The following is a 1,098,748-nucleotide window of genomic DNA, read 5'->3' as shown; positions in this document are numbered from 1 at the left end:
TGTGTTTAATTGTTTGGTTTTTGTTTTAATAAAACATCATGTTTTCAGGTGGAGCTTAACAAACTAATGTGTCTACTTATCAGTGCAGTTTCTGATGGTAAATATCCTATTGCTATGTATGTTAGATGGACTCTAAAATGATTGACAGATTTTGTACATTGCTTGTCATGTGATCTTAGAGTTAATTTTGTCTCAGATAAAAAAGCTGTTAAAGCATTATCCTGTATTTAGCTCTTTAAGTGAAACTAGTTAAACCAAATAGAAAACTGTTGCTAGATCTTGGTTTAGTGTTATGTGCATTCACCCAAGGACTAAAATGGCATTTGAAATGAAGTGGCAGTGCTAAGCACTTAATGAGTTTTCCCCCACCCTTTTATCCTTTGAATAGGATTAGGAAGTTAAAACAGTTCTTCTGTGGAAACTACTATTTGGTCATCTAAAGCTATGAGGGTAAACTTCAGGGCACTTGATCATTACTTGTGTGAATGTAGTAATAAAAGTTCCTTTGCTTTGTATTGTGTTGAACTTGGAACTGACAAGGAAGTTTTCTCATATCCAAGATGTGAGGAAAATACACATTCTGTTATTTTATTTTATTTTTTTTTTTATTTTTTAATGTTTGTTTATTTTTGAGAGAGAGACAGAGTGCAAGTGGGGAGGGACAGAGAGAGAAGGAGACACTGAATCCAAAGTAGGCTCCAGGCTCTGAGCTGTCAGCACAGATCCCAATGTGGGGCTCGGAACTCCTGAACCGTGAGATCATAACCTAAGCTGAAGTCAGATGCTCAACCGATTGAGCCACCCAGGCACCCCACACACATTCTGTTTTAAAAATGGTCTAGTTTCTTTTTTATCTGTCCTCTGATGTAATTGACAGTATTTTTGGTGGCTTGTGGAATTGATGGTCCAAAGCAAAAAGCCCTGTTTTTCTATGTCTGCATTCCATTTTATTCTTTTCATGCTTTCACAAGAAATACATGTATCTTTTTTTTTTTTTTTTTTTGCTTTGTCGCTTTATGCCCTTTCTCTTTGAACAAATAATTTATTGTGTGCCATAGTTTTAACCCAGTGTCCAAGTAATTTAGATACCAGGCATCTGGTTTTCAGGTACTGTGGTAACAATTGGCTTTGAAGGAATGCATATCTTCTAATTGACCTGTGGTACTATCATTCAGGTGTACAAATTCTCTAATTCTTGTGGCTAGCAGAAAAGGGCTCATGGCCAGAATGGCTTGGGTTTAGAATGATTACCAGAATTTCAACTAATTTTCTAGTTGTACAGAAAGACTGGAGTTTAACCATCTTAACTGGGAAGTGTTAGTAACCTACCTATGAAATGAGTTTAAAAAATGCATTGGTAAGTATAGTAATTTCCTTTAATAATAATAATAAGTAATTGCTGTTGCTGATTTGTCAATTAGTAACAGATTAAAAGAATTTTTATAATAAACTTTTTAAAAAACTTTTTTTTTTCCTTAAAGACTTGTCAACTAAAAATATGTATTTTGAGTATTCTAAACAGAACTTACAGGGGTTTGCTTTGGAACTTTTAAGGGTAAAATGAGTGATAAAATGGTATGCTCATTTCTTAGGTTGAATATTCTAAGCAAACACACATGACTTTTTTTCCTTTTCTTGGTTGCAGTAGATATGTTTTAAATGGAAGAATAGTTAAATTATTTTTCGGAAAGACTTAGCTTTAGATGAGTAGGATAAGGATGGTTATTTCTGTGGTTCTCAGCCTTGGTGCCCACAGAAAATCTGATTTAAATTGTTTGGAGGCATATGTAGGCATATTTTTTTAAGTTTCTCAAGTGATTTTAATTTACATTTAGATTTAAGAATCACTGCTCAGTTTTCCAGCTGCAAATTTCAGAAAATTGGTTTTTGTGGTGATTGGTGGTGGTTGTGGGTTTTGGTAAAATTAAAATATACTGTAGGACTCTGTTTCAATAGTGACTTTCGCCTGTCCTGTATAATAAGCATTCCCCTTACTTTTCAGCCTAATGTGTTCCTAGAAATGGACCTTGAAGTTTAACGATGGGCTTGTTTATTTTGGGGTGGATTCTATTCAAATGAGGTGCACCTATTTTTTTTTTTAAGTTTTTTCCCTTCGCAGTCGTACAGTTTACGAAGGTTGTTGATGTATTATCTCAGGCTTTCCTGATGACCTCCATATTTGTTTCAATCTTAGTTTAAGCCTATGTCTTAGGACTATAAGTGTATTTTATTTCTGCTTTTTATTCTGTATATTTAATTATACAGGTACTGCCATGTAGACAAAAATGGGATGTTTGCTGAAATGGCACTGTTGCCGTCCTAGTGCTATCCTGTACATATGTTATGATGTTTTTAGCAGCTGGTATATAAATTTGAGGAAAAGAAAATAATTATGGATATTTATAATGTACAGATTTGTTTTAAAAGTTGAACACACAGAGGTCAGTGATGACCAAGTAAGTGGAATGAGCAAAAAATCCCAGATTTGTGATTCCTGTTACACCTGGACCAGAATTCCTCTCCCAGAGGTAAAAGAGATAGATAGTGATTAAATGCTGGAAAAAAGGCCATGTCTTTCTCTTTTTTATTTTTTTAATTTTTAAAAAATGTTTATTTATTTTTGAGAGAGAGAGCGTGCGCAAGCAGGAGAGGGGCAGAGAGGGAGACACAGCATCCAAAGCAGGCTCTAGCCTGCTGTCACTGTCAGCACAGAGCCCTGCGCAGGGCTCAAACCCACAAACTGTGAGATCATGACCTGAGCTGATGTTAGATGCTTAACTGACTGAACCATCCAGGCACTCTTCTCTTTTTTTTTCTTTTTCTTTTTTTCTTTTTTAAAGCAAATCACAGATTCTCATGGCTGAAGGTTTTGTTTTGTTTTAATTCCAGTGTAGTTAACATACAGTGTCGTATTAGTTTCAGGAGTACAGTACAGTGATTCAGCAGTTCTATACATTACTCAGGCTCATCAAGATAGGTGTGCTTTCAGTCCCCCTCACTTATTTCACACATCCCCCACCCGTCTCCCCTCTGGTAACCATCAATTCTCTGTATCTCGTAGCTGAAGTTTGTAAGTAGTTTGTATCCTCAACAGGTTTGGGATAATTACATGGACTGTTGACTTTTCTTTCCCTAAAATGCTACTAATAATGCAACATGTGGTTCCTATTGCTGTTTAGACCCCCTGGGAATCTCTCTGGAGATAGCCTTGAGCCATCCACAGTATTGTCATTTGTGAGGTCCATTTAGGCTTCCATGGACAGTACCAGTGGTGGTCTTTCAAGAGATGATTAGCAGATGTTTCCTAATTCAATGGTAAGCTATAGCTGTCAGGAAGTTCAGTGCCCATTTGTGGAAGTCAAAGACTAGAATTGTGATGGAAAAGGGAGTTAAGAGTGCTTGCTTTGAAGACCCGACCAGAGAGAAAGGTTCTGTGGAAGTTACTGGAAATGTCAAACATTTAACAATGCACTGATCAGGCTAGTAATGAGGCTGGTGGTCTCTGAGGAAATGACACTGAGCTCAGACCCAAAGGATGAAAAGGAGCTATTTCTCACCAGGCTGTATTAGACACTATTTATCACAACATCACCCTTATTTTCTTTTTTTAAAGTTATTTATTTTGAAAGAGAAAGAGAGCCGGGAGATGCAGGGAGAGAATCTCAAGCACGCTGCTCCTGGGCAGTGCAGACCCCCATGCCAGGCTCAAACTCACAAACCTGAGATCACGATGAGATCATGACCTGAGCCAAAACCAAGAATCAGATGCGTAAATGACTGAGCCACCAAGGAGCCTCATACCATGCTTCTTAAGTAGAGGGGTGCCTGGGTGGCTCAGTCAGTTAAACATCATACTTCAGCTCAGGTCATGATCTCGCGGTCTGAGTTTGAGCCCTATGCTGGGCTCTGTGCTGACAGCTCAGAGCCTGGAGTCTGCTTTGAATTCTGTGTCTCTCTTTCTCTGTTCCTCCCCACCCCCCTTCTCAAAGTAAATAAACATTTAAAAAAATAAAAGAAAACGAGTATAGTTTGTAGATCAAAACTCGTCGTCACCTGACATCTCCAGAGATTTCTGCTTTCACCTGCAGGGGGCAGGAGATCAAGGGCATCAAGAGGGAAGCTGCGAGATGGGAACCTGTTGTAGCCCAGGCTAGGATTTTATGTCCAGAGTCTGACACCTGTCCCTGAGCAACAGGACATGGCTAGAGAAATGGATGCAACTGTACTGGTAGGGACTCATTTATACAAATGTCAAAGTGATCGTAGTTAGTGCCAGACAATCCCCTCTGCTTCCTGAGATTCCTTCTCAGACTTCAAGAGGACTGATTCACATGGTCTCTTCTCAGATTGCCAGCATCTCCTCTCCTAAACTCCAGAACTCTGATGACCTTGCCAATTTATACTTTCTTCTTCCTGTCACCACCTCCACCAACCTTTCTGCAGCTGTATATGTAATGTTGACCTCAACTGGAATATTCCCAACAGCATACAAGCATGGCTCCAGTATCTTCAATCCTGAAAACAAATTCTTTTGACCTCACAGTCTCCCTTAAGTGTCTGCCCCTTTTCTGTGTTCCTCTTCTTAGTCAAACTTTAAAGAACTGTTAAGTATTCTCTATCTCCTCTTACATTGTCTTCCTGAAACATCACTCCACTTAAATAACAGGCTTTATCAAGGTTATTTTTACATTGCCAAGTATAGTAGACATTTTTCTTTTTTATTTTAATGTTTCTTTTTCAGAGAGAGAGAAAGAGAGAGAGGGAGACACAGAATCCGAAGCAGGCTCCAGGCTCTGAACTGTGAGCACAGAGCCCGACGTGGGGCTCAAACCCACGAACTGCAGATCGTGACCTGAGCCGAAGTTGGACACTTAACCGACTGAGCCACCCAGGCACCCTGATGTTTTTCTGACTATAATAAATTCCAGTTTTCAGGGGCATCTGGGTGGCTCAGTTGGTACAGTATGCAGCTCTTGATCTTGGGGTCGGGAGTTCAAGCCCCATGCTGGGCATAAAGCCTACTTTAAAAAGAAATCCAGTTTTTAGCATTGGAAGCAATTGACCAAAACAACTTCCTGGAAATAATTTCTTTTTTTTTGTCTACCATGACACTAGATGTGCTTGTTGCCCTATGTTTTTGACTGCTACTTCCCAAGTTTTTTGATAAATAGGAGAGTGACCCAATGTTTAGGTCTCTATCTCTCTTCTACCTAAGTGATCTCATCTAGTTCCACCTGTATGCTGAAGAATCCCAAGTTTATACCTTTAACCCATTTTCTCCCCTGAACTTCAGAGTTCTATATCCAGCTGCCACCTCGACATGACTCAGATATCTAACATGCATCTCAAACTGAATTCCTGACCTCCTCTCACCCAAACTCCTGGGGCTCCCTGTCTTAGTAAATGAATGAATGCAGTTATTTTCCACAGGTAAGCCATTAGCTATACCTCCAAATATATCTTTCTGCTCACCTTCACTGCCACTGCCCTGGTTCAAGCCTCCTGAAGGATCTTACTACTTCCCTTTTTCCCAGCAACTACGTTCTCCACACGGTCACAGAATACTTTTTTTTTTTTTAATGTTTATTTTTTAGAGAAAGAGAGAGAGAGAGGGAGACACAGAATCTGAAGCAGGTTCCAGGCTCTGAGCTGTCAGCACAGAGCCCAACATGGGGCTTGAACTCCTAGACTGCGAGATCATGACCTGAGCCGAAGTTGGATGTTTAACTGACTGAGTCACCCAGGTGCCCCATGGAGTGATCTTTCTAAACTGTGGATCAGATCAGGCCACTTGATGTTTACCCTCTATCCCCTGAGGTTGCTAAATGCAAATAAAATAAAATCCAACTTGCTTATGATGTCTTCCCTGCAAAGCTCTTCATGCTTTGGTCCTTGCCTGTTCCTCTACCTTCACTGCCTTTCACTCTCCACCCATTAAGCACTGACGATGCTGGCCTTGCTGTTCCTGGAACATATGAAGGTCATTCTTATCTTAGAGCCTTTGTACTTAGGCTACTTGAATAGCTGTCCCACTTCTCCATGGCTGGTGCCTTCTTCAGCAGGTTTCTGCTTACATGTATTGCTGCCCCTGCCTTCCCTCACTTCACTTTCTAGGTCAATTTTTATCTTCTTCACAATACTTACCTACGTACCATTTTCTGTATGTGCTTCTCATCTCTTACCCCCTGATACTCAAGTCCTTTTTCTGTCTTGTTTATCGCTGCCTATGACATGGTGGGTGGAGAGGCTAATACTAGGTAAATATTCAATAATGGATTGACTGGCAGCTTTCTGGGCCAGTTAGTGGGTCATGGGTTGGGCCTGTACTCAAGAGATTCTCCTGGGGATGTCCTTGCCAACCAGTGGCCCCTTGGAAGACATCCCTTCCTAACTAGGCATTCAGCAGTCAGAAATTAGCACTTGATTTGTAAGAGATATTAAAGTCACACTTGCCTTCACCTCATTGGTGTTGCCCAGAGTCTGGCTCTTGGAATGTTCAGCGTCTCAGGTCCTGGCCTGGAGATCCCTGGGCAGTCAGCTGGCAGGGTGGGCTATGGACCTTTCAGACAGATTGCCGTCTCGTGGTCTTTGCTCCAGTGTGCTGGCTCCAGATGCCATACTGGCGCTGGTGTCCTTGGGTTCCCATAGGAGGATATAGTGGGAGATAGTAGGTCATGCCTGTCATGATTATGTCATCTATAAAAGAGCCCTCGATGGCCTGCGCTGCCCTACTTTTGAGTGAGCCTACCCGGTCCCTGTTGCCAGGACTTGTGCATGAATTTGATTTCACGGAGGGGTGCTGTGGCCCACAGGGCTGAAGGCTACTTCCAAGGTCACACTGTGTGCATGTGGTCAAGCTGTACTGGCATTCAGTCTCTGATGGTCATACCAGGGATATGGACAGGACTCTTGGTCCTGGTGAAGAGAAGGCAGCTTCTGAAGGCATCTCTGTGAGGGAGCAGGTTTAGTGAAATGCTCTTTGGATGGCTGTCTGGCCCTCTGGCACCATCTGCTGGCCAGAGCCAATCAGTGCTTGGGGATTGGCCAGAACTACACTGTAGAGCAACCCATCCCTGTCCCTGCCTTCTTTGGGCCCTGTGTAGCCACTCTGAGCCCCACAGAGGGTACCCACATATCACCATAGACTTTCTCTCTTGGAGAGGCTGGAATAGAGGGTAATCCATGGACTCACCTTGTGGTGAGTCAGACAGACCTAGGTTCAGTGCCCATCTCCCTGCCATGTGGCCTGGGGTGATAACCTTTCAATCCCCCCCCTGTGTGATAACCGTTCAATCCAGCGTAGGCCCATGAGGTCTGATGGTGTCGGGCACAGATAGGAGTCAGGAAGTTCTCTCCTCTTCCATTTAGGTGTGGATGCCACTTCTGCCTGGAGCTTCCACAGCAGCTTCCTCCTGAGGATGGGTCCATAGCCTTCCAGTGGAGGCACTGCACTGGCTGCCTGAGGGAGAAGCAAGGAAGCTGATGAGTGGCCTTTTCTTCAGCTTTGTCCAAGGACTCAGTTGGACTCTTGGGTCCTGGGCAGATAAGTCCTCCCTGGGCACAGGGGCCTTACAACAATCTCCCACCACCTTCCCAGCATCTTCCTTTACTCCTCCAACCTTGACTGTGAAGGGCAACCATGTGCAAGGAGAGGCTACAGTGGCTCAAAGATCTTTGGGGAATTGACAGTGGCACCATGCTAAGCATGCAACACACACTGTCACATTTTATACCCCTCCCCCCATTTTTTTAAAACTTGAGATATTACTTGTACGTAGTACACAAATATGATTATAGCTCAGTGAATTAAAAAAATTTTTTTAACGTTTGTTTATTCTTGAGAGAGAGAGAGAGCACGTGACAGAGCATGAGCAGAGGAGGGGCAAAGAGAGAGGGAGACAGAGAATATGAAGCAGGTTCCAGGCTCTGAGATGTCAACACAGAGCCCGATGTGGGGCTCGAACCCATGAACTGTGAGATCATGACCTGAGCTGAAGCCAGACGCTTAACCGATTGAGCCACCCAGGTGCCCCAGCTCAGTGAATTTTTATATATGCACACACTCATGAAACTACCACCTGGATCAAGATAGAGAGTTTCTAGCATCCCAGAAGCTTCCCTTATCTGGTAAAGGTAACTATTATGTTGTCTTCTCTAAATTAGGGTGTTTTGGGCCTGTTTTGGTCTTCATTTCAGTGGACTCATACAGTACATACTCCCCGTGTCTTGCTTCTTTTGCTCGTTATGTCTGTGAGATTCATCCGTGCTGTTGTTGACATCGATAGTTTCTTTTTCATTGCTGTTTACGATCATTCCATTTTGTGAATATACGAGGTTGTTTTTTCATTTACATTTGGTGGGTTTGTTATTTTTTTGCTTTGTTCAAAGTTGTTGTGAACGTTCTTTTTTAAAAATTTTTAATGTTTATTTATTTTTGAGAGAAAGAGAGAGACAGAGAGAGTGTGAGCAGGGGAGGGGCAGAGAGAAAGGGAGACACAGAATCCAAAGCAGGTTCTAGGCTCTGAGCTGTCAGCACAGAGCCTGACACAGGCTCGAACTCACGAGGTGAGATCAGACCTGAGCCGAAGTTGGACGCTTAACCGACTGAGCCACCCAAGTGCCCCCGCCGTGAACATTCTTAAACATACTTTTGGGTGGACAGAATTTATTCCTGTTGGGTATTTGTCCATAATTGGAATTGCTGAGCCACTTGGTATATGTATGTTTAGCTTTAGTAGATCCTGCCAACTTCCTGGTGTACCAATTTGGACACTCACCAGCAACATGTGAGAGTTCCAGTCGTTCCAAGTCCTGCTAACACTTGGTATTGTCACTGTATTCAGTTTGACCCCTCTGGTGACTCAAATAATTCATGACCGCAAAAATCCTATGAGGTAGGTACCACTATAAACCCCATTCTATAGACAAGAAGACTGAGGCTAGAAAGGGGACACCACCTATCCTGTTCAGATAATACAGGATGTGAGCAGCAGGTGGGCAGCAGCAGGTGGGCAGCAGCAGATCTGCACGATCCCTGTGCACTGGTGGCCAGATGGGATTTAAAAGTCAGAAAACATGGGTGTGCCTAAATGATAGGTCTTTCATTTTCTTATTTTCTGTCTATCTATTCCATTTTGTAGCAGAAATGTAATCTGGTCACTTCCTGGCATGGTAAGTCAGGTGAGTATATGGTCATTCAGTCATTTCAGGGATACACACTCAGTCAAATGGAGGGGTCTGACCCTCTTCTGCGATCTAGGGTCAGAGCTTCATTCTGCAGAGTTGATGTGGTCATAGCACGGAGTGAGAGGTGAGGGGGCTGGAGGTTGTCTGGTCATTGGTCTTCATGTGTCTTCCTCTACTGCTCAAGGAGGCAGGCACATCCTACCCCCGCCGGTGGTGAGGTGTCATCCTTGATTTCTGCTGTGCCCACAGATGGCTGAATTTGTGCCATAGCTTCTGACTTGGTCGGTGTAGGTTCACCTAGGTTCATGTAGGTTCTCTTGATTACATCCCACAAGCCTCCTCCTGATCATCTATCCCTCTTCAAGCAACTTCCATGCTGCTTTAGGGCTTCAGGACATATTTAGATGCTCTCTGGGATCCACACACATGAACCTCAGGCGTGGGCACTTCCAGGCCCACGTGCCTAGGCACACCCACCTGCCATTTCTACTTGACTGATCCCATATTTTTTCTTCATGGAAGACTTGAGACCTTTCTCACAGATCGAGGCATAGATTCTCTCTACTTTCAGAGCCTGCAAACCTTTTTGCGGGTCCTAATCTCTCCCTATCCCTGTGCAGAGAGGATCAGGGGAAAGAGTGGGAGAGAGTCCTTTCTCAGACACCCACCCCAGTAGCTGACTGCAATGCTTCCTTTGCTTCAATTTTTTCCCCACCCTTATCATTTTGGAAAATTGGTTCTGGCATCATCACATCTTATGTTTCCTAACTGTGCTGTTGCTAGTATAAAATTTAAGATTTCAGTCCTTCAGCCTCTTGGGCTTTCAGTGCTCAAAAAAATCTTGCACTAAAAAGTCCATTTATTCTAAGGGTTCACTTTGCAAATCAAGATCCAAGAATTTGAGTTTTTTCTTTGCATTCAGCATTCTCTCTTCTGGAATAATAAGGTAGTCTGATTTTTAGACAGAAGACTTGGAGTTTGGAAAAAGATAGAAGGAAGGCCAGAGATCTCCTGGGGACTGGATTATTTCTTAGCTTACATGCTGTCCTATAGGCTGGAACACACATCCAGAGTTCAGAGTCTATCCCATGGGTTGGTGCCTGACAAAGGGAGTGTGAACTGAATTCTGGGCAGCAGCGTCCCATTTTAGATGCACTGAGGGAGCTGGTCCTCATAGGAATTCTCCTATGAACACTTTATAGCCATGAAACTTGATTTACAAAGGGAGATCATCTCTGGAAATGAATTCACTATAAAAAGCAGCTTTTCCAGGGGTGCCTGAGTGGCTCAGTCGGTTAAGTGTCTGACTCTTGATTTGGGCTGGGGTCATGATCTCATGGTTCTCAAGAGTTCAAGCCCCACCTCGCTGCCGTCAGCACTGGGCTGTCTTGGATTGTCTGTCCCCCTCTCTTTGCCCTTCCTCCACTTGCATGTGTGCATGCTTGCTCTCTCAAAAATAAATAAATAAATAAATAAATAAATAAATAAATAAATAAATAAATATTAAAAAAAAAAGCAGCAGGGCCGCCTGGGTGGCTCAGTTGGTTAAGTGTCCGACTTTGGCTCAGGTCATGATCTTGGGGTTTGTGAGTTCCAGCCCCATGACCGGCTTTACATTGACAACTGCTTCAGATTCTGTTTCCCTCTCTCTCTGCCCCCTCCCCCGTCCTCTCAAAAATAAACATAAAAGAATTTTCTTTTAAAGGCACATTTTCCTATCTGGACTTGAATGCGGGCCATTTAGCTTCCCTGTAACCGTAAATTAGAAAATATTCCTGGCATTTGAGGGATGTAGCTAAAATTCAATACCTGCGCTCTGGTGGCAGAAGCATAGCTGGGGCTGAAGCATCAACCTTGCTCTGCAGTGCCTGTATGACAGCAGAAAAGTCTCTTCTCTTTCATTTCCTTCATCTGTAGAACAAGGAGCTTTGATTACGTGGTATGTGGAGTAACCGAACTTAGGACAAGACCACAGCTGTCTCAGGGCCAGCTTTGAAGCCAGAGGAATCTCCTTCTCCTTGCATTCTTACTTGCCAAAGGGAATATGTGGGGGCCAGTCCTTTCTGACCCAGGCCCGTGATTATGTGTAAATGAGAGGGGATGAAGGATCACCAGCCTGGACCCCAAGGTCCTGCAGCTGCCCTGTCGATCCTGAGAGGACAGTTTGAAGGAGGGTAGGGTTGATTCAGAAAGTGTGGAGCTGAATGAGTCACCATTGACAGACACTGCTGGCCCCTTCTTAGCAGTCCTTCATCACTGAGACCCTAATACAGAGATTTCTCAACTTAGCCTGGGCTTAAGAATCACTTTGAAAACTTGTTTAAAAGGCAGAAAAACCTGCCGTCAGGGAATCGGAGTCATTAGATCAAGAGTGGACCCAGGAATCTTTGTTTTTCTTGACTTGATGCCAACTTATTTTTTGAAGTAAAACATTTTTGAATATGTAATATATTCGTATGAATTGAAATTCAAAAGATAGAGAAGGTTATAAAGTGAACAAATCACCCCAACCCCTGTCCCCCAGTCACCTAGTTCCCCTCCCAACAAGGCAATTTCTTGTGTATGTGCATGTTTCCTGACATAATCTATGAATATAATAGAGTATATATGAATACATGAAATCTAGGTTTTATTTTGTTTTTATTAATTTTTTAACGTTTATTTATTTTTGAGAGAGAGAGAGGCAGAGCATGAGCAGGGGAGGGGCAGAGAGAGGGAGACACACAATATGAAGCAGGCCCCCGGCTCTGAGCTGTCAGCACAGAGCCAGACGCCGGGCTCGAACCCACGAACCAGGAGATCATGATCCAAGTGGAAGTCGGAAGCTTAACAGACTGAGCCACCCAGGCACCACTGAAATCTGCGTTTTAAAAACAAGTATATCTTGATGATTCTAATATTGGGGGTCCCTAGACATATTTGGAAAAACATACACGTACTTCATGCTGGGTCCTCAGGCTAGATGTGCGACCCGGCATTGCTCAGTCCCGCTTAGGATGCTTAACAAGAGTTTACAAGGTTCCACCTTGTGTGCCATGGGCAAGGGGGCAAAGGAGCTCCAGTGGGACTCGCCTAGGGAACCTGAGGCTGGAGGTGCGGAGGGCAGGGCTGTGTTTCGGGGGAAAAAAGTATGAGGGCTGTAGGTCCTTTCATCTGCCTGCCATCAGCTGTGGCACCTGGCAGACACTGGATACCACAGCTTGTAGACAAAAGCCTGGTAACCCAAGAAGTTGCTTGGCCTCCCTGCCCAGTCCCATCCCAGAAGAGCTGTAGGCCTCTGATTTCTTTAGGGGGCCCTGTTTGGAAGTTTCTTTTGTCTCCCTGGCGTCAGGAATCCCATCACATGCCTGGTGGTTAGGTGAGCCAGGCGCCTTAGTTTCCTAGGGAGGGGTGGCAAGGTTCACGAAGCAGCAAAAGGGTGGAGCCCAGAAAAGGCCCTGACTGGGTGGCATGGGGTTGGGGCGCAGTGCTTTGCCAAGCTCTAACCCCTTTCCTGTAGCGTTGGTTCCATCCTATGGACCCAGACGAGAGTTCTGCGCAGGCTGCGCCCTGACTGCCTGGTTCACCCCAGAATCCCCCAGCACCGCTTCATGCACATTTTGCTCAATACACGTCTGCGGGAGGGGCCTGGACTTGCGGCTTCCCTGCAACGATGGTTATTTCTGGCCTGGAGGCCTTTTCAGAAAACAAGTAGGAAACAACGCTTAGGAACACTAAACTGTGTCGTTCTGAATTTGTTCTCAGGTATACAGCAGGGGAAAAGGTAACAGAACTTCACTTCATGGGTTGTTATGGCGAGAGAACTAACGCATGCTGGGCACAGGGGATGACGCCGAGGCACCCAGCGGTATCTCAGGGCGGTGACTGCAACGCCCATCTGCCATTCTTCGCCTGAGCCTTCTTTCCCCTTCAGGAAAGGGGAGTCAGAAAGCCTCCCGAACACTAACCCTCCCCTCCCCCTCCCCCTCCACACACCCACTAGCAGTTTCTCGGTTTTTCAGGACTGGGGTCTTTAATTCGGCTTAGGCCAGCCCCTGCCTGAAGGACCCTGGCTGTCTGCGGAGTACCCCAGCCAGGTCCGCTCTCCTGCTTTCAGGACAGCGAGCCGCGCTCTCGGGGGTGGGGTGGGGTGGGGTGGAGTGAGAGGGTAAGGACGAAACCCCGCCCCCGCGCCTCGCGCCCGCCGCCTCTCCGCCCCACCGTCCTTGGCCTGCGTCAGGCGATCTCGGCGGCCAGCCCCGCCGGCTCTGTGACGCCTCGGGCTCCGGGGTCCTCGGCGCCTGCGCCCGCTTCTATAAAGGCCGACGCCGCGCCGCGCCGCCGTAGTGGCCTTGTTCTCTGCCTTTCTCTTCTCGTAGCGGAGGCTGCCCTGCCCTTTTTTTGTCACCCTCCGGCCCGCAGTCTCCTTGAGACCTAGCACCGTGAGTAGACGCAGGCCGAGCGGAATGGGGCGGTAGCGCCGTGGATTGCGAGCTGGGTGTCCGCACCGCTGTGCTTTGGCCTGCCGGAGGCGGGAGGCACCTGGGCCTTGCGTCCCTCAGGCCCAGTGGAACCTGTCGCTGGGTCCCGTTCTCCCGCCCCACCTCCCCCTCCCTCCCATCCCCCCCGACGGCGAGGCCTCTCCTGGCCGCGCGTCCTCACGACGCCTCGTGGGCGCCCAGGCCGGCGGGCGGGAGAAGGTGCGAGCCGGGCCCGGGATTGGTCCTTCCTCGCACGGGGCGAGCGTCAGTCTGCGCAGAGCTCGGCTGCGAGGCCCAGGCTGCGGCCCTGGGCTTTTCTTGGGCGGGGGTGGCGGCGGGGCTTTCAGTGCAGGTCTTTGGGCGGGCGTGGGCGTGGTGTGCGTGTTTGTTGTTTTGGTGTCCGGAGGGAGCGTGGCCGGTGGGAGTTTGGGAGCGCTGGATTTTTTGGCTCGCGTTCCTTCTCTCCCTCGTATCTGCCCTCACTAGTCCCGGGTCCTGGCTGTGTTTGGGCCGCATGCTTGCAGATAGCCGCTTGCTCCTTCAGAATATTTCTCGCCATTTTTTTTGCCACAGCTTGGAGTTGCTGAAACAACTGTTGAAATAGCAGATGCCCTCGTCATGGTGGTGTGACTTGTAGGGAGGCCTAACTCATTAAAAGCTAGACGCTTTGGGTCATGTTTTACAGGGTTAGAATGTTCACCTGGATAGGACCTCACGTTTGGGTTTTGGGATAGTGAATGTATCAGAGCGTCACAATAGAATGTATCTGTCACAGAGCAACGCAGACTTCGCTCTCCTCTCTAAAAGGAGGTGCTAGAATTCGGGTCCCTTAAAACAGCTTTTTCTTTATGTTGTTGACAGAACCTGTTTCATTCCAGTCATGGAGGGGGATTTAATTTTCAAGATGAGGAGCTTAAAGAATTGCTTGAAAACCTGTCAAATCAAAATCTCATCCATTATTATTGCAGTTTTGCACTGAATTCTAGCTCTAAGACATTAAAAAAAAGTTCTCTTTAAGTATTAAGTTTGGCATCACAAAGTGCATCCGATTACAGATTAACAGATTGCCTCCCTGCTTATTTAATAAGATCTCAACTCCCTTAAGAGTAACCTAATACAGGAATTTGACTATGACTAAGCAGATCTGATTATTTGCCAAGAGTTATTTGAGAGAAATACGAAATGGTCACCTTCCTTAAAACTAATTTTATCAACTGAAGTCCCAGACTTGTCGTTCTTTAGTGTTCATTCCAGTACTATCGAATGTAAAAAGAATGTAGAATGTTTTGTAAAAAAAAAAAAAAAAAAAAAAAAAAATTGAGTTCACGTTGAAGTATTTCCTTTGGGATTACCTTTTGTTACTGCCCTGTCACAGGGAAGGTTCTCTGCACTGGGCCCTTCTCTGTTGAACAGAACAACTGCATTATTGGCAAGCATTAAGCATCATGGAGGAACAGACATCTTTGTGAACTGAAAAGTGAAATGAGATTGTCTCTAACCATTGATGAGTGAGAGCAGGATATTTCAGTGGCTGGTTTTAAAACATAGCTTTACATTTTTGCTTCCTTTCTTTTGTTTATTTGGAGGAATGGAGATAATTGGGAAAAGGCGAATGAATATTTTAACTGATTTCATGGGTTTGAAGTCTTTGATCCTAAAATAGGTGCAGTGAATGGTTGAAATTTTTTTAGTGTTTGAGAGAGAGAGAGAATCCCAAGTAGGTTCTCCATGTCAGCACAGAGCCCTATGTAGGGCTTGAACTCACAAACCATGAATGAAATCATGACCTGAGCTGAAATCAGGAGTTGGGCGTTTAACCAGCTGAGCCACTCAGGCGCCCCGAAGTGAATGTTTTAAATGCCAAACTCTGTAATTTCAACTTAATAGTGACATTGCAGGATTATGAATACTCAGAAGCAAGGGCCTTTGAATTCTGTATTTGAAACTTGAAGAGATCGTGGATTAATCTTGAGAGTCCTCCCCTAAGTGCCTCTGCCAACAATCTGAAAATAAGAAATTGATGGCTTAGAACTTTTAATTTTAAAGAAGTGTTTGGTTGTTTTTTTGTCAGAACTCAAGTCCTTTGTAGTTAATTGCTTAATTAATTTTTATCTAAGAAGCGTCTTTTCCCCAATGACTCATAATTTATCTGAGGTAATAAATACATTTTTGGAGCAAGTAATGGATTATTTCTTTGAGGATTTTAGCAGAACTCAAACTTGGAAACCTGGACAGTCTAATGAAAGCTAAGAAGTACTGTTAAATTTAGGTACCTTATTTGGTTTTGTAAATTAGATTATTTGTTTATCCTTAAATATTTCATTATCTTGCATATTTTACATTGATGCAAACATATGTAAGTATATTCTCATATACTCCTTGGATTTGAACTCATTTTTCACTTAAGTTTCACTATTGGAAAATGAGTACGTTATTAGCTTTATTTGTTTAGGACTGACCACCCTCAGGTTTGCAGTTTTTTGTGGCAGTTAACTATTCAGATGAGAGTGATCAGTACTTAGTAAGAGCAGAAAAGCAGGCAAAGACAAAATAAACAAGTTTATTTGAAATATATTTTGCATTAGAAGTGTAGAATGTAACTCTTAAATTTATTCCAGTAATAATTTCATTAGGGCAGGCCTTAAAAGCTTGTGTTCCTATGAGTTATAAAAAATTTGAAACTTTGAAAAAATTTTCTGTCAACACTTCTATACTAGCCTGTGAATAACCACTTGAAGTGTTTAACGGGGGTTTTACATAGCACGGGTGCTTAGGATTTTGTAGTTAGTAAGATAGAGGTCTTCTAACAGACTATAGTTGACCAAATGTATAGAACTAATATCTCTTAAATTTCAAGTTCAATATAATACCTTTTTTTTTAGATGCCTTCAATTAAGTTGCAGAGTTCTGATGGAGAGATATTTGAAGTTGATGTTGAAATTGCCAAACAGTCTGTGACTATCAAGACCATGTTGGAAGGTAAGTTTATTAGAAAACCTGGGTAAAGGAAAAGTAGAAGTAATATTTAGGTGGAGATAACCTGTGAACACTGAATTTATACAAGGCATGATTTGTCATTAAGCGCGCAAGAGTATGAGGGGTAAATAAAGTTTACATTTTTTGAATTAAAAACTACAGTTTTCTGATACAGGACATCCTTGCTGTATTGTCTGAATTAATGAGGTTGTTTTTTGTTTTTTTGTTTTTTTGGTTTTTTTTTTCCCCATTGCTAAATAGGTAAGGCCATAAACTAATACTGAAGTGATTTCCCAGCATCAGACAATAATGGCCCAATTCTCATTGAAGTAAATTTGGGTTTGCTGTTTGTAATGAGAAAAATAAAAGCCTCCGGAAAAAGAGATACCTCCCTATATGGTAGCTAAATAGAGTACTTTGTTTCAGCAGGGGAGTAAGCTGAGTAGATGGTAAATTGAGATGTCGGTCTTTTTTTTTTTTTTTAAACCACGTTTTCCTTTTTGTCTTTTTTGTCGTTCCTTTGAAACTACTGCAAAGCATAGACCTTGCACATTAAAGAAGTAAGGTTACAAAACAGGTCCTGAAACATTTTGAAACTTTTACTAGTTCACTTGAATCTTTTCTTACTATTCCAGTGGGTTGGTAGACATGAATTAATAGTATATGGAGACAATGCAAATCAATTTCTTGCATTGGTGAAAAAAAATTAATAGTAAGAAGAATGTTGTTCAGTATTCAAATATCAAAGGTTTTTATGTAGCTTATGCTTCAGCTAAGAGAAAAGTTACATGCCAAGCACTAGCTGTATGCTGGGGAAAGGAAGCTAAGTGAGAAACCGTCTTTGCCCTTGAAGGATTTATAAACTGGGAAGAAAGACACCAAACAATACACACTGTCACGTGATATAATTAGTGCATTGATAAAATGTGCCAAGAGGTGCTGGGGAAATATCCTGGCTGATGTTATTTTTCAGGCTTGGGTAGAGACTATAGTGGGTGGTACTAGTGAGGTGATGTTTCAAATTTAGTAAAATTAGGATGTTTTGGGAGATTATTCTGAGGTAAAGTGGACAAGGTGTGTTAGAGAAAAGTAAAATTGAAATTTTTAGTTGGGTTTATTGGTGTGGGGTGAGCTTGTGATACTCTAGTTGGTAGAGCTGAAGAATGGGCTTGAGAGAAATGGAAAGAATGTGACTTTGGAGCTTGAACATGTTATGTATGTTTGGTCCCCTCCCCACCCCACGCCCAGAAGAGTTTTGTAACAGTCTACTAGACAGTTGAGTGTGTGGATTGATCCCTGAGCTGTAGACTACTAGGGATACATAGACTTTGTGTGGTGGGTTGTAGGAGTATTTATCTGTGGGAGTAAATTGAGGTTGGCAGTCAGCCATATTGGAATGGGAGACAGGTGGAGTTAAGAGAGTAGAAGTCAGAAGTGGGGAATGAGTGGAATAAGATTTGTGGAAGTCAAGGGAGGCATTTTGAGGTGACCAGAGTGATTATCACATTCATCTACAGACTGGTTATTTGGAATTTCATAGAGGATTTCTTCCTGTACATATTAAGTTCGGTAGAGGCAAAAGCTAAATTACAGAGGGTGTGTCTTCTGTTTTCTAAGCTGGTAATTTCTCTTTGCTGATAAAAGCTGAACATGTAATTCTTTTTGGTAATTGGTACCAATCATGTGGCGCTTACGGTCCTGTATCCTGGTACATACATACATAGATCACTTCTATTAAGTTGTAAACCCCTTGGTACATCCCACAGTCACTGTTCATCAAGTACCTGTTGAATGAAGAACTATGGTATGGTCACTAATAAAGAGTGTGAAAGCATTCCAAGTTCCCTAAAGGCAGGTGAGTAAGGCTTTATCTAGAAGATGTAGAACTGATACCAAAACTGCTGCCTGAATACTTGCTTTGGCGATGAAAGTGTTCTTTATTTCATCTTAGTAGTGTCTTGCACACTAATCTGTGCTGCTTCAAAAAGCATTTGCCCATATAAGAACATAGGGCTCCGTGAAGGTTATCCATGCCTCTTTTGATCACTGAAGCAAGTGGAGTGATAGCAACAGTTAAATGATTCTTTGCCTTCATAGCCTTTGGGCATCATAGGTGAATGGTTTTTATCTTAAGTACCAGTCGTTTATATAAAATTCTAGCCTCATCAGGATGGAGTCCATTGGATTTGGCAGCTTACTGCTTTCTTTGTTTTGCATCTGCAGTATCTCTGATTATGGGTTTTTTGTGACTTAGAAGACAAAAATAAAACCTAATCACAGTATAATCAGAACTGAAAATCTTGGCATGAGTGCACGTGGACGTACTGATTTGTTCAGGTTCAGGATGTGGTATCAGGATACAGGTGTCTTTCAGAAGTCCTTGAAACTAAATAGCTTAAAGGAATGACTGTTGCTACTTGTGAAGTCAGTCTAAAAGTGGAAAAGACATTGTACATCCTTAGTTTAAATGCTAGGGAGGTGATCCTTGATAACTGTTTTATTTATTTTGAGAGAGAGAGCGAGCAAGCACCTGCGCATGCACAAGATGGGGAGGAGCAGAGGGAGTGGGAGAGAGAATCCCAGGCGTGCTCCACACCTTCAACGCAGAGCCTGATGTGGGACTCAATGCCACAAACCGATCTGTGAGATCATGACCTGAACTGAAATCAAAAGCCAGAGGCCACTCACGTGCCCCAATAAGGCCCTTGTTTTTAACAGGGCTTAAACCTTCTTCCAAATAACATTTGGATCTAAACAAGTTGGTGTTCTGTATTATGGTTCCTCAAGTATTTTATATATTGTAACTTCCTTTTCTCCCTTCTGATTAAAAATACTTCACACTAGGGGCACCTGGCTAGCTCATTCAGTAGAGTATGTGACTTTTGATCTCAGGGTCATGATTTCAAGCCTCACATTGGGCATGGAGCCTACTTTAAATAAATAAGTAAGTAACTAAGTAAGTAAATAAATAAATTTTTAAAAAGGCATTAAGTTTCTTTCCCTTTTTTTCCAATGTTTATTTTTGAGAGAGCCTGTGCCGGAGCACCTGGGGAGAGGCAGAGAGAGAGAGACACAGGATCCAGAGCAGGTTCTTCCCTGATAGTAGAGAGCCTGATGCTGGACTTTAACTGTTGAACTATGAGATCATGATCTGAGCTGAAGTCTGACACTTAACAGACTGAGCCATCCAGGCGCCCCTAAATAAATTAATTAATTTAAAAAATACTTCATACTAGAACAGGAAAAGCAAAAGTGGCTTAATGCAAATTGAGATAGTCATTTTTGTACTTTTACTCTAGGTTGAGATGGGATCAGGGAATGACATTGGTAGAAAGGAGGAGAGGGGACAGCTTTGATCCATCTGTACAGGAAACCAAGATAATTTTTCAGTCTACTCTCATCTTTACCACTCCACTGGAACTGCTTGTTAAGCTCAGTGACTTCCATGTTGTCAAGTGCATGATCTGTTTTATTTCTCATCTAGACGTGTTGACAGCATTTGATCATCCCCTTCTACATTTGACTTGCAGGATACTTTACTTAGTACTTACCTCACGGCTTTCTATCCTCTCATTTTTAAATATTGATTGATTGATTGGTTGGTTGAGACAGCATAAGTGGGGGAGAGGGAGAGAGAATCCTAAGCAGGCTCCGCCTGGTGACTGCACAGAGCCTGATGTGTGGGGCTCGACCTTAAGAAACTGAGATCATGACCTGAGCTGAAACCAAGAGTTGGATGCTGAACTAACTGAGCCACCTAGGCACCCTTCTGTCTTCCCATTTTTAAATTTTTTTTTTTTTCAACGTTTATTTATTTTGGGACAGAGAGAGACAGAGCATGAACGGGGGAGGGGCACAGAGAGAGGGAGACACAGAATCCGAAACAGGCTCCAGGCTCTGAGCCATCAGCCCAGAGCCTGACGCGGGGCTCAAACTCCCGGACCGCGAGATCGTGACCTGGCTGAAGTCGGACGCTTAACCGACTGCGCCCCCCAGGCGCCCCCCCATTTTTAAAGTCTGTAGTTCCTCAAGCCTGGCTTAATCATTGGATCTTTTCATAATATATGTACTCCTTGATTCCCTTGGTCATCTCATCTAGTCTCATGTTATGTGCCGTCTGTACACCAGTTCCCCAATCTACCTATGATTCTGATCTCTTTTAATTTTTATACTTGACATATTTAACTGGTTTGTCTACCCTTGGAGATCTAATTGGTACCTCAGAGTTAGGGAACTAGACTAACTTTGTCTAGTTAGTTAGACAACTAACTAGATTGTTCTTATTCTTAATTCCCTGCCCTTCAGAATAACACTTCTCTGACATATCAGAGAACACTTCTCTGCTCATATCAGTTAATGGTAACTCCAGTGGCACTTTCATCCATCCAGTTCCTCATGTCATAAACCTTTGTCTTCCTTGACTCTTAACTCTACTTCCCATCTGTTGGCAAACCTTTTTGCCTCTACCATCAAAATACATACAGAATTGGATCATTCTTCCATAGCTGTAAACCTGTACAAGCCACCAGCCTCATAGTTGTTTTCCTTCTTTCTCCTGCTCTCTGCCACCTATTCCCAGTACAGTAGCCAAAATGCACAGTACCCAGTTACTATCAGGTCCTCTGTTGTTGGTCTCATCTGCTTTCACCCTTGCTAACCCTGCTCTAGTAATATTGGATCCCTTCTGTGTTATTAGAACATGCCAGACCTTCCTATCAGAAGACCTTTGCCTTTGCCATTTTCTCTGCTTAGGTGTTCTGTCTCCTTTAGGGTTTTACTCAGATGTCATCTTTTAAATAAGACATGTTTGAGCAGTTCTATCTAAAATTGCAGCAATTCTTTGCATCCTCCTGTGTTCATTGCTGATTCTCCATTGCCTAGGACGCCTGTTAACTTATCAGGAACTGAAATGATTTGATTTAGCACTGGCCATGTCAGCATAACTGATTCTTTGCTACAACCAGTATAGTGCTGAAGTAACTTTGGGACACTAATCTTGGTACTTGCTAACTAGTAAATAACTTTGGCCGTTCTTTTAGTCATGTAGAAACTGAAGGGTGGACCCATTTGGCATGAAAAATACTCTTATTTAGAATCTTTAACGTAGGGATTTTATTTTTAAGGTTTTTCCGTGGAGTTCACCATCACTTTGAGGATCTGAAAGTTAGGTGTTTTTACCAGGACAACCTGTAGATTCAAAATTGTAGGTAATATGTACGTGATGAATAACTCTTAACAGGTATACACTGAAACTGAGTCCCTCAACCCACATTCTTGTTAATTTCCCTACACAGAATATTGTTAATACTTCTGTATTCCTGTGAAGTTATTTTAAATCTAAATATCTAAGTATATGCCCATTTTTATTCAGATAACACTTATTTTCTTATACCTGGCTTTTAAAAACTTTAATCCTGAGATCATACCAGTACATAAGGAGCTGCCTGCCTTATTTTTGTCAGTGGTTGCATGATTTGTGTGTGTATATATACATCTTTGGGCTTCAGATTTTAATAGATTGAGATTCTGTTACTTGAATACTTTTTCCTCTATCTTTCTAAATGCAGCCCATCTAGAGAGTTTGGTATTAAGAGTAAGGCTAAGGGTCTGGCTTTAATTTTTTACTAAATGGCTGACCAGTCATCTCAGTCCCACTTATTAAGTGACTTTTCTTTCTTATTAAGGATCCTTTTTGTGTAATAATCCTAAAATTGTCTACTCCCACAACTTTTTATAGTTTTTGGTGGTTTATGGACCTGTTGGGAACCACTAACTTTAAATGCTCATAAGAGAACTATTTTTAGTAGAGTACTTTTCATAGTCGTAGACAGTGTCTTGCAAATTACTCACTTGAGACATAGCCTCCTTGGTATAAATAATGGGAATAATGGCAACTCTCTTCTGGTTTTCTTAGATTTGGGAATGGATGACGAAGGAGATGATGACCCAGTTCCTCTACCAAATGTTAATGCAGCAATATTAAAAAAGGTAAGGTAACAAACTATATATTTGTATATATGCTTTTGTTTTTTCATTGAACATCCTTGTGATCTTATTGTACTGCTACATAGATCGCTTCCTTACATCGACTGATTATGACTCTGAATATTTGTTATGTTTATTTAACTAGGTCCTGTGATTATTTGATAGATATGCTGCAAGGGGAGCTTGAGAATAAATACACCCACACCATTGACCACCTTACTTTGTGTCTAAGCATAAAAGGCTCTTCACGTTGAATAGAATTTTAGCATTTCAGGGTACATGGCTCCTTAACAGAGCCAGCCATTTAATTGGATGCTCATCTGAAGAAATAGCACCGAGTTTTTATAAAGTGGAGGAAACTAGTTAGGCTTAGAGATGAGAATGGTTGGTTCCAGTTGGCCTTTTGCTCAGAGATTTTCAAAGGTCATTGGCTATATGCAGTTTCATCTTAATGCTTTCTCTTGATCCTGGTGTGAGATACAGCTGTGCTGCGTATTTTTCCATATCCTACCACAATTAGCTATTAGCATTTCTTTTAATTGCCCTAGACTGGGTAAAAAGTGATTCTCTAAGCCTGAACATATTTTGGCATGTATTATTGGCCATTTGTATTTTCTGCTTGGTCTGTTTTCCTTTGTGTGTCTTTCTGGTGGGCTTTTTAAAAATAGTTGTAGGAGCACCTCAGTGGCTCAGTTGGTTAAGTGTCTGACTTGATTTTGGCCCAGGTCATGATCTCATGGTTCATGGGATGTAGCCCTGTGTTGGGCTTTGCACTACCAGCACGGAGCCTGGTTGGGATTCTCTCTTCTCTGTCTCTCTCTCCCTCCCCCTCCCCCCTTCCCCCCCTCCCTCCCTCCCCTGCTAGCATATGTGCATGCGCTCTCCCTCTCTCAAAATAAACTTGTTATGAAATACACATAACATAAAAATTACCATTTTTGGATGCCTGGGTGGCTCAGTTGGTTAAGTGTCTGATTTTGGGTCAGGTCATAATCTCGCATTTGGTGAGTTTGAGCCCTGTGTTGGATTCTTTGCTGACAGCTTAGAGCCTGGAGCCTGCTTCAGATTCTGTTTCTCCCTCCCCCCCTGCCCCTCTCCCACTTGTTCTCTCTCAAGAATAAATAAACAGGGGCACCTGCGTGACTTAGTCGGTTAAGCGTCCAACTTCGGCTCAGGTCATAATCTCACGGTTCATGCATGAGTTTGAGCCCCGTGTCAGACTCTGTGCTGACAGCTCAGAGCCTGGAGCCTGCTTCGAATTTCGTGTCTTCCTCTCTCTTTGCCCCTCCCCCACTCATGCTTGCTTGCTTGCTCTCTCTTTCAAAAATAAACATTAAAATTTCTTTTTAAAAATTGCCATTTTAACTTTTTTAACTGTACATCTCAGTGGCATTAAGTACATTTGCACTGTTGTACAGCCACCACGACTCACCATCTCTAGGAATTTTTCCTCATTCCAAACTGAAACTCAGTACTCCTTAAACAGTAACTCCTCAATAACCCCTTCCAGCCCCTGTTAACCACTGTTTTCTGTGTCTGTGAATTGGACTGTTGTGGGCACCTCATATAAATGGGATTATACAATATTTGTCTTTTTGTGTCTGGCTTTGCATAATGTTTTCAAGATTCATCCATTTTGTAATCTAGTGGACTTTTTATAGGAGTTGTTTATATGGTGTTTCTATCACTTTGCATTGACTTAAGTCAGTTAATAGTATTTTATGGTTTAGAAGCTTTATATTTTATCTAGTTAGATTTTTTTCTTCTGGGTATTGTCTTGCAATAAACATTGTTTTATCCTAATGTAAAATGCATCTAAAAGGACTTTATTCAAATGCCATTTTTTAGGTGTTGGAGTTATAGCAGTAACCAGAGACCAAATGTCTGCCCTTAGGGAATTAACATCCTAAAGGTGTGGGGGAAACATACAAGATAAATAAGTCAGATGAGAAAGCTGTGGAGCATAACTGGGTTGATCGATGGAGAGTTAGCTATTTTTAAAATAAAGGTGGTTAGGAAATGCCTTACTGAGAAGTCGATCGTTGAACAAAGACATGATTATGTGGGGGAATAGAGTTCTGGGCATGGGGAGCAAGTGCAGTGACCCTAAGACAAGAGCATGTTCTACTCTGAGGAAAGGTGGGAAGGCAGCAAGTGTGGTGACTAGAGCATAATGAACAAGCAAGAAGTTAGTACAGAAGATCAGAGTTAATGGTCTGGGTGATACGGGGCCACTTCAGAGAATAAGTTTTTTAAGCCTATTCTTAGGAATATTTGAACTTACATACTGAATAACTGCATGATCCAAAACTGCAAAAAAGTATATGGTAAAACCTCTCATCCTTGGCTCTGTCTAACCTGCAACCCTCTCAAGTAATACTAGTCAACATTAGTTTCTTAGATATATTTACCAGTTTTTTTAATGGTTACGTAAGCAAATACTGTTGTTTTCTTATACAACTGGAATACTTAAAAAACTATTGTTTATTTCATTAAAACTCCATAGCTTGACTTTCCCTTCTAGAAATAGTTCTTTCCTTTTCTTACATCCTGGCAGTATAGTTTGTCAGTTCTGCCATTTTTTCTCAGCATTGCTTATTCCTCCAGTATTATACTGAATAAATTTTAATCATACAGAAAAGTGAAACTATACAGCAAACACCCACTTACCACCTAGATTCTATAGCCTATAACTCTTTCAGTGTTGATTTTGGTCTTTATGATGGTACATAGAGTCTAACCAACTCTCTGAAACTTTATGTGTATTTATTCCCCTTCTAAGGGAACATGTGGGCTTTTCTTGCTTTGTTCTTATACGCATGTCACGGATGTTTAGAATTTCTTGGTGATAATATATGCACATCCTCACCCTCACTAGTATTTGATAGATTACTTTCCAAAGGGGTTATTTTTTTTAACTTTTTTTTTTTACGTTTATTTAATTTTGAGAGACTGAGAACACACGTGGGGGCGGGGCAGAGAGAAAGGGAAACAGAATCCGAAGCGCAGGCTCCAGGCTCTGAGCTGTCAGCATAGAGACAAGTGATGAGATCATGACCTGAGCCGAAGTCAGATGCTTAACTGACTGAGCCACCCAGGCACCCCTCAAAGGGGTTATTACCTCACTCTCCAGTAAAAAGGTTCATGTTATCCTCACACTATTGCCAGAGATTAGTATCAAAATCCTGAGGTTTTTTTTTTTTTTTTGTCAGCCTCAAGTAGTAACTGTAATATTGGTTTTTGCATCTAATAAAACTGAGCATTTTCTCCTTAGATTTCTTTTGTGAATAGCCTGTTCATATCTGTAGCTCATTTCTTTAGTGTTTTTTTTTTTTTTCAAGTAAGCTCTGTCCCCCGTGTGGGGCTCAAACTCACTATTCTGAGATCAAGAGAGAGACACATACTCTACTGACTGAGCTAGCCAGGCGCCCCACTTTGTAGTGATTTTTAAGATTTATATTCTAGAGGGTAATCCATTGCTGGTTGCTCATGTTGCATGTAGTTTTTAGTCATTGTCCTGTCTGACTTTATGTATTTTTTGCACAGGAGCTTTTTAGTGTGGTCAAGTATAATTATCTATCTGCATGTTTGCTTTTAAGACGGTCTAACCCCTAGGGTTATGAAGATTCCTCAAGCTTCAGTTTTGCTTTTCAAGTTTGACTACTAACTTGGTTATTCAGGTCAACTTCTAGCTAGTTCTTAGCCCAGTGTAAAAACAACTTTGCCCCATTAGTGGAATGAGTACCTTGTGATGTAATGCCACAGAGGAATAAACTTTCATTTTTACAGGTCATTCAATGGTGCACCCACCACAAGGATGACCCCCCTCCTCCTGAGGATGATGAGAACAAAGAAAAGCGAACAGATGATATCCCTGTTTGGGACCAAGAATTCCTGAAAGTTGACCAAGGAACACTTTTTGAACTTATTCTGGTATGTTCTTAATACATTCTTTAAGATATTTCTAGCACTTCTAATAGTTAAATTTGTTACATTCATTGACACTGAATTTTAATTCTGTATAAACTCCAGTGCTGTATTTGAATTTATATATTAAGAACCATATTAAATAAGTGATCAAATGTAAATGCAACAGAGGGTGGAGATGGTCACATTGAATTTTTAAAAAGCAAAATTCAGCTATGCTGTGTCCAAAACACCCACTTTAAAGAGACAGATTTAAAGGGTGGAAAAAGATTAAATTATGATAACAGTAATCAAAAGAAAACTGCAGTGACTATATTAAAGTAGATTTCAGAGCAAAGAATATCACCAGGATTAAAGAGGGTTGCTGCATAATGATGAAGGGATCAGTTCATTATTAGGGCATTACAGTCCTAAGTGTTTATTGCCTAAAAGAATTTCCAAAAAGTGAAACAAAAACCAGTAGAACTCAAAGGATGGATAGACAAATCCACAATCCTAGTGATTTTAACACGTGTCTCTACTTCATTGATAAAACAAGTAGAATCAGTGAGGATGTAGAAGCCATGAATGACACTATTGACTGACTTATCCTGATGGACATTTATATAGAATGTTAAATATAACGACAGCAGAATACATACTCTTCTCAAAAGTATACTACTAAGATAGACCTGTTAATGGTCGGAAAAAAGTCCCAATATTTGAAAGGAGTCAAGGCACATATACTGTGTGATCTGATCACAGTGAAATTAAATGAGAAGTCTGTAACAAAGCTATCTGGAAAATCTAAATATTTGAAAACTTAACACTTCTTAGTAACCCATGAGTCAAAGAAGAAATCAAAAGAAAAATTAGAAAAGAATTAAAAATTGTATGCCAGAAAGTATTTTGATCTGAATGGAAATAAAACCCAACACACAAAAATCGCAGATGCCGCTAAAGTAGTATTCAGAGAAAAGTTGATAGCACTAAACCACCTGTATTGGAAAAGAAGATCACTGATCTAAGCTTTTACCTTAAACTAATGAAAGATGAAATTAAAGCCAAAGGGAATATTGAAGGTAAGAGTAGAAAATAGAGAAAACCAAAGAAATTGTTTGAGATCAGTAAAATGTAATGCCATTACTGCTTTTGCCTCTTTATATATTTTTGTCAAGATTTGACATATGCTTGTGCACCCATGAGCACAAACATGCACGCCCATAAGTAGCGGCTCTTCTCTAGCATTAGAGGTAGTGTAGTTCGCTTAAGGCAGCAGCAGGACTCCATATTATAGAAGGTATAACAGAAGGACATACAAAAATATTTCACAAAAGAATCTGATTTATTTTCCCTTTAATTTCATAAAATTAACTAGCATTTTAGTTTAGTTAATTAGATATGGATTGGCAATCACTACCTTTAGATTTAGGTTACAACCTCAAATAATTCTTTAATGAAAACAATCACTTTACAGGCTGCGAACTACTTAGACATTAAAGGTTTGCTTGATGTTACATGCAAGACTGTTGCCAATATGATCAAGGGGAAAACTCCTGAGGAGATTCGCAAGACCTTCAATATCAAAAATGATTTTACTGAAGAAGAGGAAGCCCAGGTAGGTTGCTCACAGCTTGTTCTTGATCACACACTTTTTAAAAAAGAATGAAATGCAAACATGCTCAGAAAAGATGTGTTGTCTCTATCAGGGTATCTTGACTTTTACTTGAGGGTTAGTAGGCACCTTCTGTGTTATAAAAATACTCGTTTTGAGAGTGGTCTGTTGAATCTAAACACTTGCACAATACCACTCTTGCCTAAGCATAAGAATGATTAGTTTTCAATCATAGGTGCTCTTTGATATTTACTCCTTTGCAGTTACTAGTTTTGGCACCTGGGACCTTAAATGTAAGCAAGCCGTAAATATTTGACTTCAGAAAAGCAACCCCTGTGGATGGTGTTATGCCAGGACACTTATGAGCATCTTAGTGAGTGGGGGAAGAAATGAATGAAAAGATCAGAATGTTGACACAGCTACAAACTGAAATAATGTGCATGAACTGTTTGAATTTGTTGCCATGTCTGGTGACTGAAGCTTTAATGCCCATTGCCTTTGCTTTTTTGATAATTTCAGCAGGGTAGAATAAAAACCTGGGGAGGCAAAGAAGGATAACCAGGAAGTGTACTTGTAACCTGGTATTTTTCCAGTTTTTTGTCTGTCCCTGTCTGACCCTCTTCATAGTCTGTTGATGAATCATTAGGTAGTAGTCTGAGGAAAGACTTCTTAAGGTGCTTCCTTATATCTGTCTCTTCTAGGTACGCAAAGAGAACCAGTGGTGTGAAGAGAAGTGAAATGTTATGCCTGACACTGTAACACTGTAAGGATTGTTCCAAATACTAGTTGCACTGCTCTGTTTATAATTGTTAATATTAGACAAACCGTAGACAAACGCAGCAGCAAATCAGTTTTAGCAGAATATTGTCCTCCTTGCATGTGTAGTTTGAGTACAGATTCCAAACTTATGGCTGAGTTTCTTCCAGTATGATCAAAAGTTTTTGTTTCTTCACTCTGAATAAAACTCAACTGTGGGTTCGCTATAGAAGGTGGCATTTTGGGATTTCCCTCTCTGTAAAATGTTTTCCACCTAGTTTATTGTCAGTTAACGTTAGTTTAATAACCTTTTAAAAGTTGGCATTGTAAATAAAACAAGTTGCAGAAAGTTTTCTGAACTAGAATTAACAACGTATTATCTTTATTCATGAGTTGGAAACTGGAAAAAGGCTACTTGAGGTAAATGTTTTGAGTGGGATTATTAGGATGTCTTCCAGCTTCCTGGAATCAAAGAGTGCCACTGGTATTGATGAACCTGTATGTAGCAGGGCTCCTTTAATTGGATCTAAGGACTTGTTTTTGCATTTTTAATCCTCAGCTTTGACTATGTTGGCTAGAGAGTCAGTTACTCCTCAGTTTGTGGTTTTGGGGGAAATATAACTAGATGGTCTGTTAGCTTTTCAATTAAAAAGGACAAATAACCTGTGTGATATGTCATCTTTTTATAATCAGTGATCCCATGTGGGGGAAACGTCACACTACTTGCATGTAAAAATAATTTAACCTTTAACATTAAAATGTCTGGCAAAACCTAGAAGGTATCCATCATGAATGCAAGATACTTTCAATAAAAAGTAAGTTACATAGGTGGTAAATGGTTTGCTTTTGTGTACTTAACTGTGTCTCTTCACTTGTTATTAAATGAGTTAAATATACGAATGGTTTTGTAGCTGGAGACAGCTTATAGTCAGTTTGTGTCTTGACTCACTGGAGGCTGCTGACAAAACAATTGGGTTCTGGTAGGCTTGTGTCTTTTCTGACTGCCAGTGACAGGGTTTGCTAGAGCCAATGCTTTATTTTTTATTTATTTTATTTTTTGCCAGTGCTTTAGTTCTTAATCTGTGTACATGGCCACACAGGACTGCATGTCCTGATCTTGTTGCCAGCCTCTGCCCTACAGTAGAATGTTTTCTTGATGGCTTGAGATGGCTCACAAATTGTTTTATCATCTTTTTTCTTTCCTCCCATGTGCTCCCTTTTTTCTTCCTTTCCCATTTAGCATCACCTGTATTCACATGTAATCTTCCTGCCTTCTCTTCATGTTTACTGTGAGCTTTTGTGGCTCAGATTATTTGTTGACAGTAATTTGCCCTTATACTTCACCTCTCATTGCCCCAAGTCTGTCTTATTTAATAAAGTCCCGTATGCTGTGTTACATGAATTCCTGTTCGTTGCTTGTACCAGAGATTGCAAGCTACAGCCCATGTGTGGGTGAAATCCATCCCACAGCCTGTTTTTGCAGTCTTTGAGTTGAAAATGGTTTTATGTTTTTAGAGTATTGTTAAAAAATCAATATAGGAGACTGTATTTGACCAAAAAGCCTAAAAAGTTTATTCTCTGGCCCTTGAGAGAAAAAGTTTGCCAACTTTTGTGACTACTTCTGGCTCCCTGGCTCCCTTCATTCCAGGGATCAAACTTGTTTTCCATTTGTCCTAGTTTTAATTGGGAAGGTGGCAGAATTCAACCCTAGCTGCAGTGTCTCCTCTGCTAATTCCTGCCTGTCAGTTCTTGTAAAAAGCTTAATCCCACCCCCCATTCTATCCCTAGCAAGATTATGAAAAACAAAACTCTTGAAAGTTCAGGATTGTTAGCACATGTGCCATGTTTAGTTTGGGAAGGAAACATACCCGCTTCTGGGAAACAAAACCTGTTCTCAGTCTGTATAACCCCCAAGAATTGTTGGAATTACAGGACTAAATAATACCACTACCCATATTTAAAGGACACTAGGATCTTTCTGAATAGGTAAGACTTGAGTAGACAATATAGTAAAGATTTTTGCCCCCTTCATGATTTTGTGTAGATTATGGCCCTAGGCTTTAAACAAAATATCCTGATAATGTTAAACTCTCAGGTTTAATAGAAGTCTGACAGCTCATCCAATAGAAAATAGGCCATTTGTGGACATCGCGTGCCCACAGAAGTCATAGGTATGGTGTTCAGAGGCACTTCAGGCTGGCTGCAGCACTCGGCCTACCTTATTCCTTCTAACCTGCTGTCCACTCAATATTTCTTTAATATGCCTACTAAGAGTTTCTATGCCCTTACCTTACGCAGGGAAGGTAAGTGGCCCTTTCTCCTTATCCACAGTAACCAAACCTATCTTCAGAGATACACTCTTTCCCACTCTCCCGGCTTTTCTAAACTAAAACTGTGGAATGAAGTCATACTGTGAGGCCGGACCCCGTTTCTGCCTCTTAGTGCCTACCTGTCCTTAGGTAAGTTCGAAATGGTAATTTCTTTGGCTTCTCAGCTTTTCTTTGACTGTGTTACTTAGGATTGAGAGTAAACCAAACTACTTCTGAATGTTCGCTTACTCCTTTTTCCCTGACATAGCCATGGATTAAGGATATGCCCCCTCAAACAGTTTCTAATAATTGTTGTATTGTAGAAGCAAGTTATGTCATTTGAAGTGCTGCTATATTTTATTAGCTTGCCTTCATAAATCTATCTTTAATACAAAAGGTAGGTACTGCTTTGCAGTTTTTATGTTTTTCCAAAGATGCACAGAGACATCCTAACATTGTTACAGATTCTTGAGTGGCATTATAGCTGTGATTTGTTTATTCTGCAACTGTTTGAACACATCAGCTCCTGGAATTAAGATTTATACTGTAATTTGGTGCACTGTTAGGACTGCAGCCCTGTAATATGAAGTTAATGGTAATGCTGAGCTTCGACTGGAACTAGCTGTAGGAGAAGAAGAGTAACAATGAATTCCTATGAACATGTGACTCAGAGCGGGCAGATATTCCAAACCACATGGTCTCTTAGCTTACTTAAAAACTGGCCAATCCTATAGCTGGCTGATCCAAGGTAAATTAAGAAATTAGGGGGTGCCTGGGTGGCTCAGTCGGTTAAGCATCCAACTCTTGGTTTTGATTCAGGTCATGGTCTCCTGGTTGTGGGATTGAGCCCCTCCACACCCAGTGTGGAGCCTGTTTGGGATATGTTCGTTCGTGCTCTCCCTCCCTCCCTCCCTCCCCCCCCCCCCCCTCTCCTTCCCTCCTTCTCTCTCTCTCCCTCCCTCTCTCAAACTTAAAATAAGAATATATACCGTATCTGGAAAAAAATGAAATGAGGTATAGGTTGCCTAGACTCTTACTAGGGCAGTTTATACAGGGATAGGAAGTGGCTTGCATGAGGAAAGAACTGAGAGAACAGCAGTACCCTTTATCATATCCATGGCCTAAGAAGCTTTCATCTTTCCAAGCTTAACTTGTGCCACCACTTCCATTTGAAGATCTTTCTGGTCTTTCTTGTTCTAAAGCTCATTATACATTTAAATGGAATGGAATCAAACAAATGTTCTCCCTAGAAGTTACTTGAGCTTTATAAAGATGGTAATCTTCAGTTATCTGGTTTGTATGAAAACTGATTTTACGCTAGGACAGAAGAGAGTAAGGGAGAAGACTGCAAGTAAAGGGAAAACATATGAAATGATTGAATCCCTAAAGTGTAGCCCCTGGCTTCTCTTTTGTAGGAAGTGTAAGAGATGGTTGCCCTTTTGGGAGCTTTTGGCGTAGCTCATGAGGCAAGGCATAAATACTGCTAGGAGGGGATGAGTAACTATTAAAAATGTTCCTGTACAGAACAAGATTAATGAGTAAATGGGGGCCCCAGGGCTGGAAGAGTCTACGAAAGTGCTGTGAGAGAAACTAATTTGGTTTCAGAAGTTGTTTTGGTTGGGAGTGGAGTGATGCCAAGGTGAGGGGAAGGCAGTGTTCAGTGTGGAACTACCAGCAAAAGGTTGGGTGTCAGTAGGTCTGCTGGAGAACATAGGCTGAAAAGAGACATGAGGGCTGACAGAATTTTGTGATACTCTGGGAAGAGTAGTAATTAGTTAGACCCATGTCGGGCAGTGCAGTTGAGTATTTGAACGAAAACATTTTTTTAGTATTGTACTAAAGGATTGTGAATTTGGGAGTTTGACAGTCCTATTTGATGTTTTGTTTACTGTTAAAAACGACTCTTTGCAAGGCAGAGTGAGAACGAGATGTGCATATCAAGACTGATGGTGTGGGAAGTTTAGAACATAATCCTTGGCCCAACATAGAGCCTTTTGGACATCTAAGCAGTATAGACTGAATGCTGTCCTTACTGTTGAGCTGTCAGTGGATAGGAGCCTTATTGGTGGCATATAAGAGTTGGTCAGGATGCTCTCATTGGATGGAATTCCAGTGTGGGACTTGATTTGAGCGATAGTTTATGTAACTCCTGGATGGTATACTTGTTGCCTTGTAGTATTTCACACCTTGGCTACATCTGATCTGTGTCCCAAAACCGAGAGGCATTTTGTGGGAAGAATATAGAATATAGTTGCTTACAACAGTATCTATTTCTACGTTCTGTGGTTCCCATGACTTTTTGACACTGCTTAACTTAAAAATTTCAGAAGTACTTACTGAGCACTTTTCTGTGCTGAGTGTGCTTTTCTACAACTTCTTTTACTTATTTCAATTGCTTTGCAGATAATTGTGTCCCAGGAGGCTGTTAGGATGGGTGGGAATACAGAGAGCTACACTGTCACAAAACTGTATTCAAGAGGAGTTTCCAGAGTGGCCTGCCTTTCCTTCTCTTCCTTCATTTCCTACTCTTTACTCCCCCTCCACATTTCTCCCTTTCCCTCACCCATACCCCAGAGATTGACTGTACATGCTCAAAAGAACAAGTCTTCAGATAAAGAAATGAAAGAACATCTGAATCGAGAAGAAAGACCTGGTCCCGAGCCCCAGGTGAACTTGAAAAATGTGTCAACTTGAACTAGTAACTATTTGCTATAGAATTCATAGCTGATGAGATATCTCTTAACTTGTATTGCCAGTGACTGAATTCTTGACAACCGCTAGAGATAGGATAGTTCCTACCCCTAGCACAGAATTTGCTTTTTCCAGTTACTTCTGTGCCTACACTAGCGTTAATTTCATAATCTGTCCTGCCTTGAGCTAGGCTTTTATTCTAGCAAACTGACTATGGGAATATCCCCTTCTAACGTCTCTCCACTGTCTTAATTACATCAGTTAGGGCTCCTCTCAGACTCCTCCTGCCCATTGTGTACAGGTAGACCAGTGAAGGTCCATTAGCTGCCCTGGGCCAGTAGAGAGCCCAAGAGCCTGAGTTAGAGATCTGGGGGAGTTCCTGGGAACCAGAGTCTCCTTGGGTGGTGAGCTCTGAGTAGACCTGAGAAAGTCCTGATAAAGCAGCCTTTCTAACTTGAAACAAAAGCCTGTCAGCTTTTTTATTAAGGAATTAGTTTTTGGTCTCAAATCTTCCTTGATATATAGACCTGGCAGGTCTTTGTTACCTTTGCCCTTTCTATGCTGTTTTTTGTTTTTTGTGTTTTTTTTTTCCTAGAAATGCATGCAGGAACCAATTTTATTTCTTCTTTGGAATAATGCACAGAATCAGTCTACTGCCCGGGACTTGTGGCTTTTCTAGCCAGACTTCCTGTACACTGCATAGAGCAGGGCAGTAGTGCTTTGGGGACATTCAAAACACACAGAAGAGTATAGCCACAGGGCTTTCTCTATAAAAAGGGGAAACGTGTTCAAACTGAGAGACTTGGGCAGGTCTTGCCAGGTTGCTGAGCTGAGCCTTCACCGTATTGTGAGCACAGGAGGGGCAGCTGAAACATGGGAAGGGTCAAGATCTGTATGCCAAGCCCGTTTGCTTGTTTTCTGGGAAATGTGTAAGGGAGGTTGAGGTATCTTGTCTGAGGTCTTAAAAATGGCTAGTTCTTGGCTGGCAGTGAGATGGAACTGGTGTGCTATTTGAAGTTGAATTTAGGGCTTCACTCTCAAGTCACCTGTGGCCTCAGGAATTTGCTGGTGTGATCTGGGAGGATTTGTTTCCTCTTTGAAATCACTTCTTTTAAAAGGCTGGTTTGATTGTAACAAAGTTGCCAATGCCTTCCCTCTTCACCCTCACATACACAAAGGGTGCATTGTTCCTGTACCCAGTGTGCTCTAAATAAGACACCAAATCAGATGCAGCAACCCAGTCTTGCATAAGCCTTAAAATGTAGTTTTTCAAACAACTAGGCCATTAGCCAGAGTGGAATTCTTTAAATGGGACAGATGTCGAGAGAATGGTCTCTTCTAACTCTTTGGAGAAAAAAAGCCCATCTGGGATTACAGCTTCCAGTGGCCTACTTTAAATAGACACTACTCTGGAAGATGACTTTATTTATAAATATTTTCAAACATAAAATCCCAAAAATAGAACTCAGTGAAAAGTACAATGCATGATCGGTGGCCCAGTGGCTGGCTGTTGTGATATTCTTGTCCAGCATTTGTATCTAACAGTTGACTGACCTATTGAGGTGGCTTTATGACACCTTTTACATTCATGTTGGGTTTTAGGAGTTAGCTGTATTCTTAAACATGATGGACACTGCTGTATAAAAGTAGTCTGTAGATTTATCAAACTGGAGAGGCTTTCTATAAAAATACGAAGATATCTCAAGCACCTTAATAGTTTTGGGGGAAGAAAGGGTGCTGTTAAAATGCCCTTTTGAAATTTCTGATCCCAAATTATAGAAGACTCCTGGTCTGGTTTTCCTTGAAGTAGGATGTATACTTGTGTTCAGTCTTTGTGTGGAAGGAAAATGGAGGGGAAGATGGAGCCTGGTGGTCATGTGGGTCCGTGGTGGCAGTTTCCAGCGCAATGTCGTGTGCAGGCTAGCCTGCAGCTGCATCACTTGTGAGGTCCGAGGATTGGGGAGTTAGGACCAAGGCTTGGAATAGTAGTTTACACCTAGAATGAGCTTAGCTCTCGGGGTTGCAGCAGGGAGGTGAGGTGGACTGAAAGTCTTTAGAATGTGTGTACCATTATAGAGAGTAAACCCCAAGTTTTATGGCTGTGGGGAAGAAAAGTAGTCTGTATGCTCTGTTACTGAAACAGCATATTCCTCAGGGTCAACTTTGAAAAAGAAACCCAGTAAAAAGTATCTTTATTCTCATGTTAAAAAAAGTTTTTGTATGATGATGCATTAACAATACAAAAATATTTTGAACACTACAATAGTCCTTTTCTTTTTCTCAAGACTTCTTGCAACACTATACTAGAATATATGATCTTTGGATTCTGAGAAGCCAGTGGCTAAAGTAGGAACTATGAAGGCTTTTGTTGAGGGATGTGTGGGTACAGCAACAGCCCTTTTTCTTTGGGTTCAGGCTATATACAGTTGAGGAGGCGGCAAAAAAAGTTAAATTAAAAGTTTGTTTTTTAAGGCTCAGGCTTGAAGCTTGGCTCAGAAATGGGTTAAACTAGGCGGTGGTGAAAACCCACTGACCACCACTAGAGGTTCTCTGGGCTCCTTGCTTGGATGCTGATGGTCCTCCTTCCTGCAGCCCCTTCGGGAAACTGAAGCTGAAGCGATTTCAGTGCTGTAAGGTGAGCATTGGGGGTCATGAGGTTTGGTTTGCCCTCTTAAAACTGCCCAAGAGCTGGCTAGACTGACCTGGACAAGCAGGAGCTAGAACTGTGACAGAGGCTCTTGGTGTAGGGAGGGATGCATGCTGGGTTTGGGGCCATAATTTCTTTTGAGTTCAGTCACTAGTAACAGGCATGGGACCTTGGTATCAGAGCTTCTTGGGAGGTTGAGTTTCTCTTGGAAACATACCCAAGTAATACGAACTAGAGCCAGATACCTCTCACTGCCCATACTTGCCTGATAAGGTAGTGTCAGGTTATTCCTACTGCCTGTGGTAATAGGCCTAAACTTAACCTGTTCCATTTCCTCCTAGTCTTGTAAGCTCTTGAGGACACGGCAAAAGGCTTACTCTGGTCCAGTTTATGAATAACTCCTTTTCTGTCAACAGGGCTTCTCCAGGTTAAGAGAAGCATTATTGTCTTGAGCATGTGGTTGTGACCATGCTCACATGTGGTTTTGTAAACCAGCTCATTCTTGGTCCTTGAAGTGTGTGGTATGGGGAGGGCGTGGCAGTGATGGGGCCAAGGAGGTGTAGGGTGGGGAAAGCAGCTGGGCTTAGTCCAGCCTATCTGTGACCTATAGTAGAAAAGCAAGGGAGGCAGGGGCATCTGGCCAGCAAGATAGAGAGTAAAAGGAACAGATGCAGGCTGCTGTAGGCACAAGGGATGCCCTTAATTAGATGACACAATGCAGATCTGATTCCCACCATTTGGCGTAGTTTGAACTGATGGCCCCGGGTTCAGGCAGAACTTGTGCAGCCTCGGAAGTCTCCTGGGCCCGGTCCCTGAGAGGGAGGTAACAGGGCCCCTGGCCAGTTCCCACGTGCTTTGGGGCTCTGTCGCTTCCTCTCAGAGGATGAGCCCCTGGAGGCGGCCAGGTGTCCTGTACATGCTAGGCTGCCTGTCTCTGAGATTCCTGTCGTTGCAGCTGTGTACTCTGCAGGACGCTGTGGGGGGCCTGTTGGGGTCCAGGGGGCTGGGAGGCTGAGAGCGGCCGAGAGACCTGGTGATGTAGGCGCCGGCTCCGCAGGGCTAGCAAGCAGTTCTGTGGGAAAGTGGGGTAGCAGGAGGTATGAGGGCGAGTCCTGGGGGGCTGGGGACCCGGGGCAGCCTAGAGCACTGTCATCGGAAGGAACTGGGCTGGGGCAGCGGCCTTCTCCGGGTAAGTACCGAATGCATTTCTTTTTCCTCCTAGGAATAGTGAAGAGAGTTATCTGTAAACAGAGGGTGAATTCATAGTCATACACCACAACCAGAAAATGCTGTCTTTGCACAGGCCTAACTGACCTCTTGTCCCCTCTCCCCAGGACTTGGGTGATGTGCCTGTGCCTTCACACCTAGCGCTGTGATTCTGCTGGGCCTGGCCCAAACCTGGAACAGGTGCAGTTCCCAGCACAGCCACAAGGTGGCCCAGGAACCTTCTGTAGGCTAGCCCTGTGGGCTGCCTCATGTTTTCCAGGGGAGCCATCTCCTAGTTTGGGCCTTTGAGCCCCTGCTTCACGGGTTTGTGGGGCTCATATCTGCATTAAGGCAAAGGAATGCAGTGCTCATAATGGTGCTCAGGCAGAGCAACACAAATAGCCTCCCGACATGTGTACACATACACACACATTCCCCAAATTCCTTTTTGCCCTTGGAGAGGAGCATGTAGGCACTTTGAGGGACTGACAATATTTCGTAGAGTCCATGAGGAACTACCAGGCCTGGCCTCAACCAGGCAAACTTTTGCCATGTGGTAAGCATACCTTCTTCTCACACAGGCATTTCTCTGTTGTATGGCAAAACACACATTTAGTGCCCCAGAGCCTGGTATGGCCCTTTTGATAGGACAGCCCACGTGTACCCCTGTTCCTCTCTCCCTGCCTCTCCCATCCTTTGGTCTCAGGTACAAGCCAGGTGGTTCTCTACTATAGTCACCTTGATTTTCTTAGATGTAAGGGTTCTGGATAATACAAGCAGGAATCCCAATTTGAAGAAGTGAGGGAACTGGTGGACCATGGTGAGTTCTAGGCCTGGTAGCAGGGGCTTAGGTCACCTGAATGAGGTGGATGATGAGGCCTACTGTGGATATGCTAAGCTTAGCGTCAGACCATCATTAACAGAGGACTCCAGGCACTAGGCACCAGAACTACCTTCTTGAATCTGTCTCTCCACCTCATTCTTCGGAGGGCAGGTGCTCCCCAGTGTGTGGTATGCGATGGGATGGGGTACCAAATGAGGGCTACAGGCCTAGCAGAACATGTGCAGAATCAGGGAAGCAGCTTGAAGCAAAGGGAGGATGGTGGTGGGGACAAACCCACCTGCACGGACCACACCAATCCGTCTGCTGGTTGAGGCCAAAGCGAGCACGGCATTTCTTAGGCGAGCCAGGGTCTGCTCACAGCCATGCCAGAGGGGCAGAGCAGGGCAGAGGGCGAGCAGGCAGGCAGCAGGGCAGAGCAGGGCCCAGAAAGAAGAGGTAACATCAGTGTCAGCCAGTCACAGATACCCCATAGGTCCCATGGGCACAGGGCCTCGCCATGGCACAGCCAGCCCCGGTGGGAGCCCCGGGACCCAGAGCCAAGGTATCAGGAAAGGTGGACACCTAGCTAGGCGGTAGAGGCAGTGGGAAGAATGGTGGAGGTGGGGGAAGGAGGGGATCCTATCATGTTGGCTCCTCTCAGGTTGCAGCACAGGAGCAGTGGGAGAGGAGCCCAGGGAGGCCCATGGTGATCCAGCCTCTTCTGCCTCACTGCCCCCCTCCCCCAACTCCCTGCGCAATCTGCTTGACCCACATCCCCCTCCTGCTGTAGCTTAAACCTAGTCTACACACATTTTCAGATGGAAACTAAAGCTGTGTGACTTCTGGACCTAGACATGGCTGCACCTCCACCCATACAGACTGCTGCCCATTGTGGCAGAATCGTAGAATCCATTTCTCCTAGCAGCGCTAGCAAAGGTAGGAGACGTGTGGCGAGGCAGTACACCAGTGTTAACTCTGGTCAAAGAACTCGGTACAGCTATTCTTCACAAGGGTATTTGACTTACGAGAAGTGGGCCTTGTTTCCAAAGGGCCCAGGCCTTTGAAGGTATGTGGCTCAGTACTCTGTCCCTCCCTCTGGGCCAGAGCAGGGTGCTCATGAAATGTGGGCCTGGAGGGGAGTGTGCACTGCTGAGGGAAAGCCTCACCTGTGTTGGACTCCTGGTGCTTTTCTCGTGACCGCCTCTTTTTCTTCCCCTGCAGGGAATAAAGGGAGGGATGCTTGGATCTGGCAGGTGGTCCCTTTATAACTCCATCGAGTGAGTGGTTGGAAGAGCTGCAGCCTTGCTTGCCTGTTGCTGAGATTCTGGGTACATGATCCCTTCTACATGGAAGGCCTAGTATTTGACTGCAATTTTTACCAGGGTACCATGGGAGTTAGAGACGACTCCTCCCTCTCCCATGCTGGTCTCCATTTTGAATGGAGAAGACTTACAGGGCCCCATACGCCCCTCCTGCCTTTGTGGCCAAATGCTGCGCAACAGCCCTGAGGGGGAGTATGTCCTAGGTGAAAAGAGGGCATGGGCCTGCCTTTTAGGGCAGCTTCCCTTGTTTAGCTGGCTTCGGAGCTGGCCAGGTGAGGCCTTGAGCCCTATACTGCACCTGCCCTCTGTATCTGTGCCTTCAGGACGGTGGTCTGCCTTTCCCCGTTGAAACTGTGGCCCGGGGCATGGCATCTTGAAGGTTCCCCTACCCATCCCTGTCACCGGACACTCACATAGTTGTCCCGCGCCGACCAGCCTGGGTAGAGCTGCATGTGCAGCTGCCTCTCTTTTCGGGCCAGCTCATAATACTTGGCCTGCTCTTCCCGAGACAGCGCGTGCCACTGCAGCGGGAAAGGAGGGGTAGAGATGGTGGTGCATCAAGGAGTCAACAGGCGGCACCAGGGGACAACCCTGCCAGCCCACCTGCCCGTGGCCTCACCCTGCGGCCCAGGATCTGGTTGATGGCAGCACTCTCCTTGAGTGTACACTCTGCAATGACCTTGGCTCTCATCTCCTTCATGTACAGCATGAAGGCGTTGAGTGGCTTCTTGATGGTTGGCTTCTTGGCCTCTTTCTCTGCCTTGGACTCTGCCTGTGTCTTCCTGAGAGGCACAAGTCCAGATCACACAGGAGCCCCCAGTATCCAGCTAAAGCTACTACCTTCTTCTAGCATGTGTCCAGTGTGTGTGCCAGTGCATAGAAACTAGGGTTTTGTAAATGGTATCTTTGTTAGTTACTCCAAAATGGGTGATCAGAACTAAGTAACTTCCTTACAGAAATACTGCACCTAAGTAAGAAAAACCTGTTTAAGGACTTCACAACCCCTCCTCTGTTGGCTCAAACTAAATCTTTGTTCCACACCCCATCCATTCCCTCCTGCTTCTAAGGATCAAAAAACACTGGTCAGGGGCACCCGGTTGGCTCAGTCGGAGGAGTGTGTGACTCTCGATCTCAGGGTTGTGAGTTCAAGCCCCACAATGGGTGTAGAGATGCTTAAATAAATAAACTGAAACAAAATAAAATTCTGGTCAGTGGCAAGAACAAGATGGCTTAACCAGAGGCCCCCTGTGGCAGTCCCTGGAGTTTCTAGGCAGCAGGCATGGAGCCTGGCGAGAGGAATGTTTTCCCTGGCAGATCAACAGATGGGAGCCTAAGATCTGCTCGCGTGTTCCCCTCCCTCTTCCACACTGTGGGCCTTTTCACTCACAGGCTACGGTCATATGGCTGCAGCTCCTGCTTGCCTGAGGGAGGTACGATAGCCGGGTGGGGGATGGCTGCAGGGTGACCAGGCACACCAGAGCCTAGCATCAGGGATGGGTGGGTGAACCTAAAGGCAGAAGGAGAGTTAAAATTGAGCCAGGAATGTAGAGTCCAGAGCTTTGGACACACGGAGCCGCCTGCACAGTACACAACGACAGATGAACAGACACCCCACCTCCAGTGGCTGGCACACGAGTACACAGATACACACCAACACAAACACCTGCTTCCAGAATGTTACAGACACCGCAGAAATCTGTATACATGTCATTCAGGTGGTTACTAAGTCCTAAATAGCTTTGAATCTGTTCCCTTACCTTGTGCTTTCACCAGCTCAGCCTCCTGAACCTGTAGCTACCCCGTGAGCTTCCTTACTCTCCTGCTTGAGCCCTGCAGGCCTCTCCACACAACTCCCAGAGTGACCTTTTAAACACTTGAGTGCTCTTGGCCCCTCCTGCTGAAACTCCCCCCATTGCTCACAGAATAAAACCCAGGCTCCTCCGCAGGACCCGCCCTGCCTTGAATGAACGTCTCTGCTGACACTTCTTAGCTCCATCTTTTCCTCTGTTTTCCATCACTTTCCATTCCTAGCCATCCCCAACTAGTGCTGTTCCCTTTGTCCCCTGTGCTCAGATGTCATGAAGTTCTTCCAATTTGTGTCCCTGCCCTGGCTGGGGTCTGGTTAGGGTTTTCCCGTCTCCCAGATAGCCCATTCAGCTGTCAGTGCTAGGTCCATACCTCCCACCCTGGGCTGTAAATTCCAATAGGGCTGAAACTGTCTGCTGAGTTCCTTATTCCACACCAGGTCTGAGTCTTACTGAGGGAGTGTGCAAAGTGAAGGGACACAAACGTATACACACATACCTTTTACTTCACTCTTCTGTTGTTCTGTGGAAACCACCCTGCCCTTGCTCCTTTCTCTGAGCAGGCAGTCCCCAAGGGCCTACTGTCGCAGACCCACGTAAAAGGTGATGCCTCAGCTTGGGCAGGGCTCACGGAATGCCCAGGAGAGTTGGCTTGTCCCGCCCTTCAGCAGGGATGCACAACACAGGTGAGTGCACACACACCTGCACATGGGCCGATTCACGCGTGCAGAGGCAGCAACACAAGCACGGGTGTGCACTCACTGGCCCTGGCTGCTCTAGGGTGCTCGGCTGCATGGTCTGACCTGGGCTGAGGCCTCCGGCTCTCCCACCGGCTTCATTCTCAGGCACAGGGCAGCAGGGGGCTGCAGAATGACAGACGGACGGATGGACAGACAACTAGCACAGGGCAAGCACGGGCCTGGGCACGGCCTCATGTGGGCTCTGAAGCCTGGGCAACAGGAAGCAGGAGCCTGGCTGCAGGGTATGGGACTCACCTGGGGTAGGGGGCGCCAGGGGCTGCAGTGGGGGCAGGGAAGTGCTGTCTATATCCGCAGGAAGGGGACAGGGGGTAGAGAGGAGGGCTGGGCCTGTGGTTGGGAGAGACAGCTGTTAGCAGTCTGGCTACTGGCCAGATGTAGGGAAAGACTTCCCCACCTTGCTTGACCCATAGGGTACGGCAATTTGGCCTCCACTAGGACTCCTCCAGCATGTATATGAAGCATCTGCCACCAGAGGGCAACCTGTGCTGCACCTACTTCCCTCTACAGACTTGTACTGGTGCTTAAAGGGCAGAAATGGCAGTATTCTCCTGGGACCCAGCTCAGTCGACCACTCCCCCCCCCCCCCCCCCCCCAGCTCACCTCCAGCCTTACTTCCTAAAATTTCCTCATCAGCACAGCATTGATACCTGTCCTAGGGCTTCTGCAGTCACTGTTGACACTGACTGTTCTGCCCGCTTTGTCCCCTTTCAACTCCTGGTCTTTGTTCAGCTCTTGCTTGGCTAAATGACTTTTTTTCCTAAAAGCCCTGGAAATCCCAGGCTGGATGAGGCACTCCTCTGGGCTCTTACAGTCCCCAATAAAAGCACTGCTAATACTGCCCTGTAATTGTTGGGTCCCTGACCTGGGTAGCACACCCAAGGATTGGCAAACCCCAATCCTGGGAGTATCTGTGGGTATACTCCTGACTGGTACTGAGGATGGAGCACTGTCCAAGGAGAATCTGGGAATAGAAGAGTGAGCTGAATATGGATAAACAGCAAGTGGAAAAGGGCAGGTGGGCCTCAGGTTGGACCTCTGGGCTTCCCTACCTTCCCGGGAAACCAAGATTTCCTGCTGTGGGGTGCTGCCCCAGCCTGGAGAGGCTAGAGACGCATCCAGAACACACTGTGGTTGATGAGCAAAGGACCAACCAGCCCACCAAGACCTGGCTCCAGCTCCAGACCAGCCCTCTGGCCCACAACTAGGTCTACTGACTCGAGGTTCAGGCTGGCTTTTGCTGGCCCAGCCTCCACAGACCCTCCAAGCAAGCTTTTCAAGGAGCCGGCCAGAGGCTTGGAATCAGGCAGGCACCAGAGGGGGCAAAGAACACTGTTCCTCAGGAAGCTCAGCCAAGGGACCAGTCCCCAGTAGGCACTGGGATGAGTGTAGTATCCCCCCTGCCCACCAGGTGGCTGAGAGGCAACAGCCTCTTGGAGCCATTCATATTGCCCCTCCCTGCTCAGGTGGGCCTGACTTTTCTTCCTTACCTACTCTCCTAACCCTGAGTGGCTTGATGCTCCCCACCCCTACCAAGTCTTTCAGACATTGAGGCAGATGTCGAATGCAGGAGGTCTCGACCAGGAGCCAAGGGCAGCGTGCTGGGCTACATGGGCAATGAACAGAGCTGCCGGGCAGCTCCTGGTACAGACACAAGACCTGGCAGCGGGGTGCTGTGAGAAGGACAGAGAAGGAAAAGGAAACGGCAGGTACAGGTTTCTCCAGCGCAAGGTGCCCTCCTCCCACTGGGTTCACACTCACCAGCTCACAGTGTGGGGAAGCTGTCCCATGCTGCCTGAGGTCAGAGAGTAGAAGCCAGAGAGGTCAGGGGTCTGCAGAGGCCTGTGAACTCCTACAGTGGAGAGGGGCCAAGTAAGTGATCTATCCTGACCTGGAAGCCACTTCTGCTAGTTACTGCCTCCTAGGCCTTCCTGTGGGGCCTCTCCCACCTCCCATTAGCTAGAGGACCAGACATACTGGTTTGTTGAGGACTGTTCCAGTATGATAATGGTACCCCGTTTATAGGCTAGGGAAGCAAGGGCAGAGTGGCAGGGTGACTAGCCTAAGGATACAGGCTGCCAGTGGGAGAGCTGGAGTCACTCAGGAGTGGGATGGCTGGGCCTCATCATGCCCCGGCCCGCTGCTGGTCTTCAGCTGGGGCCTCTAAGCTGGGGGCTCTGGCCTGGCTTTCTGGGCAGGAGGCAGGCCCCCTGGCCTGGACAGCCAGGGTTCCACCCGCCCCCTTTGGCTCCCCAGGGTTGAGTCAGCAGGTTTCCCACAGCCGACAATGGCTGATTTCAGAATGACTTTCCCTGAGGCTGAGGTGAATCAGCCATCACAACCACCACTTTCCATTTTCTCATTGAGGGGGGGTGGGCAGGGAGGGAAGGATACAGGTTTTACAGTCTTCTGTTTTACACAGATTCCTGCTCCCATATACTGGCACTGGGAGGTCATTCAGGATGTGGGTTCCTACCTCAACCTGAAACCTTCCAAGTTTGACCTAGTACCACCTGCTCTCAGGCTCCCAGGCCATCTTTCTGGCATTTTTCTTGGGGTTTTGAGTTTGCCCAGCGCCAGGCTTTCCAGTTGTTAAAAAGGGGCTAACCCCCCTGGACCCAGAAGCCTAGGACTTGGCCCCTAGGCTCTGGGACCGGCAGGCCCCTCCCCTTCCCAGATCCATACCTTGCTTCTGGCTGATGTCGGCTGGTGCAGGTGTAGGGTGTGGGCTGCTGAAATGTTCATAGAGAGGAGAGAGCTGTGGGACGCTGTGGGCTGGCTGACTGGCCTTGTTGTGCTGAAAAATGAGGAGGGAGGGTGTGAATGTGGGGAGACCCGAAGGAGGAAGGCACAGGGCTGGGGGCATACATATAAACAGAGCCCCTTTTAGCTGTGTGGGTAGCCCAAATGTCAAAGGAAAGTGGGGGTGGTTAAAACCACAGGCCTCAGGAGAAGGGGCACCACTCAAGACATCCTATGTCTAGTGGCCCTGCCCACAGCCCCCCAGACTTTGCTCAAGCAGTCCCATCACCTACAGAGTCTCTTGGTTTCTGTATACTCAGTTCCAGGAGGTGCACCTCTCCTGTCCAGGAAATTTCCTGCCTCTAGGTCTGAGACCACCGCCCACCCCCGCCACCATTTCTCTGAGGCCCTGTGGCTTGTATGGGGGGCTTCTCATACCCTCCAGCCCCAGACACCAGGTAATGGTCTGAAGACCTGGCTTACCCCAAGACAGCCTGGAGTTCTTTTTCCTACTTCTCCACCCCCAGACTTGGGGGTCCTAAGTCTGACCCTCTGTTTCACCTCAAGCTTAACAGGATTTGTGGGCACAAGGAAGGTTCCCATCAGCACTCTAACTCAGAGCAGGTGGGTCAGGTGGGGACAGGCTTCCTCCAGGGCCGACCCACCCAGCCCCCACACTTCCTGTCTCCTCAGCAATACAGGACTCTTACTTTTCTCACTAGTCACATGGATCTGTCAGGAGATGACTCATGCTGGGAAGGGGGCTCCCCGTACGACCCAGCCACGGGGAGGTGCTGCTTGGGGCCAAGGCACAGCTCTGCACATCCCCAGTGCACATCTGCACAGTCCAGGACCCTGGAAACATCATCTACAATTGAGGCTCAGCTTCCACTTGGAAAAAGTTCACCTGGGGGGATTCTGCTGGCTAGGAGCACAGATAAGTGTCTTTTGACTCCTGGCACAGAAGAAACGGGACAGCTTTGGAGCACGACAGCCATGAGAGGTTGTGGCCTGGGCTCCTGCCCATCCTGTGGGTGAATTTAGCCAGACTCCTTAACATCTCTGGGCTTCAGTTTCCTCTCTTGTGTAATGGATGGGGTTCATGCTCCCTGCATCACTAGGTTTGGGGAAGCTTAGGGTAGCTTATGGTGAGGCACAGGTCCCTTGGGTTTGGCAGTCTGTGGTCCAGGGTGAGGTGAGAAAAGGCCAGGTATGAATTGTGACTCAGCCAAGGTGTGAGGCTTCAGGGGGACACAGTCTCCCACACTTCCCGGCAACTGCCCTGGCTGCCCTCTTCCCCACATTCCTGCCTCCAGGGGAGCTTTAGGCTGGGTTCCAAGCTGCAGCACCCCTCCCGTCAGGGCTTGGGGAAGTTACCGACACCACCCACCTGTTCAATCCCAAGCTTTTTCATCTGCCCACTGAGAACCTTACATACCAGGACCTTCTGTCCTCAGGCAGACAGGGGTTGGTGTCCCCAAAGCAGTGGCTTCTTTGTGGTGGGCATGGATGTGTGGCACCACAACCCCTTCCTGAGCACCTCTCTCTGGAGCCTTCTCTTCGCTTCCTGGAGCAGCCTAGATAGGACTCCCTACTGTGGGCCTGAGGAGGAGTCAGCTGACCACGTTTAGATCCTGGTTCTAACGTGTGTGGCCTTTAAGAACTTACTATAATACCTGAGCATCTGTTTTCTTGTCAAATGGAGATGATCATAGGGTTGTTGTAAGAGTAAAGCCACAAGATACCCAAGAGCTCTATTACCCAGCTGTAGAGTCATGAGGAAGGGACGTTCAGGAAGCCCCTTACCTGCACAAAGAAATGCTACTCACAGTCCTTCCCTGGCCCTGTGGAGCTAGCCTCACATGGGCCAGACGGTTTTGGTCTGAATTCACCGGAGGGGATTTGCCTGGGGACAGAAGACCCACCTGGTGGCCTACTTGGCAACATCACCCGGGGAGGCCATGGTGTCTCCAGGCCCTGGGTGCTGGGACTTTACTGCTCATGTTCTAAGGTTTCCTGAGCAAGCTGAGAGGCTCATGCCACACTCCGGCCTTCTTTATCCCCAGAAGTGACTGCAGAGTCAGAGTCGGAGTATGTGTAGGAATGGAAGGTAGAAAGTAGGATCCTCGGGCTGGCAAGAGTGGGTTCGAAAGGCTGTGGGGTATGTGGATACCTGTGGAATCCTTCATGTGTTGACTGCCTGCAACCTGTGAGGTACTGTGCCAAGCACTTTGCAAGCCCAGGCTCATTCCCACTACGGTACCAACAGGCTGCCATTTCTCCCATCTGTAAATCTTCATCTTCCTCAGCCACCACCTCATGTCTTGCTCCCTTTTGTCGCAAACCTCAGGAGAGCCATCGCCATCCTCGGCTTCCTGTTCTTAGTCTTGTGCTCCTGTCAGCCTAGCCAATCCCCTGCCCCATCACTTCACCAAATGGCGCTTGTCAAGGTCCCCAGTGACTGCCACGCTGCCTGAACTCAATGGTCAGTTCTCAGTCTTCCTCCTACCTGACGTCTCAGCAGCACTGGACACAACCGATGTTCTCCCTCCTCCTTGAAAGATTTTCTTTGCTTGGCTTCCAGAATGCCACACTGACCTATTTTCTTCCAAGCTCAGAGGCCATTCTTTCTTGGGCTAATTTCTGGCTCCTCATCTTCTTCCTGATCCCACCCAAGATGTGCCCTTGGCTTTCCATCTACCATCCTTTCCAGAGTGTTCTCATCCAGGGTGATAGCTTCAAATGTCCTCATCTGATTACTGACATTTCTATCTCAGCCTCTGCTTCCCCTAGGGAACACCACTCCCCGAATGCATACTCACCAAGTCTACCCAAAAGTCAGAAATGCTGCCCAGACCCAGTATGGCCAAAGCAGAGCCTCTGGTGTGCTGCACCAAATGCTCCTCTCCGTCTTCCCCAGTTACTGGCAATGCTCTCCTTCCAGATGCTCAGACACCTTGGAGTAATCCTGGACTCTCTTCTCTCACACACGTCTCCAATTTGTCAGGCAATCCTAATGACTCTACTTTCAAGATAATTGAGAGCCCACCACTTCTTCCTCCCTATCCCCAACTCAGTCCAAGCCCCAGTCGCTTCCCACTCAGACAACTCCAGTAGCCTCTTGCCCTCTGCCATTCTTCCATCCAGCAAACCCGTGCCTCAGATCACACCATTCCCCTGCCCAGAGCAAGAAACAGCCTTAGATGACCTACAAAGCTGTGTGTGGTGAGGCCCACTCTCTCCCTAACCCCACTGCCTCCCTCTCTTCCCTGCTCACTATGCCCAGCATTTCCCATGTGTGCTTCAGCCTCCAGCCTCCTTCTCCAGTTAGTGTAAGGATACATATTTTTAATTTTTTTTTATTAGAGAACACATGCACATGCAAGTGGGGGGAGAGGGGCGGGGTGGGAGAGAAGGGAGGGAGGGTGAGAGAGAGGGGGAGGGTGAAAGGGGGAGGGTGAGAGGGGGAGGGAGGCAGGGAGGGAGAGACAGACGAGAATGAATTAATTTTTTTTTTTTTTAACATTTATTTATTTTTGAGACAGAGACAGAGCATGAACGGGGGAGGGGCAGAGAGAGAAGGAGACACAGAATCCGAAGCAGGCTCCAGGCTCTGAGCCATCAGCCCAGAGCCTGACGCGGGGCTCGAACTCACAGACCGTGAGATCGTGACCTGGCTGAAGTCGGACGCTTAACCGACTGCGCCACCCAGGCGCCCCGAGAATGAATTAATCTTCAGCAAGCTCCAGGCTCAGCATGGAGCCTGATGTGGGGCTCAATCCAACGACCCTGGGATCATGACCTGAGCCTAAACCAAGAGTCGGATGCTCAACGGAGCCACCCAGGCACCCCAGTCTAGTGATAATTTTTAAGTGAGCCACAATGAAGTGGGCTGGGAAGCCTAGCTCTAAGGCTCCCTGACCTTTACATCAACTTCTTCACTACAGAATCCTGGGTCATTATGCCCCTTGAAAAGCGATGAGAAAATCAGCCCTGATTACCTCACTGATCACAGATGCAAAAACTATGTTAGAATTTTGGGGAGCAGCAGCCGAAGGCCTAGGAAGCTTCCTGGAAGCCTCTGGGACCAATTTATCCTGATAGGCAACCAGGACAGTAGTAGCCAGACAGCATCAGCCCTGACCAGGCCTTGAGACAGGGAGACAGGTCAGAGACCGTTCCCTCAAGAACCTGGGACTCTGGTAGAAGGCATTCCACCATTTGCCACGACTGGAGCCCTGGCCCATTAGTTGGAATGAACTTCCTCCAAAGATCCCTCCGGCCTGGGGGCTTTTGAGTGTAAGCTCCTGCTTCAGAGAAGGCCTTGCCATCTAAGTCCCGGTTCTGGCTCTTTGGCCCCCAGGAATGTAAGCCTGGCTGGGGAGTGGGACCCTGGGAAGGAAGTATTAGAACCAGAGGCTGGGGTCCAAGGTGCCAGCTACAGGAAGACAGTCCCACTCTGCCCAGGAAAAAGGCGGCGGGGGTTGGGGGGGGGGGGAAGCCTGCTTCCAGGCAGGAGAGGGTAGCTCCACAGTACGTTTCTCAGCAAACCACCCTTCTTGGGGAGGGCTAGCTTTGGCCAAGAAACCATGGAGAGCCCCCTCACCTGAGGGAGGACCAGAGCTGACTCTCCTTGGCCAGGCTGGTAAAGCCCCAGGTTGCAGCACAGCCAGGCTTGGAAATCTCAGAATCGAGCTCAGCCTACGGTCTCTGGCCTGGGATGCAGGTGGACAACAGGTATGGAGGGGGTGGGAGGTAGGAGGCGTTGCCTGATGGTCAGAGGGCTTATCCTGTCCACCAGCCTTCCCTGGGAACTGGGGAAAAGCCTCTAATTAAACAAGAGTCTGCAGCCAAACCCCAGGAGAGATGCCAGGTAGGCAGGGGTGGGGCAGAGAACATGCCAGCAGCTAGAGGCCCTGAGGTGGCCAGGGATCCAGGGGAGGGCACTGAGGGCCCGGCCAGTCCTTCCCACGTTTATGCATGCTGCCCCCCAGCCTCACACTCCCCGGCCCCCTGTGTCTGTGGTGGTAGCCAGGGGGAATGTCGGGCGTAGGGCCCGGTGCCCCACACCCCCCTCAGCCAGTGGAACGTCCCGCTCCACGGCCTCAGCACAAGGCTGTCCCGGGGCCAGGCTGCCCAGACAAGGTGGGGTTGCCTGGGGACTAGCATGTGCATGAGGAACCTGATGACTGGAGCTCCTCTCCTGTCCTCCCTCTGATGATACCTGCCTGGCAGGCCTGGGTTGACTGTCCCCATGAAGCCCTGAGCATCTCGACTACACAACCTCACCTCTCTTATGTGAGGGCAGAGGGCCAAGGATAGACCTGGACACTCAGGAAGTATTCGCAGCATGGTGGAATGCATCAGCAAATCAAAGACTCGACAGCAGCCCATACTCCTTGGTGAGGACACTCCAGGATCCCCTTCTTTGCCTGTGTCTGCACCCTGCCCCCCCGAAACACATAGCCAGACTGCAGCACTACAGAGTGGGGCCAGGACCCGGAGACCCTAGGGCTGGGAGACTGTGTCTGCTATTCCTCCTGCTATTGCATTGCTTTGACTGCTCCTAGCCACTCCAACTCCCAATCTGTTGTCCCAAAGGTGGCTCGCAGCCTTCCGGGACATTCTCATTAGTCCATGGCTAGAAATTCCTCTCGTTGAGTAGGCAGGAACCAGGAAAGGGGGAGTCCAAAGGTAGGGTGGGACAGGAGGAGGGAGAAATAAGGGACTCCGGGATAGGTCTCTTCTGCCCTGAGGTTGAGCTTGGGCCCAGCTGGGCTGCCCTGCCTCACCCCCTCGCCCCCCTACTTCCTGCAGGCTCAGGTGAAAAATAAACACAGTCGGCATTTTCCCTGCAGACCGCAGCGGTCTGCTCACAGGCTGTGTGCACCCTGAGAGCCCTTGCCACCACCAGCAGAGAAACTCCCTCGCCTCTGACGGTTGACTCTGAAAACCCCCAAACGCTTGAGCCCCACAACACTTTCCCAGTGAAGAAAGTTGCTGCTTCCTCGGGCCTCACGCCTGGGGGTGGGGGAGTGTGTGAGGCCTGAGTACCCCCCCCCCACCCCCGCGAACCTCCAGCAAGCCTCCCTGTGGCAGAGACGGTGCCAGAAGTTCCCGCCCTCCTGTTCCCCCACCCACCGACACACACACACACACACACACACACACACCCAGATTCTCTGTTGATTACGACTGGCAGACACATTCAGTCCGCTTTCATCACTGAGTGCCTGTGTGCCGGCCAAAAAAATGTTTCAGGCTGAGAGAAAAGCATTTTCCAATGATAAGTGAGTGGTTACCATGTCTCAGGCACAGTACTGGACACCTTACAGAGTTTAACTCCTATGCTTTTAAACAAACCTAGGATATAGGTGTATTACACCCATTTGGTAGATGAGGAAACTGAGGCACTGAGAGGTCACACAGCTTGCCCAAGATCACACAATAAGTGGCAGAGCTGGGATTCTACCTACTGTGCTACAAAGGCCTTATGGTTGGTCATGGACAAAACCTGGGGGTAGAGGGGACGGCGTGCCAGTCCTCACCCCAGTTTCCTTTCTCCAGCCTGGTTGGTCAGAGTTCCCTGAACCAGTGCCTCCCTCCCTGACCCTAAAAATGCTTCAGTGGGTTCCGGGACCCCTGGGATTGGAGTTCTGGCCACACCACCTGCCTACTTCCTGCCAGGGCTGCTGGCAACCAAGAGCCCGCCTGGTGGCAATAGCTGGACATGGCTCCCCGGCCTTAGTGCACGTGCGCCCCACTCATCCTCGACCAGCCACCATCCAGCCATGCTGGCTTGCCCTTCTCCCGCCCTGGTGCCTAGATCCTCTCTGCCTCAGCGCCTTTACCCACCCCTCCTCCTCCCCTCATGACTTTCCATGCTTCTTCCGGCTCCTTGCGAGCCTCACTGCTCATTCTGACCTCAGTCTAAGGGTCACTTCCTTGCAAACGACTCACCGGGGATCCACAGCCCAGCAGGCAGAGGTGCCCACATGGTGCAGAGGTGGGCCTAGGGGTGCCGGAGGGCAGCACTGGCTTGTTAGTCATCTCCACCTGTCCAGGTTCCGTACTCGGCAGAGGGGAGGCTTCTGGAGTCCCTGGTGCTCCAGAACCTCTGCGTGCCCCACCCACTCATCCGCCACGGAGCCAGTTCCTGGCTCCTTGTTCCCTATGCCTGTGTTGGAGCTGGAGAGAGGCCAGTGGGGACAAGCCCACAGGAGTGGCAGATCCACACCTCAAGCCTCATGCTCGTTCCTGGGCAGAAGCTGACTGGACAGAAAGGTGGGCTACTGATACAGTATAGCCTGGGCTTCAGTTCCGTGGCCCAGCGGCCCTGCACAATTCCACACACTGGCCGTGCTCAGAGCCCCCTTTAGCTCTCCCTTCTCTCCCTCACACTGTCAAGAGCCAGGCTCCAGCTAGGGCCTGGCCCTGAGCATACACTCTGATCTGACCTCGATCAGTTCCTCCTGGTTCCTCTCCCAGCTCTAGGGCCCACCAGGTAGCCCCACAGCTCCCTCAGACCTGTGTGTGGAGCTGGGACCCACTGTCCAGCACCAGTGGTTGCTTAAGTCCCAAGGAGTCTGGCCAGTTGCTGGTGGGAAGCTCCCTCAAGGCCTGGGACCTGGAAGATGAGTGTCCCAGAAGAAAGCAAGCCCCCCAAGACTTTCCAGAGGAGACTTGTCTACGTATCAACTGAGCCCGGATTTGTGGATTCCTGCAGACCCTCCCTCTACAGATACACCCCAGCAGGGCTCATGCCGTTTTATCCCCAGCCCCCGCTCTGGGCCCTACTGCCCAGGACATGGTGCTCTCCAGAGGACGGCCCGCGAGCTCCCCGCCCACAGCGTGCCGGACGCCTTGTGCCAGACACCCGCCGCAGAGCACGGAGCTGTGGCCGTTTGGTCAGCTGAGCTGGAGGCCTGGGGGGTGGCTGGGCCACACCCTTGTGGACCAGGAGGCTTGGGTCCCACCTGCCAGCACGGTGTGTTGCCATGGTTGCACAGAGCCCTGCCAGGTGCGTGTGGCCAGTCTACCAGTCGCCCGGCCTCAACATCAGATAACAGGGCTTTGCCACAGCAGAGGTGAGGACCGGAGTCCCTGCATGAGGCCTTGGCAAACCACAGGCCTGCTCTAGACCTAGCCTGGCCCCAAGGCACCCTCAGAGCTAGCTGAACCTCACCGAGCTGAGTGGCCTGGCCCACAGCCTCCAGTGGTTTCTATGCATTCGTTTACTTGCGCTTTCCTTCTTCCTCTTTGAGGTGAACGCCCCTCAGGACAGGATGTTTTTAGAGGAAAATATAAGCTTCCGGGAGCTGCTGCAGCTGAGCTGCTAGTTGATGCTACCGACACACCGTATGTGGGGACTCTACAGCAGCCCCGGGGCTGGGCATCCCTGCCCCCTCGGCCCTCCCAGCCCGGGGAGGTCTCTTAGCCAGCTCCTCTTCAGCGCCCAGCTGTTCAGGAGCCCACCGTGGGCCAAGGCAGGCCAGGACAATCTCAGAGCTCAGGCAGTAGGGAAAGCAAGGCTCTGCAGAAGGGGCACTAGAGGAGTTCAAGGATGTTTTTCCCCATAGGAGCAAAACCAACAGGCTGTGTAGGAAAGGCAGGAAGAGCAGAGATGCGGATTTAGAGATGGCAGCCCTCACTAGGAACAGCCTGCTGTATGCCCAGCACACCGAGTTCTACTCCCTGACCAGAGTCTGACCAGTCTTCCCTTGTCACTTTAGGACACGTGCAGATCTTGCAGATGGGGAAAGGGAAGCCCAGAGAGGTTAAACGACTTGCCCAAGGCCTCATGGCAAGTAGCGACAGATCTGGATTGGAATCCAGCCCTTTGGGGTTCCTGGCCAGAGATCTTCACCACTCTGCGAGAGGCCTCACAGTCCAGGGGTAGTGTGCCAGCATGGAGACCGCACATGTGAACCCAGTGGTCCCCAGATTCCCTTTCCCCCACTCGGTCTCCCCACGCAGGCCTCCAGCCCATAGGGACCTGGGATCTCTGACTTTGCCAGTTAACACCTGCCAAGAAACTTTCTTGGCACAAACCGACTAGCGGTATGGCTGTGACCTCCACCTAGCCTGTATGAAGGATGTCTTCACCCTGTCCTCACAGGAGGTGACTCAGTTTCTCAGTCATCCATGACTAAAGGAAATGTGAGAGGTCATCTCTCCACAGGGTCTGGCCTGTGCTCATCCCTCCACATGCGAAAGCAGGGGGTAAGGATAGCTGCTGGCAACTGAGGTGGCTCTCACGAGGGCCTGGCACTGCCCAGGAGGGAGAGGCGGGAGAGCCTAGGCAGAGCCCAGAAAGGCGGAGGGCGATGGTACCTCCTAGGCAGGCGGGGGTGGAGACTTGGAAATCTTGTCCCCAGCCTCAGCCCTGCATTTCTGACTCTGATGAATTCAAACCAGCTTGAGGAGCAAAGACAAGATGAGGTCTCTGGTCTGTACTAGCTCTCTGTACCAGCCCCTGGAGGACAGTCCTGCCCTGGGGCCATGGTCAGGAAGCTCATTTGGGTCTAACTTTTACAGCTACTGTCAATTAAGACCCTTGGGGCTCTGCCTGGACCGAATCCAGCGGTTTACCCAAAGGGAAACAAGGCACAGAGCGGAAAGGAGCTGCTGCAGGCTTCGCTGCTCACACCCAAGCCCTGAAGGCCCAGGGTCCGCACAGGGAGGGGGGCAGGGCTGCTCCACCTGCCACAGCGGCCCTCTGAAGGCGGAGCCCCCTAATGAGATTAGTTAGGGGGTTCCAAAAACCACACCAAACAGTTCTTACAGATACTCACCTGGGTGTAACAGAATAAAAATACATGGGAGACAGGGAAATACCAAATTCCGAGGGGGTGAGGAGTGGGGAGGGAGGGGATAGGGGCAGCCAAGGGGACCCAGCTGGAGCTATAAAACCCATTTTTTTCAAAAAGGAGTGCACAGATATGTTGTCTAAGAGGCAAGGGAGCATGGAGGTAAGGGCAGGAAACACATGCCTGGGTTCAAATCACTCCACCAGCGCTCCTAAGGTGCACGTCTTCCCATGCCTTGGCTCCCCATCTGCAGGCCGTCCACATCTCACGGGGTTGACATTGGGATTAAATTAATAAGGAACAAAATAAAAGAAAAAAAGACCAAGGCTTTTCAGGAAAGCCAAACTTTGTGCCAGGCTGGGGCCGCGGTCCTTGACTTCCTTTGGACTCCTGCCTGATTGCTATCAGGCCAGACTGCTGAGCTCCTGACCGGCCTTCAGTGACCAGAGCCAGGGGACTGGAGGCAAAGAAGGGCGGCGATCCAAGAAAAAAACTGCTCTCAAAATGCCCCGGGAGGGCTTGCCCATGGTGCGGTGTGAGACGACACAATGACAACAGACACAACACACCCCCAGGGACACCTCAGCTTCCTCAGTCAGCCCATTCCCAGTGACTCAGGGCCTAGGACACCCTCCAGCCCAACCCCACGTCACAGAGAGGAGGGCACCTGATACAGACACACCCAACAGTGAGCTCCAACCTAAGCTAGGACCAGCAATGGAACAGGGGGTCCACCAATGGACAGTTAAGCGTCATCCTGCATCCTTTTGCCAGGCATCAAACCTGATCAATCTTAACTGTTATGCGGAAACATTTTCCAGGGCAATGTTTATTCTGGAAACCCTGGGCTCCTGCTTCCAACCAAGAAACACAACCCTTTTGGTCCTAAAAGCCCTGCCTTGTCAAACATCCAAGGAGGAAAGTATCCATCCCTGACCAGGCCCAGAGCTGTGACGTCATGCCCAGGAGGGGCGCTGAGGGCCAAGTCTGTCCTTGGGGTCAGAGAATCCAGCTGGATTCAGCTCCTGAACACAACAGGAGTGGGAGTACCACTCAGCTTGGAGGCCTGCAGTGCCCCCATCACCACACACTTGAGAGCAAAGGAGCACAGCAACGGGCAACATGGGCTTTGAGGTAAAACAGACTAAGTCCAAGCCCTGATGCCAGGCACTAGCATGTTCTTAACCTCGCTGAGCCTCAAATCCCCCATCTGTAAAATGAGAGCAGTAATAGCATCTACTTTCTCAGCTTCATGCAAGGACCTTGATACTGGGATTGAAAGCCCCAGGCACAGACCTGGCACTCGGGAAGTTCTCAACACATACACAATTGTCGCCGTTGTTATTCTCCCAACAACTATTTACTGAGCACCTACTCTGTGTCACACCCTGTGTGGGGCACCGAGATCCCCGCAGCGAGGAGGCCAGATATGGGCTGGCCCAGTACATCTTCCCCAGCCCTTTCTGATCCAAACCACCATCCCTGAAACCCCACCTCAACATGGCCATCACCCCTTGTGGGCTCGGCAATCCCAGCGTCGTCTGTCCCTACACCCTGTGGACTACGGTCCCCCCCAAGCCCCACCCATGGGGCTGCCCACCACAGCTGGGCGGCTCCCACCCGCACAATGCTTAAAGCCGGCCAGCACGCTGTGGGGAGGCTGCCGCAGCCTGGCACACACGAAGCAGCCGCCCTGCCTGGACCCCGGCTGTACCCAACAGAGACCTCATTGCTGCTGGCACAAATCTCTCCACAGGCTGCCTCTCTGCATCCCTGAGGGCCCACCCACCCTCTGCCTGCCTGGCCACTGGGCCAGCCACAGAGCCATCTGATTTGAATGAAACTTCAAACTTAATGACTTTCATGCTGGTTATTTAAAACGCAATGTAATTTTCTTAAACACCCTATTATTTCCTTTGATAGCTACAAAGCTTCCCCCAATCCCATAAGCATGTTTATTTTTAGGGAAAAGAGTGGTTTGCAGTTGGTCATAGAGACCATAAGGAGAGGGAACCCACAGAAAGCAGGGCAAAGAGTCAACCATAGCAGCCTGGAGATCCACAGCCATCCTGCCTTCCTGCTGGGGTTGGCTCTCCACAGACACTACAGGGCCCTGGGTAGGCCCCTGACCTCCAAAATGCCAGCACATCAGCCAGCAGCCCTCCTGTCCACCACCTAACAGTGGCCAAGTCCGCCTTCCCGTGCTCCCCCTGCATGGGGCCCAGTGTTCTCATCTGTAAGACGGTTCTGCTGGCTTCCCAATGAGCCTCCCGCAGCCATTCCAGGCATGTGACAGGGCTGGGAAAGGGGTCCCGGGGCCACCAACACAACCTCAGCTGCCTCCCTCCTGGCTCCTCCAGACATTCTGCCCCGGGTAAAGCCTCGAGGCCTGAAGCTTTGACCAGCTGGATCAGATCTGTGCCCAGATAAAGTGGCCCCAGGCAGTAGCTGCCCACACTGGGAGGGTGGGTGGGTGTGGCCCTGCCAGTCGGGGCTCCCTGGCAAGGAAGACGGCCTGGTGGTGGGTGTGCGTGCAGAGGTCAGCTGAGCCCCACCAATGCGGGGCGTCCTCTGGGAGTGGCTATTTTTAGATCCTAGGCTTTCATGTGGCCAAATGATGTAGAGTTTACAAAGCATCGGTAATGCGTTTCAGATGGCGGCCCAGCAGATCGGGAGGCTGGGCCTCTGCCACCAGAGCCAGGTCAGAGTTAGTCAGAATGCCTTCAGCCTGAACTCCCATCACCTGTCCCTCTGTCCCTCCCAACCTTCTTGCCTGATGGGGAAGCTGGCCCTGGAGCAGTCCTGGCAATGCCCAGCAAGCCCCACCTGATGCCCACCTGAGCAGCAATTGTCTCCAGCCAACACTTATCTGAATGTCAGCAATCCTTCATGGCCAGGGATCCCCACTCCTGACTGAGAGAAGGAAACTGAGACCTAGAGAGATTAACAGATTTGTTGGAGATCACACAGCAAGGAGAAAAGTTGGGCCTGTCTTCTGGCTTCCCTGCCCATCACAGTTCCCTGCCCTCACGGGCTAATTGGGCTTTCTGGGAGGGGGGAATCCGTCAGCCTCACGTGGGCCAGCCCGGATATGGTGGGCTGGGGCAGCTTAACTACGCAAACCCCCAAAGCTCACTGTTCTTGGGGCAGGCCACGTCCTGCCTGTCCACGCCTCAGCCACACACTGGTCATTGAGAAGAAGATAGTGTAGGGCCCAGACAACTTTCCTGTCTCTGGACAGAGAAACAACTGGTTGTTTTAATGGGAGGGGTGAGGGGTAAGGCAAGCTTACTTGGCAGAACGTCTGCTTCCTCTGCCCTGCAGGGAACTCTGGCTGTGGATCGGCCGTGGTGCCCATCTTCCTCAGGGCGGTAAAGCCGTGTGTACTGGCAAAGCCCAGGCAGTCGACCTCCGTGGGACAAACTCCCATGGGCAGCTTCCCCACAGGAGAGGGCCAGACTCACACCCATCTTGGCTCTGCACCTGGCCATGACCCCTACCCAGCAGGGACCATCCCTCACATATGAGGGGACTGTGCCAAGGGGAGCCCAAGGTTCTAGCAGCACCAGGAAACAACGCTATGACCACGACAAACCCACCCAGGCTGCAGCTCAGAGACTTTGTGTATGCTAAGGCTGGTGTGGGCCACATCTTTTTAAGGGAGGGAGGTGATGACAGGTCCAAACTCCAGGCTTCGTGGACCTGTAAACAGGCATCAAACTGCCTGAAGGAAGAAGCTAACAATGTCCTGGATTCTCCGAGACCCTCCCTAGACTGCTGGGGCCTCACAGTCTTGCTAAAGACGATGCTGGTCGGGGTGCCTAGGTGGCTTGGTCGGTTAAGCGTCCAACTTCGGCTCAGGTCATGATCTCACAGTCTGTGAGTTCAAGCCCCGCGTCGGGCTCTGTGCTGACAGCTCAGAGTCTGGAGCCTGTTTCAGATTCTGTGTCTCCCTCTCTCTCTGACCCTCCCCTGTTCATGCTCTGTCTCTCTCTGTCTCAAAAATAAATAAACGTTAAAAAAAAGTTTTTTTAAGAGGATGCTGGGTAAGAGGCGCTCTCTACATCGTGGCTACATCACCAATGTGCTGAGGGACCTGACCTCTAGGGTTCAGTTCCTCTCAGTAAACAGGGGGCCAAGACCCTGGACCCACGACTCTAGGGAGAGACTGAAAGACAAATGAAATAACATGAAAATGGAAACTTCCACCCCTGAGTCTCTGTTGCCTTGCATGTGCCAGCATGCTGGGTCTTCCTTGCCCAAAGCCCACCCCCTGCCTTGGCCTTGCTCGCACTCCGCCTATCAGCTCTGGGCCTCCCAGCATCCACACTGCCCCAACTGCTGGCTCTGCCTGCCTCCCCCTCCATGCCCAACTCAAACCATGCGCCAATGGTCACCACCTGGCTCTTCATTCTGCCAACACACGCATGTGCCTACCAGCCACTCCTAGGCTCTGGGACCAGAGCTGCCTGCATATCAAGGTCACCTGCTGGGTCCTCCCTGCTGGCTCTTCTCCAGCCTCACCTTGTAGTCTTCACAGACCCTGGGCTTTGGGCCACCCTTCCAGTGACCAAGAACATAGTGATTCCTGATCTGCTCTGCTCTGACCCTGCCCCGCAGAGCGTTCTCTCACTTCACCTATGCAGGTCCCGGCCAGCTGCAACCGTAACCTCTCAAAAAGCCTTCCGGGTTGCCCACCACTGGCCTCTCCCTCCTCACTGCCATTCATCCAATTTGGGCAGAACCTCAAAGCCAGCTGTGAATGCCTCGGAGGGCATCTCTACCTCACTGGGACTGAGATCCTCTGGGAGGGTAGAGACTGCCACCCCTCTTGCTAAGTCAAGGCCAAGCATGCAGGGGCCCAGAAACTCCAGTAGGGGTCTGGAACCAGGGTTCTAGATACTGCAGGCACTCTGTCACCGGCCAGCTGAGGCCATGAGGCCAGACAGGCTGGACAGCTGTGCTCCACACTGCTGCAGGGGGGCTGGCTGCTGAGCTGAGGAAGAGCAAACGTGGGGGCTTCAGAAATGCTCCACCCACCAGGCACGGCACCCTCTGCAAGAGCTGTTCACTCCAGTGCTTGCACTGATAACATCTGCCACATAGCAGGAACCCACATACAGTGAGTGCCTCCTTCCATGCCCCAGGAACCCAAGGAGGTCAGAACCCTCATTCTCCTCATTTCTAGATGGGGAAACTCAGCCTCCCGGCGATTAAGTAACTTACTCAGGGCCTCTTGGCCAAAGAGTGGCAGATACGGTGTTCGAGGGTGGAACTTCCAGACAATGCCCTCCCTCTCCATGTCTCTAAGGGGCCTGGGATAGATCTCTTCCCTGACCTGGCCTTCCTGTCCCCACCAGTAGAAGGAGGGTAGTAACCCAAAGATCTGTGCACTATACTGTTGGGGAAGGGGGAGCCCTGTGACCTGATAAAACACCTGTTTCCTCCACCAGAGTCTTGTTTGTACACAGCGGCAGGAAGCAGCCAGTCACAAGGCATGAGAGAGTGTGACTATGGCTTCAGGATCACAGCTGCCTGAGGAGGCTCACAGGGAGGCAGTGGCATCCCCCTATCCCTTCATGCAGCTGTACCCACCCTAATCCAGCCTGACCTCAGCAGGCATTTGACTTGCAACCAGGGCCCCTGCAGCCCCTTCTCAGAGCTCAGCTAAACCGCTTTTCCTGCACGGGCAAGGGGTGGGGTATGGTCTCGTGAAACCAAGAGGCCACGAGCTGCTAGTCTCGGGGAAGGTACCACCAAGCCCTCCCCTCTTCAACCCCACTCACACCTGTCTTGGGGCACGTGGGGAGGTAGGCAGAGCTGGTAGGAACATCCCCATTTGTTGGCTATGGAAACTGGCGTGGTGAGACCCAGGAACAGTGGGATGAAGAATTCCTGGGCCTAGGTTGGTCACCTAGGGTTGGGTCAGTCCCTACGCCCCGCTGAGCTAGAGGAGTGGGCAGGCAGTCTTCTAACTCCAGCCCCTGGGGATAGAGTGGGGCGAGAGTCTCTGGGATGAGCCTCCTTGGTGCTGCTGTCTTGGACCTGAAAGGCAGCAAAAAGGCGCCCAGAAGGTAGTCGCACCTTGGGTGCGACTGCACATTTTCCAAACACCACAGCCAATACCACACAGCCTTCCAAGTCAGGAAGGAATGCAAGTCAAAAGAACTCTGAAGTCCCACTGTCCACCATGAACCTATTAAATGAACAACAACAAAGAAGAAACTCCATGTTGGGGTTTGCACACTTAGGCACTGCAAGGAACAAGCTGCAAACTGGGGTCACAGAGGAGCAAAATGCTATGGTTCTTCCTACATTTTTTTTTAAACGTTTTATTTATTTTTGAGACAGAGAGAGACAGAGCATGAACGGGGGAGGGGCAGAGAGAGAGGGAGACACAGAATCGGAAGCAGGCTCCAGGCTCTGAGCCATCAGCCCAGAGCCCGACATGGGGCTCAAACTCACGGACCTCGAGACCGTGACCTGAGCTGAAGTCGGACGCTTAACCGACTGAGCCACCCAGGCGCCCCAGCTACATTTTTTTTTTTTTTAAGATTTTATTTTTTTATGTAATCTCTACCCCCAGGGTGGGACTCGAACTAACAACCCCGAGATCAAGAGTTGCATGCTTTACCAACTGAGCCAGCCAGGTGCCCCTGATTCCTCCTCCTTTTTGACCCCGTAACTCTCTTAAAATGTACTGCTCCAGGAAAAAAATCAAAAAATAACTAAGAAATGATTTGTACACATCATCGTTCCTGCTGTAACGAAGACAAGCTCTGAGCAAACTAGAAGCTACAGGAGGGATGACACAGATGCTATATGTGGGCACCGTCTGAGGGCCTGCAAAAATGCACCCCCACACCAGGGGAAAGGGAAACACTGGGTCAAGACATGAGGGGGTGCATGCAGGGCTGACCATGTGAGAAAAGGTCTGAGCGAGGCATGGAGGCTAAGAAACAAATGGGTCTTTTCCCTATTTTTCTGACAAAACAGCTTAAGCCCCAGACATCTTACATAAAGGGCTTTCACATGGCTGTGGGAGGGGGGACCTCTTTCAGATAAATCTCTAGAGGTGGCAGGAGAGGATCTCAGGACAGAGTGAGTAGTGAGAGCTCCCATCCCGGCTCCAAGAATGGTACTTCCCCTCCTAAGAATCCCTAGATGAGGTAGGGCAGCAAGCAATGGGCCTGTATACCTAAGTCCCCGCCCCAGAGCCGGCCCCCAGGGTTCAGACTCCTGGAGCTTTGTGGCCCAAAGTAGAGATACGGCCTTCCAGACATGAGTCTATGTCCGGCCTACCAGTGTGCCACCACTAACCCAGAGGAGCCAGGAGAGCAAGAAGGGACCGCTCACAACCAAACCGCTACCTCTCAAGCCCAGGACACACTGGCACCTTCATGGGCACTTCCCTGGCACTGCTGCCTCCAGTCTACACTCCAACTCTGGGGAGAGGACTCGCCACCCCCATTGTGCAAATGAGGAAACTAAGGCTGAGAGATACTTTTGGCAGATGGGCTGCCTTTGGTCTAAGCATAACTAGCGAGTACATCATAAAGCAATGCCAACCACCACGGCCTGAAGAACTGCCAAGGTGGGCAAGGCAGCTGATGCCTGGGAGGATGACAGAGGTCCCACTTGGATATTCACAGGGGGTGTCTCTGGTAAAGTGATATTTGAATTAGGCCCCAAATGAGGAATGAGAAGGTGGCAGCTACATGAGAGCTAGGGAAGAGAGTTCCAAGCTGAGGAAACAAGTGCAAAGGTCCTGAGGTGGGAAAGAACCTAACGGGTATAAAACAGGCCAGGACACTAAACCTATCTATGGAGATAGAGTATGGCGATGAGAAGGAGGGGCTGTCAGCAGAGGCCGACCACCCAGGCACTCAGGCTGTGGTGTGAGGTTTGGATTTTACTCCAAGAGCAATGGGAAGCCACTACAGGGTCTCATCAGGCAAGAAATGAGATCTGATTGATGCCTGGCTGCTATGTGGAACCTGGACTGGGGGTGAGGGCATGGGTTCAGGTGGGGGCCAAGGTCGAGGCAGAGAGAGGCTGGAAGCAGCCATTACCGCCTTCTGGGTGAGTGACGGCGACAGTGTGGGCTTTAGGGTGGCAACTGAGGTAGAGAAGTGGGAGATCTGGCATGTTTGGAAGGGAGCCCAAGTACCCTGTCCTTATCTGGTGGCCAACTCTGCACCTTCAGAAAGCTGCCCAGCAGATCCTTCTCCACAGCCCACGGCCCACGTCAGGGCCGGCTCCACCCAAGATGCCCCAGCAGGGCCTTCTGAGACAGCACTCCTCTGACCAGGGCCTGGTTCCAGTCTGTTCATCTGTCTCTTCTACTCAGCGAGGCATTCCCAGAGACAGAAAGGCTGGCTGTGACCTATGTGGTGCCCAGCCTGGTGCCAGACTCCTCCTAACAGGCTTCACTCCAATCAGGGCTGGTGATCAACCATCACTAACCCTCCCCAGCAAGGCCCACTGGCTCCCTCTCTCTGAGGCTACAGAGGGCTGGCTGAGTGTATCTCTGCAGAGCTTCACTGGACATAGTGGCCATGGGTCAGCAGCACTTCCTTCCCCTGCTCAAGTCTTGCTCAAACCTGCACCTCCTAATCCCCCCAGGGCTCATTAGCACAGCTTTCATCTAACCCCAGACCCTGGAGTCCAGAAATGTGAGCTCCATGGTGAGGAGTCCAAGCAAGAGTCCACTGCCTCCACTGGGCTCCCCAACATTGGAACGGATGCCTGACCCCTGGCTTGGGGCATGCACAGACACCAGGATGGCCGTGGAAGTCAGGCACAGGGGAACAGCCCCCAGTCCCTGCAAGAGCCAAAAAGCTCAGCTGTTTTTTTGTTTTTTCAATTGACATCCAATTTGTATATCATAAAATTCAGCGTTTTAAAGTACACAGTTCAGTGGCTTTTAGCATATTCACAAGGTTGTATAACTTGCACCACTATCTAATTCCAGAACACATTCATTACCTCAAAGAGAAACGCTATAGCCATTAGCGGCCACTCCCCATTCCCCCCTTTCCTCAGTCCCTAGCCACCACTCATCTACGTTCCATCTCTATAGATTTGCCTATTCTGGACACTTCATCTAAATGGCAAAAGGCTCAGCAATCTTCCAGGCCCAAGACTCCAAGTGGAGCCATGGAAGGGGCCACAAGAACAACGGGGCTTCCTATCCTTTTTGAGAAGAGGATTTGCACCAGACTGGCAGTCACGCACATCCAAGAATCTGAGTTTCCCTAGGGAGTGAAGCCTTACTCATCCCAGAATTCCCTTAAAGCCAGGCCCAGAGTTGGCCCTCCCACTTCCCCCTCCCAATCTCAGAGCAGAACAAAGCCAACAAAACAAAAACAAGCCGTGGCTACTGGTCTAGGCCAGGAACTGTCTACAAGCCTACATTAGATGCCTGCCAAACATCAGCCATGAAATAAACTTTGACCAATTCTCCTTTCCCAAAAGGAGAATTCACAAGAATTCACAAGAAGCCATGTATTAAAAAGAAGCACCCTTTTAGGTAAAAGATCCCCCTCTCCCCACTGGCAGTTGGCTGTGAAGTGGTCATTTGGTCCATCGCTCCTGGCAAGGTTTGGGTCTGCATGCTTTGAGGCATCCCACATGGTAGCTACTCACTCACGCGCAGAGGACGACCCCAGCATGGGCTCTCCCCACTGTCTGGGGAGGTTAAGCAACTGGCCTTAAAAGCTCTTCGGCACAACTGGTGACCACTTGGATTCCCTCAGAGGGGGCAAAGCGGGGAGGGGGCCTAGTTCTAAGGCTCAAGGGCAGGGGCTGGGCAGCGTGTCATCTGTCCCATGGGCTCAGGAAAGCAGAGCTTGGGAAGAAACCTCCCAAGGCAGTTCTTCCTCAGGGCCCCTACAATGGACTCCTGCCCCACTGTAAGGGTATCTTTTCTGATAAATGTGTTCCCAAAACACGGAGTCAATCAATTTTGCTTTTAAAACCAGCCCTAATTTAAATGTCCAACAACTTTTTGGGTAACACCAACAATTACTTCTATTTGCTATTCATTTTTAACTATCAGGTTTGCTTAAAAGAGGCTCCTCCCTTGTATTCATGTACATCTTCCTCACCCAGTGTGACCCCAACTTAGGCCCATGCCTCTGTCCTTGTTCTCAGCCCCATGGAACAGCTGATACCAGCACACAGAAAGTCAACTCCAGACCTTGTCTTCCTCCTCCCGTGTTCCCAGAAGCCAGGCAGTGGGAGGCTGAGCTGGGTAGGGAGGAGGACAAGGGGACTTACCTCTACAGGAGAGGGTATAACACACAGAAAAGCATCTGCTATAGCTTGAGAAAGATGCCGAGGTTGAAAAAACAAATGACCCAGGCTAGGGGAAGAGTGATGTGCCTGCTTCAGCACCCCCCTCTCCCCGCTCCCCCCACCAAGAATCCTGACTGCTGGAGTTGGCCATCCGTCCGCCTACACTCTGACCAGTGTGAGCTAAAGGAGACCAAATGGTCCCATCACCACACCCTTACAGAGAAGGGGGCCCTCCAACTCTGGGCTCTCTCGCACTCACGCAGGCCATGAAAGGATCACAGAAATCCAACCGCCTTCCTGAAGCACTGTGAAATCACAAGAGGCTGGAGGGCAGCCTGCCCTCCTAGGACTGTTCTTGGTCTTAGGTCTTTTGTCTAGTCATGGTTGTCACAGTGACCACAGCGCCCTGTCCAAGCAATTCACCTGCCGGTGGTTTAGCAGTGCTGTGTTATGTCAAGTTGGCCCCAAAACCTAAGAGTTTACCCGTTGTAGGAGACCCAAAAAGAATCTATGTTAAGCATCTGCTGGTGCAGGGTGGAGGTCTCTAGGAAGAGGTGTTGCCTGAGATGGTGAGGTCAAAGGGCAACCGCCTCCCTCACAGACGTGAAGGAAGCAAACACCTCAGAGACCGGAGCCACCCTAGAGCAGAGAGACCATTCAACCATCACGCTCCTTCTGCATTTGAGAAAATGGGGAGTCCAAGGGCCAAGGAGCTCATTTCTAGAGTCAACAGTTTACCAGGTTTTCCATTCTGGGTTTCTGGGGAGAAGAATCTGTCTTCTCACCTCCCACCGGCTTCGGCATCAAAACAGCTTTCAGAACCAACTCTCCTCACTTCTGATCTGAAATGGCCCAGCAGTCACCCTCCTCCCTCAGGGTGACCCCCACTAGCCATGTGAGCCTCCTACCTGCCGGCCCCTCCTGCACGAGGCCTCCACTTGCAGCCCCAAGCCCCCAAACATTTAGTGTACTGTAGGACCTCTAATCTCACCCCTGATTTAGGCCAGCTGAGGACAGTCTGAAACACTAATCTCAATTTTTTTTTTTTTTTTTTTTTTTAAGTGCAGCTGTACTGCTTCAATGCACTCAAAATAGGCTCTTCTACCTTTCAGGTCATCTGTACCAATGAGGCAGAAAAGCATGGTTTGTAACGATCATGGAATCTTTCAAAGCGCTTAAATATATTTAATTAGCAAAATCATTCAACAGGTCCCTTACCCACACCACTGATTTGAAACACCTCTGCAGGCCCTTCCTGGTGCATAGGAAAGCAAACCAGCCTCATAAAAACCTACTTTCTACACACTGCATTTGTGGTCTTTCTCTGGCAAGGGTGCATTCATGGCAAGAAGGACAGAGCGAGTCGAGTCTGTTTTTCCTGCACAGCCGGGAGCTCTAAAGCACACCAGCATTTCTGCCCATTCCTCCAAACACCCAGGCTTGGGGCTCAGGCTCCGCGAAAAGGCCAACTGCAAAGTTCACAGTTCAGACCACACCAGAACACCAGCACCTCAGGAGGGTAGGGAATGGTGTCAGCTCAAAAATTCTCGGAAAAGACTCTACCCTGGCATTACCTAGCATCAGGACAGGGCCTGCACCTGCTTGTGAGCAAGCTGGGAGGACAAAGGCCAACAGCTGGAGGGAAGGGGGTGCCTAGGGCGGTCTCTCCTTCCTTCAGCAAAGTTCTCCTGCTTCCCATCCCACTGGGTGTATGTGGGAAAAGACACCAGAAAAGAGTTCTCACTTATCTATTTTGTTCTAGGCACAAGACACTTGCCCATGCCTCACCTACCTGGTCAAGGAGGTAGCAGGCACACGGCCTGCGGGATGCTGGGGCCACTTACCAGTGGGGGCTGCGGCTGGGGGTGCTGCCCTGCTCCCGAAGGGGGTGGGTAGTGCATAAGCAGATTGAAGGCCGAGTAGACGGTGTCTTTGTACATGCCGCTGGCGCACTCCGGGGCCTTCAGGCCTGGAAAAACCACAGCTGGGTCAGACGCGCCCGCCCGGGCTGTCAGGGCCGGAGGGGTCTGCTCTCCAGAGTAAGAATTGCCGAGGGGTCCCGTTCAAGTGGGACTTGAGAAAAAAAGCGCCGGGAGTGCCTCGGTACCGAGTTCCGACGAAGGACCCCGCGTCCAGGCCTCCCCTGGGCGGCCCCTACTTGACCCCCAGCCCGCCCGCCGGCCAAGGAACCTGGGCCAACGCTTTCTCCTCAAGACTGGGGATTAGTCAGTCACCTGGGCAGGAGGGGAGGCGGAGATGGCGGGGGTCTGTTTACTCCTATAAAGGTCAGGGCACCGGAAGTGACTCGAGCCCGGCGGCGCCCGGGAAACCCGCCCCCACCCCACCCCCCGGTTTTGCCGCCTCCTTTAGTTGCCCTGCGGGGTGCACCCCCCCGCCACCCCCGTCCTCCGTGCCACCCCCTTTCCCACCAGGGCCTTAGAGGCTGGAGGGGAACAGGGCGGTAACTCACCGTCTTCCAGAGACTCTGGAAGTTTGTCGGGGAAAAGTCTCTGCGACGCGTGTTCCCGCCCGAGAGCCTGCGGGGAGATCCAGAGGGGGTGTGAGGGGCGCGGGGCTCGCGGCCCGGGGCAGGAGGGGTCTGAGGGATGGGTACCCCAGGGGACCGGGAGGGCGGGGCGGGGCCAGCCGGGCACAGGGGGCGGCGGGCGAGCGAGAGGTGCAGGGCGAGGGCCGGCGCTCACCTCGGCCCCGACCTCCGCCTCGCCGCGGGCCCCGGCACCGGCCCCAGGGACCCCCGCGCCGCCCGCCGCGCCCTCGGACTCATTGACCAGCGACGACTTGAGCTCGGCCAGGTCGCGCTCGGGGCCCGCGGCGCTGTCGCGGCTCTTGTCGTCCTGCTCCTCGCCCTCGTCCTGGAAGGCCAGCAGCTCGTCAGGCGCGCCGAGGTCGTCGCCCCCGCCCGCGCCGCCCCCGCCCGAGTCCAGCTGCGGCATGGTGCGCTCCGCCCGCGGGGGCGCGGCGCGCGGGAGTGCGGGGCGCGGAGCCGGCCCGGCAGGCGGCGAGCCCGGAGTCCGGACCTCCGAGCCCGAAGCGCGGCGGGCGGAGCGCGGGCTGACTCCGCCTGGGCGGGCTGCGGGCGCGGGGCGCGGGCGCCAGGCTGAGCGGCTCCGGGAGCTGGCGGGTCCGAACATCAAAGGCGCCGCCGGCTCAGTGCGGGGGGCGGGGCGGGGACGCCGGGGGCGGGCCGGACCGGGGGCGTGGCCAACCGCCCCGCCCCTCCTCTCCTCGGAGAGGCCGGGACGCGACCCGCGCGCGCAATCTTAAAGGGCTAGCTCTCGCGGGCGTAGCTGTGAAGCGTCCGACAGGCTCACCCTTCTGAAACGCGGGGACCCTGAACGAGACTCTTGACCCTGTTTTCTCACCTACAATATGGGATTCCCCGCTCTGCGCCCAGGTTTCTCCACCTAGGCCGTGGGGGTGACCTGGAACGCAAGCCAAGGTGTGAATTGCGTCGGCCAGTACGTCAAAGGCTTGAAAATGGGGGCTTCTAGAGGTTGAAGGCTGTTCGAAGCTGCTCTCCAACACCGGCTGGCAGGGTTAAGGTTCCTCAAAGTCCCATTCTCTGCCCTATTCTGCAACCCTAAACCAATCTGGGACTTCCTTCCAGGCTGCCCACATACAGTGCGAACACAAGCATTATGCCCCTCACACATTTACTGAGCGCCTGTTGCATGCGGTGCTAATGCATTACACCCTGTGACGTGCTTCTCAGCCCTGTGGCATCTCTGAGGCGTGGAACAGCCAAGAGGACGAGGAGGAAGGATCCCCCAAACCCGGTGCCGATCTTTCAGCCCCCCACTCCTCCCTCCCTCCAAACTAAGTTCCACGCCTAGAATCTGCAGCGCAGGGATGCGAGGCATTGGGCAGCCACGTGGGCCGCGGGATTCCGACGAGGGGTGGGTCGTCCGAAGCAACTCAACACGGGAAGTCGCATTCCCATGGGGCCAATTGACCCTGAGCCTGACGCAGGCGGACTCTCGCAAGATCCAAGCAGCAGGCTCTATTAGAGCCAGAAGAGCGCGGGAACGTGTGCCGGCTTCCATCGCATCTACAAGGCACCCGGGGTCATGTCCACTCGGGCCTCCACAGGACGCTTGGCCTTGGCTCGGCCACTGTATCTGGTTAAAACATAGATCCTTTAGGATCGTTGTGCAGTGAACCGCAGCCCCCAGCAGGTTTCTGAGTTGGATTCAGTGTAGACTTTCCCACCTCTCCCGAGGGCACAGGGGCAGAGAGTATTAGGGAGGGAGGGTGTCTTGGACGCCTCTCCCGCTCAGAGCCCCACAGGACCCCTGGCAGCAGCGCAAAGCGGGGCCGGAAGAGGGCCGCCCCGCCCCTCCCGGTCCAGGCCCAGCCTGGCTGGCTGCGGATCAAAGAGCCAGGGCCGTCCTTCTCGGCGTTCAGATTCTATCTGCGCCCGCTCAGCAGGGCGGCTCGGCCTCCTACCTCACGACTGGAGTGCCCACTTTTCCTCCCTTCCGGGAGTTGGGGGCTGGGGGTTACTAGTGCTCAGTTTGGCGACGGAGATGTGGAGAAGGTCCTGCCCATTATGTTCCCCCAGTCTCCGTTTCTGGATGTGAGCTTGCTACTATCTCACGTTATCCCCATTGGGCGGTGGGGGTTGGGGGGAGGCTCCAGCAAGTCTTAGCCCAGTAGGGAGGGGAAAGGGTACAGGAGGAGGGGCCCATGCCCCCCCCCCCACTTCAGCTTCTGAGGTTATAGGATCTGGCTTGGATGAGCCTCCTTTGGGAAAGCTGTATGGGAAGATGAATCTGCCCAACTCAAAGGCTTTGGGGGTCCTCTTGCGTTTGAGAGTGATCCCAGCTTAGCAGGAGCCTCCTCCAGGACAAAAAGGTCCCCAGACCCATGAGTGAACATAGAACAGTGGGGGTTGTTATCTCCAGTCCATGGAGAAAGGAGAGAAGTCAGGGCAACAGTGAGGTGGTTTGTTTTTCTCAATAAGGCTGAATTTTTTCAGCTTAAAGTATTAACTTTTAATCAGAGATTATGGATTTTCTGCTTTCTTGGTGTAAAAAACAGCTTTTCTTTGCTAAAATAATGGTGAAAATTGATTTTTTTAAATGTTCTTATTTGGCGAAAGAAATACTTGACCGTTCTATTCGCTCCCTCACCCCAGATCTCTTTGGACATTTTATAGAGCTGTGAAATCCCAAAGTCTGGGAACCACTGCTGTACAAGATCATGGCTTTAACCTCTTGCCCTGCGGTGTGGAACCAGGGGAGGAGGCAGGTGAGCGGGGAGAACAGGGAAGTGAGGAGAAGTAAGGCAGGGACAAACCAGCTGAGTATCAGACATCTACAGCTACACTGAAATTAGCTTGAATGCCTTCTAGGGAGAATCGACTGTGTGTGTACCGAATCTGGACTCAAGCTGTGGAGAGGGGAGAGACAGTGGAGGGGGTCCTGTTCTCCAGGGGTCACTGCTTGAGAAACTGAGAAGTTATGAGAGCCGAGCTTGTTGGTGATTCATCTACACAGACCATGGGCAGAAGGAGCTCAGATATGGTGAAATCAATGTGGCTGGGGTGGTGAGGTGGGCTTCCTGGAGGAGGCAGACTTCATCTGGACCTGGAAAGCTCTCTAGGGCTCAGAGCGGTAGAGAGTTAAAGCAGTTCATGCTTGTCCACAAAGGGCAGAAGGCAGGTGTGGCCCTCAGCAGCCCCTTGTCTGGTTGGCACTGATTGCATCATCATCGTCATTATATCATCTTCTCAATGACTTCATCTTACTGAGTGCTGTGTGTCAGGCATCATGTCAAGAGCTTCACACACATTATCTCATTTAATCATCATACAAATCCTATGACATAGGAGCTATTATCCTCATTCATGAACAAGGAAAGCAAAGCTCAGACAGGTTGAATAAGCCACCTAGGATCTCAGAGCTTGGAAGGGAGAGTATCAGAATTCCAAACCTTGACAGTGGCGGGATCCTGAGCCCACACTCTAACTACCACACTCTAGTGTTCCGTCATGACCTCTAAAGTCCCGGGGGGGGGGGGGGTGGTGCGGTTCTTATCTGCTCTGTGGTTTCTGCAAATGCTGATGAATGAGCTGCTACTAATAGAGTCCTGGCTTTCTGGGTGGCTTATGGTGCGTGAGGATTGGGGAATCTCCCTGCTTGGTCCATATAAGATGGCTCAAGCCCTTTGCTAGGCAGGAGAGCCCAGAGCATCTCCCTTGAATCACACTTCAGTCTGTACCATCTCTCCTCTGGGCCCACACACAGTGACTATGGGCTTCTTCCACAGAATGGTGGGTGAGCTCTGCTGCGGCTGCCCCTCTGGGGGTGACCAGGGAGTTTCTGGATGAGGGCCAGAGTCTTCTGCAGGGAGGACCCGACTCTTCTGGACTCATGATGTTCAGGTCAGAGCTGAAGATAGCATGAGTCTTCATCTTCATGCAAACAAACCAGGTGGACGTGTGCTCTCCTCAGAGGCTGGAGATAGGACAAAGTCAGAGCTCACAAGGGTTGAGGATCTGAGTACAAGAGCACCAGCTTGGATTTAGGCAGGCCTATCTGAGTTTCCCTGCCCTACTCTTTACCAGCTGGGGGATTCCAGACAAATCACTGACCTTCTCTGGGCCTCAGCTTCCTCCTGGGTAAAATGAGTATCACATCCAAGGCTGCCGCGCACTGAGTGAGATTGAGATGATTTCCGCACCCTGGAAAAGAGCTGAGTACAAGGCCGGGCACATTCCATGCGCTCTAATAAATGGGTGCTCTTGAGCTAGACAGTTTTCGGAAGTTGTTAGGCTAATTGGCTCTTCGTGTAACGTCATGTAAGTCATCTAAGTGTTCTCATGGCCCGGGCCCACCTCATCACAGCTAAGGCTAAAAATGTACTTTTCCTTTCCTTTTCTTTTAAGTTCCTTAACATGAAAGGCCTGTGTGAACTCTATGACCTTTTCTAACGGGGAGACCCTTGAAATGTGGTGTTTCCAGAAAACAACTCAAAGGAGCCCCAGATGGGTTTGGTCAATTACAACGGGGAGAGGTTCGGAGCAGAGCAGCGTGTCTTCCTGCCTGCCAGCCCTCCTGGCATCCTGCTGGGGCTTACTGAGTGCAGCCTGGAGGCCTGGCTGCTGGCTCTGGGCAGGAACACTTTCCGTGCAAGCCTCCTCTCTCAGGGCAAAGCCTGGCCACACGTCCTAGAGGCAGACTGTGGTTTGTTACTAGAAACACAGTTTGCTCTCTGGAAACTGTGTAGTTTCACTGTATGTTTGTGTTTGTGTGTGTGTGTGTGTGTGTGTGTGTGTGTTCTCAGGTAGGTGGCTGTGGCCTGCAGAATGGCAAAAACACACAATTCTGTGGTGCGACTGCTCTGGATCAGGTACTAGGCAGCTGCCTTTAAAATGAAGCAAGGGGGTATCTTGCTGGCTCAGTTGGTAGAGCCTGCAACTTTGGATCTCAGGGTGGTACGTGGGAGCCCCACGTTGGGTGCAGAGGTTATGTAAAAATAAAATCTTAAAAAAAGAGAGAGAGAAAGAAAAAGAAAAGGAAATTAAGCAAGGGGGCACCTGGCTGCCTTAGTTGGTAGAGCATGCGACTCTTAATCTTGGGATCTTGAGTTCAAGCCCCACGTTGGGTAGAGAGATTACTTAAATAAATAAATTTTTAAAAATAAAATAAAAATCATTTTTAAAAATAAAATAAAATGAAGCAAGAAGGGTTTGGGGTCATTTCTTCCTTCTTTATAACCTTCCCTGGGTTCTCCCCCCACCCCAATCCCTAGACTTTATGCAATAACTGAGAATTGCTCTTAAAATAAAAATTTAATGAAAAAAATTTAATGATAAACCTGGATATTAGCTAATCCTGATGACACCCCAGGGAAGTTTGGTGAAATTGGCTTGAGGGGTGGTGGTGCGATTACAGAGAGCTGCCCCTCAGCTTTAGAGGGCTTGTTACGGCAGTTTCCTGCAGGCTAATGTCCCACAGTGTGCCAGCCACTGTTCCCAGTGAGTGGCGATGGTATTCGCTCACCAGGAGGAATAAATCATCCTGGGTTTCCACAGGAAAGGGTCTGGACTCAGAGGCGCCAATGTGTCAGCAGCAAAGGCAAGCCAGGAGTGGCTGTCATATGCCAGGCTCTGTGCCATCAGAGTGAATGGGTCTTCAAAGAGCTTGGTAGTGGGAGGTCTGTGTCCTGGTCACTGTACCACCCCTGACCTGCTGGGTGAACTCTGGTAAGTCCTCTGCCTTCTCTGGGCTCAGTGCCCCTTACCTAGTTTCAGGGATGCAGTGAGGAGCCCACAACAATGAGACCAGAGGCGAGAAAAGCAGTCTCACAAAGGCAGCAGGAAGTGGGGGACACTGAGGCCCAGTGTCCATGTGGGAGTTGCCTGCAGTTTCACAGAGGAATGTATCCATATTAACTTGTGTTTGGATTGTAGGAACAGCCCTAGCCGCACTGACATAGGAATGTCTTACTAGGAAAATACCATTAGATATCTAGTTTTTTTTTTTTTAAATTTTTTTTTCAATGTTTTTATTTATTTTTGGGACAGAGACAGACAGAGCATGAACGGGGGAGGGGCAGAGAGAGAGGGAGACACAGAATCGGAAACAGGCTCCAGGCTCCGAGCCATCAGCCCAGAGCCTGACGCGGGGCTTGAACTCACGGACCGCGAGATCGTGACCTGGCTGAAGTCGGACGCTTAACCGACTGCGCCACCCAGGCGCCCCTAGATATCTAGTTTTGAGACAGGGTTGTAAGGGCTTTGTTGCTTATTCCCAGGGCCTGTTACAGAGCTGACAAGTTGCAGTGCTTAGAAACTTTTGGACTGGATGGATGGATGGATGGATGGTTAGATGGTTGAATCATTCACAGCAATGATCACTTAAAATCCAGAGAGGAGGTACTAGGCTGAGTACCTGCTTTCAAGGAATTCTTGTGGGAGACATCAAGCCAGATAGAGTTTCTAGGAGCCAGGGGCTCAGAATTATGGCTATTGTGTATATGTCTTGCCACATACCTGACAGTCAGGGAGGGCTTCCTGGAGGAGGAAGGTCAAGCTAGGAGGCAAGTAGAATTAAAGAGAACAGGGCTAGGGTACCTGGCTGGTTCAGTTGGTGGAGTCTGTGACTCTTGATCTGGGGGTTGTAAATTTAGGCCCCATATTGGGTGTAGAGCCTACTTAAAAAAAAAAAAGAGGACATAGCCTTGATAAAGCAAGGCAGTAGCATATGCTGGGTTATGATGGACTTTGACTCCATAGGGTCTCTGGAGCTTAGGTGAGCCAGGATTCTGGGGGAGAGTTTGGCCATCTATTGGCGCCTTACCCAGAATGTCACATCTTCATGTCCCAGGTCTCATAGTCTCCCCACCCCCGCCACCTTGGACAATTCCTCCCAAGTAGCCCCTCACCAGACACTAGCTCTCCTTGGTTGTCCTCTCTTGTAGAACACACTCCTGGGAGCATAATCTGCCATCTTCCACTTGGAGACTACCCCCTTTTATTCCTAGCAGCTGGGGTGTTGCTAGAAAGACCGACGGGACACGGTGGGCATGGAGGACTTGAGGAGAGCCTACGCCAGATCCTCAGTCACTGCCAGTCCCAATGTGCACAGCCAATAAAGACTCTGAGAGGCCATGCACCAGCAATGTCCTGTCTAGCCTCCTTTAGCCAAGTGTCTCCCAAACTGATTTAACCATAAAACTATTTTTTGATGTATAATTTTCCCAAGAACTTAATTCCTCTGGAAGTCTTTTTAAAAATGTATGTATTTTAAGTTTTTAAATTTATTTTGAGAGTGGGGGGAGGGGCAGAGAGAGAGAGAGAGAGAATAGAGAGAATCCCAAGTAGGCTCCATGCTGTCAGCACAGAGCCCAACGTGGGGCTCAATTCCATGAACAGTGAGACCATGACCTGAGCCGAGATCAAGAGTGGGATGCTTAACCAACTGAGCCACCCATGTGCCCCCCTCCTCTGGAAGTCTTTTGGGGAATGCTGGTATCCCTGGTTTTAGAAGGCAGGGAAGAGCACTCCCTATCCAAAACAGACTCCAACTTATGTCCCTGATATGGAAGAAATTAGCTGTAGTGGAGTCCCACACTGGTCATCACACTCTAACCGGGCTTCACTCCTGCCCTACTGGGTTCATTCTCAGCTTCTTGGGATCATGAACCCTTCATCTGTGTCCTTGCTGACGGCTCACATGGACCAAGCATACAGTGGTGCTTAATAAATGCTTGCTGCCCATGAGGTGGAGCTGTTGTGGAAAGGTCCAACCCAACTTGGTTCCTCAAGCTGGGGGGGCGGGGGGTGGGGGAGGGGAGGCGGCTGGCAGGGGGAGGTGGCTATTCCTATTGGTTTGTTCTTTGGGAATTCCAAAGGGGCTGGATGCTTCATTTTTTCAGGGCTCGTTTCTGGTCTCTCCCTCATTTGGGAAACTTTCCCACCTGCTCCTGTCCACAGGGATCTCTATCCCTTCCAGAGTCCCATCGTCTTTAGAATTGGAGTCTTTCAACTTCTCTTGAGTTTTTCTGTCTCTGTTTCCTGGGAGTGAGTCTCCTGTTTTTCCACTGCTATCTGTCTTTGTCGTCTGGTAGTCAAGAGCTGGACTTGAGGCTCACAGCCTGTGTGTAAGCTTGGGATCCTCCACCTTCTCATTGTGGTTGGGAACTTGAGCCAGTCACCTCCCTCTCAGAGCCCTTGTTTGCTCATCTGTTCAGTGGGGGCAATAATAATACTTGAGTCAAAGTGCCGGGAAGATGGGATGAGTTCTTGCTTGCAGAGTACTCAGCACAGGATCTAGTGAAGAGTAGGTACTTGCTAAGTGGTGTCCAATGTCATTTATTATTATCGCTCCCACCCAGAAGTGTTGTGCTCAGGACCAGACCCTTAGAAGGGGCTGTCCCTCAACCCTACAGTCTTGCTATGTGTGAGAAAGTGGGGACCAGGGTGGGGGAAGGCACCAGGAACCCTGCCTTCTGAGGCCAGCCTGAAGCTGCCTAGTGTTCAGCTCCAGAGGAGGCTCCTCCTGCCAAAAGATGGCCATCTCCAGATGTCTACAGGCTGGAGGGAGCCGGCTGGCCTGCGCGGCCTGAGGGCAGAGACAAGACTAATGGGAGGAAATTACATGGAGAGATTTCATCTCAGCTTGAGGAAACACGTCTACCAGTCACAGCTGGCCAACCGTGGCCTGCCCAGGCTGCCAACAGAGGCAGTGAGCTCCCCGTCACCAGAGGTGTGTGAGCAGAGGCTGGGAGTTCCCAAGGGAGAGAAGCTGCTGAGGAGGGTTTCTACCCTTGAGGCTCCTCCGAGGCTGTGGTCAGTCCCTTATACTTCCATGCAGCTTTGCTCCTCACTTGGCTCGGTGGAGCCCACAGCTGGCATCCAAGCTATGGCAGCCTCTGAGGTGAATGTGAGAGCAGAGCTTGGACATCTCCGGCTCCAAATTGGGGCTGGAGGCTGGAGGCTGGAGGCTGGAGGCTGGAGGCTGGAGGCTGCAGGGGAGTGTTGCTGTAGGGGGCTGATCTCAAGGGAGGGTAATAACAACATCACCTTTTGCGGGAGGCAACTTAATGCTAGTGGCTGACAGCACGGAGCCTGAGCCCAATCTGTGCCCAGGCTCCCCCTAGGCCTACTGAGGTCTAGGAGGACAGAGATTGGTGATGAGGAGGGGGCTTGTTCTTAACTAAGTTTTCCCTCACTTGCTTCAACTTCTAAAACCATGGGCTGGAAGGAGAAAGATGGGAAGAAGCAGAGGAGAGGAGAGCCTGGGTTTCAGTTTTCGCTCTGCCACTAGCTAGCTCTGTGATTTTGGGCGAGTCACTTAACCTCTCTGTGCTTCAGTTTTCGTGTGTGTGCGCCTGTGAGCACACTTCAGTTTTCTTATCTGTAAGATGGAATGATAATAATACCTATCTCACTAGGTTCTTGTAAAGATTAAGAGAGTTATTGTTTGTAAAGTACTTGAAATAGTTTGTGGTCCATATTAAGTACCATATAAATATTTGTTAAATAGGTAAAAATTAATTGAGCAACTCATGTATGCCTAGCCTAGTTATATGCACGGAGATTTACAGCAATCGTCTTGTTTAGCCTTTACAAAATGCTAATGAAGTCGAAAATACTATTATTAGGGAAAGTAAATCTGAGTAGGTCAAGTTCTTCGCCCAAGGTCACATAGCTAGTGAGAAGCAAAGCTAAGATTTAAAGTCAGGATGGTCTGACTCCCGGACCTGGGCTCTCAACCACTCACTCAGCTCAATTGCACCAAGGGTTTGTAGCCATTCTAACGTAGGTTTAATGACCTCCGGAGCAGGTCAACATATCAGCTGGCAGGAGGGGGTCAGAGAAGCCCCCTGCCCCTTCTTAGGTGGGAAGTCCCCTCTCCTTGCTGCTGCCCAGGAGAGATTTCTCAGACTAATTTGTGGCAACATTGCTGGGTGACTCTAATTACAAATTGCAGCCCTGCTTCCTCCAGCTGAGTAATCTGCATCTTGGGGTTCTGGAAGCCGCTGGAGCTCCAGACTGGTGGTGTTTGCTTTGGCGATGACCTTGCTGAGGGGAGATGGACCACCCCAGACAGCCTTCAGACACAGGGACAGGAGCTGGGAGGCCTGGGTTCCCTATACAATCTCTCTGGGTGTGGGTGAGGCTATGGTTCTAGGGTATCCTGCTCGCTCCCATTCTCTCTGCTGTATTAGTAGGACCCCTCTGTCTTACTCAAGACCACATCCCGTGGGCTGAGCCAGGATCTGGCAGAAAGCAGATGTCCGATAAATATGCTTTAGACCCAAGAATGTCTCCATACATTTGCATGGCACTCTACTGTTTACAGAACTCTTTCCTATCTGTTATCTCATCTGATCCTCACAACAGCCCTGAGAGGTAGGTCTTTTAACCCCATTTTACAGATGAGGAAACTGCGGCTCCCAGAGAGGAAGTGACTCGCCCAAGGTCACATAGCTCAAACCCTTGTCTCGGTCTCGGGGCTCCAAATTAACTTTAGCTCTGCAACGCACAGAGATGTCTTTCCCTTCCTTGTGTGAAGACAGTGACGGGACAGAAGGAACCCCAAGTTGGTGTTGGCTCCTTCAGAAGACTCTTCAGAAATGGGAAATGGCTACCAAGGGGACAGAGTCACAGCCTCCAGGGCTTCAGGAGGGGGAGGGCGCTGCTCAGGTAGCCCGGGGTCATTTTCTCATGTACCACTGTCTTCCCTAGCCTCTCCTGGGTGCCAGGACAGACAGGTCCATGCCCTCAGGCTTTCTATCAGGGAGGTGGGTCCAAGTCACTGTCCCAAAGGTGGAGCACCTGTCTCTCTGGAGACAGAGCACCAGAGAACCTTTCCGGATCCCCCTTCTCGTGCTTCTGGCCGCTGGAGCTGTGCTAGGACCTGGGGGTGGCTCCTGAAGTCTGTCTCCATTCTGCAGGGGTGAAAGTGCCTCTCTTCACCTTTGGGTCACTGGTGGGCCTCTGCTGACTACTGCGGTTTTCCTTGTCAGCTTTGCTGTTTTTACTTTTTGTTTGACGCTCTATTATTACTGACATCTTTTAAAGGGTTTCCCCTTCTGGTCAAGCTTGGTCTTTGTTCTTACCATTTGAGAACTCTCTTCTCCCTCTTTTCTTTCTCTTCTTAGCCCATGGTTTTGGAAGATGCTGAAGCAGGAGGTAGGTGGGGGGGGGCTGGGTTATTTTATTTATTTATTTTTAAAGATTTATTTTATTTTTTGAGAGACAGAGTGCAATGGTGTGTGTGTGGGAGAGAGAGAGAGAGAGAGAGAGAGAGAATTTTAAGCAGGCTCTAAGCTCAGCACAGAGCCCAGCACAGGGCTAGATCCCACAGCCCTAAGATCATGACCCGAGCCAAAATTGAGTTGGATGCTCAACCGACTGAGCCCCCCCGGTATCCCAGGGGGTGCTGGTTCCAAAGCAACTTACTCTTACAGCCCTCATCTCCTTGCCCCTGCTACCAGCAGACCTAACGGGCCCCCAGGATGGACCCTCCTCTTTGAACTGGGGACTCTTTTTCCTTTTCTGAGTGGGAGTTCTGGTGCCTCTAGCCCGCATTGTGCCCTGACCCATTCATTCTCTTTCCAACATTCTTCCCTCTCAGGGCTGCCCTCCCTGCTTGGAGAAGTTTCTGGCACAGCTGAGCCCGCTGACCAAACAAGTCACCTTGCTTCTTGGGGTCTACAGTGCCCTGGGAAAAAGGGCACATGACAAACTGGGGGATAAGAAAAGGCTTTCACGGGGCTCTTCTCATCCTGATTCAGAGTAGGACTAGGTCTGTGGCCAAAAACTCCCCTTCTGGAATTCACAGCCCCTCTGGTTTGAGTGGGGGTTTCTTCAGTTGCAGCAGGTTGGGCCACAGCAACAGACCTGATGCAATAGATTTCTAGGTATAGGCCAGGGGCTGAGACAGCTTTTCCCTCCTGACTGTGGGGCTAGTGCTTGGCAGTTGGTTTCTGGGAGTCCAGGCCTGCAGACCTGAGAACTACCAGTCTACGTTAGCCTTGGAGTCAAAGAAATGCTCCCTGCCTCCTGCTAAGCCCTGTACCCAGGACCCCAAAGTGTGGTCCCAAAGCTTTTTGATCCTGCTCCTACACAATGGTAGGGGTGGGGCCTGGCTTGTCCCTGAACTACTCCGGCTTCCGGCTAGGTTTGCTGGGGGAAAGCTCTTAAAACCCCTTTGGTTGCTGGGACTTGTACACGAGACAAAGCCACGGCATGCCTGCACCCCGGCATGGAAAATGCTGTCTTGGCCTTTCCTTTGCACCCGTAGAAAGTACCAAAAGTACCCTGGGCGCCAGCTTGCAATGCTAGTCAGGGAGCTGGGCTCTGATGCCTGCGCAGGCGAGGCTAGACCTGTCTTGTTCACTTCTGGGGCCAGAACTCCCAGAGAATGAACAGGCATCTGTGGGAAGTTAGAGATTATACCGTATGGACAAGGTGCCCTGGATGCAGGTCGTGCAGCCCCTCAGAGGGGAGAAGAACAGCACAGCCCAGAGTGGTCAGGAGGGTCCCCTAAGGAAGGGCCAGAACTGCACAATGAAGAGGAAGTGAGTTGGGAGGCAGATAGTTGGGGGCCTTGTAGAGAAAGGTTGAGGGGTGAGCCTCCCCTGTCCCACCTTTCCCAGACCAACCCTGAACACTGAGGAAGGCCGGCCTGCTAGAGCTCAGAGAAATGTGAGCCAGCACCCCCAAACGTGCAGACAGGGGAAACTGAGGCCTAGAGGGGCCAGGGATCTGCCTGGGTCTCACAGGCCGCTGGAGCTCCCCTTCCTCTGCTTCATAGCCCAAGAATTTAGGAGCCATCTGCCCTAAGCTCAGGAAATCTTCAAACATGCAGCAACACAAGACAAAAATTCGAAACCCGTTTAGCATGTTAAGCATTAGTTACTTTTATTGGAAACAAAAACACAAACAAACAAAAAACGCCCAAAATACATAATGTTATTTAAAAATGCTGGTGGAAATTAAAACGTTAGGGGTAGGGTGGGGGCTTGGGACTCGCTCCATCACAAGCAGTTCACTTGCTCACTGCCTCGGCCCAGTGTTACCAGGTGACTCCTTCCACAGCCTCTAGGGCTCTGGAACCCCGGGAGATCGTGATTCCGCCGGAGAGCACCCCCTGGTGGCTAGCTCTGAAGAGGCTGTGTCTGAACTGCAGGGCAGGAAAGTAAGGAGGCTGACAGTTGAACACCGGGCCCCTGCCTCCCCCACAGCTGTCACCACTGCACAGAGGATGGCACTGGATTGACTGGCAGAATTCATCTTCCTCATGAAGGAGCTGTGACAGGGTTCTCATCTGGGCTCTGGAGGAGGCCTGGTGACCAGATGTTCTGGTTCAAGTGAGTCGCCAAAGGGGGTCTTTATTTATTTTATTTACAAAATGTTTTTAAGTTTATTTATTTATTTTGAGAGAGAGAGAGAAAGAGAACATCCCACGCAGGCTCCATGCCGTTGTCAGTGCAGAGCCCTATTCGGGGCTCGAACTCACGAACTGGGAGACCATGACCTGAGCTAAAATTAAGTCAGACGCTGAAGCAACTGAGTCACCCAGGCTCTGTCTTTTAGAACAGAGTTGCTCACAGGGGGCATAGGGGGGTAACACCTCATGATTGAGCCCCGCCTTCAGTGTTGGTGACGGAGCCCTGGCACACAGCTGGTGAGGCTCCATAGTGACAGGCAGGGCGAGGTGTCATTGGGAGTGACGGGGTTCAGGAGCACTGACTGTACTCTGGCTCACCTTCTCAGGCTGGCAGGACAGTGACAAGGATAACGGTAGCCACAAAGGTAGCTCACGTTTGCTAGGTGCTTCCTGGGGCCGGCACCGGGGAGGCCTCACCACAGCTCCGTGAGGCAGGCCGTCTTTTTTTGTTGTTAACGAAGAATCTCACAGGCAGAGAGAACAGATCCACATACATCACATCATCCCAACTGCACAACTGTCAAGATTTTGCCACACGTGTTTGGCTCATTTCTTTCTTTCTTTTAAATTAAGTATATTAAAGGGGCACCTGGGTGGCTGGGTCGGTTAAGCATCCAAGTTCAGCTCAGGTCATGATCTCGCAGTACCTGAGTTCAAGCTCCGCGTCGGGCTCTGTGCTGAAAGCTCAGAGCCTGGAGCCTGCTGTGGATTCTGTGTCTCCCTCTTTCTGCCTCTCCCCTGCTCACTCACACTGTCTCTCAAAAATGAATGAACATTAAAAAAAATTTTTTTTAGTTAAATACATCAAAGCAAATCCCAGACATCATGTCATTTCACCCTTGTGTTCTTCAGTATATATTTCTAAAAATATGAACACTTTCTTACATAACCACAAAGCCATTATCACTTCCTCAAAAAGTGAATGATAATTCCTTGGTGTTATTCTAATACGTGGCCCGTGATGTGGGCAGTCTTATTGCCCCCCTTTCACGGAGGAGGAAACAGAGACTCTGGGGGGACAAGTACCTTGGTCCAAGGTTACACAGCTTCATGGTGATGGGGATGAGATTTGAACCCAGGGAGCCTGACTTGGGAGCCCACCACTAACCCACTCTCTCTGGATCTTAGTTTCCCTCCCTGTGAAGTGGGGAATAACAAGGGCTGCTTTGCTACTTCACGGGATAATGCATGAGGAAACCATGTTGTTCTTGCTTCTAACGATAACAATGAAAATAATAATGAGAGGACACTATCAGAAAAATCACTAGTGGGGCACCTGGGTGGCTTATTTGGTTGAGCGCCCAACTTTGGCTCAGGTCATGCTCTCACGGTTCGTGAGTTTGGGCCATGTGTCGGGCTCTGTGCTGACAGCTCAGAGCCTGGAAGCTGCTTCGGATTCTGTGTCTCCCTCTGTCTCTCTGCCCCTCCCCTGCTCCTACTCTGCCTCTCTCTCTCTCTCTCTCTCTCTCTCTCTCAAAAAGAAACATTACACATTTTTTTAATAAAAAAAGAGATATGACATTTAAATCAAATGCTGCGTTCCCACTGATATGTCAGCTGTCTATCATCTCATTTAATCTTTACCGTTTCTTCATGACCAGCTTCCTTACAGGTGAGGGAACCAGGGACTCAGAGGGAGGAAGGGCCTCCCCAAGGTCAGGCCACTGTCCGCTGACAGGAGCAGGGTTTGGGCCAGGCTGGTCTACTGGGGGAGGCAGAAAAGCCTCAGGTATGTCAGGAGCTGAAGGTGGCCTTTGCTAACGGCTTTGGAGCATCCTGCATTCATGAGCCATGAGATGACTGTGCGCAAGCAACAGAAATCCCCTGCAGAAGTGCAGTTTACTGCAAGGATAAGGGGTGGCTCACAGAATGGATTATAAGGAGGAAGCCAGGCTGGGAACATGATGGAGCAGCCCTGCCTGGGACTTCCAAGGCAGAACTGCTCAGGAGGGCCCATCTGGGCTCCCCCCTGGGGACCCATCCACTTCCCACTATTTCTCTGTTTCCAAGTATTTCCCAAGACCTTAGAACCCTGGGGGAGAACGTCGAGGAAGCCAGCCTGGATGGCATGGCCCCTGCCCAGTATAGCTGGGAGAATGTGGCACTTTCCTGGAGGGTTTGAGTGCTGGGCCATGCCAGGGTTTTTTAAAGGAGTGAAATGGGGAGGAAACTTGAGGGGATTCCCCTGAGAAGACTCAGGCGGCTCTGGTTTTCACACGTCATTTTGCTTCTGGTCCTAGGGAGTGTGAGTCACATGTGAAAGTCTCTTGTTTTGCGAGGCCTGTGTCTGCTGCTGCCACCACCTTCACAGCAGCTGCCACCTCAAGGCAGGAGGCCCAGAGAATGGGCAGGACTCCCCGTCTGCCAGCCAGTGCTGCAGCTATGGGAGGAAGGCATTAGGGACGATAATTTTTGGGCCCAGTGCTGAGGGGGATTTTCCATCCTATGCATTACATGAAAGCAGAATGCAAATGACATAGCAATGAGCCTATGCCCTAGAAGCCCTTCTGCTGGGTCAGATGTGAAGGGGGCCTGTGCCTTCCAGAAAATGCTCCGTCCACTTGCCTGCAGGGAGAGCCACAGCCTCTGGCCTATCCACTGCCACCTACTCCTCCTCTTGCAGGAAATCCGCCTGGGTCTGTACCCCTGGGCACTCAGTACTCTCCAGGGGCCTCAAATCTTTATGAGAAGTAGGTAGGGCTTAAAGTCTAAATGACCAAATAAAAAGGATCCTGATGCTTCTGTTTTCTCCACTTGTGGCCTATGCACAACGCTGGGCACACAGGGCCTACTGGATGGACAGGGCCAGCCAAAGGGCCAGGATGTCCCAGCAAGGCTTGGGAGATGTGGGATGGCCCTCTTCCCATGCAGCCTCAAACCCTGGACCGGACCCACAGATTCTGGTGAGACAAGGAAGGAGGCTGGGAAAAGCTGACTCCAGGGAGGGGCTTTGGGGGCTGTCTAGCAGCTGGCAGAGACCCAGCAAACTCCCTGCACATGATATCCTGCTCTACCAAGGCTGTCCCAGGCTGTTCAGACGGGGGTGGTGGGGTGGGCAGTGCAGGGAAGATAAGCCAATAGGGAATGTGGAGAAGAAGGGGGTGAAAAAGACCCCTGGGCCCTGGCCTCCTCACCATATATCTGAAGGGGACCTTCGGGGCCCAGAGAACCAGACAAGTTTTAACTTCTGGGAAGTTAAGGAGCAGGTCTCATCAAAGGGTAATTCTGTGGCAACCAAAGGGCAGGTCAAAATATAGTCCGTCCCCCAAACCAGGCCCAGCCAGATATTGGCTTTTTCTAGTGACCCAAATTTTATTCCTCCAAACAGCTTTCCTTCTCAGAGTCTGGGCTCTACTTGAAGCACACTCAGCCCTGAGCTGGTGAGTTTCAAGGAGTTCTGTCTTTCCTACCTGTCTGCTTCTCCCCTCCTCCTTTCTCTTCCTTCCCGCCATCTTCTCTCCACGAGGGTCTGTTTCTCCTGCCTCAGAGTTCCCCACCCTACCCCCACCCCCACCGCCACCCTGCCTTCCTGCTCCAACTCAGGCAGCCCCAGAGCGCCTGACCTTGTTTATTTATCAGGCTGCAGGATCAGAGCCTAGGGTCCGGCCTGGCCTGCTCACTCCTGCTGCATAGACACCAACATCACAACTTTAAATCCAGGGCAGTTTTTACTTCCAACCTGGCTGGATTATTCTCCTGCCCCTTATGGACTAAAACGTGCCCCGTTTGGACTTTGCCTCCTCCCCAGTGCCCCAGTCTATTTGAACTTCCAGGGGTTAGGGTGGGCACCTTAACCCGCTACTCGTGCTGGCTGCAGACAGCTCGGATGACACAGTCAGGCCAAGCTCATGCAGAAAGCTTCAGGAGCCTGGAGCCAAGGATCATTTTGTGACGAGGATGGGGCTCGTGGTCAGGCCCACACAGGGCATCACCATCTGTCCAGGCACAGAGGGCTGGAGGGTGAAAGGGGAGTGCTGGCAGAAGCTGGCAAAGGATTGGTCTAAGAGAAAGGAAGGCTGGGGTTGGCCAGACCTGTCCTGTTCGGGTCCCCATGGGAAAGTCCCTAGGACCCTGGACCACAGTTGCAGGGAAAATGCAGCCATCATCTCCAGAGGCTGTTGGCCTCATTCTGGACAAACACACTGTTGCTCCTGTCCTCTCCCTCAGCCCTGAGGAGCACCTTGAGGCCCAATCGCTGTCAACCTCTCCACCATAGATGTGGGTGTAAAGAACAGCCACTGGACTGACCTCTCCAGGGTGCACCTAGAGGGCTTCCAGGAAGAGGCGGCTTCCCTATGCCTGTGCCCGGCTGCAACTGGAAACTCACCCTCACCATTTCATCATTTGAAGATTTATTTAAAAGAGTTTTGTGTTGTGGCTGCTCTGGGTGAAGTTCTTGGTGATCTGATTTTAAAAGCCTTCCTCTCTCCCCCCTGCCCCCCCCGCCCCCCCCACTCTCTGTGAGTTACCATAGAGATACTTTAGAGGCAAAGCAAAGTTAATGAGCTCGATTGGGCCTTTTTGTGTTCCTGAATGTTTTCCATTTCTGAGCCCTTAACATATAATTAGAGAGATTATTTAGCATGGACGTTTTCTTTTATTGTAAATTAATTTCAAAACCAAGTTCTGAGGTTAAATAATGATTGTATTTGTTAATCAATCCAACCTGGGTTTCCTTCCCAAAGAAAACAGGATGTCATTGTCAAAATGTTGGGAACAGGATGTTTGAGAACTTGGGGGTTTCATTGATTGCGATGATGTTAAGGGTCCTGGCAGTCAGTACTAATGTGTGCTGACATCTTTTTATTAGACAGGGATGAGCTCTGGGAGGAGGTGAAACTCGAGATGCTTTGGGGAAGGGGTGCTGGGGGGCCGTAACCTTCCAGCCATGGGCGAGGCCCCAGGAGATTTACAGCTTCCTGACAGGGGGCTGCCAGCCCCTTTGCCAGGCCTCGGTTTGCCTGCTGGAGAGCCCATGAAACGTCTAACCAAACAAGGTGAGGTGGATGAGAAGCTGGCTGCTTAGGCAGTCGGATGGGCTAAATCACTTGAAGGCTTCTTGCTTCTCCAGCTCTGTTTGTCCGTCAGGGTAAGTTCTGCTGTTTTTCCCAGGGTTTCTCAATCTTGGCACTATTGACATTTTTGGCCAGATAATCCTTTGTTGTGGGGACAGGCCTGTGTGTTGTAGGATGTTTAGCAACATTACTGACCTCTACCCACTAGATGCCAGTAGCACACATGTACCCCTTCCCTCACTGTTGTGATACCCAAACCATCTCCACATGTTGTCAAATGTCCCTTTGGGGACAGATGTACCCCCAGTTAAGAACCACTGAGTTAAAAAATGATACATATTTAGGGGCACCTGGGTGGATCAGTCGGTGAAGCATCCGACTTCAGCTCAGGTCATGATCTCAGGTCCGGTCCGTAGGTTTGAGCGCCGTGTTGGGCTCTGTGCCGACAGCTCACAGCCTAGAGCCTGCTCCCTCCCTGTCTCTGCTCCTCCCCTGCTCACACTCTGCTTCTCTCTCTCTCAAAAATAAATAAGCTTAAAAAATAATAATAATATGTATTTATTGTCGAAACTAAGATAGACGTAATCTGTAATTCCAGTATCCAGAGTTGACCCCTCTTAAGATTTTGACGTACTTCTTTCCAGACTTTCTCTTCCACACATGTATGTGTTTTTGCCTTTTTGTGAAACTGAGGCCACAGAGTGTGCTGTTTTCTAACTTGCCAAGGCACAGGCTACGCGGTGGAGAGCTCTCCTCATTGCCAGAGCTTCCTCGCTGCACCTTCTTTTCAAGCTCTGTTGAAAGCTCCCCTCTTCAGTAACGGCTGGCTGGGGGGCCTGGAAGGGTGGTACGGAGGTCAGCGGGATCTCATCGTCAGCTTTAAGGGTCCAAGGACCGGTGTGATCACCCAGAGCTGATCTCCGGGGAGTGACACGTACACACACTAGTGCGCTGCTTACAATCACATCGCCCCAGCTCCGTTTCCACCTGGCCCAGAGCCCTGGCTGTGCTCCGCATGGCCTTGGGTTTTGCTGGTCAGGCCTGGCAGAGAGCCCACGTCACAAGGAGGGGGTGCAGGGTGGGCCAAGGCAGCCAAGAGCTCTCAGGTGCCAGGTAGCAGGGGAAGGAGGGCTCTGACCATGCGATGGGTTGCGGGCCCTCCGAGTGTCTCATGGAGGCAGGAGCCTTTCTCAGGGAAAACACCCACATCTGCCCAGCTGTGCGTGCAATTCCACAGACCCCAAGTGAGGAACTTCAGAGGGCAGGGATTTTCCTGGGGACTTGTGGTGACCTAGAGTCTTACCCTCTCTCTTCCAGGAATATCTGTCAAGACTCTGGGAAGGCTCTGACCTCACATAGGACAGTGCCTCCCTCACAATACAGCAACGTCAGTAGAGGATGGGTGCCAGATGCCTGCATCCTGAGAAGTGGGACTGAGAGCTGAGCTTCTAGCATGAGAATGCTGCACAAAGCCCGCCCTGGCTGGTCCTGTACTATGGGCTGGGCTACTCACCTACCGTGCTCTGCATCACCCAACCCGATGGAGAGAAAGCTACCATTATCTGAGCGAGTTGCCATTTTACTGGGCTGGAAACAGGCTGAGACTTGCCCAAGGACATACAGCCTTGTGAGTGGAAAGCCGGAATGTGCACACTCTCAACCCTGAAGCTATGCTGTCTCTAAAGGAGGGCAGGGTGGGTTTGCCTGTGTGTGAAGGACGGGTGCATACTCTGCGAGGAACCCTGGGACCTTTGGTCCTGGGCCCATCTTCCCAGCCGGGATTGAGAGTGCTTCTGGCACAGAAGCCCAATGGAAGAAGGTGGATGCCAAGGGCTAGAGGAATGAGGAGGGGAATCAGTGTTTTGTGGGCATAGAGTTTCAGTGTGGAAAGATGAAAAAGCCCTAGAGATCTGTTGCACAATGATGTGAATATACCAAACACTTCTGACCTGTACAATTAAAATGCTTAATATAGTCAATTTTGTGTTATATGGGGTTTTTTAAAGTTGTTTTTTTTTTGGTTTTTGTGTGTTTTTTTTTTGAGAGAGAGTGCACAAGTGAGGGAGGGGCAGAGAGAGGGGGTCAGAAGATCTGAAGCAGGCTCCATGCTGACAGCAGTGAGCCTGATGTGGGGTTCGAACTCATCGAACTCACGGACTGTGAGATCATGACCTGAACCAAAGTCAGACGCTCAACCGACTGAGCCACCTAAGCACCCCAGTATGCTATGCATTTTTTTTTTAACCACAATAAAAAATAAATGTGAAGAGAAAACAGTCAATTATGGAGGTCTGAAAGCTGCAAGAGAAGAAAAAAGGATGCTTTTGGCTCTGGCCTGGCCTCTTTTTCCTGAAGTTGGGTAACACCACACACACTCCTCCACCTGACCCCCCACCCGGTGCCTTGCGGGGTGTCCAGGTGCTGTGGAAAGACCGATGTTCCAAGTCACTGGCAAGGGTCTTCCAGGGACCAGACAGAAACAGACAGCCTGGGGGGCACCTGGGTGGCTCAGTTGGTTAAGCGTCTGACTTTGGCTCAGGTCATGATCTCATGGTTCCTGAGTTCAGGTCCCACGTTGGGCTCTGTGCTGACAACTCGGAGCCTGGAGCCTACATCAGTCAGATTCTATGTCTCCCTCTCTCTCTGACCCTCCCTGCTCTCTCTCTCTCTCTCTCTCAAAAATAAATAAACATAAAAAAAAAAACAAACAAACAAAATGAAAAGAAACAGTCTGGGGGAAATCTATGAGAAGGTGGAGCTTGGACCAGCCTGGGGGCTGGAAAATGGGAAATGTGTGCCTCAAAGGAGTTTTTCTTGCATTTTATTTCATTTATCTTACAAGAAGGCGACATAGGTAAGGGACAAACTTCAAAAGGTACAAAAAAGAAGGTACAAACAATTATGCAGTGAAAATTATTTCCTTTCTACCCCTCACCCCCGCCCCACCTCTTCCCTGAGGCCGCCGCTCTTTCTGCTTTCCTGTATATCTTTTCAGAGATAGTTCATCCACCTACAAGCATATGCGTTTGCATTGTGTGCAATCTTCTTTTCCTGCCACAAATAGCGTATTAAACATACTGTCCTGCACTTTGGTTTTTTTTCACTTAACGACACATCGTGGAGATCATGCCCTTATCAGTCTGCAGAGGCGACAGTCGATCTGCTCCAGGAGTGGCGGAGCATTCCGTTGTGTCCGTGAACTTTCCGTTAATGACTCAGGACTCTTTGGATCATCATGTAGGTTGTTTCCATATTTGTGGTGACAAGCAGTGCTGGCCGTGGATCGTGTTGTCCACTCAGCACTTCCCACACATGCAAGTATATCTGGAGATGAATTCCCAGCTGTGGAAATGCCGGGTCACAGAGACTGTGTGCTTCGCCTCCTCCTCCTCCTTCTTCTTCCTTTAAAAAAAAAAAATTTTTTTTAATGTTTATTTATTTTTTTTTGAGAGGGAGACAGAGCACAAGCACAGGAGGGGCGGAGAGACGGAGACAATCTGAAGGAGGCTCCAGGCTCCATGCTGTCAGCCCAGAGCCCGACATGGGGCTCAAACCCACAAACCCTGAGATCATGACCTGAGCCGAAGTCGGACGCTTAACTGACTGAGCCACGCAGGCACCCCAGCAGTTGAGTGCTTCTGACTGTAATGGCAGTGGTCAAGTTGCCTCCAGATGGGCAGTTCCCCCTTAGGATGGTCCCGGCTCCCCACTGCCTCACCAACGCTTACTTTTATAACATGTTTTGGTCTTTTCGGTTCTGACAGGAGAAAGATAGCGTTGTGCTATATTTACATTTCTCTCATGTACCAAAGGTAAGAATCTTCTCGTATGTTTAAGAACCATTTTTTAATTCCTTATCTGTGAATCACCCCGCCCCCTGTATCCTTTGCCCATTTTGGGGGCGGTTGGCAGGCTTCTTACGAGTTCGTAAGAGTGCTTATTGAAATACAGGAATATGCCTATGATTGAAATGCTTTTTTAGAGAAAGAGCCACAGGGCATGAGTTTCCAGCCTGTGCCCTTCCCCTCATCCTCTACTGAAGACCTCTGCTAAGGGCCCAGTGAGGAACTGGGTGAGGCCCTGAGAGGAGGCCCTGGGACTGCCTGCTCTAGGGCTGGACTCTGGGTTGAAACAGCCACTCCTAGGGAGAAAAGTCAAACTAGCCATCGTGCAATACAGACAGCAAGCCTGGTTCCAAGCTGTTGTAGGAGGCACAATTCCAGGAGTGTCATTTCCATAGACTGTAATGTGAATGGTGCCCCCTGGAGTTATGTGACACAGTGGCCCTATTGGGCCCAAGTGGAGCAAGCTATGGGCAGCTAGAACTGGTCTCTGCTTTCTTGTGACTGGGCAGGACATGTCACTTCCTGAGGACCTACTTCCAGCCAGGGTAAGTTCATATTCATGGGTGCCTTGACCTACATCTTGGCAGAACAAGACAGCTACATGGGGTGTCTATGTTGTTGTGGGCTTGGCTTCCTGCAGAGATTAGCTTCCCAGCCTTGCCAGTTCACCTGGAAGGGAGTGCCCCCGATCCTTTTTCCTGAGGCAGGACAGACGCCTTAGGGAAGCCTTGAGATCTGAGAACTGGCAGAAAGGGCGGGGGTAGGGGAGACCTCAGTAGATCTGATGGCTGCTCCGGGCCTTGTGTGTGGCTCAAGTCCATAGAGAGCTGACAAGTAGGGGCAGCTTTTCCAGTCCTGGGGTCCAGAGTATCCCTCAGCAGAAGCCCAGTGGTGCCTGGACCTGTTGCCAGATGCGCAGAGAGAACAATGGGCAGGGGGTCTTTCGCTGCCTTGCTAGAGGCTAACCTCCAGACCGGCACCCCATCCACCTAGCCTGCCAGTCTCAGAGCAGCACTGCCCTGGGCAGCAAAGGGTGTGGAACTCCCTAGGGAAGCCAAAACCCCTTTTCTATGTTCCCGAAAAAGCCAGCATGGGAGGGTGGGGTGGAAAGCCTGTGGCAACGAAAACAGAGTATCCTTGATTGCATGAATGGGAGACAAATGGCCCACAAACCCCTCCCACACTCCTTCCACACCCCTGCCCAGCCCCCAGACTGGGGATTTCATAATGCTGAGAGCCTTGGCAGAGGTGGCTTCTGGAACCTGCCTCAAATCCCAAAGCTAACGCTGCTCAGTCAAGCTGTAGACCTGGGGCCTGGGCTGGAGGCAGAGGCAACATTTTAGGTGCCTTGTCACCTGGCATGAAGAGTGAGGGCACCCTGGGCCTGGCAGGGAAGGCCCTGAGAAGGAACCAGAGTCAGTGTGGGAGTCAGGCCGTCTCCAGAGGAAGCGTGCCCCTCACTGAAGCTCCAGTGACAAGCCTTTGTTCCATCTGGGTAGAGTCTGACTCGGTAACTAGTGTCCGATGGCTGCTTAGGGCTCAAGGGAGGGTGGTGGTCAGATTCCCTGGCCAGGGCAGAAGGCCAGAGCTGCTCTGGCTCTTTCTTGGAATTACTGTGTGGCTCTGGCCTTATATCTTGGGCTCTCTGAGACTCTCATCAGCACTGTCCGATAGAAATTTCTGCAGCGATGGAAATGTTCTCTGTGCCATCCAGTATGGTAGCCACCAGCCACATGTGCCTTCTGATCAGTTAGAATGGGGCTGGTGTGACTGAGGGAGTGCGTTTTAAATTAGGTTTAATTTTAATGAATTGAAATGAAAAGAGCTGCACATGGCTAGTGGCAACTACTCAGAGGAGCACAGCTCTGGTCCCTGTGCCTCATCAGCCTCTCCCAGCACACTGGGGCCCTGGGAGAATGGGAGGGGATGGCTGCATTAGGTATAGAAGCAGGTCCCCTGGTGATTTCAATAAACCCCAGTCTTGTGAAAAACTCCATGAGAAAAAGGTCAGAAGCAATCCAGGAAACAGCCTACTCCAACCTCTTAGATTTTTGAGATGCATATTAGCACATTAAATAAAAGCTCTGAGATATTCTGTTCAGAAGAAGCTCATTTGGTTTTATTTAAGCTCCAATTTTCCAAATGTATTTGACTATAGTATATATATTTTTTTATTTTTTTATTTTATTTTTTTACTGCAGTACATTGTTATAAGGCACATCTGTTGAATGCTTTTGAAATGCTGGGGAAGGGGCTAGACTCCAAGAGAAACTAGTGTTCCCAAATGGGGTACCCCTGGTTCCTGCACCTGTGTGTAGGAAATGCCAGAGGTCTTGGTTAAAATTGAAAACATTTCTCTGGGTTGTCACAGCCCTTCCCGGTCTGGCCAGGAACCCAGCAGTGGCCTTGAGAGGCCCCATCACTGTGCGCTCTGCCCTGGACATGGCAGCTATGGGGCCAGGGGCAGCTCCTTCCCACTCTGTTCACCTGCCTTAGAGTGTGGGGACATGGGCCTCTCTTGTGGGAAGCACAGAGGCAACCACCCCATCTCATGTCTTTTCAATCCTACGGCTTTGACCAAGGAGGTTGGACTAGGAGAAGCTCTATCGTTGTCCCAGTGTCTGCGCTGTTTGGACCACGATGAGAAAAGAGGAGAAGCAGGCAAGGCGTATGTCAAGTGCTCACACCTTTTGCCCAGGTAGGCAGTTTGGAGGTCGAGGCCCAGAACAGACTGGGACTTAAATCCGTGTGTCCCTGCAAGGAGGGTCCATGAGCTCCTGCTGGAGATGATTCGTTCTTGTTGGGACGAGGTGGTGCCCAGCCCTGTTGATTGTGCTTTAAACCAAGCAGCAAGGTGGCTGTAGCCCACCCACGTCTCTGCTGGCCCCCGTGGTCTGGGATCACACAGCCCTCATCTATGGGACACCTCAGTGGACCTGGAGCTTGGGACTACGGGAAAGTAACAGTTACTCTCAAATGAGGCAGGGGATTCCCGCTGGGGCACGATCAAAGGTTTCCCACAGTGTTTCCCAGAATAGGGGATGGCCAACAGGAAAGGGGCTGCTGTGGCCACTTTCTGTCCCTCTATGGAGGTTTCTATCCCCCTCTTGGCAGAGGCGAGAGTGGCCTCACCCCTACTCCACCTAGAACTGTGTGCGTGTAGGTCTCTGCCTTGCACGGAGACCTGTTCTCTCCTGCCCACCCTACTACTCTGAGCCTGATATGAAGGACATTAGTGGGAACTCTGGAACGCTTCCTGTGGCTGACTTTGGAAAGTCTAAAGTCACATCCAGGAGACCTGGTCAGGCCCTCTGGGCAATTACAGGTCTGTAGGGCTTGGGACTAGATGGGATTCTCAGCTCTGACTTGTGTAGCACCAACCTGGCCCAGCCTGGAGTCCCTCTGCCTGGCCTGTTTTCCTGTGGACACACTGCATACACGCAGGGCGATCGTGGCAGTTCTGTGGGTACTGCTCACAGGGGACACATGTGGCCGTGCAGGGGACACACACCCGTGCACATGTGTCGGTCTCGTCACGGTGCACACCTTCCTCACTCTACGTCAGTACTCCCGATATGTGGTAGTCCAGCCTGATGAAGACTAGGCAGTGATCTTACCCACAGGAGAAGTAAATGGCTTCCCCCAGGGCAGTTGCAGCAGGTTCCATTTACATCCAACTTTGCAGCTCGATCCAGTGAGGTGCACCTGTGCTCCGATGACTCACGTGCCTTCAGGTTTGCCAGGGGCCAGGGCAACTGCCATTCCCAAATACAGCAGTTCGCTAGCAGATTTATGACTCAGGACGGGGAATCCATAAATCACCTTTATCCCCTGGAAGGATGATTGCGCGGGAGCTAGAAAGAGGCCTTTGCTGCAGGTGTCTCTGGCAAACCCTGGTCAAATCTGTGAACCGTCCGACAGGGAAATTCCAGCAGTTCTGCTGGTCCCTGAGAAGAGGCAAAGCCTGCAACCAGGAAAGAAGGTTCGAATGAAAATCCCTGATAACCTGAGGCCCGGGAGTGAATGTACTGAAGCGTACATCCGTGCTATAGGTACAGCACTTCTGTTCTGTGGCAGGGGAGCAGTGGAGATGAGTGAGGGGAACAGGCATGAGCTGTGAGGTCTAGAGTCAGTGCCGGAGATCACCCCGAGAGACCTGTGCATCTTCTAGATGAGGACACAGAGCCGGAAAACTCAAGACATTACCCCAGGACTGAACGGCATTTGAGGGGCAAATCCCAATGTTGGTTTTCTGAGCCTGGCCCCCCTGCTGGAGCTTCTACATACAGCTCCCTCTCCAAAACAGAGAGAAGCCCGAGACAGTGACTCAGAGGCCTCCGTGGCAGTTTTGCTGATAAATTCTTTGTTTTGAAGTGAGATGTTCGGCCTCCATTAAAGTCTTTAGGAAATTATAGTGATTTTGACTTTTTCAGACATGTTTGAATTACTCACAGTCTGGAATTCCCAGGCATGGGGTGAAACCCAGAGAGGCTGCAGAGAAGTTGGGGGACACAGATTTTGGAGTCAGATGTATCTGAGTTCAAGTCTCCACTCTGTCACTTGCTAACTGTGTGAGTAAACTTGTCTGAACCTCAGTTTCCTCACCTGGTTTTAGTAACTAACAGCTGCACTTAGTTCAAAGGTTGGTGGGGACAAAATAAAGTCAGAAGCAGAAAGCCAGTGGCCTCTAGGAGGCGTGAGTAAATGGGCACTGGGGTCATTCGCTGGCCACTTGATTGAGCAGGAAGGCTAGGGTCTTGCTCAGTAAGCAGAGAACCAGCCAGAATCACTGAGGCCTCAGGCAGAGTCTGCTTGCCCTTATCAGTCAGGAGCTGGGCTGCCTGGCTTCAAATCCACCTTTGTTGCTGACCTGGGGCCAAAGGACTTTTCCTCCCTGGGGCTGTTTCCCTGAAGGAAAACTAAATGGGGATAATGACAGTACAGGTCTATTTCAGAGACCTCCGTGTTCAGGGCTCAGAACGGTGCCTGGCTTACAGTTGGTGCTCATAGATGACCCTTTTTGCCACTGTTCTTTGCTTCTATTCTCTTCTTTCTGCCTGTACCTATGTTTTCTGCAGGGTGGCAACTGCTCATGTGACTACAGAGCTAGTGGAAGAGTTTGCATGACTCTGTTTCAGCCAAATATGGTGTGAATTTGCACTTTGCTTGTTCAACAGGTGGCCGAGCCTTCGCCCAGGCTGTTCCTCGCCAGGAAATCCTTACTTCTCCGTCTCCACCTATCAGCATCCTTCCAAGCCGCGGGGTGTAAGATTGGGAGAAGCGCTTTCCTGATCTCACCAGTCAGAAACATTCACTGAAAGGTCTGACAAATATTTATTGAGTGCCTACTTCTTTCCGAGCACGGTGCTAGCGTCAACCCCTCCATTCTTTTTTTCTATCCCATGTCTGTACTTGAGCCCTTATTTATTCCACCCTGTCCTAGCATTAATTTTCTCTCCAGATTTTAGACAGTAAAGGGCCTTGTAAACTTGCATAAGGTTCCATGGCCAGTTTGTGCCCCGGCAACCTCTCTGACCTGGACTTTTCTCCCTGAGCACAGACCCACCTAGGGAACAGAAGTGTTAGTCTCCCATCCCCCAGCCAAGGGCAGATGCATCTGAGCATGCTCAGAAGGGCCATGGGGTACCACCATGCAGTTGGGGGTTCAAAGCCCTTGAGAGGTAGCCCCCGAAGGAAGATGAAAGCTGGAAACTGTTATTGTAAGTGTGTCTTCTCCTCTGTGGGTTGCATGGGGATCAAAGTCTGAAGGAAGTGGAAGGTTGCTCTCTGACAAAAACACCGTATTTTTAGAAGTACTCAGTGGTTTAGGATGTTTGCCCCAGCACTGCCTTTCAGTGGCAGGGGGTGTGGCTGGGAGTGGAGGCCCAGGGCTCCCACCTTGTGCTCCCACCTTTAGCTGAGGCTCGGTGGGAATGGGTCTCCTGGCGGAGGACCCAGAGGTGGAGGCTAAGGGTGGCAGGCCTAGCTGTCCTGAAGACCAGAGCCCCCAGGCCATATAGTTGCGGGGGGGAGGGGGGGACGGGGAGGGGGGTGTGCAGGCTGGGGGCTGTGAGACCTCTGGTTCCATCTCCTCCTTTCAGAGTCGGGAACGCTGAGGCCCAGAGAGGAGCAGGGGCTTGGCCAATGTCCACCCCACCCCCACTCCCATCTGGGGGTTTAGGATGTGCACACACGGAACCGTTAGAGAACAATGCATGTATTCTGCAATCAGAGCTAATTGGTGCCGTTCAGGGAAGGGGGAGGAGTGATGCCAGGCATTTGGGAGCAGGACATCAGTGGCTCTCTGCACCAAGTGTCCAGGAATAGTCTGTGGAGAATGAGAATAGCTCCCGGGGCATGGGAAGGGTTAAACTTGGGTAGGTGGGAGGACTGCTTGGGCAAAGGCCGAGAGGTAGAAACCAGCTGGGCCTGAATGAGGGGTATTTGGGGAGGCAGGGCAGGAGACAGGAGGCGACCTGCCCGTGCTCCCAGCACTTCGGAGCCGGCCTCATCAACTCCTACTGAACCTCATTTTCAAAGGCGCCTGGGAGAGGTGAACTGGCTAAGCCCTGCACTGAGAGGGGAACAGAGAAACACACACTGGGGGGCTGCCCGGCCCTCCCCACCCTCCCCAGTGCCTCTACCTTATAATCAGGGTGGCCCTTTCCTTAATGTTTATGCCAAACTCCCAAACAGCCAGGCTGGGATGGTGAGCTATAATTTATATCATTTTTCATATGGGTTCTGGGCTCCAAAGGCTCAGACTCCTTCAAATGGGAACCACATTGGAGAAGGGGTAAACCAAGAGGACGGAATGTTAAGCAATCTGGTCCCAGGAAGCCACCTGCTTCTCATTTGGGATGTGCTTTGGTTTATTGTTGGTTTCCCGTGCCCAGCTGGGTTTCAGAGGTGGCAGGCCAGCCGTGGATCACTGCCCTTGCCAGGCGTCTGTGCCGAGGCCGGGGCAGACCTCTGTTGTGAGTCTTCACAGCCTCCGGTGTGCCTCCATGCGAAGCTCTGCGGAGGAAGTGGGGAGCACACTGCTCTTTGTCCTTGCCTGTCCCCACAGAGCGAAGCCAGCTGGAGACGACTGAATCTGGGCAAACTCCCAATAGGCTGGCGCCACAGGCTAGTTCAAGGGAGCGATGACTCTGGGCTCCCCCATGCATTGCTTCTTGCAAATCGGGAGGCAGTGCACCAGAGCAGACCAGGAGGTAGGCTGCAGCGATGATGATGAGCCCAAGCTGCGTGCAACAACATGGATGGGTCTCAAACACGTGGTGTCGATCGAGACAAACTGAAAGAATACGTATGATTGATTCCATTCACATAAAGTTCAAAACCAGGCAAAATGAACTCTTCTCCAATGTTACAGGAGGTATGCTTGGGGGATAAAAGTAAAGTTGGAAGGGTTTGTCCTAAAATCTGGGATAGAGTGGTGAGCTTTGCTGAGGAGAGAAGGGACGGGGTCGGGCGGGGCAAGGGGCGTGATTCCCAGGGCAGGCCACCTGCTAGTTCTTGATCCTAGAGGGGCTACTGGAGTGTTCACTCAAACTCCTTATGCTGTACATTTATGCTTTGTGTCCTTTTCTGAATGTGTTATCACAATAAAAAAGGTCAAGACAACAAAAGCAGAGCGAATGAAATGACGGAACATAGCCCTCACTGCCTTCCCCAGGTTGCCTCTTCTCTCCAACACACTTTTCTCCAAGGGTCCCCGTGCCTGTGGTCAGCCCCCTCCTCAGTGTCCCACCCAGACTGGCTCAGGCGCAGACCTTCCTTGGCACCCCTGGGGTCTCAGGCCAGGGCGGCTGCCTGACCCTCAGAGAGCCTGGAAGCTCAGGAGTTGTGGGGCCCCTTCTGTGGGGTCCCCGGGCCACTCTGGAAGTGCCCGCAGGCCAAGTAAATGGACCAGAGGACCTCTGGGGATGGCCATCCAGTAGCTTCTGGCAGCAATCCGCCCTGACAGTATCAGCTGTCTCTGAGGGACACCCTGGCGTACCTTCACTGTTAATGAAGGGCAGATCTATAGAGCATGCATGCTTTTTGAAAAACAAATCTCTGATCTTCAAAGTTCTGTTCACTCTGTTTATTTTCTTCAAGGAGAACTATTGATAGATGAAGGCAGGTATTGCCTTTCAAAGGTAAAAGGAATCCCTCAATGTTGGTGTTGAAGAAACCATGTAAGAAAATAAATTCTGTGTGTGGGGGGTGGTTCCTGGGAGGGAGGGGGCTGGGCTCTGGGAGCTGGCTTCCTCCTCTTCCTTGTTTCTGGGGGCAGATGACTCTCCCCAAAGCACCCAGGCCTCCGGGCTCTTCCTCGGACCTTTCAGGTGAGAAACTTTCCATTGTTGCCTTATCTAGCGGCAGTCCGCCTCGCCTCCTTGCAGCGACCACAGGTGCGCATAGATCTGAGGCCCTGATCTGTTCCACTCTCTTTGTGCCAAGCAGAGCTGGGGACGCGAACCCCAGCATGAAACGGCGCCCACAACCGCAAGGCCGGGTGTGCGCCCTCTGAAACTGTAGGTAAAGACAATTACCGGCAATTTCCATAGCATGGTTTGTTTTTTGTTCAAAGCCCATGGAGGTATTCTCAGCAGCAGGCCCAAAATATATAGTATTCCCACCGCATGCCGCCCTCGTAAATGTGCGATAAAAGCTGTGGTCGCTTTGTCCCGGCTCTTCCTTTTAACAGTCAAACCTTCAAGTTTGATGGTGAAACTGCTTTTTTTCTTAAAGTGTACTTTGATGGCTCAGATAACGCTCCATGATAAGGAGCTGCCTTCAAAACCACTCACTGTACCTCGTGCTCACCATTAGGATGCGCGTCACAAGGGAAAATCAGGTGCCTGAACTTATGAGAAGTGGGATAGGAATGTGCTGAGTATGAGTTCTTCTCTCTGCTGCATGTATTGGAGATTATGCAGAAAGAAAGAAAGAAGGAAAGATGGAAGGAGGGAAGAGAGGAAAGAAAAAAGAATCAGGCACTGATCAGAAGGGGGTTTTATGAGAGGAGAAATGGCGGGGGGCAAGTCCTAGAAAGAGCTATTTCCCTCTACAAAAGTTGCCAAGAATCTGCACATACATGCCCATCAATTTTCCTTAATTGCAAAGATTCCGTGAGGCTGTGTTAAGTGGCCCAGAGGGTTTGGGAATGTCTGCATGCTCCTGGGGAGGTCCTGAGGTTCTGGATTCATCAGCCACGGTGTCTCCTGCCATTCAATTTGACTTCTTCTGTTAGTTTATCAATATTTGGCATCTACCAAGGACTGCCCACACCTGGAGTCATTACATCACGATAGAAACAGACCCTTGTGTAAGCCTTGGTTGGTTTTTCAAAGCAACTTCCTATCCCTTATCTCCTCTCCTGGTGAAGAAGGTTGATATCAACATGGCGGCCAGCACAAACCACAGTAAGTGTCATACTGTGCCCATTTTACAGATGAAGTAAGAGTGACTAGGGAGGCAAATGCAGAAAATACCCCAAGGCCAAAGGAGGGGCTTTTCAGTGGAGGTCTCGTGATGGTGTCTGCAAAGAACAGGCATTTTCAAGACCTCTAAACTTTGTGAGGAATCAGTGGCTTCCCAAGTCTCTTAGAAGAGACCATCTTGGCTCTCAACTTCATTTTTGTTTTTATTTTTTTATGTTTATTTTTATTTGAGAAACAGAGAGAGCAGGGAAGGTGCAGAGAGAGGGTGACGGAGGATCCGAAGTGGGCCCAGTGCTAACAGCAGAGAGCCTGTTGCCGGGCTTGAACTCACAAACTATAAGACCACGACCTGAGCTACAGTTGGACACTTAACCGACTGAGCCACCCAGGTGCCCCGTCTCAATTTCATTTTTAGCTTTGCCTTGTGCCCAGGGATCCCAGAGATCACAGAAACACCTGGCTTGGGAGCCAGAGGGATTCGGCCTGGCTTGGATCGAACTGAGGCTCGAATCTGGCTTACCAGCTGTGTGACTTTAGGTGAGTTACTTTACCTCTCTGGGCCTCACTTTCCTGGTCAGGAAAGCACGGGTGTCCTAGGAAAAGCTCTCTAGGGTCCCTGCCCCACCGCATGGCAGTTGGCGTTGTGATTCTGTGACTTGCCCTGGATTTGCATAAGCACAGCATCTTCCCGGCTTCGAGGCACTTTCACATGTCTTTCAGCAACTCATTTGATCTCAGCCACAGCCCTGTGTGGTGGGCAGGTGGGCATGCCATATTTTTATATCATTATTTGAGAGATGGAGAAATTGAGGTGCAGCACTTTGGTAAGGGATCCCCGGAGGAATGAAGAGGCAGGCCAGTGTGCTTCTTGGATCTGCCTTTGAGTTCCTGGCCCTCTGTGCGTCCTTGCAATGTGCGTCTCTACTGCCAGACCCTCAGCCACCCACTGAACACCTGACAGCATTTCAGGCGATGCTCTCTGAGGCAGCTGGTAGGGTCTTTCCAAGGCAGAGGCAGAGGAATCCCTGCTCCAGCTGACTCTTCCCACCTCAGTCCTTTTCTTATGTGTCCACGTGCCCTGCCTTGGATCAAACAGGTTTCCCATCCAGGGATTGATTCCCTCGTTTCTCTTTGTTCTTGAATTCCTAGCTATCCTTAAAGCCTAGACCAAAGAGCCCTCCTTTGAGCCAAACACTCTACATACACTTACTTATTTAATCCTGTTTATTGATTTGTAAAAGGAATAGAAAGACCCATGGTCATATCATTTATCCCTTATTTTGCAGGGGAGGAAACTGAGGCACAGAAGGTTAAGCCACATGCCTGAGGTCACACAGCTAGTAAGGGCTGGAGCCAGGAATTGAACCTTATGACTTAAAAGACCCATTCCGGACCCTAAGGTACCATACAACACTGATTTTATCCCATTCACAAGGCAGCTGGGGACCACCCCTCCATCTTAGCACTTTGAGCGTCTGCACAGTGTGTGTTCCGTGAATCTCTCTTGACTCCCTCTCTGGGCCCTGAGGCCTGCAGGTGCCATCTACTCTACACACCTGCCTGGCACATGGTGAGTCTTGGTAACCCCTTGTCAGGTGAAGGCTCAGATGGTGAGGAATTGTGGGGCTGAGAGGCGCCAAGGCCAGCCGGGGCCTACACCTGGGGGCTGCTTCTCTTTCCAGTGGGTCCCACGAGGCCAGGACACTGACTGTCCCAGGGCTCTGGGGCCTAGCACTTACAGCATAGTAGTGCAGGGCATAACCCATTTTGCTTTTCTCACGTTGACCACTCACTTGGTCCTGATTCTTCTAACTGGGTAGAATAATGTGCTGTTTTAAAGCACAGGGTCAGGGTTAGATATTCTGTCCCACATCCACTGTGTGACCCAGGGCAAGTGACTTCATGTATTTTATCAATCTAAGGCTCCATCTATCATAAGGTGCACCGTATTTTATGTCCTAACAACTAAGAAAAAATGTTCACCGCCAGTTAAAGGATAGTAAGCCATCAACTGTAAGATGCATCTCAGTTTCAAAGATGTTAAGATTTATAAAGGCCCTTCACAAAAGAAAATATACAAACGGCTGGTAAGCACGTGAAAAAATGCTCAGCATCATTAGTCACTAGGGAAATGCAAATTATAACCACAGTGAGATACCACTACCATATCCATCAGAATGGCTGAAAAAAAACACACACCCCAACACTAACCATGTCGGGTGTTGCTGGGGATGTGAATCAACTGTACTGTTGATGGGACTGTAAAACCACTTTTACAAGAGAAATGAAAGAGAAGTGAAAACGTATGCACACAATAACGTATACTCAAATGCTTATAGTGATTTATTTTGTAACAACTAGAAACTGGAAACAAGCCGAATGTCCACCAATAAGGGAGTGGATAAACAAATTGTGGTACATCCATACAATGGAATCCTACTCAGCAAGTCAAAGGTGTTAAGTAGGGGCACCTGGGTGGCTCAGTCGGTTAAGCGTCCGACTGCAGCTCAAGTCATGATCTCACAGTTCTGTCCATGAGCCTACCATCGGGCTCTGTGCGGACAGCTCAGAGCCTGGAGCTTGCTTTAAATTCTATGTCTCTCTTTCTCTGTTCCTCCCCGACTCATGTTCTGTCTCTGTCTCTCTCAAAAATAAACAAACATTAAAAAAAAGGAGTTAAATGTTGATACAGGTAACAATGTGGCTAAATCTCACAACCTTTCTGTTGAATGAGAAAATGCAGACAAGAGAGTACATGCTCTATGACTGGATTTATAGAAAACTGTAGGAAATGTAAAGGAATCTATATTGTCAGCAAGCAGGACAGGTTGCCTGGGACTGGGTTGGAAGGAAGGAGGAATAGATTACAGACAGGCATGGGAAACTTGGAGGGAGATGGGACCGTTTGTTATGATGATTGTGGTAACGATTGCATGGGTGTAAACATGTCAGAACTTAATTGTATACTTTAAATATCTACAGTTTCGTATACTTCAGCTATACCTCATCGACACTGAAAAATATGTACATTTTAGAATAGAAAGATTTGCTTGTCTGTGACCCAGGAATGCTGTTGTGAGGCTCACATGACATAAGGCATTAGCCCAGCGTCTGGTATTTTACCTCTGTAGATGGCTTGCACATTTTACTTCCATATGAGGTCCCTGTACAGACAGGGGCCGGGGGTGGAAGAGGCCAAGGACTCTGCCCTAGGTCCCGCGGTGAGTTTGTGCAGTGCAGGCCAGCTTTCCTGGTCCAGAGTGAACCCCAGGCCCCATGGCATCTTGCAGTGGTCTAACCTCAGGTGGGGCAAAGGGGCCCATCCCAGCCTCTAAGGACCTGGGAATGGTGTGTGGCCGGCAGGAACCAAGGCCACTGGGGACCGAGATGTGAGAAGCCCTCAGCATTTGGTGTTGGGTCCTTATGCAGGACAACTGACCGTAGCAAGCAGTGCAAGTTGATGTTGCCTCCCTTGCGGCCTGCCCGTGTGGATGCAGCAGTCCTGACACACCGCCTGCCTCGGCCGGGCCCCAGGTCTCCTGCAAGTGGGTGATTCAAAGCCACTCTACAGCAAGTGTGAGAAGCCCCCACCGCAGACCGCCTTCGGAGCAGGCCAAGATTCGACATTACTCACAGCTTCCAGTACCTGCCTGAGTTCAAACAGGAAGCCTGGTTTTTCCTCTCATGTCAACAACAGCCTTTATTTCTCTCTTTCTTTTCTGGCCTTTGGGCTCTCTTGTGGAGGTTTCTTGGGGTGAAAATCTGGGGTGTCAGTGGCTCTTGGGGCCCCAGCAGCAGATTCCTTGGCCAGGAGCTACTCACCTGGGAAAGTCTGGGATAAAATGACCTAGTTCATGTATGGCTTTGTAAACAAAGGGAACGTCTGGTCAGGCACACAGTGGGCCTTCAGCTGATCTAGGTCCCCAAACAAATGCAGCTCCTTCTAGGTCCCTGACCCAGCAAATACCACGTCTCCTTGCTCACCTGCAGACACACTGCAGGCAGCTTTCTGGCTTTCTGCCCCCTCGTTCCCCACCTCAGGTGGACACTAAGTCCGTCCTCTTTGGTGTTTCCAAACTCCGTCCCCTCCTCCCCATCCTTTCCGTGATGGTTTGAATCCAGATTCCTGGCCCCCTTTGCCTGTTGCTGTCACTCTCTTCTCTGTCTTACCTGGCCCCATTCCACCCACAGACCACACAGTGGCCAGAGCCATCCTTCCTAGATGCTTGACGGACCACATCACAAATGGACTTTCTTTGCTTACTATCTTGCACACCCTGTGTGGTAAATCGCAAGTCCCTACTGTGGCCTGCAAGGCCCAAGGTGGCCTCCCATCTCTCAGGACTCATTTTTGCCCCCAGAGTGATCTCCGTGTGCTGAGGCTACCCTGCCACTTCATGTGGGGTTCCCTAAGCAAGCCTCAGTCTGCCTGGCCCCCCAGGCTTCGCATCATGCTCTGAGTAGGTCCCTGCCTGTCCTGGATGTTCCACTGCAAAAGCTGTCACCCCAGAGCCCTGCTCCACTCCCCTAGTCCTTTGCCTTTCCCGAGGGAGAGCGAGAGTCGATTTCCCTGCTGCACATGTGCATATGGCTCGGTTTTGCATGTGCTACCCGTGTATATCTCCAGCTTCTGAGGGCAGGGCTCTGATTTAGCCCTGTGTCTGCAGGCCAGCCCAGCCTTGTCTCATCAAGGAGGGTGTAGCACAGACTGAGGGCTTGGACTGCCACTTCTGTGCCTTTCATAACCTCAGGGGATCTGACAGGTCTGGAAACAGCTGACATGTGACAGCGGCTCCCTACCTCTCCCTTGTTTCCCAGACTCCCTGATGCAGCTCGCTTTATAAGGAACACATCCTGTGGCATTGATAATTAGGGGCCAGGGCTAAAGAGGAAGGGTCTCTTTCCAGGGGACTTTCTGCGGACACTGAATGCCTTTTATGTCCTTCTCCAGCTTTAGCTGCACATCTGACCTGTGGCCAATGCTGGAACACTCAGACAACCCAAATTCCATTTTTGCCAAACTCCAAAGAAAGTATTTCTAGAGAAACCTGGAGAAACAGGTGCCCCCGTCCTCAGCTGTACGGGACCTGGGAAGGCAAAGGGGAGGCTTCTCTCTCCTCAGTTTTCTCATCTGTGCAATGGGGAGTATCTGCCTCACAAATGAGGGAATACGTGTAAGCTCTTAAGCAGAGGGGCACACACAGTAAATGCTTTTTGTTAGTGCTAGTTAGCATTAGTTAGTGCTCGTTAGCGCTAGTTAGTTGGTTACTGCTGTATGTTAGTCTTGATGATGATGATGACGACGATGAAGGCAAAGGCCTATGGGCATTCCAGCACGGTAGGAGATGTACAGTCATGAGGCGGGGAGGGCCGGACAGGGGGCTGAGCCATAGATCCCTGCCTCATGAGGAATCAACTCTGTGAGGGGGGTAAAGGCTGCGTCTGGCACATGGTAGATACTCAGTAAGAGTGTATTGAAAGGATTTAGAGTTTTTGATTTTTTCGGACCAAGCTGAGGTTTTCCTCCTATGCCAGAGAAGGGAGGCTTTCCCGGGCAAATGGGAGACTAAGGAGGTTTAATCTCTTGAAAGAAGAAAGACTTCAAGTGCTTACTTATAAGGGGAGTGCTAATCAGTAATAATTATTATCTGGCCATCAAGTCAGACCTCCCCCCAGAACAGTTAGGTAACCCCATAGGCCCTGATTGGGCTAAGAGTGGGCAGATTGACATTTCTTTAAGACAACCTGATTCTCTTGTCTTTCCTGCTTCTTCTTTAGCCTCCGGTACCTAATGGCCTTGTGTCCTTAGATGAGATGACGCCCCTAGAGGCTATTTGGTTCAGCTCTCTGCCACACAACTAGAGGCACACCGCCAACATGGAAGGAAGGGCACGTCGTGAGTCCTGTGAAGGCTGCCATAGTGTAAGAATTCTCAGCCTGGGCATGGAGACCCTCCCATACACCATGGATCTTCCTTGGAGTGGAATCCACCAGGTAGCAGTCTGTTCTGGGTGCTGGGGAGAGAGCGATGAGCAAAGCTGATTCAGCCTTGCCTGCCCAAGGCTCAGGACCAAGTAGGGAAAATGGGGAAATGCACATAGAACAAATATGAGGCACACATAAACGTATCATTGCAACATGTGCTACGAACAAAAGAGATTTCCAAGACTAAAATGAAGGCTGGGTGCCTGGCTGGCTTAGTCAGTAGAACATGAGGCTCTTGAGCTCAGATCATGAGTTTGAGCCCCACATTGGGCTTAGAGGTCACACACACACACACACAAAAAGACTAAAGTAAGTGCTGACTTCAGCAGGAAATGAAATGACCTCGTCTTGGGGACTCAGGAAGGACTTTGCAAGAAGTGACCGTTCAGCAGAGATCTAAAGCCTACAAAGGAGTTATCTTGGTGAATGGGAGTTTCGGGAGAAAGCATTGCAGGCCAAGGACACAGTGTGTGTAAAGGTTCTGAGATCTGTTGAAAGGAAGGAAAGCTGGAGGAGTTGCACTGTCAATAGTGCAAGGTGACAGGTGATCTGGAGAAGAGGGCAAGGGCTTGGTCTGGCCTCTGGGGACAGTCACCACAACATCCATGACTGTTCTGTTTGCTCCATCTAGCTTTGCATGGAAAACAAGGCTTCCTGGTGGATGTTTTCACAGCTTATGTGAGAATGATCAAATACCAGATCTCCGCTTACCTGCTTGGAGTTCCCTCCATTATCACATGATTCTTTGCAGGGTGGGGTAAGCATCCTTCTTCCCTAATTTCTTTTTTAAACTCCAAGTGCTCTTCGGAAAAGGGAACTAACAGTCTTCCCACCACGGAGTGATGGAGGTGGGTTTGGGGGAACCAGGAGCTGAAGGGGTAAGGCTGCTACAATCACCTTCTAGGTGAAACTGATTTGGCCTGACCAGCAGCCCCTCAGGCAACAAAACGTCCTGCCTTCCACTCACACTACTCAGCACTTCTCTCTTCTCAGAATGACCTGGCGTTCCTGAGCTGGCGTCAGAACTCTGGCACCTGACTCCCACCCAAGTTCTTTGCCTGACATCGGGTTGCAGGACACCCCCACCCCTGCATGCTTGCTTCTCGGTTTGACTTCCTTTTTCAAATCAGATTTAATTTCAAAGTTAAAAAAAAATTGTTTAAAGTAGCTCTATGCCCCAACATGGGGCTTGAACTCACAACCCCGAGATCAAGAGTCACATGCTATACCGATGGAGCCAGCCAGGTGCCCCTCAAAGTTTTTATTGATTCTTTAAAATTGACTTTTACTGATGTAAGTAATACAGACATTGAGGGCTGGGGGAAACATGGTTAAAGTGAAGGTTCTCCCATCCCAGTACCCAGCCTGGCAGTTACCCGCTGGGTGGGTCTTCTTCCAGTCTTTTCAATGCATTTTTCATTTATGTGTATACAGATAACGAGGATAGGTAGTTTGTTTGGTGTACTGTTTTTTTTAAACATGAATCTGAGTTCTGTGTATTATTAAGCAACTTCTTTTTCCACTTAACAGTACATTTTGAAGATCTTTGTAACAGCATCATTGCACATCATTGTATGTAAACCCACCTCATTCTTTTTTTTTAAATAATTTTTTTGATGTTTATTTTATTTTTGAGAGAGAGAGAGAAAGAGAGAGAGACAGAGAGAGAGACAGAGAGAGAGGGAGACACAGAATTGGAAGCAGGCTCCAAGCTCTGAGCTGTCAGCACAGAGCCTGACACAGAGCTGGAACTCACAAACCGCGAGATCATGACCTGAGCCGAAGTCAGACCCTCAACCGACTGAGCCAGCCAGGTGCCCCCCACCTCATTCTTTTATAATGACAGCACAGTCTTCCCAAGTGTGTACTCCCATAGGTTAATTAACTATTCTCTCACTGATGAATATTCATTTATACTGTTTCTGGATTGTCACCATCACAAGCAACACTGTGACAAACATACTTGTATATGACTCTCAGCCTAGCTCAACTTGAGGATAGCTGTCTTGTTTGGTGATGAGATGTCTGTTAGGGGAGGTATTCAAGTAAAAGGTGAAATGATATGCCTTCCCCACCACTGAACAATGATGCTCAAAATTTATTGTACATGAGAATTACCTGGAAAGCTTTCTGAGGTACCAATTGCTGAGCCAGACCTCTGGAGTTTCTGGGTTAGGAGGTCTGGGCTGGCCTGCTAATATGCATTTCTAACTAGTTCCCAGGTGAGGCTGCTGGGTCAGGGAACTTATTTTGAGAATCACTGCCTTCAAGGTGCTGGCTGCTTGGCTTCCACTTGCTTAAAGAGTCATATTACCCTAGGGAGACAATGTTCACGGAGAATTCACTCTGGGCTTCTCACTCTACTGAGAAGTGAGTGTTCCAACTGGCTTCCCCCTCTGGGTGGCAGAGCCCTTCAGGGTACTGGTAGTAGGTCCAGAGATCTGTCTAGCAAGGCTGTCCCTGCAGATGTTCTGGCTGGTTCTGGAAGCCTAGAGCCTCTTATCTCTAGATACAGCCTTCGAGGCCAGCCCTTTCTGGGCACCACCCCCCACCCCTGCACCTCACCCCATTCTCCCCTCTGGAGCCTAAGGAAAGGCTGAGGCTGGTGAGGAAGTGCTCTGAAAAGGACAGGAGACCACATCTCCAGAGAGGGTCTTCTAAAGGCATTGAGGTTTCAGGACATCCAGGCACTCTTTGTTCCCTGCTGCACTGCATGAGGTCACCCTGGGGTTTAGGAGGAAGCATCACTGGGTGGGGGTGTGGGAACCTGGAGCCCTGACCCTTGGAACTAACAACATGCCTTTTTCCTGGGCCTTCATGGTGACTTTGAGAGGGACACGACTGCACCTGAGGATGGTCAAGTTGTAGGCTGAGGGTCAGACCTCAGTGGGCATTTGGCCAGTGCCTCTGGCTAGAGCTGAGTTTGGACACGCCGCAGCCCACCAGTCTCCTTGCCCTTTGACCCCTGGGATATTGTTCATGAACATCAGCAACCTTGATCGTCAGAAAGAAGCTTCCTCTAGACTCCTGGCTTCTTTGTCTGTTGCAGTTACCAGAAGGCAGAAGAGAAGAAGCCCTAGCCACTGTGCCACACATCTGGTGGGAGGGATGGGAGCTCCTTTGGAGCTCAGGAGAGCTGCTCCGGGCCCCTCTCTGGTGGGGGCAAAGTTTGGATCCAACTCTAATCCAGTGCAGAAATGTTGTTTGAGGCAGGCTGGTGTGCCTTTGTGCCTCTCTCTTGGGGGGAAAGAGAGACAGACAAAATGCGAGAGGGAGAGAGACAGAGAGAGAGAGAGAGAGAGGGAGAGAGAGAGAGAATGAGTGGGCGAGGAGTAGAGAGAGAGGGGGAGAGAATCCCAAGCAGGCTCCACACAGTCAACACACAGCCTGACATGGCACTTGATCTCACGACCCTGAGATCATGACCCTGAGATCATGACCCGAGCTGAAATCAAGAGTCAGATGCTTAACCCTCTGAGCTACCCAGGTGCCCCCGGGGGGTGATGTCTAAAATCTCGAATACCTTCTCTGATGGGTTCATGGTTGTCTTCCCAGCACTTGGCACATAGTAAGTGCCTAACACAGCCTGTTGAATGGGTGAATAATGAACGTAAAATAATACTTAGAAGGTGTCTGCAGGATGGGCTCAGGCTGTTCAATCCCTGGATATGGGGGCTAGACGGTAGGGCCAGCTACGAAGCTGTTTGAGGCCCTCTCTGCACCCCTGCAGCTGTTGGAGGTCTGAGTCCCACAGCAGGAACAACCACTGCACAACCTCAGATGTGACAGGAGCCCTGGGCAAGCTCTGTGGCCTGTGCAGGGGTTACCCTGGAACAGGCCTAACCACGGGGGAGTGGGAGAGGGGACACCACGGAGGGGGTAGAGTGGCTCTCAGTGGGAGCCCTATTCTGGCGGCCTGAGCTCCAGTCATGGCCATGCTCTGTCCAGTATCCCATCAGCCACCGGCCTTAACTTGCTAACTCTGCAGTAATACTGGAACTGGGGGGTTGGGAGGGAGAGAATTTTAATCCTTTCAGACTCAAATCTTAACTTCTCATTTCTTTCAAGACACCCGCTCCTAACCCAAAAAACGAAAGCCGAGGCTGGGGGAATTCTGCACAGTGGAAAAGCTCAGAGTGTTACTTTTGTTCTGGGTCTGGCTGGTCCTGTGCAGCTCGCATCTCAGATCCGAGGCGCCCCGGGCGAACGGCGTTGAGAGTCTGCAGGTCGGGGTCCCGAGTGGGACTGGGTCGAGGACTTGGAGGGTGTCCCCCGAGGCTGGGAGAGCAGGATGTCCCCAACTGCGCGGAGCCTGCACGCCTGCTCGGCCACGCGCGCCCCTCGCCTGCTCTGTGGGGAAGGGGCAGCCCTAGGAGGCTTCCCTTTGTGGGCCTCCGAGTCCGGCCCCTTCCTCCGCCCGCCCCAAACGGAGCGCTTTGAAGTGGCCGCGCTCTCAGCCCCCTTCCCCCTCGCGGCGCCGCCCCCGCTGTGCCCGCACCTTGGCAGTGGCCGAGTGCTTTGCATGGAAATGCGCCCTTGGCACCCGCTGGGCACTCTTTGTAAATTCATCCCCGGGGAGGCCCAGCCCTGGGGCCGCTCGGGGGGGGGGGGGGGGGGGGGGGGAGGGGGGGGAGGGGAGGGATCGCCTGCGGGGTCCCGAGGTCGAGGTGTGTACAGTTAGCCCCCTCATGCTTCTTTCATGATTCGATACCTCCTCCCGACTTAGGGCGGGACTTTCAGAGTTCCTCAGTGGCTCCTCTGGAGGAAATGGGGCGGGCTATGGGGTATGCGGGAACTAGTTTTCAACGGAAAATCCAACAGGCCCCTTTGGCAACATATTTGTACCAGTGCAGACCTTTGATCTAGCAAGTCCATTGCTATGAAAACAACCATAGATGTGTGCAAATATGTTAGAACTGGGAAACCGTGGAAATATCTAGCAGTAGAGATTGGTTATATTCTCTGATTAGTTTACCACTGGTCATACACCATTGGAAAAATCCACTTCAAATCATTAGCAGTGATGATATATTTACTACCCAAAAAATGCTCTTGATATTAAATTAAAGCAATAACACTATATCCCAGTATGGAAAAAAGACTGGAGAATATAGGATACCAGCTTATTAGTTTTCTCTGGATGCTGAGATACAGAAGACTATTACTGTTGTAGGCTTTCCTGAGATTCTTTATGCTTCATGCCATAATCATGTATTTTAAGATAATTTTTATTTAAATAAAACTCCTGTTTTAAGATTATAAAACAAAAATTTACCAGACTTCTCAGTAATTTCTTTTCTTTAAAAAAATTTTTTTTAATGTTTATTTATTTCTGAGACAGAGACTGAGCATGAGTGGGGGAGGGGCAGAGAGACAGGAAGACACAGAATTAGAAGCAGGCTCCAGGCTCAGGGTTGTCAGCACAGAGCCTGACACCGGGCTGGAACTCACCAACCGTGAGATCATGACCTGAGCTGAGCCACCCAGGCGCCCCATCTTTTCTTCTTCTTCTTCTTTTTTAATGTTTATTTACTTTTGAGGGAGAGAACATGAACAGGAGAAGGGCAGACAGAGAGGGAACAGAGGATCCAAAGCATGCTCTTTGTAGACAGCAGGTAGAGAGCCTGACGTGGGGCTCAAACCTATAAACCGTGAGATCATGGCCTGAGCTGAAGTCAGATGCTTAACCAACTGAGCCACCCAGGCACCCCTATTTTTCTCTTTTCAAAACAGGCATTCAGTCTGCAGGATGGGTGGACGATTATTATTCCCATTTCACAGAAGGAAAGACTGGTGCCTTGGGAGGTAATGGGTAGCTTATAGGTATAGGGCAGCGCAGGGCCAGACCTGGTGTTCTTCCACAGCACAAAACTCCTTCCAGCTGGCAGAGCACACGTGGAGTCATGGAGTGGAAATGGGGAGGGGTGAGGTGCAGACCAGAGCCGCAGGCCAGATGCCCCATCAGGGTGTGGCCAGGACCCAAGCATTCTTGGCTTCCCTACCACCTTCAGCATGCAAACCACCCCACTGCAACCGAATCTGCAACAATGGTGAAATGAAGAGAATTATTAGATAGTGTTAAAGCACAGGAACTTGAGTCCCAGACCACGGCCCAGTCTCTCAGATGTCCTGGGTCTGGTCCGACGCTACTCAGGGGACCTTAGGGTGATGGAGGGAGCTTCCACCAGACTGGGACTTGTCAAACATTCAGCTTTCTTCCTTTCCCCCCTCCCCTCTTTTGTTTTTTTTTTTTTTTTTGTTTTTTTTTTTAGTCAGCTTTCTTCCTAAAAAATTAGCTAGCTATTGGGGTGCCTGGCTGGCTCAGTCTGTAGAGCATATGACTCTTGATCTCTGGTCATGAGTTCAAGCTCCACGTTGGATGTGGAGCTTGCTTAAAAAAAAATTAGTTAGCTGTGGGAGAGTCCCTCCACCTCAGTGAGGGCATCATCCCCTCCCCCTCCCCCCATCCATTATGGCTGGTCTCTCTCATCCACTTTAAGAACAGGGGACGGTTGGTGGGGGGACAAGTGTGGAGGAGAGGTCTGTTGTCTTGGGATGTATTCAGAGGGTTTGAGCCCCAGTGAAATGGCTACAGGCATTGAAATGGGCCCCTCAGTCTTCATCATAAGGTTTAGAGAACACTAAAAAAAATTTCCCTTTTCTCTAGTTAGCTTTGGTGATCTTTTGATGTTCTTGTTTCTAACTTGGCAGTTTATAAGTCATTCTATGCCTCTGAGTTCTTTAACATTCATCTTTGCGTTCCTCTGAAAGCACAGTAAAATCTGGGGGGTGTCTGTGTGGGCGGGAGTTTTGCTGGGGCCCCCAGAGGGTACTGCTACTAAGTAAAATTCGCTTTTACTCAAACACACAAAATCACCTCCCGGAGAACTTTTCTCTGTTCTAAGTTCGCTTATACCTCAATCCTTAGATGGAAGAGGCACAAGGATTTCTGAGCAGAAAAAATGGAATCTCTCTATACTCAGCCACATTGTAGTGAAAGGTCATGACACCAGAGACCATGAGAAGATCCATAAAGAAGACCACAGAAAGAAGAAACATTCCCTACAAAGAAATGATCATGAAACAGACTTCGTATCAGCAATGAGAGACAAGAATGCCATTTTCAAAGTGCTGAGGGAAATAAGTGCCCTTTTATGCTAAAATTTTATGCTAAACTACCTGTTATTCAAGAATGAGGGCAGGGGCCCACCTTGGGTGGCTCAGCCGGCTAAGCATCTGACTCTCAATTTCAGCTCAGGTTATGATTTCACAGGTTTGTGAGTTCGAGCCCTGCATCTGGGTCTGAGATGATGGTGCGGAGCCTGCTTGAGATTTAATCTCTCCCCACCTCTCTCTCTGCCTCTTCCCCACTCAAACTCTCTCTCAAAACTTAATAAATAAACATTTATAGAAAAAAAACAGAATGAGGGCAGTGGAGGAGGGTAGGAGGTGGGCTAGATGGGTATTAAGGAAGGCACTTGTTGGGATGAACAACAGGTGTTGTACATAAGTGATGAATCACTAAATTCTACTCTTGAAACCAACACTACGCTATATGTTAAACTAACTTGAATTTGAATAAAATCTTGGATGGAAAAAAAAAGAATGAGGGCAAAATAAAGATATTTCAGACCAAAAAAACCCGCCAAAAACCAGTGATCTCTTACACGCCCTCATGGAAAGATCTGCTAAAGTATATTCCTCTGAAAGAAAGGAATTAATCCTTGAAGGAAGGAATTGAAGGGAAAAAGCAACACGGAGAAAAAGCATGCATGTGGATAAATCGAAGTAAGCCTGTATCTAAAAAGCAGCAATAATAAAACTGGCAACTAACTGTGGAGCATTTAAAAACAAGAAAGGATCAAGTACTAGGCAACAATAATGATGAAGATGCAACAGGGCAGGTGCCTGTCCGGCTCCATCGGTGGAACCCGTGACTCTTATTTTTGAGTTCGAGCCTCATGTTGGGTATAGAGATTACTTGAAAATAAAATCTTCAAAAAAACCAAAAAGAATGGGACAGGGTCATTTGTGTAAAGCATTCTAAGATTCTTTGGTTGTTTTGGAAGAGGGTAGAACAGAAAGTGAATTTATCATGATGCTAAGAGAGCATAAGCTGCAGGCCGATTCTTTGTACTCTTTTCTCTCTCTCTTTTTTAACGTTTATATATTTATTTTGAGAGGGCAGAGAGGCAGAGAGAGAGAGAGAGGGAGAGAAAGGGAATTCTAAGCAAGCTCCGTAAGGAGCCCAACATGGGGCTAGGACCCATGCCCACAAGATCATGACCTGAGCCCAAATCAGAAGTCAGATGCCTAACCCAGGTGCCTGTGTACTCTTTTTTCCTAAAGAAGTCTCCCAAGTTGAATAAGTCTCAGGTTCCATAAGACCTAGACCTGCCTCTGGGGTAGGGTTAATGTTCTCTTTTTCTTCTTTTTTTTTAATGTTTATTTTTTATTTTTATTTTTAAGAGAGAGAGTGAGGGAGACCAAGGATCTGAAGCAGGCTCCAGGCTCTGTGCTGACAGCAGAAAAACCAATGTGGGGCTTGAACCCCACGAACTGTGAGATCATGACCTGAGCAGAAGTTGGACGCTTAACCGACTGAGGTACCCAGGCACCCCAGGGTTAATGTTTTCTATTTATGATTTTATTAGAAGAGTTGTGTAAGTTTTTAAAAACATAAAGATGACCTCCTGAAAGTATAAGGAACAAAATGCATAACTTCTACCTGGTAGGGAAAAAAAAAAGATTCCCCAACTGTCACGTGATAATAAGGTTTTTTTTATTGAGATGTAATTGGCATACAACCTTCTATTAGTTGCAGGTGTACAACATAATGATTCAGCATATGTATATATTGCAAAATGCTGATCACAGTCTAGCTAACATCCATCACCACATAAAGTTAAAAATAGTTTTTTTGCTAACAGAATTTTTAACCAAGCGAATTTAAAACCTACATCTCTCATCCTTCTTTAATTAAATTTTTTTTTCAACGTTTATTTATTTTTTTGGGACAGAGAGAGACAGAGCATGAATGGGGGAGGGGCAGAGAGAGAGGGAGACACAGAATCAGAAACAGGCTCCAGGCTCCAAGCCATCAGCCCAGAGCCCGACGCGGGGCTCGAACTCACAGACCGCGAGATCGTGACCTGGCTGAAGTCGGACGCTTAGCCGACTGCGCCACCCAGGCGCCCCACATCCTTCTTTAGTTATAGACATGGCTGATGGCAAGTGACCAGAAGTGATGTTGCAACGTGTAGGTTGCCATTTGAAAGGAAGGGAGATTATGGGGCACCTGGGTGGCTCAGCTGGTTGAACATCCGACTTTGGCTCAGGTCATGATCTCAAAGTTTGTGAGTTCGAGCCCTGTGTCGGGCTCTGTGCTGACAGCTCAGAGCCTGGAACCTGCTTCAGATTCTGTGTCTCCCTCTCTATGTTCCTCCTCTGCTCATGCTCTGTCTCTCTCTCTCTCTCTCTCTCTCAAAAATAAAATAAACATTAAAAAAAGGTAAAAAAATTTCCATGTTGTTTAAGCCATTTTAAATGTGACACCTTAGCAAAAGCAGCTGAATCAATTTACTAATTTACTAAGTGTAAATGCAGATATGTGAGAAAGTACAGTAAAAGTGAATGAATTAGACTCACCAGTTAAAAGACAATGATTTTCAGGTCAGAATAAAACAAAACTGAAATAAACACAGCCACATTTGCTTGTTATGTATATTCACAGTGTATTACCAGGATTGAATAGTTGCAACAGAGACTGTATGGCCTGCAAAGTGAAAAATAATTACTACATTGTCCTTTACGGAAAAAGTTTGATGACCCTTGAACTAGGTCATGTAGAGGCTGCCCTTTAGGCAACAGGCTTGAGCAATGCCTGAGGAAGGAAAAAGGGCCCACGGTGACCCCCCGGCTGAATGCAAACAGGCTCATGAAGAGACCCGTAGCCGTAGGCTCTACCTACTCAATGGGCTACTTACAACCAGGCATAGTGACCAGAAAAAGGGAAAATTCGATACGTTCCCATACCTCCCCATTCTGCCCTATAACTGTGCCTGCCCCCACCTTCCTCCCCCATTCCCGCCCTGCCTCCTTGCAGGACAGTTTCTCCTTTGCTGTCCTGCCCGCTAAACCCTTGGGGTGTATTCAATAAATTTCTATCTCTTTTGGGGGGCCTGGGTGGCTCAGTCGGTTAAGCGGCCGACTTCGGCTCAGGTCATGATCTCGCGGTCCGTGAGTTCAAGCCCCGCATCGGGCTCTGTGCTTACAGCTCAGATCCTGGAGCCTGTTTCAGATTCTGTGTCTCCCTCTCTCTGACCCTCCCCCGTCCATTCTCTGTCTCTCTGTGTCTCAAAAATAAATAAACGTTAAAAAAAAAATTTCTATCTCTTTTGTTCTGCCTTGGGTGAATCCTTTCACCAGCACCACCCCCACCCCACTGGCCATCACCTGATTGGAGCACCCCACATCTGGTGCTTTCCCCCATTCCAGATGAGCCCCACATGTCATAAGGCATATCAAAAAATAATGATCATACCACATTCTCTGATCTTAACAAAATAAGATTAGAAATTAAAATAAAAGAAATAGTCCAAATAACCCCATTACATTTGGAAACACATCCAAATAATTCACACGGAAAAGAAGAAATCATAAAGGAAATTACAAATTATTTGGAAGTGGAGGATATGGAAACATCACATAAGAAAATTTGTGTTGTGGAATGTCAGCTAGAACAATGATTAGAGAGAAATTTGTATCCCTTAAAAATATATTTGAGAAAGACTAAAAAATTAATAAGCTCAGTACAATAAGTTCAACACAGGAACTAGAAAAAGAACAACAGAAAAATGTGAAGAAAGTAGAGAAAGGGAAATAAGAATGGAAGCAAAATAAAAACAAAGAAGCAGCAGACAGATAAAAGTTAGTTCTTTGAAAAGATGAAGACAAACCTCCAGCAAGATGGACCAACCAAAAAAGAGAAAAGGAATAAGTAATACTAGATTGATTAATTTACTACATTAATTTACAAATTGAATTAATTTAAAATAATTAAAAAGTGAATGTAATACAAGATCCTATAGAGATTAAAAATGTTTATTTATTTTTGAGAGAGAGAGAGAGCATGCATGAGCATGTGCACATGGGGGAGGGGCAGAGAGGGAGGCACCCAGGCACCCCAATCCTGTAGAGATGTTTTAAAAATGTTTATTTATTTTGAGGGAGAGAAAGAGTGAGAGCCCGCGCACAAATGCAGGAGGGGCAGAGACACAGGGAGAGAGAGAATCCCAAGCAGGCTCTGCACTGTCAGCACAGAGCCATACATGGGGCTCAGATCTCACAACCTTGAGATCATGACCTGAGCTTAAATCAAGAGTAGAGCGCTTAACCAACTGAGCCACCCAGGTGCCCCTCCTATGTACTATTAATATTAAGGGAAGCTAGGTGATAGATACCCTGTTAACAATCTTTGCACAACTTTACTGTAAATCAAAGTTATTTCAAAATTAAAAGTGTATTTTAAACAACTAGCAGTCCTGCAACATACTGGAAAAACAGGTGGGCAAATCGTTTTACAGGTGACTTTTGTCAAATAATTCAAGGAATAGATATTCCTCTTTTACTTAAATTGTTCTGGAGGCATCTGGGTGGCTTAGTTGGTTGAGCATCCAAATTTGGGTCAGGTTATCATCTCTTAGTGCCTGGGTTTGAGCCCCACATCGGGCTCTGGGCTGACAGTTCAGAGCCTGGAGCCTGTTTCAGATTCTGTGTCTCTCTCTCTCTCTCTGCCCCTCCCCCACTCACATTCTGTCTCTCTCAAAAATAAGTTAACAATAAAAAAATTATGAAATTATTTTTAAAAAGAATTATGTTAAAAATTAAATAAATTGTTCTAGAGGTTCCTGGGTAGCTCAGTCAGTTAAGCAACCAACTCTTGGTTTTTGGCTCAGATCATGATCTCACGGTTTATGAGTTTGAGCCCCAAATCAGGCTCTGCGCTGACAGTGCAGAGCCTGCTTGGGATTCTCTCTCTCTCTGCCCCTCCTACACTCACTCTCTCTCTTTCTCTCAAAAATAGATAAATAAACTTAACAAAATAATAAATTGTTCTAGAAAATTGAAAAAGAAGTAATGCTTCCTAATTAACTTTATGAGGTTAATATAATCTTAATATGCAAGGTGGTCAAGGACAATATGAAAAAAGAATTATACACCAATCTCACTTACTTCATCCTAAATATTACCAAATTGAATATATATATAATTGATACAGCAGGGATACAAAAATAGTTTAAAATTAGAAAATCCCAAGTAACTTATCATATTAACATAGTAAAAAAGAAAACCCATATAATCATCTTAATAGATACAAACAGAAATAGCATTTGTTAAAAATTTAACATCACTCATTGTAAAAACTCTTGACCAACTCAGAATTGAAGGAAACTTCCTGAACCTGAGACAAAATAGCCATCAAATACCTACAGCAATGGATATCCTTAATGGTACAATATCAGAAGTATTTCCTTTAACATACGGTATCAGCACTAGCACAGTAACACAAGAAATGAAAAGAATACAAATTACAATGGAAGAAAAAAATTGCAATTTTATGTGCAGATGACATGATTACCTACATAAAATATTCAAGGAAATCTACAGGTGAACTGAACTAAGAAACACTCAGTAATGGCTGCATATAAGGCTTATATAAAAAAAAAATGTGATATAAAACATTTAATTGTTTCCCAGAGGGAAGATAGGGAATGGGGTGAAGGATGGTCTTTAGCCAGATGTATAAAGTTTGTTTGTTTGTTTTAACGTTTATTTATTTTTTTTTTAATTTTTTTTTCAACGTTTATTTTTTTGGGGACAGAGAGAGACAGAGCATGAATGGGGGAGGGGCAGAGAGAGAGGGAGACACAGAATCAGAAGCAGGCTCCAGGCTCTGAGCCATCAGCCCAGAGCCTGACGCGGGGCTCGAACTCACGGACCGCGAGATCGTGACCTGGCTGAAGTCGGATGCTTAACCGACTGTGCCACCCAGGCGCCCCTAACGTTTATTTATTATATATAGAGAGAGATACAGAGCATGAGCAGGGGAGGGGCAGAGAGAGGGGGAGACACAGAAGCAGGCTCCAGGCTCTGAGCTGTCAGACACAGAGCCTGACGTGGGGCTTGAACTCACAAACTGTGAGATCATGACCTGAGCCGAAGTCAGATGCTCAACTGACTGAGCCACCTAGGAGCCCTGAGATGTATAAAGTTTGTTTCTTAAAAGAAAGAAAGATGGAGGAGATCCAAAACAAATAGTCTCGTTTGTTAAATCTGGATGATGGCTACAAGTACGTTACATTGTTTTCTTTTAAAAACCATTCTATGTAATATACATAACACACATTCAATGACTTATGCAACATATATGCTATTTATGAAGTATAACTTAAAAATGAGCCCTACCACACCTCCATCTAACTGAAAAACTAGAATTTTACCAACACCATTTTACTTCCTTATTCCTTGTCTCTTAGTGCAAAAGTAAGCCCTATTCTGAATGTTGCATTTATAAATTCTTTACTTTAAAATTTTTTAAGTTTATTTATTTATTTTGAGAGAGAGAGAGAGCAGAGGAAGGGCAGAAAAGAGAGAGGGGGAGAGAGAATCCTAAGCAGGCTCCATGCTGTCTGTGCAGAGCCTGATGCGGGGCTTGAACTCATAAACTGTGAGATCATGACCTGAGCCTAAATCAAGAGTCATATGTTTAACTGACTGAGCCATCCAGGTGCCCCATAAATTCTTTACTTTTTTAAAATGGAGTTTGATCTATCATATTAGTTTTTATACTTTTCCATGTGTTTGAAATGCTTCAAAATTAAAAGGCAATTAATGTTGCCAAAGGTGTCTTGTGAAAATCTTCCAAAGAAAAGTGATTTTCAAAAATAATTCTTCAGAAGCATTTTTGGAAGGGCACCTGGCTGGCTCTGTTGGAAGACCATGTGACTCTTGATCTTGGGGTTGTGAGTTTGAGCCCCATGTTGGGTTTAGAGATTACCAAAAAACATGATGATGATGATGATGATGATAAAACTTAAATTTTTTTTTAACGTTTATTTTTGAGAGAGAGAGACAGAGACAGAGCTCGAGAGGGGAAGGGCCAGAGAAAGAGGGAGACACAGAACCTGAAGCAGGCTCCAGGCTACCAGCTCTGAGCTGTCAGCACAGAGCCAGATGCAGGGCTCGAACTCACCAACCACGAGATCATGACCTGAGCCGAAGTTGGACGCTTAACCGTCTGAGCCACCCAGGTGCCCCATAATAAAACTTTAAAAAAAGGGGTTCTTTGGAAAGAGTACTGGGAAGAGCTTTCATTTCCTTATCTGTACCACTTAACTATTCATTGGACAATACTTCCTGAGCGAGCACCTCCCTGGTGCTAGGCTTTGTGCCGGATTTGGAGGATCAGATTCCTAGTGTCAGAGTGGGTAGGGGGGCGTTGGCTGGGATAATGTGTGTGAAGCATGGTGGCTGCAGCACGGGTGACCATCATTATTCCTGGCTCTGAGAAATGGCGCAAGGTTTTCAGCTTCCAAGATAAAGAGTCAGTCTCTCATTAGCTGCCCTTGGCTTATTGTTCCCAGCACGTGTTCATTAGAGTGTGTGTTGAGCCTGTTCCACACGGCCCGGCGTGTAAATGAGTCATCACCAGCAGAGGCCCTTAGTGGAGCAGCCGTGGCACCGGAGAGTATGTAGGGTACAGGGAGACCCATAGATTTCGTGGATCCAGGGATGAAGGATGGAGCCCTGGCGGGGGTGTGATTGCTCCTGAAGTAGACACAGAGTCCCCAGGGCCTCTGCCCAGGCCTGGCTTTGGCTCTCATTTCTTGCCATTTGTGCTTCTCTGTGTCACCTTTAGCCACATAATCAAATATGGGTAACACAAGAAAATGAGCAAGACGTCAAACCTGGGTGGCATTTAGGTTTGCTGTTGCTGAGAAACTGTTTTGGAACTAAAAGAATTTTGTGTGGGACAGGATCGGAGGGGGGCGGCGGTGCGGGTGTGTCTGGCTTCATTGAGCACAAAAGAATCATCCGGTTCTCTGAAAGTTCTGGAAGCCCTTCCATGCTAAAATGGCCGGAGGATGTGCCAACGCTCAGAAGGCTTGAGGTTGCAGCTCTCATTAGTGGGGAGCTTTTGAAGCTAGCCTCCTGGCACTGTGTGCAAGGCTGCTTTAGGCCCTGGGTGTGGGGCCTGTCTTGGAGGGCAAGGCAGTGCCTGCCTCCTGGGACCCAATACCCACTGCACGGGGCAGGCGCCCTGGCATTAAACTCTCCCTTTCGGTTGGAAGATGCCATCTTTGAAACTCCACCAGGCCTTGGTGCCAGCTGGTTTCCTGCTGGTCTAGAGCCAAGGAAGACCTGAGTCCAAGCATGCCCAAGCCTTCCACCCAGGCGTGCATCCCTGAAACAGCCTTGGCTCTGTGGCCCGAGAGCCCAAGAGCCTCATGTTGGCTGGCAGGTATGGAAGCCGTAAGACTGCTGGCCTCTATTTCCCTGCTGCCCCAAGCCTAGAGCTCTGTCGCTCCCTGCCAGCATTGCCGCCTCACTGGCTGGCAAAGCCTGCTTGGGCAGAAGGCTGGTAATTTGTGACTCATGGCCTGTCTCTGACCACGGGCAGTGCTGAGTCACTGGGGCTTGCCTGTTCTGTCGAGGAGTGCCAGGGGTGGGGCAGCCCCCTCCAAAGGCACTGGCAGGGGCACAGGAAGCCCACTCTTCACTGCTGGGTGGAGCTGGCCTCAGCTCATGGGGGGCAGAGCCCGCCTGCTGCGGCCACAGCCCTTTGAAGAAGTGTGAAGCCAGGCCAGTGCTGCTGTGTCATCTTGGGTCCACTCTGTCCCTAGGACTGTGCTCCCCATCAGCCCTGACTGGAACATACCCCCCCATCATCAAGGCTGGTGCGCTGGGCCAGTCTGCCCAGGGTCCTAAGAGTCTGGATGCTGGGTCAGCCGGGGACAGCAAGGCTGCTGACCTGGGTTCCCCAGCTACTCCCTTGACCTTCCTTCATTATTCACTTAGAAAATAAGGACAGAAGTGAAAACGGTGAGGAGCACCTTTTAATTTTTTCTGCTCATCAGATTGGCAAAACATTTAAAAGGACTAATGATGCCCAGTGTTGAAAAGAATGTAGGGAAACAGGTGGTGTTGGTATATGAAAATGGCAGGGAGTGAGGAGCCTATTTCCGAAGGGCCACTTGGTAGTACCTGCTAATGTTTAAAAGACACATACACTTGGGGTGCCTGTGTGGCTCAGTCAGTTAAGCATCTGACTACGGCTCAGGTCATGATCTCATGGTTCGTGAGTTCGAGCCCCACGTTGCGCTCTGTGCTGACAGCTCAGAGCCTGGAGCCTGCTTGTGATTCTGTGTCTCTCTTCCCCTCCCCCGCTCACTCTGTGTCTCCTTCGAAAATAAAAACAAACTTTAAAAAAAAAACTTAGAAAATGAGACAAAAACATTTTGCAATTCCAAGTAGCTCTGTAGGCGTGTATAACACAAGAGCTTATGTTCAAGAATGCTCACTGTATTCTTGCTTGCAATTGTAAAAAAAAAAAAGCAACAGTTAATGACCATTAATTGAGTGATGTATGAATAGACTCTACTTTTGCATACTCACAGCTGTTAAAAAGAACAAGGTAGGTCTGTATGTACTGACTGTTAAGAAACGATGTTTATGGGGCGCCTGAGTAGCGCAGTTGGTTAAGTGTCCGACTTCAGCCAGGTCACGATCTCGCGGTCCGTGAGTTCGAGCCCCGCGTCAGGCTCTGGGCTGATGGCTCAGAGCCTGGAGCCTGTTTCCGATTCTGTGTCTCCCTCTCTCTCTGCCCCTCCCCCGTTCATGCTCTGTCTCTCTCTGTCCCAAAAATAAATAAACGTTGAAAAAAAAAAAACTTAAAAAAGAAACGATGTTTATGATATAAAGTGAAAAACAACTCCCAAAACCATGTGTGGAATATGTTCCCGTAAAACAAGCAAAACCCATGTATGCACACGTGTGTGTGCGTGTGCATGCGTTACAAATCCACATAGGAAAAGGTCTGGAAGGCTGCTAATGGTGGTTTTCCCTGGGAACAGTTTGATGATTGAGATAATGGGAGACTTTCACTTTGTAATCTTTATATTCCCCTCTTGTTACATTTTTGCAACACAAAATAAAAAGAAAAATAAAAAGAAAAAAATTGAACACAAAATGAACAGTTGTCCTTACACGCATGACGAAGACCCAAATGTGAGTGTGGGTAGGTACATGTACATACATGCGAGATAGGGGAAGGATTCCAGATTCCTCCTGCCTCCCCCAGGGCTGAAAACTCTTCCCAGAGCCCATCCTCCCTCAGGTCAGATCACCCAGTGGGTGCCACAACCAAGTGTAACTCCCGTTCCTAAACAGCTTCCCGTCTCCACCTTCCAACGCTCCCTGTAGCTTCCTTGGTGGGGAGTGGGGGGGGCGTACCCCCACCCTGTGTTCCCAGAACACCCTGCCTATCTCCTTTGTGGCCATTTCACACTGGTTACCCCCTACTGCACTCCCACACAGCACCAGCTAAGGTGGGATTCTGCCCCTCTTTGCTCTTCATTCATATGCACAGAGAGGGGCCTCAGTAAGTGCGTGGTGAGTGATATAAGAATGAATAATAAAGCAGCCAGCAGAGGGATGCTGGGGGAAGGGACCTCTGCCATCACTCAGCCCACTTTCCCCTCTAATGCCCAGATGCCTCTGCCGACACCCACAGGGACGAGGCAGCCACTGCTGTCCAAGGCAGCTCACTGGCCCTTCCTATGCAGAGTAAGCGGCTGCCTGCGTTCATCATGGGGAGGGGCCGTGGCTCCAGCGTTTCCCAGGTAAATGTAAAGTCTGTGGTCAGTTCAGCAGGCAGTTGTGAAGCTTCACAGCCCGAAATGCAATACCACCCTCTCTCCAGCCGGGAGAGCCCCTCCCCCCCACCCCTGCCTGCTGCATATTCTACCTGCCTGCGGGACCTCATCAGTCCGAGCGGGACAGCCCCGCCCTAACCACCACGTCTTCGGCTGGGTAAACGAAGCATTAAAAACAAACTAATTAGTACTTCAGGGTAGCTTCATTCACAAAATTACCTCACCGAGGCCATGTCTCATTTATAACCGACTTAATTAAAAGAAACTTGGTAAATTCCTGTAATAGATGAGGACAGCACTTTCTAGAAACGCCGTCATTGAAATGTTTTACTGCATGTATCAAATGGTTATTAAGTCTTTAATATCATAATTCCTGAAGAATGCCATTGTTAGTGACAAACAGGAATCCTGGCAACAAAGGAGCTAATTGTTCCCTTCTCTTGGCTCCGTAATGCACAGGAAGTCATAACTTCTCTGTTGTACTTCTTTTCTTTGCAGTTTTAATACTTATGAGTACATGCCAGCTCTGGGAGGAATCCACCATAAAGATTAAGAATGGGAAGAAGTCCTGTTTCTGACTGGTTAACAAGGGGTTTAGAAAAAACGCATCGTTCCCAGGTGAGGCTGTGACAGGCATTGGTTGAGTATCTGCCGCTGTGGGTGGGCTGGGGCCTCAGGGTAGCACAGAGATGTTGAATGACTCCCCCAAGTTGCCCAGCTAAGTGGATTTTGGAGAGAACCACCGTGCAGTGTTGGGTGGCCTGGGCAAGGCTCTCTGGGAATGTGCCCTGTGGCTGGCAGGATAAAGTATGCACGACCTGATCTCTTTCCCACCCACCCCGCCCCACAGGGCTTCCTCCCTACCCAGCTCCTGCGGACTGACTCCGTGCAGGAACCCTGAGCGGTCTTTGTACAGGATGGTTGCCAGGTCTTCTCCCCTGAGCACCTGGCCCTGGAATGGCTGGTGGGAGGAGCCTAGAGATTGGTGCAGGGCTGGGCAGCAGGTCTGTTGATCCAGAGGAAACTAACAAAACATGAGAACCTCCCAGGCTTCAGAGGGGGCATTGAAGGGTCTTAGGGAGGGAAATGAAGGTATCTTTTTGCTGGCCTGCTGCCTGAACTACTTGCTTCTGTTTCCTTGCCACTCCTTGCTTCTGTTTCCTTTAACTAGGAAAGCAGTTCAAGTGTTATGAGGGCCTGTGTTTGGAGGCAGAGTGATTGAGTTTGAATCCTGCTTGGTTATATATTGTCGGATTTGGGGGCTTCTCTTCCTTAACCTTGCAGAATGGGGAGTGGGCCTCACGGCGCAGAGGTCAGGGCTTCCAGGAGCCGGCTCATAAAACAGCCAGCGCAATGACTGACACATGGGCAGTGCTCAGTAACCTGATTGGTATTGGTTGTCAATGATATTTCAACTGGGTTTAGAGGAAGGGGAAATAGAAATTGGAACAGATGGTGCCACATCCAGACGGTGAGCAAAGGGCACCCGCTGACTTTATCAATGAGTTCTCACAAATCATCAAACCCTGAAAAGGAGACCGACAGGAAAGGCAACGTGGGAAGCTCTGACCCCAGACCCAAAATGCAAGTTACTTTGCAACAGTCTGTGCTGGAAAGTGTGGGTTGTCCTGGTCACCCTATCCTGTGGTAGCACACTGTGGGTCTTCCTTCTAGAGGCAGCTGAGCACACTCAAGAGCTGCTTATGGTCTCTTAGCATCAGAACTGTTGGGACCAGTGGAACTGGCTAGACAGTTGGGGAACCCGAGGCACAGAGTGGGTGATTCGGGCTCCCATCTGGAGAGCTATGGCCGAGTTGGAGTCAGGGCCCAGCCTCCTGGCTCCTGGTCCAGTGCTCCTTGTACAGTTCACTGCTACAGCCCAGACAGCCACTAGCCCCCTAGGCACCTTTGAGAGAACTGGAAGAAGGTGCCCTATCCTCCTAGCTGGAGGCTCTTGGCTGGATTTCAGCCTCACGACTCCCTTGACCATGTGCCCTCATGCAGGGCATCACCCAGAGACCATACATGTGGGTCACCACTATTCCTGACCCAGGACTGTACATCCCATCACAGGCCTCGTTCATGGAGGGATGTGGGTGGGTGTAGGTTGGCTTCCCTGATCCTTCAGATGTTCCCATGGAGTTTTTGCTTGGGGTGGGAGGAAGTCTTTATCCATCTGGGTCACAGCCTCCTTCCTTATCCTGACTGCACCACCCACATGCCCAAAGCCCATTCACCAAAATCAATATACCCAGCAACATCCCCACTCCCAATTTGACTTATTTCTAATATTCTATTGGAAGAAATTTTGCATCCTTTGAGTTTTTCCAGAGGATTCTCAAGTCGGTTCTCATCAGGACAGTTCTGCCTAAGCTCCAGGTCAACCAAAAAAGCTTTTTAGAAGCTTCTAAGAAGAAATGGAAGACCTTGGGAGAAAGTCATTCATGTGTAGAAGAAGGGCAATCATTCCCCTGTAATTAGGAAAAACAGCAGCCTCTGTATTTCACACTCTCCTTATTTCACATTCTTTTTTATCTTTGCCCCTGCCCAGAGGAATGGGGGGGGGGGCTTGGAAGTGTAAATGGGGGTTTCTCTGCAGCATCCCCCAAAGGATGCCGGAAGAACTGAAGGGTTGAATAATTTAAAAGCAAACCGTATGATCACTAGAAAATAGAATTATTAACTTGTCTCGAAAGGGAAGGTGTATCAAAGCTGGAAACGGTGGATGACATTATAAAAGAGAAGGTAGCAGATTTAATTCATCTAAATTTCCATGTGTAAAAACAAAACAAAACAAAACAAGACAAAACAAAACAAAACAAAACAAAACATAATTGAGGGAGAAACATGCCTCAAAAGCTTTAAAAATGTTTGCACTGTTTGAACCAGTAGTTCAACTTACAGTGAGTCTCTGCTAATGAATAGCGCTTAAATATGGAGTTGAGTTAGACATAAAGTTGTTTATTGTAGAATTATTTATGACAGCAGGGGGAAGAAAAACAGAAAATAGCCTACATATGCAGTGATTGAGGAATGGCTAGGTCCATTTAAAAGAATGTTATGAAGTCATTTTATTTTTGAATGTTTGCATTTTTTTTTTAATTTTTAATGTTTATTTTTGAGAGAGAGAGAGCGCGAGCGGGGGAGGAGCAGAGAAAGAGGGAGACACAGAATCTGAAGCAGGCTGTAGGCTCAGAGCTCTCAGCGCAGAGCCCGACGCGGGGCTCATACTCACGAGCTGCGAGATTATGACCTGAGCCGAGGTCTGGTGCTTAACCAACTGAGCCACCTCGGTGCCCCTGAATTTTTGAGTTTTTTAAAGATTTTATTTTTAGCAATCTCCACACCCAACGTGGGGCTTGAACCCACGGCCCCGCGTTCAACAGTCACATGTTCTACCAACTGAGCCAGCCAGGTGCCCCTGAAATCATTTCAAATGATGTTTCTAAACTGTTTGGGGCACCTGGCTAGTTTAGCCTGAAGCATGTGTAACTCTTAATCTTGGGGTTGTGCGTTCAAGCCCCACGTTGCGTGTAGAGATTATTAAAAATAAATAAACTTAAAAAATAATAAAAATGTTCACTGAGAGGTAGTGACGTATAGCAACAGAAATATAGGTTTGATCTAAGCCAGACCTGGCATAGAAATCAGGGGCTACCTGTATAAACTTGGGACTTAATCTCTGTCTACATTTCAGTGTATACATCTACAAAATGGGGACAATAAGAGTACCTACTTCATAGGGATATTGTATGATAGGAGATAATATATATAAAGTAGTCAGCACTAAGGAAGCCCTCAGTTGTCACATGTTATGATTATTATTCTTTTGTATAAGGTAGACAATTATCCATGCTCATTCATTCACTCATTCATTCAGCAAATATTTATTGAGGTCATATTTGTGCCAAGTACGGAGCTACAATAGTAAATGAGTTAATGCTAAGTGAAAGAAACAGAAAGTGTGCATGCATCTTGAGCACAGCTGTGTTAAAAATAAAAAGATGCCTGGGGAAAAAAAGACTAGAAGGAAATATACCAAGATATTAGTTCTAATTGTCTTTGGGTAGTGAGGCCATTGGGTGATTGGTCCTTACTACCCAATTTTCATTAATGAGTATGAATTTCTTTTATGAGTAGTAATGAAGTTCCTATGTATTGAAAAAAGAGGAAGATGCTGGTGTATGTTGATTAGCCTTTTATGGCCCAGTATCATGCTGTGATGTGGATGTTGTGAAAGGCAGGGCACCATGCTGAGATGTGCCTCTGAGACCTGCCCCTCTCCCCCCGCACACGTCCCCCAGCACTGTCAAGCCAGCCTTATTGCCCCATGAGGGAACGACACCACTTGTGTTGATTTGCTTTGAATATATTTACATTGCACAAAAAGTGTGCAGAATCAAAACAGAAAACAGCAAGGCAAAAAGTAAACACTCCAAAGAATTGTAGCTGATGGCGGGCTCTGCCATGAGCTGATAAAATACTTCTTGGCCATATGACAGCCAGAAGGCAGCATCATGGGGCCATCAGGAGGCCCCGTAGCCCCTGCTGGCCCTGAGTTTCCCCCTGTGGGGGTGGAATGGAGACTCTGTGGAGACAGATGGGGAGCGCATCTTTTCTCTCTCCTACAGGTATGGTCCTCAGAGGCCCTGCTCATGCCCCAGTCCTGGAAGCCTTGTCGGTTGGTCCCCCGGGGGAACCTCTCCTCACCCCATCCTGACCTCCTGTTTGGAGAGACCTTGGCAGCACCCCTGTCTGACCTTGCCTCTCCCTTCAAGCTGTGGGGACACCTACAAACCTCTGTTGCCTCTCACTGGGTCCTGTCCCTGGGGCACCGCACGGACCTCCCGCCTGTGTGTCTGCAGTCACGCAACACTCCGCTCCTTTATTAACCAAGGTTTCTACCCTGCCCCAGCAGGTGGCTCTGCAGGCAAAAAGCATCCCTTTGTTCCCTTTCTATGACCTACTTAGGTAGCAAAAGCTTCATTCCCTGGGGAGTTTTCAGGTAAGCAGCAGCCCCACTGCTCTGGGGAGGGGCAGGAGAAGGGCTTTAAGGGTCAAGGTCTTGGTTCCCAGCCCAGCTGGGTACACATGCGTGTGTCCCTTCCTTCTCAGGGCACTTACTTCCCTCATTTCCAAATGGGTGTGTTGGGGGAAGGGGTGGCTGAGGTCACTGACCCAGCCCTAACAGCGCAGCCACAACACAGGCTCAGTGCACCCTCAAATCAGGCAATGTGGCTCCTTATCATCATCCCCACTTCACAGATCAGAAAACCAAGGTCCAGGAGACATTATGCTCCATCCCCAAGATCGTCCAGTAGGAAGGTGGTGGAGTCGGGATGAAAAGAACAACTGGTGCTTCTGACCACTCTGCATAGCGTATTTTCGGAGACCAGCTTGGATTTGGGGAGAGGCCTCTTTTCCTCTAGTTCAAGGGGCTGCCCCAAAGGACACAGAACTGGGGAGCCTGCGGCTTGAGTTCTGGCCTTGCCTCACCCCCCTCAGACCTTGTGTAGGTCCTTCCATTTCTGGCTGTGGAAGGCAGAATAATGTTCCCCACCATCCTAAAATGTCTGTGTCCTAATCCCTAAAATCTGTGAATATGTTCCCTTACATGGAAGAGACCTCACAGATGTGATGAGTTAAGGACCTTGAGCTGGTGAGAGCATCTTGGACTATCCAGGTGAGGCCAGGCTAATCTCAAAGCTCCTTCAAGGGGGAGGTAGGAGGGTCAGTCAGAAGAGATGGGACAAGAAAAGGAGAGGTTTAAGAGAGATGAGAACGTGCTGGCATTGCTGCAGGTGTTAGAGATGGTGGATGAGGTCACCAGCCAAGGAATGCAGTCAGCTTCTAGAAGCCAGAAAAGGCAAGGACATTATTCTCTCCTGGAGCCTCCAGAAGAAATGCAGGCCTGCTGACACCTGGGTTTTAGGACTTCTGACCTCCAGATCTGTAAGATGATAAATTTGTGTTGTTTTGAATCACTAAGTTTGTGGTAATTAGTTACAGCAGTAACAGGAAATGAATATACTGGGCTTCAGCTGTCCCCTCTATAAACAAGTGGAGTGGCTGGCCAGATGGCCACGTACACACTGTGCTTTTTTCCATAGGCCTTGCAAGTCCCAGCCACAGGGCCTGGGGTTGTTTTGACGATTTTGTGGACTTTGTTTAGGAGTCTCGATCCCTGACTGTTCTTTATCCTCTGTGGAAGGAACTGTTGTTTTGTGTCTTGTGGCCTGTGATTCAGGAGGCCAAACCCCACAGGGGAGGAAAACAGTATGGCTTTGCCGAGCAGGCTTGGTTGGGGGTTGCTGGGTCCTTGTGTTGGGCCTTGTCTTGAGACTCCCCCCTCAAAAGGCCCCAACTGCCCTCTGGCTTCCGAGCAGAATTACAGCCTTCCTTCCCCAGAATGCCTGGGGTTGAGGGTGCCTCCATGAGGGCTCTGAGCTCCATGTGGTCCTCTTCTCTTCTGTGTTCCCAGCACCGGCACAGCACCTTCCACAGAGCAGGTGCTCAAGAAATGTCTGTTGAATGAATGAATGATTCAGAGACACACACGGCCCGGGCACATCAGAGTCATTTCTATACCCACACACATACCTAGACCTGCACCTGCATACAAGCGCACACACAAATGCACGCTCAGACAGGAACGTGCACACAGCACAGAGGTGTGCACACACGTGGTGATCTGAAGGAAGACAGGGCCCTGTCCCATGGAGGGAGTTGAAATGCCAGGTCGCTTAGCAGGGCCTTGGCAGTTTTAATACATCCATGGTCACTGGAGGCTTCCTGGTGGGGCCCAGCAGCTGAGGAGGACCCAGGCAGGAAGGATGGGGCAGATCCCCCACTGATAGAAGGTGGGTAGCCAGATGCTGGCTGCCGTTGGCGGGTACACACACCTGCATACAGTGGGAGCTAGGGATGGAGAGGGGACTGGGGGCCCTGCACAGATGTCTGAGTTTGCCTCCCTGCACGGGGAGACGAGCCTCTGAAGTTCAGATCCTGAATCACGACTCATGCGGATCCTGGAGGAGGCCCAACTTTGGGGGCAATTATCCTAGAAAGGAGGAGGCGCAAGCTAAAATCCCACTTGTAAAGGGGTAGATAGGGAAGGGAGGCAGGTAGTGAACAGAAAAGACAGCTTCATCATCTCCGAAGTGGACTAATGAAAGTACCCACTTGTCAGGGCTGAGGGAGGATTAGGTGAAGGAATGAGAGTCAAGCAGCTAAAAATGGTAGCTCAGGAAAATAGAGGCACTTGACCCAAGGGCACTCACCCCATCCTAGATCAGAATAACCAGGGCGTAGGTCAGGAGTCCTCTCCAGTCCTCTCCTGATTCCCCCCAGTCAGTCTCACAGTCTAGAATCCTGCTCTGAGAGGGTCGGTTCTGGGAGGGGTATAACCCATGTTGACCTGGTGAGGCTTGCTGGGTGACCTTGAGTAAATAGCTTTGCCTCTCTGAACCCCAGTTGCCTCATCATCTCCAGCCTGGGGAGTTGTGAAGCTTGAATGAGACTGTGTGTCTGAAACTCTCAGGAGAAGCAAGGAATTCTCACTCAGCTGGGCACATCTCTGGCCATTCTTGGACATGAGATAATGATGATCCCACTCTGCTAGGTCAGCTGACCCACCGTTTGCCCCCTGAGTCTCTCGGTGACCATTGTCCTCCTGTCATCTCACACTGGCTCATCGGTGCTCATCGGGGCTCTTGACAGGATCTGACAGCACCAGCTGGGCCTCTGTGGGTCGGCCTTCTGAGACTCCCATTCCCTCATCCAAACTCAGAAAGAGGCCCAAGCAGAGTGCCTCCCTCCCTGCCCTAGGCCTGTCTCTCAGGGCCTGCACACGTCGGGTACCGAGACAGGAGAGCCTCAGCTGCCTGGAGCAGCCTGGTTTCTGCCCTGTGGCGTACTCCCTCCCGGAGATGGAGGCCGGGGGGGAGTCCAGCTTCATCAGGAAACACAAGTTCAAGGCGGTGAGGCAGTGTCTGGCCATCCCCCTTTGAGAGCTGAGTGCTGGGTGGGCCTGTGCTGTCTCACCTGCTGGCCAGGAATTCCCACCCAGCAGGGCCTAGGTTCACTTCAACTGGTCCCCGGGCACTCAGCACCAGCTTGTGGGCTGACGGGATGCTAAGATGGGGGTAGGTGGGGGCTGTGAGGCTCAGACTCATTGGGCTTGGTTTTCCTTGACATGCCCCATCTCCTCCCCTCTCGGTGCTAACAGGGCCTGGTCCTCTGCCAAGTCCACAGCGCTCAGGGTGAGCACAGGGTCGCTGTGGCCTTGGGCCCACTTTGGCAGCCATCTGACCTCGAGTCATTAGCGCTGGGTCATTGGGCGGCCCTGTTTCCGAGCCTGCCACACCCTCTTTGACTCATTCTGAGACAGCATTGCCATGAGGGTTTCTGGCCTCTGAATTCACCTTTGGTTTGGTTTCTGCTTGGGCAGCTCAGAGCAGTTTTGTTTTTAAGTACAAACCCACAGAGCTGCTTTCCCCTTTCTCTGATCCCCCAAAACAAACAAAGGATGTTGGTCTGCATCTTGGTTTGTTTTGAAGCTGAGAGGAAAGTGAGGGAAATGGGTCACACCAGGAGCTTCGAGGGTGGCCAGGTCGGTCAGGGAATGTGGGGGTGTATAGGGAGGGGTGGGTGGTGGCTGGGGTGGTGTCCCCGTCCCTTGAAGGGCAGGCTGGCCAGCCCACCCCAGGTGGACTCTGCCCCATGGAGTTCCCCCATCAACAGGGATACTGGGAGCTGGAGATTCCCCCTGGGGCCAGCAGAAGGACCCCACATTGAAGGGAGGGGGCCTAGGTCAGAGTCACGGCTCTGAGTTCCCTCACTGTGTGACATTAGGCAAGGCCTGCCCCTCTCTGAACTTGAGCTTCCTCCCTAGTAAAATGAGCCGTGAGGCTCTGTTCCACCCTGTGTCTGTCCTAGTGGGGGGCAGGGGAGGCACCACTGATTCGGACACACTCATGACGCCGACTTCCAGGGTCCACCCGGAGTAGCTAGTCCTAGGCCCACTGGAAAGCACTTTACATCTGCTGGGACCTTGGCCATCAGATCTGCTCTCTTCCAGCCCAGGCTCCCTTTCACCATCTTCCCTCTGGTCTGGTAGAGGCCCCCACCCTGTCTGGGGTCTATGATCCATGGATGTGCCCCACTAGGCCCGTGACCCCTCCAGTAGGGTGTGCAGGTTCCTGAAACAAAAGATTAGTCCGAGTTTCAGCCCACAGGCAGAGAAGTCTCTTTTCTGACATCTCCCAAGGAAAGAAGTCACCTGTGCAAGATGAGCTCCATCGTGTCTAGAGCCTGCAGGTGACCGGAGATGTTCAGAAGGGGGTCCCAGGCTGGCCAAGTCCTTGAACCACTAAAGGAAGGGGGTGTAGAGTTTCCCCTCCCATGGGGCCTGTGGCAATGAGACGAACAAAGTGAGCACATTTATTCCAGAATAAATTAACTGGATCCTAAGTGTTTTAAATTTCTGTGTTAAAATCCATCTGTTTGTAAAGTTCTTAATCTTTTGTGTTTTTCATCTTTCTTGTGAAACCTATAGGCTCTCTTTTTGGAGAAAAAAAACACGCACATTGGGGCACCTGGGTGGCTCAGTTGGTTAAGCGTCCGACTTCAGCCCAGGTCATAATCTCACAGTTGGTGAGTTCGAGCCCAGCATTTGACTCTGCACTGACAGTGTGGAACCTTCTTGGGATTCTTTCTCTCTCTGTCTCTTTCTCTCTGCCTCTCCCCCTGCTCTCTCTCGATCTCAAAATAAAGAAATCAACTTAAAAAAAAAGAAAGAAAAGGGGAAAAAAAACCATGCACATAGAATTTTGCACCAGATTTAAAGCGGTTCACACACCTTCAAGCTGAGCTTTTAGGAAGCTGAGGTAATTCAGGGAGAAATGACTTCCTCAGGTGCCCCTTTTCTCATTTGGGGTAATTGGGTTTTTTTTCAAAGGGCATTTTAGAGAGATGTAGAACCAGTTGTTTCTTTTAAGATGTGTGCTGCCTGCTTAGAAGTCTCTCTCTTGGTTTCCAAAAGGGGAGGTAACTTTCCTGTGGACCCAAGGAAAGGAGGCCCTGACCCCTAGGCCCCGAGAGGGGTCTATTTTGGTGTTCCTTCACCAAACTTTTTGTTTTTAAGTAACAAAGTTACTTGCTTTAAGTTTGCTTTTAAGTAATCTCTATACCCAACATGGGGCTCCAACTCATAACCTTGAAATCAAGAGTGGCATGCTCTATCCACGAAGCCAGCCAGGGACCCCGCCCCTTTTGTTTTCTTAGTTGACCAGATCCTGGATGGTTGGGAATTTGCTATGCATGCACTGAGGGTACTGCTTCTGGGACCCCTTGCAGCCCCCACTGAGCCTCCACCAGGAACAGCTTAGAAATCTAGGGGAAACGCCTCTGGGCTGACATCCCACACTGTTAGGGTGAATAAAACCTCAATGGCCAGAGGCTAGTGCGGACTTCTCTAGTTCTGAAGATTCAGCCTCCTCCCAGAGACTCAGATTTGGGTGCGGACTTCTCTAGTTCTGAAGATTCAGCCTCCTCCCAGAGACTCAGATTTGGGCGGGGGGGGGGGGGGGGGTGTGTGCAGGTGCTAACTCAATCAAACTTCTTTGGTCGGCTTCTAGCGCCACCTGGTGGCTTATTCTCTCATAGCAACCAGGTCTGCCCCTGGCTGCAGAAGGTTCTCAACCCTGCTACGTGGAATCACCCAGAGGGAGCTTTTCACAATGCTCCTGTTGGGAGCATCCTAGGACAATTAAATCGTCATCTCTGGGGGTGGGCCGGCATAAGTGTTTTTTAGAGCTCTCCAGATAATACCAAAGTGAAGCCCCGGTTAGGAATAATCGGTAGCACGAGTTGGTTGTTTCCCCGGTCCTGTGCTAACCTGTGAGGAAGGATGGGTAGGGTGGGCGAAATTCCAGAGATTTTCTGAAGAACGTGCTTCACTCCCTTTGTGCGGACCCGCTTCAGTGCTCTGAAAACTCCGAGACAGGAAGACCAGTGAGTCATGATCACCACAATGGCGAATGTTGTGAATAAAGAACTCTGTCTGGGATTGAGCCTTAGTGTCTGTGGACATTTCATTGAGGTCCACAGGGTTTCTATGATCATTTGCTCATTTTGTGTCTTATCTCGGTGAAAATTTTCAAAAGTCAACATAGACACACCTTGCATTACCTGGATGACGATTAACTAACTCTCCCTCCCAAGGTTTTGGTATCCAAGGTCGATTTGGAACTTACTATCATGTTTATGCCAAACAGAACTACTTTAGTTGTTGTGGGGTAATTAGCAAAGAGTGAAAGAACTTAATTGGTGCAGAGTGTGTTTGAATCAGGTGAAAGCTCAGAGAACATTCCAGAACATTCTGCAAATGAAAGTTTTATAGCAGTTTGAACCAAGAAAGGGCTTGGGAGAATTGAGATAGCTTTTCAAAAATCCTTTCACGTTTTCAGAACTAAAGTGTAGTTATTTTGAATTCATAATCACCTGCCCCATGCTGTCCTATATGTGTTCACATGGTGAATGTTGTGTGGGATGGGGAGGAGAAGTCACAGGCATTTGGACAAGAAATAAAGTGACTACTCCTGACCATGGCAGGCAAACCCCTGTAGGCTCTCACTTTGCCTTCCTTCAAATCTCCTTTCTTACCACTTCACCCTTCCTGGCTTCACTCTACATATACTCAACTTTTTGCTGCTTCTCAAACATGTCTGACTTGTTCCCACCTCAGGGTCTTTGCACCTGCTGTTTGTTTTGCTTGGACCACTCTTGTCCCAGATATTTACATGGTGTGTTCTCTGAGTCCTTTCAGACCTCATCTCTGGCCTTTTCTGACCATCCTAAGTAAATTAGGACCCTCCCCTAATTCTCCTCATTTTGTGTTCTCCATTGCACTCTTCACTATTTGAAATGTATCATTTATTGGGATTGTGAACCCCATGCATTGTAACTCCTTGAGGGTAGAGGCCATGTCTAGCATTTCCTACAATGCCTCCAATCTCTGGCACAGTCCCTGACCCATAGATATGATTTAATATTACTCTTTTTTTTGTTTAAAGGAAGTTCTATGCCCAACCTGGGGCTCAAACTCACAACCCCAAGATCAAGAGTCATATGCTCTACCGACTGGGCCTGCCAGGTGCCCTTGGAAGTGGTGATTTTCTGTTTCCATGATTAACTTATTTTTAGAGATTCTAATGTAAGGAAGAGCTGTCCCTTCTCCCCCATGTATTTTTTTAAAATATTTATTTATATCAGTATGGATTCATGGATATTTTTTTTATTCTGTGGGTTATAATCTATTAATATCATTAAGTATTTTGTTGCTCTAATTGTTCCACGTTTGGCAATTGGGTGCTGTTTCAGGCTGGTTCCGTGCACACCTATCCCCCACTCCTTTTTTTTCCTTTGCAAAATTGTAATTTCTGGAACTATAAAATATACCTGGTTCATCTTATAATTTCTCTGCCTCAGCCCTGGGGCCAGCCATTTTTTCAAGGAGCCCTGATTCATCTATTGGAGCATGGTGTGTAGAAACCAAGATCTGGTTCCTAAGCGGACTCACTGTTACTGAAGCATCATTCCTTCTAGGTCTTCTCCATGGACAGAGCTGGGAAATACACGTCCATGTAGACTGCCCAATCCCTCCTTCCCTCTCTCTTTCCCTTCCTTCCTTCCTTCCTTCCTTCCTTCCTTCCTTCCTTCCTTCCTTCCTTCCACTCTCTTTCTTTTTCTCTCTCTTTCTTAAAAAATCATGAATTTATACTCATACCTCTGATCCCAGTTCAGTATCCATGGGTTTATGTTAACGTTTCCCCTTTCCTTATTTGTAACTCTTTTCTTCAAAAGTGAGAAACCTGGCCCTCCTTATCCACATATATTAGCCCATGTGCTCAATCTCAGTGTATATACATTGTGTTTGTTTCCTAAGGTTACTGTAACAAATTGCCACAAGCTGGGTGGCTTAACACAGAATTGTTTTCTGGAGTTGTATAGTTCTGGAGGCCAGCAGTCCAAAGTCAAGGTGTCAGCAGACTTGGTGATTGCTTCTAGAGGCTCTGAGGGAGAAACCATCCTATGCCTCTCCTGGCTGCTGGTGACCGAAGCAACCCTTGGTATTCCTTGGCATGGACATGCACAACTCCAATCTCTGCCCTGTTTTCAGATGGTCTTCTCCCCGTGTGTCAAATATCCCTCTCCTTTGTCTTATTAGAATGCCAATCATTGGATTCAGGGCCCAATTTCATCTCAATATCTTTAACTTAATCACACCTGCAAAGACCCCCCTTTCCAAATAAAGCCACATTCATAGGCGCTGGGGACTAGGACTCAGATATATCCTTTTGGGGGACACAACTCAATCTCCTACACACATAAAGTAGTTTTGTTTTAATTAAAAAATACTTTTTATTTGTTTGTTTGTTTGTTTATTTTTAAGTACACTCTGCCCCCAACGTGGAGCTCAGACTCACTGCCTCAGAGATCAAGAGTCGCATGCTCTGCTTTTTCTTTTTTTTCTATTTATTTATTTTTAAAAATTTTACATCCAAGTTAGTTAACATATAGTGCAACAATGATTTCAGGAGTAGATTCCTTAGTTCCCTTTACCCATTTAGCCTATCCCCCCTCCCACACCCCCTCCAGCAGCCCTCTATTTGTTCTCCATATTTATGAGTCTTTTATGTTTTTGTCCCCCTCCCTGTTTTTATATTATTTTTGCTTCCCTTCTCTTATGTTCATCTGTTTTGTATCTTAAATTCTTCATATGACTGAAGTCATATGATATTTGTCTTTCTCTGACTAATTTCACTTAGCATAATACCCTCTAGTTCCATCTACGTAGTTGCAAATGGCAAGATGTCATTCTTTTTGATTGCCGAGTAATACTCCATTGTATAGATATACCACATCTTCTTTATCCATTCATCCATCCATGGACATTTGGGCTCTTTCCATACTTTGGCTATTGTTGATAGTGCTGCTATAAACATGGGGGTGCATGTGCCCCTTCGAAACAGCACACCTGTATCCCTTGGATTGCACCTAGTAGTGCAATTGCTGGGTGGTAGGGTAGTTCTATTTTTAATTTTTTGAGGAACCTCCATACCGTTTTCCAGAGTGGCTGCACCAGTTTGCATTCCCACCAGCAGTGCAAAAGAGGTCCTCTTTCTCTGCATCCTCGCCAACATCTGCTGTAAGAGTTGCATGCTCTTCTGACTGAGCCAACTAGGCACCCCACATATTAAATGGTTTTAGAATGGCACATAATATTCTGAAGAACAAATTCACTTGCTAAAATATGGGTGCCTATTCTTTTTTGTCTTTGGTCTTACCATGTGTTATCACAATCATGCTTTCCAAAGTTACTTGGACCAGCTTTTTTCTTCCCCACTCCTCTGGTGTGGTTGGCTTTGTTATTTATTTCTAATAGAATTAAATTCATTTCTTACTATCTTTATTCCATTTGGGGTTCCCCTGCATCCTGGTTGATGTGAATGATTATCACTATTATTTTTTGGTATGTGAAGTATTACCGTGGTTTTAAGACTTAGATCTAGACAGGGCCTCCTGGGTGGCTCAGTTGGTTGACTTTGGCTCTGGTCAAGATCTTGCAGTTCCTGAGGTTGAGCCCTACATTGGGGCTCACTGCTGTCAGCACAGAACCCACTTCAGATCTTTTGTTCTGCTTTCTCTGTCCCTCCCCTGCTCCTTTTCTCTCTCTCTCTCAAAAATAATAAATAAACACTAAAAAAAAAAAAAAAAGGACTAGGCAAAAAGATTGGCTCAAAGAAGTAGCACTCCGCCATCTTTACTCCTGCCTGCTGTCATTCCCTCCCTGTCACCACTGTTTCCACTCTCTCCTATAGGTTACCAGTCTCATGAATTGGCAGTTTCTCCTTCCTCAATTTCTCTTTGCACCATGAGCAGATGTTTTTACATATTTTCTTATACTCACTTCCCTTCTTTCTCACATGAAAAGTAGCATGCCATAGGTACTCTTGCATTTTTCTTGTTTTCACTTAATATCTCTTGGGAATCTATTTGGATTACGTTCCTTATTTTTCTTTCTGGCTGCAAGCTACTGCACTATGTGGTCCCACCATAGTTTATGCAGCCACTCTCCCGCTCATGGACGTTTAGGTGGTTTCCAGTGTTGTGCCACTACAAATAATTCTGCAATGAATAGCCTCGTGCATGCATATTTGTGTTGTTGAAGCTTGGTCTTCAGAGTAAATTCCTAGAAGTTGGTTGTTGGGTCAAAAGGTGAGCGCAGATGTAAGTTTGTGAGGTAACCCATTGGTTTGTTAAGGCTGCTATGTAACAAATCATCACAAATCTAGCGGCTTAAATTGGCACAAGTTGATTATCTTCTGGTTCTGGGGACCTGAACTCTGAAATGGTGTCACTGAGCCCAAACGAAGGTTGTCAAGGCCATGCTCCCTCCAAGACTCTAGGACAGAATCTGTTTCCTGGTCTTGTCCAGGGTCTGGAGCTGTGTTCTTTGGCTTCAGGCTTCTTCCTTCATCAACAAAGCCAGCAGGCAGCGTGTTACTGTCACTGTCACATGGCCTCCTCCTGTAAAGAACCCTGCTCTGACTCTCTTTTTTAAGAACACCTGCAATGGCCTTCAGGATCCATCTGGATAATCCAGGATAATCTTTTTATCTCAAGGTCCTTAATTGAAGCACATCTGCAAAGTCCCTTTTGCTATATAAAAGGAATCTGTAAAATTCACAGATGGCAGGGATTGGATCCTCGATATCTTTGGGGACATTATTCAGTTCACCATAGGTAATGAATGCTTTTTGGAACTAGGTTGAATGTAATCCCTATAGATTTACTGCAAGTTTTCATTATTTTAAAGTTTGTTTGGGGCACCTGGGTGGCTCAGTTGGTTAAACATTCGACTTTGGCTCAGGTCATGATCTGGTGGTCCATGAGTTTGAACCCTGGTTGGGCTCTGTGCTGGCAGCTTAGAGCCTGGAGCCTCCTTCAGATTCTGTGTCTCCCTCTTTGTCTGTTCCTCCCCTGCTCTCTCTCTCTCTCTCTCTCTCTCTCTCTGTCACTCTCTCTCTCTCTCTCTCTCTCTTTTTCAAAGAGAGGGCTCCGGGTGCCCCTGGAGCATCTTCTTTTGGGTCCTTGGGCTCCCTAGGGAAGAGGTCCTGCTCCAGCAAATTTGGGCCTAATTCATGGTTCCAGTACAAACAAAGAACTGAGGGGAAAATTTTTCTACCCTGAGACCTGCTAGTCTGAACGTTCTTATTATTAGAGCTGCCAAATAGAACCTTGTGAGGCAGTGAGTTTCCTGTCACAAGAAGTTCTGAACAGACGCTAAAGGACCAGGAGATACTTCTAGGGGAACCTGTACATTATTTAGGCCCTCACTGTCCAACATGGTGGGTACTAGCCACATGTGCTAGTTGATGCTTTATGCTTATGTCATTTTTACATTTTTAAAAACTTTTTATTGTGAAGTAGTTGTAGATTATTGCAAAAATCGTACAGAGGAGTCTCATGTACCCTTCCCCCAGTTGCCCTCAATGGTTACATTTTATATTCCTATAGTACAATATCAAAACCAGGAACGTTACATTACTACAGTGTATGCATTATCCTATGTGATTTTCCTACATGTATAGACTTGGGTAACCACCACCATAATGGAGATATAGAACTACTCCATCACCACAGAGCTCTCCCATGTGCCACCCCTTAAAGTCACCTACCACCCTTTCTCCCACCACCCACCCTTAGTCCCTGGTAACCACTACTGTTTCCCATCTCCATTATGTTATCATTTTGAGAATGTTACATTAGTGGAATCACACACATGTGCTATTTATGTATTAGTTTATATTTTTATTTTTATTAAAAAATTTTCGGGGCGCCTGGGTGGCGCAGTCAGTTAAGCGTCCGACTTCAGCCAGGTCACGATCTCGCGGTCCGTGAGTTCGAGCCCCGCGTCAGGCTCTGGGCTGATGGCTCAGAGCCTGGAGCCTGCTTCTGATTCTGTGTCTCCCTCTCTCTCTGCCCCTCCCCCGTTCATGCTCTGTCTCTCTCTGTCCCAAAAATAAACATTGAAAAAAAATTTTTTTCAACGATTATTTATTTCTGAGAGAGAGAGAGAGAGAGAGGGAGACAGAGTGTGAGCAGGGGAGGGGCAGAGAGAGAGGGAGGCTCAGAATCTCAATCAGTCTCAGGCTCTGAGCTGTTAGCCCAGAGCCTGACGTGAGACTCGAACTTAGGAACTGCAAGACCATGACCTGAGCTGAAGTCGGATGCTTAACTGACTGAGGCACCCAGGCACCCCTATTTTTTATTTTTATTTTAAAAATGTTTATTTATTTTGAGAGAGAGAGAGAGTAGTGGGGGAGGGACACGGAGAGAGAGAATCCCAAGCAGGCTCCACAGAGTCACCGCAGAGCCCGATGTGGGGCTCTATCCCATGAACTGTGAGATCATGACTCGAGCCGATCCAGAGTCAGACACTCAACCAGCTGAGCTACCCAGGAGCCCCCACATGTGCTATTTAAAGTTTAATTCATTAAAATTAAATCAAAATTTAAATTCAGTTCCTTAGTCATACTAGCCACATTTCTAATGCTTAGTAGCCACAGGTGGCCAGTGACAGTCAGTGGACAGCACGGATATATGACTGTCCCAATATTGTAGAAAGTTCTATTGGAAAGGGCTACTTTAGGGAATAAGACCAGATCCGTGATTCATAAATGCTGATTCATAGACAAATCACCCAGGAATGTGATGAAATAGAGTCCTGAGTATATTACTTACCTATTAGTACATAATAATAAACTATCCCTAAAGGTTGTGGCTTAAAACAACCTTTATGATGTTGCATATTTTCTATTGGTCAGGGTTCAGGAGTGATTCAGCTGTGTTATTGAGTTCAGAGTCTCTCATGAAGTAGCAGTAAAGTGTTGGCTAGGGCAGGGGGGCCTGGGTGGCTCAGTTGGTTGTGTTGGACTCTTGATTTCATCTCAGGTCTTGATCCCAGGGTCATGGGATCAAGCCCCACGTCGGGCTCTGCGCTGAGCATGAAGCCTGCTACAGATTTTCTCTCCCTCTGCCCCTCTGCTTCTCTCTCCCATTTGCATGCATGCTCTCTCTCTAAAATAAAATAAAATAAAATAAAATAAAATAAAATAAAATAAAATATTGGCTAGGGCTGTAGTCATCTGAAGGCATGGCTGGGCTGGAGGAGCGCCCCCTCCAAGGTGGTTCCTCACGTGGCTGGCAAATGAGTGCTGGCTGTTAGGGTTACCAGTTGTCTCCATTTACGCAGGACTAGACTAAGAGGTTGCCTGAATTGTGGGACTTGGCTGTGAAAAGTGGGGCTGTCTGAGACAAATGGGAACAGTTGTTGATGGGAGGACTCCCAACGTGGGCCTCTTACAGGGCTGTTCTAGTGGCCTGTCCTGTGACATGGCCGTCAGCTTCTCTCAGAGCCAGTAATCTTAGAGAGAACAAGGTAGAAGCTCCAGTGTCTTTTCAGACCTGCCTTGGAGGCCACACAGCATCACTTCTGCTGCGTTTTGTCATTAGAAGCAAGTCCCTGAAAACTCTGGTCCACATTGGAGGAGAGGGGGATTAGGATCCACCTTTTTAAAGGCAGGATTGTGAAGGGATAGGTGGACATATTGGAAACCCTCCACAATGGCCTACACCTGAGATCCTGGTGGGGCAAAGGGAGCAGGGCCTGGGAATCCGTACTTTATCAAGATTTCCTGATGACCCCTGGTGTGCCTATCACTGGCTTGCCTGGCCTCAAAGTCCCTTCCCACCCTGAGATGGTGGTCATCTCATCTATTTCCGTAGACACTCACAGGAGGCAAGACGAGGGAGGGTGACTCCAGGCCAGCAGAACGGTGAACTGAGCATGATTCCTGAAGCTTTATTAGATTGTATGGATGTCCCCTACTGTGGTGTAAATGAACAACAACCGGGAACCATTTAGTAAATCCTCACTGCACTGCATCATTGAACCCTGTTACAAACGATCATCCCCAAACCATATAGCAAAATGGGGGAAGATATGCTACCACACACACACACACACACACACACACACACACACACACTTGAGGAATGGCTGAAATGCTGTAGCAATACATGGACAAGGTCTGGAGATGCATTTATTATACAAAAAAGAACACAACTACAGTTATGGCAGGTGGGTCAGGACTGGACAGTGAATAATTTAAAGAAATGCATATTACTGTCTATTCTGTTGTCTTTTCAATAAAAGAAGGTCATTCCTCCCTCAGACCTTAGCTCACCTGTCACCTTTTTTGAGACCTTTCCAAATTTCTTGGCTAAAGCTGGTCTTCTCTGTACTATTTTTTAAATTTATTTATTTTGAGAGAGAGAGAGAGAGAGAGAGAGAGAGCTTGAAAGTGGGGGAGGGGCAAAGAGAGAGGAGAGAGAGAATCCCAAGCAGTTTCCTCTGTCAGTACAGAGCCAACTTGGGGCTCGATCTGATGAACCGTGAGCTGAGCTGAAATCAAGAGTGGAACACAACCGACTGAGCCACGACTGAGCCACTCAGGCACTCCTGGTCTCCTCTGAATTATTTGGTATTTTAGTGCTTTCTTTGTGCCCATATAGCCCTTGTCACATTTGCAAATCTGTTTCTCCCTGCAGCTTGAGAGCTCCTTGAAGAGAGGAAGGGACTGTCTGCTTTTGTCCCCCATGGTCTCTCTAGGGCCAGCACAGTGCCTTGGACATGCTTGCTGCCCAGGAATTGTTAATTGAGGCCTGAGTGAGGTGAGATATGAAGGAAGGAGGAGGGAGATGCTGCAGGTGAAGGAGGCAAGGGGACATCTTGCAGCTGGTTGGGGGTGGGGAGGCTGGGATCAGCCTAGTTCAGTGGGCTCTGATCCAGGGATGTCTAAGTCTTCATGGGCCAGCCCTTGAACATCTGATTACATCAGTGTTTCTCAGCCTTGGCACTGTTGATGTTTTGGGCTAGATAATTCTTTGTTGTGGGGGGTTGTCTTGTGTAAGATGTGTAGCACCATCCCAGGCCTCTGTCCAGTAGAGGCCAATACCACATCCTCCCCTGTTGTGACAATTAAAAATATCTCCGAAGGCTGCCAAATGCACCCTGGGGATTGCCCATGGAGTTGTGTCAGAAAACCTGTCCAGCATCCTAGTGGGCCTGAAATCTTTGCATGAAGATGAGCTGGGGATGCCTGTCTTACGTGGGAACTGCTCTCTGGAGAATTTGATGCAGAACCGGCTGGGTGACAGGCACAGCCTGTGCTGCCACCTATTGGTGGGTTGTTGGGAGTGCACCCACGACAACACAAACTTGCCTGGCAGGTGGGGGCAGTGGGGCTGGCCATTAAGGGCCTCTCCTTAAGAATGGGCCAGGGAAGCCCCCAAGAAGGCCAGCCAGGGTGTGCAGCAACCAGAATAGCCAGTGGGAACAGGACATTTTCCTGTCATTTTGGTCAAATGTTTCATGATGTACTTGTCAAAAAAAAAAAAAAATCAAGCCAACGTATTCTTTCTTTCTTCCTTTTTCCTTGAAGACACTATGATCCCTCTTCCTTTGAAATTCTCTGATTTGGGCCTGGCCCTCAAGGGTTTCAGTCAGGGCAGGGACACTTTGAGATGGAGTCATGCCCAGCTTCTTGCTCCTCAGTCACGTCCCTTGGCCAGATTGCTGGTCATCCCAGAGATAGCCCATTCCCACAGGCTGCCCTTGTGGGGGTAGGAGGGACTGGGGGAGGGTTAGGGGAGAGGGGTTGGTTGGGGGGAAGGCAGGAGTTTGGCATCTCCAATGGCCAAACCCAAACTTACCATCTTCTGCTACACCTGCCCCTTTCCTGTGCTCCCAGCTCAATAGGGACAGTACTAGCCCTAGTTACACAGCGAGAAACACCCCCTCCATCACTGACTCCTACAGGTTCTACTTCCACTATCAGTCTACTTCACCCACTCTCCTGCCTCCCCACTGTTGTTCTCGTCACTGTCTGAGCCCCGCTCATCCCAGTGCAGTGGCTCAGCTGGACTGTTGTAATGCAGCTAGTGTTGTCTGAGGTCACACTTGTGGCTGCATTTAGCTGGAAGCTTGGCCACGGCTGGGATGTTCTAAATGGCTACACTCACATATCTGGTACCTGGGCCTGAGGGTGGGTGTGGGAAAGCAGGCCAGTCTCCCTCTCCTGCAGGGTAGTTGAACTTCTTATTTGGGGGACTGGGGCTACAAAAGACAGAGAAGGGAAGCTGCTTGACCTCTGAAGTCTGGGCCTGGAGCTCGCGTAGTGTTCTTTCCACCACATCTTGTTGGTCGGAGCAGAGCCCGAAGGCCAGACAAGTTTTAATTTTTTTTAAGTTTATTTATTTATTTTGAGAGAGACAGAGACAGAGTGAGCTGGGGAGGGGCAGAGAGAGAGAAGGAGAATGCTAAGCAGGCTCCACACTGTCAGTGCAGAGCCCCATGCTGGGCTTGAACCCACGAAATTGTGATATTACGACCTAAGCTGAAACCAAGAGTTGGGTGTTTAACCGACTGAGCCACTTAGGTGCCCCCAAGTTTTAATTTTTAAATTATTATTATTTTTTTATGAGGGGGGGGAAGGGTACAAGCAGGGAGAGGGGCAGAGGGAGAGAGAGAGAGAATCTCAAGCAGGTTCCATGCTCAGCATAGAGCCAGATGTGGGGCTTGATCCCATGATCCTGGGATTGTGATCTGAGCCAAAATCAAGAGTTGGATGCTCAATGAACTGAGTCACCCAGGTGCCCCCAGCCAAGTTTAAAAAGGAGGAGAAGACTCTAGCTCTTGATGAGAGACGTGGTTGGGAGGAATTGGCCACCATCTTTGCAGACAACCTACCAAGCCCATCTCCCTCAGGTCAGGTCAGCCTCTCCATTGAAGATTCACTTTCTCACTGCATTCATTTCTGTTTAAAAGTCACCTCCTTGGAGACGCCTTCCCGGACTGTCCTGTGTGGACCCTCTCCCCATTGGTTTCTGTCCCTATACTGCCTTAATTTTCTACAGGACACTTTCCAGCACTTGACATTATAGTTCATCTTTACTGACTAACTTTTAGTCTTGCCCACTCGACAATGAACCCCAAGAGGGGAGGGATTGTGTCTGTTGAGTTCAGTGCTGAGCCCTCAACATCTAGAAGAATATCTGGCTCATTGTAGGAACTCAATACATGTTTGTCAGATGAATGAATGTTTCTTTTTTTTAATTTTTAAAAAAGTTTTTTAATATTTATTTTTGAGAGAGAGACAGAGAGACAGAGTACGAGTGGGGGAGGAGCAGAGAGAGGGGGAGACACAGAATCTGAAACAGGCTCTAGGCTCTGAGCTGTCAGCACAGAGCCTGATATGAGGCTGAAACTCACCTACAGCAAGATCATGACCTGAGCTGAAGTCAGACCCTTAATTGACTAAGCTGCCCACATGCCCCTGAATGAATGTTTCTAAGAAACTTTCTTCCATAGGAGTTACCAAAGTTCATCGTTGTGTGTTCATTTGTACAGAGATTTGAGCAAAGTCTGTCTTTTCCACAAAGAAAGGAACAGTGTGTGTTTATATCCACCATTAGGTTAAATTGCCAGTTCTGGGGGCAGTGTCTGGAAACTAGCAACCTGCCATGAGGCTTGGCTGAATGAATGAATCCTGAGTGGAGGGGTAGGATTCAGGGAAAAAAGTGAAGTATCTTCCCATGGAGTCATTCCTCTTACAGCACACGGACCCTGGATCTTGAAGAAGAGGGCTGTAAATAAAAATGTTCTGACTTGGGGTGCCTGGGCGGCTTGGTGGTTAAGCATCCGACTTCAGCTCAGGTCATGATCTCGCGGCTCATGGGTTCAAGCCCTGCGACGAGCTCTGTACAGACAGATTCTGTGTCTCCCTCTCTCTCTGCCCCCCACCCCCCATTCTCTGTCTCTCTCTATCTCTCAAAAACAAACATTAAAAGATGTTCCGACGTGAGGGGCTCCTGGGTGGCTCAGTCCGTTAAGGGTCTGACTTCAGCTTGGGTCATGATCTGACGGCTTGTGGGTTTGAGCCCTGTGTCAAGCTCGGTGCTAACAGCTCAGAGCCTGGAGCCTGCTTCAGATTCTGTGTCTCCCTCTTTCTCTGCACCTCCTCTGCTCATGCTCTGTCTCACTCTCTCAAAAATAAATAAACATTAAAAAAAAAATTAAAAAAAAATGTTCTGACTTGATATTCTTTAACCCCCTCAGGGTGTTGGTGTTCAGAGCAGCCACACCTTGAATTTCTTTCTGTGAGGTTATGGAAGGTCACAGCATCTCTCTGATCCTGCTGTTCCAGGACCACTAGCGGTGCTTGGGAAAAATGCAGATGCTGGCCGCACCACAAAAATATTAATGGAGAACCCTGAGTGGGGGAGGCCCCACCACCTGCATGTACCAGCAGCCCTCCAGGTGATTCTCATGTGTACCGTGTTTTCAGAAATACTGCTTTCCATTTCTGTTTTCGATGTTTGGGCTTTTTGGGGAGCTGGGTTTTCTTGTAGACCACTTGTGTTTCTTGAGTCCTTGGTAGCTTTATTTATTTATTTCCCTCAGAAGGCTTTGTGAACAAGCAGTCTGTTCCCTAATCCCTGGAAAATGAGGCATGTTTGCTTACTTTTTGAGGAGGCTGATGCTTAGGGTCATGGAGAGGTCATATGGTCCAATCCCCTGTGGTTGGGCAGGATCATGCTTAAACCACAAGAAGCAGAAAGGAAGCTGAAAACTGGGTCCTTCCTTCTGTAGATTTACTCTGTGTGAAATTATGAGGTTTGTGCCTGGTGCTTAGAGAGAGAAGGGGTGGGGTTCTTGATGTGGGGAGGTCCTTGGCACAGTTAATGGGAAGCCAGCATTTCCCCAGGGGTGAGGAGGAACTGGGGAGAGAAAGGGAGGGATAAAGGGCCTAATCTTCTTATGTAAGAGTCATGAAGAACTTGTTTTGTAATCCCAGGGCAGCAGGGCTGCTAAGTTTAGATTTGAACCTGAAACTTCTAAACTTCGAGAGGCATCTGGGCTGCTGCTCCCTTGGACTGTGTTGGCCCTGGCCAGAAGGGCTGTCTCTGGCCCCATGGTCTCCACCTGGGCAGCTGGGGGAGATGGTGGGCATTAGAGGAAGGAGACACCTGACTAGTTTTAGGAAAGCTGTGGCATTTCCAGAGAATACCCTGATGGTCAGCCCAACCCCCACAACGTCTCCTCCAGCAAAGACTTTAGTAGGCGGTGGGGTGGGGGTGGGGCATGAGAGGCTGGGGTGGGGACAATGGCAGGGGCACTTGGGGTCAGTAGCCCACCTGGTTTATTGCCTGCCTACCTACCAGTCACTGCCCACATCATCAGGGAAGTCCCCCCCCCAGCAGCCCGGACACAGGGGGAAGCGCTGCTGGTGGGGCCAGGGAGGAAACAACTATTGTCCTGGAGCACCTGGAGGACGCCTTTGGGAATAAGAGCAGTAGGCAGTGTGGTCTCAGTTGTGGCAGATGCCTGGTCTGAGAGCAGACCTAAGTCAGCCAGGAGAAACCAGGAGAAGCCAGTCCTCCTCCTTTAGAGTATATCTGTTTGTACATGTGTTTGTGAGTGGGGTGGGGGGTGGCTTAAGGGACAAGCAACATGAGAGGGAGCACAGTCCCCCAAACCATCCCCACTGACACCAGTTGGCAAGTTTCAGGGTTTCCAAGGTCACCTTTACATGTAACGATTTACTAGAAAGACTCATAGAACTCACCGAGGACCATTGTACTCACAACTACGGTTATGGAATATTGCCAAGCAGGAAACTTCACTCGAGCTTTGGTGACCAGAAATTTATTGGGGGCTCCGTGGTCAACTGTCCACGGAGCTGACATCAGTTTCCAGTCCCTCTGGAGGTCCAGCTGATACTGTGTGACTCAAAGCCCCCACCCTAAATCACATTGTTACTTTATCTAGTAGCTGGTCCACACCCTAAATCACATTGTTACTTTATCCTGTGTGGCCAGCCCTCACCCTATCTGGCATGACGTTGCAAGGGCTCAGAGATTATTTTCCAGAAGCTAAGGACAAGTTCCAGATCTCTCTTTGGATGAGGTGTGGTTCAATTATTTTTTCTTTTTTCTTTTTTTTTTTTTTTTTACGTTTATTTATTTATTTTGAGAAAGAGAGATAAAGCACAAGTAGGGGAGGGGCAGGGAGAAAGGGAGATAGAGAATCCCAAGCAGGGATCCAGGGCTCTAACCCATGAACTGTGAGATCATAACCTGCTTAACTGCCTGAGCCACCCAGGCACCCCTGGTTAAATTCTTTATTACAAAGGCAGAGTAAACAGCCCCCAGCCCACAACAAGGCTGTCATCCCATTCTTCCTGGATGATTGACATCTCACAGGCACGATTCCTAGCTGTCTGGACAGCAGGACTGAGAATAGCTGTCCCCGAAGTGTGCCCCCTGCATAGAGGTGAGAGTAAGCCACTTCAAGTCAGTTACCTCCTTTACTCTGTGTGCCACTCACCATCTATTTAGAAATTTGTTTACTCCCCACTTACTGAACACCTGCTACGCGAACAGCATTCTAAGGAGGGAGACACAGAATAAAGAGCAAACCCATGGTTAAATAATTTTAAAGTGTGCTCATGCTATAAAATAAACAAAGGACTGATCTCAGAATACAGACAGGAGAAAAGAATCTGCTTTTTAACTGCAAAGCAGGAAAAGGCAGCTTTGAGAAGGTCCCATGTTAGCTGAGAATGAGAAAGGAACCAGCTGTGGGAAAAGCCAGGAGAAGGAGCATGTCTGGTGCAGGGCAGTGGACCTCAGCTGCCAGCTGATGCCCCCACACAGATTGTGAAAGGCACCTGGAAGCAGAAACATAGTTGCTTCCTTGTGGCTGACAACAGTGTTGTCAGGACCCAGGGCTTCATGAGCTGTGTGGAGACAGGACCTCAGTCCCACACATCCCCTTGGCCTGTGCTGGTGCAGTGTGTAGACCACATGAGTCAACATGGCAGCCTTGGACAGACAACATCTGGAAGCAACACCCCTGGGCAGTCCTACCAGGTTGGTACCAGGTACAGGCCATTTTAATTCCATCTGACTTCGTCCACATTTCAAATAATATTTTGCCTGTTAGCAGAGGCCATGGTGCAGAAATTGGGAAATTCTTCATCAAGTCCCAGATCCTTGAGCAGCGTGTGCGAGTTAAGGGCAAGAGGCATTTCTATTTCTGTCTTCAGGGCAAACTGCATGCATCCATTTACTGCTGGGGTCCAGAAAAGGGGTTCCCTGTTCCTTGCAATAAAAGGGGATCCTACGTGATTTTCCTCCTGGCTTTCTTCGTCTTTTGCGGGACCCAGTATACGCTGAGCACTGGGGAAACTCTTGCCTTCTTTTAGCTTAGCAGTCTCTGGTAGGATTCCAGCCCAAGTCAATTGTACTTAGCACCGTGAAACCCACCTACCCACACCCACACCCATGTGCACATGAGCACACATTGATGTCCCTTTCAGGGGTCTTTATAAGTACCAGAGTTGGACCTGGATTGAGGCCCAGGTTTGCCATACAATAATAGTAGATTCGGATTCCAAATCACAGGTAGTTTTGTACGGCAGGCAGGGTTCCCTGCCTGTTTTCATGATTGAGTTCAATTTGTTTACCACAGTGCTTAAAAGTCGGAACATAGTGGGTGCCTGGGTGGCTCAGTCAGTTGAGCATCTGACTTCAGCTCAGGTCATGGTCTCGCAGTTGCTGAATTCGAGCCCCACATGGGACTCGCTGCTGTCAGCCTGTCAGCCTGTCAGCACGGAGCCCGCTGCAACTCTTCTGTCCCCATCTCTCTGCCCCTTCCCCTATATGTGTGCTCTTTCAAAAATATAAACATTTAAAAAGAAAGCTATTTAAAAAAGATGGAACTCAGAGAAAATTAAAAAAAAAAAAACAACAACAAAAAACAAACACCCACCACTTAGAAACTTGCCATTTATTGTGGACTGCATGCTTGTGTCTTCCCCCAAATTCAAATGTTGAAATCGTACCCCGCCCCCCTCCAACAGGATGGTGTTAGGGGGCAGGGCCTTTGGGAGGTCATTAGGGTTAGATGGGGCCTCCATGTTGTGAATAATGCCCTTATAAAAGGAGGTGGGGTCTCCCTGCCTCTCCCTCTCTCTCTTTCCTCCTTCAAAGGAAGGCCAAGTGAGGACATAGCCCGGAGGCGGGGCTCTCAGCAAGAGCCTGACCATGCTGGCACCCTGGTCTCAGACTTGTGGCCTCCAGACGGTGAGAAACTAATGCCTGTTGTTTAAGCCCCCCAGTCTGTGGTTTTCTGTTACAGCATTCTGAGCTAAGACACCGTTCTAACAAATCATTTATAGTATCGTCTCCTGCAGGTTTGTGCACTAGTTTCCTCAGGTATTATAAAAACCATAGACTTAGTGGCTTAAAACAATTTAGATTTATTATTTTACAGTTCGGGAGGTCAGAAGTCCAAAATTAGTCTCAATGGGCAAAAGTTCAGGTGTCAGCAAGGGCTGGTTCCTTCTAGAAGCTTTTGAGGGGGGAGTCTGTTTCCTTGTCTTTTTCAGCTTCTGGAGGCTTCTTGTATCACGTAGCTCATGGCCCATTCTGCCGCCTTCAAAGTCAGGAGTGAAGCATCTTCCCATCTTTCTCTCCAGTCTGTGCTTCTGTTGTTATATCACCTTCTCTTGCTCTGAGTCTCTTGCCTTCCTTCATAACACCCTTGTGATTACATTGGGCCACCTGGACAGTCTAGGTTAATGTCTCCATTTCAAGACCCTTGACATAATCACATCTGTTAAGTTCCTTCTGACAAGCAAGGTAACATATTTATAGGTTCAGGTGATTAGGATGTGGATATCTTTGGGGGGGGGGGTCATTATTCTGATAATGAAATTCTGATAATGAAAAACAGTCTACCACTGTTTATCTCTACGGTTTTTTTTTTCTTAATGTTTACTAATTTTTGAGAGAGAGAGAGGAAGAACGAGCTGGGGAGGGGTAGAGAGAGAGGGAGACACAGAATCTGAAGCAGGCTCTGGGCTCTGAGCTGTCAGCGCAGAGCCCAATGTAGGGCTCAAACCCACAAACCGTGAGATCATGACCTGAACTGAAGTTGTATGCTTAACTGACTGAGCCACCCAGGTGCCCCTCTACATTTTTTAAAAAATGTTTATTTATTTCTGAGAGAGTGCATTTGGGGGAGAGGCAGAGGGATCTGAAATGGGCTCTGTGATGACAGCAGCAAGCAGTCCGACGTGGGGCTCAAACCCATGAACCTCAAGATCACGACCTGAATTACCCAGGCTCCCCTGTCTCTACAGTTTTTAATGTTGTGGTTGCAGTAATAGTAATACATGATTGCCTTCAATTAGCATTGTAACAGAAATATTTCCCCACAGGAAGTCTTTGTAACCTTCTTTCCTCAAGGCTGTGAATGATCCGTAGAGGGTATAAACTTCAATTTGCTCAAGCTAGAAACCAGGCTCTATTCCATTCTGGGCTGCAACACATCTTCCTGAAGCTAGTATTCCCAATACTTGGGATTGCTTTAACATAGGTTCCCAGGAACAGATCAAACGAGTGGGTTTATGATTCTTATTCCATATTGTCTAATTGCTTTCCAGGATTGTATCAGTTTATACTACCTCTCCTAATCAACCTCATTTGGCCTATTTTTAAAAAAAATTTTAATTTTATTTATTTTGAGAGAGAGAGAGAGAGCGAGCCAGGGAGGGGCAGAGAGAGACAGGGAGAAAGAGAGAATCCCAAGCAGGCTCTGCACTGTCAGCACTGAGTCTGATGCAGGGCTTGAACGCACGAACTGGGAGATCATGACCTGAGCTGAAATCAAGAGTTGGATGCTTAACCAACTGAGCCACAAGGCACCCTGTTTTTTTTGTTTGTTTGTTTGTTTATTTATTTATTTTGAGAGAAAGTGTGCAAGTGGGGGAGAGGCAGAGAGAGAAGGAGAGAATCCCAAGCAGGCCCCTCGCTGACAGTGCGGAGTCTCATGAGGGTCTTGAACCCACAAGCCATGAGATCATGACCTGAGCCAAAACCAAGAGTTGGACGTTCAACCAATTAAGTCACCCAGGTGTCCTCTCATTTGGCTTTCTTATTTATTTATGAATTTACTTATTTATTTTTTTAATGCTTATTTTTGAGAAAAAGAGCAAGCGTGAGCAAGCAGAGGAGGGTCAGAGAAAGAAGGAGACACGGAATTCGAAGCAGGTTCCAGGCTCTGAGCTGTCAACACAGAGCCTGATGTGGGGCTCAAACCCACAAACTGTGAGATCATGACTTGAACCGAAGTCCACTTAACTGACTGAGCCACCCAGGCGTCCTCCCCTCATTTGACTTTCTTAAGAAAAAGTTATTTTATAGTAAAGGTGTTATATCTCATTATAGAATATGTGGGAAATACAGAAAGGGGCAAAGGAAAAAAAAACACTCATAGTTCCATAAAATGATTTTTTTTAAGTTTATTTATTTATTGTTAGTAATCTGTATACCCAACACAGGGCTTGAACTCACAACCCTGAGATCAAGAGTCACATAGTCCCATAAATTGAAACATAACTTTCACTAATGCTTAATAATTTTCTTTCCAATATTTCTCTCTCTGTGTACGTATATATAATTTTTAAAAACCATGGATATTATGTTGGAACATCTTGGAACTGTTTTAGATCTAGGTCACCTTATGTTTCTGGATATGCAGGAGAAAAAAATTTTTATTGGGATGTTCTCAGAATCTTGTCTATGTCTGTCTTTTGTGGGCTGGCTTCATTCTTAGGGCAGGTCTGCCTTTCAAAAGGCCCAGGAAGTCTGACCCGGGTCTTTGGTCCATCCCTATGAGTGCAGTGCTTTGATTGATCCAAGAAAGTCCCTGGAGTGGAGTCAGCTCCATCAAAGCTTATGGACTGACAGGAGGAGGGGAAAGTGGTTATTACTCCCAAAGAAAAACTGTTAGACCTGACCTGGGTGTACATGTTCATAATTGCAAGAGAGGACCTGATTAGCCAATCAGTCTTGGGTCAGGTGCCCACCCCCAGCCCAAAGCCCTGGAAGACAGAGTGGAGGTGGGGCTGGGGGTGGGGGTGCTAAGCCTGGCATAACAGGCTGCTGTGTACAGCTCTTCTGTTGGGGCTATGGTGGGGAGGGTCAACAGTAGGGCCTGATTCCATGTCCCACCAGATTCCTTCACTGTTTCCTGAGTGCTTATTCCTTTTGCCTCCCATTTTAGACTTGCCACAACTCTCTGAAGTTGCAGCTGAGCGGTTAGGTCTGTTGCCCAGAGTCACACAGCCAGTGACTCAAATGGCACTGGGTGATTAATCTGAAAGCAGCCCGGAGGGGAGCCCCAGAAGGGACCCAGAGCAGGTGGGGGATGGGGGTTGAGGGTCCTGAAAGGGGGTTTGGCAAGGAGGTGCTGGAGGGGAGGGAGCACCTTGGACATTTGGGCCAAGCATCACATCTGGACTTCACTGATCCAGGGCAAGACTCCTAGCTCATGTGCGGTTTCTGGAGCCCCATCTTCCCGCAGAGCCATCTGGCTCTGCCCTGCCTCCCTGAGGATCTGCCCTCCCAAACTCTGCTTTACCCCACTCATGGATGACTCACTGGCTTTCCTTGCCCCACCCTCTCCCGGAGTGTGCTGAGGCCTTTGTGTGCAAGAGTGGGAATGACCAGGTTGGAAAGCTCCGAGTTCCCAGTTGGCCATGGAGCAGCTCAGGGTGCCGGGGGAGAGTTCTAGCATCCGTCCTCCACGCTAAATGAGCTCAAGGGGTTTAGCTGTGCCTGCTCACCTTGCCAGTTAGACTAGGGACCTCTACAGAGCCCAGTGCGCCTTGTCTGCAACCCCCCCTCCCCCGCCCAAGCTCCCCTCTTCCTCAACATCCCGCCCCCACTGGAACAGGTGCCCTTTCCTATTTGAGCTGCCATCTCTTTCCAGCAGCCTGTCCTGACTGCCTCTGCCCACGCCCCAGTTGCCTACTCCTTGAATTTGTGCTACGTCTGATTGGGAGCGAGTGTCCCGATTTTGTAGCCCTGCGCCTCCTCCACGGGGCCCCTAGACGCCTCACGTCTGTTGGCTGCGGCGAAAGAGGTGCAGAAGCTTCATCCAGCCACGGATTGTTTAATACCTGGGGACACTCAGTGTTAATTCTTGGTGAAGGAAACCACCCACTTAAGGCCTAACGCGGAGACGACACACGCTTTCACCGAGCTTTGCGGGGAGGCAGGCCCCGGGTTCCCCCAGGGGCCCTCCACTGGCCGGAACCTGCGTCACGTCTGCGCGCTGTCAGACCCAGCAGGGGACATTCTGGCAAAACGCAGTTTACTTTTCTCACTTCTCAAATGCTCCGAAAATGGCTACTAGCTGCTTCGCTGCAGGGGAAAACTGCTAATGTGGAGCGCAAACTCCGCGCACAGGGGAGTTTTCCCAGCGCTTCGCCCACGGCGGCCGCAGGGTTCCGGCGAGCCTGGAGAGGCGCGAGGAAGTGTCGGGGGCGCGGGAAACACTGGGTTGGGAGCCCAGGGCCGGGAGCGGGGGGGGGGGGGGGTGGTGACAGTTGTGGCTGCTCCGCCGTGTCCGCGGCGCCTCCAGCGCCCAGTCCCTCCCACCTTCCGCTCCAGGGACCGCCCCCGGGGGCTCGGAGCTCGATTTAACAACCCGCGCGGGCTTTGCCGAGGTGGGGGTTCCGGGGATCAACTAGTCGAACCGGGCTAGGTCCTGGTCCGGCACCGCACGCCACATCATCTCTTGGGGGTGGGCCGTTGTCTCCCAGCCCCGAGAACCGGTTGGGGGCCCAGGATCCCGTGCGTCTTCCATTAGCGCAGGAGGCCCCGGGCCACGGCTAAGAGAACCGGAAGCCCCCCCCCCCCCCCCCAACGCGGGCTTCATCCTGGCGCGTTTCCAGCCAAAACTGGCTCCCGTGGGCGGCTGGCACGCGTGTCCCCGCGCACGCACACATCTTGTACACGTCAGCCCCACGCCTCCCCGGCCCGGTGTCCGGGCGCACGCAGCACCCACGCGTGCCCGCACACGCCCGCGGGCACACGCGTCCGCGGTGGGCACTGAGGTCGCAGGAAGGTAATGGTTCTGGCCGGGAGCTGGTTGGGGACCCGGGCCCAGGCCTGGGCGGTGTCCGGGGCGGGCCCAGGGGCGGAGCTCGCCAGGCCGGGCGCGCAGGGTCGGGGCGGGTCCGCGCCGCCGCCGTCCGCGCTGTCCCGCCCTCGGCCCCGCCGCTGCTCTCCGTTCCTCGCGCTGCAGCCCCCGCGGTAGCAGCCGCCGAGCCCGCCGCCACCGCCCCCGAGGTAGGCGATGCGGACATGGGCCCGCGATCTGCCGGCGCCTGGGGTCGCGGGCCCTGCCCTGGGGAGCTGAGCAAGAGGTGGGGGGAGGAGCGGGCGTGGGCGAGGGGATGAGGACCGGGCCCCAGGGGCCGAGCGGGAGCTCCCCGCGCAGAGCAGGCCGCACAGGCGGGCGGCAAGCGGGCCGGGGCGCGGGAGCGGGAGGCCGGACATCCGGGGGCGCCTGCGGCTGGAACTCGATCCTTCGGGGACCTGCGGGCGGAAGGGCACGGGCCGCCGCGTGAAGGCCAGGCCGGCTGCAGGTCTAGGTGACCTTTCCCGGCGGCGCCCTCTGGCCCTCGATCCCGCCAGCGCGGCTCGGGCGGGGAACCGCCTGCCCCCACACTCACCGGGCTGGGCGCACGGATCTGTGCGGGCCACGCTGTCGCCGCCGGCATGAGTTCCTGTGACGACCGCGGTCCCTCGCTCCCAGCCCCACACGCCCTGTCCGGCCTGTCTGGTCCACGCCCGGAGAAGCTGGCGCCCGGCGCTGTTCCGCGCGTGCCAGCTCCCTACCGGGCGGAACGAGAGGCTGAGAGTCGACTTAGGCCGCAGGAGCCTGTGCAGTAGGCTCGGCCTTGGGAAAGGACGCCCTGCGGGGAGCGGATGTGGCCTCCTTGGCCTTAGGAGAGATCCTGGTTCGGTTGCTCATTCATTCACCGAGTGCGTCTGTGCCTTCACGAAACTGGTTGGAGCCCTTGGATTTCAGGGCTGCAATCCTAGTGACTTGCCCAAGGTCACACAGCCGGGGCGATACGAAGCCTAAGTTTTCTCATCTGTACAATAGGAGCAATTGTAGCTCTTCTTGTAGCGGCCATTCATCTTTGGGAAGAATGATATGAGTTGATTAACGCCAAACCTTCAGTAGAAACCTTGACACTTGAGGCTTTTGGGGAGGATTTAGCCCATCCTCTGTAGACCATTCTACTCCACTTGGTGTTCTGGAAAACGTTTAATAAATACAGCCCCTGTTATTTTAAACGTTATTACTAAACACTTGTGTGCCAGGCATTGAGTAACTTCCATGATCATTAATGAAAAATTCTTTAAGTTTATGGACAAGGTCAGGTTGAAGTAGGAAGTGCGTGCAGACCTGAGGGAAGGTTTCACCTGAGGTCTCCATCACCCTGACCAGCCTTACCTCCGCAGAGGAGGTAGAGAATGGGCCCCTACTTTGCCTAATGTGCTGTTGGCAAGGCCAGGGCAGGCTGCCCAGGGCTTGCCTTGTTTCTCCACCCCAGCTCTGGAATGAGTTCTACAGGGTTAGGCTTAAGCCCTTTGCAGCTTTGTTTTCATTGCCTGGGGTGGTGCCATTTGGCACACAGTAGGTACTTGAGAAGGGTCTGTGGGGGTAAATGTGCTCTTCCTTTTTATCCAAGAGTCAACTTACCCTTACTGATAGGAGGATAGTTGTGGTTTTTGTTTTTTTGTTTTTTGTTTTTTGCCATTGCAGCATATGTCTTGTAGTAGTTGCTCATTAAGTATTTGTGAAGTTATTGAATGGGCATATTTAGTGGCTGCAGCCCCAGACCATATTCTCTTGATCTTGGACATCCTTTCTGAGGGACACACACATCTATCTCACTCACTTCCAGAAAATAGTCTTGCTTAGCAGAGGGTCACGTCTGTTTAAAGAGCTCCTGCAGAAAGTACAGCCCTAGAGCACTGAGACGCAAAACTGTTTCCCAATTTGACATAACTGCTTTAAACGTGCTATCTTCATTCTGTGACTTTCCAGGTCCTGTGGGAAAGTTGTAGAACTGGTGTTTCTGGGCCTGCAGGGGAGGGAGACCAGGGTGAATGGGATTCTCCTAAGTGCTTTTCCCTTCTCTGATGGTGGGTGGTGGGTGGGTCGATAACTTCTGCTGGAGTTGTTCTGAATAAAATGCTTGACCTTGGGGAGGGGGGTACTGCTCTCAGTTGATTGCTTAGTTTTATTTCTGTATTTTTATTCTATTGGGTAGAGGCAAGGGCTGTCTGTAGACACAAACACAGGGGCTCCAGGAGACCATATAGTGAGGAGTTGCCCGTGGGCTGCCAGTCCTGCTGGACCCTGGGCAGATGTGGACAGTAACCTTCAAGCTGGTGGTAATGAGGGACATTGACTCCGCCCCCCCATCTTTACTGATGAGATGCTCCCAAGGCACTGAAGTTCACTTTGCCCTTGATGGAATTTTAATGGCCTGACATCGTTGTTGGTGGTGACTGGGGGAGATGTGTGTGTGTGTGTGTGTGTGTGTGTGTGTGTGTGAGAGAGAGAGAGAGAGAGAGAGAGAGAGAGAGAGCGAGCGAGCCAGCCCAAACCTGCAGGCAGCCCCTCAGGGAACTCAGAGAGTCTGTGGCCTTGGGCTCCCCACAGACTCCACTGAGGGAAAGTGAGCAATGGGGTCCTCTGCTGGGCCTGGGCACAATCCTCCCTTTTACTGCTTGCTCTCAGGGAGGTGAGGGTGAGTGGGCTTCTAAGCCCTTTCTCCAGAACTGTCCTGGAAAGAGTCCTGGGGAGCAGATTGAGCTCACAACACAGCTCTGACAAGAGCCACAGGATTGAGTACAGGTCAACTCACTGTCTTGTTCCTCAGTGTCTCCTTTATAAAAGTGTGACCATCATCATCATCATCGTCACAGTCAGTCTTCATTGAGGGCCTGCTCAGCACCCTTCTGCGGGGGCTTAACGTATGTGTGACGTTGAATCTACCATCCTGCAAACCCCGGGAGAGAGGCACTCTTGTTCATGGGTCTGGAGGCTGGAGCCCAGAGTTGGGATTCGGGACCTGGTCTGGCTAGTTCTAGTGCTGGTGATTCCACACTGAAGTTGCCACGGCAAGGGGCCTTGCCACCAGCTAATAGATGTGGATGCATTTGAAAGGCCAAATTTACTGTTCAGAGGGGAACTGTTCTCCTTTCACGCTGAGCAGAGTGAACGTGTGTATGGCTGTGTGTAGGCTGCCTGGCAGTGGATTGTAATCAGTGGAGTCACTCCTCTTTGTTGCAAGGACAGTGACACTGGGTGTCTATCAGGAGAAAGGTCAGTTTTTACTGGGATGAGGTAGGAGACATTCTTCCAGGACTTACCTGGACAATAGTCAGCTCAGGAGTACCTCATGTGGTCAGGGAGGACTCTGGACCTTGTGGTTGAGGGTGGCCTTTTGATAACCTGCACAGCAGCGGTAATTATACTAAGAAATCTATAAAATGTAAACCTGTAATAAAATCCTCTCTCTGGTCATTGTGTACTTACCACGTACCAGTCACTGTATTAAGTATTTCATATTAGCAGTCCTCACGGTGATGCTGAGACAGATACTCTTTCCCCATATTCGAGCTGAAGAAACGTGAGATGCATATACATTGTGACTTGCCCTGGGTCCCATATCTGGAGAGTCGTGGAGTGGTATTGGAACTCAGGGCTGCTTGACTCTCAAATCTACTTGCCCAAGCACTGTCTATTTAAACCCCACTGGGTCAAGCCAGGCAGCGAGGTTCCAGGAAATGTGAGGTGTCTGAGGTCAGACAGGAGCCCTGGGTGCACCTGGGACCCAGACCTTGCCATGCTGCCTGCCAGCCCAGGCTTTTCTTCCCTTGATGGGTGGGTGGGCCTGCAGGCTGCCCCCAAGTCAGTTACATTCCCTTGCGGCTTCTTATGGAAGGCTGTGCTGGTGGTGGCCTAGCTCCCAGAGTGTTTTAAAATAGAAGCAATGCCTAGGAAGCCGGGCTCCCCGGTGTGAGCCTCTCGTGGAGTAGGAGGGGAGGGCAGCTGTACTGGGAGCACAGACTTGCTTCAGAGCACACAGGTCACCGGCTTTGCCAGCATCCGGTGGGACATAACCAGGGGCTGCCTTTTCCATGAGATAGGGATAGGGGTGTGAGGAGGCTTCTGATGGTGTTGGCTTGATATATTGGTTTTCAGAGCTGGGCTAACCTCCTGCTGGGGAAGTTGCTTTTCCTGGTCCCCAGAGTTAGGGGGAGGTGCTTTTGTTCTAATCCCTGGCTGGTCTGGTGCTCCTCCTATGTGCTGGCCCAGTTCTGCTCAGACAAACCACCTCAAATGGATGTTAGAGAAACAGCAGAACCAAAGGCTTTCCTACAATTTTCCCTTTCTAAGGGAAATCCAGGATGGTCATGGTGATGGTGATGGTGGTGAAGGTGACTGCCCTCTTGGTCAGGGCCCTTGCACGAATCAGTGGCACACTTACATGGGGTGATAAAAGAAAGCATAATGAAGGGGCCATTTGCAAAGGTGTGAGCAGAGTGTGGAGCTCCTTGGCAGGAGCTGTGGCCTTGGAAAGCAGTCACTGCCCACCTGAGGCCCAGCAGGGAGGGAGCTTGGGAAATGAGTACTCCAGCCTCTCTCTCCCATCTTCTGCTGGTGCCTCCTGTTGGCCAAAACCAACGATACATAGCCTTCGATAGCAGTCCATAGTGATCAGCTCTTGGGTCACAGAGCAGGATGGGGGAGAAAAATGGATCTGAAGGGACAGAGAATATCCAGATTAATGGACTGTGATTAGCACTGCCATTTATGGAGCCCTCACCGTGTGCCAGATACTCCTACGTGCTCTGCCTACCTAACTTACTTAATCTTTGCAGTAGCTCTGGTAGAAAGGCACTAGTGTTAGCCCCATTTTATAGGTGAGCAAAATGAGACCCTGGGAGTGTAAGTTATCAGTGGCTTGTCCAAAGTTACACAGCTAGTAAAGGCTGGTGCTGGCAAATCCTCTGCCAGGCTCATAGCTCCTTCTCATAGTCACTGTGCCTTGCTGCCTGGGCACCCAGTTGGGCTGTGACATGCCATGGCAGGGTGGCTCCTGGTGTTTGGGTCCTAGTGCTGTTGTACCCTTGCCCTTGAAGATGGTGTCTCTTAATCCATTAGGTGTCACCTTGCTCACAAGACTGAGTCTTGGGAACTTAAGGCCCCCCTGCTCCCTGTGTCCCCCACCGCAGTGGTTGTTAGCTCTTTGAGGGTACCACGGCTCCTGTGCCGGGATTCTACCTCTGCCGACAGAAGTGCTGTCCTGCCTGTTTCTTAGGCTACGAAAGGCTAAGGGGGGGGGAAGGAGGCTTTTGAACAAGTGCTTCAGGCCCTTCTCATGCACATTAAAGTTAGGGAGCCCTGCCCTACTCCTGCCTCCTGGGCAGGGTGGCCAGAGCCACAGGTGGTCATCTGGGGGTAGAATGCTCCCCCTGCAGGCCCTGCCTGTTAACCCTGCCATCTCAGCGTAGTTGGACTCTGCTCTTGGAACCCGGATAGATACTTCCCACGAGGCCTTTCCCTTCTGGCACCTCTGTTGCAGCAGTCTTTTAGAATGTGGCTTACTGTGGCATCGGGAAGGCGGCGTAGCTCCGTTTCAGACACGTTGGTTGGGTTTTTTAAATTTTATGTCCTTAAAAAAGTTATCAGTATGCACAAACAACTTTAATAAAGTGGAATAAGAAATGAAAATCCTATTTTAACTCTCCTCCTTTCCTCAACCCCCCTCGTTTCCAGAAGCAGCTCCCAGTCAGCCACAATGTACAGATGGGCTTGTAGCCTTCCTACATGCTTTCCCGTCATTCACAAATGTGTGAGCGCCTAAACGTGTATGTGAAAGGGTTTTCCTCTAATAATGCAGAATTCTACATTTTCTGTGACTTGCTTTGTGCATTGAACTACAGTTGGCCCTTGAGCACTGTGGGGGTTAGGGGTGCTTACTCCTCATGCAGTTGAAAATCCTTCTCTAATTTTTGACTCCCTCCCAATTTAACTACTACTGTTCACCTCAAGTTTTATTGATATTATACAGTCAATTAACACATATTTTGTATGTTATATATACATATATATTATATATTGTATTCTTACAATAGAGTAAGCTAGATAAAAATATTACTACTTTTGAAAAGAACTCTTAAAAAAATTTTTTTTAATGTTTATTTATTTTTGAGAGACAGAGAGAGAGAGAGAGCATGAGCAGGGGAGGGGCAGAAAGGAGAGAGACACAGAATCCGAAGCAGGCTCCAGGCTGCGAGCTGTCAGCACAGAGCTTGATGCGGGACTTGAACTCACAAACTGCGAGATCATGACCTGAGCTGAACTTGGACGCTTAACTGACTGAGTCACCCAGGCGCCCCTAGAGAAAAAATACTATTAACGAAATCATAAGGAAGAGAAAATACATTTACAGTATTGTATTTATTGAAAAAGATCCAACATATAAGTAGACTTGCGAAGTTCAAATCTGTGTTTTTCAAGGGTCAGCCATATGTCAAAGATAGCTTTCTATGGCACCTTGCATAAATCCACCTCATTCTTTTTGATTACCACATGGTGCTCTTTAGTTTTTTAAGTACCTTAATTTTCATTCATTTCCCCATTGGTGGACATTTAGATTTCTTCTGGCTTGTGTTACAGAACTAATGCTGCGGTGAGCATCCTCGTGTGCTCCTCTCTGGAAACCTTGGCTGGGTTCCTAGCAGTCGAATTGTCTCTAGGTTAATGCATGCCCACTTACGCATTGGCCAGTAGTTGTCTCCAAAGGGGCTGTCCTATACTGGCGTGAACAGGGGTGACCATTTTCCACACCAACAGTGGATGTTTTCATTTGCATTTTTGCTGATTTGTTTGTTGAGTGAGCCTTTCAAACACAGGTGTGTCACTCACTCTACAGTGGCTCCCTGAGGCCCTTAAAGTCCACACCTTGTTCTGAGGTAGTAAGTGGGCCTGCTCCCTTCTGAAGCCCGCTGGTCTCCTCAGCCTGAGTTGACTTCTCCTTAGGCCAAGGCGGGTGGAGAGGGTACTAGTTGTGGCTGTCTCCACCCCCCCATTCCTGGCGGTGCTGCCAGCCTCCCTGTAGAGGGCGCTCCTGCTGCTTGGTTACATCGCCGTTTGCTTAGACTCTTGTCAGATACTAAGTTTCTATTTTTTTCCTTCTACTATAAAAATACTTTCATGCTCCTTGCACACTTTCTCATTAAACAGACCTTTATATTGAATACCTGCTACTTGCCAGGGCTTGTCATCTTTGACACATAGCTTTTTACATATTTTGGATAAATTTATGCATGACAGGCTCCGGGCTGCTTTGAGTTCAAGGGTGTGAGTTGGGGGTAGGTGTGCACTTGTGGGTGTGGTGGGGGCGCTGGAAGCAGAGCAGCTGTCACTGACAGGCAACTGATGAGTCAAGGAAGATATGTCCCCCCAAGGTGGAGGTTATGTAAGTGTTATGCAGACTGTTCTGGGCGATATACTATCTCTCCCCTCTGAGTTTCCAGTATGGGCTGGATTTTCATTCCTCGGCTGGAGTGGAGCTTGCATAATCTGTTCAAGGTCAGCCAGTGAATGGTTGGGTAGGTAGGCGAACAGGCAGTGGAGGGAAACAAGGGACTCCTGTCTCCCACTGTGACTTACTGGTCCTTCTCAAAGTCATCAGTGACTGTGGGAAGGTCTGCTCAGTCCAGTCCTGTCCGTCCCTCATGTTCCACTTATCCTTGGGAACCATGCTCGCAGGCTCTGCATTGAAGCCTTCACCCAGACCGGCTTCTGATTCCCATCTGTCCAGGGCCGGCTGCTTTCCTGTGTCAAAGTGCCCCGCCTCACGCTCGGACTCTAGAGGCTGGGCTTCTGAAGGCACATGGGGTGGATGCCACCAAGACAGATGGTGAGCGATTTGGAGCGATTTGGAGCTGATCTAGGCGGAGGTAGGGGCCAGGGGGTCAGGGTTCAGCCTTAGAATCAGCACAGGCAGCGTGTTAAATGAGAAAGCAGGTTGCTGAGGTCTCTTTCACACCCCCTGGTCCCGGCCTGAGAAAACATGAATGGAAATCATTTGTACAAGAAGATGATTTTTGCAGCGGGTGCTGAGAACTGTGTAAAAATGGGCATTTTCTAGGCGCTGTTGGCAGTTGTAAGAAAGCGGAGCTTTTCAGAGGCACACTGCCTCAGGCCTTGCCTCAGTCCTGTCAGATAAATGCAGGAGGCGACTGGGTGGGGAAAGAGAAGACTGCAGCAAAAGCCTAGGGGAAGCTACAGTTGCACAGCAGGTGTGGGCCTGTGGCTTCTGGGTGGGTGTTTCTTCAGGTCCAGGAGTGGGTTTGGCTCCGCTCAGCTGGGGGTTCCTGTGCATCTTCCCTGCCAGGTGCCGAGCTGGAGCTGCAAGGAGAACTTGGCCTCATCCAAGCTCCCTCTGCCCTCCCAGCTCCCTTGTGTTTGGATGGTAATCTCCTTAGTGGCCATGTACTTTAGGGTGATGTTTGTCGGTGGTGGAGTGTTTTTTGACAGGTGGTTTTGCTGGTTCTTTTTTTTGGGGATTAGTGATGAGTGAGAGCATTTGGGGAACATTAAATGATGAGTGATCTGCTTTTCCCTGATGCGAAAGCTGTTCGTGTCTGGTGAGGTGGGTCCTAGAGCCACAGCAGAGGGTACTTTTTGGAACTCCCTGGCCCCTGAGGTACAGGGAGGTCTTGGCTGACCCAGAGAGGTTGCCACTGTACTGCTCTTTCCTCACCCTGAGGCTGAGTTTGCAGTCCAGCTGGGGAAGGGCAGCGCTGAAGAGGGGTGCTCAGTCCACTGATACCTGTTGGCACTGGTGGCTGTAGAGAATGTTCTGGATCTTTTGCTGAGATGTTCTGCAAGTTTCCTCGGGGCTCCATCACCTCAGCCTTTGACGCAGGTTTGTTTCCTTGCTTCTGGGAGGGGCCAGGGCCATCTGTGGCTGAGACATATCCACGCCTTAGGCTGGGGGTATTCTGCATGACCTGGTGGATGGTTTCTTTGGCTGTCCCTGGGGTGGATGTGCCTGTGAGGTTCGCTTGGGGTGGAAGGGGGACAAGTCGAGGGGGGGGGGTCCCCAGACTTGAAACAGCCAATGGGGACAGCCTGAAATGGATCTTCCCCCATGCTCTTTGTGCCCTGATCCTAATGTGGACTGAGCTGTCCATGGTTCCAGCCTGATCACGTGCAAGAGATAACAAGAGCAACAAAGAGGATCGTAAACAGCTCGCTGGGCTGCTCCACTCTGCTCTGACAAAAAAGTGAATGGAGGCGGAATTAGCAGAACCTCTGAAAAAAGTACCATAGGACCTGGACCACAATTTTATTACTTCAAGTGGTGGAAGTTTGTTGTTGTTTGTTTTATAGCGTACTCATTGCTTCTGTGGGCTCCTTGCAGCATCTAGGATGTTAAAGCTTATGTCAGGAATGCAGCTTCCTGTGGTGATGCTGTTCCCCCTGGGACCCATTGAACTATTTTTCTTAACTGACGGAGCCATCCAGGCGCCCCGATTGAGACATTTTTCATTGGGTTCCCACTTACCAGGAACATGCTGTGCAGGTGTTTGCTTGTGTGAGTGCATACGTCGGTGACTTCAGGTGGGATATATGCAGGCTCAGTTTGGCAATTTAGGTATACTATATTTTAAAAATTAATGGAACCATCCTTGGGTTAATTGGATTCCTACTAATTAGGGCTGATGATTTGGGAAATGGAGAAGATGCAGATCATGGTGCTTTCTCATGACTCCTTTCCTCCTGGATGGAGCACACTGTGTGTGTGTGTGTGTGTGTGTGTGTGTGTGTGTGTGTGCATGTGCGTGTGTGCTTGCACTGTCCTGGATTAGGATTTTAATTCTGTGTATGTAATGCGTCAGAATACAGCCTCTCAGGGACACAGTGTGGCCTTAGGGAAAGGACTCTGAATTACTTGCCTTCCTTGAACCCTGAGGTGTTTAATAAATGCTTGTTGACTTAGTGATATGTAACAATTTCAAGTAGTACTTTAAAAAATAAAGTCACATTGTAGCTCAATAAATGTTTGTTTGAATTAATTTTTTTTGGTAGGGAGAGGGGATGTGGTTATATCTCCTTCCATGTGAAGAGTTGCCTAATTGTTAGGTTTTACTGTATTCTCTGTGAGGAGTCTGATACTCAAAAAAATGGGGTCCCCTGAAATACAAAGTTTTTTGAAAAGTTGCATTTATTCTGGCACATAGTAGGTACTCTGTAAGTATTTTGTTGGAATGGATGAAATCAGAACCATATGGAAAATAGGATGGCCTGAAAAGCTCTGAAAAGCTCTATTCAGTACACTGGATGCCATAGCAGCCGACATTTTGTAAGAAGATATGTTTTATTGGCAAGAGTCCTGCGATTCAGTAAAGTAGCTGGCTCGTGGGAATTTGTCTTTGACAGTTAATTCATTCAGCAAATGTTTACCGACTGCTGCTATATTCTGCACTTGTGCTCAGTCCTGGGGGTGCTAAGGAAGAAGAGGTCTAAAGGCAGGCTGGTCTGCTGTCGACAGAACTTACCTGGGTGTCTCCACCTCTCGACATGAGGAGGCACGAGAGAGCAAGGCTTCTCTGTGCACACCTGGGAGAATAAAGTGCCTGGGACTCTGTGCTGATGATTTTTATTGGTGGTTAATTATAGCTAATAATTTTTATTGATGGAAAACTAATTTCCCTAATTACTGATGCGTGTCTTCTGGTGATTCTTTTATTGTAGCCGAAGATGGCTGTGCCTCCCACGTATGCTGATCTTGGCAAATGTGCCAGGGATGTCTTCACCAAGGGTTATGGTGAGTGTTTCGGAGCTAATGGGCTGGGTTGGCATGTTTGGGATTTTACCCATCACAGTTCGGGAGACCTGGGTGGGTCAACTCTCAGAACTTTGATGTCGGGGGGGAAAAAAGACAAGCCTACTCTGCCTAATAAAGCAGTGTTGGTTTGTACACCTGGTAAGGGCAGGCTTACGAATCGCTGCAGACAAGTGGACGCCCTGGTTTCCTCTCCCACAGGTGGGAGCAGCTCTGTGTGTGCCGTGGTCATGGAGTGCAGTTTCTAAGTGTTGCCCATCCTTAGGCCTGTGCTCACACTGTCCCGTACCTTTCCCTGTCATTCTGCTGGGAGCGCACAGCCACTGTTCGGTAGCCAAAGTTCCACAGGTAGGCAGGCAGCAGTGGAGACAGGCACCCTGCACACTCACGGCATCTTGAAACAGGAGAAGGGAGGCAGAGTTGCTGCTCTCGAGCTAGTTATTTAGCCTATTAACAGTTCCCATGTTCTTTCTTTAGGATTTGGCTTAATCAAACTCGATTTGAAGACAAAATCTGAGAATGGACTGGTAAGTTGTCTGATCGACACGGAGCATGGGGGTTTATCGTAAATCAGTGGAGAGGATGACTACCGTGTCCTGGGTGGCAGAGTCCAATGAAAGGACCTTTTCTTTTTATAAATTAAAATGTTTTATTTTTTTGAGAGAGAGAGAGAGTGCGCACATAAGTCGGGAAGGGGCAGAGGGAGAGAGAAGGAGAGAATGTTAAACAGGCTCTGTGCTCAGCAAGGAGCCTGACATGGGGCTCAATGTCATGGCCGTGAGATCATGACCTGAGCTCAAATCAAGAGTTGGACGCTTAACTGACTGAGCCCCCCAGGTGCCCTGAAAGGACCTTTTTGATTGTGGCAGTTTGTGGTTGTCACATTCATCGCATCCTGTATGGGATGGGTGGTCCAGGGGCATGCTGCTGATAGGTCCCTAGTTTAGCAGCTGTTAATACTCACTGAGTTAATAAACTCTGTTTTATTTTTCCTTGTTTCTTTTTAAATTTTTTTTTTAACGTTTATTCATTTTGAGACAGAGAGAGACAGAGCATGAACGGGAGAGGGGCAGAGAGAGAGAGGGAGACACAGAATCAGAAGCAGGCTCCAGGCTCTGAGCCATCAACCCCAGAGTCCAACATGGGGCTCAAACCCACGGACCGTGAGATCGTGACCTGAGCCGAAGTCAGACGCTCAACCGACTGAGCCACCCAGGCGCCCCTCCTTGTTTCTTTTTATTTTTTTTTATTTTTTTATTAAAAAAATTTTTTTTTTCAACGTTTATTTATTTTTGGGACAGAGAGAGACAGAGCATGAACGGGGGAGGGGCAGAGGGAGAGGGAGACACAGAATCGGAAACAGGCTCCAGGCTCCGAGCCATCAGCCCAGAGCCTGACGCGGGGCTCGAACTCACGGACCGCGAGATCGTGACCTGGCTGAAGTTGGACGCTTAACCGACTGCGCCACCCAGGCGCCCCTCCTTGTTTCTTTTTAAAATTGAGCTGTTTTCAATGCCACCTGATTATCAAAAAAAAAAAAAAAAAATTAGTAATCCCTTTTAGACTGTGTGTGTGAGGATTATTGGAAGGAGGACGTTTTGGGGTTGATGTACTCCAGTGTCATCTTGAGCTCAGCGGTTTTGGTCTGTATTTGGCTGGAAGTATTGTGGAAGCGGGATTGTCTTCCTGTCCAGACTGATGTATTACCAGGGCGGAAGGAAGCTGTCTCCTGACAGAGAATTCCCCATAAGAGTCTTTTAACTAACAGGGCTCTTTAATCCCATCTGTATTTAAATATTGAATTGAATTGTAGAAGTAGCCTTTGCCTCCACACATTCAGGTCTCACCTCTTGCATAGAGGAAAGTCCGTTCCATTTAGGATGCTTCAGTGGAGCCCTGGGGAACAGGCCGTGACTCTCTCTCTGCTTTACAGGAATTTACGAGCTCAGGTTCTGCCAACACTGAGACCACCAAAGTGACGGGCAGTCTGGAAACCAAGTACAGATGGACTGAATACGGTCTGACGTTTACGGAGAAATGGAACACTGACAACACATTAGGCACAGAGATTACTGTGGAGGATCAGGTAATGGTGGTCACTGCGAAGAGACACGGTTTTATTCTGCTGCCCTGCCTTTGACTAAACCTGGCACGTTTCTTTTCTGTTCAGCTTGCACGTGGACTGAAGCTGACCTTTGATTCATCCTTCTCACCAAACACAGGGTAAGAATCTCACGTGTTTTCTTAGCAAGGACGTTTAACAGTGTTTTTTCTGTTTGTTTTTAAAAATTTTTTTTAATGTTTTATTTATTTTTGAGACAGGGAGAGACAGAGCATGAACGGGGGAGGGTCAGAGAGAGAGGGAGACACAGAATCTGAAACAGGCTCCAGGCTCTGAGTGGTCAGCACAGAGCCCGGCGTGGGGCTCGAACCCACGGACTGAGAGATCATGACCTGAGCCGAAGTCGGATGCTCAACCGACTGAGCCACCCAGGCGCCCCTTAAATTTTTTTTTAATGTTTATTTTTGAGAGAGAGAGAGAGAGAGAGAGAGAGAGCGCACATGAGCATGGGAGGGGCAGAGAGAGAGGGAGACACAGAATCCAAATAAGGCTCCAGGCTCTGAGCAGCACAGAGCCTGACGTGGGGCTCAAACTCATGAACTGTGAGATAATGACCTGAGCCAAAGTTGGACGCTTAACCGACTGAGCCACCCAGGCACCCCTAACAGTGTTTTATAGTGAGATTCTGTGCTGCGTGTTGTGGCCATCCTGGCTTCATCTGTGGAGGGCTACAGGATTTGTGTGGTCCAGTAATGCTGTGTTTCATGTGAGTGAGGCTGCTGGGAATGTAAGCGGCCAAGGCTGTAGGCAGCCGGCGATGTTGGGAAGCCGTGTCTGAGCGATCATTGTTGCCAGCCCCAGTTTTCAGGCTGGGAGGGCCCTTTCCCCAGTTTTCTACATAGGATCACTGAGAGAGGATGGGTTTTAAGTGCAGCGTGGCTCCTGAGGCTGCACTTTTTGCCCCATGTCCCCCAGCCACAAACCAGTTATGCTTCACTGTTATTGGGCTCATCAGGAGGCAAGACCGTGTGTTGGTTGCCTCAGCTCCTGGTGCTTTTCAAAGTGACTGGATGGGACACATGTTGCACAAATAGCATGTCGGGTTCCCTTACATCCTACACGCAGCTTCTCCTAATGTTAACATCTTACATAACTATGATGTAATTATCAGAACCAGGAAATTTATATGGCTGTCATACAGTTAACTAATCTGTTGTCCTACTGATGTCTTAGTTCTGGTGCATGACCCATTTCAGGATACTAGATTGCATTTAGTCCTCAAATCTCTTTGGTCTCTTCTAATCTAGAACGTAGTCTTTCTTTGTCTTTCATGACCTGGACACTGTTAAATAGGATTGATGAATTATTTTGTAGAATCCTTCAGTTTGGATTTGTCTGATGTTTCCTCATGGTCAAACTCAGGTTATGCATTTTTATTATATTATGTTATATTATTGTTATATTATTTATTTTATTATCTTATAACACTTCTGTTATACAGCCACAGAAGTGATGTTGGGTCTGTCTTGTGCGTGATATCAGGATGTATATGTCAGTATTCTTTACTGGTGATACTAACTTTGATCACTTGATTAAAGTGGTCTTTGCCAGGTTTCTCTATGAAGTTACTTTTCTCTTTGTAAATGGGTATGTCGGGAGATACTGTGAGACTATGTAAATATTCTGTTTCTTACTTTTTGAAAAACAGAATTAGTATCCATAGTGATTCTTGCCTGCAACCAGTATGTTTGGTAAAGATTTTCTCTTCTCATCATGCCTTCTGCATTTATTAATTGGGATTCTACTCTAAGGAGGAGCTCTTCCTTCTCCATTTATTTATTGAATCATTTATTTATATTGATATGGATCCACAGACATTTTATTCTGTGGGTTATAACCTATTACCACAATATATTTGATTACTCATTTGTTTCAGATATGGCCATTGGGCGTGTCTCCAAGTGTGCTTTTGATAATCCCCTGTCACTTCTTTTGAGCTCTACTTCGGAAGATATAGCAGGCTCATCTTCTGCTGTAGTCCTGCCATCAGGCATTTCTGCAAGGAGCTTCAGTTCCTTTTATTGAAGAATGGCATATAGAAACCAAGATTGTGGGCACAGTGTGTCCGTATTGCTCCTGGGTATTTGAGGCAGGTTTTGATGGTTTATGGAGATTGAAAGTGACAGCTGGCTTTCCAGACCTACCGAGGCGGATAGCCTGGGAAAGCATCGTGGCTTCTGAAGGAGCTGAGCGTAGACCACATAAGGATGAGGCTGCAAACTCCTCTAGGGACCAGCCCCCACATTGAGTACCTACCACAGAAAAACCAGATCATTAACTGGATATCAGAGTCATGCCTCTCTCAGGTGCTTGTCAAGTTAGTGCTATTGTTTAAGTAGCTTAAAAAAAAAATCCCAGTAATACTTGAAAGAGGGAAAACTCCAAAGACGTGGAGTGTTGCATTAGAGCAGAAGCCTGGAGAGAAACCTGAGTCACTGCCCGAGCACTGCCTATTCTCTGGGGACTTTGTGCTCCTGGCCAGAATTCATTGAGACAGGGTAAGGAGGCACCATGTAAGTGGTCTGGGATGGCTGGTCCACACCACTGGTCAGAGGCCCTGCCACAAGCGGCACGCTTTGGTCAGCAGCAGCTTTTTACCCAGTGGTTATAAGATGCCTGATTTTTACAGTGCTGGTCTCCCTCCCTTCCTAAATGTCAGCCTCCGAGCAGCTGCCTTTCATCAATCACCCCACTAGCATGGTGCCAGTTGGATAAGCCAAAACCCAGGTTGCTTCCTCCAAAGGGTAGGCAGACCAGAAGAGGTTTATTTTATTTTGAGAGAAAGAGAGAGAGAGAGCACGCATGAGCAGAGGAGGGGCAGGGAGAGACAGGGAGAGAGAGAATCCCAAGCAGGCTCTGTACTGTCAGCTTAGAGCTCTACACAGGGCTTGATCTGATGAACCATGAGATCATGACACCAGGTGCCCCTATTTTGAGTTTTTCTTATTGACAGATAATTTGGTTGTTACTCCTTTCCTTCAAAGCTTGTGAAAATGTACCAAAGCAACTTGAACAAAAGTTGTAAGCATCATTGTCACTTGTGAAGGGTGTTGGCTTTATTTTCAACCATGATCTCGGAAAGTCTCATCTCCTTGATGACTTGGAATGTTTAACCTTAAATTTTTTGTTATAGAAAATTTCAAACATACTAAAGACTAGTATATTAAACACTCACCAGGGGGACGCCTGGGTAGCTCAGTTAAGCCTCCGACTTCAGTTCAGGTCATGATCTCGTGGTCCTTGGGTTCAAGTGCTGCCTTGAGCTCTGTGCTGACAGCTCAGAGCGCGGAGCCTGGTTTGAATTCTGTGTCTCCCTCTCTCTCTGCCTCTCCCCTGTTTGCTCTCTGTCTCTCTCTCTGTCTCTCTCTCAAAAATAAACATTAAAAAAAAATACCTTCATCATGTTACCATCACCCAGCTTTAATAATTATCAACCCATAGCTAATTATGTTTTATTTATGCACTCACAGTCTCTTCCACCCTCAGATTATTTTGAATAACAGTTATTGCATAATTTTATCTGTAAATGTTTTAATATATATATCTTTAAAATTTTTTTTTAATGTTTATTTATTATTGAGAGACAGAGAGAGAGACAGAGCATGAGCATGGGAGGGGCAGAGACAGGAGAAGACACAGAATCCAAAGCAGGCTCCAGGCTCTGAGCTGTCAGCACAGAGCCCAACATGGGGCTCGAACTCACAAACTGTGAGATCATGTTCTGAGCTGAAGTCGGACACTTAACTGACTGAGCCACCCAGGCGCCCCAATATGTATCTTTAAATGATGATTTTTTTTTTTTTTTTTTTTTTTTTTTTAGTTTATTCTGAGAGTACAAGTGGGGTAGGGGCAGAGAGAGAGGGAGAGAGAATTCTAAGCAGGCTCTGAGCCATCAGTGCAGAGCTTGACATGGGGCTTGAACCCGAGAACTGTGAGATCATGCCCTGAGCCGAGATCAAGAGTCAGATGAACTGACTGAGCCACCCAGCTGCCACTTGTTTTTATTTTAATTCTGGTAGTTAACAGTCTTGTGTATTAGTTTCAGGTGTACAATATAGTGATTCAACAATTCCATACATTACCTGGTGCTGATCATGACAAGTGCACTCCTTAAGCCCATCACCTATTTCACCCAACCCCTGGCCCCCTCCCATCTGGTAGCTGTCAGCTTGTTCTCTGTAGTTAAAGATTTGCAACGTTTCACGAATTTGTATGTCGCCCTTCTGCAGGGGCCATGTTAATCTTCCCTGTATCGTTTCAGTTTTAATACATGTGCTGCTGAGGCACACATTTTTTAAAAAAAGTTTAGTCACAATATGATTACATTGTAAAAAATTAATCATCTTTCTTTAATATTGTTAAATCTCTAGTCTGATCAAATTTACATAATTTCATAAAAAAAACTTTTTTTAATGTTTGTTTATTTCTGAGAGAGAGAGAGAGAGAGAGAGAGAGAGAGAGCGCACAAGTGGAGGAGGGACAGGGAGAGAGGGAGACACAGAATCTGAAATAGGTTCCAGGCTCTGAGCTATCAGCACAGAGCCTGATGTGGGACTCAAACTCCTGAGCTGTGAGATCATGACCTGAGCTGAAGTCAGACCCTTAACCGACAGAGTCACCCAGGTGCTCCTACATGATTTCATTTTTAATTTACAGAATCAAAAATTGTCCGTGCAAAATTGTGAAAATTGGGTCATTTGCCTCCTTAAATCTCTTTAATTTTTAGATTCTCCTCTGCCTTTTTTACCCCCCTTCTAACTTATTTGTTGAAAGTAGGTCATTTGTCCCATAAGATTACACATAGACTAAACTATGCTGTGTGTATCTCTATGGTCATTAAAAACAATTTTTTTTTAATGTTTTTATATATTTTTGAGACAGAGAGAGACAGAGCATCAGCAGGGGAGGGGCAGAAAGAGAGGGAGACACAGAATCCGAAGCAGGCTCCAGGCTCTGAGCTCTCAGCACAGAGCCCAATGCGGGGCTCAAACTCACAGACTGTGAGATCATGACTTGAGCTGAAGTCAGACACTTAACCGACTGAGCCACCCAGGCGCCCCTCTCTATGGTCATTTAACTTGTTACCCTGTCCCTCATATTTGCTGTGAATTGGTAAGTCTACAGGCTTCATTGCATTTAGATTCCATTGGGGAGGGGAGAGGGTAGAATAAAAGTGGTGACATATGCTTCCATTGGATGTGCATAGAAGGCTGGGTTTTTTCTTTATACGTTAGTGCTATTCACGGTTCACTCAGGGGTTACAGACTGGTGAGAATTCCACTTTAATCATTCATTCTTCATTTGTTAGGTAGAATATTTCGATAAAAAGAAACTTCTTTTTTTTTTCAATATATGAAATTTATTGTCAAATTGGTTTCCATACAACACCCAGTGCTCATCCCAAAAGGTGCCCTCCTCAATACCCATCACCCACCCTCCCCTCCCCTCCCTCCCCCCCCCATCAACCCTCAGTTTGTTCTCAGTTTTTAAGAGTCTCTTATGATAAAAAGAAACTTCTAAACTATTGGTTACTCTGAGATAGTGTAGGAAAGGTGGCATAAACATTTGCTTCCTTTTTATTTACTGTTTCAAAGTAACACATTGGTTCTCTAGTCTCTAAAGATGCCCAATGTCTGTGTTTTAAGTGTCAGTATGAATGAATTCATAGATTTAAACATATTTGATATGTTTCAGTCCATTGCCAGTATTTTTTTTTTCCAAATTTTTTAATGTTTATTCATTTTTGAGAGACAGAGACAGAATTCGAGCTGGGGCGGGGGCAGAGAGAGAGAGAGGGAGACACAGAATCGGAAGTAAGCTCCAGGCTCTGAGGTTTCCCAGCCCCCATGACTGCAGGGTCCCGGGTTCTACATCTGTACCCAGGTCTCTGAAATACATGCTCATTGAGATCTCATGAATACCGAGTTAAAAGCTATCTGTCATATTTACTTAGGAGGGATGTACCTAGTATTTGTTTATTTACTAAGTGAACCACAAAGTGAGAAAGCAACCATCTCCTTAAAAGCTGCTGTTTAGGAGCCCTTGGGTGGCTCACTTGGTTAAGCGTCCGACTCTTGGTTTCGGCTCAGGTCCTGATCTCAGGGTGTTGTGAGTTCAATCCCCACATCGGGCTCCATGCTGACAGTGTGGAGCCTGCTTGGGATTTTCAGTCTCCCTCTCTCTCTGCCCCTCCCCCACTTATGCTCTCTCTGTATCTTTTGAAATAAAAGCTTGAAAAAAAAAGCTTCTGTTTAGATAGATGCCTTCATGACAGATACACTGTGTCTTTTTCATAGACTTGAAGAATAGCAAAGATAACATCTGTTTCATAATTACATGAGCGCTCTACCTAATAAATGCCTGTGTAGGCCATTACATTAGGCATAGGGAGAGGTTAGTAAAGGAAAATTACTTAGTGCCCCCCTTGCCTGTGTTCTCACTTGATTATTGTGGCATTTCTGCAGATGGGTTTGTGGTTGAAGAGAGGTTGTGGTCTTCCATGGGGGCACAGCAGCTGCTTAAGGGAGATCTGGGGTGTGCTGACTTTGCCCTCCATCCCTGTATATAACCTGAGCTTTAAAACTTTTTTTTTTTTTTTTTTTTTTTTTTTGCCTTCTTTTGGTATGGTTGTCACAAGGTGAGTAAGCTTATGACTTTAATATAATTTCTTTTCCTTCAGGAAAAAAAATGCTAAAATCAAGACAGGGTATAAGCGGGAGCACATCAACCTGGGCTGTGACGTGGATTTCGACATCGCCGGCCCTTCAATCCGGGGTGCTCTGGTGCTGGGCTATGAGGGCTGGCTGGCTGGCTACCAGATGAATTTTGAGACTGCAAAGTCTCGAGTGACCCAGAGCAACTTTGCAGTTGGCTACAAGACTGACGAATTCCAGCTCCACACTAATGTGTAAGTGTACGTGAGTGTCGTGTGTGAGTGTGTGCAGGAGGGGGATTGCTTTTCAAGCTCACATTTTAATCACTTGAAAGTGAGTGTTTTGACATCACATGAGCCACATGGCCTACTGGTCTTTTTCTGTTTCCCACCTGTCCAATTCTGGAAGTGGTTTAGGCTCTTTGTGTTCTAGAGACGGTCGGAGCTGTCACTGGTACACACAGAATGACTTATCAGTTACAGCAAGGGCATGACGTCAGTCCAGTGGAGTGTCCCTTCCCTTTATGGACATTGGAACTCCTTTCATTGTTAGTAACAAAATAGTGGGGAAAGGTGTGGCTGTCCCTCTTTCTCTGTAGGAAGCCTGAGGTCAGCTTGCCATGCTTAATGAAACATAGATCTGAGACACCAGGTTAGGGGATGATGATCTCAGTTCCATACAGTGTCTTCTCATGGCACAGCATGCAAAAGTTGACTAACTACCAGATAGTACAGTGAAGGGAAGAGAAAAGCGCAGACTGGCTTAGAGAGCCCCTTGTAGTTAAGCTTGGGAATTGGAGTGCAGTGGAGTGCTGATGTAGGTGAAGGGAAACGGATGTTTCATCTCTAAAATCCCGATGCCACAATTGGGGGACAACTTTTTCGGATTTCTTTCTTTCCACTAGAGGTCACTAAAGGAGTGACTTCTTAAAGTTAAGTTAAGTGGTACATGTATAGTATTTAATAACATTTCCACTTACAAAGTTTTTTGAAAAATTTTTATACAGTAGTTCCCCCGTAACTGCCATTTCACTTTTTGCGATGTCACTTACCCAGTCAACCACGGTCCAGAAGTGGATGATCCCCCTTCTGATGTATTTTTGGAAGGTCAGCAGTAGTCCGATGTACGTCACAGGCCTGTGTCACTCACCTCACTTCATCTCATCATGTAGGCATTTTATCATCTCACATCATCATGACAAGGCCATACATAGTACAATAAGGTATTTTGAGACAGGGAGCACATTCATATAACTTATATTACAGTATGTTGTTATAGTTGTTCTATTAAAATCATAAAAGTTATTGTTGCTGATCTTTTACTGCGTCTACTCTATAAATTTTGTCATAGGTAAGGATGTGTAGGAGAAAATGTAGCATATATGTAGGGTTCGGTACTGTCTGTGGTTTCAGGCATCCCCTGGGGGTCTTGGAACGGATCCCCTACAGATAAGGAAGGGCTACTGTAATTAGTATAATTAACATAACAGAATTAATATAACAGATCTATTATTTTGAGTTTTGAGTTTATTTATATTTATTTATTTTAACATAACAGAATTAATATAACAGATCTATTTTAAGTTTTGAGTTTATTTATTTATGTTAACATAACAGAATTAATATAACAGATCTATTTTAAGTTTTGAGTTTATTTATTTATGTTAACATAACAGAATTAATATGATATAACAGATCTATTATTATAATAAGTTTTGAGTTTATTTTTTCTTTCTTTCTTTTTTTTTTTTTCAACGTTTATTTATTTTTGGGACAGAGAGAGACAGAGCATGAACAGGGGAGGGGCAGAGAGAGAGGGAGACACAGAATCGGAAACAGGCTCCAGGCTCTGAGCCATCAGCCCAGAGCCTGACGCGGGGCTCGAACTCACGGACCGCGAGATCGTGACCTGGCTGAAGTCGGACACTTAACCGACTGCGCCACCCAGGCGCCCCATTGAGTTTATTTTTTCAATGTTTATTTATTTTTGAGAGGGAGAGAAACAGCGTGAGTGAGGGAGGGGCAGAGAGAGAGGGAGACACAGAATCTGAAGCAGGCTCCAGGCTCTGAGCTGAGCTGTCAGCACAGAGCCCAATGCGGGGCTTGAACCCATGAACCGCAAGATCATGACCTGAGCCAAAGTCAGAAGCTTAACTGACTCAGCCGCCCAGGCACCCCTATTTATTTATTTATTTTTAAAGTTTATTTTTGAGGGGGGGGAGGGGCAGAAAGAGAGGGGGGGTGGGGACAGAGGATCCAAAGCAGGCTTAGCTGACAGCATCGAGATCATGACCTGAGCTGAAGTCGAAAGCTGGACGCCCAACCAACTAAGCCACCCAGGCACCCCAGTTTTGAGTTTTTTGAAGCTAAAAAGTCACAGGAAAACCAGAGTGATGGACAGTCCAGTGGTTTCTGGAGTGGGAGTGGGGGAGAGTGTGACTGCCCAGGGGTGGTGTGAGGAGATTTGGGGGTGGTGGAGCTGTTCTGTATCCTGATTGTGGTGGTGGTCACACAAATCTTGTACACGTGTTAAAATTCATAGAAATGTACACCCCCCCCAAAAAGTCAAAAAAGGTATATAAATTCAAAAAAAGCAATATACAAAAATGTCACAGGAAAAAGGGCACAAGCAATAGAAGTGTTTTTTTAAGTTAGAGTTATGACTGAAATGGAAAGTCCTTCCTTGGTGTCGAATTGGAAATTGGCACCAATTCTAGGAATAGCAATGGCCGTTACTGTTTTCCCCACATACCTGAGCCTCACATACCTGATTTTATTAAGTGGACACGGTTTATTTTTAGCTGGCGTGGAAACTGCCGACACAGCCATCTGGGTTGTCCTAGGGCTTGCAGAGGCCCAAGTGTCATAGTTGTGCTCTGTGCTTCATGTAGATGAATTTGAACAATGACTTCCCTCTGTTTATGGTTTTGAGAGTTCCCAACAGGAAGGCAGTGTTGCTGGTTTTAGAATATAATGAAAAATCTGACATTTTTTAGATACACATGTGAGCCCAAGAAAATTTCCTGATTTCAGTTATACTAAAGTTAATCAAAAACTTTAGTTTTGTCTGTGGCAAGCTGCTGTTCTGTGGACTTTCTGGTTCCCTGCAAATCAGGGGGTGCCTGTCCTGGCCTTGTACTTTCTGGAAGTACAAGGTCTGTATCCCTGAATTTCAGGGGAAAACTTGAGCATTTAGAATGTATTTAATGAGCATCTACTTTAGGGAGAGTATATTAGTGAGGAGGGGAGTTTGCAGTGAATCAGCAGTTTGTCCCTGGATTAGTGAGTTCTAAGCTCTTTGCTGAATTCCGGAGTACGTGGGCTCTGCCTTACTAGTTTCTGATGACATTTCTACTTGAAGCACCCAAAATGACGAGGCAGAACTTTGACATTGTTTTGTGTTAAAAATGGAAAGGAGGGGAAAGGGATATTTCCAAAGGCTGGAGTCACTGTGGTGTGTTTGGAAGAGATGAAGGAGTTTGTCCAGTTCGGTTTCATTCCATTTTTGAAAGACGGGAACATTTTGTAATGCACCAAGTGTCTCCTTTTCATCCCATCAGAACTGTAGAGATTTTGCAGTTTGGGCCAAGAGTATTGCACAGGTGGAAAAGTCTGAATTGCAGGTCAAGTTCTTCTGTAATTGCTGCCCCTCCAGGGGGCTAGGTGGGTTTTGGCTGTGCCCGCCCAGCAGTGGCTGCAGCTGGTGGTGCTAAGGGCTGTAACCTGCCTTCTGAAGAACACGGGTGGCCCAGCCTTTCTTACCATTTCTGGTTGTGTTCTCTTCTCATTTGCTTCTACTCCCTTACCACTGTTATGATAGATGCATTGACAAAAGAGGTAGTATTAGCAGCAGCAGCAAAAAAAAAAAAAAAAAAAAAAAAAAAAAAAAAAATATCACCCAGAATTCCATTTTCTTAGTTGTTGCTTCTATTTTAAAGAATATTTTGGAAGCAGATTTCAAATTCCATGCAGCCTCAGCTTCCTGCCTTTGGGTGTTCCCAATGGTGGTTGAAAACTAGCCTCTCCCTTTGAACCTTCCCAAAGCTGGTGTCTGTTCCATTCCTATCAGGCTTTTCCCTACTTTGGTACTCGTTTTGTGATCATTTTGGTCCATTTATAGCAGCCCTGCCCTCTGTCAGACTTGGACCACTGTGCCCAGCTCCAGCCTGCCTTCAGGGGTGGATGGGCACCTGTGCTCTGATTGTTTGCAGAAACGATGGGACAGAGTTTGGTGGCTCCATTTATCAGAAGGTGAACAAGAAGTTAGAGACCGCTGTTAATCTGGCCTGGACAGCAGGAAATAGTAACACTCGCTTTGGAATAGCGGCCAAGTATCAGATCGATCCTGACGCCTGCTTCTCGGTGAGTACCTGTGGAATCACGCATCACCCAGGCTCCACCTGAAGCTTAGGATGGAATCCTTCTGGATTGCAGGAGTTCCATGCTGGAGCTAGAGATTTTTTTTCTCTATGCAAAAAGTTTGAAATGAGGAAAGTGATAATAGTAATAGCTCTTACTGTAGATGCCAGCCACTGTGCGGAGCCCATTATGTGTGGGTTACTGTCTTTAATTCTTACACAACCTATTTGAGGCAGGTGCCTTTAAAAAAAAAGAAATATCATTCTAACCCTGTTTGCACAAATGAGGAACTGGAAATTCAGAGAGGCTGAGGGCAGATGGCACAGACATCTGGTAAGTGCTGGGGTGCTGGGCCTGGACTTGACCCATACTGGTTTGCTCTGGAGCCTGCTCTTATCAGCCTATGTTCCATGCTGCAGACTCTAAAGGGGGTCACCTTGAACCCTAAGGTTTTATTTTTTTATTTTTATTGTTTTAATGTTTATTTTCGAGAGATAGGGCAGTCAGGGGAGGGGCAGAGAGCGAGGGAGACAGAGAATCCGAAGCAGGCTCCGCGCTGACAGGGGAGAGCCTGGTGTGGGCTCGAACTCATGAACTGTGAGGTCATAACCTGTGCTAAAGTTGGCTGTTTAACTGACTGGCCACCAAGGCATCTCCCCTCTGGCTTAAAAAAATTATTACTATTATTATTTTTTTTGAGAGAGAGAGGACCCTCAGGATTCATGTTCATTTAATGCTTCTCATTTTTCATCCTCTTGCCAGCTCTTGTATTGGATATTAAGAAACCAGACCCTGGCACTTAGTAGTTGGCATCTAATCTTGCAGACTCGGTGGCATTGCTCGCGGTTGAGTTGCTGCACGATTTTTGCCTTAAATCCTGTTGAACTCCTCTCTGTTGTCACAGGGCACTGCTGGCTGCTTCCCTTTGGGGTAGAATGCGGAAGTCTCATGTTGCAGGATGGTTATTGTGTAATTTACAAACAGCCCATTTGAAACGGGAACTGAATTTGGCTCCCTTAAAGTTACGCAGTTAAAAACAAAGGAAGAGGGGCCTTATTAATTAGATGGTATAAGCAAAAAGGAACAGCCAGATGGGGCCCTTACTGCCAGGAAATCTTTCCCCCTGCTTTGTTCTTTCTTATGGAAGTTGTCAGGTCTGAAAACAGCATTCAAGCAGGAAAACGTACCTTGGCAGCCTTAGCTTTTGCCAGGACTTGGTGTTCTCATGACGTGAGCCTTCTCTGCTCCTGACCTCTCCTTGTTTCACTAGAAAGGGGGTCGGGGGAGGCCCAGGTTTTCCTACAACTCAGGCAGAGGAATGAGGGTAACATTGACTCAACTTCTTTATTGAACTTAATTATTAATTATCATTCACAAAATGCTGAAATTTAAGTGACTGGCTAGGTCATTCTTTTGCTCCAGTATGATTTTATTTTACTTTAATGTTTTATTTATTTTTGAGAGACAGAGTATGAGCGGGGAAGGGGCAGAGAGAGAGAGACACACAGAATCTGAAGCAGGCTCTGGGCTCTGAGCTGTCAGCACAGAGCCCGATGGGGAGCTTGAACCCATGAACTGTGAGATCATGACCTGAGCCGAAGTGAGACTCTTAACTGACTGAGCCACCTGGGCACCCCATAACTTTCCTTTAACTGACAGTTGTGTTGACTCTTTGAGTTTCTTTTCTGAGACTTTGCTCTCAAATTTGATATATTTCATGTTGAATTTAATGAATCTCATAATCAAAGTGGTCATGAAAAAAGAGAATTTGATTCTGAAGGCCTGAGTTGGTTGGTTCCCAAGCTCTTACTCATTTTGGAGATGAAAACATAAAGTACTTAACAATTTTACTCTGTCTTATCTTTTCCTTGACTAGGCTAAAGTGAACAACTCCAGCCTGATAGGTTTAGGATACACTCAGACCCTAAAGCCAGGTAAGTGTTGCTTTGAAAGTTAGTGAAATTGTTTCTTTGCCTTAAAGAAAAATTGTGCTGGTTTGCTGCTTTATGTTACTGCTTATATAATGCCTGAATAGTACATTATAAACGAGTGGAGAGAAAGTTTTATAATTAAATGTTTATAAAAGTGTGCAGAATTGTTATAAAACATTTGGAGCATAGAAGTAGTAAGTAGGAGAGAAAAAGGTCAAGGCTAGAGTGTTACACTTTTGGTTATTTTCTTCCATCTGTTTTTCCATTGTGTACGTAGTGTCTGATACTTATTTCTAGCAGATTCTTGAAACTAGCCCGTAAGTCATCCTCATTGTAAAACCGTTGTGCCGATTTCCTCTGCACAGGTGGCTAGTCCGGTCCATGGTATGTTAGAACTACGGGAGATAATACCACTTTGGGATTGGTTTGGTCAAGTTGGGTCTTTGAACTCTACAAATCTGAGATTACATGATGAAAGAATCAAACTTTTATAGGGAAAATACCAGTTAGTCGCGTGCACGTGTGTGTGTTTGTGTCCATACCGAGAGTGAGATCTCAGAGTCTGATTTATGGTTGGACTTCCTTTCAAGGCACTTTTGCTGAAGAAGCTTACTGCATGGTGCCACTAGAAGAGAGATGATTGTAGCAGGGGGCAATGACAGGACAAAGGGAAGTGGACTCCCTAAAGTGGATTTGGAAAAGCCTGTGGAATTAATCAGATGGGTGTTCAGTAACAGGGACTGATGGGCCGTGTGGTTTTTTGGCCTGCTGATCACACACAGCTGAAGCAGGTTTTGAATCTGGTGTTGTCTTGCCATTGTGCTTAGGTACTCCTCCTTGTGTTAACCTTTCTGCTCTGTGTTGACCTTTCTTTTTGTTTCTCTCCTCCATCCCTCCCCTTTCCTTGTCCCTGGTTATTCCCCTTGCAGGTATCAAACTGACGCTCTCAGCTTTGCTGGATGGCAAGAATGTCAATGCTGGTGGCCACAAGCTTGGTCTAGGACTGGAATTTCAGGCATAAACAAATACTGTACAATCGTTTAATTTTAAACTATTTTGAGCATAGCTACCTTCAGAATTTAGTGTACCTTTTAATGTCGTATGTCTGGGATGCGAGTATTGCTAAATATCATGTTAGACCTCCAGGTTAAAGATGATTCAGCTTTAAGGTGTTACCCTTTCAGAGGTACAGAGGAAACCCAATTCCAAGAAAAGTCCTTTAAGCTGTAGACTTTGGGGGACCTTGGTGGCCCTCTAGAATTGTCAGGTTTCTTTTTTATCTAGAAATGGCTGCAAGTGGAAGCTGAGACTTCGTAGGCACTTTGTAAACTGGTATTGAGTAAATGGATGAAATTATGACTTCCTGAGAATTAACTTTGGTTTCCTACCCTAATGAAGGAGAGACTCACTGATAGTGTGTACAAAATCATCTGAAAGAGACTTTTTTAGACAGATTTTCATGACCTGTTTCCACCCCAGTCCATCACCTCTTTTACACCAAAAGTAGTCTGCAGGGCGTGGTAGCTGTTTCTTTTGTGCCATTTGGGGTGGAGAAGGTGGATGTGATGAAGCCAATAATTCAGGACTTAATTCCCTCTCATGTTGTGTTTTTTTTGCCCTTGCACCAGAGTATGAAATAGCTTCTAAGAGTCCCAGCTGCAAGCTGGGAAGAGTCTCTGTGACTGTAATCACATGGTGACAACATTCGGAATCTAAATTGGACTTCTGTTATATTCTCGCCACTCAGTTTATTTTTTAGCAGTTTAATGGGTACATTTTAGAGTCTTCCATTTTGTGTGGAATTAGATCCTCCCCTTCAAATGCTGTAATTAACATCACTTAAAGTAAAACTTGAATAAAATATTGAAACCTCATCCTTCTGTTGTTTTTATTATATTAATAAAAGTGTGAATAAACAGGGCATTTGGCATTTGTGTTTGCACTGTATGTGTGTATGTTGTGTGTGTATGAGAGGGGGATTTTTAGTTTTCTGTTGTTGCATAACAAATGACCCAAATACAGTTGCTTAGAACAACACTCAGTATTTATTTCACAGGTCTCTAGGTCAGAATTCCAGCATGGTATGGCTGGATTTTCTGTTAAAATTCTCATATGGCTGAAAGTAGGATGTCTGCCAGACTGTGTTCCCGTCTGGAGCTTGAGGTCCCCTTCCTAGGTCACATGGTTGTGGCAGAATTCATCTCCTTTCAGTTGTAGGATAGTGGCCCCTATTTCCTTGCTGGCCATCAGCTAGGGGCTCCTCTCAGCAAATAGAGACCACCTGCCTTCCTTGCTGCATGGCTCCCTCCCATATTCACAGCTGGAATGGAGTAATTCCATTACTGTCAGATCCCTCTCACAGTTGAAATCTCCTCCAGGAAGAGCCCCAGCTATACTTTTCCCCTTTTAAAAGTTTTAATTTTATTTACTGAGTTATAATTGACATTTTAAAAGTACTGAGTTATAATTGACATAAAAAATTGTATTAGATGCCCAACATGGTTCAATATTTGTATATATTATGAAATGATCACTACAATAAGGCTAGTTAGCATCCGTCACCACGCAGTTACAATGTCTTTTTCCTTGTGATAAGAACTTTTTTTTATTTTTATTTTTTTATTTTTTATTTATTTTTTCTTTATTTTTTTCAATATATGAAATTTGTTGTCAAATTGGTTTCCATGTGATAAGAACTTTTAAGATCTACTCTCTTAGCAGCTTTCAAATATACAGTACACAGTATTATTAACTCTAGTTACCATGCTGTACATGACATCCCCAGCACTTACTCATTTTATAAGTGTCCCAATCCTTTTAAGGACTCAACTGATGAGGTCAGGCCCTCTGAGGAAAATCTCCCATTCTTTTTTTTTTTTTTTTAATTTATTTTTTAATGTTTATTTATTTATTTGACAGAGAGAGCGAGCGAGCAGGGGAGGGGCAGAGGGAGGGAGACACAGACTCAGAAGTAGGCTCTAGGCTCTGAGCTGTCGGCTCAGAGCCTGACACAGGGCTCAAACTCACAAATCTCAAGATTATGACCTGAGCCGAAGTTGGACGCTCAACCGACTGAGCTACCCAGGTGCCCTGAAAAAAATCTGTTCTTAAAGTCAACTGTGCCATTTAATAACGTAACCACAGCAGTGGCAGCCCATCATTTTTACAGGTTCCTCCCACACTCAAGGGCAGGGGATCATACAATGGCACCGATCATTGGGGTTCGTTCTAGAATTCTGCAATATGTTTAGTTTTTTAAAATGACAATGTGTCAATTTCAAACATTTACAAAGTAGAAGAGTAAACTGTTACATTATCAAGCTTCAATAAATGAACATTTTTCTATTCAATAATACACATTTTTTTAAATGTTTATTTTTGAGAGAGTGACTGGGGTGGGGGGCAGAGAGAGAGAGAAGGGGAAACACAGAATCTGAAACAGGCTCCAGGTTCTGAACTGTCAGCACAGAGCCCAATGTGGGGCTTGAACTCGGGAACAGCGAGACCATAACCTGAGCTGAAGTTGGATCCCAAATGACTGAGCCACCCAAGTGTCCCAATAATATGTATGTTTTTAGGCAGAGTTTCTTTTTTTTTTACTTTTTTTTTTTTAGGTAGGCTCCATGCCCAATGTGGGGCATGAATTTATGACTCCAAGATTAAGAGTCACATGCTCTTCCGACTGAACCAGCCAGATGTCCCAAGGTAGAATTCCTTTTTATGTATGTTTGGAAGCGACCATGCCAAACAAGTATCACATTTACTTGAACATTTTGTGTAACTGATTACCCAAAACTTGCTTGCCTCAGCATTTGTCATACTGTCTTCATCAGGTTTATGAGGATCTGTATGTTTAAAAGTGAACTTGTGAATTTGTCCAGAGACTTTGGCACATAATGGTTGTTAGGTACATCCAGTCAGATGCCAGATACATACTGCTATTTTGAAATGTACACAGGGCCTTCTGAATATTGAGGGTATATTTCCCTCCTCACATATTATCTGCCTATGCAGCATGTCAGGATATTGTGCAACTGCCTTGGGTTCATGATATCTCACCAGTAAGAGGACTGAAACACTCTGGTGTGAGGACAAAGGAAGAAAGGGAACAAAGAAGAGAGGATTGAAGGTGTGTTTATTACAGAAAAAAGGCCTATGTCTGGATCTGCCAACAAGCAGAAGCTAGAATCGAGAGGCTTATTCATTAAACTGAGTGATGGTTTCTGTACTCACAGAAGGGAAAGCTCCAAGGGAATTTGGGAAGACTTTGTATCCTGGATACCCTGGGAGGTTTGCAATAAGGGCACCATTCAGTCTCTCTGGGCTTGTGGTGGGCTTAGGGAAATGGACATGAATGACCTCTTAGTTTTCTTAACAACACAGAGTTTGTGTGTTTCTGAGCTGTCACTGGGGCCAGATGAATGTTAAGGGAAATAAGATTCAGGAGAACAGGGGCCCTTCTCTCTTTAGGGGGGCAGCTCAGCTTTGTCTCTGGAAGATAGCAGCAATCTTCTGTGGGAATCATGGAGATCAGAGTGGTGAAACTGTGGGTACAACAAATATCTTGCTTCATGCCACAATGATTTTCCTGGAAATCAATCAAGTGGAAGGAACTTCCATGGTTTTAAGCCTACTGACATTTATTTAAGAAACATTTGCAGAACATACAGACCAAAGCATGTGCCAAGGCCATAAGGGAACTTCCTAAATCTGCATTTTCATATGCTGGGGGTTTTAAAGATTAAATTTAAAAAGTAACAGAAGCTTATTGTAGGAAATCTGGAAGCTGTTTGCACCCTACTTCCTACTCCGCTTTCCTGCTTTTTCTCCATAACACCTTTCCCATTGTATAGTGTATATCTTACACTATCCTCTTCTTCACAAGAAAATAAACTCCACAAAGGTATGTGGTTTGTATTGTTAACAGCTGTACAATGAGATATGAAAGGGTGCCAAGTATTTATTGAAGGAATAAATGGTTAGGAAAAAGATAAAAAGTAAAACATTACCTATAATTCCACCACCCAGATAGGCAAATGTGAACATCTGTGTTTCCGTTGCCTTTGGGAGAGGGAAGGCGGTTACTTCCTCTTCCAGACCAGTCTATTACCCAGTTGGATCTTCCTTTTAACAATATTTTAGGGGCCTCTGGTTGGCTCAGTGTGTAGACCACGCAACTCTTAATCTCAGGGTTGTGAGTTCGAGCCCCACTTTGGGTGTAGAGATTACTTAAAAAATAAAAATAAAAATAAAGTTTATTTTTGTGAGAGACGGGGTGGGGGTAGGGGTAGGGAGTGGCAGAGAGAAAAGTAGACAGAGGATCCAAAGTGGGCTCTGTGCTGACAGCAGACAGCCAGATGGAGGGCTGGAACTCACGACCTCTGAGATCATGGTTCCCTTGGAAGTCGGAGGCTTAACCGACTGAGCCCCCCAGGAGCCCCCCAAATAAAATCTCTAAACGAACAAACAAAACAAAAACCCCTCAATGTTTTAAAATACTTTCATGAGCTGTAATAGTATCCCATCACGTGGCAGGCAGAGAGAGGCTCACTCTGAACCTCTCTACATCTTTCACTTTACAACCTCGACCCGAAAGGGGCTGGGGCGAGACCTACCCTTCGCTGAAACTCCCACTACCCTTCCTCTTTAACCCGGTTTCCGGAGCGCTCCTCTGGGCTGCGACGTCATCACGTTGGGACGTACGTGCTGTGGGGCCTTACGCAGTGTCTGATGTCATGACGTAGAGCCTAGCAACAACGCAGGCTCCCGGCGGAGTCCGTTATGGCCGCTGCTGTCTTGAGGAGGATGAGGGGAACCGTGCAAGCGAAACTGCGGTACTCGCCCGGCCTCCAGGTCCCGGGAGGGTTGGCGCAGCCGCTCGTCCTGGCGCTCCTGCTTGCGTCCTCCACCTTGTCCAGTGGTAAAGTGGGCGCGGCGGCAGGGCGGTCGCGGGAGGGCCGCGCGGGCGGAGAGACAGGCCCGGCCAGGGAAAGGGCGCTTCCGAGTGTCCTGAGCAGATGGCGATGTCCAGATGGGGCAGGGTCTCTAGGCGCCGAGGAGGGAGGGTAGGCTGTCTGATGGCGTCTGAGGAGGTGGGGTTTCTGAGAGGCCCGAGATGCGGGGTTGAGAGATGTGGGAATCCGGGCAGCAGAGTATGGAGATGGGCGTGAGGGAGGAGTGGTGGTGTTATCTACAGTGTCTTGAAGAATGCGTTGCACAGGGAGTGGCGGTGGTGGGGGGTCTCCAAAATTGCTTGGAGGGAGGAGTTATGAGGGGGCAGAGGGAACAGATGCTGAGGAGATGGCCGTGGTTAGGAGGTGTGGTGTCTAGAGACGTTCCCTAGGTGGGGGGAGGTACCCAGCGGTCTGGCAGGGCCAGGGGAGTGTGGGGCTTTTCCAGAACGGGCGGGTAAGTGGTAAAGATCGAGGTGGGCAGGGGCAGGGACCAGACTGAGCTGATGGAATATTTCGGAGAGCAAAAGTGAAGGGGAAGGCGCTGTCTTAAGGTACTGCTTCATCTCTCAGATCTGGGAGGTTCTGGTGCTTGGTAAAGAGCCAGAATACTGGGGCTTTGGGTTCCTGAGGGGTTTACGAGGAGGAGAGGGAGAATGCAACAAGGGAGATTCTTTGTAAACATGGTTCTCTGTGTCCTGGGTTAGCTGGGCAAGACTGCTTCTTATTTATTTATTTATTTATTTTTCAACGTTTATTTATTTTTTGGGGACAGAGAGAGACAGAGCATGAACGGGGGAGGGGCAGAGAGAGAGGGAGACACAGAATCGGAAACAGGCTCCAGGCTCCAAGCCATCAGCCCAGAGCCCGACGCGGGGCTCGAACTCCCGGGCCGCGAGATCGTGACCTGGCTGAAGTCGGACGCTTAACCGACTGCGCCACCCAGGCGCCCCATCTGCTTCATTTTTAATAGAGTCGTAGGATTTGATTATTTCGTTTAAAACATTTAAAAACTTCTATTTAAAATTAAAAAATGATTTAAAATTAAAAATTTTTTATTTGAAAGTTTTTATTTATTGAGGTATGATTGGCATATTACGTTATGTTAGTCCTAGGTGTACAGCATCATGGTTCAGTATTTGTACACACTGGGAACTGATCACCACCGCAGCTCTACCATTCACCATACAGAGTTACAGATTTTTTTTTCTTGTAATGGGAGCTGTTAAGATTTACTCTTAGCCACTTCCAAATATGCATTACTGTAGTACTGACTGTAGTCACCAAGCTTTATATTACATCGTCATGACTTACTTATTTTGTAACTGGAAGTTTGTACCTTTTGATGCTCCTCATCCATTTCGCCAACCTCCTATCTACTCCCCTCTGGCAACCACCCGTCTCTTCTTTATATCTATGAGTATGGCTTTTTTGTTTGCTTGTTTGTTTTGTTTTGATTTTTTCTGGACTCCACATGTAAGTGAAATCATATGATATTTGTCTTTCTCTGACTTATTTCACTTAGCATAATGCCTTCAAGGTCCATCCATGTTGTCACAAAATTTCATTTTGGGTGTGTGTGGCTGAGTAATATTCTCTTGTATATATATATATATATATATATATATATATACACACCACATATTCTTTATGTGTTCATCTATCCATGGGCATTTAGGTTGTTTCCATATCTTGGCTATGATTGTTTTTAGAGAGAGAGAGAGAGAGAGCATGAGTGGGGCAGAGGGGAAGAGGGAGAGAGAGAATCTTAAGCTGGCTTCATGCTCAGTGTAGAGCTCGATGTGGGACTGTAGCCCATGACCCTGGGATCATGACCTGACTTGAAATCAAGGGTTGGATGCTCATCCGACTGACCCATCCAGGAGTCCCCATATCTTGGCTTTTGTAAATAATGCTGCATGATTAAATATTTCTTTTCTTAGAAATGTTACATTGTGAATGAAGATATTGAAGCCTTTATCAGGAAATAAATCTGTAAACTAGGGCTTGAGACTTCGGGGGAACAAATCTATTAATAAGAATTTGTAATGATTAAGCAATATTTTATTTAGTAATCTCTTTTTTCTTTCAGGCCAAGACACGGTCCTGCTTTTTTCCTTAAATCTTTTTGAGTTTTCAGATGAAAAACATGGTGAATGGGATGGCAATTTTCTTATTTGCCAACAGGGGCTGTCTAGCTACACGTTTCTCTGCTATAGTGCTCTGGTTACTTCCTTAGGTTTCCTCAGCAGCACTGAGGGTGGGGCATCCACTGTCCCAGAAGCATTTGTAAGTCTGTGGGGAAGAACTGAGGTCCGTTTTCCCAAAGCTCTTTAATAATGACTAAAATATAACTAGGATTTCTCTGATCGGTGCAGATATTCCTGTTCCTAAAGTACTTATGTAGCATAATTGTTTTGGTTATTTAATCATTTAAGAAAACAACTAACATTTAAACATTTATATTTCTTACTGAAATGCTAAAGACATACAGCCTGAGGGATATGTAGCTGGTAACTGTAGTTGCAGGAAGAACTTTTCCCTTTAAGAGATGGTTGGAAATCTTGTGGAGAGGGGCAAGTGAGGGGGTAGTTTGCAGTATTAAGGTGTCTTCTTGTCTTTGTTTTTACTTATTAGACCCTCATAAATATTGCTCCAACCATACTGGGACATTTTAGGTAATCTTTTTCTTTTTTATTAAGTCTTTATGTCAATTTAAAATTCATATTATTCCCTGCTGAAAATAATTTAAATGTAAACTAACATATATGCTTCTAAGGGGGAAGCAGCTACATTTTAGTACAGCATAGCATTTGTAAAGGTTTGGGTAGTGTAAGTGTTTTTTGTAAGCATGCCTTGGAGTAGTGTGATTTCAAAGTAATTACTCTTGTAATATGAAACTTATAGTCTAGATAGGAGATGTTGAGTCCCAAACTTCAAATAAGCATAGAAAGTTAGGAAGTTCCTCCATTAGATGTATTTAAACTTGTTCCATATTAGGTTTCTTAAAATTTCAGTTCTCAGGTGTATTCCTGGCAATCTGAAAGGATTTTAAGGTTCTACATTTTTATTTTGACAAAATCTAAAAAAATTAATATAAGCATTATTTTGGATCACTGGATGATCACCTTCTGATTAAGTCTTGCCAGGCCATTAAGACCGTTTTTTAAAGGGACCCATAGAAGAGAATTAAATGTGGAAAGTTATTTTTAAAATGTTTTAATGAGGGAGGTAATATCAAATAGGAAAGGACAGAAATGGAACATTTAGAAGTCTAAAGTACTATATATGATTGTAGAAGCTCAACAATTAAATCCATAAAGTCAGAGTTCTCACTTTGTTCTGCATACCCTTCATTTCTGACTAGATCATATTCTCTGATTTGAAGGAGTGGAGGTCTAGGAGGTTGATCTAATTTGCATCAAATGTTTCAGATGGATTTTTCATTTGTTTTCTGTGTATTACTTCCAAGTTTTTACTCTTTGAACAATACTTACTAATTCTGCTCCTACTTGGTGCTAGGTTTTGGAGTTACAACAACAAATGGGTTAACATTGACGATACCCTTAGAAGAATGAGTGGGTTTTTCCTGGCTGAAACTATGGGAAAGGCTTTTCAGAGGGTGTGATAGGTGCAAAGATCCTACTTGAGAAGTGGTGTAGGGTTTGTGGTGAGAATTGGGTCAAAAGCATATTCTATAAACATTGATTGCTATCTGTTAAGTAGGCAACAGGGATAGAGGAGTTTGGGAGATAAGTAAGAGATAAGATTGAGGCTCCAGATCCTGTAGGATCTTGTAGGCTATTACAAAGACTTGGAATTTCACTTTTGAGAGATGGAGAGCTCTCAGAGGGTTTTAAGCAGAGGAGCAACATCAAAGTTAATCACATTGAACTTATATCACATTCTCAAATGTGATGATGACTCGAGCTGTTGTGTTGAGAGTGGACAGTAGGAGTTAGGGTAGAAGCAGGCAGATTAGTTAGAAGGCTACTGTAACATGCCAGGTAAGATGATAGTGGCTTGGACTAGGCAGTACCAGTTACAAGGTGAAAAGTCTTTAAATTTTAATACACTTTGAAGGTACGGTAACAGATTTGTTGTGGGATATTAAGAACATAATGATTACAGGATTTTTTCTTCAGTAACTAGAAAAAGAATTGCCACTAACTGAAATATGGACTGGAGGTAGAGCAAGTTTTTTTTTTTTTTTTCTTTTTGTGTGGGAAGTAAAATTCATTTCTTAAAACTCTTTATTTTGAAATAATTGTAGATTTACTTGCAATTGTAAGAAATAATACAGATCCTGTATACCCTTTACTCATTTTCCCTAGTGGTTACATCTTAAGAAACTGTAGTACAGTATCATAGTCAGGACACTGACATTGCTAGTCAAGATAAAGAGCATTTCCATCAACCTCTCATGTTGCCCTTTTATAGTCACTCCCATGTCCTTCCTTTCCCTAATCCCTCCTGAAATCCTGGCAACCACTAATCTGTTATTTATTTCTTTAATTTTGTCATTTTGAGAATGTGATATAAATGAAATCATATGGTATATAACTTTTTGGACTTGGCTTTTTTTACCTAGCATAATTCTCTGGAGATTCATCAAGTTGTTTCATGTGTCAATAGTTTTTTTTTTTTTTAATTGCTGAGTAATATTCCATTATCATGTAGCCACACTACACTTTGTTTAACCATTCATCCTTTGAAGGATGTCTAGGTTGTTTCCAGTTTTTGAGTGTTATGATTAATACGAAGTAAACATTGATGTACGGATTTTTTGTATGATCCTAAGATTTCATTTCTTTGGGATAAATGTTCAGGCGTGCAATTGCTGGGTCACGTGGTAGTTAGATACTCAGTTTTTTAAGAAAATGTCAAACTGGGACACCTGGGTGGCTCAGTCGGTTGAGTGTCCGACTTCGGCTCAGGTCATGATCTCACAGCTCGTGAGTTCGAGCCCCATGTTGGGCTCTGTGCTGACAGCTCAGAGCCTGGAGCCTGCTTTGGATTTTGTGTTTCCCTCTCTTTCTGCCCCTCCCTTGCTCATGCTCTGTCTCTGTCTCAAAAATAAATAAAAACATTAAAAAAAAAAAGAAACTGCCAACGTGTTTTCTGGCATAGTTGTCCTATTTTGTGTTACCACCAGCAACATAGAAATGATCTAGCTTCCCTGCATCTTTGCCAATATTTGGTGTTGTCAATACTTTTTATTTTACTGTCATTCTGATAGTTGTGTAGTGATATCTTTATTGTGGTTTTAATTTGTGTTTCCTTAGTGGCTAAACCATTTGAGCCTGGAGATTAATTTTTTGGGAATTTTAAAATTAAGGATTCAGTTTCCTTAATGATAATAGGGGTATTCAAATGATGTATTTCATACTGAGTGAGTTGTAGTAGTTTGTATTTTCAAGACTCTGGTCTTATTTAAACTTTCTCTTTTGGTTAGCTTTTTATGACATAACTGTGGCAGGGGAGGAGGGAATTACTGCACATTATTGTCAGGTAGAGGTGGGAATCTGGAGTCTCCATTTGATCGCTGTTGTCACCCAAAGAGTGGTAGTCTTCTTGTTACTTCTAGACAAGAATGGGAGTTCTGTCTCCACTGATGGCCTGTACTTACATAGTGGTGGGAGTGGCCTCATTACTATTGGGTGATGGTTAAAGTCTTGACTCTCCATTAGGCCTCTTCTGACAACATTATTGTGGAGGGGAAGAGGCACCTTATTACAGCCTGCTGAGGGCGGAAATCTAGGCTTTCTACTTGGCCTTTGTTGGTGTGGATGTGAGCAGAGCCACAGTTTTTTTGTTTTTTGTTTTTTGTTTTTTTGTGGGTGTTTGCCTCGAGTAGAGCAGTCATTGTCTAGAAGTTTTCTTTCTTACGAGGCTGCGTCTCTCCTGATCTTTTAGAGAGAGAGCTTTTTTGGGGGGAGGAGATGGCATGTTTTTATCCATACTCCTTGCCGTTTCCAGGTTGCTGTCTTCTTCAGGTACAAGTCTAGAATATATGAGGTAAAAAGAAAATCCAGGAAAGTCACTACTAGGTTGTTTCTCACATCTTGAGGTCTCTAACCATTCTGCTGTATTCTCTCCACCTTTCAGTCTTCTTAAGCTATTTTACATATAATATCCAGAGTTAGTTTTTTCACTGGAGAAATAGGGAAAAGTTTTCTACTCCATCTTCCTAGAAGCCAAAGTAAGAATTCATTTTGAATATGTTAATTTGAATGTCAGACATCAAGAGGAGATGTCAAGTAGCAGTGGATTTATGAGCCTAGAGTTCTGGTAATTCATGGAAGTTCTCTTCTCATGGCTTCCTTTTTCTCTGAGAAGTTAGGAAGTGATGCCAGTGAAAACGAGGACAACAGAGAAGGTGTTGGGAGAACAGAGGAACTTGTGAATGGTCTCCTAAGGGAGCAAGAGGGTGAATGGACTAGAAAAATATAGTATAATTGCCAGTAGCATTACACATACACTTGAATTTTTGGCATTGAATTTAAAATGAAATAAAAATGGTGACATGGTTTTGTATTTATTTCCAGCCAAGTTCAGCCAGTTGGTGCAACAGGGAGTGGTCACAGAGTTTGATTTTACTTGGGATGTAGCCTTGCCAAGTGAGTGGAACAAAGTGAGCAAGGGGATGGGGATTGGAGGTGTATGTAAGGGATGCATAATGCTGACTATAAAATTGAATCTGGGTAAAGAGGGAGGGCAAAGATATTGGGCACGGGTGGGATGGTGGCCATGAGGGACTGAAAAGATGGTAGAATCAGAGCTGTAGGTCCTGATAGATTCAGGATACCAGGGGATGAATTAGAAGGATAGGTGGTTATGTCAGCAAGTAGGAGGATGCATGAAATTGAGATTATGGAAGAGTTGTGATGATAGTGACCATGGTGTGACAGGTTAAGGTAAGGGGGAGGGCTGGTCATCAGAAGAGGGGGCAAGGATTTGAAATCAAGACAAGAGCACCTGGGTAGCATGAACTCTAGAGCCAGAAGAATAGGAACTGTGACCGGGAGTTGGTGGACAAAGGTTAGTGGGTGAGAGCTGATGATAGGAGAATCAAGGCTGGTGCATTTAGGGAGGGGAAAGGGAGAATAGTCTGGAAGGTTCCCCCGCCCCCACACACCCCATGCCCCACCCCAGAACAGTTTCCCCCCTTTTCCAAACTCAGTGGTACAAGGATGTGGGTGAAAAAAACAGCTATTAATTAAAAGGGCTTCAGGGAAAGTGTATCTTTAAGGGAGAGCCAGGTTTCAGTTATCACAACAAAGTGAAGGATAAAGGAAGGGATTTGCTGATACTTGACTGAATTCTAGAGTGCACAGTGGATGGGTTTCTAGACGTGGAGATGGGTAGGAGGTGGGGAGAATTATAATCACTGCCACCCTTATCAGCTTGTGTCCTTTAGATATACATGATAATTCTATATTAGTATATGTGCTGCCGAAGTGAGCACTATACATGATTATTCTAAAAAGGGGCGCCTGGGTGGCTCAGTCGGTTAAGCGGCCGACTTCGGCTCGGGTCATGATCTTGCGGTCCGTGAGTTCGAGTTCGAGCCCCGCGTCGGGCTCTGTGCTGACAGCTCAGGGCCTGGAGCCCGTTTCGGATTCTGTGTCTCCCTCTCTCTGACCCTCCCCCATTCATGCTCTGTCTCTCTCTGTCTCAAAAATAAATAAACATTAAAAAAAATTTTTTTTAAAAGTGATGTATAGAAAAACGATTTTTTTAAAAAAGTCAAGGTTAGTTCTCTCCCAACTTAAAAAAATTATATTTTAAATCATATTTTCACCAACTTTGGCAGGAAAGTTAAATATACCAGAGAAATAATAATTTGTAAATGTCTGAATCATAACTTATTTGAAGTGACAAATGTAAAAATTATTTTAACAAATTCCTGTTAATAATTTTCTGAATAATGTACTCACTTATAGGCCCTGTTTCTTTCTTCTAATGGAAAGTTTCAAGGAATCAATTGTTGAAAATATTTAAGAGAGTGTTACTAATTTACTAATTTTTTTTACCAATTTATTAAATTATTTTTTCTAAGAGATTCCATTCCGTCCAGTTGACACTAGCTATTTATTTTTTCTATACAAAATAGGTGTCATCTATGATACACAAACCAGAGTGTATTCATGTATTCAGGTATTACATGTTTGAACAGAGTGGTCTGTTAGATTCTTAATTTATGTGCATGCACATGTTTGTGAAAGCCCAGGAATTATTTGGTTTAATTTTACCCCTATAAAATATTTTACTATAATTTGATAGATGTTAAAATAGTATCTGTGTATTTTTAGATCTCACGTGACCATTCTTTTTTTTTTTTAATTTTTTTAACATTTATTTTATTACTGAGAGATAGAGACAGAGTATGAGCATGGGAGGGGCAGAGACAGGAGGAGACACACAATCTGAAATAGGCTCCAGGCTCTGAGCTGTCAGCACAGAGCCTGACGCAGGGCTCTAATTCACAAACCACCAGACGGTGACCTGAGCTGAAGTTGTACACTTAACTGACTGAGCCACCCAGGTGCCACCCCCCTCCCCCATTTTTTTCTTTTTTACAAGTATAATGGATATTCTTGAAGTTCTTCAACAGATATTACATTAGCTTATAAATTAGAGACACTGTTAAATTTCAGCAGGGATTCTTCTAAACTTTTGCTATGTAGAGTTACTTCTCTAAATAATTTAAACTACTTAAGTAAACCACACTGACTGGGTAGGAGTTCAAGGAAATAAGAGCTTGTATGTATTTGGTGTTATTCCCATACCTGGATTGCCTTCCCCAATCGTGAAAAGTCTAGTTCACACTTAGTTTTCAAGTTTCCAATTTCCATTTCTTCCCTTTTAGGAGTTTTCCCTTAGTCCTTCCTAAGAATACTTAAAAAAAAAAAAAAAATTGGGAGAGGAAGTGTTCTGGTTCTAGTATCATTTAGAAATGCTACCTACAGCTTGCGTATAGCTTCTCTTAAATTGGTTGTATTGGAAATATTTAGGCTCACATTCCATATCTGGTTTGTGACCTACTTGAGCTAGGATCAGCCACCGATCTTTCTGTTCTGGGGATGAGGTGCAGTCTAGGCAAGGATTACTGAAGTCCAACCTCTTTGTGAAATGAAAACAGGGGATGCGTAACAACTTTGTGGATTTCACCATTGTGACCTAAAGTCATCCCTCTCTATTCTTTTTCTTTCTGTGACAGGCTGTGTAATGTAGTTGTTACTTTCTGGCTAAAGAGTTATTATCTGATGAATGATTGACTAAGAAGAAATGTGACTGATGGCTGGCTGTTGAGACTTATTAACAAATTCTCAAGAGAAAGAGGGATTTGGCAAAAAAATGCTTAGCAAAAAATTTAGGCAAATATGCTTCTAGCTTGATGGAGATAAAGTTGGAGATTTCAGTTTAATGTTTTTTATTCACCATTTTAGCTGTACCACAGACTGATTTGCTGAGCCAAACTGTACTCCAGCCAGATGTCTCTGCTCCAAATATGAGTGCTTTAACACATGAAAACCAAACCAAACTTTCTGTCTCCCAAATCAGCGCCACTCTCCGTCCCACAACTAGTACAGAGAAAGGTGGAGGGGCATCTGTGGCCCCTCATCCCTCACCTACTACTTCCCTGTCTCAAGAGGAGACAGATAACAATGAAGATCCCAGCATAGAGGAGGAGGATCTTCTTACGCTCAATAGTTCTCCATCTACCGCCAAAGACACTCTGGACAATGGAGACTATGGAGAACCAGACTATGACTGGACCACCAGCCCCAGGGACGATGAGTCCAGTGAAGCTCTGGAAGAAAACAGGAACTACATGGAAATTGAACAGTCAGTGAGATCTTTTAAGACCCCATCCTCAAATATTGAAGAGGAAGATAGCCATTTCTTTTTTCATCTTATTATTTTTGCTTTTTGTATTGCTGTTGTTTACATTACATATCACAACAAAAGGAAGGTAAGTTTGGGGTTTTCATCCCCTCTATTTGCCCTTTATTATCTCCATTGTATTTCTTATGAATATTTTTGATGATTCAGAATTTTTTTCTTTTTTAGTCAAGTTTAAATTGATGGTAAAATATCAAGATGTCTAATCAATATAAATCTCTGGTGTATTTTTATAAATTAGAATGCTTTACCTTGTATGCTTCTGAAAAAGAAGTCAAATTGTTTTTTAATGAACAAATCCAAAGCCCAGTGGTTTTTAAAAAAAAAAAAAATCACTTAGGCCTTAAGTTAGCATTGCTACTTCAGTGGGAATACATGTGGAGAAAGATTGTTAATTTAATACTTTTAATTAAGCATTGAACTTAATGGTATTTTTAATAACTTTTTCCTTGTTATAAAGGTATTACATGTTTATTTTATCATTTTTTAAATATTTGTTTATTGTTGAGAGAGAGAGAGAGAGAGAGAGAGAGAGCAAGTGGGAGATGGGAAGAGAGTGAGGGAGACAGAATCCGAAGCAGGCTCCAGGCTCTGAGCTGTCAGCACAGAGCCCGATGTGGGGCTTGAACCCGTGAACTGTGAGATCATGACTTGAGCCAAAGTCAGAGGCTTAACTGACTGAGCCACCCAGGCACCCCTACATGTTTATTTTGAGTGCCAGTGATACTCTAACCCAGTGTTGAATGTTGGGCCAACAAGTGGGCTCCTGGGCTCCACTGTGATCTACTAACTCATCTCTGCAGATAGAACCCAGGAATCAGTCTTCAGCAAGCACTCTGTACATAAAATTTGAGAAGCACTGTTTAACTTTGTTTACAAGATGAAAAATACAGTCCTTTTGTTGTTATTTTATTTTCCATATTTAGGAAACTAGGAGAGAGGGAGAGTGCACTTGTTATACATATTTTTAGCATATCCTCCACTTTGTTTTTTCCACATCTAATTTATTTTGTTCTTTTCCAGATTTTCCTTCTGGTTCAGAGTAGGAAATGGCGTGATGGTCTTTGTTCCAAAACAGTGGAATATCATCGTCTAGACCAGAATGTTAATGAGGCAATGCCTTCGCTGAAGATTACCAATGATTATATTTTTTAAAGCACTGTGATTTGAGTTTGCTTATTATGTAATTTTATTTGCTTGACTTTTTTATATAATATTGTGCAGATGTTTGCCATAGGCAGTTGGTACTTAAATGAGAGGTGGGTCTCTCTTTATTTTGCCTTGGTGCTTTCGAAATGAAATGTCACAAACAAGGAGTATATAATTTTTTATCTATCTACACATTTAGAGGTAAATTCAATCAGGTGTCCAGAATGTGGAGCTAAGCATTATATTAGTTTTGTTTTAGATTTCTTTATTGTTCTTCTTCTGGAAGTGTTAGTAATACTAGTTTTACAAGATCCCAACCTTGTAACTAAATCCTAACATATCTGGTACTGCTGGCTCCGAGTCTCTTTCTGCCATCCAAATACTGTTTTATAAGCACACATTTTGTGATCCCAAACTGTTAATGTACAAGGATGCGTATAATAGCGCTTGGCATATGAGTAACATTTTTTCTTCCAGGAAAATCGCTTTGGATATTTTTGGATGATTTAAACATAACTTAAGATAATGATAATGCTCAATCTGACCACAGTTTTAGGTAACATATTAGTAAATGTCTCTAGAGATTCTGGCAATAGAGAGACTCTGCAGTTAGATAAAATGTTATAGAGATACCATATTTTGGCTTAAATTACTGAATTAAATTTACAGGTAGAAATTGTGGCAAAATATTAAATACACATACAGTTGCTTTCAGTCAGCAATTGATTGTAGCACGGGTTCCTCCAAGCTTCCAAGCAAGGAGCAGAGTTTAAAATTCTATCAGATTTTTTCATGTTGTCTATTACTTTATAGTAAGTTTGAATAAATTTTAGGGGTCATTATCACTTAAGTAATTCTGTATCTAGGCCTTTCAAATTAAAATTATACCTGAATGAAATTGTTTGTATACATAGAGGGTATATGTGTGCACTGACTTTTTCTCCCCCTGTACTTGTTTTATTTTCTTCTGTTTTGTTTGTCACAGCAACTGGAAATTATTTACTGTAATTTGTTTTACCCTGTCTTTCTATAATAAAGAATTGATCAATATGTACATATGTGATTTGAACCATGGTTGACTTACAAGTGTCACTGCAACTTTGTAGAAAACATAACCCCTAATATATGTTAAACACCCACTCAGAAAGTCCGGGTGAGCCAGTGGGCATGAGCTTTGTGTAAAGATGGAAGAAGCGGGGCAGTCCACCATTTCTTTCAGGTGGACAGTTTACTGTCCTGATAAGGAAGGGCAGCACAATGGAAATATACCTGAACTGTTTTATGGCAGTAATTTTTCATATCTGAAATTGTATTATTTAATATTTTGAATAAGATTTTAAAAATAAATGGCAAAAATATAAATCTATGATTTTATAAGTGTGTTTCATTTTAGTGATGGCATGATGGAGCCCTTCATATGGGTGGTGACAGAGGGGTAGTGCTTTGTTTGGGAGGAAGCTAGCTTGGTTTTGTTCCTTTTAGTAGTAGTACTCTATGAATTCCCCTTAGATTTCTAAATCCTACTTTAGGCCCAATATTCTGCTGAGTAGTGAAGATTATTGAAAATGTGGTAAAGTAGGATTGCAAAGAAAAGTAAAGCAGCTAAATCAGTGTGTACTTTCTGGCATCCTGGCCTTCCTGTTTCCCTGTCGAGGGCTCCCCTATCAGGAGGCTCATCCTCCCTTAGTGGATCTAGCGTTCTTGTGCTCTTCCTCTTAGCACAGTCTCTGCGTTCTAAGCCCCAGTGTGCTGCAGTCAAGTAGTCTTTGATGTTTGGAGCGTCGCATCATACATCGATCAAAAATGCTGCCAGTAGGATGCCTGGCGGGTTCAGCTGGTAGAGCACCCGACTCTTGACCTTAGGGTTGTGAATTTGAGTCCCACGTGAAGATTACTTTAAAAACATAAAAAATCTTAAGAAAAGAAAATGCTGTCCAAGTCTTAGGCACCTGAGCTGCCGGGCTATAAATATGTATATAATTCAGACATACAGGTGTATGTTGCAACTTTTAAGTGAATTTGATCTCCTCTAGGGTTTTGTGTCTTGCTCATTACCTAACAAATGAACATTTTCCATATCATTAATATTCTTTAAAAACCTCTAGTAGCTATATAATTTAGTTAGCTCTTTTCCTGTTTCGATGGTTTCCAATTTTTGATTCAGAAATAATGTGATGAACTTGACTGTATTGGAATCAATTTGTTGGATTGTATGAGGCAAAAGAGGCACAAATAGAACTGGATGGTGCTAACAAGACCCACATTTGAGTCTGAAAGCACCAGAATAGCCTACTTACGTGTGCTGTCTGCTCTCTTCCTTCCACATCACAGTCTGGGCAGACTAGGTGCTCTGCGCCGAATGTTGGAAATAATAGCATAATAGGTTACCCTTTAGCTTCTGTCTCTGTACCTGAAAAGGAATGTTTTGAAATTTGTGAGACAGATGGAAACAAACCAGACATTTTGAATTTGTGCAGGCAGGCATGTTGTAACTGGGATTTTGATTTTTAAAAATTTTATCATTTTTTATTTTATTTTATTTTATTTAAAAAAAATTTTTTAATGTTTATTTATTATTGAGAGAGAGACAGAGCATGAGTGGGGGAGGAACAGAGAGAGAAAGGGAGACACAGAATCCGAAGCAGGCTCCAGGCTCTGAGCTGTCAGCACAGAGCCCGATGCGGGGCTCGAACCCATGAACCGTGAGATCATGACCTGAGCTGAAGTCAGACGCTCAACTGACTGAGCCACCCAGGCGCCCCTTTATCATTTTTTAAATATTTATTTTGAGAGAGAGAGCATGAGTTGGGGAATGTCACAGGGAGGGAGGGAGAGAGATTATCCCAAGCAGGCTCCACACTGTCGGTGCAGAGCCTGACATGGGGCCTGGTTTCACAAACCATGAGCTTGTGGCCTGAACTGAAGTCAAGAGCTGGATGGATGCTTAACCGACTGAGCCACCCGAGGCACCCCAGGGATTTGATTTTAGATGTGATGTCACGTGGGTGAGTGCAGTCTCTTGTAGAAAGTGTGCACAGGTGGCTCTCTCTATAGTTTACCCCAGAATGGAAGCTTGAAAACAGAGGACTGGCTGTTACTCATCTCTGGCTGCATATTCAGCACTGCCTGTCTCCTACTAGGCCCCTGGAAATTGTACAGTGACATCTTTGTGAAATTAGATCAAGAGAAAATCCAGTCGAATCAGGCTCAGCTCTGGTGCATGTAGTTGGCATACAGGCTAATATTGACATCTGGTACCCAGAACTCCGTGCAGTGGGGGAGAACCAAGATGTAGTGTGTCCACTTTGTTGGAACGGCCACATTTCTACTTGGAGCTAAAGTCCACATTAATTGTGTGAGATCTCAGCCCTCCCTGCAAATCCCAGGTTCTGATCAGAGTAGCTGCTGCCCATGGAAGCAAAGGGGATGGAGAAGGTTACTGGGATAGTGCAGTTGCCCACAGTGTCCAGGTCTTTCTCTCTCTCTGGCTGACTTTGCCCTTTGCCCTCTCAACCTGGTCTGCTGGTGCAACAGTTTGCCTCCCTTCTGGGTCCAGTGGTGAGCAGTTCCATCCTTCCCAGCAGAAGTACAAGAGGTTGGAAGGATTCTGAGGGCTAGGTGTCTTCCAAGGGAATGGAAAAGGAGGCTGTCCCGAGGTGTGAAGTCCAGTCTGTGAACAGGATTCTGTTCACCTGTGGGTTTATAGTTACTTTTTTAAAATTTAAATTCAAGTTAGTTAACCAAGAGTGTAGTATTGGTTTCAGGAGTGGAACCCAGGGATTCATCACTTCCATGTAACACCCAGTGCTCATGGTCTCCTGGGTTTTTAATTTCGACGTGAGGAAGTTGCCGGGATAGATTCTGGAAATGGACCTGGGGTCATTTCTGACCTCCACCCCCCATCTCAATAGCCCTGAGGTAGTGACCTGCTGTCTGGATGATGTGTCTCAGGGAGCCTGATTCTGGAGTAGTAGGCAGCACTTCTACCCTGTAAGCTCCAAGTCCACCTTTCTTCCAGCTTCCTCCTAAAGAACCCCAGACCCCTCTGCCACTATTGATGAAGCTCCAGGTTTAAAATTCCTGCTCCTTAGGTAGCGTTTCTCCACCTGACACCCTAATATCTTTGCTTTAAAACCCTATGCTTCTTTTTCTCACAGCCCCCAAGCTGCTTCATTTCTCTGCTGGGTGATGACGGCATGTTCTGGGAATCCTTTACTTCCTGCATATTCTTCTCATAGGGTCCTTTGTGCTTTTGTGCCAGGCTGCCCTTTGGCATATGGGTTGGACAGCACTCCCATGTGGGACCCTTCTAAAGGGTCTATCCCTGGTGGGCCCTGGAATCAGACTGGTCTGGGTTGAATTAACAGTCTGGGCCTGACCTCTCTGCTGTGTCCTCCCTATTTTGTAGCCTCGAGGGAGACGCCAAACACATTTCTTGATACATTTGGATGTGAGAAACGGTGTGGGGTCTTGAGGGCTAAGTGGAATGCCCTAGGCTTTGCTGGGGCTAAGATGTCCTGGCCCATGTTGCACCTACCTGCCTTTCTAGGAGGACCTGGGGAGAAATGGAAGAAGGGAAAGAGGAGTGTAGGATGAGGTCAAGTCTAGATGACCTTGGTCTGAGCTCTTTGTGTTTATATCAACCTCCTACCTTGTAAAATAGACAGTTGAGTAGCTCACAGGTTTGTCAGGAAGAGAAAATGGATTTATGTTTGAGAAAGGACTTTGTGTAGAGGGAGGAGTTTCCAACATGTCAACCCCAAAAGAGCCAGTTCAAGGCTTGGGCCCATCAAGGAACAAGAGCTTGATGGAGCTGCTCAGGAGTTGCCCACAGTCCTGGGACTGCCTTCCCAGCTCCCTTGAGGAATGCAGCTTATCAGAGCTGGGTATACCCCAAATCATCCAGGCATGTTCAGTTTGCTAGGTGACATTTGGTGCTTCCTTGGAGTCTCCCAACCCCATTCCCTGTTCCCTATCCTCATCCTTTTCCTGAATCAAGGCCAAAGGGTCCTTCTCACCATGCTCTGGCTGTTCCCAAGAACTTTTGCTTAGAGGCAGTGGGACCCAGGACCCCGGAGAGAACTACTCTTAGGCCACTTAGTATGCCTGCTAAGGGGGCGTGATCCTCCCCCGGGGGAGCAAGGACAGAGGCAGGGCTTGGGTGCCAAGGTTTGCTGTCAGGCGTCCACATAATGCCATTACCAGAGCATTGTGTTAAAAGCAAAATACCTGGGCTCTTCTCATGGGGTCCCTGTGCTGCCCCCTGGGGATGGCAGTAGGTCTAGACAGACACCGTCTCTATACCCATGGTGCTCACTGTCAGAGAAGAGAAGAATTAAGAAATTGCAGTAAAGTATTACACACCCAAAACTGGATTTCACTTGTGTTTCTTCACTTTAGACTTAGCACTGTAATAGCAGCCTGGTGGGCCAGGCACTCTTCGTTCTGTGTGTGCACACCAGCCCAATAAGGTACTTACTGTTATTACCCCCATTTCACAGATAAGGAAACAGAAGCCTACAGAGTTAAGTGACTTGCCTGAGGTCCTGTAGCTGATAAGGGAGAGCTGGGATTTGAATTTAGATAAAGTCACACTCCAGACTCCTTGTTCTTTATCACTAATTTGCCTGTTGTTAGAGAAAAACAGACAGCTACAGAGAAGTAAGAAGAAAAAGTATCCAGAGTTTCTGTCCCCTTAGGCCCTAAACATTTAGGTGTATTCTCTTTTTCTTTCATTTAAAATTGCTTTTATTATGAATATAACAGAATATACCACAGGAAAATGCATCAGGCAGATGTGCAGCTTAACCAATTATTACAAAGCAAATGCTTGTGTAGCTAATCGCCCAGACAGAGAAATAAACCTTTGCCAGCTCCCACGCTCCCTTCCTCATAACTATCCTTTTCCTGTCCCCATAGGGAACTATTATTTTGACCTTTGTGGCAATCACTACCTTGCTTTTCTTTTTGGATTCATCACCTAAGTACATATGCCTTAACACCATAATTTAGGCAGTTTTGGATTTTTATATAATTGGAATCCCATAGCATACATTGTATATATTCTTTTGGACTGATTTCTTTCATCCTGTGTTCTGATGGTGAGATTGATCATGTTAGTTCATTCATTTTCATTGCTGCATGGTATTCTATTGTGAAGTATACTGCAATATATTTTTCTAGTCTACTGTCGATGGATGGTTGAGTTATTTCCACTTTCAGACTGTTACAGATGACACCGTTAGCCATGTTCTTGTACATATATGTGTCTTTTGTTGCTTGCAGCAGTGTGTGCATTTCTGATGGGGATATACCTAGGAGTTGACTTGCTGAATGCACATTTTCAACATGAACAGCTAATGCCAAACAATTTTCTCGAGTGATTGAACCAATTTATACTCCTCCTAGCAGTGCGTGAGGCTTCCTGTTGCTCTACATCCTTGCTAGCACTTGGCGTTGTTAGTGTCCTTAATTTAAACTATTCTGTGGATATGTGTAGTGGTATCGCATTGTGGTTTGACTTTGGATTTTTCTAATGATTAGTCTTATTAATATTTTTTTCATGTGTTTATTGGAATGTTCTTTTTTTTTTTTTTAATGTTCATTTTTGAGAGCAGGCTCCAGGCTCCAAGCTGTCAGCACAGAGCCCGACGCGGGGCTCGAACTCACGGACCGTGAGATCATGACCTGAGCCGAAGTCGGATGCTTAACCGACTGAGCCACCCAGGTGCCCCAACTTTGGATTTTTCTAACGATTAGTCTTATTAATAATTTTTTCATGTGTTTATTGGAATGTTCTTTTTTTTTTTTTTTTTTTAATGTTCATTTTTGAGAGCAGGCTCCAGGCTCCAAGCTGTCAGCACAGAGCCCGACGCGGGGCTCGAACTCACAAACGGTGAGATCATGACCTGAGCCGAAGTTGGACACTTAACCAACTGAGTCACTCAGGTGCCCCTGGAACGTTCTGTTTTATGAAGTGCTTATTCAAGTCTCTTCTTCTTCATTAAAAAAAAAATGTTTATTTATTTTGAGGGAGGGAGAGAGGGAGGGAGAGCTCGAGAGTGGGCAGTGGGACAGAGAGAAAGAGAGAGAGAGAGAGAGAGAGAGAAAGAGAAGCACAAGCAGGCTCTGTACTGTCAGCGTAGAGCCTGACACGGGGCTTCATCTCAAGAACCATGAGATCAAGACCTGAGCCAAAATCAAGAGTCGGGCGCCTAAGCGACTGAGCTACCCAGGCACCCCTCTTGCTTATTTTTCTATTGGAGTATCCATCTTTTTTCCTGTTTTGTGGGAGTTCTCTATTCTGGACATGAGCCCTTAGTTGGTTATTCAAATCCATTTTCTTACTCTATGTCTGGCTTGCCTTGGCAGTCTCTTAAGGGTGTCTTTTGATGAACAGAAGTTCTTGAAGTTTTTTGAGGAAATTATAGCTGTTTTATTTGTATACTTTACATACATAAATTCACAGATTTTAAATGTTCAGTTTAATCGTTTGGCGATTGTGTATATATGAGTAACTGCCACCCCAAGTAACATATACGGTATTTCCATCACCCCAGAAAGTGCTCTAGTGCCTCTTTCCATACCCTTCTTTATTACCCATTTAATAGAGCTAACCACATTCTGATTTTGATCACCACAGAATGGTTCTGCTTGTTCTAGAATTTCATATAGGTGGAAAAGAAGTATGCATTGTCTTGTGTCTGACTTCTTTTGGGCAACATGATGCTTTTTTTGTATCTTGAGATCCACCCCTATTGTGGCATTATCAGCAGTCCATTGCTTTTTATTGCTGAGTAGTATTTGTGGAATGACTAGGTCACAATTTGTTCATTCACTCTCTTACTGATGGACATTTGTATTGTTTCTAGATATATACTCATATATCTGTATCTGGATTTAATATATATTCTACAGATATTAAATATATGAATGATGTATTTTAATAACTTACTGATACTTAATAATTAATATATTAAATATACAATGTAAATATATATAATGCTAAACTTTAAATGTTGAGATAATTGTAGATTAATATGCATGTAAGAAGTAATATAGAGATCCTGTGTTTCCTTTACCTAATTTCCCTTGATAACATTGTTTTTTTGAGAGAGAGAGAGAGAGAGAGAGAGAGTGAGCATGAATGTGAGCCAAGCTCATATTCTGTGTATCCTTTACTCAATTTCCCTCGATAACATTTATTTATTTATTTATTTATTTATTTATTTATTTATTTATTTATTTATTGTTTTGAGAGAAAGCACAAGTGTGAGCCAAGCACAGCATGGAGCCCAACACAGGGCTCAATTTCACGACCGTGGAATCATGACCTGAGCCTAAATCAAGAGTCAGATGGTCAACTGACCGAGCCTCCCAGGCACCCCTGTAGTAATATCTTATTATGGTTTTAATTAGTATTTACTTAATAGATAATAATGTTGAACACCTTTTCATGTACTTGTCATCTGTATATCCTTTTAGGTGAAATGCCTACATTCTATACAGTCTTTTGCCTATATTATAATTGGATTATTTACTTTTTGCTCTCATTTTTTTGACAAACTTTTTAACTATGGCAAAATAGAAAATTTATCATTTTAGCCATTAAGGATACAATTCAGTGGCATTAATTACATTCACCCTGTTGTGCAACCATCACCACTAATTGTTTCCCAAACTTTTTCATCATCCCAACAGAAACTCTGCCATCATTAAGCGATAACTGCTCCCCACTACCCCTGATTATCTCTAATCTACTTTATGTCTCAATGAGTTTGCCTACTTAGATATTTCACAAACGGAACCATACAATATTTATTCTTTCGTGTCTAGCTTATTTCACTTAGCATAATGTTTTCATGTTGTAGCATGTGTCAGAACTTCATTCTTATTTATAGATGAGTAATATTCCACTGTATGTATATACCACGTTTTGTGTACCCATTCATTTGTTGGCGGACACTTAGCTTGATATCACCTTACAGCTCTTTTGAATATTGCTGCAATTAACATTGGCGTACAAATATCTATTTGGGTCCTTGTTTTCAGTTCTTTTCGGTATATACCTAGGAGTGAAATTGCTGTGTCATATGGTAATGTTATATTTAGCATTTTGAAGAACTGCCAAACTACCATAACAGCTGCCCCATTTTTCCACAGCCAGTGTATGAGGGTTCCAACTCCACATCTTTGTGAACATTTGTTTTGTTGGTTTGTTTATTTATTTATTTTGGTGTTACATAGTTTTATTTTAAAATGATTTGTCCAGAGTTAAATTTGAAACTTTTAAAAACATTGAATAAAAAATGTTAGTTCCCACCCCCCTCCTGGATTTAGGGGTAGAATGTGTATCAGAGGAATGAATTTTTGAATTTAGTCATTTATTTTATTTTTCTGATAAGGATGATCTTAACAGAATAAAAGAGATTTAGCAGACATATTGACAATCATATCTATCTATCTATTTGTATTTATATTGTATACATATTGTGCGTGTCTTAATATATTTAGTTCAGCTAGTTTATTCCTAATAAATACAAAGCCATGGGTTTGACTCAGGTAAACGTGTTACTTTTTGTTTGTGGTTATTTAGAAAGAGTATTTAAATTTTTTTTTATTTTTCAACGTTTATTTTTTATTTTTGGGACAGAGAGAGACAGAGCATGAACGGGGGAGGGGCAGAGAGAGAGAGGGAGACACAGAATCGGAAACAGGCTCCAGGCTCTGAGCCATCAGCCCAGAGCCCAACGCGGGGCTCGAACTCACGGACCGCGAGATCGTGACCTGGCTGAAGTTGGACGCTTAACCGACTGTGCCACCCAGGCGCCCCTAGAAAGAGTATTTAAAAAAAAAAAGACTCTGCTGTCACAATTAGGGAAAAAGAAAAAAATATACAAAAACCTCAAATGAGTCAAATAGCGCGTTTTATAAATAGAGATGCTTGTTTTATTTATAGTAAAGCTATGGAGTGATAGAATATCCATTCAATTGATACCTATTAATGTATGATAGAAGCAACTTTTATGAATAAAAGAATAAAAAGTAATTTTGTCATGGCAAAGTAATAAGAGGAATTTTCAGATCTTTACAGTTTAGTAAACAGAATAGGTATCAACCATCTGGGTATGGGGCATTCCACATACACGCATACTGTGTCCAGTGGTTACAAGGTCATCTCTGTGCCCACAATAAATGAGCCAATTTTGCCATTTAAACTTGGCATATGGTCTCAGAGGTGTTGATTATTCAAAATACCTGTTTGCCCCAAGTCTATTGAGCTTAAAAACTACATTTTAATAGTCGTAAGTAAGTAACTAAGTAAATAAAGTTGCTTTAAATTTTTATTTAAATTCTAGTTAGTTAACATGTAGTGTAATCTTGGCTTCAGGAGTAGAATTTTGTGATTCATCACTTACATATAATACCCACTGCTCGTCATAATAAGTGTCCTCCTTAATACTCATCACCCTTTTAGCCCACCCCCAACCACCCTCCATCACCCCTCAGTTTGTTCTCTATAGTGAAGAGTCTCTTATGGTTTACTTCCCTGTCTCTTTTTTCCTTCTGCTATGTTCATCTGTTTTGTTTCTTAAATTCCACATATGAGTGAAATCATATGGTATTTGTCTTTCTCTGACTTATTTCACTTAGCATAATGTACTCTAGCTCCATCTATGTCTTTGCAAATGGCAAGATTTCATTCTTTTTAATGGAAGAGTAATATTCCAGTGTGGATATATACCATATCTTCTTTATCCATTCATCAGTTGATGGACATTTAGGCTCTTTCCATAGTTTGGCTATTATTGATAGTGCTGCTATAAACATCGGGGTGCATGTATCCCTTTGAGTCTGTGTTTTTGTATGTAAATACCAAGTAGTACAATTACTAGGTAGTAGGGTAGTTCTATTTTTAACTGTTTTTTTTTTTTTTTTGAGAGAGAGAGGGCACAAATGAGCCAGGGGCAAAAAGAGAGAGGGAATCCCATGAGGGGCAGAGGGGTGGGAGGAGGGGAGTGGTGGGGGGAGAGAGAGAGAGAGAAAGAGAGAGAGAAGTGGGGCTCATCTAAAGTGGGGCTTGTGCTCACCTGAAGTGGGGCTTATGCTCATCCAAGGCAGGGCTCAAGCTCACCCAATGCAGGACTCGAACTCACCAGCTGTGAGATCATGACCTGAGCTGAAGTCAGATGCTTAACCGACTGAGCCATCCAGGTGCTCTCTATTTTTAACTTTTTGAGAAACCTCCATACTGTTTTGCAGAGTGGCTGCACCAGTTTGTATTACCACCAAAAGTGCAAGAGAATTCCCCTTTCTCTGCATCTTCACCATCTGTTTTTTCCTGTATTGTTAATTTTAGCCATTATGACAGGTATGAGGTGATATCCCATTGTGGTTTTGATTTGTATTTCCTTGATGATGAGTGATGTTGGGCATATTTTCATATGTCTGTTAGCCATCTGGATGTCTTCTTTGGAAAGATGTCTATTCATGTCTTCTGCCCATTTCTTTACTGGATGATTTTTTTTTTTTTTTTTTTGGTGTTTGAAGAATTCTTTGTAAATTTTGGGTACTAACCCTTTATCAGATATGTCATCTGCAAATATCTTCTCCCAAACCATAAGCTGTGTTTTAATTTTTTTGTTTATTTCCTTCACTGTGCAGAAGGTTTTTATCTTGATGAAGTCCCAGTAGTTGATTTTTGCTTTTGTTTCTCTTGCCTCCAGCAATGTGTGTAGTAAGAAGTTGCTCCTGCAGAGGCCAAAGAGGTTGATGCCTGTGTTCTCCTCTAGGATTTTGATGGTTTCCTGTCTCAAATTAAGTCTTTCATCCATTTGGAATTTATTTTTGTATATGGTATAAGAAAGTGGTCCAGTTTCATTCTTCATGTTGCCATCCAGTTTTCCCAGCGCCATTTGTTGAAGAGACGGTCTTTTTCCATTGGATATTCTTTCCTGCTTTGTCCAAGATGAGTTGGCCATACAGTTGTGGGTCCATTTCTGGGTTTTCTATTCTGTTCCATTGATCTATGTGTCTTTTTTTTGTGCCAGTACCATACTATCTTGATGACTATAGCTTTGCAATATAGCTTGAAGTCTGGAATCATGGTGCCTCCAGCTTTGCTTTTCTTTTTCAAGATTGCTTTGGCTATTTAGGGTCTTTTATTTGTTCAAGCTCTGTGAAGAATGTTGGTGGTGTTTTGAGAAGGATTGCATTAAATGTGTAGATTGCTTTGGGTAGTATAGACATTTTGACAATGTTTGTTCTTACAATCTATGAGCATGGAATGCTTTTCCATTTCTTTGTGTCCTCGTCAATTTCTTTCATAAGTGTTCTATAGTTTTCAGAGTTCAGATCTTTTTTTTAAAAGTCTATTTATTTATTTTGAGAGAAACAGAGACAGCACAAGTAGGGGAGAGATTGAGAATCCCAAACAGAATCCAAGCTGCCAGCACAGAGGCGGATGCGGGGCTCAAAACCATGGGATCATGACCTGAGCCTAAACCAAGAGTCGGACACTTAACCGGCTGAGCCATCTAGGCACCCCCAGAGTACAGATCTTTTATCTCATTGGTTAGGTTTATTCCTAGGTATCTTACTGGTTTTGGTGCAGTTGTACATGGGACTGATTCCTTGATTTCCTTTTCTGCTGCTTTGTCACTGGTATATAGAAATGCAACAGATTTCTGTACATTGATTTTATATCCTGAAACTGCTGAATTCATGTATTAGTTCTGGGAATTTTTTGGTGGAGTCTTTCAGGGCTTCTACATAGAGTATTATGTCATCTGTAAATAGTGAAAGTTTGACTTCTTCCTTGCCAATTTGAATGCCTTTGATTTCTTTTTGTTGTCTGATTGCTGAGGCTAAGGCTTCCAGGACTATGTTAAATAACAATGGTTAGACTGGACATCCTGTCTTGTTCCTGACCGTAGATGAAAATCTCTCAGTTTTTCCCCATTGAGGATGATATTAGCTGTGGGTCTTTCGTTTACGGCCTTTATGATGTTGAGGTCTGTTTCATTTATCCCGCTTTGTTGAAGGTTTTTTTTTTTTTTTTTTTTTTTTTTTTTTTTTTTAAATCTAGAATGGCTGCTGTATTTTTCTGCCTCTGTTGAGAGGATCATCTGGTTCTTATCCTTTCTTCTATTAATATGATATATCACATTGATTGATTTGTGAATATTGAACCACCCCTGCAGCCCAGCAATAAATCCCACTTGATTGTGGTGAATGATTCTTTTAATATACTGTTGGATTCAATGTATTAGTATCTTGTTGAGGATATTTGCATCCATGTTCATTAGGAATATTGGCCAGTAATTCTCCTTTATAGTGGGTTCTTTGTTTGGTTTTCGAATCAAGGTAATGTGGGCCTTGTAGAATGAGCTTGGGAGTTTTCCTTTGATTTTTATTTTTTGGAACAGTTTGAAAAGAATAGGTATTAACTCTTCTTTAAATGTCTGGTAGAATTCTCCTGGGAAGCCACCTGCCCTGGACTTTGGTTTGTTGGGAGATTTTTGATTACCAATTCAATTTCTTTCCTGCTTATGGGTCTGTTCAAATTTTCTATTTCTGCCGGCTTTAGTTATGGTAGTTTGTATGTTTCTAGAAATTTGTCCATTTCTTCCAGATTGCTCAATTTGTTGGCATATGATTTTTCATAATATTCTCTTATAATTGTGTTTCTGTGGTGTTGGTTGTGATCTCTCCTCTTTCATTCATGATTTTATCTATTTGGGTCCTTTATCTTTTCTTTTTGATAAGTCTGGCTAAGGGTTTATCAATTTTGTTTATTCTTTCAAAGAACCAGCACTTAGTTTTGTTGATCTGTTCTATTGTTTTTTGTTTTGTTTTGTTTTCTTTGTTTCTATACTGCTTATTTCTGCTCCAGTCTTTATTATTTCCCTTCTTCTGCTGGCTTCGGCTTTATTTGCTATTCCTTTTCTAGCGCCTTTAGATGTAAGGTTAGGTTGTGTATTTGAGACTTTTTTTGCTTCTTGAAGTAGCCCTGTGTTGCAATATACTTCCCTCTTAGGACTGCCTTTGCTGCATCCCATAAGTTTTGGACTTTCGTGTTTTCATTTTCATTTGTTTCCATGTATTTTTCAATTTCTTCTTTAATTTCCTGGCTAACCCATTCATTCTTTAATTGGTCGTTCTTTTTGTGGTCTTTCCAGATTTTTTCTTGTGGTTGACCTCAAGTTTCATAGCATTGTGGTCTGAAAATATGTATGGCATGATCTCAATCTTTTTGTACTTGTTGAGGGCTGATTTGTGACCCAGTATGTGATCTCTTCTGGAGAGTGTTCCATGTGCACTCAAAAAGCATGTGTATTCTGCTGTTTTAGGATAAAATGTTCTGAATATATCTGTTAAGTCCCTCCAGTCCAGTGTGTCATTCAAAGCCTTTGTTTCCTTATTGATTTTCTGCTTAGATGATCTTTCCATTTTGTTGTAAGTGGAGTTTTAAAGTCCCCTCCTATTATTGTATTATTGTCAATGAGTTTCTTTATGTTTGTTATCAATTGATTTATATATTTGGGTTATTTCAAGTTGGGGGCATAAACATTTACAGTTGTTAGATTTTTAAAAAATGTTTGTTTGAGAGAGAAAGAGAGGCAGAGCGGGTAGGGAGAACAGGAGATACAGAATCCAAAGCAAGCTCCAGGCTCCGAGCTGTCAGCACAGAACCCAGTGTGGGGCTTGAATCCATGAATCATGAGATCATGACCTGAAGTTAGACTCTTCACTGACTGAGCCACCCAGTACCCCCCTTCTTTGTTAGAACTTCTTGATAGATAGACCCATTAATTATGATATGGTGCCCTTCTTCATCTCTTATTACAGTCTTTGTTTTAAAATATAGGGGTGCCGGGGTGGCTCAATTGGTTGAGTGTCTGACTTTTGATTTTGGCTCAGGTCACGATCATTTGTGAGACCAAGCCTTGTGTTGGGCTCTGCGCTCACAGTGCAGAGCCTGCTTGGGATTATCTCTTTCCTTCTCTCTCTGCCACTTCCTTGCTTGAGTGCACTTTCTCCCTCAAAATAAATAAAGTTAAAAAAAAATCTAGTTTGTCTGATATAATTATGGCTACTCTGGCTTTCTTTTGATGTCCATTAACATGATAGATTGTTCTCTATCCCCTCAATTTGCAGGTGTCTCTAGGTCTAAAATCAGTCTCTTTTTTTTAAAATTTTTTAACATTTATTTATTTTTGAGGCAGAGAGAGACAGAGCATGAATGGGGGAGGGTCAGAGAGAGGGAGACACAGAATCTGAAACAGGCTCCAGGCTCTGAGCTGTCAGCACAGAGCCCGATGCGGGGCTTGAACTCACGGACCGTGAGATCATGACCTGAGCTGAAGTCAGCCACTCAACTGACTGAGCCACCCAGGCGCCCCTAAAATCAGTCTCTTGTAGGCAGCATACAGATGGGTCTTTTTAAAAAATCCATTCTGATATTCTGTGCCTTTTGATTGGACCATTTAGCCCATTTACATTCAGAGTTATTTGTTAGATGTGAATTTAGCGCCATTGTTTTACTTGTAAAGTTGGTGTTTCTGGTGATGTTCTCTGTTCCTTTCTACTCTTTGTTGCTTTTGGTCTTTTTTCCTCACTCAAAGAGTCCCCTTTAATATTTCTTGCAGGGATGGTTTAGTGGTCATGAATGCATTTGATTTGTCTGAGAAGCTCTTCATCTCTCCTTCTATTCTAAATGACAGCCTTGCTGGATAAAGTATTCTTGGCTGCATATTTTTCCCATTCAACCTGTTGAATATATCATGGCGCTCCCTTCTGTCCTGCCAAGTTTCTGTGGACAGATCTGCTGTGAACCTGTCTTCTCTTGTAGGTGTAGGACATTTTTCCCTTACTGCTTTCAGGATTCTTTCCTTGTCTGTGTATTTCATGAATTTGACTATGATATGTCTTGGTGATGGCTGGCTTTTGTTGAATTTAATGGGAATTCTCTGTGCTTCGTGGATTTCAGTGTCTGTTTCCTTGCCAGATTAGAGGAGTTTTCAGCTATCATTTGCTCAATTAGACCTTCTGCCCCATTTTCTCTCTCTTTTTCTTTTGGGACTACTGATATGAATGTTACATGCTTTAAGGTATCACTGAGTTCCCTAAGTCTGTATTTGTGATCCATTACCTTTGTTTCCCTCTTCTTTTCAGCTTCATTATTTTCCATAATTTTATCTTCTGTATCACTGATTTTTTCCTCTGCTTTGTTCATCCTCATTGTCATGGCATCCAGTTGGGTTGCATCTTAGTTATAGCACTTTTAATTTCAGCCTGGCTAATTTTTAGTTCTTTTTAACTCTGCAGTAAGGGATAAGGGATTCTCTAGTGCCTTTTGTGCTTTTCTCAAGCCCGGCTTGTATCCTTATAATTGTTGTTTTACATTCTGGTTCAGACATCTTACTAATATCTGTTTTTATTAAACCTCTGGCTGTGACTTCTTCCTGTTCTTTCTTTTGGGATGAATTCCTTGGTCTTGTCATTTTGTCTAAGTCACTATTTTTTTAATGTTAATTTATTTTTGAGAGAGTGAGCAAGCAAGCAAATGGCAGAGAGAGAGGGGGGCACAGAAGATCTGAAGCAGGCTCTGTACTGACAGTAGACAGCCTGATATGGGGCTCTAACTCATTAACCAGGAGATCATGACCATAGCCAAAGTGGACACTCAACTGACTGAGTCACCCAAGAGCCCCTAAGTCACTGTGTGTGTGTGTGTGTGTGTGTGTGTGTGTGTGTGTGTGTGTGTGGTTTTTAGGGAAAGCCTGTTATATTCCTTCTCCTGAGAGTAATGGCTATATTGACAAGAGGTCAATAGGAAAAAAAAAGGAAATAGGAAAAAAAAAGAAGCTAGATCCTATTTCCTCTAGAGCTAAAGCTTTGTAGCACTCTATGATCAGTAGACTAGGTGTGTGTGAGAGGAGTTTGTGCTGGTCTTCTGCGGGAGGGGCCTGGTGCTCTGGTTCTTGGGTGGGCTTGCCCTGTGGAGATGCATCTGCAGGGTGCAGGGGGATGGGGCTTGGTGTAAGCACCTCAGGCATACACTGGGTGGTGCTATGATGCACACTGAAGTTGGTCAGTGCTGATAGGGGATCGCGGGGTGGGGGGAATGGTGTTGCCTGTTCTCTCCTCCTTGGAGTGGGGAATTTGCATCCTGCCACTCTTCAGGAAGCCTTCATAGAAGAGCAAACATTCATCCCTCTTTTGTCCTGGCTTCAGTCAGATCCCTGACTTCACCCTGTCTGTGTCTGAGCTGTCTGCCAGGAAGCAGAGTGCTGTGTTTTATCTTGGGTGTCCAGCTGGGTTTCAAAACTCCAGACTCCAAGTTTTAAGGAACTGGCACATGCAGACCCATGCTGATCCTGTGGGAGAGGGTCTTACCATGTTGTGGCTGGTGCCAGTTTGCATGACTGTGCAGCAGTGGGAGTTTATGGTAAAGTGGAGCAAAAACCTGGCACCAAGGTTTACTGCCCCCAGCAGATGTCGTTTTTTTTTTAATTAAAAAAATTTTATTTGTTTATTTATTTTTGAGAGAGAGACAGAGAGAGAGAGACAGAGACAGAGACAGAGACTAAGGAGGGGAGGGGCAGAGAGAAGAGGGAGACACAGAATCCAAAGCAGGCTCCAGGCTCCGAGCTGTCAGCACAGAGCCCGACGCGGGGCTCAAACCCACAAGCTGTGAGATTATGACTTGAGCCGAAGTCGGATGCTTAACTGACTGAGCCACCCAGGTGCCCCTGATGTCTCTGTTCTTAAGCTAATAAGTGGGGCCACAAGTTGGCACCTGTCAACTCTTTTGTCTCCTGAGAGGTCTTGCCACTTCTACCAAATGCACTCCACAAAGGGGAACTGTTTCTCCCTCTGAGACCCAGGGGATCCTCGAAGTATGCTGTCTGCTTCTGGGCCTCTGTCCTCCCTCCCCATAGGAGCACCACTTTGCCTGCTAGGCTCCACCCAGCAGTGGTGCAGACTTCAAAAACTTCAGACTGTGGGCTCCAATGCTTGTAAACATTTGTAATCCTCAGCTGCCCTAGTCTTCCCAGTCAATGGTTTTAGGTAAGTGTTTCTCTGATGCAGTTCCCTGCATGCTGCCTTCTCTCTATCTCTCTCTGTCTCTGTCTCTCTCCTCTCTCCAAGATCAAGGCTCCCTCCCCTCTGCAGCACCCTCGATTCTTTTCTCCCTGGAATCACGACTCCCTACCTCCTACCTTTCCATGATGTAGCTTCTTTTCTCTCTCTAGTTCTGCAGTTTGTTCTCTCACCATTCAGATTGATCTCTTGGATGTTTGGAATGTTTTGATAGTTATCTGTGTTCTAGGGGCGAGGCAAGACTAGGGTCCCCCTACTACTCCACCATCTTAACTCCCCCTCCCTAATTTCTGATTTTAGTTATTTGTATCTTATCTCTTTTCTCTTTGTCAGTGTAGCTAAAGTTTTGTCAATTCTGTTATCTTTTCAAAGAATGGAATTTTAATTTCATTGATTCTATTATTTTTCTGTTCTTTACCTCTTTTAAAATCTTTATTTTCTTCCTTATGCTAGCTTTTTTTTTTTCTTAAGGAATCTCTGCCCTCAGCATGGGGCTTGAACTCATGACCCTGGGATCAAGAGTCAGATGCTGTACTGACTAAGCCAGCCAGACACCCCCTTTGCTGCCTTTGGGTTTAATTTGCTTTCTTCCTCCTCCTCCTCCTCCTCCTCCTTCTTTTTCTTCTCTTTCTTCTCTCCTCCTCTCCCTCCTCTTCCCCTTTCTCTTTCCCCTCCCCTTCTCCTTCTTCCTCTTCCTCCTTCTTTTCCTTCTTCTTCTTTTCCCTCTTCCCCTCCTCTTCCCCTTTCCCTTCTCCTTCCTCCTCCCCTCCTCCTCCTCCTCCCCTTCTCCTCCTTCTCCACCTCCTCTACCTTCTCTACCTCCTCTTCCCTTCTTCTTCTTCTTCTTCTTCTTCTTCTTCTTCTTCTTCTTCCTCTTCTTCTTTTGTTCTTCAAGGTATAAAGTTGAAATTTTTCTTCTTTTTTAATGCAAGCATTTACATCTATACTTTTCTCTCTGAACATGGCCTCCTCTGCATCCCATATGTTGTAGTATGTTGTTTGTCATTTTCATTCATTTTTATGTCTTTTCTAATTTATCTTGTACTTTCTTGTTTGACCCATTGGTGTTGTATATTTTAAAATCTCTCCATATTTGTGATTTTTTTCAGTTTCTTTTTTGAATTATTTATTTCTAGCTTTATTCCATTGTGGTTGGGAAAATAGTTTGTTTAAATTCAATTAAAAAGTTGATTGAGACTTGTTTTGTGACCTAATATTTGGTCTTTCCTGGATAATACTCCATGTATACTTGGGAAGAATGTGTGTGCTGCTGATGGATAGAGTGTTCTATATATGTCTGTTAAATTTTATTGGTTTACAGTGTTGTTCAAGTCCTTATTGATCTTCTGTCTGACTATCCATTATTTTTATGTACGTATGTGTTTTTCGGTAATCTCTATGGTTGAGTGTGGGGCTTGAATTCATGACCTCAAGATCAGGAGTTGCATGCTCTACTGACTGAGCCAGGCAGGTGCCCCTCTATACATTACTGAAAGTGGTTGTTATTGAAGAGCTGTCAATTTCTCCTTTCAATTCTGTTGTTTGCTATATATGTTTTGAGGTTCTGTTGTTTGGTTTATGTATGTTTATAATTGTTATATCTTCTTGCTGAACTGGCCCTTTTCTCAATATATAATACCTTTCTTTGTTTCTTTCAACAAATTTTAACTGGTTGTATTTTGGATATCACTATAAGTATCCCAGCTCTCTTTTGGTTACTGTGTGCAAGGAATATCTTTTTCTGTCTTTTCACATTCAACATATTGACGTCTTTGGATCTAAAGTGAACCTCTTGTTTATACAGCATGTATTTGGATAAAGCTTTAAAATAAAACATCCATCCTACCAATCTCTGCCTTTTCACTTGGAAAGTTTGATCCATTAACATTTAAAATAATTGCTGATAATGGGGCGCCTGGGTGGCTCATTCGGTTGAGGATCCGACTGTAGGTTTTTGGCTTGGATCATGGTCTTGTGATTTGTGAGATTGAGCCCCACATCAATCTGATAGTGCAGAGACTGCTTGGGATTTTCTCGCTCCCTTTCTCTCTGCCCCTCTTCTGTGTGTGTGCACACACACTCTCTCAATATAATTAAGCTTAAAAAAAATTGCTGATTAGGAAAGACTTCTGTCATTTTGTATTTGTTTTCTGTATGTCATATACTTTTTTTGTTCTTCATTCTTCCATTTACTGCCTTCTTTTGTGTTTAGTTGATTTTTTTTGTAGTGAACTGCTTTGAATCTATTCTCATTGTATGTATGTATCCTATATTCTCTTTATGATTACAATGTGATTATATTTATGATCCTGAATTTGTAACAATCTATTTTAAAGCTCTGCCCTTATATAGCTCTGTCCTCCCTCCTTTATTTTGTTGTGTCACAAATACCATCTATATAAATTGTGTGCCCAGTTACATAGATTTATAATTATTTTTTATGTATTTGTCTTTTAAATCCTGTAGGAAATAACAAGTGGAGTTATACATGAAAAATATAATAGTAGCTTTTTATTTGTCTATATATTTATCTTACTAGGCATCTTTATTTCTTTATATAGATTCTTGTTACTGTCTAGTGTCCTGTCATTTCAATCTGAAAGAATCCTCTTGACATTCTTGTAGAGCAGGTCTAATAGTACTGAGGTCTCTCAGCTTTTGTTTATATGGGAATGTTTTGGTTTCTCTCTTATTTTTGAAGGACAGTTTTGTTGGATGTAGAATTATTGGTTGAAAAATTTAAATTTCAACAGTTTAAATATGTCATCCCATTGTCTCTGGCTCCATTGGTCTCTGATAAGAAATTAACTGTTAGTCTTATTGAAGGTCTCTTGTATGTGATGTGTTGCTTGTCTTTTGCTATTTACAAGATTCTGTCTTTGTCTTTGTTTTTCAGCAATTCGATTCTAATGTGTTTTCAGTGTGGATCTCTTTGAGTTTCTCCTACTTGGAGTTCCCTGAGCGTCTTGGATTTTTGGATTTGTAGATTCATGTTTTTCATCAAATTGGGGAAGCTTTTAGCTGTTTTTTCTTCAAATAGTCTTTCTGCTTCATTCTCTCTCTTCTCCTTCTAGGATCCTCACAATGTTGCTGTGCTTGATGGTGTCTCACACGTCTCTTAGATGCTATTTATTTGTTTGTTTGTTTTTTTCTTGCTCTCTAGACTTGATAATTTCAGTGGTCCTATTTTTGAGTGAGAGAGACAGAGCACAAGTGGGGGAGGGGCAGAGTGAGAGGGAGACACAGAATCAGAAGCAGGCTCCAGGCTCTGAGCTGTCTGCACAGAACCTGACGTGGGGCTCAAACCCATGAATTGTGAAATCATAACCTGAGCCAAAGTCGGCTTAGCCGACTGAGCCACCCAGGTGCCTCTCAGTGGTCCTGTCTTTAAGTTTGCTGATTTTTTTTCTGCCTACCCAAATCTGCTGTTGAACTCCCATAGTGAATTTCAGTTATTTTAGTTCATGAATTTCTGGATGTCTCAGCAGACTTCCAGGAGTGTTAATATGGTATTAACATGTGTTAATGAGATTTTTTTTCACTTTGGCAGTGCCATAGCACCAATTTCCCTTAACACTTTTGCTCTCAACCCAGTAGCAGCTGCTATCTGGCAAGCCTTGGGCAGTCCACTTCTACACATGTATAGCCTAGCTGTCAACCCCAGATTACCAAGGAACCCCTCCATTGACCAACTGGGCTCCATATGTATACAGCTCTATTCTCTCCAAAGACCTAACTTTCAGATGATAGCTCCATTAGCTGCTCTAAACTATGATCTTTGCCTCCTCATCTTAGTGGTACTACCATGCTCTACTTAGACTTTAGCTCTTTGAAACATGATTGGGCAATTGGCCTCAGTCAGACAGCTGGATGGTTGAGTGATTGTGCAGCTGACCTTATGAGTTTTCCCTCTCTCAAGGATCAGTGTTTATTATTATTATTTTAATGTATATATATATTTTGAGAGAGAGAGCAAGAGACAGAGCATGAGTGGGGGAGGGGCAGAGAGAGAGGGAGACACAGAATCTGAATCAGGCTTTAGGCTCCGAGCTGTCAGCACAGAGCCTGATGTGGGGCTCAAAATCACGAACCATGAGATCATGACCTGAGCCAAAGTAGCACACTTAACTGACTGAGCCACTCAGGTGTGCCTCTCAGGGATCAGTCTTAAACTTCCTGCTGTCCCTGCCTGAATCATATGTATTTATATATGTCCCTGCCTAGAATCATATATATATTCTAGGTTTATAGTTGTTTATGGTGGGAGGGATAGAGTGCTGTTAGCTACTCCATCATAGTTACAGGCAGAAGTTTTCCTCTTTTTTTCTTGATGAAGTGGATCATGTGTTGGCAAAGATATTGAGACAGATGTCAGGCAGAGCCAGTCACTTTCTCTGACCGTTTGCCTTTTTCAGGTTCCTATGGACAATAGGGTGATCACTTGTTAGGCTCTTCAAGTACACAGATATATGTCTTACACCTCCAATATCCTTAGCATACTCCAAATGAAGAGACGTATACTACATAAGCACTGATGGCAAAATTCTCTTGGAACCTGGAAGCCATTCCCCTTATTGTTGTTGGCAAATAATATGTTCATTTCTCATTAAAAACTTAGTTCTGTCTGTATTGCCCTTTTGCAGCAAGGAAGTTAAGGTTGCCCTGTTGCTTGGTTGAGGGTGGATGGTAGTGTAACATTTTCATAACGGTCTCTTTGGCTTCTTTGCTGCTGTGACTAGCACATGGGCCAGACCCTTGGCCTTGGGCCTGCAGGCAAAAAGCCACATAATAAACCATGTTCCAGCAGAGAAGGACACACAAGGGATGTCTTTCAGCCCATTAGAAAGGAGGCACAGCCAAGTCAAACACCAAAACAGAGAAGTTACTCTGAGACATGCTGTATCTACAGAGGAACATGAAGCTTGGCATCTCGCCAAGCTCCAAGAGCCCACAGGCACCTCATTCATTGAAGAGACACTTAATGATTGCCTATACTGAGCCAGGCCCTGTATTGGGTTCTGTATGTACAGGATGAGGGGAAGATTCATCAAAGACATGATGCTGGAGTTGGCTTCTGGGGTCAAATCTTGGTTCCAAGGAAAACTGAGGAAAAACATTGCAACAAGCTCATCTTTCCCACGTTTCTATTTGAATAAAAGAACATACAAACTGAATGTATTTTCTAGAAAAGTACCCAAAGATTTCATTTTGGAGTGAAGCACTGTTTTGAGGTGGAACCTCTAACCTTGTTTAACCTACCCATATACTCTTAGAACAGGCCCTCTCAAGAGCTCATGCCTGGTTATGTTTCCATGGCTAAAGACATGAACATGATCTGGCCTTTCCGGAGTGCTGAGGACTCTTTCTTTCTCCAAGAGGTAGATGTTTAAGGTTGAGATGCTCATCCCATGTTGTAAGGTCAGGTGTGGACCTTTGAACTCCTTCCCTGAGTTACTCGTCGGATGGGGCCGTCTCTTCTTGCCCTCCTTTCACCTTTGGTTTGTGGTTGGGTTTCTCATAGGCAGAAAAGGGAAATTTCTATTATAGATGCCATGAACCTCCCTCTAGAGTGGGGACACTGCTGGCCAGCATGAACATTGCAGATATAGAGGTCCTTTGGATAAGTGAACCCACCACCCTCAAGTAAAGTCTTGGTGTTTTCTCTGAAAATGCAGTTTCTTTTGAAGCAAAGTCTTTGCAGGACCTAATGGTCCTAATGGTCCCAAGACTCCAGAGAGTTCCTAGGTTTCCAAAGATGATTTCTGCACATAAAATTTTTTTTTAAAAAATGTTTATTTTTGAGAAAGATAGAGAGTATGAGCACAAGCAGGGGAAGGGCAGAGAGAGAGAGAGAGAGAGAGAGAGAGAGGGAATCTAAAGCAGGCTCCAGGCTCTGAGCTGTCAGCACAGAGCCCATGGGACTCGAACCCACAAACCATGAGATCATGAGCTGAAGTTGGAGGCTTAACCCACTGAGTCAGCCAGGTGCCCATGGATATTTTAAAAAGTAGGTTTACAAATATATCTCTGACTTCTTTTCTCAGTCCTGTTCCTGTGAGCCCTCTGGCTTGGGGGCCTGGAGTCATAGAATAAGGGAAGTCAGGCAGGGCTGTCTTGCCTGCTGGGTGTCATTTTTGGGTTCTCTTGGCCACATTGGTAGATGAAGCCTCCAGTTCTGGACCACATGCTTGTACAATGCCCTTGACCATTCCTTGTCCTGGTTTTCCCATCCTCTCTCTCTGGCCCTTCCCCTAGGTTCCATAGCTCTTTTTTACTTGTATCCACTGTCCCTGGCATGATGATGCTCACATATACAGTGCTCTTCCATGGGCAGGCACAGAGTTTTGAGGAAACACAGATTGTTTTTTTGGGGGCTGAGGAAAATCCATTGTCATAGGTTTTGTCTGATTGTCAGAATTAACTATGATGGAAATTTGTTGATTTAGAGATGAAATAGGGGTGCCTGGGAGGCTCAGTCGGTTGAGCGTCCCATTTTGGCTCAGGTCATGATCTCACGGTTCGTGAGTTTGAGCCCCATGTTGGGCTCTGTGCTGACAGATCAGAGCCTGGAGCCTGCTTCAGATTCTGTGTCTCCCTCTTACTGCCTCTCCCCAGCTTGCACTCTGTCTCTCCCTCTCTCTCTCAAAAATAAAACATTAAAAAAATAATAAAACATTAAAAAAATTTTAAAGATGAAATAATTCAGTCTGGAAAAGATATCTCACAAGAAGTTCTCTAAGTGGAAATATGTGGTCTGCATGCTATGCTGTGTCTTGTAGTTGGAATGGGATTGTTGAATCAGGAGGCCAGAACCTGCCCTGAGAAGCAGAGGGAACTGAGTCACCATCATTAAAGGTTGGCAGAAACATGAGCTGTGACATTCCCAAGTGCTGGTTACAAACCTCCTCTTGGGAGAGTGGGTGTGAATCCTTGTCACAAAAGGATACTTCTATCAACCTGCTCTGTTGTACCAAACAAGTAAACCACTTGGTAATGCTAACCAAGGCTCATCAGGGAGTAATGAGCCCAGGCTTCGAAAAAGTGCTTGGCAGGAGGCGGGGCGCCTGGGCGGCTCATTTAGTTAAGCATCAAGTCTTGATTTTAGCTCAGGTCATGATCTCACGGTTGGTAAGTTTGAGCCCCATGTTGGGCTCTGTGCTGACTGTGTAGAACCTGCTTGGGATTTTCTCTCTCTCTCTCAAAATAAATAAACTGAAAAGGAAACAAAAGGAATGAAAAGCAAAGAAAAGGAATGAAAAGAAAAGAAAAGGTGCTTTGGACTCTCCAGGAATGCCCCAGAAGGGGAGAGGGAGGGAGAGAAAGGGGGAATTTACAATTGCTTCTGACTCAAGTAAAAAACAACGTACCTCCCCCCAAAGAGTTGCACCCACCCCAATAAATAAGTAAGTAAGTAAGTAAATAAATAAATAAATAAAATATTGAGATGTGAGCCAGTATTGGCCAAATGTATTCAAAGCATTCTGAAAGGCCAGACTTTGAGGAAAGGGTTTTCATGATGCATGAAGCACTCGAAGCCCTAATGAGTCTGATCCCTCCCTTCTGGCTCTCCTGGCACAGTGAGAGGAGGATTTTGTATAATTGGCCCTTGAAACATTATTACAATCACTTTGTGGCCTCCTTCAGCTTATTTTTAATTACAAGGTCTATTGCATTGTTAAATTATTAACTCTGACAATTACTTATCTTGGCATTTTCTTATCTTGATGAAAATGAAAACAGCGAGGTCATGTTGGCTCACTTGAGGGTTTGGCCCGCTACAAGCTTAAATTAAGCTGGGACGACTCAGCAAATGTTTGCAGAGCAGGGACGAAGCGGGCTTGCGCAGGGTCTGTTAGTGGAGTCTGGGCTGAGAGGTCTCGGCACCCAAAGGTGCTTGTTTTGGGGTGGTTGGGGCCAGACCTGAGGAAGGGGGAGGGGCTCTTGCACATGATGGGGGTTACCTGTGGCTTTTGCCCCTCCAACCTTGAGGAAGGGGCCTGTGCACAGGACCATTTTGAGCAGCTGTGAGAGACAGCTGGGGCAGTCAGGAAGTGCAAGGCTTATTTGTGCCTCTCCTGATGTGTCCCAGCTCTGCTCTGGCCATCATCCCCCTTCTGTTTCTCTAAGTCCCCCTCACGTGGGGTGTGCTAACACCCTCTTCTTCCCTGACTCACACTGACCCCTGGTGCCTTGCCCACAGCAGGCTCTTGGCACACGTCCACAAGTGCTGGCCATGGCACTTGTTGTCATGCTGCCTTCTGTCCAGCAGGGGGTAGTGTGATTACACTATAAAGGGGCTACCCTCTACCGATGTTGTCCGAAAAAGTGAAACTTCCGAGCTTCTTCAGGTCCTGAAAGAAGGCTTCCGACTCTAACAGGGGGGTCCGAGGCTCCCGCAGGCAACAGGGTGAAATGATTCACAGCTACATTCCCGCCTGTCCCCCAGGCTGGGGCACTTGGGGTCTGTCAGTAACAAAGTCACGTCATTCTGTGTTCAGTTCCCAGTTTCTTCTGTTCCCATAGAGGCCAAAGGGCATGAGCTTGGAGAAAGACCTTTGGCCTCTGTTGGCAATACAGATTCTATGGCAAGCACTTGGTACCTTGCTTCCTTAGAGATACACAGGTTCCCAAACCAGAGAGCCACTTAGTAGGAATTAGAGATTGGGGGTGCACCGATGCCCAGATGTGTTATATACGTCAGTGGAAGGCATACAGTTGGAAGATTGGTTGGCCATTTGGGATGATAGGTAAGTCCCTAGGCTGTCTAGAGCTTCTTAGTCAGAGGCCTGTGAAAAAGTCCTGTTGTCCCCACAGCCTGGGAGCCAATTGCAACCATGGTATCATTCCCAAAGGGGAAGGGATGAGACGACTATGCAACATGGTTGGGTCAGCTCTGACCTCTCTTGCCTGTGGAGGGCCAAGGTGAGAAGGTGAGGTGAGAGCTGGCTCTCACTCTGGGCAGTTTCTGTTGACCCAGCTGTCTCTGTGGTCTCGTGCTTTTGGGGAACAGGCAGGAGCGTCGCAGGAATGACTCCACAGACATTTCTTATAATACCAGGGCCGGCTCAGGACTCTGAAGGCTGACTTTCTACTTTGAGGAGGAATTTTCCGTGTCTGTGCCCAGCAAGGGTGGGGCTAGGAGACCTCCTGGATTAACTTCCATGAGGGTTCAGGTCCTGGGTGCCTCCATTCAGCCCACATTTGAGGCTCTAACTCCGATGGACTTGGAGATTGATGGGGCTGCCCAACCTCTGGGTTGTAGAAGTGCTTTGGATTCAGATGTTCAAAGTGGCCCCAAATTATCTTTATAGCTTCTCCGAATTCCACTCCTATTTTCTAGGCCCCTGTGAAAAGAAAGTGCTAATCTATCGCAGAGTGCTAACTCCTCTCCCCTCTCCAGCTATCGGCCTACTGGTAGCCAGTAGGAAAAGAGCAATCAGAAAGTGTTCCAACTGTCAAACGTCTGCATGGTCAAGGTGATGCCCACATTCTGGGCCTTTTGGTTCCCACCACCAGGCCTCACCTCGGACTGGCCTTCGCTGCACAAAGTTCTCGAATTTCAGGAGGCTATGTGTCTGTACACATGCTCAACCCAAGTCCTTTTTGAGAGATTTGCCATTCAGTGCCTGAGTAGCAGTTTAGGAGGACATATTCCCTGATTCCTGACCTGGTAGATGGGTTGGGACCTGGTTTAAAGTAATAAGAATAATGGCAATAATAATGATGATATTGATGTCTGGCAGTTTTGAGCACTTTAACACTACTTGCATCACATGGATTACCCACTTTAATTTTCACAGGAGCCCTAGGATGCACCTGCTATATATACTATAGATAATATTATGTATAGATACATTAAATATATATATTAAAATATATCTTATCTACTTTCTTCAAGGTCTCCATTATATAAGGTGGAAACTGAAGTGTGGAGAGTTTAACTGGAAGGTCTTTCAGGGAGACAGTTTCTGAGGCACCAGCTGGGGAAAAGGCCCAGAGAAGGCAGGCATAGGAGTCAGAAACAAGCTTCAGATCTGTCTCCCCCCCAGCTGGTTACACCCATCTGATGTGGAGCCACATGGGGCTTGGTAATTACAGCACAGCCTAGATCCAGTGGCCAGAAGCTAAGCTTCAGTCCCCACGGTAGAGAGCCGTGGTCTCTCATGAGGTTGCCCAGACTTAAGCCAGTTCACATCAGCACAAACCACATGGTTGAAGGGGGTTCTTGGACCCATTGAGGAAGAAATCTACAACAATGCCACAGCATGTTTAAGTGTGTCCTGTAAACATACTCCTTCCCCAGTGGGGTCCATTGCCATTTACCATTTACCAGGGGGAGTGTAGACTAAGGAAATATATGGTCCTTTTTGGGGCCACTCGACATGGAATCTTAATTTTTACTAAATCCTGGGGACTCAAAATGGCACTGTAGCCTACCAGTCAAAGAAAAGATTTATGGTGGTCAGGTGATGAATGAAGTTTTGAACAAACTGCATCTCACGTTGAGTCCATGGCCTTACTCTGTGATATTACCTTAGTCTCCAAATGTATAGTGGGCAGAGACACATTCTGAAACTGGTGGAATCATCATGTAGCATCCTGACCTGTGAGTAAGAACTATTATGAGCTCTCCCCTTCCTACAAGGATAGTAAGCCAAAACAATACTGCATTTTTGACAGGAGTTGGGGATAGGGGGAGGATTTCAGAGATTAACATGAAAGGTCCTGAAGGGTGTAGGGGTAGTGGTTACTGTCATATATCTACTTAACTCATCTATTTGACCAGTGCAGAAAGATGGTGGGTCTTAGAAAATTACTATACATTATTGTAAACCTAAATTAGTTGGTGATTCCAGTTGTGGCCACTTTTCTGGTTGTGGTAACTTTATGGGCACAGATCAACACAAACCCTGGCACCTGGTATGTAGGTTTTCAATCTGACACATACTTTACTCGTCAGAAACCCTGTTGACAGGGCACCTTGGTGGTGTCATCTCAGACTGTAATGTGGACTGTAAGGGTCATGGTCATCTTCACATGCCACAGAACATCACACGGATCCACTGCCCTGATGAGAGCTTGCTGGTTGGGCCTGATAAGCAGCACATAGCATCTTAGAAAGCTTCAAGACACATACAAGCCAGAGGGTGAGAGAGTAGCCACGTGAAAATTCTCTTAAGTTTTTTGGAGTCCAGTAGTTTGGAGAATATGGGGATATTCCCTCCAAAGTGGAAGAGAAGTTGCTCCATTTTCATCCCTGACCTTTAAAGAGGCACAGTGCCTTGGGGCCTTTTTGGATTTTGGAAGCAATATGTACTACATGCTAGGATGCTGCTCTGACCTATTTATTAATTTATAAGGCTTAAAGTTTTGTGTAGAGCCCAGAGCAAGAGAAGACTCTGCAGGAGGTCCAGGCAGCAGTACAGGGTTCTGACATGAAGCTTTAGGACCCAGCAGATCAAATGAACTTGAGGTTGTCTATGGTAAATAAGGATGCTGTGGGGAGACTCTAGTAAGCCCGACTTGGGGAATCAGGGCATCAACTGTTAGGGTTTTGAAGAAAAGCTGTTCTTTCTTATGTGAATAACTATTCTCTAGGACTTGAGAAATAGCCCCTGGCTTCCTACCCCTGATAGACTAGATGCTTGAATAGTCAGTGTGACTTGCCCGTCATGCACTGGGTATTATTTGACCATCACTCCTAAGTCGGGCTTGCACAGTAACAGTCCCTCAAGTAGGGACTCTCCCTGAAAAGAAGTGGAGAGTACACATAATTGCATGAATAAGTAAGGCAAGAGTAAGTGAGTAGATACTCTTACTGCATTCCCTCCTTTTCCTCAATCCGCACCTATGGCCAAATGGGGACTTTCTTATAACGTACAGTTGACTGAGGGAAAAGAAAATTGGGCGTAGTTTACAGAAGACTCCGGAAGGTATGCTGGCACATTCTGGAAGAGGATTGCTGCAGCAGAAACTGTAATAAGGAATATTTCTGAAAGAAAGTGGTGAAAAGAAATTCTCTAAGTGGACAGAACTTCAGAACAAGGACTCAGAGGTTGTTTTGGACTCAAAGGTGGCCTGAAGTGTGAATCTACTCTAATTCATGGGTAATGGCTAATAGGTAGGCTGGATGATCCAGGACTTGGAAAGAATAGGGTCAGAAATTGGTGGCAATCTGGATAAGAGGTACATGCATAGATCTCTCAGGAAGGGCACTGAGCATGAAGACTTTTGTGTCTCATGTGGGTGCTTACCAAGTTGCATCCACTACAAGGAGGCTTTCAGTAGTCAGGTGGACACGATGACATGTTCTGTATAGAAGCTGTCAACCTCTTTCCCCAGTGAGAACCTGTGATGGAAGGAACGGAGACAGCGCAGAGACTCCAAACCTGAACTTGTCTTCTTCAAGGCTGATCTGGTTATCACCACCGCTGCTAAGTGCTTAACCTACCAGCAACAGAGACCAGTGCTAAGTCCCTGATATAGCATCATTCCTTGGGATATTTGACTCCTTCCACCATGGTGGGGATCACAATTTGGGATATGGAATGCCTTCTAAGTACCACTAGTACCACTAAGTACCACTTCTTCTAAGTACCACTAGTACCACTAAGTACCACTTCTTCTAAGTACCACTAAGGTACTCCTGCCACATTGCCTCCCACTAAGGAACTCACTTCAACCCTGTAAAAGAAGCACTGCAATGGGTGCATGCCCAAGGAATTCACTGGTCTCATCATGTGCCCCCTTACCCAGAAGTAGTTGGCCTGATAAGAGGTTGAACCATGTGAAATTGCTAATGTTCAATTGTTTTTGACTTATAAAATCAGTGACTTCGATGATTCAACTCAGTGTAATAGTGGAATAGCCTTTTGAATATTCATGATTAGCGCCAATTGGGAGACAACATCCTGAATGAATGGGAATCTATCTTATTAGATGCAGTGTTTGCTTTGAATCAAGGACCAACCATGCTGGATTCTCAGAATCCAGGGATCTGAAAATCAAGAGGTGAATGCGGGAACAGCTCCCTTCGCTACTCTACCCAGCACTCTTCCGGAATGGTTTTTGCTTCATGGCCCTGCAACTTTGGGCTTAGCTTGTTTTGTAGTCTTGATTTCTGAGGGAGGAATGCTTCCACCAGCAAACAAAACAATGATAACGTGTAACTGGAACTTGAGACTGCCACCTGGCCATTTTGGGCTCCTCAAGAAGCTGAGCCAACAGATGAAGAAGGAGTTTACTATCCTGGTTGGGAGGATGGATCCCAGTTACCAATAAATTCTTTGTTCTGCTTAAGTCACTTGGAGTTGGTTTTCTGTCCTTTGCAATAAAGGTATACTGCAGGAGTTCTCATTAAGTACTGAGTCATAAATTAGTTTCTCTTCAATCTCTTTGGGTTGCTCCATAGTTGGGCCACAGGATACCTTAGGTAAATCTTTTTTTTTTTTTTTTCTCTCTTGGTGGGAGCCTCCTTTCTTTTTTTTTTTTTAATTTTTTTTTTTAACGTTTATTTATTTTTGAGACAGAGAGAGACAGAGCATGAACGGGGGAGGGTCACAGAGAGAGGGAGACACAGAATCTGAAACAGGCTCCAGGCTCTGAGCTGTCAGCACAGAGCCCGACGCGGGGCGCGAACCCACCGACCGCTAGATCGTGACCTGAGCCGAAGTCGGACGCTCAACCGACCAAGTCACCCAGGCGCCCCAGTGGGAGCCTCCTTTCTTGACCACACCTGGAAAGGCAGGTGGGATGACCGTGCCACCTGGAGAAAGCAGCAGAGAAGGAAGCCAAACTTTCGGTTCTCATTTAAAACATGAGAAATGAGAAAAATGTAGCAATTTCACAAATAGCAATTTATGTTTTATTCCTCTCCCAGAGCACTCAGCAAGGCCTCTAGAAGCTTCTGCAGTACAAAATTTGGAATTGCTTCTTTATTTCACACCTTTGCAAGCAATCGCTTAAGGTCTGAATCAGAGCTCTAAAAGAAGTTGACATTTTCCCCCTCTTTGCCTTGTTACAATGTCCAGTGATGCCATTAATGGGCCAGAAATGAGGTCCCACATGTCCATGTCAGGGCTTTGAGAATCTTATCTGGTGGCACAACTTTTACTCAAAATTAACGCATTGCGTGGTTTAGGGGATGAATAAACTCATTAGGGGAGCTAGCTGATGTCCTCGTTGTCACCAAACAGCATTCATTGTGTGCGTGCTTAGAATAATGTCTTTCCTAGAAGCCAAATGGGAAAATGCTCTAATGTATTTCCCTGAATTTGGCCTGCCACTATTGTAAATTACCTTGCTTAATGGACTTTGGGATTCTGTTATCTATTTGGAAACTTCTGAGCTCCTGGAGAACCAAATCAAGTGCTTTAGTCCCCAGGAAGGGAAGGCAGGCTTAGAAGATTTACAACTCCGTGAACATCATTATTGATGTCTGTTGTGTTTTGCAAACAACTTTCCTGTGGAATAAGTGCTTATGATGAGGCCGTAGGCACTTTTTTTGGATAAGTCACCCTGAAATAATGACTACCAGGGCCCATAAATCTCCTCTGGAAATCAACATGCCAGGAAGGTATCTGGCAATGATCCCACCCCCACCTTCACTCCAGCTGTGTGTGGGAATCTTGCCAAGGCCCTCGGCAACCTTCCGGTCATTTACTAAGAGCAGCTAAAGTAATCATAACCACCACCACAACCACCACCACCAAAGCCCATAGCTGTAGAGCACTTTACAGCTGATGAGTGATTCGTAGGCCTTATCTCACCTGATGAGATGGGAAACTGAGGTCAGGAGAGGTCAGTCAGTAGTGAGGGCAGGAAGCAGGTTGGAGGCTGGGCCTCCTGACTTGCTCCTATATAGCGTCTTTGCTCTTTACACTGGGGTGGTTAAGGTTTTTTTTTTTTTTTTTAAGTTTATTTATTTATTTTGAGAGAGAGAGCACGAGTGAGCACAAGCTGGGGAGGGCCAGAAAGAGGGAGACGGAATCCCAAGCAGGCTTTGTGCCATCAGTACAGAGCCCGATGTGGGGCTCGAACCCACAAACTGTGAGATCATGACCTGAGCCAAGATCAAGTGTCAGACGCTTCACCGACTGAGCCTCCCAGATGCCCCTGGGGTGGTTAAGTTTATGTTGCAACTTAACTGGGCCACGGGTGCCCAGATATTGGGTCCAACATTACTTTGGGTTTCTGTGAAGGTACATTTAGGTGAGATTAACATTTGAATCAGCAGACTGAGTAAAGCAGATCGCAGTCCCTAACGTGGATGGACCTCATCCAATCCTTTGCAGGACTGATTGGAACAAAGCCTGGCTTCCCCTGAGTGAAAGAATTCTCCTGCCTGATGACCTTTGAACTGGGAAATCGACTCTACAGATTTTGGACTTGCCAGACTCTATACTCATGTGAGCCAATTCCTTATGATAAACTTCTCTCTCTCTATTTATATCTCCTATTGGTTCTGTTTCTCTGGAGAACTCTAATATAACCATTTCCTCCTGGAATGTAGTTACAGGACACGCCCCGCCTGCTGGTCCTTGAGCTGGGGCACAGGCCTGAGCTTGGGGTTATGAGAAGGCCAAAATTGGTTGTGAGAGTAAAGGTTTTAAAAAATTGTTTTTAATTGTGGTGAAATACATATAACATGAACTTTACCATCTTGACTATTTTTAAGTGTAAGTGCGGTAGTGTTAAGTATATTCACACTGTTGTCTAAAGTTCTGATTAAGATTGGACTCGATAGGACTTTTTACTACCTGAAGATGAGATCATCCTCACAGTGAGAAATCATCCCAAAAGTTAAGGGATTTGCCCCAGAGGGCTCTAAGCGACGGGAAAGGAGAGCCAACGGAGTGTGAATGCAGGTGGGAGTGAGAGAAAAATTAAAACTAAAACTGCTGTCCATTTGTCTCTGTGGAGCAGAGGCCTTTCTTTAAGCCAGGAGCAAAGCCAGCTGCAGGGCCATGATAGCATCAGGGGGAGGAAGGGGCAGGCACAAAAAGGAAGCTTGGGAGAAGTGGGGCGGGCATCTGAGTCAAACATGGAAGGATACTGGGGTTTGAATAGTTGGAGATGGGAGGGGATGAAGGGGACTTGAGGCCGAGTGAAGTGTGAGTGATGGCCAGCCTCCTCCCCTCCAGTTGCCGGTTGTGTGTCCTTGGGCCATGTGCCCCTTGGCGACCATCCACATTTCCTCCAGCCTCTGCGCCCTGAGCCCAGGCCTCTAGAGGCTCTCAACTTTTGGAGGAGCACCCCCCAACTCCCCTTGCCCTTCCAGTCCATGCCTGAGAGGCAGCATTTTATAAATAGCTGTGTTGAAAAAACTTAAATATAGCACCCCCGGAGCTTACTGACCCAGTGGCAGAGCTGTAAGTAAGTACCATCTGGGGTGTGACTAGTGGTGCTGGCGGTGCAGGGAGGGGCAGAGGATCTGAAGTGTGGCCAGTCAGCTCTGCCTTCAGGTTCCCTGCCCCCCCCCCCCCCATCCTGAGCATTTCCAGCAGGACTGGCCTGAAGGAGTGAGCTGGGGACCCACCAGGAGCAGGCCTACCTAGTACCCCATCACTCTTCTGATCAGAGAGACACCCTGGGGTTCTTTGTCTTGAATGGCTTCTTCTCAGAGACCATGAGATAGCAGAGGCCACAGATGGGGCTGTTTGGGGAGCAGCCAGCTTCCAGGGTCAGGCCTGGGACCTGCCCAGAGGATTCCAGCTGAGCATTTCAGTCCTGGGAAGTGGGTTGCATCTCAGGTCTGGGGGGTCTGGCTCCACCCTGTTCTCAAGTACCCCCCCCCCCCACTACTGTCCTTTCCACACTGTGGCCACAGGCGCTTCTTTGGGGACCTCACAAGCAACAAACCCAGGATCCACATGGTGTGCCTCTCCCTGCCCAGAGCCCTCTCCTCTTCTTGCTTCCTCCACATCCCAACGTAAATTCTTTCCCTGACCACTGCACCCCTGCCCTGGCTGAGGGCAGGACCCCTGGCGCATGCTTGAGAGGCACTGGTGCCTCAGATTGCAGTAGTTATGAAGTACTCCTTGGTGTGCTGCTGGCTGAATGTTTGCTACCTTTGCAAGACCAGGAGCTCTGTGAGGGCAGGCTGTATGTGGCTTGCCCCTCCCTGGATCCGTCCTAGGGACCCCTCCCTCCTAGCACAGGGCTTGGCATGTGGTGGGTGTGCAGTCAGTGTGCAATGAATGGAAGAAAGAATAACTAGTGAAACTCACACTTCTCTAGAACCAGAAGCACCCATACCCCACAGCTGAGACCTCTTTCCACCTCCCTGGAAACATCTGGCAACCTCACCCAATGAGTCCAGCTGAAGGGAATGGAAAGGGCCCACTGGACCCCATTGAGGCCAGCAAGTTCTGAAGACACAGAGCTGGGTGCTCCAGGGTGAAGTCTTGGCCAGTGAGGGCAGTGTATGCACCACCGGCTCATGGTTGGTGCCATTGTGTCTGCCATCCATGTGGTCCCAAAGGGGACAGGGAGACCGCCCTCTACCTGCAAGGCAGGCTGTGTGTGTCTGGGGGCGAGCTCCTGGGAAGGGGCACCTGTGCAGTGTAGGCCATCCAGGCTTCAGAGGGGGGATGTGCGAAGCTCTGGGGCGTGTCAGGAGATGCAAAGATGGGCCTCAGTTCTCACATACGGAGCCTTGCCTGATGAGTCCAGGCTTTGCTGATTATGTTGGCAGCGTGATGACATGGTGATGTAGATCCTCTGCTAGAGAGCTGGAAGTCTGGCACCCCTGGGCAAGCCACAACCCAGCAAGTCCCAGGGGCAAGGAAGTTTAGCCAGCAGGGAACAGCTGGTCCACCCAGGGCCGCAGGTCTCCACAGCTTACGGGGCTCCAATGTTGGAGAGGAGGAGGGTGGTGGGGAGAAGGAGGAGGGGGAGGGGCACCCTGACCTTGGGGTCACTGGGACAGGCCCTGTCAGGCACATGTGGCCCCAACCCTGCTCCTGGAGAGGCAGGGCCCTGCCTGGAGCCAGGGCAGGGAGCCCTCTGGCCTAAGCCTCACATTCACAATCACCTCTTCACATTTAGACTTCAGGAATTATTCCAAGTGAGGTTTTAATGTTAAAAGCAGTAATTTGTTAAGTGTAAGCATTTGAAACATGCCAGAGGTTTTATAGCTCCATCTTGGCATGTCTTTGGTCTTCCATCTACCAGAGGCCCAGAAACAGTGGAAGTGATCCAGACAGACCCACTGGCTGTGGGCAGCCTGGCTCAGAGGGCCTTGCTTAGGGACAGAGCCTTGGCCATGGGAGCCCTGGACCCAGTCCTGCCTTGCACACAGTTGCCTGGTGTCTCACCTCTTGGGTTTAGCTCTATCCAGGCCCCCAGCCTCCCTCTTGAGTTTTCACTGCCTCTTACTCACCCTGTTGGTGACAGAGGGATTCCCACCCTAGGATGCTGGCCAAACCCACAGCACCTGACACTGGACAGGTGTCAGTCATACAGACACAAAGCCTGGGGAGGGAAGACACAGCACACCATACAGGGCCACTTGGGGGTTGCATGTGGGAACAGAGTACACAACCAGGGTTTGTGAGAGGCAGGCTTTATAGCATCAAGATGATGAGGTAGGTGGCTTCCTGCTTCCATGGGAAGATGTGATTGTCTTGTTTGAATAATTCAGTGGACTGGCAAGGAACTGACACCTGCTACTCACATGTCAGGCAGCATGTAAGATTAGGCCTGCCTTGAGGGCGGGACGAAGGACGCAGGCCAAGACTGAGCAGACAGCCATGTGTTCTGGGAGCTCAGTGGGAGCTTGGGAGGGGCTTCTGGAAGCTGCCAGGGCCCAGGAGGTCACCTAGGAAGACAAATGAAAGTTCTCCTCTTGCTGGTTATGTTCTTATGGGTACTTCTTGAGGCTGTTCCTGCTGTATTTGAACCAAGTCAAACTTATTCCCAGTAGAGGACTGCCCCATTTTTCTGGCCTAATGGAGAGCACATATGTTGGGGTATCCTTGGGCCAGGGTCTGAAGGCTAGAAGCCCAGCCATCACGATGGTGACTGACCCTAGTAAGTGCAAGTTCAGGCTGCTGGGAGGCAGGAAGCCCCACACAGTGTTCTTTCTCCCCCCTGCTCCTTCTTTCCTGCAACTCTGGATCCAGGCTCACAGGATGGCCTTGGGGGCCAGGGGCAGGGTGGAGAGATGTGGCCTCAGGGTCACACACTGAATGTGTCCATGGTTCTGCCCTGTGATCAGGATTGTTGTCTTGGCTGCCGTTGACGCTGATAAGTCAGCTCCTCCCAGTGCACCTGTCACCCTAGCAGCCTCCACACCGCCCACCCCATGCCTCCCTGCTTGTCTCCTCCCTGTGCAGGATGCACAGACTCCCCTGTGTCTTCCCGGAACTCATGCTAAGACTCTTCTGCCCTCCACTGGCCTTTCCCAACTCCTCCGACACTGGAGCATCTTCCCTGCAAAGTCTCATGTCCTCGTTAATACCTTCCTGAAGTGTGTGTAAAAACACACGGTGCAGGGACGGTTTCTTAGGACATGAGTCTGTTTTGCTTTCACCGAAAAGCTTAGGGAACTTTTCCTAAACCTGGGAAGGGGCTGGCGGTTTGGCCTGAAGGTTTTACAAGCAGCAGAAACCAGGGCCCCAGGCCTAGGTGCCGCCTAAGAACAGGAACCCAGGGAGAATGGCTGCATGCTTGGTTTGGCTGACGTCCACTCTAAATGCCAAATTGGAGTAATCAGGGAAGACAGAAGATGTTAGGATCCTTCCTGAACCTTCTGCTCTGTGCAGGACCCCCCAAGAATAGGGCATGACTCTAGGGAAGTAAAGAGACCTCCCTAAACTGAACAGATGCTGCATTTCTCATCAATGTTGGTGAGTGGCATGCTTGTGAAAAAAAAAGTAATTTGTTTTAGAAACTTTGGAAAATGTAGAAAAGTACAAAGACAACCATCCTCCCCAGAACTCCACTGCCCAGAGGGAAGCATTGTTGCTGCTGTTCTTGTACCTCTCCCTCCAGTCATACTTGATGCGCATTTATATATATATATATATATATATATATATATATATGTATGTATATATGTATATATATATTCATTCATACACATATATATATTTAAAAAAATGTTTAAACATGCTTATTAATTTGAGAGAGAGAGACAGTGTGAACAGGGGAAAGACAAAGACAGAAAGACACAGAATTTGAAGCAGGGCTCCAAGCTCTGAGTCACTCAGAGTCTGACATGGGGCTCAAGCCCACGAGCTGTGAGATCATGACCTGAGCCGAAGTCAGAAGAGCCCATACCTCATGAGCATTTAGATGTGGACATGTCCAGGTCACAGGATGGGGAATCCATGGGGAGGGTTTTGCTTGCTTACTTTGAGTTAACAGCTGCACCATATTCTACTCTGTGGATCTGTAATCACATAACCACTTCCCCTATTTTAGGTCATTTGGGTTGTTTCCGGATTTTTTTTTTGCTATTATTACTAATGCTGCAGTAAATATCCCAGCACGTCAGTTTTTAGGTATGTCGCCAATCAAGTGATTTGTCAAATGACACCCTGCAAAGACCACCACTTGGGAGTAAAGGGGATCTCCTGACCTAGAGGTCCAAAGGCAGAGGCATGTGCCTATTTCCAGAAATCTTGCCCACAACGTTGTGGTTTTTTTTTTTTTTTTTTTTTTTAGTGGTCAAAAGTTTCCCTTTCTTGGGGCTGGTGTAGCAAGTAGGAATCCCTCTTGTCTGGCAGCCCTAACCTCACCTCATTCCACTTCACCCCACCTCCTTTTCGTTCTCCATCACTAAACTGGAAGCTAGCTATGCCTAACCTGAACAGAGCTTTGGAGACTTTGAAGGGAGAAGGGACAGGAGACAGACATTGGGGGTGAATGGAAAACCATTCTGGTAGCATTCCCTAGCCTTCCCCAAAAGCTTTTAAGGTAGATGCTTTTCTTGCCCCCAGTTGACAGATGAGAAAACTGAGGCACTAGACAGAGGCTGATTAGTTGCCCAAGGCCACAAAGTGAGTAAATGGCATTGCTGGAACATAAAAACAAGACAAACAAATCACCCCTTCCCCTGCCCCCCACATAGTGCAGAGAGGGGCTCTGATCTGAATGCAGATCATATGGTCTCCGGCAGGCTGGCTCCCATACCCATCCGGCCCCTCCTGCTGCATTTTCTCTGCCGTGTTTCACACACCCCATCTTTCCGGTGGGTGTTCAGAACGCTCCCAATTCAGGACTGTTGAGCCTGACACTTCCTCTGCATTCATGTAGCTCAAAACTGCTGTCCACCTCCACCTACCACATCTGAAGCTGTGAGAAGGAAACTTGAAAATGCTACTGGAGCAGGAACGTCACGCTTTCCAGTGCGGGACCCATGTGACTCACTGTTGGGCTCGAAGCCTCTGGCAATGTTCCTCTGGGTGAGGGGGTCGCTGTGGCCAGAGGAGCTTTGTGAGGCTAAGATCTTTCCTGACCCACTCCCAGAAGAGAGGACACCCCAGACCTCCACAGCTTCCTCCATAGATGCTCAGAGGAGAGGGATCCAGACTGCGGGCATCCTCAGTGGCCACCACACACCCTGCACTCTCCCCAAGCCCAGGATCCTGCAAAGCTCCTGGGCCATCTTTCCAGAATTTTCGTCCCATCAAAGCCTAAGAAGCTGATGAAGAAAAAGCAGAGTGCATGGGAAGTGCTGTGGGTTGAATTGTGATCCCCAATAGATATGTTAAATCCTAACCCCTGGTACTCCAGAATGTGATGTTATTTGGAAATAATCTGCAGATATAGTTAGTTAAGATGAAGTAATACTGGATTAGGGTGGGCCCTAAAGCCAAAGACCACGTGAGGATAAGGAGGCCACGTGAAGACACATGGAGAAGATGTCTGTGTGGTGAGGGAGAGGCTGGAGTGATGTAGCTGTGAACCAATGACTGCCACAGATTGCTGGCAATGGCCAGAAGCTAGGGCAAGGCAAGGAAGGATCGTGCCCTAGACACTCTGGAGGGAGCGTGGCCCTGCCAATGCCTCGACTTTGGATGTCCAGCCTCTGGAAGAGTGAGAGAACAAATACCTGTTTTTGTGTGTGTGTTTTTTTTTTTTAAGTTTATTTCTGAAAGAGAGAGAGAGACAGAGACAGAGACAGAGAGGGAGTTGGGGAAGGGCAGAGAAAGAGGGAGACACAGAATCTGAAGCAGGCTCCAAGCTCTGAGGTGTCAGAACAGAACCTGAGTCAGGGCTTGAACTTAGAAACCCTGAGATCATGACCTGAGCCAAAGCCAGATGCTTAACTGACTGAGCCACCCAGGCGCCCCTAAATTCCTATTATTTTGAGCCACCTTGTTTGCAGTCATTTGTCATGGCAGCTCTGGGACACTAATACAGAGGGTGAATTGGGGTGCTGACACCTCTGAGGCATTCCTGCTCCTGGAGGCTGTAAAGGTGTCCATAAGAGAGGAGAGAAGTGTTTTTAGAGCATGGCACCTGAACTCAGCCTCTTGGCAATCTTACTGTTCCCTCCTGGGAGTCTCCCCATCTCTTCAGAGTCTCCAAGGTGCACTGGGCCTGCTGGTGCACACCTGATGACCAAGGATTAGTCTGGATTGGACTTTGTATGTTCAAACCTGAGGGTATAAAGGAATTTTCTTTAAATCACCTTAAAAAGTTTCTGATTAGAATTTTAAATTTGTTGGGGCGCTTGGGTGAATCATTTGATTAAGTGGCTGACTCCCGATTTCAGCTTGGGTAATGCTCTCAGGGTTTGTGAGTTCGAGCTCCGCATTGGGCTCTGTGCTGACTGCTTGGAGCCTGCTTGGGATTCTCTCCCTCTCCCTCTCTGTCTCCCCCCTACCCCCTGCTCTCTCTATCTCTCTCAAAATGAATAAAAATAAACCTAAAAAAAATTTTTTTTTACCTTTATTCATTTTTGAGAGACAGAGAGAGACAGAGCACAAGTGGGCGAGGGGCAGAAGGAGAGGGTGGCACAGAACCCGAAGCAGGCTCCAGGCTCTGAGCTGTCAGCACAGAGCCTGACGTGGGGCTCGAACTCATAGACTGTGAGATCCTGCCCTGAGCTGAAGTCAGACACTCAACTGACTGAGCCACCCAGGTGCCCCTAAATAAAAATAAACTTTAAAAAAATCATAGAAAAAGAATTTTAAGTTTGTTTATCAGTACAAAGGATTCTATATCACTTTCTACTGCCCCCCTTCCCCATCTTTGTCTCTTTTCACCAGAAAGTTAAAATAGTTAATTCATCATCATAGTTGAATGGGGGAACTACCTGATTCTCCTACTCTTTTCTTTCTCTGGGAACTGCTGGCCAGGGAGGGAATCCCTGGATATTTGTACCAATGGGGAAGAACCCTGGGTCAAGCCCAGCTTAGGCCAGAGTGCGCGTTAAAGCATAACACAGTGGGGGCAGAACTTTCCCCTTTCTGAAGCCAGCCCACAACTCAGATGATGTGGATCAGGGTAAAGTTCTCATCTTCCTCTTCCTTCTTTTGTGATTTGTCAGCGTTTGAATATCCTTCATCCCCTTTAGATTTTGGACCTTATTGGCACTGACCCACCATTTGCTTATATGCAGGGTTTTTATTGTGTCCGGCTACTATGAACTGTAGGTCCCAGGAAGGCAGGCTGTGTCTCCAGTGCCTAGCACATGCCTGGCACATATAGGTGATCAGGAAATATTTATCGAGCCAATAACTTAGAAAAAGATTGTTGCTTTACAGAGACGCATACTAACTGTGAGCTCAAATCCATGCGGAAGGCAACAGGGAGGACACAAACCCTTTTCTCTGAATAAGAACAATCATCAATGCCATATACTTAGAGTGCCTTTAACTTCTTCAATGCACCTTCATAGGTGCAGTGTGGGTAAAGAGGGTGTTATGATCACCATGTCACTGATGGGGAAACTGAGGCTGTGTGGAGTGAAACGACAGAACGATGAGGACACAGGCCTGGGCAGGACTGGGACAGGAAGCTGGATCTCTCCGCTGGAGGCTGGGTCTGGTAGCCTGGATCAGTGAGGAGTGTTAAAACAGTGCTATTGACTTTGACATTGAAAAAGAAAACAGTTGGCTCATTCAGCATTTTCTGAAATCTGTTCTAAGAACTTTGAGTCCTCCGAAAGCTTTGTGGGTCAGCAAACTCTGGTCTGTCTCATAGAGAATATAAGAGAATGTGTCACATTTATCTGTGAGAATCTCTGACAAGTCCTGCCCTAAGGGGCCCATTTAACCTCTTTGAGCACTGTGTTGCCCTATGATTTTGGGCCTTAGAAACTTCCCTGGCTCCCTCCTCTTTCCTTTCATTTCTAGTAATAAATAAACATTCTGCAGCAGATACCTTGCACGCTGTCAATTCTTTGGTTTCTTCCTCACAAGAAATGCTATTATTTGGCATTTTCAGACGATCTCGTGAAGGGGAGGAGGGCACAGGGCAGAAACCTCATGGTTAGAGCCTCAGATGAGGCCAGTCCTCCCAGGCTCTTGGACTTGGTGATCTTCCTGCTCCCCAGGAAGGCGGGTGTCTCAGGCATAGCTGGGATCCTGGGCAGTGAGAGAAAGAGCCCACTCCTTTCGTGGCAGCTGCCTTCCTGGAGTCCAGTGGAGCAGTCTGTAGTTAATTATTTGCTTCTCCTGGATAGCACTGCCTACGCCAACCTGCGGCTCCCTGGGCCGGATCGCACTACCCTCTCCATGCAGATTCATCTCGAACTTGTTTGATGCTTCTCCAAAGAGCTCCATCTGGTTCCCACACCATTTCTGACAGGTGGCTAACACGGCTCTCTGAAGCCCCCAGAACACCAGGAGGCATCTTCCGCAGGATTGACTTGGCTTTCATGTCATATTTCTGTCTCCCTGTCGTGTATTTGCCACGACCACAGACATTTGTATGAAAATGGAGTCTGTGTTTGTAAGGGCTCATCTGCTCAGGCTGCAGGGTGAGGAGGCGCTGGGGGGCAATCTGCGCAGCCCAGCACCCACCCACGCAGCTCTGCAGTTCCCCGCGTGAGACTTCTCTGGCCTCTGAGAGAGGGGGATGCCATCCGGCCGGGATTTATGGCCTGAGTGGGGCTCCCTGGGCCACAGTAGCATCTGCTTCAACATTGAAACAACGTCACTCTGTCTCCAAGCATATGTCCAGACCTGGGCCTTGTGGGCTGTGGGCTGCATTGTGGAGTGCTTGGCTGGACAGCAGGGCCAGCCTGAGGGGCCAGGGAAGGCCAGTGGGGAGTCCTAGGGCCAAATGATTATAAACAGGCTGCTAAGGTTAGAGATGAGCCACTGAAAACACACCAAGAGAGTGTCAGGGACTGGGTGGGAGCCAGCACAGGCCCCAGCCTGAGGCAAGTCAATAGTGAGTGCATCATTGCTGCCATCCTTGTGAGCATGGAACATTAGCGTTTTCAAAGCATCTTTACCTCTGTTTGGTGTTTTCGGGATGGGGTGTTATGGACTGGAAGTCTGTGTTTCCCCAAACTCGCATATTGAAGCCCTCACCCTGCAATGTGATAGTATTTGGAGGTGGGGCCTTTGGGAGGTAATTAGGTTTAGATGAGGCCCAGAGAGTGGGGCCCCCACAATAAGATCAGTGCCCTTGTAAGAAGAGAAAGAGACAACACAGCTTCCTCTGTCTACCAGGTGAGGACACAGTGAGAAGGATTCATCTGTAAACCAGGAAGACAGCCCCATGAGACCCTGACCATGCTGGCAGACTGATCTCAGACTTTTAGCCTCCAGAGCTGTGAGAAGTGTCTGCTGATTAAGTCTCTGAGTCTGTGGTATTCTGGGACAGTAGTCTGAGTTATCTGAGGTGACAGGAAAGTGCAGCTGGCAGATGGAAGAGGTCTATGTCTTCCAGGTCACACAGGCCACGTTTTCTAGCCCCAAACTCCAAACTCCTTGCCTTGCACCCGTGGGTCTTGGTCAGGGAATTGCAAGCCACAGAGAATTCCAAGGAGCACCAGGATGGGGAGGGGCACCTTGAGGGTGGGAATGGGGGATTGTCCACTCTGATGATGGGGGCCCACTCTGTGTCTGGTTCAGAGCAGGCCTGCCTCGGGGAACCTCCTCCCCTCCATTCTCAGTCTGCATGGTTCCCCCCCCCCCCCCCACCTCCAATTTCACCTCCCAGAGTGCATTAGCCCTGGCCTGGCCACCTCAGCAAATGCCTGCTGAGCACCTACTATGTGGCACTTGCTCTTTAGGGGCTGGGGATACAGCAGTGAAGAAAATAGGCAAACGTCCTTGCCTCTTTGGGGTAAGCATTCTTGTGGAGGAAGAAAGACAATAAACAAAATCAGTAAGTGAAACATCGACTGTGTTAGAAGAGTAGGGATGGTTGGGAGAAAAATAAAGGTGAGCAGGGGGAATGGGGTGTAATGAAGAGGGAACTGAATTGTGATGACAGTCAGAGAAGGGGACATTTGAGTGAAGACTTGCAGGAAGCGAGAGAAGAGCCCTGCAGAAGTCTGGTGGAGAGCAACTGACAGAGGGCACAGGAGGTGCAATGTCCCTGGGGCAGGAGCACGTGGGTGCTTTTGAAGAATGGCCTGGCATCTGCAGTGAGTGGAGGCGAGGGAGAAAGGATTTGGAGGTGGGGATGGGGGAGGATTTTGGTTTTACTCAGGGGGAGATGGGAAGGTGCTGGGGGGCTCTGAGCAGACAAGAGATGATACCTCACTGTGTTTGACAGGAGCACTCTGCTGAGAGTGGGCAGTAGGGGACAAAGGTGGAAGCAGGGAGGCATATTGGAAGGCTGCTGTAGTGCAGTCCAGGTGAGAGATGGCAGCGGGAGGCCTGGACCAGCGAGAGGTAGTTGAAGGAGTCAGAATTTGAAATATTTGCCGACCATTTGGATGTGGAATGAGAGAGAGGAAGTGAGGATGCTTTTGGCATAAGCAAATGGAAGGATGGATTTCCACTACCTGAGAGGTAGATGGATGTAGGAAGAACAGGCTTGCGGCAAAAAGACAGGATTTCCATCTGGGCAATTAAGGTTTTCAGCATCCATTTGAAATCCAAGTGAGGCTGGCAAGTGATCCCAGAGCTCAGGGGTGAGCCTGGGCTGGAGACATACAGTGGAGAAGGTCAGCACAGGGAGGGCATTGAAGGTCATGAGACTAGAAGATACCACAAGTGGGTGATTGTCGCCAAAGAGAAGATGCCCAGAACTTGTGAGTATCCTGAGCTGGTCAGTATTAAACAGCGGGGGAGGGGGCGCCTGGGTGGCTCAGTCAGTTGAGCGTATGACTTCATCTCAGGTCGTGATCCTGTGGTCTGTGGGTTCGAGCCTCGCGTCAGGCTCTGTGCTGACATCTCAGGGCCTGGAGCCTGCTTCGGATTCTGTGTTTCCCTCTCTCTCTTCCCCTCCACCCGCTCATGCTCTGTCTCTCTCTCTGTCAAAAATAAATAAACATTAAAAAAAACAGTGGGGGAGAAGGGGGAGAAAACCAGGAGGATGTGCTTGCTGGAAGCTAAGAGTTGTGTTTTTCATTCCTCGGGCAACAGTGCTCGGTTCAGGCACATGACCCACGTGAGTCTAAATAGAGTATATTCATGGCTTTTATTGGAATCCTAAGGAATACGAAGCTTTCTTCCACTTCATGGTGCTTAGTTGGGGGATCTGACTGGAGTTGTTGGTAGCCGTTTTAGCCACTGGAGTGAATAGCCAGCGCAGCATCAAAATCACAGACAAAGAAGGAAACAGTTCTGATAGACATCATCTGATAGAAAATCCTGGAGTTATAGTTTCCCAGTTTTGCTGAAGTCAGTTTGAACTGGATTTCTGTCATTTGCAACCAAAGACTTCTGACCAAAGCAGTGAGGTGTGCCCCTATTCTGATATCATTCATGTGGAAAACCACCTCACCCTCCCCCCCTATTTTGAGGCTCCCCCCTCCCCCAAGTTGAACCCCTGTCCCATGTGGCATTGCTCCTCTTTCCACAGGGACATATTACAGTAGTCAACCTTTATTTGGGACTGAGCAAAGGGAGAATGAAGAGAAAGTCATGGAGAATGATTGAGGAGGATTTTTTGTTTGTTTGGTGGTTCATTATTGGCTTTTAAAAATTATTTTTAAAATGCATTATTCTTTATTTTTTTATTCACTTTATAATGTTTATTATTTTTATTATTATTTGCTTTATTTACTTATTTATTTTTAGAGAAGCAGATGACAGGACCATACCAGTAGTTTCCGCCCCAAGGGCTGTGACAGAGGTGAACTTGAGAAGCTGAGGCTCCCAGGCCGGTGAGCTCCTAAACTCAGGAATAGGCAGAGTGATGGGTTCAAGAGAAGTAGAAATCTTGGAGTCGTGACATATTGACCTGAAGGGTTGGGGGGGAGATGGAGTCAAGGAGAACTCCTGTTTTTGTTTTTTGTTTTTTTGCTTTTGTTTTGTTTCTGTTTTGTCTGCAGCACGTGGGTGGACCATGGAAAGCCACTGAGTCAGAGCAAGGGTTGAAAGGGACCAGCCCCTGGGAAGGCCCAGAGGGCCCAGTCCAGGCCTGGGCCCTTGCAGCCCCCTCCCCATACTGGCAATCTCTTGCTGTGTCCACATGTTTGCTTTTGAGGGACATTTTCCCTCCATGCTTTGAAGCTACTTAATTCATTAGTTCTTCATCATTTATGTCCTATTTCATTATGTTATAATCTTTACAGTTGTTAATTTGCATTTCATTTCCTGCAGTGACAAAAACCCCCTAAAACTCTACCCATGAAAAATGTTATTGTTGTAAATATTAATACAAGTCACAAATGATCACCATCCAGAGCCCATTTCACGTAGCAACAGCTCCCTTCGTCTGAGGCTGGGAAGATTGCAGTAATTACCAAACTCAAGAGCTCTGCATGCCCTGAGGGCTGAACGAGGCAGAACCAGTCTTAAGCCCTGAGATAGTATTAAAAGAGGCAGAAAAAACTGCACCTGAGGACAGCCACATCCCACTCTTGTACCTAGTGTCACTCCTGACCCAGACCTCACACAGTCTGCACCTGGGCCTCTCAGAGGCTCAAGAGGGACAGATGGCTGTCTCTATGCCCCACAGGTAGAGGAGAGCCTGTGCCCAAGAGGGCAGAGGAGGAGAAAAGCCCAAGATGAGGTGAGGCGGCCCTGGGAGGAGAGGACAGGGTGGGCAGTGGGGGAGCTGCTGTAAGTGCTCCAGTTCCAACCACCCTCCCCCCCCATACCTTCTCTCCTGGTCCAGAATAGGACTTGTGCTTTGTGCCTTTTTAAGGAAAACCGTGCTGCAAAGAATAACTTCTTTGCATTGAAGACCAGAGATAACCAATACTTCTAGCCCCTGAATGAGTTGCCTAAGCATCTAGACCTGGTAAGGAAAACCTGTCAGTCCTGAAGCAGTTTTGTGGCCCTGTAGGAAGTGCTGGAGCGAGCCAGGGGCTGCTGAGTCACAGCTCTGCCCGCTGGGACCCAGTGCTGTGCAGGGAGGTTAAAGCTGCAAGTGCATCCCTGCTGTGGGCCTGTGACTTAGTACTGTTCCAGACCATACCTGGGTCCCAGGTCTAACCACTGACTGGCTCCTGCCTGCACCCGACCCCAGGATGAGCCCCAGCTCTGGTTACAGACCTGTTTGGACCCCACCTCTGATGAAGCCCTTACCCTGGGCCTTACTCTTGCTCCAGTTACTGGTTCCAGATAGATTCCACCCCCCCGTTCATTCACTTTTTCCCAGTATAGCCTTGGCTTTAGAGGAATACATGGATCTCCCTTGTCACTCACACCAAGTTCACAGGTTGGTCAGACAGGGGCAGCGGCTGCTGGAAATCCCTCCCCTGGGATCCCTCTCCTCAGTGCTGGTAGTGCCCATCCCTATTCCTCCAGAGCACCTTCTCCAGTCAGTCCAGCCCTCGTGGACTTGTCCTGCCATGGGCAACCGGAGGGCTGGTCCCCCCTGACTTTCTGGTTCTGTGTGGTTGTCTTGCTAATATTAACAGCCCTATGAATTCTTCATAGTCCTTAGCCTCTAATCTTCTCGAAGAGGTCAGGAGATTGAAACCAGGTCATTCCATCGTGCAGAGGGCAAAGGATGCAAAGGAAGTTGCTCAAAGTCATACAACATGTAAACCACATATCTAATGGGTTTGAACCAGGTGATCCCGTGCTTTCTTTTCTTTTAAAACATTTCTTCCTTTTTTTTTTTTGGAAGATGTTAACCCCATAGAAAAGTTGGAAGAACTGTGTTCTCCTGTTAATGGGTTGCCTTACCCACTCCACTTTTCTCCCTTTATATACAGACACCATTTACTTTTACCAAATCGTCCAGAAATGGGCTGGGACACTTGTGACACTTGACTCCTAGATGCATGGGATTCTCAAGAGCACAGATCTAATTCAGAGTCTCACTGGGCATTGAGGCTGCAAAATTTTTGGGACAGAGAGAGACAGAGGATGAACGGGGGAGGGGCAGAGAGAGAGGGAGACACAGAATCGGAAACAGGCTCCAGGCTCTGAGCCATCAGCCCAGAGCCTGACGTGGGGCTCGAACTCACAGACCGCGAGATCGTGACCTGGCTGAAGTCGGATGCTTAACCGACTGCGCCACCCAGGCGCCCCAGTTTTCATGATTCTTAACTGACCTAACATTTCTAGTTCTGTCGTCTCTTCTACATTTATTAGTTGGGATTCTCTTATGAGAGATTTTTCTTTTTTTCTCTCCTTTCTTCCTTCCCTGGCCCTCTTTTTTGGAGTATCACTGTGGACTCATAGATTCCCCCCACCGCCTCCCCCATTAAATGTACTAGAATCTCCACAATTATCATTCTTCTTCTCCTTCCTCTTTCCTCCTTCTCCCCCCTCCTCCTCTTCTTCTTCCTTCTCCTCTTCTTCTTCTTCTTCTTCTTCTTCTTCTTCTTCTTCTTCTCCTTCTCCTTCTCCTTCTCCTTCTTCTTCTTCTTCTTCATCAGTAACCTCTCTGCCCAGCATGGGGCTCAAACTTCTGACCAGGAGATCAATAGTTGCATGCTCTACTGACTGAGCCAGACAGGCACCCCATCATTATTCTTTTTGATGCTAACTTTGTCCCAAATTCTGTGTCTTTTTTAAAATGTTTATATATATTATTTTGAGAGAGAGAGAGAGCGAGAGAGAGAGAGAGAGAGAGCAAGCACATGCATGGGAGAGGGGCAGAGACAGGGAGAGAGAGAATCTTAAGTAGGCTCCAGGCTGAGTGTAGAGCCTGACAAGTGCTTCATTCCCATGACTGTGAGATCATGACCGAGCCAAAATCAAGAGTCAGCCACCTAACTGACTGAGCCACCAACCCAGTAACCCCGGTTCTTGTGTCTTTGAAACATGACCCCATTAAGCCTTTGATAAGTCCCTTGCTTTCTGGTCCAAGAGCTTCCAGGTTCACTTTGTACTCTCTTTGCTCAGAACTAGCTAGCTGCTTTTCCAAGAAGCCCTAGTTTTTTTCCCCTTTGGTCTCCTCACAAGCTGGATATAGAGAATATACCTATTTCTTATAGAATGGGCCTCTCAGAGAGATCTGTAATATAGATCTTAAATCACTATTTGAAGGTGATATCTGTGGTGATGATAGTTGTGACAAATGGAGATGACCTTTGGGCAGTAACAAATGACCAACTAGAATGCTAAGCATGAGCTCGGTTACCCATAAACCAAGGTACTGAGTGGGTTGAGCAGTGCCCCCCAGAAGATATTTCCATATTCATATTATCAGACCTGTGAATACGACCTTTTTGGAAAAAAGGATCTTTGTAGATATAATTAAGTTGAAGATCTTATGAGGAGAGCATCTATCCAGGTCTACCCAGGACGACCCAGGTCCTAAATCCAATGATTTGGATTGTTATGAGAGAGAAGGCAGGTACAGACACTGAGGAGAAGGCCATGTAAAGATGTTACCAGAATCTACGGTTATCCAGAAATTAGTGCCTGCAGCTGCAATCCAAGGAGTGCCTAGAGTCACCAGAAGATGGAAGGGACAAGGAATTCTCTCCTAGAGCTTTCAGAGGAAGTCTGGCCCTGTGAACAACTTGATTTTGGACGTCTGGATTCCAGGACTGTGAGAGAAGAAATTTCTGTCGTTTTAAGCTACCCAGTTTGGGTGTTTTGTGAAGGCAGGCCCAGGAAGGTCACACTGGCACCAAGGAAACAAAATTTGCCTGAAAAAGCATCAAGGTAGTTAACATAGAGGAAATCGCAACGGTGTCAGACCTCCGTATGTTTCCACTATAGTATTGTTTTTACCTGAAATCACTGCTCAGATCCTCTAAGGTCTTGACTCAGCTCTGCCCCCATGATCCTGGTGGCTGGTGCTGTGGCTGTGGCTCTGTGGTGTTTGCCATGGCCAGCAGAATGGCTGACAGAGTACCCCCAGATAGAGGGACGGCCTGCTCTGGGCCCTGCGTCCAGGCATCTGAGGGGCCACCTCTATCAGGTAGCTGACGGCCCAGCCCGACAGCCCCCCCCAGTGCAGAAGGCCGAGTGGCTGACTGCATCTCTGATTCCCTGGTCTATGCGCGCAGGGCCACATAAATGGAGAGGCAACACAGAAGGGTTGTGGCCTAGGGGACAAAACTAAGGTGATGCCAATGTGCTGATCTGGAGCCACTGGTAGCAGCTCCCATGGCACAGGTTTGGGGTCCCACAGCAAAGCTAGGTGGGGGCCGGAGGGCTAGAAGGCGTCTGATGGAAAGCTGGTGTGGTGGGGCTCGGTGGCTCGGTGCACCTGATCTAATGTGGTGAGGGGGTCTGCCGGAGGGTGTGGTGCCAAGCCCCAAAGGGTTGAGAAGGCGGGCTTGTAGCCAACCCATCCCGGTGATTGTCTGGTCTGACTCAGGGGAGGGATGGCTCTTGTGAGCGCCATGTTTCTCTCAGAAGAGTCAGGGTTAATTTCAGGTAGAGTCGTGTGTGACCTCAGGCTCTGCTGAGTGTTTTCGTCCCCTGAGTGTTTTGGGGCTTTTGAGAAGGTGGGTCTTCCAAACTGAACCAGGTCGGGGCACCTGTGTCCAGCCTTGTGGTCCGGGCCATGGGCATGAGGGAACTGCAGAGGAGTGTTTTCTGCAGAAGCCTCCCCCCCCACCCCACCCCTAGGGTATGCAGAACGTGGGCCTTTAGACTAGAGGAGGTCAGGGGGAAATGACCTTGTGCCCAGCTCTGAAATAGTGACACTGCTATGACCCGCCTGATCTCCACTAACGGCCAAACAGAACCATAAATTCCGATTAGGAAAAGATGCTGGTTGGCAATGACATACAAAAAAGTTTGTGATTAGTGAACTGTAAAAGCTAACATGACATGCTCATAATTGGGATGTATTTACTGCGTGAAAAACACCACACTGCCATTGGGACAAAGTGACTTTGAGGGAACTTTCTAAAGGAGGCTGACACAACTTCCCTCTTTTGCTTACCAAACAGCAGTGACCATTATTGATGGTGCTTTTCAAACAGCAGCTACAGAGAGAGAGGGGCTGTGATTTCTTGTCAGAACTACTTTACGGTGTCGTATTTTCCGGGTGTTTAAGAAGCCCTGTTCATTTGCAGCATTACCCTGGGTGATTTATGGACCCTCAAAAAGCTTACTTCATTTCAATGTTTTAGACATTTCGCTTTTTTTTTACAACAAACCTTCTTCCAATATAATCAATGGAGGTTTCTCCATCTGGCCTGGGAGGGGAGTGCCGTGTGGGTTTATAGCAAAATCAATATGAGGATAAATGGACAGCAAAGAAAGTCCATTGTCAGGGTGGAAAGAGGCTTTTAAGTCCCTGGCCCAGTGGCAAAGCCATCGGCAGGGGATGGTCTGGAGGCTGGCCCTGCTCAATGTGGTTGCGGTGTGGTTTCCTCACTGACCAGCCCAGAGGGGTTGGGGACAACAGCCAGGTGGTGCAGAGAGGGCTCAGCCACTCTTTAATTAAATAAGTTTCTTTGTAAACAGCCCCACTGCAAGTCTCGTTAATGTTTGATGTTGTTTGAATCTGAGTTTTCTAATTAAAGTAAAAAATGATTCCCAAACATATCAATGTTCCAACATTTGCTTTCTAGGGGATGAGAAAGCAGATGAGCAGCTCATGGTCGGGTCTAATGTCTCCTGGAGGAGACCTGGCAGCAGCAGGGGCCCCTGGAGGAGCTCCAGACATGCTTGCTCACCCTCGCCCCTTAGTCAATGCCAGGGAAATCCCCTGTATTTTCTCTGAAGACATGGAGGGGTACAACATCAGGCCACTGCTTCCGGGGGGGCATAGAAGTGGAGGAATGTGTGGGGCACCCGGATGGGACCACTGTGAAGCAAATGAGGTCATTTAAGACAAGTTAAGAGTTTGCTTTGTTGGAGAAGGAAAATTACAGGCCTCTTGAGGTCCCTTGGTGGAACACAGTAAATATTGAATTAAAGAGCAAACATAGGACGTTCAGGTTGGAAATAAAATTTAGTTCCAGGCAGAGTGGACACACATGTAGGGGATACTTCTCCCCTTGGGCAGCCTCATGGTGCAGACAGTTGCTCATTGTCCCATCGGCAGTGTTCATTCACTCATGCGTTCACTCTCTGAACACGTGGGACAGGCCAAGTTCTGCCCAGGGCCTTGTGGACACAGTGTTGCCTAGGACAGATAGGGCTTTGCCAGCATGGAGGTCATAGTCTTGGGCAAGAGTAGATTCTGAAGAAGTGAGCACAGAGACAAACATATAACTACCAACAAGAAGTATAACGAACAGCCCACTTAGCTCCCCAGTCCCCGTAAGCACCCCCAAAACCCTCCGGCCAGAGAGACCACCTCTATTCCTAATGCTTGATGGATTTTGTTCGGGCCCCTGCCAGGCTCGGCTTTCTTAGAGACTTGCTCATTTTCCTCAGTCTTTTGCTTATGAGGGAGAATTGTGCCCTTGCCGAGCCGGTTGCAGAAATCGCCATGGATTGCTTATTTATTTTGAAACTTTACGTTATAGAAATACACATACAGAAAAGTAGAGGGAATAGTATAATGAACATATATAGTATAGCGTATGTTATACTAGTATAACAGACACCCTTAGGCCTACCACCTATCTTTAACTACTGTTTACATTCTGACATAGTTGCATCTTCTCTTTATTTCTGAAGTGTTTAAAAATAAATTACAGATATCCCTACATTTCACCCATAACGATTTCAATTTGCACCTCCAAAAACTGAGGAGATACTCATATATAACCATAATGCCATTGTGTTAGTTAAGGTTCTACAGAGAAACAGAACCAACAGAAGGTATGTAGATGCACAGAAGGAGATTTATCGTAAGGAAGTGGATCATGCAGTTATGGAGATTGAGAATCTCAAGAGTTGCAGTTGGCAAGCTGGAGACTCAGGAGAGCTGATGGTATAGTTTCGGTCTGAAAGCCAGAAGGCTCAAGACCAAGAAGGAGCCAATGTTTCAGTCCAATGTTCCAGTCAGACAGGAAGCATTACCCCTTATTAGCGGGGGTGGGGGTGGGGGTGGGGGTGGGGGTGTGTGTGTCAGCCTTTTTAGTCTATTCATTCCTTCAACTGATCAGACAAGGCCCACCCATGTGAGAGAGGGTAATCTGCTTTACTCTATTCAGGTGTTAGTCTCATCCAAAAAACTCTCAAAGACACACTCAGAATAAGATTTGAGCAAATGTCTGAGCACCCCATGGCCCAGTCAACTGGACACATAAGATTAACCATCTTGGCCATTATTTTGCCTAACAAAATTAACAGTCCCCTGATCTAATACCTTGTCTATATTCATATTCCCCAAACATTCTTCAGACTAGTGTCCAATCAAAGATCAAGCACTGCATTTGGTTGTTGCCCATGACCTTATGAAAAGCCCAGAAGCCAGGGTCAATGACTCCTCCAGCCTTGTGGGGGAAGATGTTTGGATGTGGAATTTGGCTGTGGGTCTGAGAAGATAATTGTTTATTACTGAGAACAAGCACAAGTGAAGCCTCATAACACCCAGGGCTGCATCCCTGGTAATTTATGGGTTTCAGTCACAGAGCAGTTATGTCTCTAAGTGCTTTACATCGTTAATTAGCCACACCCGGGAATCCTAGCAAGGGCGAGTCAGCGTGACCAGGGTTACCTCCAGCAAAGCATAAGAAGCTGAGCTTCCCAGTAAAGGTCACCAAGCAGGTCTGAGGCTGAGTGTGGGGCAGAGGTCCCCCCAAAAGAGTCCAGGACTCTTCTTCGAGGGTTGAAGCCAAAGCCCAGCCAGAGAGGGACTGGGTACCAGCCAGCCTTGATCCAGTGTTCCCAGACTTAGGACGGATTTAGCCTCCTTCCCTACAGGGAAGCTTGGCAGGCCAGCAGCAGCAGGTGCCTGGCCCAGGGCTACATGTAGCTTCCGATTCCAGATCAGGAGAGGAGACTCCTTCTTGGAGTGTGCTCCTGCTGAGGCAAATGGCCTCTGGCTCTAGAAGGCCCTCACTCCTCTCTCTGAAGAGCAGTTCTGAGTGCCCCTGCTTGGAATTCACAGCCAGTTGCCTTTACTCCCCCTGCCACATTATTTTTCAAAGCGATGACCCAATGAAGCAATTACTGTTCCAATCGGGATGAAGATCTCTGCAGCCTGCAGCCAAGCATGGCCTCTGCAGCATCTGTTACCCTCCTTATCTCTTCCTCAGCCTCGCCAAAGACCTTCTCCATTTTCATGCCCACTCAGATCTACGAAGGCTCCAAGAGCAAGGCCAGGGCCCCCTCGGAGTGGACACTTCCTAAGGAAGGGAGCTCCATGTTATCCAAGAGACTTTGTGAAGAAGCATTGGGTTCCATCCATGCTGTTTGACTCTGGGTGCTTTTCTCCCCTTGGAGAGCAAACTTAATTAAAATTCACATTTTATTTATAGACAAATTGTGACTACAGTCTAGAAAGAACAGTTGATGCTTGGCTTGATCGTTAGTCTATGAAATGGCTGCTTGCTCCCAGATACCCTCAAGCACAGAAAATTCTGGAGCAGAAGGAGATAAGATGGGGGAGCCCACAAGTTGCTTCTGCACTGACTCTATGGCTGCACAGTGTGTGGACACTGCCACTGAAGAGGAGAGGACCGTCTTTTGTGGTGGAGGTGGAGTCCCAGCCCACTTCAGAGAATGGAGATGTCAGGCATCCTAGCGGCAGGGGGAACGTGAAATGAAGTTATGCGACCTTGCACTTGGAAACAAGCAGGGTGGGCAGGGACATTGATGCTCGGCCTTTCTCACGAGGCCTGCCGATTCCCCCACCTTTCCCCAGAAGTGGCCCCTTCAAGGTGCTCGGCTGGCTCTAGGTCAGACAGTCCCTCCTGGGCTCTCCATGTCTGCTTAGAGGAACTGGGAACAGCTGTGAGCAGCTATGCTGTTCTGGACAGCTGCTCACAGGAAGTTCCAGTTCCAGAAGGCTGTATGCTCTGTGACCCCATGGGCCTTAGCCATATCTGAATGAATATGGACCAACTAGGACATGGACAACAGAGTCCTTGCTCCCCCTCCGCTGGGGTGTAAGTGCAGATGTTCTTGAGCCTCCAAAGAAGTTATAAATCCATGTGGTCACAGGTTGCTTTGCTGGGTAAGGGGGTCTGTGAGGGACCATTTTCTGACATACTGCAGAATTCCATCTAGCTGCCCTGCCTGAGGCCGCCCCAATTGCCTGCCAAATGGGACGCAATGGGCACCTAAGCTTACAGACAAATCCCAGACCCACCCCCCCCCCCCCCTGCCCCGGCACTTGGGATACCTAACTTCTCCCAAAGGGGGCCTGGCTTCAGAGCTGTCAAGACAATGAAGTGTTTTTGAATACTGTTGCCCCGGTGTCCCTGCAGGAAGTCTCAGAACTGTGCTCTCCCAAATCAGAAGCCAGAGCTATGCGACTGTCATCACATTTTGTTATTCTCTGCTTGCATTTACATAACATTTCTGCAAAGTGCTTTATAATCATTTCATTAGTCATTCATTTGCTTAATTGCATAGCCTTCAATTCAGTTAGAAAATCTGATTTTAAAGTTTATTTATTTTATTTTAGAGAAAGATAGCACAAGTGGTGAAGGGGCAGAGAGAGAGGGAGAGAGAGAATCCCAAACGGGTTCCACACCCAGCATGGAGCCCGACTCAGCTCTCAGTCCCATGACCATGAAACCGTGACCCAAGCAGACATCAAGAGTCAGATGCCCAACAGACTGAGCCATACAGGTGCCCCCAGTTAGAAAATCTGCTTTTACATTCAAGTTTTCATGACTGCAAGTTTAATTCAGAAAAACTTTTTTTTTTTTTAAATGAAGTGGAAACATTTCCAAATTTTGAGCCCCTTCCCACCAGCAGGGACTGGTTTTGGAGTACAGAGTGAGACATCAAAATTTTAATTTTTAATTTTTTTAAATGTTTTGTTTATTTTTGAGAGATAGACAGCGTGAGCAGGGGAGGGACAGAGAGAGAGGGAGACACAGAATCTGAAGACAGATTCCAGGCTCTGAGCTAGCTGTCAGCACAGAGCCCGACAAGGGTCTTGAACCCACGAACTGTGAGATCATGACCCAAGCCAAAGTCGGACACTCAACTGATGAGCCACCCGGGGGCCCCTTAAATTTTTTTTAACGTTTATTTGTTTTTTTGAGAGAGAGAGAGAGAGAGGCAGAGAGAGAGGGAGACAGAGGATTCAAAATGGGTTCTGTGCTGACAGCAGAGAGCCCAATGTGGGGCTTGAACCCACAAACCATGAGATCATGACCTGAGCCAAAGGCAGATGCTTAATCGACTGAACCACCCAGGTGCCCCAGAGTGAGACATTTGAAAGCGGTGGCAGTGGTGACCTGCTTCTAAGATCTAATTTAGAACGGCCAAGAAACCCTGCGCACCACCTTGAAACAGCAGGAGCACCAGGGGGAGCACTCATGTGGCAGTCAGAACGAGTTCCATTGCTAAAGACTCAAAGGACCCACAGGGATCTATGGTTTATTGAGGGGCAAGGGTGCAACACAGCAATGGCATTATCAAAAGGAAATGTATCACTGCCAAAGGCTGCCTCATGGCACCAGGCACTACCATCTGGAGAGTCCAGGCCTGAGCTCCAATTATCCTCTTTGTGAAAGGTCATTCTGGATGCACTTTATCTCTTGGGCCAAGAATCTTCAACGTGTGCACAGAACACTTCAGAACTGGGAAGTCTGGAATGGAGCCTTGGCCATGGCTTCTTAGGCCCTGCTGGTCACGCAGGCATATTTCTTGCTGTGGTACGGGCCTAATGGTAGAGGCTTTGATGGAGGTGGGGGGGGGGAGGGGAGCTCATTGAGACCAACTGCAAATCATTAATCTTGTTGTTATCAATAAATGATGCCGTCAAGCTGGTACATAGTGCCCTGAAACTCTTCTGACCCATGGTTGCAAAGCAACGCCATTAATCAGTGTTTTCTGCACTGATCATGGGGTCAGCACTGTGTAGGTACACCTCTTATTTCAGTAACGTGGCTCAGGCCAATTCTAGGCCCTGCTGGAATTAACCCTTCCAGCTCAGCTCAGGGTGTGTGTGTGACCAAGAGAGAAGAGGGCATAGGTCTACTCCACCCTGCCAGAGTGAGCCTGACCGTGACTCCAGGCTGCAGTCTCTCTCCCTTCCCCTCCAGTCTCCATGTGTCACCCCCATCCCATTCCGAGCACACAAATTTGGTTATGTCCTTATTCAGATGCCAGGCTTTTAGCAAACCCTTCCATGCATGCCCTAGTTTAAATTGTACCCCTCCCACACACTCCCTGTTCCATTTCCCTGCTTTGCCTTTTTTTTCATGTATAACTAACATATCTTGCTTATTGTCATCTGTCCCACTAGAGTGTAGGCGCCACGAAGCAGGGGTTTTATCTGTGTGTTCACTGTGTCCCTGTACTTAACTCAGTGAGTACTTGGCATGCCTCTGGAATGCCATGGAATGTCTCTGCTTGTTGCCTCAAACCCATCTTAGTCCCCCTGGTTTTCAGAACCCTAGACTGCACCCTCTCAAGCTGAGCCCAAACTGCCGTTTGGTCTTTTTTTCCATTGGTTATTCCATCCCACCCAACACATACCTGCCATTTGCCAAGTGCTTCCTGGTCCTTTTACACCATTCCAGCTGCCCGTCCCCCAACCCCCCTCACCTCACACATGCTGTTCACCAGCCTGGAATTCCCTCCCATTCCCCCTCTCCCTGTCACCTCCGGCACCACTGCCCCAACCCCGCTCCTCCGGCTCCTGTCCATCCTTCAAGGCCCAGTTGGAATGCAACTTCCTCCCAAATGCTTCCTCCTACCCTGCTTCCCCAGAGCATACCCACTGTCAGAGCCCTCTCTGCTGGCCCTGCAGCCCAGCCCCACTCCTGTGGCTTGCTGTTCTGTGGAACACCTGCCTGGTGGGGATCGTGAGGCTTTGAGGGAAAGGCTAGGATAGGTTTTGCAGGCACTGTGATGGCCACCACCATCAGGTGCCGGGCATTGGGCTGAGTGCTTGATCTGGATGGTCTCATTTGTTGTGCGCATCTCCCCCCGAGGTAGGTATGTCACTATTCCCATTTTATGGAGAAGCAAATGGAGGCTCAGAGAGGCCAAGAACTTTACTGAGTGTCACACAGCTAGTAAGTTGTGGGGAGAAAAGTCAGAGCCAGGTCTGACTCCAAAAACCTGTGCTCCTAACCACTCCTCTCCTGCACCTTGTTCCCCTAGCTAATGTTTTCTGTCGCCATGCTGTTGGGGGGAAAACACCACTTCTTCATACCAGTGGTTGCCCGCCCCTCCTCCCCCCTCCCTAGCCTCTGACCCCTTGTCCCAGCCCCTGCTCCTGGCTGACAGATTCAGGAGAGGAAGGGGGTGTGCATGCCCTGCTCCTCTCCATTCTCTTGGTCCTGGGAGGCATTGTGCCCCCAGACAGCATGTGCTCCTGTCTTCTCTCAGTCCTGTGGTTGTGTCCCCGCCTGACAGGCTGGGATAGCCTACCCATTTTGAGGTGGAGTTTCAGAGAGCCACTTGCCATCAGATACAAGTCATGGTCCCCAATTCAGCCTGTTTAGAAATAAAGGTGACCTTTTGGTCTCTCCCTCGCTTTAGTATCTCCTGTATCAATTGGTTCAGGGTTCACTCAGATGAGGGGGCTGTTATCTACTGGCCCTTGAACGGGGGCTCCATCAAATATTTCCTGAATGAACTAAGGTGGGGGAAGAGAGTATGAGGAGCAGAAGGCTCAAGGCAGGGAGGAGGGTGCCTTCTTAGGTCCACAGACCTAAGGAGAGCCCTGGGACAAAGGAGAAGCTGCAGTGAGGTTCTGGGCTGGGCTCCTGAGCCCCAGAGGAGCCCATGCTGGGGCTTACTGAGAGGGCGGCCAGGGATCAGGTGGTCCCTGCAGGGCATCTCCACACGGCATTCTGAAGATAATCTTATGCATCTCTTGTGGGCCTGACCTCCCTCCAGTTAGTGTATTGCTGGAGGCCATGGCCAGCCGGCAGGGGCAGGCGGAAGTGCTCTGGGTCCTGCCTGTATGTGCTGTGCCTGCCCCAAGCTCAGGCCTGGGCTTTGCAACCTTCCAGCTGGCTTATGCCTGGTATTCCTGGCTGCTCCGGCCTGTGAGGCTGTTTGGAGCTCTCACGACAGTGTGTCACCTTGCGGTCCCCTGGCCTACCCTGAGAGCAGGCTTCCTAATCCATCTGCCTGGCTACACATGGCTGGACTGTCCTTGGAGGCTTGGAGCCTCGCGGAGCCCAGAGCTGGTGGCCTAAGGTGAGGAGGCTTCCCTGCGCGGGCACGACTGCTCAAAGCTGGGAACTCAGAGGCTGGGTGGCCATCCTCTCTGCCAGGTTTAGTCTGGGTGCTCGGCCCTGGGGCTTGGCAGGTGGAAGAATGCAGAGGCTCAGGGGCTTCCACAGCTCAGCCAGAGCCCCCAGAACTCCCCCTCTTCCCTCAAAGAATATCCTCCAACTTTTAGTAAGGCTTATGGTGTGCAAAGCACTTTACACACGGCACCTGATTTCATTCCCGCCCCACCCCCAAGCCCTTGTTCTCCCTTTGTGGCTGGACCTGGGATCCACAGCCAGCACTGCCGTCTGGAGCTCCTGCTTCTCTCTTCCAGCCCAGAAGCGTCCCAGGCTGCTGTGGTTTCTGTGAGGACTGCTTGGACTCATTTTATTTTCACAATGGCCATCACTTGCAGTGAGTCTACTCCGGCCAAGGGTGGGGGGCACAGTGCGGTCCAGTTCTCCAGGCGGAAGTTGGCCTTGTAGAAAAAGCCAAAGTACCTCACTTACTTTTCAAAGCAGTCTCACCTTTGGCCTATTAGTGAGCTCACCTGGCAGCATCTTTAGCAGGTGTTAGTGCTTCTCTTTTTGTAGGTGAGGGATCTGCGACCAGGGAGCATGCAGAGCCCACGGTGGGAGTCGGGGTCCTGAGGGCAGTGTTTCTCCCACCACACCCTCCTGCCTTCCACTGTGGTGAGATGTGTGTGAGGCCTGGCAGGCTCCACCTGGAGCCCAGGTGTGTCTGCCCATGGAAAATTCTGGCCAGGACTGAGTCTACCAGGTCTCCATTTCCTTTTTTGAGGGGCTGCTGTTTGCTCCTCATTAGATCCCTGATCTTGTAACTGTCACTCTGCACCTGCCTCTGGAGCCTGCGGAGCTGGAAGAGGGGGCCAGAAAGTATTGGTCATAGCCCTTGGGGGTACCTGGGATTGCTCAGGGCAAACACTTCCTACCGAGACAGAACATCCTTGACATGTCAGTGTGTTAAATGAGTAATGCCTTAAAGTTGATTTCTTACTCATGCCCAGTCCATTAGGGGTAACCCTGGTCAGGTAGGTGACTCAGTGATTCAGGGACCCAGGCTCCCTCCATGTCGTGACTCAGTTGACTTTACTGATCCACAGTCACGAAGTGGCCATCACCACTGTAGGCAGAAGGGAAAGCAACAGGGTGATTCTCCCAGGCTTGTAAGGGGACATGTCACCTGTGCCCACTCTCTTTTGGTCAGGACTCAAATGCATGGCCACATCTAACCACAGGGGCAGTTGAGAAATGCCATTCAGCAGAAGGCTCAGTTGGGGTGGAACACAAGTTTTGGTGAGCATACGGTTCTCTACCATAAGGCCTGGCTTGGTTACGTGGGGGCCAGCTGCAGTCTCAGCTCGTGTGTCTTCCTGATGCTTCCTGGGGTGTCTCTCAGGCTGGGTGAGCCCCTGGCTGTGGGCCTGGTGCCTTGGCAGGATCAGGGGTCCTGAGTGGTAAAGGCTGGGGTTCGGCTGGGCTCCTGCCCTGAATATATGCAGGTGGACGCAGATAAGGCCTTGTACCCCTCATGGCTCCAGTACCTGATGAACCCAGCCTGCCTGTCAGAGTTGTCAGGGGAGCAAGTAAAGGTGCCCAGACAAACAGAAGGGAGGGGGAAGCAGGAAGAGGAAGTGAAGGTAGGTCACAGCTGGGCATGCCCCACTGAAAGGCTGTGGACACCCTGCCCCTAGGATGCCCAGGTAGCCAATTAATATGGCTCATTAGGCACTGCCCTGTCTTCCATGGCCAGGCCATCCACCTTGAGCCTTTATCTGTTTATCGTGTGCTGTATACTGATCCTCCCGGGGAATCTTAACATATCAGTGGCATTTGATCCAGCACCGTTCTCCTCCAGTTAAAAATAAGGCTCATAAATTGAGGCCATGCCCTAGGGGACAACAATGTTATAAGCTCATCACCTGATGGTGTTCAAACCTAGTTACAAAAATATACAGCACCTCGGCACCAGGGAGTGAGTGACCTACTTATACCACGTGGACTGACACTAAATTGATGGGGGCAACATCTAGGCCCTCATTGTGTTTTGAAATTCCTGATAACCCCATGGTCTCTGGCTCATGGCTCTTCCTAATGCTAGAAGCCCCTAACCGGTGTGGTGTTTTTTGGCTTAATGCCACAGCAGGCCCAGTTTTGGGTCCACACAGCAAGGTGGACCCAAAGAGCACAGGTCCTTTGGGCATCTGACCAGGAGGGTTCTTGGGTGTCCTTCCTGTCTCTGCCACCAGGGTGGTGGTCCCCTGGAGTGAGGAATGAGGACTTCCAGGCATTTGATCTCTTCCCTTCACTGTGCCTGGTGCCGAGGTCCCTGTAGGTTGGGGCTCTGTTGTCCTTGTTCCCATTACTCTAGTATCTATGGTCTACTGTGAGAGACCTCCTGCCTCAGAGCCTCCCCTGGGTCCAGAGCCCGAGGACACACAGAACCATCTGCTCTTTACACATTCTTTCAACAAGTGTTAAATATCTTTATCAACCTATATAGACAGAGAGATGGATAGGTACACACACACACACACACACACACACAGACATGACAGGGGTCCATGGGAGGAAAGGGAGGCACACACATGGCATGGTGTGGGGAGGTTTGCCCTAGTCACTGAAGACAGGGATGGCTCCTGGGAGGAAGTGATGAAGATACCAAGCTTGAAGATGAGGAGGAGTGAGCCAGGTTGGGGATAAGAACCAGGAAATGGGCTATGGATCAGAGCATGGTAGGTCAGCTGAGGTCCTGCATGGGGCCACCTAACCATAGCTGCGTGTGGCTCCCACCCTCTGTGTAAGGACCTGTGCCCAGGGCCGTGTCTTCTGACCCTGCTCCTTCAGTACCCCTGCGTCCAGCAGCCTGAGACACGTAGTGGGTGTGCAACACTCTTGCTGGGCTGAATTCAAGAATAGTTCTTTTTTGGGGGCATCTGGGTGACTCAGTCATTTGAGCTTCTGACTTCAGCTCAGATCATGATCTCGTGGTTTGTGGCTTCGAGCCCCGCATTGGGCTCTGTGCTGACAGCTCGGAGCCTGGAGCCTGCTTTGGATTCTGTGTCTTCCTCTCTCTTTCTGCCCCTCCCCCTCTCACATTCTGTCTCTAAAAAATAAACATTAAAAAAGAACAGTTCATTTTTTTAGTAACCTTCTTGAATTCTCAAGGGTTATGTAGCTTCTCTGAGGCCACCATGTAGCTCGGAATCGCCTGTTTGGTTGAGGTTGGCAAAAGTGGGAGCAAATGCCCAGGATTGTCTCTGTTCCTCCTGTGAATTTCTAATATACTCTTGATATTCATTAAAAAAAGGAAGATCTTTGTTTTCCTGGCCAAACCACAAAACCGTGAGGAGATTGCTCACTTTGGGAGTAGGGATGCCCTCCTATGTGGCATGCTTAGAAGTTGGACCTGAGAATTTGAATTTCTTTCTGCCTGCTGCCTCCTGGTTGATCTAGCTGCCTGCACATCAGCATGTGGTCACATAGCTCTGTTGTCCAGGCCGTGGCCAGCGTGCTGTCTGTGCCAGGGCTGGCCTGACATGGCTCCAGGAGGAAGGTGCTTGGCTCCTAGGGGTTGCCATGTGGCAGAACCCTCCGGAGGTGGTCCTGTACATTGTGGGTGGGGGACTGCGATAAGGTGAAGTCGCCCAAGGCCACACAAAGAACCCACGTGTCCGTCTGCAAGGCCAGCTGTCAGTCCAGCATAGATGCCTCCTCTCATTCCACGCCGTAACCGCAGCACACAGTGCTTAGTTGGGGAGGGGCCTCACTGTGGTGCTCGTTCTGAGGCATCCTACAGCCTGTCCGCGCTGGGACTGGCCTCACCACCCCTCTTGTCATTTCCAAGGCTGCACCCAGCCTGTTTGTGGAAACACCCAGCCTTCCATACCACCCTTAGCCAGGCAGCCTCCCTGGAGGGAGAAGCCCTCCCGAATTCTGCCCTTGCAGGACCCCTGGAAAACCTAGGATGGGAACCAGAAGGGGTTTGTAGATCTAGAAGGGCCAAACCCTGGCATTAGGGGGCATTAAAGAGATCATTACTGATACTAGTGTTCCCTTTCAGGAACAGTTAGATTATAATTAGGTAAATAAATGAATTGCATAACATTGGTTTTATCATGTTGAATTTATACTTTGCAAAGAGCTTCCCCAATTGGGCTGTCATTTACTTCCCTCTAACAGGATCCTATATGCCATAGGACACTATGGTTTTATAGGGTACTATGATATATAGGTACTATAATCCTATTTGGCAAAAGAGAAACAGGCCAGAGAGGCTGCTTGACTAGCTCATTTTCTCGTCCCTTCCTGGCCGAGCTGTGAAACCTTAATGCACAGCGTGCCTGTACCCATGTCCTCGGCTGTTCATCCGGAGAAGCTGATCTAACACAGGCAGGGAGGTACTTTCTCTCTGTGTCTCCCGTTATCAAAGTTGCAGAATGAGACAGGTGGTGGAGTGGTTCTTCTCTAGCAGAACCACTTCAAGATCTCACCTGAGAGGTGGAGTGACTTTTGGAGTCATATGTAGTCTCTGGCCCCACACACACTTCCCTGGACAAGAGGAGGACCGTATTGCCTAACAGTGAATGTGATGGCCCCACAACCAGACCCTCTCCAGCTCTGAGGAGCAGAAGCCAGTGTCTGGGCTTCCTCGTTCTGTTGGTTCATGACCCAGATGGGACTGAAGGGTCAGAGGGGCAGATAGAATGGTCCTGGCCCAATGTGGAAGGCAAGACTTGGGGACACCTGAAGAGAAGCAGGGACCCTGGAGGCTGGAGCATACCCTTCCCCAGAAAGGAAACACAGGCATGTCTTGGTGCAGACTTCTGGCAGTCCTCGCCAGTGCACTGCCCATCCCACAAGGGCCCCAGGGAACGGGGTTCTCCCATCTGGATGCTCAGACCTCTGTGCTTCTGCCCTCCAGTCTGCTCTGCCCAATGCATTATTAATGAGGCAGACTTCATTTCCAGTTTTTGGGTAGCTAATTTGTTCCTACAATCATGATTTCAAATATCACATGAATAATTCAGAAAATTATTTTACTGTAGTTAGATAAGCCTGTTAGCTGTCACACATCTGAATAAATTAGTTTCTCCATCCCATGGGGCATGGAGAGGAGGTGCTGGCCATGCAGCAGGGGGTCTAGCCCAGACCAGTGTAACACTCAGAACTGGGCTTCAAGAGGCCAGGTCTGCCCCGGGGGCGAGGGGATAATAGGCATCGTAATTTGTCACAGAGGAGCTTGGTTGCTGCTCAGTGAGAATGGGTCAGTCACAGATGGCCATCTGTCCCCTCCACCCCCGTTTGGATTGGAGATGTGTGTGGTTGCTTAACAAGCCCTGGGAGGTACAGCCCTGTCCTTTTCCAGCTCAGAAATGCACAACAGTGTCCATCTTGCATGTGTGAAGCAGCAGGTAATCAGACAGAAAAATTCCCCCAGCCTCATCGTTCAGGAAGGTGGGCCCAGATAGAAATCTACTTGATTTTTTTTTTTTTTATTCAGCTAAGAGGAGTGACCTGGTTCCATCCCCTTCTTAAATGTGTTATATTTGGGAATTTGCTTCCCTTCTCTGAGCCTCAGTTTCTTTATCTGTAAAGTGAGCACACTCTTCCTAGGATGCCTTAGCCCACTGAATTTTTGTCAGAGACTGAAACGAAGTAATGGGTGTGCAAAAACTTTGCAGACTACACAGGGCTGCAGGGATATAAAGGTTACTGTGTACCTGCCTCCTTCAGGACAAGGACATCTCCGTGTCCCTCCTCAAATACCCAAGAAAAGGCAATTCTAGCCTTCTCCCCAAAACCCATTCTGGGGTTTGAGAACCTACCCAGTTCCCTGTTTATGGAGCGATCACTGGCCACGGGCCAGGACCTGTCTCTGACTCTGTCCTTGCATCCTTGGGATGCCATTCTCAGGAACACCTCTGGGTGGGACAATTGGTCATCTGTGCCAGAGGCAGCAAAGCTTCTGGCCCTGGGGACCGAGCTGGCTCTGGTGTAACCTTCTGTCTGAGATTCTCAGAAGAGTAAGATGCCATAGCCCCTATCAGGGAGTGGCCTGAGCATTAGAGGCAAAAAATAATAATAATAATAAAAATAAATAAAAAATAAATAAAAAATAAAAAAAGGGAAGAGAGAGAGAGAGAGAGAGAAGGTGTGGCCTGGTGGCACTTCTGCTTGTGTCTGGCATGAGTCTGGCATGATGTTGGCAAGTGCAGGGGCTCATTGGATGCCTGATGAAAGAATGACAAGTCCCTCAATGCTGTTGGGGGAACCTGGGCCACTTGAGAGTTCCTGCTGAAGTGCAGCTGGAGTGAGAGGGTGGGGAACAGCTTGGCCTGGGCCTGGGTGCGGACAGGGGAGGGGTGAGGTCAGTTGTGGTCAGGGCAGCTGGCTGAGGGTAGGTGGAGGTCTGGGGTTCCTTTGGGGGAGGTGAGGAAGGAGGCTTCAGGGGCAGCAGCCAGGAGGGACAGGAGACAGGACCGGGGCCGGGGCTGTGGGGACCACGCTGAGTGCCAAGGACAGTGAGGGGAGGGGAAATGGTCAAGGGCAGCATGGCCCAGAGGTTTATGACACAGGCTCTTGGGTCAGTCTTAGTGTCACCAGTGGACAAGAGCTGTGGCTTTTCTAGGCTTCCTTTTCTGTAAAGTGGATGGCACTCATCTCTGCACACTGGGCATTTGTTCTAAGAGATAACGCCCTGATGACAGTCAGCACAGTGCCTGCCATATATGGGTGCTCAGTAAGCATCAGCTACCACTACTCCCCTCATCCTTGTACCTTTTCTTATGATCATCATTAGTTTCGAGGTGCTTCTCTGCTGCCCAAACGGCAGAGTTTCACCTGGCGGCCAGCCATGGGAATGGGATGTGCACGAGGCTGCCCCTCTCAAGACTCCTCCCGTGGCTGCAGGTCAACGTCGTGTGTCACACAACCTAGAGCCTGGGAGTCCAGAACCTTCTTGTTGACTCCAATCTTTGCCTCAGCTTGTTCTCAGCTCAGATGCCCCCAGGGGTGTGGAGTCTCTGTATCCTTAGAGGTCCTAGGCGAATTTAGCTAATTTAGATCGTCTACTGAGGTGCCCGGTGCTGGACAAACTGGGGCCGATGGAAGATGTCCTGGGGTGTCCTCTCTTTTAGGAGGATCCAGGACAGAGCCAGGAGAGCAGACCAGCCCAGGAAGGAGGGGTCTGCGTGGCTTTGCAGAAAAGGGGGATAGCTCGGCTGAGATTCTGGATGCTTGCAGGGCTGCTGAGCAAGCCATTTATCAAGATCTTGGTGACAGGTGTTTAAAAGGAAAAATATTTGCCTGTGTATATTTTTTCAAAATGATTAATATTCAAATTAGTGTTGGAGATCCAAATTGGTAAAGTGTAACTAGGCAGAAAACTTCTCTCACAGCTTGTAATTTTCAGTCCATTCCACCATCCTCCTTGCCCCCCACCCTCTACCTAGTTCCCACAAATATCTCTGGGCTTCTACAGACTTGGCCGGGAGTGGAGCAGCTCCCTGGGAATTCAGTTCTTGACTCTTAGCATGCTGTGGGCACCTGACCCTCCAGGTGGAAAGAGTGGCTTCCTTGTGACCTAGAGCCCTTGATATGCCCACGTCCTGAGAGGCTCCCCCCACCCCACTCAGGCATCTCGTGCACCCATCACCATCCAGAGGTGCCAATTCTAAGACACAGCTTTAAACATCCCACCCCCTGTTCTAGCAACATCAGTGTTACCCTGTTGCTTATGGAACAAAGCCTGAATTCCTTTTTCTGGAAATCATCATCAGGACCCAAAATAGCTTTACAGCCCTCCAACCTCCCTAGCCTCAGCTTGTCTGCCCCCACCAGCCACGGCACCCTGGGCAAGAATGTATTTCCCGACTCCATGCTGCTGCTGTGGCATGGGTGTTAGTGCTTTCACTGGCCCACTTGCCCTCAGCCAAATGTAATCCCACTTGACAGTGTATGAAATGAACCAGGCGGAAGGTAGTGACTCTAGCTACTTCTGTTTCTCAGGTTTAGAGCACGTGCTAAATGTGCATCCCAGTTTAGAGACTGTTCTGAATCTTATAAGATACAAATGGAGGAAGGAAGTTCCCTGCACACTTGGCTTGATAAACTTTGACAGATCTTCATTTCTACCTTTGACTGCTTTTGTCTGAGGGGAGTTCACTGAGCATGGGCCCCATGAGCCAGCCACTGGCAGACTGGTGCTACCAGTTGTCACATGCTCTAGTCACTGGCAGTCAGTGAATCCCTCCTCCATGCTGAGCATTTCCCAAGGACAAGTGTGCTTGTCAATCTCCACGTCCCAGCACTTAGCATCCATACACCCATCCATCCATCCATCCATCCATGAATCTAACTAATATTTATTAAGATCTTAATGGGTTTTAAGCCCTTTGCTAGGTGTTGGGAATAGAGCAGCTAACATCCCAAATCCATTTCTTGCCCTCAAAAAGCTCCTTGTTGAGTGGCAAGGGCAGAGAGGCAAACAAGCAATTACCATACAGTATGTCAGAGGACTGTGGGAGACAGAGAAGGTGCAGACCCAGGTAGGGTGGTTGGTGAAGGAGCAGAGGGGAGGGGACAGAGAAAACTTCTAGAACCAGTGATGTCTAGGCCAGAAGAATGGGTGTTTGAGAGAGGGGGCTTTGAGCTTAGGTGGCTCTGGATTTAAGCCCCAGTTCTTCAAGGTGAGGGACTATGGACCAGTGGATTAAACTTTCTGAGCCTTGGTGTCATCTTCTATGAAATGGAGATAATAATATCTATCTCCTCTGGTTTCTGGAGTGATTTAATGAAAAAATATGTGTCAGGCGTTTAGCACAGTGCCTGGCACTTGGTATGTGCTCAAATCTCTACCTACTGAGCTGCAGTTTGAAGGGTGTGTGCCAGAACTGGCCAAAGGCAGAGTGCTCCAAGCAGTAGGACCTCCCCTAGTAGCTGGTGAGGGCAGAGTGGGGAAGATCTCAGGAGGCTTAGGCCTGGATCAGACAGCAGGGGGCGTCACTTTTGGAGTTGGGTTGGGTGTTCTGAAGCAGGTGGCTTAGTCTCCTGGAAGTCACTGGAGATGGGTAGGGAGCCAAGCCGTTCCACATCCTCGTCTGTGTGGCACTCAGAGGGAGGTCTCCAGGCCTCCATTGTTAACTGACAGATTTGCACCCAGCCACTAGCTTCAGATGGGGAGAGCAGGTGTCCTTTTCACAGGTGTGACAGGGATGAAAGCATACAAATCCTCTTAATCTCACCCTGCTCCCTGGTGAGTCCTCCCTGGCTGGAGGACTCAGCCTTTGTATGGTACGGCCAATTGGGAGCTTTTCCCTGCCAGAGAACTGCAAGTTGAAAGCAGAAAGACTGGTGTCAGGAGGAGAGGCAGAGGAGATCAGGGGCCTGCAGGACCTGGATGGGAGAATATTTAGGGGTGGACCCGGCTGCAGGTAGGCAGCGTGCAGACAGAGTGAAAGGTAGAAAAAAAAGATTTTAAGAATTTTTGCTTTGCTTTAGGAAGGGTTCTCCCTTTGGACCTAAGGGTTTAGCTTGCTTGGCAATCATATTTAATTTTTTGGGCTGGTACTTTTTGGAAAGCAAAGTTATCCCCAGACTGGCTCAGGAGTCAGGCCAAGTCTACATGGTTTACATGTGAGGGCACCTGGCCCGAGAGGTAAGGCAGGTCCATGGTCACACACATGTTCAGCCAACACTCGTACCCATGCACCCCAAACTGTGCCATTTTCCCTAGAGCATGCTGGGCTGTGGGTGAAATTCCATCTACCACATTCCCAACCATAGTACAAGGGGGTTAGAAATACATGAAAAGTAATCTCGGGGTATTCCACCAAATGACATTTAAAAAAGTTGTCTTAAGGGATGCCTAAATCAAGAAGAAAACCCAGAAAAAATTGGAATAATTAAAAAAAAAGCACAAACTATCAAAACTTATGGGATGTTGCCAAAATAAGACATTTAGAAAAGCTGCCCAATTCTAAATCCCTGTGTCACCAGGAAAGATTAAAAAGAAAAACAAAAACCACAGACACAGCGAGCTGCATCTCCAGATTAAAGATTTTCAGGATGTAAGAAAGAGGCTGAGAAAATTCGGAAAGCAAGCAATAATAACTCTGGATAAACAAGGCAGGAGAAATGAGTATTGATGGACAGAACCAATAATTAGGCCTTTGAGAAAATCTGCAAAGCCATTAGTCATAAACTGATCAAAGAAAGAAGAAATATGTAAACAAATAAAACCAGAAATAGAGCATGAGATGCAACCAGTAATATGAAAGACATTTGTAGGATCTTGGGAGAATACCAGTTTTATTTATATGAATAAATAGATGGTATGGATGTATATCTCCAAAAAGCCCAGAGTACAGCACCTAATGCCACTGGCATACTTGCAAAGAAAAGGCATCTTCTTTGTCACTGAGTTCTCTCAGGGCTTGAATTGTGTCCTCTACCCTGACCCTCCCCTCCCCTGCTGACCCGTCGCTCCAAATATGTTGAAGTCCTAACCCTGGTGTGTGGGAATTATGACAGTACTTGGAAATAAAGCCTTTGTTGATATAATCAAGCAAAGATGAAGTCATTAGTGTGGGCCCCGTTTAGGATGACTGATAGCCTTATGAGAAGAGGGGAGATGTGAGCACAGACACACAGGAGAGTGCCTACGATGATGGGGGCAGAGATGGGAGAGATCCAGCTGTGAGCCAAGAACACGGAGGACTGACAGCCCCATCAGAGGCTAGGAAGAGAAAAGGATGGGTTCTACCCAGAGTGTCCGAGGGAGCATGGCCCTGCTGACACCTTGCTTGTGGCCTGTGGCTTTCAGAACCATGAGGGAATAAATTTCTGCTGTAGCCACTCAATTTGTTATAGCAGCCTCAGGAACCTAATACAGATGCATTCCTTCAACGTGTCAGCTACTGGACCACGCAGGTCATGTTTCTATGGTCTTTAGTTTATTAGCCTTCTTCATCTGTCACTTGGGGGGGGGGGCAGAATGTACAGTCAGGGGGTATTTCTGTGCATCTTTCTTGCATCTATTTTGTGGCCTTTGTGAGCCCCATGTCTGTGTTGGGTCACCATTGTTGATTCATTGAAAAAAAATACTATTGTAACCTTGTGTATTTCATAAAATTCTTTGCTACCAAATCTACTTTATCTGCTATAGTGTAACTTGTTTTTTTTTTTTTTTTCATAGACAGTAAATATTAGGGCAATATTTTAGCATTTAGTATTTAGGGTTAGGGTTTGGTAAGGGTTTTGTTAGTCTTTCTTTTGGTAGAACTGCATGTTTATTTTGCTTTAGAATTATTCATGAACTTTCTAAAGGATGGCTTACCCAGAAGGTATTATGTGCACACACCGGATTGGCAGTAGGGACTTGGAGATGACCCTGAGTTCCTAGCTTTGCCCTCCCAGACCTCAAAATCCAAGGAAATTCTGCCAGTGGTGGCTCTTCTTTAAGTAGAGAGAGGTCAGCTCATCTGCATTTCGTGTTAGAACTCAAACAGGGATGGAATACTCTGCCACTGCCAGTAAAGAGAGCATGAGCAGTGGAGAAAAGCAGGATGAAAAAACAGGAGGGCAGGAGAAAGGAAGAGGGGCAAGAAAAGGGAAGAGAAAAGGAAGGGCTTGGGATCTTTGAGGATATTTAGAGAAGCATTGTTTGTAGCCAGAGGCTTAACAGGTGACATCCTTGCTCCTGTCCAGTGGATCAGAACTAACTTGGCTGAGGTGGGATTAGTGCAGTGGGGAGCTTGCATTCTTCTTTCTAGCATCTTTACGTCTAAAGTCCACTCCTGTCTGATCCATGGTCTCTGCCCTCAGGGCTCAGGGTTCATATCATCCTCTGTTCTCACCTCTACAGTAAATGGGATCTCCCAAGTCTCCCCTGTCATCATGGCTTGGAATCCCCTGAAAAATCCGGCTCCTCTGGAGCAAGGAAGGCCCCTGAGGAGACAAGGCGTCTTTGGAGAACATTGCCTCATGATCTCATGTCTCTCACACCCCTGCCTTGAAGAAGCTGTGGCTCTGACACGAGAGAGAGGGCCCCACATGTCACTGCCCTTCAGGACTGTTCAGCTGGCATTGCCTGAGCAGCTCGTGGCTGCCAGTGACAGGGGCCTGGACAGAAAGGTACTCTTCTACGAACCCAGTACTGCACACTCAGCCCTCACTTTGATTTCCAGCTCCTGTCCAGCCATAAGAGTGAGTGCATCCATCACCCCTACAGCTTCTACCCTGGAGCCTTCACAATTTAAGAGGCCTTTTCTGAAATATGCTCTATTAATAGAAGCCGTGGGTGCAAGTCCTTGCCTGGCCTTCTCTGGACTGGAATTTTGAATTTAGCCAAAAATATTTATCCTGATCTTCATGGGCCATGAGGGGATGCCCCTAAGAGCCCATAAACTGAGCAGCATGGGAGAAGGGTGAGCAGCTCAGAAATAAGTCACCAAATTGATGGCTCTGTGCTCTGACCCTGAGCTTGTATTCTTTGAGTCCCTTCTCCACACCAGCCAGACCTACTCAGAGGGAAGAGGATGTCCATCAAGTTCATCTGGCTCTCAAGGTCAGTGGCCTGGCGAGTGAAAGGCCAGTAGGCCAGACGTGGGGCCTGGCTCAGTGACGCTACCCCTTCAGGCTTGTCCCTTTGTGAGCACCCCATACTCCATCAGCACTTGAACCCCAGTTCCTTCCATCCTCAGAGACCAAAGAGGAGTCCAAAGGCCGGAAAGGGGTTCAATCTGCCTGTAGTCTGGCCTCCAGAGTATCTGTCTACACACAGTTCCAGAGGGCAGGTGTGGGTGTATGTCTTCCCTGGCCCCTCTTCAAGCCGTCTCCCCTAGCTCAGCCCCCTGGACCATGGCCTAAGACTCTTGCCACAGATTATCCAGAACAGTCACTGATGCTACCACTGCAGACACAGAGGGTGGCTTTGGGATACACCCAGGATATCCATTGCCATTTTTTATAGCTGGTGAACACCCATGTAAGTTTCCCTTCTCTGAATCGCCAGACACTGATAAGGGCCAGAGAGACACAGAAACCAGAATGCAAGTTAAAAGTTATTTCAGATAATCCACACTCGGGAGAGACGGTGTCCCTGACAGCTCTGAAACTTTGGGAAAGCTCTGGAAAGCTTAGAAACTCATGGGGAATGAAAAGGAATTCCTGTGATTTAATGCTGGGCTGTTCGTGTCAGTTTCTCAATCCTCGTTATTCTCTTTTGACCTCTCTGAATCTCCCAGGGGACCAAAACATGATCAACTTGAACTTTGGCATTTTGATCTCCCCTCATCAAACTCTTCATCCTGAGTGAGACACCCAGGGCTTTGGAACTCTCAGATGCATTCAGTGTCTGCCTTACTGTGTGTCTAAGAGACCTCTAGCCTCTGTGAATGCGGGGAGGTGAGAGGTGGATTTGGAGGAGGCTGATGGCTGGTCATTGAGCTCCCTAGGGAAGATCACCTAAGAGGTCTAAGCTGGGCAGCCCTGTCTTGCTACCCACCCCTCCACTGCAGCACGTGCAGCCCCTGAGCCTGCCTGCACCAGGAGGTCCCACCTCTGCTGCTTCCTCCACAGACTCACACATCTGCAGTCTACACCCCAGCACGTCCTGGAATGTTTGCAGTCTTGGAAGTAGTCAGAATGCGCTAAAAATGCAGTGACAACAGCCGTCTTTGTGGGATATTTTTAAGGGTGATAGGATCGGAGAGTCATTAGTGCCAGAAATGTGGGTCTCATCTTATTTTTAAAAACCAAGTGCCACATCTCCAGATGCTCCAGCCTACACCTCAGGCCACGTCCTCAAACAGCCACACCCCTGGTGTGTGCCGAGGGCTGGGGACACGGTCAGAAATCATCCTTGTGGGATGCCCGTGTTGGGTGGGTTCCACGTCTTCACTCTTCCACCTGGGACAGAGATCCCTGTGTGAAGAGGCAAGGCTTCTCGTCGAAGCCACTTCTCCTTCCAGCTTGGGTGCATTTCACTTGAGGCTCACTCAAGGGCATGATGATGTTTGGGGCCCTTTGAGCATGAAGACCACACCTGGCGGAGGGGGTCCCACATGAAGCATGCATGGAGGACCCCTGTGGTCAGTGTCCAAGGCCCAGGCCCCCAGGGACTGAGCTCCATCAGCACAGACTGGAGTCCACACTTCCTGGCTCCGGAGGAGGACACAGCCCTCTTGCTTGCTCAGATGCACAGGAATAAGCAAGGAGTTTGGAGCTGGGGAGTAAAGGTTTCCCTGCTTCTGGTCAGAACTGCTTCTCAGATGATTTTTTCCTCCAGATCAGCACTGCCCTACACAGATCTAATAGTGAGCCATGTAGGTAATTTAAACATTTCTCGTAGTCACATTAAAAAATGTAGAAAGGAACAGGTAACAGTAATTTGAATAATACATTTTATTTAACCCAATCTATCCAAAATGCTATCATTTCAATCTGTAACTAATATACAAAACTGTTAATGTGATAGTCTGCTTCCTTTGTACAAAGCCTTTGAAATCTCCCAAGTATTTTTTTTATTTCTTAAAATTTTTTTTAATGTTTTTATTTATTTTTAAGAGAGAGAGAGAGAGAGAGACAGAGACAGAGAAAGCACTAGCAAGGGAGGGGCAGAGAGAGAGGGAGACACAAAATCCGAAGAAGGCTCCAGGCTCTGAGCTGTTAGCACAGAGCCGGATGCAGAGCTCGAACTGATGAACCATGAGATCATGACCTGAGCGGAAGTCGGACGCTTAACCGACTGAGCCACCCAGGCACCCCTTCCATGTATTTTATGTCTACACATCAATATGGTCTAGTTACCAATATTGGCTCAGTAGCCAAACATGTGGCTGGTGGTTCCCTATTGGACAGTGTAAGTCTAAGGCCTGTGCTGGGTGGGCATGTGGGAGGGGCAGCAGATGAGATGGGAATGGTCTCAGCATCTGGAGGGGCAGATAACCCATATTCCCTGGTTGCCTTTCCCAGGGGACCGAGACAGCTGGTGGTGGGGTGAATGTTGGGGCTAGTCCTTTGCACACGCTGTTTCCTCTCCAGACGACCATGCTCAGGGCAGGGCGGGTGTGGCCACGGAGCCGGTCCGGGGCCTCCAGTGGTTCCTCACACAGGCTGGAAAGGGTTCAGAGACAGCCTTGCTGGGGGTGTGGCCCTGTGAACAGAGAGCTGCTCTCACACGGCTCTCTTCTCTCCCACAATTCTGTTTCTTTGTGAGACCAGGAGCAAGGTCATTCACTCTTCAGCAAATACTTCAAAGCACTGGCTGCATGTGAGGCCCTGCTCTAAAATCTGGGAATAAATAGAGCAGTAAAAAAAAAAACAACAACAAAAAATAGACAAAATCCCTGCTTTTATGGATTTTACTTTTTAGTTAGGGAGAAGGTGCCTAGAAAGAGACCATAAACGTTTATTGGTAGTGATGAATATTGTCTTAGGCTGGTGTAACAAAATACCATAGACTGGGTGCTTTTAAACATAGGAATTTCTCTCTCACCATTCTGGAGGCTGGCAAGTCCAAGGTTAAGGCACCAACTGATTCAGTGTCTTTTGATGACTGGCCAGCTTCTCACTATAACCTCATGGGATGGAAGGGTCGAGGTAGCACCCTGGGCCTCTTTTATTTATATTTTTACGTATTGTTTTTTTAAAGTGTATTTATTTATTTAGAGAGAGAGAGATAAAGTGCACACGAGTGGGAGAGGCGTAGAGAGAGAGGGTGACAGAGGATTCCAAGCAGGCTCTGCACTGTCAGCATGGGGCCCGATGCAGGGCTCGAACTCACCAACTGTGAGATCATGACCGGAGCCGAGATCAAGAGTCCAGCACTCCACTGACTGAGCCACCCAGGAGCCCTTGGGACCTTTTCTAAAAGAACACTAATCCCATTCATGAAAGGTCCACCCTCAAGACCTAATTACATCCTAAAGGCCCCACCTCCTAATGCCATCACATTGAGGGTTAGGTTTCAACAGATGAATTTGTGGAGAGACACAAACATTCAATCCTTAGCAACCATTGAGAAGCAAAATGAAATAGGGAGAGAGAAGGGGAGTGCTCAGAGGAAATGCTTACATCTGTATGTGGAGAAGCATGAGGACTCTTTGTAATGATTAACACCGCTCAGAGACCTGAAGGGATGGTGGGAGAGAAGCAACCTCACAGAAGTCTGGGGATAGCCTGAGAGGCAGAGGGAACTGCACATTCAAAGGTCCTGGGGCAGAAGTGCACCTGGTGTGTGTGAAGAGCAGCAGGAGGCCAGGGAGCATGGAGGAGAGCAGGGGGAGGTGATGTCAGAGAGCAGAGAAGGGCCCACATCATGGCCTTTGTAAGGATGTTGTTTTTACTCTGGGTCAGATTAAAGGCTTCTGAATGTGTGTGTGTTTTTTTTTAATTAGGGCACCTACTTTATTTTGAATAAGCAAATGGGGTAAACAACCCTGAGTACTACCCTGCTGATATGAGAGCTCACACCCAACAGGACTCCCCACTTAGTTTTGGAAGGGAAGTATCTTCTGTGTGGCCAGTCCTGTCATCTACTATGACACCTTCTTATAAGGCAGGCATGGCACCAACTGACATCTGCTTCCAGTCAAAGAACCAGGTCTGGATGGGGCATTTTAGCCCTTAAATTTGGGGAGATGCTCTCACTCAAGTTAAAGTTGAATGTGTGTGGAGACACAGGGCCACCGACTGCTGATCTTGAAGTAGGTAAAATGAATGTGGTTTGTTCACATTCCCACCGTTGCTTTCCTATAAAATCCTTTTTTGTTTTAATTTTAGAGAGAGAACATGTGAGAGTTGAGGAGAGGGACAGATGAAGAGAGAGAGAGAGAGAGAGAGAGAGAGTGAGAGAGAGAGAGAGAAAGAGAGAATATCTTAAGCAGGTTCCATGCTCAGCGCAGAGCCAGATGCAGGGGCTCTGTCCCACGACCCTAGGATCATGACCTGAGCCAAAACCAAGACTTTGACACTCAGCCGCTTAGCCACCCAAGTGCCCCTAAAAATCATTTTTATAATAAAGTTCACTTCATTAAAACATACTCTGATCAAATAATCTGGGAAAGGAAAGCTCACGTGGCCCCAAGTCTACAATATAGAAGCAAGGAGAGAGGACAGGTTCTCTGCTGGGATCATGTTCCAGACATTCACAAGGGCGAAGGGTGAGCTAGGCCCTGGGACCGCTGCTACACTGTCTGCACCCAGAATTCCACATACTGCCCCCCACCACTGCCCCCGAGCCTCAACACGCTGTCCACACCCATTCTCCCACAGAAAGCCACATGGCCTTCCTGTGGTTCTTTCCTCCAGTGTGAAGCAGTGATAAATCCCTGCAAGAAGAGTTACTATGTTTCCTTTTTTATGAAAATGTGGACCCACTTGTCCTCTTTATCTCTCACATCATAGTACCCACTGCCATCTGGTCCGACAGGTAGTGGATCTCATCATCCAGGTGCAAATGCTGCTCAAAGAATGTCTTAATCTTTTCTTCATAATTTGGGAGTTTATCTTTGCATACGGTTATTAGGTCCATCCAGGAGCCCTTTTCGCTTTTCAGATCTTTTCTAATTCTGGATCCTTCTCACATTTTGCAGCACCCAGCTTCCAGTAAAGAACTGTGAGCTGGCACAGCCGTCCCCTGTGCCCCAGACCCCACCCCAGCACCTCCTGCTCCACCATGCCACCCTCCCCCTCCCTCAACTCCAGCCACCTTCACCTTCCTCTTCATCAGGCTCCTCCCCCTCCGGTTGCTCCTCCCCCTTGTCCTGGCTGAAGGACACAGTGGAGTTGATTTGGGGGCAGCCCATTGCCGGAGTCTGTGTGGGGGTAGCATGAGGTGACTGCAAGCTGCCTGGGCCGGGTTGTGGGGACAAGGAGGAGAGGCGTGATGCTGCTCCTGTCCTTGTTTTTGGCTCCCAGCGATAGGGCAGGGGGACCCGGCTGCCTATGTTGGGGAACCCTTGGGACAGAGACTACCTTGAGGGCCTTATGTGAGCTGAGGGGACCATCTCGGAGGAAGGCCTGTGTCTGTGACCTTCACAGTGCTCCTTTTGTGGGGCTGTGTGGTAAGTAATGTCATTAAGATGAATGTGTGTTTTGGTAAAGGGTGTAAATATATGAATAGTGTCCTCTCCAGCTCCATACATCACCCTGTGTTTATTCAGTGCCTTATAAGCTAGGAGGCATGCATTGCTATTTGGGGCTGTGAGTTTTAAAGTACATTAAAGGAGTTTACTGAAAACTCTTGGCAAACAGATAAAATACAATTACTCTAATTCCCAAGGCATTGCAGACAGAATGTCCTGGAAACCTGCAGTGTAATAATTCACAGGGAGCCGTGGCAGGCAGCCTTTGAGGCATCAGAAACGCTGCTTTTGTAAACTTCAGAGGCGGCCAAGAGCTGTCCCTCGGGGGACCCTCGTGGTGTGTTTTATTAACCTCCCTGTTTCTGGCTGAGCGGCTGTGGAGGGAATCTAGCTGGCCGGGCCGGCTGCCGAGCTCAGGAGTTCTACAAGGGTCACCAGGGAGAGGGGAAAGGATGGGACCTCCTGCTTCCTCTGGCTGCACCCTGCCTGTCCATGTGACCGTCAGTCTTAGGCTCTGTTAGCTAGCTGTCAGCTTGCATGATGGCAAATTCTCACTCCCTATGAAGTGGCTAAGACTCGTAGCCCCTTCCTGGGAAATGGAGGCTTTTGGTGGGACACCTGGAAGGAGGATCTTAGTGAGTAGATGTGTCAGCTTCCTGGAGAACTTGAGGTTGACTTCTAAGCTATATACAAAGGACCCAGGACAATTCCTGATGGCAGGGATGAAGAGGCCACCTCATGGAACTTGGGCAAGTTTCCATAGGTGCTATGGCCTGTCTTGCTTTTTTTTTTTTTTTTTTTTTAAAACGTTTATTTATTTTTGAGACAGAGAGAGACAGAGCATGAACGGGGGAGGGTCAGAGAGAGGAAGAGACAGAATCCCAAGCAGGTTCCAGGCTCTGAGCTGCCAGCACAGAGTGCGACGTGGGGCTCGAACTCACAGACCGCAAGATCATGACCTGAGCCAAAGTCGGATGCTTAACCAACTGAGCCACTCAGGTGCCCCTGTCTTGCTTTTTCCAACTTGCCAGGGAGATGGGGAATGCCCCCAGAGCTTGCAGACTATAGGTGCCCCTGAACACTCAGTCATCCTGGGCACCATTGCTGTTTTCCAGAGCCCAGGAAGGGCCTGGAGCCTACTGGGCAGGAGAACTTAGCTTAGAGGGTCATCAGGGGACAGCCCAGCTCCTCGGGTGAAGGCGCCTGTGCATTACTCCATGATCAAGTTCTTAGAGAAGAGCAGACCCTTGCCGGAGAAGGGCCTTTTATGAACGTTGGACACTGCATTGAAGAGACATCACAATAGCTGAAGGCTAGACAATAGCTTGAGCAGACATGTTGGGGCACCTCGAGAAGAGTGAGGTGGGATGAAAACTGTGGGAAGGGAATTTCTGGAACATACACTTCACCTGCATCAATAGTTCCCTGGGAAACTGTGATCTCGCCTGTGTTGCAAAAATGTGATAATCATAGCCACTTCCCCAAAGGCAAACGGCTGGGATTTACACAGCACGTGCTTCCCGGGGGCTCTGAGAGCTAGTGAAGGCCCAGAGAGAGAGCCTGGAACCTGTGGCTGCTGTCAGGGCATGCCTCATGCGCTGTCTCTCGGGAGGTGGCCCCATGGCCTCCAGCCAGAGTCTGATGTTGATGTCTCTAAACTTGGCTGCTTGTTTTCTTTTTCATCAAGGCTGTACAGGAGGCTTCCAGTGGGAAATGCGTATTAACTTAGTGTTGTCTAGTCGGGTGTCCTGCTGAGAGCCCGGGCAGGGCCCTGTTAGGTGTGGGGATGGGGAACACTCCACGTGGCCCACAAGGATCTAACCGGCTTCTGGTTCCAGTCCCGGGCTTACAGGGGCCTGGGAAACGGATGACTTCGGCTGAGATTGAATTGCTCCTGTAGAATGATATGTAGAGTCTCTCGTGGGAGATACAGAAATTAGGCCTACTTAACTCGACTGACCCCTTCTTAGCCATAGCCTCTGTTTGAAAGCGCTCTTTTCCACCGCCAGCGAGACTGTGTAAGCGGTGTTGCTTAAAGTAGTTGTTCGATGGGGCTACTTATTAATCTAGCATTAGTTACGGTAGTTAAGCTTTTAGAGATAATGAAATGTAAATGTGCCTCCAGAACATGCAGCGTTCTCGGAGACCAAACATTCGTGAAGAAAAATGGCTGCAGTAAGATTATGAGAATATTAATTGTGTGGATTTACATACTCTACAGATGGCAATGCAGATGCAGGGTCCAGTCAGGAGCCAGCTCAGGCCAGCAGGAAAGGGGAGCGGGGCTTGCTTTGCTCGTCCCTTTGGGGATACCACCTTCACTTGTTGCGGAAGGTTTCCCACTGGCGTTTGACAAAGAGAGTTTAAGAAGCCCTGTCCAAGGCCACACGGGGGTCCGAGGCGGAGCTGAGCCTTGGGGCTGGGAAGCCTGACTGTGAGCTCTGGCTCTTCACCAGCTGTTCCCCAGGTAGGCCCCCTGGCTTTCTGGGGGGTCCACCTCGGTCCCGGTCCTGGTGGCAGCCTCCGTGAGTCATGCCACATCTATCCTGACCACCTCCCTCCTCTGAGAGCCCCTCCCACCTCAAGGCAGAAAGAGCCAGCAATGATTATTCTTTAATCAAGTGTTAATTACCGAGTGCCTATGCATGCCAGGCACCGTGCCAGGCTTTGAGGTTGCTCTTACGGAGCGGACTCTAAGCAGCCAGCAAATCACCACCAAGCAGACATGCAGCTACCAACTGCAGGAAGGGCTAGGGAGGCAAAGCAAAGGCCATGGGAGGTATAGGATGATGGCAATAGTAGTAACAGCTGACACTGATTATTTACTACGTGATCCACATGGTTCCAAGCACTTTAGGTGGATGACATCCTCTTATTAGCCCCCAAATTCTGTGAATTAGCTCCATTTTACAGATGAGGAAGTGGAGGCACAGAAAGGTTAAGTAACTTGCCCACAGTCACAAAGCTAGTCAGCGGCAGACCTGGGATTTGAACCAGGAATTCGGACTCCAAATTCCCTGCTGCTAAGCACTGTATTTATTGCTTCTTAAAAGAGAGAGAGTACATTTGGATTACACAGGAGGTAGGGAAGACTTCTCAGAGGAAACCCGTTTTAAACTGGCCCTGAAAAGTGAGCTGGCCAGGTAGAAAGCCAGAGTGTTGGAAAGCCCTGGGAAAGGGAAGAGCTTGGAACCTTCCGGGAGCTACTGGCATCCCTGGATGAGGCTGAGAGAGCTGGCCAGATGGGGGAAGGTCAGTGACAAGGCCTCTGAGACTGGTGAGCTGGTAGTTCTTATCCACACGAAGTCAGGGGTTTAAGCAGGGGAGTTCAAGAATCAGTCTTTCCCTAAATAAATAATTCCACAGGAAGGAGGTGAGGTTCTTCCTTCCCTGGATGGCAATCATTTTGGTGAGTTGGCATTTGGTTCATGGGTAGAGCATCTAAGTCAAGAGCAGACTGGGTGCAGAACAGGCATCTGTCAGCTTGGACAGAGTCTATTTCTAGACTTTGAAAAGGGAGGGGAGGGCCGGGATACATCACGCTCAAGGTGGCACAGCACTAGTGTGGCAGGAGGGTGAGAGGCCAGTCAGCCCTGGGAGGGGCGTGTGTGTGATGCCTTCTGAGACAGGCCAGTCTGTGAACACGTTAGGCATCGGCGTGCACATTTATCTGCGAGGGAACTGTGGCCGGCTATGGCTTATTTGAAAGAAACACATTGGTTACCATCGACCTCTGGTTTTTGAGTCCGAGGACTCCTGCCTCTTAGAGGGAAATGATTCTATTTGTATCATAGAAGGAAGGGTCTTTCATGTTAAAAATGAAAAGCTGGGGCACCTAGGTGACTCAGTCAGTTAAGCATCTGACGTGGGCTCAGGTCATGATCTCATGGTCCGTGAGTTCGAGCCCCGCCTCGCGCCCTGTGCTGACAGCTCAGAGCCTGGAGCCTGTTTCAGATTCTGTGTCTTCCTGTCTCTCTGCCTCTCCCCCACTAGTACTGTGTCTCTGTTTCTGTCTCTCTCTGAAAAATAATTTAAAAAGAAGTTAAACAATGTAATTAAAACAATTAAAAAGACTACAATGCTGGCTGCCATGCACTGAAACTCAGGTGGAGATGGGGATTGTGGAAGCATCTCATTCTGCCCTAAGGTGGGCTCTTTGGTGGGGAGATTTCTGTTAGTGCATACTTTTGTCAAGCTCAGTGACCAGGCCAGGGTGTGAGGCAGTGACCAGTGTGGGTGGAAAGCTGAGAATGTACAACATACTTAGAAAAAAGAGAGGTATATCTGTACCTTTATATGTGTATAGAGATGTATATACTCTTATACAGTATAAGAGGTGAGAGGAAGTGAACTCTCCAGGTGTAAGAAGGTAGAAGTCTGGGAGTGCTTCCTGGAGGAGGCAGTTTTTTGAGCTGGGCTCTGTGACTCTCAGGACAGTGATCCTGAAAGCCCCAGCAGAGCAGAGGCCTAGCTCTGGGGAAACATCCTACTTGTGTTAGATTCTCATGGGGTTCCATGAGTCAAGTTCAGATGGCAGCCCTCGGGACCAAGTCCAGACCCCTCATTCTGCCCACTAAGGTGTGGGGCCGCTGTCCCCACCTGTAGGCTCTGGAGTTCCTGTGCAGATGGAGAGGCTTAGGGGCAGGGGTCTGTGGAGGAGCAGGACAGAGACTAGCTGTATTTGTGTGGCGCTTCACATCAAGGGAAACATGGTCAAGTGGCTCATCAAAAGTAGGGGCAATGATGGAGCTTACTTAGGGGTTCCTAAAGACCCCCCACACCCACCCTTTGGCTCCACTACTGTTCTAAGGGGCTGCTGCTCTGAGGCTGTTGCTGGGCTGAGGGATGTTCCCAACGCCAGCCCTCTCTTCTGTTCCACGACCAAGGACACAGACAGGCACAATTTTCAAGCCACCACGGGCTGTTCTTGACATAGAGCAACCTATATTCTTTGTCCAAATCCTAGCTACTGGCAGGACTTTTTCCTTCCACTCACTATGAGGCCCGTGAGTGCAGGGATTCCTGGTTTCATTCCCTGACAAGCTCCTAGCACGTAGAACAGGGTCTGGCATGTGGTAGGCACTCAGGGAATATTTGTGGAATGAGTCAATGAAGCTTTCTTATTCCTCCAGCCTTGGGACTCCCAGCAGATTTTCACGAACCTCAGTTGGCATTTATTGAGTTCATTCCTGTGCTGGGTTGAATGGATTTTTAGAGCTACAATAATGGGGACAGTCTTGGACAAACTGGAATGACTGGTCACCTAGGGCTAACATGGTGCGTGGTGCAGGGTCGGTGCCTGATAGATGGTGGCAGTTGTGTCTTGTGTGTGGGAAAAGTACATGGGCAGGTAAAGGTGGCATTTGCAGGGATTTTGTGCAGGATGAGCCTGGAGTTGTATAGGAGAGGACTGATGAATTGGAGCCTTACTCTCTGGGCAATAGGGAGCCACCGTAAGTCTCTAGAGCTGCAGAGTTTCTTCTGGGGAGGCTTGGGGATTCCTATGCCAGAATCCCTGTGGGCTCCCTCTGGGCCTGCCCTTGGGAAGTCTGACAACCTGCCAAGGAGTGGGTCTCCTGCCCCTAGGTCGCAGCAAGCACCTGCTGGCCCCAGGGAATTTCTTTCTGAAACCAAGTGCCAGGAAATCCTGGTTTGGCCAGTCACCATTCCCCCATTTGAATATTCTGAATGGAGCTGATTGCCTAAATTGAAGGTATTATGTTATAATGATTGTTATAATTAAAACTATTATCATCTGAAAGAGACTAGAACATGGGAAACCACTGCAAAGACTTTTAAAGCTTTTAAAGCATGTTTTTGAACCAGATAAAAAGCGCCTTTGTGTGGAGTGTTTTAAAGAAAGGGAGTCTGTGAGTGGGCACCTGTGGGCTCTGCAATGCAGCTCCAGCCGTGGCCAGGACCGGAAGCCTGGTTCTCAGAGAGTGGGTGGGGAGAAGCGGGGATATCTGGTCAGAGTGTGGCAGTTGCCCCATTGGCCCAGGCTCCAGGTGTGGCCCTTGAGCAATGTGGGCAGAGGGGGAGCTCCCGTGAGGGCTCAGGCCTGGCTGGGACTCCGCAGAGGAGCACTGTTGTGAATATGTGGGCCTGTTGAAACAGATGCCTTGCATCTCTCCACGTTTGGGAAGGAAAGCCCAGCCCTGGTGGGAGACAGGGGGCCCTGTCTGGGCTGGGGGATGACGGGGCCTCAGGGCCTCCTGATGGCAATAGGAGGGGACGTAGTCACAGAGGGGTAGGCTCAGGGAGGGCCTGGGATGGCAGGACCCGGGTCCCCAGCCGTCTCCGGACTGGGCATCCTGGACCCCCCATGTTCAGGCGACAGGACTCTTGGACCTGAACCAGTGGGGATACAGCCTGAGAGGAGCTGGGGCTGCCCCCTCTTCTAAGTCTGGTTCCTTTCCCTCTGCTTCCCTACCCCCATACAGTACAGGTGTGGAAACTGAGGCTCGGAGGGGGAGGCGCAGGTGAGCTGGTAGGTGGGAGGGCCGGGCTCTGGGCCCCAGCTCCAGGGTGCTGTGCCTTTCACCTTGGACCTCTCTGGCCTCTGGTGATGGTGGCCATGCCAGGCGAGGTCTTCCTGGGGTTGCTCCTGTGTGCCCTGGCTCTCGTTTTGCATAAGCGCTTTGTTACCTTTTGCCCCACCTTGGCTTTACTCTCCCGCCACCCCATTTCCTTCTTAAAGAAGAAGTTAAACAATGAATACATGAAATATACGTTGATTTCTTGTTAAGCAAGCAAACATTACGGATGACAACAGTGAACACAGCACTGAATTCAGATGTGTGTGGGTGTGTTTGTATACATGTGTATGTGACACGTAATCTTTATGCGACCCTATGAGGTAAGTATTATTATCCCCAGTTTACAGAAGAGAAAATGGAGGGCTACATAGCTGGGCTTAGCACCTGGTTGCCTGGTCCAGAGCCTTCGTATTTGTCTGCTGTGCTTATGGAGAAAGAAGTCCTGAGGATACTTTCCCACCACCTTCCCAAGTAAAGACCACAGTCACTCTTGGGTATGTTTTCTTTCAAACCATTCTCATGAATTTACACATACACAGAATTTTTTTTCTTTTTTCTTTGAGAGAGAGAGAGAGAGAGAGAGAGACAGCGAGCATGTGCACATACAGGGAAGGGGCAGAGGGAGAAAGAGAATCTTAAGCAGGCTCCACACTCACCATCAAACATGAGGTTTGATCCCACAGCCCTGGGATCATGACCTGAGCCAAAATCGAGAGTCGGATGCTCAACCTACTGAGCCACCCAGGCACACCCACATACACAGAATTTTTGTGCGTGTATTTATGAACATAAATAGTATCATGTGGGGGCACCTGGGTGGCTCAGTCGGTTGAGCGTCTGACTTTGGCTCAAGTCATGATCTCCCAGCTGGTGAGTTCGAGCCTGTGTCAGGCTCCGTGCTGACAGTTCAGAGCCTGCTTTGGATCCTGTGTCTCCCTCTCTCTCTCTGCCTCTCCCCTGCTTGTGCGCTCTCTCTCTTTCTCTCTCCAAAATAAATAAATAAACAGTTAAAAAATTAAAAAAAATAGTATCATTTGGTATTTATTGTTTGCAAATTGCTTCCACCACTGAACAATACATCTTGGAGATATTTTCATGCCAACACATGCCAACACCTTACTTTTTAAATGTTGCAGTGTATTCCTAAGTTTATTTATTTTTGAATATATTCCAGTGCCATAGACTGAATGTTTGTCTCCCCAAAATTTAAATGTTGAAACCTAGTCTCTAAGGTGATAGCATTAGGAGGTGGGGCCTTTGGGCCCACAAGGGTGGGGACCTCGCGTGAATGAGATTAGTGCCCTTATACGTGAGACTCAGAGAGCTCCCTTGGCCTTTCACCATGTGAGGACCTAGGTCAGCTGTCTATCAACCAGGAAGCGGGCCCTCACCAGACACCAAATCTGTGAGCACCTCGATCTTGGACTTCCAGCCTCTAAATCTGAGAGATAAATAAATGTCTGTTGTTGGTAAGCCACACAGTCTGGGGTAATTCTGTTATAGCAACCTGAACAGAATAAGACAACTAGTAATTATGAAGATGTAAGTTTGGAAAAGGAGATATAGCTTTGTCACCTGGCAGTTTGGCAAACAGGAGAAGGATTGCTACTATTAAGTGTCAGCAGAGTGAGGGAGACTTTCCCACTGCTGTTGACAGCATACCCTGGGCAGCCCTCTCAGAGGAGAATTTGGCAGTGTCTGTGAAAATTTAAACTGCTGCCCTTTGGTCTTGGCCACCTAGCTTCTATGTCTCTAATCTAGAGACACATGGGCATACGTCAGCAAGGAGGCATGTCTAGTGATGTCCCCACAGCGCTGCTGGTAACAGTGTAACACTGAAAACAACCTGCTGTCTTTTCTGCTCTTTTGTCTTGGCTGGATCGTAAGCTCCCCAGGTCAGATGCTGGGTCCTCGGGTGGTGCACAGCCTCCCCTGGAAGTGGGTACAGACCAGCTTCGATGCCAGGAGATCAGCAGACAATTTCTGTTTTTTGGCTTTTTAAACTTTTGAAGTCCTGGTTTGGCGTGCAAGTTTCAGAACCCAAATAGAGGCACTGGGCTTACAGAGAATGATGGTAGTGCCCTGCCCCCCTGTTCTCTGCACCCAGCTCCTGGGGAACCAACAGCTTTCAGTGTTTAACTGAGTTTTTCTTCTATTTCATGTATTTTCTCCATATTTCTATACTAGTTGACTTAACTGCAATTTCTTGGTTTTGTAAAAAATTTTAGATATGATCCTTTGATTTTCTTTTGTGGAAGGGGGGGATTTGTAATTTTATAATGTACACAGCACCCTCTCCTGCTACCCTCTGCCCCCACCCCTGCCCCCCAGCTTCCCTTCTCCTGCCCCTCTGAGGATGTTAAGTCTTAATTTTGGGTTAAGTCAGTATTCAATGTTTACATTATTATCACTATGTAGCTGTTATTCACAGAGAACCATATGTAGTATGACGATTATTGTTTCTTGTACCGTTTCAAATTTTCTCAGAATGATTGCCTCCATTTTTCTTCGTTTTGCTTATATGAACCAATTACAAATGATTTCCCAAACTCCGTGACAGAAATGAACATCTCTGAATATTTCCAACCTATCCAGTGATGGACTTGTTTTATTTATTTGTGTATTTTTCTTTTTTTTTTTTTTAGGTTATTTATTTATTTTCTTATTTTTGAGAGAGACAGAGAGAAAGAGAGCAAGTGAATGTGAGCAGGGGAGGGGCAGAGAAAGACAGAAACACAGAATCTGAAGCAGGCTCCAGGCTCTGAGCTGTCAGCACAGAGCCCAACCCGGGGCTCGAACTCGGGAACCATGAGATCATGAACTGAGCCGAAGCTGGGGGCTTAACAGATTGCACCACCCAGGCGCCCCAATCTGTGTATTTTTCACACAGCCTTTGTGAACCTCCGGCCTGCAGGTCTTGTCCAGACAGTTCTCTGTATGTAGCACCCAGATTCTTACCTGTCTCCTGTTTCTAGAGCGTCCCCTGCACCCTGGATCCCACTTCTTCCTCTTTGTTGGAATTTTCTCTTCTTGTCTTCAGTAACTGCCTGAGAAAGGGTGACTAGGAGGTAAGTTTTTGAAGACGTTGCTTATCTGAAAATGTCTTTATTGTAGCCTCACATTTGACTGATACTGTGGCTGACTCTGGATTGGAAATCATTTCGCTTCAGAGTTTGAAAGCATTGTTCTATTGTCTCCTGGCTTCCATTGTTGTTGAGACATCAGACATGTTTCAGATCCTGGGGTTTGTATGTGACCTGTTTATTTACTTTGGAAGATTTTAGGATTTCTCTCCAGTTCTTTGTTCTACATTTCATGGTGATATTCCTTGGAATGGTTTAAAAAATTAAAAAGTTTTAAATTGACTTTCAAAGGTTAATTCATGGTGCCATACACTCGGAGGATCTGTTAAGTCTTGGAACACATTTCTTTCAGTTCTGGAGCAATATCTTGTGTTAGTGTTTGATAACTGCATCTTCTCTGTTACCTTTATTTTCTTTTTTAGTAACTTCTATTAGATGAAGGATAAGCTTGTTAGAGTAATTCTTGAATTTTCTTATCTTTCTTATTTTCTACTTTTTTTCTATTTGTTGAAGGTTTAAAAATATTATATATATATAATATATGTATTATATATACAAATATATGTTATATATTTATATATATAAATGTTATATATATAAATATTATATATAATATATATTTTATATAATATAAAAATATTATATATAATTATATATATTATATATTATATATGTTTATATATAATATTTTATATATGTAAAAAAAAATATATATATATAGTATGTGTGTGTGTGTGTATGTGCGTGAGCAGGAGAGAGGGGCAGAGGGAGAGAGAATCTTAAGCAGTCTCCATGTTCAGTGTGGAACCCGATGCAGGGCTCGATCCCATGATCCTGGGATCATGACCTGAGCCAAAATCAAGAGTTGGACGCTCAATGGACTAAGCCACTCACATGTTTAAAAATTTTAAGTAATCTTAAAACCCATTGTAGGGCTCGAACCCACAACCTCAAGGGTCAAGTGTTGCATGCCTCACTGATGAGCCAGCCAGGAGCCCCTTTTTTTTCTATTTTTAAAAAAAATTTTTCTTATTTATTCTTGAGAAAGAGACAGGGTGTAAGCAGGGGAGAAGCATAGCGAGAGGGAGACACAGAATCTAAAGCAGGCTTCAGGTTCTGAGCTGTCAACACAGAGCCCGACGTGGGGCTCAAACTCACAAACGGCGAGATTATGACCTGAGCCGAAGTCGGACACTCAACCGACTGAGCCACCTAGGCGCCCCTCTATTTTAAATGGAGATTTTTTCCTACTTTTTCAAATATTCCATTGGTGAAAAAAATTTCTGTTATCATTTTTAATTTCGAAGACTTTTTTCCCAAATGCTCACTTTATAGTCCCCTTGTTCTTATTTTATGAAATGCAGTAACTTCTAATTTTTCTGTGGGTATTAAAATACATACATTATATATTTTTTCTTCTCTTTCCTGCCATCTCTGTATTTTCTTTGGAATTCTTTTATTTCCTGTTTGCTCTCGTGTGACTTTCAGTTAGAGACTTTTCTCCAATGTCTGGTGCTCTCTGGCTCTCCACACGTATCTAAGAGAGAGGCACCAGGTGCCTGCTGGAAGAAACTTGTGCTTGGTTGAGGCTTGATGACGAGTGAGACTCCGTACAGGGTGACAGGGTGGGTAGACTTGGCTATTTTCATATGGGATTCCCTGGTATCAGTATCTTTAGTTCTTTTCTCTTGGGGTGGTCATTTTCTCAAGAGAGAAATCCTTCTCTTCCCTGCCTGGAGGAAGAGCATAGGTTTGGCTGAGAACTTTCCAGAAGTTTAGGGAGAGAAGGTGGCACAAGTCGTTACCATTCAGTGTACAGACTTAGCCTTATTCCCTCTGTTTTTAATACGGTCCTTCACTCCTGTGCTCAGCTCTGTCTGCCATCCTTTGGCCCAGAACCTCTTTGAGCTCAAATCTCCAGAGAGTTGACCTGCCATCTTTGGGGAGGGTGGTCATCTTGTTAGGAGGTGTGAGTAGGATTCCTAGTTCTCATCTAGACTTTCCATGAGTCCTCCTGTGTTTAGCCCTATCTATGCCTCAGAGGTATTTGCTGCTGCTTCAAGTCCTGGGCTTTTTCCGGGTTCTGAATGGGCTTGTTCACCCAAACTCAGGCTTATGTTTCAGTTTTCTCTCATCTGCAAAGCCAGTTGGCATCTGCTTTCCAGCTTCCAAACTGTTGTTATTATATTTGTCATTCGTCATCTTCTCTTTTCTTTGTCCTGGTGGGTTTCTGTCACTTTAGACCTTCACTGCTACTTTAGAGGAGTTTTTTGAGGGGTAGGAGGCAGAGATAAAGGTCTATGTTTAGTCCTCTCTATTTACCCTGAAGATCTCATTTCTTCTCTATAATGGAAGCATGAGTAGAGGCACAGCTCATCTGTTATGTGTCCTCACAAGAATGGCTGTTACTATTTCCTTGCGGCATGCTGTTGTATGTTAGTAACAGAAAACCCAGCTCGAATGGCTTACACAGTAAAGGGATTCATCTCATCTAATGAGACTGTCTGAGGTGGGGCAGCTCCAGGTTTGGTAACAGTGTTACTGAGGGCACATACTGTTTCTATTCCGCCCCTCCCCCCCCCCCCCCCCCCCCCCACTGGCTCTCCTGGTCACAAAATGGCTGCTGTGTATCCACCCGTCCTTCATGTCCTTGTATAACAATGTGTGCAGGCAGAAAGCATCCTTTCATTGTTTTATTCTCTTTTTAGAAAATGTGTAATCGGGGTGCCTGGGTGGCTCAGTCGGTTGAGCGGCCGACTTCGGCTCAGGTCATGATCTCGCGTTCTGTGAGTTCAAGCCCCGCGTCGGGCTCTGTGCTGACAGCTCAGAGCCCGGAGCCCGTTTCAGATTCTGTGTCTCCCTCTCTCTCTGCCCCTCCCCCATTCATGCTCTGTCTCTGTCTCAAAAATAAACATTAAAAAAAAATAAAAAAAATAAATAAAAAATAAAAAATGCGTAATCATTTTCTAGTCTGTGCAAGCTGCTGTAACAAAATACCATACCCTGGGAGGAGGGCAGCTTAGAAACAGCAAGCAGGTATTCCTCACAGTTCTGGAGGCTGGTGTGTCTGGAATCATGGCACCAGAAGATTCTGTATTTGGTGAGGGTTTTCTGGTTCATAGGTGGCTGTCTTTTCACTGTTTCCTCGCTTGGCTGAAGTGAGTCTCACTTGGCTAGGCAGGGACTCTTTTATAAGGGCACTAATCCTGGGCTCTGTCCTTATGTTTTAATTATCTCCCCAAAGTCCCACTGCCCAAATAGCATCACCTTATGGGTTAGGATTCCATCACAGGAATTTTGGGGAAACACAAGCATTCAGATTATAGCAGATTGTTTGAATATATGTTACACAACCTGGCAAATCTAAAACACTTAAGAGGTATACAATAAAAAGTCTCTCTATTACTCCTATCTACTTACTAATAGGACTTTCTTGTTTATTCTTCCAGAATCTTTTTTAAAAAAGATTTTATTTATTTATCCTTTTTTTTTTTTTTTTTTTTTAGAGACAGAGCATGCATGAGTAGGGGAGGGGAGCAGAGAGAGAGAGAGAGAGAGAGAGAGAGAGAGAGAGAATCCTAAGCAGGCTCCACGCTCAACACAGAGCCCAACACGGATCTTGATCTTACGGATCACAATGCAAGCCAAAATCAAGAGTTGGACACTTAATAGACTGAGCCACTCAGGCGCCCCAAAAAGATTCTTTTAAAGTAATCTTTACATCCAGTGTGGGACTCAAGCTAACAACCCCCAAATCCAGAGTCTCGTGCTCTACTGACTGAGCTCTACCAGCTAGGCTCCCTCTTCCAGAATCTTTTTATATGATGAGGCATATTAAAGCGAATATGAATGTGTGGTTTTATCTACCTCACGTCCATTTTTTTTCCCAAATGGTAGCATACCCTAAAAATTTTTGGATACTGCTTTTTTTTTTCCACCTAGTGAAATATTTTGGTATACAAGGTACATCCTTAATATTTTATAGCTGTGTCATATTGTGTTATATGCATGTAATCTAATTTGTTGAACCAGTCATCTCTTGATAGACATTTCAGTGGTTTCCATATTTGCTATTATAATACCTTCTACAAATTTGTTAGTTTTCCTCCAGGATAAATTCCCAGAATTAGAGCTGCTGGGGCAAAAGGCATATGTATTTGGGACCCTGACAGATGTTGCCAATTGCCCTTCCTGGGGTTTATACCAGTTTATCCCACCAGCCGTGTACAAAGGGCCTGTTTCTCATACAGCAACCGAGTATGTTCTCAGCTTTTTGGATTCTTGCCCATCAAATAGGTGAAAAATGGTCCTGTGTCTCTATTTAAGAGCTAAGAAATCATTCCCGGGAGCTTCTCTGGCACATTTGTTCTCCTGAGCAATGTCTCCTTGATCAGAATTTTGTAATGTGCCTCTTCCTAAACTGGTTGTCAGCAAAAGGAATGAAATGACTAATTGGTTTAAGGTTAATCCAGATTAACATCCTGTGGTGGGGCTGGGACAGGGGCCAGCCTTCCTACTGTACGGGTGTCTGGATGATACTGGGTTCTGTTAGCAAGGGAGATGCGGCCAATGCTATTGGTAGCATCCAGCAGTGTGTGGGGCCATTTTTCTGGTGCACCCTCCTTCTAGAGAGCTTGGCCTCATACCTGTGCCTCCAAGGTCAGGCAAGGCTGCTTCTAGGAATCCTCATTCTCATGTGCTCAAAGCTGCTTGGCTGCCTGGGGTAGGGAGATGCTCTGTGGTTGTGGAAATAGCCTGATCTCTGATCAGATCCAATATATTGATTGCATAAGCCAGGTCAGAGAAGCATCTAGGCTTTAGAATTGGCAGCCCTGGGTTCAAAGAGCCTCTCTGAGCCTCAGTTTTCTCAGTTGTAAACCTGGGCTGGGAACTTCTACTATAGTGGCTATAGGGAGGTTGAGAAGTATGTATATCATGTGCCTAGCCCAGAGCCTAGGCTATTCAGCAGAGGACAGGTCTCCTGTCTCCCAGAAGGCAGGAAAGAATATTCCAGCAGCTGTGGCCTTGGGTCTTGAGCTCAATTGTCCATGTCCCCAGGCTCAGCCAGAACCTCAAAAAAGGTGCTCGATCTATGCTTGTTGAATGAATCAGAGAACAGCGATAAATTAGTGCAAAAGCTGCTGCTACATATCCTGACAGTATTTGGCTTTTCGGCCACATTGAGGCAAAATTTCCCTTGATACCAATCTGCACTGAATCACTTACACATGCCGTGCCTTCCGATGACGTGCACTGTTTATCTACACCATCAGCTCCATATTGATTTATCAATGCCCATTTTGCACGAGGATCAATGGCTTAATTGTGTCTCTGCAGACACGAGTATACAACCTGCGTGTCATGTAGAGCACAGCCCTGAGTTGAAAATTTGCTGAAGCTTCTGTGTGCTTCTTGTGAGTTTCCCTCATGGTGCTGCTTCAATGGACAGTTCCCAAGACCTGAGTGACCGGCCATCAGCACTGTCCTGGCAGAGGTCAGGACCCTGAGAGACCTGGTGACTGTACTGGGTGTGTGTGAAGGTGTCCAAGTGGATGAGGGAGAGTCACCTTATCGGAAGGGCTTTTGGTGGGGGGTGGCTGCAGGGCTCCTGTGACCCTTCCTGGGGTGCTGTTACCCCATTTAGTGGTGCCTCTCTGGTCATTTTTCCTGTAGACTGAACACCTCAGAGCAAGGATATGTTCTAGCTTGTCTGTCTCTCCAGGATCTTCCACACACATAGTAGGGACATGATGAAGTCTGGCTGAGTGCTTGAGGATGAAACGCACCTTTTCTGGGTTTCCTTGAGGTGCTTCTAGGTGGTATGGAAACTGGTGAGCCGAGGTGGTGGGGCTCGGGCAGTAGGTGGCGCTCTGTCAAAGTCTGCGATCGATGTCTGGGAGGAAAGGCATTCGCGAGAGCTTCAGCATTCACCCAACTTTAAAATTAAACAGAAAATGATGATTAAGCATTTTTAACTTTTTAACTCTTGGAGTTAATATTGAAAAGTCTTATATCATAAATGTTAGGGAATTGCAATCAATCAATTCAGAAAATGTCCATTTATGAAGCCCCTACTAAGTGCCAGGTATGGTATTAGCATGTTAATTCTGAAGGGAGCATTCCTCTTTGTGTAACACATCCCCCTGACTAATCTATCTGTATTACTTACCTTTTAGAGGAATACATTGATGAATTGCTCTATTAAAAGAGAATAAAGGTATTTAAAGTCTTTAACGGGAGAGGAATCGCAAAGGAATTTTTAAGGCTAACTTGGAATTGTGTAGAACTTTCAGCCCATTATGTTAATTTTTTTTTGCCCCAGAAGCTGAACAGCTTAGAGGGGGAAAAAAAATCAACCTGTTCTCATCTTGTTGCAGAAGCCGGGTAATCTTTGTCTCATCAATGCTAACAAATATACCCCTAATAGCAGTTTGTGTTTGTAACAGTGAGAAATGCTTCTCTGGAAAATATTATTAGCACTTATATTACCTTACAGATTATACTCTGGCTCAACAGAGGGTCCTAGTAAAAATATAATAGCAGATTGCAGCCGAAGGGCTCTGTATTTTTTATGTTAGAGATGTCATTATTTTGCAAAGTTGAAAGAAATTCTTGAAAACAGAGGCCCTGCACACGCACAGTTGCCAGAGCCCAGGTTTGCTGCGAGGGGGCCTGCGGCTGGGGGTGGGACTGTGGCCTGCTGTGTCCTGGGGCATCTTCTCTTGCACGTAGGGGAAGCTGGGGGAGCTGGCGGAGTCTGTGGGGGTAGAAGTGGCGTCTCCTTCCGCAGGACAGACAGAGTGAGGATGGCTCTAAGCAAGCCATCTGGCCTGGTCCTGCTCAATGGCCATATTCCTCCCTGGACTGGCCACTGCATTGCCAGTTCCTGCTGTTGCCTCAGTACCAGTGTGGTGCTTGGTACACCTCAGAGCCTTTGCATTTCTGGATGACCCAAGTGTTGAAACTACAGGAGACATGGGCAGAGTGGTGTGGCTAGACTAGATACCACTCAGGGGCCCAGAAAGCCCTTTTCTGTGTGCCTGGGGCCACCTCTTAAAGCCAGGGACAGGAAGGAACCCAGATTCAGGCTCATCTGAGGGCAGGACAGAGGAGGAGGAGATGTCCTTGGCCCGAGGATGCTGGTGGTGAGGCAGGGAAAGGTTTCTGGGGAGGGCAAGGGCATAAGCAAGAATTGAAGCAGGCATGAGGCAAGGGGTGTATGTAGGCCAAGGGGCAGGGCAGGGCAGGGCAGGCTTGACACGTTCCCAGGCTTCCAAACCCCAGGTGTACCTAGCCTAAGACCCATTTTCCATTCTTTTTGTCCTTGGATGAGCACTTAGGGCTTTTCTCTGTGCACAGACCCCTTTCCAATTCTGAAAGGGCCGTTCTCCACCTGCAGAGTGGGGGATGAAATGAGGAATGTCTCCACAGACTGCAGTGCCAGCTGATAGTGGTTCTGTGAACACGTTTTACCTGCAGAGCGTGCCTCCTCTGCAGGTGTGCTGGTCGGGTGGAGGCCTGCCCCCAGGAGCTCACAGTCCAGTGAGGAAACAGAATCACCACGTGGGGTGTTGCGGTTCACATAGGAGGCTTAGCTGTCCATTTCTGAGTCCCCTGGTGAAGTGCAGAGCCTGGGCCACAGTGAGTCCTGATCTTGGCGAGCTGAAGGGTCCTGAGGCCTTCATGAACCACGGGTGGGGGCTGGAGCTGAGCCACTTCATGCTTCAGGTAGGCAGAGGGTTGATAAATAGGAGGGGAAAGGTGTGCTAGGGGAGTGCAGCAGCAAGTGCTAAAGACTTGGCGGTGGAAAATGCAGCCATGTCAGGGGTACCCAGGCTGTTGGATGCCTGGGCTGCAGAAGCGGGGGCATTGCCTTTGGGGCCCGATCACGAGGGCCTGGATGCCAGAGTGATGTGTCTGTACGCGCTTCTCCTCTGCTTTTCTGCTTGGGGACCTAAGTAAGATGTGCTTAGATGGGGTGGCATCCTGAGGCTGGAGCAACAGAGACCCCCGAGGATGCAGCTACCCGCCTCTTGGCTTCCTGGGCGGGCCTAAGAACTGCTTGGGGGACAAAGGGCTCCAGCCTGAGGCTGCCTGGCCTTGCAGGCTTGCAGACCATGACCGGGACCCCAAACCTTATTCTGGAAGGAGGAACAATACGTGGTGGTCTAATGTCAGTCTCCTGCAGGGCCAGGGGCTGCTTGTGGGGCATCACGCCCCTTGGTTGGTTGGGGAAGGAGCTCTGGCTCTCTGGGAGGAGCGTAGGATCTGGCCGCCTCTTGGCCCAGGTAACCCTACGCTGCGCCGCTGTATCTGCATGAGTGTTCTCCCTCAGGCTCTGCAAACACTCTGGAGTCTGTTGCAGAAGATGTTCTGGATGCCCAGAACTACAGGGCTGGTCAGGGGTAGGCCCTGAGAAAGGGCCCTTCAGGCCGCAAGCAGGCTCCAGACCCTGCCAGCCCACCCTGTGTGCAGTGTGAAGTGTTCTGAGGGCAGGGGTGGGAAATCAATGATCCAGCTCTGTTCTTTGCTTACAAATACGAGGCTGAACGCCCTGCCTCTCTTCAGTGCCACCACAGGTAACTTACCTCCTGGTGCTGAAGTCAGGGAAGCATCCAGGATGGGATGATTGCTCAGGGAAAGAACAAAGAAAAATAACCACCTTTTACCAAGCAAGGGAATGGGGAAGGAGCTCCAGTGGAGCAAGGGAGTTGGTAAAGCGGGAGAGAGTAATGGTCACTAATCAGCTTTGGAGCATGAGAACAAAACTGGGAACAGCCAGTTTTTGTCTGAGTGACAGCATCGCAAACTCCCCACTCAAGGCCCTTCTGGTTCTGGTTCTGGTCACTCCTCTCTCCTCCCCTCACCCCAAGTGGCTGCTCTGACTTTCCCAGACCCCCACTGGCTTGGTCAGGCTGGCTCTCCAGAGCAGAGGAGTTCTGATGGTTCCTTCTGGACCCAGAGCTCACCCTGTCCCCTGTGGGGACACTGCATGATGGTTGGGTCTCTGGGGTTTGGGACTATCATTTTTTTTTAAATTTTTCGACGTTTATTTTTGAGAGAGAGAGAGAGAGAGAGAGAGAGAGAATGAGCAGGGGAGGAGCAGAGAGAGAGGGATACACAGAATCCAAAGCAGGCTCTAGGCTCTGAGCTGTCAGCATAGAGCCCTAAACCGGGCTGAACTCATGGGCTGTGAGATCATGACCTGAGCTGATGTCTGATGCTTAACAGACTGAGCCACCAAGGCGGCCCTAACATGTTTTTGTCTCTTTAGCTCCAGGTCTTGCCTGGGGTCTGCGATGATGCTTGGGGTATGAATGAATGAGGTAGGAGGGGATAAATTATGACAATTTGGGGGTGACATAGCCAGCAGCGGTGCTGTGCAGGTAGTGGGGGCAGGGCAGGGGTCCTGGCACAAAGTGTGAGTGCACAGTGCAGAAACACAAGTTCTCTGGAGGTTCTGTGTGGCTTGCAGCTGCTTGACATTCTCCTCTCCTGTGGTAACACTGGGGCTGTTTGAGGGCATATATGTTTCTCCCCAGCCCTATATCATCACAGTCTAGTTTAGGACTTGACAAACAGGAGTAAGTAGGAGATCAATAAATGCTTGGTGGCTAAATGAATGACTGATTGAACTTGGTGTGTTGTAAATGTATGCAAGCCCTGTTGTCTGTCTTGGCCTCCGTTTCTCCATCCATACACAGACACTGAGTTGGAGGGAATCACCTAGCTCTGTGAGGTCCCTACACTGTGACTTTGACCCTGGGCTCTGGGTGCTGTGGATTTCTCCAAGTCTCTGCCACCCTTCCTCTTCCCCCAGGGCCCAGAGAGGGTGTGGAGGGGAGGGAGGGCATCGTGGTTAACTTACGGGGTAGGGATAGACACTGCAGGCCCCCAAAAGTCCCCTTGGATCCCAAGGGCTGAGCTTTGGGGCATAGCTTCCACATCCTTCTACGGCACCTGCCAGGATCTAGGTGCTCAGACTTGTTGGAGGGCTGTGCCCTGGAACACATGATGGGGAGGGATGGCGCTTAATGGGGGGGCTGCCATGATTAGCTGGGCTCCGAGGGCTCATGGCTATAGGGGAGGGAAGGGGGCAGGAAAGTGGGCATAAGTTGTTTCTGAGGTCTTCCTTTCTCATGTTCCTGGGGTGAAGCAGGGAAGAGCAGAGTCCAGGAGATGGCTTAGCAAGGGGGAGAAGGTGTCTGAGCTGCTGGGACTCTGTGCCCTGCTCTTTCGGGAAAAGGGTCAGACTATCCTGATGTTCTAGGAGGAGGTGAATGGAAATCAAAGCCCCGTGCCTAGAAGACCCACAGAGCTGTACACGTGTTGAAGAGTGAGGTGCTAAATAGCACACTGGAAGTGTGTGGTGTGTGTTGTCTAGCAGTGGGCTTCACTGAGGATACTTGGAATTGAGTGGTGTATTAGTTTCCTAGGGATGCAGTAACACATGACCACAAACATTTCTGGAGGCCACCATCTGAAATCAAGGGGTCAGTAGGACCACGTTCCCTGAACAGCCTCTAGGGGACGATCCTTCCTTGCCTCTTCCAGCTTCTAGGAGGCTCCTGGTAGTCCCTGGCTCACGGCAGCACAGTCTCTGTCTTCACATGGCCATTGCCCTTGTGTCTCTGTATCCTTTTCTGTCTCTTTAAGGACACTCTCATGGGGCGTAGGGCCCGCTTTAGTGAGCAGGGTGGTCTTATCTAAGACCCGATTTCCAAATAAGATCACATTCTGAGGTTCTCGGTAGTTGTGAATTTTGGGAGAACTCATTCTCCCCGTTGCAAAGAAGGACCCTTATTTGTCTGTATCTGTAAGCCTCTTTTCCTGGGTGGCGGTTCTCCTATGAGCCGAGTTAACGATGTTTTCAGAACTAGGCAGGGGAAGGGGGCCGGGATTCTTACCACTTGGTAGGTAGACTTCGACTTCATTTATTTTCCTGTGGGCTCTACACTCAGCTGGGCCTGGGGCCCCAGAGAACACCCTTCAATCTCCCAGGCTTCTGCATATGTGTGTGGTGCGACTCTCAGCTGTGGAAAGCAGGGGAGGGTGGTGGGGATCTTGATGCTTTTTTTAAAATTTATTTTATTTATTTTTTTAATGTTTATTTATTTTTGAGACAGAGAGAGACAGAGCATGAATGGGGGAGGGCCAGAGAGAGGGAGACACAGAATCTGAAACAGGCTCCAGGCTCTGAGCCATCAGCACAGAGCCTGATGCGGGGCTTGAACTCACGAACCGCAAGATCATGACCTGAACCGAAGTCGGCCGCTTAACAGACTGAGCCACCCAGGCGCCCCAATGCTTTTTTTTTTAGTATTTATTTTTGAGAGAGAGACAGAGTGTGAGTGCGGGAGGGGCAGAGAGAGAGAGAGAGAGAAAGAGGGACACAGAATCTGAAGCAGGCTCCAGGCTCCGAGCTGTCAGCCTAGAGCCCAATGCAGGGCTCTAACTCATGCTTTGTGAGATCATGACCTAAGCTAAAGTAGGACCCTTAGCTGACTGAGCCACTCAGGTACCCTCTGATGCTTTTTATATAGATTTTCAAGTAGTATTTCTATTTTGAATGCCCCCTGCACCCCTAGTGTCAGAGGGGCCTGAGGCCTCTGACTCCAGGGCCCATGTGGGATTGAGGAGGTGCAAATGCGTTGCTCTAAGCCTTTTCCTGTCGCTGGCTTAGACCTGGTTTTCTCTGGTCAGTCACTATCTGGTTTCTAACTTCTCAAATTTTGATGCTGTTTATCTTCCATTCAGTTTATACCTTTGTGGGTATTATCCCTTTATGGTCACTCTACTAAAATCCACCAGCGGACTCTGATCACACTTAGAAGGATGCACAAATTCTGGCCATGGCCAGCCTCCCAGCCTGGGCTTCCTCACATATCACACACAAGCCCTCTGATGTCCTAAGCTCAGCCTTTGTCCTCCTCTCTCCCTAAAAATAGCAATCTTCAGAATGACCTTCCTAGCCCATTCACCCATCCATCTTTTTATTGTACTCATAGACGGAACACGCTTCTGTGCCTGGGAGCTGGGGGGCTCCCAGTTCAGCTGAGGAAAGCAGCCATGTGGCCATGAGCTCCTCTTGGTGTTCCCTCTCCTCCTCTTCTCTCACTTTCCTTCTGCCAATTTCTCTTCTCCTTCCCCTTGTCTGTCCGGGTCTGGCCAAGAGAGATTGGAACTTTCTGGAAGGGTTCTTGGGGAGGCTGGGGAATGGGACACTTCCCCTTGAGGCTTTCAAAGGAGCCCATACAACCTCTTTGGGTTCGGGTTTCTGTGACACGTGTAGAATGTAGAAGCTGATGATCATCTATGAAAATTCAATAAACCCGGAAAACAGCATCAGGGTTGATATCTGTAATTTAAAATAATGGATACTCAGAAATTGTTTCTCATTTATCTTTACTGCTAAGACGGTGGCATGAAAGAGACTTCATTAGGCGTAGATTTTTTGTGTGTGTGAAGAAAAAATAGTGTCATTTATCTCAATCAATGATGGATGCAGGAGGTAGCTGATGATTGTGGTTAATAAAACCCAACCAACAAAAGCCTCTGTTCATTCAGTTTGGGACAGCTGAAGGGAGCCACGAAAACCACAGTGGGAGAGGTGCGGAAACTTTAAGTCTCATTCTGGTGTGAAAGTACTGCTCCTGGTTTTTTTAAGCAGCACACCTGGTCTGCAGTATTCAGAAATTAGGGGAGGGGGAGGGGCTGCCATATGATTGGGCCTCAAGCTGCGTCTGGTCAGAGCCCCACCCTTCCCAGTATTCCTCTCTCCCCACCCAGGAGCCTTGAAGGGAAGCTGCAGGTGCAGGCCAGGTAGCAGCCCTCAGCTCCCCCCATGGGCTGTGCTTGGCTGGAGAGATGCCTCAAGTGTGTGTAGGTGTTTGTGCATGTGTATATACATATGCGTGTTTCTGTGTGTATAGGTATGTGTCTGTGTTGTGTCCAGGATTCTCCCTCATGGGTCAGGGGCCAGCATTCCTTCGTTTGCAGTATTTCCACTCCAAAATTAAAAAATCTCAGAGTTCAGTTTCTGCAAGTGATAAATTGGCAAAGTGGAAGAACGTGCATGTGAGGGTGATTAATTAACTCCCCTTTGAGGACAAAGAGCACTTACTCACCGTCTTAAACTCTTCCACACTCCCTGCTTGGCTGGAGGTGGAGGGCAAGGTCCAGATCCTGCAGGGGATCTGGAAGGGGAGGTTCCACTGAAGCCCCCAAGTTTGGATCCTGTGTTGCTTTGAACATATGTTGCTTCTGTGCTGTGTGCTAGGCGTGGGCTGCCCAGAGTCACTTGGGGGTGACTGTGATAGAAGATGATCAGGGGCACCTGTAGTCCTGTGGGCGCCTAGCCGGCAGGGGGTTCACAGGGCGATGTCCGTTTGGCTAACTTGCGACCTCCTGTACGTCTCACCCCTGCTTCCCCCTCTTCCTGCTGCACAGGCTGCTTGTATTTCTGATGTGTTTTAGATGTGGGTCATGTGTGTGAGCCTCTTTGCCCCCCGTGTGTGTGTGCGCACGCACACACAGACACACAGACACACACACACAGACACACACACACCTCGAAAGAGCAAGCTACAGAGCCAGGGACATCCTACTGTTAGGACACGGATCAAAGAATACTAATTGATCAAATATTAAATGCCACTTAAACGCCGCACTGAATAATTCACCTTTTCTCATGTGAGCAACTTTGCAGCAACTGGAATGGAAGGCAGGAGTTTTCATGCTGATAACGGTGTTAGCAGGGGAGGGGAGGAAATGTTGTTTGTTTTCCTGAAGTGTTGTGAAATGTGTGAGGACCAAAGTTTTCACTTATTAAATTCAGTCCTGCAGGAATACGGTGTCACGATTTTCCATCTCAACCTGATTTTCAAAGAGTCAGGTGATGGCGACATGGAAGGCATTGAGAGGAGGGGGTGGTGGAGCCCTTAGTGGGAGCAACAGCTGCCGGGTTGCGAGATGCTTTGCCTGGAGACAGGGAGACTCCAAGAACAAGTGGGAACAACCATGTAGTAGGCTGAAGCATGCCCCTCCCCAAGATGTCCTTATTCTAATCCCCGGAGCCTGTGACCACGTTCTGTTACCTGGCAAGGGACTTTGCAGGAGTAGTGAAGCTGGCCCTGAGTTGGGGAGGTCAGCATGGATTATCTGGGTGAGCCCAAGGAAATCACGAAGGTCCTTTAAGAGAGAGCAGGACTTTCAGAGTCTGAGAAGGAGGTGTGATAACAGAAGCAGAGTTTGGGGTGATGCTACTGTGAGCCAAGGAATGTGGACAGCCTCCAGAAGCTGGAATAAGCAAGAAATCGTTCTCTAGGGTCTCTGGAAGGAACACAGTTGTGCTGACACTTTGCTTTTAGTCTTGTATGATTCATTTTGGACTTCTGACTTTCTGAACTGTAAGGTAATTTGTGCTGTTTTAAGCCACTAAATTTATGGTAATTTGTTACAGCAGCAATTGGAAACTGATACACGCACCTTTGAATCTCCGGGCAACTTGCTATGTGTCTAAAATAACACCAAAGGACCCATTCTTGTGGGAGCACCTGTTGGAAGCAGGTATTCGTTATTATAATGGTAGTTAGTAATATGGGTAAGCGCTTATTATGTGCCATGCTCTGTATTATATTAAGAGCTCTACTTGGGTGCACCTGGATGGCTCAGTTGGTTAAATGTTCAACTTTGGCTAAGGTCACGATCTCACCATTCATGAGTTCGAACCCACATTGGGCTTTCTACTGTCAATGAGGAGCCCACTTTGGATCCTCTGTACCCCTCTCTCTGCTCCCTCCACCGCTTGCATTCTCTCTCTCTCAAAAATAAATAAACATCAAAAAATAAAAGCTCTTCTTACATTAGCCTATTTAGTGCTCGTGTCAAGCCCATGGTGTCAAGCCCACTGCTATCCACACCGTGTTAGTTATCCATTGCTGCCTAACAAAGTACAATTAAAAAGCCCAAACATTCATTGTCTCATATTTTTTGTGAGTCAGGATTCTGGGAAGAGCTTAGCTTGGTTGTTCTGGCTCAGGATCTCTCATGAAACTGCTGTCACCTGCCGTCAAGGTGTCTGCTGGGGTCGTCTCAAGGCTTGGCTGGCAGTGGGGCCACTTCCCAGCTCATTCACATGGTGGCTGGCAGCCTCCAGGCTCTCTGTTGTGGGCTGGAGGCTTCAGTTCCTTCTCCACAGGGCTGCTTACAGCATGGCAGCTTGAGAGAATGGGAGGGTGGGAGAGGGAAGGAAGTGGGGCAGGGGGAGAGAGAGAGAAGAGAAAGACCTCAAGAAGGAAGCCAGAGTCCTTCTATCACTTAGTCTTAGAAGTGACATTCTATCATTTCCACCATATCCTATTCTTGAGAAGCTAGATTCAGCCACCCTCAAGGAGAGGGGATCACACAGGGGCATGAAAACAGGAGGTGGAGAGCATTGAAAACCATCTTAGAAACTGCCTACCACACCCACTTTACAGATGGGATAACGAACTCCAGAGATGTTCAGCTAGTAAGAACTAGAGCTAGAATTGGAATCCATCTCTGGGTGAGCTCAGAGCCCATGTTCTTAACCATCAAGCTGTCGTGCTTTTATGAAGTCCGTGTATTTAAATACTCCTTCCTGTGTCTTTAAGCACTCCTGCCACCTTTAGACCTTGAAGGAGAGACTAGAGGTCTCTCCTTGGGGTGGTGCCCGTGGCCCTCAAGTACACCTCAGACCTAGCATGGACCACTGGGCACTGCTGTGTTTGGTTTATTGTCTGTCTGTCCTGCTGGAAGGAGTGGGGAGCCGAGTGCAAGGTGGATGCCTTTTTGCATGAATGAATGAATGAATGAATGAAGAATGAAAAGACAGACTCAAAGAGAGAAGGGTGTCCCAGCAACATGGGGCTGCAGGATGAAGGGTTTTTCTGTGATTGGGGGGGGGCCATATGTTTCTGTTTGGTGGTCTCTCTGTGTGAGGTTTTCCTGCAGCCTCAGAAGCTTGCTCCTTGGTAGCTTGGTCCACCAGACCTTTGTCTCTCTGACACTATCTCTGTGGGCACCTCAGCACAGTGGGAGGAGGGGGCAATGTCTAGGGGTTAATGGGCCTTGGAGGGGTCATTCTCTCAAGGGAGAGGATACAAGTCTGCGAAGTGGTATTTATTATACATCTCACATGCCTCCTTCCCCTTTCCTTTTGCGGGGACGGGTGAGAGAGGGACGAAGCTCAGGGATCCCTGGAAGGTCACACCTAGAAGGATCTAGAAGAGAGGGAGGGGACTTCACTAGGGAGGAGACTTCTTCCTCATTGACTTAGCACACTGAAGCCTTGGTGCCTTCTTCCTTCATGCCAGCTGTTGGGAACTTCTAGGCCAGTAGTTCTCAAGGTATGGTCCCTGGACCAGTAACAGCATTACTTTTCAGCCTTTCCACACTATACCTTCTGAATCAGAAACTCTGGGGTTTCTCGAGTCTGGGACCCAGGAGTCTGTCTTAACAAGCCCTCCAGGTGATACTGACACATGATAGAATCCAAGAGGCATCTCCAGGCCCTTATAAATCCTTTCAAAGCTTTTACAGTTCTTAAAATAGGACTTACCCAAAGTGAAAAATCTTCAATATGTGAATGTGTTGGAAAACCCAGGAAAGCAATAGGACGTCTACAATTACCGAGAGTTTAGTATTAACTTACTGGTGTGGGTCACCTCATTGTTATGGGATTATGTGTGTATTCATAAACATAACATTTAGTAAAGTTACAGTTTTACTATAAATATTGTTTCGTATTCTGCTCCTTAAGCATTTCTGCACATCCTAAACACTTATCCATGGCATGACTCCCTCAAAGCCCCATAGCACTCCGTTGTTGGGATGTACCTTAACTGACCGGTTCCTGGACTGACTCATCCACTGATGTTGGCTGTGAACTCTGCTTACATAAAGTTACAATGTAGACAGTGAATTTCTTCAAGTCCCTGTCCCTCTGGGCTTGGAGGGTAGGACTGGTGAGGAGGCTCGTGAAAGTACAGGCATGGAGGCCTGGACACAGCCATGACAGTGAAGAGAAAGGGACGGCTGCCACGATTTCAGTGAGTCTCCAGAGTCAGTTTTGGGGTGAGGGGAGGCAGAGATTCAGAGTCTGTGTGAGCAACAACACACTGTAGTAGGAAGACATCTGATTCTAGTTTTGCTTGGGGAATACACCCTAAAAGACAATACCGTTCTTTCTATGCACAGAAAAATGTGTGGAAGGCTATACACCAAAATGTTAATGTAATTTCTGAGTGTTGATGTGATGAGATATTTTCATTTTCTTCTTATTGCTTATCTATATTTTCTGAATTTTCCATAATGAGCATCCATTACTTTTGTAATAAAAACACTGAAAAGAAGACAAGGGAAGTCAGGAGGAGTAGTCAACTTGGGTAGAAGATGCTGGAAGGTTCTTTTTTAGTTTTGCTGATGTGATGGCTCCTTGGGTTCTTAGACTGAGATGCAGGTCAGGATTGAAGGAGTGAATTTATGAATTTTTCTTCTTGAAATTCCCGGGAGGTCAGGGGCCAGCCAGGGCATTCTAAGGCTGAGAGAGGGCCATGGACCTCCTGTCAGTGGATCGAAGGACCCTGACTGGCTCAGAGAAAGTGCTGGTAGGGAGGGGCTCTGCAGCCAGTGCAACAAACTCTTAGGCCTGCTGTGAGTGCGTATACGTGTGTGCGTGTGTGTGTGTATATGTGTGTGTATGCACATGTGTGTGTGTGCTGATGGGGGGAGCATGGAGGCCAGCCCTCATTAGGGCTGCAGAGATCCTGGGGAACACTGTGGCGGGCCAGCAGGTGTCTGAGCCCAGACTCCTCTTCCAGATGAGGCTGATCAGGAGGGAATCAGGGCTATTAACCTCTCCTTCGCTTGGGCTCTCACTCATCGCAATGCCCTGTGGAAGGAACCTTGAAAGACAGCACTCAGATGAGTTTCTGTGACATCTCATCTGCTGCTGTAGGGGCAGTGCTATTTATTTTATTAAAGTTCATTACTTTCAATTATGAAAGAGACAGTTTGGCAGGCTTTTGTCTTCAAAGGAATTAAACCATTTGCCGGAGACCTCTCCTCAGTGCTCAGCATTCCCGCCCTTTGGTGCAGGAAACAGTAGAGAAAACTTTTCTTCATTTGAAGGAAACACTTTTCCTCGAGGGGTGTGAGAATTGGGGTTTCCCTTAGCAGAAGCCTGCAGGGGTTTCAGCTAAAGCGTTGGCCAGGGGCCGGGGCATATAGGGCAGTGTGCTGAGATTGCACTTGTGGTCACAGGTTTGCTTTGTAGTGTTCCTCCCACAGCATTTCTGCAGAAGTCCTATTTCAGAAGCTGCGCAATCCAGGGAGTGGGGAGGGGTGGGTTTGGGCAGTAGGGTGAGGGGTTCTTGAGGCCAGCACTGCGTGTGGGAGGGGAACTGGGAGGTTGCTCTTCCCTCCCTGAGTGGAGACTCCTCCGCTCCCTCCTTTTGCTGCAAAGAGCTGGTGGTACTCATGTGACATCTCCCCAGACCACAGCCCAATTGAATGTGGCAAAGTTAGAAGTAAAGCCTGGATTATCTCTACCAAGTGGGTTTGGGGTCTTCAATTACTTTGTTGCCTTTTATTTGGACGTGAAGGAAGATGGGGAGGAGGGGCTCAGGAGGAAGGGTCTGCTATTCTGTTGTGGCTGGTGGAGACAAGGGTCCTGTCGCTGTCATCTGACTTCAGGCCCTGCTCATGAAAGCTGACCTTTGCTCCCTGGGACCTGTCTCCCCACCCCTGTCACTTGTTCCTGGTGCATTGTACCACCTGGGCATCCGTGTTACACAGATGAGGAGACTGTCCCTAATGGCTAGGAGTGGCTCTTAGCAAAGATGTCCAGGACTAAGCAGGCTCCCAGCAGAAGGTGAGGAGGGTCTCAGGAGGGGGCTTCTGTGACATACAGGAACTTGGAGTCAGGGAAGGTTTGAAGGTTGAGGAAGCCCTTCTCCTGGATTCTGTAGGATCTGACAGGGTCATCTTCAGAAGGTGTTCCACGTTGCGGGGCTAGCAAGGGAGAACCCTTGGATGTGGTAGGGGGTGCAGGAGCAGGGAGAGATTCAGTGCTGGAGCAGGGGAGCGAAGGGCAGAGATAAAGTTGGGTCATCTGATGGGTACCCTGGAAGGATGATAGGGAGCCTTGAGTACCATTGTAAGGAGATTTGTCATCAGACCAAGGAAGAGGGGACCCTTGGGAGGCTTGTGAGTTTGTGAGTGCCTTGATTAGAGATAGCTCCAAGATATAGCTCATTTGATAGACTGGCAGCTGGGTCTGGGGCTGGCAGTGAAGTGAGAGGGTGTGGGCTGAGAGAAGTACTTTGGAAGCTTCTTGGAGAATGAGTGCCCTGAGCATCACCATGGATGGCATGGCCAGTGGTAAATCAGCCACATATGTCCCTAGTGCCCTGACTCTATTGTCTGGAGTCTTAGCTTGGGGCCTAGGGGCCTCAGTCCTTAACTCCACTGTTAACTCTGGACCCTGAGCGACTGGAGCCTCACTGCGGGCTCCTCTCTTGTCTTGGAGGACAAGAAACCTCTTGATTGGTTGCCTGCATATCTCCCTGGGTCCAGGCCTGGAACTGCTAAAGCCATCCACCCCTTCTCTGGCCCTTGTCTTCTGCTTCCCCTGTTCAGGGCCCTGAGTGTCAGATGTCAACATCCCAAGAAAACGTTTGGTGCTCTAAAGACCCTGCCAGAGAGAGGGTTCTTGGTGAACCTGAGGATGGTGGGGTGGTGGGGGTGGGGGAGCCCAGGGCTGGCACTTGAAATGTGTCATTGTTTTATTAAAGTTTAAAATTTAATAAAACAAAATTTATGGGGAGATGTTCCAGCTCCACATACATCATTTGGCTTCTTGCTGATGCAGCATGTTGGGTGCACAGCTGTGCCTCCCTGTCTCTGGACATCAAAAATGGTAGGTTTGGTGGTTACAGAGGCCTTGTGGGGTGGAGGGCAGGCTGGTGGTATGGCCCACACTCGCTAGGGCTGGCAGTGGGACTGAGCTGGGCCCAGGTCAGGCCGGGCCAGTGTCATGCCTTTGGTGCTGTTGTTGAAGATCTCAGACCTCCACTCAGATCACCTGATGTTTCCATCTTCACTGTAGCAGCTGGTACTTGGGGTGTTGGGGCACACTGGAAGTCCTGGGACACTCACATGGTGGGGCTAGAGCTGAGGAATAAAGGGACAGACTGCAGAGTCAAGCAGCAGGATCCCAACTCTGCCAGTTACTTGGTGGTGTAGTTTCTGAGCCCTTCTTCACCTGCAAAATGGCAGTCGCAAGAGATACTCCCTTATTGGGTTATGGCCAGAGAACCCCGTGGGGTGCTAGGTGTGGAGCTGGCACTCAGTAAGCACTAAATAAGTGTTTTTTTTCCTTCTTTTTATTATGGACTAGATGCCACTGGGCATCAGGTCACAGTCCCACAGAGCCTTCAGTGAAAATGAGGAGGCATGTTCATGGACACTTGGAATACTTGGAGGCATGCTAATTACTGAGAGGAACTCAGTGTGTGCATGTAATCTGGGGAGGCTTCTAGGAGGAGGTGACTTTTGACATGGTCTTTTAGGGAAAAGGAGGATTTCATTGGAGAGATCTAGAGACACCTGAAAAGCACTATATCAGCCAGGTGACCATGGTGACATCACTGGTTATAAATCAGGTTGATGGTGTGTACCCTGGATATGTGAAGGGCACTTTCCCTCCCTAAGCCCCATCACCTCAGTCTAAACATGAGAAAAACATCAGATATATTCTAGTAGTATGGCATCCATCCTGCAAAATACCTGACCACTACCCCTCAAAACAGTCAAGGCTCAAGGCTGCTAATAACCAGGAAAGTCAGAGAAGCTCACAGCCAAGAGACTAAGGAAAGGACTAGCTGTAATGTGATATCTAGATGTGATTCCAGAGTAGGAGAAGGACATTGGATGAAAACCAATAAAATCTGAGTCAAGTATGGACTTCACTTAAGGAAAAAAAAGGCTCTAAGGGGATGCCTGGGTGGCTCAGTTAAGTGCCGACTCTTAATTTCAGTACCGGTCATGATCTCATGGTTGGTGAGTTGGAGCCCCACATGAGGCTCTGTGCTGGCAGCGTGGAGCCTCCTTGAGATTTTCTCTCTCCTCTCTCTCTGCCCTGCTTGCTCTCTTTCTCTCAAAATAAATAAATAAACATAAGAAAAAACAAAGGAAAAAAGGCCCTAAGCCCATTTTTCTGAAAAAGAGCACCTGGGAAAAGACGAATATAGGACTTTCGCTGGGGATGGGGGACTGGACTGGGGGTGGGGGTATTCACAGAGGTTGAAGTCTTCAGCTGAGAGCTGGGATTCCAGCCACCACTGACGTTAATGCTCACAATGAGAACTACCATAACAATAATAATAGCAACAATGACTAACAAGCTTGCTAACTCAGATATCTGTTGCCTTGGGCTCTATGTTTCTCAGGGTGAAGGCCCATCAGGAAAGTTTACTGACAGCTTACTCAGCATGGGGCAGGGCTTCCTGACCCCCTGACTGACCTCCAGAAGTCACAACCTGGTGAGGAGACAGGCCTCCACAGGGGGTGTGATGAGTGTTGTAGAAGGGAGCACTGCCCTAGCCCTAGCGGGAGGATGGCTGGCAGAGGGGGAACCCCCTGCCTGGTCCTGAGCCTGGCAGCCGTGAGCATGTGCATGGGCTTCTGGGAGAGTGTGCTGGGGCCCGGCACCTGCTCAGAGGCCTCTCCTCCTCAGATACACCCATATCACCTGGAACCTCGCATAGACTCTCAAAGCAGCCGGGTGGCAACGGTTTTTAAAAATCAGAGAAGTGAGTACAGTTTGGCCCAGATTCCCAATGCTGAGAGAGCAGCGAGACATTTGCATGAAGGCCTTGGAGGGTCTGGAGCTCTCTGCCGTCGTTCGTGGCTTTCCTTTTAATCGCTATTTATTTTTAAATATCTGTCTAATGTATAATACAAGCTTAGGCTCTTGAGGCCATCGTCTCCCCTTTCAGCTCTGTTTCTGAAATCCCATTTATGGAGGACAAATAGCTTTTGGGTACAAGAGTCTTTGCCTCTTCAAAGAAGCAGTTAGCGGGCTGCTCTCTTCTGACTGTCTATCTGTGGTTAGGGCAACAAAGTGAGATTATTTTAATTCCATTTAAACTCTCTGGGGGTCTGGCTGTCTAGGGAGGCAGCTGCTGTCTTTGTTGGCTTGTTTTCCTCATAAAAGGTAGGTTTCTTGGGCATGTAGGGAGGGTAAGGCAATGGCACCAGCAGGGGGTCTGTCTCTGCCTCTTGGCCCCCATCAAGGCCTGGAGAACTGGGCCTAGCATTTCTCTGAACTTCAAAGAAGCTCTCAGCAGGATCTTTGTGGTAATGACTCAGGAGGGTATGTTTACGGAGTCTGTGATGGTTGTGCATGTGAGTGCCCCAGGCCATCTGGTTGGCTGGATTTGTTAAGAACCTCGCTCATTTCAGGAGCCACACTTTGTGGAGCACCCACTGTGCCAGTTACAGGCCACATGGAGATGCCAAGTCACTCCCCAGCTTGGTGGGGTGGTAAGTCCTAGGATATGGGAAACATGGGATGTTGGGGGAGTTCAGAGGAGAGGCACCTGGCCAAACTGGGGAGGGCTTCCTGGAGGAGGTGGTATGTAAATTGAGCTCTAAAGGATGAATAGAGGTTGTCCTGCTGATGCTTGTCTCCTCCAGCAGTGAAGCATGGGGCACAAAGTCTGCCATGGGCCTACTTTGTAAGGCGGGAATGTGCCCAAACCCATGCAGCTCAAAGGACTGTGGAGGTGATGGCGAGGGGCTGCTGGCATCAGAGTCTGCCTGGAGTGATGGGGTTGTCTCAGGCTGCGGAGAGGAGACTGAGGGTGGTCCTTATCCTTAGACCCTTGCAACTAATTACTGGACAGAATAGTTTGGAAACAAATGGTAGTTATCCCCCAGCAAGGAGGACTCAACCAAGAGGTGAGGTAGGGGGGCCACCAGGGACCTCAAATGGTCTTTCCTGTGGGGATCCTCATTGGGGGATCATTTGGGCTGTGATGACAGGTCTGAGGTCTGTAGCCAGGATTTGGGGGGAGATGGCATGGTCATCAGAACTAGCTTCCCTTTCCCCTCGTGCGAAAGGCTCTTCTTGCTTTTGTTTGACCTCACAGTGGCCCCTTCCAGTGTCTGGGGGTGCTTGATTCCTGGCTGGGGTTTGGAAGATGTCTTTTCTGGGGACCTTCTCAGGAATGTGGAGACTGTGAGGACCCCTCGCCTGGGCTCTGTGGAGTATGACTGAGACAAGACAGATGGCCTTGGCCTGGTGTCTGGAAGCCACTGGGGCACTGGTAGTGGGTTCACTGTCCCCTGGGAAAGCCAGGCCCTTGAGATCTGTGTGTGCCTGGGCCAGGCACTGCCCTTTAGTGCCCAGAGGGGAAGCCAGGGGTGAGTGGTCGGCTCATGGTGTCTCTTATTGTGGCAGCATCATAGGACCAGGTATTGGAAAGCCCAGGACCTGGCTTAGGGATTCACTGGGTTATACCGTCAGGTCACGTAGCTTGGCTTTGCCTGTTTCTTCTTCTCCTCCCTCAGTTTTGTCATCTTCAAATGTGGGTAACTGATAGTATATGTGCCATTTAGTGCTTTGCCAGCATCGGATGGTATTTCAGATCTTGTGCCCCTGTTGTGCCCCTGCATTCTGCAAAGTCCCCCTCCCCCAAATCCCTACCGAACCTCAGAGATTCAGTATCCAGAATACCCACTAAGGTCTGCCTCTCTGGTGACTCTGCTCTTGAAGCACTGGAAAAAGTCAGAGCAAAGGACTTGAAGATGAACCCTACAGCAAGCACCTCAGAATAGCTCCTCTGAGAGATTGGGATGGGTGGGTAGCACTAATTTTATCTACTGACATTTGCTCGATTCACAATGACAACAAAAAGCCCTTTCCTGATAGGGCCGGATCCTTCTTGGTGGTTTTGGAGTGGGGGTAGAGCCTCTGCTCTCCTGCCGGGCCCCCGGACACTCCGTGTGAGTATAGAGATGCCCCTGTTGGAGCCCTGTGGAAGGCTCTGGCCCCACACCAGGGAGCTGGGCATTCTTGCTTGAAGATTCTCTCCAGTTTTCTGTTTTGCAGGGAAGTGAAATAGCTTGTTTCAGGTTATGTTGTTGGCAAATAGAAGAGCTGAGGTTTCCAGTTGGGACTCCCACTGCATACAGCAAGTTTGTTTAATGTTTTGTGGCTGCAGTTGGATTGAATTTTGAAGGGGGCTGGTCTTGCCTCCAGGCCCTGTGGTGTAGTGGATGGAGGGAAGGAAAGGGTCTTGAGAGAAGGCCAGTCCTGCTGGACAGGAGTGTGGTAATGACACAGGTAATGACCCTAATATTGGGGTGTGAAGTAGGTTGCACAGAGGCTGGCACTGGGTGTGGTGACCGCTGGGGTGAGGATCCCAGTCTGAATTTGGGTTCCCTAGCCAGTGTGGGATACCCAGGCAGACTCCTATCTGGTGGACGTGGCCACTGACAGCTGCCATGACTAGTAGATGAGAATTCATTGGCCAACAAGTCTGGAGGAAATATACATTTTCTTCTCACTGCTCAGGTCTTGTTCCCACTGATGATTTCTATAAGATGAGCATATAATGGAAAGAGAAATATGGTGAGACTCAAGCCTATTTCCTCAGCCCAGGCATAAATAATTAATCTTCCTTTTTATGTGTCTACACGGAGCTTGACCATATGCCGGTGACTATTATTTCAAGGTGGCTTGGTCTGTCATTTAGGGCCTGGTGTCAAAGACCCCATTCTGTCTCCCTTCTGTGGGGAGGGACAGCCTTCCCCTGAATGCCATGACCTGGCATCCTCCAGCTGGAAGGGCCTTGTTAGCCTCCCTCCTGCCTTTGCCAGGGACATGGCCTTACCTTGTAACTGTTGGGTCCACGGGGTCAGCAGCCACTGGCCTCATGGGCATGCAGGACAAGGCTGTTTAGTTATCCTTTATGTTTTATAGATGAGAAAACTGAGGTTCAGAGAATAAAAGAAACTTGCCCAAGGTCACACAGCCAGTAGGTGATGGAGCAGGATGTTGATCTCAAGCGTGTGATTCCTGAGGCTGTACTCTTAACTACTGTGCTATGCAGAACACTCTAGGAGCACAGAGGAAGGTGGGCAACCCAGCCAAGGGGTGAGCGTGAAGGAGAGAAAGAGGTGTTACTGGAAGTCTACTTGAGCTCTGTTCTGGTTACCAATAACCAACCACCTACACCCCATGCTGTCAAACCACAGTCATTTACTATTATCATTTCTCCTGGTTCAGGGGGCTGGGGGTTAGACCGGGCTCATTTGTGGGCTCTTGTTCAGGGACTCTTGTGTGGTTGCAGTTGGTTGGTGGCTGGGACAGAGTTCATCCCTGCAGGCTTCCTCACTCACCTGTCTGGTGACAGAGGCTGGCTGCTGGCAAGGACCTCAGCAGGGGCTGTGGTAGCCTCTCCATGTAACCAGGGCTTCCCCATGCATGTCAGCTGAGTGGGGAGAAGGGTGGCCCCAGGGAGTCAGGCCAAGCTGCATTGTCTTTTCTGACTTAGCCTTGGGAGCAATTCAGTGTCACTTCTGCTGGACTGTTTCACTAGGAGTGAGTCACTGAGACCAGCTCATGTTCAGAGGGAGGGGAATGTGACCCCACTTCTCTATGGGGGGTGTCAAGGAATTTGCAGATGCTTCCCACAAACCCAGGATGAGAGGATAAGTGGAAGGATAAGTAAGAAGATAAGCAGAGATAAGATAAGAAGAGAAAGAGGAGGGGTGTTCCTGGCTGAGGGTACCCTGAGAGCAAAGGCTTGGGAGGGAGCTTGGTGGAGTGGAGAATACTGGTGGGGTGGGGGTGGGGTCTGAGAGGCACCACGTGGGCCCTGGAAGGCAGCTGGCAGGAGAGTGGGTGTTGTCTGGTAGGGGAGGCAACTCATTCACAGCTGTCTGGCTTAATTCTGATGGGTCTATTTCCATGTAGATGGTTCCCTTAACACCAAAAGCCAGTTTGTTGAATTCCCCTCTGGGCCTTGAAAGCAGCTGGGGGCCCTGGTGACTTATACCCCAGGCCCCCTGGGCAGTGGCTCTGGGCTGGGAGCTTCACCGAGGCAGATCCCATGCTGAGTCCACTGAGTTCTAGAGGGGAGCCCTGGGCATCTGCATGTTTCCATCACCTACTGGCCCACTTCCGATGTGGTGTTCCCTCCCTCCTAGCTGCTCCTGAGTGTCCAGAACCAGGGTCAGGTAGTAACTCACTGGATAGTGGGTTTGCTTTTTCCTGGTAATTGGGGGAGGTTAGAATAAAGGGACGGGAGCTTTTGAGGAGAAGCTGAAAAAAAAGGTTTGAGGAAAGGCATCCTTTTGCTTCGGTATGAATCACTGCCCCTCAGCTTTTGAAAATACTTCTTCCATGCTGTGCTAACCCCTGAGGGGCTGCTCTCCTGTTCTTCCCTCCCTGGCACATACCTCGGTGCCCAAGCCAGCTGCTTCCTGACCCACTTCTCTGCTTGGCCAGGACTGGAGGCTTGGTCTAGGGAAGAGCCAGCAGACCCTCCAGGGCGTGTGAGAGAAGGGGTGTGGGGTTGGATCCTCTGTCTATACACAAAGTAGATAGTTTTCACACGGAGGTGTGATGAGGGCATTCCAAGGTGGCCCTGAGACTGCACCCCCTGTGTACACATGCTGTATAACTCTCTCCCCTTGAGTGTTAGTAGGACTTGTAAATATGATGGATGGCACTCCAGTGATTGTGTTACATTGTGTGACTCCCCGGAGGAGCATGCTGGAGAGAGGGTCTTCTACTGGCTTTGAAGGAGTAAGCTGCCCTAAGGTGGGGAGGGCCAGGTGGCTAGGACCTGAGGCCAACTCCTGCGTGTGACCCCTGGTTGATAGCCAGGAAGAAAATGGGGACCTCAGTCCTAAAGTTCAAGTGCCATCTTGATCTCAGCCTTGTGAGGCCCTGAGCAGAGAATTTGTCATATCCATGCCTGGACTTCTGACCTACAGAACTGTGAGGTAGTTAATGGGTGTTGTTTCAGCTGCTAAGTTTGTGGTCATTCATTTTTTATACAGCAGTAGGAAACAAATACAGCAGGAATGCTGTGTCTGGGTTGAGGGTGGCATCTGGGCCCTTGGCAGTTAGAGTCTACAGGGGCTGTGGCTTGGGTATGGTTTGCATTGTGGCCATGGTGGCTTGGTTTGGTGGCCAGTTCTAGACCCTTGGGCCTCATGGATCACTTCCCATAGAGGCCCCGGTCACATGGCGACCCACTTTTTATGGCCTGGTACAGCCACATTTTATTGTCGAATTAGTAGGAATAACAGCAGCATTTTAGTGGCTGATTGGGAGTCATATATTAGCCATCGTATTAATAAGTGCACAGTGACAGGAGACCAGTGAGAGTGAGGAAATGAGACACGGTATTTATCCCCAGTGCAAAATCTTTTTTATTATTAAAGACACTGGGTTAACTGAGAATAGATTTAATGCCTGCCAGTAATTTTATTGGATAATCAGCAGCCCAGGGTCCCCACTCCACCATAGCCTGAGCTCTGGAACCCTTATCTAGGTCCACTGGATTCTTTGGAGGAGCCACGGGGCTGGGAGGTTGCAAATTGTGGGCACTTTCTTGGGACTTCCTCCTGGGCCTGCAGGTGTGCAGGCAGGACCCAGCCTGTAGCTACCTGTGGGCAGATCCTGAGCAGCCCACACAAGACAGGGAGAGTGCCTCACCCATTTGGAGATGAGCAACATGAGGTCAGGGCAAGTTCTGAGGCATCTGAAGAGAAGGATTGCAGGGAGGGCATCAGAACAGGTGCACCTAGCAGAGGGCTGTGCCGCTGGACACAGCCAGACTTTGTGCCTCACCCTGTGCTCTGTCCCTCTGTGCTTAGCTGAGTCTGCTGCCAATGGCTCAGCCTTGGAAAGGATAGGTGTGCCTGGTACTGGCTGGTGGAGCCCCAGTCCCTGGGATGGAGGAGTTTGGGCTGTGGCCACTCCAGCGGGGGAGCATGCATTCTGGGAAGGTGACCGCACTGAAGCCCCCAGTGAGCTCTTAGGCTTTGGAATGCTGGAGAGGAGGGCTAGAGGACACAACACTAGACAGGAGACAAAAGTATAGAGCTTCCAGGAGCTGTAGTCCAGCCAGGTCTGTTTCCTATGAACACATAAGCCCTGCAAACCTGCTTTTCTTGAGCTCTGGTCCTGCTCCTTTCCCTGCTTCTCTGTGGCTCTCGTCTGAAGGGTCAGCCCTTCTTTCCTCCAAGCCTTCTCAGGGACCCTCATCTGACCCTCTCTTTGTGCCTTCTACCACCCCTTCTTGCCCCCACTACAGCAGACCCTGGGAAGTAGAAGACACGTGGGGATAGGTGAGAGACTCCCTGTTGCACCGGTGACAGGGAGCATGGCATGAGAGAAAGAACATGGGTTTTGGAGCGTAAGTGCCATGGGTTTATACCCGACCCTGCACTGTGCTTCCTGGGTGACATTGACCCCAGAGGCATTGATTTCTTCGAGTCTTACTGCCCTCAGCTCCCAGAGACGACTACCACCTCTACCTCCCAGGAGTTGGTTATAAGGACCAAAAGAGAAAATGAACATCTGTAAAGGACTTTGTATACTGTCTGGCACATAGTAGGTGCTTATTCTGCAGAATATTGTTACTTCGAGAAGGATTCAGACTCTTGTATTCTCAGGGGAACCTCCTGGCTGATATTGAGGTTAATTTGCTAACTTGTTTGTTCTTTCTGCAAGTGTGTGGTTCTGGGGTTGGTGATACCATGTGTGACAGGTAGCAGGGGCTCAGTGAGTATTTATTGAGGGGATGGAGACAGAGGTTATAGACAAAGTTCCTCCTCTTTGGGGACTCAGCCTGGGAGGAGGGGTTGTGCTTGTGCTTGTGCTTGTGAGTACAGATATTTTCTGGTTTTCCTCTGGCCATTTGATCTTATTTGGTGCCCATTACCAAGGAAGCCTCGATGATGTCTCCATCACTATGAGCCTGAGAAACTGCCTTCCTTATTCCTCTGTATCCTGACATGCTTTTGACCAGAGATTTTGGGGAGAGGTGACTGTGATTGTATCCTGCTTGGAAAAGGCAGTGCAGACCTCAGCCCAGTGGCAGGAGGTCAGTGGAACCTTGTGGACATAGACAGCATTAGCTTAGCCTCCTGTGGGTACTAGGAGGTCTCCGTTCCCCCATGGCCCCCCAACCATGCAGTTCCCCTGCCTCTGTCTAACCCAGAGCAGACACAAAACTGCACAGCCAGTGCTCAGTTGAGAACGGAGAGATAAGCAGTCATTTTGGGGAAATCCTCATGTGCTCCTCTGGGGAACGTGAGCAGGGTTTCTGGAGAGAGGGGCCCTTTCAGGATGGTTGATAGGAAATGATTCATTTACCTTTACACTTCAGTTATTTTTGGAGTTCACATCCTTGCCTCCAGGTTGTGTGTCCTGATCTCAACTCCTGTGTAGACTGCCAGCCTGGCAGTGTTTGGGCTTAAATAGCCAGCCTTGGAAGTAGTCCATAAAACAAAGGTTGGCCTGCCGCCTGCTGCCCTGAAGTTGAAGAGAGCAGATCGAAAAGTGAGTGACTGTGGCTTGCCGGGCCTGTGAGCATGTGGAGGGCATCTCAAGGGTCCGGGAGCTGGCAGCCTCTGGGGCCCCATCGACCTTCACTTTCAGAGGCAGAGACTAGCAAGTGTCCAGAACCCCGTGATGGTTTAGCCATTCTAGAGCTGAGGACTGGAAAATCTGTGTGATTGTTTATTGCCTCCATTTTTTATTATCAGCAAAACTTTAATTACAGCTCTCACTAAACCTCCCACCTTCTGCCAGCATTTACAAGGCAATAAATTTCCCCTTCTCTCCTTACACAATCTGAACCTCCAATAGGGCAGTGCATATGCGCTGGAAGATATTGATTCCCTGAAGAAATTATAACAGCGTTTGTTCTCAAGTAAACACACAGAGAGGCTATTATAACACTGAGGAAGAGTCGATTGTCTTTGCTTTATTAAACAACTCAGCTCTCAATGGGAAGCACATCTAAATTATCAAGAGATTGGGAGAACAGATAGGCAGCGCTGCCTGGAATGAGGCTTCGAGTGGGAGAACTCTTCCCAGCAGAGGTTAGAAGGAAGGCTTTGTCCCTTTCTCCTTGCTTCTCACTCCCTCATCAAACCCATTTGCTCCTCCACCCCTCACCCCTGCAGTCCTTGAGCACTGAAGGGGCATTGATCGTGGCTCTCAGCTAGGGAGTGGGCAGCTCCCTACAAGCTGGCAGAAAAGAAGCTTGCACAAAGCCTGCCAACTGGCTAATGGCCCCATGTGTATTGGCAAACACTAAACACAAGCCTTTTAAAAACTTCTTGTTGTGTTACTGGCAGGTGGAAAAGGTTGATGCATTCATCAGCCTAATTTGGAAAATGGTACACGGCCCATCTTTTTGCTTCCAAACACCCAGAAATGCATCCCACCGAGCAAAAGAGTGATCAGCCATGACCTCGCTCCCACTAGGCAATTTGAGACGAATATTTTATTATAAACAGCTTGGTTCCACAGTCCCACGAGAGCAGAGATGGAATCAGAAGTCTGTGGATGTTCTATAAGATGTTGATATGTTCTATATAATGTTTATGGGGTGTTAATTGGCATCCTGCTAATAAAAGAATAACCTCCCCCAAATCCATTTTCCATGATTAAATAAATTCACGAGACAAGGATGAAAAAAAATTAAACAAATACCTTTGCTGCAGCACTTTTCAGAGGCTGTATGTTAATATGCATTAAGAATCTGGAAGAGGGGAGAAATAATATGTACAGTTCTCTGTATATATATATTTTTTAACAGAATTCACATCATGTGGGATCAGAGTTTTTACAGGACAGTCTGTGGGAAGTACTGAGCTGAGGGAATAAAGCAAGGATAGACAAGATCATGGAGAAGCAGTTTGGATTTTCTTTACTATGTTGGGTTGGAGAAACCAGTCATAGGAGTGAGTCTGAGTCGGTAGCAGGAGAGTCAGGTTGTGTCAGTTAGAGTGGCCAAAGCCTTGCGAAAGTGGTGCCTGACCTCTCACTGGGTCTCTGAGAAGATTTGCCCAATACTGATCTGATAAGCGGTGCCTACTGGAAGGTGGGTTTAGCTGAACTAAAGGAAGAACTCCAAAACCAGAGATGTCCTTCACCAAAACATAGTCATGGCAGTCCTACCTTAATTAAAGACAACTCCAAGTTAATAGAGAAGGAATTACTATGTTTGGAAATGACATTCTAGTCTCTTTTGGACCAACCTGCTATCAACAACAAGTAGAGAAGCTGTGGTAGATTATATTTTCCAGATGGCCATATCAACATCTATTCCACACTGCATGCCCACGCATGTTATATCTTCTTACCACATGGCGTTGACACTCCTGCACTGAGAGGTGGGTTTTATGTTTCTTTCCCTTGAACATGGATGGACCTTTGTAATAGTCTGGATGAAGAGAATGTGGTATAAGTGAAGCTGTGTGACTTCTGACACTACATCATAAAAGTTTCCGCTGCCTCCCCTTTTCTCTCTTGCCATGGGAGCCCTGGTGTGACTTAGAAGTCTAACTAACCTGAAGCCTCCATGTTGTAGCAGTCACACGGAGAGGCTACATGGAGTGAGAGATGCCTGAGGAGCCAAATGCCTGGCTATTTCAGTCTTTCCAGACTAGGTACCAGGCATGTGAGTGAAGGAGCCTAGCCAAAGACACCATATCACTGCAGCCTTATATGGGCAGGCCAGAATCGCCCAGCTGAACTGTTTCTGAATTCCTGACCATAGTCACTGTGAGAGATAATAAGTGCTTGTTCTTTATTTGAAGCCACTGAATTTTGGGGGAATTTGTTACGCAGTCATAATTACTAGAATACAGCTCCACAAAATTAATGCAACCTGTTGAAGGCTTTGGAAAGCTAGCACAACAACAAAGTCTTGGCTCAAGGGAGCCAGTATTCTTGAAAGAAGGGAAACCCCAAAAGGAGAGCCAGACCTTTGGTGCTACTTTTACCCTCAGGTTAGTTGTGGACTCAGATGCTGAGGGGTGGAGCAGAAAGTGGCTGCTGAATAGCTGAGAAGTTGAGCATAGCTTTTAGAATTTTCATGGGTCTCTGAGGGAAGATTTGCAGTTCAGGTCCCACCAAGTAGGAAGAGCCCTGGTAAAATCCCCAAACTTTGAGCTGTAGTTCCTGAATAATAGTAAAGGTGAACCTAAAAAATGTCAGCCCTCAGACCAGCTGAAGCCTGCCTTTAAATCAGCTCAGCCACTGACTGGGGTAAGGTTATCTGTCCCTACTGTGTCTGTTATCAGAAACAAAAATGAATTTTCTTTTCAGCAAGGCAACATGATCTGGAAACTCATGTTATCTCTACACTATCTGGAATTTACTAAAAAATAACTAGGTGTAGGGGAACCTGGGTGGCTCAGTCGGTTAAGCGTCCAACTCGATCTCGGCCCCAGGGCATGATCTCATGGTACATGGATTTGAGCCTTGAGTTGGGCTCTGCACTGACAGTGTGGAGCCTGCTTGGGATTCTGTCTCTCCCTCTCTCTCTGCCCCTGCTCCACTGGCACATGCACACATGCTTTGTCTCTCCCTCTCTCAAAATAGATAAACTTAAAAAAAATAACTAGGTGTATACAAGACAAGAGCTGACTAAAAGCCAAGAAAAAATATATGATAAAATAGACTTGAAGGGAGTCTGGCAACTGAAATGATCGGGCATGGACTTTAACCAACTGTAATTAATATGTTCAAGAATTTAATGGCAACAGAGAGAATTCCTCCCAAGAATTGGAAACTGTAAAATAGTCACATGGCAATTTGGGAATTGTGAAACCAATAACTGAGACTTTAAGAGAGAGATTTAACTGCATATTAGATATAGTGGAAGAGCAGATTGGCACACTGGAAGAATGATGGGTAGAAAATATCTCATTTGAAGGGTAGGAAAAAATGATAGAAAATACAGAAAAGAGCATAACAGACATGGGATATAATGAAACGGTCTGACATTTGTCATGGAGTCCCAGAAAGAGGAGGGCAGGGAGTAGAAGCAGTATTTGGAAAGATAATGGACAAGAATTTCTCCAAACTGACAGAAACATCCAGCCACAGACTCAAGAAGCATTATGAACCCTAGGTACAATAAATTGAAAGGCATACACTTAGGTGTATTGCAGTGAAACTGTTGGAAGTGAAAAGGGAATCTTTTGGAAACTGTTGGACATGAAAAGTGAAGCGTTCAGAGGGAAAAAGGACCTTTGCAGAGCAACACTGAGCATGATACTGGTTTCCAAGGAGAGGATGGAAACTTGAAGGCAGTGAAATGATGTTATTCATGGTGAAAGAAAATTACCTCTGTGTTAGTCAACCTGGGGTGCTAGAACAAAATACCATAAACTGTGAGGCTTAAACAACAGACATATTTTTTTCATAGTTCTGGTGGCTGGGAAGTCAAAGATCAAGGTGCTGGTAGATTTGGTTTCTGGTTAGGACTCTCTTCCTATCTTGCAGATGGCTACCTTCTTGCTGTGTTCAAACGCTGTGGAAAGAGAGGGAGTCCTGGTGTTTTGTTTCCTGTTTGTATAAAGACACTAATTATATCACGGGGGCTCCACTCCCCATGACCTCATCTAAACCTAATTACCTCTGTAAGATCCCACCTCCAGATACCATCACATTGGATATTTATATCACATTGTAGTATGAATATCATATGTGTTAAAGGTGTGTCCCTGGTCATCATGGAGTCCTGGGATCCAGGCAGTGTGTTCTTGCAGGCAGCAATGCTATGTAATGTTGAGGTGTTTATTTCTTTTCAGAAGGTCAGGAGCTAGTCTAGGTGACTTTTATTTGGTAGTAAGAGCAAACCTGCCTGAACCACCTGGATCCTTCTCAATTCACTTTTTTGTTTTTTACAAGTTGTTTTGTATTTTTACATAAATAATTTATGTTCAGTATAGAAAAATCAGAAAAAAATGACAAGTCAAAAGAAAAAGAATCACTCATAATCCTTCCCCCAGAGGTAATTTTTATGGTATTTCATTCCAGTCTTTCCCTATTTTCCAAAACAGGCTCTAACTACATATTATTTGGTGGCTTACTTTAAAAATTTTTTTAAATATATCAAAAATACCTTTTAAAGTCAACAAATATAGATTATACTTTTTAATTTTTAGTACCGTTTAATGTTTTTTCCTTATTCTATAATAATATGGAAAATACAGAAAAAAAGATAATTTTTTATTTAAATGAGGTCAATGCTAAATGCTTAGCACAGCGCTTGACACAGTAACTTTCAATGTTCTGCACCTATTGTTACTATTATTATTCTTCACATCAGTACAGAACTTTTTACAGCACAGGAAACATTGGTCTTATTTTTTTATTTTTATTTTTTTTTAAAGTAGGCTCCATGCACAATAAGGGGCTTGAAATCATGACCTTGAGATCAAGAGTCGCATGCTCTACTGACTGAACCAGCCAGGTGACCACAAATAAAGGATAATTAAGAAAATTGACATCTCTAGAGATTACTACTTCTATTTTTTTGTGAAAATTTCCAGTGTTTTTTTTCATGTATATATATAATTTTTCCCTTTTTTTCCCTGTCCCAAACAAAACTAGGCTCATTATGCATGGCAGCCTTACTTTTAAATTTTTTTTTTCAACGTTTATTTATTTTTGGGACAGAGAGAGACAGAGCATGAATGGGGGAGGGGCAGAGAGAGAGGGAGACACAGAATCGGAAACAGGCTCCAGGCTCCGAGCCATCAGCCCAGAGCCTGACGCGGGGCTCGAACTCACGGACCGCGAGATCGTGACCTGGCTGAAGTCGGACGCTTAACCGACTGCGCCACCCAGGCGCCCCGGCAGCCTTACTTTTAATAGCAGAATAGTATTCCATTGTATCAATGTGCTATGTTATATTTACATTTCCTCACTTTTGGTCATTTACTTGTTTCTAATATTTCTTTTTTTCTTTTTCTTTCTTTTTTTTTTTTTTTTGCTGTTGGAAACAATGCTGCATTAATCAGTTGGGTCATCTATATCTTGTGCTTATCTAGTTTTTTTCTAGAAAAAAATTCTTGCAGTTTAATTATTTGGTCAAAGGGCATGCCCACATTTGTGTTTTTCAATTTATATTGCCACATTGCCTTTTAGAACAGTCATGATAACTTACATCCCTATTAGCACGGGGCCTCTTTACTCCTTATTCTTCCCAATATGGGTCATGGTTTTCCTTACGAGTCTTTACAAAGTTAGTAGATGGAATATGGAATCTTGATCTTTACATAGGTATATTTTGATCTCTAGTGATGTTGAACATTTTCTTATATGTGCATTGTTTGTTTGTATTCTTTTTTTGTTAATTTCCTGGACATTCTAGGCCAATTCTGTGAGCTCAGTATAGGGTCATGACTGACCTCTTTAGGTGAAGGCTTTTATCAAAAGTCTAGATTGAATTGTGTTCAAAGTTCTTTTCTTTTTTGTTTGTTAGATCCAAAAGGGTTTGTTCTAAATTGTCTGGGTTTCAAATTATATCTGGTTTTAGAATATCTGAATTGAAAGAGCTCATGGAGGACCTTTTTTTTTTTATCTCCTGGCTTTATAGATGGGAAGATTAAGACCCAGAGAGGAAAAGGAGCATTGCCCAAAGTCACAGGGCATACTTCTCTACTTCTATGTGCCTCTTTCTTTCTCAATCATGTGTTATTAAAATGTGATGCTTGGAATGATTCATTCTGTCTGGAAACATCTGCTATTTGCCACCTGTCACTTGGGCTATAGATGGAAATACTGGGTATGAGGCTAAGATTCCCTAACTGTCAATCTCATTGAATAGGACACAATAGGAGAAAGTCTAGTTTGAATGTCAATCTCCTTGAAAAGGAAGTGACCCTAAAAATTCATTGTGATTCTAATTAGACTTAGGAGATGTTGTCAAGTTTCAGAGTATTTGGGGTTTGCTTTAATGAACAGATTAAAATAATTTATGTATAATTTGTGATTTTAATGAAAATAGGTAGTATAAAGTATGTTTAAAGTATTTTTGAAAAATCATTTTTCTTAATAATACTTTAATACTGCACTTTTGTCTGTTTCTCTAATTCAATTAGAAACATCCTTTGTACACAGTTTCAGAAAGGATAGGCTAGGTTTGCTGCAGTAACAAATAGCCAACAATATCAACGGCTTAAACAACAAGAGTATATTTCTTGTTCGCTCTACGTGTCCAGTGGACACTGATCATAGGCACTCATGGGCCTGGGCTGATGGAGGCTCTATCTCCACACATGTTTCTGTGTTCATCTTGGCAAGGGCAGGAGGTGCAGCAAACCACTGATTAAAAAAAAAAGTTTGTTTATTTTGAGGTGAGGAGGGGCAGAGAAAGAGAGGGGAGAGAGAATCCCAAGCAGACTCTGCACTGACAGAACCGTGAGATCATGACCTGAGCTGAAATTAAGAGTCTGATGCTTAACCTACTGAGTCACCCAGGTCCCCAGATCACTGGGGGTTGCCAGGGGTTGGCCAACTAGGACCTTTGGGTCACATCTGACCTGTTGCCTGTTTTTGTACATTCTGCAATGTGGGAATATTTTTTATATTTTTATATTTTCAAATGGTTAAAAAAATCAAAAGAAGAATCATATTTCATGACACCCCAAAATGATGTGAAATTCAAATTTCGTTGTCCATGAATAAAACTTTATTGGAACATAGCCATACCCATTTGGTTACATATTATCTATGCCTGCTTTCCTGTTACGACAGCAGAGTTGAGTAGTTGTGATATTTATCATACGATCCACAAAGCGTGAGATATATACTATTGGGCTTTTTGTGGGAGAAGTTTGCTAACCCTTGTTTAAAAGCACCTACCAGAAACTAATACATGACACTCACCTTCACATTTCATTAGCCAAAAGAAATCCCTTGGTCTTGCCTAACTTTGAAAGAGAGGAAAAAATGCACGTAAGGGGGTGCTCTGGAAATATTTGGTCAATAGTACTAACAACTACCCCACAGACAGAGGGAACGTAACCTCCTCCCTGGCATCGTGCTGAGAACTCGCCAATTCTTAATTAATTGAATCTGAACTAAAGATAATTTACTATAAATGTCTGTCAAAAGCCCAAATTGCCTATGTTCGTGCAGACCCTGCCCTCCCTCAGAACCACTGCAATCGATCTGTGATTATTCTCATAACTGCAATTTACAGCTTGATAACAACAGCTAGAGAAATTTATAAGCAACCCAATGAGCACTTTTAAGAAAAAAATCAATTCCAGTTCTCCGGAGTACAAGGGGACATTTAATACTGTAAATTGTCTGAGCTCAGCTAGAAAGGGAAAAAGAAAAGCATCTATTTTCTTATTCACAGACTCCTTTAGAGTAAGCGGTTTGGACCCTTATCCGGGAATGCTGTTTCCCAAACAACGCAGGAGGGGAACTATCCAGGCAGGCCCTACTTCCTGAGACAGAATAAGCCCCTCCACCTGCTTCAGATAAGTCCATCAATGCTAAGTAAACTATTAAGTAAACGAGAAATGTAATTTAAAAAAGTGATCTCAGAGCTGCTGGATTTAGACACCTTCTTACTTGCCATGAGATGCAGACACATTTTCTCCCTGGAACTCTGTGTTCACTGACACTTATGTATTTACACCACAAACAAGTGGCTTAGGCATGCCCTACCCAGGCCACTTTCTGTCCCTCAGACACAACAGAGAGCAAGACTGAGCTCCCTGCCTGGGCGGTTCCAGAACAACTGAGGCCACTGAGTCGGCCTCACTCATTAATGGCTTGCTGAAGATGTTTCCTCCCTGTCCTCTCTCCTACAAATTACAGTTCCTTTCTTTTTAAAAATCTGAAAGCTCTTGTGCTTTTGCAAACCACAATTATTCGTAATGAATCATCCCCAGAGGGCACGTCTTCATGAAGTCTTGCCTACTTCCTTATGGTTCTGGCAACTGAGTAATCAGAGGATATAAGAGCCCTTATTCCCTGCCATAAAATAAGTTTATAGAGATATAATTAGCAATAGTATTATCTTCATTTGGACTTAGCCATGCTAAATGTCCTATAAGAGTTGTTTACGAGGTGATATGAATGGTAATGGTATTAATAACACTATTAGCCAGAAGTATCAATATTTCCCACCACTTACTGCCTCCTAATGAGGTTGCGTGTGGAGTTCTGGGACAGGAATGAGCTGGTAGATTTATAGAAAGTTGTAGGGAAGCACTTAAGAGTCATTAAAAGGAATTTGGTAACTTCAAAGTGTGGGGGCCCTGTTCTTCCTTGAGTTAGTGGCACAGGGCAGGTCTCCACGTGCACAGATTCCAGTGGCCCTGGACCCATGCTGCTCTTTGCTCTCTCCAGGTCTTTGCTGATGTCCTTCTCCTGTCTGTGATTCCTGCCCACTGGTCCATCCAGACACACCTCTTTCCTTCCATGGGGCCTGGTTCTCTTGCTACCACTTCCAGGAAGCACTCGGAGAATTATCCCACCCTCTGTCGTGGACAATCTTGGCTCATGGGCTATCTCATCTTCCCAGCAAGAGTGTGGGATCTTTGAAGTGGGAGCCATGTTTCCCATTTGGTATCTCTTATAGCTCAGAGGAAGAAATAAGTACCCTCCTTTGAGATACCAGCTCCGTGCCTTTCAGCACTCTGCCTGGTCCTTATACCTCCCAGATGCCCCTGGAGATGCGCTCAGATGACATTTAGTCTAGCAGGTCACTTTATAGATGGGGAAACTAAGGCTCAGAGCAGTGATCTGTTTTGCCAGGGCCCCACACGGTGAGGGGCAGGGTGTGGAACAGTTACCAGGCCCAGCTTCTGAATGAGTGGATGGGAGTAGAGAGGAGAGTCCTTGAGCAAGTTCCAGGGCCAGACCAACGGTGATTCCGCCATGCCTCAGGATCCCAGATGTTCACCTAACTGAGGAGGACTCTCACAGAGGTGGCAGAGCAACACAGAGGCGGGAGCCCTGGGACTGGAGGCAGGAGGTCAGCGTTAGGTGCTTGCTCTGACCCTTTCGAGTCTGGCCCTGGCTGAGCCTCAGTTTCCTCCTCAGCGAAGTGTGGATGACATTCCGTCTGATGGTCTCCCTTGCGCTTGTGGGAATCCCATCCTAGGCTTGGTGGGAAAGTGCTTTGGGCTTCTGTGCTCCCCTCCCTCCCTGTCAAGTCTGAGTGGGGACAGAGGGGGAGTGTGAGATCAGATGGCAGGGTCCCTTTCCTAAGGCCCTGTCCATTCGGTGGCTAGTGGTGGCCCTCCACTTCCTCTATGTGGCAGCGTTCCCAGCCCAGGCCCCTGGCAGCTGCTTCTGTTCCTGCCGAGTGGGCACCCTGGGGAGCAGAGTGGCATTTGGCCAGCTCATCTGAGACTGACTCTGACCCATCCTCCTGATTCATGGTCAAGAAGTCTGCTGAGTTGAGGATTAGTTCATCACCATGCTGCTCCAGCTCCCCACCCCCTACCCCTGAGCCTTGACCTCAACTTGGGCATGCAGGACTGAGCACAAGGGAATGCTATCGGTTGCTGTGATAGTCTCATCAGCCCATCTGTCCCACAGAAGTGGACACACGCTTGTTGATCTTACCACTGGAACCCCCTTTTGGGGGTCATGTCAGGAAATTCTTTGGAGGGTGTCTGAGGGCAGATCTGGGTCAATCCCTTGTCTCCATCCAGGCCGCCTGGGTTATGACATTGGGAACTCTGCCCCTCATAATGGGTAGGGGTCTTGTCCAAGGCCTCTCTGGGAGCTTTGCTGGACCCACAGGCCCAGTGGCAGAGGGACCATGGCTGTGAAGGGGGAGGAAAGATGACGGCTCCCCACCCCTGCCCTGCAGCAGACTCCAGGGCAGAGTCTCTGGAAAAGCCGCCTTTCTTTGGCCTAGCAGCAGAGCTCTGGAAATGGCCTCTTAGGGAAGACCAGACTTTGTACAAAGAGTAGTCATCAGGTTCTTCTGTCATTCTCCAGGCTGGGCCTTTGGGAAGCAGCAGTTTGGGCTCCTTCCTATTACTCCAGGGTCAGCAGGGAGAGTGGAGCCCACAGACCCCAGACCCAACTCCTTTGACAGCACCAGGAAAGTATCCCTCAGCTTGTGAACTCCTGAGTATTGGCCACTGTGTCAGAGTCCTCCCCCTTGGAGGACTCACCTTGGCTACACAGTAGGTGCTCAGTACACAGTAGGTACTGATTAAATGAATGAGTTAGGGCAGCACTCAGAGGAAGGATTTTTGGTCTTTGGTATCAGAAACAACCAAAGAATGTTCGAGTCTTTTCCTGGAGCAAAGTGAAAAACTCCCTCTGAGTCTCACCTAAGGAGATAGCACCTTTCTGAGGTCTCAGGTGGGTGGTTTGGGAGGGGAGTGGGCTTGAGAAGCCTCACTGCCCTCCGCTCTCCCTTTGGTGTCAGGCCTGCCTGCCCCTTGTATATGGCTCCTCTTAGCCCGCTCAGATCTTATTACGCTAACATAAATTGAGTTACTACATCAAAAGCTCTTTGTTTAGTGAACCAAGCACTTTGTATTAGTTACTACATCTGTCTTGTTATTTTGCGTCATCTTTGCTGGAAGTCTGCACAAGTATCCTCGAGGAGAAAACTATAAAGACTTAAGTGATTTGTGAAATCTATTTGGTTCTTTTGGTTATTCTTAAATGGGATAAACAGCATCACTAGGGCTCCAGTGTTTGCAGGGGGGAGAACTGCGAGTCCAGTGCCCCCACCCTGGTCTGGGAGGATTGTGGTACCCATGCATGGTGGCTGAGTTTTCCCTATAATCTAATTAGGCACAGGCTGTTACCAACACTTCGTTCTTACAGAGTAGATGCAGGGAGATGAGAATTATTAAAATTGCAATTCTTTGCATTTGTACAGTTTAAAAAATAGCACTTTTCCATGTTATAAAAATAATATGATGTACATTATAGAAAATATTATGTACCGTATATAAATAGAGAGACAAAGCCCAGTGAAGAACAAATCCCACATCCCAGCCCTGAGGATGAAATACTAAGGCTTCCGTGGGCAGCCTTCTAGAGGTGCTTCCAAGCATGTGTGCCTGCGTGTGTGAGTGTGAATCTATACTTCTACGTATGTACTTAAAATTGTTACAAGAATGGGATCAAAAGTATGTTTGCCTTTTATCCTCACAGCCATGGTGTCTTTGGTTCCCCAGGAAGCTGCCTGACCTGTCAGTTCACACAAAGCCTGCCTTCTTCTTGGCCATTACCCTCTCCTTGGGCGTCTGTTCCAGTTAACATACAGCAGGGTGACTAAAAGCTGACTATGTGTCACCAATACCTAATACTCTCTGCCTATGGGGGGATCCAAATGAGACAGGGTTTGAGACTGAGTACCCTCTGGCTTCCCTTGATGGCTTCTGAAGCTGTTCTGAGCCTCTTGGTAGCTCTTCCTTGCCAAGGGTGCTGGGGTGGACATTGGATGTGTCCCTGTGTGGCTGATCTCTAAGGCTTTGTGTTGAATCCTGATCCTTGAGCCCCGCAGGGCCCCCAGTTGTGTCTGTACATCCTGCTCCGCCCTTTATCACCCCTGGATCATTGAAGATGACCTTCTCCTGCTTGAGGATGACCCCAGGGAGGTGTGTGACCAGCCTTGCATGCAGGGTTCAGAATCTGGGGTGGTGTGGTGTGGAAGAAACCCATGGTTCTGTGGGCCTTTCCATCTCAGGGTAGAAAACGATGCTAGAGGAGTCTATAGACTCATATATCTTCCTCCTGGCTTTAGGAAAAACTTGCCTTTTCTTTTACTATCCACTCACAAGTGATGTTAAAGAATCTCTGTCTTTCTGCTGATATATAAGAGAGTATTTGCTCAGTGTCCACCTTCCATTTTCCTAGAGAAATCAATCCTCCTTGTCAGAAACACATAGTTCCGAGACTATACATATGTCAATATCAGCTGAGCTCAGGGACAGCGTGAGGGAGACAGGCGCTTGCCGGGTGGGGCACCACACTCCCTGTTCAATATTCTTTGACCTCCAAGCTCACCCTGACTTTGTTCAGTCGATTGTCCCCCTGCCGTCAGGAAGGCCTGCCCTTGAACGTGGCTGAGCGGTTCATTACCTGTCAGAGGCAGCCAGGTGTGTGTGCACATGGCTGCACTGGGGGCTTGTTTAGTTGGCTTAGTAATTAAAAGCAAACAAAGCTGGGATGGAGACCTATTGGTGTTGCTGGGGGCACTGAGGCAGAAACATGTGGGCAGGCCGCCAGTTTCTGAAGCCCAGGAAGACGAGGTGTCATGAGAGGTGACAGATAGAATGCTGGTACCTCAGAATGGGGGAAGCAAATGGGTCCAGTGCAGGCCATCTTGCAAGGCGCATGAAGCTCTCATCCCCATCTGGGCCTGGGGTGGGACTGTCACTGAGCCTGTAGTTGGACCTTCTGTGGTGAGAGAGAAGGAGGATCAGGTCTGTTCTCAGATCACAGCCCTGCTGGGCCCTTTATTGGAATCAAACTGGGTGTTGGTGATATCCTAAGAGAGGATTGAATTTTAGTTATTCAGTTAGTAGCAGAGGTGGGATTCAAACCCAGAGCATTGTGATCCCAATGGCATTCTCTTGTTGGTGTGTAATGTATTGTGTGGGTGGTCCTCCAAAAGTTATGTCCACATACCTGGAGCCTATCATTGTGATCTTATTTGGAAAAAGTGTCTTTGCAGATGTAGTTAAGTTAAAAAATTTTTTTAAATGTTTTATTTATTTTTGAGACAGAGACAGAGCATGAGCAGGGGAGGGGCAGAGAGAGAGGGAGACACAGAATCTGAAGAGGCTCCAGGCTCTGAGCCGTCAGCACAGAGCCTGACATGGGGCTTGAACTCACAAACCGCGAGATCATGACCTGAGCCAAGGTTGGACGCTCAACCGACCGAGCCACCCAGGCACCCCACAGATGTAGTTAAGTTAAAAATCCTGAGATGGGGTGAGTATCCTGTGTTATCCTGGTGAGCCCTAATGCCAATGACAAGTGTCCTTCTAAGAGAAAGGCAGAGGGAGAGTTGGGACAAAGAAGAGAAGACACAGACAGGACAGGATGAGGCAGTGTGACCACTGAGGCAGAGACAGGAGTGATGTGGCCCCAAGTCAAGGAACATGGAACCACCAGAAGCTGGAAGGGGCAAGGAACAGATTGTCCCTTAGAGCCCCCTGGAGGAGTATGGCCCTGCCAGATTGCAGACTGCTGGGGCCCAGCACTGAGAGAGGCTACATTTCTGTGGTTGGAACCCACTCAGTTTGTGCTGATTTCTTATGGCAGTCCCAGGACACTGGTGCAGAATGGCTCGGTTCATCTTAGAAGCTAGGGATTTTCAACTCCTCCTTTGCAATCCAAGAGGCATCTTTTTTGGATTTCGGGGCAGTCCTGTCCACGGTGTGGCCTGGGTGTGGAGACATGCCTCCAGGCCTCTGAGGACATCCATGATGTCACAAACTTCCATAGTTTCAGTGTCCTTCTCCTGTCCCCTGGAGTCCCCAGCCCCAGAACACAGCGAAAGCTGACCTGATGTTGCATCTATGTTTTATGAGTGGATTTTGCTCAGCTCCGAGGTTGCTTATTTCTTGCCTGGAGGCAGCAGCAGGAAGTTGGTGCTGTTTTGGGCCTTTTGCCCCAGAGTGGCCCACTCCCCCTCAAGCTTCACTGGCAGGTGACCTCACAGGGAGGTTATAAATAGCAGCTAGGGATGGCTTCTGAGTGCCTCGAAGTGGAAGCACAATCACTTGATGACAGTTCAGTGCAGGGGGAGACAGCGGGATGCTGGGGGCTGTCGCCTCTCCTCTTCTCTGACGGTAATCAGAGCAGGCAGATGTCTCCGACAGCTGGGGCTAATGGGCTGTCAGACAGGGCCGGACCGGCCTGGGACATCCTCCGTGCTCCTTGGCCCTGGTCCAGTCCAGACCAAGGGAAATCAAGCATGGGGCCTCTGAGTGAGACTGCGGACATGCTTGCAGAGAATCTGCCCCTTCTGCTGCCTGGTGAAGCCTCTCTGGGAGTGGGGTGGGGGGGGGTCTGCCCCATCCATCCTGGACAGTTTTCTTTTTCATTTGTGAGAAATGGTCATTTGAATTATTGATGAGAGATTAAAACTAAGCTAATTCAGTTCAATTTCTCCAATAGACAAAACTATTTATAATTAACCTAGAAGCAAAGGTCAATGCAGTCGTAAATGGCTGTGGTGGCAGGAGGAATTAAAATGAGAATCCACTTTGTGCTAAGGTGAAATTTATGCAAGGACCATCTTGAGAAGGGCTTTGAGATGAATTCGTGATTCTAGACCAAAGGGTGGTACCACCTGTGAGACCTTCATCTCAGCCTTGGGATGTTTTAAGCAAAGGATGATCTGGGCTTGTTTCTTCACTATGTAGCCTTGAACAGCGAGCGAGCTGGTGGCTTCTGGAGCATGTGTCCTCCAAAGCAGCAGAAGAGCCGGGGAGGCGGGAGGGCTGAGGTCTGGTTTGAGAGCCCCTGAGTCCTTGTGTGCCCTCATCCTCTCTGTCCGTGAAACGAGGAGATGGGATCAGTGTGCCAGGCTGCTCCGTGTCTGCCACCCCACACTCCGACCCTGTAGTTGTGATGAGTGATTCTGGAGATGACGGGGGGGCTGATCCTCTGTTGTCAGATACTCAGTGCCCCCTTGAAGTTGGGGTTTTGTCTTTGGTGGTACTCCTGGACTCACCTACTGCCGTAACCGTGACAGGTGAAAGCACTCTGTAGTCTGGCAGGAAGTGTCCTGGTTTATCCCTTGCAGGTGCCCAGGTCTGCCTCTCCCTGGCCTCCAGTGTCTGCATGCTTTGGACACGAGAAGCTGGGCTTGGCTAGTTTGGCAGTGAGCATCTTGGTGAGGGGCTGGTGTGCAAGCCGTTACCTCCTGCTTGTCATAGAAAGGCACAGGGTCTTCTATGCCTTGATTCTTTGACTTCCCTGATGGAGCTGAGCCATGGATCACTTCTTGTTTAATGCTGGGAAAATGTATTTAAATATTCACCACCAAACTCTAGAAGTGGCTTTCAAACATCTGTCTAGCAGCACAACCATTAAAAAATGAAGCCTTGCGAGGAAATTCAGTAAATAAGACAAAAAATAAAAGGGTGGGGGGTGCTGCTTGGCAGTGGGGAAGAAGTAGGCCTACAGTTTCCCCTCCCCAGGGGCAGACTGCCCTCTGAGGGAACAGGAGGATTTCAGTCCCCACCCCAGTCCCAGAGGGGAATGCTCACCTTTCAGAAAACCACCCAGTGATAAGATCAGCCTCCTGATCAGATCCTGATCTGATCCTGATCTGATGTTAAAGCAGACAGACTCGAGACTCAGAGAGGGGAGTGGACTGGCCTGAGTGTCCCATGGGCTCCTTACCAAGCAGGACCCTCTTGGCTTCCAGCTTGGCAGAGGGGAGTGCAGGGGTGGGTATTCTGTTTGTGACACCACACTGCCTCTCTGCATGCCGTTCTCAGCCCTGCTGGGATGCAGGTCTGATGCCTAAGGACCTGGTCTCCAGTAATTCTCCCAATGGCGCAGAACATTTGGCCTTTCTCTGTGAGGTTAATTATTTGCTTTTTTCTTTTCTTTTTTGGCTTCCTTTTAGATGGAGTTAAAGTTTGTAGGTCCCAAGAAAGGGTATTAATATAAGCTGAAGGAATAGAAAACTGTTTCTTAAAGATGGGATCCATATTCTTTTTTTTTTTTTTTTTTTCAACGTTTATTTATTTTTGGGACAGAGAGAGACAGAGCATGAACGGGCGAGGGGCAGAGAGAGAGGGAGACACAGAATCGGAAACAGGCTCCAGGCTCCGAGCCATCAGCCCAGAGCCCGACGCGGGGCTCGAACTCCCGGACCGCGAGATCGTGACCTGGCTGAAGTCGGACGCTTAACCGACTGCGCCAGCCAGGCACCCCTCCATATTCTTTTTGAAACAATGCCTTCCCCAGACAGATCTGTGTTTTCGTGGCGGTCCTTGGAGCAGCTCCCCTGCTTCATGGTGGACCTGTGTTATTTCATGCATCTTCTCTCTCACCTCCTTAGGCTTCTGCAGTTTTGAAGTCCGCTCTCACCTCTCAGTAATGAGGAAATAAACACCGCTGCTGTTTGTGACCTCCGATTTTAATTGGATTTTAGAGCGGTTTTGAACGAATGAATGAAATTCCTGGGCTCTAAGAATAAGCTCTTCTAGTAATGAGCTGAAACTATTACATTAATTTCCTAAGGACCTCTTCCTTCCTTTGCTCAGATTGTTTGCAGACACTGGTCAATGCTGCATATAAATTGAGGTCTCAAAAGGCTAAATTAACAATTAATCGGAAGCATCTCTCAGCCCCGCAAAATGGAAATAGTCCCTCAATTGTGAGAGGAAATCTACCTTCAGAGACCTCTTGTTATTGAAGAGGTGCACCTTGGACACATCCGGGGAGTGTGGAGTGAACTCTTGTTTATAAGGGTCTGAAGGGGCAAGGAGTGTTCATACATCAAAGACATAATTCTTCGTGTTTTGTCACATCAGCTTTTCTCTTTCTTTGTGTTAGCGCAAAGTCTGGGAGGAAAGTCATCCCCATCACTCAAGCAGGGCGGCAGGTTTGATTCAGAAATCTGCATGGGTGGCCCTCACGGTCACTGGCCTTCACTCATCCCTTCTCAACGTACCCTTCAGACTCCTGTAAGGTCCTTGGCAGCTGACACCCTGCCTTTTGTACTCCTCCCCCTGCACACATGCTCCTGTACCTGGATTTCTGGCTGGTCTCCTTGCTGCCATTGTCTCACTCCCCATCCTGTGTGACTGCGTGGCCTGTAGTTGTCTCACTCCAGAATCATCAGTGGCTCCTCACTGCCCCCGGGGAAGAAGCAGGATCTCCTCCATGGCTTCCAGGCCCCCTTTGATGCAGTCCTGCACTTCCTTCACAACTCTCTCTCCTCTTTCCCCGGATGCGCTCAGCTGCCTGCTGGGCTGGCTCTTCATAGTGCTCCCACCATGCCCTCACCCTTCTGCTAGTTCCTGCCCCTGAAATTTTGCTCCCACTATTTCATGGTGGCCCATAGTATTTATTGTTCAAACCAGGGCTGTTTTGATAATGAAAGGGGACATTGTTAATAATTATGCTGGGACAATGGGTATAAGTTGGGTGGTCCCAGGAAACTAGGACAAGCGTCACCTGAGCTATGTCCTCTCCTTATTCTCTTCACTTTTCATCTCCTTTCCAACCCCCCCCCCCCCCACCCCTTCCCCGGCCTCCATGCCCCAACTAAGTTCACCTCAGATCTTCCCTGGCCTTGATGGCTCACTTCTAGGAAGCTTCTCTCGGTCGTTGGTGTTTCTAAGTTGTAAATATAAGCCTCCATGGCAGAGACGCTTTGTTCGCCTTAGCACTGTGCTTACTGTCTGAGCGCCTCCTGGGATGTGAGTGGTGGTACGCAGAATAGGAGCATGGATTTTGCAGCAGGGAGAGTCCCTTCCTGTTAGTACCAAGAATGGAGCCACAGGTACGGGCACAGAAGGTCACTCAGGTGTTTTCATTCACATCTGTATTATGGTCATTTGTTATTCTTTTTGGCTTTCCAGTTTGTGCGCCTCCTTATTCTTAGGGGCATTTCCACATTTTAAGGCAGAGCCTCTCTTACTCTATACAGTTGAAGATGCCCGGTACTTACTTTCTGGCTTCCCCGGCGACCAGGGTGCAGGAAGAGACCATCTGGACTCTATCCTGGTGACAGCACCAGCCATGACCATGGGCAGTGGTCCTAATTGTGGCAATGCCTTGTATTGGGCTCCAGCCAGGTGTTTGAACCTGGTCCTGGGGCACCAGTGATGAATTTTGGGGCCTAGTTCTGGAGCAGATGTGAAGATCTGTTCCTGATAGTGTGCCTCCCAGGCTGGTTCTCTGGCCTTCTCGGGGACTGTGGGAGCGATTTAGCATTCTTTATTATAAAAAATGTTAACTGGGGGCGCCTGGGTGGCTCAGTCCATTACGAGCCCGACTCTTGGTTTTGGCTTAGGTCATGATCTCACAGTTTGTGAGTTTGAGCCCTGCGTTGGGCTCTTCACTGACATTGGGGAGGCTGCTTGGGATTCTCTCTCTCTCCCTTTCTCTCTGCCCCTTCCACACTTGCTCTCTTTGTTTCTCTCTTAAAATAAATAAATAAACTGAAAAAAAATTTTTTTTTAAATGTTAACCATAACAAATGTTAGAGAAAAGAAAATCACATAATAAACCTGAGCCCCTACATACTCACTGGGCAGATTCAACAATTATTTTTTTTTTTAAGCAATACTAATTTTTAAATGTTTATTTATTTTTGAGAGAGAAAGAGAGGCAGAGAGAGAGGGAGACACAGAATCAAGAGCAGGCTCCAGGCTCTGAGCTGTTAGCACAGAGCCTGATGCGGAGCTCAAACCCTCGAACCACGAGATCATGACCTAAGCCGAAGTCAGATGCTTAACCGACTGAGCCACCCCGGCACTGCAGATTCAACAATTATTTAAACTTTGTCCACCACTCCCCCTTTTTTTCTATCACCCCCCCGCTTTTTTATCTCTTTCTGCCTAAAGAATTTTAAGAATATCTCATTCCCAATACTTCAGCATGAATTTATAAAAAGTAAAGACTTTTTTTTTTTTTTACATAACCTCACAGTTTTCATCTTACTTAGCATGATTAACAGTAATTCTTCAATCTCACTTAGTATCTAGTCTATATTCCCCTGATTGTCTCAAGATGCCTTTTTATAGTTGAGTTTAAGTCTGGATCCACCCAGGGTCCACACTGTGCTTATAGTTTTCTGTCTCAGAGGTCTCTTTCACAGTAGAATCATGTCATGTCACCGACTTGTTTTCCTGAAGAAACCAGCTCAGTTGTCCTGTAGAAGGTCTCACGTTCTAGATTCATCTGATTATTTCCTGGTGGTGGTGTCTCTGCTTGTTCCACTGTCCCTGGCCCCTCCTGTAAAGGAAAAAAAATTGATGAAGAGACTAGGTTAGATTCAGGTTTAACTGTTTTGGTAAGAATATTTGGTAGTGATGCTGTGTCACGGTGTTTGTGTCCCTACTTTTATGGCTACTGGTATGATTGGTGGATTCAGTTGTGGCAGCCTGAATCCTTCATCACAAAATTGGACTTTTCTCCTTACAACAGCAGGTAATCTTTGGACACTAATTTTGCACCGTCTGACTATCCAGTTCTCTAATTTTTTGAATATTTTAGCATCCATTGATCATCATTGTCTAGTCAGTGTTCTTTAGAGACATTTCTTTTCTGCTTAAATCTACTAGAATGATTTGCTTACAAATAATAAGTAAACAGTGCGGTGCCTGGGTGGCTCAGTCGGTTAAGCCTCTGACTTCAGCTCAGGCCATGATCTCACGGTTTGTGAATTTCAGTCCTGTGTCGGGCTCTGTGCTAACAGCTCAGAGCCTGGAGCCTGCTTCAGATTCTGTCTCTGTCTCTCTGCCCCTCCCCCACTCACACTCTGTTTCTCCCCTCTCTCAAAAATAAATTACATTAAGAAAATAATAGTAATTAAATTTTTGTTGTTGTTGAAAAAATTATAACAAGTGCTGGCTGTTTTACATAAAAGTATGCTATACAATCTGGGCAAAATTTTGTAGAAATAGAAACGCTTCAGTACCTCCTTGCACATCTTCAGCTATTATAAATCTCTGCTTGGTTATATTGGACTTGGTAGAACAACTCACTGTAGTCTTGTATTTGTTGTGGCAACACTAGCTGCTGTGAAAAATCAACTTCCAGATCTCAGTGGTTTTACTTCAATAGAAGCTTTGTTGTTGTTGATGTTCTTCGTTAGCAGGTAGCTTTTCCCCATGGTGTTCAAGGCCCCAGATTCTGCTCATCTGGACTCCTCTGTTCCTGAGGGCCATGTTGTTTTTGGTGTCTAGCTGGCAAGAAGAGAGAGTGGAGAATGCACACCTCCTTCTTACCTACAAGGGAAGGATGCTCATGTTTTCTTAGTCTGTTTTTGAGAATTAGTCACATGGCCAGTTCTGGATGCAGACAGGGCTGGGAATGGATGCCCTTGCTGGGTGGCCACTTCCCAGGGACCCTTCTGCCTCGTGGCAGAGGGAGCTCACGTTTGCATGGACAGTTGGTTTGCTTTTCCTTCTTTAGAGCCTGGCTTTCATATATGCAATCACATATGGAAACTCACGGTGCTAATATCCCTGTCCACTGTCCTTTGTCACAGCCTTGGAGAGTGAAGCTCTCATTCTGTCCCTTGGTGTCCCTGTGTCCTAGGCAGGGTCTCTTTCCAGCTGAGGCTTGGCAAGGACCAGATGAAAAAGAGATTATAACCTTTTTGTGAAAAGTCAGAATGTCATCAGGCATCCCTCAGGAAATTCTGTGCCTACTCAGAAGAAAGTTCCTTAAAAAGATTTTGTTTTAATTTATTTTTGGGAGAGACAGAGACAGAGTGCAAGCGGGGGGAGGGTAGAGAGAGAGAAGGGCAGACACAGAATCCGAAACAGGCTCCAGGCTCTGAGCTGTCAGCCCAGAGCCTGATGCAGGGCTCGGACTCATGAACCGCAAGATCATGACCTGAGCGGAAGTTGGACGCTTAACTGACTGAGCTACCCAGGCGCCCCACAGAAGAAAGTTCTTTTAAGAGAGGCTTTTTCCCTTTAATTAGTATTTTCACACCTTTTTTTCTTTCTTTGCCCCCTTCCTCATGGATTCTCCAAAGTTTGACAACAGCCTGTAACATAGTTGGTATTCAAGTTTTAGAGGAAAGCCTTAAAACAAGTTTTCGGAACAGATAGCTTTCAAATAGAAGAGTGGCTTCTCTTCCAACTTCCTTGCAGATCTGAAACTTCACCAATTAATGCCTTCTCGGAACATAGAACTTTTTTGTTAGGATATGCTATTTATTTGTAATACACCTTGCCTTGTTCTGTAATAGTTTATATGTGTTTTTCTCTCTAACAAGTTGAGAAGTCCCTGGTGAGCAAGGAGATATTATGTGACTCGGTTTCTCCTTCATCCCCAGCTCAGGGATGACCCCAAGATTGGTGAAATTCTTGCTTTTCAGTTGCCTGGAAAAGTCAGCTGTGAAGCCTGAATACTCAACTCATAAAAGCTCGAGCTGTGTGTGCTTTTTGGTTTGGTGGAGTGTTGTGGAGTTGGGGACCTCTGGCATATGGTTGTCCCTGCAAAGTCACTCTCTGTCTTCTCTGTTACACGGAGGCTGACAGACTCTGTAATGTAAACATCCGACCCTGGGAATGGTTGACGCTGAAAGACCAGTCGGTTGTGTTTCACAGGAAACAAATAGCCATTAAGTAGGGTAGGAGGTGAGGAGGTAACACCAGCAGCAGACAACCAAGATAGTGTCCTGAGGGTGCTTCCTGCCTGAGGGGGAAGAAAACCAGCTTCCAGCATAACCAGGAGGAATGTTCAGCAGCATCTGATGGCACTATAATAGCATAAACAATGACAAGTTCCATAAACGTCACAAAAGAAAGAATTTGCCTTGAAGTTCCTTCTGGGATCTAATTTGAGGGAACATCCTGGTGAGGCTGAGGTCACAAGGGAAGTGGAAATGAAAGCAGAGCAATGCGGTGTGACAGCTGGGTTCTCCCTGGGGCGGCTCTGTGGGGGAGGGGATGCTCAGTGGGAAGCCACCCTGGAGTAGATATGACTTAGCAACTGCCAGCATGCTGACCTCAGGCTCCTGCAGAATAGGAGCTCCTGCGGGCTGGGCAGAGGTTTTGGAGCAAGAAGAATGGAGTTTGAGTCTTACTTCTGCCATTTCCGACAGTTGTGTGACCATGTGTGAGTCACCATGCACACCAGTCGACTTCACCTCATCTGAAAGTGGAGCTGAATGCCTGCTCAGGCTGCTCTGGGGATTAAATGCAGTCCCCGCTCCAAGTGCAGGAAGTGTGGCTGTCACACTGTCAGTTGATGATCAAGAAGGTGCTGGCCAGGGGAAGTTAATATTGGGTCCCCCAGCCTGAATATACTTCCTGCTCAAGGCTTTATTTAGGCTTTTAGTTTTTGAAAAACAGACCCTTTTTTCCCCCCTCAATCTGAGGTGGCAACTTGATGTTGGAAACAGGGCGTCTCATCTAGAATAATGTGTGTGGGCAGCCTAGTTTCATCTTGATCTTTGGATGTGCCATGAATTTCTCGGATCACCTAAACCTGTCTGCAATTCGAGCACTGCCATAAGTTTCGCAAGGAACCCAAAGACACAGACGTATCCATTAAAGCCTGCGGATCCAGGGGCCTCTCAAGGCTGCTCTTCAGCCTGCTGAGAGGGGAAGAGGGCATTCCAGAAGGCCAAACAGAGGGTCCTGCCAGCTCAGCAGTGATACCTTGTGCTTCTCAGCCCCTGCCGAGCAGAGTGAAGAAGGAGGGTTCCAGCAGAGAGCTCTGGGCATCACTAGAACCTGTTGCCTATAAACGGTCCAGGGCGAAGGTGTCTCCCCAGCGGCCTTGCACCCACAAGCCATTTTTGTGCCTTCCCAGCTGGTGGGAGACAGTGTGCGTGCGTGTTTCTTTTCAAAGAGAAGTTGACTTCAGTCTCTTGTTCCAGGCAGTTCTTATTTTAGCTGAACTATGGTGTCTCTCCTCAAAGTTAAGGGAGGTGTTCACTGAGTACGTGAGACAGGGAAGCTGCAGGTAGGGAATGAAACATTGGGACAGGATCTAGGAAGCTGTGTGTGAGGGGTGGGCATGTGGGTGGAGGGCTGGACACACCTACTTACTTCAAGAAGTCCTGTTGATCTTCCTGGAAATTGTGTGTGTGTGTGTGTGTGTGTGTGTGTGTGTGTGTGTGTGTGTTGTTTTCAGAAACATCTTTTTCTTGGAATTTTTTGTAAGGGGAGGGCTGGGTCGGGGGCTCTAAGCCGACCTCGCTTCCGAGATGAGTGGGGAACTCTTTGTACCCACAAATGAGGTCTAATTCCTCCTTCCAGAAAAGGAGTGTGGAGAGAGGGAGTTTGGTGTGGGGCACCAAGAAGGGGCAGGGTGCACTGACCTGTTTTGTAAGGCAGATGACGCTCAAGCCTGCCCTGGAATTGATAGAACACATTTGCGGGCCTCTGTGGCCTGGACGATGATGATGTAGCTCGCACAGTACGCTTCACGAGTGGGCCATGGGAGCGGAATTTAATTTTATGTTCGCTGGGAGATTCCAGCAGTGTGTTTTGGAGGTGCGGAATCATTATTTACAATGAAGCACTTACAGAGAAGTAGTAAAGTTAATGGAGGTTTCAGAGGAATTAGCCATGTTGCATTCCCCAGGGACATAGCTGGCTCCCCTCTTCTGGAGCCGGATCTGCTGTATGCAGAGCTACTGGGTTACTGGCCCCACGCTGGGGTTATCTGAGAATTGCAGGGCCTGGGAGCCAATCAATGAAATTGGGACGGACCCAGAGTGGAAGAGCCCTGGGCCTTCAGACACTGGCCTGGGGCTGGGCTCTGCTGCAAAGCTGCTTCCCTGGCCAGCAGCCCCATACGGACTTGCTGCGGGTTCTGGCAGGGTGAGTGCTACTAATGCCATTGCCCCTGGTTGGCTCTGGCTGCTGCTGTGGATGGTGAGGTGTGAGTCAGCCCTGCACTCACTGTCCCTGAAGGAGTGAGTGGGTGGCACCGTGGGGATGGTGGCCCGCTCTAGTAGGCCACACGTCGTGAGGTCCTTGGGTCGCAGCTCCTAGGGCAAGGTTGCCATGTTTACGCCTGGTTCCGGGTGTACCCGGGGTTAGGAGCATGGCAGATGTGGGTTGGAATATGAATTCTCCTGGATGACCTTGAGCATGTTATGTGGCCCCTCAAGTTTCATTTTCCATATCTCTCAAATAGGACAGTAATGATGCCACCAGCACAGGGTTGCTGGAACGAATATGATGGCCGGTATAGAAAACACTCGGTACGATGCTGGGTGCCATAGAACTCTGCTGCTTCTCCACTTTTGTCTCTCAGCTCGGCCCTCCATCTGTATGTATTTCTGGACCCTGAGTCCATGGACTGTGTTTCCCAGGCTTCTGTGCCGGTGACTTCTTGTTGGGTTCTGTGTATAGGAGGCCCAGGAGGCAGGAAGGCTAGGGAAGCCCAGGTTTTCCTCACTCCCTTCTTCTTCCAGTGGTGTCTCTGGGGTTGGGCAGCTCCTGTGCTGGTGGTCTTCCTCCCTGCTCCCAGCTTTCAGGGCTGAAGCCCCTCCTCTCTGCTCCGGGTAACATCATCTCCTCTCTTTGTGACCCCAGCCCCTGGGGAGGTATTGGCTCCTTGCATTTCCTGATCTCCGGGTCACCTTACCTTCTCCTTCTTGCTGTCCCAGCACCTGTGTGAGTGATTTGCTGTGTTAAATCTCTGTGTGAAGGACCTGCCATGGTTTCTCCATCCCTAACTGGACTCTGATGGATACAGTGGAACCCCCATTAATTATGACAAGAGCATGGTCTTGGAATCAGACAGGGCAAGGTTCAAATATCGAGGCTCCACCCCTTCCTCACGGTGTGACTTGAGCCTCCACATGTGCCTGTGTAGAATGGAGATGATAACAGACCCCACTGGGAACATTTAATGAGAGAACAATAGAAGTAAAAGCACCACATGTTGTGGGAGTGGACAGTCACACAAGAGGGTATGTTTCTAGAAGTGTTTGTTACTTCCCCAGGTTGGCCCAGGGAGTGTGCTGCTGGAACAGGCATGTGAGGGGTAGGCTTGGGCCCGGGTATTCGTGGGCAGCAGGGAGCTGTGTGGGGCCTGGAGGGCCTTGTGGAAAGAGACTGGAGCAATCTTTTTATTTTTATTTTTTTAAAGTTTACTTTTTTTGAGAGAGAGAGAGAGTGAGCACACGGGTGGGGTAGGGGCAGAGAGAGATTCCCACGCTAGCTCTGCACTGTCAGTGCAGAGCCCAGTGTGGAATTCTATCTCACGAACCATGAGATAATGACCTGAACTGAAATCAAGAGTCTGATGTGCAACCGACTGAACCACCCAGGCGCCCCTGCTGGAGCAGTCTTAATGTCCTCTCCAAGTTTAGCTTAGAACTACAGCTAAGCACCAAGGGCCAGGCCCTCCCTGGGGCCACTCTAGGAGAAGGTCACCATAAGTGCTATGGCCTCTTCTCTAAATCTCCAGGGCTCCGATAAGTGAGGATGGGTCAGTGCCTCAGCCTAGGGCATCGCTGGTAGCTGGCTTTTAAAGTCTACTTAGTCATTCATTTTACCTAATTATCCAATGACCTAACATCAGCCTATAATGTTATTTTCTGCTCAGAATGACACCCATGGGGTTTGGAGGGCTGGAATATTTTATCTGCTGCTCAATGGCCAGATTTCCTAGCACTTGCTTGCTCAGGAACCCCCCTTCCCCCGCACCCCCCCCCCCGACCCTGGGGGGGCACTGGCCCCACCCTGGGGTTATCTGAGAATTGCAGGGCCAGGGAGCCAATCAATGGGCCATCCCTCAGCCTCCCTGGAGTGCTGGGTCAGCATCCCCTTTGTAAATGGCTTTTCCTGGGCTTTTTATCTCAGGGAGGGGGGTCATGATGAACAGTCAGAGACTTGGCAAACCTTGCAAGAATCTGAATCAGCAGAGTTGAGACGATTTGCATCCTAAGCAGTAACGTGGCCCCACCTGACTACACCCTGTTGGGCTCTGTCTTTCTCCAGGGTGGTCCTGGAGAGCTGGAGCAGGGACCATGTGTTCAGAAGAGCTCTGGAGGCCCAGAGTGCAAGGTCCTCCCCTACTACCTGCTGTCCCCATGGGGACGCACCTGCCTGGAAAACACCTCTCCCTTGGACAGGCCAGTTCTTGGGGTACATCTGTGCCCCCAGCCTTCGCCACACCATCCACCTTGCTGGCTATGCACTCTCCTTCCCATGAATGCATATCCTAATATTCTTTAAGGCTCTTGGGAACTTTTCCTGGGTGTTCAGACACCTATTGACTTCCCTCCTTGCTGCTTCTTCTGTATTGTGTAACAAGTACTTCATTAGGTTTTGCCTGACACGATTTTCCAGGTCTTTGCAAATGTCAGGCTGGAGTCTCTGTTGGCTTCTGTGATGCTTGGGATTGCATGACTGGCTCTATAGGGGTGTGGGTTTCCCCTTGGTGCCTAGGATACAATTCTGGGTACTCTTTCCAGAAAGAAGGGGTTTTCAGGATATTGCTCTGTGAGATAATCGCTAGTCTTTCTCTGCTTGTGGGTAGGAAGCAGCACAGACCAACGATTTCCTAATCTGGCTTTGTGCCAGAAATGCCTGGGAAAACGTTTAAAAATACAATTCCTAGAATTCACCCCTAAACATTCTGTTTTAGTAAACCTGGAGGCAGGGCCTGTGAGTGTATGTTTTCAAGTCAGATTGCCAGCTAATTCTGATGTCCACATGAGTTGGCCAATCAGCCTTACAACTATGTTGCAATCTGCATTTTGGGGAATAGTCTTTTTTCAAGTATTCTGTTCCATTTCTCCCATAAGCCACTGAAATAGTCCAGAACCCTCCAGGTTTTGTTAGCCAAAGTGAATGTCTTGGGCCGCTTCTCAAACATGAATAAGGTAGCAGATGTCCTCCAGGCTTCAAGTCCTGAGTTAGGAAATGGGAAATGGGCACCTTCCCATTGAAACGATTTAATCATGAAGCTTTTGATTGCTAATTCTCTTGGAATGTAGGATTTAGCAAAGAGTAGTTCAAGAATCTCCTCTACATGATTCAGTCAGGAGGAGCCCACGGTTATACTGTGCCTGACTTGCTAGACCCTTTTCTGTCCGTCCCCTTCAGCCACCAATCTTATGTTAGTCTCTGTGAGCAGTGGTTTTCAACCCTGGCTGCACGTTGGAGCTACATATGGATATCCAGGCCTTTTGCCTTGAGATTCTGATTCAGGCGGTCTGGGTGAGGCCCTGGTCTTGGTTCTGATAGGAACCTGGAATTGAGAGCACCTGGAACTAGCCATGTTCTCACATGCATCTGTGAAGTACAATGGGAGATAAATAGGAGTGAAATTTAAGAAAACGTGAGCCCTTAGGTACGGTTCAGAACTTGCTTTACTAAACTCTCATTATTCCTCATCACTGAGGTACTGTATACAGTTTTCCAGATAATTTGAAACTTTCTCTTAGCATTTTACGTTTCAAAATGACACTGATGGTGAACGTGCCCCCCTCCCTCCTGCTTGCTGACCTCCTTGACCTCTGCTGTTGACCTTCTTACTTTGGCTACTGCTTTCCCCTACCTCTACTTTTCCCTGTCTGAGCTCCTTCTGGCCCTAATTTTTTTATGATGGAAAGTTTAATTTTCTGGTCCTCCAAGTTATCTGAGTGTCCTCTCGCCAGAACATCACAAAGAAAAGTAAGAGAGAGGCAAGTCTGTGGCCATACTTTGTTTAGCTTCACTATCCCCTTTCCAAACTGATATATCCCTGAGCTGGCTGGTATCATCCTCAGTGTGAGAGGGTCCCTGGCATGGAATAAAGATCTGTTAATCCATTATTTCCTCCACTCCCAACTCCTGTGCAATTTGGCTTCCAAAAGAGGGACATGCTCTTTATGCCAAACTTTGGAAGATTTTGCTTTCTTAATCAAGTGTGGCTTGGAGGGAGGAGTCAACATGGTGGAGAAGTAGAAGGGCCTGAAGTTCCCTTTTCCCTCAAACACAGCAGTATTGAGGCCAGAAGACTGAAATTCTAGGAATCCGGGCTACAGAGTGACAGAGACATCTCCAGGGGCCCACGGGAACAGCTTGGCAGGCCATAGGTGCATGATTGTGAATTGAGAGAGAGAAAATGGGTGGCATAGGCATTGAGGGGAGGGATCCCCTTCTGTGGAGAGACAAAAGGAAGAGAAAGAGAGGCTATGGAAATGTAGGACTGTATTTGGACAAGAGAAAACCCTCTCCAGACCACGGACCAGGGAACTGAAAAAACGGAGAAAGAACCAATCTCTAACAAGATCCAAGGTTGTGGGGCTTTTTCTGGACTGGGGCCTGCCATCCTGTACACATGCCTGGGGGTGAGGGGAGGAGGAGCTGGCCCTGGGCTTGGTAGTGAGCTCAGAGTTGTAGTAAGAGAGAGCAGTCTCCTACCTTGAGTGTTGTGGGAAGAAGGTATATAGTCCCTCCAAGGACAAAAGTCCCTGCAGATGCCTGCCAGCCAGAGGCCCTTTGTCAGCTGGGCAGAGTGGCACTACCGTGGTGGGGCATGTGGAGAGGATCCTTTAAGACATCAGGGTTTGAATCCCAGCCAAGCACCTGGAAGGCACGGGAGACTGTGGAGTGGGACAAAATGGCCTGCTCACGCCCCCACGGCATTGTGAGGATGGCCTGAACAGAGTGGTCTGGGACATTCAGTCTGGGGAGAAGAGACTGGGATGTCGCCATTTTTCACCCCATCACCAACAAGTTGGGGCTTCAGGGAATGGAAAACAGGCCGTAGTGGAGGCGGGTCCCCCCTACACCAAACCACGCCTCTCCATGCCTGGTAACTGCTACCTCCTGGAGCAAGATTGACATTGAACAGACCAGACAACCCCACCTCCAGACTAGCATAGCCACCAGTTCCAAGGCACTGTCAGATATCGGTCCATATATATATGTATATATGTACATATATATATGTATATTTGTGTATATATGTGTATATATGTGTGTATATATATATATATATATATATATATATATAATTTTTTTCTTTCTTTTCTTCCTCTTATTTCTTCCCTTCTCTATTCTGTTTGTTGGTTTGTTTAGCAGACATTTAAGTCTGTTCTTTTTGTACCTCTTCTGTATGTCCTTCTCTTTATTTTACTCTCTGTCTCTGGATTAAGCCATATAGTTTCTTTGATTCTCTGCCTGGTCAATTTCTTTTTTTTTCTTTTCTTTTCCCCTGCCCCTGTAATTTCTCTTTTTGTATGGGATGAGTCTCCTTCCACCACCACCACCACCCCCTTTTTAAATTTTTTCTACGGTTATTTCAATGAACAAATCAAAGCATACCTGGTGGAAGGTCCAAACCACCACTACAAATGGGGAGATAAAACAACCAGAGTTGCAACAACAGAGAGCATGCAACACACTCCAAAAACACCTCCCGAAGGACTAGGCCCTGGACAAGGTATGACCCTTTTTAATATAGTAGTGCTCACAGGTGCAGGACACATATTAATTACATATTACAAGCTATTAAAACATGTAAAGGACAGGAAACTAGCCAAAATGATGAAACAGAAGATTTTCCTCAAAAGAAATTCCAGGAAGAAATGACAGATAGAGAACTGCTCAAAATAGATATAAACAATATATCTGATCAAGAATTTAGAATAATAGTCATAAGATTAATAGCTGGGCTTGAAAAAAGCATAGAAGACAGCAGAGAATCTATTGCTAGAGATCAAAGAACTAAGAAATAGTCACGACAAATTAAGAAATGTTGTAAATGGGGTACAAAGTAAACTAGATGCAGTGACAGGAAGGAAGGAGGAAGCAGAGGGGAGACTAAGTGAAATAGAAGATAAAATTATGGAAAATGATGAAGACAAGAAAAAGAGAGATAAGAAAATACTAGACTACGAGGGGGAGAATTAGAGAACTAAGTGATTCAATGAAACATAATAATGCCCATATTATAGGAGTTCCAGAAGAAGAAGAAGAAGAAGAAGAGAGAGAAAGGGACAAAAGGTTTACTAGAACAAATTATAGCTGGGAACTTCCCTAATCTGGGGAAGGAAGCAGAAATAAAAATCCAGGAGGCACAGAGAAGTCCCTTCAGATTCAGTCAGAATAGGTCTTCATTACGGCATATTGTAGTGAAACTGGCAAAATACTAAGATAAAGAGAGAATTCTGAAAGCAGCTAGGGACACACGGGCCTTAACCTACAAGGGTAGACACATAAGGGTAGTAGAAGACTTGTCCACTGAAATTTGGCAGCCCAGAAGGGAGTTGCAGGAAATATTCAATGTGCTGAATAGGAAAAATATGCATCCAAAAATCCTTTGTTCAGCAAGGCTGTCATTCAGAATAGAAGGAGAGATAAGGACTTTCCCAGACAAAAACTGAAGAAGTTCATGACCATTAAACCAGCCCTGCAAGAGATCCTAAGGGGGACTCTGTGAGTGGAATGCTGCAAAGACTACAAAGAACCAGAGACATTAACACAAGCATGAAACCTACAAATAACACAATGACACTAAATCTATATCTTTCAGTAATCACTCTGAATGTAAATGGACTAAATGCTCCAATCAAAAGACATAGAGTATCAGAATGGATAAAAAAGATCCATCTATATGCTATCTACAGGAGACTCATTTTAGACTTGAGGACACCTTCAGATTGAAAGTGAGGGGTTGGAGAACCATCTGTCATTCTATTGGAAGTCAAATGAAAGCTGAAGTAGCCATACATATCAGACAAACTGGATTTTAAACTAAAGGCTGTATCAAGAGATGAAGAAGGGCATTATATCATAATCAATGGGGTCTATCCATCAAGAAAAAGTTAACAATTGTAAATGTTTATGCCCCCAACTTGAAACACCTAAATATATAAATCACTTAATCACAAATATGAGCAATCATATTGATAAGAATATGGTAATTGCAGGGGACTTTAATACTCCACTTACAGAAATGGGCAGATTATCTAGACAGAAAATCAGTAAAGAAACAATGACCTTGAATGGCCATTGATACACTGGACCAGATGGATTTGACAGATATATTCAGAACTTTTCATTCAAAAGCAGTAGAATACACATTCTTCTCGAGTGCACATGGAGCATTCTCCAAGATAGATCACATACTGGATCACAAAACAGCCCTCAATAAATATAAAAGAATTGAGATCATACCATGCATATTTTCAGATCACAATGCTATGAAACTTGAAATCAACCACAAGAAAAAATTTAGAAAGCCTCTAAATGCAGGGATGTTAAAGAACATCCTACTAAAGAATGAATGGGTCAACCAGGCACTTAAAGAAGAAATTAAAAAATATATGGAAGCAAATGAAAATGAAAACACGACAGTCCAAACCCTTTTGGATGTGGCAAAGGCAGTTCTAACAGGAAAATGCATTGCAATCCAGGCCTATCTCAAGAAATAAGAAAAATCTAAAATACAAAACCTAACCTCATACCTAAAGGAACTAGAAGCAGAACAGCAAAGAAAGCCCAAAGAAGAAAAAGAGAAATAATAAAGATTAGAGCAGAAATAAACAACATAGAATTAAAAAAAACCCCAGATCAATGAATCTAGGAGCTGGGATTTTGAAAGAATGAACAAAATTCATAGCCAGACTTAAAAAGAAAGTAGAGAGAATGCAAATAGATAAAATCATGAATGAAAGAGGAGAGATCACAACCAACACCACAGAAATATAAGCAATTATTAGAGAATACTGTGAAAAATTATATGCCAACAAACTGGACAACCTGAAAGAAATGGACAAATTGCTAGACATCCACACACTACAAAAACTCAAATGGGAAGAAATAGAAAATTTGAACAGACCTGTAACCAGTGAAGAAGTTGAATCAGTTATCAAAAGTCTCCCAACATATAAGAGTCCTGGGCCAGATGGCTTCCCAGGGGAATTCTACCAGACATCTAAAGCAGAGTTAATACCTATTCCTCTCAAACTGTTCCAAAACATAGAAACGGAAGGAAACCTTCTGGACTCATTCTATGAAGTGAGCATTACCTTGAGTCCCAAACCAAAGACCCCACTAAAAAGGAGAATTACAGACCAATATCCCTTATGAACATGGATACACAAATTCTCAACAAGTATATTAAAAGAATTATTCACCATGATCAAATGAGATTCATTCCCGGGCTGCAGGGATGATTCAATATTGACAAATCAATCAATGTGATACATCACGTTAATAGAAGAAAGGATAAGAACCGTATGATCCTGTCACTCAATGCAGAAAAAGCATTTGACAAAATACAGCATCCTTTCTTAATACAAACTTTTAAGAAAGTTGTGATAGAAGGAACATACCCACAGCTAATATCATCCTCAGTAGGGGAAAACTGAGAGCTTTCCCCCGAGATCAGGAACGTGACAGGGATGTCCATTCTTACCACTGTTGTTTAACATAGTGTTGGAAGTCTTGGCCTCAGCAGTCAGACAACAGAATGAAATAAAACGCATCCAAATTGGCAAAGAAGAAGTGAAACTTTCACTTTTTGCAGATGGCATGATACTTTACATGGAAAACCCAAAAGCTTCCAACAAAAAGCTTCTAGAACTGATACATGAATTCAGCAAAGATGCAGGATATAAAATCAATGTACAAAAATCAGTTGGATTTCTATACACCAATAATGAAGCAACAGAAAGAGAAATTGAGAAATTGATCCCATATACAATTGCACCAAGAACCATAAGAATATATACCTAGGAATAAATCTAATCAAAGATGTAAAAGATTTGTATGCTGAAAACTATAGAAAACTTAGGAATGATATTGAAGAAGACACAAAGACATGGAAAAACATTCCATGCTCATGGATTGGAAGAACAAATGCTGTTAAAATGTCAATACTACACACAGCAATCTATACATTCAATGCAATCCCAATCAAAATTGCACTGGCATTCTTCTCAGAGCTAGAACAAACAATCCTAAAATTTGTATGGAACCACAAAAGACCTTGAATAGCCAATATAATATTGAAAAAGAAAACCTAAGTGGGAGACATCACAGTTATGGACTTTAGCCTCTATTACAAAGCTGTAATCATCAAGACAGTATGGTATTGGCACAAAAACAGACACATGGACCAATGGAATAGAATAGAGAACTCAGAATTGTACCCACAAAATGTATGGCCAACTAATCCTTGACAAAGCAGGTAAGAATATCCAATGGAAGAAAGAGAGTCTCTTTAGCAAATGGTGCTGGGAGAACTGGACAGCAACATGCAGAAGAATGAAACTGGACCACTTTCTTACATCATACACAAAAATAAATTCAAAATGGATGAAAGACCTAAATGTGAGACAGGAAACCATGAAAACCCTAGATGAGAAAAGAGGCAACAACCTCTTTGACCTCAGCTGCAGCAACTTTTTACTCAACATGTCTCCGGAGGCAAGGGAAACAAAAGGAAAAATAAACTATTGGGACCTCATCAAGATAAAATCTTCTGCACAGCAAAAGAAACAATCAACAAAACTTAAAGGCAACCGACGGACTAGTAGAAGATATTTGCAAATGACGTATTGGATAAAGGGTTAGTATCCAAAATTTATAAAAACTTACCAAACTCCACACCCAAAAAACAAATAATCCAGTGAAGAAATGGGCAGAAGACATGAATATACAGTTCCCTAAAGAAAACATCACATGGCCAATAGACACGTGAAAAGATGCTCAACATCGCTCATCATCAGGGAAATACAAATCAAAACTACATTGAAATATCACCTTGCACTGTTCAGAGTGGCTAAAATGAATAACTCAGGCAAAAACAGATATAGGTGAGGATGTGGAGAAAGGGGAGCCCTCCTGCACTGTTGGTGGGAATGCAAACTGGCATAGCTGCTCTAGAAAACAGTGTAGAAGTCCTCAAAAATCAATAATAGAATTACCCTATGACTCAGCAGTAGCACTACTAGGAATTTATCTGAAGGATATAAGAATGCTGATTCATAGGGACACATGTACCCCAATGTTTATAGCAGTGCTCTCAACAATAGTCAAATTATGGAAAGAGCTTAAATGTCCATCATCTGATGAATGGATAAAGAATATGTGGTTTATATATACAATGGAATACTACTTGGCAATGAGAAAGAATGAAGTCTTTCCATTTGCAACAACATGGATGGAACTGGAGAGTATTATGCTAAGTGAAATAAGTCAGTCAGAGAAAGACAGATACAATATGTTTTCACTCATATGTGGAATTTGAGAAACTTAACAGAAGACCATGGGGGAAGGGAAGGGGAAAAATATTTTCAAACAGAGAGGGAGGCAAACCATAAGAGACTTTTAAATACAGAGAACAAACTGAGGGTTGATGTTGGGGGGGGGGTGGAGAGGGGAAAATGGGTGATGGGCATTGGAGAGGGCACTTGTTGGGATGAGCCCTGGGTGTTGTATATAAGCAATGAATCTACTCCTAAATCTACTCCTGAAGCCACAAGCACATCATATATACTGTATGTTAGCTAACCTGACAGTAAATTGTATTTAAAAAAATGTTAAAATCAAGTGTGGCTTCCTTACGATCTCCAAGGGGAGGATGCACATCTTGTCTGTGCTCCCGCTTGCTCCTTTCTGTCCCTGAGCCTTGTCCTAAGACCCGGCCGGCCTCACGAAACACTCACTGTATTAAATCCAGTTGAATTTCTTTCTCTTCTCCCACTGGGCTCACTCTAAGAGACAAACATGAGGAATATTAGTGTCCAGGTTGTATGTCCTCACTTCAGCAGGCTGTCTCTGTCCTTGCTGGTGACACCCCCTAGTTTCACACTCTCTGTTGTTGGGTGTTTACCCCAGGACAAAAAGCTTGTTGTAGGAGATTTTGATGATCCAGGGATAGGAACTGTTAATGTGAAGGTGTGCGATTCTGGCATACCCTCAGATTTCCAAATAAGCCTCTTCTCTCTTTGGAATTGTTCTCTCCCTTTGCAACTGGTTTATAAGACTCATTAATTCTGCTATTAGAAACAGATCCCTATTAAAGTCAGTTAATAAACTGTGATAGTCTCTTGGTGGGCCTGGAGCCGGGAATACAGGAGCCTGATAACAACGTCATAGGGGAAATGCTGCTTCTGTTTTTTGGCAGACATGGGGTGACTCCTATACATGCAGAAAAGTCAAGGCGCTGCAAAGGGTCTGTCACAGAAATTGAGGGAAAAGAAATAAAAATCAATGCAGACTCTATGTTTTAATCTAATGCAGGAAAACCATCATGTTAAAAGATTCGACACTTGAGAACAAAATGCATTCCAGATTTGACATAATGCTTTTCTCAGTCTACTGCAGGTGAAGCTAGGTTATTCTAGACCTACACTGTCCAATACAATGGCACTTGAGATTTGGCTAGTCCAAATTGAGATGTTCTGTAAGTGTAAAATATATCCTTGAGTTTGAAGACTTGATAGAAAGAAAATATGTGAAATAGCCGATTAATTTTTCATATTGATTCAAATGATAATTTGATAGATTAGGTTACATAAGCTACATTATTAAAATTTCACATTTTTCTTTTTTCCTTTTTAAAATATGGCCACCGGACAATTCACTTACCTCTTTGGCTCCATTTGGGCTTGTATTATGTTCCTCTTGGATAGTGTGGAAGTGAGCTGTCTCCCTGTCGGACAGGAGGCTGATGACTTCTCCCAGAGGTGGGGATGGCTCTGTGGTTGAGATTCTCCCTAGCTGATTTGGCCTCTCCTTTGCTCATGAAGAGTCTACTCTTCCTGGAAGGCCAGTGCCCAAAAGGTTGATGAGATGGCCCATGGGGAAGCATCGTCCATCAATTTTTTTCTGGAAGCCCCAGCCCAGCTTGTGCTTTCCCTTTGTTCAGATCAGAGGTATTACCTTGCAAGACCCAGCCTTGTGATCATGCCACAGAGTCCAGAAAATATCCAAAAGACCTCTATTAAGCTTTTGCTAAGTGCAAGTTACTGTCTTGGGCGCTGGGATGCAGCGGTGAACATAGTGGATAAGCTTCAGCCCTCTTGGATCTTACACTCCAGTGGTGAGACCAGATAATAAGCCAAGTACCTAAGTAAATGAATAAGATGCCTTTAGGGAGTTATAGCTGCCTGGAGGTAGGATAAAACATGGACATTGAGTAAAAAATTATGGAGGGGGATGTGGAGAGCTATTTTAAGTTGGGTGATCTGAGGGTGTGTCTTCCAAGTTGAGATCTCAGTGACAAGGAGGAGCCCATCACATGGAGATGTGAAGGCTGAATGCTCTTGGCAGAAGAATCAGCTAGTGAAAAGGCCCCAAGACTTGACCTAGCTTGGTGTGTTTGAGGACTGGGAGACTAACCAGGAGCGGTGTGATAGAAACTGAGGCTGAAGAAGTATCAGGGACAGATCGCATAGGGCCTGTGGCCACATGAAGTCATTTGGGGTTTAGTGTAAGAGACTCTGGGAGCCTCTGGAGGATTTCAGGTAGGGTGTTGAGACCATCACTCTGGCTCCTTTTTTGAGGATGGACGATAGACATGCTTGGAAGAACGAAGAACAGTGGAGGAGGTGTTTCCAGGCAAGACATGCTAGTGAGTGAACCAAATGATGCAGTGGAGGTGGAAGGAGGTGGGTTGGATTCAAGAGTTATTTTGGACGTAGAGCTGCCTGGAGCAGCCAATTGTTTGACTATGGAAGGTGAGGGAAAGAGAGACATCATGGCTGATGCTTAGATTTTTTTCCTGAGCCACTGTTTAGATGGATGGTGGCATCCTTCTCTATCTCTACTGAAGTAAAGGAGCCTCAGAAGGGATGAGTTTTGCAAAAGGTGGGAATTAAGAGAGGATCAGGAATGCACTTTCAGACATGTCAAGATAAAGATTGCTTTAGATGTTCTTTGTGGACATGCTGAGGAGGATCTTTGGTCTGTGACCCTGGGTAGAGCTCAGGGGAAGTTCTGGGCCTGTGATACGGAACATGGTGCCATGGGTACCTGCATTTAAAGGCACAGATCTGGTCAGGATCCCCAGGGTCTGGTGGAGCACATAGAGGTGGAGCAGGGGAAGAGGTACAAACACACAAAGGAAGGCAAATTTGATTAAAGGTGCAGAAGCCAAAGCCTCTGTCATGTTGTCTCCAGGTATGAGCTCTCAGGTTCTGGCCCTTTGATATGTGTGTTTGAGGAGTTCCTAGGGAAGCCTATTCTTGGGCGGAGAAGAGGCCATTGCTGTGGGGATGCCACAGGCAGCTCTTTTACGGTCTCTGCATCCCAGGGTGCTCTTCAGATGCTGTGGAAACAGCTTTTGTTCAGGATAGGATTTCAGCCAGGTCTCCCTTTTTGAGACCAGTATAGGAAAGCTTCATGGAAGAGGCAAGCCCTGAATAAGCCTTGAAGGGCAGGGAGGTTTAAGATTGGAAAGGGCCTCAGGGCACCTGGGTGGCTTAGTCCGTTAAGCATCCAACTTCAGCTCATGTCATGATCACGCGGTTTGTGAGTTCAAGCCCTATGTCAGGCTCTGTGCTGACAGCTCAGAGTCTGGAGCCTGATCTGCATTCTGTGTCTCCCTCTCTCTCTCTGCCTCTCCCTTGCCCATGTTCTCTCTCTCTCTCTCAAAAATAAATAAACATTCAAAAAATTTAAAAAAAAATTGGAGAGGGCCTCGTAGGTAGGAAACCAAAATTAGAGGCAGGAGTCAACATGGCGTGTGTGTGTGGGTGTGTGTGTGTGGGTGTGTGTGGGTGGGTGTGTGGGTAGGAGGGATGGGGAGAAAAGGGACTTATGAAGAGGTCTAATTTAGGTAAATGAGACAAGTTGGTAAGTGCCTATATCAGAGCTCATTAACATCTTTTTTTCCAAAAGTAGTGGTTTTATGTGGGTGTGTAAGGGAAATATGGCTGGATAGGTTGGTACCTGTGTAGAAATGCTGTAGCACTTTTGAGGAGTGGAATGATGACATAAAGGTGGTATTTGAGGCTGATTAATCTGGCATGGGGCAATGGGAAAGGTAAGAGAATTTTTGAAATGCAAGTATTGTAGCCATCATGTCTAGGAGAGATCTGTAGGGCTGGAGACAAGGTATCAAACAGGTTGTTCCAGGTTGGCCACAGGATCTGATTAGCCTTGAAGTTCTGGACCAACCGCCAGGTGTCCTCTGTGGGAGAGGATGATGGCCTCAGGTGTCAGGTGGTTCCAGGATTCAGATCCTTGGGAACCAGAAGCCCTGCACGGTCAGCTCTGTATAGACGAAGGCCTGAGGTGTGATTCCCATGCTCTCTTTGCTCTCAAGAATTGGCTCTGTGGAGGGAAAGTGACCACACATGGCACCCTTTATAGCACCTGTCACAACTGTGAGTGTATTGAGATTTTTTGTGTAATTATTTATAGAATGTCTCTATCACCATTCCAGCCAGACTGCCATGAGGGCACCCCAGCCTGTGTGCATCATGGTATGCCCAGACCCTACCACTGTGTTTGGCAAATAACAGGTGCTCCATTAATGTCTATGAGTGGAAACCAGTGGTGCCCTCTAGGTCTGGACTGTCAGGCCTGGGAAGACCCTTATACATAGCAGTGAGCCCTACCTTCCATGTTGCAGGCAGCTCTATATGGGAAGGAAGGGAGAGAAGAGGCTAATGCTTCCCGTGCTTAGCTCTTAACTGTCACAGAATGTCCACGGGGAGTAGAGTTCTCAGGCTCCTTCTCCCATCTTTTCCTGGGCTACGATTGGGTCTCATCTGGCTATACGGTAGTTTGGGATTTATTTTTTATAGTATTTTTAAAAATAAAAGTGTTTTGGGGTCACCCTGACTTAGGGGTGGGCATTGTTACTTTGAGCTTGTAAAACCCCAGATCTTGTTCAGACAAATTCTACTGAAAGCAGAATGCAGACCCAGGAGGGGTTGTTGGAACCCACCAAACAGCACCTGTGGTTAGCAAGAAACACTCCTGCCCTCCCTCCCCTCATCCCCCAACACTGACAGCAGTACCCACATTACCCTTCCAGGCTGCTTTACATTCTGCTAAGAAATGGTCTTTCTTGCCTCCGATCTTTGTACTTGCACTGATGCCACCCATTCTAAACGAATGCTCTTGACCAGCAGACTGAGAGCCAAGTTACTATGCCTCCTGCAGACCAAATAGTTCTGGTGGTTTCACTGAATTCACTTTTTCCATTCCATTTTCCAGGTTCTGTTAGGTTTCATGTGCATGGGATGGGGGGAGGCTAAGGAGTGAAGGGCAGACTTGCCTTTGATGAAGTTTGAGTTGTCCTGAGGCTCCGGGCTCTCTGTCTTTTCCCCCCAGTGCACAAGCACAGAGAGGACAGCTGAGTCCGATCCAGCTTTTTCCTTGACATCTTCTTTCAATGACTTTGGAGGAGGCATGAGGGAAAAAAATTCCAGAAGGCTCTGTTTCACCATCAGGCTTTCAAAGTCACTCTGAAGGATACCAGCCAACATAGCATGCTTAACTTTTCTCTTTAGTTTTTTATTTTATTTTTTTTAATACTGCAAAGTTTACACTGAGGTCTCTTAACATCTGGTCTTCCAGCTGCAGGTGTTCTCCTTGGTTCCCAGCCCCACACTGGCCCTCAAGTCTGGATGGCTTTGAGGCCAAGATGATGAGAGTCATGTCTGGTAGCAGTTAACTGGCTTGGATTATCAGGACTGGAGACTGTACTTCACCACGTGTATCCCAGATCAAGTGATGTGACTTCAGTCCACTTGAGCCTGTTCTGTCCTGGAGGTGCTCCTTCCTTCTGTCCATCTTCCCTGAATTTCGTCCTGTGGGTCCCATGTGCCCTCAGCACCCTGGCTATTTAGGAAAACTGCATGGTGTGTTACAGGAAATGTGCTAAGCCTTAAAGATGGCAGAATCTTGTGTTCCAGTTTGGAGTGGAAAGATTTATAGAAGTTTAAAATCTGACACAAGAGTTAAATATTTGACTGTGTTAAAAAATAAAATCTCAGTTGAGGATTTCATATTTTATGTCTTAAAAATGAAGTTCAATGTGTAACTGGCAAGGATATATTTGAGGCTGTGTGGTGGGGAAACCCCTACTTTCAAGGAGTTCATAGTGTCTGGTGGGTGGAGAAGCGGGGGTGGGGAAATCAGAGGTGAGAATGCAGTATTTGAAGAAGCTGAGTGCAGGAAGTCTGGGGGTGGAGCTGGGGGTGAGCAGGATTCAGGGTGGAGACTGCAACATTTCTCCCAGAAGGTGCCATCTGGAGCATGACAAAAAGACACCATCTTACCATCAAGGGACAAGATGGGCTCATACGTGAGCAGATGCTGTCTCACTGTATGACTATGCCTCCTTAGTTTTGTCTGGATTTTGCCATGAGAGGACATGACACTGTGTCCCTGGAAGCATCAAGAGGCAGCCCTGTGGTCCTCTTTCCCTCTTCACCTATTTACTGAAGGCCTCTGGTTTCCACTGTGTTGCTTCAACTGACCAGGGGTCTATAGCTCTTTCCTGGCTACAGAGCATTCTCACTGGCTTTCAGAGGTGACAGTTAGCCAGTGGAAAGAGAGGGAACACACTTCCAAGGGAGAGAAGCAGCATGACCAGCTTCTGTAAATTTTGAACATTGCCTTGTTCGGTTAAGCTTCTGTTTGCAGAACATCCTCTTTGATTATTGCGATTGTCCTCCATTTAAAGTGTGAGGAGCCCTCTTGACCCCATACAAGCCAGTCATAAAAGAATGTTTTAAGAACAACTCTCTGAAGTAGAATTCTATTTACAGAAGTGCAATTTGAACACAGTCTCCATCTATACAGGAGGGGGAGGCGAGTGGGGAGGTGAGTGGCACTCGTGGGTCATGCTTGCATTTGGAACACAGCAGCCTCCCCCAGAAGGCATGGTGCATTTTAGCTGTAATAATAAATATTAGCCCCCATCTTCCTGTTGGGAGACCAAGGAACAGAGAGAGGAGTTGTGCACATTCTTGCCAGCCTCCTCTCCTGACCCACCACGCTGCTTGATGTTAAGAGGCTGTTTAACAACAAAAGGAATCCTGTTTTTGTTGCTAGGTTGATGGGATGCTCATGAATATCCATGAAACTTATACATATTCATGAAGCGAGAGTGTGATTGACAGCCTACACCTGAAATGTTTCCTGGAGAACCTTCAAAAGGCCTCTCAGCCTTGAGCGTGGGTGTCTGCCCCCACCTAGATGGCTTCTATAAGGACTGGGCTCCTTCAGGTTACAGCTGCCTGGAGGAGCACCTGGGGTACTTGTCTTTCCATTTATGCCCAGTAGATGCCTTCCTTCATCCAGGTTGTTCCGAGTCCTGCCTAGGGAAAATAAACATTTCCCCCTGTGCCTCCCCAGCTGTGGGTGGCATAACTGGTGATGGTGGCATAACTGGTGATGGCATAACTGGTGTGGCCAGCCTAGCAGCACCCAGGGGCCAGTTTCTCTCTGGGTCACAAGAGAGGAGGAGGTGAGAAGGCTGGTGCTCTGCAGGTGGGCACCTGTGCTTTCCTCACTAGGTATTTCTTCTAATTTGGGGTTGAAGGCAAGCTATATGCCTTCCAGGTACCCAAGCTTTGGGCTCAAGATAATTCCATTTCCTTTTTCTCCAAGCAGCTCTGAGGCCTGAGAATGAAGCTACTCAGTGGTCCAGATCCTGCCTGTAGCCCCTAGTTGGAGGTGACAGGAGGATGTAGCTGTTGTGGAGGCCTCTGAAACCATGGAGCACCTGTTCTTCTTGAGTGTTGGTTTCACGGGCAGCTTCCACTCTCTGTTCCCTCATGTTTGAAACCTCAGCACTTTCTTTAAGTTTTATTTGAGAGAGAGAGAGAGAGAGAGAGAGAGAGAGAGAGAGAGAGAGAGAGAGACTGCAAGCAGGGGAGAAGGGCAGAGGGGGAGAGAGAGAGAATCTCAAGCAGACTCCATTCCCAGCACAGAGCCTGAAGCACACAACTGTGAGATAATGACCTGAGCTGAAATCAAGAGTTGGACACTGAACTGACTGAGACACCTAGGTGACCCAAAACCTCAGCACTTTCTGAGTGAGCTCTGAATCTCCTGCATGTCCTAAAGTGGGTAGGGTAGGCGGTTCCACACATGCCACAGAATGTGTGGAGTTCTGCCACTTGATATATTGGTCAGGGTTCTCCAGAGAAACAGGAATATATATATATATATATATATATATATATATATATATATACATATATATATATGTGTATATATATATACACATATATATACACACACATATATATGTGCATATATGCATATATATGTATATATATGCATATATATGCATATATATGCATATATATACATGTATATGTACACAGGCACACAGAATAACACAGAATATGTTCTTCCTGAGAAAGTTACTGGAAAATACAAGAGGAACTTAGGCTATCTGGAATATCAGCCTGGCTATCAGAAGGAATTAGATAAGTTGGCCCAGCAGGAAGGCTTGTTCAAAAAGCCTGCTACAGCATCAGGTAAAGAGGCTTAACATCTCTAAGCAACACAGCAGTCTTCGATTGTAGTAGGTCCCAAAGCCAGTGACTTAAGAATCTTGATCTTCTCCGTTTGCCGGAAGGCTGCCTTCCTTTTCATCTGGTACTCTAATCCTCCTTGTTGTACATGGAAATAAACCAGTTTTGCAATGAAAAATAAAAATTATAATATATTATATATAAAAAGTATATATATTTATTCTTATGTATTTATGGATGATAAGACAGATTTTATTTATTCAAGGAGCTCTTTCAATGAAATTTTGTATTCAAGGAGAGAGCTCAACTCTCTAGATGTTTATTTTAAGGAATTGGTTCACATGATGGTGGGGGATAGCAAGTCCAAAATCTGCAGGGTGGGCTGGCAGGCTGGAGACCCAGGGAAGAGTAGACAGTACAGTCGAGTCCACCAGCTACTGCTGACAGAACTGCCTCTTCTCAGGGGAGCTCAGTCTTTTTCTGTCAGGTCTTCAGCTGATTGGATGAGGCCCACCACATCATGGAGAGTAATCTGTTTTACTCAAAGTCCCCTGAGTGATTGATTTTTTTAAAAAGATTTTAATTATTTAATTTTTATTTATTTTTATTTTTGAGAGAGAGAGTGCAAGTGGGGGAGGTGCAGAGAGAGAGAGAGGGGGACAGAGGATCCCTCTGTTGACAGCAGAGAATCCCTTGTGGGGCTTGAAATCATGAACTGTAAGATCATAATCTGAGCCAAAGTTGGATGCTCAATCAACTGAGCCACTCAGGTGCTCCTAAAGATTTTACTTTTAAGTAATCTCTGCACCCAGTGTGGAGCTTGACCCCCAGATGAAGAGTCACATGCTCTACCTTTTGAGCCAGCCAGGTGCCCCCTATGCCCCCCTGATTTAAATGTTAGTGTCATCTAAAAGGTACAGTCACAGAAACATCTAGAATAGTGTTTGACCAAATATCTGGGTACTGTGGCCTAGTCAAGTCACATCAATTTAACCATCACACTTGTCTTCCCTGACACTTGATGTCCGAGACTTGTTCTCTCCCTGGGGTGTTACTATGTGCTGCTGGTAACTGAGCTTGACAGGTGTTTCCAGAACCAGCTTCTTGGCATAGATCTTTTCAGTTGTGTTTCATCCTGGAAGAAATACCTTCCGTGGTTGGAGCTCCCAGTTTTACCCTGAGTTCGTAGCAGAGGTGATGTTCCCTCACCTTGTTTTCTTCCTGTATGACACCTTCTTGGAGGCTAGGGTCTTGGCTGATGCATGCTTGCACCTTCAGTACCTAGTACCAGAGTTTGTACCAAGGAAGAGCTTAGTAAATACTCTGGGCTGACTCTGGCAGGAGCAGCTCTGTGAGAAGTTCTCTTTATGGTTGTGGGACTTTGAGGTGCCCATGCCTCTAGGCAGTGAGCCATGTCTGCCTGCTGCCATCAGGCCACCAGTCCCTGTCCTGCATGGCCACCCTTGGAAGACCATCTGTGGGTTTTGCGCTCCTGTTGCTTGGGCCGCCTGCCTCTGATCTGATTATTTTCCTAAGGGTGAGGGGCACATTCTATCCCTTCTGGCTAGCCTCAGCCCTGGGACCGGACCCCTGAACGTGCAGCTCATGAAAGGTTTACTGCTGTGGCTCATCAGAGAGCCAGCCCAGGCTGCATTAATAGGAAAAAAGTTAGCAAGAAGGGACCAAGAGGGTGAATTAGTCACAGAGCTTTCTGAGGGGTAGGAGACTAAACAATCAGGGTAAAATATACTGTGATAAGGAAGGCTGTCCTTTTGTTGACTGACATGCATCTCTGCTTCAAGCTATTTTAAAAATGACTATTTCATTGATAAAATGAATGTGTGGAGGTGATAAAAGAATGAATGGAAATTTACCTGTGAATGTCTCTATAATTGAGTGCCTATCTGCCAGATGAATAGTGGAAGGAAATTATCCATGATGGGACAACTCTCTGCTTTTCTAGGACTGTGCATTCTATTTTTCCTGCTCAATAGAGGACATTGTCTGCTTCACCAAATTAGCCAAACATAGATAATGTTGTCAAAGAATGGCTCCATTAGATTTCACAGACGCCTGACACCAATACAAAAGCCTCTACCCTCACAGCATTTCAACTTCAGTTTTTTCTTACATGACTCAAAAAATAAATTATTTTTGTGGGGCAGACATGATGAGTTTGACAGCTTTTTAGAACAAGATAAAAGAGGAGTTATCAATATTGGTTGGGGGATCCCAGCAAATTCCATTAGGCTGTATAACTTGTGGAGGATGGAATGGGTGGGAGCACCTCTCAGAGGGGTATTTATTTTTCTTAAATGTTTATTTATTTATTTATTTTGAGAATAAGAGCAAGTGGGGGCGGAGAGACAGAGAACCCCAAACAGGCTCCGCTCTGTCAGTGCAGAGCTCAATGTGGAGCTTGATCCCACAAACCGTGAGCTCATGACCTGAGCTGAAAACAAGAGTCAAATGCTTGACCCACTGAGCTACCCAGGTGCTCCTGAGAGGGACATTTCTATTCTACCCAGGGAAAACATGTTTCTGCCCATCTCTGAGAAGGAGTGAGTAGTGTACTTCCAATGAATTTATCCCCATTTAGAAGGAGAGGGCAGCTGGAACTCCAGAAAGTGCTCCCGAACCTGGGAGATGGACACTGTAGCTCTTGTGTTCAGACCTTCCTGAGTCCTGAGCGTACAAACACAAGGCCTATGGGGGAAGTGTATCTCTGGAGATTGTGTTGAGGTGTAGGCACTGGACACAACTGAGATTTTTCTTCTTCTGTATTACTGTGGCATGGCCAGGTCTCACACTCAGACTGTAATCTTAGACACTTGGCATAGAGTTGGAAGAAGTAGTTTACGCACAGACACAGGGGTCATTCTTGGGAGCTCCTGACCATAAGGGGTATATTTATCTGGGCTCCCAATTATAAACAACAGGCAAACCCACTGGAGCCAAAAAGGATGTATACTAATTCATGTAGCTGAGAAATTCAGGAGTGGCTGCTTCCAGGCAAAGCTGGATCTAGCAATGTAAATAATGCCCTTTCTCTCAGTTTCTCCTTCTCTTGCCCCTGCTCGCTCTGATGTTCATCCAAGTCTGGATCTCATTTTCTCTTAGTGCAGGTGGGCTTCTTTGACACAGTTGGGGAAGATGGCTGCTAGCAGCTCCAGGCTCACACAATCCTAGCTTGGCCAATCAGTGGAAAGCAAGCCTCCTCTCCATATATGAGTATCTAAGCATGGAAATGATTGCCCTTGCTGGGTCAAGTGTCCACATGGACCAATTACTATGTTTGAGGAGATGCGGTACTGTAATTTTTTCAGCCTGGCACACCGCTGTGGCCAGAGGCTGAGACTGGGGCACTACGATGGATAGCCCCACAGAGCTGTATGGAGAGCAGGATAGATGGTTCCCCAAAGGAATCGAAGTTGCAGCAAGAGCAGCCTATTTCCGGAGCCCCAAAGAACAGGAAGAGGCATGGGCTAGGATCATGGTGACCCGAGGCTGAGAAGAAATGACATGTGAGAGCCCTCATCTTGGTCAGCTTCATCTCATATGTACCCAGGCATCCAGCCATGTCCTCCCTCAGCTCTGTGAAGGCTGACCAGTGTCCAGCAGGTGTAACTGAGATGGGAGCAGCTAGACATTTCCCTGGAGCATTACAAAGCTTCTTGCTGCCCCCAGTTATGTTGCATTTGCCATAAACTTATTTTTAAATGCCATATTTGGCCTCTCCCAGGATCTTGTGTTTGAGGAGAACTAGACTTCTCAGCTGCATGGGTTTTATGGTGAAATGTACCCTGTTCAGGAAGGATCCAAATTTTCTCTCTCCTTTTTCCTTTCTTCTCGATTCCTTGGCTCCTGGCAACTTCCTACTTAAGATTTGCAAAATTATGCATTTACTTTATCAATATTTACTGAGAACCTATTGTAAGAAAGGCCCTTGGATCAGCCTCAAAGCAAACAAACCAGTCCTGGCCTCAAAGACCAGCAGAGAGGTCAGATAGTCAATGAAAACAACACCATCACCCCATTGGTGAGTGCATTACTCAGTGGCTCTTGGATATGTGCTCCAAAGGGGCAGCATGGGGTGTTCAGACCATTCAGGACTGACTTGCTCATGGGGCAGGGAGGCTTCTTTGAGAAGGAGACGTTGAGCTGAGAGCTGAAGGGTGGCTGAGTTTTGGATTTTGATGAGGGGAAAGGGGTGGGGATGGGGAGAGTGTGTTTGATGCCAGGGGTCTGTGTAGGGAAATAGGAGCTGCTGCCTGGAAGGGGCTGGGTGAGTAGGCAGGATGTGGTTTGGAGGTAAAGCTGCCGGCCTCATGGATGGAGTTGGAGGGGTGTGGTGGTAAGGAGAAAGAGAACAAGGGTGATTACAAGGCTGCAGCCCGGTAATGGCGGTGCCATTCGCTGAGGTGCATAAGGCTGGGAGGAAGCTTCTCTGGAGGAAATACCCACAGGTGCACGTGTTGTATCTTGGACATTTCGTGTTTGAAGAGATGCCAGGGGAGCAGCTGCGTATATGGATCTGGGCCTAGAGACACAAGCGTGGGAGCTCTTGGCCCAGAGATGGTGAGGGAAGCCATCGGCACCTGTGTGTGGAGTTGGGGGAGACCAGGACCGCGTCCCCAGGAGGTGAAGCGTTTGGAGGTCAGCGAGAGGAGAAGCAGTCAGCAAACGGGTAAACCCGACTGGGCGAAGGCGACAACCTGCCTGTGATAAATCATGCCAGCGCTGCCCAGGCTGCAGATGTGCACTCTGAGGACCCCCCCCCCCCCAGGCACCAGGGGCCTGTCGCTGGGTGATGGATGAAGGCTGCTCCCACCCACCCACCTCCCTCCGGCGCCTACTTCCTGCCACCACCAGGTAGTCCCTCGGGAAGAGAGAAAATAGCTGAGTAGGCTCATCGTGACAGCCTTTTAAAAGTGACTTTTAAAACTTGTTATAATTGTGGATTAAAAGGCCCATTGCTCTGTTTGTGGTGGAAGAAGTCATTTTCGAAGAAATTTCTGGGGAGGTGGAGTGTTCTGGCAAATTGGCGAGGTGGCGTTTGCAGCTCCAGGCTTATATTTCAAAAGCCACTAAAAGCCCCTCAAGAAAGTGCTGCAAAGTAGTCATTTTGAGAAAGGGAAATATTTTGTGTGTGTGGTGGGGGGAGGGAGGAGGAAATGCCCGCTGTGGAGCGTGCAGGTGCAATGGGCAGTGGGAGGAGGAAGCGGGAGGCCCCAAGTCGCTCACACCAGGGTGCCATGCCCACAGGGTGGCTCCTCCAGCTTTCTGCACTCCCTGTGCATACTCCTGCCCCACCCTTGCTGCCACTGTTCCCCCGTTTGGAATGACCACTTCTCAACACCATCCTTTCCAAAGTTAACCCATTTTGCGGACTCCTTTTCCCCAATCTTCCTGGCTCCTAATAGCCTTCGCTGACATCTGGGGGCCCATGACCTCTGTATGCCTGCCACATGTCAGTCACCCTACTGCTGCTCTCCAGTGCGTACCTCTGGTTTTCCACTAGCAGGCTGTGGTATGTGCTGAGAGAGAAGGCCATATAGGTGTGGGTGAACTCCACAGAACCTCACTGGATGCTTTTCTCCTTGCCAAGGGGTCAAGATGCTGTGAGGTTGCTGGTACTTGGCATGCATCCTGTCTCTGTCCGGGGCCTTGTTACTCCCACATGGGGCTGCACCAGCAAACACAGGCAGGATGTGTTTGTGTGTGTGTGTGTGTGTGTGTGTGTGTATGTGCGTTCGTGCACGTGCTTGGCTTTTCTATGGTTGTCAACATCAGGAAAGCTAGACAAGCTGGCCAGGAGAGGACTGCCCAGCAGAACCCCATGGGATTGAGAGATCATTCAGAGTTTGCCTATAAGCACACAACTACCTCCAGCTGGGGACCAGGCAGGAAGGGAGAATTAGGGCCTCCCCAGCCATGGCACCAGGTGTCTCCGGGTCCCAGTGGGATCCCAGGACCTGCCTCAGAGCCTTGTGCTCAGGGTGGCATTGTAGCCACCTGGGCAGGCTTCTGGGAAGACAGAGCTGCTCCCCTGCTAGGAGCTCGAGAGAGGTACAGAGAAGCGGTGCCTATGGACACTGGCTTTCAGGCCTGGAATCTCCTTGAGCCCCCGCCATGGAGCACAGTGGAGTGTTTTAGAGACCTCATGAGTTCTTCTCTGCTGAAGATAGCTTGAGTGGCATTGGATACTGCAGCCAATTTCTAGAGTTTCGGACTAGAGAGATCCTCAGAGACAGCTCAAACCCAGACTTTGTGAAGACGCCAAAGGACCCAGTGTTGGCTCCTAGGTATTGGAATTGTGAGGCTGGTACCCACAGGGGTCTGTGTAAGTCACAGTGTCACAAGACTTGTGGTCATTTAGTCCTAGCTCCGTTCTGAGGGGAAGGGGGACCAGTGGGTCAGGTGAGGCCACAGCCGCCTACATCCTCTTCCTCCCTTTCTCCCTTTCTTCCTTTCTCCCTCTCCTTTCTGCCTGTCCATCTGTCCAACCACCCACTCTAGGCCTCTAGGCTGAGGATACAATGGCTAAGGTCCATGCCCTTGAGTGGGGAGACAGACAGGAACCAGACAGTTACGTGGTCTGTGTGGAGGGTGCCACTTTTGCAGAGCATGGGGCTGTAGGAGCCCATTGATTTGGAGGGACAAGAGGCTTCCTGGGATCTCAGTCATCTCGGGACCTTCCCTGGTAGGACTGGGTACAGCCATCACAGGCTTTAGTGAGGGTGGTTGACCAGGAATGGAGGGGAGACCTGATATGTGCCCCTGTGTTTATAGTTTTTGTTTGTGGTCCTCTTGTAAATGCAGGTTTGTAAGTTTTCTCTCTCTCAAGGTCTCATTGTTGAGCTGACCTAAAGCCATGTCTAGGAACCACATACACGAGAAGGGTTCATGTGTTCACAATAATGAAATCTGGTATTTTTAGACACTTTCCTGGGCAGACACGTCCTCTCAGAACTGGCTTCCCTCAGCTCTCTCTCCCAGCTCCCCTGGGAAATGAGGCAGCTGGGTTAGCTGAATTTCAAAGATGATGACATTCTGAACCTCTAGAAAACACTTTTTTGGATTCTCAAAGCGCATGAATCAAAATGTTATTTTTACTCCTTTTCAGCCTGTTGAGGGGAAGCCTGTGAAGGGGCACAGCAGCCCACAGGGAGAAACCAGGCCGAGCAGCTGTGTGGGAGCAAGCCTGCATCTGAGGGTGAGTGGGGCCTGGTTAGGTTAGATGGGGGGCTGTGTTGATTTGGCTATAGGTGTTGTGGGGTCTCCACATGAAGGAAGTGCTTTTGGGCCTTGTGGTCCTTAGGTGAGGAGCGAGGGATAGGGAAAAGTGTGGAGTGTCTGGGCTTCTGTATGCTGGGTTCCAGAGCTTTGCTGGGTGTTTGTGGACTGTTTGACCTGAGGATATATCTGGGGGAGGAAATGCCGCCCTGAGGTGGACCTCTGGATCAGAGAGAAGGAGCTCAGATATAGCCAGGGGAGATGGACATGAGCTGCTGCCACCCTGGGGACAGACATGGTTGAGAGTGACCCCTAAGAAGGACTAAGAGGAAGAGGGGTCATGAGGAGGATGAGAAGTCCTGGACTCAACACGGTCTGGTCTTCAGTAGAGTTAGGGATGGGCACTGTTCATTTTGAAGCTTCTTGGTTTTGTTTGTTAATCTGATAGCACGGATTTGTTTCTCTGTGGTTAAAAAACACACTTTTGTGCTTATCTGAGATACAGCTGTGTCAGGGACAATTTGGAAAGTGGTTGGGGTGGAGAATCACTGGTAAGCAGGGGTGGAGGAGAGCAGGGAGAAAAGGGGATGCGTGGGGCAGGGTCTGGAGGGTCTCAGGGGGTGTCAGCGTCTTAAGTGCTTGGGAGCTGCTGTGATTCCCAGAGTACTCCAGGAGACTCCCCTCCCGCCATGACATACCTACATTCCCAAACCACCTGTCCATGTGAATACTAGCTTGGGTACTGCATTTTCCTTACTCACTGGTGGTCATTCTGGGTAGGGAATTTAAGCCTCATAGAAAAGGGGGCCTATTTCCCAAGACCTCACAGAGACTTGGCTCCTGTGAATGTTTGTATCTCTCTCCTGAACTTCCTCTAGATACCATTTCACTCCATTCAGAGTGTCCTGTTGGGTATAAGTCTTGGGAGATGCTCTTTCAAAGCTACCTGTGGCCCTCTGAATGATACTGGGAAATGACATATTCTCTGCTCCCGTCTTGGACATTCTTAGTGACCATCAGTGTATCACGGGATCTGGGAAGTCCTTCTGTAAAAGAAGTCTGTTAACCTTTCTTTCTTTTTAAAAATTTAATGTTTATTTATTTTTGACAGACAGAGAGAGAGAGAGCATGAGCAGGGGAGGGGCAGAGAGAGAGGGAGACACAGAATCCAAAGCAGACTCCAGGCTCTGAGCTGTCAACACAGAGCCCAACACGGGGCTTGAGTTCACAGACTGCAAGATCATGACCTGAGCCGAAGTCGGACACTCAACCGACTGAGCCACCGGGTGCGCCCCCACTTTTTAAAAAAATGTTTATTTATTGATTTTGAGAGAGAGAAAGAGAGCATGCACAAGTGGGGGAGGGGCAGAGAGAGAGGGAGAGAGAATCTCAAGCAGGCTCTGCACTGTCAGCACAGAGCCTGATGCAGGGCTTGAAGTCACAATCCCATGAGATTGTGGCCTGAACCAAAATCAAGAGTCAGGTGCTTATGCAACTGAGCCACCCATGTGCCCCTGTTAAACTTTCTTCAACCTAGTGTTTCCCAAACATATTTGACCACAGATCCCTTTTGTTACAGAAAGCCTATGAAAACCCTATGCCAGTCTCCTCCCCCAACATATGCATCTTGGAGGGCTTGATTACTCCCTCCTCTCCTGCTAACTACACTTTGAACTCCCAAGCTCTGAATTTCCTCTCCCATGGTGGAAGTTAGGTAGGGCATTTATCATCGGGCCTGCAGTGGCTTCCCCTGAGCTTGTGACGGTCCTGCGAGAGCCAGGGCACAGACGCATCTGTTCAGGCAGCACAACTCAGCTGCAGCTTGCAGGCCAGTTGCTTCCTGGTTCAGCCAGAGCAGCTGGCCCAATGGCCAGTGTGTATGTTCACCTTCATGGCCAGATGAAGCTCACCTCAGCCCAGAAAGCTCCGCAGAGAACAGGACGTGAGCAGAAACACTCCATCTGTCCAATCTCTTCTCCCTACTGCAGCAGCCCAGGTCCCAGGCTGTTCTGACTGCCTTGTTTTGCATATAGCAATGAAATATTTAAGGAAATTCTTCTCATTTTGAAAACCTTTTAGTCAAGGCAGCAGGGGCAGCCTGAACATGTGACAGAAATCCCTGAAGCTTGGAGAGAGGAGCAGAGGGACATAGAGGAAGAAGGAACCACTTCAGAGGTTGGGGCTTCCACCAGAGGGGTCAGGAATGGTTCAGGGGTGGCCGTCTTCTCCCATCTTCCCCCTGATGGCCATGCAACATGGGTGCCACTGACCTGGAGCCTGAGTGGACATGGTTCTCCTGAGTGCTGGGATGGAGTCCTGGCCTGGGAGGCTTATAGTGTGTCCCTGAGAAGTAGTTGTCTCTCTCAGAGATTGGGTTTCTCCACTGATAAGACCACATGTTAGTCCAGATGCTCTCTGGGGCTCCAGCATTCCATTTGGAAGCTGGTTTGTCTGTTTACATTGGTTTGTTACCAATGCTGCCTCTATTCCCAATGAGATGAATTGAATCCAAGGGCTATCCTGGAAGGGAGGGCTGTACCTAGAAGGCTCACCCAGTTGTCACCTGCAGTGGCTCACACAGACCTGGCTTTCCTGCCCACAGGGATGGGGCAGCTACATGTAAGGGTCATTGTGGTGCCACATTTGTGTGCTGACCTTCTGGGGATAGCTCTATGACTTGACTTATTTTGGGTGTCCTCACAGTGTTATGTCTGCAACCCTGACTGTGTCAGGGATGGGGTCTGCTCCTGGCAGGACATAGCATTTGTAGTACAAAGTGCCAGCCTCTTCAAGACTTTGCTTGGCCCTCTGTCCTGCTTCTCCACTGCCCTGGCTCCTGGCCTGGGCAGACCTGACCTGACCCAAGTCAGAGGTGACCCTGGAATGGCCAGAGCGTCTGCAGAGCCTGAATCTGTGCCTCTCTGGTGATGCAGCCTCTCCATGTTCAAGGGCACGTGCATGCCCATCTCCCAGGGAAGGGGTGAGCAGCTCCCCCTCGGATGATTGATTAACATCCTACATTTCCCTTTGCCAAGGAGTCTCAGAAGCACACAGGCAGATGGCTTCTCTAGGAATTCCTCTGGGGAACCAGGCTTCTACAAATCCACATGTGGAAATCCAATATTCAAATGAGAGAAGAAATTGGGAAAGAAAATATGCTCTTCCCCTCTCTCAGTTAAAATCTGAATGCAGAGCTGGAGTGATCAGAAATAGCTTCCACTCTCCCATGGCTGCCCTCCCTGTCAGAGGAAGAAGAACAGACCTGGGGCTGCTTCTAACTCACTCTAGCAAAGAGGCCTCCAAAGGGCTACTGCAGGGAGATGTGAGTCTGAGGAAGGTAGTCCCAATTCAATTGAACAGGCTTTGCTTAAGCAACTGCTGTGCACTGGGCCTAAGCTTGACCTAGCATGGGATCAGGTCCCATCATGTATGGCTTAAAAAGCACAGACTCTTGGCACAGATCTAGGTTCTAGTTCTGGCTCTGCCTGTTCCAGCTGCGAGACCTTGATCCAGGAGCTTAGGCTGTCTGAGTTCCAGGTTCTCAGTCTGTAAAATGGGCTCGTAATATCTGTCTCACAGGGCTATTGAAAGGATCAAATGAGTGCATGCATATGACATGTTTAGCACAGGGCCTGGCTTGGATTATAGCACACGCTCATCAATCACATGACCACCAGGTAGTCAGAGGAGATGTGCTCTGTGTTAGCAATGACAGAACGGAGCCCGAGGTTGGATGAGTTTTCCTAAAATCATGTGGGCTGTTACTGATAAAACAGTGCTGGGATTAGGGTCTTTCAGTTTTGCAGTAGGACAGATGTCTAGGTGGGGGTCCCTGCCCAGGTGTCAGGTGGTCTCGGATGAAGAAGACACTGGTCAAGGTGGGGGGTGTGCTCTGTTGTCCCTGCTTTTTGGCAGAGATTGGGCCACTAAGAACACATTTCTTACTTTAAGTGTTTTCTTCCTCCTCAAGAAAAGTGTTGATAGAATTCTCAGGCATTAGAATAGCTACCTGGATCCATTCCCCTAGGTGGGCAAAGGCAGTCTCTCTGTGGCAGGAGAATTTGGGGTCCCTTTCCCCCGAGCCCTGACCTTCCCCATCCTGCCCTGCGCCCATGTTTTATGGTGTGCTGCTTGCTCTCTGGCATTTGCCTTCTCTTGTTCCTTTCCCTGAGATTTGGTCCCATTAATGTTTATGAGCAAATAAAACTTGGATTGCTGCTTTGGGCCATGGGATCACTGCTGACTTGGGGAGGGACATCTAATTTAACATAATCCTGCTCCTTCGACTTTCCATGACTTCCACTGTATTCTCCTCTGGGAAGATGAGCAAAAGGAGTGGAAATGTGGTTAAAGCATAGGCCTCGCCTTCCTTTCCTCTCCTTGGTGCTGTCAGTCTGTTGCTGGGTGGGGGTGAGGTGGGACAAGAGTCAGACGGAGTGTTGGAAACACAGATTTTGTTGTATGTGGATTCCCACATGGACACAGACATGCAGGGATGAGGAGCTTTGGAGACTCATGAGCTCTGGGGTGTCATGAGTGGTGTGTCAGTTGGTTTCCCACAGAATGAGCAGGGCTGGTGGATATGTTTGATCACAGGCATGAGGTTGCCCCATTCCTTCCTGGAGCAAAAAACTGAACAACCTAAGTCATTACTTCAAGGATAAAATCTAGTCAGACTGGTGTGTGGGACCATGTATACCCTCATGTTTGTGCCGTGTGTATCATTTTTATTTTCCTAAGCGCACAGAGTCCTGTTTGGGCTTCTTTCCAGGACTTTGGAGGAGCAGTCTTTGGGGGGGGCAGGGTGGGGACTGAGGGAGGGGAGGGCCGCACAACAGCTGCCTCAGGTGAGAGGCTGCACTTGGCTGCATCATAGAGTTGCATCTCGAGGACGGGCAGCATATTCCTTCTGGGGCCGTTGACGGGGCTGTGAGCCAGGCAGGAGGAAGGTAATTATATCATTTCATGTCACTCTTGTCTCAAGGGGCCAAATTAGCTGACTCTCCAAAACTAGGGTTTACTTTTGACTTTTTAATTTACAGTCTGATGCAGATGGATACTAGTTCACTCTTAAATTTTTTCTGGAACAGCTGAGGTGTGCCTGGCACAGTGGGCAAGACTGAGGGGAACAAACATGGCTCTGAACCCTGAAGATCTCACAGATTAGCAGGAATATGGGACAGACCACACCTGTGACGGTACTCAGGAGGATGGGAAAATGGGTGGAAGAAAGGTATGGGGAAAGTCAAGGGTAGGCACTCCTATGTAGGACGCATAGTCTCCACGGGAGCCCGGCAGGTGGGCTGGCCTTTAGAGGACACACTTCATTTCCACAGGAGGAGAGGGGATGGTCAAGTCTTCAGGGAATGGTCTGCCCAAAACAGGTGTGTACATAGAGAGACAAGGGCTATTTGTTAAGAGGTTTTGTGGAGAGGGGTCCTGGGAAAGTGGCTGGAAGAAGTGACATCCTGAGCATTTGCAGATGCTCAAGAGGGTATTTGTTGAAGAGGTATGTGAATCAATGGATGAGCCTTCACTTATCTGACACATATTTACTGAATGACTACTATGTGCTGAACACTTTGCTAGGGGCTGGGTATGCAGCTATAAACAGGTAAATATCACTCTCTTGTGAGTTTATATTCTAGCAGGAGAATATAGCACACAAGTAAACATAACACATAAATAATATACGCAGCATGTTAGGAAGAACTAAGTAAGTATAAGGGGAAAAGAATGAGTAGCACCAGGTAGGGGGATGGGAGCATCAGGGGTATACATGTATGTTTGGGCAGAGACTGCAGTTTTGACCAGGATAGCAGGGTAGGCCTCTTTGACAGGGTGACATTTTAGCAGTTGAAGAAGGATGCAAGGAATGATCTAGATGCATATTTGGGGGAAGAGCCTTTCAGGCAGAGGGAATAGCAATTTTGTGAGAGTCTGATACAGGAGTGTGCCTGGTGTACTCAAGGAGCAGCAGAGGCCAGTGTGGCTGTAGCAGGGTGAACAAGGAGGCAGTGGTAGCAGGGAAGGCCAGAGAGCCCCTGGGGGCCTTGAAGGTCAGCATAGGGTTTGGACTTCACCCTCAGTGATGTGGGGAGCCTCTGGGGGATTTTGACTGGAAGAGAGAGATGATGTACCTTCTGTTTTTTTTTTTAATGTTTATTTTTGAGAGAGAGAGAGAGAGAGAGAGAGAGAGAGATCCAGGGAAGAGCAGAGAGAGAGAGAGGGAGACACAGAATCCGAAGCAGGCTCCAGGCTCTGAGCTCTCAGCACACAGCCTGATGTGGGGCTTGAACTCACACCCTGAAATCATGACCTGAGCCAAAGTTGGACACTCAACCAGCTGAGCCACCGGGCACCACTGTAGCTTCTGTTTTAAAGGCATTATTTTGTGTGATGTGTGAAAACCTGACCTTTTGGGAGGCAAGGCTGGAGGCAGAGAGGCTAGCTGGGAGGCTGCTGTGGCCTCTAGGTGAGAGGTGATGGCGGCCTGGGCTACAGTGGTGCCGTGGAAGTGGTGAGAAGTGGTTCCATTTGGGACATAGATTTCTTAACAGACTGAATGTGAGTGTGTGAGATGGGGGAGTCTAAGATCTGCCCGGGCTTCAGCCTCAGCAGCTGGGCCTGGCCAGGCTTTGGGTGGAGCACACTGGAGTTGGATCAGAGCTGATTTGATGGGCTGGAGATGCCTGTCTTGTATCTGCATGGAGATATGTGTGTGTGGGGTAGCTGGCTTTCTGGAAAGAGGGTGGGGCTAGAAACATGAACTTAGAGGCTGTTGGCTTTTAGATGGTGTTAAAGCCATGAGATGGGATGAGACCATGGAATGAGATGGGATTGTAGAGAGAGGCTACCATGTTATTTAGTTTTAAGAGCCACACATTCTGTTAAGCACTTCCCAGCATCCCTGTCTTTGTCTCCACCACAACCTGATGAAATAGCAGCTATTATTTTTCCCATTTAGTGAAGAGGAACCTGAGGATCAGAAGGGTTAAGTAAATGACTCAAGATCACACAGCTCCTAAAGGTCAGAGCTACGGGTACCTGGGTGGCTCAGTCAGTTGAGTGTCTGACTTTGGCTCAGGTCATGATCTCACGGTCTGTGAGTTTGAGCCCTACATCGGGCTCTGTGCTGACAGCTCAGAGCCTGGATCCCACTTCAGATTCTGTGTCTCCCTCTCTCTCTCTCCCTTTCTCCCACCCACACTCTGTCTTTCTCTCAAAAATAAACATTAAATTTTTTTTTAAAAAAGTCAGAGCTAGAATTTACATGTAGATCTGTCTGATTCCAAGTTATTTTTTTAATCATTGTACTTATTGGCCCTCTAAATTATAGACCTAATTCTGTGCTTGGTGGGCAATCTACTGAGGTATTTTTTTTCCCCCGCTGTGGTTTTTGAACAGAGAAGGGACTCAAAGCTGTGGGCTAGCTAGGAAGATGCATCTGGAACCTGGGGGGCTCCTGAACAATGTACTGGGGAGAGGAGGTGGAGAGGTGGAGACCAGGAAATGAGTATAGAGAAGGTTTAGACCACATGGTGGGAGTTTAAAAAGGGGCCTGGAGGATGGATTTCCTGGAGGGGAGAGCCAAGTTGTGGCAAACCCAGTATTATGAACTGAATGTTTGTGTCCCCCTGAAATTCATATGTTGAAGCCCTAACGTCCACTATGGCAAACCAAGAAAATAACTAAGGTTAGATGAGGTAATTAGGATGGGTCCCTGTCTGATATGGTTAGTGTCCTTACACAAAGCGACGGCAGAAAGCTCAGGTACGTGCTCTTTCTCTGTGTTCACACACTGAGAAAAGGACCTCATGAGGAGGAGGCCATCTGTAAGCCTGGAGGAGACCTCTCACCAGAGACTCAGTTGGCTAGAAGCTTGATCTTGGGCTTCCCAGCCTCCAGAACCGTGAGAAGTGTCTGCTGCCTCCCAGTCCGTGGTGCTGTGTTATGACCTGAACAGGCAAATACACACAGACCCTTTGGTAGTCTGGCTTTTTCCAGAGCTGTGTGCTTCTTGCCAGGCTGCAGGGCCTAGCAGTGTGGTAACTGGTTTCTTAAAGGACTTCTTCCTCCCACCCCCACTAAACAATTCAGTGGATTTGAATGGGCCGGAAGACTTATTGAACAATTATCTGCTGATTAGCTTCCTTGTGGAGTCTAGAGAGAATTGTTGGAAGAAAATTGGTAAATTCTTTTCATTCTTAATAAAACCTAACATTATCTTGCTAATGCCTGATATTAAGAGTTCAAAGTCATCTCTACACCACTGATCTTCAAAGGAAGAGATTGCCTAATTTATTTGACAAGGCCTGAAAAAATATGGGTGAAGCTCCTTTCAGATGGGGATTTTATTTAATTTTTTAAAAATCTTTTAAGCATTTTTTTTGTATAAAAATTGGTGTAGTTTTTTTTTTTCCATTTGAAAACACCAGCATGTGGGGGAGAGATGCAAACAAAAAACAAAAAAGATACTTTTATAACATTTTCACTGTTGAGAAAAGAAAAAAGTCGTTCCACTAGAATTGAAAAGTCCAAAGATGAAATAATTTCATTTTCTTCTCTTAAAGGCTATAAAAGACCCTGCTTATGGATTCCATCTCTGTGTCCAGAGAAGCCATGTTACTCTTCAGTGGCCCAGGAGTTCAGGATTAAAGAAAGATCAGCCCAAGTTTCCGGGCACATAGTCTAAGCAGAAGGGTGGAAACATCAGGGGATCCAAAACCTCGCCCTGCAGCAATATTGTGTGTGTGTAGGGGGGAAGGTGTGTCCCTGAGCCAGAACCCTAGAGGTACCACATCTGCTTCCTTTTACCTTCCAGAATATTGGGTTAAAAAAAAAGTCAAAGTGACATACTGTTTGGGGAAACTATTTTAGGAGTAAGAAAAGCTTTAACAGATTTTACTATAGATGGGAGAAGAAAGCTATCAAGAAGTTCCCACCACAAGGCAAACATACTTTACTTTTCTGGAACTCCTGTAGTATAGGAGGTCAGTTTTGATTTCTTTTCCCAATAGACTAGATTGGTTGAGTAGGCATTTTGGCTAATAACCACAGGGTAACCACAATCCAGGGCCCAATTCCCTATAAAGTCACCCCAGTGCCAACAAATGGTGTGTTGGTTCCTTATATCCTGCAACTGGGAAATTTCCTAATGCTTTAGGATGGGAATTTAGAACATTGAATAAATTTGCAAGATGGCTGACTCCCCACTACGCTTGCCACATTCTCGCTCTTGGCTTCCACTGAATCTGCGTGTTCAGTTATGGCTTGTGCGTCCCTGAGCATTCCAAGGTCACTGAGGGGCAGGAACCCCTTCTGGGAAGGCTGGGGTGGTTGCTTCCATCCCTGGTCTGAAGGGTACTCTGGTCTCATGCTGTTTGATTGAGCTACTTTTAAAGAAGGTGCAGAGAGGTAGGTGCACTCAGTGTGGTCAGCATCTTGGGAAGTGGATATTTCTGGGATCTTAATGTTTTCTCTCCTTTTCCTGAGAAAACCCTTTCTTAAAAAAAATGAGTTGTCAACTGCTCTTGAGGCCCTATAAATTGATTTTGGCTCTGTCCATTACAGGTAGCTTCTGTGTGAAGAACTGTATAAATCTTACTCAGTCAGGGAGTGTTTAAAATGGCAAATTTCAGAGTAAAGGTTTAACAAAAACCATAAATAAAACTTCAGAAGTAATGGAAGTGTTTATAAGCATCTGTGGAATTCTGTGCTAGAACAGTGGATGCGGTTCATGTGCCAAGAGATTGACAGAGGGCTGTGTTTACGGTGGGAGAGAGAATATCCATCTTTATTTGGCCTCTGCTCAGAGGCTGGACTTGGAGAAGCTTTGGCTGTGAGCAGGGCTCGTGGCTAGGCTCATGAGGGGAGTTTATCACTGTCAGGGGCCATGGCAAGCCTGGACTCGAGAGTCGGCCAGTGGGAGAGAAACTTGCCAAGGACCAGCGCCTTGAACCCACCAAGCTTCCAGACCTCCTGCGTGCCTTGCATAATGGGAGATGCTAAAGTCACAGTGATCTCGGGCGCATGAGTGGTTCAGTTCGTTGAGCGTCCGACTTTTGCTCAGATCGTGATCTCACTGTTCACAGGTTTGAGCCCTGCGTCAGGCTTTGTGCTGACAGCTCAGAGCCTGAAGCCTGCTTCGGATTCTTTATCTCCCTCTCTCTGCTCCTCCCTACTCACACTCTGTCTCTTTCTCTCTCAAAAATAAATAAACAGTAAAAAAATTTTTAAAAAATCATGGTGATCTCATAATTCTGGCACTAAGCCATGGGGCATTTGAAGCAATGTGTCTGCTCCCTGTTTTCTAGCTAAGGAAACTGAAGCAAAGGGGCGTTTGTGACTTGCCCAAGTCCTCCAGCAAGCCGTTATTGGAGGCTGGAGTACAGCCAGTGGTTCTCAGTACCTAGCCTGAGTGGTACCTCCTACGTTTCCTTCCTTCCCATTTAATTCCACCTCTCTGAACAGTTACTGAATCTGCTCCATGCCTGGAGCTGGGCTGGGTACCAGATTGTGGGAAGATGCATCAGCATGCAAGGGTTTTTATTTTGCCTCCTCTGGTGTGCTCTCTTCCCTCTGCTGGGACTTGCGCACATAGAAGGCAGTGTAGAACTAAGCCAAGGTAATTGTCACTCACCCATTCACTCATCCATTCATTCAACAAGCATTTGATGAGCACCTGCTATGTGCCAGGTTCTATGCTTGGTGCTCAGTAAGTAATAATGGGCAAGTATTTGGTGCAAGGGAAAAGTTTGAAGGTTGGCCCAGAACAGGGGAAATTGGTGGGTGGGTGGGGGTAGGTGGAAGCTTCCTGGAGAGGTAGGGCTGAGCTGGACCCTCAAGGAAGGCAGGGTTTGAACAGATGGGCAGCTTCCAGGTGGGAGAGGCAGAGCAAGCCAAGGCCCCGGGTATGAGTGTGTGTCAGATAACCAGACAGCAGGTGGGCCACTCTGGTCAGTGTCACCTGTGGGATGGGGCGATCTCAGTCCTCTGGAGCTTGTTGCTCCGGCCATTGGACTCCAGCCTGGAGTCCTTTTTTGGCTGCACCCAGGAGCTGAAATATGGGCCTCTAGTGCTGGGGGTGGTGCATGGGTGTGCTGGTGGGGATAGCTCCCTTTTTCTTTTTAATGTGTATTTATTTTTGAGACAGCCACTCTGAGACAGAGTGTGAGTGGGGGAGGAGCAGAGAGAGGGGGACACAGAATCTGAAGCGGGCTCCAGGCTCTGAGCTGTAAGCAGAGAGCCCAACTTGGGACTCGAACTTACAAGCTGTGAGATCATGACCTGAGCCAAAGTCAGACACTTACCCGACTGAGCCACCAGGCCCTCCTTGGTATGTAGCTCCATTTTCTTCTTACTCTTGCTCTTCTGGGAACAGTGCAATGTCCCGGTTCTGCCAGAAAACTATTGCATTGTGAGGCTCTCACACCAGCAACCTTTTGCTCTCTACCAGGCAGATTGGGGTCAGACTGTGGCCTTTGTCCACCCTTGTCTCTTGTCCTGGTGTCCATCTTATTTCCCCCAGGCAGCCTGGGTTCTCTGAGGGTGGTCTCCACTAATCCCAAAGAGCCCAGCGTAGGCCTGGACACATGCTGAGTGTTGCCAGGTAAAACAGAAGATACTCAGTTAAATTTGAATTTCAAATAAACAGAAAATCATATTTTAGTATAAGTAGGTCCCAAATATTATATAGGTTATTGCATGCAATGTTTGGGACATAATTATACTAAGTAATTATTTGTTATTTATTTGAAATTCACATTTAGCTGGGTATCCATTTAAAAAAATTTTTTTTAAATGTTTATTGTTGAGATGGACACACACACACACACACACACACACACACACAGAGTACAAGTGGGGGAAAGGCAGAGAGAGAGGGAGACACAGAATCTGAAGCAGGCTCCAGGCTCCAAGCCGTCAGCACAGAGCCCGATGTGGGGCTCGAACTCACGGGCTGTGAGATCATGACCTGAACCGAAGTCAGACGCTCAACTGACTGAGCCACCCAGTCTCCCCTGGGTATCCATTTTTTTAAACTAAATCTGACAACTCAACCCTAAAAGGCTTGCTGATTAGTTATTGAAGCTCAAGGATTTCTAGGTTCATGGAACACACACAGTTTTAGGAATTAGATGCACCAAGAAGTATAGAATGGAGCAGAGATTAGGAGCCTACATTTTGAGTAAGACTGTCAGGGTCTCATTTACTAACCACGGGGCCTTGAGCAAGTTATTTACCTGTCCAAGCCTCTGTTTTCTTATCTGTGAAATGGGAACAGTGATAGTCCCTATGTCATGAGTCAGAAATAAATGAGATAATGCCTTGCTAGCATAGTACCTGGCGCTTGAAAGTCTTGACAGAGTGAAAGGCACCATTACTATTGTTACTATCATTTTTGTTTTTGCTTTTGTTACCCTACGGGGCAAAAAGCAGGTGCTCTCTAGCTGCCCCCCCAAAAATCCTCTGTTCCCTCGACTCCTGCTTTTCTTTTCCTGTCCCCTGAGTGTATTTTCTAAGTGAGGCAGCCTTGGTTTCCTGAGACCTGTCAGATCTCTGTCCCTGCTGCCATGCCTGCACCTGGTACGGCTAAGTTTCTGCCCACACGTGTGGCTTGGGTAGCAAATCCTTCAGTACACTTTATAATGGGACATAGATCATTACAGATGGGACTCAGGTTTTACAAAATATTTTAGGAGGTAGATAAATTAGATCATGAAAAGTGCATAAGGGACATCAATTATGCAGGAGCCAGAAGAATGATTATAAAGTGATCTGGCCTTAGTTTTGGCCCATGAAACATTTAATGGCTGCCATTAAAGTAGAAAATATTCCTTGCTTCCTACTTGAGAGAAGTGGGCTGGTGGGGTCGCCGTTTTGCCCAAGGAGGGATTGTAGACCACATGATGACCTCCTTTGCCTGTGGGCATCTGAGGAGTAAAAGGTCACTTGGGAGGAAGAGAAAACTGGTGCTGGACTTTTTGAGGTGGAAGAATCCTGGGGCTCCAGGACCACGCGGGGCCAGCTGAGGGCCTGGCTGAAAGGCTCTCCTGGCTCTCTTAATCCAGGGCAGAAAGTGCACACCAGAGTATCATGGTGGAGTTGTTAGACACCTTGAGTCCTGGTCCTCAAAAGTCCCCCAAAGCTGTCATGTTTGTCCTATCTCCTGCCCAATAGCAGTGCAGACCTGACCCTCAGTGGGCTGCCATCTGCCAAATTCTCTGGGCCTGGAGTCTGCTGGAGAATATGGGCATCCAGGGAGAAGGGGCAGGTGATCATGATCCCGTGAACACGCTGTCCACATCTTCTTTCTCCCCGAAGCTTTGGCAAAACCATGGCTGGCCCCACACATGGTTTCCATGATGGTGTGCTGTGCTTCTTCCTTTTCTCACTCCTGTGGGTGTTGGGCTGGACACGTGGCGTCCCAGTTGAGCCTGTTGTGGTGTGAGGGTTTGTTACCAGGTGAAGGTATCATGGCAAACATTCCCAGGCCTGCCTTCCTATGGTGGGTCACTCTCGGCCATTCGGTGTCTTTTGGAATCAGGGTATATTTCTATGCTGGTCCCTTGGAGCCTAGCTAGTGACAGCCATTAGAAGAACAAGGCAAAGTGGAAATGGTGGTGGTTGCAATACTTGCAGCCTCCAGCAGTATGCCCTTCGTGGGAGAGCTGAGCATGGTTTGCTGAGTGAGTATGCAGCAGAGTGGAGGAGCGCTTTGTGAGGGGAGACAGAGTGGGAGGCAGGTGTGCCCTGTGCTGTCCACCTGTGCTACCCAGTGATGGTCTGTTCCTGCTGGAGGTCACAGGTGCGGGAATATGTTCTCATCTCCCCTGTGATCCTGTTCCCTGGGGCCTCTAGTCCTTCCTCCACAAAATCACCATTTCACTGAGTCCTGCTTATTTCTGCCTTGATGCTGGGCAAGAACACAAACTTTTTCTTGGAGCACAGGAGGCAGTGATGGGCAGTGCTCACTACTACCCCAGGCTCCTAAGATGGCAGCCCTGTGCTACCACTTGCAGGTTGGGTGGCCTTGGATAAGTTAGTCTCAGTATTCTCAACTGCAGAATGGGGATACAATGGTGCCTGTTGCTTATAGTGCTTGCGAATTGAATTCTCAGTTGGGTGCTCTTAGAGGAGTAGTGTGTTCTCTGCAGGTAGAAAGGTGGGTGTGGGACCTTTGGCCTTGCTTGGCCTTTTAGAGATAGGGGTTTGGTGGTGGGCGCTTGGTCTTCCTGGCCTAAGTCTACCCATCCTTACGCTAGACTTAGTAAGTTGTCAGATTTCCTTAAATATCAGCCAGTCAACTTGCACCACTGGGTCATGAACTACTATTATTACCTACAATAGCTAGCATTTGTCTAGAGCTTCTTTGCACCAGGCTAAATGTTCTGCCTGCCTTCTTTTATTTAACCTTGGAACTCGGTAGACAGGCAGCTGAAGGCTAGAGGTGTTAAGTAATGTGCCCAAGGTCACAGAACTAGTCAGTGCTGGAGGTGGGATTTGAACCTGGGAGTCCCTCTCTAGGGCAGAGAAATAACAGACAGGCCTTCCCAGGAGGAGATTTCCCAAGTCCTGCCTGTAGCACACCATTCTAGAATAGGGTAGCCTGTGGTAGGGGGTGGGGGGCGGGCAGGAAGGAATTTCTACTGTTTTCTCCAGACATGGCTGAAGGAGCCCCGTGAAGGTGAATTCATTTTCTCTTGGAGTCCATCATCAGTCAACTTTCTGTAACTTGCTTTGAACTAACAACCAGTCTAGAGAGAGAAATGCTTCCCCAAACCACTAAAGGATGCCGACATGCTGGAAAGGACAAGGTGGCCCAGCACACACATGAGAGGAAGGGCACAGGGCTGCCTCAGCCATTCTGTGAGCTGATGGCTGAAAAAGAGTTTTAGATTTTGCTCCTTAGGCATTTTGCACAGTGAAGGGAAATTTAAGAGATTTTGCATGGAGTCCCACCAAGGCAGGAGAACTGCCATGTTGAAAGAAGCAAGGAGATGCATGAAGGTCTGTGTTTGTGGGGCTGGCATGGGTGGTTTACAGATTTCTATATAGATGATGCTCATTTACTGCCTTTGAGAGGGAAAGGTGTTATTGATAACTGTGTTGAGATAGTAGGCATTAAACTAAGACTGTCCTTGGGCACAGTTGCAGATTATTGCTATTTATTTATTAAAGCAGCCCTCTGGTCTTTGATGAGCAGGACCCCTTTTGTCTGGTTTGAGTTGTGTTCCTGTTTAGAAGTCATGTGGCACATCACTTAGCTACTCTGAGGTGGGCCATTAAAAGGCAGAGAAAGTATCTAGGCAGAAGAAAGCCGAAGTTTCTTCCAAGAGTTTTTGTGCTTGGGTTTTCCACCTACAGGGGGTTTGCTAGAGGTTTGGAGATCACTGATCACCATAAACTTTGTACTCGTGTGTGTGTGTGTGTGTGTGTGTGTGTGTGTGTGTGTGTGTCTGTGTGTGTGTGGTGGTGGTGGTGGTGCCAGTGCCGGGCACCAATGGTGCAAAGCAGTAATGGAATTCTCACGGAGGGGAGTTGCCCGGCAGCTCTGAGGTCTTTCCCAGCTCCCTAAGGACACAGGGTTCTCCCACCACCCTGCATGCTACCCAAAAAGCAATGTGAGGGCCTGATTCCAAGCTCGCTTCGGGCTCAGGAGTGGTCCTTCTGACTCAGCCTGAGATGAGAACTCAGGCAAGTTCCCATTGTTTCTAAGAGCAAAAGGCAGGGCTGGTTACTGTGGCTCAGGCACCTGTTTGCTCTTGTGACAACAACCCTAACCAGCTGTATCTTGAGCTAGGTCTTTGGTTGTGCGAACCCACGTGTAAGCGTCACCGAGAGTTTGACGCAGTACGGTCACTGCTGGTTTTCTGGCTTGCCTCCTCCATCTTTGCCACTAGAGAGGGACTGAAGCGGTCCTTTCTGTCCCAGATTGGAGTCCCACAGGGAAGTGTCTTATTGGCCTGTCTCTGACCAAGCACTGAGGGCAGCATGGGGAACTGCGAGGGGCCCAGCTCAGGACAAAGCTGTAGTTCTCACCATGTGCAGTAGCTGGGAATGGCGGAAAGACAGAACACGGCAGCTCCACTTCCCGTGGCTGCAGAGCGGAGAAGTGGCTCCTTGCAGGAGGGTGCACTTTCCAGAAGAGGGAGGGATGTATCCCAGGAGGCTGTGGTGGGCCAGCACACACTTTTATCAACAGCACATGGTGATAGTTGTACATTTTGCTGATTGATCGAAGGGACAGTGTTTGATTTAAATGTGTATTTCCTGATTACTAGTGAGGCTCAACATTTTCCCACAGATTTTTTTTGGACATTTGCATATCTTTTGTGCATCACCCATCTGTGGCCCTTTTCTATAGCTGAGTATTTCAGAGTAGGGGTGGGTGAATCCGAGTTTGCTATTTTCTGCCGTCTTTGGTGGGTAATTGCGTCAGCTGTATTTACTCCTGCTTAGCACAAACCCATCTAAGCCTTCGGGAGACCAATGTGGAAATGCAAGAAAAATACTCTCCTCTTAATCAAATTTCTTGTATTATGAATGCTTATTAAATATTTTATGTGAGGATTGTAATTACTGATTAAGGCCAATATCAATAGCCTCGGATAATCAGTGTTTAACACTAATTAGAAGGTACTGGGTAACCCCCCAGTGAGTTGTCTATAACAGTTTGGGGATTGCCATAATTATGGGCATGCTGGCTGGGGTGTGTGTCCGTATCAAAGCCTAGTTGATGAGCAGGGTAAGTGCAGTGTGGCAGGAATCACTGCTGAATTGGGGTGCTCCCCTCAGCTGTGCTGTCTTGCCTGGGGGAGGCACGGCCGTCAGTACTGTGCCCTCCTGTCTCCAGTCATGTGGTATTTGGGTTAATGAGGTTTTACTCTGAATGACGGGAGGTTTCCAGCCTGAGAAGTGGGACATAGATCACTGCCTCATCTATCTGCCTATGTGCATGTGTCTCCCTTCCCTCCCACACACACACACACACACACACACACACACACACACACACACACACCTGTTTAACCATTACTGGCTTTGTTCAGAATGGTTTCTTTTTGAGAGTTTTGCTCTGCTTCTAGAGAGGGTGCTTGGACTTGTTGCAGCAAGGGACCCTGGCTGTAAAATGTCTGAGTCACACTAGCATCCCAGCTCTGGCCACTCAATGGCTTACAGAACTTGTGGGTGGAGAAAGAGGGGCTTGGCCCTGGGGCTCAATGACTCAGTGACAGTCCCTCCTGAGAGGCTTCCTCAGCCATGGGACAGCATTTCCCTCCTTCTTGGGAAGTGGGCTAGAAACAGCCACCCAGGACCAGTAGGGGAGTTAAGAACGTGCAGTGGGGAGCCACAGGAGGAGGGACCACTCACGCTACCCGTGGGTATAGTGCGTGTAGTGTCGCCTCAGTGGGGAACTGGCTTTGGGGTCAGAATCCCAGCCTCACTTCCCTCCAGTTCTGGGGCTTTGGAAAAGCCTTGACACTTCTTTGGTAGGCACCTTGAGGTGGGATATCATGGTGAGGTGAGGTCATCTGGAGCCACTCAGCCGGCCTGACTCCCTGACCACACCTCTGCCCTGCTGTGCAACTGTGACAAGTTGATTCACATCTGAGCCTCAGCTTCCTAACATGTAACATGAGAACACTACCAGTATGTACCTCATTGGGTTATTTGGAGGATTAAGTGAGCGGTAAGGAATTTTGAGTAGTGAATAGCACACAAGTGCTCATCAAATGGAAATCCAGTAATCCCCCCCTTTATCTACCATGTCAGTTATTTGTGGTTGACTGCGGGCTGAAAAACAGATGATCCTCTTTCTGAGAAATCATCAGAAGGTCAGGGGTAGCCTAATGCCACATCACAATACCTACATTGTTCTCCCCTTTTTGCCTCACCATGCAGGCATTTTATCTGCTCATATCATCACAAGAAGGAGGGGGAGTACAGTGCAGTAAGATATTTTCAGAGAGAGAGACCACACATAGCTTTTATTACAGTATATTGTTATAATTATTCTATTTTATTATTAGTTACTGTTGTTAATCTCTTACTGTGCCTAATTTATAAATCAGGCCTTATCACAGTTATGTATGTGTGGGAAAAAATGATATATATGGGATTCAGTACTAATGACAGTTTCAGGCATCCCCTGGGGGTCTTGGAACAACACATCCCCTGTGGATAAGGGGGGATTACTGTGAATAAAAAGTTATATAAGTTGGCTGAGATGTGCTAGGCAGTACTCACCAAGTGCTCAAAATACCCACTGTGCTGGTGCTGGGGCCACAAGGTGTGAATGAGCCACACCATCCAGTGGGAGGCACAAGACCAGCAAATGAACCAGATGGTTACAGACGGTGGTTTGTGTCACAGAGAAAACTATCACTAAATCAGGGTGAGGTGGTAAAGAGTGATGGGGTAGGAGGGAAGGTTGTTTTTGGTAGTTGGACCCAGCGACATTTGAATGGACACCCAAATGAAAGGCAGGAGGGAGTCCTGGCAGGAAGCAGAAGAAAAGCAGGGGCAGAGACCCTTCGCTGATGCTGGGGCTTCTCTGCCCATGTGCCTGCATGTCCCTTCCTGTGCTCTGCTCCCTTCTCTTGCGTGTTCCCTCCCAATCGCTTGTGCCTGTGGCTCTGTGTTGGCAAACTGACCTTAAGCTCCTGGAACTGCTTTCCCTCCACATGGAGATCAAGGAGGTACCTGGGGACTTCCAGGGGGGCAGCCCTAACTGATAGCAGAAGGCTCCAGGGGTGTGCTCACCAGTTCCTTTGTTCTGGTGCGGGGTGGCCCGTACTTTCCAGGGCTCCCCAGAAGTATCGTGTCCCAGTCACCCTTGGTGGGATTTTGCTAGATGGTGCTCACTCCCCTGGCCTTGTCCCCTTCTGCTCCTTCTTGCTCACTTTTTCCACTGGTGTTTTGTGGGAATGCTTCCCTAATAAGTCCATTTCACATGAACCTCCCATTGGCTTCTGCTTCTGGGAACCTAAGATAGACCCTGAGTTAGAAGTGAGTGTGACATGTTGAAGGGCAACGGGAAAAAAGGGCTGAAGGTAGGGAGAAGTTGAATGCAGGGGAAGCTGGAGAGGTGGGCAGGGCTGGGTCCCTGGGGCCCTGTTGGCTGTGATAGATTTGAGTTTTTCCAAGAGCAATGGGACTTACTGGAAATTTCTGGGTGGGGGAGTATGTTATGTAATTTGTTTTATAAGAAAGGACCTCTCTGGCTACTGTGTAGAGTAGATCATTAGGGACAGGAGCGGAAGTGGGGAGACCTAGCAGGCTGCAGTGGTCACCTGGGAGAGACGGTGGGTGCCAACTAGCAGAGTGGCCAAGGGGACGGATTTGGGATTTGTTCTGAGGATCGGTAGGTGATCAATGACTGTCATGTTTAGACGCATGTGTTTTCCCAAAGTCATAGCAGGTTAAAGATTTTGAAATGAGGGCTGTGGGCCTGTTGTGGTCTTGTGGTGGTCCTGCTCCATGGGTCCTTCCCCAACCACACCACAGACACAAGCAGAGGCCTCTCCCTCCCCCTGAGCCCTGGAGACCCTGTTGGAGCCTTTCTAGGGCATTACTTTCTATCCTGTCCCAGCCGCTGGGCCCTGCCTGTGGGACTTTGAGGAGGGGTCATGTGGAAAGGCCTTGGGGCAGGATGTGAGGACTTGGGCAGATCTGTCCTCTCCCTGGGCCTGTCTCCTTGCCTTGGGCTGAAGGGAGTCAGAGGTGGGAGTGCTGAGGCCCCACGGAGGCCAGTTCAGGGGCTTTTCAGAGGTATGTTTTGGAGACACCTTGCCTAGGGTGTGAAAGGCAGAGGGCTTCTTCTCTCACAGAGGGGCCCGCTGAGACCCAGCCTCAGTAAGATGGATAGAGTGGATCTAGCGTGTAGCTCAGCCTCCCACAGATGTGGAGACCCTGTGGCCTTCCTAGGGGACACTCCTCTGAGAGCAAAGGCCAGACAGAGCCCATGTCAGCTGAGATTGGGTTGCATTGGAATCCATTTTGCTTCTTTAGGTAGAGACACCATTTCCACAGAAAGCAAAACAGTTGTTCTCAGTTCTCTTTCTTTCAGAAATTAAGTCTCTGGAATGTTAAAATACTTCGCTCTGACTTTCAGGTCCCAGGGGACAGTTCCTTAGGAAAAAAAAGCAAACAAACTCTTTACTGCATGAGACATAGAGGTCTTTGGTGAGTTTCAGTGGGAGGTGGGCTGTCTTTGAGAAACCTTTTTCCCCAGGCTACACATCTTTTCATGATCTGAATATAAATAGGATGCTGCCAGGTCTATGGCTTGGTTCTCAGGACACATCTGGTGGGCAGACATGGAGAGGCTGTGTTCCTGGGTGCTAGGATCTCTCCACTCGGAGATCCCCAAGACCCCAGGGAGGCCAGGAAACTCAACCTCAAGAACCTCTAGAACCCTCTGGCCGGCAAAGATCCCCAGTTTCCCCAGAAGTCATCAGTGGTGTCTGGGGAGATCTAATCTGTCTATGGGAACTTCTAAAATTAGAATATCCAAACCTCCAACCAGAAATTCCACTTCTTTTGTGTCTAGTCTAGAAACATAGTCCTAATGTGTGCACAGTCATTTATGCAACTGTTAAGTGCATTTTGGTTCTAACAGGGACAAAATAGAAACGACCCTAAATGTCCTGAATATTAAATAAACTGTGAAATAGCCATATTAGGACCTGCTATTTAAAGTTGAAGATCCTTAAGCTAGATGTGTTTACAATGTTGTAGAAAGACCCCCACGCTTTATTACTCAGTGGAGAAAGTAATTCACAGAATAATTTGTGTAATGTACCCTTTATGTTAAAAACCTCCCTTATATGATAACTTCATTTCTCTACATACACAAGAAGCCAGCCAAAGACAGTGATTCTCTTGGGAGGGATCTGGGATTGGGGGCGGCATCCTCAAGGGGGACTTGCGTTTTATACCTACAGTTTGAGTATTTTCAAAATGAGAATACTTTTCAAAACTACTTGTATAATTGAATAGGTTATAACAGGACATAAGGTAATTGATGCTGATTATAAGAAAATTTTAAATACAGAGAAATACCCTGTGTCCCACTATTAGCATTTTGGTACACTATCGTCCAATCTGTTTTTCCCTTATGCATTTTTACATGGTGTTAAGCATATTGGGTGTATATTTATATAAATGCATATGATTTTGTACCCTGCTTTTCCCTCGTAGTATTTTGTCATAAACACTTTCTGTCCTGTTTCAAACTTTCTATAAATACCTTTAATAGCTGCATAAGTTTCCATTGTGTATATTTAGCCATTTCCCACTTTTCCTTACCTAGGAAATCTTCCACCAGTCTTGTGAGACACCTAAAATAGTTTCTCTTCCCATGGCTGGTACAAGGCTGGTACATGAAATGCAATCAGTGCATGCATATGTGTGTGGGGAGGCTGTCCTAGAGGTGCACTAGTCATGGCTCTCCTGGGGTAATTGAGGCACAAGAGTCTGAACCTCACATTCAAGCCAAAGTCTGGTGATTCAGATTAGTGGCACCTTTTGGATGCACAAGTGTCTTTTGTGAAATAATTGACAGTCGATGGCATAGAAGTATTATGTAGTGGGACCCTAGAGTCCTGGATTGGAGACCTATCTCAGTACCACTTCTGTCCTCCTCTTTGGAAAACCTTTGTACCAGCCTGCAAACCATTTTATGATCTGAATACAGAAAAGGAGGTTTCTGGAGGTGTGTTCTTTAGATGATCAGTTCCATGCAGAACTCTGTGGTTTGCTCCCCAGGGGGGCCCCCGTGGGCAGGCAAGGAGCAGAGCCATGCCCTTCCTGCCTCTAGACCTTAGTTTTTCCACTCTGAGAAATGAAGTTGCCTATGTCAGTTAGGATCTCAGCAGGAAAGGTGCAGAAAACCCAAAAGGGCAATGCAAGAGAGGTTCAAGAAATGATTGTTTACAATGACATGAGTAGTAAGGTATGGTGATGCACCCACAACTCAGAAACCATTAGTATCCTGGGCTTGAAAGAGATGGGGAAGAGGCTGTTAGGAACCCAAGGAGAAGCTGCTGGATAGAATCTGGCCATAAACTGTGATTGTAAACTGAGATTTGTCATAGAAGGAGCTGGGGGAGATAAACCTGACAGTCTCTCTTTCCTCCCATTTCCCAGTCTCCTGCTGTTATGCCCCTTGGCAAACCCAATTAAGAGCCAGAGGCAACACTGCACCCTGGCAGTGACCTGAGGCCCAGAGCAACGTGGAGAAGGGTGGAGAGCAGATCTGGAGGAAAAATGGAAAATATCTAGCACATTCAGCCCCTGTTCTACTCCCTTGTCAGGGAAAACCCATGGGCCTAACACCACGGAAACACAAAGTTTCATTGGCTACTGGATCTTAGTGTGATGAGGTCAATTCCATTATACTCCTGCCAGGAATCTAATGAAAATGTCACCATCTACTGGTGCCCTTTATCTAAGGTAGTGGGAAAAAAAATAAACAACCCAAAACATAGGTGTTACAGTCTACTCTGTAGCTGGTTATGAGGAATAAGATGATAATCAAAGCTTTGGTTGTTCATCATCCATTCCATGTGTCATTGATTTCTGCTGACACCTTGGCTGGTTGGCTTACATGGTTTTAACTTGGTCATGTGACCTACAACCTTTGTTCATATAGGATCAAGATAATGTTGAGTACATGAATGAGAAGCCTTTGTTCCTGCCACCATGGCTACTTTTTACATGGGCCTATTGATCAAGTGTGGGGTGTTTGGAAAAATGGGTGATTGGTATACATAAAGACAGGTCATTTCATCCATCTGATTACTGAAAGCCTTTTGTGCCATGAATGCCCTTTGGTAAGGATATCTGTGGGACATGGATGTCTTCACATATACTCTAAACTCACTCTGAGTGACTCATTCTTTGTCAACAATATTTCAATCTTAGTCTTCCTTTGTTTCTGACTAGCTATCTACCTACTAGTGACTGACTAATCAGTATAGATGTAATAGGCTTTTTCTCCTTCCATGTGATATGGACACTTACATGCATTTCTTGAGTTTCTGAACAGGGAAGATTTCCTCTCACCATTATCTTTCAGGATCACCCTTGAGTGGAATTGCAGTATGTTCTCCATTTACTTCCGACTTGTTTCAGCATACTGTGTAAGTCACCAACAAACCAGGCCATACTCGCCCCCACCCCCCTCTTTATTGGTTATAGAGCACTCCCTCTGAGGCGTAGGTGTGGGTTGAGGCAGGCATAGTGAAGCAGTAGGAGTAAGTTCCCTGGGAATCTGAGCTATCTGCTGTATAATCTACTCTTACCTTCTGGACCTGCTCAGCTTGATCTTATATATTGATCTATACACCATTTCCATTTGACAATGGAATTCTGCTGTGTACTTCTAATTTTATGGTTCAGCATATCATACAGCACTCAGTTCATGAAGGGTGTTTGTGACACAGAGTTACGTGGTATCTGTGGTCTGGTGTTGAGTCTTTTCCATGGCTTCCATAGGAAGCCAGAAGCTGCTTTACACATGGAGTACTATTATTAGCAGAATTGTTATTCTAAAACCCTGAGGCCTGTGCTGTAGTTTTCCTATTAGGGCTTGGTAAAGACTCTATATGACATCTTTGTGTGCCACAGAATTGAATGTGCTGGGCCACCAAATAACAGAACACCAGGGAAGCTTATAGGCAGGAACTTCTCTAGAAACTTCTCTTGATCCAGACCTCTCTCAAAACTGTAAGAGTTACCAGTTATCAAGCAAGAGGTCAGAGCAAGATGCCCAAATGTGTTATGTGTTTCCTCTACAATCCAGAGTGTCCCACTCAAGTGTTTTGCTCTTCTTTATGGTGAATGGTGGAAGGAAAAAGCAGCATTTTTGTCATTTTAGAGGGGATGTACCTAGATGTTCTAAACTGCTATACCCTTAGAAATTTCACTTATGTGTCAGGTTCTTAAATTTTTGCAGAGTTTATCACTTGTTTTCTGGCATGCATATGCCTTGCTAAAATATGCATGGTGCTTACTCATTCCTTCTCAACAGGTCCAATTAACATAATTATACAGATATAATAGACTATTGTGATTTTCTATGGTATAACAAGACATAAATTGAGACTAAATTGTGACAGAGAACAGACTATTGTAACAGAACGGGAGAGCTGGCAGGACTTTAGGATAAGATTGTGAGAACATACTGCTAACCCTGCCATGTAAAAGCAAATGGCTTCTGATTTTCTTTTTTTTAATGGACTAGGGTTAGCTACATAGTAACTGCACACCAGACTTCTATGCAAGGGAACTCTGGTCCCCTTTTATGAAGATTAGGATCTGCTTCAACCAGTGTGGACATTTTAAGAGGATACAGGGGTTCAAAGTTCTCATCTCCCCATCCCATGTACCAGGGTCTTATATGGTCTCTGCCAGTTGCCTTTACCCTAGCACAGTGTTTTACAACCTCAACACTATTGAGATTTTGGGCTAAATAATTGTGTTTGTGTGTGGGGGGGGGAGTGGTGGTGGGAGTGGGAGAGTGGCTATTTTGTGCATTGTGGGATATTTATGGCATCTGTAGTCTCTTTCCACTAGATATCATCAGTACTGGCCACAGTTGTGACAATGCAAAATGTCTCCAGATACTATCAAATGTATCCTGGGAGGCAGATTGCTCCCAGGTGAGAACCACTGCCTTAGCATAAGTGACCTGGCAGTGATACCTCTTAATTGGTACTGAACTCTGTAATGCTTATACTTAGGCTTTATGCCTGACCCTCAGCCATATCTGCTTTGCAACATAGATAATGAGATGCTCTGTCAAAACCTGCTGTGAAGTCTTCCTGATTTTCTACCTGTTCTTTTACTCAGGGATTCAAGGTTTTCATTTTGTCCTTCTCTGCATGAATTCTCCCTACAGCAGTCAGAAGCATTTGGGGGCACCTGGGTGGCTCAGTTGTTTAAGCGTCCGGCTTCGGCTCAGGTCATGATCTCACAGTCCAGGAGTTTGAGCCTCACATCTGGCTCTTGACTGACAGCTCAGAGTCTGGAGCCGGCTTCAGATTCTGTGTCTCACTCTCTCTCTCTCTCTGCCCCTCCCCCACTTGTGCATGTGTGCGCACTGTCTCCCTCTCTCTTTCTAAAAAAAAAAAAAGCATTTGGCTCATCTCAGGGTTTTTGCGATCACCACTGTTACTTGATGACAGAGTACCAGAGTCACCTCGGCTCCCGGCACTCTCTTCCACCTGCGGTCCATCATGTGTCATCCTGGTGATTTGAATAATTGTAATGGCATTGCTTACCACAGATTATTTCTCTCCCATCTACCCTTACAAAGAAGCTTACCCATGCTTTCATCGAATTGGTGAGTAGTGCAATCCCCATATCCCATTTTTAGGGTCTATTTCCTGGGGCCACTTCCAGAACCAAGTAAGTGAAAAATGGCAGACTCAAAAAAGTGAGTAAAGAGTGGTTAAGGAAAGGTGAACCCATGAACGCGAGATCATGACCTGAGCTGAAGTCGGAAGCCTAACCGACTGAGCCACCCAGGACCCCCTAAAAATTTTTTTTATTTGAGTAGAATTGGCACATGATGTTACCTTGATTTCAGCTGTACAGCATAGTGATTTGACAAATTTAGATGTGATGCTATGTTCACCACAATTGTAGCTACCATCTGTTACCGTACAACACTGTTACAATATCTCTGACAGTATTCCCTATGCTGTACCTTTTATTCCCATGACTTATTTGTTCCATAACTGGAAAGACTATATCTCCCTCTTTCCTTCAGCCATTTTGCCCAATCATCAATCTCTTCTCTCTATAATATGAACATTTTTTGCACTAATTTAATCTTGCAGCCCCCAAAAGAATTTTAAAAGTTACTTAATCATTTTTGACTGGTATGTAATAAGGACATAATTTTAACTTCAAAAATGCGACCAGTATTATTAAAGTTTATATCAATTTTATTCCACAACTAGAATTTACCGATATTAATTACCTATTAGAGATTTAAGCTTTTTTCCCCATTTAACAACTGATAATAATTTAATAATAATAAAAATAATAGCTAACATTTATTTTGTGCTTTCTATGTATTAGGTGTCATAGTAAGTACTTCGCTGGCTTTAATTAATTTAATTAAAAATTTTTTTAATGTTTATTTTTTGAGAGAGACAGACAGACAGACAAAGTGAGAGTAGGGGATGGGCAGAAAGAAAGAGGGAGACACAGAATCGGAAGCAGACTTCAGGCTCTGAGCCATCAGCACAGAGCCCAAGGTGGGCTCGAACCCATAAACTGTGAGATCATGACCTGAGCCAAAGTTGGCTGCTTAACTGACTGAGCCACCCAGGCGCCTCTTAATTTTTAAATTAGCTAAGAAAAAGTATGCTTTGCCAACAAATAAATTATGACATCGGTCATGTTTGTTTGGGACTGAATATACATTAAAGTGCAGACTGCAATTTAACTATGTGGTTCGAAATCCAACAGACAAAAGCCGCTTTCATGACCTGGTGTTTTGGATTCCCATATTTTGCGCTAAACAAACAACCCAGTGATTTATTTTGGCAATGTTTGTATTATGTGTTAAATGAAAAGATAGGAGAGACGGCATCATGCTGTTATATGCAAGCACTTGGCCACTAATAACATACTGTGTGTATGGGTAGTTATTCTCAACAAGTGAAAAGCCAAACTGGATATAATTGTCACTACATTTTCTTTTCAAACATTCAAATTTTGAAGGACTAAAGATAGCTAGATGTACTATATGTGATTTCTGATCAGATGGCTGCAACTTACTTACCTGGCAAAAAACCATCCTATGGTGATTTTGCAGAATTATTATAGTTTTTTACAGTCTTCATTAATTTGTTGTATTTTAACATCAGTGTTTCCTATGCTTCCTGACTTTAACCAATGGCCCATTATGAGCATAATGAAATAATGTATGGCTCAGAATAGGACATTTAAAAAGAGTATAATGATCGAACCCACTGTGGCAATTAGCACTTTTTCAGCTAAGTTACAAATCGATGGAGAAACTGATTTGTTAGCAGATTCATCTGACCTCCGCTATGGGCCATTCTTGTTCCTCAGTGCACATTAAGGAGTTCTTTAAATTTTAAGAAATTATTTTTTTAATTAATTAATTTATTTTGAGAGAGAGAGAGAGAGAGCATAAGCAGGGGAGGAGCAGAGAGAGAGGGAGAGAGACAGAATCTCAAGTAGACTCCATACTGCTAGTCCAGAGCCTGATGCGGGGATTGAATGCATAAACTGTGAGATCATGGCCTGAGCCGAAATCAAGAGTTGGACACTAGGGGCACCTGCGTTGTTTAGTTGGTTAGGTGTCTGATTTTGGCCCAGGTCATGATCTTGCAGTTTGTGGGTTTGAGCCCTGTGTCAGACTCTGTGGTGACAGCTCGGAGCCTGCAGCCTGCTTCATATTCTGTGTCTCCCTCTCTCTCTTCCTCTCCTGCTCGCATTCTCTCTCTCTCTCTCTCTCTCTCTCTCTCTCTCTCTCTCTCTCTCTCTCTCTCTCAAAAATAAAGATAAAAAAAAAAAAGAGTTGGACACTTACCTGACTAAGCCACCCTGGTGCCCTGAGGAATTATTTTATGTATTATTTTAAATTGAAGTGGAATCCTTGTTTATGAACACGAGCCCTTGCTACCATCTGTAACCCCCAAAAGGTTTGTAGGTGGCTATTTGTGTAAGGCCGCACAGGGGTGCCTTTGGGCCTGCTCTGGTTTTGCTGCAGAAGATGCTGTGGACCACATACTAGCTTTGCAGGAGGCAGGGCAGGGATGCTGCAGTGCCGCAGAGTAGGGAGGCAGCTCCCCAGAGGCCAGTGCCCAGCCTGCCAGAGCTGGAAGAGGCGCTGGAGTCATAGGGTCTCTAGGCCTTAGATATTCTATTCTGAGGAGGAAGCAATCCCAGAGATTTAGGTGTCAGAGCTGTGATGAGAGCAAGCACTGTCTCTTCTCTCCTTATAAATGATTCCACAAATGTTTGCTGTTTCGTACATTTTCCACCTCCCCTGGGGATCTCACATGCTCATTTCCTGTGTCAGGCATGATGGCCGTCTGGGTCAGTTGTGCCATGAGGTCGGCCGAGGCTGGGTGGATGGCAAAGGTGGGCATTTATCTCCGGAGTCCAAGAGTGATTTCAAATCCTCACCTCTGATGTGCACCTGGGGCCTGTTGAGCAGATTTAGGTACATGGGGTTCTCCTGTGGATTTAGACGGCGACACTCAAGGAACCTTCTTTGAAGCCGGGAGCTGCTGGTAAGGCCAGCAAGAAAAAACTGACATGAACAAACTCTGTCCTATTTGGAGAAGCAGTGTGGCTCTCCACACAACAATCTTTGTCATCCACAGAGGACAGACCCAGAGAACCTTGAATGCAGGCCACAATGGCTGTCTTTCTCCAGCGTCAAGGTGCCCCAGCAGTGGTGGAGCTAACTTCCTTGCATTGAAACACTTTTCAAAGCCTTTTAAATTGGATCTTTATTCTCTTTTCCCTTTTTTCCATAACAGAAGGCTCTCTGTTCTCGGAGGAAAGATTCAGGGTAATCTTTCTGCTGGCGGGTGGCTCTGTCTGCAACCCTGCATAGCAGATAAGCCAGGCCTGCGGTGGTGGGGCAGGCGTAAAGAAAACTTTGCGCAAGGATGAAACTCTCTCTGCACTTGTGCCCCTAGCAGTGGCGGGTCAAATGTTTTGGTTCTGACGGTTTTCTTCTGCAAAGTTTAGGGAAAATTCCACTTCTACTCATTCAGGGAGGTCTCTGGTCTCTCTCTTGCTCTCCCAGCTCAGGCTCAGGCTGAATGTGAGCTCAGGGTGGCTGCTGTTTCACTGGTGGTTCCTGCCCTTTGTGGGTTCACAGAGCCCTTTGGGAGTCATGGAAAGTCATGGAATATCTCCTCCACAAAATGCTCACTGCACGGGCGCACGGGGTTCTGTGAACACTTCGGCCGTGGGGCTCGGTGGACCTGACCCTAGCAAAAATACAAGACAAATGGAAATCTATACACTTAGGTTGATGACATCCACAGTAGCACAGGGTCGGACCCACCCCCAGAAGTAGGCCGCTACCAGCTGCCTTCGGATGGACGGAGGGTGGCGCGGCCGGATGTGGGCCCCCTGTGGAGGATTGCCTTATGTTGAGAAGATCTGGCTGTTAAAAATCCTCTACTTGGCATTTCTTTTTTTGGGCTCCCAACTTTTCTTCTGTTTCACTGACTCATATTCTTCCTCCTCTTTCATCAACACAAGTATTTTTCACAGTTCTAGTGGTGGACTTTGTCCCCCCTCTCTATATCTTCTCCTTTTTGCTATTGACTTCCCAGTGTGTTTTCAGTCCCACGTTCTCTCTTGAGCTTCACACTATTTCCACTTGCTGTGAAGATGCCTCTTAAACCCATCTTACCTCCCAAGCCCCCACCCGTTTTGTAGCCCACCTGCCCTGTCCTTTCTCTGCATTGCTTCTCCCTCCTCATGGCCCTCAGGAGCCACGGGAGTCACCCCAATGGCCTCTTGGGCCGCCCTGCCTGTGTATGTGTGTGTGTGTGTGTGTGTGTGTGTGTGTGTGTGTTCCCTTCTCTCTGTCCCAGTATCATGGCCTGGTTCCCACCCCACTGTCACCCTCTGGAAAGTTACAGAATTCCTCCATGCTCCTCTTAGCTGACTTATCCTTGGAATCTTATTCTGAATTGTGGCCCTGCTACCTCCTCCAGGCTTCTAAACCTTCTTTGTGCCCCAGTCCCTGTAGACCAGGAGGACCCTAGCAAAGGTACACTCAGGGCTCCCCAGGATCAGGACCCGCCTTAGCAGATGCAGTGGACCCGTGCTCATATACCTTATGTCTCAGTATATCATCACATGCCCTGCCCTCTGCCTGCCAGTATGTGCATCTCTGTGTCTCAGAACCCACTGCATGGATGTGTAAATAGTGTCTCTGGCAGCAGAACCCACTCTGCCAGGGCAGAGGGTAGGCCAGAGGTGCCAGGGAGCTAATGCCTCCCTCACCCCCCAGAGCAATCCTCAACACTGGAATGACCGAAGAGATTGGGGCACCTGGATGGCTCAGTCGGTTGAGCATCCGACTTCGGCTCAGGTCACGATCTTGTGGTTCATGGGTTTGAGCCCTTCATTGGGCTCTGTGCTGATAGCTTGGAGCCTGCTTGGGATTCTCTCTCCCTCTCTCTCTGCCCCTCCCCCACGCATGCTCTGTCTCTCTCTCTCTCTCAAAAAAAAAAAAAACATTTAAAAAAATGACCAAAGGGAGTTGACATGTAAATACCCCACCTTCCATGTCCCTTGGGTGGGATAACTCTGAGAGGCATGTTCTGCACTGGGTCCCAGAGTTGGCAACAGAGCTGAGTTCCAGCAGCCTGCAGGGCTCTGGTGTTCCCTGGAATGTTCCAAATATCCTTCTTACACTCAGGTGCTTATTTCAAGGTCTGCTTCAGTGGTGGGGTGGGGGCGGGACCCAAATTAAGTCACCAACTGACCTTTTACTAACTACCGCCTCACAAAGGCTCTGCCATTCCCTGTCCATGGTTTAGTTCGGTTTGTCTTGTAGTTTTGCTCGGGTCAGGTCCTCCACCTGGGCTGTGTTCCCGCCTCTGCCTTCTGGAATCTTACCATTTTTTAGCTTCACTTAAAAGGTGGTGTCTTCTGGGAAGCCTTCCCAAGGACTCCAGCTAGCACTCCCACCACACTTACTGCTGACTTCCTTCTCTTCATTACACTGTTGTTTATTGGATTTGGGGTCTGTCTTCTCTGGAGGCATAAGCCCTTTTAAAAACATGTTTTTATTCACCCAGAGCCTGGCATTTGGACCTTCAAAAAGTGCTTGTTGAATTAAGCTCCCTCAGGTGCCCCAAATCGTTGTGACCTCCTTACTTTACATTCTGAGACTTAGATTCTGAGACTCCTAGACGGGTGCCCTGCATTTTTTCTTAACTTGGAGGCAAGTTAAGTCTTCCCTTCTGAATTAACCTCCAAACTAGAGGCAACCAGTATATTCAGACAGCGAACTATGCGTTAGGTGTAGGGGCTGAGGGGATGATAGGAAAGCACAAGGGTGAGTCTTAAATTCAAAATGGTTACTTAAACTCCTTAGTCCAGGAGTTGGCAGACATTTTCTGTAAAGGGTCAGAAAGTAAATAGCCTGACCTTTGTGGGACACATAGGGTCTCTGTCTCTTCTTCTTCTACTCCCCTACCTCCTCCTCCTCCCCTCTTCCTCCTTCTTCCTTACGACTCCTTAAACATTTAAGAACCATTCTTAGTTCTCAGGCAGTGCACAAACAGGCTGTGGGTTGAGCCCTGCATAGTTCAGTGACTCATGCAGGCAGCATTTATTGAGCGCCTACTCTGTGCCTGGGCCCTTTTTGGCAAAGTTATGCCTTCTGACGCGTCCCCTCTGAGCCTGGGTACATTCCTGGCAGGGTTGGAAAGATCCCCACGAAGCTGAAATGAGTTGGTGCCGACCATGGCCGCAGGCTGGGGACAACTCAGGGAGGACCTCCTTTCCTGCACCATCCCTGTTCTTTTTCTGCATGGCCAATTTCTAGCTGCATGGCCTGCTCAACTCGAGTGAGATTTTAATTTCAGCTGGAGGTCAGCGGTCCCTTCGTTCATAAAGGGCTGTGCCATCTGACTGTATTTTCTGTGTAATCGTGTAATCTTATCTCTGCTTCTACTTTAGAGATTGATTCTGTATTAACTCCCTAACAGGCCCCAGTCCTTCACCTCTTCCTGGCCACATTCGCTACATGTGTTCCTCCTGTTGTTACTTCCTTTCTCATCCAGTGTTCTCCACCTCTGCCCCTCCTTTCCTGCCTGTCAGGACACCCAGGGCTCTGCAGTGTCACAGGCCCAGATGTCAGCCTGGGCTTACAGCTGCTCAGTGACTGATGACGTGTCCATTCATTGATTGCAACCCAGCGCTATTTTGGACTCAAAGTTCCCTGAATATTGGAGCCCTGCCCTGTACTATCCACCATGGCGGGTGCCTTTGTGATATACTAGATCCCTGGGTGTCCTTGCCCTCTTCACCTCCAAGGATTGAGTCACGCACGGGTTCATTTGGTCTTCGAAATAGGTAATGGAAGATAACATTTTCTTCAAAAAAACCTTCTTAGAGGCACAGATGCATGACTAAGTAGAAACCTTCTGACTTAAATCTACCCCACCTCTTGGCTTTCTTCACTTAGTTACCCATTCTACAGAAATCCACTCTCACAAAGAGGAGAAATTAATTTGCACATCCCAAAGTTTCCCTTGGTTTGCCAGAGAATTAATTCATTGCCAGCTTTTATAAAGTAGTGAGCTCCCTTAGTGCATTTTAAGTGGTTTTTATTTGCAAGATTTTGATTCAGGTATAACTTTTCAGAAGCACAGGGAGTGCATAAAATGCGGCATATTCATGCTCACCTGGAGAAAATTGTTACCCCACATATGTAAGGAAAAAATCATTTGCAAGTCTGATGTGGATATTCTACCCCCAAATCCCACAGGGCAGTTCGTTCACATTCCAGAATGCAGATTTCTCCTATTCTTTTATCTTAAGAAGCTCACCTGTAGGAATCTGTCTTTGGAATGCAGGAAAGTCAAGATCTGAGGCTTTGGGTTGAATGCGATTTATGATCCATTGAAGGAATTCAGCAGATCATGATGGTTTTTGAACAGATCTTTTCGAGTGCTCTACCCACTGAAGAAGGCCTTGCATCAGATTTCCCTTTGCTCAGAGGTTCCTAACCTGGTGTTCTCAGACCCCAAGAGGTCCACCTCTGTGCTTCAGGGACCCACCAGCCATCTAAGAAGGCATGCTGTTTCAAGTGCCTGTGTTTATGTGCATTCTTTCAGGGAGAGTCTAAGACTTTCTTTGGATTTGTAAAGGATTTGAGACCCTAAGAAAAGCTGTGGCACAGTCTCAGGAGAGGACATGCTTCACGATGTGGCCATGTTCTTTTGGCTTGTTCTCTGCGGGGTCCCAGTTCCTAGAACAGTGCTTGGTGCCTAGTTGATGCTCTGTGCACATGTGTGTGTTGAGAGCTTCAATATGTGAATGAATTAATTAGCAGCACCAGAACGTGAACCTCGGCTGCTCTGTGATTTTAGAGCACTCTGGCAGGTATTCCTTCCAAAGGAAAGAGGCTACTTTGGATTTCCAGGAAGGCTGGGCTGGGGGCTGTGCACAGAGGAGAGAGGAAAGGCTATATCCACCAAAGACTCAAAGTGTGAATCAAAGACCCAAACTGCCTCACAAGAAATCTCAAAGCAATAACGAAAGCAAAGACTGCAAGAGGAAAGACAAATTGGATTTTCTGAAGCTCTCTCTCTCTGAGCAGTTCCCTCTGAGCCTGGGAAAAGTTGAGCTTTGGCCAGCCCTGATGCCGGCGGCAGGGAACCTAAGAAGGTTACTTACTTCTGAGGCAACTGTGCTGAAAAGCAGCTGCCTCAGGCTGGTTTGGGCTCTGACTCTGGTGAGGAGAGCCTGGGCCAGGCTGATGCCATGTGCTTCTGTTCCAGAAGTGAGCACTGCCAAGGGCTACCTTGGGCACTGAAGGAGGCAGTCTGTTGAGGTAGAAGAGGCCCAGAACCAAGGGTCACAGGGCCTGGCTTCCAGGTTTGACTCTGGCTCATGGAACACCTTGGATCACCTGCTTCCCCCTCTGGATTTCAGTCTTTTCTTCTATAGAAGAGTTAGCAGTGTCTGTTTTTATTCTTCCCAGGGTTAGTTGGGGGAGGTGTGCAGGAGTTGTGACTGGGTTTTATAAACCATAAACTGCAGAAGCCAGAAGGTGCCTGGGGAAACAGGAAACCAGCTACATGTGCTGGGCAGGGGTCCTCCTGTCTGGGGCCTGGGTCAGTGTAGTCAGACATTGTAGTCAGCTGGTCAAGCAGATGTTCCTGGTGAGCATGGGCTGTGTGAGAAGAGCATGCAGGTCAAAGTTGGCAGGAGTCTGGGAATGCATGAAGGGGGCTCAGAGGGGACGTGGTGCTGTCATGAGAGACTCATTGGTTACTCAGGTGAATGGACCTAGGGCTCCATCTGTGCCCACAGCTGATGATCTGGCCCTTTTTATAAAAATTTTTTAATGTTTATTTATTTTTGAGACAGAGAGAGACAGAGCATGAACAGGGGAGGGGCAGAGAGAGAGGGAGACACAGAATCGGAAGCAGGCCCCAGGCTCTGAGCCATCAGCCCAGAGCCTGACACGGGGCTCGAACTCACAGACCACGAGATCATGACCTGAGCTGAAGTCGGATGCTTAACCGACTGAGCCACCCAGGCGCCCCAAGATCTGCCCCTTTTTAGAGAATAAGAGTTAGTTACTAGAGCCACTTAATTAATTCCAAAATGCTGAGCTGAGCAAGACTGGCTTAGCCCACTCATGATGACAGAGCAGGTGCTAACTCTTCTCAAGGGTGAATGTGGCCAGTGGCCTGTTCCGGAGTTGTGGACATATTCCAGTTCATAGAAGAATTTGTGCCCAAAGTAGCTGGGAATTGCCTGATTCAGAATCCTGGGAGGGAAATGAGTAATTCTCAGCATCTTGAGGTTTGGTTTAGACTGAATGACACTGTAAATAGTGCTCCTGAACCCTGAGGCTGTTTCCAAGGGGGAGGGCAGCACCATTAGGAATGGGATGAGGCCCCACTGACTTGGATGTTTAGAACCATCCTGCTAAGAAGCAGGAGGAGATAGACATTGTGATTACTCACCAGTACCCATCCCACCTTCCCCCAGGCATAGCAGCCTCATGGTTTGGGGGACTCTGACTGGTCCAAGTCAGTCAGGGAAAACCCACTCCCTACCTTGCTCAAGAAATAGATGGAGAAATGGTTCCATCAGAGTGAAGTTTAGGGCTTTAGTTCAGTGGTCTGAGAAATGGCACTCTCTTTCTCTTTGGATGTGAAAACTGAAGTGTGAGGTCCTTGTTGTTATTGGCAGCCATTTTGTGATTATGAGGAAAGCTGATCTGAAGACAAAATTAATACATGGAGGGCAGCAGAGCACATAGGATCACAAAGAAATGGAGCTGGACTTTCCAGAGACATGAATCAATAAAGCTCCTTTATCATTCAAGTCAATTAGAGTTGGCTTTCAGACTCTTGCATTGAGTGCTTTCTAACTGACATACATGGACATGTTGGTTCCTCAGTATATTCTCAATCCTAGAAGTCAGTGATTTGACTTTATAGTTTAATTTCCTGGGTTAGAGCCAAAAGCAGGTAGAAATGAGCATGTGCGACTAATGTTCTTCTTGGACACTGGGGCTTTGTGTTGGGAGTTAGAATGCTGGAAGCTGAGTTGTGCTGGCACTTCTTTGATCCAGTCATCAAAGATATCTCTAAAAGCTTGGAGAGATGCTCTTTACATTGTTTGGACACTGGGGTCTAGAGGCTGGTCTAGCCTGTGGTTTGTTGGGGGCTGGAGATGGTCTAGCTCTAGAAGAATCCAACCTGAAAATTTACATTTGTTCTTTAAATGGTCTGTGGATTGGAAACTACTAGTGAATTGAGAAAATGATCTCTTCTAAGTTGTGTTCTTACCTCCCGGAGTCAATTATCCGTAAGTCTTAGAGCTCACTCTGGTACTTAAAATTGCACAGTTCCTAAGCCCGTATGTCAGAGGAAGTGAAACAAACAGGCTTCTGTTTTACAAATCCTCAGACGTTTCCACAAAGGCTTCCTTAACTGTCTCTGACAGTAAGAAAATTAATAGATGCAGCTGACAGTGTGTAAAATGATCATGTGTGCCGAGGTCTCAGAGGATAACATAATGTCTTCACTAGAAACGACTGGTGTGTTGTGGGCTAGTAATGCAGGAGATGGATGGATAGGAAGCCTGCCATGGGTTAAATGCCATCATTACAGGCTCTTTCAATCAGGAAATGCTGGCAAGCATCCTCAGCCTTCCTAACACTGGGCTGGGGATACAGAATCCAGGCATGCTGGATGATGGTGAAGGAGGAAAGCGTCCCTTGACCTTGAGGAGCTGCCTGGCCAAGCGAGAAAGAGAAGGCACACATACCCAACAGCCAGACACACTTTGTGGCTGTATGTGTTCTCAGAAGTCTGGAAGAAGGAAACAATTGTTGAGATCTGGGCTTTCTCAGGGGAAATGGGGCTTGAATTAGACTTCAAAGGAATTGAGCAAATTACTATTTGGACTGGAATTATGTATTATCGAATGAACCTTGAAGCAGCCATTCATTGGCTAGAGCTTGGAGATTTTATTTACCGAGAATGTTGGAATAAAATTTATTATAACAAGAATTGGCCTGCCCTGTATTTGTCCTATATTTAAAACATGTAATTTTTCACAGTAACAGCAGAGAACATGAAATTTAAATGTAGGCTTCTTTATGGAGTCCTGAAAATGACTTTTCTTCCTGGATGGAATTGGACTATTGACTGTGTTAGGTTTGGAAGTGATTGAGCAAATAGTATTTTCTATTTGATCTTATTATATTTTAATCACATTGCAAGAAATGTCAGAATAGTACAAAATGAGAAACTTCACAAGCTCATATTTCATTATGAAGTCAGTTTGTACAGAGCTTTGGAAAGAACCTCACTCACATTGATTTGCTGCGGTGATCAATTATAGCTCAGCTCTAACGGGCTGAAGCCAGTGTGCAAGGAGCTTCTACCATGCTGAGCCCGAAGGTCACTTCTCCACACCCCTCTGCCTGGAGCCAGCCATGCTCTTCCCTGTTTTATGGGGTGACTTGAATCTGGAGGCCAGTGGATGAAATACCTCTCACTGTGGCTCTGGTTTGCTAACACATTAAGTCATCACGGCTGTACAAATACTGCCTGTGGGTTGAAATATATTTTGAGACACTCAGTTTTCTTGCCCATTTTCCTCTCTTCCATATCTTCTTCCCATTCAAGAGGTAGCAAGCTTGGGGCTCTGTTGTCTCTGTGGAACTGCATGGCCAGGCTGTGAGCAGACATTGCTTTCATGACTTGTTGGCCTTTCTTTTCTAAAACCCAGAGCACATGGTGCAAGATGGGGTTTTAGCAAAAAAGGCAGAGTGCACGGGGGAGGCAAGAGGAATTCTACCCATCACCTTTAAGTGGAGATTTCCCTGTCTGGGTGCCTGAGGGCAGGTGAAAAGTCACAGATATGATGTGTCTATAGAGGTGGTGCTGCAGCCTCAGGGTCCCACATCCCTCCGTGATGGCATTGAGTAGGCAGAGAGCAGCAACTGTGCCAGACAGAGGAGGTGATGAAGTCCATGGCTAGTCAGTGATTCTGGTGGGCCTGGGAGAGCAGGAGATCCAGAATGACCCTCTGGACACTTGATGGCCAGTGACTCTGTGACTTACATTTACCACTGAAGGCGCTGTGGCCAAGACTGGCCATTCTGGTATCCTTGGTCCAACTGCTCCTTCCTTGGGAGAGCCCACCTCTGCCAGCCCCTGTAGTCTCCAGGAGCAGCCTCTGTCATTCACTGATTTTCAGCAAGCTCCAGGGAAGCAGGGATGAGGATGAAGGGGGAGGGTGGAAAGAGTGCTCAGCCTGTCTGGTTCTTGCAAATACAACATTCAGTGGTGTTTTTCCTGCTGTGCTTATTAACCAGAGAAGCATAATGGGAAACGCAAAAATCATCCCCTCATGTCCTCTACAGAAGAACATAGAGTGATCTAGTGCTCAAACAGTGAACTAGTAGTTCACAGGATATCTAACAATGTTGAGGATCATTGTGTTTCTCTCAAAAATTTAAAACATCCTGGGGCACCTGGGTAGCCTCAGTTGGTTAAGCATCCGACTCTTGATTTTGGCTCAGGTTGCGATCTCATGGTTCATGAGTTTGAGCCCTGCATTGGGCTCCATGCGGACAGTGTGGAGCCTGCTTGGGATTCTCTCTCTCTCTCTCTCTCTCTCTCTCTCTCTCTCTCTCTCTCTCTCCTTGCCTCCAAAGAAATAAATAAACTTGAAAAAATTTTGAAACATCCTGTGGCATTGTATCAGTGTGCTGCAGCACCTTGGGCGTGACTTAGTGCACAGTTTGAGAATCTTAATAATAGGATTCTATTACATGAAAGTTCTGTACATTTTTTGAAACTTTTTGAATAATTTCATGGTGCTATATTTGTGTGTACCACATATGGCTTGACCCTATTGTTGGACTTTGAGGCCATTAACAACTTTTCTCTATTACAAATATTGCTACAATATGTACTTTGTAGGTTAATCTTTCAGCACATTTCTGATTTTTTTGCAGCATTAATTCCTGGATTGGGGTGGCTAGGTCAACAATAATCACACATTTAGGGCTGTTTATGTGAATCACTACATTTCTTTTTTTTTAAATTTATTTTCTATTTTTTCAAATTTATATCCAAGTTAGTTAGCTTATAGTACAACAATGATTTCAGGAGTAGATTCTTTAATGCCCCTTACCTATTTAGCCCATCCCCCCTCCCACAACCTCTCCAGTAATCCTCTGTTTGTTCTCTACATTTAAGAGTCTCTTATGTTTTGTCCCCCTTCCTGTTTTTATATTATTTTTGCTTCCCTGCCCTTGGGTTCATCTGTTCTGTGTCTTAAAGTCCTTATATGAGTGAAGTAATATGATATTTGTCTTTCTCTGACTAATTTCACTTAGCATAATACCCTCTAGTTACATCCACGTAGTTGCAAATGGCAAGATGTCATTCTTTTTGATTGCCGAGTAATACTCCTTTGCACATATATACACCACATTTTTTTATCCATTCATCCATCGATGGACATTTGGGCTCTTTCCATACTTTTGTTGACAGTGTTGCTATAAACATTGGGGTGCATGTGTTCCTTTGAAACAACACACCTGTACCCCTTGGATAGATATCTAGTAGTACAATTGCTGGGTCATAGGGTAGTTCAATTTTTATTTTTTTGAGGAACCTCCATACTGTTTTCCAGAGGGCTGCGTCAGTTTGCATTTCTATCAGCAGTGCAAAAGAGATCCTCTTTCTCCTCATCCTAGCCAACATCTGTTGTGGCCTGAGTTGTTAATGTTAGCCATTCTGACAGGTGTGAGGTGGTATCTCATTGTGGTTTTGATTTGCATTTCCCTGATGATGAGTGATGTTGCACATTTTTTCATGTGTTGGTTGGCCATCTGGATGTCTTTGGAGGTCTATTCATGTCTTTTGCCCATTTCTTGACTGGATTATTTGTTTTTTTAGGTGTTGAGTTTGATAAGTTCTTTATAGTGAATCACCACATTTCTCTGATAAGTTTGTGTCAATTTATATTCACACTATGTATGTACAGGAGGGCCTATTTTCCATATTCTCACTAACGCTTATGTGTCATTCTTTTTCATCTTTGCCAGTCTGGGTCTGAAGGCAACAGCTTGTTAATTTGTGTTTCTTGGGTTATGAGGAGGCTTGAGCTTTTTTGTATGGGTGTTAGTCTTTTCTGAATTTTCTGTTTCTTTCACTCATTTTCCTATTAGAGTATGCCATGGTTTTAAAATATACCTGCACAGCACTGTCGACAATAGCCAAATTATGGAAAGAGCCCAAATACACATCCAATGAAATATTACTCAGCCATCAAAAGAATGAAATCTTACCATTTGCAACAATGTGGATGAAGCTAGAATGTTTTATGTTCAGTGAATTAAGTTAGAGAAGGACAAATTCCATATGATTTCACTCATATGTGGAATTTAAGAAACAAAGCAAAGGAAGATAGGGGAAGGGAAGGAAAAATAAAATAAGATGAAAACAGAGGGAGACAAACCATAAGAGACTCGTAATTATAGAGAACAAACTGAGGGTTTCTAGAGGGGAGGAGGGTGGGGCAATGGGCTAAATGGGTGATGGGCATCAAGGAGGGCCTTGTGATGAGCACTGGGTGTTGTATACAAGTCACGAATCACTGAATTCTACTCCTGAAACCAGTACTACACTACATGGTAACTAACTTGAATTTAAATAAAATCTTGGAAGTGAAAAATAAATAACTAAAAATAAAAATAAAATAAAATAAACTATACCTGCACATTCTTTGTCACTTCTTTTTCCCCAAAAGGTGGAGGCTGAGTCCCAACCTCTAAAATGTAGGCTGAACTTAGTGATCCACTGGTAAAGAACAGAATGGCAGAAGTAACAGGTGATGACATGTGCCTTCCAACTCTTGACCAGAAAAGACATTGAAATTTTTACTCTCTGAAATGGTTTCCTCCTGGGAAAGTTAGCTGCCATGTTGTGAGGACATACCAGCAGCCTTCTGAATAAGTAGTGAAAACCACATGGAGAGGAACTGAGGCCTCCTATCTAAAGGCACCATCAAGGGGCGCCTGGGTGGCACAGTCGGTTAAGCGTCCGACTTCAGCCAGGTCACGATCTTGCAGTCCTTGAGTTCGAGCCCCGCGTCGGGCTCTGGGCTGATGGCTCAGAGCCTGGAGCCTGTTTCCGATCCTGTGTCTCCCTCTCTCTCTGCCCCTCCCCCATTCATGCTCTGTCTCTCTCTGTCCCAAAAATAAATAAACGTTGAAAAAAGAAAATTTAAAGGCACCATCAACTTGCCAGACACATGAGGTAGCCATCTTCGAAATGGGTCCTCCAGCTGCAGCCAAGTCTTTAGGTGACCACAGTCCTGGTTGACACTTAACTGCACTGTCATGGGAGAGGAGTTTAGGTAAGGCCCCAGAGGTGGAGAATAAGACCTTAGCTGCCAAGTACCTCATATTCTAAATCCAGGGGTTAGACCTGTGTTGTCTAGTACAATAGCCACCAGCCACACATGGCTCCTGAGCAGTGAATGTGACTAGTCCAGTCTGAGAGACACTGTAAGTATCAAGTATAAGTTTAAAATGCACACTGGATTCCAGAGATGTAGTATGAGGAAACCAGTTGTAAAATATCTCATTGGCAAATTTTTATATTGCTCACACATTGAGATGGTAATATCTTAGTTTTATTGGGTTAATTAAAAAAAGTCCAACAATAGGGTCCAGTAATATGTGATATTTACAAATGTAGCACATGCTCATTCCTTTCTACCTGATTGTTGATGATAAGACTACTTTAACAGTAACTAAAAATGGGTGAAGTCAGTGATACACTGATTCTTAGCCTGCCTGGGTTAAATTCTCTGAATCTCAGCAGCCTTGTCTGCAAAATGGGGATAATAATAGTACATGCCTCAGTGGGTGGGTTATGAGGATGGAATCAGAGAATCCATGTAGAGTTCAGTGCAGTGCCTGATATATGGTAAGCACGTCATAATATTTATAGCTTTTGTTTTTACTAATAATCAAAGGAGAAAATAAAGTCAAGCATCATCTTTATTGACTTCTTTGACTTGGAGTAACCAAACTGTGTTTTAAGAGGATATGCCCACAGTCCACCTAATGAGATGCTTTATCAGCTCTGACAGAGCTCCCGGATGCCCTCATTCCATAACAGTGAGATTCATCTGCCTTTCTGATGTGTCAAGCCCTTGGATTTGAAATCCCTTGTATGCTGTACAAATTAGTTAGCTTTATTTTAAGTTGTACACACGTGGAGTTACCACCTCTTGACTTCAACATTCAGATGTATGTGAAAATCATGCAAATGATGCTTCCCTGAATCAACTAGAGCCCTGGGCATCTCTGTCTGAGGTCTCTACTGCCTTGCACACCACGTTCTGTGTTTACCAATTCCTTCAACTCAGGGAAGGCTCAGGGCACCCTCAACCATCCTCCCCACTGTTCTGGGTGCTTCCCAAGGGTGGGGCCACCAGGCTCAGTTAGCTCAGCAAAGATGTGTCGCACAAGGTGTGTTTTCCTCTTTTCTCTGCGTTTAGCTAAGGCTGCCAGAGGTGGAGAATAAAAACCTTAGTGCCAACCTCATGTTCTGAAGCCAGGGTTAGACCTGCACCATCCAGTATGGTAGCCATCCAGCGAATGTGGCTGCTGAACACTGAATACAGTTAGTCCAAACTGACAGGCACTGTGAGTGTAAAATACACTGGATTCTGGAACCTTAGTATGAGAAAAATGGCTATAAATGATCCTACTAGAAATTTTTATATTGATTACACATTGAAATGGTATCTTAGCTCTGTGGAGCTAGGTACATAAAATAAATTATTAAAATTAGTTTCACCTGTTTCTTTTTACATTTTGAAGGTGGCTGTTAGAAAATTTTAAATTGTATGCAAGGCCCACATTATATTTCTTGTGAACAGCACTGTGTTAGACCATCTGTTCAGGACTTGTCAAGGAGGGGGTTGCCTGGAGGAAGGGCTGGAGCTTCTGGAGATTGTTGGGGCAGAGGTCGCCCATAATAGGAAGGGAGTCAGATGGGGGCAGTGTGAGAGGGCCCCATGGAAGAGCACTCTCTGAGAGAAGTGAGCTGAACCCCAGCCCTATGGCTAGACTCCCAGAAACTCCTTGCTTGGGGAGGGGCTGGAAGTGGACAGCAGGAGGAAGCACTGGTTATACCAGAGGACTGCAGGTAACAGATCCTTTCTCTGTCCAGTGATAGGCAAAGGTAGTTTTGAAAAAGAAAAGTAACTCTGCCCCCCACAGAAGAACTTAGCATTTAGGACCTGCTTCATCCAGACAGCACCAGAGATAAGTCACAGTGTGCCTTTTCTGCCTCTAACTTATATTCCCCTGTTCCCCCTCAAACCTGGAGGGCCTTTGTGTCTGCTGGGCATGTGAGGGGAGCAAGTTGGAGTATGGAGAAGGCCCTGTTAACACCTTTCCCACGGCAGACCAGGGCTAGGTAAAGGGGAGCCCTTGAATTGGATGAGTTTAGGTTTTTATTATCACACTGGTTTTTTGTTGTGTTTTGTTTTTTTCTTTTTGTAAACCTGGCAAAAAACGCTATTCACTTATTATCCTGTCCATGTCTTAACTCAGTGGCTGGAGTGAACCTACTAATATGTGGGTTGAATCAAGTCCCTCCTCTGCTCAGACTGCTCCAGAAGCTTCCCTCTCACTATGAGTAAAAGCCATAGTTCTCTGACAGTCTCCGGAGCTCCACATGAGCCAGCCCCCACAACCCTTCTTTACCACGCTCTCTACTGCCATCCCTCCCACCCTAAGGCTAGCGCACAGGCTCCCTGGTGTCCAGGCTCATGCTCAGCCCAGCACCATGCACCTGCCCTGGCTCTGCCTGGAATGCTCTTACCTGATGTAGCTGCACAACCTGCTTCTTTTCTGTCTTGACTCAAACATGGCTCTCCCAACCTGACTGAAGATAACCCCACTTTCCCAGCTGCCTTTCCCACCCCCAGATTGCATGTTGTTGTTTCACTGTGTATTGCCTTTCTAAGCCCTGGCATGTAAACTGTGAGAGGGCAGCAAGGTTGTTTTGTTGTGTTTTGCTGCCTGTTTTGTTCATTGCTGCATTGATGCAATGTGGGACTTAGTAGGTGTTCAGTAATATTTGTGAGCAGATGAATGGTGGCCAACAAACAGCTACAAGATTTGCCAGAGGTTTCCTCCTGGGGCAGGAAAGGTGGACTGAACACAGAAATGATTAAAGGAAGCCTCATGAGCAAGAAGATTGTTCTATGCTTGCACCCTGTTACATGATCCTTGTGGGGTCCAAAGCATCTCGGAAAGGCAGTCTGAGCCCTGAAGGTGCTCAGGACCCTGTCAACATGTAAAGCAGTAAGAACTATGACCCAGGATGGGAAGGGAGCTTTGGGAAGTGATGTAGGGGCTGGAGTTTGAAGAAGCAAGTAGAGACCCATCAGGCAGGAGAAAGGGAGTCCACATTTTAGTCAGGGATGTGTGCCCAGATTTAAGGTATGCTGAGATATGGGGTGGGGTCTAGAGTGTGTGAGAGGCAGGCAGGGAGGGGAGGAGAGGACATGGGGTCTGATGGAAGAAGACTTGTATTTTGCTGAGTTGGGTTCAGGGCCATTTCTGAGTCCAAAGAGCTGGTGAAGCAGATAACGAGAGCATCCAGGGTTTAGCAGGTGGAGGGGTAGGCTCATTGCTGCTTCTGTTGTCACAGGACCAGCTCTTGGTCATTAGAATGTTTAGAGGGAATAAAAATGATATTTATAGCCAACTGGGACAGAGGCAGGGCGCTAATCTGGTGACGACACTCCATTCCCAGGAACAAAGACCTGTAATCACAGTTCAGCACTGAATGGAGGTCCCACTAGGGGATGTGGTAAGATGTTTTCATGGCTGTGTTGTGGCTTGATGATGCACCTGTGAGAGTCGTGGCGGCCATGACCTCTCACTGGCCGACGCCGTAGGTGATTGGCTCTTCCTTGTATTCAGGTTCTCATTGGTGGCAGGCACCTAACACCCTTATTAATATATTAATTCTATTTGGAGAGGGTGGTATTCTTGTGGCACCTTTCTTAATATGGATGAAGGAAAATGAGGAGATTGGGCTGAGTGTTAGTTAGCTGTTGCCATAATAAAGCTTTATAACGAAACTTCAGCAACCTCAGTGCTTGGCCACAACAAGCCCTCTCAGGCTCAAAAATATTCAGGTTGAATGTGGTTCACTTCATGTAGACTGCACACGGCTAGGTGGGGCTGAGGGCACTCCATTAGATTCATCTCTATTCCGTGTGTGTTTCTCCTGGGGCCCAAGCTCAGAGAACAGGAGTCACCCAGAGTGGGCTCTTCTAGTGGCTTATGAACAACATGAATCAAGCTAAGCTTCACTCATCTATTTAAAATCTCTGCTCAGGTCACTTCTGCTAATCTTCTCTTGGGAGAAGCAAGTCACATGACCAAGCCCAGCACCCCAGAGGCCGGGAAGTATACTGTGCCCAAATTGGAGGGGAGGAAACTAATGGCCAAATTACCACAGGCTGCAGCACGGAGAAAGGATCACCAAGTTTAAAGATTAGGGGTCTTGTCTCAGACATTAGCAAATGCCTTAGTCTCTTTCTCGGAGACTGAACTAGGCTGAACAAGCGATTCCCAAACTTGTCCTTGTCCTAATCCCTGGAACTTGTGAATATGCTGTGTCACCTGGCAAAGGGGACTTTGCAGGTGGGATTAAGGTGAGGATCTTGAAATGTGGAGACAGGATCCTGGATTACCTTGGTGAGCCTGATATAATCACAGGGACCTTTATAAGAGGAGGCAGGAGTCAGAGAGGAGGCTGCATGACCATGTGGTGACAGAGCAGAGCTGGAGAGAGAAGAAGTCTTTTGCTGGTTTTAAAGATGGAGGAAGTAGCCACCAGCCAAGGAGTGCAGTCAACCTCTAGAGGCTGGCACGGAAGTGTATTTTCCCCTGGAGCTTCTGGAAGGAACCAATCCTGCTGATTCAACCAGCCCTTAGAGAGTTTAGCTCTCTAAGATGTATTTCTTCTGACCTTCAGAACTATTAAGAGAATAAAGTTGTATTGTTTAAACCAGTGAGTTTGTGGTAATTTTTAAAACGTGTATTTTAGTAAATTTTAGCAGACTCCCAACCTTTAAGATCCACTCCCCCACCCCCAAAATCCTGAAGGTTGAGGTACTATGAGTTTGGTGGTGTATTTTGGGATACCTGTACAGTTGAAGGGCTTGGCATTTTCTCCCCTGTCACACCACACAGGGATGCCCTCCTGCTCTTGTGTGCAGCTTCCCTCCTCCTACTGCAAATGTGGAGTCATGTAGGAATAGTGGTTCATCAGTTCCCCTCTGTCCATGATGGGTGATTGGCCTTATTTTCCCTTCTCATTGGTGGAATGAGCTTAAAGCCTTATTATCTTTTGCATTCTACTAGCATTACTGGTAAAATTTGCCAATTATATACACACCTGGAGGTAACTTGAATGTGCCATCTTATCCATGGTGGAGTATGGATAAAGCAAGGAGGACTATTTGGGAGTATGGCTCAAGAGCTGGCCACCTGAAGAAGGCTGTTCTACCTGACCACAAGCACCACATATGTTAGGGAGTTAGAACCATTAAAACCTGATCTAAGATATTATGGGGTCTTGTAACTTCTTTCCTTCTTCCTTCCCTCCTCCCCTCCTTCCTTCCAGCCTGGAATAATATAATCTGATATGTTTTTTTTTTAAAAGCTAGCTAACTGATGACTCTGTGAGGCTGAGTGGAATGGGCCAAGCTGACCAGGAAAGGGGCTGGCACACTAATCTGGTGAGGGGGCAATGATAACTCAAACCAGGACAGTGACAATTAAGACAGATTTTCAAAGTAGAATCATCGGGACCAAATGAGCTTGGTATGGGGCCTGTTTTATCTGAGGCATGTCGTGGACAGTGCCCAGCTCCCTTCCTCAGGACGGAGGCCCTCATTTCCTCAGCTGACCTGGGTGTAGGTTGATAATTGTCCACAACTGCATCCTTTTCTTCCCTTGGCTCAAAGGAGCTTCATTGCCCAAGGAGTCATGGAAACTTGGAAGAAATGGTTTCCAGAAGGATGGGAGTGAGAGTTTCTGCTGGATTTGGCAACATTGAAGTCACCAGTGACTTCAGCAAGAAGCGTATGAGGAGGGGCAGGTATGAGTTGTAGGGGCATGAAAAACGCATGGGAAGAGGAGCTGGACTAAGTCTTGAAGGAAAGGTAGGAATCAGGGCATGGGAATCCCTGCCAGGAAGGGGGGGATAATGTAAGCGAAGCTGAAGAAGCCACCTGGTTTGACTGGAGAGTGGGGAAGTTAGGAAGGATGGCTGGAAAAGTGGATGGTGTCCAGGTATGGCTATCTTAAATGGTAAGCTCTGGAATTAGAGCAGGATCAGACAAACTATCTCCATGCATGTGCAAATTCTTTTGGGTTCAAGATACTATTCTCTAGTAGGCACTGGGCATTTGGTCCCCAGAATGTGAAGCTGGCTGTTCACATAGATGTTTTGACTATGGTTCCAGAATTCCATGTTTATGAATGCAGGTGTCATGAATTTTCTGAAGCGCATTCCATTAAGCCCATTGAATGCCTTGATCACCTTCTTGTCCTGTCCAGTAAAACTGTTTCTAATAATTTTTACTTTTATTTTAATTTTAATAAAATTATTTTCAGAGTTTAATTCTGTTTTGTGTAAATTACACAGGAAGGATTTAATACACCTATCAAATTGTATCCATGATAACTTCTGACATTCTGAATTTTTGTGTCTGTGACCACTGTTTCTATCAAAACCAATTTTCCTGGACAAATATTTGCAGATCTAAATTTTAACAAGACATTTTGGTCTTTATATATATACATAATCTCTAACAAATTTTTCAGTGTGAAATTTTAACCATTATCAGTTCTATTTGGAGGAGATTATTTCTTTTAATACAATTCATTATGACCAGAATACAAGGTTGATAGTTTATATTTATCTCTTCATTAATTTATTACAAAATTATGAGTAGGCCTGTGAGACGGTGCCACTTTGCTGTCTTGTCTAGGATTTGGTGATTGAATGGTAAGTGCATCTGATTACTCTGTGTGCTGTGTAAATGGCCTCCCATGTTGAGAGCAGGAAGTAAGGACACCCTGAAGGTCCTCACAGGGGGCGGGACTTCCTGCCTCAGCTCCACAGCACTCTCTAGCATTGAGCGCTCACTCTGCAGTCATTGTGCTAACACTTCACAGACATCTCACCCATTTCTCCATCCTTATCCTATTTTATAGAGGGACAAACTGCGGCATAGAGAAGTTAAGAGGCATAACTGGAATTGGAACTAAGGTTTGCCTGAATACAAAAAGTCCACTCCTGAAACCATTGGATTATGTGGTATCTCACTGCTTAGTGGGCACTCACTTACTTTCTGGTGCTATTTGTGCAGGGAGTTGGGAGTGGGTCATGGCCAGAGAATATCTGATCCAGATCCTCGATATTGTTTTACACCCACACACACCCACACACACCCACACCCACACACATGCACTCACTTACTCCAAACGTAGACACAAAGGCCCAGGGGAGAGAAGGGAGGAGCCCAGGGTCAAACAGCTATTGGGTGGCACAACTGGCTATAGCCTAGGTTTCCAACACCCCCAGTGCTAGCCTCTGGTGGTGGTTGCCACTCCGCTTAGCTCAGCTTTCTGCACAAGTGTCTTTGAATCTTCTCCAGTTCACTGCATAGCCAATGTGATGAGGGAGGCAGGCAGTGTGAGTAGCCTGAGGCTGGGGATTCTTGGATCCCAATTTCCTTTTTGTCAGGGAAGTTGGGAGAAAATGCCCCAATGATGGGGACAGTTAAATCATTGGCTAGAAGTGACTATGTCTGTCAGTTGCCACATGGCCTTCCTAGGGTCTGACTTGTTCATTAGAAGGAGCTGAGTGGGGCCTCCAGACCTCTATCCCCATTTATGGGATGTCAAGCAGGGAACAGGGGAGAAGGCTGCCGCTTTAGTTTGGGGGCCCAGGGACATACATCAGTTGCATTTCCCACCTCCACTGAGGTCCACTGAGTGAATAATGCACTCCGGGACTTCTGGTATTGAAGCAATCACAGAGAAGCCTTTTTCTTGGTGCCATTATAACATATTTACTTGTTCTGATTATATAAGGAATGCTGGCTCATTGTAGGACAGTTTTCCTATTTCATAAGGACCATCCTAAGTAGAATCATAACAGTATGTGGATGAGAGAGAGGTCTTATTTTTTCCTTTCTTTCTTGAAAGCCCACATTTGCACAAAGAAAGGAAGCGTGGGGCTCAGAGCATGAGAAAATTACTGCACACTTGACCTAATTAGATGCAGAGGAAATTGACTGGCTGGTAACAGGCTGGGGTGGCTTTTCTCCATGTGGAATTCTGGGGTATCTGTGCTGACAAATCTGACCCCCAATCCCACTGTCCCCCACAATCCCTGAGCTGTGACAAATGGTCACAATTGTATATGCAAGGGAACAGCGTTTTCAAAACTCTGCATCTCAGATATTCTCCACTAGTGCTAGGAGGGCAAGCTGGTTGTGAGAGGGGGATGTAGCTGGAAGGTCACTAAGAGAACTTGTGCGGTCAGCCTGGGCGTCCTTGCCTTTCCTGCCCTTCCTCTGCCCCCTGGGAGTCTGGCTAGGAGCCTGCAATGCTGCTAAGTTAATCATAAGGTGATGACTTGGCTCTCTGAAGCTGGACATGCTCCTTCTGGCTCTAATAGTTCACCCAAAATGAGGTCCCACATCCAAGCACCGTGTTCCGACAGACTGTTTTTAGCCTGTCAGGCAAAGGTAACCCCGAGCCCTTTTTTGCTGGTCTGCCTTCTTTGTCATCCTTTCTGGGGACCACGTGGACTTTTCCCTGGCTTGGCATCTCAGGTAACCGGCTGTCTCAGGAGTGTGCACACCATCCGCCAGCCTCCCAGCAGCCTGTGCCACCCTGGAGACCCCAGGCTCCGTTAGCAGCAGAGCCGAGGAGGAAGTCTCATATCACTGACCTGCTGGTGAGTCTTCCTTTGTTTAACTCCATTAGCAGCCAACCTATTAGACTTGGGGAGATAAAGATTCCAAAACCCACCTGCGCTCCGAACAGCTTTCAGCAGAAACAGTTGGTCTGCGTTCCTCTTGCAGATAGCTCTGGGTGGAGAAAGAAGAAATTGCTGTTGTATCTCCCAAAAGCATTTTGTAAAAGGACTATTTATTGTAGGTACAGTCTATTTTTCCCGACACCTCTCAGACAGTCAATAATTCCAGTTTGTTTATGATTATCCCCGCGTCCTCCCCTCCATCTGCCTCCTGAGCTTGTGCCTCTTGCTGCAGCCGCCCCACAGAACGTGGGAGCATCTGTCTCTCTAATGACCGGCCATGGCAATCTCGGCTATTCAATATGGCTAGATGAAGAAAACATTTAATTTCTACTATATGGGGCACTCCAAAGCCAGATTTGACAACTGTTCCATTGAACACTGGTATTTCACAATTTCCTTTGATAACAAAAAGAAACAGTTCTTACTCCTGGAGGAATATATTTACAAGACGGGAAGTTGATAACCAGGCCACTAGAATGACAAATGGTTCTAAAATACACTGTGTATTGACATTGATGCACTGCCTTCTGTGAGATGGAATTCTTCCATAGTGTCTTGTTCACAGCCTGAAGGGCCTGCAGACGTCTTAGTGAGAAGCAAGGGCCTGAGTCCTGTCGCTGGGCCCTTCTTGGATTGGAGCAGAGAGCTCTTGGGTGAGGTCCCCTGGGTCAGGCATGAGTGGTAGGTATGAGCACTGAGGGAGGGAGATCCCTGGGGGCTGGGGGGGGGGGTCTTGGGTCAGAATAATCTTCATATAGAGATGAGGTACCCTTAGGGCAGTGAAGGATGGGAAGGCCCTTGGTAAGTAGGGAGTTGCAGGGACAGGGACATGAAGGTATCCTATTTCCTACAGCTGAAAGTGAAAGGTGGTCAGTTGGGGGCCTGCACGGAGGGAGCAGCTCTGTGGGTAGGGAGAGGACTGCGGATGACTCCCAGGGCTGTGGTCTTCTGCCCATGGCTGGGATAGATAGGTCATGGTCATGTGTGCAAGCAGAGGGAAGATATGCCTCCCGTCTCAGCTCTGTGGCTGCGGAGGGAAGGATCCCAGAGACAGGGACTAACAAGACCACCATTATTCAGGCACACTTTTGTCCTGGGCCCTGGCTCAACATGTTTGTGAGGCCAATTGACATGATGGGAGCCTGGGATAGTGAGGTGGCCATGCTTCTTGGAGCCCTCTGGGGTGGGGTTCTTGCTCCCATTCTAGACACTTGTTTTCCTTCATGCTTCTCTCTTCCCATGAGCCATGACCGGCCCTGTGACCCAGAGAGGCACAGCCACCCTCGCCTGCCCATGCTGTTCCTGTTCATGCCGTCCTCTGCCTGTGCTTCTGGGACTACACATCAGATGCCTGGGCTGTGATGGGAGGAAGTGAAATCTGGAGTCAGAACATCTTTTTTCCTCATGAAATCGCAGATATCCTCTGAGATTGAAGCGGTGAGAAATGGGCACAGAGAGTGTGCAGAGATTTTCCAAAAAAGCACTTTCTGCCAACATTTTGCTTCAATTCCCCACTGCTTTGGGCTTTTTTGAATAATTAATTGGTGAAGCAAACACCTGCCCTGGATTTTTTAGGTAATTAGTAGGTCAGGCACCTACCAGAAAGGAGGATTTTTTAGGATCCCTCTGGGTACCATGTTTTCCTGGCAACACTTTGTGAAGAACCCACCTGGCTTCAACTTGCTTCTTGGGTCAAAGTAAGATTCTATTCCGATTCCCCACACCTCCCAGTAATCTTGGTCAGCTCATCCTGTGGTGGAGCGAATCCCTACAGACCTGGATTGGGAACTCCCAGAGAGAATAGGATTTTGTGACCTATTTCCTTTCGCAGCACACATTTAACTTAAGGCGAAGGTGGATTAAATAACCCTTGTTAAGGGATTTTTAACATGTTTCTTGAGCTGTTATAATGCCAGCCTTAAATATTTCTACCCTAATCTCTATTCAAGTCATTTCTAAGGCTCAGGGTGATTAGTGATTTAGTGATACTTTTATTTTTGATACTTCCACCTTAAGACAGAGCTGAGAAGGGTGGCAGGGCTTGTGGGAGGGAGCCATGCAAGCCTGGCTCCCAGTTCTGGCCCCTCATCAGTTAAATAGGCTGGTGATCCCTGCTTTATCCCCTCCACACAAGATAGGGGGTGGCAGCTTTGGGAAAGGCAAGACGTGAACATGTTATTAGGTATCAGTATCATGTGGATGGGCCTCTGCCCTTCAATTTCAGCTGTTATTTCACTTAACAGCTGGACACTGGAGCAAGCTGTGCACTGCTCAAAGGTGCTCAGCTGAGGGAGCAAATGGGGTCTAAAATCTGGTCTACACTGTGATACCAACCTGTGTGGTGGGTTATGTCTGCCAAGGGTGGTGGCACATTTTCTGATTCATACAAAAGAATAGGCTGGTGGTGGCACTGGCTAAGAACCCTCAGGCTGGTCTCAGAGCAGGGACTGGTCACTCAGAAGTCCTTACCTTGTGAATCCTGACAGGGCACCTATGCCTGAGTCCATGCACTCTGGTTCTCATTTGCCCACCTGCCCCCAGCGTTCTGCCTGTCCCCTGGTTGCCCATGCAAATTGTCTGAAGTCCATTGTCACTGCATCCCTGAAGGGCCGGGAGCTCAGCTGATGGCCTCTGCTGGGAGGTGCTGAGTGTTCGGGATGAGCTCCTGTGACTCATCATCTACCCATAAGCAACCCACTGCCCCCAGAGGTTCCTTCACCTCTGACCCCCACCTCCTCCTGCCCCAAGACCTGGTGCTAGCACCTTGAGATGCCTGTGGGTTCCTACAGTCTCATGTCTGCCCTCCACCGCGGCCTCCAAGTTTGCTCCTCCAGCTCTATCACAAGAGAGCAGCTCTTGAAAAATTTCTTACCTGTGGTCCCAGCTCTCTCTCCCTGCCTCCTTCTGCCTGTTCCCCACATGGCTGAGCAGGCAGGGCCTGGTGCTGCTACCCTCACAGTTGGAAGGCCACAGTTGATTGGGCCATGATGTTGGGTTTGTCTGTATTTAAGGAGGGGCACTTGGCTAACTCTGCTGCCTTTGGCCCAGAGCAAAGGGCCTTTCCATCTGGCCCATCTGCCCAACAACCTGAGCATCTCTCTGGGAAAGCATGCAAATCCCCAGTTAGCAATTTAGAAACTTCCTTTTGTCTTGTATGCATAATTTTCCCCCAGCGACTCCATAGGGATGGGGCGGGGGGGGGGGGGTGTCATTGGTTGAAGGCAGGGTTTAGGGGCTCAAAACTGAGTAGCTCAGCCTTTTAATTGCCCCTTGGGACTCCCTATCCATTCCCCACCAATGTGACCTAAGTCATCCTCTAGCCTCACTCCCAATTTACCCCAGGACCCAGACAAGGTCTGAGGCCAGGAAGAAGTTGGCCAAGGAACAGGGGACAGGAACACAATCAAGGGTATACAGAAGTTTGCCAGAAGCTCTTTAGGTGCTAATAAAAACAAAAAGAAAATTAACCTACATTCATTCTCTAATCAGTAGATCTTATTAGAGCCTGGTTACATAATCTATCTTGGTTTATATTCTCTCTTAACCTTTTTTTTTTTTTTAATTGGTAACAATAGAGCTTAAGAGCCTCATGTTGGACTCATACATCTGGCTGGGGTGGGCTGATTGAGGCACTTTGTTGTAAGCATAATTCTGGGAGAACCAGAGGTCTCTGCACAAACGAGAGGTTGTTACTAACAGTGGTTGCTTTGTGTTGTGGGAATTGCAATCAGGATTGATCAGTGTTGCAGTAAAGGGCCACTAAATTACCAGGTGCCAACTGCTCTGATAGAATCATTGGGGTTGGGTTCTGTGTCCCTTAGCTATGGGCCTGCCAGAGCTAGCTAAAGAAAGTTGGAGAGGGGAAATCTTATGTTTTTATAGAATAACAGGGGTGGCACGTTTAGTACACTGGACTAGCCCTGTGCCCCAGCCTCCTAGGTCATGCTTTCTCTGCTGTCACTGCAGTAGATGGCAGGAGGCCTCAGTCCCCAGAGGACACCTGTGGGAGAGGGCCCACATCAGGCACAATGAACAATGGGGAAAACCTGGCAGGGCTAAGGTATGGCCTCTCAGCCATGTGCTTTCATGGTCAAAGAGAAGCTTCTCATCTCTCTTCACAGCACCCCTGGTGGCCAGGAGGACTTACTGGAGCATTTCCTCCAGCCCTCAGCCTGGGGCAGAGGCTGTTTCTTCCGCTTTTTATTCTCACAGCTGGGCTAGACAGTATAGCGGTTGCCGATGGTCTGCCATTGTTATTTTCAGTGGCTAATTTGGTCATTTTATTACCTAAATGTCTATTCCACTTCTCTCTCTCTCTTTTTTTTCTTGGAACACAGCTCTTTGCAAACTGTCGATGTCTCTTTGCAATACCCTTCTTCCTTCTGCTCTGGTTCTTATTCATTTAGGGTGGAATTGGTGTTTCATTTGATCACTGCTAGCAGTTTGTTTGGCTTTTTGGGCCAGAAATTATTTTTTTTTCTGCCTGGGGGAAAAAGTCACTATATTTAGAAAGCAATTTTCCCAGATTCAGGAGCCAAACTGATTTTGTGATTCAGAAATTAAATGGAAAAAAAATTTTTTTTTTTGCTTTGTAAATTTCTAATTTTCCTTCAGAAGAAATATATGAATAACTATGTGCATGTATCTGTCTGAAAGGACAGAGCCATGTTCATGAACTTTCATTTATAATCATCTCCAGTGGCCTATAAATGAGAAAGAATGACAATCACATACACGTTTAAGGCCTGTTTGCTAACCAATGTGCTCCTCAGAATGATGTATGTCTACACTTTAGAATCCCTGATTTTTAGATCTAAAATCCTTTGAAACAAGGAGTGATAAGACAGGCCTGTAGTACAGAGCCTTACTATGAGTGTTTCAAGGATAATGGGGTTGTTTCAACTGAGTGGAGTTCTTCCTATTAATTTTCTTTGCTTTATTTTTTGAGGCGTCAAAAAACTTGTTTTGCCTAATATATTAGCATTCATTTCTAGGCTTTAAAAACCAATCCTACTTTGAAAGGAGAGTTTTAAATTTGAAATATGAGGCCTGTATAGCGGTGCCTTGAAATCATTAACTGTCCCTTCGATATTAATTGCGGGTATATCCATCATGGGGAACTTGTTTGTCATTAATGTGAGGAGGATGCAGAAGCAGAGGCTTCTGGAACCCCTCCAGGGGTAATGTTGTCACTCAAAACTTTGTTGTGGAATCGATTTGACCTCAGAAATGGGCTGTCCCTATTGACAAAATGACAGTTGGTAGTTTTAACAAAGCTGACTAGTGGCAGTTTCAGCGAACGGGATGGGAGTAGGTTTGTGGATGAATCTGCCAGGCAGCTTCGGCCCCAAGCAAAGTTTTTGTGGGCAAGTCTCATGAGCCTGAGGGGTCAAAGGGCAGGGCACCTTGAAATTGATGTTTAATTCTACACTTCTGCCAAGGAGATGACTTATTAGCGACACAGCCCAGCTGTCACAGGCTTGGGGAAGGTGGTGTTTATATTTGTTTGGACTGCTGGCGAAAGGAACGTCAATCTGTGTATATTCTCTATGTGAATTTAAAAATTGCAACCTGGGGTGCCTGGCGGGCTCAGTCAGAAGAGCATGCGACTCTTGATCTCAGGATTATGAGTTCGAGCTCCATGTTGGGTGTAGAGATTACTAAAAAATAAGTAAAAACTTAAAAATTGTAACCATCCCCCCCCTTTCCCACCAAGAGCCTCCATGGCTTGTTATTCTTATGTGTTTATCGACTTGCATACTATTGATTCCCTGTTGGGGCTGGTGACTTTTTACTTTTTGTTCTTATTCAGCAATTTTGCCTGTTAAATTCTAATCCGGGTCTAAAACGTTTTCCAATAAAGACAAAGCTTGGGGATCATGCAGTTGGAAGGGGAGATAGATCCATAGAGGGCCTGTGGGGTATATCCTTGGGAAGGGCTAAGCCTGCCCTGATGAGCAGATATCTTCACTCTGCAGACCTTTCTGGTCATGCAGAATGGGCCAGAAGTGAGTGTCTCTTTTGAAAACTGAGTGTTTCTTTTGTACCTAAACAACCCTGGTTTCTTAAAGAATTCCATCTTCCTGGTACACATGGAGGAAGCAGGCCAGAGCTGAGTCCTCATCCATGAGAATCAACAGCCTTGATCCCAAGGATGGTAGAATTTCCCTGCCACTAACTCTCAGATTGTCCCTTTTTCAGGCCAGAAAATTTTCTGTGGCAATGCAGTCCAAGTATAGGAATATCCAATGCACTTTACTCTTCAATAAATTCAATTTAACAAACACTTATTGAGTGCCGGCTCTGTACAATTACCATGGAAACCCAAGTGGAATGTTTAAAATCCTCTGGGGGAACCATTCAGTTCCCACATGCATCCGTTCTTTAGTGGACAGGAAGGTGCATCTTGGTCCAGCCCAGGCCTGGCTGAATGCTTGCATTTAGCCCAGACAGCAGAAAGGGGAGACAGATGGAGGAAAATGTGTCAGCTGATAATATGGCTTTTTGTCCCTGGTGGTATAATGCTGGACTCCCAGGGAAGAGGGGTGAGGAGCCGGGGCTTTGATTTCTGTTGGAGCAAAGAGCTGAGTTCAGTTACAGCTGCCTCTGCTTGATAGTGTCATCGCCCACACGCTCTGCATCAGGGCAGGACCTATAGAGGGATGTCTTGGTACCTGGTGATGGCCTCATCTGTGGGCCTTGCAGCACAGCAGAGGCCATAGGCTTTCAAAGATCAAAGCCTCAATTATGTGAGGCACTTGTCACATAGGGAGAGCAGGGCTTGTGTCTGACACAGGGCTAGAAACTACAGAGTCAAGGTCCTGACAGGGGTCTTAGAAAAACCAGAGAATATCATGCCATTTATTCTTTTTTTTTTAAAGTTTATTTATTTATTTATTTATTTATTTATTTATTTATTTAGAGAAAGAGAGAGAGGCAGAGAGAGAATCCCAAGCACGCTCTGCGCTGTCATCCCAGAGCCCAATGTGGGGCTCAAACTCACAAACTGTGAGATCATGACCTGAGCCAAAGTTAAGAGTCAAAGTTGCTCTCTGGTAAAGCCAAAGTTGCTTTACCAACTGAGCCCCCCAAGTCCCCCATGCCATTTTTTCTTCTTTTTTTTTAAATTTTTATTTATTTTTGAGAGAGTGAGAGACAGAGTATGAGCAGGGGAGGGGCAGAGAGAGAGAGGGAGACACAGAATCTGAAGCAGGCTCCAGGCTCTGAGCTGTCAGCAGAGCCTCACGTGGGGCCTGAACTCACTAACTGCAAGATCGTGATCTGAGCTGAAGTCAGATGCTTAATGGACTGAGCCACCCAGGCGCCCCCACCCCCCCCCCCCTTACCACTTATTCTGAAGAAGAGGATAGTTCCAACTGTGCTTAGGTAAGTTCCAACTTAGAAAAGTGGAAGGTGGGATTTGACATTTAAGATCATTTTAATGATTATGAATATTTGCATTGCAAGTGACAAAAAAAAAAAGAAAAGAAAGAAAGGAAAGAAAAAAAAAGAAACAATCAAACTGGCTCAAACCATGAAGAAAATCTCCTGGTTCAGTTAATAGAAAAGTCCAGATATAACTTCAGGTAAGGATTGATCCAGGAACTCAATAATGTCACCAGGGACGCAACTTCTTTCCATTTTTCTGCACTTGCTTTTGGGTGCCTCCCTAAATGGACCCAAGATGGCTGCCAGCAGGTACCGGGGCTACAGCTTCCTCATCCACATCAAGCAGGAAGTAGAAACATCTTAGTATCCACTTTTCTGGAAATCCCTGAGATTCACCCTCATCGGACTAGCTTGGCTTACGTGACTGCTCCTGAACCAATCGCTGGTGGACAGAAGGAGCTCACAAGACCTACCCTTGGGGTACACAGCCAGCCTTAAGAGGACCGAATGGAAATGAGGAGCTTTTTGAGGGGGGTAAATTCCAGAAGGCAAACAATAAATGTTTACCACAGTTTCACAAAGGACGTGACTTGAATTTACTCCTACCCTTGCCTCCTAGTATCTGTTTACAGATAATGATAAATAACTTTGATTCCTAAACGTCAGCAGCTACCATTTATTTGGGAATATACTATTAGATCTAAAAGAATTTAATTTGCTGAGCACTTCATCTGAATTGCTTCATTTAATCCTTATACAAATCCCTGAGATTGTGATCATGCATGATAATCAGTCCTTTTGTACAGGTGGGGAAACCATGGTACAGAGAAGTGAAGTAATTTTTCCAAGGTCACAAAGGCAGTAAGTTGTAGAGATAGGCTTTGAACTGAGGTCTGTGACTCTGAAGTCCATGCATTTGAAGGCAGGATGCCAGAAGCACGAAGCACTGTGTCATGAATATCACAGGGTAGGGATTTACTACTCAACAGAAGGTTTGAGCCTTTTTCTAGATCCTCTGCCCTTTCCAGAGAAGTGTTCTCCAGATTGCTGTGGTCTGGGGCTGTTCTTACCACTAACCTGCCCTAAGACCTTGTGTCTCTGCCTTCGCTTGAGCCTGAACCACCTCACTTGTGAAAATGAGAGCTTGTATTCTATGGTTTTGCCATCATTTCTTTCTCTCTCTTTTTTTAGTTTATTTATTTTTGAGAGAGAGAGACACACACACACACAGAATCCAAAGCAGGCTCCAAGCTCCAGGCTGTCAGCACAGAGCCTGACACAGGGCTCAAACTCACAATCCACAAGATCATGACCTGAGCAAAAGTCAGACACTTAACCAACTAAGCCACCCAGGCGCCCCACTTTTGCAATCATTTCTAACTCAGACAGCCAGGGTTCTCTGCATCTGAGTTGTACTTGGGTGATTTTTGCTCTCGGGCATTAGGAGGGATTCTCCCTACATCTGGTATACTTATTCTTGGGAGAGATGATTCCCATATCAGGCTTTTGTTTTTTTCAGATGAAAAGAATACTCAAATATTTTCTTTGCTAATCCCATTGAATCTAAAAGTAGCAAATAAATCATACCCACAGATGAATTTCCAGGGGGCTGATGATAAATCTGTGTGAGACACATCACATTTCAGCCTATGGACTTTGATCTCCACTGTGCATGCTCCTGGGGTCAGTTAGCCAGCTATCTGCCTGGACACCCTGATCTCCCACCTGGTTTGCACATCGTTGCCCCAGGGAGACTGCAGAGCCCACACGGACGTCTAATTCACAGGGTCCAAATGGAAGAGCCATGAGTCCCCAGAGGAGGAAACAATTTAATTTCCAGTAGCTCATTGAGACTTTCATTTGGTTTTCCCTTCATAATGTCCTTTCCACATCTCTGTCCTTAGGGCCACCCCTCTGAGGACTGAGAGACTCTCATTATCCAGGCATACTATGCGCTCCCATGAGTGGGTCTGCTGTGCCCCCATAAGTGGGTCTGCTGCTCCTCTGTGTGTACCAACTTTGTATAAAGGTCTGCCTGACAGCAGTTCTAGCTGAGATTTCCCTACCCATCACTGTGTAGGTATCTTTGTCACCTTGAAGACAGCTTTTATTTCTTCGTATATCATGACCCTTTTTTTTTGCACCTTGACTTTTCTTCTTTTGGGGTGGTGCTCTTGTGCTCAGCCAGTGTTTATGAGCCAACAGACTTTGGGGAGCTGAGGTTTGTGAGCACGGAGGGCGTTTGTGATGATGGCTGGATGTATCCTGCCCCAATGCCTGTGTGCTCATTCCATCCCACAGGATAGCCTTGCTTATCCCTTGGCATCATGTGGGCCAAGCTCCAAGATGAATGACTGTATTTGTGTTCAGATTAATGAGCTGCTTTCTCACCATGTAGACTGACCTGAGGTTAGAGGGTGCAGGTGTCCACAGCACTGATGTCATGACCCCCATGAGAGACGGCTATGTGGGCAAAATGCCATGTTCACACTCTCTTCTTCAGTGTCCAGAAGCAGCAGTTAATGGGATGTGGTCTACCATGATATGGGACTTTTGGTCCTGGAGAGGTGATGGTTCTTGGGATAGATAGTGCTGGAGTCTTCCAAAGATTTTAGAAGCCAATGACGAGTTGCAAAGTCCTGAATGTTTATGTAAAGACAGAAACATCTCCTAAGCCACATCTTATACCCACCCTCACTCACAAGGGCTCAGAGAGAGGTCACACTGACCCACTGTGCCATTTTGGATTAGCTTTAAAAATTTTTCTGTGACATTTTTTATTTTATTTTTTGAGAGACAAAGAGGGGTAGAGCGTAAGCAGGGGAGGGGCAGAGAGAGAGGGGACACAAAAACCAAAGTAGGCATCAGGCTCTGAGCTGCCAGCACAGGGCCTGAAGCGGGCCTCAAACCCACGAACATATCACGACCTGAGCCGAAGTTGGACACTCAACTGACTGAGCCACTGGGTTGGCTTTTTAAAGAATGACGTGTGGAAAAAGGAATGCTTGAGATCACTCAATAGAGCAGGGGGGTATTGATACCACCTGTCATGTGTTGCGACAGCCTGAGCATCTTACCTGGGGTGGGGGGGGGGCGGGCGTAGGGCTCTGTGACTCTTTGGGCTCTCTGGCTCTTGCAGTGTATGAAATGATGTGGTGGTTGCTCTTGGTGCCCGTCCTGACTACCTTTCCTACCAGAGTTCCCATTCCCTGGCTGCTGTGTGTTGTGAGTTTTCTAGGAATTGTGCTCTGGCAACTGGGAGCTACCTTCTCCCAAGATGTTTTACCCGCTCTGCTTCCTCCCGGGCCAGTGGCTGACAGACAAAGGGGTACAAAAGATCAGCCCACTTGACTCAAGGTGAGACCAACTTTGTGGGGGCAGTTGGTAGCACAGTGCCCAGCTGAGGTCAGACCGCAGCTGCACCCACATCCTCGCTTGCTCCTTCCTCTGCCTTGTCCTGCTCCCTTACTCTTCCCAATGCTATTTGTTGAGTCTAATAAATATTCCTGAGAATAGTTGCTCCGTAGATCACATAGACCCAAATGCTGTCTTAGTTCTTGTTTCTAGGGAATCTGACCTAAGTTACTTGGTCGCCATTGACCAGGATTGTGTCATCAGCACAGGATTAATAGGGCAGCGTCCTCCATTTATGTTAGTCATGCCAGCTTCTCCTTCTTTATCTCCCCAACTCTTTCTCTCTTTATCCTTCCTTTGCTGTTTCATATGCCTGCCTGTATATTTGCCTACCCACCCATCCACTCATCCATCTACCCTTCTGTCCATCTGTCTGCTCATCCAGCCATCCTGACCTTCAAACTGTCCAGTAGGGTAAAAAGATCAGGATTCACGTTCTTCCCAGATGGAGACTGCTTGGGCCACCTATGTCACCTAGACTGGGCTTCCTTTCTATGCCTCTAGAGAATGAGTAGGGCTGGGAAACACAAGGACAGGTACCGTTGCTTCCAGCCAAGAACAGCACCCATCCATAAGGTGGAACTGGCCGTGTGAACCCAACACGACTACCTTTAGTACATTCTATACCATTTCACAAGCCTTTTATCTTAGAGGCTCACCACCTGGCCCTGGGTCACTGGCAGAAGCAGGATAAGGGGTGTTTTTCACTTATAAATGGTGTAGGAAAAATCGAGGTGAATTATCCGGCTGCTGCGTGAGTGCTTTATTGATTAGAGAGCGCCAATCAAATTAGCTGTCAGAGGAGAATGCAGATGGCACCATGTGGAATGGATTTTCTATATCCCCTAATTGCATTATTTCAATCAGTGGGTGAACATTGCATGGCCTGCGGTGGGATTTGGTGAGGGGTGGAGGTGGGAAATGGGGGTGGGTTGACACACACTATCTGGACCAGGCTGAGGATATAGGTTTGAATGTCACAAGTATTTTAATATCAAGATTGAGGTATTAACAAAATGGATCTGGGTTGCTTTATGGATTAATGCAGGGCAGGGGCCGGACTTGAAGCATGTGCTTACAAGAGAGTATGCCTCTCCTACTTTGAAGTTTGGACATGTGTCAATTTCTTGTATAAGCAGATTGAAACAACTCTCTTCTACCTTTGAAAGGTGGTATTGCTCAACATTTAGGAGCTTACATTTTGATGCAAATCTCTGTTCTCCTCCTTAATAGTTGAGTGCCCTTTAGCAGACTGCTTATCCTCTCTGATTCTCAGTTTTCTCATTTGCAAAATGGGGCTGATAATTGTACCTTCCTCACGGAGCTGTTGTGGGGATCAAAGGCGATCATGTATGCTAAGTGTTTAGCACAGCACCTAGCCCACCCTTGATGCTCAGTAAATGTGAGCTGTCTCTCCTGAAGGGCATTTGTCTTTCCTTTGGACTCTTGGAAATTTTCAGGAGTTCCCAGATCAGATTGTGGGATGGCTGGTTTAATGATGGGTAAAGACCTAGAAGCGATTTCTGCTCTTCTCAGAAATTCTTTTTGTCTATTTATTTAATTTATATCCTTGTATTTGTTCATTTGTCTTTGGATTTGGCTCCTGCCATGAGTGGGCAAGATAAACATGTGAGCTCTTCCGAGAGACCCAGTCTGGTGGAACCTCACATCTCCTAATGGTGGGTGTATAAAAGTAACGGGAGGTGTTTTGTCGGCAATGGTGTGGCCCTCCTCCTGCCTGGCAGTGGAGTCTGAGAGGCACAGCTGCCTCCATAATGGGATGGTGCTGGGGAAGGCAATTGATCAGTGAGCTCCAACACAGTGAGTTCCATGACAGCAACTTTTCTTTGCATAGAGGCTGCTGCAAATCCCCAGCTGAGGACCCCTGCAAACTTCTGGGCAGTGAGAAGGAAGAGGGGTAAGATCTGTGGGGCCCTAGTCTAGGCTCTGTCACCTCATTGATGTAAAAGCTCCATTTGTATCAGTAGCCTTAGGCCTGGGGTGGCAACCATGACTCCTATATGCCAGGCTCGCACCTCTGGGATATCTTCAACTGCCCACATTGTGGACACTTACTCCCTGTAATCAAAAATCGCTTCATCTCCCACTGGAGAAACTTATCTGTTCTTGGACAAGTGTGTCAGCTCTTCCAGAAGAAAGGAAATGGTGGGTAAGGAATAGCTATAATGTGGTATCAGGAGAAGGAAGGTAAGTTCTTGGATAGTGACAGCTACTCTCATCTCCATCACCACGGCCAAGCACATCTGGGTGGTGCAGGGAGAAGAGGGAACTGGCAGTCTTGCCAGGCTCACAAATCCTCATCCATGTGATACATCCTCAGGCACTCGGGTCACAATGGTGGCCCTGCCCAGGTCACAGAAGGAGTCAGACCACATCCACATCCCATACCCTTCACAGGTGGAGTCCACAGCCTGCAATTTGAAATGTTCTTTGTCTTACAAGAAAACCCACAAACAAGCAAACTCTAGTAAGTTCACAGTTCAGAGACTAAACTCTTCAGAGAGAAACCTCCAAGGAAATCTAATTAGGAAGCCTGTAATCCAATAAGTCTCTGTGCTCTGGGACTGTGTATCAGAGAGAAAGGGAGAGAGAGAGAGAGAGAGAGAGAGAGAGAGAGAGAGAGAGAGGCAGGTTGGGAGGCAGAAGCCCAGTGACTCTTTCCGTTTGGCTTGGTGAGGCAGCCTGGTCAGGACATTGATGGAATGCTCCCAGCCAGTGAACCATAGAAGAGGTGAGCACATTCTAGAGCTGTCTGGTTACCCTGAGCCATGAGAAATGTAGACACTGCCTAGGAAGGCCTCAAGCACATCCTCAACCCCTCCTTTCCAATCACAGTAAAACCCTACCCCTCTCCACGTCATTGTAGGCATATTACCAGTGGAGGGATGCCGACTTCTCCCAGAATCATGTCTCACTTTGTGGGATCCCTGTTTCCCACTGGCAAGGCTGGACTCCATCTGAAATCTGTGTGCCACCCCGCAGCTTGGACAGCAGCAAGTTGCACATGCAGTCAAGAGACTGCTCAGCAAAAGCAGGAGGACCAAGGGCTTTGGTTCTACTTCCCTTGTGGCCTGTCTGTTCCCTACTTTCCCTCTCCACCAGCACTTTCCTGGCTCACACACTCCTGGCATCTCTTGTCTGGCCTGTGATGCTGTTGCCCATTCACTGTGCATCCAGGTGAATGATGAGAGGGGTTACAGGTGATACAATGGATAAATAGCTAAAGACCAAAGTTCCAAAATAATTTACTTTTTTCTCACCTGGCAGATTCAAGGTTGTTGCTTTAAATCTCACTTTCCTTCTGCTGTTGTTTTCTCCCTCCCTCCCTCTCTTTCTCTTTCTTTCTTTCTTTCCTTCTTTCTTTTTCTTTCCCTTCCTTCCTTCCTTCCTTCCTTCCTTCCTTCCTTCCTTCCTTCCTTCCTTCCCTCTCTCTCTCTCTCTCTCAAGAAAGAGAGAGCATGCAAGCAGGGGAGGGGCAGAAGGGGAGAGAGAGAGAGAGAGAGAGAGAGAGAGAAACAGAGAGAGAATCCCAAGCAGGCTCCCTTTCAGCACAGAGCCTGAGGTGGGGCTCAATCCCACAACTCTGAGATCATGACCTGTGGTCAGATCCTGACAGGTCAGAACCTGTGGTCCAGAAATGCCCACAGAAGTGGATCAGCCTGGGGCGCATGGGCAGCTCAGTCGGTTGAGCCTCTGACTCGATTTTGGCTCAGGTCATGATCCCAGGCTTGTGAGTTCAAGCCCCATATTGGGCTCTGCACTGAGCATGAAGCCTGCTTGGGATTCATTCTCTCTCTCTCTCTCTCTCTCTCTCTCTCTCTCTCTCTCTCTCCTTCAACCCCTCTCTCCTGCTTGTGCATACTCCGTCTCTCTCTAAAATAAAATTAAAAAAATTAAATAAAAAAAGAAGTGGGTCGGGTATACAAACACTGCTGGAATTAAATTAATAACTGGTGTTCCGGTCTTCAAAACAACAAGGCCTAAGAGGCCTTCTTGCCTTTGTTCTTACCTCTTCCAATTCATCCTCCACATTGTGGACAGAAAGAATTTTTCTAGAATGCAACTGAGCATGTCCTCCATGATTTTCTTTCCCAAAGGGTAAAGCCCACCCTCCCCAGAAGCCTCCCTGACATGGCCTGCTAGACCCTGTGTGAGGGATTCCAGTCCTGCAACCCCCAGGCACAGTCCAGGGCTGTCTTCATGGCCCCTGTTAGCGTTAAGGTGAAGGATGGTGGGGTCTGGATAAACAGGCATTTCTACCCACCATTTCTTTCTCTGCATTTCCAGCCCCAGAGACTGATGTCCTACCTTAAAGAGTCCAAAAATTGGTGGTGAAGTGAATGCTAGCTTTGGTGGTCCTGTCATGACTTAGCTTTATTTTCTCTCTCCCTCTATCACGTGAGCTGGGGCACTCACACAGGTCTTCACAAAACACATCCCCGATGCTTAGGACCTTATAAAATGAGGGGTAGTAAAAATTCAGTGTTCTCCATTATGAAGACGTGCAGTGCTTCCTCAGTTTGCAGAGGCCCTGGTTCGCTCATGACGAAACAGACCTACACTGGCAGGTTGGCAAATATGCTTTTCTACTGCTGCAGTTGCAAAGAAAATTTCAGACCCTTGTTAACAGACTGCGACTCACAGGCAGGAAGGGAGAAGCAGAGATTTAAAATGGCAAAGGTTGTTTGGGGATGGAAAGGACAAAAAAAGAAATAAAATGAAAATAATAGAATAAAATAAAATAAGCCAGTGTAGAATGTGCTGTGGCCTTTCCTTTCTGAACTCCTTTTGATTGTGGGGGGGAGTCAGGTGCAAGGTGCCTCTGGGGCTCTGCCAGGGGACTCACTTCTGATGGATGCTGGTGACAAGGGACTCCTTGGACACTGTGAGGGCTGTCAGGAGGAGAGGGAGTTCCTGAGGGGCACTTCTTGATAAGAAGCTGCTTCTGGGGCGCCTGGGTGGCTCAGTCGGTTAAGCGGCCGACTTCGGCTCAGGTCATGATCTCACGGTCCGTGAGTTCGAGCCCCGCGTCGGGCTCTGTGCTGACAGCTCAGAGCCTGGAGCCTGCTTGGGATTCTGTGTCTCCCTCTCTCTCTGCCCCTCCTCTGTTCATGCTCTGTCTCTCTCTGTCTCAAAATAAATAAACGTTAAAAAAAATTTAAAAAAAAGAAGCTGCTTCTGACAGCCCCACAGGGAGCCCATGCTTTTCAAGGTCCTGCACCCACTTAGTGTCACACTCTCTGCCTGGTTTACCTAGGCTGCTGCTGATTACACACACAAGATGCAAAGGAATCCAAACAGGGAAAAGATGAGAGACCTGGAAGGCAGAGAGTGAAGTTCCGGGGCTTTTGGAGAAGTGAGCAGAGCAGATGAAATGGAAGGAATAAAGATATTATAGAAGAAAACACTGAGCAGGAGAAGACACATATGTGCACATTGAAAGAACTCACCGTTCTCCAGACAGCATAAGTGAAGTGAGATCTACCGCTAAATATAGCCTGGTAGCAGTTGAAAGCAAATTTTTATTATGGAAATTTCAAACATACACAGTTAACAGTAAATTCCCTTAGGAAACTGCCACCCAGATTATGACAGTCATGAAAATTTGTCCCATTTGCCTCGTTTTAAAATCTTGTTCTTTTTCCCTCTTTCATTTTGTTTCCTTTCTTCTAATTTCTCACTGAAGTATTTTATTTTTTTTTTTTACTGAGGTATAGTTGGCACATAACGTTATTATTAGTTTCAGGTGTACAACATAGTGATTCAATATTTGTGTGAACTGCAAAGCAGTCACTACAATAAATATATTTGACATCTGTCACCATACATAGTTGTGAATTTCTTTTCTTGTGATGAGAACTTTTAAGATTTACTCTCTTTTTAAAAAAATGTTTATTTATTTATTTATTTATTTATTTATTTATTTATTTATTTATTTAGAAGGAGGAAGAGAGAGGAGGGGCAGAGAGAGAGGGAGTCACAGAATCTGAAGCAGGCTCCAGGCTCTGAGCTGTCAGCACAGAGCTGGACATAGGGCTCAAACTCATGAACCTTGAGATCATGATCTGAGCTGAAGTTGGACACTTAACTGACTGAGCCACCCAGGCACCCCACAGAAAATATCCATGTTTTTAGAGATGTATCCTAAATATGCAGAGAGGGGGTGCCTGGATGGCTCAGTTGGTTAAGCGTCCGACTTGGGCTCCAGTCGTGATCTCGGGGTTTGTGGGTTTGAGCCCTAAGGCGGGCTCTGTGCTGACAGCATGGAGCCTGCTTTGGATCTTCTGTCTTCCTCTCTCTCTTCCCCTCCCCTGCTCATGCTCTGTCTCTATCTGTCTGTCTCTCTCTCAAAAATAAATAAACGTTAAAAAATTAAAAAAAAAGTAAAAACATGGATATTTTCTCTCATAGCTACAATGAGATGATCATACCTACTAAAATTAACAATAACCCTTGGTATCGTCTAACACCCATCCATAATAAAATTTCCCTGAGTGTTTATAAAGTGTCTTTACTGTTGGTTTGTCTTTATCACATTCCAAAACCCAAGTCTGTACGCCATCTTTGCTCTGGTGTTTTTAAGCTATGTCCTCAAATTTTTTCACACACCATTTTTTGAAAAGGTGGACACTCATTCCCCTTGCCTTGCATGTGGGCTGGATTCAGTGCTTTGCTTTTAATAAGGAATGTGGCACAAGTAACAATGTATGACTTCTGAGGCTGGGCCATACATGACTGTGGATCTTTCACCTTGTGCTCTCTTGGATGGGGTTCACCACGAGGAAGCCACGTGTCATGTCTTGAGGACGCTCAACAGCCTGTGGAAAGGGCCATGTGGGGAGGCACTGAGGCCTCCTACCGACATGGACTATATGCTTCCCAGCCATGTGAGTGAGCAGACTCAGAGGTGCCTCCTTGCTTCCAGCCAGACCTTCAGGTGAGTCCACGTCCTCAGCTCCCATCCTGCCTGAATCCTCATGAGACAGTCTGAGCTCCCACCACCTACCTAGTATACTTCCCAGTCCCTGATCCACAAACATTTTGAGATAGTAAATGTTTATCATTGTCTGAAGCCACACAATTGTGGGGTCATTTGTCATACAATGACAGAGAAGGAAGAGTTGCAATGTTTAAAAGTCTGTTTTAAGGTAGAGCAGGCCCCCTTTTTAAAAAAATATCTTTTTTTTTTTCATGATATAGAAACTGAATCAGTTGTTTTACAGAATGTCCCATCATCTGGGTTGGTCTGTTAACTTCATCATTTGACTTGTTCTTCTGTCCTCTGCATTTCCTGCAAATTGAAGTTACTTCCAGCACCTTAATTTTGGGTCACTATTTTTGACAAGAATATTTCACACGTGGTGGTTTGTGCACGAAATGATGAGTGTCAGCAAGTCCCCAGGTCTGGGTACATCACACTTAGTGGTATGAAGACTGACCCGAAGTTCAGAAGGTCTGGCAACATTTTTCAACTTCAAGGACAGAAGGGAGAGGTCCTGTATGGAAGCAGGTAGTTGGAAAAACTCGGTTTCCACCCATGGGACATGGTTGGAATTTAAGAATGTTTTTTTTAATTAAAAAAAAATTTTTTTTAACATTTATTCCTTTTTTGAGGGACAGAGGGAGACAGAGCATGAACAGGGGAGGGGCAGAGAGAGAGAGGGAGACAGAGAATCTGAAATAAGCTCCAGGCTCTGAGCTGTCAGCACAGAGCTGATGCGGGGCTTGAACTCACAAGCCATGAGATCATGACCTGAGCCAAAGTCGGACCCTTAACCCACTGAGCCCTAGGTGCCCCTTAAGAATTTTATAACCAACCAAACTGGGTGTTTTTATTACCTTTTTAAAAAAGTAGGCTTCATGCCCAGCATGGAGCCCAAATGTGGGGCTTGAACTCACGACCCTGGGATCAAGAACTGAGCTAAGATCAGTAGTCGGATGTTTAACTGACTGAGCCACTCAGGAGTCCCCAAGCTCATGCAGAATGACGATTCTGATAGGGAAAAGTTCAAAAATACATACCAACCACAGAGGCTTGTTGGGGGAAGAATACCTTGAGGATGTATGTCATCTATTCCTGCATGTGTTAATTCAACAAATTTTTCAGAATGTCCCACGTGCTTACATAAGGGCTAGAACTTGAACTGTCCACGAAGGAATGAAGTTAAGGACTTGAGCATAGAGAAGCTGTGTATGAGATGAGGGTCACATGGTGAGCCTGAACCAGTGACCCCCAGTGAGACCTTCGAGCGATCACCATCCATGTGCCTGGAAACTGTCCTGTTCTGGCTGCTGTGCACAGCCAGTTCAGGGGATCTCCACCTTCAAGGGTATGTGATGGTGAGTGAGGCTGGAGAGCTGGGGGAAGCCTGGGCTGTGAACAGTACTGTTTGAGGGCCTGGACGGGTAGAAAAAGAAAGAGCATCACTGTGGGAGAGCACAGTGTTCAGAGTTGGACAGGCAGCAAGAAGTGAGGGGCCGATCCCAAGTGGGCAGGAAGGGGAGCCCTGGAGGAAGGTGTGCAAAGGGAAGTGTGTGTGCTGTGCTGGTGGAGGACAGAGCCTACTGATTGGCAGATGGCTGGGCTTTCTAGAAATTTCCAGCCCTGGTCCTGGGGCTGGGCTAGGGATGGGAAAGGACAATAAAAAGGCTGTGGAGCAGACAGGCCATATAGATGTATAGGTAGCAGTAGCAATGGCCCCCCCAGTGCCCTCTTTATCTGCCTGATATCTTTTCTGTCAGGAGCTGTAGGGCCCTCTGACAGTGAAGTTAAATGCCCTGCAGGGCTGTCTTCCTAAGGGCCCCCAGTACTGCCCCCACAATGCATCAGGCCCTGGTTGCAGGCTCTCCCACAAGTGCTGTTGCCTTCTTAGATTAGTGAACAGGCCCAGGAGAGCCCTGGGGGGTCACGAGCTGCCTGACAGATTTCCTGCTCCTCCAGCAACTGGCTCTGCATTGACCGTAGGGGATTACACCACTGGGTCTGAGCCACCAGCCCCAGATGGCCCCTTGGGGAGCACATGGTTGGTTGCTCATGAATCCTTGGGTACCCCCCTCAGCAGCAGGGGAAGGGAGCTCATCAGATAATGCCTGAACTGGGAACCATCCTGTCCTCTGGGAACGGGGCTAGGGGGAGCTTTAGAGAAGCCAGGATCACAGATTGAGGGAGAAGACAGGGCACCCCTAGAGATAATTAGAGAGTAACCTGCTTTCTCTGAGAGTGAATCTCTGATGGGACATAAAGAAAGGGGTCAGAACGCTCACAGGTGGTGCGTTTGCTTTCTCTCTGGGTGAGCTTCTTCGTGCACCTTCGGGGGATGCTCTCCCCCACTGCCTGCCAGTGTTCCTTTTGTCTTGCTTTATCTCAGTCCCTTTTTTTTCTTATTGCTCCTTTCAGGAGGTAGTGTAAAAACGACTGTGACTCTGTAACTCCCTTGGCCTGCCACTCTAGTCAAACTCCAAATCCCAGGTCTGTTGGTTGTTTTTTCCCCCCTGCCTATGTGTAAACTCCCAGCCTATCAGCTCTCTGAGAAACTTCCCTTCCACTTTCTAGATGCCGTGTGAAACGAGATTGGACCAGGTCTTAGAGTGTTTCTGTTTGCTGTGTGGCCTTGGGGCATCTCTTGACCTCTTTGGTTTCCTGGGATGTTCTCATCTTCAGCCTGCTCTTTCTCCTGTGCTGTGTGCAGCAGTGCTGATTGACAGTGTTTTGAATCTTCTCCAAAGCGTGGATGGCTTGCTTTGTGTCCATTAATGTTTTCAGGCCAGGGCTCATCCAGTCCAGCCTGGACCAGACCAAAGTGTGAACGGGCTGTTGTTGGAAGACCTTGGATACAGATGACTTGGTCTCAACCTCCCTGAGAGTTTCCCGGGTGCGCCCCTGTGTCAGGCAAGGAATGTGACATTGTGCTATTGTGTGTGTTTTTTTTTTTTTAGCCCTTCTCTCTGCTGCTTACATGGAGGGAAACTGGGTCATCCCTTTGCCCTGCTCCCTCACATACACTACCTGGGGGTCCCAAGGCAGATAGGGGCAGAGCAGCCCCTGGTTTGAAAATGTTCCACTCAAGCCCAGCATCCGCACATCTAATCCTATGATCTAGTTTCCACCTCTCTTCTTCTCTGGGACACATCCAAGGCCTTAAGCGTCTCTTTCTTGGTTGTATTTCCCATATTTTGTTGTTTGTTTGTTTCATTTTCTGCTTTTTAAATTCTACCCTGTTCTCTAATTGTTCCAGAAGCCAGACAGATGGGCTGATTTCTTTAGCCAAAATGAAATTTAAAAATCATCCAAAGTAAATGGGAGGCTCAGATGTTTCAGTTAACTTGCACGCCTCTTCTCAATGGCTAGTTTGCTGTCACAAGAACTTCCTGTTTTAATAAGCCATCTGGGCCTGGCCATACCTTGCTCCAGAAGGTGTCTAGCAGCTTTGCTGGACTTGGCAAAGTACACTGTTGGCCAGAGATGACCAGCTGGAATGTGAGTCCCTCCAACTTGTGTAGAATTGGGGGTGATTCAGGCTGAGTAAGACATGCCAGATCATTCTGTCCCACATCATGCATCCATTGTGTGACTGTGGGACCTGCAGACCTGGAGGGCAACACGCTGCCCTGGATCACACAGCTGGGAATAAAAGCTAGGTCTCCTGGCTTCTGGTTTAGCTCCCGTTCTTTTACATCATGGGGCCTGACACAGAGAAGTGGCTTAATAAGATCCTTTTGGAAGAAGGAACGAATGATCTTCATTAAGGGAGTTGGTGAGGAGAGCATATTTTTTTTTAATGTTTATTTTTGAGAGAGAGAGAGAGGGAGAGGAAGAGAGAGAGAGAGAGAGAGAGAGAGAGAGAGAGAGAGAAGGGAGGGAAGAGCGAGAGGGGGACAGAGGATCCAAAGTGGGCTTTGCACTGATAGCAGAGAGCCTAATGCAGGGCTAGAACTCATGAACCATAAGATCATGATCTGAGCCAAAGTCAGATACCTAACTGAGTCACATACGTGCCCTGAGAGGAGCACGGTTGACAGATGTGATCTCTTACTCTCTCTACTTTGGAACTTTCCAGCCACTTCCTTAGAAATAAGACAGGGATAAAAGTGTATCTTCCCATACCACTTTAATAAATAGCTGTTCTTTAGTTGCATGCCCCAGGGCCTCAGCTGGTTCATATAAAGGAGAATCAAGTCCTAAAAGAGGTTGCATCAGTCAGGTTAACTTCACATGAACTTTAGATTTGTGCTATAAAATTTAATTTCCTAATTGTAAGTGGACAAGAGGTCTACCAGATGCCCAGGTGGTCATGTTGCTCTGGTGGAGGCTCTGAGAGGCTATGGGACTGTTCTAATCATCAGAAGGCTGTCCAGCAAGCCCAGAATAAGAGCTAGGAGTGTTCAGTGTTGAGGGACCGTACCACCAATTTCATTTCTCTGCTCCTGAGATCCCTCCTAATAGCCAGGGACAGGTCTTTGTTGGAATCTGATATCCATCCCTCTGGCTTGGGGAAAGGGGTCATATAAAGAATAGGAGTCTTTCTCTATCTCCTTGCTTTGTGGTCATATCATCTTGAAATGTTCTTTTTCTTCTTCTTCCCTACTCTATGATGTAAGATGTGTCAGTTATGGTGGGCACATTGACATAACTGTAGTTATGTAGTTATGTATGCAGTTAGTTTAGTCTGTAGGCAGTAGAATATGGAGATGGGAGAAATGAATGTTACCCAGAAGTCTAGGGCTTGAAGTTGGATGTGGTAACGAGATGGACTCCAGGCTGTTTCCTGTTGCAAAAGGATGAGGTGGTAGTACCATGTTAGATGGGGGCATTTTTTGGTGTATACATGAGGAAACTCCATAATTAATACTTACTGGTCATTTACTGGGTGCCAGGCACTATGTGAAAAGTTCACGTGCGTTATTTATTTAATCCTCCCAGAGAGAGCATTGATAGGGATATTATCCCTCTTTTATGAATGAGGAAATACTCACAGGAAGTTTATTTAAATTTTTTTTAGTGTTTATTTATTTTCAAGAGAGGGAGAGAGAGAGGGATGGAGTACAAGGAGGGAAGGGCAGAGAGAGAGGGAGACACAGAATCCGAAGCAGGCTCCAGGCTGCGAGCTGTCAGCACAGAGCCTGACATGGGGCTTGAACTTACAAACTGTGAGATCATGACCTGAGCTAAAGTCAGATGCTTAACTGACTGAGCCCCCCAAGCACCCCTAGTCACAGAAAGTTTAAATATCTCTGCCACAGTCATACATTGGTCAAGCCAGGATTCAAACTGATGGCTTGGCTTCAAAGCCCAATGTTGTATGACTGTCTGGACAGTGTGTGTATGTGTGTGTGTGTGTGTGTGTGTGTGTGTGTGTGTGTGTGTGTACCAGTGTTCCTGAATCTACAAGTGCATGTGCTAGGCAGCTGAGTGATTGTAGGCAATGGCCTCTTTTATTTCAGGCACTTGGCATCTCCTTTGCTCATTTGGTAAGCACCCCTCTTGTATTTGGGGGAGCTTCCTCTACCTGATTTCAGGGTTTGTTGCTCATAGCACTAGGCACAGCGGGCACATGTGTGGACGCTCTCCCATGGACGTTGAATCCCGAGTGGAGTTGTTGGCATCGTGCCCTAAGGAGGTAGCCCAGGAGCTCATGCTACCCAGGACACCACCGAGGCCGACTGGATTCCTGTCCTTCCCAGGATCTTGGATTCTCTGAGCTTCCCTTTATCCTTCTGATAAATGCCTCTTTCTTTTTTATCTTTTCTATTTCCTCAAAGCCTTTCCTCGTCTTTTCTCTTCTTTCTTTTCTCTTCCTCTCTCTTATTCCCTTCCTTCCTTGCTTGCTGCCTCCTGATAGGAATTGCTTATAGCTAAAAAACCCTATGTGATACTTAAACCACTTTTTTTGTTTCTTCCTTTCTCACTGGTTCAGTCTGGTTGCAGACCATCCCGTCTCTCAGTCACTATTTACCATGTTGCACCTCCTAAGAGGAAGATGACCTCATCAAGGACAGTGGTATGTCTTGTAGGCTGTTTCCAGTTCTCTTTCACAAAGGAGTTTTCCTTCAAGGAAAAGGACCTCTTTTTTGTTGCATCTTCTCAATCCTGTCCCCCACTGTCTAGAGGTGTCTTTCTTCTAGGGGAGCACGAGGGGCTGCTTCCAGTGATACAGTTGGGGGTAGCTTACTTACCTCAGCCCCAAATCACATGGCATTCTGCGTCTCTTCTGGGAAGGTGTCCTGATTGAAGGTGTCTGGATCCCCAGGCATCCTAGCCTTTCCGGCTCTGGCTAGGACACCCGGGGGCTCTGAACCTGCATCTGGGAGAATTTTGCTTCCATTGGCTCTCATCCTGAGATCCTTGAGCAACGAGGGCCATTTGGCTCTGCAGCAGTTGTTTGCTGAACACTTATGATCTGCTAAGTGCTGGAGAGGAGTCCTTCTTATCCATTCTTCTATCTCACGTGGCTCTGCCAGGCTTGGAACAATACCAGTCTGTTGAGCGAATGGTGAGGCTCCCTTTGCCAGTCCGGAAAGCCCTCTCCTCTGCAGGCCCCCTCTGCACCCACATCCAGGCTGTGGACAGAACCCCCAAGAGCTGTGGAACCTGCCATCCTCACCTCGGGCCTCTTCCCCTTCCCGCTCTTCCTTTGTGTGCACGAAGGGCCAGCAAAACCTGCCTGTGGGTTACCGACGCTCCTCTTTTCTCATGCTTTTCCGGCCAGACCCTTAGTTCCCGATTTCCAGGGGTTTCCGGGGGTGGCACTGGGTTCCCTCAGGCCTGTACCTGTCCCGTCCTTTTGGTTCCCCTAATGCTGTCTTGGAATCCTCTAACCACCACTTCAGCCTCTTCCTGTCTGCAGGCTCCTCACTGTCTCGTAGGTGCTGTGTTCCAAGGGTTTATTTCAGCAGGATGCACCTGCCCTTTTAAAACTAGTGTGGAATGGTTCCAGGGCCTGATTTGGGGAAGAAGTTTATGTCCTGCCATGCAGTTTTCTTCCTGGCCTCAGAAGCTAAGGTGTTGGCTGGTCTTCACCTCTCTGGCCCCAGCGAGGCCTCCTCCTCCTGCCTCCACCTCGTAGGACAGCCTCTCCTGGTCCCTGGGCTCTTCAAGAGAGCATCCACCAGACTGTCCCTTTACAGCTACCCTTATCCCACAGCCCTGGGTGACTGCTGCCCAGGTCTGTCCGGTAGGGAGCTGGGTAAAATGGGAACGACTTTCTCCTCTGGACGATGGGGATACACTTACCCCAGCAAGACCACTGCTCCAGGCACAGAAGAGGAGGTCACGGTGGCTTTTATTCACTTTAAACTAACGTTCCAATCTGTCTGCCACAATTTCTTAACCCCTGAGGGAGTAGCCATCTCTATTTCAGCTTCCACGAGGGTCAAGCTTAAACTCTTTATAGTCATTAAAATGCTTTTTGTGGTTGCCAAGTTTGCTGCCCATTGGAACTCTTCCCTTTCATTCTCTGTCATTCTGAAAGTTGATGGCTCTGTGGGTCCCTGTATCTTCTCTTTGTCTGGGGCATAGTTAGTGCTGGATGTGGGATGTGGTTTATATAATGTGAAAACATGATTGAGGATAAAGCTATGGTCCCCCACCTGCCACCCGGCTTTGGAGTGTATAGTTAACACACCGACAGGCCGCTGGCTCCCATTTGCAGCTCGGTAATAATTCAAACATTAACACTGGCAGCTCCAGGCTTTGAAAAAAAATGGAACCGCTTTTATATGAAACAGTGCTTTATCTTGCATGTGAAGTGGTGATATGCCTTTCTTAATTTCATTCAGCAAAGGCTGGGAGTAAGAGAAAGAATTGTTCAAACTGGCTTTATTTTCAATATTTGAAGTCTGATTGGTTTTACAAATTGAATCCCTTCAAACTTTTTTTGAAGCCGAAAGTGCATTATTCATCTGGGACACTCTTCCTGCACAAGGAGCTCTATTTGGAGCTGACTTCCCTGGCCCTCTTGAATCTATCCCTTCATTATTTCCAGAGCACACAATGCTAAAATATGTTAAACCCCACAACTGAAAGAAATGCTCCTAGAATCTCTCTTTCTCTCTGTCTCTGTCTCTCTCTCTGTCTGTCTCTGTCTCTCTGTCTCTCTGTCTCTCTGTCTCTCTGTCTCTCTCTCTCTCTCTCACACACACACACACACACACACACACACACACACACACACACCCTTTTGGCTTATCTATGGGGATAAGGGAAATTGGGATAGTTTCCATAGCAGGAACATTTCCTGGGGAAGAGTGAGAATCGCCATGCCTTGGAGAGGTAGAGTTCCCCATAAGGGCCATGGATGAGAAGCTGACTTTCCCTATGAATGGGGACCCCCTAGCTTCAGGACCACCTTTGCTGAAAGATTGTTTTCAGGCATTATCAGCTATGCTGTGCTCAGGAGTGGATGCCGTCTCTGGACACCAAGTATACCAGTGTCCAGGAGGGCCGGCACTTTGGGGGTTCTCAGTTAGGTGTTGGTGACTGAATGCTTAGCCTCGGTGGCTCATGCAATCACCCTTTAGTCTGGCTTCCTCCTTGTATGTGTGGGTGAGGTGGGCTCAGGCCCGGGGATCTAGCACAGGATACTGACTCACTCCTAGGGGTATGAATTCCACATGGGGGAGGTAGCATTAGCTACTCCCTAATATTTTCCCAGCTAACAGTGAGTAGAGTCACTCAGTCTATTAGAGAAGGTAAAAGTATAAGGATTGCCTGCTGATAACATGTATTTATCTGGTTTGATCTGGGTTCTGGGTTTCAGAGCAAAGACCAAGGGAGAGAGATGATGGGGTGAGGAGTGACTGTCTTTTAAAGTTTTATCTCCTTAATGATGTAGGTACTGACCAAATTCCCAATCTAGACCCCGCCCTCTTGTTTTTCTCAAACTGGTCTCCCCAGTGTCAACAAATGGAGGTCTCTCTGACACCCAACCAAAGTGAGACTGCCCTTTTTCAGGTGATTGACTGCAGTTTCGGAGTCCTGAAGACAGCTTCAGTCCTACACATCCGGTCACCCTCTCTCAAATCTGATGAAGGGTGCCATTAATAACAACCCCTTACAGTGGTGCACAGCTTCAATCTTTTCCAACTCTCCACATATATCACGGTGTTTTATGATCACCATTCACACTCCTGTGAGCACCGGTGTGTGGTCCAGGCCAACTCAACCCGAATTCAGAAGACTCCAACCAGTAAACCCAAGCTGTTAGCCAGGATTTGGTAAAAGGAGGGAGTGAGGCAGGATTTTGAAGGTTGATTGTCTCTAGGATTAACAGTTTAAACCCATGGCATGTGTACCTTAAAGATATCCCTCTCCAAAACAAAACAAATCACAGATCTGAGGAGTGGGTGGCTCATGGAGAACACATCTCTGGGTAGAACAGTCATTTACTGACAGCCTAGTGCTGCACCCCAGTAATAGGCCATTTTCCCCATCGCTGCACAGAACTAACCAACCTCCAACCTGCATCTCACTTTCATCTCTGGATCTGGTTTGAGCTTTTTTTCTGGCAAAGTCAACACAAGTGAAACTTACTATACTTCGAAGTACCCTTCAAAGATGGCGTTCTAAATTTTATATGAATGTGGAAATGACCTAGAATAGCTAAAACAATTTAGAAAGAGAAGAACAACATTGGAGGATGTACACTGCCTGACTCTAAGACTTACCATGTAGTTACAGTAATCAAGACGGTGTGGAATTGGCAATAATTATAGACATAGAGATCAAGGAAATAGAATAGGGGCCGGAAGTAGTCCCTCACATAGGTGGTGAATTGATTTGCAATAAATTTGCCATGGTAATTTGCTGGAGAAATGATAGTCTTTTCATCAAATGGTGCTGAAACACCTGGATACGCATATGCAAAAAAAAAAAAAATGATCCTCAACCTTGTTGTACATAAAAATTAACTCAACGTGGGTCACAAACCTAAATGTAAATGCTTGAAGTATAAAACCTCTGGAAAAAAATGAAAGAAAAATCTTCATGAGCTCAGGATAGGCAAAGATTTGTAGGATATAAAAAGCACAGACTTGAGAAGGTAGAATTGATAAATTTGATTCCATCAAAAGTGAAATATTCTGCTCTTTTGAAGACACTTAATGAAATGAAAAGTCCAGGTTCACACGGAGAGAGAATATTTCGATATATGTTTCTGATGAAGATATAGTATCCAGAATGTATAAAGAATACCAGCAAGTCAACAGTACAAAGACAACCTAATTTTTAAAAGGACAACAGATTTGCACAGATACTTCACACACTCACAAATATGCATGGCCAATAAACACATGAAAAGATGTTTCACATTATTTGTCACTAGGGAAGTAGAAATGAAAACCGCAAGGAGGGAGATACTCCTACATGCACTTTGGAATGGCTACAATTAAGAGTTGTGGAGGGTATGGATCAATTGGACCCTTACACTTCCTCGAATGTACAAGGGTACAACTACTTTGTAAAATACTTTGGCAGTTTCTTATAAAGTTAGAGATACACTGATCATGAGACCCATTGCTTCTATTTCTGAGTATTTACTGATGTGAAATGAAGGCTCATTCATTCTAAAACTTGTGCCTGAAAGGTGATGGCGGCTTTATTCATAATAGCTCAGGGCTGGAAACAATCCAAATGTCCAATTGGTGAATGGATAAACAAATTGTGGTATATCCACATAATGGAATACTACTCAGCAATAAAAAGGAATGTATTACTGATACGTGTAACAACATGAATGGTGCTCAGAAACATTATGTTGGGTGAAATTGGCCAAGATGCAAAGAATACATATTGTATGATATTGTTTAATTGAAACTCTAGAAAAAAACAAATGTAATCTCTGGTCACAGAAAGCTTATCAGTGTCTGCCTGGGCTTGGTGGCATTGACTGGGACAGGGCACTTGGGAAATTTTCACTGTAATGGAAACTTTCTATATTTTTATTGTAGTTGGTTACACAAATGTACACAAGTTATGTGTAAAATGGTTACATTTTATTATATGTAAGTTATGCCCCAGTAAAGTTAATTTTGAAAAAATTGTATAGTACAAAGCACATTAAAAAAATCAGTGTGTTTTTGTCATTCTATCAAAACAATAGTATTATCCTGAAGATGAGAAGCTGTTTCTCTTATAGACTTCTTTGGAACTTCTGAAGTCAGAGCCCTATCAGAAGTGTGGTCTGTGATAATGAGTCCCCAGGGCTTGCTCTCCAGATGGGAGTCAGAGAAAACCATTTATAGACACAGGGCAGATGCTGTAGGGTGACTCTGACTGAGGACAGAGGGCAGATGCTGTAGGGTGACTCTGACTGAGGACAGACTCTGATTTTCAGGGATCAGGTCGGGGGATTTGCCAAAGAGCCAACTGGCCAAGTGATAGACACAGACTGAATGAAATACTGGATTAAAGGATCTTATTTCAATTTAGTTTCCCTTTAAAAAAAAGGAATTAGATTTTGCAATTCCTAATTGTTAATATTTGGGATTTATTTCTTTTTGATGATAAGCCTCATGAGAAGAGACTTTGTTGTTCTTGCTTACTACTGTACTCTTTGTGCTGAATGGAGTGCCTAGTACCTCATGGGCCTTTAATAAATATTCCATAAATGATTGCATGAGTATACGAAGTCAGGATTCAGTAATGAATCAATTTATCCAATGCATTAGTGAAGATAAAATAGGTTGGGCTGCAGTAGTAAACAACCCCTGAAGCTCAGTGTGACTGAGACAAAAGTTTATCTTTTGCATGGAACTAGTTACATGGTCCAGCCTGACTACAAGGGGCTGGGAAACACAGTTTTCCAGGTTCCCGGAAAAGGAGGGATATGAAATGAGATCTGGTGAACACATAGCATTATGTCTGCTGTATTAAGTCTAGACTGGGTTACATTTACGTCTTAAGGCAAGCCTCTGTTGATGGCCTGAGGCTTTTTGGAAAAGTGAGACTTGCATGAAAAGAATGCAAGTCTTTCTGCCGGTCTTTATCAGATGCCATGCTCACTAGTGCTTTTATACTTTAGCTGGTGCAGGGTGCCTGGGTGGCTCAGTTGGTTTGAGCATCAGACTCTTGATTTCAGCTCAGGTCACATCTCAGGGTCATGGGATTGAGCTCTGCTTAAGATTCTCTCTCTCTCTCTCTCTCTCTCTCTCTCTCCCTCTATCCCTCTCCCCATCTTGTGCTCTCTCTCTCAAAAAATTAAAAAAAAAATATATATATACTTTAGCTGGTGCAGTTCTTTCCATGTGGAATGCTGTCCATTTTCTTGTTGGATATGCTAAAATTCTGGTCCATTCTTAGACACTTAAGAGTCACTCCTTCCAGCGATCCATTCCTGGTCCAAGGCCATGATTAACTACAGTGGATCCAGCGCTTGGTTTTAATTAATCCCTTGGTTTCTAAGGACGGTCTTCTCAATTAGTCCGTAAGCTCCTAGAGAGCTGGCATGATCCTTTCTTTCTTCACCTCACTCCCTTATCCCGCAGAGGACTAAGCACAAGGTGGATACTCAGTAAATTCATGTTTTCAGCAGACCTTGGTGTAATAAAGATGGGCAGCCTCTGCTCTGAGTTGCTGAGCCAGGGGAGCAGCCCACATTTAGCAGGGGTGGGCTGTACACAGGGCTCCTTGCCATTCTTCCAAAACTCTTGGGGCAGATGTCACAAGGCCTTCCACGATGCAACGTGGAGGGGGTATTTATTTATCTGTCATACACCCTCCAGTTCTCACTGAACCAAAGCAAACCTGGTGAGGTCAGAAGAATAAAGAGTCCTGTGGGCTATGGCTGTTTGTCCTCTGAGACATTTAAGAGCTCTGGCCTTGGGTCCCTTCATTACCATTCTAAGTGACATTAATCTGCCCCCTGTCCCCTAAGTCTAGGCTGGAGCAGAATGAACAAAAGGCTTAATCACTCTGGTATCAAGATATTCCTTCCTGTCTGTGCAAATGTTCTTGGGTGTGTAATGTGAACATGCTGCACTCATTTGGAGCCATTGTTCTCTCTAAATGAGAAAATGCAAATGAGGCACTCAGGGTACCGCACCATAACTGGCTGCATAAAATTCTTGACATCAACATGAAGCTACTTAGCATAATTTTCCTGTTAATAAACTGCCAATTTAGTCGTTTAGGATTCAGCTTCTAAAGAATGCAACAGCATCAGGCAGGATTTTTTCCCCCCTCCTATAAGCCTGAGTTCATTATTTTGATGTTTATGTTAAAACAGGAAATTGGAGTTTATGCGATTATTTGGACATCTTCTACTCTAATTTGTTTACTTTCAAAATTCAGGGAATATCTGCTCATTTGAAAAGTAAAACATAGTTTTTCTGAGCATTTTCTTCTATTCAGGACAAAATTTCCGTATTTAAAATGACTGAGAAACACTTTGAGGTTGTGACTGAGTACAGCCTATGCTGAAGGCGTTGAACCGGGGGCTATGGCTACACTGAACCCTGTGGAGATCCTAGAGGGGACAGGAAACTTCAGAGTCAGAGGGAAGCCTTGGATGTGCTGGGGGTTCCCTGTTGCTGTGGAGGCCTCATTTCTGGAGTGCCCTTCCCAGCCCACCTTATGCTCTCTTACTGGCCATGGGTTAGCTGTGCCAACCTCTTTGCTGGCCATCTGGCTCTTCCTTCCAGGAATATCCACTGTGTACCTGCTGTTTGCTAGTCATGGAGATGATACTGGGGAGCACATACCCTACTCAATGAATCATATGACCGTAAGTTGAAATGCAAAGGAGGAGAGCAATGGTTCTCTGGGAGAGTGAGGCAAGGATCTAAGTTCCTGCCTTCAGAAGCTTGTAGTCAAGATTTACTCATGTAATCATGGCTTGGCAGCAGCTTCATGAAGCTCAAATTATCTGCTTGGTTTTTCTGCTTCTCCAGATTATCACGAATAACTTGCATAGATGCAGCCTGACTAGAAATATTAGATTTTTTAATCCTTATTTATTTTTGAGAGAGACAGAGAGAGACAGAGCATGAGTGGGGAAGGAGCAGAGAGAGAGGGAGACACAGAATCTGAAACAGGCTCTGAGCTGTCAGCACAGAGCCCCATTAAGGGCTCGAACTCACAAACTGTGAGATCATGACCTGAGCTGAAGCCAGACGCTCAACCAACTGAGCCACCCAGGTGCCCCAATATTAGATATTTTTTGAGCAGCAACCCATGCCCCACACTGTTCCAGCCACCAGATATGCAGAGCTCTTGGCTTCCCAGTGAGATTGTTGGAGAGCTGCCCAGTCTGGCCCTTCGGATCATGGCCTTCCAGGTTAGGAGAGCCTGAGTTAGAACCCAGTCTACACCACTTCTCAGGCATGCATCTTGGCTCTCCTGTGTGTAAATTGAGTAACCAAGTCATGGAGTTGTCTGGGGATTAAATGGGATGGTGGAGCTCAGTGCCCAACAGGTGTACAGGACTTGATTAAGTAATGGTTACTCCATGTTCCCAGGGAGGAGGGAGCATGTCCGTTGGAAAAGAGCCATGCCTGTTGTTTTGGGTGTCTCCCATGTCAGGGCTGAGCAGGTGGGTGGTCCTTGTGGAGCTGCCTCGGATCATACTATTATTGTGTGGTTCAAACCTGGAGCTCACCTGGGGTGAGCGGGCCCCTCCTGACGAGTGCCTGGTTACTGTGGGGCACTGTGGCAGCCACTCTCTGTGGGTCTCCAGGGTCCTCTCTGTCAAGGTGAGTCAGGAGCCAGGCCTCCTCTGTGGGCTGGCCTGTGGGGTAGCATGCTGTGGGTGGGCACTGTCCACCACAATCGAGTAGCGAGGGCTCACGTGGCTTCATCCTGGCCACTTCTCTGATTTCAGTCCTGGAAGAAAACAAACATCCCCTTGCTCTTAATTTGGTGGTTTCTTTTGTCTGGGGTCTTCAGATCTTACTCAAGGAGGGAGAACAAGGCCTTGACTCCCTCCCTCCTCCCACCCCTTCCTTCAATCTAGGACCCAGCAGGCAGGGGGTTGGACTGGTCCAAACAGGAGGCATCCTGGGAAGATGGAGGGATTCCAGAAGCTGTCTAGTAGTTCGCTTGAGCTCATGGTTCCTGGATTCAGTGTACCTATCCTGCTTTCCTGGGAATTCTGTGGGCTCTTTGTTGCCTATTTATTTATTTACTCTTTTAATCCCAGGTTCACTTTGTCACCTTTTGTGTACTTGCTTTTGACAGTGCAAAGGGAGCGTCTCTGGACCTGCAGGGTGGTGTAGCCTGGAAGGCTTAGGGCAGCTGAAGTCAGGCGAGGGAGGAGGGTCCCGAGCCATTACCTTCCCATCAGATAATGCACTTTGCTTTGTTTTTTTCTGGGTTTGTCCAAAGCGAATGCTGGAATGATTATGCCAACACACAATTTATTATCTGTTCATTCTCATAATTAACAGATTTGAAATTATCACATAAATTTACATAGATAAGCTAAAGATCAATATATCTTTATAGGTTTTAGTTTTAATTTTCAAGATAAAGTCTCAATAAAAGCTTTCTTCGAGCCCCAATCTATTTTGTCCCTGTTTTCAGCAGTGTATTCAAAGTGGTCTTTTGTGGCCGGTACCTGTTATCCTTGGAGAGCAGGTACCTCCTGGTGGATTGAAATATTGATGTTTTGAGTAGGACATAATTCCAGCCTTCCAGCGAGTCTCAGACACCAGTTCTATGCTCATCTGTTCTGAGCCAGGGAGAGAGAAAGAGGTGAAGCAGCTTCTAGAACCATGCATAAGCCATGGGGCCTCCTGCAGGGGTGTGTCCTGTGCCTAGGTTGACTCGAGGGCAGCCGTGCTCTGCCTGGCTTGGAGCTTGGCCGCCCACTGCTGCCGGGGTCCAGCCTTCCCCCCAGCTTCCCGGGCACCTGCATCGCCTCTTGGGCATTGGCCTTCCAAGTGGCCTTGTTGGAATTGCAGCCCTCATGCTGGCTGGGCCTTGGTGTCGCAATCTGCATGGAAGGTCCCCCGGACAAATCTAAGACAAACCTAATGACTTGTAGGTTCAGCTTGTCTTTGTTGCAAAGGAGGTGGTTCCCTCCTAAATGGTCTTCACAGGCCTTTGTGCTTCTCAGTAAAGCGCAGCTTTACCTCCCGGCAGCTTTACCTCCTGGTCAGAGGTTTTTGCATGGTAACTTGACCCCCGTTTTACAGACATTGAAAGTGAGCCTCAGGGTACTTCTCCTGAGGTGCTTCCCAGGTCACACAGCTGGTGAGGTGGGGGGCTGGGCTCTGGATCCAGTATCTGGCTCTGGAGTCTGGACTTTGGCTCACTCTCGGGGCACCGTGCCCACCGCGGCAGCATCGAGGACAGGCTACGCCATTCAGACTCTGCTCCTCTTTCCAACCCCACCAGGCCTGGGTATGAAGTGCTACAATTGCCATATCAATACTGGGACGATGTCATTGATTTTAGTGGCATTTAGATCACAAGAGCCTGTCTGGAGCTGTGCCCCGAGATTTATGCTCCCCACATCCATTAGAGCTAATGGGGAACGTCTGCATAAATCATGAATGGCAATGGGGAGTTAGGGCTCTGAGCTGCCCTCGATGCATTTTAACTGCCAGCTCTGAATCGGAACGCTCACCCTCTCTGGCTATCATGTATTCCCTTGTATCTCACTTGGTAGTTTCCTGGAGAAGCTCCAGGTTTGGGGAGAAGAATGTCAAAGCACCAGGTTGGATGTTTTGTAGCTGTGTGACTTTTGGGTAAGTTACATCACCTCTCTGAGCTGTCCTCAGTTTTCCCCCCCTGTCTCATGAAGTGAAGACCTTGGTGTGCTGCTTCCAGAAGAGTCAAAGCCCCGAGCCCAGCAAACGTGACCACTCCCTTTACTTCTGTACATTTTCCTTTCAGTGCCGGGACCCAAGAAAGGTTATGCTGCCCTTTGGTACCTAGCTCCTCTGGCTGGGAGAATGGCCAGCTGTACGTGCTGTCCAGATCTGGAGAGCCTGTCCAGGTCAGAGGAGAAATGGGCTCTGTGTGCACCCAGTGCAGCGAGAGGCAAGGATTTCTTCTGTTCACTTGCTCATTTGTACCTGTGTTTATTTATTCATTCATTCATTTTGCAAGTTTTATTGTTCCTAACAGTATTTATTTGAAGTTTGGGGAAAGAAGTGAGGTGTGAAAACTTGGACGTTAGTCTGCTCTCACTGTATACCAGATTGCCCTGAGCCACTCAGCCGTCTGGAAGCTGGTCCTTAAAGCCTGGTTCTTTGTCTGTTTGCTTGCACACTTACCATGTTTTGGACAAGCCAGGTGTCCAGGTCCGAGTCATGCTTTTTAACCAGCTCTCTGGGCATCCCCTGCATGGTCAGGCTGGGGTGGAAGGCTGGGGTACAGACTAGTAGTTGAGAAAGGAGAAGGTGTGGGCACCACCTCGGGAAGGTGGATTTGCACCCCCTGAGCAGTAAGGAAGTTTGTATGTGATGGGTGCCCATGAAGGTCAGGGTTAAGAAGAATGAGAGAAGTGGTATCTATATATTTTATCCAGATCGGGACACTTGAGTGGCAGGGGCACTATTAATAAATACTGTGGATGGGAGATGTAAACCAGGATGGGCTCCAGCAAACTGGGACATCTGGCCTCACCATCATGTCAAGCTGAGAGGTGAAGGACGGCTTTGTGAAGAGAGGAGACTGGGCTGAGCCCGGCGGAGGGCAGCATTTGGTGTTCAGATCGCAGTTTCCCAGGAAGGCCTGGTTTGGGCAGATGCAGCCAACTGTCCTAAAGGTGAGCTTTTGGGGGATCTGCTCTTCTCTTTTTGCAAGGAACAGGCATCTGAGAGGGCTGGTGGCTGACATTTGACATGAGCACTGCCTTTCTGAGTGTGGGGCTGGAGCGCTAACTAACCCCTGCTTCTGGGTACTCCTCCCGGGGCCCTCCGTGTCCACCTCACTTCTGACCCAGGGCCCGGGATGCAGATCTTCCCGGGCTACAGAGCATTTTAAGAAAAGTCCCCAGACTCGGCAGGGTTGTTTCTTAAACTCAGCGTCTTTCTGGTCCTCCTGCCAAGAGTCCCCCAGGGAGAGCATATCGCTTCCACAAATTTACCGAGATGTGTCACAGCCCCTTCATCTCCAAGCCAATAAAAATAAAATTGATGGCCCACATAAAAGTGACTAGACGGCCATTCTCTCAGATGGGTCCTTTCAAGCTGGCTGGGGGCATGAGCATTATGGATGAGGCTGTTGTGTCCAGAACCTTTTCACAGTGGGGTCTCTGGCCTTCCAGGTGGCTTGGGATGGGGCCTCTGGGCAGTGAGGAAGGAGCAGAATGAAGGGACAGCATGATCAGGGCAAGTCACTGTCCCAGGAAGGCGGACACAGTGTGGCGCAAGCCATCACTTGGCGACACCAGCTGTGGCTGACGGCTGCCTCGCGATGCTGCACTGGGGAGAAGAAACATGTCTGAAAGTGCCCTTCCTGCTGCCAAGGCAGGAAAAATATACTGAGGAAAATATACTAAAGGAGCCAGTGTTTTTAGGATAAGTGAAGCCGGTCCCTGTAGAGGTTCTATCTCAAGTAGAAGTCAAATGTGGAGCTTGTACACAAGCAAGAGACTGTTTTTTCTGACAAAACTGCCAGCTGGCATCTCGAGATTGGAGCAGATCCTAGTGAATAAATGGGCCATTCTTTGGGGGGGGAGCGTTTGGTTCAATCACTGAAAAAACCCTCATTTCCTCCCCTGTCGTCTCAGCTCCTCCTAAAGTGGTCAGAATGAGTTTGACATGGGTGGTCTGTAATCTGGAAAGATTTCCTTCCTGCCCATTTGTAACAGCTCTATTTCACTTTGATATTGGCCATGCATCTAAAATTTTGTGTGTAGAGTGATTTGTAAGTCGTATCCCTTTTTAATTTTTATTTATTCTTAAATGTTTATTTTGAGAGACAGAGAGAGACCACGTGAGCGGGAGAGAGGCAGAGAGGGAAGAAGAGCCAGAGAGTCCTAAGTAGGCTCCATGCTGTCAGCACAGAGCCCAGTGCGGGGCTCTGTCCCATGAACTGTGGGATCATGACCTGGACCGAAACCGAGAGCTGTATGCTCAACTGACTGAGCCACCCAGGTGCCCCTGTTGTGTCCCTTTTTAATGCTCTGGGAAGTTTGTTATGGATTGATACTATCATCAATAATGATGGGTAATATATATTGAGTGCCTATAGCGTGCCAGGGGCTGCTGGGGGCAAATGTCATGGTGAACACCACCCCTCAGGCCATGTTCTCATGGCACTGGTTTTCCTTTGAAGCAGAGAACATTTGCCAGCTTTTCTTCTTCTGGAAATTAAGGCTGACTCCAGTTTTCCACAAACCCCATCTCAGAGAAACCCAGATGAAGGCGAACACTTCCCCACCACCCCCCACCCCCCGCCCCAAGTTTGGGCCAGATGGGTGAGTTCCCAAGTTGTAAAAGGTAAGAATAACCAAAGGCGATGATGCAGGACACAGAGCTCTGTGCTTGGGGAGCATGAAAGCGGGGTCATGCCCAGTCCCTGTTCTGCGGTCTCGTGGCCTGTCCTATGGGCCAGGTACAGCTAGCGGGCTGTGGCGCAAGGCCTGTACAGGGGAGCAGGACAGTGGCCGGGGCCAGGAGGGGTAGTGGTCGGGCCCGTAGGTCTGCTTCAGTGTCAGTCCAGCAATGATGTGGCTCTTGGGTAATCAGGGCAAATATCCAAAGACGGGCTGCAGGGGATGTGGCCCCTACTGTAGCCCCTCACCCTTGGAAATAGAGCAGAGACCTACCCACAGGTGGAGGGGTGCCAGAGCAGGGCACTGAGGAGGTGAGAAGGGCATTGCCAGAAAACCTCCCTGGAAGGGTCTGTGACCAAGGTCCAAATAAATGCAAACCACCTATTTTAGAGAGGAGTGAAATCACCTGGACATCACCTCCACGTCTTTAAAGAACTGAATTTCTTGCTCTCCTTCCCCCTTCCTTCCCTCTTTTCTTTCTACCCCATAGCTATTTATGGACATATTGCACACCAGGCTCTGTTCTGTGCATTGAGGATACACATTTCTAGCTGTCAAGGAACCCACAGACAGGTTTCTAACCCGACAATCAAACAAGCCTATGGGAGCACAGACGGGGCAAGCTGGGAATGAGGAGCTCTAAGCAGGGACGCCTCCTCTGAGGGCTGGCGGGGGGTGGGGGGTAGGGGCTGAAGCCTGGACCAGGGGAGGGTTCTGCAGTCAAAGCTCTCAGGAGGAAGCGAGTGGGGCCTATTTTGTAACCTTACCGCTGGCTGAGCCCACGCTGGGAGCTGCTGGGCTGGCTATGCCCCCCCTGTGGAGTTTTACAACGGATGGATGCCTGGCTCCACCTGGAGAGGTTGCTGTAATTGGTCTGGGATGTGGCCTGTGCACTGAGTTTTAAAAGCTCCTCTGGTGAGTCTAATGAGCTGCCCAGGTGACAGCCATTGGTCAGAGTAGGGGGCAGGTTTATGTGAGTTTCAGGGAGAGAACAGAGTTCCAGTGGGGGGTGGGGAAGCCAACAGTCAGTGCAAGAGGAGGAAGAGGAAAGCCGCCAGGTGAGGGCGCTGTACGGGCAGGAGGGGGTATAATGAAGAGAGTCCCACAGGCCCCGCGTAGGGTTAGGAAGGAGGTAGAGGGGGAGGTGAGGAAGGGGAGGGGCAGTTGTGGCCAGGAGACGGCAGGATCTCTGGTGAGCCAAGGCAGGGTCCTGAAGAACGGCCAGGCACACTCAGCTTGGTGTCAGGCACGGGGTAGGGCAGGCCCTTGCTGGAGACCCCCCACCCGGCTTGTTGCGGATTCCCAGGAGGGAGGCCGCTGTGCAGAGTTTCAGAGGTACGGTCCAAGGCGTAGTTTCTGTCTCCATAAAAGCCCAGAAAGAAGGAGGAATGGGCAGGGGCTGTGGGGGGCGGGTCGTATTTTCTGAAGCAAATGATTGCCTTTCATCTGCCTGGGAGGCCACGTCCCTTGGCTCTCACAGCCTCATGGAAAGCAAGGCTTAATGGTTCCTCACTTGGTCTGAGGCTGTTCCCCGCCCCACAGTGAGCTGCAATCCCGAGAGCTGTCCTCGGACCCACATTTCCACGGTGTGGACAGCTCGGACCCACCTTTCCGGGGTGTGCTGTGACTTCTGTGGCATTCCTTCTGACCTCTCATGCTTCCTCTTCTAGAGAAACTTCTGGTGAGTCCTTATAGTATGTATCCCAAATCCAGGTCACTTCTTCAGGTGCAGAGGGAGGAAAGGCGTCCTCTCTGCTGACAGCAGAGGCAGGGTTCAAGTCCCGAGCTCTTGGCTCCAGGGCCCTTCAGCCTGGACCAGGCTGGGGACGTTTTACAAGCCAACTATATGTAGACTTCCTCCTGCGTGAGCATCATTCATTTTCCCCGAGTGTTTGGCATTATTTGGTTTTATTGTTGCATTTAGGTCCTGGGAGATGATTACGTTCCATGAAGTAGCGTGATTGATTGACCTTTTGAAATGTCAGCGGCAGCTCCCCAGCTCTAGGGGATTTTGTGGGCTTCATTAGCCCTCGCCTCTTGGGCCATATGAGCAAACCTCTCCTGTCTGTGATGGGCAGGGCGTCAGCGAGAAGGGAGCTTCCAGCAGGCCGGGGAGCGAGGCAACTGCTCACGGGCAGGATGCTGGAGGAACAGGGGCACCAAATCATCCCTGTCATTGAAACAAATCAGGATCGGGTTAGGGAACAGGAGGGCGGCGGCAGGAAAGAGAGTGAGTCAGCAGATTGCCCAGATCTGCTACTGAATGGGCGCTCATGTAGTCCTGACACCCTTCTCTGTGAAAAGGGAAATACACCTAAACTTTGGGACAGTCACGGAGGCTTAGCTCCTGCTGGAGAGAATGACAGTGTGTTTATGAGCTGAAAATGATGCATTGTGAGACTGTGCCTTTCCCTGTTTGCTGCTCCCAGGCCACCCTGCACCTTCTCACCTGGATGGGGGAAATTGGCTCTCCAAGGTGGGCTGTGGCTTCCCAGGGGCTTGAGGGAGACCTGGTAGGTGCCAGAGGACCAGGGCATTTGCTTTTTGGCTGGAGGCTTCTCTGCATTGCTTCGTGTCCTCCTTCCCCTGAGCAGCATGCCATGGTTTCCAAACTTGAGGGTTGTGGGACCCCAGGAGGGAGGGGTTAAGCCACCCCATTGCTGCTGTGCAGGTAGAAAAACCACGCAGAAGGGGGCTGGCTGGAAGTACGTGTTCGTGAGTATTTATGTATGTACAAGTCTGTAATTCACACAGCGAAGGTTGGGTGAAATCTTCCAGCAGTCAGAAAGCTCTATTGGGTGACATTTGTGAAACTTCCCAGCATAAGAGGTGACCAGAAGCCTTAGGAGAGTCCTAAATGCCTTCAGATTCATCAACGTGTGTGTTGTAGATGTTACTCTAGTCCTTGAAAAATTAGTAATTCTAGTGTGGCCACTCTGATAACTTTCTTTTAACCAAGATGATAACCAGAACACTCTTTTCCTGACTGTGCCCCATATTATCAACTTTCCATTATTGATGGTAATGATGATACACAAGTAATTATAAGCACAGTGATAGATACCATTTCTTGAATGCTACATGTAAAGCAGGCCCTATGTGCTAAATACTTTGGATGTATTTCATTAACCATCGCAACAATCCTACTATATAGGTACGATTATTCCTGTTTAGCAGATGGGGTTCGGGGAGATTAACATATCCACGATCACACAGGAAGGGCGTCTCCAAATTCTGTGCTTTTAACTGTTATACATGCAGCCTTCCCGGTGCAGTGTTATTGGACACCTACTCTGTTGGTAGATGTCATGAGCACGATTGAAGGGGGCCCAGGCCCTGCCTTGAGGTCACATGCAAGACAGGAGCACACAGAGGAGAAAGGAAACAGAAACACTGCACTTGAGGTTCCTCACCATGTGGACGATGCAAATAGCTAGAAGTGCCAGAGCTACCTGGTGTGTGGGTGTGTGCATGTGTCTGAGTCAAGTTTCTGAAAGAGGGGAAACTTGATTGGGACCCTGAAAAGTGCAAGGGAGATGGTGACGACATGGGTGAAGGCTCTGGTGGGGCTCAGGGGACTGATAGCAGGTATAGAGAAAAGACAGAGGCTGTTGGTCAGGCAGGGATTGGTTTCTGTGGCTGCAACCCCACATACCTGGCTTGCTCCTGATGAACCTTCCAGCAGGAGCCCTGCAGGATCAGCCCGGATCCTATGAGGGGTACTTGTGACCCAACCAAGGCAGCTCCAGGGCCAGGAGGAGAATGGGACCCACACAGAAGCCTGGTGGTGGCCAGGGCGTGTGGGAGGCAAGGCCCCTGTTGGAGAAGGAGGTGTGTGGAGCCTGTAGGCAGCCTCTTTGTCATTTCTGCAAACATGGCTAGAGTTCATGTGTGAAACACACATTCCACTAACCTTCACATCCCACCTCGGGCCTCTGGTGCATTAGCAAGTATCTGGGTGCCTGTGCAATTTAGTCCCACAGAAAGAATGCATTGTCACCTGAAGTTATAACTCCCAGGGAGTGAGCAGATACCTTTTTGTGTTCATGGCTCACAGATAAACCCTGATGGGTATGTCACTCAGATCCAGCATGCCACCAGCCTGACATCATGCCTGGCAGGTGGTCATTGTGGCATTGGTGACAGTGTGTGACCATGCCAAGCTGGCGTGCTTCCTGGAGGAAGGGCGCCCCAAGCTGCTGTAAATTTGGATCATGAGATGCCCCTGGCTGCATGTGGGCGTTGCCTGGATGCTTCTTGCTATGGGTCAGGAACAGCCTTATTCCTGTTGCCCTTTTGGTGGGAATCCAGGATTCAGGACCGGCATGCTGCACCCCTTGCCTGGCCTTGACTTGTAGAGAGATACAGGAGTCTCATGAGCTTGGTCTCCTGGTTCTCCACTGACCCTGCTCTGCATCAGAGGGCTGTGCCTACAGGATCTCAGAATTGCCAGTTGACACTGTTGGTTAAATCAATTTCTTGGCATGGTAAGCCAAAAAAATCGAATGAATGCATGAATGAACGGACGAATACCTTCAAATAAGTTAGTTATGGGATTGAATGCCCCTGTTTTCCCCTTCATCATGCAGATGCAGCTTTTTCCTGAGCTCTCCTCATATTTCCATTCATGGGGCTCATCTGTGTGTTTTGCCTGTCTTTGCCACACTCAGGCAGTGCTGCCCGCCTCAGCCCAGGGTCTGTTCTCTTCTCTCAGGGTCATTTTCCCATCCTGCTGAACGGGCCTGGATGGGCTCTGCAGCTCCCACCTGTCGCCTGCCCCCCCTCCAGCGTGGTGTGCCTGCAGGTGGTCTGGAGAGGCAGAGAGGCCCCTTCCTCTGCTCATCAAGGGCTTTGCTCTGGTGGTGGTAAAGAACCTCTGTGCCCTGCCCTCCCCCTGGGACAGCCCAGCCACCATCTCTGTTGTAGGCAGCGGCTGCCTACAAGTGTGTTTCAAACAAAGTGATTTGCCTTGGAACTTTGTTCCTCTGTCGTCTTTCAGCGGAAGAACAAGGAGCCTGAATGGAGGAGAGAGAAGATCTTGCCCTTGTGCTAGTTGTGTGACCTGAGGAAGCAGTGGCTCTGCTGGGCCCCAGGCAGCTTCCCTTGCCCTCCCTGTATCCATTCCTCTGCGGGGCCTCCCTCTCAGGAAGTCCACCAGGCTTGCAAGCCAAGGGCCCTCACCGACTTCCTGACCTTCTTTTCGTGCCCTGATTCTGCAGAGCCTCATGTCTCATTTTCTGTACTTTGAGGCTGTGTGTGAGGGTCCCACAGGGGCCCTGAGATCTTCTTTCACGTCCGGTTCCATCTCCTGTCTGCAGGTTTCCCCAGGTACCAACCCCTCCTCCATCCTGCTGGCCCCCGGGTCTGGCTGGGGCCAACTGTGGTCTTTTGCACTCCTTGTCATGCAGAAGTGTCTGGGGAAGAACACAGCCAGCAGAGCCTGCTGGATGATCGTAAATGGAAGGGGGTGTGATTGGCAGAGGTGGGCCTGGGTGTGGAATCTTGGCTCTTGTCTAAATGATAGTGCAGAGACAGAAGGACAGAACCCTGGGAGGCTGTGGCTGGGCCTGACCGTGGCCTGGTAAATGTCTTTTCTTCCTTGGCACCTCAAAGTTGATGTCTATGCGGGAGCCCCTTTATAATGATCTAATTGGAATGGTAACGGATGTAGCATTCTGCCGCGGCTAACAGCAAGATTGGAATTGGAGGAGACGCAGAGACAAATTACCTCTGAATTTTCTTGCAGCCATAAAAGCTTTTACTGTATAGTAATTTTCCATTTCTGCTGCAGGCATATTTGCATATTGCTTAACAATTTATCTCCTGTCATTTGTCAGATATTATCCATCTCCTGTTAATAAGCTAAGACAGGTCATATTAAGACTGCAGGCCTCCTGTGCTCACTGCCGGCCTGGCTCTCCTGCCCACGGGGCCTCTCTGCTGTGGGAACAGGCGTGACACGGCTCCATCTTGGTTCTTCCTTGGCTGCTCTGTCCGCAGCCCCTACTGTCCCTGTCCCCATGTAGACAGAGCACGGAGCCTTGGCATGTCATTTCCCTGTTTGTGTGCTTCGAAGGAAGCTCTGGTAACCCAGCTCTCCTGGAGTGGGAGCCAGGCTCTAGATTCCCCTTGTGGCTCTGGCTCTCAGTCTTTCTGAGATTCTTACCTAACTGCTTTCCCTCCTTGGACCTCTATTTTCCCACTTCTAGAACAAGGATTGTAGCATAGAGTAAACTACCTGCTTAAATAAATAAAGGCACCAAGCACCCTTTCTTCCACGCTAAGATTTCCATGGGACCCCAGTATATAGAACAGGCAACTGGTGAGCTGTGTTGGGGGATAAATGGAGAATGAGGTCCCATACTTGTGCCCATTTCTAGTGACCCCCTCTTGCTTCCCCACACAGAGAGGCCCTGGGGGCCCTTCTGGCCTCTTGGGGCCACATGGAACAGAAGTGAAGGGGCCTGGGAGAGCGTTGTCGCTGTCATCTGCCCTGACGTTCTGGGCCGCCAGGCCATCAGCATGCGTGTTCAGTACCTGCTGCCAGCCTGGCTCTGGGCTTAGGCTGGAGAGTGATTTCATCTTCCAGTTCTCACACTTAAGATGCTAGGGTGCTGCTCCCTCTGAGCACAGAATTGGTAGTTGCAGGTTCAGTTGGCCATCGGTGGGTAGGTTTTGAGAGGAAAGAGGAATAGTTTAATGCTGAACGTGTGATTGGATTTGCATAATTGAATTGAAATAGAATTAAAGGGTCATATGTTTACACAGCGATGCCTAAAATCAGATTGCAGTGATGTGTGCTCAGTACTAAAATGCTCCTCAGGGACATGTGGGTATCTGTTTCCTAGAACCTCCACAAGAGTTAGCGAAGAGTCCCTGGGAGGGATGGTGTGGGGATGCCTGTCAAGGGGTGGAGGGGTACTAAGGACAAAGGCCGAGTTTCCTGAGCCTTTCTTGCATGCCGGGTCATGTGGTAAGCGCTTGACATAGACATCCCTGTCGAATCCTCACAGTGTCTGTGATGTAGGTTCTGTGATTGCTCCCCTTTTATAGATAAGGACACTGAGGCTCAGAGTGGTTAAACTAGTAAGAGAGGGAGGCTGCCCTTGAACCCAGACACTGATGCCATAGAACCTGTGCTCCTAGCCATTGTCTGTGGAATGGAGTGGGGGTGAGCTCAGGCGTTCTGCCGGGAAAAACATGCAAACATGTTCTGCCGTGTGTGCTTGGTGACCGATTCTGTGCTTTTTGCAATTCTGCTTTCGTTCCCACTTATGTGTTTGATCCCTGCTATTATTTTGATCGGGCAGCAGAATGTCAAAATGTACTAATCAGAGGATGTGCGCGGGAGAACTGAAGAGAAACTGAAGAAGTGTGTGCTTCTCTGACCAGGCGCTCACCTGGCTTTCACAATCAGTCCTGAGTGTCCTCCGTAAAGCCGAGCCCTGACAGTAGTCGTAATCATGACACAGACATGGGCATTTCTCATTGACACGAAATGTGCCTAAGGACCACTCTGTGTCTAAACTGTCAAGAGAAGCCCATCCTTCTCAAGGTTGTGAGGCAGCTCTGCCATTTTGTCATTCTGACACCGTCTATGTCTGGAGGAGAGTCACGATCCCATGAAATTTCCAAACGAGGGCTCGGAGTTCTTCCTACTGTACCACTGGATGCCTTCAAGGAATCTTCACACACCACTTCGTTTGGATCCTTATAAAGCCCAGCAGCGTAGGTCATGCTGTACCCAGCGTGTGGATGAGAAAACTGAGGCCCTGAGAGGTGAAGTGACTTCATGGAGGTCACATGGTCACTGCAATAGCAGATCAGTGAGGAGAATGGGCTTCCTGGGTTCGCCTCTTGTCTCTGCCCCTTGGGAGCTGTGACCGCCATAGACTGAGGTATTGTCTGGGGTCTGCCCTCCAGCCTGGGATAGAATTATATATCCATGTCCTTGGCAAGGCAGAGTACCCACTTCCCTGACCACCGTTAGGGATACTTGGCTTGGCCGTTGCCCTGTTAGTGAACATAATGTGAGCAGAAGCTTTCAGTGCGCTGCTTTCAGTCGGCTTGCTCTCCTGTGCTACGTGATCTGACATTTGGAAAGCTCCCTCGGAGGATGCTGGTCCTTAAGCATAGACCACAGAATGAAAACCCACACGGGCAGATGCAAATCTGACCGGGAGTCTGGAGTCCAGTCTGGTGTGGCCGAGTCTGGACTAGATGAGCCAAATTGTAGCCAACCTGCAGACTGAAAAAATAAATCTTTATTCTTATAAGGCCCTGAGATTTTTTGAAGTTATCTGTTATTCAGTAGGAACAGACTAGCACAGCGTCCTTGGGCAAATAACTCTTTGGCGCCTCCATTTTTTTGTGAAACAAATAGAAGCACGAATAGCAACCTTGCGGAGTAGTAGGGAGGATCAGATGAAAGAAGCATAGTTCAGTTCCTGGCATATAATAATCACTCAGAGTTTTGTTTTCTGTGTGGGTAAAGTTTTCCTCAGGGTAGATTTTGATGCTAACGCTGTTGGTAGCAGAGGGGGATCCCTGACTTATGGGTAGAGGCTGATTCCAATCGATTTGGCTCCCTCTCAGCCTCCCAGGCCCCAGTGGGCCTGGGGCACTTATTAAGCACCCACTTGTACTCAATACACTTGCTGGAGCAAGTGGAATCCAACATGGATTCTTCGGGCCTTGCCTGGGACTCTGGTGAGCCTGAGTGACATCATGGTGAGTCCTTTTCCTTTTCTCTTAGTTGTTCTATATGTCCTGCCCTTCCCCCTCAGAGAGGAAAAGGCTGATCCAGAGGCTGAGCTCTGGGATCCTGGGTCCCACTAGGTCTCAGGTCTCTGGGACACCACTAGCTGCCTTTCTTCTGAGTTAAGATTCTGTCCCTCGAGGCACTGATCTCGTCACCAGTACCCAGGAAAGGAGAAGTCAGAGCCATTAATGCCATGGCCCCAGGAATAAATCTTTCCCTCTGAAGAGAAGCCTCCCTCTGTGCGTGCAGGCTGTGGATTTGTCTCCTTTGAGGGAGACACACCGGATCTCATGAAAACACAGCCTGGCCTCCCTGAGCCTCAGTCTACCTTGTTGGCATTGGTCACCCCTCCAGCCGAGGAAGGAACTTTGGACATCCTCTTGAGTAGATCTAGAGCTGAGGGTTCTCCAGGAGCTTTTGAGGACAGACCTGGGACCTTCTCTCCTTCCTAATATCTTCTAATGAAGCTACTTTCCACATACTGACTCTGTGAGTGTTAGGCCACACAGGCTATAGGCATGATCGCTTGTGACAGTCACAGCCCCTCCATCATGTAGTAATGTTTTTATGACCGTTTTACAGAAGAGAGAAAGGAGGCTAAGAGAGGCTAAGTGCCTTGGCCACGGTCACCCAGCTGGTAAGTGGCAGAGCTGAGATTTGGAGGAAGGTTTGTGAATTTACACCTTATTCTTCATTGATTGTCTGCATCTGTCCCTCTTTCTTTCCCCGACATCTATTAGGTAGGGTCCAGCCCTTCAGTAAGGATGCTCTCTGCTCTCTCTGGAAGTTTCTCACTTCTGGAACAGTGTGCCTTTCATTCCCTTGATGTTCTCCTTAATACTGCCTGAACACTTCCTGGAAGCAAGGAGGGTGTGAGTTATAGTAAAGGTATGAAGTTATTGCTTCCTCTCTGTGGCTTTGACTTTGACAGTCTGGGGTTACATACTGTTCCCCCCTGTTTGGTTTCTTCTGTGGAACCATGTACAAGTGGGTGCTTAATAAGTGCCCATTGAGATAAGCGGACAGGAAAGGAAAGAGATTGTTTTCAAGAAAGTAATAGAACTCCAGCTTTACACTGAAGGGAAAGGCTTGGAGTTGTCCTTTTTGGAAAACTTTTCTTCCCTCGGTGACAGGGACAGATGCTGGGAGGGTGTGATGAGCCACTTGTTCTCAAGCAGGGAAGGAGCTGTGGCGTATCTCGGCTCTTTCTGGCGTCTTGGTGACTTCACGAGGCCGTGCTGGTGCATGGCCTCCACGTGGTCTGGAGCATGGTGACCCTCCCTGGGGCCACAGGCAGCTGGCTTTCACTTTCTCAAGCCTCTGAGGGCCAGGCACAACAGCGCTGGCTGAGGAACTCTGTGTCATCCCGGAGGGGGTCTGTTTCCAATTGAGTTTATAAATTCAGCCTGTTGAAAAGAAAGAGATTCTGACAAGTGGGGCTTCAGTTTTCACTCCTCATTAGCTGTTGATGTGTCTTGGGTTTTCTTGATAAATTCATGTGATCAGGGAAGGGGAGGGGAGCGGTAACCATCTTTCCCATAGCTTCTGAGCACAGGGGTTGAATGTGCCTGTTCTGGGGGAGAGACACCAGCATGGTCTGGGGCAGGGGCGAGGCACTAGACTGTCCACTGTAGATGGCCGAGAGGTTGCTGAGGGGGTGCCTAACTGGGCAGGCTGGCTTTTCCCCAGGCTTGCCAGAGTGGATCTTGCCTCGGGCTCCCTGAGGCCCTCCGCATGGTGGTGGATGGGGAGAATAGGATTCTTGGGCGGTCCCTCCTGGCCCTTGGCCCGCCAGTGATGCGGGATCAGTATGCCAGGGAGCACATTTGCTGCTTATGTAATGCCTTTGCTATTCACTGGCAGGGACAAAGAAGAGTGCCACACAAAAGATGTGCCCACAGTTGCCATGGCAGTTGCTAAGCCCCCCTCACTGCCCTCTACTAAGTCCTCCTAATTGTCCTGTGTTTTGAGCATTGCAGCTGAGGTGTGTGTTGTCGAGCCCCGGAGCCTCACGCTAGGATGTCAGAAGTCCTTTCCCACAGAGGGCCCTCTGAGGCAGGTTTGGGGTCAATTTAGGCTTCGGGGCTCCAGGCTATGACTCAGAAAGGGCTGCCTCACAGCCTTGTATGTACATGTGCAAGCACACCCACACACACGCCCCTAGTGCACCAACAGTTGGGAAGGTACTCGTCCCTCAGGGGGCTGCCCAGCTGGGGTCTCCTTCTCCTCCCTCCCTGTGGCCCTTCTTGCCTAATCCAGATGAATTGGAGCCGTGTGGGGAAGCCATCCATCTGCCCATCTGTTTGCACTCGCACGCACATGCAGATATGCAACAGATCTTTCACTCAACACATACTCTTTTGAGGCTGGTCACATGTCAGGGATATGTACAACACAGCGGTCACAGTGGACTTTCTGACAGAGGAACTGGACATGAGTAATTAAAATGAGTGCAGCTAAAAGGTGAGTGCAGACCAGGGGCTGTGGGGCCTAGAGGAGAGGGGAGCACCTGCAGGGGCCGAGGTGAGGCCAGAGAATTCTAGGAAAGGGGCAGCAACTGGGCCTGTTCACAGTCCTGTGAGCAGAGCCCCAGAAGGACAGCCACCAGGGCATCAGCAGAACCTAAGTCATAGCTCAGAGCCAGGACAGAGTCAGGATGGCCAAAGACCAAAAATGTCCCCTCCCTTACAGCCCCTACAACCAGGAGTGAGCGAAGCATGTGGGGAGGGGAGGAAGGACAGTGTGAAAGTCAAGAGCTTTTGGAGGCAGACAGACCTGAGTCGTCCTCCCCACGTGCTAGCTGTGTCTCTGTGTCCTCATAGTGAGGGTAAGAGCCACTTCACAGCAGCTGTGAGCACAAAGATTAAATTAGATACTAAATGTAAAACTCAGGGCACAGACTGCCATGGTATTTCAGTAGAGATGGAGCTCTGGTTGAGGTCTTATCTCCGAGGGGAACGGATGGGAGCAGGAACCCTGGGTCAGATCACGGATGTTGCCACCCAAAACAAGCCCTGGACCGCAGGCTTTACTCTGTAGGAGGGACAACCCCTCCCAAGCTGACCTCCGTGGAGGCCGCTCACAGCCTTGCCTTCCACGTTGCCTTTCCCACACTCTTTGCTCACTCCTGGTGTGCAGAGATGGATGTCTGTGGTCTTGGCTGTCCTGGCGGTGTCCTGGAACAGAGCTGTGCTTGAGGCTCTTGCCCATGACAGGTGCAGAGGAGGGTGTGGCCGAGGTGGGTGTCTGACCTGAGTGTCAGGTGTGGTGGCCCTCAGCCCCATCCCTACTGTGGCCACTGCCCTGTAAATTCTGGGTTGTTGGCATGGGGCCTCTGAGCTCCTTGATCTTAGCAGGGAGGGCCACCTAGGTGGGAGCTACAAGTCCCTCGAAGAAAGTGATGGCTTCAGGCAAATACAAGTTCTACCTGCTTTGATATCTGGGCAGCCCACCTTTCCCTCTGACATGTGACAGCAGGGGCTATGCCTCCCTGTGCTTTGAACTTGCAGCACGGTGAGGGTGCTGGCTGTGGTGCGAGGCGCCAGAGCCTGCTAGGCACTGTGGTAAGAGGTTGGAAGTCAGAGGGCAAGATGAGAATGTGCTCGCCAGGCTACGTTGCTAGTGGGTGCTCAGGAGCGGGTAGCTATGACGACGTTCATGGTGATCCTCACAGGAATCCTCAGCAGGCTGACTGAAGAGGCCCGCGGTCGGCCAACTGCAACGTCACAGCCAGGCTGCTGTGTTTACTTCCCTCTACTGATGGGAGGGACCTGGGGATCCCAGCAGTCACCTGACACCACAACACAGGTGGCTCAAAACAAGACGAATGGTAACAGATGCTAGAGGAGAAGTGGGGACATGGAGCAAGAGGGGGGCCCTGGGTGCCTCCCCTGCATAGGGCTCCTGAGTCCGTAGCCATGGGAGAGAACACGGATTGTCACCTGCTGCCCCTGCTGGGCCCCAAGAGGGCGGGAGCCAGGCGTTTCCTTCTCCACAGTGCACCCAGCACTAGGGTGGTGCTTGGTCCATAGCACATGCTGAGTGAGTGTCTTGTGAATGAGTGTTGAGTGAGGAGAGGAGACCAGCGAGTTCCCACAAGGTAGGGATGGTGGTGCAAAGGGATCTGCAGGTCACTGAGGCCACAGACAGCCTTAGGTTCTGAGGTGCATCCAGACCTTTGTAGTGCTCACAGATGAGAATCGCCGAGGGCCCAGGGGACAGTGAGTCATGGATGTGACACCCCTTGGAAGGCAGGTCCTGTGTCTCCTTTCCTACACACTCCCCTGCACTAGACCCACAGAGCACCCTAGCACATAGGACTTGATGCTTTTCATGGCTTTGCACAGGATCAGAGGGGGCTCAAATCTGGGATTTGGAGTCTTCAAGCCTCCACACAGAACTCTGCTGGGGCTCATGATGCTTGGCCCAGGAGGCATTTATTTACAGCATGGTGGCCGTCACAGCACTTGGGAGGACAGAACAAGAGCAACCAAGTCAATCCATTTATCAGTAAAACGTGGCTACTGACATTAACCCCTCCTGATCCCCTTCAAACTATCAAATCAGAATCCCCTCCTCCCTCTGGGTAGAAACAGATGCATTTTCCCTCAGGAGATGCGTAGGGTATTGTAATTTGGGAGGACTTAACATTTTTTTTTATAATTGTATAATTTGTATATAATTCCTTGTAATAAAGTGTGATGATTATACTTGTGTTCTCATAAAAAGGCTCCCTAATCTTCTAATTATGAAAGGATGTTTTCTGGGCTCCAGAATGGTCCCTCATTAAAAGTTTTTTTTTTTTATTTTTACATTAAGAAAAAATTTTTTAACTTCATTTTGGAGAGACAGAGACAGAGCATGAGTGGGGCAGGGGCAGAGAGAGAGGGAGACACAGAATCTGAAGCAGGCTCCGGGCTCTGAGCTCTCAGCACAGAGCCTGACGTGGGGCTTGAATCCACGAACAGTGAGATCATGACCTGAGCCGAAGTCGGACGCTTAAATGACTGAGCCACTCAGGCGTCCTTATATTTTAAAAAAATTTTTTTTATGAGAGTCCGTGTCAAGTTTGGATTCTGCTAGCTGGCATATGCTTTTCAGTGGGTCCACATCTTCCTGACAAAGAGGAAATGGCCCTGTCTAGCCTCCAGCCCCATCACCCGGGAGGATGGGCCAAGAACGAGAGAACGTTCTCATAATTGGAAATGTTTCCATATCTGCCAGAAATGTTATCGCCTGAAACAGAGTCCAAAGTGGCTGACTTGGTTCCGTATGCATGAAGCAAACATTGACTGAGCCCTTGCTGTGTGCCAGGCACGGTTGTAGGTGTCCCAACGTGGCATTCCCCATGTGAGCGTGGACAAGACGTGAATCAATATAACCATGCTAAGGAACGTGACCTTGTAGCTGTGATATGAGGCACACAGTGAAACAAAAGCAGGTGATGGTGGACACGATCTGTTCAGGAAGCTCAGAGGGGGCCCCCTGAGGAAGTGATACTTGAGTTGAGCTGTGAAGAATGAGTAGGAGTTAACTGAAAAAAGGATCATGGAAGCCCTCTAAGCTCAGGGAGCAGCATGAGGTGGGAGGGAGCTTGACCTCTTCTCTTCTGAGACTTGTGGAAGACACCAGTTTTTACTCCTCTCCCAAGCTGTGGCCAGAGCAGCAAAGATCTCCTCTTCCATCAGTGTCTTCCAAAAGGAAATTTCTGAGTTTGTTCAGTTTTTCTGCTTTGCATGGAGCCATGGCTCTGGGGGCCAAATCAAGCTCTTGCTGTATCAGTCTGGGCCACCATCTCTTATCAGAGCCAACTTGGATTTGACAACTGCCTCTTCACTACGTTGCACAGCCAAAGAGATGTTCTTGTAGGACAAACGTGATCATATCATGGCCCTGCTCAAACTGCACAATAGCCTCCCACCACCACCAGATGCAGTCCTGCTAGCCTTAGAGCTCCTCAGTCTCAGGGCCTTTGTTCTGCCCACTCCACACACCCAACTTGTCTCAGACTGGCAGATGTGTCAGCTCTCCCGTCCTCAGGGCCTTTGCACATGACATTTACTCTCCCTGGAACAGTGTCTCCCTGGTACCCCCCATTCATGGCAAATTCCTTCCCATCCTCCACTTCCTAGCTTAAAGTCACCTCCTCCGGGAGACCTCCCATGACAACTGCCATAGCTCCTTTCCAGCTCCTTGATCTAGGTCTCCGCTGCCCTTTGCCATAGATGGTTGTGTAGTATTGGTTTTCCCATTCTGGCCTCTCATTTCTGTGAGATCAAGCACATGTCTGTCTGATTCGCAACATAGAATGTCTTCAATGTCCACACAATACCTGTCACATGGTACGTGCTTGGCAAATGAGTGAGTGATGAAGTTACAGCTCAGGGTGGTTGTGTCCTGCCTCCTACCCCTCCCTGGGAAGTTTAGCAGAGCCCCTCATCCCTCCACAGATTCTTTCTGTTGACATCATCTGTGGAGCATTTCTTTGCTTGAGGGGTGAGTCAGTCTGGGGCACAGACAGCTCTCCCTGCAATGACCGTGGCCCCAAGAGTTCATCCACGCAGGGATGGATGGATATGAGCAAGTTTCGGTGGGAGACTTGAACCTGCAGGGAGGTCATTGGTGGCTCAGCCTTGAATCCTCTCTGGGACAGAAGTGAGGAATTCAAAAATAAGTAGGAAAATGACATGAGAGGTCCATGCCCCCAGGCTGTCTGCTCTGGCCATCTCAGAACTTAGATGTGAGGCAGAGCCACCTGCATGGTCACCGCTGACTTGCTGGCGGGACAAGGCCAGCTGGACGGGCCATCCATCTGGCAGAGTCTGGCCCGAGTGTTGCCAGCAATGCAGCCCCCTGGGAGAGACATTAGAGACACATTGTTTCTGGAGGCTGCAACAGAGTGTATGGCTGGCAATTATGTATTTCTGATCCATTAAAGAATGCTTTGGCATAGGAAATACAGATTAGGAAAGAAATAGTAATATAATCAAATTGCATTTTTATGGAAAGGACTACATTTTTCTCTAAATAAAATTCAGTAACAAAATTTTATTTGCTTTTCCCCAGAAATGCCTTTCCAAATTGATTTTCCACAAAAACTGTGGAAAAGCAATGTGGTTAAGGGTAAGGATGATCTAGACCGGAGGTATCCGATCCAAGCATGGCATGGTTAGGACTGGCAAGCTCAAGAGACCTGGGGGCTCATTGCTTCCCTGATTCCCACAACACTTCTGGCTAGTTAGCTTATCTTTCACAGAGCTCTCTTTCACAGGCATACATTCTGAGTGGCCCTGTTGGGGTGGAGGAAACGTGACAGCAAAGAATGGCTTGTTCTTTCTGAGTCATCCCACTGTACTGGAATAGCACACAGGTGTTAAGAGGAGGATTATTAGAAGAAGCAGATAGGAGGGTTAGAGCTAGAAATTGCTGGAGAGGTTGATGTGCAAATGGCCATCCCTTTGGGCAAAGGTTTGCAAAAAGGATTGTCAGTTGTCCATGCGTAGCCCCAAAACATGAATATGGAAAGTCGAAAATTCAGTTTGTCCCGCCATGGTTTGCCCTGCATCTTTATGTTTGGAAACATCTGGATCGTCATTAGAATTTATCATTCCCCCAGATGCTTCATATTCACTACATGGGGCCAGCTGTAGGCACACAAGCAGGAATTGAAAATGATTTATTCTTTTTCTAATAACTCTAATAACCTGCCAGGTTTTCAGGAGCTGTCATCACCCATCAGGTAGTTATTGATCTCTTATGCTTGGCGTATGCACGGTAAGAGAGACATATGTCATGATCCCTTTCTTAAGTGTCATCTTTTTGGAAAGACAGAATCAGTAAGCATGGCATAATTCACATTTGGTTCTCTCTGTGGTCCTAACCATGGAGGTCCTTTTTGGTTGTATGAGAAAACCAGGGGAGGCTGGTCTTTTGGACTTGGAGAACTGGATCCATACCTGATCTTATGAATGGAATATAAGATAATGAATGGGAGGAGGGGACCCTTTATGTTAGGGAAGAAGATGGGCACATTCACAGCAGGGCACAGATAGGAAGTGAAATGTCCAGGGGGAGGTAAGAGCGCTAACCCCACTAGCCTCACGGTGGCTGTGGTTGAACTTGGGGGAATAAGGAATGGTAAGCTGGACTATATGGGGTGGGGCCAGATGGACAGGGACTCAAACCCCTCAAAAAAGCTTCCCCTATATTCAGGGGGCTGTGGCCCTAGAGCTGGCTCAGTTTGTGCGGGGGATCCCTCCCCACCATAATCATAGGACTGTCTGCAGATGGAATAAATAATAGTGTTTACACATGTTCCCACACATGTACTTGAGTCCACGGAGGCTGTTGTGAAAAGAATGGAATTTTACTGAAAAGATTCACTAGGTTTGGACTAGCTGTTTGCTACTATGAATTGTCTTCAGCACGGTTTTCCAAACCTATGTAATTACTCTCAGTGGAGGAGTTTGTCTGGCCTCAACATGGGGCAGCGCTGCCTCAGGTGTTTGGACAAGGTGGGCTGTCGGGGTGTCGGGGTTCTACAGCCAGGTCCAGGGCAGGTTGGAGGAGTGGGAGAGAGGAGACTGGCCAAGAGGGCCACTTGCGAGAGAGTGGGGTGTAAGGGGCTGGAGGGGTGGGGCAGAGAGCAGGGAAGATGTCAAGGACCAGGGGGAGGGGCAGATGGCAGGGGCATTGGCTGTAGTGCTCTGCTCAGGGGGACCAGCATATCAGCACCCCTTCTATTTCTGGGTGGCATCTTCCTCCAGCTGGGGCTCCTGCCATCCACACCAGGAGCTAAAGGACCGAGCAGTGTGATAGACCCGCAGGATTTTGTTTTCCAGGCTTTGTGTACTTTGGTTGCCCTTCACCCACCCCACGCATCTCAGCGCCATGTTGTGGACCTGGCTTGGGGCTACTGAGGCCCCTCGGGGGACAGCACGGAAAGTCAAGGGAAATGAGCGGCCAAGTACAGGTTTCCACCCTGAGGACCATCACAACTGTGACCCTATAATATTTCCCATCAAAGTCACATGTTTACTGAGAAAGTCAGAGTAATTTAATTTTGTAAAAACGAGTCTCAAGTCAGACCTATTTATTCCCCTTGAAGGTTAAATCCAGTTGTCTGGCTTTTGTGTGAGCTCTGTCGACAGAATCTTTGTTCTGTCCTCAGAATGGCAGGGATGAGAAAAATGAACAACCACTGTTTTCAGGTGAAGTCATAAAGCATTTTCAAGTCAATGACAAAGCCCAGGAATCTTTTTTATTTTTTATTTTTTCCCAGAGAGAACAAGTTGTCTCCCAACATACATTCTCCTCCTTTCTGGAACCATCAGTTTTCAGCTTGGGCCCACAGCCCCTTTTCCCAGCTTTCGTGCCAGCTACCCCTGGCCATTTACTAAGTGCTGGCCTGTGGGATGTGAGCCCAGTTGATGTGAGTGTCTCCCTGGATGTGGCCTTAAAGCAGGTGCCTTCTATTTCCTCCTTTTCTCCTTCCCTTTTTGTCTGGAGTGCAGGCATGGTGGGGTGAGCTGTCCAAGACCTGAGCAGTGGGGGTGAGGGGGCAGTCACATAGAGGGAGTGTGGGTCCCCAACACTGTGAAGCCACTGTGCCATCCTGGGCTGATAAGGACCAAATAGTGGTTCAAAGGAAAACAGATGTCTCCCTATTGATGCTCCTGTGACGTTTGGATCTCTATTCACAGCAAGATCCCTTTGTGAGTGAGCATGTAAGAGCCTGGCACCATTAGCCTAGATTCTCCTTTATAATTCTTTTATTTGAAAATTGAATGTATACAGCTGGACAATAATAACGGTATATAAACAAACCACCTCAAGGTTTTGGCAACTCAAAACTGTTTGGATTTGCTTCTTCTTTTCTTTTCTTTTCTTTTCTTTTCTTTTCTTTTCTTTTCTTTTCTTTTCTTTCCTTTTCTTTTCTTTTCTTTTTGTTTTTACAACTTGTTCATTTATTTTTGAGAGAGAGAGAGAGAAAGAGAGTAGGGGAGAGGCAGAGAGAGGGAGAGGATCCCAAGCAGGCTCTGCACCGTCAGCACAGGGCTCAACACAGGGCTCAAGCTCACAAACCATGAGATCACAACCTGAGCCAAAGTCAGCCGCTTAACTGACTGAGCCACCCAGGTGCCCTAAGGTGAAAGGTTTTCTTTTTTTTTTTTTTTAATTTTTTTTTTCAACGTTTATTTATTTTTGGGACAGAGAGAGACAGAGCATGAACGGGGGAGGGGCAGAGAGAGAGGGAGACACAGAATCGGAAACAGGCTCCAGGCTCCGAGCCATCAGCCCAGAGCCCGACGCAGGGCACGAACTCACGGACCGCGAGATCGTGACCTGGCTGAAGTCGGACGCTTAACCGACTGCGCCACCCAGGCGCCCCAAGGTGAAAGGTTTTCTAAAGCCCTGGTTTGCGGTGAGTTTTGGAAGCTCAACATCCCGGGAAGCACCTTGATTATGGGCTGATCTTAGTCCACTGTCTACCTCTGGCTATCACTGCCCTGGCCTGTCATCTCTTGCTGGATTGAAATGTAAACTCCAGGAGGACAGGGCCCTTTGTTCATGGCTTATCTCCACCCCACAGAGAGCACCTTGCAGATAATAGATGCTCAAGAAATGCTGACTGAATTAGTATACACAGAGCTCAAATTTTGTCTCCCAGCCTCTGGGCTAAAATGGCTCTCTTCCCCTCTGTCTGCTCTACCCAGAGCCATTTTCCTTAATCTTACTATCCTGCAGATCTTACCACCCACTGCTGTTCTTGCCCTAATCTGTCATTGGCTCCCTGCATGGTAGAGTCTACACTCCTTTTTTTTTTTTTTTTAATATATATTGTTTCATTTACATCCAAGTTAGCATATAGTGCAACAATGATTTCAAGAGTAAATTCCTTAATGCCCCTTACCCATTTAGACCATCCCCCCCTCCCACAACCCCTCCAGGAACCCTCTGTTTGTTTTCTATATTTAAGAGTCTCTTATGTTTTGTCCCCCTCCCTGTTTTTATATTATTTCTGCTTCCCTTCCCTTATGTTCATCTGTTTGGTATCTTAAATTCTTCATATGAGTGAAGTCATACGATTTTTGTCTTTCTCTGAGTAATTTCGCTTAGCATAATACCCTCTAGTTTCATCCATGTAGTTGGAAATGGCAAGATGTTATTCTTTTTGATCACTGAGTAATACTCCATTGTATAGATATACCACATCTTCTTTTTCCATTCACCCATCGATGGACATTTGGGCTCTTTCCATACTTTGGCTCTTCTTGATAGTGCTGCTATAAACATGGGGGTGCCTGTGTCCCTTCAAAACAGCACACCTGTATCCCTTGGATAAATACCTAGTAGTGCAATGTCTGGGTCATAGGGTGGTTCTATTTTTAGTTTTTTGAGGAACATCCATACTGTTTTCCAGAGTGGCTGCACCAGCTTGCATTCCCACCAACAATGCAAAAGAGATCTTTGTCTGCATCCTTGCCAACATCTGTTGTTGCCTGAGTTGTTAATGTTAGCCATTCTGACAGGTGTGAGGTGGTATCTCATTGTGGTTTTGACTTGTTATTTCCCTGATGATGCGTGATGTAGAGCATTTTTTCATGTGTCGGTAGGCCTTCTGGATGTCTTTGGAGAAGTGTCTATTCATGTCTTTTGCACATTTCTTCACTGGATTATTTGTTTTTTTGGGGTGTTGAGTTTGATAAGTTCTTTATAGATTTTGGATACTAACCCTTTGTCTGATATGTCGTTTGCAAATATCTTCTCCCATTCTGTCTGTTGCCTTCTAGTTTTGCTGATTGTTTCCTTTGCTGTGCAGAAGCTTTTTATCTTGATGAGGTCCCAATAGTTCATTTTTGCTTTGGTTTCCCTTGCCTCTGGAGACGTGTTGAGTAAGAAGTTGTAGCCGATGTCAAAGACGTTTTTGCCTGGTTTCTCTGGTAGATTCTACACTCCTTGAGTTTTGACTCATGGATCCCAGTTCCTGCTGTGTGTGCCCTGGGGCTACTGGCTTGGTCGCTGGTAAGAATTGCAGCTCACAGGGTGGGGTGCCCTTTCTTGCACCCCTACCTGTGTGGGTGCCCCCTGTTCTTGCAGTGCCAGCTCTTTTCCTCCAGGCAACTTCTCATCCTCCACTGCTGGGCCCTTGGTGGCTTTTCATCACCCACCACTATCCTGAGAGCTGGCCTTCCCTCTCCCTTGCTGCCCATAACACAGGTGTATTTCCATCAGAAAACTGTCTTCCTTTGAAGTCATTTCTCTGGACTCTGCCCATCTGTCACCATGGCTGCCTGAGAGCCAGACCCAGGTTACCTTATCCTCAGTTCCTGGCCCCTGAATCACAGTAAACATCAGTGAACATAATCGATGAGTAAAGGGACTCTGGTTTTATTCTCTTCTTGTAATCTCGACTAAATCACCTCCCTTATCCTCCTGGCTTCAGTTTCTTTGTGTGTGAAATGGGGTTACTAATAGTCCTTTTGACCATCTCATGTGGCCTGTGTAAGTAGTGAGGAACATGCGTGGCTAAGTGTCCTCTTCTGTGTGGACATACACAGTTCTCCAAGCTGTGATGGCTTCTGAGCCACATCCAACATCAGCTCTGACACTGAATCACCCAGAGGGTGGGCTGCATTTATTTGTAGAAACACTTAGAAGCACTTACTGTGTGTCACACACAGCTGAAACATTTTACACTATTATCTCATGTGATCCTATCTGCCACTCTCTGAGGTGGGATCTTCTCTTATCCCCATTTTACAGATGGGGGAAACTGAGGGCAGGTTGCACCCATTGCTTGGGGCAGAGGTAGTGAGGAAAGGAACTGAGTCTAAATACAGGCAGTCAGTCATGCTGTGCAGTCCAGGCTGTTAACCGTTTTACCAACTACCTTTCCACAGCTCGCAAGGGCCACGGGGCTGGCAGCGGTGTCATGGCACATGTGAAGGATGGTCACAATTGTGACATCACAGGAGAGAACGGAAACTCCTAGACCGAGTCCCACATGCTGTCCAGGGGGCTCCCTACAGATGTGGCTCCGGGTGATTTCACGGTAATAAATGCAGACCTCTTAATCAGGTGGTCTGACAACTATGCCATTTGCCAGGGAAATTATGCCCCTCTAGAAGTGGTTGCGGGGAGAATAAGAAAAATAAATGAGTTGGGAGTATGTCAGAGCTGATAAGCCTCAGGGGCCTGGCTGGAACACAGTGAGGACGGGCTTTTTAAAAGCAGTTGCTTGGCACAGCCATGGGAACTGGTTTCACACGCATCCATCACCAGGGAATTGCAGCCGGCTGCCTCTTGCAGCACTGGTCGTGAGCCTACCTCCTCTGTCTCATACCTGGCTGGTTGGTCCAAACTTCCATTACTGTTATGAGTGCCTTGAATGCCCCATAGGGCTTGGGTGATCCCACTGAGTGGTCTGTGCATGAGAGAAAGCACCAGCAAACAGCACGAATGTCCTGGCTTTGCCATGTCGTGGCAACAGCAAAGCGTACTGGTGCCTCTTCCGAGTGCACAGCGTTTCATGGTTTCCAAGTACGCGCACGTCCCTGGTGTCCTCTCCCACACTGAACACCTTGGATTTGTTTGCTTTGTGTGGACACAGCCTGTGCTGGGCCCTTGATGGCCAATGCTGTTGGTCAGAAGTTTTATTCTTTGGGCCATTTTAGCTTCCGCTAAAAGTTGGCTTCCAAACTCAGCCAGCCAAGTACTTTGCCCCAGGGTAAGGTGCCGTGTTCCTTTTGAGGTACCATATTGAAAGCCCATGAACTTCTAACTGAGTGGGGAAGGGTTAGGGTTTATCATCACCATCCCATTTTTCTAGCAGAAGAAACCGTACTGCCATCCAGAAGCCTGGTGGCGAGGTGCCGAGTCCCTGGGGCAGGTTGTTGTCCTTTGGCAATCAGACCCGTGTTTTTCTGTGGGCGCTGGTTGACTGACCTTCCCAGGGCTGGACTGGCACTGCACGCTTGGTCAGGGGTTCACTGCTGCCCACTGTCTGTTAGAGAACAATTTATAGGCTCTTCAAACAAGTCCTCCGGGTGTAGAGTAACGTGACGTGGCTGCCATTTAAATCTTGTCACAAATACATCTCAGTCCCTGGAGCTTCTCTTTGGGAAGAAACAGGATGCCTAATAAAACAATGAATAATAATTCGGGGATGTTCATTATTTACAGCTGCCCCAGGTCATTCGTGAATTATGCAGCCCTCAATTAGGCTTGATTTCTTCCTTCCATGGAGTCATCTCTCCAGACTGCCATCACTGTGGGTGACATCCACACACCAGCTAATTGTTCCATGAGGGCAGTTTCCCATTTCTTAAATGCTTCAAGTCCCTTGGCTGAATGCTTATGTTCCACAAACTCTACATCTCAATGATGAGTCCCTGGATGCTGAGAGGCAGAAAGAAAGACCAGAGATTAGTCTTGACAGAGAGAGTACATGCCTCTCTCTGCCAGGCATCGATGAAAGTCTTCACTGGGTACATGGGGGAGAGAATTTTAAAGGCTCTGTTGGAGCAGCCACCTGGGTGAAGGAGAAGGTCAGTGCCAGTTGTCTCTCTGAGCTTGGGGAGCTCAGGGTGGCTGAGAAGCAACAAGCCAGGAAAGGGTGTGGGGTTGAATCACTTCCCAGAGGCATGCCACCAGTAAGTGGCATTGGGGTGCAAGCCCTGGCTCCCCGCTGATGCTCCCCTCTCTGCAACACTCTGGGTGGATGGGGAGTGTCGGGGAGGACTGGAGGTAGGGGTGCCGGGCAGCAGCTAGCCAGGCAAGGTGAGCACCCCCCCACCCCGCTGTCTTTTGCTTACCCGTCACTTTCAGCCCCACGTTTGGCATGTAACTGAAAACAAGACCTTTCCCTAATGCGCAGCTTAATGATCCCTTTAATGCCGGAGCTGTAGCATCACTTCTCACTCGCGCCTGTTCCCTGTCAGCCATGGGGCATTAAACCGGTGATAAAAATGCCTTTTTGGCATGGTCCACAAACTCACCAAGAGGCTCCTGGTAGCAGTATAGCCATCTAGCATGAAATCAAGAGGCAATCACCGCAGACGATGCGAGATGAGCTATGCGCAGGAGCAATTAGGGGAGCCCACGTCCTGGGTGCTGTCCTTCAAGGTCTCCTTGCATGTACCCACTGCCCTGCCCGACGGGGAGGACTCCCACCCTGGAATCCGGCAGCCCGAGTTAGGTCCTCAGGTGAGCACTTCTCCGTTCCTGTCTGCGTTTGGGGCAGTGGAAGATGCTTCCTCACGTCTTTAATCCGATCAAACACAGCATTCCTGACCCGGGGTGGGGGGGGGGGTGGGGGGCCCTGGGAACGCACATCCTCGGTTATGTTTTCACTCCAGAAAATGTAAAACACAATCGAGAAAAAAAAAAAGGAGAGAAATGCCCAGTTATGAATATGCATTAACATGATGCTGCATTTGGCGCTGGAGGCGGGAGCCATTTATTTTAAGCAGATCGGATCTTGATGCATGGCCCGTGAACGTGCGGACTTCTCTGTCATGCAAACGCGCTGGGCGAGTTTGATTTATATGGTGTGGCTGTGAGGTTTTGTTCCCAATTAAAAATGAACCGAGAAAAATCATTAATTTAACTACTGTATATTAAATTTGCATTAAAACATCCGTTTGTCTATATTTATATGTGAGTTATCGAAAATGTGAGCTCGTGAATTCTAATTTTTGAGATCACATGCCAAATATTGAAGATAAATTTTATTTATCTCTGCAATTAATTCTATGAGAACAAATAGCTCTAATTTAGGGGATGGCAGATGTAACTGTCCACCGGTGCCCTCCCTGCATAGCAAATATAACATTCATCTTTTCTCATTAGGGTCCTCCCGTGCCTGGTCCCAAGATCTGCAAACCTTGGCCATGTTTCTGTACCTGGTGCTTCTAACCAACCTCAGCAGACACGCCTAGAAAATACTTGGGAAATATGGACCCTGTCAAATCTCGTTTTTCTACTTCTCTGTGATGTGCAAAGACTTCAATCAGATTCCAAAGGCTAAATAAACCTTTCGTCAAAGGTTATCTTGATACTGGCTACTCAGGTGGAAGGGTTGGTGGCTTCAACATCAGTACATGGATGGTAGGGAAGGGAGGCTGTCTCCCGACCTCTCTACCAGGGCACCAGCATTTCTGGTTAAACCTAAGACTTTGCATTTCCCCATTCTTTCTGCAGGAGGCCACCCCACCAGCCTACTTTTCCTGGGCTGGGCGCAGGTTTTGCAGGCGATAGGGCAGTCATGGGCAGTCAGGACGCGGTGCTTCTTGAGGCACATGAAACTCAGGGCTCCAGTCACATGGCTGCAGTGACCAGTGGTGCTCCAGTTGTGTTGTTCTCAGAAGTTCTGTCCATGGGACAGCCAGCCACTGTTTGTCATCACCCAGACATGTAGAACGGGACAGCGTAGTTACTCGAAAGGCTTTCTTTAGGTGGACGGTTGCACACGTTGCCAGCACTGGTGTCTGGCTGTAAGGACTTAGGTTCTTCGTGGGCTTATGCTATATTTAGCCGTTAATTTGAGGCAGTCCCTGCCCCCAAAAAGCAAAATAGTCCATGACAAATGCAGTGTGTCGGGTGCTGTGATTAGGGCCAGACTAGGGGAGTTGGGAGCTAGAGGGGGGGCACACTTGTTCGTACTTGGGAGGCTGACCACTGATTGGGTAGCTGAACTCACACTTCTTCCCCTGAAGGGTTTTCACTGCATTGAGAGTTTCTTAGAGCCATTATGATGATTGTCATGTTGGTATAAGGGCTGAATTGCCATATCCCTTCATTCCCAGACAGAAAACTATGGGTGGGCCTTCTTTGTGCAGAGTATGGTAGTTAGGGTAGGAGCAGTGTGTGTGTGTGTGTGTGTGTGTGTGTGTGTGTGTGTGTCAGGGGTGGGGGTCCTTTCATTATACCATAAAATACAGTCTCACATGCCCACTGTCTCCTCTGCAAGCAGGGCTAAGCCCTCTCTTCCATGGACCCATTAGCAAAAGGCTCCTTTTCCATGCTGAGAATTGATTTCCTGTGCATGGTATGCTAATCTCACCCCCTGAGTCTGATTCAGGGGCAGCTCTAGAGGTAGTCCTGGCCTTGGCCTCCACCGGGGCCAAGGAGCAGCTCCCTGTAGTCTCTCTTACATGAGAGGGACCCAAGTCTGAGTTTAGAATGCTGGATTCTTCAGAGACTCAGGCCACCCTGCGGCAGGTCACGGGTCATTGGTGAAACTGATCATTTTCTAACACAGTAGCTACCGGCTCCGGGAACTTTACCCCGCCTTGCTCCTCTCTCAGGGAGGCCACTTCCTCCTTCTGATTAGTAGCATTTCCAAAATCACACTTTGTAATAATCAACCCCAGGGACACTGAGTCAAGTACCACATGTTATCAATGACAATTGTCATGTCAAGACTTTTCTTCATTTCCCTCAGTAACAGGATGATCAGACAGCTTCCCCTATGATTTTCAAAGAGTAGATCACTCTTACATTTGGCTTTAGTACACATTAACGTGTCCGGGAACCATCACAGACTCCAGGTGGGGCCGTAGCCGAATCCTCCCCCTTGGCTCCATATGGGAAACATCTGACTCGGGGCTGTTGGAGTCAGGAAGGGGTGCAATAGTCACCTTTTATTCCACTGAGGTTGGCCAACATTTGTCTCTGTGGCCGGAGCCTGGCTCTGCTTTTGTTACCCCTCCTGGCCCAAGCGTCACGTCATTCAGGGGCTACTCCGAAAAGCAGGGGATAGGCGACCACTTGTCACGGCCTGGTTGGGGTCTGCCGTCCGTGGACAGATTGACAGCTGGAGCCAAAGCTAGAAGGAGGCTGAGGTTGCGGCTGGTGCACACGCCTGCTGCCTGGCCATCCCGCGTTTGCCCTGCTCCGGATGACTGGTGCTGTACCCCAGAGGCATAGGAAAATTACCTTAGACTCACACTCACTTGGGGTATGCCTGTGCTGAGCTCACCTCAGCTGCCCTGGCTGCCCCTGCCTCCTCCAGACATCTGGGCCTCTCTAGAGAGGCCACAACCCAAAAGGAAGGACTCTAGCTCGAGTCCCACAGCTCGGGTTCACTTCACTTCTTCTAGCTCGGGTTCACTTCTGACTCTGCCCACGACCAGCTGTGTCACCTTGAGCAAATCACTGCCTTCACTGAGCTTCAGTTTCCTCGGCTTAAAATAGGGGTGACAAACGGTATCTTTTATGAGGCTAACGGGAACTAATGCACATGCCATTATCAGCAGAGGGACTAGAACTCTGTGAGTCCTTGCAAAGGTGGGCGTTGTGATGGCAGTATTTATTCTGCTGTAAGCAGATCATGGCGTCACTTGGTGTCCACCGTTCCTCTCAGAATGTGGGACAAGGGGCCTGTAAGGTGGGGATTTCTCCTGTGGGGCTGGTAAGAGGATTTCCTTTGTTGTGAATTGAGGACTCACTGGGAATCAAGCTTGCCTATAATCATCAGTTGTTTCTTGTCCTTAGTGAGACCTTGGATGAAAAAAGATCCGAGAATGAGATCCGGTAATCCTCTAAGAAGTGGGACCATGTGTCAGGGGAACTCTGGGTAGGATGTGCTCCCTTACGTTGAGAGACATCCACAGAAGTCTGCCTGGAGGAAGTGGGGCTGGAAGGATGAGGGCCACATCCTTGGAGAGGATCCTGTGTTTGGAGCTGTACTTACTGCCCTTATGCTCAGGTGTTACGTACCTGCTAGATATCCTTGTTTCCCAGGTGGGGGTGGGGAGAGGTGTTGAATAAATGAATGAAAATGTGAATGGACGGATGGATGGATGGATGGATGGGTGGATGGGCGAGAAGGCCTGAAAATCTGTGCCATTTTTGTGGAATGCATTCTGGGATTCTTTATGTTGATTGTGGTGAGCCAGCAAAGAAAAGTTTTTCAAAGTGATCAGACTTACGATTAATGGAATCAAAATAAAACGGGACTCCTACCTGTTACCCTGACATTCCAGCTCAGGTCACCATCATGACTTTTTTTCTGAGCTCTCTTGAGTCTTATCCATGACCATGCATGTATCTTACCTGGTTGGGAGGGAGAGCTCAAGGATTCTCCTGCACAAGGATTCCTCCCCTGCCCCACACGGCAGACCCTTGGGAAGGTAGAGGCAGGAAACTATGTGGTTTGAGGGTGAGGGAGACAGGGTACCCAGGGTACAGATGAAGGGCTATCACCGTTGTCCAGGAAAGTGGGGCCTAGAATCTGGATGGGCCTGGGGCTTGAGGGGGTCACTGGGGCTAAGAGGCAGGCAGGGGCCTACATGCAGAGAGCTCCTGTGGGGAAGGGCAGCTCCCACCCACTGAGGACCTGAGTGGATACCTGTTCTGCAAATAGGTGACTGACTGGGATCCTCCTACAGGCACTCTCAGAGTTGACTTCCAGGGATTCTCATGTGAGGCCTGGAGTTAATCGAGTCCCTTTTATATCTCTGGGCCTGTGCCCTGGAGACCCCTCCCAGCTGCACAAGGGACAAGCCTTTCTTTCAGGGCTTTTCAAGAACTTGGGTGCCCAGGTTGCTGAGAACCACTTCAAGAACATGGTCTAGTCCTCATGTTCAAGGCATCACACTTCCCACTGCAGAAAGGAGTTAACACGGCAGGCCCAACCCTGCTATCCTTAGAAAGCCCAGCTTGTATTTTTGTACTTGGGTGGTACCTGGGAACTTGGCTGGTCAGCACTTCCTTACACTGATCTGGAACTTTCCTTAAATGATGAAGGAGGCTTACTGTGCCTGGGGTGTTTGTGCCAGTGTGGTTTGTGATGAACACTTGGGTTCCTCCCAGGAATGTGGAATTTTGGTACAGGCTAGACAGAAGGAGTCTGTGTGACCAGTCCCCGCTAAAAACCTTGCTCTCAATAAGATTCCTAGGGCAGAGACATCACACAGGATACTCATCTTCCTCAGTGGGGAACGATTAAGCTCTTGGTGAGCCTGGTGGGAGGGAGAACTCATAGAAAGTCTGCCCAAGGATTCCTCCAGACTCTGCCTGTGTCTTTTCCCCGTGGGATCCAGCAGTATATCGTTACCATACCGTCGTCATGAATCTTAGCTCTGAGCACAGCTCTGCGCTGAGTATTCTAGTGAATCTCTGAACAGGGTCCTGTGGCCCTGCCACCACCAGCTTCTCCTTCTGCTGGGCTACGTGTGTCTGAGGATAAGAGGCCTGCCTGCAGTCCTGTCTGTACCCTCTTCTCTTCACCTGGGCCACACATGCCATGACGGCCCATCCTGTTTGATGGGGGCTGATCACTAAAGGCCAGCCTGATGGCACTGTGAGGTGAGACCAGGCAAAGCTTATCTCAAGGATGAAAGTAATAATAACAACAATGATAATAGCACTAGTGGCAGCTACCATTTATTGGCACTTTTCTAGGGAAAGGCTTTTTGGCCCCAGAATTCCAGATCCAGTAGTGGAGGCTCTGCCCTCTAGCAACATTTGATAAACTTGACCGTGGCTTCCTCTCATCAGAGTCCAGTTAGGATCCCGTCAAGGAGACTGAGACCATAGTAGGGTGTTGTGCTTGCTGTGTTTCTACTGATTGTAATGGCAGAAGGCACTGGGATCCCCATGGCTGGGGACCATAGGAGACAAAATGAGGCTGTGAGAACCTGGTGGCTTGGAGTAGGCTTTGTGGGGCTGGGGCTCAGGTATCTGAGGAGGGACACTGCTCAAATGGTATTGGAATCAATGGCCACTGCCAAGGTGAAGGCTATTACCGGGTCAGGCTGCCCTGAACAAGAAATTTCCTCCTCCAGCCTTCTCATTTCTCCTTAGCGCCTCCCCTGGTAAAACCTAGCAGGAATCCATGAGGCACAGGGGCACTGTAGTCTCCCATCCAAGCGCTGGCACCCCTTTGGTGCAGTCCACCCCTTTGGTAATGCAGCATACACACACACTTACGCATGCACGCGCACACACACACACAAATTCACGTACACATTTGTGAACTTCTGCATGACTTGTGTGCTCCCCTAACAAGTTGCAATTGTCCTCGGTACAAATGACTGTGCTCTCTCCCCAGAAGGGGGAGACTCAGAAGCTTAACAGTTGCTGTATCCATACCTGGCAAAACTGATTAGTCTTTTAATTCGGTTATGATTTCACCTATCCATGCTGTAAAGGCTAAATTTTGAAGTTAATGACCACTAGTAATTCTGCTTTTAAAATATGGGAAGGAAGAGCAAAGAAAGATGAAAGTAGTTATTATGTATACATATAAAGAGGCAGGAAGGAAAATAAGCACAGCTGCTCTAGTTTGTGTTTCAGTAACTGGTCACAACTCCACAATTGATAAATACAATTCTTCCTTTTTTTTTTTTTTTTTTTTTGAGAGCATAAGTGAGCAAGAGGCAGAGAGAGCAAACATAAATGAGTGAGAGGCAGAGAGAGAGAGAGAAAGAATCCCAGGAGGGGCAGAGAGAGAAGCAGGGCTCACTTGAAGCAGGGCTCAAGCTTACCCTACATGGGACTCAAACTCACAAACTGTAAGATCATGACCTGAGCCAAAGTCAGATGCTTAACAATGGAGCCACCCAGCCACCCGATAAATGCAGTGCTTTTCTTTTGCTGTCTTTCCCATATTCCCTTGCCTTCAACTAGTTGGGCTTTTTTACGGATGGGTGTTCCAAATCCTAATTCCTGAAGGTGTTAATCCGCAAGGGTCCTGTCTTTTTCGGTTATAGTAGTTTTCCATTACCTTGGGGCAGACGTGGAAGTACCAAGAAGTGCTGCAGAGAATCCCCTGATTCCAGATAGAATTTCCTACCCTTCTGTGGAGTTAGGACACACTTTCCCCTCAGCCAACAGGATCGATAATCCCAGCCCACCAGTGTTCTATTAGTTCTAGGAGAGCCTCGTTGGCCAAGGAGCTGCCTCACCTTCCGGTTCAGCGGCATCATCGTTGCGACTGTGGTGGACATTCTTCCCTTGAGTTCTATGACTTCTGAACAGCAGAGATCAAATCCACAAGGGTAGAAAGAGAAATTTTGTGAATGAATTATTCAGTGTAATGAGAAGAGCCACTTCATTTCTACCCTTTGATTCCAGACCCATATAGTCTGGCTGTGGGGGAAATAATATCATGTATTGGTATTGGTTACTGATCCACACTACATACCGCTCCCTGTAAGTCAGAATCCCAGCCTTTCTGGGCATTGTCTTAACAAATGCCCTAACTCTTAGTTTTCCACTCGCTCCCCCTACCCTGATCCTACCCTGCTATTTCTTCACGGCCTCTTTTGCTGGCTCCTTCTCTTCTCAACAGCCTCTGAATGTTGACTCATGTAGGCCTTATTCCCTGGTTCCCTTTTCTTCCATAGCTTCGCTCTATCTCCAGGTGATCTCCTTAGTCTCAGGGCTTTAAATACCTTATACACAGGGAGGATTCCCAAATTTTTATCTCCATCCCTGCCTTCTCACCCTGAAATCCACACTGATAGACATAACCAACCCTCTACTCAAGAGCTCCACTTGGATTTCAGATAGGCTTCTCAAAATGAACACGTCCAAAACTGAGCTCTGGATCTCCCCTCCCCCTCCCCCTCCATGTGCTGATGCACAGCTCTGCCCCTCCCCCGGGCTTTTCCATGTGAGTTACTGGTATAGATGGTCATATGCGCTTGTGCTCAGATCTATAATCTTGGGATTATCCTTGCTTTTCTTATACTCCACCTCCAAGCCCTCAGCAAGTGCTATCATCATCATCTTCAAAATAAATCCAGAGTCTGACTAGCTCTTAGTCCTCTGCTGTTACCCTCCACCCCTGCAAGGCATCATTTCTTTTGTTTGAATCATTTATTACAACAGCCCCTGAACTGGTCTCCCACCCCTGCCTGTCAAGCGTTTGTTCTCGACACAACAGCCAGAGTGATCCTTTAAAAATGCTTCTTCCTTGTACTTGTCCCCACCCAACATAATCTACGTTCATTTGTTTGTCACATTAAATTGCCTCCTTGCATTAGAACGTAAGCTCCAGGAGAGTATTGCTCTGTTCACTGTTGTCTTGGCAGCATCTAGAATACTCCCTGCCCTGTTGTAGGTTTTCAGTAGTTATTTGTCTAAGAAATAAGTGAATAAACTCAACATCTTCTTCAGTCCTCACAATGACCCTCTGAGTGATTAAGTAACTTGACCAAATTCACTGAACTATTAAGTAGCAGATTCAGGATTCAAATTGTCTTTGGAGTCCAAAGTTATAGGTCTTAATGCTCTGGTAGACCATTCCTCATCTGTGTTTATTCCCAGCCTGCTTGGGCCCAAAGAGGATACTTCCCTAGGATCAGAAATGAAGGATGTGAATCTCTATTTATGAAGCTTTATTTTGTTTACTGGCAGGATACATTTCACAAGCCTGTGGTTGGTGTCTCCACTGGGTGGGATCCACCTCGCTCTTTAGCTACTGGCATTTCCACAGTAGACTCCTCTGGTTTCTAAATGGGCCGTTCCCTCTGAGGGCCCTGTGTGGCAGAGACCTTGGATGTTATGAGTATGCAGTCCTGTGGGCTGCCAGGGCAGAGGGCATTCCTGATTCCATATCCATGTCCCTGGTGCACAGCTCAAGTTGTAGATAAAGCTGCTCAGGTCCTAAGGAATTCAGCTCAATGACCTCCAGGCCTCAGGTCGTGGGTGTCTAGATTGCCTCCCTGGAAAAGAATCTCAGCAGAAGAATTTTTATTTGAGGGCAAAGTAAATGTTTTATAAATTCAGGCTGACGTGTGTGAGAATGATTCTCCATTGGAGGGTTTCAGCTTTTCAACAGAGGCACAATTTGTCAATTTTGGTTTTACTTTTACAAGCACTATCTTTTCCGAAGTCTAAATTTGTGTGAGCACGAATGTACTAATGAAACATGACATTTTCCTCTATGAAATGCACCTTCTCCGGGGAAGGGTTTTAAAAGAGTTCATAAAACTTCTCATGGCATTTGGGAAAGCACATCATTATGTCTGTAGATGTTTGGAGGCAGGACTGAAGCCCTCGTGGTGGAAAAGTACTCTGAGTAATTTAAACTATTAACATCAGAAGTCTAAACAGAATACAGAATTAGACAGGAGAAGGAAAGGGATACAAACTCCCAACCCCCTTTCCAGATTCTGATAATGGACTGGCTTGCGAGTATAAGAAATTCCCATTATGGCAATAATCACAATTTAATTTTCAGGTTGACACAAACTTGACTCAGTTTTATCGGAAGCAGCCCAAAAGAACAATCTGTCTTTTAAACATCTGAGCCTGTAGATTGAGTCAAAATCCAAACCTCATGGTGTTCTTGAATCTTCATGTAATAGAAAATTGGCAATATTAATACTAATGTTTTTTGCTGTTAGGCTCCAAATTGCTTATTATCCAACTCTTTCTAAGGCTGAGGAGAAGGCTTTCCTAAGAAAAAAAGAAAAATGTGGGGAGAACAGTTACATTTCAAAGCATTTTTGAAGAGCTGGAATCTTGAAAGGAGAAACTAATTAATAAAAAAGTCCTGTTAAAAGCGGGATTACTTTTGGAGAGCTAAGAATACATGCAGTTTAAAGTGTTTTTAACAAAAGGCATTGTTATAAGGTTTCTCTATCTGTCTGAAAGTGATTGAAGAGTATCCAGAAAAATCCCAAAGGCGGTGTTAGTCCATGGGGTTATAAGATAGCAAAAAAAAAATGTAAACCTCGTTTTATTCATACGACTTTCAGTGTTAGAATATCTTTCAGACATCCTTAGGAGAAGATACTTCTTGGAAAACAAAGAAGATGAAAGGATATTGATGCCCTCCCCTATTATTGTATTTTGCTGTGGTCTCCACCTGCCTCATATACTGTGGACAAGTAGACATTAAACATGATGATTAATCCATTCATACATTTGAGGGGCCCCCCCATTCCCCTGGGGCCCGGTCATGGAATCTGGGCCTGGAAGGGGCTGTGTCTGGATGGGGAAGTCACCACGGGTGGCTGGGGCTTCAGCCATCCCAGCTGGTCCCAGAGCCTGTCAGACTTCCTGGGGCTTACTCTGGGGTTTTGCCAGGCCTTGAGGCCAGACAGCAGGGCTCCCCACTGTGGAGGCTGTTGGCAAATGTGGGTGGCTCCTTCCGCCCCTCTGCTGCCAGTTGAGATGCTCACTGAGATTCACTTAGATCAGGAGTGTCTTTTCACTGACACCCCCACTCAATTTTTGTGTATTTCTTGTTTTTATGCATTCCCAGTCCCGGCCAATTTAGGGTGAGGGTGATGGGCTTCTTTTGCAAACCAGCCTCTAAGGGTCACGTCTCAGGTCCTGGGGATGAACGTGACAAAGGGCTCTCTATTGGCCCAGCAAAGGAGGTAGCTGAGACCCTCTTCTTCCTGTCACCAGGCTCTGCACAGGGCTGGACACTGACAGCAAACAGCTCTAATGTTGACACAACAAATCATCTCATGTGATCTTTAGCAACACCCCTGTGGGGCAATGGCATTAGCCTTCTTCAGATGGAAACATGGGATGGAGAGGTGAGCAACTTGCCTGAGGTCCAGCATGAGCAGGAGGCCCAGTCTTTTCTGACCCACATGCTGTCACCGCCATCTGGGTTTCAGGGAATGAGAGGCTTTAGAATGGTGACTTCTGTTCACTCCTTCACGTAGTGATTGGGAGACGCTGACACAAATAACACCTTTGAGTGTGTGTCAATTTAAAATCATCCTTTTTCCATTTTAAATTATTCCATGTTGCTCTTTTCATTCTAAGCCCTTTGTCACATTAGAGCTTTTGTGCAAGCGGTTCCTTCTGCCCTAATGCTTTTCCTTTAGAACTCATGGAAAGAACCTGCTAATCATTCAGGTCTCTACTTCAGTGTCATTGCTTGGAGAGGCTTTCCTGGACCCCCTAGTCGGACCTACTCCCCCAGGTACCGTCACATCCCTGTTTGATTTTTTTCATAGGACTCACAGCCTGATTTTTTAAAAAACATGTTTTAATGTGTATTTATTTTTGAGAGAGAGAGAGTGAGCGCATGAGTGGGAGATGGGCAGAGAAAGAGGGAGACACAGAATCTGAAGCAGGTTCCAGGCTCCCAGCTGTCAACACAGAGCCTGATGCGGGGCTCAAACTCCCAAACCATGAAACCGTGACCTGAGCTGAAGTTGGACACTTAACCGACCAAGCCACCCAGGCGCCCCTCGCAGCCTGAGTTTTAGGTTTGCGGCCTCATTGTCTGTGTCAGACCAGAACGCAGCCTCCAGAAGGGCTTGCTCACTGCAGTAAGCCAGCTACCTAGACTAGTGCCTGAAACATGCCACGGGCTCAATAAATGTGTATTGACTAGATTTCTTGGCTAAATTAATGAATATGTGATTCTAATGAGAAATCCACCAGCTCATGTCCAGAAGAATATTCCCTTTTCTCCCCTGATGCCTATGAGCACGTTCCCTGTTCTTTACCCACACGACTCATGTAATTGCTCTAAGTGTGTTCAGTTTGCACTTGTTGAGCACCGTGTGCCAGACTTGGCACTCTGGTGTATACCATCTGTGACCTCCAGGCAGCTGAAGGAGAAAGGTCTCTGCTATTTCACACCCACGAAGCTCCTTGGTCTTTACTGCTTCCTTCTCCATGTGTTTTGTCAAGATTTCTCTTGTCTTAATGGGATCTGTATTAATAGAGGTTTGCTCTCCTTATTTATTACAGTATATGCAGGACTTTTTCCTTACTTTATGTGTGAGGTGGGTCCTTACGGTTGCCAGTGGTAGTAGAAATGATAACACTATGGCGCCCTTTTATCTGAAGGCCAGAACTACAGTGACCTCCACCGTTAAAAAGATAGCTGAAAGCTTTGAAGTGCGCGAGGGAAAATATCTCATGGAGGACAAATTATCGTTATGCAGCTGATGCATTTACTTAGTGGCAAGGCAGAACATTCCTGAGTATCAGGACAGTGTGTGTGCTGGAAGGTAGTAGGATAGAAGCAGGAGTCCATGGACATCAATGTGCAAGCCTTTCACTCACAGAGACAGCTGGAAGGCCCTCACGGTAGAGCCACCGGGAGCTCTGGGGCCATCACCACCCATCCCCCAACAACACCCATCTGTTGTTGCTGTATCACTGTCTTGCACTGTTATTACTGCTATAGTGATTATAAAAGTTTTATTAGGTTCCTAACGCTGTTATTGAGACAAAAGCAAGAACTGCATGGTAGAAAAATTATAGTGAAAGCACAAATAGACCAGAAAGTTCTGGCACGGAGAGGAACTTGGGAGTTTGAATCTCACCCACCCTGTTTTGTTACTGCCTTTGTCCCTCTCTTCCAGCCCTTATCAAACTTGGCCTTGAATTACGGCCCCTTTTACTTATATCTTCCTCTCTTACTAGATTGCAAGTCCTGGAGGCAGAGAGGATGTTTTATTTATTTCCTGGCCATAGCTCTGTGCACATAATAGGCCTTAGATAAGCATTTGTTGATTTGCATGGAATTAAAGTTTGGTATCTGGAAATTCACTTAAATTGGAGAATTCAGCGTGGAGGTTGATGAGTTGAATTTGAATTCCCAGTGGCTGATGGACCTCTTGAGATGTCAAATTAAGGGCCTCCGTTGGTTGATCAGGTGATCTTGGTGACTTGAGTTGAAGAGGCTCAAGTGGCAGGAATGCTGAGAAGCTGTGCTAATTTTAGAGGAGGAAGACCCAGCTGTGTGCAGACACTAGGGTGGCTGAGGTGGGAGGAGACACCCCAACCATGGGAGGGACGGCCGGTTGCACGAACAGTCCAGGACTGCTTAGCTGCCCAGTGCCTTGTTGAGCCTCCTGAAGCACAGACAGAAGATGCTGGAGGGACCCCTCCACTGCCTCTCCCCTACCCCCCCCCCCCCCCGCCCACTGCCCCACGCTTATGGCCAGGCTGGTAGGGTCTGCTCTGAGCCCGTTCTGCCAGACACCTTCAGACGGGAGGCAGAAGCCCGGCTCTCCTCCACTCTGCCTAGATGCTTTGCCTAGCAGCATTCTCTGCTGGGTGCATAGCTGAGTTCTGTGGCAAGAGGGAGGGAATGTGGCACATCGTACCTTTCTCTTATGTTCTCTCTCCTGGAACTGACACACATTGCTTCCACCTGAGCATTTATTTATGTATTATTATTTTTATTTATTTATTTTTGAAGGAGAGAGAGCATGAGCAGGGGAGGGGCAGAGAGAGAGGGAGACAGAATCTGAAGCCAGCTCCAAGTTCTGAGCTGTCAGCCCAGAGACCGATGTCAAGCTCGAACTCACAAACCATGAGATCATGACCTGAGCCAAGGTCAGATGCTTGACTGAGCCACCCAGGCACCCCTCCACCTGAGTTTTGTTGTCCAAATCAGGTCCCAAGATTTCAGTCCCACGAAGTGCTTAGAAAGAGGATGGGAACAGGAAAACAGATGGCTAAAAAGCCATTTGCAATACCTGTATGAGCTTAGATAGCTATGAAACTTGCTCTAAAACTTAGTTTTATCTGTGTTGGTATTTTAGTCTTCCCTAAAATAGGGATAATAACAGCACCCATCTCCTAGGTTGTTGTGAGGACTTCAAAAGATGATGCATGTGTATATGTTACCTAGTGCTGTGTAACAAACAGTGGTGGCTTAAACAAGCACTTATTTAGCTCACAGTTTAACAGTCCAGACAGGGTTCATCTAGACAGTTTTTCAGGTCTTAGTTTGACTGTCTCCAGTTTGTGTGATTAACTGTAGGTCATCCTGGTGACTGTTTCTGGAGGTTGTCTGACTGTCAGCTGGGGGTCCCCAGCCATCTTTCATGAGGTATTTCATTCTTCAGCAGGCTAGCCCAGGTTTATTTTCCTGGTGCATTCAGGCAACCAAGAAAGAGAGCAAAAGAAAAGAAGGAGTCTTGAAGCCAAGGCTTGGAACTAGCACACCAATCATGTCTTCTACATCTTATCAGCCAGCAATGCACGTTCACAAAATTGACCCAGAATGAAAGGGTGTGAATATGGGTGACACATCTTGGACAGAGCTGTAAACCCACACTAAAAAGCTTGTGGAGACAGAGTTGGGGCCATTCCTGCAATCAGTCTACCAAAGTCTGCCCTCTGGTCAAAATTACTCACATCCTTTTTACATGCAAAATAGACTCATTCCCTTTGTTATCTAGTTAGGTCATAATGCTCAAAATCCAGGATCTTATAATCTACATAAACCCCAGATATTACACTTTAAATATGGAGACCTAATGAACAAAAAAGACAAGTGATCTTTCTCTCACACCCCCAACGTACAGTGATAGAGCAGGGACAGTATAACAGGATGGCATAATGGCCACTAATGTTCCCATTCAAAACAGAGTAGCTACTAATCCACAATAATTCTGAAAGTAAAGTTGGGCAGTAAAGTTGCCTGGGTTCTCCAATCTGGGGCAGGGAGTGTTCCTTGATTTGACCATGATTCTTTGCTCTGTGAAAATGTTGCCCCAGTTCATTGTTTTCCATAGCTCTTGGCTTTAGCATTTGGACCCATGGCTATGCTCTCTGAGGCATGCTTTCTTTTCTGTCACACTCCAAAAAGGTCTGTGTTGGTAGCTCAGAAGTTTCCTTAGCCTGTGTCCTGGGCAGTGAAGGTCAGGGATACAGAAGACTTTTTGCATTTGGAATAGCCTTACTTCCTATTGGCCCAGGCTCACAGCACTTTAGTGGTACAGCTCATGTTAACAACATTATGGAGTATCTATATATTTTATGATAGCAATCTTCACACTGAAGAGCCACACTCATAATTATCTCAGTGTATACCTCTCTTTCTAGAGTTACTGCTGTGTTGAGATTAGGCTTCTGTAGGATCTTGCCGTTAAGCTTCCTAGAGCCCGTTTGTTCATCTGGAAAACTCTACTGGGATGTGTGCTTATTCTTTCACATGTTGTAACAAAAGATCTTATAGCCGCACACTGATTTGACCTATGGCCCCAAGCATCATTATTTTTAACGGCTTTATTGAGGAACACTTGACATACAGTAAAGTGCACGTATTTAAAAACGTAAGTTTTGACATATGTGTATGCCTGTGACATCATTACACCAATGATGATAATGAATGTATGCATGACCCAAAAACTTTTTTGGGGACCATTTGTATTACCTTCCTGTCAACCCCCTGCCCCATCCTACGCAAATACTTTCTGCTCTCTGCCCCTGAGGTTTGTGTTGAGCAAATAGCATACAGTTGCATTTCCTAGGCTTTCCATTTCAAACAGAATCATATAGTTCATAGAACTTTTTGTTTTGTTTAGATTCTTTTGCTTTAGCATATTTATTTTGGGATCATCCATATTGCTGCATTTATCAATTCTTTATTCCTTTTTATTGCTGAATGGTATTCCATTGCATGGATATAGCAAAATTTGTTCATTCGATTAACTATTGACAAATATTTTGGTTGGGTCCAGGTTGGGACCATTACCTATAGAGCTGCAGTGAATATTGAAGTACAAGTCTTTTATTTCTCCTGGCTAAATGCCTAGGAGTGGTGTGGCTGGGACACGTGATAGGTATATTTTTTAATTTCTTTGTTTTTGATTTTTAGAGAGATAGTGCACCAGCATATGTACAAGTGGAGGAGGGACAGAGGGAGGGAGAAAGAGAATCTTAAGCAGGCTCCATGTTGTCAATGTGGAGCCTGATGCAGGGATTGATTCCATGACCCTGGAGTCATGACCTGAGCTGAAATCAAGAGTCAGATGTTTAACTGACTGAGCCACTCAGACACCCCTGAATTTTTAAAAAACTTCCAAACTTCCAGCTCTTTTTCCAAAAGAGCTGTATAAGTTAACATTTTTCACTGTAGCTAAGAGTTCCAGTGGCTCTCCATCCTCCCTGGCCCTCAGTATGGCAGTCTTGTAAATTATAGTCATGGTACACGTATGTAATGTATCTCACTGTGGTTTTCATTTGCATTTCCCTAATGGCTAAAGATGTTGAATATTTTTTTCAAATGCTTAATTGCCATGCCTGTATCATCTTCCAGATGATGTCGGGTCAGATTTGTGCCCATTTTAAAGTTAAATTGTTTGAGAGTTTGTACTGAGCATTCTTTATATATTGTGGATACAAGTTCTTTATAAGATACATGATTTCCATGTTCCCTCCCAGTCTGTGACTTGTCTTTTAATAGTGTTTTAGAAGAACAGAAACTCTTAATTTTGAAGGAATCCAATTTTTGTCAATTTGTTCTTTTAAGAGTCATATGTTTACCATTGTATCTATGATCTTTACCCAAGGTCATGGAGATTTTGTGCTGTGATTTCTACTAGAAATTTTGTAGCTTTAGGTTTTATATTTATAGGTCTGCTATGCACCTGGCTTAAATTTTTCTGTACGGTGCAAGGTATGGACCAAAGTTCTTTTTATTTTTATTGGTTGAATAATGTCACGTGATATCCAATTGCTCGATTTCATTTGCACACAGACTACCCCTCCCCCGATGAATTGCTTTTGCACTATTGTCAAAAATCAATTCACTGGCAAGAGCACTTCTTGACAAGGACTTCTGGAGATCTACTCCTCCACAAAAGCCATGAGAATGCTGGTAAAAATTGTCAAAATTAACTCTTTCTGAACTCTGAAAAGCAGCCAAAGGCTTGGAGCGATATGAGGCGTATTTATTAAAGAAGAACAGCCAAATCTCAGTAAATAATAGCCTTTGCTGCATTTTAACTTACTCTATCCCCATCTCCTTCTTCTTCTGTTTCCATCCCAACCCTCAGAAGCAGGACTGAAGCCCTAGCTTCAGTTACTAGGGACCTTAGATGGAGACTGGGTGCCTGGCCGAAGAGAACACCCAGGTCCTTTCTCCATACTTGGGCACCTTGGGGCTGTATGTTTAGCTGGAACACAGGGACCTTGTGGACTGCGGCAGGGAGGGGGCCTGAAAGTGGGCTGGACTTAGGTCTTGTGCAACTAGATATATCAGGCCCGCAAGTGAGCCTTTATCAGGGAGGTGAATGGGAAGCTTTTTTTGACTGTTAACTGAGAGCAGAGAAGCTCAGCCCAGTACTTCAGAGTCCCTCTGTGTGTAATGGGGAGATCAGCCTGGGGCATGGAGTGGATGGGGTTCTAGTCCCAGGAATACCTAGGCTTTCTCTGACACAGGCTGGTGAAATCAGATCCTCAGAATTATTGCTTGATCTGGAGATGATCTCTTTCAGACTTGTCTTGGTATTGTCAAAGTGTGAGGGTGGGTACTTGAGATAACACAATAACAGGAACCTTTACATCTTCCCGAGGCCCTGTAGGAACCCAGCTGAAGAGAGGCAGGGGGACCAAGTGGGTCCTCCTCTGTGCCCCAGGCTGGAGCTGCTCAGAGGGCAAGACATGCTGCAGCCCTTCCTGATGCCATACCACTGCAGACTGTCACATCCCTCCTGTGAAATCACAAAAGCACAGTCCTCCTGAGTACTTTGGTTTTCAGTAGAAACAGGCCAGGGCTGTGAAGAAGACCTCAGAGAGGATGAGAATCTTGGGTGCAGGTTGGCTGCCTGGAGCCTCACTTCCCATACTCAGCCTCTGATTTGGGGCCCCCTCTTGTCTCCCCCAACACTTGCCAGAAAGAACCAAGTGGCCAACACTCCTCCCCAGGAATGGGTATTTAGAAGAGGAGCCAGAGAAGGGTCAGCAGTGTCTAGCCCTAGTGGGTGACCTTAGGCTATTGAAGAAGCCCTTTTAGAAAAGAGATATTTTTTGGTGCTCTTTAAATCCTATCAGGAAAGCATCCAGTTATGCCACCTATATGACTCTCTAATTATTAAAATATCCTGAATTGTGATGCTAATAGCAAATTTGTTAAATGGAAATGAATTCTTAATGTCATAATTTGTCTTTTGCTTTTCATCTGATTCATTTTCTTTCTAGATGTCATTTCCTAAGAGCGAATGAAACTTGGAAATATTTCTTGCCCTTTCTGTTGGAAACATATTTAGTAAGACTTCATTCCATCTTGGAATTTAGGGGTCTTGTCTGAGGGCAGCCTGCCTGATGGGCTCGTGGTCATTTGTTTTGGCGTCAGCTGACGCCACCCCCAACAGTCACAGCCTCATCTCCAGCGTGATGATGCCATAGGCAGAGCTGGATGTCAGCCAAGAGGGGACCCAAGCGTCCCCAGGCCCATCCGGTCTTCAGTTGCTCATGAGGCCATGTTAGCCAGACCTGTATGTTAGAAGGGCTTGCACAGCCCTAGCCACTCAGGCCTTTCCTGCATGTTTCGGCAGGTTCCTGGGCGTACCTCATGGACTTCCAGACCGGTTCACGCCTGCAGCTTGCTGAGCCTGAAGGAGACGGAGTTGCGTGGCATTTACAGCAGAGGAGAGAAGCTGCTTCTGTCTTCTTCATGCACCCGTCTGCAGGAACAGGTGTGCCAGCACTTAGTGAAACAAATCTACATCTTTAGTTACAGCCCTCTCCTGGTCAGACAAAGGAGTTGGAAAAGGGTCTGATTTCCATGGTATCCACACGTCTCTATACAGAATCACTCCTACCCTCTGACATTTGCAGCTCTTTGTTCCCACAGGATAAGTGGTCTTGCAGGGAGTCCCTCAGTCCCTGATGTGACAGGCTTGTGCTGATCCCTCCCCCAGTGAATGAAGGTGCCTGCAGTGACTGACCCTGTGCAGTGAGCCCGGCTCAGGAGCAAATTCCACAATGTAGCATACAGCCCATAAATACATTCACATGTTGAAAATATTCCTTAAAGTTAGATCAAGTTAGGACAGCTTTGCCTAGTGCTGACACACGGAGTCTCTTGGCCACTCACTGGTTCACTCAACACAAATATGAAAGTGAGATGAGCTGTCAGGCATGAAAGGTGAAATGAGGCCCTGATTAATCCGGACATATTGATTCACAACTGAATAGAATTTTGTTCATTCATTCAACAAATATTTATTAAGTATCTACTGTGTTACAGGCACTCTTCTAAGTGAGTGCACATAGAAGTGAGCAAAAAAGATAAAAATCTCTGCCCTCCCCTGTGTGTGGGGAGGTTATATTCTAGAAGGAAAAATAAGAAACATGTGCAATATAAAGCATGTCAGATGATGATGAGTAATATGAAGAAAGATGCAGCAGGGAAGGGAGGAGGGCTGGGAACGAGGATGTTGGACCTAGAAGTAGTCAGGATGACATTGGAACAGAAACGTTGTGAGGAAAGAGAACCTTGAAGATACCTGGGCAAGAGCACTCCAAGGAGAGGAACAGCCAGTGCAAACGTCCTGAGGTAGAAATAGGCCTGGTGAGCTGGAGGAGAAAACTTGCTCATCTGAGCTGAGTTGAGGAGACCTATAGGGGATGAGGTTGTAGAGAATTTTATGGGCCATTTTAAGGACTTTGCTTTGATGCTGGGTGACGTCAGAAGCCATAGGAGCTTTAGAGCACTGAGGAGACATGATCCTCTCTATGTTTTAATAGGACCATTCTGGCTGTGGTGTTAAAACGAGACTGTAGGAGGACAAGGTCAGACTCAGGGAGAAAGAAGTCCATCGCAAAAATTTAGGCAGGTGATGATGGTGGCTTGGACTAGGGTAATAATGATGGAAGTGGTAACAAAAGGTTACATTCTGGACATATTTTTGAAGGTAGGGCCCACAGAGCTTACCTGATGGGTTGAAAGTGGAATGTGAGAGTAAGAGCAGAATCAAGAGTGACTGCAAGGCTTTTGCCCTGAGAAACCAGAATCACAGTGCTGCCCTTCACTGAGATGGAGGAGTGGGGGTAGGAGCAGGGTTGCAGCCCCTCAGGAACTAGGTTTTGGACATGCTCAGTTTGCAACGCCTAGGAGATAACCTAGCACAGATACTAAATAGGCAATTGGCTATGTCAGTGGAGAACTCAGGGGTGGAGATGGGCATTTGGGAGTCTTTAGCACTTTGATGGTCTTCATGGCCAGGGACCACAATAGATTAGAATTCAGATCCCAGGGAAATAATGATTTTTTAAAAATACAATTCTACCCATGTTTTCAGCAAGGAAAGGGAAGCACTAAAGAAATGCTTTTCAGGAGTGCCTGGGTGGCTCGGTCAGTTAAGCGTCTGACTTGTGGTTTTGGCTCAGGTCATGATGTCATGGTATGTGGGATCCAGCCTTGAGTTAGGCTCTGTGCTGACAGCACTAAGCCTGCTTGGGATTCTCTCTCTCCCTCTCTCCCTGCCCCTCCCCAACTCGTGCTGTCGCTCTCAAAATAAATAAGTAAAACTTAAAAAAAAAAAAAAAGAAATGGTTTTCAGGATGGGAACAACTCTCTTAAATTGTGTTCTGTTTCTTTGTTCAGCTGTGTGTTTTTATTCTGAATACAAGGGAAAAAAGTTTTCACTGTTAGGGAAGGGAGATTAGCATGGAATTGCTTCAAAATCCAATTCAAACTGTGATCCCCACCTGAGGTGTTTCAGAGAGGAGAACAGCCCAGGAAAACAGGGCATTGCAGGAGAAGGCTCTTCTGTGCAGGTACGAAAGGGGGAAATGGTGCTTAGAGCTACCAGGGTTCTGGAAATAACTTTTTTTTTCTCAAACTGAACAGTTGAGAAGAAGCTTTTAACATTTTAAATATCCCTTAACCATGGATATTTATTTCTGTGAAGTGATTTACATATAATTATAATACCTACAGGTTTTAAGGGGAAAATACATCTTATTCTGAGCTATAGAAATAGAGTGTTGGAGGCTTTTCAGGGAATAGAGAACAATAAAATAGAAGGGAAAATGTCAGAGTTCACTTTCTTTTATAATTCATTATTTTGAAGGCTCCAAAATACATTTTTTAAAAGTAGTTATGGGGACACAAGTCTATATTTTCCATCAATTTCCTAATTAAACAGGATTTGGAAAGAAAAGTGTTTTGCTCGCTGATAGGATTCTTTACATTGAAGATACTATAACGTGAGTTTTATAATAGTGTAATATAATATCTGAGCAGCTTGACTGGTTCGCTTGCAGATAAGATTCTGCTGCATCTTACAAGCTATTCCTTTAGTGATTTATCTTTTTTTTAATTGGTGAGAAATACAACATGTAGAATGGTTTCTTATAAAACCAAACATAGTCTTGCCATATAATCCAGCAACCACACTCCTTAGTAGTTGCCCAAAGGAGTTGAAAACTTATGTCCACACAAAAATCTGCACACAAATGTTTGCAGAAGCTTTATCCAGAATTAGTAAAATGTGAATGAAAGAAACCAAGATGTCCTTCAGCAGGTGAATGAATATATTAACCATGGTACGTCCAGGCAACAGAAGATTACTCAGCACTAAAAAGAAATGAACTATCAGGCCATAAAAAGACACGGAGGAATCTGAAATACATATTACTGAAATATGAAAAGATTACACCTGCATGATCCCAACTACATGACATTCTAAAAAAGGCAAAACTATAGATCATTGGCTGCCAGGAGCAGGGGGGAAACCAGTAAGTGGAACACAGAGGATTTTTAAGGGCAATGAGAATACTTTGTGTGATACCATAATGATGGATATAGTCACGATACATTTGTCCAAACCCATAGGATGTACAACATCAAGAGTGAGCCCTAATGTGAGCTTTGCACTTGGGGTGATCATGATGTATCAATGTGGGTTCATCAATTGTAACAAAGGTACTTCTTTGATGGGGGGTGTTGATAATGGGGGAGATGATGCATGTGCGGGGGCAGGGGGTATATGGGAAATCTCTATCTTCCCTTCACTTTGGCTCTGAACCTAAAACTCTGAACCTAAAACTATCATGAAAAAATAAAGTCTTAAAAAAAAAAAAGGACGGAAGGGAGAAGAAAGGAAGGAGTGAAGAGAAGAAGAGAAGGAAGGAGGAATTGTTTATTCCTTCTCCTCTTCCTGCTATGACAAGATAAAAGGGGATAGGGTTGATTTCTGAGTCACCATGAAATGTGGCCTGACCCACCTCATTGGAACCCTGATGTGAATGAGAAATAAATTTTGTTGGGTTCAGCCACTGAGATTTAAGGGTTTAGGTATTACTGCAGCATAGCAGAGCCTATCCTAACTAATACAATTCTTTTCTCAAAGCTATTCTCACACTTTGTGGAGTCTTAGGCAGTGGTGTGGTCTGGTTCCAAGAGAGCACATGCTTTAGAGAGGGGCCTCCTATGACTCCGTTTGGGCCATCGCAACACTGTTGATGGCAAGATTTCCTGAGTGGTAGTTACCAGATGGGTGTTAGAGTCAGCCTCTTCGCTCTGGCCAGGTGGGTGCATGGATATGCTGATGAGATTCAGTTTTCATCCTTTGCGTGGAATTGAAGTGGTCTCAATCCCTAATCAAGGAGACATGATCTTCCGTAGAAAGAACAACATCTCATACAAAATTGTGTGTTTTGGGCCATCTTTCATCTACCTTTGAAGTGATTCATGACTCTCTAAGCTAATAAAACACCTTGCTGAAATAAAATGATCTGTCCAAGCAAATAAAAACTCTGACAGAGTTACTGGATGGCATTTCCTAGGGAGCTATAACTATGATAGCTAGTTCATTGAGAACTAAGTAGAAAACCCAAACACTGACAAAGCTGCAAAGGAGAAATGGATCCCCACTGGGGGGAGTCTGTGCCAGGAAGCACTCTGAGGTCATAAAATATATGGACTCTCAGTGTGAGAGGACTTCAAGCAGGCACCCGGGCTGGCTTCTTGCCTTGGGCATGCCACAGCCATTATTCACCAGGCTTCACATGTTTACAGAGCATTCCTTTTGCAGCCACCTCGTGCCAGGCTCTGTGGGGCCGAGGGAACAGAGGAGGCTGTATCTCTCTTAACAGGATGCCTGTAGATCTGCTGGGGAGGTGACATTTATTTGGAGACACAATGAACCACAGAAGGGTTAATGGGCTCAGCAAAGCAGAGACATACTAATGAAGTTAAAAAATTAAAAGGGAGGTGCACTTCAATGAAAAGATCAGGGTCACCCACCTCCAGTGTCCTCATTGTCGGTATCATCTTCTCGGAGTGGGATGGGGGACTCTTGATTGGGACCCCTTACAGATTCTCAACAGATGGTCATTTGATCTATGCTCACATATTTCCAGTGTCTGGGAACTTATTGCCTGTCAAAGCAGGTGTGTTGGACAATTCTTTATATTGAGTTGAAAACTGCTTTCATCTAACTTCTACCTACAGATATAAGACCTGCCCTCAGGATTAATATAGTGCGAGTCTAATCTATTTCCCACACAACAGTCCTGCAGATATTTGCTCCCAGCAACCAGGCCATGTCTCCCCACGCATACACATGACTCCACACACCTTCTCTCCGGGCTGAGCTCCCAGCTTTATTCAGAAATGCAACCTGGCTTCCAGACCCCTCAGCTCTGATGGCCTCTCTGGCTTGTGTGGGCTGTTAGAGGCCCTGGTGGGAGTACTGCTGCTTACATTTACCTTGGTTGCCCTGCTGACTCTCGCCCACAGCAGGTGCTAGAGTACTTGAGGCTTGAACAGTTTTACTGCTTAAACTTCTCTGTTGCAGAGTGAAGCTCCTGGCAAACTCCCCTTTCTGAACTAACTCCTCCATTGTTCAAGCACGACAGAAAGGCAGGCCATGCTATTAACACCACCTGTGTGACAGCTAAGCCCACTTTCCTCCTGCCAGTAATACAGCTAAGGCCTGTGTTAACATTTCTGTTCTCAAGTGAGGAAAGCTGTTCTCTTGGCCCAATGGAAGGGTATTGGTGAAGGATATTGATATCTTTTTTTTTTTTTTTCATTTACTTACTTATTTTGAGAGAGGTGGGGAGAGAGAACAAAAGAAAGAGAGAGAATCCCAAGCAAGCTCCACTGTCATGGAGCCTGAACCCATGAACTGTGAGATCATGACCGGAGCAGAAACCAAGTCAGACGCTTAACCAACTGGGCCACGCAGGCGCCCCAAGGATATCAATATCTTTAAAAATATTTTTTTAATAGTTTAAGTCTCACAAGAATTTGTAAAACTAATGCATAGATCTCACATGCATCCTTCATGCAGCTTCCTCCAGTGATAATTATGCTACCATTATGCAATGTCAAAACCAGAAAAATGGTATTGGCATTTGTAACTCAGTTACAGACCTTCCCGGGATTTTACTGGCAATCCTGTATGTGTGTGTGTGTGCGTGTGTGTGTGTGCGTGTGCGTGTGTGTGTGTGTGTGTAGTTCTGTGATGTTTTATCACATGTGTAGATTGAATAACTTAGCACAACCAGGTACAACACTGTTCCGCACACCAAAGAAGCTCTCACATTACCCCCTAGAAGTCACATCCTTCCCCCAGCCCTAACCCCTGGGAACCTCTGATCTGGTCTCTATCACCATAATTCTGTCACTTTGAGAGTGCTATGTCAGTGAAATCATAGGGTATGTAAGCCTTTGAGATTGCCTTTTTTTCCCTACTCGGCATAATGCCCATGGGTATCTTTTGCTTACATGTACTCATGATCATAAAGAATTGTCTGGTTTCATATTCTTGTTTTGCACAATGTGACAAGGCCGCCTCAGTGTGTACAGTTAAATATATAAGCCATTGAGTTGAGAGTGGGAGAGTGCCTCGTGCCCCCACAGCCGGTACCTTCAGCATTGGTAGCATGAGCTGGGTGATCCCATGAGGCTCTCCTGGCTGGGCCTTGCAGGGCTCCCCTGGGCTCTGGGACAGTGAATGACATAACCCAAACTTCTGCCTCTCTCTACTGTCTCTGTCCTTTAAAACGGTAACGGTGTTCATGGCCCGAACATTTCAGTATTTTAAAAAGGCAGGCATAAAAATCAAGAGTAATTAAACTTGTCAACCTATACGTTTTTTCAGGGAAGCATTTTAGCAGGGACAATGGGCTGTCATATTTCTAACTCCATGGTACATGCCTTCAAAGGGGGTCTGTATTCTAAAATTGTCTGATCTAGAGAAAAGTTGTACAAATTCAGTTTCTAACCTGACTTTGTTAAACTCAGAAGTGATTAGCCTTGGAGTAAAAATACACAAAACGATTTGGCAAATAATAATATCACTGCTGAGTGTTCCCAGTGTAGATGAAAAAGTAAGGTGTGTAAAAATTGAGGATTAGATAGAAAAGAGAAATGCTCATGTTTTAGGAATGTAAATAATTGTTTAGTGAGCTTATCTGTTTACAGCATTGCACTCTACGAAGAATTTGTTTTTCCCCACCTTTTGAGAAATCTGGCAAGTTTAATGGAATGCAAATTTTCTAAAGCAATCCTCTAAAAGTACATATTTCTTGGCTATAGATCAGCTAATGTGTTTCATAGGTGAATCAAAGTAAAAATCAAGGCATTTTATAGATATGATCAAACATATGTATATGATCAAACAAACAACATCGATTCTGGAGATACAATTATTTTTTAAATTCAACAAACATTTACTGAATGCCTACTTTGTGAAATGCCTGTCTGCTAGGCATCCAATAAATATTTGTTGAACAAATGAATGAATACACAAGGACAAGTTAATAAGAATGAGACTAGATATCTTGGATTTTTAAATGAGGCAAGCGATGGCAACTTCAGGATAACGCAGGAGTCCTTAAAGAATGTGTTGTGATCCACATACTTAATCACAAAGTTATCTTTATGAACTAGAGCTTTTTGTATTTTGTTCAAACCGATTTTAAGAAAATGATTAGTAAGTAGTATGGGTTAGGTGTTCGGAATCCACTGGAAGCCACTTGGCATGTTTTCTCACCAGAGAAAACTGTGATGCTACCTCTTTTGTTGGTATGTCCAAGTTGGGCTTGAATAATAGTGCTAACTTCAGGGGTGTTCCCCAGGTCACAGTGACAGTAAAGGATGAAATCAGGGTTTGCATACAGGTGCTCGTCTCCAAAGCGGCATCTCATACCCTCCTCTACCATTCCTATTCTTTTCTGCTCCTGTTTGTTCAGTGACGCCAGTGTGGATTGCATTTGAGGTGGGCCTCACTGGATTTGCTGTAGCTCCTCAGAAACAATAATAGCTCCTTCTTTTCCGTCAAAGATTTACCCCCTCAGACTCCTCCTTTGATCAGTCTAAATTAGTGAGTGCGATTGGGGATAAAGAAAATTAAGATCGCAAGCAGGTATGGAGGCAGGTGAAGCGGAGAAGTAGGAGGGCCTCGGGACCCAAGTGGTCACATTGACATCAGTTTACCCTTACCCACTGACACAGCCTGGGGAGATGGGACAGGGTGGGGACCTTGTGAATTTTGGGTTTGTGTACTGAGAAAATGGGCTGTTGCAAGTGGCTCTATGCCAATGCAAGCCCTGTGCCCTTGACCACACCTTGACGCACAGGATGCAGAAGACCAGTGGCCAGCAGCATGGCAGCAGTGAAGGCCAGCCTCTGCTCTTGGCACCCACTGGCAAAGGAGTTCAATCCTTCCAACCTCAGCTTAGACATCACTTCATATGGAAGGATTTGCCTTGCTGGATATTCCTGAGGTGCTCTGTCTTCCCCTGCTCTCTTGTCATTACTTTTTAAACCATCTATGTTGACTGTGAGTTCTAGGAGGGCAAGGAGACCATCTGCTTGTTCACAGCTTTGTATTCAAGCATAAAAGAGGGCCTAGGGGCACCTCGGTGTCTCAGTGTGTTAAACCTCTGACTCTTGGTTCCAGCTCAGGTCATGATCTCACAGTTTGTGAGTTTGAGCCCCATATCAGTCTCTGCGCTGACAGTGTGGAGCCTGCTTGGGATTCTCTCCCTTTCCCTCTCTCTGCCCCTCCTGCATTCTGTCTCTCTCAAAATAAATAAGTAAACTTAAAACAAAAAAGAGGGCCTAGAACAGTGTAACTTCTTAGTTAATAATCATGAAATAATCTGTAATGTTTTCCCAAGCAAGGGAAGAAATAAATGTTCTGGAGACATTTCATTTACAAGGAACAAATGAAACCTGGAGCTTGTCTTGCTCTCTCAATTTGAACATATTGGGTATGTAGGACTCCTGGCTTTATTCCCTCAGACCCTCGTTCTTTTTATGGATTTTATCTGTTTTTCTCTCTCTCTCTTTTTTTTTTCCCCTGTTCCTTGCTAACCTCTTGCTCCTTCATTTATTCCCTTCCTTTTACCCTTCCATCTCTCCGTGTCTTTGGTTTGATTTTGTCTATTTCTCTGAAATTCTTTTTCTGGAGTATAAACATACATACTGATAGCTTAAGAAATTGATAAGGGATGGAGCTATTGTTCTTAACAACTTAGGAACAACTACTAGGACAATAAAAACAAAATGTATAATTTTCACACCAGCTGAAGAAAATTACATCCACCCAGCAGAATATACACAAAGTAAGGGAGAAAAAAAGCAGGTATGTAAAATTGGAAGCATAAAAAAGGCAGAAATAAATATTATAATATTTGTAATAAATATAATATAGTTAAAATTATAATAAATGTAAATAGTTAAAACTTATTAACCAAAGTACAGACTCTCTAATTGAATTAAAAAGATAAAATCAAGCAATATATTGCTATAAGATAGATAAAACCAAAAATATACAGAAAGGGTAGAAAAAATTTACCCAAAATAAGTCCAGATAAAGGTTATAATATCAAAGTAATAATTTAAGACATTAGATACTACAAGGGGAAAAATAAAGGTGTTATATATTGATAAAACAAATAATATATCAAAAAATACAGTGAACATGAACATATATGTCCTATACAGTATAAGGTCAAAAAAACATAAAGCAACAACTGATAGATCTAGGATGAGAATAAATCCAAAGCATAGTTGAAGATTTTAAATACATCCTCTCCAATGATAGTAGTTGAAGCATATAGAAATAGGCAAAGATAGATGATCATAGTAATGTAGTTAATCCAGTCTGTCCCCAAGAAAAAAAGTACTTTCATATATACATGGAACAGACACAGATTACATCGTAGTCTACTTTAGTAAATGTAAAGGAATCAACATCATATACACAACACAATGTTCCTGACAATGATGCAACTAAATTGAAAAAGTCCTATATCTCTAGACATAGGAAGAATACAGCCAAATATCGTTGGGCTATAAAAGTAATCAAAGAGAAACTATTAAATACTTAGAGGTGAATGGCAATGAAAACACCACACATCATAATTTGTGGGTCATATTAAAATTTACTTGGAAGTAAATTTATAGCTTTAAATACTGCAGAAATTAGGAAAGAATACAAAAACAGAATAGGGCTTTCAACTTAGCACATTCAAGAGAGAAACAAGGTAAAACCAAATAAACAAGAAGGAAGAACCTAAATAAGAATGCAGGCAGAAATAAATAAATCTAGAGAACAAAAACAAATGGGAAATGAGCAAAACTCAAAGTGTTCTTTAGGAAGACTAATGAAATAGATAAGCCTCCGGCAAGACTGGTAGGAGAGGGAGAGGAGGAAGAAAATGTGAATAAACAAAATATAAGTGAAAGTGTGTACAGCTATGTGCTAATAAATTGGATGCTCTGATGAGCTACATAATAGTGCAGAAAAATGTAAAAATGCTAAAAGTGGCCTGAGATCTTAGAACTGTAACCCTTGAAGAAACCGAAGTGGAATCTTCATCACCCTTTCCAAAAAAAGCCCCAGCTCCCAATAGTTTTACAGCTATGTTCAGTCTTTCAAGGAAGAGATAATCCCATTCTTACAAAGTTGCTATAAAAAAATAGGAATAGAGAGAAAACTGTTCACATAATTTTATCCGATTATTGTGACCTTGATTCCAAAACTGGATAAAAGCAATTCAGGAAAAAGAAATTATGGGCCAATTGCACTATAAACATAGGTGTGAAAATCCTAAATATGTGAGCTAATTAGAGGTAATGGTTTAAATTGAATTTATCCAAGGAATTCTAGAAAGTTAAAGCTTTAGAAAATCTATTAATGTGATTTAATGTATTAATGGAATAAAGGAGAAAAATCGTGTCACTTTAGTAGACGCATGGGAAGCATTTGAGATAGTTCAACATCTCTTCCTGAAAAAAAAATAACATCATCTGAGAAAATCTGAATAAAAGGAAAATTTCCAATCTTAAAGGCTATCTACTAAAAACTTATTATTTTTTTAATGTATTTCTTACAGCATAGTTTGTGAAGGAGGAGTTTGAGGCAGCCCAAGAGTGTTGCTTTAGGAGAATGGATAAGAAAATGTAGTCTATACATTTATTTCTTAAAAAAACCCACGACACAATAATTGGTAAAAATAAACCAGGTTTATATGTGGTCGTGCAAATAGAGCTTAGCACAGTGTTGAGGAAAGGAGAAGGAAGTAACATTTTGAATTATCACAACAAACATATATAAAACAACATTATATAGTTTTGTTGGGTATCCCCATGTCTAGTGGCATTAATGAATATGTTAGAGATCGTACCTACGCACAGGGCAGAAGAGATATGGAAACACGAGGCGAGGGGAGAGGATCAAAAAATAAAACCAGAAACGAGTCTGCACAGTGAAGCGTGTGAACTGTATGATTGAACTGAACTGTGTGACTCATTCAACTTTGTGCACTCAGGACCAGAAGAAAATATTTAAAACTCCTGTCTATTCATTGAAGGTGGTAACCTGGGTACACCCCAGTATCTCCTTGGGGCTAACTTTTCTCCTGACCACCTGGGCTCAGAGTTTCCTATCTTGCTACGTTCCAGCTGCCCACAGTGTTTCTGCATCCACCGTCCTCTTCCAGGCCGGGCCAGCCCTTCAGGCCACATACATGCGGGACCCTGCCCAAGGTGTCCGGGAAGGGCTCTCCCGGAGGCCTGGAGCAGTGGAGAGGCAAAGGAAGGTGGTTGGTCACAACATTGAAACAACCAAACTCCCCATTGAGCTCCAGACTCGTGTGGCCAGCAGTCCAGTGACAGACACCTCAAAAAATTTTATTATTTTTTTAACGTTTTTATTTTTGAGACTGAGGGAGGGAGGGAAAGAGAGAGAGAGAGAGAGAGAGGGCCAGCCAGCCCGGGAGGGGCAGAAAAAGAGGGAGGCACAGAATCCGAAGCAGGCTCCAGGCTCTGAGTTGTCAGCACAGAGCCCGACACGGGCCTTGAACTCACAGACCGCGAGATCATGACCTAAGGGAAGTTGGACGCTTAACCGACTGAGCCACCCAGGTGCCCCAGATGCTTCAAATATTAAATGTCCAAAAGTGACTTCTGGATTCTCCACCTGCTGCTCTGCACTTGTGACTCCCCTAACGCTTCCATCTCAATAAATGACTCTTCTCTTTCACTCAGACCCCACGATCATGCCATCGTTAATTCTTATCAAGTGTAAATTCACTCTATAGCCCAAATCCAACCACAATTAAAATGCCACCCTGTGACAGTATATTGCTAAGTGAAATAAGTCAGAGAGAGACAAATACCATATGATTTCACTCATATGTGGAATTTAAGAAACAAAACAAATGAGCAAAGGGAAAAAAGAGAGACAAACTAGAGAACAAACTGATGGTTACCAGAGGGGAGGTGGTGGGGATGGTTGAAACAGGGGATAGAGATGAAGGAGGGCACGTGCTGAGATGAGCGCTGGGTGTGGTATGTAAGTTTTTAATCACTATATTGCACACCTGAAACTAATACAACACTGTATGTTAACCATACTAGAATTAAAAAAAAAAAAAACAACAACAGTATGGCACACACACACACACACACACACACAAATATGCCACCCTAGTCCAAGCCAACTTGTCTGTCATCTGAACTACTGTCATGGCCTCCTAATTGGTCTCCCTTCTTTTGTTCTTGTGCCCTCCATCTATTTTCCACCCAGTGACCAGAATGATCTTTTAAAGACATAAACTTACTCTCTTGCATGAAAACTTCCATGGCATCCCCATCATATTTGGATTAAAATGCCAGCTCCTTTTCACGACCTATGCGGCCCTATGTGGTCTAGCCAATGGCATCCCCTCTGGCTGCTATTCCCACCACACAGTCCGGATGAGTCCTCTCCATGGCTTTGCTGCTTGCACACACCAAGTCTGCTCTTGCCCGGCGGCCTTCACACAGGTGTCCCCTCTCCCTGGAATGCTCTCGCAGCTGCCATTGGTGCCTTCGCCACATCCCCTTGGGCCTCCACACTTCTGTGCACACAGCCTGACTTCAACCTGCCAGCAGCTGCCTTTCATTACCTGGGCAGTTTCTCTCAGAACAGGTTTCTCCTCTGCTTGTGCAAATGGCGAGTCAGACGTGCCAGAGAATGAATTCCCCCACGAAAGCAGTCCTCCAACAATGACAGGGGAGTTGGTGTATGAATACTGTAGCTCTGGCAGCCCTTTGGGTGGAAGGAGATTTGGAGGCATGTGTTTTACACTGGATCCCAGAGGCCCCAGCAGGATGAGGTTCCATCTACCCACAGGGCTAACTGACTTGATGACACACCCATACGAAGCTCTGTTTCACTTTCCTACCCGCCCCCCCCCCCCCAGGGCTTCCCGTAACCGCCTCTTTTTAAAAAAAATTTTTTTTAATGTTTATTTTTGAGACAGAGACACAGCATGAATGGGGAGGTTCAGAGAGAGGGAGACACAGAATCCGAAGCAGGCTACAGGCTCCGAGCTGTCAGCACAGAGCCCGACGTGGGGCTTGAACTCATAGACTATGAGATCATGACCTGAGCTGAAGTCGGATGCTTGACCGACTGAGCCATCCTGGTGCCCCTGGAACTACCTCTTAAACTGTCTGCCCATGAATCTTTGTTTCAGTTCTGCTTCTGGGAGAACCCAGACCAACACAGCACCAACTGCACCAACTCCAACAGGTCTCCTAGAGAAGCGACATCACACAGTAGTTAGAAGAGTGGATCCTGGGATCAGATTCCCGGGGCTTAAAAGCCTGGCCCTTCTGCTTACTCACTTGGTGAACTTGGGCTCTTGTGCTGTATTTTCTCATCTGTCAAATGAAAAGTGATCAGAGCTATTTCAGTTGGGGTGTTCAGGGGTTACAAGATACCATTTATTGAGTGTTTACTACATGCCAGGCTATGTTCTACGTGAAACATGCTGATTAATGCTTTTGATCCTCATAGCAACACATTGCTGTCTAATACTGTATTCCATTCACTTTGTTCACTCTTTGGTGACTATCTCCCTCAATAGGGCCCTCAGTCCACAAGCATAGGGACTCACTGTGTAGCTGACCACTTTATGCCTAGCTCCTAGTACACTGCTCACAGCAGACACTCAAGGCATATTTGTGCAGTAAGTGACTCTTAATCAACACCATTCTTAAAAGGACCTTAAAGGGTCCCCCACTGTGTACCTCTCACTGGACAACAAGATGGAATGGTTTGAAAATTGCTTTTAAAAGCATCATGTGCTGTGAGTAGGGGTGGGCATTGTGGGCTTGACTTCGGCTGTATGTGTGGAGACAGGAGTCCTGTTGGAGGCTCAGCCTTAGTCTAAGTCAGATTAGAGGTGAAGATATAGGAAATGCTGATTCCTGAACACAGGTAGCAGTTGTTGGGAGGAAGGGGTGGGCCTGATAGGTGAGGGAGGAAAGAAGGGAGATTCTGGGGTCTGAAGCCTGCTTCCAGATTACGTGTAGATCCATAACAAACATAGGAGGAAACGGGTGTGGGGAAGAGATGCTGAATCTAGTTGGAACTGTGTTGGCTTTGAAGTCTGTGGGTCACCTGGTGAGGGCAGAAATACGGTCTGCAGCTTAAGACTGAGGTGACATGTGGAGATGTAAATTTGTGGGTCTGTTATGGCATGGAAGAGGTTGAAGCAGTGGAAGGGAGTGGGATCACCATGTGTCCAGAGAGAAGCCTTCTGGACTTCTCTCTCTAGAGAGAACACCAGACGGTTCTTTCTGAAGATCTAGATGGGGCCAGGGCAGCCCTGAGGCCTGTGTACCCCCTGGGAAGGGCCTGAACCCTGCCTTCTCTGTGCCTTCCTTTGCACTAGTCCTAGGAACTCTGCCTCAAGGTGTTTTCCATTTTTCTCTTCTTTTCTGTCCTTTTCCTGGAATCCCCATGGCTCTGCACTCAGCTCTGGGAGGCCTACAGGGCAGGTTAGGGGAAATCCCTTTCATAGGACCAGCCCCATCTGCAGAGGTCCAGGAGGAAAGAGAGCAAGAAGACTTCACTCAGAAGCACCAACCTTGGAAAACCTCTGGGGATATAGGCTGTGACCATTGGTGACCCAGAGCAGTCCAGAGACAGGGCGCCAGTGCATGAGGACTGTCCCCAGGGGTTGGGGGGTGGTGGTGGTGGTTCAGGATATGAGCGCTGAAGTCTGGCCACCTTGACTTCAAATCTCTATTTTGTAGCCTGGTGTCTTCTGGTAGGTAACTTCTTTGAGCCTCCCAATTCTAGTATGTAAAAAAAGCAAAAGAATTGTACTCCAGAGGGCTGTTGTGAGGATTAAATAAGGTAAGTGCCCTAAAGGATTCACTATGTTGTAAGCCTCAGTCACTGGTGGCTGCTATGATTATCAAGCATACCGTTTACTCAAAGGGAAAGAGAGCCTAGAGTTAGGAACAGGCTGGGGAAGGCCACTTGGCCTGGGAGAGGCAGAGCAGTGGGGGCTGTTAGGAATTGACTGTTTGCCTAGAAACGAGTCAGTTGAGCTCCCCAGCCCCCCACCCCAACCTTCTTGCTGCCCAGGCAAGACTCTTTTTCGCAAGTGCAGAAGCAGAAGAGGAGAGGTTGAATGAGCACGTGAATGAAGGCATGAAGGAGTAAACAAGAAATAATGAGCCTTCGGTTATGGCCTATCAGCACTGACCTTTCTCCGATTTCACGCCGCTGCTGAGTGTTGGGGTCGCATCTGAAATGAGGTCTGGGGAGGTCTCTCATCAGTTGCATGCGTGTGCGTGGGTGTGCATGCGCGTGCTGGCGCCTGTTGAGATTAACATGGGAATAAATCACAAATGTTTAATCTTCTTGGTCCCTTGACAGGCCAGTTAAGCAGAAGTTATCAAAGACATAATTTAACTTGCGCTTCTTTTTCAGTTTCCATCCATCTTAGCGCAGACAGTGGGGGACTGTAAAGTGTCTCATGAATTAGTAAAGAGACATCAACGTATTCAGCCTTTACTGCTGTATCGACTTCATTTTAGGATTTGACCACAATAAACAGTGAAGAACTCATTTCCTGCCCAAGATGCAGAACAGTTAATCCTCAGCAGGAGAGAGAAGATTCTAGGCAGGGGCCTGAGTTGGAGCAGGGAGGGATCCTTTCCTGAGAAAGAGAGTTTCCCAGGCTGGTGTTCAAACAGGGGTGTGGGCTTATAACCCAAAGAGTTTGGGTTTCTGTGGAGACTTCCGACTTGGCCGGGCTGCCTTGCTGCATCAGCTTCCCCTCAGAAAGTCTGTCTACTGAACAGACAGGGTCACAGGGACGAAACACTGTGTGATCTATAGAAGTCTGTGAGTCAGGATGATGAGATGTTTGAACTGGAGGGGATTTTAGAATTCCTGTCACTCCCTTCACCTTAGTTTCCCACCCACAGAAGGAGGAGGCTGAGCTCCATCACCGCTAAAGGCCCTTTTGCACTAACAACCCACGCCTTGACTCAGCCCTCATGTGCTTGGGGGTATGACCGTGCATGTGTGTGGGGGTGTCTTGTTTTGGGTAAAGCCTAAGGCAGCGTACTTGACACTCACAGGGAGTGAGCATGTATGTACAGGGTAATTTCTGGATATATGAACCCACTCCAGGCGTGGACTGTGGATAATTTTATAATCAAAATGAAACACCTAAAAGATGAGATGTAGGCAAGGTGCCCGTTCTTGCCATGATAGCTGTGGGCACGTCTTCTTTTTTTTTTTTTTTATTTTTTTTAACGTTTTTATTTATTTTTGAGACAGGGAGAGACAGAGCATGAACAGGGGAGGGTCAGAAAGAGGGAGACACAGAATCTGAAACAGGCTCCAGGCTCTGAGCTGTCAGCACAGAGCCCGATGCGGGGCTCGAACTCACGGACCACGAGATCATGACCTGAGCCGAAGTCGGCCGCTTAACCGACTGAGCCACCCAGGCACCCCTGGGGGCACGTCTTCTAATTGGTCGTGTCTTTGTCACATTTGAGTTTATCTAATATACTGATTGGAATACAGTCTGAATATCAGTGTTAAATAGCAGGAGTGGGGATTTTTGTTTCTAATTTTTAAAAGTGAGTGCTGAGTTCCTTTCTGTGGCCTACAATGTTAGTGCCTAGCAAACCCTTTGAGGGCAGAGGACATGAGGCTAATGAGAATCCTGTGACTCAGGAGGCAACCGTGCTTAGCTTCTTCCTTAGAATTGTACTGGGAGGGGGACACCTGGGTGACTCAGTCGATTAAGCATCCGACTTTGGCTCAGGTCATGATCTCATGGTTCGTGGGTTCAAGCCCTGCGTCAGGGTCTGTGCTGACAGCTCAGAGCCTGGAGCCTGCTTTGCATACTCTGTCTCCCTCTCTCTCTGCCCTTCCCCCAGTCATATTCTGTCTCTCTCTGTCTCTCTCTCAAAAATAAACATTAAAAAAAAAGGAAAAAAGAACTACTTTTTTTTTTTTTAAAAAAGAATTGTACTGGATATACCATATGTGGTAGATCAGTGCCTACTTTATTGAGTCGATATGTGATCCTTCTTTTGGAGGGATGGGGGGAGGGTGTTAGCCCAGAAAGGAATTGATCACCTTGGAAAAGTTGGGTCCTGACAATGTTTTGCCCAGAAGTGGGGACCACCAATTATTAAACCACACAGCAACTCCCTAGGGCTACTGAATTACATGGGAATGTTTGCCCTGGCACTCCTTGGCCCCCAAGTTTTTCAATTCTTATTTCTTCTTTTTTAATTTCTACTTACCACCTCCTTTACTCTCTTGCTTTTAGCTGCCACTCATTGGCATGTACCCGGTTCTAGAATTACCCCTCATTCCTTCATGGCTACTGCTGCCTATTTCTTATGAATTGGAAAATCAGATTATCAAGAATGTTAGAATTGGGTATGGCCTTAAAATAAGAGATTAAATAAACACTAAAGAGGGCAGAATGAGGCTAGAGTAAATGGATTTCGGGATTTCTGAAGAGAAATGTGCATAAAAGTTTGGCCTTTGGCACAAGGCTATGCATGTATGTTTGCCTCTTCTTGGTTCTTAGCTTTGTGCTATAACCTAGAAAGGAATAAAGAAATGACCTATGGATGTAGGAGGTGATTTTTCAGAAAGCTTCTCCAGAAAGACCACCATCTAGGATTTCAACATAAGCCTTCACTTGTCTTATAGGTCCTGTGTGTGCTCGGTTATCACAGGTTTCTTTATCTCTGCTCCCTGGAAGGTAAATAAGTAGTTGAGGAATGTTTAGACCAGTGGACATTCTACCCTTTACTGGGGTCACTTTCTCAGAATACTTATGGGGTGAGGGATGTTGGGAGTGGTAGTCAACCTACAGAACTCAACATACTGAGGTGGCATGGTCATAAAACATAGACTGTTCGGTAAGTAGCGGATTGTTCAGGTATTCAGGATCTGTTTCTCAAACACTGTATTCCCCATACCTTCTCATGGTGCCTTCACCAAAGTTAAGCCCATGGTGAGCAGATGGTAGAGCCACCTGGGTGGGGTATAGATGTGAACAAATTAGATCCCACTCAGTGGAAGCCTCCAATTACAGGAGACTCTTGATGCCACATGAGCTACAGGACAAGCATCTCCTCTAGAAGACCCCCTTCCCTGCTTCTGCGGGTTTTCTCTGCGCATTGTTGTGTAATGGTGTGTGTGGTGTTGGGGGTTAGATCTAGGTGGCCAGTGGTTCCAGTACCCCATTTGTAGGAGGCGAAGTACTTTTCCTTGGGTCCCTAAAACAACTGAAATTGGGTTAGGTTTCCATATCTGGAAAGACTTTATTGACATGGTAAAGGATGTAGGAGGACATTTCCAGATTCCTCTCTGTGCTATTGTCTTCCTCACCATGTCCATCTTCTCATCTCAATAAATGGTACTGCATCCACCTGGTTACTCAATATCTTGGCATCGTCATTCACTAATGTCTTTCTCTCATATACCACATCCGTCGATTCTCCACAGTTCTATCTCCCAAATGTGTTCAGTCCATCTTTTTCTCTCCATCTCTGAAGGGTCACCGTAGCCCATCTTCATTGCTTATCTAGAAGACCGCAGTGGTCTATTAACTGGCTACCCTGGTCTTCCTAGATCCCCCTCCAAGCTATTTTTCACCGATAACAGATGGGATTGACATAGAACCTTAAATTGTCTCACAGCTTTCCAGCCTCAACTACCAGATGCCTTTTCACCACAGAATAAAATGCCAAGACCTTACTATGGCCCCAAAGTCTGTGTGTCCTGGCCCTCCTTACCCCTCTGACCTCATTCCAGTGACACTTGACTTCTTTGTTTTTCTAGAACATGCGAGTCTGTTCCTCACCTCTGGGCTGTTCGTTTGTCTCCTCTGCCTGGACACTCTTCCCTGAGAGCTTACTTTGTCTGGCTACCTCTCATCCTTCAAGTCTAAGCTCAAAGGTCACCTCTCAAAGATGCTTGCCCTGACCACCAATCTAAATAAGGTACTGTACATGTTCCTCTAAGTACATGACTGAATACATTACAGTTTGTAATGATTTCTCCTTGTTTAGTTTTTCATTACCTGTTTGTTCCCCTAGACTATATAGTCGAAGTATAGGGACTATGTATGTGTTGATTACTGCTGCATCCTCAGAACCTAGTGTATGAGTTTCCTAGATCTGCCATGACAAAGTACTGTAAACTGGGTGGCTTAAAACAGCAGGAATTTGTCTTCACACAGCTCTGAAGATCTTACGTCCAAAATCAAGATGTCAGCAGGGCCATGCTCCCTTCCAGGGCTCTAGTGAGGATCCTTCCTTGCCTCATCCAGCTTCTGGTGACTCCAGGCACTCGTTGGCTTGTACCTGTATCCAGGCTCTGCCCCCACGGTCACATTACTTTCCCCTCTTCTTTCTGTCAAATCTCCCCTGTCCTTCACTCTTTTACAGACACTTATTATTGTATTTAAAACCCACCTGGATCATTCAGGATAAACTCCTCCTCTCAAAATTGTTAGTCACCTCTTTTGCCTTTTAAGGTCATATTGACAAGTTTTGGGGATTTGGACGTGGAGTTATCTTTTCATGGGCCGCAAGTCAGCTCACTGTACCTGGTGAAGTGCCTGGTACCTGGTAGGTGCTCCAAAAAATGTTGAATGAATGAATAAATCATAACAGCTAGGGCTTCTGTGATCAGAGAAGCGAGCCAGTTTGCCTCATCGACCCTCACCTGTGATTCGACATATTTGCCTAAAGGCAAAAGGTGTCCTTTCCAGGTGGGTGCTCAGCCTGCTGCATTAGCATTTGCCCACACCTCAGGTGTGTGTTTCACCCATCATCCCAGCACCAGTGGTATCTCTCGGGCCTCCTCTTTGTTCAGAGACCCTCTGCATCTCCCATGGAGGAGGAAAAAACAGACTCCCTAATGCAAAAGGAAAGCCGATGTATCAGTTAGGATCTTGAAAGGAAACAGGTTTCACCCAGATGGATCAAAAGAAGAGGTTTTAATGAGAAGACTACTGATATTGGTATGGAAAAGGTGAAGGGGAGAAACAGGGGTGGTGAGGTCACCAGTGGGAAGCTATTACCACCTTTAGGACCAAAGGGAAAGGGGGAGGATGTAATGTTGACAGAGCCCCATGAGAGCTAAGCTATGGAGGAGGAGCTATGGTCATGGAGAGATGATGTAAAAGCAGGGAGGGAGTAGAGAAAGACCCAACCTCTCTCTACTGGTGCTTTGCATGGGCAGAACCCAACCAGAGCCAGAGGACAAGGGAACTGGTAGGTGCTGCCCATGGCTCATAGAGGTCAGCTTCCTGAGGCACAGAGCTGGGAAGAAGACAGGGCCTGGGCCTGGGTGAGAAGCAAGTGGAAAATAACAAACAAAGCAGGTCACCAGTAACAAGTCTGGGATCAGAGAAGCAGGGGGAAGAAGGGGCTGTCACCTGCTCTAATACAAGTGAGCAGTAAATAAGAAATGTGGGGTTGATCTCTCCTTTCCTCCTTCCCCTCCTATTGCCATTTCCATGTAGGCAAGGAGTCTACCTCAGTGGTTCTAACAGTGGCACTACTGTTGTCTTCCCTCTGAATGTTGGGGGTAGGAAAAGCCCAGCCACTGAGCCAGCTTTGCAAAGGCTCTGGAGGATGCAGACGCTGAACAGTGGCAGAGGGAGAGGCTTGTGGAGAGCAGGGGCTGAAGCCCACCGAGGCGATACTAGTAGGCAGGGAGGGGGCTTCAGCAGGAATTTTCATTCCACTGTGGGTTTCATGGGGTCAATCCCTGTCCCTGCTACAGGATTATAAAGAAAGAGAAAACCGTAACTTTTTACTTGCATCTTGGAGCAAAGGAGAGGATGAGAACTAGAATGATCTTTCTCAGCGAGCCAGAACTTGAGTGACCAAAGAGCCACTCCAGCTGAAAGCATAGATGAGGTGTCTCCCCGGAACAGCCTGGCACCGAGCCGAATGCACGCTCCATCTCCTAGCAAAGAACATCCCTGTGGCCCTGGGAGTGACACAATTGACAAAGTACGACACCCTTGCCCTTTCTCCCACTGTCCTTTCAGGTTGATAAGTTGCATTTAAGGAATTTCTTTTTTTTATTTACTGGCAGAATAAAATGAGCATTGGAAATGTGAGAAAGATGAGTTGTCTCCCCCATAAAGTGCTAGAGTTAGAAAAGCTTTGTTGTGTCCTTGGGTCTTCTCTGCATGCTGTTTTGTGTCTTCCTGAATTGCCTGCCAGGCTCTCGCCTCCCTCCTGCTAAGCATGAGGTAAGGCCAGCTTCACTCTGTTTTCTCTCTGATCCTTGTGAGCTCTGTGGCCTGTGCTGCCTCTTGGGCAGGATCTCACTTTATTAAACAGGACAATCAATTAGTCTTGTTCATGCTGTACTACATCATCGAGCAGTTTCTCTTAAGACAGGGCGTAGTTCTTGTGTCTATTGACAGCTCTGGGAGGGACGCCTTCCACTGGGCAAGCTGCTCTGCCCCAGACTGTGGGTTGAGCCCTCTGTCCGTTGTAAAGAACTTCAGAGGGCCACCGTGATAGTGTGTGCCAAGCCCCCAGTTTGGGGAGTCAAGACAGAAGCCCCACAAGGGTGGTCTGGTGGACACAAGGCCTGAAGGAACGTCCAGGACAGAACAGAGGTCTCCTGATTAAGACACAATGGCCCCAGGTCCAGAAAAGCTCTGAAGAACCATCATACTTTTTCTTGATCGTAGAAATACCTTTAAAGTTTGGTGGTTATAATAGTAAGTAAAACTTCTCATTGAAACAAGAATTGTTTGAATTTCAAACAATTCAAGGCTATGTGGAATAGTCAATGAGATTCCTTTACCATCTCAACCCACAGAGCTGGCTTTTCAGCACTGGCAGAGTATATGTCCAATTTTTTAAAAATTTATTTGTGTGTTTTTGAGAGAGAGAGAGAGAGAGAGAGAGAGAGAATCCCAAGCAGGCTCTGTACTGTCAGCGCAGAGCCTGACCTGGGGCTCAAGGTCACGAACCATGAAATCATGACCTGAGCCAAAACCAAAAGTCAGATGCTTAACTGAGTGAGCTACCCAGGCACCCCCCACGTCCAAAGTTTTTAATATCTGCATCACATACACACATATATGTATGCTTGAAAGCTGGGGTCAAACCTACAGCTACCTTCCTGTATCCTACTTATTCTACCTTAGAATGTATGAACCGTCTCTTGCTTTTACATATTTCTTCAGAATACATTTCTGAAATGATGCTCACAAGTTAAATATGCAAAAGTGAATAATTGACATACATTTTCTAAGGTGATTGGTATCTCACAGCTCTCAATTATTCTGCCATCTTGTTCATATTTTCACCATTTGTTCTTCCACTTCGCAGGTGAGCGCAAAGTCCACAAGCATAAGTCCAATGAGTAACAAATCAAGGCTAAAGACTTTCTCCTTGTGGTGCCCCAGTGATTTGTTTCAATTTTATTAAGCCTCTAAAACCTTGTCTTCTTGTTGTAAATATCAACATTTTAATTTCTCTTCCTATTCACTTTTATAAGGCAACAAGGGCATGATGTGATAAAACATTCAAGGATAATTGTACAAACCTGCCTGGCCATGCCCTTTAACCTGGATTGAGGGCTGGCAGTCAGTGCCACCCTGCAGCCCTCAAGTGTACCTCCTTCTGTTGAGTTCTGAAAGTCCAAATCCAGCACCAGAGTGGCGACTTACGGGGTCCCCATGTGTGGTATTCAGAAGTGTGGTCTGTTCGTGAGTTGAAATTGTGAAGTCAAGGATACCTATATCCTAGATGGCTTTCCAGGCAGTGCGGGCTAATTCTGCTCCTTAAGAAGAAAGGAGCTTAATAGAAGCAGATCAGGCATCTTGCAGACATGTTGGGGTCAAAGAACTGTGTTCGGAGCTCTGCTTTGAGGAACTACGGCCAGACCCACGCTGCACAACTGCCCTGATAAGAAAATGCCTCCAGGAAGCCCTAGGTGCTGCAGTTGGCCCTCCTGGGACTGCATCCTAGCTGGAATCATCCTTGCCACTAGCCCTGATACTACTTATGTGTCAGAAACTCAGCCTTACAGGTTCTAAGGCAGGCCAGCTCCACCATGCTCCTCACCAGTAAAATGCTGCCCATCTCTGAGCCTGCTTCCGCATTTCCTTCTTGAACTGTTGTGTGTTGCAGCTCATTGGCGAAACAGGTTACATACCTGAGTCCTGGCTGCAAAGGAGGCTGGGAGGTGGGACTTCTGGCTACTATCCTGGGGAGAGGGTCAGTTACTGTAATTGTACTGTCAGTACAGTTAATTCCCCAAACATTAGAAGGATGGGAAGCAGCTGGGAATGCAGAGAGAGAGAGAGAGAGAGAGACTTCTACAAGTACTCGTAGCTGTCGTGCATGATTTTAAATGCTTCATGGTATTTCATTTTATGCATATACTATAATTCATTCAGTAAACCCCTTAACATACATTCAAATAATTTCCTTTATCTTGCTGTTGAAAATTAAAAGCCAGGGACTCCTGGGTGGCTCAGTCAGTTGAGCGTCCGACTTCAGCTCAAGTCACGATCTCACAGTCTGTGGGTTTGACCCCTGCGTCGGACTGTGTGCTGACAGGTCAGAGCCTGGAGCCGGCTTCGGATTCTAGGTCTCCCTTTCTCTCGCCCCTCCCCCACTTATGCTCTGTCTCTCTCAAAAATAAATAAAATTCTAAAAATTTAAAAATTAAAAGCCATACTACAATAAACATCTTTGTATATATGTGTGTACCTACACACACACACACACACACGCAAATGTATTTTTATACTTTGACTTATTTTTATAGGGTTAATTCTCAGGTTTAGAAGCCCCAGTCACAGGATATTTAAAATCTTATTTTTTGATATACTGTATAACACTGTCTTCCTAAAAGCTTATTGAAGTGGCTCTTAACACAGATAGGTCATATTTAGAGGAGTTGTCAAGTTTGGGGGGTTTCAATGATAATCAAATAATAAAATGCTTAAAACATGCATATTTTTATATAGTAGAAATTAGATATTATTATAATTGTTAGTTATTATAACCAGAATATTTTGAATAAATGGAGTGGCCCCTTGCCCTCCTAAGGCTGGTAACGAAAAGTTAACTGTACTAGCAATTCATAGGTCTATGCATGGATTTTCCAGTCTGTCAAAAAGAGCACTGTGTGTGGGGTCTTTGTGATCCATCTCTGTGATGCTCCCATAAGCTCTTAGGAATATTGACTCCAAGTTGCTCAAAGACCACAGGGTTGCTGCTTATGGTTGTACAGTAATGATCCCATGGCTCCAGGAGGTGCTTTTTCACACTGTTCTCTAGGGAAATTGTGCCCATGGAGTTGTGCAGTGCACAACGGGTACCACACAGTACAGAGCACCTCTGCCATGCAAAGCACAAGGAGTCACTTGGAAGAGTCCTTCCAGCACTCTTTGTGGACTTTTAATTCATTTGTCTACGGTAACTGATTATGAAACATTAAGCCCGTTTCCCTTCCAGAGCAGCAAGGCAGCTAAGGTGATGGCTCCTAAGTACATAAGAAATGCATCTTGAATTCTGTGACATTTTACATTCCCAACTTTGCCCAGCGGCCAATGGCTCCTTCTTGCAAGTGACATATTGATTGTACATACGTGCAGGGTGACTATATTGTGCTCCGTATTTTGAGCTCGTCATCTGTTATCCCATTCTTATTGTCATCCTCGGTCCAGACAGTATCAAATTGGAAGCAGTAGTGTAGAAAATTACGAACAAATCAGAAAAGACTACAGCTGTGAAATGAGTCAGGCCATTGCTCTCCACGTTTAGCATTTCCTCTGTTGTAAACACCCCACTCCTTCCTGTGCCCTGTTAGGAAGTCCCAGAGCCAGGAGGGTGCTGGGATAATCATAGCTAAACTCTGACCTTGCTTTGAAGTTAGGTATAAGGTGTCCCTGAGAGCAGCAGATTCTGCTGTCCTAGAAACCGTGTCACATCTTGGAGACCATGGGGTGGCTCACCAAGGTGTGACAGTGAGGAAGCAGGGATTGACACATGGTGATTTATGCGGCTATGAATGGCAATTTCACTCTTATAGGGCACCAGGGATGGCCTGCTCCCCCAGGTTTTATGAGATTCGCATTAATCACACCCCTCCAGGTGGGTTTGTGACCAAGGGGATAATGAAAGGATGCCATGTTGCTAGTTGGCATGAAAGTAGGCGCCGCTCCGTCAGGGTGGATAATTTCACGCATCATCAGAGTGAAAAGCCTTAACGATGGCATGTGGGCAAGGCGCACCTTGTCACCGTGAAAACCATAGGCTCCTCTGTCATTGTGCTGTGCCTGTTGTCACTTTTGTGTTTGCTTAACGTACCTGTGGTGGATGTGAATGGGGCTTGCATTTTAATGTTAATCAGAACCAGTGCAGAGTCCTTCTTCTTCGAAAAAGTCAGTTCTACTCTTTACACTGGTTCACAGAGTCTAGGCAAGGAGAATGGGGCTGGGGAATGTCCCTGTCCCTGGTGCTGATCCTTCCGTGTTTCTGGGAAATAACTGTGGCTGGGGATGGCCATTTGTCTCCCACCCAGGCTTGGTCCTGGACTGGTAGCACAGGGATAGTAGGTGAAAGCTTGTGTGTTCCCCTTGTTGTGGGCCCACCTGAGGCTGAGCTGTGAGAGGTAGTGTAGAGGGAGAAGGAACTCCCCCTAAGAAAGGCCTGGCTGCAAGCTCCATTCCATGTGGGCTCCTCCTGTGCATTGCCCTTCCCTGCCCTTAAGAGGCCCTCCCCTTCTTCTCCAAGAGATCCTGCCCTGCCTGGAACTCTCCAACTTGCCTTAGAGCTCTGAGTTTGCTTTGGAAGCAAGGCAGGCTCTGAGGACAGGGTGAGGGCCCCTCTCACGGAAGGGGCTAGGGTTGTTGCGACCTTCCAGTGTCCTCCAGGGTTACCCTATGAGCTTCATGCATCTTTTCTGTTCACTTGGGGTTGGGGAGAACCTGATGGGCTATCCACAGACCCTCCCCTCTCTGAATCTGAATGTCCTCATTCATGTATTAAATTATCCAATCAATATATACTTATGGATCTATTGCCACACTCATGTCAGGATTGAGGACACAGTAATCAACTAAATATATAAAAGTCCAGCTTTAATGGAGCTTATATTCCAGTGGGAAGAGATCAACAAAAGCAAACTATAGAGATGGTTGGAAGAAAATAAGTATCGTGGGAAAAGAATAAAGTAGGGAAAGGAGACAGGCCGTAGTAGGATGGGGAGGAGTGGAGGTTTTAAGTAGGCTTGTCAGGAAAGGCCTTGTGGAGTGGCAGAGCTTTGCAGAGAAGGGAGTTAACTCAGTGGGTGTCTGAGGGAAGAGCATTCTCAGGCAGGAGGGGTCTGGAGCCTGCAGGAATCACCATGAGGCCAGTGTGGCTATAACAGAGTATGGAAGGGGGAGAGAGGAGGGCACAAGTCAGAGCAATGTAAAGCTTCATTGTGGAGGGTCTTATAGACCCTTGTGAGGACTTGGGATTTTCCTTGGGGTGAAATTAGAAGTCTCCAGGAGAGGGGTGAGGAAGGGGAATGACATAGTCCAACTGATGTTGGAGAGGACATCTCTGAATTCTGTTATGAGAATAGTTCTGGGTGGGTGGATGGAGCAGGAGCTCAGTGATGCAGCTGCGTTGATGGTGGCTGGCAACAATGGGGGCATGGCTGCAAAGGCAGTGACAAGCTGTCTGGTTTGGGGTAAGAGGAGCTGAGAAGATTGGCTGGTAGATTGGATTGAGATGTGAGGGAAGGGAAGAGCGAGGATGGCATTAGGGCTTGGACTGAGCCACTGGAAGGATGGAGCTTCTCTTCACCAGCTGATCTGAAAAATATTATGTGGTGCAGCTTTGGGGGTATCCAGGCCAGGAATTCAGGCTTGAACCCCCTAAGTCTGAGATGCCTGTTAGCTCTTCAGGAGGAGATGCTCAGGGAGGTTGGATGCTGCAGCTCAGGAGAGAAGTCTCGGCTGGAGACACAAGTCTGAGCTTTCATCTCATACCAGGGGATGAAGGCCATGGAGTGAAAGCACTCTACGACAACATAGTGAGTGAAGACAGAGAAGAGATCCCAGATCTAGGAGCCAGAGTTTGTCAACATTTAGAGGAAGGAGGTATAACAGGAACCAGCATAGCAGACTGAGCAGGAATGACCAGGGTACCAGGAAGAAAGAAGCCCAGGGAGAGTGATATCTCAGAAGGTGGGTGGAGGAAACATTGCTAACACAGGAAGCGATAGGCTGATCACTGGACTGCAAGTTCATGTGCACAGGGACCTTATTATGTTCTATTCTATGCTTGATCTCCAGCCCCTGAAGTAGGACCTGGCCCCTAGCAGCTGCTCGCAAAAGAACATTGTTGAGTGAATAAGCAAGTCAGGTAAGATGAGGATGGAGAATTTTCCCCTAGATGTGGCCACTTGGAGGTTGTGCGTGACCGTACAAGAGCAGTTTCAGAGGAGTAATGAGGATCAAAAGACTGTTTGGGGCCAGTGCAGGCATGGGACAGAGAATTGAGAAACGAGCTTGTAGCTGGAGGAGGTAAGACGTCAAGTCCATTCTGACCTGTCACATCATTAATGGGGCCATCTTCCAAGGGCTGGCTTTCATCTTGTCACTGCTGCTCTTCTATAGCATAAAACCCAAACTCCCCTGCCACACTCCAGCTGCTATCCATCTTCTAGCCTTTGCTTTTTGCTGCCTTTCTACTCACGCTTCCATTCCAGCTGAACAGTAGATCCAGCTGTACTCATTACCAGCTGTGCAACTGTGAGCAAGTCGCTTAGCCTCTCTCTAAGCCTCAGTTTCTGGATAATTACAGTATTTTCCTCATGCAGCTGTTAAGGGAATTAAGTGCTGGTATTCAGTTGGTATTCAATAAATAACAGAAATTTTTATTCCTGTTTTTGCACATTTGCTTTTGCTGGTTCCAGTCCCCCCATAGTCCATCTATCACCATCCTCTCCAAGATCCTATTCAAGACTGTCCATTCATTTCTGCATAGTAATAATAATAGTGGTAGCAGCCAATACTTACATAGTGCTTGCTTTGCACTAAATGAATACATATATGAATTCATTTAATTCTCAGAGCAATCCTAAATGGTAGGTTCTCTTATTGTTCTTGTTCTGTAGAAAAGGAAACTGAGGCACAGCGTAGTTAGATGCCTTGTCTCAGGTTGCATAGCTTGCCAGTAGAAGAGCCAGGTGGTTTCATTCTTTTGCCATTCAGTAAGCCTTTACTGAGTGATTGCTTTGAACCAGACCCTGTACTGGACATTGGGAGTTTAGAAATGTAAAGACTTTGTCTGTGTCCTTGAGGAGCCCACAGCCTCACCTTCCTGACCACTTAGGGCCAAGGCATATCTTTTGAACTCCCACAACCCTTATGGCCTGTCCCATTCATGGAGTGCTCAGGCTGCTGAGCGTTCCCCTGATGTTTTACCGGGTAAGCAATTTGAGCAATTTGAGCTTGGATTTCTGGGGCTTCTGAGTCTTAGGGTCTGAATCTTATCTTGCATATCACCAGGACTCAGTAAATATCTTCTATAAAGTGGTTGTTTTTACCAACAGTCTAAGTTGTTTATTCATTCATTCATTCATTCATTCATTCATTCAACACTTATTTATTGAGGAACTGTGATGAGCCAAGTGCTAATGTGGGTCCTGGGGACTCAGTGGTGGACAAGAGAGAGGCCCTGCCCACATGGTGCCATGCACTCAGAGCTGGCACTGGACTGCAGGAGTTTACTGCCTCCTACCCTCACACACGGTCATTCATGCCCACAGTAGGGCTTTTTCTTCTCTCACCATGTAACTTCAATTGTACTCCCTTGGATTTTGTTGGAGGAAGAAGGAATGGTGATACTTTCACTGGTTTTGCAAATTTAGGAGGGAGGAGTCAAGGAAATTTTAAGGAGCTGGTAGAATTCCAAATCCACACGTTTCCACATATGAACAACAGGGAGGTGTCTTTTCCAGATTTGTTGTGGAAACAGTTGGATTATTTCACTTAAAAATCACCATTATCAAGCATACAAACACAGTACTGTCTAGAGATCATCTTGTCCTCTCTGACCATAGGAGTCCTGTTGAGTTTTAGTTCTTTCATCCCCTTGTGGAATTCTGATCCTCAGAGTACATCATGCCTATGACTTATCATTGAGGCCTCCTAAAACCAATGTATTCTTACTTCTTAACTACCTTCATATGTGAAATAGCAGGGGGCTGCTTTCCACTCCAATTTTGACCTAAAGAACACATGGGATGGCAGTAAGATGTCCATGATCTCCTTCCTATGTTTTTTTTTAAAGAATAAAATAGATCAATAAAATACCAAGTAGAGGCAATATATGTAATATATATTACATATTGATTATATATAAAACATGTATATTCATGTGTATATGTATATATAATGCTAAGTTCTTGGGGTGCCTGGGTGGCTCAGTTAGTTAAGAGTCTGACTTTGGCCTAGGTCATGATCTTGCTGTTCCTGAGTTCAAGCCCCACAGTGGGCTCTGTGCTGACAGCTCAGAGCCTGGAGCCTGTTTCAGATTCTGTGTCTTCTTCTCTGTCTCTGTCCCTCCCCTGATCATGCTCTGTCTCTCTCCCTCATAAATAAATAAAAATTTAAAAAAATTATAAAAAGCTAAGTTCTTGGTGAAGAAGACAATGCTCTATAATCCATTTGGCCTGCGGGAAATCTATTTTCAGGCTGCTTGCTATAGAATATGAAGGCCCTCTCTACAGAAAGACAGACAAAAAAATGTAGAGGGACAGGACATGAGGACACCACTGTACAGTTATCTTCTTAATAACATGTCTGACATATCACTAATCTCAGCCAATATCATCTGTGTCAGTACCTCTTGACTGATGGTATTCCAGAGGATCCATAACAATTCAAAATTATTAATTCAAAACAATCAATGAGTGGATTTCCACTTCTGGGAAGATAGAGAAGACAGATTTTTTTCTCTACTCATTCCTCTAAGCACAACTTAGTAACCTTGGATGATATATATGAAACAAACATAAGCAGACTCTGGAAGGTGAAGAGAAGGCAGACACATAGTACTCCAGGACTGAAGGAACATCACAGTGGTGAGTTCTCTGGGTTTTCTTTTTGCCTCATGTGTCCCAGACTTGGAACTGAAGAAGCTAACAACCTGGAAATGCCAGCAGGTATGACTAAAAAACCCCAACAAAAGCCAGCTCTCTATAGCATAGAACCAGGAAAGGAGACAGCCTAACAAAACAGAAAACTTTTAGACACTAAACATTCTACTCCAGGCAAGTACCATAGAAAAAAGCCTATTAGCCCCACCCCATCCCTGTTCACACCAATAAAGTTTAAGTAGGGGAACCCAGATTTTGATAAGGTGCCACAGTTCCCCTACCAGAATGGTGTCAGAGAAGGCTAAGTAGGGAGTCTGGGCTTCCACTCTACCTGGCAGGAACAAGGAACTCCTTTCCTGCTGAGATGGTGTCAGAGGAGGTCTAGTGGAGTCAGGACTTACCACCTCTGTCTCTCCCTTGGTGACAAGGTCACTCTCTTTCCACCTCTCCTCACCCCATGATGTCAGTAGTAAGCATGGGTGGGCAGTAATGTGGCACTCCATTCCCTCTCTGCCAGGGAAGCCTAAGTGGGAAGTGGAATTGCCACCCCTCCTCATCAGTAATAAGGAGTTCTCCTCCGCTAAGGTGTTGGTGGAAGCTGAATAGGGAGCCTGGACTTCTACACCCACTTGACATCTATAACACCCCTCCCCCTTCTTTTACTGGACCAGTGTCAGAAGAAGCCAGCTAAAATAAATTTCAGTAAGATTGAGGAGTGTTGATTAATCTGACTATGGTAGTCACTTCACGAAGTTTACCTATGTCAAATAATCACATTGTACTTTAAGAAATAGAATATTCTGTTTGTCAGTTATACTTCAATAAGGGTGAAAACAAATAAGATGCACAGTCTCAAAACATAACATCCAAAATGTACAGGTTTCATTCCAAAATCATTAATCATACAAAGAACCAGGAAGACCTCAAACAGTGAAAAAAATCACAGATGCTGATACTGTCATAATGGAAATATTAGAATTATGTAAAAAGATTTTAAAACAATCATCATAACATTTCAGTGAGCAATTATGAACATACTTGAAACAAGGAGAAACAAAAAACCTCAACAAATGAGTAGAAGATACAAAGAAGAACCAAATGAAAATGTTAAAACTGAAAAATATAATAACTGAAATAAAAATTTTAATGGATGGGCTCAGCACATAATGGAGTGGACAGAAGAAATGACGAAGACAGAACAATGGAATCCTCCATCTAAACAATATACAGAAAATAGACTGAAGTTAACAGAGTCTCAGGAAACTGTGGGACTATGAAAAAGAACTCTAACATTTGTATTATCAGAGTCCTGGAAGGAGAGCAGAAAGTGGTCAAGGCTTAAAAAAAAATGCCCAAAGAAATAATGATGGAAAACATCCCAAATGGAGAAAAAGAGTTAATTTATAGATTCAAAAAGGTTAGCAACGACAAAGATGATAAATCCAAAAAAATGCACACCAAGACACATCATCATAGTCAAACTTCTGAAAACTAAAAACAAAAAATCTTAAAAACAGCAAGAAAAATTATACTTTATATGTCAAAACGATATGAATGACAGAGAATTTCCTATCAGAGGTTAAAGAGGCCAGAAGGAAGTGGCACAACATTTTGGACCAGTAAAAGAAACCTGTTGACCCAGAATCCTATAACCAGAGAAAATATCCTTTCAGGAATGAAGAGATAATGAAGACATTCTCAGGAAAAGGAAAAAATATCTCAGGAAAAGGCAAAGAAACTTTGCTTCCAGTGGAACTGCTCTTAAAAAATCTAAAGAAAGTTTTCTAAAAGGTAAACAATTAATAAAAAAGTAATCTTGAAATATCAAGAAGGAGGAAAGAACATGTGAGCAAAAATGTGGGTAAATACAACAGATTTTCCTTCTCAAATTTTCTAAATTATTTTTCATGTTTGAAGCAAAGATTGTTATAATGTCTGATGTAGTTCTAAGTGTATGTAGAGAAAATATTTAAAACAATTATGAATGAGAATGTAAAGAGATGTAAAGGAAAGTAAAGTTCCTGTACTTGAACTGATAAAATTGCTAAACCAATAAACTATATAGATTATGTATAGATGATGTAATATAGCAACCACTAAAAATCTGTATAAAGAGATATACTCCGAAACACAGATAAATCAAAATGGAACTTTAAAAAAATGTGTTCCCATTCAATGCAATCCCAATCAAAATTGCACCAGCATTCTTCTCGAAACTAGAACAAGCAATCCTAAAATTCATGTGGAACCATAAAAGGCCCCGAATAGCCAAAGGAATTTTGAAGAAGAAGACCAAAGCAGGAGGCATCACAATCCCAGACTTTAGCCTCTACTACAAAGCTGTCATCATCAAGACAGCATGGTATTGGCACAAAAACAGACACATAGACCAATGGAACAGAATAGAAACCCCAGAACCAGACCCACAAACGTATGGCCAACTCATCTTTGACAAAGCAGGAAAGAACATCCAATGGAAAAAAGACAGCCTCTTTAACAAATGGTGCTGGGAGAACTGGACAGCAACATGCAGAAGGTTGAAACTAGACCACTTTCTCACACCATTCACAAAAATAAACTCAAAATGGATAAAGGACCTAAATGTGAGACAGGAAACCATCAAAACCTTAGAGGAGAAAGCAGGAAAAGACCTCTCTGACCTCAGCCGTAGCAATCTCTTACTCGACACATCCCCAAAGGCAAGGGAATTAAAAGCAAAAGTGAATTACTGGGACCTTATGAAGATAAAAAGCTTCTGCACAGCAAAGGAAACAACCAACAAAACTCAAAGGCAACCAACGGAATGGGAAAAGATATTCGCAAATGATATATCGCACAAAGGGCTAGTATCCAAAATCTATAAAGAGCTCACCAAACTCCACACCCGAAAAACAAATAACCCAGTGAAGAAATGGGCAGAAAACATGAATAGACACTTCTCTAAAGAAGACATCCGGATGGCCAACAGGCACATGAAAAGATGTTCAGCGTCGCTCCTTATCAGGGAAATACAAATCAAAACCACACTCAGGTATCACCTCACGCCAGTCAGAGTGGCCAAAATGAACAAATCAGGAGACTATAGATGCTGGAGAGGATGTGGAGAAATGGGAACCCTCTTGCACTGTTGGTGGGAATGCAAATTGGTGCAGCCACTCTGGAAAGCAGTGTGGAGGTTCCTCAGAAAATTAAAAATAGACCTACCCTATGACCCAGCAATAGCACTGCTAGGAATTTATCCAAGGGATACAGGAGTACTGATGCATAGGGCCACTTGTACCCCAATGTTCATAGCAGCACTCTCAACAATAGCCAAATTATGGAAAGAGCCTAAATGTCCATGAACTGATGAATGGATAAAGAAATTGTGCTTTATATACACAATGGAATATTACGTGACAATGAGAAAAAATGAAATATGGCCTTTTGTAGCAACGTGGATGGAACTGGAGAGTGTGATGCTAAGTGAAATAAGCCATACAGAGAAAGACAGATACCATATGGTTTCACTCTTATGTGGATCCTGAGAAACTTAACAGGAACCCATGGGGGAGGGGAAGGAAAAAAAAAAAACAGGTTAGAGTGGGAGAGAGCCAAAGCATAAGAGACTGTTAAAAACTGAGAACAAACTGAGGGTTGATGGGGGGTGGGAGGGAGGAGAGGGTGGGTGATGGGTATTGAGGAAGGCACCTTTTGGGATGAAAACTGGGTGTTGTATGGAAACCAATTTGTCAATAAATTTCATATTAAAATAAATAAATAAATAAATAAATAAATAAATAAATAAATAAAAAATAAAAAAAAATAAAAAATAAAAAAATGTGTTCCTCACAAGAAGGCAGGAAAAAAAAAGGGAAATGGAAAATGGAATACACCACAAAAAATAAAATGATAGGCTTAAACATTAACATATCAATTAAATTTCAATAGTCTAAATATACCAATTATAAAACAGATATTCTCAGAGTAGATTAAAAAATGATCTACTATATGCCATCTTTAAGAAACTCGCTTCAAATATAATGATATAGGGAGGTTGAATGTAAAAGGATGCAAACATTATTGAAAGAAAGTCAGACTGGTTATATTAATAGCAGATAATATAGATTTCAGAGCAAAGAAAATCTGAGAGAGTCATCATATAATGATAACAGGTTCAGTTCACCAAGAACACATAGCAATCCTGAATGTGTATGCACCAAACAACAGAGGTGCAAAATATGTGAAACAGAAACTGAGAGAACAGAAAGGAAAACAGACAACTTCACAATTATAGTTGGAGATTTCAATGCCCCTCTCTCAACAAATGATAGAATAATTAGATAGAAAATCAGCAAGGGTATAGAAAACTCAGCAGCACCATCAACCAAGAGAATCTAATCAACATTTATAGGACACCCTTCCCAACAATAACAGAATACACATTCTTTTCAAGAACATGAACTAAGGTAGACCATATCCTGGGTCAAAAACAGACCTCAGCACATTTAAAAGAATTTAAATCACGCATTGTGTGTTCTGCAACCACAGTGGAATCATACTAGAAATCCATTACAGAAAGTTAACAGGAAAATTTTCAACACTTGGAAACAAAATAACATATTCCTAAAAAACCATGGTCAAAGGGGAACTCTCAGGGAAGTAAAAATATATATTAAACTGAATGAAAAAAACAGCATATCAAAATTTGTGGGACACAAAGCAGTGGTGAGAAAGAAATTTATAGTACTAAATCCATACATTAGAAAAGAGAAAGAGTCTGAAGTAATCTAAGTTTAGGAACACCTGGGTGACTCAGTTAAGTGTCCAACTCTTGATATTAGGTTGGGTCATGATATCATGGTTTGTGGGATCGAACCCTGCTTTGGGCTCCATGCTGAGAGTGTGAAGCCTGCTTGGAATTCTCTCTCTCCCTTTCTCTCTGCCTCTCCCTCTTCCTCTCTCTCTCTCTCTCTCTCTCTCTCTCTCTCCCTCTCCCTCTCCCTCTCCCTCTCCCTCTCCCTCTCCCTCTCCCTGTCTCTCTCCCCCAAAATAAGCAAATAAACATTAAAAAATAATCTAAGTTTATCCCTTGAGAACTCAGAAAAAGAAGAGTAAAATAAACACAAAGGAAGAAAAAGGAAGTAAATAATAAAAGTAACAATAGAAACTGAAAAGAGAAACCAATAGAGAATAATCAATGAAACAAAGAGATGGCTTTTTGAAAAGATCAATTAATAAAATTGACAAGTCTTTATCAAAGCTGAGAAGGAAACAAAGGGAGAAAACACAAATTACCAATGTTTGGAATAAAATAAGGGATATCACTGCATACCCTAAACAATGCTACATGACTAAATTTTACAGCTTGGAGGAAATGGACCATTTTGTCAAAAACACAAACTATTACAACTCACCCCAAATTACCACCAAATCTATGCAATCTCTTCCATAAAATAGAAGAGAAGGGAACATATATTAACTCATTTTATAATGTTACCGTGATACCAAAACCAGACAGAAACACTACAAGAAAAAAGAAAAAAAACTAAAGATCAAATTTCCTCATAAGTATAGACACAAAAATCATTAACAAAGTATTAACAGAAAGCTCAGCAAAGTATGAAAAGGGTTATATACCATGACCAAGCAGGGTTTATTACAGAGATGTGAAACTAGTTCAGTATTTTTTAAAATATTGATGTAATCTACCATAGTAACAGGCTAAAGAAGAAAAATCACATGATCAAACCATGAATTCAGAAAAAGCGTTTGACAAAATTCAATCAATCTATTCATAATAAAAACCGTTAAAAAATTGGAATACAGAGGAACTTCTTGAACTTGATAAAGATCACCTACAAAATATCTACTGTTAACCTTACACACAATAACAAAAAAATGAACACTTTCCCTCTAAGATCAGGAATAAGACAAGGATGTCTGCTGTCACTACTCCTATTCAACAACAGTGCCAGCAGTTTTATCCCATGCAATAAGGCAGGAAAAGGAAATAAGAGACAAATATATCATAAATAAGATGGCCCTATTTGAAGGTGACATGATTACCTACATAAAGAATTCCAAGTAGTGTACAAAAAAATTCACAGAAATAATAAGTGAGTTCAGAAAAATTATAGGATACAAGATAACATACTAAACTCAATAGTATTTCCATATACCTAAAATTACCACATGAACACCAAAATTAAAATACAGTACCATTTATAATTTCAAAAAGGTGGGGGCACCTGGGTGGCTCAGCCAGTTAAGTGTCCAACTCTTGATTTCAACTCAGGTCATGATCTCACAGTCATGAGATCAAGCCTCCACGGGCTCCATGAAGGCATGGAGCATACTTAAGATTCTCTTTCTCCCTCTGCCTCTCCCTCACTTGCTTGTTCTCTCTCTCTCTCAAAAACAAAACAAAACAAAACAAAACAAAACAAAACAAAACAAGAAATAGAAGACTACAAAGCGCTCATAAAAGAAATCAGAGCTGAAAGAAATAAAAGCAGATCTAAATAAATGGAGAGGCATGCTCAGCATAGTAAAGATGTCAATTCTCTCCACATTGAAAGGCAGATTTGACACAGTTCCTATAAAAATCCAAGCAGGTATTTTTGTAGGTGTATACAAGTTCATTATCCAATTATCCAATACAAATACTTAATTTTAAGACTTTCATAGCTATTGTGACCAAGACTATAAAATATTGGTAGAGGATTTGACACATAAATCAATAGAATAGAATGGAGAACCTAGAAATAGACTCAGAAAATATGCTTGATTATTTTATTGTATTTTATTGAGGTGAAATTCATATAACATAAAATTAACCATTTAAAAATGAACAAATAAGTGGCATTTAGTATATTCACAGTGTTATGCAAATACCACCTTTATCTAATTCCAAATATTTTCATCATTCCCAAATAAAACCCCATAACCATTAATAGTTTTTCTTTTTGTGAGTTGCCTATTCTTAGTATTTTACATAAATGGAATCACACAATGTGTGATCTTTTGTGTTTGGCTGCTTTCACTTAACATATTATTTGTAAGGTTTATCCATGTTTTAACGTGTATCAATACGTCACTCCTCTTTATGGCTGAATAATATTCAGTTGTATGTATTTGCCACAAATTTTTTATCCCCCCATCCATTGATGGACATATGTGTTGTTTCTAACTTCTGACTCTTGTCAATAGTGCTGCTATGAACATTTATATACAAGTCTTTCTTTGAGAGCCTGTTTTCACTTTTTTGGAGTATATAACTAGGAGTGGAAATTTGGAGTCATATGGTCATTCAATGTTTAACTTTTTGAAGAATGACTACACTGGTCTTCACAGCATCTAAACCTTTTTGCATTTCTACCAGAGTGTACAAGGTTTTCAATTAGCCATGTCCTTGCCAAAACTGGTTATTCTCCTTTTATTTTTTTTAAACACTTGTTTATTTTTGAGAGAGACAGAGACAGACAGAGACAGAGAGAGAGAGAACAAGAGGAGGAGGGACAGAGAGAGAGGGAGACAGAGGATCTGAAATAAGCTTTGTGCTGACAGCAGCGAGACCCAATGTGGGGCTTGAACTCACAAACTGTGAGATCATGACCTGAGTGGAAGTCAGATACTCAACCAACTGAGCCGCCCAGGCACCCCTCTCCTTTAAAAAAAAACAACAAACTTTTATAGCCATCCTAGTGGGTATAAAGTGGTATTTCATTATGGTTGTGATTTGCATTTCCCTAATGACTAAGAATATTGAGCTATTGAGCATCTTTTCATGTGCTTTTGGGACATTTGTAGTATCTTGTCTGGAGAAGCATCTATTCAAGTACTTCGTCTCTTTTAATTGTCTACTTTTTAATTGGGTTGTTTGTGTTTTTGTTGTTGAGTTGTAAGAGTTATTTATATATTCAGTATATTAATCACTTATCAGATACATGATTTGCAAGTATTGTCTCCCATTCTGTAAGTTGCCTTTTCATTTTCTTGATAATGTTCTTGCATTGAATGCATAAAAATGTCAATTTTTGATAAAATCCTATTTATTTATTTTTTGTTGTTGCTCATGCTTTTGGTGTCATATCTAAAAATCCATCGCCAAAGCCAAGGTCAACACAAGTTTACCCATGTGTTTTCTTCTAAGAGTTTATAGTTTTATTTCTTATATTTAGGTTTTTGATCAGTTTTGAGTTAATTTTTATAAATGGTGTGAGATAGGGGTCCAAATTAATTATTTTACATGTGGGTATGCAGTTGATCCGGTGTTACTTGTTCAAGAGACAATTCTTTTTGTGTTGAATAGTTATGGCTCCATTTTGAAAATCAATTGGTGATAGAGGCATGTTTCTGGAATCTCAGTTCTATTCCATTGGTCTATATGTCTATCCTTATGCCGGTACCACACTGTTTTGATTATTGTAGTTTTGTGGTGAGTTTTGAAATCAGGAGGTGTGAGTCCTTCATTTTTCTCTTCTTTTTAAAGACTGTTTTGGTTTTTAGGACCTTTGCAGTTCCTGCCAAACTGAGTTTTGACAAAGGAACAAAGCAATTCAATGGAGAAAAGATAGCCTTTTCAGAAAGGATGCGGGGCAATTGAACATTCTAAGGAAAAAACAAAAGTGAACCTTAAGTCTCAGACCTCATACAAGAATTCGCTCAAAAGAGGTGACAGACTTAAAGGTAAAATATAAAACTCTTAAGCTTTTATTTCAAAAAATACCTGGGATCATGGATTTAGATTTGATACCAAAGTAAGATCTATAAAAGGAAAAATAGATAAATTTGACTATATCAAAATTAAAAACTTTTGTTCTAGAAGATATCCTATTAAGAGGATGACAAGTAGTAGACTGAAAGAAAATAGTTGCAAACCACATATCCACAAAAAACTAGTATCTAGAAGGTATAAAGAACTCTCAAAACTCAACAGAAGAAAAACAAACATACAAAAAAGAAACCCCAAGCAATCGAATTAGGTAATGGCCAAGAGACACAAAGAGACATTTCACCAGAGACTATACACATAACAAATAAGCATGTAAAAAGATGTTCAACGTCATTAGCCATTAGGGAAATGCAAATTAAAATCACAATGAGATATTACTACACACCTATCGGAATTACTAAAAATAAAATATAGTGACACCAGCAAATGCAGGCAAGAATGCAGAAAAACACAATTGCTTATGCATTGTTGGTGGGAATGTAAAATGGTGCAGCTACCCTGAAAAGTAGTTTGACTATTTCTGTAAAAACTAAACATGTGACCATCATACAAACCAGCAGTTGCCCTCGCAGTTGCCCTCGTGGGTATTTATCCTAGAGAAATGAAAAATTATATTCATAAAAAACCTGTATAGAAATGTTTACAGGAACTTTATTTGTATATAGCCTCAAATGGACATAACCCAGGTGGTTAAACAGATGTACTTCCATACTGTGAAATACTACTCTGTAACAGAAAGGGATAAACTACTGATAGGGGAAACAACTTGAACAAGCCTTGAGGTCATTATGCTGAGTGAAAAAAGCCAATCTCCAAAGACTGCATGTTGTATCATTCCCCCAATATAGTATTCTTGAGACGACAACATTATAGAAATGAGGACAGTTTCGCGATCACCAGGGGTTCGGGATGAGGAGGGAGGGGCAGAGGGAAGGAAGACACATGGTGGCTGTAAAAGGGCCATAGGAGGGATCCTTGTGGTGAATGAAAGATTCTGTACTTGGACTATATCAATGTCAATATTCTGGTTGTGCTTACACTGTAGTTTTACAAGATGTAAAAAACAAAAGAATAGGAGGACACTGGGTAAACAGTATTTACTCTGTTTTTGATGACTGCTCTTTCTTACAACTGTATGGGAATCTGTAATTATTTCAAAATGAAAGATTTAATTAAAAATCAGTAAGTGATACATTATTTAATTTTCTTTTACATTTGTAAGAAAAGACAGGGAGCTTGTCAGTGTATAACAAGTGAGTACACACAGTGGTTAGGTAGAGTTTAAATGAGGACAGTCATGGCTCCATCACTCGGTCTATTTCTTGGCTGAACAGCACTGACTGCAAGAATGGTTGAGACTGTTATATTTCAAATTGTTTTTCTTCTTAGACATATGTTTGATTTATGCTCATAATAGATTGTGTTTAAAGACTAGAAACATAAGGAACCTGATGATGAAATACAAGATAATTAAGAGCAAAAAATGGGAAGACTACAATCTTACTTCAGAATCACCTTTGCCAATCTGTAAATCACATTCATCTGATAAAAACTCTTCTATGGAACATCAAGATGTCTTTGGTACTTCAAAAACAGTGTTAAGGAGAGAAAATAGAGTGACAATTATGTCCAATTTAGCTTTTCATTTATTGAGAACAAAGGCTCTATCCACACCCACAATGTGCTATTTGCAGAGTGGTTGCAAATAGCGGCCTGAAATCTTTCCCCTCCTGTCATTTATAAACAAAACATGGAAATTGTAAAAATAAAACCATAGTTTTTTTAAGCATGAAATTCCAGAATTTCATACATCCAATTCTTGGAAACCAGTTTCTGCCTATACTTGATGCTGTATTATGGAGTAAAACCCCAAAGTACTTTTTAGTATACATTCAGTCCCCAAACCAGATATGACATATCATTTTTTAGCATATTTATCAGAAAATTATGTTTTCTTTTATGATTTAATAAAAATTAAACATTGTCCATTCGTCATTAAATGATATAAAATGAAGGGTTTTTTTGTAATGATTGTGTATTATGAATATTAATGATTGCATTAAAACAAACTTGAATACAGTATTTAATACAATACTCTTAATTTGTTTAAGATTTCAAATCACTCATTTGTCACATATCACACAAAAATGGCAAAGCCAGTTTAAGTTTTTTCAAGGATGGTTGTAGTGAAAAGTGTTTGCAAGTCACATATGGCTATGCAGTGATAACTGACATGTGTGCATGCATTTGTCAACTTTAAAGCATCCTGTACACATGTCACTTGTTATGTGTCCACTGCCTTTCATCTAGGGCAATTAGGAAATGGAGGTTCCTGCTTAATTAAATGTTCTCCACAACTGAAAATTACTCTCTAAATATGAGCACTGGATTGGAATCCAGAGTCTTTAGTCTTTGACTAGCCTGGGCTTCTTAGATAAATAAAGTGGGATGATGACAATGTTAATCTTTCATGTTGTGTGTGTAAAGGCAGTCAAATAACGGATCAGGTTTTTGTTTACATTTTGGCTTCTTTCTCATTTGCTATGTTTTCTGCTTCAAGTAACAAAAACTCCAAACTCAACTGATTTAAGTCATGAGGAAAATAGAAACCCGAGCTAAGGCAGCTTCAGAATTGGTTATTTTAGAGGCTCAGTGACATCATTAAGGTCTTTGGCTCTTTCCCTATTCTGCCATCTTTCATGGGTCACCTTGGCTGCTCTTCGGGAAGATGGTGACCATGGGTGTAGGGGTTCCTTGTAGTTAATGATAGTATCAAGAGGGAAAAGAGGCACCATCTCTTCCCCGTGCCTCTCTTTACGCTTTCTGTCGCCCGTCCCTGGCCAGAACTAGGTCCCCTGGTCTCGCCTTAGCCAGTTCCCAGCAAAGAGAATGGGAGCCCCATTATTGGCTTAGACCATGCTGGACAGAATGGACATCCTGTAGGAAGGGAAGAGAGAAAGACCACATGTTGGGTTTTGATATGACAAGGGATCAGGTGAGGACTATTAAGTAAATATGCCAACAGGTTCAGAAAAGAAGCTTCTCTAGGCACCTAGTCATAGGACATGTATTTTGAGATATGTGTTGGGTGCCACATATGTATACACTCTGTGTAACTGATGCCGAATGGCGTACGATTATGAGGGCAGGCTCTGAGTCAAATCCTGGCTCTGCCGTTTGCCAGACAAATTGCCTTAGATAAATTGTGTAACTTCTCTGAGCTTAACTTATCAAATGGGGACCTTATGGAGCTGTGAGAATTAGGTGATACAACACATACAAAGGGTTAGGCCCAGTGCCCAATTCATAGTTAGCAATCAATAAACGTAAGGTGCTGGTGTGGTGCCAGCGATGATAATGAGCTAAACACAGCTTTACCTCTCAACAGCTGAACAGCTGCTTTCACTCCCCCAGTCTCTCTGCCCTCCACCCAGTCAATTCTCCATACAGCAGCTAGAGGGATGTTCACGACATACAGTAGATTACGACTGTCTCCTGCCCTAAACTCCCCCAATGACTCCCATCACACGTCAAATCAGATGTGAAGTCCTTGTTTATCAGAGCCTGCAGGACCTTTGTGATCTGGCCCTTGTCCGTGCCGTCTTCTTCCACAACTGTCCACCTGGTCCCTGTGTTTAGCAACGTCAGCCTGGGTCACATCCAGCCAGATCTTCATGCCTGTTGAGCCGTCTGCCTGCATATTCTGCCCACCAGATCTTGTCATATCTTGTCCCCTCATTTCTTCACGTCTCTGCTCTAAGTGCCTCCTCATCCTCAGAATTTCTTCATCTGCTGTCTTTAAAACAGTCACCACTCATTTTTTAAAAAGTTTTTATTTATTTATTTTGAGAGAGACAGAGACAGCATGAATGGGGAAGGAACAGAGAGAGAGAGAATCCCAAGCAGGCTACATACTGTCAGTGCAGAATCCGAAGCAGGGCTCAAACTCATGAAACCATGCGATCATGACCTGAGTTGAAACTAAGAGTCACGTACTTAATGGACTGAGCCACCCAGACACCGCTAAGACAGTCAACTTTCTTAGTCTGCATTCTCTGGAAAACAGAGCACGAGGCAAAAGCGTTACACCTTAGAAGTCCAATCTCAGGAAGCAGGAACAATGAAGAAGAGAGAGCAGATATGGAAGGTCCAGCTCTGTCGGCAGTACTCAGTACTTGGTCTCTTGGTCCTCAGACAGGACCCAGGGCACAGTGCATGTCAGTACAGACCACCCAGGGAAGGAAGGGAGAATGTACCTGCTGGCTTCCTCCTGTACCCTGTCTCCCACTGGTCGAGTCCTCCCCTCTGTCATGAGCTCCCCCACCCCTTTGGCTTGTGTGGAGCAGCTCCCACCCCCACAGCAGCCTCTGGGGAAGCCAGAACCCCCAGGGGTCCAGCCTGACCAGTGCACAGGCCAATGTCTCCTTGTCAGTTGGTGCCCTGTGCAGGGGGGCTATTTGGTTTGAGGTAGTGGCAGTAACAGCAGAGGAATCTATCTCTGTGGCTGTGGGAACACCTCAGACCAGTTAATAGGGCCCCTGTGACCAGGAAGCAGGGCAAGTGGGGGTGGGGGTAGGGGCGGAGAGAAGGTGTGGGGGTGGGGGCAGAGAGGTCAGTGTGGCTACTCAGATTTGGGGTGGTATGTAAGCTAAGTCCAGCACCATCTTACAGATCCTTGTCTGGCTTAGTGCTCTTCACAAAAATTATGGTGACCCACCACAATACTGCATACGTGTTTGAATGGAGCATATAATCACAGGAATGGAGTGTCCATAAGGTAGGCATTCATCTTCCTGAATGATCTTTTTTTTTTTGTAGATTGGCATGTTATCTACCATTCTTTGATGAGTTGGAAAACAGGGTCATGGCAAATATTTGTGAGTCTGAATAAGTAAGGTTGAGTAAAGGAGGTTGGCCCCTCTCTTTGCTCTCCTCCTATCTTCCTTCCCGCTTCACCTCTCTCCCCTGTCACCAGTAGGATGTGGTACTTAGTGGCTTGGAGGCCTGGCCTCCTCAACCCAAATTCTCCCTGTGCACATGGAGTTCCATGAGGGGCTGAGTTTCATTTCCTCCTATTTTGGGATCTTTCTCAGGCCCTGTGACCATCAGCCTGGGTCCTGGGAGTGGGGATGCGGTGTTTGTCTTGGGACTAACACCACCGTGAAGGGGCTTATTTTCCAACCCCTCCACTTTTACCATTCATAGTTGCCTTCCCCTCACTGTAGCTTTTCATTCATCCCAGCTTCTTAATTAAAATTTCCACTCATCCCTCCTTCTTCATTGCCTTGAGAAATTTCCCAAATCACACTTAACCTCTTGAAGGAACACCTTACTTATTTCCACGCAGTCTACTCTTCTCCCTAAACCAAAGTTAACAATTATTTCTTTACCTTTTATTTTTAAGGTTTATTCATTTTTAAGAGACAGAGAGAGACAAAGCATGAGCAGGGGAGGGGCAGAGAGAGAGAGGGAGATACAGAATATGAAAGCAGGCTCCAAGCTCTGAGCTGTCCGCACAGAGCCCAACGCAAGATCGTGACCTGAGCCGAAGTCAGACACTTAACTGATTCAGCCACCCAGGCACCCCTAAAGTTAACAATTATTTCTGAGTGTGATTTTAGGTCTAGAATTTTTAATTTATTGCCTCCATTCCCTTTATTTCTAGATGACTAAAAGGACCATCATTTAAGAAATGTTTAAGAAATCCTTAACATCACAGCTCTTTTTAGATCAGAGTGGCCCTAACTTCCATACATCCTAGCGAAATAAGGCATAGACTTGCAGAGTTGGAAACGGCCTCAGAGTATGACCGCCTCCCACCCCGTCCACCTCCAGCTCCCACTTGAGACATGAAGAAATGAGGGCTGGAAAGGCTCACCCAGTGAGAGGCAGTTTTTGGACAGGCAGCAAGTGTTAAATCACGGAAAGAGCAGGAAGACCATTTCCCCTGCCTCTCCCCACCTTCTCACATGACCTCCCTTCCCACAGTGTTTCTGGGCACTGTCTGACCAGCCCAGGGGGACCTGACCCATAGCTAGTGACAGGGAAACACTGTGGTACGGTCTGTGGTACAGTCTGGAGGAGGTCCTCTGCTTCTTCCTGATCCCATGCTTCTGTGTCACCTCTGGGTAGTCTGATGTGCAGCTGCAAGCCAAAATGACCTCCAGGAGGCCCATTGTTTGTTGCGTTTTTGGTAAGAGTAGAGCTAGAGAAAATGTTTTAAAACTGGTAAAGTAAATATCTATAGCAGATTGTTAAACTTCTTGGTCTTGCAAAAATACATCGGTAACTTTCTGTTGCGTGTGTGTGAGTCTGCCTTGCGACATCAGTCACCAATCACCCAGACTAGGGGCTGGGGCAGTAATCTAGACTCATGTTTCCTTTTAACTTCTCTTTTCCAAACTTACTGAATTGTATGAATTCAAAATGTAACCTTTTGTTGTTGTTGTTACTTTGTTTTTGGTTTTTGGTTTTTGGTTTTTTTTTTTTTTTTTTTGGCCAACCATCCCTGTTGGCTACTGAGAATCATCACTATGCTTGCAAGTTCTGAAACAGGGTTTCAGGCCAATTCCAAATGCTTTGTGTGGGAGTTAGCCTCCCTTGCATGTCCGGGGAGTATTTTTAAAGCGAGAATTTCCCTGAGAGGTCAAAGCATAGAGCAATGCAGAGAGGTGTCAAGGTCTACTGGCATCTGATGCCGCTTCCCTGAAGGCTTGTTTTATTTCGTCATTCACACTTCACCTTTTTTATTCCAAGGTGACTTTAATTCCACGCTTATTTTATGCACAGTAGCCACAACAGCTCACTTCAGATGTTAGCATTATCTCCAAGGGGCATTCTGTTCATCTGGTTTGTAGCGGCTACATTCCCCCCTTACTCGGGAAGCAAAGGAAGTCTGTTGGAAGTCCAGTCCATGTTCACTGCACTAAACAGAGCTATTTTGGATCTTGGTCAATCTACAGACCTTGTCTTACATATGACCCAGAGTTATTAAAAAGACACACCCCAAGGCCTGCCTTGGTTATGTAATAGGGCCACTAGGCTGACTCAGGGACTTTGTGCTGAGAGCTGAGAACAGAAATCTGCTTTTTCAAACACCTCAAAGTGTGGGAGGGGAGCTAAACCCAGTCTCTGAGCTGTGGGGCTCCATCTTGTCCCCGGACTTAGAATTAAATTTCAGAGGGAGGCATAGCACGTTTCCAAATTTCCTTGCTTCCTTTCATGTCCAGTCCTTCTTCTCTTTCTCCCAGGATGGAAAGTGCCATCCCTTCCCCAGTCCAGCTGCAGAGAATCTGGCCTCAAGCCAGCTTTGGGGGTTCAGTCATGGTGGCCTTGGCAAAGACTCATGGTCAAATCTGAGAGAGCATCATTCCTGCCAAGGCCCTGGGGCACTGAGGATGGAATGGCTTTTGTCCTTTTGAGCCCGAATCACAGTTTCCACGTGGGAAGTCACAGCAACTGAGACCTGGAAGTCACCCAGGTCTCAAGCACTCCTCATTTTGCAAATGGGGAAACTGACACCTATGGCAGAGATATGACTGGCCTGGGTTACAGCCTGGCCGTGTAGGAGGGAGAGCCGGATCTCAGACCAACGCGTGTGTGAGGGCAGGGACCAGGCTGGCTCATTCACTGATGTCTCCCCAGAACATAGCACGGGGCCTGGCACATAGCAGGGGCCCAGTAAATATGTGTTGAAGGAAAGAGCAAATGTAATACCTTTTCCTCCCTGTCAGTGTTTTCTTTTTCTTCTTCTCTTGACGTTTAACTAAACTTAAGAAAATCTCCTCTGTCCCCTCCTCCAGGCCAGAAGAGGTCACAGGGGCACAGACAAGGCACTGTTCCACTATACCACCAAGTTATCTGGTGCCCACCCAGCCTGAGCAGGAGGCAGTCCCTCTGAAAGACTCCTGCTCATCACCAGTCTGGCCTGGCTAGGGTCTCACTCACAAATCGATGCCAGACTTGGGCTACAGACAGACCATTGGTGGGGGAGAGGGGTGCTAGTTGCTACAAAGACGTTTATAGTTTATTTGGGCACCAAGACTGATCTCTAGGTCAATTAATGAAAGCACATGACAGCTGGGTTGGGGTCTCCAAAAGCTCTGGAAGTTGAATAGGGATTCAGAAAGGTTTAGGCGTGGGGATGAGGTCAGGGCAGCAAAAACGTCTCCTTCTAAGGGAGAATAGGGGACCCTCTCATGGCAGCTTGGACGGGCTAAGTCAACATCACCTGGGACTGCCCTTGTATGCCCAGGATTTTCTAAGATGATCCTGCTGGGAGAGAGCAGATACAGAAGAGAGAAATAAAAACTTTGCTGTTTCTCAGGTTGTTGGCTGGGGGATGAGGGAGGGGAGGGTAGTGTCACTTGACTTTGCTTCTAGGGACACGTAAACAGGTAAGGTGTACTGGCCCTCCTGGGCTCCACAGCTATGGCGGCTGATTAAGACCAGTTGTGCATCTTGAGAGCACAGGCTGGGGAACTCGGCCCGGGAAGGAGCCGGAGGAGAGGAAGAAGGGGGTGTGTTAGGGAGTGGGAGGGGGTTGTAGCCTGCAGGCTTTACGAGAGCCTGGTGCGCTTGAGCCTGGGGCGGAAGCGCACCCCCTCCCCCCGCGGGTGCAGAGATCGCCCTGGAGCGCTGGGAGTCCTCGCGCCCCGCGTGCGCGCCCGGCTGCTCCGCGCACCTGCCGCTGGCCCCGCTCGGGTCTGAGCAGCGGGCGGGCGAGTCGCGCGCACAGGTGGCGGCGATTGGGCAGGCGGGGCCCGGAGGGTGACGTCACGGGCTCCGGTCCCGGCGGCAGAAATAGGGCAGCCGCGGCGGCGGTGGTACGACAGCGGCGGCTCACAGAGCTGGAGCCGAGACAGCCTCCAGCGCGCCCGGGACCCGCCGACAGCCGGAGACACCGACCGAAGGACGCGGGGCCCGGTCGCCGCCACCGCCGCCGCGGATCGCGCCCGTCCGCCTTCGGACACCTGGTCTTCCTTCGGCCCCGGCCACCTCAGGTACGCGGGCGCGGGGAGGGTGCCAAGCCGCCGCCGCCACCATCCGGTCCCGCTGCGCCCCTCTGGGGTCCCGGCGCCCGCGGCTCCGCGTCTCCCTGCAGGGCCCGGCGCGGGCGCTTGCTTGTCCTCACCATCCGCGCCGAGAGAGCCAAGTTTGCCCGGCCGGCGGGCGGCGGGCACGGGACCACGGGACTCTGGCTCGGTAGGGCTACCCGGCCCCGGCCAGGACTCGGGGGGAAAGAAAGGCTCGAGCGCCGAGGCTGCTGGCCCGGGTCTGCAGTAGGCACCGGAGTGACCCGGCCGGCGCGCGGAGCAGAATAGCTCGCGCCGAGCCCGCAGCCCGCGCGGGCTCCGAGACCCCGCAGGCGCCGCTCTCGGGCTTCGGCCCCCGAGCCGCCTCGGCGAGCGAGGCGAACGCAGCCCCTCCGCTCGGCTCTGTGCCCTTGGCCCGGGCTGGGGTGCGGAGCGGGCGTCCTCGCTGCCTCCTCCCTCCAGCTTTGCGGGGAAACTTGCGCGTCCGCGCTGCAGCCCGGAGAGCCCGCTACGCCCCGCCTGGCGGTCGCTCCCCCGAGGTCCGCCGCGTCTGCACGTTGGGGCTCCGCGGAGGCTGAGGAGCAGGGACCCGGGCACAGCCCCTTCCGCGAAGCCCGCTGCCCGGGATTTGCCCGGCTGGTCTCTGTTTAGAGAGAGCGGCTGCCGTTCCCTTCTGGGGAGTCACTAGGGAGCAGTTTGTTTGGGGGGACATTCGGGCAGAGAGCTTGATTCTGAGAGAGCTTGTGCGGTGGATGATCTCCGCCCCTCTATGCGCCAGCAAAGGAGACCCATTTCAAGTTTGGGGGGCACCTAGGCGACGCAGACAGAGCGCTGCGCTTTGGGCGCCTGTCGCCCTGAGTTGGCGGCCGAGCGCAGCGCGAGCCTTCCGGGCCCCCTGAGCTGACCAACCGGCTTCGCCGGCTCACTCGCCCGCGGCCTGCCACCTGAGGACTTCGGCGCCCGCCACTCCGGCAAGGGCAGAACCCCGCTGGAAGCAGCAGGATTTCTCACAGCGCCCGGGACGTAGCGAGCAGCCCGTGCAGCGCGCCCGTGTGCTGAAGTTCCCGGGGCCCCGCGGAGTCGGACCCTGCTAGGTCTGTATCTCGCCCGGCTAGTCGGTCCCCCTGCGCGGTCCGGACGACCCCGCTCCACATAACTGTCGCCGACGATGATGAATCGCGCTCCCGCGGCTCTCCTCCGCTCTCCTCTAGGTGTCGCTTCCTCCGAGGTTTCCCGCGAGTGAAAAACAGCGCCAGTAGCTTTGGTCGGTTCCCTTCCTAAATTTGTTGCAAGCCTGTGCACCGGGAATTGTACTCGATGGGTCCCCGAGATACAAACATTCGTCGACGTTCTCTCGGCCAAACATAAACAGAATTTCATTCGGAGGTGGCACGGTAACTCTTAACCAAACGTGCACCGGGAATGGGCCTATATCGCAGTCTCTGAGGCATCGGGAAGAAATTCAGATGTTTCTCGAAACTCAAGTCCCAAGTTATTTTCCCACCACCAGGCTGAGAGGAAAGTCAGACATGACTTTTAACAGTGTCCTGTCAATCTTGGAGTGGGTGGGTTTCTGTGCTTGCCCCTTCTGGCTCTCAGGACAGGCTCAGGACTGGGTAGTGGTCAGGTAAAGGTCTCAACTGGCGAGTAAATGGTCGGGGGTGGGTGGTGGTGGTGGTGAATGATGGTGCTTCTAGGACACCAGAGCCCTAGTAACCCTAAGGCAGTAGCTCAAAGGGAAGCCGTGAGCCGATGCCCCACAGGGCTCATCTCTGATTTCCTTCCTGGTTTTGTGGGAAGGTACTGCAGCATTACTACACCATTTCTGTTTAGACACTTAAGCTGAATGTTAGCTTTCTTCCCATCCTAGGAAAACAGACACCCCCTCTCCCCAGACTTTAGGCTGGGCCAAAGGTTGTTCGGGATGATAGCCTACTTTATGTGTACTATAATGTATTGTTCCAGTGGTTTTTTGTGTCGTAGAAATCTTTGATCATTTTCAATTTTTTGTTAGTTTCAGGAAAGCTATTTTTATTCCAGCCTATTCTCCTGGGCCTTTGGAGAACTTTTTTTTCCCTTCAGCTGTGTCCTGGAGGTAGGTGAGGGAGGGGTAGGTAGGATTTTGTAACCTTGACCCATTAGTTGCTCAGGATTCTTCTCTTGTCTTTCTCAGAGCTGCAGGATTTTTTTTTTTTTAAGTCATCTTCATGTTGTGATCTTTTGTTTGACAATACCATATTCCAGAAACTGGCATTGAAGAGTCAGGATTTCATAAAATCTACTTGAATTCCTACTTTACCTGTCTTGGTATTTCCCAGCCCGTTCAACTTGCTTGTGTTGCTTATGTGTGGTCAATTCTGTGCTTACTAACTTCGCGAAATTTGAAAGTTCTTTCAAGAGCACATCTTTTCTTACGTTTTCTTTCTCTTAATGTGTAACACAAGGCCTGGGACTTCAAGTGAAATAGAACTACAGTTGCACAAACATGGTATAATTTAAATGTTGAGACTGTGAGGGTTCCTGGAGTTCATAGGTGCGTGGGTTAAACTTCATGGTAAATAGGGGTGTCAAAGATTTATACACTGCACACAGACTAACTTAGACATTCAATTTATCGAATGTTGGAACAATTTATGAAAGATAAGAGCAGATAATTAATGGGAAATGCAGTGTAACTTCATTATGGCTTGCTGCAGGGTTAGCCTGGTCTATTTCTGTGCCTAATTTCCTTTGGGTTGCTGTTTGAGGAACTATCTTTGGAAGTTTGAACCCCTTGTTTTTTTCTTAAAATACTCGCATATCAAAACTAGGGTTCTAAGCCTTTGAGAAGAAAGGAATATGTAGGTTTGGGGTTTTTAGGTTAGAGTCGGCGTGGCTTTTTTTTTTTTTTTTTTTTTTCCTTTTTAACTTTGGACAGACCTACAGGGGGCTGCAGGATTTTGGTGCTCTCCAGGTGGTTTCCATCTGTTGATAGCCAATACCCCACGTGGAAAGTGCAGTGAACCTAAGGTAATTGGCTAGGGCATACACTTGGTGAGTTGGAAGCTTTGGAAATTCAGGTGCCTCAGGGCCACAAACCTTACTGTTGTCTTCAAGGCTAGGGTGGTATTGGTTAGTTCTGCCAAGCCACGTTTGTAATTTGTGGTCTTCTTGGTTACAAAGAGAAGCCATTTCCATGTGGCTAATCCATAATGTCTAGTTGGGTAATGTTGCCATGTTCTGGGAGAGTTGCTGGAAGAGAGTATTCAAGAATTATCTCTGCAAAAGCTCTGGGGGTCTGACTCCCTGCTTTTCCCCAACAAGGCAGGTTCCCAGAGGAGAAGGGAAGTTTGTATTAGAACCACTGCCAGGTTAGTGTCCATGCTTCTCTCTGGCCTCTGACCCTGGCCTCTGACCCTGACGGCTTGCATGCTGGTGTGTCTTCTCTGGTGGGGCAGATTTGCAATCACCATATTCCTACCTGTTTCCCCCTAACCATTTATATTCTCAGGTCACATTTTTTCAACTTTCTTGAAAAAGCAAGTCAGTTTTCAGCATATCACATCATACAAAATCTGTAGCACCTCTATAGTTTTAAATACAAGTAATGGCACAGGTATTGGCTTCTATTATGAAACCAGAAAATCCTGTGCTTTACACCAGAGCAGCAGGCAGATGACCTGGTAGGCCCCATCCAGCACCAAGAAAAGCCCAGTTTGTCTTCTCTAAGCAGAATGCACATGTATTCCATAAGTGTCTGTGATCATATGGGGAACAAAGCTGTTGTCTAGGTCTCAGGATGCCTGGATTTCAGTCTACGTTTGGCCACTGACCTGGCTGACACAGTGCATCACTTCTTTGACCTTCCAGGCCTGTGGTGTCCTGTCTGTGAAGCAGCAGCCAAGTTAGCAACTCATTTGTCTTGAGCTTGGGGAAAGTGAGGCCTGAGTGGAAAACCTCAGAGGAAGCGGGTCTTAAATATCAAGTGATTGTGCTTTATGAGTTGTTTGAAAGAAAAGGCAGTCCCAGCTCTTTTATGAGAACGATCTCCGATAGATTTATAGCCAGTCTTTGGACTCTAACATGGATTGAATGAAGCTTATAAACCTAAATTGATCTCAAAAGGAACTGTAGGTTGAAAAAGAGGGTTTGTGATCTTATAGATGGTAGCTTCTTATTCCTGTAATGAGGAGATTCTTCTATTTTCTTCTGTCTGAAGGCCAACAGGGCTATTTGAAGGTGAGGAGTAATGAGTCAACGGCTCTACTTCCCTCCAAGTGCCTGTCTTCACCATGCTGGCATTGCCCGTCAGTTGAGAGGCTTCCTTGCTGCCTGGCATTCTGTACATCTCCTCATCGTTCCTTTTCGCAACTGTATTTCTTCTTGGCCAATAAAGACAGCAACTATGAGCACTGAGGACAGTGTGCCAAGTGGCCCCATTCTGCGGAGGGGTGCAGAGAGGAGCAGCTCGGTTCTTTCTTCACGTTCTCCTCCAGAAGGGTGCAGCTCTTGGCAGCTGTCAGAGCAAAGGAGACACTCGGGGTTTCCTGTCTTGCTCTTTCTAGGCTTTCCCTGTCTTAGTAAAGCAGCTGTTTATTGAAAGAAAGTATTGCCAAGTATGGAGAGGCAGCAGAGGGTGGATGTTAAGAGCACACACCCAGAGTTCACCTGCCCAGCTTGGAGTCTCAGCTCTGCCATTTATTTGCCACGCGGCTCTGGCAGGGTACTTAGCCTCTCTGCGGCCTGTCTGCTGTGTCATCTGACCGGGGCGGGGCGGGGTGGGGGGGGGTAATTACTGCCCTCCGCATGAAGTAGAAGTGAGGATTATGGGTTAATACCTGTAAAGCATTTAGGACAGTGCCTGTCACGTAATAATGGCTGTTAAGTGCTAGCCTCTAGCTGGTTATTAGACAGATCATCAAAATTGATTGAGACCCAATATTCTTTTTTTTTTAATGAACCAAAAACCATCATAAAACTTGAGTTGTAAATTTTTAGGCTGTCTCTGCTATAGATAAAATAAGTTGTCAATCATGGTGGGTATAAAATGACAGTGAACATGCATCCACGTGCAAATGAAGTCCAATCTGGTGGCGGCCGAGCTGAGCAAAATGTTACAAAGAAGCTGCCTAGGAATATTTGAGTAGTTGGTCTGACTCTTGGGTTTGCTGGTCTTTAAACAAAATCTTAGGGGAACCTCAACACAAACCCGAAAAGACCAGAGGCCACCCACGTGCTGCGTGGCTGGAGCCCACACTTCCTAAAACACAATTCAAACAGCTGGTTTAATGCCAGAAGTCTGGGTGCACCCTCTAGAATAGTTTTGGAACTTGCCAAAATAACAACTGAAATGAGTGGATTTTATTTTTATGCTGTTGCATTAATAATAGAACACCAAATATAATTGGTCTTGGATTACTAGGCAAATTGAAAACTAAGTACTAGATTGCGTGGCTTGAATATTTCATAATTCCGGATGTTGACATTTATATGTTAAGTAGAGTAAGTTTTGATTATTTTGCTGTTTTTAGTTTATTTGGGCTGAAAAGCATGAACAGGGAGAAAAGAAGACCTTTTGTGTGTGTGCTTACCTCACGAGCACTGTTTGAAAGTGGAGAAGTAGGGAAGAATTACCAAAAACAAAGCAGAAAGTAATGTCTTTCTAGTTCTAGCCTGAGTGACTATTGGTACTTTTTTCTTTAATTCCAAAAAGCCTGCTAACTGCTTTCTGCAGTTCTTGGGATGTGGTTCTGTGTTCAGAAGAGAATAATTTATGGAGAGTAGGGAGTTAGCCCATTTATTTTCAGAAAAACCGGTTGCATGTAGGGAAAGACCTTTTTTATTTTCTTTTAGTCCTGAATGTGATTTTCTACCCGCTCCCCAGTCACTATAAAGAACTCACACACTGGAGCCAGAGCCCCAGGTCGGGCGTGTGGGGTTGCGGGGCTGCTAGGAGTGCTCCCCTCCCCTCTCCAGTAGTAGAGGAAGTGGCACCCTTCCACACAGCTGTGCCTTCTTCAGAGGAGCAGATGCTGATGGTGATGAGACCGTGACCTTCACACTGTATTTTCTGGCCACGCAGACTCTTTGCCCAGTAGTTCCAGCTTTGCCAACAGATGTCAAGGAAGAAGAAACAGATACAGGAGTGGGAGCCCATGGACTGTTTGTAAGACAAGAGACGCATTCTCTTCGAAGACAGTCCTAATGTAGAAACTTGCTTTTCACAGGCCACCGTTATGCCATAAGTTTTAGTCTGATTTCTCCTCCCTGTGGGCATTTCTGTCTCTAGCGAGGGACATAAAGCATATCTGCACAGGCAGCCAGAAGAAACTTGGGAGTCACTTTGTTGGGTGACCCTGGCATCAGCGCTAGTGATTTGTGGGATACCTCTGACCCTTCCTCTTTGAAGTAGGCATCCTTCAAAGCTGTTGCTGTGGGGGCGAACAGGGGTGGACTCCTCCATCAGCCTCTAATTTCCCTCAAGCCGCTCCTCCTTTCCGACTGGGTACCTGCTCTGGACCAGCTTGAAGCCAGATCACATGGGGAATTGGCTTCCACAGAGCTCTGTGTCTTCATCTCCCAGCCATAATCAGGATGCCGGCTGCACCACATGCAATTAAGCACTAAATTGTGTAGCGCTCACAGAAATCAATAACCCCTCCAGTTTTCTTGAGTACGAGTTGTAAATAGTCTGTGATGAGTTCTATCTACCTGGCTATGTTTCTTAGAGATACCGAAATTAAGGTTGGAATGGTTACGGTGGAAACCTTAAAGACAGAAAGACAAAGACAGAAAGAAAGACAGAAAGAAAGACAGAAAGAAAGACAGAAAGAAAGACAGAAAGAAAGACAGAAAGAAAGACAGAAAGAAAGAAAGAAAGAAAGAAAGAAAGAAAGAAAGAAAGAAAGAAAGAAAGGAGTATAGCTAATTGGACAAGTCTACTAGCCTGTGTCCTTGTCCCATTTGCACCATAGCTGGCACATGGTGGGAGTTGAGTATCTGTTGTAGCTGATCCTTAGGCCATGGGCCTCAGGAAACTTAAAGGTTACTGAAATTCCATTATCCATTGGGTGCTTGGACTCCTCTCCAAGAAGGAACAGTCTTGAAATGAAAATACTGAGCCTTACAGTGCCATTTTGAAACTCACTATCTTGTAAACTGAGATAGCAGCTACAAACAGGGTGCAGTACACTTAATATCATTCATCCTCAGCATTTACTAAGCACTAATTGTATGCCTAGTCCCAAAGGCTTCCTGAAAAGACTGAAGCCTGGATATGTGGTAACTGAACAGAGGTGACACATCTTCTTCACTCTAGTTCGTTCTTGGAGATGGAGTGGTAGCTGGCATGTTGGATGGGTTTGCAAGTAACAACTAGCATTTATAGTGTCACCACTGTGTGTCAACGCTGACCTCTTTGACCCTCATAGCAACCCTATAAAGTACACATCTCACTGAGCCCATTTTGGAAGTGAATAAACTAAGCCTCACAAGTATTAGAACTTCTCTTACAGTAGAACAGAAGGGTTGGTGGTAGGGTTTAAACTTAGGTCAATATGATTATATTTTGCAATACTTAATTCTGATCATTTGTCATTTTCTCAACAGACTGAACGAAATGAAACCAGGACACTTATGGCTGCATCTCATGCTGCTTGGGGTTTCCTTGCCAGCTGCACTGGGGTGGATGGACCCAGGAACCAGCAAAGGCCTGAACATGGGTGTGGGTGACTCACAGGCAGAGGTATAGTTACGTAACAGATGATATGACATTCAAAACTGGCTGCTTTTCAGTGTTACCATATCTGATTTCTTCCCTACCTTGAGTTTATACCAGTTAAATTGCAGTGTGAATTAAAATTGTTCCCCGTTTTTGGTAGGGGACAGAAGGAAACAACATGTGTTGATATAGACAGGAGGTTTATATCACACTGTAATAGTCTAAAATCTCTCCAATGCTAAGACTGCGCTCCGCAACCAAGCTTCTGTTGTATGGCTTGTCTTCCACAAAGACCCTCAAGAGAAGGGCCTTTTTGTATATTTAATAAAACTCTGAAAATGCAGACTCAGTGGTGGAGCACACCCATGTGAATTAATGAAGTCTTTTAATTATAAAATGTGTTTTAAAAGAGAGAGACTCCTTTTCACGTATACAGATAAAAAGAACCAGGCTGAGAAAGAACTGGCAAGTAGGGGTCCTAAGGGAGACTGTCTTAATGAACAGATAAGAATGATTAATGGCATGTTAGGTATATATAAATGCTTCTAAAGTGCTTGAAAAACTTATTCTCCAATGCTTCCCTGGAGAGTCTCCATACACTGCTAATTGCTTAGTGAACTTGGTCTTAAGTACTGAAGAGGATTCATCATCAATTGCAACCTAGCCCTGCTCAGGTAGTAGGCCTGATGAATTTGGGGCTCTGGGCGGGGGGGAGTTTTTCTGCAGAAAATGCTTTGTGTGACTAACTGTAAGAAAGAACCACAGCCTTTCATTAAAACTACCTGGGATTTTTTGGGGGGCGCCTGGCTGGCTCAGTTGGTTAAGCGTCCAACTTCAGCTTGGATCATGATCTCACGGTTCATGAGTTTGAGCCCCCCATTGGGCTCTGTGCTGACAGCTCAGAGCCTGGAACCTGCTTCACATTCTATGTCTCCCTCGCTCTCTGCCCCTCCCCTGCTTGCTCGTGTACCTGTGCTTGTGCTGTCTCTCGCGCTCTCTCAAAAATAAATAAACATTAAAAAAGAAAGTTAAAAAATAGCACCTGGGATTTCTTTGATGATGTGGTAAATATGAAATTCTAACTTGAGCTTCTCAGGGCATTTCAGCTTCCATTGTCCTCTTTGACGCACGCCCTTTCTCTTTTCTCTGTGCTTATTTCCTATCTTATGGAAGGAGCAAGAAGAATATTACCTCCAAAAGTCAATATTACCAGAGAGTGCATAACGACACACGGTATATGGACAGTAGGATTAATGCATTATTTGATCAAGAGATACGATTTCTTTCTCATTATCACTTAATTGTAATGCAATCCCAAGCCTACAAACCTTAGTTTTAGGGGAGCTTTGGAAGTAGCTGAATGCTCATCTTTGCTGTTGAAGTTTGTGTGGCTTCCTTCTGTGGTGCACAGATGATTTGAAGAGCAGCAGTATCTCTCTTGTCACAGTCTACGAAGGACTTGACTTAATGCTCTTCGGAAAGAGCCTGGAGGCTGACTAGCTGGCTAGGGCGGCATTTCTTATATGGGAGTGGCTTAGTCATTGGACTCCTATCTACACCAAAGGAAAATGATCACTTCAGCCCTACAAACACATTGTTGAATATTTAATAACAAAGCAAACAGGCAAACACACAGATAAGCTTATTTAGTCTCCTTACTATTGGGGCTCCGTGGCCCACTGTTGTAAATCACTTATTTCAATTAAACAAGTCAAGCCAATTAAGGTGGGATTTAGCTCGAGGCAAAGTGAAGGTAAGTTAATATCAGCCTAGGACATCTTTATCTCTGCTCTTAACACTGTAATACTTTGTGCACCATCAAGAAAGCATAGATACTGCTCAGGCTGAGGAAGTAAGGCTTTTTGTTGGTTAGATCGGGGTGTTGATTTTCTCCTCCCGTCGGGACAGAGGCCAGGGGATGCACTTGTCTCCTGGGTCCAGGCATGTGGTTGCTTCTGAAACAGGAAGCGATGCCTCAGCAGACTCCCAAATGCAGGAACAGCTGTTTTATCGATCCAGTTCTTGTGGCTATAGATGGAATTTTCGCAAACTATAATAACTTCTACTCACTGAGTCTGCTTTCATCAATGATTAAATGAGATGATGACAGTGCGCATGGGCCTAGGATCCAGGACAGTAAATGTTCAGATAGAGCAGAACATTTATATGGAACTCTTTTGTTTGCTGATCTCTAGCATGCTTTATGCATAGCCTCTTCATGCCGTTAACTCATTAGGGTCCTCATGTCTGGGATGCCGTCCCTTCTTTACACATATCTGAAATCTTCCTCCTCCTGCGAGACCCTGCTCTGGTTCTTGCCTTTCTCTAGATCCTTCTTTGGGCACTCTTGGTCATTTGATGTCTCATTCTGAACTAGTCTTTGTTCCTCTTGGTTTGGTTTTTTTTTTTTAACTCTTTATTTTTAGCATGCAAATGAAGCCTAACTTACTTATGTTTCTCTTCCTTACAACGTCTAATAGTTTTCAGATCCAAGTAGAGACTCATTGTGTTTTTGAGCCAATTGGTATTCAACGTTTGTTACTAGTCATGAGGTCACCCTCGTGGTTTTAAAGTCCAGATGGGACACCCAGTCATTGAAGTGTGTGCCAGTGGGGAGCTGAGTGGTCTCCCCAACAAACCTGTAAGCAGCTTGCAGGCCAGGCCAGGCTGGGATCTCATCAACATCCAGGGTTTTCTTTTTGTGTTGGAGATTCTGGGCAGTTTCTTTTTGGAGTTAGAGCTATTAATATATCCATAACTGACCAAACGATACCTAACTCCTCTGGCAGGTTCTTTGGAGTCTTACTTTGTGGAAGAATCCTAACCAGTAGACTTTTTTGGGACTCAGTAAATAAATGAGAAAACCTTTTCAGGAGCTAAATGGTAAAATGTTTCTGTGTATGTTTCCTTTCTGATATTAGTACTTAACAAAACATTCATTGACTTCAGAGTTTTAAGTACTGGGAAAGAATTAATAAGATTTGACTTGCCTTTAAAGGTATTTCAACAATTACTGGAGTGTCCTAAGGGTAAATAAGGATTAAATGACCAGTGTGTATGTGTGTTCGCACATTTTTAAAGCAATGATAGCAAATGTAAATTTTGTTAAATTATTGTCTTATGTACAGAGGTGCAGTTGAAATAGCTTCAAGGAGTTTATCATTTTACAAATGTAGATGAAAAGAAATGTAGCTGGGTGGAGTGCCTCTTTAATAAGAGCTGAGTGGCAGAATGTGGCCTAGAATACTAATGGAATTCTGAATTCAAGGGAAACAATTCTGAGAGATAGAACTTTGTGAAATTCTAAAAGAATTAAAACTTCCCCCCTTTCCCTACACTCTGGCTGAGATAAATACAGTACTAAAATCAGTATTGGTAGAATTTTGTATCTGGGGAGACCAGGAAATTGAGAAGTGGCAGCCCCAGGGATGTGCCCCCTCCCGAGGGGCAGTCATTTGTGGGAGCATCCCCCCTTAACTCTTTGGGCCCTGGATGTTGTGTTCCCACCATTGGCTGGGCTCTGGGATTGGCTGGTGGCCATCACATAGCTCTTAAAATCCTTCTTGTGTCCTACTGTCCTTTCTCTAAATTGCTCTGACCTGCAGTTTCTAGTCCTGCCCTAAATAACTATAAACATGGGTTCCTTTTAAAATGGGCAGCTTCATATGCCCCTGTGCTTACAGAGTAGAGAAATGCTTTGAAGTCAAACACCAGGTGTTCTCAATGTATAGAAGATCTCACAGGGAAGTCTTCGAGGAATAAATATGTCGGTGGTATCAGTAATCAGAGTGCTCACCCACCTTCCTAACCCCAGGGGTCAGCCTAAGAAAGCACAGAATGGCTCTTTGCCCTTCTTGCAAGTATTGGTCCTCGGTGTTGCCAACTGCTCTCAGGGGCGCTCCTGTCCCTGGGTAGATGTGGCTTCTAACACAGACACCTGGAGTGCCCTGACTCCCTTTTGCATTGGCCGGACATTCAAGAAGATGTGGGCTGTGAGACTGGGCAATAAGTTTTAAAAAATACTTCTTTTCTCTAATCCTTGTCCTTGTTCTTACACAGTTGATTGAATTTAAGACAACGCTCCCTGGCCCTTCTAGTCATGTTCTCCTCCCCATCCACAAACCATGCTCCACTCTTCTAACTAGTGACTGGGGAAGAGTAGCTGATGTTCTGCGGGCTGCGAGGTGTCTGTTAGTCACCTCTCCTTACTCTTAGCCCTCAGACTGTGGGTGTGGGGAAACCACCTCTCTCTTCCCTTTGAACATCCAAGTCCAGCTGGCATTTTCTGAACCTCATCTGCTGGCCTGCACGCATCTCTTATGGATGCTTTCTATGGAGTCCCTATTCCCAAACACTCATGGTGCTAGTTCCAGCATTTAACTGGCTTGCTAAGATGAGATTCTTGGTCAACTGTCTCAGAAAGAGGCCCAAGTGGGCTTTTCCTCAGGGTGTGGAGCATTGGGACTATGCATCCTCTTAGAGGATCCAAAACCTCTGTTGCAGCTGTGGAGTGGGCATGGGGGTTCAGGGGCAGTCTCTTCTCTGGTTCTTGAATATTCAGCCATGACTGTCTTCTTTTTTTAATTTTTTAGTGTTTATTTTCGAGAGAGAGAGAGACACACACACACACACACACACCGAGTGCAAATGGGGAGGGGCAGAGAGGGAGGGAACACAGAATCCAAAGCAGGCTCCAGGCTCTGAGCTGACAGCACAGAGCCCAACACAGGGTTCGAACTCATGAACCATGAGATCATGACCTGAGCCGAAGTTGGGTGCTTAACCATCTGAGCAACCTCGGAACTCCTGCCATGGCTGTCTTATGATTATTCTCTGTCAGCAGGTGTGGATTTTAGTTTCTCAGGTCACACTGGGGAGAGAGCACAGCCTCCCATCTGCAGACGTGTGAGTAAACCCATTCTAGGTGAAGAAGGGTGGCAAGTACCTCAAGTTCCCACGGAAGATGGATGAGCCAGTTGCCACCTCCGGAGTTGGTGTGGGCTATGGCCTACAGCAGCATCTCTCGAACTTGAGTGTGCTTGCAAAGGGCCAGGGGGTCCTGATCAAATGCTGATGTAGTACATCTAGGATAGGGCCCCAGAGTCTGTATTCATCATCAGCTCCAGGTCATGCTGATACTTCTGCTCCCAGGGGTCGCTGGGTGGAAAAGCTCTAGAGGAGTCCCCCTATCCACTCTGTACACATCCAAGAAAGAGATTCTATTTAGTGATTAACACTAGCTTTTTTTTTTTTTTTCCTTAGCATTTGTCACTATGATGAAGCTGACTGTAGTCAGCAAAAGGAGAGAAACTTACAAGTTGCAGTCATGCTGGGAAATAGCTTGACACTAGATGGGCCTGGGGGTAGGGAGGTGAGTGGAACAGTGAATTGAAATAGCCTGGGTTTGAGAGTCTTTTTCACCTATTTAGAAATGATCAGGTGGACAGGTAAACTTGGATCTCTGCACCCAAGGTTCCTCACTGGCTTGTGTGCAGGTGACTTAAATCCCGAGGGTCAGCCCACGCTCCCGTAATCCCACCTGTCACTGTCTCCATGTCACTCATGCTGGTGTCCTGCTGGGTACCTGTCCCCAGGGCCTCTGGTTTGGGGACGCACTCACCAGGTTGGTGCTGTGTTTGAGGGTCTTGTTTTTATTTTTACCCTTGGACAGGGAAAGTCACTGTGTTTGTCTTTGTGTTGCATATTCCTCCTCTCTGACTGCTCCCGGCAAGCCTCCTAGCCTGTACCAGTCAGTGTGCTGTGTGCCCCTTGTGTATTTTGAGATCGTAGTTAATAGAGTTTTAATTGGCTCTGAAAAGTTCTGTGACCCAGGAAAATGAACATTTATGAGTTCACAGAAAACCATTATTCTTCTTCCTCTTAATTTAGCATTTACTCATCTACTTCTTTTTATGCCTCTGCTGCTAAATAATCTATGCTTCTCTAGGAAACTTTCCACCCTTGTAATCAGGACATCAGGCCATGCGTTATAAATGGGGTTCTGATTTCCATTTTTCGGGGAGTTGGCAGCATCAAATCCGCCAGGCCCCAATCATCTGCGTGATTTATTCTCTATGACTTGCGGGTTATCTCTCTTGTTTACCATTTAGACCGAAGTAAATGCCATGATGGTGTCAGACAGGCTCTAACAGGCACCCTGTGAGTGGGCTCTACTCTTCTCTCCTGCCAAACCAGGGTCATTGTCCTTCTGCTTTGACCACTGTGGTTTCTGCTACGAGTCTTCTGGGCCTTGTCTTGTCTGCAGCCACCGGGTAGGTGGAGGTCACTGGTCCCAGAGATGAAGAGGATCGGATGAGATAGGCCCTATACTCTGAGCAAGTGACACCTGAGCAAACTGCAGTGAGACCCAGATACACTGGTGTTTGGAGGAGGAGGCATGCCCCTGTGGCCAAGAAGCCATTCGTCCATTCAGCTTTGCCTCTCTCCTAATGGGTGGCCACACGTATTTGCTTTTTGGCCTTAGGCTTTCCCTTGAGTTGGGAAGGCATGGACCAAGAGAAACCCAGTCTCCTTCTTACTGGGATCTTCATCCTAGTACTAAGAGGTATTTTAAAAAGTAAAACCTGGATATTCTCATTTAATACTTGGTCTTGAAGGAGCCACTAGCTGACCCTGGAGACGAGTAGATCCTAGCCCCGTGCTGTGCTTGGATGTTTCAAGGAGTGTCATGAAATTCAGAAAATAAAATTAACTTTGCTTTAGTTTAATTTTAGTCTGTTTGTCTGACAGCACTTCTGGGCTTAGTACAGAGTGGTATCACAGACTCCAGCTGTGAATAGACCCCTGCAGGGTAGAGAGGGGAACAGAATTCTGGTGGGGGTGTGGGGGGAGGGGCAGCTAGTGGTTTACCTGGGGTTTCCTCCTCTTCTCCAGGGGATGGTGTCATACTCTCATGCTTTGGAGGAAGCAGTCCCCAGGGTAAGTATCTGTGTTGTAGTGAGATCTGACAGATATGGAGGGGGGTGGTGGGGATGGGAGGGGAGGTGGAGGCAGAGAGCTCTGAAGTATGTTTTTTGGGTCAGTAAGTGAGTAGAAGTTCCCAGCTTTGGCACTGGAGCTGAGGACAACATCAGGCACGTCCCAAATGCTAGTGATCCACCTGTGTTATCTGGGCTGGACTTCTCTCTGCAGTCCAGAGTAAAGCCGATTAGCCCTTTCACTCACTTCCAAAACTTGAAAGATGACCCACTGGGGAGAACCAAGCAGAGCCCCTTAAACACAGTAGAAATCTTCTAACTCAGAAGTGCAGTCTGCCTAAGGCTGCTGATGTCTGGGTAAGAACACAGGATCTCATTTATTCCAGGTCTAGCCTGGCACAAACTAGGTCCATGGACTTGAGTCACTCCCTTCTCTTCTCCACCCTCAGTTTCTTCATGTGGAAAGTGAGAGGGTGGCCAGGATGCCAACTCAGATCCCTTTTGGTTTGTCTATAAGTCTTAATTCTATGGCTGCTGACTGGGCCCCTTTAAACTGTGTGATGAATGTTTTAAGTGTCCTGTCAGATGCAATTCTACCTCTTGTATTCTTGTATGGCCGTACAACACCCGGAAAATGTAAAGGTGTGGCCCATCCTTGTTTGTCTCAAGTCCTGTTGTGTGTCCCCCTTTGGGAAGGGTATAGCAGTGAGGAGTTCCCTGTCACGTGATGGGGGGAGGGGCATGGTGACCATTTGGGGTCTCTCTGACCAGTATTGCTTTCCTGTCGCTGCACACAGACCTGAGTCTTGACTGCAGTGTGCGTGGATGGTAGCAGCGCCCTGTGGGTGTCCCTGAGAGAAGGAGGAAGTTCTCAGAATACTGATCTGGAGAGAGGAACTTGAATGGCCTCTCTCATTCCTTGTGTAACAGGGCTAAATATTGGCCGTGAGCTGGGGACTGTGCCCTACAGAAGTGGTCCTAGACTTGGTGATTTTGCAGAGCAGAAAAATGAAAACCTTATTTTTAAAGATGAAGCTACTATGTACAATTCCTATCATCTCCTCATTTATACTTCTATTTATACTTTTTTATCTATAAAGGAAGTAAAAGGCCAGACTTACACACAAAGGGGGGTGTGCCCCACAGTAGCCTTCTCCTGCCGCATGGAGGTACTAGGTCTCCAGATGTAGATCCAGTGTTGTTCTCTGCGGTATCTGTCTGAATTTCATGGCTAGAAAGATGTAGCTCCAAGATAGGGAAGATGGGTGCTTATCCCAGAAAGAGGTCCTTGTGCCCATGCATGGGGGGGGGAGTCAACTTGCAGGTGTATGTGTCACACACAAGCACTCCTCTATGTTGGAGTGACAGGTGCGGCTGGATTTTAAAGGAACAGTGGGGGGGGCGCCTGGGTGGCTCAGTCGGTTGAGCCTCCGACTTCGGCTCAGGTCATGATCTCATGGTCCGTGAGTTCGAGCCCCGCGTCGGGCTCTGTGCTGACAGCTCAGAGCCTGGAGCCTGTTTCAGATTCTGTGTCTCCCTCTCTCTCTGGTCCTCCCCCATTCATGCTGTCTCTCCCTGTCTCAAAAATAAAATAAACGTTAAAAAAAAATAAAAAAAATTAAAGGAAGAGTGGGGTGCAGGGTTTCTTGATCATGGTCTTTAAAGTTTCTTCACTATCTCTTTAATCAGCTCGTGAAAAATGGCACAACACTGCTAGTTGGTTGATGATCTCTTCTGGTAAAAGGCAGTTTTATTTTTTTTTCCTACCAGAGATGAAATGGAGAATGGAAGATATGTGGCCTGTGGGGTTCAGATATTCCCTCAATCAAAGGGAGCCTCTGAGCTCAACTGTGCCTGGGGCAAGGATGAGGAGAAGCTGGTGCTGGTGGGGGACTGGTGTTGACCAACAGGGAATCACCTTAGAGATCACTGGCTTCCCCCATCTGTAAGAAATGCCAAGAAGGTATTTGTGCAAGTGCTTGCTGGTTCATCTGGAAACCAAGTCCTTTGTTTTCCCCTCTCCTCAATGTTCCAACATAGCATTGAGTCCAAGTTGAAATCTCTCTGGATGTCTTAGCTGGAAAGAAAAGCTGCCAGTGTTAAAATACTATAAAGTTTGAGTTTTCAGTTATACTCAGAAAGTGTGTGTGTGTGTGTGTGTGTGTGTGTGTGTGTGTGTGTGTGTATTTTTAAGAGTTGTGAAGGAGAGGCACCTGGGTGGCTCAGTCGGTTAGGTGTCCCATTTCGGCCCAGGTCATGATCTTGTGGTTCATGAGTTTGGGCTCTGTGCTGACAGCTCAGAGCCTGCAACCTGCTTTGGATTCTGTGTCTCCCTCTCTCCCTCCCCTGCTCATGCTCTGTCTCTCTTTCTCTCAAAAATAAATAAACATTAAAAAATTTTTTAAATATATAAAAAATAAAATAATAATAATAATAACAAGTGTTGAGAAAGGAAGTGATCCCCCTATTTCTCACAGAAATCCTGGCCAGAGAACACCCCTGATCACCAGTGAGCCTCTCGTGGACTACTCAGTGGCTTAAGAAACCACTTCTGCTGGCCACCTACTCATCCGCGAGGGTATTGGCAGCCTGGCCCAGCAACAGAGGTGAGAGGTGCCAACCTGACAACCCCTATTTCCGCCTCGGCCAGCGGCCTGGGCTTCTGAAGCATGGCCTCCTTTTCTGACAACACATGTCTTCCTGCTCAGGTTGAGTCCTTCTCTGTGCTCTTGGTAGCTTGGCTGGCAGTGGGGCCGGCTCCTGCTGCGGGCAGCTCCCTGGGCCCTGGAGAGAAACAGCTGTTGCCCCCCACCCCTTCCCAAACCCCAACTGCCCTACTTTGCTGACCCAACTCTGTATGTTTTCCTTTCCCCCTTTCTCCTCCAGGATGGTTATTTTAAAACCCCACAGTTGGTTTTTCCTGCTGAGGCTGGATCACTTGCGTGATGTGTACCTCTAGTGTCTCCAGTGCTAATTTTGCCTCCGGGGCTCCTCAAGTCAGAGGGCTCAGTGGCTCAAATATAGTTAAGAAAGTCACTTAGTCTTTCTGACCTCGAGGTTAGCAGTGAGTAAAATGGACATGATAACAGGGCTGATGTGGGAGTTGTGTGGTAGGACGGTGCGTGTAATACCTGGTGCAGAACGCGGCAGTCAGAGCTGCGGTTTTGTGTCCCACTAAGTCCATCAGGAGGACTGTGCACCTCTTCCTCACCACGGTCTGGCATGACTGTCTCAGCTGTAGTGCTTGCTGCTCAGTGTTGAGACCCCCGGGGGTCCTCTTTCTGGTGGAAGGTAAGTACCCTTGGGTCTGGAGCCCCAGAGGCGTCAGCGGCCAGCACAGCCTGGTACACAGTAACATGTTCAGATTTTCTTTTTCTTTTTAATTTAGAGAGTGTGCACAAACGGGGTGGGGCAGAGGGAGGGAGGTGGTGGAGAGAGAGAGAGAGAGAGAGAGAGAGAGAGAGAGAGAGAGAGAGAGAGAGAGATTGATTGAGAATCTTCAGCAGGCTCCATGCTCCGCACAGAGCCTGACATGGGGCTTGATCCCATGACCCTGGGGTCATGACCTCAACAGAGATCAAGAATTGGATGCTCAACTGACTGAGCCACCCAGGCACCCGGCATATTCAGACATTTTTAAGGGAGTGAGTGAGTCTGTGATCTCTTACTCATTCTGGCGGCATGTCGGAATTTGGACAAGGTGACTCGAGTTTCTAGGACTCCTTACAGAAGAAGCCCCAGGAGAGACTGGACTCTGTTTGGTTTTGTTTTAGCGTAGAATCCTGTCACAATTTCCAACATCCTTAGAGTCCTGTGGGCTGTGAGTGTGGGAGGGGGTGAACCCCCCCGACTCACTTGCTGTCCCCTTCCTGCAACGTTTTCTGGGGCCTGCCTGGCCCTGGCTGTCCCTTCTGTCAGGAAGCCAGCATCAGTGTGGCAGGCACATCACAACCTCATCCCCAAGTGGGAGCCCAGAGAATGAAATGTAACCTCAAGCAAACACAAGATGTTCTCTTTGTGCTCAGAATTTTCAGGGTCAGCAGAAATAGCCTGTGCCTCGGGGGAGGGGAGCTGCTAAATGTCCCTACAAAGAGAGGAAGGGATTGAGGGCAGTGGGAACAAAGTTGTCTTTGGAGGTGTCATTTCATAGGTGCAAGACTCTCGATGGCTTTTCTTGATGCTTGTCTTAGGACTATTGGAATAAAAACTTTTTAAAGCTATTCTATCATTCACATTTTGCTCTCTAAAGAAAGAAAATCACTCTTTCCCCATTCCTTTCTTTTTCGAGCCTTGCATTTAAAACCTGCTCAGTTTCTTCCTCTTTGGTAAAGACTTCAGGTTCTGCTGATGGCACACTTTGTGCGTCCATTCCGGTGAAACAGGCTTTGATGTGGGCACACTGGGAGATGGCAAATGGGAGAGGCCTGCCAGGTAGATGTTCTAATTGGAGTGCTTCTAGAATCTGCCCCACTGTTCCTCCTCCTCCTCCTCCACTGTCTTCTGTTTGGTTTTTACATACGCTGTTGTTTTCCCTTGAGCATTTGGCTGTGAAGAATGGGATTCTCTGCCTCATGCTTGGGTGTTCATCCCCTGGCAGTAGGGCTTAGGAGTATATCCTTGCGTCCCAAAGCACAGCTTCCTGCTTGACCTTCTCAGGATGCTATGTAGCTCCTACCTAGTATGGGTCCCTGGGCCCTGGGCTGTCTGGGTCACCTGGGGCATCTGGTGATCTTAAATCTTAGTAATCAGTATCCACTGAGCACCCAGCTGTGTGCTTGGCTCTGTCCGAGAGCCAGGTGGTTGAAGAGAGATGACATCTATGAGTCTATTCTTGGGGCTTGAGGACCCGTGGGCCCAGGATGGGCTCGGGGACTGGGAGGGGGATGGAGCAGTCTGCTGTTGCTGAACGGAATCTGCATCAGCAGATGGAATTAAACACCTCTGTCAGTTGTTCATCTTTTATTACCTGTGTGTAGTGATTAAGTTAATTTCTCAACTGTAGCCTAAAGGAAATTAGGTACGTTTGTTGAGTAATAAAGGAGAAAGTAGCTGCTGCCTTCTCTGGTCCCACTGCTACATCCCTGGTCTCAGAGCAGGATGCTTGTTCTGTTAGTCCACACATTCCTCACCTCGGGGTGTGACCGATGGCAGATCTAGTGTCACAGGTTGGTCCTGACCCATGATTTGGTGCTCTTGAGCCCTCAGAGGGTGGGTTGGAGGCTGGAAGAGGCTGGAGTGCCAGAGTGTCCCCCACATAGACTGGACATTATGTTGACTGCAGTAGCCGCGTGGTGTCCAGGGCTCAGAATTTCAACCCGAGCACCCCCAGCCCTGCAAGCTTCCAAAACTTGTTCCCTAAAACAGAGCCTCTATACCCTCTCCTAAGGTGGTCTTACCTGACATGGCCATGTACTTTCTGGCTCCGTGCCTCCTAGATCCCACCTGGACGACGAGCCTGGATGCGTGGTGGGGATGGCTGCTCACTGTTGCTGTGTGTCCTCTACCTTGGGGCACCACAGCATGTGGCATTTCCACCCCAGAGCCAGAACTGTTAGTCCAGAAGACTTAGCTGTCGCACTAGGGCCCCACCTTGAGCCACATGTCCATTCTCCGTCCAAGTGGTTGTACCAACTGGCTTGGTAACTTTTAGTAATGAAGACCCTTCTGGGGCCATGCTCACTAGAACCAGATTATCAGCGATTCATGAGGCATTCTAGATGAAGATGTATAACAAAATGTAAACCTAATCTCATTCAAAGTGACTGCTCTTGTGCTACCAGAAAAGATGGTCCTGAGCTGCATTCTATAGGAAATTCCTGTACGTAGGCTGGTGTCTTACGGTGGGATTATGAGAAGGGAGAAAGAATAAGCACAAAGAGCACTTGTAAGAAATCACCTGTATACTTGCAGTATGCTGAGCAATTAAGAGTACAAGTCACGTTCCGTGAGCAGTAGGGGCCAAACCGTGGGTGACAGGAGGGTTTCGAGCGCAGAGGTGCTGGGAGGAGGGGAGGTTGGGAAGAAACTCATGGAGGTGGGAGGGTGTTGAAGGGGATGGTGGTGATATGTGTGGGTGGAGGACTCAAGTATGTTAGGAGGAGGAGCCCTCAAGTAGAGATGGGGGTAGAATAAGACCCTATCTGGTGGGAAGGGACAGAGAAGAAATGCAGGGGTGGACATCCAGGCCCGCTATTGGAGTGATAGATCAAGGACTCTGAGAGCCTGGAGCAGAATCTCCTTCCAGAGCTCACATCTAGAAAAGGTCATTCCGAGGCCCCAGAGATGTCCTGGGCCCTACTGCAGGCCACCTGTCACCTCGCTTCTTCCAGCCGCACCATCTCCTGCTTATGCTTCCTTTTCCCCTCCCTGATGTCTGTGGGGGCTGGCCTTCCCATGGAGCTGCAAACCCCTTCCTGCGCCTTCACCTTCTGCCGCCAGCCCCATGGCCCTGCCGCCCCGTGAACCTACGGCTCCAGGGCCCTGGGCCACGCAGCCCAGGTCTAGTCGCTGAGAACCTGGTGCCTCCCCTCAGAGAAGCCGGGGGACAAGTCCCCACATGTGAGTGGACATTTGGGAGCTCTGAGCAGGGGTGTGGGGGCAGGCCTGGGAGGCTCTAGTGAAGGAGTAGGAAAGCGGGTTAAAGTGGGGGACGAGGTGGCGAGGCTGAGGAGCCCACCTGCACCCTCTCGGTGCTCTGAGGAGCATAGATGCAGATTGTTAGAAGTGTAGGCAGTTTATGGAGTTGAGCTTTGTGGTCTCGAGAGCCATGCCCATGTGGTCTTAACTCTTTGCTCTTGTGCTTTGCCGGCCTCACTGTCACTGATGTCTGACTCATCGGTGCCCTCCCCCCAACCTTGCCACACCAACCTGGCCTGTGTGTGTGAAACAGTTCAGAAGCTCAGCCTACCCATCCCTAGATTAGCCCCACAGACAGGTTGTAGAAAGAATGGCTGACCCCCACGGGCTGCCTCATCTCTCACCAGTCACCACCCCAACCCTCTTCTCCCTCCTGGGGCCTGTGCTCCTGACACCTGGGGCCTGGGTTCATGGCCTGCCCACCGAGCAGGCTCTGGGTCTTGGACATGGCCCCGTGACTCCACGGTCACGTCGCCTATGGCTGCAGGGAGCTCCTTAGTACACTTCCTCTGAGGCTTAGCTGGAATTGTTTTGGGAAGAAAGAAGAGCTCCATGGGGGGAAGAGTCCTACCTTTTCCAGATGTCTCTTCTAAGAAAGTCTGCCGCCCTGTAGAATCCAGTGAGCAACATCACATTTGAGCTGTTGTGGGATAATTAGGCCAGTCATCATGGAAGGCAAGATACAGTCAATGATCTCCCAGTTGTGGGGCTGAGCTTTGCTCCCAGCCAGGTGCAAAGTCTTGTTGAATTAGCAACGTTTTTATAAAAATGATGTTTGTTTCTGTGTAACCAGAAATTATGGAGTATTAGGGAACTGGAGACACCTCACGGAAGGCGATGACAGGGAAGGTGGCCTCCGGGGGTCTGAATGACTCTTGTTATCCTTTCCTTACAAGAATGAGGAAGTTCTCGATAGGAATTCTGGCTCCTGATACAGAATCCCTTGAATTCCGTAGTTATTCATGACAAAGTTAATAAGCAACTACCATTTTGTCAAAGCTTTAAGTGCATTACTTCACTGACTTCTTAAAAAGATTTTGTGAAGTTCTGTTAACTTGCTTATTAAAAAATTTTTTTTAATGTCTATTTTTGAGGGAGAGAAAGAGAGAGAGAGAGAAACAGAGCATGAACAGGGGAGTGATAGAGAGGGAGACACAGAATCTGAAGCAGGATCCAGGCCCTGAGCTGTCAGCACAGAGCCTGACATGGGGCTTGAACCCAGTAGCTGTCAGATCATGACCTGAGCTGAAGTTGGATGCTTAACCGACTGAGCTACCCAGGTGCCCCATTAACTTGCTTATTTTAAACATCTGGAGACTGAGGCTTCAGATGTAGGTGAGCTGTTTGCAGTCTCTCAAATATGACATGGTGGAGCTGGGGTTTGCACCTAGCATTCTTTTTTTTTAAATTTTTTTTATTTATTTTTTTTAACGTTTTTATTTATTTTTGGGACAGAGAGAGACAGAGCATGAACAGGGGAGGGGCAGAGAGAGAGGGAGACACAGAATCGGAAACAGGCTCCAGGCTCTGAGCCATCAGCCCAGAGCCTGACGCGGGGCTCGAACTCACGGACCGCGAGATCGTGACCTGCTGAAGTCGGACGTTCAACCGACTGCACCACCCAGGCGCCCCTTCACCTAGCATTCTAATGGTCACACTTATGCTCCTAACCACCACAGCTTGGTGTTTGAGGCTTTTCTTAGCCTGAAAAATACTACATGTTTTTTTGAGGGTAAGAAAAGGACATTTGATGACACTGAGCTTGAAAGGCCAAAACAGAACCTATCAATCAGGTAAGGTGTCCCTGCCTCCCAGAGGACAATGGAGCTTGAGGCAGCCTCCTGAACTCGGCAGTGGGCAGTTTCTTGACGTTCCCTGTGGAGAGTGGCAGAGCAGGTCCTGCCCTTACTCAGCCCCTGGCTCCCCAACATATGCACCTTTTGCTTAGTTCTCCTACTGCGGGAAAGGGTTTCTAGGGCAGCCATGGATCCCAGCAGAATGAGCATGACCATTTCCTTCCAGTTCTACAAGGGGGTCTGGTGGGACTTTGCAGCCATTGTCCGGTGTGTCCCTGAGCATCTGCCCTCTTGCAGGGCAGGGCCTGGCTAGGCTCACTGCTGTGCTCATGCATATGACACCGTGGGTGTCTAGGCTCTGGATGGAGACCTAAGCATGATGATGGGTGGTAGTGTCTGTTTCTGCTTCTAAGAGTTGGCCTTGGGAAGTTCCTAAGGGATGATGAAAGCTTTCTCCCTTTCTGAAGCTGGGCTCTGGGGCCTGAGGGAGGCAAAGTTCCCCACTCGGGTGAACAAAGAGATTACTGTCAGATAAAAGTTTTGGAGGGTCACAACACCCAGTGAGCAAGGGGGTCAGCCCTGGGTTATAGCCAGAGGCAAGCTCTGTGCCTGCTCTGGAGGGGTCATCATGGAAGAAGGCGTTTGCCCCCACCAGAGGTGGGAGTGGGAGGGCAGCCCCAGGGACATGGGGCATGAAGCCTGGTCAAGCTGTGGTAGTGGGAGGTGCTTCTTTAGAGCTATGCCTACCTCATCTAGGTGGGTGTGTATACCCCAGGAGGTTGCAGCCCCCACCCCGTGGCAGGCAAGTGGTCACAGCCACCTGTGAACAGGGAGAGAAGGTCAGCTCTGTAGGCCAGGCAGGACACATGAAGGATACAGGAAAAGGAGTCCTGGCATTGAATTGTCCTGGAGCCACTAGGCAGCCTGGAGGGTGAGAGAAACTCAGGTGTGATAGCCTAGGGTTGGTGTAAGAAGAGGTGTGAAGGGGCCGGTACAGCCACATGCTGATGGGTTATGGTTGACACTGTACCAACCACTGGAGCCTACGTACCACCCTGCCCTTCCGTGTCATTGCCCACCTGCCTCGGTGAACTCCTGCCCCCTCCTCTACTCCAGAGGCCCTGAGACATTGCCGAGCATCCTGGGTGCTGTACTCCGTGCTGGGGTGCGGTGACGCCTGACGTACCCAGGGTGCTGTCTGGGGGTGGGCACTGGTGAGCTACAGCAGCTGCCTGACATGGGGTGCTATTGGCTTCCCTCCTTTCTCACTTCTCATGACCATCTCTTAGCCACCACCCAGAGTCTGCTCTGACGGCCAAGGAAACTGAAACTCCCAGAGGCCAGCACCTTGTAGCCACTTACCCCATGTGCTGGGAGCCTTGTGGCTGCACAAAATCAGCTCGTGTGCTCCAGGCCAGTTACCCCACTCTCCCTGTCTTTGGAGAGACTTTGAGTTCTGGATGCTGGGCCTGCCCTCCCCAGTGACCCCCAGTGGCTGTTGAGATCTGCTGAGCCTTGGATGGCGAGGTGGCATTTCTCCCTGTGGAAAGAGCACGGCCTGCCCACACCTTCTCTCTGGCTTTGCTTAAATCTTGCTGGAAAGAGAAATCTGTGCCATGGTGTGTAGGTCCTGTGCCAGTGACACCATCTTCTCTTGGTACAGCCCTGCCAGCCCCCGCAGAAGCCCTGGTGGTCCCTCAGAGGCTGTCCAGCACCACCATAAACCATAGTGATGTAGGGAGTGTGAGCCTAATTTGGGGGAGAGTTTGTAAGATATTTAGTTTGCCCAATGGTTCTCAAACACGTCTTCACATTGGCGTCACCTGTGTATATTTAAAAATATACTGATACCGGCCTGGGTCCCAACCTCAGAGATTGTCATTTAATTGGTGTGGGACACAGCTTGGGCTCTGGATTGTGTAAAGATCGCCATTTGGAAACCCCTGGGCTTGCCCGTGGAAGAAATGCAGGCAAAACAACTACTTCTCTCCTCCCTGTCCTTCTAAGCATCTGTCCTTCAGGGAGAGAGAGGACTCAGGCTCTTGGGGACACATCTTGTATGTGCCCTTGCCCTAAGCCAGGGCCCCTTCTGGGAGGTGTGGGTGACTCAGGCTGACCTGGCTTCTGAACTGGCAGATGTAGGGCAGGCATTTCTCCAGCCGAGGAGTGGTGTTCATTGTTGTTGGAACAGCCCTGTTCTGTTCTCACAACCATCTCACAGGCACTGCCTCGAGTCTTGAAGCTGAGCTCCTGGAGCTGCCCACCTAAGAAGCAGGTGAAAACACTGTTGGTTTTACCTGGAACTCTCAGACGGGCTAGTTACTAGGTGAATAGCAATCCAGCTATGCTGACCACGGGTGCCTTTCTTCCTTTTTGACTCTGTTATAAGCGAAAATTGAAAAAGAGCCTTATTGTGCCTTAAAGGCTTTTTAATTATATATAACTCATTTAATTTAAACTACTCTAAGTTCCATTTTTAATATAAGTTTTATAGTGGTACAATGAAAGTGCCTTCTAATCAAAGTGTGTTTGGAGATTTATCTCCCTGTACAAAAGCGGATACCCCCGGGAGGCCCAGCCAATTATTTATACAGACAGCAATCAAAAATCAGCAAGTACTGAGTGGAGGGCACGGTGGTGGAGGCTCGCAGGAGTGAGAAGACATCAGTGAGGTTCCTTGCTGGGGGCGGGGCGGGGGGCACTGAAGGTTGAAGGAGGCAAGTCAGCACACGCAAGCTGCCATTGTGATGGTCCCTGCCGTTTCTGGGACAAATGCTTCCCCTCTCGTTTCTCAATGCTCGTGCCTCAGCCATGGAGGGGGAAGAGCATGCAGAGTGGGGCTGGCTTCTTGGACATAAGGGATGACTGAACAGGGGAAGGTCAGGCTTAGGGACTGGTCTCAACTATAGTCACAGTCCCCTGGAGGCGTCCTCCCTGACCACCCAGTTAAAGTAGCAAGCCTTGGGGCACCCGGGTGGCTCAGTCAGTTGAGCGTCCAACTTTGGCTCAGGTCATGATCTCACAGTTCCTGGGATCAAGTCCCGTGTAGGCTTCTCTGCTCTTAGCACAGAGCCAGCTTCGGGTCCTCCCTCTCTCTCTGTTGCCCCCGCTCTTGTACGCGCTCTTTCTGTCTCTCAAAAATAGAATACACATTAAAAAAATCTTTAAAATAGCAGGTCCTTTCCCCTTCATGATTCTGCCCCCGTCCCCTGTTTTATTTGTGACCCTGCTGCTTCTTACCCTGACACGTTCTGTAAATTTCATTTGCTTGTTGTCTGTCTCTTCACGTCACATCATAAGCTTCATGGACACAGAGACTGTGGCTGTCTTGGCACTGCTGTCTTCCCAGGGCAGCAAATATTTATTGAATGAATACATGAAGGAATGAAGGGGTGAATAAATGTCATGAGACCAGTCAGGAGCACTGCCAAGAGCCTTGGGTGCAGAGCTGCGTGTCTTGTGGGGAATCACTGTGGTGGGCAGAGCAGGTGGTGCTCCCTAGGAGTCTGGGAGTGAGGAAAGAGAGGTGAAGAGAAAGTTCAGGAGATGGCCAGGAGGCTGGAAGGGCCACAGGCCAGGCCGGAGGGTGGGAGGGGAGGCGCCTGTTTCTGGGCAGGAGGAGAGAATCTGGTGAGGATGCAGAAATGGAGGAGGCTTGCCTGTCTCTCTTTGGGGGCGTTAAGTTTGCCTGTCCTTAGACATCTGCCGCTTGTGGGGTATTCATCCGTATTCCCATCAGGTGCCCTTCAGGCTTGTCACCAGGCCCCCTTTTCCCACTTGACCCCCACCCCACCCTGTGTCACCTACCTCCAGCCCTACCGTGTGCGGATCTGGAACTTTTAGCATCGTTATGTCAGATCATATCTGTGACACCCCTCCCCCCACGCTCCATGTCAAAAAAAGAATGAACTAGAAATTCAGACCTGAGGACTATGCTTGGGCGAGGGGGCAGCCTTTTTTCCTGCTTTATCTTTTTATTTTCTAGACCTAGGTTATTTACTTTTTTAATAGTTTTCAGAGTGCAGGTCTGCCCCTTCCTTGGTTAAGTTTATTTCTAGGTATCCTGTTTGGTTTGATAGTACTCGGGATTGTTTTCTTTATTTCTCTTTCTTCTGCTTCATTCCTGGTGTAGAGAAATTCAACCGATTTCTGTACATGGATTTTGTATACTGTGACTTTCCTGAATTCGTGTATCAGTTCCAGCAGTTTTTGGGTGGAGTCTTCAGGATTTCCTACATAGAGTTATCCTATTGTGTGCAAAGAGTGAAATTTTTACTTCTCCTTTTCCAATTTGGATGCCTTTTATTTCTTCTTCTTTTCTGATTTCTGTGGCTGAGATTCCAGGACTCTGTTGAACAACAGTGGTGAGAGTGGACATCCCTGTCTCGTTCTTGCCCTTCAGAGGAAACTTCTCAGTTTTCCCCCATTGAATATGATGTTAGTTGTGGGCTTTTCATGTAAGGCCTTTATTTGGTTGAGGTATGTTTCCTCTAAACCTACTTTGTTGAGGGTTTTTTATCATGAATGGATGTTGTATTTTGTCAAATGCTTTTTCTGTATCTGTTGAAGTGCTCCTATGGTTCTTACCCTTTCTCTTATTGATGTGATATATCACATGCATTGATTTGTGATTAATGAACCATCCTTGCAACCCAGAAGTAAATCCCACTTGATTTTGACGAACAATTTTTTAAATATGTTGTTGGATTCTTGGGGCGCCTGGGTGGCGCAGTCGGTTAAGTGTCTGACTTCAGCCAGGTCACGATCTCGCGGTCCGTGAGTTCGAGCCCCGCGTCGGGCTCTGGGCTGATGGCTCGGAGCCTGGAGCCTGTTTCCGATTCTGTGTCTCCCTCTCTCTCTGCCCCTCCCCCGTTCATGCTCTGTCTCTCTCTGTCCCAAAAATAAATAAACGTTGAAAAAAAAATAAATATGTTGTTGGATTCTGTTTGCTAATGTTTTGTTGAGGATTTACATATCTATGTTCATCAGGGATATTGGCCTGTAGTTCTCTCTCTCTCTCTCTCTCTCCCTCTCTCTCTCGCTCTCTTTTGTTTGTGATGTCTTGATTTGGTTTTGATATCAAGGTATTGCTGGCCTCATAGAATTAATTTGGAAATTTTCCTTCCTGTCCTATTTTTTTGGAATAGTTTGAGAAGAATAGGTATTAACTCTTCTTTAAATGTTTTGTAGAATTCACCTGTGAAGCCATCTGGTCCTGAACTTCTGTTTGTTGGGAGTTTTCAATTACTGATTCAATTTCATTGCTAGTAATTGCTCTGTTCAAATTGCCTATTTCTTCCTGATTCACCTTTGAAAGGTTATATGTTTCTTGGAATTTATCACTTTCTTCTAGGTTGTACAATTTGTTGACATATAATTTTTCATAATATTTCCTTATAATCTTTTCTATTTCTGTCGTGTTGGTTGTTATTTCTCCTCTTTGATTTCTGATTTTGTTTGAGTTCTTTCTCTCTTTTGCGGAGTCTGGCTAAGGGTTTATGAATTTTGTTGATATTTTCAAAGAACTAACTCCTGGTTTCATTGATCTGTTCTATTGTTTTTTAAATTAGTGTCTCATTTATTTCTGCTCTAATCTTTATTTTTTCTTCTGCTGGTTTAGGGTTTTGTTTGTTTTTCTTTTTCTAGCTCCTTGAGGTGTAAGTTGGCTTAGGTATTGGTTATTCTAAACCTCATCTTGGTCTTGCAGTTGGAACAGAGAAAAAAATGTGGCAGATTTGAAGATCATCTTAAACAGGTTGATGCTGAGTTATATCATCTATTGGATGGTACCTGGAGGGTATAATGAATAATTAAAATGTGAACTTCTACCCCCTTTCCTCCTAGAGGCCATCTGTCTTCTCCTGAACACCCACAAAGTGCTCTTGATTTTCTAATGGTACATGGTCTGCTGGAACAGAGCCAGCACGGGAGAGATGCTTATTTGGTAGGACAACTAATGGACATGAAGCCTCCCAGAATGAGGAAGAGAAGGAAGAAGTTTCTGTGGAAACTTACCTAAAAAAGAGAACGTATAGGAAGTCAGGCTTCCATGACAACCAGTGTGCTCCATGACTCTCACGGAGAACCTCATTTGTACCCCCTATTCTCGCCAGGAGATCTTGAAATAATCTGATTTGATTCTTGCAATAAATTTGTTTAGGGTCTGCAATAGGCCAGGCTCTGTGCTGGGGTAAGAGATGAATGAGTGTGCACTGCGGGGGAGACAGATGCCACTCTAGTAATGGCAATCCAGTGTGCCTGTCGCTTGCTGTGGTCACCTAGCTCTGCACATAATGGGAAGCTGACTGGTATCCCTGGAGATTGAGGACATTTGTTAAAACCGTGCCCTAGAGTGCCGAGTTAGAGCCCCATGCTGCTAACGGTTAGGATGGCCCTGCACACCGTGATGGCTTGCTCTGAGGCAGAGATGTGCATTACCTTCTAAATCAAAAAGTTAATTAGTTTTTAATTTGTTGGGTTGTCAGAGAAAGCTGGAAAGTGTCCCTCTTTCCTCCTTTGTCTCTCAATCTGACTGTGTGCAGGCGGTGGTGTTAAACTGATCAATGAGTCATTGACATTTAATTCCTCAGATGTGATTTTGTGTTTACTTGTACTGTCACTTAGGTAGGTTTGCCACAGAAGATGGCCTTAAATTCAGAGCCACCTTCTTGTTTTTAATGTCGTGAATAACCTTTAACACATAGCTTTAAATAATACCTAAAATCTAAAATCCCTAAATCCTCATAAAATATTCTATTCATTCTTTACTTATAAAATCAAGAAAATTATCATCCAGATTATCTCAATTTCTGAAGGCCTGGGAAATATCCCCATACTTTATTTCCTATCTGGTGTCTTATAATCACTATTAATACCTTTTCTCTTCAGAATATCATAGCTTTCTCCGATAACTGGTCACTCTGTGCTCCCCATCAGAAAGCACTGGGAAGAGTTGCCTGGGAGACACAGCCCATGTTTCTGAGCCGTCACCTAATTCATCCTGACTGGCTTGTCTGGTCTCCCATTTTACAGATGGGTAAACTAAAGTGGGAGTATCTGGGTGGTTCCCTCAAGGCTGTAGCTGGTGGAGCAGTCACTCATGAAGTCAGATTGTTCAGACCTTCTGGAGGCTGTGAGGGTCTTGTTTCGCATTGTCCCTTATGGACATGATAAAACTAATGTCCCTCACAAGTATGCTACAGGGACAGTATTTGCAGGTTCATAATGATGATTTTTTTTTTTTAAATAAATGCCTTATACCTTAATGGTACAGAGATTTCTTTGGTATTTTTTCAAAATCGTTCATACATGGTCTCTTCCTTCTACCTTTTAAACTCTCTGTTCCTGTGTAAGCAGCACTTCCCTTACACAGATCGATTTATTGTTAGCTAGGACATAGAAGGGACACAGAGTTGGCTAAGTGTACCTTTGTGGTTCAGCCCCAAAGTGTTGGAGAAGGTCACTTCCTTTGCCTGTGTGTGGCCCATGCCCAGCCCCACCCTTCTCTTTCTTGGTCTCTTGAGAAGCACAAGTGTGCTTCCCCTGATGAGGCAGCATGTGGGCTCTGCTGGCTGAAGGTGGAAGGACCCGGCCCTGTGTCCACCTTCCAAGGCACATTGAGGTGAAGTGCTGTGACTCTGCCTCCTTTCACACACCTCAGAGGCGTTAAGGCAGTGTACCAGAGAGGACACACATCCTTTTACCCTATATGGCTCCTCTGTTCTATGTGAGCTTCAAGGATGACCGCTGACCCTTGGACTAAGTGGTATTTCTCAAGAGCCCACATCTCCTTTTTTGGAGATGCCCTTGAGCACTTGCCACAGGCTCCACATGACGGCAGGAGGCAGAGCGGATGTTCAGATTCTACCCTCCCTGCGCCCCCACCCCCCAAATCCTGTTGTTTGCTGGATAATTCAGCTTGGCTTTTAAGCTAGCACTTGAGTTTAGGGTTAATCCCCTAATCCTCTTGTCATCTGGCTTTGAAGACCCAGACAGGATGTGCTGGGAAATCTAACAATGAGGCGGTTTTCCTCCTGTCTTGAACTGAACCATATAAATGAGATAAAGTGTACAGAATGGCTGGTTTGTGCTCAGTATATGGGAGTCAGTAAAGGAATACATGCTACAGAAGGCATCCCTTTATTTAGCTGTATTTTGTCAGTCCGAGTGAAGACTTTAATTGCAGAGTGGTGTCTTGCTAGCAAAAATGAGAGTGGTTAAAGTTTTTAAAATTCAAATGAATAAATGAAAAACTGTAAGAAAGGTTGTTAAAGAAGCATTAGTTTTAGGAGCATCTCAGCTCTGAAAAACTTAGAATTTAGTTGTCAGAATTTCAATAATGATTAGTTCTGTTAGCAAAGCTTTGATCTCAACAGGACCAAATGGTCTATAAATAGAGCTTGTGGACTTTGTTGTATAGCTTCTTCAGGCATTGGGGGCCGGGGATCTCTGAAGCAGGGGCTTCTTCTGCTCTTCTGGTGCTGGGCTGAGACACTGTGTGTCCTGGGCTCACTGTCATGACACTGGTGTGGGCAGAGGGCTGGAAGCTGGTGACCTCAGTAGCCTGTGCCATATCTGCACCAGATTCACATCTACTTTGTGAGTGGAGACCTGGCCATGTTCAGCTCCCCTCAGCTTGGTGCTTTCCTATCATTCTCTTCTTGGTATTGGGTGCTTTTGATCCCTGTCTTCCTAACCCACAGAGCCAGCATTTTCCCAGAAGCCACCAAATCCCGTTAATATTCTGAGTGACAGACTGAGACTTTCCCTCTAACCGAGGATGGCTGGACGTGTGGATGAGGAGCTGTGCCTTCGGTCTGTGGCCATGCTCCACCTCCCTTTACCCAAGCCTGACACACGACTGAAAGCCTGAGCATCGCCTAAGGTGGACGTGACAAGGATCCAAGGATGGAATCTGAGGATCCTCATTTATACTCTTTGGTAGCTGAGACTCTGTAATAGATTTTCGGATTATGAAAAATATTACTCAGCACTCACATTATATTGATTCAAAAATAAAGATTATGCAGTTCAACTGCACAGTAAAATACAGCTTTATGGAATGGTAATTTTTTACTTAAGTTCTCCTACATTATAGTGGAAGATAATGGATTCAGGAAGGGTACAATGAGGAATAAAGCTGTTGTATTGTATTGGTTAAATGACATTTAAAATGATTTGGCTGTCAAATTCATGGAAAGGTTATGAACAGTGAATGAAAAATCTAAAATTAATTCCCTACTTCAAGAAAGTGTGATTTATACCATAATAAAATTAGATTTTTAGTTAAAGAAATTTAGTCATTAAGTAATGCCCATGCGCTAACTCTCATTTATAACCATCTGGTTTGAAGCTTCTGTAGCAAATAATTTCTTCCTTAGGCAATGCATCCAGGGCCGTGGTGTCATTTATGCCAATGAATTTTATTCTATATCGTTCTGCTACAGCTTTCGGGGGGTTGCTTTTTCAAGTACTGGAAAGGCACGTTCTTATTTAGCTTCAATAATTGATGGAGCTGTTGAAGTCATTTGCCTCCCCAAATGAGCCCATCACCTCTCTGCCTTAGTTGTCTTCATTAATGGTGATAACAATGACGATGGCCACCATTTGAGGACACCTATATGCCACCCACCATGCTAAGCATGGTGTCGGCTTATTATGACTTCTCTTAATCACCACAGCTATTCTGACAGGAAGTTACCATGCCTGCCTTATTCTACAGATGAACATGCTGAGGTTTAGGAAGATGAAGGAGTTCACCAAAGATGGCAGGCGCACAGCTGGCAGGAATAAGTCAGGATCCAGCCCAGATCCTCCAACTCAGAGTCTCAACGTTTAATCCCTGTCATATGTCTCCTGAATACTGGCTGAGATTTGCTTTGAGATGGCAGAGTGTGGGGGTGGGATTTCTGAGACTGAAGTGTAGCCCTGACTGGGCCACTTACTTACTACTCATGTGATGGTGAGCACACCACACCTTTTCCCTCAATAGAACCTTCCTCATATGTAAATTATTTATTCCCTCTATTCAACAGACTCCTGATTTGTGCTGTTGGGTACTTTGTTCTATTTCATCTTTTATTATTATTATTTTTAATGTTTATTTTTGAGAGAGAGTGTGTGTGTGCATGCAGGGGAGGAGCAGAGAGGGTGAGAGGGAAATAAGGCAGAGAGAGAGGAAGACAAGGTCCTGGGCTATCAGCACAGAGCCCGACTTGGGGATCGAACTCATGAACCGTGAGATCATGACCTGAGCCAAAATCAAGAGTCAGACGTTTAACCTACAGAGCCACCCAGGTGCCCCTCATTTTTTAATTTTAATGGAAGCATATCCTATATAGAGCAAATTGTATATATCCTAAATGTAAGAGCTCAATGAATTTTTACAAAGTGGACACACCCATGTGACCGCCATCAAGATCACAATTTAGAACATTCTCAGCACGCCAGAAACCACCTATGTGTCCCCTCAGTTATAATCTTCTCAAAGGTGACCACTAATCTGTCACCAGGAATTGCTTTTCTTTGCTTCTGAACATTAGAGAAATAAAATCCTACAAATTGTGCTCTTCTGTGTCTGCTTTCTTTTGCTTGACATCAAAGTTGAAATCCTGTCTGTGAGGTTGATTTCAGTTATTGCGTATTGTATCTGTTCTCTGGCATAGCCATGAAGTTTTCCATTGTATGGATATGCCAACATTTATCTACACCTTTTTCTTTTGGTGGGCATCTGGATGGTTCTTGGCTATTATGTGTTGTACTGTAATGGGCAGTTACATGCACTGTTTGATGCTCTTGCAGACCAGCTTATGTTGGGAACTTACCCAGGGGAGGAACCGTTGAGTTGGGAAAACAGAACTCACACTGTTTTTCTTTTAATAGAATTTAATATAGGGAATTGGTTGAACAGGTATTAAAGGATTAAAAAGGCCCCAAAAAAGGAAACCCTGAGATAACTAACAGCACTGGCGGCAGGGAGCAGCTTTGGTCTGCAGGGAGGAGCCCTGTCGAACTGACACTCAGACCAGTGAGGAGACTCCTGCCAGTGCTGATTCCTCAGGAGTAGAATTAGGGTTGCTCCGTATCCTTGTGAGCATTTGATGTTACTGTTTTTTGTTTTTTGTTTTTTTTTTTCTGTTTGTGTATAGCAGTGTCCTCCTGTGGTTTTAACTTGGGAATTTCCTTTCCAAGGCATTTGTTCATTTTTTAGTTATGTGATTTGTATTTGTTTATTTGCAAAACTATTTTCTATATTCTGCACGAGTACTTTGTGTGCAGGTATGTGTATTGCAAATATATTACCCTTAATGGCTTGACTTTTCACTGTCTTAATTCTGTCTTATAATCAACACAAATCTTCATTTAATAAAGTCCAGTGTATCATTCTTTTCCTTTATGGTGCTACCTTTCACATCCCATTTAAGAAATTTTCACTTGCTTAAAGGTGGTGAAGATCCTCTATTAAGGTATCTTGTGGGAACATAATTGTTTTTTCTTTCACGTTGAGATCTACAGTTCACCTTGAAATACTTTTTATGTTTGTTATAAGAGGTTCTTTTTTTTTTCCACATGGGTATCCAGTTGATCTCCCACCATCTGTTGAAAAAAGCCATCCTATGAGCACTGGGTGTTGTATGGAAACCAATTTGACAATAAATTTCATCTATTTAAAAAAATAAATAAAATAAAATATTTAAAACAAGAAAAAAGAAAGAAGAAAAAAGCCATCCTTTTCCCATCCTATTGCATTGACACTTTTGTCATCAACCCAGAAGCTGCATATGTATGGTTTTCTGCTCAATTTCAAATTCTGTGTCCTTCCTCCCTCCCTCCCTCCCTTCTCCTTCTTAGGGAGGGATCCATCAAGTTTATTAATCTTTTCACAGAACCAACTTTTGGCTTTAAATTTTTATGGTATATATTTCCCCTCATTTTATTGATTTCTGCTCCTATCATATTTGTTTCTTACTACTTTTTGTGGACTTAAATTGTCCTTTTCCCAGCTTTCAGAGATAGATGCTTAGGTCATCGATTTCTATCCTTTACTGTTTTCTAACATATGCGTTTAAGGTTATATTTCCCTCAAAGCTCTGCTTTATCCACATCCCACACTTTCTTAAATGCCACAATTCAATTGTCATTCAGTTCAAAATGCCTTACTTCTTTTGTGATTTTCTTTTTGAAATTATGCGACATACTTATAAATCCATGGGTCAGTATTTTGAGATTTTTCTCCATACCCAACTGTTATTGACCTGTAATTTAATTTCACTATAGTCACAAAACTGTATTTGTTTTCTATATGATTTTAGTAATTTGAAACTTGCTGAAACTTCTTGATGGCTCAGCATATGGTCAGTTTTTATAAATGTTGAATGGACAATTGAGGTGAATAAGTAGTATGCAGTTGTTGGTTACAGTGTTTCATGTACATCTTTGTTATCAACCCCAAAATTGGATGTGTGTGGTTTCCTGCTCAATTTCAAATTCTTTCCTTCCATGCTTCCTTCTTCCCTCCCTCTTTCCCTCTCCCTTCCTTCCACTCTTTCTTTCTTTCTTTCTTTCTTTCTTTCTTTCTTTCTTTCTTTCTTTCTTTCTTTCTTTCTTTCTTTCTTTTTCTTTCTTTCTTTTGCGATAGACGTAGGTCAAATTTGTTAATTACATGCTTGTTGAACCTTTTCCCATGTCCTTAATGTCTCTTAAACTCTTTTTAAAATTTTTCCTTCTTTATTTTCTCCCTTAAGATCTTCAATCTGATTATTTTATGCTGCTCTAGCTTCTAGCTTACTCTTAGTTGTGTTTAATCTTGTGTTAAATCCATCTGTTGAATTCTTTGGTGTTTAACTTTTAGTTCTAGAATTTTCACTTGATTCCTTTTCAATGGATTGCGATTTTATGATGAAATTCAGCATCTTTTCTTCTATTTTCCTGAGAAGATTAGTTATAATCATTCTTGAGCTTGTGTGTGATAATTCTGGAATCTGGATAAAGTATGAGTCTATCTTTGCTGTATATTTTTATTGGATTTTAGTCATTTGATCTCATTTCCTGCCATACCGTAATTTTGGATTGAGTGTTGGAAATTATGTATGAAAAATTGTAAAGCCTGTGGATAATTTTGTCTTCCAGAGAGGATTTACTTTTCTTTTTATTTCTTCTTTTTTAAAGTTTATTTACTTACTTTGTGAGGGGAGAAAGGGCAGTGATAGAAGGAGAGAGAGAGAATCCCAAGCAGGCTCCACGCTGTCAGCACAGAGCCCAATGCAGGTCCTTATTCATGAACTGCAAGATTATGACCTGAGCTGAAATCAAGAGTAGGATGCTTAACCAACTGAGCCACCCCAGTGCCCCTGACTTTTGTTTTTTAGACCTAGAATACTGGCAGACCATCTTGATCTACTAGGAATAGAAATTCTTTGATAGTTTATGATCTCAACTAAAAGTCAGCTGCATTTATCAGGGTCACTTTTTCTTGGAAAAAGTCTTAGTTTTTTAGCTTGTTTGAGACTAATTTTTGCTTGTTTGTCATCCTCTTGCCTTTATATGTGCAGCTCAGACATAATCTTATAACTCAACAGGAAGCTGGGTGCAGATTATTGGGCTCACTTCCTTCTGGTTCTTTCCAGGATTTCAGACCCTCAAGTTCTAGCTACTTTGATAGCCACAACTCTGGTATCTCTCAACTCAGACTTCTTTAAGCCCTAAACCATCACTTGTTTTCCCCCCAGCCTTTATGCAAAACAGTACCCTAAGAGGAAAATGTAGCACCTCAAAGGACTTTTATTCTCTCTGAATATTGACTATTTAAGTTCTGGCTGCCTTTTTCTCCCATGCCTTACAAACTTTTTTTTTAAATCCAACTTTGCAAGCTCTTCTTTCATAGCCTGAATTGAAAATATCTGTCATCTGATTTCACACTACCTCTATAAATTAAGTGGAGATGTGCATAAGCTCTGTTAAGTGCATAAGGTTTGAAATTTAAATCCCAGCAGGCCACTGACCAAAATGTGAGATGTTGGACAAGTTTAACCTCTCTGACCCTTTACTTCCTCCCCTTTTAATTAATACCTGAGAAATGAAGTTGAAGAAACTTTTAAAGATCTGATAATCCCATTTACTTAAACTATTTCAGAGCAGAGTTTAAGGAAAAATTCTGAATTCATTATATGAAGCTGGTATCATTTTAATTTCTAAATCTGAGAAAAATGGCACCTAAAAATAATATACCAATTTCATTTATGAATATTAATGCAAGTACATTTACCATAATAACAGAATCCAGTAATATATTTTAAAAAGTGCATCATGTTTAAGAAATGCTTACTCCAGAAACAGACAGGTGAATACCATGAAGTCTATTAGGTAAGTCATCATATTAATAGTACAAGGGAGAAAAAGAATCCCATGATAACCTCCATAAATTCAGAAAAAATATTTGCTAAAACTCAACACACATTTTTAATTTTTTGTTCAACAAGTAGTGAGCATCTGCTCCATTATAGCCCTGAGGATACAAGAATGAAAAAGATACTGGCGCCATCCCAACTGTCATTCCAGGGGAGGGAAACAGTCAATAAATAAACAAGTAAAAGGACAAGCCAGAACATACATTTATTTCAAAGACTCAATAAAATGTGCATGTATTTCATTAATAGGATAAGCATGCCTTGGGCCAAAAGCCACCATTTTGTTTCCCTTAATAGGGAAACAGTAAAGATTTTCTTCTTAAAGTCAGAAACCAAACCAGTAGGCCCATGATGTTCACAGCATGTAACATTAGATTGAGGAATTAGCTAAAGCAATAAGACAAGAAAGACACAAGAGACCTAAGAATCGCAAAGAAAGAGATAAAATCTTAGGTATTGGAAGATTATATAAATATATAAATGGAAACCCCAAAAGAAGCCATGGAATAACTATTTCAAGCAATAAGAAATTTAGTCAAGTGGCTGGTTAAAAATCCATGTATAAAAATTAATTACAATCTTGCAAACAAAAAGCAGTTAGAAAATATAATCAAAGAGAAATTCTATTTGTGGTAACAAATGATATGCAAAAAAGGAATATTTAGAATACATACAGGAAAATTATAACATACTCTTGAAAGAAATGATAGTAGACTTGAACAAATTATTAAAGATACCATGTTGTTACATAAAAAGGTACAACATTGGGGCATCTGGGTGGCTCAGTCAGTTACATGACCGAATCTTGATTTCAGCTCAGGTCATGACCTCACATTGCCTGAGTTTAAGCCCCATGTCAAGCTCCTCAGCTGGCAGTGCAGAGCCTGCTTGGGATTCTCTCTCTCTATCCCTTTCTCTCTGCTTGTTCCCTGCTTGCACTTTCTCTCTCAAAATAAATAAACTAAAAAAAAAAAAAAAAGGAAATACTAAAACTACTTCTTTTTATTTAAAAAAAAGAAGATACAGCATTATGCAGATGTCAGCTTTCCTTAATTTATCACTTTTGTGCAATTGCAATAAAACATCCCTAAATTCTTCTTGAGGTGTACACATTGTTTATGCATTTCTCCTCTTCCAAAAATACTAGTTATTTCCAGGGATGTGGTGCCAGCCCCTGGAACAGATTGCTGAGGAGCAGTATCAGAGGGGCTGGGTTAGCTCTGTGTATGACGTGCCTTGCAGCTTACATATCTGTCATAACACTTACCATTCTCTGTGTTCCCTCTTCTGAACCCTGAGCTGGTGAGTGCCCCTCCAGGAACTAGCATCCCGGAAGCTCATTTGTTTAACTGTGCTGTGCTGATGGGCTGCTGGCCTATAGCATATATTTTCCATTGGTCTCCACTTAGTCTTTTGGCTCATTACAGAGGTGGCAGTCTAAGAATGTAATTTGGGGATGGGGAACAAACTTTGCCTCCTCAGTTTCATCTCTCTTACTGCCTCTGCCTTCTGACCCCAAAAGTTTGCTAGACAAGAATGCTAAGTTGTGAAAAACATGTCGTTTGCTTAAAAAGTGCTGGTACTGAATGGTGTTCTTGGTTATGATGGTGAGAAGTTGGAGTAAGTTTGATACTTTATTTTCTCTTCTTTGGTTGCTAGCATAGCTTTTCAACTTACTCTCAACATTAAACTTTTTATCCTAAACCTGTTATTTGTGCTGAATTGTGGATACTTTTTGTTAGTTGTGAAACCACAGTATATGTTCCCAGCCTTTCTCCCCATTACTTCTCACTGGGCCTCTTCCTGCTTCCTGAGCATACCCTGCCTTTTCTTAAGCCTTTCTCACTTCCCAGTGTACCCTCCTCCCTTACTCTTGTCTGAAAGCCTGCCCCTTCTGCAGTGCTATTTTCAAAGGCTCTTTTAAAAAGGCTTTTCTTTATGTTTCCACCTGAATATGAATACACTGGTGTTTTTTTTTCAAGGTAAAACCACCCCTTTACTTCTCCATAATTTGTATTTGTTCTGTAGCCTTCTGTTCAACTGTGAATGTTTTCAATGCAGAATTCTGTCTGCTTCACTTATGTAACTTCTCAAGCACTTTGCTTATTCACCTACACATAGCAGGAAGATGGGATTGAATTAAAAAATAAAACAAAACAAATCAAGGGCTTAATTTAGTTCAGTGGCACAGACTGGCTGTCCAAATTGTCTTTAGGATTTCATCCTTTGGAAACTACTGAGTTGAGCATAGTCCATTGCTACATCATGCCATTGACCCACACAGGAGCACTGGGGGGTCTTCATTATGGCACCACAAATCACAACCTACTGCAGGTCAGATAATTCTGGCCCTGGTCTACTTATGTTTTCCCCAAGCCCTACAGAACCTACAGTCAAGGTGGAAGATGTGGTATCAGTCTGTGACAAGGTCTTCCTTAACACTTGGTACCAGCCCAGGTTCCACATAAGGAAGACCATGAGAACTGGCTCTGTTCCTTAAAAACTGATTGATTAACAATATATTTGTTGCCTAAGCCCCCAAAGCAACAAGTTGTTTACATTTACAGGTGTGTGTGTGTGTGTGTGTGTGTGTGTGTGTGTGTGTTGAGAGTTTAGTAGACCCAGCATTGCTGAATGTCATGTTCTTATGAGATTGTTCACCTTTTTGTGAATAAGTGAATGAGTAACAAAGGTGAGATCTTTGCAAGTATCTGTACCTATGAATTATTCTTCAGAAATACAAAATCTTTCTTTTCTTGCAGGAGTCCAGAAGCTTTGAAGTCACAAGAAGAGAAGGTAGGGAAAATGCATGCATACCCATTTCCTTCGCAGTGCTGACATTTTCGAAGTAGTCTGTTGAAGCTAAGATGAACTTCCGCCTATGGGAAGCTTGTTCTTTGAAATTTCATGTGGCCTTTTCTGGGTGCTGACTGGTACTTGTCTCTGAGAACTGTAAGAACTGAAAGCCATGTTTGCTTGTGAAAATGAAGTCCTCTACCTTCAAGCATCATAGGTGAGGTCTAGGGAACTGGCTTATTCATGATCATGTTTGCAGTCTTGAAAGAAGCCTCATATTTGAGTGAAGTTCGAAGTAATTATTTGATTTCATGAAGCGAAAACAACATCAACAATAAAAAAATCGTTTATGATTTGAAATATTTCAATATCTGGGAGAAGATGGCATTGTGAAAAATATTTCTGATTAGATTTTTACAGCTTTAGCTAAGCTGAAATAGAAATAGCCAATTATTTTCCCTTTTGAAACAATTCCATGATGTTCATTTTCCCTACCAGTTTCTCTAGCACATTTGTTTTCTGGTCTCTGAGGTAAGTGTATATGGGTGGTGATTTCTGAAAAGTCTTAGTGGAAATTGAAGTTTTCCTTACTCATTTGCAGCAATACCTTCTGTCTATAAGAAGATGTCTTTTGTATGACTTGTGGAATCTTTGCCAATCATCTCTTTATTGCAGGGATAGAAAGATGAAGTCAGAAATCAAAGTGGCTTCTTGATCTAGGGTCTGACCATGGGTTTTCGTTTTAACCACAAACTTCTCCGTAGCCCTGTCTCTAAAAAGAGTGGCAATCGAAAAAAATGTGAGCAAGTTTCTTATTGACTTCTAAATTAAATATATCCTTGGCTCATGATTAGTTCTTATTTTAAGCACCAGTATGAAAGACATAGAATGTCATGTTATCAAATTATGTTTCTAGAGCTTGGAAACCTAAGCCTTCCCTGCTATCTGTATTGGTAAACGAATCCAACCTGTTGATTCCTGTTATTCATGGTGCTGGAACCCTGGATTCAAAGGATCTGGGTAATGTGGCCATAGGATGAACTTTGTGGCTTCCATTCCCATTTGGCATCATCTCTTGTTTTGGGCTCAAAACCCTCTGAACTGCATCTGTAGGGTAAACTGCATTGTGTGGATATCAAAACTAAATGAAATTGGATGGATATGGGTGGGGCTGTGAGGACATGTTTCTTATTGATGACCATGTAAATTGGAAAGAAAATAGCCTTAAGCAGAGAGGTCGGCATGAAATTTGGTTTTGAATACTATTTAATTCATGTCAATAGCCCTGAGTATGAATTTTTGGAATTAATTTGCATTATGGAATCGCATATAAACCTGACTGTTCTGGAATCTCACTGTCCTTGTGTTCGCAGTGTGAAATGTCTTTAATGGTAAGGCTGGGATATGAGGAAATCATGTGTATTTTTGCTTAGAGGCATTAAAAGGCTTGATGAGACCTCAGGCTCCAAATCCACTGAACACTGACATTGTTAGAGTATGAGCAAAGGTGTGGTTGGGCTGTGCTGTATTCATTCATAACTTCTCTTTGAAAGCAGCAGCTCTTACAACTGGCTGACTGGGAACATATACTTTGGGTTTGTACTGGCAAATTTGTCCTGACATCACGTAAACTTATTTTCTCCCGTTGTGAACTGATGTCTTTCTTGCTTGTTTTTGTCAAAGTTGAGTGTTTGAGAGTCCCTGAAATAGCATACTGCCTGAATGCCAACGCATATAACCTGACAGGAAGGAAGGAAGGAAGGAAGGAAGGAAGGAAGGAAGGAAGGAAGAGTGGGGCCTTACAGGTTGATTCCAAGTATTTTAAGTCCTGAGAATTCACTTGCTTGAATGGTGGGGCTGTTAATCTTCAGAAGAGTAGTACAAGTATAAAAATAATAAAAGTACTACAAATATTTCAATAAATGATTATTTCTACAGACAAAACGAAGACATTATTGGAGTGCCTGGGTGGCTCAGTTGTTTAAGTGCCCGACTTTTGATTTAGGCTCAGGTCATGACATCACAGTTCATGAGATCAAAGCCCACATTGGGCTCTTCACTGACAGTGTGGAGCCTGCTTGGGATTCTCTCTCTACCTTTCTCTCTGTCCCTTCCCCTCACTCTCTCTCTCTCAAAATAAATAAATAAAACATTTAAAAAAAAGACATTATTGTCTCGTAACAACCACTTAGGGTTATTTCACAGCTAAAATTGAAAGAGCAACAATTAAGTAACGCTGAATTTTTCTACCTAGTTTACCAGGCCCAGGAGATTTTGGAGAGCTCTGGAGGAGATAGCTTCTGGGTCACACAATCCAAGATATTATCCCATTTAAAAAAATTTTTTTAATTTTTTTATTTTATTTTAGAGCAAAAGAGAGAGAGCATGTGCAAGCAGAGGAGAGGGGCAGAGAGGGGGAGGGAGGGAAGGAGGGAGGGAGGGAGGGAGAGAGAGAGAGAGAGAGAGAGAGAGAGAGAGAGAGAATCTCAAGCAGGCCCCATGTTCAATGCAAAGCTTGAAATGGGGCTCAGTCCCACAACACTGGGATCATGACCTGAACTGACATCAGGAGTTGGATGCTCAACAGACTGAGCCACCCTGGTGCCCCTCCCGCTCATCCCCATCATGGATGATGAGCCACAACTTCATACTACCTGACTTTTCGAAACTGCTGGTGACAGACCAAGGCTGTGAAGTGAGAACTGAGAGAGAATTAGCAGTGGGAATGGAGTCTAGGCTAAATCGCAGTGGGGTTGGATATCATTAAGGTGACTCAAATGTACTGTGTGCCTTAGACATGCTGTCTGCCTTATTTCCTTCTGCACTCCTCTCAGCCTGAGATCCCGTGCTGTTAGGGTTCTCAGATTGTAGCCCACTTACTTGCTTCTAGCTTTGATCACACTGTTCCTGCACCCTGAACGCTCTTGGTCCCTAATCTTTGTGAAATGCCACCTCTCCCTCATATCTCCAACTGTCTTTTTTAAAGTGTTTAACTTACTCTACCTTATCTTGGAGTTAAGGGATCCTATCATGTCATTTTCTAAGAATAGAGACCCTCACCTCATTCATCGCAGATTCTTCATGGCCCCAGTCCAGGGATCTAGTTGCTCAACAATTGTTTTCTGAATTAAGTGCAAACCACCCATTGCTAAATGTGTATTGTCTTTTCACTCTGATTCTGTTCCAGTGACACACAAGTGAGGCACTGAGTGCTTTGGTTTGAGAACGGAACTTTTTAAGAAGTGTTCTGTAGATATACATTGGATATTCTTAATTGATCAAAGTGTTCCACGTTCAGATAAGCTTTGTGTTATGGGTTGAATTGTGTCCTCAGAATAGATAGTTAATATCTTAACTCAGAACCTGTGGATGTGACCTTATTTGGAAATAGTTTTCTTGGCAAGTATGTAATCAAGTTAAGATTAGATTGTACTGGTTTAGGAGGGGGCCCTAATCCTATCAGTAATACCCTTATTAGAAGAGGGAAATGCTGGGAGAGCACCCTGTGATAATGGAGTAGAGATAGGAGGGAGGACTAGAAACCAGGAAATTTCAGAGATTGCTGGCAAGTACCACAAGCTATGAAGAAGCAAGGAAGAATCATCTAAAGCTTCCAGAAGGCATGTGGCTCTGACAAAACCTTGTTTTCTGACTTCTGGCCTCCAGAAATGTGAGAAAACAAATGTCTCTTGTTTAAAAACAGCCAGATTGTGGAGCTTTGTTGTAGCAGCCCTAGGAAAATAATGCATTTGGCCAATGCTGGACTCAACATTGCGCTCGTTGTTCCTACTTTGACTGCAGAACCTATTAGACCTTTAAGATGTTAAATATGACTCACAAGTGGGTATAATATGCAGCATTTCTCAAACTTAGTTTCCCATGGTGCCTTAATTTTGTTGGTTTTGACCATCTCAGGGCTGTCATTCCATGCAATGTCCTTTGAAGGTCTACTCTAGGAAGTTCAGGCAGAAAGAGTGCTTCCTCATTGCCCAGGATGAGCACATGACTTGGCTCATGTGCTTTCCATGTGCATTGCATGAACAGAATAGTGGCATAGTAATAATAATAACTTATCAGTTCTCAAGTTTTCAGAGAGCTTTTACATTAGTCTTTCTGTCTTGTGACCCTCAGCAACCCATGACAGAGGAGAGAGGAGAGCATCTTACACATGAGACTCCTTCCTTGTTTTCCATGCTTGTTTGTGGGAACTAGGGCTCCCTCTGGACCAATGTCCCTTTAATGCACTGATCCTCTCTTCTGTTCATTTGTGCCTACTGCCAAGCCTGGAGAGCTAAGAGGGACTCTTGGAAGAAAACTGTCTAGGGGTCACTTTTTTCCAAGTTGGATTTGTGGTAAGGGCTCTCAGGGGAACCTGAAGGGAAATATATAGTATCAGGAGGTGTGGCAGGACTGCAAGACTTGTAGGATGTCTTTTGGGAAGGGCATATGCTCACCCCAGCTGACTGAGCCCTTCCTCCTTCAGGGCAGTCCTGTATCACCCTAGTTTCCCAGGACCCACCTGTGCTCACCGCGAGAAGACATGCCTGCATCTTCATCTGCTTTCCACTGCAGGTGTTCTTACCCCCCTCTAGGCATCCACAATTTAATTTCAACTTCGTCTAAGGCTTCAACCAAAGGTGCCGACTTCACCACTCCAAGACACTCCTGTGTCCGTTGTGAGGGCCAGTGCTGATTGTGTCTGCCCGAATTCATCTACTCAAACCAGTACTTTTCTCTAACTGACTCCATCATGTTGAATTACACCATGAGAGAACACTTGAGTGAGCTGAGCAAGTGGCCAGGATAATTCAGCCCTTGTCAGCCATCTCTTAGGAACATGGGTGATCTATAAACTATCCCAGATGTCTGTGATTGTGTTGTGATTAGAGGCTATGAGTTTTGGGGTGGGCACCAGTGTCATACTGCATTATCCACCCTCCCAGTGATGGATCACTTACATGTTCTAGTCCAGACCAGCCTGGCCTCGCTTCCAGCAGGGCTGTGAGGGAGACCTGAGAGCAGGGATGCTGCTGCTGTCTTCCCAGAAAAGAAAAAGAGAGGAGTGACAGTCACACAGCCCAGTGCCTCTGACTCCTTAGCAATGCAAATCGCCTAAATAAACATAACCTGCCAGTTCCCACTGTGTGACTAGAGCCTCCCTTTCTGAAAATTCTTGGAATTAGTCCCTAATTGGCAGCTGCTTCTAATAGCCCCCTTATAGTTCTCTGCATCTGGGTGAACTTCAGCTATCAAGAGTTGCATTCTGTTTACCATTAATTTTGATTTTGTTTAGCAGATGTTTTCTGGATCTCTCAGTTGCCTGCATAATCTGTCTTGGTATAATGTGAACTGGCTAACTCTCTTCTATAAAACAGATTAATAAACTCCTAGCTTCTTTTGAGGTAACTTCTTTAATGGCTGCAGATGTAGGGATTCGAGAAGGGAGCTATCCAAATTTGACTGGAGTAGTAGGTCCTTTTCAAATTAAGATTGCCATCTGGGCGAAGAGATGAAGTTTCCTTTACCATTCTACCCTCGCTCACATACAGGGGAGCTTGCTAGCTCTCTCCTACAGTCAGGGGACCTCAGAAAGTTGAGTGACATCTATCTCTTTTAGCTTCTAAACCCACAGAAATTGGCTCTTTCTGGGCAGGGCTGCCCTTTTTCAGCTGCTGGGAAACTGTATTGTACCCGTTTGCCCCAGCTCGAGTGGGAAGTAGATGGCACATGTGGCACAACTTAGCCCATGTCCATTCTATCCTCTGTCAGAGTCTTTAACATTTTGTTCAAATTTCTTGATTCCACAATTAGAAGAACCAAACAACTCTCTTCTCCTGTTGCCTTTAAGAACTTAAGGACAACCCACCTAAAATTCCTCTCCCCAGATTAAGGTTCTCTGGCCACCGGGGTTAGAAATTGTCCTTGAGCATCACAGTCACCAACCCTTTCTATTTCCTTTCAATTAATGCTTCAGAGGAAAGCTCAGGGATTGAAGTTAGGGGCCTTTCCCAAGGGTCATGCACAGCTTTAGCTAGAGGAATGTCAGGCTGTGGGTCACCCCAAGCTTCTGTTCCCTGAGCTTCCCCGAGATAATTCTAAGTGCCTGGGCCTGGAAAGATTAGCAGTGGACTAAGACAGCCTGAGTGAGCCTGAGTTCTCACTCCTGTCCCTATATAGGATATTCCTTGATCAGAGGTCTGCAAGGCTCTGGGTTTGTGGCTATTTCATCCTAGCCCTGGGCCATTTCAGCTCTCTGCAGTGATTAAAAAAAAAACTTTTTTAACGTTTATTTACTTTTCAAAGACAGAGACAGAGCAGCAGTGGGGGAGGGGCAGAGAGAGAGAGGAAGACACAGAATCCAAACCAGGCTCCAGGCTCTGAGCTGTCAGCACAGAGCCCGACGCAGGGCTTGAACTCATAAACTATGAGACCATGACCTGAGCGGAAGTCAGATGCTTAACCAACGGAGCCACCTAGTCGCCCCTCTCTGCAGTGATTTAGAAGAAGCAGGACCTCGCTGGGTACAGCTCGGGACTGATGATGGCAGCTATTCGTGCTGCTGTTTGAATTGCACTTGTGTGACTCCTTGCCCAGGGCTTCAGCACCATAGGACACAGCATGGGTGGATATGGTCTGTGCTCAGAGCAGGGGGTGGTGGAGGGTGGGCAGCTCTCGTGCTGCTGTGCAGGATGAGCCCTGGGAGAGCATGGATCGTGACTCTTCTTTCTGGCCTCTCCTGCCTCTCACACAGCAAGCGCTGAAAAAGTGTTAGATGTCCAGCACATTCCAGGGCTGACTGGGCTCTATGTCATATCTGCACTTATAAGGCAAAATCACAGGTATAGGGGCTTCCTGGTTGTTTGGCTGTGGATCCCACAGCTTCAGGACACCTTTGCCCTACCTGCTGCACTTCCTCTTCTCACCAGCGCCCTTGAAAGCCTTGCTCTCCTTAAATAGCATCCTCAGAGAGCTACTGTGCTCTTTCTGAGGACTTGTGGGTCCCTCTGTTAACAGGTACTTACAAGCTGCTGGTGCAAGTGACGCAGATCTCTGTGGTTGTGATGGCAAGCTGTAGGGCCTTGGTAGGTCTGGACAGGGCAGTGAACTCCTGTGCAGTGAGCTGTGCTTCTCAAAGGAGTCTCCTCAGGGGTTGTGACTACACGCTTTGAACATAGGTCCCTATCTGGAATGTAAGGAGGAAGAGTTGTGTTCTCTATGAAGTCATAACCCCCAAAGGATATGAACCACAGCTGATGTATCAGGACAATGGGGTGAGGCCTTCACGAGATCGCACAGCCGGAAACATGCTGAACTTGCCTACCGAGGCCTGAAGAGAGGGGATAATGGCACTCCTCTTAGGCCTGCTGAGGCCCATCCCTGCCCTGGAGGCTCGCCTCTCTTTGAGATCCCACAGGGAAGGTTGACATTTGCTGTGTTCACCCCTTGCCTGGCCCACAACACAGAAGGAGATTTTCTGCTTTTCAGGAACCCTTGAAATTGTCTTCTCCATATAAACACTGAAGCTCTCTTCAAACTTGTTAAGCCATTTGCCCTGGCAATATTAATGTGCCACTGGCAAGCCTCTGGGGTTAATTATCTGTGACTTCAAAATCATTTGTTTCTGTCTCTTTTGTCTCATTGCTGCTCAGTACTCTTTCTTTAATAGGAAATGAACTACAGAGTCCAACTGACCATTATATTCTAATTCTTTTCTTGTCATCATAATTAATTCATCTTTTTAAAAGTCTTAAAAAAACAACAACCCTTCCTTCCTATTTTCAGATTGTGTTGTCTCTTAACAAATGTTTAATCTCCCCACTTCAGTGGGAGCAGAGCCAAGACTAAAAATAAACTGCAAGGTGAGACATGTCATCGAAATGAGTGTGGCCTACTAGTGCTCTGTCTCCTGGCCCCACTCACTTTTAGGAGCTCCCTGCCGCCCACATGTTGGCCTGTTTGTCTTGGGTGGCCGTGGTGAGGGCTTCCTGGTGTGTCCTTTTGTGCACATGCTGTGCTTGGTGAATGAGCCACAATGCCCAGGGAGGGCTCTTGCAGATCAGCTTAAGCAAGATAGAGAGATCCTGTGCACGGCAACCCACCCAGTGGTTCTCTGCACGCGGTTTCCCTCATACTTCTCCTTGGCCAGGGCTGTCATTGGATTCCGAGAAATACAGTCTGCATGTAGAAAACTTCGTGCAAAATGTTGAATATTTCATGAAAGAAGATTAGCTTGCCTTGTGCTCTCTAAAAAGTCAGAGAACACATGCCACAGAAATGAGCAGGTTCTGCCTGGCTTCTGGCTCTGCAGGGTGTTGACAGTGACCTGAAGCCTTTGGGGACAGGTGCAGTCAGCAGAGGGAGGTCTGAGTGTAGTCCAGTGGTGCCTGGTGCTGTTCAACAGGGCATCTAGGCCAGCCATTGCCCACCTGTCTTATTCTCTGGAAACTGCTGGGGAGTTCTTAGCCTCTCAGCTCCTGTCTCATCACGGCAGTGTTTCTAAAGCAGTGTCCGGGAGCCTAGCATGACAATACTACTTCTAAAGGAGAAACAGCTCCTGTGGAAAGTCCCACTCTTAGGATTTCTTGAGGGTTTACTGGGTGCTAATGGAACTTTCCTTGGGTGGGTTGGAGTTTGCGTGGCATGCAGTGAAGACAGGGTGTGTTCCCTGACCTTACAGAGCTTTCCCATGAATGAATGTATCAGTTGACGAGATGTATGAGTGTCCTGTAGACAGAAAGGCCACCTGGGTGTGCCTGCCACGTGGCCAGGCATCTCACAGATGGGCCAACAACCAAGTGTGAAATTATTTGCTCAGCGTAGACCAACGTGGGGGTCCTAGAGAACAACTCGCTGAATATTTTGGTAGAGGTGAAGTCTCAGGGTCTTTTCTCTAAAAGATGGTTATATTGACAGATAGTCTCCTTTTGACTCTTAATCATACACCCTATCAGTGGGGACATGTTGCAAATCACAAAACTCAGCCATCTTGACCAAATAGAGAACCTTATTGGCTTATGTAAGTGGACAGTCGGGAAAGGAGTGGAGGGGTGAGGGTGCTGGCTTCAGGTATGCTTGGTATAGGATGCAAAGTATAGGATTCAGGTATGCTGGTTTCTCTTTTCACCCCCTTAATAGTTGACTCCTCTTCATGGTAAGTGTCAACGTCCCCGCTTACGACTCAGTGTCCTCTGGAGGAGAGAGAAAGCCTCTGGTTGGACAGTTCTCAAAGAAATGTTAAGAACCCCTCAGGTGGGACAGGCTGGGGTCATGTGCCGCCACCTGAATCTGGAATGACCCAGTGTGCTGCTATGTGTTACTAGGCTCCACACAGGTCCCGGCATGAGCCCCTGTAGTCAAGATGGCATGAGAGAGGAGTGGGGGGAAGGTGGATCCCCAAAGGACAACTGAACCTTTGCCCAGATAAGACCTATGGATGCAGGAAGGTAAAAAAGTCCACTATGCATATTAGCGTCTACTGAGTTATGCCACATCTGGGTGTCTACCATGTTCTCCACTCCCAGGGGATTTGGAGTGCCTCGAGGTAAGGTGAGCTTAGCCAGCATTCATCCAGCATTTGTGCGGGAAGGCATGTCTCTCAACTTCTGGAGAAGGAAACCAAGACTAAGGCCCTGCTGAACAGAGGTCACAGGAGCTTGGGGGAGGGAGTGTGAATTGGAACTCAGCTTCCTGATGACAGGGCATGTTTGCATTTTGTGAAACACAGCTGCCTCCAACGATGGGGTAGCCTGCTCTTTCACTCCCTTCCATAGTGACAGATGCAGTGACATAGTAGGGATGCATCAAGAATCCACTGGCCCACATTGGGGGAGCCTTAGCGTTCCTTCAGACCCCCAACATATCCTCCTTTCTTTAGCCTTCCAACCAAAGGGCGTAAGGATCAAAAGCTAAAGTTCATATTCTCCCCTGATGGTGACTTCAGTGCTTGCAGCCAGGAGGCTTCTCAGAAGCTTTCTTTTCCATTTTCCATTAGAGATACTGTTCTTTTGGGGGGGGGGGAGATAGGTTGGGGGGGCTTACTGTACTGGATGCTTCTAGATGGCAGCGGGCCAGGTGGGGGCACAGATGGAGATGGGGGACTTGGGCTTCACAGACAACCAGAGCTCTTGTTCAGGAGCCATCTTTTACTAGGCACCTTCTCGATTATCCATGCCTCGACTTAGGGTCAAAGCGTCGCTTCACTGCTTTCCTATAAATTCCTTAGAATTGAAGAGTTCTTGATGGAAACGTTTTAACTTCAGTCCTTTACTTAATTCTCATGAACACCCTCTGATACAGGCATTGCAATTTTATTTTGTCAATAGAAAAATGTGGGAGACCCTTTGAACTCTACAGGAAACCGATCAAAGAATTTAAGTGGGCTTAACTGAAGTCTGGCAAGAAGGCACATTCTCGATGGAAATTCAGCACTGTTGGTACAGTTCTGATGGAAATTGTTCATATTCACAAACAGGAACTCGTCATTCCGCAGTTGAAGTGCAAGCAGGGTTGGGGTCGCGGGACCCCATGTGTGCTGCTGCCAGGAAGAAACAGGGACCTCCACGTTCTGAAGAAATGTGCTTTAAAGACAGAAAATCACAGGTCTGGGAAAATGAGTTGTCAGAGTAAAAATACATTTCAGTCTGTTTGTTTTACTAATTTTAGCAGTTATTTGCGTTCTCTCTCTCTCTCTCTCTCTCTTTTCTGGAAGCAGCACTCCCATCCAGCTGTTCGGCTACAGCATTTGAATTTTTATCATTTGTGTAAGTCCCTGCCTATTTGGACACAAAATGGGAGTCCTGTGGCTAAGAGAGGATGTTCATCTGATAGGGTCAGATCTAATCTCACACTTAGAAACTTCAGGTGAAAATAAAATGAGTTGAATTTTTTTTTTCTTTTGAGGCCACAGTTCGGTAAAGCTGTGCTAGCAAATCGCTTCCCCCCTGTATACAGAATTTGGAATAATAGCACCTTATACTTGGATGGTGTCACCAGGCTGCTTTTTGCTCTCAAAGAGCTTTCTCATTTGTCATCTCATCTCATCATTGATGAGAACCTTTGTGTTAGGTAGAGGGAGGATGTTAGCATTGGTGTCTGACAGATGAGGAAACTGATGTCCAGAGGTGGCCAGGGTCTGGTCCCAGGGCACACAGTCATTTGGGGCCTGGTGGGAGATGAGGGCAGTCAGTTGGGAGCTCCTCCCACCTGGCTTCCTCTTTCAGTGGGAGTTTATTGCAGGGCTTTTCAAATCCAAACCCAATGGAAAAGTACAGGATTTTAGCCCTGTTTGGGCTCTTTTAAAAACAAATTATTTTAAAGACAACTTTCCTCATCTGTCAATGTAATGATTCTGTACCGTGGGGATTCAGAGTATTCAAAATGTGTGGGGAAAACGGTAAAAGTTAATCATTTTCACGGTACCTGTCTGTGGCGAGGTTTAATTATCACTTGACATATTTCACAGTTTAAGATGATGACAGTTTAAAATAGAGCCAGAGAAAGCCAGAAAATACCTTCATTACCGGGTGTCGGGTGCTGTGTCAGAGTCACCCCCAAATGCAGATGTCCCCTCCCCCAGACAGATGATTCTGTGGCATTTTCTGTTAGCTACAGATGTCCCAGGAACTGAAATCCAAACCAAGAACTCCATTCTGACCCTGTTGTCATCGCCCAGGGGGAGCATGGGCAAACTCTCGCAGTGCGGTTTGCTTTTTGCACCATCTTCCAGATGCTCACCTCCTCAATGCCCTCCCCGATCCAAATCTCTCATGGTCTTCTGCAGCACTGCTAATGAACAAGACAATTCGCTGTGAAGTGGGCTCCGAATGAATGAATGAAAGCTATTTAGACTACAAGGGGTATGTGTCTCTGAGGGCGTTGCATGCCTTCCTGAGAGGAGAAGGCTGAGAAGCAGCTTCTGGTTGTGGTTTGTGCTAGTTGTTTAATAGGCGCAGAAAATAATTAAATAATTGTTTCTTTCCTGTGAGATTTCTGGAAGAGGAGCTGTCCAAGAGCAGACCCGTCTGTCCACATTTCAGATTTCAGTTTGGAGAGTCCCAGGAGAGGCAGCAGATGAAGCCATCTCAGAAATGCAAATGCTGTTTGACATCTATTAGTTCAATGCTTATCCATTGCTGACAGCCAGATCCATTAGGATGCCAGTGTCACGGATCAGAGACACTTGGAATGTAGTGAGAGCCGGGCTGCCGCTGGCCGAGCCCCATTGAGATGATCTAAGAACTCTCTGGATGTGCCCAGCACTCTGGTCCGGGCCCCGCCCCATCTCTGCACCTTGTGCTCTGGTTCCCAGGGCCAGTCCCCCAGCCAGCCTTCCTGGCTGTGCCCCTCCCACCGAGCAGCCTGCCTGAATGCTCTGCCTGCTGATGCTCATGCCCTCCTTGAGAAGTCCGACTGGCATCTTGGCCCTGCCATTCATGGAATCTGCCTCGTGATCCCCCTGCAGGTCTGGAAGGGCCCTGCAGGATCACTCCTTATATTCCCAGGTGAGGACACAGGCTTGAACAGGTGAAGTGACCAGTGTCAAGCCCCATGGCTAGGGGGTAGCAGAGGTAGGATGTGAGGACTGAGCTGGGGTTCATAAACCTCAGGTCTCTCCATGGCTGGGTTTCAGTACCTTCCCTTTTGCCCTACCCTTGGGGGCATGTTTTCCTTTCTCTAGAGAGGGGCACAGTGGCTAGGATGCCCCAGATGCTCATCCGTCATTTCTTAATGATGGACCTTCTGGCTGAGTTTTGTAGTTAAATTCTTGGCTTTGACTTGTATTGAAAATATTTCTCCATATATTGTTTTCCTGTTGTGGGGAAAGGACAAAACAGGACGGGGCACGTGGTGACAAATGTCATCATTAAAGCTCTCATAAGCTTCTCTGAGTTAACTTCCTTCAACCCTCTCTGTCGTCCAGCGTGGCCAGCGAGTGTGATCTTCTGTTTATAGAGGAGGAAACCTGCGCTTTGGAAGGATCAGTGGCCTGGCTGGTTGGGTGCTTCACTTAGTGGGCAGCCCTTCCAGTAGCCACTGTAATGAAATAGAGTCTTCTGTGTCTCACCACTGTGGTTTCCCGAGGACCCTTGTCCCCAGGACTCTCAGCAATAAGGCAAATCTCTAAGGCCTTTTCTGAACTGTCTGCTCTTGAGAAGCTAAGCAAGAGCAGGTGCCTCCGTGGCTGTTTGTTATGGGAGTGGGGGCAGCGGGAAGGATTGGAGGACTTGGAAAGTATACATCAGAAGCCACATACTGTGAAGCTAGGGCCACGCCTTGGAACAGAGGTGAGGGTGCTGGTCCCGACTCCTGATACAGACAGTGAGCTATAGGCAGTGCCAGCTTCGTCCGGCCCCGCATTCCCGTGGCGTTCAGAGAGAGAGTCCGTCTTGTGGGCCAGGAAACCTGATGGCAGAGACTAAATGGCCACTGTGGCTGCTGTCTAGGGAATGAGGGGAGCCGGAAACTGTGCCCATAGGCTGCCTCACCCTGCACCCTGTGAATGCTGGGAACTCTGTGTTCTGCTCCTGTGTTTACGGCTCTGGGAAGGACTTTGGCCCACACCTGCCTCTCCTGCCTGCTGGCTTGTGTCTAAACCCACCATTACTGATTCAAACCCCTTTTCCACATAAGCACCCCCCAGAGTCATTTTGGATCCTAAAGGAGTCCCAGAACTCCCACCAAGCCACTTCCTACCCTACCTGGGCAACTCACCAAGCCTATCTGCTTCTTTCTAAGGCTTTTCCTGAGACCCTGGAGCCCAGGGTCTGTTCTGTATTTGTTTTGTATGATAAGTTTCAAACTGGTGGTCCATGGGCCACATTCATCCTGTGGTCATACTGGACTTATACAATGTTGGTCTTCATAAGGTTTTTTTGTTTTTACATTTTCAGTTGAATAATCTATATATACACACATGTACATACAGTGGAATATTACTCAGCAATCAAAAAGAATGAAATCTTGCCGTTTGTAACAATGTGGATGGAACTAGAGTGTATTATGCTAAGCAAAATGAGTCAGAAAGACAGATATCACATGATTTCGTTCCTATATGGAATTTAAGAAACAGATGAACATAGGGTAAGAGAAGGAAAAATAAGATAACAGAGCAGGAGGCAAACAAACCATAAGAGACTCTGAGATACAGAGAACAAACTGAGGGTTGCTAGAGGGGGAGGTTACTGGGGGGATGGGTTAAATGGGTGAGGGACATTAAGGAGGGCACTTGTTATGATGAGCACTGGGTGTTATATGTAAGTCATGAATCACCAAATTCTACTCCTGAAACCATTACTACACTATGTCAACTAATTTGAGTTTAAATTAAAAAAAAAATACAAATTAAAAAATAAAATAAAGGACAGAGTGAAATGCTTTGGTAACCCTGGGCCCACATGGCTTCATGTCAACAGCAGGCTGGAGTGAGCAATCGTGTCCTTAGAATGTGCACATGCTCTTCTGTTTGCCACAGTCCACACTACTCCCTCGTGCCTCCTTGATCCTGAGACCAAGTGTCAGATGGAGTTGGAAAAATGAATAAGATCAAGGTGAAATCCCAGAAGAACCATGCTTACTAAATTACCTTAGTGGCCTTCATAGGCATTTGAGTTTCCAGCTCATTTTGCACTCAGATTTATTGTTAATCACAGCACAGTAGAGCTAGATGTCACAGGTGGGGACAGTGACAAAGGGAGGAATTTAGTATGAAGGCTGAAGTAATCCTTCCAGACTCAGCCCTCCTTGAGAATCTCTGGTGTTAGCAGTGGGTCCTTTGGTTCAGGCGGTTAAGTGTTCCATTAAAATATCTACTTTTCTGATATTTATGCCTTGATCTGTACATGTTCACTTTAGGCTATAAGTGTGCAAGTAAGTTTCCAGCTTGCTAATTAACATTTGTGCCTCTTTCTGTAAGTTAGGTCTTTAAAATGGATCAGTTGCTTTAAGTATTTAAAAGACATTCCACATATATTATAAAGTAATTACTTTCCACAGATATTTCCCACTGATATTTGTTACATCTAAATATACATTTACAGTACTCACTAGACCAGAATAGTTATGATTTATATATTTTGGTCCACTGAGCTTAAAAAAAAGAGAGATTTAAAAAAAATTTTTTTTCATGTTTATTATTAAGAGACAGACACAGAGTGTGAGCAGGGGAGAGGACAGAGAGAGGGGGAGACACAGAATCTGAACCAGGCTCCAGGCTCTGAGTTGTCAGCACAGAGCCCAACGTGGGGCTCGAACTCACAAACTGTGAGATTGTGATCTAAGCCGAACTCGGTCGCGTAACCAACTGAGCCAGCCAGGCGCTCCAAAAAGAGAGATTTTTAAAGTATCTTTTTAATCAGTGTATTTATTCCAAAGATTCCAAGATTCTCTTGGCTCCTCCAGAACCAGCCACATAGTATTAAAAAGATAATAAACATGGTGTGTTCTCAGAGCTGGTTTTGAATTTAATGAGAGATGACATTTCAGCCCAAGAGTAAGCATGGCTAACTTTTAATCTGGGCTCTGAAGTGTCCTGGATCCCGGAGGAGCTTCTTAACTCTCTCTGTGTCATGTTCTTAATGTGCAAAACTCAGATGATACACAGTTACTGCCCTGGTGCGGGGAGAATGAATGCTTGCTGAATAGCAAGTATTGTTTTAATAAAATAGTCTTAATTGTTTGCTTTGTACATTTTCTGCTTTATTATTTTTATTATTTCTCTTGCTTCTGTAATTGGTAGTTATTGGGTTCTCATTATTTCTTTATGAGTCATTTTATAAAGACCGTCTTGTGATCTATCGTCCCTCCCACACTTGCTTTCGCCCACGTGTCATCCACAGAGGCAAGAGGTGGGCACGCAGCTTGTTCCTAATGGAGCTGGAGCCAGAAGCAACACCTTGTGGCTTGCCCCTTGCCTTTAGGAGCAGTGATTCCCAACTTGTTGGCTGCTCTGCTGTGAAGGACTGTGTGAAATCTGGGAGACTTATTTGAAAAACATCATTAGTAACAGAGAGCAAGCAGGGCCAACAGGATCTGCATGAGGACGGTGAGCTCCCTGTTTGTAGAGAGGAGAAGATGTGCCCACCCAGTGCAGGACAGGCATCATAAATGTGCAATGACCACATAATGTGGGGCACTGGAGAAAAGGGCAAGGAAATCATCACTGTATCATGCAAAGAAACCCACAGACCGTTCTACGTTTAAGTCGGGTGCTCTGTAACGTTTCCAGCTGCCATATTACCTGAGGACTTGATCCTACTTGCCTTCCTCGTAGACTCGCACATCACCTACGATTGTGTTCTCTAATCTCTAATCTCTATGTGGTGTTGCAAGTTGACGGAGACAGGCCTCGTGAGTGTGATCTAACTTACCAGCTGTTTTACTCTGGGCACGTTACTTCTGTGCTTTGGTTTTCTTACCTCTAAAATGGTAGTAATAATTGTATCTTATATGGCTGTTGTCTTGATTAAATACACATAAAAAAGCTTAGCAGAGTACTGGCCAACCTTCTGAGCAGACCCCCTGTTAGCCATCATTGTTAGTGGTTATTCACCCACGTTGGGGTTGGGATTGGCTGGGATTGTGTCTTCTCAGTGAGTGGGTCTGTAGTACTGAGAACTAGGAGATCTTCAGTGAAATGAATTGGATTAGAAATCCATGGATTTAGTGGGCCAAGTTACTTTCTTTCATCACACCTAAGTAATTAGATTGACCTGCTACCTTGTGAAGAGTGGGCAATAATACAATGGAAGTTTGAGAACTATTTGAGCAGGCTTTTGTTTCTGGTTGTTTGGGAGACTAGTTACCTTGGCTGACTCTCTCACTTAAAAGCAATTTGAAATGATGGATAAAACATTGAAATAATCTTTTAGTGACTTCATTGAGAAGACAGGAAAGTGAAGATTTCCTAAGAGCCTGAAAACTCCATGAAAGCTGAAAGTCAAGACTGTGAAGCTGCCTTTTGCTTTGAATGTGTTTGCCCAATGTGAGTGACCTTGATCTTTGATTCTTATGACCTCAAGAGAGATAGTAGAAAGGAGCCAATCCTAGGATGCGTTGTTTTGTTGGGAAACCCCTTTCACCTACACTGAGACCGCAAGAGGCTACATTTTTAGTATAAGGGTGGACTAGAAATAAATGTTCCCTGTCTCCCCTCAGGGATGAGTGAAGAAAATTTCCTCCCTCAAACTTTGGTCAAAATCTCTCCTTTCAGAACTATAGTCACTAGCTGGGTTTTCAGCTGCATTGATAAACAGGCTGGTCTGAGAAAACCTCAAGCCCAGAATTTAGTTAAAAGAAGTCCTGGTTGGTAGCCCTTCGAGACACATAGTAAAGCCAATACAAGTCCTGTCCAGAAGAACCCTTCTTCAATAGAGGTCTTAAATAATTTTGACAGATTGACATCCATAGAACATGAGCTCATAGTCAAAAATGAATATATAACAAAACTAAAAAGACACAAAAGTGAAAAACAGCAGAAGCAGAACTTCAGATATTAACAGATAAAGAAAAAAATGACAATGTGTAATATAAGATATAAAAAATGAAGGGGTACCTGGGTGGCTCAGTTGGTTAAGCGATCAGCTTTGGCTCAGATCATGATCCCTTTGTTTGTGGGTTCGAGCCTCTCATCGGACTCTGTGCTAACAGCTCAGAGCCTGGAGCCTGCTTGGGATTCTGTGCCTCCCTCTCTCTGCCCCTCCCCGACTCACACTCTCTCTCAAAAATAAACCTTAAAAAAAAGATATAAAAAATGGAGCTGAGAGTAGAAACAAAGAGTAAGACTATTACAAATCACCTTGATTATTTGGAAAATAACCAAGTGTAATTTCTTTTTATTATTTTTTTTAATGACTATTTATTTTTGAGAACAAGACAGAGTGTGAGCATGGGAGGGGCAGAGAGAGAGGGAGGCACAGAATCCAAAGCAGGTTCTAGGCTCTGAGCTGTGAGCACAGGTTTGATCAGGGCTCAAACTCACGAGCTGTGAGATCATGACCTGAGCCAAAGTCTGACGTGTACTGAGCACCCAGGCACCCCAACCAAGTGTAATTTCTTATTCAATTGTATATACAATTGTATATACAATTGTATCTTATTCAATTGTATATACAATTGTATATACAATTGTATCTTATTCAATTGTATATACAATTGTATATACAATTGTATCTTATTCAATTGTATATACAATTGTATATACAATTGTATATACAAATGTAATTGTATATTCAAATTGTAATCAAAAATTGAAAAATCAGTGAATAGATTTAAGAGCAAATGAGATATAAATGAGAAGAACTTGGAGGAGTGGAAAAACAACCCTGAATGCATACAACACAGGGTGAATACACACGTTCCTCAGGTGCACAACGAAAGTTGAAGAAGATTGCTGCAAGCTAACCCATAAAGCAATTGTTACAAAGTTACTGCCCTTGATGCAGTCAAGTAAAAAAATTTTTTAAAGAGGACCAGAAATACTCTCCTATGTTTGAAGATTAAATACTTGTCTACATAATACATGAGCGGAAGGGAAGAAAATGAGAAAAATCTAACTTAACAACAACAAATGCTACATATTACAATTTGTGGAATGCAGCTAGAGTGGAAATTAGAGCGAAATCCATCATCTTAAGTATTTCCATTAACATGGAAGAAAGGCCCAAAGTTAATGAATTAAACATACAACTCGCAAAGGTAGGTAAAGACTAGTGGAGTAAACCAAGATAAAGCAGCAGAAAGTAAATACTGAAGAACAACATTAAAAAGAAATGGGTGAAATTAAAACAACAAGCACGCAGAAAGGATAAACAACGCTCGTTCTTTGAAAGGAATAATAAAACTGACAAAACTCTGCGAGAGGGTAACGATGGAGGGAGGGAGAGAGACGGGGTAGGATAGAGAATAAATGCATACTATGAGGAATAAAACGATATAATCATTGAAGCTACAGACATTAAAATAATAACAGAATCTTTGACAATAAATTTGAAAGTTCCAACAGTCCAATTCCTAAAAAAAAAGTAAGATAAAATTTGCCGAAACTTGAGTAGAAATTAAAAACCCAAGTAACCTTGTAATCATTAAAGAAATAGATTAAGTAGAAATATTCCCATAAAGATGATACCAGATCCAGATACCCCTGGGTATTAACACACATTCAAGGACTAACAATTTCAAGTCCCCATCAACAATTCCAGGGTATAGAAAAGGGGGTGTATGTATGAGACTAGAATATCCCTGATACCCAAATGCGGCAAGAATGGTATGAAAGTCAGGCAGGTTTTAAACATAGTTGTGAAAGCCCTAAGGAAAAAAACCAGCAAACTGGATTTAGTAGTGTATTAATAAAAGATAATGAACTACAGTAATTTGGGTTTTTCCTGAAAACAGAAGTTTGATCGCCACTAGAATTGTCCTGATGTATTTTACCACAGGAACCGTCTTAAGTGGAGAAGTCAGATGATCCTAGCACTAGATGTAGGGAAAGAATTTGAAAAATCTAATATTCATTCTTTCAGAAAATTATTAGAAAAGGAACACCAGCATAGAGGGGAATTAATTTAACTGAGTAAAACATAACTTAAAAAACCCAGTAGCAGACACATGAGTCAATGTACTGAATATAATAATAACTCCCTTAGGGAAGGGCATTATAAATACAGAATGAGGGAGGTCTGGGATGTACCCTTTGTTGTTGGACTGGAAATAGAAGTATTAGTAAGAACTCAAAGTGTGTGTGTGTGTGTGTGTGTGTGTGTGTGTGTGTGTGTGCGCGCGTGCGCGCGTGCGTGCATGTATAACCTTTTCTAGCTTTGTCTGCTGAGACGGGTCAGAAGCATGATACTCCAACAGCAGTGAAAACTTGTAGCCCCTGGATTCTCCACTAAAAGGAACCAAGGCTTCTTGGTGAAATGGTTAATTCCACTGCTGGAGCAGAAAAAGTACAGGGTGAATCTGAAACATTATTTTGTTCCAGAAAGTAAGGCAGTGCTCAAACGATCATGGTGGCTTGTCAAAAGGATGTAATAGCCAGCTTGAAAGGGCTCCAAGGAGCCACATCTGGACAATTTGAGTCTAAAGAAAGAAAAAAGAAATAGTAGTGGATTTGTGGCGGACTGTATTTTCCAAAGACAGTTATGGTGGTGTTTCCCGTTGTACATATTCTTCCTATGTGCTTTGGACACCCTTCACGCTGACAGGAATGGTTTATGTTCCATCTCCCTGAACCTGGGTGGGCTTACGGGTATGCAAGCAATGCTACGGGACTTCTGAGGCCAGATCATAAAGTCAGAGTAGCGTCTACCTTATGCTGGCGCCCTGAGCTAACATATAAACTGTCTAACTGTCCTGAGGCAACTCTGTTATCAGGAAGCCCAACTAGTCCATGTGGAGGGACCCTGTGAACATGTGACCAAAGAATAATGTTGCTTCAGCTGCCCTCTGACTACCATTACCTTAGAGCCCCTCAGTTAAAACCACCCAGCTGCTCCTTTGCCAAATTTCTGGCCTACAGAAATACGGAGAAATAGTAAAATGCTTGTTGGTAGAAGCCACTGTGTTTTGTTATGATTTGTTGCATAGCAATAGATAATCACAGATTTTAGGACCTGGGTATGGGTTGTCACCGTAACAAAAAATCAAAGCATGTAACGGTGGCTTTGGAAGGTAGGAGGAAGCAGAAAGGGCTTTGAAAAGATTACGGGTAAGAGCTTGAAGGGTCTATGTGAGAGTGTAAGCAGAAACCCAAAAAGCCCTGAGGAGGCTGTCAGTGAGAGCTTGCAAGACAGTAAAGGAAAATGTTACTAAGAGTCAGGTAGAAGAGGACCCTTGACTGGGATAGTGAATAGTTGGGCAGTATTGTGACCTGTCGTAATAAAATACCGAGAGGGGTGCCTGGGTGGCTCTGTCGGTTGAGCGTCTGACTTCAGCTCAGGTCATGGTCTCACAGTTCGTGAGTTCGAGCCCCACTTCGGGCTCTCTGCTGTCAGCCCCGAGCCTGGAGCCTGCTTCAGATTCTTTCTGCGTCTCCCTCTTTGGATCCTCTGTCCCCCCCCCCCCCCGCCCCTCTCTGCTCCTCACTCACTCATGCACACATTCTTTATCTCTCTGAAAAATAAATATTTAAAAATAAATACATAAAATAAAATAGCAGGAAATACACCAAATAAACTCAGTGATCCAACTCAGCAGATGATCAGACAGAATACTGAAAGTCCCCGCCCCCCCACCCCTGCACCAGGTTGCTTCTTACCTATGATGAAACATGAGAGGGGAGCAAAGGTGCAAAGCTGTTAAATACAGAGGAGTCAGGGCTCACCACCTTTGAAAATAAAACTGCTTCTCACTCGTAACTTCTCAAAATGGCAAAAAGTGGTCACATTAAGAAAAGATTTCAGGGCAAAGATCAAATCCATGAAGGATTTGTAAGATTCTTTTTTAAAACTTGAGAAAATTTTAAGGTAACAAGACCTTTCCTACCAGGGGAGAAAAAAGGTCTTTTAAAGGTCTCAGGGGTGTGCCTTTCTGTTGAGCAAGAGGGCTTCAAGTATCTTAAGAGGATGGCCCTCTAGCAACTTCACAGGGGGCCCAAGATCCAGCAGAGTTTATCCTGAAGAGGTTTTTGGGGTTGGCTTTTGTCTGCAAGAGTACGTATTACTCAGGCCTCTCTACATAAGCAGAGCCAACAGACTGTGTTTATGTTGAAGGAGATTTAAGGAATTGAATCGCATGATTATGGAGTCTGGCAAGTCCAAAATCTGATTAAGTAGTCTAGCTGGCTGGAGATACAGGAAGGAATTTCAGTTTGAGTCTGCTCACAGGATTCCTTCTTGCTCGGGGGAGATGAGTTTTTGTGCTAGTCAGACCTTCAGCTGATTGGATGAGGCCCACCCACACTTACAGGATAGTCTGCTTTTCTTGAAGTTCAGCAATTTAAATGTTAATCCCATTCAAAAAACACCTTCACAGAAACATCTAGAAAAATGTTTGACCCACTATCTGGTCACTGTAGTGACTCAGCCAGGTAGATACACATAAGCTGATACATTAAAAACTCACAAGTGAATTTTTTTTAAAAGAATTATATAAGTTTGGAATGAAAGGGACAGGGGCAGTATAAAATGAAGAGATCCCTGAATGCCCTAATGTCCATGGGTAGGAAGCAGGCTGAGAGAACTTTTAACTATAGATTTAGGCTAGTTTTTATGAAAAAGAAGGATGGTTCAGAGGGTGGGGCCGAGAGCCATGGAGAGTTATTCCTGTGTAGTAGGCTTGAGTCCTAATCAGGGAACTGGGAACCAAGTACCTGTTGGATTTCAGAACTGCTGTGGATCATCAGTTGAAATGTGCCTCACGTTTTGTACCTTTTTAAAATGGAAATCCCTGTAGATATAATTCTCCACCTATCCCACCATTATAAATTGGTGTACGTGGGGAGCAGAGTATGTATTTCCTTTGTTTGCACATCTTCCAGTAAAGAGGAAGGATATGTGGACTCAAGGGACTGAACCCAAGGAGTCTTATCTGAACCTGGACCTAATTCAGGGAACACGATCCTGGGTTTAGTGCTGGTGCCCTAATGTCCTGGGGAATGCTAGGAAGAAGATTGCATGTGTGTCTATGGAAAGGATGTGAGTTCATATGCTCAGAGGAACGTAGCAGATTGTATTTTTTAAACATGACCACAAGAGTATCTCTCATTACACATCTTCTCACAATGGGACTTTGAGTTTCCTTCCATCAATGGGATCTATTTCCCTCACCTTGAATCCAAGTAGCTTTGTGACTATGACAGAAGTGATGCTATATAGCTTCTAAGGCTTTGTCATGAAAAGTGACAAATCTTTAACCTTGCTGGCTGGATCACTCACACTGAAGCCCTGAACTGATGTGTAAACAGTCTGACTGCCCGGAAGTCACCATCTTGTGAGGGAACCCAAATGAGCCAGTATGGGAAGACCACATGGAGAGTCTCTGAGACTACATGATGAGAGAGAGAGAGAAAGACTCAGCAAGCCCTCAGATGGGTGGTTCCTCACTCCTACAACTCTAGCTGTTAACCTGACTTCAGCCACACGTGGGTCCTTGAGTCACAGTTAGTCCTTCCCAGACTCTTAGCCCACAGAAACTGCGGGCGATAATAAAGTAAGTGTTGTTGCCTCAGCCAACTAGATTTTTGAACGATTGGTGGAGCCAAAAAGGTAACTGGAACAGGATTAGAGCGCATTGAATAAAATAGGGATCCATGAGTCCTTCCTTACATAAATGGGTAAGTGGCGATAAAGGAAACCTGTTTACAATGCCAGATAAGAAATACAGAAGAGATGATGGTGTTAAAATAGTCATCAGTGGCTATTGACAAGCAATAGTCAGAATTTGATGAAGAACAGAATATTGACATATTCTGAAGGTACCTCTTCACCAATGAGTTTTTAATTACAAAGGGAAAATCTACCTCTACATTGGAATCACTTGCTGGATACCAGCTTAAACACAAGATTAAAGCTAACATTGCAGCGTGCCTGGGTGGCTCAGTCAGTTAAGCGTCCAGCTTCAGCTCAGGTCATGATCTCTCAGTTCAGGAGTTCAAGCCTCACGTCAGGATCTGTGCTGACAGCTCAGAGCCAGAGCCTGCTCCAGATTCTGTGTCCCCCTCTTTCTCTGCCCTTCCCCTCCTCATGTGCTGTCTCTCCCCCCACCCAAATAAACAAACATTAAAAAAAATAAAAGCTAACTGCCAATACTGGGACAATCCAGCATCATGTGCCTCTTGATATGATGTACCGAGAGGGACAAAATATCAACTCTGTGGTATTTTGTGAAAAATGTGTAACATTCTTGAGTCTTACCATGAGGAAACAGCAGTCGAATCCGGGTTGAGGGATATTGTACAAAATAACTTGGCCATACTCTTGAAAAATATGAAGATCAAGAAACACACAGAAAGGATGAGGAACTGTTTCAGATAGAAGGAGACTAAGGAAACATAACAACCAAGTGCCATCTGTGATCATGGGTTGATTCTTGTACTAGGAGAGAACAGTAGCTCTAAAGAACACTATTGGGACAATTGACAAGATTTTAATATAGACTGTGGAATAGGTGATAGTATTGTAGCAATACTGATTTTTATAGTTGTACTATAGAAGGAGGTTTTGATCTTAGGAAATAAATGCTTTGGGATTAAAGGCATGTGGTGCTTTTCATTTGTTCTCAGATGGTTCCCGTAAAAGCATGGATATGTATTGAAACCATTCCCTTTGAGATGATGAGTAAGATAAGGGTACCTGCCTCTTCTGCTGAACAGTACACTGGAGGTCCTAGAAAAGGCAAGTAAGCTAAGGAAAAGAAATAAACAGTATCAAGACCGGAAAGGAAGAAACGAAACTCTGATTATTCACAAATTATGGGGTTTTATAGAAAAGCCAAAAGCTTTGTGAGCAAATTACTAGGATTAGCTCATATATTTAAATAGCTCAAAATTAAAATACAAAATCCAATTGGGTTTATATGTAACAGCAACAAAGAGAAATTGTAAAGATATTAAACTCACTGGAATCGAAAAGAAAACTTCCAAGAATCAATATAATTAAAATATGTAAGACGTCCATAGAAAATAGTGACAATTTATTAAAGATCAAATTAATGGATAAGAAAGCTTAATATTACAGTTTATCATCACCCCAAATGATAAGTATATTAACTTTTTATCAGGTGTGTGTGCACATGTGTATGTAATTTAACAAGCTCCTTCTTAAATGTAGGTAGAAAACAAAGAACCAGAAAGAGCAATGGCCATCTTAAAGAAAAATGAGGGTTCTAATATACTACCAGTGAGAACACATGTGGTGTGATTCCTTTGAAAAATAGTTGGGTATTATTTAATGTGGCTGATAGAGCTCATATGCCAGGACCCAGACATTCCACTCCCAGGTATATATTTTTAAAGAGTATATATATCCTTGTACATTTCTACTGGGAGACATGAACAGGAAAGTTCTAGAAGCTTTGTTTGTAATAGCTTAAAACCAGAATTTAAAGGTCTAGTAACAGAAGAATGTGTAAGTAAATTGCAGTATAGTCTATAGTGATTGCTATGGAGTCTATTATGATACCATAGTGATCTATTTTCTAGTGATATATAGAAGGTACCTAGATGTGTGGTTAGACAGACAGATAGTAGATAGGTAGGTAGGGAGTAGGTATAGATATAGTGGATCTAGAATACTGTATCACATGGGAAATGAATGAATTACATTTACATGTGATAACATTGCTGTTATATTCTCAGGAAGGTAAGCAAAAAGAAGCAAGTTACAAAAAATGTCTTTGTATGTAAGTAAAAACTGATTTACATGGATGATCATTGTATTGTTACATGCTACTTAAATTTTATAAATATTTTGTTTCTATTCAAAAGTTAACTTTCTTTTCTTAAAATTTATTTATTTTGAGAGTGAGAAAGAGCGAGAGAGAGAGCACTCAGACAAGTGGGAGAGTAATAGGGAGAGAGAAAGAATCCTAAGCAGGCTCCACACTGTCAGTGCAGAGCCTGATGCGGGGCTTGAACTCAGAACCATGAGATCATGACCTGAGCCAAAATCCAGAGTTGGTTGCTTAACCGACTGAGCCACCCAGGCGCCCCTAATTTTATTTTCTTAGAATGAACAGGTGCAGGATCTGAGGAGGGACAGGAAGAGGGAGAATCTCAAGCAGGCTCCACACCCAGCGCAGAACCCGACCTGGGGCTTGATCTCATGACCCTGAGATCATGACCTGAGCTGAAATCAAGAGTTGGATGCTTAACTAACGGAGCCACCCAGGCACCCCAGAAGTTAATTTTGAATTGTTTTAAATAAATGTAAAATATTTATCACAGCAAATAATCTTGACCAAAATATTCATGGTACATCCATGCCATAATGTACCAAGCACCTATTGTCTGTGTGAAGCCCTCCGCCTGGTCCTAGGAAAGAAAGATGAGCAAGGCATGTCCCAGCCCTGGAGGAGCACAGTCTGTGTATAAATTATAATGTCGTGTCAGATGAACTGTTAAAACACTCTCATGAATACAAGAGGGTTCACTGCTTCTTCGCTTCTTTCAGTCAACCAAAGTCCTGTAATTTCCAACCCAACTTCTTTTTTTTTCAATATATGAAATTTATTGTCAAATTGGTTTCCATACAACACCCAGTGCTCATCCCAAAAGGTGCCCTACTCAATACCCATCACCCACCCTCCCCTCCCCTCCCTCCCACCCCTCATCAACCCTCAGTTTGTTCTGAGTTTTTAAGAGTCTTATGCTTTGGCTCTCTCCCACTCTAATCTCTCTTTTTTTTTTCCTTCCCCTCCCCCATGGTCTTCTGTTAAGTTTCTCAGGATCCACGTAAGAGTGAAAACATATGGTATCTGTCTTTCTCTGTATGGCTTATTTCACTTAGCATAATACTCTCCAGTTCCATCCACGTTGCTACAAAGGGCCAGATTTCATTCTTTCTCATTGCCACGTAGTATTCCATTGTGTATATAAACCACAATTTCTTTATCCATTTGTCAGCTGATGGATATTTAGGCTCTTTCCATAATTTGGCTATTGTTGAAAGTGCTACTACCAACATTGGGGTACAAGTGCCCCTATGCATCAGCACTCCTGTATCCCTTTACAACCCAATTTCTATCCTCTCGGCTCTCCTTCCTTGCTCATTAAGAAGTGGGCTGATCCACGAACTTGAGGGCTGAAGAGCAGGTGGCATGGAAGAAAAGCCAGGGCAGCTGGGAGTGCAGAGCTTAAGACTACAGTAGGGAGTGGCACCTGGGACGGCTGGAGGTGAGAGGGAAGGGAGGCGGGAGCAAAAACGGATGTGAGCAAATGTTACCGTAAGTTGCAAATTTGTGTCTCCGTAACTGTTTTAGAAAAAAGGCAGTAAAGCAGTTGTGTTATTTGTTAAAATTATTTTTGACCTCGGGGCCGTTTTTCTTCAACCGCATTATTCTTCCAAAGCTGGACCTTATGCGTTTGGGTTTAATAGCTACACAAGAATAGTAGTTAGCAATACATAGAGGGTGAGAGCTCTCCAGAACTCTGTCACTAGGAAAAAGAGCAATATGCCAAGGAGAAGAAATTGACCAGCATATGAAGAACTTGTTACTGTAGTTAAGTGTGTTAGACAAGATCAACAATAAATTTTCCTTGCAATTTATCCTGGGGTTTGGTCCTTCCCGCTGCCTGGACCTGTTTCAGTTAGGACTAAATTGCAGACAGTAGAGCAGGACTTGGCTGAAGGAAATGGCAAAGGGCTTACCGACTGACCTTTTGTAAAACTCAGGTGATATAAAAATAATTTGCATCCAGGAGTTCAGGATGATTTCTTTAACGCATAGACTCCTATTTTATAGGAGGTTTTCATTTTTAATTTTTTTTGTTCTGTTTTTCACAAACAGTTCATCTTTCAAGGTGGTTTGTTCTGGCCTGTGGTCTCATTAAAGAAGTGTGGGTGAGGCGACACAGCTCTGTTACCACAGGCTGCTCTGTCTGCAGCAGGAGGAGAGGACTGGTGGGCGGGGGGGGGGGGGGGGGAGCAGCCAGTAGACAGAGAAGCCAGGGAGCAGGAGAGAGGGGTGATGCAGACAGGGGCTGAATCTGCCACCCCCTCTTCCTAACCGAGGATCTCAGTCCATCTCCTCTGGGGTGGATGCTCTGGGAGACGCATCTCTGGTGTGACATGAAGGTGAGGGTGTAGGTCAGTGGCTCCTCAGGGGGCTTTGCTGCAGGGGGCTGTCCTGCCCACAGGAGGCTGGAGGAAATTGTGTGTGTGTGTTCATTTCCTATTGCTGCTGTAACAAATTGCCATCAACTGGGTGGCTTAGAATAACATACATTTATTGTTAAAGTTCTGGAAGTTAGAAGTCTAAAATCAGTTTCGCAGAGTAACATGAAAGTGTCAAGCCTCATTGTGACCACTTTAACTTTTTTTTTTTTTCAACGTTTATTTATTTTTGGGACAGAGAGAGACAGAGCATGAATGGGGGAGGGGCAGAGAGAGAGGGAGACACAGAATCAGAAACAGGCTCCAGGCTCTGAGCCATCAGCCCAGAGCCTGACGCGGGGCTCGAACTCACGGACCGCGAGATCGTGACCTGGCTGAAGTCGGACGCTTAACCGACTGAGCCACCCAGGCGCCCCAAACTTTTTTTTTTTTTAACGTTTATTTATTTTTGGGACAGAGAGAGACAGAGCATGAATGGGGGAGGGGCAGAGAGAGAGGGAGACACAGAATCGGAAACAGGCTCCAGGCTCTGAGCCATCAGCCCAGAGCCTGACGCGGGGCTCGAACTCACGGACCGTGAGATCGTGACCTGGCTGAAGTCGGACGCTTAACTGACTGCGCCACCCAGGCACCCCTCATTGTGACCACTTTAATTCCATGATGAGGCTTTCTAGGCTCTTTTGTTTTCTGCATTAACTCCTTGGTCCACAGGTGCCTGCTGAGCAAGAAGTTCCCGGAACCACATCCTGCAAGTTTCACAACAGAGATGGGGTCTGCAGGCTTTGTCCCCAGTAGGGGTGGGGGCCGACCGTGCTGGGTACGTTTTAGCCTCAAATGGCCTGTTTGCTCCAGGAACTCCAGGGCCTCTGACCAAAAGGCACAGTCAAGTTTGGTGCTCTAGGAGGCTGGCTGACCAGCCTCTCTGGAGCCAGCGTGTCTGCGGATCATATTGCCACTTTCAGCGTTGTTAATGAAAGCTCTGACCTTGGTCATCAGAGCAAGACCAGCTGTGTTTGCCATGCAATGTATATTTTTGCCCTCTTGTGTTGAGACAATCAGAAGTTCCTAGGAGACAGATAAGGCTGAGTCTCAGAGCCCTCCCTCTGAAGCCTGGAGTCCTGTTTATGAGTGGTTCATACAGTGGTGATAGGGTTCCCAGTTCTTTCTAGTAAGGTCTTCCTTGGGAGCTCTTTACTAAGCAGAACATTGGGTTAACTAGAACACCCACCTCCCTGGCCACGTTATAGTGGATGCTTTGCCACATGACTCCATGTTGCTGCTCAAGATCAGGCCTGGAGATTATATTGCATAGGATTCTCTATGCTATGAATTCCTAAAACAAGAAGCATGGAGGTGGTACTGTGTGGAGCGGTTTGTAGTGACTGCAGATTCCTGGAAGTTAAAATGGTTGGTCTGTGTGGCCTCAGACAAGAGCAAGACAGGGATTCCTTCTGGAAGCTCTAGGGGAGAATATGTTTCCTTGCATTTGCTAGTTTTTGAGGCTACTTGCTTTCTTGGCTTGTGGCCCTACATCACTCTGACCTCTGTTTCCCTTGTAATATCTCCTGACTCTGACCCTCCTGCCTCCTCCTTATGAGGACCATGGTGATGACATTGGCCCCATCTGGGTAATTGTTCCCAAGCCCCTTAACTTAATCACATCTGCAAAGTCCCCTTTGCCACATAAGGGAATGTGTACACCGGTCCTGGGAATTAGGTGTGGACATCTTTGAGGGCAGTTGTCTGTCTGCCACAGAGCCGGATCGTGGGCCACTTTCCATTGAAAGTGTATTCTGTACCCTGGTGCATTCTTGGTTTTTCTTGCCATGATAAAAAGATACAGATTAGTGAAGTGTTACGTATTGTAGTGATGGCTGCCAGCAATGAGCTCACTAGAATGGTTTTTAATATCATTTGTTTGGGAATATGACTGTGAGCAAGGAGCCTCCTGATTGCCATTCCTATCACTAACCTGTGATTTTATAAACTAAATCTTGACTGGCAAGTTGAAAAGGATCTCCTTTCTATTTTCTTATTTCACACAGATTTATTTCAGGTCATAGCTCAGAATCTTAGCAAATACAATAGTCTCTCCCCCTCATCTGTGGGGGATGTGTTCCAAGACACCCAGTGGATGCCTGGAACCATAGACAGTACCGAACCCCTATGTATACTATGTGTAACCTGTACATACATACCTGTGATAAAGTTTAATGTATAGATTAGTCACAGTAAGAGATTAACATAGTAACTAAGAGTAAAACAGAATAGTTGTAACAATATACAGTCGTCAGATATGTGAATATAGTTTCTCTCTCCCAGAATACCTTATTGTGCTGCACTCGCCCTTCTTGTGATCATGTGAGGTGTTAAAATGCCTCCGGTGATGAGATGGAGTGGGATGAATGATGCCAGTGTGTGATGTGGCCTCAACCCGCTGTTGCCTTCTGATCATAAGTCATAAGGAAGATCGTGTGCTTCCAGACACAGTTGACTGTGGGAGACTGAAATCAGGGAAAGTGAGACCACGGATAATGGGGGGCTGCTGTAAAATCATTTGATGCTCATTCCGTCAGCACACATTCCCCAGATTTGAGAGACCTGCTTGGAACCACGTCCCTCTAGGTAACTAGTTCAGCCTGGAGGGGCTGGGTTTCTGTACAGGGAGGTCCACACCACACCCGCTAAGCCCGGGTTCTTCCCAGCCGATCTTCAGCAGCACAAGCAGGAAGCTCAAAGCCTCCTAAGTGAGTGACTGGCAGCAATAAATCTCAGGCTTGTGACAGGGCTCCCTCTCCTGCCGTGTAATCACCGAGGTCCACGCCCCAGCCACCCCAGCCACCCCACCCACCTCTCCTTTCATGCTTCTCTTGTGGTACCGGGGGGCAGGGGACTGCACTTTCTCCAAAAGTGGTACCTTGTAATACCTGGTGTATGGAAATGTGTCAGTCAGAAGGTTGTTAAGATTTTGATGGATAGATGTTGAAAGCAGCAATGTGAAGACAGAGTCACATCAGTGGTCCCCAGAAAGACCCTAGGAGGGGGGTCAGTTGGGTTGGAGGCGGCCCATCCTTTTTTGGGATTAGCACTCCGGTGAAGAAGCTGTCAGCACCCCTCAGGGTACAGTGCTGTCTCTAGGTTTGTGTCCCAGGTCTGGATGCTGCCTGCTGCAGCCTGGCGACACTGGGGACCGGGGCAAGCCCTGCTTTTGTGTCCTTGCTGTTTGCAGCCCGAGTAAGTGTGGCAAGATTCCGGATCAGAGTTTGTGGGTGTTTGTGTCTGCAACTCACAGACCCCACTTAGACCAGCTCATCTTGCCAGATCTCCACGCTAGGGTGCGGGCCTGGGTTCAGCTGTTACTTGGCCTTTCTCTGCCAAGATGTCTTGTGTATCTGGGGGCTTAAGGGGTCCCTGTGGTCGAGGAAGGGTCCCTAACTGTTGGTCCACCTAATAGCAGCCTAGACACACAGCAAGTTCTAAGAGGCGAAGACGGGATTCTATTTCTATAATACACTTGGATCTTCTCTGTGACACATGAGAGCATACAATGTGTGCGTCTTATCTTCTTGCCTAGACCGCCATCTCCTTGAAGCCAGGGATGATATTTTTGCTTAACTTGTGCTTGTTTACCTACCTTTCTCTTGAAGGTGCTGTTGCTAGTACAAAAATACACGTTGTGTGACTCCGGATTACAGGTGGCCCTGAGAACTGCTGTGGGAGCTGTCTTAGAACAGCCAGCGAGGAGAAGGGAGCAGAGGAGGGAGCTGGGAGTCCTGCAAGGTGTTTTTAACCTGCTCTAACCTTGAAACCAAGTGTGAGCAGCGACAATACTTGGGTGGCAGTGCTCTGTGGATCATGCTGCAGTTTGGGGCTATGCTAAATTTGGAGATACGCTAAAACTATGCTGATACACTAGTTTTCCCTGAACCTTTTTTCTTCGTTAGATCAGTGATTCCCACCCTTGGTTTTACAGCACCCCAGGGTGCCTCCAGTTGTCTCAAAGGCTGGCACAGAATTCTCAAACCATCTGCTTCAAACGAAAAACAAAAATGCAGAACACAGCAGTTTTAGCTGAGTTTGGAGGAGGGGAGGAAGAAAGTGCCACAAAATCCAAACCAGCAAATTGGGTGTCACGCTCCAAAGGTTGGAGTTGCTACCTTAGAAAAGAGAAACGGTTACAGAAAGCCGGTGTCTCCTCGTCACGGGTTGGATCCATGTTTGGGGCACTGCTGCACAAAAAACCCACTTTACTGCTTTCTGTGCCTTTTCTATAGAAAATGAATGTTATTATAGATGAATAGTGTTGTACAAAAAAAGCATTCAGCAGAGATCTGAACCAGCAACTCTGAAGTGAATCTCTAGTGAAGCAAAGCTTTGCCCTTTGCTGGGTTTCCGGGGGCTCGGCTGTGGGTTCAGCACTGGAGATGCTCTGATTGGGTTTCAGGGTTTCCCAAATGCTTGGATGGGCACTTAGGGAGGCAGTGGTGCCTCGGTTTTCTCATCTGTACAATGGAGATGATGGTAATATGAATCGCATGAAGTTAAGAGAATTAAACCTTAGATGGGGCGCCTCAGATGGGTGGCTCAGTTGGGTAAGCATCAAACTTCAGCTCAGATCATGATCTAGCAGTTGATAAGTTCGAGCCCCATGTCGGTCTCTGTGTGGATGGCTCAGAGTCTGGAACCTGTTTTGGAGTCTCTCTCTCTCTCTCTCTCTCTCTCTCTCTCTGCTCCTCCCCTACTAGTGCTCTGTCTCTGAAAAATAAAAAATAAATATAAACCTTTGATGTGACCCTGGCACATAGTAAGCATTATAGAAGTGTGTGATAAATAAAATATTGACAGCCTACTGTGTACCAGGTTTGACGCTAGGCAGGTTCCTGGTAGCCAATGGCTAGTGGAAAAGGCAAAAAGACCACTGAGTGAAATACCCTGGGATGAATGCTAGTTCAGCACAGTCTTGTGTGAAGATTCGTAATTAAAACATAGATTCTGGTTCTGGCTTTGTTTGTTAGTATTTTGGACAAGTTGTTTATCTTTTCCAAGCCTCAGCGTATTTATTAGGGTATGCTGGGTTACAGTCACAAATGGGCTCCAACATTTCAGTGCCTCAACACCATAGAAATTTACTTCTTGCTCCATGAACGGTTCTGGGCAAGTGTTCAGATTGTCAAAGCAGCTGTCCTCCATGTGGTCATTCAGGGGCCCGGGCTGACAGCCGCTTCCAAGATCGCCTTGGGTGTCGGTGGCCCAGCCCGCCCCAGCAGCAACAATGGAGGCATGGCTCGGGGGGGTTCTTGCCAGCCAGACCTGGGGGTAGCACGCTTACTGCCATGCACATTGTGACTGAGAGGACTTACCACATCTAATGGCAAGGATGGGTGGGATAGATCATCCTGTTCTATGTTCAAAGGAAGAGAACAGGTGTTCTCTAGACATATCCATTTGCTGATTTTTAAGGTGGAAGGTGATGTTCCCCGCTGGGCTGACTTGCCCGGTTGTTGGGTGTCACATCACCTGAGTTGAAACGAGCCAAGTGGTCAAAAGGAGCTGTTGTCTGGGACGTGGTGACCTTGGCTTGCCAGAGAGCAAGGTGGGAGTAGTTTAGCCCGCATCTCAGCACCACCCCTGCATCGTCCCCTGATGAGATCATACCAACAAATGTTGACAGAAAAATGTGCACCAGGCCCGGGCCTGGGTGCTGGGAACAGAGTGGCCATATGACAAAGAGCATATATGATACAGAATTTCAGTACAGTGTGACACACACCGTAAGAATACACATGGGGCATCCAGTTCAGACAAGACAGTCAAGATACCTTTCCCAAGGATGGGACGTCTACTGGAGGACAACAGAAGGGGTTGAGCTGGCAGGGTCAGGGAAGGCAGGGCCAGGTGGGGGAAGGGTGTCTGGAGCAGAGAGAATCCCAGGAGCAAAGCCCCGAGAGGATAAGAGTGCAGCTCGAGTAAGGAACTGAGACTCAGTGTGGCCAGATCTCAGGTCGGGAAGGAGAAGCCAAGAGACCAGACCGGGTGGTGGGCAGTGCAAAGTTTTGCAGACCACAGTAAAGCCTCACAGGCAGCTCATCTTCCTAAGGGAAGTGCCCCTTTGTTCACTGTGGCTTATTTCTTGGAGCCACCATGGTATGTCCTAAGAATCATTGCTGAAACTGCATGTAAGCAGATGGTGTTTCACTTGCAGCCATTATTCTAGAATCACCTTCTGCCTGTCCAAGGTGGACACGGTTAACCACCTCCCTGAGGTGAATTGGCAAACATTTACCAAGGTTGCATTGTGGTGCTTGGATGGAACCTGATGACCAGGGGTCACCCTCACTCTCAGCATAGACTAACTTAATGAGATCTGTGTTTTCACAGACTTGCAGGTAGGTGCCCAGTGCTCCTGGGTGTTGGGAGCTGAGGCCGAGCAAGGCTGAGGCTGAATTACCGTGTGGCTGCACCCTGGCCATCGGGCATCACCAGGACCCCCTTGCCTGGGCCCAGAGCTGCACCTGCCTCTCAGGGTGACGAGCCCTGCTGGTCCTTACTCCACCGTCCACTCACTCTGTTCGTGCTTCTGTTTATGTTGCACCTGAAAGTTTCCAAACAAGGAGAAAAAAGAAGGGGGAAATCAAAATGTGAATGACTCTTGCTACTCCCAGGTCCCTCAGCTATTCAGTTTACAGCTCTTACAGGATCAGTTCTGGCCTGCATTTCCAGAAATGATTCCTGGTTGTTTAACTGCAGTGTGTGTCTGGAATGCTTATAACATTGGTCAGTATTGCAGTGAACACTCACACGCACACACACAAACACACACATGGTGAGGGAGGTGGGGATTACAACTGACGGGGGGAGGGGAGAATGGGCACTGGTTGGCCCACCTGGGTTTGGGGTGAACCCTGGTTTTCAAGAGGAATGAAACAGTTTGGATGAGAGTGATGTGTCTCGATGAGGCATCAAGCTGCATCAGTCTTCCTGGAACCTTGACTAATTTTTGATTCTCTGGTTCTGTTAGCCAAGCATTAGATGGAGTACAAAAATACACCCTTCAATTTACAGAGAAGTGGAAGGTATTCAAACACAGAAACAAAATAAAGGATAATTTTTCATCTTCCACCGAAACCTCTCATTTTCCAGCAGTGGAGAAACCAAACAAGAGCCAGTGGGAGCCTGCAGTGACTGAGAAGCAGCATGTTAGCAGTCTTTTGGAGAGGGCTGCATGGGCTTGGTGAGGTGCTCTGGACAGAGCTTGGGATTCCTCTCGGCCCACATGGGTTGTGGCTTCACAGACTTAGAGCGGCTTGCTGCCCACCCCCCTCACCCCCCGCCCCGTCCTTCTTTTGGGTGGAAGGCAAGGGACTGGGAAACACCTCCTCAGAGACCTTGGAAGATGATGGGAGTCAACTGGCAACAGCACCCCCCCTGAGCTCAAAATCCCAGCATGCCCACAAGCTCCCCCTTGGCCCTGCATCTCCTATCTCCAGGTTGGCCGCCATGTTTTGCTCTTTCTACTCCTCTTTGGATCCATCCCTCCCCTGCTTGCTGTCATCCCTGGTTCCCTGCAACAGCTCCTCTGCCCCCAGACTGCCACCTGGCACCACTCCACTACTTATCCACATTGTTTTTGCACACTTGACCAGCCTGGTGTAAGGTCAGAGCCTGTGGGATTAGCTAATTCACGTGGAGACCTAAGTGGCTGTCGCATGGAGCTTGCAGGGAATCCTGCCTGCTCTTCTGCCCACATTTTGAGGCCATCCTTGGTGTGTCTTCATCTACCTCTCCATTGACAAGCCCCACCCTGCTCTAGCATAGTTCCTTTCTTCTGGCTCTGCATTCTGGCTTCCTCTCTTGGTGGAAAATTTCTGTTTCCTCCCAAGATCAGGCTAGAGTCTCCTCTCAGCTGCTCTCTGTTCATCTCTGTTTATCTCTCTTTTCCTCTCCACCCCACACCCACCCCTCATTGGTCAGTGCTTGGTGATGAGACTAACCCCTTGGTTTCATGAAGTGCCTCATCTCCCCAGCTATTTAATGAGAATAAAAATAGTTAGGGTGTGTTGATTGCTTACTATGGGCCAAAGATTGGGTCCAGCCTTCCTCAAATAAATACACTCAGTAACTGTGTGGTGAATATCAGTGTCTCATTTCAGTTAGTAAAATCATACTGCCAGGAATCAAAGCTGTTTACCTGTGCTTTTAACCTGTGCCCTCACTGTGTATGCTACCTAATAGGTGCTCAATGGATAGTTATTGAAAGAAGGAACAAGCCAGTATGTCTTCCCCAGGACCCTAGTGCCTGGCATGGTACAGAGCACATAATACATGCTCAACTAATAAATCTTTGTCTGACAATTTCTTTAAGTTTTTATTATAATTCTATTTAGGTAACCTACAATGTTTTATTTGCTTCAGGTGTACACCAAGTGATTTATCACTTCCATACATCACCTAGCTTTCATCACTCAACATATCTGAAGAGATTATGTGAGAATATCAACAACTCTCACTGGCTGGTGGAGTGACCCAGTGCTCTAGTTGTTTGGCTAGGGATCCAGATTCTAGTCCTGGCACCCTATAATTGGCTGTGGGACCCTGGGCCCTAATCATCCTCTGACACAATTTCCTTATCTGTATGACAAGGGGTTGTGCACAAGTCCTGTGAACTCTGAAATTCTTGATGCTCTTATTTTCATTCCCTGAAGAGGTTAATTTGGACGAGGTGCTCTTTTGCTGGCAATTACGCAGCTGAGACATCGCTTATTAGTGAGGATAGCATCATTGCCAAGGCCAGTACTGTTACTGATGACCGTTTACCAGTCTCAGGAGATCAGAGACTGTGAGGAGCTTGCTTAAGATGAATAAAATTTCCCCCCATCCACCATCAAATGAGACAGCTATAGATGCAGAGCTGGGGACATTCATGGGTAGGATGTTTTGAATCCACCTAATTTAGCCAGCTCTAATTCTTCCCTAAGCATCTGTGCGTTCACACTGTGAAATAAAGGAGCTGCCTTCAAGTGGGGCCTCTGCATTTCCATGAAGGGGAAGCCAGGATAGGCTGACCAGATATGGACACAGACAGTGGTGGGGAGAAGGAATCCAGCTCCTGGGAGCCTAGGCCTCATCAGACATCCCACTTGGACAGCTTGGTTTAGGGTTGGGATGTGTGTGATAAGCTAATTCACATGGAGATCCAAATGGCTGCCAAGGATAATTTGCATTTTTAACCGAAGAGATACATAATTAATAGAAATCCTCTAGACATCAAGTGTAATTGGACTTATCGACCCTGGGCCTGTTTTTCCAGAAGAGCAGAAAGGCTGCAATGGCACTCTTTTGGGAAGACCCCACATAGCAGGGCTTAAAAGGTGAAGTCTCACAGGTCTGTTTGATCTGTGAGGTTATTGTGACATAGAGTGGTCAAGGATTCTTTAAAGCTTTTGCAGACAAGTTAGCAACATTAGGTGGCTCTGAAGGGCTTTACTGAGTAGAGTAAGGTCAAATTCAGTTCTGAAGTCTTACGTTCAGCAGATCTGAGGGGATGGCATCCTCCATGAAGTAGGCAGCACAGGTGAGAGACCCTGGAGGGCGTATGTTGGATGTGACCTTCTCGAGTTCAACTCTGCCTTTGGATCACTGCGGTATCACATAACCCACTTGGTGAGCTTTTCTGGAGGGTCTTCTTTGTGCCAGATATTGTGGTAGTGCTGGTCCAAAGTGGTGTGGTTTGGAGAAAGCTCAAGTTCTATGGAGCTCTGTCTGCAGCAGGCTTATCTAGGCCAGTCGGCTCTCCACCTCTATTTCCCGAACTCTGGCCATCTATGACAAGACAAGGTGACAAGTGGTATGTGTTCCTCATCAACTCCTTGGGGTTGACAGTGCTCTGACCCTTCTGTCTTACACTGCCAGAGGCTGTGACTCTGGTTTTTTACCCTTCAGTCATCATAAAGTCTTTTCCCTTTGTCTTGTCAGACTTTGGAAAACCCAGAGTAATGATAATAATTTATCTCCATAAGCCTTCCAATGGCCTTCCATTATGCTGAGGATAAAATCCAATTTCTTCCCAGAGCCTGCAAGACCCTGTATGATCTCACTCTGTCTGCCTCTCCCCAGTCATCTCCTCCTGACCTCCCTCCCACTCCCTGTGCTCCAGATGCAATGACATACCTTCCTTCTGCCCCTCAAGTAGAACAAACTCGATTCCACGCTTGGCATTTGCACGTGCTACTTCCTCTGCCTAGAATGTCTCCCCTCAGGTATTTCATGGCTGCTGCCCTCCTACCCTTGCGATCCCCTCAGGTGTGAACTCCCGGGAAGGGCCACTACTGACTTTCTCATCACAAGGAGGCCCCCATTGCCTTCCACCACCATTACAGTCTTTAGCTCCTTCACAGCAGCTGTTACCCAGGGTTATCTTATTTATAGCTTACGTCTGTCCAGTGAACTAGAATGTAAGCTCCAAGAGAAAAATGTCCTGTCAGAGTTGGTTACCACTATATTTCAGGTGCCTAAAATACTATCGGATGAATGGATAATTGAATGACAACAATTGCTGTTTACTGGGTAGCTATTACCTGTCAGGCTAATACATTTAATCATCATAGCAATACCACGTGATGGTGCTATTACCCTCGCTTGACACATGAGAAAAACAAGATTCATGTTGGTTAAGTTCACTGTCGCTTTTGTAGTAAACATAATAGCTGGGATTCAAACCCAGGTCTCTCTGGTCTGGAGACCCATGTACTATCTTTAAAGAACAAGTGGATAACTTTCTGTGTTGTCCACTTTGCAGTCGAACACTCCTGGCTCACCTGGCCTTACCTTCTTAAAGGTCCTTCCTCCAAATACAGTCACATGGAGGCTTAGGACTCAACATGTGAATTTGGGAGGGAGGGAACACAAATCAGTCCATATACCAGCATTTTCCAATTCCTTAGCTGTACCCAGCTGATTACTTCCCAGTGTCTCAGAACAAAACATTGAGATATGTGGTCCCTGCCCTCAAGGAACGTAGAGTTGCAGGTGCTCAAATAACTGAATGGTGCGTTCTGTTAATGATTATGGGCTTTAAGAATGAATTGTGGAAGCCACTGTTGAAGCCCCTGGACTGTGAGGGGCCACTAGGGCACACACATGCAGAGAATGTGTCACTTGGGTAATCGATTAACTTAATGTTAACTGTGGCGGCCAATGAAATACTAAATGTGAAACATACTGCTGAAAATTGTTCAGGCTGCAAGTCACATCGGAGGGATGTCTGCATCGGCATTATGTCATGCTTTGGCCTCCAAAATTTAGGCAGAATGTGAAAAAGCTGGAGAGGGTCCAGAAATGCACAATAAGGGTGAATCAAGGGACAGAAAATGATGCTATGAAGGAAAGAGATAAGAGCTGTGTTTTTTATTTTTTAAATCCCAATGCCCAAGAGATTATGACAAATAGGTAATTTATTGTCTTCCAGGGTGGTTCAGGGAAGAATGCTGACCAGCTGTTTAACATTTTCTTGGAGAATTTAATAGGAGTCATGGGCTCAAGTTCAGCAGAAGAAAGGTGGAGGAGGCAGAGAAGTAATCATTTAGATTTTTAGTGTGATTAAATGCTGACTTGGATGAGCAGGAGAATTGCACTAGCGGTGGCCCTGCCCTGACAGCTATGTGTTTCTGGTGGTTACTGTGCAAGTAGACCTGGGCCTCTGTCGTTGCTCATGAATAATTTCCTCTACCAGTGTATGTCCCTGTGGGGACCTCTAGGGACCTGGACTTGTATGCCTATCTCGCTTTCTGCAGTGTCTCCTGAAATTTTCACATCTTTGTCCCAAACGGAGCTTTATTTACATCATCTAACTGGGCCTCCTGGCATCTGTCCTCACTTGCATCACTGTGCTCTTGGGACAACCCTGCAGTTTATAAATCCATCGACGTGGAGGCAAGAGATTAAACCAGATGACCTGTGAAGCCTCTTTGTGGCCAAAACAGCTAGTGATTTTCTTGCTTAAAACTTAACAGTGGGTGCAGTGGGTGGTTGTCCACTCTGCCTCTCCATGAACGGGAATTTAATAAAAATTCTCACTAAGAATTAATGGCCATAAAGAGTTAATAGGGTCTCTCTCAGGGAGTTAATTTAGAGAGAGTTTATGGGATAATGGGCAACAAAATGGAAAAGGAAATGATGTTTATTGAGAATCATTTTTCTCTTAAAAAGAGCAGATTTACAAAGGAGCTACTGTTGTCTCCACTTGCATCATCCATCCAGGGATTCCACAGGCTTTTGAGAGCCAGCTAGATGCCAGACATTCTTATGGGTGCTGAGGAGAGGATGGCAAGTGGTACAGAGTTCCTACCTCGCAGAGCTTGCAATTCCACATCGATTAGGATTTACAGTTGCAAGCAACAGAAATACAGGCGAAATTGTCTTAAGCAAGGCGAAAGGGATGTGTAAGTGGAAAGGCCAGTGACAACTGGATACAGATGTGACTGCATTCAGAGCTTAGTGGGGAAGCAAGAGATGGCCCCTTCCCTGCTGGGAGGACCTCTCCCTGGGCCACCTTGGGTCTTGGGCCCATCCTTGAACACCTCTTATGGGAGAAAAGGAAAGATCACACCTCAGTTCAAGTGGAGACCATGTTTTCCCACTGGTGCTGAGGATGAGGTCAACACAGCCCAAGGACTAGAGCTGGATGGTTACTCTAAAGCAGGTTCAGGATGATTGATGGGGGGAAAGGGGGGAAGAGGGCACTTAGTTCCTACTATATCATTCTCAGAGGAAGAAACAAGCTCCACAAACCTTAAATGATCCACTTGGTCACAGTAAGGAGCAGAATTCGACGTTGAACCCCTCTTGTCTTTCCCTGCCCTGTGCTCAGTGTTTACCTAGTACTCTGGTAGAACAGTCTTCTTTGGTCCCTGTCCGTTCTTCTAGATGCTGCAGAAACACCTTCACCCCTTCATCCCGTTGGAACTTGTCTTGCCCGTGTCTCATCCTCCAGTGCCTAGCTCTTTGTTTTCCAAAATGGTGTGTAATTGTGTGTTATATATAATAAAGATATACATATATAATATACACACGTAAGACTTGACATGAGAACAACCCTGCTTTTCATTCATTGTTAAGTATAATTTGCATAGTGTTATGTTAGTTTCAGGTATACAACCTATTGATTCGACAATTTTATGCATTATTCTTTGCTCACCGTGATAAGTGTAGTTGCCACCTGAAACCATACCACATTATTGTTACACCATTACTGACTACATTCCCTATGCTATACTTCTCAACACCATGACTTTTTTTATTTCATCAGTGGAAGTTTGTACCTCTTAATCTCCTTCATCTATCTCACCCCTGCTTTGACCCTTCTCCCCTCGGGCAAACACCAGCTTATTCTCTATATTTAAGAGTCTGTTTGGGTTTTTTTGTTTTGTTTTCTTTTTTTATATTCCACATATAAGTAAAATCATATGGCATTTATCTTTCTCTGTTTTCATGTAGCATAATACCCTCTATATCCATCCATGTTGTTGCACACGGCAAAACCATTCTTTTTAATGGCTGAGTAATATTCTATCATATATATATATATATATATATATATAAAATGTTATGTACAAATCTAAATATATACGTGTATAAGTATATAAATATACAAATATTAATATATAAATATATAGATACATATATCATCGATGGATGGATGGATGCTGGGTTGCTTCCATATCTTGGCTATTGTAAATAATGTTGCTGTAAACACAGGGATGGGTGTATGTATCTTTCCGAATTAGCGTTTTTGTATTCTTTGGGTAAATACCCAATGTAGAATTACTGGATCATGTGATATTTCTATTTTTAATTTTGGGGGGAAACTCCATACTGTTTTCCACAGTGATTATACCAATTTACATTCCCACCAACAGTATACAAGGGCTCCATTTTCCCCACATCCTCGTCAACACTTGTTGTGTCTTGTCTTTTGGATGCCATCCGAACTGGTATGAGATGGTATCTCTTATGGTTTTGATTTGCACTTCCCTGATGATAAGTGATGTTGAGCATCTTTTGGTGTGTATGTTGGCTATCTGGATGTCCTCTGGAAAAATGTCTATTCAAGTCCTCTCCCTATTTTTTAATCGGATTGTTTTTAGTGTGTGTTGAGTTGTATGAGTTCTTTGTATATTTTGGATGGTGACCCCTTTTCAGATATATCATTTGCTAGTATCTTCTCCCATTCACTAGGTCGCCTTTTCATTTGTTGATGGTTTCCTTTGCTCTACAGAAGCTTTTTGTTTTGGTGTAGCCCCAATGGTTTAATTTTGAAAAACAACACTGTTTATAAAACTCCCTTCATTGAATACTTTCCACCCTCCACTCCTTCCTACCAGTGCCTGAGCTCAGCCCTACACTTTCTAACAGCAGGAACCAAGCAGCTCCCCAGTTTAAGCACTTGGCACCATGTGGGACGCACAGTAGGTATGCAGGGCTGTTTGCTGAATATGGAATATGCTGTTTTCTCCTCTGGGAGTACTGTGTTCCTCCTGAGAGTGGCTTGTGCCCTGTGGAAGCTCTGCCTGTCACTTGGTGCCTTGGCATATGCCCATCCCCACCTCTGCCCCCAACATGGAACATCTCAAGGGGCAGCCCTGAGGTTGCTCTGGAGTGCTCTCCAACACCCTGCAGTGTGTAGTCCGCACTCAGTGTGTCATAGATGACTGGAATTGCTTCCCTGAGGCCACACAAAGTTGTGCAGGATTGCAGGGACAGAAGCAGGCACAGGTCCCTCACCACTGCTCAGGATTCTTTGTTTTGGTGTCTGGTTACATTCTCTGAGATATTCTCAGCCCATCTCCCTTTCTGCTCTCTTCCCCCTTCAACCCCTGGTTTTGTTTTGTTTTGTTTTGTTTTGTTTTGTTTTGTTTTGTTTTGTTTTGTTTTGTTTTTATGTACCTAAGTAATTCAACCACATTGTAAAGGGAAAAAAAGAAGAAGGAAGGAGAGAGTGAGGAAGAGGGAAGAGGAAAAGGAAAAGAGTAAGAGAAAGAGGAGAAGAAAAATTGAGAAAAGAAATCTGGAAACCTATTCCCTGTTGCCACTTTGGTTTATTTCCTTTCAGGTTCTTTTCATGTGCATCTGTTTTATATTGCTACTTTTTTAACACAGTGGTGCCCACAGTCTAATTTAGCTGCTTGTTTATCACAAGTAATTTCATGTAATTTTTTCCTATACAAAATTTACTCTCAATCATCTGTAGCTCTCCTTGCTGGGGCTAACACCTACATCTCCTGCTTGAGTATTGTAATTAGACCCAGAATGGTTGCATGTGACTTATGGGGTCGAAGGCCTGGTGCCCTCTCCTTCTGATTAGAAGATCTTAAAGATGACTTATTTTGAATTCTTGTTCCCGACTGCGCCTGTTAGAACAGAAATGATTCTTGCTAAACAACAAAATTCTCTATGAAAGGCAACTTGCTGCGGAAGGAGGGGTAATATCTGGTTGGAAAAGTACAGCCAGTTAATGCAGGAAAAACGCCGGAGGGGCACAGGCAACATTGTTACCGCTATTGCCCTTCTCTGAAAGGCATGCATCCGCCGTCTCAGAATGGCTGGTGGCTGTCGGAGCTCTCCTTGGCATTGCCGCTTTGGGGAGAGCAGACTGCAAGAAACATGCCCCTTGGTGGTGGTGGCACTGCCCAGCACACACTTTTTGAGGCCAGGGAAGCACCTTGCGTGTGCCAAGTGCTGGGTGCTGGAGTAGGAACAGACGGGGCATGGGCCCCTCACTCAGGGCTTGCACATCCATGTGGCACCCAGCTCTGTGGGCAGCTGTCCCTGGCCCCTTAGTCATCGTGTGTGCAGGGAGCAGTGGGCATGTCCTGGCTCATAGAAGGGAAACACTTTTTAGAAAGTGCTGTAAAGAACATTGACAGGACAAGCGATAGAACACCACGAGGAGTTAGAGGTGACAGGGACACCCCATCTTTGCTTGGAGGACCCTGGTACCCATGGGACAAGTAAGCCCTGGAACCCAGAACTTGGTTTCTCAAAAGTTTTTTCTTCTTTCTGGGTCTCGGCACTTTGATCTGTAACGTGGTGCCGACTATAGTCTTTATTCTCTGGCCGGCGTGATGAAAGACTACGAGGACTAACCACATACAAAGATTATTGTTAATTTTGTTCCGTGCTGTAGTGGCCAGGGAGTAATAGCCTTGGTATTGAGGTTTTGAGAGAGCTTTTTCATTTGTTTTCAGTTTCCAGACTGACATATGTGTATTTTAGTCAATTTTGAAAACACAACAAAATGCACAAAAAATATCTTTCAACTACCATGCAGGCATTAAACAGCATTACTATTTGCACGTATGTCCCATCTAGGTTTTTTTCCTTACACACACATAAAAGTAACAAGCTTTTCGTACGTTTGTACTCATGGCCTCAAATACATACTCCTAATCCCTTTCTTAACATCAAGTTTGAGTAGGGAAATTGTTGGGATTTGGAGAACGTATCCAGAGTTTTAGATCTTTAGAGACGTAGTGTCAAGCTGCCATTTTGAAAGGTTATTTTGATTCACATCTCTACTAGAAATTCAAGATGATGCCATTTTCTCCTCACTAGTCCTTTGCTGGATGTTAATAGTCCTTAAAATCTTTGCTAATGTTGGGGCACCTGGGTGGCTCAGTCGGTTAAGCGGCCGACTTCGGCTCAGGTCATGAGCTCGTGGTCCGTGAGTTCGAGCCCCGCGTCGGGCTCTGTGCTGACAGCTCAGAACCTGGAGCCTGTTTCAGATTCTGTGTCTCCCTCTCTCTGGCCCTCCCCCGTTCATGCTGTGTCTCTCTCTGTCTCAAAAATGAATAATGTTAAAAAAAAATTAAAAAAAAATCTTTGCTAATGTTATATTCTGAAATGGTATTTCCCTGTATTAATGTGCCTTACTTTGATCATCAGTGATGATAAACAAGTTTTTGTCTGTTTGTTGGGCCCTCGTATTGATTTCTGCATGGCATGACTGTTCCTTTTACTTTTTTTCTGTTGGTGTATCTCATCTTTTTCTCACTGATGTGTAAAGTAACAATTTAGTATATTAAAGACATTCACTTTTCAGCATAGATTTTGCAGATGTTTCCCCAATTTGTCATTGGCCTATTAATTTTGTGATAAGCTTAACATACAGAAGGTTTTTTCCATGCTTATGTAGGCAAATTCTTCCATTTTTTTTTCTTTTTAGTATCTTGTGGGCTTAGAAAGTTCTTTCCAAACCAAGAATGATATAAATATTTATCTATACTTTCTTCTCATACTCTTACGGTATCAGTTGTTACATTTTTTAGTTTGTTGAGAATGTAATGTGTGCTGTAAGGCAGAGATCTAATTTAATTATCTCCCATGTGGTTAACTTGTTGTCCCAACACCATAAATTGAATGACATATCCTTTCTTCTTTGCTTTGAAACAGCACCTTTATCATTTGCACGCATTTCTTCATGGCTTTCTCCTCTTGTTTTGATCTGTCTGTTCCCCCTTGTGCGCCGCACTGCCCCCCTCGCTCTACCACAGATTTTCATGTAGGATAAGTCAATACCCCATACTGCCTTTCCCAAATATTTTCTGGAAAATTGTTTTTTTGCATGAGTTTGAATAGTATTTGTTATATTCCGAAAAGAACCCCTGTTAGACATTTACTGGAATTGTGTTGTTAGAGGTTATGGAGAGAGAAGATTGACATTTTTACAATCTTGAATGTTTCCATTCAGAGACATAGGGTCCCTCCATTCAGTCAAGTATCCTATTTTTCTCAATAGACTTGTAATGTTCTTCGTATGTGTTTTGTATGTTTCATAGACATGTTATATTTTGGGTTTGCTGTCGTAAACCGGATTTTTATTTTTTTTTTTGCCATTTGATCTGCTCTTCTGTTACTTTATGTTTTAGTCAGTTGCCTTACTGAGTCCTTAATAAATTCTAAGAGTAATTTTGTAAGTTGTGGATTTTGTCCAGAAGAGAGGATTCTTTTTCTCTCCCTCTGATGTATTTTGACTGCCATTTTGTTTTCTTGTCTAATTGCAATGACTGGACTTTACAGAAAACAAAGTCATGGTATACAATATGTGAGCATCTTTGTCTTTTTTTTTTTTAATTTTTTTTAACATTTATTTATTTTTGAGACAGAGAGAGACAGAGCATGAACGGGGGAGGGTCAGAGAGAGGGAGACACAGAATCTGAAGCAGGCTCCAGGCTCTGAGCTGTCAGCACAGAGCCTGATGCGGGGCTCGAACTCACGGACCGTGAGATCGTGACCTGAGCGAAGTTGGATGCTCAACCGACTGAGCCACCTAGGCGCCCCTGTGAGCATCTTTGTCTTAATGCTAAAAGTAAAAGTAGCGCCCCTTACTTGGTGAGTCATGGTTAAAAATAATACTGTTTTTTATTTTGAGGTAGATAGTATTTATCACATAAAGCAAGCACCATATTCCTACTTTACACTTTAAATGTGTTGATTCGATACATTTACATATTATGAAATGATTATCAGTGTAGTATTAGCGAACACCTCTATCTCATTATATACAGTTGCCTTTTCTTTTGTGTGACGAGAACATTTAAGATCTCTCTTAGCAACTTTCAGTTATATGATACAATATTAACTGTCATCACTGTGTTGTACATTAATGATCACTCGAACTTGTTAATCTTCTAACTAGAAGTTTGTACCCTTTGATCATCATCTCCCTATTCCCCCCGCCCCCCCACCCTCATTTCCTGTCCCTGATAACTATCACTCTACTCTGTTTCTCTGAGTTGGGCTAAGATCCCATATATAAGTTATATCATACCGCATTTGCCTTTCTTTGTCTGACTTAGATCACTTAGCATAATGTCCTCAAGATTTCTCCAAGTTGTTGCAAATGGCAGAATTTCCTTTTCTCATGACTGAAAAGTATTCCATCGGGTACATATGCCACGTCTTCTTTATCCCTTGATGGATACTTAGGTTATTTCCATATCTTGGCTGTTGTGAATAACACTGTAATGAACGTAGTTAAGTACAGATATCTCTATGAGATCCTGATTTCAATTCCTTTGGAGATATACCCAGAAATGGAATTGTGGGATCACAAGGTAGCTCTATTTTTAATTTTCTAAGGAAGCTCCATACCGTTTTCCACAGTGACTATACCCATTTACGTTCCTACCAACGGTGCACAGGGGTTCCCTTTTCTCCACAACAGTTAAGTTCCCTGTTGTTAAATCTCCTACAGGCAACCTTAAAATTTTTTAAGGCACTTTAAATCGATCTTCCTCTCATTCTGAAGTCCATTGAAACAATGTCTTTTGAATTTGAGTATTAATTCATTTTAATGAATTTTTAACCTCCTTTCCATTTCTACTTTTTCTCTCCAGTCCTCTACTGCTTTTTAATCCTTACTATTATTAGGGATTTGGAGCCAAATCAGTTTTTACAAATTTTTGAGTCTTTCCTTAAAACAAAAAAAGTTGACAGTTTTTCAGCCTATCAACCAACATAATAGCATTTATTTAGATTTATCTATTATTTATTTAGTGGTCTGGCTTATTGAGGATTCTTTTATAGTTTCAAGAAATCTTCTCTGGGGTTGATTGTATTAATATTACATTTTCAAACACTGCTTTTGAATGAAGGGTATGTGAGTGTCATATTGTCTGATATGTTACATATCCAAGAGTATAATCATTTTGTACATGAAACACAACTTTCCCAGATGTATTTCTTTTTTTTTTTTAATTTTTTTTAACGTTTATTTATTTTTGGGACAGAGAGAGACAGAGCATGAATGGGGGAGGGTCAGAGAGAGGGAGACAAAGAATCTGAAACAGGCTCCAGGCTCTGAGCTGTCAGCACAGAGCCCGATGCGGGGCTCGAACTCACAGACCGTGAGATCATGACCTGAGGTGAAGTCGGCCGCTTACCCGATTGAGCCACCCAGGCGCCCCCCCCAGCTGTATTTCTTAACTTATTTTCTCTTACAACTATATAGACATTGCTGTATCCCATCTTCCAGTATTTTGTGTTCTAGAATAAAAGCCTGAAGGAGGCCTGATTTTATTTCCTTGCAGAAAATCTGTGTTCCTCTTCTTTTGTTTTCTTGCTGCAACACTAGAACCACTTGTACTCCTGTTTGTTACTCAAATGTTTTCTTTGCGTAGGCATATATTGCTTATTTTTGTCTTCTGGAACCTGATGAACACTTCTAATCTATGCTTGGGTCTTAAGGAAAATTTTCCTCAACTGTGTTGTTTTGCCTTCTGAAATTATCTGTGTGGATGAGCTATTCCTCGCCTGCCCTCCACCTCTGTTTTCTTTCTTCTCTGTGCTTTGGGAAAGCATCTAAAGTTTGTTTTCCGTTTCCCTGATTGAGTTCCGTACCATTTCAGTTCTGCTCTTCACTGGCTCCTATGTGGGTGTTAATTGTGCAGATTCATTCTCTGCTTCTTAAAATCCCCCCTTTTCTAAGCCACCCCGCTTATGATATCCTCACATAGTCCCTTCATCCTCTTCTATTGTGTTTTTAATTTGTTCTCTTGTCTTTTTATCTATTCTTCTGCTCTGTGGATTTCTGCTTTCTTTCAGAAACCATGACTTCTTGAGTGTTATTGAGAAGCATACATTTTGTTAAATTTTCTTCTAAATCCTAAAATAGATCATTTTCAGATGTGACTCTTAAGGATGATACTCCCTTGAGGTGCCGATTACATCCCTCTACCCACCTCCACTCCTGTGCCCCAGGCCTCCTGTTGGGTTTCAGTCTTTCACTCATCCCTGAAAGAGGAGCAGTGCATTCTCATTCATTGTTTGCTAATAGAGCACTTAGATGTCCTTATCCTTGTTGGCTGTCTAGGTGTGTGGCTGGAGACAGGTGCATTAGAACCCAATCTCACCAGCAGGTTATAGGAAGAACTCAGCACCAAGTGTATCTTCTAGCCCTGCTGGGCGCTTCTCTGCCATGTAGAGCATGGCATCCATCTGGATGGGTGGCACCCATGTGGATGGGGGAGGGACAAACTGTAGTCACAGAGGGTACTGCTGCTGGGGTCTCTGCCCCCACCCCCTGTGTCTAGGTGAATTCGTGGTGTCACTGCTTACATTCACAGTAAGCAGCGTTCTCTCTGACCAAAGGATGCAGTAACCTCTGTGCCGTAGAATAATGAATAAATGATGTTTCTTTGTGGAGAGTAACAGTTTTGCCCTGTTTAGAATATATATGATGTGAGTGTGTACATATATATGTGTGTGTGCGCGTGTGCTTAAAGTGTAGGATTAGGCGTCATCAAAGTAAAATGCCCAGTACAAAATAGGATTAGCAGAAGGTACAGCTCTGTGAAGCGGATCTGTGAGGTTGTGGAAAATATGATCCAGTTCCTAGGTATCGCTTCTTCAATCCAGTCCTACCTCTCTGTTGGTAACTAAGGTTGTTGCGGCATTCTATGCAAAACACATTGGTTTTATTTCTGAGTATAAAGGTACCTAAGTATATACATATATGTAAATGTACATATTTATCTTTTTACAGCACATAATACATTATTTATGATACAGAGTAAAAAGGGATTAAAAAGCACATGCGTGTTGCCTAAAGTGTTGTTCTGGATATGTAAAAATATAGTGGGATGATATGTACTATAAAAGTCTAATGTGTAAAACTCTTGGAAGAAGCACCCCTGTTATTTTGTGTCCGATCTCTCTGTTAAAAAAATCAATAGAAAAAAAATTCTGGATAGTCGCTCATTTCAAATTCCACATCTCCAATCTATTTGAGATCCAAATCTTCTTAGGAAGACCACAGGTCTTTCTTCATAGGTGATTGTTCACTACCAATGTCATTTGCCAATCTGCAGTGTTTAGGGGATGCCTGGAATGGAGACCTATGAGCTGGGGGAAGTCTGTGTGGTCAGAGGTGAGTGTTGGCTATGTGTTGACTGTGTATGACAGAGACAGAGCTGAGGGGGACACACAGGTAAGAAGCCTGTGGCATCCAGACAAGGGTGAGCCCTTGATGGGGCAAAGCAAGCATCTTGGGCTTGGGACTTCAGAGGAGCTATTAGCACCCCTGCCAGGTGTAGGACTTCATAGCTGGTCTTGTGGGCATCCTGGCTCTAAGATCAGGGTCTTTCTTAGTTAAGCTTGAAGAATGATTTTGCTGTGAGGTTATATGAGGGGAGAAGGAGGCAAGGATCTTGCAGAATGCTAAAAACTCTGAGCTTAGTGGAGACCCAGAAACTGGAGCTGCACCAGGAATGCTTGGCTCCTGGGACCTGTGCAGCAGGACTCCACCTCCACTTCTCCTGCTGTATCCTCTTGCTATGTATGTCCCCTACTGCCCTGTATCTTTTCTGTGTCTCACGGCTCCTTTGTCCTCACAACTGAGGTCTACTCTACCCTTCTGCTTCCCCAGGCTCCCTCAAGACCTGTCCTGATGCTTCCTTTAAGTCTCAGATCTGGGTCAAACTGCATCATGCACTTGGTATTTTTCTCAGTTATGCATTCCTAAAATAGAAAATCCAATTGATCCCGTTCACTTCTTGAGTATATCACTGAAGAGTCTTTGGATTTGCTGCCTTTGGGTCATATGTGCTCCTGGATCCAATTAGCTGTGGTCAAGGGAAGTCATGGCATACAAAGCATGGGTGCCTAGAGGTACCCTTTTAGCTGGGTCTTTGGTTGAGACAGTTTTCCTTAGAAGAGGCTGTGAGTGTACTGAGAATAGTGAGTGACAGGATTGGTGTAATTGAGGCAGCCTCTAGGAGGGCGGGGGCTGTGGCATAGTATGCAATCATCTACATTCTTGTTCTTAAGGATTTGGTTGGAAAGAAAAAAATCACATGTGGCTTCATCAGTGACTGATGCTGGATATCTCAGGCTTCTGATCATGTCCTCTGTCAGGCTTGCAGGCCCATTGTAGACCACCTGTGCTGCCGAGGGATGCCACCCTAGGTCGTCGGCTGTCCAGAGGCCCTCAGTGGGCTTGGCTGTGGTTGTGATGTCCTTGACATCACTCTCTCTGACCTTGATGGAACTCAGGGATTACATCCCAGGCCTACTTAACTGAGTTTACAAAACCTCCTAGAGATGAACCTGAGGGTTTACCAAGCAATAGAAGTACCAGTTGCTACAGAGGCATTGTAAGAATGACTCCTACAAAGGGCACCACCCAAGAGCTATATAGAAACCTTCTTGCACGGATAGCTGGTGTTCCTGTTCCCATTTCACAGATGGATCCCAAGGCCAGAAGAGATGTGTGTCAGAAGCCTGATATAATGGGATGCAGGTTTGGTTTACTGCTCTTCGATCAGTTCTGTGAGTCACCAGCAGAAACAGGAAGACAGAGCACAGAGCTTCCCACATTCCAGAAAGGTTTCCCTAGGACTGAACAAAAACAGCACCCTCAGTAACACACACACTAAATTCTGTTCCTGTTTGCCTTTAAAATGTTTTGTTTTTTTTTTTCCCCTACTTCTCTCAGAACAAGAGATAAAATCTGGGTAGGGAGCTGAGTCTGTGGTTTTTCCTTCTGCTGGGAAAATTGATCTTGCTGAAAGCCTGTATGGCCTGTTCTAGGGAATGGCTGGGGACATTTGCTGGGTAGATACAATAATAAACCCTGGAATCATAAATTAATCATGGGCAGCTGGCAGGAAGCTACCACCTGGGCAACCAGAGCTTGTAACCCAACCTAGGAATATTATGCACAATCGTTGGGGCTTGAATGTTAATTTTTTATACACAGGTGGGCATAATCTCATTTGACTTACCACCTGATCTTTTGGGGTCAGTGGCTTTTGTCAATATATGATGCCTACAGGTTGTTTTGTAGAGAACCATTGTATATGGGATGTTGTTATAGGCTCTAGCTTATTGGTTAGGAGCCCAGCACTGGGTGTCAGACAAACTAGGCTCCATAGCCTGGCCAGGACACTTAATACCTCTGTGACCTTAGACACTGAACCTCAATTCCTCCAGCTGTGAAATGGGGCTAGTATTGGTGCCTGCCTCATAGGGTTATTGTCAAAACTAAAGGACATAAGATATATAAATATTTTGGTGCAGGGCCTGGCATTCAGTGGGCATTCAGATATTAGCTACCATTATTAAATATGGGTGAGTGGATCAGATGTTTTGCCTGCCCTCCATGTATGAATCGTGACATCCGGGACTTGTGCCAGACATCTGTCCCCAGAGCCATGTAGGCTTTCAACATGTGCATAGTCTCTGAGGTCCACGCCAGGGGTCAGAGCACGCCCGGGGTGCTGCAAGGTCAAGGCGCTCAGCCAGTGGGCACTGCCCAGGGCAGCAGGAGAAGAAGGGCTGGCACATGGTGCTGTTTCACAGCTGTCTTTGTGTCTTTTCTTTTTTCTGGTTGCTTACATATGTTATTGTATTAGGCCCATTATCCGTAATGAAACACTCAGTGTGTTTAGCAACCCAGATGCTATTGCAGTCCTTCGCTGAAGGACTCTGTTGTTATAAAATGAATCATTTCCAGAAGAACACAAGTGAAAGCTCCAATAGCCATGTTCCTAGGCTGAGAGCAATAACCATTTGAATAGCAAGAGGGAGCCCTTGGTGGTCCCAGCCCCTTAAAAGGTTTTCTTGGGATAAATTGGTACCTGCTGAGTGATTCACTTCTCTGTACGGGTATTTAGGGTGCTGGCTCTAATGAGTGAAGAGGAGGCAGGCACTGGGATGGCAAAGCCTCCTCTCTGATAAAGAAATTAGGAAAAGTAAAAATCTGAACAGAACATGGAAATGAGGCAATGAGAAGGTTGGCCAAGTCTTTGCTGTGTGTGGTAAGGAAGAGAGGGCTTTGTCCCAGAAGAATCCAGAAGCTCAGGGAGATGATGTTTGCGAGGTGGGCAGCCCTGTGGCCATGGGCATAACTGCGGGAGGAGGGCTCCCCCACCACTGCAGGGAGCAGCTTGGCCATGGTTTGAAGGAGGCTCATGCACGCATTTTGGAAATCATTGCCAGATCTTTTGTTCTCATGTGTTGTAGTTACTTACTTACTTTTTTTTTTTAATGTTTATTTATTTTTGAGAGAGAGAGAACGCAAGCAGAGGAGATGAAGAGAGAGAGGGTGACAGGGGATCTGAAGTGGTGTCTGTGTGGGCAGCAGGGAGCTTGCTCAGTCTCATGAACCACAAGACCATGATCTGAGCTGAAATCAGACACTTAACCGACTGAGCCACCCAGATGCCCCACATGTGTTGTAGTTACTGTCAAAAGAGGGCCTTGGATCATTGAACTGGTGAAGGCAGCTTCTGAGCTAATTCCAAAGCAGCCTTCTGGTTGACCTGCAGGGATGACCTCATGGGCCCCAGCTCTTTGCAGCCTGGTTGGGAAAACTGTAAAGAGCTGGTGCCACATGCTGCCTCGCTCATTCTTATCCAAACAAAACAAAACGAATTTTCATATCACCCGCTTTTTGAAGGCCCAGCCTAATTTATATCAGATGAGCCTTGCAGAAATGCTTGCTGTTTATTTATTCAGACTGCTATTCCTCCAGCAAACATGTATCTAACAAATGTTTATTGAATGACCACTTGTGTGCCAGGTACTGTTTTGAGTCCCGGGAACAGAGGTGATTTCAATTTTCACCTCTGTGCCCATCCCCACTCTCAAGTCCATGGATATTTCTGTCATGTCTACTCTCACAGCAAGGTGGGGCAAGTGAGGAAGCAGCCTGAGTGAGGAGTAGTTACATAACTATCACAGTAAGTGGCAAATCAGAAACTAGAATTTTCATTCTTGTCCTCCATCCCTCTTGCCCACCCAGTTGAGCTTTCAGCCTTACTTCTTTCCCTCCTCTGCTCATCACCTCTTATCTGTCCCTTCTTTTGTTCTTCCAGAGCTGAGCCATCGACTTCTCAGGGTGACACGTTGATGGGATCACCTCCTCTGCGCCTCTGCGTAGGCAGCTAATACTGGTTCTCTGTTACCCTTCTGTGTCTTTGCTTTTACCCTGGCTCAGGGTCAGCAGCTTGTCAAGTACATCTCTCATCTTTGGCCTCAAAAGACTCTTATGTTAGCTAGAGTCGTAGTTACATCTGGGACAAACTTTGTGACTAGGTATAAGCCTATTTCTGCCATGTCACAAATCCCCAGGAAGTCAAATGCATTGACACAGCTTTTATTTTTGGTAAAATAATTGTCAGTATTTTCTCTAAGAGGTGGGCTTCGGTGACAGCTTTGATGATCTTTCATTCCATGGGGACTTCCTGAAGTGAAAGACCCTCCCTCAGCTCCAGGGAGACCCCCATCTTGTTGGAATTGGCAGGCAGCCCTTTGCTCACCATTTGGGATCCTGTAGTTGTCTTGTCTTAAATGAACCTACTTGAAGAATGTATTTCCAAGCAAGTGGGATGGGTATTTTTGATGGGGATCGAGGAGAGATGTAGTTTATTGGATTTTATCTTGCACCTGATTTGTTTCTGCCAGACGTTGATATGCAGCCCTGATGCTGTGATTTCAGGCCTCGGGAGTATTAACGTTATAAACAACCCTCCATTGCTTCATCTGCTGGTAGGAACCTTAATTTATCACATAGATGTTAGAGTTGCAGTTTTTCATTCACTCGTAAAAAAAATCGGCAGCTATAGGGAGTGCATCCCCTCTTTTCAAAATTCACTTTAAAATACCTTCATCCCAATAGAAATAAAAATCCTGCTTAATGGCCAGGAATCTCCCCCTGGGCTTTGATTAAAAAGGAACTGCAGAGATGGGCATGTCTTCTCTTACCGTTAGTCCTTTGTGCTCATCTGACCTCAGGAAGGATATCTTGTCTTCGATCCTTACTGGGGCAGGTGCCTTCTGGGACACAGAGATTGGCCTTTGAGAACCTGCTTGCCAAAGGTGGGCTCTGAGGGCATTCACTGATTCGCCGGCCTGCTGACCCCCGGCCAGGAGGAAAAAGGCAGGACCCTCCTCTGTTCTTTAACTTCAGACAAGATGCCCCTTCTGCTGTGTCATTATATTTAAAAACAGTAACATTCATGGGTTTTTTTTTCTGATTATAAAAACAAAACATGTCCTTTGTTTTAAAAAATGGAATATATAAATATATGTAGAGAGGAAGGCAAAAATTACTTGTAATCCCACCACCCAGAGACAGCCTTTGTTATCATTCTGATTTATACCTAGTCTTTTCTCTTAAAACATTTATGTTGTTTCCACAAAACCAGGATTTTCCTGTACATTCTATTCCATAGGCTGATTTCTTAAATTTGACACTGCATTTTTCATTTATTCTTATTTTAAAAAACATATTCTAGGGGCCCCTGGGTGCCTCATTCGGTTAATCATTTAGCCCTTAGTTTCTGCTCAGGTCATGAGCATGTGGTTCATCAGTTGGAGCCCTGCGTTGGGCTCTGTGCTGACAGTGTGGAGCTTGCTTGGGATTCTCTCTCTCCCTCTCTCTCTGCCCGTCCCTCAAAATAAATCATACACACACACACATATCATATATGTATATACTGTATCTCTGCATGAAGAGACCAATGTGGTATCATGAGGATAAAGCCATGACTACATCCACAAAGACCTTGTCCTCATTGTGTGCTCATTCAAGGGCAAAGAGTCAGCGTTAAACAAATAATTACACCAATAATCATTTGATTACAACTATAGTAAGAGCTATGATGGAGCAGAACACTAGCCTGTGGGCACCTGACCTAGTCTAGATATCAGGAAGCTTCCCTGAGGAAGCAACGTGATGGCTAATTGCTGATAGTGGAATAAGGGTTGTTGTCTAAGTGAAGGCCTGGGGAAGAGAAGAAGGATGAGGACAGGAGCTCTGGGGGGAGCTGAGAGCAGCCAGTGTGGCTTAGACAGTGCTGAGTGGGTGGCACAGGATGACACAGGATATGTAGGCAGGGACACTACCACTCAGAGCCTCTATTAAGTGTGCTAGGTTTATCCCAAGGGTGGTGGTAAGCCATCAGTGGTTTCACTCAGGGATGTAACTTGTTAGGAAGGATTGTTCTGCTATAAAGAATGGAGCTGTGGGAAGTGAAGTTACTACAATAACCTAGAAGGGCCCAGCCAGTGATCTGGAATGGCATGGTGGTAGGAATAGGTTAAATGGGTGGCCGCTACTATTTCTTTACTGTGTTTAAGGAGTACTTTGATCACCAATGATAACTTGTAGTATATGGCAAGTGAGAAAGAAAGAGGCATCAAGGATGCTTCCTGGATCACTGCCTTTTGTGGCTGGGTAGAGGCCCTGGACGCTGAGGTGCGGAACCCTGGGGGAGGACCAGGACTTTGGGGGCGGGAGCTACAGGGCCCTGGTCCACATGTGCCACATTGGGTGTGCTATGGGAGAGGAGGCAGTCTGCGGGCTATTTGCCAGGTGGGATGGGAATATAGCAGAGGGTCCTGGGCTGAAGATACACATCTGGGAGTCATCAGCACGTGGGCAGCAAAAGAAGCCCCGAGTGGCTGAGGTTGTCTGGGGCTTGAGGATGGGGTGAGAAGAAGAAGGCCTAGGACAGGGCCATCAGGCCCGAGCCTTCGAACTTCTCCGTGGGAGGGTGGATGCATTAGGGCTGGCCCCCCAGCTCTTTCAGGCCAAGTGCATCTGTGTTCCTTCAAGATAACTTCTCTTAGCTCTGCTTTGTGGCTTCCGGTGGAATGCTGAAGTCCGCTTGTACTGCCTCAAGGAAACTTTTCTCACATTTTCAGGAATTTTCTGAGCCAGTTGTTTAAAATTGGCCACTGTAGGAGCACTCACACCATAGACATTAGCAAATGCTACACATTAGGGCCTCTCTCTCTTTCCAGAGAGCTGGTTTTTAACCATTTACCAGCACACCACTGCTTATAACCAACCTCCATCTTTGTTTCTAGGGCTATTTTGTGGGTTTTTTCCATTGGAATCTGAGGAGAGTTATCTGTGATCTCTTACATATCTCTCTTGAAAGTCTCTGATTTTTTTCTAAATTACCAGCCCTCTCTGCTAAAAAAAAAAAAAAAAAAAAAAAGTGGCTTGTTGAGATCGTGAACTTTCTCAGTCCGTATCAATTTTCTATTGCTGCTGTAATAATTTACCACACACTTAGCAACTTGAAACAACACAAATTTGTTATCTCAAGGTTCTTAGGTTAGTAATCCATGCGGGCTTAGCTGGGTTGTCTGCTTAGGGTCTCAGAAGGCCAAAGTCTAGGGTGTCGGTTGGTCTGAGCTCTTGTCTTTGGAAGCTCTGGAAAAAAATCCACTTCTAAGCTCCTTCAGGCTGTTGGCAGGATTCAGTTCCTTGGGAAAGTAGGAGTGAGATCCCTGATTTCTTCACATGCCTTTATTTCTTCTCACATGGTCCCCCATCTTCAGGCCAGCAACAGAATATCGAGTATTTCTCACGCTTCCGAACCTCTGACTTCTCTGCCACCAGCCATAGGAAATCTCCGCCTTGAAGGTCTCCTGTCATTAGATCAGTCCCACTCAGATAATCTCCCTATCTCAAGGTTAATTGTCCCTGTCTTAATTTCCTAGGGTTGTCATAATAAAGTACCAGAAACTGGGTAGCTTAAAACATTGGATATTGATTCTCACAATTCTAGATGTTAGAAGTCCAAAATCAAGGTGTCAGCAGGGATGTTCTCCCACTGAAGCCTCTAGGGGAGGACTCTTCCTGGCCTTATCCTGCTTCTGTCAGCCCTAGACAGTCCTTATAGCAGCATCACGAGGGGTATCTCTGCATCCATGTCCATGTGACGGTCTTCCCTCTCTGTGTTTTCCTCTGTGTGTGTCTCTGTCTAAATTCTCCATGTCTTACAAGGGTACCAGTCACGTTGGATTAGGGCCTACCCTCATGACCTCATCTTAGCTTGATTACATCTACAAACACCCTGTTCCCCAATAAAGTTACATTCGCAGGCACCAGGGGTTAGGACTTCACCATTCTCTATTTGAGGGACCCAACTCAACCCATAGCAGTGCTATGTAATGTAACACAGTCATGGAAATGGCATCTCATCATATTGACAGGTTCCAGGGGTTAGGGCATAGACCATTTGGGAGGTGGGACATGAGTTAGCAATCTGCCTTCCACAGTCTCCTAAGATGCCCTTTAAGGAACTGGCTCATCTGCTGACTTGCCTAAAAATAGATCCCTTGCTGTGCAGGGTCCTTCCCTGGATGGCATCATTTCAGACCTGTTCCTCCCTCTTCCAACCTTGAATGCATTGTCTGCCTATCCCACAGGACTGTCTCTTAGCCTATACTTTTCTCTCTCCTGGCCGGGTGGGGGAGGGGCAGGATCAGTAGAAACTTCCTGCCCGAGCTGATTAAGCTGCTTGATACAAGATCTAGTAATAAGAAGTAATTCTCCCATCCTTCATATATGACCAATTTTGTGCTCCAGTCATCAGCAAAGGGAGTTTACTCCTGTTTTTTTAATTAAAAAAAAAATTTTTTTTAACGTTTATTTATTTTTGAGACAGAGAGAGACAGAGCATGAATGGGGGAGGGTCAGAGAGAGAGGGAGACACAGAATCTGAAACAGGCTCCAGGCTCTGAGCTGTCAGCACAGAGCCCGACACGGGGCTCGAACCCACGGACCGCGAGATCATGACCTGAGCCAAAGTCAGACGCTCAACTGACTGAGCCACCCAGGTGCCCCTTAAAATTTTTTTAAAACTGTGAAGTGTGTAACACATTGCTCCCCATTTTCCCTCATATGACTTTGGCAATAGGACATTTTCTTTTCCTGGCTGCCCATAGCACCCCACTCTGCAGCTCGTGTGGAGGTGCATTTGTGCAGGCTGGAGTCGTCCCTGCTCTCCCTACCCATCCCCAACCATTTGCGGTCTCCACACTCTTTTTATCTTCCCTAGGAACACATCTCCCACTGTGAGGGATGGCCAAAATTACACGGTACCTCGAGGCTCCCTTTTATCTCCCCCTCCTCTAGATGTCAAGCAAATTCAGAAGTTAGAGCACACGTTTTTCTGAAGCAAACCCGAGTCTTACGGGGATCTGTGTTTTACAGGGATGTCGAAAGCTGAGCGGCTTCCCACGGCGTGTCCAGTTTGTTCTCTTCTGGGCAATTTCCTCTGGAGAATTTAATTACGCCAGCTTATCATATGATCATGGGCTCTATCCAGAAAGGTTAGAGAGGAGAATTCGTCATTAGGAAATCCTTTTTGGAAATGGGTTTGGTTATTTTATCAGCTTTTATATCTTCAAAGGTTAACATGTTAATCAGTTACATTTTTTTTAAGATGGCTATTTTGTGAAATAGCCTCGGAGCGTGAGCCTGAAAAATTAATGCCATCGTGATTTTGTGTTTCTGCGTGCTGATCTTGGCACCCCCAGAGTCAGGAGGCTGGGACTTCTTGCTGCTGAGGCAAAGTTGCAGGTGTGTGTGCTCCGACCGGGATCCCTTAGGATGATCCTTTGTGGGTCATTCTGTGAAGACAGGATGAGGGATGGCTGCTTCTAAGAAGGGAATTGAACCCACACCCTGGTCTCCTGAACCCTTTGTTCAATGGCAGAGTCATGTAGTATGATGACCAGGGCTTGGTAAGTGTGAGCAAAGTGTCAACTCTGAGGCTCGTTGGTGTACGAAACGGGGACATCAGCCAACTGCCACGGCCATTGTGTCTTTCTCTGCAAAGTGAGGGCTCAGGTTCTCGTGCGTGGACTTTGGGAGAGTCACGGGAGTTTGTCAAAGTGAAAGCGTAAGGAAGGCGGGGAGGAGGAGGCTGGAGAGCCAGAGCCGTGGGATGCCAGATCCTTCCGTTTAAAATGGAGTCCATGAAAGGCTTCTTGGAACTCCTTTCCTGTTCCTGTAGCAGAACAAAGATTATTCAATGCTCTAAGTGTTTATGATGCCCTCTTCATCTATAGCCTTTTGCCGGCCCATGAGAGGCGATAAAAGGAAACAGGCAGCGTGGTCTGCAGCCCCTCTGGTCTAGTTGTAAAGATCAGGCTTGTACAGAGTAGGCACTAAATACATATTGGTTGATTGAATCAGCGAATGTCAAACAAAATGGGAGAAGGCAGAATTTAGGTCCTGTCTTTCCAGAATCCCATAATCAAGCTAAAATGTGTGCTGTGGGAGGCAGGGATGGGCAGAGATCATTACCTCCTCGAGGACTTCAAAGGGATGAGAGAGAGGCATGGGGTGGCATGGCCTTCACAGCATGTCAGAGACCCCAGCTCCCCACCACGGGATTAATCTGTTGAGCCAGTGCTCAGTCATAGAAGGAATTTAAAATCATGTAAGAGTGTGCTTCACTGAAGCAAATATAAATTGTCACTGTTACGAAAAGCAAATTTTAAGCCGAAATGAAACCCTTGGAGGTTGTTTTATTCCTCAGTCTGAATTTGGGGGAAACAGTTGGCAATTGTGGTTCGTACTGGAAGCTCCGCTCTCATATCCCTAATTGAGGAAATCTGGCTTTTGCCGGGATCCACAACAAAATGAGCCTTCTACCTGTGTTACCACAGGGCCCTACCACACATCCCAGGCCCTTTCGGGACCCAGAAGCGTGTGTAATGCTGAGAAGCCCCTGTCAAGTGGTAGGATGCCTCCAGAGAGTTTGGCAAAAGCTTGGCCTCCGATCAATCTTGGAGCTCTTTTCTTAGCTTTAAACCAGCCATTGTAGGACCAGGTTAGACAGCGATGTAAAGAGAGCTGCTTGGCAGATGTGCCGTGTGCAGTTTTTTAAACACGGCCTGGCCATGAGAAAGGCTGCTCTTGAACCAGTCTGCAGTCATTTAGCTGAACTAGGCACTGATGGCTGGGATCCATTCTGACTGGTCACTGCTCATGTCACACTAGCTCAGTGTTTGGAAAATTACCTGTGGGTACAGGTAGTGTGTGTGTGTGTGTGTGTGTGTGTGTGTGTGTGTGTGTGTGTGGTGTGGTGTGGTTTGTTAATGCTGCAAACCTGCTGGGCTTTGGGGATTCGAGGAATTCCTCTATTCCCTGTTAGACATCCATGTACAATGATCATGTAGGCATTTCCGCTAAACAAGGAAGACACATATTGGCAGAAGAGCTGGCAGTTTTTCCCCTGAACTCAGCCCTCACAGGCACCGCCCCTGAGCCCAGCTCTCTGAGGGAATCTGCCCATCACCGAACTCTCCAAGACCTCATTGGCCCACGAAGGAGGAGCTTTCCCTAGAAAACTCTGGACTCCGATGGAACTGAGTTCCAATCCTCATTCTGCCACTTAAGTAGCTGTGAGACCTTGAAGGGCTCACCTTCCTTGACTTTGCTCCCTGTCAGATGGACATAATAAAGCTAATCTCATAATAATGGGAATCATAATAATAAATGGAAGGCCCTTGGATCACTGCCTAAATGATAGTACACACTCAATAAATGGTAGCTATGGCTGCTGCTATTATTATTATTGTCGTTTGCCTGATGGGCTGGGGGAGAAACCTCAGCCTGAGCCTAGGGAGTCCTGAGTTATTTCCTTGTCCCCATTTATGAGGCTTCTTCCCCCTTATATCCTGTCCTGGGGCACATAGTCCCCTCAATCCAAGGAAAAGGCAGGCTCCATCTCTGTCAGGCCCCAAATCTGTGGTGTCATGTGCCCAAGAAGGTAGGCAGCCAGGGTGTTGGAGCCCACAGCCTCTGGCCTGTCATCAGGGAGCTCGGGTCTACAGGGCATTGACTTCTGGCATTTCTGATAAACCCAGAACATGATTCAGAATGAGACATATGCACGTGTTCCCAGGGGCATCCATGGTCTGCCCATCCTGCCCCTGACTTTTTTTTTTCCACGTTCTTTAAATGGAAGACAGAATAGAACATGGTTATACAACTTATTTTTTCAAGTAGGAGATGGTCCCAAGAAAGCCAGGATTTAGAGCAAGTTTAGAGGAAGGAGGTTTGCATGAAAGAATTTACCCAGAAGGTACTTCTGCTGAGCCCGTGCTAAGTGGTCTGTGCACCAGGCTTTTCTGTGACTTGTTGGGTCTGTTTCTAGGCACGGCACCCAACCTACACACTCACGGCACCTAGAGGTGGCTGGGGAGGGAGGCTGCTTGCAGCTCTCCTGTGAGAGCCTTTAGCACCTCCCTCAAAAATGTACAATCAGAGCAGCAAGTGTGCTGTGCATCAGGGCTTCAAGAGGAATCCTCAGGTGCCTCCCCTACCTCCGGGGCCACTGCCACCCAATTCCCCATCCTTAGAGCCTTTAGACTACCACTGGGGTTTATCCCACATTCCCTCACCTCTTTCTTCAGTGAAGTAAGGTATGAGAAAGTTTTCTGTCCCCAAGACACCCTATTTGTGGTCTTGCTTAGTAAGAATTGCCACAGAGATTGATAAGAGCTGAAATTATTACATGGTGAACCTGGGTGGCTCAGTTGGTTAAGCGTCTGACTTCAGCTCAGGTCATGATCTCCTGGTTCGTGGGTTCAAGCCCCACATCAGGCTCTGTGCTGACAGCTCAGAGCCTGGAGCCTGCTTCAGATTCTCTGTCTCCCTCTCTCTCTGCCCCTCCCCAGTTTGTGCTCTGTCTCTCTCCCACAAAAATAAATAAACATTAAAAAAAATTTTTTAATTAAGAGAACTGAAATTATTACAGAGTCTGTGCATCAAAGTTGTCCTTTTAAAAGTAATATACCATGTCTTTTAAGGCCCTTTCCAACTTTCCAGGGTCTTTTTCAAATTCCATAAATGGCCATTATTCATCCCTCCCTGCTTCCTCGATCCATGCCAATTCACCTACCTTTTAGTGAGCACCTGCTAGGTCTGTCTTGTGTGAGATGCTGCCCTGGCAGAACTAGAGACAGGAGTAGAAGCAAATCTAGCCACTGATTTGAGGGATGCTCTTGGGAACCAGTACAGAACTTGGAGGGTAGTCCAGAAGGAGATGGGCGGCAGGAGACGCCGCGGCTGAGGTGATCAGGGAAGGCCCTCTGGAGGAGGAGGTGGGAGCCAGTCCCTGAGAGACAGGTGCGAGGAGAGGGTTAGGTTAGAGCTCCCCAGTACCAGAAGGTGGGCAGCTGGAGTGTATGTGAGAAGTGGCAAGGAGGGGTCAGGGTGGCTGGCACCAATGGTGGGGCTGGGGGTCGATTCTGGCCGGTCCCATATGCAGTGGATAGGAACGGGTGGAACGGTGCCATGTGCTCACTGGGAGTGGAAGAAGCTGGCAGTGTGGAACCCAGCTGAAGGTGGTTTTAGTTTCCTTGGAACCCTCGCCTCCTCTAGAACACTGCCAGTCTGAAGTCATGCAGAGGCCAGCAGAGATGGTATAGGACTCTCCTTGCTGCCCAGCCTTGTGTATGCATTTCCTATGGAGGCGTTCACATCACTTCCATCATGGGCATCTATGTGGATATGGTGGCCAGAGAAACCATGTGAGAGAAGGTAAGGAGGCTTATTCCTTATCCTGGATTAATACATCATCTCTCTCAGCAAATGTGGATCTTTGCCTGTGACACAGGTCTCAGGTCTCACTAAGATTCCCTTGATTGGAAGGCCATTGGCCAGGTTTGGAAGAGAAGCCAAAACATCTGAAGCCTTAGACCTTAGACTTCTATAGACCCGGGCTCTGGAGAGGTTTAGCCTGAGAGCTTGCACCAAGTGTCAGACCACGGGAATGAACAGTGCTTTCTGTCTTTCTAGGTTAGTATCCTAGAAAGCAATGTGCATTTTACCCGCAAGATTGCCTGTTTATTTAAATGTAGAAAGTGCACTACACCCACCCACCTTATTTCACACAATTGTATGCCTTCTATTTAATTAAGTATAGATGGTTTTGGATTTGGGGGCATATGTTGCAGAACTTGTATGACGGTGCAGATTGGCATGGGTGCCCAGGAGGGTAGCATCCCAAGTTGGATACTCTGGGCAGCATCAGTCCTTCTGTCCCCAGCAGCAGAGCAGCCACACAGCACATCTGCCCCTCTACTGCCCCTGAACATCATGGAACCCAGAGCAACCCAGAAGACCCCCGAGCTTCCCTTCCTGAGGCCAGTCTGTGCAAATGCTCATGATTACTTGGGAAGAGAAACCTCACTCAAGGCCCAGTAACTCCTGCTTTCAACATAATTCTAACCTCCTTGATGATCTGGTTTCACAGCCTACAAGCAGTTAGCTGGAGGAATGGAGCTGCCAGAGGCAAATTCTGGCCACAGTGCAGGAGACAGATGGCAGCCCAAAAGCAAACTGCAGAAGTGGACAGAAGGTCACTTGTTTATGCAGAGTTGGCTCAGACCTCCCAACAATACTTTATTCGCCCCTGGGGTGGTCCTGGCAGCAGACCTTGGGCTGATCGTTGCTGTTCACCATCATGATCTCACTTCTCCATCTACCCTGAGAGAGGACTCAATCTCTCTCTGTAAAGGTGCTAGAATGTGTAATGCCCTAGAGAAGGGGTCCTGTCCAAAATGATTACATTTAGAATGAAACAAGTTTAGGGGCGCCTGGGTTGTTCAGTCAGATAAGCATCCAACTTCAGCTCAGGTCATGACTTCATGGTTTGTGAGTTTGAGCCCTGCATTAGGATCCATGCCGACAGCTCAGAGCCTGGAGCCTGCTTCAGATTCTGTGTCTCCCTTGCTCTCTGCCCCTCCCCCACTCACCCTCTGTCTTTCTCCAAAACAAATAAGCATTAAAAAAAAATTTTTAATACAAAAAAAAAAAAATGAAGCAAGCTTTGCTTGCAAAGGTCTTAAGCTCCATCGTCTGGATTATTTGCTGTCTCCTTAGAGATTTTCACATGTGCCAGTTGTAGGATGCGATTTGTAGCACTGACTTCCCAGCATCACTATTGCTGTTCGTATCATTCCCCTCAGTGCTGGGAGCACAGCTTCTAGGTGTGACCCCTCAGGCAGATCCTTGCTCTTGCCCCCATAGCCACGGGAGAAGTAGCAGCAGAGTTTCCTAGAGCTCAGGATGACCCCCCCCCCACCACACCCCAGCTTTGCCCTCCCAACATTGCCCTCCCCACAGGGCCCGGGTCAGGTCCCCGCCTTGCTTGGTAGTGTGTCTGCCATGTCTCGTCTCGGCTGTGATCCCTCCATCCCAGCCAGTGTGTAAGCAAGCCAGCACTTATATGGGCCTTTCTCATCAATGATTCTGGCTGCTTGTTGCCCAGACTGATTCCCGTCAGGACGCTCTGGGCCGAGGCAGGAATCATCCCATCCGCATTGTTTGCTCAACACGGATATGTTTGGTGTTCTGCCTCAGTATGGAGACAGTTGCTTCTAGCCTCACCAGTCAAAATATTTACTAAGAGTAACCTGCAGCTCCAGGCCCGAGAGGATGAAAAAAACACGGTTCACTTTGCAGGTTGATCAAAGCATTTGCATGCGAGTCCCGTGCCTGTCTGTGCTTGGGACCGTGTGCTCCCCTGGAGGGCACGCGCCAGCCCCTTTTTCTCCAGGCACGGGCGGCCCGCCTCCTTCTTCTACATGTTGTTACGGAAATAAATGTGTGCATAAACCAGACGATGCTCTTCAAAGGACATCAGGATTTCACACTTTTCAGATACGGTTTAGCCCCACGGAATTCAGACTAAGTTGATCTAAATCTACGCTAGGAATCCCATCAGGTCTGAGGACGCAGTTGTTGAACATTTTATCTTCAAAAACCACTACCTCTCTGTGTATTCTGTGTTGTCAGAGTATCGAGAAAAGTCTGTAAATATATTCTGAGTGTGACATTCTACGTGTGCGGATGTCTGCTGGGGCATTGGTAACGGCACCAGTGATTCAGTGAACATACTGCCCCTGTGATGCTGGCCTTGGAAAGCTTTCAAGGAAGTTAAATGATGCATTTGTGTGACACAAGGTTGCAAAAAAGGCATCACTACCAGTTATCACCTGAGGCAGGACAACCCTGGCATGAAGGCCTGGGTGGCAGGTAAAAGTTACCCTCCTGTCATGTATGAAATCCTGCACCATCTGAACTCTAGGGAAGTGGAAATGTCTTCCTTTTCTCTTTTCTGCTGTTGCTACCAGTTGTTAAACACATAGCAGCTGCCTGCGTTTTACCTCTCTGTTCCTCAGATTCCTTGACCGTCAAGTAGCCAACGGGACTTACCTCATAAGGCTGTTGGGGAGATAAAATGTCATAGTGTGGCTAATGTGCTTAGAACAGTGCCCAGAGCATAGTAGGTCCGCTGCTGTTATTGCAGATGCTAGAGCCATGTCCTTCACTGCTGGAATGGTCTTTCTTTTAACTTTGCACGGTTCGAAGCAACACCTAGCTGAGGGCTACTTTTTACCTCAGAAGAAAAGAAATACTAGGAAGAAGGGGCTGGATGATTCCATTCTTGATGGGAGGGTGATGTGAGTTGACACCAGACTGCTCCACTCTTCCTACTCCAAACATATGTAAATGCTGGGTAAAATATTAATATGAAAAAATTGTTTGTTTTCTAAATAGACGGATTAACTCGAAGGTGAGGGAAATTCCTAGGTGCCAAATGAACAGAGAACTCTCAGAGGCAGTGATGAGTGAGTGAAAACCAGTGTCACGATACCCTGCAGTTTCAGGCTGCAGCGTCAGGTCTGGATATAAGCCATCAGGGTTGGTACCAGGGGCTTTAACATCCATGGCAAGATGGCAAGTGTGGTATTGCTGCCAAAAGCCCCTATCTAAGACCAAAATCTCAGGGACTGCAAGCAACTAAGAAAATTTTACCTACTGAACCAATAAAGCGGCATGTAATCTGAGAGCTGCTAGAATTTGCTCCCCACGTCATTGTAGGGGTCTGGATTTACACTGCTTACCGAGGGCTGAAATTCCAAACCTAGAATTAACTTGAAGGCAGGTCCCAGATCAGTAGAACCATTAGGGATCCTGGAAGAAACACATGCAAATCCATTTTATATTTTTTATGGATTAAAATTTTGGGGTTTTTTTTAATTTATTTTTGAGAGAGCTAGTGGGGGAGGGGCAGAGAGAGAAGGGGAACAGAGGATCAGAAGCAGGCTCTGCAAGGACAGCAGAGAGCCCAGTGAGGGGCTCGAACTCAAGAACCGTGCGATCATGACCTGAACCAAAATTGGACACTCAACCAAGTGAGCCACCCAGGTGCCCCTGAAAATCTAGTTTAAAGGAATACTTCCACACCAGAATTTATGGGCTGCCCATGGAAAAAAGAAAACCTGAAGTTAAAGTATAAGATTTCATAAAATAAGCAGGCACCTGAGTGGCTCAGTTGGTTAAGCCTCTGACTCCTGGTTTCAGTTCAGGTCATGATCTTGCAGTTTGGTGAGCCCCACACCAGGCTCTGTGCTGACAGCATGGAGCCTGCTTGGGATTCTCTCTCTCCCTCTTTCTCTCTCTCTGCCCCTACCCAGCACATGCTGTCTTGGTCTCTCTCAAAAATGAATGAATAAATTTAAAAAAATGTTTTTCAGATCATAAGGAGGTAATTTCCCATGAGGGAGAGTTACTAGGCTCAACACACTGGAGGGTTAGCTTCCCCAGAATCTTTAGATAATAAAACATTATAAAAGTTGCTATTTAATAATTCATGTTTGGAATGAATACAATAGTAAAAACACAGAGGGGAATTTTTTTTAATTTTTTAATGTTTTTATTTATTTTTGAGACAGAGAGAGACAGAGCATGAGCAGGGGTGGGGCAGAAAGAGAGGGAGACACAGAATCTGAAGCGGGCTCCCAGTTCTGAGCTGTCAGCAGAGAGCCTGATATGGGACTCAAACTCACGGACTGTGAGATCATGACCTGAGCTGAAGTCAGATGCCCAACCAACTGAGCCACCCAGGCACCCCCAGAGGGGAATTTTAAATAAAGAAATTGTAGAGGGAAAAAAACAGGTAAATTTAGAAAAGTAGAGTTTCTAGAAATTAAAGTTATTAAAATTGATAATGAATGAGTTAATAAAAAGCATGTTAGACATAACTAAAAAGAGAATTTTTTAGCTGGAAGGTAGCTCTGGTGGAAATTGTAAGAAAAGAACTCAGAGAGACCCAAAGATGGAAAATATAAAACAGATATTGAGAAAGAATTTTAAGACAAAGAGAGGAAACATTAGATGAGATAAAGACTAAGAATTTTTTAGAATTAAAAGAAGAAATAAATTCCTAAACTAAGGGAGCACACCAAATTCTGAACAGGATAAATACTTACTATATCAAAGTAAAATACAGAATACCAAAGATTAAAACCAAACAAAGAGGAAAAAAAGATTAACTACAAAGGAGCAATTATGGATTCCAAACTTTTCATTGGCAACAGTGGTGGCCAGAAGGGAACTGAACAATATCTTCTAATTATGAAGGAAAATAATCAGAATTCTGTTTAATAATTAGGGCAAAAGTATCTCCGGTCAGAGATGTGAGAGATTACCATTCATAAACCCTCTCTGAAAGAACTGCTAAAACGTATACTTTTAGTAGTTCTGCGTTCCATAATAATGGAATACAAATATCACTAGAAAGAAAGACCAGGAGGCAAACATAGGGGTAAATATAAATAAGCATTGACTTCTAGAAAAATAAGGAGTATTTGGAAATAGAAAAATATTTTTGTAGAAAAGTATCAATAAGGTGAATAATTTGGGAGTGTTTAACTATGATATGGGAGGTGGTAAGGAAAGCATTTGAGAAGATAACAGACTTTAATAAACTTCAGATTTTAAGTAAAAATGCATAATAAAAATTTACAGGTGACTTGTAAAAGAAAAGAAACAGAATACCACTTCTGACACACAAGAGTGGGAAAGGGCAATTGGGCAAATCACAATCAATTCATTGGAAGGCAGGAAAGTTGACAAAGTGAAGCAAAGGAAAAGGGAAGATGTAGTAATATAGAGTAATAAAATAATACATAAATAAAACAAGATGGCAAAAATAAGTCTGAATACATCAGTAATAGTTATTAATGGATTGGACTTACCTGTTAGTCAACCACAATTCTCAGATTGAATTTTTTAAATGTTTTATGCTTTTTATTTTTTTTAAATATAATTTATTGTCATACTGGTTTCCATACAACACCCAATGCTCATCCTAACAAGTGCCCTCCTCCATGCCCATCGCCCACTTTCCCCTCTCTCCAATCAACCCTCAGTTTGTTCTCAGTCCTTAAGAGTCTCTTCAGATTGAATTTTTGAAATATAGAGATGTCCTATTTACCCATCATATCTAAATATGATGACACAAAATTTGAAATGAAATGAATGGGGAAAGGTATAGTAACACACAAATACGAGAAAATGCTTTGTGGTAGCATTAATATCAAAGTACAGCTGACCTTTGAATGACTCAGAAGTTAGGGGCACCAACCCTGCACACAGTCACAAATTCATGTGTAACTTTTGACTCCCCACAAAACTTAACTACTAGTAACCTGTTGCCCAGAAGCCTTACCAATAACATAGTAAATTAACAACTATCTTTTATGTTATATGTATTATATACCATATTCTTAAAGTAAGCTAGATGGAAAAAATGTTAACAAAAATCATAAGGAAGAGAAAATAGTAGCTGTGTATACAGCTTATACACATACTGTAAAAAATATGTGTATAAGTAGACCCACGCAGTACAAAAGCCAACTATATACTTTAAGCGATCCTATATTGGGTTTTTTACACACTGATAAGAGAAACAACTCACTCAGAAGACATTACCATTATGAACCTGCCTGCACTTAACATAGGTGCTAAATAGACATAAAGCAAAGCCTAGAGACTTACAGGAGAAAATTGACAAATGCACCATCATGATGGGACATTTTAACTTGTATTTCATAAAATAACCCAAGCAGACAAAAATTCATAAAAATATATATTTGGAAATTATTAATATAAATAATAAGCTTACTCCAATCACTATATATGTAAGACTATGCACCTCGTATACATCCTTCACATATACAATTTAAAAAACTTACCACATTCTAGTCCAGAAAAAAAACTTCCGCCCATACTAAGTAATTGATAAACCATAGTCTTTGACGAATATGCAGTAAAATTATAAATCAGTAGCAAGAAGCCCACCACAAATCCATACATTTAGAAACTGAAAATATACTTCTGAATAATGTGAGGGTCAGAGAAGATGTAATAATGAAAATTACTGAATGTTTAGAATTGAACAATAATGTGTTTATTGTGTATCCAAGATTATAGGGTGATGCTAAAATGATACTTGGAGGGAAAGCTATGGCTTCCGATGTCATGTTATAAAGTTAGAAAAGTTGAAAATTAAAGAACCAAGAGTTTAACGTAAGAACTTTGAAAATAATAAAGAGCAGAAATTGATTAAAAAAAAAACAGTAGTGATGATCCATAACAAAAATCTGGCCTCCTGAAAAAAAAAAAAAACGAATAAATTATGTTAAGCTCTGGTAAGACTAATAATAGTAATGCTCCTGTGCCAAAGACTTCTTTGTGCCTTATTATTTTTTTTTTTTTTGCTTTAAGACTTTCTGAGTAATCTCTACACCCAACGTGGGGCTCGAACTTTCAACCCCGAGATCAAGAGTGGCATGCTCTACTGACTGAGCCAGCCAGGCACCCCTCTGTGTGCCTTATTTTTAATTCCCTTAAAAGTCAGAACAACCTAAGAGGAAGATCCATTTAATATTTCACCAACTACTGGGACGAGTGCACAACACTTCCATCGTAGGACAGTCCTTCATTTTTTTTTAAGGCACCATATAAAAATTTTAAGCCAAAAATAAAAACCAACAACAGACATGAATGAGGCAAAAAGGGTGAGAGGTGACTTAGGAAATATACATAAACCAAGGCAGGTCACATGCAGCTTAAAAAGAGAAAAGACAAATTTGACAAGGAGGGAGATGTCTTGTGGAATGAGATGATGGCTCCCGGCACTCAAGTTTAGCCTGGAAAAGGCCATTTCCTGGCAGGAGGGATGAGCTGTAGGAGATGATGTCATTGGCTGCAGCAACAGGCTGGAGTCTCACTCTCAGAGCAGAGGGAAGCTGCTGACCTGGCTTATGTGCATGAGCACCCATTCAGGTGTCAGCGATGAATGGCTACTTGTCCTTCATCACCCACCATTGAGGGCCTCTGGGCCATGCAGGCAGAGTCAGGGAGTCCCCCTTGGACAACATGGAGCTGAGGAGCTAGAGGTTGTTTTGAGAGTGATGCATCGTATATCCATTGGCAAGACACAGTTTGTGCACTAAAAGGAAAGCTTTCTCCCCAGAATCTCGCCTCGCTTCAATTATCAACTTGTGGCCAATCTCCTCTATTTTACACATATAAACCATAGTGTTTGAAATACTTTCATCTACGTTATCTCCTTTGATTCTTGTAACAACTGTGAAAGGTAGGTTGTATAGTTTTACAGTAAAATTCTTTTGCTAACAAATTTTCATTTTAATATAAATGCCAGTTTTTAACATAGTGAGGGAAAAGATATAAAGGATGCTAGTATGCCTTTATGTGTGTTTTATTGGGTTTTGTGTATCCTAACTCATTAATAAAGGGGAAAGGAGGGGGGCAGAGAAAGCTCGTGTTGGTCTCTTGAGAATGTCTCAGGAGTGTCAGCCCAACGAGGGGCACAGAGATGACAGAGCCTCTGGATGGGACCTCAGGGACACTCAACAGTTCCTTACTTGGAGACTGGAGGCCTCCCTCCATGCCACCTGAGTTCGTCGCAGTGAAAGCCCCTTGCATACACATAAACAGCCATGTGCATATATATGATTATTACATGATCAGGTACACTTCTCCCTCACTGCACACAGTACTTGGACTTCCAACACTCACTGCAATGAGAATTTCCACTTCAGAACTAGGTTTCCACAGTGGACTAGGCCGGGTAGATGTTCCCCAGAGGTAAGCTTAAAAGGGTACTCCCCTGAGGACCCACTCCTTCATTTCTGAGGTCTAGAATTTAATGTTTGTCTTAAGAGTACTGGACAGTGCTGGGCTAGATCCCTAGCCCCCAGTGTCAGGACAGGATTCAAAGGAAGGAGGGCTCAAGCTTCTAGTGACACCAGTTGCGTTCATTAAATGCCTACTGTAGGCCCCTGCCTGTGATCTGACACTCTGCCCAGTGAGGGCTTGGTGAGCTGGCCTTATGGACAGGTCCTACAGCAGGAGCTCCCAGGTTCCTGGGCTCTGGGCATCTCAGATGGGCCATCTCCAGAAGGCATACCAGACACCAGAGGTGCAAGGTTGGGGTCCAGAATCAGCGGGTGGAGTGAGGTGGTTGGCTTGGAAGTGGGGGACATCCTGGAGCGTGTGAGATCAGGGTGAAGCGGACCCCGGAAGCACACCAAGTTTGTTCAAAGCCTAGCTCCCACTCCCATACCCCAAGGAGGTTTTTGCTTCAGTGTTTTCCTTTTCCTTAAGAATGAAATTGGTGGGGCACCTGGGAGGCTTAGTCAGTTAAGCATCTCACTCTTGGTTTCAGCTCAGGTCATGTTCTCAAGGTTCATGGGTTCACGCCCCTCATCAGGCTGAGCACAGAGCCTACTTGGGATTCTCTGTCCCTCTCTCTCTGCCCCTCCCCTGCTCACGTGCACACATGCTATCTTTCTCTCTCTCTCAAAATAAATTAATAAACTTTAAAAAGAATGAAATTGGCAATGGTTTGGGAGTTTTTCTTCCAAATTTACATTTTTACTAACCTTTCTCACCCAGAGGTAAACACATCATCTCTACCCTACACATGAAGGGAAATGCTCCATCACCAAAACTTATGGCTTTCTTACCTAAAAGACAGGCCTCCCACAGTGACCATCTCATTTCTCTGGCCTTTTTAAAAATCCTAAATAACATGAGATAATTATATCAACAAAATCAAAATTATAAAACACCAGTTAAAAAAATTATATATAACACAATGGAATACTACGTGGCAATAAGAAAGAATGAAATATGGCTCTTTGTAGCAATGTGGATGGAACTGGAGAGTGTTATGCTAAGTGAAATAAGTCATACAGAGAAAGACAGATACCATATGGTTTCACTCTTATGTGGATCCTGAGAAACTTAACAGAAACCCATGGGGGAGGGGAAGGAAAAAAAAGAGGTTAGAGTGGAAGAGAGCCAAAGCATAAGAGACTCCTAAAAACTGAGAACAAAATGAGGGTTGATGGGGGATGGGAGGGAGGGGAGCATGGGAGATGGGTGTTGAGGAGGGCACCTTTTGGGATCAGCACTGGGTGTTGTATGGAAATCAATTTAACAATAAATTTGATATTAAAAAATTTATATATATACATAGATACTCTAGCTACCAGTTCTTTAAAACACAGTTGTGTGCACAGAGATCTGAATTTGAGTTCCTTAACTGTCCCTGTGGGAGGCACGACCCTTGTCTCTTGGAACACCAGACTTCCCATCTGTAAAATGATAGTGCTAGACTGGTCCATTGCTTTTGGACCTCACGTTCTGTAACTGGATCATAACAACAGACAGTCCGAGCCCCACAGCAGTGGAGTTGGAGGCAGACCCATGGGTCCTGGCATTTTCTTGGGGTCAGAAACGGTCTGAGGCGCTAGCCCCATGCATGACTCCACGGAGGGCTCAGCCAACCTAAGCACTGGGGCTGGCCAGTGGCGCGCGAGGGTCTGACTGCATGTTGGGGTACCTGCAGAGGAGGAAATAGCCTCCTCGTGGCTGACTCCCCTTTACCAAAGTGAGGATTTGTCATCTACCGGGCACCGCGCTAAAATATTTCCATCACCAGCTCAGGACACACTTGCAACCACCTGATAAGGTAGGGCTTTGACGTTTAATAGTGAAAACCCCAGGTCCAGAGGCATTTGCACACCCGAAGTTCCAGAGATAGGCTGACAGCAGAATAGTTCCCGCAGACAGGGACCCTGCCATGATGTTCCCGGGGCCCCTGTGTGTGATGCCTCACCTCAGAGTGGCTCGTGTTCCATCATCTGCAAGGACAAACGGTGACAGCTCGGATTGCGCAGGGAAGAGAATAGCAAACAGGCAGCAGCCACCAACCGTGGGCACCTGCCCACGGTGCGTGTTTGCCCCGAGTGTGGCAGCCCTGGCGGTGGTGCCCGCTGGGTGCCAAGCGCAGGGAGACACGAGTTTGTGAGGCCTCCCTTTGCTCACATGATGAACTGCCCGAAGCGCAGCACCCTCGTGAGCCCACAGAGCGCTTTTGAAAGGCGTGGAGGATGTGTACGGTGTGTGTCAGCCCCACTCCCCTTGCACACCGCCGCACACACGTAGGTGCTGTAAATGTATTGAAGTCCCTGCCCGGTCACAGTTCTGTCCCTTCCCAGCAAGTCACCCTGCCTGGGCCTCCACTTCTGCATCATTTTCCATGGAGAACCTATTAGTTTGTGGGCTTTTGTGGAGCTCCAGTGTGAAGGCAGTGCCCACCAGTGTGGTCCGGGGCTCCTCCCTCCCCCACCCTCCCCTGCATGTGCCCACGGCCAGCCCAGCTCCCAGCCCCCGAGGCCCTTCCAATGCCTTCCCTGGCTGTGGGCTTCAGCCCTCTCTGCAGGCCAGGAGCTGAGGCCGGGGGCTCTCTAGACCCTTCTGGTAACGCACCAGTCAGCTTTGAAGGGTCACCTGGGTGTTGTTCTTGCTTTCTTGGTGCAAGCCAGTGAAAGTAATGTGCATTGGGCGATGGCTTCTTCGTAGGGAAACACATTTTTCTTCAACTTCTCTCCTGCCAAGCATTTTCAGACATTGTTGACCACTGAGCTAGTTTTAAAGAAACTGAAGGACAGAACAGGGGAGGGAATGCTTGCTAGAATTATGTTCCCTTCTCCTGTTCCCTGGAGAACTCCACCTCTTTCTCCCATCTGCCCACTCCCATCTCTCCTTCCTTCTCTCACTCGCCCTCTCTGTCTCTCTCTCCAGGTTTCCTCCAGGTCTTTCATGTTGCCTGTTCTCTCCCCATGCCCCTCTCTGCTCCTTGATGTGTCTTTCTCATAACTTCACGGTCTGCTTCTCTTGTTCCTAGTCTCTCTCTCAGGGTCCCTTTCTCCTACCTTTCTGTCCCTCCCTCCCTTCCTCTCTGTGTCTCGCTGTATCTCTCAGCCCCCCTCACACACACAGACACACACGTGCATGCACACATCCCTTGCTCAGTCTGTCTCTTGTCTGTGAGTCCACGTTTTACTAATGGTAAGGTGGAGATTATGTGGTCACGGGCGCGCGCTAAAGCTGCTGTGACTGCTACTTTCCCTGGTGCCAAGCATTTCCTGTTCTCCGTGGGAATATGTCCGTTTACCAGTAGGAAGACAGTCAATGTAGCCCAGAACTGGAGAATGTAGTCCATTGCCGCTTGAAGGACAGTTTTTCTTCTGCGAGAAGCCCATTGTGACAACTAATTGGTTGGGGTAAGAAGGATGCACTCCCTCAGTTAACTGTCGCTCAGCCAAGTTGTGCCCATGCACAGTGGACTTCGACAGTTCAGCTTGCATCATCCACAGGCCCTGACAGCCGGAAACTGGCTGAGTTGTGCAGGGACGGGGCATTTGCCGAGAACCCGAGCTGGGTCAGCAGGCACACAGATGAAGCAGAGCCTGTGTGGGGCCTGGCTGGCCAAGCCACTCGGGCCCACGGCTTGTTTGTAGCCTCCCTGGTTCCTTCTGTTTCCATATCTGCTTCGAATGTGCTGATTGTAAATCATTTATCTCTTCTAAAGCAGGGTCAGAGGACTGCTGCAGAGCAGCGAGTCCTGGCTATACTTTCTAGTTTGAATTGCTGAGAAACTAAAGTTAAATTAGATTTCACTTTGAATGTTCCCAAATTCAGCCACCGGTAACACAGGCCAGCCATCCTCCCAATTAGCTTCAATGGGCAAGGCTTGCCTGTGTGGGAAGCAGCACCATTACCTGCCCATCAGGGCTCCCTCCTGCTTTCTCTATGAGTCTCCAGGCAGATATTTCCTTAGCATCTGTTCCCAAGAGCCAACCGTGAACGTGAACTCTGCCTCCTTACCTGTTCCAGAGCACATGCTGCTAGAACCAGTGTTTCTACAGCGGGGGCTGCTGCAGGGTCCTCTCTGTGGTCGCCAGGAGAAACTCTTGGGGCTCTGCAGTATTTCATAAATTCTTTTTTTTCTGGGTAAAGGAATGGCACCACCCAGGGCAGTCACATTTCATTTTTAAACCAAAATTCACAGTTACTGTCAAGGGTAATATAAATGTATTGAAATCTTTGACAAAGAGATGAAAACAATAGAAGAGCTAGGAAAGCTCTCTGGGGGGGGGGGGGTGACCCTCCAGATCAGGCCCAAATTGAGGTATAGCCTGAATTGCATAGCATCATTCCTGCAGCTGTAGTAAGAATGGTTACTTAGGAAATAAACAAAAGGTGCCTACATTTAGATAGCTCTAACTGCCACATTCGTGATCTCGGTTTATCCTTATGACGACCACACAACATAAGAAGGAAGCCATCCCCATTTTACAGAAAGGGACACTGAGGCCTTCATGCTGACATCATTTGCAGATGTGGGGCTAGCTCTGAAGTGCCCTGAATGCTGACCACAGGCTCTTATCACCGCATGATGTTGTCAGTTAAGAGACAGTAGATGAGGGGCGCCTGGGCGGCTCAGTCGGTTAAGCGTCCAACTTCAACTTAGGTCATGATCTCACAGTTCAGGAGTTCAAGCCCCGCATCGGGCTCTGTGCTGACAGCTCAGAGAGTGGAGCCTGCTTCGGATTCTGTGTCTCCCTGTCTCTCTGCCCCTCCCCCATTCATGCTCTGTGTGTGTCTCTCTCTCAGAAATAAACATTAAAAAAAAAAAGTGTTGCTGAGCAGCATGTAGGAAGTGCCATGGCCAAGTGCAGGTAAACTAATGGAGACCCTAGAAAGTAGAGGCGGTTGTCTTTCTGGTCAGGCACAAGCAGGTTGAGAACTTATAGGCAAGCTGTTTTCAACTTTACACGAGAGCATGTTTTCTTTGACACATGATGACTCTTATGAACATGGGAGAATATAGTTCTTCTTACATACAAGCTAGTGAGTGTCTTCTACTCTTCCTTCTTGGCTCATGAAGAAAACAGGGATTTTAAGTCTTGCTATTTCTTTAAAAAAATAAGTTATCTCCGATTTGTGTAAGTGGCCTTTCTTCTAGTGTCCTCTTCGAAGTTTTATGCAAGAGGACTTTGAGTGGAAACATCCTACTCAAAAAGCTTTCTTCTTTCTACATTTCAATTTTCTGCAAAGTGGGGGCTCGGAGATGGTGATAGTACCACTTCTGGTGCCGCCTTCCATTTGCTTCTAGGGCCTGTGCCTGGGAGATGAAGAAATTGCCCAGTTTGCAGCGCAGTGGAGAAGGTACCACACTCAGGGGACAGGGGAGCTGCGTGGGCCTGCTACTGAGCAGAGGGGCATCTGGGAGAGGGTGGACGGGGGCAGGGGATGGCAGAGCCCAGTTTGGGGGCACTGAAAGGCAGCCCTGGGGCTGGAGCCAGGGCATGGAGAGTGATAACTGGTGGAGGGTGGGGTGTTGGAAGGAAGGGTGCAGAGAAAGGAGATGGAAGTGGGCGCTCCTCCTTGGTGCCCTGGCAGGCTGCGGGGAGGAACTGGGGGCAGTGGAAGCTGTAGCCAGCACCTCTGGTACAGGGCGCTGGGGGGACTTGTCTGGGGGAAGGGCTAAGGGGGCTTCTTGTGTGCTGTGTGGCAGGACGGACAGCATGGATGGATTTAGTCTTCTGCCGAGCCCCTGTCTGCCCTGCCCACAGGCTCTCCCACCTGCCCCAGACCCACTGGTGCCTCCCACTGCTGGGCCCCACATGCACCTTGCAAAACCACAAAAACAGGCTCTGTAAAACAGCGGCACCAAAAGCACACGGGCCTTCGCCTCCAGGATAAATAATGAGGCCAGTCTGAGGCCAGGGTCAAGGACTGGTCGGTGGTGAAAGAACAGATGGTGGCTAGCTCGTTCATAGGGGACTTGAATGGCCTTGGAAGGTGTAGCGTTTAGAGTCCATTTCCAGCCCCAGGCAGCATATCTCAGCCCTTGTTCTGGGGTGGACACTGGGCCTGGATGGGCTCGTCGTAATGTGCACGTGGGGAGGGGCATGTGTACAAGAGCGCACGCCATTTTCTGGGTGCTTGTGCTCTTTGTCTCTCTCAAGATGGCTTTGTTCCCAGAGTGCCTGCAGGATTCTGTCCAGCGCCCCCGTATGGCCCCTGTGGATTACCCCCATGGGGCAGAGGGTTGTCATTTCCGGGGGGGACACAGAGCCCTCTGTGGGCTTGCTCTGAGCCTCCCCCGTCTTGTCAAATTGCAACTGATCCTTGTACTGGCTGAAGGATCCCCCATACCCTTGCCCTTCAAGGGAGGCCTTGGGACCCCCACCCTCATGTACCCCAACATCTTGCTCTCTTCTCCCTGCCCTGCAAGCCACGTGCTGCGATGGGAAAGCCCCCTTGCACCTGCTCACTCTCGTGATAGCTGGGGCCTGTAGGACCTGTGTTCATGCTTGGACGGAGGACGAGCCGTGCACTACTGTGGGTAACCCCCTTGTTCTCTGGCAGGAAGTGATGGGTGTCGATGGGCAAGGCTTGGGGCCAGCCTCTGTCCGTCCTGCAGCATTCTCTGGAAGCAGGCATTTCTGTGGCTTCATGAGTGTCTGTGAAAAGCAGGAGCAACCCAGACTGACCTCTGGGCAGCCCCCACCCTTGCTAGTAATGCTTCCCAGGAGCCTGGCCATTTTCAACAAATTCTGACATTGTTCTCACTTGCACGGGGTCAGTGCTGCTCTGCAACATTATGCCAGCCAGGAGCCTGTATTGGACTTGGTGTCTCTTGGCATTGCAGTCTGGCTTCCTTGTTCTTTTTCAAACAAACACGTGCATGGCATTTTCTTCCCTTTTGCATCAATTAGCGTTAGCTTTTAGAGAAACTGGGGCTGAGTCTGCAGGCAGACAGTGCCTGACTGTAGTCCTGCTCATCTTTTTCAGATGTTTTTCTTTTCCACCTGGAGTCGGCTGCCTTCCCTTCCCCCCATCCCCTTCTTCTCAGGACAAATCATCCCTGCGAGCCAGGACCCAGTTCTCTTTGCCTGTTCTCATGGGTTTTTACTGCAGGGGCGCCCTCTTAGATGATTTACAGCCTCTGCATTATCCCTGTGCTAGACTGCCTTCTCCAGGAGCAGAACTTTGCCTCTTGAGGGTCGGTCGATTCTATCACTCCCTCCTGGTGGGGACTGCGTCTCACTTGTCATGGTTGTGAACCCAGGTGGTGGCATGGAACCTGGCCCATAGTGAGCACTCAGTAAACACTTGTTCATTGAATGGAAAGATAAAATGTTCTTTGGAGCTGTGTGGCTAACCACCTGTGATTAATTTTTCCACAGTAAGATTGGTAGCTCGTGAATGATTAGGTTGAGAAAGAAAGCTTAGAGCCCAAACCCCAAGCGAGGGCTAAACATGTCAAAGCCAGAGAGACTTGGACCACAGCCGCACAGCTTGTGGGGGCACCAGATACATGCTTGCCCTCAGAAGTCCTCAGCAAACAGCGAGGTCCCCAGCCACTGGTGGGCTAGCTTATGAGGCATGTTTGGCCAACAGCACTGTCCCCTCTAGCCTTGACTCTGGAGACACTGGAATTGTGAGACTATGTCCATGTCAGAGGCTGGCCCATCACCCCTCCTCCAACACAGATGCATACACGGGCCTCCCATGCAGTGTGCATGGCCTACTTCTTGGTCAGGGGCCCTTCTCTTCTTTAGAAGTATTGCTAAGACATGGGCAAAGATTCAGGGGGGAGAAATCTCATTTAAAAGTCGAGTTTCTCTTCCCAGGAAACCAGAGCCCCATCATGTGCTGAAGCATTTCCTCAGGGTCATATGGAAGATCATTTGTTAGCAGAGGTTTAAGCATTAGGTAAGGGATTCTCAGGGCACTGCAGAGAAGCATCACTGGGGAACGCACAGGGACAGAGGAGCTCTATCTGGCTCTGTCAGGGCTCTATCACCTACCTTCCAAGAGCTGCAGCCACAGGCAGACATGGGCTTAACCTTGACTGAAGCCAGGCAAGGCTCAGGTCAAATCAGAGAGTGCTTCCCAAAGCACTTTGTGATTTTGAAAGTTCCATGCTGTTCCAGCAATGCCTTTCACCCTTGATGCAGGAGGATGACCATGTGAGCACTTTGGTGGCATTTTAGCTCTTGAGATTCGGTGAAAAACTCGAATAGTAGTAATGGCAAAATTTTATATTGGGCCTACTCTGCTCCAGGTTCAGATCTGAGGACAGTGATGTTGATACTAAAATCTCCATTTTATATAGTCAAGGAAACTGAGGCTTACAGAGCTAACATCATTTGCCCAAGGTCATGAACCAGTAGGTGGCAGAGCTTAGAGCTTAGATGCAAATCCAGGCCTGTGGCTCTAGCGTCTGTGCCCCTCCCAGTGTGTTTGCTGTCGGTGTGTGGGGGTGGGTATGGCCAAAGAGTCTACATTCCCTGAGATCCGTGGAAGCTTTTCCCTCTTGCTTTATGTGTTCAGTGCTTTCACAAACACCATCTCCTTTGATCCTCATGGAGAGGGATGGGATACTGTTACCATCTTTAAACAAATTTTTTTGAGTTTTGTATGCAATTCATTTTGTTTAAGCAGATGGAAGACATATTAGTTACATCACTGCATTTCCCAAAGACCCCAGAAAAAACTCATGGGATTAACATAATAGTTCATTTTTGGGTGCCTGGGTAGCTCCTTCAGTTAAGTGTCCGACTTCAGGTCAGGTCATGATCTCGCAGTTTGTGACTTCGAGCCCCATGTCAGGCTCTGCACTGTTAGTGCAGAGCCTGCTTTGGACTCTCTTCCTCTCTCTCTCTCTCTCTCTCTCTCTCTCTCTCTCTCTCTTTCTCTTTCTCTCTCTCTCTCTCAAAAATAAATAAACATTTAAAAAAACACAATACTTCATTTTTAAACAACTTCATTGAGATAGAATTTACATACTTTATAATGCATTCATTTTTTTAGTTTATTAATAAATATTCCATGACTTTTAGTATATTTACAGAACTGTGCACCTATCACTACACTCTAATTTCAGAAGGTTTCCATTACCCCCAAAAGAGCCCTTGTGCTCATTTACAGGCATGTCCCACCCCAGCCCAAAGTAACCATGATTCACTTTCTGTCTATATAGATTACCTCTTGGGATGTGTCGTGTAAATGGGCTCACGCTTCCACTTTTTACCGATAATATCATCTTCTCCGGATGGAACGAGAAACTAGGTCTCAAGAATCTTGTGCCCTCGTCACAGTTATGTCATCAGTGGAGTCGGGCTAGGCTCAGGAGTGACTCCTGGTTCATTCACTGATCTAAGCCCTTGTATAGCTCCTTCTGTGTGCCTGGTGCTAGGCTAAGTCGCGGGAGCCCTGCCATGCGCAAGACACCGTGGCCCCTACTTTCCTGGGACCCCCATTCAAGTGGGGGAGACAGCAAGTAAACAAACTTATCAGACCATTAGCTAGTGGTGAGTGCCATGAAGAGACTAACATGAGAGCACGTGACAAGGCATTCCGCACTTTTTCAGCATTTTTATTTTAAACTCCTCTAGATTTTCTTTCTGGCGCTTGAAATGTCTATTTTACGTAAAGAATTATGCAAATAATTTCACTTTACATGGAAAATGTTTAAAAGTTTGAGAAAGAAGAAATTATTTTTATCTGGATCCTTTGGGGACACACCCATGGGCTGCCTTGTGGGTGGGGTGTGGCTCGTCTCCACACGTGGTGGGGTCCATGCGCAACACCCCCCACACCAGGTTTTCCCACACTCCACCCCCACAGCCACCTGACGAGGTGGCCTCCTTTCCATTCTACAGTCTGGGGCAGCTCAGGAGCCTCCAGCTGAAACTGCATTAGTGTGTGTGAACAAATTACCCCAGTTATCTGGCCATGTAGAAAGCTACGGTTTTGCTCTTCATGAAAATTTAAAATCTTGTCCTGATCTTATGGAAGGGAACAGATGAGGCAACTTGGGTGAACTCAGCCACTGTTGATCAAGCGGATGATCAACGACGCATTTCCTTGACTCAGGGGATCAATGGAGAATCATAAAGACAAAATCACAGAAGAAATTAAGATTACATTTGCAAGCTTGGAATATTGGGAATGCATTCTCAAACTGCAGCACAATAAGTCTCTCTCTCCTGAAAATGCATTATTTATCCCCTGCCCGTTACCACAGTTACAGATGCTCCTTCCTGTGGTTTGAACCCGAGTCAGTTTTAGAGGCGGACCAGAGACAGACGACTTGTAGCTCACCAGTAAAGTTAGAATTTCAGATGAGCAGTCAAGATATTTTTAGAGTGCTTGTGTGTACAGTCACATCATAAATCGTGAGGATGAAGGTAGCTGCGTGAGCCTAAATCCAATTGGGGCCACGATGTGGGCTTTCCACAGCATACATTTTATTAAGGGAAAGAGATCGTGGGATGGGTTAGGCAGTTCATCCCCACATATCTTTCATTAGGAAAATCTTGGAGGAACATCAAGAGTGGTTTTTGGTTCAAGGGGGACCTTCGATGGAAGAACATAATTTGCTTCCTAATGAAATTCGCTCCTACAGTAATATGTACCAAATTGAGATTCAGAAAGGGAAAATTGTGCCACTGGTATTAACGGGTTGGCGTCTGCCTCAGACACCATCACTGTTGAGGCCACACAAGCCAGACGGTGGGGACTTTTCAGTATTTGAAGCATAGAGTAATATGAAATGTCCCCCAATGAGAGGTATGTACTTCAGTACCTGCAAACAGATTTATCAATTATCTGGGCAAACTTCTGTCTGAATTCTCTGGAAAACTGGTGATTCTCAGGAATAAAAGGGGGAAAAAAGGGGGGGGGGATTTTGCCGATTTTGAAAGGTAAAGTTTGAAGAAGATTTCAGAAAAGCTGTCACTCAAGCCAATTAAAATTTCAGCAAGTTCTCTCAGAGAAGAGAAGCAGACAAAACTGTAAAGGGTCATGTCTGTCGCCCTGTATCTTCCTGAAAAGGGAAATACCAGGAATTGGCTAAGAGCAAATGTTTGGGAGCCACACAAGCAGTTTGATTCCCAGCTCTGGCACTAACCAGTTCTGTGACCTTGGACAAGCCACCTCTGCTCTCCAGCCTCAGTTTCCTCATCTCCAAGAGGGGTGGCATCATAAGCCCTTAACTCCATGGGTTTGCTGGGAGGATTCAATGAGAGTATGAGAATCACAGAGCAGAGTAACCAGCATAAAGTAACTGCTCGGCATAATGGCAATCTATTGGAAAGACATGGAAGGGAATTGTTAAAATAGCGGAGAGAATAAGAGAAAATGGTAGAACTGTTTATTGATGGTTATGGCAAATTTGACTCTTTCCCCTGACAAATCAGAGCAATATTCTTATAGACCAACTAACCTACTAGCAGATTTGAGGAGTGTGTTTAGCACTGTCCCTCCCTTCCTTCCTTTCTTCCTTCTTAGATTTATTTTTTCCCCTCAGTGACAATTAGTGTGTCAGTCGGACAGGCACTTTAAACCGAATGTTATACCTAGTGGGTAAACACCTGCGTATCAATGGTATTAGTCTGTTGGCTTCTTGAGCAGAATGGTGATAACAGAACATGCAGAAGTCTTCAATAATAAAGTGACTTACTAAGTACATGCTAGGTGCCAGGCACAGCCCCAGGTATTAAAACATTTTGCCAATGAGGTCAAGGTCATGGATGTAACCTTCAGGAGGGTCAGTTGGGTTTATGCTGATCTACCTGGAGGATCCCATGATGCCAGCCAGGGACTGAGTATCCTTGACCCAGGCTTATCTTGTTCCCTGACCTCATCCAGCCATTTCCTGAGATTCACACTGTGGCCCAAGAAGACACTTACCAATCAGTCTCCCAATGATAATTATAATATATGTATGTAAATCTAAAGGTCACTCAGTGAGTGTCCCACTGACGTTGGATCAGTGAGGTCCACTCTCCATAGAAAGGGAAGCCCCTGGGTCCTGAACAGAAGAATTTGATGAGGTGGGGAAAGAGGGCTCAGGAGAATCTGGTGGAAACATCCATGGGACATCCATTGGTGAGGATGGCAAATCTGATATGTGATGTACCTTTTTCCGAGTTAGACTTTACCACAGAGGCTGGGCTATAAAATTTTCACAGAATCATTTTCTCCACCACAACTCTGTAGCTAGCTTTCCGATCACTCATGAATATTTATGCCTCGTCTGCTTAAAATGCTTGGAGGGGGGAAAAAGAAAACTTTGTTCTCAGTCTCAAATTTTTCTGAGAGGTATAAAGGCATTGGTATAAGATGGTCACAACGTATTGCTAAACCAAGTGCTTAGACCAACACTCATTTAAAACTCACGCCTGCTTGGTATTAACACTGAATTATAATAAGGTCTACACCAGATAAGGAAATTTAGGGGGCATAAGCACAGTGCCCAAGATGTATCAGTCACTGGCTATCTGCTTCCTTCATCGTTTTGTATGGAGCTGAACATGATGTACTTAAAGCTACGTGGCAGAACTTCAGAGGGTTTTGGAGACCAATTCCATTTGGTTCAGGCCCTCACAAAGACCCTCGTCTGGGTGCTGTGCTCTTTGCTTTCCCCCTGGAAGCGAAAGCTTCTCCTCCTTTCGTCTTCTTGCAAGCTCCTTCCCCCTCCCTGAACTGGGTTCCTGCCTCCCCATGCAGCACCCTCCTGCCGCCTGCACCCTGCGGGGCAGATCCCCCCTGCTTGCCCAGACCCTTCTTGAGGGTGGATATTGAAAGGCATTTCTACTGCTCAGAGTTCCTAGAAAGCAGGAACTATCACACGCAGGCAGGAACGGGGTAGCAGAAACGGCTCGCAAATGCAGATTGATTCTCAGGCAAATTTTTGCAGTGAGGGGGGAGAGCTGATTATGCAGACCACTCCAAATTCAATCTCCTGCTTTATGTTATCGCTGGAGCCCGTGATGGAAGCACCGCCTGATAATTCAGACTTGCCTATTACTTATTCTTTATCTAGAGGAAATAAAGAGAAACAATTACCTTGGTGTGATATTCTGCCATCTCGACAAAGCCACCTGCACCTGAGACTTTGCCAGCAGTAGAAATAACGAGTTAAATGCTAAATATTTCATAGAGAAGAGAAGAGCAGGGCTATTGAAAATAAATTTAAAAGACCTTCGTGTATTCCGGTCATATATCCCTGGCATAAAACTTCACCAGAGATAAAGTAGTTTTCTGACAGGAGGGTTGTGGCCAGGGGAGAGGTGAGGCCCGGTGAAGGGGGGCAAGGAAAGCAGCCCTGGAAAACCCACACAAGTTCCCGTTCCCAGATGCGGGCGCCTCCTCTGCGAAGGCATCTTTGAAATGACTGAAGTCTGACTATTACTGTTGAGCCTTTTTCAATAATGAATTTTAAATTATAAATGACATTTTGTTGTGTGCTCTTCTCTTCCACCTGTTGGTAGTTAGCTGGGAAAATCGATGCAGTTGGTGTCTAGACTGAGCACACTTCTCAGGATGTTAAGCTCAGTCTCGTTTCCTTCGTTCTTAGTTAAGAGCACTCCCAACGGTCTCTGACATGAATGTCTGCGAAGACCAGGTCCTGGGAGCACAGCCTCACAGCCCCCTTGACACGTACAAGCATTCCTTCCCAGTCTCTCCCTATTGGGAACAGGTTCTGGGAACTGAATATGAGAACAATTTAGGACCATAGGATGATTCCTCCCATAGGTGGTAGGAGTGAGTACCAGCAATTAAAATTACAGGACTAGTCAGTGTTCAGTGAGACAGTTACCAGTCAAAACTACAAGGAAATTGCTGTTTGTTTATTGCGCTTATAGGAAGCTGCTAAGACGGAGGAAAGATAATTTAAGAGTAATCACTGCTGTGCCAGCCCTTCCCACTGACCCTGGCTCTCCATTTTCTCTCATTGCATCAACCATTCTTGGCAATTAGGTGTGCTTTCCTTATTAATGCCAGGGTAAGGAAGCAGAAAATGAAGGCCCTTCTTCACAAATAGCTGCTTAATGTTGCAATGCCTGCCTATAAGTCATAAAAGCCATGGAGGTTTTCTCATCCCTGAGCACAGAATGCCCTTGATGACAGCTGCAGAATAGACTTATTAACTCAGATAAGCAAATCCTGGCATTTCCTGCTGGCCTGTGCACTTCCCGGACACGGGAAGTCTGAACCTATCTACTGAGCTGCCCTGTTGTCGACCCGAAAACGGGGGCACAGAGACGCTGTGTGGGTGTCTGCCCCATTTCCTTGTTATTATAACCACTGATGCACAAAGAGTCAGGAAAGGACAAAGTGGCTCCTAGCTGGGTGCAGGGTGTCCCTCTTAGGGCCTCTGTGAGTCAGAGATCAGGACTGACCAATCATGTTTGGGGAGAAAGCCATCTTTGGCAGCCTGAGGTGATGGCTGCCCAAGCGGCTAAGGGGTCAAGAGTCACCTCTTGATGCCACACTCCCCATGTCTCAGTTTCCTGGTGCAGCAGGTAGCACTGAAGAGGGGGACTAGCTCCCCTTCAGCCTCCCTGAGCCTAGAACAAAGTAGAAGAAGAAGAAAGAAGCCTAGAAGAAAGTAGAGCGGGAAGAATCGAGGTCAAGCCAGAGGCCTATTTCCTTTATTGTAGAGTAGATCATGTCACCTCTGTGACGAGAGTTCTCCAGAAATTCTCACTCGGTTGTCACTCCTCCCTAAGTTCCCAAATGTGGAAGACACCTCTACGGACGCATCTCTAGGCAGTGGCATTGGCCTGGAGGCAGAGGGCTGGCTTCACTGACTCTTGACCCCTTAACCACTTGGGCAACCATCACCTCAGGCTGCCAAAGATGGCTTTCCCCCCAAGCAGGACAGGTCAGTCCTGATCTCTGACTCACAGAGGCCCTAAGAGGGACACCTTGCACCCGGCTAGGAGCCACTTTGTCCTGTCCTGACTGACAGGCCACGCGGTGCCCTCCGTTGCAAGCTCTCCGTAGACCATGAGTTGCGGGGATGCTTACCTGGCAGATCGCCACAAGCTCACATGCTTTGATGTGTCACTTCTACGTAGCATACCATTGATTTTTTTTTTTCTTTTCAAATCAGAGCCTGCCCAGTAGCATCCAGAAAGTACAGGCACAGAGCCCTAGATTGGAACATAGTGGACAGGCAAGGTTTTCTTCTCCGGGGAGGGAAATCGACAGCTGCCCCTCCTGGGAGGAAAAGTGTGTAAGAAACAGGGCAACGGGAGGCTTGTCAGAACCGGAGCTGGGTGATATAAACTCTGCAAAGTCACACCAGCCTTCACTGAGAAAGCAGGGTCAGGGGAAGAAGGTCCACCTGCCACAGCTTGTTAGTGGTGAATGCGGGCAAGGTGAGCGATGTGAGAGAGAGGGCGCAAAGGGCCGGAATACAGGAGCCGTGGTCGTTTTCCTCCAGTCCTTGCTACAGCCTGAGTGACCAGGGGAATATCGCCTTCCTGTGCGAGATCTGATGAGCTCATCTTTTTTTTTTTTTAATTTTTTAACGTTTATTTATTTCTGAGACAGAGAGACAGAGCATGAGCAGAGAGAGAGGGAGACACAGAATCTGAAATAGGCTCCAGGCTCTGAGCTGTCTGCACAGAGCCCGACACGGGGCTCGAACTCACTGACCGCAAGACCATGACCTGAGCCGAAGTCGGATGCTTAACTGACTGAGCCACCCAGGTGCCCCTCTGATGAGCTCATCTTAAAGGCTGGGGTTGCACTCCCTGGCCAAGATCTGTTCCCACCGGGGATAGCCTCTGGATGGCCTCTCCTCATCGGTCTGTAAGCCGATTCTCAAAGCTGAAAACAAATAAATTGCATCTAATATTAGTATGAGCCTGGAGAGTCGCATCATGTGCTAGTATTTCATACTGTTCTTTGTACATCCAGCACATGGACCCCTTGTGTCACTCAGTGGCCTCAGGTCCAGACAGAGTCCGGCTTTGTACCCTCCGACTGCTGCCTCTCATATATCCTCACATTCGTTCATATCATCTCTGTCGTCATCAGTTTGGTTTGGCTTAGTTTTTTTGCCCAGAGTTCTCCTTCTGGAGCCCCTCTTTCGTGCGCCAACCTAGAATGTTCTTTTGGGTTGTACCACTGTTCCCAGGGTGGCTTGACTTTTCCATTCCTGGCTTCCATTTTCTTTTGCTGGAGTGCACCCTATGTGATTTCCTGAGAAAGTGTGCACAGGAGGTCGCCTTTCTGTTCCTCAAATGTCCGAAAGTGGTTTTGCTCTTTGTACTTGACAGCTTAGCTGGATGTAGAATTCCAAGATGGAAATTTTTCTTTTAATTGTCAGGGTGGGGTAACTCACATATCAGTGGCATAACAGACTTTGTTGTGCGCTCACATGGCGGCTGTGAAATCCTCTGCAATAGTGGGATGTGGAAGTTTTCTGCTCTAGACAATAATTCAAGGGCCTCTACAGACACTTTGTGTGTTGTGGTGTTCAAGTCACCGTGGGTAAGATGAGAGAGAGGCCCACCGGCGCTCGCCTGACCCAGCTCAGAAGCCATGGATGGTCCTACTCACGTTCCTTCTGTGAGAGCTGGTCAGATGACCCTGGCTAGACAAGGCATTAGGAGGTATCCTTTGTGTATTCAGGAAGGGACAACCACATCATCATATTGGGCAAAGCCTCATCTTCAAGGAAGCAGCATCTCTGATAAAAGGCCCATGCGAGAGTGATTTCTCTTCCTGTGGGTGACCTGTTTTAATCCATCTGGAAGCTGTTAGGATCATCTCCTTATGTCCTTGAAGGTCCACAAGAGCAGGGACTTGGTTTAACTAGTGGAGCACCTGTGTCTGTAACACGGCTGGCTGGGATTAGGCGGGGGCATTGAGGCCTTTGTCTGCCAGCCAAAACCCTCTGGTAATCAAGAGAAATGATATTATAATGCAATATTTTACAAAATAAAAGTTATAAAAAAATCCACGAAGAACAAAATAATAATAACCTTGGTGTAAGGAAATTTTGCAGGGATATGTCTGGCTTTGTGGCCCCTTCTGTGGGCTCCTCAATCTAAGGATATGTCTCCTCAAATAAAAGCAATTATAATCATTGCAGGTTTTTTTTTTTTTTTTAAACAATTCCCTTTTTCTGATTTATCTCTCCTGTCTTTCTAGAGGTCTTAATTGGATATGTAACTTCCCGGATCAATATCATCTGCCTCGCCTTTTCTCTCAAAGTTTCTGTTTCCATGTACTTAATTCGGGAAAATTCTCATGGCTTTGCCATCCCACCTGAGTATCAGACTTTTTATTCCAATAATCCTGCCTCTAACTTCCAAGCATATTTTCTCACTCTCCAATTTCTAAAAGTAACATCTTGTTGAAACTGTTTGAGGATACTAGTTAGTAATTTTTTGTTTTACTTATTTATTTAAATTCGAGTTAGTTAACATACAGTGTAGTCTTGGCTTCAGGAGTAAAAACCAGTAATCCATCTCTTACATACAACACCCAGTGCTCATCCCAACAAGTGCCCTCCTTAATGCCCATTACCCATTTTCCCTTCTCCCCCCATCCACCTCCCCTCCAGCAGCCCTGTTTGTTCTCTGTATTTATGAGTCTCTTACAGTTTGCCTCCGTCTCTGTTTTTATCTTATTTTATTTTTCCTTCCCTTCCCCTAAGTTAATCTGTTGCGTTTTTCAAATTCCACATATAAGTGAAATCATATGATATCTGTCTTATCTGACTGACTTATTTCACTTAGCATAATACACTCTAGTTCCAGCCATGTTGTTGCAAATGGCAAGATTTCATTCTTTTTGATTGCCGAGTAATATTCCAGTGTGTATGTGTGTGGGGGGGGGGGTGTGTGGTGTGTGTATATACACACGCACATACCGCATCTTCTTTATCCATTCACCCATCCATGGATATTTGGGCTCATTCCATACTTTGGCTATTGTTAATAGTGCTGCTATAAACATGGGGGTGCATGTGCTTCTTCGAAACAGCACACCTGTATCCCTTGGATAAATTCCTAGTAATGCAATTGCTGGATGGTAGGGTAGTTTTATTTTTAATTTTTTTAGGAACCTCCATACTGTTTTCCAGAATGGCTGCACCAGTTTGCATTCCCACCAGCAGTGCAAGAGGGTTCCCCTTTCTCCACATCCTCACCAACGTCTGTTGTTGCCTGAGTTGTTCATGTTAGCCATTCTGACAGGTGTGAGAGTTTTCTATTTGCTTTTTGCTTTTCCTTTTCCTTTGTCATGTGGATTATATTTGTGCATGGTTTTCTTCCATTGCAAGTTTTTGTTTATCCATTTGTAGTTTGCAGTCTTGCTCTATTTTATGTTGTGGGTCTGGAGATTCTCGGTTGACCATTTGAATGGGAGAATAAAGACAGTACGAATGTTCTCTGGAGGCACTTGTTTCGGGACATGGCTTGCCAGTGGGTGGCTTCCACTCTAGGATGAGCAGCCTGTGAGCTGGTAGCCAGGGTAAGGAAGGCACTAACACCCACATTAACCACCATGGTTTTCCTTGGACGACTTACTCCATTTCTGTTTTTTTTTAATGTTTATTTATTTTTGAGGGAGGGAGGGTGAGAGAGAGAGAGAGAGAGAGAGAGCGCACAAGCAAGCAAGGGAGGGGCAGAGAGAGGGAGCCACAGAATCCAAAGCAGGCTCCAGGCTCTGAGCTGTCAGCACAGAGCCGGATGTGGAGCTCAAACTCACTAACTGTGAGATCATGACCTGAGCTGTAGTCGGATGCTGAACTGACTGAGCCACCCAGGCACTCCAGTTTGTTCCATTTCTTGAGAGAAGAACCCTCCATGCGTTTTTCTGCCTAAAGGGAGTTTGGATTTCATTGTCCCCATCTGTGCCTCTGGGGAAGGTGTCTGTAGCTGCCGCCTCTTGTGCACACATTCTAGGCTGTGGTGTCCTTTGCCCTGTCCACCAGTAAGATCCTTCCAGAAATGTCTTAAATCCCTTGCTCATTGAGTATCCCTCTCCTTTTCTCTTTATTTCTGTGAGTCAGTCTTTTAAGGTCATGTTACTTGAATCTCAATAGAAGGAAATCAGTGCACGCGCTTACACCGTTGTTGTGAACCATCATCCTCTTTTGTTTCTAACCTGTTTGGAAGATGTGGTCTTCCAGTATCAGCACTTGGCGTTTCAAGTGTAACATGCCCAAAGCAAAGCTGTTCTGTCCCCTCTGCCAGCTCCCAGAAGTATCTGTGTCTCCCTCAGTCATCCCCACTTCTAGGGAATGGCACTAAAATCCACCCACCTGCTTAAATTGGAAAACTGAGTCATCTGTCTGTCATCCCTTCCTTGCCCGCCTCCAGCATCAAGTCCACTTGGCACCACCTGCTATATTTGTATCTCAGATCTGTCCACCTCTCCACCCTCACTGCTACCAGCCTAGACACACTGCCCCCATCCCACATGAAAGACCAGCCCCCTTCCACTGGTCCCCCATAACCCATTCTTGCGTAGCAGAGTGGTGGACCTGACAGCTGATTCCCTCTCATCTCCCCCAACGGCCTTTTCAGCAAAATCCAAATCCCTGCTGGGCCCTTGTGCACGATCTAGCCCTCCTCCATCCTACCAAGCTACCAACCTCCTGAGTATCTGCATGTCCTCTCTGGGTGCCTGCCACCCTGGCCGCCTCTTGTAGCACCACACAGCACCCTCTTTCTCACCCTCATGCCCTGTTTTAAGTCAACTACCTCTCAGTTGGTTACCTCTGAGCCACTGTTTTCTTATCATCACGCCGACTCGTTTTCTTCACGGCCCTTCTCCCAATTTGTGTTCACATGCACACCGTTTGTATCGTGATGGGTTTTCTCACCCATTTATTGTTGGGTGGTGCCCTGTGCTCGTAGTACCCAGAGGGCAGGAATCGTATTGGAGTTCTTCTCAGGTATGTCCTCAGCCCCTGCATGGTGCCCAGGGCAGCTGTGCTCAGGAAAGGCTTCATGGGTGGATGAGGTGGGGGACAGGCAGCAGATACTCAGCGTGGGTGGGTCTCAACCCAGCATTTGGGTCCTGGGCTCCCGGGCTGTTGTCTTCCCCTCGGGTGGACCTTTCTGGCAGGTCTTCTGCCTCTCCTGCATGCCCAGCAGGTGCAGCTGACGGTCTTCAGAACTGAAGGTGTTGCCTATCCCGGTGCACAGAGGAGAATCTAGCTGCCTGTGTTGCCCTTCAGCCTCCTCGCATTCTGAGCCCATGCTGTTTTACCAGCTCACACCCTCTGCTGCCCTTGCCCCTGCCCTCTGACTTAGGGATGCCACCAGTCTCCCTCACATCTTCTGTGCCACCAGCTCTCTGCATTTATTCACCTGGAGATGCTCTTTCTGCCGTACCTGCCTTGCCAAGCCTGCCCCTCTTTTAGGACTGGACAAACTGCTACCTCCTCCAGAGGTCCTCCCATATCCCTGCTCTGTAGGGGTACCCTTGCTTCCCACGTACCCTCAGCCCTTTCTTTGTGCATCTTGTTGGAGCTCATAGGTCACCTTGCCCTGTACTCGGGCCTTGGCTGGGTGACTGTGTTTCCCCTACTAAGCTGTAAGACCCGAGAGGTAAAGGGGATTGTAGCTGATTGCCCACCGAGAGCCCTTTGGTGGACGGGGCAGCTCGGGAGCAGATGTGGGGAGTTTGCCCCCTGTTGGCATACACAGAATCTCGGGGCCGGGGCTAGTGTGGCTAGGGAGGTAGTGAGCAGCGATTCCATGACTCAGTGCCCCCTCAGGCTCAGCAGGCAGCCTGAGCAAGCCTATCTGAGAAGCTGCAGGTGTGCCTCCACGAGAAAGGAGGTGATGGAGCCACGTTCACCCTCGTCCATCCCTGACTCCTAGCTCTCCCTTGTACTGCTTATCGACTGACTGCGGAGTGAACCAAAACCCTCACAGTCTTGAGCCAAGTCCAGACGGTCATTCCCAGCTGTCCTGGCCTGCTGGGCCCTGGGGCTCTGTCTAGCTCAACAAGTTGGAGCCTTCTCCAATATGTGAGTGACCCCCTAGGCAGTAACACCCACGTGGCACTGAGGCAAGGCCTGCCAGCGGTAGCTGTCGCTCCTGGCTCACCCATGGTGGGAAGTAACTGTCTCTTACTTCTACCTTCCCAGCCAGAGGAGCCGCTAAGGGGCTGCGAAGTGAGGTGCTTGGCACCCAGCACACCTTTCTCTTGCCGAGACACCTGCCTGTGACAGGACAGGCAGATTGCTGCATAAATGATGAACCTGGAAGGAGTCTGCCAGACGCCTCCTGTGCGGTACTGAGGCTGTTCCCTGTGAGTGCCCCATTCCGAAGGCAATTAGTCTAATTACTTTTGTTATTTCAGAAAACAAATTAAACCACCCGAGTGTTTCAGGGCAGAAAAACGCCTGCAATGTGTAAGGAACATTTCAGGAGCGTTTAGCTCACAGCCAGCAGGGTCTGAACACATGTCCAGAAAGCAGGCAAAAGGGATGTGTAAGGGACAGGGTTCCCAGGAGGTGGGACCTTGATGAGGTGAGCAGTCTGCCCATGGGGATCGGGGTCAGGGAAGGACCCTGCTTTTGGTCCTGCTGAAGCCGGGGAGCCACCCTGGACTCCTGCCCTCCCTCCCCCTGCCTGCTAGGTCTTTGGATTCTGTGTCCCTTTGCTCCTCCCCCTCAACACCATTTGTGGCTGGGATTGGTAGACCAGCCACCAACTCAGCTCCCCTTCTCCCTCCCAGCTGCCCTCCTCACAGCCAACACTGGGGGCTACCCGAAACACAAGCAGATTCATTCCTAATCTGCTACTTTAAACAGCTCTGTGGCTTCTTGTAAACTACCAGACGATCCTTAGCACCAGGGAGCTCAGGAGCCAGCCTCCACCTGCAGGCCCAGCCTGCCTGCACGCACGCCCTGGAAAACCTTCTAGTTTCCTTGTGCTTTTGCTCTGTGCTCCTTGCTGCTGGGCTTTGTCCCAGTGGCGTGTGATGGGCACACGTACGCACACCCATGCTCTCTGACCCTAGACCGCTGCCCTCTCCTCAGCCTTCAGACCACACCCCTTGCCTTGTGAAACCTTCCCTATCATAGTGGAAAGAGTTGGGTATTTCCACCTTGGTGTTCCCTAGACCTAGGCTTCTCTCACATGTATGTTGTGCGGTGTTCATTGTCTCTCTCTTGCCCTCACCTGATTGTGAGCAACTGAGAGGGGAAGGGCCTCGCCTTGTTCATTTTATGCTCCTGGCAGGTGGCGAAAGATCTCTCCCTCCAAGAGAATTTAGCACCTGTTGCATAGAGGAGTGGATGGATGGCCGGTGAATGAATGAGTAGCCCTGAAGACTGGTAAATCCTCTTGTCCCAAGCAATCCATCCACGTGAACTCTGCCCCAAATCAGGAACTACCCCCCCACCCCAGCCCCGGATAAGAGACACAGATTGAGTGACTCACTTGGGGGTTCTCTTCTCCACCCTGCACCAGCCTTTCCTATGTGGGAAGTGGAACGTGGTGAGCAACTTGTTCAGAGTGGGTGAGCCGTTGGATGACAGAGGCTGTGTCCTGTTTCCTTCCTCTCAGAACCGAGTGAGGTCCACTAATGAGACTTTGTCCTGCTCCTCTGCCAGAACAGCTGTAAACCCCAGCTCAGCCTCGCCCTTAGGTGCCAGAGCCTGGTGGCTGTAGGGGTGGAAGTCTGGTCTCTTGAAAAGCCAGCCACCCCCTTTGGTGTCCCCATAGGAAGATGCTGAAACACAGAGACATCCTGCTATTTCAAGTTTTCCTTGATGATGCATTAAAAAAAATAGAGGAGGGTGTAGCCAGGAGTTCTGTTCTCAGGGCTCACATGGCTGTCAGATCTGGAACACAGACCACCTTCACCAGAAGTACCGGGAGCATTCCTTGAAAATCAGCTTCTGGGGCCCCAGCCCAGTCCTGCTGAATCAGAATCTCTGGGATGGGATCCAGGATGGGTATTTTAAACTAGCATCCCTGGAGATTCTTCTGCAAGGGAAGGTTTAGACTCATTGCCTGAGAGATTCCAGTGGTAGTTGGAGAAGAATCTCAAATGACACAAGCTTGAATCCCGTACATCCTCTGTCCTCTCCGGGCCCCAGCCCAGGCCTGTTGGAGACCCATCCAGTGAGGTCAGCAGCCTTCTCCCCTTCTCTCTGAGACACTTCTCCTGCCTCTACAGAGACACATCCTGCCCCCCACATCCTCAAAACTACCTTCTGTTTTCACCATCGATATTAATTACTTGGAAGTACAGTATCCCAGTTAGAATCTATTTAAGTCCTGCTTGTCTGCCTGCAGCTCTGTCAGACTCATCATCAATGCTCTTTTGTTCCCACCTTCAGCGGACGGCGTTGTCCGTTAGTTCACCCTGTTCGGCTTGTTTCTCAGAACCCGTGCTGAGGCCCGACTGGAAATAGCATGCCCCTTGAGTGGCAGAGGGCACTGTCTGCAAAACAGCTGGGCCACCCCGTGTTCCCCTGAGAGGGCTGGGCCAGTGGATATGATTTCCCCACTCCTTCCCAGAGGAGGGAGGACTGGTTCTATGTCACATGCACCTGGGCAGTAAGGCTCTCTGTCCTTGCTAGTCTGCCTTTCCTCTAAGTCCCCCACTGTGGGCTCAGCACCCTGCTGGGGGCTTCACCAGACAAGGGGCATGGGGCCTACCCTCAGAAAGCTCACTCTCTGTTTGGGGGGGAGAAACAGGAAGTAACAGTGAGTAATACAGAACAGCACAGGGTGCCTTCCACGTTTGTGTGGAACAGTTGTATGGCCTCAGGAAGCTCAGAGGAGACAGTTGTGGGCTGAGCCAGGTAGGTAGGGCTTTAAGAGGCAGTCAGAACTTGAGCAAGACTTTGAAGGGAAGAAGTGGTGTGGACGCTTCTGCTGGAGGTAGTGACAGGCCAATGAGCTAACCAGCGTGGCATGGGCAGAAGCCAGGAGAGCTCAGCACCTGAGCTGGTGGCTCCTTTCAGGGACTAGCAGTGAGAAGTCATAGTGCCCTCTGGGCAAATTATCATTTCTCCTGAGGGAGGGGAAAGGCCTAGAAGTATGTTTTAGTTCCCAGACTATCCAAATTAAGGCAGGTCATAGAAAGGTTCAATTTAAATTACTAGTTCACTCAGCTACATTTTGTAGAAAAATCATAAAATGTAAGAAAATGGCCTCCTCCTTCACATAACCTTTGAGAATTCTCCCATCGCATTTGGCAGTCAGATTCACCTTTTCCCTGGCTCCTGGCCACAAAGTCACCATCCCCTGCCTTCCTACACAGAAACTTCTCTTCCTTTTTCACAGCTGATGCATGCATGGCTGATACTCCACTGTGGAAGTGTGGGGGCTGCTGGCTAGAGCAGGGCAGGGAGCGTCCCTGGAGCTGCAGACAGCAGTCAGATGCACTTGCCCCTACAGGCTAGTCCCTCTGGTAAAGCTTTGTTGTGAAACTGGTCAATGTCTTTCTTCTGTGAAAAAGCAAACTCCTTTGAACAACTTGAAAATTTAAATTTTTTTTAATGTTTATTATTTTTGAGAGACAGACAGACAGAACATGAGTGGGGGAGGTGCAGAGACAGAAGGAGACACAGAATCCGAATCAGACTCCAGACTCTGAGCTGTCAGCACAGAGCCCAATGTGGGGCTCGAACTCACAAACCACAAGATCATGAACTGAGCTGAAGTCGGACGCTTAACCGGCTGAACCACCCAGGCATCCCGAAAAACTTGAACTTTTGAATTCTGGATTATAGTTTTGTTTAGGGTATTTGGTGGTGGAGTTGGGACTGTCTCATTATTTAACCAGAAAAACCTGCAAACAGAGTCAGCCAAGAAGAATGGCTTTGCCGTTGGAGAAATGTAGCTGCCTTGAAGTCAGTCACCTGGGCTCTTTGGGGGCCTTGTCCCTAGTGTGATCGATGCGTGCTCACAGCAGAGGCAGGTTCTGTGCTGTGGGTATTTTGCATGGAGGCAGGAGGGGTGGCGCTTCAGCAGCCCCGATTCAACTGTGCCACATGTGTCCAGAGCACAGTTTCCAGGGAGGACATGCGGGAGGCCTTGGAGACAAGGGGCAGCTGTGATGTGTCAGTGAACACATACTGCAGGGATGGTGACTGTCTTGTTGGGAAGAGAGGGGATCTGAATTCAGAACAATGAACCGATGCAAACCTGGTGGAATCTGGGGCACACGAAGGCTCAGGGCTGCCCTGCTGAAGCAAGTGGGTGAGGCAGGTGAAGTCAGTCCTCACTTGCCTGCCTGCCCCTGCCTGTCTTTTCTGGTCCCTTCTATCCTTTTACCTGCCTTCAGGTGCTCAACACCTTGATTTATAAATTTAGTCATGTGCACATTCATTTGTATTTGTCCTCTCTGCCATCATCTACTGTCAGGAGAGGGCATCCACCATTTACACCTCACTGTATATTAGAGTCAAACTCCTTGAGATGGGATATTTTCACTTTAAACCTTAATTCTCCCAGGGGTGTCTGGGTGGCTCAGTCACTTAAGTGTCCCACTCTTGGTTTTGGCTCAGGTTACAGTCTCGCAGTTCATGAGGTTGAGCCCCGTATCAGGATCCACGCTCACAGCACAGAGCATTCTTGAGATTCTCTCTCTCTCCTTTTCTCTTGGCCCTGCCCCTGCCCCTGATCTTTCTCTCTTAAAACAAATAATGAACTTAAAAAAAAATAAAAATAAACCTTAATCCTCCTTGTGGTGGAAAGCTCTATCCCGTATTGATATAATGATTCTGTACCAAGAGGTTGAGGAGCCAAGATGAGGTGAGAAAAGAGGGGACGCTTTGGGTAACAGACCTTTTCCCGAGCATTGCTACCTGGGCCTAGGCCATCAGAAAGAAAAACAGAGCATGGATGCTGAGGGGCAATGAATGGCCAGCATTAAGGAGAAATTATTCTAACACTTCTTAAATAATGGAAGGAAGATTTTATTTAAGACTATTGCAATAGGAGAGAGAGATTGAGCTCAACTATAAACCAGGAGGGATGAGTAGGGACTGATTTATAGCCAGCAGGCAGAGTGATGGAGGGGGTGGAAGATTACTGAGGGGAATCTGGTTGCATGTCAAGGGTATGGAAAAAGAGGAGTTTGATTAAATGTTGGGGGTGGGAAGAGAAGCTTGAGAGAATAATGGGAGTGGGGAGATTCTGGCCAAGTCTGCTTAGTAGGATTCTTTGCTTAGCACAAGGACAGAGCCTAGTGGAGAAGAGGGCTCAAAGGAGACTGACCAAAATTGGGTCATGTCTTTGTCACCAGATGTTCACATGGTGGAGAGTCAACCAGAAGGCCTAGCACGTTGTGGCTAAGGATGCTGGAATGGCCGCTGGCTGTTGTGATTCCTTACAGGTGCCCCATGCATAGGAAAGATGGTTTAATTCCTGAGGCCTAAAACAGACCTCACACGGTGGTCCTCAGCCAGGCTTTCGACGCAAGTCAAGGCCATACCCTGTTTGCTTGTGAGCTCCAGGTGAGCAAAGGGTCACTGGAACATGTCTCCCATCTCTGAGACCCCAGGGCTTTGCCCAGGGACAGTTCATCCATTGTCTCAGGTTACAGAAGTCTCTACTCAGACTAGCTCCAACAGTACGGCAAGTTATTTTCCTACTCCCTGTGAAGTCCTAGGGCTCCAAACCCCAGGCTACAAACCATCAATGATGTCATCAAGGCCCAGGCTCCTCACCTTGCCATCCCCTGCAGGCTGGCTGTGCCCTGCATCTGGCCCTCTGCAGGAGTCCCCTGTGAACAAAACAACATCCAGGGAAAGAAAAGACTCCCTCTTCTTCCTCTTTCTTCAGTGCCCGGAAGACTGCCCCTCACATTCATTGGCCAGGGTGGGATGTGTGCCCTTTTCCAAACTAATCACTGGCATGGGAATGGATTTGGGGAGTGTCTTTTGTCTTTTGTGGGGGAAATGGAAGTTGCACAGTCAACTGTCACATCCTCATCTGTGCCACACTGAGCCCACGGAGGTGAATGGAATTCTGAGCCACAGCGTGGAGTGTTAATAGGCTGGAAGATAAGGAAGGTGTTTTCTACCTGTTGGAATGAGTGAGAGAGAGCAAGAGAGTCCTGGCATCAACGAGATACAGAGCTAGGCACTGCTCCCTAGGGAGCCTCCAGGGTGATGGAGAGAAGAGAGTGCCGAGGTCCCAGGCTTGTGAGCACGCCGCGAGCCCCTCACCTGGCCAGCTTTCTCTCTGAGGTTCCGTCTGCCATCAGAGCCCCAGGGATGGGAGAGCATGTCGTGGAAGCACATGTCACTGGCTCTCAGCCCCCGCTGAGGATGCGGCGGGCTGTGAGGAGCTACGTCTGTGTTTCCCCGTGCCCACGACCCCTACGTGGATGACGTCTCTGAATGACTCAGAATGAGGCCAGATGGTTTGTGAAAGTAGATGGCCCACTTGTTGCCTGACATCGCCGTCACTGTGAAGTACATCGTACTTCTCACACTGTGGCTGCCAGAGGGGCTTATGTGCTTGGCGGGCTCTGCCTCCGAGCCCGCGTGGGCCTGGAGCAACTTGTCTCATGGCGGCTGAGCGCTGGAGGCGTCTGAAGTATGGTTATGGGAATGTGTGCTTCTTTTCTTATTTGAGCATCCTGGGTCTTTTGATCTTTTTTTTTTTTTAACTTTGTTTATTTTGAGACGGAAGGAGAGAACATGCATGCAAGAGAGGAGGAGAAGAGAGAGAGAAAGAGAGAGAGAATCCCAACCAGGCTCTGTGCTGTCAGTGCAGAACCCAATGTGGGACTCGATCTCACGAACCATGAGATCATGACCTCAGCTGAAATTAAGAGTCAGATGCTTAACCGACTGAGCCACCCAGGTATCCCTGACCTTTTTAAATGTGTTGGGGGTGGTGGAGATCTCAAATGAAGGAAATTCATGAGATTTATTACCCAGGCTGATCAGATGGCATAGTAAGTTATCTAAATCATATAAAATGCTTAGATAAGAATAGCTTAATAACAAATAGCACTGAGCACCAAACCCTTCTCCAAGGGCACTGGTGTGAAATATGCAAACCCCCAGACTTGTCTGCTCAGGCTCCAGCAGGCTCCATGGTCTGTAACTGCAATAGAATTTTCCTAGAAATTTGGAATACTTTTGGTATGGGGGAAAAACATCAAATCTGCATTTATCCCAAGATGTTTCAAGTACAGATTTGCAGCCACAGACTTTGCTGAGCTAAAACCGGGTGATTACACTGTGGAGTTGGGATAGGGAACAAGGAAATGTGTAAATGCCCCAATAAACTACTTAGGAATTGAATTAAGTCCCTTGCAAGAGCCCAAACTGCTGAGAATGTGAGAATCACCTCGTTGTTCCTGAAGAACCACTTCTGGAGGCAATCAGTCTGTTATGACAGAGGAGGATGGATGGCAGGTCCCAATATTGAGACACGGGATTGAAACCCACACTAGTTATGGCATTTTCCCTTTAGATTGGAAATTTTAATAGCAGAGCAGTGTCGACAGATGGAATTTGAGTAAGTGATTTGTGCAAGCAGTCCGCAATTCACAAGAGGGTTTTGTTCCCGACAGTCTGTCGTCTGCCTTCACGCCGTTGTTTGGACTTTGGAAAAGAAAATGCATTTTTCCCCCCCACAGGCATATACCCTGGAATGTGGGTTGATTTCTAAATGAGTCTCCAAAGCTTTATTTAACCCTTAATGCAGTTAAAATTACTCTGCATATGTGGTTAATATCTGGAAACTCAGGATTATAAATAAAACAGTAACATTAAAGAGGAAATTAGGGTTTTTCCCCCCTCTTGGTCAGTGTAATCTGAAGGAAGGTGAGAAGCTAACCTCATAGCATGCAAGATTGCAAAGAATTTGAGCTCTAGTTGGCTTCAAGCCCATATTTGTCAAATGAAGAAGCTTAGGTTCAGAGAGGTGCAGTGTTTGGCCTCAGGTCACACAGCCAGCCATTTGACTAGAGCCGAGGGCCTGCCCTGACCCAGTGCATAACACCTTTGAGAAGTTCCCAGAGAAACTACCAGATATGTTCAGGGTCCTTCAGGTTGTGTTGGGCCCCAGTGGGTATCTGTTTTTCCCAGCTTCACTATCAGTATGTCCTGTTCCTTCATTTTGAAATGAGATGGGCCTACAACTACTATTAGCCTCCTGTAGGAACGCACCCTGGAGCTCACAGACAGAATGGAAAGAGATGAAATGTGTGTTCGTGTGAGGAACAACAGTGAGGTGAAACTGAGTGGCAACAGAAGAGTCCAGGAATTGAGACCGAGGAGGAGTCCGGTCTCCCAAGGAGCAGGGGGCATTGCCTCCAGGGAGGACAGAGGGCAGACCCATCTCCCCAGCAGGTGGCACTGTCAGCCCCACACAGCTTTGTTGCTGCCCTTGTAGGAAAGAACAGTGTGGCACAGAGGCTCACGTATCCGTGCCGGGGAACGGGAGAGTGTCACATGGGTCCCAGACAAAGGAAAGAGGACATGGTCACCCAGAAACATACTTCATTGTCAAATGAAGAGCACATAGGGGCTACAACAAGAAATAAAAACCAAAGTATTTCATGTCAACAAGCCTAAGCCGGCCTTCACCTGAGCATGGCCCACTCATGGCCTCACTGTGGCCTCCTCTGTCGGATAGGCAGCCTCGGGCACCAGGAACCCACCCATCTCTTTCCTGTCCTATGTGACCCATCGCATCAGACTACACGCTGCTTGAGGCCAAGGGCCGTTTGGTCTTTAATTCTCTACGGTCCCCTCAAGCAGATATTAGACAATATCTATTGATTGGATTTACTCAAGTTTACAGCAGATTTCTGAGAGCAAACCAGTGTTTTTAAAATAACAATTTAGGGGCGCCTGGGTGGCGCAGTCGGTTGAGCGTCCGACTTCAGCCAGGTCACGATCTCGCGGTCCGTGAGTTCGAGCCCCGCGTCAGGCTCTGGGCTGATGGCTCAGAGCCTGGAGCCTGTTTCCGATTCTGTGTCTCCCTCTCTGCCCCTCCCCCGTTCATGCTCTGTCTCTCTCTGTCCCAAATAAATAAATAAACGTTGAAAAAAAAATTTTTTTAAATAACAATTTAAAATTTATTCTTGAACATCTAGATAATTGTTTCTTTAAAATCTAGAACTTAGGGGCGCCTGGGTGGTGTCTTATTTAAGTGTCTGACTCTTGATTTCAGCTCAGGTCATGATCTCATGTGAGTTCGAGCCTCACATCAGGCTCTCCGCTGATGGTGCAGAGCCTGTTAGGGATTCTCTCTCCCTCACACTCTCTGCCTCTTTCTTTCTCTCTCTCTCAAAGGTAAATAAATATTTAAAATAATAAAACAAAATCCAGAATTTAAGGGTCTAATCCTAATCACGTTTCGTTGCCCCAAGTATTGAGTGACTCTCCCTCTGGTATTAATTGCACCTGCCAGCTCTTGGCGGGGGTGGGGGGTGTGGTTACTGATAGGTGGCCCCTGTTCCCACCCCTTCCCTGGATCCAGGGCTGTGGGAAAGCCTCCAGAACAGTTTGTGGGTTTGCATTGCTCTTTGTTTTTGGCTTCACAATAAACTTGCATGCCCTTGGTACCTGTCAGGCTGAGGAAACAGGAGAAAACAGCAAAATCTCATCAGTTTCTGGAAGTCTGATGGCTGAAAGGTCCCCTGGAGGGTTCAGCCCCCGTACCACCCCCTCAGAGGTGGTTGGGGTCCTTCGAGAAGGAGGAGATGACAGTGCACCCATTCTGAAGAAGGCAGAGATCTGAACTGTCTACCAGCATCAGCCCAGTCTGCAGGCAGCAGAGGCTGGGATGCCTAATTTCTCTTGTGACTCTCTCACCTCTTCTAGAATGTGGCAGTGTGGGAACCTGTCCTCCACCCTCTGATGGTCTGGAGCTCCGTGCCAGTGTCTCCTTCCCAGAGAGCTGGCCAAGGCCTAAGCACATAGCAGGGCGTTCAGGAAACATTTGCTGTAATCATCTAAAAAGTTGGAATTTCGAAGCATTGGACTTCTCAGTGGCCAGCCTTCTCTTCATGTGTAATAATACTCCTCCTACTGATAACAACAGTCACATCAGCCCCTCCAGTCTGTGAAGACACTCACTGGCTAACAGTTGCCTATCCTTTTGGGGGTACATCTCTGAGGCCTAGTCATCCCTATTTTATAGCTGGGGTGTAGACTTAGGGACAAATGTCATGCCAGTGTGGAGGGGCTGAGACCCTGACCTCAGGGTGCCTCTCTGGAGTTCCCATCAAGGAGAGCCCTTCTCCCCTCGTGAAACACGTCAGGTGGGACACTGCCTTGGCCAGTTCCCAAACTAACTCCCAGCTGGTGTGGAGATGGAACAGAAATGGGATGAGTGTGGCTGTGTCTACCTCAGGGTAGGGTGGTGGCGTGTGTTTCCTCCCCTGGGTACCAGCTGGCACTGTAAAACCCTGGGCAGATATTTCAAGGCCTCGATTACTATTTTCTTAAGGACAAAAATCATTCTTTTTTATTTATACATAAATAACTGTTTTCTTGAGCAGGCCCAAAGAAATGAAACACAGATGGCGATAATGTTGAAAATGTTTACCTATTTCCTCTCTGAGGACATCAGATTAGCCCTTTCTGTGGGCGGAATGTGTAATCTGCTGGAAGACAATATCATCCTTTTGATCTTGCAATACATTTTTCATATCTTTGCCGCAAAAGCTGATTATTATCGTGACATTTTTAAACAATGACTGTTCACTGTGCAGCATGGGAAGGGAAAGCTGAGCCGAACGTATAGATAGATGGATGCTTGTCGAAGGCCAGACTGTGGGAATGAATTTCCCCAGTGTTTCTTTGGCTCGGCGACATCGGCATTAACCCCTTCTGCCTGTCTCGTGCGCTAATTGGAATCTGATGCTCAGCTGTACCAATTGGCTTTTTCTCACACTCATGAGGAGACCATTGATTAATGGCCTCATCCACTCCTTCCAAGGTTGCTGTGTCCCCTTTTCTTCAGGAAGTTAAAAATCCTTGATTACATGGCGAGAGGTGGATTGAATGGGGAAATGTATCAGGAAGGGCTTTTATGAACCGTGTGGGGCATTGCAGGCTTGGGATGCTGATGATTCCTTTGTAGATGGAGCCCATAGGTGCAATCGGTGCGGGCGGCTGCGGAGGGCTGATTGGCCCTGCTGCCTGGGCTTACCAACGGGGAAACTGACCTTTCTGAAAGGCTCCTTCTCACTGCTCACTCGCCTCCCTTCAGGGCTTTACAGCATTTCAAAGGGAAGGCATTGGATAAAGGAGAGCCCTGCAGAAGTGGAAAGAACACAGATTTCAAACATGATCCGTTCCATTTTGGCTCCAGAGAATCTTGTTTGTGTGGAGGATCAGGGGGTGTCTTTCTGTGAGCCGGGTGTACCCACCTGCGTGCCCCAGGAGGCCAGTGATGTCCTGCCCAGTTGCTGAGATCCGCCAGATGCCAGGCAGGTAGCAGCCATTTGTGAGGGCTGGACGCAACCAGCAAAGGAAGGGTTAAGGTTGCCCAAACTGTTTGCATCTCCATGGCATGTGGCATGGGCACAGCCAGGCTATCTTGCAGAGTTAGAATCCCCTGCAGCCATGGGGAGGGAAGAGATAAATCATGAATGAGTTTGAAATTATATTTCCTTCTCTTGGCTTTCTTTTTTTGTTTTTTCCTTTTTCTTTTTTTTTTTCTTTTTGTTCCATCTCTTCCTCCCCACAATGAAAATACCCTGGGAACAATGTTACAGAAAATTGTAGGTTGTAAATTCCACCCAGTGCATTTAGCTGGAGCCTTGCTAAGGGTCTGTGGAATGGAATCTCCCCAGTCATATTTCATGAGGCCTGTCAGCGAGTTCCCACACTGTGCAGAGATCTGAAGGGCAAGAATACGAAGTCGCCAGGGTAGCAGCAGAGCCAGAGTTGGTAAGAGCACGCTCACCGGGGTCTAGGGCATTCTCCCACCTCTGTGAGCAGGCCAGCGTGTGCACGGTACAGGCACATCCCACTTTAGAACCTCTCCTGTCTCAATTTGGACACAATTGGGCCTTGTTTCCTATGCTGGCCAAAGCCACAGGGAGGCAGATATCAGGCTTTACGTGGCTTGTCAACTTGTGATGCAAGGTCTTTGTTTATTTTTTAAAGCAAAACTTGGGGTGAGCTTGTACCTTGAGCATTGACAAGTCTTTCCAGGGAAGCAAAAAGGAACGCTTCCTACTCTTGGGTCCTAACCCAAAGTCTCATTGACCACCCATTGTGGACAGCCTGAGTAGGAAAGGCCTATATCTGGATCTCAGGCAGTGTGGGCAGGAGGCAGAGGATCAGCTTGTTGTCCACATTTGTGGCCTGGACTTTACTCACAGCCGCTGGGCTTCCTTTCTACCCACTGAGAATTTTAGTCTGCTGTGTGTGCACGTGTGTGTATGTGTGTGCGTGTGCGTGCATGTGAATGATCTGCTCAAGATGTGACACAGAAATCAAAGTTACACAGAGTCCCTGAGGAACGCCTCCTAAGGCCTCTGGAGTCATAATGGAATCAGGAAGTTATCTCCAAAAGCCTGTTCTATGTGGCTGAGGCTCTTTCTAGGAAACATCCACTGTCCCCAGAAGAATGACCCCTCCTGTCCAGAACAGCACCTGTGCAACTTGCTGATGGCAGGATGCCAGGAGGGCTACGGTCCTGGGGAGACCCAGGGACCAGTAAGCCCTCCAAGGGCCTCCCCGCACATTCAGTCTCAAGGCACTCCCTTCCTACCCCGGGAACAGGGGTCAGGACAGTTTTTCACCGAGTGGGGCTTCCCCGCCAAGGAGCCCCTGTCAGGCACCGGGTCAGGAGTCCTGTTCATAGTTCCTCATCACCAACAGTCTGCCTTTGCCTTTTCACTTCTATCCCACGAACATGAGTATCTGGTTTCTACCTGGCATAAAGCCTCCCCTGAGATTTTCCTCCGTCCTCCCCCTGGAGACTCTTCCTTCTGGCAGGCCTCCTTCAACGACCCTCTGCCCTCAGCCTCTGCTGGTGAAGTCTGCACGCCTGACCCTTTGTAAAAGGCCGAATTTATTTGAAAAGGCAATCAGTATAGGTTAAGAAATGTAATCAGTAAGATACATGCACATACATGTTTTAAAAACAGATTCCTTTCCTCTTTTGCTGTATTAGCAGCAGCCGCTACAGTGTGTCACCTCCGACCACAGGCCACCACGTCTGACAGTCTCCCATTTCTTCTTCTGGGTTAGGCATTTCCTGCCTAGTATTTTCTTGGGAAATGAAAATACCTCTGAAGATAATACGCCTGACATTTTAATATGATGGGTTTATCGTAGCAGGAAAACAAGGAAGGACCAAGGCGAGAGAAGCCTGGGAAGGTAAAGGAATGAAAAGGAAGGCAGGCCCAGCACGGGGGTTGCAGAATATTCCGTGCACACCTTTCTCTCCCCTCTCCCCCACCGCCACCCCCCCCCCCCCCGGCCCTGCCCACGATGCAAGCCGCTCCAGGAAGTGGCGTGTGTGTTGATCATCTTTCTGCCCCCCTCCCTCGGTGTGGAGCCTGCGGCTCACCCACCGGACCAGTCGTATAACACATGGATTCGCCCCCGAGGCACTCCAGCCTGGGGAAGAGATTGGCAGCAAAGAATAGTATAGAACAAAATACCGGGAGGAGAGCCTGGCCGATGGGACAGTGCCTGGGGAGCCCACATGTCTCTGGGTTGGGACAGTGCCTGGGGAGCCCACACGCCTCTGGGGCTCAGAAATTACAGGCTTATCCTGGCTGCTGAGGGGCTCCGCACCGAGCTAAGCCTCCACACCCCAGGCGGTGACGGGTGGCTGCCTTGTGGCCTCCCTACCCACCAGTTCCAGGGCAACAGTGCAGAGAGCTGCTCACAGCAGGGTGTAGCAGCCGTCTTGCCGGGGCCTCCCCGTGTTCCCGGCCTGCGTATAATTCCACAGCGAGAAGCATACATATCGGTTCGGGGGGAAGAGATATTTTACTTGTGACAAATGGTTTGTATGTCCAGGCAGGCGTCTGCCATCTGTGTAAGCTCATGAACTCTAGCACTCGCTGCTGAACATTCAGAGTCAGGATGGAGGCTGGCGTCGCCGAGTTGGGTCTGGAGGAAGGGCTCCTTTGTTGGCACCGACTTATCATTAAGGAGGGGGAGAAAAAAACCAGCACCCTTTCCGATGGAGCTTGCCCAGGACTGCCTTGCCAAGTTTCATTTTTAAAAGCTCTGCAACTTTACTTAGATGTATGTGTTTTTGCTTTGTAATCAGATTTTTGCCAAACTGATATATCATTAAACCTTTGTTTTTACAATATATGCTTTATTGCAAAACTAATTTCAACAAAGTATTGCAGATGCAGTGTAATTTTTATGTCTTTGTTGTTGTTTCTTTTCTTTCTTTCTTTCTTTTTTTTTTTTTTTTGTCTTTTTTGGTTGCTAGGGTACCAAACACTTTTGAGGAAGTAGCTTGATGGTATCTATAATATGGTGGTTTTCTGGATAAGAGATTGCATTATCCCCTTGTAATATATTTGGGCAAACTATATCCATCATGCCTCGGCTAGATAAATAAATTAAAACCCGCTGATTGAGGGAGAAATGTGATATTTCTATTACTGAGAATGGTTCGTGCTTCTCTTCCAACAGCTACTGTGGGGCTGGGATGCCTCATCCTGACCCAGCTGAGGCATGTCCGCTCCAGATAGAAATGCACAGCGGCTTTCAGAGCTGTGAGAGCCCTGCCTTTGCAGCTGGCCACCCCCGCACCCCTAAGCCTGCAGCTCCTCACCCTGGCCGCTCTTCCCGTGTAGCCCTGCGATAGCTTCGGTTCCTTGCTGAGCGTGAACCGCATGCTCCACATGGTGGAGCCGGGAGCAGGGAGGGTACTGCCTGGGAGTGTGCTGGGGTCCCAGCCACGGGCTCTGAGAAGGTAGCCTGTTCCTTCTCTCCCATCTCCTTCCTCAGTTGGCAGCCTGGGCTGGGCAGGAGTCAGGGCCAGCCCCACGGCCTGCCCCAGATCAGGTGCCCATCTCCTGCCATCAGACCTGGGCCCAGGAGGGCCTCGTCTTGACACGGCCAAGAGGGGCAGAAGCACAGTCTCCTGTGGGAGGGTTCTGTGCCAGGTGCAGGTGCAACTGCCAGGTGCAGCAGGGTACGGCTCCCGGGGACACGAGTGCCTGGGAGTACGTTCAAGAGTCCGTCTGGTCTCGGCACAAAAACTTGGAAAGCTGTAGTGCCGCCGGTGTACTCACAACATTGTCCCGTGATGGCCGTGGGGATGTTGATGGTGGTAGATTCAGACTTCTGGAGAGGGTGGCATGAGTAAGTCTCACCCCACTGAGGTCCCTCCCTTCCGTGGAGGTGGCCCTGCAAGAGAGGTGGTCCTCTTCTGCCTCCTCACAGCCTATGTTGTCATTGGATGGAAGAGAGGCACATAGGAGATACAGTGTAGCACCCTTAGATGATGCCTGGTCTTGGATCAGGATTCGTTGGTTCATTCGTTCGTCCGTTCATTCACTCCTTTATTCATTCGTTTGTTCGTTCGTCCGTTCAACCATTCATTCATTTTTGAGGCACTGCTCTACATTCAAGTTCACAAGGCACAAGTCACTGCCTTGGTTGCCTCACAGGGGTACTGGGAACGTTGGATGACTGGTGGGACTCAGCACAGAGTGAGCCCGTGGTGAAGAAGGCTGTTGTCACTGTCATGATTGTGGTTTGCAGATGAGGTCTGAGGACAGCAGAGCTGTGTCGTGTGTGTCTCCCCAGGCAGGAGTACCACCAGTACCCCCCACTCAACTGCCTGTAGCCCTGCCTTCCAGGAAAAGACAACTCATCCTTTCCTTCTGTGGCAGAGGGACTCAGAAGGCTCAGAGTGGCAAAGCATTTCCATCCTTCCCTGTTGGAAAAGTCCCTTTTGGAATTTTTGTCCACAGCTAATTATGTCCAGGTCTATTAAAACTAACTAAATAAACCCCTCCCCTAACCAGCGGCAGAAGTCACTGGAATTGTGAGCCGTTCTTATGAAAGTCCGTGTAATGCTTGCACTAGACTATTTATCATTCATGACACCTTCAGAGTTAAGCTCATGGATTCTGGGCTCAGAGTGCCTGGGTTCAAATCCTGGCTCTGCTGCTTTCAAGCTGAGTGATCTCGGGCTAATCACTTACCCTCTCGGAGCCTCAATTCCCTCCTCTGTAAAGCACAGCTAATAAGAGTACATACCTTATGAGGTGATTGTGAGGACCAAAATGAGTTCATGCACACCAACCTCTTGGAACAGTACCCAGCACCAGGGAAGCCCTGGATGGGTTAGCTGTTGTTGTTTAGCGTTTCAGGAGGAATTTCCATTCAAATGAGAAATGTCTACAGAAATTGCCGGCACAGAAATCTCTTAGCTCAGGAAAATTTCCCCAGCTGCGGATCTCGCTAAGTGTATCCGTGTTGTTTTCCTCTCGTTGCTCAGTGCGACATGAACACCTTTGTCATCTTTTAGCAATTCACTTCTTTGGTTTGGTGCTTGAGAGATAGGAGCAGAGGATGATGGAACAATGGCAGTCTGCGTCTTAGACGAGCTTCCTCCTGAGCAGTCAGGCAAGAGTGACACTCGGCAGCACACCTGCAGTTACGAGTCTAGGAGGCGCTGGGCCAAGGGGCCATCCTGTGGACCGCCACCATCTCCATCTCCTGGTGGCCTTGGTGTGCAAAGGTGATGCAGCTCCTGTGGCTCCTGCAGCCAGGGTCCCGGCCGTGGCTCCCGAGCCCAGTGTTTTGCATACTCCCCGGGCTGCACCGGGGCAGCCGTCGCCCAGGGGTGCGCCGTGGCTCCCAGGAGGGCTGATAGGAGGAGAATGGCCCTGCAACCTAGACCCAACTTGGACTTCTATGGCCAGCACCCCCTCCTCCGCAAGGTCAGGGGGGCTCCATCCTCTGTGTTCCTGTAGCCTGTGCATCGAGCTTATTTATGGCAGCCACAGGCACTAGGCTGGTTTGACCAACCCCTTCCTGACACGGGGAAAAACCACGTGACAGGCAGACAGCAGGACAGATGGGTTCTTGCCTCTGGCTCTGGCCACCTTGGTATTTGTTGCTCATGGCGCTCCTCATGTTCTCTTTCCTCGGCAAAGAGTTACAGTCATCTCGTCAGAAAAACAGAAAATCCTGCCTGACTCCGACAGTTCTCCTTCCTTCTGAATTTCCCCAGGGGCCGTGAAGAAATCCCTTCCCCCTCTGCATCTCAGTTTGTCACCTCTAAGATGCTGCTTCTCTGTGCCCAGCACAGTGCTCCCTGGATGCTGGCTGGCGGGTCTGTCTGCAGGTGTATTTGTGGCCGTGTCTCAGCCCTGGTGCCTCGTCGCTGCTGTTGACCTTCTCAGGCTCTCCTTTTGTACATAGCAGCCCCTCAAAATACTTCTTGATTGAAATGGAAGCCTTGGCCACTAGCCCATGCAGGTTGACCTAAATCGCACTCCCTACCTGCCTAGATCGGTTCACCCTGCCCTCCAGAGACTTTGCAAAACTGGGAGAAGACTTCCTTCTTCGGTTGCTCTCTCTCCCCTTTTAGGTCCCCATCCCTCCCTTTCCTCCTCCTCCCTTCATCCTCTCTTCTCCCTGTCCCTCCCTTTCTTTCCCACCTGTCCCTTCTTCCCCCGTTTGCCCACTCTCTCCCTCCACTCACCCCAAGCCCTCCCTGGGGCATGAAGAGCCAGACCACCTGGGAGTACCTGGAGCCAAGGTCTTGTCCTCATGGTCAGGGTGGGCATGGTGGGCCCCCTGTCTTGGTTAGTCTGCAGTCCCCTTTCCTCTCCTCTGTGAATGCCTTGACAGATACGATCTGAAAAGGCGCTGGTAGGTTCCCGCATCAAGTCAACTGCTTGCGGCGCAGAGATGACAGGTGTGATGTTTTCCTGGGGATGCCGAACTGGGAAAAGCACCATCTCCCGTCTTAATGGAGCTAATGGCGTTCCGCTCAGGACAGCTGCACTTACATCTGGTGTTAAACCACCGTTATTTAAACTTTATGATGCGAGAGGCTGCCAGCTCGTCCACTTGCAGCATATAAATTATGTCCATTGCTCATGCACTTTTTTTAACCCTGATTCTCCTGAATTATGGAAGATGGACAAGACTGGTGATGGTTCTCAGGGCTCCCTGGGGCCCTTGGGTTGTCAGAGTGCTGAGGAGCCCCTGCTGGGGTGCGTGCCCGTGGTTAAGAGGAGGTGGCAGAGCTGGAGCCCAGGCCTCCCCTGAGCATGAAGTCTCGGTCCTGGCAAAGCCCCCCAGCTCTAAGGACCCCATTCCTCAAGCTCAGTAGATTCACCCTCAGGTGACCTCTGCTGCTACAGCCTCTTGGGGAGATCCAGACCATGTGTCGTAAAGAGGATGGGTCCTGCAGCTGTCCTGCTTGTACAAGTGTCCCCTTGTACCTAGGGGTAGGAACACCTAGGAACTAGGGGTAGGAACACCTAGGAACTAGGTCGGTGGCTGTGGGTTTGCTTCCTGCATTTTTTCCCCAGAGCGTAGAAATCGAGGAAAGGCCAGTCTTGGTGTTTGGCAAAGAAACTAGGCAAGGCTCTAAGCAGAAAGAACTCTTCTTTCAAAGTCCACTGGCAAGTGGCTGTTCCAAAGCCACTTGCATGGTGTCTTTCCAACAGAAAAAAACCCTTTCACCTGACCTAAACGCAGGCACAGGAATCTGTATTGTAACTTCAGCTGGACAGCTGACTGCAACGTGTCCCCAGTAAAGGCCTAGTGGCACCCTAAGAGCACAGGGCCAAGGGGTGATTGCTATGGATGGATCCCTTTTCCTGTAGATGAAATCCAGTTTGCCTCCATTTCCTTTTCCTTGACTTTCCTACATTTGCCAATACTTACAAGACCTATAGGCAAAGTGAGTTGCACAGTGACGTTGCAGGGAGGGGATGAGAAGTAGGTAAATCACTGGGTAAATGAGCCATCTCAGGAAGCAGTGTGGGGACTGTTCATGTGGACCTTGAAGTGGGGGGTCACTGCTCACCCCAGACATCCCCTGGGGTGCGTGTTTATGGAAGGGTCTCTCCGGACCTCACCTTTCCAAGGTGTTTCCCACATTTTCCCCATGCAGAGATCACTCCTGGATACTTTATTGGGTTCCTAACGCCGTTGCCCTAAACCAGCCCTAAAAACTGCCTCTCCCAGGACACAACCCATGACTCATGACTATAAAGAAAGCCCACGTGGCCTAGACTGTTTGGCAACATGTGCCCTTGCCTCTGCTGTCTTCCTCAAACTCAGAAGGCTTCCACGGGGCCCCTGATTCCATGCGATTCTGCCAGCTATTGGGATGCCTCGAACACAGCCTCGGGGTCAATGCTCGGCCAAGCGTGGTAGGGGTCATCTAAGTGCTAACAGTCCATCTGACAGGGCTGGTGTCAGGAGAAGCGCTGAGGAACAGAGTATAGCAAAGGCACAACCGCCCTGCCCCGCATGACTGCTGTGGGCTCCGATGAGGTGGTGCCATGCATATACATGCTGCAGGACACACACCCGCTGGGGCCTCAGGGGACCCGGCTCTTCAGAGATGCTCTCCTCCCCTTCTCAATATTTGTCTCTATGCCTAGAGGCCACCATGAAACGTAAATGTTATCCAGAAGGGAAAACCTGTTAAACCATCGTCAGAATTACCTCCCAGTATAAATTAGTTGATCGGCCATTAAACATCTGGGTGTGAATTAGTCGATTACCTGAAACATTGGTGGCAGCTGTGGTTTTAAAAAGAGCCCTGTATGTGGCAACCTGCATTTAAATCCCTATCTTACCTAATTTAGCGGATGGCAGGCTATATCGTGTACTTGGGGACTTTGCTCCAAAGACATGGCAACTAGAGCCCCCCCACCCCCACCCCGTCCTGGGATCCTGAATCGCCAGGTCATTATTTAACAAATACAGCAGGAGGCTGGGCCTCCCTCTGAGAAGCTCTGATGAGCCTCTAACCTTGGAGTTGTCAGCAGTCTCTCTGAGCCTCTGTCTCTGCCTCTAAAGCAGGCGTGTTAAAGAGCTCCCCACACTGTCACGGGAGGAGACAACCACAAGCCAGGGGAAATGTGATGGAGGAACAGCCGTTACCTTGCGTGTGGCCCCACTGTGAGCCACAGGAGTGGGGAGTGCCTGCCGCATGCCATGCGTGTTGTGAGGCCATGCGTGAAGGCGTATGAGCCCCACAGCGCCGGGCACAGCCCTGGGGGGACAGGAGTGTTGCCTGAGGGTCCGGCGGCCCACAGCCATCTGTACACCTGTCCTCCAGGCAACGGAGCTGGCAGCCACACCAGGCAGGGTGGGTGCTGGGCCCCGGGCGCCCTTCCAGGTCCCTGAGGAAGGTGGCCAGGCCTGGGGAAGACAGAGCATGCAGAGAAAGCACTTGAACCACTGTTATAGTCCCCAGAAACCCTTCTGCGGGGCAGCCCCAGGTGGCGGGGAGAGGGGGGCGGGGCAGAGAGAGGAGCGCCACTCCAGCAGGGGCAGATGAGTACCTTGTTCTCTTCCCGCTCCTTCAGGACCACTGCTCACTGATATTGTCTTCCTGGCATCTCAAGACCGAGCAGAGACTACACACAGTTCCTTTCATGCTAATGTATGAAACGGGGTGTGCTTGCACAAGCCGACAAAGGGTAGAAATAACAATGTCCTCATTGAAGCTATTTGAGATAAAAATCATGCCATCTGTTCCAAGGAAGAAAAAAAAAAAACCAACAAACGGAAAGTTCTGTTGAAAAATTAGGAAGTTTCCACCAGAATGGCGGGATTATGTAGCTCACGCTGAAATGGTATTTTAAGAATAACAGTCCCGGGCACATTGTTATTCCTTGTGAGTTTCTGTGAGCTTTATGGAATCTGAGCCCTGGGAACCTGACCCTGGATCCTGCCAAGCATATTGGCCTTGCCCCGGGGGGCATTCTCTCAAGCATAACGTTTGGAAATTTCTGGAAGATGCATTATATACTGCTTTGGTTTACCAAGTGAAGGTTTGCCTTGAGAATAGGCAGAATAGCACAATGGCTGAGAGGGAATCTTGGGTACCAGGTGGCCCTGTAAGCCCGTGCCTCGGCCTCCCTAGCTATAACATGGGCTGGTAATGATGCTGACCTCACAGGTAAAGCTTGTCACATGCCTAGCACACAAGTCTTTCTTGCACGTTGGCCATCACTGCTCTTCCTGCTATACCTCTGCCATGATCCCAAGGCTCTAGACCAGAACTTTCCACCTCATGCCCCCCAACCTGCCTCTGCTGCTCCACCCCTAATCGCCGTGGTCTGAGTGCCTAGACACTAAGGGCCAGGGAGGGGACAGGATAGATGTGCTGGGACACACAGCCAGTGAGGACCAGCTTGGAGCCTAGACCCAGCCAGAAGGAGGGGTCCATAGTGAGCAGGCATATCCCCCAGGGGCATGCTCTGAGACAAGAAACTTCTTGAAGGACACTGGGTGGGGCTGAGCCGTGGGAAGGCTGCCTGGGAGAGGACCAGCTCCAGCTCCCATGTGTGGGGGGTCCTGGGAGGGAGAGGCCCCGCGTGGCGTGTCGGGGTCAGACTCTGCTGATAGGGGGAGACAGAGTGGGAGTGGAGTTGTTCAAAAGAATGAAGCAACTTGGGAGGAGGGATGTAGATCTGGAGCTGGAGCACATGCTCGCTAGCAGGTTCAGGAACAGAAGAGGGCAAGTAGCCTGTGGATGAGCCCAGATGGGGCTCATGTTGCTCTGAGTTCCCCACCCCCGGAATAGGGGTGGGTAGGAGGAGAGTCTCCTGTGGTGGAGAAATGAAGGTCATGACCGTAAACACTTTTATGCCCTACAATCAATCCCTCGGGGAAATCGCTAGCCCTTGAGTTTATAAACCACACATAAACTTGTAGTATCCATTACAGAGAACTGCCAGGGGACACATGGTTTGCCTAGAACAGCACCCAGCCTGCCATCTGCTCCTGCATGTAAATTATCTGTGTTTTATAACCTTTCATGGAAGTTGTTTAAAGGGGGTTGTCTTTTTTTTTCCTCTCCTTCAAAACTGAGGCATAAATTTGAAACTCAATTAAATAATCCCCAAGAAATTCCCTCTGTTTTAAAACTGTCACAGCTCTGGCAGGCAAACAGGCAGGTCCAGGGGACCAGGAAGGCCCATACACTCTGGGGGAAGAAAGTCCCAGCTGACGCCCATTCTGGTCTACACTTGGAGAGATCAGTCTGCCCTAGCTGGTGTCTTAAAGCTTTGGCAGGCGGCAGGGGAGGGAGGGGGCACCTGGCCTCTAGGTGATGCGTTTTTCCCCAGGAGTCCCCTGGACAGAAGAGCCTGGCTGAGACCATGTCAGGCATCAGAACAGGCAGAGCCAGTGGGGTGGCAGCCTGGCTGTAGGTACCTGGGAGGGACAAGACTGCACCTGCACCCCATGGCCTGAGCTGCTCCAGGGTGGTAATCTGATGGCAAGTGCATGTCACATATATGGACGTCCCCACAGGGTGCTCCTTACCCAGCAAGACCGTGCTGTTCGCAGTTGTCCCTCCCTTTCTCTGCTCGTTAAAGGTAGACGGTGCTCCCATGTCAGAAGAAAACAGACTTGCTCTTTAATGTGGATGTAGAAGCTAAATGGGATCAGAGCCAGATCTGGATTGCTGGGCCTTCAGACGGGGCTGTTTGAGAGGGGCTCAGAATTGGGGCTGGGACTTTGCTTTCTCGCTCTCTTTCTGGCCCCAGGTCTGGGCCGCCTCTCCTGCTCTGCAGCTATGCCCCAAGGTCAGTGGCAGCACTGGGAGACAGTGGAGGTTGAACAGAGATGAAAGCAGTCAGGCGTTTGGCCTTCCTCCCTACTTGCACTCATGTCCTTGATTCAGAGACTTCTAGAAACCACACCAGGACAGACACCGGTTACCCACAGCTGGACTCTGTGCTGCACAGGGCTTGACACTGAGACTGTTTTCTTCCTTTTTCTCACCATCTCCAGGAAGAGGGCTGACCTTGTCTCAGAGACAGGAGGCCCGGGCCAAAAGGGAGTGTTCACCTGTATATATGCAGAGCCACTAGGAAACATGCCTCCCATCTGTGGTGCCAGGCTGGAGCCAGCAGACGTGTGGGGAACTGAGGAGTGAGGGCCAGATGTGGTTCTGAGACCGTACAGAAAGCCCCCTTTCATGCTGCTGGGCCCTCCCTTGCCCCAACATCAGACAGTGAGAGAATTCTGCTCAAAGGTAGATGTTTAGAACATTTGGGCTTTTCCTTTCCTTTCCCAGATGGAAATCCTTAAATGTTGTCATTTCTTCTTTAAGGCCCATTAGAAGAATCAAACTCCCCTTATCACTTTCTTGCACCTGGAAGAATCTCAGATAGGAACAGTTGTATATTTTTGGACCTTATGTGAATTTAAATTCCACATTTAGACACTACCACCCATGTTTGATTTCTAATTAGAAAGTCACACTTCCCTTAAGAACACAAGCCATCGTGCTGAAGACTTTCTGCAGAGGAGTTTGGGGATGGGTGGAAATAAAGTGTGGTCCATATGGAACAAGAATATTTCCACAGGTGTGTTTAGAGGTAACAATTTTCTGATAAGTTGCATCTTCAGCAATACTCTCTAAAAACTATCAGATAGGACTTCATGCACTTTGTTCACATTGAATAACATACAAGATAACTGATGTTGGCTTAAGAAAAGGATGCAACTGTGTACAGCAAAAGAGTGAGGTAGTGTGTGCACTCTGGAGATGTTGGTGGTGTTAGGTCCGTGGTGTAATAGGACTCAGTGAGTGGTTTTTTGTCTTGGTGACTCTGAAAGCTTGATTGATCCTCTCTGACTCAGGAGTGGGAGGACATGAGTTTTGGGGCCCTGTGATTATGAAGGTCACAGCACAGATGCGTGTTTGTTTTTTCTTCTCCCTTCTACCAGAGTTCAAGATGATGTACCAGCACATGGGAGTTTTTAAAAAAAATAAATCAAAGAGCGACACCCAGGCTATATTGCATTGGTTTTGCTGAACATGCTTTTATTGACTCTGGTCAAAAACAGATGATGATTTTTCCCTTTAATCTTGATAAATAGAAGTAGGTGAAAAAAAAAACATCAACATCACATCTCTCAAGAAAAGCTGCAGAAGAGGATGATCAATAAACATGGACCTGACTTTGTGCTAGCATGGACTTATTTTAGCATCTTTCATTCTAATGACTTACTGGCAAGATATCACAACTGTGTAAGTAGCAACAGAGAGAAACGATAGGGAGTTGAAATGGATATGTGGGCTATCATTTTGTGGTCTTGTTGCTTCTTCTTGTAACCAGAGGGAGAGAGATAGCTATGATCCCATTACCCCCTGGCATGGACATATAGCTGTCCTTGGCCACTTGGCTGTTGGGAAGTTATTCACACCTCAGATCTTCAAATGAGGCTGTTGCATGGAGGTGCCTTCTTTTTCTTCATGGAGGATCCTTCATGGCCCTGCCTCTAATGGGCATGGCTAGAGCACTTGTTGGAATTTTAAACTTAGGGAATGGGACTCTTCTAGGCTCTGCATGACAGATGGGAAGCAAGTCCCTGTCCCCATGAGCCCAGCTCACCGTCAGGGGTATAATGCCAGCAGCTCACTCGTTGACCGACAGGCTGCCCACACCCACTCAGAGACATGATGTTTTATCCTTGAGCATTCCTGTGTCCAAGGACCTGCCGATCTGGCCTGAAATCCATGCAAGAGAGAAGCTGTGCTCGCCTGGGAGACAGAGACCTTAACTGACCGTGCTGTTGGTGGGTGGAACGGTATCAACCAGCCTGTGAGCTATGTATGGCTGGATATGAGACAGCGTCACGAGCTCAAAGTCGGCAGATTTGGGTTCCCCGGTCCTCGACCTTGTCCAGGGTCCAATAGCCCTGTCTGTCACAGATGCTTGCCCCAGGTCTCCTGCTCAACAGTCTGCCCCTTGCCTTGCCCTCTGTGGGGATGGATTATTGACCTGTGACCCTCCCTCTCTGAAATTGCATATCTTTACTAAACAGTTTTGGGCCACTAGAGCAGACGCCAACAGTGCCCTGCCCTTGACACCTGGCTCTCACCCGTTCCTACACACCAAAGGCATCTAGTGCTGCCTCTCCCTTTGCCTTTCCCTGGATGCTGGGCATGCTTGGTCTGATCACAGGGCAGACCAGGAGGTGCTGGGGAGTTAATGTCCCCAGGAGCAGCCCTTAGCCAACAGTGAACCTGAGGTGATAGATAAGTAGCAGCTCTGCACCCCTGGGGTGGAACCCAGAGGCATGCTCTACGTCCATCCCTGCAAGGTGCCTGCCCGGCATGTTTGAGCCCCAGTTGGCCATGGCGATAACCTGTTCATTCATCTCCTCTCTGTCAGCCTTCGTCTCTTGCTTGTTTTGTCTCCCCATCCTCTACCCGTGCTTCCTGGGATCACCTCCCATTAAACTACTTGCACTCATGTCCTTGATTCAGGGACTTCTAGAAACCACACCAGGACAGACACTGGTTACCCAAAGCTGGACTCTGTGCTACACGGGGCTTGACACTGAGACTGTTTTCTTCCTTTTTCTCACCATCTCCGGGAAGAGGGCTGACCTTGTCTCAGAGACAGGAGGGCCAAAAGGGAGTGTTCACCTGTATATATGCAGAGCCACTAGGAAACATGCCTCCCATCTGTGGTGCCAGGCTGGAGCCAGCAGACGTGTGGGGAACTGAGGAGTGAGGGCCAGATGTGGTTCTAAGACCGTGCAGGAAGCCCCCTTCCATGCTGCTGGGCTCTCTGCCATTCACACTGTCCTTTCCTCCCTTCTCTGTTCTCTCTGCCCTCACAGAGGTTGTGTCTGCTAGTGGTCTGACCCAGGCCACCACCCTGATGCTATGCCTCTAATGAGGTGACCCCACCACTTGGAGAACCATTACACCCCTTGGAGTGGCCACCCTGGGCACCACTGCTCTGCAGACAGCAAGCTGATGCCAACGCCAACAGGTTCCCAGATGAAGTTGCTGTGTTGAGCAAGCCTGATGTTGTCCTGAGAAGCTTTGTCAACCAGGCAGGTGGAAGTGCTGAGTGCAGCCCCACCGTGGGTTGGTTGATTAGGGTTTCACCTAGGCCTGTGGAGCAGCCTCAGGCAGACTATGATCCTTTCCATAAGTAGGTGCCTTGAAGTCCAAACATCTCCCTTGAATGGGCTGGCGAGACTTCTTGCAGGCATCTGTGAGTGCCCACTATCACTGAAATGGACAGACCCTGCTTCTGCACCCTCCACCTCACTCCTGTAGCCCTTCTCCCTTGCCAGAACCCAGGAGTTATTCAGCCAATAGGCAGGCCCCCACCTGTCCAGAGCAGCCTCCTGTATCCAGCTGGACGTGCCATTCTTCCTTGGCCAGGGCCTGCACTACAAGATTGCCCTTCCTTTCCCCCCTTTGCCACCCAGCTCATTCCCCATCTGCAGAGCTCTGCTCTCCAGAACTGTTGGCCCTTAGAGTGACTGAACAAGTCACATCTACTTAGAACAGATGGATCAACATGTAACTCCTCCCAGGTGTCTGCACCCTGGTGACAACAGTCCCTGCAGCTGAGGGACTGAATTCCCAGTGTAAGGATCTCTACCGTGTATGGTGCCGGGCTTAGGGCTGGGTCAGGGTGGGCCACACACATGAACACCCTTGTCCCCGTCCCCCTTTAGCAGAGCCCTCCACGTGGTATGGCTGCTCTGAGATGCACACCTCCCAGCCTGCCATACCATCGGGCACAGACTATCCTTGGACAGTGACACCATCTCTGCTGTCATAGATATCTGCACCAGAGCTTAGAACAGCCGTCATCCCACGTCCTTGCTGCAGAGACAAGGGACCTCTTGCCCCAGGAGGAAAGGGATGTCCCCCAGGTGTCCCATGAGTCAGCACTTGGAGATTCTTGAAGCTGGAGGAAGAAGGTGTTCTTACTTGAACTTTTCTTTTCTTTTTTAATTTTTAATGTTTATTTTTGAGAGAGAAAGACAGAGCATGAGCAGGGGAGGGGCAGAGAGAGAGGGAGACACAGAATCCAAAGCAGGCCGCAGGCTCTGAGCTGTCAGCACAGAGCCCGACACAGGTTTCGAACCCAGGACTTGAACTCACGAACTGCAAGATCATGATCTGAGCCGAAGTCGGACACTTAAACTGAACCACCCAGGTGGCCCTTACTCTAACTTTTGTAACTACTCCTGTCCTGAGCTATTTGTTTGTGGTGGTAGAAAGGACGGTCAGCCTCCCCCCTGACAGCAACAGGATGAAAACTGTAACATATGGTATCAATCTTCAGTCCCACCTGTGGCCTGAAATAACATTTGTGCTGATTCAAAGTAGAAAGTCATGGCCCCAAGAGTACCCAAATAATGACAGATCTGGGCCTGGTCGTGTCCAAAGGTTTCTTTTTAAAAATGCCTTATTCAATAACGGATAGATTGAAAGGGCTCACAAAGTGCTAGAAAAAGGGAAAAAAGCACTTCTAGTCCCTGCTCGTCTGTCCCCACCCAACCCCACCACACCCTTGGGTGGCCAAACCGACAGTAGGAAAGCCTGGGAGGAGAGTCTGTCTCCTTGTCCTTCTCATCACAGGCTAGCATTTCCCCCTTTAAGTTTCCTTCTAGGCTGTGCTACCAGTTAGTGGAAAAAGAGAGACAATGTGACCTTACAGGTACATGATCTGTTACCTCCGCTGACCTCCTGCAGAGTGAGCAGGAGAGCTGAGAGAGCCATGTGGGGTCCCAGCCGTCTTTGAGCATCCAAGCTCATCCTGACCCTTTTGTATTTAGTATAAGTTATTTCTCAAAAAACTCTCTTCTTTGCCTGCAGCCTAAATACTTCCCCAAGGGCAGGGCTAACTAGACCACTTCTGTTCATCCCCCACATCTAATGCATTTAATTGGCTTGTGGTTTTTCCTCGTCGTAATGTCATTCTCATGAAGTGAGAGGACATTCTCAGAATGCCTCATTCTCGGGATAGTCAGGATGATGGATTTGCAGACCCGCCTCCACTGAAACGTTTTCTCTGTCAGACTCCCTCTCTGTTCCTCACCCCGCTCACGTTTGTGATCACATGAATGCAAAGATTCTCCACGCCATCCTCTTTCTCCCACTCGCTTGTCTGTTTCTCCACAGCATGTTAGTGACCTGTACATGTGTCTGTGACTTCGAGGACTTCACAGATTTCTATCCGCAACCCCTAGCACATGTCTTTCCACTAAGGCAGTGTATTCTCCTTCTGATCAGTACTGTCCAATCCATAGACACACCCTGCAAACGGTTTTGAAATTCACACATACACCAGAATTCTAGCATCCTGGAAGTAAAATCAAATCAATTCATGACTTCTTTCCTGTAAATATTGAATGCCAGAAGACATTGGAACAGTAGTTAGAGAGTTTTGAGAACTAAAGATTATGGTCCACCAATGTTGTGTTCTGCCTAGGTGGTACTCATGTGTGAAGGCAAGAGAAAGACATTCTCAGATATCTAAGCCTTCAAATGTATACGACATCATCCTTTTTCTTATTTTAGAAAATGTACATTAAGTCATACTCCACCCCATTGATAAATGAGTCAAAACAAATAGCTTAGAGAAATTGTGTCATAAAAGAATTGGTCATGAGATTCAAATGAGTTAACTACAGAATTAAGTATGTATAATTAGAGTAATATATTAAATTTTATTAGTAATAGAGAAAGTGGAAAACTTGGCCCATAGAGCAGAAGATGAAAAAATAATAAAGGAAAAGGACAAAGCAAGGAAACATTAGTGATAGAAATAATGAAAAAATTTTAAAAAGAAAGTTAAAGGAACAACTTCCCAATGAAAAGGCAAAGACTCCCAAATGGGCTGAAAAACAATAATGACTGGTGGCTCAGTCAGTTAAGCATCCAACTCTTGATTTCCACTCAGGTCATGATCTCACCCTTTGGTTTGTGAGTTCGAGCCCTGCACCAGGCTCTGTGCTGACAGCACGTAGCTTGCTTGGGATTCTCTCCACTCTCTCTGCCCCTCTGTGCCACACTTGCTCGTGTGCTCTCTCTCTCACTCAAACAGTTTAAAAAAACAATAATGACCTATTTAATATTTGCATTGAATGTTGGGTAGTAAATATTCTTCCCTCAAGTGCTAATCTTAGACATCTCACCTTAGACAGTCTTCTCTTCTGACTCTGTGTTCTCACATCACCTCATCCAGACCCACAGTTTCAAGCACCACCCAGCTGCTGCAAGTCTCATTTATAGCTCCTACTTAGACCTCTGCTCTGATATCTATGACCATGAAGTTCAACTTCCTTCTTGGCACTTGGACTTGACTGTCTCACAGGCAACTCAAACTCATAACATCCAAACCCAACCTAATGGTCTTTCTCCATCACCAACCCTCCTGCCAAAACAAATACTGAGCACTCCTCAGCCAACATCTGTGTCTCAGTCAGTGATCCCACCATCCATCCATTTACATGAGCCAGAGATCTGGGAACCTTCTTCATCTCCAGTTTCTCTTGTGGCTGCTCAGTCCAACCCATCACCACATCTTTTTGCCTCAGACACATCCACATCTCTTCATCTCTACTACAACCATCCTCATTCAAGGTACAATTACTTCTCAACCAGACTCTTGTAATCATATCCTAATCAATCTCCCTATATGCCCTCTTGCTCTTCCAGAGTCTCTTTTCCACCCAGCTACCAGAATGATTTCTTTTCAAAATGCAGTTGGTGATGATGTCAATCAGTGATATGCAAGTAAATGTTTAACAACCGGTTCTCCAGGGGGTGCCTGGGTGGCTCAGTAGATTAAGCAACTGACTTCAGCTCAGGTCATGATCTCATAGTTTATGAATTAAAGCCCTGCATCGGGCTCTGTGCTGACAGCTCAGAGCCTGGAACCTGCTTCGGATTCCGTGTCTCCCTCTGTCTCTATTCCTCCCCCACTTACACTGTGTGTGTGTGTGTGTGTGTGTGTGTGTGTGTGTGTCAAAAATAAATAAACAACTGGTTCTCCAGGAAGGAAAGCTATGATAAGTTGGCATTTGCCAATATTCATGGTGTGCACACTCCCACTATGGGTGATTTTGGGTGACCAATTCAGTGATGTCCCTCCACACAGAATTGAGAAGAGATGTGTACAGTTTTGCTCTTGTGTGCACAGGTCTTTGACACATCATTCACAAACCTTCTGCTTAAAAACCCTTATTGACTTTTCATACTTGTAGAAACAAGGTCAACATCCTCAGAAGGATACCTAAAAGGTGCTGCTGTATGCTCTAATCCCACTGAACCTTTCCAACCTCAACTCCTAGTGTATTTGTTCTCTGCTCCTAGCACCACCCCCACCCCCACCCCATCCTCCCCCTTCCTCTGGCATCAAGTTCCTTCTGGCCACAAGGTCATCCTCTGGGGTACTCCCAGGGCCTACCACCACCATCTGGTTAACAAACACATCCTTTAGAGAATGTCTTATCCTCAAGAAAGCCTTTCCTGATCGCTGCCCCAAACTGAATGAAGTCATTCCATTATAAATGTTTGTAGCCCTTACTAGCTCATAATGCCATATACCATAAAATATATACCACCATTCCCATTTTATGTATGCTTAGGAAATTATCAATTCATGTCTGCCTTTCATACTACACTCATTTCTAGGAGGGCGAGCACCATATTTGTTTTATGATTGCCATTGTTTTCCCCAATGCCTAACACTTGGTACATACAAAGTACCCTGTATATTTCTGGTGAATGAGATAATGAAAAGACAGATGCTTCATATCAAATGGCATGGGAATGGTAAAGGAAAAAAAGAGTGGGCAAAGATCTATGAGTTAAAACACACACACACACACACACACACACACACACACACACCCCAAAGGTAGCCATTTTAGAGGCAAAGTACAATTCAAGGTAAAAACATTAAATGAGAAATAAGGAGGTTGTTTTATGGTGATAAAATCCATAAAGAAGATGCAATGGTCAAGGAGCTTTATGTACCACATAACATCAGCCATTACTGTTAGAAACAGAAGAGAAGCTAGGAGCACAGGGTTTGTCTGAGGATTGAACACACCAATGGAAATAGGCCAGAAACAAAGCTCAGGACACAGAATGCTAACAGGAAGACAGTATTTCAGATCTGTGAGAAAGGGCTAGATTATTTTCAGATGGTACTGAGACAATTGATTAAGTGTTTGTTTAGAAAAAGTGGGATTGGGGTGCCTGGGTGGCTCAGTCGGTTGAGCGTCTGACTTTGGCTTGCATCACGATCTCGCGGCTCTTGGGTTTGAGCCCAGCATTGGGCTCTGTGCTGACAGCTCAGAGCCTGGAGCCTGCTACAGATTCTGTGTCTCCCTCTCTCTCTGCCCCTTCCCTGCTTACCCTGTCTGTCTGTCTCTCAAAAATAAAATAAATGTTAAAAAGAAAAAAAAAATTTAAGAAAAAGTGGGATTGCACCATGACTCCAGTTGGATAAAACAGCTCTTCTAAAGTGCTTGTTCCAAAACATTTTTATTGGACATTAATAACTACAACAGGGAAAGCGTTCTGTAGTTAAGTTTGGGGAACACTATGGTAAGCCAGGGTAAGTGGATTTCTTTACTGCAGACATTTAAAAGTCTTTGTTGGGACTGTCTAGTAGATAATGAGAGAACTGTAGTATATCTTGTTCCCAGAATTACTGGACCACAGAATATCCCAAGACTAATGTTTTATATATTCTGCAGAAATCATTTGGGAAATGGTAGCTTCAAAAGTAAAGAGTGTAGGGGCGCCTGGGTGGTTCAGTTAAGCTTCCGACTTCAGCTCAGGTCATGATCTCCTGGTTTGTGGGTTTGAACCCCACATCGGGTTTTGTGCTGACATCTTAGAGCCTGAAGCCTGCTTTGTATTCTGTGTCTCCCTCTTTCTCTGCCCCTTCCCTACTCAAACTCTGTTTCTGTCTCTCAAAAATGAATAAATATAGAAAAAAAATTTTTAACTAAAGATTATAAAAGACCTTAAATAAATATACACAGATATTTATATACTTGTATGCAGGTGAGTGAGGCTCTCCTAAGCCAAAGAGAAAAGGAAGACACAATTAAGGAAATGGTTGATGTAGTTGATGACAGAAAATCTTTAGTCTTCTGAATATCATAAAGCAAATGAAAAACAGGGAGGGGGGAAAGTAGTTGGAGTTAGGAATGACTTCACTATGTAAAGAGCTCTTAGTAATCAATAACAGAAAATTGCCATCCAAATAGAGAAGTTGGTGAAGAGCATGAAAGGAGAGTGCAAACATGCAAAAACTCGCACTTTCCTCCATGAAATATTCCTGATCACTAAATATTAGATGCTTATTTCACTAATAATCAAAATAAGGCAAGTGAAAATGGTAGCATGATACATTTTTTTAGCTCTTGAATTGGCCATTTTTAATGATAAAATTCAGTTTGAGCAAAATAAAGTGAAATGGGAACTATCAAATGCAGTCAATGGGAATATAAAATGGTACCACCTCTCCTGCCAGTAATTTAACAGTACCTATTTATCAAGTCTCTTTTAAAAATGCCTTTGATTCAGTAATTCCACTTTAGGCAATTTATCGCAAAGAAAAAAAAGCATAGATTGCCTCAAGATTTATGTGCAGGGACATTTACTATAGCTTTGTTTACAGTAGCAGAAATATTGGAAGCAGCCCAAATGTCAACCAGTGATTGGTTAAAGAAATTATGATAGGCCCTATACGATGAGATATTATGTAGTCATTAAAAATTATAACTCATAGAAATATTCACAAAAAGAATGTTAAGTTTAAAAGCATGATGTAAAACTACATCTAGATTCCGATTTTATAAATATGTACATGTTGGCTTATGTAACTGGAAGAGACTAGGGTAGAATCTACGAAAATGTTATTCTCTCTGAAAAATGTTCCACTTATTTTATAACCATCCTCCATACCTCCACATGTCATCCGTCAACCAAGTCTTACCGTCCCCATGCCCACAGCATGCCCTGAGTCTTGCTGACTTTTCTCCTTCCCCACTCCTGTGCCCTAGTCAGAGCCACCACCATCTTTGACCTTGACAAACACAGAAGCCTCTCATTGGCCTCCCTCCCTCCTCATTTGCCCTGTTACAAGGCCAAGCTCTGTGCAATAGCCACAGTTATCTATTTGCAATGTGAATCAGATCACATTACCTCCCACTTAAGACCCTCCAGGACTTTTCCATCCCACCTTGAATAAAATCCAAAGCTCTTTCCCTTGCCAGGGCCCTCAGGCCCCTCAAGATCCCACCCAGCCTTCCTGTCTGACCTCATCCACGACCACACCCCCCTCCCCCTGTGCTGCGGCCTCTCTGGTCCCTTCTCTCTCCTCACCTGCCCCACCTGGGCTCGGCACCTAGCTCTCTCTCTCTCTGCCTGGGATGCTCCCCTCTGCCCTTTACTTAGCCAATTCCTTCCAGTTGGGTCTCAGCTTACACGTCGCCTCCTCCGAGAGACCTCCTGATCCCACCACTGTATTTTAATTCTCTGCATAGCACTCATTACCATCTGATTTTTTTTCCTTATGTGTTTTTTTTCTTTGTGTATTGTCTAAACTTCCCCCACTAGAATATAAACTCCATCACAGCCTGCTGCATTCACTTAGAACCCTGTCTTAGTAGGCAATAAATGCTAGCTGAATGCATGAACTAGAAAATGAAACCAAACATGTTTCATCAAAACTGGAGAAGTTAAATCATTGCAGCCTGCCTGGCCAACAATCTTCAGAAAATAAAACACTCTGGAAAATCTGCAGGTTTGGAGGCGTGTCCCGCCCTCATGTGGATGCCCCATTGCCAGAGAGCGGGTAATCCCTTCCCTCTCTAACCTCCCAGACCAGAAAATGACATTAATGTCAATGGGCAGGTGGAATGGATTTGTAGTGTCCCCTGCTTTGGAAACAAATAGCACTATTAGGGTTTTGCAGGTCTCTGGGGGAATTCATCCAGGTTTTGGTGAATTCCAATGAGCTCCAGTTTTAAACATGCAAGATTTTAGGTCTGGCTTCTAGCTCACTGAAAGAGAGCTCTGTGTGTGTGTGTGTGTGTGTGTGTGTGTGTGTGTGTGTGTGTGTGTGTGTGTGTGTGTGTGTGTGTTTGCCTCCTAACTCCAGTAATTTCTCTTTCCCCCTGCAGCACCCTGAGAAGCCAGAGGTAGAGTAGAGTAGGGGAAGGTGCCTTTAAGTGAGATGGGCCCCAAGAAGCATTCTCCCCTCTTTGCCTGCCCCTCCTAGGACTGCTTACCAGAATTCAGCCGTGACTTCACCCTACATGCAAGAGAGCATATCACAAAGTTGCCAGATTGTTTGTGGTTTTGACCCTGCTATAAAGGTCCCCAAAGGACACAAAGTAACATTTGTCATGTACTGTGGCATAAATTTGAAATGAGTGTGATGCAAAGGTGCTGTGTGGAAACAGATCACTTAGCTAGTGAGTGGACCTGGACAGCCCCCCAGCATCCCATCTCACAGAGGTTTCCGCTTCACACAGGAGTATAAGATCTGTAAGAGGCAGATTTTGCATGTTTTGTCCCCTGCTGAATCTCTGGTGGCTAAAACAGCACATGTATCTAGCAGATGCTTAACAGTTGTCACATGAGTTAATGACTGAGTGATAACATGTGCCCTCACTTAATGAGCACTCACTGTGTGTGTCTCACCTGGCTCCATTTTCACAGCAACATGAACTCCTACCACCCCCATGAATCATGCATGCAGTGTGTCCATTTGAAGGTTAGTTTCCTCTGCAAGGATTTTGTCTGATCCTTGCAGTATTGAGTTGATACTGTGGGAGAAGCAGGAATATCAAGGTGAGGAGGACCTGTCTCTATGAGCTAACGTATTTAGAGAGGCAGTGCAATGTACAGAAAAACCAGTGGCCAGGGAGTTGTTGTCTCTGGGTTCAAATTTCGTCTCCTTTACTAACCAGTATGAATCTGCACAAGTCACAACCTATCTGAGCCTCAGTTTCCTCATCTGTTAAAAAATAAAAAAGATGTGAGGCACCTGGGTGGCTCAGTCGGTTGAGCATCCACTCAGGGTCCATGAGTTTGACCTCCGCATCAGGCTCTGTGCCGACAGCTCGGAGCCTGGAGCCTGCTTCGGATTCAATGTCTCCCTTTCTGTCTGCCCTTCCCCCACTCACTCTCTGTCTCTCAAAAATGAATAAATGTTTTAAAAATTTTGATTAAAAACATTTAAAAATATGATAAAACCAACCTTGCCCAGCTTATACCTGGTATAGTGAGGCACCAGTGAGAGAAAAGATATGATTGGATTACTAGCAGATGCTCTCTTAGGTTGAAATGTTAGTTAACACTCACCTGAGATCGGTCTGTCAGTCTTTGGCCCCATTCTTGGGGGTTTGGTGTCCTTAGGTGCTTGGAGAGATTTTGCATATAAATGAGTTATTCCATATAAAATGTTGAAGTGTCTTGCACATGGTAATTACTCAATAAATATTAGTATTACCGTTACATTATCATAAGAGCCCCCAGGCACTTCTGCTGGGCCCTGAACACAATTTTTGTCTGTACATAAGGTGGCCAGTGAGTGTCACTTTGGTATTCAGGTTATTTGGTACTCGGGTTATTCAGGCGGTGTACAAATTACTCCAGAACTCAGCAGCTTAAAATAGCTTTTGTATTAGATCTCACAGTTTCGTAAGGCATTTGGACCAGGTTCAGCTGGGTGATTTTTCTGCTTTAGGTGGCGTTCATTGGGGTCATTCGTTGGTGTTCAGCTACCAGCTGGGCTGTAATTGAGGGTCCTAGCCAGTGTCACTCACGTGTCTGCCACCTTGGCAGGGTCAGCTGGAAGGCTGGCTCAGCCGGACCCCTTTCTCCCCCCACGTCACCTTAGAGCATTCCCACACCATCTGTACTGCAAGATAGACATTTTATGTGGTGGCCCAGGGCTCCAAAAGCCAGTGTTCCAAGATGCCCTTGTGTGAGATGCAGGGCTCCTTAGCCTCAGAAGTCCTAGTTAGGTCTGTCACATTCTTTTGGTCAAGCAGGTCACTAAAGCCAGACCAGATTCAAGGGGAAGGAAATTAGACTGCCTTCAGAGGCCCCAGAGAATTTGTTGCCATCTTTCATCTGCCCCAGGTGGTAACTCTGACCTGGCGGTGATGGGAGGGAAAATGAGAAGGTCACACCTGGGCTCAGTGGGAAAGAGTGGGGGGATTCCCACTGTGCGCCCTGAGAGTGGGACATGAGTGCCCCATGTTGGCCATCCTGCCTTAGGACTTTCTTCCTCTCTCTTACCCTGTTTTCTTGCCATCAACAGCTCATTCTGATTGCGTTGAACTATTGTCCACCAGAGAATTTTATAGGATATTTTATCATTCACCCCCACTCTGCCACTAGGGTGACACCTTAGATCTGTGCTGGGGTCTCTTGTCTTTATCAGCTGCCCTTTTCTCTGAGTCTTGTCCTTGGAGCCCTTTCTGAAGACATTGCTGGCCATTCTCTCTAGTTGTGTCAAGTCAGAGTTGAGCAAGGCCAGCTAGGCGTGTCTAATTATGGGTGTGCCCTTCAATAAATAGCGAAAAATGCAAATGATTTTGTTACCTCTAACTCTACTAAGTAGACTCACATTGAAATGCACATCAGGAATTTGTGGAAGGAAGGAAGGAAGGAAGGAAGGAAGGAAGGAAGGAAGGAAGGAAGGAAGGAAGGAAGAAAGGAGGGAGGGAAGAAGGGAGGGAGGAAGGAAGGAGGGAGAGAAGGAGGGAGGGAGGAAGGAAGGAAGGAGGGAGGGAGAGAAGAAGGAGGGAGGGAAGAAGGAGGGAGAGAAGGAGGGAAGAAGAAAGGAGGGAGGGAAGGAGGGAGGGAGGAAGGAAGGAAGGAGGGAGGGAGGGAAGAAGGGAGGGAGGAAGGAAGGGAGGAAGGAGGGAGGGAGGGAAGGAGGGAGAGAGAGAGGAAAGAAGAAAGGGGGGAGGAAGGAGGGAGGGAAGAAGGGAAGGAGGGAGAGAGGGAGGGAAGAAGGGAGGGAGGGAGAAAGGAGGGGGGAGGGAAGAAGGGAGGGAGGAAGGAAGGGAGGGAGGGAAGAAGGGAGGAAGGAAGGAAGGAGGGAGAGAGGAAGTAAGGAAGAAGGGAAGGAGGAAGGGAAGCCAACCTGCTTATTATTTTGGAGGGCCACATTTCACTCTTTGTGCTGGAGAGTAAGATTCTGATATGATGAGTTCGGCTAAAGCCACACACACAGTGAGGTCAGGCATGCCTGAACAGTTATTCCTCCACTTCTTTTGCTGGCTCATGAATGCATCTGTAACCAAACTTGTGAGGGCTCTGACTTGTCCATTCTTCTCCTGGGCCCTGCTGAGTTGCCAGTGATGAACTGGAGACTTTATATTCATTTCCATGGCAACAAACATCACTGTCCTAGGGCCACTCCCCGAAACCTTTGCACATGCCACTTTTCCATTATATCCAATCCCTGGGAGATAACAGAATGTATGCAGAAGCCGCGAGACCCATCCCACAGGCCACTGTGGTGGTAGCAAGCCCAGACTTCAGCAGATAGTGTCTGGCTCCATGGATTTACGAACAGCAGGTGAAACAAAGACAATTAACTAAATTGGTTTTTCTGCAATTGTTTCTTCTCTTGTAAAGTTTACCCCTAGTGTGAAAATCTCACTTTCAACTAACGTTCCACCCACCCCACCCCCGACAGCTTTACATGTAGAGTGTGGAAATTGCCTGAACAAGGGGAAATTGCACCTTGTATTTCCTGAGCGCTTTGTGTATCTTGTGGCCGTCCAGTCCTTCTCAATTACTAATTATGAGCATTTATTTACACCTCACGTCTCAAGTGCTGCTGGTGTGCCCTGTACATCTGTAACCAATGACTTGCCATTAATCAACAATCAGAGATCCAAAAACAAGAATGCGTCAACTATGGTATAGACCCAATTAACCTGAAATAGGAGAGAAGGGGCTTTAATTGTGTTACATCATGGTGCAGGGTGTGCAGTGGGTTCTGGAAGACCACCAGGGGACCCTGACCTCATGCTGAGGGAGGATGCCTTATAGGGGATGGATCCTAAGCTTACCATGCTCTGTCCTCCCTCCTGAAGGAGACCAGGGAGTACAGAAATCCATAATGCAGTGAACCCAAATGGCATAAAATGTCTTTAAACTTAGGATCTTGGAGGTGCATGCTCAAAGGGCAGGCCTAACTTTGAGCGGGGCAGGTTATAGAAGAAGGAGCTTGGACTCAGCCCCCATCCTTAATATCTTCTCTGGGCTTCGCTAAAAGAGCACAGCCCACATCATTGCCTTCATCATCATCACCCGCACTGCTGTCTTCATCACCATTGTCTGAGTTGAGGATGAAGGGGACAGCCCTCAGCATTAGTGCTTCCTGGGTGCACATCTCCACTGACGTGGACCACCAAGGGGCAAACCAGTTAAACCACATCCAGGACCCAAGTTAGGCCACTCCAGAGAAGAGATTTTCACAAGACTATGTGCTATGAAACCTTTAATGTTTGCTTCTCCACCCCCACCCCTTCCCCATTTGTGGGTATCCTTAGAAGCCCACCTCAAAGCAAGAACAAGAGGATTGAAACCTCTACATGTGGGCAAGAGGTTGCTCACTTGTTTCTAGAAACCACAGCTGAGACCTAAGGAGGCTGCCTATAACGATGGTGTTTGCATTTCACACAGTGACAGAGCTGGAGCCTGTCTCATAGTTTACTCTCTTAACCACTTAGTTAAGTCCAAGGGCAGGGACAGCTCCTATTGTGTTCCCACTGCATGCCAGACCTACCCTGGGGACTTAGGAATTAATAGAGGAAAGAAAAGACAACACCTTTTTGAGTCACGTTAAGGTAGGGCGCCTGGGTGGCTCAGTCAGTGAAGCATGCACCTTTGACTCAGGTCATGATCTCGCAGTCTGTGGGTTCGAGCCCCACGTTGGGCTCTGTGCTGACAGCTTGGAGCCTGGAGCCTGCTTCAGATTCTGTGTCTCGCTCTCTCTCTGCCCCTCCCCCACTCGTGCTCTGTCTCTCAAAAATAAATAAATGTTAAAAAAAAATTTTTTTTAAAAGAGTCATGTTAAGGCAAATGGCCAAGGAAAAAGGGGCATCCAGAGTTCGGAGTCACAGGCAGGGCTGGTCTAGTAGAGGGGACAGTTAGGAGCCTCTGCCTCAGGCACCCTGGTCCCCAGGCACTCACTTCTTGTCTGTGCAAGGCCCCTGGTGCTTGGCGTCCTGTGGCCACTGCTAAGCCAAACACGGGCTCAACGTCCTCAGTCTACGTGTCTCCCACACCAGGATGTCCTTGGCCTGGCCTCACTGTGTGTGGACCTTGGGACCCAGAACAAGCCTGTCCCACCCCCTCTTCTTCTGTCATTCCCATTTTGTTGTCTCTGGGCGGAGTGCTCCTCCCTGGGGCCCAGTCACAGGTGGTAGTGGGATGAGGTCAGCAAGGTTCCAGCTCAGGCTCCCTGGGACAAGCCACAGAGCCACAGATCCCAGTCCAGATGGTGCAGCTGGCCCTTGTTCCGCCATGACACATGTGACAAGTCACAGCGTAGGTCTAGCACACCCAGATACGAGAGACCGGAAGTCCTGCCCAGTTGCATACATGTTGCCTTTTATGTACACCATAGTCTATCAGGGTGTGGGTGTGTGAGAATGAAATTAGCATAGGGATAAATTTAAATCCACTCAAAATTCATTATCTTCAGAGTAGCTTATTCCCAATTTGGCACACCTCAGGTATTGTTATTCACACGTTACTTGCAACTTCACGAGTGACGGAAGTTGACATCTGGTCTTAGACGGTGATTCTTCCCCCATTAGGGACTTCAGGAGAGTCCTTGAAATCGCCACCTCCCCACCTCTATCCCTCACCTTTTTCTGCACACCTAGCTTTTCCAGAAGGATCCAGCACCCAAAGCAATTGTCCTGTCCACCTCCCCAGAGAGCCCTAGGCATGCACCCTTCTCTGGTGCCAGGTGGCCAGATGAAGCCCCTGAGGAGGATGTATCACCCTCTGAACCAGCAGGGCTGATCCCCAAGTGGAAGGAGAGGCCTGGATCTGTCAGAACCCAAAGCCGTGTCTTTCCTGGATGCAGCAGCTATGGCCCCGAGGGCTTCTCAACGTGTGGCCCAGCTTTGTGACCGAAGCTCAGCCAGGGTGCCAGTGAAAAAGGCACATCCCCAGGCCCTGCCAAAGAACGACTACATCAGAGTGACTGGATGCCGAGTCCGGGGATCTGCAGTCCTACTCCCAGTTCTCTCTTCATCCCCAGTTATGCGCGTTCACAGCCACAGGCCCTGGTGAAGAGAGCTCACCAGGACGTTCCCACCGAGAGGAGTGCAGTGTCTCCCAGGGCTTGGGGAGGCCTGGAGAAGGCAGTAGCCCTGCTGATGGGGAAGACAAGCCCCTACCAGAAGTGTCTCCATTTCCTCCAGCTTCTGTGTCTATTCCTTGAGAATGGGCTGTGGCTGCCAAAACTGATAAGACAAGGCGCCCTTCCAAGGACTCAGACCTTCTGGTGGCCCCTCACTGTGCTGAGTATGGCTCGTAAGCCCTCTCTCCTCCGTGGACTAGGTACTGGTTGTTATCTGTACTCTGTAGCTATAGACTGAGCCCCAGAGTGGTTATGTGACTGGTCCAAGGCCACACAGCTGGCAAGAGCAGAAGTAGGGTGGTAACCTTAGACTGGCTGACTTTTGTGGTGTTGCTGCTGGGATCTTCTGGGATGTGTGAGTTAAAATGTGACTAGACAGCCTGAGACTCAGAAGTTGTTTTAGAACTTGAAATCTCTGCTTACTTTTTCCAAAACTTGTGCTGACTTTTGGAAGGAGACGTTTTACCCTGGCTTTGGGATCTTTACTGTGACAGTGGGGTTTGCTAAACTAGAAAAGGGACTTGGAGGTTCTGCCGATACGTTGTTAAAGCAAGGAACGGGGAGTCATTCTCTGGGGGGGCTGGGGAGCAGCAGAGTGGGGCACACACACACACACACCCCGGTACCACCATGGTCACTGCTTCTGGCAGCTTCGCCTCCACTCCCCAGCCACCTGCTGACCTGCCCCGTCCAGAGCAAAAAGCCAGGATTGATCACCCCCCGACCCACGGTGCAGCCCAGTTTCTCTGCTGCTAATTGGCTGTGGGAGCTGTGTTCTGAGTAATCAGAATTGCAAGCCTAATGATCTCTGTCAGGAGACCCCCTTCAGGACATGCTGTAATTAGGGAGCGGCAGAGCCAGCCAGGCGGCGCTGCTCGTCTGCCCGGAGCCCCCACGCGGTGACGGGCTCATTATGCGGGAGACACAAGTCCACGGCCCTGAGGGGTGGGAAGCAGGACCTCTCTCTTTCTCATCCGCAGGCTCCCGGCTACTCTTTGCTCCTTCCCTTCATGGGGGAGACCTCCCTTTGGTCAGGCATAAAGGACACCACTTGCTATTCTGGTGGCACAGTCTGGGTTTTAAGAATTTCTAGCTGGGAAAGATGGCTTTTTTGGAAATCAGCAGACCCTCTTATGAACATTGAACCAATCAGGGAAGATGAGAGCTACAGGGGAAATCAAAACCAGTCCAGTTCTATCTTCTCCTTACAGAAGAGCAGGGGGCCAAGGCCAGGGAGAACAGGGTCATGCCTGGAGGTGCTCCTCAGCACTAGACAGGGGGACTAGAGCCCAGCTGATTTGATCCTGGTTCCCTTCCCCTCACCACTACTTCAATCACAGACTTTTTAAAAATTTTTTATTATTACTTTTTTTACTTCTTGCGAGATAGAGACAGAGCACAAGCAGGGGAAGGGTAGAGACAGAGGGAGACACAGAATCCAAAGCAGGTTCCAGGCTCTGAGCTGTCAGCACAGAGCCTGACATGGGACTCAAACCCACAGACACAAGATCATGACCTGAGCCAGAGTTGGATGCTCAACCACCTGAACCACACAGGCGCCCCAATCACAGACTCTTTTCCGTATGTCTGTCCTCCCTTTGAAGCCCACCCTCTGCCAGGGCGTCATCATCTCTGGCCAGGAGGAGATCACCACTGCACCAGCAGGCTGTGGAGGTGTTGATGAGGCAGTCATTGCCCTGTGACTGTGTTCAGCTCCATTTCCCCAGGACCATTGCCAGCTCGACAGCCTTTGTGTAAATCAGAATAAAAGCACCCAGTGGGCAAACAGCCTTGTAGGTTCTTGGCTTGGCAAACAGATGGCATCTCTGTACAAAGAAAATGATGTCCCTTCATCCAGACAAATTCAGCCCCCTGCTAGGGAACATAGTGGGGCAAGCTGAGTGTGGACTGGGTTCCGTTCCCCACTGGACTTGTACGGTATACAGACTGCATAGCTGTATACAGCAGCCGTGAAATGGACCATAAGTCTTGAGGGCAGTGTCTGTGTCTGTCTTATTCTCTGCTGTATCCCCAGGACTTAAGACTTAGCACATAGTAGGTACACAGAATTATCCAGTGAGCAGATTCATTAATTAATGCTTCTTTTTAAAGTTAAGATTTGTACTTTTTCAGAGAGGAACCCAGAAAAGCTATTCAAAGAAATGAATCTTTAATTTTTTAATTTTTCCTTATAGGAGTCTGCTGATTACTTTTCCAGGTTTTCTGCTGAACAATCTAAACTCATTCAAAATTGTTTTCCCCTATATCTGTTTCTTAATATCTCAGCACAAGTCCTGCTCTGGACAGTTGTTAAACCTCAGGCGTGGTGGTTGAATGACTTTGCCACCTGGGAAGGGCCTTCTGCTAAAGTAGAAGACGACTTTGGGACAGGCCATGTGAATAGCTTAAGAATAGCTTCTGGGATAAATCTTGGCTTTTTGTTCACTTGACTGAGCTCTTTTTTTTTTTTTGTTTATTTATTTTTGAGAGAAAGAGAAACAGAGCGCGAGTCGAGGAGGGGCAGAGAGGCAGGGAGACACAGAATCTAAAGCGGGCTCCAGGCTCTGCACTGTCGGCACAGAGCCTGACGCAGGGCTCGAACCCACGAACTGGGAGATCATGACCTGAGCTGAAGTTGGATGCTCAACCAACTGAGCCACCTAGGCTCTTCCTTCAATGAGGTCTTAATACTAAAAAGATGCACAAACTAAAAACTAAGTAGTAAAGTGTTTTTTAAAATTGATAACATCACCCACGAAGACTATACATCAAGCACTACAGTGTCTGGGGCATAATAACTGCTCAATAAATGAGAGCCCATAGGCCTTTCATATCAATATTCTCTGGAAATAGGTCAATCCACAATCTAAAATCCGGACACAGTCTGATACAGGAGAAAAACTTCGAACTTTGCTATAGAAAAGATCTTTTGTTTCGTTTTTACAGATTTCCTTTCAATTACAACTAAATTAAGTTAAATTTAAATTTAGTTTAATTTTTTAAAAAGCTAAATCCTGTTTTTATCGGGAACAGAGGACACAGCTAGCATTTTCCTGGACCCCCTTGGGCAGAGACTGCTAGGTGTCTTGTGTTCATTCCTGCACGTACGCACCCCATCGGCCTTGAGGCACAGTTTATTCTCCCATTTTCCAGCCATGGGGCTCAAGATTGTCAGACTCCAAAGTGTTCTTTCCTTTCTGTGGTGTTTAGCAGTGAGCCCAGCGACGGGAATGCTCTGTAGTAAACCCTGCACCCACATGATCAGTGGTGGGCACACAGTCACTGCCAGCTTCCCTGTGCAGCCCAGCCCTCCTCCGGGCTGTGAAGAGCAGTGGTGCCCGTCACGGGACACGGTCACCTAGCCATTAGTAGTATGTCAGCATCACCCAACAGGGAGACCACATGAGCCCGCAAACCGAGGGGAGTCGTAGGGAGCCCAGGTGCCCCTGGATGTTCTAGATAGCATAACCCGAGTGCCTGCTGGGAAAACTCCTCAAAATACGCCATTTCCTTATGTCTAATGTGTAGGATAAAGATACCACTTTTCATTCCCTGTCTTCTCTTCCCACAGTCATGTCAGGCTGTGTGTTCTTCAATTCTCAGTGAACTTCCTGAATTGTCACCCAGTCCCAGGAGAGTGCTTTCGTCATCTGACATGATATTTCATAAGATTTCCTCACCTGCCCTCCTGCACTGCCCCCGGGTCGCCCCTAGAAGTCACATGATGGAATCCCTCTGCAGTGACTTTTTAACCACAAAAGTTCAGCGCTGCCACCTGCCCCAGGGCTGCTGCTCGACTCAGGTCCCCCCTGAAATGGGAGACAGGCACTCTTTCTGATGTTGTCACTTGTTCCATGGTGAGCCCTCCTGGCCCCACAGGGCAGGCATGGTCCTTTGCCCGGCGCGACGTCTGCTGGTGAGTTGGTTAGCAGTGGAGCCACAGCGTTATTCTTCACCACCACCCTCAGCAGTAGCCTCTGGGCTGTGTGCCCAGGGGGGCTCTTGTGCCAGCTTGTGGACGCCCAGCCTTTCTGTACATGTTCAGTGTTCTATTATGAAAGGTTTATGCTCAGTCACATCTGTCTTCTTCCTGCTCTGTGCAGGGCACACATGGTCTCCGTCATAAGTCATTAGGGTGGCCTCATTGTTAGAGGGGAGGAAAATGGGCTGTGTTTCTAACCCCTTTTACCTCACGCCCACCATCCCCTCCCCCACCAACATGGGCCACCACCATCATTCTGTCATGGCTCAGTCACCACAGCCAACTTGACTTCACCACTCTGCCACTACCCTCACCCCACCCCCCTCTTCCCATTCCATCCCCATTCAGCCTCTCCTTCCACCTGCCCCTCTCCCGACCGTCACCACCCTTTCCAGCAAACTCCTGTTTGCATGGGGCAGGGGCTCAGTTCCTTGTGTGGTAGCAGAATCGGGCAGCACACCTGCCTCCAAAGTTCCAGGACAGATGTGTGGAGCATCTCCTCTGCAGGGAGCACTGCGCACAGTGCCTTGGCACAGGTAGAGAGATAACTAAGGTAGCAAGACGGGGGGTGGAGGGAGCTCTCCCCAGGAAGGAAGATCTTCATGCTTCAGCTCCTGCCATGCAAACAGGACAGCTGGAGGCACCGCCTGGATGGGTTTAGCACCGAAGTTTCTGCTGATGTAGACGAATGCAGGTCCGGGCTGCCGCCTGCATCAAGGTGAGCAGTGCTGAGTAGTCACAGAGGAATCGGAGGCGCCGACCGGGAAACAAGATTCCCGTTAATTTGTTCAGTCTGAGAACAAAGCCAGTGTGCCAGGCTCCAACCTGTTGTGACGGAAATACCGGGGGATCTTTTCTTTCTTCTCCATTGTCCCTGAGCAGCAACTGTACAAAGGAAACTTCAAACCTGGAGCTAAGGCTGTGGGGAGCCAGTGTGTCTCCTCTGTGCTCTCTGTCCCTCCAGCTTCGTGCTCTCGGAGCTGGAGACTGAAGGCCTCGTTCATTAGAACAATAACCTCCGGCCCCAGGAGCGTGGGTGCTCTTTCTGAGCTGTAACCACTGGAGGCACCTGAAGGAACAATAAAATGTGTGGCAAGAGTTTAAGGATAGGCTGAATGACCTAATTAAATGCATCATCTTCAAATTAAACACCAAGCTCCTATTGCAGAAGGGGGATCGCTCGGTTTCACAAATCTCCACACTTGAGAATTGCCTAAGAATCACTTATTTCGGGTAAACACTCTTTTCTTCTTTATCCCCGCCATGCCCAGGGTGATGTCATCCAGTCCTGTGATTTTAGAATCTCGAGTCCCTGCCTCCCTCTGCCACACCTTTTCCCCAGCCCCAGGCTCACAAAGCCCCTCGCTTTTCTCCCCTGGGACCCTTAATAGACCTCTCCATCCTGGTGTACTTGGAACCCATTCTTGATTTTATGCCCAAACCTAATCATCCCCCTGTTCTCCCATCTCAGGGACAACACCTGGTTATTCAGGTAAAAGTCCACGCTGCCATTCGTGACCCCTGTCTTTCGCTCACGGCACCATCCCCGGATCAGCAGCCCCACCTGAAATAGCGCACAAACCGCTGGCCCAGGCCACCCGCATCTCTTGCTTCAACAACCACAGTCACCTCCTGAACCGCTCCCCTTCCCTTTCCTTGTGCCATCGTCCCAGTGAACCCCCCATGCAGCAGCCACAGTCCATCTTAAAAACAGAAATGATACTGGGGGCATCTGGGTGGCTCATCCGGTTAAGCGTCTGACTCTTGGTTTCGGCTCAGGTCACGATCTCATGGTGTCATGAGTTCGAGCCCCGCATCAGTCTCTGTGCTGACACTATAGAGCCTGCTTGAGATTCTCCCTCTCTCTCTTACCCTCCCCCACTCACACACTCTCTGTTTCTCTCTCAAAAAAAAAAGATAAATGAATTAAAAAAAAAAAAAAACAGAAATCATACCGTATGACCATCCTGCTCATAATCTTCCAGCGGCTTTTCGCACAGTAGGGTGCAGTCAGAGCTCCCCACACGCCCTGCAGGCTCTGTCCCACCCTGGCCTCTTCTTCAGCCCCCCTTCCTGCTCTTCCTTCAAAACACCAAATTCATCCCTGCCTTGGGGCTTGGCACATGGTCTGTCCTCAGAGCCTCTCTGACTTGTTTCCTCATTCCATGCAAGTGCCTGCTGAAAGGCCACCTCCTCCAAGAGGCCTTCCCTGACCACCTTATCCAAATATCCCTTCACCTTTAGCTCCTTATCCCCTTTCCTGCTTCTTTTTCTTTCATAGCAGTGTCACTTCCTGTCTGTCACCTCCTTTCAAATTGAAGCTCCATAAAGGCGATGATTTTCTATGTTTTGGCCACTGCTGTATCTCCAGTATGTAGAAGAGAGCTTGGCATACAGTAGTGCTCAATACAGAATGAATGAATGAATGAATGAATGAATGAATGAGAAAGAAGAATGCCCACCCCAGTTTGCAGCCCCTTTCTACCTGGTTCTGTGTCCTGTGAGCAGTCATTCAAGATGACAAGATAGGCTCCCTTGTGATTCTCCCAAGAATAGCATTTAGGAACCATTTCTGAAGAGAGTGCCAAGGTGTCAGAAATGGCTCCGCTTCTGGGGCCAACTTGCCAGTGTCCCCGAGAGTCAGGGTCATGACCATCTCGTGTGTTGTATACCAAGAAAGCAGATGAAGAGCTCAGCAAACAGACTAGACAGCTACACGCACCCCAGGCCTGTGTCGTGCAGGAGGAAATGCACCGAGAGCAGGCAGGGGTGGCCAGGACTGACGACAGAATTTGTAGGGCACTGCAAAATGAAACTGTGGGGCCCCAGCTTCACCTTGCCCTAGGCCCACTGACCCACCCCCACTGCAGATGGACCTCCCCCAAGGGCTTACAACCTCTGTACCAGGGGCTGATCAGAACCTTAGTTGAAGCTGAGCCCTGAGGCCCCCAGTGTTGGTACCATGGTGCTGTCAGCCCGGGTCAGGGATAGCCGCCCTCATGGCCACCCTGAGATGCTCAGTGGTGTGTGTCCAAACAATCCCCTGCCCACATGCCCACCCAAGCCCCTGCCAGAGGTGGAGGGCAAAAAACAATACGGACCCCCTCCCCCAACATGACCCCTTCACCACCAAAGGTGGAGGACAACACCAGAAGTTACATAGAGGAAGGCCCCCGAGAGAGGGCACCAGGCCTAAGGAGCTGGCCGCAGAGAGCCATCCAGTGGAGGCGAGGAGACAGGGTGAGTGAGGAACACACATGACACATCCTCTGCCTTCCTGTTGGCCTTTTCTTACAGAACACGCACTTTGGCATAATTGTTCCGTATTTCAGGACAGCAACTTCAGAGCGTTTAATGCCAGGCACTGGGTCCCTCCAAGTGCAGAGACCTGCATTACCGCACTAGTCACACACCCGTGAAGTCAGCTCTGTGTGTCGTGCTGCAACCGCAGGCCAGCCCAGGTGACTCTGGGGTGTGAGCAGCTCTGGGGACTGCCAGGCTCCTGTCGACTTCCTGCTGCTGTGGCAGTACTGTCACTTGTAGTCACACATTTCTACCGAGGCATTTGCCCAGCAGCCCTGTCTGAGCCCCACCCCCCACCCCACCATCCTCCCACAGCCTGGAGTGGACCAGGGCCCCTCTATCCAACTGGACCTGGTGAGAAGCTCTGGATTACTGGGTGCGATTTGGATGCAATATCAAAAAATTTTTTAATATAAAGATTTTTTAAATTTTTTTAGCATTTTTATTTATTTTTGAGAGAGCACAAGCAGAGGAGGTGCAGAGAGAGAGAGGCAGACACAGAATCCGAAGCAGGCTCCAGACTCTAAGCTGTCAGCACAGAGCCCGACGCAGGGTTCAAACCCACAAACTGTGAGATCATGACCTGAGCCGAGGTCGGACGCTGAACTGACTGAGCCACCCAGGCGCCCCAAAGATTTCTTAAATCTCTACTTGTGATAATTTAATCTCAATTGTTGTCCTAGAATAAAAGTACAATCTGAATATGGATTTTTTTTTCAACTTTTTTTTTTGGGGGGGGGGGACAGAGAGAGACAGAGCATGAACGGGGGAGGGGCAGAGAGAAAGGGAGACACAGAATCGGAAACAGGCTCCAGGCTCTGAGCCATCAGCCCAGAGCCTGACGCGGGGCTCGAATTCCCGGACCGCGAGATCGTGACCTGGCTGAAGTCGGACGCTTAACCGACTGCGCCACCCAGGCGCCCCTGGATTTTTTTTTAAATTGAGGTATAATATACATGCAATGAGATGCCTATATCTTTGTGAATGATATACAAATGTATACACATTTGCATATTTGTCAAATCATACACAATTATTTGACAAATGTATACACCATCACTCAACTCAAGACATGAAACTTTCTATCTTCCTGCCAAGTAATCTCAGATCCCTTTCCAGCCAACCCTTCGATACAGAGGTCATCACTGTTCCAATTCCAACCACCATAGGTAAATTAGTTCTCATGTTCCTGGACTTCACGTAAGTGGAACTATGCAGAAGGGATCTTGTGGCTCTGGCTTCTTTCACTCAACGTAATATTTCAGAGTCTTCTCCACATCGTTGGTAAATTAGTTTCTTCCTTTTTATTGCTGAGTAGTATTTCATTGGATGACTATATCACAGTGTACATAGTCATTCCTGTTGATGCACACAAAGTTTGTTTTCATTTGAGGAGTATTAAGAATAAAGCTTCTAGGAAAGTTTTAGGGGCACCTGGGTGGCTCAGTCACTTGAGTGTCCGACTTCGGCTCAGGTCATGATCTCATAGTTTGTGAGTTCGAGCCCCGCATCGGGCTCTGTGCTGACAGCTCGGAGCCTGGAGCCTGCTTTGGATTCTCTGTCTCCCTGTCTCTTTGCACCTTCCATGTTCATGCTCTGTCTCTCTGTCTCGAAGGCAAATAGACACATTAAAAGGTGTTCAACCTTATTAGTCACTGGGAAATGCCAGTTAAAAACACAACCATATACTATTACAATCTATTGTAATAGATTGCAATCTATTCAAATGGCTAAAATTTAAGACTGATTATAGCAAGTGTTGACAAGGATGTGGGGGGGCCAGAATATTCATATACTACTGGTGGGAAGGTTTACTATTGTGGGGTTTTTTTTTTTCTTACATTTATTTTCCTCCTTTTACTTCTTTTTGGTATTCTTTCTTCTTTCTTCTTGAACTGCAAGCTTAGTTCATTGTCTTTTGAGTTCCATTATTTCTGATGAGAAGTGAAACATCATTGTTATTGTCATTTTCTTGAAGGTAATAGATCTTTTTTCCTCTGGCTGTTTGTTACATTTTCTTGTTATCTTTGATTTTTAGTAGTTGGATGATTTGCCTTTGTGGTTTCCTTTGTGTTTATTTTACTTGGGGTTCACTTACCTTCTTGGATGTTGGCCTGATATATTTAAGTTTTGTAGAACTTTAATCAGTATCTTTTCAAATATTCCTTCCACCTTATTCTCTCTTCTCCTTGTAAAACTCCAATTAACATGTATGTTAGTCCTATTTCCACAGTTCTCTAATGATCTGTTGAATAGTTTTTGTCTGTGTTTCAATCCAGGCTTTTCTATTATTGACTTATCTTAATTTATTCATCCATTTTCCACTGTGTCCATTCAACTTATTCTTAATAAAGTCTATTTAATAAATCCTTTATTTCAGATATTGTGAATTTCAGTTTTTATAAAAGACGTGTTCTTCTTGAGTTTAGTTCACTTAAACATATATTCCTTGTTTATTGCCCCATGACTTAAAAAAAAAGGTATGAATTTTAGTTTATTGGGTGTTTTTTTATTGTTATAATGGGAACAACAATCTTCTGCAAATGTCTGTATCCTAGACAGAAGTAGAATTCTATGAAATTTCATATGCCCTATTTTTCCCCAATATTTCCCATATTACTGGAAAATTTCAGGACAGTGCAAAAATTCTCCTATATTCACCCAAAGAGTGCATTCACATTTTGCCACCTGTCCTAATCATGTTTTTTTTTTAGTAAGGGAATTGAAACCAGATCACCCATGACACTTAGTTGTTATCTGTCCTCAGGCTGCTTGCTTCATTCCTTCCCTATTCTTCATATCCTTAATGTTTTTAAAGATTATAGACCAGGGGCATGTGGGTGGCTCAGTCAGTTAAGTGTCTGATTTCGGCTCAGGACATGATCTCATGGTTTATGGGTTCAAGCCCCACGTCAGGCTCTGTGCTGACAGCTCAGAGCCTGGAGTCTGCTTTGGATTCTGTGTCTCCTTCTCTCTCTGCCCCTCCCCCACTCATGCTCTGTGTGTCTGTCTCAAAAATAAATAAACATTTAAAAAATGTTTAAAGATTTTAGGCCAGTCATTTAATAATGTCCATCAATTTGGCTTTGTCTGATGTTTCCTCATGACTACATTGAGGTTATAAATTTGAGGCAAAAATATAACTGATGACAGGCTTTCTTCCCCTGTATCCCATTAAATAGAAACTGATGGCAGCTTGTCCCATGACAGCTGATGTGAACTGATCATTTGAATGAGGTGAAATTTTCCAGCTTTCTCCATTGTAGAGTTGCTCTATTTTCCTTTAAAACTACTAAATGCTTTGTAATGAGATATTTTGAAATTGTAAATATCTTGTTAATCCCCTTTCACCCATGAGTTTTAGCATTTACTGATTTTGTTTGCCTGAAATTTTCTAATTCCATCATTTCTTCTGCATTTATTAATTGAAATTCTATAAGAAAGAATTTTCTTTTTCCCCATTCACTTGCTTTTTAAAAATCAATGTAAGTTTGTAAATTCTGTTTATTCAATAGCATATTATCTGTTACCATCATTATTTTTTGGTCAGAGTGTTATAGGCTTGGCCAGTGAGAGCTTCTTCAAACTGGCTTCTGTGTCTTTTTGATATGTCTCATGATTTTTTAAGTGCCTTCTTTAGTTTCTGGCTCAAAAAGATATTTGCACTCTTTTTATATTTTCCCTGCCCATTCCCTGGCACAAACCATTTCTTCAAAGAGCCTTGGTTCCCTTTAGTGGTAAATTGCATTTAGAAACCAAGACATGAGAATTAAATGTGCTCTTTACCACTGGGGTTTTGCTGCTCCCAGAAACTCTCAGAGAAGAGACATAGGAAATGTATGTACTGTATATACATATACACCTGTGTCCCAAAAGCCATGACCCATCACATAAGTACCTTGAGTGCCAGTCCATCCATAGACCTTATCCTAGCTTCCCCTCTTTCTGTTTTTGGAACTCTCTTCTTCAGCAGGGAATCTGGCTCCCACTATCCCCAGTGTATTTATTTATTGCTAGATCTGCCTATACATAAACTTATCTCCTGACTCCCATCAGGTTGCTGCCTCACTCAGCCACCTTCCTGTGTGGGCCCTAGACCCATCTTGCCACAACCCAGATGAGATGCCTGTCAGAACCCACTAGGCCACATCTTTTTGTTCCCTTTCCTTGCGAGGGCCTGACTTGGTCACCACTGTATTCTGCTGCCTTCCTCTGAACTGTGAATTTCTGAAACTAAACTATCTTTAGAATTTACTCTCCTTGGAATAAAAAATGAAAAGTCATTCCGGCATGTTTAGAGTTGAGATGGTAAGTGTACTTTATGTCATGAATGAAAAATAATTTCGTCTTGGTTAATATGACCTACTTAGAAGGATATTTTGATTTTTAATTCTTTGTGATTCTGCCACTTATAAATAACATTGAGCTACTACTTATTACAGAGTGATTTCTTCCCAAGCTTTAGGTAGAAACACATCAGCGAGAGTAAAGCCCCACTTTCTGATGCTGCTGCCTCAGGAGACTAGGACCAGTCAAAGACAAGCTTCTTCTGGTCAATATAAACTAGAGATCAAATGGCATTTTAGGCCAGAGACCCACATTGTGCTGGGACTGTCTGAAGCAAAGCCTTGATTACTTAGAAGATATTTCAAACTCAGCTCAGTCTTTGCTATTTCTTTTATCAGAAGTGGTCCAAGGGGCACCTGGGTGGCCTCAGTCGGTTAAGTGTCCAACTTCAGCTCAGGTCATGATCTCACTTCGTGAGTTTGAGCCCCGCTTCGGGCTCTGTGCTGACCACTCAGAGCCTGGAGACTGTCTTGGATTCTGTGTCTCCATATCTCCCTCTCTCTGCCTCTCTCGCACTCGCGCTCTCTCTCGTCCTTAAAAATAAATAAACATTAAAAAAAAACCAGAAGTGGTCCAAAAGGGATCAGTCACTGACATTGTATTTGTCACCAGGCACATCTGTATGTTATGGTAAGTACTGAGAGACTCCTAGTCAGGATTTCACTGTAGAAGATAGGGGTACAGGTTATTGGTGATACCTGTGTCCTTTTATTCTCCACAGTACCTTGTAATGGGCTTTTCTTTATTGTTCAAGTTCCTCCTGATGGAAGAGTTTAAATCTGCTTTAAACAGGCAGGTAGACTCAGGAAAATTAAAATAGGCTATGTGTCAGTGACCCCAGCCTTTCCTGAGCCTTTTCTGCCATAGAACCTGTTCTCATCTGCTCTCCAAAGTGCTGAATGGTGGTGTGTTGAATATAATATCTTTGTATTTGTCACAGTGTTTAATTGTTGCATTCTATTTTAAAAAATTATAATCTGACTTTTGCCTCTGGCAATATGGCAGATAAATATTTGGTAAATCCTTTGAAGCATTGTTGTGCTGATGAGAAAATAAAAATAACTCAGAGGCTGAAAAACCAAGTGAAATCAGGAACCCAGAGAGGTAAAGTAGCCATGCAGCTGGCTTTGCCTTGAGGGCTTTTGCCCATATGGGTGAGTTTTAGCTTTCATTTGCACACCTCGCAGAATTCAGGGTACCAAGGACACATCCCAGGAGACTTCCAAGGGGGACATGTTTGGAAAATATACATGTGGGAAACCAAAGAGTTACATCTACAGTGGAAGGGTAAATGAGAAAGAAACCCACCCTGTCCAAGAAACTACAAGAATATGTGCTTGTCTCAAATCTCGGCACGAGATTAGAAAGCAGCAAGGGGATAGAGCCGGAGAAAGTGCCTGATAATGCACAGTCACGTGCTGATCTCCACATGGAATTATAGTGCAGATGAAAAGCACCTGAAAGATCTCAAGCATAAATTTACTTTAACCCAGAATGATGGAATCCTTGGGTACCTGGCACAATCAGGATGAGCCTGTCTTCAAACTGTGCCTCAAAAACTTTCACAGATAAACCTTCAGGAAATGGGAGCTCATTTAAAAAAAATGTTTAACACCATGGGCTAAAGCACCATGAGGAATCAGCCTCAAGAACAAAAGGACACAGAATACAAAATATGTCTGGTTAATATCTTTAAAAGATTGAAAACAAGGTTAAAAAATCAAGAGGTTAAACAAATGACCAATCACCCTGTGCAGGACTAAATAGAATCTCTCAAAATAAAAATTCAATTTACTGACTTGGTGGGAAAGTGTAAGAGCAGATTAGAAAAAGCTGAAGAGGAAATTCAGGAGCCAGAAGGTGAATTTGGAAAAATTCCTCCAGTGCAGCACCGGAGAACTCCACATGGGAAGTGTGAACAAGAGAGGAGAGATTGAGACAGAAAGAGAATTTACAGCCCAGATCTAATCAGAATACCCAAAGAAAAGAAAAAGGAGAGGAGCAAGGGAGCAGAGATCATCTTTAAAGGTAGATGCCTGTGAGTTATCACAAACTGATGAAAGACAAGAATCCTTACTTCCAGGAAATCCAATGAATTACCAACAGAATAAACACAGAGAAACATGCATGCTTACGTCACAGAGAAGCCGCAGAAAGCCAAAGGGATCCTGAAATTACCTACACAGGACTGAAAAGACTGTCAGCTGACATCTTAACAACAGTGAAAGCCTAAGAGGAGAGGAAGATTCAATGCAATTGAATCAAGAGAAAAAAATCAGTAAACATAGAATTAATTACCCAGCATGAATAATTCTTCCAAATGAGGATAATAGGGATATTTTAGACACACATAACTATGAAAAGTTGAAGCAGAAAAGGGAATGATGAGAAATAAAGATAGATGTAAGGTGCTCTTGTCATGTATTCAGGTCAGGAAAGGAGTGTTTGCCGTTCATATGTTCTGAAGGTTCGTGATACGAAGGGTATTTAGTTTTGGTGTGAGTAGAAGGAAGAAAATGACAGGTGAAATAAAGAGACCAAAGAGTGAAAGAGGGACGTAGGGAAAGGCAATAAAGAACCTAACTAGACTATCCCAGTGGTTAATGGTATGTGTATACATCAGGCACTGTAAGGGAAAATACATGAATTGCAGCCTTATGCAGAGATGGAGGTGAAGCCCCACAGTGTAGGAGCAGAACGATTATGTCTCGGGTAATGACTCATTTATATAAAATTCAGAAACATGTAGAACAAGCAATGTATTGGAAAGAGTGAGGTCAAATGACAAAGCAGGAGCAAAGCAATAGTAAACACAAAATTGAGGGTAACGTTTACCTCTGAGTAGAAATGAGAGCAATGCCAAGAAATTCAAAACTCAAAAAACAGTTCCTTTCCTTGAAATGGGTCGATGAGTACATAATTGTTCACTCTATTGTAATCCCGATGCTGTCCACAAAGTGTGTAAATGTTCTTTCATAGCTAGTCATTAGTTAATATAAATAATTTAAACATTTAGCTATTTGAATTTGATGGTTATGTGGTGTGAAATAGGGTCCCAGTGTGACTTTATTCCAGGTGAAGAGGTACATACCTCAGCATCATCTATCACATAAATGACCCTCATGTTCCCAGTGCAGTGGTCGCTCCTGTCATACACCAAATATTCATATATATACACTGGGATTTATTTCTGGATTTTCTCTTCATTTTTCTTTAAGTTTATTTATCTTGAGAGAGAGAGGGAGGGAGAGGGGCAGAAAGAGAGGGAGACAGGATCCCAAGTAGGCTCCGCACTGTCCGTGCAGAGCCCGACACAGAGCTTGAACCCACGAACCGTGAGATCATGCCCTGAGCTGAAACCCAGAACCAGACGCTTACCTGACTGAGCCACCCAGGTGCCCCGGATCCTCTCTTCTGTTTCATTGCCACATCTACAGTCATTGCTTTGTCTCTCCCTTGGTCAGTATCATCGATTTGATCATAGCAGTGGTGACGTTCTGGTTTCAAGTTCTGATGGTGGTTAAGGCAACAATCCTTTCTCTCTCTTTCTTTTGTTTTTTATTTTTCTTGGTTATCTGGGGGCACTTATTCTTCCAAATGAACTTCTTAAGATCATTTTATCCAATTCTAAAAGGATTGCATTAAATTTGTAAATTTATGATAATGTCTTTCCACCTAAGAATAATAAATGCCTTTGCATTTGTTCAAATCTTATTTTATGACCTTCAATAAGATTTTATGGTCATTTCATATTGGTCTTATGGCTTTCTTGTTAAATTTATTCATAAATATTTTATGGTTTTTACCATTATTATGAGTGGACTATTTTTCCCTTTTCCATTTCTAATTATTTATTGCTAATGAAGAGAAGAATGATTGATTTTGGCATATTTATCATCTGTTCAATTACCTCATCCTAATTCTCTTGCAATTTTAATATTGTCACAGGAGTCTCTTTGTCTTCTAAGTATACAGATACAGTCACCAAAAAGATATAGTTGTCAACTGCCTTTTCCAAATTTTTACTGATTATTTCATTTTCTTATCTTATTATACTTCCTTTTTGAATACAAATGCTGAAGACAGGTATCCCTGTCTGGCTCCTGCTTTTAACTGAAACAGTGGTTGGCCATGTAAGATGCCATATTTAAGGAGTTTTCCTCTATTCCTTTTTCCTTAGAGTTTTTATTTAGAATGACTACTATCGTTTAGGACTTTTATTTCTTTTTAATGTTTATTTATTTATTTTGAGAGAGTGAGAGCAAGCTCAAGCAGGAAAGAGACAGAGAGAGAGGCAGAGAATCCCAATCAGGCTTTGCACTACTAGTCGGGAATTCAGTGCAGGGCTCGAACCCAGGAACCATGAAATCATGACCTGAGCCGAAATCAGGAGTCTGACATGTAATCTGCGCCACCCAGGCGCCCTATTTTTATTTTTGCACTGGACTTTGAGATACATCCTTGACCATGGAGTCCACTAATCTGAGTCCCAATAGTGACCATTCTGCCCTTACATTCCTCTGATTTTTTTTTTTTGGCTCAAAAATCATAGCTGTCTTGGGGCACCTGGGTGGTTCAGTCAGTTAAGCGTCCAACTCTTGATTTCAGCTCAGGTCATGATCTCATGGTTCGTGAGTTCGAGCCTCACGTTGGTCTCTGTGCTGACAGTGTGGAGCCTGCTTGGGATTCTCTCTTTCCCTGTTTCTCTGCCCTCCACTGCTCATACATGCTCTGTCAAAATAAATAAATAACTTTAAAAAAATCATAGCTCTCTTTAAAACCCCTCTCTGCACTGTGCTGAAGTCTCCTAGAGTTCTCGTACTATATTGTCTCTATCGAGTTGTCATCCTCCTCCTCTCGCAGGTCTAGTTCTGGTCATTCTTCCCTTTTTGGAGACCAGACCCCTCCTGTAAATGGTTATTTCCCACTGCCTTCTCACTGGGGCGCAGGTTCACATGCTGAAGGACCTTAAGGCAATAGTGGTCTCATAAATAGTGCCTGGTTGGGAGTGGGTGGCAGACTTTAGGGTTCTCCATGTGGGAGTAGACAGGTTGTAGGGCTCCCTTGGTCTCAGGGGTAGAGCACACAGACTACCCATGGAGCCGGGAAAGCAGCCAGCCTCCCATGAGCCCTTGCACCCACCTGTCCGAGGCCTCAACAGCTGATTGGCTCAGGAAAGTCAGAGGGTGGGAGCTGACAAGAGAAGAAATGATATTATCTATTTGATACTGTCACTAAGCTTTGTTTTTATTATATGGCTGCTGATCCCATTGAGAGAGAAGGGCAGATCTTTGAGAAATTGACACCCTTCTGATTAGAAAGTACTGATTTTTTTTCTACATGAATAGTAGATTTTCTAATTGAGCTCCATTTTTTAAAAAACAACAGAATAATCAAGGAGATGATCATGCTGTTCTGTCTAGTTGTGACACACATTTGTGATAAGTGATCTACCAAGGCAAGATGTTGACATGGGGGCAGCTCTTGTACAGCAGGTAAAGGGCCCTAGAAGAAAGTAGCCTCCCCTCCATGCTCGTAAGTCTGGAGTATAAATGTTGGGGAGCACCACGGTGCCTCATGCTGAGAGTCTCCGCAATAAGCCTTGAAATAATTGGAAGCAGCCCACGGTGTCATGGCCTTGAATCATTAGTTGGCAGAGAAGCAGGAAAGAACCCACATAATGAGTTGTCAGCGGGAGAGTAGAGACCCATCGAGAGCGGCAACATCTGGCCCCCTCGGCTCGAAGATTCAGGGAGCCCCGAGGAGCCAGAGAAAGTGACAGGAGAGCTTGGAACCAGGAGGAAAAATGAGAGGTCTGGTGGCAGAGAATAAGACAGATGCAAACTGAAGAGGCTTTAGGCAAAGAACGGGAACTTGGGGACAGGAATACATTTGGAGGAAGTGCTCTAAAACAAAACCATTTTGCAAAAGAAACTCTCCCAAGGGCAAAAATTCCATTGTGGTTCCCATTTTCATGCAGCTTTTCTTTTTAAGAAGGTCTGTGAAATAACCCTTCACAAGCCCGTTGAGATAGCTTGATAAGGGCAAACGGAGACACGAAGGCAAAGAAGAGATGGTTTTATTATAGCCAAAGACAAGCGAGGTAGGACACGGGCTTTTATATTCCTAAATTCACTGGCATGAGGTTGTTTTTCCTGTCTCACGGGATCTCTGTAGAAGCCCCTCATGATCCTGTTGAGGAAACTGAGGCTCACACAGGAAGGAGACTTGCCCGCCCTGTGCTTTCCACGGTGCCCACTCTTTCTGCTACTCACTGTGTCTGCTTCTTTAAAACCACTGATTTCTGAGGACTTGGATCTCTGGCCGGCAAGCTTAATCAAATTCAGTCTTTCCCCTGGCACTTCCCACAGCCACTCTGTGTCAGGCCCGTTACTGCACTCTAAACATAAGAAGGAGAACCTGGCTCTTGCCCTGAAACCAGAGAGACACCGCCATCCCTGGCCCAAGAGCATCAAATGACTGTGAAGTCCAGCTGCTGAGGGCCCTGCCCCAGGACCCGCTGTTCTGTCTGAAGATCCAGAGAAGCAGGAGGTCCCCACCTGTGCTGTGCAAAGTACTGTGTGCTGGCCAGCAGCCCGGGAGCCCGTCTTAGATGGAGTATGCCTATGGGAGGCCTCAGGGAGAAAGCTCTAAAAATCGTGAGTCAAGCCAGTTCACCATTGTCACACAAAGTAGAGATCAAGGTGGCATCACGGCATGAAGGGCTCCCAGAAGGAAAGGAAACACACCAGGACCTGAGCGTGGTAAGCGGGCCCCAGGCCACAGGCTGTCTTTGAAGCTGAGCTCCAGGCTCTCCTGGCAGGGCAGAGGCCCTGAGATATTGAGTGGAGCCCACAGAGGTTGGGGCAGCCATTCAGTTCTCTGCCCTCAGAATGTGTGATTTCAGGCTCCCTCACCTTGGAGGCTGGGCAGAGTTTACATGGTGCGAGCGAATCCCCAGGGCGAAATTGCAAAGGGAAGCATGTCCTTGAGACATGCTGAAGCGTGCTGTTTCGAGTCTGCCTTTTAGAGCCAGTCAGTACAGCTTATTTCTCAGTGTAATTATGCTCTCCTTTTCATTAAGGCAGGCCTCCTGAAGACCGTCACTAGCCCACACTTGTGTCCACTTGCGTCAGTAAAGCCAAATGGCTTCATAGCTTTCGGTACTGTTCACTCTGTCACTGAGTGTTTGAATTGAACACTTATGATGTGCCAAGTTCTCTCTATGAATTATCTCAATTAGTCCTCAAAACAATCCTGTAAGCATCAAACCATCGTTGTCTTCTTTTTTAAAGTAGGTGGGGCTCCTGGGTGGCTCAGTCGGTTTAAGCGTTCAACTTCAGCTCAGCTCATGATCTCCTGGGTCATGAGTTCGAGCCCCACATCGGGCTCTGTGCTGACAGCTCAGAGCCTGGAGCCTGCTTCGGATTCTGTGTCTCCCTGTCTCTCTGTTCCTCTCCCGCTCATGCTTTGTCTCTGTCTCTCAAAAATAAAAATAAATAAAACTTGTTAAAAAAAATCAGAGGGAAAAGTGGGTTGGGAACTTGGCAGGGGTCACATGGCTGACAAGGGTAGGAATTCAGGGCTGTGTCAATGCTGAGGCTTAACCCTGAGTCTGGTGACGCACCCCTGCCCCAGCTCACTCTTGCTCTGCACCACCAGGAGCCCTTCCCACATGGGAGTTCTCGGCTGTGACAGCAAAGCTGAGCTCAGTGGTTGGGGGCTCTGTGTCCTCCCTTCTGGGGTCTCTCTGAGGCTGGGGACTCCAAGGACAGGAGATGCCCAGTGTAGGGGGGAAAGGTGAAACTCCATGACGGCCTTTTCAAATGACATCTATAGCTGTAGGTACTCCGTGGTACTGGGGGAAATCCCGAAAATTTGGAAATAAGGCAAAAGGCAGGTGACACATCCTCCCAGGTCATCCTGCAGCAGCATTTAACAGGCTCACCCAAGCGCTGTTTATGATCTGGATGAGAGGCTGCAACTCTGTTTATCTCACTAGGTACTACTGTCTCGAGGCCCTTACTCTGCAGTTAGCTGCTAACTCATAGATTTGTGCCCAGTACAAAGGTGGACTGTTTCTTCTTGGTGGAAAAAATGGCCCCAGAATTGTGTCTTCTTGTCCTGTATGTCATTCACCAGCTGTGTGCCTCACCTGGCCCGCTCAGCCCCCATTCATATACCCCTTCCATTTCTCCCCTGAACCAGCTTCTCACTCCTGTGGTCCCTTCATACATGATCAACTTGTGCTCACTTTATATTCTCATGAGAGGCATGTTTTTAAGTTTGGGGAAAGTATGCTTTGGTACAGTGTTCACCTGTGGTTAGAAATAACCACCTCCAAAGGCCTTGGCAGGAAACATTGCATAGTATGTAGCCCCCAGTGGTGGGTTAGATACAGACTCCTTGGCCAGAACTGAGAGCCCGCTGAAGGTTGAAGGTCTTCCCTCCCCTTTGTTCCAGGCATTTCTGACTTTGGAGTCATGGTTTGTTTTGAAGCCAGTTTGTCAAACCTCGGTTTACTATCTGTGAGCAGTGCATGTGACAAGCTGCATCAACTCCCAGAAATGGGTAACCAGATATTTCTGTTAAGTGACGGGACCTAGAAAATCAGGTCACGTCTTTCAGAGCTAGTCAAAACTGTGCTTTTAAGAAGCACATGATTGCCTCAGCTTAGGCTCTCCTCTGGGGTCCCTGAGAGGAAATCACATCTGCCCAGTGGTGACCTCAACAATCTCCAGAAAAAAAAGGCTGGGGCTGGGGACAGGGGTAGGAAGGTGCTACAGCTGAGAGGCATCCCTCCCGATGGAGAGGTGGGGCCGCTGGCCAAGGGTCAATGCATGATGAGGAGTGGGTTTGGCCCTGTGATGTTCAGAGACCCAAGGAGGGCTTCCTCCTATAACTCCGTAAACATCCAGCCCTTAGAGAAGGTGTTAAATGGCCCTTTGAGCCGCATGCTCTTGGTGCATGAGCAGCAAAGATCCTGTAGGCCAGTCGTGCTGATGTTTGGAGGTGTCCCGCTGATGGAGTGGCTCAGACTGTGTACCTTCCTGGCATGAATTCCACATCCCCAGCTGAGAAGATTATCTCATGATCTGGAGTGAGACTAATTGAAATCTGGACTCTACTACCTACAGCCCATTTGTTGTCTGACCATAGGCAAATCACTTCTTGACTTGTATTTCCTCATCTGTAGCATGGGCATGTGTCTATGTACATACACACTCAGGATGAAGCCTGTGTGTCTCTTTCGTAGGGCTTTTATAAGGACTAAAGGAGAATTAGATGAGCTCACGTGTTCTAAGTGTTAAGCAGGACAGGCCTCAGTAAACAGTAGTTACTTCATACATTGCCCTCTCAGCCTGGATACTGGAAACACACACCTCTCTAGGGGTAACTACAGATTCTCTTCCCATCACTTGAGTAGGAATAAGACTTTCCAGGGCAGAGATGGACCTGAAACCCCAGCACCCAGGGCACCCAAGGGTATGTCAGTTCCCACCAAGGTGGCTCATGGTGAGAGCCAGGAGGGCTCTAGAAGGTGCAAAGAGCCTTCTGGCTGGCCGGTGGGAGTGTTTGAGGATGGGCCCCTTTCAGGCAGGAGTAGAGAGCTGGGGTGCTGAACATCAGGGCAATTAGGCCTGTCTCCAACACTCATTACTCAGGGGCTGAGAAACACTCCCAGAGAGCCAGAGTCATCCCACTTTTGCAAGGGTACACTTGGGCAAGGTGGCATCTTTGCACCTGCACTCACAGCTGCCTGCAGACTGGGTCTGCCAGGCAAGGTTTGCCTCATTGTGAGTGGGCTTCTTCCTGTATCTGCCCCTTGCTGTGCGTGCTGAGCTCCAGGGTCCACAGGCTGCTCCCTCTCCCTGGCCCCAGGGCTCTGCCCCTTCACTTTCAGGTCTCAGGGCAAATCTCACCCCCTCAACGAGGCTCCTCTGACTCCAATGGCGTTGGCCCACTGCAGTGCCCTGTTTCCCTCCTAGCATTTGTTTGTCGTTTGCCTACATCTGGTTGTCGTTTGCCTGTTCACATACTTGTGTCTCTCCCTACGCTGCTGTGTACTGCCCCAAGGACAGTGTCCTGGTCTGCCTTGTATCCCCACAGCTAGAATAGGGTCTGGCACATAGGAGGTGCTCCAGAACTATTATGGCTGAAGAGGTGGATGGAGAGCTGGCAGGCATGCACTCCTGAAGCACCCCATGTTACCACCCATGTGGGGCATAGGAACCACACTGACTGGGGGAGCTGGGTCTCTGCTGGGTCTCACACAGCCTCAAGTTCTGCAGCCATGTACATGGCACTTGTGCGTTCTCTGCAATGAAGGAGTCGAAGTTCACCAGACACTCTGTCTCCCAACCACCTTGGGCATGTCTGAGTATGTAAGTTTTCTTGGGAGGGTGGAGGTGGGGAGACCTGGGACCATTACCTACAGCTCCTGGATGGCACACCATGTATAGCTGCACACCTCTGTACACACAGCACTCTCCCAAAGGCAAGTTCTCCGCTCTAGGTCCTTAAAAAACCCGACCATGACCCTGGCCATGTGCTGCAGCTCCCTGGTGAGTGTACGGATGCTCAGGAAATAAAGCATTTGGGGGCACCTGGGTGCCTCGGTCAGTTAAGCATCTGACTCTTCATTTCAGCTCAGTTTATGATCTCATGGTTTGGGGGATCAAGCCCTGCATCCGGGTCTGCACTGACAGCATGGAGCCTGCTTGAGGTTCTCTCCCTATCTCTCCACCCCTCCCCCAGCATGCCCACTGGCTCTCTTCTATCTCTCAAAATAAATTACTTTTTAAAAAGAAAAGAAAAGGAAGCGTTTAATGCATCTCTAAAGGGCTGTGTCTGCTGACAGGTGGAACTTAGTTCCTGTACAAGGACCTGTTGTCTGCAGAAGCTGGAGACTGCTGTGCGAGGCTGGGCTCATGGCAGGCAGCAGTGAGGCTGTCACTGCAGGGCCACTGGGTTATGGCCCTGTACATGTCTTCTGCAGCCACATTTCACTCTTCTTGGCCTGCTTTGGGCCCCACAGCGTGGGTGGGAGAGCCAACGTCTGACCTTACTGTGACTTTACGGCAGGGTGGGATAAGGTAGTGAGGATTTCAGCCCTATTCCTTTGCTGGGCGAGGAGTGAACCTCCTAAGACAGCGTAATGGAGAGGGCACTCTCTGGGACAAGTTCCGAGACAGAAGTGCTGCACTGGGAGGTCTTGCCTGAGGCAGTTAGCATCCCAAAGTAGAAGACTAGCTTCTTTCCCCTCACATGCCACTGGACACCATCCCTGAGAGGGAAGCACTCACTGATGTACTTTGTGCCAGGAAACCAGTTACAGAGACTGAGTCAGAGTTTGGAAACAAAATCACTGAATTTTTGGCGCCGTGTGGGGTGGTCAGTGGTGAGAAAACAAGGGAGGGGCCCCCTGCAACGGGTGAATGAGGAAGGACCCACCTCCTCTGTCTGATCCCTGGGTGGGGGTCCCATGGCCTCGGCTTCCTCTGTCCCTAAGCTGCACAACTTAACCTTTGCTGGGGGTGATGGCAGTCCCAAGTCTGTGAGTTCAAATCAAGACTCCTGGTCCGAGTCACAGAGGGGGGTCTCTAGCACCAACTGGTACAAATGGGCTTGTTTCTCTGCCGCCATAACTTTCATGTAACAATTCCCATTTCTAACTGTGTTCAGTAAATTTAATTAGTGTCTAAAAGCAGCTTATTTGGTAAGATGATCGGTTTCTAACCTGGGTAAACGACTTTCTTTATGACTATAAATTAAGCACATTATATCTTTTTCATGCATCATGGTCGTCCTCATAAATACTGTAGGCAGTTGCTGACGGTCTCACTTGGTTACCTTTCCCATTACTGTTTTATCATAGTCCCGCTAGGACTGGGGAATTCATTCTGTTTTAATAACAAGGAGGAAGTGGTAACAAGGGGCTTGTTTAGTGCACAACCCACTGCTTGGTCTGTGTCTCTTTGGCCAAGGATGGGATTCCAGGCCCACCTCTGTGCAGGGCGTTCCCAGCTCTTTGAGGGGCCTGCTGGCTACAGATTGGGAAAGGCAGGTACATGGCTGTACAGCTCTTTCTGCCTTAATTGCAAATAATTAGGAATCAAATATTTGCCGACCACCAATTTCCGTGTCAGGGAGAATCTCAGTGTTCTTGATGACCTCTGTGAGCACAAGTCGGCACGTGTTTTCTTAACGCTAACTCTTCAGAACACAGCCTATGGGGAAGGCCTCAGTCATACCTCCTACATGGGCACTGGAGGGCACAATGTCCATTGCTGGTATTCAGAGGCACTCACTGCGATCTGGGCCTGCCAGTGTTTCAGAGAAGAAAGGATCAGGAGGAGGGGGTTCTGCTCATCCTCTACCCTGCCATCCACTGTGGGCTGGCTTTAACTGTCTAGGCTGAATAAGGTGGTCTCTGAGTCCCTTCTTGCTCAGTCACTCCAGATTCTAGTCTCCTTTACCCCACAAGGCCCACCTCCCTGGACTTTTGTCTCCCCTTTGTGTCTCCCTCCTTCCGCCTTCCCTCCTGCCCTCCTGGAGGAGGCAAGAGGAGATGCATCCCTTAAAAGGTCCCCCCTCGGGGACATGGGGCCCCCACTACCCTCCCTATCTCAACATCTAACCTGAGGTTTGAGCCATGGCACCAAGTCAGAGTTAAGGAGGTCACCTTTGAAAACTACTCTTTCTGGGGCTCCTGGGTGGCTCAGCAGGTTGAGCGCCAGACTTTGGCTCAGGTCGTGATCTCACAGTTCATGAATTCAAGCCCCACATCAGACTGGGCTCTCTGCTGTCAGTGTAGAGGCTGTTCCACATGCTCGCTCTCTCTCTCTCTCTCTCTCTCTCTCTCTCTCTCTGTCTCTCTCTCTCTCTCTCTCTGCCCCTCTCCTGCTCACACTCTCTTTCAAAAATAAATACACATTAAAAAAGTATAAAAATAAAAATAAAACTACTGTGTTTCTTAAAGCCCAAGTTTCTGGGGCTGCATGAGGACAAAGGTCCCATACCTGTAGGGCCTTCCTCATCCACACAGTGGCACAGGCATTTTCAAGAAGGGAATCCAGAGAAGGAGTGCTCAGACTTGCACTGTCAGGAAGCACCTCAGAGAGGCCCCGGACCCCAGGGGTGAGTAGTTGGAGCTGAGTTAGCTGGAAAGTGAGTGCAGCCTGGGTGGGCAGTAGAGCCAGGGCAAATGCCCTAAAGCAGGAACTGAGAGGTCAGACACTCAGAAACATTGGCTGTGCTCCTTCAAACTGGGGCGATTAGTGAGTGCCCTTCCCGTCACATGGGGAAGTTTATTAAAACAGTGATACAACAGCATGGATTTGTGCCCTGGCTGTCTTGGGAAAGAAACAAAGGCTGGTATTTTTAGAGCCATATTAGTTTCTTCTAATAGCCGCCAGCATTTTCCAGGGTAACCCATTTTGCAGCCACCCAGGAGAGTCGTGTTAATCAAACGCACTTTGTGGCAAAGCAGCCATCAACACGGTAGGTGGAGGGCCTCCAGCCCCTGGCCTCCCACTGCCACGCACCCTCAGCTCCCCTCTGCCTGTCAACCTTGACAGAAAGATGTACACGGGAGCTGATGAATGCCGCCGAGCCTCCACCGTGACATGCAAACATCAGCCAAGTGGATAAAGGAGATTCACGTGCCTGCTTAGGATCCACACTTTTACACTGCTCAGAGATATTTTGACCTTCTAGTTTATTATGATTCAAGAAAAAGTCAATAATTCTTAGCTTGCCAAGGCTGGAAGAATTTAAATGAATTATTGAATCAAGCAGCTAATCTATTGATAACTGATTTTTTTTTTCCTTTCAAATCTAGAATGATGAAAAGCAAGCTTAACCAAAAACAAGAAAAAGAAGGTTGTTTTTCCCTCAGACATTTTAATCTCCTGGTATCAGAGTTGGGACCAAAGGTTCAGTGTTGACCTCTGGGGCCATTCTGTCTCACAGAGTATTCTGAAGATTTCTCTAAAACTTAAAAGCAAAGGCTTCTGTGACCACAAAACCAGAATTTATGTTTTATTTGTATTTTGATATCCCTTTCTTATTCTCAATTTCTGCTTGCTGCCTTTAATGCTCCATGGCAATCATCTCATTTTCTGGGCTCCTCTAGTAGAGTGGAATGATGTTTTGGGGCACTTGCCTGGCCGTTAGCCTAAGCGGACCCTTCCAGCAATGAGATGCTCTACCAGCTGCCCTGCCTACTTGGGCATGTGGGCTCTGGCATCAGTGCCTCACGTCACTGTGCTCATATGTTGGGTGCAGCAGATGTCTAGAAGCATGGCAGCAGCCATGCCCAGGGTCTCAGCCTTCCTGTCCCAGCCGCAGCTTTGTGCTTGGTGCTAGAAAGGGATGGGCAGTAGAGAAAGGCTGCTGGTCCCACCGCTGGTGATGTGTATCCTAGAGAACCACATTCTCCTTAGAGAGAAAGGTCAACCTCCAGCCTCTCTGCTTTGGCTGCCCCCCATCCCGAACACTTAGAGTAGCACTTTCTCCTTTCTTACTCCACGCTGACTCCGTGGCCTCTGCGATAGCTCCCCAGTGCCTAACATACCTGACCAAACTTCCATGGCTTGGTATTCTATGTCTCCCAGAATCACACCTTGGCATCCTTCCCCTCCCCATCCCACCCCTGTACAAAACTCCTCCTCACGTCAGGTCTGTCCCTGCCCTGTGGTTATGGGAGCTGTGACTCAAGCCTCTGCCTTTTGGCAAACCATCCTACTCTCAGTTGGCAGGGTCCACTGGCACTTCGCTATCGCCATGTGGTCCCCTGTTGACTCTTCCCTCCCAGGGTGGGCAGGGGTGGTGCCTGAGATGCTAGGTGTGAGCCAGCCATAAAACCTGAATGCTGTACAGCAGGGTACTGCTCTTGGCATCCATGGCCACCTGCTGTCAGTAGGGCACAGACTTTTTTGGACACCCTGAGCCCCCAGGCCTTGGCTTCACTGGCAAATGCAACCACAAAGGAAGCCCATGACCCCCACCACTGAATGCTCGCAGCTGACCCTCTGTGTCTGTGTGTTTGGCAGGACTTTCTGGCCACGACGGGCTGCCAGCATCCTGTGGGAAGAAGTTCTGCAGCCGTGGGAGCAGGTGCATGCTTAGCAGAGAGACGGGGGAGCCCGAATGCCGGTGCCTGGAGGCATGCAGGCCCAGCTACATGCCTGTGTGTGGCTCCGATGGGAGGTTTTATGAGAACCATTGTGAGCTCCACCGTGCTGCTTGCTTGCTGGGGAGGAAGATCGTCATCGTCCGCAGCAAGGACTGCTTCCTTAAAGGTAGGAGGATGCCTCCTTGCCCCTTTGCTTTTGGATTTGAGGATGGATCTTCTAATGCCCTTTTGACAAATGGCCTGGGTGCTGAGTCTGCAGGTTGAATGTGTAAAGGCAGGAGAGAAAGAGGAAGGCTGGAGCTTTAGCCAAAGGATAGCAGCAGCAGCATTTCGGCGATGCATGTTTTATGTGTGTCCACCTCCAGAGATCCCTGGCCTTTAGAGGGGGCTCCTTGGAGAACAGAATCTAAGCAGACCTTTGGGATAGGGCAGGGAGGGGAAGAGAATGCTCAGGAGAAAACCCAGCACGGGCCTACAGTGGAGACAGAAAATGGGCTGCTGAGTCTTCCGGGCATCCAGAGGGGAGGGACAGAGTTCTGGCCCTCCCTACAGGCCACAGTGGTGTGACCAGGACATCAGGGCATTCTCAGCAGCAAAGCACAGGTCTGTTAACCTGAAGCAGCCACTACCAGTGCTGCCTGCTGCCCCGTGAAGGGCCACTTTCCCACTTCCAGTCGTGGGCTGTGGCAGCGGGAGCACGGGAGGGACATGTCCTAGAACCGACAGTGCTCTGCTAGGTTGAGTTTCTCCTGTGATGGGAATAGTCTTGGACATTTTCATGGCTGTACTTATGACGCTAATGCTGAGGTGCTTCAGAAATCATGAGGCACATTATGGAAATGAGGCCAAAATGAGTCCAGAAAAAATGTCCCTGGTCTGAAAGCTCTGCCCAGCCTCATGCCTGCTGATTCCCCAGCCCTGTGAGCACTAAAACACTTGACCACTTGCTCCAGCTTTATTGGCCATGTTGAATTTTATAGACTGATGTTCCGTTCTCCAGTTTCCAATATCCCCCAAATTGCATCTTTCTAAAGGTTTTTATTTCTGCATCAGAGTGTGCCCAGCCTCCCTCACCATCGGTTATTCAAACAGCATTTCTCATGTCAGGCCAGGGAAAAACCACCACCGTGAAACCTGCCTCGGTGAGGGATGATGGGGGAGAGCTGGAGAGGATGGGGGCTGCTGGTGCAAGCAGATTAGGGCTCAGTTCTGCTTCATGCTGATTGAATTTATCCACCGAATCCTTCTGATTCATTGAGGTTTTATACAGATTTTGTGAATGCCCACCTACTGAACAGCAGTGCCCACAAGCTCCCAGAGAGACTTGGGGCAGCCCGGCTCTGCCACTTTCCAGCTGTGTGATCTTGGGCACATCACTCCGCTTCTCTGGGCCTTCCCCTTTGCTGTAAAACGGGGCTTATTGGCAGTACGACTTGCTCTGTGGAGAAAAGTAAATGAGATGCCACACAGAAACCACCTAGCATGTGGCAGGCACGTCACAAGTGTTGTGTATTAATGACACCTGTACTCATCTTTAATCTAACGTAGCCTCAGATGTAGAGCAGGGAGGAGAGGAGGTCATGCAGGGACCACAGAGGCAGGAACAAGGGCCCTGCCTAGCAGGTATGGGGCCTCCATGGCTTGCTGGTGGGTGGAATTGGGGAGTAAGGTGCTGAGGGTCAGGTCCTGTGAGATCCTGGAGATGCCTAACTGGAACCAGGACTCCCCTTTTTGCAGACCTACCCCGGTGGGTCTGGATCCCATGGAGGAGCCTTCTCTGCTTCCTGCTCAGGTCAGCTCAAGTCCTAGGCACTGGGAAGGCCAGCCCGACTCTTTCCTCCAGCATTCCCACAGGGAGTGCCCAGCAAACAGTGAGGACCTATTCACCGACCACAGGGCCTTGGCAGGGATGGGAGGCAGGCCAGCCCTAGGGAGGGGGCTTTGGGTGAGCACCTCTCCACCTTCAGCAGAGCCATGGTTCCAACGGGGAGCAGGAAGAAACAGAGTGACAGAGGGCTGGGGGGTAGGGTCTTAGAAGAAAGGAGAGGGGGTAAAGGACACTATAGTACAACCCCACCTCAAGAGAGCAGAATATTTAATGGCATCTTCAGCCCCACCGATGACAATTTGTCTTTTGTCCCTAATTTCCGGGGAGTTATTGATAGAGGAAACTGAAAAACACCTTCTTTTTTCATGCAAACAAAAATTCTAAATTCATCCATGTTCCATTCTCTTTTTCTACCAGTCTTTACAAAAAGAAGTTCTGACTTCATTTCCCAGTTTGATTTGCGTCCCAGAGTCTCTCTTAGGACGCTCCTTGTGGGGCCGGAGTGTGGAGAGAAAGGGGAACGTGGTGGTGGGTTCCAAGGGGCCTCAGTTTAGAGCGCACCCTCCGCTGCCAGGCCCTTGTGCCCTTGGTGGGGCGGGAGGTGGGGAGGGGAGTGGGTGGGGGTAGGTTCTCCTGAGCACTGCATGGGTACCATGGCCCTTGTGCCCTGCAGGGGAGGAGAGGCGATATTCTAAGCCCCATTTTCAAGAAAACTTGTGGTATCACATTCCAGTTGCTATGGCAATAGAATTCCTTGTGAATGTGAAATGAAATATAACATCATTTTAGAGATCATTAGCATTTGAGAAAAGCAAAACTGAACTCAAAAGCATCGCTTCAGCTCATATTTGTAGCTTTTGATACCAGCTTTCTGGACATCCCAGGCAGGGTCTCTGTCGCCAAAAATCAGGGGGACAGTGGGATATAGGATGTCCTCTCTCTTTCTTCTGGTGGCAAAATCAGAGTCACATTTGTCGTCAGCCCCGAATACCACCAGAGAACACCAAGATAGTGGGTAGAATTCTCTGTAACTTTAACTTCTTTAGACTTTGTGTTTTAAAAGTTACCTTGTGACATGGTATTGTGTACCCGTTGGCACTTTTAAAATTGTTTTTCTGTCTCGGATTTGAATGCACGCTGTATCTCTCGTATTCTTCCAGAAGACAAGCTTGCCTTTCAGCCGTCACTCACTACACCAGGGTTGTATTATCCCAGATGATACAGTGTCATAGTTGGGCAGTTTTCCAAACAAACCATGAAATTATGGAAGAAAGAAGCCTGTTAGGGCTACAGTTCTAAATGGATCTTGAGATTCCTCATCCCGTATGGTGTTTTAGGTGCATTTTGGTGCTTCAGAGGAGAGTTCCCAGGCTTGTGAAATCGGAGGAAATGATTTCCATTTTTAACCCAAAATTTAAACATACATTTAAAAACTTTTAATTTTTAAATTTAAAAATGTAACCAAAAATTTTAACCAAACATCTAAACATGTGTAAACTTAAACAGGGTCACTAACAAATCTTTAAGTGTTACTACACAACAGGGCCATAAAAACCCACCCTTTTGTTGCAAGGCACAGCAGATAGGTCGTGCTGCCAAAGGACTTCCTTCTTTTCTTCTTCTTGTTGCGTTATTGCTGTTACTTTGAATGTTGTTGGCTTAGGAACTTAAATTAGGTCTCACTACCTCGAGGCCGTTTCCATACTTTTTGCAAGTCTTTTCTGCCCCGCCAGGGAGAGCTACTCACATTCCCACGTGGGGGCCCAGCCTTTGGTCTCACTCTGTTGGAGCAGGCCCCTGCAGCCAGGGACGTGCTAAGGCCTGAGCAGGAGCATGGTGACAGCATCCCAGGGAGGCCCAGGCTGGGGGGCAGTGTGGCACAGGCTCAAAGGTACTGGCCTGAGATCAGTCATGGGGCCATACCACACCTCGCTGAACGAGGCAGGTGAGCTCTCTGCGCCTCGCTTACCGCATCTGTCAAACGTGAATGCCCGTAGCACCTACCTCACACGGTGCCGTGAGCAAGAAAGCAGCAGTGCCTGACCCATAGCGCGCTCTCTTCTCTAAGCAGCGTCAGGATGATGGGGATGCTGTTTCAAACTTCAGGATACAATTGAGGGGCTGGTGCCGCCCTCGTGCAGCGCTGTGTATGAGCTGAGAGCTCCAGGAGGTGGGTGCTTCTGTGAATGAGGAGAGAGAAGATCATTGGTTCTCCATATTTATTTAATGAGTGGCTAGAATTTGATCTCCAAACATCCTCACTAAACTCAGCTTCTCCAGCTGCCTTGCTGTTCTAGAAAGAAATGTAATGAAACCTTTAAGTTCACCTAGAGAGTTAGAGATGCAAAAGAAGATCCAATAGTCCCTGATTCTGGGTCTAGAGGAAGTTTCTGGAAAGGCTTTTGGGAACTGCCAGCTGAGGGTGAGAAGGGGCACGTCTAAGGAAGAGACAGTGAGGTGCGTCTCCAAGGGTGATTGAGGGCGCGAGGGCATCCTAGGGGTACAGGCAGGAGGGTACCTGTAGACTGAGAGAAGAGGAAGGGATGGAAATGCAGATCCTGGGGAGCACAGGTCCACGCCGGATAAAGGCAGGCACGTGAGGAAGGTGCACTGAGAAAGGCCCTCGCACCAGGCCAGGCAGTTTGCGCCCAAGCGGACTGCGTGTCTGTTGAGCCAGTCCAACTTGCCCATTCCCCAGACAGGGATGCTGAGGCCCAGAGAGGGCCGGGGTTACGTGGGCTCTGCCTTACCTCTGCAGCCCGCCCTTCAGAAGCGCCCACAGCTTCTGCACCGTTTGTCCCAGCAGGGCACGTTCACAGCACACACACTTGCTTTATCCTTTTCCCCGAGAGACCTGGTGCAGAGGTGGAGGGCTTAGGAGCCTTGGTCCATGGGGAAGGCCTGGGTGCTACTGGACTGAGGCCTACTGCCCAGGTTATCAAGAAGTCCAGGTGGGAGCTGCCCCGGGAAAGCTGGTTCAGTCATGCCAAACTCGTGGGGCCTCTGACATCACAGCACCAGACCACTCTCTCCCCTGAGAAGAAGGGTTAGGAACTCAGGATCACCCAGAGGCTGCTGGAAGGAGCCCCAGGACAAACCAGCAAAGGCTCTAACCCCAACCTGAAGGCCCTTCCTGGCTTTTTGGCACTGGCCTCCACTTTCTCTCCAAAGCCTCTTTCCTGTTTCCAATTTCTTCAAGTTGCACTTCCACTCCTGGCCCCACCCACATTGTGCCCAGAGGCCGCCGCTGCTCCTCCAACCCTGCAGAGAAATCTCTGTGCGCCCAGTGCCCTTCCTGGCCTTCGCTTTGAGCTCCACACAGGAGAGTGTGGCCATTCCCTGCCAAGCCACCCGGCTTCACAAGCGTTATCGAGTGTCTCCTGGGTGCCCGCTGTGCTGGACCTGAGGACACCCGTATGATCAGGACTCCAGGTCTGACCTTGTGGAATTGACAGCCGAAAGAAGGGTCCACCTCCAGTCCCCAGCATTCTCGGGGCCAGTATATGGGGGCTGCTCTAGCCAGAGACCCCCCCCCAAGACATCAAGGACAAGTAGGGATCTTCATGGACTGTCCCCTGTTTCGGAGCCTCCCCCATAGATTCTGCCCTCACCAGTGCAAGCACCTGGGGGTGACTGAGCTGCAGGTTCACTGTGGCCCTTCCCCAGGGCAGCGGCCGTTGGAGCTCAGTCATCCATTTCTCCTATCTGCTTCCACCATCAAGAAACACAACTTCACACAAACGAGTATGTTCTCGGGAGATTTCCTCTAGGTTTTATGCAAGAAAACGACTTGGTGTGTGCACCCCACAAATGTGCAAGAATGTTATCAGTGCAGCATGTGCTGTGTGCTTCACAGAACCGCTGTGCTTTCGATGAATTAATTACATTCCAGTAATTAAAAATTGCTAATAAGTTACTGAGCTGAGAAAGTCTCGCACCGCGTGGATTTCGCTTATGGAAACAAGCCGCAGCCTCTGAGGCCCTCGCACTGTTTCCTGCCCTTTCCTGACACCCCGCCCTCATATGTCCAACCCCTCCTCGGTCACCTCGGCCAGCTCTGGGTGTCTCCTCCTATCCTGGCCTCCCTCTAGGCACCAGTTCATGTTCCCCTCCTCCCTTCTCTCCCACTCACCCAAGATGCTCCCCTCACTGGGTGGGTGCCTCCACTCCCCCAGCTCCCCCACACTGTGCCCGGCAGGGTCCACACCGACTCCCATCCCCATTAAGATCAGCATGTCCTAGACGCCACGTCCAGATGGCACTTTCCAGGCCTGCTCTTACTGCGTCCGTCCCGCAGTGGCATCAGTGTTCAGGTGGCCCCAACTCTTGCTCCTGCCATTCCCAGCAGGCTCCTGCCCCCCACACTAGCTTTCCACATGTGGGTTCTCTCTGCGCCCCCCTCAGTGCTCTCCTCTTTCCTTTTCACCCCCTCACTGTTCTTGCCATGCCTCCCATGCCAGTAAGACCCAGCTGTATCTTCACCCCTGACCTCTCCTCCACATTTCACCTCCAGTTCAGTGCGTCCTGAATGAACTCCCCACCCCTCTCTGCTCCCTCCGTCCCTGACATTCCCATTCCTCACAGAGCATCTCTCTCAGTGATAGCAACAACCTCTTCACTTTCCAGGGGACTGGACCCCAAGAGACTGCTGCCTCCTTGCAGCTGAATCCCCACACCATAAAACCCTACCAAGCTTACTTCTTTATAATTTCTCTTTTTATGTTGTTTATTTATTTTGAGCGAGAGGGAGTGGGGGAGGGGCAGAGAGAGAGGCAGAGAAAGAATCCCAACCAGGCTCCACACTATCATCACAGAGCCTGACGTGGGGCTTAATCCCACAAACTGCGAGATCGTGACCCGAGCTGAGATCAAGAGTCAGGTGTTTAACCGACTGAGCCATGCAGGTACCCCAACTTCTCTATAATTTCTTAGCTCTGCCCCTTAGTCTCTACCTCTTCTGCTGCCACACATACCTATCCCCACCTGCACAACCTCTGGGATCCCCTAGCTGTTCTCCCAGCTCCTAGCCACCTCCTTCTTCTTGCCCACCTTCTATATGGCTTTAAAAGTGAGGTTTCCAAGAGGTGACTTTGACCATGGCCCTCCCCTACCTTCACCTTTCCATCCATTCATTTAGCAAACATACACCCCTTGTGAGTCAGGTGTATTCCAGGCACTGGGGATACAGTAGTGCACAAAATGCACATGATTCCTGCCCTGATGGCACAAGTGGTCTCTTGTCCTAAGAGATGAAGAGTTTCAAGCCATAACAAGTGCTCTGGAGGAGAATAAAGCATGCACAGGGATTGGTGAGAGCTTCTAATATGAGAAGAGACATCTGAGCAGATCCCTGAAGGAAATTGAGAGGTTAGGGAGTGAGCTGTTTGAAAATCTGGGGGAAGAGGTGGCCAGTGCAAAGATCCTGAGGCAAGAGCTCACCCAGCATATTTGGGGATCAACAGGGAGGCCAGGGTAACTGGAGCAGAGTGAGGAAGGCAAGAGAGATCTAAGCAGAAGTCGAAGGAGCCTCATTGGCCATTGGAAGCCTAAGCTCTTAACCGCTGTTCTCTGTTTCTTTTCTCATTATTTTGCCATATCCATTAGTGGGTGGCCTGGAGGGCACCGTCCTGTTCACCACCACCCTGGAAAGCTGTGTGGTTTGTGCTGTGGCTGGAAGAGGCAACCTGCCCAGGGGCTGCCAAACATCTCCAAGTTCCTTCTTTACCTGAGTTAAACCCACGGGGCCTGGGGATTTCCTGTGAGCCCCAAGCTGACCAAGGTGCCATCAGAACTTCTTCCAAGAGTAGAGGCCTCCCTCTCTTGTAACTTCTTGTCAGCCTGCCCATCTTCCCACTCTACTGAGTATCCTTATGAGTGAGGAAATATGATTTATACTTTTAGCCCTAGCACTTGGAGATGTTCCATTCATTTTTTTTTTTTTTTGGATGAACACACAAATTGATGATTATGTGTCAAATAGGATATATGCAATCCCTTAGAGGTCCCCAAGTGAGAGAATGGGAAGCCCCATTAGAGGCCTTCTGTGCCGTATGCATCAGAGGGTCCCAGCAAAGGAAAAGCTGGATTTATTTACATGCCCAAAGACAGGTTGGATTCTCTGTGGTGGGGGGTGGAGCATCAAGGGTGTTGAAGGAACACAAGGAGAGAAGGGCACAGAAGGAGGCAGAGGAGGGGGTGACATGGAACCTCCTGTTCCCCCAAGCTTCTCTCCAGCAGGCTGCTTGGGGAAGGCCTTGCATAGAGAGAAGAGGTGCCTTTGGCTCTCTAGCTGCTTAGAACCACGTAATGGAGCCCATGGCCAACACTGGGGAGGCTCTGGATGATGATCAGGAGTCAAATGTTTAATTACTGGAGCAAGAAGAAGTTGATTTGGGACTTCTTTAAGGGTCTCGCCTATTGCGCCTTCAATTAAGATCAAGACCCTGTGTAGCAGCCGCTAAATGACACTGCATATTGAATCTCTGTGCTCAAGCAGTTTATCTAATTATCTGTGTGACAAACTCAGCAGCTGTCACACCAGCCACAACTCAAATATGTTGACTCTGGGCCCCCCGGCTGCAAGTGTTTTCTGCTTACTAACAGGCTGAAGGGAAGGGCTTATGTGCTGTTCTGTGCATGTGGAATCCCTTTCAGGTTCTTCTCTTGCCCGATGATGGAAGTTGCTGAGGGAGCCAGTGCTGGGGAGGATGGTGTAGGAGTTGAGCAGAGGCCTGGGGTCAGTCCCTCTCAGTTCTCAACCTTCCCTGCCTCCCCCCTAGCCCCTGCAGCTGTCATGCACGTCCAGCCTCTCTGCCTGCTCTTCTGAAGAGGGGGGCATTGGCCCAGATCGGACCATTTTTTTTCTCCACAGTGAGGGAAGAGCATTTACCATTGTATCACATTAACTGAAATAAATCAAGGGGTTGGGGGGCAGGTGCACACAGTGACCCAGGAAGAGGTAGGTGACTGCTGATCTCCATCAGCACAGAGTGTGTGCATGAATGCAACTGCTTAGAGGTCCCCAAGCGAGAGAATGGGAATCACGTCACTGAATGCATGCCCACACCAATGACCCAACACTCCGGTGGAGTTGAGTCCTCAGCCAGGAGAGCCAAGGGATGTAGCTACAGAAAGCTGAGGCCCAGCCCTCTGCCACATCCTGGGGCTGGGGAGCCACCCATGGTTCCTATCGCAGGTGGACTGGTGCCCAGCCCTTTGCCAGATGTCATGGGAGAGCCGTGTCTAGAACACTAATGAGGGTAGCTAGTGAAGGAAGACAGAGCTTCGCAATGATAGCGTTTGAGCACTTTGTCCTGGTAAGTCCTGTCCTGTGCCTCTCTTCTTCTCGTGTTCTCTTCTGCTTTGAAGCATTTTGATCGCTCATTAATGAAGGTAATCACAATGAAACTACTTTGGAAAAGCTTCTCTAAATGAAACTAGTAAAATTGCTTTGCTTGCGGGAAATTAAAATCACCAGACACAATGAACTCTGCCCACTTATTAGAAGCCGGGGGTCAGAACGGTGCCTTTCTCTTTGTAGCTGAAGGAGGGGTGCATCCAGTGACCTGGGAGGCACATCTGTCTACTTGTCTTCCTTAGGGAACTTCTGTTTCCTCCTCTACTGCTTGTCTTTTAGTCCGTTCCCACCCATTTTTAAAAATTAATTTAGTGCTTATTTATTTTTGAGAAAGAGAGAGATACAGAGCATGAGTGGTGGAGAGGCCAAGAGACAGGGAGACACAGAATCCGAAGCAGGCTCCAGGCTCTGAGCTGTCAGCACAGAGCCTGATGTGGGGCTCAAACCCACAAACCATGAGGTCATGATCTAAGCTGCAGTCGGACGCTCCACCAACTGAGCCACCCAGGCACCCCATTCCCACCCATTTTGATTGCAGAGGTGTGACCAGCAGACCTGGTCCCCAGTGGTCCAGCAAGTGCCTCTGTGAGCCCAAGCCTGCCCACTCATTCTGCTGACCGTGCTATGTGGCTCACCCAGTGATTCATGTTTCCATTGAAATATAACAAACCGAGGTCTTTTTCGTGGGGTTTTACAAAGCACTTCACTTATACCCAGTTCTGTGTGCACCCTTGTAGCCTAGCCTGTCCCCTTCCGAGCCTATCCAGGGATTTCAGGAAGCCTAAATGAGAGGCACATGGGGGAAGGTATGGTGTGTCTGGTAGCTGAATCTTTCCTGATGGGGGTGGTGATCAGGAAAACGGGATGTGAGGAAGAGGTCTGTTCAAAGCTGTAGAAGGAGGAATACACCAGAGTGAGGAAAATAATTGAAAGGGGACATGCCAGGACACAGGGCAGCAGCAGGCACAGTAGCCAGAAGGATGAGCAACACATCGTCCCAGTTACATGCAGAGTTTGTTAGTTGTCCTTTCCACTCAAAACTCCAGACTTTCAAGGGAGTCTCTCTCTCAACTGTTTAGCCACAAGTGCTGGTTACAGGGAAGTGGTGACCAGCCCCCAGTCCCCCAGTGCCGACACTTTACAGCAATAACCGTGAACAACCTGGGCAGTCTTTCCAAAGCTGAGGCAAGAGGGAAGGGAGGTGAAGCTGGACAGACCTGCCTGAACAAGAACGAAAGAGAACACAGGAGAGGAATAGCTCTCTCAGGATGCAAGGAAAGGGAAATTATTACAAAAAACAAAACAAAACAAAAGCCCAGGAGACAGCAACTGTGTTCTCTCAATTCAAGAAAACATGAACTCTGAAATGGGATGAAAAATGGGATTATAAATTGGCTGAGCCACAGCCAAAAATGAAATGGAAGCTGGAGGAGGTAAGGAAAGACTATATGGCATCTGGAATGCTGGAGCTGAAGCGCCCCTATGTTTCATGCAGTGAAGGGGAGGATTAACAATGCAGAAATCAAACAGTTGTTCCCCACAGGGAGAGCACAAACTTGAAAACCTCTCTCAGAATGCATAGAAAAAGGAAAGAAAAAAATAAAGAATAATAATAATAATAATGTGAGAAAAGATGATAGATAGGTAGGGCAGGGATAAAAGTTTAGCTCTTGGTCATCGGTCATCTTAAAGACCCCAGAGCAAATCAAAGGGACACAGTAAGTGAGGAAAGATTGTTTTTTAAATTGCCCTGAGCCAAAAGATTCCTAAAATAAGCCCAAATGAAACTGCTAAAATTTCAGGATTTCAAAAAATTTTTCAAAGATATTTGAAGTGATCCGGCAGAGAGAAAAAGCTGGTCTTCTATAAATGAAAAAAGAAAACCAACTGGTCTTAGGCTTTTCTACAACATTAAGAAGCAAGAAGGCAATGGAGAACATCTGTAGAGTTATGAGGTGATAATTTTACACTCTTCAAATAATGATCTCTGTGTGGAAAGAACAGAAAGGATTCTCTGATGGGCAGAGGCTCAGATAACATACCACCCATGTATTCTTGGCTGGAAAAAAACATACTGAAAGATGAATCCCCAATAATCTAGGGACAAATCAAATTTGGGAAAGAGGAAAGTCATGGTACTCACAGCCTAGAGGTGAGCTAGGGACTCCTCACATGAAAAGTTGTCTAAATGGTTGTTTCAAACATGGTTACCCAAAATGGCAAAGAGAAAAGAAGTTAAATGCAGCTAATTTCTTTGACTCCCTTGTGGAGACTTCAACAGATCCTGCATAATTCTTGCCTTAGTGTGTTAAAAAGCATACATCAGCTCAACTAGGAAATTTTCCATTAACTCCATCCTTCTTGCCTGGAACGAACCCAGTGCTGTCCCCAAACAAGTGTCCCAGGTTGTTGCCAGCCACACCTGGGAGCCTTTGCTCCTCTGCCTTTGCTATTTTGTCCAGAGACTGTGGGTAGGATCAGCCTTGAGTGAGGTGACCTACCCTAAGATTGGGCCTCCCGTGCCTTCATCATGGTGGGTGAAGTGTGCCCCCCGCTTCCAGGAAGCTTTCTTGGGTTTGTAACTGGAATAGAAGAAAACTCCAACATGTTATAGGGTGTCCTCCTCGAACAGTGATGCTCTTACTAATGGCACATGTCACTGTGCCAGTGATGTGGCCTGGACTGTTGATTCTGAGGTCCTAATGGAAATATGTGGTTGCTTGACAAGCAAGGACTGGATAAGAGCTGAGCCACATGGACAGAAAAAGGCCAAGAAAGCAAAAGGTCTGCCTGTTGGTAGGTAGAAGTAGACATTGGACCCCTAAGACAGGCGGGGCTTCCATGATGTAGCCATGCACAGGAGCAAGGGAGAGGCAATCAGGGTGGGCTCACGATTATGGTGGCCACCATTCATTAAGTGCCTGCCAGTCTCCTAGCCCATACCAGATGCTTTATGGGCATTAACTCCTGTAATTCTCTCAGTTGGCGTTTCACTCAGGGGCAAAGAGAGGCCAAATAACTTGCCCAGTTACCGAGCTGCTAAATGAGACCTGTGACCTGCCTTCCTCTGTCACTGTGAGCCAGCGGCCCCTCCCGCAGGTGGAAGGGCCTCTCTGGGGGGCAGAGGGCTTGATGTGAAGTTGACAGTATGCTCGAGACTCGGCCAACAAGGTGTGGGGGAGGGCAGCAGCAGGTGGAAAGACTTAGTGCAGCTTCACTGTTAGCGGCTGCACTCCTTCCTCCTCTCCTCACACTCGCCACATGCGACTACCAGACAATGCGTGTGTAAAAGTGATCTTCCCCTAAAAGGAAAAGGATAGAATGTCGCTTTCCCACAGACATCAAAGACTGTCACGGCCAGTCCTTTTAATGAAGTGAATCATATTCACACACATTCAGTCTGTAAACCCCAGTGACCGGCACCATGTGGATGTGGGAGGTGACCGCCCCACAAAGGGAGTGCCCACTCCCCGCCGAGGGACAGGCGGGGACAGGCAACCTGCCATGCTTCCTGATTGCTCCATTCTGTGTCTCTACCTCCATTTCTGTTCCTTCTTACTAGTGTCCCCACCCCATCCCCTGCCGCATTTTAGCTGCACAAAGACCTTATTTACACGCCAGGCTTGTCTCAAGAAACACTCCTCACAATTTTAAAGGAACAAACGTTCCATTTTAAAAAGTCTTGTGGATCTCAGGGCAAAACCTTTGTGGGTTTCAGGAAGACCTAATGAAGAGAGGGATCTCTAGAAAAGGCGGACAAGGCCCACTGCAGGGAAATGGGGTTTCTCTCCTATGAGAAATGCCAGCAGGAGAGCACACACTAATTTAGAGAAACAGTTAACAGGAAGCAAGACGCACCCTTGAACGAGTCTGTCTAGAAGGTTGGGGAAAAAATAACCCCCACGCAGGGGCACCTCCAGGCTTCCTTTGGGTATAGCTTCACAGGGACTCAGTTGGCTACAATTATAATTCAGTATTTGCAGCGTTTATTGTGATGTTCCGCATGTCACCCTTTTTCAGAGACCAGAGATCAGATGGGAACAGAGAATAGGGTAATGTTAAACACCCGTGCTAGAGGCACCTGGGTGGCTCAGTCAGTTAAGCGTCCCACTTCAGCTCAGGTCATGATCTCGCAGTTTGTGAGTTCGAATCCCACTTCGGGCTCTGTGCTCACAGCTCACAGCCTGCTTCGGATTCCGTGTCTCCCTTTCTCTGCCCCTCCCCTGCTCGTGCTCTGTCTCTCTCTGCCTCTCAGAAATAAACACTAAAAAAAAAAAAAAAAAAAAAGCCCATGCTACCTGCCAGGCCCAGTGCTGGGTACTGTATACACTGGATCCCATTCAGTCGTATGGCGGCCTTTCAGAACAAGGACTTTTATTATCCCACCATGGCAGAGGTGGACACCAAGATCAGAGAGGTTTAGCGACTTGCCCAGGAACAAGAAGGGGAGAGCTGTCACTCACATTCACGCCTGCCTTATTTAACATGTGCTCTTTGCTTCTCCTGCTCTGTTACATCTCTCGTGTGTATCATGATTTGTGTAATTAATAGACGAAAGCAAGCCTTGGAAATCATCTGATTGTGAGAGCGCTCCATGATTGTTGTTCAGCAACCTGGCAGATTGTGTCTGTGTTCACATTTCTTTTATGAAGGCAACTTTTTTGTACGTGCAGCTGATGGTCACCTTGCTTTTGGCCACTCTTGCCTCAACAAAAGAATGGTGATGTTTTCTGGAAACCTTTGTTCTTTTGTTGCCTTTGCTCATTCTATGCCACGCCTTCTAAGTAAAAAAGGCGAGAGACCTCACAGTAAGCAGCACCTGGTCTCCGTGTTGGTCGGGCTTGGCTGGGAACTGTGTGTGGCTCACCTCAGAGGAGCCAGGGGACAGATAGTCTCACCCCATGACCTGTTGGGTTCTGGGGGGTCTGGGAGCCTGTGGGGCAGCCCAAAAGGGGAGCCCTAGAGAAAGGGCTCAGACTGGTATGATCGGGGACAGGGCCTCTCAGTCAGGAACCCATGAGCCAACACCAAGGTATGTCCTGATACCCTCTACCTGTTTGTTCACATTCCCAGGGCAAGTAAAGTGGAGGTCCTGTCGTCAGCATTTTGTGCATTAGGGTTATGTTTCAGGATTTGTTAGAAAAACCTGGGATTCTTATGTCTGGGCTATTCATAACTTGGCCAGTTTTAACAGAGCTTTTCATTTATTTGAGAAATACCACTGAGCACCTACTGTGTGCCAGTCTTATTTCAGGGGCTGGGGATTCAAGAAGAGTGTGATGTGGTCCCTACCCTTGGGAAGCTCATAAAGAGCTTGTAAGGAGAGGGAGCATGTAAACCAGGGTGATGAGTCCATTACAGAAGGAACCAGGGAGGCCTCCTGGGGGAGGCACCATCCTGGCTGAGTATTAAATGATAAGTAGAATGGGTTAGGCAAAGAGTAAGGGGAAGGGCCTTCTGGGCCAAGGGTTAGGGTATGAATCCAAAATGGGGAGCCCAAGCCAACAACTGCTTTGCCCAACATGGAGCTTGAGGCAGGGTTAGGGTTAGGTTATGGAGCACAGGCTCTGTCCTGTGGGCAGGACTCTAGGGTTTGCAACAGTCTGGCTGGTCTTTACAAAGATCACACAGTGTCGCCAGCATGGGAGTGGCTAGTGGTGGTGTAACCCTGGAGTCAGGGAGCCTAACAAGGAGGTGTTCCAGGCATTCAGCAGAGAGATATGGAAGCCAGAACTAGGGGAGTGGACAAAGTTAAGAACTATTCGGGAAGAGTAAATTTGACAGGATAAGGGACTGACTGGGAAGGAGGAAAGGGAGGAGATTGGGGTCAGGGGATGTCCAGGCTCCTGGTCTGGATGGATATGGGTGCCTTTCTCACTGAGGTGGAGACCCAGGAATGAGAGTCTAGAGCTTGGTGGGAAAAGTTAGGATTTGCCCTCGATTTTAGAGGTGAGGGTCCGAGGCTCTGTGGGACATCTGTTAGAGAGGAGTTAGCTTTGTCTAAAGAGCCTATACCTCTAGACCCCAGACATTCCTACCTAAAGAGGTTTTCAAATACTTTGGTTTGGCAATTCAGCCCTGCCTCCTACCCCTGCTGTATGAGTAAGGGTTCTCCAGAAAAGCAGAACCAGTAGGGGAAGGGGGTGTGTATTCTGTGTAAGGAGATTTATTATAAGGATTGGTTCACGTGCTAATGTTGGCTAGGAAGTCGTAAATCTGCAGGTAGGCCAGCAGGCTGGAGACCCAGAAGGGACCAATGTTCCTGTTTGAGTCTGGAGACCATCTACTGGAGAATTCTTAGTTGAGGGAGGATTGGTTTTTTTGCTCTATTCAGACCTGAAACTGCCCAGATGAGGCCCACCCATATCCTGGAAGGCAGTCTGCTTTATTCAGAGTCCACCCACTTAGATGTTAATTGCATCTAAAACACTATCACATAAAACACCCAAAATAATATTTGAGCACATATCTAGGCACTGGCGGCCTAGCAGGTTGACACCTCCTTACCCCAGGATTGCTCTGAATGCCTTGCTTAGTCCTCGGCAAGGCCCCGTCTAACTCCGCTTTGTCAGGGGGCTCCCACTCCTACCCCATCTAGAGGGCAGGATGCTGACCCAGAAGGGAAGTGCTTGGATGTCCAGTTGGATGGAGGTGTGCATCCTTCACACTGGGGTTCTTTCAGTCTGTGTCCCTGGGCTGTATGTGGGGGGAGGGGGGCTCTTGACATCATCACCCCTGCCTGCCCTGAATTGCAAACCACCAAACCCGATCCCCCACCTAGCACCCAGGAGTTACACAGGAGGGTGGGAGGAGCAACTCCTGACCCCAGAAACCCCCACCCGCCTCAGCCAGCAGCCTTAGAGGTGGCTTTCTGCCAATGGCTGTTTTCCAGTAAAGTTGTTTTCTTCCTCAAGCCTAATAGTTTAAACAGTAACTGCTTAAAATTATACTTAAACACTCAAATGATAGAAGATGCAAACTGGAGGGGGAAAAGATCAAAGCAGAACCAAGACATGAGATTACTCAGGACACAAGAAAGATACACAAATGGCAGGAGATTGTGGCAGGGCACAGAGGCTGCTGATTAGATCCTAAGGCAGCTCCGTTCCTAGGAAACCTTTGTCTGGGAGCTGCACGCTTCCAGCGGTTCAGAGAGACAGGAATCGGAGTATTTGATCAGCAGCCTTGGCTGACTGGAGCGTGGGGGAGAGAGAACAGGACACGTGTGGTTCCTCCTGGAAATTGGTAACAGAGACTCCAGCAGGAGACCTGCCTCCTAATAAGGCAGAGGGCCAATTAACAGAGCAAATGTTTGAGGTGTCCCCGCCAAGGGATGTGATGTCTAGTCTCCTCCCAGAGCCTCCAGGCGCTGGTCATTCAGACAGGCAGGTACATGACTTAAGTTAATTGCAGAAAAGCTCCTTCCAGGGAAGTGGGCACTGGCTTGTCATTTAAAGGGACCAAGGTTTGCTTTTGACAAGTATCCATCCCAAGAAAGGACATGTCCTCTCTGCTTCCCACCCCTCTGCAGGTGGGGTTTTTCCCAGGGTACCTCAGAGCCAAAAGGCAAGTCTGGGAATCTGAGGACCCAGGAGAATTTTGGCAGGAGGAGCTGTATCGGTCAAGCCTCGTCCACGGTCCAGAAGAAGGTGGCTCTTTTTCCCTTCCCCATGGTGTCTGCTGAGCCAAACTAGGAGCCTGCAGGACCTGGAATCCAGGGCTGATTAGGAAGGAATATAGGACGCGGGCCACAAGAGAGGCTGTGACTGGGGGCCATGGGAAGCCCAGGGTAGGGCAAAGTCAAGGTGGGCTGGGCTTGCTCCGATGGAGGAGGTGGTTGCACTAACAGTAAGGGTCGTATTTTTGAAGGGGACAGAGGGTAATGTGTCAGCGCAGCCCATGTGGGGCTCCCTCAGCCTCATCTAGTGGGAACAGGAGCCTGGGTAAGAGTGGGGAAAGCTGACTGCATATCCAACTGCATACACCCCAGTCTCCCTGCCTCCCCCTCCCTGCTGCTCTCCTCCCCCCATCCCCTTCCCTGTCCACTGTCCCCAGGACGCCTGCCTGGAGTGTGCCCGCAAGTATCTGAAACAAGTGGCTGGAAAGTAACATGTTTCTCAGTGAACCGGGAGTGGCACACCCCACTAGTTTTGATTTATTTTTTTAAGTTTATTTATTTATTTTGAGAGAGACAGAGACAGCACCAGTAGGGGAGGGGCAGAGAGAGAGAGAGAGAGAGAGAGAGAGAGAGAGAGAGAGAGAGACAGAGGATCCCAAGTGCTAACAGCACAGAGCCTGTCATGGGGCTCGAACTCAGGAACCATGAGATTATGACCTGAGCCGAAAGCAAGAGTCAGACACTTAACAGACTGAGCCACCCAGGCGCCCCTAGTTTTGACTTTTTAACGACTTAACCAGTTTCTCTAATGTTAGACTCGGTTGAAATAGTAATTGTCCGGGGTGCCCTGGGCATCGTCCCTGGTGTGAGGCAAGGGACAGAACCCCCTCCGCTCCGACTCTTCAAGGCTGTGTGAACCGTGTCCATTCTCTTAGCTCGCGAGGTTGTCCTGGGTTACGGGAATCGCTCTCCCCGCTGTTTCACTCACAAGTCTGGATCTTGAATTCAATGACTGACTCACAAAGAGCTAGTTCTCTGTGTTCTTGCCTCCCATTCAAAGTGGGAGGAGGAGGGGGTGATGAGAACTAGCAGTCCTCGGGCAGTAGGAGGGAACTCTTCCTCCGTCCATGAGGAGGAGGCCGAGGCCCCAGAAGTGCCTTGGTTGTGCGGTGAGAGCAAACTCTCAGTGACCCACTAAGGGTAGACTTCTCCCTCACGCTACCATCCAGTGTGGGTCCGTAGCCCCTCAGCTCGGTGGCTCACACATACCCACTTTGCCACTTGGACACTGCTTTTCACCACCATCGCTTACGGGGAGGGGCGGTGAACAAGTACCCCTGTGCCGTGCTGTGCGGTGCTCTGCGGTTCCCACTCACACATCCGTCAAAGTCACACGTAAGGTCACGTCCGCAAACAGACATGCGTGCTTCATCAAAACACGTTTTCCATCAAGGTCCTTCTCTCAGGCTAAGAAAAATTCCCATGGGGATGCCTGGGTGGCTCAGTTGGCTGGGCCTCAAACTCCTGATTTTGGCTCACGTCATGATCTCTCGGTCTGTGAAGTTCGAACCCTACATCAGGCTCGGCACTGATGATGTGGAGTCTACTTGGGATTCTCTCCATCCCTCTCTCTCTGCCCCTCTCCTGCTCGCTTTCTCTCTCAAAATAAGTAAATAAACTATTTTTAAAAAAGAAAAGAAAAATTCCTATGGAGTCTGGAAGTCCTGAAAACAGACTCTAAGAGCTAATGAGTTTAAGGCTACAATTCCACATCTCTCTCTGTACTTCAGAAGAAAACCATCTCCTTTCGTATCATTTCAGTACCTCCTGGTTATCGTATCTACATTTAACTTTTTGCCTACCAGGTATCCTGTATACGCAAACAGGAATGAAGAAGTCACACAAAGAAGCAGTTCTTTTAAAGTTTCCATCAGAGCAATTTGAAATTTTTAGCGTAACAAAAGCAGTTATGTCAATCATACACAGATTGCTTCCTAACAACCCTATTTTGCATCCTGAGGCCTCCAAGTGTTTAAGAATATCCACAGAATTAATATTTTATGGACAAGACTAAAAAGACTGCATTGGTTTCCAAGGTTTCTGCGCTGGGCCTGGGTATGGGCCTGGTTCCACAAGTGTGAATGTGCAGAATCCTATGTTGTCCCCTTGGCACAACAGTAATCCATTAATTGGGAGATGGTAGGTAACATTATCCCTGCAGTGAACTGTAGGGACCAGGGCTGCCTTGCTCACTGCAGTAGCCTGGGCTTCATGTGGAGTAAGAATGCAATAAACACTTGCTTAGGAGAGGGAGGGAGAGCAGGGAAAGGACTGGATGTAAGCAAGCCTGGTTGTCACCTGGGTCCGCAGAACAGAAAGCAGTCGACGATGCAGAGCCCAGAAGGGACGGAGAAGACCCTAAGGGGTGGGCTTGGCTCTGTTGCTCACATGCAGCATCCCCTCAGCAGGAGGTGCCCGGGTGTCATGGAAGTATTCCCCACCTATGTTCAGCTCTTCCTCCAAGATGGGGCTCTGTGAGTCTCCGCGATTGCCTGCACGGAGGTGTGCCCGCATGCAGGGCTGACCCACAAGCACATTCCAAGGAAAGGAAGCCACCTGTTGAAAACCGCCTTTTTCTTCATTTTTTTAATTAGAAAAGATGACGTACCAACAGAAGGGAATACAAAATGTATATGTGCAGTAAGAAGAATAACCATTAAGAGAAGAACCGTGTTTTAGGAATTAGGCAATGCTTTAGAAACACTCTCTCCCTCCTGCCCTGGAGGTGACCACTGTCTTCTCTGACTTCTCCAATCATTATGTTCTGGCTTTTCTTTATAGTTGTCTCACCTAAATACATGTTGAAACGTGGTTGATTTTTTCCCTAGCTTTGAAAGTCATATTAAACGGAATTGTGCCGGTAGATGTTCTTTTCTGATTCGCTGCTTGCATATTCGGGAGACTCATCCATAGAGTATAACTGTAGCTTGTTGGTTTGTGTTGCCGAAAATCCCCTTGTGTGAATATACCACACTGTATCCGTTCTACTTCTGACAGCCAGCATCAGTTCCCATTTGGGGCTATTCCAAGTGATGCCGCTAGAATCATTTTCCTAGATGTCTTCTGCTGTACACATGCAACTGTTTCTCTGGTTTATGTCCCTGGGCAGTGTGCCGCTTTAGCCTTAATCGATATCAGCATACTGTTTTCCAAAATTGTCAGCCAGTTTACCCTGAAAGCAGCAGTGTATTAGAGCTCCTGCAGTTCGCATTAGTAACGCTTGCGACAGCTAAACATTTTTAAGTTTTGCTAGTCAATTGACTATGATATGGTATCCTTTTGCAGTTTTCATTGGTATTTTCCTGCATACTGAGACTAAGCATCATTTCATTGGTTTATTGACCATTTTGATTTCCCCTTTTCTGAGGTACCTTCCCAGGTCTTTTGCACTTTTTCCTATTCAATTCTTTGTCTTTTTTTACTTCATTGGTAGGAGTTCTTTATATATTCAGGATACTTATTCTTTGTTGATTACGTTTATTAGAAACATATTTTTCCAACGGTGGCTCAACTTTTCACTCTGTCTTGGTTTCTTTTTAAGGACAGAAGTTCTAAATTTTAATATAGTTGGATTTATCAAAATTTTCCTTTGTATTAAATATATAAATATAAAATCAACATGTTGTACACCTTGACCTTACACAATGTTCTATGTCAACTCTATCTCAATTTAAAAAACACCTCTCTTATGGTTAGTGGATTTTGCCCCTTTTGGTTTATTTATTTATTTTTAAGTTTATTTATTTTGAGAGAGAGACAGTGAGCACACAAGCTGGGGAGGGGCAAAGAGAGGGAGAGAGAGAGAATCCCAAGCAGGCTCCACACTGCCAGTACAGAGCCCAGCGTGGGGCTCGACCCCACAAACCATGAGATTATGACCTGAACTGAAGTCAAGAATTGGAGGCTTAACTGACTGAGCCACCCAGGTGCCCCAATTTTGCTCCCTTTTAAAGAAAATCTTCCCTGCTTCCAAAGCCCAACATTATTCTACATCATCTTCTACTCTACAGTGTTGCTTTTCACATTGGATTTTCTTTAACATAATAGCTTTATTTGAGATATCACTCACATACCATTCAGTTCACCCATCTAAAATGTACAATTCAAGTCTTTTAGTACATCCAGAGAGTTTTGCCACCACCATGATGAACAATTTTAAAACCTCTTCTTTACCTACAAAAAGAAACCCTGCACACATCAACAGACAATTCCTCATTCATTTGTCATCCCCAACTACAGCCCCACAGCCCTAGCGATCACTAATTTACCTTCTGTTCCTATACATATGCCTATACTAGACATTTCAGGCAATATGGAGTCTTTTGTGATTGACTTCTTCCACTTACCATAATGTTTTCAAGATTCATCCATGTTTAGCATATATCAGTACCTCATTCTTATTTACAAAATAAGACTCTTGCATAGACGTACCAAATTTTATCCATTCATCAGTTGAGGGACATTTCAGCCAAAATTTCCACTTTGGGCTGTTATGAATATGGTGCTATAAACATTTGTGTACAAGTTTTTGTGTGGATATATATCATCATTTCTCTTGGCTATTTATATAGGAGTAGTGTTGCTGAGTCATATGTTAACTCTGTGTTCAACCTTTTGAGGAACTGTTTTCCAAAGCGGGTGTACCATTTTACATTCCCACTAGCAGTATATGAGGGTTACAACTTCTCCATATCTTTGCCAGCAGTTGTTATTATCTGTCTTTTTAATTAGTCATCCAAACAGATATGAAATAGTATCTCATATGGTTTTGATTTATTTACATTTCCTAGGTGGATGATGATGTTGAGTGAACATCTTCTCACGTGATTATTGGTCATTTGTATATCTTCTTCTGAAAACTGTCTATTTGTCACCTTTACCCATTTTTTAATTGGACAATTTGTCTTCTTCTCATTGAGTTGTAAGAGCTCATTATATATTCTGAACACAAGTCTCTTATGTATACACTTTGCAAATATTTTCTGCCATTCTATGGGTTCTCTTCACTCTATGTTATACTTTAAAAAGCACAAAAGTTTTAATTTTGATGAAGCACAACGTATCTGTTTTTTCATTTGTCACTTGTGTTTTTGGTGTCATATTTAAGAAGGCTTTACCTAACCTGAGATCACAAAGATTACTCCTATTTTTTTTCTAAGAGGCTTATAGTTTTAGCATTTACATTTACATCTTACATACACTTAAATCATTGAGTTAATTTTTGCATATGATGTGATAGAGGACCCCAGTGTCCTGCTTTTATATGTGAATATCCAGTTGTCCCAGCACCATTTATTTTAAAGACTACTCTTCCCCCCCTTTGAATTGTTTTGGCACACCTGTTGAAAATAAATTAACCATAATTGTAAAGGTTTATTGCTTAACTCTCAATCCTACTCCATCGATCTATATGTCTATCCATATGCTGGTACCACGCTTTCTTGATTAGTGTAGCATTGTAACAAGTTTTGCCCTCGGGAAATGTGTCCTCCAACTTTGTGGATCCTCTGCAGCACTGTTTAGGCTCTTCTCTGTCCTTTGTTTCCATATGGATTTTTGGATCAGCTTGTTAATTTCTGCAAAGAAGCCAGCTGAGATTCTGATAGGCATTGCTTTGACTAAATAGATTACTTTGGGAACTACTTACTTTGGGAAGTGTTGCTATCTAAACAGTATTAAGTCCTCTGATCCATGACCATGGGATGTCCTTCCATTTATTTTGGCCTTCTTTCATTTCTTTGAACATTTTTTTTATAGTTTTGGCAGTATAACTTTTACGCTTCTTTGGTTAAATTCATCCCTAAATATTTCATTTATTTTGAATTTGTTGTAAGTGGAATTGTTTTCATATTTTCATTTCCAGGATGCTTATTGCCAAGGTATAGAAATATAATTAATTTTTATACCCTGAACTTGTACCTTTCAACCTTGCTAAATTCATTTCTTAGTTCTAATATAGCTCTTTGTATTAGATAATTTATGATTATATAAAGATAATGCAGGTATAAGTAGAGATAGATTTACTTCTTCCTTAATCTGAATGCCTTATATTTCATTTTCTTACCTTACTGCCCTGGCCAGAACCTCCAGTATAGTGACAAAAACAGACATACTTGTCTTGTTCCTGATCTCAGGGGAAAGCATTCATTCAGTCTTCTACCACTTATATGATGTTAGCCCTGAGTTATCCATAGATGCCCTTTATCCGGTTGAGAAGCTCTCTTCTACTTTGTTTTGTGTATTTATCAAAAGGGAATGTTTCATTTTATCAACTACTTTTTCTGCAACTGTTGAGATGATCATATGGTTTTTGGGTATTTTTTTGAGAGAGGGAGAGAGAGAGAGAGAGAGAGAGAGAGAGAGAGCGAGCATAAGAGAAAAAGAGAGCGCTTGTGCTGAGGAAGGCCAGAGAGAGACTCCTAAGCAGGCTCCATACTCAGCTCTGAGCCATATGCAGGGCTCAGTCTCACCACTGTGAGATCATGACCTGACCTGAAATAAAGAATCAGAAGCCTCACTGGCTGAGCCACCCAGGCACCCCTGTTTTTGTTGTTTTATTTTTTTTTTAATTTTTAATGTTTATTTATTTTTGAGTGAGAGAGAGAGAGAGAGAGAGAGCGAGAGAGAGCATGAGAGGCGGAGGGGCAGATAGAGAAGGAGACACAGAATCCAAAGCGGGCTCCAGGCTCTGAGCTGTCAACACAGAGCCCGATGTGGGGCTCAAACTCACAGAGTGCAAGATCATGACCTGAGCCGAAGTGAGAGGCTTAACTGACTGAGCCACCCAGGCGCCTCTGTTTTTGTTTTTTTATCTACTGATACTGTATATTACATTAATTGATTTTCATATATTAAACCACTGTTAAATTCCTTGGTATCTGTGTGGTCATGATGTATAATACCTACATGTTGCTGGATTTGATCTATTAATATTTTGTTGAAGTTTTTTTGTGTCTATTAATTATGAGATATTGGTCAATAATTTTGTTTTCTTGTATCTAGTTTGGGTGTCAGGGTGACACTGGTTTCACACAATGAGTTGGAAAGTGTCTCCTCCTCTTCTTTTGTGTGAATGAGTTTATGAAGAATTCATATCAGTTCTTCCTAAATGTTGCTGGGTTTCACCAGTGAATCCACGTGAACCTGGGCATTGCTTTGAGGGAATTTTTTTAAATAATCAAATATCTTGTATAGATTTTCTATTTCTCCTTAAGCTAGTTTTAGTAGTTTGTGTTTTTGTACAAATTTATCCAATCCATCAGAGTTACCTAGTTTGATGGCATACAGACGTTCATATTATTACCTCATTATTCTTTGTATTCAGTAGAGTCTGTAGAAGTGTCTCCTCTTTTATTCCTGTTTTTAGTAATTGGAGACTTCTGTATTATTTCTCATCAGTCTAACTAAAAGTTTTGTCAGTTTTGTTGATTGTTTTTTAGGAAACAACTTTTGGTTTTGTTGATTTTCTCTATTTCTCTTCTTTTTTCCACTAATTTCTGCTTTCATCTTGACTATTTCCTTCCCCACTTGCTTTAGGTTCCATTGGCTTTTCTTTTTCCACTGTGTTGAGCTAGAAGGTTAGGCTATTAATTTGAGATTCATTTCTCTTCCAACATGGACACTCACAGTTGTGAAGTCCTTCCCCTCTAAGCTCTCTGTTCACTGCATCCACAAGTTTTGTTATGCTGTATCTTCATTTTCATTCATCTCAGAGTATTTTCTAGTTTTCCTCCGTGATTTTTTCTGTGACCTGTTGGTTATTCATGAGTGTGTTATTTAATTTTTACGTACCTGTGACTTTCCCAAATTTCATTTTTTATATCAATGTGTAATTACATTCTGTTGTGGTGGGAGAACATCTATTATTTCAGTCATTTTAACTGTATTAAGCCTTTTTTATGGTCTAGAATGTGGTCTCCCCTAGAATGTCCATATCCACTTGAGAAAAATATGTATTCTGCTGGTTTGGGATGGAATGTTTTATAGAGCTCTCCTGGGTCTAATTGGTTTACAGTGTTGTCCACATGTTCTATTTCTTTGTGTATCTTTTGCCTTATGGCTCCATGCATTATTAAAAGTGAATTTTGAAGCCACCAACTGTTATTGGTGAATTCCCCTTCAGTTCTGTCAGTTTTTGCTTCTTGTATTTGGGGGCTCTGTTGTTAGGTGCATATGTTTACAACTGTTAAAGCTTACAAATGAATTGATCCTTTTATCGTTATGAAATGTCCTTCTTTATCTCTAGTAACATTTTTTTGTTTTAGAGTTTATTTTCTCTGATATTCGTATAACCACTTGCCTTTCTTATAGTTTCTTTTTCCATCCTTCTTCTTTCAACCTATTCATATATTTAATGCTAAAGAATGTCTCCTGTAGGCAACATATATTTGGATCTTGTTTTTTTCATGCATTCTAACAAGTGCTGCTTTTGATTGAATTGTTTAATCCATGACATCTAATATTATCATTTATATATATACATCTACCATTTTACTTTGTTTTCTGTATGTCTCATATCATTTTGTTCCTCTCTTCATCTCTTATTGCTTTCTTTTGCATTAAGTGAATATTCTAGTGTAATATTTTAAGTTCTTTAATTAAATGTTACTATTTTTCTGTAGCTACTGTCGTACTGGTTGTTCTAGGGTTAACTGTATACATCTTAATTTATCTGAATATACTTGAGATTTATACTAAATTCTAGTAAGATACAGAAACATTACTCCTATATACCTCTATTTCCTCTTCCGATTTTTCTGTTATTGTTGTACATATTACTTCTATGTATGCTACAAACCCAACAATACATTGTCATAATTATTACTTTATGTAATTTTTTCATTTAAATAAACTGAGAGGGAAAAAAAGGAGAGCAAATATATATTCATAGAACTTGTTACATAAACCTTTTATTTGTCATTTCTCGTTCTCTTCATTGTTTGTATGGATTCAAGTTACCATTTAGTATTCTTACTCCTATAAAGTTTTACACCCACCTACCCCCCTTGTGCTATTGTTGTCAAATATATTAAATTTCTATGTGGTATAGGCCCAATGATACAATTATATACATGTTGTTTCATAGAGTTGCTTTTAAAATCCACTAAGACCAGAAAGGAGAGGCAACATATATTTATACTGTCTTGTATAATAACATGATTACTCTCATCAGTGCTCTTTGCTTTTTGTGTGCATTCAGATTCCCGTCTATGGTCACTTGCTTTCAGTCTGAAGAGTTCACTTTAGTACTCATTGTAAGGTCGATGTACTAGCAACAAGTTATGTCAATTTTTGTTTACCTAGGAACGTCCTTAGTTTCCCTTCATTTTTGAAAAATAATTTTGTTGGCTTTAACATTCTTTGTTGATGGTTTCTTTTTTCTTTTAGCACTTTGAACATGTCACCCCCACTACCTTCTGGCCTCCATTGCTTCTGATGAGAAGTCAGCTGTTCATCATTTTTAGGGTTCTGTTGTGACTGACTAGTTATTTTTTCTTGATGCCTTCAAATTTTTCTCTTTGTCTTTTGGCATTTTGACTCTGATGTGTCCAACTGTGGATCTCTTCGCACTTACCTTATTTGAAGTTTGTTGAGTTTCTTGGATGTGTAGGATAGATGTTTTTCACCCAGTTTGGGAAGTTTTCAGTCATTAGTTCTTTAAATATTGTTTCTCTTCCTTCTCTGTTTCCTGCTTCTGGGTATTCCCATTATATGCATTCTTCTTAGTGCTATTCCATATTTCTCTGAGGCTATGTTCATTTTCATTTTGTTTATGCTCTCCCTCCGGTAAGCTGGCTGGTCTACAGTCTAGCTTGTCACCTTTGTAGAGCTATGAGTCTCCTTTTAATCACTTACCACCATGGTATCCATTGTTATAATAGGCTTGAACTCCTCCATATTGTTCCAAATAAAGTCAGTTCCTCTCAGTCAGAGCTCTCCATCTTTATGGCTTGCCTCTCCCTTGCACAAAATCTCTGAACCACTGCTCCGGAGCTTGGGGCAGAGACTGTGACCCAGTTGTCTCAGAGTGATATCCCCGGTTTATGAGCAGAGTAGTAGGTGGGGATGGCAGCTTCTGATTTGCTCAGCTTGCCTCTCCAGGACTGAAACCTCTGTCCTAAAAGTGAGCTATAATGAAGGCAGCCGAGGCCCCAGTACCTCCAGCCTTTGCCATGCCAGCAGTCAAGCTTCTGTCCTCAGTTGGGGCTGGATATAAACAGAGACCCCCAGATTCTTTAGCTGCCTTTTCTTGGAACGTAGCCTATGCAACATGAACCCAGGAGGGATGAGAAATGCTCATGTCCCGCCCTCCCAGGGAGATAGTCTAGACCATCACTGAGAGCTAGGAGCACAGGAGCTCTGTCTCCCGCCCACAGTAGGGAGGGGAGGGTATGCAAGTCATGGCTCAAGTAAAATTCTCACTGTTCTTACTGAGATTTAGTGGATAGTCTTGAAAAAAATAAGTTTCTTCTTGTATTGTATGCCTTATAGGACAGTTTCCAGACACTCTAAATGGCTGGTGTTTGGGTTTTTTAATCGCTTTACCAGTTACAGTTGTTTCTCTGGGAAGCATGTCTACACATCTCCTTATGCTGTCCTTCCAGAAGTAGAATCCTGTTTATTTATTTATTTTTTAATCTACTTGAAAGTCATTTTTTGATTAATGGTGTAAAGCCCGAGCCTTTTTTTTTTTTTTTTTATCCACGTGGATCCCAACTTGTGCTAGTATCATTTATTAAAAGATTGATCTATTACCCCAGGGATCTACAATAACATTTTCCTATGGCAAATGCTCATATTTTAAGAAGCCTATTGTGGAGCCCTTTCTTATGTTCAGTTGTGCTAGTCCTAAACTAATAACCACTGCCTTAATTACTGGGGCTTTATAGTAAGTTTTGATGCCTCATAGGGAAAGCCCCTGTTCATCTTCTTCAAGAGCGTTTTGGGTGTCCTCGGCCCTTGCACCTATATATAAATTGTGTAATGGACTTATCAAGTGTGTGCCTACTGTGTGCATACACATAAAGACGCGTGCACACACTCTGTTGGAAATTTGATTTGCACTGCCTTGAATCTGTGGGTCAGTTTGGGGTGAACTGGTATCTCTACACAACTATATCTTTTAACGTGCCCAAATCGTTCTCTCTCTCCAGTTGTTTAGGTCTGAATATCAATTGACATGAGTAGTACTCCATTCCCCAGGCCATGGATCTCTCAGAAACTTGTAACTTTTCTACTGTCTCCACTCCCTTCTCACCAGGGTTGATCTCAACTTTAAATTGTGTCAATGTGAGAGAAAGAAATTAACCTTAGAGTATTATTGATCCACAAGTGACAACAAGCCACATTTCCAGACAGCTAGATGTTTTCGGTAGTTGTTTCTAATGGATCAACTCTACCCAACAGGAGCAAGAATAGAAAAAGGTACATTTTTGCCACAGGGGAGCATCTACTTTGAAGCTCCTCTGCCACTTTTTATTAACCAGTTTGTTTCCTTTCATGCTTTCACCAATAATCCAGCTATTTCTGACAATAGGGAAATAGCTTGAGGCTTTGCTCTTTCAATCAAGACAGGGGAACCTTGATTGGGTTTTGTTTTGTTAAGTAACCATTATTGCTTTCATTTTATCGTTGTTTTTCTGATTACAAAGGTATTATGTATTATTTGCAGAAAATTTAAGAAATAAAAGCACAAAAGAGAAAAATAAAATGTGTTTACCACAAGAGAGGATCATGGATAATATTTTGGTATATAACTTTACAGCTTTTTCTTTGTGTATGTGTATATATGCACACACTTTTTCTTTCTAGGACAGTACTTTGTAACCTGATCTCTTGACTCAACAATAAGTCAAGCCATCACTTTCTTGGGAAAGGGCTCCTAGCCCAGGCAGGGCAGGGCATGATATGGAGGAGTTCACTGCAAGTTAAGTAAACAGAGAATTCATTCAGAAGAGGCAGAGATGCTGAAATCAAAACATCCCTGAAGTTCTGCTTCATATAAACATTTAATTTTTAAAACAAAAACTTTAAGGGGGCGCCTGGGTGGCTCAGCTGGTTAAGCATCCGACTTTGGCTCAGGTCATGATCTAGAGGTTCGTGAGTTCGAGCCCCGCGTTGGGCTCTGTGCTGACAGCTCAGCGCCAGGAGCCCGCTTTGGATTTTGTGTCTCCCCCTCTGTCTCTGCTCGTGCTCTGCCTCTGTCTCTCAAAAGAAAAAGGAAAAAAAAAAAACATTAAAAAAATTTTTTTAAGTTTTTAAAATTAAAAAAATTTTTAAGTTTTTTTAAGTTTTGAGAGAGAGAGAGAGAGAGAGAGAGAGAGAGCACATGAGCAAGAGTGCAACATGGGGCTCGAACCCACGAGCTGTGAGATCGTGACCTGAGCCAAGGTCGAATGCTTAACCAACTGAGCCACCCAGGCACCCCCAATATAAATATTTTAAAATGTGCTTAGTTAGGTTATGTGCCAGCTCACTCATGAAACTTATCCTACTCATTTTTTTGATGATTGACTTGTGACTCTCACAGCCTCTGAGTTTCTTCTGAATCTAAAATATCTGGCACCATGCCACCCAGCCCTGCCGCAGGCCTGAATAGTTGAAATGAGGATCTTTTATTTAAATTTGCACCAATAACATGATTGGAAAGGTTCATATTTAACCAGGATGGTGGTGCTGTCACTATTTCCATCTGGAAGGGAAAATACTAAAAGGCCATTCCCTCTGCACAACTCATGTCTATAGAGAGGAGTTGTTGATTCAGAGTTCGTCTCCAGTAAATTGTCTGTGTGCCCTGGATGCCTCGCTTCAGCTCTCCTGCTTATAGGAACTTTCCTCCACAGAGGATTTAGTGTGAATAAATGGTCTCTGTAATGACTGAGTGGGAGAAATTTGCACAACTGCCTTTAATTATAAGATAAAGTCCTTTGTGCCCAGGCCAGTAAGCCTGAGTGTGGGACAATTGGGGGCAGGGGAGAGAGCAAGAGGACCTTCCCAGCACCTGTGAAATATCCCAAGTTACCACCCAGGGGTAGGTTCAGGGTTCCCTTGTCTGAGGACCTCCAAGTCAGGTCTGGCAGAGGAGTCAGCCCCTTCTGTCTGTGCTGCTGATATGTTTGCTGGGGAGAGACTTCTCAAGTTTCCCAAAGGGTGAGGGATCAATCTGCAGCTCTATGAACAGCCTTATTTAAGCCAACATGAAGAAGAATATTGCATTGTAGGCAGAGCCAGGTGAAACTTAATGCTGATGTTTTGGGGACCATCTGCGGCTCAGGCGCTGGCCACCTGGCTTGGTGTCCCCCACCTCCACGGGGACTGAGGGGCACTGTCCCCATCCCCGATGGCATGGCATAGGTTGTGACCAGGGCTCCTCAAGCAGAGAGCATGGTAGTCGTGCATTCTGCCCCAAATGGTCCTCAGCATGGGGCCGACCTCACAGACTCTTGCCTGCTCATGAGCAAAGTCATTAAGACCAGGTGGTATTGGTCTTTGTGTAATACTCAGACCCACTCAGACGTCTTGGTTTCTGCTGTGTGGAGACAGAGCAGGAAAGCCAGTGCAGTGGGGTGTTACTGTGTAAATTGGCTTGACCGCAGTAGCAGAATCTTCCAGCTCACCCCTTCTCACATTGCTGCTGCTGCTTGTTCATGCTGGTTCCTGGCTGTGTGTACACACAGTAGGTCTCTTATTCTACAGACAGCTCATCATATAACCCACCTGCATGGCACTGTTAATTGTGGACATCATATTATCATTCAAGATGTGATTCAGGGACAAGTTATCCACTGGAACAAATCCTCTCTTTCCCCACAACGTCCCAAGACCCAGAATTTAAGGTGCAGAGAACCCCCTGCATGACCTTGTAAATGCAGCAAGGCAGTCGCTGGTCTCAGAGCCCCAGTGGCTCTTCTATAACCTGCGTCCCTTCTTGGAAGGCCAGCCACACTGCTTCCATGAGGGGGCAGCTGTGGGAGAATGTGAAGCAAGGACTCACCCTCCCTTTGGACACGATTAGAGACAGTGCCCCACTTGTCATTGTCATGAATTTTCATTTCTCCCCACTAGAAGCCCAGTTCCCGCCATAGCACATCACATTTGAAACGCAGATTCCTGGAACCCTCCAGAGGTCTGGGGAGGCTCCCGCATCCATTAGTGTAAGTGATGTTAATGCTACAACACCTGACTTTCATCCTGGCTAGTTTATTATTCCCACTGTGTTACTTGGAACAGATCCAAAGTAAAGTGGCATTTCTATAATTGCCCTTGGCTTTTTCACACCTCTCAAAGTCCCTCCATGGAAGCCTGGAGGTTAGGTTCCTGCTGGCTCCAGGAGAGGTTGTTGGAACACCTGGCCGATGCTAACTAGGAAGCCTGACAATGACCCCCTCTTCATGGGGACCTCGAGGGAAGGCAGGGACACCCCACTGAGTGCCAGCTGGGCCAGGTGGGACTCATGTCTAGGAGGAGTCTGCAAGTAGGTGGCCTCCAGGAGGGAAGACTAGGATAGCATGCATTCTAGAAACCTCATCCCACGGGACAGTAAAAGCACTATAGAGTTTCCCCAATAGTCCCCAGAACCTCAGCAGGAAGCACGGCCTCCCCCATAGGAGAAACAAAACTGTCTCCAAGTGTGAAGGGCCTTCACCTGGAAGTTCGGTGCAGGGTGTTGGGCCCCTGGCAGGCAGACCTTGGACCTGTGGGTGGTGGCAGGGAGGCACATTTCAAATGCCCTGTTTGTCAGTACCATGAATCTCCTCTCTTACTCCCTGGAAGCAGTTTTCCACCATAAAATGGTGAGCCTTCCAACAGCTGAGGCTCACTGTGCAACAGGACTGGGCCTCCTGTCCCTAGGAAGGCTCCAGTGGAGGCTGCGAGGCTGCACCTGTCAGGGAGGGAGGGGAAGGATTTCTGGCCCAGGAAGAAGGGCTGCCAGTGTCGCCTGGAGTGGCCACAAGCCTAGTGCACAGGTGTCTGCTCACACAGGCACTGCTGGATCTCACTGTTTCTTAAGCCCGAATTAGTCTATTGAAACTGTGCTCCACAAAAGAAAACAAAACTCTGGTGTCGGGTGTGACCATCTTTTCCCCTTGCACTTCAACGGGGTCTGGGAACAAAGAGGAAGAGGACACTCCCTTGTCTTCCCCTGCTGTTCATGCACATGAATCAGCGGCCACCTTCTGTATTATCCCGCAGCTCCTCCAATGGGCAGGAGTCTTCTCCCCTCCCCCAGGGCCACTGGGACACCTGGGCAGCTTCTCCCCTCCCAGGCGGGCCTCACCCTGCCACCGAGATTCCTGTTCCCTCCCCAGACCTGAGGCCCTGTTCAGTCGAACTGTTTTTTTTTTTGGGGGGGGGTCATGGGGCTTTCAGGACACTAATGAGCCCTGGCTTTAAATTCCATGAGAACTCCATGACGGGTTTCCCAGAGCAGATGTGTTCAATGCCAAGAGCGCCACCTGCTGTGAGGGCAGAGGGAAAGCATAGCCAGCTTGTGGGAAGCCCTGAAATGGGCAGGGCTTACCCGGTCAGTAGGTGCAGAGGCCCAGGCCTGGTGGGCTCACCTCACTAGGTCCCCCAGCGCTAGGCCATATTGACAGATTAGGGAGAGGCACTCTTCTGAGTGCCTCAGAATGCTCAAGCCACTGCCCCATTCCTCCAAGGGCCCAGCCTGCTAACGTTGCCTGAGGCTACCCAGGAGTCCTGAGGGGCTGGTGTGGTGCTGGGCCAGGGCAGCATCCTCCATGCTGGGCTCCCAGTTTGCACCCAGTCATGTCAGCTTAGAGAGCAGCCTCTTACTGCCGGGTTGACTTAGCCTCCTCTCAGCCACTCCTCACATGTCCCTCCCTATCACTGTGTAGAGCCAGTCACTTAGGACTTTGATGGGTCTTCCTTTGAACCCTCTGGCATTCTCTCCTCTGCTCTTTCCAAGAGCCACCCCCGCCATCTCTGAGGGCCGAGGCTAGCTCGGAGCCCCTCTCTGGATCCCTGCCTCAGCACGTGCCCACCTCCAGTCTTTCCAGCCTCCCCCGGCACCCCTTATTTCACATTCCCCCATCTGGAGCTAGTGAAACTACACGATCCAAACCCTGACGCTGCCTACAGACCAGGCTTCCTGGGCCCATGAGACTCCCTCCCCAGCCTGTCCTCATACACCCTTGCCTGGGAAGCCGGACCAGGCAAAGTCTTGACTACCCCAAGTTGTCCAGGACACAGACCTCTCCTGTCTCTCTCCAGGGCTAGGACACACCCTGTTTTCCTTTGGGTGTCCTCCAGGAGGCTTCCTGTGGGGCCCATAGCTAATGTTCCAAAAAATGAAAACTCCATCCCAGGTGTAGGCTCCTTAAATCATCCGGATTGTTCCGTCTAGTGGGACTGGTGTGGGGATCAGATGCCAAGTGATGGGGCAGTCTCTGGCAAAGTGGCTGGGCTGGGAAAGTTAGCCTCAGTTCTGTCCGGCTGCCCACTGCCCTAACTGCCAACCACAGCTGCATTGGCCAAGTTATCTTGTCATTCCCTTGGCCTCAAGCTGAGAACTTTTGGCAGAAACCAGTTTCCTCCTCTGCACGAAGAGCTCAGAGTCTCACTGGGGCAGACAGAAAATAATTAAGGCATGAATCAAGATGATACTTTCCAAGAGAGGGTTGTAGGGCACTGACCATACACACAGAGAGAGTTCAAAGGATATGGAACAGTGAGCCCTGGGAGGTCTAGGGAAGCTGCCCCAAGGAGCTGGGGTTGGAACCCAGCAGGATGGTCCTGGCAGGACCAGCCTCAACAAAGGGGACTGACCAGCAGGGCCTCACCGTCACCTGGAAATAGAAGCGGTATTCTTCCACGTCTCAAAAGTTAGGTGTCCTGTGTCCTCACCGCTGCAGCTCTGCCTCAGCTCTGAGACTCTCTGGGGATCTGGAAGTTGGGGGGGGGGGATTTCGGTCAATCACATGTATCTAATGGGTTCACAAAGCCCTGCTGATGTCAAGTAACCTGGTGACTGAGAGAGAGGAAATCTCATGGCATGAGTACCATCTCATGGTGCCATTTCAGGCCCAGTGTGTTGATGAGAGTCTCCAAAATCTTGTCACGCAGGAGGCACACACCTGTCAGAATGGGAGCACCTAGGCTGAGGTTTTTGTGGAGAATAAGAAATCAGGCTCCAGGATGGTGGGAAGTGCTGAGCTAGGCTAGAGACTGAGGCTTGACGTTCTCACCTCACAGGGTCATGATTTTGAACAAACCCGGTCGCCCACCCTTCTCCTGGCATGTGGTGTCACTTTCTCCTGTGCGATGACAGACTGTCCTGTCTGGTGCATCCACTTCCCTCTGTGACCTTCTGTGACTCTGCTGTGAGTGGCATTTGACATCTCAGTGTGGGTCTCAACCAGGTCCTGCTGAGGAGCCCGGGGGCCCTGAGCGCCAGGGAGGCGGCCGACAGAGCACTGGTTCTCACTCCACATGGGCAAGATGCCGCTGCCATAGGCAACAACTTGCATATTTGGCTTCTGGTTTTGTTTTGTTTTTTTTAAGAGGCATGGTTTCCTTGAGCCAATCCTCAAATGCCAGGTGAGCACTGAGCTTGGGAAAATATAATGAGATTAACATTAACGAGGAAAGGGCAGACTTGGGGAGCTTGGAGGCCGGTGGTGTTTGGCAGGTCGCACACAGGTGTGCTTGCCAGATCCCCATGTGGAGCCTAAGTGAGCCTGGAAGCCAGTGTCCTCAGCTTCCCCATCTATTGGGGTGATTACCTATATTTGGTTCAAGATTGCTTTCCCTGCTAGAGAACAACTCGATTGCTAAAGCACCGTCTGCCAGAAAATCCCCTTTTACAGAAAAAGCCAGTTGGCGCCAGGAAAAATCCTGGCCTGCCAACTGATCCTCACTCAGCGAAATAAAATGATTACAATGGGCCGGGTGACGAGCCCCAACAATGCAACCTCAGTTGGGGCACAAGGAATGGATCTAGGGGACTTTGGCTTACAGGGTCCAGGTACATCTGACGGCAAGGCCAGGGCATAGCTGCCCACAGGGCCAGATTATAGGGACTCCCGGCCATGGCTCTGTTGTAGACTGTGTTTGCTTTCTGGCTCGGGTATCTGCATGTGATCCACACCCTGGGGAACTGGCCTGGGCATCGGGAGGCCTGAGTTCTCCCCTCACACTCCCTTCTGCTCCCTGGACCCCAATTTCTACAGAGTTAGGTAGTCCTCACGACCTCCCTAACTTCTGACACCAACTGCAAGTTTAGAAGTCCCCAAGACCACCCTCATTGTTTGATAATTTGCTGCAAGGCCTCCTAGAACTCAGAAAAAAAAAACATTATGCTCACAGTTGTGGTTTATTACAGCAGAAAGATACATACTGAAATCAGCAGAGGGAAGAGGTGTGTAGAGCAGGGGCTCAGGAGAGCTCCAGCTACAGAACTCCAGAACTCCCGACTGCCCTCTTGCAGGGGACTTGTGTACGTGGTGCTTGCTTCTCCCAGCTGTGCTGTGTGAAGAGACACATCAAATACTGCCCCAGGAGAGCACACCTGATGAGCCTCGGTACCCAACAATTTTATTGGGGCTCGGTCACATACGCATGGTTGACTGCCCACACGGCTGACCTTGGTCTCCAGCCTTTTCACGGGCTGAACTGATAGATGTTTAGCTACCCTCCCCCTTCCTGCCTCACCTTGAATCCCATTGCCAGTATAGACTATCTGACGTGGCCCAAAGCTCTCAGGTCCACAAAGATATTTATCAGGCAGGACGTTGCAAGGGCTTAGAGATCACCTCCTAGAAGCCAGGAGGCAAAGGCCAGACTCTATTCACGACAAGGTTAATCCTTGACTGCAGTTTCCACCTGCTCAATGAGGGGTTTCGTGGCTCCTTCGGGGTCTCAGATTTGGGGTCTTAATCCTGCCTGCGCGCCCAGGTTTATCTACAGCAGATCCTGGAGAACAAAGTCCAGCCAACCAGCCGAATGCAATGTGAGATTGTGTTAGGTTTCTGTTCAGGTACCTCCCGTGGCACCTGTGGAATTGCGTTTGATTTGTTCTCTCCCAAGGATCAGAGCTGGCGGGCCCTTTAAAACCATTAGCTTTAATTTCCTTTTCTGCTCTCCCGATCTTAGATGCTAAACTCCTGGTGTGTCCCAGTGCAGAAAACCCCGCAGTGGCAGGGAAGCCTGATTCCTTGCCCTTCATTACGTCTTTCATCCTATAGCAAGGGGGAGCTGGGAGGCGAAAGATGGCCGAGCTGCGGCCGTTCAGATGTTCATGCGTGCACGGTGCTCACAGAGAGATGCAGTGTGCCGGGCAGCCGAGCCCCTTCACAGTACACTCCTGAAAACCCACATCTGATTTCGGTGGAATTAAAACAGCACCAGCCTCTCTGAGATGCTTTGGTTGGATTCCTTAAAAAAAACAAAAAACAAAAAAAAAAACTTCTAAGAATAAAACACACTGTGTGACTGTTTCTTTGTTTACCCGAGGGCTGAAGGGAGACATTCCGGGCCAAAAGCTTCCACGTTGTTTCAGAGACAACACTTCCAACTTACACATTTTTAGGTGGTGTTAAAAACAGTCTCGCTGCACCCTGCGGGGATCGAGACACGTATCTCGGGCTGTTGGAACTGGCGATGTGTGCCAGATTGAGTCTACACTCGCCATAGGGCACCTGATTCTGGGCATCTTGGCGCCTGCTCCTCCCGTGCTGTCTTACGCAGGTGTGCAAGGAGGTTTGCTCATCCCTCGCCAGCCTTGAGCTGAGCTCTTCCAGAAAAGTGGGATGTCTGTGCTCTACCAGAGTCTGCCCAAAGAATCAAACAGAGTCACCCTCAGGACAGACCTTCAAGGGCCGGGTGTTGAATGACCAGAGTGGTTTCCTCTCCTCCTGGTACTCTTTGGCTTCAGCATTTCATTACAAATCCAATTTTAAATGTATCATTGAACAGCATTAGAAGGCCCTTCACCAAAAAATTAAGCAAAAGGAACTTGTAGGATTTCTTTGGCGGTGGGAGGGAGGTTTCGCGCTAGAATGTGTATTTTAAGTAGGCCTAAGTTCAAAACTTGGATCTTGAAAATGGTTTCATTGGTGCAGATGCTGCTGCTGCCTTGTGCTTGTTTAAGAAATTTCTATTTTAGATTAGGCACTCGCTGATACTTTGAATGAACAGCTGCGGTGAGTTAAAATTCTGGGTGCTGGGACTCACCTGGCTTTCATGTCACAAGAGCATGTGTTGTGTGACTTCCCAAAAAGGGGTGAGGTGGGGGGCTTGGGGAAGCAAGCAGAAAAAATTATTCAGTGACCATTGAGGAGTCTAAATTCTGGGATTATTTTTTTTAATATTTGTTTATTTTTGAGAGACAGACAGCATGAGTGGGGGAGAGGCAGAGAGAGAGGAGACACACAATCAGGCTTTGAGCTGTCAGCACAGAGCCCAACACCGGGTTTGAACCCACGAACTGTGAGATCATGACCTCAGCCGAAGTCAGATACGCAACCAACTGAGCCCATCGGGTGTCCCTGGGATTAATTTTTAATAAACTGCGCTGTTACTTTCCTTCTGTTTTAGCACAGGTAGCTGTAACAAATTACCAGAGACTAAGTGTTAAACCAGAGCTTTATTTCTTATGGTTCTAGAGGCTGAGAAGTCCCAGGTCAAAATGCCAGCAGATCCTGTGTCTGTGAGAGCATGCTTCCTGGTTTATAGATGGCCATCTTCTCGTTGTATTCTCAAATGGTGACAAACAGAGAGAGGAAGCAAGCTTTTGTGCCTGTTCTTAGAAGGGCAGCTATCTCATTCATGAGGGCTCCACCCTCATGACCTAGTTGGCCTCCCCAAAGCCCTCACCTCCAAATTCCATCACACTGGGGGGTTAGGACTTCAACATATGAATTTTGGGCAGTCACGAACATTCAGTCTGTCATAGTCAATGAACATTTATTGAGGACCTGCTGTGTACCTGTAACTGTGCTGAGCATTGGGGATGCAGTGGTGACCATGACAGACAGTGTCCTTGCCCTTGAGTTCTTTATATACGAGTAGAGTGAGACACATGAACTGACAAAAATGGTAAATGATAAAGATTCTTAAGAAACACAGGGCAATGTTCTAATGAGGAGTTTCGTGGCCAGGGTATCCTGGGGAAGACCTCCCTGAGGAGATGACATTGAGTTGAGAGCTGAATGCTGAGAAGGAGGCAGTCATGCAAAAATCTGGGGAAAGAGCGATCCAAGCCAAGGCTCAGCATGTGCAAAGGTCCTGAGATGGAAGGGAGCTTGGCATACTCAAGGACAGAAAGGCCACCTGGCTGGAGCATTGGAACTGAAGTAAAGGGGGGCAGAAGATGAAGGCTGGGGAGACACCAGGAGCCCAAATGGATGGGGCCTTGTAGACCATGGTAAAGACTCTGGGTTGCCCATGAAGATGGGTAAGAGTAGGAGGAGTAGCCCTTCTGTGCTGGGGTCTGAGGGCTACATGTCATCCCCATATTTGGTGCCATTGGAACCTGCAGGCTGCAGGATGCTAATGCAGACAGTGGATGTTAATACCCACAGCCCTGGTTCGACCTTTTCAGCATTGGGTGTTCTGATTAACTGGCCATTCTCCCTCTTCAGCACATGTAGAAGACACTTTGTTCAGGAGGAAGTTGAAATGGCCAACCCATCTAATAACAGAATATTGAAAAGGTCACAGCAGTACAGCTGAGTCCTCCAACCTACAAATCACAGAGAGCGTCTGCTCAGATAACTCATCCTCCTGACAAATCAAGGAGCAAGGGCTGAAGACTGCACAGCTGATTAGGCTCATCGGAAATCAGAGGGCCAGGGAGAAATCGATGGGAGAACGGCACTGCCCTGTACAGGGGGTCAGGGCAGCAGGGGTGCTGATTAGTGAATCAGTAGTCGTGGGGGGGCATGCTGCCCCCTGGTGGCTGCTCAAATGACAGCAGTGTCCAGAGCTGAGCTGGAAGTGCCAGGGGAGGCTGGTACCTATCCTGCCCTCAGGGAGGGAGGTCCTGTCTTGGGGGGGTTTCCAGATTAGCTGAAGGTTTTTTCTACTTTGTCACAAAAGTATTGAGAAGCACCTTTCCCTAAACCACACAAAATAGAATCCTTGCCATTAAAATCCCTAAAGGTTTTTTTTGTTTTTCCATTAAGGATTTTTGTAGAAATTAGCTTTTCCCAAGACCAGCCTGTGAAAGACAGTAAGCAAGAACACTCAAAACTCAAACTCCTCATAAAATTAAGACAGGTTTATGGTTTCATTTATTATGGAGTTCCACAAACAACGTTAAAGAAAAATGACTGGCTTAATTAAAGACTGGGCAATTAACCTTCTGTGTGCTAAAATAGAGGGCTCTGCGAAGGCTTTCCACAGAAGCGTATCTTCATCTTGGAGGCAGTGGCCGCGGAGAATCTTAATAGACCAGGGAAGCCAGACTAAAGTGGAAAGCTCACCTTAAAAAGAAATCTAAGAAGATTAAGAGAGGGATGAACATCAAAAATGACTCTGATTAGACCATGATAAAGGATGCTAGAAACTAAAAGGAGAAACAGGATACACAGAATATATTTTTACAACCATAGACACAAAGATTTCATTGGGCTTTGGAGATAAGGGGGACTGACATTTTGAGAACGGTTGATTAAAAGCTTTTTGGCACAAATGCTCATTTTCACTGGGAGTTGAGCACAAAAATCCATGGAGTAAATTGAAATTGTAAATGCTAAGAGAAGACTAAAAGATTTACTGCCACAGATTCAATTAAGTGGCTAAAAAAAAAAAAAGGTCCCATCTCCTTCAGGATTCATTTAAGCACCTGCCTCATAACCACACAATTTCCCAAACGCTGTCTGCTAATGTGTGTCAGGAGGGGTGACTAGTGCAGAAGAGCCGTGGAGTCTTGGTTATAGGACCTTAAATCAGGACTCAACAGGAGCTGGAGGCCCCCATCCCCCCACCCACCGGCACAGGGCACCCCCGATTCTTCCCTTCGCCACCCTTCTGCCACCTAAATACGCAGGTTCCCTGTCCACTCGAAGCACATGTGCTGTTCCCTCTGGGGTCACAGGCCTTGAGACAGCAGACGTCCCTGGTGACCACCGGCCACCCACCCCTCCAATAGAACCCGGCTTTAGAGGTCAACAGCACTGTGGGCCCTTGAACTCTCAGCGACAGAGCCTAGCTCAACACATACTTTGACTATCACTGGGCAGTGATCATGTCATCCACCCCGTAGGTACACTTGGTTCCATATTTCTGAGCTGTCACTCTGCCTGCCGGTGCTGGAATGTGGTGTGTGTGGCCAGGCTTCCCTGGTCAGTCAGTAGAAGTTATTTAAAGGGCACCCAGGTGGCTCAGTCCATTAAGCAACCAACTCTGGATTTCGGCTCACGTCATGATCTCGGTTCATGGGATCGAGCCCCACGTCAGGCTAGGTGCTGGTAACGCGTGGCCTGGTCAGGATTCTCTCCCTCCCTCTCTCTACCCCTCCCCTGCTTGCATGGTCTCTCTGTCTCTCAAAATAAGTAAATAAATAAACATTTTAAAAAATAAAATAAAAGAGGTCTGTTTCTAACAGTACATTTAAAGCCCAGAGGTGGGCTAAAATCAGCAGGAAGGTACATGAGTTATTGCCAGGTGGTGAGCGTTAATTTAATGCCCTCCGTACCACTGTCTATGAATTAAACCTGCCATGAGAAAACCGTGGTTAGCTCAGTGTGAGGCTGTCTCACTGGTGAGAAGCCTGCACAAAGCTGTGAACACCAATGGAAGAGTGAGGTGCAGAGCAGGGTGGGGACGGCCCTCGTTTCAGGCCACCTCGGTGTGTGAAATTGCAGGTGGGCCAAGCTAGTGAGTGGGAGCTCATCCCTGTGGTACACAACCCCTGCTCAGATGCCCCTAGCCCCACAGCCGTCATCCTGACCGTAACACCACGCACACTGGAGGTCCGGGAACTACCTCGCCTGGGACCTCTTACATGGTTGCTAAATGCTGTTGCTTTAAAAGAAACCACAAGGGAGGGAACATGAAAAGAGAGAGAATGTAGTTAAAGGCTTCAGTTGTGGCTGGCCATAAGAATGGAGGACTGGGCACCTTCCTGTGGCTGACTTCCCTTGGGGGATGCATGGCTAGGGCCAAGTGGAAGAGGGAAATCATCTCTGGTGGGGGTTTCCAGGGTGACTGGGGGAAAGAAAGCAAGCATTCAGGGGGTGCAGTGGATCACTCCAAGAGCTTCATATGCCCCAAAGGAGAAACATGGCTGGAGCTGGAGGTCCAGGGCTTCTCAGACCACCCCCACCCTGTATCAAAAGTAGGTATTAAAAGAGGAGTTAGGTTAATAACTTAGATATCAGTGAGGTTAAAAATATGAAATACAGATTTTACAACACAATACTTTACAATATAAAGTACCAACGGTTAAGAAACAGCTGCTAACAGAAAGACGGAGGCTGCTACAAGTATCCAAGTTGGGGAGCATGAGCAGGAGGTCTCAGAGCCCTGGGACCACCTCCTGTGCACAGCCCCCTGCCCGCAGCCCATCCTTTTCCACCACACTTGAGGGGCAGCGTGTTTCATTTTCGGTGGGAGAGGGCTGTCCTTCCAGCACATGCAGGCATACATCAGGCCCCAAGGCCTCAGCACCAGGGCCCGTCACAGAAATGCCCCTCGGCCCCACCTAGAAGGCACTGGAGTGGGGTGTGCTGGGTGAGTGAGAACCGGTAAACAAATACACGGCAAATGAACAAACAAAGGCTTCCCCGTGCACTGTTCTCAACTCTTGCAGATCCAGTGCCCCCTTTTTATAGCAAATTATTTGTAATTCCCCCTTTATTGCCCTGAACTGGAAATTATAGATAATATCATCTACTTACACATATAATTTCAAAGTAGGATGCCCTAATTGAAATATAAATGGGAAATACAAAGCAAGTAATTTGTAGTAAAATACTATGTATTTCAACATGTGGGTGCTCATGCAAGACCACAACAGAATTCATAACGAGGTAGCCAGATGCTGGCTTCAAAGCAACCCTGACAAACGCAGCTGATGCAGGTGTACTGAACTGGCAACTCATACCATAAACAATGTGTTGCCATTGGCGAACAGCTCTTGATGAAGTTCTAAACAAAACGATGCACACTCTCCCCTTGGAGAGAGATAGTAGTTGTATCCAGGAAAATCCCAAATATGTTAAAACCATGCACAAGATACCTTGCATTTGTGCATAACCAGAGTTAGGTCTAGGCTCACGTAATAAAACTTTACCTACTTGAATATCTATGAAGACATTCCCCCCAAATAGGGACGTATGATAATTCATTATAAAAATAAAAATAAAAAAAAACTAGCCTACGCAATACAGAATATCTGGCATCCCTGTTCCCTGCCCGCCTGTTCAGTACTAACAGCAACCTTCCCCACCCACCACACCCCCGGTCATGGTGAAAGCCCAAAATACTCCAGTAATTTCCAGGACAACCCCCAGGTCAGTTCTGCCTGACCTGGAATCATCGTGTTGGAGAAACTTGGCCCAACAAGAAGGCATTCGACAGCCCCCTTGGATCTTCTCAGGGCCATCTGGGTACACATTCCAACACTTGGAAATTGCAGGGAACATCTTTGTGGTGGAGGAGGACGTGGAGGAGCAAGAGAAACCTGGGGGTTTGGGCCAAGGTGAACGAGCCTCACGCTCTGGGGCCCTGTGTTGGTTGCTGGGCAGATAAGAGTGAAATGAGCCTCATGGAGACAGAAGACTGGAGGAGAGGGAAAATATTCGAGGTCAAGGAGGAACAAAGGACTCACTGAGAGAGCTTGCTGCTGTTGTAGACAGGAACAGCAGATGACAGAAAAGAGGATACTTCTCCATGAGGGTTGTAAATAAATAGCAAGGATTCCTGTAATCAACCATAAAATCTCAGGTGACAGATAAAGGGTTGGAGGTGAGGGGCCCCCACCCCCAGCATGGCTTTCATCTAGTTATTGGAAAGCTCTGGAAGGAAGCCAGCACTGCGCGGTTGGAATCTGAACCCCTCCTTAGAAAATTTATTAGAGCAAGAAGAGGTCAGGAGTTTTGTTTCAGACTCCGTCTCAGCTGGAAGGGCGCAGGAAAAGTTAATCTGATGTTCGTCTTACTCTGAGTCGTTTAACTCATTTCTAAAATTGGTTTCTTGCTCAGAGCAGAATTTTGAGGTTTATCAACTCCAAGGAGAGAAAAAAAGTTAATACACAATTGTGTTACCGTGATTGAGCAGTTTTATTCTCAAAGATTTAATTCCCCAAATTTTGCTTTAGGAAAAAAAAAATGCCACACAAGGTACAACGGCAGTTAAACCCCTGGTTAGGGGGTATTACTCACGGTGATAATTGGGAAACATGACAGAGAATGGGATATGTCATCTCACAACAGACAAAGAGTGTCTTCAATTACTCTGGAACTTTATTTATTAGGTTTGAAGGGTAAATGCATTGCTGCTCTTAACTGCCTGAAATTAGAGCAGATTTTGAAAACATGTCCTCTTCTCTGAGCTTAGTTTTATTTTTCCTGAGCATAATTGGATGATGTAAAGAGAAGTTTACTTTTTAAATATGCCATCTCTTATTTCCCTCAAGCTGTAATCACATCAGTGGGGACTTTCCTATTGGGATTTTATTGCCTTGTCTGGTTTCCTTTTCCAACCTATCAAACTTAGTGAGTTTAAAGATTGTTCACAAAGAATGAAAGCTGCTTTATTGCAGAAAGTTTTTATTGCCTGAAAAACAAACTCTAAGAGACACTAATAGTAATGTTTATGCTTTTTAACTTGAGATCAGAAGCGAGAATATTTTCAGATTCAGATTCTGCAAAATGATCACTGGACCAAAACCCATTTCCATGTGTTAAGGTCAGGTCTTGGAGCCAGCTTTGAAATAAACAATGGAGTCTTTCTTTCTCGCCATAAAACCAGTTTTAAAAGGTCAGGGAACAGCTAGGTGCTCATAGTGGGGAAATCACCCAAAGCTCTCCTTCATATTTTAAAAAAAGGAGTTAAGAGACCATTTTGCTTTGAGGGTGTGCTGTAGGTAAGTGACAAGGGATAAAAAGGAGGGAGGAGTGTGTGGTGCCCTAATCCCCTGGACCTCATAGAAGAGGGAAGCCCCAGAACCTTCATCCACCATTAGGACTGGTTGTTTCCTATGAGCACTGCAGGAAATCTGATCTTGCAACCTGCCTCCTGGGGTCTAGAGAGCACAGGGCTCCCGCTGGAGCTCTAGACACCTGGCTGTCTCTCTGTTGGGAGCAGTTTTGAATGTAAGACCCAGCAGCCAGGAGGGTCCGGGAGAGTTCCTCTGTACCTGTCCTGCCTTCTCCAGTTCTTCAGAAGTGCTTCTGTGAAGGATCCTGAGGCCACAGCCAGCAGAGGAACAGAGAGGAAAAGGTCCCAGAAAAAGAGGTTTTAATCAAGCCGGGCGCCTGGGTGGCTCAGTCGTTTAAGCGTCCGACTCTTGATTTTGGCTCAGGTCAGGATCTCACAATGCGGTTGGTGAAATCGAGCCCCACGTTGGGCTCTGTGCTCACTCAGGGAGCCTGCTTGAGATTCTCCCTCTCCCTCTCTCTCTGCCTCTTGCCCTCTCACATGTGCATGCTTTCTCTCTCTCTCTCTCTCTCTCTCTCTCTCCTTCTCTCTCTCTCTCTCCTTCTCTCTCTCTCAAAATTAAATAAAAACTTAAAAAAAGGAGTTTTAATCAAACAAAAGAACAGTAAAGATGCTAGAAAAAGCCAAATAGGGGACAGAGTGGGGAGTGGTTAACTGAAATGTACTCAGAATCTCTAAGAATAAAAACATGAATATTGCTATTAATAAGTGGCTAAATTCAGGGAATTTTCAAATATGCATCAGAGCTATAAAGCTACCACACTAGTTAAGACTGAGAACGTTGCCGCCGCCCCCAGGGGCCTTTCCAAGTCTGTCACCTTACCCACCAGGGCAGTTGCTAATCTGATTTCATAGTTTAGTTTTGCCTATTCTAAATTCCTTCTGGGACGACTGGGTGGCTCAGTAGGTTAAACATCCAGCATCGGCTCAGGTCATGATCTCATGGTTCCTGAGTTGGAGCCCAGCATCGGCCTCTATCCTGACAGCTCGGGCTGGAGCCTGCTTTGGATTCTGCGTCTCCCTCAATCTCTCTCTCTCTCTCTCTCTCTTTCTCTCTTTCTCTCTGCCCCTCCCCCACTCCCACCCTGTCTCTCTCTCTCTCTCTCTCTCTCTCTCTCAAAAATAAATAAAAACTAAAAAAAAAAAATTTGTTAACTTAAAACTCCTAAGCACAATCATATGTTCTGTTCTGTAAGCTTTTATCACCAATATATACATATGTATATATATATATATATATATATATATATATATATATATAAATATATATATATTTATACACACACACACACACACACACACACACACACACACACACACACTGGTCCTCTCACCTAGCTGGCCTCTTGTACTTAGCTGAACATTTTTAAGATTCATCAAAACATGTATTCATCAGTGCCCTGGTCTGTCAGTCATTAGATATCCATAGTATTTCACACTGTGGCCACACCATGAAACAGATAGACATGTCCCTGTCTCCTTGGAGTTTACTGTGCACTTTCTGACCCAGCTTTTCCACAGCCAGGAATCTGTTCCAAACCATCACAGCACTGTTAAAAGGCTCAGCTGGTAGTGTAGTGCTACTTACATCGGTGATAAAAGCTTACAGAACAGAACCACGGACTAAGTATTCTACAGCAAAGAAAGAACAGAATCCTACTGCGTTGTTACAGACCATGTTCTACACAGAAGAGCATCTGATCACACAAGGAAATGTTGACAGTAGGTTAAGAGCAGAAAGGTTATGGAACAGCATGGATAGGATGGTCCCCCGCCCAGAAGAATTTCCAGTATGTAATCCAGAGCTGGACACTCGCTCTGGGTATCAGAAGCACAGGAGACGTATTTCCTTTTCAGTGCTTTTCTTCACATTCCAACTTGTCTTCAAGGGGTGTGTTATTTTGTAACATCTCATTAAAAAGAATTGTTCTGGGAAAATTCTCTCATCTGGAAAAAAAAGGGGGGTGGGGGGAGCGGCCTTGAGAGTATTTGCAAATCCATCCCTTAGCTGCAGGCTTCTTCTCAGAGAAGGCGAGCCAGATCAGGCCAAGCCCTGACAAGGGATGCAACCCAGCAGGACAGGCACCGTCACCAGAGTGAGCCCAAGGTGTCTGGAGGGGATGAGGGACAGAGGTGGAGGGGACAGGGCCCTCGGCACGGCCAGCCTGGGGCACCCTCGTCCTCCAACACAGCCCCTCCCTTGTGCGGCCTCCTTGCTCTCAGAGTCCAGCCCCTGCCGTGTGATCCTGTGGGGAGATGACATGTGCAGAGTGACTGCTCTAATCGGCCTTCCCTGGTTAATGTTGGAGCTGATGGGTTGGATTGGGCCGTGTGGTGGGCAGAATGAGTCCCCTCCCCAAACCTGTGACTCTATCACCTTACATGCCAACAGGAACTTTGTCGTTGTGATTAAGTTCAGCCTTTTGAGATGGGGAGACTCTCCAGGTGGGCCCAGTCTCCTCACAAAGGTGCTTCCAAGTGAAAGAGGTGGAGAGAAGTACCTGCGCCTTAATTGTGGCCCAGTAAGGCCCATTTTGGACTTCTGACCCCAGATCTGTCAGATAATAAGTCTGCATTGTTTTAAGCCACTTAGTGTGTGGCAGTCTCTCCAGGCAGCCGCAGGAAGCTACTACAGGTGGCCACGTCACCCTGAGGGAGGACAGGGCGAGGTCATGTCCTGTGGGGGGGGATGTGGCAGGCCAGGCAGACAGGAGGTGACTCTGGGTCAGCGGCACACTGTGCCCAGCCAAGGCCGGAGTCAGGGCTGACTGGTCTCCCTGCCTGGGAGCTGGCCCTGGGTGTGCTGCCTCTGCCCACACGCGGCCAGCAGCAGGGAGACAGTGGCAGTAGAAGCATCCGCCGTAAGGCCCAGGGGCAAGGTGCGGTCCCGGCACACTTCTTCTTTGGGGACCTCAGTGTGAGGGCCTTCATGCCCCAGTCACCCCCTCTGCCATGTCCTGGGAAGCAGGTGCGAGCGAGTAAGGTCCCAGGAGGCTGGTCTTCAGAAATGAGCCAGGCAGGAAGCCCCGGGATGGCAGTTGAGTCTGTGAAGCCTGGGCAAAGCAGTGTGAAGGCCCTGTGGTTGCAGGGGGAGGGAGGAGCAGTTCTTACTGGGTGGTTGCCTGGGAAGGCAAGTCTGAAGGAAGAATTCCTTTTTGCTTAACAGCGGGTGATGTCAGACTTTGAAGCCTTAGCTGAAATCAGCACCTTCTAAACTGCATTTTGTAAAATAGCGGAAGGCCACACATAGCTAGAAATCCATTTCCTGGCTCCCAACCAGGTCCATGTGCCTTTTTTATTCACTGCCAGTTTGTCGTTTGTATACTTACTCATTGGTATGTCTTGGGAACAGGCATTGAGGATCCAGCCAGGAGAGGGGAGGACACACGGCGCTGCCCCCAGGGGTGCCCAGCCTAGAGGGGCCGAGCAAGCAGGGGACTCTCAGAGGGGGAGGGGCAGGGCCCCGAGAGCACGAACTGGAAGCGAGTGAGAAACTGCCAGATCATCACATTTGCTCTGCTTTGCCCTGTTCGGAGGCTAATGATGCCAACATCAGATATGCTCTCTTTCTTCCCTGACTTGCCCGTGATCTGATCTGGCCACACTGACCAGCAGCTGGCAGGCAGGTCCCTGCCCGAGGTCTGTTTGCCGGTTCCTGGTGCACCGCAGCACCACACTCCGGCCCGGTGGGCTTCCCGGACTCTGGGGCTAATGCAGCTGCAGCCTTGCCCTGGACTGTAATGCTGACCTGAAATTGAAAAGGGCGACTAAATGCCCCTTTTTATTCACGCAGCTGTGAGTGTACTTGAGGATGGACTACTAGAGACAGGGGGCTCTGCGACATGCCTGCATGGTATCATTTGCATGCCCAGCCTCCTCGCAGAAGTCCTAAAGGCTGCATGAGCCCAAGGATCCCTGCAAGGCAGCATGGAAGGCAGAGTCAGGGCCGCCCTATGCTTGCTGCTCACAAAGTGTTTTCTGATCTCTTGCTGCCTAGTTACCACCAGCGACCCATCAACAGGTTCCCCCGTTGGCCTCTCTGGCACCTGTTCCCACCTGGAGATGATCGGGAAGTCTCCTGAAATTGCCGAGGGGCCTCCCTCCTGTCCTCTCTGGCCTAGTTTCTTCCCACCAGAAGTGGCTGGACCTCAGGTCAGGGGCCTGGCCTTGGTCACCAAGACTCTCCATAACATGCTTCTTCCTCTAAATCATAACCTCATCCCAAATCCAGGTCCTGTTCCCCACCTGGGCATTGCCACAGCACCCAGAGGGGGCTGTGGCTGGTGATGACCCAACTGTGTTCCCAGGGCCCAGCACAGAGTAGGCACTCAGTACGTGTTTGTGCTCGGTAAGAATTATTTTGCAAGGCAAATAGTCCTCCCCCACATGTCTGCTTTGCAAAACTGCCTTTTCATTGAAGACCACTCATAGCAGGGCCACCTCACTTCCTGGCGGCAGCGAGGATCTGGAGAGTGAGTCTTAACTGCCCTTCATGACCTGAAGTCACCTTGAGACGCAGGCCCCCGTGCCTCTGTGAAAGGCCTTGAAGTCCCCCCTCTTAAAAGATAAAATGCCACCCACACTAGGGTTGCTGAAGAGGCCCGGACATCTCCCTCACTGAGTATCAGAGGGCTCCCAGCGCTTCCTCCCGCAGACCCAGGCACAGCCCCGCCTGCTGGTTTCAGGGTCTCAGAATGCAAAGGGGATCTCAGACCAGCACAAAAAAGCGAATGCTGAGTCTAACATAAAGGATGAGAAGGCCTTTCTTGGCCATTAAAGCCAGAATAGCTAGAGGGTTTATCTGTGACCTTCTTTACAGTGAAATTTGGCTTTGCCAAGTGCTGGTTCTGAGTTTCCACGAGAGCTTGGCGTGCCTCCTGAGGCAAAGTCGGTCATACTCATTTTAGTTCCATGCTAAGTATTGCCCGTTTGTTTTCCATCTTCAAACCTTGGTAAGTCAGCTGTTGGTTAACTGGAATGCTCGGGCATCTGGAGCACTGCTCCCTCCACTGTTCAGGATACAGATCTAGAGCAGGCTGTTCCCACCTGCGACTATGCATTCTGTATTTCCAGTCTTCTCGTATTTGGACTCTCACTAACAGCTGCTCAGGACCAGGGACTGCTGCTGGCAGCTGGGGCTTCCTAAATTCAATTAGCAGCCAACAGAGCCCACGTCAGCCTGACAGGAGCCAGCAGGCACCGGGCAGGCATGAGGCGTGTGCCAGCATGGGCAGTGACATTTCCCACACCTGTGCAGGCACACGCATTGCTGCCATCACTTGGCTGCCGTCAGTCTGTTCACCATGGGGTGGAAAAATAGCACTCCTGGGGCTGCAGAGACAAGAGGTCTGCATGGGCACAGCCAGGGCCTTTGGATTACAAGAGTGTCACAAAGCCATCAGTCGGGAAGCTGGTGCCATCCCCGCTACGTCTAAGTGGTCCCCTTGATTAGCTGCCCAGTGCTCAGCCCTTTGCTGGCCCATTCTCCAGGGCTTCATCCTGGACCACAGAGGGGATGAGTCTGGCCTCTGTGCACAGGGGGTTTGTGTGGTCTCGGTGGGAAGGGAAAGAGGATCCACACACAGTGGTACCCGGGAGGGCCCGTTGCTAAGCGACCACAGAGCTGCTGGGGGCAGAAGGCAGAGAGACCACCGCCTGGGTCACTAAGGCTCTCCATTTCAAAACATTGACACACACTCAGCCAGGAGGGCTAAGGCGGGACGCCCAGGTCTATTCTACAGAATCCATCCTACTCTGAAAACATTCACGGGAACCCTTTTGAGCAACAGTTGATCGTGTTTCCGTTTCACCAACAAGAGTTTTACTCTTCTTTGTTCCAGAGCCAAGCGAGGCCCACTTGCGGGTACGTTGTTCTAACTCCTTCCTTTCTACCCTAGTAAGGGCCGCCCGCCCAATCCAGGGTACTTGCCATGTTCCCCCCACCTCCCCCCTGCCCTGCCTCAGTATCACTTTTCTCATTCATTAGGACAGCCCTACATAATTGGGGTCATTTACAGATGGCCCAATAAAGCCTGGCTCTGAAAGGTTACATGACCGGTATGAGTGCACCCAGCAGGAGTGGGGCCCAGACCAGACCCAGGCTGCTGAGCCTGCCCACAGCACAGAATAGCATCAACTCCCTGTTCTCCAAAGTCCACGCCTTGGCCTCTGCCTCTGTCACTCAGTACCTCTGGTCCTGGCTGATCCTCAGCAGGAGGACAGCCAAGAAGGATGGTGCCCCCCACACTTCCCAGCATGCTTGGGGTTCCTGCCACTGCTCAAAAGAGTGAAGTCTGACAGTGTAAACCCTGAGGCCCTGTGGTGAGCAAAGTCTGTGCAGGCAGCAAGCTCCCTTCCTGCATCTGAAATTGTTATTTCAGACGTGTGTGTGTGTGTGCATGTGCGCATCTGCATGTGTGAGTGTTTGTGAGTACAGCTCCTCACAGCCTCCACTGTAACCCTGTCAGGTGGCAAATTGTTAAGGAAACCCTTCCAGAAAGGCTCGATATATCATTTTGTGGCTTCGGCTGCCTCAACTCCATTCCAGCCTATCGCCATTTAAGGAGTGATGCCCCCCTCCAGACACTCTCACCAGACCCTGGAGAGGGTGGGACAGAGCTTTGCCCCCTTCTGGGTGTGGAAGGGACCCATCGTGCCCACTCCCCAGACTGGGGAGACAGTCCGGCTCCAGCCCACCTGAAGACCTTTGCTTTCTCCTCTGCAGAGGGGTTGTTTATTCCCCAAATTACCTCCAAACTGAAAATGATGTTCCAGAAGAGTTCCCTATGCTTCCTCCCACAGACCAGAGTGCAAACATTCTGCACTCCCTGGCTTGGCTGTGAATAGCATTTATGAAGCCTAGAAACATAAACTTCAAACACTGAGCTAACCGAAATGCATTATATTTCCACTGCGGTGGACAGGAGGGTGCCTGTTGGCAGTGGAGAGGCGGGGAGGGATTATGTGAGAGAGAGCTGAATTCTTCCCTCCACTGGGAAGTTCGTAGATAAAGCCTCACTCCAAAGAAACAGGAAGTAGAATGCTTTTTAGGTAAATTCAGAAATAATCAAGTAGAAATAGTGAGAGAGATTGCCTCCAGGGAATAGAAATGGGAGTAAGGGAGGAAAGGCTTGCCATTTTTTATAAAAAGTCTTAACTGTTAGACTCTTTAAATTATGAGCTTATGGGGGCACCTGGGTGGCTCAGTCAGTTAAGCATCCAACTCTTGATTTCAGCTCAGGTCATGATCTCACAGTTCATGGGTTCGAGCCTCACATTGGGCTCTGCACTGACAGCACGGAGCCTGCTTGGGACTCCCCCTCTCCCTCTCTCTCTCTCTGCCTCTCCCCTGCTGTCTCTCAAAACAAACAAACAAACAAACAAACTTAAGTTATGAGCTAATGTAGGTTTGTTTAAAATATAACTTTTTAAACTTTTTTTGGGGGGGGACAGAGAGAGACAGAGCATGAACGGGGGAGGGGCAGAGAGAGAGGGAGACACAGAATCGGAAACAGGCTCCAGGCTCTGAGCCATCAGCCCAGAGCCTGACGCGGGGCTCGAACTCACGGACCGCGAGATCGTGACCTGGCTGAAGTCGGACGCTTAACCGACTGCGCCACCCAGGCGCCCCTAAAATATAACTTTTTAAAGGGTGCCTGGGTAGCTCAGTGGGTTAAGCAGCCAACTCTTGATATCAGCTCAGGCCATGATCTCATGGTTTGTGAGTTCGAGCCCCACATCAGGCTCTGCACAGGCAGGGCAGAGTCTGCTTGGGATTCCCTCTCCCTTTCTTTCTATTCTTCCCCTGCTTGTGCTCTCTTTTTTTTCTCTCTCTCTCTCTCAAAATAAATAAAGTTAAATTAAAAAAAATATTTCCAATAAAACACATAACTTTTTGAAGTCTCTTAAAAGTTTAAAGATAGAAGAGTAAAAATCATCCTGAAAGAACTAAATACCCTTTTAAAAAAGAGTAAAATGGAACTTACAGAAAACAATTAATTGCCATGATAAGAATTCAAAATACAGGTTAGCTGAAGAGAGAATCCACGATTTGGAAGACAGCTAAAGAACTAACCCGGAGAGCAGCACAGAGAGAGAAAGGAAAGGAAAGTAGGGAAGGGCAGCTAAAAGATGAATGCCAGAACAAGAAGATCCAACATCCAGCAGGAGTTAAAGAAGGTGACAGTCACAAGAATGCAAGAGGGCAGTGTTTGAAGACAACACCTGGGAGTTGTCCAGGACTAAAGAAATATGTTAGTCTTCAGATTGAGAAAGTATAGTAAGTTCCAGGAAGCCTGATAGAAGCAGACCCACGATTAAACAAATAACAGCAAAACTGTTGAACATCAAAGACAATGAGAAAAGTTTGAAAGCAACCAAACATATTACCTACGAAGAGACAAAGAAAACAACAGCCAGCTAGGCAACACTGAAACACGGTGGAATAATACTGGAAACTGCAAGTGGCCTCAGATGTAGGGAGGAGAAATGCAGGGGGAGGCGGGGGCGTAGAGAGAACTGTACACAATAAAATAAAAGATTGACATAGGGCAGGTACTGGTAGTTGCCTCTAATATCCATCTCCCCACCCCCTTAAGTAACAAAATCTCGAAGTTATCTGGACACATTGCCATTCTTTTTTTCTTTTAAGTTTTTAATGTTTATTCATTTCTGAGAGAGACAGAGTGTGAGTGGGGAGAGGCAGAGAGAGAGGGAGACACAGAATCAGAAGCAGGCTCCAAGCTTCTGAGCTGTCACTGACACAGGGCTTGACCCCACGAATTATGAGATCATGACCTGAGCTGAAGTCGGACACTTAACCAACTGAGCCACCCAGGTGCCCCCTGGACACATTGACATTCTGACAAAAGACCACATTCCCTAGACTTCAGTATTACTAAGTTGGCCTTGCAGATAAATCTGCCAAGTGAGATGAAACAGAACTGTTACGTGAAATTTCTAGGAAGCCATCTTACTGCCCTACTTCTTCCCTTCCTCCATATTGCCGCCTGGAAGGAGGATATTTTGGCTGGTGCTGTAGCTCCATCTTGGATCCAGGAAATGGCAGAATGGAGAATGGGTTGACCCCAGGTCTATGACAAGTTGGTAGAGACACCATGCCAGCTCTGAATTTCTTCCCTCTGGATTCTTTTACATGAAAAGATAGCAAAAACTTAGAATTTGTTAAAGTCACCCTTTGGGGACTGCCTGTTACTGCAAATTTAATCTTACCTGATGCTGAAGAGCTTTTAACTGCAGAAACAAAACAGGAACCCAGACTTGAGAGAGACCTTGAGAAGGAGGAGATGGGGAGGAATAAAGGCAGGTGCTCAGGCCTGAGAGCCTGGGCGGGAGGGAGGACCTGCCTGTATGCAGAGTGTGGACCCTTCCTGCTACAGAGAGTTCTCACAGGGCAGGGCGCAATGGGAGACACCCCCCAGAGGGTCCTACCTCAAGGCCTCTAATAACCATCACCCTTGGTAGTTGCGTGACACCCTCTCCAGGAGCAGGCAGAGACCACCCTGTGGGTTCTTTACCGCATGACAATTTAGAGTTGTCAAAGAGCTGAGGTGAGCTGGCTATGTTCTTAGCGTCTTTGGCACAGTGGGGTTGTGTCCCTACAGGTCAGTGGTTTTTGACTGTTTGAAGCTCCTTAGAGAGTGGGGGGCTGCAGGGAGGAGGAGACACACACACACACACGCACGTGCGCGCGCACACACACACACACACACACACACACACACACACACAGGCTCCCAAGAAGGGGAGCAGCCTTGCAGTTGATTTTGTAGCAATCACAAGAGCCTGTGTTTCTTTTCCCTTCAGGACCACAGGCTGCTCCTCCCTGGGGGTGTGAGCCTCCCACAGAGGCAGGGGCCTGCACCCCAACCTTCCCTCTACAGAGTGAGGTTGTCCCAGGATGTGTTTCATTCTTTTGGCCTCTGGACTTGAGAGAAGTCTTCTAAGATTTCACCGAATACAATTACAAACCCCACAAGCCCTTGTGTCCTAACTCTAACTGGCAGTTATTGAAAAGATGATGATGACTTAGATGTTTTAATTAGCCTGTGTGTAGGAGTACCGTGGTTCTGCTCATTTGAGTGAGTTGATTTCAAAGCCAGCGTGTCGTCATTAGCAGCGATGATAGGAGCCCAATCATTCAGACGGTTTCCCTGTGGCAAGCTCCACGCTAAGGACTTCCATGCGTCATCCCACTTAATCCTCATGATTGCCCCATGAGGCGAGCTCTCCCATTATCCCAGTTTTTCAGATGGGGACACTGACAAGTAACTAGTCCACTGTCCCTCCACAAGGAAGTGGAGGAGGCAGACCCTGGGTGAGTTCTGATCTATGGGACTCCAAAGTCCTGGAAGGCCAGGTGAGGACACAGGGCCGCAGCTGTCCTGCTTCTTCCCACAGACCCTCTGAGAGACCCCATAGCCCTTTCTGCCCTCTGGCTCCCAGACTTAGACTTAGGGTCCCCCTAAGCCCCTCTCCTATGGCACACGTCTCCTCTCTTCTGGGGCCCCCACCAACTTTTGTGGGGCTTTGATCACCTCCTTTAGGAAAGTGGCCGTAGGGTCCCATCTGGAAAAGGGCACTAGGTATTGCCTTCACTGTTCTCTGTTCCACTCCCCTCCTCTCCCAGCCACATGACTTGATCTCCTACTTGGGGCAGGAGGGGGGCGGGGCGGGGGCGGGGGTGCTGGGGGCAGGGTACAGAGGGAACAAGCTCTTAAATCCCATCCTTTCTCCCGAGCTCCACTGCTGATGCCCTAAAGTTTATGGACTCCATGGCTTTATTTCTTGCTATTAAAACCAAGATTTTAGAGCTTTAGAAATAAATTATTTTTCAAAAAGCCTGTCTTCTGCAAATTGAAAGCCTTCTTTCCAGAAAATTGTCTCTGCTGTGAGTTTTAAAAGCCAAGAATTTTACCCCTCTGTGTTCAGTGCACCATACTCTCCCCTGAGGCCCTAACACTCAGCCTCACGTCTAGTTTTAATGGCGGAAGAACTTAGGAGAAAAAATACTTTGCTGAAAATGAAAAACCACTCGCTGTCATTTTTGAAATACTCTCCTGTTCCCCTGGCGATGGCTTTGGATAAGACAGGGCCTCGGTGGCCTTGTCTTTTGAGTCAGGAGGTAATGCCACCGTCCCTCGGTCCTCACCAGCTGCGGCGACCCGTGACTCTGGCGTTCCAGCAGGATATTGGCGGAGTCCTTTCGAAACGGACATTTGTGAGGAAGGGTCTGTCTGTCCTGCAATTTGAGGCAATTTGGGAAATCCAGGATCATTCTGAGGCTTCCACACCTCCCGAACAAGATTGGGCACAAGACAAATGGTTTCGCCTGAAATGAGAAGCCGGCCGTCTCAATCTGCGAGGATGTAGAATTGGGGTTGTTTGGGGCCTGATTTGTGAACTTGAATGAGGGCTTCTAGAAAGCTATTTGTGGAATTCATTGCTGTCTCTGGCTGCAGCTAACACATTCCATCTTCCATCTCCTCGAAATCAGGGATTTCACATTCCATGCATTCATAAAATACAGTGGACGGTGGACGAGGGAGCGGTGTATGACGGGTGGGGGCAGGACGATGGGGTGGGCTCAGGGAGAACCGTGGGCACAACACTGGGAACCTGCCATTCACCTCCCACTGCCTAACACCAGGGTCTGCTCTTGCCTGCTTTATCCTGGCAAAACCCTCAGAGGGATTTCCTCAGACCTGTGGGGGAGGGGTGGGGGAGGGGGTGGCTTCCCATTCATAGAGTTTTGAAAGCAAAGGGAATTTTGAACCTGAACCCTGGTCTGCACCTTTGCCCTCGTCTGCCTGCCTCCATGTATCCTCAGTTTTTGGGACTGGTCAGAGGGAGGCCTTCTGAAGGGGCCCCAAGTACTGTGAGCACAGTGCTGGGAAGAGGCCTGGAGCCCTGGGTGCCAAGACAGTGGTAGGGAAGGGCTGGGACCAGCAAAGAGGAGCTAGAAAGTTTGACCGGGTTCAACTCAAGTCACAGCACATTTTAAGGGAGCTGAAGGCATCTCAGATCTTTTCTGAAACAAGGTTTTTTTTCTCTCAAACAGCCATTACGCTTCTGATGCCGCCTAGGGCAACTTTCTGGATCAAAGTGTAATTTAAATTTAAAAACTGAATTAGTAAAGGAAATTAGTTTTCTAAGCTACCCTTTAATGCCCTTGGAAGAATTTGACTAATATACTCGCTTCCAAGCCTTGCTTTGCTTATCTATAAGATGGGGGTAATGCCTCATGCTCTCTCTGCCTCCCAAGGCTGCTGTGATTCTCAGTAAATCCATGCATGAACTGATATATAGCTCTCTATATGTAGATAGCTCTGTATCCGTGAGAAAGCCTGCTAAGCCTTCTTTTGTTTTCCGCATTAATTCCTTGGTCTACAAGGTGCTGTTTGTTGCTGAGCAGGAAGTTCCCGGAACCACCTCCTGCAAGTTTCACAACAGAGATGGGGTCTGCAGGCTTTTTCCCGGTAGGGGTGGGGGCCGACCGTGCTGGATACGTTTTAGCCTCGAATGGCCTGTTTGCTCCAGGAGCTGCAGGGCCTTTGACCAAAGGGCACAATCAGGCTCGGTGCTCTAGGATACTGGCTGACCAGCCTCTCAGAGCCAGCGTGTCTGCAGATAGCTCCTGGCTCTGAAGCCTCGAGTCCTGTTTGTGAGTGGCCCATGGATGGAGTCTCAGTTCTTTCTAATAGGGCCAACCTTGGGAGCTCTTGGCTAACCAGAAGAGTATGGGGTTAATCAGTGCACCCTCTCCCTGGCCATGATGTAGGGAGGCTTTGCCACAGGGCTACACTTCCAAAAAGGAGGCTATTTCTGTTCAAGATCAGACCTGGTGATTCTATTGCATATAATTCTCTATGCTCTGAATTTATAAAATGCACAGCTTAGAAGTGATAATGTGAGGAGGCGGTTTGTATGACTGTAGATGCCTGGAAGTTATCATGGTTGGCCTGTGTGGGCCCAGACAGGGGTTCAGCGTGCTGGAAGGAACAAGGCTCTGGGGCTGCCAAGAATGGGGTTCTTCGTCTCTGCCACATCCCACGTGTATTAATTTGGGCAGGTGTCTTACGTTATGAGTGTTTCCTCATCTCTCAAAGGGAGAATAGGGCTGTGTGGGGAATGAAGTAAGATGATAAATGGAAATAAGGCAGCTGTAAAGTTCCTGGCTCAGAGTAAGCCCTCAATGAACAGCAGAGGCGGTTCCATCTTTATTAGTTAATCGTTGTCTCGTTCAAGATCCTCTTGAGGACTAAGAAGAGGAAACTGCATGGGGCTGACCTGGCCTCCAGGAAGTGAGAGTCCGGGAGGGTTGTGCCAGGTAGCCTGCACCGCCTCCACCCTCCCTGTGCATCCTAAAGTGAGCCCTGGCCATGCGCAGAGTTCACGGCCAGCCCTCCTCAGGAAAGAGGCCTGCCCGGCCACAGGGAGACCAGTTCCAGCCGGCTGTGCCAGTCAGCCTAGTCACGTGCAGATGGAACAGGCCAACAGGGATCATGAGACATGTGGGGAAAACCAAGAGCATAAAAGAGAAGAGCCAAGGTGAATGAAACAACTAACTCTGGGGCAGGGTGCCTGGGGGCTCAGTTAAGTGACTGACTCTTGGTTTCAGCTCAGGTCATGACCTTGAGGTTCATGAGTTCAAGCCCTGCATTAGGCTCCACATTGAAAGTACAGAGCCTTCTTGAGATTCTCTCTCTCCCTCTCTCCTCTCTCTCTCTCAAAATAAATAAATAAACTTAAAAAAAAAAAAAGATCCATGGGGGATATGGAACAAAAGCAAAATAGATTAATCTTTTTCTTTTTAATTTTTTTAATGTTTATTATTGACAGATAGAGACAGAGCATGAGCATGGGAGGGGCAGAGAGAGAGAGGAAGACACAGAATCAGAAGCAGGCTCCAGGCTCTGAGCTGTCAGCACAGAGCCTGACACAGGGCTTGAACTCACAAACCACGAAATCATGACCTGAGCCAAGGTCAGACGCTTTACCAACTGAGCCACCCAGGCGCCCCAAAATAGGTTAATCTAATAAACTCTTAGACTTTAGAAGATAATGTTTCTATAAAATGAGAAAGTGCTGCTAGGAAAAAGAAGACTAGAACAAGAAATAAATTTTGGAAATTAAAATACAGTTGCTAAAATCTAAACTTCAGTAGAAGGAGTCAAAGAAAAAGTCAAAGGAAGTATCACATAATACACATTTTAAAAGAGAAGGAGACAGAAAAACTGAGAGATATGGACAGTCAAGCCAAGGGCACCAATATCCATGGAATCAGTCAGACTAGTCACAGAGAGACTTGAGGGGGGAAATTAGGGAAAGAATAACAGAAGAAAAGTCCCGAGAGCTGAACTGACATAGACCTTCAGATGGAAAGACCCACTGAGAACCGAGCAGAGGGAATGAAAGAAGTTCGAGGACCACTTGGGTGGCTCAGTCATTGAAGCGTCCGACTCTTGATATTGGCTTAGGTCATAATCTCACGGTCATGGACTTGAGCCACACATGGGCCTCCAAGCTAAGCATGGAGGCTGCCTGGGATTCTCTCTCTCTCCCTCTCCCTCTGCCTCTCCCCCCACCTCAAAAATAAATAAACTTTATTTTTTTTTAATTTTTTATTTATTTTTGAGAGAGAGAAAGAGCAGAAGAGGGGCAGAGAGAGAGAGGAAGACACAGAATCCGAGGCACGCTCCAGGCTCTGAGCTGTCGGCATAGAGCCCAGTGTGGGGCTCAAACCCATGGACCGCGAGATTGTGACCTGAGCCAAAGCCAGAGAGGCTCAACCAACTAAGCCACCCAGGCACCCTTAAACAAATAAACTTTTAAAAAAAGAAGATCCACAGCTGCGTATCTCCTTGAAATCTAAGAACATCAAGGATGGAGAGAAGATTCTAAAGGCTTCCAGAGAGAAAAGACATGTCATCCACAAATACTCAAGAACCACTGTTATCACATAGGCCTTGTCGACACTAGAAAGCAGTGAAGCGATTGCCTTCCAATTTCTGAGGGAAAACAGTTTCTCCCTAGAATCCTATACCACATAAAGACATTCTCAGACAAGAAGGACATCAAAAATTACCTTCCTCTTGACTGACAAAGAGCAGGGATGGGGTGGGGCAGGGAAGCATAATGTAGTAAAACAGAAAAGTAATCTGAAAAGAAGAGCTGGTCCAAGAAACCACAGAACTAATTCACATGTGTCATGAAAGGAAATCCCAGCTAGGACAGGTGGGCCAACCACCTAGGATACGGAGGCACATCATCACGTAAGAAGAGGAAGGCACAAGGTCCTGAGAACACAGTCCTCAACCAGAAAACGGATTCCATTTCACAGAAATAAGATTAAGTAGCTCTAAAAAAAAAAAAAATGAATCTTTATACATTTTTCAAGGCAGTTCAAAATTCTGGGAAAATCAAATTGCCAACAAGAAAGGCCTGGATAAATATATGGCAATCTAAGATGTGTCCCAATGTTGCATTATCGGAGGAAAGGGAAACAAGAGAACTATGCCCATGAAGCCTATAGCACAGTCTCCTTCAGGCAGCACAGGTGGGTCCCCTGGGCTTTCCTTCCCTCCCTGAGGTGTGGTTCGCTGTGTCTTCCTGTGGAGGATGGTTACGTCATCAGAGTATTGGTAATCTCTGTATTCTTTTGCATTTTGAGTGTCAGTGTATAGAAACTTAGGCTTATTACCTATAGTTACAGAATGCAACAAGGTAAAAATTAATGTTATAGATCATTTAGGTCAGAAATAACAGGAAGGGATCTGGGGTTGGATTTCTCCCTCAGGAAAGGGGCAAGAAAGACTGCCTAATTGATCTAAGGTTTGGGCGTCTTGTTTTTATGATATGCATATATTGCTTTCAAACCTTTGTGAAAAGTCATGCCGCATTACACATCTGAAAAGTTTCATTCCAGCTAATTTTCACAGGCTATCTCATGCCTGTAAGAATTCACTGCATTTTCTGTTCTGTGCCTTTTACTGTATTTTTATTTATTTGCTGTTCTCCGAAGATTGTAATTTTGAATGGCTCGATATAGTTTCTCAGCTGAAAATGTCAATGTATTTCTGTAATAAAAATGCCAATATGTATGTATATATCTGGAATTAGCATAGAGATGATTAAGGCAGTTCAGTGTTGATCAATAATCATATTTGATTTAGGTTTTTTTTTACTTTGCTTCCTTCAACCATCTTGTACTTTGATATTTATTACCACCCACTGAGATTCTGGCCTTGACTAAATAGAAGTTGCTGGAGGAAATTCACAACCTAGCGATTGAATTCAAGCGGTGTTGCCTTCAGAATAACAATACAGAATTAGGTCTCGCAGAGTAAATAGAAGCCCAGTAAATGGAAACTGTACCCCTAATAAAAATATCTCTTACTGCCTTGAACACATCAAAACAAATATCACCAAACTGTGGCCCCCAGTGATAAACACTTTATATTTCAACTATAGGGTCAGAGTTTGTCTTTCAATTGTGCTAAGCAGTTTGACCAAAACGTGTATTTTTTGACACCTGTGGTTTTAGAAGATCTGAAATTCTCAGACCCCAGGATTCAGAAAGATGAGAGCATATTGGAAAAGTTCTCTATATTCCATGTTCTGTGGGACACTCTGGGCCTGCTCACGTGTTCCTCGGACAGAGAGGTGGCTCTGAGCCAACCTCGAAGGGAGCCCAGATGCTGGCCAGCCTCGTGCGGCCTCCACGTCTGTGCCCAGCCCCCAGTCCTCTGCTGGCACAGCTAGTGGCCCAGAGAAGACATTCCCCATCAGAGCCAGCTTCAACTGTCCCTCTGTCCTGCTCACAGAGGACTCGCAGGGTACATCCATAAACCTTCTGTGTTTTTCCAGAGTTGCTAGGAAAATCTATGCCTTCTGCTTCGCTTCTTGCTAATTGAAATGCAACAGACTTTTCCAGGACCTTATGGTCTGAGCCTTCATTATAACTCATATATCTCATGATATAGCCGCCATCCTCAAGGGCTGGCAGGGTGCTCCCCGGACTGTTTTTCCTCAGAACAGAGGAAAGGCCCCAACCCTCATGGTCATTAGGATGATGATAGACACTGGGCTTTTCCTTGGAAGAGCTCTCCCAGCTCTCCTTGGAAGGTCAGGATCTGTGAGCATCCAGAAACAAGAGTCTTCTGGGAGACAGTTAAAAAGGCAGAATTTGGGGTGCTTTGCGTGCCGTGATTGCTGTGACACAAAAACATGCAGCTGGAAGGCAAAGGACTGAAGGGATAGAGATGGCCTTGTGGTTTGAGGTTTGAGAATTTCTGATGATTATTTTTTCCTTTTTCCATATTGTCTCATGATCCTCATGAAGCAACAACTTTGAGGGCTATGATTTAGTTGTTCGATTTTAATAGACGTTTGCCTGGCACCTTGGGCTCTTTCTAATTTTATAACTAAATGAGCCACAGTGCAGCATAGGGATGAGATTCAGCCCCATTGCCTGGGTTTGAACCCTTCTTCCCTTCCCTTCCTTCCCTTCCCTTCCCTTCCCTTCCCTTCCCTTCCCTTCCCTTCCCTTCCCTTCCCTTCCCTTCCCTTCCCTTCCCTTCTCCATCAGGGGAAAATACCCCCACTACCAACAGGCTCAGCAAAAAGGACCCTTTCACTCTTTTGTCTCCAACAGTGAGCTATGCCAGGGACACTTCCATTTTTTTTAATAAATTTTTTTTAATTTATTATTTTTGAGAGAGAGAGCGTGTGGGAGGGGCAGAGAGAGAATCCCAAGCAGGCTTCACACAGTCAGAGCAGAGCCCAACACAGGGCTGAACTCATAAACCATGAGGTCATGACCTGAGGCAAAACCAAGAGTCAGATGCTTAACTGACTGAGCCACTCAGGTGCCCCAGGACATTTTCAATTCAGTAGGGGGCTACCAGCAGACACAAGCACACAAGCCTCGAAGGTAGGCATCCATGAAGGTACAGGTCTCCTTGGGGCCCATCAGCCACCCCATCCCGGGCCCTGAGTAGCTCTGCCTGATGTCCCATCTATTCTAGCCGCTGCAGGTGTGAAGGCCACAGAAGAACAATCCCACCCCTTCCTGTGCCCACCAGCCCGTGCCCACATGTTATCCCTGTATCACTGCCCTCTTCTTGTTCTGTGTGTACGTGTGTGCACCTGCATGTGTATGTGTGTGTGCACGTGTGTGCATGTTTGTGTTTGTATGTATGTGTGCGTGCATGTGGGTGTGCATGCATGTGTGTGCACATGTATGTGGTGTTTGCATGTGAGTATGCATGTGTGTGCATATGTGTATGTGCGTGCTTTCTTTTTTTTTTTTTTTCCAATGTTTATTTATTTTTTTGGGACAGAGAGAGACAGAGCATGAACGGGGGAGGGGCAGAGAGAGAGGGAGACACAGAATCAGAAACAGGCTCCAGGCTCTGAGCCATCAGCCCACAGCCCGACGCGGGGCTCGAACTCACGGACCGCGAGATTGTGACCTGGTTGAAGTCGGACGCTTAACCGACTGCGCCACCCAGGCGCCCCTGTGCGTGCTTTCATGTATGTGTGCGTGCATTGTGTGTGTATGTGTGTGCATGGGTGTGCACATGTGTGGTGTTTGCATGTGCGTATTCGTGTGTGTGCATGCATGTGTGTGCGTGTGCTTGCATATGTATGCATGTGTGTGTGTGTGCACGTGCGTGCTGTGGAAGCCTAGAGGCCTGCAGTGCCCCAGCCCTCCAGCAGCATCTTGTTGAGCAGGGCCTGCCTGGCAGGCCTTCCAGAGAAAGTCGCAGGCGGCTCCCAGTCAGGGTTCTCCCGTGTGCCTGGTCCCACACACACCGCCCCTGCCAGAGCCCACAAGCAGGAGCCAACTCCCAATGTTTTTCCTCCTTGGGTGTGTGGAGTGATAATATAGCAAATGAGCAAGTCGACAGCTTGCCTCCTTCCTGGGGTAGTGTAAGTGAAAGACGAAGGATGCTGCTCGCTCAGGGATGAGTTATGCAAGATGCCACGCTTTTCCTGACAGTGTGCTTTGCTCGGCGATGGCACCGTGAGGTTCCTCTGGCTCCAAGCTGTCTTTGCTCCATCCCCTTCCCTGCACTCTCTGACCCTCACAGGCCTCTCCTCACATTCCCGCTCCTGCCAATCTCTCTGGTCACATGAGGGCCTGGTACCTTCTTTCCTCCTGGTTCTAAGCCTGCTGTTCCTTGAGCTTCAAGCGATCCTGCCTCAGACTCTCCAGACCCGCCTCCCCTGGGGCAGTCCCTGCCAGTAGTCCTTCCTGTCTGCTCAACGTCCGGTCCCAGCTCTCCATCGGTCCCTGGGATCTGATGGGCCCTCTCTGGGACAGTGCTGTGGACAGGCAGCTCAGGTGCTGGGAAGGTCACATGGGAAGCCGTGGGTGCCTGTGCTGGAGCAGCTCCTAGGCCCTCTCATGTACCTGGTCCAGGTACCTGCACTTTGGTAGACCTGGGGGTGGAGGTTGACTGCAATATGCTAAAGACTTCTGATATGTCAGTAAGATAAGTACTCTTACTGTTCTTGCATTATGGATGGCCTTCAGAGAGGTTAGGCAACTTACCTGAGATCACACAGCTTGTAGGTGGTACATCCAGGGTTTGTAGCTAGGGTGTCTTAGAGGAAGAATGTTTCACAGTGGGTGCTGGCAGGACACAAGCATCACAGATGAGCAGAGAGCAGGGCCTGGGGTAGAGGTGCAGGGAGGTAATGGGATCTGAAGTTGGTGCTAAAGTGTTGGGAGGTGGGTGTGCTCCACCTGCTGATAAGAAGAGGGGAGAGAGGAAGGAGGTTCCCGCTGAAAGCCCTCCATGACACCTGCCTCACCCCCTTCTCCTCCTCTCCCCCCATACTCACACACACCCACCCTCACGGGGGCTTGGCAGGGAGTCCACGTGTATGTGAAGTGCTGGAAGAGGCTGGTGAACTTTGGCTGTGCTCTGAGGTCTGAGAGCCAGAGGCTGAACCCGACTAGTGTCCACTGGGAAGCTGGCTGTCAGTGCAGGATGGTCCTCTAGGCTTCGTCTCAGACTGTGGGCACTGAAAGCAAATGCGTCTGAATTCCCGCACATGTGTGGGTTTTTGTTTTTGTTTCTGTTTTTCTCCTATGGTTGTTTAGGACAGGGGCTGGAGAAGCTTCCCAGGGAGCCCTGTTGAAAGAGCCCTAAGCCTCCCTTTCTGGCTGTGTGACATCAGTGGCTGGAGGTCCCCTGGACAGTAATTTCAGAGGACCTTCACATGTCACACATGAACCTTCAGGAAGCCTCACAGTGGGTCCAAAGGCTGACTTTGTTTCCATCGACCTGAGAGCTCCTCTATACAGAGGCCTGGGCCCCCTCTCCAGAGGGCTGGTCAGACTGAGACCCAAACAGCCCTTGTTTCCAGCCGTCTCAGGGACTGACCCTGCATTTTTGTCGAGTTATCTGAGTGAATTATTTCATTCTTTCTTTATGTCCTGAGCAAACCCACATCATCATTTTATTAATGTATTTGCAATTACCGGGTAATGACTTCCAGTTTAGTGTGGTCCGCGATACGGGGACACTTAATCACATATCTACGTGATGGGCCTTTAAGTTCTCTGGGGCCAGAAGCTTTTCCCATCAATTAAGCTTCAAAGAAATGAGTTTTAGGCTCATCTGCAACTGCATTTTTTATGTTTCTTTTATAGCTCCCCTGCTTTTCTCCTGGTGTCTTTAGAGATACCAGGAAATGTGGTGTGGGGCTGAGGTATTTATGTGATATGCAGAGAACAGGTTTATAATGGTCATTATAAAATATCAAAGTGCTTTGAAGTAGGACAGTTTATATTTCCATTACAGTCATTTCATGGGTGCCCTCCTCAGTGCCATAAGGGAAAGGGATGTTGCCCTGGAGGTGTTTTCTTTGGAAAGAAGTCACATTCCAGAACCTTCCATGGATCCCACACTCACCCCACACTGCACAGGTCTCAGGAATCTTACCCATGAAAAATGGAAAGAAGATTTCCCTGCCATCCAGGGTGCTTCTCCTCTGTGTCAGGTGATATGCTGTCCTGGGCCACTGACCCCTGCAAGAGCCCCGAGGACAGAGATCCCCTTTGCCCGGATGAGGAAATGGGGCTCAGGGAGAGAAGGTCTGAGCATCTCATGCATGGACCTCGTTAGTCATACTGATTCTCTCCTCTTGCCCCCACTTATGTCAAGAAGTTGGGTTTGACTAGAGAAGGTTCTAGGTAGAGGCAGAAGGCATGGAATATCTATATTCATTTAACCCAGCCATCTCAGGGACTGACCCAGTGGTTGTTCTATGGCATCCTGGACCTGGGGTCAGAAGGAAACGTATGTATGTCTCAATAGAAGCAACTGTGGACAAAAGTCACATGTCCGTCCATTTGGTCCTTCCTTTGTCTGTCATATGCTGGCTGTGTGCTAATCACCTGCCACAGTGCCCGCTGGCTCCCAGGCCATGACAAGAAGGGTGTGGTGGACAGGGAGAGGAAGCAGAGATGATAAATGTTGGGAAGGGGGTGCCCAGGGCACTGTGAGGACACATCGGCATGTGAACCCAGCCAGGAGCAGTGGGGAAGGGAGGTACAGGGAAGCAGTGTGCCACCTGAGACCCAGAGATGATAAGGAATTTGCCAAGAGGTAGGACTGTGGTGCCAAGGCCCAGAGGTGATGCCGGGCCAGTTCGAGATGATGAAGGGGGCTCAGGTTTGTGAGTGGGGAGAGGCCAGGTGAGGCCGGAGAGCTGCAGGCCAAAGGGAGCAGCTTGACTTTACCCTGAGGGCAGTTGGGAGTCCCCCAAAGATTCCTCCAGGTGCTCAGTAGAGGGGATTCGACTGGGACAAGACTCAAGTCTGAGGGCTAACCATGGTGAAATAATCATCCAAGTAGTGTCAATGGTTTCCTTGAACTGAAATAGAGTCGGTAGCAGTGAGGGCAACTGGAGCCGTCAGGAAACACTCAAGAGGCAGAAATGGCCTGAGCCAGGATCAATGGGCCAGGGATGGGTGGGATTTCAGGGGCAATGTGTGATGTGTGGTTTGGACAGCTGAGGGCTTTGGTGTAGGGCCACTGGCTGGGTCGGGATGTAAAAGAAGAGGCAATCTCGCTGGTAGGTTCAGTGTGGGCCACGTTGAGTCTGGGGTTCCTGCGGGACAATGTGGGGAGATGTCAGGCCAGCAGTAGGGTATGAGGTCTGGAGCTTAGGAGAGGGTCTGGACTGGGCAGTGCATGGACACCTCTCCAGTCTTCCCCTGCTCCAGCCCTTGATTGACAGGAGACGCTACGGGGAGCAGCCAGAAGCTCCATCCGCTCCATCCAGCTTCTGTCTCCCCTTTAACCAAAGAACCAGAGGCTCTAGGAAGCCAGAAAGGCAGTGGCAGGAGGAGCAGCCAGATACTGTCATCAGTGATGAGATGTGACAGTGCCTGTGGATGCCAGAGCAGGAAGATGGAGCATGGCAAAGAGGCCGTCCTGGGGGTCCCGCTCATGTCCCACCCACAGGAGCTGCTCCCGAGAGAGCACCTGGGCCTCCATCTGAGGGCCACTCACAGGCAGAGCCAGTGAGGTGCCCCATCCCTGGGCAGTTGGCACTTTTCAGAGCGTACGTGGTGGGGTGGGCTGGGGCAACAGAGGCAGAAAGCGTAAACCAGACCCCTGTGGAAGTATGGCTTGCCCGGCACTCCATCGTGCCATGCCCAACGCAGGCAGGGACACCAGAAGTCCCCGGCTCCATTCAGCCCAGACCCCCGTGGAGCTCACCTGCCAGCCAGACATTTCCCCAGGGGTGACCCAGGAGGCAGACACACCGGGGATTGAGTCTCACACTCATACACAGCCTGTGATACACAAACATCCTCCCCTGCCAAACGCCCTCCACACACATGCTAACCACCCAAACACTCTCTAGGGCCATACAGGTATGAATGACTTCTAGACAAGTGCCATGACTGTTTTCAACAATCTCTGTTGCTTCAAACCCCCAGGATGTTTAGTACATGTCACTTAGACGTTAAATCAACTCCACCGAGCCAGGTGATCTGGAAAAGGACTCTTCTCCGGCTCTTAGGTTTGCTTTCTGATAAATGGGATGATGATCCTTCGCTGGTGGTGTGTATTTAAAGCTCTGAGAGGTGGACAGTCTCCAGTGTGTAACATGCGGTCTGAAAACTAAAGACCTGAGCTGGGAGAAGAATCTCCTAAGACTTGAGTGGCGTTTTGAATGTAATTACTGCCGGTGTTCCCATGCAGCAGCCCCACCTCCAAGCCAGCAGACTCCCTCATTTTGTATTTACTTTTAGTCCCACACCATTTTCTGTGATCCATTAGCTCTTCCACGTTATTTGAAAGCCATAATCACGGCCATTTGCTCCGGGGGATTTGATCCTGATAAGTGGACCCAGACCCACTCTGTGAATTCGCCATGGGCTTTGATTCAGCGTCAGTGCCCCCCAGCCACACCAGCACAGCCGCCTGCATCCTGTTTTACCTTCTCCTTTTAAAATCGAGGTGTAGAGTGTGCCCACTTTAGTTGCAGGGGATTCTTTACAGCCTGCTTCTTAGTTGGCAGATGTAAATTTGGCTCTGTTGTTTGGCTCACGGGGACAGAAGCCCCCACCTAAGGATGCAAGCCTGATTTCCCTTGATGGTCTGCTTGATAAGCATGCACAGCTAGTCCAGAGACACAGCCCAGTGTGCCCATCCCAGCCTCACAGTCGAGTAAGGGTGGGCTGGAGGCTCTAGGACATACTGGGAAGGACGCTTCCCAGAGCTGAGCAATGTGGGCCTGGAGCCCCCCCACCCCACACCTCCCTGAGTGCAAGCCTGCTCCAGCTGCAAGAGGGAAGGAAGGACACAGCCTAGCAGTGCCCGCATTCTCATGCCCGGGAGGATTGGCCTCTTGTCCGCTCTGTGCCCCAATGCCTGGCCCAGGGCTTGTTGCACCTGCGCCCCCAAGTACATCAGGTGTCAGCGCGCCTCTTCTGAGTGAGTGGGGATAGGACCTAAGCACCATTCGGGGCTGGCTGTGCTCATTCCCCCCTCCCCCCATTCCCACCTCCTCCCTCAGCTGGACAGCCCAGCTTTGTTGGGAGGTTGTAAGTGTGTTTTCTGGAGCCTCCAGATGATGGAGTTCTTCACCCCCTGCCTCTTTGGCCTGTGTTCATCCTGCGATCTACAGTTACGGTAAGCCTGGCAGTAATTCATGCGCTTGTGAGTTCACAGAGCAGGGGTGAGCTTCAGAGTCTCCCATCTCTGCCAAGCCAGGTGTTCAGACTGGTTATAAATTATCTCCTGCCTTGGAGTAAAACGCCCTCCGCTCCTTCCGTGTGTTATCCGAAAGTCAGGTCGCCTAGGATCAATTAGTCCATCCCCAGGCACCCAGTGTGAGTAACAATGCGGTCGTGGCAGGTGTAGTAACCACAGGAAAGGTCCACATGCTTCCTGTCCCTGAGGCTCCTATTGTTGGCACATTAGGGCCCCTCTGTTTGGCGGGCATGTACCACATGTTGGAAAGCAAGTTAGCACCACAGGGCAGTTAATGTTGAAAATCAAGTGCGGAGTCTGGACCCTAATTGCCACAGAAAGGCGGACGGCTTTCTAGGAGTGCACGATTGAGCTGTGCCCAGAAGGATAGGCCAGGACACTGCTTCGGTTCAGAGTTATGGGCCGCAAGGCCTGCAGGCTCAACTTTGCCGTCTGTCCTGGCTGGCCAGTCAGGCATCACTGGAGCATGAGGTGTGGCTGCAGAAGGGTCCATCTTGTCCCCTCTGAGCACATGACCCTTGATGCTCATTTCTGGGCCACACAAGCCAAGCAGCCAGGGCCATGGAGTCTGAATTGCACCTGGGCCTGAGCCCTCATTTCAGTCCTCACAACCGTGGGAGAGCAGGAAGAGAAAACTGAGGCAGAACAGGCCAGGGCATGGTCCGTGAGAGGTTCTAGGACCTTACTCCCAGGCCCTGATACCTGGGGCTACACAGAGGTCCCCTGGGTGCCAGGGCCCATGGCACACTCTCACCAAGAACACATCGACTGGCCAGCTACCTCCACACCAGTACCTCTTTGCCAAGAGTCACCCACTGCCAGCCAGGCCTGCAACATGGGGCAGTGTTCCATGAGAGGGCATTTCTAGGAGGGCACCTTAGCTCTGGACTCAGCATGCATCACACACCTCGCGGGAGCTGAGTGTGAAGGGGAGGCAGGACACCCTAGGCCAGCGAGGACCCCCTGACCCTCAGCCTCTTCCATTCCTTCTCCTCAAGCTGCTCAGCAAAGCACACCCTACACCCATCCTCCTCCCCAGCGACCCAGGTCTGAGCTAACAAGCAGCATCCCCAGGGAAGATAGATGACTTGGTGCCTGGCCAAAAGGATGCCCAATCCAGGGTGATTTGACCAGAGACCAGACACACTGCTGCTCCAGGTCAGTGACCCCTGCCTGTGAACTGCCAGTCCCTCCAGTCCCTCTTCTGTGTGCCCAGCCCTGGGCCTGGCCAAGGACGAAGCTCCTACCCAAAGCAACTAATATCTTTCAGATGCTGAGAAGCACCAGGCTGCCTCTTTTAAATAAACATATTATTGAAGTATAACACACACAGAAAATGAATAAATCACAAGAGTATAGCTCAGTGCATTTCCAGAGAGAACGCATCTTGTGACCGGCTCCCGGGGCAAGAAAGAGAATCTTACCAGCACCCGGGAGTGTCACACACTCGGCCCCACTCAAGTCCCCACGCAAGCGTAACTGCTGTTCAGGTTGCCTTTTGGAAGAGGAGAGGTTGTGTCAAATCAGAGAGGTGGCGAGAGCCATCACGGTCACTTACAGGAGGCCCCAAGAAGAGGGAGGACACTTTGGAAGAAGAGAGAGGAGACCAGTGGGTTAAGAAAAGCTCCACGTGAGCGTAGAAGGAAATGACCTTGTCGGTGTGGCAGGCACAGGCCAACTGGCATCTGAGCCCAGCACTTGGAGCACAAAGCCACTCTCTAAGAATTGAAGGGTATGGTTGCAATGGTTGGAGCTTGGACCATTTCTAGACTCTGCACAGAAAGGAGAAGAGGCTTTGGAATGAAAGCGGTAGAAATTGTTAGTGGAGTAGAAAATAAAGATCTATTGGCCTTCGGGCTTCTTTCTGCCCCAGAGGTCAGAGGTGGGGCTGCCTCAGGCCAGGGTCCAGCCGCTCTGCCCTCCCTGAGAGCGGCTGGACTCTGGTAGCTCTGTGTCTGAGAGTCCTGAAGAGCATCTTGCAATGAGATCTTTCTAGATTTTCTTTCCTATCACGCTTAGGCACCAGCCCCCTCCTGACCTAGGTCAGCTTTGGGTCACATGGAAATGCCCTTACTGAGCGTGGCTGTGGTCCCCTTGAAGGGATGCCGGCCCTGGGAAGTGACTGCCGGTCAGCCCTCTCAGCTGGAGTCCCTGGAAATCCCCATCTTTGTGGCTTGCCTATTTTTCCTGGCACTGGGTGAGAGGATCAGCTCAGACCCTGGGTCTCTAGGCAAGGCTTCTGGCAGGAAGAGGCCCTCACGTCTGGGCATGTTATAGAATAGCCTGTTCTTTCCATGAATACGGCTTGTGGGGGCTCTTTGCGAGAGTGGAAGGCTAGAATTTGAAGAGAAAGGAGCCAGAGCAGGAGCAGGAAAGGCACCCAAAGAGTGTGAGCACAACATGCCAGGCAGGTGACAGCCGGGCTCAGGTCTCAGGGAGGAGAGCCTCAAGCTGTGGGCCGCTGGCCCCACCTGCCCGCCCCCAGGTGTGCCCTCAGCTGTATACATTCTCCTTGGGAGATTCCTGTCGCTCCCATACCCTGTGGGTCCCCAACCCTCTGAAAGCACGTGAATCCATTTTCATGGCAGACAAGGCAATGCCAAGGCCATTCCTGGGATCCGAGAACTTAAGAATAAGGAGGGCACAGAGGACGTAGCGATCTCCCAGAGTGGGCATCTAATGAGATGCAGCACCTCCACAGATTCCCATCTCTCAGCATGCTGCAGACTGAGCTCAACCACCAGCCATGAGGCTCAACTGTGTCTGCAGTGAGTCAGTTTGCTGCGGGCAGAGGGGCCTTCTGAGTGTTCTGAGGGCCACACCCTGGTCTCCCCTTAGGGTCCATCGCCCACCTGGCTCCTCTCATTGCCGGGCTCTGGGTTCCGGACACGGATCCAGGGCCTCCGCGCATCGGCTCAGACTCAGCCAGCCTGGGGCCAGCTTTCATCAAGATGAGTTTCTGCTGTTCCCTCCACAGGGAGCGCCTGAATTTTGATAAGTTTCCAGTGTGGTTAATCCCCTGAACCAGATGCAGGGAAGAGCCGTCCCATTCTCCTCCCAGCAGCTCAAGCTCTGGAAATAATCCAAAACACTCCCCCCCCCACCCCAAAGACTGTGCTTTTCCTTCAGAGTTGTTGTGTTTTGTTTCGTGTTGACCTGGGATTTACTGCCAATCATACTAGTCAGAGGGGTTCAGATAAATCTTCAAATGTCAGAAAACTTCTCTGAGTCATCTCAGGTCTCAAAATCTCTGGTCGGGCAATTCTTCTCTGAAATGCCATTTCCTGCCAAGCCTGTGTAAAGGCACGAATCCCTGGCTTAGAGCAGACCCTGTTTTCTGAGACCGTTCTCAGGCAGTTTTCCTGTAATACTTTTCCTTCTAAAGTAAATGTCCCCTCGAGCCCAGCGAAGCTTCTACAGGTAGAGATGTGGAGTGTGTTAACATTTGAGCAGTTCTTTCCTGGAGACCTTCGCTCGGTGGCATTGATTTGCAGTCCACACGCCCCTCTTACAGAAGAGGACCATCTGCGCTTGCTGCCTCTAAAACCCCGTGGCTCTTTGGCTCGCCTCAGGGGCTGAGCAAACACCCCTGAGACAACACCACGGTGAGAGAAACACCACAGGCCTCACCAGGCATGTGAGACAGGGGATCGGAATGCTCCCTTGCCCCCGTCTCCTCACCTGCCGGCCCAGAGCTCTCATACCCTGTCCGGGGGTGTCCTGAAAGAATAGATACAGAAAAGAGCCCAGTTCTGCAGAAGGGGGGAGGGACACAGGTCCTGGTCCCTGACTCCTTCATTGGGGCGTCCACCATCTTCCTCAGGGGCTGCTGCCAGCTGCCTTCCTGGGGCCAGGCGGGCTCTAGAGCCCAAGGGTGTGTCTCTGGGCCTTCTGCCTCCCCATGCTTAGCCTTCAAAGGCTGGGCTTGCACGCAGGTATGCACGTGTACAAAGCATATCCACAGGGCCACATACGCCCAGGTGCCCCCCCATACTATTCCCAGTGTCTTAAAACTCCCGGGACTGAGGAGGCTCAAAAGAAGACCACTACTTTATTACACCGACCAGGGTGGACCCTGTCAGAAAATAATAAATGCCGACCAAGGCGTGAAAAAAATATGAACCTTTGTACCTTGTTGGTGCACATGTAAAATGGTACAGGCCACTTTGGCAAATGGTTTGGGGGTTCCTCAAATAAATAAATAAATAAATACATAAATAAATACATAAAAATAGAATTACCACATGAGCCGGCAATTCTACTTCTAGATATAGACCAAAAAAAAAAAAAAAAAAAAAAAAAGAAAGAAAGCTGGATCTTGAGGAGATATTTGTACATGCATGTTTATAGCAGCGTTCTTCGTCATAGCTAAAAACCTGGAAGCATCTGGGGTCTGTGGACCATTGGATGAATAAGCAAAATGTGGTATATGCATACAGGGAGATATTATTCAGGCTTAAAGAAGAAGGAAATTCCGACAGGTGACAACATGGTTGAACTCTGAAGCCATCCTGCTGAGTGAAATAAACCACTCACAGAAAGATCCTGCAGGACTCCGCTTGCATGACATACTTAGAGTAGTCAAAATCATAGAGACCGAAAGTGCAGTGGTGGCTGCCGGCAGTGGATGGAGAGAATAGGGGCTGTTGTTTCATGGGTACAGAGTTTCACTTTTACAAGATGGAAAGAGTTATGGCGATGAATAGTGGCGATAGTTGCACCAAATTATGAATATATTTAATGCCACTGAAGTGTGTACTTAAAGAAATGCCTAAGGTAGAGGGGTGCCTAGGTGGCTCAGTCGGTTAAGCCTCCGACTTCGGCTCAGGTCATCATCTCATGATTCACGGGTTCGAGCCCCATGTCGGGCTCTGTGCTGACAGCTCAGAGCCTGGAACCTGCTTCCGATTCTTGTCTCCCTCTCTCTCTGCCCCTCCCCCACTCACGCTCGCTCTCTCTCTCTCTCAAAAATAAACAAACACTTGGGGCGCCTGGGTGGCGCAGTCGGTTGAGCGTCCGACTTCAGCCAGGTCACGATCTCGCGGTCCGTGAGTTCGAGCCCCGCGTCAGGCTCTGGGCTGATGGCTCAGAGCCTGGAGCCTGTTTCCGATTCTGTGTCTCCCTCTCTCTCTGCCCCTCCCCCATTCATGCTCTGTCTCTCTCTGTCCCAAAAATAAATAAACGTTGAAAAAAAAATAAAAAAAATAAACAAACACTGAAAAAAAATTTAATGGTTAAGATAGTAAATTTTACACTATGTGTATTTGACCATGATAAAACTAAATGGGTAAAAAAGAAGGCCACGGATTCTAGTTGTCACATAGATGGCTTTATTTTAATCCTGTTAGACCCAAAGCCACCTTTTCATAGCAAATATTTTGTAGAACCCCCATATAATTTTGAAATGAATATGTGTCTTATTCAAACTGGGATGTAAAGGAGAAATATAAGAGAAGTAGTAGCAATAAAGTCTGCCTTTCAGTATGTAAATGTTTGGACACCAGCTGCATATACTGAGTCATAGTGGTCAGATGTCAGCACCCACCCACGGATCCTGTGAACAGCTACAGACAGACCCTGTGACGGGCATGTTATGTTAACACTTTGAATACTTAAGTGATGTTGCTTTTGGAGGTGTAATTCTCCAAAATGGTGAATACTTCTTGACACAGTTGTAAACAGAGTTTACAATACCCAGCCTAGCTGCCTCCTTGGAAAATCCTTGCAAACCCAGGGGGCAAAATACTTTATATACAATAAATATATGCAATGTTTGTATAAATAGCATTGCCTTAGACTCTAGGCCTCTAGTAATAGAATATCTCACTTCAGTGACTGTCCACTGAGACGTTTGAAAACGTGTAGGAGATGCCAGGCCCGCAGAAGTTTGTTGTACAGGACTCTGCTCCAAATGATAGATAGGATCCCTAGGGTCCATGGCCCCACTCATGAAGGGCCGCTTAGGCCCCCCAGTCATTGTGAAAACAAAGATGCTCCCTACAAGAGTCCAGCTCACCTCCCAGGGACAGCACTGCCCCTCTTGAGATGTCCGATGGAGCCCCCTGCATGCGTTGTGAGTCCACATGAGAGCAAAGTACTCCTTCTGCGGCATGCAGCCCTAGTTCTGGCCAGTGAGAGAGCCAGAGACAGCCTCAGGCCCTGCCGTGTCCCGGGCTGAGGTCCCCCTCAGCTTGGTAACCCCTCAAAGACCATAGCATCTCAAAGCTCAAAGCAGCAACATTCCTGGACATCACTGACTCCAGAGAAGCTACATTTTCGCCATCCCAACAGCAGGACCCTTCCCTTTGGTTAGGTGTTTGGGGGGATGGAGTCTCAGGAACAAATAAATGGAACTGTCCCAGGCCAAGGGTGATGCCCACTCTCTTCCTCCTCGTCCACTCCAGATTTCCAGCCTGGTGGCCGTGGCCTCATTCAGCTGTCCTGCTTCTCCTCTAGGTGCATGTGAGGGGTGGGGTGGGAGTGCACAGGCGCTGAGCTCTGGACAGGGCTGTGGGGGACCTGGAGCCTGTCGGGAGTCAGTGTCGTCCTTCCAGAAGGAATTGGTGACTTGTTAAGGATCCAGGTTGGGTGTGGGTTTCTCACTAACCCAAGAGTAAAAACTCAAGCTCTTCACGCCAGAAGGGCTCCAGCGTTTATTCAAGTTTTCAAACGTTACTCTTTCACTCCCGGGCCACCTGATAGATGTGCCAGTCAGCCCTAGAAAGTGCCTGTGGATCCCTCTCCCAGGAATCCAACCAATTTTGCTTTCTTTAATAGGAATAGAAGAGAGGATTGTAAATGTCAAATAGCAGATTGTATGGCAACATCAATTGAACCGGGCATTCATGAGGAAATGTACCATTTATCTAACAAAGGTCTGGGTGGTTTTGTTAATTTAAATTACCTGATTCTGGGGCGAAAATTGGGATGAGGCTTTGTCCACAATTCAGGCACGCATGGAAGTGGGTACTTCCCTAGCGCTGGAGAGGGCTTGGTCTGTGCTGCTGCAGTGGCCGGGGAAGGAACCCCATGGTCTGCCTGGTGTGTAGGTCGAGCTCAGGCAGGGCCAAAGGCCATTGGCAGTCTCAGACCTGCAGATTCTGTTTGTGGACCCAAAGTGGGCCGTGTACCTTGAACCCATGATGTTTAAAGGCAGTTGGGATGACTAATAGGGCACTCCGGAGAAAAGGAGAGGATATTGACCAAGGACCGTTGGCCAATGTGATGCCAGGCCCCCTTTAGGGCCTGAAAGGATGAGGGGTTGCTATGAATGTGGTAAGCCCATTGCTGATTCTGGAGTTGGGACTAGTGGGTGAGGAGGAGACCCAGGTGAAGTTTGGGGTGATGAAAGGGACAGGAGGCCTGCAGAGCGCCTCCAAACCACGAGCAGGCAGCTCACCAGTGACCTCGTGCCCAGTGATCATGCCCACCATGGGGTGCCATGGCCAAGCTCTCTAAGACAGTGACGTTCACCCAGAAGACACAGAGGCACTGGAATGCCGTCTAAGGAGGAGGCAGACTGGGGACGAGGACACGGCGAGAGTGTGTGGCTTGGGGCAGAAACAAAAGCAGCCCCTTAGAGGTGGGCTTTGGCAGAAAAGCCAAATTTAGAGAAAGGGCTTTTCAGGAAGGGGGTACGTGGGAGCACAGTCTGGAGGCCTGCTTCTGGAAGGTAGGGGAGTCGCCAGCAGATGTAGCTTAGGTCATGGCAGAAGGATCTCCCCAGGGTGCTAGGGTGCAGGTGACCATGACCCATGTGCTCAGCAGTCACAGCCAGGAGGGGGTCAGCACATGGCATGACTTAGAGCACACCTGTTCATGTTGGGGATTGTGAGGAGACTGTATCATGTGTGCTTCACAGTCTGCTAGACTTTCCAGAGCTTTGTGGCTTGGTCAAAGCAAAACTACATCGTGTTAGCAAAAGAGTGTCCTGAAGATAAACCCATTGATTTTGGCATTTATTGTTAATTGAGTTTTCTCAGAAACGGCAGCAGAAAGATTGTTAATGTTCATGAATTTACATCAAGTTAAACATCTGTTCCTCTTAAGCTAAACTCCAGTAAAGTTATGTCAGCTCATAAATTAGATCTGGGAGTAAAATGCTTCCTGCTCTTTGCACAGCTTAGTGGTTTCCAAATAGACCTCAGAATGACACATTGCAACTGAGGCCCGTGTCACACAACCACGTTCAGCTGTGATGTCGGTGCCAGACAATTAAGCCAGGTTTTTGCTTTGATGGTAAAGATTGCAGCTTTATCGGACAGCAGTGACATTACTTATCAGGCGGGATGGGGACAGTGTGAGAACTAGGGCTGCTAATGTTTGCATTGGGGATGGGGGAGAGTCTGCCCATGAGCAGACCCAACAGCGGCCAAGAGCTTGTGGGCACATCCAATCTCTCCCTTGGGCCCCTCGGGGGGTTCCTGGGTGAGGGTGTCAGGATCTGAGCCTAGGGTCTGGGGCACCCTGCCAGGTGGGGGAAGGGCTGGAGTCCAGTGGGTGTGGCTCAAGGGCATGATTGACTGCCACGCAGTTTCTAAAGGGATGGTCTAGGTGTGGTTTTGGAAGGGAGACGTCACAGCCCACACGCTGGCATCTCTGAGCACGACCCACCAGGCCCCTCCCCAGTGCTTCCTTCCCATCTCCCTGTCCCTTAACCCACACCCGTCCCCAAAGGGATTGCTCCTGCCAGCAGCAGAGCAGTGGCCTTCATGTCCAGTAATCTGTGTCCTGCAGTCCCCTGTCTAGTAAACTTGGGCTTTGTTGGGGACTCCCAGAGTACAGGGCTGCCACCGTGCGGGATGGCCATCAGGGATTGGGGTCTTCATGGTGGCCTTGGGATTGCCCCCACCTACCACTACCCGCCAAGCCACCGGGGTCCCCAGTGTCAGCTTTGTGCTCATTTGCTGACCAGAACCCTAGTGTGGAATTGGATCCTTCCCAAAGTCTGCTGTGGCTGAACTCACCCCTAGGCCTCCCCACCTGAGCTGCTGCTCCAAAGCATGGGTTCCCCCGCCCTGCTGGCCTCTTCACAGGGCTGTCCAGGCCCGTCCTGACCAGCAGTGGCAGAACAAGAGGGCAGACACTCACATTTTCCTCCTCTCCGGAGGCAGTATCTAGGGAGCTGTGTGTGCCCACCAGAGGGGACTCAGAGGAGCCACATCTATGCAACCTAGTGTCCAGAGGGGCAACAACCCCCTGTGGCTCACCACCTGACCACCCACCCCAAGGCTGGCCATGCCAGACTCCGTTCTGTGGGGCCACCATTGCAGGTTTGGGGGGACCCCAGTGGATGAGATAGGGTCCACGCCCCCCAGTGACCCCACGTGCCATACGCTGGAGCTGCCCATGCCACTCCCACATCACACACGCGGTCCTTCCACAGGAGCTGGCGTGAGTCAGGACACACCTCCCAGCCCCCTCCAGAGTTCCAGACCTTGGTCACTGTGGCTCAAAGTAGCTGAGATTGTCCCCTCCTTTGGGCAGGGCTACAGCCTTCATCTGAGCCCATCTGCCGCCCCCTCCACCTAGGATTCCACAGCTGTCCAGTGAGCAGACATTCAGCCAGTGCCTTCTACATGCCAGACCTGCACCAAGGCCCGCCCCTGGCCTTGGGGGGCCTTCAGTCCCACAGGGCCACCTGGCAGTCAGCAGGGAGTGAATAGGAGCAGAGAGTGAGGCTGGCAAAGTGTAGCAGTAGGGAAAGGGGACCAGCCCGTGGGGCACCTCTATATCCAGAGCAGCGTGTTGGGGAGACAGACCAAAGGACTCGATGAAGAGATGGCTGAGGGTGAGGGAGAAGGAGAGACAGCCCAGGATGGCCCCTCACCACCCGCCCTTCCCTGTGCCTGGTATCTCCAGCCCACCCCTCGCCCGCCTGCAGGTGCCTCCTGTATCCAGAACCTGGGCTTCCTGCAGGGGTCTTGACCGTGCACGGCCTCACACTCCATTAGAATCTGAGCTCCCCGCTGCCCAGATGGCATCTCCGCCCTGCCCTCCTATACAAACCCCCCTCTCTTGCCTCTCGGGGGCCGCCAGCCCTACCCACATCTGGAACGTGAAGCCTCACCTGCCTCAGAGTGAAGACGGATCCTTTGAGGCCCAGTCCGGCAGGGGCACATGTGGCTAATGGAATATTCACAATGTCTCCCTTGCTTCCCTTTGTTTTGCACTAGAAAGTGTTCCTTTGATGGACATTTAATTCCAGAGGCTGCTACCTGCTTCCTATCTCTCTTTGCTCAAAAAATTAAATGCGGATGTGCCCGTGCTCCTGCTATAATAATGTCCCTCGGCGTGGAGGGAGCGCGGCTGGGATGGGAGAACATTAGAATCTTCACAGAGGGACAATTATTGAGGGAACTAGATTAATGAGGTGTCATAACAACTTAGCTAGATCTGTGGCTGACCTTTCTCATGGAGAATGGGCTTGATAAATGTAGTTCATTACCAAGTTCTGACATGAAAATAGGATCACACTCCGGGCTCCTCAGCAGGCTGATCAATATTTTATCTGCCAAAGCAGCAGGAGGAGCCCCGTACACATGCGCTGGCAGGAAGCCCGAGACCAGTGCCCAGGTGGCCACTGCGCACAGAGGGCACCCAGGCTGGCAGGAAGGTAGCTGGGTCCTTCCAACGGCCTGTCAGGATGTTCGTCTGTGTCGGGCCAACCAGGACATGAGCCTCCCTCCCTGAGAGGGCCCAGACTGGGAGTGTCTGTGGGCAGTGGAAACGGAGGGAGGTTTATCTACAAATACCAAGTTCATGGCCACCTGTGCCAGGCACTGGGCGTTGGCGAAGGGGATGATGACAAACGAGCCGCGGCCCGGCTCGCTTGGGGCATCAGCCCTACTTCATCCAGAGAAGCCCTCAGGCCTGGCTGACTCCTTGGGACTTTGCAACTCTCAGGGCCACAGAAGCTAGTGAGGGATTGTCATTGCCCCCATTCTAAGGTAGGAAGTGGAGGCTGGAAGGGCAAGGGAATGAATGCCTTTCCTGGGGTCTCACAGCTCATCAAGGCAGAACCAGATGGTCTCCTGGCTCCCTGTCCGGTGCTCCGTCCAGTCTTGTGGTGATTATCATTAACAGGGGTTGGTATCAGGTAGACACAGCAGCCTGTGATGAAGTCATGGGCAGGGTTGTTACAGGGTGGTCCCATCACCCCTGGCTTCTCTATGAGACAGTCTACCCTGGAGCCACAAGACTCAGTACTCAGCCATATTCCCTAAGTAACTCATTCCCCACGCATTTCGCACTGTAGTGTTGCCTGTGTAAGTGTCCAGTCCGGTCCTACCTGCCTGGAACTTGCCATCCCATGGAGGGGATATGTCAGATGCTTAACACCCCATCCAGATTCCCTCATTCAACCCTACAGGTCGTGTGAAGCTTTGGTGGACCATTGCCCATAACGCTGGCTGATAGCCTCCAACCTCGGGGACCCGCATCGTCAGCCTGAGGGCACTTTCGGGCCTCAGGAGTGTGCTCAGTCCTCATTTGGGAAGTCCAGAAGTGCCAGACAGGGCAGTAGTTAATGCCCCCAAAAGCAACCCTCAGCCAACAAGGGACGGAAGTTGGTGGAAGAGTGTCCCGCACCCTCTGACCTAAGCGGAGCGACTCTGAGGCCTGCTGGACGTAGTCTCTCCAGGGTTCCGTGGGACTGCGCCCCGGTTGCCCACAGTGGCCACCCCCCCTTTGTTGGCTTTCCCCCACCCCAGGCTCACCTCCCTCTTCCTTCCTCTCAGTTCTTGGGGCCATCTCCAAACACACTCCTCACCCTAGATCCTTGTCTCAGGGGCTGTGCAAGCATCCCACTCTCCAGAGTTCTCAGTGGAAATCCCACCAGCCGTGGATCTGTTAGTGAGGAAGCTTCACTTTACTCGGGGCTGAGTCACACAAGCCCTGATTCGAGGCTCCCAGGAAGGGCTGACCATTGCCATTCTCACCATCATCATGGCCAGCACCCATAGGGACCCAGAGAGGGAGGTTGTGGTCCCCAGGCCTCAGCCATGCCCCCTCCACAGACCTTCTCTCCAAAGGGCCGAGCGTCCAGGGAGCCAAAGATAAAGCCTGGGCAGGTGATCCCTCTCTCCCCCTGGGACCCAGGCCCACTCCAAATAGGGGCAGGGATGCTAGTTTAGACTCAGTGATGTCTCTGCAGGGCCCTGAATGAAGAGTAAGCCACATGGAGATTTGGGTCAAGAGCATTCCAGATGGAGGGGGCGGTGAATGCCGAGCCCTGGGCAGGAGCACACTGTAGGGTCCAGTCCTCTCCCTCCACACCCCCACTGCTTCATGTCCCCTGCGTGGGTTTGCTGGGTGGGGTCGGGGGTGACCCAGCTGAAGAGAAGAAGAACCCAACCCTTGAGTACTGGCCCTCTCTTGTCCAAACTGAGTAAGAGGAAGAGGAAAGTCAGAATACAGAGGCTGTGTGGGCCAGGCCCTCGGGGTCCCCGTGAGGCAGAGGTGGGCCAGCCCGGGGCTCAGCATCTCCTTTGCAGAGGGCCCTGCTTGACCTCCTGCCAACCCTTGGGAGGGAGATTTGGAGGATGTCTTTCCTTTCTTTATATTCATCTGCACTTTCCAGACGTTCTTTGATGGACACATGATTTCTTTTCTAATAAGATAATTGTTCAAAACCGGCAGCAGGGTGGGGAGCCTTTAGCTAAAGGCCAGGTCTGGCAGATCCACAAATGCCCGGGGCTCCCCCTGTGAGTCACTCCTGTCTGCTCCCATGGTGACACCAGGGGCGGGAAGAAAAACAAATACAACTGGGACTTGCTAAGCTGTCACTCCTGCCGACCTTGCTAGCCTCTGCATTCTGGAAAGCAAGGCCTGCCGAGGGTGGGGGGAGCTTGCCAGGGGGCTGTCCTTGCTGGAGATAGAGGGTCAGAGGGCATCCCGGTGAGAGGGCTTGGACTTCAACTAAAATGACCATCTCCATGGGTGCAAAAATGGCACCATTGGGCATCTTCCCTCTGGTTCTCACAACTCCTCAAAGTTCTAGGGACACTAGAGGAGCTCGGGAACATTGGGCCAATGGTTTCGTTATCCAAGGCTAAGACTCATGTCAAGGACAACTGCTTCTGGGGTAAAGGAGGATAAGATTCTCTCCCAGCAGCACACCACTTCATCTTGAGAGCCCGGTCCCCCACAGCCCGGGCACAGTGAGGGCTCTCAGTAAGGACAGAAGGACAAAGGAGTGCCTGGCATCCTGCCTCAGCCCACGCTTCCCTCCCCCCTTGCTGTTCACTTGGCCCCCACACCAGCTTCCTCCGGATACTTGCCCCTGCCCTGTGTTCCCTGCTGCCTGGCATGGTCTTCTTCCTTTCTGTCCTTCCTCCTCCAGGGCTCATCCTGCAGATCCCTCCCCAAGGGAGGCTGCCTTCACCCTAGCCCCGTGAGCTCTCCGTCTGAGGGCACCTCTGACACCCAGGACCGGAAGCCCCGTTGTGTCCCAGCATGCCAGCGGCATCTGGCACAGACTTTGCAAATAAATGCCAACAAAGGGTGGGAAGGGCATGGCCTGTGTGGGCCCTGGCAGGGGGCAAGCCCGGGGGCTCCGGGAGTGGACCTTTCCCCACCCCTTAGGCCAGGTTCATTTCTAGACACGTAGCTACCATCCTGAGCAGGAGGTGTGTGCGGGGCAGTGCCAAGGTGGAAAAGCCAGAAGCCTCTGAACTCGCAGTGAACTGTACGGCCAGAGGAGGAGGAGCAGGGCCTAGAGACCCTGCTGTGGACCACCTGATGGGCCCCACCTCAGTAGTTTCCCTGGCCTGCTGGGGGCCACGGGCTGCCTAGGGCAGCAGGTGATTCTCAGGAGATCTGTGCCCCACCGAGGTCTGTGAGGAAGGTTGGAGGGACCCGGAAGGATGAGATGCCCCTGCCCATCCTGCTCAGCCTGGCCCATCCCTCAGGTGGCCCTGCTGTGCACGGTCCCTACAGACCGTCCACACAGCAACCTCCTTCCCATCCACGCTGCTCGTGTCCCGTGTCCTGACTTCCGCTCCATTCAACCCTGCTAGGGGTTTGGGGGGAAAAGATTGGGCCCAAACTCTTCTTCTCTGTGCCCAAAACCGACTTTTATCCGGGCCCAGGAAGAAGAACCCAGCAGGCTACCACGTCTTCCCCCAGGCAGGAGTGATTCTGTAGTGGGACAAGGCCACTGATTTCAACACCGTGCACTTCTGTGGACTTGAGAATCTGGTTTGCCAGCTGGGAGCCCTGAAAGCTCCCAGGAATGGATATTCCTCTCAGACCAGAGAGAGATACTAGCCAGGTTAGGGGGTTGGGAGAGCCATTCTCGTCAGAGCATGGAGACTCCCAGAGAGCAAATAAATTTGATTATATTGAACACAGCAATTGATTTTTTTCTAAATAAACATGCATGAGAAAATGGTAACAGGCATCTGTTTCTGACGAGAATCAATTGACCCCAAATTAGAAGAAAATCTACAAACGCAAACAAGCACGAGAAAAAGTGGTTGGGGCCATCGAAGCTTGTCTAGTGAGGGAGGGAGGGAGACGGACAGACAGACAGACGGATTTCCCTGTGAGCCTTTCCGCACCAAGTAGCTTCCTTGTTTGTTGCTCTTCAGCAAATGTGGTTTTGGTCATGAGGAAGGGACAGTAGCTATCATTTTGTGAGCCCTTATTCGGTGCCAAGCCAGTGCTGAGCCCTTCATGTGCGTATCTTATTTAATCTTCATAGCATCCCCATGTGGAAGGCACTGTTCTCCCCACCTCACAGATGAAATCACAAGGCACATGTTTAGGCAGCAGCAAACCCAGGACTCACGCTCAGTGGACTCCGGAACCAGTGCTCTCCAGCACTGCTTGATATTGACTCTCCAACCCTGAGCTGTTACCTGGTGCCCTCAATTGGCCTTAGACTTGAGGGGAAGAGCCCCAGGCCCAACAGTCCCTTCCGAGCAGCACGCATTGGCCTGGCCTTCGATGGGGTAGACAGTGAGGAGCCCAAGCCCACACTCACTCCCCGGGACTTAGCAAAGCCAAGTGCCATAATGCTCCCTCCCCAGGGAGGTGGGGAAGTGGGAGCGCGAGGAGCCATCCTGCTCCGCAAACAGCCCCACCGCCTCAGCTATGGGCTGAGCCCTGCGTGGTGTTCACCCTAGTGGGCCCATCCCCAACAAGATAAACTACATCCTGTCACAGTGCATCACAGGCCTCATTTGCCAGAACACCGAGTGGTTCTGATGCTGTTCAGCAAGCATGCCTGAGATACAAGACCTAAGAGTCATGGGCCGTGTGCTTCAGTTATAATTTCTTAAAGCTCCCTTTTGTTTCTTGGTCATAGATTGTGTACACATGTTTGTTCTGAAGTAATCCAGCTCTGGGAATGTACCTAATTAACTTAAGCAGGGGCTTATTAGTCCTGTTAACTAAAATTCCCTAATCTATGAGGCCAAGTATTCAAAAGCAGCCTTTAAGGTAGGATTAAGGCAAAGACGAGCTATTACAAAATAGAACTGGGGCCAGTTTTCCTAAATCCGCTGTGGGGCTGCCGCTGTGAATTGCCCTAGCCCAGCTTCCCCGTTGTATCTGGCACGGTTGCTCCGTGTCTGGCATATAATAGGTGTTCAATAAATATTTGTGGGATGAGCAGACCGGCTCCTTCTAGCATGGGTATCCTGCAAAGCATATATTCAGTGCTTCACTGAACTCGTATATCGATGAGATGGATTGGCAGGCCGATGGACAGACAGGCCCCATGTACTCCAGGTGCAGCCTGCACTGCCCGTGCTAAATGCCCAAGACCCCCAGTGAGTGGGAGGGACAAGATTCTCTCGAGACCAACGGAGGAGCCTGGCTGCAGTAACCTCATGCTGTCTTCCAGATGACCCGTGCACCATGGCCGACTATGCCCGCCTGAAGAATGTCCTTCTGGCGCTCCAGGCCCGCCGGCGGCCACTCCCAGATGAGGACAGCCGACAAGACCCTGCCTCTCAGAAGCGCCTCCTGGTGGAATCTCTATTTGCGGACTTGGATGCAGATGGCGACGGCCACCTTAGCAGCTCGGAACTGGCTCAGGTAGGTACAGCGTATGCTGAAAAACCGAATTACAGAAGAGTCCGGTTTCCTATGCAGTGTGCAGATAAAGAGAACCGGGAGGTCCATGTGAGCACAGTCGTTCATAACTGCTTTTGTAACGGGACACTTCGGAGGCCTCTCTCCTGCAACAGCAGCCTTTCCCCTGGGAGTCAGAGAGCTTGCATTCAGTGCCTCTGAGAATCTCTCAGTGTTTTCCCACCCGCCACCTTCAGCCAATATTTACAAACAAGCTTCAAAACGCTCTCAGCTAGCTGGCAAAATACATACTTCCGAGGGGCTAGCCTTGAATGTTTTCATCAGGATGTAAGTCTTGTCTTCTTGGCATCCTCTACTTTGCTTGGCGGGAATGTTGAAAGGAAGTAGGTCTCGCTTCCACCAAGCAGCTTGGGGGCTCTTTTTTTTTTAAACAGGATAAAAGTGGCTTTTATTTTTTAGTTTGTTAATTTGTTTTGAGAGAGAGAGAGAATGGGAGAGGGGCAGAGGGAAAGGAAAAGAGAGAATCCCAAGCAGGCTGCACACTGTCAGTGCAAAGCCCGGCACGGGGCTCGATGCCAGGAGCTGTGAGATCATGACCTGAGGCGAAATCAAGAGTCAGATGTTTAACCGACTGAGCCACCCGGGCGCCCCCAGGACCTCGCCATTCTGCAGGGCCCGACCTGCTTTGCTTTGCAGGAAGCCCTGCCTCCCTCCGCAAGCACAGCACACATGTCCCTTTCTCCAGCTCCGAGGTGGTGCCCGGGCAGTTATTGTCTGCAGCAGAAAGTGAAGGAGTAACCCAGAGCACCAGCCCCTGCCAGCTGCCGAGAGGGCCTCTAGGATGCTGGTGGCAGACAGGCAGGTCAGGTAGGCCAGAAGAGCCTGCGTTCCTACTCCCGCTCTGCTGGTCTCCCTCGAAGGGCCTGGAGCCTCACCGGGCAGGTGCAGAGATATGCAAGGAGGGTGAGGTCAGCCTCTCCGTGTAGGCTGGTGGGGTGGGGGCAGCTGTTCCTCAGAGCCCACAGAGTGCCCACCCGGAGGACAGACAATATAGATGAGTCCCCACCTTCGATGCCACTTTAAAGACATCCTTCACACGGCACAATGACCTTATCAAAGCTGCGGCCAGGTCACTAGGAAAGACTGGGCTGCAGACTGCCCTGGCACTCTGTGTGCATCCACTGTGTGCATGGCACTAAGCAAGGCCCTTTACTAATGACATAAGAAACATAAGAGAGTCCCTTTGTGTGCAGTGTAGTAGCTAGGAACTCAGACATTCTGGTCAAGCTTCCTGAGTTCAAGCCTTGCCTCCTGTATCTACTAGCTAGTGGTTCTTAGGAGAAAACCTCACCTGTCTGGGCTTCTGTTTCTTGTCCATGACCATCACAGCGTCAGCAGGTGGATGAAAGGAGCTAAGGCGTATGAAGTGTTCGACATGGTGCCTAGCACATGGTATCCTCTCGGTAGGTGATAGGTGCTCAACATCCATGCCATCATCACTGCCTTTGTTATTATCATTTCCCCCTTCAACCTTTTGGCCATCCTCTAAGCTGGGAGGTACTCCTGTTATCCCCACTCTACAGATATTTTTAGATGAGGAAACCAAGGTTCCAAGAAATCAAGTAACTTGCCTGAGTTGTGGTCACTGTCAAGAACATGATGAACTCAGGCAAAACCCAGGTGGGCTGGGGCAGCTGGGTGGCCCGGAAGCATCTGACTTCAGCTCGGGTCATCATCTCACGGTTCGTGAGTTCAAGTCCCTCATTGGGTGAGCACGAGTCCTGCTTCCCTCCCCCCTTCCCACCCCTCATGAGATTCTCTCTCTCCCTGTCTCTCTCTCTCTCTCTCTCTCTCTCTCTCTCTCTCTCTCTCCCTCTTCCCTTCACTCACTTGTGCCCTCTCTCTCAAAAAAAAAAAAAAAAAAAAAAAAAAAACCCAGGTGGGCTGATGCATATGCACCTACTCTCCTCACAGCATGAGGGTCTCCCTGGGGGAGAATGGCTCCCATAAGAAGGCTCCACTTTGTTCTCCTAAGGTCTGTGAGGCCAGCAGGTGCCCACAAAATCCAAGTACAGAGCAGTCACCTGGAGGCTTTGCCACGCAGGGTCCCCCTCTCAAGGCCCTCTACTCCAGCCAGTCCAGAGGCTGCTTGCAGAGAGTACGTTGTGAAGCACAGATTGTAAGGCATTGCAAAACCCTGCTGTGCTCACTCTCCTGGGCAACACGTGCCAGTCCATCTGTACGTAGCCTGCCTCCCAGGAGGCTTGCAGCCCACGGCCTCCCGGGCACACACCATCCCAGCCCTGCCAACCATCATGTGACCATCTCCGGGAGTACTCGGCTCCCAGCTATGGCTAAGACCCCAAGGAGCAGGGCCAGCCACCCACAGATGACCCGAGCCACTCTGGGAAAAGCCCAGGTCCTGTCAGTTACAGTTACCTTGCAAGAACAACCATCTGGCAGTTCCCTGCACTACTGGCCGTTCAGGGAGCACTGAGAACAGGTGGATTTGGCTTGTCTTAGACAGAAGTGCCTGTGAGCTCTCACCGCCCCAGCCCCATGTGGCTCCCAGGTGGCTGAGAAGTAAACAGAACCTTCCTAGGCATGTTGCTCTAACCTGGCAGGCACATGCCCCGAGGCACCTGAAGCCGTTAACAAGTATGGTAATCGGATTATGATTTCCTCCTTAAAACTTAATGTATTTAAAGTCCATTTCATAAAACTGCCAAGCAGAGCCCAGCTAAAGTGGGCCTTTCCTTGACACTGAATCAAAGGTGTCAGGGAAAAACTTGTCAGTCCTATGAAAAGTTAATCAATTTCCAATGTAGAAATAGACAAGGGGAAATTTCCATCTTTGGAAGATTGATTTCCGGCGTTCTGGTTGATCTCCCTTTTATTGAACACTTACTTGCTAGGTGAAGGGTCATTTTTTTTTAACGTTATCACATTAAATTGCCTTTAACGTAGCAGGCCAAGCTAAAACTGTTAAATAAAGAGAAAATGTCTCTGTCCCCCTCTCCCCACAAAATAAAATGAAATCATTTCCTTTCTTCTGAGATTTCGTTCTCAGCATTTTCCTTGCAAGACTTTAGTCCCGGAAAACCCAGCCTCTGGCTCCAGCTGAGTGAGGGTGCCTGGAATTTCCACCCTTAGTCACCTTTTGGCACCTGGCTGGTCATGCTGGCGAGGCTGTGGCCAGAGGAAAGTTCATAAAGGCCCATCCGTAGCACCATGCCAGAATCCCAAAGGCAGACGTTTATGCCCCTGGCAGAACGAGGCAGGCAGAGCCATGGAGCTCAGGCCAAGTCAGTAGAATGGCAGCTGCCCCTTTCTGGGGGGACGGGTGCTGTGACTAGCAGGTGCTGCCCTGAGATCCGTGAGGGCTTTTGGAGTGTGGGGGGTCAGGCAGGCATGCACTGATGGAGAAGTGACCTTCCAGCTCTACGAAACTTCCAGCTCTAAGAAACTAGGCTGCACTCAGCCACTGTTTCTTTGCTGAGTTAATCTGATCAGGCCCCTTCTTCTCCCTGTTTCCCCATCTGTAGCATGAAGGGGTAGACCAGGACCCGCAAAGATCATTCCCAACTGAGACCGTCTGGGATCTGTCCACCTGAACCCTCATCCTGACTCTGACCCGACCATTGTGTGACCCTGGGAAAGTCCCTGCCCTCCCTGAGCCTCAGTTTTCTCATCTATAGAATGAGAGGGTGAGGCAAGACAAAACCAAAGAGCTTTGGGTGCTCCCCATGGCCCACTGAGCTGTCACTGGAGTCTTCACCCCTCCCTTGGGCGGTGACCACAGCCCCTCTTGGCTCCAGCCATGCCCACAGCCCTGAACTCACTCCCTGCTGTGGCCTCATCCCTTTCCTCACCCACAGCACGTGCTGAAGGAGCAGGACCTGGAGGAGGGCTTCCTGGGATGCTCACCGGGTGACCTCCTCCGATTTGATGACTACAACAACGATGGCTCCCTGACCGTCCACGAGCTCTACACAGCTTTCCGTAAGTCAGCCCCAATGAGGGGTGTATGCGTGAATGGGCTTGTTTCCACAGGCGGGCTTGCGCCTCCCGCTTGCGGGGCTCTGGAGTCTGTCGTCGGTTGTCTCCATCATTGGTTTCTTTCATACGTGAAATCAGTTGAATTTGTTTTGCAACAAGCCTGAGCTTTAAGAAAAGGGTAAAAGAGCGTGGGTGGGAAGAGGGAATGCACGCTCTGTTACTTTTGGGTAAAGGCCCTTCTTGGTGTCACTGGAGGAACCCAGGACTGTGACTTAAGTGTGGCTGGGAGGGCACTGTCAGATACCCGAGGGAGTCTATGACTCCAGGAGGCAGATTCTGCAGGAGCGTTCTGGAGGCTTGGCCGGGCAGGAGGAATGAGCTCCGGTAGAGAGCTCACAGAATTCAGCAGGGAGGAGAGGGGAGGGCAGTGCTGACCCCAAACTTGAGACAAGAGGGAACATTCTTGGCCTCAAAGAGATGAAACCCCTTTATGTTTCTTAAACATTCAGCCCCTGCTTAAAGCAGGTGATATGTGCATCCTGTGTGAGACACCCTTGGACATGACCTACAAGCTCACTGCTCCTACCAGCATGCCCTAGAATTTGGGGAATAGGTGTGAGACCCCCCCACCCACCCACCGCCAAGGTGCATTGAGTACTCTCAAGCACAGATCCTCACATCCTCTCCCCAGCCTCAACCTCTACCTGGAGTTCGGCTTCTCAGAAAAATATTCCTGCTTCGTGTTGGCATTTCATGCCGTTAATGCAAACATTCACAAGGCCTGAGAAGCAGTCATGATTCACTGGCAGGAAGGGCTCTTGTGGCAGATAGAGGAGGTACTCATATGACATGAGGAGAGAAACGAGTGGGACTCTTCCCTGTGGAAAGTCCATGAACTTGACACGGGGGCAGGGAGGGCGGGAAGGGTGCCTTTCCGGTTCACAACATCCCTGTTGCCGAAGCTCAAAATCCAACCCCCAATTACAGGGCTCTGCCTGATGTACTGTGATAGGTACCCATCGTCCTTCTCCCTGCCCACTACTGAAACTCCTATCGACGTACAGTAGTTCATAATAAGGTGTGAATGACTGGTAGGCTTAACCTGCTGTGGGAGGTGTTTGCCTTGTAGAAAAGTTTATGCCTTGAAATAAATCTCTACATTTTAGGGGCACCTGGGTGGCTCAGTCGGTTGAGTGTCCGGCTTCGGCTCAGGTCATGATCTCACGGTTTGTGAGTTCGAGCCCCATGTCGGGCTCTGTGATGACAGCTCAGAGCCTGGATAGAGCCTGTTTCGGATTCTGTGCCTCCCTCTCTCTGCTCCTCCCCTGCTCGTGTTCTGTCTGTCTCTCTCAAAAATAAATAAACATTAAAAAAATACTTTTTTAATAAATAAATCTCTACATTTTAGAATGTGTGGCAGTATCAGCAACTCCCTAGACCTAGCTCATGAGAGCCAATGACTAGATTTTCAGCAATTTTGCAGGGAAACACTTGATAGCTTTAAATCAGCCATGGTGGGAGTATCTACACCACAGAAATTCATACCACACAAATGCTACAAAAGGGGGGGGCACTTTCTTCCTCTGGAGAGCCAACTGTTAAGCACTGACCTGCACGTCACTGGACAAGACCCTCCCTCCTGTCCTCAGTGTCCCCTCCTACAATATTCTCCCCACCTTCCCCACATAGGGACCCCCTGGTGATTCTAATCTCATAGAACACGAACAAGAAAAGAGCAGAGGTCAAGGCAGATGACAGGGAGAGCATCCCTGCATGTCAGGAGAGGAGCAACCAGTGTCCTGGGCACAGCTCTGAGGCATTCCCAGCAATGCTTTCTGTGCTCGGCCCCTCTGCAAAAGATGGGAGGAAGGAAGAGGTCAATGCATACAGCCAGGTACCCAGACTTGACTTCAAGGACTTGGAGGATGCACCAGGCATCACTACTGAGATGTCCCACGATGACATCATTAACCAGAGAATGGCACCACTTAGAACAATCCTGGTACCTGGTACTGCAGAAGCCTCTGCTCCGTGAGTTCTGTTTCTGAGAATCAGTCGGGGCCAAGGAGAAAACTGGCTTTACTCTTGAGGAAATGCAAGCATGCTGATTGCCCATGATGAAAAAGGCCTCCCTGGCCTCCCTAATGAAGGTCATTATAAACATGAGCTACCTGTGGAAAAGGAGGGATGTCATTACTTCACTTCCAGCCATACGTCTCATGCAGAGCAATGTGGGATGTGTTTCCTTCGTTCCTGGATTATTATTTGAAAAGCTTTATAATCATCATTTTTAAAGCAAATTAGAATCTGCTGTTGCCTTGGACTTGTTTTGAACCAGGCAGCCAAACCATTCATCACAGCCCAGCCCCAAAAATAGATATGCAATAAAATGTAAACTCACAGCCATTAAGGAAGCCACAAAATGAGTTAACCCAGCCATAAAGGCCTGACACGCGGCCACTCGGAGCATGAGGCATCAATGGTTTTTCAAAGTCATAGGGACTCTATATGAAATTCCCATAGCTATGGGAATGAATTTATGGTTCAGTGAATGTTAAATAGGTAATTGAAATGAGACATATAGGTACAACTTATTACCCAGAAATCAGTGGACATTAAAGAAACCTCACTAAAACTAAGAAAGTAATATCTCAAACACTTCAGCAACAACATTTTGGATTTAATTTAAAAACTGGAGCCAATGGGCTGGCATGGGTTGAGACTTTGACATTATATTTTTCTTTTTTTGCCAGGGTCCTTGGGCACCAGGCAGGACGGGGTCTGTGGGGTACCTCCTGGCAAGACTTGGTCACTCTGTTAAAGGATGGGTCTGGAGGACCTCTGCCCGAGAAGGGGGTTGTATTAAGTTTTTGGTGTTGTGTTGGGCAGTGGGCTGGTGGAGGGGGGTGGGGTCTCCTAAATTGCGTCTTCCCATGCAGCTGGCTTAGCTCAGGCTCGGCCGGTGTGTGCCATTGTCTGCAGCTGGCTGGGGACATTGCCAGGAACCCCAAGGCTGGTGGCTGCCGTGCTCCGCTGAGGTGGTTCATGCTGGGGCTGCACCCTCTTCCTGTCTCTGCGGAACAGGTGACCCCTCCCAGGGAGGAGGGCAGAGGCCAGGTACCTCAGCCATGGGAGTCAGTCCTGTGCCTGACTGTCAGATGGAGCTAAATCTCCTGCTCATCCGTCTCTGTACACTGGCGGGCATGAAATATAAGGGTGGCCTCCCTCTCTCCATCTATCACCTGAACATTCTCTTCGAGTGGCTTTTGGCTTTCCATATCATGGCCTGATCTCGGAACTAAGGGCACAGTGTTCTCTCGCCACGTGCCCTCCACCCTCCCCAGCACCACCACCCCCTCCCTCTCCCCGGCCACACCAGCCACAGAGCCACCGCTCCTCTCCTTGAGGCAGAGGCCCAGGCCCCAGGGTCCTTGGTGAGCAAGATGTCCATGCATCACAATAAATTAATCTCAAAGTTGCTCGTTTAAAAAGCTTTCCAATAATGCACGTTTCTGCACTTTTCTGAACGTTTAGATTGGGATCGTGGGGAAAACATTGTTTAAATGGGGATTTTTCTCTCGCTTTCAATTCTTTACAAGCTTCTTGTGCTTTTTGGAAAGATACTTGTCCTTTTCATTGATCCTGTGAGGGAGACGTGTCGGCTGGGAAGGAAGGGTTTGAGCCGCGAGCCGGGCAGGATGCAGGGCTTCACATGCTAATGTTCTGGGGTCACAGATGCACCGTGTCACGGAGGAGAACTGCAGGGAGAGGCCTGTGTGGGAGCAGGACACCCTCCCTGCACTCCAGGCAAGCAAGACGGAACACAGTGGTTTCATCAGATTACCACACTACCTCTGTATCCAGGGCACCTCTGTGAAACAGAGGAGATGGTCACCTGGCGAATTTACCGCTGTGTTTCTGCTGTCACTGCTACAAAATGGAAGGAAGGTGCAGCTTTACCTTCCATGCCCTCATCCTCTGGAAAAAGGGATGCCCGGCACAGGCCAGACACCGTGTCAGACACGCTACGTCAGGCAGCCCTCAAGCCAGCCCGTGCTGGGTGCTAAAGCTAAACACCCAAATCCATCTGGCTCCTTATCTGTGTAAGGGGAGTGCAGGCTCGCTTCACAGGGTGAGAATGCCGCTTTACCCTCCTCCGTTTGGTCCCTGAGTTTTCAATAGTGAGTACCAACATTTCAGAGAGCAAAACTTTATCTCTTTCATTGTTGGCTTTGGAGAGCAAGAGATACCTGTGCACGGGCCTCAGTGCCAGTGGAGGCCAAGACCGCTGTTGACATGACACCCTTAACCCCAAAGGGAGGAACTGGTTGCCTCACAGAGGACTTGCAAATCACATGTCCAAAAAATCGGATTCGCTGCCCTTGGTCCCTCCTGCACTCAAGGGTATAAAGTAGCTAACCTGGCTCGGCCAAAGGAGGAATTGAAAATCGGGAGACAAGAGGGGCTGAGAGGTGTCCCTCCCAAGGACAGAGGTGAGGGTGCTTTCTCCTCCCCTCAGGCATAGAGAGACGGCCTCCATGTGAGCTTGCTATGTGCCCCTGAAGCCAAAGCCAGTGTGCCATCTGAATGATTTTGCTTGTTAACAACACTAGAGTTAATAGTGGATTCTTAACATCGAGTCCTATAAAATGACACCTCACATTAATCATGTGTCAGCACTGTGTATTATGACCCAGTTTTACAGATGAAGAGACAAAAACTCAGCGAACTTATGTGGCTAACCCATAGTCACACAGCAGAACCATGATTGAACGCAAATGTCTAGTTCCAGAAACTCCTCGCGCATTTCCACACACTTTACAACTCTTCGGCATTCTCCAGTAACGAGAGTCTCACTGTCCCCACAGCGTGTTTCCCTAAATTTCACGTCTCAGCTCACTGCTCTCCTCCTCTAGGAAGTCTTCCTCGGTTTCTCTTCCTTCCACAGAGCCCCACACATCTTCCTGTGTGTGCTCACATCCCTGAGTTCACCTCTCCACAGTAACGAGGCTGTGACCTGATGGTTCAGTGTCAAAGCTGGTTCAAATCCTCCTTCCGCTGCTTACTAGCTACATGACCTTTACCAGAACTAAACCTGAGCTTCACGTTGCTCGTCTGTAAAATGGCTTCATGACCATCACAGACGTGTACTCAGCACTAGTAAATGCTAAGTGCTGAGTAATCATGAACCAAGTAGGTCAGGGACGGACGTGAAGATTTTTGCGTGTTTTCCCCGCAGCCCCCACTGCTCCCAGCCCTGTCACCCTGTGCCGTTGTCATTATTATCCTGCCCCAAATTAGTGTATAGGCTCCAGGATGCCAGAGGCTGTTTTGCTCCCCATGCCTATCATGGGGTCTGGCACCCAGGAAACCCTTGGCCCATGTTTGTTTAGTGAGGGGATGAAGCGGACCTCTCTGCTTGCCAGAGGTCCAAACACAATGTAACTGTCACTAAAGGTCCCAGAGGGTCTTTGCACGTCTCCAGGGGAGCAGAGGAAGCACCTTGTTGGAGCCCCACAGCCAGGACCTCCACTGGGGAAGCACCAGCCAGGTTGGACCCAGCCAGCAAGGGCACCCCTGTGGCTTCCCTAGCAGCCCCAGACATCTCTGATCACCTGCATGAGTGACCGGGGTGGGAGGTGAGCCCTGATGCCCACATGAGCCTAATGCTTCCTTAATGAAGACGAAAGCTGCTTGTCCCATAAAGCTCCCATCCTGCTCCTGGGGCCACTAATTGGCCATTCAGCCCTCCTCAGGATAAGTGTTCTGTTAGGCTGTTAGGCTACCTGCCCGCTGCTTAATTACCTCTACCTCTGACAACTGTGTGTGGAGATAAGGGCTCCCGCTCAGGGCTGCCATGGCAGGAGCCTGCAGCCCACACCCCCACCCCCACCCCCCTCACACCCTGGCTGTGAGAGGACCAGGCACAGGCCCTCTGGCTCCTGCCATTCCCACCAGGAGAGTGGCTCTCGTCTCTGTGCGAATCCATGTACCTTGGGACTTAATTCATCAGCATACAACATGGGGTTGTACTTCCTCTGAGTGTAGCTCCTGGGAACCTGAAGGACCCGCCAGCTCAGCCCCGGCTGGGCCCCCGGGGCCACCTCCCTCCCTCCTGAGGCCACATCACAATGCCAAAGGCGACACCCACACAGCATGCCCTCCTGAAAACTGGAGACCCTGGCCTCTCGAGACCCCGCCTCCCCGAAGCTGGGCCCTGGCAGAATAGGAGGGCAGGCCTCTTGAGCAAAACCTCTGAGCACAGACACCCAAGTTCCCTGACTCAGGTGAATGCCAGAAATATCAAAGGAAGCAATACTATGACTGGATCACTGTGGGAAGACAGGGCAAGTGTGCCCTGAAGCTGGTGTGGGCCGGGCTCCAGGAAAGGAGGGACAGCACCTGAGCCGGGGGTGCAGGCCTACTCTCTCCGCTCAGGCACAGTTGGAGGGCAGTGTCCATATAAGGAGCAGGCCAGCTGACTGGAACATTTCAGGGGCACCAGGCCAGGGCAGGAAGACCACACATGAGGACAGGTTCAGAAGCAGAGACCAGAAGGGGAAGGAGGAAGAAAGCATCAGGTCGGGAAACATGCACAGAGCCTGCTCTCTGGCAGGCGACATAGCTGCGAGCAGGCCTTGCCCTCAGGGAGCTTGCAGGCTGGCACACGGCAAATAAAGCAGGAGCCGGGACAGGAGAGAGGCCACCTGGCCTGAACCTGTGCAAGCCTTTCGAGCCGGCGCCCGGCCTGTGAGGCACCTGCAGGTGTGCTGGCCCAGCAAGTCCCCAGGGAGGGTCCTGAGTATCAGCTAGAGCCATGCACTCAGCCCTGGAAAACCCCTGTGGCCACTAGAGCCTTTCCACTAATGATGATCAGGACAGAAAAGCAAGCAGGGCTGCTGTGTAAGGAGCTGCCCCAGTGCCTGAGCTCTGTCCTCCCAGGTGCCTCTGCTCAGGGGGCACATGAGCAGCCCTCCCTCTGCCCCAGCTGTGCCCAAAAAGCCATCAGCAGCTGCTGGGCTGGGGGCGATGCTCAGTGAGCGCCTCCTCCCTGGGGAGCGGGGCTGGTGGAATGGGGACCCCCGTACATCTACCAGGGCTCTGGGGTGGGGCCATCTCGCCCTCATCATGCCCTGGAAGAGTCGGCTCTGAATCAGAACTGCTGTTTGCTGGCCAATTTCTGCCTCTTGGGAGTTTGGAACCCAGACGCCTCTTGCTCAGGTTTGCTCCTACCAGTTGCATTGTCGGCCTGCAGTTTCCTGCATTGTCTGGAGCTGAGTCTTCAAGCACTTTCCATTTTTAAAGATCTCAGCTGGAAGCTGTCAATGGCCTCAGTGCAGAGCAATTGAATAGTAGAAAATGAACTAATTACAGGTTGTTATTGAAAATCTATTATATACAAATTGCAAAGAAAACTCATTAAAACATGATACTTTGGTGCTTTAAAAAAAAAAAAACCCTCCTCTTGGAGGAAGAGGCAGGGGCAAGATGGCTGGATACATGTTCCTCATGCCCCAGAGTAACAATTCCCAGCAGGTCTGCATATCAGGCTCTGGCCTCCTGTCACACAGCCCAGCCTGACATTAGGCACTACAGAGAAACCTGAAATTTTGCATGGTACAGAGAGTTCTCTGAATGTTAGTAAATACTCAGAAATGGCTGCAGAGGAAACAAAGAATTTCATTACAAAGATATAAAATGAGAACAATTTTAATGTCAGCTTCTTACCAGGATAGCACCCTATCGTCCTCATAAATGTCACTGTTTCTACAAAGCGTTTGCGAGGACTTCAAAGGACTTCAACATGCAATTAAGCACTCAAGGTCACATTACCGATTTCTAAGCTTGCTCCATGGCACTGGAGTGTGGAGAAGCCTAGGGATGTGTGTGAATGGCTGAGCCGCCCAGAGCCTGGATCTCAGAGGGGCTCCTTGGATGCCGAGGCCTCTTCCCAGGCTCCAGGCAAGGGCCCAGATAGCAAGCTGAGGCCAATGCAGGGGTGCATCCCAGCCTGCTGCCTCCTGGGCCTGCCATCTGCGCTGGAGTCTCAGTGTGGGGGTGGTCCGGGTGGCAGGTGTAAGCTCTCTTAACACTCAGGGACCCTTAGTGCTCTGAGGTGTGGAGAAGGCTCACCCCGTGTATTTCTGAAAAAAGGGCTCTCCCCAAGGCTGTACACTTGGAGCACAAATCCCTTGGCCTCTGCCTCTGGCTTCCCTTCTCTCTAGCCGCCTGTTTTCAGGCTCTGTGATGATGCTCCTCAAAACCCTTTATCACCACCACTATGCAGGCCCAGCTCATGAGCCATGCTGGGGAGTGGAGGGGCGCGTGAGGGCTCTGCTCACACGTGCATAGTGACTGAGTGCGTCAACAGCATGTGGCCCACACTCGGGCATGGGATTACTCACAAGCCCCAGCACCAGGGTGGCTCCTGGCAGGACGTAGCTGGAGAGTTAGGCCCTGGTGACAGGCAGGACCTGGAGAGACAGAGAGAGGTGTCTTCTTCCGGGAGAGGAAAAAAGGGCAGGAGATGCCCACGCTGCTGCTGACTGCCAGAAGCAGGCCTTCAAGTGGCAACCGAGGGGCTAGTTGGAGACCTCAGACCACAGCCAGTGACCCACCTTGGGTCTCTTCTGCGTCAGCAACACCCGCTGGCTTGTTGGTCCCTACCTTATGGTGACTGTTACTCATCAACCCTCCAGCCCCAAAGGCTGACCGCGCCTCGTCCTGGCCCAGGGCCCAGCCCCTCCCAGGTTCTCCCTCTGGGCAGGAAAGATGGTAGACGGTTGAAATATGGGCAGACACCAAAAGACCAAAAGCTCCCGAGCAAAGATCGCAGCAGGAGGGTCAGGACAGCCCCAAACCCAGGAGGCAGAAGAGAGGGAAGGAGAGGAAGGGCTGCGTCTGAGAGAAGGTGAAGTTGTTGCCTGAGGCATTTTGTTCCAGCTGGAGAACAAGGCAGGAGCAAGAGAGAGAGAGGAGCCTGGAGCTTTCCAGAAGGTGGATGTTCAGCCTGGTATATAGTAGGTGCTTGATAAACATTCGCGGAAAGAATTAAAGACCATGATGGATTTATTTGTTTGTTTGTTTGTTTTACTGGTAATAAAGAGAAAAGGTTCAGAGTGGTTGTAGCAGTTCCCAGACAGGTGGTAGAGGCCATCCTATCCCCCACACCTGGTTAGCTGCCCATGACTCCACAGTGGTGGTGGGTTGGCAGAGAAAAGAGATATGCTGTGTGATCTGCAGCCCCTCCCTCAGGCTGGAAGGCCCCCACTCGTGCTCCCTTCCACTCACTGCTGTCCTGATGGGACTTGTCTCTCCCCAAAAGCTAGCCTTCCCCCTGACCGTGCCAAGCCACCCTCAGATCCCCTTATAACTCTGGCATCTGACAAACCCTCACCAAATGCCTCCCAGAGGCTCCCAGGCTAGACACTGTAAGGGGTCCCAGGACCAAAGCGGGGACTGGGATTTAAATGCTCTTTGCAGTAAATCAGGAACAGGGGAGGTGTTGTCCACTGAAGAAGGAGGACACGTTCCGATTCCGGGTAGAAGGCAAGTCTGCTGACAGCCATCTGCTCAGAGCCCCGAGTTCCTGTTCTGGCTCTCACAGGGTTTGGTAGGGTGCTGGGGGCTGCAGACTTGGGCCTCTGCTTAGGAAGGCTGCTGCCGTCCTTGGCCCGGTGGGATCCAGGTTGGTACTGGGACGAGCAAACATGCATAACTAGTTGGTTAAACTTGGGCTGGACTCAGCAGGGGCACGGGAAGGAAAATCAGTTTCATTCTCATCTGTGCGGACTCTCCCGTGAATCCCGAAGCTTCTGTTGCCTGTGGGGCTGAGGCGGGGGATGAGCTAGGACCACCCCCACGTGTGGCTGCCACACAAAGAGGCCTTACTGTCACCCTTTAAAACACGGGGCTACTTGGTCACGGTTTCCCACGTCCAGCTTTGGCCGGGATTCTAGCCATCTGGCACTGTCCCTTTCCTCGTCCAGCTCCACACTTGTGATCTGCCCAGGGAAGGTGGGAAGGAGCCTGGTGTGTGAGCTGCCCCAGGCAGCCCGCAAGCTGGGCCCTTGGAGAGCCATTCTTCTCCAGATGGCATGGGCGTTTTGTCTTCAGACAGGTGCTTCGGGCGCAACAACTGTTTGTACACTTGTCGGGATTGCAAATCGCATCCGGGTGGGACGGAAATGGGGCCCAAAGGACTCTGCCCCCTCCATGGGTAGCAGGAGGGGTAGTGCGGGCTGGCAGGTGGCTCCTCTGAGTAGCTACTCTGGGTTCTCTTGTCTTCCCAAAAGCTCTCAAGCCCTCCAGACAGGGCCATTCCTGAGCTGAGTGCTGGCCACATGCCAGACATTGCACCAGGCACCTGGCAGGTCTCCCTCCTCATCCCCTGAGTCCTAAAGGTAAGGAAACTGAGGCCGAGGGAGACTGAGGCCTGCCAATTCCAGGGTGCTGGCTACACACCCTGCTGTAACCGGGACCCTTTGGAGTCTCCATTTCTTCCCCTAGAGCCCCAGTTCCGGAGAGACCACAGTCATCTGTGACTGAGGGGGAGGGCAGAGTGCGGGATCACTGAGGCAAAACCCTCTCTGAAAGCCTTCACCTTGTGCTGTTACAGAGGCCAAGGTCTCTGCACCTGCATGCCCAGTGTGGGTCCCCACATCCAAGCCTGTGTGCCGCAGGTGTTTCAGACACATTGACCCAGATCCCTTAGGACCAGTGAGCTTTAGCTCTGCAGGGAAACAGGACCCCCAGGAGCCTCCCTGTCACACAGAACAGGCATCCCCATGCTCCCTGAGTGATCAGGTCCCCCATGGAGGGATGTTTTCCTCTTAAACACAAAGCCCACCAAACACCCATCCCTTCTCAGCTCTCACAGATAAATGCACTCCCAGAGACTCCTCTTTTTAGCCCCATCCAGCCCTAGCGTTGGTCCCAACTTCAAAAGTCCGCCTCTGTGCAACAGTGCTTAGAAATGCGCTGACACTTGACAGCAGGTTCAAAGTCAGGGAGAGGACGGCTTGGAAACAGGAGTCACACGGTGCCTTTTGTGTGTGTTCAGACCGCCCCTCGCTCAGGGAAACCGACTGACAGGCCACGGAAGGCTGACAGCCAAGGAGCCGCTGGCAGGAAGCTCCAGGCTGAGTACTCTCCGGCCAGTGGCACATCGGTCCACCTGGAGGGGATGCCATCACTCAGCACACGGGGCATGGGGGGAACTGAACGGGTCCATGGAGGCCACCCATGGCTAGCTCAGATGTGACAAATGAGAGTGGGTCGAGAGCTGGACCCAGAGGAACCAGAGATCAAACAAGGGCATCAGGAAAGTTCCCAAGCTAACCCCTGACACCTGGAGATGCTGAGTGGACAAGTAGACCCAGTGACACTCCAGAGTCTCCATGGAGATGGTGGTTGTCTTGTCTCCTGCGCCATGTCCCCACCTGGAGAGAATGGGGTGCATGTGACATGTGGGCTGAATCGGGCATCCTGCCGTGTTGTGACCATGTCTGAAGCTGTCCTCCCAGGGGCCCTGGATGATGGAGGGCATGGGGCATATACAGAATCCTCATCCTGCAGAATAGTGCACAGTTGATGGCTAGCACTTCCTGATGGAGCTCAGCTGAAGGAGGCAGAAAATGGGAATGTTCCCCAGCATCGGGGTGGGGGGTGGTGGTTGCAAGGAAGATGGGGGTTTGGAAAGAGAGCAGCAGCAGAAACACCTAAAAGGAACCTTGGAGGCAACCAGTATGCCCTAACCTATGCAAAGATCTGCCCTGTAGATGTTCTGACTGCGCCCTACATGGCTCAGAGTTCCGTTCACGTTTCCTGGGACCTCAACTTCCCAGCCCCACCGTCACCGAGCACCTCCCTCCCCTGGCTGCCAGTCAAGGATGTGCACACACCTTCCCCACCAGGAGAGGCAGGGCGGGGGCCAGGGAGACCGTCCAGGTGCTGGTGGCATAGTCTTCAAGGCAGCGGCAGTTTCTGCTGGACAGAGAAGTGGTTGTCACCTGCACCTAATTGGAGGGGCATGTCAGTGTGCATCCACTTTGGATGTGTTTCTTGCATACTTTAAGTTAACAAGGAAGGTATGAGCTGAGCAGAGCTCCTAAACCCCTGGAGTCAGCTCTCCATCATTCAGAGGCTGATTGTCCACTTTGGATTATTCATGCCCAGACTCCCAGCAGCCTCCCAGCCTCCCTGCCTACCCCCTGCCAGCCACCTCCTGGTTAGATTTCAAAAGCAGCCCTTGAGAAGGGGAAGCAGAGACAGGAGGAAGGAACAGTCACAGCAGCTGGACGTGCTGAGGATTAATGGCTCTGGGCAGTGGTGGTTTTAGAGAAGAGGAGGAACCCAGGGTTAAACGGACATAGGAGGAGGGCCGGGCTTATCCAACCATGTGGACCCACCCATCCCTGTGCACTGGTGTGCCTGTTTTCCTTTGAAGTCAGGAGAGGGTTTGGATCTTGCTTGGGGTGAAGGGCACAGACCCAGACCCAGCCCATGATCCCTGGCCTCCAGAAGGCAGCCCCAGCCCCTCTGTGGGCAGCCCTGGCTGGGCAGTTGGGTAGATGAAATATTCACAAGCCCAGAGCCTAGGTGATTTGACTTTCAAAGGCTTGTGTTGGACTAGACTGGCTGCACCAAGCCTGGCCCTTTGAAGAGCAGAGGCCCTGTGATGTCTGCAAACAGAATGTGTGCCAGCGTGCCTGGGGTGTGGGAGGTGACCTTTATCACAGGAGAGCAGCATGGTCCTTACAACAGCATAGCCACGAGGGCCTTGGCCAAGGCCTCAGTCTCGCCACTGTACAGGGATGGCCTAGCAGGCATGTTCCTGATGCTCGGTCAGAGAAGCTCCAATGCCCGGGCATTTGCAGGGTGGGTGGCCTGGCAACCAGCTGCCCCTGCCATCCCTGCAGAGGACAATAACCTTCCAGAGTGGACCGCACCACCCCAGCAAGTGTCATATGCATCAGTACCGTGGCTTCGGTTACTGGAGGAAGCTTTCAGATGTAACAGCCCTGGCATTGGAAGTCACAAAACCAACAGGTTGGGAAACTCTTAGGAAACGTGAGTTTAAGGAAATGCCCCACGTTGAAGCAACAGGCGAATGCTTGCTCTCAGGTCTTCGTTCATGCCTAGTGCCTGCTCCAGGTGAGTTCTGGGATGGACTCTGGGAACACAGTGGTGACCCTGACAGGCCTGGCCCTCTTACTTTGTCTGTAAGTTGCTTACTCAGGAAATAGCTGAGGCCTCGTGACAGGGAAGCCGTCCCATGATGTGTGGGCAGGCTATGGCAGCCAGCATGTGGTGCAGAGGCACGGGGCTTCAAAGCAGAGCATTACAGGGCCCACGATGTGGGGCAGAGCTTGCTTCTAAAGCCATGATTCATCTTGCCTTATAAGAGCATTAATAGCTGACACGTACTGAGTGCTTACTATGTGCCATGGTGCCGTCTAAGCGAAGTCATTAATCCTTATAGCAGTCTAGGAGGAGGAACTGTCATTAGCCCCTCTTCGCAGAAAAAACCCAAAGGCACCAAGTGCTGGAGTAATTTGCCTGCATGTCAGAGCTTGAGAGTTGCAGTCCAGGATATGAACCTGGGAGTCTGGCTTTAGGAACCAAACTAAGCTATCCTGGCACTCATTTGTGGGGACATTTGTGGTCCCCAGCATATGCTTCAGCAGGCTCCCTGTGGCATCTCAAATTGGGCCAGTGTTGGCCCTGCATGTACAGGTGGTTAGAGAGGGGGAGTGTATCCAGAGAAGGGGACACTGTCGGCCCACAAAGGCCAGCCCATGAGAAGCATCCTTATTTATAGAGTCTGCCCTACCCAGCAGAGTCTGCACAGGCCTGCAGTGGGGCTTTAGGGGCCCAAACCTCAGTGGGGCCAGGACTGATTTGGAAAGCACTTTCTGAGGCTCCATGTGTCCAGTCCCAGGCTTGTGTGGGTCTGAGTGGACAAGGAGCTGGGGCCATTGGGGCACACAGTAGTCACATGTAGGAGGCAGGCGGTCAGAAACTGTGACCAGTGGCTCTGCTATGACATTTGTTATTACTAATAACATTTCTTGTTAATCAGTTCATCAGTATCTAGTGACAATGGTCCTAATGAAAAGAATACTATTCATCCCCATTTTAGAGCTGAGGAAACTGAGACATAGAAAGCTCAAGTCGCCCACCTGGGAGTCAGTAGGTCAGGAATTGAAAACCAGGCACTCTGGCTCTAGCCCCCCCCCCCCCCCCCACCAGCACATCTCTGAAAAAGTCACGTGCACCTGAGTTGACGCTTTGGCTTGAGGACAGATTTGAGGCCCCAACTCCACTCCTGGCAACCTGAGGCTCCCCCGCTCTGTCTTTGTGCCCAATTTAACCACAAAAACTCAGTTTTCTTTCTTTCATCAGGGGACTGATTTCTCTTCTGTCTGGCAGAGATGTTATAAAAATCAATTAAGACATTTTGCACAATGCTTTTGAGATCTGGCATGTGGAATAGGACACATTAGTGCAAAACAGTTTTTGGTGATGCTGTTTGGCATGAAAACTTGTACTCTTGTCTCTTGTATAGAGCCTTTTTTTTCCACAATGTTTTCCATCAAAGGGTGCAATTACTGATTCAGGAGGGCAGCCTGCCATGGTGGAGACAGGCAGGCTCATCCCACCCGTGTGGCCTCAGAGGTGCCCCTGAAGAATCTACAGCTGAGCTGGCATGACACCGCCACCACCCCTAGCCCCCAAGGTTGGCCTGCAGGTGAAAAATGCTCAGCCCTAGAGGCAGAGCGCATTCACACAATAGCTACTTCCCAGCAGACACTGTTCTAGGCCATTCAGATTCTGCAGGTTTCAAAAGACACAAAAATCCTCACTCGGGGGTTGGGGGGGCGGTGAGGGGGTGGGGAGGATACTAGGCATGAGGTCACCTGCAGAAGACACATCCTAGCCCCTCCCAGGTAAGAACAGGTCTGGAGACTGGGGTGGCATGGGAAGGAGGAAGTGAGGTCAGAGATCCTGGGGGACCCCAGAAGCTAGCATAAGGATCTGTTTTTACCTGGGTGAAATGGAAAGCCTTTGGTGGGGGGGGGGGGTGTTGAAGTTGAAGAGTGACTTTATATTTGAAAAGAATCACTCTGGCTGCTGTTCTTTGAAAAGACTGGCAGGGCAAGGGTAGAAGCAAGCAGACAGGTTAGTGAGGCTGTTGCAACAATCCAGGAGGGAGATACGGTGGCTAGGGTGGAGGTGATGGGCAGGACAGTGGTGAGAATGGTCGGATTATAGGGATATTTTGAAGGGCAGTACCAAAGATATTTGCTGAGAGGCTGGAAGTGTTAATGAGAAAAAGGGTGGGGGCGGGATTGGTATGGGAACTGGAAGACTAGGGTTGCCACTAACTGTGGGTGATGTAGGATTAGGCAGGGAAGAGCAGCAGTTCACATGGGAGCATACCAAGTTTGGGGTGCCTGTCAGACATCCAAGTGGCGATGTTGACTAGGCAGTTAGACATACAAGACTGAGTTCAGGGGAGAGGTTCAGGCTAGAGATGAAAACGTAAAAGTCCTCGGCATGTTGACAGTGTTGGCAGCCATGAGGTCGGATGAGGTCACTGAGTGGGTAAGGGGAGGTGGAGAAGGATATCCAAGACTAAGCCCAAAGAGTCTCCAGTGTGAAGAGGTCAGTAGACCAGGGAAGCTAGCCAAAGAGAGTAAGAAGATGCTAGAGAGGGAGGAGGGAAAACAGGCAAGGTGATGTCCTAGAAGCCAAGAGAAGAATAAGTCAGGAAGTGGTGGGTTGTGCCAAATGCATCCCTGGGGGCACCAGGATGGCTCAGTTGATGAAGCGTCCGTCCAACTCTTGGTTTCGGTTCAGGTCATGATTTCATGGCTTCATGGGTTTGAGCCCTGTATCGGGCTATGTGCTCACAGTGCAGAGCCTGCTTGGGATTCTCTTTCTCTCCTTCTCTGTTTGCCCCTCCCTGGCTTTTGCTGTCTCTGTCTCTCTCAAAATAAGTAAACAAACTTAAAAAAAAAAAAAAAAGAGCTTGCTGGACAACAGGTATACCTTGGAGACACTGGGGATTGGTTCCAGATTACCACAGGAAGGAGATTATCACAACCAAAGTGAATCAAAGCAATTTTTTGGTTTCCCAGTATATATAAAAGTTATGTTCACACTATACTGTAGTCTATTAAATGTGCTATATAGCATTATGTCCAAAAAAGATACATACCTTAATTAAAAAATACTTTATTGCTAAAAAAAAAATGCCAACCGTCATCTGAGTTTTCAGCAAGACATAATCACTGCTCAGAGATCACCAGAGCAAATACAATAATGAAAAAGCTTGAAACATTGCAAGAATTACCAATATGTAACCCAGAGACACAAAGTGAGCAAATGCAGTTGGAAAAATGGTGCCAGTAGGCTTGCTTGGCACAGGTTGCCACAAATCTTCAGTTTGTACCAAAAAAAAATACAGCATCTACAAAATAATAAAGCAAAACACAAGAAAATGAGGCGTACCTGCGTTAGTTTGGAGATCTGTGGGAATGGTGCAGAGCAGTCTCCATGGAGTGGTGGGGGAAGGTTGCAAGAGCACGTGGGAAGAGAGAAACTGGAGAAACAAGGTACAGAGCACTCTTCTGAGGAGTTTTGCTGTGGCAAAGAACAGAGGAATAGGGTGGTAGCTGGAGGAACAGTAAGGTAGGGGTGGTGACAGCATATTTGTATGTTGCTGGAAATAATCAAGTAGAAAGGGGAATATTGATGCTGTGGAAGGAAGAGGTGATATGCCTGGATCGGGTTTCTTGAGTGAGCAGGGCAGGTGCAATCTAGTGCCCAGGTGGAGGGGAGCCTCAGAGAGTGGCTAGTAGGTCCATATTAATAGGAGAAAAGCCTGGGCATGTGAGCACAGGTACAGGTAGGTGGATGTGATGGGAATGTGTGTAGATGTCTGTTTTCTCAGTGCATTGGGAAGCGGTTTGAGGAGAAGGAAAGCGTGGAACAATTGTCAAGGACAGTGGGAGGCTGAACAGATGGAGAGAAGGTTGTATGGCCCCTGGCAACGTGAAAGGCCCCTTTGTGGCTCATAGTCATGAATTAAAGGGAAACCAGTGAGCAGGACATGTGCTTTCCCCAGCCATGCTTGCCCACACGGATGCACAAAGCACAAAGTAGGCAGATAGGTTTATCCAGGGCCGGGGTAGTGCCAAGGGCAGGCAGGGAACTGAGGGTGTGGGCAATGTATGGTTCCAGTGGTTTAAATTCCATGGAATTAAAGCTGGCGAGAAGGAAGTGACATCAGGAAGGGGGTGATGGACAGTTCAGTTGGTCAGTAGATTGTGGGTCCCAGTGGAATTGAGAAATTTTTGGAGTCTGGACACCAAAGGAATAAACTAGAAGAGGCGGGAAGTGATCAGAGAGCAGGGTGCCTGAAGATAAGATGTTTCAGGCTGCTGTTATTGTAAGGACAATGTCTAGATTCCAGGACAGTCATGGGAGTGAGGGCAGATGAGGTGGAGAGTTGGTGGTGTAATCAACTCGGATGTTTACAACCCCTGGTGTTAACACAACAGGAGCATCGGATAGGCTATTGTCAGCCGGGGGCCACAGCCCTCTGAAATGGCCAGTCGACTGCAGCAAAGAGGGATGGTGGGTGGTCCATGGAGCATGCAAGGGTGTTTCCGCCTCTCTCTGGGAGCAGGTTCTTTGAGGTGCTGTCCTGTCTTTATCCTTGTTTTATGGACGAGGAACTGAGGTACCAAAGAGTCGGTAAGGGAGGTAGAGCTGAAACTCAAATCAGGGGATGGGCCTCCAGAGTTGGCACCCTGGCCACCGCATGGCAGACCCTCCAATGTCAGCAGGTTGGATATGAGTGAGGTGTGGCCTGTGCCCCAGGGGGTTCACTCTCCTACGGGAAATGAATACATGTGCAAAGACAGGCCGAAAAGCTATCTTAGAAAGTGAGAAGGGTGTTAACACCTGTAATCACAAAAATGCCACAAGTCTTCCGAGAAGGCTGGCTGGGCTGTCATAGGCAGATATGGGAGTAGGGAAAGACATCCCAGCCAGACATGGGAAGGCCCCGGGCCACCTAGCATGGCCAGTTTCTCCCTTGTATCACAGAGGAGCAAGAGAGAAGCAGAAGATGATGCTGGAAGGAAAGGTTAGAACCAGAGCAGCAAAGACGTGTGTTGGTCAGGGAAGCTAAATGCAGTCACAGACACACCCCAGATCTCAGGGCCTTAACATGATACAGATTTATTCCCCTCCACGTAACGGTGGAGTGCTGAGGCTCGGTTATGGCCACAGGCCACACAGTGACACAGGGGCCCAGGCATCTTCAGCTTTGTGGTTCTGTCATCTCGTAGGGCCTCAGATTCTTTTCCTGGATGCCCTGTACCTGATCAATATAGAAGGACAGAGAGAGTAGAGGGCAAATTGTGTAGGAATTTTTTTGGTGGGGGGGGGGGGGAGGGACAGCCAGGATTGGTGAGCGTTCCTTCTGACATCTTGCATGGGCCAGAACTCAGTCACATGGCCACCCCTGATGGCAGGGCCAGCTGGAAAATGTAATCGAGCTATGTCTGCAGCTGGGAAAAGAATCCAGTTCAGTGAACACAGAGCAGTTCCTGCCATAGGCCCCCAGATCCAGGCCCTAGAGTTTGGGCTTGTCACGGAAGTCATGGAAACTAGGGAGGCAGGGAGGACCATGATCAAAGCCGGCTTGAGAAGGACGCCCACAGGGGAGACTGCAGACTAGAGAACTCTCAAGGCAATAGGTGTACTAGGAGGCAGGACTGGGAGCAGAAAGGGTTGCTGTTGAGAGGCCGCTGTGACCTCTCGCTGGGGAGGGTGTCTGGGGCGCAAAGGGGCTGACCCGTGAAAGATCGCTCAGATGCTTCCCGGCGGGGCCAGCATGGCCTCCTGCTTCCCCATCACCACAACCGGGGCACCGAAAGGCAGGCCCCAGCCCTGGGAAGATAAAGTGGCTGTAGGTGGCCCATGACAGTCCTCCTGGATCCACGCCTGGCCTCAGAGAGAGGGGACAAAAGGACCTATTTTAATTTTCTTCTTGGGCCTCCATATGACAAAGGAGAAATATCACCCAACATTATTATCTCTCAGAAAATACTCTCTGGAACCATAAAAAGGGAAATACAGTGAAGCCAGACCACGGCGGCTGCCCCTTAAATCAGGAGCCTCTAAATTATCGTGGTGGTGCTCTCTAATTCCTCTGGATGAAAACATTAAAGATGACAATGTCCCTTTAAATCAAATGCCCTGGGAGTTGCTGTAAAAAGTCAGCGGGCTTTTTTTTTTTTCCCCCTTGTGAGGATTTTTTTTGTCTCTTTTCACCTTGTAATAAAATATAAATCATAACTTGTGGGGGCAGGCTCTACAGAGCAAGCTGTGAACATGGATTCTCTGAAAATGAAGGTGTTTTGTTAATGGGAATCATCTCATCTCGGGAAACGTGAGAGTTTCAGTGATGAGTTTGCTACTTAACTTCACACTCTTCTCTTTTTTTTTTTTTTTTTTTTTTTTTTTTTTGGATTCACACGCTGGCCCCCAGGCCTGGCTGTGGCACCATTGTGATGAATCACGATGGCATGTTCCAGACGGCCGGCAGGCAGCTCGACCCCTCCTGCGCCAGGCACCCGGAGACCCCAGAGCCCATGTGGTGCAGGCAGGCACAGCCTTCGGAGGGAAGGGCTAGAGGTGGGGAGCTGGGCTGAGGCCCTGCAGGCTAAGCTCCTGGGTCACGCAGAGAACCCAGAAGCCAGCACAGCCCTGGGAGGAAAGGATGGGAGCCACAGGTCAGAAAACCCTGCATGCAAAGCCTCCACCATGTGCACTTGTCTTCTGGGTCCTGGTGCGGAAAAGGGGTGAGCGATGGGGAAAGAAGCATCGAGCTGACCCAAGCAAGTGCCAGGACGGCAGAACCTGCAGCGTTCGTTCGGTCTGCTTCTCTCCTCGCTCTGCCCTCCATCTCTCATTTCCACGGGCCTGCGCGGGGACTACAAGGCCCGGCAAGGCTGCATCTGGGAAGGGGGCTGGGCCGTTGTAACCAACGTAGGAAAGCAGACTCGGGTATTTCGGAGAAGTTTTCAAGGCTGGGGTCTGAGATACAAGGGTTTGCTGATGGCCCCAGGCACCCTACTCCCTGCGGGCCCCCTCTCCTCACTGAAGCAGCCAATCACCTTAAAGGGGCCTTCTCTCTCTCATCAACACTATGGCCCCACTCCTGGCCCTCCTGCAGCTTTTCTAGTTCCCTCAGCACTTCCCCCACACACATGTACAGACGAGGAAACTGAGGCTGCTAAAGGTTACCGTGACATATCCAATGGATATGCCTCAGTCTTCAGCAGATTTGGCCTCTCTGCTCCATCAGGCCCTGCTGACCTGTCTTTGACACATTCATTTGCCTTCCCCCTCTTCAGCCACCTCTTCACCATCTCCCCCCTGCGTTCCTGTGCTCCGCCAGCCCCTTGAACCTTTTCTGTAGAGGGCCAGGTAGCAGGTATTGTAGCCATGCAGTACCTACAGTCTCTCCCCCAACTGCTGAATGCTGACATTGTGGCGTAGAAGCAGCCGTAGACCAAGGAGTGTGGTCGGGTTACAGCAAAACTTTGCACAGACGCTTACCTGAGCTTCTCTCTTCAGTCACATGCCCCCCGGTGGGGGGTAGAGGGGCAGGAGGTCTTGTCCCAGCCACACCTCCAGACCCCGCTTCAGCAGCCCTCTTGTCCTCCTGGTCACTCCCTGCGGACATCATACTCTGAGTGTGCCCAAACTCTCTGTCCTCCCCCAAGCCCACCCCCCCTCTCACCTCTCACCTCTCTTCCTCAAGCACACTCACCTTCTCCCTTAAACCCACCTCATCTGTGACATGATTGCTACGTGCCGCGGAGTGGGTTGGCCAGGTCTCTGAGAGGCTGCACTGTGAGTCAGTGGGAGAAGGTTTGGAGGCGGAGGGGAGACCGAGGGCCCGGCGGAGAGACTGACGTGCAGGGACACATGGCACTAGAGTGAGAAGCAGGGTTTGCCGGGCCCGGCTGCTTCCTGGTGGCTGCTGAAGCCAACCAACAAGCCAGGGTCTGGGCATCTCCACGGGGTTCCACAGAGTCGTGTTGAAGGAAAAGAAGTCCTTGAACGCATTTGCCAGGCTCAAGCAAGACAGGTGAAGGGCGCGTATCCTGGAGCCGTGGGCGCCTCTCACGGCCTGCCCATCTCAGGTGTGATGGTCCCTGCTTCTCTGAGCCATCTGTGAGTGCTCCAGGGAGGACTGTTTAAAGCCACAGGCCACCCTTCCTGTGGTTTGTGCCTTGCCTCACCCCAGTGAGCCAATGTGACCGAGGCCCAGCCATAATGTCTGCTGCTGAAATTCAGATATCCACATCAAGATCCCTTGAGGGCCCTCCTCTCCCAGGGCTACCGACTTGCCAGGAAGCCTGGGTGTTGGGCTCAGAGAAGATTCAGGCTTGAGGCTTTTTTCTGTTTCCACATAGAAGAAGGCAGTAGGCTTCCCAAAGGCTTTGCAGGAGCTCAGCTGGATGCTGGTGCAGGAGGAGTTAAGTGGCAGGTGTAGGCGTAGAACATGCCCTCTGATTGATGCAGCTCTAAACATTCCGTTCATTTAGAGCACCACATACTTTGACCGGCTTCCCACCCCATGCGTTCAGAGATAAAATTCTGTCTTACTCATTCACCCTGCTCCTCACAATTCCGGGCTGGGGCATGTGATAATTAATCACTGAGCTGCCTTTGCGAGGGGGCACACCCGGCCCAGAGGACAGGTCCCCCCCGGCCAATGCTGCGCCTGTGCCACTGCTAACAGATTGACTGCAAAGGTTTGTTTTAGGCCTCATTTTTCATCCTGGCTGCTCTCTCGGGGAAGGAACGCCATCATCACCCCTAGGTACGCAGGCCCGGCTCTTGGAACCCTCGGAAAACACTGAAATTTATTTTGCCCATTTGAATACAAATGCAGTGGAGACAAAATTCTTCTTGTTTCAGAAGCCATTGCTCCATTTGTGTTTCTCATCGAGTGAACTGATGGCCAAGGAGTGTAGGAATAAACAAACCTGTGCTCAGCATGCAGGTGAACTAAGTCCCCCACGCCGTACTGTGGTCATGTTGCCTTACCAGCCTATGGCTGGTGCTGAGCTTTGGGCAGCTCTGGAGGCGGAACAGCAGACTTGGACTATATGTGCACCAGGACAGGCTTTTGGATGGCCCAGGAGTTGGGAAAGCCAGGAGACAGGTGTCCCCAGCTGTGGGACACCTGCCCCACCACCCTGTGGTCTCTCACTCATTCCTGGAGTCTAAAACACAGTCTTAGAGGGCTTTTCCTCTAGGAGAGATTCTGGGGAAGGGAGCCATGCCCAGTCATTCATTTGGGAGGGGAGGAAGTGATGGTACAGGGCCCTGCACTTTGGACCTCCCACCCCAGCTGTGGAGATGAGGCCCATGGGCAGAAGGAAGTGCAGGAGTGTAGAATGCAAAACCACGGGGTCTGAGTGCTAGGTGCTTTGGAATATCTTGAAGATCAGCTGACTTCCTGGAAGAGGATGGGCTTGATGAATGCAGATGAGGTAGATGTGACTAGAGAGAGAAGGAAAGGGCTCTTCCTTGAGGTGAGAGAAAGGTTCAGAGGAGGCATTAGGAGACAGGGTTGAAGAATATATATTGAATGTTAATCGAGTGCTTACCGTGTTCCCGGCCTCCGTGATGCAGGACTGAAGCTGGGCAGCTCTGTGGTGGGACAGTCGGAGCTGGGCCTCCAAGGCCAGGCTGGGCCAGCCTCCATCTCTGCCCTACTCTACCCTGGAGCTCCGGAGCTGGCAGCCTCCAAGGTCCCCACTGTGACCCCAGGCCCCAAGGTGGCAGAGGGTGTGCTCGCCCCATGGGCAGAGAGGGAGCTGGGTGTCCCATGGCTGACTGTGCTGGGCCTTCTGGGACCATCAACGTGTTGGCAGAATAGCAGGAAGGCCAGTGCCACTGACCTGACATTGTCCTGTCGGGTGCTCCCTCAAAAAGGGGTAGTACCTGGAGCTCCCTTGAGCAAAGGGCCTCTTCCAGGCCTTGGTACGCTTCCCTGAGCCCAGGCTTCTGGGACGGAAGGGGAGGGCAAAACACCACCTCTCAGACATGGAGAGCAGCTGCTGCAGGACCTCATATTTGTCTTTGGAGGGAGGGCAGGGCGCTATTAGCTAGTTGGCAATGAGACCCAGAGAGGCTGGGTGCCCCTCAGTCCTCAGATGCCTCCTTCAGTGCTGTCTAGCTGTCCTGATGCGGATGCTGCGTGGGTAAGTCAGCAGAGCTGGGCCACAGTCCTTCCCATAGATACCACCAGACCTTGGGTGCACCTTAGCTCTTCACGAACAAGGGACCCTCCAAGAAGCTTCTGTCCCAGCATCCAGGGCCATAGGGCACAAGGTAGGGGCTTGTCAAAAACCTGCTTTTTTTTTTTTTATGTTTATTCATTTTTGAAAGACAGAGAGAGACAGAGCACAAGCAAGGGTGGGGCGGAGAGAGAAGGGGACACAGAATCCAAAGCAGGCTCTAGGCTCTGAGCTGTCAGCACAGAGCCCGACACGGGGCTCGAACTCATGAACCGTGAGATCGTGACCTGAGCTGAAGTCGGATGCTTAACTGACTGAGCCACACAGGCGCCCCAAAAGCCTGCTTTGTTTTAAGTTTCTCGCTACGGGGCTCTGAGCCAGGTTTTAAGCGTCTCCTGGCTGGACAGTTTCTGTGTTTGGTCTTGTGAATACTAAATGAGCCAATTTCCAGAGAAGCAACAGCATTGCCATGGACAGCTCTCTATAGGGAGTAGGCCGGAGTGGGGCTTGGGCAGACTCAGATGGGCCCTGGGAGGGGCAGGCAGTGCCGCTCCCCAGAGGTACCTGTCCCCAAGACTCTCATTTAGGGTCCACAGACTCCACAAGGCTCCAGCCTCAGAGAGGCGAAGTCACTTGTTCTCAGGGCTATGCAGCCAGTGAGAGGTGGAGCTGGGATACTGAACGTATGTCAGTGATTTTCGAAAAGGGCAATAACTCTTCTTTACTGAGCCATTCCTCTGTGCCAGGCACTACACTAAATACTTCATACGTTTTATGTTGTTCATACCGCGGACAGGTACTGTTGTTAACCCCATTTTACAGATGAGGCAACTGCGGTCAGGCTGTAGCAGAGGTGGCACTAAAACTAAGCAAATCCAACTCCACAACACAGGGCTTTACACTACGCTATTCTGCTTCCCAGGGAGAGACCCAGAGTGCTTGTGGTGTGGCAGTCACGGAAGGCTCCTTGGAAGAGGTGCCATTTGGCATTTGAATGGCTCCAGAAGATATGTGTGACTGAAGTAAATGGCAGGCAGAACAGTGTGAGCAAAGACAGGGAGGCTAGCGGGCACAGAACGCGTTCCCTGACGTATCCTGGAGCGCAGGATGCAGGCCGTAGGGGGCGGTGGGAGTCATAGCGGTGAGGTCAGCCAGGGCATACGGGTCTCGAGTACCAGGCCAGGGAAAGCCATCCAAAGCTCTGGGCAGAAGAGAAGCCGGGTGAGGGCTGAGCCGGGTGGCCTCCTGTGCCATGTCTGAGAAAAGGAAATGAGCCACACAGCTTCCCCCATCATAGGCTGGGGCCCCCGTAGCATCTCCCAGCCAACACTGATTTAAGGAAGGTGGTTGGGTTTGTTAAGTCTCCAACCCCTGCAGCACTGATCCCTTCCTCTGCAAAACAGTTACTCTGTAAAGCCTCCATGCACTTGAAGCTGAGGGTTTCTGACTGAGAAGCCCTGGTGTTTGGCCTCGTGCATGTGAAGATGTGATTGCCAGTCGACACAACCTGGAAAAGTGGGGGCTGCCCAGAGTCGAGGGATTGTTTTTAAGTGAAAGAGATGGAAAGAAATTTAAAATCAATACTTCTGGAATTAGGTTTTCCTTTTATAGGATTAAAAATGCTCCACCGAAGCCCAGAGGAGGAATGTGGTCTGTGGGCAGCATCAAGGTGATTAGTGTGTCTTATAACTTCCAGACGCTCACAGACACTTTGAGTAAAAACCAAGAGAACCACAATTGCTTCTACAAAGCAGCCAAGAAGGCCCACCTGCTCGTTAGGATCTGCCCAGTCACCGTGGGCCAGCTCAAATGTCATATCCTCCAAGGAGATGTCCCTCAGTGGCCTCTCTCTCGCCCTTCCTTGCTTTGATCTCATCCCCAGTGCCGTGACACGGCCTTGAGCTGGGACACTGTCTCCAGGCCCCAGAGCAGCCACACGGCTTTACCTCCTGCAGCCATAACTCACCAGTCTGTGTTTCTCTTTCCGCACAAAAAGCAGCTTCTCGGGGCGCCTGGGTGGCGCAGTCGGTTAAGCCTCCGACTTCAGCCAGGTCACGATCTCGCGGTCCGTGAGTTCGAGCCCCGCGTCGGGCTCTGGGCTGATGGCTCAGAGCCTGGAGCCTGCTTCCGATTCTGTTTCCCTCTCTCTCTGCCCCTCCCCCATTCATGCTCTGTCTCTCTCTGTCTCAAAAATAAATAAACATTAAAAAAAAAAAAAAAATTTAAAAAAAAAAAAAAAAAAAAAAAAAAAAGCAGCTTCTCTGAGTTGATTTTTTTTTAATAGAAAAAATTAAAAAGCCCTTTTGAATCATGGCCTACCTATGGGTAAGAAAGTTTTCTGTCAAGACTGAAGAGGGGATTAATTGGTAGTGGGTGGATATGTATCTAGAATGTGCTTCATAGAAACGAGATCTCTTTGGGAAAACACCGGACCTCAGTAACATGTGTCTTTACGTACGTGACTTTGGAGACCTGGGAAGGTCTCCCAGAGCTCTAGGGTCTGCTGTTCCTCTGTGACGGCCATACAAGCTAACAGGTGTGCACCACGAGCCTGGCACAATGCTCACTACTTTTCACATGGTAAACCCTCACAGGATGTCTGAGGCAGATCCCACTCCGATTCCCATTTCTTAGAAGAGGAAACCAAGGGCCAGAGAGGTAAAGGAATCCGTCCAAGGTCGCAGAGTCAGCAAATGGTAGAGCTGGGATTAGAACTCAGGCTCCAAAGGACTGCTTGAGCCCACACCCTAGGACACTCAGCAGTCGGCCTCATTAATGACCTTGTCACACACATCCGCAGGCTGCAGGCTCCGTGTAGGCGGGCAGGGTGCGTTCTGCTGTGCCCTAGCACCAGGAGAGGGCCTGGGGCAGAGTGGATTTATTGGTGCCTGGGGTGATGCAGCCACTGTGCTGGTGATCAACGCTGTCAGCCCTGAGAACTCAAGCCAGGTCTTCACAGAGTCTGCTCTTGGACGTAGCTGTACCCACGGGCCATCCCAGGGTCTGTGGAAAGCCTGTTGTCACTTCCTGTTTCTGCTGCCCCAGGGGCGTCCCAGCCCCAAGCTGTGTCCAGTGGTGCTGAGCTCCAACCAGCCAGGCCCTGTCTGGAGGAGAGAGACCAGATGAGCTGGAGGTCAGGGTGGCTCCCTGCAGTGACAGCACATGCATCCCTGGGACTTGGGGGACACTGGGAAATGATTCCTTTGGAGCCACGGAGGGGGAAGTGGGAGAGTTCAAGACCCCACCCCGTGGTAGTTCTAAGGATGACGTTTCACAGCCAGCGAAGGGGGCGCGTCTCTCCTGCCCGGGTCGGCGAGAGACCATGGTGCTAGTGACAGCTTTGGGGAAAGGGCTGGAGGCTGACCCCTGGCTGGACGTGACCTGAACCTTACTCATTTCCCCTCATTTTGCCAAGACACTGTTCAAAACTGAAATACTCCCCATTGCAGGATTTAACTCAATCCCATCTCCATCATGAGCACTCTTTTGTTTTCTCATTTCTTTTTTTTTTTTTTTTTTACTGTTTATTTTTGAGAGAGAGAGAGAGAGAGGGAGGGAGGGAGGGGCAGAGGCAGAGAGGGAGACGCAGAATCTGAAGCAGGATCCAGGCTCTAAGCTGTCAGCACAGAACCTGGCCCAGGCCTACAAACCAACAAACCGCAAGATCATGACCCGAGCCGAAGTCGGACACTTAACCAACTGAGCCACGCAGGTGCCCCTGTTTTCTCATTTCTTTCATTCATAAGTGTTTCTTGGTTTGTCTCTCTTCTCTCAGAGCTCTTCCTGTTTATAATAAGAGGGCACAAGAACCCACACAGACCTCCCTGTCCCACCATGTCTGGTTGGCATGGCGGGGGGCAGCATCGAGGTGCCGTGCTCTGAACACTCCCACGGCTCCCTGGCAGGGCTCCCCAAGCATCACCCATCACCTTGCACTCACCCACTCCAGAGCCTTCAATGGCTCCCTTTTTCCTGCCTCACTGAGTCTGAACGCCTCTGCCTGCTTCTTGGGTCTCATGCCCCAGGCAGCTCTGTTCGCAGTGCTCTGACTCTCCTCAGCCTATGTCTTTCCCATCGGTCTTTTTGCATCCCCTCTGGCACCCGCCCAAGAAAAGCTTACTTGTTCAACGGAAGGAACTGTGTCTGATTTAGTTGTCTCCCTTGCATCTGACACTGGACAGCCTCTCAGATTTTAAGTGTTACTTTATTAATCATTTCAAAGCAGGCAGAGGGATGGAGATTGGTGGGTGGGGGGCTTATCCAGGTGTTGGATGCCTGAGTCTTCTCCAAGAGCACGGGCCAAGGACTTAGAAAAAGATCTTGTGCCCAAAGTAGAGTCAGGACCCCGACTCTGTATGGTTATAGAGCCATACATGCCAGGCAGAACCATGCCCGGTGCTGTGTCTGCACAGGCCAGGCAGAGTGGCAGGGGGAGGTCCAACGGGTGGGCAGCCCTGCAGATCTGCGGGGACTTCAGCCGCACCCTCCAAAAGCAGGTCTGCTCATCTCACAGCGCCCACTCCCCCCATCCTTCCCCCAGCTTCTGCCCCAAGAGATACAAGTCTTAGGATCAAGAGGGAATGTCACACCCCAACAATGGAAGAGTGGTCTTTTTAATTGTTTGAGTCTGTTCTAATTAAAGGAAACAACACTTTGATTAGCAGCGGCCTGACCTGGGAGCATGGACCCAAAGTGTGCTTGAAGTGCAGCAGGCGCAGATGGTCTCCCCCAGGATGCGAGTGGATCAGGGTAGGACACAGGCCATCACCCGTGGCCTCCGCCACTGCCGTGCAGATGGGACTCGCACAGACGTGCTCATACAGCGCCGTGAGCCAGCACCCCCGGCCCCCCTGCCTCGTGCACAGTCTCTGCAGTAGTCTGCACGAATGTCTACCGGCTCCGCTCCGCACCCTCTGGCCAAACACCTCAAAGGCCTCCTCTCATTTCCCTCCCAGCAACACCTAGAATTTGCTCGCCCGATCATCTGTCACCCGGGGTCTGTATGGGCCGCGTGACATCTGACATCATTTGAGCGAGGAGCGGAGAGGGAAGTTGGAGGCAGGCTGCCTGCCTGGATCCGGAGTTTACAGTAGGGTTCTCTCACGTGGAGCTGCTGTGGCTTGTCTGTCTTATGCATCCCTTCCCACCGGCCACAGCTTTCCAAGACAGAGCCTACATTGCTGTCTACCACCAGGACAGCCAAGGGCCAGCCCCACAGCTGGATCTTCAGGGCACCCCATTGCCCTGTTAGGGCCTTCAAGAACTCCCTCATACACACGCACAACCCCACAAGCTGGGCTCAGGGTCCAAAGGCCTCCAGGAAAGGCAAGTGGGACACGCCTTTAGGGGGGAAACGGTTTGGGATTTTTAACCCCTCCTTCAACATCTGTCGACGGGGAGCGGTCCTCAGAGGCAGGTGGCAGGTGAGAATATGGCACCTTTGCTTTGACGGGGTGCACCTCACCCACCCAGGGCCCCAAGCTTGTGCTAATAGGCATTCCATGCCCCTCTGCTCCCTAATTACTTCTCAGAACTTGATGAGTGTCATCAGCTGTCTCTTTGAGAAGAGGCAAATGTCAGATGAGCCTGGCAAGACCGTGGTGTTTATTTAAAGACAATTATCTAACTAGCAAAGGGGCTATTCTGTGTGGTAACTAGATCAGTATGGAGCCTTCCAGAGCAAGATGCAGGGCCCCAGAGGACCTGAGTGAGTGTGACAGATGCCCGATTCAGTAGGCTGAGCCCAGGTGAGGGTTCAGGGCTGACCCCGCCGACCGGGCAGAATCAGCAGGCTGCACCCATGGGCCAAGTGACCCACGTGTCTGCTTGGGGGACCACAGGGCTGCCCTAGCCCTGGGGCGTGAAGGGGGGACGTCACCTGGTTAGAAGGCTCTATTTCTGCCTGTTGGGAACCACTGCTGAGCCTCCAGTCTTCTCTCACAAGAGGAGTCATATGAGGAGAAAACACACCTGCTGCTAATGGGGTTAAAACGCATTATGAGTTTTCCAATTACATATTTCAGTTATTCCATGAATGTTAATTGGAACTTGACAATGCAACTGTGAGTTGGCAGAAAATCAGAAATGGCAGCTTCTCTCCCGACGGCTATGAGTTCCCTGCCCCGGGACATGCACGGATGCATCAGGCAACATCTCTTGGGCCCGAGATATTTAAGGAATGTCCACCTTGCCCTCAGCACATGGCTTGGTGCTCCTGCCACTGCTCTTCTACACTCATAGCAAAGCACTGGGCCTTTGCACATACTGTTTCCTCTGCTTGGAACCCCTCCCCTGGCCCCGCTCTCCCCCATCCTCTGGTCAAACTCCTTTAAGACTCAGCTCGGTTGTCCCCTGCTCAAAGTAGCCTCTGAATACACAGAACAGATGCCCTGCCTGTGTTTCCTCACTGCTCTTAGTCTCCCATGAGAAAGAAAACTCCTCCCTAACCATTTCCCCCTCAGTCTTCAGGCCCAACACGCTCCTTCAATCTTATAGTGTTGTTACAGTCATTCAGCTCAACCCTCGGGAGAGCCCTGGAACGGGTCTGCAGCAGCCTTTAGGGAGCTCAGATGGGGAGTCCTGTGGAGCGGGTTTTCCGGTCCTCTCTGAGCCTTGGTTTTCTTGTCTGTACAGTGGGAGTCATAAGAGCACCTGCTTGGTAAGATTGTTCTGAGGGGTCAGGGAATTGTGTGTGAAGGGCTTAGCCAAGCGCAAGATAGAACGCTCAGGGATAATAGCTTTTATTATTACCAATATTGGCCTCCTGGATCCAACCTATTTGGGAGTGTTTTCCTGGAAAGGAGAGTCCACCCAACAGTCAACAGGGGTTGTTTGGAGACACTGAACTCATGGCTTTCAGTGGCCCTCAGGGCCGTGAACACAGCTCACCAACACCAGGCAAATGGGAGCACTGGCTGGCTCAAGGCTTTAGAGTGGGGGAGAAGGGCAGGAGGGGCTGGTGGAAGAAGCAGGGCGCAAGTGATGTCCCCCCCTTCAGAGCATCCCTGAAGTATCCGGTGTGCAGGCCTCACTGCTCATCCGCCAAGGGTTTTCCCAGCACATTCCATGTGCCACACACAGGGCAGGCTGCTGGGATCCAGTGGTGAGCAAAACCATATGTGATTCCTGCCCTCAGGGAACTTACAGTCTTTGAGGAGAGAAACAGGAAAACAGTGGCGATCCCCTCGAAGTGGGGCAGTTGTGGGGAGGGGGGGCGCCCCCGTAAAGCATAACATAAGAGAAGAGAGCTGAAGGAAGGAGCCAGCTGTGAGTCCTGGGGAAAGGACACACCTCTCACGAAGACCCCAGAGGTAGGATAATCTTGCCGCGCTCTGGGAGACTCAGGCAGGCCCTCACGGCTGGAACGTGGTGCTGAGGGGAGCTGTCATCGGGGAAGCAAGGAGGGTAGATTTTACTCCGCCTGCAGTGGCCAGCTGCTTATTAAGTGGGAGTGTAAGGTGCCAGGCCCTGTGAGACCAGGCAGCTGAGGTCCCTGCCCTGGGGAGCCTCCCACCTAATGGGGACTGTCTTGGAGTTCTCCTTGGGGGCTGGGGGCTCGGCTGTAATCTTGGCTCTAGTTCCCAGCCCCACCTGCCTGCCAGCCACATGGGCAGTCTTTCTGTTTGCAGGTGTTCCAGGAGGGCTCTGCCTCTACTGGAACCTTCTTCCCCACATACCATCAAGGCTGGCACAAGCTTATCCTCCCTGCTTTATCACAATTCACATGTGTTTTAATGTTTCTGGAGTTTTCACAGCAGGTGGAGGATGACTTTCATGTCTTGTTTGTACCACCGGGCTCAGTTCACCTTCTGAGTGGCATGGGCCGTGGCTGGGAGTTTGGGGTGCTTTCAGGAACGTGGCTCATGAATAGTCATGTCTGGGCTCCAACCTAGAGACCTGTGAGCTAACTGCATCTGCACTGAGTGGCTGGACTGAGCCAGTGTCTTGAGAGTTCAAGGTCTCCTTCCTGTGCGTTCTCCCCAGGCACGCTTGCCACTTCCCACCTGTGCCACTGTAGGTCATGTGGCCGCCGGAGGCCGAGAGGGCAAGGAAATGATTGGCCAGGGCTCAGAGCCTGTGGCTACATACAGGCCTGGAAGGTGTCGCGGCTTGATTTGCCCCCTGAACTCAACACAGGCCCTGTAGAAGTCTCATAGGACTCTCATGACAAACTCCTGCAATGTGGCTCGAGATGATGTAAATTTACTTTCTCATAGTCCAGGAGGCCAGAAGTCAGCATTCGAGGTGTCTGGAGGGCCATGCTCCCTGTAAAGGCTCGAAGACAGGACCCTCTCTTGCCTCTTCCAGCTTCTGCTGCCTCCTGCCGCTCCTTGGATCATAGCAGTAGAACTCCAGTCTCTACCTCCATCCTTGCACGGCCTTTTTCCTACTTTTTCCACGTCCTCTTCTTATAAGGACACCAGTCACTTGATTTAGAGCCCACCTTAAATCCAGGATGATGTCATCTCGAGATCATCAAGTAGTTATATCTGCAAAGATCCAATTCTCAAATAAGGTTATCTTCTGAGGTTCCAGTGGATGTGAATTTGGGGAGGACACTATCATCCCACTCTGGCCCCAAGGACGATGCCCGTGGCAGAGAGCTGGTGTGGGATGCGTGCCGTGGGCCAGTTTGGCCCTCACAGATACATGCTAGCCATGCTAGCCATACAGGCTAGCCTCACCGCTGACCACTCCTATGCTCTGTGGCTCCCACTCTGCCTCCATATTGGGTCCATGCAGGGGCCCCCCCAGACTTCCTAGGAAATGTGTGATGTGGCCACCTACCCACATTCACTCTACACCTCCTCACCAGGCTCATAGGAAGCCAAGTGGTGGTTACAGTTTAGGATACTGGAAGTCCAGAGAACACACAGCCCTAAAGAACATCTCCACAGAAGTTAGCACCTTTCTGCATGAACCCCCAGGATCACGGCAGCACTTGAATTACACCCACACAGTATGAGTGGGTTGGCCAGAGCTGCCGAAGGGCCTCATGGCCCATGGGGGTCAGACCCTTGTATGGCTACATCTTCAGGAGACAGTGCCCGGCACCTCCTCCCTGGTCTGGGAGCCCAGAGACCTGAATCTCAGGCTCAGCAAGGCTCTTGGTGCCCTGTATACCTGAGGATCCCTTGTTTTACTTATCCATCAGAAGAGCAGGGGGCCAGGTGGCGTTCAAGGGCATTTCCCTCCCTCATGGTCCTGAGTCTACAGTGTAGCAGTGCCCTTGCCCAGCTGTCAGGGGATCATTTGTGTTTTCAAGGTCAGAGTGACCCACAGACCTGTCAGAACCACCTGCCAGGGAGGGCCACTCCTCTGCAGCATGCCCCTCTGAGCCCCACACTTAGGACCCAGCCTTTTCCTAAGAACTTCCTCATATTTCTGATGTTCCCCAGGTGGCTCCTGATGCCACCTCTGCTGGATGGCCTCCTAGGACAGACAGGAGAACAGGTCCGGGCTTCCCTTAGACTGTATTGGAGGCAAGGCGTCATTAAAACACATGTGAATTGTGACAACGCAGGGAGGATAAGCTTGTGCCAGCCTTGATGGAATGTGGGGAAGAAGGTTCCAGTAGAGGCAGAGCCCTCCTGGAACACCTGCGAACAGAGAGACTGCCCATGTGGCTGGCAGGCAGGTGGGGCTGGGAACTAGAGCCAAGATTACTGCTGAGGCATCGCAGAAGTCCTGGTGAGCCGGGGTGGGGGGCGGGAACCAGTGCAAGAGTTACACAGAGTTACAAAATCCCTTTTGCTCCAAACACACATGACATGTCAGACCCCGGAGCTCAGGGGGGCAGACCTTTGGACAGGGTGTGTGCGCCTGACCCTCCGGTGGACTGCCACCTTGTAGCCAGCAGATGGAGACCTCTCAATGCTTCTGGACATCACTGCACTAATGGCATCAGCCCAGCGGCACTTTGGACAGATTGTGAGACCAGGTCTCCTCCCATATGCTGGGGATGTCCCGGGGGAGCCACGCAAATCTCTTAAGGTCCCTGGAAAGAGTTTTCCCGTCTGTAAAATAGACACACCTTCCCACTGTTGTGGAGGGCCATGTGGTCTCGGCCATGGGACTGAGCTCAGGGGGGTGCACAGGTCTGGTCACGGGGATGAGCGGGGGGTAATGAAATCTCTTGTCACATTGGCATCTTCGCAAAGAGGGCCCTGCCTTACCCAGGCTGGCTGTCCATCTTTTGCTTCACAGAGCACCAAGCGTCCTTGGTACAAACCGCGAGTAACAGTTCATAACAGGGCTTCACTCAGTCACAGTCTCTAGAACCCTCCAGGGACTCAGCCATGTTCATGGGCTGCTTTACCCAGAACACTGGAGTTCACCCCAAGGACAAGTCAGGCACCGGAGGGTCCTCACCTCCATGCAGGCTCCTCTCAGGACTTTCCCAGGGGAAGGTAGGTGGCAGCTGGCAGAGAGTAACAGTATATTTTTCCTCTTTATATATTATATATATATATAAAACAGTATGTTTTTCCTCTTTATATATTATATTTACTGATTCATGTGGTAAAGTTTCTGTCGGGGTTTTTTTTTCCCACTGTAATCGGCATGCTCCACACAGAATGTGCACGAATCCTAAGTGCACAAGTTTGGTGCAGTAGCCATGGACAGCCCAATTGACTACTATTCCCAGAAACAAAAGGAGCATCACAGCCCGGACATCCTCCCCCGACGTGTAACTATTAACCTGTCTTTCTAACACCCTAAAGCCATTTTGCCTGTTTTTTAATTTTTTATCAGTAGACGCATCTAGCATGACCCTTTTGTAATGGTCTACTTCCTCCAAACTCTGTTGGTGAGTTTCCTCCATTGTAATTTCACCTACAGCAGAGATCTTACCCTTTCACTGGCATCTAATATTCCATTGTACGAATATGCCACAGCTGACATACCTGGGTTGCTTCCGGTTTGGGATAATTAGGAAGACTGCTTCTGTGAGCATTCTTGTGTAAGTCTTTGACATGCCTTCTGTTGGAAATACATCGTGGTGTAAAGTTGCTGCCTGCATAAACTAAAAGGACCTGCTAGTCTGAAATGTGCTCCTGCTGTGACGTTAGGGACTTAGATGCGGGGAGGCTGGCTTTAACCCAAGGCACCTGTTCAGGGTCAGCCAGGACACAGCCTACAGGGGTCATTACTGTTCCCACACCCCCACACAATGGCCCCTGAGGAGACCCTGGGTGTTCCTACAGGCCTCTCCCTGCCTTGGGGCCAGGGCCACTCTCCTGGAATCTGTATCGTAAATGTGACAGTTCTCTGGGAACCAGGCAAAGGGATGTGGAGCAGGAGCCAGGAGGGGAGCCAGGCTCAGACTGAGCTCTGGGGCCTTCAACTGCCAGCCTTTAGTCAGCTACCTGCTTGTGGGTGCCACCTGCCCTCCTGTCCCCTGTACCTGCCTTCCCTCCCCTCCCTGTCCCCTGGGGTCCAGCATCCATCCTGGATGGGCTTTGTTGGCAGCACTGAAGGGGCAGGGCTGGGAACACCTTCTGTGCCTCCTCCCTCGGGGGACAAGAGATGCGTTTCCCTGCTGGAGGGATGCACAGACCCCACTTCGAGGGGGAGATGTTGTGGTTTCTCTCTGCTGACTTAAATTACGTTTAGTATAACGTTAGTTAAATACGTACAAACATAAAACTAGGTACACGTCCCTTATGTGTAGGGCTCTTTTACAACCATAAAGCCAAAACAAATTTATAAATGAAATAAAAACAAACTGCAAAGCCAATACACTTCAAATTAACTACATTAATTTAATGGCACAAATGACATTGTGTTCCTGAAACCACATCAGCGCTCACAGCATGATTCTGGGGTAGCCTGCTGCCCTTCTCTGGTGTTTTCTGCTGCTTCACCCAGTGCTGGGTCACGACTGAGCCCTCCCTTCAGACCACCTCGAAACCTGTGTCAGTCCTGGTAGTCTCCGGACCTCTTTGAGCCTCTGTCTGCTCATCTGTAGCATGGAGAGAGCAGTAGTGTTTGTCGAGAGGTTACTGCCAGTTCGTATACAGACAGCACACGGCTCGGGGCTGGCCGCGGGGCAGGTGACCTAGGCAGGCCTCTCTGCTCGGTAGAGCTGCGTTGCTTTCATGCCCTGCCATCACCATCTTGGAATCCTTAGTGCTTTTGTGAACAAGGGGCTGCGTCTTCATTTCGCACTGGGCCCCCAAATGATGTAGCAGGACCTCGTCACAGCATAGAACGAGGCACACTGTTGGCACTCAGTACCCGCTAGCTGCTATTATCGGTGCCCTGAGCTTGTTACTGTGTTCAGTTTCTTCGTGACATTTTCCTCCAAAGCCAGTTTCATCTTCACATTATTTAGTACGGATTGGAGACAGGGGGTATGTGTGTTTGGTTAATTCTCGGAGCTCCGTGTGCATGCTGGGGTGAGGGCACGGGTGTCTCGACAGGGAGCATTTGCATCCTTGGTCACGTGCAGTCTGAGCATACCAACCCCGTGCAGAGCCCTCTCGCCCAGGAACAGAAGCCCAGGCTTTGCTGACATTCAATCACTTCTATCATAACGGGTACAAAATGGGGCCAGGCAGCATACTGCTATTTCCCTGCAACCACTTAAGGAGGGAGCCAGAGTTTAAGGTAACAGGTTATGGAGCTGAAGACACTTTAATGGATTAGAGGTTCACACCGAGTTGCTAATTTAATTTCCCTTTTTTATTGCTGTTCTCCTAAAAAAACAGCACACATAGCCCTTTTCTGAGAGAGAGATATTAATAATCACAGCATTCTGCAAGAACAGGAAAGGGCGTTAAGACGTTGCACCGTCTCTCTATTTGTCCCTGACTTCTCAAGGCTCCTCGGCTGGCTCATATAAGGGACAGACCCAGGGGATTAACTGCTCAAGGTTCTAGCATGTGGAAATGGCACTTGACTGCTGTCACAAGACTCAAGTAACATCCCGCCTGTCCAGAGCACATCTCTGAAAACAACACTCTGTCGGCACCTGTTCACCGCCCTGGCCGTGAGGAGTCTGCCAAAGAAAGAGGAACACTTAGGCCTTGGAGCGCAGGCATTAATATCCTAAGTGGCATCATCATGGAGGACTTTGTTCCCCAGGGAAAGTAAATCTCTCCTGTGGGACACAGCAGGCTGAGGACAAGGCTTGCTCCTTCGGCAGGGGGACTCCCCTGGGAGGGGCTCCCCTTGTATGCACCTGGGCTCATGCTTGGCCAGGCACAGGGGCTAAAAAGTCGATGTGGATCCTTCCCTGTCCACAAGCCCTAACGTGGTTCTCTTCCTTCCACCCACAAACCTGGGTTTCCCTTTGGCCACACAAAGGCCCAGGGACAAGTTCATGTGGTCAGGGGAAGCTGTTTCTTCCCACCAGTCACCCTTCCTGGGCCTGCTGGGTTCCTGCAACCTCAGGGTAAGATGAGCCTCAGAGGTCATCAGTGGCTACTGTCCCCTGTGAGAGCATCTGTCCCCTGTGGGAGCATCACCAACTTCTGCAGACAGACCCCCAGCTAATCCTGACCCCAAGCAGTTCTGTCCTCAGTTCAGGGGAGCCACAGGCTCAGGGAAGCCACAGCCTGGTTGCACGGGGCCCGGGCTTCAAGGTACTGGAGCTGCCCGGTCCAAGGCAGTAGCCAGTAGCTGTGTGTGGCCACGGAGCCCCTGAAATGAGGCTACTCTGGAGTGAGATGCGCACACTAGATTTGGACGCCTTCAATGGAAAAATGAAAGAAAGTACAAATATCTCATTGACTGACTTTTACATTGATTACATGCTGAAATGATATTTTGGATCCGTGGAGTTAAAGTATATTATTAGAATCAGTGTCACCTGTTTCTTTTTACTTTCTGTGGCTATTAGGAAATTTAAACCAGATATGTGGCTTGTATTACATTGTATCACACTGGCGTTTCCTTGCCTCACATTTCTCCTGGATAGCGCTGCTCCAGAGAGAACAGAGGAAGGAACTCAAAAGTCAACCAGGAAGATCCAGAATCCTGACAAGGAGAGAAGACACTAAACTCTCCCCTAGCAGACCCACAGCAGGTGCTTCCTATAGCACCTGCTTGAAGTAAGAGGCGGTGGAGATAGAAACTTCTGCCAAGGGGCCCCCAAAGGGGGAACTCCGAGGCCACGCTATTACAAACACTATCAGGATCAGAAAGTTACACTGGGTTTTCGGGGGCCACCCAACTACTAACAGATGGCCCACACTTTCCTACTCGCTTCTGAGCCTTAGTACAAAATCTGGAGAAACAGTCACAGATCTGCCACCACCCCACCAGCACCCACAGACATTGACCACTCGCGGCATCGTCTTTAGTGCTAACGCAGCGCAGTGGTTTGCAGACTAATAAATCGGAAGAGTTATTATTCCTTTAAAATGCAGACATATCTGGGGTATCCGCTTAACGATGCACATGGAATAAATTACTTTTGGAGATGACACTTTTTAATTGAATTGAACTAACAGCTTAGTAATATGTTGCAATAAGAAGAATATTAGGATGATTAAAAGATCCGAAAACTCTCACGAAAATTAAATGATTAAACGTAATGCTGAGTAAATGAACAAGCCTGTGTATATTAATCAGTGGTGGGCCTCAGCAAATGGCCGTGTAACTAAATGCGCATTACAGCCCTAAACACGCATGACTTCCCGCTCGCCCCGCACTGGCTCTCCATCATGCACTCCTTACCGCCACGCTGGGCCAGCCGCTCCTTTCACAGATAAACAATATGAGGGTAATTTAGTGAGCATGATGGCTGTAAGAGCTATTGCTTCTTGGCAAATACTTATTCCTTTGGTCGCCTGCTTCAAGGTACGGACCTGTAATTAATTTTCAGTCTCTGTAACAAATGAAACTTTAAGGAGCAAACAACGGATAGAATTCCAGCTTCCATTCTGATCATAGGAATCAACCTCCCGGACCGTCTCCCTGTTGTACGTGTCTCTCATTTCCTGTTAAGCCAGTCCCCTCTCGGGCTTTGATTTTGTTTCCCCGGGACTGTTAGGTTAGTTGGGCACGTTGGTCTCAGGAAGCAGAGGATAGGAATGTCATATTGGGAGGAAATGCTGATTGCAGAGGCCCCATGGCCAAAGCTGGATGTTCCCAGGCTGGAGGGGGAATGGGAAGCTCTGGGAGTGTCCCAGGAGGATGTCTCCCAGTCCTTCCCTCACTCAGCTTGGTGAAAGGACAGACCGGCCAGCCAGCACCGTGCAGGTGCCTTCGGCATGACCTAGAAAACTGATTAACTCACCTCGTCGACTCATCCCCCGCCTGCCCAGAGATAACGCAGGTAATTTCTTTTCTGATCATATAAATCTTTCATGCCCGAGTCGCACTCATAATTAGTTGCATAAAAATTCAGGTTATGACTCAGGCTGTTATTAGGAAACATGAAAACAGTGAAAAGTTTTGTTTCGCTCTCTAATACAAACTCTCAAGGTCTCTTTTTGAGAGAACAGAAGGGACATGGCATCTCATTAGGGGTAAAATTCAATTCAGATCAGGTTCTCATGGGCTGGACTTGATGATGAATATATTTTAAAAAAGAAGAAGAAGGAGGGGGGGGAAGAGGAGGGGGAGGGGGAGGAGGAGGAGGAGGAGGAGGAGGAGGAGGAGGAGGAGGAGAAGAAGAAGAAGAAGAAGAAGAAGAAGAAGAAGAAGAAGAAGAAGAAGAAGAAGAAGAAAACATACCACTCTGTGCTTGCCCACACCCTGCAATGCCGTGGCGGCATCCCCCAGGCTCCTTCCCTCAGCGGGGCTCAGAGTCCAGTACTTCCTAATGCGATGTTGCAAGAAGCCCAGCAGAAGCATCTTCTCAAATGAAAATATATTCCCCGAGCCAAAGTGCTGACCAAACCCGTTCTGCAGCACATCGCGCTAGAAAACAATACAGTGGAATTCTATCAAGTGGATGGCTCCTAACGAACAAGTCAGCTTTCTGAAAAGTTCCAGATAAAGCACTGCAATTGTTTCAATGGCTTAGCGTCATCGACTATTAGGGGCGCTGGATTTATCTTCCCCAATTTGGCAAATTCTGAGCCCTAGAAAGGAATCGCATTCCCATAATGACCCGGGAGACCAGGGGGCTCTTCGAGGCCAATACTGGCAAGGCTTCCTCCCTCTGCAGCCACCATCCCTCCATCTGGCCCAGCTCAGATCTGAAAGCCCAGTTCACAAAACAGCGCCAACCAGACTCCAAGTTAGAATTTAAGACACCCCTCAGAGTGCTAAGGGTTTCAGTTTCTCCAGAGGCTCCCTGAAGACCCAGGCCCAGGGTGCATTCCTAAACTCGTACTTTCCAGATGGCACAGCGGGCCACACCTACCCAATCCCAGATCCAGCCATTCAGGTAGTCTGGGCGTTGGGTAATTTGGGGTATTTTACGGGCTGCCAGGCAGGGGAGTTTGGGGTGGTGGTTCCCTTGCCTCACAGAATGCCAGGCGACCCCATCGTCACCTCAAGTGCAAGAGTCACACCCTCACCTCAACAGATTTCATTCCTTACTTTTCTCCGGGGCAGAGATGCTGAAAACATTAATTTGTCAAAACTCTGAAAGCTACGGACCTGAGCCAACAAGGAGAGAAGCAATCAAGACTTTCTCATCAGAGGAGGCAGACGGCCCCAGTGTCCTATCAAATTTAGTCCAGAATGTATTTCGCCATTATCGTAACTATGCCCTTCAGCTGCCACACGGTTTCAGGAATGGAGCACTAATACATTCTGCGGCATAGTCTCTTTATGGGGAGGACAGGATCCTGGTGCCCCTTGACAGAGAGAGAAGAATGTAGCATAATGCAACAGAACATTTTTGAAATGCTAATGCACGCTCCCCGCAACTTAATTTTATTTTTTTCTTATTGGCTTTTTATATGACATTTCACAGTCCCGTAGCCTCCACAGCTAGGTCTGCGTCGTAAAAATGACAACACAGTGATTTAAGGAGGAGAGCCCATCAGAGTGAAATGGATGGTGGGCTTTTAAAGTATCCGTTTAGCACCTCTTACCTGGGGTCAATGTTCATTTTCAATACATCATTAAAGCATCCTGTTAAATCACTCAGAGAGTGTCCGCGTTCTTCCTCCCCACATCCATGTTGGATCACGGAGATAATGAAGTGGAACCCTGCAGGAAGGGCCATGTGAGGCGTGCACGCTCTGTTGAGTTGGGCGCTTGCAAGGAAGGTTGACCTGATTTAAAGACTTGGAGAGGGAAGGAGAGAGAGAAGAAGACCAGGTGTGTGGGCAGTGAGATTTCCGTCCCGAAGTCGCTAGTGAGTGACTGATGGCATCAAATGCAGCCTCCTTTCTCCTTCAGCTTTACAAGCACAGTGTTCACCAAGCCACTATTTATAAACATCCAAGCTGCACTCCCCCTCTGCAGCCAGCAGCCTAGCAAGATGGGAGAGGAACCACTGTGCCTTATAGAACTCTGCAGACCCCAAAGGCAGCTCTCGGGCAAATGGTGTTATGAGGTCCATCAGGGCAAAGGCCTGACTTCTAGGGACGGCTTGGACCAGGGCATCCAGCTGATTGTCAACCTCCACGTGGTGTAGGGAAGGCACAGCTTTGACCGGCTCTGTGTTTAAAATCCATTTTCTGCGCTGTAGCTTGATGATCTCACAGCCCAGAGCTCAGGCCACAGCAGATGAAACTCGCAGGAACAGTGAATCCAGCCTCCATTCTTGGTAAACTGTGCTCGTTCTAAGGCCCATTGAGTGGATTTTTCCTGAAATACCCTTTTGTTCTGATCACCTGATTATCAATACCAGTGTCTCTGGCATCTGTTCCCAAAGCAAAGCCCCCTTTAAAAAACTTGACTTAGGACCAACTGGATTTGTCAGAAACTGCTGCGTATTGACTAAGATTTGATTTGAGTCCACTGAACTGATTTTGGTGCTTTTTTTTTAATGCAAACTTGTTCGCTCTCAACTAGACAGTTGGTCCTAGTGAAAAGAAGTCCCCCTCCCCCACTCCCCCCCCCCCCCCCCCCCCCCCCGCCCACATAGCTGGCAGACACAGCATATCACTGACAATGTTCTTTTGTTCTGGGCCTGGGTGTGGTCCAGACGCCTTCTCAACACAATGCAGTTTGGTGCACACGTTGAACCACTGGCCATCCCTGCCACCGAAGGCACAGTGAGCTGACCAAGAGGTGAATGCTGGTGTCCCAGTGTCATACCAACACCTACAGTCCAGGTTTCACAAACCAACTTTCTTAATTAAAAAAATAATAATGTATTCTTAATTATTTTAATTAAAAAAATAACCCTGAGACCTACTTTAGGGTTGCCACTTTTTCATTTGGCCAAGTAAGGACAAGTAGCTTTTACTATTACCAAAGCCTCATAAAAAGGTGTAAGTTAGAAAGGAAATAATTTCAGACTAAAGGAAAAGCACGCACACACACACACACACACACACACACACACACACACACCGTTGGGCCTGCTGGTTTGGTTAGTGGAGGGGAAGGCCTCGCCTGGCCCAGCCAGCTTTGTCTCCTGCCTCGAGTGCCTGGCCTCTCAGTGTGGCCCCGTCAGTTTGCACAGCTGCGGGTGGCTGCAGAGAGGGCAGGTGAGCTGGCCAGTGAGTTAGGACTGTGCACCATGACCTTTACAACAGTAAGGAGAGCCTCTGAGACACACATGTTGGAGCCATGCAGGTGCTTTCTGGAGGGTTAGAGCATGTTTTGATTGAATTCAAACATTCTATCGGGTGGTTTACAACAGTCAGCAAACAAAGATAGCTTTTAGAAATACAGGCAAAGCTTCGAGAGGCCGGGACCTAATCTAGAAAAGCAAATACCCCTGACATCATTTGGAGCTGCGTTTGGGGTTCCACAGCCCGGAACACCTGGCTCACGGGGCTTGAGGTGCCCATTGGCACAAGTGTGGGGTGTGAGCTACCCTCCCCAGGAGTCGTGGTTGCACGTGCTTGCCCTAAGGAGCCCCAGCCCTTCGCACCCCAGCCAAGCCAGTGAAGTTTGAAGGTTTGGGAAGGCATCTCCTGTGTCTAGTGACCTTCCTGGAAGCTTCCATTCTGTTCTCTGGACCCCCTCCCCTGCCCCAAGCAAACCATGCCCCCACCGGCTAGAAGTAATCTAGCAGCATCCTGAGTGTTAATGACTGATAGCCATGGTAGGCTTTACTTTCCCAGGCTCACTTCAACTGTGAAGCGAGCCTTCAGTGATAGACTCAGACATCTGTTGGCAGGAGAGCCCTGCCCGACCACAGGTGCCCGAGGCCTCGCTGCGGCCCTGCTGCCTCCCTTGTGCTGATTGGCTGAAGCGTCAGGGAGAGGATCTACTCTGAAACCTTTTCCAAGTAGTAGCTCCTCTTTTGGCCTCAGCTACCTCCCCTGTGAGATAAGCATGTGCTCCCTACCAGCCCCTTCATGGGGCTGACATGGCTATGGGTGTGGAGATGCTCTGCGGTGCAGCATTATCACCTGGCCTGTGGCCCTCTGGAGCCTGGCCTGGGAGAGGCCCTGTCAGCCACTCCGTTAAGCTCTGGGGTACCTAAGCCTGTTCTCCTCCACACCTGCCCCCTTGCCTTTCACTCCTTTCCCGCCCCTCCCTAGCAGGACCTGTTGAACCAGAATCACCGGGTTTCCTGCTACTACTGTCCATCTTCCAAGGACAGTGGTCCTGCAATGGGGTCACAGAGACCCCAGGGCTAGAGCCAATGCAAGGACAGGAACTCACCCTGCCCAGCCAGCGGATCAAACCCTTCACCTTTGGGACTTATGGCAGTTTCCATGCTCTCCAAGGGCACTGGGGGAGGTGACACGCCCACCCCTTTCTCATTCCTGCGGGGGTGAGCAAGGTCATGGCCTTCCTCTAGCCATTACTCTGCACCAGCGACCCCCCACCACCACCACCACTATGACTTCGGCTGCCACAGGCTGACCATTCGAGGGTCCTGGGCCTGCTCCAGAAGGGAACATGCCCAGCTCCCAGGCAAGCAAAGGGCAGGGATAGATGGTGTGCTTTGCTTTCCATCACCGGGGACCCCCTACTTCTTGGTCAGTGAGGGGCCAGGAAGAGATGGGCCCCACCCCCCCTTCTCACAGAGGGACAGTCCTGAAGCCCTGGCCCTACGGAATTTCCCGGGCTCTGCTGACACCATTGCCGGCCCACTGCCTTCTCTGTGAGGGGAGCCAGTGTGGAAGGTAGCTCTGGGGGAGGGGGCTGAGGCCGGGCTGCTAAGTGGACCCTGTCCAAGCCAGCCAGGCCCGTGGCCCACCAGGCAGCTGCCTCGGCTGCTCTTTAGCCAGGAGCGGGCCAGGCCTCCTCCTGAACCACATACATTTAATGGGCACATTTCCCTGGTTCCCGCCCCTCGTGTGCAGGAGCTCATTAGACCAGGTTATTTCAGGATAAGACAAAGCCATTCAGCCCACGACTCCCAGCCTATCTGCAGTACTGCCGTGACAAAGGAAACTCATCTTCAGCCCCCACAGTCAGTGCCCTGGAAACCATGCTCAGCAGCCACATTGACCGTATGCGTGGTCTGTGAAATCTGTGTTTGCATGCAGAAGCCCCCTCCGCCGGCCACATGCTCAGACAGTTCCATCCAGCATCCAGCAGGCCCACGGTGCTACGTAGTCACACCCTTAACAAGAGGTCACGTGCCTCATTGTGGGCCTGGGTGGGGGCCGCATGACCAAGATCGGCAGGGCTGCTGGCAGCCTCTGGGGAGAGCACATTTTGGCTGGAGTCATTCAACAATCCCCCTTGCAGGAGTGAACATGAAGGGGGAGGGAGCTACAGCAAAATGAGGCCGTTCAGCGTGTCTCCACCTCACTGTTGGGGGCAGCATGGTCCTGCCATGGATAAACCAGAGCTCGGCCACCCTGCAGCCCTGAGCCATTCCCTTCAGGTCTCTGAGCCACAGGATCAGGCTCCTACCCTACCAGGTGTGTAGCTGAGGATGGGCTCCCTCCTGTGGGGCCCATGCACAGGGGCCTGGAAAATCCAGGCGGCCACGGTCCACGGCCTTCTCCTGTCTCTCTGCATCTAGGCTGCCTCTTCGCCCCGCTTCGGTCAGCAAGCTCATTACTTCTTGACTCAGCTGATGTTTACTGGGATGGATGGGTCTGTGTGGGATGCAGGTGAAAACCAGGCGGACAGAGTTCCCACCGCTCTTGACCTGCCTACCCTCACCCCTACGCCACCACACCCCAATTGGTGCCTCCTTCTCAGCTGACATCGGCGCATACGGGGGCCCGTTGACCTGGTCTCCACAGAACGTGGCATGAGGCTTGCGATCGTGCTTTGTTTCGAACATGAGCTGCAGGAGGATATGACCACATGGGCAGCCTGGGAAGCTTCAGGCAGGTGCAGCAGGCAGAAGGGCAAGGGGCTGTGTCAGCTCCCCTGGGGGCTCCAGACTGTCCCCAGGTGTCGGTGAGTGCCCACAACGCGGGTCTGGAGCAGGCTTCTGGCATGGCTCTGGCCTGTGGCTAGGGGAGTGGAGGGACAGCCGAGCTAAAAGGCCTGAGGAAAAGGAGGTGACCACACCCTGGGGACAAGAGGCTGAAGGAATGAGAAAGGACGGTGAGGGTTGGGCCCAGGACGGGGGACTGGCCGGGGAAGGTGAGGGACGGTCCAGGCCATCTAGGCTGGAGGTCCCGTAGTGATCATTGTACCAGGGCCACAAGAGCTCAGGCTAGCCCCAGCCGGGAAGAGCCAGGGGTCAGGCCACAACCTGGGGCTGCACGGGGTCTGGCTCCCCACAGGCACTGAGGCTGCGGGCTAGTGTGAGCCACCGTAAGAAGAGGTGGATGGATTTCCATATTCAGGTTTGCTTTCCAGCCACACCATATCGGTGTAGCTGAGCACTTAGCTGGGTTCTGAGGCAGAAATTCTACCCTCCTGAAGCACCGTGGGCTTACCAAAAGGAACTCGGGGCCACCGATGACTCCCAGTGCTTCTCAGGGACTGCTGTGCTGTCCCTGTGGTCTGCAGGGAAACCGTGGTGTGCAGCGTCCGTGGGCCTGAGGGCAGGTGGAGGCCTCCTGGTGTCAGGGTCACATCCCCACCTCCGGCCTTCCCGAGACCCCTGCAGATGAGGGCTCTGGTGCACACCGGCAGGGGTGCAACCAGAAACAGCTGGGACCAGGACCTGCTGTCAGCTGCTTGGCATGAATTAGTTTCTCCAAACCCTCCCCTTCCTCATGGGCTGAAGCGGAGGTGGGAGGTGAGGCTGTGCAGGGTCATCTTGCTACAGATGGGGTTATAGTGGGCAGGAAGGGCTGCCTCACAGGGGTGCTTCAGGCAGCCGATGTCAGCATAAAGCAAGACACCTGGGGGGTGAAACTGGGGTGTCTGGAGATGGAGAAGTGGCGACGGGGCAGAGCTGGTCCTGGGGTATCTGCATGGTTTGTTCATCTGTTTGGCATAAGAGACACAGTCTCGACTCCCTAGAACCCAGATGATTATTTTATCCCAAAGACTTCCACCTTTGAACCTGAACCTGAGCGTGTTTTCGCAATGCACAAAAAAGAAACCTTGCCCGGCCTTGCACAGCTTTGGCTGCAGGTTCCTGACGTGGGCTGCATCCCAGGGACAACCCAAACACGTCTCCACACTGGGCTTGCAGGCCTCCTGACGTGGAAGCCAAGTGTCAGCATGCTGGCTTCCGCTGTAGTGTCCCCCCACCCCTGAGCCAGGGGTGCAGGGACCACTGCAGCAGCTGCAGCCTGCATGAAACTGTTCAGTTGTAAGTGTAAAGTCATTCGGAGCTGTAGCCACAATCAGAACACACATGAGACGGACATCAAGGGGTCCCTACCGCTGCTTGGAACACTGGTGCCAGGACCGAATCCCAGAGGCTTCTCTTGCCCACCTCCCCCAGCCTGGCTGAAGGGCTCCGCAGAAGGGTGCAGAGACACTAACTCTTAGTGTTTATTTATTTTTGAGAGAGAGAGATAGAGCTCTAGAGGGGAGGCGGCAGAGAGAGAGAGGACGCAGAGGAACCGAAGCAGGCCCCAGGCTCTGAGCTGTCAGCACGGAGCCTGAAGCCGGGCTCGAACTCACGAACCATGAGTAACATCATGACCTGAGCCGAAGTCAGATGCTTAACCAACTGAGCCACCTTGGGCCCCACGTTTAACTCTTAAATTACCTTTCTCTGACCTGTTAGCTGCTAGATTTTCTTCTTGTATTTATAACTGCTCCCCTCTCTCTCTCTAACCCCAGTGCACTAAAACGGGGCACTAGGAAGTTTTTTACTTCCTGGTTCAGTGCGCTGAACTGCGGGGTGTCAGTCCTGCCACCGTTAAGTCTTTGGGCCTCGGTTTCCCCGTCCTTTACACGAGGACGGCTCTGCCAGGGGCCTGAGACCCAGGGCTGCCCACCCTGCAGAAATGCTGGGTGGCTTACCCTCCAGGCATCTTCGGCCAGGGGACGGCTCCCCTACGTGGGGACTGCAGGCCAGTTCTCTGATTTCAGCCCAGCGAACGATGCTTTTCTTTAAGTTGCAGAAGGTAATATGTTAAACCTTTCGTTTCTTTGCTATCCTTGTGATTCCTTGCTGGAACCTCTCCATTTTCGAGGGTTTGTGTGCTGAGGCAGCTCTGCCTCCGAGGCTCTCAGGGACCTCCTCTGGGTCCCGGGCAACAGCCACACCCATTTCACCCTCAGACGCCAGAGATGTATTTGCATAAGGCTGAGCTCCCCCGTGAGGTGGTGCCAACACGCAGGCAAGCATGAGAAAGCCAGGACGCTGGTGGACCATGGCAAGGAGTTCCTTTGGGCTCAAGCTAAGTGTGGGCTCTGGAAGAGAAGGCTGGAAGTCAGGTGCCGGTGGGGCTTAAATGCCAGGCAGGTGGGAGGGAAGGGGGCCTGCACGTGGAGACCTTTCCCGGGAAGAGGCTGCTGTTTCCACCAACAATGAGGTCCTACGTGGAAGCAGTCCCGAAGGAGACAAAGAGAAAGCAGGGGACGCAGAGGGACTCCGGGGGCAGTTTGGCTGTAACTGTAAAGATGAGGAGAGGTGGATGAGATTTTGGCTCATTCATCCCTAAAATGGACCGTTCACTCAGCCAGCCTGCAGCCTCCGCGTGTGCCTGGCAAGGCAGGCGCGATGTCGGGCGCGGCGAGAAGCAATTTGCCGTGGGTCAAGATGTGGAGATTTCCAAACTGACAGATGGCAGAGGAGTCTTTGGAGGGGAAACCAGAAGCATTTTTCTTACCGAGATCTGTCCTTGGACAAAGCATATATTATAGGGTTCTCTCGGAAAGATAATTTAAAGAACCTACCCAAGACAAAGAGAGAGATAAATATCCTATGCAAGGAAAAGAGATTTCTCACATCCAGATATTTTGGTGCCATGCATCTTGCCTGACACAAGGAAGGTTCCAGCAAAGGCAAATGAGTTGGTTTCTGTGTCACAACTACAATGATCATAACAGCCACTCTTTTGAGGTTTGCCCCTCCCCCCTCCCCTGCCTGCATCAAGACCCCACCACCACCGCCGGGCGCAGCAGGCAGGTCCACCAAGGCTGGCGTTGGCAGGAGAGCATGATGGCCGAGGCCCTGTGTAAGGTTTGGCCTTGTCGGGCCAGGGCAAGGGAAGAAGGGCTTCCTCTCATCCCGTGGTATAACCACTCAGGTGCGGATTCAGACAAGGCTGTATCCTCACGTGCCTACAGGCCCTGCCTAGGACGGGCCAGTGGGAAGACACGCATTGTCAGTAGATAAAATATTTGAGGGCTGTACCATCCCGTCGTTATTGCTAACGTAACTTTTGACATGTGGGGCCGGATAATTCTTTATTGTGGGGACTATTCTGTGCATTGTAGGATGTTTATTTAGTAGCATCCCTAGCTAGTAACCACACTAGACGCCAGCAGGGAAACACCACCTCCCTCAGTCCTAACGACCAAAATTATCTCCAGACAGTACCCAATGTCCCGGGGCGGGGTTTGCAAAATCGCCTTAGGTTGAGAACTGCAAACCTGTGCCAAATGGGCTTTCTCTTGTCCTTCTGCCATGAAGAGCACTTCCTCTCATCTCCTTCTGCAGCCCCCTTCTGTTCAGAAGCACAAAGCCTCTGCCTTTTCAGAAGCCAGGCCCCGCACTTACTCTCTGGGGGCTCCCTGCTCTCACTCAGAGGCTTTTCTTCTAAAAGCACCCCTCCTCTCTTCTGCATCATGCATTTCTCCCTCTCCATTTGTATCTTCCCCTGGGCTCACAAACAAGACACCTGGAAAAAAAAAAATTCTTTCCATTTCTCTGCTCCCCTTCTTGGCAGAACTCTTGTAAAGAACTCCCGTTCGCTCCCAGTCCATTCCAGAGATGACTTTATTCCCTAGTGCTCTAATGAAATGTTAGTGATTCCAAATGTCCAGGTCCCAAAGGCCCTCCCTGTCACCACAGCCCGTGATCAAACCTGAGTCCTGGTCTGACCAGAGCTCCTGACAGCACCAGACACAGGGACCCCACAGGTTCCTGCTCAGGGTCTGTGTGACTCTGCTCATCCTCCTCCATGAAACCTTGGTGGGTCCCAGGCCTTACTTCTCAGGCCCCTCCCCTCTCCGCATAGTCCCCTGTGATCTCTCTTGGTCCCGTGGTTTTAAATATCACTTAGACATCGATGGATCCCAACATCTTATCCCTGGGCTGGTCCACTCTCCTGAGCCCCAGACTCATGCAGCCAACTGCCCACCCCTCCGTCTACCAACTGCCATAAAACAGAACCTGGGTTGTACCTAAAAGGTCTACGCTTTCTCCCTCAGCCTTTCAGCAAATGGAACCAACAGCCGCCCAGTTTTTCAGGCCAAAACCCCAGTAATAATCATCCTCGATCCCTCCATGCAGTCAGTTGGCAGATCCGTTGGCCCTGCCCCCCAACATGTGTCCCAAATCCGTCTGTCTCTCAGCACCTCTGCGGCCACTGCTGTGACCCAAGCCACCAACCCCCAGACCACAGGCCCCTAACAGATCTCCCTGCTTCCTCTGCTGCCTGTTCTGTCCTCCCTCCACCCCTTCCTGAGTCCCAGCTGGCCCACCTCCTCCCCCAGCACCAGGCCTCCCCAGCCAGTCACAGCAGTTTCTTGCCAGTATGTGCTCTAGGGGTGAGCACGAGACTCAAATCTGGCTAATGAAACCTGAGGGGAAGTCCGCACGGGGCCTTCCTTGTCCTTACGGCTCACACACCAGGAAGAGGCCCTCCTCCCACCGTACAATGTAGTGCCTGCCTGCGATGCCCAGAACTGTCCAGTATGGCCGCACACTGTGGGCTGAGGGACAGAAGAAAGAGAGCCCGAGGGCCTGATGACATCCTGGACACACGAATGAACCTACCCAGGGCCTTCCCCTTAGGGAGATGACAGCCTTTCCTTATCAGTCAGCCCCATTTCCACTCAGGGTTAATGTAGTTGAAGATGTCTCAGCCTATGCACAGATTGTCTTTAAAAGCATACATCAGGGCCCTGGGTGGCTCAGTCCGTTGAGTGGCTGACTTTGGCTTAGGTCACTATCTCACAGTTGGTGAGTTTGAGCCCCACATAGGGCTCTGTGCTGAGGGCACAGAGCCTGCTTCAGATCCTCTGTCTCCCTCTCTCTCTGCCCCTCCCCGCATCATTTTCTCTCTCTCTCTCTCTCTCTCTCTTTCTCAAAATAAATAAACTTAAAAAAAAAAAAAGAAAGAAAGCATAAATCAGACCAGTTGAGTCTCCTGCTTAAGATGCTCCAAGGGCTTCTCGTGCAATAAAACCCAAAGTCCCCACCATTGCCATGAGGTCCTGCCGGCCTGGCTCCTGACCTTCAGCCTCACCTCGTACCACTGCCCCCTGAGGCCTCCTCTCTCTGTGCTTCCCTTTCCCTGCTTGTGCCCGTAGCATCACCATCCAGTGAGGGGCAGGGCTCCTCCAAATTCCAGCCCTGCACCCCCTGTGCCAAGGCCCAAACCAGGCTGCTAGGGGCCAACACGCCCCCACCCCACTGACCTCCTTTCCTTCCAACAGATGGATTCACTGAGCTCTCTGCCATGTTAATACTCAGTGACCAAAACTATGGCTGCTGCTTCTCAGATGGGCCTTAAAACTAGAACACAGGGGGTTACCCAGGGGGAAGACAGAGTCTGTCTATAGCTCACCCTGGACCAGGAAGTGGTGGGCCAAGGTCCTCAGGAGGCCTGCTGGTCAGGAACAGAGGCTGTGAGCCATGTTTCCTTTAAAAAAATTTTTGTTAATGTTTTTATTTTTGAGCGAGAGCATGCATGAGTGGGAAAGGGGCAGAGAGAGAGGGAGACAAAGAATCGGAAGCAGGTACCAGGCTCTGAGCTGTCAGCACAGAACCTGACGCGGGCCCAAACCCATGAACCACGAGATCCTGACCTGAGCCGAAGTCGAACGCTTAACCGACTGAGCCACCCAGGTGCCCCGAGTCATATTTCCTTTAAAGGCAGAAACTGCCAGGAGCTCCATGGGTGCTGGGAGCAGCAGAGCCCTCGGCCAGGCTCAGGGACCGCCCCCCCCCCCCCACCCAATCAGGAATTCATCAGAGCTGTGGCACACTCAGGAAGATTGGAATTGAAACAAAACAAATACACTGATGTAAGCTGTTCTCCAAAATGGCTTGCTCGTGCCTGTTTACCCAACGCAGACATGACTTAGCGTTCTCCGGAGACTGGATAATTAAACAGAAAACGCACTATACTTATTTACGCTCTCACAAGACCCGATGGCTTCTCCCTGTTGCACGTGTGAAGCTGGGTTTATGCTCAGAGGCCGTGGCCCACACCGCAGGGTGGAGGTGGGTAAGGCACGCATCAGGGTTGGGCACCCCCCCACCTCTGTCTGGCTTCAGCCGCTTGGACTGCCTGCTGAACACTCCTCGGCCCTCAGGGCCGTAGGGAGAGCAGCCTGGACAATGGAGACTCCTGTCTGTCCCTCTTCCTGAGGCTTTTTAGTAACAGGAATGCAATTGTTAAGAAATCCCCTTCAAGCCTTTTTCACTGAAGGGGCCAAGGATATGATCATAATCTACATTTCAGAGCAAATGCCTGAGGAAGGGTTAGAGGGTTATCAGTCAAGACAGAAACAGCACATCAAGGCTCCAGCCCACCCCACCTCAGGAAATATCATTGTATTATGCAAGAGGTCAAGCGAGGAGCACAGGAGGGAGTCAGTCCCGACACCCCTTTCGCAGGGTTCTTCATCTGAATGGTGACACCCCTTTCGCGGGGCTCTTCATGTGAATGGTGTCCGAGCCCCGTCCCTTCCTCTACCCTCCTTCCCCACACTCACCACCTGCCCCTCCCTCAACTACAGCCCCAACTTCCTAAATGGGGTCTCTGCATCCTTTCCTCCCCCGAAGCGGCCCATTGGCCTGGAGTGATCCTTCTAGTATGCAAAGCAGATCACATCCCTCCCTGACTCAAAATCCTCGAATTACCTTCCATTGCCTTAAATGAAAATCCTCAGGTCTCCCACTAAGAAACCGTGGCCCTGCCTGTTCTGCCTGGCTGCGCAGCGCCTCTCTCACTACAGGGGTGCCACACACCCCCACAATGTTCCCTGTGCTTCAGACACACTGGCCTTCTTCAGTTCCCAGAGCACTGTAAGCCCCGTCCTACCTCAGGGCCTTTGCATGAGCTGTGTCTCCGACTACGTTGCCCTTTCTCCTATTCTTGGTCTCTCTGGTTTCTCCTCTCAGGGATATCCACTGAAATGGCTCCCACCCAGACTTCTCCCACCACTCCCACTCACATCTTATTAGGCCTCCTTGCTCTTCTCTCTCTTGGCATCCTTCCTTCCCAGGCACAGCACATATTATCCTGGGTCATTTATTTACACATTCTCTCCCAGCCTACCGCGAAACCCCTCTCCCTAGGACACTAATAGCGAAAGCAGTAGAAACAGCTGTGGGAGGAGAGAATAAGGTCTCTGGACAGAAGCTGTTTCGAGGATTGGAACACGAGTCAGATCTCCTCCTGTCAGAGGATTTTGAGGGTTCCTGACCTGAATGACAACCTCTCCAAGGCCCCTTCCACATCTCATGACAATTTCTTCTGTGGAAATACATTAACTTACATTTCTTTGTCTTCTGAAGGGGTGTATTAGGTCATCAACACCAAATGCTGTAGAGACCCAACATCTTAGTAGCATGATGGAGTGAAGACCGATTTCTCATGCTCATCAGATCTGGTGGGCTCAGGCAGCAACAAAGAGGCTGTGTTATTTGCTTTCACAAAATGCACGACCACATGATCTCCGTGAGAGAAGAGAAGAGAGTGTGGGTAATGACTGCATGAATCAGAGTGCTCCAGAGAACCAGAAACCAACAGGATGCATGGATGGATGCATGGATGCATGGAGAAAGACAGTATTATAAAGAATTGGCTCACAAGATTGTGGAGGCTAACATCCCAGCGTCTGCAATTGGTGAACTGGAGACCCAGGAGAGCCGGTGCGTTAAGGCCCAGTCTAAAAGCCACAAGGCTCGAGACCCAGGAAAAGACGATACTTCAGTTCAAGTCCAAAGGCAGGAAAAGACCCATGTCCCATCTTGAAGGCAGTCAGGGAGAAGGAACTCAAAACACTAAACACTAATACTAGTAATAGTAAATGAATATAAGAATACTCAGTCTTTTTGTTCTACTTAGGTCTTCATTTGATTGGATGAGGCCCATGGACCTTAGGAAGGGCAGTCTGCTTTAGTCAGTCAACTGATTCAAATGCTAATTTCAACCAGAAACATTCTCACAGACACACCCAGAATGTTTAACCAACTCTCTGGGTTTCCCATGGCCCACTCATGTGATACAGTTAGCCATCACAGTGATTTGGGGGGTTGCTTGATGAAGCATGTTCACATCCCTCTGGTCAGAACCATGGGGTGCCTGGGTGGCTCAGTCAGTTAAGCGTCCAACTTCACATGAGCTCATACCTCATGAGTGCGAGCCTCGTGTCGGGCTCTGTGCTGACAGCTCGGAGCCTAGAGCCTGCTTCACATTCTGTGTCTCCCTCTCTCTCTGCCCCACCCCCACTCATGCTCTGTCTCTCTCTCCTTCAAAAATAAATAAACATTTTGGGGCGCCTGGGTGGCTCAGTTGGTTGAGCGTCCGACTTCGGCTCAGGTCATGATCTCATAGTTCGTGAGTTCGAGCCCCGTGTCGGGCTCTGTGCTGACAGCTCAGAGCCTGGGGCCTGCTTCAGATTCTGTGTCTCCCTCTCTCTCTGCCCCTCCCCCACTCTACTCTGTCTCCCTCTCTCTCAAAAATAAATAAACATTAATTAAAAAGAAACAAAAGGAGAAGGTCACATCACACAGGGGCTCCTTGGGAGTGAGTCATGGGTCTGTCTCCTGCACTGGGCACACAGGAAGGGCTCTACCAAGAGAGGGCAGTCACGCTGTGCAGGAGCCAAGTTCTCTTCATGGGTGTCTGTGGGCAGGCTTCAGGTACCTTCTCTCCCCACCCCACTCCTAACACTTGTCCTCCCTGCTACGCCACAAGCTCCAGGTTAGCAGGCACTGAGCCTATTCTGCTTGCGGGTATGTTCCCACTATATCCTGGCACATAGTAGGTGCTCAATAAACAATTATTGACTGAGCACCACCTGAATGGTTCACTTGCTTAAAACTACTTATCAAGTCCCTTCTTTGTGCCAGGGATTATATTAGGCACTCTGAGGATCCAAAAGAGATAATAGAGGTATGATCTTTGTCTGCAGCTTACAAAGGTGTTTGTTTACACCCAAGAGCAGAGTTAATAACTAAACTGTAAACAGTGGTTGCAGCAACACCAAGCAATGTAAGTCAATTGAAAAAGTAAATTACCCACAGATCTGCCGGTAATTAACAAGTTTATTGCCATCCCCAAAATTAAGCAAGCAGGAGGGAATATGACAATGACAGAAAAATTGAATCAGATTATGCCTGAAGAAACAGGATATTTTGGACGCATGCAGGTCTGGCCGGTCCAGAGCCACCTGTGCAGGCCAGACATGCTCCAGTGCTCAAAATGTGCATATCAGAATGAAAGGCCCTAAATAGGCAACCAGCTCCCAGCCCCCTGGCCGCACAGTTTCAGCAGATTCGGGCAGAGAGCTCCGAGCGGCAGGCTCTGGTGGAGGGAAACAGAGGAGGACACAGCACCCCAGAGCACCTTCCCACAGGGCAAGCCAAAACAGCCCTACCCTGTACACGCCTGGTGAAGCTATCCGGTCCAGGAGGTGCTGAGATGTTGCCTGTCCCCTACGCGGTCAGGAGACATGGGGTATGCACGCTCTCCCTTTGTTTCTGTTCCACCCCCCCACCCCCCACTTCACAGTGTGACCCTGGTCTCAGGAATGAGACCAGGTCAAGAGAGTTTGCCAAACAGGTGCCACACCTACTGTGGTGGCTCCCAGGTCACCTGAGGGGCTCCTACCAGAAGCACATTAATTTACGAGGAGAACAGGGTGAGAAGAAGCTGCAGCTACAGAGATGTGTCTAAGCGCCCGGCCGGGGGTCTCTCCAGGTTATCCTGATTCCCAAGTAGGCTCCTGAGCCTGGGTTGGCCTTTCGAGGGTATTTCGACATGCAGGCAGGTTGATTGAGCTTTTGACAGAGTCTTTCCACCAAGAGCATCATTTGAAAAATGGCAAAAGTCCAGGTAGGAATGTGTTCCATTAGTGCATTTCTAACATAAGAAAACGAACGCGGACTTGACAATAATTCGAGAAATTTAATTTCTGTTGCTGTGAAGCACCAGAATCCTGCTTGAGAGGGTGCTGATGGTTTTATGAGTGTCTCATCGAGTTCAAGTCAGTGTGAGAAATAGCGCCTGAGATTAAGGAAAAGCTGTAATAGGAACTAAAACCCAATTCTCCGGAGACTGAAATTTTATGGCCGCCTGCCTTCGGGAAGGGTGTTAGCCTTGCTTATGGTGGGCCCATTAATCCCCTGCGGCCTTCTCTTCTCTCCAGGCTCCAAGGAACAGGGAGAGCCTGTGTGCAGGGAGGAGGCTGAGGGCTGGTGTCCACAACGCCTTGTGTCTGGGCAGCCAGGTGTTTTACTGCTCTGGTTGGAAGGACCTAGAGAGCCAGGCAGGTGTTTCCCCAGAAGACTGCTGTCAGCCGGACTTGGCCTCGAGCCCACCTACTGTGTGCCAGGCACCGTGCTAGGCGCCAGCGCACCAAACAGCCCTGGGTTCACACTGCTGGACACGTGCCTAGTTAGTACACCGGGAAGGTCTGTCCTGTGCTAACCAAGCCATGATGGTGTCGACGGTGATTTCAACGCGACCTGTGCCACCTCATCCATGGGGAAACACGGGGAAGCCACGGGTAACGGAAGGCCTGGCCCATAGGAAGGTAGATGTCCCAGGGTGTGAGGAACCCCCCACTGCCTTCCCCTCCCGTGATTCCCTACCAGCCAGCCCTCCAGGGCTAGCTCTTTTTTTTATGTCTGTTTATTTATTTTGAGAGAGAGAGAATGCACACGTGCACCCGTGCAAGTGGGGGAGGAGCAGAGAGAGAGGGAGAGAGAGAATCCGAAGCAGCCTCTGTGCCCTGCGCAGAGCCTAACACAGGGCTCAATCTCATGACCCTGGGATTGTGACCTAAGCCAAAGTCAAGGGTCAGACGTTCAACCGACTGAACCACTCAGGCGCCTGTCGGGTGCCAGTTTTTACAGCAGGGACATCATCTCTCTGTGGGTGCCTTTCCCCAGCTGTGCCAGACGAGCTCCCCCTGGGCCCCTTGGACCCGCAGCCCAGCCCTCCTTCACTGCCTCCACACACTCTGGGCACGGGGCAGATCTTGTTGCCTGGGCCCCCAGAAACCTTGGCAACCTTCCCAAAAAGTAGCCCTTGGGACCGCAGGTGGTGAGGCATGTGGGAGCGGCAGAGCCACAGCCAGCAGCCGGGAAGATCCCTGGGCAGCCCCCGTGCGGGCCGCTGCCCCGGAGGGCTCCTTCACTTCCCTCTCGCGTAACTCTTGGCTCCACAGAGCAGAGTGCAGGGCTGAGCGTAGCTGGGTCCCCTCCTGTACACGTGTGCCCGGGCAGGAGTGGTAGGTGTGTGGTCACTGAACACAGACGAGAGCCAGCTCCACAAATTGCAGGCTGCCTGGTCCTCCTCTCGTCCCCATCGCAATGTGAGGCTCAAGAGGACCATGGAGTCCCCTGTGCTGGGCCATGGCACCACTAGCAACCTGTCCCCCCATAACTCTCCCAGAGAAGGGCAGGGTCATGGACAGGCTGCAGCAGAATTCTGCGGATTCTGTCTCCACAATGTCGTCACCGTGCACCATGACGAGACTCCAGGGGGGGGGCCGGGAAGGGGCAGAGGCAAGACGAGGCCCTCTCTGCATCTCTCTAGCGGTCATAGGGTATCAATCTGCCCAACACACACATGTCCTTTCTGTCGGGACATGTGTTCCCACCTCAGCACACCCAGCAACCAGTCCTGCGGTGGCCACAGGGTGCAGGCCTCGCGTGTCAGTCAGTCCTGTGACTGTGTGGTACTCCACCCACCTGGCCCCGGGGATCGCTTCATGCAAGAACCCAGGAGGCAAGTCTGACGATCACAGTTCTCTCCGATGCCTGTTTCCAGGCCTCTCAGGAAATATTGGGTCCCTTTCTCCGGGATCCCATGCACAGGGACACTGTGTGTGTGGGGCCACCACTGGGCATCTTGCAGCCAAGTGGAGAGTGCCTTGTTGGGAACCCCAGATGTCTACTGCCTCCTCCATCTGCCTTAGATTTCCCCGTTATGAGAAACAAGACCACCCTCCTTTCTTTTTTTCTGATAAATTTCAGCAGGATGGTGTCTTCCAATCTTCAACAAAAACCTAAATGTCCATTTATATTAAACTTCAAGTGGCACCTGGGTGTCTCAGTCGGTTAAGCATCCGACTTCGGCTCAGGTCATGATCTCACAGTTCATGAGTTCAAGCCCCACATCGGGCTCTGTGCTGACAGCTCAGAGCCTGGAGCCTGCTTCGGATTCTGTGTCTCCCTCTCTCTATGCTCCACCCCCGCTCACACCCTTTCTCTCTCTCTCAAAAGTAATAAATAGACACTAAATAAATATGTAAATAAAACCTCAAGATCCCAGAAACATCCCATAAGGTCATCTCTAGGGGCCAAGAGAGCAAGGGTCTCAGAATAGACAAATGGGATAGGTACCAGTGGGCACCATGGTAGGTAACGTGGGAGGAGAATGGGGGGTGCGGGTCAGGGACTGTTCTGACTTCTGTGGTGGTGGAGGCTGTGGGTGGCTTTTGAGCAGCGCTATGACCTACCTTGTGCTCATGAGAACAGGGAAGATCTGGAGGGGTGAGCACACAGGAGGCTGTTGGCCTCTGGGGTGGAGAGGAAGGCAAGGATTCAGGGGGCATCCTGAGGGAAGCCACTTTGGGCTTGGTAACTGTTCGTGTTACTTGTACCCCTGCGGGCATGTAGGCCAAGAGCAGAGGCAGATGGCCCTGGGGGGCAAGGAAGACACAGCCGGACAGCGCCTGGCAGAACAGAAGGGGGATGTCCACTTAGAACAATGTACTCAGCGCCCCAGACCTCAAAGCAAGATGGGTCCACAGAACCCTCCCAGCCCCAGCCCTCATTTTAGTGATGTCTGATCCGAGTCTGACTGACAGGAAGGGACCTGCCCAAGGCTACTTGGCATGTCACCAGCAGAGCCAGGCCTGAAGGCCAGCTGTCCAGAGCCACAGTCCAGAATCTGCTCTGCTCACTCGAGCCCCAGCCCGTGATTGATGCCTCATTTTCCCCCCTGGGAAACGACCATGGGAGGTCGCTTAGCAGGGACGTGGGGCCTGCCCGGGGAGGGTGTGTTGAACAGTAAATAATTGGGAGTAAGGGCAGAAGGAGAGCTTTGGTTGCAATAAATCTTTTCAGAATTTTTAAACCAGTCAGGGAATATTGACATGAATTAAATCCAATAAAACATTCATTTAATTAAACTTTAAGTGATCCAAATATTTGCTGTTTGGTTAATATTTGTGTAGCTGACAGGAGCAGAATTATGATGGTTCTGTCAGTACTCACGCATTCTAATTTTGCATGAGCCTTTCCTACACAAAGTGCACATCTTCACACACACAAGTGATCAGCGAAATCACCCCGGAAGGATGCCGGAACCAATCATCCCAGCGGCCGTCCCACTTGGGGTTTTGCTTTTTGTTTGTTTGGTTTTAGCCCTGTGCTAAACTGTTTGACATCTATGACTTTTGGGGGCGCCTGGGTGGCTCAGTCAGTTAAGCGTCCGACTCTTGGTTTCGGCTCAGATCATGATCTCACGGTTTTGTGGGTTCGAGCCCCACGTCGGGCTCTGCCTGTCAGCATGAGGCCCACTTGGGATTCTCTCTCTCCCTGTCTCTCTGTCCCTCCCTTGTGCCGTCTCTGTCTCTCTCAAAACAAATAAATAAACTTTGTGACTTTGGGGCCACGCGGAGGATCCTACATTGCACATAGGTCTTACATTCCAAATGAGACCCCAGCCAACCAGAATACCTCACCTCCCCATCCCCCCCCTCCAGACTCTCCCTTTCCATCCACCCAGACAGTCCCCCCATCTTTTAAGGCAGCAGTTGTCAGGCCTCAGGGTACCACGGACACCCCAGGGGTGCTTGCTAAAACCAGAATGCCCACCTGCCAACAGAGAGTCTTGTCAGCCTGGGGTGGAGGGGCAGGAATCTGCGTTTCTATCATTTGCACCCCAGATGTGATGCCGATGGTAGGGGAACCACACCTGGAGAAGAGGAGCCCTGAAGCCCAGGGCGGCCCTGCTTCCTCCAGGGGATGATGCCTGAGTGCCCAGTTCGTCTTTCCCTTGTAATTTGACTAGCATTCCAACATACAGAGAAGCTGTAGGATCCTTTGGTAACATACCCAGCTTGTTCGCAAGCCCCACCCACCGCCGTTGGGCAGGAAATAGAACCGAATGTTCAATGCGTTGTAAAGCTTAGTCTGAGTGGGCCATTCTAACAGTCCACATTAAGTAATGCTCTAAGAAAAATGCCTCCGGCCTCCAGTCCCCAGCCGGCATCCTTAGCTGCTTCTGAACCCCAAGCTGACTTCTGACTGTGGACTGAAACATGCCGCTGTCCTAGGCCACCTTCGGTCCTTCATGCAGACTCCCAATTGCCCTGTCTCAGGTTCTCTTGGCTGAGGTCAGCCCAGGTTCTCCTCGTGGTCTGGGGTCTGATGTCCCCCCAGAGCTTGGCCTCCAGCAGCCCCGCTGGCACTACGCACCCTTGGAGGTTCCAGGGACATTTCCTTAGGGCCTCAGTCTGGCAGTCCAGCGCAATCTTCAGGCACAGAGGTACACAGCTCCTTATGGCCCAGCCAGCATGTGGCCAGGAACCTTTGGACCTCTCCACACCACTAGAGAGCCAAAGGGGCTTTGGCAGATAAACCGGGCTCTGGCTCTGTGCCGTATGTTGTGCTCACCCCGAGGTGGGGGGTAGAAAGGAGGAGGCTTTAGCCCCCTTCCAGATCCGCCTTACCTACATGCCAACAGGCACACCCTTCTCACCAGCTCCCTATTCTCACAATGCCCTGGGACAAGGAGGGGACGTTCCACACCCCTTCCTGTTTCCACAGAGCCTCGTGGCCAGGGAGCTTCGTGGGTCACACGATGAGGAGAGGTACCTCCTTCTACACTCAGGGCAACTCTGGGTTCTGAGTCCTGAGGGCCAGCACAGCACAGAAAGAGCCAAACCAGTGTAGCAAGTCTTCCCTCTCTCTCCCTCTCTCTGTCCCCTCTGAATCTCCAGAGCCTGGGTCTTGCTATAGAGTACGAGTGCCTTCTCTCTCCTGCCCTGAGCAATGAGCCTCATGACTCCGAGGTGGGAGGGCAGCAAACAGGACGTGATTTAAGAGGGGACTTGAAATGCATCACTTTAATGTTTGTAAAATATTATGCCGGTTGCATCTACATCACTCACTCGGTGCTTATCTTTCCCCGTGCAGCTCCTTCCCTGGGAGTCACATTTTTCCTGTGCATGGGTGTCCCCTCCCCACTGGCCTGTTGACTCCTTTCCTTCCCATTTCCATTTTCTCCATTTTTCATCCATCCATCCATCCAACAAGCACTGATTAAGCACCTAGTGTATATCTTGTTCATCTTCATGGGCTCAGGGCCGGGCCACTGCTTGCTTGTGGCAGGGAAAGGGCTTTGCTACTCACCATCTACCCCGACTGCACTTGCTGTCGGTTCACCTGCTTTGCAGGACATCACACCTGTCCCGGGTTTCACTCCCACCGCCCCACCTTCTCCTCCACACACACATTGGCAAGAGGGCACTAGCACAGACATGCTGCCTGGTCACAGCTCAAAAGGGTCCCACCGAGTCAGCTCCCAGCTCTGTGCCTTGCTCCACACCTGGCAAAGGGCCCCAACATTTTTGCTGGCATCCCAGAATAAACACAGATGGCTCTCCAGAGCCAGCCAGCCTGCCTCCCTCAGCTCATGCCCCCTCTGGCTGCTGCCACAAGTGCCCTGACTTGTAGATCTGGGGGAGCAGTAGGGAGGAGGCAGTCCCGTCAGTGGGCTGCTGACTCTCCCTCCAAGCCTGATCCCATTTTGGTATGTGAACAGCCTGAGTCTGATGAATTTTCTCAAAAATCCTGAAAATTTCTAAAAGCCTGTGATTGCAAGCAAATATTTTAGGCCCTTCCCATTTGCCTAAAGAATGGTCAGTCTTAACGCCAGTTATCAAGTATAAAATGGCACGGATTAATAATTTGTACGGCCTGAAGTGCGCTTCGAAAAATTAAAGGCTACAGTGCATGGTTGCTGAACAGCAATCCAAATCCAAGTTCAAAGAATCCTCAGACAGAAACAAACCTTCAAAGGTCAGCCAGTTCGTTCCCCAGACTTCAGACACTGCAACCTTTAAATTGCCCCCAGATGGATGAGAAACCTGTCAGCTCAGCCAGCAGACCTTGACTGCACTAAGCAAGGCCCAGACTTCATGAGGCCCAGGAGCACAGAGCAGGGTGTCCGTGGCACATCTGGCTCTCTGGTCTCTGCGTGACAGCCCACGTTCTCGGCTCAGCTCAGCTCATAAATCCGTTGCCCAAATGGTTTCCCTGCACCAGCTATGGCTCCTGACTTCTTCTGATTCACAGAGCCCTTTGAACATTTCACAGAAGTCACGGCCTCTCTCCCACGAGGAGCGTCCATCTGTACACTTAGCACAATGTAGACAGTTTCCAGGGAGCCGCAAAGCCTCCGGGCCTCTGCCCTGCAGGAAATCCCTGTAACCATTTGCCTTTGAGTGAGAACTCCGCCCACTGGCTGTGCGTCTGATGACTTTCTCCTTTTCCCCTGCAGAGGTGGTTCAGCTTACCCTCGCCCCTGAGGATAGGGTCAGCGTGGCCACAGTGACCGTGGGGCTGAGCACGGTGCTGACCTGCGCCATCCGCGGAGACCTGCGACCACCCATCGTCTGGAAGCGCAATGGGCTTACCCTCAACTTCATGGCCTTGGAAGACATCAATGTAAGTCGCTAGGCTCCGACCCTGAACGCAGACCTGCCCCAGGGACATAACCTGCAAACTGCCTGTGGCAGTGGCACGGCCAGAGGGTTTCCTTAACGTCCCATGTTTGATGCCTTTCAAGCCTGTTGTCTGATAGCCAGAGGGACCAAAAAATCCAAGTCCCACCATGCAGAGAATAGACTGCATGTTAACTACAAGCCTGCTCGCCAGATCCACAATAGGAAAGGGGCGTACTGACTGGGGAGGCACGGTGGGCAGGGCGGGAGGCCTTGGTGCAGGCTGCAGCAGTGAAATCGGGCGGCGGGCGTGGGATTGGGAGGGGAGGGGTGCAGACTGCCTGAGGGAGCCCACCGCGCGGAAGGACCACGGGCCCACAGAGCAAGCATGTGGCCAGGGTGCGGGGAGGGCAATTGGCTGGAAGAGCCAGGGAAGACTGGAGACCCCACAGCTGAGCAGGATGCAGACGGTGGGGGCAAGAGGGAACGGGGATTCCCTCTGGAGGACAGAGGTGAACCGCCAGGCTGGGTTGGCTGGAGGGCAGGGACCCCATCAGGCCAGAGTGGCCTGCCCTGGGGGCCTCGTTGGCTGGATGCGGGTGTGTGGATTTGATGAGGTGAGCAGAAGAGAGAGCAGCTGAGCACACACAGCCTACCGTGACCTGCAGGGATGCTTCTGTACTGTGAGGGCCCATGCACCTGGGCCGGGCTCCTGGTGTCACCCCCAAACCAGCCTCACGACTTTGAGCAACTTCTTACACCAATCCTATCTCTTAGAAAAACAGCCTTAGCAGCACCTCCCTTCCATTGGACGTGAAGAACAAAGGGAGTAATTCAAGTATATTTATGGGCCCAGGTTTGGCCCCAGGAGTGAGGCGGCTTCCCAGAAGTTCATTGAGAAGACAGTGACGTCATCCATGGAGGGCACTGCCAGGACAGCTACAGTAACAGGAATACAAGTTTCAGGCAGAAGAGGGGGCAGTCAGGACAGGCTCAGGACAGGCGAGCTGGCCCAGAATGGGATGCTTGGCCCAGAGAAGGAAGACCTTGTGGTCTTGAGTGGCGAGTTCTGGGTAACTTCGCTGAGGTGGTGAGGGAGGTACTAACACAGCAGGAGCCAGGCTGGGCCGTGTGACCCCATGAGCTCAACAAGCACAAAGGGCCAGGGTGCTCCCCTAAAAGAGACCAGTTTGGACTGCTGAGATGGAACACCATTATGGCCATCCTAGCGGCCCCAAAACGGAGTGAGCCGTCAAGGAAGCAGTGAGGTCCCCATTACCAGAGGCATACAAACTCAAGCAGGGCCGTGGTCAGCAATGCTAGTAGCCACACAAGGGCAGCTAAACCCCATGACCATGAAGATTCTTTGCAACTCTGAGACTGCTTTGTGGGGAGAGATCCCAGCCTAAAATTCTGTAGAAACTAGGTTGGGACTCTGCTACTCACTAGGCCCTTTAGCTGCACCCTGAAGATCACGGGGAAGCAGATGGGCAGAGGGCCGGTCGCCGTGGAGGTCCTGTCTTGGGCACAGCCTGGCATGGAACACCCTTCTCCCACTCTTGTCGTGTGGGGCAGGATTATTTCCTTGCAGCTTCCCCGCAGTGCTACCAACACCACCCTGCTGGGTGCTTGATAGACAGAGGCTGAGTGGGCAGAGTCCTTTGTCGTCCGAGCCTGAGATGCCCAGGCCTTGTCTGAGATCTTAGCAAGGAGAGGTACTGTCCTGTTTACAAAGATTTGGGGGGGGGTGTTTTGGGGTTCACGGGTCTGTGTGTGCAAAATCTCTCAAGGCGGGGCATCAGCTTTAAACTGAGTTTGGCCAGTGGTGATTAATTCCAAAGTAGGACGGGCCTGCCCGTGTCTGTCTGAACATCCCTGTGCATTACTTGATGATCTATTTAAAGACACCAGAAATAAAGGTGGAGGCAGAACTCCTCTTAATGCACTTGCCATCGGTTAATTAAATTACTTTGAGTGTTTTTCCCCTCCCTCGAACATGCCTCCAGCATCAACTCAATTGCATTTCTACTTTTCACAGTGAGGTTAGCAATTTGGGTTAATTGTGGGTGCAACTGGAGATTAATGGCCTCTTATTACCTCCCTGGAAACACTTGCTGCTTGTGGTCAAGTCAGCAGCCCACAAACAGGCAAGGCCCTGTGCTGCCCAGAAACCCCCACGGGAGGGTGCAGGGCACATCAGCCCCACAAGGATGCCCACCCGATGCATGCAGCCACACCACCACACACACACACACACACACACACACACACACACACACACACACACACAAACACACACTTCCCTTCACCTCAGGAGGGAAGGGAGGCACAGTCCCTGCTAGTGAATAGCACAGGCACTAAGGTCAAAGGGACCCCAGTTTAAGCCTCAGCTCCACCACATACTAGTTGAGTGACCTTGTAAAGGGCACTTGACTTCTCAAAGCCTCAGTTTCTCCCTCTGTTAAATGGGGATAATTAATAGCTCCTGCCTCATAGGGTTATAGTGAGGATGAAAAGACACGTGATGTGTTCGTATGCAGCATCCCATGCTAACTATGATCACTGTCCTTACCATTATTACTATTACTGATATTGCTACCATCGTTATTATTATTGCTGCTGCTGCTGCTGCTGCCAAACAACATTCTCAGCACCTTGCAGCCCGAGTTCCCGAGGTCAGCCCATGGTAGCCCAATGAGTCTCCCCAGGCAGGGAGATACGACCCTGAGGTGTCCACGTCAGCCTGGGACACAGTGACATTTGCCTCCAGTACATCCGGAGCAGCCCTGGGTGAGCTGTTGAACTTCTCTGAGCCTGTGGAGAAATGAGGATGACAATGTCCGCCTGAGACGGGCATTTTCAGGCTGAACGTATGTGTGAAATGCCTAGCCCCGTGCCCGGCACACAGCAGGTGTTCATAAGTGGCAGCCCCACCTGGGGACAGTGATGACAGCAGCCCTCCGAGGAAATCAAGCCAGGGATGGATAGACCCAGGGTATCAGGATTCACGGGGCATTTTTAAAGCAAGAATTGGTCAGGGAAGAACACGCTGGGGGTAGGCGGGTGGGGCCAGGCGGCCCCATTGGAACAAAGATTGGGGATTGAGATGTTCTAGAGTTCTCAGCCTGTGGCATGCCCACACCCACCCCCGTCCACTGCAGCCAGAGATGAAACGCCATCGCCGGCTGTAATTAGCGCCTGGCACGGAGCACCGCACCTGCGAAACCCAAGGCAGGCAGATGAGAGAGCACCGAGGGGTGTGGGCCTCCTTTCTTTGTCATTTGTACGAGACATCTTGATTGGCAACAAAATATTAATCACTTTTTCACTACTCTCTTAATGAGAACCTTTCATGGGCAACAAAATATTAATTTGTCTTGTCTTATCTGTTAAGAATTCTGTTAATGAATTCAGTCACAGAGCTATTACAGAATGCCATCCTAATGACACATGTAATTAAACTTTTCTGACTTGCAAACATCAAGGATGCCTCGAGCATCAGAATAATATTTGATCAGAAAGTAAATGTACCCCTCTAGCCTGGAGCCAAGTGAGAAGGAGCCTCTCGGATTCCCCCGTGAGCTCTGTCACTGTCAGGAACACTCACGAGTCACCCGATGTGTGCATGGCCGTCCAGATGGCGTACGTGGGGAATCATCCCCTGGATTCACTAAGCGCTGGCGATTCACAAGCCCTGTACCAGGGTGTAGAGCAAGGACACTCTCTGCAGCCTCCAGGGGGACGCTGCATCCACAAGCACAGAATTACAACACAGCATGGCCTGTTCTATATTAGGAGGAGGGAGCCAGTTCTGGGGGCCCGAGGAAGGAGAATTTCTGGCTTCAGGGGACAGGGATAAGCAAGGGAGAGGTCTAGAGTGGCAGGATGGGGCCAGAACCTGACAGGTTTGGAATATTAACATAAAGGATCATGGCCTGTGGGAACAACAGGTTTTTACTCAGGTATTGACATGGTCAGACGTCTGTCCTGCAGCAGACCTGAGCCCCTTCTGGCCTCAGACTACATAGGCAACCAAGGAGGACCCCCAATACATCGGACCCAGAAACAAAAGGAGCCCACTGGCTGGGGTCGGGGAGGAGTCTTCCTCCTTGGTAACCTCCCTAGGGGAGCAGCACCCCTGGCTGTGCAGGGCTCCCGGCTGAGCGCCGTCCCCTCTACTTCTCAAGGCTGCCGGGAAGGTCAGCGTGGACCTGGTGCGCCCCTGGCCCTGCCTGAGCCACCCCTTTGCAGGAGGCCTCAGCTTCACTGCAGCCCACGGCATGAAGGATCCTGTCTCAGCTGCACCTGGCAAAACAACCTCCCACCACCCCGCCTCTGAGGAGAGGGCAGCACAGGGACCAAGGGCGCAAAGTCCCCAAAGACGAGCAGCAGCACCAGGAATTCTGCTGCACCTCCAGGCAAGGGGGCCTCTGGCTTATGCCTCCTCCTGCTTGTCAGATGAGAAATCATTAGTTTCTATTGAAGCGCATATTCCCTAGAGCTAACAAAAAACCACCTGAAATTTACTTCCTGGCCAACCGCTGGTTTGTGTAGTAAGGCAGCTGTGAGTCCCGGTGCCTTCAGACCTGGCCCTGTGGTCTCCCACCTGGGTCCCAACCCTCAAGGATCCGTGGCCCACTGCCCCACCTCAGCAGTACCAGGGACTTGGGGGTGGGTCCAGGCACAGCAGCTCTGCCTGTCCTGGCTTTGGGCTCCAGCTTGAACTCCGAGCCGCCGTCCAGGAGTGTGCCCGTGCTGCTGTGATAGAGGACAAGCCCTCATCCCGCAGGCTCTTCCAGTGTGAGCCTGTGGTCAGCCCACCCTGGCCTGTGGCTCTGCTCTGCCCAGGTAACACATTGTCACATAGGGGAAGGGCACTCCCTTAGTCCGGCGCCGTACCCTGAGCCCACAGGGGAAGCTTGTCCTCAAGCGGTAAGATGCCTGTCACGGCAGCTATCCAAACAGATGGGACCAAGGAGTCGCGTGTGGTCATACAGTCCTGTGATACGACAGGGATCTGTGGGTCATGGGAATCCCACAGAGAAGCCAGGGACACCCCTGACCACACCTAGCCCCTGGCTTTTGCACCTGGGCCACAGAGCCTAGGCCATCCCCAGTGAGCCACCCCCCAGCCCCTGTCTCCTCAGGGCTCACTGCCAGGCTCTGGGGGCCCATCTCAGAGGCATATCCATGCACTCGCTCCCCCACCCTGACCTCCTTCCTAGGTATTCTGGGGGTGGAGAGGGAAAGGCTGACTCACTTTCTGCAAGAACTGAATGTGCAAAGCCATTCCGGGCCTCGGCCTTCTGCCCAGACTGTGCAGCAAACCGCTCAGCATGAAGTGAAGTGAATGTCCCCAAAGCTAGTCTGCACGTCCTGCCTCAACAGTATCACCTGCCCTCCCCTCATAACTGTCTTCCTCCCTGTCCCTTATGATACTGAGGGACAGGAGACCTGCCGGTGAGGGGAGCAGAAGCAGGAAGATGACATCGGCAAAGTCACACTGCTGAATCCTTCCTAGGGTCAGTGCTGGAGTCCTGACCCGTTTCCAGGGAGACCCAGGTTTAATGCCGGCCCTTTCACAAGTATGGTCTCATTGACTCTTCGCCCCAAGTCCATGAAGGAAATGGGGTGAAGCAACTCACAGGGCTCTGCACTTGCAGGGCCGGCAGTCAGTCAGCCTTGCTCTGGGGACACAACACCCAGCACCCAGCCTTGCCAAGGCCTCCCTCTGGGGCTGGCTGGCCCTGCCTCCTGTCCAGCAGTACCCACTGTGGTGCCCGGGACCCCAGCGGCATGTGTGCATCCTAGATGTGAGCCCACATGGACTACACTGCAGGGTTTCATTAGCCCACTGGGCTCTGCCCCAGCAAGAGCAGGGGCTGGAAGGCTCTGAGTGCAGCACGCGGAACTACTTGGCCAGGAGACTCTCAGGAGGAGCAAACATGTTTCTCTTGTATTCAGCTTTTTAAAAAGCGGGGGGGGGGGGGGGGGGGGGGTGCTATAACAGACCCAGTATATCTCAAACAACTTGAAAGAGCCACTCTTTTCTTTCACTGAATCTTGCTATTTGGGGCTTTCAAATGTCAGTAGGCGGAGTACAGTGATAAAAGCAAAAAAACAAAACCCATTAGAAGAAAGTATTTGTGGCAGTGTTTGAAGGATGTGTTAAAAGGTTCGCTTTTTTTCCCATGCCTAAATGGTGTAAAACCAGGAACAAATAACTCTAATGAAGCATATGCTCTCAGCCAGCTCTGCTTTGGAAGTAAGTTATTAAAAAGACCAAAAGAGAATGATTTAGGAGCTCATGACTCATTTAATTTTTATTGTCTTTATATGAACCAGTCATGAATCCATTGTAAAAAGATGAGAGGCGTTTGATTAGCATGGAGAGCTGTTTGCAACACGAAAGACAGTGGTTATAGGTTCTGCATTAAAATAATCTCATTAAACGCTTGGGTACATTTTGTTTTAAAATCTTGGAAAACAGTATACTTGAAGCCCTCGAAGGATTTGGCCAATTCTTCCTGGCTTATATCAGAAACCCCGGTTGCAAATGATCATCCGGCTCTTTTGAGCTTTGGGTGAGCTCAAGCCACTGGGAGTATTGGCCAGGGCTCCCGAAGAGACGGGTCCCGACCCAGGATACACCAGCTTGTACAACTTGCTGGGGCCTCTGCCCCACCAATTCCCTCTACTGGGCCTTTGACGTCTCAGTGGCCTCTTCAGGGTCACCTCTCTTCCTTCACAGTACTGACTTCAGAGCCTCACTTGTGCTCAGTGACCGCTCGCGGCTCCATGTCAAAGGTACGGGTCCCTCAGGGAGGTTCTGATCTAGCTTCTGGACCCTGGGTGCAGAGCCCCGAGCACCTACCCTGTGTGGGCTCTCCTCCCCAGCCCTACTCAGGGGAGCTCACGCTCAGCCTGTTTGCAGGCTTTGTTAAGGGCAAGCAGTACTGCAGTAAGCAGCTTTTACACACCTCTTTGCACATGGTGTAAGCAGGTCTGTAAGATAAGTTCTCAGAAGTGGAATGACTACCCTCTTGCACTGCTGGTGGGAATGCAAACTGGTGCGGCCGCTCTGAAAAACGGTGTGGAGGCTCCTCAAAAAATTAAAAATAGACCTACCCTATGACCCAGCAATAGCACTGCTAGGAATTTACCCGAGGGATACAGAAGTGCTGATTTATAGGGGCACATGGACCCCAATGTTTAACAGCAGCATTATCAACAACAGCCAAATTATGGAAAGATCCTAAATGTCCATCAACCGATGAACTGATAAAGAAGATGTGGTTTATATATACAATGGAATACTACTTGGCAATGACAAAGAATGAAATCCGGCCATTTGCAGCAACGTGGATAGAACTGGAGGTATTATGCTAAGTGAAATAAGTCAGGCAGAGAAAGACAGATTTATATGTGGATCTTGAGAAACTTAACAGAAGACCATGAGTGAGAGTAAGGTGAGGGAAAAAGTTACAGAGAGGGAAGGAGGCAAACCATAAGAGACTCTTAAATACTGAGAACAAACTGAGGGTTGATGGGGGGTGAGGGAGAGGGGAAAGTGGGTGATGGGCGTTGAGGGCACCTGTTGGCATGAGCACTGGGTGTTGTAGGGAAACCAATGTGACAATAAATTATATAACATAATAATAATAATAAATAAAATATAAAGAAATAAAAGTAAAGGAAGTGGAATGACTATATCTGAGGGTGAGCACGTTTCCAGTTTGATGGATTTCACCAAATCTTCCTCCAAAAAAGCTGTACCAGTTTACACTCTGCTCCAGGCATACCTTGGAGGCAGATACGGCGAGTTTGGCTCCAACTACTGCAATGACATGAATATCCAATGAAGCAGATACTACAGTAAAATGAGTCAAATGAATTTTTTGGTCTCGGTACATATAAAAGTTATGTTTACGCTATACTACAGTCTATTAAGTAAGCAATAACATATGTCTAAAAAAAGTATATACTTAATTTAAAAATACTTTATTGCTGAAAGAATGCAAACCATCATCTGAGCTTTCAGTGACTGGCAATCACTGATCACGGATCACCATAACATATATAATATTGAAAAAGTTTGAAAGACTGCAAGAATTACATGTGCCACAGAGACACTAAATGAGTGAGTACTATTGAAAAAAAGGCCCCTAATTGACTTGTTCTACACAGAGTTGCCACAAACCTTCAATTGGTAAAGAAATACAACATCTGTGAAGGGCAATAAAACGAGATATGCCTATATACGGTTTTAAAACAGTGTATCCGGAGAAAATTCCTGATTGCAGGCCTTCCTGGTCCCTGAAATGAACCATGGAAGGAAATTTAATCAAATACTCCCTTGAGTGTTTCAAGGACAGCAAGAATGCCGATCGGCTCTCTGGGCTCTGAGTGTGGTTCGGGTCAGAGGAGCTGATAAGGCCTTCTCAGACAGGGGATTCATGACGGAGCATCTCCCTTGAAGGGTTGCAGGTTTCCCAGGTGCAGTTTCGAGGCAGTGTGGAACTGCAGGTCATGGCTGCAGTACAGTATATCACCAGAGTCCCCTCATGCCCCAGCCGGGCACACCAGGCTGATCAGGTGAGGACCCAAAGCCTGCAACCCACCAGAAGGTCCCGTAAGCCGCCCCTTATCCACGTGATACCCTGGAGTCCTGGAGTCAACAGGTGTCTGCCGTCTGGGCTCTGGGGATGGACACGCTGGATACTCAGAGCACAGGCTCTGACACGAGCTTCCTGTTCCAAGTGCCTAGACACCCATGTGCGCTTGGACATTCAGGTTTGCCCCCAGGCCAAATGCTCGACATGCACACAACTGGGTCAGGATCCCCCTGATTGAATTTTGGAACCAACTGCAAAGTGAGAGGTAGCAATCCACACAAGCCCTCCCTCACTGTGACCTCAATTACAAGTTTGGGGAGTACACAAAACGACCTTCAGGCTGAATAATTTGCCAGAAGTTCTCACAGAACTCGCTGAGAGCTATTATACTCGCAGTTATGGTTTATTACAGTGGAAGAGCATAGATTAAAATCAGCCACGGGGATACCTGGCATGTTCAGCAAGGTCTCTCCATTCTGGATGGTCCAAACCCCAACTGTTCTCAACAGTGTGCCATTTCTGGGATCTCCACTTCACTCACAGACTCCCAGGATATGAGATCTGCAAGGCTTTGCAGAGTCTCACCCTGAGCATCTATAAGTTAGTGTCCAGCCAGTGATTCAAGGGCCCCCCCCTAAGAAATTCCCTTCAAAGCCCCATCCTCTCTGCTACCCCAGCTCACAAATTCTAGGTATCTCAAGAGACCTGTGTTCCGACCTCTTTTTCCATTGCTGCCGTTCTGTGAGTGCTGGTTGTCTGTGCTACGGTTTGGAAAATGCCCTCAAACAGAGAGCTGGAGACAGTGTGGACATCATCTCATGTTTTCCTTTCTTAAAGATCAGAGACCGCACGTTAAAATGTTGCTTCATATATTTAATCTATTTATAGAGTTATGTTGGGTGTAAGTCTGATATCTGTTTCTCAGAATTTGAACTCCTTTATCCTCTGTTCATCGTTTCTTGTGTGGAAGCAACCGTCTGTACCATAGACTGACTGTTTATATCCCAGCAAAATTCATGTGTTCACACCTACTCCCCACTGTAAGGGTATTTGGTGGTGGGACCTGTGGGAGGTGAATAGGTCATGAAGGTAGACCCTCATGAATGGGATTAGTGCCCTTATTAAAAGGGAGAGTCCTGACCCCTCCCACCATCTGTGGTTACAGCAAAAAAAGAAAAAAACAACCTTCCAAGAACCAGGAAACAGGCTCTCAACAAACACCATATCTGCCAACACCTTGGTCTTGAACTTCTGAATTTCTGGGGTTTATAAGAAAAAAAAAAATCAGCCAAGAGAAGAAGACTCCCTCCGCCAACACCGCCCATGAGGCAGATTCCAGGAGGGTCCAAACGCGGCGCTTCCATTGTCCATCGGTGCAGTCACGAACGTGTCCTTTTCCCAGCGTTGCCATGTAACAGCATGCACAAGGTATCGCCAGCCAGGGAAGCTCACCCAAGCCTGGTGTCCAGAGCTTCTGTGAGAGCTTGACCACGTGTTGCTCACATGGCTGACCTCTACCTCCTAGCCCCTGGGAGACAGAGCTGGTACTGCATGGCCAGAGCCCCCATCAGAAATCACATCGGTAGGCAGTCTAGTGGCCAAAGCCCCCAGGCGAACAAAAGCCAGACCGCTCTCTGGATAACATCACTTCTTGACTACCCTTCCCCTCAGGGCTCCCTGAGAGCCAGCACAAGTGGTTAACACACCTCCATTCGTTCAGCAAACACCAGCTGAGCCACACGTTGGGGACAATACGGTGGTACACAGAGAGATAAGGTGCTTCCGCTTTGGCAGTCACAATCACGGGGGAACCTGAAAATAAAAGCCAGGTCAGCCAGTGACCACGTACTCCCGGCAATCCCGGGGAAGCCAGGAGCTCTCCCCACAGTGATTCCTCTCACTCCTGTGGCTCGCTGGCCTGGAGCTGGGAATAAGCAAGAGAACTGACCAACTTTGGGTTGCTCACACTGAACGTGACTGTCCATAGCAGCTCCACCCTACCCTAGATGTTCAGCAGCTACTTAAGGATTGCTCTAAGTTGCAGGGACTTCTTAAGAGAACTCTGAGCAGGTGTGTGCAGAGTGGCAAGAATGTTCTATAAGGGTCTGGAAGGAAGTGACCAGCACAGAGACCCCAGTGTGGGTCAGGGTGGTCAAGTCAACTACAGAGGCATGGGGGCGGGAGGGCACATGAAGGCACACGCGCATGCTCATGTGTACTGTGTGTTGACGTGGATGTTTCTGTGTGCCCACTGTGATGCATCTGGTCCTTGCTTGGTCTGGGTAATGGACATGTCTGAAGCCTGGTCACCACCAAGGGGCTGCGTATTGTTCAGTGTTTGGGTCCTTTGTGTTGAAACGTTCATGCAGGAGGGACACTGGGGTGAGTGGTTCTGGGGCCAAATCGAACCAGCATGGGACAAAGATCCTCTCCTTGACTCTTTCCTCCCCAAAGAGAGCCAGGGCAGAGGGCTCCTGAGAAGGACTCCACTACTGAGAAAGGCAGGGTCGGAAAAGCTCTGAATAAATGGTTCTAAAGTGAGTCTTAACTTGTAGCGTTGACAGTATCATTAACCTAAACTCTGAAATCACCCTGGAGTCCTTGTGTTTCACATCTAGTCGCTAAATATTCAGCACTGATGGCTCATTTTCATATTACTTAGACCTGAGTCACATGTATCACTATGACAACCTGCCCCATCTACCCTCTGCTTAAATATTGTTTAATACTTAAGTCTCATTTAATTACTTTCTTTATTAAGGGCAGATACTTACAAAATAGCTTTTTAAAAGACAAAAACTATGCCTTTTAGTAAAATTGTCTCTTTCCCAAAGACAGATGTGCATCAGTACAAAGAATGGTCTAATCTGTCATCTGTTTATTTCTGGAAGGAACCTTGATTTTGCTAATACATTTTTGTGCTTCAGAACAACAACAACAAAAAAAGCCATCCATAAAAAGACAATTACAGAGATGCAATCAAGCATTGATAGCAGCATTCAGACACATCTCAAAGAACATTCAGGAGAGGAAGGATTGCAGGTTTAGTATTATGTAGCTTGTTATAAATCAATTTTTAAAGTAATTTCTTCGCATCCAATGAGGTAAATTTGATTTCAGTAGCCAGTATTCATGTTCCAGAAAACAATATGCATTTCGTTCTATGATTATATGATGCCTATTGTTTTAGCCCTGAGACATTATTTTATTTATTGCCCAGTCAGCTTCTCCCCAGGGCCTAAGTCACAGGCTGGTAACGACTTAGGTGCTTGAAGGAGAGCCGTAACGTATCCAGCATCCCATCATGCCCTTGAAGAACTGATGCACACCCCTCAGCACCTGAGTGATCGCTCAGGAGTTGTGCCCCTGCTGCCAGCAGAAATGAGGAAAAACAGAGAGGTTAAATGACGTCGTTAGGGACTCACCAGAAGTCATCAGCCGAGCCTGAGATGGCACGCATGGGCTTTTCCGTGTCTGCCTGCTGCTCTGGGTAGAGCCTTCTCTTTGGTCAATCCCAGCCTCTGTGGCTGGCCTGAGGAACACAGCATGGAGAAGGAGATGGGGTGGGGAAGCAGAGGCCACCCCATGCTGATCCCCCATGCTTGGGATCAGTTCTCTGCCTTCCTGCCAGCCACCTCGTTTTGACCCCATGTCTCTGAACACTCAGGTGGATGGGAAGGCAAGAGGTGGGTGCCCCAGTTTGCAAACCCAGAGATCCTGAACACAGTCCCTGCGGAAAGCCTCGCTCAGTGACTTGTGCAATCCAGTTGCTGAATCACTATTGAGGGCCCAACAGACGCCAGGCCCCGTGCCAAGCACTGGGGGCACAGCAGGGAGCACCGTGCAGCACCAGAGTCCCTGCCCTCCCTGGGGAGCTCACATCCCAGTCGGAGGGAGACATACAAATGGTATGCTAAGTGGTAGTAAGTGCCAGAAAGAGAGAGAGAGAGAGGGAGAGAAAATGGCAAGTGAGGGATGGGGGTGAGGGTTACAGGGAGGGCTCTCAACCCTGTCTCAGCAGTTAACATTAGAGCAGACTTCAAGGAGGGGGTGCCAACCAGACTGACGGCCTTCGGGAGGATGGGGCAGGATGCCTGGAGTGCGAGCAGGAGGCCACAGTGCCAGCGTGGAAGGAGCAGGGGGGAGTGGAAGAAGGTGGGGATGGCAGGCCATCCCTGCAGACCCTTTGGGGCTGTGACTCGGAGAGAGGGGGGAGGGTCTGGCTGCCGTGTGGAGGACAGAGCAGAGGGGAAGAAGTGGGGGTCCCTGCTGTCCCCCAGGTGAGAAGATGGTGCATTGGGCCACCGGGTGCAGTGGAGGTGGTGAGAGAAAATCAGAGTCTGCAGACCTTGTGAAGGAGAGCTTGCTTCCTCGCCCTATGGGGACTGGGCTTTTGTTTCATTCTCTATTAAAAAAAATTTAATATTTATTTTTGAGACAGAGAGAGACAGAGTATGAATGGGGGAGGGTCAGAGAGAGAGAGAGAGAGAGACAGAGGATCCAAAGCAGGCTCCAGGCTCTGAGCTGTCAGCACAGAGCCCAACGCAGGGCTCAAGTCCCAGAACCCCGAGATCATGACCTGAGCCGAAGTCGGATGCTTATCCGACTGAGCCACCCAGATGCCCCTTGTTTCATTTTCTGGTTTGGGAGTTTTATTTCTGAGGATCATACAAGGCGATGTGTGTGAAGCTTCCCAGCACAGAGCTAGGTCTTGAAGACTGTGAGCTGGTGTTATGACCAATCCATCACTTTGCGGTTCATCTGTGGAAACCTTGGCCTTGGCGCGCTTCTCAGCCTGAGCAACCTGTCGTCCCCATTGACTACACAGCCTCATCAAGGGGGCACCACAACCCGAGCCCGGCTTCAAGGGCCCTCCAGTGAGGAAGGGCTGTGGGTACAAAGGCTCAGGGAAGCAGGAGAACGAAAGTGCCAGGGGGTCCCCAGCACCAGACCCCCTGCTAGCAGCTCTGGTGTTGTTCTTTGGGATGGAGTCTGCCCTAGACCCAAGCAGGTGAGATATTGAGGGGCTCTCGAGGTTGGGACCGCACCCTACTTCCCTGCCCTCTTTTCAAGATGCCATCTTGCCACCAAGCCTCCAAGCAAAATCTATTTTCCTCCAGACTTAGGTTTTGACACACAAACAGCTTAGACTAGAAATATGTCAGCCCCAGAACTGACTAACCATTAACTTTTCATAAGCAACTCAGGTATGAACCCTTTATGACTCTGTTATGACACAGGACAAATCAGCTATCTGGTGTTTTATTTTTATTATGGAAGTGATAGGAATGGGGCTTTTTTAAGCAGAGCAATGCTTCAGAGAAAACTCACTGGGCTCTAGCAGCGCTCTCCAATATTTTACTCCATCGGGAATGCTGTTGTGTACTTTTTTTTCCCCCTGAAAATGAAAGCAGGCTGCCTGCATCCATGACCCACCTTCCCCGCTGTGCCCTACCCCAAGCCTCTCTCTGGGCCTGCACTCCCTCACTGGGCTAATTAGCCAAAAAACATCTTGATGGGTCTCATGATGGTTGTGGTGGGGCGCCCTGGTCGGTGAGCAAGGCAGAGGGTCAGCGTTTCCAGGAGCTGCTCTGCGGCTGCCCTCTGACAACCCTTTGTGCCACGGTGATTGATAGCCTTCCCTCCCTCCTGCCACCAGATTGCTTCTATGGAAAAGGGCACAGGGAATGGCAAGAGGGATGGTTTGGTGTTGGCTCTAGGAGGTCAAGGGGAGTTTTGCATATGCTGTTAATAAGACGAAGAAGGGCGCCTAGGTGGCTCAGTCGGTTAAACATTCAAGTCTTGATTTCGGTTCAGGTCTTGATCTCACAGTTTGTGATTTCGAGCCCCGCATCGGGCTCTGTGCTGACAGTGCAGAGGCTGCATGGAATTCTCTCTCTCCCTCTCTCTCTCTGCCCCTCCCGCATGTGTGCTCACTCTCTCTCTCAAAATAAATCAATAAACTTTAAAAAAAAAAGAAGAAGAAGAAAAGTAACACACCCACGTACGTCACACTTCTCACACTGGGAGAAGTATTCACGTGTGTTCTCTTGCCAGATCTCCCCAACACCCCAGGAGGTGGGCAGGGCACACGCAGGTGGAGAAACCAGAGCCCAGAGGGATGAGGGGACATTTGGTCAGTGACAGAATTCAACTAAAATCCGAGTCTCCTGAGCCCCGGTGCCGGACTTCAATCACTGCACAGCCCCGTGTTCTCGCCAGTAAGCCAGGACCTCCTCCGTCCTGTCAGTTCTGAGCCCCACCCCTCAAAGATGCGGAGTAGCTAAGTCCAGACCTGATGAGGGGTGTCCCAGAAACACCCGGCAATACCACTCGTCGGCATGTCTGTAGTTGGTGTCTGGCCAGGGCCCACACGGTGCCTGGTCCTGCAAGAGCGAGTGCATCTGACCCGACAGGCCCTGGGGCAGGCCCTCCTTGCCCATCGGATGCTCCTCAGGGACTCCGACCTGCCAAGGCCGCCTCCTGCCCATCCTCCCCTCTACACTGGCCTAGAGCATCCCACGCTGTGTGGCTGCAGAGGTCATAGAGTCTGGGCTTACTGAGTTTTTTCTTACTGAACCCCTGGCATCAGCCCCTCCTGGTTCTCTTTTATGTCCCCTCCCTAGTTTTTTGTCTGCCCTCATTTTCCTCAGGGTTCTATTCCCCTTCTCAGGTTATCTAGGTCTCTGTAAGCTGCCTGGAAGTCTTTGGGGAAGGTAGATTTGAACCAGGGGTAGGCCAAGTCTCCCTGCAAGCCAAATCTGTCCTCCCGCCTACTTTTTTAAATAAAATTTCACTGGAGCTGAGTGGTGCTCATTAATGTATGTGCTGTCATGATTATCTTTGTGCTACAAGGCAGAGTTGAGCATGGCCCACAAGGCCGGAAAGATTTGCTGTCGGTCCCTTTAAGAAAAACTTTCTCGGTTTTTTTAATTCCAGTTAACGCCCAGTGTAATATTAGTTTCAGGTGTATAGTAGAGCGATTCAACCTTCCATACATCACGCGGTGCTCATCACGAGTGCTCTCCTTAACCCCCATCACCTATTTCACCCATCCCCCGCCCACCTCCCCTCTGGTAACCAGCCGTTTGTTCTCTATGGTTAAGAGTCTGTTTGTTGGTTTACCTCTCTCTCTTATTTTTTCCCTTTGCTTGTTCATTTTGTTTCTTAAATTCCCCATATGAGGGAAAGCATATGGTATTTGTCTCTCACTGACTTGTATCACTTAGTATATATAGTCTCTAGCTCTACCCATAGTTTTGCTAATGACAAGATTTCATTCTTTATGACTGAATAATATCCCACTGGAGACGCGTGTACCACATCTGCTTTATCCACTCATCAGGTGATGAACACTGGAGCTGTTTCCCTATCTTGGCTGTTGTAAATAATGCTGCTCTAAATATCAGGGTGCGTGTATCCCTTTGAATCGGTCTTCTTGTATTCTTTGGCTGAATACCTCGCCGTGCGATTGCTGGATCATAAACTGCTTGTACTTTGAACTTTTTGAGGAAGCTCCATGCTACTGCCCCCTGCGGCTGTACCACGTTGCATTCCCATCGGCAGTGCAAGAGGGCGCCTTTTCCTCCACACCCTCAGCAGCACCTGTTGTTTTTTAGGTTGTTGATTTTAGCTCTCCTCACGGGTGTGAGATGATACCTCATTGTAGTTTTGGTTCACATTTCCCTGATAAGTGATGCTGAGCATCTTTTCATGTGCCTGTTGGCCATCTGGATGTCTTCTCTGGAGAAATGTCTGTTCGTGTCCTCTGCCCATTTTAATTGGATTATTTGTTTTGGGGGTGTCGAGTTTTCTAAGAAATACTTGCCAGCCCTAAACAAGGCTGCCCACCAGAGCTTCTCAGCAGGTGGGTGAGAAGCCCAGGAAACCAGCCGAGCAGGCCCAGGATTAGTAGGAGGGGCAAACGAGCCCAGTGATTAGAAATTGAGGGGGTGTGTGGGGAAGGTATTCAAGCCTGGCCTCACAGGCTGAATAAGGCGTTAAGTGAGTATATCAGGTCGAGGCAAGCAACACGTAAGAGCGACGGGGTCCCTGCTGCCCGGGCCGTCACAGCCTCGCAGGCAGCTCGGCTACAGTGTAGCAGGATTCTCACACAGAGCGACGGGACGCCGAGGCTTGTCTGTCCAGGAAGCAACTTGATTCGTCCTGCCGGCACAAGCTCAGTGGGTTCGTACCAAAAAAACCGAGTCTCAAGTGCATCGGGGTGTAGCCTTTTATGCAATTTCTACTTCTTTGTCTCCCGTATTTGGTGACATATCGTCTGATTGGACACAGCGCAAGTTCCAGAGTCATGTTGATTGGGCCACGTTGCCTGCCTTTGTTTTCAGGAGGCCTCCACCACATTCTTGAGGGAGGGGCTCTACCACAGCAGGGTTTCTGTTTTCTTGGAAAAGTAGGAGACCTGTCTATCCTTCCCGGCCTACTCAGTGCAAAGGCCGACCTCCTTGTCTTCCTCGCCCTGTGCAGGACTTCGGAGAGGATGACTCCCTCTACATCACCAAGGTGACCACCATCCACATGGGCAACTACACCTGCCACGCCTCCGGCCATGAGGAGCTCTTCCAGACCCACGTCCTGCAGGTGAATGGTTAGTAAATGGCTCCATGCATGTCGTCCCTTCAAAGCGTTCCCGAAATGCTGCTCACAGCACTCCTCCCCATCCCGTACTCTATCTTAAAGATTGTCTGAGCCCCAAGTATCTCGTCCCTGTAGTAAGTAAAGGGCAGCAGTGGAGAAAGGGCAGTCGGCCGACTAGTTTCTCTGTATGGCTTCACCCGAAGCCTTCTTTGATGAGATGATCCCAGTGCAAGGGGGTGAGCTACTCAGGCAAGTCACACTCAGCAGCCGGGGCTCTAGTGGGGTCCCCATAGAATGTGCCGGTGCCTCAGCGACAGCCAGCTGCTGTGCTCTTGGACCCACTGAGTAGCTGACACTGTCTACAACACAACATTCCTCTCCCAGGTGGTGTTCACCCGAATCACCTGTCAAGTGGGGAGGCCTTACCTCTTACAACAGGGCCTGCTTCCCGTATGCCTCCCTAAGAGGCTCAACAAGCCTCAGTTGGGACCAAGCTAAGAACCTGAGCAGGCTTGGGACATTTTTATTGCTTCTCACAGACCCCCCCGTGTTGCCAAGACTCCTAGAAACTGAGAAGAATAAGCCCCTCCCGATGACAACACAAGCCACTGAAATAGCCAGTGTTTTCTGAGCACTTAGGCTGGCCAAGCCCTGTGCTAACACGTCATGTGGACTTTGCCAGTCAGTGTATTTTAACCCACGTTATGGATGAATCTCTAGGTAAGGTCACTTATCTGCAGCCATACCACTGGTGGGTGTCTTCCTAGACCCAGAACCATGCTTTGACCTCTGTGTCACACCACTGGATGCCCCAACCTGGCCATTTCAGCCATCAACACAAGCAGGCCATCACAGTGCCGTGGTCAGCACCCCACGGAAGTTAGATATATCCAGCCAAGCCCAGCGGGGCTCCACTTCGACCACTGAGCAGGGCGTTCAAGTATCACGGCGGTGTGGAAACTCCAAGTCTGCCCTAGATCTTTTGTGCCAGCTGGTGGCCAGGGCTTCTGCTCTGAGATAAAGTGAGCAAGGTGTTAAGAATGATTACATAATGAGGCTCCATTTCACTTACCTCTGGAATCAGGGTAACAAGCCATTTAAGGACAACTGGGGTGAGCTCAGCTGGTGTCTACATTTACCCTGCGGGATGTTGTAGGATTTTTATAGCCATACATGCCTAGGCCATATCTTAGTATTTCCCTTACCCTGGGACATACTTAATTCTTTGGGGGTTTGCAGCTGTGCTTGCTGGCTTAAATCCAGGCCTACAATGAAGTCACTGGATTTCTCCAGAAATAACCCAGGGGTTCCTCGTTACAACTAGGTGAGTTAACCCAGACTAGGTTCAGAGGCCACTGTCCAGTGTAGCCGGCAGGCAGTGTCTGGGGCTCCCTGGCACCAGGGGCTGCTCCAAGGGCAGAGCACGTGCTCTAACAGAAAGAGGGCTTTTCCCTCTAAACCTGGCAAGGAGTGCCCGGCGTGGCACAATGTCGGTGACCACTTGGTTGTGAAACAACTCGACATGGCTCACCCCAGGTCCCTCGGGTCCTCGGATAAACCTGGACAAGGCAAATGAAGCAGTATTCATTAGCCTTTTATATCCTGACCCCACTTCACAAGAACGAGGGGCTTAGAGAGCTTGAACCTCTTCTCCTTGATTTCTTACAAAAGAATCTCTGAGGAGGGGGAGGGGAGCCACCTGCCAGGGAAACTGAGTGCCTCACAGGTGAGAGCCTGTACTTGCCCCGGGCCGCTGGAAGAGACTGTGTGGTCTTAGATGACTTCATATGCTAACTGGCACGTCCATGGTGCTAAGGGCAAGTCCATGCCCTTCTGCCCCACATCTCCCCAGATTTGTGAGTCTGAGGTCATGATGCGGTTGAGTCCGTTAGTCATGCCCAGTGCTGAATCCAAGAGCAAAGCCCAAACCCAGAAGCACCATGAGGTACCCCTCGGCTCCAGCTAGAGAATGAGCCCCTCCCTCCAGGTGGGAAGTAGGCTCTGCAGCTGTTCATTCCCTCCCTGAACACGTCCCACCCACACCCACCGGCCCTACCATGACCTAGTCTCCACTGAAGAGGCTGCTTTTGGCCCAGGGGAGTCTACGTAAAGCAAAACCAACCGCTGAGAACCAAAAGAGGCCACTTGAGATCTATTTCCTAACTGCGGAAAGATTTAAGGCTTCTCTTCCAGCGGAAACACGATCAGTAGTCAGGAGCATGCTGGGATCTCGTACTTGGTGATCAGGGTTTTTTTGTCATTAAATTGGCCCTTTGTGCTTGGCCCCATGACAGCCAGGTGAGGCCCCTGGGCGGGGGGGGGGAGCGCGCCTCTAGCTGCAGGAGCCCATGAAGTTCCTGGGTTGGGCTGACTCCCAGCACTTGGGGGTGTCGTGTGGGTCCACTAGTCAGCTCCGTTATGGAAGCACCATGCTAAAGTAGGTGGAGTTGCCTCCCAGAGACCTAAGTCCACTGCCTGCTGACCTGGAAATAAGCAAGGTTTTCCGAGTGTTAGAGAAGTTAAGCTCTGTGTGGGACTGAGAGGGGGGAAAAAAGTTGTATTTGGGAAGACGGGAAGATGTTGAAAATAGAATGGTGTGAAAGACACAGTTAGGAAAGCAAATGCTGAATACCTGTGGTGCGCCATCCCCGTTTCATAGAGGAGGTGACTGGAGCTCAGAGGGATTCGGTGATCTCAGGAACCCAGCCCTGCAGTTAGGAACTGCAAAGCACATCTTGACTCCAAAGCCCAGACTCTTAACAACCTGCCCTGCCCTGCCTTACCCTACTCCTCCTTACCAGGGCATCATGTTCTTGCTATTAAAGAATCCAGATGGTGGATGCAGGTGTGGGCCACACACTGTGGAGGACAGGGGACAGGCACCCTGCCTCATGTCCCTCTGCCCCTCGTGCTGAGCTCAGGCCTGGCCAAAAACAGCTGGCAGCCTGAGCATGTGATGAAGGAGCTATGGCAGGGAATGTAGGGCCAGTTGGGCCTCAGCAGGACTGAGGTTGGCAAGCCATGTGGCTCGCTTGTCCAGCTCAGCTGGGGCTCGGCCCATCACAGTGTAGACTCCCGATGCTGCTTCAGGTCCCAGGAAGGCTGGGGTGCCATGCAAGGCTCACAGTGGCAGCAGACGCAGAGAGCTTTGCAGGCTGCAGCATGGTGCAAGAGGCTTCCTGGCAGAGCCCCTGGGAAGCTGAGGAGGCACCCTTGGTGCTCACGACAGCAGGAATGCTGCCTTGCTCAGGAGTGTCCTGAGGAAGCGGGAGAGAAGGCAGGAGGAAATTCATCCCTGGGATTGGTTCCCTTTTGTCATTCATCCCAAGCATGATTGAAAACCATGAAGATCCTGAGCTGCCTAGGTAGGATTCGGTGCTGTTGCCCAGCAGTGCTCCTGGAGGTCTGGTTCGGTCCCCACTTGGCCCGGAAGCTGGCCTGTGGCTTACTGAGTGGAGGCTGTGTGTGGACACACAGTCAGGGAGCGATGTTCTGTGTCCATTCCTCCAGATAGTTTCTCTTCAACCAGAGGGAAGGGGTTGGGGGGATGAAGAAGGGAGGACAGAGGGCCCTGCCTAGTTAACTGCTTCTCTGAGTACTCAGAAGACTCCAAGCCAATGGGCAGAGGTGCTAGGGAGTTCGCATGTGGCTGGTGGGCAAAGGCACAGAGATCCCACTCCAGGGGGTAGGAGCTGGGTAGGGCTTCCCACTCTAGGCACGGTGCAGCTCCCATCGGGCGACAACTCTGTCACAGAGTCGAGAGCCGAACTCTGAGCCAGAGAGACCTGGGTTCAAGTGCTTTTGGCATACAAAGAAGGCAAGTGAACATACTTGTAAAATGGGAATAATGCCTTATCAGCCTGATGAGATCTGCTATATCTAAAATGCTCAGAAAATGCCTGTTTACGGTCCAGGGTGGCACAGGTATGAGAGAGATTAGGGGTTGTCTCAGCCATATTTCACTACACTTTGTGGACACAGATGGTCTGAGCTGATGGCCCCTCAGAGAGCCTCCAATCCATTATACAGAGGGGAAAATCAAGGCCCAGAGAAACTTGCCAAACCAGGGATAAAATACTTCTTTCTGGAGCTGCCCCACTCCCTGATGGCAGGGGCAGGACCCCATATACAGGCTGGGCCACCACCTTCTGGGGCTTCTCCATCCACAGCTCTGCCTTGACCTGGTTGGCCTCTCTCAAATTATTAGTATGACTTCCCCATAGACCAGGCCTCCCAGAGATGAGGCCCAAACACTGACATGATTTATAACTTCATGCAAACCTCCTGCATTGCCTTCATAGGAAGGAGGGAGACCTTCAGACATAAATGATTAATCCATTAAAATAAAAACACACTCGAACTCCCCCACAGTTCAGACAAGTAAGGATTCTTTCTCAAAACACAATAATAATCTCCCAAATCTGTTTATTACTCCAGCTTGGTACTTTTGTGAATGTGCCTCTTACTTAGGACATGTTGATGCTGCCTTTCACCTTGGAAATGATCCATGCTTCCCAAAGAAAACGGGCCTTTGTGTTACATATTCAAATGTTTTCACTGGAGGGTTTTGCAAATTTAAAAGAAAGTGAATGTGTTTACCCAGAATATATTAATTTCAAATGATTTTTTGGTGTGTGAATTAATACAAAGGAAGAGGGGAGATGAGGGCCAACGGAAAACTGGTGGGTCTTTGTTGCCGGCAGGAATTTGTGTGTCCCCACCACCCGCTCAGTCTCTCACAATGAAAATGCAGGACTTTTTCTGACTGGGCCCCACCCAAGTGGGGGCCAGGGCCACCAGGGTCTTTGACGCCTCCATGCCCAGTCAGCTTCTCGGGCTCTCCTGTCCTGGCAGGAGGCTGGGTCCAGAGCCCTGGCTCTAGTAGGATTCGCATGTTCTGCCCAAGGTGATCAGGGGCTTCATCCAGAGCCTGGGCCTGTTCCACACCAGCTGTAGGATTGATGGCTGTGTCACCACACACAAGGAGGACAGTTCGGTTCTGAGGGCAGTGAGTAAGCTCCCACCCCACTGATGAGATGATTTTTTTTTTTTTTTCTTAAACATTGTCCTGTCAGTTTTCCAGTTAGCAAGTGGTCGGGTCAGGGCACGATGGGCTTCTCAGCAGAGCTTGTGCAAGGCAGTGAGCGAGGAAGACCCAAGGGACCTAGGACTGTGCACAGGGTCCCTAGCTGTCCTGCTGTTGTCTCCTCCACGCCAGTCCAGCAGGACAAAGGAGGGGAGGCCTGAGCCAGCAGCTTCCTGGCCCCGATAGCCTGCAGTCTGTGTTCACGGTGACCTGGGTCCTGCCACCCACTGTCCTTACCTCTTGGCCCCCACCCTGCCCCAACTGCTACAGCCCATGAATTTGCACTGATTGTTCCCTTGGCTGACAATGCTTCCCCCTTCTTTGCTGCCAGCCCCTCGGGATCTTCCAGGTGTCAGCATAATCTGTATCCCACACATACATACAAGTCTCCTGCAGGCCATTCACAGGCCGCGGGTTGGAAACCCAGCAGTGAGCAGGCCAAAATCTCTGCCCTCTTGGGGCAAGTCAGAGGGTGCTAAATACTCAGGAGGAGAATGGAAAAACATATAGGATAAGGAAAGTCAGATGAAAGGTAGAAATGGGAGAGGGGATGGCAAGTGAAAGCCTTACTGAAAAATTGACATCTCTGACATCTCTGTCAACTTGCTGGGAAAGTCACCAGTCCCTCCACAGGATCTTGGTCTGAGCAGCCGCAGGGTGGAGTGCCCATTTTCTGAGACAAGAGGAGGTTGGGGGAGCAGGTTTGGGGAAGAAAGTTCAGGAGCTCATGCAGACATGATAAATGCTAAGGTGTTGTGCACCCGGTTGGGTTTCTGAGCTTGAAGGTGAAGGGACATCCGGGACCAAGGAGGTGCGGTCAGCTGTGCCAAATAGTACAGATGAGGACAGAGAACTGGACCCTGGGGGCAGGGTTGGCATGTGGGGGCCATTGGAGAAGAGCTGTTTCTGTGGTGTGGTGGGGAAAATCTGATGGGACTGGCTCAAGAGGCCGTGGAGGAGAGAAATTAGAGCCCCCAAATATGGACATCTCTGCAGGGTGCTTCCAAGGAGAAAAATTGGACAGTATCGGGGAGTGAAGGTGGGGGAAAGAGGTTTGGGGTTTGTTTTCCCAAGGTGGAAATTAAATGCTTCTCATGGGCTGATGAGAAGAATTATTACAAAGGGGGAGAACACTGCAGGAGTAGGAAGGATGTGCTGGAGCAATGTGTCCTGCAGCGGGTGAGGAGGCATGCTGTCTGGGGACGTAAGACTCAGAATGGGACGAAGGAAGAAGAAGGCTGGCAGTGGTGCTGAGAACCAAGGGGTATGCCTACCCCACGGACCAGCCCACTTCAGAGGAGGAAGAGGTGAGAGAGAGAACCAAGTCCCCTTAAGAGGCTGCAGGAGAAGCCATGTCGCCAGGTTTCCATTTGAGGGAGAAGGTGAAGGAATGTTCATACAAGAGTTTGAGGATATGGGACATTTTGCTGATGGCTGAACATGAGTTCCAGAAGATACAACTGAAGGTTTTGGGGATGAGGGATGCCCCAGAAGCCCAGACTTCTTGTGAATACTGACATGCTCCTGAATAAGGGGCAGGATGAAGAGTGTCCTAACCACCTCTATTTGCATAGTTGGGGCCAGACTGGGAAGGGTGGGCCTTGGAAGATGGAACATGCAGAGTTCTGAGAGGTTGGAGGCCACAGGAGGCATGGTCTTAGCCCCAGGATGATTGTGGCTCACAGAGACCCATGGCCAGCAGGGGGCGCCTCTCACCATGAGAACATCTGAGCAGTATTTCAACCGCTGCCAGTGCAGGTGTCTTTGCCCAGTAGACAGTCATGTATTTTTTTTTTAATTTTTTTTCAACGTTTTTTATTTATTTTTGGGACAGAGAGAGACAGAGCATGAACGGGGGAGGGGCAGAGAGAGAGGGAGACACAGAATCGGAAACAGGCTCCAGGCTCTGAGCCATCAGCCCAGAGCCTGACGCGGGGCTCGAACTCACGGACCGCGAGATAGTGACCTGGCTGAAGTCGGACGCTTAACCGACTGTGCCACCCAGGCGCCCCGACAGTCATGTATTTTTAAGTGAATGACTCATTCCACACCCTTGACTTTCAGTCACGTTTCACTTTTTTCTAGAATGTTGTCATGCATTTCAGTTGACAGTTAGCCCTGAATTGTCGTCTTCCAAGTCAGAACTGACTCAGGATCTCACCTGGAACCTGATAGGTAGAAGCAAATCCTCCAGCCCCATCCCAGACCTCCGAGACCAGACCCTGCGCGGTGGTCCCGGTGTAGTTTTAACAAGGCCCCCAGGGGATGCAGATGCACGCTTGAGTTTCAGAACTTCATGGGTCCACAGATGGTATCAAAGGTCAGGGTTGAGGCCAAGGACTGTCTTCAAGGCTGGTACTGACCACTGGCCATCTATCTGAAGAAGCCAGTCCACACACCACCGGTTTAGATTTACCAGATCAATAGACAAACCTCCCATCAATTGAGGGAATGGGCACCATGGGTGTATGGAAGGTCAGTATTTCCTTTGTGAGGTGGAGAGTGTCTCCTACTGGGTTCTTTAAGTTTTCCCAGACCCCTGTCCCCGTGCCCCAAAAGCTCCCCCAGCCCCCACCACCCTGGAACGCTTATCACATTTGGAGTTCATTGTTTAATCACCTTCCCCGGGACAGAAGGCTCCATGGGGATATGGACCAGTCCCATCTTCATTCATTCTTTCCCTAATGCCGGCCACCGTGTGGTATTTAATAAATGTTGGCTGCGTATAATAAATTGACTGAATTTTGTAAAACCAATCCAAACCATTAATGTGGTGCCTGACCCAGAGGTGGGGATTCTCTGAGCAGTCCCCTGCCCCTCCCCCGCCTCCCTGACCCCCCCCCCCCCCCCGCAACGTTTGCTATTGTCCTACTTGGTAATATCTGGTGTGAAAAAGTGCCCGACATCGCTGTTGTTTTTCAAAATTTACTCAGCTGTTCTTGCACATTTTTTCTTCTGGGTAAGTTTTAGAATTCTTTTGTCAAGACCTCACCAACTGATTTGAATTGCAATTAGATTAAAGGTATGGTTTAATTTGGGGTATCTCCTTTCTTAACCCCAGTACATCTTCCTATCCCAGAAAGTCTCTCTACAATTACTCAAGTCTTTTTTTATGTCCTCAGTGAGATTTTACCATTTTTTTTTTCACTTAGGTCCACCGTATTTTCTGTCTGGTTGCTGTCAGTAAGTAAGCTATTAGTTGTGTATGTTTTGGTACTGGCCCCGTATTGCATTCACTTATTAAACCTTACTACTTTTGGGTTCATCATCAGGAGCATATCCAGGTAAAATACATTTTTTCTCCATCCTTTTAATATTTGTGCTTCTCATTTCTTGCCTTCGGTTGACTGTCACACCTGCTATAATGGTGAGTCTGATATTGCCTTCCTGCCTTTTCATTTTTTCTTTTTTTTTCCAACTTAATATTTCACCAATCTGAAAAGAATGGTGCTGTTTCTTCTTTTTATAGAGATATTCCTCATTGTAGGAAGCGAGTGTGATTCTGTTCCTATTTTATTGAGGTTTTTTTCCTCCAAGAAATTGATTTTGCATTTTTTTTCAAAAGCCCTTTCAGTGCCTAGCAAGAGAATCAAATTTTGACTGCCTGTGATTTTGGAGGTGATTAATTATAGATTTCCTGATAGTTAGCCACTGAAACATGTTATACTTGGTCATGGTATGCGCTTTTATTACCATGCTAGACTTGATTTGCTAATACGTCCCTTGGGATTTTGGTTCATCTAGTCCTAAGTGAGTTAGGTCTGTAGTCATCCTTTTTGTGCTCTTTGGCAGGTTTTAGTGTCCAGGTTATACGAGCTTCATGACCTAATTTGCAACATCCTCTCTGTCATAGGCTATAGGAATGATCCATTCCTTCAACATACGAAAGAACCTTCCTATGAAACTAGCCAGGGTGACTTTCGGTTAGTAGCACTTTTTTCCAACCACATTACTGATGTATAATTGATATACAAAAAAACTACACGTACTGAATGTATACAGTTGGATGAGCTTGCACATACGTGTGTACCCACGGTACTGTCACCACGATCCCGGTAATACACATAGCCATCACCTCCAAAAGTTTCCTTGTGTCCCCTTGTTTTTGTTTTTTAGTTTTTTGTTTCTGGTAAAAATGTGTAACTTGAGATCTATCCTCTCAATGGATTTTTAAATATACAGTACAATATTGTTGACTTGTAGGCCATTTGCTATGCAGAACATCTCCAGGGCCCATTCATCTAGAATAAGTGAAAAGTAGCACTTGAAAGTTTTTTAAATAATCTCTTCTTGACTAATTCGTGTTGGTACTTTTAAGATTCTTTTTCTTTCTTGAAGTATAATTGACATACAATAGCCTATTAGTTTCACTAGTACATCATAGGAATTCAATATTTTGGTATGTTATGAAATGATCCCCATGATTAATCTACTTAATAACCAGGAATGGTGGTTACAATATTATTGACTGTATTCCCTATGCTGTCTCTTACATCCCTCGACTTATTTTATAACTGGAAGTTTGTACCTCTTCATCCCCTTCACCGATTTTGCCTACTCCCCAACCTGTCTCTGCTCTGGTAACCAGCAGTTTTTCCTGTATCTGTGAATCTGTTTCTGATTTGTTTGTTGGTATGTTTTGTTTCTTAAATTCTAGGTATAAGTGAAATCATATGGTATGTGTCTTTCTCTGTCAGATTTCACTCTGTCCTTTCACTTAGCAGAATACCCTTCAGGTCCTTCATTGATGTCACAGATGGTAATATTTTATTCTTTTTTAGGGCCGAGTAATGTTGTATTGTATATATGCCTCATCTGCCTTATCCATGCCTCTATTGATGGACACTTATGTTGCTTCCCTATCTTGGCTATTATAAATAATGCTGCAGTGAACATCAGTGTGCATGTATCTCCTCACATTGGTGTGTTTGTTCTGTTCAGATAAATACCCAGAAGTGAAATTGCTGAATCGTATGGTAACTTGTAACTTTTTGACGAACCTCCATTCTATTTTCCATAGTGGCTGCCTGAATTTATATTCCTACCAACAGTGTACAGGGGGTTGTTGTTTCTCCACATCCTCGCCAACACTTGTTGTTTATTGAGTTTTTGAGCTTAGCCATTCTGACAGGTATGAGGTGTTAGCTCATTGCGGTTTTGATTTGCACTTCCCTGATGATGAGTGATGATGAGCATCTTTTCATATGCCTGTCGGCCATCTGGATGTCTTCTTCGTAAAAATGTCTAATCAAGTCCTCTGCCCAATTTTTAATTGGGTTGTTTGTGGATTTTTTTATATTAAGTTGTATAGGTGCTTTATATATTTTGAATACTAACTCCTTATCGGATGTGGGATTTGCAGATATCTTCTCCCCTTCTGTAGGTTGCCTTTTCATTTATTGATGGTTTCCTTTGTTGTGCAAAAGCTTTTAGTTGGATATAATCCCATTTGTTTATTTTAACTTTTGCCCTTGCCTGAAGAGACTGGTCCAAAAATGATTGCTAATATTGATGTCAGAGAGCTTGACCACCTATGTTTTCTACTAGGAGGTTTTGGGTTTCAGGTCTTACATTCAAGTGTGTAATACATTGTGGATTTATTTTTGTATATGGTGTAAGATAGAGGCCCAATTTGGTTCTTTGGTATGTAGTTGTCCAGTTTTCCCAACACTATTTATTGAACATTCTGTCTTTTCCCTGTTGTATATTATTGCCTTCTTTGGCATAGCTGTAGTGGCCATATGTACATGGGGTTTTTTTCCTGGGCTCTCTGTACTGTTCCTTTGATCTATGTTTCTTTTTTTCTTTCTTCCTTCCTTCCATCCTTTCTCCCTTCCTTCCTTTCTTTGTTTCTTTCTTTGCCAGTAGCAGACTATTTTAATTACTATAGTTTTATAGTATAGTTTGAAATCAGGGAGTGTGAAACCTTCAGTTTTCTTCTTCTTTCTCAACATTGCTTTGTCTATTTGGGTCTTTTGTGATCCCATACGATTTTAGGACTCTCAGGTCTTAATATTCATGATTTTGTGAATAATGCCTTTGTCATTTTGATGGGGATTGCACTGAATCTGTAGATTAGGTAGTATGGACATTTTAACAGTGATAAATTCTTCCAATCCATGAGCATGGAATGTCTTTGCATTTGTTGATGTCATCTTCAGTTTCTTTCATCAAAGTCTTATGGTTTTCAGACTACAAGTCTTTTACTTGAGGGGCACCTGGGTGGCTCAGTCAGTTAAGTGTTTGACTTCAGCTCAGGTCATGATCTCACAGTCCATGAGTTCGAGCCCCGTGTCGGGCTCTGTGCTGACAGCTTGGAGCCTGGAGCCTGCTTCAGATTCTGTGTCTCTCTCTCTGCCCCTCCCCTGCTCATGCTCTGTCTCAAAAATAAATAGAAACATTTAAAAAATGTTAAAAAAAAAAAAACCAATTCTTTTACTTGGTTGAGTTTATTCTTAGATATTGTATTCTTTTTGATACAATAGTAAATGGGATTGTTATTTTTTTAAGTTTATTTCTTTTGAGAAACAGAGAAAGTGTGAGCAGGGGGAGATGCAGAGAGAGAGAGGGAGAGAAAGAATCTCAAGCAGGCTCTGTACTGTCAGCGCAGAGCCCAACACGGGGCTTGATCTCGCAACCATGAGATCATGGCCTGAGCCAAAATCAAGAGTCGGGCACTCAACTGACTGAGCCACCCAGGCACTCTGGGATTGTTTTCTAAATTTCTCTTAATGATAGCTTGTTATTAGTGTATAGAAATGGAACCAATTTCTTTTTGTTGATTTTTGTATCCTCCAGTGTTACTGAATTCATTTATTAGTTCTGGCAGGTTTTTTTGTAGAGTCTTGAGGATTTTCCATATTTAGTGTCATGGCATCTGCAGATAGTGACAGTTTTCTTCTTCCTTTCCAATTTGGCTGCATTTTATTTTTCTTGCCTAACTGCCATGGCTAGAACTTCCAGTACCATGTTGCATAAAAGTGGCGAGAGTGGACATACTTGTCTTGTTCCTGATCTTACAGGAAAAGCTCTGAGCTTGTCACCATTGAGTCTGATGCTAGCTGTGGGCTTGTCATATACACCCTTTATTACATTGTGGTGCATTCTTTGTATACCCACTTTGTTGAGAGTTTTTATCATTAAGGCTTCCTTTTAAGTGATCCATTTCATTGAGCTTATCATATTTATTACCTATAATTGATTACAGTATTTTCATATTTTTATTTTTTAATGTTTATTTTAGAGAGAGAGAATGAGCACAACGGGGCAAGGGGGCAGAGAGAGAGAGACAGAGACAGAGACACAGAATCTGAAGCAGGTTCCAGGCTCTGAACTGTCAAGCCCAACATGGAGCTTGAACTCACAGTGAGATCATGACCTGAGCTGAAGTAAGATGCTTAACTGACTGAGCCACCTAGGCGCCCCTATATTTTCATATTTTTAATTCTCTATGTTCTTTCTCTATTTTTTTCACTGATCTAACTTGCCAGAAATTTGGCTTACTGATTTTTATAGACATCCAAGTCTTAGATTTATTTGTCAGTTCTATTCTTTTTTGACTAATTGATTCAGTCATTTCTGCTTCTTTCTCTATTGATTCTTCTCTCACCTTCTTTAAATTTACTTTATGTCTGCTAGGCAGGCTTGTATAAATAAATGGTGATCTAGCAAGAGCCCAAGTTTATTAACTCCCAGGTCACGGCCACACACATTGTAGTACTCTGGGTGTTCTCTCACCTTCTCCAACTCCCCACCAGTCTAGTGCTCCTAAGCCCCCCAGTTCTATCTCTATGCTCTTGAATTACACCCTTCTGACCAAAACTCTATGATATATCCAACTTGAACACTGTTCCTCCCTCTCCCAAATTCACAGCATAAGGAAATTGTCCAGATAAATTACTGTTTCTTTCCTCATTGAACAAGAGAGAGAGAAGGGAGATGCACTTTCATGCTGTAAGCAGCCCTCCAGATAGGCCTTTGCTAGAGCCCCATTTACCTCCTCCAGCCCAGTAGCCTGATCTGCACATCCTGGAGCTCTCCCCCAGAACCTCCAACAAAGAGAAACTGGGAAATGACTCAGATTGTATTGTTGTTAAGTCTCTATGTGGTTGTCACAGGGTGCCTCTGAGCTCTTGTTATGGAAACAGCTCTGGGATATTCTGAAGCTGGATTCATGCCCTTTGCTGGTTGTCCATTTGGCTTTCTCCTCAGCCCCCCAGCTTTGCCCCACAGGTGAACCAGAGAAAAGACGTGAAACTCAGACTGAGTTAATGAGGTTATTAACAGCCTCCCAAAGAGTTTTGAGGGGGAATTGCACAGTCCATGTCTCATGGGCCAATGGAGACTTTCCTTTGTCCTCAGCCCAGCCAAGCACAGGTCACTGGACACCTTGCTCACATTCTGGGGTCACCAGCAGCCTCCTTCTCCATAAGCATCAACTTGTTCTACCTCTGGTCCCAAGAAAAATCTCTCTCCTAAAGTACTGAGATGCTTTCTTTTCTCAGACAATACTTCTGGGAAAATGTAGTGGCCTGCTTCAGGAAGAATCCATCTTCCACCTTTCCACAAGGTGTGTGTTGAATTTAATATCCAGGTGCCTTTACATACACTCTCACCGACCCGTCTTGGAAGTATGTAAAGTATATGGATAAGTAAGAGCCCTCGAGTCCACTGAAAATGATATTTATTTCATTTCCTGGGCCCAAAGCTACGGGTAGGAGGGAGGATCCTCCAAACAGTCTTCATTTCCTCCAGGCGCCTCTCCCACAGACGGCTCAAGTAAGAAAGGCCAGCAAGCTGTGGAGGGTGCTGACACCTTGCCCACCCACATTTTTCTGATGAGTGAGACAGTCACACCCTTGGCCCCGAACTTGACTGCCAGGGCCCATGGCTGAGCTATGCAGGCCACACTTGCCTTCCATCCACAGTGCAGGGGGTAAGAAGTGGAGAAATAAGAGTGATCCAGTGGAATGATCAATGGACTTCCCCGGAGTGGTAATGTAATTAGCAGCCCTGCCAGTCAGTGACCAGAAGTGCTTTGCGAAGCTCTTCCTGCAAAAAAAATTAAGCCCCTGTCCAATGGCTTTCCCATAACAGAAATAATATATCTGAATTTTATTCATTTAGAAATAAATTTGCAGCGGCTGTTGCTCTTTACATGTAGCGGCTGAATAGCATTAAATAGTTGGATGTCTTTCTGATCATATTTAGAATAATGATGAAAGCCATGAATTACAGGGTACAAAGGCTGACATGTTTATTGCTTACAATCCATTTTATAGCCCTTTCTTCTAGGGCTTGCGTTGCTGAACAGGGTGATTGTAAGCGGGTTACAAAGACAACTCCAGACTTGCCTGTCGGTTCACCCCTCTGGAGCAGGTCTCGGGGCCAGAACACAGGCCCGAGGCCGGGCGGGGGCTCTCTCTGACCAGCACCAACTTGATCCACAGTCCCACCCGTCATCCGTGTGTACCCGGAGACCCAGGCGCAGGAGCCCGGGGTGGCAGCCAGTCTGAAGTGCCACGCAGAGGGCATTCCTATGCCCAGAATCACTTGGCTGAAAAACGGCATGGACGTCTCAACCCAGATGTCGAAACAACTCTCCCTGTTAGGTAAGAACTGCCCTCAGTGTCGCCGTGCTATTCCTGTCAAGTTCCAGCTGACACTTTCCCCAGGAATGGAAATGAGACACGTGATTTGTTTCTAAGTCAGATAAGCCAGACTTGTTGAGAGCAAACAAATGTCTCCCCAAATTTTCCGGCTATCTGGGCCAACGTAGGTCTTGCGGGCTTTTTGAGCACAATGATGACAAACTGCCAGTCAGGTTTCATGCCACCTTCAATTTATTCAGCTCTTCCAGCCCTTCCTGGGTATGTATCACAGATGTTGGCTGCCCTCAGCCCTGCCGAGGGGTTGTGTTTCTAACCTCAACACTGAATAGAAGGGAGACGGGAGGGGGGCACCACGGAGACTGGGGGGCACCCAGCTGAGCAGGCCATATTGAGCACTGTCCTTCCTCCAGCCAACGGGAGCGAACTCCACATCGGCAGTGTTCGGTATGAAGACACGGGGGCGTATACCTGCATTGCCAAAAATGAAGTGGGTGTGGACGAGGATATCTCCTCACTTTTCATCGAAGACTCTGCTAGAAAGACCCGTGAGTCCACTCTCGTCTTTAAGCTCCTCACTGAGCTGGTTGGGGGGTGTCTGGTGCAGGGGTACCAATTGACCAGAGCCAAAGCCACCAACATGAGCCCCTGAAGACAGGGGGAAGCCCCATATGTTTCTGTGCTTAAAGCTGGGAGCAGAGGTGCCCAAAGGTGAGCAGACCTTCCCTGGCAACCTAAACAAAACCCAGAGAGGGAAACTCCCTGGACGGCAGACAGAGCCCAGGACCACAAAGAAGCTCACATATCCTAGTCCCAGTTCTGCCTCCCGCTTGCTGTATGACTGGAACCTCTGCCCCTCCCCCAATAGAATTCTTCGTACTATCCACCCACCGGCCAGTGGTGCAGACTCCATACATGATAGACTACATAGATACCAATTCATGAATTGTATCACGTGCTGCCATCCCGCCATGGCCCAGGAACTGGCCTGGGCACACATGTACAAATAACCTTTATACTCCAGGGATAGTGCCTACCCAGCATGCCCCACGTATCCCCCTTGTAGCCACTGCCACCAAGTGGCTCTGCAGGTTGATTTCATAGACATGGGTGATAGACTTAGTCTCTTTCCCTTGTTCAGAGACTCCAAGCTGAGTCTTCATCATCCAACGAGATAATCACAAGTGTTTCAGACGGTCTTCCTGTGAGAATCCTAGCTGAAAATCAGCATGGCTTCTGGAAGTAATCCAGGAGCTCTGGCAGAGATGTTGTTCACTCCTGTCAACCACAGAAGTGGAGGATCCCGTTCGTTTCTGTGATCCTGGGACTTGATCTCAAAGATTGAGTAGAAATCGCAAGAGTCCCAAGACCTGGAAACGTGTCCAGGTTCAGAGTCCTGTCAGCGTGCTGTTGCTGGGGCAGTGAGCGGTGCAGACTCTCTATGTGGCAGAGTAGGTAGCAGGATGTCCGTGAATGGAAGCCTTACAGTCAAGACTCTGACATTTCTTTCTTCTTTTTTCCTTCCCTCAATCACGTTCCTGCTTCCCTATTCTCTGATGCTGTAGTTGCAAACATTCTGTGGCGAGAGGAAGGTACCAAGCTTACTTGTTCTGTGTTGTGCTTGTGATCACCTGTGCTCAGCCTTCCATCATGGGCCATCTTTCCGCGAGCCACCGTCTGCTTTTCCAGACACCAAGCAGTCCTCACAAGTCGAGTCCACGGGCCAGATTAGCTGGGAGGGGCGGAGGTCAATGTCGAACTCAAATGGCACACACTGAGAAGCAGATTCAAAACCTGCTAGTCTCTTTAGTGGACCCCAGTCCATTAGAACTTAAAAGTGGAGAGTTGCCATCTAAAGCTATTTGAAACTCCTCACTGAAGCAGACTGCTTGGCAGGGGCTCCTGGTCAGAATGGGCCTTCAACTTTTTTCCAGGAGCTAGTACCAGTGTTGGGGGTTAGTGCACACTTTGAGGCAATGCCAAAGAAAAAACCCACCACGATTTCTGTCAATGTATGTTTACATGCATAGTTTTGACATGAACAGACTTTTTTTTTCAATATATGAAGTTTATTGTCAAATTGGTTTCCATACAACACCCAATGAACAAACTTTTTAATTTTATATTGATGAAACCATCTTCAGGTAATAGATCGGACCATAAAAATATTGTCGTTTTTATACATCGAAAATGGTCTAACGCTGACAGTTCACGTGCTTCAAAAAATAGGCCCGTGTCAGAGCTGGGCTATAGAGCCTGAGTCACAGCTTGGGGTGTATGTGCATTTGTGGACCTCAGCCCAATGCAGCCCGTCCACCAGAGCAGAGTTCAGATCACCTTGAGGTAACTTATTCTCCACTTCAGCAGACAGGGCATGGGGGAGGAGTATGAGAAGCCACAGAACGTACCGTGTGATTTCAGGGCTAAACGCTAAATCTCCCTCCTGCAAAACCAGCATATTTACCGTCTCATTTTTCCCTCATGAACATCACATGGTATTAGGTAGACTCTAGCGTGTGCATGCATACCCATGCTCAGAATGGTTTCCCAAACGTCAGGCACCGCAGCTCACGGTATGTCTTGAGAGCAAATCAGAAGCAGGGCCTGGAAAATGAGGACTTGCTGCCAATAGGCTTTAGGATTCCTTGGAAGAATAAGTCATAGCGAAGGCCACTCACCATGGACAGTTGTCCCTTGCTGCTGCCTGAACCTAGCTAGTAGGCTGCAATATGCACAGAGAGCTTTCATCGTGTGTCTTTAAGAGGTGGTATTTTTCTAAGGTGGCTTCATACAAAGGGGCTCAAGTTTCAAAAGTGGAGACCGGCAAAGCATGCAGGAGGCCCTAAGATGTGTGCAAGGCAGCCATTAGTGGCCCCCACTCAAGGCCAACTTAAGACCCAAGGCTGCCTTTGGGCTTCGGGCTGGCAGATGCCGCCCTCCTAGTAGGCAATGCAGTGCTGAATCCATTCCATCCCACCTGCACAACCAGGCTGGACAGTTCAGAGCTGGAGACGGACATACAGAAACAAAACCAAACAGGTCACAGGCTGTGGGGAACTGTCCAGTCTCACCACAAGATGTGGGATGATGAGGGCACACAAAAGCAAAGAAAGCCCCCGTAGTACAAGCTAAACTCACACAGACCCTTTCAGGGGGCTGGGTCATGAGGCCTGGTCTTCTGGGAAGTCAGATGTTTGTTGAGTCCCACACTCCATTGCCTACTGGGAGGAGGGCACTTGCCTACTGGGAGGAAGCCTCACACGTGGCTACACCTGCAAACCCCACATGGAGTCCACTGAACTTTCAGTGTGATGCTGCGTCAGAGAGCTGTCGATTTTCCAAGAGGCCCTAGGAGGCTGTTTCTGGGGTTTGTGCTTTTGCAGGGACTTTGACCCCTAGGTGTGACCAAGAGAATTTTGCCAGGTGAGAATGTCCAGAAGAGAAGGCCCTGCTGAGGCAAGATAAATGGGAACAGAGCAAATATGTGCCAAAAGCTGGGGTGCCCTAAGAGCAGAGACGGGGTGCTTATGGGGGCCACTTGGTCTGGCTCTCAGGGACAGGCTGCCCAGCTCCCCAGGACTCCCCACTGGGACCTGTGCAGGGTGCTCCCAGGCACTACTAGCTTCTGAGAGGCTGGGGTAATGCTGCTCCCAGTAGCAGAAGCCCTCCTGCCCAGAACCCCTCTCAGCACAGTTAAGACTGTGCCATGGAGTCAGGGACCTCTGTCCACACTGGGAACCACAGGCTCTGATGCTTCCTGGTCACCAACAGCTCAAGGCCCAGAAAACTGCCTACAGAGCCACTGGAAGCAAGTGGAATGGTGGCTCCTATTTGCCTGTTATATTGTTTTCTTTCTTGTTTAAAAAAAATTTTTAATGTTTATATTGTTGAGAGAGAGTGCATGAGCAGGGGAGATGCAGAGAGAGACGGAGAGAGAGAATTTTAAGCGGGCTACACACGGTCATTGCAGAACCTGACATGGGGCTCGAACCCACAAACCATGAAACCACGACCTGAGCCAAAACCGGGAGTCAGACACTCAACTGACTGAGCCACCCAGGGGCCCCTGTTTTACTGTTATCTAACACTAAAAAATTTACCCAGATATTCAATTAAGTCAGTACATTGGTTTTCTCAGCATGCTAGGAAAAAGCCTGTTTTTCATAGATTTAATTTTCTTAGCGTTTGTGAAAGTCTGTTTAATATTCTACCTTCATGAGAAATGAAGTAAGGGACAAAGAGAAAGGGAGGGGGACTCAAACCTCACCTATCTTTGTGCCCTGTTTACCTTTTATGGAGAGGAACGGTGGGGGGACAGAGCCCAGATCAGGGGCTCAGGGTCCAACCCCAGCTCTGGCATAAATGCAAGTAACCTCAACCAAGTACCCTGCCTTCCTTGGACCTCAGGTATTTTGTCTTTAATAAGGGGACTGAACTAGCTCCTCCCAAGGCCCCTTCTCTGCTGCTCTGAGGGGGTTTCTCCCCAAGTGACCACAGCCCTGGGCGGTGATGGGAGCACGCAGGTGGGTGCAACCAGGCAGGCTCTGTTGCCCGACACGGGGCTGCCACAAAAAAACCAGTAAGGCAGGAGTGCCTGGGTGGCTCAGTCAGTTAAGCATCTGACATGGGCTCAATTCATGATCTCACAGCTCGTGGGTTCAAGCCCCGTATCATGCTCTGTACTGACAGCTCAGACCCTGAAGCCTACTTTGGATTCTGTGTCTCCCTCTCTCTCTGTCCCTCTCCCATTCACCCTGTCTCTCTCTCTCAAAATTAACATTAAAAAAAAAAAGGGCGGGGGTGGGGGCGGAGAGGTGGGAGCAAGCTGTCTTGAAGGAGGGGTTTTCTGGCACAGGCAGGGCAGGACTAAGTTGGCACAAGGGGGTACCAGCCACAGCACTCTCAGGACCCCACATTCCAGGAGTGGTGCTCTATGTAAATGTGTTTAAAAATAAGGAGCCTTTTGTTTTTCTGGCATGATCTGATCCATCCTGATTTGACTAGTGGATGACAAGCAAACAAGGAACACTCTGACTTTCAGAAGGAAAGGGCAAATGCATGTCAAAGCCACAGCTGTCATTTATTGGAAAATTTGTGCTGGTGGCAAACCCTCGGTGCCCTAGGGCAGAGGTGTGGGTCCGGCAGGACAGCCTGGGGCCTGCAGAGCCCTTGATAGGCTGTAGTGATTTTAAGCCCTCTGGCACTTTCTCTCCTTGCTCCCCACACACCACTTGCTTATCTTACATCACCTTGCCCAGGACGTGCACTTCATGCCTTTACCACAGGCACCCAAACCGCAGGTTTCATGTGTGCATAATGTGGCATGTGACCCTGTCGAGGGGCTAGTTGCTGTGGGGTAGCATAACCATGGCTGTGTTTGCTCCTCCCAGGCCTCAGTGTGGGAAACATGTTCTATGTCTTCTCTGACGATGGCGTTATCATCCTGCACCCCGCGGACTGTGAGATCCAGAGGCACCTCAAACCCACTGAGAAGATCTTCATGAGCTACGTAAGTTTCTGTGCCGGGGGCACTTCCAGGTCACACACAAACAAATGCTGAACACTAGTCTTTGACCAGTGTGCCCCTTGATTTCTGAAATTCCATTTGCTAGACGTGGTGTGGCTCCACACGCGTTCCAGGGCTCAGGAAGGAACACGTGGCGGAGGGTTTAAGGTCTCACTCCTTCGTCAGGCAGCGCCTTCTGTGCACAGAGCCTGAGGTGATGCCCAGGGCATACAAATGGGTTTCTGGTCCCAAGTTCAAAGGGAAAGGATGGACACAGTGGTGTGAACAGCCAGCCAAACAGGTGCTGCTGGAAAGATGTACCAGGTGCACTGGAACCTTGAGCAAGGCCTCTCCTGACCTGGGGAGGGCAAAGTTAGAGAAGCCTGCTGAGCAGGTGATACCTGGGCTCAGGTTTGAAGAACAAGCAGGAACTGGTGATTTCTAAAGGAAATGTCATGCATGCAGCACATAGAGGCATAACATGTTAGGTCACATCTGGGGAATCGCAAATTCTCCATATGCCTGGAGGGAAGCATGAATGTGAGAAAGGCCCAAGATCAGGATGACAGTAGCCAAGGGTCAAAGCTGAAGAGTTTTAATGGGATCCTCAAAGGTCTGGGGACCTCTGGAGGACCTGATATGAAGCATGGCCCTGATCAGGTTGCTTTAGAGCAGGTGCAGAGCCCCAGTGAGGGTAGTGATGGGAAGGACTGGACTAGATGCACAGAAGCAGGTGAGGAGGCTGTTGTGATTATCCAGGTGAGAGACAGTGGTGACATAGTCGAGCCAGTGCCAGTGGCAATGGGAGGAATTGAGTTGATTTCAATGCTATCACAGGTCAGATCAACAAAGACCGTGAGGGAAACCTGGGGTCTTGCTGGGAGGAGGAGAGTACTCTTCATTCAGGAGGAGAGGCGGGTTGGGGGGATACAGTTCATTCTCTAACACTCTCTGAGACATGTGCCACATTCCCAGTCTGCTGCTGGGTACCCCACAAGCAGGGCACATAGGCTCCCCGCCAAGCAGATGACAGTGGCCTGTGATGCACTAAATTTGAGATGCCCACAGGACACAAGCATAGAAACATCCAGAAGGATAGGTATGGAGAGTGGAATGGCATCGGTGAGTTGGAGAGCCCTCGGCTCTCTTGCAGGCAAAAGAAGTAGCTTTAAGAAAGCCGGGAAAACATGGGTCACAGAACTTAAGGAAGGCTAAGTTTACAAAAGGAAGGGGTCTTCAATGAGTCAATAGAGGAGGTTAGCTTGGAGGTTCTCAGTGGCCCCCAAGGAACCAGGGGAGAGAGTGAAACATGTGAATGCCCCAAGTGTCAGAGGCGCTACAAAGGTTGAGGCCAAATGCAAAGTGGCAGTACAACATGGACAGAGGCTCAAGAGATCATTGCCGGCAGCAGGTCTAGGAAAGCCCTTCTAGCCCTCAAGACCCTGTCCACAGGCGTCCCCCAGATGGTCCTTCCCCACCTCACCCCACCCCCCCTGACCCCATGGCTCTGCCTCTCCCACTGGTATCCCACTTGGCCTTGGGTTGGTGGTTTCTTGTGTAAGGTATGACCTCTTTCACCAAACCCTAGCTACTTGAGGTTAAAACAATGCCATTAATGCAAAAGAGTCTTCTAAAGCCCCCCATGCCCTCCCCTTGAAGACCTACAGTGAATGAACTGGTGACCATGATGGGGTTGGAGCTCCTGGAGTAAGTGGGCGGGGCCCAGGCAAGTTCCTGCAGCCAGCTTGTCGCATTGCTGTGCTGGCTGTTGGCATGTCTCAGGCTGTTGCATTTCTCACATTTGTAGCTTTGGAACAGCTGTTTTCCAGCCTATTTCACTTAAATTAATCATTTTTTAGAAGTGTTACCCCTGATGAATTTTCCTTGTATGTAATGGTCATGAAACCATCTAGAAAGAGTGGTCCTAGTTAACTTCTGGCAGTTAAGTTTAAATAATGGCGCCCTGCCACATTGGCACTAATTTCTCATAGATTTGCAATAATATAACCTGTAGCTTGAGGGAAATTGCTCAGATCCCAACCATGACTCAAATTTCCAAAAAAACTAGGATAAGACACGGTAAGAGAGGTCCTCAGGTGTATCAGGCAGCACAAGACCACAGTAAGCCATGGAAGAGTCCCAAATAATAGTGTGCTCTTCTAGAAAATGCCCAACACCTCCCAAGAGGGTTGCAGTAAAGCAAATCTCTTGTACAAATGCCAAGTGAATAGGAGGTTGGTGCTTCCTCTTTGGGGCTCCTCTGTTGGATTAGGTGTCCCCATTGCCCAGTGGGCAGCAGCATGTGGAATAGGTAAGGACAGAGACTTCTGAACCAGGTACACTTGGGCTCAGATCCCACCTGTGTCACTGGAGGCCTCAGTGGCTTTAGGAAAGTTACCTCACCTCCCCACCTTCTGTTTTCTCATATGTAAACTGGGATCATTGTGAGGATGAAATGTGACCATGATGACAGGCAGTGGCAAGGGTAGAAGGCAAAAAGGGCTCTGCTCCAAAGCTATTGCAGTCACTTAGGAAAGAACTGGAAAGGAGATAAGCTCAAGGATTTAGGAGGTCGTCCCCGTAGTTCCTCTTTGGGGCCCTCTTCCTCTTTGGGGCCCCTCTGTTGGATTAGGTGTCCCCATTGCCCAGTGGGCAGCAGCATGTGTAATAGGTAAGGACAGAGACTTCTGAACCAGGTACACTTGGGCTCAGATCCCACCTGTGTCACTGGAGGCCTCAGTGGCTTTAGGAAAGTTACCTCACCTCCCCACCTTCTGTTTTCTCATATGTAAACTGGGATCATTGTGAGGATGAAATGTGACCATGATGACAGGCAGTGGCAAGGGTAGAAGGCAAAAAGGGCTCTGCTCCAAAGCTATTGCAGTCGCTTAGGAAAGAACTGGAAAGGAGATAAGCTCAGGGATTTAGGAGGTCGTCCCCGTAGTTCTTAGTGACTCATTTGTGGCAGACCACACAGGAGAAGGGAGCATGCTTGGTCTTGGCTGGCCAGCTGGTGCTAAAGACCTCGCAGAAGAGCAGGTAGGGAGTAGAGGAACTGCTCAGGGGTGGATGGCCAAGTATGAGGGGGACCATGGGAGAACCAGCCAGAACTGGAGAAGGTGGCTCTGAGCTAAAGACACAGACCTGGAGCCATCGGCATATGGGTACTGGCTAAAGCCAGGGCGGGAGACAAGACAGACCACCAAAGGTATGTATGAGTGGTGTGAGTTGGGCACCTGAACAACACCCTGAGGGTCATAGTTAAGGGACAGGCAGATCAAGAGGGACCATGAGGAAGACTGAGACAGAATAGAACCAGAGTCATGATGAAAAACAAGGTCCCCCTTTTCACTCATGTATTCATTCAACAAGTGTATTTGAGGCACCCATTCTGTGACAGGCACTTGACTAGGTGCTAAGGACATAGCAGTGAACCAAACAAATCGCCTGCTATCAAGGAGCAATCTAGTGAAAGAAGAGAGACCAAACAGATGTAGACAAATCAATGCACGAAGGTAGCAAATGATAAACGCAGCAAAGAACCTGGTGGTACCAGGTTAGAGGGTCAGAGAGGACTTCTCCATAAGGTGGCCCATAGACAGAGACCTGGAGGATATGAGGGGATAAAGTGTGCATATATCTGGGGAAGGGCATTCCCAGCAAAGGTAACAGCCAATGAACGCCCAAGGCCCAGAGCAGGAGGGTGACACAAGGGAAGAAAAGCGTGCCATGTGCGCACACACAGTGGGTAAGGGAGGGAAAGGCTGAAGTTCAGAGAGTAGCAGGAGCCAGAGTGGGCAGGGCCCCGTAGGCTTCAGGAAAGACTTGGATCTTATTCTGAGCAAAAAGAAATATTAATAGAGTAGAGGGTGTTAAGAGGAAGAGTGAGATGGGCGGACTTACAGTGATCCCCCCAGTTTCTGTGTTGACAACATTTGGGGGAGGAACCAAGAGTGGAATCGAGAAACACAACCTGGATGTGACAGCAGTTACTCAGGCAACAGATAATGTGGCTTGAGGCAAGGTGATGGAGCTGGAATCCATGAGACAAAGTCAAATTCTGAATGTGTATGACCTGGATGAGGGCTGGAGGTATACGGAGAAAAAGAGGAGTCAGAGGTGGCCTCAAGGGTTTTGGTCTCTGGAAAAACAGTGGAGCTGCCATTTTGTTAATGGGATGAGCAGGATTGGGAGGTAAACCTGGGAGTTGATTTTGGACTCATGAGTTTGAGGTATGCATCAAACAGCCAAATAGAGCTAGGTGGGTGCCTGCATAATTCTGGAGTTCAGAGAAGAGGGTTGAACTAAATATAGAAATTTGGGAGTTGTAAGCATGTAGATGGTATTTGATGCTATAGGTTTGGATGAGATTAGCAAAGGGAGTGGATTTTAGAGAGGGAAAGTGGTGCAGTGGCCCCTGTACGTTCTGACATTCAGGATGGGCAAACTGAGCAGGATCAAGCAACAGAGAAGGATCCCCCACTGGGGTGGGATGGAGGAGAAGGAAGCACAGAATAGCACACTGTCAGATGATGTCCCAACTTCAAATAAAAAGATGGCACAGGCTTAATTTAATAACCAAGAAGTCAGTACAGAGCTCTGTGGGAGCCCTGCTGGCTTTGTGCTAAGGAAGAAGAAAGAGTAGGTCACTCTTTTGGAAGTCTGGCCGCTGAAAGAAGTTTTCTCTGTGATGGGGGTGCAGAGAGGGAGAGGTTCACATGCAAGAGAGAAGAAGACAGGCCTGGAGGCTGTGGATGAAAAACCCAACAAATGGAGTTACAGCCTCACATGTGGGAGGGGATGAAAGTCGAAGGTTAAGTGAAGCTGGTGACATGGGAGGACTCATGTGCCATGTCTGTGGATTCTAAGAGAGGGACGGAGGAGGGTTAAGGGAGAGGGAACCCACACCTGGCAGGGGGGAATGAGGGATTAAGAAGATATATGGCAGCCTATCTCCTTCACAGGAAGAAATCTGTCCTCAAGTGGAAGGAAATGGCACCCAGTCATGCCAGTGGGCATCGGCAGTGAACATCAGGCACCGGTACATATACGTGGCCCAGCCAGCACTGAACAGAGTCCTCGTGGTTGATGTGCAAGCCCAGAAAGTCCTACAGGTACGTCTGTCTAAGGGAGTGAGGGGGGCTTCCGGTTCTGGGGCACAGCGGCCACATTCCTCTTGGCTTTTTGCACATTCCCCAGCTCCTACAAGAGGCAGTCAGACTAGGGGCAAGGGGCAGGGGGGAGCAAAGAAGGTTCCTGTACAGTTACTCATCAGTATTTATTGCCTACTATGGACCAAGCACTGTTCTCGTTTCTTGAAAAATAGCCATGAATGAGCAGTGAAGTCCTAGAACTTATATTCTAGTCTGTCAGACCATAAATCATAATTTTAGAGAGCTATAAATTCTAAAAGCTATTTACAGGTCAAATGTGACAGAGGAACTGGACGACTCTTTTAAAATTTTATTACCATTTATTTCTGAGAGACAAAGCACCAGTGGGGGAGGGGCAGAAAGAGAGGGAGACACAGAATCCAAAGCAGGTTCCAGGCTCCAAGTTGTCAGCACAGAGCCCAACGCGGGGCTCAAACTCACAAACTCCTGGGGGGCTGTGAGATCATGACCTGAGCCCAAGTCAGACGTTTAACTGACTGAGTCACCCATACACCCTACAAGACTCTTTTAAACTGGTCCTCACTCTGGAGATGAATAGATTCTGATATAAATGTCAAGTGGGACTTCCATTCTGGGAGGGGAAGGAAGGCCAGTGGGGCTAGAGTATAGTGAGAAGGTGGAGACCGGGGTGCTATGAAGATAAGGGGTAAACCAAGGCCCAAGCCATGAAGAGTTTTCATCTGGGGAATGACCTACTCTGATTTATATTTAAAAAAAAAAAAAATTTTTTTTAACGTTTTATTATTTTTGAGACAGAGACAGAGCATGAATGGGGGAGGGGCAGAGAGAGAGAGGCAGACACAGAATCGGAAACAGGCTCCAGGCTCTGAGCCATCAGCCCAGAGGCCGACACGGGGCTCGAACTCACGGACCGCGAGATGGTGACCTGGCTGAAGTCAGACGCTTAACCGACTGCGCCACCCAGGCGCCCCATGATTTATATTTTTAAAGAATCAGTCCTTTCTTTTTTTAAATGTTTATTTATTTAGAGAGCCCACATGAGCAGGGGAGGGACAGAAAGAGAGAGAGAGAGAGAGAGAGAGAGAGAGAGAATGAATCCCAAGCAGGCTCCGTGCTGTTGGCACAGAGCCAGACACCGGGCTTAATCTCACGAACTGTGAGATCATTACCTGAGCCACAATGAGGAGTCAGATGCTTAACTGACTGAGCCACCCAGGCACCCCTAAAGAGTCAGTCTTTTAAAGAGATTTTTAAATTTTAAACTTAGATTTTAAAATAGTCAGGCTCTGTTAGAACAGACTGCAAAGCAGAGCAGAGTTGTGGCTACTAAAATAATCCAGGCAAGAGGTGCAGACAGCATTGGAGATGGTGAGATATGATCAGATTCTTGATAGATCTTCAATGTGGAAAGATTTCTGCTGAGTTGAATATAAATTTTCAGAGACAGGAGGCAGGCTGTTTTGGGTTTTTGTTTTTTGTTTTTTTAATTGAGAAACTGTAAATGGGCCCTGGGTGGCTCACTCGGTTAAGCATCCAACCTCTGCTCAGGTCATGATCTCACAGTTCATGAGTTCGAGCCTTGCTTTGGGCTCTGTGCTGACAGTTCTGAGCCTGGAGCCTGCTTCCATTCTGTGACTTTGTCTCTCTCTCTCTGCCCCTCCCTCACTCACACTCTGTGCCTCTCTCAAAAATAAATATTTAAAAAGTAAAAAAAAAAAAAAAAAAAAACTGTAGAATGATGATGCCATGGATGGTGTGTGGTAGAATGACTAATGGCCCCAAGATGTCCACTTCCTAAACCCCAGAACCTAGGAACATCGCCTTATATGGCAAATGGTAGTCGGCAGATATAATTACATTATGGATTTCTCCTGTGGAGCCCTGAATCCAAGTGGAAGTATCCTTATCAGAGAAAGGCATTGTGAGGACTAAAGCACACTGCTGGCTCTGAAGAGAAGGGGCCATGAGCTAAGAAATGCAGCTCTCAAGGCTGGAAAATTCCAGAAAACGCTTTCTCTCCCCAAGCCTCTAGAAGGAGCACTGCCTTGCCGACATACTTGTTCAGCCCAGTGAAATTAATTTCAGACTTTCTGCCTCCAAAACTGTAAGAAAACAAATATGTGTTGTTTTAAGCTACTGAGTTTGTAGTAAGGTGTTACCACAGCAATAGGAAATGAATGCACCATATAGAGATTTAGGGCCAGGTAGGAGGTGCATGCCCTGGAAGAGGTAGACAGGAAAATTAGGCATTTGGATTTAGGTCTGTTAAGTTTAAAGTTCTGTTATAAATGTAAGCAGAGATGTCAAGCGATTGGATAAACGGGTCTGGAGTCCAAGGTGAGGTCTAGGCCAGAGATGTCAGTGTGGGTATCATCACCATACAAACTGCTAAATCCATACAGAAGAGGTCAAGGTTGGAGCCCTGAAGCACTCCAACACTTAAGGATCAGGAAGGAGAGAAGAAGCCAACAAGGAAACCAAGCAGGAGTAGCCTGAAAGGTACGAAGAAAATTGGGGGCTGCGGGGGACAAGGGGAGGATGCCAGAAACCAAAAGAAGAATTTTTTTAAATGTTTATTTATTTTTCAGACAGAGAGAGGGTTAGAAAGCTGTGCGAGCAGGAGAGGGGCAGAGAGAGAGTAGCCAGAGGATCCAAAGCAGGCTCTGTAGGAAGCCTGACTTGGGGCTCAAACTCACAAACTCTGAGGTCATGACCTGAGCCAAAGTCAGATGCTTAACCGACTGAGCCACCCAGGCACCCCAAAAGAAGAATGCCTTAAGGAAGAGTTTGTGGTCAGTGGTGTCAGATATAGCAGAGACCATTTGCATGTCACTGACCATTCAATTTGATATCACGTGGATCACCTTGGCAAGAGCAGATAAAATGAAATGGAATACAAGCTTAAGGTATTAGAGATAGTGAATACAGCCAACCATTTGGGGGAGTTTTGATGTAAATATGAGTAAAAGGAGTCAAATGAGGCAGTAGCTAGAAGAACATGCCAAAGAAACTTTTTTAGACTAGTTGACATTACAGCATATGTATGTATCTATGTATATATGTATGTATGTAATGCTAAAAAAATACATAAAAAAAAAAAAACTCCCACACATCTTGGCTTTGTTCTGCATCATTAAAGTACGCAGGAGCCATTGGAATCCAGGGCAGAGAAGTAGAGATGCTAGCTTTAGATAAAAGCACATTCTTTGATGTAACAGGAGAAAAATAGAGAATATTCAGGTATGCTTACAAATAGGTGACAGTTACATTTGGTTGTAGTTGGATGAACATCTCTTCTGGTTGAAAATTATCACTAAGCCTGGAGGTTTGGAGAGAAAGGTGAAGGTTGCACGTGAGATTGAACTGACCAGGGAACTGTTAGAGGACTGCTGGACGAAATGTGAGCAGGATTGTGTTTTACTTTCCAGCAATGCCCAGGTGCAGGGTCTTTGTAGGGAGAAATTTGGATATAAGCAGGGTTGTGGTTTCTCCTAGGCAGTACAGGAGAAGACTTTCTGTTACTGATTTTTCTGGCCAGAGAGCATACTCACAATCATTTCAATCCTTGAAAATTCATTGAAGCTTGCTTTATGACCCAGCTGATGGTCAATGGGGTCAATGTTGCATATGTACTTTACAAGAATGTGTATTCTAATGGGAGGTATAGTTTTCTGTATATATGTCAATTATGTCAAGTATCTTCATTGCATTGTTCAGATCTTCTAAGTGATTTTTTCATTGTTCACGGAGTCTGTCAGCTGCTGAAAGGTGTTGTTGAAGTCCAGCACTGTGATTGTAGATTTATGTAAAATTCTACCACTTTTGCTTTAAAATTGTAATAACTTCCTGGGACAAAGACTTCTTTGTTCTTAGAAAATATCTCTATCTCTGGCAATACTTCTTGCCTGAAAGTCTATTTTTGCCTAATTCTAGTATAGACAGATCAGATTTCCTTTGATTAGTGTTAACATGGTATAATTTTCCAAACTCCATGTATTTGGGTTTCGGCCTTTATGTAGTATAACAATCTTCATCTTTGACTTGGATCATTTGATCCATTTATATTTACTGCAATTATATAGTTAAATCTACCATTTTCTGGTTTTCTCATTTGACCTAACTGTTCTGCTTTTTTCTCCTTTTTACTTTCTTTTGGATTAGTCAAACATTTTCGTTCTGTTACTATTATTACCACCATAGAGATTATACCATGCATCCTTGCCTCAATATAGTCCTGTACAAATTACTTCACTTCCCTAATAATGATAGAACCATACAACACTAACCCCTTAAACTCCTCTCCTGCCTTTTGCATTATTGTGGGAATGAATTTTAACTCTGTATATAATTTAACCCCACAAGACATGAGTTAGTATTATTTTGTATAGTTGATAGTCATTTACATTCACCTCCATATTTACTTTCTCACTACTCCTTATTCATTCCTGAAGCACACAGTTCTGTCTGGGATCATTTTCATTGTAAATGAAGAAGTTTCTTTAATAGTTCTTTTAGTGCAGATCTGCTGGCAACACATCCTGAGTTTCTGTTTGTTTAAAAAAAAATTTGCCTTTTATTTTTAAAAACTATTTTCACTGGATATAGAATTCTACCTTGGTAAATTATACTCAGCATTTTAAGATGCTGTTACCTTGTCTTCCACTGTTTTTGTTAACAGGTCACCTGTCAGTCTTATTGTCACCCTTCTGAAGGTCGTGTATCATTTGTTTTGACTGCTTTTCACATTTTCTCTTTGGTCTTCAGCAGTTTCACTGTGATGTGCCCACGTACGGTATTCTTTGTATTTATTCTGATTTGGGAGTTCTAGTGGTTCTTGACTGTGTGGATTGATACCTTTCATCAGATTGGAATTCTTTCTTACCTCTTCTTTAGAAACTGTTAAAAAAAAAAAAAGTTAGATCTTTCCACTGTATGCCACATGTCTGTTTCATTCACTCTTTTCCATTCTTGTTAGTTTCTTTGTGCTTCAAGTATGTTCTATCAATTTGTCTTTCAATTCACTAGTCCTATCTTCTGCTATGTCTAATACGGATTTAACAGAACCTAATTATTGAAATCTTAATTCCAGGTATTGCATTTTTCACTTTTGTAATTTCTACTTAAGTATATAAAATTGTAATTATATTTCTATGGGTCACCCATGGGTCTTTCTATTGTCTTTCATATGTAGTTTTTAATCACATAGTCTGTGTAGTCATGTCTAGTAATTTTTTAAATGCCAGACACTCCATATAAAAAAAAAAAAAAAGACTTGAGATGGTTGTCATCTTCCTCTGCTAGGCAGAGAGAGTAGAGAATGAATCATTTTAGTCTAATCAAGTGCTAAGTTGAATCAAGCCTGAACTGAATTTTTTAAGGCTTACTCTGCTTCTGATTTATTCCTAGACCTAGAAGTTAGCCCTTCAGGATTTTTAACTAAGAGCCTGGTATGTTCTTCAGTATCTTTTCCCTTCTATACCTTTGCTCCTCAGCATATTAAGACTTCAGAACACTATTGTGAATTTAGGAGATGATTGGTTTAGCTCTTCAGTCCGCTTGCTACTCCACACCACCTCAGAATGAGAATGTGAAATGTGATTGGAGAAGTGTAAATAGAAAGGAGAGAGGCAGCTACAGTCCAAACACTAGGGAAGTTTTGCTGTGAAGAAGGCAGACAAATGGGGTAACTCGAATAGAATGCATAATCAAGAGAGTTTTTAAAAGAGTTGAAGAAACTGGTATTATTGGTGGTGGGTTAAGCAGCTCTGGGTACAGGAAGATAGTGCCAGATCCTGGAGTCTTTAGCAAATGAAGAGAAGCAACCAGGAAGCTAGCAGATGCTGGGAACAAAAAGGAGCAGGTGGAGATATGAACAAAGGACCTGCAGTACTTGAATGTAGGAAGAGGCTTCAGGGGCCAAGGGCTTTAAATTAGAGCCAAAAGAGTGAAAGGGGACTCCACAGATGATAATGAATGGAGAAGAAATTGAGGTCAGCATGGAGTGGCAAAATTAAGAGTTCGGTTTTGTAGTTGTTAAGTTGATGTCATCAACAGAGGAATGAGTTCTAAAGTCATCAGTACAGCAGGTTATCTGAAGCCATAGAATCAGATGAACTCACCCAGAGAAAGGATGTAGACACAGAGAAGGTGGTCAAAGATGAAGACCTGAAACATGCCAACATTTTGAAATCAGAATGAGGAAGGGAAGCTAGGGAGATGGGAAGCTGAGAGAAGAGAAGCTTCCTAGAAGGGAGTAGTTAACCATGTGGAATCTTGCTGACATGTCAAAAAAGAGGAGGATCACAAAGTGATCTATCTGACACAAAGGTCTTCGAACAGGTCAGTGGAGTGATGAAGACAGAAACTTGATGGGAATATTAAAGAGAAATGGATCGTGGACTCCACAGCCAGTACTTCAGAGAAGCTTTGACCAATGGGGGTAGAGGTGGGTTTCTCCCCCCGGAAGGGTGACATCTTTAATGAAAACAGGGAGTGGCCAGGATGGAGACCAATGACAAGAAGAGCAGGGGTCATAGTCTAGCGGTATGAGCATCATGGAGGAGAGTTCTGGAACTTAGACAACTACATTATAAAAAGCAGAAAACAGTCTCCATTTGAGAGGGCCACGGGGGAAGCTCTGTTCTCCAAGGATAATAGAGTTTCAGTTACAGCAGTTAAAAAAAAAAAAAAATGCCTGAATCCTACAGTCTGGGTCCCAGAGCCTCCAGCTAAAGGATGTACAGATAGAGGCTGTGCAAAGAGACAAGACAGGTGATAATGGATGATCTCTAAGTCAGTCTCAGATGACACAGAAGGAAGGGCCAACTCACCAGAATCTCAGCCAAAGAACAGAACAGCCAAAGACACTGCGGGTTCTAGAGGCTCCAAAACGTTTCTAGGAGCCGTGGCCGGAAGGTCCTGCAGCTGATTCCTGAGTGGTAAACGTAAAGCCTCTGGGTTTAGACTTTTGCCAAGATGTCTTGGCCCCCTTTAAGTAAAACATGCACAAAGTGTATAAAAGGAATTAAATTACTGACAACGGTTTTATGCCTCTAAAGACAAACCCAGAAAGAGGCTTTGTGCCCTGTCTTCCCAAGCAGGCTCACTGCCAACGATGCTAGGTTAGCTATCCACTCACCTGGGCAGGAAGGCCATTTACACAAAGCCAAGAAATGACCACTGTGTCAGCTGATAAGAATGATGACCCACTTGTGCCTATTTTTTTTTCAAGTCCATAGGTGTGGACCCTCTGCCAGCTAAGCTGTCCTATGACAAGTCTCATGACCAAGTGTGGGTCCTGAGCTGGGGGGATGTGCACAAGTCCCAACCAAGCCTCCAGGTATGTTGAACATGTAGAGACTGACACCCCACAGGAACAGAGGACGCTATCCTGTCTAATAAATGTCTCTTGCTTCCCTAGGTAGCTGATCACATTTATCCAAAACCTATCCATCAAGGTTTGAGGAGAGAGTAGGAAGTAGGAAACAGCCTTGGGCCAAAGCCCCTCACAGGCAATTCACAAGGTGTCTTCAGCCAGGCCTACCTTTAAAAGATAATACTGATGATGGATAAGATTCTGATGTCAGGAAACCAGAATGTGGCTTCCAGGCCCCACCTCTCCTGATCGAGGACTTTCTTCACCTTGGGCTGGGCAGGCTGGAAAACAGTGTCAAAGCACGTGCTAGATGTGAGCCTGTAAGGAAGGAAAAGTAGGAGCAGTAGTTATGTCCATAAGTGGAAGCACATTTACTGAGTGCTTACAGTATGCTAGGACACAGCAAAGTTCACTAATTTGCCCATGTCCCAACCCAGACAGTGTGGCTCTGCAGCCCAACACTCAGCCACTGCACTGTGCTTCCTCTTTGAAAGAGTTTGGTCACAGGAGCTCTGTGGGATCCCCCCTCTCCACCCGTCAGAGAAGGTCAACATCACCCCTGTGTTGAGCGTGCCTGGCTCTGCCTTTCTCATCCAGGGATGCATTACAGAATTAAACCCTAAAAAAAAAAAAAAAAAAGTGAGTTGAATGCCTGCATTGTCCCAAAGATCTACATAGAACCATTCTAGATGCACAGAAGTTAATTCATTTCATACAGTGGATGCCTCAGCACATTAGGGTTTCATTCTCTCTCAGAACCCCAGCTGACAAGGGCTGCAGATGGAGTCAAGTTCACCCTGTTCTCAAGACTGGTAAGAGCAAAGGGACAGCTGGGTCTACAGAGGCTTCGTCCAGGGGAATACCTGCCTGCCTACCTCTGTACGGTTGGGCCAGGGGGAAGACACTACTTCATCTCCTATAAATTGAAGCTATTGTCATTTGATGGATGCCATCAACGTGGGCCCCAGTGAGATGACAAAAACATCCATTACAGTGTCTAGAAGCCTGAATAAAGGTCATTCAGAGCAGAGCCTAAGCCCAGGGAAATTGTAATTTTTATTGGCCCTCCCTCTGGCAGCTCCAACAAAGCCTCTAAGGTAATTCAAGGGGGAGGGGTCACCAAAACTTTTTTTTTGCTGAAACCAAAAATGACTGCCTAATTTAACAAGGCAGAGGAGTTGAAAAACACATGGTTTCACAGGTTATCTGTAAAAGAGAAAACATGAGAGTGGCAGTGGATTTCTCACCTGTAACAGGAGCTGGCAGACTATGGCATCTACATGGCTGAGATCCAAGAATCCTATTCCCAGCTAAGATATCCTTTACCTGGCAGGACAAAAGAAAGATACAGTATGTGCAAGAATTCAGAGAGTGCATCACTCACCCGCACCCTCTAAGCAACAGATTTGAGGAAAGGATCCCAGACAAACACCAGATGAAGAAAGATCAAGAGGAGACTGATGTAAAGAATGAACCCACGGAGGAACTAAGATGGAGGAAGACAGGCTCTCTGCAAATGTGTAATAAGTTCTAAATAAGTATGTTTGAATTAGGATAGACAGGCTGGAAGAGAAATCCTGATGCCAGGCTATAACCGAAGATAAATTAATTCAGTAAAAATAATTGCATGGAGTGGAGGAAAGTGGAGGGAGTAAAAATACTTAGAAATATCTTATTGGGGTAAGAGAAGGTGTGGAGAATGCTGTTTGGAAGTAGTAGTTGGGAAGTGAGCATCTCATTATTCCAAATGTGATCAACTGAATTCTCCTAAAAGCTGTGATGATCAGACTTTGTTAGGAACAAAGGAAACTCTAACTTGTTTATAAGAAACACACATGGGGGCGCCTGGGTGGCTCGGTTGGTTAGGCATCCGACTTCGGCTCAGGTCATGATCTTGCGGTCCGTGGGTTCGAGCCCCGCATCCGGCTCTGTGCTGACAGCTCAGAGCCTGGAGCCTGTTTCAGATTCTGGGTCTCCCTCTTTCTCTGACCCTCCCCTGTTCCTGCTCTCTCTCTGTCTCAAAAATAAATAAATTTAAAAAAAAATTAAAAACACACATGAAACAGAACAAAAGGTTGAATGAGGACAGGTGAACAAGAATATATTAATATTTCCACTCGTGCATATCAGGCAAGGTAGGGTTTAAGGTCACCAGCACTAAAAACAGCAAACAGATACTATGTCTCTACTATGTCTCCAGTAGCCTATAGTTATCAAGCAACATTAACTAAATGGCCTCAAACAAGAGCAATTAAAAATACAAGGAGAACTTGGAGCACCTGGGTAGATTTGTCAGTTAAGAGTCTGATTCTTGATCTCAGCTCAGGTCTTAAGCTCAGGGTTGTGAGTTCAAGCCCCACATTGGGCTCTGCCCTGGACATGAAACCTACTTGAAAAAATAATACAAGGAGAACTTAATTTAACATGCACTTAAATTGTCCAAAGGATATGAATGAATGACATGGGAAAACTGATTAACAATGCAACTTGGTTTAATATACACCTTTCAGCTGCAGAACAGTTTTTTCACACGTCCACATACGAATAGGTTTATCTGTAACCACAAAGGATATTAACCAATCTTGTAAAAGTAGATGTTATAGGCAACATTAGCTGATGAATTAGAAACAATTAGAACCTAATAAGAAGACACTCCTATATAACTACTGGATCAAAAAGGAAGCTAAAAGGGAAATTAGAAACACTCTCAAAAGCAATAGTAAAGCGATCATTCTACATCAAGACCAACAGGAGATAGAGAAGGCTGTAGACGTGGAGTGTCTGGGTCTTAAAAGCCTGAAGAAGTACTTGTGTTAAGAAATGAGGACAAGGAGAAGAAGAATGAAATTAATATAAACAAAACCAAAGAACAAAGAGAAACAGAGAAATCCTTCACAAGCCTGGTAAAGGAACAAAAACGAATATATAAAATGAGGCATGAGAAAAGGAGTATTACTGCAGATACAGGAGGATAAAAATAACTGATAATTAATACATGGCAACTCCGGGGCAGCAAATTTTAAAACCTAAAATAAGTGGGTGATAGCTTACAAAATGTAGCCACCTGGCCAGCTCCATCAGTAGAGCGTGCAACTCTTGATTTCGGAGTCATGAGTGTAAAGCCCCACGCTAGGAGTAAACACTGACCTAACAGAAGCCCATAATAGAATAATAATTACAGGGTTTTTTTTTTAAGATTGAAGAGCTACCACAGAAAAACAGTTGAATTTTATCAAACCTTCAAAATATATTTTTAATATTATTTAACTATCTCAGACCACAGGGAGGATAATGTGCAGCTTCTTTGTTTTAAATAGCCAGTATAATTTTAATTATGAAAATTGACTAAAAAATGTGTAAAAAAAAACAAAGCTGTAGGCTAATGTCACTTAGGAATACAGAAGCAAAATTCTAAACATGGTATTAAAAACAGAGTCCAGCAGTGCATCTAAATGCAGGGAACAAAGTCCCAGAATACGATGCTGGTTCACTCTCAGGAAATCAGTCAACATTCTCTTAACACAAAGGGGGAAAAAACTATTATTTTCAATAAATCCTGAAAAAGCACTGAATTAAATACAGCAGACATTCTCAATGAAATACTTAAAAACACGAACAAAAAGGCAATTTCTTAAATATAATGAAACCTATTTCCCAAAAACCAAGAGCAAAGTTTGCCTAAATGGCCAAACACAACTATTACAATCAGGAATTAGGTCACAACGTCCAGCATCCCAAGTGCAGAGTCTAGGCATGGCACTGCAACAAGAAAGGGACCGGATTGAATAAACCTACCTTCATCCCTATGGGCTAGGGTTAAAGAAACCACTACTTGCAAAAACTCCTGGAAATGTCAACTGGCCCAGCCCTTGGGGTGCACAATTACGAAAGGAGAACCAAAAGCCTCAAAACAATGCTTTTTTGAATCCAGCAACTTGACTTCCAAAGGCTATGATCATGGGTATGGACAAAAACTTTGTTTCTCAATATCCAACACTAAGGAACTGGTTAAACAGAACTTTGCTTGGACTACATGAAGGTGTTTCTATAAATGAAGCCCTTCCCTCAGCAGCCAGTGTTGGCTGGCACATTCTTGAATCCTCCGTATCACTCCTTGGCCCACCGGTCCCAGACCCCCAGACCCCCCAGCTGAGCCTCCCTTCTCAGCTGGTTTTGTCTACCCTCTTAGAGAGATGCTCAGCCTTCAGGACTCCGCATGAACTATCAAGTGACATTTCCTGATATCTAGCCACATATGTACGTCTCCATATGTGGGCTCCTGAAGCAAGCCCACAAAGCCAGCAAAATTAAGGAGTTGGACAATTATCTTTTGGACACTAACATGCGGGGGAACGTGCCAGGATGCAAGGCCAAGAAGGAACTCACGACTCGTCAGACAAATGAGGCGGTCACACCCACATCAGTTCAATGGCCCGTGGTACTGCGTTTTGATGAAGTAACCTCTGAATATAGGGTGTCAGAGTGGTGAAGCGTGAATGACACTGACCGCTGACAGCCTGTAATTTTCCATCTCTATTAGAAGCTAAAATGACAGGCCTGCGATCAAGCAGTGATTGTATGGCTTCTTGGAATTCTCTGGCATTTTCCCCTAGACACTCCCATGATCCAGTTTCCTAATGCTGATATTTTCATGCCCAGTACCAGGAGTGTTTTCCCATGGACTTGCCGTGGAAGTATCATTTGGCCATTTTAAAAAATCACAGAAAAATAACCTAATGCAGTGTGACAACTTTAGAGCTGCCCCAAGGCTGAAAATCACAGCCCTCCTCATTCCTGTCCGGCATCCTCTCTGCTTACCCCCTCCCACCTCCACCCCCCAGGAAGCATGATCCAGAAAAGACTCAAACTTCAACCCTGCCTGAGGAGGCAGGCCAGGTGTTGTTTGTTTCCCCATAAAAGCAAGAGCCAGAAGGCAGTCCTATTCTTAAAAGATAAAAGCATCCAGAACTCCAAGCCACGTTGAGTTACCGAAGCCCCAACAGAGACTGTCCTCAGCCTCAGGCTGCAGAAGTCTGGACCATGTAAGCACAGCCATACTATCAAGATCAGAGAAAGTGTCTCAGCTCTGTGTTCACAGTCTAGCCCCCCCCTCCCCTGCTCAGAGGGTCTGGGCTTGACCTTGTGGGCCTTCAGCCTCATCTGGCTGTGGGCCACCCACGTTTCAGGGCAATGGCCTAGAAATTGGAGGCTGACAAGCACATGAAGAAGGAAAGGGGACACAGGCTGTTGGGCATGGTGTCTCTGGCCTGGCCATGCCCAAGGCTGTGTTAGCTGATAGACACGTGCTCAGCCTGACCACAGCAGGCTTTCCGGCAGACCTCCACACTGCTCTCTTCCCACCTAATCTCCGACATCACTCGGCTCTGTTCTGCACTGCCACTGTGCCCTTCCCTGACACAGGCCCAGCAGGAACTGTCCACAGCAGAGAATGGCTGCAGCTGCCTCCTGCCAACCCCACAGAGCAAGTGGTACAAAAGAAGAAAGGGAAACAGAGGCAGCTATGCTCTGTCACTACCAATGTGTACAAAACACGGGGCCTGATTCTTGATTTCTCACAGCAGGTCCGTTGTGCAACTACACCCGATCCCCAGCATTCTAACTGCAAGGCATCTAAGTGGCTTGAGCAGCATCTTTGAATGGTATTTATAGAGGATTCCTGCTTTCTTCAATAAACCATGGAGTCCCAATTCCCATAGAACACCTCTGTGAGCAGTCTATGATAGAGATGCCCAACAAATGGGCCCAGGCACCTGGCATCAAAGGAAAATAAGGAAGCAGTAAATACTTGCACCATTTAACATTTTCATGACTGAAAAGCTCACTCCCTCTCTTCCCAGGGTGCCCTTGGTGCTGAGAAGGTGGGGTTCTCAGTTGTAGGGGAGGTGGTCTCTGAGCAGAGTGATCTTTCTCTTCTGGGAACCTCTCTCAGAAGCTCCAACGTGGTCCCCCCTGTGCCATCAGGGGCTGGTGATGTGCGGACCCAGTTTTGGGTCAGACCTGCCTGCACAGGAGGGAGTGATTCAGGCATTCATACCTGTACTGCCCCTCTCCCCCAAAGGGGGAGTCCCTGCTCTGCTCCTGCCCCCCTCTCTCACACTGGGGGCATCTCTCTCTGAAGTAGCCTGTCTGCTGAGGGGCCTTATCAGCATGTGCGGGTGGTTCCAGGTTTCCCACCCCTACCTGGGTGGGCCCTCACAAGGACCCTCCCTCTGTGTTATAGGTGATCACAGAAGCCAGCACCGGCCAAGGCCAGCACCTTATCCGCACACCGTTTGCAGGAGTGGATGATTTCTTCATTCCTCCAACAAACCTCATCATCAACCATATCAGGTGAGACAGGCCCACGATGCCCGAAGGAACCCCCATAATCCAACTCAGCCCGGCATGTGGTGCATTTGCCCACTGTGAGACCTGCTCCTTCTGTGTCTCTGTCACTCATCCTGAGCTGGCCTTGGGCTCCATCATGAGGGGACAGAAATGGACCCATCACTAGTCCTTAAGTGTCTTAGTTAAGGAAGGCACCCAGCTCCTATGGCCCTCAGAGGCCCACTGAGGACAGAAAGTCTCATCCTCAAGGTGAGGACTATAGAGAAAAGGAAACAATAGTGGTTAATGGGTCACCCTCTCCTTGTTAGACACAAAGAAACTAGTAGAAGTGGTCTTGACCCCTTTTTGCACATGTGGAAACCAAGGATTAGAGAAGTTAAAACACGGGCCAAGTTTACACATCCAGGAAGAGTCAGTTGAAATACGAGGCCAAGTCTCTTTTTAGTTCCTTATTCTCTACTGCCCATGGGTTTTCCAGAAGCCCCCAGAGCAGCCATGGAGAGGGCCAGCCAGGGAACAAGGCCTCTGCTTGTCTGGTTTTCACCATCCAGAACAGCCTAAAAATGGTGGCCTATGGTCTCAACTGAAAACCTCAGCTCAACCTGGCTGTTCCCCCTGCCTGTTCATTTCAGACAACCCCTAACACCTACTGTAAAGTCACCACTGCAGAAGACTCAGCCTGCCCCTTTATAAAGTCACGGAGACCAGAAGGTCATGCCTTTCTTTTGTCTGACATCAAGTCCCTTTCTCCAGGAAGAAAGGACTCATTGTTACATATTGAAGCTGGACTTGTAAAACTAGGCCCACCCACTGATTCAAGCCCAAGAAAGAAAACAGCTCCTTTATGAACCCTACCGTGTAGACAGCACCTGGGAGGAGCCTCTAAGATTCTGGGGTTTGCTCAAGGGTGAAAAACCCCCAAAGAAGCTGAATTCAGGCGGGAGTCTAGCACATTTAGAGGCTCTGCGGCACCTGGGTGTGGCGTTTTACATTCAAGTTCTTTACCAGAGTTTCATACTCTTTCCATGCTTGATCTCTTTAAGAATGCTTTAAAGATGCTTTTAAGTGGGCATTTCCCCCACTCAGAGACTCAGGTATTCAAAAGAGAAGTGTGGAGGAGATGTTTCTCTTCTTCCCATAGGCATCCACGGCACCAAAAGGCCTCTCTCAGTCAGCGAATGAGGCAGAGGCTCTCACGTCAAAGCCAAGTCCTGCCTGGGGTCAGGCCTTCTGGCAGCTTGCCACCCACCCCCAGAGGGGAATTTCACCAAGCCCAGACGTGAGCGGCTACTGCCTGCTGGGCCCTTCCCCTCAAGCTCCGTCTTTGATCCAGTCCTCCCCAAAGCCCTCAGAAGGAACCGCCCTCTTCAGCATGGCAGAGGCTCTAAGAGGCCGTCCACACACCAGGCTCTGCAGCGGGCAGGGCAGCAGGGCCACGCCAAGGCCATCTGGCTGCAAAGGTAAAAGCTGTCCTCAGCCCCCTTGCCCAAGCTTCCTCCCCCAGGGGATCAGGGATCATAACTGACACAGGAGAGGCTGCCCCTCCACCTTTCTCTCCCCCGGGGGAGGGAGCGCTGGAGGAAGCGAGTTGGCTTGCAGTGCCTGCTCAGAATCTGATTAGTCCAGAGGACAGTAGCAGCAAGCCCACCGCTGCCGTCCTCCTCCTGGCAGGTGATCGGGGCTCTTTTCCCTCCAGGCACAGGCCCCCACTTCCCAGCTGGCAGCAGGCCTCAGGGGAGCTGATGTGAAGGCATCCCAAAGGGAGAAGCTATTGACAGCACTTTTATGCTCCTCCTTTACCATTTCTAGAGATGAGATGAATGACTGAAGAAGCCAGGCCCTGCAGGATGGTACATCTAATTAAGAAGCTGTTAGCGCACTGAAGGATTAGGATAAAGGGAAGAGAATGGATGCGATCCTTTAGAGGAATGACAGAGCCCCTCCTGACCTCAGTTCTTCCCTTCGCAGGTTCGGCTTCATCTTCAACAAGTCTGAGCCCGCAGTTCACAAAGTTGACCTGGAAACACTGGTGCTGCTCAAGACCATCAGCCTGCAGAGCCACGGCTGCGTGCCACAGGCCATGGCCCACACCCACCTGGGCGGCTACTTCTTCATCCAGTGCCAACAGGATGGCCCCGCTTCTGCCGCCCCCCAGTTGCTGCTCGACAGCGTCACGGACTCCGTGCTCGGCCCCAATGGGGACGTGACTGGCACCCCACACGTGTCCCCCGACGGGCGCTTTGTGGTCAGCACTGCTGCCACCAGCCCCCAGCTGCACGTGCAGGAGATCACGCTGCAGGGAGAGATCCAGACTCTCTCTAGCCTGAAAATAAGCCAGGGCATCTCCGACGTGGCCTTCCAGCACTCCTTCACCCACGGCGATCAGTACTACATCTACGCCCCCCTGGAGACAGAGCCAGACCTGCTGTTCCTGGAGCTGTCCACGGGGAAGACGGGCATGCTCAAGAACTTGAAGGAGCCGCCCACGGTGCCCGCATGGCCTTGGGGAGGGCCCCGCAGGATCGTAAGGGACAGCGGGCTCTTCGGACAGTACCTGCTCATCCCCGCCCAAGAGTCGCTGTTTCTCGTCAACGGGAGACAAAACGCGCTGCGGTGTGAGGTGTCGGGCGTAAAGCGGGGGACCACAGTGGTGTGGGTGGGCGAGGTATGAAGGAGCCCGGGGCAGAGCCCTGGGCCACCGAGCACGGCCGAGTCCTCACACCGCAGCCCCAAGCAGGCGCCCTGTACATTTTCACGGACAAAAGCAAAACCTGTATCCGCTTTGTGGTTCAACACTGGCCTCCTTGCAAGTTTCCTAGTATAAGGTATGCGCTGCTAACCAGATTGGGGTTTTTCGTTGGGAAGTATGATTTATGCCTTGAGCTACGGTGAGAACACACGCTGCTGTGTAAAGGAATCATTTCTGTGCCCAGCTACACGCCATGTTTCCTGGGGAACGCTGCGGAACCAAGAGCTCCTGCTTTCCAGGCTGACACTTGTGTCGGTTGCCTTCATGTACTCATTGTCCGTCACGGCCGGGTCCAGCCGACCTCCCCCCGATGGAGTGGCCCCGAAGCCAGGCCTGGAAACTCAGTGCGAGCCCTGGCTTTCGCTCCAGGCATGAGAGCCACGTCTGCCCTCATTCCGGACCTTCTTTTCTCCTGCGCAGCCGCTTCATGCTTTTTTTCCATGTGACTTGGTGTAAGCCTGAGGGAGATCCAGCCAGACTTCTTGCGTCTTGGGGGATGGGGAAATCACTTACTTTATTTTGGAAATTTTGATTAAAAGATAATTTTTTATAATCTCAAATGCTAGTAAGCAGAAAGATGCTCTCCGAGGTCCGCTCTGTTCGTCCCTGCCTTAGGCCAAGTCTCTGAGAGTCACCACCCCACACCCAGAAAGAACAGTGATCATCCAGGAGTAACGGTCCTCTATACCACGGACACCCCGAGTACAGATCTAGCCACCACAGTGGCAAAGACTTTGTTCTGGGCCGGGACGCAAAGAGACCAGGACAAACCCTGTGTGCCTGCTTTTTACCACTGAACGGGGATGTTTTATGAGCCGGGCCCAGTTCCCCAGATTCAGGGCAGACTGGGCTTGCCACGGGGGCGGCCTACAGAAGAGTGACCTCCTGGTGCAACACAAAGACACGTGTGGGGTCCAAGTGGCTTCTGTAGGCGATCCCTTTCAAAAATCAATTTCTTTTCTGCCCGTGGCCCTTGCACTCAGCTCTAGCACACCCGTCATTGCATCATCACTGCACAGCACATTTCAGTCTTTTCTTACACGTGGACCCTTCTGTCCCCAATAATATACACTGCAAAACCCACAACCAGAAGGCGGAGGGAAGGGGGGGCCAGTGGCGGGAGGGTGTGGGCTGCCAATGCTTCATGATTCCCAAATATCTCAGACAATGCTGGGCTGTCAGGAGGGCATCGAGGAAGTACAACCCAGCTGGCCCCAAGAAGACAGCTCATGTTGGAGAATGTCAGCTTTGGGGCTCCCAGCACACCCCTTTCCTTCTCCCTCGCCTCATTCACCAAAACACACTTGTATGCTTTCTGGCCTGAATGATCGGTTTTCAAGTCACGTGAAGTTGGAAGAGATGGTCTCATCATGGACACCTCACCTAGGGCAGACCGCTTCACCCGCCAACATGGCCATGCTTTTCCCGCTCTGATCACTGGCCGCTTTCAGGGAAAGGAAGACACAGACCCTGCCTTGCTGTAAATACAGCTCCCTTGCACACTCACCTGAATGCCCAACCTACCTGACCCCAACTTGATTTCCTGAAATCAGCCAGTCCTGTTGTCTCACGTATCTTGGTCCATCCAACGCCTGTCCCCTCCAACTCCCAAGAGTGTGCCTAGATATGGACATGCATACTTTAGATTTCGTTACATGTACTTGAGCTGTAGCTACAGGTTGAAAGGATGGACTTCAAAAGCCACATACTCAGTTTCCCAAGAGCTGGGATGGATGGGTGACACCTCTCACCCTTTCTTCTTCCTGCCCCAATCTCTTGACACATTCACTTCCAGACTTCCACATTTATCACTGCAGTTCTCCACTTTCACCAACTTCTCCCTTTGGAAAAATCTTCCAGATGATGGCAACCCCTGGCAGTCTGAGCCTACCTGAGGAAGAGCCTACCACCTACCAGGTCAGGACATCAGCCCCTGGGGGTCATGGGTTCCTAAGTCAAAGACCAGTCCAATCCCAGCAGGCCTTGTGATCTGGGAGACTGCAGCATCTGTTCCTTTGCCTCATTCCTTCTGTTTCTAAGTGTGTCTGAAAAGCATTTCTGCCTCTGGCTAACTCACTGTGCAATTAACTGGAGATGCCAGCTTAGGGCTCGGGGCCAGCGTTCCACACACTGTTGAATCAGAGCAGGGATTCGTAGGCCTGTAAACAGTGCAATCTGCACATTCACAAAGGCAAGCAGTAAATGCTTTTTCATCACAGCAACTAGCCGAACTGCTGGGTGGGAGGCAGAGGAAAGGCTGGCCAGGCTGCCCCCCACCCACCTTCCAGCCCCAGAAGCTCAGAGGAACACGGTCCCAAAGTTACTGGTGTAAGAAGTTACCACAGCAGGTGAGCCTTGCTGCCGACCCAGCCGCAGCCCTCTGACAAACACACAAGATCACCTAACAACCAACCAATACTTCACATTAAAGAAGCACTTCATCTTAACAATGACACATTCACAATGAGCTATTTCAAAATTTACTGAATTTTGAAATAAAATTTAATTTCACAAAAATTCAACATAGTATTTTTTTTCATAACAACTCACAAATAACCTACACCTTTACTGATAATAAGGATTTGAAAGGGAGGGGCTGGTGTTCCTCCCGCCCCAGTGAGCAAAACCCTGCATGGAGGCAGTGGGTCTGAAAGCCTACCCAGCCTTCTACAGAGGGGTAGTAGTAAGAGGGAAGTGTCTGCTTGCAGGTGGCCACACGGACCATCTGCACAGGAGGCCTGGGTGTGGAGCACGTGCTGTGTGGCAAATGCCACCATCCCCACCCCGGCAATCCTGCCCAACAAACTCTGCCTGGGGCTGGCCCAGGCTTCTTCCCTAGGTCTCCCAGTCAATTCAAGCATCTCACCATACCTTCCCCAAGCCCCTGGAAGTAGCTGGAAGGACCCTGTGAAGTGTGGGTGGGGCCAACCACTAATCCCCAACCACAAGATGCAGGAACTTGAATCTAGACGCATCATGAACAGAGACAGAAGCTCAGCCCCTGCATGCCCCTTCCCACCTCACCCCTGCCACCTGCTGTCTTTCCCACTGTTCTGTGCAGAAAAGGGCTCTCTGCTCCAGGGAGGGCTCCCGAGGACAGCTCTTAACCCTGAAAAAAGCAGAGAACTGCCTGTTGCCCTAGGGAACCTAATTGCTGAGGCTCTATTTAGGAGAGCAGCCTGAAGTTGGCTTTGTGTGGCCACATCTTCTTTTCTATTGACCAATAACCTGTGAACTAAAGGAGAATCCAGAACAGAGATGTGCAACAGATCCATTCTGGCTATATTTTTCTACCAGGGGCTTGCAACATCATCAATTCATTTCTCACTGTGTGTTTCATTCAGACACCGTGGATGCTGAACCACCCTCATCACCAAATCCCACAGCCCTGTCCTGGGCCCTTCTCTCCAGAACCAAGCCCCTTGGATTGCTGAGGCCACTTTCCCTCCCTCCCATGCACTACTGGTCTACCTCACCTTCTCCTCCCTGTACCCAGCTCCTCTGACAGCTGCCCCCACCCGGGAAGCTGGATGGTGACGTGGGCCAACAACAATGACATGAAATCCTTTGCTGTCCTTGCCCACCCAGAACCCCAGGTTCTGTTCCACGTGCAGTCAGAACCCACTGGGACACAGCCCTTGGCCGCCCAGAATCACAACCTCCACACCCTAGCTCGCAGACCTTCCAAACGAGGTAACCAAGACCAGAGCAAGCTCACAGGTGTCAGAGAAGTCAACTGTTGTCAAACAGAAACTGTCAGACAGGAATAGAGACCATGACGTCTCGGCCAAGCTTCGTCCCTTAGAGGGCCCAAGCCACACCTCCCTCCTTCCCACTTTACTCTCAGCCTTTCTGGCTCCCCTCCTATGCTTCAGGTCTCCTGCACGTGTGCTGTGCCACAGCTCCTACAGTTCAAGGGACAACTGACCTTACTGTCACACCAGCTCCCCACAACGGCCTTTGCCCATGCTGCTAGCTAGCTTTGGAAGTCCAAGTAAGAAGTCACTCCCAGGGCCACATACTACTATTTGCTCCCACAGGAGTACAGAGGCAGAGGAGTTTTGTTTGACAAAGTCACTAGCTGCCATGGCTTCTGTCCAAAATCATAGAGATTACAGAATAGAGAACGGCTTAAAAGATTCAAAGGAGAAAATACATGGTGCCTATTCTTGAGGTCTGACTACAGGACCCCAAATCCCTCATGCAACACAGGCCACTTCCTGCTTCTCTCTTCACCAGATTACCTGCAAAGTTACTTGAGAATCTGAGCATCTTATGCAGGCCTGCAGGCTTTAGGCACAGCCACACAGCTGGCAGCAGGAGCCCAGCAAGCATGGTCTCACACATTCTCTGGAGCTGTAGGCAGCAGTGGGGATTAAACCAAACACAGTGTGTGAAATTATGGAAAGTATGGGAAGAGCAGGAATTGGCCTCCAAAACTGAGAGTGAGGCTTCCTGAGCCGGCACCAAAGTGTTGAACCTGTACTTTTTGTTGTTCTTGGACAAACCCACAATTCACACACACACACACACACACACACACACACACACACACACACACGTACACGCACACCCTTCCCAAGCTTATCTTGACCAATATGGGACCATCTGTTTCCCCTGTGACCCTAGAGAAGGTGGACCATGCCCCAGAGGGCTCTAGAAGGCTTAGCCTGCTCTGCACAAAGCACAAACTGTTGATTCGCCTCCACCCCAAGCATGGTGGCCTCTCCACATGTCACCAGGGCAGGATCAGAGAATGCTGCCCTTTGGGGACACAGTCTTCAAGATCGGAGCTTCCTAGCGAGTTTCCATAGTTACCACATTCGCCTGCCAAGATCAGAGCTTCACGGCGGTCGTTGGTGGTATAGTAGTGAACACAGCTGCCTGCCAAGATCAGAGCTTCATTTGTAAAGAAGCGCAACTAGTCTCTGATGATCATGGGGCCCAAGTGCTTTCCCTTTTAGAGAAAATTCCCTAAATCCAAACCCTTGTCCGCTGCCCAGCGTGACATCTGCCATCCGTTTAAGAGTCAGCTAAGATACTTCAGCTGCTTCAGAGAGGTGCAGGACGACAGGTCCATAAGCCCCCACCCCAGACCCCACAGCAGCCCCTGTGGCTGGGCAGCCCCCATTTCTGGCCTGGCCCCGTCACCCCCCCCCACGGTTCCCCTTCCGGCTCACACTTTCTGAAGGCCCTGTGAGATGGCCTCAAAACAGAAGTGGCCATGGAGTGTTGCTGCAGTGGTCACACAAACAGTGTTTCATGCTATAGTGTAGCTGAATGGCCCTCAAGATACGAAGTCACATGCACACCCTTTGTCCCATTAAGATTCTCCTCCTCCCCCGCCTCAGAAAACTTTCAGAGCTCTTACGTCAAGGCAGATATATTATTTTGAGCAGTTGTGTAGACACCAAAATCTATTTTCTGTAATCACCAGTATTTCTCAAAAGGCCTCCTGTACTTACGATACATGTGAATTTTTCCTTGTTTATACGATATATATAAATTATTTTTAATACATCAACTTTAGAACTTTGTACCAACACAGTAACCGTACCTGGCATTTGAAATAAGTTTGTGTTTACTTTAACGTATTGCACAGTATTGAACACACCGTGTAACTGCAGTACCACTTGATATAAAGACGATTCACAAATTATCATCAAGTATTGTCAATGTAAATGCTCTTTTTCGGAGGATTTTACAATAAAACTTGAGAAAAGTTACCATCTGTTGCTGCCAGTCTCTGTGCAGTTGGTGAAGCGAGAAGGGGCTAAGGCAGGACCACGCACATGGTTCTCCCCATTCCCCATCACCACAGCAGGTTCTGGAAGGGCCAAGGGAAACGGCCTCTCCTCTGGCCTGCTCCGAAGTGCTGCTGAGCAAAGGCAGGCCCTTGAACATGGTAGTCCCTTCCCCCATGTTCAAATTTCGGGTCTCCAAATGTACAACCAACATCTGGATCAAAACATCTCTTCACCTGCCCTGGGAGACTTGCACAACTTGCCACAGTCTCCACCTCTAACTCACACACTTGACTCCAGTAACTCTTGGTTCTCATTGAGGTAGACTTTGCAGCTAGGAGGTAGAACATATAAAGTGCTCAGTAATCACCAAGTTACCAGGGCAGAGCACCTGCCATAGGCTAGCACTGTGCTAGGTACGGAGGAAAGAGGGCTTGACAAAGAAGACATGATTCTTGCCCTTGGTGAGTTCCGTGTCCACTGCCCCCTGACTGTTAGTGCAGATTCTCCAGAGAAATAGAACCAATAAGGGGTGTGTTTGTGTATATGTGTGTGCGCACGCGCACGCAGGCATGTAGGTGGGGGAAAGAAGGAGGGAGAGCTTTATCTATCTATCTATCTATCTATCTATCTATCTATCTATCTGCAGGGTAGGCTGTTAGCTGGAGACCCAGGGAAGGCTTGTCGTTTGAGTGCAAAGGCCATTTGTTGGCTGAATTCTTCTGGGGAGGTCAGTCTCCTATCTTAAGGCCTTTCACTGATTACATGAGGCCCACCCACACAACAGAGGATACCTGCTTTATTCAAAGTATACTGCTTTAAATGATAACCTAGTGACAAAAACTACTTTCACAGAAGGACTTAGAAGAGTGTCTGACCAAGTATCTATCTGGGCACCATGATCCAGCCAAGTTGACACATAAAGTTAATCATCACAATGACATAAACAAGACGATGTGATGATGCTCATCTTCTCTCTTGGAAGAATAACTTGCTATGTGCCAGACACTGCAATAAACAATAATAAGAACCAGTTTTTGTTTTGTTTATAAATTAAAAAAATTTTTTTTTTTATTTTTGAAAGAGAGAGGTGAGTGAGTGAGTACAGGAGGGGAAGGAAGAGCAGGAGACACAGAACCCAGAACAGACTCCAGGCTCCGAGCTGTCAGACAGAGCCCAATGTGGGGCTCCAACTCATGAACCGTGAGATCATGACCTGAGCCGAATTCGGATGCTCAACCAACTGAGTCACCCAGGTGCCCGAGAACCACTTATAAAAGTTACCATTATCCACACAAGGCAAGGGTTGGTGTTATCCCCAACTCATAGAAGAGGAAATGAAAGCTCAGAGCAAAAGAGCCAGATTCAAATTCAAGTCTATAAAGCCAAAATACACTTTCTCAACCACTAAACCACTGAACCCGAGGGTACCTGTGGTACCCATCTCCACAGAAGTCAGAGCCACAGGTGCTCCAGGCCCATGACCTCGCAAACCCCCTGATGGCACAGCCCACATATGGTAGGGGGTTTGCTCTGCTTTAACCTCCACCGTAGGAAAGCCAGCTGCCCAGAAGAGCCCTCAAGATTTGGGGCTGCCCTGTCCCCTCAGGAAAGAGAAAATGCACTGGAACCCAAAAACTCTGGGTAGAGAGCAGATTGCAATTGTCAGCTTGCTTGCTGCCTGCAGAGGCTGGGCTCTTCCCCGCACACACTCTGGTGATCTCTTTTGTCCTCACAAGCCCCAAGATAGCAGGCGCTGGGATTGGAGGAGAGGGGGGTAGCAAAGATGTAGCCGGCAACAAGACCTGCCCCAGACAGGTGGTGGCAGAAGTTTTCTTCTCTACTGTGTCCTGCCCGTTCCCTCCTCAGCAGCCTGAACAGAGGCTACTTCAAGAGACACACGACGTGTGGGGCCAGCCCCATGCAGCCAGCTTTGGGAGGCCCAGGAGGGGGACAGGGTCCTTAGCTCTGCCCACAACTAGCACACCTTCCCAAGCTTCACCACGTATCCACTCTCCTGTTCAACCACCATTTTCCCAAAACTGTCTCTGAACCCAGGGTCGACCGACATGGAGCCCACAGTAAGGACGATCAAATTGATCCAATAATAAACACTGGCACTCGGGATCCTTGAGGGGACATGCAGGGGGCCTTGGTTCAGAGAGGCTTTCTGGATGCACTGCACTGGAAGCCACGGGTTCAAGTGGGGGGTCCGAGTGAGGACCAGTGGAGTAAGAGCCTGCCTGCTGACCCAGGAGAGAGCAGCACAGTGGCAGCATGGGCAGGACAGCCACATGAAGGGAGGCCACTAAACGCAGAAGGCCAAGGTGAAGGAGAGGCCTGGGAGGGCACTGTGTTGTTATGGAGATAGAGAGCACCCTTTAGAGAGCATCCTTGGGGCTCCAGAAATCATCTTTCCAGCCGGGCTCCTGGGTGCTCAATGTCGAGGCTAAAGAGGAAGAAGGAAAGAGAGATGCTACCAGTAACAGTGATGGGGCGTCCAGGACCAGAGGCCCGAAGCTGGGATCACTGCTCCAGGGAAGGCTGTCCACAGGGAGTCACAAAGGACTGTCAGCGCAGAGAGAGACAAAGCAGACGCCCCTAGAGGAGGCAAAGGCTGATACATCGCTGTCGTACGGATCCTTTCCTATGAGCACACAGCCCTGGGATTCTGAGGACCAGAGATAAGCTTCTATAATGGGCTACAGAGACAAGTAAAAGAGGGGTGTCCAAACAAGTTGGGTCTGCATAAAGCGGGGTGGTGACAAACCCAGTCAAGGATGGAGAATGAGTTTCTGAGAGGAAGGGGAATATCCATACATGAGAGAGGGATCTGAGACAAAGGGCATTCCCAGACCTCAGGGGACTGAGAAGGAACACTCAGAAGACTTGGGTCCAAATACCCCAATATGCAGGGGCCGGTGGGTCAGGAAAGAAAAAAGGAGGCTAGCTAACAGAAGATCCCAGAGCCACAATTCTAAGAGCCTGGCCTGGCTATGCCTGAATCTAAAATCATTACAAAGTTGTAAAAACTAATGTTTTTTTATGCAATCAATAGTACACTGCATTATATTCGAGTCTAGACAGATAACATCTTTATGTGCACAAAGTTATCTTATCTGCCCCAAGAAAACATGTTTGTATCCTCAGTTCCCACTTCTCCAAGGCCGCTGGCCACTTAAGCCCATCTTCTCCAGCCAGAGCTTCCTGCCCAAGTGAAGTCCGGTTACCAGACAAGAGGTGTTGGTCAGCACAGTGACCAGCTGGGAGCAGCCCAGGAAGAAGAGATGAGAGGTGACAACCAATAGGACTCACACCGTGTCCAGTGGGTAGAACGCACCGCCCCAGGCAGACCTACAACGAGGAAACTTTCGGTAACCCTGGGGCACAAGAAAGAGAACCTGACTCACAGAGAGCCTGGGGAAACCTCAAAAGGAGGCACGGCCCCACTGATCAAGCTTTCTGAAAGCCCCAGGGCGATCTCAATCAACCCTTGCTCACGTACTGCTAGGTAACTACTCTGAGAGTGCAGAGCCTGCTTGGGATTCTCTCTCCCTCTCTTTCCTCCCCTCCCTTGCATGCTCTCTCTCTCTCAAAACAAATAAATCTTTTAAAAAAGAGAAGAAAAAGCTGATGGTGACACCCACTCATGAGCTGCATATGTGCAAGGAAGAGGCGGTGGTACGGGGACAGGCAAGGCCAAGAAGGACACATGTGTTCAGCAACTAGGGGCCCCGTGAAGGAGACTCTCATCGCCCAGGCATAGGCAACGATGACAGGGCTGAATGTGCCTATTCCTTCCCAAGTACCTGAAGGAAGGAAGCTACACAACAGTGACAGGAAGATGACAGAATCACAGAGGAATGCCTCCTCAGCCCCTACCTCAGAAACAATGGTCAGTCTTCCCTCCCTGGGGATATGGTGGAGCCAATGACCCTAAACAATTCTAACATTAAAAATACAGAGGGGGCAGGGTGCCTGGGTGGCTCAGTCAGTTAAGCATGCCAGTCTTGATTTCGGCTCAGGTTGTGATCTCTTGGTTTCTGAGTCCAAGTCCCACGTCAGGCTCTGTGCTGACAGTGAAGAGACTGCTTGAGATTCACCCTCTCTCCTTGCCCCCTCCCCTGCTCACACTCTGTCTTTCTCAACAACAACAACAACAACAACAAAAAATAGGGGCGCCTGACTGGCTCAGTTAGTTGAGCGTCTGACTTCAGCTCAGGTCATGATCTCATGGTTCATGAGTTCAAGCCCCAAGTCAGGCTCTGTGCTGACAGCTCAGAGCCTGGAGCCTGCTTTGGATTCTGTGTCTCCCTCTCTCTCTCTCTGCCCCTCCCCATCTCATGCGCTCGCTCTCTCTCTTTCTCTCTCTCTCTCTCTCTCAAAATAAATAAACATTAAAAACATTTTTTAAGGGCGTCTGGGTGGCTCAGTTGGTTAAGCGAATGACTTCAGCTCAGGTCATGATCTCACAGTTCATAAGTTTGAGCCCCACATCGGGCTCTGTGCTGACAGCTCAAAGCCTGGAGCCTCCAGATTCTGTGTCTCCCTCTCTCTCTGCCCCTCCGCCACTCACACTCTGTCTCTCCCTCTCAAAAATAAGTAACAGCATGGTACTGGCACAAAAACAGACACATAGACCAATGGATATAATAGAGACTCCAGAATTGGACCCACAAAAGTATGGCTAACTAATCTTTGACAAAGCAGGAAAGAACATCCAATGGAAAAAAGACAGTCTCTTTAACAAATGGTGCTGGGAGAACTGGACAGCAACATGCAGAAGGATGAAACTAGACCATTCACAAAAATAAACTCAAAATGGATAAAGGACCTGAATGTGAGACAGGAAACCATCAAAACTCTAGAGGAGAAGGCAGGAAAAACACCTCTCTGACCTCAGCCACAGCAATTTCCTACTTGACACATCCCCAAAGGCAAGGGAATTAAAAGCAAAAATGAACTATTGGGACCTCATGAAGATAAAAAGCTTCTGCACTGCAATGGAAACAATCAGCAAAACTAAAAGGCAACTGACGGAATGGGAAAAGATATTTGCAAATGACATACTGGACAAAGGGCTAGTATCCAAAATCTATAAAGAACTCACCAAACTCCACACCCGAAAAACAAATAATCCAGTAAGGAAATGGGCAGAAACATGAATAGAAACTTCTCTAAAGAAGACATCCAGATGGCCAACAGGCACATGAAAAGGTCTTCAACTTCACTCCTCATCAGGGAAATACAAATCAAAACCACACTCAGATACCACCTCACGCCAAAGTGGCTAAAATGAACAAATCAGGAGACTATAGATGCTGGAGAGGATGTGGAGAAATGGGAACCCTCTTGCACTGTTGGTGGGCATGCAAACTGGGGCAGCCACTCTCGGAAACAGTGTGGAGGTTCCTCAAAAAATTAAAAATAGACCTACCCTATGACCCAGCAATAGCACTGCTAGGAATTTACCCAAGGGATATAGGAGTGCTGATGCCTAGGGGCACTTGTACCCCAATGTTTATAGCAGTACTCTCAACAATAGCCAAATTATGGAAACAGCCTAAATGTCCATCAACTGATGAATGGATAAAGAAATTGTGGTTTGTATACACAATGGAGTACTACATGGCAATGAGAAAGAAGGAAATGTGGCCTTTTGTAGCAATGTGGATGGAACTGGAGAGTGTTATGTTAAGTGGAATAAGTCATATAGAGAAAGACAAATACCGTATGTTTTCACTCTTATGTGGATCCTGACAAACTTAACAGAAGACCATGGGGGAGGGGAAGGAAGAAAAAAAAACGTTTAGAGAGGGAGGGAGCCAAACCATGAGAGAGTCTTAAAAACTGAGAATAAACTGAGCGTTGATGGGGGGTGGGAGGGAGGGAAAGGAGGGTGGGTGATGGGCACTGAGGACGGCACCTTTTGGGATGAGCACTGGGTGTTGTATGGAAACCAATCTGACAATAAATTTAATTTTTAAAAAATGTTAAAAACACTGTTTTAAAAAAAAATACAAAGAAAAAAATTTTTCAAGAGAACCCCTTCTTGAACACCGAGGAGGTGAGAACAGAGTGAGAACCCAGTGATGGAAGCAGGGCCTTGAGGCTACCAGTGTCATGAGAGCACTGGTCTCCCAGAGCCAAGTCAAGATTTCACTCTGACAGCCTTGGGGGCACATGGGCAGGACCTACCCAAGGTGAGAGTCTGGTGGGAACCCTCTCTCACAGGGGGCCGGGGCCTCAAAGGGCTAAACCCTCAGCTAGAAGGTGAACTAGAAGTCTACTGGCTGGTTCCTGCCCAAGCCCCAGAGAATTCTGAGGAAGTTACCTTAGTGCTGGGGGTGGTGGGCAGAAGGACTAAGAGCTGGTAATCACGTCTGCACACCAAACTCAAATCACCCATGTGGCTCAAAAATACCTTAAGCCTCAAATTCAGTTTAAGGATGTCTCAGCAATATACAAAATGGGTAACATAATTCCAGAAAGACAATGATCATTTCAAGGTACTTGGGACACAGTCATTTCGTGAGGCTCGGTAGTAGTAGGTCATATTAAGAGCTACATGAACTGCAAAAAAAAAAAAACATTAAGCCTCACCCAGTAGTGTTATCACTAACAATATTAGAATACTATGTGGATCATATATAATTTAATAATGATATATTATTATTAACGTTATTTGTAGTGTTATTCTGAAGCTACGTTATGTAGTAAGCAGGATAAAGCTAAGAAGAAACAGTATCAATCAGGACAGGAGATTTTGCTGCACTAACTATCAACTTCACACCTCAGCGGCCTCAAACAACAAGATTTATTTCTTGCACATGCCATACATTCAAGGAGACACTGTCAGAATGCTCTGCTCGTTATAGTTTCTCAAGGACCAAGACTGATAAATACTCCATCTCAATACATTTCTACACTTGCTGAGGCTGGGAAAAAGAGAATGGAAGCCAGACTCATGCATTAAGTGATCTAGCCTGGAAGTGAAAATACGCTGTTTCTCCTTACACTTCATTGGCCAGAACTACGTCAAGGGGGCATATCCCACTAAAAGGGTCAGGAAGTTCAGTGTCTCACACATCCACACACAGCTGAAAACTTATCGGTGAACAATGTTAAAAACTACCACAGGATTTATGTTAACACACAAGAAAAGAGATACAAATGTAATCTCAAAAAAGTTCATGAAAAACCCTATAATATAAATATGGATTGGAAATATTGATATAAAGTCACATTTATGTCTCCAATATTCCAATTATCAAAGTTGAAAAGGACAAACTACCAAAGGTCACTCAAGAAGAAACAGACTACCTGTAGAACTCTACATCTATTGAAGAAAATAAATTCACAAATGGAAACATTCCACAAAGAAAATCCTAGGCCAAATCATTTCATTGGTACATTCTGCCAAATATTTAAGAAATGGTACCAATTCTACAAAACTTCTTCCAGAAAAATACGGGGGAGGGGACGACACTTCCTGACTGATTCTGTGAGGCAAACATTATCGAGATACCAAATAAGACCAAAAAAATTACAAGGAAAACACACACACACACACACACACACACAGTACTATCTCTCAAGAACAAGAATACAGATACAAATTTCCTTAGAAACATTTTAACAATCTTAATCCAATAATATATAAATAGAATAATATATCATGAGCAAGTAGAACTTATCCCAAAAAGCAAGATTGGATTTTCATTTGAAAATCAATGTAATTTACCATACTAACAGAGTAAAAACAGAAAAAGCATGTGATCATGTCAATAGAAGCAGAAAAAGAACTTGATAAAATTCCACACTTGACCATGACAAAAACAAAAAGCTCTTAGCAAAGAAGGAAGAGAAAGAAGCATCCTCAGCCTGATAAAGGGCACCTGCTAAAACCTTACAGCTAACACCACATTTAATGGTGAAAGACTGAGAGCCTTCTGTGACTGTTCATTTTATTGTCAACCTGACTAGGTCATGGTACCCAGACAAACATCCTAGATGTTTCTATGAAGCTATTTTTCATGACATTAACATTTAAATCACTTGAATGAAACAAGCAGATTACTCACAGTGTAGGTGGTCTTCATACAATCAGCCGAAAACTTTGACAGAAAAAAAGTGACCTCCTTATGGGGCACCTGGGTGGCTCAGTCCCTTGAGGGTCTGACTCTTGATTTTGGCTCAGGTCATGGGATGGAGGTCCCACATCAGGCTCCATGCTCAGTGTGTAGCCTGCTTGAGATTCTCTCTCTCCCCCTCTCCTCTACTTGTGCTCTATCTCTAAAATAATGAATGAATGAATGAATGAATGAATGCAGGAAGGCAGGAAGGCAGGAAGGCAGGAAGGCAGAATGGATGGAAGAAAAAGAAGTGACCTCCTTAGAAAGAGAGGGAATTCTGCCAGCAAACGGCCTTTGGACTCGAACTGTGGCATAAATGCCTCCCACTCTCCAGCCTGCCAGCCTACCTGCCCACGGATTTTCGACTCACCAGCCTCCACCATCATGTGAGCCAATTCTCTCAGACAGACAGACAGACAAAAACAGAGATAGCCACCGACCCACATTCACACATACATTCTTCTGGTGGTTCTGTTTCTCTGGAGAACCGTAATACACCTTCCCTTAAGACTGTATGACAGTGAAGAGTTTATTATTTCCCACCCCCTCCTTCGCCTGCGTTGTGATCCCGGAGTGAACTCCATGCCACCTGCCTCAGCGTTACGATTTATCTCCAGAGAGCTCTGGAAACAGTGGGGGTCAGGAGTGGCAAGACGGCACTTTGCCATCGGAGTCCAGTTTCCCCTTCATTTTCACTAAGTAGAGGACTGGTGTGGGAACAACTCACCAGTGCTCACGTCAGCAGCCCTCACACATAGGCCCCCTGCACTGGCAGGGACACGGCAGGACACCATGTTCTCACCTGGAAAGCAGGAGTCCCAGCCCACACAGCCACAGCCTAGGAGCCCCTTCTGCTATAGCTCCAGACACACCCTCAGGCAGCTGTCTCCCCACCTGGCAAACCAGCAGTTGCTCACTGCCTCTGACAAGTTTCTTCAGCACTAGGAAGGCCCTGTGTCCCTAGAGTACCCGTGCCCTCCTCGAAGGCATTTGAATGCTAGCCTCCATGGAGGGATGGGGCACGGCTTCCTAGGTCCCCTGTTCCTTCACTGTCCACTCTTCCTCTGTACGAGGGTGTGAACAACTTCTTTGCGTGTCATTCTCTGGGATCCTATAAAATCCTCTTCAACCTCTTTCGGTAGTTAACCACCTGATACTAATTAGGAATTACTGAGGGTGGGGGAAGATGGCAGCATAGGAGGACGCTAGGCTCACCACATCCTGCTGATCACTTAGATCCCACCTACACCTGCCTAAATAACCCAGAAAACAGCCAGAAGACTAGCAGAACGGATTCTCCAAGCGTAGACGAGAGGCCCACGGAAGAGGGTAGGAAGGGCGGAGAGGCGGTGCGCGCTACAGGGACTGGCAGCAGGGAGCGCAGCGGAGGGGCGGCCCGCCGGCCAAGCAGAGCCCCTGAGTCTGGCTGGCAAAAGCGGGAGGGGCTGGATGGAGTGTGTTCGGACAGCAAGCAGGACTTAACATCTGGAAGGTTATAAGTTAACAGCTCTGCTCGGAGAATGGGAGGGCTGGAGGACAACAGGAGGGAGAGTTGTTGAGCCTCGGAGGACAGAGTGCAGCTTGGTGAGGAACAAAGGCGCTCGCCAGCACCATCTCCCTCGCCCATCCCCCAGCCAAAATCCCAAAGGGAACCACTTCCTGCCAGGGAGCTTGCTTGCATCGCGCAGACATCCAACGCTGTGCTTCTGCGGATCCATCCCTCCGGCAGTGGGTCTGACTCCCTCCGGTACCTCAGGGCCCCTCCCGAAGCAGATCACCAAAGGATAAGCGAGCTGAGCCTGCCTCTCCCGCCCCTGTGCACCTTGCCGATCCACCCCAGCTAATACGCCAGATTCCCAGCACCACAAGCCTGCCAGTGTGCAAGTAGCCCAGACGGGCCACACCACCCCATAGTGAATCCCGCCCCTAGGAGAGGGGAAGAGAAGGTACACACCAGTCTGATTGTGGCCCCAGTGGTGGGCTGGAGGCAGACATCAGGTCAGACCGCGGCCCCGCCCACCAACTCCAGTTATACACCACAGAACAGGGGAAGTGCCCCGCAGTCCCGCACCACCCCAGGGACTATCCAAAATGACCAAACAGAAGAATTCCGCTCAAAAGAATCTCCACGAAATAACAACAGCTAATGAACTGATCAAAAAGGATTTAAACAACAGAAGTGAATTTAGAATGATAGTCATAAAATTAATCGCTGGGCTTGAAAACAGTACAGAGTACAGCAGAGAATCTACTGCTACAGAGATCAAAGGACTAAGGAACAGCCAGGAGGAGCTAAAAACTGCTATAAACGAGCTGCAAAATAAAATGGATACGACCATGGCTCGGATTGAAGAGGCAGAGGAGAGAATAGGTGAACTAGAGGATAAAATTATGGAAAAAGAGGAAACTGAGAAAAAGATTTAAAAAAAAATCCAGGAGTATGAGGGGAAAATTAGAGAACTAAGTGATGCACTAAAGAGAAATAATCTACGCATAATTGGTATTCCAGAGGAGGAAGAGAGAGGGAAAGGTGCTGAAGGTGTACTTGAAGAAATCATAGCTGAGAACTTCCCTGATCTGGAGAAGGAAAAGGCACTGAAATCCAAGAGGCACAGAGAACTCCCTTCAGACGTAACTTGAATCAATCTTCTGCACGCCATATCATAGTGAAACTGGCAAAATACAAGGACAAAGACAAAATTCTGAAAGCAGCTAGGGATAAACACACTCTAACATATAAAGGGAGACCTATAAGACTCATGACCGATCTCTCTACTGAAACTTGGCAGGCCAGAAATGAATGGCAGGAGATCTTCAATGTGATGAACAGAAAAAAATATGCAGCCGACAATCCTTTATCCAGCAAGTCTGTCATTCAGAATAGAAGGAGAGATAAAGGTCTTCCCAAACGAACAAAAACTGAAGGAATTCATCACCACTAAACCAGCCCTACCAGAGATCCTAAGGGGGATCCTGTGAGACAAAGTACCAGAGACATCACTACAAGCATGAAACCTACAGACATCACAATGACTCTAAACCCGTATCTTTCTATAATAACACTGAACGTAAATGGACTAAATGCACCAACCAAAAGACATAGGGTATCAGAATGGATAAAAAACAAGACCCATCTATTTGCTGTCTACAAGAGACTCATTTTAGACCTGAGGACACCTTCAGATTGAGAGTGAGGGGATGGAGAACTATTTATCATGCTACTGGAAGTCAAAAGAAAGCTGGAGTAGCCATACTTATATCAGACAAACTAGACTTTAAATTAAAGGCTATAACAAGAGATGAAGAAGGGCATTATATAATAATTACAGGGTCTATCCATCAGGAAGAGCTAACAATTTAAATGTCTATGTGCCGAATACGGGAGCCCCCAAATATATAAAACAATTACTCACAAACACAAGCAATCTTATTGATAAGAATGTGGTAATTGCAGGGGACTTTAACACCCCACTTGCAGAAATGGATAGATCATCTAGACACATGGTCAATAAAGAAACAAGGGTCCTGAATGATACATTGGATCAGATGGACTTGACAGATATATTTAGAACTCTGCATCCCAAACAACAGAATATACTTTCTTCTCGAGTGCACATGGAACATTCTCCAAGAGAGATCACATACTGGGTCACAAAACAGCCCTTCATAAGTATACAAGAATTGAGATCATACCATGCATGCTTTCAGACCACAATGCTATGAAGCTTGAAATCAACCACAGGAAAAAGTCTGGAAAACTTCCAAAAGCATGGAGGTTAAAGAACACCCTACTAACGAATGAGTGGGTCAACCAGGCAATTAGAGAAGAAATTAAAAAATATATGGAAACAAATGAAAATGAAAATACAACAATCCAAACGCTTTGGGATGCAGCGAAGGCAGTCCTGAGAGGAAAATACATTGCAATCCAAGCCTATCTCAAGAAACAAGAAAAATCCCAAATACAGTATCTAACAGCATACCTAAAGGAAATAGAAACAGAACAGCAAAGACAGCCTAAACCCAGCAGAAGAAGAGAAATAATAAAGATCAGAGCAGAAATAAACAATATACAATCTAAAAAAACTGTAGAGCAGATCAATGAAACCAAGAGTTGGTTTTTTGAAAAAATAAACAAAATTGATAAACCACTAGCCAGGCTTCTCAAAAAGAAAAGGGAGAGGACCCAAATGGATAAAATCATGAATGAAAATGGAATTACTACAACCAATCCCTCAGAGATACAAGCAATTATCAGGGAATACTATGAAAAATTATATGCCAACAAACTGAACAACCTGGAAGAAATGGACAAATTCCTAAACAGCCACACACTTCCAAAACTCAATCAGGAGGAAATAGAAAGCTTGAAGAGACCCATAACCATCGAAGAAATTGAATCAGTTATCAAAAATCTCCCAACAAATAAGAGTCCAGGACGAGATGGCTTCCCAAGGGAGTTCTGCCAGATGTTTAAAGCAGAGATAATACCTATCCTTCTCAAGGTATTCCAAAAAATAGAAAGGGAAGGAAAACTTCCAGACTTGTTCTATGAAGCCAGTATTACTTTGATTCCTAAACCAGACAGAGACCAAGTAAAAAAAGAGAACTACAGGCCAATATCCCTGATGAATATGGATGCAAAAATTCTCAATAAGATACTAGCAAATTGAATTCAACAGCTTATAAAAAGAATTATTCACCATGATCAAGTGGGATTCATTCCTGGGCTGCAGTCTGGTTCAACATTCACAAATCAATCAACGTGATACATCACATTAATAAAAGAAAAGATAAGAACCATATGATCCTGTCAATCGATGCAGAAAAGGCATTTGACAAAATTCAGCAAACTTTTTTAATAAAAACCCTCGAGAAAGTCAGGATAGAAGGAACATACTTAAACATCATAAAAGCCACGTATGAAAAGCCCACAGCTAACATCATCCTCAATGGGGAAAAACTGAGAGCTTTTTCCCTGAGATCAGGAACACGACAGGGATGCCCGCTCTCACCGCTGTTGTTTAACATGGTGTTGGAAGTTCTAGCATCAGCAATCAGACAACAAAAGGAAATCAAGGCATCAAAATTGGCAAAGATGAAGTCAAGCTTTCACTTTTTGCGGATGACATGATATTATACATGGAAAATCCGATAGACTCCACCAAAAGTCTGCTAGAACTGATACATGAATTTAGCAAAATTGCAGGATACAAAATCAATGTACAGAAATCAGTTTCATTCTTATACACTAATAATGAAGCAACAGAAAGACAAATAAAGAAACTGATCCCATTCACAATTGCACTAACAAGCATAAAATACCTCGGGATAAATCTAACCAAAGATGTAAAAGATCTGTATGCTGAAAACTATAGAAAGCTTATGAAGGAAATTGAAGAAGATATAAAGAAATGGAAAAACATTCCGTGCTCATGGATTGAAAAAAATAAACATTGTCAAAATGTCAATACTACCCAAAGCTATCTACACATTCAATGCAATCCCAATCAAAATTGCACCAACATTCTTCTCAAAGCTAGACCAAGCAATCCTAAAATTCATATGGTACCACAAAAGGCCCCGAATAGCCAAAGTAATTTTGAAAAAGAACAAAGCAGGAGACATCACAATCCCAGACTTTAGCCTCTACTACAAAGCTGTAATCATCAAGACAGCATGGTATTGGCACAAAAACAGACACATAGAACAATGGAATAGAATAGAAACCCCAGAACTAGACCCACAAACTTATGGCCAACTCATCTTTGACAAAGCAGGAAAGAACATCCAATGGAAAAAAGACAGTCTCTTTAACAAATGGTGCTGGGAGAACTGGACAGCAACATGCAGAAGGATGAAACTAGACCACTTTCTCACACCATTCACAAAAATAAACTCAAAATGGATAAAGGACCTGAATGTGAGACAGGAAACCATCAAAACCCTAGAGGAAAAAGCAGGAAAAGACCTCTCTGACCTCAGTTGTAGCAATTTCTTACTTGACACATCCCCAAAGGCAAGGGAATTAAAAGCAAAAATGAACTACTGGGACCTTATGAAGATAAAAAGCTTCTGCACAGCAAAGGAAACAACCAACAAAACTAAAAGCAACCGACGGAATGGGAAAAGATATTTGCAAATGACATACTGGACAAAGGGCTAGTATCCAAAATCTATAAAGAGCTCACCAAACTCCACACCCGAAAAACAAATAACCCAGTGAAGAAATGGGCAGAAAACATGAATAGACATTTCTCTAAAGAAGACATCCGAATGGCCAACAGGCACATGAAAAGATGCTCAACGTCACTCCTCATCAAGGAAATACAAATCAAAACCACACTCAGGTATCACCTCACTCCAGTCAGAGTGGCCAAAATGAACAAATCAGGAGACTATAGATGCTGGAGAGGATGTGGAGAAACGGAAACCCTCTTGCACTCTTGGTGGGAATGCAAATTGGTGCAGCCACTCTGGAAAACAGTGTGGAGGTTCCTCAGAAAATTAAAAATAGACTTACCCTATGACCCAGCAGTAGCACTGCTAGGAATTTACCCAAGGGATACAGGACTACTGATGCATAGGGGCACTTGTACCCCAATGTTTATAGCAGTACTCTCAACAATAGCCCAATTATGGAAAGAGCCTAAATGTCCATGAACTGATGAATGGATAAAGAAATTGCAGTTTATATACACAATGGAATACTACATGGCAATGAGAAAGAATGAAATATGGCCCTTTGTAGCAATGTGGATGGAACTGGAGAGTATTATGCTAAGTGAAATAAGTCATACATAGAAAGACAGATACCATATGTTTTCACTCTTAGGTGGATCCTGACAGACTTAACAGAAACCCATGGGGGAGGGGAAGGAAAAAAAAAGAGGTTAGAGTGGGAGAGAGCCAAAGCATAAGAGACTCTTAATAACTGAGAACAAACTGAGGGTTGATGGGGGATGGGAGGGAGGGGAGGGTGGGTGATGGGTATTGAGGAGGGCACCTTTTGGGATGAGCACTGGGAGTTGTATGGAAACCACTTTGATAATAAATTTCATATATTGAAAAAAAAAAGAATTATTTATAATACATTCTGCTCTTCAAACAGTATGGATTTGACCTCCCGATTGGACGCTGGATGATGTAATTGGGAATGAGGCAACATGAGTGGGAATGCTCTCATTGCTGAATTTTGCAAAGGTGCAAAAGCAATTCAATGGAGGAAAGACAGCCTTTCCAATAAATGGCCCCAAAGCCATTGGACTCCTATAGGAAGAAAGAGGAGGAGGAGGAGAAGGAGAAGGAGGAGGAGGAGGAGGAGGAGGAGGAAGAAGAGGAAGTAGAACAGTTTCAGCTTGAGTCGGAACAGATCATGAACTTAAATGTAAAAGATAAAACTACAAAGTTTAAAAAAAAACAGCAGAAACTCATCAGGACCTAGGGCCCCTTCAGGACCTTTTGATGCCAAAAACATGATCCATATAGGTAAATCTGATAAACTAGAATTCACTGAAATTACAAACTTTTGCTGTGTGAAAGATCCTGTTAACATAATGAAAACACAAGCTATAAAGAGGGAGAAGACACTTGCAAACCATCTACCCAACAAAAGACTAGTATCTACAATACACAAAGAACACTCAACATCAACAGTAAACTAGCAAGCAATCCAATTAGAAAATGCACAGAGGGCATGAATTCCAAAATTCAAAAACATTTCATCATAGAGGATATACACAGGGTAAATAACACATGAAAAAATGTGCAACATCATTACCCAAAAGGGAAATGCCAGTGGAAGCCACAATGAAGTCTCACTATATGCCTACCAGGATTGCTAAAATACTACTCTCCTAAAATAAAAAATAGTGACAGCACCAAATGCTACTGAGGATACAGAACTGGACAGCTCCCACACTGTAGATGGGAACGCACCATGGTGCAGCTACTCTGGAAAACCACCGAGGAGTTCAGCTGTTTTCAATCAGTAGTACATACTACCATATGACCCACTGATTACACTCCTGGCCATATACCCCACAGAAACGAGAACTGATCTTCACACAAAAACCCATTTACAAATGGCACCTTAATTCATAACAGCCTCAAACTGGAAGTAGCCCAGATGTTCTTCAACGGGTGAACAATTCAACAAACTGTGACACATCCAGACCCAGGAACTCTACCCAGTGGTATAGTGGAGAAAGTTCTGACACATGCAGACACATGCAACAACTGTGAAGAAGTCTCCAGAGAATGATGCTGAGTGCAAAAGTCACTATCAAAAGGCTGCACACTGCATATATGATTCCATTCATATAACATTCCTGAAAAGGCAAAATTACAAAACTGGAGAACAGATTAATGGTTGTCAGAGATATAAAAATGGTACGAAGGTTGGAGCAAAGTGGGAATAGTTTTAAAAGGACAATGTGCAGGGCACCTGGGTGGTTCAGTCAGTTGAGCATCTGATTCTTGATTTTGGCTCAGGTCATGAGCCCAGGGTCATGTGATGGAGCCTTACAGTGGGGCCTGCTTAAGATTCTCTCTCTCTCTCTCTCTCTCTCTCTCTCTCTCTCTCTCTCTCTCTGCCCTTCTCTCCCACTTGTGTGCTCTCTCTGAATTTATAGAATAACAATAATAAAAGTAAAACATGAGGGGCACCTGGGTGGCTCAGTCGGTTAAGCATCCAACTTCAGCTCAGGTCATGGTCTCCTGGTTTGTGAGTTCAAGCCCCATGTCAGTCTCTATGCTGACAGCTCAGAGCCTGGAGCCTGTTTCAGATTATTTGTCTCCCTCTCTCTCTGCCCCTCCCCTGTTCATGCTCTGTCTCTGTCTCCCAAAAATGAATGTTAAAAAAAAAGTTTTTTTTTTAAAGGAAAACATGAAATCCTGGTGGTGATATAAATACTGTGTCTTGATTGTGTCAATGTCAATACCGTAGTCATGGTATTGTACTGCAGTTTTACAACATATTACCTTTGGATCAATCTGGATCAAGAGTCCATGGGATCTCTCTGTATTCTTTTTTTTTTTATTTAAATAAGAAATTTATTGTCAAATTGGTTTCCATACAACACCCAGTGCTCATTCCAAAAGGTGCCCTCCTCAATACCCATCACCAACCCTCCCCTCCCTCCCACCCCCCATCAACCCTCAGTTTGTTCTCAGTTTTTAAGAGTCTTATGCTTTGGCTCTCTCCCACTCTAATCTCTTTTTTTTTTTCCTTTCCCTCCCCCATGGTCTTCTGTTAAGTTTGTCAGGATCCACCTAAGAGTGAAACCATATGGTATCTGTCTTTCTCTGTAGGACTTATTTCACTTAGCATAACACTCTCCAGTTCCATCCATCTTGCTACAAAAGGCCATATTTCATTCTTTCTCATTGCCATGTAGTATTCCATTGTGTATATAAACCACAATTTCTTTCTTACAACTACATGTGAACCTACAATTACCCCAAATTTTTTTTTTAAATTTCAAAACTTCTAAGCCCAGATGGTGTCACTAGTAAATTCTATCAAACATTTAAGGAACATATAACACCAATTTATACAAACTCATCCTGAGAAAAGAAAGCAATCAAAATAATTCCCTATTCATGTTGTGATCCTAGAATAACTCTTTTATATGAAAATCGACAGGATCAACCCAAGAGTGGGAAAATTACTAGCCTAGTTACTGATAATATAGATTCCAAAATCCTAAACAAAATATCAGCAAAGGAATACAGCCACTTAAAAAAAAAGAATAGCACATTATGACCAAGTTGCATTAATCCTGGAAATGCAAAGTTGATTTAACACAAGGAAAAAATGATTGATGTAATTTACTACAATATCAATTTAAGGAGGAAAAACATGAGCATTTCAAGAGATGTAGTAAAAGCAATGAAAAAATACTAAATTCATTCACATTCTTGGTCTCCTCTTTGCAAAGGAGAAACACAAAGAAATTTTCTTTTGTTATAGATACTTAATTTTTTTTTAATTTACATTCAAGTTAGTTAACCTATCGTGTAGTATTGGTTTCAGGAGTAGAATTTAGTGATTCATTGCTTAAATAAAACACCCAGTGCTCCTCCCAACAAGTGCCCTCCTTAATGCCCATCACCCATTCAGCCAATCCCCCCCCCAACACCCTCCAGCAATCCTCAGTTCATTCTCTGTATTTAAGAGAGTCTTATGGGTTGCCTCCCTCTCCGTTTTTATCTCATTTCTCCTTCCCTTCCCCTATGCTCATCTGTATTGTTTCTTAAATTCCACATGAGTGAAATCACATGATATTTGTCTTTCTTTGAATGACTTATTTCGCTTAGCATAATACACTCTAGTTCTATCTACGTTGTTGCAAAGGGCAAGATTTCATTCTTTTTGATCATCATGTAATATTCTATTGTATATATCTGCATTTGTGTGTATCATCAGTTGATGGACATTTGGCTCTTTCCATAATTTGGCTATTGTTGATAGTGTTGCTATCAACGTGCATGTGCCCCTTTATTTTTTTTTTAACTTATTTTATTTTTTATTTCTTCAAATTTACATCCAAATTAGTTAGCATATAGTGCAACAACGATTTCAGGAGTAGATTCCTTAGTGCCCCTTACCCATTTAGCCCATCCCCCATCGCACAACCCCTCCAGTAACCCTCAGTTTGTTCTCCATATTTATGAGTCTCTTCTGTTTTGTCCCCCTCCCTGTTTTTTTATTATTTTTGTTTTCCCTTCCCTTATGTTCATCTGTTTTGTCTCTTAAAGTCCTCATATGAGTGAAGTCATATGATATTTGTCTTTCTCTAATTTCACTTAGCATAATACACTCCAGTTTCATCCACGTAATTGTAAATGGCAAGATTTCATTTTTTTTGATTGCCGAATAATACTCCATTGTATGTATGTATGTATGTATGTATGTATGTACGTTTGTATGTATGTGTGTGTATGTGTGTATGTGTGTGTGTATATATCTATATAGATAGATAGGTAGATAGATACACACACACATACACACATCTTCTTTATGCATTCATCCATTGATGGACATTTGGGCTCTTTCCATACTTTGGCTATTGTCGATAGTGCTGCTATAAACATGGAGGTGTATATGTCCCTCTGAAACAGGCATGTATCCCTTTAAATCTGTATTTTTGTACCCGTGGATAAATACCTAGTAGCGCAATTGCTGGGTCATAGGGTAGCTCTATTTTTAACTTTTTGAGGAAACTCCATACTGTTTTCCAGAGCAGCTGCACCAGTTTGCATTCCTACCAGCAGTGCAAAAGAGAGCCTCTTTCTCCACGTCCTCGCCAACATCTGTTGTTGCCTGAGTTGGTAATGTTAGCCATTCTGACAGGTGTGAGGTTGTATCTCATTGTGGTTTTGATTTGTATTTCCCTGATGATGAAGAATCTTTCTTAACTGACATGAAAATCTGTAGAAAACCCTCTTCATGGTAAAACACTTGAAGTGTTCCCTTTCTTTGCTTTCCAAACTGAGGTGCTTCAGGAGAGGTGGGCTTCAATACAGGCACAGCCAGATCCACGAACCACACCACACACAATCAGTCGTGAAAATGACACAGAAATGGCATCAAGAAAACCTGGTCATAAAGATATGAATCCCTTAAGGGAGGAGACCCAAAATTCTTAAGAAACATACTCTTTGCCAAGAAGCACAACCAAAAAGGCCTGAAGAGGATGCAGGCCAACAATGCCAAGGCCATGAGCGCGCACGTGCCGAAACTGTCTAGGCCCTCGTCAAGCCCAAGGAACCAAGCCCAAGATCCCAAAGGGTGACAGCTGTAACCTCAGTCGACCTACCTACACTGCTTTCCCCAAGCTCAAGAAATGGGTTCATGCCCACGATGTCAAGGTCTCAGGCTCTGCGAGTCAAAGGCCAAGGCCAAGGCTCAAACCGAGGCCCAGGGTCCAGCTCGTTCTGCAGCTCAGACTCCCACAAGTGCCCAAGCCACCACAAAGGCTCCAATGCTCTATCTACCAATCTGAGGAAGAAGGACCGGTGTGACCCTGGGTCTTCTGTCTGCACGGGGCTGGGGTCCTCCTATGCTGTTTGGACAAACAAACCTGTGACAGGAAAAAAAAAAGTGCTCCCTTTCAGACAGGGAACAAGACAAAGATCCCACTATTGCCACTCCAATTCAGCCCCGAACACTGTGATCCTAGCCAGATTAATAAGACAAGAAATTAATTAGAAGGTGTAAAGATTTGAAAGAAAGAAACAAGATTATATGATTAAATGGGTAGCAAATTCAAATGAATATATATATATATATATATATATATATATATATATGATACATGATTAAAATTTATGAGGGTTTAGTAAGGTTACTGGATTAAAACAAGAGTACAACAAAATCAATTACATTTCTATATACCAGGACAAAGAGTAAAAATAAAAATTATTCTTTTGAAAGATACCCTTTACAATGGCATTTTTCCAAAAGTACCCAAGAATAAAATCAATAAAATCTACAAGATCTCTTTGAAGAGAACTTGAAATGAGAGACAGTGAAGACAGTAAGTGGAGAGATAGACCATGCTGATGAGCTGGAAGATTTAATAATATAATGATGTTCAATTTTCCCCAAATGATTTACAGAATAATTACAATCTCAATCATAATTTCAAGAGGTAATTGTGACAAGCTAATTCTAAAATTTATAAAGAAGTCTGAAAGGCCACAAATAACTAAGAAATTCTTTTTTTAAAAAAAGGTTTGGAGGGACTGGCCTTATCAAATAAAAGACTTAATATAAAAGTATGATAATTAAGACAATGTGAAATTGAACAGCATTACTCAAAGATCAATGGAAGTAGGGGCACCTGCGTGGCTCAGTCGGTTGAGCGTCCAACTTCAGCTCAGGTCATGGTCTCACAGTTGGTGAGTTCGAGCCCCGCATTGGGCTCTGTGCTGACAGCCCAGAGCCTGGAGCCTGCTTCAGATTCTGTGTCTCCCTCTCTCTCTGTCCCTCTCCCCCTCACGCTCTCTTTCTCTCAAAATAAATAAACATTAAAAAAATTTTTTTGAAAGATGATTGGAAGTGAATAGAGAAATCAGAAAGAGATATATAAATACATGGAAATTTTATATATAGCAGGGGTAGAATTGTAGATTGGTGAGAAAAAGATGAACTTCTTTCAATAAATGGTACTAAGGAAAATGGGTATCCTTAAGGGAAAGAAGTGGACCCTGTTTCACCCTATACAAAAAAAAAAAAATCATTTCTGGGTACATTTTACAAAGTAACATTTAGAAGAAAATAAAGAACATCTTTAGGACTTTAAAGTTGGAAAAAAATTTTTTGAAAAGATACCCCAAAAAAAGATGAATAAGCCTACCGACATTAAAATTTAAAAGGTATGCTCTTGGGACGCATGGCTGGCTCAGCGGTTAAGCATCTGACCCTTGGTTTCGGGTCAGATCACGATCTCATGGTTCGTGAGCTCAAGCCCCTCATTGGGCTCTGCACTTGGAATCCTCTCTTTCCCTCTCTCTCTCTGATCCTCCCCTACTCATGCTCCCTCTCTCCCTCTCAAAACAAATAAGCTTTTTTTTTAAGTTATAGGAGAATATATATATTCCTTCATTTCCACAACAACAAAAAGTAAACCCAGTGAGCCAACCAACATATAAAAAGATGTTCAGTCACATCCGCAATCAAGTAAATGAAATAAAATCAAGCAATGTCAGTGTATTTCAGATACAAATACATTCCAATCTGGAAAAAATTAAAATGACTAATAATAACAAATGATGGTGACCACAGAGAGCAACAAGACCACTCACCCATGGCTGGCAGAGCCCACGCCGGCACATCCGCGTTGGAAAACTTTTAGGCATTATCCTAACAAGTTTTAGATGTGTGTAACCCATGCCCCAGCAATTCCACTCCTACATAAATGCACAGTAAAGACCCACATGCATGTGCAGCAAGACACATGTTCATGAAGGGGCGCCTGGGTAGCCCAGTCAGTTAAGCATCTGACTTCGGCTCAGGTCATGATCTCACAGTCTGTGAGTTCAAGCCCCATGTCAGGCTCTGTGCTGACAGCTCAGAGCCTGGATCCTGCTTTGGATTCTGTGTCTCCCTCTCTCTGCCCCTTCCCTGCTCATGCTCTATCTCTCTCTGTTTCTCAATAACAAATAAGCGTTAAAAAAAAATTTTTTTTAAAAGACACATGTTCATCAAGAGTCACCATAGCATTTGCTGTGATGGCAAACACTGGAAACAACTCCAATGTCTTTCAACAGGCAGAATGACAAACGCATTATGATACACTCACGTAAGAGAATACGGCAATGAAAATGAATTAAGTGCAGCTACACACAATATTAGAGGCGTCAGAAAACTAACACTGAACAAGAATAGGTATAGTCCAAAAACAGTCAAATCTCAACTAAACTGTACTTTGTCAGAGACACATAGAAGTAACAAAACTAGGAAGAGGCAAATAGAAAAAGACTTTCACAAAAGTCAGAATAATGAGAGAAGAGAAGAGATTACTGCTGAGAAGATACACAAAGACAATATTCTATTCCCTGACCTGGTGATGATGATTATTTTCTTTTAATGTGTATTTATTTTTGAGAGAGAGAGCACACATAAGTGGGGGAGCGGCAGAGAGAGTGAGACACAGAATCTGAAGCAGGCTCCAGGCTCTGAGACGTCAGCACAGAGCCGGACGAGGGCCTCGAACCCATGAACTGCAAGATCATGACCTGAAGTCAGATACTCAAGTGACTGAGCCACCCAGGCACCCCGATTATTATTTTTAATAATTGAGTATGTGTTATATGTAGTTTTCTGTATTATGTTATATCTTAAATTAAAATATTTCTTAAAAGACTTCTGTTCCCAGCAATACAGGGAACCACGTTCCCCCAACACAAAAAAAATCTATTCCCACCTGGGGAATGCTGGAAAAAATACATCAAATATTCTTAAATGCAGAGCTGAAAGAAACCAAAGCTACCACACAGAGAAAGATAAATCGGAAGATAAATTATGAGCAAACTGGGATTTGGGTTTGGATACATAAGTAGGAAGAGAAATAAAACCCGGGAACCAAGCAAAGTGAGGAACTATAAACTGAACTTCTGGAATAAATATGAGATATTCAACAGGACACATTCTCAAGGAAAGAGGATCCTAGAGAAAATTTTACCATTGGTTCAGAGAAACAAGGAAAAACATCGGACTCTGCATCTGGGTGAGGGAAAAAGCCTCTCTTGAAAATGAGTAGTCATGGCCCTACTCAACATGTAGATTTGGAGTTCGAATTTATACCATCCTTGCGGTTCAGGAATCTCCAAAGTGAGAAACGGGCCTAACAATTAGTGCTGGAGCAGCAGCCCCAGCGAGGCACACAATGGAAACTAATAGAAAACCACTCTGAAGGGACATGCCTTCCACGCAGGCCATCCAGGATTCTCAAAGATAAACCTGTGTTGAATATGAGCTCAAAATAAAAAATGACTCAACCACATGAGGGAAAACCCACCAGGTGCAAAAGACATAAGAAACAGCAGGATAAAACCCACAAGAACTTCAGATACTAAAACAGTTGGAGAGAAAACATGTTTAAAATGATTAAAATCAAAAGAAGGAATTGAAAATCACAAAAGAAAAATAAAAAGCTGCAAAAGGAGAACAGGCCCAGATGAAAAAGAGCCAAGGGAAACTTCTATAAATGAAAAAGAGAGAAAGAGAAACGCAAAGTTCAATAAATACAGTCAAGAGCACATTAGCGCTGGGACCAAGAGCAGCAGAAATGCTCCAAATGGAACACAAAGAGATCAAGAGATGGCAGGTCTAGGACAGAGGTTAAAAATAGAGCAGACAAAATAAAAATAGCAACTCCCATCTAATAGAGAAGTCCAACTTAGGACCTAGGAGTTTGGACATAGGTGATGTTCAGCAATTATGGCTGAGAAGCGATGGAATCCATGAGCCAAAAAACTCAGAAAATCTCCGCGGAGCCGGAAAAGTAAAGGTAAATCCACATTCAGCGCTTATCAAAACAAGCAAACTCTTGACCCCTTTCACCTATTTCCGCCATCCCCTGATTGCTGAAATCACTACAGTGCACACCGGAAACTAATATAACACTGGATGGGAACTATCCTGGATCTAAATAAACAAAGGGACACCTGGGTGATTGAGTCGGTTAGGCGTCTGACTTTGGCTCAGGTCATGATCCCCCAGTGCATGGGTTTGAGCCCTGCGTCGGGCTCTGTGCTGACAGCTTAGAGTCTGAAGCCTGCTTTGGACTCTGTGTCTCTCTCTGCTCCTCCCCCACTCACGCTCTCTCTCTCAAAAATAAATAAATGTTAAAAAAAATTAAGTAAATGAAATTTTTTTTAATTTTTAAAAAGTAAATCCATACTTGTAGTAAGACAGATCACCAAAGAGAAGAATTTCACAGCAACCCAGGAAAGAAGACAGTCCACCTGTGAAAGAACTGCAGTCATACTGACAGATTTAACAGCAATAGGAAAATGCAAACGATCACAGGATGAGGTCTTAACATGCCTGAAAGGAAAAGAAGGTTAATCTAGAATTATCACCAGAACAACCATCAAGCGTCTACTTTCAGAAGACTGAAACTACACTGAGAAGGAAAGAAATTTGAGAAACTAATCAATGAGGATATATACATGGAGAGACGTCCAAGAGTAAGAATTATCAACCTGAGAGATAGAAAAGCAAAGTGAAATTAAAACACTGGACAGCAATAATACATAACATAGAGGGAAGTCACCAAAGTTAAACATCCTGAAGTCTTTGCACTGTTCAGAGGAAGGAAAGAGGAGTGCCTGAGTGGCTAAGTCGGCTAAGCCTCTGACTTCAGGGCAGGTCATAATCTCCCAGTTTGTGAGTTTGATCCCCAGGGCGGGCTCTGTGCTGACAGCTCAGAGCCTGGAACCTGCTTTAGATGGTGTGTCTCCCTCTCTGTCTGCCCCTTTCACTCTCATAGTCTCTCTCCAGCTCTGTCAAAAAGAAACAAACATTAAAAGAAGAAGAAGAAGAAGAAGAAGAAGAAGAAGAAGAAGAAGAAGAAGAAGAAGAGGAAGCAGCAGCAGCAGGAGGAGGAGGAGGAAGAGGAGGAGGAGAACAAGAAGGAGAAGAAGAAAAAGGAAAGATTTTTTTTTTGCTTTGAAACTGAATTGTAAGATTTCCAAACCAATAGATGGAGTCAAAGGGAATTAATGTCACACAAAAAATTATCAATCCAACAGAAAGCAAAAAGGGAGGAGATCCAAGTGGCAAAGAACTAGCATAATAAATAGAAATGACAAAATAAGAGGCTAAAAATAAATCCTAAAGGCTGTAATCACAACGAAAGAAGCTTGCCAGTTGAACGTGATTACTAGATTACGTTTTAGGAATATAATTCTGTTTTACGTTGTTTGTAAGAGAAACCTGTACGACACAAGCATACACAGAGATAAAAATAATGGATTGGAAAACACTATATAGTGTTGACTCCTTCATCAGCAAATGTCCATTAGCTGATGAAGGGGCCAACAATATATAGTATCCCCACACAGGTGGAACGTTATTCAGCTAGAAAAAAGAATGAAGTACTGGATGAACCTTGACAACATCATGCCAAGTGAAAGAAACCAGACACACCAGGGTACATCCTGTATGATTCTGTTTACAGGAAATGCCCAGAAAAAGCAAATCCATCAAGATAGAAAGTAAGTGTGGTTCCCAAGGGCTAAGAGGGAGGAAAATGGAGACTGACAGCTAATGGGGAGTGTTTCCTTTGGAGAAGATGAAAATGTTCTGGACATAGATAGTGATGGTCATTGCACAACTCTGTGAATATACTATAAGCCACTTAACTATATACTTTAAAAGTGATTTTTATGGTATGAATTCCATCTCAATAAAAAAAAGACATACATTTAAAAAGGTTAAACAATGGATTAGAATACAAGTCAGACACAAAAAAAATTATTCTACAACTCTTCTGGTCATATTAATTCCTGACAGTAGACCTTAAGACAAACATCAGGGATAAAGACAATTACTGCATGATAAAAGTGGCCATTCACAAGGCAGATAAAATAAATTTTTAAAACATAGCTTCAAAATATATAAAGCAAATGTAATAGTGTTATAAGGAGGAACAGACACATTTACCATCATTTCAGGAGATTTTGACATAGCTCTTTCAATAACTGTCTTGAGCAAATAAAAATGGATAAAGATATTTAAGATTTGAACCATACAATAAATACGCTTGATTCACAGATATATACAGAACCCTGCAATTAGAGAAAAATTCAATCTTTTCAAGCTTACGGCAAACTATACGAAAAACTAACCATGTACAATATACAATGTCACAAAAAATGTTCAATACCACAGGACCAAAATCACAAAACATGTTCTCTGAGCAGCAAGTAATAAAACAGTAATCAGTAACAAGAACCTCTACACATTTGGAGAGTTAAATGTAAATTTGTAAATAATTCATATGTCAAAGAAGAAATCCCAATGGAAATCAGAAAATATTTCAGGTTGAGTTATTAGAGATATAGCTGTAAATATTACTTGAGATAGTTTAAAGATATATATATATATATAGATATATATATATATATATCAGAGTTATTAGAGATATAGCTATAAATATTACTTGAGATAGTTTAAAGATATACATAGATAGATAGATCTATATATATATAGATATAGATATAGATATATCTCAGAACTTGTATGATGCACAGAAGCAACAGAGAGAGGGAAATATGAATGTTCAAAATAAATGTCTACATTAGCAAAGAATAAAAGCCTCAACATCAGAGATGTGAGCATTCAACTCAAGGAATCACAAAGAGAACAGTAAACATGAAGAAAATAGGCAAAAAAGAGAGAAGAGCAGAGACGCTTTTAAGAGAAAGAAATGATAAAAAGGGATTAATAAAACCAAAAACTTGTTTTTTTGCAAAAACTAATAAAATAGCAAACCCACAGGAACACTGATCAGGACAGAGTATAAACAATACAAGGAATGAAAAAAGAAGATGAAGTTACCACAGATCCAGCAGAGATATTAAAAAAAAAACCATAATGAATTACTATGAACAACTTTAAGAAATCTATATGAAAACTGATATGAAATGGACCATTTCCCAGAAAAATGGATTGCCAACACAAAGTCAAAAAGAAATGGAAACCCTGAACAAACCTATAAAAGAAAGCAAATCGATAGTTAATCTGCTCACAGAGACAAAACCAAAAACACGAGGCGCAGACAGTTTAAAGAGGCAATTCTATCTTCTACAAAATGTTTCAGAAAATAGAGAAGGAAAAGCTTCTCCATTCGCTTTATGAGGCTAGTAAACTCTTAAAACAAATGCCAGATGAGAACAGTGAAAGAAATGAAAATTATGGGTCAATTTCACTTATGAACAACAGAAAAATTCTAAATAAAACGCTAGCACATCAGACTTTCAAAGATAATGCCTCGTGACCCAGAAGAGCATATCCCAGTAATGTAAGCATAGACAAATTCTAATTTATTCCTGTAATTCACTACATTAAGGCATTAAAAAAGAAAAATCTCTGATCACCTCAGTAGATACTGAAAAAGCACTTGATAAAATTCAGTACCCATTCATGATTTAAAAATAAATAAATAAGAGGGGCCTGGGTGGCTCAGTTGGTTGAGAGTCTGACTTCAGCTCAGTTCATGATCTCACAGTTTGTGAGTTCGAGCCCCATGTCAGGCTTCACCCTGACAGCATGGAGCCTACTGTGGATTCTTGGTCTCCCTCTCTCTCTGCCCCTCCCCTGCTTGCCCTCACTCTCGCTCGCTCACTCTCTCTTTCTCTCTCTCAAATAAAAAAATAAACATTTAAAAAAAAAAACAAAACTCCTAGCCATTTAGAAAGAGGAGGAGGCTCTCTTGGGGATAATCAGGTTTGTGAATTCTCTCCAGTAATTCCCTTTGGGTTCGAACATTAGTACTTGAAAGTGAGCAGGCAGAGGGACCTCCAAATGTCGGCCAGGCAGCATTTAATCATTGCTGGTGACTAGGGACAGTGGGATATCTGTTCTCCTTCCCCTTTCTGAATAGCAAGCCTTATTGGGCTTCATCCTGCACTTGCTTCACCACCAGTCATTTGCTGGGGGAAGGAAGGCTGGGACCTGTCTTTGAGTTCATAGGTCACCAGAGGACACAAGGATGTCAGAGAGAGCCTGCACATCACCTAAAGATGCCCTGGAATTCAATCTGTGATAGTGACTAGGTGTGACCTGGTGGGTATCCCTTGGGGAGAGGTTATATGTGTGTGAGGAAGACTGAAGTAGCCGCTCAGCAAGTATGGGGGCTGACCGTGGCAAAAACTAGCCCGCTGGTCACAAAACTCACTTCCTCTTCTTTCCAGACACAGAGGTACACAGAACCCAGCCCCTGAAGTTATATGTGCAGCCAGATGACAGAGTCTGGGCCACTGGAAAGAAAGCCAAGGTGATGTGCACCACTTCCAGACCTGACCCATAAAACTCTTGCATGTGTGACCCTCCATGTTCCCTCCACTCTTCCAGGTGCCCTAGAGGCCATGCTGGAAAGAACCCGAGTCCTTTGTGTGATCAGTTAGAGAACTGGCCACCCATGAGAAACACGGAATTTGAAATTTAAGTGAGCAAGAAATCAACCTACCTTTTGCCACAGATGCTGAGATTTTCAAACCTGTTAGAGCAGCAAATACTATCTTAACTAATGGAAATAAATAAAAGCCACATCATACTTAAGGTGAAATGTTACAGTCCTTCCCTTTAGAGTCAGCAAAGAATCAAAGATGTTCACGGTCACCTCTACTTTTCTGGAGGCCCTAGCAAGTACAGTAGTCTGATTGACTGGTAAATATGGGCTGGTAGGTGAATAAATGCGTTGCAAACAGGCGTAAGATTGAGAAGGAAAAACAAAAATATCATCATTTACAGTAGATGTAAATAAGCTGAAAATCCAAGAGTTTCTGAAGACACAAGTAAGAGAGTTTGATGTTACCAATCAATATAAAAAAGTTACTTGTGATTGTCTATAAAAGCAACAATGGACAATGTAATTTTTCAAGAATGCATCATTTCTAATAGCAAAAAACAAAAAAAAACAAGGTACCAAAGAATAAATCTAACCAAAATGTATGTAAGTGTTTTCTAGAAAAAACAATTGGGGGGGGGGGGGGCAGTGCCTGGATGGCTCAGTTGATTAACGCTCAACTCTTGATTTCAGTTCAGGTCACGATCTCACAGGCATGAGGTGGAGCCCCGCATTGGGCTCTGCACTGGGTGGGGAGCCTACTTGAGATTCTTTCTCACCCTCTTCCTCTGCCCTTCCCCACTTGGGCTCTCGTGTTCTCGCTCTCCAAAAAAAAGTTTTTGTTTACAAAAGACACTCGAGCACCTGGGTGGCTCAGTTGGTTAAGCACCCGATTTCAACTCAGGTCATGATCTCGCAATTCGTGGGGTCGAGTCCCACGTCAGGCTTTGTGCTGACAGCTCAGAGCCTGGATCCTGTTTGGATCCTGTGTCTCCCTCTCTCTCTGCCCCTCCCCACTCGCACTCTGTCTCTCTCTCAAAAGTAAATAAACATTAAAAAAAGTTTTTTTTTAAGAAGACACTTAAAAGACTTATATAAATGATATATGCAATGTGCATGACTAGGAAGGCCCAATATTCTAAAAATAAAAGTTTTCCCCCAAGTTAATCTGTACATTTCATGCAATTCCTATCAAATCTAATCCAATTCCAATGAAGACAAACATAGCCAAGACAATCTGGAGAGTAAGGAACGGCAGAGTTGATCTTAAAATAAGATTTCTCATAAAGCTATAGTAATTACAGCATTCGTATTGCTTCAGGGATGAACAAATACACCGGCGGAACTGAGCAGGAAGCCCAAAAACAAACCCACGTGTACACGGGAGCGAGACACTTTGCCCAAAGAGGCAGCATGGGTAACAAACCAGGGAGGAAACCTGCATGATTCAGTCAGTAGTCCTAAGACAATTAACTATCCCTATTAAAAGAAGATAGAGCAAAACTATAAAACCTTTAAAAGAGAACACAAAACATCTTCAACACTCTGGGTAAAAAGATTGCTTAAACAAGGACTAAAATGCAAACCATAAAGGGAAAGATAAATACATGTGACTTCATTTTATACGCAGGGGGATATATATCTGAACATGCCTGCATGTGCATAAAGAAATTCAGGAAGCATGTGTAAGAAATGAATAACAGTGCTGAAGGGCTGGACAGATGGGGACAGGAGTAAAAGCCATCATTTCATTTATATTTATAGTATTGTTCACCATATGACTATACTACATATTTAAAAAATAAATTTTTTAAATGACTAACCCCAAAAGAGACCATAAGTGAAGTGAAAAGACAAGCCATCATCTGAGGCAAGATGTTCATAGTCATATAGTAAAGTATTGGTACCCAGACCACATAAAGAAATTCTTAATAGAAAAACAATCCAGTAAAAAGTAGGCAAAGACCTGAACATGCAAATTTCAGAAGTGAAACATGGAGGCCAATAAAAAAATGAAAGCCTACTCAATTTTGTTAATAATCAGAAAATGCTATTTAAGTTTACACTGCAAGACGATTTCACCCTCATCAGAATAGCAGTAATTAACCAATCCAATAACACCAAGTGCTGATGAGCTCCAGGGGAAATAGGGCCTTTTAGACACTCCTAGTCCAAGTGCAAATTGGCACCACCACTCTGGAGAGCAAGTTGGCAAAAATCTAATTAAGTTAAAGACGTGTGTATCCTTTAATCCAGCAGTTACATGTGGAAGTCTAGAAATTCTAATGCATATGCACAAGGAAACATTTAAAGAATGTTCCCAGTACCGCTGTTGGTAATAAAGAAAAACTGGCAACAATGTAAATGACCATCAGTGAAACAACATATAAATAAGTTGTGGGATACTCACAGAAGGGAATGGAGCATGAATCAAACAGAGCTACGAGTACTAACATGGATGAATCTTAAAAACACAACGCTGACTTTAAAAAGCAAATCACATACAGGGCGCCTGGGTGGCTCAGTCGGTTAACCATCAGACTTTGGCTCAGGTCATGATCTCAGGGTTCGGGGGTTCCAGCTCCCGGTCAGGCTCTGTGATGACAGCACGGAGCCTGGAGTCCGCTTTGGATTCTGTGTGTCTCTCTCTTCCCTCCCCTGCTCATTATCTGTCTCTCTCTGTCTCTCAAAAATAAATAAACATTAAAAAGCAAATCACATAAAAATATGCACAGATGATGTCGTTTATATAAAGTTTTAGAAATGTGGAACATATACTATACGTTGTCTGCTTGTATAGTCATATGTAATGATAGTACCAAAACATGATGAAGACAACCAAAAAAATCCCTGGCAGTGGTTAACTCAGGAGTGGGAGAAGAGAACGGTGAGATCTTATCCCTGCATATGTACTCTCCTATTTGTTTAATCTGAAGAAAATGAGCAAGATACAGATGTTTCACAGAGCAGAGTAGTGGATAAGAGAGTACATCAGTGTCTGTTGTATGCTTGTCCATACTTTCCTTTTTTAGGATTTTTTTATTTATTTTTTATCTTTACACCCAACATGAGGCTCTAACTCACAACCCTAAGATCAAGAGTCACGTGCTCTACCAACTGAGCCAGCCAGTCATCCCTGTCCATATTTCTCTATATGATGGACACATTTTTTTTTAAGTTTATTTTCTTATTTTGAGAGAGAGAGGAGAGAACACGCAGGGGAGGGGCAGAGAGAGAGAGAGAGAGAGAGAGAGAGAGAGAGAGAGAGAGAGAGAATCCCAATCCCAAGCAGGCTCTGCACTGTCAGCACAGAGCACAATGCAAGGCTGAAACCCATGAACCGTGAGATCATGACCTGAGCTAAAATCAACAGTCAGACACTTTAACCGGCTGAGTCACCCAAGCACCCATATAATGGACACATTTTTAAAGTTAGACCCAGACTATAAATAATTTGAGAGTCTTAAGGGAATGCCATCCTTTATGCTTTGCTGTATTTCCCATTTTTAAAACATTAATTCACCTGCATACTTGTTATCCTGTGAAGCACAAATAAACCCATATATACCATAAGTCATAATAATCTGCTCTTTAATACAAATATGGCTCTGGATGGCAGGTATAATTTTCTACTCTTTTGTTTCCAATAATCAACAATTCATTTCAAAATTCCAAAAAGGCAAGAAAAGATAAAAAAGAATGAACTTTCGGGGGCACCTGTGTGGCTCAGTTAAGTGTCCAACTTCAGCTCAGGTCACGATCTCATGGTTCATGAGTTCAAGCCCCACATCAGGCTCTCTACTCCCAGTGCAGAGCCTGCTTTGAATCCTCTCTCTCCCTCTCTCTCTCTCTGCTCCTCCCTTCCTTGTTCTCCCTCCCCCCCCCAAAAAATAAATAAACATTAAAAAAAAAAAAGCAGTGAAGTTTCAGTTTCAAGATGATAAACTAAATCAAGGCTACAGTCTTCTCTTGCAACCAATCCATAAAAATATTGGCAAAATCCAGGGCACATAAGTGGCTCAGTCAGTTGAGCCTCTGACTCTTGATTTCGGCTCAGGTCATGATCCCAAGGTCATGGGATTGAGCCCCATATCAGACTCTATGCTGACTGTGGAGCCTGCTTAAAATTTCCCCTCTCTCTCCCATTTCTCCTTTTGCCCCTCTTCCCCTGCTTGCGCCGTCTAAAATAAAAAAGTGAAAACACAAAACTAAAATTAAAATTTACATGTTGATATTAAAAAAGACTCCATAGGGGCGCCTGGGTGGCTCAGTCAGTTAAGCATCTGACCCTTGGTTTCAGCTCAAGCCATGACCTCACAGTTCTTGGGTTTGAGCCCCGCATTAGGTTCAGCACTGAATACAAAGCCTGCTAGGGATTCTCTCTCTCTTGCTCTTTCTGCCCCTCCTCCACTTGCACACACACTCTATCAAAATAAATAAACTTTTTTTTACTAAAATAAAATAGATTCCATAACTAAGTCGGAGAACAGGCACATCTGAAGCATGAATCAGGGGCCAGAAACTCTTCTAGAACAGGGCACCAAGGAATAGAAAGATAGAAACTACACAGGAAAACTGGTGAGGGGAAGGAGGGGGAAAAAAAGGAAGAAACATTAACCATCTGCCACAACATGAAGTTAAATATGTGTCTGCAGAAGGAAAGGACCTAAAATAAATAAAATCTAAATGTTAAAATAAATAAATCTCACACACACACCAACACTACCAGATAAGAAAATACAGTATAAAGCCTCTGTGATTATAGCAGTGTGGTACTGTGCGTGACTAAAGAGACCAATGGAATAGAAGAGAAAAATCCAGAAATATGAAAATTTACCTTGCTTGCAGGCAGTGCCTCAAATAGATGGAGATAAGGTAGGCCTTCACTAAAAATGCTGTTGGTATACTAGATGCTCAAAGAAAAGAAGATAAAACTGGACCAGCTCCTTACACCAAAGCCCCGAATAAATTCCAAGCTGGTCAAAGGTCTAAAAGTAAAAACTGAAACCATACAAATCATCAGTGGAAAAACTGATACAAATCATCAGCAAAAAAATACAAAACAAAACAAAAAGAAGGGCAAATATCCAGCATAATCGAAATAAAGTGGGGAAGACTGCCCTTACTCCGACTCAAAATCCAGAAGCAATTAAAGAAAAAAAGAATGTGACTACAACCAAGTCAAACTTCTACAGGATAAAAAATCAGTAGTTCTTGTGTACTAGCGCTGATTACAATACAGAGAGGGAAAAGAAACATCAGTACCATAATGTATCTTGGGATATACCTAATAAGAAACATGCAAGAAACAGTACAACTAGAAGACTAACTGAAGGACAATCAAAAATGATCTAACTGGAGAGAGAAACTGTTTTTGAGAACAGGAAGGTTTATTCTAATTATCAGTCCTCTCAAACAAACTATAAAGTCAAAGCAATCCCATTTCTAACAGCCACAAGATTTTTCAAGGAATTACACAAGATGATTCTAACATGTATATGAAGGGGGCACCTGGGTGGCTCAGTTGATTAAGCACCCGACTTCGGCTCAGGTCAGAATCTCATGGTTCCTGAGTTTGAGCCCCACATCAGGCTCTGTGCCAACAGCTCAGAGCCTGGAGCCTGCTTCAGATTCCATGTCTGCCTCTCTCTGTGCCCCTCTCCCACTCTCACTCTATCACTCTCTCTCTCTCAAAGACAAATAAATGTTAAAAAAAAATTAAAAACATATATAAAAAGGGACAGCACTTTGGAAGAAAGTTTGGTGGTTTCTTGCAAAAGTAAACATACTCCTACCATATGACTTAGCAATTGTGTTCCTTGATATTTACCCTTCGGAGATGAAAACTTATGTTCACATGAAAACCTGCCCATGGATGTTTATAGCAGCTTCATTCATAAGTGCCAAAACTTGGAAAGAAACGAGATGTCCTTCAGCAGGAATATAGATATATAAACTGCCATATATCCAGGTGATGAAATATTATTTAGTGCTAAAAATAAATGAGCTATCAAGCTATGAAAAGACGAATAGGAACCTTAAATGCATGTCACTAAGTGAAAGAAGCCAATCTGAAAAGGTTACCTAGTGTGTAATTCCAAACTATGTGACATTCGGGAAAAGGCAAAACTATGCAGACAATACAAAGATCAGTGGCTGCCAGGGTTTAGGGAGGGAAGGTGGGAGAAATATGTAGAACACAAAGGATTTTTAGGGCAGTGCAACTCCTCAGTGTGATACTGTCACGATGGACGTATGTCATTACACATGTGTCCAAACGCACAGAATGTACAACCCCAAAAGTGAACCCGAGTGCTAACTACTGACTGTTACAAATGCACCACTCTGCTGGGGGAGGCCGATGAGGGGGGAGGCTGTGCGTGTGTAGGGGCAGGGAGCGCGTGGTAAATCTCTGCGCCTCCCCCTCAATTTCGTTAGGAAACTTAAACAGCTATAAAAAAATTGTCTAAATAAACATTTTTAAGTTGTTAAAAATTTAAGTGTACAAACACAGCAAAAACACATTTGAAAAAGAACAAAGGAAAAGCTTGTCTTACCGATTATCAAAATATCAACGTATGTATGAGGCACCTGGGTGGCTCTGTTGGTTAAGCATTGACTTCAGCTCAGGTCATGATCTCACACACAGTTTGTGAGTTCGAGCCCCACGTCAGACTCTGTGCTGACAGCTCAGAGCCTGAAGCCTGCTTCGGATTCTGTGTTTCCCTCTCTCTCTACCCTTCCCCAACTCATACTCTGCCTCTGTCTCTCAAAAATAAATAAACATTGAAAAAATTAAAAATAAATAAAGAAAAAACATTTAAAAATTCTTAATAAAAATATCAACATATGTATCTACAGGAATGACTACTGTTTGCATGAGAGTAAGACCAGGCAAATACAGCCAAGTCCAGAAGTGGATCTATGTGTGTATAAGAGGCATCTCAAATCAGAGGTAGGAAATTGGACCTCATAATGGTATTTAGGCAAGTAATTCTCCATTAGTGGAAAAATAAAAACATATCCCATATACTGTTCTCAGAAATAAATTTGATGAAAGACTTTAACAGTATTTTTAAAAAGTCAAAGTTTTGGAAGAAACTGAAGTAAGAGAAAGTTCTTCTTAAATCAAAGATATATACCTAAATTAAAAATGATACATTTGGGGGCACGTGGGTGGCTCAGTCGGTTAAGCCTCCATCTTCGGCTCAGGTCATGATCTCACAGTCCGTGAGTTCAGGCTGCACATCAGGCTCTGTGCTGACAGCTCAGAGCCTGGAGCCTGCTTTGGATTCTTTCCTCTTCCTCTCCCTCTGCCCCTCTCCCCTGCTTGCACTCTGTCTCTCTCTTAAATAAAAATATAAATAAATAAATAAATAAATAAATAAATAAATAAATAAATAAATAAATAAAAATATATATTTAGAAAAATACTGAAGGACCTTTTCAAGCAAGATGAAAAAAGCTCAACCTATAAAAAAAGAAAAGAATAATTTTATAAACTCAACTCCATTAACATTTAAGTTATCTATACAATAAAGAACTCTACCAACAAAACGAAGCTATAAACTTCAGACTGGAAGAAGGTATTTGCAAAGCACCAATGAAAGATGAGAATCTACAATGTATAAAGAACTCCTGTACATCATGAAGAAAAAGACAACACCATAAAAAATAGGCAACAGATAGAAACAGGCAATTCACAGAAAGGAAACATACATGACATGAAAACAAGAAATGATATTTAACCTAACTAGTAATCAGGGAAGTGCATTTAAAATTGCAGTGAAATACCATTCACTTCTACCGGTTGGTGAAAACCTAACAAAGTAGCAATTACTGACAAGGATAGAGAGCATTCCAAGCAGGATGTTCATTAGTGTTGATACCACATTTCATCAAATCTAAAACAACACTGATTACACGATGAATCACTATTTTGTGTATCAATAAAAGAATGGCACTGTGAAATAACTGTAAGACATCATGAATTTCAGAGATGTTAAAATGAGGGGAAAAAAGTATACCTGAGACTGTATGAAATATAATAGCAAAAAAAAAAAACTGGAAATAGCCTGAAGTTTATCCATCACAAAATGGCTCAGCAAAATGCACACTATACATTCATACAACGAAACTCGTACTGCAGCTAAAAGAACAGATCACAAAATCAGGTATTACTAAATGACAATGGCAAGCTGCAGAATCATCTCATAGAGTATAACGTTTATGTTCACATGTGTGTGTGCATACACACACACACACACACACACACACTCACTCACTCACACAAAATTACACCCAAATTTTTTTAAATTACCATTTCTGGTAGAAGGATTGCATAAATACAATTTTTCCTACTTCCCTGAATCCACACCCTTTTGTAGTGCCTGCCCATACTGACTTTGGTCTTAGCTATGAGGCTTGCTTTGGCCAATGGGGCAGGAAGAAACTTGACATAAGCAAAAGCTTGAATGAATACTTAAGGAGTTGCCTTATAGACCCTCTCAGCTACACAGAAGGAAATCTAGGAATCTTAACAACATTGTCTGACATGCCATGAGTAGCAATAAGTAAGCCTAGAAAAAAAAGCTCTTAAAAAATTATGGGTGTGCTTTTTGGAAAATGGAGTTAAATGGCATCAGATGCATACACAAGCCACAAAGTTCTTGAGGATGTTGTTTTGTCCTAAGTGCCTCCAGACTGGGTTGAAAGTATTCAAAATATAAAATGGCCTGTGGACAGGAAAAAGACTGAGAAATGACTCAAAGGACATATTTCTTCTTTAGGATTGGCCGAGGGCAGTAGAGAGAAAGATGGTGTCAAGGGCCTTGGAAAAAAAAAATGGAATAGCAGGCCCCTCCAAATGAGCAGCATTAGGTGCTAACCAAGGGACATTCACCACCTCTGAAGTATCAGGTACCTAGAAGTGAAGTCCTGACAAAAATAGGGAAACCTAGCAACATTTTTCTGGCTTGATTTTAGTAGTGCTGTGGACAGTGATGCAACATGCCTCCCATTCTTCCCCTTCTAAATGGGAATGTCCACTGCAGCTGTCCTGTTCCTGCCTCACCATGGTATTCTTGCAGGGCGGTGGGAGGGGGGGAGCAGTAATTTGTATTTTTAGTTCAAACGTCCCAACATCTAGAGATGCTGCATTCAGGAAGCCACATGAAGATGTGATGTGGATCATGAGATACTAGACTCCAAGCATAATGACATCATTGGTAAATCTTTTAGGGATACTGGACTGGGGGAGATCATCTTTTGTACATGGGAGGCATGTGATTAATCCTGTCCATAGTGTGCATGATGGTAGAATGATGGCATTAATGGCCCCAGGGTTTCAGGTCTCCCTGTATCTGTACCTTTTAGTAGTGCCCTCTCACATGATGTCTGGACTTATCCATGTGATTTGCTTTAGCCAATGAGACAGCAGCAAGCTGGATACATTACAAGCAGAGTCTTCAAAAAGGGCTTACATGTTTCCATTTCCTTTCTTGGACTCTCACAATGAAAACGTAGCCAGAATACCCTCATGGAAGAATAAGTGGAGGAGAGCAAAGTCGGTCCAGCCCAGGCCATTCAAATCAAGCAGACCGCAGCCATCTGCTAGGTGATCACAAGATTAGCCCCTTTCAGATGAACTACCAATCTGTAGACTCGTGGATAATAGTGGTTGCTGCAAATGGCTAAGTTTTGGAATGACATGTCAAGGAATATGTGGTATGCAAAGGACTTTAGCCATACTTGTAACTTTCCTTTTTTAAGAAAGATAACAAATAATAAGATATAGATTATTTTTGTGCTTAAAGAGTTAAAATTGTCCATGTCTGAATAGCCTAAGATCAGAAATTTCAACCCTGAACATCCATTCAGAAGCAAAAAGCACCAAAAAATATTGTGCCTCCCTACCACACTTCCCCACAGACTAATATGTAACTCTTGAAATAAAAAAAAAATATGTGAAGAGACATTCTACCAAGAAGGATATACAGATGGCACAGAAGCATAGGAAAAAAATGTTCACCATCATCGGCCATGAGGGAGACGCATATCAAGACCACAATGAGCTCACTACACCTACTAGAACAGTAACATAAATAGTAACATTGCCAAATGCTGATCAGTAGGGAGAGAAATTCAATCTCTCACACATTGCTGGTGGGAACATGAAATGGTACAGACACTCTGGAAAGCAGTTTGGCAGTTACTTTTTTAAAAAACTAAAAATATACTAGCTACATTGGGGTGAGCATCACGGAGTTGTCGAATTACTATGTTGTACACCTGAAACTAATTTAACACTGAGGGTCAACTATCTACAAACAAGAAATATACCAATCCTATGACCCAGCAATTACATTCGACCCAGAAATCCTAGATAAAGACTTAGATCTAAACAACGCTTATATATGATTGCTCAGAGCAGATTATAAAAACAAAAAAATGGAAACAACCAAAACCTCCCTTAATAGGTAAATAATTAAACCATGATACATCCACAGCATAGAACACCACTCATCCATGAAGATAAAGGAACTATTGACACACACAACTTGGATGCATCTCAGGGACTTGACACAGCATGAAAAAAGCCAGTCTCAAAATGTCACTTACTAGGAGATTCCATCGACATTACATTCGCAAAATGGCAAATTATGGAGATGTGAAACAGATTAGTAATTACCAAGGTTAGGGATGGTTGAGGAAAGGGGGAATGGGTTTGACTACAAAGAAGTAGCAAGAGGGAAATTTTTACAGCAATAGAATAGTTCTGTATCCCAAGTGCAGTGGTATTGACACAAATCTACACATGATAAAATGACAGAACTACAGAGACCTAATGTATCAATATCAGTTTCCTGATTTTAACACTGTACCATAATGATGTGTGATGTAATCATTAGGGAAACTGGGAGAGGGGTACACAGGACCTCTCAGGTACCATCTTAGCAACTTCCTGTGAATCCCTAACTCTTTCAAAATAAAAAGCATTAAAAATAAAAAATAATTTTAAAAACACTAAACCATAACATAAAACTTACATAAATGAGAGAAGAGCTGATTTCTAGATTTTCTGACTGTGAAACTGGAGAATGTCATCATAAGTGACCTAGCAGCCTCTAGATCAGTGTTTGTCAAACCAGAGGTCGAGATCTATTTGTGAACAGAGAACGACAGAGGCTGGCAACCAGCACTGGCTATGAATGGAATAGAATAGAGTAGCCTAAAAAATATCAGAATGCAAAACAGGTAGTAGGAACAAGTACAGTTTCTTGAGATTTTCATTTAAGTTTTGTATGTGGATGTGTGCACTGAGTCTGTACATAAAATGTATTTCTTACTGGGGATTACTAAAGATACACTGAGAACACACTATCTTAGAACAGTATCTTCCATTGGGCACAAAGAAGTATATATAAGGAATTCTCAGCTGGACCATGGGTAACAGAGGAAACTGGGAACTTTAAGCATCCATCATCAACAGGGGAATGGCTAAAGAGATGTGGTGTGGTCACACCAGAGAACACCACTGGATTTGTTTTCTAGGGCTGCTGTCAACGTAAATAAAGAGGTAAACCAAGGCAGGCTTGAATTACCATAAATTGAATCTATTCAAGAAGAATAGCAAAGGAACTGCAAAGGAACAGGCAGTCAGGGCAGTACACCGAGGGTTCGGGGCACGCTGTGTTTATGGCAAGCAGTGCCAATGAGGGAAAGTGCAGCTGGAGTCCAAGCAGTAAGTTCACTGGCTTGAGGATGGGGAGAGATTCTTGTCAAATGTTTTTTGGTCAGGCATTTACACGACTCAGTCTCTTGGTTAAGTTCTGTTCTTCTGAGGGCACATGTGTGAAATTCTCCACTTCTATCCACTGGGTCTATTTTATTTTTTATATGTATACTTTAAGTTTATTTATTTTAAGAGAGAAATAGAGAAAGAGAGAGACAGAGAGCGAGAGAGAGACAGAGAGAGACAGACAGAGAGAGAGAGAGAGTGTGTGTGTGTGTGTGTGTGTGCGCGCGCGCGCGCGCGCGCGCGCGCACGTGTGAGCGAGCAGGGGAGGGGCAGAGAGAGGAAGAGATAAAGAATCCAAGCAGGGTCCACACTGTCAGCCCAGAGCTCAATGGGGGGCTCAAACTCAAACACCAGGAGATTATGACCTGAGCCAAAATCAAAAGTTGGATGCTCCACTGACTGAGCCACCCACATGTCCCATCCACTGGTGCTATTTTAGATTAAAATCCTTTCACGGTGCCTTCACAAATTATTACAAACTTGGTGACTTGAGACAACGCAAATGTATTCTTTTACAGTATTTTCCAGAAGTCAGAAGTCTAACACAGGTCTGAGCAGACTAAACTCAAGCATCTGCAGGCTAGGTTCCATTCTGGAGGCTCTCAGGAAGAACCCATCCCCTGACCATGAAGTTGTTCACAGAGGTTCCATTTCTTGCTGGCTCTAGACTGAGGGTCATTCCCAGTTTGTGGAGATCACTGCCTCCTTTGGTTCATGACCCCCTTCCTCCATCTTCAAAGCCAGCAACAGCAGACCTTGACACATCACATCTCTCTTACCTATCCTGCCTTCCTCTCCCTCTGTTAAGGACTAGTGATGAGACGAGTCCCACCTGGATGATCCAAAATAATCTCCCCATCTCAAGGTCCCTACCCTTAATCACATCTGCAAAGTCCTTTTGCCATGGGAGGGAACATATTCAGAGGTTCCAGGAGTTAGGGTGTTGACATCTTGGGGATGGAGGGACATTATTCTGGCTACAACCATGAAGCAATTTTTAAAATGAGGTAGACCTGTCAGTACTGATAGGGCTAGATCATGGAGATATTTGTTAATGAATGTTTTTGAAGCAAGCCGTAGAATGACATGTGGTATATGACCTCTTGTGTCTTTATATAAACACATAGACATACAATACTACACACATAGACACCTACAAATAAATAATACAGATTTTCCATGGGCACAGAAATATAGATAGATAGATAGATAGATAGATAGATAGATAGATAGATACACAGACAGACAGACAGAATAAAGATCTAGAAGATATATACCAAACGAAGAACCATAGCAACCTCTAGGAAGGTAGGAATGGAACCAAGATTGAGCTGCTCAAAGGAAGCTACAGCCTTATTTAGGATAGTTTTCCTTTACAAAAATGAGAATATATTTATGCACACCTTATTGGAGTAATTAAAATTATAATTTAAACATAATACAAAAGTTTATGGAAAAAAAAATTATGGAGAACCTGGTGGCTCAGTTAGGCGTCTGATTCTTGATTTCGGCTCAGGTCACGATCTCACGACCCAGCCCTACATTGTACTCCATGCTCAGCAGGAAACCTGCTTAGGATTCTCTCCCTCTCTCTCTGCCTCTCCCCACCTCTCTAAAATTAAAAAAAAAAAATTAAAAATACAAGCATTAAAAAAAAGTAATACAAAAATTTTTAACAAGCTACTCAATTATTCTGAGGAGTCAAGCATAGAATGACTCCTTATTGTATTCTTCATTAAAGAGAGAATTTTGGGGGCGCCTGGGTGGCGCAGTCGGTTAAGCGTCCGACTTCAGCCAGGTCACGATCTCGCGGTCCGTGAGTTTGAGCCCCGCGTCGGGCTCTGGGCTGATGGCTCAGAGCCTGGAGTCTGTTTCCGATTCTGTGTCTCCCTCTCTCTCTGCCCCTCCCCCGTTCGTGCTCTGTCTCTCTCTGTCTGAAAAATAAATAAACGTTGAAAAAAAAATTAAAAAAAAAAAAAAAGAGAGAATTTTGTAAATTTTATTTCATATAAAAAAGAAAAAAAGAACCCAGGAAAATAGCTCCAAAAACACATTTGGCCCTCCCCTGCCGACGGGTGTCAGCCAGAACTAGGTATTTGGTGGTTCTGGTCCCTCCTGACACCTCAAGAGTGGGCCTGAATGGGGCACCTGGGTGGCACAGTTGGTTAAGCATCTCAGGTCAGAATTTCATGGCTCATCAGTTCAAGTCCCACATCAGGCTCTGTGGTGACAACTCAGAGCCTAGAGTCTTCCTTGGATTCTGTGTCTCCCTCTCTCTCTACCCCTCCCGCACCCACCCTCTGTCTCTCTCCTTCAAAAAATAAATATATTTTTAAACAATTTTAGAGGGACCTGGGTCCCCTCAGTCAGTTGGGCGTCCGACTTCGGCTCAGGTCATGATCTCACAGTCCGTGAGGTCAAGCCCCGCGTCAGGCTCTGTGCTGACAGCTCGGAGCCTGGAGCCTGCTTCGGATTCTGTGTCTCCTTCTCTCTCTGCTCCTCTCCTGCTCATGTTCTGTCTCTCTCCGTCTCAAAAGTAAATAAAAAAATTTTAAAAAAATAATAAATAAATAAATAATAAATAAATAAATAAATTTTAATTAAAAAAAAAAAGAGTGGACCTGAATGATCAGCCATGAGATCAAGTCCTCTGCTGTCCTCTGCCAAGGGAAAAACTCCTTTCATTTTCAAGGCTGTACCCCCACATGGTCAAACACAGCCATGTTAGGAGCACCTACAGTTCTCTGCCTCAAAGCCACCTTCCCACCAGAAGAGACAAGTACACATGAGCCCATAGGCCTGCTGACAACTCCAAGGGGGTATGGGCCAAGGAAAGCCCAACGCCACTCCAGAGGGAGGAGATCACAAGTACAGAATGGACTCACAGAGGCTAAGGAGGAGCTCAAGAGCACCTGGTTAGTTGCTGTACCCCAGGCCCACGTGTACACACACACACATACACACACACACACACACACACACACACACACACACACACACACACGAGGGTTAAGAGAAAGCTTCATTTTCCCCAGGTCCTGGACCCACAGTAAATCCCATTGTCTTTAATACCCATGAGAAGGAAGAGTCCACATTATCATTTACTGCACAGACTCCAATTTCAGACCTTGGTCCCGAGCATAACCCACAGGTTTCTACTAAGGCAGCTGCAGATCAAGAGTCAAGACAACACCCAGGACCAGGTAAGGTCAACGATACCAGACCACAAAGGTGACAGCAAAATGTATCCCATTTGCCCCACCCTCTCATCCCAGACCCCTAATGCCCTGCTGTCTCTCAACCTCACCAACCCAGGAGATTGATTTGGACCATTTATACTCAGCCTCACACACTTATAAGGGAAATCTCACACAGAGATTACAGATCAACAGAGTTACAGATGAAGCAAAAAGCCTTCCTTAAGAGGCTGTTCAATGAGAAAGTACACTTTATTTTTTTAATGTTTATTTATTTTTGAGAGAGAGAGGGAGGGAGAATATGAGTGAGGGAGGGGCAGAGAGAGAGGGAAAGAGAGGATCAGAAGCAGGCTCTGAGCTGACAGCAGACAGCCCCAATGCAGGGCTTAAACTCACAAACCTCAAGATCACGACCTGAGCTGATGTTGGACACTCAACCAACTGAGCCCCCAAGAACCCTGAGAAAGTACACTTTAATAGGCCAGTGTAGGGATCTAGCATTAACTCAACCAGGTATTAAGCCCCTGCACCCTATACACACATCTTCCTAGAATTCTTTCCACCAAGAGCACTGCATAGCAAGGTTTGTAGGTCATGGAGCTGGTCAGAGGCTGAGCAGAATTCTGACTGTAAGTTTTTCAACGTTTTTTTTTTTTTAATTTATTTTTGGGACAGAGAGAGACAGAGCATGAACGGGGGAGGGGCAGAGAGAGAGGGAGACACAGAATCGGAAACAAGCTCCAGGCTCCGAGCCATCAGCCCAGAGCCTGACACGGGGCTCGAACTCCGGGACCGCGAGATTGTGACCTGGCTGAAGTCGGACGCTTAACCGACTGCGCCACCCAGGCGCCCCCTGACTGTAAGTTTTTCAAAGTGTGGCACAAAACCCAAATGTTACAATTTTTCACAAAGAGTGAAGAATTTGACTACAGAAGCATTAAAACTTGCCTATGCCACTGAAAAAAGAAAGCTGGAAAACGTATACAGCAACACACCCAACAAAGGACTCATTTATCAAGACTCACAGAAACCAATGAGAAAAACTCAAGAGGAAAAAGAACAGTAAACGTGAATAGATTAAGTGAAAAAAAACATACAACAGGCCAATTTCCAAGCCTATATTCCTACCTCCTTGCCTGTACTGGTTTCAGCAAGATCGTATCTACAAAAATTTTTAAAAAATCATATTCCTTTTGATATAGTATGTCCACTGCAGGGATATACTCTCTGAACTTATTTGCAAAGGCTCCCCAAGAAATATATATATAATAATTACAGTTTTGCTAATAAGAGCAAAGAAAAAAAGAACAGAACCAACCAAAGTGACCATCAATGAGAATAATTAGATAAAACTGTAGTATATTCAGGCCAGAACCACTATGCAGCTATGAAAACTGATGGGCAAGATCTGTATGTGCTGACGAAAAACAATCTCCAGGCTAAATTATTATTATCCGAAGAGGGAAAAAAAGTAAAGTGTGGAAAAATGTAATCCTCTGTTTGAGTACAGATTCATATATGCAACTATATGCCTGATTTTCCCCAGAGGGAATCCATGAGAAACTCTAACAATAGCTGTCTATGAGGAGAGGGTAGGGGAGCCTACCGAGCCTCGGTGGCTCGGTTGGTTAAGTATCAGATTCTTAAATTCAGTTCAGGTCCTGACCCCAGGGCCATGGGATGGTGCACTGAGTGGGGCTCTGTGCTGAGCATGGAGTCTGCTTGGGATTTTCTCTCTCTGCCCCTCTCCCTAGGCCTCCCCCCCCCCATCCCACCCCCTGCCCCACAGGGGCACATTGTCTCGCTCTCAAAAAAAAAAAAAATTTGTTTCATTTGGTTAGTTTTTTTAACGTTTATTTTTGAGAGAAAGAGAGTCAGAGCATGAACAAGAGACAGAGAGAGGAGATACAGAATCCAAAGCAGGTTCCAGGCTCTGAGCTGTCAAGCACAGAGTCCAATGCAGGGCTCGAACCCACGAATCACAAGATCATGACCTGAGCCGAAGCTGGATGCTTAACCAACTGAGCCACCCAGGTGCTCTGTTTCATTTGGGTTTTTGTTTTTGTTTTTATGATATTGCTGGCATTTTTCCAGATACAAAGAGTATAACCTATTGTTTTTCTTTCCTGCAGCTCCCTATATTAAAAGAAAAGTAGCCCATTTAAAAATATAAATACATAATAAGATGAGGTTTTGAAGGTGGAACTAACACCCGGCAGCACCTTGCCCATTTCCTGTCGTCTTTGCCGAAATCCCAGGCCATGAACTCCAGTCCAAATCACAAGATTCGCACCCTCTTCTACTAGTGGTGCCTTCCAGCCCACTCTGGTGGCTCCACCCCAGGCACAACAATCACTACCTTGCACCAATCCTGCCTGAGAATCAAGGCAGAAAGGGCAAGAAAGAGCCTTCCAAGATGGCTGTGCCCCAGCCGAAGGTAGCCAAAAGAGAGCCTCATTCCTCACACAGAGGAACGGGTTTCTTCCCTAAGGAACTTGGCCTCCACCCAAGCCAGTGCCTGGTGCCAGGAGCCTGACCACAAATGTGAGCCATCAGTAATGACACTGCACACATGCTCTTCCAGCCAAGGTCAAGGGCCCAGTCCAGGAAGCAACATTTAAGGAGTGCCAGAGACATCCAATTTCTTGGGTTCCTTTGCTCATCTTTGGTAAATGTAAAAATGCATGCCTGAAAGGCCAGCTCCCTTTGAAGACACTCATCAGCTCCTTGGGTGCTTCCTTCATTCCAATTCCACACTCCGATTGTGACACAAATTGATTTTTCTGGACATTACAGGTATGTGCTGAATCTCCATGCTTCCTTGTTTGGCTCCAGGCTGGAGCAATGTCCTGGTTCTGGAGCTCATGAGGCTGACCTGGCTGGCATGCTGGTGGAACGTGATTATAAAATCTGCATTTCCCACTTCAGACATGAGCCCCAAAGGAATATGTCCTGATTATTTATGCTCCTCTTGTCTTCAGCTTCTGGAGCTATGGGAAAATCTTCTCTCTACCCATCAAGTTTTATTATCTCTTTAAAAAAATGTCCCCCTCCCCTTATCCTCAAATATCATCCATCCATCCGGGCACCTTCGTGTACTCCTGGTCAGTGGCCAAGTACTAGCAGGAAGTACAGGCCCCACATTGGATCATGAAACTGGGGAGGCAGGAAGAGCTCAGTCTGGAAAGAGGTAAAACACAGAGGTGTGAGGTGGAGTAGTCTCAGGGCAGGGGCTCACTGCACAACCAACATGAGAATGGGCTCTAGGAGCCCCAACACAGAAGAGCTGCTTGGGGTGAAAAAGATCCAACTTTGGGGTGCCTGGGTAGCTCAGTCGGTTCAGCATTCGACTTTGGCTCAGATAGTGATCTCACAGTTTTTGGGTTCCAGCCCTGCATTGGACTCTGTGCTGGCAGCACAGGCCCTCTGTCCCCCTCTTTCTCTGCCCCTCCCCTGCTCATGCTTTCTCTCTCCCTCTCTCAAAAATAAACAAACATTAAAAAATTTTAAAAAAATATCCAACCCCATAAGCAACCCTGCTCGGGAAGTGCCAACTTTATGTCAGAGCTCATGAGCCCAGGACTGGTGCCCCTTTAATCACTGAAGCAGGACAGACACTCTGGGGAAAACCGGGCCTTCCCAGCTGAGCCAATCTCCTGCCTAAAGCTTGGCCCCTTTGCATACAAATGCCACACCTGAAGCTCCAGATGTCCACCGGAAAACCTCAAGAGAAAAAAAAATGGGGCCTACAACAGGCAAACAGATGTACCTGTGACAATTTTTTCAGTGAGAGAAACTGGAAAGAGGTTGGCAAAGGCCAGTACAGAGCAAGAAAGAAGATAGGAGCACCGAACAGAGAGGGGCCAAGGCAGTGGGTTTATCTTCTCAAGGGAAACTGGGAAAGACAGCGGCATAGCAAACTCAGAAAGGGGACAGGGAGCAGAGCTGTCTGCACACATCTCCTAACCTAGGGTCAGACATGGCTCCTAAGAAAGGGAGGACCAGCCCTCTCTGGTCACCCCAAGATAGGCTAAACCACCATGCTGGTTTGCCTTGGAGTTAGGGTTTTCCCAGACTTGAGACTTATATACCTAAAATCAACTAAGTCCAGAGCCAATCTGAAAAGACTCTATGGATGCTGATGCACAGGCACTTGTGCCCCAATGTTGATAGCGGCACTTTCAACAATAGCCAAATTATGGAAAGAGCCTAAATGTCCATCAACTGATGAATGGATAAAGAAGTTGTGGTTTATATATACAATGGAATACTACTTGGCAATGAGAAAGAATGAAATATGGCCTTTTGTAGCAACGTGGATGGAACTGGAGAGTGTTATCCTAGGTGAAATAAGTCAGGCAGAGAAAGACAGATACCATATGTTTCCACTCATATGTGGATTCTGAGAAATTCAACAGAAGACCAGGGGAGAGGGGAAGGGGGGGAAAAAGTTACAGAGAGGGAAGGAGACAAACCATAAGAGATTCTTAAATACTGAGAACAAACTGAGGGTTGAAGGAGGCCGGGGGGTTGGGAGGGAGGGGAGGGTGGGTGATAGGCATTGAGGAGGGCACCTGTTGGGATGAGCACTGGGTGTTGTAGGGAAACCAATTTGATAATAAATGATATACTTTTTAAAAAATGAAAAGACCCTATGGAGAATCCAGAAGCACAAGAGAAGTTCTCAGAGCCACCGTTCAGAGGCAAATTTCTGTCACTTTTCTTTTCAGCTCTTATAATTCCAGAATGTACTCAATCACAGGGCCCAAGTCAAGAGGCTCATAGGGCAGGGCCCCGTGAAAGGCCTTTACCCCAGTGACCAATCCTTCTTTACAAGCTCAGTAGGCCTGCCTCACTCGGAGACAGGATGAAGGGTATGACACCAAACAAAGCTCCCAGGTTCTGTATTGCTTTGGAGCCTCTCCCTTTCTGGCCCCAGCTCTCAGCCCTGACCATAGAGGAAGGAACTGGACCATCAATGCCCTCCAGGGCTGTGATCAAAGCTTTACAGATAAAGAGGCAGTGGGGGGGGGGGGGGGGTTGGACTTAACAGCAACAAAAAAAAGGCAGAGGTCTAAGAAATTTAACATGAATCCAAGTTGGTGGGTCTAGTGTTTCTAGCAACCAAAGACTTTTCTGGCGTCCTTACAAACCCCACGAGGGGCTGAGCATCTCTACAGACTCGGGCTCAGGTGAAAAGGAAAAGCCAACAACTGGGTACACTTCTTTCCAAGCCAAGAGCACTCTCTGAGTTTGGGCAACACGACCCGCAATGAGCCTGCCCTACACGCTACACCCCCACTCCTCCCACTGAGGACCCAGACTCAGCTCCTCACACCAAGAAGAAGATTCTGACTCGGGGGAACAGAAAGCCAGACACACACATCTGCTACCAGCTCCTCAAGTCTAGGGGTATGCCCGAGGGAGCCACTGAAGGCAGGTATGAGTTTTACAGATGAGCAACCATGCTCCTGTTGTGAGTTATTGTGAAGCCCGCTGTGGGCCCTGATCGGGTCCATAACCAGAATACCATTTGTTAACCAGTCAGGTGTTACACAAAAAAATGTCCCTGTGGCTACCGGGCAACTGAATGTCTTGACCTTCAGTTTTACTTTACTAGATCAAGTCACACCGTGTTGATTTGATGTATGAATACATAAAGAATAATGAGGTGAAATATTAGTCAAAGTAAATATAATTTCACAGAGCTGGATAAACCAGGTGGAGATCTCACCCTTCAATACTTTTCCTACCTTGGCTCACTTTATCTTTCTTTTTCTCACTTGTTCTAAGAAAACTAGCTATTGAAGCTTTTGAGAGGATGCAAAAATTAAAAAAGAAAAATAATTCTACGAGTAACAAAAAAAAAAAGTTTCCATCATGCTGAGGAGGTAATACATTTGTGGAAATGATGGGCATTCCAGCTGCACTAGCCAGCCATCCTCAGACTTCTCCAGAACGTGCCAAGGACACAACACCAGAGAGTGAAAGAGGCCCTGGAACACAAAACAGGAGTGAGGTGAGACCAACTCTGCCTCTTCCCTCCCCTAACTGTTGCCTGAGCCCAGAGGGGATACACTTGTGCAGGGGCCTCCTCCCAGGACCTATAACCCAGGTGTTTGGGAGATGCTTCTGGAGCTAAAAGCACTTTCACTGTGGGCAATTCAGAACGGTGCAGGTCACCCTTTCCCTCCCTGAACACAGAACTTCTCTGCATCCAAAGGGGCAGTGAGGGAACTTTGGATAACGTGCAGCGAGGGGTACTCGCAAGACCCTGCGACCAGGAAAACGGGGGAAGCAGCCACATTGCAAGCCAACAGCAGAGCTTAATTTCCACCCTCGGCTCTCTGCCTCTGCCTCTTCTTATCTGTCTCAGGTGCCATCGAGGCCAGCAGGACTGAGACGGCGGGCAGGATGGGGACACTGGGAGACACGGTAACAAACAGCCTGACATGGATCCTCAGAGCTCAGAGAGACTCGCAGGGCTGCCTCCCAACGGTTCTCACACCATTACCTGATGAAGTGTGTTCAATAGGTGGCAGATGACTATCTCCAGGACTCCAGCTTATCTGCCCATTAAATCAGATTGCTAATAAAGAGGTTTTAATGGGGAGTATGAATCTTAGCGCAGTAACTGTTTACCTCAAGTTTTTGTGCTACACACCCTGAAGTGAATCACTAAACAAAAGAACATCTGTCACAGCTCTAGTCAACATTAGACAGCTGGGACCAATCCCAGGTCCCTACCAAGCACAGAGAAGCCTCCTTGGAAGCACACAGGTACATGCACACTCACACACACACACCATGGATACACAACACAAGCGGCCCTTTCCTGCTGAGGAGAGCACAGGGTCATCCAGACTTGCCACAAGATAGTCCTTCCTCACCTGCCCCCACTACCTAGAGAACCCTTAGCCACAGCAAACATCTGTCTCTCTCTCATGGCCACAGTGTCACACAGTTTGGGCAGGAACATCCCGAAATCAGAAGCAAGGGAGGCACAGAGTTGGTTGGGACACCCCCCCCCAAGTCTTTTTATCGAGCCACAGAGTAAATTACTCTCAGAATCAGAATCACTCATGATTCTATTGTGGGAAGAAGAGAGACCGTAGAAACCAAGTCTGTCTGGTAGCATGTGAGAGACCATAATCCCAACTCAGGAGAAGTTTGGGATTCCACATAGTAACTGACCCAATACCGTAGCGACCCAGTATTTAACGTGTGTGAAGCACCAAGCCCAGCGGTGAGCACCTGCTCCATGTCATTCATTCTCACCACCACCCCGGGAGGCTGGGGTTGTCACCCCCATTCACAGATGAGAAAACCCAGCCCCAAAAAGGAAAGGGACATACCTAAGTTCACAGGGCTAATATATGAAGGAATCTGGATTCAAATCCATGTCTGAATCACTAAGCACCTTCTAGCAATTAAAACATTACATACACACACCTGTAAGATGTGCTGTGGTGACAGAAAGGACGCATTAAATGAAAGTAGATGTGGGGGCCGTGAACTTCCTGAGCTAGAGGCTATTCCTCTGTTAATACCAATGGACACTGTCGGCCACACTTCTTCCACGTCAAGGCCCGCATGCTTAAGACTTGATCTCTGACCACACAACATCCCCAGGGACTTCCCCAGGATTACTGGCACTCTCAGCACTGTGCATACAAGAACCAAGGCTAAAACACAGCATTTACACAATGATTTTTTTTTAAGAGAGAGAGCAATCAGGGGAAAGGGGCAGAGCAAGACAGAAAGAGAGTATCAAGCAGGCTCCACACTCTGCACAGAACCCAACACAGGGCTTGATCGTACCACCCTGAGATCATGACCTGAGCTGAGATTGAGAGTCAGACGTTCAACAGACTGAACCACCCAGGCACTCCATACGATATTATCTTGACACAAAGGACTCAACCAGACAGAACTAAGCTATCTTGATTTCGTCTCTAACTCAAACACTTGTGGGGTTTGGAAAATCACCTGTCTACTTTGCTTACAGCCCACCAGCATGGTAAGAGGAAATAACCAGGCCTGAGACGCACACGGCCCTCACGTGCAGCCAGGAATTCCTGACGAAGAACAAACCTCACAACACAACAGGGTAACAGAGTCCTGACCTGGACTCACTTGAATTTCAACACACACCCATTTCCACACAACACATCTCCTCCCTCGAGTGGGTCAGGGTGTGTTCCCTGAGCAGAGGACACTGGCAGCTGAGTCTGGGCCAGGCTTCTCGCTTCTCCTCATGCCCTCCACACACACCTGTCCCCTGCAGCCTGGGCCCAGGGGCAGCCCTGTGGGCACAGGAACCAAGGCAAACACAGGACAGACGCTGGTACATGCAGGCATAGAAGGGCCCACATGCTGTCACTCTCTCCAAGGATGGAAGTTGTGTTGAGCATTCATCCCATGCTTATTTACCAAGTGTCTAGGCAAAGGGCTGATCCTGGGGCATCAGAGGAAAGACCCAGGCCCATGATCACACAAGCCACCAGCAGGCAGGGCAGACGGGCCAGCAAAACGGACACTCCCAGCCCGCTGTGATGAACACCGTTAGCACCCAGCCTCCTCTGAGCCTTGTGATGCTCTGGGAGTCCCATGGCCGTGCATCCCGTCACCACCTCATGGTCACCACCATGAGAATCGAAGACCTCTTCCTGGGGCCGGCAGCCAGAAGTGACATCAGCCTTAACAAATTTGGCCAAGGCGAATTCATGGAGACAGGGAAGGAGAAGAGGGTTACCAGGGACCCACGTTGGGGGAGGCAAGGTGAGTTACTATTTAATAGGTACAGAGTATCTGTTTGGGATGAACAAGTGCTGGAAATGGAAGGCAGCAATGGTTGCACAACATCATGAATGTACTTAAGGTCACACTGAGTTGTGCACACAAAAATGGTTTAAATGGGAAGTTTTATGTTACATCATTTTACAATTTTTTTTATTGGCCAAAGCAGGGAATCACCTCAATTGCCAGTCCTTCCTAGCCCTGGAGAATAATCAATGGTCTAGAGGTGAATCTGGAACAGAGTGGATGCCCAATATATAATAACTATCATTCTTACCATTATCAATCACATGGGTTGTCTGTGACCACCTAAGTTATGAATGAATGAGAGAATGTTTCTCAACTACCACAAGAGAGTTTCTATCACAATTAAATATTAATTAACGCTACAATCACTGCAGAATCCCAATGGCTGACATCATACGTTTTTACATTCAAGCTCAGCTTACTCCCATCTCCCACCATAAGCTGTTTACCGTTGCTATTATTTTAGTTCCAACCACTGTGATCACTGTACTTAAAATTCAATCAGGCTTCTAATTTTAAGCATCTTTTTTGTGTATAGCGCCAACAGTTGACAAGCGTCCTGAATTTAACATCTGTTCCCAGCAGTAAATGGTTTTAATTTGAGAAGTGAAAACACATATAAGGCAATTATGAGCGACTCTCACACTGTGATTCATGGCTGTGCCACAGCATCTTCCTCCACGACGGTGACGGACTGAAGGATGGAGCCCGCAGCCAGGAGCGCTAGCAAAACATGGGAGCTACACAAGAGGCATGGACACCCCACTGCCACCAGAATGCCTTTTGACTAACAGAAAAACAACCTACTATGCTCCAAAAAACCTGCTGGACATTTTTACAAGCTTCCTCTCACGTAATCCTAGAGGAAGAGGCATTACCCCAGAACGAGGAGTAAAAACGGGGTTTCTGGGGCAACCTCATGACTCAGAAAGCCTCATTCATGTCCACAGTCAAGAAGCCACGGAAGGTGACCCCTGACCCTTTCTTAGTTGTGCCCCGTGACAGTGTTGATGTCTATGTCAAGGCTCTTGTATTCAGAGGATACAATTCAGGGGGATTCCAGCTGGAAACTAGCCAGCTGGGCTCATGGACTTGGGTCTGAACTTAGGGAGAGAGGGGATGCCAACAAAGCCAAAAGTGTTTTTCATTCAGAGTTGGGATGTAATGTACAAGCTGAGACAATGATGGGATCATTAAGCATATAGAAAGCAAGCAGCAATTTCTTTGGCCTCAGTCAGATGCTAATTATATTTAAATTGGTAAACTGTGAAGGGAAATGGGCATAAAATGCTAGAAATATACCATGTTATTAAGGATGTGTGAAATCTTCAATTAGGAATTTTAATATTTGGGGGCACCTGGCTGGCTCAGTCAGTGGCAAGTATGACTCTTGATCTCAGGATTGTGAATTCAAGCCCCAGGTTGGGTGTAGAGATTACTTAAAAATACAATCTTTGGGGGCGCCTGGGTGACACAGTCGGTTAAGCGTCCGACTTCAGCCAGGTCACGATCTCGCGGTCTGTGAGTTCGAGCCCCGCGTCAGGCTCTGGGCTGATGGCTCAGAGCCTGGAGCCTGTTTCCGATTCTGTGTCTCCCTCTCTCTCTGCCCCTCCCCCGTTCATGCTCTGTCTCTCTCTGTCCCAAAAATAAATAAACGTTGAAAAAAAAAATTTTTTTTTTAAATACAATCTTTGAATAAAGGAATTTGGGGATACCTGGGTAGTTCAGTTGGTCAAGGATCCAACTTCAGCTCAGGTCATGACCTCATGGTTACTGAGTTTGAGCCCCGCATCAAGATCTGTGCTGACAGCTCAGAGCCTGGAGCCTGCTTCAGATTCTGTGTCTCGCTCTCTCTCTCTGCCTTTCCCCCACTCATGCTCTCCCCCCGCCTTAAAAATAAAATAAACATTAAAAAAAGCAATTTTAATATTTGTAGCTCTCTAAAACAGAGCTCCCCTCATGTTCCAGCCTTCTCCACAGGGTCTTCTAGAACTATAGCTCCGTAATTTAAAAATTCTCTGAGATCATCATCTTCTACTCAAAAGCCTCCCTGCCTTCTCTCAAACATAGCTTTCCATGGAGATGCCACCCCATACCCCACAGCCAGATGCTCAGGGATGGGAGGTAGAGCTCCAGTCCTCTCTGCTGTCACATCAATACTCCCATCAATGATGACCAACTTATTCATCTAAGACTTAGGCTCATGGCAACCATCTTCTCCTCCGCCCTCATTGCTTCTCAGCTCCTAGGTGACCAGTGTCCACATAAAGGACCCATCCTTTATGTGGGTCCTCCTCCCACACACTGACCTCCACTTCCTGGACCACCTTATTCCAGTATCCTCCTCCCTCCACCCCCTTTTGGCCATCCAGAGTCACACCCAGAACCTTGTCATCTACCAAGAACATTCGGCTATCAACGTCATTAATTCAAACATCACCTTCTGACCACACCCTCTCCTTGCAGCTTGCTGCCTCTCCACATTCTTTGGCAGCTCCAGGGCCTCCATTTCTTCATCCCTTCTCTTTCTGCCCAATCCATCAGTGCGGTGCACGTGCGTGAATAGAAAAACCAGTTGAAGAGATTAATAAATTAAACAAGTTTGTCTTTTTATTCATGTAAATTGGAACGCTTCTATTATTCCATTGGTCAGTATAATGCTGGCTTTGACTTGGGGTGTTTATGTATGTGGTTTTTAAATATCACCTTAAGATATTATGTCAATCTATCAAGGGGTGGTCAAGGAAGGCCTTTGCTGCACTTAGGCACAAATCTGAAAAGAAGGAAAAGAGGGAGCCACATGGCTTCCTGGGTAGAACATTCCAAGCAGTACAAACACTAAATCCAAAGTCCTTGAGGTAGTAGGACATTTGGTGAGTCCAAAGAACAGCAGGGAGTCCAGCAGAGCAGCAGCAGCAGATCCAACAAGGGTGACAGAGTGATAGGAGATGAAATCAAACACATGGATCAGGCTGGAAGGAGGAGGTGAACCACCAAGAGGTTCCAAGGCCATGTGAGGGTAGTGGCTTTTACCCCAATGGTAGGGTTGTAAGCAAACTAGCGACATGACCTAACCTGCAGTTTGAAGGTCATGTTCTGGCTGCTGGGTTAAGAATAGACTCCTGTGGGTAGGGGACACCTGGGTGACTCAGTCAGTTAAGCATTTGACTCTTGATTTTGGCTCAGGTCATGACCTGACAGTTCGTGGGTTTGAGTCCCACATCAAGCTCTGTGCTGACAGCATGGAGCCGGCTTCAGACCCTTTGTCTCCCTCTTTCTCTGCCCCTTCCCACCCACCTCTCTCAAAAATAAATAAACATTTAAACAAATTTTTTTAAAAAGACATTTAAACAAATTAAAAAAAAATAATAGACTACAGGGCTGGCCAAGGGTGAAAGCAGGGATTCTTGGTGGTGGGCTATGACAGCAATCCAATCAAGAGATGGACAGGGAGTTAGAAGGAGTCAAAAATGGTCAGATCTATTTTGAAGATAAAAACAACTAGACAGATAAATAAAAATAGGCAACAGGTGATAGCTGGAGAGCTGCTAGGTAGGAAATCAACATAATGAAGGAGGTGCACATGCACATGTAAAAAAATCTACAAGTTACTGTTGAGTAAGAAGCACATCACAGAGAAGTACATGTGATTCTACTCACAATAAAAAATTACATACTTATACATTCATAGGAAGTTATCTGGAATGATACACACTCCATTGCTAAGAGTGGTTTCCTCTAGTAAATAGGATTAGAAGGGGCATAGGGGGAGCTCTCCTCTCTTCAATACATTTTTGGATTAAACAGTGAGCATTTATACTCATTACACATGCTGAAGGAGACAGGAGGGGTGGTGAGCACCCCTCCACATGACCAAGTGAACCCTGAGCCAGATGACCTCTTCAGAAGTAAGTCCCCAAGGAGAGTCACACATCAAATGACATACTAGACCTAAAAATTCCGACCAGCCATTAGCTTCTTTCTCACGGTAAAAAAATATTGCAGGGTCCCCTCACTTCTTTGAGCTCCAGTTTCCTCACTGGTAAGACAGGGGTAACACCACCTGTGTCGCTGGAAAGCCAAGATAACAGACCTATGCCAAGTGACTAGCAAATCGCCTGGGACACACAGACGCTCAGTAAATAGCAACCTCCGTCCCCTCCCCAGCCAGGATTCCAGGCAAGTCCAGAGGTGGAGCTGCTCCCAAAGTCTAAAAATGCTCTAGTATTCCAGTTCCAGGAAGGGTGCTGTTCTAAATGAGGTTGCAGCACCCCATCTCCCATAACAAAGAGGGTCTCCCTCAGAGGTAAGAGCCAAGTGCTTCACTCAGACCTGCTCTGGAGAAAGGCAGAGAGCAATATAGAAATATCCCCACCCTAACCTCAGTGTATAGCTGGGTTCCCCAAAAGTCTAAGTCAAGGTCAGAAGTTCCTGACAATTGTGATTTTCCTCCCTTGCTTGAGAGAAGACTATGGAGGGGAGGGAAAGAAAAGCTGGATGCTATTTATCTAAAATCACTAATGCTTTCTGAGAAGCTATAAAATGTGCATGCTCTTGCCAAATGGATGTCAGAAGAGCTTTGATCTCCATTTTGGCCGGAAATGACCCGTTCCCTTCCTAATGCAGATATATGGTTTTTGTGCCTAAAATCTGCCCAGTCAGATGCACGGCACATTCTTAATTATTCTGAAATGATTAAAAACAGAGCCATAAATCTATGCTTTGACACAACATGGTGATTTGACCCCAAGACATATCATAATGGGTTATTAACAATGCTTCCCAAATCTATGGGAATTTTTTTCCAAAGCTATTCGCTAATTAATAGCTGTTCACACAATGATCACTTTTGAGTAATTATGGAACTGTGCCACATTATTTTGTGATGAGAACATAATTATGCCCATTAAAATTATTTGCATACTTTTTAACCTTCTGCCAGAAATAAATGAGGCTAGTCTACGGCTAACACAAACTTTGTGACAAAACCTAGAGGTTATCACCTCTGCGACACTTCTTGCCCAAAGCTTATTTTGTAGCCCAGAAATTTAGGATTCTTCCTTGAGCCTTTTCGGAATGCCTGGAAGCAAACGGCACTGAGAAAGTGCGTGGCAGGGGACATCTTCCTTATCTTACCAGCCTCACATCTCCATCTCTGTGACTGTCAGGCTGCTTACCCTTAGCATCCCTCATCTCGGCATGGCCCCCATGCCCACCTCACCTCTCCAGTCCACCTTCCTGACCGAGCCCCCAACACCCAATTTAAGCCACCAGCCTGACCGAACTATTTCCTGTGCCCACTCCTCACTTCCTTTGACTGACTGGGACCTACTGGAAGGCAAGACCTCATCCCACGCATCCCTGTGTCCAGTAAAGCCTGTGAGACAGAACTTGCCTTGTCCAAAAGGCCATTACCAAGTGGAGGAAAGTTCAGAGAGCATCCTTCATTCCTGCTTGCATCTAAGCAGCAAGACTGGGTGGGAGATGTGGGGCCTTGCTTTTTCCTGTCTCAGGACTTTACTTTCTGTTGGGAGTACCTTAGGGTATGCTTAAGATCGGAGGTGGGGTGGGGGGGGGGAACCTTAGAGCTTTCCCTATACGCTGTCCCTCCAAGGTTCTGGGAGTCTCCTGCCTTGGATTTGGGTACATCAAGAGGCCCTAAATGCATGGAACCAACTTGTACTAAAAACAGTATTCACCATTTATCGGAAATCCTAATTTAAAGGGGCACCTGGCTACTTATCTGGCAAGTGGTGATGGAGATGGAGGCAGGTGTCCCCTTGCAGGGCACCTGCCCAACGAGCCCAGGTGGTCTCCCTCGTTGCTAAGGCAGAGGCCAGCAAGGCCATCCAGTTCCTCAGCAGCCACAGCTCAGGTGTTCTGGGCTCGAAGCTCAGAGCTGTGCAGGGGCAAAAACGAAACCTTACTGCAGGTCTTTTTCATCCCAAGAACCATGTCATGGGGTGCCTGTAAGGCTAAGTGTCCAACTAAGTGTCCAACTCTTGACTTTGGCTTGACTCAAGATCACACAGTTCGTGGGATGGAGCTCCACATGGGATCGAACCCCATGTCAGACTCTGCACTGTCAACACAGAGTCTGCTTGGGATTCTCTCTTTCTCTCTCTCTCTCTCTCTCTCTCTCTGCCCCTCCCCCAATTGTGCTCTTTCTGTCAAAATAAATAAACATAAAAAAATAAAAACCACGTCATACTGCCTCAGCCCCTGCCCCTCTGTCCGGGTAACTTGTCTCCTGCCTAGTGTTCACCTTCTTCACCTTCCAGAAGACAGCCTTCACTCCCAACCTTCTCACTCCTGTCAGCATCTCGAGCTGTGGCCACAAGAGACTTCACTGCCTAAGGTCACAGGCAAGAGCAAGGGGGACAGAGTTCAAAAGGGGAGATGGTCCCTAACGCTGGCCACCACACAGTCCAAGAGGAACCTCCTCTGTACAGCATGGGGAGCTGATTGGGGGTGGGCAGGGAGAAGCGGTAGCAAAAGCTCACAGCTACAGCCAACCTTGTGTCCTGTCCCCTCCTGCTTCCTGTCCCCAGAAAAGGAGGCTTCCAACAGCTTCCCTCCAGCTCCCCAGATTCATTTTTTCATTTGACTAACACATACATATTACACCCCTACTATGTTCCAGGAACTGATCTAGATGCTTGGGATACATTAGAGAAAAAAACAGAAGAGATTCCTGCCTTCTATCATTTATTCATGGAGTAATTCAAAAACTCCAAAATTCAGGAGCAAAGCAGTCACAGATCAAACTGGAAACCAAACTTTCACCACCTGTGTTAAAGGTAGGTAACACTGCCTTGGATTGAAAACATTCAATTGTTCCCGAGAGAAAGAGAGAAGAACCAAAATAATCCAAGAATGATACAAGAATGTTAACAAATACACTGAAGGTTGTTCTTTGGGGAAAATCAGATTAAAACAATCAAATTTCTGGCAAAAGAATTTGGCTAACGAATTTGGAGATCTCAATGACATGGAAGATTTTCTAAGGAATATGTAAATTATCAAAATGAACGCTGATAAGAATTTTTTAAGACCAATCATGAAGGAAAAAGTCACCAAATATTTACTTGCACAAAGGCTCCAAGTCACATGCTGAATTTAACTTTCAAGAAACTGCTAATTCTGGTCATACGAACTGTTCAGCCACAAAAAACAAAGTTGACCAGCAACGTAATTTAAGAAACTATCATAATGCAGACATCAAAATCTGACAAAAGAGTACAAAAAATAAAACAAAACAAAAAAACCATGCATTATCCTCACTTGTGAAAATAAGTGTTAGGATGGCCAGTGACGCAGGTGGCAAAGAAATGCACCAAGAATGGAACAAGAAACAGGAACAGAGTTTATTCACTCTCCAGGGGATGAGAGGTGCCAGACATCAAGAGAGATGTCATTGGGGGGCGCGTAGAGGGGATGCCTGAGTGGCTCAGTCGGTCACGCATCCGATTCTTGGTTTCAGATCAGGTCATGATCTCACGGTTCGTGAGAAGGAGCCCCGCGTCAGGCTCTGCCCTGAGCAGGGAGCCTGCTTGGGAATCTTTCTCCCTCTCTCTCTGCCCCTCCCCCCATTCACACACACGTGTGTGCTCTCTCTCTCAAAATAAACTTTTTTTTTTAATGTTTATTTAGTTTTTGAGAGAGCAGGGCACGAGTGGTGGAGGGGCAGAGAGAGGGGGAAACACAGAATCGGAAACAGGCTATAGGCTCTGAGCTGTCAGCACAGAGCCCCACGCGGGGCTCGAACTCACAGACTGGGAGATCATGACCTGAGCTGAAGTCAGACACTTAACCGACTGAGCCACCCAGGCGCCCCTAAATAAATAAACTTTTTTTAAAAAGTAGAGTGGCACCTGGGTGGCTCAGTCAGCAAAGCATCTGACTTGGGCTGAGGTCATGATCTCATGGTTTGTGAGTATGAGCCCTGCATCGGGCTCTGTGATGACAGCTCAGAGCCTGGAGCCTGTTTCAGATTCTGTGTCTCCTTCTCTTTCTGCCCCTCCCCCATGAAAGTTCTCTATAAAAAAATGTTTACTTTTTTTTTAAAAAAAGAATTTCTCTTCCATGAGAATACTGGTTCTATCAAATGATTATTTCATTATGTGACACTATCAATGACAAGAAAACAGACATATACCATCCTTGGTTATTATAAGGCATGTTTCTTTCACATTGTTGAATAATGTCTTTCAAACAATGCACAAAGTTAATATTAAGTAACTCCTACCCTCTCTTTTCCACACAATCATCACGTTGGTGCATCTTAGAACCACTATCTTAATTTGAGGAAATAAGATAGATCTCAAATGAGTAACTCTTATCATACCTACCAGTGTGACACTTAAGTTTTGACATTAAAGTCAGGAATAAGACAGGGATGCTCATTATCACCATTGTTAGCTAAGACTGTTCAGAAGGGCCTGAGCAATACAAAAAGAAACAGCATGTAAAAATATAACTATTAAAAATGACACTATACTATTATTTTCATTCAATCACTCATGGTAACATTACATTCCTACACAAGTCAAGATAATTTCATCTAAAAACCTATCAGAATAAGAGAGTTCCATATCATGGTAGTCACTAGCTGGCAAGGTGTAGTATAATGAAATAAACATATTCCTATGCTATTCCTAAGAATTTAAGTTGGTAAATCCTTTTGGAAACCATGTGGCAGCCTCTATCAGAAATCTTAAAATATTCATAAAGAAACAAACTAAAGTTAAGACCTATTAGGGCAGATACTATTGCTTTCCAAAAAGCTAATCGTGTTTCTTTCCTCCTAACAGAATCCCAACTTTGGGGAACAATGTCATGACAATGTCATGTCACCTTTTGCCAAGAATAGATCTTGGACTAGGCATTTGACGTACACCATGTAAAGGAAAGTACTAGAGACTTCAATCTCTAAAAAGAAAGATCTTAAGGAGAAATACCTTTTGCTCCTACCCTTTTCCTTCCTCCTTGGGATTCCAACAAACAACAACCTGATGCTTAGAGACGTGGCAGCTATTTGGGGCCATGAGGAGACACACTGTCCCTGAAAAATAGAAAAGAGCTGGAGAGAGGTTGATATCACTGAGCCACTGCTCCAGCCCATGTAGTCTTTTCTCTCAGTGTGCATCTGAATACACAGTGGGCCTCCATCCATCATGGCTGTCTGACATCTTTTTAATAATCCCATGATATTTTGTTGGTTTCATATGAATGTTACCTTCTTGCACTAGGAATCCGAACATGCATTTGTCAGACTTCCTTATCACTAGATTGAGGACATGGGTCCAGGTTCTGCTAATCTGACGACCCCTTCCCCCACCCCACCCCACCCCGGCCTTGGACTGGGACTCAGAAGGGAGAGGTGAAATGAAAGCCATCTGCAAGGAGCTCGGTTGTCTAGTAGTGTGCTGTACACGGCAGCTGGTCCTTCTAGACAATCTGTGGCAGAGCTTCTAGAGTTCAAAACCTGGCATCATTAGCACAAAGCATTAGCAAGCAGCCACGGTGTTTCACTACCAAGTTCCACAATGGGATGGAGCACTGATCTTGGCTCCATTGTTCCTGGCTGCCATATCCAAGCCTAGTTCTCTCCATCACCACCCCAACTGCCAGAGCTATTTAATACCTTGTGTAAAGATTCCTTTCTCCTTAAATATCAATAGTGGATTCTCTCATTTGCAAGCAAGAACCTGAACCTATAATTACACCTCTCACAGTCTATTCCAAAAAAAAAAATCCAAAACCCAGAAAGAGCCTTATACATAAAGGTAACTACTGTTGTATTATCTGTAATGGTGGGGAAATTTTTTTAACAAGTTAGATGTCCCACAATGAGAAAATTATTAAGAAATGTGTTATGAAACCACTTGAAGTCTATAAAATTTTTGTAATAACATGGAAAACTAAAATAATACAATACTACAAAATTACACATAGTTGGTTATAGCCATATGAATAGTGATGAGAGTGCCATAACCATTTTCCCATTTGGGTCAAGGATTCCTTTCATTGGTCTAACAAGTCCATCCTATGGTGAACAACTTGGGGGTGTCTGCAAAGTCCATGATTCATTCCATCTTCCCTGAGAAGTTGCCTTCTCATAGCACAAGTGTGGATCCTAGCAGCCATGTTTGCCTCATGACTGTCCTCCCTCCCTGACCACAGCTGATTGGACCTCGGGAGACTACCTCACCCAAGCTGGGTCAGTGAGAATTTCTCTAGATATTGAATTCAGAATAATCCAGTTTCCTCATGTGACTGGAACTGAATGCCAGTAAGAACTCAGGTGGTCAGGATGGTCATCTTCTTACGTCCAGACAAAGGAGAAACGCTGCCCTGCACAGCAAGAGTGGAGGGTGGGAAAGGGGAGATGGGGAGTTGGAGTCAGGGGAGGAAAAAAAGACGGGGGGTGATGGGAGGAGACAGGAGGAAGGAGAAAGAGAGGAAGACACAGGGCACACAAGGAGGAGACAGGAAGGAGAGTCAAAGGTGGAGAGAGCAAGGGGCTGGGAGAAAGGAGGTGGGGAGAGACTGGGAGAGGAAGAACAGACAGGGAGGATAAAGAGGGGGAGACAAGAGGAGATGGCAGGGGGTTAGAGGGGGAGCAGGCATCTCTCTAGGTTCTACTCCTAGTCTGTTCCTGAGTCTGGGATTCCTTCCTGCCCTTGGGTTCCAAGAGAAATTCCTATGCCCTCAAAATAATTTATTGCTAATAACTAATTTGAAAAGGTTTCTGTGAGTCAGAACCAAGGATGATTTTACTTGATTTCTAAAGGTAAAACCTCAGGATGCCATGGGCAATCTGAGGGCATCTCACCCTCAGCACCGCTGACTTCTTTTCTACCCACCCTCAACTTCCCAGGGGCCAAACCTTGCACCTCAGCCTGCCCAGCTAAACTAAAGTCACCCCAAGCAAGTCGAGCCAAAGCAACCTGGTGACACCAAGCTCCCAGCTCCACTCATGGGATCGGTCAGGGTGGGGGACCAGACGAGGGGGAGAATGAGCAATAGAGTACACAGCCATTTACTAAGAACAGACTTGGGGCACGTGGGTGGCTCAGTCAGTTAAGGGTCTGATTCTTGATTTTGGCTCAGGTCCGTGGGTTTGAACCCAGCATCAGGCTCTGCACTATCAGCACAGAGCCTGCTTCTGATTCTCTGTCTCTCTCTCTCTCTCTCTCTCTCAAAAATAAACATTTAAAATAAAATTTCTTTAAATTTTTTTAAAAAGAAGAATGGCCTTGTCTTTACTGGAAGAAAAACAAAAATTTTGGAGCTGGGAGTTGCTTTAAAGGTCTAGCCCAGAGCCAAAAGGAGCAGTGGAGAAAGGAAACTAGTCCAGAGACAGGGCATTTTGAAAAGAAATCCAATGTGAGCAGTGCCTAAAAGATCCAGCCCACGAGAACAAAAATGAGTTGAAGAGAATACTTACAAAGTTTGCTGTGTAATTCCTGGTTGGTGGTCCCATTAAGAAAACCTTCAGCAAAGCTGTTCATTACCCTCATCAAGGCTTTTGGAGCCTCAGGCATCTCTTTCAGATGTTTAATGGTACTGAGGTTGCCTTAATGAAAGAAGGTCCAGGGTTTTTTCTGATTTCACACTGCAGCAGGGGTGCAGCAGAAAAACCAATCCATGGACTACTCAGAGTACAGAGGATGGGATTTGGTGGTTGGAATCCTAAAAATCAGAGGAAAGGGAGCCACAGAAATGTTCATGCATTTTCTAAGGAGAGGGCTGCTGATGACGGTACTTCTGACAGGTGCCCAGAGTCCAAGTGGGCTACGCTACAGTGTATAGAAAGGCTCCCATCGTCCGTCTGTGCCATATGCAATGGAACCTCTCCAGGAATCCTGTTTGACATGTAACTGAATTAATGGTGATGAGATGACTGCTGATCATCATGATTAAAGCCTTTGCTGATGCAGAAAACCCAGAACCTCGAAATGGCCAGACCTGCCATGCTTCCCCCACTCTGACTGCCCCCAGCAGTGACACAGCCTAATCGGAATGTAGAACTCCATTCTCCGCTCCACACCTTCTGAGCCCCTGTCACTAGAGAGACAAACGACTTGCCACCCCAGTATCCATTCCTGCCGCCTCCACAGAGAAGATTCATATCTAGAGGTATGATGCCATCCTTTCTTCTCTCTGAAATTCATCTTCCCCAGAGGAGAAGGTCCTTCCAGGTCCAAGGAAGCACTTTCTGACAGGTCCACATCTGCATGTAGGAGGGTCGTTATCACACACCCACATGGGTCAGGAATGGTGTCTTAAAAAGAAATAATTTTCTGTCCTGATTAATATCTCTTTAAGACAGTTTCTCTTCCCTCTTCCTCTCAGTAACACTCTTGGTTTCTTCATTATTAGCAAAATCCTACAAGGTTTGTATAGAAAGATGACTGACTTTTCATAACAAATTCCCCATACACATTCCAACAAAAAAATCATCTGCACCCCCATACACATGTCCCAGCCTGCCCCCAAAAAAATGACAGGGAGCTGACAGCTCTAATGAGGGAGAGACTTGATTAGCACAGCCAAAGAAATGAGACCTCTCTGGGGAAGCCAATGAAAGCCTGGAGAAGCTCAGACATGTCTGGACAAAGCACAAGAGTAAAGGCAGAGAAACATGGTACATGCTGACCCTAAGAAGCGATGTCCTCAACTGGCCCTGGCCAATGCTTATGTTGGAACGAGCCCCCTTCATTCATCCCTTCTTGATCCTCCATCAATCCACCATTCTAATGTTCCTTTCACCTAATCACCCATCTTCCTTTTCCTGCCCAATATTTATGCATTCATCCAACCATCCACACAACCTCCTCTTGCCTATTTATCCAGAGATTCACCACCCACTCTTTTCATCCACACTTTCATTCACCCATTTTTTCACCCAAACACTCCTCTGCACATTAGTTTGAGCTCCATCAAACCATCCATTCCTCCATCATCCATGTTTTCAATCTCTTGGTTCATTTATGTCCCCACGAAGCCATTCTGTCACCTATCTATTCACCCATGTATTCATCCAACCAGCAGACTGCATGCTACACCTATGGCCAAGTTCTGTGGCTACAGATATGAGTATGAGCTACTCCCTGCCCTCTATAAAGATCTCTTGGCCCAGTTCGGCCCAATGAAGAGGTCTTTATGAATAAAGCCCATGCAGTGAGCTTCTCTGAAGACCTAAGTGTGTGCTCTGTCTGGGATCCTGAAGCAGCTCCACCTGGCCAGCACCATCACAGCCTGACCCAGGGACTGTCTCCTAGCAGGCACAGAAGAGGGGGACAACATCACATGCAGCACTGCCAAGACAGGAGCACCCACTTTCCAGAGCAGTGCCACTCAAGTGCCCAGACCAGGCAGGAGAGAGTGTTCTTCAGAGTTGCAAAGGGCCCCTCATCTACATGGCTTCTTCTCATCAGCCTCCAGACCAGCACCAATCAATAGAATTATAGAGCAAGTCACAATCCCTATCAAAATAACACCAGCATTCTTCATAGAGCTAGAAAAACAATCCCAAAATTTGTATGGAACCAGAAAAGACCCCGAATAACCAAAGCAATCTGGAAAAAGAAAACCAAAGCTCGAGGCATCACAGTCCTGGACTTCAAGCTGTATTACAAAGCTGTAATCATCAAGACAGTATGGTACTGGCACAAAAACAGACACTCAGATCAATGGAACAGAATACAGAACCCAGAAATGGATCCACAAATGTATGGCTCACTGATCTTTGACAAAGAATATCCAATGAAAACTTAACAGAGGACCACAGGGGAAGGAAAGGGGGGGGGGGTGAGTTACAAACAGAGAGGGAGGGAGACAAACCATAAGAGACTCATAAATACAGAGAACAAACTGAGGGGTGATGGCGGCGGGGAGAGGGGAAGGTGGGTGATGGGTATTGAGGAAGGCATTTGCTGGGATGAGCACTGGGTGTTGTATGGTAGCCAATTTGACAATAAATTATATTAAAAATAATTTTAAAAATAATTTAAAAAATAAGAGGCTAACAAAAGAATATCCAATGGAATACAGATGGTCTCTTCAGCAAGTGGTGCTGGGAAAACTGGACAGGAACATGCAGAAGAATGAACCTGGACCACTTTCTTATCCCAAACACAAAAATAAACTCAAAATGGATTAAAGACCTCAATGTAAGACAGGAAGCCATCAAAATCCTCTTTGATCTTGGCCACTCCAATTTCTTACTCAACATGCCTCCAGAGGCAAGGGAAACAAAAGCAAAAATGAATGACTGGGACCTCATAAAAATAAAAAGCTTCTGCAGAGCCAAGGAAACAATCAGAAAAACTGAAAGGCAACCGACAGAATGGGAGAAGATATTTGCAAATGACTTATCAGATAAAGGGTTAGTATCCAAAATCTAGAAGAAGGTATCAAACTCAACATCCAAAAAAACAAATAATCCAGTGAAGAAAGGGGCAAAAGACATGAATAGACACTTCTCCAAAAAAGACATCCAGATGGCCAACCGACACATAAAAAAATGCTCAACAGCACTCATCATCAGGGAAATACAAATTAAAACCACAATGAGATACCACCTTACACCTGTCAGAATGGCTGACATTAACAACTCATGCAACAATGGATGTTGGAGAGGATTCAGAGACAGAAGACCTCTTTTGCACTGCTGGTAGGAATGCAAACTGGTGCAGCCACTCTGGAAAACAATACGGAGGTTCCTCAAAAAATTAAAAATAGAACTACCCTATGAGCCAGCAATTGCACTACTAGGTATCTATCCAAGGGATACAGGTGTGCTGTTTCGAAGGGACACATGCACCCCCATGTTTATACCAGCACTATCAACAATAGCCAAAGTATAGAAAGAGCCCAAATGTCCCTCGATGGATGAATGGATAAAGAAGATGTGTATATACGTGTATATACATGTATGTATATATACACACACACACACAAAGGAGTATTACTCGGCAATCAAAAAGAATGACATCTTGCCATTTGCAACTACGTGGATGGAACTAGAGGATATTATGCTAAGTGAAATTAGTCAGAGAAAGACAAATATCATATGACTTCAGTCATATGAAGAATTTAAGATACAAAACAGATGAACATAAGGGAAGGGAAGCAAAAACAATATAAAAACAGGGAGGGGGACAAAAACCTAAGAGACTCTTAAATATAGAAAACAAACAGAGGGTTCCTGAAGGGGTTGTGGGAGGAGGCATGGGCTAAATGGGGAAGGGGCACTAAGGAATCTACTCCTGAAATCATTGTTGCACTATATGCTAACTTGGATGTAAATTTTAAAATAAATTAATTTTAAAAAAAAGAATTAAACCAAAAAAAATACAATAATGTAGATGGGACACCTGAGTGGGTCAGTCAGTTGAACATCTGACTTTAGCTCAGGTCATGATCTCACAGTTCCTGAGTTCAGGCCCCGCATCAGGCTCTGTGCTGACAGCTCAGAGCCTAGAATCCCACTTTGGATTCTGTGTTACTCTCTCTCTTTCTGTCCCTCCCTCGCTCATGCTCTGTCTCTTTCTCAAAAATAAATAATAAACATTAAAAAAGTTTTAAATTAAAAAAAAGTGGAAAAACAATATATAAAGGTGGCATCCTTGGCATGATGTTAATAATCTCATCAAGGGCAATAAAAAATTGCCAACAAAGAGATTTCTTAAATCAACTTCGGAAAAAATACATCTCAGCCCAATCTCTTATTATTAAGATCTAAGTTCAAATTCACTTCACCAGATATGCCTTTCTTTATTGCTGCTCCTGAAATAGCAACCATTACCCCGTTGGTTTGGCAGAGTATTCTCTTAAATATCTTTACAATTCTTAGTTGTTGTCGTTTGTTTACTTGTATAATATTGGTTTCTCCTTCCTGGATAGAAGTTCTTTGAGGACAGGGACTTTGAATGTACTGATCACAACCAAGTCTTCAATCTAGAGAGACATCTGAAATATTCAAGGGCTCAAAAGCGTGTGTAGTATGATTGAATAAATAATCCAAGGAGTTGAATCAAGAAAGAAAGGAAGAAAAGGAAGAAAGAAAACAAAGAAAAGAAAGAGAGAAAGAGAGCAAGTTATATACTTAAGGTTTTGTGGTGGCCACATTAAACAAGAATTTTTTTAAGGTGAAATTAACTTTAATATATTTTACTTAACTCAATATATCTAAAATATCATCATTTCAACATGTACTCAGAATAAAAATTAACAAGAAAGTATTTTATACTTTTTGCATAAAGTTCAAAATCCAGCTTGTATTTTCTATTTACAGGACACCTCAATTAGGACCAGCCACTTCAAGAACTCAATAGCTACAGATGACAAGCACCTACCATACAGAACAGCTCAGTTTGAGAGCCCACGACCACCATTTTAAGGCCAGACCAAGACATGAGGTCACCGGAATAATCCGGGGCCTCTTTAAAATGACATTTACGGGGTGCCTAGGTGGCGCAGTCGGTTAAGCGTCCAACTTCAGCCAAGTCACGATCTCACGGTCCGTGAGTTCGAGCCCCGCATCAGGCTCTGGGCTGATGGCTCGGAGCCTGGAGCCTGTTTCCGATTCTGTGTCTCCGTCTCTCTCTGCCCCTCCCCCGTTCATGCTCTGTCTCTCTCTGTCCCAAAAATAAATTAAAAATGTTGAAAAAAAAATTTTTTTTAATAAATAAATAAATAAATAAATAAATAAATTAAATTAAATTAAATTAAATGACATTTACTTGCCAAGTGTTTGCTAAGCAGTTCATGAGAGGACCAGCTGAGCAGTGGGACGGGAAAGACAGGAAGACAAAGGACCCTGCACGACACTCAAATCTCCTGCACTGCCCCCAACAAGTAAGGCCCAGCCACAAACCTTCACAAGCTCTCAGCAAAACCCAGGTCCTGCAGTCACCAGACTGGCCTCCTCCCAACCAAGGCCAGCCACCCTTGGTGGTTGCTTAACTCTGCCCTAGGAAATTTAAAGTCCCCCGGGGCGCCTGGGTGGCTCAGTCAGTTAAACTTCCAACCCTAGCTCAGGTCATGATCTCACTGTTCAGTTAGTGAGTTTCAGCCCCACGTCAGTCTCCGTGCTGACAGCTCAGAACCTGGAGCCAGCTTCAGATTCTGTGTCTCCTCTCTCTGTCCCTACACACACACACACACACACACACACACACACACACACACACACTTTCTCTCTCTCTCTCTCTCCCAAAAATAAACAAACATTTAAAAAAACAAGCCCCTAAGGGTAATTCCTCCCAACTATACACAAGAAGCGTTATTCTTTTTTTTTAAGTTTATTTATTTATTTTGAGAGAAAGAGAGAGCGAGTGGGAGAGGTGCAGAAAGACAGGAAGAGAGAGAGAATCCCAAGCAGGCTCTGTGCTGTTAGGGCAGAGCCCAACAGTGAGACCTGAACTCAAGAAATATTGACCTAAGCCCACAGACCCCGACGCTTAACTGACTGACCCACTCAGGTGCCCCTATAGAAAGGGTTATTGTGACATGTGGGTTTTCTCCAACTCTTCCAAGTTCAGGGCTATGTAAGCTCCTCTTGGAGATGGGACTCCAGGATGCTATCCAGCCAACTCATCTCTCCACCAGCTTTATCACAACTCAGGTTAAATCTTCCTTCTTCCCCAGGACAGAAGATAAAGCTGGGAAAATACAGAGATATTGATCCACTGGACACAGACTTCCCAATTCTTGCATACTTGGGCTCTCGTGACTTCAGGAAGACTACCCAGCAACCAATGAGGAGGAAAGATGACCTCATTCTAGACATAAAGAAACTGAGGTGCGAAGGGGCTGAGTGACTAACAAAGTCACAGAGTGTATCAGTAAAAGTGAAGTAGCAAACTCAATCCCCAATTGTCCCCTTCCCCCTCATCCTTACCCACAGAAAGCCCCTCTAGACACGGAGACTAGGCTAAGGAGAGGGTCTCAAAAGGTTACCTCTAAGGCGATGGAGCCATTCCATCCCCAGGGCAGGCCCATGAAGACGAGGCCTCACTGTCTAGTCCCACCTTCCCCTGACACTGTCACCCAGAAAGAGCACAGCTGGAGAGCCCCGCCTGCAAGTTCCCTTCAACGAGCTACAGGACTTCTCACCTCTGTGCCTCTGCCCACACCGCTCCTTCTGCCTGCCATGTTCTTCCTTCTCTTCCTTTCCCTGCTAGGCAAAGTCCTTGCAGCCTTCAAAGTTCAGCCAGACCTCAGCTCAAGGAAGCCTTCCCTGACAGCCCCAGGCAGAATGACTACTCTGCATGCCGTTTTTCCAATGAGCAATAACTTGTCCGTGCTTGTGTTCCAGTGCCTGTCCACACTCTGTACTCCCCGAAGGGCAGATATGGAACCTGTAACCAAAACACCAACCAATGAGCACATCAGCCGGCACACAGGAAGGAATCGGAAAATGTATATTAAAGAAGCAGGTGGGAAACTTATGGCTCACTGAGAGCCTGTGTCACCAATGTGTAGGCAGGGGTCCCCCACTCAGTTGCATCCCCCTCCCATTTCTCCGGAACCCCAGGTCCCTGTCAAACCCCCAGTCCCAGTGCAGCATGGACACTGGAAAACCCCTGCACACATGTGAACACAGGGAGTCCCTCCTGGAGTGACAATGCAAGGGTTCCCAACTTCCACATTACCTCTCTGTCCCCTTTGGAACTGTACAATTCTCCCCTCCCTACTCATACACTCAAAGTGACATATTCTTGGCTCTCAATGAGAGATGTCAAAAGTCACAGGTAATTAATTTGCTCAAGAGCATAATGGGAGATTATTTATCTGTGTTCTCTAGAAAATGAAGGCCATAGTAGATCTTGCTGATTATATTACCCCACCGAGAGGCAGAAATAATCTTGAAGGTAGCAAATTAAATCACTACTTTGTAATTCACTAAAACAAAACTAATACCCAAAGAAATGTTTTCTCCACCGTTTTATAGCAATTTCACCATTAAACTGTCTTTGATTGCAATTCATAACAATGAATAAAGAAAAGGAAAAAGGAGATCTTTAGTCCAGCCAAGAAATTTATTCTAAGCACTAATGATTTTCCCTATAAGCAAAAACATTGGACATCGTTTCCAGAGTAGACACAGCCCACCTAAAATGAAGAGTGGGAGTTACCACGGTCACAGTGCATGAGCAAACTGCTTCATCCTCCCTCCTCCCCAGAGAAAGGCACCAAGTCCTCTTGCTGGTGCTAAAGCCTAGATGGCCCTCATCAGAACAGCCCAGATGAGTCCCCATGGCACTGCTCCTGGTATAGACTGCCAGAGAGCCCCAGACTGGGCCAGTCATCCTCTTTGGCCTTCAGAGTCCAGGGGTGTTTATGCTAAAAGGCTCCTGGATGGGGCAGGGAGCCAGTTCCAAGGGAGAAATGGGATCTGACACTGTCTAGATATCAAGCCATACAGAGGCTGGCCAGTCACTGAGAGAGAGAGGTAAGACCACTGAGTGATCTTCTTCCACAGTCCCCACTTTGAAGTAACCTGTCTCCTGGGGCCCAGAAAACCCCCAGGGTCCAGTATCTATGTGTCTGGATTCCAGAACCCCAAGCTGAGCAACCCTGTACAGCCTGGGATGGACAGACAGGAAGGAAGGTGGACACGAGGCACCTGCTCAGCTGGTTGATTCCTCCTCACTTAGATACCCCCTGGGCCATCTCCCTCACCCCTGTAGATCATATTACCATGCGACTCCCAAGTATCTGTGTCCAGACAGCTCTCTACTCCCAGTGCCAGACTAAAAGAGCCAACTGGCACCTAGATAGTTCCTGTCAGACATTTCAACACCACTGCAAAGTTACAGACTTTTACAATTCAACCATTCAAATCTGGCTAGTGATTTTCTGCACTAAACCCGATGCTCCCGCATAAGGGAGCGGTGCCTACATCCATCCAGCCATCCCACTGGGCAAGCCAGACACCTGTGTGCACCACACCTCCCCTTCCCTGGGAGCACATGCCTGCTCCCTCACCGAATCCAGGCGATTCCACTTCTTATGTGTCTCTCAAGTAAGAGCACTTTTCTGCGCACCAGCCCCCACCACCCTGGCCCAGGCCACCATCTCCCAGCTGGGGTTGGCTTCCTTTCATTCTGGCTCTGGAGCATTCCATTCTCAACTAGGAGCCAGGTAAGTCACTCTGCTTAAACCCTTCAACACTACCCATTGCTCTTACGATGAACGCCATCTTTCCTCCCCAGACCTTCATGGCTCCATGGCTCTGTGTGGTCTGGCTGCGGTCTGTGCCCCCCTTCCCACCATGGCCCCTTCTCTCTGCGCTCCAGCCACTAGCCTTCATCCAGTCCCTTGCACTCTCCTAGATACCCACCCCCCCATCACAGGGTCTTTGCCCTCCATGCCCACCTCACCTGTTTTGACAGTTATCCTTCAGGTCTTAGCTTAAACACACATCCCCATGATAGGACTTCCCTACCATGGACTTCTTCCTTACAGCACTCACTTTCACTCATGTGCTTATTAAATGTCTGGCTCCAGTAGAAACCAAGCTCCATGAGGGCACAGACCATAGAGTCTATTTGGCTCATCACCACACCTCCAGTGAGAAGTTATTGTATCAATGAATAATAAATAAGGACAAGATCAGGGTTTCAATGCCACGGGCCAAGCATCTTTTTTTTCCTAAAGGAAGGACACACTCTCCATATGACTCAGCCCAAATGTCAGCCCCCTGTAGCCCTAGACCAACCTTTGAGCCCAACTGCAAACTGATTCTTAACATTGGCCCTTCATTTATTCCTCCCTTGAGTGAGAAAATATGGTTGGTTCAGGGCCACTTGTCTATACACTTGGACAAATACATCGCGGGGCTTTCCCAGGCACACTCTTGAGGTCCTTCTGATGAACACCAGTGACACCAGAAGACAAGCAGCAAGACACTTCTCTCTCAGAATGTGGGGTCACCACAACGAGAAGCACTCTACTCACCCATGAACAGTATCGTGTGCCCCCCACACACACATGCAGCACCCCATCTTCAATATCCTCAACATCTTTCAGAGAAAAACATCACCCTTAACAAACCCCAAGAAAAACCACGTGTACAGGGAGATGTTCCAGGCTGAGCTTCGCTGGGCTCACGATCTGCAAACTCAACAACATGGTAGGTTGCTGCTCCCTCCCAGGTGTCATTCTGCCCAGACACTGAGACATCTCCCAGGAGAGGACTTGCCCTGAGAGAAAAAAGGAGAAGCACTGTGAACTTGACCCAGAGACCAAGCCTGGTGATGTGACCCGTTCTGTCCCCAAGCATTCAACCTGAGTTCAAGCGAGAAGAGAGTCGTCAATCAAAACCAAAGGGCCCCTCTCCTACAAACACTGCAGGGCTCTGAGATGTCAGAAGTCAGGCTGCAGTACCCCCAAATGAAGAAAACATGAAAAAGGAACAGGTGCCTTCTCTTTGCCTCTGCATGAGCTCAAGGCCACATACACAAACCCAAAGTACTCAAGAAAGTGGCTCCAGGGAAAGAGGGCAGTTGCCTTCAGAACCAAGAGGCCGGGCCAGAATCATCTGGGCCCAAGGGCCCTGAAGATGAACCTGGAGGAGAAGAGAATAGGCCCCCAGATGCCACTGCGCTCCCTTGTTCACCGACATGCAGAGCAATCACAAAGGATTTAGGGAAATCACGCTGGGGACTAGCTCCTGATAAGCCAAGCTTCTAAGGAACGTGTGTGAGTATGTGCCAGCGAGGGCAGTTTCACTGCCCCAGTTAGTGTATGGAATTTGTAAAATCGAAAAGGTCCCCCAGAGACTCAGACCTTCCAAAGCTAAGTCCAGAGAGACAGGTTTATGGGTCATTATTAAACTGCTGAGAAAAGGTATAAACCAGGAGAATATTAGACATAAATCAGACGAATGAGGCTGCAGCCCCATTAGTAATGGGGAGACTCAGGCACAGATGAGCGGCGTCTGAGTCTCATGGCCACTTGGTACAGAGTGAGCAGGGGACAGGCAAGGGGGAAAGCCTGAGCCTCATGCCACTCAACCCCAACCAGCCCCAGCTCCAACACTCTGCCGCTGGGCTTCCCGCTTAGGAAGGCAGAACCAGAGTCTGGCTCACAGCAGGTGCCGTGTGAACGCTGTGGGTACAGGATGTGCTACCACAGGCAGGTGTCTCATGCTTGCGTGCTCTGACAAAGGCACCAGGAAGGCCAGGGACAGAGGGGATCAAGCCCCAAAAGGGGAGGCCCGTCTCCGGGGGAAGAGGAATGAGTGATGGAAGATGGAAAGTGCCTGTGTGGGAGTTTGGGCTGACCCCAAACACAACACAGCCAAGGAAGCCATTCACCTGTCCATCCTGACAGCCCTCCTGCCTGGAGAAGTGAGGCCAGGGATGTTACAGAAAGGGGTTTCTCCGAAGGGGTCAAGGACTGTGGAGTATCCCCTCCTACATGAAGAGGAGAGAGGGTGCTCTGATGAGGAACGGAGGCACCTCCAAGAGGGAGACTCCAGCTCACCCCCCTAGACTTTTCCTGAACTGTGGAATCACAGGACCTGGTGCCACCACAGGCCTAGAAGTGCAGTTGGGGGAGAAGGGAGAAGACAAGAAAATCCCGATATCCATTTTACACTTGACACTAAGGCTCTCAGAGTGTTCATGAACTGTCCCAGATAAGGCAGCCGGGAAGGCTCAGCCACCTGTCTCACCTGCTTTGGGGGTGAAGCGGGGTGGAGGGTGGGGGAAGTGTGCAGGTGCCAACATCTGCTGATGTTCCCCCACCTGGACCGGATACTCCCTGAGGGCACTTCCCAGACAAACACCTCCCCAGAGTCCTCCCTCTTGGCCCAAGCGCCCCCTCCCCACTCATCTTGCACTGGAGCGGATGCCAGGAAAAGGCCAGGCCTCTGTCGGGCCCCATGGGAATCCTAGCACCAGAGGGGCGAGAGCAAGGTAGAGTGGCCCGATGGCCACCCATGCCTCCTCCCCAGCATCACTGCAGGGGGCTCGTGAGGACAGCTCACAGGAAGGGAAGGACAAGCCTGTCTTCTGCCCCCACCCTCCCTCTTATCTGTGCCAGGGGTGCCAGAGACAGTCTTCTGCTGCAACAAAGCCAACGCTAAGCCAGAGTGTTCCCTTTTATTTCACTTTATAAACTGCCTTTGGGTTCCAGTCGGTTAAGCGTCTGACTTTGGCTCAGGTCATGGTCTCATGGTTTATGAGTTCAAGCCTCATAACAGGCTCTGCACTGACAGTGTGGAGCCTGCTTGGGATTCTCTCTCCCTCTCTCTCTGCCCCTCCCTCACACGTGCACACACACATGCTCTCTCTCTCCTTCTCTCCCTCTCCCTCTCTTTCTCTGTCCCCCAAAAAATAAACTTTAAAAAAAATTAAAGACGGGCACCTGGGTGGCTCAGTCAGTTGAGCGGCTACCTCTTGATATCAGCTCAGGTCATGATCTCGGGGTTCGTGGGTTCAAGCCCCAAGTCGGGCTCTGTGCTGACATTGCAGAGCCTGATTGGGATTCTCTCTCTCTCTCCCTCTCTCTCTGCCCCTCCCCTGTTCTTAAGCTCTCTCTCTTTCAAAATAAACAAACCTTTTTTTAAAAGATTTTTAAAATAATGAATAAATAAACAAACTACTTTCCTGAGGGAAGGCATAAAATTGAAATGTAACAGATGAGTTAACATAATTCGTGTAATTTTTACCTAGGAAAGTCTTTTACCTAGGAGGGTCAGTGTGGCATGAACAAAGCTCAGGCCTTAGAATGGTTCTCTCTCAACTGAGGCCCAGCTCTACCATTCATGTAATGGCCTTGAGACCACTGGTTTATTCAACAAGCATTTACTGAGCACCCATGACACCCTGGGTTTGTCAGAGGCATGGATTACATCAATGATCAGGTGACACATGGTCCTTGCCCTCCTGGAATTTATAGTCTAGGGGCTAAGGACACCAATCAACAAGATAAATACAATAAAGTAGCTCATCTCTATGACAGGAATAATTCTCAGTATTTTACACGTATTAACTCATCTAATCCTAAGAGGAAAGTTCGATTATCATCTCCATTTTACACATGAGGCATAGAAGGACTAACCGACTCATCCAAGGTCACCCAACTAAATGGGGAAATCAAGAACAAGCACAGGTGGTTCTAAGCTCTCTCTCTCTCAACCCCCTCACACTGCACCTCTTGTGATAAAACCTATGAAGGAAACAACAACAGGGTGATGGCAAAGACCAATTGGCAGAAGCCTTTTTACATAGGGAAACGGAGGGCACGATCTCTGAGGAGGGACAGAGACCACAAGTAAACAAGCAATGGAGCCAGGGGAACCCCTGAGGAACAGCCTTTCAGACCGCAGAAACTGCAACACAAAGCCCCTGGTGCAAAGCCAAGCATGAGTGTCATCCAGAAATGCAACCCAGGCTGGTGAGGCTGGAGTCCAGGGCAGGAAGAAGTGGGAGGGAATGAGGCTTGAGAGGAGGCCAGACCCAATCTTTCTGGCAAAGAGGGAGTGTTTGATTATCTTGATAAGCATTCAGTAATACATGCAACTGTTGATTCACTACATTATACACATTAAACTAATGTAATATTGTATGTTAACTATCCTGGAATTAAACAAACAAACAAACAAAGCAAATGTTTGATTCAAAGTACACGAAAAACCCTGAGGATACCTGAGCAGAGAGAATGAGAAGCTCTGATTCACTCTGGTGGAAGGTGGGTGGGGCCAGGACCTTGGACACTGACCCTCCATTTCCTCATCTACAAGCGAGGTCTTTGCACATTCTAAGGCCTTTGGGGACATCCAGTAAGATAAAGCCTTACTCCTGATGGAAAACAGAGTTCTTGTGCACTCCCTGGAGGTACCAAACACGTGGAGGGTCACAGGCAGTGGGCCCCACGGTGAGGGATGGGAAGTACAGACCCGGTTCCTGAGTGAGGTCACAGCCCTAGCAGCAACTCTGCATCCAGCTGGCAGACAGTTCAGCCCAAGTTCCTTCCTTACCAGGTCAGCCTCTGCCACTCCAGGCAAAAAAAAAAAAAAAAAAAAAAAAAAGTCTTTTCCCTCCCAGATCTGCCACAGTTCTCTTGCCCAAGAGCCAAGGTTTTCTATGGCATTTTAGTGTTAGGATGACAAATAGGATCTACACTGATCACTGGGAAACTAGCGGCAAATGTTTGGCCTCAACTCATCCCCATGGCCTGTGCCACACGCTGCCAAGATTTTTTTCCTCACTCGCCCCCTCCATGTGCACTGCCAGGAGGCTATAAGTGTGGAGGAGCAGGGCTCAGAAGAAACTTGTGTTCCCTGGAGTGTGAATAATCCTATTAATAACCAAAGAACTTCCATTCACTGAGCCAGACATTTACCTGTAACCTGCACAACAATCCTAGGAGGTAGGCAATGTTCTTATGCCCATTTTGTGGACAAGAAAATGGAGCCCCAGAGAGGGTAAGTGACATTCCCAAGGTGACAAAGGTGACAAAGACAGGATTTTAACCTGTACCTTTCTGACTGCACAGTCTGTATTGTTTATGCCTCACCAAGACGATCTTCTTACGGCAGAGACTCAGGATGGGTTTATCTGACACTGAGCCAATAGGCCTCATTTAATCTGATGGCTAAGAACAGTTAACATTTACTGAGGGCTTGCTGGGGGCCAGGTGCAGTGCCAAACACTCAACATACACCATCTTGTCTCCTCTTCAAAGGGAGGTTCTACAGTTACCTCAATTTCACAAATCAGGAAGCAGAGCTCAGAGCAGCTAATTAAAGGCTCCAGTGCTGGGTCACACAGGAACGGGCCTTTGGGCTCAGGGCTATCTGAGCGACATGATCAGCCATGTGTTTGTTGCTGAAAACCCTTAACCCTGGAGTGCTCCGGGGCAGACTGGAGTCAAGGATACCTCATCCAACCCCTCAGGGAGGCCAGCCTGGAGCTTTCCATGAAGATGTGGAAAGTTGAGCCTGTCTCCTGGCCAGACTGAAAGCAGGTGACTTGGTATATGAACTCCCCAAAGGAATGGCTCTACCTTCTGTGTTTCAGGCCAGTCAGCCAGAAGAGTCATGCCAAGGCCAGTGGACCCAAAAGAGGCTCCATGCCAGGGCACCCCTTTCCTCCAGAGTATGTCAAACCCTGGAGTGCAGGCTGTAGACCTGCTGGGTCCCCATTTACCCCTGTGTCCTGGGAACACCCCACCATATAAACAGAGAGATGAAATTCAGCCAGAACCTCACCCCTGAACAAAGGGCCTCCATGGGTCCTCATTGCCCAACCACAGCCCACACTGGGTCTTGCTCAGCACCTCTGCTCCTATAGGAGTTGAGGGAGGGCAGTTGGACCCAGAGGCCTGGGGGTACAACACGACAGCAATGTGAGGGGCCATGCAACATAGGGACACTGCCCACTCTCCCAGCCCCGATGGCAATGTGTCATCACCAACTTCCTCTCTCCCGTGCAGGCCCACGTAAGGAAGGAAGCCATACAGAAACTTCGGTGAAGCAGCTCTTTCTACTCGCTAATGCCAGGGCCCTCAAGTGCTCCTATGGACAGGCGCCTGGCCCCCAGCCGTTTGGTTCTGTTCTCTCCCCTCCATCCCTAGCAGTAACAGACTACTTGTGGGACCTCTCTGGGTGTCCAGAATGGTGCTGGACCCTCCCACGCATTCCTGTTAATCCTCATACTCGACCCAGCAAATAGGACTATTATTATCACCTCCATTTGACAGGTGTGGAAACTGAGGCACAGAAAACCCCAGTGCCTTGCCCATAGTCACCCAGCTCATGTGTGCTGCAGCTGGGACTGAGCCAGGCCTGTCCGGTTCCACACCTTCCCCCTTTCCCCTCAGTCCTCCAGGCAGCACCAAACATCTCTGCACCCTCATCTCTGGGGCACCAAGAGCCCAAGGGCCATCATGTGGCAGGAACCTCTCGACGCCTCCTTCCCAAGGGAACGTACCTTCTCTCCCCTACCTCCTTCCCCCCAGGGACTCCTTGCAGGGCAGTCTGGGACTATCAACTCTGTGGCTGTCCAGGAAGCAGTGATGGGCCCAAGTTCAGACACTCCAAGCTCCCTGGCTACAGTGTGACAGCGTCAGTCTCCCCAAATGTTGTTTACTAATAAATCCCTGAGGATTTATAATCAAGTTTATGGGGTCTAACTGATGGGTCCAGGACAAAAGGGAGCCAATTACCCGACACTCCCTGCTATGATCTTAAAACAGATGTTTGAGTGTGCAAAATGATGGCTTGTGGTTGGGAACCGCAGATACAATTCCAACCTTCCCTTTTATTGCCATTCACAAATGTTAAATGTGGCGAGATCTACATTGGAAATTCAGTTGTTGCCATTTTGTCCCAGGTTTGTGAAGCCAAGGCTACATATGGAGTCTGTGTCCTGGTGATTACTCTGCAACTCCAAGAGAAACACGCAGGAAAGAACTGGCACAAAGGGCAGCCGAGGACACGCCATGCAGGGCTCACCGCTGACCACCTTGTTCCTGGAGACATGTAATAGGGGTCACCAGCCCCTGCCCTCCCGAGTTTACACCTGGGTTGACTCATACCTGGACTAGCAGATCGGGCCCCTCCCACCCTTCCAGAACCCAAATCGGCCAGGCCCTTGGCACATTTATACTGGCCAAAGAGGAAGGGGAGCTCTCACACATTTGGGTGTGATTTACATACAGTTATACCTGGTTCTCTGGAATCGCCCTGAACCACCACAGCAGGGACCCCGGGAAGCCAACCGTGCCACCGTCTCTGCTCACACACCTTCTCACACAACTGCCCACACAGGAGGGGGGAGGGGTAGCAGGAAAGATGAAGCAAAGGGAGTCTGGGAAGGTGGAACACCCCTGTCCAGAATACTCAACGACAAGGTTTCTTGCTATCTTTGCTTAAGGCCAGAAGCCGTTCCCAACAGACCAGCCCCTGGGCCTGCTCACAGGACAATCCCAGAAACCCTCAGCCAACCCAGCCCCATCTCTGAGCAGGTGTGTGTGCTGGAAGGCCCTGAGAATCCCGCACAAGAAGGCACCTTTTATGGGCTGAGTTGTGTTCCCCTGAAAAAAGGTACGTTCAAGTCCTTGCCCCCAGTACCTCAGAATGGGACCTTATTTGCAAACAGCATTTTATAGAGTTAATCAAGGTAAAATGAAGTCATGAGAATGGTGCCTAATCCAATAGAACTGGTGTCTTTATAAAAAGGTGAAATTTGGGGGTGCCTGGGTAGTTCAGTCAGTTAAGCAGCAGTCAGACTTGGGCTCAGGTCATGATCTTGTGGTTCATGGGTTCAAGCCCCAAGTCGGGCTCTGCACTGACAGCTTGGAGCCTGGAGCCTGCTTCAGATTCTCTCTCTCTGTCTCTCTCTCTCTGTCTCTCTCTCTCTGTCTCTCTCTCTCTCTCTCTCTGTCCCTCCCCAACTTGTGCTCTCTCTCTCTCTCTCAAAAATAAACATTTTTTAAAAAATAAAAAGGGGAAGTTTGGACACAGAAACACACACACACATAGGGAAGACAATGTGAAGACACAGAGAGAACCCCATCCACAAGCTGAGGAACACTTGGGACTACCAGAAGCCAGGAGAGGGGCCTTCTCCCTCACAGACCTCAGAAGGGACCAGCCCTGTGAACACCCTGACTTCAGAGTACAGGCCTCCAGAACTATCAGAGAAGAAATTCAGGGCTTTGAGTCCCCTGGCGTGCAGTACTGTGTTATAGCAGCCCCGGAAAACACGTACACCCACGATCCCTGTGACACCACGTTACACAACACAGCCAGAAATGGGCCATTCGCATTTTTAGGGGGCAGAGCTTTGCTGAAGGCCCTTCAAAGATCCAGGGCGCAAGCAGGCCACCCTAACATAAGCCTCCTCCAGGCCTCAGGAAGGACACTAGCAAGGTGTTCACATAGTCTCATGTTTTTGTTTTTTTTTCATTTTGTGTATATGTTTATTTATTTTTGAGAGAGAGAGAGAGAGAGAGAGAGAGAGAGACAGACAGCACAAGTGGGAAAGGGGAGAGAGAGAGGGAGACACAGAAACCAAAGCAGGCTCCAGGCTCTGAGGTGTCAGCAGAGCCCGAACCAGGGCTTGAACCCATGAACCATGAGATCGTGACCTGAGCTGAAGTCTGACACCTAACCGACTGACCCACCCGGGCACCCCGTGGTCCCATGTTTGGTGTGTGGGGCGGGGGCGGGGGGGGGGTGGATTATGAACCAGGCTATTTTACCACAATCAGGGCTGAAAACAAAGAACATTTAATCACCACCAATTTACACTATGAATTAAGAAGGAAAAGGCCCCAAAACAGCATGCAGGGTGCATCACCAGAGCCTCCACAGAGGCTCCTTCATGTTGCCCTAGAGCCCAGTATGAGGAGAAGGTAAGGGCATCCATTTGCACCAGGAGGAGAAAACTGCCCCTGAGAGCAAACACAGGTCCACAAGGGAAGGGAGAGGGAGAGGGCCACGCAGAAGAGACACAAACAAGTGGCTGAAGACAACTGTCCATACGTCCTCGTACCAGGAACGGCAAACCTGTGATCTCTGACACCACAGCACTGGACTGTCTTCTTGGAGATCCAAAACAGGTATATTCCTCTTTCCCACTAGCTTGACAGACAAAGAGGAGGTCACTCACTTGTCAGGGAACCCCACAAACAGCCTGGTCACTGCAATTATGGGTGGGGGCCAGTATTTCCACAGAAACCTCAGCCAAAACGATTTTATAGCTGGATGTCAGAAATCAGGGAGCCTGGTTGAACAAGGACAACAAATGGCCAGCTTGTCTTCCAGCGAGTGATCACAGAGACCACGGGGGCTGGAGCCCCCCGTGGCACCGTGGTCACGCCAAACCACCCGCATCCTCACCAAAGTCCCTCCTGCAAACCACTCCCCACCCCCTTCCTTATCTGGTCACTGTCAACTCGCCCTGTTCGAAGGGCCAGGAATTGGAGGAGGTGGGGGCTGTGGAGAAAAGACATCCCCCAAATGGATTACTACTCTGCTTGTGGCTCACAAGATTCCCACTCTGAATATGTGCCACATCTTTTTTTTTTTTTTTTTTTTTTGAGATAGACAGCATGCGAGTGAGGCAGAGACAGAAGGAGAGGAAGAATCTCAAGCAGACTCCATGCCCAGCACAAAGCCCAAAGTGTGGCTCAATCTCATGACCCTGAGATCATGACCTGAGCTGAAATCAAGGGTCGGACGTTTCACTGACTGAAACACCCAGGCACTTTTTTTTTTTTTTGAGATTTTTTTTTTCTTTTTTTATTTTTTTTTAATTTTTTTTTCCCAACGTTTATTTATTTTTGGGACAGAGAGAGACAGAGCATGAATGGAGGAGGGGCAGAGAGAGAGGGAGACACAGAATTGGAAACAGGCTCCAGGCTCTGAGCCATCAGCCCAGAGCCCGACGCGGGGCTCGAACTCCCGGACCGCGAGATCGTGACCTGGCTGAAGTCGGACGCTTAACCAACTGCGCCACCCAGACGCCCCTGAGATTTTTTTAAAGTAACCTCTACACCCAACATGGGTCTTGAACTCACAACTCCGACATCAAGAGTCGCAGGCTCTACCAACTGAGCCAGCCAGATGCCCTGCCATACTTTTTTTTAATATATGAAAACTGTCTGTTCCCAGAAGCAGATTCCCTTGGATTATACTCAGAACAATGTGATCCCCACTTAACCACAGAAACCTGGCCATAATCCCGGACCACCATTCTTCACAGCAAACCTCCTACCCCAGGATCACAGTCTCCCAGGGATACAGGCCTCTGCCTGTGGAGGGGAGGGGGTCCCACAGCCAGCCCAGCCTGCCACAGCTTCACACCACCATCTCTGCGGCCAGCCTGCCCCCCCCCTCCCCTCCACACAAACAGCGGGATCTCTCTACAATGCAAATCAGACCCAGTGGTGTGTTAGCTTAAACTTTTACCAGGGTTTATCAACACCCTTGGGAGAAAATCAAGACCCCTTTTCTCTGTGTCAAAGATACAAGGGTTCCAAGCCCCAGGAATTCTCTCCTCCAGTACTGCGGGCTGTTTGCATGGGTGACTTACCTGCTATGTTCTGCAGGGGGTCAGCCATCAGTACAGATCCCGGTAGCCACATGTGGCCCCCACAGACATGAGACCCCTACTGCACTAGCTGGCCCTTTGTCGTGCCTGTTCAAGTGTGCCACAGTCAGGCAGCAGCGAACCCCAGCAGAGGTGCAGGGGGCCAACCACCTCCACCCACACCCCCAGGTGCATGGGCAGGGGTGAGGATGCATTCCTCCATTCTCCTGTATCACCCAGCCCGACTCCACCTGGGTTTATTAACTCTCTCAGGGGGCCCGTGGTCTTTCTTATAAAGTGACCTTGCTCACCATGACCTCCATCTCCGATGGCATTTATCATGCTCAATTTCAAAGGGCCCCAAACCTCTCTATAAAATAAAGGCTGCAGGGCGCCTAGGTGGCTCAGTCTTTAAGTGTCTGACTCTTGATTTCAGCTCAGGGGATGATCTCACAGTTCGTGGGTTCGAGCCCCACATCGGGCTCTGCGCTGCCTGTGGAGCCTGCTTTAGATTCTGTCTTCCTCTGTCCCTCCCCGACTTGTGCTCTAAGTAAGTAAACTTTGAAAAATAAATAAATAAAGCCTGCAAAGGGGAGTGTGGAGACGTTTTATGCAACTTCACCCACTGGGCTTTTCCTTATCTCTGGGGATTCTCTGCCCTGATCTTTCCATCCTGAGCTGTCTGTCGATCCCTGCTCACCGGGGGTCAAGCCATCCCCTCTCTCTTCAATGCTTATGTAACCACCACCTACTCATCTTTGCTTCCCAGCCCCTGACTCACCCCCTCAAGCCGTTCCATAGCTCCATCCAACCCCGCCTCCGTGGTGAATTATGTGCTTATCTACAGGCCCCACTAGACTAAGGGCCACCTAAAGACAGATGTGGGCCCTGCTGATGGGTGCATCCCCAGACCAAGGCACAGTCCCATGACTGCTCAGAGAAGGTGAAGGAGAAACTAAGCCAACAAATGAAGTTCTGACTCCCCCCCACCCCCACCGCCACTGAAGTCCCGCAAGCACCAGAGCCCCTCAGATGGTTTGCCATGGTTCGCAGGTAAAGCCCTCCAGTGGCCACTACTGGCCCTTCCTGAGAAGCGGGCACCATCATAGTGACGCCAGATTGTCAGGAGCCATTTAGTTTGTAAACTCAAATTAACAGGAAGCAATTTCATTAACAGTGCTGTTGATGAGTGCATTCCAATTCAGGGCTTATTTTTAAAGGGTCCTCAAAAGCTGTGCAGAGCAGGCTGAAGAGCTGAGTCTGATATAATGGAAACTGCGTGACACTGTGTGTCTCACCTGGGAATATCCATACACCAAAGCCTTATCCCTCAACTGTGAGGACGCTTCCAAGCCACAGAGCTCCCCTCCAGTTTGAGAAGGGGAGGGACAGGACGTGTGCATACCTGAAAAGGGGCTTTGGGGACCGAGGTCCCAATTAGAGAAGGGAACTCAACTCAGCAAACGCTTCTCCACCCTGGAGAAGCTCTCAACGTGGCCAGGACAAAGACACACGCAGAGAAACAAATCAGACTTACCGACTCTGTGAAAGCCTGGGCAAGGGGACACACCAAGGAGACGAGCCAAAGGCCAGCCCCCTCCCCCCCCTGGAGAAGGAAGGCCCTGCACATCAGTGATCACAAATGAGGGCAAATCATTTAGCCCAAATCACCCCCAGGGCCAGTGTAAACTGGCTGTCATATTCAAAGAGACACAAAATCCTGCCGCCAGACACAGTCTCAAAGGAATTTCAACTTTGACTTGGCATTTCTTAAGGAACACTTTGCATTTTCCTCTCTTACTACTCCTGCAACTGTACCCGAATCTCTCCCTTTCCGCCCACAATGGCCTTCACCCCCAGCTGTTTATTATGTCCATCAACAGCCTCATTTATTTCCCCTTTACCCATTACCCAGGCTCTCCTTCCCCAGAACAAAGCATCAGCATCACCTGGGAACTGTTAGAAATGCAAAAGCGTGGACCCCCATTGCAGATGTGCTGCATCAAAACCTCTGAGCATGGGGCCCAATGACCCGTATTTCAACAAGCTGCCACGGGATTCAGAGGCACATTTGAGTCACTTCTTTACCTCAAGGGGGAGCCCGGAAGCTGATCCACAGCAAGGGTCCCCCACCCCCATCCCTCCCCTGCCACTTCAGTTCAGTCTCTCACACCCATTCTCCTGATTAGGCATTAGAGAAATCCGGAAAACAAGCTGACGAACACAGAACTCATAGAGGCTGGTCAAGGACAGGAAACAATCCTCTTTTAAAGGATAGAAGTGGAGGAAAACCCCCGGGGACACTCATACACCAGGGAGCCTTGCGTCTTTCCTACCACTCAGGACTGGGGTCTCTACCATGAGGCAAGGAGAAGAGACTGAATTAGGTATCCGGGGTCTCACCTTTTTTATTCCAGTCGTTGCTCCTTGGCAGCAGATGCCCAGGATTCAGATAATCACGCAGCTGCTTCCTGGGAATCTCTGTCCATAGCTCTGGAGACCCCCTACTCTCTTCGTCCCGCTTCATCCCCTTCTGGGGCCAATAATGGGATCACACAGAGCCAAGAGGAGTGGCTCAAGTCAAAACGAGTGGTAGGGCCTCTGGCACCAGGTAGGAAGGATTCAGGGGTGGGGGAGGCAACACTCTCTCCCCAACCCGGGGGCTAGAGGCCCCGCCCCCAGGAGGCGGTCATTGTCTCTCTGCAACTTGGCCTCCCTTCAGCATTTTCCTCAGGAGCCTGGCTTCTTGGCAGGTAAGGAAGGACAAGAAAGGAGATTCTTCCACAGCCCGCGAATACTTATTCTTTGCACTGCCAGTGGGACTTCAAAAGGCAAATGACATGCCTGGCGTTCATCACACTTTTACCCCTCTTGTTTGTCATGAACGTCTTCCACAACCATCATCTCATGTGACAGACAGGACTGGTGTGCTCCCCATTTTACCGAAGAAGAAACTGAGGCTCCTAGGCTTTAAGTCTTTCAGGGTCAATATGAGCTGCACGATGGGCATCACCTGGGGGATTGCTACACCTGTGGGCTCTCAAGCCCCATTCCAGCCCCACTCAACCAGAATCTGCCTTCTAGCAAGATCCCCAGCCAAGTGTGACAAGTACTGGGCTGGGCAATTCTCCAAGGTCTGGGGTCCGTCCGACATTCGTTTGCAACTAGCGATGCCGCACTCTGAGTGACAAGGATCGAAGGGCTTACTAGCAGAAGCCCATAAAAGATCCCCTGCTTTCTGGCCGGAGGCCTCTGTTAAACCACACCTATTGTGCTTTTAGCTACTGTGAAGGAGAGGAGATGGCTGACTGTGTTCTCCAAGTTCTGGGACTACTTCAGGACTGATGGCGTTAAGGAGGCTGACCCAAGGCAAAGGAAGAGGGATGCCGCCCCCGTGTGGCAGCCTCGACACTGCAGCTCCATCGATCCGCACTAGCTGCAGGGGGCCCTCCAGAGTCTCAGCGAGCCAGTGCTACCCCAAATAATGCTCTATTCGGAGCCATTTATTTTTGGAGTGCGAGAGCCCCATATTCTTGTTAAACAACTTTCCAGAAGATTAACATTCGTCAAAATAGCTGGAGTTGGAATTCCCGGCTCTGTGCCCTTCTCCTGCTTGAGCCCTTTCCTCATCCAGAAAGTGGAGACTTGGGCTTGGGATACGGTTTGAAGTCTAGTTCTAATGCTTTGGGCTTGTTATTCACTGGAAATATTACCCTTCCATGTTCAAGCATTCCCCGAGCGCCCATACCACCTGGGGGGCCGTTGTGACCCAGGCGGGGTCCACCCTTTAGTTGCAAGAGGTCGAGTAGACCAGAATAGGACCAGTCCAAGGGAAGGCCACCTGCCTGGTCTGGGGCTGCCTTTACTACTGTGGGGCGCCGTACATCTTCTGAGTCCTGGCCCACACAGCCCTCCAGGTCCTCGCGGCCATCTCAGCTGAGTCCTACAAGTCTCCCCACTTCCGCCGCTTGCCCTCAAAATTGCTTTGCTGAGATTCACATCTTGGAAGCTGAGTCATTGAGATGGTTTTCCAAGTGTTTGCAGTTTTCTCTTCCCCCAAGCATTAGCCAAGTCTTAACTGAATAGACCGATTTATTTAAAATTTTCAAGTGCAAGTAGAAAAAAAAACGACGGAAGTAGTGAGTACAGGCCGGCTAACTTGTGGTAAGAAAAGGATTTTAGGTGCTCTCTCTCCCTCCATTGATCCAGGATTCCATATCCAACAGCACACCTGGACTTTGGAGAATATAAATCCCAACACAACCAGTAAAAATGTCCAAACACAACGCTATATATCCTTAATTTTTCTGCTTGTTGTGCTTGATCCTAGGAAATCCCACCGAGGACTTGGAAGTACATACCCGCCCATTTTCCTTCTCTATCCTTCCAGCAGGTGCCAAAAGTGGAATGACAGGGTCAGGATTAGCCTGGCACTTGCCCATGGCTGTTGGACAAATCTGGAAAGCAGTCTGTCTTTCCCAGTCCTCTGAGGGCTCCCCTTCCCTGAGCCCTCAGAAATTTACTCCATCCTTTCTCCTCCAATAGTTACTCCTCCCACAGACAGCAAGGCCATGTGTCCATTTTGCCTCCGAGCCTGCTAACGAAGTCCCCTCCTTCACTTCTCCACATATGACACCTACTCCAGATAGCAGTGACAAGCTCACAGAGGACAAAGGCACTGATGGTCATGTCCCAGTCTGCTCCAGTCAGAAGCAAAGGAGAAGCACCACAGAAGGAATGCACTGGCCACACCAAGACAGCCATGGTCTGAAGAAAAGTGGAGGGAAGAGGCCCCACTTGCACCCAACAGTGGACCCAGGATGCTGCCCCATCTCCGTCGTCTCCCATCTGATGTCATTCCAAGTAGGCCACGCTTCCAGATACTCTCCACCTGCAACCTCACTGCATGCCCCTGAAGCCTGGCTCCCACGCTTTGGAAGTACCCCCAACAGCATCCAACCCTGCTGGCCATAGCCACCTCTCACTTTTCAAACTCCCCTCTCCTCCCTAGCCTGCCTCAGGCACCCTCACTCTCCTCTGGCAGGTGGTTTCCTCCCAAGCTCCCAATTGCTCTCCCTGACACAAGCCTTCATTCCCTAAACCAAGAACGCGCCCCAAGCCCCAGACTGACACCAGCATCTCCGCTGACTCCAACAGACTTGAAGCTCCACTTCTCCACCACATACATCTGCTACTCTAGGTTCAAAAGCGTGGAGTCATTCCTTTAAAATTTTTCTCAACATCACAAAATTCCAAAATGCTCATTACACCAATCTTAGAAAATATAAACAAGCAAACACTGACAAACAGCAGCCACCCACAATTCTACCTTGGAAAGAAACCGTTTCATTTTGAAACATCCATCTCATTTTATGCAAACACATTTCATGTTCTTTTCAAACATGGGAAGCTGTGTGCATATTCTACAACCTACATTTCTCAAGTAAAAATAGAATATTCTGAGGGCACTAGGTGGCTCAGTCGGTTAAGCATCCGACTTCGGCTCAGGTCATGATCTCACATTTTGTGAGTTCGAGCCCCGAGTCAGGCTCTGTGCAGAGCCTGGAGCCTGCTTTGGATTGTGTACTCCCTCTCTCTCTCTGCCCCTCCCCGTTCACTTTCTCTCTTTCTCAAAAATAAACATTAAAAAATTCTTAAAAATACAATATTGTTAAAGCCACTTTTAAAAGTAATGATTGAAATGTATCAAATGTACAGAGAAGCATATCATTAAAAGCCGGATCAACAAAACCTGAAGCCCCTGAAACCTGCATTGGTTTGCCATGTGATTATGCCACAAAGCTTAAATACATTTCCAGCTTCTAACATCAGAGTTCCATCTTACTTTCCAATCTTTCCTGTTTCTTCAGTACTAGGACCTACCATTTCCCATTTCTCGTTTGGCTCCTTCCTTCAAACATGGAATTTTTTTTTTAAATAGGCTTCACATCCAGTGCAGAGCCCAATGCAGCGCTTGAACTCAGGACCCTGAGATCAAGACCTGAGCTGAGATCAAGAGTCAGACGCTTACCAGACTGAGTCACCCAGGCACCCCAAACATGCGTCATTTTTAAAGTCCCACTAGCTCCAAGCTCTCCCAGGCCCATCTCATTCTGCACAGTTGACCATCCCTAAAACACTGTCACTCTCAGGCTAAAAGATCTAAATAGCCCCCAGTGCTCCACACTAGATCCCCCTAATTGCTCAACCCCGCCACCTCCAACAGCTCTATGAAAACGCTTCAGGTGCTTAAAAAATTCTCAAAGGCCACTGATCTAATGCCTCTGCAAGAATCCTCACCAATGCGGTGGGAGCTTTGTAAGTTCGCGCTGAGCTGAAGCTGCCACACTGCATAACCTTCACGCTAGCTTTGGCTTCACCTCCAACCCACTCTTCCTCAGTGACATGCAGGGCACTGGTTCCTCTCCTGGGTACACAGGACTGTTACTCTTTCCACATGACCCCAACACCTCTGGTGCTCTGATGACCGCTAGCTGGTTCCAGGCTTCCCACTCACTTCACCACGTGCCTACTCCTTTCCCAAGGTCAAGAGACCCATGGGAAAGCGGACCTCTGCTGAAGTCCTGAAGTCTGACCTCAGACACACCTGCTGAAGGGGGCACACAGGCCCTACTGGTAGGCTGTGGCAGGTCAGCTCCTCCTAACACAACCAGAGCAAGACTCTGGAAGTGAGGCCTCCCACCCCCCCACCTTGTAGTCCGGGCTCTTCAGATGGCTTCATCCCCTTTCCACACTCATTACCACCCCACATTCACACACACACACACATCTGTGTACTCACACACACTATACATCCAATGGTGGCAAGGGTTACACTCTCACACTCCAGGCCACAGCGTTCTTTAAAGGTGAGGGCATCAGTCCTCCACGGGGCCATAACCCACCTTCTGCTGCTGTCCAAACCCTCAAAGGAAGGACAACACAAGGGATGGATCCCCACATACCAGAGAACTGGGCCAAGACTCAACATGGGAGAACAGGAGTACAGAAATAGAGTAACTTCTTGCCACTCAGTATACTGTGCCTCAATTGTTCTTCAGATGGGGTCTCTGACCAATGTTAACAAGTAGAATTTAGTTAAGAGGACTCCTACCACTGGAGTTTTTATTGAAAACACACATACACACAAATGTACACACGTGCGCGTGCACACACACACACACACCTTTCATTAGGAAATTAAGGAAACCATTCCTCTGAGTGTAAGACAGGTTTCTTTTATTAATTTTTCCTAAACTTGTCTGTTTACTTAATGTTTCTCTTAGTGTAAGAACGTGACCCGGAGCTTTAACAAACCAATTTGGATAATGCAACCTGGATAAATGCTTGTCTGCAAACAAGTCCTCAATTACCATACACTCTCTGGCCTGGCCTCCAAGTTAATCCAATTGGTTTTAAGGCCTGTCTAAACAGAGAGCAAGCAGACCACATCATCTTATTTCTAGTTTAAACTTTAAACTTCAGTTTTACCCCCATCCCAACACCCGCACCCTCCCCCACACAAAAAGGTTTTTTAGAAGAAATGGCCATTAAAGGACGAGTCAGTTGCATAAGAATTGGCTTAATCCTGCAGCCAGCAAGCCAAAGTTAGCTATTGGCCTCAGCGCAGGCCAGCTGGAACTCAAAGCATGACGGGTAGAGAATGAATAGAGGACACTCTAAGAACAGGGCCAAGTCCTGGTGCCAGAGGCTTCCATGTGTGCTTACACACCAACATAAATACACTTCCACCTTCCTCCTCTAGAGCACTTCAGAAACTTATAACACTCTGAAAGTTTTTAGTGCAGACAGGGACAGAAACTTATTCTAAATAGGCAAAGCATCTTATTTCTAACAGCATAAGCCAAAATTAACAGAGAGGCACTCTGTCACACAGATAACAATTACAAAGATCCAAAATGTAACCGATGAAGCTTATAATAGCTTCTAAGGCAGGTACCAGCCGTAGCCTCTAATACAGGCTTCCCTTGGAGTTTCCAAATGCTTCCCTATCAACACTGCCCTATAGGGCAGTCACAGGGAATGCTTTGGTGCACCTGACATTGGCCGCACAGAAAGAATGCGGTGATGGTGAAATCAGGCACCACACTTAACACTAATTTCAGACTCACCCAGTACAATCCAGTGTATCTTAGGGGTTTTTTCTGTATGATCTGTCAGCTGTTTAACACATAAATTGGCAGGTTCGTGGCAGGTATTAACACTTAACACACAGTGACTGTGAATGAGCTAAAAAGCACTTTTAACTCTTGTCCTAGGACTTCAAGCTATACTTCAAATTTACACAGAACATCTCTCACCTGAATGAGCAGGCCAGGATACAAATCTTTACACCATAATTAACAAGAATCAATTCCTCAGTTCAATTTACCATGCCTATATCCAACAATACATCTATCCAATTCTAACTTCCCAACGAGAAAATGATTTAGACTTGATGCTTGGGGCATTATAGTGAATGTACTTTCAGGAATATTCTTTCTCAGGAAGAGCTTCCAGGTCCAAAATCCTCAGTTATCCACTTGCTGCAGGTGAAGGGGTCCATTTCCCCAAGAGCAGCACATGGCATTTGTAAGAGGAGCTCCTCTCCTGGGGGCGGGGGGAGCGGGAGGGGGAGGTGTCCCAGTGGAGTGAAGCAGCGGGAAGGAGCTCAGAGAGCACACTTCTCATGTTCTGCTATGTTAATTAACCCATGCCATGCCATGCTCTAGCCCTCAGAAAGAGGGGGACCCCAGCCCCATCCCCACACCAGGCAGGGAGCCTTCATGGCAATCTCTCCAACAGATTTCTGAAGCACAGTTTCCAGAGTTCCTGCCACACAGGTCACAATGAAAAGTCTGCTTGACAGGTAGTTAGAGCTTTTGCTATAGCTCAGCCTTCCAAAACAAACTTATCTTTGTGTAAGCATGATTAAACATAAAAGGAGTGAAGCAGAAGCTCGGTAAGTAAGACTAACTGGGCTTCTAAATAGTACCATTATGAAAAAGATACAATGCACTTAATTTCTGTCTCTAACTATTTAGAAGTCAAAATGCTCCATACATTACCTATATCCCCTCCCCCGAAATCCCCTAAAAACTGACTAAGAAATCTCCAGTATTTGATTGCTCTAGTTGATATTTAGAACAAAGTTGACAACTTAAAGCTTTATAATAGTCTGTTTTAATATAAACAATTGTTGGAATCAATCAATGTCCATTTCAGGAAGCTTCTTGTCTGAATCCGAAGGCACAGCTGTGTCTGTACCCTGCTCGGCAGCCTGAGGGCCTGGGCTGTCTCCTTGTCCATCCACTGGTCCATTCTGCTCTGCATTTTTTTGCTCCTCTTTTGGAGGTTCCACTTTGGGTTTGGGCTTTGAAATTATAGGGCTACAGACACTCATCAGCTCCTAGAACGACAGAAGAGAAAATCGTGGGTTCTTACAAAATGACAAATTTGACGTGACCCACTCAAACGAACCCAAGCCCACCGTCTCCCAACCAGAAGCCAGAAACTAAGATGTAGTAACGAAGTTCCCAGCTAAGTGTCACTTTAAGGATCGTTAATAATTAATAACAAGGCTGACAAGAAAAGATCATTAAGTATCAAGGCCATAAATTACCTTAGTTTTAGCTTCAATCTCTCTTGCCTTGACAACTGGATCCACGGTCAGACTCTGCTTGTTCTGCAGATTCAGTTTGTTATTCATCCACTCCATGGCTTCATTTGTGCTTTTCTCCACCTTCATCATGTCTGCAGCATCCAAATGGTCATACTGGTCCTCCTGCAACCAGGAGACAACCAGACAAGGGTCAAAGGATGATACTCTACCCACCCAAATATCCAGTTGTCTGCCATCTTTCAGAAAGTTACAGGCTTTTCAAAAATGAAGCACATTTAGCCTCACAATCTCAATAGAAATTCAATTCCTTAAAAAAAATTTGAAGAAAGAGTAACCCCAATTTTTAAAATACTCAGGAAACAGACTTAAGGGCCAAATATACACACAAGATAGCAATTAAAAGACTTCAACAGCATAAAAAGCACAGGCCTGACACACAATCTTATGAAGATAATTTCACAAACATGACATTACAGGCCATTAGATAGGAGAACTGAAGTTTAGGCATACTAGTGAGGAACCAGAACAATAACAAAAACAATTTTATAAAGGAGACCTTTCAGAAGCAAATTCTTTTTCAATAAATAAGCCCAATTTATCACTCAAAGCTTCTTACACTGACAGACCATCAAGAACCTGGACTATAGTGAGTGGTTAAGAACCCATACTTTGTGGGGCCAGACGTCAGGCCAAACCCCAGCCCCTTCAATAGTAATTTGGGAGGGGTGCCTGGGTGGCTCAGTTGGTTAAGTGTCCGACTTCGGCTCCAGTCATGATCTAACCTTTTATGAGTTCAAGCCCTACATCAGGCTCTGTGCTGACAGCTCAAAGCCTGGAGCCTGCTTCGGATTCTGTGTCTGTCTGTCTCTGCCCCTCTCACACCTGCACTCTGTGTCTCTCTCTCAAAAATAAACATTTAAAAAATTTTCCATAACAAACCAAACTGTATGCCTAATGGTTCTCAGAAAGACCAGGATACGGCAGATTAAGTAAATGATAAGCATTTCAGAGCAAGAAAAGGAAACTGAACAATACTGCTCACTTCCAGATTCTACCTGTTAAAACAGAGCAGCAAATCACAGCGTTCTTAGTAAGAGCCAATAAAATATCATACACATTACACTAACATCCAAAAAACAAAACAAAAAACCAAGCAGTATTATTGAACAATAGTTGAAACGAAGAAAAGAAAAGAAAAGAAAAGAAAAGAAAAGAAAAGAAAAGAAAAGAAAAGAAAAGAGCTGTTATGCCTCAAAACTTAACTCTACCAAAGTAAAAGTAGGGAAAGGAACAACAACAACAACAAAAAAATAGATACCTTGTTTTTGAAAGAGCTGATTACTTTCATATACTGTTGGATTTGTTTCCCTAGTTCTTCAAATAATTTTGGTCTTTCTTCAGATTCCTGGAATCGCATCTTAATAGGGTGACCTAGATTCTTAACAGACGAAAGAATGCTTAAACTATCAAAGTAGTATTGTCTCTATTACCGAGATCTACTCATTTCCATGTGCTATATATAAAAAGCCCAATAATGCTCCCCAGCCCAGTGAAATATATCCTTAGGCTAAATATGAGAATATACCTCTATACTGGTTCCATGTGGAGCCACAGTTCAACTTGTCACTGGAGTCCTAATTTTCAAAACACAGTGGGGAGACAACCCAAAAACAGGTGCCTCCCGATAGTGATACACAATCCTAAGTATGAAGCACATGTGCCAAAAAAACAGTTTGTAAATTAAATCTGAAGTCTCTAGTTCTAACCATGAATTTATTAGATGGCAATAAACACCACAGAAGTAAATTAGACAGTAATAAGCAGAAAAACAAAAAAAAACTAGATCAGATTTTCTAGTTTTTTTGTCTTGTTTTGTTTTGTGTTTAATAACTAAGGGGGCAGAAAGATTAACTACACAGATTGAGGAGACAAAGGAGCATGTATGGTCCTTATGGGGTTCCTGAGTCAAACTAACTAAAAAATACTTTATAAAACAACTGGAATTTGAAAACTAAACACACAGTAACATTAAAGTGGTATTAAAGGAGCGCCTGGGTGGCTCAGTTGGTTAAGCATCCGACTTCGGCTCAGATTATGGTCAGCCCAGAGCCTGGAGCCTGATTCGTATTCTGTGTCTCCCTCTCTCTCTGTCCCTCCCCTACCCACCCCCTCTCAAAAATAAACATTTAAAAAAAATTTTTAATTAAAAAATAAAAAAATAAAGGGGAGCCTGAGCGGCTCAGCCAGTTAAGCATCTGACTCTTGGTTTCGGCTAAGGTCATGATCTCACAGTTTTTGAGTTCAAGTCCCCACGTCAGGCTCTGCACTGCCAGGATGGAACCTGCTTAGGATTCTCTGTCTCCCTCTCCCTCTCTCCCCCTACCCTGCTCACTCTCTCTCAAACTAAATAAACATTAAAAAGGGGGATGGGGGTGGTAGGGGGGGATACGAAAGAATTTTTTAATGTAATAATGATATATAGTTTAATGTTGCATTTTCTTTTAAATACATACTGAAATATTTTCAGATTAAATACAACACAAAAGACTTTCATCAAATACCTAGGAGTGGAAGGGAGCAAAAATGAAACAAAATTGGTCATCAACTGACAAAAGTTGAAACTACTGTTCTACTTTACTGTGTTTGAACATCGCCCATAATAAAAACTAAAACAAAAAACTCAATCTGAAGGATCTCTCTGGAAGCTCTTAGTATCCTTCCAGAATGACAGGAAATTTGAAGGCACGGTCCTTGAGCAATTCCATTTCAGAAGGGAGTCACAATGGCCCAGTTTGACAACAAAGTAATCCACAGAAAGGTGAAAAGTTCTTCTTGTGCATTTGCATCCTTTTGCAAACAAAGGCCTCAACCTTAGATCATTTTTTGTTATTTTTTTTTAAATAAAGTTTTATTCAAACACAGTCACTTCATTCATTTGCAGCCCTTAACTAACGGAAAGGGCAATGACCCTGGACATGCACTAAAACATTCAGTGTACCAGGAATGATCCAAGGGCCTTTAGATCTTCACCCTAACATTCTCCCAACTGAACTTTTTCAGCCCCTTCATTTTTTTGTGCTTTCAACCCTAAGTTTAATGATCAGATTCTTTAATACAAAACCAGATGTTTTTGCTTTACTGAAAATCAAAGCTATATGGGGCTCCCGGGTGGCTCAGTCGGTTAAGCATCCGATTCTTGGTTTCAGCTCAGATCATGATCTCGCAGCTTCATGAGTTCAAGCCCCACATCGGACTCTGTGCTGGCAGCATGGGGCCTCCTTAAGATTCTCTCTCTCCCTCTCTCTCTCTCTGTCCCCCCACCCGACTTGCGCGCTCTCTCTCTCTCTCTCTCAAAATAAATACAAATAAAACTTAAAAAAAAAAAAAAAGTTACATAACAACCTTCCCCCAATTGCATTACAGTTGCCTTTAGGACAGGTTTTGTTAGGTTTTCCACCTCTGTATCAAGAATGCAATCTCCTTCAGTGAAACATTTTAAGGCTAAACTCCACTTTCAGAAATATAATTTTGTTACTACAAGGTTCTAAAATAAAGATAACGGGGGCACCTAGGTGGCTCAGTCGGTTAGGCATCCAACTTCGGCTCAGGTCACTATCTCATGGTTCTTGACTTCAAGCCCCGCATCGATATCTGTGCTGACAGCTCAGGGCCTGGAGCCTGCTGCAGAGTCTGTATCTCCCTCTCTCTCTGCCCCTCCCCCACTCATACTTTGTCCCTCAAAAATGAATGCTAAAAAAAAAAATTTTTTTTTTTTTTAATTTAAAAATGAAAAAAAAAAAAAGGAAGCACTAGGTCCAACATGGGGAATGAACTCACAACTCCCAAGATCAAGAGTCGCATGCTCTGGAGCACCTGGGTATCTGTCTGTTTGTCTCTGTCTCTCTCTCCCCAGCCCCCACAAAATCACTTACTTTTAATTCTGCCAATTTATCAACATAAACTTGCTTTGGCTGGTCTTCTCCATCCTCATACAACCAGTTTTCAGTATCTTCTAATTTCAAGGTAAAACTGTTACGATCCTAAAGATGAATAAAATATAATTAGTGATGACAAAAATTAGTCAACTGGCCAGTGAAGTCAGAAACACAGACTACAGCATCTGAATTCCCTCTAAAATATGGGGGGAGTAGGGAGACACAGACAAGACTGGCAGTATTATTTTGCTTGTTACCTGCAGACAGTTTTATAATTCTCTCTGGTATGTAAGGGATAGGTTTGAAAATTCGGACACATTTGGATGTTTGAAATTTTCAGAAATACAAAAAGCATTTGAAAATATGTAAGCTATAAAAAAATAAAATCTTAAAAAAAACTTTTGTAACTATGTGTAGTGACAGATGTTTAACTAGACTTATGGTCATCATTTCAGGTTTGCACATGTCACTATGTTGTACTCCTGAAACTAACATAATGTTTATGTATCAATTACGCCTCAATTTTTTAAAAGTGAAATAAAATAACAGTAAGCCTCAAAGAAAAGTGAGCTTTTTTTAAATACAAGGTAAATAATAGCATGCAAATGTACCAAAAAGTGATGCAACAAAAACAAACAAACAAAAAAAAATGATGAAGACTAGCCTTTGGGAATCATTGCACTAAAAAACTACAACACTTTTCCCCCAGAAAAGCACATTTTAATCATTTGAACATATACCTACAGATGCCAGCTCCCTTTCTACCTAATACAGCTGAGGCCACTCCCAGAAAACATGGAATAGGCAGGCACATACTTACAGCTTCACTCACAAACTTCTCATACTCGCCGCTAAGCTTGTCCCTCATCTCGTACACGTACTCTTCCACAGCATTCTTGGCATCATTCCTCTCTTTCTCCAGTTTATCCTGCATGATCATCTTACCCTGAGAACAGTACACATTAGATATTCAGACAGCTGAGACGAGGTCCTCTTAAATGTTAACTAATGTCGTCCTACAAGGAGAGAATCCTTCTTCCCCAAATCCTCTTAGCTCTGCAAATCATCCATGAATGAGAAGTGGAAATATTAGTCCTCAATAAATTATGAAGATCAACTCTGAGTTTTGTAGGTGTGCTTAGAAAAAAAATAGGGGCGCCTGGGTGGCTCAGTCAGTTAAGCATCTGACTTCAGCTCAGGTCATGATCTCCCAGCTCCTGAGTTCGAGCCCTGTGTCGGGCTCTGTGCTGACAGCTCGGAGTCTGGAACCTGCTTCATTCAGATTGTGTCTCCTTCTCCCTCTCTGCCCTTAACCTGCTCACATTCTTATCTCTCAAAACTGAATAAAAGTTAAAAAAAAATTTTATAATAAAAAATAAATAGAAATTATCAATATTTAGAAACTCAAAAGCAAAAATAAGGAAGAGAATTTAAGACAAGTGAACTTTAAGAAACTATCAGCTCAATGTCACAAGGTGGTATACTCTGCAGTATTACTAAGTACCAAAGAAAAACATCAAATCATTCACACAGTGTAAATGCTATAATTCTATAAAACAAATCTAAGATGCAAGGGATACATGATATTAAAAAAAAAAAAAACTAACAGCAGACAATTCATTCAATAATTTGTGCTGCAGGGTCCCAAACCTTGCATCACTCACCATAACAAGAGTTCAGTATTGACTAGCAGTAGGGAAAGGAACTAATGAACAAAATAGCACTACCACTGATGCTTTGAGTTCTACTACCATCAACTTCCATGACCCACCTCATCAAACATGCCAAGCTCCCAAGTGAACAAACACACTCACACACCTGAACATGAACAATACCACCATTAAATCAAAGACGTAATGTTAAAGATCTCATAACACAGCTTCTAGCAATATAGACATATAACCGTAAAAGAATTTTGACATTACATGGGATTTGCCCTTGCATTACCCAAAAACCTAAAATTGCTGCCTCAAACCCCATAAATGTCACTAGACAGAGTTTGAGCTCTATGGCCATATTCATCAGTTAGCTGAATGTTCTAAGAGGCTGGAAATAACCACCTCATTTTCAATGTACAAGTTGAGCATCTCTCTGTCTATCTGCCATAACAGCTGATTCTCAATGGGCAGGTCCACAGTACTGGTCTTCACTTTTGCCTTCTTGGCTTGGGGTGGTTGGTCCATCTTTTTGTCTTTTGATCCAGCTTGAGAGGTCTAAAATAACAAGAAATCACTATTAACAAACATATATGGGCCACCTTAAACTTCCATTTCAAGAGTTCTTTTTGTTTTTTTATCACTTTGTATTCTAATCTCAATAACCTGGGGCTACTTCTTATAGTATCTGCAAAGTTAAAAATATAAATACTGTGAGTAGTCAAATCCACAGCCACAGAAGTAATGGTGGGTGCCAGGGGCTGGGGGTAAGGGACATGGGGGAATGGGGAGTTGCTGTTTAATACGCACAGAGTTTCCAAACGGCAAGATGAAAATGTTTAGAAGACTGGCTACATCACAATGTAAATATACCGAATACTGCCGCACTGCATAAACACACACAAAACCTCCCATAATCCCACAATCAACACATAATCACAATTTTTTTTAATGTTTTAACGTTTTCTTTATTTTTGAGAGACAGAGCACAAGCGGGGGGGGGGGGGGGGGGCACAGAGGGCAAGGGAGACACAGTCTCCTAAGCAGGCTCCAGGCTCAGAGCTGTCAGCATACAGGCCGACGCAAGGCTCAAACCCAAGAGCTGTGAGATAATGACTTGAGTCAAAGTCGGACACTTAACCGACTGGGCCAGCCAGACGTCCCAACACATAATCACTATTAAATCTTCTCCAATTTTCTTCCAATCTTATCTAAACATACAGATTTGGATATGATATTAGGGAAAGATATGAATTTATGGTTCAGAAACCTATTACCAATATGATTTCCAGATCGTCTATACCAATTTACATTCTCACAAAGAATCAGACAATCCATCCACCACACCCTGGCCACAAACAAGAATTTGTTTACCATCATCTATGATTTTCTTTGGGTCAATAACCTTGGTGTGCCTGGATGGCTCAGTTAGGTATCCGAGTCTTGATTTCAGCTCAGGTCATGATCTCACTCCTGGCTTGTGAATTCAAACCTCAAATCTCCATGCTGTCAATGCAGAGCCTGCTTGGGATTCTCTCTTGCTCCCTCTTTCTCTGCTCCTCTCCCACTTGCACATGAGCACTCTTGCTCTCTCTCTCTCTCTCTCTCTCTCAAAATAAATACACTTTATTAAAAAAAAAAATAACCTTATCTCACACACTTACCTATTTCTTCATATTCCCTTGGCATTTATCAACCAACATCTCTTAGCATTTTAGTGATTTTTTTCCCTCAACTGACTTTTTCCACTTTTTTTAATTTTGTATTACTTGTCCATATATCTATACAAGTCTTTATTGTTAAATGTATCCCTTTTTTTCCTCTGGGATAACTTTCATCGCTTTCATGCTTTCAAAGCCCTCCCTGATCCAAAGACTGGAAAAATATTCATTTGTTGTTTTGTTGTTTTTTTTAACTACCTAACTTATCTGGAATTCAATCTGCTGTATGATACAAGGCACAATTTCAAAGCCATTTTCCCCACCTCTTATCCAAGTTAAGTCAGTTTCTAAAATTTATCATTTGCATTTAATTTCATACTAGGAAAGGTGTCAGTTCTCAAGCCACGTCAACGAAGAAGCCTAACCAGCCCACTGAAATTTCCCACAGCTCCACAGCACTAGGAGGGGAAGGGACAGAGCACCTTTCCTTTCTCCTCGACAGTTCTCCATATACACACAAAGTACTACTCCCTCAGACTGTTGCCCTCAACCACTCACCATGAATGGTTTTCTACCTTGGAAAAGGCCTATAAGCAGGCTTTTCCACTTCCTCTGACCATTATTCTTTTTTATGATTTGCACACTCACAATAATTTCAAATATACTAATAAGCTGATGTGAAAATGAGTTAACAGCACCGCCTGGGGGCCCAGTCAATTCAGCATCTGACTCTTGGTTTCAGCTCCGGTCATGATCTCACAGTTCTGGGAGTCTGAGCTCCACATCAGGCTCTGTGCTGACAGTACAGAGCCTGCTTGGAATTCTGTCTCCCTCTCTCTCTGCCCCTCCCCTGCTCTCTCTCTCTCTCAGAAATAAACTTAAAAACAAAAACTTTAAAAAAGAAAAATGAGTTTACAGACTTAAGCCATCTACAGGTTCTGCCAAACAATCAGAAACAGGTTACAAAGGTTAGACTACACACTGCAATATCCTAAGTTGAAAGAAAACACGTTTTCAATACTGACAACAAATTTAAACACGAAAACTTGGACGTCACCAAGTTAAAGAACAGGATTACAGGGGCACGTGGGTGGCTCAGTCAGTTAAGTGTTCAACTCTGGATTTGGGCTCACTCAGGTCGTGATCTTGTGGTTCATGAGATCAAGCCTCAAGTCAGGCTCCATGCTGACAGCTGTTGTGGGATCCTCTCTCTCCCTCTCTCTCTGCCTGCACCACACCCACCCCCACCACGCACATGGGTGCATTCTCACTCTCAAGAATAATTTTAAAAAATAAATAAAAAAAATAGGATCGTGAAGGATTCAACAGTGTTACATATATATTTTCAAATAAGTAGTTAGGATATACCTTATTATTTAAAACACTATCTTTAGACAAAAAACAAGTGTCAGATAACAAAATTTGAAAAAATTATGTCCCATTTATCAGTAAAAAATAAATTATAGGTAGGATGACTAACAGCAACAGCCATTCAGAAACCAACAAGAACCAATCACAACCTAGCAAAACTAGTTTCTGAGTACATTCTTCCCACATACTAAATGGACTACAGTTCAATGTTCTAGCCAAACACTTTCCAAACACACTACAAAATCTTGCTTAAAAGTTTCAAATACATGGAGAATTCCTAACACAGCTGACCCTTGAATAATACAGGTTTGAACCGCACAGGTCCATGCATATATGGATTTCTTTTTGAAACAGTACAGTACTCCAAGTGCATGGTCTCTGCTTTACGATTTTCTTAGTAACATTTTTTCTCTAGCTTATCTTCTTGTAAGAATACAATATTTAATACATGTAACATACAAAAGGAGTTAATCAACTACTTATTTTGTGACTAGTAGGGCTTCTGGTCAACAGTAGGCCACTAGTCAACTTTTGGGGGAGCCAGACGTTATACACAGGCTTTTTACTGCATAGGGGTCAGGATCCTTAACCTGCGCATTATTCAAGGGTCAAATGCATAACTACCTTCGAAGATGCACTATCTCAGCCAAACCATCGATGTGAAGAGATTACAAATCACATTCACAAACACAACTATGGGGCACCTGGGTAGGCTGAGCACCTGACTCTTGATTTCGGCTCAGGTCTTTATCTTGCAGTTTGTGGGAACAAGTCCCATGCTGGGCTCCATGCCGACACCATGGAACCTGCTTGGGATTCTCTCACCCTTTCTCTGCCCCTCCCCCACTCATGCCCTCCGTCTCTCAAAAAAAAATAATTACACACACACACACAAACACACACACACACACACACACACACAACTTATACCTCCATTTCTTCAGACTCTGCCTTATTCTCTGCTGGCGTGTGCTGCTGCTGCTCTTCAGCATGTGGTTCCTCCTGATCCACTTGCATCTTCTGAAAAACAGGTCGTATCAAATCCCAAAACTAGGAAACACTAATGCAAGAGTAAGCAACCCTCCTAACACAGAGGCAAAATCACATGGTAGGTAATTCCTGCTCAATTATCAGCACTCAGAATACCTAGACTCCAATTCCAGCTATGACATATGTTATCTCTAATAGGGAAGTCTTCCTCTCTGGATCTCAGTTCATACATCTGCACAAGGGAGTAACAGTTGTTATGTAAACCAGGGTGGCTGTGGAACTACTATGTAAACCGCAGCAGTGTACTTTACTACTTTGTAAACTCATCTGATGCAGTGTGGCAATATTTAACAGATGTTTCTGAAGAGAAAGGAGTTTCTCCCAGCTTCCTCATGAGTAAATTTCTCTCAAAAGTCTGGAGACTTTCAAGTTTTTAAATTAGTCTTTTCATCCTCCCAAGTACAACCACTGCATGTATTAGGGGAGCTGAACACCTTCAGAATTCTGTTAAAAGAACAAAGGCTGACAATAATGATAAAACAAAGTTTGTGGAGACCTCAATTCTTGGCTCTCAATGCCTGCAGCACATTAGAATGACCTCGGAGGCTTCTAAAACTGATACCTGGGCCTTAGTCCAGACCAACTCAATAAAATCTCTGGAGACTCAGTAGTTTCATAAAGCCTTGATTTTGATGCACAAAAAGGATGAGGCCCAGTGCATGATTCTAATGAGAATACAATCTACTTGTGAAAATAACTGAGACTCCAAGCATTCTTCAGTAATCAGAATCAAAAATAACTCAACTGAAAGATTGTATAAAGACGTATCTGCTTGAATAAGGGAACACCTGTAAACTCACCCTCAGCACTCTGTCACAAAGTTCCTCCCTTGCCACCCAGTAAATTTGCTAGAATTTCTAGCCTAACCCTAACCTCTAGTATAAAACATCCAAATTACCTCTTCCTCCTTTGCATTCTGATCTGTTTCCATCGGTTCCTCATTTTCCTCAAACTTGAGCACTTCCACTAGAGATGCACTAGACACACTGAAGATGCCATGGACATTTACTCGCACCTTGACTTTCACTTTTGAACTGGAGCCATCAGACTGAGGAGTGACTTTCTGAACTAAAAACTGAGCTAGGGACATATGAGACAAAAGAGAAAATATGACCTGAGAGGACGAATTCAAACATGAATATATGCCTATATCGCCAGGTTATGCCCATTTCCCAGTGATAAGTCAGTAACATGATGCTTCAAATACTCTTACAAGCTTACATGATCATCAGATTTCTCCTTCTTCTTTCACAAATAGTCAAACTCTTAGTACCTTGTCCCAATTAAGGATTCAAAAGTCTCCTAACCCTCCAAACATTCCCTTACCATTGGTCCCTTACTACAATTCATCTTTATATGCCACTGCCAGGTAAGTTCCTAAACCGATGTCACCTTCTCCACTACTGAAAAAAAAAACAAACCCAGGGATTCCATACTGCTTCTGTCATTTACCAAAAAAACTGCCATATACGGAGTCAGTTAGTATACCAGAGTTTTACTTAAGTTTTATAATTCACAAACCTCTGCAAAATATGAATGATCGTTCTTATTCCAGTTTATAAATGAGGAAAACAGAGATAACCTTTCCCATAGCTTCTAAGTATCATTCACGGTATTCCTATACTTGACTCATGCATTCTAATTCTGTAATTATCATGTAACTCTAATTTCTCTCTCTTTACCTGGTATTATTTCCAGATTGTAAGAGTTTCTGAGAGTCTCTGAAGACTCTAACCAACATGGATCCATGACCTAGGGTACTGATATAACAATTTCCTAATGATTTTCTGTGTATAACTCTGTGTTATGGTCAAAACTGAATTTAACTCTTTTTCAGTATCTAGGAATATTATGTGCAAGGTATACCCACTATGTTCATTAACCAAGAAATAACTGCCCACATAATAGGAGACCAAATTAAATAATAACCATCCTGCTAGTACTGAACTGGTAAAAAGACTGGCAGAGGTTTTTTGTGTATGAACTAAACTTCAGAATATTGTATTTGCCCTGCTATCCCAGTTCTCCCAAGTACTTTTTTTTTTTTTTTTTTTTTTTTTTAAATTCCCAACTCTACTTACCTATAGCAGGATCTGGATAGGGCAAATCCTGCGGAGAGCTATAATAGGCCTCAAGAGTGAAAGGTTCCTTTCTATAAAAGGTGAGTACTTTAGAGAAAGGAGCAGCATGATTTTTTGTAAAGACTTCACAGTCACTAGATAAAGGAAAAAGACAAAAACACACCAATTTAAGATATTCCTGAAACTTTTACCAATGTATGCTATGTTAGTAATTATAGCATGGCTCTAGTTACTCTTCTCTTGCTCTCATCTGGCATCATTTCCAGGATAGAAGAGCTTCCAAGGAAAATAAAAAACCGACATGTCTATCTATACATACGTATAAAATCAATTTTAAGAAAAGGAATATACTTCAATAAGCACATAAAAGTCTTCAATTATTTCAGTCGGATCAACAGGAAACTAAATAAGGACACAAATTTATACTCAAGACTAAAGTAAGGCATCACTCTGCTTCATGCACTGTGACAAAACGTTACGGATTTGTAAAAGGTGAAACAGAGGGCAATATTTTACTCAGACCTAACACTAAGTTAACTTTAAATATAAAAATAATTAATAAATGTTATTACCTTGACCCTTCTTCAGCTGGAGAATTCCATCTCAGAGATATTGGATATGGTACTACATCAGTTATAGAAAATTCTCTGACTTTGAAAGCAGGCGATAAGATTGCACACTAGAATAATAATTTTTAAAAATTCCATATGACAAGTACAGACATTATGAACTATTATGAGATGTATAAATAATAACTTCAAAAAACCATCAATGGTTTTTAAGTATTTACATTAATTATTTAATGATGTCTGAGTAAGTGGTTTTAAAAACTTGTTATCATTTGTCGAATTATCTTCCAGCCATTACTTACCATTTTCCCATTAACTTAAACCTTTACTTAACGGATGTAGAAGATTACTTCATATATAGACGATCAGTATGCCAAATTCTCATAATATCTCAGGCTTACATATGCTTCTAATAAATTAATTTATCTTACTGTGTATTACAGGGTACAATTCCATTTATCAATACCACCTGTGATATCCATTTTAAAAACTAAAATTTCAGAACCTTACACCTACAGATCATCCTGAGGTGACCTCAGATTATTAGTGAATACAGAAAAGCAAAGCCATCTGGGAACAATAACCTATAAATGGCTGGCTACCTATGAAAGAAAGCTCACCTGCAACGCACAGCCTCGAGTGACCGCTTCATCAGCATTTAATGTTGTACTAAGTTCTTTTCCAAAAAATTTGCTGATCTTCTCTTTCACTGCAGGGATTCGTGTCGCACCACCAACTATCTCCACTGCATAAATATCTTCTTTCTTTAACTCTATTTTAAGATGATTAGAAGATATAGATTAAAACAATCTTTCGTACTTTACGGGGCAGCAGAGTGGCTCAGTCAGTTAAGTGTCTGACTCTTGATTTCAGCTCAGGTCATGATCACACAATTTGTGAGATTAAGCCCCATGACGGCCTCTGCACTGACAGCATAGAGCCTGCTTGGGATTCTCTCTCTCCCTCCTTCTGCCCCTCCCACACACATATATGCATCACATGCGTTCTCTCTTTCTCTCAAATAAAAAAAATCTTTAAAAAAATTTTTTAATTAAAAAAAATAAAAATAAATTAGTACTTTGCATTGAAATAAAAGAGCAATGTAACATCTTAACACAAAGTAACTTAAAATGTAACAAAACTGCACCACTCCTTCACCCCACCATGGGTAGCCCCACCACTACCCATACATACATACATACAAATGCGGGCAGTGGGGGGGGGGGGGGGGAGGGGGGGGATTCCAAGCAGGCTCAGCCTGCACAGCCAGCCAGCACAGAGCCTGATGTGGGGCTGGAACCTGTGAACTGTGAGATCATGACCTGAGCCGAAGTCGGGCGCTTAACCTCCTGAGCCACCCAGGTGACCCAAGTAGGTTATGTTTTAATGCACAAAATAACAAGGACAGTGTGGCACAATACTGGAACTTAAGACGTGAGTGCCAGGAATACTCAATGCCCTGCAGTGTACAGGCCCTGTAATCTCTGAAACAGTACCAAAGAATTGTTTAAACACCAATACTTAAGCTAGCCAAAGGAAAAATAAGAGAGCCTTGAAATACTGAGTGATCCTGATGTGACATGAAAGAAAAAGCATTCAAAGCACGTCTAGCCACCTGAATATTCCATCTAGAACGTTAATAATACAGGTACAGCCTCCTTATAAAAGAAGTAAAGAAGGTGCACATCAAACGTCTTCAGTCATTCATAAAATACTAACACCACATTTTATGCAACAAAAACTATGTTGAGAAGGGCTATTTAAAGAAATGGATATCCCAGTATGGAAAAGTACATGCCAGTGTGCCACAGTCACTCTGATTTAAGAGCTGGGCCTTTGTCAAGATGACAGTATATCTCAACACACTGAAATACTCAGCAACCAACACAACAGTGGATTCCAAATAAAAGTATGTTGAAGGTTTTAGAAAAATTAAGGATACATTCCTAAATCAAACTTCTACTTTTAGCTAGAGATAAAATTAAAGCATACTGTTAAAATAGCTTTGTGGTTATCACATCCTCCCTTTGCTGTATTTCTCAGTCAGCAAAAGATTCACTGACAGAAAAGGCTTTAAGACTAGAATAAGCAGCAATGCAAAAGACAATTTTTACCAATAAATGAGATGCTTATATCCACCTCTGAGTCTGAATTAACTCGAGAAAAGTATTAGATTTCACTGGACAATATGATCAAAAGGGTGGGAGCTGGGGTGCTCCAGAGGAAAAATATAGATAACAAGAGGCTTCACGCAGCAATAAAGCAGTTCATACAATGAAAATGTATATAACTTTAACAAAAAGTTATAAATGACATTTTCCAAAGAGCCTGAATTATACAAACAACTCAGTCACAATAATACTTACTGGCCTGTTCCAAAACACTACGAAGTGGTGGCTCCACTCTAGCTAAGAGATCATCGCACATCTCCAGAAATTTGCCTCTATGAAAAAAACAGCAATAGGTTCAAATCACATTCCACTTTTATGTGGGGAATACATGGCTATAATCAAAAGGTAGGTAATAACAAGTATTGGCAAGAATGTGAAGAAACTGGACCCCTCACATATTCCTGGTGAGAATGCAAAATGGTATAGCTACTTTGGCAAAGGACTTGTCAATTCCTCAAAATGTTAAACACAGTGTTACCGTATGACCCAACAATTCCACTCCAGGTATACAACCAAACTAATTGAAAACACAAGTCCACACAAAAAATTGCACATAAATATTCTTCACAACAGCCAAAAAAGTAGAAAAAAACCTAATGTCCATCAAACAGTATTCAGGAATAAAAAGGAATGAATACAGTAACAGAGACTAATATTAGTTAAAAGATGGTTATTAAACTTTTAAAAAATTATGTGAGGTGAAAGAAGCCAGTCAAAAAAGAACACAAATTAGGGGCGCCCAGGTGACTCAGTGGATTAAGAGCCAACTCTTGATTTCGGCTCAGTTCATGATCTCACGGTTCGTTTCATGAGTTCAAGCTCCACATGGAACTCTGTACTCACTGCGCGGAGCCGGCTTCAGATCCTCTGTCTCCCTCTCTCTCTGCCTCTCTCCTGCTTGAGCACTCTCTTGCTCTCTCAAAAATAAACAAAAAACATTTAAAATTTTTTTATTTTTGAGAGAGAGAGGGACAGAGAAAGGGAGACACAGAATCTGAAGCAGACTCCAGGCTCTCAGCTGTCAGCAAAGAGCCCAACGTGGGGCTCAAACCCACAAACTGTGAGATCATGACCTGAGCAGAAGTCAAACGCTTAAGTGAGCCACCCCAGCGCCCTTAAAAAATTTTAAAAAAAGAAGAAAACATACTATAGGACTCCATTTGTATGCAATGTTCAGAGTGGGCAAATCCAAAAAGCAGAAGAATAGCTGCCTAGGGCTGTAGTAGGAGAAACAGATGATTAAAGACAGCAAATGGGTACAATTTCTTTTTTTCCTTTTTTTTTTTTCCTTCAAACACTTTCAGTTTTAGGTTTACAGAGAAATACACAGAAAGTACAGAGAATTCCCACATACCCCTCACCAGCCCCCCACAATTCTCCTATTAACATCTTGCATTAGCGTGATACCTTCCCAATACAGACACATATAGTAATATAAACTAGGGTTCTATAGGCTTTGACAAATGTATGATGGTAAGTATCCAGCTTGATAAAGGCGTATGGAATAGCTTCACTGCCCTAAAAATCCTATGCTCCACCTATTCATCGCTCACTCCCCCTGAAATCAAACAGCATGGAACCTTCTCAAACTGGCTTCTTTTGTTTAGAAATATGCATTTAGGGTTTCTCCAGGTTTTTTTTATAGCTTGACAGCTCATCCAGGGTTTATGAGATGATGAAAATATTCTACGACTTCCTTGCGGTAATGGCTACAAATTTTGTGAATGTATTAAAACCCGCTGATTACACACTTTAAGAGTATGACTTTTATGAATTGTATCTCTGAGGTACAGAATATACAAAGAAGAGCCACCAGAATATACACCAGAAGAGCCAAAATTTAAGACCACCTATGCCAATATTGATGAGGACATAAAACAACTGAATCCCTTACGTGTTGGTGACCGTTTAAAATAAGTTTTTTCCTGAGCGCCTGGGTGGCTCAGGCAGTTGAGAGTCCAACTCTTGATTCTGGTTAAAGTCATGGTTCATGAGTTGAAGCCTCACTGTCAGTGCAGAGCCTGCATAGGATTCTCTCTCTTCCCTCTCTCTCTGCCCCTCCCGGCTCTCGTCCACTCTCTCTCTCAAAAATAAACATAAAAATAATTTTTTTATGTTTTTAATATGGTATTTATCTCTGAGAGAGAGAGAATGAGCAGGGGAGAGGCAAAGAGAGAGGGAGACAGAAGATCCAAAGCAGGCTCCACTCTAACAGCAGTGAGCCCAGTATGGGGCTTGAACTCATGAACTGTGAGAACATGACCTGAGCCAAAGTCAGACACTCAACCAACTGAGCCACCCAGGCGCCCCACGCCCCGCCAAAAAAAATTTTATGAGTTTTTTTTCCCTAATAGCAATAAAACTGGAAAAAGCCAGTGTCCATCAAGAAAACAATAACCCTATAATGGCAGGCACACTAGTCAGCACACACGAGGAACAAATGACACATGCAACAACTAAGTCAAACTCAAGTTTTATGCAAAGCAAGTCTTACACAAAACTACATACTATATGACTGCATTTATAAGAAGTTCTAGGGGCGCCTGCATAGCTCAGTGAGTTAAGCGTCCAACTCTTGGTTTCAGTTCAGGTCACGATGTCACAATCGTAAGGTATAGCTCCTCCCTGAAAGTGCAGAGACTGCTTGGGATTCTTTTCTCTCATTCTCTCTCTTTCACTCTCTAGGTCCCTTCCCACCTCACACATGGGCACTCTCTCTCTCTCAAAATAAATAAACTCAAAAATCTTAAAAAAAAAAAAAAAAAAAAAAAAAAAAAAAAAACAACTTTAAAAGTTCTAGAACAGGGAATTGTAATCTATGAGCCCCTAAAATGAAAAATCCCCTAAGTGGCTGCCCCTGGGGATGAAGGCCTGAGGAAGCTTTTCCAAGATGGTCTATTTCATGATAAGGGTACTAGTTACAAAGATGTGTGCACTTGTCAAAACTCAGCAAATGAACATTTAAAAATTGAGTGTGTCATTAAATAAAAAACCAAAAACTATAAAACACTGAATTCTGATTAATATGCATACTTTAGTATTTGGGGATAAGTATACAGATAGATGTGCACTATTTTGAGATGCACTAAAACAAATTGGTGGATAGACAGAAGGATGAATAGATGAATAGGTACATGACAAAACAAGCACTGTTAATGTTATAAATAGAACACAAGTGGCAGCTTAAGAATGTTCACTATAAAATTCTTTGTTGTGTTGAATACTTGAAAATATCCAACATAAAAACAATGAAAAAAAAAGTGCAGAGAGAAGTCTAGAAAGATGTCAAAAGCAACGGTAGAGGCTTTTTGATTCTTTTTAAAATTTGTTTGGAAAAATAATTCACATAACTATAGAATTCACCCAGAGCACCAGGGTGGCTCAGTCGGTTAAGCATTCATCTCTTGATTTCTGCTCAGATCATGATCTCAGGGTCATACTGAGGCCCACATCAGGCTCCGTGCTGGCATGGAGCCTGCTTACGACTCTCTCCTCCTCTGCCTTTCTCCCCGCTCACGCAACACTCTCATTCTAAAAAAATTAAATTCTGAAAGAATAAAATCTAAGCACAAGAACAGAACAAGTATTGAACGATGTAATTCAAGGAAAAAAACCCTCATGTTTAAATAGCTATGAAACTATATACCGAAAATGCACACTGCATACCTGGGAAAAACAGATCAAAAACCACCAGCAACAAAACCAAATTATTTGTAAATTATCAATTAAATGGGGGGTGGGGGGCATCTAACAAAAAGAACAAGTAACTGAAAAGTACACTGTCATAATCCCACAGCGATGCTATATGCCAAAGGAGAGTATTATTCCATTTAAGATAATCAAGGAAAGAACAGAAGCTAAGGTTATGTTCTATCCAACCAAACGGTGGACATGGAAAACTGTCATCAACAGTCAAGAACTTATCAGAGTTCACATGTGCTAATTTTTAGAAACTCATCAGGGAAATATCCTTCCAACAACTCAAATGATGGAGAGACATTAACACAAAGTAGTAGTAACAAGCGTCAGCAAGAAGGTGGTGAAACTGAAACCCTTGTACACTGCTGGCGAGAATGTAAAATGGTCCAACTGCTGAGGAAAATAGTTTGGCAATTCCTCAAAAAACTAAACATAGAATTACCATATGACTCAGCAATTCCACTCCTACATTTATTCCCAAAAGAACAGAAAACAAGATAGTCAAACAAACACGTATTCATGAATAGTCACAGAAGCACCATTCACGATAACTAAAAGGTAGAAACAACCCAAAGGTCCATTAGGTGATGAAAGGATAAAAAAGTGATGTTATCTATACAAACAAAATACTATTTGCCATAAAAAGCACAGAAGAACAATACATGTTACAACATGAATGATGAACACAGATAACACGGTGTTAAAAGTCAGACACAAAAATGGCAAAACACATAGTGCACACTTCTATTTACATGAAACACCCAGAATAGGTAAACCCATAGATTTAAAAAAAAAAAAAAAAAAGTAGTGTTTGCCACACAAGAGAGGCAAGGGAAGATGGGAAGTAACTGCTTAATGGCTATGAGGTTTTATTTTGGGGCGATGAGAACATTCTGTCACTAGACAGAGGTGGTCACCGCACAACAATGTGAATGTACTAAATGGCACAGAGTTGTTCATTTTAAAGCGTTACGTGGATTTTACCCCATCAAAAGTTAATCAGAAGAAATGCTAGATGGCGGAAATTATCTGGTTTCATTAGTTAAAAAAAAAAAAAAAGACTGCTGGTGAGCACTACAGACTAAATGAAGACCATAAACTAGAGAATATGACAGCTTTGCACTCGATGTCCATAAAATACAACTGTTGAAAAAAAAAAGCCCACAGGTTAATTAACTGTTTTTAGTTTTTAGAAAGTATAAACCACTTACAAATGTCTACTTGGCTCTAATTACCACAAAACATTCTACTAACAATTTCTGAAAGATACCCTGGTACTCCTTTGCCCCCCAGACCACCCAACACATATACACACAATGCTGCTTAATAAAAATGAAAACCATCACTTTCAAGTAGAGAGGAAAGGTGATTACAAATGTGGTTACTAGGCACAGTAAATCTAATTCAAATTCGATCTCAATTTTTTGAGGATAATTGAGGCCACACTTTCCCCAAACAAGCCATCAACCATGCCTGACTTCTATCAGTAGAGTTCACGTCCTAAAGAACTTACCACTCATCATCCAAGCAACCCAACTAGACAACGGTAACATTCTGGGTATTTCTGAGAACAGCCATGAAACATCAGTAACACAGAATTCTTGCAGCACTGTATAAAAAGAGCTGCTGGCCACAAGTGACCCTCAACTACTCAAGAACACCAATTTCTGAATCAATGACTACATCAAATTCAGAATTATTCAGCATTAAAGCACCTTGCCCTGATTTTTTGAAAACTGGCAACTCACATATAATACATGCAGCAGCACCTGTCAAGAGCTACCAACTGACTGAAACAATGAGGTAAAAGAGATTAGTCTAAATTATTAGAATAATCAAATCCAAACTTCAGGAAATGCAGGATGCTGAATGGTCTCTACTTTTTACCTACAGAAGTTAGCTTACAACAATCACGGTAATTTCAACAATTAGCTAAATAAATGCTAATATAAGTGGAGAAAAAAAAATCACAGTTGAGTTTAACATTAAAATAGTGATCTGATTACCTATTCATAGTCCCAGATACATCAACATCATTCATAAAACATTCGATGCTCAAAGGGAGGTCTGAAGCATTTGCACTCATCAATTTCTTCAGTTTCTCACACTCCTGAGACAGTCGTAATAATGCACGAATTTTGGATTTTATGTCTAGCTTGTATTTCTTCCCAAATTCTTCACAGAAGTGATTTACTAACACCTCATCAAATTTTCTGCCTCCCAGTGTTGTGTCAAATGCAATGGCCAGAACCTTAGGAAAAAAAGATAATTCAAAAATTAACCAATCAATTGAAATTTTTATCATGATATATATTTAACTGGTAAATTAACAAGGGACACATTAAGTTTGAAACAAAGTAATGTGCACATGTCATTTAATCACGGTTACAAACATTGTGAAAAAAGACACTGTAATCCCCAATTTACAGATGATGCTACAGGCCCAGATGAATCAGATCATCTGCAGGTCACAAAGCTAGTAAGTGGCAGAAGTACAACCCAAAACCCAATCCCCTCAATTCCCTCAATTCCAAAATTCAAGCTCTTTCCACTAGGCCAATCTGACTGCAAACTAAAATTACATATCCAAAGCCAAATGCAGTAACATGTCACTGCAATTCTGGTCTTCTTGCCATCACAGAACTATGATTAATATCAAAGGCCTAGCTCTATGCAGTTTACTATCAAAAAACATGCTAAAGGCTTAATTCACAGCAACTTGTAGAAATTTCATTAGCTTTGGTTATCCATTATCCAAATCTTTAGCAGATTAGAAGCAAACTAAATCTAGTTAGATTCACTAATAGAAGACAGACCAAATAAGAGATGACAGCCTTGACGAAAAAATAAAATCAATAAAAACAATCTATTCCATGATAAATGTTGTGGGGAAATGTTGTGAAGAAAAAGAAAAACAGGGCACAGAACTGAATATAGTCTAATTACAATTTTGTTTTCTTCTAAAAACTAAAATGAAATACAACAACCTGTTCAGAGTAGTACAATTGTGAATGTTTTTCTTTTCATGTAAATGTTTTCCAAGTTTGGGGATGTTTTCATGATGAGTAAATTTTAATTGTAACTCCAAAACTGACAAATAGCAATAAAGGATAATTAGGGAGGGGGGAAAAAGGGCAGGTAATCAATCACTAATACACATCACTATGACCCAAAGCCAAAGCTAAATTATGGCCAGTAGCTTCTGTTCAAAAAGGTGAAAGTATACAATGTATTTTAGAAATAAAGCCATTTATTAGTGAGTAAAAGTTTAAGTACTAATAATTACACTTGGTTCATTATTTATATCTGTAAAAATCATGAACCTGTTATTTCCCAACCACCCCAAAGATTTTCCTTTTTATTTAACAAAAAAAAAAAAGGCCTAAAAACAATATAAATCAGAATGTTAAGTGAAACCAAGTCTAGTTTTCAAAATAACAGGACTGTAACAGAGTCTCAACACGCCCCAAATTTAACATTTATTTTCAGTCAGTCCCTCCCCAACAATCCCCAAATTTGGGGGAGAAATGCAATTTAGGCCTTGACACAAACAACCCTGATACACAACCCTAATAATTAAATAATGCACTCAAAAACTCCTTGGTTCTTAAGCAAATTCTAGATAAAATCACCTGCAGAACTGATTTTATATCCCACTGTGGAAGCAGCATATACCAGCAAATTCAAATGTTGACCAGATACTCTCTGGCCCTCTTTGTCTTTGATACTGCTAGACTTCTCAGTGTACAAAACTCTCTCCAGAGCTCTAAGGTTTCCAGAAATCTGGACTATCTCTCTCAGTCTGGTTTCTTTTTGGCCATCCAAGTTCCAGTCCCTATACTCTTTTCCCAGAACATTCAAAACCTTAAGAGCAAGAGGATACCTTTGTCATCTCTTCAATCCTCAGTGTAAAATACACAAAGGGACTCAATGTTAAAGAATCCTAGTAAGCCTCTAAGGTAAGTATTATTTTCCACACATTGTAGATAAGTAAGGATCAGAAATCTTAAGAGCTTCTTCCTCAAGGTCTACACTCTCTGCTTCACACTACACCAACTCCTGAAAAATTACAACTTCTACACTATCCCTACGTACCTAGTTTCTAGTTTAAATCATTCATACTAAGCTTCCATTGATGAAACAAAATGCTTTAATATATTTTTTCAATTGTCTCCCATAAATTCCTAATTACCACACACTTGAAATCACATTTTCCAAAAATAATATACTTACTTTAAGTTTCCCTCTATTAAATGCACATACAGAAACTTGATAAGAAGAATGCCCCATGTCTACGAAAACTACATTTCTTGGTTTCTCTTCTAGGGCAGGAAGATCTTGCTTATAGATTCCATATGCAAGAGCAACTACATAAGAAAAAAATTCAATGTATCATTTAAGTAGTACATTTAAAATTCAATTAAGTAAAAAAAAAAATTATATAGTAAATAGTAGGACTACACATACTATTTTAGAAAGAATCAAATTCTTCATATACTTTGTATAATTTATTCATGAGGAACATTAACTTCAAAGAATAAAATGCTGACATTCCCTTAGACTTCCTTAATGTTTCCAATTTCCAATTCCAATGACTTTGCCAATTTTTCCCAAACCACTTCCCCCAGTTTTCCAAACATATTTTCTGGGATTTCTTCTACCTTTGTGCCATCTCAACATTTCCACGTTATCTCCTTCTGGATGCTGCTTTACACCTCATAATAGAAGTGGAGAAAAGGTCGATTTTGAATCTAGGCACTGCTCTGAACACACAATATCTGCTAGCCTTCCAAACAAACGTGATTAAATATCAAAGTAAGTGCTAGGCAGATAAAGAAAAAGCACCGGTCAGATGAATTCTTCACGCGTGACACAGTAACCAAAAACACTGTGGCACACAGGTAGTAAGTGCTCCAAGCAAAATGAAGAACAAGAAACCCCAGGGTTTTAAGATTGCAGAACCATCCAGATTCAGCAAGTCAAGAATGTTAACAGTCCCTGTTACCTGCAGTAGTTTCATTCATTAATCGTAAGCAATTAAGACCAGCAATTTGTGTTGCATCCATCACTGATCGTCTTTCTGCATCGGTATAGAAACAAGGAACCTACAAAAAAAATGTGCCAGTTTACTATATGAGAGAGTCCTCATTTAAAATACACCTGCCACGGGGCGCCTGGGTGGTGCAGTCGGTTAAGCGTCCGACTTCAGCCAGGTCACGATCTCGCGGTCCGTGAGTTCGAGCCCCGCGTCGGGCTCTGGGCTGATGGCTCAGAGCCTGGAGCCTGTTTCCAATTCTGTGTCTCCCTCTCTCTCTGCCCCTCCCCTGTTCATGCTCTGTCTCTCTCTGTCCCAAAAATAAATAAACGTTGAAAAAAAAATTTTTTTAAGATACACCTGCCAAAAAAACAGTACAATCCTGGGGTGTCTGGGTGGCTGAGTCGGTTAAGCTTCCAGACTCTTGATTTCGGCTCAGGTCATCATCTCACAGTACCTGGGCTCAAGTCCTGCACGGGGCAGAGCCTGCTTGGGATTCTCTCTCTTTCCCTCCTTCTGCCCCTCCTCAGCTCACCTGTGTTCTCTCTCAAAAGAAATAAATAAAAAACAAATAGACAAACAGTAAAATCCAGAAATGCCCTCAAATACGTACAGCGATTTTTTCTGTATATGATCAAGGAAGTATTTCAAACCAGTAAAGTTCGAATATTCAGTAAGTACTGTTAGAACAAATGGATAGTCATACAGAAAGAAAAAAATCAAGTTGCATCCTTACTGCACACCTAATATTTCAAAGATTTAACAGTTAAAAAAAGTACTAGAAAGAAAGGGAATTTTTACCATTAGAGTAAGAAATTCTCTAACTAAAACACAAAATACAGTAGGAAAAAAAGAGAAAGAAAATATTATGTTTGAATAGCAATGCAGGAGGACAGATGGTAGCTATACTTGTGGTGAACATAGCATGATGTATAAACTTATCAAATCACTAAGTTTTACACCTGAAACTAATGTAACACAGCATGCCAACTAGAAGTAAAAAAAAAAAAAAAGTTTTTAAGATTAACATATTTGACTCATAAAAATTCTAATGACCAAATGGTGAAAAATATTTGCAGCTCATATTATAAAAGGGTAGAGCTCATCTATTATATGAAGAACTACAAATCAATATGTAGACCATAAACTTAAAATGAGCAAATAAGAATGTTTTACAGAAAAGGAAATACAAAAGGGGTCTTAAATTGAAAAATGTTCTCAACTTCACCTAAAGAGTAAAACATTAAAATTACATACATTATTCAACTATTATGGAATTAGCTGATTCACCAATAACTCTTCTGGTGAAGCTGTGGTCAAACAAGCTCTATCACACACTACTGGTAGAAGTTTAAATTAGTAAAATTCTTTAAAGGGCAATGAAACAACAGCTGTTGAAATTACAAATACAGAGAAACTCTCTGTTGTAACAATTTTTCTAGGAATTTAGCCCTAGAAACAAACATCACACATCAAAAATATCTATCTGTTCAAATTTACTCACTACAATGTAACTTTTTTTAAAATTCTTTACAATTAAAAAAAAACCTGGATGTGCCTGGGTGGCTCAGTCAGTTAGGCATCTGACTCTTGCTCTCGGCTGAGGTCATGATCTCACGCTCTGTGAGTTCAAGCCCCACATCAGGCTCTGTGCGGATACCTCAGAGCCTGGAGCCTGCTTCAGATTCTGTCTCCCTTTCTCTCTGTTCCTCTCTGCTCACGCTCTGTCTCTCTCTGTCTCTCTCTCTCAAAAACAAATAAACATCAAAAAAAAATTTTTTTAAGGGGGGAAATTAAAGTAAAAAAAGATATATACAAGGGCTCCTGGGTGGCTCAGTCAGTTGGGTCTGATTCTTGATGTTGACTCATGTCAGGATCTCAGGGCTGTGGGACTGACCCCCGTTTCGGGTTCCACGCTGAACATGGAGCTTGCTTGGGATTCTCTCTATCTCTCCCTCTGCCCCTCTCCCCAACTTGTGCTCTCTCAAAATAAACATTTTAAGAAAAAGGATTATTTACTTGGGTACACAAAAACCTCTGGAAAGATCTGTAACCAAGTAATAAAACTCATAACATCTAGGAAGAAAAAACTTCCTACTAGGTAAGCAGAGGGTGCAGAAGGGCCAATTTGATTTCTGAACAATGGGGCTACTATTACCTTTCCAAAAAATTAAAGTTTATGTTTTAACAATAATCAATTGATAAATAAAGCAAAATACACCCACGCTCTATTTATATAGCTATTAGATATAACATGATACCAAGAGCTGGGGCAGTACCTGTGCAGAAGGGTTCACAGAGGGGCCAAAGACTGCTGTCTTTGAAAGGCCTTAGAAAGGCCTGATGAAAAGGTTAGCCCTGTCCTAGCACAGAGTAACTTAACTGAGAAACAGGTCACTAAATTCAAAGAAAAATCTCCCTAAATAACAAGAGTGGCTCACTACACCTAAACTGCTTATACAACATTATTTATGCTAAATAGCTACCTTCCTTCTGGGAGTCTAGACCTTTGGTACAGGTTAGGCACAAGGTACTACCTACATAACTGACCTCCAGTTAGAAATCCGCAACTCCTAAGCTCAGGCAGAACTTCCCTAGTGTTGAGTATGTCACGTGTTAACACAACATGTTGCTGGAAGAATCAAGCACATCAAGAACCTTGCAAGCGGACTCTTGGAAGTCTGTACCTGGTTTCCTCCAAACAATGCCCATGTACTTTTCCCCTCTGTTGATTGTGCTTTGTTATCTTTTCACTGTAATAAATCTATGCTTGAGTATGGCTACGTGGTAAGTTCTACAAATTCTCCTGGCAAGTCACTGAAACTCAGTGTAGTCTAGAGGACCCCTAACACATGACTTAATACATCACCTCTTAACTTGATCTCAAAAGCTAGAAAAGCCACTCAGGCATTCTGCCACTGTACATAAATTTCACTTCTACACTGACCATATTTCAAGACCAAAGTTAGGGCACTAGGTGGGGGAAACAGGGACAAATGTGAAAATACAACAGTGAAAGGCAGAAAGCATCTAGGAAGCACAAACACAGTGCCTGGACTGAATCTGAGCTCTTATGAGAAGAAGCACTTTTATTCTTTGCATCTCCAAAATATGGCACACAACAATAAACTATTTCTTCCTGACGAATGTCAGTTCTACTTTACTAGATAGCTAAGAACCAAGGAATCTACCAGACAACAGACTGCAGGACAAAACAGTCACCCAAGAGAGTCCTTGCTTTGCGGATCAATACACCAACATGAAGACAAAAGAGGCTACAGAGCTAAGATACCAAGATAACAAATGCAGAGTAAGGAGATTCAGTTGCAAAGCCAAGACATCCACCCAAATTCAACAGTTCCTAAGGACTCCACTTTCCTACAAGCACAAAGCTACACAGAGCCAGGCTGCCATCCTAAGAGGGATATGGAAAAGACAAGATCAAAATAGCAAAAATACCGAAATGGAAATGAAGAAAATGACAAAGTAACTGAGAGTATTCAACTAATTCAACAAATGAGTAACTATTGTGTGCCAGGCACTATGCTGTGTGCTAAAAGGAATCCAGGAGGAAGTGGGCTTTAAGATAAGCCTTCAAATAAGAATAATAGAAAAAAAAAAAAAAAAAGAATAGAGAAGACCTGAATAAAAACGATGTGACAGAAAAGAACATCAAGAAAATGTAGCCTAGGGGCGCCTGGGTGGCGCAGTCGGTTGGGCATCCGACTTCAGCCAGGTCACGATCTCGCGGTCCGTGAGTTCGAGCCCCGCGTCAGGCTCTGGGCTGATGGCTCGGAGCCTGGAGCCTGCTTCCGATTCTGTGTCTCCCTCTCTCTCTGCCCCTCCCCCGTTCATGCTCTGTCTCTCTCTGTCCCAAAAATAAATAAACGTTGAAAAAAAAATTTTAAAAAAAAAAAGAAAATGTAGCCTAGTTTGATAAATTCTTAAAATAATCACAACCTAAGGCAAAAAGCAATTTTATTTGCAATTAACAAGTTTCTTTTCTGTGCTTCTTCACTCAAGTCCCCAGTAAAACAAAGGGATCAAACTCACCGAAACAACACAGTCCACAACAGGCTTCTTAAGAACACTTTCTGCTGTCTCCTTCAATTTGGACAAAAGCATGGCAGTCACTTGCTCTGTAGTAAAATTTCGCTCTTCCTCCATATATTTTACCTGCAATAAAACAACAAAAGGATCTAGGCTTATTAAAGTTTCTCATGTCCTAAAAGCCTTAAAATGAGCAATATCTAACACATCAAAGAAACATTATCTCAAGAGGGAACAAAACACTATTAGGGAAGCAAAAATAACTTCAAAGTCACTTTTAGCTTTTTAACATGCTTGTCAAACATGAATACCTGCAGACAAGTACCATTACATAAACAATATACAGTGACCACCAACAAAACCTAAGACAATTACCTGTGCACACGTAAACTGGTATAAATCATATGACCCACATTGCACCTCTATAAAGGGGTCTGGTGGTGGAAACTCTTGCCACATGGACTAATACGTGTTTTTTTACTTTGTTTACTGTGGTGACTTTATGGTCATTTCCAAAATTAGGATCCAATCTAACTGGAGGACACAGTTTTTGTCCCATTTGTTCATTGCTATAGCCAACACCCAGGACAGACCTGACCCCCATAAGTACTTCTGAATTAAAGAATTTAAAGAATTTATTCATTTAATTCAAGATACGCTACGCTGCAAAAAATGTGCAACTTGGATAAGATTTGCAAACTTTAAATGCCGAAAGACTGCCTGGGATAAGCCCCACCCCACAGGCCCATATTCCCCCAAATACAATCCATACCACAAAACAGACCTCTCTTCTTTCCACTGCTCCAAGTGAACCTGCACCCCACCTTCTCCTTACCTCTTCACTCCCCAACCCAGTCCTCATATATTCTGGCTCACCATCTAGGAGTATCTCACTTTATTGCATATAAAGATGGGAAAGTACCCCTCCCTCCCCATAAGCCTCTTTCTAAGCTGCCTCTTCTTCCCCATTTGCTTAATTCTTAGTCAATTCCTCCACTCTTGTACTTGGATCCACTTGTCCCCCAGGTCTTTTCCCTAGTCTCCTCCTCCTTTGGCTCTTACAACATTTATTACCAAATGTGCCAATACCTATCCCTATTTCTTTCCTAACCATAAGCACCTTCCATTTATTCACCTCCTTTTTTTCCCCTTTTTCCCCACACCTGTGCTCCAGATTTATCCACTACCAGCCCATTCAAACTGTTCTGAGATTATTGCCACAGATGTCCTAAGATTAGTCTTTGGTTATCAGAATTCTTCACTTCCAAATTCAACCTAATTCTCAGCTACACAGCACAACTGACTACCTTTTTCATATCATCCTCATCATCTCTTACATTTGAGCCTATTCCCGTGATCATGATTTCTCCAACTGGGGTGTCTCAAACACCAAATCTCCTCTTGCTAAACTGAGTTGCCTGGAAAGGTCGATCCACCCTTCTGGATTCCTCTTATCACCTCTGAGTAGAGGGAAGAGTGTGCCCATCCTATCCATCCCTGAGCCTCTCACCTCTTTTGTATGATCAGCTCACTTAATACTTCACAAAGTCTTCTGGATGTCACAGAGATACCAAAAACTAATTTCCCTTTTCCCTAAAAGAACAATACCTCTTTCCAATCTAAGTCCTATTGTCAAGAGTATGACCATACATTTCATTAGTGACTTTAAAGTGTAAATTTCTTTGCTGGTATTGCAGAAAGTCATTCACTAAAATCACACTGGAAAGACTGCTCCATCAGTAAACAAGACAAGCAGCAATGGCAGTGTTAACTTCAAACCACTACCACCCATCAGTTCAACCCATTAGTAACAGTGCCACCTATCACTCCCAATCAAATTCCAGGTCATTCAAAAAATGCCAAATGCCAAATGGTCCTTACTAGCAAAAGCTTCTCCTAAACATTTGTTAACGTTTTCACTACAACTTGAACTCAGAATAAAAGATACAAATAAAACACTGTATTCATAAGGCATCACTTTGAGAATCTTACCTTTATACCAGTTAATCCAGTGGGCAGCTGCACAATATCATATGCAAGGTTAGATTTTTCTGCCTCCACAAATGGATCAGAGAATGCTCGGCCATGGAATCTTTTAAACCCCTGGACTGTGTTCTTTGCATTGGAGATCACCTAAGAGAAGGAATATCAGAGTCAAAACATAAAAAGACTAGGAGCAATTAAATTTAAAAAAAAAAAAAAAATTCAGGGATACCAGGGTGTCTCTGTCAGTTAAGAGTCTGACTCTTGATTTCAGCTCAGGTCATGATCTCACAGTTCATGGGATCGAGCCCCACATAAGGCTGTGTGCTAACAGTTTGGAGACCGCTTGGGATTCTCTCTCATCTCTCTTTGCCCCTCCTCTGCTCCCACTAATGTGTGCTGTGCTCTCTCTCAAAATACAGTTTGAAAATAAAATTCAGCAGCCTCAGACTCAATTAGCAACATTTTAACTCCACAAAGTTTCCTTCTGAGTTCCATTTTCTTCGGCATTACACCTTTCTGTATGATCTGCTCACATGTGAAGTGAGGAATAAGGGACCTGTACAGACCATAGTGGCAGGGATGGCACTAGAGCCCAGTTTGTCCTACTTCTCCATGAAGACATGTACAAAGGTATCTGTGATTCTTAAACTTCTAATCAACATTTACATAAAATGACCTTTAATTTTTAAAAATTACCATAGTCTGTGATTCAAACTTTTCAGGACTCAATTTGGCAATATCAATTCAGAAATTCTAGTGAAAGAAACTGAAGATTACAAAAAAAAGATAACATTAAGTACACAAAAATAAATGCAAGACAGTGACCAAGTATTGTTCATAATAGGAGAAAATTGGAAACAGCATGGATGGTCAATTAACAGGACAATGGGTTTAAAAAATAAAATGTATCCATATACAGTGAGTAACATTATTTTAGAAAGTTGGAAGTAAGTATCTATATAGTATGATCTCACTTTTAGAGTGAAGGAATCATTTAAACCCTTAGAAAGCAAAAAAGGTTATACATTAAGATACTAACAGTGACTTCTGGATAACGATACTATGTTTCACTTCCAAATTTCTTTTACTTTTGTAAGAACCGCAGAGCTCCTCTTGTCAGCTATGTTAAAAGGCAGACAGAAGTCCTTTTACAAAACAATACGAGGCCTCCAAAACCAGGCCCTACTTCAGTAGGCTGCCAAGCAGAAACTCAGTATCACAATAACTATGTCATCCTAGAAGTAGACAGGCAGTTGAGTACAAGTTAACTATTCTCAATAATGAAAGCAAGTTTCAAAACAAAAGAACTCACTGGAATTTCAGAAGGCAAGACATCCCAAACTAGTTCTCTACTTGGTATCTACTGCTTCCTAACATATATTCAACTTTTTGAAAATCAGATTATAAAACACCCAATGTGACTAAATATGTGACTAAAAATCTATTGGCTAAGCACCATTTCCATTGTCTCAGGCTTTTTTTGTTGTTGTTATTTTTTTTTTTTTTTTTTTTTTTAGTAACCTCTACACTCAACATGGCACGCAAACTCAAGACCCCAAGATCAAGAGTTGCATGGTCTTCCAACTAAGCCAGCCAGGGGCTTTTAAATCAGAAGCCCTGCCCAGTCCAGAAAAAAGACAGGGTGCTCCAGGCTGAACCAGAAAAAAGATCAAATATGCAACTCTTTTACAGCCATTTCAGGCCCTCAAACACAGAACTCCTGGGAGTTCTGACACTCTGGTTACTCAGAAACCAACAAAGAATGTCAGGTGTAAAGTAAATAAAGTAAACTAATGTCAAGTGTGCTTCTACAAGTATGCTTTCCTTCTTTAAGAACCTTGATTAACAAGATCAAATCTACAAACAACAATGACTCCAAGCAGGAGTAAGATGAAGACCCAAAAAGACAGACTTTAAGGAACACGTAAAATAAATGGGAATAAGTGAGCTTTGCTTAAACAAGTTCTGGGCAAAATACCTCCTAGTGTCTTACGTTAAACAGCTTATACCGTTTATGTCATTTTAAAAAGCTATTCGCTTCTCACTCAAGCACAGGAGACTAAGATCAGACCTGTCTTTCTCAGCTGTCCACTTAGGGACTGCCATACTAGGCACGTAAAGGGCACAACAATAACTGCTGAATGAAAAGATGGACAAAACAGAGAAGTCAGTCATTTTAGGAAAAAAAAAAAAAAAACTCTACCTGGCTTTTAGCTGCTGCTCCAATTGAACGATTCTTAGGACCAAAAGAAATGCAAGCCCTAGAAGAAAAAACATTTAAGCATCAAACCTTACTGCAACATTACGTCCAGGCAGGATTACATCACCAGAGCAGGCAAGTTTTCTGAGTGTGAGGTTAAAAAGCCACATTTGTAAAAGCACACAGTAAATCTGATTTTGCCCTCTCCATTGAGTACAACTATCCATGAGAATGGGCGGCATCTGGAGCCCTGTCATTTAGACTTTGAAGCACAAATCTGATGAGATAACCATCTGTCTCACAATACTACCAAGAGGTGGACCAGCCCATCTCCACTATTCTCTTATTCTTCAAGTCTGGGGCTCAAAATGCCAACACAAAGTAACATACCCCCTTACTAATATATCTTGCCTTTTCAAACAGCTTACAACCTCACCAAGTAGCCTATAAACCTGGAGAACTTCTGTCCTCCTATATATAGTAAAAGTTAACTTTAGTAGCAATGATTATACAACTGTTTACATTTATTACCTCATTAAATTCTCAAGAGTTCCATCTTATCCCTCTTTTATAGGAAAAGAAACTGAGTCCAAAAAGGTGAAGTAAACTTATCCGGGGTCACACAACTTAAAAGCAATGAAGTGAGACTCTAGATCCTTTCTCCATACCTTACACCCTACCTTGGACCCTCTCTATCTGCCCTAGACCCCTAGTTCTTCCAATTTAGAGTTAACTAAGCTCTGGAGTCATATTGCCTTGGTCCAAATCTGACTATATTAAATGACCTATCGAGAATTCTTTTACTTTAATAAACTTACTAGCCCTGTGCAATCTGCCAGGAGGCTGGACCTTTCTGTGCCTCGGTGGCCCTTTCCACCCTATAGGTTAAGAACCCCTGTGAACCGATCTCCCAAAGCAGTTGAAGGTAGCTGTACCCTGTAGGAGTATGGCATAGCCTAGGATCTCCTCAGATATGCTCTGAACTCTAAACTCTGCAGGACTAGAATGTGCTGGATGTAGCCTCCTAGAAACAAGCTTAGCTTTTCTGCATATATGTAACACTAGCCACTAAAATTTCTTTTTAAATGTCCTCATTACTACATAAATATCTCTATCACAGCCCATATTGCCCTTTAGAAAATGCTAATGATAATCTTATCCACTCCATTCACCCTCTCCACTCCAAAAAGGCCTTCTAGCCTAAGCCTAACAATGGTAAACTCACATCTTTTCTAAATGTCACCAGAGCTGAATTTCTAAGGTGTATCACACCAACACCTCAATCCCAACATAATTATAGGGCAACATTATTTATCTTCCATTGTTTCCTGCAGCCCTTTCTTCAAACCTTCATCTCCTCAAAACAAGCACTGGGTCTTACAATAAAAAACATTAATTTTCTCAACTTCATTATATATCCTGTTGAAGGTTAATTTTCCCTTCTACCTGGAGAACTCTGAAGTGGTCTTGCTTGTGATTACCTTCCAAACAAAATCAATAACCAACAAATAAAGCCCAGGTTCCTTAACTGTGGAACTTAAGACCTCTCACCAACCCAACCCCAACCCCATTTTCCACCCGCATCTCAGGCAAAGTGACCCAACACAAGTTAGTCATCCAATCCTTCTGCTTTGCTCATACCACTTTTGCCACCTGAAATGCCTTGGCCTTTCTATATGCATCTCACTCATTCTCCAGAAGCATCACCCACTCTGTCTGTGAATCCTTCCCAATGTCCTTCAAGTAAAACTTAATCTTATTTCTACCTCTTAAAACTTACCAGAATTGGGTTAAAACTTGCTGGACTTTGGGCTATGCAATACAGAACACCTCCACCTCAAAGAATGTTATATTATACAGAGCTGCCGTAGGTAATGTTCTCGAAGTCAGTTAACACTTTTACCTACTTTTAAAATCTACATCTACTTTAACAGTAAATATATGGTTTTATTTTGAAATTTAACTTATAACCTTTAAATATTTGACTAATCAGGAATTTTTCTTGTATGTGGTTTGAGGCAGGGATCTAAAATTTTTGCGGTGCCTGGGTGGCTCAGTCAGTTAAGCGTCCAACTTTGCCTCAGGTCATGATCTCACAGTTTGTGGGTTCAAGCCCCGCATAGGGCTCTATGCTGACAACTCAGAGCCTGGAGCCTGCTTTGGATTCTGTGTCTCCCTCTCTCTCTGCCCCTCCTCTGCTTGTGCTTGGTCTCTCTCTCTTTCAAAAATAAATAAATGTTACAGAAAATTAAAGAAAAAAAACTGTTTTGCACATCTTGAAAAGCTAAATAAAAGTTGGTCTCAGTTCAAATTACAGTTGACCCTTGAACAACAATGGTTTGAACTATGGGTATTTTGTGATACAGTACAGTACTATAAATGTATTTTCTCTTCATTATTTTCTTACTGACAATTCTTTTCTCTAGCTTACTTTGTTCTAAGAATACAGAATATAAGACATATAATGCATAAAATGTGTTGACTATTTTTCAGTAATGCTGCCAATCAACAGTAGACTATTAATAGTTAAGTTTTTGAGTAGTCAAGTTACAAGGAGATTTTTGACTATGCAAAGGATCGTCACCCCTAACCCCTAAAACTGTTCAAGAGTCAGCTGTATTCATCCTTTTTTGGCTCATACATACACACACTACTGTTACAACTTCTTACAGAACAATCAAATGTCACTACTGGAATGTCAATCTTCACCACATGATACAGCACTGACACCTCAAACAAGGCATAACTCCTGCAAGTATGTGGAAAGTCCACATTTTCCTTAGCATATCATAGAAGACCATCAAAATCCTATCACTACAAAGCAAATTACACTCCACAAAGTTCTTTAATAGTAAGCCCATTGCACTAAAGAAAGAAATCCTTAGGTTTTCCACCTTGCCATCAACTTTATTGGTTTGAATACAAGCGCAGCAGGAACAGTTCAGACTCTAGAATCCGTATAATCATTATGGATCTGTCCAAATCCCTTCTCGGCCGTTCTAGCTGCATGACCTCTCTGCCGCTTAACATCTCTGAAATTCTATCTGCTCGTCTCCAAAATGGGGAAGTTAGGGCATCAGCTTTAACAGCTGAGGAGAGCAGGAGAAGGTCACGGTGGCAGAAGACGGCTCCTTCTCCTACCAAAAGCAAAGACCACTCTGCCGAGAAGTCCCAGGATCATTCTAAAGATAAAGGGGCCACCAAGTAGTCTAGCGAGAATGATCACCGCAGGAATAAAGCTTGGAAGAGATGCAGTGCTTCCATGCTTCCTCTGGTGGCAGCAACACCAGGTCGTGGTCCAGCTCTACCACCAGCACAGGTGTGAGCAGAGGCCCTTGCTCCTCTTTAGCATCTAGCTGCTGGGGAAGTTCCAGCGTGCCCTGCAGCTCCAGCTCCAGCTCCAGCAGTTCCTCTGGCTCACAGAGTCCTAGGCATCGACACGACAACAGACAGTGCTCCCATTTGAAATCCAAACCACCCAAAAGAGGTGCAAAGCAAAGGAAAAAGCAGAGTCCTTCCCCTAAACCAACCCAAGTGCACATCAGAAGGCTCACTAGGAACGTGAGCACGGACCACATCATGGAGACATTGTCCACCTCTGGGAAAACTTAAATGATTAACGTGCTTGTTTCTAAAACCTCTACATCCTTTCTAGGATGCACCCCCATCTGTCTACAGGCTAAGCGTCTATGGAGTCTGAGAATCCAGATGAACGAGGTGTTGGACAAAGGACAAATCAATGGTCAAGAGGTCACTGGCACAGCTGTGCTGGCTCCCTGGCCTAGGCCGCCCCCAGGTGATTCAGCCCTCCCAGAAGAATGCAGCCACCCCCGACCATGTGGTGCCAGTCACTCCCACAGATAAAAAGACAGAGTTCCCTGAGGCGCAGGCCTCCCCGTGTGCCAGGGATGTCACTCCCCTGGTGGCTGCCGTGGCCACAGGAGCTGCTCCAGCTCCAACTCCTCCCGATAAATAGGGCCACCGAACCTCTGCGCCGTGACTTCTATCCCATCCACTTCAGTTGTCACTTTTCTAAGCAAAACAGGATTGGTAGGGAGGAAAGAAATTCCTTATTCAAGGTTGGCCCAAACAACAGCAACTGAGACATTTCCTCTGACAGCAGAGTTCCAGTTGCAGGAGTATTACTGGTTTGGGGTTGTGCCCATAAAGATGCTCTCCAGTGTTCAGGAGCTCATGAGAGAGTCACTTTAGTGGCAAAGCCATCAAGGACAAGCAGGGTAGCAGTGCGGCCCCAGCCTGGGGGTATGATTTTCATATCCACAAATGACAGAGGTCTAATCTGGTGGCCTGGTCATGCCCTTGCTTATTGGTCTGCAGGATCTCTCAGGAAGGAACGCACTTTTGAGCAGCTGCTGTTCCTGCAGCCTGGCCCTGCTCCCCTGCTCCAGTCCTCTTCCAATGTCTAGGGTCAAACACTCCGTGTTAGTTCCCGAAAATGGTTCTATTTTTACATGTACTCATGCACACACACCCACATCCCAGGTCTGCATTTCTCTCTGAAATTGGTGAACAAGTTGAGAGCCAGCTCTGCAGAGTCATAACTGCACGGACCCCTCTATTGCAGCTGTTATTCGTGGGGGGGTCTTTTGCAGGTTACCTTGGCAATATGTACAGTACTTTTTGGCTTTTATTATACAGTCAGTACTGTAAATTTTGTTTTTGAGTTTTATAACTTGTAGCATTTGGGGCACTGTGGTGTTTATACTTTACTGTGTAGAGTGAAAGGAATGTGTTGAATAAACCTGGGATTAGAATGCAGATCGGAAAAAAAATAAATGGGGAAAATTACAGCACCTACCTCATACCTGTTAGCAAGATTAAATGTGGTGATCCACTTTTAAAGGGTTTATATCAGAGGCTGGTACATTATAAATAATATTAGCTATTATCATAGCTCCAGTGAAGCCCTGGTTTGAGTCTCATTTAAAAATATACAAACTGGGGCGCCTGGGTGGCCCAGTCGGTTAAGCGTCCGACTTCAGCCAGGTCACGATCTCACGGTCCGGGAGTTCGAGCCCCGCGTCAGGCTCTGGGCTGATGGCTCAGAGCCTGGAGCCTGTTTCCGATTCTGTGTCTCCCTCTCTCTCGGCCCCTCCCCCGTTCATGTTCTGTCTCTCTCTGTCCCAAAAAAAATAAATAAACGTTGAAAAAAAAATTTTTTTTAATAAAAAAATAAAAATATACAACCTAATTTGCTATAAAAGTTCTGCTTCACCTTCTCAAGCTATCCATTAAAATCCAGTCAGCCATCTTCAAAATCATCTACCTAGGAGGAATAAAAAGCCCTACTTCCATTCAAAAAGAACAAATGAATGGGGGTCAATATGCCAAACAGCACAAATCGAAGGATTTTAAAAATAAAAGCTTATGCCAAGTAACCTAATATTCACATGTGAAGAAAGCCCCAAGAGACTAGTCAAATATTAGGGCCTGTTCGAGAACCTAGTCCACTACTTTCTAATTAGTGTAAGCTTATTGCAGAAAATTAGAAAACAAAGTATGGCAAAGAAAATAAACATCTGTAAATCCACAACCACCATCCCCACCAGGAATGGCCACTATTAGCATTTAATTAAATACTCCTACGGAATTCTAATAAATATAATAGGTCCTAAAAAACACATAAGCTGAAATTCAGTTTGTTTCTCCTCAACACACCATCTGAACAACATTCAGGGGCCGAATCACCCCACTAGGATTTTTACATGGAACAAGGATAGAACAAGCTATTAAAAAGAAACGTATCTACCACTCCCCACTCACCAGGAACTTCCAAAATTTGCAGAGCCTGCACCCAATCCTTATGGCAGGAAGCCTCTCCTTCAGCCAAACAGGTCAAGCTCCCACACCTTTCATATGCCAGGCAGTGTACTAAGTAAGCATTCTACACTTGATTTTCCCAGGTACTCGGAGAAAAGAACTATTATGGATCCAATTTTATAAAAGAAGTTAATGCGCCCTGAAACATAACTGGTAAATACCAGCATCTAAGATTCAAAATCAGTACCACCAGGCTCCAAGTCCCATATATATCTGCTTCTCATACTGCCTACCAAAACCCTTAAATTTATTCCCACTTCTAAACCTTCACTTAGACCATCCCAATCCTTTCCTCCATGTCTTTTAATCCTATGTGCTCAAGCCCCTTCCCTGCCTTTCCTCATCACTCCATCCCCAGGCATGCAACCTCTCCTCTGCATTGATAGCTTAAGTCTGTACTTAATAACCTGTCCACAACTGTTCTTACTCTCTTATGCTAGTTACTACTGCTTTATCTCATTCGTGTTTCCACCTAGAATGGTTACACCTCTAGGCAGCAGGAATCTTTATCTTGTACTTCCTCTCTATGCCACACAACTCCAAGTCAATGCTGCTAAAAACAGAGACTTGGCTACTTGACTGACATTACTTTTCCTCCACTCCCAATTACAGGTTGCTTTACATGAAATTAATTCAAATTAAGTTCAAGACTCCCCTGTTCTAATAGTTAAGTCCTAGAAATAACCATCTTTTTTTAGGCCAGAGAATAACATCATTCTCCCCTTCCTGGGTAAGAAACACTACTGACCAAATATTTATGCACATTCTAATGGGATGTTATGAACAGCTGCAATCAACACAGATCCTTAAAAGGCAGTTTCATGTTTATAAGAATGTGTAGAACTGCTCAGGATATTAAAACAGCTGTTGCTCTAATTCACTTTCTTAACCAATATAAGAAAATGATATCACAGAATCCATAATAGTCTTTAGACTATCAAATAATAGATTTAAGCAAAAGCATCATGGAAGAGATTAATCAGACTATCCTCTGCTTACTTATCTATCCTCTGCTACTATCCTTCTATCCTCTGCTACTGCTTATCCTCTTACCCCTGAACTAGGAAGTACCTCCAAAATTAACATCTAACAGACCAAACAGCTCACACTTAAACGATACACTACTCTCAAAGCACATCAAATTCTTTTTCTTAATGTACTTTTTAAAGTTCATTTTTGAAAGAGAAAGAGAGAGAGACAGAGACAGAGAAAACTCAAGCAGGGGAGGAGCAGAGAGGAAGGAAAGAGGATCCGAAGGAGGCTCTGTGCTGACAGAGAGCCCGTACAGGGCTCAAACTCACCATGAGATCATGACCTGAGCAAGATTATGACCTGAGCTGAAGTCGAACAGTCAACCAACTGAGCCACCCAGGCACCCCTTATCTTTTTTAAGTAAAGTCCACACCCAGTGTGAAGCCCAAAGTGGAGCTTAACCTCATGAGCCTGAGATAAAGACCTGAGCAAGATCAAGAGTCAGACAAGTAACCTACTGAGCTACCCAGGAGCCCCCAACACAGCAAATTCTTGAGGCATTAAGATTTGCACATTAAAAGCTGCAAATTATGAACCCTTAAGGCAAACTTCAATAGTTTCATTTTATTATCCTAACATAATCCACTAATGAACAAGATTAATAAAAAAATACAAAAAGGTAGTAACAGCAATACTAGAAAATACTTGGCAATATTTACTGTGTCTGGCTTTATCTTAAAAACGTTGCATAGTTTTAACTCATTACAATCCTCACAATTCCAGTGAGAGAAATCACTTATCTTCCTGTTACAAATTAATCCTTTATATTTGTGTAAAGTATCCTGGCAGCAGTACTTTAAGCATATACAGCTGACCCCTGAACACAGGTTTGAAATGTGTGGGTCCAGTTATGCATGGATTTTTTGATACAATACAGTGGTATAAATGTATTTCCTCTATGATCTTAGTAAGATTTTCTTTTGCCTAACTTACTTTAAATAGAACATATATACAAAATTAAGTGTTAATCGACCATTTACGTTATCAGTAGGCTTCTGGTCAACAGTAGGCTACTAGTAGTGAAGTTATTGGAATCTTTTTTGACATACAGATTTTCGACTGCACAGAAGTCAGCACCCCTGAACCCCACACTGATATACAGGGTCAACTGCATATTCTATGCCCCAGCAATTTCACATCTGGAACTCTATCCAACAGAAATAGAAGTACAGGAGCGCCTGGGTGGGTCCATTGGTTAAGCGTCCGACTGTTGATTTCAGCTCAGGTCATGATCTGAGGGTGGTTACATTGAGCCCAAAGTCCAGCTCAGCGCAGAGCACAAAGACTGCTTGGGATTCTCTCTCCCCTCTCTTTGCCCCTACCCCACTAGTACCCTCTCTCTCTCTCTCTCTCCCTCTCAAAATAAATAATTTTTTTTTATAATTACACATTTAAGAAGGTAGATTCCTATCTATGGATGTCTAAAATATATGTGTAGAAATTTTACAAAATATAGTATGATCCTATTTGTTTAAACACACCCACTCCCCTATGTATATTTGCAGAAGTCTGGAAAAAAGGTATACAAGGATACACAACAAATAACAAATAATGAGAAGGACAAGAAACTTTAGCAACATAGTGTTTTTTTGTTACAACAAACATGTATCTTGTTAAGTCAAGAAAAAAAATGTTTTAATGTAGAAAACCCAATTCAGCGGTGCCTGGGTAGCTCAGTTGGTTAAGTGCTGACTTCAACTCAGGTCATGATCTCACAATTCATGGGTTCGAGCCCCACCTTGGGCTCTGTGCTGACAGCTCAGAGCCTGGAGCCTGTTTCAGATTCTGTGTCTCCCTCTGCCCCTCCCCCACTCGCTCCTCTCTCTCAAAAATAAACATTAAAAAAAATTTTTTTTTTTATTTTAGAACCTAATGGCATAAAGTTCCTGTCAAATAGTCTACCCACTTTGTATACAAAATTGTATTTTAGCTCATTAGTGATTCTAAGGAACTATTTTCATGATTTCTGCAATTCAACATAAGAGGGTAAATGGGATAAGCAGTCTGAACTTTAGTTAACAAAATAACTTGCCTTTTCTTTGAATCCAAAAGATCCAAGATCCACCTGCTATAATTAGCTCTACATAACATGCAAAAACAAGAACTTCATAGGAATACTTTCCTCGCACAAGTATCAATTATTGATCTCCCAGTTAACCAGAAAGTACATACTTTCAGCTTTTGCTCTCTCAAAGGCAGCTAATAATAGACAATTTGGTCTCTTCAAATTTCTAATATTTCTAATGTTTTATTAGGAACTAGGGCCACAAAAAGGGTCATATAAACAATTCACACAAAGAAATTATTTCATAAGTAATTCATTTTTCTATCCTATACACTGTTCTTTTTGGAAAGTACAGCCCAATTCTTTCATAATGTTTGGCACTCCAGTAACATTTTCTTTCCAGAGCTTTAAAGTTGTACCCTTTCTACTGTAATAATCCCACTAAATATAAAAATAAGCTTTTCATCTTATTCCAAAGCCTATGATCAACATCAACTTGGATGCTCCTAATTTAAAACTCCAAAATTTATCTCAAAGCCACCCACACTGCCCCCCGCATGATACGACACTAGTGGAGAGCAACATCAACTCCCCCACGGAATAATATTGCAATAACCTAAGTAACACCCTGCTTCTTCTCTTCCCCTTCTCAGATAAATCCATTCTCCACAAAAAAAGGCAACCATACTTTTAAAATTTAAATTCTATCAACTCCTACTGCACCTAAATAAAAACCCTTTAACATGATTTACAAAGTCCTGCCTCACTCCAGTCCATCTATCTCACAACATTCTCTCAAACGGCTCAAGAGTAGTTATGATCTTCTCAGGCAAGTGTACCAAGCTCTTTTAAATGCTTCAGGTCTTCATCACTTGTTCTGGATCAGCTCCTGGATCAGTTCTTCCTTAGACCCACCCACCACCTCCATGTAAATTTCTACTCATCCTCCAGGGCCTAACTTACATTGCACTTCTTTAAGAGTATCTTCCATCCCCACCACACATCCAATTTAAATTAGGTGTCCCCACCCAGGCCTCATCATCATATTCTACACTTTCCTATCTAGACCTTTACCACAGTTAGTAGTGACTTGTTTGTTTAGCATCTGTTTTTTTCCCCATCACCCATGCCCATGACGGCAGGATCCTATTTATTTGTCCAGAGTACCTCCAGGGCTTAGCACAATAGCTAACATATAGGAGGCACTCAATATTTCCTAAAATTTAGAAAACCTGGGGCACCTGGGTGGCTCAGTCGGTTGGGTGTCCGACTTTGGCTCAGGTCATGATCTCACTGCTCATGGGTTCGAGCCCCACGTCAGGTTCTGTGCTGACGGCTTGGAGCCTGAAGCCTGCTTCAGATTCTGTGTCTTCCCCTCTCTCTGCCCCTCCCATGCTCGTGCTCTGTTTCTCAATAATGAATAAATGTTAAAAAACAATTTTTTTTTTTTTTTATTTAGAAAGCCTGTATTTGGTGGAAAAGCAAGAGTCTCTTCTGGACAAAAGTTAACTGGATCCTCCAAAACTGATTCCAAATACTGTTACCCCTACAATTTGAAATGAGGTAATTCCAAAATAGCCAACTCTCCAAAAATTGCATCTCATTTCCACTATCACATTAAAGCAAACCTACATCATACTCTCTGTGTGCCTGAGACAAGAATCCATTTTTCCATAACTACTATAAAAAAAAAAAAAAAAAAAATCAACCTTTCCACTCCCACCTTCTACTTTGGGACACCAAGAAAGAACTTTAAGCTAAGCAAAATCCTAGTTCAAAACGTATGATATCCCTAGAAGTTCCTGGAAAATATAAAATATGGGGAAAACAGATTAAAAAAAAATCACTCAAGGGGTACCTGGGTGGTTCAGTCTGTTAATCATCCAACTTCGGCTCAGGTCACAATCTCACAGTTTGTGGTTCGAGCCCCGTGTCGGGCTCTGTGCTGACAGTTCAGAGCCTGGAACCTGCTTTGGATTCTGTGTCTCCTTCTCTCTCTGCCCCTCCCTGCTTGCACTCTCTCTCTCACTCTCAAAAATAAACTTAAAAAAAAATTTTTTTTCCATTGCTCAAAAGTATCTACACAGTATTTTATCATAGTTACATGATGTATCTGGTCACCCATCACCTAGTCTTTGAGGCAAAATTAATTCCAATTTGGAAAGACTAATCTTTTTTCTTTGTTTTTTTATTCTCAATTTCATTAATATACACTATAGTCTTGGCTTCAGGAGTAGAACCCAGGAATTCATCTCTTACACATAACCCAGTGCTCAAACCAAAAAGGGCCCTCCTTAATGCCCATCACCCATTTAACCCATCCCCCCACCCACACCACATCAGCCCTCGGTTTGTTTAATCTTTTTTTTTCTTAAAGCAACCCTTTTCATTCCAAACAATGGAATTCATGGTAAAACTGTTGTAGCTGTTGTCTTTTTTTTTTTTAATTAAAAAAAAAAAAAAAGCCTAAGATAACAGTCTGAAAGAAAATTCAGGAACATTATTCGTTCCAATATAGGGAATTCTCCCTGGAGAGAAATCATGTTCAAAACTAGGCAAGAAAGGACCAAAAAGTTAAAAATGTGACTCAGTGCACTATCTTTACAAATGAAGAAAACTTGGATCTAAAGAAGACAGTATCAAATAGAAAACTGATGCTTACATAGTCAAAAACAAAAACTTCAATGCCTTGGGAAGAAAACTACACGGTATCTTTCCTGGAATGACAAATTAAAACATAAAAACCACTGTTAAAAACTGTAAAAATAGGAAGGAGTCTGACAACTAATGAATACAGGATTTCTTTTTGGAGGGATGAAAATGTTTTAAAATTGATTGTGGGGACAACGGCACAGTTTTGGGACTACACTAAAAACGATCAAACTGTACACTTTAAGTTGAGCTGACTGTACCGTACGTGGGTTATATCTCAATAAAGCTGTTATAAACTATCAACAAATCGAGAAAGGGCCATCAAACCACATTTTAGGACCTGGGACGGGTTTTCAGGCAAGTGCCTGGTCTAGATAAAACAAGGGGCAGAAACTGGTCAAGTGGAAGTGTGAGCCCCTGGGCAGCAAAGATCAGACTAGTGGACAGAGCAATCTAGTCTGGCTACCAATCTGCTGAAAGGTGACAAAAGTTAGGGTGAAAAATCGGCCTTGGAACAGAAGCCCTCGAAGGGCCACCTGGCAAATAAGATAACCTAGAAAATAATAGGCTTCTTAAAAGATTTTGTCCCAGAAGAAAACAATGGATTGAAAAGTATCTCTACGGTCAATAAGCAGGCTCTTTAACCAAGGAAAGACCTGAGTGAGTCAGGATTTTTTCGAGCTGTGTCTATACTGGTCCCATAACTTACTATAGATTCTAAAAGTCAAAGTGAACCCCTGAGTCATTCATTAACAATTGCGGCCAACACCCTGGTTGGAATGCATTAACTGTGAAAGTGGAACGCTGTTAGGTGTGGATGCGCACAGAATGAAAGAGAATGACCCAACATAGTTCCATATACTAAAACGAAGTGAAAAACCACTGCGAATGTAGAAGCATCAAAAGACACTGATTTTAAGTACTTTCTGGCGGCTGTCGGCTCCAACCAGAGCCCGAGCCTCTGGTGCCCCGGCTCCCTCTCTTCCGGGTGCTGCCCCGCCCCCACTCACGTGGGATTCTGGCCACTCCATCTTCAGATGGCCGGCAGACACCGGATCCCGTACAATTCAACTAACTTTTATTAGGCGCCTGCTGTTTGCCAAGCTCCGAACTCTGTGGTGGGCTCAAGATACGCTACTACGCCCTGGGCCTGCCTCTGCCCTCTAAAGGAAGAACTCGGTCCACTATACATCCCAAGCCTGCCTCCCCTCCAGGTCCTACCCATACCCTCCGCTGGTACGAGTACCCACTCACAGCCTTCGCTCAACCGGCAGGCCAGTGGAAAAAGGCCTCGCCGCTGGCGCAGACACTCACGGCGAGCCGCGGCCACTGTGACCTGACACCCAGTGGGAGTTCCTTACCCACCGGGGCCTCGGTTCGAAACGGAGGTGATTCCCCGGCCCGCGTTTCCCAAGGCGCGAGGGTCTCCGACCAGAGCAGGCGCTACCTCCCACCCACCCCCTCCCCGTGCACGCGGCCGGACCGGCCCACACTCACGGCGTGCAGCGGTCGCTGTACTCGTTAGCGATCGTCTCGATGCCGCCGGCGCGGGCCACAGCGACGTAGCAGCTCTGGAAGCCCAGGTCGATGCCCACCACCGACATGGCGCCGGCTACAGTTCGGGCTCGAGCCCAGGTCCGGCCAGCGAAACAGGACACGGACCCCGGCGGGGCTGGCGCGTGGAGAGCGAGCCGCGTGGGCCAGGGGATGGGGACTCGCGGGAGACGGGAGGATCTCCTCGCGAGCGCCTAGATGTGGGAAGGAAGCCGCAGCGGAGAGCGCTGCTCAGGCCGGCTCCGGCTCAGCGGCCGCAGAGGAGGGCGCCGGTAGCGGGGGCGGAGAAGATCTCGAAAGATCTCGTCGCGACGAGAGTGAAGCTGTAGCGCGAGAACTGCGAAGGAAAGGAATGTTCTCGCGAGACGCCGGCTCAGACGCCTTTCCTTCTGAGGTTCCGCCCCCAATTGCGACAAGTGGACGTCACGTCCAGGCACGAGAACCTCGGAAGGGACAGAGCGGCGGAAAGATGCTTGGGAAGCCAATTGAGACTGCGCACGGAACCCGCCGCAGCGACTCCCCACGGCGGCAAAGAGCACTGGGGCACCTCCCCTTCCAGAAGAAAGTAGGAGGGCCAGCATGGGGCAAAATACTGAGGGGGCGCCGTTGGTCTACTTCCGCCGTTTTTCTTTATCAAAGAAGCTTCCGGTTGTGGGACGTGTTGCGCCCCCAAATGGGAGCGCAAACTAATCTTCGAAATCCAGAGAGCCTTCTCTGCTCCCCTCGGTGTAGGTCAGTCGATAGAGGACACGGACGCCCTTGAAATGCGGCCCTAAGCAGGGCCTTGGGCAGGGGCTCTGTTGGAAGTCCAGGACCGCGCCCTGTCCGGCGAAGGGCAGGAATCTTAGTCCCGCCGCGGTGGTTTTTTCACTCAGCCGTGCCTCACCATTCTGTAGGAACCTACGTGACTTAAATCTTGAAATCTCCAGCACATTCCAAGCACCTGTCCTGAGCTAAATGCGAGGGACACGGATGAATGACACGCTACCTAGGTCCGTTCAGACCAGCTACTAAATGACAGGATTAGTCGAGGCTAAGGAATCTCACTTTAGAGCCCCTCGTTTCCGCAGTGTATCAGATGAGGACGGGAAGCCAGCGAGCGTGCCATCGGAAACCAGCCCTGTACAATAAGCATTTCTGATGAATTGATTGAAGAGATCTCAGCAGTGGAATCTGGACCTCCAAGTCTTCAGTAATGTGTTGTGATTTTTTTTGTCAATATTTATTTCATGTCTTTTCTTTAAGGGTGTTAAGTGTGTAATCTTTCAAACCTCCCCCCCCCCCAAACCTGAATCCAAAACTGGTCACAAGGATAACCAAAAAAAGTAAAAGGGATGGAAGTGGAAATTGTTATGCACAAAGTGGTGGAGACTAGGACTTTGCAGAAAAGCAAAAGTCTGCTTTCAAGTTGTTAACAAAGCAACAAAAACAGCAATAGAGTCTGGGTTGCTGAGAACTACAAGAACTTCTGTATTGTTGGAACCTAGCCTGAGTAGAAGATCTCAATCTCAAAGCTAGAACAATTGGACCATTTAATGAATGAGCCAAGAAGAAAGTACATTTTCTCAAATCTGCACCCCACACACACGCACACCTCAGTCTCCTGGAGCCATGCCCAAAGGCCAGATTGTTTGCCTTTACACTTGCAAATTGCCGCACAGTTCTTACGTTTTGGCTAACCCAAATGGGCTTTGTCTTTAAAAACGAGTACTGTGGGAGCGCCTGGGTGGCTCCCTCGGTTGAGTCCGACTTCGGCTCCCGTCCTGGTCTTGCTGCCTGTGGCTTCCAGCCTGGCATCGGGCTCTGTGTTGACAGCTTGAAACCTGGAGCCTGCTTCGGATTCTGTGTTTCCCTCTCTCTCTGCCCCTTCCCCAGCTCACACTCTGTCTCTCTATCTCTCGAAAATAAATAAATAAATAAATAAAATTTTAAAAATAAAAAGTACTGGGTGCTACCTGGGGTGGGAGGTTGAAGTAGTGGGTAATGGGAGCAGAAGCAGCAAGTTTTTTTTTTTTTTAAGTTTATTTATTTATTTTGAGAGAGAGAGAGAGCAGGGGAGGGGCAGAGAGGAGAGACAGGATCCCAAGCAGGCTCTGTACTGTCAGCAAGAACCCAATGGCTGGATCCCACAAAAGGTGAGATCATGACCTGAGCCACCCAGGCAGCCCAGAAAGAGCCTTTAAACAAAGAGCAGAGAAGAACAGATACTCTACACCCACGTTCATAGCATTATTCACAGTAAGCCAAAAGGTGAAAACAAACCAAATAACCACTGATGGAACAATGGATTTTTAACATGGTGTATGCATGCAATGGAATATTATTTAGCCGTAAAAAGGAACAAAACTGTATTACATGTTACAACATGAATGAACTTTAAAAAAAACAATATGCCAGGGGCACCTGGGTGGCTCATTCGGTTGAGGATCCGACTTCAGCTCAGGTTATGATCTCACAGTTTGTGGGTTTGAGCCCTGCATCAGGCTCTGTGCTGACACCTCAGAGCCTGGAGCCTGCTTAAGATTCTGTCTCCCTCTCTCTCTGCCCCTCCCCAACTCGTGCTCTGTCTCTCTCAAGAATAAAAATGTTAAAAAAATTTTTTCTAAACATTATGCCAAAAGAGGTAAATATGAAGCATCCTCACATAATTGCCTTTTATGAAGAGAGACTACCTTGGCATTCTTGTCCAGATGATGAAGCTCAATAATTGTTTGTGTTGCTTCTCATATGTATTTATATTGGAATGAATGTTGAAATAACATTCTAGTGAAAATCAAGTTTGGTATGTTTATTTTGAAGTAGTATTGGGGGAGTTGTTGATTTTTTTGCATCTATAGCACAGGTACTTTGAATAAAAGCTTTCAGTAGTTGCTTCCTTCATCAGAGAAGAATCCTTGAGACTGGTATACTTACTATTCCCCTGCATTAGAGAACACGTTTTCTAAATGTTGGGTGAAATCTTCATAGTTGTTACTCAATCAGAATTTGTGTTTAACTCCTATATGTCTAAGGACCATTCTGGAGTTTTTTGTGTGTATACTTAAAATACATAGGTAAATGGTTTTCTTCTTTTTTTTTTTTTTAACATTTTCCAAAATAAAAACAGCCCTTTATAACCATGAAAAGTAAAATAGAATAAAAAATATGCCAAGTAAAAGAAGCCAGACAGGAAAGGACAAATTTTGTATGATTCAATTTATATGAGAAAACTAGAGGCTGCATTCAGAAAAACAACTTGAACAATGGAAACCTGCTTAAGGTAAAAGGGCCCACAGTGACCCTGGGCTGAATACAAACATGTCCTTTAGGGGACCCACATCAAAATATCCATAAGCCCTAGTTGACCAACAGGTTACTTATACCTGGGCACAAGTACCAGAAAAGGAAAATTCTACATGTTCTCATGCCTCCTTATCTTCCCATTTTAACTATAGCCCTCCACCCCCACTGCCTTTTGGCAGACAGTCTCTGCTTTGCTGTCCTGCCCACCACTTCCCTTGCAGTGTATACAATAAACTTCTATCTCCTTTGCTCTGCCTTGGGTGAATTCTTTCACCGACCATGCCACAGGCCTCTTCCTGAGCAGGTTGCCCCACATTTGGTGGCCCCAATCCAATCAGGACACCCCTCAAAAACCAAAATAGGCAAATTCATAGAAACAGAATAATGGTTAGCAAGGGCTTGTGATTAGGGGGGAATGGAGAGTTACTGTTTAATGGGTACAAAGTTTCAGTTTGGGATGGTGAAAAGTTCTGTTGATGGGTGTAGCCACACAACAATGCAAATATACTTAATGCTACTTTTTGGCATTTGTATTTGTATACTTTGTATACTTTAAGATGGTTAAAATGTTAGTTTTATGCTTTGTGTATTTTACCACCATAAAAAGTAAAAACAACAAAAAAAGGTTGACCTTGGGGAGGTTGGGTGGCTCACTCAGTTAAGCATCTG

The 1,098,748-nt window shown here is 46.9% G+C and overlaps 6 protein-coding genes, 4 long non-coding RNA genes, 2 other non-coding genes and 1 pseudogene across 20 annotated transcripts; 6 read left to right on the top strand and 7 right to left on the bottom strand.

Moving 5' to 3' along the window:
• The first annotated feature begins 13,448 nt into the window (after nt 1-13,448).
• Nucleotides 13,449-29,720, top strand: SKP1 (S-phase kinase associated protein 1). Its single transcript, XM_011282104.4, has 6 exons — nt 13,449-13,607; nt 16,529-16,625; nt 22,537-22,610; nt 26,397-26,540; nt 27,991-28,131; nt 28,830-29,720. Exons 2-6 carry the CDS (start codon nt 16,529-16,531, stop codon nt 28,863-28,865), a joined length of 492 nt encoding a protein of 163 aa, XP_011280406.1. The 5' UTR covers nt 13,449-13,607; the 3' UTR covers nt 28,866-29,720.
• Nucleotides 29,721-37,207: 7,487 nt separating this feature from the next.
• TCF7 (transcription factor 7) lies at nt 37,208-68,432 on the bottom strand. The gene is given in 13 exon segments (XM_023255177.2): nt 37,208-37,524; nt 37,526-37,579; nt 37,581-37,749; nt 38,859-38,931; nt 39,727-39,775; nt 40,296-40,403; nt 40,502-40,664; nt 41,270-41,389; nt 44,207-44,297; nt 45,131-45,242; nt 67,140-67,264; nt 67,766-67,832; nt 67,998-68,432. Coding segments are annotated over 13 exon segments (1,500 nt in total). The 5' UTR covers nt 68,250-68,432; the 3' UTR covers nt 37,208-37,407.
• Nucleotides 68,433-80,634: 12,202 nt separating this feature from the next.
• On the top strand, nt 80,635-88,218 carry LOC109492805. The gene is made up of 3 exons (XR_002146792.2): nt 80,635-81,144; nt 84,010-84,127; nt 87,557-88,218. It is a non-coding gene; the product is annotated as an uncharacterized LOC109492805 (long non-coding RNA).
• A 38,562-nt stretch (nt 88,219-126,780) lies between these two features.
• Nucleotides 126,781-126,853, bottom strand: TRNAN-GUU. The gene has a single exon. It is a non-coding gene; the product is annotated as a tRNA-Asn (tRNA).
• A 28,577-nt stretch (nt 126,854-155,430) lies between these two features.
• VDAC1 (voltage dependent anion channel 1) lies at nt 155,431-183,312 on the top strand. 2 transcript variants are annotated; one of them, XM_023255158.2, is made up of 9 exons: nt 155,431-155,546; nt 166,284-166,356; nt 166,852-166,901; nt 168,308-168,460; nt 168,545-168,597; nt 175,176-175,403; nt 179,360-179,510; nt 181,384-181,441; nt 182,368-183,312. In XM_023255158.2, the coding sequence occupies exons 2-9, from the start codon at nt 166,290-166,292 to the stop codon at nt 182,457-182,459; spliced, it is 852 nt and encodes a 283-aa protein (XP_023110926.1). In that variant the 5' UTR covers nt 155,431-155,546; nt 166,284-166,289; the 3' UTR covers nt 182,460-183,312. The 2 variants fall into 2 exon arrangements, with proteins under 2 accessions (XP_023110926.1, XP_023110928.1); XM_023255160.2 differs by lacking the exon at nt 155,431-155,546 and adding an exon at nt 155,641-155,770.
• Nucleotides 172,681-172,783, bottom strand: LOC111556759. The gene has a single exon (XR_002736492.2). It is a non-coding gene; the product is annotated as a U6 spliceosomal RNA (small nuclear RNA).
• Nucleotides 183,313-187,163: 3,851 nt separating the features above from the next.
• CA1H5orf15 (chromosome A1 C5orf15 homolog) lies at nt 187,164-199,813 on the top strand. Of its 2 annotated transcripts, XM_023255148.2 has the most exons (4): nt 187,164-187,358; nt 193,938-194,009; nt 196,842-197,368; nt 198,322-199,813. In XM_023255148.2, the coding sequence occupies exons 1-4, from the start codon at nt 187,220-187,222 to the stop codon at nt 198,451-198,453; spliced, it is 870 nt and encodes a 289-aa protein (XP_023110916.2). In that variant the 5' UTR covers nt 187,164-187,219; the 3' UTR covers nt 198,454-199,813. The 2 variants fall into 2 exon arrangements, with proteins under 2 accessions (XP_023110916.2, XP_003980813.2); XM_003980764.5 differs by lacking the exon at nt 193,938-194,009 and having other exon boundaries at nt 187,169-187,358.
• Nucleotides 199,814-231,946: 32,133 nt separating this feature from the next.
• On the top strand, nt 231,947-957,000 carry FSTL4 (follistatin like 4). 4 transcript variants are annotated; one of them, XM_019831942.3, is made up of 19 exons: nt 231,947-231,962; nt 365,270-365,359; nt 494,048-494,188; nt 513,131-513,291; nt 549,776-549,911; nt 582,425-582,458; nt 742,087-742,335; nt 826,275-826,468; nt 830,344-830,467; nt 892,092-892,258; nt 909,357-909,477; nt 924,003-924,164; nt 924,575-924,709; nt 925,727-925,753; nt 929,552-929,670; nt 934,632-934,781; nt 942,034-942,141; nt 948,419-948,528; nt 950,494-957,000. In XM_019831942.3, exons 5-19 carry the CDS (start codon nt 549,786-549,788, stop codon nt 951,194-951,196), a joined length of 2,529 nt encoding a protein of 842 aa, XP_019687501.2. In that variant the 5' UTR covers nt 231,947-231,962; nt 365,270-365,359; nt 494,048-494,188; nt 513,131-513,291; nt 549,776-549,785; the 3' UTR covers nt 951,197-957,000. The 4 variants fall into 4 exon arrangements, with proteins under 4 accessions (XP_019687501.2, XP_044914817.1, XP_023110898.2 ...); XM_045058882.1 differs by lacking the exons at nt 231,947-231,962; nt 494,048-494,188; XM_023255130.2 differs by lacking the exons at nt 231,947-231,962; nt 365,270-365,359; nt 494,048-494,188; nt 513,131-513,291 and adding an exon at nt 541,920-542,155.
• LOC109500552 lies at nt 835,131-836,609 on the bottom strand. The gene is made up of 2 exons (XR_002158158.3): nt 836,458-836,609; nt 835,131-835,481 (listed from the first exon to the last, which is right to left on the bottom strand). It is a non-coding gene; the product is annotated as an uncharacterized LOC109500552 (long non-coding RNA).
• LOC109500548 lies at nt 936,465-944,011 on the bottom strand. Its single transcript, XR_002158153.2, has 3 exons — nt 943,425-944,011; nt 942,346-942,796; nt 936,465-939,698 (listed from the first exon to the last, which is right to left on the bottom strand). It is a non-coding gene; the product is annotated as an uncharacterized LOC109500548 (long non-coding RNA).
• A 69,860-nt stretch (nt 957,001-1,026,860) lies between the features above and the next one.
• Nucleotides 1,026,861-1,046,136, bottom strand: LOC123385834. Its single transcript, XR_006598951.1, has 3 exons — nt 1,043,032-1,046,136; nt 1,027,691-1,027,935; nt 1,026,861-1,027,236 (listed from the first exon to the last, which is right to left on the bottom strand). It is a non-coding gene; the product is annotated as an uncharacterized LOC123385834 (long non-coding RNA).
• A 1,710-nt stretch (nt 1,046,137-1,047,846) lies between these two features.
• Nucleotides 1,047,847-1,095,143, bottom strand: HSPA4 (heat shock protein family A (Hsp70) member 4). Of its 4 annotated transcripts, none has more exons than XM_045058874.1 (20): nt 1,094,741-1,094,829; nt 1,093,254-1,093,308; nt 1,081,717-1,081,774; nt 1,079,520-1,079,660; nt 1,077,531-1,077,653; nt 1,073,448-1,073,547; nt 1,072,676-1,072,809; nt 1,070,449-1,070,693; nt 1,064,939-1,065,015; nt 1,063,193-1,063,344; nt 1,062,576-1,062,682; nt 1,062,004-1,062,137; nt 1,060,821-1,061,002; nt 1,059,803-1,059,892; nt 1,056,246-1,056,398; nt 1,055,006-1,055,131; nt 1,054,183-1,054,290; nt 1,051,569-1,051,688; nt 1,050,251-1,050,412; nt 1,047,847-1,050,037 (listed from the first exon to the last, which is right to left on the bottom strand). In XM_045058874.1, coding segments are annotated over exons 2-20 (2,418 nt in total). In that variant the 5' UTR covers nt 1,093,256-1,093,308; nt 1,094,741-1,094,829; the 3' UTR covers nt 1,047,847-1,049,833. The 4 variants fall into 4 exon arrangements, with proteins under 4 accessions (XP_044914809.1, XP_023110883.2, XP_003980811.2 ...); XM_023255115.2 differs by lacking the exon at nt 1,094,741-1,094,829 and adding an exon at nt 1,094,605-1,094,686; XM_003980762.5 differs by lacking the exon at nt 1,093,254-1,093,308 and having other exon boundaries at nt 1,094,741-1,095,143.
• LOC102901960 lies at nt 1,084,682-1,085,685 on the top strand (annotated as a pseudogene).
• Nucleotides 1,095,144-1,098,748: the final 3,605 nt, after the last annotated feature.

Source organism: Felis catus, chromosome A1 (genome assembly GCF_018350175.1).
Source record: "Felis catus isolate Fca126 chromosome A1, F.catus_Fca126_mat1.0, whole genome shotgun sequence".
NCBI lineage: Eukaryota > Metazoa > Chordata > Mammalia > Carnivora > Felidae > Felis > Felis catus.
Note: the sequence above shows the minus strand (reverse complement) of the source record. Positions and strands in the feature narration are given on the sequence as shown.

Bases quoted from the DNA above. Each gene is read 5' to 3' on its own strand.
- SKP1 (XM_011282104.4), top strand. From the start codon at position 16,529: ATGCCTTCAATTAAGTTGCAGAGTTCTGATGGAGAGATATTTGAAGTT. The intron at 16,626-22,536 runs GTAAGTTTATTA...TGGTTTTCTTAG, and splicing joins TATCAAGACCATGTTGGAAG to ATTTGGGAATGGATGACGAA. The intron at 26,541-27,990 runs GTATGTTCTTAA...ATCACTTTACAG, and splicing joins CACTTTTTGAACTTATTCTG to GCTGCGAACTACTTAGACAT.
- VDAC1 (XM_023255158.2), top strand. From the start codon at position 166,290: ATGGCTGTGCCTCCCACGTATGCTGATCTTGGCAAATGTGCCAGGGAT. The intron at 168,461-168,544 runs GTAATGGTGGTC...TTTTCTGTTCAG, and splicing joins AGATTACTGTGGAGGATCAG to CTTGCACGTGGACTGAAGCT. The intron at 181,442-182,367 runs GTAAGTGTTGCT...TTCCCCTTGCAG, and splicing joins CACTCAGACCCTAAAGCCAG to GTATCAAACTGACGCTCTCA.
- CA1H5orf15 (XM_023255148.2), top strand. From the start codon at position 187,220: ATGGCCGCTGCTGTCTTGAGGAGGATGAGGGGAACCGTGCAAGCGAAA. The intron at 187,359-193,937 runs GTAAAGTGGGCG...ATTTATTTCCAG, and splicing joins GTCCTCCACCTTGTCCAGTG to CCAAGTTCAGCCAGTTGGTG. The intron at 197,369-198,321 runs GTAAGTTTGGGG...GTTCTTTTCCAG, and splicing joins CATATCACAACAAAAGGAAG to ATTTTCCTTCTGGTTCAGAG.
- FSTL4 (XM_019831942.3), top strand. From the start codon at position 549,786: ATGAAACCAGGACACTTATGGCTGCATCTCATGCTGCTTGGGGTTTCC. The intron at 582,459-742,086 runs GTAGGGAAAATG...TGTGTTTGGCAG, and splicing joins TGAAGTCACAAGAAGAGAAG to GACTTTCTGGCCACGACGGG. The intron at 742,336-826,274 runs GTAGGAGGATGC...GCTGTCTTCCAG, and splicing joins CAAGGACTGCTTCCTTAAAG to ATGACCCGTGCACCATGGCC.
- HSPA4 (XM_003980762.5), bottom strand. From the start codon at position 1,094,847: ATGTCGGTGGTGGGCATCGACCTGGGCTTCCAGAGCTGCTACGTCGCT. The intron at 1,065,016-1,070,448 runs GTAATCAGATCA...TTTTTTTCATAG, and splicing joins GTATCTGGGACTATGAATAG to AGGCAAATTTCTGGAGATGT. The intron at 1,063,345-1,064,938 runs GTAAGTATTATT...ATCTTAAAATAG, and splicing joins TAGTGTTTTGGAACAGGCCA to AGTTAAAGAAAGAAGATATT.